Source organism: Ischnura elegans, chromosome 1, assembly GCF_921293095.1.
Source record: "Ischnura elegans chromosome 1, ioIscEleg1.1, whole genome shotgun sequence".
In the NCBI taxonomy this organism is placed as follows: Eukaryota; Metazoa; Arthropoda; class Insecta; order Odonata; family Coenagrionidae; genus Ischnura; species Ischnura elegans.
Window position 1 is genome coordinate 81,331,748 of NC_060246.1, and position 1,013,219 is coordinate 82,344,966.

The following is a 1,013,219-nucleotide window of genomic DNA, read 5'->3' on the forward strand; positions in this document are numbered from 1 at the left end:
TTCTTAATTATATCGAACATGATGGAATGCTGGCAAGCAAATTTTGGAGTTAATCTAGTCCCCCATTCAGTTCTTTTGGTGGGGACTATACTCCAAAAGATTTCATCAGTCAAATGTAAAATATGGGAATTCAAGCAAAATTTCTAATTTCAACCCTATAGCTTCTTCGCAATTTTCCATGGATTTTATTATTGAGTCCTATCGCTTTAATATCTTTCATTTAAAGAAACGCTAGTGAAAAAGTGTGATGCCATAAATTAGAATGGATTAATTAACCGTCTTAGTGCTATCCTTCTTCCTGGGGTACTGGTGAGAAATGCGGAGGGTTATTTTAATAAAATGTAGCATCTAGGAAAAAAAACAATTCAAAGCTATTTTATTACATATCCATGTGCGTTTTTTTTACATAGATGAGGTGATACTGGTCTATATTTACAAAATGTTTTTACGTTCACTGAAATATAAATCTTTTTATTTCAATGTGATAAAGTTGAACAATAATTTTTTTTTACTTTCAGACACAAAAGTAATATATTTTTTTAACTTTTTCTAATGAAGCTACTATTTGAACAATCTAAATACAATAAAAAATAAATCTGGAAAAAATCATAAATAAATGAGAAAAACCTAGCGAATTGCATAACTTTTTGCCATCCTCTGCATGGTCCCATCTCAGTGTATTGCTGAGTAGCATCAGGGCATCTCGACTTATAGTAGGTGTTTCCATCTAGCATCTATGCTGCACCATACAAATTCTATGCACTCCTTTATTAGTTTATACACACTTTGCGGGATCTTTTTCCATCTTTTCCACTACAAACAACACAATTTTTTTCTTTCCTCGCGGAAAGTTGCTGCAGTCCAGCATTCGGTCCACTTGTACTAGGAGATGAGTCATTCCCCATCTTCCCAAGCCATTCCACCTCAAGGGACTCTATAATGCTTGCAGTATACTGAAGCCTTGTCATTGTTTTTATGGGATTGTTTTCTTTGTATATTATGTAGGAATTGAGCACCATACGAGCAATCACCGAAAAAACAACTTTCTTCCAATACTTTACGGTATGCCTTTCATCTAAATATGAATATACCATCATATCAGATGCATCAATCCCACCCATGTAACTATGTATTATATAAATTTATTATTTCTGGCCTAACTATATCTTTCACTTTACCATGCCTCTTCTTACTTGTATTTGTGCTTTTTGCTGAAGCTTTCGTGGAAATTAGCAGAACAGGATTTTTTTTCCCTTTGCCCTAATAAAAGAACAACGTCGCTTCTAACATATTTCTTATTCCCAACGCCAAACTTTTCCTTCAATTCTATTGGAATATTCTTTCGAATTCTTCGCAATGTCCCTGTCGAATATGTTTGATTTTTATATAATTCACGAGCCAGGTCAGCACTCGAAAAGTTGTCCACAACAACATGGTAGCCTTTCATAAGATAATTACCTAGAGTCAACAGCTTTTTTACAACCACATAACTCAGTCCACGTTCCTATAATTCTTTCTTATCTTTTTTATTCTTTGCACCACAATAGCAATAGAATGCCAGACAATAGTTCGCTACCGAATCGCAGAGCATCCAGAATTTTAAGCCCCACTTGTGATGATGTTTACTTGGTAAATATTGCAGTAACTGTGAATGGCTTTTGGTACCAACTAAAGTTTCATCAATGCAAAGATGTTCATGTGGTGTATAATAATGGTGAAATTAGCGATTTGCAACAATGGGCTGAAATTTAGCACAAGGGTCATACTTTTCATTCAAGTTTGGAATTGTCAGAGAGATGAAAAAATCTAATAAGCAATTGAAAACTATCTCTACACATCATTTTTCTGAACCATGGTATGGCACGAGAATTGCTCACCCAATAAGAAAAGATGGTTGGTCTTTTTGTTATACCCATTTCTAGTAAAATTGCAATGAATGCTTTCATTTCAGTTACAGTCACATTCCGCCACTGCCCTACTCTTGATCTTGGCGAAAATTTATCATGGGCAGCAAGGAAATGCTTAGCATACCTGTTAGTTCCCGTTGTAAACAGATTCCATAGTACAGACGTGAAAAACAAATTGAAGTATTCTCTGGGGTGAGCTGCTGGTGATGGCGCATGCATTAAGTGATGATAAAATTAATTAAAACTTGTTGCTTAAAGCAGAGAATGTACACTTTCATAAGAACAAAAAACATACATCATTCAATGTAAATGTAATAAGTTATAGCAAATTAAATAATGGACTACGTAAGAGCTGATATATTGGCCCGCCGCACTTTTCGCCCGAGCAGCAAAAGCCAATATATCGGCCCACCGCACTAAAAGGGTTAATGCCTAGTAATTTTCATACTTAGGTGATTTCTCTGATGAAAGAGGAAAGTAATAGGCTAAAGAATGGTGGTCTTAAAAACACTGTTGAAAGGTAAATAATTTCTCTTGTGTATCCTTGTTGTATGAAATTTTACCAAGGAATAATAAATAAAACAAATTATGTAACCACCAAAAATATTAAAAATACATTATCAATAGTACCTCATTAAGTAGTCCACATTCTAAGGGAATTGCTTTCTTAAAGTGCACATAAATAACGCAATAAAATGTTGATAAGGTATTTGTCTTCAAAGGAAACCGAAAATTGTATTAAGTTACCCTACATATTTACAAAAGAAAATTAAACTTGGTTAAACATCATCACAGTTTCATCAATATGTTAAACGCAATTTACAATGCCATAATGATTTACTCATTGTTTTAAAACATGAATTTTTGCATGAAACAAAATTTTAAAAACTCACTTCCTAAGATACCTGTCCCTATAACTCTGGGAAATGGCTATGCCATTCTATGTGTTTAATATGTGTCAAGTCTAAAAGAAAGGTAAAGAAATATCAGATTATATTATTCCCAACATGCAATGCAAAACTTACTAGTACCAACACCGAAACTAATATTTGAAGGGGTTTTTCAAGGTATAGATGTACTCTAAGAAATTTTCTCAAAAGCTTCAAAGGATGAATAATTTTTATAGCAACGCTTATAAATGAATAAAATTGTTGTGAATGTGTTGAGCTCCATACCATTTAAGAGTACACATACATCAATTCTCATGGATGACCAGAAAGGGAGAACAAAATACAGTTCTATCAATCAAAACAGTTTAATGCATCATCATGTACCAAAAAGGAAATTTAAGACAAAGAAATGTTAATTTACAAAACAACCACAACAGAGTTTTCTACATTGGGTAAATAAAATCAGCAATGCCTAGAGATTTGAGCAGGATGAAAATTTTACATCGTATACCTTTTCACAATAAGGTCAAAACATGATTACATAAGAAAGACAAGTGCGACTCACATCCAATATCTTGGATGCACATAATTGAAACCAATAAAACAAGATTATGTATATCCAGCAACAAAAATTCATAATAATCAAAATAAGTAAAAATAATTGCTGAAAAATAATTTCACGAAACAGTTTATAGGGTTAACAAGAGGGTTACACAACTTTCCTTTCAAAGACAGAACACCAGCATAGCATTATCTGTAAAAAGGTGAGACACCAGAGGAAGGAGCATGTGGAGGTGGGAGGGTGCTAGGCCACTGAGCGGCATACTGACGTGTTGGGTCATACTGTCCACCTCGGTATCCGGCTAGGGATGGAGGGGCATGGGTTGGGGGAGGATTGGGATATGCTCCCGCACCAGTCACTCCAGCACCACCACCATGTGTGACTGGAGGGTAGTAGGAAGGTGCAGGTGGTAGTGGGGGCTGTGCATACTGAGGTCCCTGACCTTGAGTGGCAGGCGGAGCAACATATGTTGGATAAGCTGCAGCATTAGAGGAAACTGGAGTGGCATAAGTTGTCTGAACAACTGAAGGAGGTGGGGTGGCATAGTGAGGAGGTGGACCTGATGCTGCAACTGCAGCTGCGGCTGCTGCAGCGGCAGCAGCTGCAGCCTGATGGTAGGCCGCAGCTGCGGCAGCTGCTGCTGCCACTGAAGAGTCAGAACTATCCTGAATTGGCACAGTAATAAGGTTAGTCCTCATGTGAGATGTGCTGGATGCATTCCCAGTAGAACTGGCACTTCCAGGTACCACAGATGATTGTGATGAAGCATACTGCACCATTGATGGTGGAGGGCGACCAGGAGGAAGACCATATGGGGAAACTGACTGCTGATTTGCATTGGCAGCTGACCCTGGAATGTTGAACATTATGAGTGAGCATTAATTTCCCCACTAGGTTAAACAAATAAAAACTCAGTACTGATTTCTAGGAATATTACCTGTGACGTATCCACTTTCAGCAGATGACATTGACCGAGGATGACGAGAGGAATGAATGTCTGAAACTGTATTATGTCGTCTGTGGTGCTCTCCAAGATGAACCCGAGGGTCATTCGCAGATGCAACAGCAACCTGCTGCTGCTTTAGGCGGGCATGACTAACCTTGGTCTCTTGATCTCCTAACCCATGATTCTTTACATGACCACCAGTGTTTGCCACTGACAGCGAGAATGGAGCAGCAGTGAGGGAGGCCAGGGGTTGAACAGGTGCTTGTATGTGGCGATGATTTATGTGTGCCTAAGAAAGCAAACATAGTTAATATTTAATAGAATGCAATAATTCAGTTTATGTACCAAGCAAGTGCCAATATACACTCTAAGGCTGGACATTAATTGACTCCTTAAATGTGCACTACAACCCCAATAAATACAATTTAGAAGGTAAAACAACACACTGTACACTGATTATCAGGGCTAATGATGGGGAGGGATGGCACGAACAATCGGAAAACACGGATAATCCAAACTTTCACTTAAATGTCTTGTAATGTTCATAACTAATGTAAAACAAATAATATATTATTATTCAAGCAGTTATTCTGTTATTCAACCCTTTCGCGCCGGGCTCCTTCATGGGAAGTTGCTTTTGGCTGTACGAAGGCTTTGAGCATTTCTTTTTCGCCCTGGACGGAGTTGTTTCTCGGCAAGGAATCGTCCAGGTAGTCGCTCCTTCCACTTAATGACCTTTTCTAGCGGGGTGCCACACCCTTTCCTCGGCAACTGGGCAAATATAATCCTTGACCCTTTTCCCGCAGGCAGCCCATCACGGCGTACATTTGCGGTCAGTTTATTGTTACTAGTTCGATTTTAATTTTTTATTATTATTACTATTGCATTAAATGTCAGTTCATCAATGTATACCTTTCATTTTGCAATGCCTATAGAACTTTTAAACGAAGTTCTACGGTTATTTTTAGGGTTTTCAGCAAAAGGGCATTAGATCATAGACCAAAAAATACTTTAAAGGGAATGAAATCTTTCAATGTTCCTAGCATACTTCTAGGTATTTACGATTTATGATATTAACATATTTTATACCAATGATGCCCAAATCCACACTCCTCATTCGCGTCTGCTCTCCGCTAGTTCTCTGAAAACATGGGAATGAAACATTTCGAATTTTTTTAGAAGAAATTTTCCCGAAAAATTCTCATAAAACTACTTGAATCAAACAAATTTGTTGTTTGAAATTGCAAAATTATACTTATAAAGCAATTTCACTTAGATAAATATAAATTCATATTACGCACGAAATAAGAAAAAATACAAAACACTGTTTCTAGAGTCACTATCCTCGTCTTCATTATCACTTCTGGTGAGTATTTCCAGGATCGATTGATCCGTAATTAGCCTGGACATTTTCCCAGTACAGGCATCCCCCGAGTTACGTATGCCTCAACTTACGTAAATCCGTACTTACGTAAGTGATAACCGTACTTCAAGTGATTACGTTAATTTTCGAATGCGAGCGCGTTGAAGTAGATATTCGCTCGTATACTCAATGGCAGAAAAAATTTCGAATAGTTATCGAGTTTTTTACGTGCTAAGCAAAACAAAGTAACCCATTTTTATCATTCCTCGAAGGAATTTTCATTAATTTCTGTAGAAAATCGCTTATAAACCCCAACTCAACAAATAACATGAAAATTAGCAGTTCTAGTGATGGAAGTGGTTGCGCCCACTTCTGTACGATACAGCTTGTCACGCAGCCTACACACCCGAACTCTACTTTCAAATATTTAAAAATTGTATATTTAAGCTTGGACATTTCCATCTGTGGAAATAAAAGAAAACAAAGTACGAGCCGAAATCTTTTTGCGGAAAGGAATTGGTTAGTACCCACGTAAAGGCATTGAAGTTTTTGGCAAAGAACGCTACGAAAAAGTGAAGAAAAACTTGACAGACGATATTAATTGCGTACTTGTTTACATATTTCTGGCGATTGGGTTGCCGTATTGTATTTTGCAAAGATTTTATTATGCTGCATTTTCTCGTTCTCTCATATTGTGTGCCAATATAAATGAATACTGCATCATTGAAAGCTTTTCCCCACTAACTTTGTTGCAAGTTAATGACGGAGTTAGCTGAATAAAAGCTCACTTTTAATTAGCTTCATGCATTGGAAATACCCTTCTATGTTTCCAGTAAAGTAAATATTCAAATGATGAAATTTTCACGTCATTTTATTGACATGTGAGAATACAAAAGTATGTTTGCGTGCGTGAAAGATTACTGTGGCAATGAAACCGCCAGATTCATCAATCTACGTAATATATAAAAGGCAGAGGATATAATGATTATAAGTAAGTAGAGAATACAAAATATAGGCCCTTAGTTTGCAGTATAACATAATGAATCAATTTAAGTATTAAGTAGTGATGGGTCGGTTCGATTCCTCGATTCTTCGATTCCTCGATTCTCGGCAAAGAACCGGAATCGAAAACGAGTACTTGCCAAGGCGAAAAATCGATTCCGATTCCAGTAGTACTTCAAACAACAAAATATACGACCTCGTTTCCAATAGTCATTTGAATTTTCGCGCCATGTAATCGTAATAACAAAACACATATCTTTTTGGGATGTGCGAGTACTCGAAAATTCAAGTCGATCGAGTAGTTGGTACTCGACTCGAGCGTTTCGAGTAGCATTACGAATGTCGAGTCGAGTAGTTAAGGTTACAGAGCTTTCGAGGCTAGTAGGTCCAGCAATTTGCCGACAGGAAGCGCTATCATGAAACTCATGTAATAATGCAGTTTTTAAAGCCGATAAGTCATTCTAATGCCTTGGCTTGGTAGTTTCAGCTTGCCGAATACACTATAGTTGTCGAAGTGGGCGCCGAATACATTTACGCCAGCCGCGGCGGCCGATCGTCTTCCTACTCCGCGCACACTGGTCCGAAATCGGAAAAAGCTGGAATGAAGTCCAAAATGACCTTTTTGGGGATAGAGACTTGAAACTTAGCGAAAATACTCATAAATCATTACCAATTATAGATTAATATGCCATTTTACATAAATACGACCCTTTAGTGCGATACAGTGGCCCAAACATGACCTTTTCAAAACCACGCGCGATCTCGTTTTTTCTCGAGAATCTTTGAATTTATCCATGTGGTTTAGCATTGGTATGAGTTTTATGGAATAAAAAATGCAATATTCCTTTGACCTGGTGCTTTGCCTGTACTTTCAATGACTTTTGAAGATTTTGGCTCTCATCTGTCTGGTTTTACAACGCAAAATGGCCGACCAGTTGTTCACGTGAAATTTCACATAAAGTAGACATTATCTTTCGTTTACGAAAAATATAACTCGGAAAATTTGAACCACAATATAAAGTAGAGATAGAAAAATCGTTGATATAATTTTTAATAAAAATTCCAAAGTCTCCAAAATCTTGCAATTTTGGTGGGAAAGTATTTGCCCAATAACACACATGTGTAGCAAAAGGCAATTTTCTGCAGGCAGTAATACTGTAACATGGAGACATCAAAACCTGCTGGCTGAGCATGTAGAATAATTGGTTCTTCTGCTTGAGAATTTGAAAGGGCCAAATATTACATGATCCATTTACGTAGTATGCAATCTTTATCACAGCTATGAAAATTTATGTACTCAGGGCTCTCCCTTGTAGTTTGGATATATATATATTGTCGACATATTATGAGTGCCAATATTCTAAAGTAATACCTATCATGTAACACCACTTTTCAGGTATGTTCTGTTTTGAAATTTAGCTATTATATTTTAATTACATAGTAATGATATGAAAGATGCTTTTGTCAACTGACTCTTTCACAGAGTAATATTTTTAAAAGTGGTTTTCTTGTTTCCTGGAATTAAGTGATATTTTTCTTGGAGCCTATGGCATCAGAATCGATGGAATCGGTATTGGTAGAATCGGAATCGGAATGTCAGAATCGGAATCGGGATCAGAATCGATAAAATTTTGGAATCGACCCATCACTAGTATTAAGTTTAGTAATGTAGCGTTGAGATACCGTACTTTCCCGAATCCACGCGATCGGTCAACTCGGGGAATAATATTATGCATTTTGATTGGCAATGTTCGAGAGGAACTCTCAGACTATATTAATGTTATTGATTTTTTATCTAATAACGTAAGAATACGCGGAAGAGTTAATGAATATCGCAGTGAATTGAATGAAACTCCACCGAGAATGTACTGCAAACTTCTCCGCTGAGAATTTCACCGCACCGATCGAAATCTCTGGAGCACTAATGCAAATGTTCGACTTACGTAAATTTCGACTTACGCAGAGTCTGCCGGAACGCATCCCTTACGTAACTCGGGGGATGCCTGTACAAGGAAATTCCCGTCCAGCAAATTTGCCTAGTGCTCCACTCGTCCAAGTAACTCTGAACTCGTCGAGAACGTATGCAAAACTAACGAAAGCTCTAAGGAACCATCGAAAGGCACTATAAGATAAGTATCCTGGCTGTATAATTCCAAGAAAAAATGTAATTCCACCGAAACATCATTTGAAAGACAATACTTGCAGGAGTAGGAAAGGGAATGCGTACAGAACATTTACGGTTAAATTTGAATACACGCCAAGAAAATTTTGAAAAGAAAATGAGCTATTCCGAGAAGAATGAGGTTATCATCTTCCACATACACATTTCAGTAGGAGGACACTTGCACCAATATACTCTTGGGTGTGCCAGTTGGAGGGTAATAAGTTTTTCCAAGAAAACGTTAATGCGCTAATGTGTCCCGAAGTAAGCCCGTGAGGTGCACAGGGCAGACCACCTTAATGGATCCTGACCAGAGAACCAAGATATGAAAGTAATTACCTGGGTAGAGCAGTTCTCTTTCCATTCATGGTATGGGCGGCATCGCACAGCAGGGTTTTACAGAAACCATCCCTTGTATAGGTAGCGGAATGCGAACAGAGAGTTAACGGCTATATTTGAATACACGCCAAGAAATTTTTGAAAAGAAAATGAGTTATTCCGAGAAGAGTGAGGTTATTTTAATCCACAAATTTAAGTAGGAGGCTACTTGCACTAATCTACTATTAGATGTGCCAGTTGGAGGGTAATAAGTTTTTCCAAGAAAACATTAATGCGCTAATGTGTCATGAAGTAAGCCTGTGAGGTGTACAGGGCAGACCACCTACATGTAACCTGACCAGAGAACCAAGGTATGAGAGTAATTACCTGGGTAGAGCAGTGCTCTTTCCTGCAATGGTATGGAATGCTTCTCACAACATGTGTCTACGTAAAACATTCCTTATTTTTACATTAAATTTACGAATTTTTACGATATGCATTAATTAGTATTTACAGCGAAATTAATTTATAATACGTTTGTATTCAAAGGTTGATGAGAGGTTATTAAAAATAGTCGCTGTAATTTCGGCTCACGACAAAGAACTGAGAGAATCATATTTTATTACATTACGAGGGCTTTTTTCATTGGAGTTGAATCGGATATTTTATCGAATTTCACCGCAAATGTACACTTAAAATGTGGATAACAGAGTAACGTATATCTTTAGATGTAAATCATTACAATATCGCTCCTATAAATTTGCTAGTAATTTTTAACAATAACAACTAAACATCTAACCTTAGCATCTCCAAAATTTGTTCTAGGTGATGATAAACGTTTAAAATTTGGAACCGATCAGCAAAACATCCAGAATGTAATTCCTGGCATTGATTTTCAAAAAATGCAACATTTACGTTTTTAGTAGAGATGTGCGAATAGTATCCGCGAATACTCGAATACCTCGAATAATAGAAAGTATTCGATATTCGAGATCTCGAATAGTTATGCCAAAGGTACCGTCTCGAATACCTCGAATACTTTGAATTTCGCGTCATACACTGTCGCTCGCACATCGTTGGTAGTTGACTCGGAAAAATGAGAACTCTAGTCGTCTAGTGCATGCAGTGCCGTTTTAGGCAAGCTGACGAAATACATCAAATTCACGGGTTCGAGCGGTGAAAAGAGTTCAACGTGGCGAACCGAAATTGATCGGATGAAAAAAATCCGAAAATCCCAGGTGTCCCCTATCAGGAGAACCTCAGTTCCGTGGGATAGCAACATTGGCGCATTTCCCACGATCCGCTATCCTCATCCATTCAGCGTTCGCCCCACCCCCTCAGACGATTTCCTCTTCCCCGAAAACAAAAAAAAAGGTCCCGGCTCGTGCAGGGATCGTTTTACGAAGACCTCAGCTTTGAAAAGAATATCAAGTTACCGGAAAATAATAGAATCGTGTTTCACCCTTCCCTCTTTCTCCCCACTGACCATTTTCCCGCATCCATCTTTTGATAAAATGAGAGGAGGTGTTTGCCGTGTGTCCTTTGTGGCTAATAATGACAGGCACTTATTTTGAATCTTCCCCAGGAGATGAAACTACCATAGGGAGGAACTCAGTGCCGTGGGATAGTGACATTGGCGCATTTCCCACGATCTGCTATTCCCCTCCATTCAGCATTCGCCTCACCCACTCTTGACGATTTCCTCTTCTCCGAAATCAAACAAAAGATCCCAGCTCGCGCAGGGATTGTATTACAAAACCCTTAGCTTCAAAAAATATCAAGTTACGCGAGAAAAATAAAAACGTGTCTCGCACCCACCCCCTTTTCTCACCCACAGACCTTTTTCTACCTACCTGCTTCGAATTTCCCCCTTTCTCGAGGTCAACTGCTGCATGAGTCATCTACTAACCCGAAAGGTGTCTAAAACTTTCGGCAATTGTTATTACACCTTTATTGGATTGAAATATTAGTAATGTGCGCATAATTTACAAAAGAATAAGACCAAACACGACATATTTCTGACTTTATTTAAGCATTTTGCGCAGGAAAATAAATACCGGGAAGAAGAAATACGACGGAGGCGTAATGCTCAAATAGGGTGGTTTCCTATTATTTTTTATTGCCTAAATCGAAATATTAATACTCCTGAAGTACGTATTTAACGCTTTTAGAGTTTTATAAGACGATATCTATTTTTCGCGATTAAATTAAAAGTGAAAATTTTCAAGCGCGCGAAAACGCGACGGGTAAGTATGAATGCCGGGAAAAACTCCGCGTGACGTCGTTCTGGTTCCCGCTGCCGCAAGTGAGGTGACCTTGGGGCGAGGCTCTGAGCGCTATTACGACGCAGGATGCTACCAGGTAGCCGAGTACCATGCTAGCTGGTAGCGCTTGGCTTAAATAAGGATTATTAATACCTTATCAGACTGTGTGATTATTAAGACATGTTTCCCTGAGCTATGTGCCTCATGCATGCATTGGTAACCTCAGACGATGTAAAACTCCGATCCTCTCGTGTAGAAACTAGGTCCCTGTGATGTCACGTGGAGTGGCATCGCATAGGCGCCAATCTGGCCTTTTTCAAATGAGGTAAAATTGAACATTGCCATTAGTCTAAACCGGTATTTCTAGAACGAAATAATTTGTATATTATGAATACACTAATGGTGGGTAACGAATCACAATCAATACCTTTCGTTTTCTTTAATGAAGGAAACTACCCTATTTATTACATAAAATTAAAATATTCCATTAATCAGCTAAATTCCTGTTTGAATCCTTTAAAGGCAATCACAATTACTCGCCAAAATCTTGGGTTTCCTGCTGCATAGGAGACCTAGTCAAACATTTTCACATTCATCGTTTAGTATTCGAGGTATTCGAAATTCGAGGTATTCGAATATTCGAGCAATGATTTAATAATCGTATTCGATATCGAATTCGAGTAATCTACTATTCGACCCATCCCTAGTTTTTAGTTATTCCACCTTATAAACAAGTAAGTGACCATGAGCACCTTCCTTGAGTGGGTCACTAAGTGCCGGAATGGGCCGAGATAATCCCCACGCGGACAATAGGAAAGGGTCGAACCTCTCGCACCGAGGGACCCTAATGGCGGTTGGGACCCACTTGGCATGCTTGACCGCGAAACCGTGAAAACACGGCCTTTGGCCTTTTGCTTTGAAAAATTCAAGCGGTGAAAACCCAGCCTTCATCCTTTAGCATCGGAAAATTCAGGCCGTGAAATCACGCCCTGCGTAGGGAAAAGGTTAAGAGTGCTTCCCGGACTCATTGAGAGCTTTCTTCGCCAGTTCACTATCTTTTTAGCGGCGATAACATGACCCACTCATTACAGCTCGTAAATTGGCCGTAGCTTAAGTCCTCTTCATACAAACATTCGAATTACCTATGAACTTTCAGAGAATCGAACATTCGAAAAGTTCAAGCGTGTCTGAAATTTCAAATATGGTGTCCTTAGAGCCGGCTAATGCTTCGCATTGTGGCGCAGAGGAACTCGCACTTTGTGTACAGTGTGAACAATGTATCAAATAATCTGCTGCGGAGTCGGGAACAGTTCACCATTACAACTGCTTTTCCTTCCCATGGACAGCAAATTGTTTCAGCTCCTCCAGCAGTGTTGCATGCGCAGCTAGATAAGTTTGTCACAATCATGAATAAACACATGAATGTAATGCATCATTAAATAAGGTGTGTGAATTGAAACCACACCTAATATCCCAGTTGCTAACACTCATCAGCTGCCCACAGTTAGAACAGTTGAGTTTTTAGAGATTACAAAGGCCACCTTAATGGGAGACCTCTAACTAACTAGGGCAACTAGGAGTGAGTAACTACAAACTAGGAGTGTGGAATTCTGCAGAAGCTTCATAGGGTCATGTAAACTATCATTTTACTCATTGTTTATTCGACTACAACAATGAATAATTCAATAGTGTTCAAGTGTAACCTTTAAGCTTCTATGTTCGAAAGAGTGAAGAAGAACGCAACAAAAATCATGAGAACGATAAAACAGTCATCTTCATCTCGTCAAAATGTTGATACCATCAAAATACACAACTAACTATATAGTCTATAATTATTTAAAAACCAAGAGTAGAGCTTTGGCTACACTTACCTGAAGGTCTCTTTGTGATAGGTATGTACGTCGACATCCATTATTTCCATAGCGTGTTCCCCCATATGTGCACATAAACACAGTCCCAAGGCCCGTCTGCTCAACCCGAGACACCTTCTCAGTACATCGAGGGCATACTTTGTCCTCAAGCTTTGCACAGGATAAACAAAAGACATGCTTGCATGGAATCTGGAATATGCAATTTACAATAAATACTTGGATGAATTTCAAGGTTCATAGACTTTTTACCCCATTACATACATATAAAATACTTTGTACATACTCCATCATAAAATACTTTGTATCCAAACGTAGAGCATACATAGATTATGATAAAAAATGAAAAATAACAGAGAATCAATTATTACCATACTTCATCAATCCAAAATCCTCTATGTTAATCTAACATACTAATGCCATCAATAAAAATTCTGATAGTGACATTAGGAGACTTTTCAATAAAGACAATTACATTCCTTACCAGTAGCCAGACAATGAATACAAACGTGAGAGGTTACATTTAGCAATAGTTCTCCCACCATGATCAATGCACTTCATTTGGAGGTATATAAATATAAAAAGTATAATCATGATGAAAAATCATACCTACTGCATACATTTTTCATGCAATTTTTAATGCAGACTCAATAAGAACATTTAAGCTTTTTTTAATTGACCTTTACGGTTTCTACGTACACATAAACTGCCTGACTTAACCAGTAGATTTTTATGAGTACTATCTTTAAAGAATAAAGCTAGTTTTAAAGCAAGATATGAGCAGAAAATACATGAGCTGTGAGAATTTATGAGTGTGCATGAAGATGAAAGAAGCACTGAAGTGAAACAGAATCATTTATGGAATAAAGAAGAAAATTGCTGCATTCTTCTAGAAATAGTAAGCAGGTGGAAGATACATAGATCCTTATATGACAATGGCAGTCGTAAAATTTGTTGAAATGCAGCTAACAGGACTCAATAATTCTCTGATGCCATCAGAAAAACTAACAGTCTGCAATAGTATTTCAGAATTTCAAGCTCATGTTACTTCTAGTTAATGTACAATGAAATTGAGTGAGTTGCTTTTTCATTAAATTTATCATTGATTATGTGTATATGGAATAAAATAAATACCAAAAGAACTGAAAATTCCTATATTAATTCTGAAACACCATGGAGTATGAAGGCAACTCATAATGAAGTAAATTGTTAGTAGTAACACCGGATATCACAAGAGAGGCGAAATATCAAAAGAAACATATCTTTGGAATTTGAAACCTGAGACAAAAACAAAAGCTGAAGCCTCTGCCATGATACCCTTCATGACCAGCACAACAAAATCACCAGACTGCTGACAAAATATGATGTCATATTCAACTGCCACAGGAAATGTGTGTGTGATAATCTATGTAGATACTAAAGATCGTATACCATCCGCTGTCTTTGAAAGAGAATACAGAATTGGATGTAGCTGACGAGAGGTATAGGTATATTCAGAGGTATAAGAACTGTGTGATGCCAGGAGCATTGATGGTGTCAATAAAAACAATTACACCATGGGCAAGTAGGTCATCAGGTGTCAGTTGGGTAGTACTTTGGTGGAGAGAATGAACGTCAGGAGGAAGATAGTAGCAGATGGTAGTCACCATAATGAGCAGAAGTGCAAGAGAAAAGAGTGAGTAAGAGAGTGGGCACAGCACACGATGGATTTATATGGTCTGGATGGACAATTTTCATGAAGGTTCTATGGAACTTCAAAAGGGGAAGGCCACACCCATGCCATCGTATTATTTGTCAAATTCACGTGAATATCTTATGATGCTTACATGACTTCCTCCCTTATTAGAATAAGCATTTGTTTCATTTCCTTGTATGGAGATGTGTGATCCAAAAGGCTAATAGACAAACAACTTGGGGAAGTTATGGTTTTCAGGCTAAGGGGGGCAACTGTTTCATTATTTCGTTTCATCATAGAAAGGGAAGGCTGACTCTCAAGTAGAAAAACAGCTGAGCATTGTGAAGAGCAATCATGCCTTTGGTTGCAGAAATAAATTGTAACCTCCTAATGTTCATTAAAAATGAATCTCTATCAACTAACCATCAAATGTCCCCAATTTGGGGATGAGAAGGCTACACCCTTTTTCCTAACTGTTGGCGGCTGAGCGGTAGAGAGCTAGTAGCCAATCATAAGCACTGCCCCTTCCACCTCATCCATCCCCATCCCTTTTCCCCTCCCCTCCATCCAGCTGACCAGCATTGTCAGTCCGTGGAAATAACTGTATGTAAAGTGGAACAAGCACGATCCACAAAGATTAAGTTTAGCAACACTGCAAGCTGGAGAGGGATGTTCACGAAAGTCACAGGGAGACTGCAGCCTCCTACACTTTCGCCTGCCACTCTTCTGTGATTGGCTAGAATAGTGGGTGGGCCTCGATCGCAGTCAAGGTCATCTGCCATCAGTTGGGAAAAAGGGTATAAGTTGAATGATGAGGACATATTTGACTATCCATCCACCTTGGATAAAATAATATCGTTAAATCTATGAGCAAAAATAATATATCTCATATTGAAATACATATCACATTAAAAACTCCACACAACAAATTTGTTGGGAGAGGAAATAACCATGACTAAGCTGTATGGGGTTTTATTGTATGCATTGGATGTGTTGGTTGCGTACTTATAGGGGCATCCAAGTGTTCCCTGTGCTTCACGATACAAGTAGAGTATATTTCTCAATCTTGCTTCATCATCTTAAAAACCTTTCCCATGGCCATTATTTATTATAAAAATATTCTACCAATTAAGGTCGGTTTCCATGGAGTACTTCAGAAGCATTCTAGGAGCCTGCCCTTCCTTCAAGCACTTCCCTCTTCAATTCACCATAAGGCCTGCTCCCTTTCATTCCATCTAAAAATCCTATTCTCTCCCTTCCTCTCCCTTGATAACCTAACATTCTAACCTCTAACACCATATTCTACTTCCCCTACCTCCTAAGTACTTTCCCCGAGGTTAAGTGAGAGAGGATAAAAAGTGGAAATTTAGGAAGGAGAGAGCGACCTGAGTTGTCGTCGAGCAATTCGCAGCAGCGAGTCCACCGTCAGTGCGGAACCGATAAGCCAAGGCACGAGAACACGGCCAAAGGAAAGAGCGAGCAGAACTCTGCAAAACAGTGGTGTGCTGGGCAATATTCGAGTGCAGATATCAATGTCTCATTGACTCGCCGTTCAACGCCCAAGGTTCCTGCAGGATCCATTCCTCGCTCAACAAAAAGCATCGTAAGAATTCTCGTCACCACATGTTCCGGTGGTTCCCACATTTTCATTTATCATTGACTCCCTACATATTCTTTTGGTTGCAAACTCTCGTAACTTACCTCAGTGTTTTGTTCTCCCTTGGTCATTAAATCCTCAGAAATAGAAGACAAGAGACAATGAACTTTAAAAGAAATTACCTATTTCCGAAATTAGTATTCCGTAAATCACAGGCACTCAATTGAAGTGATGTCATGCACCCTGCCTGCAATCGGGTTTTCCTTTTCAATTATTTTGCATCTAAAGGTGACAGCATGTGTTTTGAAGGGTTAATCATTTTTTTTGTGTATTTGGTGGCACCGTGTTTGTTTTGGAGGGTTCATTAATTTTCCTTTTTTGTTTATTGAAAGAGATGCCGTGCATGTTAAAAAGGGTTATTTTTGCTCTGTCACTGTATTTTTTCATTACATGTGTTGTGAAAAGGACGTATTTCGTTTATCTTGCCAAAGTCGTCGAAACATCCCCCATTCGAATGCTTCTCAGAGTAGTAACGCGGTGCAGCAGAAACTGGGGAACCGAAACTGTGCCCTTATATACAAGAATTGCCATGAGAAAAAATTACCCCGGACCAGGAATCGAACCACGGACCTTTGCCTTTCCGGGCCACTGCACAGACCACTATGCCATCCAGGTTCTTTAATTCTCATGGCAATTATACCGAGGCTCATGGTACTAGGTGATTTGCTAATGTTGTCCTAGTACCATGAGCCTCGGTATGATTGCCATGGGAATTAAAGAACCTGGATGGCATAGTGGTCTGCGCAGTGGCCTGGAAAGCCAAAGGTCTGTGGTTCTATTCCCGGTCCAGGAGAATTTTTTCTCATGGAAATTCTTGTATATTTCACCGCTGTTCACGCGGCAGGGTTTGAAATATTAAACATACCGCTTTGCGCGGCTTTAGCACAGGTTTGAGGCTCTCAACCGGTTGTGGCTTCTTGGAAGTCCTTTCTCCCTCCCATTGCCATCCTTGATGGACCGTGAGGGCCTGGCACCTAGTACCATGAGCCTCGGTATAATTGCCATGGGAATATAAGAACCTGGATGGCATAGTGGTCTGCGCAGAGGCCCGGAAAGCCAAAGGTCCGTGGTTCGATTCCCGGTCCAGGGGAATTCTTGTATATTTCACTGCCGTTCACGCAGCAGGGTTTGAAATATTACACCTGTGCCCTTATTTCATTTACGCGACAAAAGTCTGGTTGTGGAAGGGCATCAATTGCTCTTCGACCGTACGGTGTGATCGTTCGTCACAGCAGAACAGCACCACCTTTATTTAGCGGAACCCTGACTCATCAATCCCGGTTAAATCCCGAGGGGAAGGTAAATTGGCATGAACCTGAAAGGGAGGGGGGTGGATCAGGACCACTACAATACGAACTTCGTAATTACGAACCTCCGCTTTTTCGGTGCCGTGAACTTAATAATAACGAGTCTACTGTACCTATAAATCACCACAATGCCAACTTAAATAAAAATTACGCTCATGGGTTTTGATGGAATACTTACCATTCTCCCATATATCAGGATTGGTTTCATACATTTGTCACAGCAATGTATCATGGGATTTAAAACTTTTTCACCAATTAAATTAACACAATGATCCCAACGTAGGCGCAGCATTGGTTCAGGAGGACCTCGATCTATTGTTGTAAAAGTGGGTGCTTCCAGTTGAGAAATATCAGCTTCAAGGTCAACTAGAAATGATAAAAAAATTGCTAAATTATATTTTTTAAATGACAAAATACTAATATGCTACTGAGGTAAAATTGTTGACCAACATGCAGTGTGTCGAAAATTCTTGCACAAACAACCACTGGGCTCTTTGAAGATATTTGTTGGTAATATCATTATTACTTTCATTTTCTTATGAAAAGAAAGTGAATTTCTTCGCTAATGTGAAATTGGTGAATACTTTCTTTAACTAAAATGGCATCAAAATAAATGCACATGGATGCAATAGTCAACATGTTTATTTGTTTCATAAGTGGTTAGAAGGAACTCTGCAAGCATCGGGGATGTAACAATTATTTTCTGGACCTAAAATGTTTTAGATTAGACTAGAAGAGGATCCTCAGCCAAATACATGTTGAAGTTGTGAGCTAAAATAATCCTGCGTATTTTAGTGCATTGTTTTTGCATAAAAATGCAAAGCTGAAAAGGTTTAAAATAAGCATATGGATCAGAAGACTGGCTCATTTGAGTTCCAAAAATATAAGTATTAGGGATGGATGGATCCAGGATTTTTTGGACTCGGATCCTGATCAGATCCTTGATTTCCGGAGCCAATAAAACAAAGTTATTATTCAAGTTTCTTCTGGGTACATACAATCAAATGAATGCATTTTTGATTTACAAACACATTTAATATTTTTTCTGATTAAAAATCATTTTTATAAGCTTTCAAATTAATTTTTTAAAAAGATAAAATCTTTAAACGCTCAGGATCTAAACTGTCACGCTTGTATTTGGAAATGAAAATAAGTTTCTATCTTCGGATAAACCATTGATTGAATTATTATATTCCTCACATAAGTTTCCCCTGAATTATGTCACTTTCTCATGGCATACTGACTTGTGTTTCTCCCGCAAATGCTTCAGTTGCGGTGAGGTGCATTTTGCACTTCTTCGCAATAGTTTCACGTCACAGTGCATGCACATGGTCCTCTTTGTGCCGATAAAAATGTTTCTACACATCGAAAGACATTTTATCAATATATCATTGAATTAAATTGCAACTGCAAAATCTGCAATGCAATGAACAATGTTTAGAACTACATTATCGTCACGTGCGACGTGAGGGCTGCTCAGTGAGAGGATGGGGTGGGCAACAGAAGCATGTAAAAGATAGGTGGAGGGGAAAGAATGCGCTTGCCATGTCTTTCAAGCAATGAGGCTACGAATGAGGGAGTCAAGGACGAACATGTCAGATCTTGTTATTTTGTGATGTCATTGCCTTCAAAGCAAGGCTGGGTAACCTATATGATATATACAGTTGGCATTTCCAGGCGGTATCTTCTTGTTTGCCGGTACTGATACCAGGCCTGTTTCTTTTAAAATTGTGTTGTTTGGACAATGTTGAATATTGGTATAGTCTTGTTACAATTAAAAAAACTTTGTTTCAATCAATTTGAGCTTAAAAACCTAAATATGTTAGAAATGTGATGCATTTGGTCTCACTCTTTTTTGAATCTCATGCACATCATCCAATTGGTGAAAACTATTGAGACATATTCAGGTCCAGTAAGTCACTCACCAAGCACATTTATTCTCCAGAAGTGGAGAACTGAAGCAAGTAAGATGAAAAAGGTCAGTCGGTGAGACGGGGTAGGGATGAAACATGCTTCCATTGTTCTCGTGTAACTTGATATTTTCCTTTGGAGATTTATGGACCATCCCAAATAGAAAAAAAATATCATAGGCATGGTGTGACGGAGGGCCGAGGGTGTTTTTAATTTTTTTTAAAATCTGCGATGTAGTCAGTTTTGATGTGGTTGCTATCCTATGGCATCGAGAGTCTCCCAATGGTTGTTCAATCTCTTTGTGTCACACTATGTGCCTGTCTTATTTTTCCGTTAAATTTTCCAATGCTGAAATAATGTTGCATAACCCCTATGAGAGCTTTTAGACAATATGGTTCATAAGTAGGACAAGCATTGCAGTGCAATGGTGCATGCATGGACAAATGCTGCAATTCACACGGATGATATATTCTTGTATCCAATGATTGAAGAAATAAATTGAATCATAAGAGCCCTCTTTAAGATGAATTCAATTGCAAGGACCTGGGAGAACTTAATCATTTTCAGAGGATAAGTGACAAAGAGAAAGATAAAATTTAGCTGTCTCAAAAACTGTACATTGAGAAAATTCATGCCAGGTATTATGCCTACTTGGAATCCTGTTAAAACTCAACTGAAAAAGAGACTTTATCTAAATAGAAATAATGGTCAAAATTCAGATACACCATATCTATCTAATCCATTCAGAATACCATATCTATCATATTTATCCAAGGTCTATTGGGTTCTTAGTTGTATTGGATTGTGTGGATGAGCCCAGATATAAATTTGTGAATTACAGTGCAACCTCGATATAACGACACCCCACGGTGCACTAATAAACACTCGCTATAGCGAATTGTCGCTTTACCGGAGGTGGAGCAAATAATAGCCAATATACCTGTTGCGAACAGATATACAGGAACAGGGGCCCTATCCACTAAGACAATCTCTCGGATAGTTCGTGGTTGGTTCTCGGAAAGACGTCATCATTACGGAATGAGCTATTCACTAAGGTGTATCCGAACTTTCCGTCACGGGAACTCGTCCGAGAGCGGCCGAAATGACGGAGGGTGTCGTTAAGTGACTTTCCGTTTCTCGGAAACGGAAAGTGATATGCCAGCTGGTAAGTTATGGAATATTTTTACCGATAAAGTGATGCTGTGGAAGCTGGTAAGAAATCTCAAATCATTTGCAATACTGGCACGGTATGTGTACTAAATACAATGGTAAATAGATGATTATGTACGAAGTTTGGAATCAAATAAAGTTGCAGTTGAACCGAAGAAGTCAATGCCTATCATTGTTCAAGTTGTAGTAACTTTCTTAATAAGTTCCAATTTGGGAAATGGTGTTATCCGTTGAAATAAATAAATAAATGCATTTATAAAGGCATTAACGCTTTTCAACAATGCATTAAATTTACTTCATCAATTTGTTTTGGAGTCAGTTGTTACGAATTTGACGTTGTGTTTGGATTTCGACCTGCTAGATTTTGGATTACTGCTTTCTTATTTTGACTGACCTCTTGGACGTACTCTTTATCGGAATCGCTACTTACTGACGTTTTTAGGCAAGTATTTGCTTAACGCTTTGACCTCGCACCGTTTGGACCTCGATTTTTGGATTAGATTAACGCTTTGACCCCGCACCGTTTGGACCTTGATTTTTGTTTTAGTAGTACCTCGTACTCGGAACATCTTGCGAGGTAAGTGCAATCTTTGACAAGTTATGATTGATTGTTTGAGAAAGTTCGTTTCCTGCGGGAATTCCTGGCGTATGACTGTCACTGTTTGTCACATTTGGCTCCAGTACTCTCATCATCTGATCTTTCCTTGACAACATTTGAAAAGCTTGTGGGTTTTGATATTCTCTTACGTCGTCTGCAGATCTTCACAACGTTAAATGAAATCACAAGTATCTCAATTCTATTAACAAACATAATGCAATTAAATGACGTAAATCATTTTTAGATGAACGAAATACAGGCGTTGAGGTTAATCAGAGAGAGGAGAAGAAGGGAGTTGAGGCAAGTCAACAGGACAAGGTTGCGCCGGCTCCGTGAATTAAGCGACCCATACCTCATGCCTGATGCTGCTTATCAAGGGCTTTACCGGCTAAATAAGGCTCTGACAACCGAGCTTGTTGAAGAGCTGGAGCCGCATATGCACCAGGCTGAGAGAAGCACATCAATACCTACCAAATTAAAGGTGAGAATACACATAAATGAGCACAGCAAGCCTCTTGTTATTACAAAATGATATATTTTCTGAAATGCTCCTAGGTCCTATGTGCTCTACATTTTTTTGGGCAAGGCAGCTACCAAAAGTCTGCTGGGAGTGACTGCCACCTGGGCCTCAGCCAAGCTGCTGTCAGCCGTGCAATTGAAGAAGTGACTGAGGCGATGAACTCTCCTCAAGTGCTGACACGTTGGGTTCATTTTCCACAGACACGCAATGAAAGACGGCAGGCCATACAGGAGTAAGCCATTGTCGATTTCTCTCACAGCATACATAAAAGAATACTTTGAAACACAAAGATGCATTTGCCCTTAACTTGAATGTCCCTTACATTTCCATTCTAAGTAGTTATTGATGGATTTAATAGCAACATAAATTTTCATTAATTTTGGATACGGGAACCTTTGACTTGGTGTCAGTCTTTACTGCTACACTCTTTTCTTTAGGCATCTTCTGCACCTAGCAATTGCTGATGAAAATTCCACCTTACCCAGTTCTTTTCAACAAAATCCACAAGTTCAAGGTTTTATAAATATAAAGAAATAACACAGCATCTTCCAGGGGTAGAAGTATTTTATTTAAAATACATATAAAAAATTAGACACCATTACGTCTGCCTCCTCAAATACGTTATAAATCTGAAATGAAAAATATATTGATGTTAATGCCAGAGATTTCTGCTTCACAACAGGAATTGCCAAGCAACAGGATTTCCTGGTGTGCTGGGATTTGTTGATGGCACACACGTGGCCATAAGAGCTCCATCAGAGAGGGAAAATTTGTATGTTAATAGAAAATCATACCATTCCCTCAATGCTCAAATGGTAAGTATTGTTGAATAGGTGAAAATAATTTATTTATATGGACATTCAATTCATTTTTCCGTGTTATACTGCATTTTATACGTGTGTGATAGCAGGCTAAGAATTTTAAACTGTGTGGCTAGGTATCCTGGCAGCACACATGATTCGTTTATTTGGAGGAATTCTGAGGTGTGCAGAGAAATGAGGACAGTGTGGGAAAGTGGCGAGAGGTGCTGGTTACTAGGTAGTTATGATTCATGTCAAATTATTAAATCTCATTCCAATAGAAACCCATAAATTGAATAACTATTGAAGAAAATGCCTGAGCAAGATAAGATTGATAGCTAATTGTAAGTTGTAACTATTGCATGCTCTGAAGAGTACGTTAAAAATGGTTTTATGACTCAAACCAAGCGGGAAAAGTAAAAAAAAAGGAATTTGGGAAGGAGAATTTAGATTGGAATGCAGTTGAAGTTGCAAAATATAATGTTATAACAGTGATTTAAAATAGAAATTTGTGTTTAAATGGAGAAAAATACACCTGGAAAAATGGTACTGTTCACCGCATTGCATATTTCAACATGAGATTCCGCCTTAAGGCTGAATGATGGGCCAAAATTTTGGCCCATCATAATTCACAAAGCATACTGTTGAAGATAGCTGTGTGAATGCCTGAAAATATTGTGTGAAATGATATATTGTGGAAAATACTGCTGCATTTAATTACATTCCATTTTTTACACCTCATCCCTAAGGGGGCAGTTAATATTATCAAATTTTGCTTATTGGGCAGCTCCAGTTTAATTACATGATATGCTTGTTCAGGTGACTCAGGCTATCCACACCAGCCGTGGTTGCAAACACCCATACTGGATGCTGTGGAAGGTTCACCAGAGGAAAATTATACTAAGCTTCATGTGCGGGCTAGGAGTGCTGTGGAGCGGTGCTTTGGTGTGTTGAAGTCAAGGTTTAGATGCCTTCACCGAACACTTGAGTATGCTCCCGCCAAAGTGGGAAGGATAATAAATGCATGCGCAATACTCCACAATATGTGTATGGGGCATGGTTTGCCCATACCGGAGGAGGAAGAGGATAATGGGCAAATGCCAAACAACCCACCAGAGCCTTTTATTGCCCATCCTAGGGCATTATTGGGAGAAGCAAGGAATGTGAGGGAGTCCATTATTCTCCGTTTGCGAAGATAAATTATGGGTATGTGTTTCAAAATAATGTGCTTGTTTTTACCACTAACTTACTCTGTCTTCACCTCCCTCAAAGTTTCACACAAAACTTGGGCAGTCTCCTTGAATGTTTCCGCTATGGATGTTGCAGCGGCAGCCCTCTCTTCCGCTGCTTTCACCAGTCTCTCCTCGTACTGGTCTGGTGGGGTATCTGCAATGGAAATTGCACCAGAAAATATTGATGAATGAACTTATTTCTTTTCTACTACATAAATTGTTTGAACTCATGAATTATATTCATCTAGGTCAGGTTTAGATTAGGTTTAGCAAATGCCCCTTCTAATTGAAAGATTATTTGATTAAAAGAAAGTCTTTGATTACTTGCTGGAGTAAAAGTAGATGATTCAAAAGATTAGCAATATGCATTACCTACATGCTCACTGGTATTTCACTTTCCCACTATTCAACCCTCCTCGAGTAAGCTTTCCTATGTTATAATGGGTACAATATAATATATAATAGATATCAATAATTAACCATAAAGGTTGATGTTGCTGGTTGATCTATTTAGGCATCTTATTCATTCTAATCATAATTCAGAGTAGTATCCTAGTGCAAATATTCCTTCATTAATGCATCTAAGAGTGATTTTACATTTTATGGAGTAGCTTAAATTTTTCCCTCTCCAAAAGAAAAAAATTCATGTGTTATTCTGAACTATTACCAGTTAACAATAGCAACAACAGCATTTCTAATGTAACTTTTAATTTTCAGGTTTACTTACGATGGGCAACTGGCCTTTTCCTCTTACGGCTGCTGGTCTGTGGAGGTGGAGGAGATGCTGCCGGTGTTGTTTCATCTAGGATGGGCTGAGGGATAAAAGTGAAGGGCTGAAATTGGGAACTGGTGGATGGTGTGATGGGTGGAGTGGTGGGAAAAGTTACTGTTTCAATTTCAGTTGGGGTAGGAAGTTGCATGGGTGGGTGGGAATTGGGAATGCCGTCACTTAATTGCCTCGTAACCTGTGAGAAATAATGAAAAGTTTATGACACATGAGGCCTCAGATTTCTTTGATGGTTACAATGGTAAATTCGATACTATGGTAAACTGTTTGAATTGAATTCTTTTCCATGTTGATTCTACGCAATACTTAGGCCTATTACTATATTGGGATATTCAAAGGTATTGAAATACCGGTTGACTGATTCAGTTCAGCATTTGACAGCACCAATAAGAAGGATAAAAACTTCCCCGGAAATGACACTTTTCCCACCACTCCACCCATCACGCCATCCACCAGTTCGCAATTTCAGCCCTTCAATAATAAGTGTATTCATTTAGAACAGCCAGCAATATTGAATATGAGATCCACCTACCTCCATTTAGACAATCGGAATTATTCGTTTCTCATTACAAATTCCTCATTAATAAGGAATTATTTTGGTTTCACCAATGCCAGGCTATAAGAAAGTGTACGTTCTGCAATGCACCTCATATGACAATAAGTTTCATTGGAGAAAATGAAAATATACTCATTATTGGGCCAGTTCCCACCATAAGACTTGTTAGACATTCTTCTTAGAGATGTCCATTATAAAAAATATCAAAGCCTTTTGAATACAAAAGTTTTTGCTGAATCGCATCAGTGAAAACTTTGTGTGAAAACCTCAACCTCATTCTCAATTAGGAAATGAATAAGTATTCTCATATCACTAATGCTGATTTCTTTGTAGTCAAACTGGCACTTCAAACCAGTCTTCTTTGGGTGATTGCAACAACATTGATAAAATGAGTTTCTTATTCAATGAGTCAACATATTTAAATCTACTATTGTCAATTAAAAATATGCTATACCAATTAATTAAGGCATATTAATTCTTCCTCAGTTAACAAACCAAATCAAAATATTTTATTTGATGGGAAAATGGTTTGATCAGCAAGAAATTGCATAAACTTTGAATATACCATACTAAATTAATATTTCTTCTCTATCTCTCAATGTAATGCTGTGTCTAAGTTATTTCGAGCAAGCAGTCATTGTCATTACATTTTTGGTCCCCAACTATTCCATCTGAGGTGAGGAAGGCTATCAATTCTATAAATATCTCTTCTGTTGGGCCAGATTAGATTCCCTCAAAGGTTATTAAAGCTTTTAATAATGTTATCTCTTCATCGTGTCATATTATAAATTATTCATTCATTTCTGGGTGATTTCCTACAACCCTATAGCAAGCAAGGTTGAGACCAAATCCTATTATGGGACATTTGTAGAATCAACAATTTATGGGCCAATTTCAGTTCAAACAGTCTTTTGGAATATATTGAAGAAGCTAGTCTATAATTGCTGTATATGTGTAGTCATTTCTCATTAGACATTTTAGACAGATAGACAACTGCCAAAAAAGTTTTGGAACTTGAAAATCTACAACAACAGCTATTTTACAATTTTTGATGGTACTGCCATTGGAATTAATCATAAAGTGTTACAGGTATCTAATCTGACCAAAAAAGTGCATTCACTAGTGTAGATTGTAATATAGATTTTCTGTTTCTAATGCTTCCTTGCAAGGTAAGGTTTATTTCAACACCATCATGTTTTAAGAGAAATGTTAAAATTTTTTAGCAGAGAGCCTTATTATTATTCACTCTGTTAATTTTTTAGAAGATTAACAGCCATATTAGGAGCTAAATTAGTATTTTTTGTTTCACAGCATATTATTTGTGCTATTCCTGCCCTATTATGTAACTGCATTTTTAAATATTGGTTCATGTGTTTGATTCTGTTAATATGTATGATACTCAATGGAAGATAAAAACTTCTACGTTACTTAGCATGTGATTTTTTTTCAAAGCATCCTAGGGTGACCTTGGGCAATGTAAATGATGTTAATTTCAAGGGTGATTATGATTGACAAAAAATGAACAGTTTGAAACAAAAATTTGATTACACAAATGTAACAGTCGGAATATGTTGTCATATGTTGATCAGGTGATCATAAAAAGGTAATGGATATCTATGTCCACATAAAAATAACACATTACCATCATCAATTATGTCTAATCAAAATACCACAATATTATCTATTTTGCTCTCTGTGAGTAGTTATGGTGATATGTTCCTACTGGTTAACAAACTTGTCTTTAAGGGATATTTATAAATATATTTATTATAATGTATCAAGCTTTTTGAACTAATAAACTGATAGTATTACCTAATTATTCATTGATTTCTGTTAATTTTCCTCTTCATTGAGATTTTAAGTTATCTCACAGACATATTCAATACTATATTGCATGCCATTTGTGACTAAAAGTGTTACTTATATTCTCCTTATTAATAGTTTATTATTGTTTTTTATTACTGAAGCCAACACTGTAATGTGACAAGTAATGCCATATAAAGTTTCTTTTTTTGATAGTACACTACTCAACTTCTCATTAGCATGAAAAGATATTATCCATTCCCCTAATGTTGACCATAATAGATTGAAATATGTAGTCTTATGTGTAAATAGGGTGTTGGCACTCCTATGGTTTGGTTTTGGATGAAATAATTTATGAAAATTGATTAAAAATTGTTATCTCTATCTATATTATTCTGTCAGCATTAGCTAGCAATCGTATTCTGTTTCTATTCAATTTAATTGCTCAATAAATTCAAATTATTGCCTTCAAACTCCATTTTATAGGTTTCTACGATTCAGCAAATAGTTCTACCTGCATGGAGTCGGGTACATCTAAATGGCCCTCCACAGCCACTTGGCCCAACAACCCAAGCAATGTCTCCTCAAGAGGAGTGAGGGCTGTCACTTTGAGGGATGGCCCTCCTCCTGTCCCTCTGGCATGCCCCATAATCCTGGCAGCTTTCTGCTTGGTGTCGCACCGCCAATCCTGCCAAACCTGCCAATAAATATTCCTCTGATACTGTCAAAAAATCAAATTAGAGACAATGCTATTGGATTAGTGTAAGCACAATATTACCTTAGCCCACTTCTCCGCCGTCTTTGTTGCTCCACTGGAGCAGGCGTTGAGGCGAATAGTTAGCTGTGCCCACAGCTGCTGCTTCTGGGCAGCAGCTTGTGGGCCAACTATTCTGTTTGTGGCTAACCCCGGGTGGTCCACCATGAAATTCAGGAGCTCCTCCTTCTGCTCCTGTGACACCCTGGGTGTCAACCGCACAGCACTAATGCTTACGCCAGTATCTATTGTGAATTTTGATAACTTCAGTTATTGAAAAAAATATGATATTACAAATATGCAGAATTTAAATTAGCTTAGATCACCAGGAAATATCCATCTTACAAAATATGATATTACAAATATGCAGCATTTAAATTAGCTTAGATCACCAGGAAATATCCATCGAAATATTAAAACTATCAAGGAAAGAACCATTTGTGAAAGTAGTCTTGTGCAGTATCCTATGCGAAAGTTTTATTAGTTCGCAGCAACGTAATGTTGCATTTTAAGGAACAATGTTACAATAATTAACAATCGTAAGAAATAATGGATCACCAGAAAATACGCTGTATCAATGTCGCCGTGAGAATAACTGGCATTTAGTTAAGCTTTGAATATTGTTTATGTTTACCATTGATATTTACGCTTACCTTTCAGTATTTAAAAGTGGAATTACACTAGGTATACCAACGTAAAATTAGGCGATTTCGCTACTTACGAATAAAATCAATGCTGTGAGAATTGTCCAGTATAGTTGCCTACGACTTAAAACAAAAATATTTATTAAAAATTAGCATATTTTCACTTACCTCCTCCGCGTTCCATTTTCAAAGGTATGATAAACAATTGCCGGACGATAATCAGCCATTGGCTCCGAGAGGATACGTCATCAGTAACTTCGGCAATCTCCGCCTCTTCTGCCCAAGAAGGGGGGAGGGCACGGAATATATTCCGAGAAGCATAGTGGATAGCATAACAACGCTTCCGAGTGACGGAAACGGAATCGGACACGGAAACGGAAAGCTCGATTCCGAAATCACGGAAACGAGGAGACTTAGTTACTGAATAGGGCTCCAGGAGTGGTGCGGCGACAGATAAACATCTATCCGATAAACGTAAGCATAAATCCAGGCGAAAGGCGATGTTTTTTTGCATCACTAAATTTCCTTACTCAAATAACGACTAACTATTCAAACAATTTATAAGCGCCGCACTGAATAAAAATCATGCAAAGTATTGTTTCGTCAATCATTATATTTATCGAACGACAGTTTACCACATAAATTTGAGACTGAGCACTCCATTAACTTCATTTCTAACAGATCGCTAGCAATTACAGAGGTTAAGGAATCTTGATGAAAGTCTTCCGGCGGTGAAACCCTCGCTATGGCGAGAGCCAACACCATAGGGTCTCGTAAAAACGAATTTTTTAACACGCTTATTATAGGGTCAATTGGCGGTGCATCGGCTATCCCTCGTTATAGCGGGGGTGTCGCTATAGCCCGTACTCGCTTTAACGAGGTTCCACTGTACTTCTATCAAATAAATCAATATTATGGAAACACTTATTGGACAAGTGCAAAAAGAATTCTATGAGACCTACTAAGAAATAAGAACTTATGCCTCAGTTTTAGAAAGGTCGTGTAGTTTTTCAGACTCAGATTGATGAAGTGATCTTATACATACAAAATTTTACTCTGGACTCTTGTTTACATATTGCGAGTGACTAGTATCAAGGAGATCAAAGAAACAATCTGGTGTAGCCCAATCTAGCACAGAAGCAGAATATGTTGTTTTTGTACAACCGCGAAGTGATGCAATTTACTAGAAAAATTGGTAAAATAACTGATTGGTAGAATACTAACTGTAACTTTGTATTGTGATAACCTATGAGCTGTTTTTCTTTCTGCCAATACACCATACCATAATACCATAAAGAAAACATACTGACATTGCCTTTCACATAGCTTTCGACTTGGTCAGCAACAAGAAGTACCTAGTTGTAAAACATGTTTCATTGGACACAATGCTGGTATACATCCTCATGAAACCTTAAGTGGAACCTTAATTTCAAAGACTTGTTAAAAAAATTCTGGCTTTATGACAATGGGATTAAAGGGGCAAGCTTCAGTTGTGAACTAAGTCATGCTTGATAATGACGTACAATACATTGAAACGGGTTGTTGAGCAATTAAATTCGTTTGGAAAGTACAAAGTGCCTTTTATTATTACTAAGAATAGCTTCCACAAAGTGTATTCGCCTACAATCAACTTCATTGGAAACATGGATTTCCATGTTATGGTATTGCGCACATGCAAACCTAGAGGTTCAATTTCGAATGAGTTCTGAGATATTTTGTGTACCAAATTGGTTGAACAGCCACATCTGTGTTTTGTTGCAATTCAGTTTTAATTATGTTAGTTAAGACACCAAGTCTCATCCAGTAACTGTTCGATCTGATTTTCAAACTGATAAGAGCTTTAGAATGACTTTCATGAAGTCTTATAAAGTATGCCATACGACTAAAACACCAATTGTAAACCACCTTTTGAACAAAAGCATACTAATTTTCAACAACTCAATCCTCTTCATTAGAAATGCCCACCATGTCCACGAGAATAGAAAACCTCTGTTGAATTGCACCATCATGAAATTTTGGGTCATAATAAATCCAAATTGAGTCAATATCATTAGAGAAATCATTGACTTACTCTTGGTGGGTTGAACATTTTCATCGGGTTCGGTACACTCCTCGGCAGGATGCATTCCCGTGTCTTCTTCATCACTTTCTATCACCTAAAACAGAGGACCACTAATGAAACACATTTCCCCATTGATTTGGAACCATTTACATATTCCCACTTTACATACTTTAACAGCCTTTTTCCCACGTCCTCTGCCTCTTCCCCGCCCCCTTCCCCGGGCTCTTGTCCTTCCTCGTCCTCGCAGCCTCTTGGACGTTCCATCTTCTCCATCCATCTCTCTCGCACACGGATAGGTATCTGCAACCTATGAATGGAGATGATGAAAATAATTTCCATCAATAACATCATCCACATTTCCTTCCCAGTGACTGGATTAAACAATGTCAAGAAGAGAACCAAAACAACACACATCCAAGAGTTACACTAGCAATTATATACAATATTAATAAATAAGAAATAGTAGGCTATTATTGCAAGAGGCAAAGAAGCACAACGCACGGCGAAATATGAAAAAATTGTATCTTAAAATAATAATCACATCCTTTTTCAAATATTCATTCATGATATCCATACAACTACGTCGAAACCATGTAATGCCAAATATTTCATTCAATAAGTAGCACACCATTTTTGTTCTTATTATTGTGTAAACGAAAAGATTATCTAGTTAATTAAGATGTAAATACAATGCAAGTCGGCTTGTCATTAGAGAAACCAACACACTCGATAAGGCTTAAACGGCAACTACAAAGGAAACAAATTCCAATTAGAGCGCCCAAATGTTTTCATGCGAGAATACACACCTTCGGTAAGTTGAGTTCTCACTACACAAACATGATCGGTCACTAAATTGACGCCCCAGTGCTATTCACTGCCATATTGGAATCGTTGAAAATTCGATGCGATTATGCGACGAGCGATCGAACGAAAGGATCGATTGTTGAGATAGAAAAATCGACTGTTACTTCAATTTGGGGAAATGGGGAAATGGTATGAGGAGATTGGGCATGAGATTGAGAACAACTTAGAACGTAAACACCGACGTCTGCATTCGTCAGCGGGGCGTAATATCTGTGAAAATGGGCGAATTAAATGTATGGAAAAAATTAGAAGAAGATGGTACGTATAGAATTGAGCAACAGGATTTGAATAATTATGTCACTGGTATTGTAAGGAAACCAACTCATATTTTCTTTGTAGAGTTTCTTCGAGTGTTCATTGATGGTGAATTTGATGTTAAAAATGCTCAGCATCTTACCAAAGGGATAGCGGTTCCTGACCAAATTTCTAAATTATCTGAGGGGATATTGCTTCTGGATCAAGAATTACGGTACCAGATAATGAATCATTATGAAGACTTATTGTCTCAAGCAACTTGGGTGGAGAAGTTGGAAGGAGTTCTAAACATTATGCAGTCTCACATGCAGGTTGACGTTGTCTACAAATATTTGTATTTTTTGTCAAATTCTGTTGGTCACGGCTAGCCTGATGAATGTGCTTCTTATTTCAGAACCTACTTTCATCGATTGAGCGTCTTCGTGCTCAAGTGGTGGAGCCTTATCGGCGCGTTGAAATTCAGACTTTAGTGCTTGGTAGATTGCAAGAGACCTGTGACACCTTGCGTCGCATTTTTAGGGCTCTGCTATTGTCCAAAAGGTTGCAGTCTCACATTGCAGGTGGTACTCCAGAACTTGTACGGGCTGCCCAATGTATTGGAGAAATTGGTGAGCATTTTTTTCTTGTATTTAGCCCCCTAATAGCATTTCATTTATAATTTCTTTTCATAATATAATATGGCAGTTATTGCTTGCTGAAACACGACATCATTTTCAATAAAATCGTTTGACTATCTCCTCATACCTTTATAAGTATATCCCTATTTGCAGTGGCGGATCTAGAATAGGGACAAGGGGGTCTATGTGGGGGTTAACCTCCCAGCAGTAGTGGGGGTCCAAAAAAAATTACAGTTCAATCTAGTGTAAATTGGAAACCCCAGGAGGGGCGCAGCCCCCAAAGCCCCCCCCCCCCCCAATTAGATCCGCAACTTCCTATACATGTAAAACCGTGAGGTTATTGCCTATTGGAAGGACATGGCAATCCTTTTATTATCTTATAAGATAGCCAAAAAATCACATCTAATTAGATGTGATTTGTTTGGTGTGAACCGTATTACAGGTCTTAAAAAGGTACCCCAAATCAGTGTCTCACCCTTTCCTCTTGAAATGGAGGCCCACTAACCTAGTGTCTCATACTTTTCCTATGTTTATCTCAGGAAAGGGAAAGGCCTCACAACTTTGTCTCATACAGCCTATTCCTTTTCTCTTGTATTTCTCATGAAATCACTGGTTCTTCGGCATTTCTCAGAGATTTATTTTACATACCTCATACTTATTTTGACAGGGGTTAATCTACTTATGATTGACTTTCATGCAGTATTCATCACTGTTTTTACCCAATTAATAATCCAGTAGCTTCTGCCCTTTGTCTACTGTTCATTCTATTTGTGAACCTCTATGATAATATCTTCAATCCCTTCTCTTCAACTCTCCCCCTTCTAACTCTTCTCATGCCTCCCACACCATCTCTTCCTCATACATGTTAATAAGAAAGAGCAGCGGTAGATAGCCTTGTGTCAGACTTCACCTAATGCTTAACCCCTTGGTTGGGGGCAGAATTTTCCTTATCTTTCACCTGGTGGGGAGCAAATCCACCGATTTTCGGAGATGCCGTTTTCGAAAAAAAATTTGTAGTAAAGCTATTGCACAAAAATGGCAATATACTTAAAATATATTGGTATAGAACCTCTGACAAAGCAAAAAACATGCAATGATGCATAAAGAATGAATATTCACGCCTTCTCCGAATAACATTGCTACGCGACGGCACGCGCGACTATAGTCGTGCTCCCCACATGGGGAGTGGAGTCCGCTTACGACTATAGTCGCTCTCCCCAGTTAAGGGGTTAACAATCCTTTTTCTCTATTGACTGCCCTTATTAGTTCATGATGAGCTACATATTTCCTATTCATGGTTTATCTCTTTTTCACTCAAATGTACTCATATTTTTCCTTGGAATCCTCCTTCACCCAATGCTGTCTTTATATGCTGACAAATGATTTTTCAAAATCTACGAAGCAAGCAGATTTGTCTTAGCTACATGCTAGATTTCTCTATGCAAGGGTAAATAAACAAGCTCAAAGAACATTCTGTGAATTTTTTGTTAATGAATGTCTTGTGTATAAATTGGTTTGTCATAACTGTTCTTGTGGATTAAACATGTTCATATAATTATATCCGATGGACTTGTGAGGCAATCATTACTTCTGAATGAGATACATGTACATATTAATCTTAACATTAATTGCTCTGAAAACTGAATGTAGGTCTTATAATTTGATTGATTAAATTTTTTGTGTAAGGAATTCAAGGATGCAAGGGCTTACTTGTAATTATTTTCCGATTAGGGAAAGGAGAGTGGTTCCCACTCACTACGTCTTCCAAGATTTTGGTGAGTTGGAAACCTTGACCTAATCCCTCTGGCTATAATTAGGTTACTGCCTTGGAATTATAGTAGACTATCTCAATAATAAGCGTTTAAAAATTCATGAAAATGATGTAATGTTGTTTTCTGGTGAAGATTCCTAAAGAAATTTTAATTGCTTCAAATTTTCAGAACAAGTTTGGGGAGAAGCAGATCTCTCTGGAATAGATATTGTGGATAAGCATCAAAGGGCTGGAAGAATTCAGAGGGCAGATATTGAGAGACAAGCAAAATTTATGCTCGGGCAAGGACTTAAGTCTCAAAACGAATCACAAGTAAGGATGATGATTATTTATTTAACAAAAATTTATAATAACTGTTGTTGTAAATGCCCGATTATCTGGGCTAATTACAGGGAGAAATGGTACAAATAATCAAAAAGTACTGGAAATCCAAACTTTTGCTTTTGTAACTCACTATGTTCACAATTAACTTAAGTAAAATTGTGTGTTATTATTTTTGCACATGTTCTCTTATGGTATGGCATCGCATCATTTAACATTCGACACAATCAATGTGCAGATATGGTCTTGCACATTGTCGCCATCGCTCTGCCTCCAGTTGGCCCAATGGGTAGAGGAACTTGCGAGGCAGCACCAATATCTACAAGCTCATCTTAGCAATCCTCAAGACCTCTGACCCCTGTGTCAGGCCACATCTTGCAGCATCTCTTTATTCACAAGGACCCGGCCATTCCTCTTTTCTTCTCAAACTTCCTCTCGAAATTTCCCTCAACCACCTGTACATTAGGCCGGCCCTTATTTTTCAGAATTGCGAAAAGTTATGTTTTCCTGGTCTCAAAATGATCCAAATGGTGTTTATATTCACGTGTTAAAATTTGGTTACTTTAAAATAACGGCAACCCGTGCCCCAAGGGCCCTAAGTACTAAGGACCCTCAATTGAGTTTTTTGGGGCCGAAAAAGCACTATTTCTATGTAAAACGTAAAAGTAAAGCCCTTTAGGGCCAATTTTCTGTTTGTTTTAACCTATCTCTAAGCGTTTAGGAGATATCGTCCGTCGTAATGCATCCCCCCCTAGGGCGCCACCACGCACCGCGGCACCGCTGAAGTATATCCCGCACCACTTACTAGACACTTCCCCTCAACCCCCTCCCCTCCCTCGGCAAAGACTTTGCTCCTGATGACAAGATTTACATGCTAGTGGTACAGTATTGAATAGGTTGTTCCTCTTGTGTCATGATTAATGTTGTTAAAGCCTATAATGTCAATTTTAACCCTTGAACGCCGTCCTATGTACTGGGTACCGACCCCTTAAACCTTGATTTTTGCCGCCATACGGCCGCGAACCATTCCAGCAGCCTTTGTTCCAAAGTGCTTTATATGTACAAAATATTACAAGCATGTGTTACAAATTTGTCTATGAATAATAAAGGCATGAAGGGAATGAGCAGGGCTTCCAGGGATCCAACATTAGATAGAAATATTCAAGGAAGAAGAAACGAGGCAGTCAGTTCATGGATGTAGACTACTGTGGATAGATAGAGATAGTTCTTGTGTATATTGTGCAAAGGATAGGAAGTGCTAAATTTTTTTAGGATGTAAGGAGAGAAGTGGTGAAATAAATACTTTATCATGAACGTGACGTTCATTTTAAGAATAGACCAACAAGGAGAGGCATGTAATCAAGACTAAATCCAGGCATTGAACTGGTTGGAAAAGACATTGAAGAAATACTCCGCTCAAATTTACCGACAGTGAGAGAAGTACATTGCGTTTTCTCTATCACCTAATGGGTTCGAAATTTGTAAGACTTAGTGCGAGAAAAACCGTGAGAAATGCGTCTCATCCATAGTATAAAACTTGAATTCATGTTGTTACGGAAAATAAGGCAATGAATGGATGAACGTGCAACGGCATAAAGAGAGCGCGAACTACAGTGGATATGAAGAGAAGAGAATCTTTCGTAACAAAACTTGATGATTTGTTTGACATTGCAAGGAGTGGTACCATTGCATTTTTGACGCGCGAGGAGGAAAGTGCAGTTAATCTCTCGGGTAAATGTGCTTGGGCTGAAGAAATAAAGTTCTTACGCAAATAAAGAGGAGAACGAAATGCAGTGATTGGTGGAATAGATTTCAATATATTCAAAAAGAAATGAAAAGATGTGGTTCTCCACTCCTTTTGTTGCATTAGCTCCCATCAGTGACCCGCAGTTCCTACAAAGACTTGTTAATTAGGAAAGTGTTAACCTGGACATAGCGAAAGCAGCACAAAAGAGGTTTTCAAACCACTTGTGGTACATGAGTGAGGAGTTGGTATGCCTGTCATTCTTTGACGGATCCATTGCTAGGTGTGAAAAAAACGTGATACGCCGTATGTGGTCTTCTGTAGGAAAATATGATCCACCGAAGAAGGCATTCTATAAACGTAAAGACATGTAAGGTATCTATACAAAATTTTGTCAACACTAATTCGAGAAAGCTATTTAATGTATTGTAAATATGTATTGCATTCTTTGATGTGAACATGCGAGAATTTGATGAACATACAAGAACGATTTGCAAATTATTCGGGGTCATTAAGTGGGAAATTATTGTGCAGCGAGAGGAGTGAAACTAATTCAAGATTTTTAGGCAGTCACGTTGAAGGAAGAGAGCTTTCTAAATTTATTACTAACAATAAGTGTGACTTTTCATCGCAATACAACCCTTACGTGCGGAAAGGCACTTTAATTGCCAAATATGGGATGTCGGTGAAAAATATATTTTATTTTGGTTAATGTACCGAAATTCATGGACAGAGTGAAAATAAATTGATCTCTTGGATTGGAAGTATTGTTATGGCAATTAAATTCTTTCTAAGGTAAGCACATTCCTTCAGAGGCTAGATCTTGACATCAGGAGCAAAGTCTTTGCCGAGGGAGGGGAGGGGGTTGAGGGGAAGTGTCTAGTAAGTGGTGCGGGACATACTTCAGCGGTGCCGCGGTGCGTGGTGGCGCCCTAGGGGGGGGATGCATTACGATGGACGATATCTCCTAAACGCTTAGAGATAGGTTAAAACAAACAGAAAATTGGTTCTAAAGGGGTTTACTTTTACGTTTTACATAGAAATAGTGCTTTTTCGGCCCCAAAAAACTCAATTGAGGGTCCTTAGTACTTAGGGCCCTTGGGGCACGGGTTACCGTTATTTTAAAGTAACCAAATTGTAACACGTGAATATAAACACCATTTGGATCATTTTGAGACCAGGAAAACATAACTTTTTGCAATTCTGAAAAATAAGGGCCGGCCTACTGTACATCCGCCAACATCATTCAACAACTTCTTCATTGTAACTTCTGCTCAACTTTCCATGTAGGCCATTAATGCCTCCTGGCACAGTCTTGGCCTTCTGACTTATGTTCCAATTTTTCTATGTATATTTGTTCTCACGTAACACCCCTACATTTAAAGTTAAACTAGCCATAATGTGGTTTTACTTGTTTTCTTCTATCTTCACCAATTCATGCTCTAACCTAGCCTGGGACTTAGAAAGTCACTCTATTACTCGATCATTGTTAATCCGTATTTCTCTCATCTCTGGTCTCGTTTTGTTTAACATGTCGATAATAGCTAAGGACTTCATTGCACTTTATTCATCACTAAATAGCTTCTTAACAACTTCTACTATCTCAGACTAATCTATGCTACATTCTAGTGTTAGCCTATCCATATTTTTCGGTAAGGAATTTGTTACCCAGTTCATTTAAATACTGAGCTCTCACAAAAAACATCATTGTTAGAAGTCTCACACTTCACAGAACTACACCCTAAATAAATTTTTCTGGTAACAATAAAGCTATTGGAAATGCATTTTTTTACTTCAATCCCCTTAACAAAATTAAATGAACAATGCCACGTGTTTGTTCAGGCCCCTCTTACAGGAAATATTAAATGTGACCATACGGGTGCCACCCATCCGGTACGCAGTATGAAATATAGCCGGACTAGCTATGTTGGGCAAGGACCGTGAAATAGGTTCTTTCTATGATTCATGTGACAGGTCAAAGGAATGAGGTATACTACAACTCAAAGAATGCAACTGAAAACATTTATTTCATTTCAGTCATTGATATTAAACTTTAATGCAAAAACTAATGATCTCTTCATTGACAATAACAAACAGAGTACATATATGGCTAGTAACTTAGTATGAGTGCAAAATCGTAAATCGCAAATAGTGGCATCCACAAAGTGATGTCAGCGATCCATCCAATCACCAGTAAAGGGAAACTCATACGTCCTCCCACCTCTAATCTAATTCTTTGATTAATAATGGGAGAGTTTAAAAAGTGTTTACAAGAATGTCAACAAAGGGCAAGGGTTTTGGCCTCACGCTCTTATTCTGGGTTGACAGGCTGCATGAGAACAGGTGTTCTTGGGAGATGACGGATAGGTTCTAGCATTTTGCCACACGTTGAGCCGGTTCAGGCCGGTGGCAGTGTCGTGTGATGTCTCCAGAAAAGGTAGCTATGCAACTGCCGGGGAGAGTTCCTGCTACCTCCACCGTTTGAGAGCAAGAGAGCCCAGGTCTTTTGTCTCCCTCCCGTGGCCACCAGTGACTACTTCCCCTCTCTCCCCTCTTCTCCTGTGCAGCAGTCAGCTGACTCCTATCTGGGCTGGTATTTGGGAGGAGTCTTTATCCGCCCATTAAACTCTCCCATACGAGAGTTCGCATACTGCATTATGCCCCTGAACAGTGATTGTGTATGCTATTTTCCACAACTATTGACCCAGTGGAGTTAAAATAGAATATAGAATATTGCTAGAAATGATGCGTGTAGCACCTAATGATAAAACAGTCACTAGCACTTAGTAAAATGAAATGCATAACACAAAGAACACTCGCACAGGAAAAATTTCATATGGACAGTGTAAAATTTAGCTTTTTATTTTCTACTTATCTGTTCATTCACCCAACCGATCTCACTCATTCACTCAACCCCTTTAACTCATTCACTCAGCCCATTTTAGGGTGCAATCCTGAAAAATGGATGGATTGTTCAGTCAGTCATGTGAAAAGTAGTCTTTAGGTGACATGGATGCATTTCTCTTGGTTTCTTGGCAATAGGGTAGTTTCCTTCATCAAAGAAAACGAAAGGCATTGATTGCGATTCGTTACCCACCATTAGTGTAATCATAATACACAAATTATTTGGTTTTTGAAATACCGGTTTAGACGAATGGCAAGGGTCAAATTTTATCCTCATTTGAAAAAGGCCAGATTGGTGCCCATGCGATTCCACTCCGCATGACGTCACAGGGACCTAGTTTCTACACGAGAGGATAGGAGTTATACATCGTCTGAGGTTACCAATGCATGCATGAGGCACAGAGCTCAGGGAAACATGTCTTAATAATCACCTATTAAAACTGGCTAAGTTCGGAAAGTTTTCTTCGTTTGATAAGGTATTAATAAACCTTTTTTAAGCCAAGCGCTACCATCCAGCAAGGTACTCAGCTATCCGCTAGCATCCTGCGACGTATCAGCACTAAGCCTCGCCTCAAGGTCACCTCACCGGGCGGGAGGGGGAACCAGAAATACGACGTACGGAGATATTTCCCGGCATTCATACTTAAGCGTCGCGTTTTCGTGCGCTTGAAAATTTTCACTTTTCATTTAATCGCGAAAAATAGATGTTGTCATTTAAAAATCTAAAAGCGTGAAATACGTACTCCAGGAGTAATAATCTTTCGATTAAAGCAATAAAAAATAATAGGAAACCACCCTATTCAGTTATGCACTTTTGCATATGTTGGGTTGAACATTTGGTTAATCCTTTCAAGCTCCAGTTGGTGGAACATGGAGCAATGGATGGAATATGGTGGATATTTCTTAAAACAGACCAAAATTGACTGTCTATAGCTTTTCTCTCATCATTAAAATTAAAAAAATAGTTATTTTCTGGAATTGTGTCAATAGTATTAAAATAATGACTCATTTTTTCATCTATTACTATTCTTGATGCTTCCATATTTCTGCATAAAATTAGTAGAAGTAAGTGGATAATAATTTATTACTTTTGCTCATTTTCCCCAAATTGCCTGATTCATAACTAGAGAAATTGATTATCTGAAAATGTCCCGTTGTGTATTAAAATGCATGATCCTACAAATGTGATTTTTTTCATCCATTGAAAGGTTACCAATCTGCCAAAATGTTATCTTGTTTTTAGGATTGTATGTATGCTCCATATAAAAGGCTGTCAGGTGTCACCTGCTCTTCAATTTATTATTTTAGGTTTGTACAGCACTTGAAGTCTATGCTAATCTTGGTCTGCATGGACAAGCTTTACAGCAAGCAGCTGAAAGTGCTAGGCAAAGTGTAGCTGCTGCGGTGAGAGATAATCTCGATGTAAGAAATTTCACTCAACCAACCATTTCTTCCTCTCAAAGTGATTCTACCTCCAGGTCTTCTAAAGGTATGTAGACTACCATAGGTTTGCATTTGTGTGTTTGAATTCATGAGTTGTGAAAATGTTAACGGCATGTAATGCTCAAAAGTTTCATTCTGGAGTAATGAAAGGGTATGGATTACATTTTTCATTTGACATTCTGGTATGTTTTTTGCTAAAGCATTTTTTCTTCCCTATGGCATTTGGAGCCTTTTTATTACTCCTTCCAAAGTACAACTTCATCATCTTTGTTGTGGTGGTGCCTCATTTCACTTAGGACTTTTTTTATCTAAAATAAATATTTTAAATAAGTCATGATGTAGAGTTGAATAAATACTTCCAAATATGAGATTTGCCTTATGATAGGCCTTATGCCATCAGGCCCTCCCAAACAAAAATCCTCAAAGTGCAAGGTGGCACAGGGAAAGGAACTTGTCCTCCTACCCTTAATGTGTGAAATTCACTCACCAGTGGGTTAGGCTGGGGTAAACTCCACCCTCACCTAACCAATTCAACCTTTTAGGAGGGAAGTTTAATGCTGGAAGAGGCTCAGACCAGGCCCGTAAGTTCCATGTTAATCTTGTTTAACCATTATATGCTATTTATTGATAATTATGACTAATGAGCATGTGAAGAAAACCAAGATATTAGTTTGCAGTAGAAGAGAATAGGCTAAGGCCTATGTGAAACTAAGAATGTATAAACTTAAGCAAGTGAAATACGTAGTTCTGTTAATTGGGTAGCCGACTGATCTGCAATGGGCAAAGCAAAAAGCAAATAGTCAGTAGAATACCCCAATTGAGGTGATTCAAGTGTAGTGAGGTCATGGATGGAGTGAGGTTTAAGGCTAAACAAGACAGGCACATAGTGTGAATCTTCGCCAAGAGATGGAACTACCATCGGGAGAACCTCAGTGCTGTAGAGTAGTAACTACATCCTACGTTTCCCAAAATCTACTATCCCTCACCCATCAGTCCTCAGTCCACCCCTCTAACGTTTCCCTCCCCTTCGTAGTCCCCCAGGTTTCATGTTATGAAGACCATCAATCCTTGGAAATAAAATATCAAGTTACATGAGAACAATAGAAATGTGTTTCCCCCCCTGAAGGGTTTTAAACATGGAAATAGTTTTCCATTAAAAAATTAAAATAGAAGTGGAATGGGGAGTAGGAATGGATAGAGCCCTAAGTTCTATAGCAGGAGAAAATTTCTCTGAAGTCGAGTTAAAGTTTAAAGTTACCTGTGAACAATGGACAGCTGTTTCTTTTCTTTCCCCCCCTATCCTTCTTGCCAGCTTGCCTCTTTTCATGCCTTTTTTCATTTTTGAAACATGCTGATAGCATGAGTCACATATATATTGTGCTCTTCTGTGACAACCGATAACTTTACGTGATTAGTGTTTTACCTCCGTATGATTTCAAGAATAGGAATGCGCACCAAATATAAAATATAGTGAGTCCAAATATGAAGCATTTCCGAAATAATTTAACTGTGTTAATCATGATTCTATCACTTTCATTTATCGATTTACCAATGAATCATGAGTTCCTATGTTAGACCGCACCCAAAAAGCTATGAGAAGTTTTTAGTATAACGGCATAATTTTGATTGAATTAGCATAAAAGTATAGATATAATGTCCACTGATATATCCAATGATGAAAGTAATTAGGTTTACACACAATAATTAGAAAAAGTAGGCTTGTGCACATTACGTTAAATTTTGCGTGTTAGTTATAATTGTATGTGTTTTATTTTCAATTTTCTTCCATGTATGACAGTTTTGAAATTGACAGATGGCAAATTTAAAGAAAAGTTCTGACTGAGTCTTGTAAAAATAAGATATTTTTCGGATTCAGCGCACAAAAATATATGGTACTCCATCAACAGAACATAAACACATGGTAGAACTGAAAAATGCAGGCCTGTGTTATTAGTATTAGATCGTAACGAGACAAGACACACTGGAAACTCAAAGTGCACAAATCACTTAGCTCGCACGTTTCTGCATAGAAAAAAAAGACTTAACAAAATTTCATGATCCTACATGCTCTTCCCTTGCTCCCATCTGTATTCTCTCCAGTGCCTCGCTGCTAGGAAGGCAGAGCTCCCAAACAGCCAGAGAACACTTTCCATCCCCACCATAGCCCCTACCGCCCCAACCCTCCCATTCTTTCGCAGCCCCCCTTCCTCTCACTGAGCGGATGAGTCGTTCTAGTTCCCCCAACTCACAGCTGGCAACGCCCTTTGATGGGCCGTTTTTGTCACTATTATTATTCGATTTATTACTTTACACCTGCATATACCTTGGTTTTAAAAGTCGTATTAGACTATTAACTTGGCTGGAATTCTTTTGTTATGACTGTTTTTCTAAAATAATATATTTAATTAATCACGACTTGTAAAACTTACAATTTCCAATTTATGTGAATTTAGATAAGCTAGGCAGAAAACATGCAGTAACTGTTATGTTTCAGTGTGTTAATTTGATAGTGAAGGTTTCAGATTGATAGGTAGGTAGTCATTACTCAAATTAGGAAAATCGTTTATCAGTGCCATCACCTTTCGCCTTATGGAAGAAACTGATAAATTTAGTGGAGTGATGTTGGGTCAGTGGGGAAGGAGAAGGAAGGGGACACAGTTTATAAATTGATTGAATGGTAATTGGCCTAGTGCTATGCTCAAATAAAGAGGGGGATTACTCAAATGTTCTATTTTAGCTGATAATCTATGAATGAATCTCTGATTTTTGCTAGTATTCGGTGAAGTCTTTTAGGCCTTCCCACAATATTTTTCCTCAGTGTCTGATACTATGGCTGACAGTGACTAGTTTACCTCACAGTTATTATACAATGACTGGCTTGTAAAGGATCTTCATATTACCTACCTGTGGTAATTTATCACCTTTATATTGTTGTCTCAAAAATTTCTCTATTTCAGTTCCTCTTTTTTAAATCTTTTCATTCAAAGGTGGCCCTGGGAGAGCAATGATACCAACCGCTGGAAGCCGAGCATCTCTTTGGTCATCTCTGGAGAAGATGCTCTTGGAATTGATATATAGCCAGTGTTGTCAAATTGCACTTCTCCATCGATGTGGTACTGCAGCATCATCTTCCCTATTTCGGTCAGGAAGACTGAAAGAAAAGCCCCCAAGTCCATGTACGCTGGAAGAATTTTGGAACTACACCACTTCACTTTTATCCCGAGAGCTAACCAGTGCTGCTAATAGTTAGTATTCGAAAAAATAATTATTAAATAGCTTACATAGTACAGTTTAATTCAAATTAAATGTTATTATCTTCATAGATAAGGTATTATGTTATTCATTTATCACGTGCAATATTAATGATTCTGAGTTTTGAAGATCATTCTACCACATATATGGAATGTATTAATATTTCCTGAGGTTCTTTGACTTTGGACTCTATTAGTACAAATAGAAATGCTATCATTCTTGTTAACGTGTGATTTTAATGTGATTATTAATCTTATTTTTCCTCTAAATCAAGTAAATATTTATATTGTAGAAACTTTACATCCTTATTATTCCATTGAAATGTGTTTTCTATGTCATTGAAATACATCCAATTAGGTTCATATCTACTGTGCATGTTATTTAACTTGTTTCAATATTCTGTAGGTTCTGCATTTATAAAACAAGCCCTGGAAAATGAATTCCCAAAATTTCTCCGTCTCTACTTGGATTTATGGAGACGCCTTTGTGTTTTGCAACAAACAAATGATCCTGGACTTGATTTCCACTCAAACATTTTCTCTTCTGGGCATCCTGCAGGAACATCTGAAGTTGCTTGTAATGGAATCGATGTGAAGTAAGTTTGTTTTTAAAATAAAGTTGACCGTACTTAAATAGGTTTTGTCATAGTCATGAAACATTGGGTTAGTTTTTAGAGGTTAAATTGAGGAAAAATTTATATATTTTGTTAAAATTTGGTGGATTATTTAATTTAATTTGTGTGCTTCTGAAAGTATTAATATTATTTAATATGATCACCATTGAGTGGATTTGAGTGAGATATATTCCAAAAGCTATCATGCACTCTTAAGTCCTTCATTTTTACCCTTTTTATTACCTTGAAGAAGATATGTACATAACTCGCACAAAACATGAATGAATTGTTAAAATGATAATTAAATAAAAAAATGATTAGACCCATTGTACAACAGTTAGGACTTTTAAATCTTCTTATCCATTACAAATAGTGTAGGTATGTAGTTTGATTTGGTAGATCAAATTGATGCAAGGTTAAGAATTAAAGAGTGACTTTATCTTACATTGTTTATGTTAAATTTTTGTTTGCTTATTTATGTGGCTTGAATTTTTCTCCCCTAGTTAAAACATTTAGTATGCTGTTAAATGCTCACTACTCCACGTATTGTTGTCCTGTTTCAGCCACATTATGTAGTTCTCCCCAGTTTCTCCTCTCTCTCTCTGCCATGCCATGGCATTTCAAGCTCTTGCAGTATTATCTCCCATTTTTGGTCTCTTTTGAATTTGTTGGATATATGTGTGGTACATCTATATTGCGCAAAACTGTTGATGCGCATGCGCACGTTGGTGTACGCACGTTGGTGTGCGCACGTTGGTGAGCGCACGTTGGTTACGCACGTTAGTTGGCGAGAGAGCCAGTCTCGGTCAGTCTCTCGCAGTCACTCTGTATGTGTTGGTATGTGAGCCTGGTGTGTTACCATGGGCCCAGGGGGCCATGGTGTGTAGCAAGGGAATGTATTTTCTTTGTTGGCAATAAAGCCCAATTACTTAATCAATTAAGTTTTACTCAAATCTGTTAACCCGAGAAACCTGAACATGGTAGCAGAAGTCCGTGGTTCACGTGGTGGTTTCTTGGTTATTGTACGAGTGACGGTAAAATGGCGAAGTACAGTGATTTGGTTATACCGGTGTTTGACGGAGAAGAATACGGTATGTGGAAGAAACGTGTGACATTATTTTTGAAACTTAAAAAGTGTGACAATGTCATAATGAGAGGAAAAGTTTCATCGGACAAAGAGGATTGGGATGAAAATGATTTAAAGGCAATGAACTATATATACGGCGCTATTTCAAATAAGCAATTGGAATTTGTATGTGATAAAACGACGGCGTACGATATAATTAAGAAGTTCGATAGTTTATATCTGAAAGAGTCAACAGCACTGCAGATTGTGTGTAGAAATAAATTGGAAAGACTGAGGCTTAGAGATTACAGTGACTCGGCGAAATTTTTCAGTGACTTTGAAAAATTGGTAAATGAGTTGAAAACCGCTGGCGCGAGTGTTTCAGAGAAGGAAAAATTAAATTATATGTTGAACACGTTGCCTGACTCGTACAGTTACATTGGTGATTTAATTGACACGTTAAAAGTAGAGGATCAAACAGCTGACTATGTGAGGAATAAAATTCAAATGGCCGAGTTGAAAAATCAAAGATGCGAGACTTCGGCTAGGAAAAGCAACGCATTCGCGGCGGATAGAAATAGGCAAGAGCGAACATGCTTCCAATGTGGTGAAGTGGGACATATACGAAGAGATTGCAGAAGTAGTGGACAAATGACAAGTAGCAGAGGCACATGGCGTTCATCACGATGCAGACAAGGATCCGGAAGAAGAGGCTTCGTAAGGGGGCGTGGCAGCTTTCATCGCGGGCAGCGCGGAGTATGGCACGGAGCATGCGCAGACCAAGGACAGAAGAATGAAGAATACAGCGCATGGCTTACAACGGTTGCTCATCGTGCGGTGCATAACACTGAGATAAGTAATGTAGATCGTAATGAAATAAAGTGGCTTCTTGATAGTGGCTGTACAGACCACATCATTAATGATGATAGATATTTTGATAAATGTATTGTTCTGAAGCAACCCATAAATGTTCATTTGGGTAATAATGAAATTCTAAAAGCCACAAAAATCGGAAATGTGTTAAGTTATTTTGATGCATTTGGCAAGAAGAATTTAGTTAATATGAAGAATGTATTGTATGTTAAAGATATGCAATCAAACCTGATTAGCTACAGCAAAATAACTGTGGGTAATACAATTGTTTCTAAAGGCAAAATGACCAAAATTATTGATTTTAAAGGTAATGTTACAGCAGTAGCTTTGGAAGTGAATGGTTTATACATTATGAAAAGCAAAGTAAAATCAGGAACTTTGGTAAATGTTGCAAATAAAAGTGTTGATTCTATGACTCTAAAGGAAAAATGGCATCGTTTATTGGGACATGTAAATTTTAAATATTTAAATACTTTGGTGAAAAATCAGTTGCTGGACGGTATTCCGAGTGAACTTGAATCAGACTTTTTGAAATGTAAATTATGTATTGAAAACAAAATGAGTAATGTTCCATTTAAGAATAATAGGAACAGAGCAAAAGATATTTTAGAAATTGTTCATACTGATGTTTGTGGACCTTTCCAAACCACAGGTCTGAAAGGTGAAAAATATTTTGTTTCTTTCATTGATGATTATAGTAAGATTGCTAAAGTTTATACGATGAAATCTAAAACTGAAGTGTTTGATTGTCTTGTTGAATTTGTGAATGAATGTGAAAATCTTACAGGTAAAAGGGTAAAATTTTTGAGATGTGATAATGGGAAGGAGTATTTGAATGGTGACATTTATAATTTTACCAGAGAGAGAGGTATTGTAATTAACAATTGTCCATCATATGTACATGAACTGAATGGAACAGCGGAACGGTTTAACAGGACCATAATGAATATGGCACGTTGTTTGTTAGCAGAAGCAAATGTGCACAAAAGGTATTGGCCAGAAATTATATTTACTGCAACGTATTTGAAAAATCGTACATTAGCCAATACTATTGAAAGAAAAACTCCCTATGAGATATTTTTCGGTAAGAAACCAGATGTTTCCAATTTACGTTTGTACGGAAGTACTGTTTTTGTTAGAGTTCCAGAACAGAAAAGATATTCAAAATGGGATAAAAAGGCAGATATGGGTATTTTAATTGGTTATAGTAATGTTGGATACAGGGTACTAATAAATGGTACAGTCATAGTAGCACGGCATGTAGATATTGTAGAAGAAAATGTTGTATGTATTGGATTAAATGAGAATGAATCTGATCATGAGGACAATGAAAACAGTGATTTGAAAGATGAAAGTAACGATAGTTCTGAAAATGAATCATTAGAGTCAGACACTAAGAGGGAAGCTGAAATTCGTAGATCTCAACGAGACAGGAATCCTCCTAAGAAACTTGATGATTATTATGTGTACAATAGCGGTATATTTGTAAATATGTGCAGAACGGATGTACCAAATACATTTGAGGAGGCGATTGAGTCCAACGAGAGTAAATTATGGAAAAAGGCAATGGATAAAGAGATTGATTGTTTAATTAAAAATAACACTTGGAAATTGGTCAAAAATATTAAAAATAAAGTTTTAGATGTTAAATGGGTGTATACAAAAAAAACTGATGGAACTTATAAGGCCAGATTAGTTGTGAGAGGTTTCCAGCAAACCGATGAAATTGATGATATTTATTCTCCCGTAGCAAAAATGCAGACTTTAAAAATTCTTTTGTCATATTGTTGTCAGATGGGTTTAGAAGTTGACCAAATGGATGTGGAAACTGCTTTTTTAAATGGCAAGGTCACTTCTGAAGTTTATGTTAAACAACCAAAAGGCTATGAAGATGGTACAAAAAGAGTATGTAAATTGTTCAAAGCTTTATATGGTTTAAGAGAAAGTCCAAGAGCTTGGTATGAATGCCTTGATGAATTTTTGGCAAATTTAGGTTTTAAAAGAAGTGATATTGATTCCTGCTTATATTCTCTTAGAAATGGAAAAGATTCTATTTATTTATTAATTTTTGTTGATGATTTATTAATTTGTGGTGCAAATAAGAAAGACATACAGAAAGTTAAAGTCTTACTATCTGAAAAATTTAAAATGAAAGATCTTGGGAAAGTTAAAGAGTATCTTGGGATTACCATTGAATATGAGTCCCACAAGCATGAATTGAAATTAAATCAAACCAAGTATATTGAATCATTGGTTAAGATATATAATTTAGAAAATAGTAAATTGTACAATACACCAATGGAAGTAAACTTAAAAATTGAGAAGGCGGATATCTGTGACAAAAACATTAAATTCAGAAATTTAATTGGTGCCTTATTATATATAAGTTCAGCTACAAGGCCTGACATAAGTTTCAGCGTTAATTACTTAAGTAGATATCAAAATTGTTATAATGAAACGCATTTTAAGTATGCTTTAAGAATTTTGAAATATTTAATTTTAACAAAGGATTTGAAATTATGTTACAAAATGAATGATTGTGTAAATATTATTGATTGTTATGTTGATGCTGATTGGGCAGGTGATTATTTGGATAGGAAATCCACAACAGGTTATGTTATAAGATTATTTGGGAATGTTGTATATTGGAAATCGAAAAAGCAAAAGTCTGTGACGAAAGCTTCAACTTTTGCAGAGTATGTAGCTTTGTCAGAAGCAGTGAGTGAATTAAAATTTATAAAAGAGTTATTGAGTACATTTGATGTACAATTAATAAAGCCAATGAAGGTTTATGAAGATAATTCAGGTGCAATTGATATTGCAAAGCATGGTAATTTTACTAAAAATTCAAAGCATATTGAGGTACACTACCATTATGTGCATGAATGTGTTAGGGATGGTATGATTGATATTGTCAAGGTAAATTCAGAGGATAATGTTGCTGATGTATTTACTAAATCCTTGTGTCGTCAAAAGTTTGAAAGTTTTCGAAATGTGTTGGGTTTGAATTAGTGTAAGTGCAATATAGATGTAAGGAGGTGTGTTGGATATATGTGTGGTACATCTATATTGCGCAAAACTGTTGATGCGCATGCGCACGTTGGTGTACGCACGTTGGTGTGCGCACGTTGGTGAGCGCACGTTGGTTACGCACGTTAGTTGGCGAGAGAGCCAGTCTCGGTCAGTCTCTCGCAGTCACTCTGTATGTGTTGGTATGTGAGCCTGGTGTGTTACCATGGGCCCAGGGGGCCATGGTGTGTAGCAAGGGAATGTATTTTCTTTGTTGGCAATAAAGCCCAATTACTTAATCAATTAAGTTTTACTCAAATCTGTTAACCCGAGAAACCTGAACAGAATTTTTTCTACATTCCACTTCAGCAGGTCCTTCCTGTCACACTTGGACAACGTGGCACTGTTCTATCTCTGGTTCTTCTTTTGCTCTCCCTTCCTGCATCCAATTCAATAGGCATATACCATATAAACGTGTGTCAGAGAGACACCCCTATTTTGAGCATCAGGGCTAGGGAAAAAAAATTTTGTGGTATTTAAAAAAATCCTATTGCGCAGTGTTGCAGAGGTATGCCTGGACTTTGGACAGTTATCAAAATTTACCCTGCATTTTTCAGCTAAATTTACACAATATGTAATCGGAGATAAGTAGGTATGTATTCACTTGTAGTCTTAACCTTATCATGCCAACTAGGGATGGTCGGATCGGATCCAAATATCCACGGATAAACCCTTCACATTATAATTTGGATCTAAATTCATCAAAGAAATCAAATCATATTAAATCAATGCTTTTGCAAATGCAATGTCCCATGAGAGGGAGTGGAAAGAGTTCCAATCCTCTCTTTGCATACGCTGTTTCACTACGATGCTTGTCCTACTCACGAACAATTTTGTTTTAAAGCTCTTATTGGAGTATTGCAATAGAATTTCAGCCCCAGAAAATTTTAAGGCAAAACTCGACAGGCACATAGCGTGAATCTTCCCAAGAGATTGAACATCTCAGTGCCGTAAGATAGTAACCACGGTGTATATTTCATAAAACCCCCCTCGGCCCTACTGAACTTTTTGGGTGCAATAAATATCGCGCACTCCACTCCACACCTGGTACGCTTTTCTCTATTTTCACCATTGCGTCAATCCTCCCGTAAACCTTTGGAAGGTTGGTTGGGGGGACACGGGTGGATATCGATGGTAGCCACTTCCTCGTGGTGAGTTCTGGGTAGTTTCTTCACGAAACTAGCAGAGAGCTACTTCGTGAAATGCTTGGTGTTCAGGTTCTGTTCTTTCTCAGCCTTGGCTGAATTTCTTGCTGAAAATAGCTCCACAGGTACGTTATTCGTCATTATGATTGATGTTAATTTAAAATAATTTACCTTATCATTACTTTTTGTGGGATTATTTACTACCATATGATGACTTATTTGCTAAAAACTTAAATTCAATCGAAGTAAATATTATTTTACCTGCGATTTAGCCCCCAAAATGGAATTTTAGAAACGCAGGCAAAATGAGTTGTGTTGTGCGGGTGGTCTATTCTATAATTTTGTTGTTAATTCATAGACATTGTTTGAACCATAGATTTTGTCAAATAAACTTCAAATTTCATTTTTATAAACTATAAACATGTATCCACTCTTTTATATTATCCATTTTTCCATAGTTTCATAAAATTTGTCTTCATAGCCGTTTGATTCTGAAATCAGCCTGATTTTTCGCAAAATTTTAAACCTTAAGAGCTCGGGCGGCAGTGGTAAATATCATCCGATTTGAAAAAAATGTTGTGTGTGAGATCCTTATATCATTTTGCAACTTTCCCGCTTAGGGAAAATTTGATCAGGAAAAAAAAACCTTTTTTCGGCCCACCCTAGTGTACATATTATTATACATATGTTAATAAATGAAATTCATTAAGGACTAGGCGAATTGACATGGCCTTCCCCTCCAGTGACTTTTGCTCTTTATATTGGAGAGACTATCTCAGCTCTGTCCCATCTAATACTTCTGTTGTGGGAAGTTGTTTAGGACCCAATTTTTGATTGATTCAGGCCTGCTTTAAACTCAAAGAAAGTAAGCAGGACCTACCACAGATGAGAAAAGCTTAAAAACCTCATATCGTGCTGAATATGTAAATGGATTTCTTTTTCGTACTAGATAATTTAAGCCTGAGTAGTTCTTTTTCAAATCAGTGTGTTAAAAACATTTTGATAATTAATGATTTTCAATTGATTGAATGATGATTGAACTCTGAAGATTTTATTTTAAAGGCTGCTTTACGATATTTAATGAAAGTGGATTTTATTTATTAAGTTCTGTATTTTTCTTTCCTTTTAGGAGAGAGGTGGTGGAACCTTTTGAAACTGCATATCTCACATCATCAATGTCACGTCTATATGACCCAGTTGAAGGAATGTTTGTTGGTGAGGGTGGTGGAGGTGGTAAAGTGGGTGGTGTGGTAGTTCGAAGTGGAAGTGTCCCTCCAGTTGGTAATGGGGTTGGAGGAAGTGGCCCTACTGCTGAATCCCTATCTGGAGAAGCAGCAAATGTACCTGCTCCGGATAAGTTGGATTCATTTGTTAGTACTATAACAAGGTGAATATTGTGAATCCAAAATATTTTTCTATTTAATCATTAAGCATAATTTTATCATAAAAAAATATTTTTGAGCGGATATGAACTAAGTGTCTGAGTGGAGAATCAAATGATATCTGATTTTCAATCGACCATTCTTCACCGTAATTTCTTCTAGATAAAATTCCCCTGGACTGGGAATCAAACCAAGGACCTTAGGCTTTCCTAGCTTCCACCACTGAGCCTTAGGGTTAGGTGTTAGATTCAGGGGTGGATGATCCCAGTCAGCACAAAAGAGTACCCCATTTTTACCCCTTATTTTACATGCGTATTATTATGGTAAAAGATGGCAAACCTGTATGTGAACGAGTAAACTTTCTAGAATTTTAAGTGGTAAAATTTGGATAATTTGGTCGAAAAATTCGACATTTTTCCGGGTAAAACATTACGTCAAGGCAGGTTTCATTTTTATTAGTTTTATTTTTACTCGTCTTTAGACCATGGTCCTTCCGAAGAAACAAGTTAGGACTTAAAAAGATGGACTACAAATAACTGAAGAAGAAGAAAAGAATCTGGGCTAAAAGCTCATGAATATTGTCAAACGTCTCGGGTTGACCTTAGCACGTGACGGTAGAGCGAGCTACCTGTTGAAAACAAGAAAGGGGATGAAGCCAATGATCAGGTGGGCATGTCACTATTGAGTAACACAACATTTTTCACTCTTTACACGATTGCTTCAATTATATTAAAAATATGCTTACTTGAAAGGAACAGTTCAGATAATAGACTATTTTTGGCCTTTGAGATCCATCTCACAACCAATCGCTGCACCAGCGAAAGCAGTTGTTTTAGGCATAATATGCACATTGCTCTTGTAAATACGAGTATGTACTAGAAGTAGCGTTTGATGGGTAAGAATGTTTACATCATACAGAAATCCATAATAGCAGTGCAAATGCCAAGTCAGAGAGCAAATTTTTTAGCAAGGCGGCGTTTTCCTATAGGATATTTGAAAGAGATAATAGTCAAATTAACAGTATACCCTAAGTGTTTCCATAAAGTACAAATATTCCTGTAGAGAGCTAAAATCTGGTTTGAATCATTTAATGAATGTCATAATTACATGCCAAAATCATGTTTCCTGGGATACATTTATGCAACCTAGTCAAACATTCCAGCATGCATTGGTTTTATCTTCCATTCCCTTGAAAAATGATTGATCGAGGTTCCACTGTATTGTTATTACAATAATAAGAGGTAAATCAATCAATGGATCACCTGATCAATCAGTGGGGCCATCGGGAATCCATCATGGAAGTGGGGCAGGGTTCCCACTCAACCGTGAAAGGCTTAAAACCGTAAATAAGTCGTGAATTTGTCTACCGTGTAAAAAACCTGGAGAAAGCCGTGAATTTTGCCATGAAACCTTAGAAATCTCTCAAACTTGTTTGTAGAACTATAATTGGCAGATTAACCCCTTCCACTGTAATGACGAGTCTACCTCGTCATGAACTTTCGACGCCAAACCTCGCAATGACAAGTGTATCTCGTCATCGGATTTTCATAATTTTAGCACTATTTAGAGGAGCGATATAATTATTTTGAAAGCTTAAAAATGTTAAAACATACATAGTGTACATAAATAATTCATATTTCATGAAACATGATGCATTGGAAGGATTAAAATTAATTTATATCATGGTTCTACATTGATTATAAATTACAAAATATTATTTCATTACCTACCATTTGAAAAAGAATCACTGAAAAAATAAATGGAGAATAGGAGCACGATATTCGGAAAATAAATCGAAGTGGAAGGAGTTAAAAGAAAAATTGATATTTCGAGCATGTTTCAAGGCCGAGTCACGTGCAGAAAATGTCCACACATTTATCTGCGCACGTGTATTCGAAGTGCAATTATGTATTGGTCCGTGTGCCATGACAGCACATTGACCTTAAGCCTGTGTATAGAAGACATTAACCCTAGCAGAAAATCAGGTACTTCTTCACTTCCCTGCCACCCTGCTCCCTCCTTTTTCCCACACACAACCTTTAGCCGGACTTGAATTTTGCAAATGATAGGTAACGTCATTAGAGATAGCACTTTCATTGCTGCGTTTGCATTCAAGGCATCTGTTGCGTTTGTTAGATTTTTAGTTAACGTGCGGCCGATGATTGTTACGTGAACAATATTTCTGCCGAAAATGACTAATCTACAAACTGTGAATTTGATGACATTTAGACCGTGAAAATCTGGAAAAAACCTTGAATTTTATTATTTAGCTTTAGTGGGAACCCTATGGGGGGACAAGTGGACCTAATTCAAGAGTCACAACTCCCTCATTAGTTCATGTGTTTTATTAAGGCCCACAAACAACTCCTGTCAGTGGTAAGTACAAAGATGCGCTCAACCGCATGACTCCACCCCCACTCCTTTGCTTTCAAATGATCATTCACCACGTAAAACGGCCTTTGCTGGCAGAGCCACTAGAGATGCTTGTATTGACTAAGAAACCAACCAATCCTGTTATTTTAATGAAAATAGAAAAGGATAACATGAAATTGATATAACTGACACTGCTCTGACTACACCATTTTACACATTCAACAACAATACACCGAACAATTATACAATGAAGTCGATTCACCATTTTACACTTTATCAACAGAAAGTTGATTCATCTAATTGCTAACAACCATCGTTTCACACCTCTACAATATTTATATATATATTATTTGTACTAGTATAGCCGACTCCCGATTATCCTGCTGCAGTTTATCCGTTGCAGATTATCCGTGCACGAGTTCACGCTACGTTGACGTTTTTCGCGATCTTTATAAAATAAATAAAATCGGATGCAAAAGCACCAGAATATCTGAATTTTAATGAAAGGCTACTTTGGTATTATTATTTCCATTGGAATCCCCTTTGTAAAATGGAATTATTTTACTTGCAGACAAAGATCTTTTCAAGAGCACTTATACGTCTGCTCTGGAATTGCAGATGACGATCAGTGGCCGGAAAAAAACTCGTGATTGATTTTAGAAGATTCTTCAACAACAAACCAATATTGTTAGAGAAATGTTATTGACGATCTCTAATTGTATATTTTATATCGCAAATTTGGCAAAGTTTCCGACGTCACGGAGTGGTTAGGAAGCATTCGTGCAAACCAATTTTCTGAATCCGTGATCTCGCAGCCATGGATGCGTGGTCTTTGGAAACTAGGTATTACACGGAGCAGCAGAAGAACAAAGACAATCACGTTATCGCCGCTAAGAAGATCCCAGTCTGGTAAAGGAAGCTCGTCATGATTCCGGAAAGCAATCTAAAATAACAGACAATGTGCGTGAATGGTAATAGATTGTTTGATTTGCATAAATTTTGAAAATTACCAGAAATTAAATGAAAAGTTTGGATTATCCGTTTTTTTCTCATTATTCGTTCCGCCTCTCCCCATCATTAGCCCGGATAATTGGGAGTATGCTGTAATAGAATCTGGTAATGCAAAATATATTTCGGGTCCGAGGAACAAGTAGCTTTACTTAAATTATTGTGTTTTGGATCTAGGTATATTTACGGTAATATGTAATAATATTTTGATTACAGAACTTACTTATTCTCTGTGTTTTCCCCATCATGATTCAAGAAGACCTTAATTACCTTAAAAACAAATAAAAGCCTTGATGCTAAAATATTCATTTTTTAATAGCAGGAAGGAATTTGTTTTATTTGGCACCCTTAGCATGACTTCTATGACCTTTATCTGGGATACTAGTTGAGGTTAGTTCATTAGTAATGTATGTGACCTCCCAAGCACTCAATTTTATATTGCAATCTTGAATTAAAAACATTGTAAACCATTCTGTGAACCGTCTTTGGGCAAGAACATCTTAGCTAGTTATATTTTTCGAATTATAGAGACCGTCTCACCAAGTTTACTGATAAGCGGGAGTTTGCTGTAAGTAGAGAAAAATGGCGATTAAAAATGATATGGTATATGTTCTTAGAAACTGTAAAAGAAGCCTTTCTATGAAGCCTGAATTAAAAATACTACAGGTATGAATGTCATTTGAAATCAATTACACCCATGCCTCGTATAGCGCAAGGGATGCGTTCCTTGGGGTCTTTGTGCTATACGAATTTGTGTTATATGAGAGCGTTTTAACATTGGGAAGATAGGGATGCGTTCCTGGTAGCATAGGTGTTGGGTATCAAATTTCCTTTAAACCATATGTATTCATATTAATAGCCTTAAAAAACCTTATTCATTTAAACTTTTAAAGTAATTTTTCCATGAAATCATTTTCAAATAGAAAACATGGGCATTAGATATTACCATTAATAGTATCTTCTGAGGATGAAAATGGCAGTAAATCAAAATCATCATATGATATTGGAAGAAATACGTAGCTTCAGATTGGTGAGCCCATATTGAATGAGTGCAGCAGAATAATGATGACAATGTACTCCTTTAGAGCAGAGTGCTAGTAGCGATGGCTCCGCTCAGGAGGGGAGCACTTGTACTTCAATTTCTCTGTTCCAAAAATGAAGTAGAAGTTATGTAGAATTGGTAATATTTTAAGGGTAGATTTACTGTATCTGTGGTTGTGCATCCCTTTCATTTGTTCTTTTACAGGGAGCTCAGTGTGTCCTTAGTGGATGTAGTTTTAAGCCGTAAAGTTGCCAGGAATGTGAAAAATGCACTGAAGTTATTTTGTGCAAAATGTGAACAATCTGCAGCTCATGGAGCTTCAGCCACTCAAGTAATCGGTAAGTTTAGCAGAATATTATTAAAGTATTCTACCAATTACGGTAGGTTTCCATGGAGTATTTAAGAATCATTCTGGCAGTCTCCCCTAACTTCATGGACTTCCCTCTTCAATTCACAATATTGCTAACTCCCTTTCATTCTATCTAAAAATCTTTTCTCTGCCTTCATCTCCCTCTTTTACCCAACACTCTACCCACCAACACTGTTTTCAACATCCTCTCCCTACTCAGCACTGGCTACATCAATACCACTGTCTCCTCAGTGTCTCATCAAGAAGCTGCCTCTCCTCACCCACCATGTCCAGCACGTCATCGGTCCTCCACCTCTTCATCCACTTTACCATCTCCATTCTTTCCCAGTCCTACTTCACGAATGCCTCCAGTCTTCTCTCATCCTCCTCCCTAAGAGTCCATGTTTCTTTATCGTGAAGCGCTACTCTCCAGATCAAGAGTCTTCAGCTAGTCTTTTCTTTAAACTCTTACAAAACATCCTCTCATCAGCTCTTTCCTTTATAATGAACACCTCCTTTTCTAATGCAATTCTCTTCCTGATGACCTTACTGCATTATCTTTTTATCTCTAATGTGCTGTGCTGATACTTAAATTGCTCTACATACCTTGAGTGTCACATTCCCAGCTTGATGTGCTTTACGAAACCGCTTAACCATGGTCTATTTAGTCATGTTCGATTTAGATTTTCATGAAGGACATATTGTTTATCTTACTTTTCCAGAGGCATTTACTCCAGCACAGAACTTAAATGCTACTTTAGTAAATCTGTTATGTTACCTAAATGGAGAGGTGCACAGAGTGATAGCCAACATAGGAGGTCCACCAATTGCTTCAAGTGTGACTATGACTCTCCCTTCATCTTCATCTGGACTAATGGAGGAGGCATCTTCTTTAGTTCTTGGAGCACTTTCGGATTCAAAATCTCTTGCTGCTAATATTCTTCAACCTCTCCTGGACTCAGTCTCTGAGGCGATAAAAGCCATCATATACACAATACATAATGAAGACTTTTCGGGGTAAGTCATTTGTTCAGTAGTTATAAATAAGTTTTTTATTTTATATTTCATTACAATGTTGGTCATTTATATGCTTAAAAGGGTGTAGATATATGTCATCAATCTAGTTACATATATTGATACCTCCACTGCACAAATGCCCAACAATCGCCATCCGAATCAAATATGTTCATTTAGTACTACTCAGGGATGCCGACTTACCAAAAATATTGGGGGGGCCTGAGAAGGGGATCTTGCCCCAGGAAATTTTATAAGTAGTGAGTTTTAAGTTTCTTAAGCATTTTAAAAGAGTCATATGATCAGCATTAGAGCCCTGATAACTCGAATCTCGACATCTGGACACTCCGGGAAAAATCGTCAAGCCTGACACAGTTTTTCCTCTCACCCATAACTAATTTTTGAGGGGGCTCGGGCCCCATGGAGTCGGCGCCACTTGTACCACTAGGGCTACTCGATGAGCAGGTTTGATTCGGTGGGTGATTGTTTAGCATTTGTGCAGTGGAATTATCGATATATCTGAAATTTTTCTTTGGAAACCCAATCATTGTAAAAAAGATCTCAATTTTTATATTATCACTTTCATTGTGCAACTTTTTCGCTTAAGGGCATATTCAGCATTAAGATGGACTAATTTATTTCCGACTTTTTACAATTGAGCTCTCAGCCCCCTCATTTTTTTAAATGACTTTAAACCTTGCTGATGCAAAATATCAGAAAAATTATGAAAATATCGGAAATATTTAAATTGGAACATTCCTATTGGTACCAAATTGAAGTTGTGTATAAATATGCCCAGATTTGTTGTTAATTATCATGTTTGTTTCTGCTGGTATGTGCAGACCATTTAGGCCTATCTACATGGTCTACCTTTACTGTCTGCCTATATAGACTGAGGGTTCAATTACTGATCATGATTTAAGTTGTCCGGAGTGAATTTCATGCAATAATCTCTCCTTCAGGCTTTTTGGAAAATGAACTTAATTCACTATTTCAATTCTTTAATATTATATTTACAGAGAAACCCTTCCTGATAAGAAAAGAAATACCCAAGGAGCATCTCCTTATATGAAGGAACTGCAGCGATTTTTGTCTCGTGTAGCCTCAGATTATTTGTCAAAATATAATTGCCAAGAATTGATACTGGAATGGTAATATTTTTTTATTCTTGCTCTCTATTATTTTTATTTTACTTTTTATTTGTTTCAGTTAAGGCATTATAATGCTGCAGATGATGCCATATGTTAATTGCAGCTCTTGCTGTGTTTTGTACTCTAAACTAGGAGAATGCTTATCAATAGAGATATGTACATGCAGTTAGTTTTATTCTTGTGATAAAGGAGATATTTATATGATCATTGAAAGAAACTATTTTATTATGTCTATTGATGAGAAAACATATTTACATTTTGGCCTACAGTTGCCACCTTATAAGTGAGAAATTTAAAATAAGCATCCAAAACTTAAGCACATTATACAGTAGACTCTCGTTATTACGAAGTTCACGGGACCGAAAAATCGGAGGTTCGTAATAACGAAGTTCGTTAGAACGTTTCTTTTAGGAATCGTCGTTAGGAATAGTGTATTATAAACGCGATTAAATTATGCGGAAATATATACAAACAGGATGATTCGTTTCAGTTTTTCAACAGAAGACTGCGCCATGACGCAATCGAGGGTTGATATCTTCCCGAATACATGAACTCCGATATTCAAACTAGATGCGTCCCAAGACCTTGTTCCTAGGTTGATAAAATTACAGTCCGGCCACTGAGAGTTGTCCGAAAACAGACAAAATGGTCTAGGTCTGGGTAGGGTGTGAGGGGGCCAGGTGAGAAAGGGAAACGCTGACAAAGTGTTCCATGAAGAAAAGAACCGGAAGGGACGACGAGCGTGAAGGACATAGAGGAATAACTTGAGGAATTACTTGTTCTTGTGATTCGAAGAATGGGCTTATTTTGGTGGATAAGGTTTATTTCGGTGTTCGTTTATGCATTTGACAACGTTGTATGACTAGGCGAGTGTGAGGTGCGTTTGGGGGACAGCGATTGGCTTTAAACCGTGCTGGCGCAGGATTATCCGCCCATCCTATTGTGCCGTAATCGGACAACCCTCGCCAGCCGGACTGTATGTAATTTATCGCCGAGTACGGTTATCCTGCGGGATGCAACACTGCATTGCACGTATGCGCTTACTCACGCATGTGGCGAACTGATCTAGCGGGGCCTGCGATGCATTCGGAGCCGAAAAAATAGCTCCCCGCGGTGACGAAGAGCGGGCGAAACTTTGAACAGTTCCTAAATTCACACCATTTTCGTTGATACCTTATTCAGATCATGATCACAGTGAGAGTTTCCCAGCGCCACACCGCGTAGTATCGGCCAAATCGAAAGGCGCCAAATTTGAAATTTGAAAATTTTGAATGCTCGTTTCTCTGAAAATTCGTAAATCGAATGTGTATAGGAAGAGGACTGACTGTACATCCTATTTACGAACGGTTATAAGTAGGGCACCCTGACTACACAGGAATGAAGCTAGTTATATGATGTTGCGTGTAAACTGAATAAAAAACCATAATTGACGCACTTAGGCACAGTAAACGAGAATAACTTAAACGTGGCGCAATTATTGAAACTTAAGTGTAGTGAATATCCACCTAAATGCCGTGACTTGTGCGTGCAACTTCGTAATAAAGTTCGTATTGTAACCGCCGGGACCGGAACTTAGGTTCGTAATTTCGTAAAAACGAAATTTTCGTAATAACGTTTCTTTTACTATAGCTTGGATAGGCCTTTTCGACGGGACCAACGGTTTGCTTCGTAATAACGAGGACTTCGTAACAACGTTGTTCGTATTAACGAGAGTCTACTGTAACTATCCCATGTGTTATTTAGTGCGTTGAGGTACAATGTTTAAAATTCCTTTCAATGTTTTATTAACTATAGTTGATGTTCATTGTAATGAGTTCTGAAGTGCCATGAAAATCAGTTGTTACAATACACAGCAACAATTTCCTCTTTTTCTGGCTGTTACGGCTCTATAAGTGGACATTATTATTAAAGTATTCTATCGATTATGGAGTACCTAAGAAGCATTTTGGGAGTCTCCCCTTCCTTCAAGCACTTTCCTCTTTAATTCACTATAAGGCCTACCCCCTTTCATTTTATCTAAAACCCTATTCTTTACCTTCCTCTCCCTCATTTACCTAACATTCTACCCTCTAACACTGTTTTCAACATCCCCGCCCTGCTAAGTACTAGGTCCATCCATACCTGTCTCCTCCGTATCTAATCTAAAAGCTGCCTCTCCTCAACCACCAAGTCCAGTACTTTGTCGTTTCTCCTCCTCTCCATCCACTTTACCTTCTCCATTCTTTGCCACACCTACATTTCAAATGCCTCCAGTCTTCTCTTGTCCTCCTTCCGAGGGTCCATATTTCTGCACCATAAAGAGCTACACTCCAGATCAGACTCTTTTCTAACCTTTTCTTTAACCTCTTACATAATGATCCTCTCATAAGCTCCTTCCTTTTCATGAACACCTCCTTTGCTAGCATGATTCTCTTCCTGATGTTCTTACTAAGTAGTAAGAACATCAGGAAAAAGGTTACAGGAAAAAGTTGGAGGAAAAAGGTTACAGTACTGTAACCTTTTTCCTCTAACGTGTTGCCTAAATAGTTGAATTGATCTACCTGCTCAACTTTTTCCCCACCCACCTTTATCTTTAGTCTCACATTCCTTGCTCGCAATGCTTTACAAAACCGCATGACCTTGGTCTTCTTGTGATTATTCCTCATCCCATATTGCTCACAACCCTCATTCAGTGCATCCACTGAGCCTGTAGCCCCCTCGCTCACTGGCTAATCAACGCCTGATCATCTGCAAACCTTACTGACTTTAACATCATTCCTCTCACTTTTACTCCAGCTTCCAATCATACCACGCTTCCCTTACCATCTCCTCAGCGTTAATGTTATAAAGCCGCAGCGATAGAGGACAGCCTTGCCTCACTCGATGGCCAATGATTGCCCACCTAGTTTCTCTGTCCGCTACCCATACTTGCACAGTCTGGGTCGTACAGTAAACTCTGAAAAACCGGAGGTATGTAATAATGAACATGAGAGCGTTTCTATCAGAAATCATTTCAAAAATAACATACCTTGCCAAAATTCCTTGTCTCTTCAATCTCCCATACTTACTCTCACACAGCTGAGTAGCTTCAGATTATGATGAAACGTAAAAGCCCCACGCTGGGCGCCAAAATGTAACGTTTTAATTAATTTCTCTTTGCTTCTCTTCACTTACAAATATTTTATTGCACTTTAAGTAATACAAACTCGGGAGCAAGGAAACACCCGTCCGCCATAACTATCACAATCCGACTCCCCTTTTTTCACTTCCTTCCGCGCCGTCAACAACCACATCAATTACCTCACTCCACCTCTGCTGCTTATTATTGCTTGTATTACGTCACACCAAAATCCAAAACAAACCACTCAAAATTAGGTGTTACAACGTTTATGTTCTCTTCTTTTACTGCTCCCAAGAGCATCAATTATGATTCTTTCTTCAGTAGGAGATACTACAATATGCACACAACATCATATAATAAGCTTCATTCCATTGGAATATAGGTGACCACCTCATTACCACTTGTAAATTATGATCAGTATGTACTCTTCTTACAAACATTTGAAATCTCAAGAGTCCCCAAAATTTCAAATTTGGTACCTCAGTGTGGTGCAAAGGAACTCACACTTTGGGCACAGTCTGAACAAAGTGTCAATTAAATTCGTTGTGAAGTCAGTAACTGCTTCGCATGTTCTTCCTTTCCACAGACTGCTCATTTTATTTGGCTCCATCAGGTTGGGATAGTTAGCCTATATCATAGGAAGTAAGTTAAACTTAACAATCCACTAGTGTTTCTGGTTGACATATTATTTCATGTCTAATTCAGAGAACCCTCTTCTCATTCAGCCTGTATTAGTTACAGCATACTTTAGTAATGGCTTAATGGAAATAACAATTTTATTCTTTATTTCATCAGTGTCCTGCCTGTGGTTGAAAGGTGTTTACATTTATTCATGAGGCATGCTTGTCTCGTTCGACCAGTGGGAGCTGGAGGCAGAGCTAAACTGGCTTCTGATTTTACCCAGGTAAAAACTGTGGAAGGGCATGTGTTATACGTAGTATTTGTGTAATTTTTACTTGTATACTTTCTGATCATCAAAATTCATTCAAGACTTCTTTTCAAAAATCAATTTTCTTGAATGATTTTCAATGTTCTAAGGATCTTTGAGTTTTGAGGGTAGACCAGTTGTTGCAATAAATGCGATACAGTGTATTTACATGTATATGTGATGTTGCACGAATAATAATAACTTAATTTTCCTAGTTTATCTTGAACCAGTTCCACGACCTCTGATCAGTGTGATAACTTGTGGTAGTTGTTTCTTCTGACATCAAAGTTATAATATGCATAAAATTACTATAAGCAAGCCATAAAAACAGTCAAGCAGTAGAATGCCTTATGGTATGTACTTAGGGCCTCTGAAGCAAATGTGCAGCAATAGCAAGCCGTAACTCAGAGCTATCATGAGGCACGTGTGATTCTCATGAACGATTCATTGTTGTTGGGATTGCTTGTGGAAACAGATGCATTAAAAGGAGTATATGGTGAATTGGGAAGGAGAACTGGTCAGGAGATACAGTGGAACCCCGATCTATCGTTCCCGCATTGATCATTTTCCCTTATTCATCGTTCGCCGCTCCTGGTCCCAAATGAAGTTCCATCAAGACAATGTAATTTTTTCCCGCATCTATCGTTCCCCGAAGTGACGTTTTCCCGCATTCATCGTTTGAAGATCGCAGTCAGGTCGAATAATTTTCCCGCATCCATTGTTTGACGAAAATGAGACGAAGTATTTACAACGTGTTATTTATGGCTAATAACGACAGACACAAAGTTTGAATCTTCCCCAGGAGATTGAAATATGATAGGGAGAAGAGGAGTGCCGTGGGGTAGTTACATTAGTGCATTTCCCACGGTCCGCTATCCCCCTCCATTCAGCACTCGCCTCCCCCCTCTGAAGCTTTCCTCTTCTCCGATATTAAAAAAAACGGTCCCGGCTCGCGCTGTGATCGTATTACAAAGACCTTAGCTTCGAAAGAGAGTATCAAGTTACACGAGAACAATAGAAATGTGTTTCTCGCCTCTCTGATTCTCGCCCCCTGAAATTTTCAGCCTATCTCCTTCTAAGTTCCCAGTTTCTGGAGGTCAGCTGCTGCATGAATCACGTATTAGCCCAAAAGGTGTCTAACAATGAATTTCGGCAATTGGTATTATACTTTTATCAGATTTAAATATTAGTAATGTGCACGTAATTCAAAAAAGAATGATACCCAACCCGACATATTTCTAACGTTATTTAAGCATTTTAAGCAAGGAAATAGTTGGAAAAACACGATGGTAATTTCTGGCGAATATCGATATCCTCGCAGCTGATAGTGAGCTTCACAGCAGTTGATATGGCATTTTTTTTTTCGAAAACAGGGAATCTGGTTACAATGTACGAGTTATGCTACAAGTCTCACTTGGCTGAGTTGCTAACGAAGTGATGTCTTCTCAGGATATTTTGTTTCTCCCTACTAGCAATTTGAATTCCTCTGCTCATCTAGAGCTACGCTACTTATTGTTAGAAAAGAGTGGGTAAGTTGCCTTCTCTATAGGATAAAAAATTCCATTGCGCAGTCATATGGTCATGCTTTACCCTCTGCAGTAAGCTCTGCTTGCGCCGTACGCGATAGCCATGACCATAGTCATATGGTCATGCTTTACCCTCTGCAGTAAGCTCTGCTTGCGCCGTACGCGATAGCATTAGTGCCGAACTTCACCTCGTACGAGTGGTTCTGTACTCTCCAGGGTGGGTTGACTTAAATCCAGCGAGTGTTTTCTGTGTGGGATCAATAAAGTACGGTTTCATTTTTATTAGTTTTATTTTTATTCGTCTTCGGACCATGGCCCTTCCGAAGACTCAAGTGAGAACTTTTAAAGATGGACTGAAAATAATTGAAGATGAAGAAAAGAATCCGGGCTAGAAGCACGTGAATATTGCAGAATGTCTCGGTATGTCCGCTAGCACATGACGACAGGGGTAGGGGTAGAGCGAGATCCCTGGTGAAAACAAGAAGTGGGATGAAGTCGAGGATCAGGTGGGTGTGCTGCTGACGATTAATGCAACATTGCCTCAATCATATTAAAAATTTAATTGCTAGAAAGGAACATTTCAAATAATAAACTATTTTTGGCCTTCTTGATCCGTCTCATAACCAATCACTGCGTCGGCGAAAGCAGTTGTTTGAGGCATAACACGCACATTTCTCTCGTAAATACGTGTACTTGAAATGGTATTTGAAGGATAAGAATTTTTACATTTGACAGAAATGCATAATAGCAGTGAAAATTCCGAGTGGAGTGCAAATATTTTTTAGCAAGGCGGCATATGTTCCTTTAGGATATTTGAAAGAGATATAAGTAGAATCAACAATATGACCTAAGTGTTTCGATAAAGTAATAATATTCCTGTAATCAGCTAAAATCTTGTTCGACTCCATTAAAGAATATCATAATTCGCAAAAAAATCCAGCATTTCCTGGGACATAAGCAACCCGGCGAATTATTCCCGCATTGATCGTTTTCCCGCATTCATCATTTTTTTCATCCATCCCCCTGAAAAACGATAGATCGAGGTTCCACTGTAATTAGAAATTGGAAGATGGGTGTAGCCCACCCTGTGAAGTGGGAGTTTAATGAAAGTCAGGTGAATTAAGCAAAGGAACTTATGGTCTCTGCTGCTTATGGATGTCATCGTACATAAGTTTGACCTTCCTCATCCCCTTAAGCCCATTTTGAGCTTACAATCTTTGAACACACCGGTATGTACCTGTATTACTTGTGGGTGGGCACTGCACAGGTCTGTGCAGTTAATCATCCATCTTGGATAATTCCAATCGTTCATCCTCTGCCATGGGTATAGGTTTCACTCTGATTGCCTCTTGGCATGTTCACAAGATCATAGCCTCTAAATAAATACCTATTGTGGGAATCGCAGTGGGTTGTTGAAATTGTTAGGTTTAATATTGCAATTGCCAATTTATTTCAGGAAAACTATTCCATTATTGTGAAAATATCACTAGATAGAAATATGTATTGCTACAAGGGATCAATGATGAAAGAAGAAATTCTATTATAAAAACATAGTATTACCATTAAACATAAAAAGGGATTTCTATCCTGTTGTTGTATTAATATTTGTTAAAACTATCACAAAAATAAATGAAAATCACTCAAATCATCACACCATCATGCTCTAATGGCATGGTCATAATTTTCATAATTAGGTTTCAGCCCCTTACACCGATACCATAAGGTTTTGTTTGCTAGTGGTTGAGATTACTATGAGGCAAAACAGGAAAATTACCTATTTAAAATAAAAATAATCTTAAGGCACCAGCTAGGTTATATGTAGTTGCATTTCAGTAGTTGCCTACCACAGTATTGAACTAATTTGTGATTAACATTAAATGACACATTGATGTTAAATACCCTGAAAAGTAATTATTTGATATGAAGAAAATTTGAAAGCATACATCAACAAAAGTGGAGTGCTATTTCTTTACTTAGAGGAGTAAATACTGCTTTATGAAATTTGTCATTTTATCGCTATTTTTCTCATTCTTTCTTAGGTTGAGATTGCTGTGGAGCCTCTACTAAGTTGTGGCTTTGCACCACAAAGGAGAGATCTGTCATCAATTGAAACCAAATACCCTAACTTATTCCACACACTCCGTTCGCTGCGTCCTATCATACTGTCATCAGAAATACCTCCGATTGAAGAACTTACAAATCCTGATTCACCTGTTCCTCCCAGTCTTGTGATGTTCTCCCTCTTTGCCCGAGGGCCCTCAGAACTTCTTTCACCATACCAGGTCAGTTGAAAATAATTTGTACACATAACTTCTCCAAAGCAAGTGCCGCATGAAGCAATAAATTTTTGTGATTCCATTACTTATTAAATGGTTTTAGCTTTGACTGGTGTATCAGTTCAAGACAATAATGGGCTGGGCAGTATTTCAAATACAAGTACTATTTTAAAATATGTATTTGAAATTCATTTGTAATTTGTTTTTGGTATTTCTAATACACGACCTAAATGTATCTTGTATTTTATATTTCAAATACATGTTTTTGGTATTTTGCCATTCTTAAATAAAAATACACTTGTAAAATACTTTTGAAATTTATCTGATAAAACTTCTGTAACATTATGCTTCACAGATTACTTCATTTTCATTAGAATCATTTTCTTCATGTTTGCAACTATCCATAACGTGCCTAGGCAGATTATATTTTTTTAAGATCTCAAATCTTAAGTTAATAGGTGAGGGGTGGAATGACTTCAATTAACCCTTCACTGAAAAACACTACCCCTTCCTCCCGTGAAACAACCTTCCTCCCTGATGCTCATTGAACCCTAGAAAGTTTTAATTTTCCTTTTTGTAATGATGAGGGGTTTTCTTTGAATGTCATAAATGCTGTTTTCAAGGCTTGCCCTTAGTGATAAATAATATTTATATTGACAAATTTAAATGATTGTATTATATTTTCAACTATAAATATAACCATCTGAAGAAAGAACTCTTTTTATGCGCAGAAAGCTTGTCCTTAGCTTTCGGAATTCATACAGTTTTCATGGTCAATGGAGATGTGAGTGTGGGAAGACTCTCTTGGAAGTTTAAAATTATTTTTTACGTAAAAAATTATGTTAATTTGTGGAAAGTGCATTATCTAGTTTATAAATATGTAATTCCATAGCTTTTTAAACTGCCATTTATATTTTAACAGAGCATGAACTGGTCAGTTGAACGCCTATCCAAATGGCTGGATGCCCATGGATCGGAAAGGGACCGCCTGGAAATTGCCCGTGGTTCTCTGGAACGCTATGAGAGTGAAGTACGACAGCGAGGAGAAAAACAGTTTCATCCAGTTTATCCTATCATGGTGACTGTTTTACAAGAAGGAGTGGCAAAAACTAACATGTAATTGTGAATATTTTACAGTCAAAATTATGGTGCAAAATATTTTGAAAAGAGTACTGCTGCATTGTGTGAATATGCACAAAAATAAAAGTAATTAATGCATGTCATGAGTTATTTACTTATACATACCATATATCATATAAGATCTTAAGTTTTCAAAGAGACTTATTGTTAAGTATGAGGTTATTTTACATATGTTGGAAAGATTGCCAAAATATTTAGGGACTTGGCTTAAGTTAATCTCGTTAACCTATTGGAAATAGTCTATATCTTAAACATATGAGTAATAACTAGTGGTTGAATAGAGTACTGGCTTTTTCCTGTACCTACACTTATTTTTGTTGGTCTCGATGGTAGTGTGGTAACATCCTCGCCTGAGAGAACTTTTCCGCATGGATGTGTGTGAGAGAACTTTTCCTCATGGGTGTGTGTGATTGTCAATAAATGAGTTCATTGTGAATGTGCTTGAGGAATAATGAGAGACAGCATTATGAATATTGTAATACCTAAAAGCAGTGGCCGTGGATTTTGACCAGTCACTTTTTTTTGTGATTTATAATTATAAATTCGTGTGTAAGTTTTAATTTCTAGTGTGGTTACTTTATTTATTCACTTTATAAATAAATCATTATAATTCAAAGTACCAAAGCGTTATCTCCTGTCATAATTGCTGGTGATGCCTGCTGTGTAAACCCGAAGTTGTGGAAGAAAAGTAGGAGAAATGGAGGATCTAACCCAGTGCGAAACCCGAGAAAGCTTCACTGCCTTTCCGTTTCTTTGTCGCAAATATTACCCATGTGAGTTTTTACCCATTTCGTCGCAGTTTCTTGCATCTTGCTTTTGTTTTACTTGAGTGACTTTTTTCTTTCATCGTGGCAATGATAGTGAAGGCTTTGACCATCCAGGCGTTGTCTCTCAATAGTTGTCAGAACCTCAAAGACCTGCCAGCACCTGGTATCTTATTTACGACGTTGGAAGCTTAGGGTTGGGGTTTTTTTCACGCCTACGTTTGCTTTGGTGGTTTTATTTTTTTCGGCCTTAGGCCCCTTCCGTATCTGAACCCCTCCTTAGTTGACCATGACTTCTAGCTCTCGTGAGTGGTCCGATGAACCTGTGCTTGACGCTCTGGAATAAAAGAGTGGAGAATGTTCTGATGCGTCTTCGGAAGTTTCAATCTGATACTCCCTTGGCTCCAGGTTCGAAGATTTATACCATCTCATTTTTCTGTGAATTTTCAAAAAATAATTGGGAAGAGATCGGCTGTGAAGATGCGCCTCTAACCTTTGCGTGTGATTTTGTTGAAAAAAAATATCGCTTATTCGTGTAAAGAGGATCCTTAGAATTGGAGTTATTTTTTGATGATGAAATAATAACAATTATAGTGACTTGAGACAAACTGCTATGTAGCATAGTTTCTTGAAAATTTACAAAGAAAATTCCAAAGCAAAAAAATTACACTTTGAAAAGTGGGTTCCCACAACTCTGGTGGAAATAATAGTATTTCTAGGTTTGCTTGTATCGATGGAATAAATAAGAAACCAAGCTTCAGAATATATTTTATCGGAAAACATGTATTTGAAACTCAATCGTTTCTCAATGTAATGGGAAAGGAAAGGTTTTCATTGCTCACCAACTTTCTCTGTTTTGTAGATAGAAAGAGGAAGGAAGTTGTAAAAAAAGATCCTTACCACTATAACATTTCACCCATTAGTGAATATTTGAATCTTAGTGAACAAAATCATAGCAGGACAGAATTTAGAACAGCACAAAGAACGGCTCTCGGATACGATACGGAATGTGCTTGATCAACCAGACAGCATTTTGTTCAAAAAAACTTACAAATTGAAACATATAGGGTTGAAAGAAGAAAGTGTGTAGTGAGTGAGAAAAGCATGAAGAGATATGAGACAAGATACAGATGTGTAGGACCCTGTTTTGAGAACACCACAGACTGTTCAACTACTAAACACGGCATACAGGGAGCAGACAAAAGTAAACGGCGCTGAAAATTATAAGTACATATTAATAATAATCAAGTTCTAACAGTGTTTTAGATAATATGATTTTTGGAAATTTTTGTGGTGATCGATTACGATGCTAAAAATACCGTATTTCTGCGAATATAGTCCCCCCCCCCTAATTGTTAGGCTTCAGTTTCGGGAAAAGTTAAAAGAATGCGTTTGAATATAGTCCCCCCCCTTTACTTTTACCACAGGCATTTTTGGAAAAAAAGGGGGTACTACATTCAGACATATACAGTATTTTAATTAGTGCCTGCACAAAAGCTTCACTGCCTCCTAATTAAAGCACCCTGGGTGATTTAAATACCTATGATTAAAGCACTGTATAGGAACGGAATAGCAAGGACCCATATGCTGTGTCGTGCACGCTTGAGGGGTTAAGAACACTTTGTTTTTTATTCCCTTTTCACTTTAATGATAATTTTTCTTATTTTATCTAATAAGAGATATCTAAAAAATAGAAAATTTTGACTATAATTATTCACCTGAATAAAATAATAATATGATATTATGGTCCTTAGATTTATAGCAAGCTAATATCATTCAGTGATACTATGGGTAACCATTATTTTACTGCCATCTTATTTAAATGTGGTTTTTTTTTAACAGCATCAGAGCTGTGGACAACATGCAAAGTAAAAGTTGTTGGACTTTGCTTCAACATTGGGTTGTGCCAGTGGCTCTTATTCCAAAAACATGTAAGTTTACGTTTGTGTTTACAGCTACCTTTTATTTATCTACAGAATAATGATTTGTATTTTAATGGCCCCAGCCCTCCTAGCTGGATTGGGTCAACATTGGAACAACACTTTGGAGAAAACCTCACGCAAATCCTTACCCACATGGGCATACGCAGCGAGGGGCAGGGGACAGCTGCCCCCCAGAAGCAAAAATCGCTGTAGTCTTTAAGCAAAATCGGTACTGAATTGAAAGTATTCAACAAATTCTCTTTAAACCCATGAAAAATGATATATATTAGTATAAGATATGTAACTAATATAAAACTATTTTTTCTAGGAAATAATCTCATAAACTAATAAAGCGCTGTTATAATTTTCTTAAAATTTTGTTTCATTCACCTTTTCCATGCTAAAATATCTACTTGGCTTGCCCCCCCAGTTATGATCCTGGGTATGCCCTTGCTTCCCCGAGTGTTCATATGAGTCATGTTCTGGATCCCTAGGTGAATTCCTGATCAAGAATAGTTAGGACTATGCGTCAAGCATAAATTAATTGGGAAGGATTCTCTATGCATATATGTACCAATTGGATATGAAATTATATCATTTGAACTGTGATCTATAATTTAATATGGCTATGAGGACAGCCCAATCATTTTAATATTGAGTTTGTGAAATACTTTATGCTGCTAACACGTAAAGACTTGGAGAAGAGGGGGTGAATATATGCTACATTGAGCTCAGTCAAAAAAAATCAAATCAGTGATATCTCACAGTGATAGTCTAACCATAGTCTCAAAATACCATTGATGAATCTGGAATACTATTTATCGCCGCAATAATAAAATTCCAAATGAAATTTCCGTTGCATTATTTATTCACACCCATTAGGGTTAATTAACTACTCAACACAAATTCTAAAAGCCTAACATGATGCTTCCCAAGTAACATTGACCGTTGGGCCTCGGTTGGGGAACCGTAGTCACGGTTGGCTCATTGTGGGTGGATATGCCTACCAAATTCCACTGTTGGCCCAACGCAGATATTGTTCGTCGGCCCAACGAAACGGTTTATGCTGTTGGCCCAACGGAAATCCCCAACGATGGCCCTACGAAATGGATCATCATTGGGCCACTGTTGGGACATCATAACATTATAGTACGATTGCATACGTTGCAGGATACGGTTCACATGGTTCCCTAGCAACCTAACAACCAAAACTTGTTTGGTTGTTAGGGATTGCTTTTATATGTTAATCATTCACTATGTCTTTGTGATAGCAGTTAAATAAAATAAGTCGAGTGCTTCTAACAAAAATAAGGCATTGACCTCATTTGGTAAGTCTTACAAAACTGGCATTCCTAAAATCATGTTACCTTAAACAGATACATAGTTTCGTGGAATTTTAAACTTTTCATCATTAATTTAGATAGATTGATATGTATATTTTTTCAGATTGTGGCGTATCTAGTACAAGTGGAAGTTTTAATGAAAACAGTGTTTCAATGGACAAAGTGAGTGATTTAGTCCTCTCTGAAGAGAATGAGATTGAATTTGTAGGAGTAAACCTAAATAACAACTGCACAATTATTATTTTATGGAAAATACATCAACTATATTATACTCAATCAGTGTTTCTGTGATTCCTATTAATATCCCTAAATCTTGCACTTATTAATCCAATTAAGTAAAATGGACTAAACTTAACAATTTCGTTACCGAAGACCAGAGAATAGGAATTGTGAAGGCAATTGAATCAAATAACTCAGGGGTGTACATATTGCAGTGTGACATGTTTGAAATTAAGGAGGATTTCTTTGAATTACCTCTTAGAAGTGGTACCATTGGTATATTTGTAGTAAAAAAATTAGTACCTGGATGCAAATTGCACAGTCCACCCAGATTTTATCTAAGTGTGTTTTGTTACCCTACAAAGAAGATGGACAGTTTTTGTGTGTGCCATATTGTAATATGGAAAGGTGCTGTTGAAATTTTCCTAATTTTGTCCTAATAAAAAGTGTCCTAATTTGTGAAAATAAAAGTTGGGGACCTTCTGAACTGATATTGATTTTTTGTTTTCCACTTTTAACCACTGTAACCTTACTTTGTCCTATAGCATTGATTGTTAATGTATTTAATTTCATTTTGATTTATCGGGAGTTAAAGGTAAAGATTCTATCTATGTACCGGTATCATATCAAGTGAGAAGGTAAATTAATTTAACTCTCATTCTATAAAAATGAGGAATGCCAGTAAAATATAGCTTTCGTTGGGAAACGGATGGCAGAATTGAAAAGGGCCAACGGTGTATCGTTGGAGAGGGGTTGGCCTATAGTTGGGAATACGAAGGCCCGACTGTAATGCTCTGTTGGCCCATCGTTGGGGAATCGTTGGTTGGGATACGGTTGGCGAGGTGGCCAAATCATACCATGGGCCAACCGCTGTGTCCCACCATCTGCCAACAGAGGGCCAACCAAAAATGTTACTTGGGTTATGCTTTCTAGAGATCTCGATGTGTCCATTTTCTTTCCATGAGTACACATGTGACAACTGCCTCACAAGGTACACTATTTTTCACCACTATGATGTGATGATTTGATTTTAATTTTGCTGGGCTATATATATCTGGCATAGTCACCTCCTCCCATTTAGTCCGTATTAGCGCCATAAAATATTTCACAAAATATATACTTAAAAAATTGGGCTATCTTGATAGCCATGGCAAGGCAATAGATCACAGTAAAAATAAACACACTAAGTACAGAATTTTAAGCCCATTAATATTTGGAATCAAGAAGACGAGCATGTAATTCAGTGGGCACATGTTGTCAGTTGTTGGGTTTTTGGTCAATCAATCAACCGAGCTTTCTCAATGGGGTTTTATTCGGTGAAGTCGAATAACACAATGACATTACATGACACAATCGTGTCCACCTTATATACCCTCAGTCGCCGGATACCTGGAATGAGAAGAGAGGGAGGGAACCTTCCTAGGGAAGGAGGGGAAAAAACCAAGAGAGGAAAGGGAACGGGATGGGTTTCTCGACGCTCCCTGTGCCTACCCAATTTGTTACAATGGATGGAGAATCGATAATGAAATTCGAAAAAATTAATGGGGAAATGGGAATCGTTGAAAGGGGAAATCAAAAGGATAGTGATTCAGGATGCAAAAGTCATATTATAATCCTATACAGGTTGGTGGCAATGAAAACTTCTAAGATTAGTCTTCTTCACTAGTCAACAATCGTCACGTTGGTCTGACGCAGCTGTCCACTTCAGCGATTCAGCTATTCTTTTAACACCTGCGTATTTCTTCTCTCTCACATCCCTCTTTACTTGACCCATTGTTTTCTTCGAGGTCTTTCCGTTCTTACCATCTACTTGTTCTTCGACAATTTTCTTCATTCAAGTTATAGTATGATAGTAGATGAGTAGGAAGTACATATATGATTGAAACGTATTTTGAATTGCTGCCTAATTCGCTGAATATTATCGTTATGCGTTTGTCGAGCGCACTGAACAAAACACTTGCTAATGTGGTGCTTTGAAAGTGTTGTTCGTTTCGCAGGGTTTCGAACGTAACAATGCGTTCAGTAGAATGTAATTACAATGGAACTGGTTGAAATTTTATGCGATCTCCTATCAGATTTGATAAATGATTTCCTGTTTGAATTGAATCGCGGTTTGTTCAATACAATAATTAATCGGATGGCTGTTAGGGTGAGCCAAACTACTTTATTATCACCTTTATGATATTGCTCAGAGGAAAAATTATTCTCTATTATTTATTGTATTAATGTAATAATTAGAATTATTATGTGTAGCATACGGAGTGTTGTATTAGGCTTAAATTAGTTTGCATGCCCCTTTTACCGTAAGGAACAAATTTTTGGATGATTTTCTTTTGGTCATTCTTTTCCACTCTTGCTATTTTGAATCTGATGACTGAGTATTAACTCTGAGTCATCTTCTCGCTGCTATCTTTCTAGCCCAGTAAGAAGTTTGGACGGCACAGGAGCCTAGTTAGGTGGATAGGTACAGCACTGCCGTTGAAACCATGTAGAAGAACTTATTCGTCAATATTCGTCGCTGAAAACAAGTTTGGGTCTTACCCATCGTATAGAGTTCCCGCTCAAAGCACGCCTTATGATGGATCTGGTGATTTTGAGACATGGAGGTAAATTCACGGTTTCGCTTAAAAATCATGTGATGCTATTCACTCTGACCACCTCCGCTGTCAGGGATTTGATGATTTCTTCGCATCAAATACCTCTGTGTACTATCGTTTTCGTTGTACCTTTTCACTGGATAATTACATGAGGATAAAGTATTAATAATTTACTTTCTTGAATCTACTTGGCCCAGTCCATATCGATTCAGGCAGGGGGGTTACCTTCATAGTCTCCGATTTTGTTGAATTTAGCATATGTCAAACTTCAGGACAAAGTAAGTAATACGTCATTTTTATTTTTGTCCAAAAAAATTTTTGGCCCGAGATACATCCCACCGAACATGGACCCGCAGGTGCTATTTTTCACTCGTGATTTTGGACAAAATACTAAAATGCTCATATCTCAGGAATGGTTCAAGATATTTTGCTAATTTCTGTTTTATTTGAAAGATAATAATTTTGTGATTAAATCCATATCTTTGATTTGAAAATTTGTGCCCGCATTTTTTTGCTGCAATTTTTTATTTTTTTATTTTTTTTTAATTAAAAAAATTTTTTTCTCGAAAATGCCAATCCTAAAAATTTTTATTTTTTTTCTGTTCATCAATACCATTGAGCACTACAATCCCTGAAAAGGAGAACTTCCACTTTTCAGTTTAACAGGTTTTCTAAACAATTCAAAAAATTTCCATGCATTACGCAAGTTTCTATTACCACATTCTCAGATCACAACACAAAATCACAATCTCTAGTCTAACTTTAATTTTTTTTTATTCTTCTTCACTATGAGTAATAGGCACACATTTCAAACATATTAATGGATTTCAAATTATATGTGCAAGTTAAAAATATACAGCTTCCAAGGCATACTTCCCTGAACTCTGCTTAGAACTGAATTTAACAATAGGGTGGTTTCCTATTAATATTTTTATTGCCTAAATCGAAAGAATATTATTCCTGGAGTACGTATTTCACGCATTTCACTTATAAATCAGTTTGGCAAGGTTTTTGAATTAACTTTTTATAGAAGACTGACCTCTTATTTAGAGTCAAACAACTTCCTATCACCTTTTCAATATGGCTTCCGTAAGTACAGATCTACCAGTCATGCTATTGCCCAGGTAGTCGACAAAATTTTAACAGCACTAGACCGCAAAACGGAAGTACTTGGCATATTTTATGACTTCTCCAAGGCTTTCGACAGTATCAACCACCGTATCTTGCTGAATAAGTTACCCTCTTTTGGCATAAGAGGTATTCCCTTTCACTGGGTAGAATCATACCTCTCCAATAGATCTCAAATTGTCTCAGTGGCGTCGAATGGTCATAAGTTCAATTCTCTTCCGAAATTTCTGACCCAAGGTGTTCCTCAAGGATCTATTCTTGGCCCAATTCTATTTTTATTATACATAAATGACCTCACCAACTTTGTATCCTCTGCAACTGGTATTCATCCAGTATTATATGCTGATGATGCCAATTTTATTATAACGTCCTCAACTGTCAAAGGGTTACATACAGCAGCCAACTTTGTCTCCGATCAGGTTCTTACTTGGTGTAAATTGAATTGTCTTAATCTCAATGTCACAAAATCCCAACTTATTTACTTCTCTAATTTCAACAAAACCCCTAGTTTGCTTAATGTTGACCTAAATGGAACATGTATTCCACAGGTTGACGACACCATGTTTCTGGGAATGAATATCGATGCGCATCTTTCCTGGGAAAAACTTGTCTCTAATCTAGCTGGTCATCTTAGCTCTAAGTGTTTCCTAATCAGATCAATTAGATCCACTGTATCCATTGATGTTCTTCTAATTATTTACTATGGGGAATTCTACCCCCATTTACTATACACCATTCTACACTGGGGCTCTTCACCCCATGCAGTGACCATTTTTAAAATCCAAAAAAGAGCTATACGTTTGATTGCAAACAAACCATGTAGAACCCCATGTCGCCCTTTGTTTAAATGTCTCCGCGTGCTACCCATTCCCTGTGTCTACATACTTTCTGTTTTATTATATGCCAAGTCAAACTTTAAGGACTTTGCGCTAAACTCGGATATTCATAACCAGGGTACTAGGCAGCAGGGAGACTTGCATATCCCATTTGTACGTACTAAGAAAGCTATCTGTGGCTTTAAAACAATGACTCTAAGGCTTTATAACAAGCTTCCGAAGAACCTAAAAGCTCCCATGAGTTTGTCGACCTTCAAAACGAAGTGTAAAAACTTTTTATTATCCAATTGTTTCTACTCAGTTGATGAATATTTATCTTTGTAACTGCCTTTGTATTTAAACTGCCATTTTGTATATAACTTGATTTTGTATTCATGACGTGCCATATACAATGTATGTACAATACTTGTCGTCTGGCAAAATAATAAATTATTATTATTATTTTAGATTTTTAAATGAGGATGTATATTTTTCGCGATTAAATTAAAAGTGAAAAATTTCAAGCACGCAAAAAAGCAACGGGTAAATATGAATGCCGGGAAAAAGTCCGTGTGACGTTGTTATGGTTCCCGCTGCCGCAACAGAGGTGACCCTGGGGTGAGGCTCTGAGCACTGATGCGGTGCAGGATGCTAGCAGGTAGCATAGTACCATGCTATCTGGTAGCGCTTGGCTTAATTAAGGATTATTAATACCTTATCAAACGAATAAAACTTTCCGACCTTAGCCAGTTTTAATAGGTGATTATTAAGACATGTTTCCCTGAGCTCTGTGCCTCATGCATGCATTGGTAACCTCAGACAATGTAAAACTCCTATCTACTCGTATAGAAACTAGGTCCCTGTGACGTCACGTGGAGTGGCATCGCATGGGCGCCAATCTGGCCTTTTTCAAATGAGGATAAAGTTGACCCTTGCCATTCGTCTAAACCGGTATTTCTAAAACCAAATAATTTCTATATTAAGAATACACTAATGGTGGGAAACTACCCTATTCAATGAACTAAAAATTAGTTCAATGGCATCAGTATCTTCCTTTGATATTGAATGATGTCATTGAGAATCATCAAGAATAGTCCACATTATTGCTGAAGATCGTTAATGATTTGGAAATTTGATTTAAAAACTTAACAGGATCTTCTAGAACAATTTAGAAGCATCCAAATAATTCAGAAGTGTAAACTAAACTTCCAGAGCAAAATGGAAGCTTCCAGATAATTACAGATCATTATAGAACACTACAACAATCAACAAAATTGAAAATAATTCCAGAGTCTAACAAAACACTCTAGAACCATGTGGAAGCTTCCAATTACTTTCAGAAAACCTCTTTGTACAAGAAGGAACCTTCCATATAAATAAAGAATGTACAGAACACTCTATAACAATCTGAAATAAACCAGAAAATTATATATTTTTGACCGAGCACATAACAGGGAGGACACATGAACTTACAGTTCAGTTGTCAACAGGCAAACAAAGAGAGCAGTTAAGAAATTTTTGGTTAACAGTACCTGTGAAACTTTTTGAGAGTTCTGCTGACTGACCGAGTTGTGGTGTTCGTGGAAAAGACTACTTGAAATGTCTTCTGACTAGGGGCCATAGGAGAGTGAAGTGTGCTGACTATTTACATATCCACAAAAGAGTGTTATATAAGACTAGCAAAAAGACAGACTTGTTTCAGGTTGGAAATAAGAGTGCTCATTTTAAAAGACTGTTTCAAAGTGAAAATGTTTCCAGTAATGACTTTTTACGTTCTCAATGCTTTAACACTGTATCAATAAATGACAATATGTGAACAAGAAGCCTCTCATGTTGTGTGTGATACAGATTTTGTAACTGCAGTGGAAAAACTACATATCCTGAGTCAGTCAGCGACAAATTGGTGTTAGTCCTGTTAAGAAAGTTTAGTCCAAAGAAGTTGAAGAATTCCGCCAGCAGAAAATAAAAGAATGGTCAAACCAAATTACCCCTGCGAAAGGAATTCAGAAGACACATTTCTGGATTCAAATTGACGGGCGAACTTGTATTGCACGAAATTTAAAGAGCAAGAAAGAAGAAATTTCATTTGTCAAACCAAGATCTCAGAAATCCCAAGAGAATATTCAAATTCACAACCTACAAAAAGGAATGTTTGTGGCCTGTGTGTATGACTGTGACTGGTGGATTGCAGAGATTATAGATATCTGTTGTGCGTTAAGTGAAATAATTGTAAACTTTATGCTGCCACATGGACCGGCTGCTGGATATAGATTCCCAGATGAAAGACAGCAACACCACCACCAGTGCTCACTTGCAATTCGCGATGTTTTGAAGATTTTGAGTGCCCCAATTCCTATTGGTTCAACAGGAAGACATCATTCAATATCAAAGGCAGATACTGATGCCATTGAACAAATTTTTAGTTCATTGAATTCAATTGAATTAAATTCAGTTCTAAGCAGAGTTCAGAGAAGTATGCCTTGGAAGCTGTATATTTTTAACTTGCACATATAATTTGAAATCCATTAATATGTTTGAAATGTGTGCCTATTACTCATAGTGAAGAAGAATAAAAAAAATTAAAGTTAGACTAGAGATTGTGATTTTGTGTTGTGATCTGAGAATGTGGTAATAGAAACTTGCGTAATGCATGGAAATTTTTTGAATTGTTTAGAAAACCTGTTAAACTGAAAAGTGGAAGTTCTCCTTTTCAGGGATTGTAGTGCTCAATGGTATTGATGAACAGAAAAAAAATAAAAATTTTTAGGATTGGCGTTTTCGAGAAAAAAATTTTTTTAATTAAAAAAAAATAAAAAAATAAAAAATTGCAGCAAAAAAATGCGGGCACAAATTTTCAAATCAAAGATATGGCTTTAATCACAAAATTATTATCTTTCAAATAAAACAGAAATTAGCAAAATATCTTGAACCATTCCTGAGATATGAGCATTTTAGTATTTTGTCCAAAATCACGAGTGAAAAATAGCACCTGTGGGTCCATGTTCGGTGGGATGTATCTCGGGCCAAAAATTTTTTTGGACAAAAATAAAAATGACGTATTACTTACTTTGTCCTGAAGTTTGACATATGCTAAATTCAACAAAATCGGAGACTATGAAGGTAAGATTTTTTCTTTGGCTGCCTGAATGGATATGGACTAGGCCACTTTTTTCTTGTTCGTATGTTGGTTTTTATTTACTGTCAATTCTTAAGAGGTGTAAATGGCGTTGTGACCCGCCAATTATAATGCTCTGCACTCATTTCTCACAGCAGGGAACTCAAAAGTGATGCACCTGATGTAATTAGCTCCTTAAAATTCAGCACACCAAAGGATGGAATAGTGGACAAAAATGTTCCCAAGGAAGTTTCTGTTGAAAAATTTGCTGCTTTAGAAGAACAAGTGTTGCAGCTACAAGCGGAGATATCAAAGATATTAAATGCCCAGTTATTGAAACCGTTGCAAGGTATTTAGCTTTAACGTGTAATACTCTGGAATATGGAATGAATGGTAGAAGATAATAAGTATGAATTCTGATCCTATTTTTTGATGTCACAAAAATTTTCATGTACCTACACGTGGCAGTGTGTGCTTTAATCACATGCGATTGTTTCTTATATTTAACCTGGAACTCTCCCAACAATATGCATGTATGTTTGGCATTATTCTTTACCCAAATCTATCTTGAATCATTCAAGTGTCAATTTATTACCCTATTCTTGCAATCCATCCACAAGTTGTGTTAGTATTTTGGAGTCATTCTCTAACAGTTTTGAGTGGAGAAAAATCTAATGTAACAGATTTGGACCCTCTTTGAATTTTTATGTTCTTTTACCCTGGGAAGTTTGTACCTGATGAAGAAATATGGGCTGGTAAAATTTGAGCATCACATGTATTCCCCAAAAGAAACCTTAGGAACCACAAAATCTCTACTTCATTGGCCTCAACTGAGGAGAGTAGTCTTCCTAAAGTATTCTTAACCCAGCAGTTGTTCCAATTTAACAGTACAAAATATATAGGAGGTGGACCTGTATGGAATCATCTTGTTTTGCAGAAGAGGGCATGATTACCTCTGATGGTACCTCTGCGCAAATTTCCTGGTCATGTATTCATCTTGGAAAGCTAGATTTTTGGGTATTTGTTATGTTTTTTCTTGAGGTATTTTCAACTTTTTTGTGGTCATCCTCTCACATACTCATGAATTAGTATGACCCCATGTAGTGTTGAGGTTATGTACAGTAATTCAATTCATATGCAGCCGTGGCAAAGCCAGATTATCGAAAACACTGGATAATTGGATAGTTTGGAAACAAGCACAATGCACAGTAAGCTTTTTAAGGTATAATTTTGCGATTAAATACATATAGTGATTCCAACTCTCCTTAATGATTAGTGTGTGAGTCAAGTTAGATAACCAAATGATTAATATGTATGTTTATGGTAGGGATGTGCGAATAGTATTCGCGACCCTCGAATATCGAATACTAGAAAGTATTCGATATTCGAGGTCTCGAATAGTTATGCTATAGGTACCATCTGGAATTCCTCGAATACTTTGAATTTCACGTCATACACTGTCGCACGCACGTCCTTGGTAGTTGACTCGGAGCGGTGAAAAGAGTTTGATGTGGGGAACCGAAAATGATCGGGTGAAAAAATCCTAAAATCCCTGATTCTCTCCCACCAGGTGAACCTCAGTGCCTCGGGATGGTAACTATGTAACACAATTCCCAAAATCCGCTACCCCCTTCATCCATCAGCCCTCGGCCCCTCCTCCGACGCTTTCCTCCTCTCCGAAATCAAACAAAAGGCCCCAGCTCGCACAGGGTTCGTATTACGAAGACCATTAATCAAAAGCTTCAAAAGAAAATATCAAGTTACAGGAGAATAATAGAATCGTGTTTCACCCTTCCTTCTTTCTCCCCCACTGACCTTTTTCTGCCTACCTGCTTCAAAGTTCCCCGTTTCTGGAGGTCAACTGCAGTATGAATCACCTATTAGCCCAAAAGGTGTCTAACAATGACTTTCGTCAATTGATGTTACACATTTATTGGATTGAAATATTAGTAATGTGCGGGTAATTTCAAAAAGAATAAGACCAAACACGACGTATTTCTGACTTTATTTAAGCATTTTACGCAAAGAAATAAATGTCAAAATACGACAGAGACTTAGCATTCTGGCAAAACTCGATATCCTCGCAACTGAGCTTCTCGGAAGTTGATGCGGTATTTTTTTTTCGAAAACATATATCAAGTTACAATTTATGAGTTATGCTATAAATCTCTATTGTCACAGTCGAAGGGATATTTTCTCAGGATATTTGGTTTCTCCCCGCTGGCAATTCGAATTAATCTGCTTATCTCTTGAGAACTTTCAAAGATGGACTGAAAATAATTGAAGAAATCCGGTGGAGAACCACGTGTATTTTGCAAAACGCCTCGGATTGTCCGCTAGCACTTGACAGTAGGAGTGAGGGTAAAGCGAGCTACCTGTTGAAAATAAGAAGTTGGATGAAGCCGAGTATCAGATGGGCATGCCGCTGAAATGGCGTTTGGTAGATAAGAATATGTACATCAGACAGAAATCCACCGTAGCAATGTAAAAGCCAAGATGGCATGCAATCATTTTTTCTTGAGGTGGTGTGTCCCCTTAGGATATTTGAAAGAGATTTTAGTTGAATCAATTATAAGCACAAATTGTTTCCATAAAATTAAAATATTCCATTAATCAGCTAAATTCTGGTTTGAATCCTTTAAAGGAAATCTCAATTACTCGCCAAAATCCTGGGTTTCCTGCTGCATAGGCAACCTAGTCAAACATTCCCGCATTCATAGTTTTTTTTGTCCCCCTGAAAAACGATATATCTAAGTTCCACTGTATACCTTTTTATTTATACATTCATCAAGGGAAATAGAAGAAAAAACGTATGTTTAATATGCTTTGCGCAATTCTAGCATTTGAGGTATTCAAAATTCGAGGTATTCGAATATTAGAGCAATGATTTGATATTCGAATTCGATATTTGAGTTTGAGAAATCTGCTATTCGACCCATCTCTAGTTTATGGTCAATAAAGGCAGAATTAAACCTGAAAACCATTGTGACTCTGAAAAAAACATTTCTTTTCCCAATTCAGTGGGTTATGTTGCCAAAACTTGTGCAAATTATGAACTGACGAACACCTACGTACATTATAATAAAGCATTTATGTACTTACTATGTATTGAAAAACTTTATTGAAAACTGTAGAAATTATAAAATTCGAGGAATCAAGCGAGATGGAGTGGAATTGATTCATAATGAAACACTGACTTGCAATTTTCCGCAAAAATAAAATTTTACTTCGACTCGAGTTTCAATGATACTACATCTGGTTACTTGAAAATGATGTAGTATCATTGAAACTCGAGTCGCAGTAAAATTTTATTTTTGTGGAAAATTGCAAGTCAGTGTTTCATGTAGAAATTATATTATTAGCAGATGCAGGTCGCCAGACCTTATTGCCGGATTACTGGACATGTCAGATTACTGCAAGACTGGATCACAGAGATTTTACTGTTTACCTTTAAAGAATATGTGGGCAGAAGAATAAACCTTGATTAGATTCTCCCTTTGGTTTGAAGGGAATAATGAATGCAGAAGATGCTGGTCCTTTGCTTCATATGTAATTTGTCTGGGAATCACTTAATCCATTCAAAGTCTTGTTTCTGTTGCTCCTTTGGATAATCATCATGGATGGGGTTAGTTAATTATGCCCCATTTCAGCAGCAACTGTTGCAATGCCTATTATGAATGCCGGATAATGTTGTGTGATATTTTGAGATTGCATAATTTTAGCTTGACTGGTATTATTGTCTCTTTTATGTGAGGTATTACTTGTTTACAACTTACCTGTGAAATTCAAACCTCGAGCAAGTTAAAATTTTGACGGCCTTATGTATAAGTTATTCCTTGCAAGAAATTATGGCTTCTGTTCCAAGTTCAACCAAACCGTTGATTGAAAAATCAATCAGAGCTAAATAGCAATATGTCAATAGTGGTGTATACTGTGGACATTGTCTCTATGATGAGTATATTGCTAACACATACTATTTTAGAAGAGAAAATGATTGCTCGTGTTTAAGTTTTAATAAGCGAAATGTGTCGATTGCCATTGAAAGTGATCTTATAGTATATAAAAAGTTGTAAGTATAAAGTGTATTAATAAAGAAACTGTTGTCGCCAAAAGTAAACAGATGTGGTGGAAACCTGAAGAGAATGCAGAGATCATACAACATAAAGTCCGAACTTCAAACTGCAACTGACCCGTTGACAAGCCTTTCTGGAGAAACTTCCTCTGAGTGGCTGAAATGTCATCTATCAATGTTTTCCCGAGGTGTAACCCTCGTTTTCCTCAATTGTTAGGGACTTATTTCCTGAGTAAAAACTAGTGATGTGTTATCAGAAGGTTAAAAAACTTCCACCAAATGCAAAACAATTTCGACATAGTCGACGTATAAGTAGCCCTCCGGTGCGAGAATGTAGGCATCAAACAAAACTGTGCAGATATAATTATAATACCTTTGCTAATCTGAGTACATCTCACTGTATGAAAGTTAATCACAACCAAGTTGATTTTGATCAATCAATGAGAAGCTAAATGAAGAAGATTTGATTATTTCCAATGTAGAAAATAGGAATAGTGTGATAATCCGGTGTAAGGTCTCATACATTGCCAAATGTGATAATGTGTTGGAGGATACCTCATTCTTGATTCTACCCCGTGATCCAACAGATAGATTCCAAAGAAGTGTTAAAAAAGCTTCATCTTCCTGCTCTAATTTTATAAGTTAGTCCCTAAATTAAATATCATCTTTAGGCAATTGCCTGGTTTTTCGCCAAAATATAATATTAATAGCTCCATCATTTTGTCACAGAAACTTAAACACCTCACGTTACCATTCAGCTCCTAGTTAGTTTCATTTGACATAAAAAATCTATTTACTTCTGTACCTGTACAAAAAACCTTGTTACCTACGAGAGACTTACTGAGAGACTACAACATTGATCGCAGTGTGTCTTGTTAACTTCATCATCTAATGGAACTGTGTGCCGACCAAAATTATTTTTTGTGCAATAAGAATATTTATCACCGAACAGACGGCCTTTTGATGGGGTCCCCCCTTTCACCTGTTATAGCCGAAATATTTATGGGCAATTCAGAACGCCAATTATTTGATTCGGCCATTCTATCTTATCCAACATCTTCTACTGGCACTGTTATGTTGACGTCTGACGACATCATCTTCCGCTGGACCGGAAGTGTCAGGCAATTAGATAATTTTCTGAATCTTGTAAATGCTCAACATCCTAATATTACCTTCGCAGTAGAAATAGAATCCGGAAAGCAACTAAATTTTCTCAATCTCTCCATATCCATAGTTGGGTGACAAACATGACTTTTGTGTGTACAGAAACCCTTGCTATAGTGATACAATCATTCCGAGTTACTCATGCCATCCAACCTCCCAAAAGTTATCCTCCTTTCATTCTATGTTACATAGATTGGTCAATCTACCTTTAAATGCAGTCAATTTCAATAGTGAACTTTCCACTATGAAATCAATAGCAATTTCAAATGGCTACAGCTTAAATACTTTAACTAAAATCCTTCAGAGAAAGTTGAAAACGCGAGCCATTTCACAGCCTTGCTCCCTTGAGAATCACAGAGATTTCTAAGAAATGGTGCTGGTCATTGTTTGTGGGAGACCTTTCCAACGGACTTGCTCGCAAATTCCCCGAAAATAAATTCAATGTTTCTTTCTACAACCCTTGCACTCTCTGTAAAGTTCTGTGTAATAACAAAGAAAATAGAACCCATCCATCAATCCGGCATTTACAAAGTTAATTGTGAATCATGCAACATGTGTTACATTGGTAAAATAGGCAGAAGTTTCACTATTAGAATGAAAGAACATAGAAGGTGCAGGAAAAATGGGGATGAAACGTCACTTCTCCCAAAACAATTGCGACAGACTTTTCATTTTTGTCATTTTCAACCAGAATTTTCTCCACCTTAAAGTAAGGGCACAAGACTTGATGTTTTAGAGCAATTTGAAACTGTGCAAATTGATACAAATATTATCATTAATGAACAAGTGTTTGAATGAACAACAATGAACAAAAACAAATGGTCAAATTCTTTCTTCACCCACTCCTTAACCGACCCCAACCTCCACAAGGTTTTTCCGTCCACCAACCCTCTCTCCATATTGTGTTGATCATTTTCTTCCACCTGCAATATCTTCCTGGTACCCCTGCTAATTCTCACTCCTTTCTCAGCTACCCTTCGGCTATTCCTCTCCCCTGCTTCTTTCCTGCTTCGCTACCTACTCCCACCTCCCCATTTCTAACGACACCACACCTCTCTTTTTACCCTACCCCTCTTTTTACTCCTCTCAACACCCCTGTTATTCTACTGTTAAGACTGGGAGTCCTCCTTCCACCTTGGATTTCCCGTACCTCTTCACTTGTATCTTTTCTCACTGTCTCCACTCTGTATGCTTGTTTCCAACCCCTTCTTCAAACATGTCAAATCCTTCTGAACCCCTTTTCTCAAAGGTAAAAAGGTGATGTTTATATGTAAGACAGTGTCTTGTACCAGATGATGGCTGTGTAAGCCGAAACGCGTCGTACGCATGAAAATGTTGTGGAAAATTGCTACCAGCTCTTATTTAAATAAATGTGAATTCTTATGTACATTTTTTCGCATGTTGTTGTTCGCAAACTTTTACGTTTTATTTGTCCTTTATTCCTGATATATGAATCTCCAAACTAGAAACTCCTATTATCATTAATGTGTCTCCACTTTTGCATCAAATTTTCAGCATGGAACTAATTGGGTTCACGGGTAATATTTCCTTGCCTTATTAAATGGAGTGCAGAAAGTTGCACAAAGTGGCTCAGTATCATGTCTTCCAACAAAATACCATCGGTGATATTATCTCTCAAATTTGCCATTGTTCCAGTGCCACATTGCGGAAGGCTGTAGCACTTCGTCAAAGGAATCATTCTGTCTCGCATACTATTAAACTGCTAAATGTAAAATCCCTCCAACGTCCATTCGATATTTGAGCATATCTCCTCTCACAAATTCATCAAAGTCTCTGGTGGTCAAGTGAATACTTCCGAGACCTTATCTAACTGATTGCCTATTTGTTTAGTTTGTGAATATATATTTATAGGGCCTGGGGACCCCTGAAAATTCCCTCTCTCTCCTGCTTGGCTTTCGGACTGCAATCTTTGAAGTGCATGAGACCGTTTCAACTCATATTCACAGCTGCATGTTATAAAACTGTTTTCAGTAGTAATGGGGAAAGCCAAGCAGAGAGAAGAGGGAAGTATTCGTGGAAGACGCAGCTCGCCAAGCGAGAAATAAATCCCTCGTATAGGACCCTGCCTTTTGTCCTGATTCCACCTGCTAGGAGGAGTGAGACTATTCTCTCATCCCGAGGCAACAATCGTCTTCCCTTCCTTCGATGCTTGGGAGACTGACGAAGAGTTAGGAAGAGGGGACGGCGGGAAGGCGAGGGGAGGGACAGGAGCGACATTTAATGCTGTCTCTCTCGCCTCTTGCCCATCACTCCAGGGCCATCTATCTGCTCTTTGATAATTAAAACTGTCATTACTATTTCCTCCTATGCCGTGAGCCCTCTAGAATATACTTTATGCATATACATGAACTATAATTAGAATAATTTTTTTACTATTAAAAAAATTCAACTTAGAATCCATTTTATTCAATTGAATTTATTGTGTGTTATGTAGCACAATATGGTGGAATTTATTGATAGTACTTAAATGAGACATTGCAATATTTCCACAGAATTGAGAAGAAGCTAATTTTATTGCATCTTGTCGATTAGCATAGTTCATGTCCGTAGAAACTCATTCACGTTTGATCATTAATATTAATTTGGTAAATATGTAAATTGTTGTGTGCATATTTATTTGTAAGATCCAATAAAATGGTGTGAAATGAGAGTTAGTGCTGAGCTCCTCCATTATACGGACCAATTTCTCTTGGAAGTTTGTCTAGTCTTATATGATCAAAGGGAGGACTCCCTATGGTCAGATTGAGGACTCAAAGTGCAAAATTAAAATAAATGTTTCACAGGTATTTATTTCAGATTTTGAATACAAGTCTTGTGATAAAGTAGGAAAGCACTTGATTAATTATTTGACTAATTGGAATGATATCTTTTGAACTTTAAATTGTTTCCATCTCTGCTTATGATCGTCTTTGTGATTGACACACTTAAATAGTTGGTCATAACAGAATAATTTCATCATTCCAAGGGATATCTTTCCATTCTATTACCTCTATTGGTACTGCATATTTTATGCATGTGGAGGTATTTTATAGTTCAGTGTCAATATTGTATTAGTATGGGCATTAAATACATAGCATATTTTTTTTCAAAACTTGGCTCTTCCATTTAAAACCTCAATAGTAGTGCACTAATGAAAATAAGTGGATGAAATGGTGATTTCTGTTGCAGTTGACCAAATGGGATACTGGAAGAGCTACACAGTGGGTCAAATTTAGCTGTGGCTGTTTCAATGTTTGCCTAATGGTAGAAGTTCAGAACTTATGGTATGGCTAAATGAGGTCACTTCAAACCTAAGTTAGCCTTAGTAAAATGTGTTAATAGTAAATTAGCTTTGGAAATCCTTTAGTCATGATTTCCCTGAGTATCATGTTTATACCATTAGAACTTTAGTTCAATTGTGATCAATTCAAGGTCAATATGTTTTTAGGAATATCATGTACATAATTACTTACAAACTATTTTCATTATTTTTCAAATTCGTTATGTAGATTGCATACATAGTTATTTGGAAATCAAATGGTATGTTCCATGATTTTCAGAAACAGTGAATCGTTCAGTCTTTTGTAGTTTAGGTTTCCTGTTATAATTCCGTCATTCTAATACATACCATACTGGTCATATCTTCATGGTTGTATATATATAAGCATGCTGTATTGATATTTTAAAACACTTAATTATCGGTATAAGTAGACTTGGGCCGATACCTCGATCCATGGGTCCGATACTAAAGTAGTTTTTGCCGATACCTTACTTACATTTGCTATATTGTATCATTTAAGGTTCTCATTCTTGTGAAGTAAACTGAAGTCAGAAGAGCTATGGAGGAAGAATGGTCATTTATAGAAACATTTTTCTGGTATTTTATTTTATTACACTAAAATTACTGTTAATCATGGGGTCATATTCTTCCTCTATGCCCTCTTGCATAGTTTGTAAATACTCAAAATTCTTTTTTATAAATATGAGCTGTTGCTCATGTTCAGCAGTCAATTGGGTTCTTTTATCAGAAACCATAACACCAGCCTCTAAAAATTTGTCAGAAACACTAAACCTGCGGGTGTACCCAAATGACATGAATAAGGTGGAATCTTCAACATGATATTGTGATATGTTTTATGACCAAACGAATACTTTCAGATAAAGTATAATTTTTTTACAAATATTTACTCTATAAAGTATCAAAGAATCGGATTTAAGACTGATACCCACTATCTGTATCAGCCCAAGTCTAGGTACAAGTAAACATCTGAAACCATTGGTTGGGTTCTCTCCTGAAGTACTCTTGTTCAATTAAATATTTTTTTTCCATTTAGCACATCGTGTTCAATTAAATGAACTGCAAAATTGTGGCTGTGAATCTTCGCCTTTTAAGCTCTTGGCTAGAAATGAGTGAATAGAATAGAATTTTTCAGTTATATCCCCATGTAAATATTGCTACTTGTGTGTATATATTGGCGTCTTGGGCAATTTTTTTAAATTTGTTGTATTTGTAAACAAAGATTTCCCTCTCATAGCTAACTTTCCTGATTGTCCATTGAGACTATCCAAGCATCTTTTTGTTGCCTATTCGATTGAATGTTGGGTAAGACAAGGTTAATGTAAATTTTTGGCAAAGTTTTTATCAATTGCTCCAAAAAGTTTTCGTTGATTTAAATATGTTTTATAAATGCTTCTAATTTTAATCATGTATTGATGCAGAAGGAAATGTTATAGATGTTTTAAATACAGTCACCTTAAATCCTTGTAGAAACAAGTTTTGGAGGTACCACTTCTCTTGACAAGTAGGTTCAGAAGAGAATAAATTGACCTATGGTCTTTAAAAAAAGCAAGACACCCAAGTTTGTGGGCCCTCCCAGTATTTTGGGTCCGTCCTTTGTGAGCTTGGGTCTTGAGGAAAGGGACGAATTAAGCTCATAGTTGAGGCTGAACCCCCATTAGAGGGACTGACCATTGGTGGTCGACATTCTTACAAATACAGACCATCTGACTTATGGGCAAAATATAGAGTTTCACCATCATCGTAGCTGATAGTGCAGGTTTTATTGAATGTAACTCCATTTCCATTAGCACTTCACAGAGTTTAGGTTGCATTGTAGTTAGGATTCATAAAGTATCCTGTTTAATATTAATGTCCTGCCTTCTTTCAAATCTATGTTAACAGTTCAAACTCCATTTACATCTCATCGCCCCTTTCCCAAAGCTACAGGCCCTTGTAATTCCTTGCAGGTTCCAGTGGCGTAGCCAGGAATTTTGTTTGGGGGGGGGGGGGGGTCCAAAGCCATGAGGAAAATGTTTGAACAACAGAGTACAAAGTTATGGATTTTAAACTAATTTTAACACTTTTAATAATCGAAAAAACTTCATTTGTTGAAGAAATGATTTTTAAATTCATGATTTTTCAATATCTCGTTTTCTTTTATGAAGGAAAATAATTGTGTTTTTATATTTCAAGGAGGGTCTGGACCTTCTCCTTATGTCTTCAAATCCAGGGTCAACAGCATTCTAGAAGTTTTTTCTTCTAGTCCCATTTGTGTATGAGTAGCCCACACCTAGTAATTATGTTGATTCAACTTCAAGTTATTATCATCTTTTCGCCTTTTCTCTTCGTCTGCCATTTTCTCGCTTAGCAGACTCAGGTGGTGGTAACACGTATTTTCTTCTCAATGTTTGTCTCTCTTTCTCGCAATTAACACACTCCTTATCAGTTTCAGCCTGATCTTCTGGGCTCATGACCTGTTGACTGACTTGTAGTGGGGTGTTGTTGTGGGCAATGAAATGCACAATTAACTGGAGTTGATAATTTCATAAACCACTTATGTTACAATGTAGGTAGCGACTCGTAGTTTTAAAAAAAAGAATACCACAATGTAGAATCATACCAACCTCACCACACGCACCAACTTGTGGCTGATAGCGACGCAAAAATCATCCCACCGACAATTTATTCTTAATTTTAGTTAGTAGGTCATCCTAGTCAGCTGCCTTTTGCTTGATGAGTTGAATGTCACTCTCATCTTCACCACTACTTCCAAAAAAAGTATTTTAGAGGCAGACCTCAATATACCCAAGGCACAACAATGCATCAGCTCACAATCATGAATTATTTTGACTAAATGTAAACCAGGATAACACTCAGGCAAAATCCAATGAATAAATTAACTTGTCCAGGATTGTAATTGGATTAAACTGTTGGATTGACCTTTTTTGGCTTTACTTTTTAAATCACTCATTATAGGTGCTCGTTACCCTCACATGAGATAGTATTATGCAGAAATTGGCTTAGACTTGATACCTGAATGCAATATAAAAGACTATCAAAGAAAAGAACTATATGAGCATTGAAAAAAGGATGAGTATGAAGTAAATGAGAAATTTCCTCCCTTCAGTTAGTATGAAGATTCTCTTTAACATTTGAAATTTTGGAGCTATTACATGAATGGTATTATTCTGGTTTTGAAATGCATAATTTGTGGTCTAGATTACAATTAATGCAATATATAATGGTGTACCTTGACCAATGTAGTTCTTTTAAAAATAAAAATCAATACTCCTTCAGCTCAAATAATGCTGATCACATGAAATAAATGGTACAAGGGTGCACATCACATTATGATTAAATATATTTCCCATCCTGGGAGCTGTCATCATAGACTAAAGTGAAATAATGCATGCATCAATATTGTTTGCTCTCATAGGTGGAAGCTTGTCTGTCCTCTACATCCTGTCATTTCATTTGTAATTTGTAACCTCACAAAACAATTCCATTTTTTTCAGTGACTTATAATAATTAGTTATTTTGTGGAAAGCAATGCTGGACTTATGATTTTTTTGGTGAACCATTGCTCCTGCATGTATGATTATTTTAAACTGAACCTTGAGTCTGTATTGGAATGTCCTTTCTCTGTGGATGCAAACAATATGAAATGGTACAAGAGGGATTTTTTCATAAATTTAATTTTTGCAGCTGAAATATTTCATGTGGGGAATATTAAGTGATAGTCATTTTGGAGTTCTTAGCAGCAGAATAAAATCATGACTTTTCATCGAATTGGAATGGAGTTATGGTTGAAAATCACCATGCATTGTGTATTGCATCACTTTAGGGTGTCATTACCAAATTTCAATTGTTCATAATATGTAAAATATTGACACTCTGGCACTGAAATTTTACGAAACGTACGTAGTCTAATTTTACCAAAATGAATGTCCTTAGGAAGTTTAATGAATATCCGTGTTGGTGAATATTTTTTTGATTAAAATATGGTTTATTTGCCAGGGAAATGATTAATCAATATTATTTTCTCAATTTTCCTAAGAAAAACTGAAAATTATTGTTGGAATCAAGCAAAAATTGCATTGCAATATACCGTATAAGCGCGTGTAAGAGGTGCACCTTTTTTCCCAGATATTGCAGCCGAAAATGGGGGTGCGCCTCTTACACAAACTTCTTATCTTCCCCCCCCCTCCCCTTCACCGGTTGCAAGTTCAAGGGGAACTGAGTGGCCTTGGTTTTCAGCGTGAGTCAGTCATCTGAAACCCTGGGTCAAAATCAAGCGGCAGGAAGGGGAGTTTCTCCCTTAGTGACGTATTTTTAAAATGCTCCTGTTTGAATTTCTTGCAAGCATCGCGCCGTTACGTCGGTACCCCAGAGGTGAACATTGAAAAGATCGCGCGGGGTGATTCGCTCCGGAGCGCGCGCTAAATTTATTGTCACGAGTGGGCATCCCGCGGCATTTATACTGCATTTAGTAATATTGGTGTCAAAACCTGCGGTTGAAAAAATTCGAACGAGTGTGCTTATTGTTGGACTTAATGGTGGATAGAAGAAATCGGAAATGCTTATAAGTGAAGAGCGCTGAAGGAGAGGTCGAGGGGAAGAGGGCTCCCTCCCCTCCGCATTTAAAGCTACGAGCGAAGGAGCAAGGGAAGAACACGTCCGATCTTGCATGTGACGTCGTTGCCTTTAAAGCGAAGGGGCGAAGGCGCAGCAATGTGATATACGCAGTTTGCGTTGCCTGAGTTTCCAGTCCGTCTCGTCTTGTTTGAATGCGCTTATGCTACGCTTGTTTCTTCCGAAATTGTGCTGTTTGGACTATGTTGAATATTAGTAGCCTTATTTTAGCTATAAATCTTTGTGTCAATCAATTAGAGCTCAAAAAACTCAAATGCTGTAAGATGTACGTCGCGTTAGGTCTAATTCTTTTTAGAACCTCGTGCGTGTCATACAATTGCTGAAAGATATCGAGATATCTTCGAGCTCAGAAGGTGACTCACGTAGCATTTGACCTCCAGAAACTCGGGGAATTGAACCTGGTAGACCGAAAAACGTCAGTTGGTGGAATGGGGTAGGGATGAAACACGTTTCCATTGTTCCCCTGTAACTTGATATTTTCCTGTGGAGTCTCGGAAAGGAAAAAAACGGCAGAGGCATTAGCTGATGGAGAGCCGAGTGTAGTTCCGTTAGGCCCCTTGCACACACACCGATTTTGGACGGCCGGTAAAATATTGGCCGATATTTTACCGGCGAAGCGATGCTTGCACACACGGCGGATTTTTACCGGTCAAACGATACGTTGCTAAGTTTTTGAGCCGGCGTCGGCGATCCACAGTGACAATAGCCGGCAGCTAACCGGCATTTTGCCGGTGCCGGCGTGTGGTCGGTACGTGTGCAAGCTCCAATGCTCTCCCATTGTTCACTATTGGAATGTGGACGGCCGATATTTTACCGGCCGTCCAAAATCGGTGCGTGTGCAAGGGGCCTTAAATCTACGACGTGGTTATTATCCTACGGCGCTGAGATTGCCCCGATTGTTGTTCAATCTCTTGGGAAAGCTCATGCCATTTGCCTGTCGTGTTTTGCCTTAAAATTTTCCACGGCTGCAATTCTATTGCAATACTCCTGCGAGAGCTTTTAAACAAAATTGTTCGTGAGTAGGACAAGCAACGTAGAGCGATGGCGTAGGCAAAGAGAGGATCGGAACTCTTTCTACTCCCTCTTATGCCGCCGCAGTTATCAAAATTTCCTTTTCCAAATAGTACTGAAAGAGGACATTTCGATAACTGTCGAAATTCCAGGCATACGTCTGCAACACCGCACGATAGGATAAAAAAATGTCGCAAAATTTTTTTCTTCATAGCTTCGATCCTCAAAATAGGGGTGCGCCTCTTACACAAGCTTATACGGTACCCTGTAAAGTGTCTTTCTCCAAGATTATTCATCTTATTATCCATTTCTATTTATCTTTGCAGTTAGCTTGTAAAAATAATTTTTAGCTTAGTTAATAATGCTTAGCTTCATATTTAGAGAAGCATGGTTTTCAATCTTAGATTTACTTATCTAATTTGCTGGTAGTATATGTCTTCGAATGCCTCTGCATTTGTTTTTGCCCTCTGTGAATTCGAATTCATGTTATAAATGTGTTCAATTCCAGATTCCAATGTAGCAGATAGGCATAATGGCATGCAAGTAAGAGTAGACATTGAGAGAAGTCCACGTAGACACTCAGCATCAGCTGTCAGCACCCCAAATGGATCCTCAGCACCTCCTCCTCCTCCACCACCCCCTCCCCTCCCTCCCATGCCAGTGTTTTCCATGACTACAAAGCCTCTAGCTCGCAGTCAATCACTCAATGAGCAGATAAATCGGCTCTCAAGGAAGCCCAGTAGTGATCACAGCAAGCAGTATAGTTCAACTTTGCCACGTAATATGGGTGATGTCTTGAAAGATTTGGGAAGTGTGAAACTGCGCCATGTGGAACGGTAAGAATTAATTTTTTCAGTGTTTATTGTGTTTTACAGCAATACTAATCCATGTCTGCTTATTTGTAGTTTGTAAAATATTAGATCTATCTAGAATGAAATTCCATCTATGTAGTTGATTTTCCTAGCCTTACTCAGTTTACTTGCATTGCCTTATATGTCTCACTGGACCTCAATTCAACTGTTGTTTGATCTTGAGGGTCTTAAGTTTTTTCTGCATCTGTCTGTTAAATAAAAAAAAATGCTCAAATAATTTAGATTATCATTTATTTTTTTAACTAATGCATTTTTCTGCTGTTTGTTGCATTGGCTCCCCCATTATAAATTTGTATGGTCAAATTCAAAAGTATTGCAACAAATCCAGCTGCTCCATTTTTACTGAAATTCAAAAAAGACAAAACCTTTTTCTTTACTCATGGAAGAAGAGAAAATCAAATTATGTTCACATCTCCCTTAATATCATGAGTACTGCATCATTTAAGGAATTTATTTAAGAAAATTTATGAGAAATAATTTTACATTAACTGTGCAGCTCATGCTTGGGATGAAATTCAGTGTCAATGCCTTTGTACTTTCATGTGCCAATCTGAAGATCTGTTGAAGGATACTTTTGCACTCTTAATAATGCCTTTTCTTGATGGGACACAATGGGCATAGAATTGACCAAAGAATTTTTGAGATACTACTGTAAATTGAGTGATCATATTTGAAAGAAAACATGCTGTTGTTGCTTTCCCAGAATGACAGTATTTATGGCTTTTTTTATAAGCATAGGATCACCAAAATTAAGTTTGTGACTGTACCTTATTTAATTGTCATGTCAGCTATAGTAATACCCCCTAATTAATAATTTATATCATTAATAAAATGGCACTGAGGGAAATTAATGACAAGGCTTAGCTTGAGACTAGAACTCAAAATTGGCATGTACAGGGTCTGTTCAATAGGTATTGGGACTGATTCCAAAAATCAAAGTTTATGGCAGTTATCATAATAATTAATGTTTGGAAGGAAATTTCTTAGCTTTTCTACAAAAAACACACACTTTATTGCCGACTAGTTTCGGTTACACTGTACCATTTTCAAGACTAGTGTTTGACTTTGACTGTTTCATTTTCAAGACAACACTAGTCTTGAAAATGGTACAGTGTAACCGAAACTAGTCGGCAATAAAGTGTGTGTTTTTTGTTGAAAAGCTAAGAAATTTCCTTCCAAACATTAAATATGAAATTCTACAAAGTAAAGGCCTCAACAATTCAGTGCATCATAATAATTACCTACTAATCTTCAAAATACATTCCTCCTGCATCAATGCACTTAGTTAGGCACGTCAAAAGCCCCCTGGTAGTCGGTTTCCGGAATACTGTTCAGAGCCTTTGTCGTTTCTGCTTGAACAGCCTCGATGGAGTCGAACTGATATCTTTGAGTTCCCGTTTTATTCGCGGAAACAAGAAAAAAATCAGGTGGAGCCAGGTCGGGGCATAGGGATCACCAATGGGGCGGGGGGTGGGGCAATGTTACCACGCCGAATTTTGCTAGCCGCTGCCGCACAACAATTGCACTGTGGCACAGCGCATTGTCATGGTGAAGTTTCCAATTCTTGGCAATGGCTCATCATACACCCGTTATGCGATGTTGCAAGCATGTCAGTACTTGCACATGAAATACAGTATTTACAGCCATTCCAGTAAGCACAAACTCCTTGTGAACAACTCCCCATCGGTCGAAAAAAAAATAAGCATGATTTTGATTTTGGATTTTGACATCCGAGCTTTTTTAAGATGCGGGAACCCCTGCGTGTGCCATTCCAAACTTTGACGTTTTGTTTCCGGGTCGTACTGGAACACCCGTGTTTCATCGCCGGTAATAACATCGTCCATAAAATCTTCATCTTCGTTGACGGAGTCCAAAATTTCTTGCAAAATTTCCACCTGTGACAGTTTTTGTTCCTCGCTCAATGCACACACTTTCCTCATCGCAAGATCCTCTGTATGGAATCAATGGTTCAGACTGAAAGGCCGGTCTCTTCACTGATAAGGGTTAAACGCTTTTCAGAGTGTATAACTTTTTTACTTTGCCCACCAGAGCATCGGTTCGAGTGGTCATCGGGCATCTGACGTGGTGCTCGTCATGGACGAGCTCCTGGCCTTCCTTAAACATTTTGTGCCACTCAAAAGCTCTTGTGCCCCTTAACCCCTCAAGCGTGTGCGACACAGCATATGCGTCCTCGCTATTCCGTCCCTATACGGTGCTTTAATCGAAGGCATTTAAACCACCCAGGGTGCTTTAATTTAGAGGCACTTCAGATTTTGTGCAGACATGAAGTAAAATATTTTTTTGAATCTTATCACTATGCAAAAAAAATCCAAAAAAATATATTATATAAACAATTGTTTAAATTTTATAATTATGAATACGTACTTACAATTCTCAGACCCATTAACTTTTTCCTGCTCCTCTTATCCGATGGCTAATAGTTGACCTGTGTGTGATACTGCTCAAAACAGGGTTCTAAGCAGAGTGAGGGTGTTCCTGGGCAGTTTTTGCATCTATATCTTGTCTCTTTTCTCTTTCCGTTTTTTGTGCACACAACACACTTTCATCTTCCAACCTTAAATGTCTCAGTTATCGGGTTTTGTTGAACAAAATGCTGCCCGGTCAATCGCGTACATTCCGTTTCGATATCAGTGGGCCGTCCTTTGCGCTGTTCTAAATTTTGTCCGTGATACTTAGCAATTATTTTGTTCACTAAGCTCATTCTGAATGCTAGGTGATCTTTGTTATTACCAGCCTTACGGTATAAAATGTACGCGTTTAACACAGCCGTATTAACTAAGTGATTGAATAATTTCTTGTACCACACTTTTGTCCTTTTTCTTTCCAGCAGGAACGATTCTAAAAGTTGATCTTTTAAATCTACACCGCCCATATATTTACTATATTCTGTTACACACATAGGTTTGTTTACACATTCTAGCCCGCCCTTTCGACTTACGGGTTGCATTTGGTCTGAATGCTTTGTAGTCAGCAATGCAACATCGCGTTTATCCTTCCACTTCAAAGCAACCAATTCCCCACACTTTGCACTAACAACTTCTCCTTTCTTTAGTTTCTTTTTGAGGTTTACTGACATACCTTTACGCGTGATTTTCACGGTTCCAACAGCATCTGTTGTCCTCTGAACTAACCTATGGAAAAGATCGGGACTACTGTAAAAATTGTCCATATAAACACATCTACCAGAGTCTAATAGTTTCTCACACAAACTTAGAACAACTGTAGTTGAAAAAAGATCTGTGTCCTTTGTGATTTCACAACCCAATTTTGTCCCTGAGCCACAGTAAATAATAAAATTCCATAAATACCCTGCTGAGTCACAAAGTTCAAACAATTTTATCCCAAACCGGGAAGCTTTCATGGGAATATACTGTTTCCACGACAGTCTACCTTTCCACAACAACAAATACTCATCTACACTGATTTCCTTACCGGGTATATACACTTTTTGGAACCTATTTTTCAAATATTCAGTAATTGGTAAATTTTTATACAATTTTGGATCCTTTTTTACAAATTCCTCATCGGTATTATCTACAAAATGGAGAAATTTGGTGAGCAATAAAAATATTTGCTCACTTATTACATTGGGAAAAAATGGAGTCTCTAATAAATGCTTTCTGCTAAAATACATTCTGAGGCTTGGTTTCTGAATTATTCCCATCAACATCAGTAAACCTAAATACACCCTTATTTCCCCCAGAGTTGTGGGGACCCACTTTTGGAAGCGTGATTTTTTTTGCTTCGTAATTTTCTCTTTCTCACGAGCAAGAAACTGTGCTGCGTAGCGGTTTGTCTCAGTCACTATAATTGAAATTATTTCATCATCAAAAAATAACTCAAAATATGCCAAGGGATCATCTATACACGAAACAGGCAATATTTGTTTTCCCACTAATTCACACGCAAAAGGTTGAGGAGGGTCAGCACTGTCGATCTCTTGCCAATTATTTTCTTGAAGATTCACAGAAAAATGAGAAGGTCCATCGCTCTCTTCGGAACTGGAATCCAGAGAGTATCCAATTGAAATTTCCAAAGTAGTATCTGAGCATCCTGCGCTCTCTTCTTACAAAGCGTCAAGCACTTGCTCATCGCACAACTCACGCGAGCTAGAAGCCATGGTCAACTAAAGAGGGGCACAGATATGGAGTGGATTCAAGGCCGAAAAAAAATAAAAAAATCACCAAAGCAAGCGTAGGGATGAAAACACCCCAACCCTAAGCCTCAAACGTCGTAAATAAGATACCAAGATGCGGGGATGCTGGCCGGTCTTCGAGGCTCCGTGAGGCGTTGAGTGACAATGCCTGGACGGACCATGCCTTCACTATCATTGCCTCGATGAAAGAGAAAGGAAACGATGAGGCAGAGAAGCAGATGATAATGAACCAGAGACGAAAGCATTCAGCATCCCGACACGTCACCCACAATCGCTAAGAAAGCACATAACCAGAGCTTGAGTGGAAGGATATCTTTCATTAGCATTCACCAGACGCTGACCCTAGAGGAAGCGTTTCTTTCCTGACATCAGCTAGAAAAAAATATTCTAAAAAATACGAGAACGCAAACACAGACCACACAGGGGCACAGAACGATAGCAGGCAGATGTGTCTCACATATATACTCACTAAAAGTACATATATGGAAGCTTAAGAGATAGGAATACCTAATGAAACATTCAGACGCATAGGGTGCGTCGCACACGCTTGAGGCATGGCAATCGGACGACACAAACGCTGTGTCGCACACGCTGAGAGAACGTCCACGGGCATTTAAAGTCACGCTTGAGGGGTTAAGGCATTATCCCCTTAAGACTTTTTAATGAGTTCAAGGGTCTCTGGTGTGGATTTCCCAAGTTTAACTCAAAACTTCACAGCATGGCATTGCTCGACTGTGCGCTCCATTCTGGCACAACGACACCACAAACAATCACAAGTCACAACAATCAACCTGCTGTCTCAACACATGCCCGTTGATGACTGAACTAAAGTGCACCTGAGTGATGGGGGGCCCCTCTATCAAGCCAACAAGTTGGACCCCCATCCACTGTTTTGTTGAGGCCACAGCGAACCAGTCCCGATACTTATTGAACGGACCCTGTAAGACTTCATTTTAAAAGTTAACTTGTATGAGATATTCGTTTTCACACATTTTTTTATGGCAGGCATTGCCATGCTCTGCATGTTATGCTTATCTTCTGTCAGACATAATCCTTTGAGTGGTGTATTGTACGTTAGCTTCTTACCCTCATGATTTGTCTTTGAATGCTAAGTATGTACCATATTTAGAAGGAGTTATTGTGATTCCTTTATTTCAATTGCCTTGAAAAACAACAAACCTCAAAAGTTATGGGATGATTTTTTTTTTTTCACTTTTAATCATTCTTATATTTTACTTGTTTTATAATCTTTGTGTATTTAATTTCTTAATCATCAGCTCACCAGGTGGCACACCTCTCCGACGTCGTCCTCTATCTCCTCCTAGAAATGACCCTGCTGCCCTCTTAGCAGCTGCCCTTCGTCGTCGCTTTGCACACATGAGACCTGATGACTCCAGTCCTGACCATAGTAAAGTAATTAATTCAAGCCCACAAAAATCTTTTGATGGCATGGAGCAATCTTCATTCACTCTTTCTCCTCAGGCAATAAATAATGTAAGCCTTTTTAAATATAGTAATAATAGATTCATACCAAGGTATATAATGCTCAAGTCACCTTATTCTAACTATTGCAAGTGTATGAAATTAGTATTATGACTAGGTATACTTCAGGATAATTTAGCCTATAAGTACATATTTTGGAAGATTTGTATAAATTATGCATTCTCATGCTTTGGACTCAATGTTCATAACAGTAAAAACATATCTTGGTTTGGTGAGACCTAGTAAGCGCATCTTTTCACCACTGTATCTGGTTTGCTTGTGGGAATGATGTTTCCCATAGAGGTACTACATATTGGTTTAAAGCACTCATTCTGACTGCTCTTAAAGAACATTAAGAAGTGTAACACCCTTATTTCAATGAAATTGGTTAGGTAGATCACTGTAGGGAAATAAATTCTGTGAAATTTTCATAGTGACCCACGAGTTAAGATACAAACAATAAAAATGTGTACAAATGCAACCCGCATGGCATTATGACATCACATTCACCATCTCCTCAATTGCTGCCGTGGGTAGAGCCACTCCTGGCCACCAGCATTTATTGGATGGCACCTTGCAAAAGTTTTATCCTTCACTTATTGGGAAGGGGCTATAAGCTGAATTCTATCGTCGTTTAGAAACTCTTTATTTTTTCCCATTACCCCCCTTGATTTGATGATATCATTCTGGGCGATTTTCTTCCTTACCTGTTTCATGAATGTGTTGTCACTGCATCATGAAGGTTGCATATCCCAAATTTCTATCTCTAATGTCTCAACTCTTGGGTCATGAGGGCATGTAAAATTTTACAGAATCTATTATCCCACTGTAATCTCCTAGCCTGCCAAGTTTCATTTACATTTCCTTAGTCCCTTAGTAACAAAAATTGTGAGCCAACATCATGATTCATGAGATTGGTACATGCTGTCATCTCTCTGTTCATCATTTGTGGTTAGTTTTGCCAATAAGTTTTGGTGTAGACGCCTACATCCCTGGTAATGAAACTGGCTATCTTCAACTGCCAAGAGGTCTGGCCAGACAAATTAGAGATATTTCTATATGTACAACAGTATTTGTATTTTATTGTTTTTTTAATATATGTAATTGCATAAGTAATTTAATTATGATACTGTCACACATTTAATTGAGTTTCATAAAATGGTCATGGGTTACACTTTAGGTGTCCCATTGAAACTTATATAGGCAAACCTTGCAATACATGATTAAGTGTGTTGAAATGCATCTTAAATTTAGTGTTAAGCTTTATTTATGGTCCGAAAAATGCTGAGGAGACACCGCCTAGATTCCCTCATACAAGTTTGCACTGCCAAAAGGATTTTCTATGGTTTCTCCTTTGTTTTAACTCTTATCACCCTTGGACATCTATGATCCACAACCTTTTCAGTTTATTTTTTCTTGATTTCCCTTTTCATGGACTCATTTTCTATGTAGCCCTATTTAGTTTCTAGACATGTTCATAATGTTCTCGCCATGTTTTTAATCGTTTAAAAATTTTTCAGTGGAAAAAAACTCAGGGAAGCCACCTTTCTGGGACATCTGGAAAGTCTTGGATTTTATGGGGAAATAAAAAGTAAATTTGGGAAAATTATCTTTCCTGCATAAATCAAAAATTGAATTTTTATCTTCTTCATGAGCATGGATATATCTCCAATGTTTGAACGTTCAGTAATTCAGCTGCTTTTTTCATTTTCACAAAGCACCTCCTATAATATTTTTTTTAAATTTGGGAATGTAAATATTTTTTATCAATTTTCATCAAAATCTGGAATGTCATTGGTCAACTCCAGTCTGAAGTGCTGTGAAATAACCCTATACAGTAAAACCTCTTTACATCGTAATGGAGGGGACCAAAATTTGGGCAATTTGATGTATGGAGGTTCACTATAGAGAGGTTTTAGTGGTAGGCACCATTTTTTCATATCCTTGGGAAATGAAAGGTGCTACTGTCTTTTTAATCATTAAATAACTATATTTAAACATATATGCATGCATAAGTGAACATATATTTACAGTTATACATTAGGAAAAGGATTACACAAAGGTAAAGTAACTAGTTAAAGAGGCCTTTTTAGAAAATAAATTAGTTATTGGTTTTGCTTAAAATTTTTTTCAAACTCTTTCGAAATAATGTTTTCAATTACATGAGCACTTTTTAATGTCATTTTCACTATAAATAAATCACTAGCTGTTTTCGTTAATGCCTTTTAACCTAAGAAACTATTCAATTTACTAATAGTGTTCGGAGGAAAGTACAATAGTTTTATATTTCTCAACATAATTTCTTCATCCTCGTATTTCACTGCCTGAGTGTTTTAATTGTGCAGCCTAGATAGACAGTTTCTTATGTTTTTCCTTGGTTGTTTAAAATAGATGTCAGGGTGAATGATGGCTTTCCAAAGGTCACTGCTACATCTTCCTTCTGCCAGCCCTCGTTGATGGCTAGAGAAATAGCTAATTATGTGGTAATGTCAAGTAGTCGCCTTCTTTTATTTCTCGAATCCATCATCAGCCTATGATTAATTAAGTAATTTTTATATTTTATGGGCAATAATTGAAAATACTCCTGATAATATCTTTTAGAGAACTGATTTATCATTCTTATAACATGTGACTTGTTAAAAATTATAAAAATATAAATAAACATGTGACTACTGCAAAAAATAGACAAGAAATTGAGCACAATTTTGAAAATTTCATTGAATTCTCTCTCTCCAAAATATAATGCAAGTAGTGTTCCGAAGAAAAAATCTGTCAGGGGCACACAAAAATGCTAGGTCTGCGAAAGGACGTGATTTCCCGGCGAGAATGCTGGGCGAACTACTTTAGAATGCGGCGGCGAGGGTAAGAAATTTCATTGCCCTACCGCATATCAGCTAATTAGCTGTCTCCTTCACCTAACATTGTCGCGCATGGATTGATGTTCGTTCAGTATTGCTAGAAAATGACATTTCGGACTCCCGATGGAAGAGTCAGATTTTGCGGCATAAATACGCAGGCAAGACATATGTCGCTAAGCGCAATAAATTATGAACTACGATCGTTCACGAAAGCATCGAAAAAATTACCAAGGCGGTAGTAAGAAAGTGCTACACCGGGAAATGTGGGAATGAAATAATTGCAAAATTGTATTTGATTTATTTCGAGTCGCAGTATATTCATGAAATATTTTCATCTTAGAAGCAGAAGTAGCAATGCGGTCAAGTAATTCTGTCTCCATGGATGGGAGTGAAGTTGGTTGAAATATTTCCGCCAGCAAGTGATTATAAGCTGCGCTGGTCACCTCTTTTATTAACTGAACATTGTATGTAGGCACTTACAAGAAAATAAAGCCATAAGTAAATGAAAGCGATTGCTATCCTAAGATTTTGACCATGATTTGAGAGAAAACAATGTCTTCTGTCATCATCATCATTAACTGCCACTTAATATGATTAGGAGAGTTGGATGCCTTTTTCTTATTTACTGCTAGGTATGCTCTCATATGGAACAAAATGGACCAAACTAATGGTTAACGTGAAAATTATTAAAGGTGTATAAGAAAAAAATAAGCGTGAAACATTTATCACTGATAATGTCATTCCATGTTCGTTATTGCGGCTGCATTGATGGTCTCTAGTTGTCTCGGTACGAAATGCGGAGGTAGTTAGGCCGTCTCGGGGGTGTCTCGTTGCTATGATATATAGAGGTTTTATGATATAAAGAGGTTCACTATAGAGAGGTTTGCCTATAAATTTACATGTAAAACTGACGGGACCAGAGGGTTGGTATGATGTATAGAGGTTTTCGATGTAGAGAGGTTCACTACATAGAGGTTTTACTGTATTAAAAAAAAACTGCAATTTATAAATAAGCAGTTAAGCAAGAGACATTACTATCACTTGCTGACATCCAATGAGTTGCTGCTGATTCTCTTTGTTCCTCTTCTCTCCACTTCTTATTGAGGCTACTCCCAGCACTTCCTGTGTCACTACCAGTATTTGAGCTGTAACCACAGCTGAACAAAATCTCAGTCTCATACCAGCCAAATGGCACATTACTTTATATTTTTATGCTAAACTCAATGCATATGTTCTTCTTTATCATGCTTTGTCATCTAGCCACATTTCTGTTTAACATAATTGCTTCATTTTGTTAATTAACCAATCTTATGTATGTGTTTTACTTACTTTTTCAGCTTGGAACATTGAAAATTTAACACTGTCTTAATGGCTTATCAAGAGTTGCCCACAGTTCATCCAGCCATCATATATTCGTCCAGGGACTGAAGTGCAATGAAAGGTGATCTCTTTCTTGTTTGGAGAATAATAAATATTGTTTAATGACTTGTTATATATATCACCTGTATAGTGCCTTTTTGGACTTTGGAGTTTGTTTACAACTTACAACTTGTTGCCTAAAATATTTTTGCATGGCTAAGAAATTCCTTGAAACTTTGTTCATATTGTATCTACAGTTTTGTAATGTTGCAAAATAATGTATGAAATTCTGTTTTTAACTTCCCAAATTGTGAAAGTCATGCTATATTTTTTTCAAGGGAAATATAATGCATTGACTATCATTTGTGATTCCTAGCTCTTTAATTATTTATAGAGGACTTAATTTCTAAAATATCTTCACTTCTCCATGTGATACTAATGATGACTGATGTTTTAGTGTTTCACTTTTAATGTGCCTGTGCATGTTGAAAAATATTAACGATGCACAAAGTAAGAATGTTTTTACCAAAAAATTATCTTGAAGTACACATTTTGCTTATGAAATGTGGTGATATTACTGTTATTTAAAAGTTGTACTACTGAGTCTACATTTAGACCTCAAATGATACTGACGATGGTAACATTCTGTTATTGATCCTCAAGTACACCCAATCAGAAGATGTGCATTCAGACTATAATTAGCATATCATGGAGTGTTAAGACTGGAAAATGTGGACTTGAAGTTGAATTCATAATCACTTTATAAAATAAATTAGTTTATATTAAATGTATATTTTTTCTTGTGGAATCCCAAGTCATAAGATGTTCATGTTATTTATAAATACCCACAAATTTTTACGTCTTCTAAATATGAAATTTTTTTCGTGCATAATGTAATGGAGTTCTTCTATGAACACTTTAAAGATGATGATCTCTGCATTTTTCTCTTGTTCTCACTGTGTCCATTGGTTTTTGTTGACAACTGTTTGATCCACATTGGAGTCTGCATCTTCAGGTCGAAGGTGATGAAACGTGGAAATCTATCACCTTACATTAATCTTTTCATCCAGGTACTGCTCTTTCAGCGACTGGTGGTTGTCCATCTCTTATTGCTGGCTTTTCATTTGTTAGTGGTTGGAGAACCCTTTTCCATGTATTGTGAAGGTGCTAACCTTGATCTCTGATGAGGGTAGTATTTGCTCTCATTTGCTATTAATTTGGAGTCTTCAACGAGTTATATCATATCCATATTTGCTCCATGAATGCTCAACAACCGATATAGCCAACAGTTGATGCTGCTTGTTCTTTGTGGCCCTTTGATGTTCCTGCATTCAGACTGTCATCAATCAGTATTCCTTGCCTATGTTCTTTCCCACATGAGCATTGCACTTGATATACTCTTTTGTCAAGGTCCTGTGGGATTTTGTCCTTTGGTGTGCATCTGCTATTTTTGCAACAGTGGAAATGTGTTACGATGTCTCATGTACCCAATTCGAAGGAGATCTTGGCGTATGTTTATCGCTCCTGCTGGTCTTCTTCCTCGGAAATCCTTTTTAGGTCCGATTCTCCTGACCAGCAATTCATTAAGATGTTTCTTCTGTGCAGCTAGTGACTTAGCATCTGAGATGGTATTGTTGCGATGTACCAGTGTTGCCACCAGGAAAATTTTCTGCATCGGGTGGTGATGCAGGGAAGTGTCCAGGTAGTGGTCATTGTATATCTGCTTTCTGTGAACAGCATGTCCAAGGTGCCCTTTGCTTTTCATTTTCACCAAGACATCCAGGAAGGGAAGTTGACCATTGTGTTCCATATCAATCGTGAATTTGATGGCATGGTGATATGCTGTAGTAATCTCTGCAGTTCTTCAGTGCATAGGGCCAAATAATGAACGCATCGTCCACATGTCTCACGTAAAGTGATGGTTTTTACCTGTACTGTCCAATGTCCTTTTTGTCATGAAATCCTCCGTGAAGAGGTTCTGTACTACTGAATTAGTGGGGAGCTCATGGCTGCCCTCTTAAACTGTAAATCACCTGTTAAGGAAAATCTTCCAAGATTCCTTCAGGTATCGTTGGTTAATATCCACCGATCCTTGTTTAAGGGCATTTGTAAACAGAGACTTCATCGAAGCTGCTATGATGTTGTTCGTAATGGAGACTCCCATGAGAATGCTAATGAAGTGGTTTCAGTTCATTGCCAACTAACCACCCCCAAAAATTCCATACCAAAATGCCACCATTCAGTAACCTTTCTCCTCCAAAGGAATGAATAGCTCGCCTCTTTCTCTGTAATGCTGCTGTAATCTCCCCTCCCCACGTTCCTCTAGGGAGACTTCCCTCACCCATTCCAGTCCTCAATGGATCCCGCACTCCTAACCGAAAGCTCATGTTTTTCTGATCGAACATGAACCAGTGGTCTTCAAAAAGCCCAACTATTCTCCCAAGCCAATGGAAGAAGTACAAAAATTCCTGCAATAACTAATCTGGTTTTTGATTTCTCTCTCTTTCACTCACCTCACACGTGTAAATATAGGGCCATACACCATCCTCGCTGTACATATAGTCAGCTATCTTATACCTTACCATGGCTGAAGGATTCAGACTTGCTAAAAATTAGTATATTTCAGGAAGTTAAAAGAATTTCAAGAAGTATTTAACCAAAATATTTTAAAGCATTTTATATTCCTAAATAAAAAGTGGTAGCTGTTTTTAAGTTGTTGTAATTCAAAAGTATTCTATTTCAAATGGCTTTTCTAATATCGTCTGTCTCATCCCTTTCATTTCGTTGCTGGCTGATTGCTCAACCTGCCCCAAAATCTTAAATTACTCTACTCCATCTTCTGAAATTGAAAAGAACTTGCTCAAAAGCATTATTGTGTCCACCACTACTTCCAGCTGGGGCACTTCATGCTTTTGCTGGGCTCATCTCTCTTTTCATCGCCCACATTGAGCATCTCCACCAAATTTTGGGATCCTCATTCAGCATTATCATCAATACTCATATACTCTTCCAAAGATAACTCTTCAATGTTGAATAATTGAGTCACTTCACCCCATTCCTCCTCTGGCTATGGATCATCTAGGGCAGGGGTCTCCAATTCACTAGGCCACGACGGCCACATTCCAAGTTCTGAATCGCCCCGCGGGCTGGGTAGCAAATTTGCTGATTACTGAAGTATGCAATATTCAATACTTAAATGAGTGCACGGGTTGGATGAAAGCCTTATGCAGGCCGGATCTCAGGCCCCGTCCCACGGGCCGTATTTTGGAGACCCCTGATCTAGGGTTGTCTTTCTCTCAAGGAATACCTGCCCCCCGAAGCAATTTGAGATTGCATTTCCATTGACTCCATCTCAAGCAATACACAGATGCTGAATGGCTTTCAGGATATTGTTCTGCTGATTATGCCTTTGCTTTGTTCATGACACCTTAAGCAGGTGATCCTCAAAGTCACCTTGAAGAAATGGAAAGAATAGATGCAACATCTGATATGCTATGAGAGATTGGAGGGTGAGGATGAATCCTCCACATCAATGGTGAGCATGGATCTTTGTTCAGAATCAATGCCAGGAGCTATTTTGGCCCAAGACTTGGAGAATGAAGCTCAAGGGACGTGAGTCATTCGGTAATCCACTGAACCACGGCATTCAACCCACCAGATTGGATTTTCATTTTTCAAAATCAAATATTTTGTTGAAAAGTGAAATTAATTCCTACACATACAACTGAAGTCAAGTTTTAATGGTCCCTTCAGTTTTGAAAGAGTGAATGTTACAGTATGTACTATGCTGTTGACATAAATATCAAATTACGTCAACTACTAGTCACCAGTATATGTAAATGAAACCTACCTTGAGCACTTTTATCACCAATACTGCTTATCTACTGAGACAATCATAATTTTCATGTCAAGAGAACTCAAATAATTTTTGTGAATTTCAAAGATTTATTTATGAAACTTTAAACCAGCTGGACATTCTTGAATTGTAAATCACAATCACAACATTTAAGGTACTTCGAAAACCTAATTTAATGGAAATAAAATGTCTTGAGGTTCTCAAAAGACTGCTGCACTTCCATTCAAGAGTCTTGGTTTGTAAAGAACACTTCATTGTAATATGGAATTCAACAGAAAATTACAGACTGCTTTCACTCAAAAGCAAGGTCTCTTACAGGAACAGGAAGTCAAAAATTCAGAATACACTTGACACTAAGATGTTACCCTCTTCAAATAAGAGACCAAAACGGAAAACATTTGTGAACACCATATTAAGGAAACTTTCCTTAACCACTTCATAGTTTGTACCACATAAACACTGTCCTTCACTATCGACGTCCTCGCCCTCTTCCTCTGCCTCTACCCCTCCCCCTGCCTCTTCCACGCCCCCTGCCAGCCCCTGAAGAGGAAATTAACGAAAAAAAAAACATTAATTTCAGATGAATATGAAATGCATTGGAAAACCGAATAAGAATTACAATTTTCATTTAATAACCTGCTAGAAAAATCCCAGCCCTCAAGTAAAAACAACTTAAAAAAAAAAACAGAAATAAAAAACGAACTACTGTACACACTCGTTATTACGAAGTTCACGGGACTGTAAAACCGGAGGTTCATAATAACGAAATTCATATGAACGTTTCTTTTAGGTATCGTTGAAAAAAAAAAACTATATAATAAACGCGGTTAAATTACGCCAAAATATATATGAACAGGAAAATTCATTCCAGTTTCTCAACAGAAGAATTTGGCGTGATGCAATCGAGGGTTGATATCTTCCCGATTACAGTAAGTCCGATGTACAAACTAGATGCGTTCCAAGACCTTGTTCCTAAGTTGATAAACCTACAGTCCGTGCAGAGTTGTTCGTAAACGGGCAGAATGGTCTCGGTCAGGGTAGGGGGCAAGGTCGCCAGGTAAGAAAGGGAAACGCCAACAAAGAGTTCCATGAAGGAAGGAGCCGGAAGGGACGACGAGCTTGAAGGACCCTGAATCACTTGTTCTGGTGATTCGAAGAAAGGGCTTCTTTTGGTGGTTCAGGCTTGTTTCAGTGCTTCATGTGCATGTGACAACGTTGTATGACTAGGCAAGGGTGTGAGGTGCGTTAGGGGGACAGCGATTGGCTGTAAACCGTGCTGGTGCAGGGTTTTCCGCCCCTCCTATTGTGCCGTCATCGGACAACTCTTGCCAGCCAGACTGTATGCAAGGAATCGAGGAGTATGGTTATCCAGCAGAATGCAACACTGCATTACACTTATGCCCTAACCATGGCCCTTATATACTGGTTACTAATCTCCGGCTCTGGAGTGTTGCCTGAGATTCCGCTTTCACCCCTCAAAGCCCTCCCCTCAAACACAACTACGGGCACAGTGTGCTGTCACTAGGGGAAATATGGAACTAACTGCACTGTCGGCGGCGGTATATGCTTTCGACAGCGCAGTTAGTTCCATATTTCCCCTAGTGACAGCGCACTGTGCCCATAGTTGTGTTTGAGGGGAGGCGTGTGAGGGGTGGAAGCAGAATCTCAGGCAACACTCCCGAGTCGGAATATGTCGGGAGATTAGCAACCAGTATATAAGGACCATGGCCCTAACTCACTATTGTGATGAAATGATCTAGCAGGGTGTGTTATGCACCATGGGGAGCTGAAAAAATAGCTCCCCGTTGTGACAAAGAATGGGCAAATGGGCTGAACAGTTCCTAAATCACACCGAATTCGATGATACTTTGTTCAGATTGTGCCCACGGTGAGAGTTCCTCTATGCCACACACTCATAGCATTGGCCAAATCGAAAGGCGCCAAGTTCAAAATTTGAAAATTTTGAATGCTTATATCCCTGAAAATTAGTAAATAGAATGTGCGTAGGAAGAGGAATAACTGTACATCCAATTTACGAGTGGTTATAAGTGGGTCACCATGACTCCACAGGAATGAAGCTAATTATATGATATTGCGTGTAAACTGAATAAAGAATCATAATTGACGCACTTGGGCACAGTACGCAAGACGAACTTAAATGTGGCATGATTATTAAAACTTAGCGTACTGAATATCCACATAAATGCCATTGCTTATGGGTGGAACTTCATAATAATGTTTCTCATACTATAGCTTGGATAGGCTTTTTCGTCGGGACCAACGATTTGCTTCGTAATAATGCTGCTCATATTAACGTGAGAGTACTGTTAGTAAATTTTTGTGTACATGTCCTTCCATTCATGGAATTGTCATGTCATTGATGTCCAATTGACATGTCCTGGGATGAGAATTCTACCTAAATTTTTATTTTAGCTGTATATGCCCCTAGCACATAAGTTGAAATTTAGAACAAATATGCAGAGCACCATGCTTGAAAATGTTAGTAAAATTGGACATTGCAATATTTGCACTAGATTCCATCATTCAGTGGAAATAATGTAATGTCTAATTCCACTTATATTAAGAACTTCCACCACATCGTGCCTCATATCATACAATATATGCTTGAAACTGGTTTACGCAAAAAAAAAGAAGAAACTTTTGATATATATTTTGAATTGTTTTATACAAGGGATGGGAAAACAACTGAAGAGTTAAAAAAATAATGATTAACAAGAAGTGGCCATTTCATGCATAAAAATGCACAAGTTTTTATAACATTTTCTGCTAGTTATGGAATAAAAAATCAAGCTCCTAAAATAATTGCTGGCGGCTAAATTATTAATTAAAATTTACCAATGACAACATTAGCACAACTTTTGATATATGAAGAAACAAAGGGCTTTGATCATACTTAATAACAATAATCGGTATAAAATGAAGGCCAAACGCGAGTGTAACATATGAGAACAAGTGGATACCTCTAGCGGCTTCCTTCTTCTTAGCTTTAGCCTTGGGTGTATCATCGATTAGAAGAGTTTCCAACGGCAAAGAGTCAGGAAGAATAAAGTATCTTATGTTATTTCCCCGGATACTTAAAGTTTCCAGCTGAACGGGATCTCTGTTTTTAATGGTCATCTTTACAGCTTTTAGGTGTGTATTCATAGCTACATCAACCCCTGTAAATTGAAAACAAACATTAAAGCAAGGGCTAGAGTAATGGCATGGAAAAACTCATGCAATAAACGATAACGACCCACATACCTGTAATCGTACCGTGGACTTGTGTCCCATTTTTTAATTCGATAGTGACCGTTTCATGGCTGAGCCGCATGAGAAACCTGTAACATACAAGGGTCCAAATGATTACATACACTAAAGACTTAAGAGTCAACCTAGGGCACACAATTAAAACGGCAGTTGTATAAGATCCTACTACGCAGAAATAAATTCAGAAAACAACCTAATGAAAGGTGCAATGACTAAAAACTCCGCTGTTAGAAAAATGAGCAACGGTGAACTGTGAAATAATTTAACTACCGATTGCAATAGTATGACTAAATTATTGCCAAGATAGGGTGAAACTAACACCATTTAATGAAATAAGACTCACCGAACGAGTTTCATTCTGAAAAACTATATTTTTACGACGTCGCTTGACCATTCACAACACAATACTTCAAAATGGAGTCAAGCGCATGAAGCGGCAGCCGGTTGCGGAAGTGGAACATACTATTCAATTGTTTGGTTCAAAGGTTCACAGGTGCTCCGGTTCTACATTCGGGATTTCGGGGCGTGACAGTCGAGAAGGACGTGACGCGGTTGACGCAAGTTGTACTTGTCCTTTCATTTCTGCTACAAATTTGTCTAATACGTCCTGTCTTAGTTAGTGAACGTGTAGATTACGAGGGAGATAAAGGACCTAACGGGATTTTCGAATTGATTACTATTATTGGGTACCTAAAATTGTAATCTCTGTTTCTAGTTTTGTCAGCAAGGAGCGGCCTTAGGGTCTTTACAGTATGTATGCGTTTGCATGATGTCGTGTTGTGTCATGTGACAGCTTATTTTTATATTCGGTAATTATGAATGTATTTTTATATTATAGGGAATATTTTTCCTTAATTTCCAATTTCTATGGCTCAATTTGCATCAACTTTGCCCAGCAGAGAGTTTCTATGGGATATTTTTCAACGGTAAGTGGCCGGAGTAAGAATTGTATTTTCTGTGTCTCTCGCTATTACTATTATTATTTAATTGTGTCATTTATTTTACATCACGTCAAAGAGTCGACAAGGATCGTAGTGGATACATATCTGCTGATGAGCTGCAACTGGCACTTTCTAATGGTACATGGTCACCCTTTAATCCGGAGACAGTCAGGCTCATGATAGGTAAATATTATGCGCTTGCTTTTTTGATGAAGGTAAAAACTTACAATATTCATATGAATTATAATGTAAATTTTAATTAAATTGTAGGAATGTTTGATAAACAGAGTAGAGGGACTGTCAGCTTCGAAGACTTTGGAGCCTTGTGGAAGTACGTTACCGACTGGCAGAACTGTTTTAGAAGTTTTGATCGTGATAATTCTGGTAACATAGACCAAAATGAATTGAAGACTGCCCTCACAACGTTTGGTTATCGTCTCTCCGATCAAATTGTTGGTCTCTTAGTAAGAAAGTATGATAGAGTTGGAAGAGGAACAATATTTTTCGACGATTTTATTCAGTGTTGTATCGTCCTTCATGTAAGTTTCAACTTTATTATATATTTTATAAGAAGTCAGTTTTTACTTATGTTCGAAGTTTACTCGTAAAAGTGACTCAAGTGGTGTACAAGACAACTGGTGTGCATGTTAAGAGGAAAGACTCGTTAAAGCTCATTTTATACATTCCACATTATTAAAATTATAAAATTTTCACTGCAGCAGATCATTCTCCTTGAGAATGTGCTAATCAGAAAACAATGCCACTTGGGTTTTATCATCATTTAACATTAGTTCTTTGTTGCCACACCATGTTTGCATCTATTTCATTATGTGTTTACTGGCGTCAATTAACACGCTCACGTTTTTACTTGTTGATAAAATGGTTACATAATATGCATGCATAATACACTTATTATTCGAAGTTAAAATTTTATTGGGTTAATAATTGCGATTAATGTCAAAAAAAAGCAAAGGACCCAACACTGACCCCTGTGGTAAACCTTTTTCGATTGTTGTCTGACGTTATACTGCCATCAGTGTTCACTGTCTCTGAGGAAGTAAGTTGTGTCCTGTGAATATGTATAATGGTTCATGCAAGTGAAGAGGTTGTAAAGGGAAGAATGGAAGGTGTTTTCACCGTATTAAATATCAAAGCTGGATCCTATGTATGGCTAATTTTGAGGCCACAATCCCCATTGAAGTTGTCTTTGCATCCTTACCTCCAATGCCTTATGCATCAGCAAGGGATTGAAAAATTTTATATTTGCGGTTGCGCTTGTTTTTTTTTAGTTTATAGTGTATCCCAAGGTTTTATGATCTCTTAATGATGATGTAAGGGGTCGACCAAGTAGCATGTCCTTGTCCTCAATCATGAGGCATATTCTGCCTTTTAATATTTTCAGTGCAATGTCCCACTGGGGGAGCACACCCGACTTCCTCTCCTTTTGGAGGCTAATTTTACTCTTCTATCCATTTGGTGTCTGCTGCCATGTAGCAAAACAAGCAGCTATCATGAAACTTAAGACAATTATCGAATGGTCATAAGGGGTGCACCCGAAAATTACAAACATAGCCGGAGTGGCCGGCAAACAATTTTACTAGTAAATTAAAATATGTACTTCATTGATTTTAGCCTGAAAAAAATTAATAAAGGGTGTTGTTTTCTCATCACAAGTCTTGGCTCATCATTTGGAGGTATCAGGGAGGCTGGGATTAGTGTGCACACTTTTTTCAGTATTCTCTATCCATTCTATCTCATTATTCATTCTTAATAATCAGATTAAGCATGGTGCATGTTGGGTGCCTTAAACTATCTTATGTTTTCATTTAATCAATTGCATTGATTTCTACTGCTTGTACATGTAACTGGTCTATCATTTTAAGACACTATGCTCTAAGTCAGAATACCTGGGTGATAAAATGAAGACTTTTTTTTAATTTGAAGAACTTTAATTTAATTTAAAACTATGTATTACTAAGTAGTGAATGAAAAGCTATGCCATGGTAATAGAAATATTTGATTGGAATACATTACTTTTATAGACTAGAGGTAAAAATTTCATGGTGAATTGTTTATTACTTTTTGAGCTATGAATTTTTAACTTGTGCCCTGCACTCTGAAAGTTGAATTAGTACCACTTTCCACACCAAAATCCCTAAGCTGTGACCTATCATATCATCTTAATTGGAGTACTTATAAATGACATATTGACATACTTATTTTGTAGTGTATAATGGTATTTAATTTTTATTCTTTTCAGACACTGACATCTTCATTTCGCCAATATGATACTGATCAAGATGGGTTTATAACAATACACTATGAACAGTTCCTCAGTATGGTATTCAGTTTGAAAATTTGAATCATGTGAATGCTTTGAATCTCAGGTTTTTAAGTGTTCAGACATTTTTATCCTAAAAACTAAGTGCTATGAATATTTCCCTGGATCATCTTGTTCTGAATTCAAAGGAAGTTTTAAATGGTGACACAAATCTTACACTGTGGACATAATTCTGATTCCGGGGTTTTTTGATATTTAAAGATTTTCATGCCTAAACATAGTTTGCATGTGTTTCCATCTTTAAACTTTGAATTTGATTTGGTTGTATAATAATTCTTATCACTGAAAGGCAGTACGTATATTTATGTTAATGCCTTGTGGCTCAAATTTTCTCAGACATGGTTAAAGTATTTCTACGTGTATATATTTGTACTAAGAAGAAAGCCCCTCAACATCAATTTTTTTGTTTATTGTAGAAAGATATATCCCTGTGTTGGTTCCAAGATAAATTGAGTGCTATTTCACATAGAATGTATGTAATAGCCATTTAAATTGGCCATACGTAAATCTTCGACCCATTTCCTCTTCTTCGTTATTTTTCATTCCCATTTCAGTGCAGTTGTGGGGACAGGGGTGTAACACCAACCTGAATTGAGGGGAGATTAACTGGGAAAAAATCTGTTACCTAAGGAGGGGGGAAGTAGAAGTTGTGAGGAAAGCTTGAAAAACTGTGGAATCATTCTTAGTGAAAGAGGTGGGTAATTTCATCATCTTAATTTGAATCTTTGCTAAGCATTGAAAGTCAGAGTGGAGTTGGTAGGAATGAAGGCACAAATAATTTTTGCAAATCAGACAGTGTGCTTCAAAAAGTGAGCCACATTCCTTTATGTGTATGGCGGGTTTTGCAAAGAGGAGGCATGTTTCCCTTAACTGCCCCCATTGTTTGCCCCTGTACCGAATTGATAAATATTCTTATTTAATTGTACTCTAGATCTCTGCATTCAAATGGGTCTACCTATAATTTATTCACAACGCAATCTGATTTTAGGAATTTTTATGCATGCTAATTGTTTCCACAAATTTACTCCACCTGCTGGTAAGATTACTTGTATTCTACACCAGTGTCCTTAAGGTAGGCATAATCATGGAACCATAGGGGCCATACTACCCAGTAGTGGTCACAGAAAAAACTGAAGGGGGAGGGGTACAAAAGATATCTTGAGCTACCTTTACTAGTATCATAATAAAAAAATAATGTAGTCATATACAAAGTTTAAGAAAGTTAAATTTACATTGATTATACACATATACAAGACAATACCACCGTATGCATCCGCCACTGATACTACCTGAAAGGAATCTCAGATGGATTGATGAATGAAGGAATCTGAATCACACCATATGTCCCTCAACTTGTCCAAAAAAGTGTCAGAAAGATTCTGATAGATAAGGGTACACCTTTGACAACAACAAACATGACTTAAGAATGTCTTCTACAACAACATATGCAGTTAATAGGGAGTATGGTTACCCTAATGGCCAAACATCAGATCTGCTGACCTCGCTGGCCAGTCCATGCGATGAATGTGTTCCCCTTACAGAAATTCATCCACCAGAGCAGTGTGGTGCGGTCAAGCATTATTGTCCATTTAGAGGAAATCTGGACCAATTGTGCCTCTGAAGAGTTGAACATGTGGTCTCAGCATCTCAGAGCGGTAACAGTGTTCTTCAGACTACTCATGAAGATATTCAGGTCCATACACCCATAAAAATCAAATTGGTCCTGTTCCACAATGTTCCTGTGGTTGTATTGGGTACCCAGTTCTCTCCAGATGAATGTTCGGTGGGAATCGTTCTGCAAACTGATGTGGGATTCATCTCTGAAGTACACATGCCACCATTCGTTCAAGGTGCAGTTTCGACGTTGACAGCTCTGCAGTAAACAGGCCTGTCTCCATGCTGGAATGAGTGGGGTGTACACTGCTGAATGTCTGGCAAACACACCTGTTGTTCTCAGCCTCCAGTACAAGACCAGGAAACGGCAACCACTTAGGTGACAATTGTCTTGCAGTTGCACTCCAATTTTGTTGGTCGGTGAAGGTTAGATATCGGTCCTGCTGTGGGATGGTTACTTTTGGGAAACCTATCACTGGCCTACAAATAACATCTCTTGTGTCTCGAATTTTCCACCAAAGCCTGGAAATGGTGCATTTTAGGATTCTACAACTTTGGTCTGTCTGGCCTGCTTCCAGGCAGCTGAGTATTCTGTCCTGCAAAATGGGGTGGAATGGTGTTGTTGTGCCATTAGCTACACTCTTCACACTATAACAGGGCAAACGCGACTGAAGGAATATGGAGCTCGGGCAATAGATGTGTTTGCCTTGCAGTTACACTCCTAGTCAAAGCAGTGAATATTCCTTTCCTGTACGAAGCAAATACTTAAGATAAATAATTGCTTACGTCGTGCAATTTGAGGTCTTATTTCCTGTTTTCCTGCTTATTCGTAACTTATGCTTTACTTTAGGACACTAGTGTGTAATAACTTGTAATGATTGAATTTTCGTATATTACTTAATTTAGTCTTACTTATTATAGTTATGGAATGAAATGTTCTGGTGTTAATGGTTTACTCCTTTTCTTGACTGTCAATATTTCATTTCACCTCAACCAAATTCATATTGCAAATTGTTCTGTGGGATAGCAATACAGGTCTATTTTATATGTTATTTATTCTTACTTATGTTCAGGTGCTCAAGGGTGGTTTTAAAGTCTTCCAAATACATAGAAATGAAGAGATATTTCTCAGCAAAATTAAAAGGTAAATGGAATTTTGAGAGGTGGAGGATTCATATCAAAACGTTAATTAAACCAGATATTGAAACTGAAACTTCTTATTTTACTGTTGACTGTTATTTCATTTATAATTAGTCATTGACTGCCCACAAATTTGTTGTTAAGTTGTATTGTTGGTTGAATATTACTAAGTAGGTATAGTTATAGGCAACTGTTTTTGGCACACATTGAATCCTGAAAGATAATACCTCCCTAAAGGGAACTTCCCCATTCTAAAGCACAGTTGTGGTAATTGCAATTAAAATTAGTCGAGATGGATTGCCTAAGAAAGGCACACTGATATTAATAGCAATCAATACTAAATCAGCCATTCATTTTACCTATTAGCGGCATTTACATAGAAACTACTAATTAGTGTTTCTACCAAAGTTGGTCACATTCTACAGAATGCTGTTCTTCACATTCCACTTAAGTGACACTGTTGTTTCTGAAAATTATACAAAAATATATTGTACATATTGAAGAGTAAGTTAAAACACCTAAAAATCTATTTATTTAAAGTTTCCAAGTAGGCTTCCGCAGAGATTATGATGATATCTGGTGATTTTTCCGGGTATTCTTCCGTGTTTATCCATTTTGTAGGACGATTTTTTTGTCCTACAAAATGGATAAAAGTCTTTTGCTTGGATTTGCATCTAGGATTTTATACTGAGGAACCATATGTTAATGGTTGAATTTTCATTCAATATATCTCTTTTCTAGTACAGGAATTGTTTATGTTCCTCCATATCATTTTCTATGAAGGCATGCATATTTAATTTGCATTCGTTTATGTACACAATTACTATGTGCCTTTAGTTGCACAGTAAGAGGAATTGTAGGATGTATGATGCTTTCATAGTATAGCATTACTTTTACAAGAAAAGGATGTTTTTGTGCTCTGCCATGCTTAGGTGGATTTAAGGGGTGGGGGCACGCACCCCCCACCCTCCCCTGACGCTAAAAAATAGACAAGATTTTAAATACGGTTATCATTACCTTCATTTTATTTTGTTTATTATGGAGCCCCAATAATTTTATTTGACATTAATAACTTTCATATCAAAATAAAGACAATATTTTCTAAAGTAATCGTTGTACATACTATTTTGTTTTTAATCTCAAGTATGAGAAGACCTGTCAGACCCTTGTGCCCCCCCTCCCAGAAAAAAATCCTGGATCCACCCCTGCTGTCATGTGCTTGGGTGTCAATTCAGCAGTGGGGGATACTTAACTCCCCGGAAGATAATTTTAGTGGCATAATATGATTGTGCCATCTCGTACTCAATTGGTGGACTGTGGGGTTATTATGTAAAGGCAAGGTCCCATGGGTATTGGAGAGATGTTGCCCTTTGTGATTTGTATTTCTTTATTTCGGAGAGGTTTCATGGCAGAAACGCTTGTTGCTCTGGAAATCTTAACTTCACATATTGCTTGAAATTTTGTTAGGTTTGCTCTACGTTCTCACAGATTACAGGGGGGATGGAAACTATTCTATACTTCCATAGCCGTTTATGTTATCCTGAATACTTACCGTCATCTGGAATCATTTGCCTTAAATTTTAGGTCCATGGTGTAACTTAATGTGTACCAATTAAAAATATGATTGGAAGAAAGATGTGATTTTATTGGTTATTTTAATTACTAAGCGGGAGATATTTATCTGTCAATTGTTATAATTTTTGAGGGATATTAATGGAATTAATGATTGGTCTTCCATTTTTTGTATTAATAGTGCTATTTCTATTAATTACCTGAACATGTCACTGTATGACCTTCTGGTGGCCATGCGATATAAAATTAGCCATAATCACTTTGAATGTTTACTGCTATATTCATGTCAATGCTGTGTATCTCTTTAAGGTTAAACTAGAGATCAATTATATGTTAACAATACTGTGGGTCTTTATTTAGCTATGATAGGTGTTCCTGATAATCATGGCCATTTGGAAAATTGAGAAATTTATCAATAAGTATCTCATGTAATTACAGAAGTGACTATCTTACTTCATCATCATGGATATCATAAGTGATATGACTCCCTATCCATTCCTCTCCATGTTTAAATTCATCCCCCTTTCTGTTACTGACAGTATTTATGTGGTCAAAATGCCTCATTACATACAGATGAGCAGTTTACTCAGAAGACATAATGATTTGCTAGGTTTTCTCGCGATTGAAAAATGATATTTCTAAATTTGAAGTAAAAAAATTATTATCCACATGTACAGGGGTGCAGCTAGGAATTAGGGGTGTGGGGGGGTTTAGGTGCAACTAATACTTGGGGTATGGAATACCTGCTAGGGTAAGCTGGATGTGGGAGATTAATAAATTGTGGAATTTTAAGATAAATGGTTCTAATTATTGAATTTTACGGCTTTCTGAGCAATATTTTATTCATCCTTATACTATTATATTAGTAATACCAATCCAATTAAGTAAAACGGATTAAACTTTTTAGAAATCTATGAGCTCTGGGGGGGGGGGGGTTTATCCCCCAAACCCCCCCCTCACTGCGCCACTGCATATGTATGAAATGGAAACCAGAAGATATGAATGGTTCGTTTAATGGAAATAAATACTTTTACTAATCACTTTTTTTAGTAAAGCATCGTAAATATTGTAGTGAAAATGGTAATTGATAAGTTTGGATAAAAACAAACCCATATTCAGACTACACAAAACAAAGTGTAGAAATAAGACCAGTCTTAATCCTTTTACTGCCTCTGGGCCGATAAATGTCGGCCATTGCTGGTTGAGCGAAAACTGCCAGGGGCTGATTTATCAGCCCGACTTATTTGAATTTTTTTTGTGATTGTGGCCTTTTCAATGGCTGTAATTTAAGTAAACCCTCATAATCTATGTATGGTTATAAGATATAAATATATCTCAGTATTGGGGAAAAATCTAGATGTATTACATAAAAGTAAATAGCTGAAAATTTTGTAAACCTGAAATGTTGCAAATTCCGGAAAATAGCCTTGGCAGTCTTCGCACATCCCACCTGATATGGGCTGGGAGTAAAAGGGTTAAGTATGACCATGGCTACTCACAGTACATACATATCAAAGTGTAGATTTGCCACAACACCTCATTGCAAACACATCAAGGCCAGGAAATGATGAAATACCCTGCCTACCAAAATAGGCAGTGCAAAATTCAGATGCCTTCAAATATGCACATGCTTATACATGTAGATTTCAAAATACAAAATTGTTGAAATACAGACATACCAAGCATATGCCTTGGAGCGTATGGTCATGTAAGGTTCAGATGAAGGGATTATAAGGGCCCCACAGGGACGACCGCAGGGGTTGGGTCCAGCAGTCAAGCAGTTGTCACTACTTCATTTAGGTTCGAGATACATAAATTTGCTCATAATTTATTCATAGAAAATTGATCTAAAAAACCAGAGGAACAGCTATTTGATGAGGATAATTATCAAGGCTATCACAAGCAGCTAACTGTATGTTGTTTATTTTAAAAAGTAGAAATTATGGTGGAAGCAGTCAGATTTCTCAGGTCCTACCACATACTGGATTCTATTGTCATGGGAGGTTAGAGTGAAGGAGTTGGGGAGGGTGGCAACTGGCTAACTGAGAAGTGGCCTCTGAGTAGCCATCGCTTGCCAAAGAAACTAATTTGAACTATGTATTTAAATCCAGCATTTTCTCTTACCAGAAAATTTCACTTCTACTTGCTGCTCTAATTGGAAACTTCCTCTAAATTGATCATAAAAATAATTCAAAAACCTAGTGAAGTAGGAGTCAGATGAAATTGTTTACCCAAGAGATTGTTTTATTAGAAAGATCATTTTAATTTACTATCTTCCCACCTTGTTAGGATCATAAATATATTCCAGTCAAGGAGAGTTACTTAATGGAGGGTGATGCTTTTATGTGGAAGTTACCAAAATAACTGATATACTTCATTTGCAGATTCAAAATAACAAGCCAGTGTAATATAAAAGTGGGAGTTATTTGAGTAAATATTGCCCAAGCCCTTTTCACTAAGTCCTCTTTATTCTACTATTATGGGTGATTTTCTGACACTTGCTTAAGTCCTTTCCCTGCGTATATTTCGTTGATGGTGGCACCACTGTAAGGTGGGCCCCTAAAGACATGGACCCCCATGGCTAGGGGTCATTTGACCTCTAAAATGTTTTTTGGAATAGAACGCCTCATGTTCAGCCAATATTCGGTTTTATCGTATAAATTGTGAAATCAGTTCATTAAAAATAATTTTTTACATTATTTAATGTTACTTATAATGTCAGGATTTATTAGCAAATATTTTTTAAAACCATGAATTAAACCATATTTTTAGTCAATAGCAAATCTAATCATGAAAATGCATGCGCTCAGTACAAGGTTTGTGTTTAATATTTTAACAATAGTCAGAATGGGCTCGCAGTATTTGCTTAATTTTTTTAAATTATCAGGCACTTTGTTGTAAATCTCAGACAGACAGTAATTTTTTCAGTGCTATTTCCACTAAATATTTTTTTTTATTGTAGGCATATTACATCGGAAGATTTATTGGTGCAATTCGGTGATATATAGCACCTTTTTCTTTTTTGTACCAGTGAGGATGTGGCTATTGGATTTGAAGAAGTGTAAATAAAGTGATACATTCTATCTCCACGTTTACTCCCTTTTTGTTTTTATTATGAAATAGGATGATTTCTGATTTTCTTGTATTCATTTCGGAAATATTGTTGTCTTAGTTCATGTTGCTGAGTAAAAGTACATTTTTGTTCATTTTTATCTGATACTGTGTAATTGTATGGCCTAAGGTGTTTTTGAACGTATGGATTACAATTTCGTGCCTCCTGCCCCTTGTTCCTACAAGAGAAATTTCCCTTTTAAAATTTTCCGCTAGCTGGAATAATGGAAAATAATTGTTACAAGTTACATTTAATCCTGAATTCTTGTTTTTTTTCGGTCACTTTAATAACTTTATATTTCCCAAATGCCTGATTTGATGGCCTATCTTCATCTTTGCCACAATATGGAAATGCATTTAGGCAGCATTTTGATTTCACATCTGGCAAAACCCAGTACTTGATTTCAAATTTGTCTTGTTTATTTGGCATATGTGTAATGCTTAAAAGGGCAGCTTCTTTTCATTGGTTGTTTCACTGGAGTCGCCATTGGATTCACTATCTTGGACTTCGAAACTGGAATTGTTGCTTCCAACTCCTGCAGATGATGATGGATTGGACAGATGGTCTTTGGACTGATGTTTCCGATTCACTTCTAGACTGATCTTCTTCCAACTCCTGCAAAGCAGCAAGAACACTCTCTGGTGTATGATACTCCCTAGCAGCTATTAGCATGGCAATGGTTCTCTTCTCTTGATATCTTTCTTGACTTCTTACTTTCTTCCTCAACTCACTACTGACATGCATGCAAAAAAATCTACAAACGAAATTGAAATACGGCAGACTCTTCTCCAGCTGTTTTAGAGGGATAGAGAACTGGAGAGTATTTCAAATACCTACATAGGAAAGCACGAAAATTTCACAAGTAATGCTAATTGCCGATCTAAAGGCAGGGCCTCAACCGCCAACCGGGTGCTGATTCGTATCTTCCAAGAACTCGCTGTAATGTTTCTTCTCCATCCTACCTGTGGATTCCAAGGGTAGGATTTACAATACAATTTTACAGTCCACCCAATTCCTTCGCTCACTAAAGGAGAATTTTGCCCCGGGGCACAACACAGGAGTCTGCCCACCCCAAACCCCAACAGGGTCAGGCGGCACTACAGTTGCTACAGTAGAACACCCGGCAAAGGGGTAAGGCCAAGTGATAATTCCATCAGGCCAGAAAAATGAAACAGTAATCCTAAACATGATGTGGCGTTGATGAAAAATAATATCTCTGAAAATACGAGCCCTGAACCTTGGATAGTGACAACACTCATAGGGTACGTGTGATTTTCTTGTGTGAGTAATACAAAAATAAAAAATAATACAAAATAAAGATCACAGATAAATCGTAGAATAAAGATTAATGCAGTTATAAAAAATATAACAGCATTAATTTCACGCACAGCAACGATTGAGAACGTTTTATTTCCCTTTGCTGCCTGTAAAATATCAAAAGGTTGAGTACAAAATGTCACTATGCCTAGGTTTTGAAATACCAGGGGGAGCCCATGGGACGAAACCGGCATCGAGCTGGGTACTTGTTGGTTCAAAATCAAGCAAATCATCTACCACACTAGCCTATTGGTGATTTTATAACATACATGACACAAAAGAGCCCACGGGCAAGAAAAAAATAGAAAATAGGGTGAAAACAAGTTGTGGGTCAAATGACCCCCGGCTGTCCTTCTAGGTATAACCTGTCATAAAAATTAAAAACAAAATATTATACTTGAATTTACGCTAATTTATCAAAATACAGACAAAATGAAAGTGAAAAAGTTTCAAAATTAAAAAAATCTTTTAATACGAGAAAAATTACTTCGAATTCTGAAAAATGGGTCAAATGACCCCTGCCATCCTTCTGGTGCTAATGATTCACGATAGGATCTATGTATTTAAGTCTATTTATAAATCCTGTTCTCTTCCTAATCCTTCCTCACCTAAAATCAGTCCCTGTAGTGGGCTCACAATTAACTACATTAACAATTGATAATCCTGAGCACCGTTAGCATGGTACTAATATATCATATAATATATCGATATATTAGTATCATGACCGTTAGTATAAGTGTTCTAGTTTCTACATTCTCAGGCTTTCCTCTTTCACAGTAGCAAATTAGAACTGTCTTCACAAAATCTTGAGGCCAAGACCACTATACATCACACAGCTCTTTACGAAACAATTTTCTTCTGAAAATCTCGTCCTTCAAATTGACCTGTATTCTTTGAGAAGCTCAGATATGTTACTGTTCACTCCCACCACTTTCTTCGCTACTTATCGTGATGACTTTTTAAAATCCTTGTTCCTATGTTGTCCTCATCCACCATACTCTCTTCCTGGCTGCTCAACCTCAGCAGTATTTACTGACTGCCATACAGATCTAAATATTCCATATCTTCAATTATTCTCAACCTATTTCTGTTCAGTTAATATTTTCCAATTCTTATTCATAGTTTTTGCCATGACGAATGACCTTTTGCTTCCCACTAATCATTTAATCCCGGTCAAGGCGAATGATTTTTTCCCTGTGGATTTTTCGCACAATTGTGCATTGCGGGTGACTCCCGTAAAGTTATCACCGTGGCTAGTCCCGGTATACTTAAATTCCAATTAAGTAAAATGGATTAAACTTAAAAATTTCTCTGAGCTGTAGGGGAGGGGGGGGTTATCCCCCAAAACCCTCCCTCGCTACGCCACTGGCTGCAATCATCATGATATCTGAACTTTTTTTGTGATTGTGAGCTTTTTCCTGCATCAAATATCCACTTCTTTCTCCTCCAAGTTGTTCCTCGTTTTTATTCAATATTCAATCTTGCCTCTGTGGACAGGAGAGTACTGGTTAAGCTCCTTTGCCCATTGATTGTTATAGTGCAGTGGGGAAAAGGGGTAGAGGGCTTATAGTTGACTTGTGTTACGGCCAAGGTAACACAACTTATAGCGGTACTACCCGCTAACCCTTTGAAAATGGCTTTCAATATTATGGCAAACTTGGATCCCCAACAAGTGGAATTCTTCCATTAAAAAATAAGCGCTCTAGAAGTAGGGGCTAAATACAAGCCTAGCTGATAAGAATTCATTCACGCAACTCATAAAAGTGAAATACAACAGTGAGGAGCTGTAACATGATCAAATAAGGATGAAACGGTAATACGCCACTAATCACAGCTGATTTCTCGGAAATGCACACAACGGAAAGTACTGTTTTGCCGATGCACATTAACACGGAAGGACAAGTGCCTTCCAAGTCAACATCATGATCACGATGTATTACTGGCCCTCACCACCTAGCTAGATGCATGAGTACATCATTCAAGGAAGTATTACGAAAAGAACCCTATCACCACCTTGTCGATGTGCGACACCCATTACAGACGTACAATCGATATCAAGAGCACTCCTTCCCTCATATCTAAAAATAACACCTTTGCATCGGTGACTTGAGTGAGATCAGAAACAGTCAAATTTAAGACTCTATGGGACTTAATCTTCCGGTGTTACCAAGTGTGTATCATAAATAGTTGTCAATTATTTTCTGTGATGTGTTTACATATCAATAATTTCCTCTGGATTCGAGTAAATAATCTCTCAATTGCGATTTTGTGTTCGTTTGCATTTATGTATATCCTGCTGCTGTAATGACGTCACGTTAAATTTTACGGGCGTCATACTCCGAGATTGGGTCGGTCTATCTATAAAAAAAGAAGGCAACTCAAGTAAATAGAAGGCATCGTTAAATGTTAAACAAGGACTTTCCGATGCTGTTTTAAAATATTCAGCGGATTGTCGGGGTGGCAGCGATTTCGGTATTTTGGAAGCGTGTGAAATATCGGTTTATAATGGCGGGTTTTTAGTGTAAACTGAAAGTTATCCAAGTCGTCGAGGGGACCCCAATCTCCGTGCTAAATTCAGCGCTGAGTCGTGGAGATATACTTTTAGATATGGATGTCCAACAATTCTGCCTACGGTGGAATAATCACCAGCCGAATTTTGTATCAGTATTTACCAATTTATTGAACAGTGAGTCGTTGGTTGATGTGACATTGGCAGCTGAAGGAAGACAACTTCGGGCCCATAGGGTTGTCCTCTCTGCATGCAGCTCATATTTTCAGGTAATTTTTGAATTAACATAGAAACTTTAATTGTAATACGGAATATGCCCTTCGGTAGAATTTTCATATGTTTGACGAATAATTGTCATTTATTGATTTATTCCTTCGTGATGTAGTAGTATGTAAATTTGGCAGACTTGAGAAAAACGGCGTATGCATTACATAAACCCCCGAGAATACATTATAATCTGGAAAATAGCTTACATTTGTGTATTTTTTCTAATCTTTCATTCGAATTAATGCTTATTAGTGGTCGTGAGTTATTGTTTATTTTTGTCATCATGTCCTACGGAGCAGTCAGTGAATTTTATATCTATTTAATCTCACAATTCGGATATAAAATATAGTTACGGCGTTGTATCTCTGCTACTTTTTTCCCAACCATTACTACTAAGTTTCGTAGTTATTAACTTTTGTGATTTAGTTCCCTAACAGAGACACCCATTATTTTGTCCAAGGGTCATTCCATGTCAGTTCATCCAGGCATGACACCCACCGACTCGGATTTTGATGACACTTGCCAATTTTCATCCTTCCATGCTGGAATGAAACAGTGTAAAATATTTCTTGGCTATCTCTAATAGTTTTTTTTTCACGACCATTTGAAGTTTGGGTGAAACTGCAGTTTTTCAATGAATGCGGTCTCCAGAGGCACTTGCACCTCCAGAGGGAAATAATTTGTCTCAGCCATAGTTTCCATCCGATTCTTATGAAAATTTGCAGGTTTTCTATAGAAGTCATGAGGATTCCAAAATCTTATTGAAAAATATCCTAAGGAATATTGGAAATTCTCTAAACTCGCATGTTTCATAAGATTTTAGAATATTTTGCGTCAAAAACATGGTTCTATAAAACATCAAATTTTGACCTGAGGCAATATCTGGATCAAGCTAAATTATTTTTTCTAATATTCCTCAAGGTATGACCCACCACCTGTAAAAATAAAATTCATGGCTTTTTTCTTGCTTTGTTGTTAAAAAAAATTTTATGCAAAAAAAATCCCTTTTCACGACTCTGGTCGTCAGTGTTGGGTCCTCCTTCAAGTGTGATGAAATGCTTGTGTTAACTGTTTTCTATATATAAGAAAATATTTACAACATGTATCTAGTGCATAATACATCCAAAAATTAAAACATTTTTTTATGTGCAGGTTGTTTTTCTCCCGATAAGAAAAATATATTTTTGAAATAGAATGTTTTAAGGAATTCATAGCTCTTACCCATCATTGCTGGGGATAACTTAATTGTTGCTATATAAAACACATCAAAATACAGGATGCATGTCAATACGAGTCAACTTTCTCCATTTTGTATTGACAAAAAACTTCAAAAATGTTTTTTACCTCATTAATGTTGTTCTACTTTGAACAAAAAGGTTTTCAAAGTACTGGATAAAGATTTCCTTCCAGAGCACGATTCAGAAGTTCTTGATAAAGCGAGTGATATGGATGTGCTAGTTGGGTTACTAAAAGAAAAACTGGTGACAGCAGGCAGTCAGCGAGAGATAATTCAGCTACTAACACTAGCTCCGACTTCGTGGAGTAGGAAAAAAGTAGCCACTGAAATTAATGTTAGTGAATATACAATTCAGCATGTAGGGAATTCTAAGAATGAAAGGCATCATAGCCATACCAGATCCAAGGAGGGGAAAAAACATAGAACAAACTGCAGTGGACTTAGTTCAGTCATTTTACCAAAATGACGAGTATTCACACCATATGCCAGGAATGAAAGATAAGGTGAGTGTGTCCAAAAATGTCCACAAGCAAAAGAGGTTACTTCTAAGTAACCTAAATGAGCTGTATGCAGCTTTTTAATTTGAATTCCCACATGTAAAAATAGGGTTTTCAAAATTTTGTCTGTTGCGGCCTAAATGGTGCGTGTTGGCAGGCTCCTCTGCAACCCATTCTGTGTGTCTGTGCTATCCATCAGAATGCATCACTTCTTCTCCATGGATGCTCTATAGAGGAGACCTACAACGACCTATTTGACTACTTGGTATGTTCCAAAGATAACAGGGATTGCATGTTACGGCACTGTTCAGAATGTATGTCTGAAAAACGACTGAAGGAGCATCTGAAAAGTAAATTTGAAGAATGGGACCCTGAAGATGAAGTGACATACAATGGGTGACAACAGATCGGACCCAATAAATTAGGTTAACAGTGACTCTGGATGAATGCATGAATAGTCTGGTGAACAATCGGGAAAAACTTCTCCCACATTCCTTCATAAACAAATCCCAGGCGAGATACCTAAAAGAACTAAAAAATAACCTACAGCCAGATGAAGCCATTGTTTTGCTGGATTTAAGTGAAAACTACCATTATGGAATACAAGATGAGGTTCAGGGTCATCACTGGAATCAGGATGGTTGTTCCCTACATCCAGCGGTAATTTATACTTGTGGACATCTGAAGAAAGATCTATGTGTGTCAAGTTTGTGTGTATTTTGTGACGATCTAGAACATGATGTAGCTTTCGTATTTGAAACGCAAAAAATAGTCACTCAGTTTTTAAAGGAAAAGTTCCTTGAAGTAAAGGAAGTGCAATATTTCTGTGATGGTTGTGCTGGCCAATATATGAACTGTAAAAACTTTATAAACCTGTGCCATCATCACCAGGACTTTGACTTCCATGCTTCTTGGTCTTTTTTTCAACTAGTCATGGGAAATCTCCATGTGATGGGATAGGTGGAACAGTTAAGTGCATTCTTACAAGAGAAAGCCTTCAGCGGGATCTGGGTAATACAATGACTTCCATTGAAAAGGTGTTTGAGTTCTGCAAGTACAAAGTGGACAAAATTTCATTTTACGTTTTAAAAAAAGAACAATTATCAATGATTCGGCAACAATTAGAAACTCACTGGTACCTTGTAAAAACAATCCCAGGTACTCGTAGCTACCATTCTTCTATACATTATTGCGACAAAAAAAATTAGCTTTGATACCACATACAGTTCTGTCCACAATTTCTTGATAAAGCCAAGTTGGGAAGAAATTTTGACAAAAACTTGTACTAATTCTTTTGCGGCCTGCTTGTATGACAATCACTGGTTTTTTGGGCAACTTATGTCAAAGGATGTTGATCCATTAGATATAAAAGTGAAATTCTTTATGATTTTAGTGGCCAAAAGAGAAAGAAGATATTTGCAATGTTCCTGTAAATAATGTCATTTGTTATGTGGAAACTCCTACCACAAGAGGCTCAGGACAAATTTATTACTTCTCGGAGAAAGACATTGAACGTGTGAACCGACAGCTCTTGGATTTAAAAGGAAAACTTGGAATTACCACTACTGGGAAAAAATGTAACTCTAGTGTAACTGAAATATTAGCTTTCTCAGAGATAGGCCTCAGTGAAGACCTTGGATACTATCCTATTTAACTACAAACTGATGCACAGACAAAAGTGACTATATATTGTGATTGTTCATTTACAAGTTGTGCAACATTATTGAAGTAAAACACATTCGTGAAGTTTTTTGTCAATACAAAATGGAGAACGTTGACTCGTATTGACATGCATCCTGTATTTTGATGTGTTTTATATAGCAACAATTAAGTTATCCCCAGCAATGATGGGTAAGAGCTATGAATTCCTTAAAACATTCTATTTCAAAAATATATTTTTCTTATCGGGAGAAAAACAACCTGCACATAAAAAAATGTTTTAATTTTTGGATGTATTATGCACTAGATACATGTTGTAAATATTTTCTTATATATAGAAAACAGTTAACACAAGCATTTCATCACACTTGAAGGAGGACCCAACACTGACGACCAGAGTCGTGAAAAGGGATTTTTTTTGCATAAAATTTTTTTTAACAACAAAGCAAGAAAAAAGCCATGAATTTTATTTTTACAGGTGGTGGGTCATACCTTGAGGAATATTAGAAAAAATAATTTAGCTTGATCCAGATATTGCCTCAGGTCAAAATTTGATGTTTTATAGAACCATGTTTTTGACGCAAAATATTCTAAAATCTTATGAAACATGCGAGTTTAGAGAATTTCCAATATTCCTTAGGATATTTTTCAATAAGATTTTGGAATCCTCATGACTTCTATAGAAAACCTGCAAATTTTCATAAGAATCGGATGGAAACTATGGCTGAGACAAATTATTTCCCTCTGGAGGTGCAAGTGCCTCTGGAGACCGCATTCATTGAAAAACTGCAGTTTCACCCAAACTTCAAATGGTCGTGAAAAAAAAACTATTAGAGATAGCCAAGAAATATTTTACACTGTTTCATTCCAGCATGGAAGGATGAAAATTGGCAAGTGTCATCAAAATCCGAGTCGGTGGGTGTCATGCCTGGATGAACTGACATGGAATGACCCCCAATACAGTGAACAACTCTAGGCACTGCCTTCTAATTATTTTCTCCATTATGTTGTAAAAATGTCAACGGGAACGATCCAGTAGTAATGTTTTAAAGGAATGTGGTGGTGGTTGGTCGATGAGAGGACGTGATTCTGGTTGTGGAATTAAAATGAAACGGCTTGTCATTTGTTGTGGATCTATGTTTAAGAATTTTAACTAAGTGAATGCCTTATCAACTGCATTGATAACAGTATAAATCAAACATTCTGCTTTCATCATCTCAATTCTTTCATTTTAATGGCTAATACTTCGTATAGTGGCTTGCCCACCCAGATTGTAGAGCCAACTTTTTTGCTAAGAGTCAATTTTAATCAAATGCAAAAGTCACTCATTTTTTTCAAAAGTCAGAAAATGTCATAAATTCTGACATTGAGAGTGCTACCTTCTTTCTAATATCTTTATTTTTTGTCTGTTTCTAGGTAAGTCACCTTCTTAATTGTAAAGTTATTTCTCCTCAAGTTTGTAATCACCTGCTTCAATATCGAGGTTCACATACCATGCTGTTGAGGCTTTGCAAAAGTGGTTGAGTTTGGTGTTCTTGTGATTCTTCATGCATAATGCCAAGTTCTTTGAATGTATAATTCAGCAAATACCTGCAGTAAAAATCGTTCACCCTCAATCACATCAATTCCAGATCATTCGCCAACCTAATTGACCTAACAATGATAACTACCTATGTACTTGAATATCTGAATCAAAATTTTCCCAGTCTCACTTTACCATCACCTTGCATATGTACTTGTTAAGCTGCAAGTGCAACAGAGGATGGCCTCATCTCATATTGATGTGCAGATGTAAATGTTTCTTTTTGTGTTTTTTTTTTCATTTTTCAAACATAAATGTATTAACACAACATCTTTAATCCACCCTTTTTGTTTGGGAAGACATGGTTGTTTTAATATCCTTTAATATCAGGTTCATACTAGCTAGGGAAGTCATGGAAATGTCTGGTGAATTAGGTTATGGTTAGGGAAAGACTCCAGAGGCATAGCAATAAGAAGAAAATCATTGTTGAATTGGTGGGATTGGGCAGAATCTTTAGTGTTGTGTATTAGCCCTGGTTGATCCAGAATTGCTTACTTGGCACTACTTCATTTCATCTCAGCCACTAATGTTGATGTTTGAATTGTGAAGTCATGGCAAAATTAGCAGTGCCGGAATGCTCTTTTCTTAACTTCAATATAATTATACGATAACGATAATATAATGGCTCAAGGGATTATACATTATTTCAAGAGATACGTATCTCACTTCGAAAATTTTCCAAGAATAAACTCTTTGATAGAACATGGATACTATTAAACCAGTGGATTTTTACTTGAAACAATAAAATAAGAACATTTAGAAGGCAACAATCAATCATCATCATCGTCATTTTTTTCCTAGAAATTATTTTGAAAAAAAAAATGATATATTAAAAAAAATTGGACCAGAAAGGGTAAGAAGAAATTGAGCCTCATGTCTTTATGTAGCCTTTGCCACTTTTCCAAAATTTATAGTTGTGTATAGTTCTTGAACAGCGTCACTAGTTGTCATTTTGTTCATGAGTCATGGTTTTTTTCTTTTTCAGAACTTATTTGCAGCAAATCCTTGTCAACATCCTATTGTCATCCTGAAAGATGTCAAATTTTCAGACTTGAAAACAATGGTGGACTTCATGTATTATGGGGAAGTTAATGTATCTCAAAATCAGCTGCCATCAATTTTAAAAGTAATTTGAATTATGTTGGATTTAAGTAAATAAATATTGGTTTTTATTATGGATCAGGAAGTGATGAATGTATTTGCTGAAACATTAATTGTTCCTTTATAGACCGCAGAAATGCTCATGATTAAAGGTCTAGCTGATTTACCTAACATCCACAAAGGTGCGGGAGTAATTGAGACTGCGGCCATGCTTGTGAAACATGAAGCCACTGCAGCAAATATAGGAGGTGACACACAAACATGGATATCAACTGCTGATCCGCGTAGTGGCTCACCATCTCATGCTTCATCCCTAACTCCATCAAATCTTCGGAGAAAGCGCCTTAGAAAAAATTCTACTGGCTCAGGTTCTACTGGTAAGTGCAACTTTTATCGGAGACAGCTTTTCGTTTTTCACTTTTTTCCCCATTCAACTAAAATGCATTGGTTAATTTTATGCGTAACAAACTGTAAACTATCTGAGATCCATAATTATTCCTTCCATTTCTTTTTATTTAGTCCTTTAGCCAAGTTGCCGTAGTTGGAGTGCCCCAGTGTATGAATTTTCTTAGCATCTATTTTATCAGGGCTTGTAAGGAGCTGGCTCTTGTCATCTCTTCATAAAATACTGTTTCCCATTAACTCCAGTTTCACATTGATTGCATTAGATTTATAGCATCTACAACACTTTTTTGTAACTCAGGTCAAGTGGCACTCGAGGTGACTGTGCACAGTAGGAAATTTACAGCATGATACTTAGTATAAAATAATGAGGCGATGCAAACACACTGCACATTGCTCCTTCTTCCACTCACTACCTCTCCTGTCGATCAGCCATTTGTATTTGCCCGAGAAATCCCCATGCTCCTGGCCGGGAGAGTATCTTTGCCAGGCTACACTCCTTCTCTTGTCTGGGAATCGCCAGCCTCCTGGCAGTCCCCAATCATGCCCTTGTCTTTCATTTCTTCCTCCCTCTGGCATTCCTAGGCCTTGATTCAACCATCTTCTTTCATTGAATGCCGATCTTCATCTGCACAGCCCCTGCTGCTGTTGGTACTATGGTTAGCTGAGCGCATTCCACCTTACTATGTCTCGGGATTTTTTATTTTACGCTCTCGTCCAGATGGACTCCTCTACTCGTGGATTGTTGATCACCATTGCCATCTGCTTAATCTGCTTTGTTTTCTTCCATCTTCTCCTTACTTTCTGTGCTGATCGTGATAGTAGCGTGGCTTGAATCTAGCTCCTCTAATTTACCCGCAGTGTCCCCAACTTCAGCAATCACCTCTCCCACCACTTTTTTACTCTCTTGTTCAGTGATCCTACAGCTACACTCTTGCAGGATCGCAGTCAGGCCCTCTTGTAATTTCTCCTTGAAAATATCTAATTTCTCCAACAACTTCCTGTCTCTTTCTGCTCATTCTTCTCTCTACTGTCTTAGCCCTTTCAAGATGGTGAAGTTCTGGCCTTAGCGTGACTGCTGCACTGAGCCCCATTTCTTCTGTCCCCCCCTTATGGAGCATTTTTGCACGGCATTCGTGAAGAAGAATGTTGCAGATAATCACACACTCTCAGCACCAACCTTTTTTTGACCCTTTCTAACGGGAACTCCGCATTATCTCGGACTCTGGGGGTAGTTGGGCTCCCTCCTTTAGGTGTTTATAACCCTACCAGCAGCATTGGTTTTCGGTCAATCATGCTTTGTTTATATGAATTAGCTATATGGATAATTGTTGCTTGAACGTAAATTGCAGACTTTGAATTGAATTCCTTGTTTTATTCTGAGAATTGTTGAATGAAGCTCTACCGTCAATATTAATGCATTTAATGCAGCAGCAATATCCATGTTGATGTTTATACTGAAATCAACATACAGTAAAACTTTGATTTTACGCAGTTGGAGGGACCGAAATATGGGCACTGTGTAAAATCAAAGTGTGTAAAATCAAGTGTTGGTATTGAGGAGGAGTATAGTTTTCAGGATAACTCTTGCTCGTTATTTTTAGAAGGCTTAGTCATACACTTTTGTATAGCTCTGATTTAAGCCAGATCCGGAACCAGAAAAAATCTCATATGGGAGGTTGTAGGTAAAAGAGCATGAAATATTTTTCAATCACGTCAGATATGTTTCTTGGATTCAATTAGTCATTTGAGGGCAAGAAAATGAAGCCTAATAATCTGATTTACTCACAAGCAATACCACAGACGACGTGTTACCTTAAGAGAAACAGTGTTGCATTCCTGAACAATTTTTCCCATGGTTGAACAACATGGTTGAATTGCTAGCATTTCTGGCACTAAGATTACTTCTGTTACCCAGGAGAAATTTCGGAATGGTGATACTAAATGCTCGCAGAGAAGCTAATTTTCGAAAATATTCTCATTAAAAGCAGTTTTCAAGAAATCTGTTTGACAACCTGCAGACAAACAAAGATTGGAGATTGAAGAAATGAGATATATGAGGATAGTCATCCAAATTAACCCCATTAACAGGGAGCAAAATTTTGCTAATACATCACAAAAGCTTTACACCCTGTGGGCCTGGGTTCAAGTCCTGGCAGTAGCAGAAACTTATCAGAGATGGTCCTATCCCTATTTGAGGGTAATGTGGAGGGCACTTCCAGTGCACCACTCTGTCCATCAGATGGGACGTTAAGTCCTGGTCCATTTGAAGCCTATCATTACAACCTGGCTAATGCCAACATAAGGTTCCTATCCCCCAGCCCTTACTTTATGGCGCTAATGACCCCAGCTGTCGGTTACCTCCTTTTAAATATCATACCATAGATAATATGGAGCACTCAGGACCCGGGATATTCTGAAATTTAGATTTTTCCGGTGTTTGGATCACATTTTTTAAGTGAGCCATTTAAATAACCGCGCAACTACCGTCATGCCGCCAGTGACGAATAAAAAAATGATTAATAGTCCGGAACAATTTTCCCTCTATAATTTTTACGCATTAAAAAAGCATTTTCCAATGAAATTTTAGCATTAGTAGATTGAATCTACCGGGTATAGCTTCTCTGTCGGCATTCTTCCGCGAATTTAGCGCCGGGACCTTCGACTTACAAGCCGTGCGACTCATCTTCACGTAATATTTTGCTTCCCCATATCTGATAACAACACCGGACACTTTTTGTATTTCGATTTAATGGTGCTAAGCCATTCCTGAGTTTAAAGGGACTGCCATATCACTCCCGTCTTGAATTTGACTTTAATGATTACAAGACGATTGACGACGTGAGTTATTCTCCGAGGGCATTAACTCCCGTTCAGTTAAAAATAAACGCTTGCCACCTAGCGGAGTTAAGATAATAGCTATAAAGTTCCGATCATGTTTCACTAAAACCCACTGACAATGAGATAAAAGTTGAGTCAGTTCTGATAAGTGCGCCGCACAAGCAACTTTCCCTCGCCTCCATTCGTCCCGCAGATGTGGGGTTAGCCCGCGGAATGAAACAACGCATGCTGCCTTTACCATCATGTTGAATCACCATCGACTTACCTACATACTAGAAGTTCGACTATCTTTTTTGGATTACCTTGGAAGCCAAAATTTTGGTACGGGAGGATTTTTAACGACTCATTTCGCCGTTATATTTCGCTGGGGCGACGGAAAACATTGCGCCGGCAAAATTCCACAAAACCTTCCGTGAGGGATAGATATTCCGTAGCTCATAATTCCGGATTAACGGCCATCTACTGTAATTACAATAAATATGTTATAAACAGCGTCGATCAATAAGCCGAATAATAAACGAAAGGTGAAAATGCTAATATCTCCGGCGATCATCTGTCTTAATCAAAAGTAGTTACGCATACACGTCGATTGCCGTATGTTTTAGGCTTCGATATCCTTCTACGGCAAATTTGAACTAAGAGCGATATTCGAGTTCGTAAATATTCGTTCGGAGCCTGAACTATTGCTGAGAGGGCGCACGAGGAAGCAATTATTAGATTCGCGATGTTTTTAGTTTCACGCACACAGCGCGACGCCATTTCAACCGTTTATGTATTCATTTTTGCAACTCATTGAGACGAATAAATAACCTAACTTCATATTGCTCCAGTCGGAATTTTCAAAACAAGTCGAAAGACAACTGCGTAAAATCAAGATTAGCGGCCTCTTTGGGGATGGGGTTATGCTGCGCAAAATCGAAAAACTGCGTAAAATCAAGAAAAGATGTAAAATCGAAGTTTCACCATTGTAATTCCCTATGCTTTCCGGCCGGACTTGAGTGTCGCTGCGTAAAAACGAGACTTGATGTAAAATCGAAGTGCGTAAAATCGAAGTTTTACTGTATTAGTTAATATTCATCATAGAATTTGGTTTAAAAATTATAAACGCCGCTCAAAAGACAAATAATTCAATTCTTAGTTTATATTTTTTGAGAAAGGGACAAATATTTATTTCGCAAAATGACTGGATAAACAATTGCATGACCCTTACCACTAAGAGGGGTAATGTAAGAAGAGGGGTCCAGGTACCTGCTCCCGGATTTTGAGGGTATGGCTTAAGCCCCGCAGTGTTGGGACCCAAAACAAAGACATCGCACACCCGTGACTGTCATAAAAGGGGGAGAGTTAGGAAACATATATATTTGGCATTCGTTCACCTGCGTAGGAAAATCTCTGATGAAAATTTGCAGCTTTTGTCTCCCGGTTCAAGAAATGTCCAGATGCATATTTTTGTCTTTAGTAGGGTAAAGGTTAGTGGTACCCCTACTTCACTTTCTTTTTGCTCCTCTGTCACCATCTTAAACTCATGAGTTCCTATATCCAACCCTTTCTTTACCAATAGCGATTTGAAATACTCCTGCAATTTGAATTTCGCCCCCTGTGTTGTTGATCCTCGATCCCTCAACATGTTTTGCAGATCTACCTTAAGTTCATAAAATATTTTAATCATTCCTGCCATTTTGAAATTCCTGCTTTCTACGCAACTTTCTTTCAGGTCCCCATGATGTCTATCCTGACAAGTAGTCGTGCCCTACACATTACGGTGCCAATAATATATCATTTACTCTTTCTCGTAACTTCACAAAAGATCGTTAATACTAGTGATGGGTCGGTTCGATTCCTCGATTCTTCGATTCCTCGATTCTTCGATTCCTCGATTCTCGGCCAAGAATCGGAATCGAAAATGAGTACTTGCCAATGTGAAAAATCGATTCCGATTCCAGTAGTACTTCAAACCACAAATTTAAATATGACCGCGTTTCCAACGGTCATTTGACTTTTCGCGCCGCGTTATCGTAACAACAAAACACATTATCTTCTAGGGATTTGCGAGTACTCGAAAGATCGAGTAGAGTCGAGTAGTTGGTACTCGACTTGAGCGTTTCGAGTAGCATTGCAAATGTCGAGTCAAGTAAGTTACGGTTACAGGGCTTTCGAGGCTAGTACGTCCAGCAAATCTGCCGACAGGAAGCGCTATCATGAAACTCATGTAGTAATACAGTTTTTAAAGCCGATAAGTCATAATAATGCCTTGGCTTGGTAGTTTTAGCTTGCTGTACACTCTATAGTTGTCGACGTGGGCGCCGAATACATTTACGCCAGCCGCGGCGGCTGATCGTCTTCCGACCCGGTGCACACCGCACAGTGGGCGGAATCCAGGATCTAGGCGGAAAAAAGTCCAAAAACCGACTTTACAGTTGGGACAATTTTTGCCGTTAGCCTTATCCTGGGATAGTTGGAGCACCCTTTTTCACCATTGAGGTCATTACCCTCGGCAAAATAGCGCCGCTATGGCCATTTAAAGGCACCCTTTCTACGGAGACCGATTTTCCGATTTCGGACCGGTGCACCGGTCCGAAATCGGAAAAAAGCTGGAATAAAGTCCAAAATAACCTTTTTGGGGATAGAGGCATGAAACTTAGCGTAAATACTCATAAATCATTACCAGATATATACTTATATGCCATTTCACATAAATACGACGCTTTAGTGATGATACAGAGGCCCAAACATGACCAACTTTTCAAAACCACGTGCGATCTCGTTAATCCTCGAAAATTTTTAAATTTATCCAGGTGGTGTTGCGTTGGTATGATTTTTATGGAATAAAAAACGCAATAGTCCTTTCACTTGGTGCTTTGTCTATACTTCCAATGACTTTTGGAGATTTTGGCTTTCATCTGTCTGGTTTACAACGCGAAATGGTCGACCCGTTTTTCACTTGAAATTTGACATAAAGTAGAAACTATCTTTCGTTTACGAAAAATATAACTCGGAAAATTTGAACCACAATATAAAGTAGAGATTTCTAAAGAGTACTAAGCAGAAATCTTAGGAAAAAAAACGTTTGCGAAGAAGGAAATAAGAGCGATTTTTCAATCGCGCGCCCAGGCTGAGCTATACGCCGCGGAACTCGGTAACTGAGGCCGATTTTTCAAGTTTTTTTTTAAACTTTAGTGTTGAAAATTGTCATTTAAAGCATGGATAATCGCCTTCATTGACTTAAAACACAAAACTGAGGGTGTTAAAAAGGGTTATGTATAGATCGACTTGACCATTTAACGCATTACTCGAGTGAAAATACTAAGGATTGGATATTTTTCGGAACCATCCCACGCATAAGAAATATGGCTCGGGTATTGAATTAAAGTGAAGAGGTTAAGTCGGCATGCGTAAGAGAGTGGAAAATGAACTGTTTCCTCGAAAGGCAACAACCGATACCCTTTTTCCCTCTCCACCTTCGCAGAGGTGAGCCGCGCAGAAAGCTGAGTTTTCACATCACAAGGCATCTTGTAGCCTTTTTTATTACTGCGTCCGTCCAATGTGATATTAATTTGTAGCTTTTAGTTTCTTTCTTGAACTTAAAAAAACAAAAGTTTTTAAGGTTGATTAACGACATGAGAAGTATAGATATTTTGGGCTCTACAAAACTAAAGCTAAGTTCTTTAGTTCATTTGCTTAGGCAACTTGAGTTCCATGAGGATTCAAGATCCATAAAGATCGACGGTTCTTCAAGTTTCTGAAATCTTCCAATTTTGGGAGGAAAGTACTTGCCCAGCCACACAATTATGTAGCAATAGGCAATTTTATGCAGGCAATAATACTGTAACATGGAAACATCAAAACCTGCTGGCTGAGCATGAACATGTTGGTTTTTCTGCTTGAGAATTTGAAAGGCCCAAATATTACATGATTCATATAAGTAGTATTTAATCTTAATTATAACTGTGAATATGACTTTACTCAGGGCTCTCCCTTGTAGCTATAAGTGGTCTTTTTCTTGGAGCCTATGGCGTCAGAATCGATGGAATCGGTATCGGTAGAATCGGAATCGAAATGCCAGAATCGGAATCGGGATCGGAATCGATAAAATTTTGGAATCGACCCATCACTAGTTAATACCATTTAAAAACACGTCTTATTAGTTCTTACAGCGAAAACATTGGGAGCGACAACGCGCACATCCGAATGCCACCACTTTCATGATAGTACTCCCCCATTCTTTGTTCCGCGTCAGCAAGAATTGTCATCCGTTATTGCTCGGCTTCATTGTTTTTCTCCCGTCAGCACAGAGAGATTGTTACAGTGTGTACAGTTAGGAGGTGGGTATTTAATGTGTTAGTTTTGTCAACATTTTCGGTGACAAGGTTATCATCTTTATCAAATAACGAATCTACGGTTGAAGATTTTCCCTGAAGCTCTTTCGCATATGACCAAAAATATTTTGTATTTTCTTCGGATAATTCTCTGAGTACCTTTTTCTTGAAATTTTACCGTGCAATTTGCATTGATTTCTTGGTTATTGAGTGTTTTGCAGCATAACTATCTTTTGCTTCAAGTTCCTTCGATTTTGGACTTCTTGCACTAGTTGTACTGTTTTCTCAGTTCCCTAAGGTCCCATTTATCATGGTATTTGTACCAGCGAGGTATGTCATTATCGTACAGTGCAATCTTGATAAAACGAGACCCCACAGTGATCAAATAAACACTCGCTATAGCAAATTGTCGCTTTACTGGATGTGGAGCAAATAGTAGCCAATATGCCTATTGTGAACACTTATACAGGAACAGAAGTGGTGTGGCGACAGATAAATTTACATCCGATAAACGTAAGCATAAATCCAGATGAAATGCGATGTTTTTTTGCATCACTAAATTTCCTTACTTAAACAACAACTAAGTATTCAAACAATTTATAAGTGCCGTACTGAATAAAAATCATGCAAAAAATTGCTTTATTTTATTTTATTCTCATACCACCGGATACAGCTCTTATTGGCCATTTTACACCGGGGTGTTCAACAAATGTAACAAGTAAACGTACACAAACGACCATGCCCTGGACTGGGGAAACCTACCCAGGCGGGACTCGAACCCGCGACCTCTTGTTTGGTAGGCGAGAACGTTACCCCGCCGCCACCGAGTTGTCAATCATATGCCTATGCACAACTGACAAAGTCATTTTTCTGTGTACTTACTTAGTGCATTTACGTGATCATTCTATTATTTTGGTATATTCCAATGAAAATTCAAAAAATAACTGATAAAACTCTATTGCGGTTATTTAATGCCTCAAATGCTTCCATTGGTGTATGTTTATTGTTCGTGTGCGTTAAACGGCAGTTAAGTGAAATAATGTATTGCATTTGTTTCTGCAGACGAAAACGGTGGAAGGTTGTTTAATGATCCTGCCTCGGAAGACTTTTTCTATCATATAATGTAATATCTTCATTATCTACGGTAAAAAGTTTGCTAAGCATGCAAAATGATGTGATTAAAATTGCCGTTGTCTAGAAGAAAGTTCCTTATTGAGTGTTACGCTCACGATGTATTTGAAATAATACACTGAGTGTACCACGGCACTGCAATAAAAACGATTTGAAGTAAAATTGGTAATATAAGAAAAGATATTAACGTGATATTATTTCACGAATAAATATAATGCTGATATTATGCTAATGTCACTTAAGTTAAACAAAAGCAAGCTGCAAGAAACAGCGACAAATATAACACACATGGGTAACGTAACATATGCGACAAAGAAACGGAAAAGCATACGCATCTGATGAACACTAAGGACAACAACACTTAACGAGTATGAATTTATTGATTTAACATTCTCAATATAGACTAGAAACATGAAAAAGGAATGAAGAATTTTTTTAATAAAATAAACTGAAAGTGCAGCATCAGCTCTATGACAGACAATATGGTGCCAAGCAAGAGTCAGTTGTACTGTGAGTTCTTCCAGTGGCCACCAGGGGATGCTCGGCCGCCTGGGTGACAGAAGAGAGCTCCAGTATGACACTGACCATTTATGCGAATAGTTCACTAATGTGAATAGTACATTGTGATCGTGACTATTACTTGTAACCGCAACAGAGAATACGTCCATCCGGACAATTCACGCTCAACACGCTGAGTATTATTGTAGTGTACTTCCTACACCATCGCCAAGGTGCACTAACTACCTCTAGAAGCATCATTGAAAGAAATACCTCGTACTGCAAGGGTTTTGTTGGGGAGTAGGTTGTAAAAGATTTCCATTTTGTCTGTTATGTCACGCAGGGAATACTTCTTAAGATACTTGGAATCTGAGTGTTTTCTTCCATGAATTTGGGTTTAATTGCAAGTGCGTTTAGTAAGATCTGTTGAACTTATTCTGGTCCTCTTTTATTCATCCACTTCCTCAGACTCCACAAATACAATCACAGATAACAATACAAAACATCGAATAAACAACGTCAACATCAACATCACAACAAACAAAAGAAGAACACAAATCGCATGAATGCGAACCATTGATAATGTGACCAACACACATACAAATCAATCCGTGTATTTAACACCTCCCCTTGTTGGTCACATTTAAAAAAATCAAATTAATAATGTGTCATATTTCACTTAAGCCCTAGACTTTGACACCAATATTTGTTCAACTTGGAGTTCAAAACTTTCGTAAAAATGTCAGCACGGTTTGACTTAGAATTAACATGCACCAGAATTATAAAATTATTTTTGATGCCTACGTGTTTGGACCTCTCGGATACAATGCAATTCTCAGCAATCGCAATAGCTCCCTGGTTGTCCACATGGATAGTAATAGGTTTTGCTATCAGAGATATTCGAGTCCAAGGTCTTCAATTAATCTACAGATCCAGGTGACATCCCTTGACACTTCACTTAGGGCTATGTACTCTGCTTCCATGATAGGCAGACTCACAGATGTCTGCTTCTTACTCCTCCAGCTAACTGCTCCACCAAGATTTTTCCATTTTCCCACCTTCCGCACCGATGTCAAAGACAGGAGCTAATGGGAATGTAGAATTTCCCCCTGCAAGCGACTCACCCTCGGAGATGTTCCCACTACCATCAAACGACTGACCACCAGTGTATCTGAGTTCACGTTGGAGGGTTTTCTTCCGGTCCCCCAGCCGTTGCTTAAGAACTCTGATGCTCTTATTCTTTTCTGTGAGCTGAGCTTCCAGTTCAAAGATAGATGGATGGTGCGCCTGTTGGTCTTCTAGCCTGGCCTCAAGTTCATGCACCTTCTTTGACATCTCCTCTAATTCTGTGCGTCTCAAGTCCAATTCTGTTTGCGCTGCCTTGAGTGCTTCACTGCCTTGTTTAGCTTCATCTTCCACCTCCTCCTTACGTTCCCTCTTGTGCCTCGCTACCAGCTCCCTCTCCTGGCGCACAGTCGCCACACGTAGCTCCATTTCCTCCCTACGCTCCACTTCCGACTGCAGCCTAACCAACAGCTTCTCACTACGGCAACGCTCCACATCCAATGCCCTCTCCAATGCTTCCCGATCACCACGCTCACGTGCCAAGTCCTCCTCAGACCGCTTAAGCTCCTCCAGAAGGTCATTCAGCTGCTCAGCATGACTTTGTAGCTCACTTCTCCACACTTCAGCCTTAGACTCGCTCTCCTTAAGCTGTCGACTAGTCTCCTCCAACTCATGTTCCTTCACCAGAGGCGAAGTCTTTATTGAAGTGCCTATGCTTGCTATGAAAGCCTTTGCCGTAATGGTTTTCATTGATGCTTTCTTTACTGTACCCTTCCTTTTTTGTTGCCTTTCTTCTTCAAATTCACTCTCACTTACATTACTTGAGCTAGAATATGATTCCATATCTGCAGATCTCGCTACTCTTTTCGGTGATTGGTACTTCCTATCCTTTTTATGAAATGTCTTTCTTTCCTCAAAATATGGGCATTCACGAGCAATATGCCCTGGCTCTTTGCATGCAAAGCATACAAACCTTCTTTCATTAAAATTAGCATTCTTATCATCTTTTCCTCTAAAATAGTTCATCCGGCCTCCCCTCAAATCATTATTCCAAAACCTTCTTTCATTAAAATTAGCATTCTTATCATCTTCTACTCCAAAATAGTTCATCCGGCCTCCCCTCAAATCATTATTCCAGCCTCTCCTGCTTCCAAAGTTAATACTTCTATCTAGTCTAGACGTTAGAGCAGTGACGTCACCGGCATCTTCATTATTTTTACTTAAGGACTTGTGGCTCTCCCTTCTTGCCTCTTCGGCCATTAATCTTGCCATAACTTCTTCTAGATCTATATTTTCTCCCTGGTCTATTGTGGTGATTAGTACTTCATATTTCTCAATCGGAAGACCACCGATGATAAATCTTGCTATTATTTTATCGTCAAAATTAGCCTTGGATGACTTCAATCTCCTGTTTAAATTAAAAAATTTTGCAAAATAGTCTTCCATACGCTCATCCTCTTCTTTCTTGATGGAAATCAACTCTCGAAGTAATAGAGTTTGGTTAATGGGTCCAGACTTGGTATACAATTTTTCTAATTTGCGCCACATAAATTGTGCGACATTAATATCGCCAACAAAATCTATTGTTTTAGAATTTAAAGTTAATAGTATGAGCGATAATGCCCGATCATTCTTCTTTACCTCTTCCGATGAGAAGGTGTCAGTCTCATCGGCATCGCCTTCTTGCAAATACCCTGGGGAGACGGCTTCCCAACATCCCCTTTGCCGGAGTATTGCTTTAGTAGTTAGCGACCACGAAAAATAATTCGTTTTATCTAATTTCAAGTACTTTCTTACCGCTTCGTCCTCTGCCATTTCGACTTATTAGCTTCGGCGTCGCTCACTTCACCTTATCACTTTTTCCGACTTTGCTTACTTTCTTTCGCTTTACTTCCTTGACTTTCTTTCTTCCGATCGCTTAAGTCTCATAATCTGTTGAACTTATTCTGGTCCTCTTTTATTCATCCACTTCCTCAGACTCCACAAATACAATCACAGATAACAATACAAAACATCGAATAAACAACGTCAACATCAACATCACAACAAACAAAAGAAGAACACAAATCGCATGAATGCGAACCATTGATAATGTGACCAACACACATACAAATCAATCCGTGTATTTAACAAGATCTCGCTGATTTTTCTATTCCTTTCATTTTACAGTGCAAGGAACATGATCGGTAGTGCTGCCACACTCATTATCTAACGATTTGATCGTTGGATCCTTTTTCCTCATAGAATGGTCCTCCAAGATTGTTAGAACATTAATTGCGTAAGCTTGGTTTCGTTAGTAGTAGGACCCGCCTGCCTTTGTGACGGTGTGGGATTCCTCGTCCCCTCCCTTCCTTCCCTGTCCCCTCCCAGGAGGCGTCGTCGGGCTCCTATTGCGGCGGCGTCTCCTTCCCTTCTCCTTCCTGTCCTCCCCCTTCTGGGTGCAGAGGTAAAAAGCTCGCGCTTATAGACCCTGCCCCGGGAGTGTATCCTCGCGAGCCCGCCCTAGGGTTTCGTTCCATTTGCCACACTCATTCTGCCATTGATATTATTGTAAATAATCTTCTCAAATCACATAATTTCTGCCCATTTGTACTTATAGCAGTAACACGTGATATTGACCCTTGGGAATCAATTTATTTAGGCTATTTTGTGATATATTCTTAATGATATCAGGGAAGAAAAATCAACGTTAAACATCTGCAAAACTTGTCTGTATATAACCAGATGATAGTCTATTTATGTATGCCTCTACGATTCTTTCTTTTTCCTTTGTTTACCACAATTACACTATAATGACATTAATTGTTATTTTTATTTTGTTTAGCTTCTTTACAACTAGCATAGTTTCTTTTCTAGCATACTCCATACACCATCCCAACTGAGGATTCAAAAAGTGAAATTTTTCACCTTAGTTATATTACCGAGCATTTAATAATCGATTTATGCTAATGAAACATTATGCATTTATGCATGATCCCTGATAGAGTGCTGAGTGTTTGCTTCTCTAATTTTAGATCGTACCTCCGAAGATGCTGGTACTTCAGATATTCATGGAGAGTCATCACCTTCATCTTGCAAACCTCCTTTATGCACGGAAAGAAGTGGTAGTTTTGGACCAGGAGAGACAGAAACCACTGGAGGCCTAAGCAGTGGGGGAGGCTCTTTGAGGAATAGTATTCAGGGTACAAGTACTGATTCTGAAAGTGGCCCACCAAGAAACTCATCCCAAGAAGGAGACACCATGAATCTTGTAAGTTTGTGATTGATCACAAGAGTTAATGGCTAGCAAAGCACAATGGACACTTGTTACACAACAAACTCCTATAGGCTGTGTTACATAATTATAATAATGATCTTTTACAATGTCATTTGAAAGATAACACTAGAGAAATTTAGTCATGCAAAAAGTTTCCTGACATTCACATGATCATGGGAAAAATTTGACCATGTCCTAATTTTGCTTTGCTTTAATGATTCCATGTACATTGGAAATGCTTTAGTTTAAGTATGGACTATTGTGAGACCCTCACCAAAATGAAAAATTAAATGGAAACAATCAATTGACCTAATTAGCCTGTGAAGAAATACAGTTTTTGTGAGGCCCTTTTGGAATAAGGGAATTTGGAATTTGGCAACCACCCGCCATTGTGAGAGATTCAGTGTTTGGAAAATATTCACCTCTAGGATTCAATCACTGTAATTGCTAGCGATCTGTTGGAAATGAAATGGAGTGATTAGTTCTAATTGTATACCGTAAACTTTCCCCATTTTTGTTATATAATTTTGGAAAATATTGCAGGCTGTGCACCCAACAGCACCCCAAACATAAACACTCCTTGTCGACCGGCCTTTACCCTTGCGGAGTCTTTGCTCTAAGCCTATTGTCAGCATTTTTTATTTAAGGCTCTAGGTGCTGGACTCTTCAGCATCAATCCAGGACTTAAAATAATTTCATCTCCAATGAGCAGGATTTTTCTGAGCGAGAAAGGACGTACAGTTCTTACCCAAATTATGTTTTCACTTAGTTTCTAATTTACTAAATCGAATATGAAAAGACTTTGGATAATCAATTGAAGAGGGGGCTTCATTCAATTCATGTTCCACACCACACTATTTCTGAAGCCAAATTAAGGTTGCACTGCAGTGGAAACAATTTATTACTTCGTTTTGGGGTCACAAAACAGTGCAGTAGTGATTTCTTATAGTAGTAGGAGAGAAGAGAAGCCTCATGAAGACCTTAATAAGAAGACGGAACAACCTTATAGGCCACATCTTGAGACATGATGGCCTGATGAAGACAATCGTCGAAGGACAAGTGGAAGGCAAGAATGGAAATGGAAGACCCCGAACAAAATATATGGAACAAGTAAAGAGAGATGTGGAAGAGAAGAAATACGTAGGTGTGAAAAGATGAGCTGATAGGAGAACTAAGTGGAGAGCTATGTTAAACCAATCCCAGGATTGTTGACCAGTGATGATGAGTATCCTGCTTTCCATTAGTTTCAATACTTCTCATTACTTTGTGCATAATGCTCCACCAAATAAATCAAAACAATACCAAATTAAAGATGGAGTAACTTTGGTGACATCCAGCTTCCTTATTGTCTCAGTGTGTGGAACTCCTTTTCAATTAATTAAAATTGCAGTGTTGTTTATAGATTGATAAATTTCAAATTCTTATTTTGGCCTAAAATTGTCAAAACCCCCAGTTTTAAAGGTCAGCCCTTACACTAAGAACTTTCCATCTGCCAATGAACTAGTGAGGGAAAAAACTCCTCAAGACAAACAAAGTAAGGAACAATAGAACAATAAAGTCAAAAGTATAATATGAATTCTTGATAACTAGTAAATCAAAAATAATTATAACAAACTACTATTCATCAAAACAAACCTTAAATATGCAAGAAATAATTCGGGTGGCATGTGGCATCACCAATAGATAACATTTCTTTTCCACATTTCTGTTAGAACATGAGAGACATTCTTACGATGACAGCATAAGCAGAAGAGAGAGAGAGCCAGAAAGAGTGAACTCCCTGTAGTGGGCAGAGGGGAGATCACCAAGAATGAGAGGGGAGGTTTTTTATTGGATGAAGTGGCTGGCACCGAGCTCATCATAGGGATAAGGCCACATGTAGCCTATGGAACTGCGTAGGCCCAAATGCCAACAGCTGAAGTTTCTGCCCAATTTTCTCTGCAGTATCCGAATGGACTTGATAACTCCCAGAACACTACTCATTGGGAAACACCACTGCAAGTAGAGAACACCTCTCTTCCCACATTCTTCTCTGTTGTATAAGTTCCCAGATGGGGTGAGGGAAATTTCAGATAGGCAATTGGTACCCAAGGAGGGTATAGAAGTGGTCGATCTTGGGGGAAGAGAGAGAGAGAGAGATTTGATTGGTTAGATGTGGAGTGCTTCCCATTCCAAACTGTGGACTATGGGTCAGTACCACCTATTCCTGGATTTCCAAAACCCATGTATTAGTCCGCAGGACTGCTATTTAAGTCTGGCATTGCTGGTTTGGCAGGATCAGTGGCAGAAGCAGTGACAGAATCAGAGACGGGTCAAGACAGCAGTCTGAGACGAATCTCCAAGCCTTTGCACAAAATTACTTAGTGCAAATATCCTTAGCGTGGAAAGTCTTTGGCATTCAAGTCCTGCGGCCAAGTCCGAGGAATAAGATTTCTAATTGTCCAAGGAGGTTAGTTTTCCAAGAGAAAATTTCTGGGGGTACTTTAAAAAATGCTGCATAATATTAATATGTAGTTTGTTAGTTATTTCTTCTGCAGTTAGTTAGTTCCGCAAAAATTTCATTACATGACTTGGGATATGTGGATGTGTTGATTTTCACTGTAGAATTCATGGCATCAATGTACAATATGTATTCCTCAAACTTTCCATACTTAAGTCGGAGAGGAATGGAAGTGAGTTGAATTTACATTGTGTATGTCGCATGTCCAAAATTATTTATAATCTATCCAAGGAGATCTGCACTTTTATGGAAAATATATGGACAATGAATGGTTATTGTTTATTTTACTCCTTTTAACACAGTTGCTGACTTTTTCATTCATTGAGCTTCAATTATCATGAAGAGGATTTCTACCAACATCATTTATCTACTTGCACTCATTTTGCAGCAGTAAGAATCAACATTTTGTTAAAAAACAGGTTTCTTCGTATACCATTTTCCCCGGTGAAAGCACTCTTTTCCAATCAGAAGTTCTTCGTTTTTTGAAAATCCACGAGTGAATTAGCCCATTGCCTTAAGTGCGGGAGACTTACTGTAGTTTTTATGCTGGATATGTCAATCTCTTTTCACAAATAGGTATTTTCCAAATATTTTCCTAATGACCCTTGGTTGAAATCTGAGACTGAGATTAGTAGTTCCAAGAGAGGCGTGTGAGGCCTCTCAGCATTATGTTTCAAGTTGGTCGTTAGGGTGCAACCCCACATGCGAAGTCCAAAGCCTGAGGGACCTCTCTGTGTTTGAGTCATACAATGTAGTGACATTTTTTTTTAACTTTTTTAATCATAAATATGTATCATGAATTTGATAATAGTTTTCTCATTAGACCCTTCACTCAACAATGTATTGTTTCTCCTGATGCCATCACACATCCTGAAAAAAACAGTTTCCATGTTGAAATGTTACCGAGATCCAGGTAACTACAGTGATGTACAGTAGATTCTCGTTATTAGAAAGTTCACAGGACCATAAGACCGGAGGTTCATTGTAACGAATTTTGTATGAACGTTTCTTTTAGGAATCGTTGAAAAAAACAGTTTGTCAAAATTTCTTCTCTCTTCAATTACCCGCACTTGTAGTTGCACTGGGCAATTGTTTCAGAGACAAGTGTATAATAATATACACAATTAAAGTATGCACAAATATAATATATAAAAACAAGCACATTCGCTTCATTTTCTCAAAAGAAGAACATGTCATGACACAATCAAGGGTTGATATCTTTCCAAATACAGTAAGTTCTCGATATACAAACAAGATGCATTCCTTGCGACCTTGCTTGTAAGTTGATAAACCTAAGCAATGCATTGAAGAGTGTGGTTATTCTGCAGAATGCAGCACTGCACCACAATTGTACGTTGACTCACAATTGTGACCAACTGATTTAGCAAGGTGTGCGACTCAGCCTGAAGGCTGAAAAAAATCGCTGTCCGCCGGAAGGAAGAACAGGTGAAAAGCTGAACAGTTCCTGACATTAGCACAGATTCAATGATATTTTGTTTAGATTATACCCAAAGTGCGAGTTGCTCTACACCACGCGGTGTCGCATCAGCCAACTCGATGGGCACCAAATATGAAATTTCAGGAACGCTTGAATTTTCTGAATGTTTGTATGTCTGAACATTCGTAAATCGAATGTGCATAGGAAGAGGACTAACTGTATGTCCAATTTATTAGCGGTAATGAGTGGGTCACCATGTTTCCACAGGAATGAAGCTTATATGTGATTTTACTTGCATACTGAAGTATCTCGTACTGAAGAATGAACCATAATTGACACTCTAGGACACAGTACACGAGGAGAACTCACACGTAGTGCAAAGATTATTAAGTTGCATAGTGTATATTCACCTAAATGTCGTTGCTTATTCAGTGAAATTTGTATTAAGGTTCATTTTGAAACCACCAGGACTGGGACTGACTGGTAATTTTGTAATAACGTTTCCTTTACTATAGATTTTATACTTTGGATAAGCCTAATTGTCAGGACCAACAATTTACTTCATAATAATGAGAACTTTGTAATGAGGTTGTTAGTATTAACGAGAGTCTATTGTATTCACTGGAAATATTGTTAATCTGGAATGTGTCTGGTCCCAATCATTCTGGAATATTTCTGTTCTACTGTACTATCATATGATGGGTTGACTTCCCAATCATCAAAATAAACTGGTGGTTGCCAAAGTTTTCCAACTTCCTAAAGTTCTTCAGGAGTTCAGATGGATATTGTCCCTAATAATTTTCTTTGCCTTCTTATCTCAAAAGCCTCTTTAAATCCATGTCTAAAATCTCTGGACCTCTTTTTTTATTACTATTATTACATATTGCTGCAAGTAGGCAATTACCTGGTGGCAGGATTTGATTTGCATATATGAATAACAAAGTACCAATCTAATAACTAAGTAAGAAAACAGAAAAGACGCCTCTTCTTTCCTCCTCAATGTTAGGCTAGTATATTTATATTCTGCTGTGGTTACCACCAATCCCTCAGGGTGGTGATTCTCGTTCTCCTTTCGCCTGGGTCTTCGCTTCGCCACAGCTACTCGAAGCGAAGCAAAAATTTTCTCCACAATTATTCTCGTTCTCTTCGCCCAGCCTATCACTTCAGTTTGGGTAACTTTGTTCTCTTGGCAAAATACTGTGGCGTAAGCAATGATGAATTATCCATAAGTCAATGGTCACAAGATAATTTCAGCGATCGACACACTGCCTCCGCAGTACGAAACAATTGAAGAGCGTGAAGCATGTTTGTAAGATCAAATCATATGTCTTAAATATATTATGCCATGTTTAGAGGTCCATGAATTTCGCGAGATGTGAAATCGCGAAATTTGTCAATAAAATGAAATTTTGCGTTTTGTGCAAATTTTACTTGAATTAGCAAAAATATCACATGCAATGTGTCATAATATGTTAAAGCCTTTATCATTTAACGCTTCTCATTGTTTATTCACTCTACCTCATTAATATTGAAAGATCAATTGGCTTGTTTTGTCTCGCACATATTGAATTCGCGTAATATCGTGCACTGTAGTGATGTCTCCGCCAGAATTTGCTTTTAAATTAATTTCAGCCTCTGACTGCGATAATCTTTTGTCAATCTTAAAATTCTTAATTTATAACATAGATATTCTGAATCAATAAAGTGCTGAAAGAAATTTAACACGGCCGCAGAAGAGCGGAAACAAGCTTTCAAACGTTTCAATGGCACACCGCCGTGGTTTAAAATCACTGAAGGTCCCTATGGATGTCTTCAAACGAGTCGAATCACTCTGTATATGGCATGATGCCGTCGAAGGCCGCCGTGGTCATCATGGCACCATCTCAATCCGGCCCTGCCCGCAGCGGCGGAGCGCCGTCTTCGGCGTTAAATATGCACAGTGCTACATTGAATCAGCTTTGAGACGAGACGACTCACTGGATTTCACAGCGTCATGGCGTGAACGGCGGCTGGCTGAAAGGCATACTGTCTCACAGCGGCATAAGCTCACGCGTCCTACGCGCATCAATGCCAAGCAGTAATTCCGGTGACTCACCAAGATACAGTGGACAGCGTTATTGGATAACTTGTTGCAGGAAAACCATAAGTGTGGGCCAAATGTTACAATTTTGTAGACCCAAACTCGGCCGCTGTCTGGGAACGGAAGCGCTAGCTGTTGGGGAAGGAAAAGGAAGGATAAGAGGAGAGGGGTGCTACTTATTAGCGGATGGATCGTCGGATATTCCGTGCTCCACTTAGCTTCAATGCAAAAATAAATCATTTGGACACACCTTGAGTTCAAGTTTCTTTGTTTCGGATTGTGTTTCGTTATTCGTGCTTCTTTCACTGCTTTTCTTGTCCGAATAGCAACAGCTGCTATAAGTACAAAGGGGTTTTGTTGAATCTACCAGCTACCTACCCTCTCTCGGCACCTGGGTGAGGGGTATCGACAGGGAGCTCACCTCAAGAAACATTTTGGCCAGAATGTAAATTAGGTTCTGTGGAACCTCGATCTGTAGTTTTTCTGGGGGTGGATGAAAAAAATCATCAATGCAGGAAAGTGGCTAGGTTGCCTATGTCCCAGGAAACGCTGGATTTTGGCGAATAATTATGATATTCATTAAGGGATTCAAACAAGATTTTAGCTGATTACAGGAATATTTTTGCATTTGCATAAAAACATTTTTGCACTCCACTGAGCATTTGCACTGCTGTTATGGATTTCTTTCTGATGTAAAATTTCTTATCCATCAAATGCCATTTCAAGTGCACGTATTTACGAGAGCAATGTGCATGCTATGCCTAAAGCAACAGCTTTTGCCTACACAGTGATTGGTTGTGAGATCGATCACAATAGGTGTGAAATGTTCCTTTCTAACAATTAAATTTTTAATACAATTGAGGCAATGTATAAAGCGTGAACAATGTTGCCTTAATCATTAGCGGCACGCCCACCTGATCCTCAGCTTCATCCCACTCCTTGTTTTCACCAGGTACCTATCTCGCTCTGCCCCCACCCCTGTTGTCATATGCTAGTGGACAACCTGAGGCGTTGCAATGCACACGCGCTACTAGACCTAATTCTTTTCTTCATCTTCAATTATTTTTAGTCCATCTTTGAAAGTTCTCACTTGTTTCTTAGGAAGGGCCATGGTCCATAGACGAATAAAAATAAAACTAATAGAAATGAAACATGACTTTATTGAACCCAGAGGGAAAACACTTGCTGATTTTAAGTAAACCCACCCTGGAAAGTTCAGAACCACTCATACGAGGTGAAGTTGGGCACTAATGCTATTGCATACAGCGTAAGCAGAGCATACTGCTGAGGGTGAAGCATGACCATATGACTGCGCAATTAAATTTTTTGTCCTCTAGAAAAGGCAACTTACCCACTCATTTCTAACAATAAGCAGCTTAGCTCTAGATGAGCAGATGAATTCAGAATGCTAGTAGGGAGAAACAAAGTATCCTGAGAAGATATCGCTTTGTTAGCAACTCTGACAAGTGAGACTTGTAGCATAACTCGTAAATTTTAACCTGATGTCCTGTTTTCGAAAAAAATGCCGCATCTACTGCTGAGAAGCTCAGCTGTTAGGATATCGAGATCGTAACATAATAACACCGCCAAGAATTTCTATAACACCGAAATCACACAGTTTTAAAACGAATTTTAGCAAAAAATAAAACCATTTTCACGGACCTCTAGCCATGTTTTGTTTATTGTGTGAGGCTATCAAATTGCTACATTAAGTATTGTTGTACAATATTGCTTATTCATCAGTCGTTTTGCGTTGTTGAACATAATACCGTTCTCTTTGATTTTCATATTTTTCGTTGATGTAAACAATGAGTCAAAAAGTCTCTCTGCTGAAACTTATGGGTTAATATTTTCCATTTTAACCTAACCCATATGGCATGTAATAAGAGAATTATCTGTTTCTTATGGTTTTACTACGGAAGAAAATGACAAGCAGCTTATCGGAGGCTAACTAATTTGTGTAAGGCAAGAGTAAGATTTTAGGGAAAAATAGGCAAGGAATACAGTCAAATATTCTCATATTAACATAATTTGCTGATGCTGGATGAACATGAAAGGTGGCATAACAGCATACTACTCATCCTATGCTGCCTAGAGCTGTGCCGGACATAAATGTAAAGCCTAATAGTGGAATTCAGTGAGTCTTTATAAGAGCTGAACAACTGATGAGAGATTTTCTTGTAGGTACATAGAAAATATTTTGACAACTACAAGTAACTTGCCTCTGAAGATGAAAACCATAGTATGCAAACCCTTTTCTTGATGTGGAGAGAAAAAAAATGGCTTTGGCAGGAATTGACCTTATAACCTTGAGATTGGTAGTTAGCCGTGCTATCCACTACACCACTACTTCATTTACCATATCATATGCTCTTATATGACAATACTCGGGTCAGTCTCTTTCTTATTATTTCCGATGGAGCGTTCACAAGCATAAGAACCGAAATAACAAGTTTTGTTGGGCAATCCTACACATTTATATGCCCAGAATAACAGCACTCCCACAATAACACAATACACTTGCCAGACAAAAGCTTCGGGGTTCATTCAAATGCAAACCCACTTTTAATCTCATCTATTGAATTAGGTAGAGTGACAAGATGAGTGAAACAACACAAAGGTTGTATGCCAAGCATTTGAATAACAATTAAACTAATAAGGATCAAAAATATAACATAATAATTATGTATAGCGGTAATTAAATCACGAGTCGTTCTCTCATCAATTCTTTCACCAAGTAGCTAGAGCGATTTCAAAGTCGTCACTGGCAAAATTCACACTTAGCGAATGTTAGCATTGAAATGAGAATATGAATTCAGTCACCGTTTGTCAATATTTTCAACAAATCGCATTGGCTGTAGCCAGAAAGAACCAGAGTCAGGCCCCAGGTTTCTTAGCTGTGATGTTCTTAGAAATATAGGTAGTATGATCAGATGTATGTATATGGTTTCACACAGTGGAGCAATAAATGCCTACATTGTTTTATGTACTTTCTATCTGCAGACACCTACTCATGGCAGTAGTAGTGATGTGGGTGATGGAGGAGGAAACAGCATGTTGGAGGAACCTGGAGTGTCAGGAGCTTCAAGTAGTGGTCTGGGAGTACAAGGTAAAGAATTAATTCTTCTCTATTTGTGGCTTCTTTATTCACATGAAAGGTTGGCTTCACTTCCAGACATGCATGCTGCCCTAAGATAAGACAGCTATGTTCTTACTCTAGGTCTACATTATTTATACAGTCATTTGTGATATCAGTGCTAAAATAGCACTTGAAATTTATCTTGGAGTGTCAGGATAAGTTATTTTTTTAGTTCTAAACCAAGTTTGTTGTAGGTAAAGAGAGCTATCTCAAGGATTTCAAATACTTTCAGATACGTAGGGAATACTTAGTCAGTTTTTGTATACAGAGGGAATATTTTTTCAGTTTTTTTGTTAGCTAAATAGAAATTTATTTTGTTATTGCTCAATTATTTGTGTTGCGGTAGTGTAAAATGATTATTTTAATGCATTTCATAGTGATGTATTGAAGAAGAATGTAATAATGCTGTTGTATTTGGTTGAGTGTTCTTTGAAAACTTCGTGCTTATTAGCTGGGAAATATTTGTTGGAATGCCCTTTTAAAAAAAGTAAAATTGAATAAGAAGTCCTGTATTCTGGTATTTATTCAAAGCTATTGTATAATTGTATTCATTATACTTGTTAATAACTGTACTCTTCCCAAGGAAATCAAATTGTCTGGAAATTATATGGAAAACATAAGTAGTTCTGATATTCATTATTTTTAACACATACTGGTATGTATATGCACATAATATGAGGATAAAGTTAATATCTATGTGAAAAATTTGATAGAAAATTTGGATCAGGTGCATTACATCGGAGAATGTTTGACATCATATAATTTTTTTCCTCAAACTTTTTGTCAGTGAATAGAAAGATCCTTTTAATACCCGTAAATTAAAATGTTGTTGGTGTGGAGTGCCTAAGTGAAGGCTGCAGCCCATATTTTCTGGATCTGTGAAAGTTGAATACCTGTTGACCCCGACCTTCAGGTTGAAGCAGTGAATGAGTTAGAGATGGAATTATTACTTCCATCAATCGTCAAATTATTAGCCATGCACACTGTGTAAAGATTTGATGTGCCAGTTGTTGCTATGACTCATGAAAATTGTTTGCTTTAACATTTATTTAATTTTTTGACTAACCTTCGGCTATGAATACCTAGCCTATAATTATTCTCAGCATATGATATTTGCAGAGCTAATAGCTTTTTATGCCTTTTAACGAGACAACCTTATCTATGTTAGATTGTTAACTTAAATTGTCTGCTTTCTGGCTTGCCAGTTGCATTTTGTACTTAAAAAAACCATTATTGTATTGAAGCATCTTGTGAAGAACTTACTTTGTGGATGAGAGGAGACATTTTGTAGCTGTGGTGAAGATATTTTTCTCTCTCCTTAATGCTGCATTGGGGTTAGTTGACTAAGATTTTCTGGTAAATATGTTTATCAGAATAGAATCAATACAGAGAGTGTACCAACAAAGGTCCTGCTATTCAGCATTAAAAAAGAATCCTCTACCATGCTAAAATTCTCCTAATGAAAGATTGAATTCATCACGCTTATTAATAACTGAAGTCTCTGAGAGGAAATCAGATAGTTAGGTCATGGGAAACATGAGTATTTCAGAAATTCATACTTTTGACTCTTGGTGTTTTGAATATAACAAGAGTAGATAGTTTATACATAAAATATATATAACAACAATATTATCACCATATTTTTATGTTATTATAGCAACATTTTTTGCACAAAAGGAAAACCTTTTTGTGATATTCCTCTTTACTTTAGTGAATATTATACTGTTATAATCTATTTGTCAAAACATTGAGATCTATCTGTGAATGATTGTTGTGGACATGAACATTCATATTAATGTCATCCAGTGACCTCAACGCCTCTCTTCTCTGACTTCAATACCTCAGAAACTCCAATCCTCCATCTGTGATTCAGGGAACTCCCAGTACATACCTCTAATTGGTACATGACCCCTTTGCTTCTGCAATCTGCATAGCAGAAAGTAGAATATTTCAGCCAGTATGAAATCAATGCTTGAAAGCTCAAATTAAAAAAAATTCAAAGGATGACTATGCCAGTTATTTGCAATAAAAGCCATATTTTAATGTGTTAAAAATTAAAGATGCTCTATTTGTGATTCAGTGACACATGTGGTTGAAATATTGTGAAACGGAAATGCACTCTAGGGGACATTGATGGCTTCAGAACTTGTAAAAGAACACAGTTACAAATGCTTCTCAGCATCTTCTAGGAGCCTATTTATTTTTTTCAATTTCCCCTGGTATCACTACCAAAACACTGATCTCAGCACATCTCAGATCTCATTGAAAATGGAATAGCTTCCTACCTTCAGTATCTCAAACAATGGTAGTACAGTGGAAACTCGATCTATCGTTCCCACATTTATAATTTGCCGTTCCTGGTCCCATGTAAAGTTCCATATAAACAAAGTAATTTTTTCCCGCATCTATCGGTCCATGAAGTATCGTTTACCAGCATTGATTATTTTAAGATCACGGTCCCAATGTATTATTTTCCTGCATCCATCGATTGGCAAAACTCACATCAGCCTTCCCCTCCCCAGCCACTTTCCTCCTTACCGAAACCAAACATAAGGACCCAGACACCCCAGATCATGACTAGTGCAGGTTTCATGTTAGGAAGATTATAAATCATTAGCTTTGAAAGAAAATATCAAGTCACGCGAGAAGAATAGAAATGTGTTTCACCCCTCCCCCCTTCTTGCCCAGTGGCCTTTTTGAGCTTTTCTGCTTTAAAGTTCCCTGATTCAGGAGATCAACTGTTGCATGAGTCACTGATTGGCTCAAAAGGTGTTTAACAATGACTTTGGCAATTGGTATTATACCTTCATTGGATTGAAATATTTGTTATTTGCCCATAATCCTGAAAAGAATGAGGTCAAACAATGTATTTCTGACATTAATTAAGCATTTTAAGCAGGGAAATTGTTAGCAAAATAGGACGGAGGCTTAGCATTATGGCAAAACTCGATATACTTGCAGTGAATTTTCACGGCAGTTGATCTGGTACATATTTTTTTCCAAAAACAGAATATCAGATTAAAAATTCAAGTGTTATACTATGAATCTCACTTGTCAAAGTCACTGACGAAGGGATATCTTCTCAGGATATTTTGTTACTCCCAACTAGCCTTTCCAATCCATCTGCTTATCTGGTGCAACATTACTTAGAAATGAGTGGGTAAGTTGACTTCTCCTGAGGACAAAAAATTTTGTAGTGCAGTCATATGGTCACCTCCTCGGCAGTTGGTTCTGTATATGCCATACTCGAAAGCGTCAGTTCCGAACTTCACATCATATGAGTGGTACCGTATTTTCCAGTGTGGGTTGACTTCAAACCATCAAGTATTTTCAGTGTGGGTTGAAAAAAGTCAGGTTTCATTTTTATAAGTTTTATTTTTATTCTTCTTCGGACCATGGCCCTCCCGAAGAAGCATGTGAGAACTTAAAAGGATGGGCTGAAAATAATTGAGGAGAAGAATCCGGGGGAGAAGTGCATGAATATTGCAAAATGCATGTACATATTATTACTGTGACTCACTGAAATTTATATTTTTCAATGTAGGCATTTTGGGTGCATCTATTTTTTCATGATGTTTAGATAAGATGAACACTGAGCTTCCAGGAAGGTAATAGGCACGCGATCACCTCATTGCTCAGCAGCACTTATATGAAATCAGGACTTTTGGCAATTTGCCTACACAGGCAAGTGCCTGGCTATGAATCATGCCATGCTATCTCTACTTCCTTATTCCCCCGCTGCCTACACTTCTGGTATTCCATTCCTCTCCAATTTGACCTTGACTAGTCACGGTGTTAATATGTGCATCCTTCCACCCACTACAATGGCTACAATTCTCTCGAATATATAATCCTCATGAAACAAGGAAATCTATGAAGGCTAAAATGTTTCTCGAGAAATAAGGAAATGGCAACTAAGGATTGAACGCAACCAACTGAAAATTGAGGAATGAACAGCCTCACTTTATATCTTGTGATATCGTACATATAAGAATAAATATTTTAGTCTGTATGCACTTAAGCTTTTTATGTGCATAACCTATAATTTTTCTGGGTATATTTTATTGTTGTATTTGAGTCTGGGAACTCACCACAAGTGATTGATAGTGAAGGTGGGGAAAAATGTCTTTTTGATGATATGTATTTCCATTTTTATCCAAATTGAGTATTCCTTAGGATACCAGTCACTCAATAGTATTGTTAAATGAGTGTGTGTGCTTGAAAATCTTTCTTATTTATACTTAATGGGTGGATAACCTCAGCTTCTTTGATGATTTTATGTACGTAATAGCATATTAATTGAATGTGCATGACTATTAAAGGTAGTCTTTTCCTGTACATAATTTTCAGTTTTAGTTTTTTATTTTCAAATTATTTGGCAGCGAAAATATTATGCATTTGGCCTTTTGTGGTTAGATTCACCATGCATGTTTGATTCAGCATTGAACCATTTTTCAAAAAAGGTTACCTTACATGCACATGAAAAGGTTTTCTTATTGATAACATCCCTGGTATATTCGTATAAATGGAGCTTTCCCTGTTCCTAATGTCGTTTGCCTGGTGATGCAGATAGAGGGTCAACAAATTTTGTGTTATAGTAATAATAATATATATTATATTCATCAACTATTGTTATTTCAAGGAGTGAGTTTTATGAGTTTCTTTTCAATGTTTGGTTCAAACCCAAATTGGATTGAATCAATTTTTTCATCAAATTGAAAATCAAAACTTAATCATTTTGGTTCAAATTTTTAAAAAATCATTTTTTTTGGGTATAACATAATTTTTTTAAACTTTAATCCCCCCCTGAAAATACCCCTCTTAATGTTTGGAAAGAATGTTTTAGTGCAGAGCAAGCTGTAGAGCTTAAGGTACTGAATATGTTTAGTGCTCCTGGTGTACCTACAACTGAATAAATTTATTTGTAATTCCTTAATGAGTGTGTTTCAAATTTTTGAAGTTGTTCCTTTGAACTCGTTGAATTACAGGCTGAACATAGTGGAAATGGACGCTGTATTCCAATTAGCTACAAAAATGCATCCTAAGTAGGCTTTGAATACTCCATAATCGCAAATATTATCCTCCGCACTATGTCTTATATCGTGGTAGTGATGTTTGGGTTGCCCCATTAGTCACTTAAGATGTTATGCTTGAATTTAGTCCTCTATTACTTGTCTCTTTTTTATTTTGTGCAAAAAAAGGGAACTATTTGGAGAAGTATGGTCTATGTTGGATGATGATTCGATCCTCATGGATTCTGTTGCAATCTAGATGATGATGGTAATGATACAAACAGACTTAAAAACCACTATCCATTGTGGAAGAGAGTCAGAGTGCAAAAATATCTTTGAAACCCTGAAATAATAATCCCTCTAAGCAAAGATTAATTTAATGAAGTATTTTGATAAAATTGGGAAGCAATTCTCTTTCTTTATATTTATGACCCAGAAAGTATGTGCAAAAGGTGAGGTCTATTTCTCAAGGTCACATTTTAATATATTTTATAATTCCTTAATTTGCATGAAGGACTAATGGTAGAAAATCATGGAATCAGTACTAATTTTTAAGTTGTAAATAATGTTGCGGTAGTGATGACATAATTATTGCTTTTGTGCGTTCTCATTCTGTTTGTATTTTATAATTATTCTTTACTGTATATTTACCAATGGAATATTTGGTTATATTTGAATTAGCCACTGAAATGCAATTGGAAGAACTAAGGAATATTGATAGTATAGTCAGTTATGCAGCTTCTTGTATTGGTAAGACAGTGATTGCTGATTGTATTTTATTTCTATAAAATTATTTATCTTAATGTAAAATGCGAGGAATCTGGAATGTTTTAAATGTTTTCATTTGTCATGTGCTACCTTTCTTTGTCGAAGGACACATTGTATGTAGTGTTGTAAATAATGCTATACTTAGTACTCAGTTTTCATCAGCTTTTTGATAATCTCAAGAGATACCTGATAGTCAGATTTTTATTTTGTTGGAATAGTTGCACTTTTTATCTTTAAGGTCTGATAAATTTTGCATCATGTGCAGTGTAAAAATAGAAAAGTTGCTCCATGAATAGACCCCTGTGTAGTTGATATGCATTGGAATATGCTTGCATATACTGAATTATAATTGTTTTAGCAGGAAGAATTTTTTTAAATTTACAGGTTTAGAAAGTTCCTTTAATGTTAGGATGTACACTCAGTGAGTTTTGGGAAACCCAAATGTAGTGTCCTTAATCCTTGAAGCAGAGATAATCAATGGTCATTACTTGAAAAATTCTTGTGATGGATGCATGTCAAGTTGAAGGCTGTGTTCTGAGAACAAGATAATGACCACTTTGTGAGAAATTGAGATACCTTCTGGCCCCCTACTGTCAGACATTGTCATTGTTTATGTATAGTCAATAATCACCTAAGAATTGGTATCTACTGTCAGAAGTGATACTGGTTTGATGTTGGAAAGGAGGGACTTCATGCATACATAGAAATCTTGTTTGTTTGATCTTGTTCTTGTTTGATTTCGGAGAAGGGGAAAGGGTCAGAGTGGGTGAGGCGAGTGCTGAATGGAGGGGGATAGCGGATCGTGGGAAATGCCCTAAGGTTGCTATTCCACGGCACTGAGGTTCTCCTGGTGGGGGAAACCAGGGATTTTCGGATTTTTTTCACCCAACCATTTTCGGTTCCCCACGTCGAACTCTTTTCACCGCTCTAATCCGCGAATTTGATGTAGTTCGTCAACTAGCCTGAAACGGCGCTGCATGCACTAAACGACTAGTGTTCTTTACAATTTTCCGAGTCAACTACGAACGACAGTGTGCGACAGTATACGACGAAATTTAAAGTATTCGAAGTATTCGAGAGCGTACCTTTAGCATAATTATTCGAGACCTCAAATATCGAATACTTTCTAGTATTCGAGGTATTTGAGTATTCGCGGATACTATTCGCACACCTCTAAAAATAATATAAATTGCCTGATTTATTGTTTTGTGGCTTCTAATTTTGCATCTCAATGAATGAATATCTTTCGGTGACAGCATTTGCATGTATGAGCATTTTAATTGGTCAAACATCCACATCAAAAGCTTTTTGATTTAGAATGTTGGTGCCTTTATTGTTTGTCTTGTTGTTGTAAATATAAAATAAGTAAGCTATAAGGTATTTTTAATGCGTTATCCTAAGTTATAGGTGAGAAGATTCTAGAACATTAATAGTAGGTCCATCTGTATACCTAATTATATGGAGTAACTTGCAGACTAATCCTTGTTGAAATTTTTTGATGAAATGGTTAGAAATCTTGCCGCAAGGAAGGTCCTACAAAGAATTCCTGTTATATTTTCTTAAAGAAAATATTCTTTTAGTTTACTAGTGTGGTGACTTCAATTTATCTTTTTATTCTTTTTAGATATGTGTAAGTTACCAGAAGACAGAAAGGCCAAAATTTTGGCTCTAATGCAAAAAACATCAGTTCAAAATCAGGAGAGTCTACAAGAAACCTGTGCTTTGGTGACGGATGCAATAGCATTGGATACCCAGGCTACTGATTCTAAGGAGCATCAGGATAACCCGGAAGAGCAAAATGAACAAGGTACAAACCTTTCCAAAGCCTTGCAGCTCAAGAAGTCAGAGCATGCCCTTCTGAGTCTGATTTTTTGCTCTCTCAGGCCGTAAATAGAATGAGAGCAAACAATTTGTGTCAGTGGTAAATGTTAGTCATCCTGTTCGTCTATAAGCATTTCATGATTTTGAAGAAGTGCACATATTGCGAATATGTGGAGTGCATTATAGAAGAACTTTGTGATCCATGTGCAAATTGCATGAAAGTTGATATTCGGCAGAAGAAATTGGCAAGAAACAGTCATTGATTTTAGCTCCTTGGCTGGATAATTGCATATAAGCATTGATAAAACTCTGGAAGATTATTCCTTGCAGCTAATTTACATATTCTAGCTTGGGATGGAGAAGAGGAAGCAGTAGTTGGAGAAAGTACCTTATTTTATTTTGATGGTACCCTGCTGAGATCAAGATAATGTGATACCCTTGACCATTTCATAAGGCCAGACTAAGAAAAGGCAGCACAGGTTTTTAAAACTTAAATTTGCTTCTTTGATTCAGGGATGAAGAGGCTGAAAGATTGTGTGCTGCTTAACTGTGTACTAAAGAAGTGCTTCATTGGTTTTACTCTCTCCAATAGACGGCTGTGGTATCAGTTTTTTTTAAATCAAAAGAAGAGATAGTGAGTCTGATAAGATTTTTTTTGAGGAATCAGATGTTCTTCTGAGAAGAAAGGATTTTCAGAAAATGAAGGAGCAGAATGGTGAAGAAAAATACAATAACTAATCACTTTTACTTGATTGTGGCCTATTTCCTAGTCTCTCAACCTAAGTATTTGCATCAGAAGTACATAATTATGACAATCAGCAATTAAAGTGAAATAACTGGCATTGCGGACTGACTACATGAAAAAGTCCCTGGCCATCAAATTTTTATGAATTATTTGATCATCTATGAAGGAAGGCTGTTCATATTGAAGGAGTTATATGCAATTTTGGCTTCAGGTTAGCCTGTGACAGGAACAAATTTATAGGAAAGTATGTAATCTCAATGAAAAAATCAGATGAATGAACCAACCATTCGTCCCTTCTGTGATATTTTCTGCAAATATTTGAGACTGTACAGTATGCATTTGAAGAGCTTCACATGGAAAGAAAAATGAAAATGAAGCATTAATCAACAGAAGCTCACCTGAAGTTTATGCTGTGGTGCAATCCAGTCATTCAGGACCAGCCCAAATGTAGTGAAAGCCTTCAGATACTGCATACATCAACTTTTACTCTTAAGATGGACATCAAGGAATCATTTATATCTGCTTCCTTTTTTGTTTTTCAGAGTTGCAGGGCACTTTTTTGCTGCTTGACTGATGTTAGAACCTCAAGAAATAGTACTCATTTGTTCTACGTATGTATTGTCTGGGTCAATGAATATAAATGGATAGAAGTTTTTCGTTAAAGTATAAAATAAGTTGAATAGATAGTTATATTTGAGGGATTATTATATACTTCAGAGTTGGCTAAAATGTAAAAGGCTGTTTATAATTGTTTACTTGTGATTATTCTGAAGAGTATGTGATAACTTTAAACAGAAGACCACTCCAAAACTTGGCCTCTAAGTGAAAGTTAATGGGAAGCTGATTCAAAATGATTCTTGATTCCAGCAGTATCTTGGTCAATTTTTATTTATGATTGATAGCACTTCATTTCATCATTAGTAATTTTGAGATGTGAGCTTATTTGTAGAGATAGGGTGTATCTATGTAAGCTTATTTGGGTTGCAATTCAGACAGAACAGAAAATAGAATGTTGGAATCAAAATTGATTTATGTATGAATTTTTGCAGTCATTCTAATTTTTCTAGGTATTATGGCTATGCTATTATATTTTATGTGCATTTTTATGCTGTAATGGCCAGTTTCTTTGTGAGTGAAAGAGTTAGTGGATTGTGTCTTCGTATTTCTATTTAGATTGCTCTTGTAGGAAAATGAAAAAAATCCAATATGTTCTCTGCATTGCCATTTAGTTGAGGTCATAACATTTAATTTGAAGTATCAAATCAAGTTTCCTCTTAGTATTGACTCTCATTCATTGATTCAGCTTGAACATTGAATTGGATAGATGAAGGTAGAGCTCACCTCAAATTAGGCCACAGGAATGTGTATTTCTAAGGGTATCAGGATAAGAGGGCCAGTTTCTTTCCCTGAGCCACCTCGCACTTAGATGATTTTTGTGTGTGGGCATCCTAAGGCTTTACCTGGTATTTAAATTTGGGACCCCTTACCAAGCAAGGACTCTGCCCACTAGCCATGCCACCCCCTTGTAGTATCTGAATATTCATTTTTTAAATAGTCGATCTGTGACTTATTTTGATTGGATTACTGATTCTAATGGAGAGCAAAGTCGAAATGGTCATTGCAAGTAACAGATGAGATGGATGAATAGATGCAGATAATATCCTAACCCATGAGAAATACATAGTAGGTTTTAAATATTAGCTTTAATAATTTTGAAATAAATTTCAAATCAAATTCTATGCCTGTTAATATTTTGTTACTAAACATTTAACTATTTTCATTTAAAAATTGTTGTACTGTGGAAAAGGGGATCTATAGTAATGGAAATAGCTATGTATATCTTAACTATTTTTCACAAGCTTAGCTGTGCTTGTTATAGTGATCCCTGTTGATGGCATTATTTGAACTCCAATTAACACATTGCTCAGTTGTGAATAGAAACAAATTAGCCTTTAAAACAGCATATTTTGAGTCTATAATTAGGTGAGAATGTATGAAATAAATGGTGAAAATCTAGATTCTAATTTTGTGACTTTGTGCTTACATTTTCGTTTATACCTACCTTAGAGAGAGATTGTATAGGAAGGCCCTCTTGAAGAAAAAACAGCTACATATCAGGATCTGAAAATTAAATGCTTTATTTATTCAATTCATTCACAGGGTTGTTTTGCGCAATGTAATGCAGCCTGTGTGATGATGAAAGAGCAATGGAGTACATGACCATTTTTATGTGCATAGTGTCTCTTTAAGAGTTGAAAACTGTATCAGCTTGAAAACGATAGTGAACATCTTTAATGATGAAATATCACTTGTATGTGTGGAGTGTACTTTCCTAAATCTTTTTGTGAATCGATGGAGAACAGCAATCAGGAAATCATGCCATCACATTTAAAATGCCTAAATGCATCTTAAGAGCATGAATATGTAAATAGATATATTCAAAATCCTTTGAAGGACCAAATAGTATTTTAGTAGTTGCTTGATTATATTTTTTGTGTGCCTGGGGTACTTTGCTGTTAACTCTAGAGTTGTATATCATAGGGTTGGAAGGTACTATTTTGTTTGGGATTATTTTCCTTGAGAATAGGTAAATTATCTTAAGATACCCTTAAGGTACCCTTAGGTATTGGTGTGATGAATCTCTATTTGAAGGCAACTGGCAGTGGATGATTGTCGGAAAAAAGTTTGCATTTTGAATTTGTCAATTTGAAGAAAATTAAGATGAATATTATGGTAATTGATGTTAGGTAATCATTCTATACAAAAAATAATTGCATTAGTCTCAGAAGGTAGAATATTTTGTGGCAATAGATCATTTTCTTTTATCATTATTAACTTCTTGCAAAGGTGTGTATAAAATACATCAGTGGTGAAGGTCTGTTCTCATGTTAATTATGTTATTGAATCAGGATCAGTAAAAACATCATCTTTACTGAAAGTTTATGATTTAAAAACACATTAACTCATGTACTATGGATAAATTAACCTTAAATTCATACTGGGCATGTGTATGCAGTCTACTTATTTTTACTTGAGGATTTTGTTGTGTTTAATTTTGGCCTTGTGCAAGTATCTGTTTATCTTTTGTTGTGAGTGTGCTACATGATTGATCAATGTGTGTGTGTGTGTGTGTGTATTTGTGGGAATTGAGGTTGACATAAATAAATTAAAATTAAAAATAAATAATCACTTACATCATCAAAATTTATATTCTAATGCCTTTGAGGTAATAATGAAATATTCAAGGACTAATAGATATCATTGGTGCATTTTAGAAAAAAAAAATGGCATGCGTGAAACCTGGTTTATCATATTATTTACTACAAGTTTTGGAAATCAACATATTTTGTAGAGTGCAATGTCTAATGATCCTATTTTGGAACTGATTTTCTTATAGAAGTAGTGTTTAAATATTGTCAGGGTTTTTTTTTAACTTACCAAATGAAGTTTGTGGCATACTTTTAAGGCACTCTCTTTAGTGTGACCTCGTTTAAATGGATTGATTTATAATTTTGGAAATACTGCTGATAAGTTGAAATTAATGCACTGATTGTCTCTTAATCTCAACTTTTTGAGAAATGTGGTTGTGGCATTGATTTATTCCATTGTTTCATTCCCATTGGCTGATTAAATGTGGCTGTTTGTCGGACTTTGTTTGTGAAAGTTAATTTTTCAGTATCCATTGCTCTTCTCTTGAAACCGCTCATAAAGTCTTTTCTCATTTTTTTATTGTTTTTGTGAGTTGTCCTATGTCTTTTCTCATATGGCATTGAAATCATGGAGACTAGGGTATCCTCTCTAAGTTTGCTCTCATTCTGAGGTCATTTACTAACAGTGAGTGAAAAGTTGAAATGGGAAAAATGCTAGGATGCTCCTGACTTTTCGTGTCGGTTTTTGGGGAAAATATTTTTTCTTTGAAAGTAATATTTCATCTCATATTGGTGAGGCATAGTTCATCATCTGAAGCATGGTTTCAACTTATTATCTGTCTTCTAAATTATTAATTCTATTGAGTGTAATGTCAAGGCATTTAGTTGACTGTAGCAGGTGAAGAAATTTCATGGTCAGTGTGGGATCCTAGGCGTGATCTAATTGAGTTCTCCCTTCTCCAGGATTTCAATGGACTTTGGAGCACGTAGTGTGTCCCAGAATATCACTGTCTGGAGCTTCCTCCCACGCCTTCTCAGCTCACCACCACCACTTACCTCCGGCATTTGACTCCAACCCATCGGCTTCCATCTCTTCCACCATGTCCTCTGCCTCTTCTTCCAATCCAGTCTCATCTCACATCTCTACATATCCCACCCCTGCATTCCCTCGGATCAAGTCGGGAGGGGTAGGAAATAATGGTAGTGGTGGGGCAAGGGGACTGGGCGGTGGCTCATCTTTCACACACCCTTATGCTCCTCATTACTACCATCACTCTCACCCCTCAAACAACCCTATGGCAATATCTTCCCAAGTTTCGGTCACACCCAATCAAACCACAGTCACTGGAACTCCGTGCCGTCGTAAGAGAACTAACACACAGACTGATGAGAATTTCCTCAGTGCGTTGGAGGCGGTGAGAGCCGGAGGTGTAGGCTTTTGCAAGGCTGCTAGAATGTATGGTGTGAACAACAGGACATTGTGGTTGGAGTACAAGAAGAGGGGTTACCCCATCACACGGCCAAGTGTCAAGGCTAGGGCCTCTGAATTTGCACTCCCGAATCCACCGCCACCGCCGCCTCCTCCACCCCCTCCCCCACCCTCATCTCCTCACCATGGCCAAGACAGATCACGACCTGTTTCCGCACACCCAAGCTGCTCCTCAGCAGTCATGTGCTCAGGTGACGGAGCTGGTGGGGGAGGTGGGGGTTCTGGCGATGGCAGTGGAGGAGGCGGAGGAGGTGGTGGTGCTGGCGGTGGTGGTGGCAATGGTAATAATGGTGGTGGTGGCGCTAGTGGTGGGAATGCAGGGGTGGAGTCAAGAGGGAGAGATGAACAAGGGCCGATGGGCTACATTAATCCAGTGGTTTCCGCCCCTCATCACATAAGCCCCAGGGGATTTGAGCAAAGGACTAATTTGGATTCAATGGAAGCTAGAAGGTTTCAAACTGGTGGTAGTGTTGAGTCCATGTTTATAGGGTAGTGTAGCATGGGGACAAGCTGTGTTCTATACTCATGACTTTTTTATGATGATTTATTTTTCATAGAGAGCATCTGTGTTTACATATACGTGAACAGACATTCTTCATAGAAAGTAACATTGTTTACATATATGTTTACTTTCATGTCATTCATTGTTTCAGTGCTTTCACATACATAACTGCATAATATTGTGATTATATGTAAAAGTAATAGATATTGGCTGCTCATAAATTATTCTTGAAAAGTAGTTTTATAGGTATGTGCAAATTCCTAACTTTTGAAAGTGACAGCAAATGCACAAATGCTTTGATTTTTTTTAGGAAATGAGAAGGATAAACAACTAGTTTTTGGTATATAAAGTGATTATTAAACTTGTAAAGTTTTCATTGGCAATTCCTATAGCATATGCCTAACTAAAAGTGAATATTAATGAACTGAAAGTGAATTAGGAAAGTATTGGTTGAACTATGTGTTTTAAAATGAAATTCCAATGCCGCATATAATGTTTGAAGCATATATGCCTATAACCCAATTTATATGATGTAATGAGTAAGATTTTTGGAAAATCATACCGATTTCCATGATGAATTGCAATGAGCCTTTTAAGTGTACCCTGCTATTTAGCTTTAGAATGTGGATGTTTAGTAGGCATTTTAATTAGGATACATTGTATTGGTCATAGTTTTGGGGAGTGAAACATGTTTGAAAATGATAATCTAAGGGGTTAAAGTGAAAGTTCTACATTATAATATGTAAAAAGCTTTGGCATTTTTGGAAGCATTGAATTGTCTTGAATTTGGTATAGATGAGTATTATGGCAGCTATGGATAGAATAAGAAAAAGGAATTTGTAAAATGTCATGCTTAAAAACTTGGCTGCATCCAAGCTTTGTTGACTATATTACGTTAATGAGTGGAAATCATCTTCTAGCCAGTCTTATCTCTTTAAGTTTCATTTGCAATATTGCAAGGATGTTTATATATTAAAAAGAGCCATGCCTTGTAAATGCATCACTTTAAGGAAATTATGCTGGAATGATCACTGCCATAGCACATAAGTTAATGTTACTTTGCTCTTGTCATACAATCACTCTGTACTGGTGCTGTAAGTTTAATTATTATTTTAACATACAATTTATGTATATTGACCTGAATATATATATATATATTTGTTTATTACCATTTTAACTTTTTTATGAATGTTTTTAGCATGAGAGGATTCTAATCGAAGTGCTTGCATTGATGTGACTATAATTAAAACCTCTAACCAGTGTTAAAAAGGCTTTAATTTTGTCCTCATCCCACTTCATATTGTTTATTGAATAGCAGCTCTTCAATTTAAAGTATACGGTATCCAGTAAGCTCAATGCAAGTTTTCAATTAAATTGGAATAAATATCAGTATGATGATGGAAAACGTAAATGATCTCACAATAGTATTGAAATTATTTGATATCCAAGTATAGAAAGTTATTTATATTTGTGATTTTTTCGTTCTAAATTATTATGTGCCATAGAAAATTGTTAGAATTTTTATGAGGCTGCATTACCTATCATTTATATTTGTGTTGGAATAAATAAATGAGATTATTATGTCATGACGTTTTTTTATATTTTTCATTTACTCTCAGTCAACAAACATGAAATTAATGTTCCTACCTTCTCATTTAATGGACTACTGGAAGGGGCCATAATTTGGAGAAGCCATTGGTTATTCTGGTCTAATGCTCAATGGGTTGGCATTTATCATTATGGGAATATTTCGATTGCATATGTCATGGATAAAACATCCTTATTGATGAACCTCAGTATTAATCACAGTTCTTTAATGCAAAATCATGCATCTAAATTAACTTCAAATGTATTTCATGCTTATGTTATTGACTGCATGCAATTCACATAATGTATGGCCCATTCTTTTAGTTTGTTGTGCTATTTTAAATTCACATGATGGTTCGGTGGCAGAAGTGTTATGTATTTTAAATATGATTCTACTTTGGAGTGATTGGTAAATAGTTGTTCATTCTCAAAGCACTCTATTTGCATGCTACAAATTTCATGTTATCTCTAGTTTTTTATTGCAAATACGTTGTAAATGTACGTTGTCCTTGGGTTGTCGGTGTACACTTCATATTTTGGTTTGTGTTGTTATGGGGATTTATTTTTTTCATGACATTCCATTCATCAGTCATTAATAATATTTTCATTGGAGATTCTGTTTATGTATAATACTCTACTTTAATCTTATGATCCTGATTTCTCTTTATGAGCTCAGCCTGGCAGCTCATGTGAACTAAATTCGGAAATGTAATTTTCTTTTGTGGAAATGCATGTGCATGGTTGTTCCTTGAGCAACTCTAAGCCTCATTTAGGTCCTTATTTCTTAACTAACACATTTCCTTCCGATACCTCCCAAATGTATTTCAAATACCTCCCAAATCTTTTAATCCTCGTTAATAATAATAAAACCTCCTGTAAGCTTAAGTTGCAGTAGTGGTTAATATTGTTTTTTCCCTTATCATTCCTAATTTTAAGGTTGAATTTGAATTAAACATGTTCATAGGCAGTCCGTCAGCCCTGAGTTTTTATGTCCTGGAGTGAGGGGAGTAAGATTTGAAATGTGCTGCAGGAAGATAGCCATTGTGAAAATGAACAAATATAGCAAAATTTTAATATTTTATAGCTCTCAGAGGAATTGATACAATTAAATTATCTCTCATTCACTGATGTGCACGTATGTATATGTAATTAGGTTTTGTATATCATCAGTTTTCATACCCATGGTAAATGGACCATGGGGATTTACAAATACATGAACCTTGTGCTGTACTGTGAAGATATCAGATTTCTTTAGAGAAGTTATCAGTGTTGGATAGAAAAAAAATTTTCTTAGCATCCTAGATTCAGCTGTAACCTTTTTGAAATGAAAATTTGCATTTAGTGAGATTCACTCCATTTGTTTAATGGACATGACCTGGGTTTCGGAACGTAGTTATATCAGCAATGAGAAATAAAAATTTTATTCAATTCCAAAACTTATGTGTCTGTTTCCTGTAGATTTCAGCTATTACAACGTGATAATAATATCATGTAGAATGATGCTAGACTTTTCCTTAACACTCAGTGTGGTTGATATGTCCTTATTCCCTAAGCTTCATGTCAGTAGTTTTTTACTGGCCATGAGCTTAATGGCATTACTTTTATCCGTTCAGAGGGAACTGAATTTAATTGAGATAACATTTGAGAAAATAGAGCAAGAAGTATACCCATTTAATTCGTATGGATTTTAGAGTGCCAAAGTAACAATATTAATTTCTATTAGAATATGATTTTCCAATTTTGTGTTTTTTTCTTTAAATTGATATCCAGCTTTGTGCTAATGTGGTTTCTTGCACATTACTTATTGATGTGTGAAATTCCATTCTTGTAACAGGGTATTTCGTATCATGGTATTGAGATTTTAGTATTTTGATGGAAGGAAGATAATTCATTCAATTTTTTTTAATTTGGAGTGTGTTTTTTACCTGTGCTGATGTTGGAGTGGAGTCTATGCATAATTTCAATGACTTATCCCATTTATTTGTTTTTTTTTTCAAAGAAATTACTTCAATTTTTATGAAGCTAACCACAGAAGTCCATAGTAATTCAGACCTCAAAGAGTATTTTTAATGTATTTTTAACTGTGTTAAGCAATTTGCTTAACAACCTAAAGTGGTTTAAATTGAATGTTGGCCATTCTGGTTGAAGTACTTTCAACCGAATAGTATGGCCTTCATAATAACTTACGGAAAATTCTTTGAACTTTTCAAATCTTTATTATTTGATTGTTTATCTTTTTTGTTTTATGTGACAGTTTTCTACGGTAGTTTTTGAAATTTGATGTATCTAATTTCATAATTGAATCTGGTTTATCTATTACATTGATAAGTACTAGGTATTAGGCTGATGGAAATAGGCCTTAATCCAGGTATTGAGCTTAGAAATGTAATTGGAACCGTAGCCTAAAGAATTCGCTGTAGAATTTATGTTCACAAAACCTAGTTTGAAATCCATACTCCTGCATATTTTGCATTTCATACTTAAACTAAACTGATGTCATGGAAGGAATGCTAGTAAGATTATTTTATGTATTATATTAGGTGGTTTATGTAATACCAAAATGAAAATGATATATTTTTTGAAAACTAAGTGATGAAAATGAAATACTAGATTAAGAATCGAGAACAAGTGTATAAAACTTATGCAAGAAACTAAATGAAATTTTTAGCTACATTAAAGTGGAAAGGACCCATCCTTACGGGGTAGCTAATGAATAAGAAATTAAGCTCGAATGTAATGAATATTTCTCAGAGTGCCTTCAATTTGAAAGTCAATTCAAGAAGGAAATAAAATTCCCCACCGTTATTTGTAGAGCTTTTGTAATCATCTTATGGAGACTGAACGACATTGAAAGGAGAAGAGGTCTAGGTGGAGAAAAATCAATATTTATACAAAGGAAAGAGCAGAGTCTTGGGCATGTGCAGTGTATATATGTATAGGTCTAATATATTTTCTTTAGGATTTTTCACTATGGTAAAGGTAGGCTTGGGCCACCATTTAGAGCTATTGAGATGCAAGGTAAGGCTTAAAGCAACTGCTAAAAGGAGTAGGGTATAGAACCGGAATTTGGAAGATTTAGAAGGGACAAAGATCACTGGCTATACGAAACAATAGGGGTGAATAATATACAGTATGAAAGACTCATGGAGATAGTTTAGGAAGGATGGAAGAGGTTTACAACAGGAATAGTTGCAGAGATTTCAATAAGATGCCTTAGGAGAATTTGTGGGAGCCCTGAAGAAAGTGGTGGATGAGGCTTATATTGGATCACAGATTCGTGATGTGGAACGAGAGCTCTTCATGATATGATGCAAAGAAAAGCAATGGAATGGTCAATGACTCCTTGGATTTTGTAAGGGATATGGGGAGCTGAAGTGGAGAAGGTTGTGTAGCTTCATCAATAAGATACCTTTAGGGAATCTTGGCTTTAATATTTGGCTAAAACAGTACTAACCTCAATTCCAAAACGGAAGAAAGCTGAATGTGGAAACTAGAGTACTAATAGCTTAATTTTGTTTGTAGATGAAGTGGTAGTCAGGATTTTTAAATGATGGAGGCCAGAGTAAATGGCTGCTACTGTGAAAATCAGTATGGATTTAGCTTGGGAAATAATTGGGAAAGTCAACTCTAGAAGGATAGGTGCAGAAATGAAGAGTATCATGTCAAATGCTGAATTAAGGAAGAAAATTCCATTGAGTAGTGGAGTCAGGGGTGCCATGTTGCCAGCACCTTGACTGCCACCTCAATCAAGCTTAACTAGTTTATTATTGTTATTGATCATAAACGCCATCTTATATGGGAAGGATCATTTTGAAAAATTGGTCACCAAAAGGCTTTCAAAGAACTTATTCTTGAAGACTCTGAAAACCACTGGGTATATGCTTATACAATTTTACTCATTACACTGGTATTCAGTGCTCAGTGATATAATAGGATTTATTGAGAGACAGACTTTTCAAATAATTTTTTCTTCAAAATAAGAAGCCTAGCCAAGTGCATGTTATGAGATAATAAACTCCAATTCCTGGGAGTTTTGCCATGGAATGGCTGTTGCCATGGCTGTGTACATAAAAAAAAACTCCCTACCACTGAGACACCAAGTTTAACAATACCATCCCTTAGAGAAGGTAGGACTCCAAAGAATTTGCCATAAACCTGCCACAGGATGGTGAATTGCACTCCTGTGTCTGAGAATGGCTCGCATCTGTTTAATATCATAGTATTTTTTCCTAATTATTATAGAAGACTACCGCAGCTAGACATTTAGCCTTTTTTTTTTAGATATTCTTATATTTTTGTTTCTTGGATTATACACTATTTGGAAGTACCCTCGAAAAGCCAGTAAGCTTAAATTATCTAGCAGAAAGATATTGATGAATATTTAGTGAGCTGAGTCAAAATGTTTTATCAGTCTAAACAATGGATGCCAAGATGGCTTCAATGAATCAGTTGACTTTATCCTCTTTGAATTATTTTCTTCATTAGCAAGATTTCAATAATTTTTTTCAATAAAAATGTCTCACCTGTGGATGGAGTATTCTCTGAACAAATGGGACTATAATCTTTTTAAGTGAGATATAGTAATGATGCTCAGAAACTTGGCATGTAAAAATTTAAAAAGTGAGCATAGTTGAGTATGTGTCTTGTAAAGACTTTACTTCTGCTTGAGTGGGTAGTAATCGGTTGAAATGCACTCAAATCTTTGTCTAAATTATATCTATATAGTTTTTGGCTCAAACAATTGATAGTGCAATGTTGCCTTATAACTCTTATTGCTTGATATTTTCTTTTTTCTCAGTTTTCACTTTTTATGAAATCAGGATTCTTTCCATTTATTATGATTTGGTCATATTCTGGGACCGAGAAGGCTGAAGTTGGATGAAAATAGCATTCCAAAAACCTACTGAGAGAATTCATTTGCTAGTGGAGAAGTTATCTTCGGCAATGTATTAGTTAGAAATAAATATCAGCTTGCGTTTCATTAGTTATGTCCAAAATAATCTTGGGAAAAATCAGATTTAATTTACCCTTAAAAAGGGATAAAACCAAAAAAATTAGTTGATCATTTGGTATTTCAATTAGATTATTTATGTATAGTTGAAAGATATATTTTGTTTGACTTTAATTTTGTAGCATCATCACCTCCCCCTCTACTGAAACCAAGACGGGGGCGTCTTTTGATGCGGCAGCCAAGGATTAAGAAGGAAAGTGATCCAATGACTTATCAGCCATCCTCATCTCCTGATAGTGATTCACCATCATCTCCCCAGTTCTCCAGCAGCAGCCCGATGACCCACTTGTTACAGGTATGAATTTTATTTTCCTTTCCTTTTGAGTGAAACGATTGATTAAAATATGTAGTTTTCTACCGATTAAAGTTGGTATATTTTGTATAAAATTGAAATTTTAGCCAGTCCTTTCGATGAGCATAATGATGTTAATTTCTGTTTTAATCAAGATTCCACCAAGAATTGAGCGCCAGCACTCTGAACCACTTCCATCGTCATCAGTGCATATGTCCAGTCTCAAGTCAGCTGCATATTTCTCGAGTTCGGCTCCATCATCCTCTTCTCAAAATCTACTGCAAGTTCCTCAGCCAGTTTTTCTTCAGAAACAGCATTCGCAGCCTCTTTTACCCAGTCAGTACTCTCAAATGCGTTCAGTATCACCTCCAAGGCATACATTGCAGCATAGTGATAGTATAACTGCAAGTCCTCCGGCCACATTTTTGCTTCAGAGGCAAATTTCTCAACCTAGCACATCTGCAGGCGCAGTGTATCAACCAAATCCTCCACCAATACAACTCCAACTCCTTCCTTCTTCATCAGCAGATACAGGGGAGACAAGCCATCGCCGTCCATGCAGTCCATCGATAATTGTAGAACAGCAGCAGCAGCTTCCACTGGTCCGAGTAATAGCTGAGTCGCCCTCCCCGGAATCAGGCACGACCTCGGTAATTGGAGGCTCTGCTCCAACTAAAATTAGAGTGAAACAGGAAGTTAAGAGAGCAGTATCATCACCCCAAACATCATCTCACGAGAAAAAAGATGATGAGGCTCTGGGAACAGAGTCCAGGTTAAAATCTCTACAGGACTATCAGTCTCACTCTGGGGAAGACCAGCAACTTTTATCCCTTAGATCTGTTCACTGTCCAGCTCTTCGTCCAGGCCCAGCATTGGGCTGTAATTTTTGTTGGAATACTGTTGATGACCATGGCCGGATTCTTAGACGGAAAACCAAATATCATTGTCCTGAATGTCAGACCAACTTGTGTATTGTGCCATGTTTTCAAGAGTACCATAAGAAATATGAAAAACCAGGGACAATTCAGGTGACTTCAGTGACTAGCCTCTGTGTGAAGCCTTTACCCAAGACAAGTTCAATTTAAGCTGAGGATTGGGATCAATATTTGGATGCATCCAAAGGTATTATAATTTTTATTCTCTAGTACAAAAGTTTTATAGTATAATGTATATACTTATTTTTTTGGCTCCATTTTATTGCTCTCATTATCATTCATCTATTCTTTTGTGCTAAATAACTCTTGGACATAGATTTGATAATTTTTGACTCTCAGCTTAATTGTATGCTATTCTTTTTTTTCTGCTTAATATTATGCTCTCAATACCTTCACTGTACAAATGCTCAACAATCGCCTACCTAATCAAATCCACTCATCTAGTTGCCCAACAACATGAATGCGCTCAGCTGGCAGTAGCCGAAGCACAAACTGTCACCTCTGAAGCTTGGAGAAGTGGAGGTGAGCGTTTATGCTCCGGGTACTAGATGAGCAGATTTGATTCCGTGGGCGATTGTTGAGCATTTGTGCAGTAGAGGTATCGATCTATTATGTTTGTGATTATATTTATTATTTTTCTATGCACCTCAGAAGCCCAAGCACCTCATTTTTTAACACACTCATTGTACTCGTTGCACTTCAACTACTGAAACCAATGTTTCTCTGTCTCCATGACCTCCACATTATCTGAAATCCCCTGTCCACCCAAGACCTACTTCAATCTCGTACAAAGATGGTAATCTGATGGTCCTAGGGTCTGAGATTTGGATTAGTTAATCATTATATCCCATGCAAACTACACAATCATGTCCTCAGTTAACTGCATGGTACATATTGGGGTTTGGCATCGAGGAGGAGTGAAACACCATGATTCAGCATTAACCTCCATTAGGCCTTTGATTTATTTTTACTTCCCACAACCTATAGCATTGATAGGGATCCCTTGAGCCATGAAATTGACCTACAATATTCCTTAGCAGTCCAAATAGAAGGATACCATGATTTTACTCTCTTAAATCTGAACTTTGAATTATTTGGCTGATTGAGAATGGGTACGCCACTGCTTCTCTCTTCATAGTAAAGGAATGTATGGCACTCCTTTCATAACCTAACCTATTTCTTACTTTCTGATGAACCGGTACCTTGTATGCATCCATTTCCACAAGCATGAGATGTGTGCTGGTTGTCATCATGCAAAGGAGGAACTGAATGAATCTCACCCTTGGTGTGGATGGAGAAATCAGTGGACAAACTGGTGGACCTTTCAGGGTGCAGTGATGCATTCCATTTCACTACTGACTGAGGTGCTTGATGGCTTATTGTTATTCTTGGAAACCCATCTAAATGTTGTGGGTGCCAATAATGAAAAATGAAAGTCCTTCTGTATTTCAAAACCCTTTTATTCTTACTTTATGGATGACCCATGCAGGTTTGACTATTCAAACATTTTTTTATTGGTAATTAAACTGAGGTATGGTGACAATAATAACTAGAGAACTCACTTATTCATATTCAAGTAAAGAAATAAATCAATAATTTCCTTTTCATACACTTTTTCTTAACTTGCTTCATCTGTATGTTTGTCTGTTTCATTGGTGGAATCTTGTAATTGATCTTTAACCTACTTCCGATTGTCCGATTGGCTTGAAATTTTACACCCTCGATTGCTTTTAATGACAATACAATATTAAATAATCAAACATGTGAAATTTTGTTCCATTGTGTTTTAATTAATTGGCTAAATTTCCGTATGTAAAAATAGCTTTAAATTGCCTCAATAAATGGTTCTAGTTTCTTCTGGAACTTTTGACACTATAAGTTGTCAGAGGAAATGAGTTCATACCAGCCCAGTCCATTCCAAAATTTTATTTTCAAATTTTTGTTATTTATATATATTTCACAATCAGTTATTGGTATAAATAATACAAATACGATTATTTTGAGGTCCAATATTTTCAGATTCATTTTCTGTTACAGCTCTGGTTTAATTGATGACATGATTCAGCACTAAAATATAGAAAATAAAAATTGAATTAAAAAAGTTTTTAAAAACTAACTTTTTTCAAAAACAGCATAAAATGCACTGAAAAGTGAAAAATAAGCCATTAATCAATCAGAGAATAAAGTGTGGGCACCAATCCCTCCTCACTTATCAGCCTCTTCTGCTTTCATCTATATATGTACATACGTATATAAAAGATTAATCATATCTGGTAGTCTGTTCTCTATGCTTTTACATACGGCTACATGAATTGTGACCGAAGTTAGTACATTAGTGCACCTCATGCTCCCGAAGCCCGTAATTCTACTTCCAGTTGCATCAACCTGTCTTAAGTGGCTTTTTCTCATTGCTTTTTGTTTGTAATGTCATACAACTTCTGTGGTTGGACATGGTGCCGGGTAGGCACACCTCTTGACACTATCAAAGGGAAAACTTGACTCAAAGGACACCATATTTTACTATTAATTCTCTTGGTGCAAACCTTTTTGCTAGGGTATGTGTTAATGCGACGTTTTTGGTCTACGCACATATGGACATACACAACGATGAATGTTATGGTGCTGGGTACAGCTGATCCTGTGCGCTGTGTATGGAAATCATTTTTCCTATTGTTTGTTGCTCAGAATCTTCTGCACCTTGTCTTATTTCAATTTTGAGTCAACTATAGGGTACATGAGTTTCCAGTAAACCTAATCACCTCCCACTCTTAATTCTCCAAGTGATGAAAAGCTGAGTTTTTATTTTTTTTTGTCATGACTTTCTTCCTTTAGTACTCATTAATACATCTTTTGAAACATAGTTACATTGCCGATGTTTAGTGCTTTGTCAGGTAGTCTACTATAATCAGAGGATGTGCTATCTATTCTCAGTCAATCTCCATTAATTAATCACACAAATAATTCTTTTGATAGCATTTTAATGAATTTCTGCAATTTGCCTTTAAATCTTTTAGCAGTTTAAATCACCTTCATGAAATTTTGAGGGCATTGTAGTTGCACTTTATATTGTAAGTTATATTATCCTCATGTCTAATGTCTCATTCATTTTTGTTGAGCATGAATCACTCTCTTTTGCAGGCCTGTGTTATTTTGGTTTCCAGAATTAGCTGAATTATAAGGAAGTGAAGTGTTAATATTGGAGGAAGGAAATAATAATTTATCTGGTTTTGTGAAAGATAAGGCATTATGAGATGTTAGCTTTTACAACCATGTTAATTATGGTGCCCTTGTGAGAGATGATTTATATTATTTGTACTTTCTGCATTCCTGTTTAGAATTACATTTCTTTTGTGCAAGCAACTAAGAATCGTGGATGTACAAAATTTTTATTGCATGGAAACCTTTAATTATTGTTGTTCTGTAATAGATTGTGTGTCTAAATCAATTAGGGAAATCATCCCTGTACTTTTCTTTGTAATAATTCTGCCACTTCATAATTGATATTTAAAGCTCAAAATATTTCAATAGCTGTACCTGCCTTCACCAAGGAAATTCATGCCACTCTGCCTGAACAAAGTGTTTCTTTTGTTGGAACCATTATCATATATTTTTGTGACTATGTGCATTGATAGTTAGGAAATATTTTTTCTTTAATGTACTTTTGTATTATTTTCAATAAACTGTGGGTGCAAGTGAATATTTTTAGCCCAATCTAGTATGTTTTGTACATAGTTGGGTTTGCCTGCACCCCATTTGTGTCTTACTTTAGTTTTTTCTAAGAGAGAATGACTTTAAGATGCAATATAATATTTAGTTAAAATTGTTGTTTATTAAAATTGCTTGATGAAGTGATATACCTGAAGTAAGTGTTGAAAATTCACTTCCCTTCATAATTAATGTGCAAGTGGTCTTCTTCTGTAAAAACAAGCACAATCATACTTAAAATGTTAATCAATGGGAACACATTAAAATAATAGACTTATATATATTATTAATATTTCTACCGCACTTTGACTCAGCATTCTTGTGATACGTACAATATGAGTGGACTTTTGTGATGTTGATTTTTTACTTGATCATGATTTGAAAACTGTTTGAGTCATTCAATGCTAATTTCTAAAACTATTATCAAGGAATAATTATTTTTTGACATTGAAAAAAATACATTGGTATGTTACTCCTAAAATTTCATTTTGCAATCAAGAGCTTGTTAAATTGTATTTTTCCTATGAGCCCCTTGTAAATATTAAATCAAGCTTCAAATTGTATTTTTTATATCGAATTGATGTCGATTATCACTGTACACTGTGCCTCTGGCCTTACCTGAATATGGATATATATTTTTTTAATATATGTTAATTCTCAGTCATGTGATAGTCATGTACAAAAGTTAAAGAAGTGGCACTTCATGTAAAAACTGTTTGAAAGTAAATGATGATTTATCTGTACCTATGCTACTTTTATTTTGACAGAAATTTTTACCTTATTTTTATGGGAATATATGCATCTATCCAGCCTCATGTTTGTTCAAGTCGAAAATTGGGTAATACAATACCCAATTGGTATGACCAAGGGATGTTAACCAAAATATTTGGTTGATTGAATCTTATTGAACCCTCTCCAGGAAAACCCCTCCTGAATGAACTACCCCGTCATGTAAACCCTCACTGAATATTTGTTCTGAAAATGGCCTCGGAATGGGAAATTCTGGTGTTTGTTTGTTAACTAGGGCTCATAGAGCTTGGGTCCTCTCTACATTCGATACGATATTATACCACAAAAAAGTATAGAGTTAATTTATGCTTAATCTGGTGGAACTCTAACATTGTATATTATAAATGACTCCCTAATTTACACAAACTTTTTAATCACACTTTCAATACATGCTGTATTACTATCCCCGTGAAATATATTGGAACCGGTTGTTTGAATATAAGTGTTAGTGGAAAATGGGTAGTAAGTTTTAATTTACACCTTATAAAAAAACATAGTTATTTTCACAAGTTAAGTCATCTCTATGAGTGGTATTGACAAGGTATTATTGTCGCCCTGTTTGCCCAGCATACACCGCGTTGCATTCACATTTTAACCTATACACCCCACTTCTTTCTTCTCTTGGGATAGGATCTTTCCTAGTTATGCCTCTGGCTAAAATAATTACATTTGTAAATTAATTCATGGAACACTCGTTTTTCTCTGGTTCCTTGTTAAAGGGTTAGGAAATTCATTTAAGTTTTTGAGTGTGGGTCATTAGTTGCAAAAGGGTTGTTAAGGGTGTTAAGAGTCATTTTGGGAAAAAAGTTTTTCACTAGTTGTATTTAGCTTTAGATGTAATACTTAATATTCACTCTTCAAAACTCCCTAATGTCAATTAGGAATATGTCTGATGTATGTCAGTCATGTTAGTTTTGTACTGCTTACTCTTTGCTCCCATGTATCTAAGTACTGCAGTAGAGTAATAGTAGCTTTACCATTAGAAAATATTTAACAAGAAGATCTGTTCATGGTGCCATTTGGAAGAGTTACTTATCCAAGCATTAAAATGTGCAACAGGTCAGCAGCTAGAGAGGTTATTAGGTTACTCATTTTTACATTTGGATATGATGACTGTGAGTGTTATAATTACAATGAGTACAGATTAGATGTACTTTTGATATGAGCGTGGTCTACAAACTTAACGTTTGCAGTATTCATGGATATTCCAAAGGATATAATGCTCTCGTTGATTTTGAGAATTCAACATTGAAAGACTCAACAAAATTTGGTAATAAGGTTTTCATGGATTGAGAAATCATGGAATTGCTTAAATTAGCTGGGAACCAATTAGACAGAAGAATTTCTGGCCTATATGGACCAGTTTTAGAGATCACAAAATAGATGCAGGATTGACGTCTGATTTTATAGTCAGAGTAAAAAGTAGTAGGAATTATGAGGACTTTATTTTCTCTATATTGATTTAATTCTTTTCAATGTCATAATATTACTAAATATCAATACAATACCATTATTCCCTAGTAAAGAGACACTGCCAATAATTTTGACTAAAATTGGCATGGCATCAATGGTATCTCTTTTGATTTGTCATTTGAAAGTGATAGTCAATTTAGAAATAGAATGGACTTAGTAATAATGGGTAAACATGGAAACCCAAGATTAGCCCTGAGGATGGAACCCGACTCGTGTTCCGAAACTTAGGCAGAATGGAGAGAGACCACTCAGCAGGAAGCCCATATAGCCTTTTTCGAATATATTCGCCAGGAAAGCATCAGATCTTACTTCATGAAAATCCATAAGTTACCGAGATCTTAAAATTTTAAGCCATTAACCATATTTATAAGAGTTGATATGCTATCAATCTCCTCATTCGCATTGATTGCGAAAGAAATAATTATTACCGATCAGTGAAAATGCGTCAATTATTTCCTGAAGTCTTCGGAATGTTAACAATAAAGCGTATAAGTCTCCTAGGAAAAAGCTTTGCCTTTTCTAATGGTTGATTTTTTTTATCATTCATATATTTCATGTAAATTCATCCCATGCCTGGTAATTGTTTTCCTTACACATTTGGTTTTTTTGTTCATTTATTAGATATTGAATTTGATACATCCGGTACCGGTAGCTGTTTATAATTTTTCTGTAAAGTATTCTCCTAAAAACGCACGATCATTTGTTGGCTGTGACTATAATGAGTCCATCAAGTTCTCGCGTTGAGAATGTGTGACTGCCTGCATTATTGCCCGATTTATGGATTGAATAGGTTAAACGCGATGCATAACACCCTTTGGGTCATCTGGGATTATATTTTTCCTATCTTGAGGATGATTATGCTATCAAAATTTCTTTCTCCAGAGATTACTTTCATTCTAGAGTAGTTACCATGACAACGTTTTGAAAACACGCTTATGTGGGAGTAGGAAAAGTTTTAATCGATAAAAACGAGGGAAATAAGAAGTTGGTTCAGACTTCGGGTGAACTCCCGTCTGGTAGGACCTGTTCCATATTCTCAAGAGGGATCACGCTTTCTTTTTCATGTGCACCTTATGATATGCATTTGTTTACGACTGAAATTTGAAATTGATCGCCTGTTGCTTTCTGGGTAATTAGCAAGTGAACCACTCGACTGCACGTGATACGCTTAACGAGAAGATTGCTCAAGAACTAATGTTCGTAAAGGACTCCTTTTTATACTTACTTCAAATACATCATGATGTTTTGAATATAAGGTATGTTGAACTTTTCTTGGTGATGATTAAATTAGAAATTATTTATGCAAATGTTATGTCGGGGAAATAAATTTAAACTTCAGGCGGGAATGCGCCTAATTCGAAATAGCATTGCAATAAGCTCGTCAGTAAATCAAATCCGTCGAAGAGTTTTTACGTAACCGTGAACCTCGAGTTGGGGTAAAGGCATCCATAAGTTTTAATTGACGTATTGGCGATAATCCAAAGGCGAGGTGATCATTGGTTAGTTATTTCTAGAAAATATGTTGTGTGTGCTTTGTACCATTTGCAGCTGTGGTATTTCTTCTCGGCTGTGTTTGATTGTATTTTTCATTTATTCCCCCTCCCCAAGGTTGCAATAATGAATTTTTCACAAATATTACCTTTTTCAGCGAAGTGTTGTAAAATGCGTATTTTCAATTAAATTTTGTCAAATCCTGTTCGTCGATAGTGGAACCTTTCTTTGTCCCCTGCAAGTTCATAATCTCTTTCCGCAATTTATCCAAGCTGAAAAATACATCCCCGTTATGTCCCAAAATTTATTCCAAGCTCTAGTTAAAGCTCAAAAATTTTTATTAATGTGTATCCCAACGTTATTAAGTTAGTGAAAATCTTTATGTTCGCGGCTAAGTTTTTTATTCAAATCGGTGAAGTGAGTGAGCGCCTCGATTTCTGTTATTTTTACCACATTACACACATTTTAGGATAGGTGTGAAAATATTGTGTTATAAAATTCCCTTCTACTGTAGCCGAGAGGAAAATCATATTTTTATTATTATTGTTATTATTATTAACACTACTAAACAAATTGTTCTAGTCAACCGTGTGGTCGAGTGGTAACATGCACATCCAAGGGCAAAAATTTATGAAGTCCTGGATGCAAAAATAAAGCGCTAAGTACAAAAAGGCCCTCACAATTAATATTTTAAGCCTTGTTATAAAAATCCGATTATAAATTGGAAAGGGCTCCAATATTTCCTCGGATAAACCATTCCAGTTTTATATCCCCCGATGTAAGAAGGAAAATTGTAGCGTAATTGAGAGCTACCTCGGAGGCTCTATCTGAAAATTATGATCTGTCCTCGCCAAATAAGCTGTAAATTTTTACCGGTTTGATAAGTCCCTCCAAGCAATATCACAAATGTGTTGAATTATATTGAATTGAATTTACATTTGAATAATATACTCTCTAAATGCAAATTATGAAAGAAATACGTGACTCACTGAACCAACAAATTTCTCTTCACTGGTAAATCAGTAAAATTATAGCTGCTGTTAGCCATCAAATTAAATCTTAGGCGAATGAGCTGCACGTAAATAGCACACCCCTGAACTTGCATTTTGTTCTGCAAAAATATGTGCTGCATGAGATGTAAATTTTCATATCAACATACATCTATATTCTTACCTAAACTAAGTTATCTGCTGGTAAGTTTATGTGCATTGATTCCTCAATGAAAAATCACTGAAAATTTAAAATGTTTTGCCAATCCAGTGTAGTTTTACTTTTTATCAATGCAATCAGTAGTAATCGGTGATGATACCCCACGTTCATCGCCATTTCACTGATTTAAACTTGAGTAATTTTTCTTGGTATTATCTATGCATTTGTATACGTATTTACAAATAAGAAACTTTCGCGAATTAGCTTTTTGTAATTTTATAAAAGATTATGAAATAATAATTGTGAAATTAGTAAAAGAAGATGGAATTTATATCAATTCAGGACTGTCCCATAAAATTATCTGGATTACTTTAATATATGAGCATGTCGACTTTTCACATATACCTTGTTTTGTCGCATTCTATTCCATTTCTCAAGCGTTTAATTCGGTAAACTTTTCAATTGCCTTTATACATTTTAAAAATCTATAAATATAGCTCTAGTTTGTTTAGCAAATGCCTCCCAGAATCGCCAACGCGCGGCGAGTACGTAGAAGTTACATCTCCGTCGATAACAAGTATCCTATGAGTTATGAAACCGTGCATTCAGAGTGTTTTGCTAATGCCTAACTAGTAAGGATAGATGGTACGGATTGTTCGTCCTCGTGTATAGGTATTTCCGAAGGCTCCCTCGGCAGGAGCTTCATCGGGCATCTGTATTCGTAGAAAATTCTTCATCCTTGAATTTGAGCTATTTAATGCTTATTTGGATTCAACTGTAAAGGGCGAAAATTAGTTAGAGATAAACTTTATTGTCAATTATAAAATAGTTCAGCTTCTTAAATAGACCCCTAGATTTGTATGTTATCTGTATGCATTTCGTACGTATTCGTGCTTCTATTTTTCACAATTTTTATTCAATCTACAAAATTTTTATCAAACAAACGAAAAATGTGACCAGTTTCATACTTCGAAACAATGAAAACTTACCATTACAGTGAAGTAGCGGTTTCGATAATTATATTATTTTGCGCCGACTTTTCCTAATTTGCAGTAGGAAATAAAATATAAGTCTTCCTATACGAAGTATTTAGGGTAATTTGTTTTTTTAAATATTAAAATGCCTTCCTAGGATACAAAGTACATATTGGTATTCACCGTTGGATGAAAACCACATATTTTGTTAAATTCATTAAGAAATTACTGAGTTTCTATATAAAGGATAATACCTCATAACCAGCTTAGCAGCTGCTGCTTTTTATGAATTTAAATTATGGCACTTATGAGATATAAGAAGCTTACTTAAATAAAAGAGTAAGTATTGTATTTAAGGTTTAATTAGTGAAAATTTACTTAGCTTCGAGTTTTTTTGAGGAAAAATATCCAAGAGAAAAGACTTCTCGTGCATATGTTCCATATTTGGAAAACGGTGAATGGAGGTTAACAGGGAATTACACCGTGTGCTGATTTGGTCAGACAACGCCATAAAAGTCTTTCTTTTCCTTAAAAGAGCGTGTCTTTTAGTAGAGGTATTGGGGATAGTGATATTCCAGAAACACATCTTTTCAAATGCTACGAGAAAGAGATGGCAATTCATTCCCTTTATTCGTGTGTTCTTAAGCTTGAGTATAGTTACTTAAGTTAAATACCACAAACTTGACCTGCAAGTTTCATTAAGTTATTATACTTGATTATTGAACTAGATATTCTATTATTCCGGGATTCAACGAGAAAAATGTGTAAATATGCTCACTACTTAGGCCTAACGTCTACGAAATCACCGCTAAAAATACCCGTTCTGAGGGAGTAGTGATGAAGATAAGTGTTCTTAGGATGTCAGAGGCTTAGAGAAACTGTAATGTTCGAAATGTCTTGCGTTATGAATTTGTATAGCCTCATAATCCATGCACTTTAGTTTACTGAAAATGATAAGAATGCAAAAATCAGAGCTATAGTACTTAAAAATAGTGCTTCCCGAGAACCTTTTTAAGATTTATAAATTAAATTAGGCATTAATATAAGAACTTTGAACCATATTTATAGCCTACGAATTATTTTTGTTGGAAAGATGTAAAATTCATGACCTTCTGAATATGATTCGGTGAGAAAAAAGCAGCTTTTCCAACTTTTAGCTGTATATTCTCGCCAACTTAACTTAATTTTAGATTTTGTGAGTCATTCCTTATCCAGCAACGTTACTGTTTCACTCATTCAGTGTATGGAGACTCCTCTCTTTAGATGGGCTCCTGTGGCCTTGGAGGATATTCAGGGGTGTCTGGAGGCTTCAGTCGGATTTAAACTTGCGATCTTTCGATTAGTAGATAAGCTCTCTATCTGATGGGCCACGCGCTTTCACTAAATGCGGAAATAATGTGAATTTTCGTCGCGAGGGGAACGTGAGAGGTTGAGAAACCCCTAGACAGCACCATAATGAACAGTATTTCTTGCCGTGATTAGGGTTGGGCCCTTGACGCTTAAACCTGGGGTTCAGAAGTCAGCACCATCAAAATGCCTTAAAACGTCATAAGCCGGGGGACGTAGCGCGGAGAATAAAATAGAGGATGGAACCGAAATTTTGAATTAATATCGTCATCTAGGAATTCCGTGAGGTGAGTAGCAATTTTCTTTTGTTTTGGCTCTTTGATCTCTTCTCCTGATAGTTCTCCGAATCCATTCTAAAATCATCTACTTACCACGAAACTTAAAATAACGTGTTTTTATAATAATAAATTTGAATGTGCTCGATTTCTTCACCTGTTACGGAATTAACAGAAAATAATTCAATACATTCAATCACAATCTACCAATAAGTTACTGCATCGCAACTTATGAACTACTCATATCAATTGATGATCCTTATGTTGGGTGTCTTCATCAAAGTTCGATCAAATTTATTGCATGGATAGCCATACAACTGGAGCCTATGGAAAATTATGCACTTCTTTGAAAACTGTAACGGACTAAAGGGAGAAAAACCAGCCCTTGTATTACGTTCTGGGCCTGGATAAGAAAAATGCAGCGGAAAAATGCAGATGTAAATTAACATCATCTAAAAACGCTATCTTCAAAATTTTTTCTCGTTTAAGGTCATTTCACGTTTCCAAAGTTATTTTATTCCGCTGATTAATCTTGGTCGACTCAATTTATTGATTGACGTTGCGCGATCAGGCAAAAAAGACAGGTTATTCTTGGTGCTGAAATATGCACCAATTCCATTCCGCCTATAATCACGCGATCAAAAGCAAACATTCCAATAAGTCGACACATTTTCTTCATTCTTAGGGTTACTTTAACTGCAAAAGTAATGTTATCTCTTAACGAACTCACTGTGGCATTAGTTTGTATTACAAGTTTTTAATTGACTGAGCCTGATGGAAACGAGGAGTCTTGCGAGCAGTGCGCGGTGTTCTGAGGAAGCGTATGTATTAAGACAACCGCCGCTTCTCCAGTGCGGACGTGGGGAAATCGTCGCCCTCCATGGTGGTGGGGTCCAGTTTTGCTGGAGTGGGTTTTTCACCCAGCAGAGTCACGGGCGCAGCCAGGAATTAAGGATGGGGGGGGGGGTTTAGGTGCAACTAATACCGGGGTGTGTGTTGGTATGGAATACCCACCAGGATAAGCGTTATGTGCGAGATTATTAAATTGCGGAATTTTAAGATAAACGGTTCAAAATGGTGAGTTTTGCGGCTTTCTGAGGGATATATTATTAATCCTTACACTATTCTATTAGTAATATCAATCCAATTAGGTAAAATGGATTGAACTTAAATATTTTTCTGAGCTGTGGGGGGGATTTTAACCCCCAAAAACCCCCCCCTTGCTGCGCCCCTGAGCAGAGTAAGTAGAGTTCTGTTGTCCCGGTCCTTAAAAACCTGATTACAAGTTACACGAAATAGTTTACAGGGGCAGACAGTCCCAAAGAATCATTTGTAGAGAAAAAACTTGAAGGACAATAGATATTATTTTGTCTCCCCTTCATTTATCAAAACTCTTGATATCAAATATTTCTGTTCTCTGTATTAGTAAAGAGTAGTCACAAACATCTTTGAAAAATTTTGGTGACTTACAAGTGAAATGAACATTTCAAAAAGCTTACGGAAGAATGCTTCATTTCTGGCGCGCTGCACGGTTAAATGAGCGGGGACTGCCCCAGAACACTACCCGATGCACAGTAATCAATCCATTGATATATTACCTGCCAGGCGAGCAAGTAAACAGACCTCACTACATATTTTCTAGCTGCGAGGAAACAGAGGAAACCACGAATTGGACGGTTATATTTTTGCTCTCTTCCGTCCCTCGACTAGCGAGCGCCATCCAAAGACATCGGTCGCATGCTTCCCACGCTGCTTAGAAGCCATTTCGGCGTAAAATTGACGACACTACGCTTTTGAATGGAGGATTCGCAAGAGATTTGGATCGTCCAAGAAGTACGGATCGAGCGATAACGGGATCGATTCACTTATTGAATTTTATGCCCGGAACTGATAACCCCTCACGACTTGCCCGTCCCGCAGCCCAGAGAGCTCAGAATATGTCAAGATATTCTCCGGTTTCCTTCGTTCCCTCCTCGGTGGCATAAAGGCTGCATGGGGCGGGAGTCATAGCGAGGGTTTTGAGCGAGGAGGAGAGGAAGTATTTTTGAAGGGAACGGGGAACGTATTATTTGGGTCGGACCTTAGGTGTTTGAACATTATACGAGTATGAAAATAGAAAGAGATTAGTGAGGTTAATAATAAACCAAACTTTGTGAATGCGTTGATTTAAGTCATGCCCTGAATTCCCAAATGTGATGGCTTTCAGAAATGTATTTCAAAATTTTGTTTTGTTAACTGTAAAAAAATATTTCACTTCATATAGTACATACAATAGTTTCATTAAAGTCTTGTAGATTTTAGGTTGTTTGAAAGTAGTTCCTCCGTAGATCTTACATTCAAATTACCCAATTAAAAATGAACTTTCCCTAAGGCCTAATTAAATTCCGTGTCTACTGTCTGCCTCTTAACATGCTGGAAAAATCCATACATTTTCAGTCAATTTTGCGCTAGAAAAAACCTCATCATATTCAAAATTTGTGGCTTATGCATGGCGGGAGGATGTAAAAATGTTCGTAAAGGAGGAGTTTAAATTATTTCCTTTTTATTTCTTAGCCGTTTACCTTCATTTATTCCCTCAACCTGGCCCAAACCAATCCATTCACTCGGGAGTATAGCGGCATGATCTTAGGGTATAACCCTTAGATCGTTATAAACCCAGGTTCTGGCTGTTTCTGGGAGAAATTAAATTTCAAAACTTATTTTTAAAATGTGAAAATTTCCTATAGTGTGCAGTAATATAATATATGTATATTTCCTATGAAGTGCAATGTGCGTAACATAGTGTGCAACCATGAGTTTTTTGAAGTCCCTATCGAACTTCATGATTGTGTGGAATTTGATGACCTGATTATCAAAATATCTGACTTTTTTCCAGCCTGATGGATATCTTTTCCTGAAAAAAATGCTCCCGAATGTAGGTAAATTACTTTTCGGGTGAGTTGGACTTTGATTATAGATGTATGAACGCCATTAAAAACTCTAAAAGCCTGATAATGGAGCAGTTCTTGTCATAACAGCCCTATATAATTTTTGTTTTCAGCTTCAGAGCATTTGCTAGAGTAGTTAATGTTGGCTATTCAATAAAGGTACTCCGGGGATTGGGATGATTGCTGATGATAGTGAAATTCGTCCTTTGCACTCTTATGCACATGCTACCCTCTCCTTCCTTCTCTGCAGCTTTCTACTTTAGGGGTGGCTGTTCCTAACCAGTAAGTCACTCCATCCCGGGCATCCCTTTTCGTCAAACCCTTTCCCCTCAAATAATTCTTAATATAGTGCCTCCATCTTCTCTTTGGTGTTCCCCTCGTTCTCTTCCCTTCTACTGCAAATCTTGAATTCTGTTCCCCACATATTCATAATCCCTTCTTAAAATATGCCCTAGCCATTATATCCTTCCCTCTTGCATCTTTCTTCAGATCTCAACGACTCCTGCCATCTCCTTTTTTCGTGTAGTTCCTAATCTTACCTCTTCCCGTTTTTCCATCATCCATCTCAGCATTCTCATATCAGCCATATCCATTTTTTTCGTGGAATTTCTTAGCAGGCCAAGTTCCACTTCCTTTTTCATATGTCAATGCTGGCCGCCGCACAATGGTTTTATGTAATTTTCCCTTGACCTTGCTCCCAATACTGCGATTACACATTCTTACCATTTGAGGTAATTGGTTAATTAAGAGTTAATGAGTACAAGGTACTCTGTAATAGGTTCTTGTATATGGAAGTGAATATTGAATGTTACTTACGTTCGTCATTACATTATCATCATATTTTTAAAATTAGTAGGGTATTTCCATCATCATTAGAGTTCAAATGCCATTTAGTTTTAAATTAAAATCCTGATTCGATGGCATTGATCGAGAATTTTGAATAAATTATTGATAAATTTGAGAGCATAAGAATGAGTTTGATGCACTGTCGTTTTATTTGATGAATTTTTGCAAGGATCCATTGTATTTTCGGAAAAATGGATTTATTTTAGAATTTCCTTGACTAACGGATTCTTCTTAGTGCAGAATCGAGGTCGACCACCACAGAGATTATTTTTATTGAACGGGCCTACGAAAATTACATTCATAACTCAAGCATTTCATTCATTCGTCTCGGTAGGATAGAAAGAGAATCGATTTGTTTATCGAGGTGCCCGCAAACTGTCTTTATTATTTTAGTTCTTATGGTTTTTTTCTGAGCGATAAACATTTTATATCTTTGTATATATTATTTCTTGATCCGCGCTTGAGATCACCTTCATGATTTTTATGGAATGAATCCGCCAAAGGACTTGTCCTAGGTGTTTTGATCCCACCAAATCAGTATTCATCAGTCATCACCTGATAGCATCGCTGTGTGAAACGGAAATATCCTTATGTTTCGAGTTTCGTGCCGCGCAAGTAATCGCCTCGGAGGCTCATTTAATTCCTCACAGACCTCTTTCTGATCCTCTAGAGGTCGTCAAAAGACGTTCGGTATCTTCCTGAAAACTCCTGAATCGCACGACTCCCACTGCAGTGTTTATCCAAAAGTGCACGCATTCGTCGTTCGCTCACGGTCCTTTACCCTCGAGGAAAGAATCCATGTATTTCTCGAGATATATCCTCGGCGTGTTTTCGCATGCAAGTGCGATGTTTTATCGGCCGTTTCATCGTCAACCGAATGGGGGAAGAATATAGCTTCTCAGGATAGCGGGTTGAATATATTCCGGAGAAAGAGAAAAAGAAGCGGGAGGGACGTAGAAAAATTGGAGGAAAAAGTTTCTTGGGGAAAAATTCAAGGAGAAAGTGAGAGGGTGAACGAATGTGAAACCGATTGAGCTAAAACTGGTTGACGAAAAGATCGAAGATCCCTCCTTTAGACCGCCGTTTCCCTTACTCTGTTGAAGTACTCCCGAAATCGCCACCCCTCTCGGTATCTGTCCGTGTCATTCTGAGCTCCACCTTTGGGATCATCATTTGTGTTTCCAATACTAAGCCCCTTTTGCTGCTACCATTCTCATCGATAACTTAACGTATGATAATCTCTTCTACTATTTTGTCGCCAAGCATTTTTACTATTCGTTGATACTTATACTTTTTTCAGGCTCTCTCTTTTATCTAACCCTTGTGAATACATTATCGAGGAGTAAAAAATGCAGTTTTTCTAAAAAGTACTCGGCATATGCTACTTTCTCTATCTTAGTTTCAGCTCTCTCTTTTGGTATCTCCATGAAGAATTGCGACATATTTCTATCTAAAATCCGACTGTCTAACAATCTGCAGTCCCTTTGAATATCAAGAAAGAGACCTTTATACCAACGTTGGTAACCTAGAATTCATTCAATCGTACTTCAAAGCGGATTATTCAATATATTCCCCGCTTTATTCTAAATGTTCTCTAGACTCGCTCGAAAGGGTGTAACATAGTTGGCTGACACATTGACGAATAAATTCGACTTTTTCATCTCCTAAGCCGAGGAAGACTAGAAATTATGGACAATAAGGGACAATTAATCCTCCCTAGGGGATTATGTGCTTGATTATATTTAATTAAAAAAATATTTGTAAATTCTCGTGATTTTTTTGACAGAGATTCATCATTTTTTTTCAAATAATGTTTTAATGAAGTTTTCTTTCTCGTGACAAGTTGTCCGTGAATTTATTCAGTATCTCCAATCCCTTATTCTGTCAACTGCCAAGAAGATAGGACGTCATTTATTGTGGATATTAGAGAATAACATCAAATTGGTGAGACAAATAAAAGGCCACCAGATAGATGGAAATAATTTCGATTTCAAATGGTTCGTGTCAAATATTGAAAAGAACATTTTTTTATTTTCCTCAGTTTCCTCGGTCTCGAAGTATTGGTTTGTCTTAAAATTTCGATTTCAATGTCACAGATGAATGTAATAAGCTGGCATTTTCCAGGACCAGAAGAATAGAGAGAAAGTATGGGCGGGTTTAATGTTAACTTTCTCTGGAGAAAAAATGTTTTGGAAAAGTACGTTTAGCTAATATTTTTTAGGAACCTCAAATCGTCACAAGAAATCGTATGTGCTTTAATAAACTGAAGACTTTATGTGTATTAATATTCTTCTTAAGTATTAAAAATTAATACCACGCATGAAATGCTCATAAAATACTCGGTGATATCTTGAAAAGAAAGCACATTGATGATAATGGTAAATGCGACTGTTAAGACGGAACACAAAAACACGATGGTTAACGACTTCTGTGTAAAATTTAATAAGGGCTTCCATTTCACAAAGAATTTTTTACAATTGTTTCATTGCGAATTGAGTAGCCTCCAACCAATAATAATTTAAAACGGGTAAAAAAGTAATATTTATCTCCCTTTTCTTCAGGATTTCTTATAATGTTATAATTTTTTAAGCTTATCATTATGATATTACACAAGCCTAAAGAGAGCCAAATTATCATTCTAATACAAGCTTCATGGAGATGATGAACACGAAAAAGCAGTTGCTCTGGTAGTAGAGAGTAAACTATTATTATATAAAAATTAAGTAAATTCTACCATTCCATATAGAACCAGATGATAAGGTGAATATAATATGTGAAATGATTTCGAAGAGAATGGTGAGGAGTCTATATTATTTTTATTACTCGTCACGCTGTCCGCCGGGTTAGACAAAAGAAAGAGAGACAATATTTCTCCCGAGCAAGCAAGTATCATTATTATTTGATGGTGTTTGGATGAAATGGTAACATTACCAAATCATCTTCATAATCTTCTTGTATTGTTTAGAAGTAGCTATCCACTAAACTCTCCTATCTGCTAATCCGTTTCTATATATTCATTTTCGTAAAATTGGATGTGATTAGATTTTCCAACGGTAATTCAATAGTTCTTCCATTTTCAGACAATAATGGCAGCTCCCTCGCGACGTCCAATCGCCCCTAAGCTGGGTAACAGCTTCCTCACGCGGCAGCTATCTCTTCAGAGTCCCAACCCACCAGTCGCGCAGCCATTGCAGCAATGCGGACAGCCGTTGACGCAGCAGCACCGGAAGCTGGCCTTCCGGCGGCAATCCTCGGAGGACCTGTCCCTCCGCAGGGGGCGGCGTCGAGGCAGGGACTCGCCGTCGCCCGCTGCCTCCCCGGCCTCCGAGAGGAGCAAGTGCCGGAACCCGCCCTCGGTCCCTAGTGAAGACAAAAGGACCAACACCGCTTCCGACCGGAGCTCCGACGTCCGGTGGAAGCAAGACGGCGGCCAAACCACTGCCGTCCCTCCAACTACCTCCCCTTCCCTCTTCAACAGGCACTTCCCTCCGAACAAAGAACAGCAGCCGCAACCTTGCACCTCCGCCTTACCCACGGGTGCAAGCGGTCCCGTCGCCGGCAGACCCATCACACCGGCCCGCCCGAGGCCCGTGCGACTGGCTTGGGCCGAAAAACGGAGCCCCACGGTAGTGCAGGCCGTACTGCCCACTGCGTCCGACCCCCATCAGCGGGCACCGGAGGACCCTACTGAAGAAGGCGTCCCCGTGGAGGTGGTCGCGAAGAAGATGGGCCAGCCGAAGCCGGTCACAGGGAGCGCGCTCAAAGCCCAACTCGTGAGGAGCCACCACGGCCTTCCGTCGATGGTTACGGAGAAGGATTCGGTCTTGCAGACGAGGCAGCAGTTGGCCGACAAACTGAGGAGGGCATGGTGGGGGGAAGACCAGCTGAGGCCCAACTTGGACATTTTCCTGACTTGTCTGGCAAATGACGGCAACGTAGTGGAGTCTACGCCTCTCGGAGAGGAAGGTGCATCGCGGAAGAATTTGGAAGACTCCTCGGCAGAAAGATCGGAAGCCTCCTCCGAGCTGAGGGAATCGAAGATGATATCGATAAAAATAGACACGGTGGCGAGCGAGAACTCTTCGAGAGAAGGCGAAAATGACGATCTGATGTCCGTTGGGGAATCGAAAGTGAGCCTGGAAGGGGGCTCGCTGACCAAGGACGCGAACTGCAGGCCCAAATCGACGGCGCAAGTACCCCTCCACTCACCATCAAAATCAACGTCTTCTACTTCCCCTTCAAAAGGCCTTTGCGGTGTTTCAATCCATTCGACCGACACCAAAGCGTCATTTGAATCCTCTTCCAGTCACGAATCCGGAAATGAGTTTGTGTGCGGCGTGGAAATCTGCGAGAGGGTTAAGGACTCGATCCATTCAGGACGGGCTTGCGATGATGGCAGCGGCGGTGGCCTTGGCGAGACCGCAGCGGAGAGGTCAATGGTTACCGCCTCGCAGGCGTTATCAGCGGCTGTCCCACAGGCAGATGCCGCTCGGACGAGTGGTCAAGTCACGAATGGACTGTCGTCGACCGTTAAAGGTGCGTCAGAAACCAAGCGGGAGCCCTCTGCAGCGGCTGCCGGGAAATCTCCGGCAGTCGGAGGGCAGGGTAATGAAGCTAAGTCCTCCGGTGCGGTCAACGCCAGCCTCAGGAGAGCGCAGTTCAGGAACAGTAGCATGAACAGAAAGACGTTGACTCGCAGCGTGGACTCCATTCCCTCTTGCACGGCACCGGCAAGTGGGACGTCTACCTCTGGATCGACGGCGCCCGGGGTTGTCGCTACCAACGGCTCGTCGAGGGCCTTGGCCGGTGCATCCGTGGTGGTGGTCTCTGGGGGAAGCGCGATGGATGTGCCCAACCGGGCGAAGGAGGAAGCGATGAAGGCAAAGAGGGGAGTGCAGCAAGTTCCTGACTTCGATAAGGTGGAAAGGAACCCGTGGAAACGGAACGCAGAGAGTGCCGGCATAATGAGGGCTACCACCGTCGATGGTAAGATCTAGTACTGCAGTAAGATTAATTTAGGCGCGCTGCTAATTGTTCTTTGTGATTTTTTTCTAATAAATATTCGAATGCAAAAAATAGGCAATTAAATCTCGAAGATCGAGCCGGTGTGGTAGGGAGAGCATTGGTTTCACACTCTGTTGGTTTCGGTTCCAATCCCTGTGTTGGTCTGTATTTTTCAGTGGATGCCCGATCCTTACTTTAAGATCGGATGGGACGTTAAGCCGTGGTTAGTCGCGCCTTTCGTTATAAGTCGGCCAATTCCGTCGCCGTATTTCTCCCCAATCTGCCTTCTCTACCACACACTAATGGCGCGTATAACCTTAGCTGTCTCTCACCACCTCCAAATACCACCGCTGAGTTCAATCTCCGAAGCTGTTTCTCTTTTGACTTTAATAAACATCTGCGAGGAGGATAATTTTGTAATAATCAGACAAGAGGCAAGCTAATAGTAAGATGTTATTTCCGAATGAAATGGATTTTCGGATATTCATATCCCATTTGCCATTATCTACCTTCCATCAATTTTACAGCCAAAAATTAATCGTGGACCGAAAGGCTCGTGAATTTGAATCCGTTCCCTAGACATTCACTCGTAATTATGAGCCAATAGATATATTCATGAGGAACGCAGATCCTTACTAAGCGTATTTTATTGTGGCCGTCTATACTTTCTTTACACACGAAGTACTTGTATCTATTTTATCCACTCACGAAGTATTTGTATCACATAAGCAATTATTTTAGCAAATCCAATAGTTTAGATGGTCAGTTGGTAGTATGTTAACAATAGTATAAATATTTGGATGTGCACAGAGAGGATATATTACTATCAACTGGGCAAAGGTCAGGTTCTCAAATCGAATGAAGATATGGTAGCGACGTATAATATGAATCTTGACTTCTCTATACCTTGAAAATTAAAAGCTTTGTCCTGTATTTTTTGTCTTGTTCAACATAGTAAGCTTCTGTTGTTTTATAACACGTTTCCTCTTGATTATTAGGATTAGATAGGGGAGACTTGCATTATTAGGATCCGCCCTCTCTTAAATACCAATAACTTTATATTTTTATGTAACTATTGCTCAATATGAACTCATTTTTCTCCCTCTGAAAGCCCTCGAGCCGGGGGAAGAAAACGAACACCGCCATTTCATAGTTTTTTATATCCTTAAGTCTGGAAGAGAGAGGGAATGGGGAAACCCTAAGGTCCGAAAGCACGCAAACACTTCCACCCTATTTATTCCCCACCAGCGGCGCGAGCATCCATCTCGCCTCAGACATTTGCCATCCCACTCCATAATACTTTGGCGGTAACGCGAAAACTGTGGAGGAATTGCCTCAAACGTCCTCGAAACGCCCCTCTCCATCTCTTTTCAGTCGAAACCAATCGCTGCCCAGTACGAGCCTCTCCGTAATAAACAAAAAAGGATGAAGGGATGGGAATGACGGGCGTAGGGAGATTGGACAGCAGATAAAGGTGGCCACTGGCCTAAAATTGTTAGGTTTGGGCAGACCTCGCAAGGCAGCTAATCACCTCGGTCAATTAATAAAAATCGGAAGAAAATCTTAACTTTGACGTGAGTATTCCTGTGTTAAATTTCACTTTAATAACGCACTTGTTATAATTCATTCGCTGTGGTTTACATAACAAACTCACGAAAGCTAGAGCATATTTTGGGAGTAATTTTAACGCGTCGATAGCACTCGTGTTGCTCTCCTACATTTGCAATCCGTCAATCATTTCTCTCGCGCTGTTTCATATATTTTATTGCTTCAAAAACTTTGCTCCCCATATACATAAATAAAACTTAGTGAACCACTTTGGCCAGCACCGCCGTACAATTACTTCCATTCTGAAGAATCGCTGAATTCGTGAAGATGAACAGCATACTTTTATTTTCTTCATAGTAATTCTATGCACATTGATTTTTCATTAATGATTAACGATTAAGGTGAGGCAACAATCTGAGGTAAATTTTAAGGAGTGAAGAAAACTACGGATTAATCTTTCGCGTAAAAACATCGTTAAATAATTCATCCTTGATGATTTTAGCATTTCATGTAAGAAATTCATAAAAAAAAAATAAAATCATGATATTTAAAGGAAATTTTAGGATATGAATTTCCAAATTATAAAGAAGTGTTAATGTTAGCTTTATTTTTGATCCACCGATCGAGGGCCGTCTCAGTGCATTTATTTCCCTTCTTCTCCCCATTCTCGCCCTGCATCCCATTCCAAAGGAGGCGAGGGCCCACTCGAGCTCACCTCTTCACTGCCATCCCCGTCGGCGGTCCTAGCCTCCTCTTCGCCTTACTTCTCCGGAACCCCTTCCCAAACGAGGCCCTCCACGGCCAACGCGGCGTCGAGGGCGGATCGGCCGGCCATCCGCTCGTCGGCGTCCTTCGCGACGGCCGCCAAGCACCGCCAGAACAAGGCGTCCTCCAAGCGGCGGACGGTGCGTCGGTCAGCGGCCGACGACGAGGAGGGCGCGGAGGGCGAGGGTGGGGCGGGCGAGGAGGTGGGTGCCCGGGGCGGGTGGCCGCGGGGCAAGGGCGGAGTGCGCGGGGCGCTCGCGGACGTGGTGACCATGGTGTCGCTGGTCAGCCCCACGGGCAGCGACACGGACGAGCCTCCACCGCAGGTGTTTTCGTTCCCGCGGGACCCGGCGGCCACGCCGCCCGCCCTACCCACGCCCCACGCCATCGCGTCGAGGGCGCAGAGCGCGAGGAGGGCGTCCGGCGGACTCACGAGGATGCTCTCCATGGACGTGGCCCCCCCAGAGCGGAACACCGTCCAGCGGAAACTCCACAAAAGCGGTGAGTTATTCCGAGTGCGGATATCCGTCAAATGCTCAACTTGGTGAGTTATTGTGGTCATCCCGGGAGAAACGATGGCATAGTATTTTTCCCTGTGATTATAAAATAACTAGTTGATTTTCAACGGGAGTAATAAAATAAAGGAATGATACAGTTACTGTATCATCGAAACAGAAAGAAAGCATGCCTTATGTATTTATTCTAGGTATAATGAACGACAATTCTCTTTCATCTCTCCTTTCTTGCATACTAATTTCATTCTTTCTCTGAAATAAGCATACGAGGTGCTTCGTCAATAACCTCAGTCTAGTTCTTTTCGGAAGGAGTTAGGCTCTTAAGCCCTGGGAAATAACGGGGCTGAAAATATAAAAGCCAAACTCTTAACCAGGTAATTCATTTTTCATCAAAGATTTTAAATCTCACTCCGGTCGGGTGAACATAGCAACAGTAATGGGTATTTCCGGCTTGCATGAATAAATGTTTTGAAAAAAAGAGGGCCTATACGAGTAACCAATAGAAAGCTTGTTACTTTCCTTTGAATTCTAAAATATTTTAATGAGTTGTCATCACATAATGACATGATAATTTTGCCAAGCTTAACTTTCTTTTCAAAACTCACAGGAAAAAATTATAATTAAAATATTACGATTTCGTATAGCTGACCTATTATTATCCGCATATTTGAATACTGTATGTACCATAACGAGATCCTAGCTGCAGTTCCAATCGGAAAATGGCCCTCGGTCTGGCCGACGAGGATATTGCCCCAGGGAACTAGAGTGTGGCTATAAAGAATGTAGAAAAGTGTGCTTCGATGAAAATGAAAAGAAAAATAATATCCATCAGATCACTAGTGTAAATTGTTGCTCTCTATTCTAAGTGAAAGTAATATAAAACAATATTACACATCTCAACGCTTAACAATTCGATTTAAATGCGAAATTACCTTTCATCCTCCCATTAACGGAAAGTGAGCACGATTTTCTGGCTTCTAGCTGTAACTATAGATTTTTACTTCACCATTACTTTAGGAACTCCTCAAAAAAAGAGTTATTTACATAACGCTCTGTGTAGTCATTAGTAAGCTTAACGACTAACCTTTCCCTCATTCAATATGCCAAATAAAGTTACGATCAATGCCTCAATATCCGGTAACATATCATTTACATATGTTGAAATACAGTCCGATTGCTTCGCTCCTTTAATATCCATCCATCAATTATTTTTCCTTTCACTTCTGATATTCACCCTTGACTCTATTATTCCGAACTTTTTACCAAATGAGAAATAAACCCAGAGGAATAAAATGATGTGGAACAGTTCCCTGAACTAAGATCGAGAGATCAGAATAGCCTCATAATATTTGATCGAAATTGCTTCGCAGGTCATCTAGAGCATAATTAAATATTCAAGTATACGTTGATCGTACTTATAATGAAATGATGTCCTCTAAGGTAAGAATATCAAACCTTATTTCTGCCTAGTGGAAAGTTACACTATTATCTGAAAATTGATTTTAACACCGATTACCACTTCTTTTGGGAATCTCCCCGCAGTTTTCAACGCGGGGAAATTCCCAAACAGCTTTCGTGAAATTCGATGAGGTACCGCTCAATTGACTAATATAAACCGCATTATTATATCACCTCTGAAGTTTTGCAAAATATATTAATTTGGTCGAAATAGCCTTTTGACCGAAGTGGTCTTGGTTTACCCAACCATTACCCTCCATTTTTTATGTCTAAAAGATAATTCGCCGACTTCTTATTATTTTCCAGGCATCCTCTCATTTATGCGTACAGAAACATGAATTCGAAATAGGTGTCAGTCTGAATAACTTAACGTGGACCTTTATTTCTACGTCGCGATTATTTTTGCGCAATCAGCTGTGTTAGCCTAAAATTACCAACAAACAACGCAAGTAACTCCCGTACAACTCGTTGCCAGTAACGTGTAAAGTCTTGGAGAGTAACATTCTACATCTACTTCATTCCCTGCGAGAGCTATTCTCTGCACGCGTTCCAGCTCTGTTTTCATTTTTCAAGCCTATTTCATCAGGATCCCAAACACTGACAGCGTGTTCTGAATGGGGTCTAACGAGGGAGAAGTAGCCATTTTCTCTCACTTTGTCGTCGCACTTTCCTAGTAATCTTGGATAGCAGCAAGGTCGTTCGTTAGTTCATCCCCATCTTTACCGGAACGGATTTCCCTGTAAACTACACCGTGGTCTGCAAATAATCGTAGATTACTGTGTTATATTTCACTAATTTCGTTTTTATTGAGAATGAAAAGGAGTGGGCCTATGACTCTACCTCTAGGAACGCCAGAAGTGACCATAACCTCGTTGGAGACAGCACCGTCTAATACAACTTTTTGCACGCGGTCGCATAATAATTCTCTTATCCAGGAAATGACATCTTCATCTAGGCCATAAGAACTCACCCTAGTCATGTGGTTGTAGACAAAGTCATGTGCGTGTGAATTTCACAAGGAAGTAGCCTCGCCTTTGAGGATTATAGTTTGGGTTGTTCGAAGGCTTCACCTAAGATTTGAACCCAGGACCCTTCGATTAGTGGACCAACGCTCTTCTCGCTTCTACATCGAGCCCCCCCCCCATATCCTGCCGATTTTCACGCCAAATCGTCATTTTTATGACAATCCTTTAAAATGCCGCTGTACCTACCTTTTAAACCGGCCCGTTCCGGTGTTCGTTACCAATAAGTGCGGGAAATTGCGTGTTTCATTTCTTCCACTAAGAGTAACAGATGATTTCGCTAGTCGCTTAAAATTTCAGCACATTAATTCATTGACTTTTTAATTTTAAAATACAATAAACCGATGACGTTTATAATTTTAGGTTAAAGCAAAAAAAACGGAAATAATTAGAGGTAGTTAGATATTAGGCATACTTGGTAGCTCGATCGAGAGAAAAATCGACACCCAATTCTTCTATGGAAATGTGTACTGTCTTCTCTGGAGAAGGATTTTGCTAGTGGTGTGGTGTCATTCTCAATGACGACGCGTGGTTCCTCTCTCCACCCTTCCGAACCCATCCCCCTCGGGGATTCATCGTGCTCATCACGGCGAGATTCCCCCGTAATAACTACTTCACTACGTCCTAACACCTTTAAAAATTACTAGGAAAATAACTCTGTTAATCTGTTGACGGCATCTAGTCTGTAACACCGTGAGGTCGAAAGACTTTCGAATCCTACGGAGAGGATCGATACCGTCTGTGTAAACTTCTCAGAACATACCTAAAAAAAATAAAGTTCGAAAGTTAAATTACGTAAACTAAGAAAAATGTTGTTTGATCAGCTAAATTTTCGATGGGACTAGAAATATCCTCTGATTCTATGAATAAGTTATGAAAAATAGGTGGAGTGATTTAGGATTCTTGCAAATTATTCAGCAATATAATGAATTTGAGGACTGAGTTCTTATTGCATTCCCATGGGTTGGTTCATAGTTTGGACACGATTACTCTTACGGAGTTCCAGTCAGATTATTGAGTAAGTATTTTATGTACTTACTGCGTAATTGCTTCTCCCACAAAGGCTACTCCTTTTGATGAATAGTTGAATCGCCGTCATCTTGTCGACACCATCAAGTATGTTGCAATTGCTGCATGTTTTAGATTGGATTAAAGAGGATGACTCTTCGTGTCATTAGGTGAAAGATGTAACAATAAAAAGCCTAGCATGATAAATGAACAGTTAAGACTGTTCATAATTAAAAAGAAATTCCTCTATAATTACGAAAATCAATACCTATGATACCTGAAATAAAAATTTGATTTTTAACCATTAACTGTTTTCTCCGAGGAAGTTGGAAAGTAGTGTCATGTCATGGAGCTGATAAAAGAAAAGTAGCAGGTCATTGAAATGAAAGAGTGCGACCCGGGAGATGTTGGTGGAAAACATAAATTGCATTAGAGATAAGTTAGAGGTGAAAATGATGGATACTAAATATTTTTAATATTTTGTGAATTTTTAAATTTTTAGTAATCCATAATTTCAATTAAAAACATTCAGATTTTGCAACGGCCGTAAAATTTTCAATCTTTTGCTGGTAATTAACGAAAATGTATGAATATTATTCATGGTTGAGCGTTGCTCAAGTGAAAATTTATAAATTTCCTAAGTTTTCCTTCTAGTGGAATATCGACGCTAGGAATGAATGCTTGAATGAAAATTTATAAGTTTCCTAAGTTTTCCTTCTAGTGGAAAATCGAAGCTAGGAATGAATGCTTGAATTTGTTAAATGAACGAGTCAACGGCTGTTTGATACTCTTTTGCGATAGCGTTTAACTGGATGTTGCATGTTTGGCAATCCTAATGTCTCTCTATGAAAAGCAATATTTACCACTTATACTGTATGAAAATAAACATTGAGGGACTTATTAACAGTACCACCTTTAATAGTTTGCTTTTATTACTTTAAGCGGTTAAATGAGTGGAATTTTAGGACAATATCTTCACGTTCGAATAATTTTCAGTCGAAAGTTAGCGCAGCAAAGGTAATGACTGTCAATCTTTGAGCGACCTGAATTACAATGGAAGATTTCCGATCGGAACGCTAACTGTTCTCCATTCAGCTCAGCAAACATTTCTATTCATGACTCGACGGCAGCCCCAATATTTTCCAGTAGCATTGAAAATGATGACAGGTTGATTCATCGGCGATGAGAGAGACAACTTAGCGCGTTGGTCAAGCACCTGATGATAAATCATGTCACGTGATCTCAAGGAATCTCTCCGCGAATCGCGTGGCCTGTCAGGTTACCGGGTGACGATAATCCTTACCTCTCCCACGCTAAAATGATGCCTATCCCTTCAGCCCCTTTTCCTCACCATCCACTCCCCCCACTCGGCGTCCACAAATTCCGCACTCCTTCCCTAATTGCGTGCACATTGCATTCCGCTCGGCGGCGCAATCACGATCTTACTCGACGCGTTGCGAAGTGCAGTTCATATATCTCACTCCTCATGCGCGAGTGAATGATCATCTCTCTGCCCTCTGCGAATGGCTCTCTGCAGGATCAACATTCTGTAAGGAATTTTCGCGATTACTCCTTCTCTTCCCTAGCCGGTTTCCTTCATTTTTAAGCAATATTTCCCAAATTTTTATTGATATCATAAAAAATTTCTCTATTAGGCTTCTTCCAATACGCTGAGTAATAGATGATTTAGTAATGGGGAAAGAAATATATTGAATTTGTATTTTCATTCACTTCCTGTCCTGTCGCAGCAACTATACTTTATACTCAACCCTCCTGTTCATTTTGGTAATATGAAGTTGTGTTAGAGACTATGAAGCATATGATTTCATGGGATAGTTACCGTCTCCTAGTTGACGATTGAAATTATCTTTAGGAATTTATATTCGACAATAGATGGATGTTAGATGCAGCCACTATCATAAGGAAAATCTCCAAGATCTGGACGCAATTGAGGAATTATCTTGAGCTTTCTCCGGTTAATTGGCATTACTTTGGGAATTCCAATTGATCCCAATACTCACTCCAATATATGTTTAAATACCGTAAACCGATTCTGTAAATTGTCCCTCTCAATTGATCCTAAGTACGTATTCATTTTCGCCGTCTCTCCTACCACTGCTTAAGTCACAAACACAAGTTCCCAGATGTGCAGACTAATAGATTACCGTCTAGATAGATCTACCGTCAGAAATTAAAAAAAAATGTTTTAACCCATTTCCGTCCATAAAACTTTCTGCTTGCGATTTAAACATGTTTGGATACGTTGCTACTGAGGCATATGGTCGTCTTTATTGATCTAGTGAAATATTCTGGAAATACCACTACTTGTTTCTTCAGAGTGAACCATATAGCTACACTGGTACAGTGGTAACGAGGTTTGAAAGTTATGTTATTCATTTTCTACGAGTGATCTTCATAAAAAGGATGAATCATCGGGGGAAGCAAATTTTTGGGTGAAGGAAAGTTAAAGTAATCCATATAATACCATTATGTATTTATGATACTTGTATGTAATTTACAGACTCTGGGCATCCATATAGATTTCCGTTTCGCAATCTTCCCTTCTCGTCATTGGGGTTGTTTCGACCGGCTTCAAAAGTAAAATAATCATTGGATTAAGTTATTGCAAGCTTCAGCGACATATTTTTGACGTTTCGGCATCATAAAGGAGTGCGAGTTTTCTTCATGAGCCTCTTATTATTATCAGATTCGTAGGATGTAGCCATGTGGCTACGGTGGGCGGAAATGGTTTAAATAATATTATTATTTTTTTTACAAAACCATCGTATAAGTAATGGATTACAGATCAAATTTTAATTTTAATGCTCGTATGGTTTTTCTTTGAAACACCTCTCCGACCATTCCCATAGGCCGATTAAGGGGCGGCACGTGGAAACAGCTCAATCCTGAACTCTGCGATCTTTCTCCACCTTACGCCGATCAAAAAAATCTTCTCAGCAGAATGACAAAAGATCGTTTGAATGAACTGGATTCAATGCAATATCCATCAATATATAATGTCAAAAGTAAATATTAGTGAAGTACTGGATATTTTGGGTAGGAAACATATAAGAAAACTGTCCTTATGATACATTTATCGTATTGATATTTTCATATTTATAACTTTTATATTAAAATAAGAGTATATTTCGTGCATTAATTGTTGTATGTTGTTTTTAATTCCACATATGAGAAGATCATTTGCTTGTCTGACCCTTTTGCCCCTCGCAGAATAAAAATCCTGGATCCGCCATTGACCGTGTCTGCATATTTATGGGAAGTTTTGGATAAAAGGACCAACCGCTTAGTTGGGGCGAATGTATACCTACCAATTAACCGTAACACACCGTCCTTTGAAATATTACACTTTGCAAAATCTTGCGAAAGGAAATCGTCCGCAGTTGTCTCTGTGTCTCTTTCCCTCCTTTATCCAGGCGAGTCGTGAAGACGCTCTTGGAGGTGGTGTTTCCGGGCCCGCGTGTGTTGGTGTCCCTCGAAATGAGTTGTTTTCACGCGATTCCCCCGCTCCTTACTCCTCCGCGTGAAAGGAAACCCCAAATTTCCTTAATGGAAACACCGCTGAGATGTGCATCCAGACGGAAACCTTGAGGCTTGGATTTGCACGCTTTCTCCGCCGCGATGAAAGAAGTGGCGGCAACAGAGTGGAATGAGATTTGCGAGCGGTTTTCTTCCCCGACGAAATATTACACAGAGTAATCAGACATAAAAGCTCTGCCTGCAATTCAAATTAATCTCTCAGGGAGAAGTGCTCTTGCTATCGTCAAAGAGATATTGATTTCATTTTAATTTTTTCAAGAGTAGTGAATACTTGTATCCTTGATGTGCTTCTTGTGAATAAATGAATAGATATGAAGATCCCTTGATACCCGGTGGCATTTTGTTTCAAATAAAGTATTTTTCATTCGATGTGGCGGTTTTATAACCACAATTAACGTTGAGATTTGATTTATGAGTTTTGATTTGAAGCTGTTTCTCGTAGGTAACCAGCTTTATTTTATTTTATTCAAGATATGCACAACACGCGTGGGTTGCTGGTTTGCTGTTTTATATCTAGGTACATTCCTATATTTAGTGAGAAAAATGAATTATATTAAAAAAAATACCTTTCATCATCACTCTTTTTCTTTGATAGCATGTATTAATCCAAAGAATTGGTATTTAAATGCCAATGATTATTTGATAATTTTCCTCGAAATGTGTGAGCATAAATAGTCTTTTAAACTGAAACATAGAATTGGGTAATTACTTAGACTTCGTTATTAGTGGTTCTTGCACTTTTCTGTCAGTACATCCAGTTAGACATGGATAAACAATAGACGCCTCGTATCACCTCGCCAACGCGGTAAATGTCTTTACTGTTTAATGACCATTCATACACAAGGGAGCAGTATCATCCATCCATGTGGCCATTCAACTCTTCATATTCGCATAACTCAAAGGGTCACGCAGCATACGTTGGGGCACTTTCACGAATAAGCGTCCGAAGATGATATCATGGAGCATGGGAGCATTAATAAATATTTGAATAATACGCTTTTTTGATGAGTTTCAAATACATGTTCGACGCTATGACCAATCCATTGTTTGTATTATTTAAACTTTTTGCATCCTGAAATTGTGATGCATATTTCATTAATCAAATAAAACGTTAAGTCTGCCTCGAAATATTTTTCGCAAATGAATTACATCAAGAATAATGAAGAGCATACCTTACTTTTGCCTTAGGAAAGCTATTTTAATCCAGAGAAAACAATAGTATAACAGATTTAAAAGATATGCTGGTGTTAATGGGAAAGCGGGTCAGTGGCAGAAACTAGGCGATTCTTGAGTCTACTAGCACTAAACGCTTTATTATTGGCAGTCATTTATCCCCTGACTGTCTTACGTCTGGCAGCAAGGCTGCGGATTTTTCCGAGCCCTCCAAGGAAGTGTTTTCTTTGAGACGTCGTGGAAGCACAGAAAATTTCATGATAAATTGAGAAGTCCGTAATGTATAGATTATCGATCCGGCGTCGGCGTATCCACTATTAATTCTATTGGGTAGCGAACCTTTTCCGCGATGTTGGAACAGGTCAAGTCGTAAATCCTGAGGAATGGTTAACCTTCATTGGATGTTTGTCCCTTTCGGTCCGCTTCATATCCTGTAGATGTCATTCAAACTTCTTCGGTGATTACCTTTCGTTGTAGGAGGAAAGTCGATGGAAGAAAAAACTGGATTGGGTGAGCTGTACCTCCTTCCTCACTAATTTTCCTCAATTCATAAGACTAGGTACCTTGGATTTGCCCCGGAAGTCATGTGCTTGCAGTTCCTATAACCCTATTCAGTTCATAAGGAAGGGACAAGGGCGATTTTGTGAGTCGGAACCGGGTCTTTTTGGACGATAGGCGGAGAGAGGGTGGATGAAATTAGGGTTGGGCCCGATGGAGCCCAGCAGGAACGCCCTTGCACGGCGGATTAGGGGGTGGGGGGGAGGAGCAAAGCCTCCATCGATCACCATCAAAAACGATATGAAGCGCGGATGTTATTGCTTCTGAGGTTCCTCCCGTTCCTTCCTCAACTGAAGGAAAACGGAAATCCACTCTGGCTTAAAATCATGTTCGTAAATCATTGAGTTATATATTGATTGCTTTGTGCCATTAACCGTGCAAATCACGTGATGTGAACATCGTATACACTTCGTTTTATCGATTTCGCGAAATTTCCTCTTTGAGATTTATTTTGATTTTATGCTTGTTCCATGTTGCTGTCAGACGTTTTATGTTGTTTTCCGCGAATTAAAATAGAATTCATCACAGCTTTTTTTATTGTTACTAGCACTGCTTATATCATTCAAAAGCATGGATGTTTCTTATAAGTTCTTACTATGTCATGCGTACGAACATACTGTCTTCTGACTCTTTATGCCTGGCAGTATAAACCACCATGTCCTTTGAAGCCAACAAAACTCCACAGAGCAAGAATGTTTTTTGATTGTTGAAGTTGTGGAGCATAGGGCGCCAGCTACGCAGGTTCTGGTTCGTATTCCGATCATGGTGAAAAATTTTTCTTTGTGAATATTCGCACTTAAAGTGCACTTGTGGGTGACTTCGCAAAGGAACGCCAATATTTATTCCGCGGTTAATCCCTTAAATAATGGGAACATTTAATTTAACGCTGCCGAAATGTTAAGCATATTTAATGGAGGAATGTGCATCATACTAATATTAGCATCTAGGAAATCTATCTCCATCAGCTCAATACTGAATATAGTATCTACTAATACCAAATTTGGGTATCACATTTGTTTTAGACACATTCATGCCTCTCGTGAATGATCTTGTCAACTGGGCTTAAATTTTCCGAGTCAAATTTTCTATCCGGGAAAAGATACCACTATGATAAAAATGCCACAGGAGAAAACGAATGAAATAATTATGCTTCAACCGTGGATGCGAGGTTATCTCCGCTGGCTGTACTTGGAGTATCTTCATTCAACCGAGTATAAGATAAAATTTTGATGTAAAATTAATAATTGCTTCATCGGGATCAGATAAAAAATTATTTTCACGGGCATAAATAGTCGAGAAAATTATGAACAAATAATATTTCATAACAGGTTTTTATTTTTTTAAAGTGAAGAATGCAGTTTTTTCAATAAATAGTCTTGATTCTAAATAGTCTTGATGGTAAACAGGCTATAAAGTAGGCGAAGATGGTCAGGTCACGGCAAAGACATTTTGGGATGCATGCGGCATAATCTACATCGATTATTTAGAAAATAGAAAAGCTATAACAGGAGAGAATAATGCCTCGTCATTGGACCGGTTGATGGTAAAAATTAAAAAAAGCGTCCTCATTAGAAAGAGAAAAAAAGTTCCTTCTTCAACTAGACAGTGCACGGTTGCACACCTACGCAGTTGTATTAACCAAAATTACGGAATTAATTTTCCAATTGTTAGAAAACGTTCCGTATGTGCTAGATCTGAACCCCAATGAATTTGTTCATTTCTCAACTCCAATAAATATCTTGGTGGACAAAGGTTTCCTTCTAAGGAGTAGGTCATAGCCAAAAAAATGCCTATTTTGAGGAGATCCAGAAATTTTACTTTTGGACGGCTTAAAATGCTTGGAAAAATGCCAATAAAAATTCACAGAGCTGAATGAAGACACAGTTGGAAAATATGAAAAAATTAATCCAAAATAAATTGTTTTTCTACTTTTTTCTTAAGACTTATTGAACGACCCTCGTATAAAAGTTATTTTTCCCGTTGTTCCATATAAGCATTCTCGATTACTGAGGTAGTTTGCTTTTTTATCTTCCGTAATCATCGATGAATACATTGAGTAATACGGCGAAAAATTTTATCCCCTCTAAAAATGAAATTTTAAGATGAAAAAATTGTTATTTTACTGAACCATAATTTCTCTACGGTGGGGAAGACTGAATTACTCCATTTTCCTCTTCTTCTCTCATTACTATCATTCCCATGTATAAAATTTCCTCTATTCTTTTCTTTTATATATGCCCTTAAATTATCATATGCATGTAACCCATCACCATTATCTAACATACCGTTTGGTAATATTTTATAAAAATCACAAATAAATTGAAGAAGGAGATGTAAAAAGGTTTCCAAAACCTAGCGATTTTTGACCTTGGAATAACTTTGTTTTTCGTCGAGCCGTCATTGCTAACGTCAGCTTGAATTCTTTGCTGAGGTCGCTTTCGTAACATGCCAGTCGTGATACTCACTCGGACTCCATGCCCATTATTTTTCCGCGAAGGTTTTCGACATCAGGCGCGAAGTCCACTGACGTACGGTTTTATCTCATAGGCATAAATATACATCCGGAGAGAGATGGACTCTATGGGTAGATCCTGCTCTCACATAAGTCACGTATCGCGTGCAACTTTGATCTATATCGTTCGCGAAATCCGACCTCACCACCGCCCACATCAATCACCCTCTCCTCCGCTATGGAGATTGGTTTGTGGCGTAATCTTTATGCTTTCTCCCTCTCTTTCTCTTCCCATCTGCGGCTCAGTCTCCTTCCAATCGGACCTGCCCCAGGACGAAGAAGAGGACGACGTATTCAGCCGCCGGCCAGCCTTCCCCGCATCCCTTATCATCCCGAGGGTACCTTCGACCGCCGTCCCCAACAGCACTGCCGCATCCTCCGCACCCTCGACTCCTGCCTCCCCGGCCGCCGCCTCTGCACCTCCTCCTAGGTAGGGTTGAGCGCCCGGCCGGCTCTCTCCATAAACCTACATTAACCGGCTTTCTGCATTTTAAAAGCATGATGCACCGAATAATAGCATGGTAAAATAACAACCGAAGGCACCACCATTATCTTGTCTATGATTTAATTAGAAAAATACGTAATTTAGCATGATTTCCGCAGTAAACCTATATGATAAGCTATATCTAAAACATGTCAAACACGAAACTCACTACGTATAGTCTGGTTGGTTTGGCGTTTAGATCAATTTCCACTTCTTACTCCAGTTTAAGTATCTCGACTATCACTAATTTTGAATTTTACTCAAGGACGTAAGTTTACGTTCATTGATTGAAATCTCACCGATAAGAATATCCTCTTCGTACTAGCGTGAACAATGAAAAATAACTAAATATAAATTTAAAATATATTTTTTAAATTTATTTTTTGTAATCATAGCAAATAAGCTCCATTAGCTTGACAAAGTTATGACTTAAATTTTGATCAAAGATGAAAAGTTGGAAAAATCTTCCATTAAAAGTATGATCTAAATTTAAAAGTGACCGATAAATATGACAATTATTTATCTACTTTTGACTCAATTGTGCCATAAATTAAGCCACTACTTAAGTCTAAACTCATTTTCCTCGAAACAAACGTGATGAGAGAACTCTGACAAACCACCCAGCGAATTTATGTAGTGATTTTCTCTCGGGTTTTCAACTGGGTTAGGGTCTGCATTACGGATACCCTAACGCGTTCGAAATCCATGAATAAATCATCGAAATGACTCACCGGAAAAGTCTCCTTAAACTCTCATATGCACACCCACCATTTAAATCCTCCAAGACAACTCCAGAGAATTGAACGCGCTTTCATGTATATGCTTAATTTTACTTTTTCCCTCGAATTTCCTGCTTTAAAAAACTTTGATCTTTGTCGTCCAAGGGTCCCACCGGCCCCTCCTCCCGTAATCATCCCACCGGCCCTCAGCCAACAACACGTGCCCAAGATCGTCGACCCGGCCACCCCTAGAGGATCCTACTCACCCCCGGGCCAGGCCTCGAGGTCGGCCGAGGTCCAAGGTCGCGGCCTCGCGGGGCAGAGACCATCCAGTGCCGGAACGGCGGCTTTGGCGGGCAACTTGACGAGTGGGGCCGATCGAGAGGGACATGGCGCGGGGGACGAGTCGGCCTCCCAGGGGGAGAAGGGACGAGCCAGCAGGAAGAGGGTCATGTTCCGAAGTCGAAGCGCCTCGCTGCGGGGCAGGTAAGTCTTCCTACCAATGGGGAGAGGGGACTCAAGTCCCTACCGTAGAAGCTTTATGCATGCATCCTCTTCGCTCGTTTCTTAATCGGTTTTCATAATTGCCCGCAGCAAGGCGATGAGCACCCGGCTATTCATGCATTCCCCATGCTTACTTATTCCCACTATCTGCATTCGCGAGCACTAGTATAGAAAAGGTATAAATTCCTTAAGTATAAAATGCCACCTCGAGTATAAATTTCTATCTTTAGCTCCCTTCATAGTTTATTTCCGTGATAAATTCGGGTCGCTATACTGACGGCGTCGCAAGTATTGGCATTTGTGAACCAATTTAATTGCGCGGTCGGTGAGAGCACATTTTGCGGCTGACCGAAGAGTCCTCCAATGCATTAGTCGTGCTCTCTACGCTTCTTTTTTCTAAAGATTGAGTATGCTGGAGGGAATCGGACTCAACAGCCAGCGTATGGGGATCCTACCAAGCGACATGAGTTGTGTTACGTAATTTTAATGGCCTTCCGTCTACCAAGGTACTATTCCATGACACCAAATAAAAATAAATCTTCTTATTGGGCCAAACAATAATTTCTTCAAACCAATTACTAGAGCAAAAGTTACGACGAGTTTTCTTAATTATTTTTATTGAAGTATTTTAACGGGCTAGGTTTACACAGATCATTTTTTGAATGATGCCGGCCTCTCACCCTTCCCAAATTGGACTTCCCTCTTCAATTCACTATTCGGCCCTCTCCCTCTCAAACTAAATATAAATTACATCCTCTACCCTACCCTGCCTTGCTTGCCTAACTTAACGTTCCTCTCTCTAACAAGATTTTAGCATCCTCTCCCTGATAAATACTTGGCTCTTACAAACCTTTTATCTTCTGAAGTTTCTTCTTCTCGTCTTTTGTCAGGACCTGACATTGTCATTGACCAGGACCTGATATTGACATTGTCAGATACTTATACGTACATCTTCCTCCCCCCATCCATCTCACCCTCTCCATTCTCTTCCATACACACATCTCGAACACCTGCAGCCTTTTCCTCTTCGTTTTCCGTAGCGTCCGGTGTTCTCCGCACCAGCACTTCGGATCAGACTCTTCACTAATCTCCTCACTCTTCCATAACGATATTCATAACGCTTACTTAACGATATTCTCTTTAGTTCTTTCGTATTTATGAACATTCAATTTTTCTCTTGATGGGAGCGTAATGTAATTGAAGAGTAAATAAAAAACAGGTGAAAATTCGCTTATTCGGTCGCATTTAGGAAATGATCTGACGGGGTCGAAGAATGAAGTTTGGAAGGAGCCATGATGACATCTCAGTTTACTTCTGCGGATGAGTCTTGAAACCAACGTTGGAGCTCTTACAAGATCATAGAGTGTGAACCCTGACTCTAAATATTCTCGGGAAAGGGTCCGACTTTTACCTGGGGTGGAGAATGGCGTCGCAAAAACAGAACACTACCCCCACAACATAAACAATTGCGCACAAAATCAATCTGTTGTCATCTGGCTGGATAGGGAGAACTAGTTCACCGGGACAGCGGGAACGCGCCTGCGGCGCATCAATTACTGTGTTGAGAGTCAAAGGAAGCGTTTATTAAGTGGTAGAGTTAATGAGAGGAGAAATATGCAAATATATTTTTAAAAAGTATATGAATAACTTTTTGGGAAATTGTGGACTCTGAGGAAGGAGGACAGGGTACTGACGAGGATGAAAATGTGGACGGTGATGTGAAGGGAGATGAAAAAGAAAAAGATAGTCATGGCACCAAAACTTATAATGTGAATTCAACACAGGCGGTTGCTTCCTTTAATTCCTTAGCGGTAGAGAAAGCATGAATCGCTTCCTTGCATACACATAATAGGAACCCGTGTACCCACAATCCGTCCTCAAGACAATTTCATAAGAACAGTAAGTAAAGAGTAAAAGTATCGACCGAGAAAAGAAACCTAGTTTTCAGGTAGAGGCAGCAATGAAATACCAGGAAGAATAAGTATTCTCTGTCTTAACCATCGTAGATGCTTATATTCAACGTGCCCTATTTTGCTCACATATCCCGCCGAACTGAAATTTTGGGTCCCTTTTTGCTTTTCAAATTTTTCTTGTCATTGATATGTGCTTATTATCGAGATTTATCAGCGTACTCTTCATAAAAGGTCTTTCAAAATTTACCTACGACCCTCTTCTATATTTTTTTGTGAAGTCTTACATCACCAACATTTCATAATATGGTTACAAGTCTAAATATTTTCCTCGTTTTTTCTGAACGCCATTTGAAACTTTGAATTCATTTCGATCTAGTGGCTATCTTTCTTTTAATAAAATGTTGGTCCTCCTAGCGATTTATTATGCAAATTTGAAAAATCCCTTCGCTCTGATTATTATTAAATAAAATTCATCATTTTACAGGAAAATCCTACTTTAGGATTAAATTAATTCTTGTTATGACGATGATTCCATTACATTTTCGTTTAATACTCGAACTTCCTCCTGGTACTTTCTACCTTGATTTGTGCCACAGAGTAGCCTTAAAATACCCTGTAATAGACGACAACACGAGCCATTTATGTATCTTTAAATACTCATAAATTGCTTTTCATTGAGGGGATTTGCAATAGAATGATTGCCAATTTGAATAACAATTTCCTATTCACAAGCTCAGAAGTCATTTCGTTTGCGAAAGAAAATGACCCACTTTCATTATGACTAAAGACTTGCGGTGCCAGCTAGGTATTCGAGGAAAATCGAAAATTAAGTAATGCTATCTCATTAATATGATTAAAAATTAAGATTCTTTTCATTTTTGAAAATAAACGTGAGAATTATTCTGAAATATTGGTGTGAGGTTTTCATATAAACATTTTTACTTCGACTCCGGTTTCAATGCTAATTATCATCTTCTGGTACCATAATTCCTATCTAAAAGAGAATTATAAGGATTACAAGGATTACTCGCGTGTTGAAATGGATAAAAAATGGCCGTTTGTGGCCATTATGTTTAGTGGAAAGGTCCAGTAAAATCCTGTAATTAAGTTATTTCCCAATACTTATAGTTAAGCGCCCAACACGCATGCATGGCTAATTGAATCAAAAGTATACCTTCGCTAATAAAGTCTGCAATTTAATTTTGAAAATGATGTGAAGCCCTGAATACGAAGATATTGGCTGTCTGTCCAGGTAATCATAAATTCCCAATTTTATTTTAACGTGTAGCTTAAACGTGGATTGCATTGCAGAAAATTCATCTCTTTGTCCCAAATAAGATAACATGTTGTCTATCTACTTGATCCGGTATCAGGTTACGTAATTATCCACGACCATTCAACTAGTTCATAGATTAAGTGTGTAATTATCTCGTTCATTCATGAAAAGAGAAGAAATTGCCCTTGAAAGCACGTACCTCTCGTTCAAGCGGCAGACATTTGAGTACAGCGCTCTATCTAAAATCGAGCACTTAGATGAAAATTCTAATAGGCATTCAACATTGATGGGAAATCTATCACTCTGTCCTCAACATTGAATGTGAAACCTATTATTCCACCAAAACTAATGCACTATTAGTCCGAAATCCTCGCATAATTAACCATGTAGTCATAGAGTCAGGTTTAGTTACGACATTTATCGGATAGGCGATCAAAATTTTGCTCGGGGCAAGGAGTCTTCTCCGAGATTCAGGAGGAAATTAGAAAAAAAATCAAAGCGAGACGGGTAGTAGAGAGAGAAAAAAAACCAACTAGTCCACGGAACGAATTACCTCCCATCACGATACGATAAAGCGAAAGAGAGCGACTGAAACGTGTTCTTTCTTTTAATTTCATCCCTCGACACGAGGAGAGGCTCTTCTTTCTCTCGGAAACCGGAGGTTACTTTTTCGTGGCGGCTCCCCCTTCGCCCGAATATCCTCGCGGAGTTTCATCTCAAATGTTCGACTGCTCGTCCATTCTCCTTCTAACCACATCCGCTCCTCTCTCCTGCTCATTTATGCCTTTTTTCCATGGATCAGCGGGAGAGAGAGGTATTAATGCTTTTCGGGAGATGAGGTGGAAAAAATATCGAGCTGAGTTCCGACAGTATCGGTGGCGGTTCTCAGGGACGTGTCAAGTCGTATTTCTTCCACCCACGAGACTCGGTATTCTCTCACTTCTCTTTGTATATGGGACGTGTAAGAGGGATGGAAAAGCCGTAGTTTGGGGGTTGGAGGTGGGCGGATCGTGGGAGAGAGGGGAACTTCTCAAAACCCGAGACTTTGCACGAGGTAGGACCGGAAATTGTTTTCTTTCACGGATATCCGTCTTATTTTTCACGGACGGGAAGTAGGTCAAACGGCTCAATAGACAGCTCTTGGAGACGGTCCTTCTCGCCGCCAGGTCAACACACTTGCGGCTCAAGCCATGCAGATATCCATTAATTCAGATATCCATGGTAATCGGTAGAGATTTACGTCGAGAACAATTTTAATGATGAGTATAACATGGAATTAGAATGATAACATGCGATCAAAGATTGCGACTCTGAATTTGTGAAAATAAGCCATGGATTCTTCGCTAGTCTGAGCAAGAAATACAGGCATATGACGCGACGTTCCTACATAAGTGGGTTGGTATTATTTTTTAGTAAATATTTTTTTGTGCACTGATTTTGATCGTAAGGGAATAAAGAAGATTGATAAATGGTTTGCGGAAAGGTGGGAAGAGAGCAGGGCCAGTTCTCGGTAAGCAAAGAAGTAGGTCGTATGTCTTTGTAAAGAGACGAATAAAATCAAATATAGGAAGCCCTCCACTATTAAGGCTTTGGTTCGCCTGTCTACTTGCATATCAGCCAACCTTGAGCATTTTCATATCATACTAAAATTTAAAGAATTAAATATCAACTCAGGAGAGCTAAATGGAGGGACATTATTTTTATGCTCCTAATTCAGTACTGTCGTCCAAATAAAGTACCTCGTAAAGTATCGCAGCGTCGTACCTCGATTTAATTTTTATAATTATTCTTATGGTACAACGATAATTATATCGCTTTTTTGAAAAATCTCTTATTTATTCAACCAATATTCTGCATTTCTTCTATGTAGCGCTACCATAATAATTTGTGTAAAAATGTAGGATTTCAGAAGCAAATTTCAGAAATACTTAGTTCGGAAAGGATATTTTTTATATCAGTCAGTCAATCGTATACTATGAGGAAATTTGATGTATCTTGAATTTTTTTCTGAAAAAGACTAACAAGTACTTAATATCTCCCACCAATCTCCTTGATTTGGCGTTTCAGATTCTCTTGGCTGATGGCAAATATAAATTCTTCACGAGTTTTAAACGGGGTTGAAATCTCCATAGTTGCCGAAGTTTCGTTAGAATACTCATCAGACGTCCTCAGGGATGAGAAAGAGTTTGTAAGATAACATACCTAACCAATTACATAACCAATCATAGCACGCCATCAGCTAAGCTTCAATACGATTCAATGCCCATTTTACTAAAAGACCTTCACTGACAAGTAGTCAGGAGATTCCTTTACGTTCGTGTTTGTGCGTGTCGAATATCGCCCACCAGTAAAAGGGTAGAGGTGATGGTCTAACATCTCCTCGCCTACACACTCTCTATTTCCTCTCTCTCTCTTCCATCCCTTTTTCTGACACATCCGCCCACTCGCGCGAGCTGACCCTTTTCGCCTCTCCGATATCTCTCACGTCCACGAGTAATGGACCGAGTCCTTTCCCTCCGGCCGGCCAACGGATTGCAAGCACGCGACTTACGCAAAACGGGGCAGCGCTTTGGGTCGAAGCCATCGGAAGGGCCTGGATCGGCGGCAGGAGAAGGACTAAGGGATTTTGCCAAATGTATTTTGCAAGTGTTGAGAGCTGAGGTTGGATCGGAGAATACGAACGAGGTGAGGACCGAAGAGGACTTGGGTATTACTGCGAGAGGTCTGTTGAATTGCACACAAAAAATTAACTATGTAATAATCTCTGAAAACCCACCCTGGAACTTCACAAATGTGTAAAAATAAACGAAAAAAAAATCTTACAAAGTTTACTTGTGACGAGTAAGTTATGCCATTTTTAATGTAAATGATCAAGATTTGGGATGTTATTTTTATTATTTCTGCGTTCTTTGTTACAAAAATGAAATTTATTTGCACATTTTATCGAAGAGGGTTTGTGAATTTCAAATAATTAGTTGGGAGACTGCTGTTATTAATTTTATTTTTTTAATCAAGCTAAATATTATTTGCCCTTGTAATAAGCCTATTTTTTTACAATGAGACATGAGTAATTTTTAAAGTTTTCGTTAAAGAGAAATACGTGGCGAATGTACTGACTGGTAGCATTGAACTTGCTCTTAGCGTGGCAATAATGGGAATACGAACTTATGATAAAATTATTTTGTGAGAAAAAGTCTATTAATAATTTATATGAAAATTAAATGCACTTGATTTCAAATGGTTAAATGTTAATGCATGCGATAATACGGGAACACAATTATATCACTCTTAGAAATTCTGTGTATAAACTGGTCTTGATACGAGTGGTTTTAGCTCTAAGCCAAAGTCCAGTTTCCTGGGATACTTTTATTTGAATGAAACTATAATTTCTTAACTGGCTGCAATATTTCACGACGTTCGTTCTAACTCCCATCTTTGTTCCTTGATTCCTAAAAATGAAATTCTATCCTTTTTTCCATCTAAATTATGACCTACTTATCGTTGTAATCTGACCTAGTTCCGAGCGTGACGAGTTAGACCTCGTGAGACCTGCTTATATATGCCTCCTTAGCCTTCTGAACTAGCTCATGTGTGTCCTTATGTATGTGGCTGGCTTTGTATTAAAAACTAGATAAGAAGTATCCGAATGAAGCACTCCGAAACGCATTTATGCTGTAAAATGTTATCATTAGAGTGAAATTTTAATTACTATTATTTATGAAAGCAGGCTACATAATATCTTCAGGATGATATGTGAAAAGGAAATGTGACCAGAGGCTTTCATGGGAAACAGTTTCAAATCCCATTACAATTAAGAATTAGCCAAAGGAGCTCACCAGCTCTTTTCTTCTTTCAGAAAATAAGGTATTAAGGAAAACCAGTTGGTGTCTAGAATCAAGAGCTTACGAATATTATGGTCACGACCAGCTTGGTTTTGGTATCGACCGGTAAACATGTGCTGTAGCAGTTAGAAAGACAAGGTGACGTAGGAGTTAGAGGATAATGAGAAATATGTTCAAGATAAGTTTCAAAATAATTTTGAGACAGTAAGTGATAGAGTGAACCACGGAAAGTATTTGAAACACTCGAGAAAATCAAAATAATCAGCAGGGGACAATATTCTTAAGGAACTTGGCTAAAAGTACTGAGATTACTGCCAATTGTTTTTGTTTTTTAAGGCTTGCATTACGATATATATAAATAAACATATGTGGTACATGCGAATGTATACGCAAATATGCATGCAGTTGAACTCCATAATTCGTGTGTGAAAAATGTTCTGTTTCTAAGACTGAATGGCATTAAAAATAAGTTTTATTGACATGTTAAATATATAATTTCTAACCTGCATTTCAACAATCATGAAAATGACCTTCGGCGTGCATACTATGTAAAATTGGATTTGTAAAAAGTCTACCATAGCTTTTCGGTTCTTCAATTGTTATTCATTTTTTCCCAGTAATCCGTCAATAAGTTGAAATTAATTTATAGTCTTGCATCACATCAGCTCAGGAACATTCACCTGTGGGATGAGATTATTCAATCTCGTGCAAATGTCATTGGTGTAACCTGTTTGGGTTCCCTGATGCATGCACCATAATGACTAGCTCTAGAGGGCGTGAGTGCCATTATTCATCCCTGAGAATCATTCGAGACACGTGTATCGATACGTCGGAATGCTTTGAGCACGTGACTCAAAGGCAAGCCGGAACATACTATGCCAATCATTCCAAGCTTCTTGCACCCTATTCCGAAGCCACTCGCCAGCTTTATGACCGCCATAAAAATGGAAACGGGGAGACTCGAATTTTTTCTGCTGGTGTCAGCCGCGAAGAGCAAAGGAGGAAATTTTTACCTTATCCCCGATGGCAAGCGGTGAGTAATCTTCGCAAATCGGAGAGTAGTAACATACAAAGTTTCGTGTGTCTTGAATTCCGAGTACTCCGGACCTTTCTTTAGGCCGCACTCGAGCCAAAATTAAATTTTGATATCTATTTGAAGGTTTAGTATTTGGGACAATTATATGAAGAAATTAATACAATTGTCATTTCTTCTTAATCGGATTCAATTATTGGGCTTTTTGAACGGATTTATCTAACATACAGACCTCCCATTTAATGTATGGATGTAGTTTTAGATAACAGGACGCTATTTCCAGCTGTTAACACTGAGCTACAAGTGGTTAATCTAAATAAATTGTTCAACCTTGTGCTCGCAGGATGATAGCATGCTACTTTTTTCTTGTTTTTAAGAATGAATTACTGATTTTATATTTTTTATATCTTGCTTGCATCAAGTACCCATAAAACAGCTTCTCGATAAACGTGGATGTGTCTCAAGTTCGAATAACATACGACTACCTGCACACTAATGTATGGCCGATTCACACGGTCGCATACAATTAGCCAATATTTTGCGGATTTTTCCCGAAAATGAGCAGACTTGTAGGGGCAAGGTTGCTTTCAGGTATTCTTGCTTCTAGCAGTGACCTATGGACGGTTCGGAGCGGTGACTTGAAAAAACCATGGGCTTCTGTAGGTGCTTTGCGATGCATCGAACCGCGACGTCCACGTCGACCACGCACGGCGAAAACCCGGATCGCCTGAAAGCGGCCTTATAGGAAAATATTAACTTCTGGATCCTTATTTGGGTCATTATCCATGGTTTTATCGCATTTCCGACGATTTTACACAAATACAAGTAAACAAATTTATGCTTAAATTGAAGAAAATTTTACTAGTGACCTAAATAAATATTCAGATATTGCTAAGGTATACGTGCACCGCTTGTTCTTGAATTGATGCGGTCTCATGAAAATATAAAGAAAATGAAAACTGATTGCATTGATCCATGCAAAGGTCATTTTTAAGGTCCCAGACCAATTTCTGCTACGAACCCCAACATGAATACAATGCAATGACAAGACAATGAAGACAATTGTGGTATAAAAGGTCTGTTCTGCGGGGCACCAAAGTTTAACTAAGGTTAACAAGATATGAGCTAGAGCGTTCTCTCGGACAACAACTTCGGCATTTCCCGATTGTCTTTTGAGCAATTGGACATTTTTGGTGTATTTTTGATCACTACCTGCCGCAGCAATTTGCAACTTACGAGACTTCATGTAGTCGCGCTAGCACCTTAGGTGAACATTCGTCTTTCATGCTGTCTGAGCGCCTACACCTTATGAATACGTCAGTAGTACCGATTCAGTATGTGATCGTATGTACCAGTAGTATGAGGAGATAAGGATTGAAGCGCCCAAGAGTATCAAATCGGATTGATTACTTTGTGAAATTGAGTCAGTATACGAATGATTGGTCAAGATAAAGTAGGTATAGCACACTGAGAATCTGTGAAAGTTGTCTTCATATTCTTGCTTGATTTTTTTCCTTCTTTTCACCGCCATCCTGTTACATCAGTGTTTTTTCATACAGTTCACTTAAACGAGACACATTAAATATTTGTGAAGTTCATTTTTTGCAACCTTATAAAATAAAATTTCGCTGGATTGGTTTTGCTAGGATTTACTAATATTGCGGTCAAAGATGATGTAATGTGGTAAAACTGATGTTGAAGTATGATCTAAATGAAGACATAGCGTTCTCTATTATTGTTGAAAAACAAATCCGTCCAATAGCTATTACTTTAATACTGCTAAGTTTGACACGGCTATATCATCAATAAAATAGCAGATAGCAAAATGAGAGCAAAATCATTTTCTTCAGAACAAAAATGGTTGCTGTAAGATCCTTGTCAAAACAATGGAGCTATTTGTGGACTGAAATATTTTTTTTTGTTACATCTATTACAAATTGTAACAACTCTCAAAAATCTCCGAACGGGAAAGCATTCACCTCGTACGAAGCAGGCATCCTCGTACGAACGGATGAATTTTGAAAATCACGGCAGACGAAGGCACAGAGGCTTTGCCGCAGAGGAGGCCGCCCCAGACCTCCGCAAGTACCTAGCTGCAGAACGTTTTCCCTTTCAAGCACCGGGGTGACAGCGTTTAGCCGGGAAGCACGGCCGCTTATCCGGCGATTATTTGCCCTTCCTATCTCCCCTTGCCGATCCAGCCCGCAATCGAGCGGCCCGAAACCCCTTCCAAATGAATAGGTTTAGCTTTTTTTTTAATTTCTCCCCACTACCGATTTGATTGACTATGGTCTCTGCCGCTCCCTTCCTCAGTATTTCTCTCTCCCTCTCTCGGGTGGGACGATGCCCTCTTTGAGCAGCCCCACGCTTCAGAGGGGAAGGAATTGGAGGGAAATGGACGAGTATGGTGGTTCGAGCAAAGAATTCCTCAGTGTCGCGGTCGTTCAGTTTCGACCGATCCCTTCCCTCCGAAAATTTCACCACTACTTGTGTATATGTTTGTATATACAAATCCTCCTCCCCCTCTTAGGTTAGTCCCCTCTCTCCCATGGGCCGCACCTCATATCCCTTCCTCTTGTTCTCTCCCCCCCCCCCCCCGATACTTCTCCTCCCTCTTCCCCCGGAGTCAAACCATTCCCGATTCCCCTCTGGCTTCGGCATCATCCGCCTTATCATCGGGGTGAGGCGGGGGAGAGGTTGGATAGCGAGGGGTTGAGAGTCCACATGGGGGTTAGGGATTGGGTTCGCCAGTGTCAGCCCGTGCCAAGCCGTGTTCGGAAGAGGTGGCGGGGGGCAGGAGGTTTAGCAGACTGCACGCTAGCGCCCCCTCCACCCCAATCACCCTCGCCCTCCCTCTTTCTCTCTAATTCGCCCACCCACATCTCTCTTTCTCTCTCGTCGTTACCTTTGTGTCCCTTCCTCTTCTTTCCTACTTCCTCTTTCTCTGCATTATCGGCTTGGCAGGGTTCGGTTTCTCAATAGCGTTGTGATGGGAAATAGATGTTTAGTGATAGTGTGAGTTACAACGCACTATGTGGATTCGGGCAAGGCAATTTTGTTTCTCTCTTGCAATTATTTTGATTTCATTCTTTATTTAGTTAACAATTTTTAATGTGTTGTTCACTTCTGTTTACTTCACAGGACATGTTGACGTTTCTCTCTCTCGTACTCAGATGAAAGCCCCTGATAATTGCAGGTTATTATTATGTTAGTATTCTCCCGGTTAACTATAGGATTAAAACAAAGCATTTTGCGAACTACCCTGACCTATCTATCCTCTCAAATTGGACTTCTCTCTTTAAGTTACAACAAGTTTTTCTCCCTGAACTATCTATTCATACATTTTAAAAAGTATTTTTTTTTCTATTTGGAACTTTTGGAATTTTTGAAAGCTGTTTTTGTTTTAATGTGTTCTCCTTGAGTATATTAGCTTGCATAATATTTCTCTATAAAAGTATTGCTCAGACGGTCGGTATTTTTTTGTCATCCTTTCGGCTATTATACTTTTATAACTGTAATATTAATGTGGAGTTGGTCGAGATTTATTCTTCTGACGATCGATTGTTCTCTTTGTATCACCGTTTAAAAGGATTTGAACTCAAAGCCTTCTTCACATCTGCAGTTCCTCGAATAACGCCGGTGCCTATCAGAAAATTTGAGATACCGAATGCTTTAATAGTTATAAACTCCTCCTCGCTTTGTAACTCCAATTTTTAGAAGAACGCCAATCAGCAGTAATACCCATTGTGGGCATCGAAATACAACATTCAGCATAATAGATCTTCATCATCAACTTTCCTTCCAAAGTCATTATATCTCTAGGAGGGATTACTCGTCTAGTATATCTTACTATCCTTGTCTCAATCACTCATTTTGCTCCTATTTTGCCGCACCTTTGATTCAATTACTCATTTAATCGACGAATTTTCACGCGTTTTTCACTTCAGTTCATATCACTGAATTCAAGCTTTTGTCTTTCGGCGTAAGTTCGCCGGCAGTATATTATAATAGCTGATGATGCATTCGATTAATATTTCTTTCCATTTGAAGACCTGATACAAAAATTAATTTATAAGTATTAAAAGAAAATAGAGATGGTACTTTTCCACAGGTTTATTTAGAGTACGACGCGTTTCAACCGTTAGGTCATTATCGAGTACAATTAATTACTATCAAATAATCAAGGTAATTATAAAGTGCAAATAATTTTAGTTTCTATGGTAGTCTGTTCACAGCAGGTTTGCATAAGTTTGCTCAACCCCGAAACACACTTTCCCTCGCGTTCACTCCTTTCCCTGAGTCTCTTTTCCGCGTACTCGGGGTGAGGTGAAGGCCCCCCCGCAATGAACGATTATTCCCCGGTTGTACACACGCCTCGTACTCACGAGAATGCGCCGCCCCCGCACCCTCTCCCCTCCCCATGTTTCACTTAATGGTGTGCGCAGGCATTGTGCACGGTGTTCCCCGCCCACTCGCCTCCGCCACACGGCCTCCGCCACCGCCGCCGTCCGCCAATTAAGGGCGACGGCGCGGGCCCGCTCCTCTCGCGACACCTCCTCCCGCTCGCAATTACACACCCAGATCCGTTAATCACGCGGCACTCTCTCTCTCTCTCTCTCTCCGTGTCTTCCTGGTTTTCCGTTGAGGCTTCTCTTCCATCCACTGACTCTCAACGCCGCCGCCGCCGGCAGCGGCAAGACGCGTGAGATGAGATTAACGAGCGACCTATGTGTGGAGATATCTTTTCCTCACTTCATCCCTCGTTCTGCTCTTCCCATGACTGAAGCTAAATTCCGATCCTTATTACACTGCCACTCCTAGTGATAAAATGTAATATTTAATATTTTTAAAAATATTGTCAACGTTTCTAAATAATTAATAGGATATGCAATTGTTACCGGCGTTATAGTTTTTCCCTTGAAACTTTTTACGATGGTTAATTATCAAAAAGACGACTAATGGTTCGTTTTTACGTTCGCTTTTTATAATAGTTTATCAATCTAGACACCGGGATTTTTAATATGAAACTAACATTTTTCAATAATTTATTGATTAAAAGGCACGAAACATCTGCGATAAATACTTTTTATATAATTAAACATTTGCAAGTAAAATATCTTAATCGACAGAAAATTTAGAGCAGGAATATAATTTTTACATACATATGAAGAATGTGGTATTAATTCAAATTAGACCTCATGTAAGAAAAGGTCGAAGAAAAACTTTATTGGGACTTTTTATCTGCAAGACGAAAGATAATAATGATAAGAATAGAACCAGTTTCCAACGTTTACCAAGTGCTGATTTGAGTGTAGTGAACAAGGCAGCCCCCTTCTATAATCCTTTTTTTAAAAAATCACTAAGGAAATAGGAAAAAATTAATCATAAAAATGATTTCTCGTTAAGTTCACCAGTTCAATGTACCTGTATTGCGTTTGCGTTTCGTGTTTTGTCATTTTTTGAATGACTCCAATTTCGTAGCTTTGGCATTCAATCATGTTTGAAGGTTAGAGTGCATGAATACAGTGACTGATATACAGCCTATTGAATTGGCAGACAGAAGACCTAAAGCGTTACTTGACCCGAGAATAATTTACTCTAAAATTTTACAGGGAAAAAAATAATAATTTCTAAATTTGTTCGATTTTGTATAATTTTGAATTATCATCGCTGTAATTGGAGGGTTGCTGACTAGTAATTAGTTTTCTCTGAGTACTTTTTTGGGTACATATATCTGTATTATGCCTTCTCGTCAACTTCGACCCCTATTACCTGCAACATATCCTAAAGAGTATGCAAATATATGTACTCGTGTACAATGCGGGTTGCTTGAAATGTAGGCAATTACTTCGATACACGTTCATCGAGCTCACTATAACGGGCATCACTGTTCGTGCGCCTTTAGCCTGACTTTAGTAAAGTTTAGTGGCGTAACTATGGGGAGGAATTGGGGTATATAATCCCCACACACCCATAAAATTAAAAATGAATATCACAGCAATCCTAATTATTTGAATTACTGTAACTAAATGCTTTAGCTCTCGAATTTTTTCAAATAAATAGTTTATTCTCATAGTTAGCGAACTATAACAGGTCTATGTAATTAATACACCTAATAATATATAATGCACCTAATAATAAATAATCTGGTTCATCCCCCCCAAAGCCGAGTCCTAGTTACGCCACCGGTGAAGTTCATTATAATTTAATACACTTCACCCAAGGGAAAATATAATTTTATAGTCACGTAAAAGTAAGACGATTATATTTTTTTTATAAACAAGCACCTTTTTTGCAAATAAATGGAAGTGATAAGTGGAAATATAGAACAAGGTTTCGCTCGCGAATCGCATGTTTGTACAAGGCTTGATCAACAGTGCATTTCTAATGAATGGAGTGTTAGCTTTGTACGTTGCTTGTCCGGTTATTTCTTTACAGGGACGCCGACTTACAAAAAATATTTGGGGGGCCCAAACCGGGGATCTTTCCCCGAGAAATTTTATAAGTAATGAGTTTTAAGTTTTTTAAGCATTTTAGAAGAGCCATATGATCAATATTAGAACACTGAGAACTCTAATCCCGATATCTGGACACTCCGGGGAAAATCGACAAGCCTGACACTTTTTTCCTCAAACCCATAACGAATTATTGAGGGGGCTCGGGCCCCCTCAAGCCCCATGGAGTCGGCGCCACTGTTTCTTTACCTCATTTCAAAGGTGAACTGTTGTCAAGGTTTGAATATTTTAAAAATGCACCAACTTTTCTCATTGATCATGGAAACAGCTTGTGCAGGGCAAAATGATCAAAACTTTTTAAAGAGGAGTCATGAATAGTTTACTCGGAACATCTCACAGCACACGCTATGTCTTGAATGGGGAATTAATGTCTTGAATGTGAAAATATTGAGAGTGTGAAGACAACGGTCCGAGTTGATGTTGAAACCCACTAGCACAAAGGGGCACATCTGTTTACGTCTATGTTCGAAGACCTTTCTTTTTAACAATAAAAGATCGAATTCATTCCGTTGCAGTGAGGAGGACCACACTGAACTCAAGGAGAAGACGGGCTCGAGGAGCGTACAGTCTTCCCACGCGAGTGGCCAAGGTGAAGAGGACCTCCGCACCGGTGGCGCCGCCAGCGACAAATCGCACACCACTTCCACGTCGAACGCGGGGAAACAGCAGCGCGGGTTGGTAGTGACGCTGACCGAACGGCAGGGCGGCGCCTCCTCCAAGGCAGCGGCTGAAGAGAGGGCGAGGGGCGGAGGGACGACAGCGACGCATCGCCCCACTACAGCAGGCGGGAACAGGGTGTCCAATGGCGGGGAGAGGGGAAAGAGAGAGGAAGAGACTGGTGATGGAAACGGCGGTCGCGATGATGAGGGCGAGGAAATCGGGCCCCAAAAACCAGAGTTCAAGTCTGCCAAGGAAAAGGAATGCTGGGAGCTTTACCAGAGGATGTGTGACAAGGGACTTACCGTGTCTTACGATACGATACTAAGGTGGGCATGAAACTTTGATTTTAACATTTTAGTTCAAAATATCAGTGTTGTGCTGATTGCCTGTATTAAGTAAGATTCTTAAATTGCTTTCTGCAATTTATTTCTCATATGCAATTTAAGAATTGGGCGATTAACTGTACTATTATTTTCAGGGGAATGCTGACTCCCACGGAGTACAGAATGAGGAGGAATGCTCTCCTATCTACTTGTTAATGATCAGTCAACAAAATGAAACTGATGGAAAAAATCCTGTGAAGCTGCTGCAAGTAATCCAGTAAGGTCTTTTTCAAGAGAGAATGGGATGGTTCTCCAGAGCCAGAGAAATATTTTGTATGTAGTTACAATGGTAGGGGTATCATTTAAAGATTGTGAAAAAATCGTGTTCATTTTTTGTTTAATGTTGTTACCAAGATAGAAAATGCAACAAATTCTAGCAATAAAAAAAATCATCCGTCCAGACGATGGAATAAACCCAGCTACCCATTGACATAACCTTTGGGTAATATATATTAAATCGTGTAGGTGTTGTATAAAATTTTTACATAGGTATAATTTGATATATACGTTAGTTTAGTGCCCCATAACCTTTGAGGAATTGCAGGTTCAATTCCTATCAGTAACCCATTAGAAGAATTTTTATAGCAGCCACGAATAAATCAGAGACCAGCGTGCCAAGACTTAGAGTCAACTTTGAAAGGGCATTCAAATGCTATTTTCAGAGAGTGTGATGGAATTTTTTGTCAGGCTCCTATTGACTAAACTGAAAATCAAAACAAAGATTTCACATTTCCCAGTGCCAATATTAATGTGGGAGTGTATGTTCTTACACTCCTTGGCTGCATCTGCATCCGTGTGTTACTCTCTTGTGAAATTCTTTTAATTCTCTATGCATTCAACGCATTTATATTTTATCCTTGGTGCTCTTATCCTCACCTTTCTGAGAAAAAATTTAGGGGCCCCTCTGGGAAACACTTAAGGTGGGAGAAAGGGATCCTACTTCTTTTCCTCTGGGTGTCCTAGTAAATAACAAGTCAATGTAATTCTGATGAGTATGATCACCTTAAAGGATGAAATAAGAATTCACATTTTAAATTATTGATTTTATTTCTTGTCCAATCAGTAAGAAAAGTTATTGAGGGCGATAAGAAATTCAACAAGAACTAAAACTGTAATGACTAAGGTCACTCGTTTCAAGGTTTTTCCACATCTGATGTCGGAGATTTGAATGAAAAATTAGTAAGCAAAAATGTTATGCCCTTTGTTTTTATTAATCACGGGAGGAGTGATAATTTCACAATAAATGTATGACGACAGGGTAGGGCTACGACTGTTTGCCATCTCAATCTGCAATCAAAGATATGGCATTTTCTCTCCATGGTATGCAAAATGCAAATTCATCAATTTCATAGTATAACATAAATGCTATGCTTTAATCCGAGGAATAATCAGCACCAACAGTTAATGAAATTAGAACTGTGATTACATTGATTCTTGGCAAACCATAGTTTTTGGATAGCTGAAACTGTAGTCAAGTTCTATCTTGATTCATAAGATAACAGAAAAAGTAATCATACTACTTCTGCTTGGAAAGTGTGTCTGATCTGCAAGTAGAGGGGAGCAAGCAGGTAATGGCCATTCCTATAGGGTAAAAATAGTTCATTTCAGCAGGGTACCTACCTAGCGAGAGGGCTTACGGAGATTCTGTTTCCCTGAAAATTTTACCCCAAATTTCAATTTTTACCCCACCTGTATTTCAATTTATGAGCATACATATAACCCTTGGTATGATTCAAATGTTAAGTGTTCTGAAATATGATGATAACTCAAATGCATGTTCGCGATTAAATGTTAATTGCTTTCTCAGTCTGATATGTATTGTATTTGCATCAAAATTCTGATCGGGTGATCAATGGCTCCATTACAAGTCAGATGGTGAACTTAACAATTACCTTAACACAACGCATCCCAGATTTGAAATAGAAATTCACAAGGTGTACAACTTCAACAGAGACATTGACTATCCTATCAGCCAGGGGCGGATCCAGGATTTTTTTCTGGGAGGGGCACAAGCAAGGCCGTATCCAGGATTTTGTTCTGGGTGGGGCACAACGATACCTCGTAATACAAAACGAACGCAATCATAATGGGACCTTATTAAAAATCTTGCATATTTTTGAGGGTCTGGGGGGGGCACGTGCCCCCGTGCCCCCCCCACGTGGATCCGCCTATGCTATCAGCAATGTTTGGAAGAGATTCCTAACCAAAAATGTGCTGAAGAGAAGCTGGCCAGCACCATGAAAGGTAACAAATAAATTCCTGTCTTTTCACCTTAGACCTGATGATGAAAGCATGGTGGCTTTTGACATTGGTGTCATTTGTAAATGACGAATGCAGTAGAACCCAGAATCTCTTCATTGTCATATCATCTTATCACTCCAGAGATTTACTAAAAATTTCTGGCTGTGTACTTCCATTTTAGGTATATCATTTCCCTCAAGTCCCCAAATAATATGATAAATTATTAGCAGATATTGGCCCTTCAGGGACTCTGTTTAATTTTTTATTTTGTTCTGTATCCACATTTCAAATGCCAGGTTCTTCAGTTAATTATTTACATAGAGAGAATGAGTAAATGTACAACTACAAATTTATTTATGAGCTCCAATCCTATCAATTACAATTCATCCCTCAGATGTAATTTGGAAAACCAACTTCATTAAGTCCACTTTAAAAATCAACTTATTTCCTCCCAACAAAGCCATTAATGAGATTATTTTGGCTTGAATAGACCTCTTCATTTTAAGTGGGTTTTCTTACAAATGGAATGAAAGAATCATGAATGAACACTTAAGTTATCATATCAAATGAATTCCTATTTCATTTAAGAAAAGGGTTCTCCACTTCGCTCCTCTTTGCGTTAACGTGCATCAATCAAAAATTTATGTCTCAAAAATGTGGTAAGTATTTTTTTAACTTTTTGTCCCAGTTCTTTCTCTTAATCAATGTGTATGTGAGGCTTAATGGCAAATATTCAGCATGCCCTTAAGTATGATGTGGTACCTACTTGAAAATGGACCATGTGGAATAATTCAATAGATATACAAAATGTGATTTAGATTTTTGTGAACTTTTCTGACTAGAGTGAGGTGTTGTTAATTCATTTTGTTTGAAAAGACTAGGAAACATGTATCTATTGACTTTATCCCAGATTCAAATAAACTATAGATTGGATCAGTACACTGGTCCAAAATCCTGGGGGATTAAATTCACCTGTCCAGTCTATGAGATTGGGTGCTGCTAATGATTAGATATTTTGAATTTGAGAGACTAATCTCAAAATATTGGATCTATATTAGCAAAGGTTGAAAATTTAGCAACAGCATTACCTAGGTATCCTATTTTTTGTGGCACTGCTTGCAAAAGAGAGAATAGGATTTTACTGTGTCTCTTGTCTGTGGAAATCAGGGCTATAAAAAGTCAAGAAGCATGAGTATAATTAATGTACTCTATAAATTTACAAGTTGTATGAGTAACATAATGAGTTATATGAGTTACATTTCAATTTCAGATTAACATTTGATTTAGGGCTTAAACCTTTGCAGCTATATAGGTACTGGATTCTAGGGTAAAACTGTTTAGCCATGAAAAATAAAAATATTACCCATTTATCATACAAATTATGTAATGAAAAGAAATATTTGGAAATAAATGGATAATACATTAATCCCTCCTCATTTCATTATTATCCATGATTTATATAATTTATTATCTCATGTTAGTCCTTTGTGATATTCTGGCTCCATACTTTTGCTCCTGCATTTTGACTGCCTGAAGATAAATAATTAGGAAATAAAATCTGTTTGATAGGCATTAATACAATGAATACAATCCCATTAATAAAATAATTTTTCTTCAAAAGGAAAATTTGTTCATATAACTTATGTTTTGAACTAAATTTATTTTTGTTTTTAGAGGGGGCAGTTGCCCATGAAGGAGTATGTATATATAACCCAGGTTGGGAAAGACTTAGTATGAAAGACAGAATAAAAAAAAACTCTAGACTCTTGTACCCAACTCCGAGGAAGGTAGTATGGTCACCAAAAATTTAGTTGTGAGAGGAGAGTGTTTTTTGTCTTTCATTGTCTTTTATACGGCATCGAACCCAACCTGAATGTGAAGGGGTTGGATGAGTATAGTAATTATCCTCACTTCAATGAAATAAAGTTAATATGGACCATGTTTTTAGATGGTGATCACCAATATTTAAGCAATACACAGTCAACGCAGGTAGAGGCACATCTCGGGGACAGGAAGGGAAGAGTAGAGGCGAAAAGAGATGAACACGAAGTCATAGGCTGGTTAGCAATATTTCAGTTACAACTAGCAAAATAGTTCCATCTGTTGAGAAGAGAACTCAAGAACAACAAGGATTTTCAATAGGCAAGGATTATTATCCATTTTTTAGCTGTCGGTTATGATAATGATTTAAGTTGAAATAGATAGGGAATTAATTATTAGTGCGCCTACTACTATTAGGCGCCCTAATTATTAATGAATAGTGCGCCTACTTCTACGGCTATTTACGGCCTGAAAATGATAGTGAAGCCTATGAGAAGCTTTACTATTGCCTTATGAGAAGTTGATGACATCACACTCTCTTGATGTACTATCTTACATATTAGAAATAACATCTTACCCAAAAATTCTATCATAAGTATTAAACAGTAATGAAATTGAGCAGATGAGGCATTCACTCGCAATCAATTCATGCACTCGCCAAATCCTGTGCCAGATCTTGTTCAAGTTGCCCGCGTACCCACGGTAATGGATACGCAGCGTCCTCAGATGTCCCATCCACGAACTTTCATTAATAAATATCTTACTTCTTTTGTTAATTTAGTTGTTTCTGGTTGTTTCCTTTGTTTCCATTGGCCTGTAAGGAATAGAGTAGTCTCATGTTGAGTGTTTGTATTTGTAAATTTTACCGTTTGTGTGAGTGAAATGGATTCGGAGAATTAGATTCATGTGCGCTATTTATTGATTTATGTTTTCCGCAAGCTCCAAACAAGTTTAAGCCCTACTAATTGTGAAACAAAGCGGTCGAGTGGGCGTTCCCGCATGTACAGTGATTGACAGATTTACTAATTGTTGATTATATTTTTATTGCCAAGGCTCGTGACGGAAATATTTCTGCCATTAGTATAGCGACACATCTAATACTAGAACTGAAAGACTGAGGTGGCATTGTATTTGTGAATACAGATTTTTTTCCTCGAAGTTACTTTGTTGACTTACATAATAAGTGAAATGGAACGCTCGAAACTTGAATAAAAATATTTTTGCCTGCTTGTCTCTGTGCACGGTGAAGTAAATCATAATGAAGAAGTTTATATATGCTAGGTTTGTCAAAGATAAACGTAGTGACCAATCATGCCGTTGACTTTGTTTGGAAGGAAAGACAGAAAAGGAATGGATTACAAAGCAAGGCTTGAGCATAAGTTGTACTTGGTGCGTTGTAGTTGATCATGATGATTTCAGAAGAATATCCCTTGGCTGTCGTTGCGAGTATCTTGCCTAACATTAGTTTTTCTTCCTCTATAGGCTCGTGAAAATCCGGAGCCAGTTTTTGATCTGTCCGACTGCGCTTTGAAATCTGTTCCTTCCGGGATATATTCTCTTTGTAAAGTTTTTCGTAAGGATGCTTTGTATCTTCAGGTAAAGGGGCACACAAGTTTTTTTTTGAGAGGAGGTTGTTAATTAAATTCTCTTCTCAAATAATTGGATGTAATAACTTATATTTCAGGATAACCAGCTTTCGTCTCTTTCTGGAGGAGGAAGCTTGCAAGATTTGATACTGATACAGATCTTAAATATCGAACGTAATCATTTTGTTAGTTTGCCTTCAGACATTAATGCCTTAAGGAATTTGCAGGTCAGCAGCATCTCATGCGTTACTTATATGTCGTAGTTAACTGTGGGAAGAAGGGAGTATTCTCGCTTACATTCAATATTAATTTCATTTCAGATCTTAAAGGTTAACAACAACAGATTAAAAACCCTCCCTGAATCAATAGGGGAGTTATCTAAGCTTCAAGAATTCGATGTATCTAACAACAACTTGAAACATTTACCGACTACAATGGGAAATTTAAAACGCCTTCAGATTCTTGATGTGAGGTCAAACAAATTAAAAGCCCTTCCTAAGGAGCTGTGTACGGCCTTCTGTCTCAGGGAAATACATGTTGATTGTGATCTTTTGATTTACCCACCTAAAGAAGTAACTCAAAAAGGAACCGAAGAGATGATGAAGTTTCTGTGCCAAGGTATTGTGAAAAGTTTTTCTTTAATTACTTTGTATTAGTGAGTCATAAAGCTTCTTAAACGATAAATATTTTTGTTTAGATCATGAATTACCTTTTATTATTTCGCATGCCAGGTTCTCTGTGGAGTTATTTGGTAGCTTTACTTCAATGTAGTATCCTCTGGCTGCAATGGGTGACATTGAGTGTCACAAGATGTGATTGTTGAAATTGATTAAAGGAAAATGCATTTCGAGTTTTTTGCATGCTTGAGATGCATTATTTTCAGTAATTGGTTTGAAAATATGTGATGCTTGGGGTTTTATATGCTAGGCAACTTCTTATTATTATTATTTCCATTTTGCTTTAATTTTTTTTTTAATTTGAAGGTTTTTATGTAGGCTAAATTCAGTTTTTTTTTAAACATCATTGTTTTCTGATATTTCTGGGGAGAACATGTGGAAGTGTGCAGACAAAAATAGACTTCTACAGTTGAGGGATTTAGTGAAACTGATTTGGTTTATCATTGCATCATCCAGTGCAAATCCCATGCGTGCATAAGTTAATGCAGGAAAGATTGGAGGTAGGAAGGGTGGTTTGCGTAGGGGTAAAGGGGCAACAGTGAGTTATTGGTGCATAGGGGTTGGAAAATGCTTGAGGTGGATTTCAGATTATATTGCACACAAGTCGGATGTGTCATTGCATACATTCCTTCACTGCGGTCAGAGGTGTTTATGTGCTAATTCCTGGTATCCTGAAGTGAAAGTTATCAGATGGGAGGACTTATGCCGAAGAAATCAGGGCTGCTGACTGACTTCTTGTGACCCGGGGTAGAGTTTGGGTGTGAGGCCCCCCTCCCCAGAAGAGAAATAGTATTTGAATCTTTACCAATCTAAATTATCGGCCCCTTAACTCTGTATCAGTCTGCCTCATCTGCCCCCACTGTGGGAGGCCCTACTTGAAATTAGCGGTACCTAATAAATGCTGTAACAAGCGAAACCAGTGTTATTAAATCTTTCTGTTGTGTAAGTTGTCTATATTTTCAAGAGCGATATAATTGATGATGTGATGATATAATTTACTTTTTGAAGCATGTCTGTGCATAAAATCCTTACATAAGGTCTCCTTCATGGCGTAAGAAATATACTGTGGTGGAACTGTTATTCTTCCTGATCTTTTGCTTAAACATTCATTTCTGGGGTGCTCAAATGCTTTATTTTATCCTGAGGCTGTGTGAAAAATTTCCCTGCCGGTGTTGTTAGTGGGACTATTTAAAAGTATTACTTTAATTGGTATTGAATACCTTGTACTCCCTATTAGATACATTGGCTTGCCCCTTAAGTTTTCTCTGCTGATATCACTTTTGAATTCTATATATTAGTTGTGACACCAATTTTAAAAGTAGCTTGTTACCGTTTAAGCTGCAATTGCAGTTAAAATGTTTAAAAACCTCTTTAATTAGGTAGTCTGGGAAAATATCTTTTCTCTTTGACTAGAATTTTGGTCTTTTTTGAAATATATATGTATCTTTTATCAAGCATGTTCAGCTATGGCTGATTTACTATCCTCCTCATGTGCCTGAGCATGCTAATTCAAGCAACTTTGTGTGGCTTGTCCTGAGCAGGAATTGGCAGAGCTGCAAAGAACTCAGTGAACTCTGTTATGGATGACTGGTGGTATGGTGTCCTTGGCTTAGATGAGCTTACTTGATATTTTATTGACACATCCAAATATTGTGGGCTTGTTTTGAATTATGTTAGGAGTCATGATTTCCTCCCCGTTGTGCTCCTGATAGCACATGTGAGCGAGTTTGGATTCTTTTCTTCAAAACCATCGCTAATATACCCCAATCACATGTCCAAATGATTTTGCAGTGTGGGTTGTGTATTATCTGTGAGTGTATGAACTATGGCCGTGGTATTTATGCCTTATTTCTTTAAATAAAGAGTGACTGTTTAATTAAAATGTATTGTTCTGTCTACACAACTCCTGTAAATCTTTAATTTTCTTGTTTCCACCCTCTCAAATGTTGAATGGAGCCATTTTCAATGGAGCTTGGCTGTATCGAGATTGTATAATATGCCATTTCCCAGGTTTCATCAGTGCTTACTATAATGATCTTCTAATATGTGTCTGAAACTGAGAGAATTACACATAATTTATATTCTCCATTCATGGTAAACTGCTGTATGGATATGCCTTAAACTATCTAATTGCATATTTTGTGTGTGTGCTTTGTAATAACGTAGCAATTCATACTGGCAATTCTCCCCTGCTCCCCCCACTCCTTAATAGTATATAGCAATAGTTAAAAGCTGATTCCTTTTCTTAAGATAAACTTCATATTTACGATTGCTCAGTGCCATAACCTTCATTTAAATACATAGTTGAAGTAGTGGTATTGACTTCAGAATTGAATTTCCCGCAAATGAATTGTTCAAACATCAATAAAATTCTATTCAGAGTGTGAAAATGATATATGCACTGCGTATGGTAGGTTTCCATGAATCCCTATCATCCTTACTACACTCTTTATAATGCCTACAAACCATTTACGTCTTGCATAGTCTTCTTCAGCCCTCCACACATCCTCTATTGCATCCTTGAAATCCATTGCCTGCTCACTGTGTATTTTCACTATCTCATCCAAGAGAGTCCAATCATTTCTGACCATATTATGCCCTCCATGCAGCTTTTTTATACTCTTTTTCACCCATTTTCCTTCAAGTACTTCTTTACAAGAGCTTGACTACAGCTTTTGTACCCATCTCGCCAGTGTAATACTGATCAGGCCCCTTCTGATTACCTCGTCTGGTTATCAACTTTATTTGTTTGTAAAACTCCTTTGCATCATTACCTGCAAGTACTAATGAAATAGATGATAATAAGAAATTTTTGTTCAGTAGATATTCACAAATTCAAATTTATGCGTGAATTAGCATTCAAGAAAGAAAAAATATGTACTATCAATTAATATTTCTTTTTGAATTTAGAGGTATAAAATTTATATTATATTATAATTTACAATTAAATATAAAAAATATTCGTGGATATACCTATGTTTCCGTTAAAATTTCTAGACTGTTTAAGAAAATAACTCTATAAAATCATTTGAATGAAATAAGAGATTATGACAAATGACCATCATCATCTATTAGTGACTCAATTTTGTAGTGTAGGAGTAAGGAATCAATGTGCCTCAGACTACATTGTTCTTTTTCAAAATAAGATTGGTGATTTTTTTTAGTTATGCTGGGGATTTCTTTTTATAGTTGGAAGCCGTAAAAATTTTTCCCCATAATAAATGAATATTTCTATCACATTGAGATAGCCATTCTTTCGTTAAAACTTTTAAGGTTTTCTCATTTCCAACATAGAGAAAATCTTTAATGCAACACTTCTGCACTACCAATTACTCTTGTCTCGACCTAGTGTTAATCTATCAGTCAAATGTGAAGCAAGTGTATGATTTCTTTAATTAAATCCTGGCTGTACAAGATTCATGTGCTACATTTTATTTACCATTGCAGGCTTTTGGCGTGCCAATGTTAATTTTCAACAATTTTGACTGTATTCAATTGCAGAACAAGCTGACTGATAATGGCTGCTTTAGTTACTAAAAATTTTAGAAAATTTTTGGAAATGTTGGTGTAATTTAATGTGAATTCCATTGTTATTTTTGATGGGGACTGACAAAGCATACGGAATACCATTACATGTGGGTAAGAATAATAATTTTATTGAGAGGGTGTGTCCATTAAACTTTAAGTAGGGAAAAATATTTGTTATTGATGAAATTGATGTGTGCTACATTACTGCATAATTTTTCTGGCATGCTTTGCATGAATGTATTGAACTATGTCCTTGACATGCTTTGCTTGTGGTGCTATGTTAATATTCTCAGAATAGCTGGAACCTGGACTTAAAGTTTATATTTGAAAATGTTTACGATACTTAGGATATGTAATTTTAGCTAGCCAAATTCAGGTTTTTTAACTGGTAAATTGCAAATTGAATAGCACATCAGGTGTTATTTCTTTTTAAACCTAATGGTTTACTGACTTGTGATAATTTAAATTATTTATATATATAGTGATAAAATTATGATAAAATTGTGCATTTTAGTTGTGCTCAGTCTGAGTCTGTATTTCAATTTGAAAATTGACACATAGTTGTATGGACAATGACATTAAATTAGGGCATTAAATATATTATGTAGAAATACATATTTTTGTTTGAACTTCGAAAATAAATAATAATGTCTGTGAATTCTCGATGGAGTGGTCAAAAATTATCACTGTGTGTTTCATACTCATTATGTGCCATTAAATAATTGGAATGGAAGTGTAAACTACCAGTCATAATCCTAGTTTTTTTTTTTAGTGATAGAAAAAATAATAATAATTTTTTCTGAGAATGTGGCTTAAGTGTCATAATGTCAAAATATGTATTTATTTATATCTTTACTATTTCTCCATTCAAAAACTGATTTGCTTTTAACGTTACATGATTGAAAATTCTTTGGAAAAAAATAGCCCTGAGTTGTAGAATATTTCTATTTTTCTTTAATTTGTTGACTCTTGTTTATATCAAGAGACAACAATTTGTTGTATTTTCCCTCTTGATAAACTATTTTTTGGAGTGGAATGCCAATTAAATGTTTTCCTTCATAGAATTCATTCCCTTGAGATAAAATTGGTAAGCAATGAGAGAAAAGTGACAAAAGGTTGAAACAACCTGAATTATGTATGTATATTTTATTGCAGTTGTTGATTTTTAAAAAAAATTTCATATTAGTGCCAGTAAGATGCGTATATTTTACATCACTAGAATGTTGTGCCCAGGAAGGCTGATTGCAACGTAGATTGATCGTGGACCTGAGTGGCAAGGCTGAAGTCCAGAATTAGGGTTCGGGACTTCGCCGTCGCATTTTTGCGTGCTTGAAAATTTTCACTTTTCATTTAATCACGAAAAATTGATATCATCATTTAAAAATCTAAAAGCATGAAATAGGTACTCCAGGAGTAATAATCTTTTGATTTAGGCGATAAAAAAATAGGACACCACCCTATTCCCACAGGAACAGTTTCCCAGGGAGTGCATTGCAGTCAGCGTACAGGTGGCCCATTAAGCAAAACCCTTGATTACACATTTGAATGCCAACATGGCTTTGGTGGACATCTGCCAAAATTATGATGTCTGACCAGCTGACTGATCCCTTAGAACGAACACCTGGCCCTTAAATCTCCCCTTCACCCCAGATGCGACCCTTCACCACTCCCACTCAGCCTTAGAGGGTCCATAAGGTAACAAATTAGAATTCCACTGCGAATGCTTGCTTCATTGTGGAGGAGATGATATACAGTACACTCCCGATTATCCGGGGTAATGATGGGGAGAGATGGCACGAATAATCGGAAAACACGGATAATCCAAACTTTCAGTTAAATGTCTTTTAATGTTCATAATTTACTTAAAACAAACAATATATTATTATTTATGCAGTTATTGTGTTGCTTTAGAGTGCTTCCAGGACTCCTTGAGAGCTTTCTTCGCCAGTTCGCGATCTTTTTTTAGCGACGATAGCGTGGATGTACTCGTATTATTAATGCTTTGTGTATGGCCTGGTTTCGAAAACCACGCATCCGTGGCTGTGTGATAACGGATACAGGAAAAAGGTTTGCACGAATGCTTCAAAACCACTGCTTCACGTCGCAAACTACACTGTCAGGCACTACGCCACGTACTCGCGTCTCGCACAAGTTGCCCGGGTTGAAACTGCTGCGGGACTTGTATCCGTGATCAAGGAGCGCGGTCGCGCACTGCGAGGCTTGGAAAACAGGAACACGGTGCTCCCGTGAATGCAACTAGAGCGCGATCGCTTCCGTTTTACGAAGGGGATTCTAACGGAAATGATAAGCCCCGTATGTCCTAGCATTGATGCAGTAATTCTGGTGATTTTGCGTAGGATTTTTAAAAACAAAGATCGCGGAAAAAATTGAGCGAGAGTGAAAATCATGCACGGATAATCCGCAACCCGGATAAACCGCAGCCGGATAATCGGGAGTCTACTGTACATAACAAGAAATTGAATTCTATTATGCCCCTATCTTCGTATGCCAAAATAATTTCAAAGGTATACGTATTTTGGAGAAAGATAGGAGTTTTTTAAATTTTTTTAATGACATGAGCAAATTTAGGTATGAAATTTAAAATTAAAATTCAAGGATTTAAGGCTTTGATTATTGGGTACAATAGATGGATGAACAGAAATAGAGTCATTATTTGAAGTTTAGCTATCAAAGGCAAGATATTGTGAGGTTTGTGAAGACATATCTATACAGATAATGGAAGTGACTGAAGAAATTGTGAGCTAGGTAATGAATGTTAAAGATAAATATTAGGGTTGAAAGGGAAAATATGGAAATAAACCCCAGATTACCATTTACTTAAGGATTTTCTGTTGTCAAATTTAATAATCTTCTTTCAATTTGTGCCTGAGCAATACTTTGAACATATTATGACAGCAGCCTCCCATCATGCCATTTCAGCATATTTTAATAGAATTAGCTGTTATTAACTGCAGGATATGATGGTAAAAGCTTCCAACTCCTTCTCTTTTCAGGGAGGTACACTGTTGTATGTCATCATTTTTTTTTGTCTCTCCTTGTGTTGAATAACTTTATTTTTTTCCTTTATATCAACTTGAAATATGGTACTTTATGTTGAAGAATTTTTTTTTCTCTCGTGCAGAAAATGGCACCAAATATGTGAATCCGAGTGAGTGTGTCACTGATGACTCATCAGAAGCTAGCAGCTCTCCTCTAAACATTAGTGAATTGCAGGAGAGGGATAAGCTTTTTCAGGTAAGCATATGTTTCTATTCGTGCACTAATTTCCTTATTTCTAGGTGAGATATAAATGGTTTTTCACTTTAGAATGTTTTTAATTACAAACATTTGTTAAACATCCGAGTGCTTGTATGTAAGTATCTGCTCTCCTCATGCTAATGTGAATTGGTAGTTGTGGCCACCCTTCTTTATGTTTACTGCTCTGTGCGCTAGGGTTTTAACTGTTTTAATGTAAAGAATAACCTTAGATTAGCCTAATGTGAACCTAGTTTAATTCACCCAAAAGTTATTTTCAATAGTGAAATGTCGTAGTTGGTCCAAAAGTCTATATAGGAAGAGCTTGTCTTGGAATCTTTACTGGTTTAAGCAAAGTGTGCAAAGTCAGGGACTTCTGGTTTTAGTTTAAGTTGAGGCAAATGACTTTTCCTCTATTGAATTCCACCCTTCATTTTTAAATTGATTGAAAAATAGAATTTAAATGGGTGTGGCAGTCATTAATTCCTACTAGTGTCAGTAAAATTCTGTGAAATTTTTCATTTTCTATATAAAGTACATAGATAGACATTAAAAAAATTTCTGTGTTTTTTCTTCATCATTGGTATGCTTGGGGATACCAATGGACAATATTGCTTTACTTAGTAAACTTGTGGAATGAAAAACTGACTATTCAAGTATATTGTATGGGCATCTAGAAAGCAGTGAAAATAATACAATATGTATTAAGAATTTTTGACCAGAGAAACTAAATGTTTCCAGGAATCATGACAAGGAAATTGTTGATAAAAATTAGTGCCAAAATTAGTAATTGTAATGAGTTTCTCTAAGGCTGTTTGAAATTAATAATTGCATCACAGTAAAGAAGGCAACATACAATGGAAAGCTTCTAAATTATTTTACATATATGTGTATTTGATTCATCAGAAAAATTAACTGCTTGAAGAAATATTGTGCAATGAGTGTCTATATGAATGTGCCTTAAGGTCAACTAAAAAGTGTTCTTTACACTACCTTTTAATAAATTGGAAGGTACATATTTGTGTTTTTAGCATAAATTTTAGCTCTTCCCTCGAGGTTTATAAATCCATTAGTAGATACAATTCAGTGTTCAGTTTTGTTGCTCAAATCCTGTAGAATTCCCCTGCTTGAGTAATGAAGCTGGCATAAATATGAATGTTTGATATGTGCTGTGTAATGATAACTAAGTGCTTCAATCATGGCTGTTCATTGACATTCAGTAATAGCAATAAATGTTGTTTTAATTTCAAAATTATTTTAAATAGTACTTTTTGCATCTTGTAACATACTTGTAATTACCAAGATTACTTCGAATTAAATTATTCTACTGTCCATCAATTTTTTTGTCAAGACTTCTGTCCCACTCCTTATTTTGGCATGCTGTAATATTGCAAATTTAATTTTTTCGTAAAGGCTTTTGGTGTTGCATATGTTTCAGCTATTAACTGTGCTTATTTTCCTTTTGTTCTAGGCCAAAGTGAAGGAGCTAGAAAAACTGAAGGCATGTTGAGTAAACGCTAGAGGACTTTTGGTTGTAGTATTATTTTTCATTTTCATTATAATAGTATAGCGGGCACTGTTACTAGTCTGCTTGTATTTATCGTTTTCTTTTTCACTAAGTACGGTTAAATGCTCATTTTGAATGAATATCTATGACTATATTTATTTTGTCAGGCATTTTATATAATGAAACAAATTTATGTTTACCAATTTTATTTCATGATTATTTTTATGATTACCACTAGGAGCAGAAGCAGTTAGAGAGATTGGCTGTGGAAAGGGAGTTGGAAGAACAGCAAAAGAAGGAGGTGGAACTCCAGTTAGGAATGAAGTTGCAAAAGGAAAAGGTTCAAATTATATCTTAATGAATTGCACTTGCAATGATTGAAAATACACAGCAGCTTTTCATTTTGTGGATGTCCCTTCGGACTTTCCATCCATGACACTTGCTTTCAGTAGCCCTTGTAATAATTGAATCCAATTCTTATTGCCCTATAGTGCTCTTATGTTGGTCCTTACTCCTTTCTCCTCCTATTTTTCAAGCACTAATCTGTTACTAGCATTTCAAAAGACACTTCTGATGGTTGCTATTCTCATTGATCAACTTGTGGATACTTCCTAATATTTTTTTTTCATTTTATTTTTAGCTCTTAGAAGAATTAGTAGAAGAACAAAATAAATTAGAGTCAGAAATAAATCGGATACAACACCAAAGAGAGTTAGAGCATAATCAGTTAATCCAACAGATTCAGCAAGGTTTGTATTAAATTGCTTTGTTTTGATGCAGACTCAAAATGAGACTTCTTTTGGCTCATATTATAGGATGCTGAGACTAGTGTCAATATTGTTTTATGCATTGAAGTTGCTATTTTAGTTGAATTTAAGGTTCTATCATGAATTTAACGCATAAGAAAGGTCGGGTTTACTTAGGAAATCTTTTTCCTTTAAGAATATTCTTAAGTATAGGGAGGTGTGTGGGTTGGTGTAACCTGAAGTAACTAATAACTGTGAGATGCATAGCAGTTTGCTGATAGAATGGTTGGAATCCAGAGTCAAAAGTATACATATATATGTCATTGGGAGCTTTTTATAAAGTTGATTGATTGTTCAATTACATTTTGTGCAGTGCAGAATCTTAACAGCATGTCATCTAATTCAGTTTTTAGGAGAAAACATTGCAATATGGTTAACCCTGTATAATATGTTGCTCAAATATGAAGAACACCAGCTTTACATGGAAGCACAGTTTGTAACTGCTGTAAGCTCTTAGGGGTGTGGTAGTAGATGATTGAGGTACAACTAAGTAGTGGAGTCTTAGTCTTAGGTGCATGTGTCATATTGTTGACAGAAATATTCATTGAAATGCCTCTGTATTTCTCTTCAATTAATTTCAAAGCTTTTATGAAGAATAGCATAATTTCAATTTTCTTCTTGTCGGTATGACTTTATAATTTCATGCAAATAATGGCACATCATCAGGGTTCTAGGCAGAGTTCAAACAACATAGGCCATGATCATATTTTGTGGAAGGATGTATATTTCTCTTTTATGCATTCTCAGCAAACTTACATGTTCAATATGCATACTTGCTGCGTACACTATGGAAGAGTTCTATTTTTTGAGAGGGACGTGTGGATTGTGTTTGCATCCATATTGAAAAAAATCCTTGCTTATGGTTATGTTAACTAATCGTATGTATATTGAACTATGATGTATTTTTCTGGTGGTGAGGAATATAGAGAGAGTTTTCATGGTTCATTCAGCAGTACAAATTTTTTGTACTGATCTTACTTTCACAGGCTACTAATTATAAATGTCTCCATGTTTCTGGGTTTCACCGTGTAGATTTTCTTTGTGACGACAGTTTCTCCGGTATTCCAACCGGCGTCTTCAGGTCGATGCCATTATCGAATTGAAGACGCCGGTTGGAATACCGCAGAAACTGTCGTCACAAAGAAAATCCACACGGTGAAACCCAGAAACATGAAGACATCATCTAGACAACGCCGGGGAAAACTACGCATCTACTAATTATGAATGGTTACATTAAAATACTTCTCTATTTTTAGGAAGATAGGGCTGATAATAATTGTGTTTCCTTTTCAGTTGAAAGTACTGCTGATACGGTAATTAAGCAATTGATCTTGCTGAGTGAGAAAGAGAGAATGGGAAGTCTTGCTCTTCAGCAACTGGCCGAAAAAGAACGGGAGGAGGAAGAGAGGTTGCTGAATGTATTCCAGGAGGAACAGTTTTCTCTTCGTCGGCGGGATATTCTTCGTGAGTATTTCAGGGGAAGATTTTGGATAAAGGGAATTTTTGAATGCGCCAATAATCAAGTTAACTTGATGATGAAAGGTAACAATCTCATATGCTAGTTATGAACTGATTCTAGCAGAGGATACATCTAACAGTCATCACCATGTTATCGATTTCGGTTCTATGGGCTCTTGGAAATTCGATGTTCTTTTTTTTTACATGGTAATGACCTCTAAATGTCTCTGACCTCTAAATGTCTCTGACCTCTAAGTCGTTGAAAGTAGTTTGTAAGCTGTCACATGACATCACTGTCTTTTGTCATCAAGTGTACTTGAAACCAGGTTAACTTGATTATTGGCTCTATCAAACACAGCCTAAGCATGTTTAAATGTTAGATCTTGATATTTTATAATGCATAGTAATATTTTACTAAGATAAAAAATCTAATGAATGGACATCAATATAATCCTTTAATCATAAATGCAAAAGTAAATTTACATTATTACTATTGGAGAAAACTATGTGCACTCATGATAACATCTAATATACGGCTCTACATAATAAACCAATTACATTTTATTAATTTTATTACTTAATCATTATTCTTCTTTTAGTAAAAAATTCAGGCTTATTAAATATGTTCTAGAAAATGTATTCTCATCTTAACTTATTAATGATAATGAAGAATTGTGGCATTGCAAATTCTTATTCTAATTAAGGTTATATACTTCTGCAATAAGTTGTAAAATATAAGCTGATATGATGGTGACCACAAAATGTTCGGTTTTTAGCTAAATTTGAATTATGCTCTTGATGACTGGTTGGATGCCTTCTTGGATTTGTAACCACTCTCATTTTCAACTTCCGTACACACAGTACAGTATCATGTTTACCTGTTGCTTGGAGTCTTAAAAATGACCCATTATTAACCCTTTCGAGACGGCGGAGTTTTCGTCTTAGCATGACTGCTGTACTGAGCCCCAAGAGACTCTTCTTTCTCGTGGTACGGAGCATTTTTGGAGGGCATTCGTTAAGAAGGGTCTAGCGGATTATTACACCCTCTGAGTTCCAACCTTTTTCGCCCCCTCGCAGCGGGGACTCCGCATTATCTCGGACTCCGAGGGTTGATGTGCTCCTTCCTTTCCGGGTTTATGACCATACCTGCGGCATTGGTTTGTGGTCAACTTATAGATTGCTTATATGTATTTATCAAATTGATAATTGTTGCTTGCACGTAAATTGCAGGCTTTGAATTGAATTCCTCATTTTTTTCTGAGCATTGTCAAATTTTAAACGAAGTTTTAAGGTCAATTTTTACGAATTTAATGCATCAATCATTTCAATGCCAAATATATGCTCCTAAAATTTTTCTTATCGAATTCAAAACCTTCCAAAAATCTCATTAGCTATTTCTCCAAAATGCATTACTCGAGGTAAAAAAAATCCTAGCAAGAAAAGCTCTTTCTCTGTCACAGGGCAACCTTGGTATCCCTTGGAAAGTACGCTCCACACGGGCATTCAGAACACCTCTGGAGCTTCTCTGGAATTGCATCCATCAGTATAATTATGTTTTTTCTCAAAATTTTTTAAATCCCTCATTTTCCTTGGCAAATACGCTCCACTAGGGGCTGAAATAACTCATCAGGACCTTCTCTGGAATTCTACCCATCAGTATAGAAACTTATTTCTCAGAATGGGTAAAGTTCATTCTCGTCCACATACCCACCCTTTTTGATTATAAAGTTTCCCTTCACTTCTGTCTCAGTCATTCTTGGGTTCAGACGTTTGACGTTCTCATTCTGCGAGTGATAACGCAAAAAAAATATTTAAAAACAATTTCGGGTAAGCATTATCAATCGTAATATGATAATTACACTGGAATCGAGATATAAGTTAATATTTATCGTAGAATTTCGTTTAAAAATTGTAAACGCTGCTCAAAAGACAAACAATTCAATTCTTAGTTTATATTTCTTGAGAAATGAACAAATATTTATTTCGAAAATTGACTGTATAAACAATTGTATGACCCCTGTCCCTTACCGTTGAGAGGGGTTATAAAAGACGAAGGGTCCGGGTACCTGCTCCCGGATTCTGAGGGTTAATCCTAAACCCCGAAGCGTTGGGTCCCGAGACAAAGACGACGTAAACCCACGACTGTCCTAAAAGGGAGAGAGCTAGAAAACGCATATATATATATACGGCTTTTGTTACCCTGGCTGGGAAAATCTCACACGCACATATACGCCCGTCGTCTCCCGGGTCAGGAAATGTCCACACGTATATATACGTGTACAGTAGGGAAAAGGTTAAAAAGCCTCTGAAATCATAAAATAGTTATGCTTATGCATTTGGCAATGGGACCATGTTATTATTAAAATACAATTAGAAAAAAATGGTGTAATTTATTTCAAAATTCATTTCAGATGCAATGGAAGACCTGTTGGTGGAAGAGTGCAAAAGAGAGTTAAAAATTCGTGAGTATGAAGAAGGAAGAGCAGAGACTACAAGGACCTTATTGAGTCAGTAAGTAGCTGATGATGAGCATCTCTGTAATGGTCTGGTTACTCGGTGTATCAACACTTACAAGTTAATGTTTAAATGTATGAACCCATGAATGAATGTGAAAATGCACTGTGCAACCACCCAACTTGTGCTAACGCATGAACAGAAAATAGAGCTTGTTCTAATTTGGTTTATTCATTTGTGCATATTCCATTCTGGTCCCACAGAATCAATTATGAACTCACACATTACCTCGTATGTGTTAATGTATCGTGTAATAAGGTATCAATAGAATATGACACAAAATTTGGTGTCACTTGTCTGCAATTTGTTTCTATCCCCAGTCATGCAGTCCAAGGGATGTCAAATGTTGACCAACTTAACTAATAGCTGTTAATTCTTTTTTAGCAATTTGGATTATAAAATTGAACCCTCAAAGAATGTATTAAATTTAGTACAAACCTTGATTATTTGTTCAAAATATGCCTCCAGAATCACAATAAGTATTTAGAAATAAGAGTCATTGTGACCGTGCCAGTGTTGTTAATTTGAGTGTATTGCCTGTTGGCAAGAAGAGTCGAGCAATAGCTGCTATTGTGAAAACCCTGTTTCCATGTAGATATAATGCAAAGACTACTGTAAATAGAATGGCTGATTACTTGACCCCGACCTTGGTAAACCCATAGCTCTAACCACTAGACCAAGGCATCAACAATACCCTGACTCATAACCATGTAATATTCATAAACCATGAGCAGTGGCATATCGTGCCATTTAAGTTACAAGTCTTCTCCTTTGATCTCAGTTATTTGGAAATAGATTTTGATGTCTGTTGGTCTTCGTCGTCTTAATTTAACAAAAAATTAAGTGTATTTCCTCTCAGAATTTGCTTTTAATGCAGAAAAAATTAGAGAAGCAGTGAATTACTGCAAGGTGCTAAGCAAATGTGGGAATTTTATCCCCTGAGTATCTATGATGCAGGAATTGACTGTAAGTAAAAAAATTAAATATCAAGAAAATCTGCACCTATTTCCCAGAATTCTTAAATCACTATTAGATTCGGTATTCGGTAGTGGGCACATATTTGACATTGAGTATTGAGGGCATTCTGATTTTCTTTGGTATTTCATCACTAATTTCAACCATCACAAGTCTCACATTTTAATTTAAAGCCTATTTTCATTTAAAACCCCTCCCTAACTGGCTAACACCCATGACCGGCAATCGGTAGATCTGGGTTCAAATCCCAGCTAATCCAAATATTTTTTCATGGCAAACTTCATCCTTGGTTAATTTAATCCAGCTGCTAATAAAATGTCAATTTTTTTGGTTAATGTTTAATTAAACTATTATTATGAAGTGAATGGAAGTGGAAAATTCTTGGTTCTCTCAAGATGGCTTCAAGATTACATCCCAGACAATGCAATAAATAAAAAAAAACATTTTGTACCCTTTGTACAAAAGCTTATGATTCCATCAGTTAATTCTAGTTAAACTAATGTATGATTAAATATTCTATGGGGATTGAGACTTATCACCATTTTATCTGGGGGATTGGGGTGGTGTTGTGACTAGAGTGTTGGCTTCCGACCCAGTGGGCTCGGGTTCAAATCCAGGCATACAGTGGTCCCAAATGGTAAAAAGTTAGCTAAAAGTCATTTTTTTGAATCTTTGCAAGGAATTTTTAAATGTTGTATTAAGATTGTGCAGAATATGGCTTATAAAGTACGCCATTTATTTGAAATTTTCTTTGATCAGAGCAGCTACAGGGACCTGTCAAACATGGAGCATTCAGGGTAAAAATGACAGTTGTGTGAAATCAAACAATTTCTAAGATGTTCAGCTTTGTGGAGGACAAACAATACACAATATATCTAGCCAAAAACATTTTTACCTATAAATATAAACATTAGTGCATAGAGGAAAGTATATTTCATTGCAGTTTTCTATGTGTACTATTTTATATATAATTTAAAACTTTTAGCATTTTTTACTTGAATTTTCAAATAAAATGCACAATATCGTTTAGGGTGTCACTTTCTGTTACGGGTGGCGGCTGGGCTGGTGCATGGTGGAGGCGGAGGAAATCCAATATTTATGGGTATTACAATAGACTCTCGTTAATATGAACAACGTTAGTGTACTTCTCCAAATATAGTCCCCCCCCGTAATTTTGAGGTCTCAATTTGGAAAAAAACTTTAAAACATATGCTTGAATATAGCCTCCCCTTAACTTTTATCACTGGCATTTTTGGAAAAAAAGGAGGACTGTATTCAGATAAATATGGTATTGCAAAGTTCTAGTTATTACAAAGAAAATCGTTGGTCCGACAAAAAGGCAGCCGTTAGGGTGGATCTGAAAAATCGATTTTTTTCAAATCCATGTGGCCCAATGAAAAAAAGCTTTGAGACTGATAAAAAATAAGGCCTAAAAATTATGTGACCTTAAGGGGAACGAACCCCTGACCCTCACTCAAATACAGTTTAGGGGGGGAATGTCGAAATTCGAAAAATTTAATATTTTATGGTCATTCCGTATAGATTTTGCAAAATTACTGACCATTAGAGCAAAAATTTTGTGCATTTTGACGTATCTGCCATTGTTTGGCCACAAAATGCCAAATTTGAGTCCACATCGGTGAAGAAAATATTCTTTCGCCCATGCAGCGTCACGGATACAAGAGCAGCAGGCAGATCCCATCCCCTCCCTGCTCGTTTCTCCCCCTCCCATGCCTCTAATTACGCCATTAAAGGGAATTGCTTCAAGCATGGATGAGGTCGAGTAATCTCGAGGTTTTGAAAAGACTGCAAGATTGAAGAAGAGAGGCCATAGAGTTTGGAGTAGCGTAGTTCAATACCCCTGTACAATTCTATGATTATTTTTGGTGCAATAATGGCATTTTTTTTGTTATCATTGTTTTTACTTCAAAACCACTTGGCTAAGATTTCAGTGCACAAGAGAAAATTCATGTGTTTTCAGAAAAAAATTCTTGGAAAAGTGGAAAAGGATCTATGTCATTTTAAGAAGCAATATGTATTGGACTACTTAAGCAACAGGTTGAAGTTAGATTTTGACATTAATTATCTTAAAAAGTTATGTGGAAAAGTGTTAAAATGTTTTCCCAGTCATGCGGTAAGTGATGCTGGATTTGTGATGAGTTTAGAGTGATATCCGTATTCCTTACTTCAATACGTAAATAAAAACGCTACTTTTGAAGGTTAAACGGAGTTAGCTGAAATTGGTCGATCAAAAAAACTATTTCAGGAGTGCATTGAAAGGAGAAAGAGAAGGAAAATTGATACATGGATCAGCCATCCCCAAAGAAGCTGCCCTTCCTAATGGCCACTTGTCCGAGGAAGCAATGAAGGCGAGGGTTTCCCAGATAATGATTATGAGTGTATATACAATCATTTCATTCCAATAACTGTGAAAGAGAAGGAAAATTGTTGATTTATTTCTTTGGAGGCTAAATAAACCGAAGTGAATGGAAAATATTTTTAAAATTATTGTACCAAATGATGTGCCCGATAATTTGTTTCCCCACCTCGAAAGGAGCTTATTGTAATAGAAATATGTATTGAATTTGGTATTTAACGTGAGTTCATAGGAGATTTGAAATATTGTTTACGACATTTCAATGCTTTTATTATTGCCTGCTTTGAAATTTGTGAAAAAAAGGACCCAGGTGCTTCCATATCCATTGGCACGTTTCAAGGAACTATAAAATTGACTGCATCTACTTTATGAGAATTAGTTATTATATTTTTTAAACTATTAATGCTGTACAATATTATTTATCTTATACTTATAATATAAACTTCCAAATGCGATTAACTTAGAAATGCAATCAAACAAATGAGAATATTGAAAATGCTCTCTTGTTTCATTCACAATTAATTATTCAAATATTGTCCAAAAATTAACAATAAAATTCATTGAAAATATGCTTCTAAATATCTAATTCAGTTTTATAAGGTGTGTCATTTGTATTTACTATAATGGAAATAATCTTGAATTCCATTAGATTTCTTGAGTTATTAATAGTTAAAACAAAATGTGAAATAACAATAAAAGTATTGCAAATGCATAAAAAATAGTGAAACATTCAAATTTTTTCATAAAAAACTATGGATGTTAATCTTTGCATGAAATATATACGTAATAGTAACAGCATTATTAATCTTGGCCAGCTTTTTTCGAATTGGGACGACTGTGTGGCAGTGACAGAGAATTTTCAGAGACTGCCTGATCCCTGCGTGAATGATGTGTGGAGGACATTTCAAGTGCAACACTCCGTCCATCAAATGGGACGTAAAGCCGCAGTCCCCTAGCGCCTTTCGTTAAGAGCAGGCTGATGCCGATGCTGGGTTTCTCTCCACCCTTCCTTACCCACCCTTCCCTCATGGCGCAAATTACCTCAGCTGTCGGTCCCCTCCTCCAAATGCCATAACATACCGCCATACCCATTTTAATAGTAATTCCTTGTGTTCTACAGAACAGATTACACAGAACCAATCAGCTAGGGCACACACAAATTTTAACAGAGTGTGAACCCACGTTCAGCCTTAGAAAAGGAACCACAAATACCTTGTTCAATGGAAAAGGTAGTTCAGAATCAGTCAAGGAGTGTGTCCATGTATTCTACTGATGTTATTTATACAGATTTCAACGGATCATATATCAGTTATCCATGGAATTCCTTAGAAAGGGAATGCATTGTATGGTTTGAACAACACTTTCTGTAAAATTCCTTACATTCTGCTGAAATTTGTCGCTGAGTGACAAAAATCTTTTTTAAAACAACAAAATTAGGAATGGCCTTAGAAATCAGGTACAGTTAGTTAATTGCTAGGTTTGAAAGTTAAGGGATCTGATTACTTTTACTACAACTACTACTTGTGGTGATAAATCTGAATGATGTATTCATCATTGCATGAAAAAAAACTTATCATCGTGAGAATGTATTGCATTAAACTGAATTCTTTTTAGGGAAATGGAAGCTGATCAGCACCTTGGGGCATTAATACGTGATAGGGGACAAGAGAGGTCAGAGTTAGTGAAACGGTTGCAAAGAGATGCTGAACTTCAAAGGGCTGCTGTGGGTGCTCTCTTGGAAAGGGGAGACGCTCGGAGTTGGGGTTTGGCACAAGAGGTTGCATTGGTACAGGCTCAGCTGGCTGACCTGACTGCTGTGGAGCTGGAGCGTAGGCGGCTAGAAATGAATGAGCAATTGGTGAATGCATTTTTAAAAATATTTTGATTAATACAGTTCATTCATATAAATCTCATAAATAATGCACTTGTTCGCAGTGATATTTGCTTCAAATCTTCTGTTTTATTCTTTGCTACTGTGGGTGAAACACAATTACAGTTAAATCCTGATTAACTGTGCGTGAACTATCAATGCATAATATATTTCTTGCTTGATATTTTCCAGGATTTTCAAAAAAATAATTCCAGACAAAAAATTATATTTTTTGAAGTATAGATAAACCTGGACTTGAGGAAAACCATTGATTGTCACCAAAATTGAGCTCGTTAATTGCATTTATTTACAATGTGTTCTCACATCACATTTATTTTCATCAGTCTTATTTGGTATTGTAAAGGCAATGAACTGTGAAAATTCTATTGGATTCATTATAAGCATTTTTTAAAATACAACCTATATTTAGTAAATAAAATCTTACAAATGTTTGCAATCCATTTTTTATATTTTTCTTTTAAATCTAAAATCGATGATGTCACGAAAAATACCATGGCGTTGTGAAATGACAAAATGAAGTGTTACTTCTACCTATATGGGTGATTATGCTTTATAGTAGGTGCATACTCATTAAACAGAGTTATCTCACTTGCTCCACATGTTTTAACCTGTAGCATTTTTTATGGATATGTTACTGTAATGTTCTCAAAATGGTGCACCAGGAAATTAGTATCATTTACTATGAATTCAGTATAGTTGAATGCTTTTTTATATTCTATAAATCATGTTTCTCTTTGTTATTTTCAGGTTGATTTATCAGAGCAAAGGACTGCATTGTCATCTTTATTGGTGGACCTGATTTCACAGCAAGCCGAACGTAGACGGCAGTTGTTAGGGCAGCTTGAAGAACTTGAGCAAAGGAATAAATATTTTCATTCCTCTGAAGACTTCTGGTTATTCCAGGTAAGCACAAATCATGTTGAACAGAAATGGGTATAATGGCTACAATGTCATTCTCACTCCATGTTTGTAACTTCTACTATCATAGTTTTTAGCAGTGTATACATCATATACGTATATCCCATAGGAAGATCAAGCCTCTCAAATGGATTTATCGTCTTATTCTTGATTTATGTAAATTCTGTATAATTATTTCCAATCTTCTCTCCTGCTGGTATGGAGAAGCTCTATAAAAAAAATGGAAGAATAGTAAATTTAAATTTAGAATTCTAAGCTAAGGCATCCAAATTTTCTCGCCTTCCTCATTTACTATCTCCATTCCTCATTATTTTTGCTCTCAAGTACAGTGCAACCTCGATAAAACGACACCCCATGGGGCTCAAACAAACACTCGCTATAGCGAATTGTCGCTTTACCGGAGGTGGAGCAAATAATAGCCAATATACCTATTGTAAACAGTTATACAGGAACAGGAGTGGTGCGGCGACAGAGAAATTTATATCCGATCAACGTAAGCATAAATTCAGACGAAAGGCGATGTTTTTTGCATCACTAAATTTCCTTACTTGAAAAACAATTAACTATTCAAACAATTTATAGCGCCGTGGTGAATAAAAATCATGCACAGCATTGCTTTGTCAATCATTATGCCAATACTTAATTAGTGCATGTACGTGAACATTCTATTATTTTAGCATTTTCCTCTGAAAATTCAAAAAATAACTGATAAAACTGTATTGCGGTGGTTTAATGCCTCAAATAGTTCCATTGGTGTATGTTAATTGTTCCTGCACGTTAAGCGGCAGTGAAGTGAAATCATGTATTGCATTTGTTTAGGCAGACGAAAATGGTGGAAGGTTGTAAAACGATCCTGCCTTGGAAGACTTTATCTACCATATAATGTAATGTCTTCATTATCTACGGTAAAAAGTTTGCTAAGCATGCAAAATTATGTGACTAAATTGCCGTTGTTAAAAAAAGTCTCTTTTTGAATGTTACGCTCGCGACGTATTTGAAATAATAGATGGACAATAAGTTTACCACGGCACTGCAATAAAAATGGTTTGAATTAAAATTGATAATATAAGAAAAGATATTAATGTGATATTATTTCACGAAAAAATATCACGCCGGTATTATGCTGATGTCACTTAAATAAAACAAAAGCAAGATGCAGAAACTGCGACAAATATAACTCACATGGTATTATTTTCGGCAAAGAAAAGGAAAGGCATACCCATCTGATGGACCCTAAGGCCAAAAAATCTTACGAGTTTGAATTTATTGATTTAAAATTCTCAATAATGACTGAGAAACATGAAAAAGGAATGCAGAATTTTTAAAATATATAAACTGAAAGCGCAGCATCAGCTCTTCACATATGCCATCTGTGGCGGTGCCAAATGCATGGCGCCAAACGAGAGTCAGTTGTTCTGAGAGTTCTTCCAGCGGCCACCAGGCTCAGCCGCCCGGGTGTTGGAAGAGAGCGCCACTACTACTCCAACTACTGACGAGAATAGTTCACCATTGTGAATAGTACATTGTGATCGTGACTATTACTTGTAACCGCAACAGAGAATAAATACGTCCATCCGAACAATTCACGCTGAGTATCATTGTATCGCACACCCTACACTATCGCTAAAGCGCACTACTTACCTCTAGAAGCATCATTGCAAGAAATACCTCGTACTGCAAGGGTTTTGTCGGGGAGTAGGTTGTAAAAGAGTTCCATTTCGTCTATGTTATACCACGCGGGGAATACTTCTTATGATACTTAGGATCGAAGTGTTTTCTTCCACGACTACGGGTTAACACCGCAGGCATCGCCAGCAATTATGACAGGAGATAACGCTGTGGTGCTTTGAATCAGTATAACCAACCTACCGTACTCTTGACGTTCTCGATTCGCAATTTATCCTTGAAATACTCTGCATTAGGCTTAGGCATAGCCACTTTCTATGACGTTCTCGCAGATCGAAGAGGGCAAAACCACCCGAACAAAGCTCCTTCTAACTCTTCATGGTCAGCATTCCTTGGGCGCTTTTGTTTTTTTATTGCAAAGAGCGATTAGGAAGATAAATTAATTACGCCACTCTCATATTACTCTATCATTTTTATTTTCTTGCTTAGATGTGTTTGGTGTTTTTGGCCATGGTGTCTGCTATCAAATGCTTTCTATTCACGCCACTCACGGACGTGCGGGTACGCTGCCGACTGCTTTCTGCCGCCCGAGGAACAAAAGAAGATCAAGTATTCGCGAATGTTAATTCCGCAATATTTTCACCAAAATGAACTACTTATTTATCGAACGCCAGTTTACTGCATGAATTTGAGACTGTACACTCCATGTTAACTTCATTTCTAACAGATCGCAAAAAATTACAGAGATTAGGGACTCTTGGAGAAGGTTCTCCGTCAATGGAAACCCTCGCTATGGCGAGTGGAGGCTCCTAAAGGGCCTCGTAAAAACAAAATTTTTTAACATGCACATTATAGGGTCTATTGACGGTGCCTCGGCTAACTCTCGTAATATCGGGGGTGTCGCAAAAGCCCGTACTCGCTTTAACGAGGTTCCACTGTAGATAATAAAATTCATAATTTTCATGTATTTTCATTTATGTAATTCATATGTTGTAATGCGATAGCTTAAATCTTGATCTAGAGATGTCTTATCTTGGTTCATATTATGTGACAATAGTCAAATTACTTTCTATATTAGAAGCCCTTAGGGGACGGATAAAGGTATACAACTTTGATTATTCAGATTTTATTGGCCATTTTGAATGGCATTGTCCACATTCATTGAGCTATCGACTTCATTTATACTATTTGAGATAGTGACATGCAATTTTCTTTATTTAATGAAGGTAATATCTTGTGAGTTTTGAGAAAATTTACTGGCCTATGATTGTTACATCGTTGGAGAGAAATTGGCAAATCTAGCTTACTTCTCCTTGTAGTTGTGTGCGTGCAATGCAATCTCTATTTAAATATATTGGAATGTGAGTTTAAATATCTTTTATAGAATTTAATCCATAGAACTTCTAAGATAAACTTGTCATCTTATCATTTGTGGGTATATGAATGGAAAAAGTCTCCTTCCATTAATGTAAAATCCTTAGATACTAAGTAAGTATGTCATTGCTGAAATTAAAATCTAAATGAAGTATACCCCTTAAGATCACTGATGGTTAGCCATCCAATGCCCTGGCAAAAGAAGGATTAGTGACCAATAATGGGTCATGAGGTACATAGTTATTTTCATGAACCCATTAGCTTTGAAGTTCTGGCTGTTATTTTTGTGCCTCATTGCATTTTTTTTTTGCTGTAACCATGTAGCAGTAGATAGGATAGTACCTTTCAGCATCCCTTAATAAGTGTGGCTGCAGTAGCACTTGAATTTTATAGCCTTATCTGTGTTTGATAAAGTGAATTTCACTCACTGGATGTGAAGACAAAAAATACTGCAAAAACACTGGTGAATTGAACATTGGAAACTGAAAGACTTATAATTTTCCCATAAATTTCATTTGTCTATCACAGTGAATTGAATCATGACAACCATGACCTTGGTTGTTACTCCTGGGTAGATGTCACTTTTATTGAAATAATTCTGTAAAAAGTATTTATATTTTCTTGCTTTATTTCATTATTTGTGCGAAGTTGTTGATTTACGAGGGAAAACTATTTTCTAATTTATGAGGTGAGATTCTTTTTGCTTGTGTTTGGACATGATGCAGTATCAACGCCTCCTGGATTCAAGACCCTTGTGGCATTCTGATAAGACGCGCTCAATTGATCCAAATTTTGTGCGTCATCTGCTGCTTGCTGGTGCTCTGCATTGCCTCCCCCTCCTAGCGCACACCTTGCTCACACCTTCACCATCTTCCTCATCTCTGCCTTCCTCAGCTGCTAACCTGAACTTGGGACTCATCTTGCACATAGATCATGATTCTTTGGTGAATGTAAGTGCTTGAAAGTAACCTCTTTCTGCCTTTTTAGAAAAGAACTTTAGATTAGAAATATATTCTTTTTTAAATAAGTTTTCCCCAGCGAATTGGGCGCTCTGTGAAAATACTTGAAAGAGTTTTGTAAATTGCGCATAAATGTTGAATGTGGTGTTCATTAAGAGTTTTGTATCATCTTTTAGACTTAGTTGCCTACCTGCATTTTCTCACTTCAGTTTCTACTCACTGAATGGCTACTGGTAATGTGAAAGTGTGTGAATCATTCATGAAACATTCAGTGCTTGTGAACTGTTACGTGAAGTTATGCAGTGGCCCAATTGAAATATAACAAACGTTTAATTCTATGGGATTATCATTTTTTGAGTAAGTCTTTTATAAATGTCCATTGTTCCATTAACATTATTGCAACCTGTTCTCATAATTTATTCTTGCTGCTCTTATAAAAAGTTTGTGCCAGTCAAATGGTTTAAATTTCAGGAAAAAACTATAAGTATATATCATTGAATTCTTGCTGCCTGCTATGCATTTTAGGTGCTAATCCCAGGAGACTTTTTGCTAAAGTACTTGATCCATGCCAAAGATGCCATTTGCTAAGGCACTGATGTAAATACATTTTTTGCATCTATGTATGTATTTAAGTGTCAGGAAATATAAAAGTTAATATAAATATTTTTTAACCTATTCAAAGTTGAGGTAATCAATGGAGGTTATAAATTGCATTACCTAATTATTATTTTCCAAGGCGTAGCTGATATTTTCTCTGTAAAATCCTGTTTAATTAAAGGAATGCCTCTACAAATTGGGCAAAGTTGGCACCTCATAGCCTGAGATTTTCAAACTGAAATATTTCCCAATAAAACTGATCTTTTTTAATGACTTATGTATGTATGAAATCTCATCAGAAAAATCATCTGTACTTTCAACTTTGAAAATATTAAGCCACCCCAATTCCCCTGGCTGTTAAATAAGTGTATTTACTTTAAGACTACATAGTTAGTTAACTTTTTATCTTTTCAATAGGAATAATAAGTTTTTTTCCTAAATGCAGGCTGGTGTTACAGATAGCAAAGATAGAGAAGCGATTCTCCGAGCTATTCAGGAGTATAATGCAGAAAATACTTTGCATCATGAAAATATAACAAGAAATATTGCTCCACCTAGTGCTCCAGCAGCAGAATTATTGGAAAATAGTCCTGAGCAGCAAGCCATTCCTTGTTTTATTGATACATCTCATGGAATGAGTCAGCGTGAATGTGCAGTTTGTTTGGATATGAAGGTAAGGAAATGTCTTTTAGATGTTAATTTGCCATCTACTCAAGTCCACCCTTGTAATCAAAGACAAATTGGTTTATTATTGACAGTTTTGGGGGCTTAATATTGAGGGGATATATACAGTGGTGGATACAGGATAGGGACAAGGACGAAAGAATTTTTTTAGTCCTGAGTCAATTTTTACCATTTTAGTGTGAAATACAGTAGTTTCTCGTTAATATGAACAACGTTAACATGAAGTTCTCCTTATTAAGAAGCAAATTGTTGGTCCCGACGAAAAGGCCTATCCAATCTATAGTAAGTAAAACGTTATTACTAAATTTAAATAAATTAATAAGTTAATAAAAAACCTTAAAACAGGATTCCAATGTTTATTTGATTAAATTTAAATGGTAGCTGAATTCATATTTAATTATTATATTCACTAAAGGTGAATATTCTTTATTATATTAAGAAAGTTACTTATTTTCTGTAAAATATCAAGAGGACATATACATTAATGTATCCTCATTGTATCATGTTATGATTGTATGTCTTTCATTGATTTTATGATCTTGTTATTCTTTTGCATTTGAAATTAAAATAGTTTTTTTTTAAATGAAATTTGAAAAAAATATTATTTTTGTTGAGCAATAGCATCCTATCTGAGCGAACTCCAGCAAAACTTTACATATCAGTCAATAATTTGCTTAGATAGCTTTTTCGTAAATTAGTTTCGTAATTAAAATTTCCCTCTGCTGCATAAATTTGTCATGGTCCCAAGAAGTTTGTTAACTTAATGTTTGTTTGACTGTAGTTCATGGCCCTTATTCTGATGGGTGGGGTCACTAGTTCAGGCAGTTGCAAAGCAATAAGCAATAAATTGATTTGAAAAATAACTGGGCTGTAAGTAGTGTATCCTATTTGGACGTGCCTCTGTTTCTGGTATGACAATCTTATGGAACAGTTTTATGGGGTCAATCAGAAGTTAACTAATTAGGGCTTGGAGCAGTTACTTTGAAACTTTTCTCACAATTTAATTGACCTGTATATTCCAATATTTTAGCTTCTGACTCTGGTGCAGTCCTCAGGGAATGTTGAGGTTGAATTCATGTCTTCTCATGTAACATTTCCTTCTTAGCCAAGTCTCACATAATATGCTGGTATAGGTGACAAAACTCAAAATGTGTTGGCCTTCATCTCGTGCTCTATTGTATACTTGTAGTGGCTAAGATGGTTTTCCATGTGCCTCTAAACAAGAGGCATGTATCATTGTTGACACTGTTCTTTTCTATAATTATATCAATGTATTTTATCACCTGGAGGTCCAGGTTTTATATCCTGGAGATAGAATGGGTCTTCGTATTGCGAAGTAGAATTTGATAGTCAAATTCATGCTTATGGTCAGCGATGGCTAATTTTCCATCCACTCCAAGTCTCAGATGTCACTTGTATTCATTATGGTATGCTTCAGTTATTTGTCCATTTCAATATTGTAGCATCTCAATATTTTGGATATTTATATAGGGTATATTCCTTGAAATAGTGATGACATCAGGAAAGCTTGCCATAGCTATGGATTCCTCTTCTTCCTTGTGGTCTTTGGGTGGACTATCCTTCTCAGAGCCATAGAAGTGTGGCCCTTACTGTATACATTATAGAGAAAAGTTCTTTTTGAGCCCTTCAGTTCATTAGGCTGGCTGCTCTCATTGAATATGGCTCTTGCCCAGTGAATGAATGATGGCAGATGAGCACGGGTACGTTTTCGGTAGGCTTCTTGCCCAAGTTCACTGTTTCTTTTCTGGCAGGTCATGATGTCCAGGAAGTTGGTCATACTCCTCTAGTTTCATGGTGAACTTGCAGGCAGTACATAGGAGAAGCCATAGTGTTAATAATAGGCCTCAGTAGCATGCCATCGTCATGCAATTTTGATTGCTAATAGAGACCTGGAGGATATGGTGCTGGTTTTTTAAGCTTTTTGGTGTGCTCAGATAGTAGCCCTGAATTTTTTTTAGTTCTATTGCTTTTGTTGGTGATGGTGTGGTTAGGATCACAGCCTAGAGATAAGGTGTTCCATTTTCTTTTAATTGTACCTCAGGCCATGAGTACAGTGATTTTTCCTTGAATTAGATTCAGGAGCAAAGTTGAGTCCTTCTGACAGGATTGAAAATTTTGCTTTTCAATGCTCTAATTGGTATGTAACAAAGTAAATTGCTGGCCCCTTGCAAATAAGCTCCATTATGTTATATTGGAAGCATTTGATGTTGAAATATTTGAAGTTCTTAATTTCTAGGTCTTGAGAGTGAAAGTGCAAGTTGCATGGGATAGTAGGATTCACAAAATTATTTTTTTTTTGCCTTGTATACAATTTCCTATATATGAACTCAAGGTTATGTACCAAACCAAGTTGTTTAAATGTGTTGTATCTTTTGTTTCAGTGTGAAGTTATATTCATTCCGTGTGGCCATATGTGCTGTTGCAGTGGATGTTCTGAGCAACTAGACCTATGCCCTTTGTGCCGTGCTTTGGTGGAGCAAAAAATTCGAGTAATCCCAAGCTAAGGATGTATAATATAAGTTACTATCGCACATGAGGTTAATTAAGAGTGGATGGATATGCATTCAATGTATAATCCTTGCCTTAAATTTTGCCTGGGGCTAAGCCATTGTATTTTCCTTTCTTTTGGGAAGTTTGTTATCTGCTATAGATCTACGTTTGTGATGTTTGCTAATATTCAAGTCACTGGTTAACTTCATTTTTGAAGTTTAATAAGAGTGTATTACAAGCTGCCTTAAACGAGGTGAACTTAAGCCAGTCATTGGATTGTCATTTTTACAATGTTTTCAAGTGATGAAAACCTCTATATTGTTATTTAATTATAAACTGTCTTATGAACTCATTATGACATATGAGCCAGAAGGACTGTGCATTCTTTTTGTGATACTGTATTTTAACTGTGTGTAGGTGCACTTTTTACATTTTTAACGACTTTTATGAAGTTTGTTTCTCATCTTTAACAAGCATAATAATTTGAAAACAAATATACATACAAAGAACTTAGGGTGCAGAAGTGATTTTTCCAATAATGGCAAATTTAAGGTCTCGAAACGAGGTGTGTTTTTGAGGAAGACTTTAGATATTTCATCTTTCTTCTTCAAGTCATTCCATTTCATACAATAACTGGATGAGATGTATTGAGGTCATTTTGCATCTTGCCAGTGATGTTTCTACCCAAAAACGTAATCACCTCATACCTGTGTATATTAGTTTATATCTTCATAACTGCTGAAGATGTTGGGAAAAATTCATGACTTACTTATGGGTCTAATTGAAAGCATATTGACAAATGTCTTTACGAGGAAGCCTGCGGGGTACTGAAGGAGTTTGTATTTATAATGAAGAAAACTAGACTAATGATGGGAATGTGGCATTAGCACGTTTCATGAAATATGTGGCAAAATCTTCAGCCACAGCATCATTTCAAAATCCTCTTCATCATAAAATGTGTATAAGCACTAACAATCTTGATTGATGCTATTGCCAGCAATGTTTAATTATGAATCTGTTGGCATCATCATCTTTTGTGTAGGGCATCATTATCATCTTACTCAATGTGCCTATTGTTATACCGCACACAGTGCTGGAATCCTGATTTGGTACTGTGGTCAAAGAATTCAGTTTCTAGCTAGGCATCAGTGCCCATAAGGGTCATTTGTTATAGAACTTCTGTTACTATTTTTCCCCAGTGATGCCAAACCCTTTCTTTTGCTATTACAAGGAAGAATACTAAATATTACTTAGGTGGGATTTTGGTTTTCTTCTATGATCTAATATTAATATGCATAGAAATCATCATTATAAATTATATATAATTTCACTGTATCATTTTTTAGTAGTCTCTTAAGAAAGATATTGCAGAGAAAGGAGAGGTTGATTTTCTGGAAATTTTTGGTTTTAGAATCCTTTTTCAAGTAGTCAAGAGGGGGAATGAGGTGTTTGAGTGGAGTGAGGTGTTTGAGGAGCTTGAGTGGGGTGGGCTCTGGGCACTGCTGAGTAGGAGGTGATGTGAATTTGACAGAATGTTGTCATAGAAATTTTTTCAACCCCAAAGTTTTGAATCTAATTCTTGCGTCTGGAGATAAAGCAATTTTTTATGCTTAACCAAAAGTGAATAGCAGCTAAGTTAATTTATTACATTTTCAAGTTTGATAAATTTTCAGGCTTGGTTGTAGGTAATTGCTGGATTTCTGGAAATGGGGATGGCGGTTGGGAAACCTGACATCAGGTGTAGCTACCTATTTAGAAAAAGGCATGTTTATCATGATTGAATTTTCCATATAATGGAGAAAATGCTCTTTTTAAAGTGCCCTCCAACCAGCAGGTGGGTCAGTTCTCCAGCCACATTATGTACAGAAGATTGATGACGATTAAACATTATACTAGCATGCATGAATAATTGTAGAAGTTTTATTTAGGCCTAAGATGAAACGGAAACAAAGTAAGGGAAATATGTAGTATTTTCATTTCAATTTCGTGTATTTTTGTGTTCACAAGTGGACAGGAATAATATTTATGCATGTATTGAGAGCTGAAGCTATTCCATCAAATAAATAAATTTTTATTGCCAGTAGGCCAATGAATATAAATAGACAAAGTCAAATCGTGAAAGTAATTAATAAAATATGTATACATCTACTGAGATCATTCATTAATAAATATTAATGTGCTATATATAAAATGCACATAACACCGTGTCCACTTGTTACATCGAGGCAACATCTTTGCAGTCAAAAAGCTCTACAAGATTATAGATTATATAATTTTTATTCTTGTATACATTTAATGGCATACACTTGTTCTTTACATAAGAAGGAAGTCAGTTAAATATTTTGATACACATAGTCACTTGGCTATTAATTGATACAGATAATCTTTGATTTGGAATATACATATATTCTTAGCCTACTGTGTGTATGATGGCTATGAATATCGATACATACCGAGATTTAGAGAGGGCAAATAGTTTTTTATATAATTAAAGAACAATAGACGTATAAATTTATCATAGTCATAATGTGGAGATTGATAAAAATTGGTTTCCAGTGTACTAAGTGCTAAACTCTTTTTATCAATCTAAATTTTATGACTGTGATCAATTTATACATATATCTTTTCTCTCAGTTTAAACAAAAAATCATTTGCTCTCCTTAAATCTTGGGATCAATATTCATAGCCTAAATCATTTTAAATCTTTTGGCATAGTGAAAATGTAGAACAGAATACTTAAGAGGTCTTTGGGATTATTTTATTTAGGTTATTGAAAATGAATAGAAATTACCAATGCCAGAATTAGGTCTTTGCATAGATATGAAAAACCTTTTTTATTTTGTGGTGAGTTAGTTACCAAGGAGTTGCCAATTTCTTAACTTATCGAGGGTGCGATAATAACTATTTCAAAATTAATGAATTGTTATTATTCACAGGCATGATATGCTTGCTGTAAGGAATCATGAAAATTGTGAGACTAAATTTTATGTGGGCCAGCATATGAAGGGAGACTTAGGACCACAAATGATATTTTTGAAAATTATCAGACCTAAAATTTTATACAATGTTTTATAAAATTTCAATATTTTTTTTAAATATCTGATCAAGCGTGTTTGGTATTGTACCTAATTCATGTTGTGCCATATGGTGGTGCTCTATCATTCAGCTGTGTCTGCCTCAGTTTTTGCTATCCCAAGTATTTAATAGGAAGTTAGAGGGAAAATGGTTGCAAGATATGCCATTATCATCTTGGTCCACTCTCATTGATTGGTAAGAGAAAATAGTCACTATAATATAGCTTGACTTAAAATGTGCAAGGTGATTGTTGATTTATCATAAAAATTATGGTATTCATTCTATTGGCATTAATTTCCTTCTTTTATTGTGTTCACTTCTTCCCATAAAGTGTGCTAATAGTTTAATTATCAGCCATTCTATTTGATTTTGAAGTTTTAAGAAGAGTAATCTGAAGTAAATCTGAGGAGCATGTGTGAATCTATAAATTTCATCGTTTGAAGTAGGCAATATAGAAACGATGAGAAAATTAGAGTATCAATCTTATCACTGGAAGTTAAGATGTAAAATTTAGGTTGGTGAGAAGATAGGGTGAAAATGATTTTCGATAGCATTTTCACATAATAACCTCTCTGTTACCTGAGCAAACATCATAATTCTTCCTCTATTATAAGTTTCAAATTCAAGGACTCATAATTTTTAAATGTTTTTTTTTAGGTGCATTAGCTTGATTTGTCTAGTCTGAGGTGGTGCTTTAATGGTTAGGAATATTTTAAAAAGTGGTGATATTAATAATTTTATTTGCACATGGAGAGGGACATATTGAGTCATTCCAAAGTGAAATTGTTACATCGAATATTAATGTGCAGTTTGACATTGAAGCCCTAATTTATATGTATGATGCACCTCTTGCTTTTGTGTTCATTTAAATCACGTGATGATACACTTAAGGTTTGTTTTTATTGCATTATTTAGAATTTCGATTTATTTCAAATCTATAACATGACTTTATTATGTTATTACAAACATTTTTCTGTAAAAATCAGTGAGATGTTCAAGAATTCAACTGGGTGTGTTGAGATTACATGACACATTTTCAGAAAGAACAATGAAGAGAAATCTATAGAGTACATGTTATAACCTAGCTAAATAAATTTTCATGGGGAAGTGTGAGGTTAATGGCATGCTACAGGCATAGAACATACCAAGAAGCTATGCTGCAGCTCTGTTAATTACTTTAAATATGCCATCATCCATATTTTTTTATGAATACAGCTTTCAGTTATATCAATTTTTAGATGATATTTTGAGATCAAATGTAAAATGTGAATTTTTAATGATATTTTTAGCATTGTTTGCCACCTCAAATTGACTTGTGATGCCATTTCCAGGGAAATACATATTGAATTTTGAGCAATATTTTTGGTGTTAGTAGCTAAGGAATGAAATCTATGATGGCAAGGTCACTATGATATTCCATGGATTGACTAAATCCTTGTTGAAGTTTTTCCTTGAAAGCAGTATTAGTGTTGGTGAAGATTTCTCGGGTTTCACACTGGGTATGGTCCTCCATATATCGGGAAGGGAATGTGGAGGACCTTAACCAGTGTGAAACCCAAGAAATCTTGATTCCCATTGTTTGTTGAGAAAAAACAAAATTACGACATTAGTGTTAGTTTCATATGCAGGGTATTTATGATTTATTTTACTTTCCTCATCAGTAGCACCATTTAACTTCCAGGTGTTTATTTAAAATATGGCAGAATTTGTTATTATAATAAATTAAGGATCATATTATTATATTTATTTAGTGTAAGTATAAAGAAAATGAAATTACATAATTCTGTTTTCTCTGGGAAATATCTCTGCCTGTAGGCTGCATGAGCTTTGCAACAGAATTTGGTGGAAGAAGCTCTATGGAAATGGAGTTAGTGGAGGTGATGGATTTATAAAATGATAAATTTGTGTGAAATTGAATAATTTGCATGTATTTTGTCTTTGAATTCTCCTATTTGATGATGGATTAAGGCAGGTGCACGGGTTTAAATTGAAGGTGTCAAATGATTTTTATGCTTTTTGATCTTTAGCTTGCAGTCAGTGTTGAAAGGCATGAATATTATAATTTAAGGAGTTAAAAGGTGAAGGTAGTGATAGATATGGGATACAAATGGTTAATCATTTACTGCCAATTCTTATGAAGTCCAATATTGTCAATTAATGGTTTTCTTACTGTTTCCTCATTAAAAATTTATTTTTATGTGGTTTTGTGTCAAGATATGTAATAGTGAATGTCTTAAGGAACAAAATTTGAAAAAATATTTTACTGTGTTGTCTACATATAAATATGGGCTTTCAGTATATATATTTGCCTATGAATGCCAATATGGAATATCAAAAAATTCTTTTGATGCAAATAAATACATAATAGGATAAATAGTCACCAGTACCAAAATATTAGATACGGTAAATGAGATGTTATTAACTGGGAAACTTAATTCTATAACATCATTTTGTTTTGGATTCCAAAAAATTGTATACCTGAGCTGATGCTGTGAGTATTTTCAAGTCCCATAAAACAATATACTTTAGGCTTGTAAAAGTTCTAGAATTTAACGCCTAGAAATTAAGAAGAAAATGAAGAATTGTGTGTGTAAAGAATTCAGGCATAAGTTTATGGCAATGTTTACGTGTAGATTTACTGTAGGGAGATGCTCTAAATGCCATATGGGTCCTTGTCACTGTGTCATAAGTTTTTAAAAATAATTTTAGAAGTAAAAGGAGTTTTATCATGAATGGAGGATATTCCTTTGATACATCGAGAAGCCAATTTTCAGTTTGTTTAAAAATTGAGCAATTTTGAAACCTGAAGTGGATAAAATCATTTTTCAATTTTAATAACTCCAACTTCAATGTGTACTAATATATGGCTCTGCCATCCAAAAAGTCTTAGTTTTACAAGGCCTCTAAACTCTACTCTAAAAATTCTGACCTTTGTAATAGATCATTCGAACTCTTTATGTTTCTAGTGCAAAGCATCCTCATATATTCATAAATGTAATGAATTTCCTGGAGTGTAAAATTTTCAGCACGTCTTTATTGTGAGACCAGGAAGTCATGGAGAAGTTTTAGTCTTCCTTTTAATGTAAAATTCAAGCTATAGTTACTCTTGAGGTAGTTATAATTGAATTTCATTCCAGTGTTGAAATTTAGATTTAGTGATCAGTGATCACCTTACCATCATACTGAACTTCATATTACATGAGACCTGCAAGCAAGATTGTTCCTAACACTCCACATATTACCACATAGGAAACTGTTTAGCTGGTGTGAAGGGTTACTGAAGCTATAGGCAAGTTTTTATTTAGGGTACAATTCATTGATATTCAGGTTTAAGTACTTCAACGTTCCTTTTGAGTTTATCTAGGAAACTTCTTCCAAGGGAAGGCAGTTAGTGAAAAATCGTCTTTATTCTACCATGTACCACATCCTTGCTCTATTATCTGTGTGAATACCTCTTTCTCATTCCTGACACAGTTGCTGGATCAAGCTGTTAGTTTTTTGAGACGCAATTAACCTGATTCAGTTAATTTATGTGATGGGGTAGTTGGTGTTATATGACATCATATTTTTTCAACTGCGTTTGTTTTCACCATTTGATTTTTTGGTATAGTGTTACATTGGATGTATGTATACTGTATGCATGCTTTATCTTGTCTGTCTTAGCATTCTACTTTGTGGCTGTGTTGCCTTGAGTCTGAAATCATCAATGACCACCTTTCTTGGTATCATATATTGTGGCTGGAGGTCCGTTCTAGAAGTCATTTGCTTTCGGAACTTGTATCATCTATGTATTATAGATGATTCTAAATAATGCATTGCATTATCTGGATATATTTCAAAGTTGAGTGAAGTATTGATCTGATATTATCTGTTACAGCTTGTGCCACATAAAATTCAAATTCCTTTCTCACTTCTGAGGAAGCTTCATTGGATGGTGAAAGCCACTTTTAGGCTAGCTGAGTTATGTTTATTTCATGGACTGTTGGTTCTTGTAATTCTTCCTGAGAGTGTGTTGTATAGGAGAGGTAGATTTTACTATGGTGCAAGGACTAGAGTGACATATTAGTTTGGCATCTTATTTTTCTACCCACATTTATTCTTTGTCATTTTTCTGCCAAGTGGAAAGGAATAGCAAGTTCCTCTATTGTTTTCAGTTTATTCATTTTTTTAGTCGGCTAAATAATCTTGCAACCATAAATTTCCGTTGAGACCACTTTTGATTCCATGTTGTTTTGGTGCATTTTGGTGGAAAAGTGAATGATCATATTGTAAATACATTTTATGATGATATGGTCTATAGAATTTTTTCATTTACATATACGTACTATTTTAATATTTCTCGGTACTCTCATTCTTTGGTTCAAATTTGTTCATGAACTATCAAGGATGAGGAAATATGCATCTCACTTATGTTTTTTTTTTTTTTTTAAAGGAGTAGGTAGTTGTCTCTTTTTTCTGTGGATGAAGTTCAAAAGACTTAATTTCAAATCTTTGATGATATATTTTTGTATGGATTTGACCTATTTTGCTTCGCTAACGGAGAAATATTGGCATTAAGATCGTATCTTACCCAGGATTTGGTTGGGAAGACTATTGTAGTGAGGTATGTTTCTGATTAATTCATATTTTTCTTGTAAGCAGTGAGTGGAATCGCCAGTCCTGTTCCTAAAAATGGGGTACGATACACATTAGAATATCATATTGAATGAATAGCTTGTTTAATGTGGACTATGTGCATTCTCTGGCTTAATTAAGTACATTGTGGGCCACCGGATAGGCACCCTCACTCTCTGCCCTATTAGTGTTGAGAAACTATCATGCCACTTATCATAAGTCTTTCTCAATGCTAGGTTATCATGGAAGTCATTTCCAAGAAATTGTTGTCATTTTTGCAGCTGGGTACATAAAAAAATTGAGCCTGTTTAATTGAACCTATTCAAACAAATATATCACTCAAATAGATTGTATATCTGTTATGATAACCCTGAACTCTGGTTACTTTTGAATTCTAACTCCCTCGTGCAAGTTCCTTGACTAATCCCTCCAAACCCTCATTATCGATTTGATCCTAAGATCTTAATTTAATTAAAAATTTATTAATCCCAGGTTTAATTTATTTTGCCTTGTTATTATAACTAAATCATGAAATAATTAAATATTTTCTTTCCCTTAAAGGCAAATTTTTATCTGTCAGCTTCACCAAATATTAGCATATTCATGCGTGACTTGTTGAATCGCAATGCATGTATTCCTTGTTGCTTCATGAAAAGTTATTGTACACAATTATTGCATCTGCGAGTATCACTACCATCTATTTCAGAGTAAAATATGTAAGCAAACATGATTATTTATGGTTACAAATATGTACTTTATGCTCACAGGAATGTAATTTCCTGTAATTTTTATCTGCCTATTTTGTGAAAAAGATTGTTATTGTTTTATCCTCCCATGTTTGAGTGAGTACCTATTGGACCAATTTAGAATAAAGTTTGGATATTCCAGTTACTCAATTGATTCTTTCATGAAATAAAAAAAACTGCTCCTATTTTTAGATTGATGTCATCATGAGGAATCTAACATATGTCAGGGAGATGTATTTTATAATTGTCAACCAGTTTGCATTTGATATTGCGACAAAGTGTTTAGGGGTTTGACCCAATGTTTTAAGTTTGAAAATGCCATGTAAATTTACTATTCTTGTGCTCATAACGCCTAGAATATCCCTTTTCTCTCTCTCTTACTCCTAGATAATCTATCCTATTAATTTCGTTGAGTTTAATTTTCATCTTGTTCTTGGGTGTGTGTGCCCCATGCTTTCACGGCTCGATTGTCACCAGTATAGATTGTATTATACATATATGGTTTTTCTTAAATTGCAAACAGGAGTACTGAGTTAGTTACATGTACCTTAAAGGCTTTTAATTCACGTTCTTGTGAGATACTTGCCTCCAGTGGCGTAACTAGGAATATGCTTTGGGGGGTGATAAGAGGGCCTGGGGTGTGACCCCCCCTCCCCAAGAAACGGGGTCCGGGAAAATTTTTGAAAAATGACATGCCTGTAAATACATTTTACATTATTTTGGGATTTTAAATTTAACATTGAGCAAATGCAGCTATTATATGCCAAAATTAGACAATAGATGTAAATATTTTTTTTATTTCTCTGATGCTTTTGGGAGGGGGGAATCTATCCCCCTCATAGTTACGCCACTGCGTGTCTCTATTGAAAGAGTTGGAACCTCAACTTCTTGAGATGGCATGCATATAAAGTGTAACATCATAGGTGAAGATCTAACCTTCTATGTTAACCCTTTGGAGATGGTGGAGTTCCCGCCTTAGCATAACTGCTGGACTGAGCCCCAAGAGAATCTCCCATCCCCTCTATATGGAGCATTTTTGCAGGACATTCGTTTAGAAGGGTCTTGCATTTTATCACACACTCTCAGCACCAACCTTTATTGACCCTTCCTAGCGAGGATTCCACATTATCTTGGACTCCGAGGGTAGTTGGGCTCTCTCCTTTCGGGGTTTATAACCCTACTAGCAGCAATGCCATACTTTTTTATACGAATAGAAGTATGGATAATTATTGCTTGCAGGTAAATTGTAGACTTCGAATTTAATTCCGCATTTTATTCTGAGAATTGTCAAATTATGAACGAAACTCTACCATCAATATTAACGTATTTAATTCACAATATTACATATTTAATTCACCAACAATTTCCATGTTGATGCTAATACTGAAATCAAGATACAAGTTAATATTTATGGTAGAATTTCATTTAAAAATTGTAAACTCTGATCAAAAGATAAAGAATTCGAGAAGTTTACATTTTTGAGAAAGGTAAAAATATTTTCGTCTGAAGATTTTCACAGCTTCTTTTATCTATGTTGGTGGTGGTTTTCGGGTATTGCTGTGTAGAAAACACTTTTACTCGACGTTAAACGGAAGAATACCATCCGTGTCTTATTCGTGAATCCATCGAGATAGCGAAAAGACCTAATAACTTTAATAGGGAGGATGGGTGTAACCTCAGCCGTATATGGAGAGGGTTCCTAGCACAATATAATGACCAACGGCTATGGCCTAAAATTCAAATCCGGCACAACAATGGGTAGCGAAAAACATATATAAGCTCGGGACTAGAATAAATTCCTTCCATTCTCTTGATAACGCTCCCAGTAGGAGGAGTGAAACGTCGAGTAAAAATGTTTTCTACACCGCAATACCCGAGAACCACCACCAACATAGGTACAAATATTTATTTCAAAAACTGACTTAGTGAACAATTGTATGACCGCTATGCATTGCGGTCCCTTACCACAAAGAGGTAATATAAGACAGGAGTACCTGCACCTGGATTTCAAGGGTGCAGCCTAAGTCCCACTTTGTTGGGTTCGGAAACTAAGACTTTGCAAACCCGTGACCGTCATAAAATGGGGAGAGCAAGGAAACATTATTCAGCATTCGTCCACCTGCGTAGGAAAATCTCCGATGAAAACTTTTGGCTTTCTTCTCCCGGGTTAAGAAATGTCCTGCCGCATAGTTTTGTCATTAGTTGCAAAAGGGTTAATATGAAATCAAGCTGTTATTTGTAAATCTATAAACATCCTGTAAAATATTTTATGAAACATTCCAAACAAAAATTAATGGATATTTTACTTTGTTACGAGAATTTTGCTAGAAAATACTTTTCTGGACTGGGAAATCAGACTCATACCTTTCAGTTATCCATGAAATGGTCAATTTCCTTGTATTGCCATTCCAGTTCGTGTCATCCAGTGCTAATAACATAACTGAAATTACTTGAAGGAAGTGGTCTTCTGTATTTTCCAGGAGCCCTGAAAGATGTTTATTTTCTTAATAAGCATTGAGTTATTAACCATATTTCCATCCTGTCCGCATTCTCATTCAGATATCATATGTGTTGGACTTGAAAGAACCCAAAAAGCATGACTTTCTTCAGTCATAGATCCATGCCCATTGAAACCTAAGATTTGTGAACAAGGTGAAGATATATTATTGATGAATGGAGTTTTGCATCCCTTCCCTACTCAGTACTCCCTCCATCCAGACCTTATCTCCTCTGTATCTCATTTAGAAGCTTCTTCTCCAACGACTTCACCTTTGCCATTCTTCCCTACACCTACATCTCAAATGCCTCCAGTCTTTCATAATTTATTTTCTGATGTGTCCATTTTTCTGTATTGTAAAATGCTATATCCCAGATCTGACTCTTCACTAGCCATTTCTCTCAACTCATACACAATGCTCATCTCATTAGTTCTTTCCTGTTCAGCAATGCCTATTTTCCTAACACTGTTCTCCAAGTAATATCTTTACTGCTATATCCATTTTCTTTATCGTCTTGCCCAAATAGTTGAATTGCTCCAACTGCTCAAGTTTGTGACCACCTTTTCATCCTGAGCCTCACATTCCTTGCTCTAAATGCTTTAGAAAAGTGCGTACCCTTTGATCATCCTGTGATGAATCGTCATTCCATATTCTTTACAATGCTTGTTTAACGCATCCATTAGAGTGCAGCCTTCATGCTGACTGCCAGACTAATCAATCTAATCCTTCCAATCTTCTACTATCCTCTTAAGAATGTCTATTAACTCTTCCTAGTCCACTCTATCAAATGCTTCTTCAAAATCCACGACATTGGCGTACACACCTGGTTACATTCAAGATTCCTCTTCATAAGGGTCCTCATTACAGCATTTGCAACAAGTGTGGAGTTTCCTTTCCTGAAACTCGACTGGTCATTGCCAAAATAGGTACTCATTTCCCCATACCTCCATATATTTATTTAGGATCCTTAGTACCACTTTCGCTGATTGGTATATTAAGCTTTAAGTTGTTAAGGCTACATTCTACACCCTTCTTTTTTGGCAGCAGAATTAGAAGTGTCAACATGAAATCCTTTGGCCTTCACTTCCTCATAGACCCTGTGTACTGGTTGAAAAACCTTTTCCTACCACCCTTGCTCGACTTCTTCGGAAGCTCACACGTGCTGATTTTTCTTTGCCATGTCATAATGCATGGCTCTCTCAATTTCTGCACCTAAGCTCCCCAGTCCATGATAACACTTTTTAACTTTTCTCATCTTTGTTCAACTTTTCTGGCCTGTGACCTAATACCGATCCTAAACACATTCCTGCTCAATTAGCATCCTTCCATTTTTAAGGCCTGGTTACACGGTTCATTAACACGTACAAGTTAAAGTGCGTTTGTGTGAATGATTTTGGTGGACTGGAACATGTACGAATGCATGAACCAAATTAGAACAGGATCTACTTTCTGTGCATGCATTCGCACATTCACATGTTGGGTGGTAAATGGTGCATTTTGGCATTCATTCTCGCTTAATAATAAAACGTTATTGTACTTTTCCACGCGATTTAATTAATACGACCGGTTTCGTCGCAGAGGCGACATCTGCGACGAAACCGGTCGTATTGATTAAATCGTGTGGAAAAGTATAATAACATTTTATTATTAAGAATGGATTTTCACAAAGTAAAGCCAGAAACAATCAAGTTTATTCATTCTCGCGTTTATACATTTAGACGTTAACCCATACGTGTTAATGTATCAAGTAACCAGGCCTTTAGACTTAATTTTTCACATGGATTGCCTTCTTTTATTGGCTAATAGCAGCCTTATCATGCCACACATTGTACATCTCTCTCATTCTTTCTGAAAAATTTTCCAACAAGCCTCCCTTGCCATCTTGGTTCCCTGCCATTGTCAATTCCCCATGTTTTTCCCCATGCATCCTTTTTCCTAGCAGTAGAAGGATACGAGGTAAAAAATATAGCATCTTAATAAGCTGTGGAGCTCAATTAATAGTCTTGTAAGTCACTTAAGACACCAAATGTGTGATGAACATAAAATATCTCCTTGAATTCACAAATGAATATTTACTCAATCTTTCAAATTTAACTCTAGCGATATAAGATCATGTGTATTTGGGAATAAGATGATAATTATAAAATATGGCAAAAAAGAGATACAATTATCTCGAAAAAAAAATTCTGAGGAATTATTTTTCAGTATAAAATTATTCTTCATCGAAAAATAAATTATCCCCATTATAAAGTACAACGTGATAAGAATTTGACAGAAAAATTCGATGGGATACAGATAATTCATCCTAAAAAGTGAACAAAGCAATCACAGTCTTCAACTTTCAACCCCCGAAGATAGCAGTGGGTTGTAGTCCAAGTGAATGTGGAGTGGTAATAAATACTTTTACACAATAATTGTTCGCAAACATGGCTATTCATTCCTCCCAACCTAGTTATTTTGGTTCACACATTGTATCACTTCAAGCTTCTTCCGCCACTTCCATTACGTCTTCATCTTCATTGTTAGCATCTTCAGTAAAAGAATCTGACTTTTTCTTGTCCTCCTTTAATGATCTCCTCTTTGCCTGGGCGTCTTTTTTCTCCTTCTTTCCTTTCCTAAATGCTGAAAATCGAGAATAAACAATCAAAATATTAGCAAAAAAGATAATTTATGGCGAGGTAGATTATAAGAAAACAGGGACTGCAAAATTATTAGTAAGGCAAACTTCTGTGCACGCCAACTGATAGAGCGAACTCCTCTATGATTATGTGCATCATAATTCTAATGATAAGAACATTCTTTCCTAAAAATTTTACCTTCCAGAGCTTCCTTCAGAGGTCCAACAAATTGATGGAATTCTCCATCTTCTAGGGCACTTATAACATCTGCACCGTTGATTGTTTTCCTATTATTCTTTATGGCTAGGTTATTAGCCAGGGATGTTAAGTAGAGGATGAATACAGACGCTGCTTTCGCTAGGGCGTTTCTGGCTTCTTTCCCAACAGCTATACCATCTGGTAGAGCTTCCTTGACTAGCCTCATGACGGCTGCATTTGGCAAATTTAAATCTTCAGGTCGTTCTGCCATAGTTATACTCACTGCCAAACACGGCAAACTGAGAAGTTCCGAAAATATTAATTACGAATGGAAAAAGTTAATACCATGAGTTACTAGTGACAACTGATACTACTAGTTTGTTTAAAGAATTCATCTTAATCTCGTGCTGCTTTGATTTTGATTGCGTTACTGGTTAAACTAAGGAAAACTAACCTTTTCGGCACAAATTAAAGTGAATTGACGACACCAGCTCAATAAACAAGAAGTGCAAATCCAAATCTCTCTTAGCGGGAAAACGTCATGTTTCCAACAAAACAATATCGGTTAGCGTTGCGTATTATGGCTGACGATAGCAATGCGCAATTTTGGTCGTTCATTTGCGTTTATGTTCGTTTGCTATTAATAAATTAACAACATTAAAAACAATATTTTTGCTTTCATGTTGATTTCGAGGCTACTTACCGTAACACTAGTAGAACATTGTCAATTTTTCCTTCCAATACTAGTAGCATCAGTGCTCGAATGTAGAATGCATCTTTATTGCAGGCCTTATGCTCGCGCTGAGGAGCCTTTTGGAAAATGACTTTCGCTTAAATCAATTAATTCAGGGGTAATTTGTTTTCATGTACGGATAATTACATTATCTAGTACTTGAGCAATGAATTTGAGGTGAAAGGCTTGTGTAAACGCTATATTGAATCAGTTTTCCCATGGTCCTTTATATTCATGTTGAAAAATCAGGAGGGTTCCCTCCCATCCTATGAAAAAGAAAATGTTGTTATCTAGCTTATTTATTTTCAATGTAAGCTGAAGAATATTTATCTGACATTGGGGAGTTCCATTGAGGTGCTAGTACCCCTAGCATAATAAATATCTGGAATGCTGCATGCAATAAATAAAACAAAATCCTTGAAGGACAGTTATTGGGATATTTCCGCATATTAAGATGCCGAATTTATTCTAATAACTCTGCGTGACACGTTTTTTTCACTAAAAAAGCAGTTTTATTTTTAAGCGCATAAAACTGAACGTGTACAATTCCCCTTTTTTCCGTGGCGCGCGGTCGCGCGGTATTCAAGAGAGGGGAACCTGTCCCGTGGTGCCACCATGTGCGTAATTTTACAATGAAATAATCGACGTCAAAGATGTCAAATATGGCCGAGTACCACTGAAGGTGGACATCAGAAGACGTAAGGATATAGGATTATTTTCTTCCGTACTTTCAGTCTTTTGACGTTAATCCCGTTACGGTTCTGTGTTAATCATTATATTCAACGTGTGGAGGAAGAATAATGTAATATGCTCGAATGAAAGTGTCAAAGACCTTAATCAGTGTGGCTAGGCGTGTTGTGCCTTTGGCCGACTGGGGTATGGTCCCAAATCATGGGCGCCCAGCAAGCCAAAGAACGCGTTGTATCTACTGGGGCCCTGTCTGTTAGAACGACAAGAAATAAGCCGAAGACGAAGGATGGACGCTTGCAAGGATCAAATATCTTCACCGAGCACAGTGGTATGTTGTTTTTCTGAAGGGTGCTGATTGTACTCTGCAGCTTGATTACTTGCTTGTATTTGTTTTTTTTTTAGTTCCCCTTTGGCTCATGCCCTTATTTGTGATATCCTGAAAGATCCAGGTTTGAGTGATCTCGCAAATAATCTTAACTATCGATAGAATGTCATTCATTTCGAAGCGCATTTACCTTAGTTTTCTATTGAGTTGGGTGTTATTGAGAGTGTATTGCAGTCCGTCCTTACATTTGTTTAGTTGATAAATGCATCTTTCGGCTGTGTTGAAAGTGGATTTTTTCCTTTACTGAATTCCTGGTGACTTTCCCTGATGTTTTACATGCTCAGGGTTTGCTTTTCTATAAGTGGTGGAGTGCATTGTTTAGTGACTCGAGTGGTTACGATCAGTTGCGTCCTCCTCTCATGTTTTTATCTCAACCCTTTACATTATTGTGTAAAATTATGCGAAAGTTTCTTAAGTATATCTCACAAGCATCAATATTCGAGTGACTACTATTACAATCTTCGTACTTTCTTCCTTGCCGTGGCAGTGAGGGAGGCATCATCGATGTTTAATTACTCGATTTTTATTCGTAAATTAAAATCATATCTGTGTGTCTCAATTTCTAGACTTCTCTATTCATTAGTTGTGAATTTAATTGCGAGGTGATTGACCCGCAAGAGAGACGGTGATTTTAACGTGCTCTGGACTATTGGTAGATATGTGGACATGCGCCTAGACATTTCAGAGATCGTGTGTTATGCATTACTGTGGAAGAGATTGGAGTGCGTAGACGAGATTGTGTATGGGAACCTTAATATCTACAATTTTTTCAATATCTGATTTAACACAATGAATGTAATTTATTTTATTGCCTCCAGGCATGCTTTAACATTGGAAGAGTATTTCGAATTTTTGCTTACTAAATATTTGGCCTCACCTTCTCTGAGGGCTATGCAAATCAAGTAGTAAAACTATGTCACCCTGTTGGTGTTTGAAGTTAATCCCAGGACTTCGAATGAAAATACACTGAAATTAATATCCTGTGAACTAAATACACAACTTTATGTTCTCGTGCATGTATGCAATGTTTACGCCAGAGGACTTTGTCTAATTAAATTTTCAAATGACTTGAACGCAGCAAATTTGTAGCAGTTCGGCTCATTCGTTCGCATCGTGATTTGTTCGTTGTTGAAAGTCCCAACATTTTTATGTCCTATCGATTTCACCGTGGAAGTCCCATCATTGGGTGATCTCATCACTCAGGAAAAGGATAGACTTCAGTGTATTTTATTGTTTTATATCAATGAAGCGATTTCGACGCTATTCCTCTGAAGTTGACGTGTTATTGAATGTCAGGCCGCTGATTGAAAATTAGTTTTTTCAAATGATAGTACTTTAAATCTGCAAGATGCTTGATGTACCCATCCTAATGCAGGTTCTTAAATACTTTTTGTGATCGCCATCGCAGAGGTTACGATGCCACTGGCGCATGACAAAAGTGAATTTCCTTCGGTACGGTTTTTGTGTATTTCTTCTTTGTGAAAATTGATTTTTACTTGTCATTAATAGAAGAATTAATTTCATAGTCAGCGTGTTACAAAGTACTTGTTACTATCTTATTTTCCTCTCGGGGAGTGCGAACTACGGCAGACAATGGAGTTATTCCTGACCAGAAATTCACTCGTCAGTGTAAGAAAGGGTAGATGGTGATTGTCTGGTGAAGTATTCGTGAATTTCCCTTCTCCAATCTCTGGAAATTTATAAATTTCATGTACATTCTTAATTAGCTGCATTGATACATCGGAATAAAGTGCCACCCTTAAATTGTAAAGTAGAGTGATTGTTTAGGTTTAATCTCTGAATGTCCCTTCTCCAATCTTGAAGTACTTCATTTTCGTATGCATAATCAATCAGCCGCAATGATAAATCGGAATACTAGCCAGTATAAATTCTTCGGAAATCTGCGTGTATGGTGAGGAGTTCTTCAGCTATCTTATATTCGATATTTTTCCGTAATATTTGGTGAGGCCGTCAGTGGTTGCCTCAGAAGTCCATCAATTATGGGTAATTCCTCGCCGTGTTCCTGCATTACTTATCGCGGGGCGAAAGGGAAATCTAGTGGTTCCTCGTGAGTCACATTCGAGACGTAAGCTGGAATAACCTCTCCGTCCCTCCCTCGACAGCTTCCCCGCCGTCGCCGCCCCTCCTCCCCCGTCCTCCGCAGCCGCCTCGCGACGCTGGTACGCCCTTCGGCTAGCGCTGGCGTGCCGCTCCGTTCGCCATGCTCGGGGTGACCGCGACGGACGAGCACTTGTAGTGGGAAAAAGGCATTCCCGAGTGAGCTGTGGTGCTGGTCCATTCGAAAGGGATGCTGGGGCACTGCGTGTGGGCATCACCGTTCGTGGAAGGAATCAGTTCGGTTGAGAGGTCAATTCTTCGAAATCGCCTGGAATGCAACTGAGAAGGGAGTTAGTTTTCACGTGAACTACTGCTTGATGTACTCGTTTTCGTCTCTCGCAACGTGGCGTGTCTTCTTTGTTTCTTGCGGTCTTGCATTTATTTTTTTGTTACTTATTCATTTATCGATGGCGATAGTGATTGCGTTGGTTTTGTCGAGTTGAGAATAAAGCATTTTAAGTGCTGCGAAACACGGTGATATTCTCATAAATGCAAAACGGCTGAAATGCTGAGGTGATTGAGAGGCGTGGTTTTATGTTTACAGCTAATTGAATTGTAAATATCGTTGGTGTTAGCCTTTGCTTACAATGCCTCATGTTGTGAAACCGAAACTCTTCGAACCTTAAACCGAAATGGAAATTTGGAAGTACTTGCGTAAGTCTTCCTTGTCGTGTACACATTTTTATGAATGGAAATAATTTGAACATGTTCTATATGGATAAATTATGGAAAACGATATATTTGTGATTATCTTCTCATTTACTAGTTGCAGAAAATCTTCAGCGTTGTCCCGGAAGTGCGTCCTAAAAGAGTGGCAGAGTTAAGTTTATTCTCATCTTGCGCACATTTCTATTTGTTTTCGTGGGGCTTGAATGACAGAAACGATATTATCTCATCGTCTGCTATAAAATGACATGATGTCCTCTTCCCTCTTTATATGTTACGCAATCTGATATCTCCAGGTATTTACTTTCCGATTTAAACCTTTGAAATTTCCTGAATTGCTCATATGTTCTCCTTCCGGGCGACCAACAGTATATTGTCTTTTGTACTTTGGTTATCGGTGATTACTTTGTGATCACTCTCGAAAAAGCTATGGTTGATAGTACATGAAGCTCTTTCCCAATTGAATATTAAATGATAAGCCATTTTCGCCTTAAGTTTGTGATATATTGTTTTCCATTTTTGTTGTTTCACATTTGGTCGCCGTTGCGATTCGGTATTCTTACCGACTGTTTCATAATTACCATACACTTAGCATATATGGATATTGCGTTATTATTCCTTTATCGTTTGGGTCTTCAGCATATTTTATCGAATTTATTTTTGCTAAATGTGTCCTCACATTAAAATTTAGTCGTGTAGCTGATATTAATATGCCATAACAATGAAGTTACCGGTATAAGTTGTTAAAAATCACCTAATGCATTCCGCTGGTTTTTATAATTGCTGGAAGAGTCAGTGGAAGAGTGAAGGGGTTGACGGATGCTTTCCCTTTAATCTCGTTTGTATAGTAGCAAATTTTGAATAAAAATTGAAGATAACCCATTCCTCTATTTGTCTACAGGCAGATAGCCTATTATAGAGGATTTACTTTATAAGATTACCATGGAAAGATTTTAAATAAAATTTAAATTACTTTTATTGAAATTATTTGCTCACAGTCTAAGAGGAATGGGGAAGCGTTTAGGGTTTCATCGTGTCCCTATCCCTCAGGGGGCCCTCATATGGAACGGTTTATTGACCGTGAACCTTCGTTTGAATTGTGAGAATTGTTCAGTTGAGTGGTCCTCAGTGGGAATGGCGGAACTTGGGATATTTTACCCCTTTAGGATAAGAAAATAGAGTAGTCGGCCTTCCCATTCCGTTCTGTCATTTAAGGTATTCATTCATAAGGCATTGAGGCATTCATTTTTGTTAATGTCCGAGTTTGGGAAGTAATGATCTCGTGTTCTTAGATGGTTAATCTAGATATGATGAAACGAAAAATTGAACTTATTTGTATCAAACTCAGTGGTATTTTAATTTTGTATTTTTTGTCTGCTAGACTGGCGAACTATGTATATAATCTGTATTTTATTTACGGATGTTTTCTGAGAACATTATTAACATTGCTTCTATTGAATACAAGTTGTCATACCGAGTTGAAGGTTCGATCACTCGCATTTGATTTAATTAAAAAAATACGATGCCTTCTAAGAGTCTTTTGGTTCTCCATTTTATAAACAGCGTTGTTCTTTCGTCTGAAAATCATTTATTTCTTTGAGGCATTAAGCGGATTTAGGTTGGTTTACTTAGGTGAAAAGTTTACCAATCAGCCTAGCCTGTCCTGACCTTTAGATTTCCATACATTTTTCCCAATTAAACGTACTCACGTTTATACTATCTATGATACCTGTTATTTCTCCCTCTTCCCGGCTAGCCTAGCATCTTTCTATCGATCCTAAAAGTTTTCAGCATCACTTCCCCTCTAACTTTGTCGCACCATCCAAACCCTAGTGACAATCGTGTAGATAGCATCGTATACGAAATAATGCTGCACAAATTCACTAATATAGGCATAGTTTGGGCACAAGATATTTTTATTTGGGTATTTCTTTGGGCACGCTTTATTATATCCTGGTATTGTTTTATAATTGATTTGTATATGGCATTTCCTGCTATGAAATACATTAACATATATGGGCTATGGTCTATAGTTATTTTGTCGGAGCTCCTGAAGACTTAAATTTCCTCCAGGTGACACAGAATTATCTCTGTCAGCCCCTTTAAGTTCCAAGTTTTAGTGACTGATATGTCTACGGTGTCTGCGCCACTACGTCTCCTATTTCTGCGTTCTGCGGTCCGGCTCCGCGTTTACTGCCGAGGATCGTATCCCGAACGGGGTCGGGAAATTGTGCAAGGGAGGAGAGTATAGGAGTGGTGAAGCCATCGATATCAGACACTGTGTGGAGGCGGCAATTACTCTTGGAATAGAAAATAATCGGTCTCGCGCATCGTTTCGCTCCGCCTTTTCATTTTGCATCCCCCTCCGCGGCAGTCTGGCGTACGTATTTCCGAGAAGAAGAGAGGGAAGGGGGGGGGGGGGGTTTAAAGTGGGGGAGGAGGGGGTGCCGGTCGGAGGGATACTTTTACTCGAGGAGGAAGTGGAAGTGAGATAAGGCATCCATTCACGAACCGCGTCGTCGCACCCTCCGCCCGCCTGACCGCTGTGTGCCTCCTTCCCCCGGCGGCGGACCTCACCGTCTCTCCCCGCTCCCCCGCGTGGTCCACGCCATCCCTTCCCGGTTACGGTATCCGCCCCAAGTAACGCTCCCCTCTTGGATATCGGACCCCATCCCTCTCTGCCTCATTCAGCCGGAGTCTACTCGTATGACCGCGCTCCGTCGAGGTCTGCGGTTCGATCCTCAATCCCTCGTCTCAGCCCCCATTCCCTAACATGTCACCTCTTGCCGCGGCTGTCTTCGACCTTCCTGGAATTCGAAATCAAGCCACTTTGCGGATCAGCGTGCGTATCTTTCGCGCTCGGTTCAAGGACCCTTGTTCTTTGCAGTCCGCCCTCGCCGTCCCATTTCTATCGCTTTTCTTTCGCTCCTCCCGTCACTCCCCAGCCCTCCCTGCGGGGATCTGTGTACGTGTACCCGCAATGTGATGGTTTGGAAGCCCTCAACCGTTACCCGTCTTTGTTTACCTCAGCTTTTCCCCCAGGTTGCACTTGCTGCTGTTGGCTGCATCACGCGAATGATGAAACGGAAGTTTCCCTCTCGCAGAGTGTTGCGACTTCGGGTTTCGACTTAGATTTATTCGTTGGAGGACTGTACTATGGCTGTAAAGGATACCGACGCTTAGGAAATCGATTACGTTTTAATGCTTCGCTGTTTTGTACCCTAGTTTCACTATGGGCTCGTGACATTTTTAACAGTAGTTGCCCTCTTCTCCACCGTTGCCTGGAGCTCGTGCCTGTGTGTCAGTGCTATGTTTAATGCTATCAACTTATCTCAGTATCTATTTTGTTTCTTTTCCTGGGTGTTCGCGCCTAGCAGGTCGGCAAAATGACGGCTTTGAAATTAGCATTGGTATGAAAAAATTCATGCTTTCGAATTTTCGCATTGATTTAAGTATTTATCTGCAAATCCAATGAATATTTTTATTCACCATTGATACCTCTTGGTTTGGGTTTTAAATAATTTTGTGTAAGCTTCCAAGAATCGGAATGCTATCAAAAAGAATTCGCCGTGAAATTGATCTTTTTAAAAATGTGTCTTTGTGATTGTGCTTCACTTAAGTTTACAAATCTTTACTTCATTACGATTCCAGCCTAATATGGTACATACCTTCCTTCCATGTACTGTTATTTGTCTTAAAGTTTCTTATTTACGGTTGATGGTGGCATTGAGGTGATGCATAAAGAGGGGTTCTAGTTTTCACTTTTGTGTAATTTAAAAATTTGAACATAATTAGGTTGATGACGTGTCACTCTGAGAAAAATGTCTAATCATGTAAGGACGAGATAAAGATAATATGGTATAATTTTTGTGCAAAGCCGAATGGTTTGTATGATACATCATCATTTGTCTCGCTTTTGGCATTCTTGCCTCCTCTCTCTAATTTTGAAAGAGGTCGCTTCCCGTGTACGCTTAAATAATCAATACGGTTTTGAGTGCAGTATTGCTGTTCAGTGTTAACGGCCCTAACTCCATCCAAGCGTTGACTTTCGTCCGGTAAGTAGGGGGAAGTAGCAATCTGTCCAGAGCGAACGCAGCTTGTGTAAGCGAGACACGTATAGTTTATGATGATGAATGGCTTGAATGAGAGGAAGTGCTTGGGTTTCGCTTAAGCGTGCGTTCGAAAGGTAAAGAGTGTAGGGTTTAAGAATCAACTTCTTCCTTGGATGGGCTTTGTCCATGGTGGCATAGAGGCGACGCAAATGACATTGCTTGCATACGGCGGCACTGTATAATTTTTCCCTCAAGTGTCGAGTGCTGGTCATTCATCGGTCGCATTTGCTTTGATTCGTCGTGGGGTTTACGGATTTTGCGGTAAATTATGCTTTTCTTTCACGTACATTGTAAGTTCCGACATTTTCTTTTGATTTCATACCCATGATTATGGATACACACTTAAATACTGTTGTTGGAATATCTGATTGGTCATATTTGCGATTCATTTTCATTTTTTCAGTTCTATGATTGCGAGAAAAAAAATTATATTTAAAACTGTTCTGCGGGAAGTACAGTCGAAGGCAGAGTTTTCCCATTTTTGCTTACTCTAAGTATATTAGTGCCAGTCAAAACCGGAAAATCAGCCGGAATTTCTTGTTCATCATCGACCGCGATACTTTTATTTAGCCGTTAAGTAAAGGTTAATGTGAAATTTATGGGCATTTGATGCGCTAGGCTCTTGAATGTTGCATATGAGATTGAGGGAGAATTAGTGAATATGTTAGCTAATTTTTCCTATCCCCTTAATGTTCGGAAAGTAATTGACGCGAAACATAAGATTTATCGTTTATAGCCCGAGGATGATGTAGTTTATACAGAATTGCGTCATCAAATACAATCATCTCGTTCGAATGTAAATAACATTTACAATAAGGTTAAAGAGCTTCTGCTTCATGAAAATGTGTCCCCTCCTCAATGTGATCCATGAAACATCGTTGGTGATAGGTTACGTAAAAAACGTTGCGTACGGTATAAGTAATCATGTTCATTTCAGACGCGATTAAAAAAGTTGCGATGGATCACCACCATAAGTTGTAGTGAAAAAGTAACTTTAAATGCGCAACATGTCATGTGCAAGTCTACCGTATTGATCATTTCATTTTTTTGCGGCAGATTTCCGTGTAAACGGTCGGGGGCATAAAGATCATTGTACGCCCCATACTCGTCATTCAAACCATGTAAGCGTACGCAGGTGTACTGTTTGCTATCGAGTTCATATCTTCCGCTTTTGAGCTAGTAGATTAACTAAGCGATGCGGAATGCGGAGCGGGCACGTGATGAGAAAAGATCATTCTCTTCGATGGACAAGATCTCGTATAGTCTGACTGAAGTTCACGATCGTTTTTCCTGTGAATAGAATGACAATGATGAAATAGTTGTATTAATTTCCGTTTTGAGTCGTCAACCTTCCCTTGCCTTGTGATTCGATATTTTTGCTGTCATAATAATGATTTCTTAAATGAGTATCTTGACTTAACTAAGTTAATTTTTTACTTTACGATTTAAATGAATGACGGAATCTATTTGGTTGGAGCAGCATGAGTGCGTATGTCATTTAGTCATTATTGGAGGTGACTTCGGGAAAATTTTCTTTGAAGATCGTTGCTTTACCCATGCGTATTGCGTGTATGAGAAGGTATAACGAACTGTTCGTAAACGATTACTATGACGCTCGTCTATTTATCTCCGTTTCTGTTATGTATTTAAGGAATTAAATTTTAGCCGTTCATCAAAGAAGTAATACATTTCCAAGTATTTATTGGTAATGATAGTACTTCACATTCATTCATTGGTGCAACTGATTATATAGCTTGATACCTTCCTTCCTTAGTTACCGCTCTTTTTGAAGCTTCTGGAATACTCGCCCCTTTCCCCATCTCACCGCTTTGCTTCCTTTTTACGCTGTCTCGAAAGCCCATCATCTTATATTATTATCGTGTTAAATTTCAGGAAAGCTTTCAGGGATTCCTTTCTCTTACTCGTGGTGGAAATGGTGAATTTCAAATCAAGACCGTGGGGAGTATTTTGTTAGATACTTAATTCCTTTTTCTTATCTCAGTGTAGTGGCTCTTTCGACAAAAGGTTCTCGAGGACGATATCCCCTATCTACTCCGACCATTTAGCCTTCGCCTTAATGGAGGTACATCCTATCGCTTCTGGGGAAAGATTGTTTCCTAATTTTATTGACTGGCTGGTGATTTAATTTTGAGATTTCTGAAAAACCAATTCAGTTCCTTTTAGCGTTCTGTCGTCTCATGTTGCTTAATCCTTCCTGAGTTTCTGGAGTGTTTGTTAAATGTATTGTTTTGAGTGAAACGAGACTACCTGATTCAATTATTCGACCATCAGAATGACCAAACACTTTAAAGCATTTATCTCTAACCCTTTTTACATCCACTCAGGCTTGTGAAAATAGGCATATGCGGCTGCTCGTCGGAAGGCGGAATATAGAAAGACCACCGCGAGGCGCCCGCTCTGCGCTCTAAGTACCCGTGAGGGTTTGTCGCTCGTTAACTCGGGAAAGGATTGCCCCTTTCTCCCGTAAAATGTTGAAGTTAGATTGGAACACTCCCGGTGCATAGTGCTCGGCGGCATCAGTGGAATATTTTTGTTTGCCAGGCGACGTTTGGAATATTTTAAGAGACAAAACGAAACTCATGTTACCCTGAACTATTCACGAGCCGCGGGAGCGCGCACTTGAGTTCCGTACCTCGTGCTTCGCTCTGCTCCCGTCATGTCCTTCCTTTTCTGCTGTTCTCTATCGCGGCTCCCCGAGAACCACTGTCTCGTATGTTTTTATTTCGGAAGATATTGTGAACTGATGGCCCTGGTTCGTAAAATATGATTTTTTTAGGAATGCACTGTCGGCTACCCTTGTTAATGGGTATGTGCTCTTCAGGTATCAACTTCGATGTTAGATGTTGTTTTATTTTACTTAAATAGCAGTTTTTGTCTTGTCATTTTTCCATGTCAGAGGTAGCAGTAATTAATATCGTCATTTTCTTGGATTCGTTAAAAATGTTTACGTCTCAAACACTCGATGATGTTTGTTTTGGGCATTATGAAGAACTTTTGATTACTGAAACCTTATTTGTGGTTACAATAAATAGAGGACGATATGGATATAATTATGGCAGCTATGTGAGGTAAATAACGTCGTTATAAGTGGAAAAGCGGTGTATGAAACTCATCTTAAAGATGAGTTGCTGGCCGATTTATTAACGGTCAATGCGACACGTTGGAAATACGCGTTGGTCATTAGCGTTGTGCCCGTTTGAATGAATCCACTATCGATGCTTCGGACCGTTACCGTTTTTATCCGGCCATAGTCAGTTACCTATTTGGCGAGGTTATTTGTGCATGGGCAGAAATCGAAGGTTATGCCTTGGAAAGGTAGGAAAAACATGCATGAAACTGAAGTGTGGAGATTTGAGACCCTATGAGTGGTATGTATATATCTCGGGATTTCCAGGGAAACGCTCGTTCCGCACGCTAACATAGTGTGGCACGCAGTGGCGTGCGCCCGTGTTTGCCTGTCGCGTCGGACGCTGCAAGCAATCTTGGGGCATCAGGGCCTTGGTCCCCCCCCCCCTCGTGCATTGGGTCCCTCGCAGGCTGGCCATGGTCGTCTGGTGGGCGGGGCTCCCCTCTCTTTATCGCCAGCTGATTGTATTTGTGCTTGCTGCAGGACAGAGGAGAAAGGGAGCGCTCATGGGAGAGGTGTGTGTATGTTTCCCTTATCGTCCTTTCCTTATGGGCTCAAGGACGACTCGCGGCAGAACCGATCGCGCATTCCGTTTCCCTCTGTCGTTGGCAGTGCTGGGTTTGAAGTTATGATTGCTATTTGTGCATTTTGCGCTGACTTGCGGCGTTAGCGCTATTATATTTTCTGAACTTTTCCGGAATCTTTGCATGTGGAGCGTGTTGTTACTTTTTCGTGCTGCTATTCTGTTAGACGTGTAGACTGGCCTTTTTTTTTATTAATTTTATGGTCTGATTTTAATTCTATGCTTTTTGTAAGGTGTGAAGAGTCTGCGAGACTGAGATAGATCACTTGAGGTCCTCCATTTCTGCCGATGGTTTGAACACCAAATCCTTAATGGGAGATTCTAGTTGCTCATTCGCTCGACTAATCCCCTATTGAATTCACTGATGGTCATTTTCCCTCTCATTGGTCCGTAGACTGGTAAAGGGCAAAAGGGAAACTCATCGTTTAGATTTGAAGTGAAACACACCTCATATTTCTGGTCTAAAACCTCCAACCTTAAGTCCCATAAAAACACCTCGTCGTAGTCAGGACGATGATGAAAAATATAAACCAATTCCCTGATTGAAGCTTAGAGTGAGGCATAAATGCTTCGCAGACTTCTTGATGCGTCGATCTTTTTGATGATATCTCGTGTGAAATTACTTTTGTATCACGAAGTTGATATTCTTAAGGATCAACCCTGGAATTTAATCACTATATCGGAGATCGCCCTTTTTTCTGTTAGCAGATGCCAGTGAATGAAACTTCGGGCGGTCTTTTTTGGCCCACATCGGGAACTCGAGTTAAAAATGTAGCGGGTGGGAGGGTGGCGGTGCGCCCTTCGGCGCTGGATCCTCGCGCACTGCCCCGAGAAATGAGACGTCTGGATTCGAGACACGGGAACTCTTCCCTCTTTTACTCCTCTTCGCGTTCCCCGATGTCGAAAATCCCTCCCTCTCGAAAGAAGCCTTCCACTGCCATCCTTCTCGACCTTTTCCGCTGCTGCTTTGTGTGAGATCCTGCGCCTCCCTTTTCCTTACCCTTTTCGGGGCGTTATTATTAACCTTGGGCGGGATTGACTGAGGGAAGGGTGGGCGCTCTCCTCTCTCACTCAACATCCTTCCGCTATTTCCGCCGTCGCACACGAAAGATATGTGAAACCCATTAGAAAGGAAAAAAAAGGAGCGCTCGGCGAGGAAAGGTGCATTCTGGTGAAGCCGCGGCGCTCTGTACGATCCGTTATCCCATCTGGGCGATAGTGCCGGGGAATCGTGTGTTTTATTGGAATGCCGCGGTTTGGGATTGATCCACAGATGAGTTTGGTGTTGCCTGTTGTCTCGATTTTCTTACTGCAGTGTTCAATCTGCCGTGCCAGGGATTTGCCTTTGTCCTTGTTTTGAGGGTATTCGGCTGTTTTTCCGGAGGCATCGAGGGTTTATCGGGAAAAGTAATCAAGTTGACATAGAATATTCGTTTTGAAAGACAAAACGAATTATTTCCGTGCCTCTTTGGAAATATTTTGATAGAAAGGCTGCAGGCTTCCTTATTTTCGTAATTTTACTCTTTTAAGTGACAGGAATTTCAATGTAATTTCGGCCCTAAAACATGGGCAAAGAGTGGTTTAAGGTGTTTAATTTTGGTGCCTTTATTAATCGAAGTCGTGGACTGACCTTAATAGCCCCGTTTCAAAGTCCCGGACACGAAAATATTACCACTCTGTCGACGATAATTTTTTGAAGTCCAGAATTTGCAATGACGCGAAACCACAGAGAACATCAAACCCTCTCTCCAACTGCTATCTTTCTTCTTTCACAGACTTTAATTTTAGCAATCGCGACCCCCTCGGCAAGGTTAATTTATGAGTTTATGCACGCGTATTAAAATTTCAGCGGAGAATTTGCATCTTTCTTTGCAGTACTCTTAACTTTTTCTTTGGTGAAATATTTCTTAATACGGTTAATCAATAACTTGTCGGAACTTGAGTAATGTAGATTTTTTCAGGTAAATGATAAATTAATAAATTGTATCAATTTTTGCAATTATTTATTTTGTAGTAATGCTTTATCGCAACTATTCTATTGACAAAAATTATTACAATTAATTTACCATCTGTTGACGGAAGTAAATATTTATATGTTGATCCTGCACACATTGTGTTCAATTACTAATTCCATACTGTTTTTAAATGAATCTTACGATGTCGGAGCATAATAATTGATCGATGTTCCAATTCCTTCTCAAAGGGGGCCCAAAGCTGCTAGAGGATCGCTATTCCTTAAATTTTCATGATTTATCATCCATCCATTATCCATCCATCTTTATCCTTCTATTTACCGTAAACCTCTCCTATCAAGAGTTTTTAGGCCTCTCTTCTCTTGGTTCTCATTGTATTTCACCTTCATAGGATCGAATAGGATAATATAGTTATAATATGGGCCTCGATTGGCTACCTCTGCAGCGAAATTGTCGCTGTAAACAGCTGTTGATTATATTAATATTGAGATAAGGAGAAGTCTTTTCGCATTGACTGTCGTCGACGCAGCTTCCCTCTATTAGGGAATTCATTAGGGTTAGTATTTAATTAGGGGCACTTGCTAAATTTTTAACTCTCAATAACAATAGTTATTGAGATCAGCTTTTCGTCCGGGTAGTAGGTGGAAATAAGGGGAATGGTCCAGGTTTCTTATCCCGCAGGCTTGCTTAGAAGAAAGGCTTACAAAGATGGGGATATTTCTGTACAACAGGGGTCCTATCGAGTAATGGAAACAGTGGAGCGTGAAAACTAGCTTCAGTTGGAAAATATCAGCTAAGAGGTGGGACACAGAAATGGTTTAAGGGTCACAAAGGCGAGTCGAGTGGTCAGCTAAGAATACAGTGATTTTATACCCAGATTGCTAAATCTTTTATCTAGTTGCTATTTTTTTCAATGACTCACAAAATATAATATGTACTCGGTTAGGCAAGAGCTTCCGAGCTTATGCTTTGCCTCTTGCATACATGTTAAGCTACTTTTTCGGCGGATGACGATCACGGTTTTTCCCCATATGGCTTGAGAAAGGCAACCCTCCCTTGGTGGCTCGTGGGTGATCATAGATGAGTTTCTGGTTAATTGTGAAAAAATGGCAGTTGAATTTAATCTGTTGAAAATCATTTTGCTGGTGAAATGTCCTTCCTCTATGAACTTCATACAATATAAGACGCGGTCTCAGGCGTTACTTTGTGGAATTGCTTCATCATAGAATAAAATAAAATTACCTTGTTCTATTCCACACTTTATTTTAAATAGCACGACCCGGGTTTCAGCATCTAATGTTATCATCAGGACAACTTCATACAACTTTTCGATGGCAAAGGGTTCTCCCTCCCAAATCATAGGGTTGTGGTAAGATTTTTTTGTCCGGGGCTGTGCCTCCCTGCCAACTGACGTAGCCTATATGCTCTTGTAATACCGTCGTTATCATAGGGAGGGGGACCATCTTAGTCGACTGCCTTGGTTCTTAACTGGAAAGGTCAAATTAGTATCCACCATACTGACACAAACCTCTATTTCGCGCTCTTTTTGTTGGTTGCATATTTTTAGAGCTACGGTTTTTGTCCTTTGTCGAGCTGAAAATTTCATTGATTCCCATTTTTCATGAATTTAACATGTTAATACGTAATGGATATGGCTCTGCCTTACCTTTGCTAAGTTATGCGTTATAGATTTATTTCCGCCTTTTTTTTTCTTTTTGGGTCAGGATTAGAGTCCAGGCTTTGACATTGATTAATTCGACCTAACTTTTAGAGGCTTTTAATGATTTTTAAGGAGATTAATCAAGCTTACAGAACCAAGTTTCATGGATTTATGCCCGCGTCATTGTTAATTTATTGTTAAAGTTACGCCTTGCACGATCATTTCAGAAAAAAACTCAAGTGCCTCGTTATTATTCATAGCTTGTAGTTTCCTCGAATTGTAGCCGAAAACTATTAAAAGTTTTTTTTTCTTCTATCACTTAATTCTTGTGATTTTAATTTTGGTATGGAGGAGCTTAAGGGTAAGAGTTGTTTACTCACTTGGAGGAAGTTTGCCGTCGCCGAAATTTAAAGCCTTGTTTCGTGAGAGAGCTCCTTGTCGTTATCGTCTTCAGGCGGTAAATATTAAACGGAGGACGAGCGTTGGGGATGCACAAGGCTTGTATTCCCTGCAGGCTTTGTCGGGGCGGCGGGAGGAGGCCAACGACCCTTAATCGATCACCCGACGGAGGTCTGGCGATGGGAAAGTTGGTCGGGATTCTCCCGCCGACACGGAGCATGAGAGAGTGATCCAAGAAGGGGCTAAGGATCTAAATATTCATTGCTCCCCGTAATGCTCGGAGAATTAAAGAATTTAAATAACGGGTGTTATTGGATGTGAGCGTCATTGCAAGCGTCGACGTTGTTTTGTCGTGAGGTAGCTTATGTAGTGCAGGAAGACTTATGCCGTGATAAGTACGTAAAATCATGGTCAATATTTTTCCAATCGAAAGACCTGAAGACCATTTTTTCGTGGTTAATTTGTGAGTACTCCAGTGCGAACGTTTATGTAAAGGAAGTAGTATGTGTGAAGCGGCTAACTGTATGGTTGCTGGAGTGATTTTAAACGCTATGCAGGGGATAATAGGACTTGCCTCAATTCGATTCGGACTAGTTTTCCTTTTGAATGGAGTCATTCTTCATAATTGCGCCGAAAATAATCACCTTTAACGTGGACGCTTTCAATTAGATGGGAAGAGCTGAGTGCTCATTAGGAATAAGAGTAACGTGAACGAATTTATTAAGTGCCCAGTGTATGTTAAAGTGGCATCTGTGCATCTCCTTTGTGATTGTCAAATAAGCGTGGTGATTTGAAAAATATCCATAGAACGCGAAATTCACGCGCTTCTATCTAATATTCAATATTATACTTTAGACTGCTTGCGTAAGTATTTAGCTTCGTACCGCATACGGATTCCCGGATGATGGCCCCTCGGTGTTAGTCCATTAACCAATCTGGTTCAATGACTTTATTTATAAATGATTGCCAGCGGAAGGTTGCCCTGCATATGGAATGGTCTCTTAAGCCATGTCCCAAAGAGTTAAGCGTCACGTTTTTATTATTTGATTATTGGACTGTTGTGACTATATGTTGTCGTTAAGTGTGTGGTTAATTCGATTTTCCAACGAAGCATTTAAAATGATTTCAAAATTGGAAAGAATATAATTAGCCTCAGTATTTCTATGTGATAGTATCCAACTTAGAACTGGGAATTACAGATACTTACAGACTCACGACCGTTCGACTTATGAACATCAGAAGGAAAACGAAAATTATTTTGAAAATAGTTTTGAAAATTTCCTAAAATTCCATCTTGAAAATGCTATGACAATCGCACATATATAGTAGAAACGTGTTCGTATCCCTACATTCTCAGCAGCGGTTCTTTTGCAATCTTTTTTTTTTATCAACAAAATTGTTCTTACTATATGATTAGATTGAAGGGTCGTGCTTAAAAAGTACAAGAACTTCACCGAGCGATTCTCTGTCACTCGGCGGAGCAACGTATCAAGCTAGATTTTGGCCTGTGGATGATTTAGCTGTGTATATCATTTTCTTCGCACGGCCAATCCGACCTGCAACCAAGAGTTCGGAACGTATCCGGTTCGTAAGTGTACCTGTTCGCAAGTTCGAGGTGTACCTGTAATGACTGTTGATGTTATCTCCACTGGGCGGTGGGCATGATCCTGTCTGCGCCCTCTTCTCTTCTCTGGAAGGTGTACTAAAATATTTAGTGCTGCTAATGCAACGTCTCCTGCTTTTGCGGCCGTCTACCATTCCGGACAAGCTCTCTGCTCGCCTCGTCTTTCTCGGGTAGATTAAAGGAATGTGCATCGATCGCATTCATTTCACGCAAGCTAGCCTTGACCGCGCTCCAACGAAGATATACAATTGTACGAGTGCAGATGTTCCCTGAGCGTTCCTTAAACGCAGTCGGCTCTTTTCATGCGCGTCCAGGAACTTCCTCGCCACTACTCTCGTGCCAAAGCTTCATTCCATGTAGTTAAGGTTTTTGAGAACAGGTTCGTTTCCGGTTAAGTATTTCTAAATCTCGGTTTTATTATCTTTCCTGATGATTCTGTTACAAATTTTCTTCTTGAAAATTTGATTAATTCGCAATGGATCCGTAACCATGTGGACACATATTCTCATTAAGTCACTGCGTTATCACGTGGCCTTATTGATACAGCGATTTTTAAGAGTTAATACATTCATTTCTTATATCCGCAAACTCTTTGATAAAACTTTCATCGCTATTTTCTCCCAGTTATCTCCCAATTCTTAACACACCATCTCCCGTTTAACTCCTCATGACTCTGTCCTCCTCGTTATGCATTGATTTCATTTTCTCCTCTTCTAACTCGTGTGTACTTTTAGGTGATCACAGCACCCTCCTGAGTATCTCCAACCAGATATCGGTATATCTCTGCAAAATATTCGCCCGTATGGGGCTAGACCTGAACCCGGCCCTATTGAATAGGAAGGCAACAAAATTATAGCAGTCTGCGAGCGTCGGCAATGGCTGAATAGACGAAAAAATCGTTAAGTCGCAAATTTTGCTTGAAGAGCCCACTGTAGATTAGTGTATATATTAAAACCAGCTGTAAATTAGGTTATATATGCGAGAATATACTCAGCACTAGAATAAATACTCAGCGTTTCATTTTACTTTTGCAATTTTTAATCGTTAGTAACTTATTCTCACCGTTAGGACCAGGGGCGTGGACGCCGACGCGCGCCGCTAAAAAAACGCCTGGAAGCCTCCGCCGCCGAATTCTTGGCGCTCATGTCTAGCCTCGGTTACGATACGAGCGGCGGGCGGCGAGCGGCAAGCGGCGAGCGGCAACCTGAGCGGCACGTGAGCGGCAGTAGTGGCTACAATACGAGCGGCAATTGTCTAACCGCTCTACAGTGGGCGGAAATCGAAAAAAGCCGGGCAAAATTACAAAATGACTTTTTATAGTTATGAACTTGAAACTTCGCAGGCATACTCAAAAATGATTGAAATTTATGGATCTGTACTTTATTTGACAAAGATTCCTCCCTTTACTGAGATAGAGATGCTCAAACGTGAGAAAATTTCCATAAAATCGCCCGTCTTCAATTTTCTCTGAAAATCTTCTAAAGTAAGTAGATTGTGAAATTATAGGTGGATTCTTGCGGAATAAAAAACCAAATAATCTGTTGGCATGGTATTTTTTCCTTAATTTTCCGTAATCTATAAGAATATTATGGATTAATTCTTGCCGTGCAGTTACAAAATGGCGGATACTGTTTTTCGACAAAGTTTTATATTTAGGTAGAGTTTAAAATGGGTTTACGGCAAAGTCACGCGGAGTAATTTATATGAGAGTATTCTTTGAAGATTTCTTGAGGTGATTTGCAGTTATCTGTGAAATAAGTTTGTGACGCCGGAAATTACATTGATTTTTCGATCGCGCGGCAAGGTTCGTCTCCGCACGTCGGGAGTTGTATTAGCCGCGACGCGGTAAGGTTATTGAAACTGTATGGGTTTTAATGCTCAGCATTCACCGTTTTTATGTTTTGCTTCAATATACCGATTCTCAAATGGTCTATGGTGAATACAGTGGAGGTTTTTCAGCCGAGGTAAGTGCACGTATCATTGAAGTTCATTTCGTTTTCTTTGGATACGATCGAAGACCATGCTTCTATTAAAAGTGTTCAAACCTCGAAAAAGTGAGTTGTTTTCCTGGGACTTAGACAAAAATACCTACCAGAAAGACACCAGCTGAGACTCATACCTTCTTTACTCTCCGATCCCTGACCCCCAGGATTCTACTGCGAAAACGGTCGTTTTATGACACCGCGGAGCAGACCCTTTGAACGTCTTAAATGGGTATTTCCACGAGAACTTCTAGCTTTTTTAAAATGCGTATCATACCCTCAGTTCTACTTTGACTTATAGATTACTCATATCTGTTACACATTTACCACACGTTCTTCCCCGTGTACTCAATAGGATATTGGATAACCAGAGGTTCTACAAGTTTATTATTTATTTTTGAATTTTACATAGGTTCCTTCCGCCATTTATTTATTTATTCATTTCTAACTTCCCCGTAAAAAGCACTCATCATAAAGGGCGAAGGTACAAATAGAAAAGTCCAGGGGATGTAGGGGGATTGACTATGTCATGGTAAGACAGAGGTATAGGAATAGTGTGAAAAACTCCCGCAGCTTCCCTGCCGCGGATTCAGACCACAACCTAGCGCTCATGAAATGCAACATAAGATTCAAAAGACTAATTAAAGTTTGGAAGGCGAGGATTTGGAATGTAGAAGCACTGAAGGGGACTATGAGGAAGGAATATCAGGAACTAGTGGGCAATAGTACCCGGAAGATTAGAAGTACACAGACTGTAGAGGAAGGGTGGAATAATATTAAAACGGGAATAGTCAAAGCGGCGGAGAAGTCAATTGGCTACATAGACAGAAAAAGGATAAAGAAGCCTTGGGTTACGGACGAAGTGGTAAAAGAGATGGAGGAGAGAAGGAAGTGGAAGAATGTGGACACAGAGTAGGGCAAAAGAATGTACATGGAACTAAATAATCGATTACGACGTGACACTAAGGGGGCAAGGAAGGCTTGGTGGAAAAGACTGTGAGAAAATGGAAAAGTTCCAGAAGGATGGAGAAGTAAAAGAGGATAAGAGTACAGCAAAAGAGGATAAGCCGTATCCAAAATTAAGGCTAAAGATGGAAGGATGCTAACCGACCGCGAAGAGGTACAGAGTAGATGGAGGGAATACGTGGAGGATCTGTATGAAGTAAGGAACAGGACGGAGAAATTGATTTTTGATGAGGAAAGTGCAGTGGAGGAGGATAATCTTTGGCCGGGTATCTTCGATGCGGAAATCAAGAGAGCCCTTCGTGATATGATGGCCAGGAAAGCAGTGGGCGTGGACAATATATCGTGAGTGAGCATCTGAAGAATCTAGGGAAGGAGAGTAAGAATTTTTTTCGAACTAGTACGGAGGATCTATGAGGAGGGATGTTGGCCGGAGGATTTCGTGAAGACGGTTATAATTCTGCTACTGAAAAAGACGAAACCTGTGGGATGCAGAGATCATAGGACTATTAGCCCAATATCGTATGCAGCGAAATTGGTACTGAGGAGGCGAGGGCAAACGAGTATTTGGGCGAAGATCAGTTTGGTTTTAGAAAAGGGAAGTCAACTCGTGATGCAATAGCAATAATGAAGTTCCTCGTCGAGAGGACCATTTGATAGGGTGAACTGGATAAAGTTAATGAACATTCTCAAGAGAGTGGGTGCAGATTGGAGGGATAGGCGACTCATTCGTAAACTTTATATGGCTCAGACTGCACAAGTTAGGGTAGCGGACCGAAAAACTGGGTGGGAAAGCATTGGCCGAGGTGTGAGACAAGGTTGTCCTTTATCGCCGCTGCTTTTTAACGTATACGCTGAGGAGATGGTAAGGAAATCTTGGGACAAGTTGGAAGCTGGAGTGGCAAGAAGTGGGAAGAATGATGTTTAAATCGGTAAGGCTCGCAGATGGTCAGGCGCTGATTTGCCAGTCAGCGAGGGGACTACAGGCTCTAGTGGATGCGTCAGACGAGCGGTGCGAAGAGTATGGGATGAAGATTAATGACAAGAAGGCCAAGGTGATGCGGTTTTGTAAAACTTCGCGAGCAAGGAATGTGAGACTCAAGATAAAATAGGTGGGGAAAAACTTGAGCAGGTAAATCAATTCAAATATTTAGAGAAAAACTGATACAGTAGTAAGGACATTAGGAAGAGACTTGCATAAGCAAAGGAGGCGTTCATGAACAGCAAGGAGTTTCTAAGAGGATCGTTATGTAAGAATTTAAAGAAAAGGTTAGTGACGAGTTTGATCTGGAGTGTAGCGCTTTACGGTGCATAAACGTGGAAACTTAGGAAGGAGGACGAGAGAAGATTAGAGGCATTCGAGATGTAGGTATGAAGAAGAATGGAGAAGGTGAAATGGACAGAGAGGAGGAGGAACAACGAAGTTCTGGACATGGTGGGTGAGGAGAAGAAGCTGTTAGATGAGATAGGGAGGAGACGGAAGGTATGGATGGAGGGGATACTTAGCGGGGAAGGGAAGTTGAAAACAGCGTTAGAGGGTAAAATGTTAGGGAAACGAGGAAGGAAGAGAGTAGGATTTTTAGCTATATTGAAAGGGAGTTACAGTGGCCTTAAGGCCTGTTTACACGGTACATTAACACGGGTACGGGTTAATGTCTCTATGTATGAACGCGAGTATGATCCCAAAATGCACCGTGTAACCACCCAACTTGTGCGAGTGCATGCACAGAAAATAGAACCTGTTCTAATTTTGTTCATACATTCGTAAATGTTCCGTTCCGGTCCACAAAAATCATTCATGCAAACTCGTTAGGCATTAACGCAAAGGCATTAACTCGTATGTGTTCCTTTACATTGTATTGAAAAAGTTAGTGTTGGAAGGAAAGGGAGGCTCCCAGATTACTTCTGTAGTACTCCATGGAAACCAACCTTAATCTTTAGAATACTATAATAAAATGTTGATCATTCCACATAAATACCCTGGACTGCACCTCACTAATTAAAACTTCTATTAGTATATACTTAGTTTAACTTCAGTCTCCCTTTGCTTGGCCGTATTCTCACTACTTTGATGTTTCTCTGCTTACATTTTCAACTACACTGAAGGATGAATCTACTGAGCGGCGAGCGGCAGTGGAAAAGACATCGGTCTGGACTTGGAATCATGAGCGGCACTGGGCGGCGCCGCTCACTGTCGCTCGCCGCTCAAACATATCGTGCCCACCCTCAATAGATTTACACGCAACTAAATGAGGTCCGATATCAGAGCGGCGCCGCTCACGCCGCTTGCCGCTCGCCGCCCGCCGCTCGCCGCTCGTATCGTACCCGGGGCCTAATTCCTCATCAGGATAACGCAGTTGAGGGTTCGGCGGGTAGGGTAGAAGTTTCCTTTTCGGACCCGGGCCACTCAACTCCGCGGTCCTGTGGTCGCGGCCGAGAAGAAGAGAGGCAGATGAGAGATCATCGCGTTTCCGCTATCTTGACCTTGCGTGCTTCGGCCTTCGTCGACAGCTGTCGTCGCCCGCGTGGTCGATCCATGACGGGCAGCCGAGGATTGATCGGAATCCCCCCTCTCTTCTCGCTCCGCAGGTGTCATCATCGGCGGTATTCATGTTTCACTCTGGTTTGGGAGGGATCCAAGTTAATTTTATTTCTAATAAGTGGGATCTGGTTGCAGGTTATCAGCTTGATAAATGAGTGATGACTCACCTGCTCACGCGTGAACGATACGTTTGGACATTAATTGGTCTTTATATGGGTATTATTCAATTTCTTCCGTATCGCTCTCGTGCAGCTGATTCGGTTTTCGATTGCATTAATGACCTTATCTTGTGCTGCAGATTTTTGTTATTGTGTGCAGGGCTTAATGGATGGCCTCTGTTTAAAAAAATAATTTGATGACATTCAAGTTTCTAACTGTTAGTTCGCCCTCTTCGTTCAAGTTTTACATGCCAGTGGTGTAAGCGACGATTTTAGCTAAGATTCTGTAATTTAATTAATTGGATGAGGCTATGCCATCGAGTGGCTAATTAATTCATCATAAAATTATTTTGATGGTTAAGTTATTTGACTACTTTACAAAGAAGTAATACTTACTTTGCATACATTATAATGCTGATTGAGAGCTAAATGAGTGGGTATGAATCAACTGTCGGAAATAAACTGTTGGTTTACACATGATTGACTGTAAAGATATTCCGGATAGTTTTCATGAGCCTGTGTAAGCGGATAAAGAAATGTGAATTTGAAGCATTTGCTCCACTCCTGGTTAAAAATGATGACATCAACTACCATTTTACGCAGTCTTTGGCAGTCCTCAGAGGACAGAGACGTGGAGTAATTGTTACCATTTGGATACAGGCATTCAGCGACAGAAAATCCAAGGCATAGCTTCTGGGGCTGTCTTAATGGCGCATGCTTCATGTAAGGCGGTTCTACATTTGGTTAATTTTTTCGACGAAATTCAAAGAAAGTCATCTTGGCATATAAAACCGTCTGTGGCAATAATAAGAAGCTTTTAGGTGAAAGAAACTATTATAGTATTCTTTAACGATCGCGTTACGTCGAATATTCCCGATGAGTTAAAGCGTTGCTTGACATCTACATCTACACATCACCCTTAAGCCGCCTCTCACATTTTATGCGTATTTTAATAGTTTTGTGGTGATTGTGTGTTAGCACACCAGACTTTTACAAAAAATAACTATTGAATTTTACCCAGTATTGAAGTCCTTTAGTATTCGGCTGAAAATCGTATTGCTACACCTATCCGCTCCGAGATTGGGGTTAAGGTTGGCTATCGCATTTGGAGCGTTTGTGCATGTGTGAATACTAGTAAGGTTTTGTGGACCGTTTGAGCGGTGCTTGCAAGCAATGAGAATTCCCATCCCCTAGGTCTTTTACGACATAAGAGCTCGCTTCCGATCCGGTTATCTGGTGGAACTCGTCCCACTGGCTGCTGAAGGTGGGCTTTCTTCTTCTTAGGGTTGATCCGACTCTCGTCTCGCATAGTAGGGCCGTACTAGGCTAGGCCGTGCAAGTGGGGGGTTAGGTATCCGTACCTAACCCCTCACTTGTTGTCTTCCCAATCCAACATATTACTAGTATTCCAGTTGTGAAGAGATGAATCGTGTGCGCAAGCTTGTTTTCCGCTTGCTGGCGTTTCTTCGTGGTGTCTCCTGCGATTTGTCACCATGTTTTATGTTCTCTAGTGTGTGCTAAGCATGAAAGGTGGGTAAGGTGTCTTGCTGTTTGATGTCTGATTGCTGGTTCCGCTAGAAAATAACTTTTCATTTAGACTTTAAATTTAAGACGCCTTTAGGTCGATAAGTTGCCTTATGATATTTCATTATCACGCATAGTTAAGATTTGTTCGTTATCACTGACTTTAGGTATGTGCATTGTGCATGGCTATTATAGGTTTGAACTTTTGAATTAGTCGATGAGTTAAGTGAACAGGTACACTTAGCTTTGATAGTTACTTACTGTAACGCGTTTCTTAAAAGCAACGAAAATTACTGTTCTCCTTGATATTTATGATCGTACTGTCAATGCTATTTTCTTGTCATTTACCCCGAAGCACCAACCTCATTAATTTGTCTCATTGTTATATAGAAAAAGAAATTCTGTCAGTTATGGAAGTGTTGGATGTGTCTATTTGATTTTCGCTATTGGATTCATTATAAGTATGTATATTAAACCTCACAACCTATCTTCATAGTCAATATGCCTTCTGTGGTTATTCTGGACATTTTAATCATTTATTAGGACCGTGCCTGAAGTTATTTCCCTATCCTATTCAAGAAGAAAATATTTTTATATTATATCGGTGAATGGCAGGATATAGGCCAGTTTAAGTTCTTAGTCTTAAGCGTTCTGACGCAAGGTGCTTAATTTATATCATACGTCGCTAAAGTAAATGTATATGGATTAAATTCTAGCTCTGGGCCTGTCATCTGGAATGGAGTGTATACCAGCGTCACCCGTAGACCGCAATGGACGGTTCCTCTTTCTTCACAACTGTTTTGAAGATGATTGGTTCATTTTTTATCAATGGATCCTGCGACGCATCTTCTAATACTAGGCTCGATTCTTTGGGATTCGTCATGTCGCCGTCATCTCTCCGTGTGACAGCGAATCATTATGGCGGATATGGTGGTTTGACATGACGAATTTTTTTGCCTCTGATAGTGAAGCGTCGCGGGCTGGAAGACGAGGCCGTATGATTATTTTTTTTCTTATGGGTTGATACGAGTGCATCATTACCACAGGCAGTAATTTCACATCTGCGCATTAACTTTGACCTCTCTGGTTACAAGTTGCTCTTTGTGTGAAGAAGACTCGATGATTTTTCTTTTGTAGGTGTATGTCTTGTTATTAAACAGTGCAGAGTGAAGTCACATACTCTAGTTTTTTGCTCTGCTTTTCCATATTAAAAGTTATTGTTCTTTTTTTTTCATTGTAAGGCGTGTAAATGATTTGTCTCATTTATTTACGAAGAGTGATAGACTTAAGCCTTCTCAGCCTCTCTGTAAAGTCGGGATAGAAAATATGAGCGATAGATATCTTAAAAAGATTACTGTAGGATTTCCTTCTTTGCTCCTGCTTTTCTCGCTAAATGTAGCGCTTACTCTTGTTTTCGGGCTTCTCTCGAGTATTAGTAGGCATATTTTGAAGGTGTGAGAGTTGAATTAAAAGGCAGTTATTCTATCTTATGGTGATTCGTGTTTTTTCGCATGGGTAAATAATCACAGAAATTCAATCACTTCTTGTTCGTGACGATGTTATTTCCCATGGCTATCAATGATTGGACTTGTTACGATCTTTTTTTTTCCTCTCTTTATCGTCATTTGATGATAAATACATTTTGTGACTGTATGCCGTTCGCAGTGTGTACCCTTTGATGTTAATGTGAAGTATGAAATTGCATTTGTACATTCGTTTTACCCCATTAAAATTCTGGCTGCGTTAATACGGTTTTTATGCATTTTTTCGTGTGGCCTGATCAAGTAGTGGAGTAAAGTAAAATGGAATGGATTTTATCGCGGATATTAATTGTTATTAAACATAAGATAAGATTTTTTACTTTCCTGAAATAATATTCCGCTACTATCTTGAACATGAAGTGGGTGCACGTATGAAGGGGGATTTCGTTAAAGCTATCTCGAGCTCGATTCTGGTAATATTGTGGTACTATCGTTGTGAATTGTATTTTAGTCGTACCCAGTGATTTCATAACCAGTTTTCAAAAAGTCTTGTAATTAGTTCCGTATAACGGTTGATAGCTTCTTTTCCTCATTTGAGCCGTCATCGTCGATCAACTTGGATGTCTGAATGAACGGGGCAGCTAAAGCCTTACTACGTGTTCCATTCCTGGCACCAAAGATTTTTTCCGTGTATTCGTGTATGAAATTATTTCTGTTTTATGGATTGCCACGACAGGGATGTGAGGAAACTGTTCATGAGGGGAGAAATAGTCTGGTAATGTTACAAGTTATTTATTAACGTTGGATTTACTTTGACCTTTCTTGGCCTCGAGAATCTGGGATCAATCGATTTTTTACGTCCTTCCTTTAAAACCTGCTATGCATCGCTTCACCCGAAGGGCACCTTCTGCGTTGCCTGTCCCCTCAGGAAATGACCACTGCTATCGTGAGGCTGAAATTACAGTCGTCTGGTCGCCTATCGCTGCATATCTGGCGTGGTAATGGTTTTTAAGATTTTTAGGGCCATCCAGTTCTTATTTGTGACCACTGGGTATGTAAATAGCGTGAGGGTTTGGACCAGGAGCGTGTTCGTAATGTTTGAATTTCATTGGCATGATTCTTTGGGCTTATATCTGAGTGCCTTATTGAGTGTACGTGATCCATAATTGGGTAGGTAGGGATTCTACCGAATTTTGATATAACCTCAAGCGCATGTTTTCTGTTGGGTTTTTTGATTTTTTTATAACGTAATATTATGTTTTTACTGTGCATTATAGAGATTGGTGATTTTAGCCTTGGTTTACGGTGTGCAAACGCCATCGTACTGCGGCGAGGCCTTCCATCGGTTATTGGTAGATTTCATTATTTTTCTGTCAACACTACTGATTATTACCACCGACTATTGATTCAGGTTTACATACTGTTGATCCTAAAAATAGTAATCCGTAACTACTATACTGATGCTTATTTAGTTTTCCCTTTCGATGTTTTGTTTCTTTCCTGTTCTCATCCCTCCAAATAATATTCCTGAAGCACTTGGTTCCCGGGAAACTTGAATCACGTAGGAGTCTGAAAAAGTCAGGGGAATTGAATATTCTCGCAATGGAAAAATCCCTGTGGGCCTGGGCTCAAATCCCGCGCTGTGGCCGAGGATTGTTAGGGGTCACCCGAAGTTGGGTGTTGTGTGGAGGACACTTCAAGCGAAACACATCGTCCGTCGGATGGGACGTGAATCCCTGGTCCCCATGGCGCCTTGCTGTAAGAGCAGGCTAATGCCGAAGCCAGCTATCTCTCCACGCTTCCTTACCTTCCACATGGCGCGAATGACCTAAAATGTTGGTTGCCTCCTCCAAATACTATGGAAGGGGTCAGGGAATTTTTAAATCTGCTAACAACCTGATGTTACGTGTAGTTGGCGTTCAGTGTATGCTCGGTAAAAGCTTACCCTGTGACCCAATCCGTATTTCGTGACGTATTGGTCGGCCATCGGTAAACTCATCCTGAACGTTTTTCCTTTCATACCTTTCAATGGAACGGGGTTTAGGAGTAGTGGTCTCACTTTCGAAGCGCCTGTTCGACGGTGTTCGGAGCCGAGAGCCCAGCGTATCCATCTCTCGATATTTTTTCAACGCGTGTTTTCCTCTGTATACGGCGGTCCCCCCTCAATAATTGAGCAGGCCGGGAGTATTTTTAAGGTATGGGCGGAGAGGGATGGTAGGGTTCGGGGGGCATTGATGAAGGTTTGGGCATCGCGTGGGGGTGGCCAGCGGGAGAGTGGAGAAAAAGAGAGAGGATAACCCGTTCTTCCCCCCCACGCCCCCCCGAATCCCTTCAAAGGAGCTCCCTGTTCATCGTGCGGATCCCAGAGCTCCAGAGAAACGGGCTCACTTTTTTCTTCTCTCCGTCCCGTGCTTCCTTTTTTTTATTTCTCCGCGCTAAGAATTTTTCTTCATCCCCTTTATTTTACCTCCCACACCTACATCTTGGGTCGTATATTGTGCCCCCTCTCTTTCTTTACTTCCCTTTTCTTAGCCCAGGAGAGGTCCATCAATTGATAAAATAAGAGGCCCGCTTCCGATCTGGAGGAGGCCATCCCGCCCTGCCGACCGGTCTGGTACTACGTTTGCGATGGACCGGCAGAGTAGTTGTTGTGTAGTTGCGAAGGGAGATGGATTTATTCTTTAGGTATCTCTCTCGGGTTTTCAACCGAGTGAGTTTTTTTCACCCGTGTAGGCCGCAGCCGGAAAAATTTAGTGGGGGGTGTCACCTGGGGAAAGGTTAAATTTGTGGAGCATTTCAGTTGTAGAAGTAACGCTTTTGACTATCTCCCAAGAATTTCGGGGTGTGGCGATAACCCCTAGGCACCCGACTTGCTACGGCCATTTTGTATGAGGCGAATAGAGGTTTGCCGTATGCAAAGTTGAATAAGGAAATGAAAATTTGACGGATGTTGCTAGCAATGCTCTCATTGCGGTTGCCAATGAACTCATCCTGAGCGGTAGAAACATCGAAAAATACTAATGGATCATCAAACCGTCCTCTTCGTTAATGGTTGCTTGTCATTTTGAGAAAATGAATAAATTAAAATATACTGCGTTTCTTTTATAATTTTACCCGTTTGATGTGTAATAAATAAATCATTCCAGATGTCTCATTGACTTAACCTTCGAGATGTTTAATCGTTGACCACCTCTTGTTATATGTATAGTTTGTTTAAAAGTTCTTGGTCGTCCGATCGATTGTGTTTGTTAGCATTGGGGAGTAGGAATGATTGGGGGATATTGAGTGTATCCTATCCTGGAATAAATGAACAATTTTCATTCTAGCCCAATTCTAGCGATTGAATTTCCCCAAACAAACTCCCTAGGCCAAACAGTTGTTTGCGCTGAAGGGCCCACCGTAGGTGTCGTAAATATTGTGGAGCCTTGTGATTGTGAATCCAACACCACTTCTGCTCCAATTTTTTTAATTTCTCATCGATGTTGGCTGGATGAAATTAATCGTCGCTCGGCTCGTTGGCGCAGGATGGTCTAATGTTGGAGCCGTCTGGGCCGTTATGCGGGAGCGGCTTCTCTCGTCGTGACGATGGCTCTCCTGCATTCACCAATGCGGCATTTGGATAATGTAAAGCGCGCCCTCTCCAATACCGCCGTCCTCCCCTCAACATTTCCAGGCCTCTCCCCCTTCCTCGTGCAGGGAGGGGGAGGACACGGAGAACGGGAGCGAGTTCTTGCATTCCAGCGAGATAATCACGGAGCATTGAATGATAAGTGATGCTTGGCAGTCGAGCCCTTCCGACGGGAGCACGCTAGAAATTAAACTAAAATTACCCTTTCATGAGCGCGCTAAAAGTTATGCAGGGCCGTTGAAATAAGGAGACTGCATCCTTGCGGGTAAGTTCGTGGAGGGCTATATCTTTATCTGTGGTGGTTTTGTGTTTGCTTCCTTGGTGAAACCGTTGACACGTTTTTATGCACTACCCTGTAGCGGATGACATAAAGGTTGAAATGTAAATCAACTTCGCTATTTAAATATATATTTACGAATGTACTAAATGATTATCATAGCGATAATAATGTAACTGCCTGCACTAATTAGACGGTGGTTTGAAAGGGATAGTGGAGCCGTTCATTTTGAGCATTATGTCACAAAAGGGAATTTGGAAGAAGGGAAAAAATTATTGAGTAATTAACGGCGTATAAATTGAGTTTGCCATTGATCGTTGTATTTATATGATGGAAAGTTATCGTTAACGCAATTTCGTAATTATTCCTGCTCAATTCCTACAAATTCACTTTAAATATTTATTCATTCCATGAGAGAGGTCATTTCTGTTTGAAGATCACTGCAAAATCTTAATTTGTTTGTAAGACTCTGTGAAGAACTTCTTGAAAGGAAGCAATTAAAATTGTTAGCCAACGTTGGTATTGCCATTTGATGAGTTATTTTTCGGGCGTCAGAGTTTGTCAGGTATTCGGTGCTATTATTGAATCCTGTAGATTAAGTTTGGATTTCTTCTCTTATGATTCCCATTAATGGAGCATTAGTGTAAACATTGGGTTATCTGTGTACTATGCCTTTATATTGCCTTAAATATTACAAATGTAGACATTGTTACCTTGATTGTATTTCCAGATAATCTTAAACTCATTGATGGACGTGTGAACTTATTCATAGTAGTACTTCTTGACCTTTGTTAATCAATATATCTTTATGTAACTGATCTCCTTTTACAATAAGGTATGCTATTCATAATATCATCCTTATGTTCATTATTTAAGAATTGTTAATTGATTTTTTCCGTATCAGTCGTTTAGCGAATCCATATTCACCGATTTCGTATATAAAGAAGTCTAAATTTTCCCCTACTAGTAATGTGGATTTATCTTTTATTTTTTAAGCGGTATAATTGACAGTGAGCTACTTCATAAAATGGAATGAGCTGAGTGGGGCCCTGATTTTTAAATCATCTCTCTTTCCGTTCTGTGTGTTTTTATCGCCGTCATATTCCTGGCTAACCTTGCAAAGCGTGTTTCCTAATCACGACTTTAGCATGAATACAGTACCTAACCTAGTTCCCAACCATGTTCTTATCTTGCGACCTGGGAAAGATTCACTTCATTATGGAATATTATGCAAAAAGCTGCTTATTTACGTGCTAAATTTATGTGATTTTTTCCGAAGAGAGTTCCGACTTATACCCACTTGACAGGCTCGTGAAAGATGATTCAACGTGTTTACGTTTTTTATGCAAATCGGTGTTGCTTTTCTCGCCATTTGATGACCATGCCTCACTCCTTGGCCGGATTCATGAGTATTATCTACTACATATATATCTTCATCTATTCTGGAGTTAATTTGATGGACTACATTGAAGATATTTTTTTCTTTAGGTTTCTGATAATACGAAAAGTAGGAATCGTCATTTGATGATTGTAATATCATATTTGGAAGTGTTAATGTTTGAATTTCACGTTAGAACCTTTTGATTGCATGAGGAAACGAAGCAACGTGTAATAGGTAGTGAGTGCGTAAGGTAGTGCGTACGTGCGGCTTTAAATTTCTGATAAAGCAAGAATTCCTGGATCTGGAAATATTTTGTGGCGGGAAACATTCGATAAACACGGGAATGGTAGTTGGTGTAATCCTCAATAATTTACTAACCCTGCGATGAATATCTTTTTAAAGGAAGCACGTATTCATTGTGTTCGTTAGCCCGTTAACGCCTAGCGGTACCAAATGGGTTAGGGTTTTGAGTGTTTTGAAATGATAAGAATATTTAAAATAACATTTTTCCGAAAAGTTTGGTATTTTAAAGCCGTAATTAACGCATTTGGAGCCGTTTGAAATTTGTGAATTTTCAACTAGCCCAAAAAAACGGAATTTTTAGACGAAGCAATTCGATTTTCTTAACTTACGCCTTATGTACTGTTAATAAAGAGGTTTTATTATGAAATTATGGTTGTTATAATATGTACATCTCATATAAAGTATGGTTATTTGATGTGAGCCTAATGTTTGGGATGTAATGATAAAAAATTTTAACGCTACCACATGGTACCGCTATAAGTGGTAACTTACCATAAAGCGTAATTATTAGTAGTAAAAGAGTAAATGTTGCACCTAATGACTCCGAATTTCATTGATATTTAGATACAAGATAACCACAAAAATCGCAGAAACTTTTTAATTCAGGCGTTACGGGGTTAAGAGCCGAATCTTGTGTTTTTAGTTTAAAGGGTACTACAATACTCTTTAGCATGTATTTTCTTCTCGATTTGTTTCTGTTTCTTTTTAATATATACCATATCGTCGATTGATGGAAAATTGTAATGAAACGTTTTCTGCATCTATGGCGCCGTTTTGTCGATTCCTCCACTTTAGGTGAGAAAGGATATTTACGTCTCGTATAAACTATGGTAGTCGTACGGTGCCAGTTATACGGAATCACCGGAAAGGAAGCGAGTGCGACCTAAATTGTGGCCTGCTTTACTGTGGAAACGATTGAGTGAGGAACTGCGCCTCGAGGAAAAGGTCAAGAGGCAGAGGCGACGCTTCGGACTCGGGAAAACTAAATGCTCTTGCAGTTTGTGACCGAGGGCACCTGTACAAAAAATGCAAGTTCACACCCCGGAGTGAGTATCTCAGAGTGTATCCCTCTCACTGTTAAGTGAACAAATAAAGAGGCTGAGAGTATCCTTCGCCCCTAGGGGCTGCGAAGACATATCCAGCTGTTTCCTCTACATCTATTTCAGCGTCCAGAAGACCTGAAATCCCGAGCTATACAGAAAAGGATTCAGTGTAAACTCGGAAGTGACCTCACCGGTTGATAATAAAAAGGTTTTGCTTATTAAGTGTGGGCGTTTTTGATGAAGTCATAAAAATTTTACCCGGGTACGTCATATTTTTGTTTTATGATGACTTTATAAAGGCATGGGTTGACTCAATTTTTATTCCTCGAAAGAGTCTATGTTGAAATTTTTGTTTTTCGGCGACTAATTTCCAGTTAGAATTACTGAGGGGTTGTAACCGCCTTGCATATAGTAAACGCGACTTATTAAGCCAAGGGTACTCCTGCTAGGCATTGAATTCTGCGATTTTCTCATTTGGAGCCATCCCTACGAAAACACCTGCCATTATTATTTGGACCTTTGCATAGCTAATGTCGGTGAATGGAGAACTATTTTGGTGGCCTTTCCCTGTGTTTTTAAACTCACTGTCGGTGCTAATTTCAGCTCGCCCTTCGGTATCCTCCCATGATGAATCTTTACTGCGCTCGTATCTTCGTAAACGCCCGCGAGCGGAAGCGCCAAAGTCAACTGCCCCAGTTATCTTTCGGATCGTCCTCCACCCTGCCTCTCCTCTCTAGAATGCCCTACGGGGGTGAATCCCCACCCTCTTCCCTGCCACTCCCCCCTCTCTTTACTTCCTTTCTCCTCCCCTTTGATCCTCCGCTTCCTCTCGCCTTGTCATGTCATCATGCGCCCTACTTTCACTACTCCTTCGCTCTCCTCTCGTGTTTCTTTTTCAAGCATTCCGAGAGGACCATTGCGAGGGATGATTGAGCCGCTTGGATAGTCACTATATAACCGTGTTCTTCCATTTGCTGACCATTTGATGTTCCTTTAATGTGTGGGTTCTCAGCCCTTACGTCCACTTTTTAATGCGACGATGATTTTATCATGGTCGTGCCAGTTATATTTTCTTACGGTGATAACGATTCAAGCAAATAGGTTGATATTTGCGTATTTGCCAAGTAGTCGGTGGTTATGCCTACTAATAGACCAAGCGTTCGAATTATGAATCTAAAGGCCGCCGGTTGGCTGCTTCTTTGCCCTGTAGTTATGTAATAGCTTCGACTTTTTTCAAGTGGCATTTCTCCACATTAGTAACGTCTTTCGGGTGTTCCCCCGCGTAGTGTTGTCTAAAGGCGACGACGTTTTCTCCAGCCATGACGCAAGCGGAGGAAAGTCCGGAAGCCTTTACTTATGCGCTTAAAAGACTTAGGAAAGTTTTTTTTTGCTCGAAACGAGAGCAAAGGAAATATTATTTGCGCGCTGCTCACCTTGTAAAAATTGCGTAACCCACCGCGGTAGCTCCCGTGTGCCCCCCAAGCCGGTGGAATTGTTTTTCCTCCTCTTACCCCATGACGTGCCTATCCCCTCGCCCTCTTCTTCTTGTGTTCCCTTACCCTCCCTCAGTTTCGGGTTTCCCGTTTCCATTCTTTCGCCCTCCCGTAGTAGAGCTCTCTTTCCCTCACCTCACCCCGGACAGCTTCCCAGCAGGCCACGCTTGTTCCCCGCACTTTGCGGTTAGCGGTGCTCTCCCGTGTTCTCGCCCCCCCCCCCCCTTTCCCCTGTCTAAGCTCTCTTCTGTTGGGAAATGAAAAGTATTCTCCACTTCGGTGCTCTCCCGGTAGCGCACCTTTTTCGGGTCCGGTAGAAGGAAAAAGGATGGGTGTCCGGTGTCAAGTCCTTGTACGACGCGAGCTTGCTAGCATTATACTTTAAGAGGCCACTTCTTTGTTATAGCCTTAGGCTGGGAGGCATTCTTCCCTCGCAAAATCCTGTCAACACTCGCATAAACCGTTCGCTCCGTCCATTGAATTTTTCTGTTCACGCGTGTGAGTTTTCGGAAATAATCTCTAACAGTGGCAATACATTCCAGTACTATTTCGCTCAATTTCCATTATTCAATTCAATTATTTTCCATTGGTCTCATTGGTTGCGGTTATGATAGCCCTTGTTTGCGTTCACTTGCTCTTCTTATTTTTATAGCTTAGGTCGGACACGAGAAAGAATTTTGAGATTAATTTGCCCATATAGTATCCATGTGTGCTTTATTTTAATAAACATGTATTTATCACGCCCAAATGGCTATATTTCTTGGTTACAGCGACGGCATTGTCCCAATCACAATTTTAAGTTTGATGCTTTCGGTATCGCTGTAAAATTATTCTTTTGGTGAATGTCAAATAAATTATTGACATCTTCCAAAGTAAGCTAAATATATGGTCCGTGGTTGGCATGTTGGCGAATAATGAAATGTATCTTGCCTCTAATTGCATTTCCATGGTAATAATTTAAAATCCAATTTCTAGGTCTGTTGAGAATTACTATTTATGTTATTCCTATTCCTTCAGTGGTGGTATGAGTTAGCAGAATTAGTTGCTTTAATTAAGGTTTCGAGGAAAATAATAAGTAAGTTTTCTGATTTTGTTTTTGTAATATTAATATAAAAACGAATTTTACTAGAAATTCTTTCGTTGTTTCAAGAAAATCTGGCTTTCTTCTTTCTCGGGTAGGAAGTCAAACTTGTTCACTTGTAGTTCAAGTAGTTCGTCTCTTTCTGGAACAGAATTTTGGGTTCATTCCTGGTTTCGGTCTCAAAAAAATTAAAATAAGGATTATTCTGGACGAAAAAAGAATCGCACCGCTGCATGAATTTTTTTACGTGGTTGAAGGAGCTGGATGCATTATGCTTAATGAAAACGGGTCGCGGGAATGCTGTGTGTTCGAGTGAGTATGGTATCTTTCGTGATAACTTGGGTGGTAGCATGCCTCGGGCCTGCATTAAGGGGGGAGAAGGGGAAGCATGAAACCCCTTGGGTCAATGAAAAGAGAAGCCTCTCATGTGTGCCGCATTCGAAGATGGAAAAACTCTTCCTTCGAAGGGTAAAAAAAAACCTTTAGGAAAGCCACGCCCCTTACTTCCTTCTCCTCTTCTCCCCATGCCGGACTATTCCCTCGAAAAACCTCCCTCTCTCTATCCTACCCTCCTATCACTAGTAAAGATTTCTCATATATCATAGAGTTAATGCCGCGTTCCTTGAATATATTCTTTTTAATAACAGTGTTTTAAGGCCTTGAATTTACCATATTTCAATTTTCAGGATAATATTTAGTTTATATCTATTAGGTGCGACTCTGAGAAGTAATTATTGCCTACTTAGCCTGTAAATAATCTCGGCTGAATGTCATTTTGGCCAAATATCAAACTAATATCCTAACATGTGAATGTTCTTGGGTTTTACTTTGATGATATTCTTCGTATGCCGATATTTCAGTGCTTGATTTGACGACCAATATAGATACCACGACCTCATCATGGATGTGAATTCCTCCTGAAAAACTCTTGATTTATATCTCCACTGAGAAAAGCTTAACGTTTTTCGTTTAAGTCCGTAATGGGGGCCCAACACTCCCGCTAGACCCGTCGCTTTTCGTGACTTACCTTTTTAAATTTAATGTGCAACCTTGAAATTTTTAGGCTAGGTGGTGTAAGACATTGTCAACATTTCTTGTATCTCGAATGAAGGCTTTGCCTTTTTTGAGATTTAAAACTGTCATATTTGCGATTCAAGCAAGTGTAAACATTTATTCTGCTTTACATACGCTAGACATTTCTTGATAATAACGAATATATTAACCGAATACTGTATGACGCAAAAAGACATGATACGACCCTTAGAAAAGGATTGATGGGTCCTCTTAGAAAAGCGTTGGACAAAGGTTGCACCTGGTTTATAGAAGATGTGCCATGGATAGTTTAAATGTTGCTGCGTAGACTAATTTACATGGATCTATTTCGAGGAATAACCACCCAGAAATTTTATTTTATTATTTTTAACGTATATTTTTGTGTACGGATAAGCATTCAGCATGAATGCCGTAGTTAGTTTTTCGAGGTGGTCCCCCTGCAGACCCATCATAGTCCTCCCTGCTCAGTGAGCATCCGGATCTCATCCGTAATTTCCCAACCAGTGCTTCTCCCCTCTCTCAATGCTCGTAACTCCCCATAGTTTGTTCCGGACTCGATCCCACTCACCAACGCTTCCTCGTTCACGTCCTTCCTTTAATAGTGCATCCTCTCTTCCATTCCGTACTTATCTTCAATTTATCTTTTATTGATACTTTCTTTTGTTTTTTTCCTCTACTTTGCTTGAAGAATGCCATCTGGTGTTAGAAAGTGCACAAACTCTGTTAGTGCTCAGCTCAGTAGGCTTGTGAAGTTTCTTTTAAAGAACATTATCTAAAAAGGAGTGGGTATTTTTATCCACTCTCTTTGGAAATGTGGACTTGAGTCAATCTTTTCTGCTATATGGATACGGTTTTTCAACTCTGTTGGGATGGACCTTATTATACACCATAATTTATGTTATTTCAATTTGAATTTTACCTCTTCCCCTGATTTTCTTTTACAAAGCCTTGTGTACCCTTGTTTAGGGTGGCACGAACTTCAAGAGAAATTGTGCGGGCACCGCTATAAGCGAGTGCTTATAGTGAGTATTGCATCATCATCCTGTCAATTTTCTACCACTACCATGACCGTTAACTATTCTCTCCGTTCAATTGGTCCTTAAAGGAACTCACAACATCTTCCATGTTGGCTTATTCGATTAGTTGAGTGCTGAATTAGAAATGATCACGCTGGCCTCTAATATAATATTGACTTGATGTGAAGAGGGAATTATAACTACCTAAGGGCGTACATCTGAGGAGGTAGAACAGGATCACTACATCGGCAGGAGAGGGAAATGGGGACAATCGTAAAGCGATCAGGAATGGCACGTAGGTCCTTCGAAAAGGAGACACTTGTGAATGGGATGAATTTGATGATTGGGTCGTTGTGTAATTACATGAAGGAAGGGGTGATAAAGAGTCCCATACATATATAGTGGCTGTTTGGCTCTAAATATCGATATAAGTAGCCGATGAAATAGAACTCTAAGGATTTTGGGGCCGGGTTTTGTGTGGCCTCATGCAGAATAAAGTGTCTCAGTTTTTATCCACGTCAATTGATATACGATACCTCGTGAACATTAATAGAAAGGCCGTTATCTCTTTAAGCTTTCGTATAGGGTGATGCTGATTTCAGATTCGTGGTGTAAGGATGAATATTAGGGTAGCAAATCTTGTTCATATCCATAAAATTTGGGCGAACCGCGTAGCAATCAGACTTAGGCAGTTACATGGTTGGACAATTTCTTAACGATAATCTATTTAATCGACCCTGTGGTATGTTTTTCTCAATTTACGAACTTACTTCTCTAACCTACGTGTGATAAGTGATTTAGTTTAAAAGTTGCCTTGTATTTTTAACTATTTAATGTCTCCAGTCTAGTTTTCTCTATTTCATTTCGAATTGTGCCGCTGAATGCAGTCAGTTGGAGATATAATAATGCCATTAAAAACTACAGAAGCGTGAGAAATCGTCTTATAGTGCTGATATTTATTCTTCGATTAATTTTACCCTCGTTGTGTCGACCATAAGGACCCCTGCGTTCAAAAATCGCCGTCGATCACTGCCGGTCCGTAAACATCTTGATCATTAAGGCCATCTAATAAATCACCAGGACCCTTGGGGTACTCAACCACCCACTCTTCGCTTCAGTTACCCTCCTTGGCTTTGGGCTGGAGCATTTTTCATTTGTGGAGCGAGTGGACGGCATATGAGAGGTAGTATTTTTTTAGGATCTTAACGTAGGGAGGCCCTCGGTCTTGGTGCAGGGATGATTCGGTCCCCTATCTGCGTGCATTCGTCACGGACATTATCCTTTAACGATGCGTGTGCACATATCGTCCCCGATGCATCCACCCTCGTTTGATTCCCTCGCTCTGTGTCATTGGGTCGAGATTAAGCACGCTCCGGACTTCCTGCGCTTGAGACGCCAGCATTCGTGCGCACTTAGTCTCGCCGACCCGTCTTTCCTTTATGGTCATTAATGTATGCTGACGGACGTGTATTGCCTCTCAGTTTACCCTCCTCCCGGTCCCGATCAAATATTCAATCGTCCGCGATGTGGTGTTGTTATTCGATTCGTTTCATTCGACTTGCCTAAAACTAACAGTTACTTTAATTCTTCTTTTTTAACCCGTTAGAGATCGAGAAAAAATAACAGCATTTGAATGTGAATTTGACCCATTCTTGTTTGCACTTGTTTTACGTATTCTGTTTTCATTAAACATTTTCCTGATCATTGTAATTTTCTTAAATTTTGACGAAAAAATTGGTATCGATTCTCAAATGTTTGACTTTATTTAAAAAAATATTAATAGATAACATAATTTTTATGAAGGTTATTCTGGAAAGTAGATTGAGTCATGAAATGTAATTATTCTCGTGATTTTGAATGCGGATTGAGAATTAATAATTTTTTTGTACAAACAGGTGTTTCCATAACTATATTTTTCTTGGTTACAACTAGGTCCTTTGAATGTACCTTTATTTGATCTTGCCCACTGGCTATTGGCGCGATTATGGATTTATTCCAGTATTGTTATTCATTTTAACTTGATTTTCAAGTCAGTTTTATTAAAATAATTAAAAATTTGGTTTTAGGCTTCAAAATCTGTGACTTATACTTTTTTTCCTTTTAATAAAGTATTTAGCCTTTCGCTTGATTTGGTGAACTCACCATTTTATTTTAGGGAAAAAAACGGCACTGCAGTGTTCGGAATTTATTATTATTTAACTCGTGATTTACTCCCCACAGGTTCATGGTCTTAGGTGTTCCCGCGAAACAGCTTTGTTATTATTACCTACTTTTATAAATTCGGATTACAGTAACTGTCGTGTGCAATGCTTTGTTACAAGATTATTCCTGGTGGTATTAATTGCCATATCAGACTCATCCTCGTTAGTCAACAATCCTAAGATTGATTTTACGTTATGTATTCCTCTCTCCTAGCCGCTAGCCTTTTCATAGCGACGTACTACTTCTCTTTTACATCCTTTATAACCTGTCCTATGAAACTCATTCGAGGTCGTCCGTTGCCCTGTTTCCCTTCCACCTGTCCTTCAACGATTGTTTTCACCAGGGATGCTGAATTACAAAAAATATTGGGGGGGCCAAAACCGGGGATCTTGCCTCGGGAAATTTTATACGTAGCGAGTTTTAAGTTTTTTAAAGCATTTTAGAAGAGTCATATGATCAACATTAGAACCCTGATAACTCGAATCTCGATATCTGGACACTCCGGGGAAAATCGAGAAGCCTGACACATTTTTTCTTCAGACACATTACGAATTTTTGAGGGGGCTCGGGCACCCTCAGGCCCCATGGTGTCGGCGCCTTTGGTTTTCACCAGGCCATCGTTCCTCATAATGTGGCCAACTAAGTCGTCGCGTCTTCTCCTTAAGGTTTTTTTTAGAAGACTTGTACTTGTAAAGACTTGTAGAAGACTTTTCTCCCACTCTTCTTGGAGCTTTCCCATTACTCACGCGGTCGATCCATTTTATCTTCAGATCAGACTCATAATTTCAATATTGCTGATGGCATAGTAAGCAGCATCGTTTCCTTCGGTGTGGCAAGTGCGGGAGTTTCTCATGGCATCTACCTGCCACAGATTTTTCTTAATATTCTTCCTGGGATAGGTTGTAGTGATTCGTGTGAGATTTTTATGAGGCGGTCAGTCAAAGTGTGTGCATGTCGGGAACAATCAAGCTCCGGTATTGAGCGATATGGCGTTGCAGTGGACAGGAAAACAGAAGCGACGTTATCGCCGCGTTATTGCTCAGCGCCGATACCGTCTCCCTCGATCGTGACCTTAGCTCGTTTTCTGTGTTTTTTCCCAACTTAACCTGCCCACCGGAATGGCATGCATTGCTTTCCCTCTCAGATAGGCAGCTAATGGGATCCCTGGAAGACCATTAAAGCGAACCCCTCTTTTCTCTCCACTACTGCCAAGCTTCCCATGCCTGCTCTTGGCTTTGTCGTGGACTCTTTGGTGAGTTCATTACCGCTACGCACACGATCGGTTTGATCCCGTGATCTTGACCAAACGCGTAGATTTATCGATAAATTTGGTGCGTTGTTGATGTTACCTCTGCTGGGATTTTCGAAATTGATCTTTGTCATGACGTCGCCCGATGGATGCAGTAGGTTTTTTTCCTTTAAGGTTCGTGTTGAAGGTCACCCTAAGCTGCTTGATAGAAACGTATTCAATTGACTTAAATTGTGCATGATGGACGTGATTAGCCTAAATGGCGTTGTGGCGGAGAAATAATTTTAAGATGTATTCCGTATATTTTCTCAAGACATACTGAAATCTCAAAACTGAGGAATCTACGGTGCATGATAAAAGCTCTCGTGGAATTTAGGCCTGGTGAACTTGAATAAAATTAGACTCGAGTACTTCTGTATATTGGTTTTAATTTAGGGGAATTGTAACGTAGATATTTGGAATAGTAATCGCGTGTTTATCCTTAGCTGACTTAAGTGCAGTTTTCCCAAGCATTTGGAATCGGAAAATCCGAGTGAAGGAGCCTAGGTGCACCTACAAACGCTTATGATCTACTGTTATGCGCCTTGATTCATATTGAATTCCTGCTGCCAACAATAGGGTGAGATATAACCAGAACGATAATTTTCATTGCGCTCGGATGGAAACCGGATTTCGTACCGCTTTTTTATTTTATCAATTCCACAGGAGATGAATGTGGTTCGATTGGACATGGGCGCCGGCATTAATAATTCGATGGCGGCAGCGCGCGCTGGCGTCCACGCCGATGGTCTCTACGTAGCGAATTGGTCGCTAACAATTATATATTGTGTTCATGAGATTAAGAAGTGCAAACGTAAGCTTAAATATTGAGTACTTATTCTACTGTTTTGTATATTCTGAAACATATAGGTATCTTATTTTCCACGGCGTGGAATCTTTTTTTGTATCTGCTGCACATACCCCTTGGTTCCATGCTTTCCATTTCATGTATTATTTTTACTGTCTGTTGGTAACGACTTTTGCTTGGGTAATGGTATTTTTGCGGGGTCGTTTTTAATGTAATTAATTTTTCAATACATTTTTAAAAATTAACTTTTTCGCAACGATTTAGAATATAATTTAGTTACGAAAGTAATTATGTGGAAGAAATTTATTAATTTCTCGACAATAATTGATTTGGTGAAAAAAGAATTAGAGAGTGCTAATGATTTAGTTGATTCTCCTAATGTTGGTTGAATGTATGCTGAAGAAATGTACTCATACCCATTACTTCTACGGTTTTATATGTAAGGTGCGGCAAATAAATTTGATGTTGTTGAATTCTTACTTATATTTACGGGTTTGTTATTTATTTATTCAATTCGTTATACATTCAGTACAGTGGAATAAATGGAAGGATTAATAACCATTACAAGCAATGTTTGTTATCGTGGGACCTTTTATCAACAATCTTGTACTTTTTTGTTTCGTAAGACAGGCAATCGGTTTTTATTTTTTTCAGTTGCGATGAACAAAAGTTGACCCGATGATTTCTTGTGAACATGTTCCTTCCGCCTCTCCGCTCTTAAGTATTTCGCTTCGAGTTCGTAAGTCCTCTCCTCTACTTCCTTGGAGCTATCCTCCTTTACTCTCCCTCCTCTGTTCACCATGTTTTTTATTCTTTCTTTTTTTCCTCTACCCCCTCTCCCGCCCCGCCACCGTCTTTCTCGAATTCTTTCCCTTCTCCTTTTGTTTTCAAGATAAGGGGTCTTTTCCGAAGTTTCTCCTCTATTACGGCTCACCTCAGCGGAAAGGGAAATTCATTTAAGTTACCCGTCGAAAGTTTGCCTTTTCCCAAAAATATTAACGTTTCCCATGAATCGGATCCTTATTCCCGAACTTGTGGTCGGCTGATTTTTTTTCGAAACCTTAGAACCCTTGTTTTACCATGATGTCTAAATACGGGTGTATTAAAGTGTGCAACCAGGCTTTTTCAGCAAATGAATGATTGGATGAATTATGTTCTTTCCCGATTTAGGAATAAGAGTTCGTGTATTTTATTATATTGTATCGTGATGTCTAAATACGGGTGTATTAAAGTGTGCAACCAGGCTTTTTCAGCAAATGAATGATTGGATGAATTATGTTCTTTCCCGATTTAGGAATAAGAGTTCGTGTATTTTATTACTGCGATTATTTTTAAATTATTAATAACGTCTTGGAGTGCAGCCATGGCGTTTGTGTTTTGCATTGCCATTCATTGGTCATCATGTGACATTTGTTTATATTTCGGCATTATTCTTACGCGATTGAGGATGAAATTGGGAGAAATTTATTAGCCCCTATTCCATTTATTTCCCAATCATTTTTGCTTTTCAAGTTTTTAGATTTTCCCTTGCTTCTTGTGATAATTGGATGCCATTGCATGAAGGTGTAGGTATTTCAGAGGTTTGCATTTTTAGAACATGAGATGGAAATATTAGGTCCAAATTTTTCGCTAATGTTGGAACAGTTAGAAAAAATGCGCCAAATTTCTTCATAGTCAGCAATCCTTAGACAGAATTCCCTTCGGGAAACCATCGATCTGATGGAAGAAATCACCGCAGGTTTTTGCTACGCCGGGCTTATTAGGTCTTCAGTTGGGTTTTGAAAGATATTTTTGGGTTTTGATTATACCTTGAATATATTGGGCCTTGAATTTTTCATGAATCGTCTAAGGATTTGAAAGACTAGATGAAAAAAGTAAATGACCACATTACGTCAAAAATAATTAAAGTTTTCTGTATTAATTCTTGTGCACAAATCGTGGGTTTGGTGTACCCTTATTCAAGCGGAGTTTTTTTTAATGAACAACGCCGAAAAATACATCATTTTTGTCCATTCAACAATCAATATTTTTTTGTTTTTGGATTTTCGGTTTTTCCACTGAAGGACTTTTAGGCTGAAGATGAAGATCTCTTTGAGCACACTCACTTCCAGTACCTGGAGTTAATTCTTTGTTTATGAGAGCTATTTCTTTAATCTAAGTGTTTTTTACCACCCTAAATTTGTTCTCATGATCCATGCTCTCATGCAATTACTGTTGGCCCAATTTTGAAGAGCAAGCGTCGTGTTCTCGCCCCTTAGCTCTGGTCACATCGTTTGTGTAGCGCATGAAGCGTTGGTCGGGGCCTCCCCGTATCGCCCGCCTGTCAGCATATTGGACGCAACTTCCTATTCTCACCAAGCATTACGCCTTGCGGAGGACCTTCTACCCTTCCAAGCTATTCAGTCGGCTGAAGGCTTGTGGGCAATTCGATGTCGATGAATGCTTTGCTGGGGCCCTTGGAGAGACCTAAATTTTTTTCGTGGAAGGAGTGTGGGTTGTGAAGAGGAGTGAGCAGATATCCATTGTGCGTGATCCCTCCGATCCCCTTCTTGGCTTAGGTCCCTCCCTCACGCCATGATTACACCAATTCCAACCACTTTGAACTTTGATGGGCGATGGGGGCGGATGGATCAGGGACATGATTTTGTTTGGCCTGCACATTGATTCCAAATGGGTACCAGTATTGGTTTGAAATATTCTTTGGAAATCGTTTTTAGTTAGATTTTACCTTAACGTCCGATTTGATATTTCTTATTGCGATCTGCACTATCGGCCCAATAAATACCTGGCAGAGGGATAGTACTGTCTTAGCTCCTAGGTTTTGTTGTAATTTTATTTTGCGTTGAATCATTGTGCCCTTGATCTCTTCAAAGTATCATATTTTATTTTCATTCAAACTGATGAAATTCGGCATTGGATCTATTGTCTTTGAAACTAAATATATTTTCAAATCATACTCTGGCTAGTAATCGATTTATTTCCTTGTCCGTGGCTGCACCAATTCATGGGGCAAGTGCTGCCGAACTGAAAAAATCACGTAGGAGAGGGTGGTGTACCTTGGATCTATTTTTATTTTTTATTGTGTTGCTATTAGTAAAATCAAATCCGAAACTTACGCAGTAAAAACTTTGCATCTCCTAGTACAACATATTTGTTTGCAAAAGCTGAGGTAAATATGTATAATATTTAATTTTCATTTGCAAAAAATATGAACTGAGGACCGAGGTGCACTGCAGATAGTGTAGAGTAGACGGGGTACGGTTGTGCCAGGATACGGTTGTGACAGTCGTCCTGCTAAAAAAGACTATTTGGAATATCGAACAGTGCAAGGGGATTGAGGAGCAGGTTGCACATCTGAACCTATGTCAGTATTGTGTCAGCCTTCATGCGCCGCAAAAATATTTTGAGGGTGAAATACTTAATTTATTAAAAAAAATTAACATGTGTAGCTTGCCAGACAAACAGCAACTCACAGAAACCTTTTCTGGCAAAGCTGTGTACTTCTGCTCAGATGATATTTTTTACCGACATCATATTGCTGAAAACAGCATAGGTTCATGGTACACATAGGTGCAAGGTACACCACTCCCCCCTACAGTCCTTTACAGAAAAATTTAACCACCCCGAAAATTGTATTATTCCCGAATTGACGACGTCTTGGCAATGCCGCTGAACTACGCCTCCGCTGCAAAGAGCAACAAACACTCAGAGCGGGGAGTGAGAGCTTTCTTCCCTGACAGTCAAAAAGGGTTTTGAAGTCCACGGAAGACGTTTTGGCCAGCAATTTCTTTAACGTGGTGCCCCAATACGAGGCGGTCCCTCTCCTTCAGCCATGATTATACCAATGCCAATCACTTAGAACTTCAATGCGCTATGGGAGCGGTTGAATCAGGGACATGGTTTAGTTTGGCATGCACATTGATTCAAGCCTGGTACCAATATTGGTCTGAAATATTCTTTGAATATTGCTTTGATGAGTCCGCCCATGAGTCAGACAAAAACCATTCAATCTTTTACGGCAAAGGAAAGGTCCGTGGAAGGAAAAAAGAAAGTGGCTTTCGGACATATTATTCTCCGAGGACTGGGTTGCTGATACAATGCTTTTCCTAATCGAATTCAGCGAAAAGGAGATGTTGAAGATTTATCTTTACGGGAGTGTACCTTGTATGATTCCAGTGTATGTTCTTGCTAGTGTAATTGCATAGTTTTTCAATGGATTAATGTTTACTTAAGATGTAATATGTTTAAATTGTTTTTCATAGGAAATATGTGGTCTGTTCTTAGGGTGTAGAATTCTGAGATTCGATATTCATCATTAGGTTGGACGATGCCGCGGAAAAAATTAGCATGAGTGGACTTCACGTTGGACTATTACAATTTTATCGTAATGTTGGAAATTGAGATGATAAGTGGTATAGGACAGGGAAGCATATTGCAGTTTCAATGTTTTCGCTAGTTATGGCCTTCATCCCCGAATTTATTGGGAGTAGACATGAGATGTAACCTGAGTTAGTGGACGAATTAGACTTGGCTAACCCTCGATAACTTTACTGATCCCCTATGCAAATCAATTCAACGGGAAGGTGGTTGGTTACTTCAGGGCTTGGTAGGCCTCAGAGTACTACTTATCCAACTACGTTGCGCTGTAGCGAATAAGCAAGGAGTTAGTGTTCTCTTCCTAACTGGGTACTAAGTTTGCTGGTCTCTAGTATAATCTTCCACGCCTCAATGCACATAATCGTGTTAAAATGGTTTTGTCGGCGTTCATGATGTTATTAGAAATTTCAGAAACAAGACATCCTCTTATGTAGAGATTAAGTTTGAGGGATGTTACTTTGTACTCCTCATGCCACACGTCTGAGATGAGAGTAGCAATGGAATCCAGAAATATTTAATCCGTGTACGAAATGAAATTCAAAGCAAAGGGACACAATCCGTCAAAAATGCTGAGAGCAAATAAAGAGAATTACACAGATTTTACGGGAATCAAAATATGAGCTTCTATAGACTCGTAGGCGACGTGAAAGACAATAGATTGCCTGAGCAATTGAAAATGGATATCTTTAAGAGCAACACGGAGAGCATTATCGTAGAACCGCTGAATTCTTAATCCGACAGAAACGATAAAATGAGGGATAATCGCCGAACAGATTGATGTATGAATTGGCTTTTCCCTGGAACAATAAGAAAATTCAATAAATTTTTGGCCTAACTCGGGAATTAAATCGCTCCGAACGCGGGCCTTAATCTTTTCGTGTTCTCATCTCGGTCAACGACTGGTTTTGTTGCCTCCTACCATCTCCCGCCACACTCCTGTTGAAGCGGCTCGCGGGGTAGCATCTATTAATTAAAATATCAGGTATTAAAAGTTCGTTAGAAACATGATTTACGATGAAACACAAGGAAGAGCGTCACGAGAAAGGCCATCATCAGGTACGTCGACAATGCCAAACGAGATGTGACGTTATTAGCCGCGGTAGCATGAAGGAATCGGCCAGAAGCGTAGGTAAATGAATGGATCTATTTTTTATCTTGGGATTGTGTGGATAAGTAATTATACTGATTATTTCATCTTACCTTCCTTTTTTTCCTTGTTCATGTGTAGAGTGCTCGTAATGCCTGCCGTTAATGTGAGAGAAATAGGTCACCACTATCACGGTTGTTACTGCACGTTTTCTTTGGAGGCGACTCGTGAAGGAGGCGTGCCCCCAGCCGGTCGCTCTGTTTGCCCGCCGTTACTCAAGTCCATCAATGGACGGAGCCTTGCTAAAAGGCATTGAGGGTTGTGAGGCCTCCCCCAGACGAGCGGGGAGGGTCGGTCTGGGCGGCCGAGGAGAGGGGTGGGGCGTCTCCTCTGGGGAAGTCGTGTCTACCACGGAGGGAGAAAGGGCGAGAGCCATTGAAGCAGTGAGCTTGGGGGTGTGGTACCACAGCTGGGATAGACGTGGATGGGCACTTGTTTGTGCAGCCTATTGTCAATGTAATGCTTTGTTTATGTCACACAAAATCTTCCTAGGCCTGAGTACGTGTTACTAACAAACGTTCTTTGTGATGCATCAATATCATCATCCAGCATCGTCATTTACCTGCCGCTTGGTGACAATATCGTTATTTAAACTACTTTCCTTTATTTTAATGTTCAACCATTCTCTATTTTAGTTTGGGTCCATCCACGTTACCTTGAACACTAACCGGACGGAGTAAAGCCAGTCTCTAAAATACGCTGTACAAGGCCATTGTGGTTTGAATTCTAAGTGCGGGGGCTTGAACTGCAATTACGTTTACAACATCCATAATGAAATGAGGCAATTGCGTGCGGTGACTAGCATAAGATGATCGTAGTGTTAACAAGGCACAAGGGAGGTGGAAATGGAGTTGCGGTAGTCCCCTTCTGCAAGCTGTCTCCGCCATCTGCCCTCAGGCCATGCTAAGCCAGGGCCTCTGAAAGAGACGCGGTCGAATCTATTTGTCATAAATTTCGTGACGCGGCGTTCGGACGGGGGATGATGAGTCGCGTGTGCCCTCCAGGGTCCCAATGGGGGGCTTTTTAAGGGCGTACCTGGGAAGGCATCCCGCACTGCTTCCGCATACACTTTTGTGCTCCCTCCATCCGGCAAGGCGATGATGAATATGAAGTCGAATATGGGCGGGGTAAGGTGGTATTCGGCTGTCAATAACGTAATCGGAATTGGTGGGGGTGTGGTTGGATATGGCTTGAATATATATTTAAAGATTTTGGTCATCTTCGTATGGAATTATTTCATTGATCATTTCTCTCATTTATTCATCTTCTAGGTCTCATCCCGGGACCCTCAGATCCGTGCCCCAGTGCTTTGGTCACTTATGCTATAACTTTCTTGTTGATGCGGAATATTCTTCGCTCAATTCGTGCGTTCATTTCATTTCGCCATCGATTATGCATAGAGTTAATTGGATTTTTTAATGACGTAATCTGATTATAAGGGTAAGGTTTATGGTCATTGCATCAGTATGGACAACGCTTCTTCATTTGGCTCCTAATAATTTCGAATTGATAATTACTCAGTGGTTTTTATTTTAAATCTTCCCCGTAAATGTGAATTGACTGTCCTTCGGCTGCCTTAATGAAAATTAAACTGGAAACCGGGACGTACTGATCAGGAGGAATACTGTATTCAATTAAGGAAACTCACGTTATGATTATCATGCTATTACTATTTCAGTGGTGAATGGTTTTAGCTGTCGTCAATCAATGTATTCCCTCTTCATCTTATTTGTCGGTGTAAATTCTTCCGTGTATAGGTGTAACCTTGAATGCAGTATTAACGAAAATTTGATGACCTTGCACCCAGAGGTCGATAATTCCTTAACTTTGGCGATAGTGGTAAATTCATATGATGTTTTCTTAGTCGCCTGAACCCACTGCGAAATTTATTGTAAAGTATCGCTCCTAGGTTTTAGTGTATGGCAATTAATAAATACTTGCCCGCCGTTTCTATGCAAATGTATTTCATTTTCAGTAGAATAAATTACGACTAGCAGATGTAGCCCCTTAATCACGGATCAAAAGAGATTTAAAAAAATATGTTTATCGTTATGTGAGAACGTCGCTTAGCGAAGAGCTGGTGTCTCGCTTTCGTGAGGGTTATTGCTGGTTGATTTGAGGCGCACCTTCCGTCGAGATTTATGCCCGCCCTTGAAATAAAATCGGAAGCCCTTTTCGATATATATGTCACTATTCCATTCGTTGGTTCGATTACACGGTTTGTAATTCATGTTGAATAGTTTGCATATTTGGCGTATCACTTATGCTTTCAACCACTTATTTTTCGCATGAATGCTTGTTTTCGGAAATGTTTTAGAATTGTGTGAATCGAATTTTTTAGTTCCTCTCTATCGACTAAATTGACCCTGGAAGATAGCAGTTATGTCATTTCTCATTTCAAAAACTTTTTTTTCATGTTAGGTCATTATATAAATATTTTCATACAGTATTCTTTGGTTTCGAATGGCAAGGCATCCGACCCCTCCCGATTATCAGTGTTGTAGACCTTCTTGCTAGCATTCATTCATTTACCTCGGTATTTCTGTCTCTTACTCTCCGCATTATGAGCCGCATGAATCGATTTCATGGGAGTTATCTCTTTTGCAATACAACTCCGTTTCCTTTGGGTTTGATTTAGAATACGGGCGATTAGTGAAGAGCGTGGGTTTCCTTCCGCCGTCGTTTTTTGTTCTCCCGTCGTGTCGCAATCGTAATTATTATTCGCAGCATACTTAATCCTTTTGAAGGTCTTGGTGCGCGCTTCAAGTCGTGAGTAATTGCCGCTTGTTGGCCTTCGTGTACCACCGAGAAAAAGCGCCGGTTTGGAAATCAGAAGCGCGGTCGATAAAACTCGCGTCGATGAGTTGCTTTCCTCTCGCGGATATTGGACGGAGGGAATATTAATTGCGATAAGCTCCCGTTATCCGTTAAACAAACACTATGGCAGGGCGGAGCTGCGAACGGTTGCCTAGAAGGCGGTGAGGGATTTGCAATTGACTGCTATGTTTTTCCTCCTTCCATGTTTCATCTTGTGATCACATTAGCGCCACTTATCGTCTCGCACATAATCTTGTATTTTTATCTGTCATTTTATATGACATGTCGACCAAAGCACTAATGTTGTGAGTATATTTTTATGAATCTCGTGTTGTTTATTCCTCTCAGTAGGTGCTTTCTTATTGAGTGCACGCGAGTGTCTTTTGAAAAGTTAAAATTTTCCGCTGGCATAACTGGTGTTTCATCCTTTGCTCCAGGAGTTAGTATTCGACGTGGAATTAATGATTTCTTTATTGATATGTCGAGCTCTTAGAAATTGCGCATTATATCCCGTAGAAGGAATGTGTATATCGTGGTTACCTTGCTTTTAAAATCAAACGATGTTTAAAGACTGTGTTAATTTGTGGATTTATAGAAATGCTTCTGTTTGATTTGAGCTTAATGAATATTACCGATAGTTGCATCACATCTATTACCGTCACTCCTGTGATAAATTTGTATTTAATTCGCAGATTCCCATCATTGTTTCAATTTTAATTGCCGTTATTTTATTTGTAGTAAATTCAAAGCGCTGTCTTAAGTTGTGGTTGCAATAAATGCATTTATTTCATGAATACTTACTGTCTATTTCTATGAATCGATGTATAGACAATATTGTCTCATTCCTGTAAGGTGGTGTTGTGAGTATTTGTAAGGAATGCATTCTTCACATTCTGCGTTTTTTCACGCGGAAAAAAAACTTACGTTAGTCTTATAAATATCGCGCTCGAAGGAACTTTATAAATACAGAACTAGTAGGAACTGCCAGAAATCTATTCAGGGATGTGGAGAAATTTGGCAATACCATCTTCCTGTGGAGTCTATTTTATCTAACCTTGATATAGTATGGCGAATCCCGGTTCAGTCTATCTTAGATCCTTTTCGGTGTATTCCGGTTGTGAATACTAATCAACGGGAAAATAGTCATTCCTAAGTATGTGGGTGTATGAAGCTAGTTTCAACTCAATTACCGGCATGTATTTCTTGGTTCATTTGGACTTCCATAATTACTCCATTTGTGCTGGTATCACCATGAATTTTAGTTCGTTTGATGCAGTCACCCACTAGTACTGCCTACTAAAATGCTTACGTTATACTCGTAGAAAAGGGGGGGGGGGTAAGAAATACTAATGCGGTTCCATTTAGGAAACGGTCCAATTTTGGCAACCTTCGCTAATATCATTGGGAAACATCATTTTGGCTAGTTATCATCACAAGGAGGCATATCACAAAGTATCAGTAACTAGATAATGATGGGTTTGAAGGTGTATTTTTGAAACAAACAAATGAGATATTAAACTATTTCACAGTTCATATTTGTAGAAAATTAATCGGCATCCTTTTTATAACATTTTTATGATAATACTGCAGTTGCTCCGAAAATATTTCCGAGGATTAACATCGAGGCGAAGGGCAGAATATTGCGTAACTTAGTGGGATGATGTGTAATTACCGTATTTTAATTTGCGTACTTATTTGAAGACTTTACTGTATTACAATCCCCGACATGGTAGATCGATGTTAACATCTTTCCGGTTACAATTGTTATTCGCGCCTCGTACTCTTCACCTTCCTCGCATGTGGCATTCTCTCGCCGGGCGGAGTGCCCCCTGGGACTCCCCGCCCGCCTCCTGTGGCAGCCTCTGCGGGCGAGAATCCCGGGAGAAGCGGCGGTTGATGTTCTTCCTCCGTCAGTGATGGCCGTGAATGAGAAATTTCGCGAAGTGTAGGAGTGAGATTTGTGCCTGGATCCTCTCTCTATATCTCCTCTTCCCCACGCAAGAGCATTCCTTCTCTCTCGGGAAGGCCTCTTGCGTGGATTCTGAGAACAATGGGAAGGAGAGTTGATGGAAGAATGGGGAGGTTGAAAGGTCGTATCGCCCTTGCCAAAACTACGCGGATTCGAACATCCAATCCAACTCGTGTTTCGCGTCCAAATTCGGTAAAAAGGGTCGTGAATTCAAACTTGAAGTTGAGGTCTGCTTGTCCTTTCGGTCGATGTGCGGTTGGGGAAATAAGATGCGTTAAAAGCCGATTGATAGGGTGTTTACACCTTGCTCATTCTTGCACATGACTTGCTTCTTGTTGCTCGATTACTTGGCCTGGGGGAGATTTGGTACCGGCCTACATTTCATTACGTAGGTGGGTTTTATTTTCCATAATATTTTTAAAGTAATGCTAAAGTACGCGCATGGGGGTGTTTCAGCAACTGCGGGTGTTGTTGTAATGGCGAAATTGAGTGAAATTTAGAACTGAATATCTCTTGGTGCATACTGCAACTCACGATTTTATCAATAAATTTCGTCTGTAGAAGTAATGGAGATGTATGCTGCGATGAAAACATCTGTACCGGCTCGTTCGTCGTTGTTGGCATTGTGTTCTAGGTAGTATTCGTCATATTAATCCCGTTGATCTTTCCCCCAAGTACTGCTGTGGTACGAACACACACTGCAATTAACTTTAAATATATGTATATTTTTATTTCTCTAAATCATTTTGATTAGTTTCACCATCGTCTATTCTCAACTATATTGCATTTTTCTGTCGTTCAGGATGTACTGGGGAGGAGATATAGCATTCATTCTTACCTAGGTTATAATATTCTCTGCATTTTATCAGTAGGTAGTGTACAATACATCGGCAATCTTTTGAAAAGACGAGCGCCGTAATGTTCAATAACTGTAGCCTTATTGATGTCCCTTCGTTGCATTCCCTATGCACCCTTAGTTGGGGGAGGTCCTAATATTCTCTTACTGCTACCAAAGACTCATTTTCGCATCTCTCATCACCACCCTTGTTGCATCACATCAAAGGGATTCCCGGGGGAGAAGCGAGCGATTCCCTCCACAATTTTCGCTCTGCTGTCGATTCGGTGGTAGGGGAACGCGATCGTATTCGCTGCAGTGCGTGGGTAAAAGAAGGATATTGGGAACAAGTGACGATCGTTTGGGTGATTGGTGGAGTGGGGGGAGGGAAGTGAGGATGGCTCGTCGGGCTCATAGCCGTCACAGAAGGCGTCGACGTGCATTCTGTGTGCGTATATCTCGCGTCTCGTTTGCTTTGCGCGCCTCATCGAAGGACGAAAACGGGTATTAATCGTCTCGCTCGCATCCGGTCGTCTTCTCGCGGTTCAGGGAAGCAAAAGTAAAGCTCGAAGATGAGGATGAAGGTTGTCCCTCTTGAAGGAAGGATGGGTCATGTTCCGGGTTGATTCCACTCTTTCAGTACGGCTCCGCTGGTGTTCCTACTAATTTAACGGTTTGATATTTTCACCGCCGAAACCGTAAGCTTGATCACGCCGATTCAGCTGGAAAATAAGATAGGGATTAAAATATGTAATATGATCTTTTTATTCCTCTATGTAACATATTGCAACAAATTACTCAGTATTAAAGGAGGAATTAGGTCCCCCAAAAGAATGTTCTATTTTTGGGAGACCATCCATTATAGTACAAAGTAAGACATTCATCATGTTAAAAAAATTCACTTCTAAATCAGTCTCAATAAAGAAGAAAGTATGTGTTCATGCAGTGATAGGAATCTACAGAAGTCTTTCAAAATATGTAATTGAAAATTGGTGCAAAATTTCACGTAAAAAATACAATAATCCCAAGCAGTGCCTGTAAAATAAAAGAAAAAAATTTCTACCTATACAAATTTTCAGCACTTGTCAAAAATAATAGCCACAATTGCGCAGGAAAGCGCTCTCAGTAGAATCATAAATCAATTCATAGAGGAAGGACATGAATGGTTTAGGTGGTAGGTATTTTTATGAGTATTTTAAGTTTTTTAAAAATTGGTTTTGGTATTTTAGTAGCAAATTTACCTCTTATTTTACTGTCATATTCATTTGGATGGATTCGATTTTCCCCTCTGTTATAAAAAAATCTATAATGCCGTGAGACAAATAAATGTCTCAGGGATTATGTATTTATCTCTAACAAGGGGAATGTTCTAATTTCTGTTTGTGAAGAATTTTATAATATTCTAGCAATCTTCTTTTGAGCAATATGTAATAGTTAAGTATTAGAAATATATGTGCTTCCCTAATATTTATGCGATATTGCTCTCCGGAATGCATCAAAGCAAAATGAATGGCCCGAATAACGGATATGGGACAGAGTTATCGTTCTAAAAAGACATTTTTAGCATAGACATCAACTGTAGTTTAAGCTTAGTAATATGGACTTCCCAATCGGCATGTTCATCAATAAGGAAACCTAGATATTTAATGTAGTTCACACGTTCAATTTTTATACCAAATTGGTGCTACTGTTCTTCATCTACGTTCTTATACGAGTGACCAACCGGACCAACCCACTGATTTATAATTTGTTCATTCATGTTTCCCAGGATCTCGATGTCATTACGTTTCAAAACCCATTCGAATTCTTAATTCATCGGTTCTGAATTTTCTCCGTTAAATTTAAAGAGCACTGGAATTAGTTCGTGAGTAATGGGAAATTAAACTCTTGAAATTAAATATAATGCCAAGGTTTAAGGATATTAATTTCCATTTTAAGCCATTTCATCCTTTTATAATGCAATGTGAATTTGAAACCAAGCCTAAGTAAATCAATTTTTAGTTCTGTTTACCGTGAAAAATCATATCAATTACATGTATAAATTTAACTTTTATTCATGTTTATGCTTCGCAGTATGAGTAATTAATGTAATACTATATTTTTTTAATAAATGTGAAAAATCACGCGAAAGATCCACAGAGAAAAAATCATTCGCCTTGACCGGGATTCGAACCCGGATCCCCCGATTTCCGGTCGAGTGCTGTAGCCAGTTAAGCTACCGAGGCGTCATTCTTCCCTGACTTTAAACTAGTAAAAAATGGGAAGGAATTTCGCTTATTTATGCTGAGAATCAATAGCCGTTGGCCTATCGTCGGTCACATTCCTCTTTTCATTTAATAATGCATGTTTAAAACATTTTGCTTTGAAGTTATTATTCCTTGCACATAATACGAGCCCCTAGCAAAAATTCGAGTTAGGTGGTTTTTGGAAATGATATCCTCACCCTAGTGGCGTAGCCAGGGGAGAAGTCCGGGGATCCGGATTTTCCCCTCCGAAATATAAAAACACTATTACCATGTTTCATGAAAGAAAAAAATATTGAAAAATAATGAATTTTCAAAAGATTTCTTTGACAAATGAAGTTTTCTTGATTATGAAAAGTGTTAAAATTAGTTTGAAACCCTCTACTTAGTACCCTGTTTGTCAAAAATTTACTCCCTGATTTTGGACCCCCCACCCCCGGAACGAAATCCCTGGTTACCCCACTGCCTTACCCATGTAAGTCCGCCTCTCTGATCCTGGCATTTGAAACTTTCCCCATCGATTTGAATGCTCATAGAACATTGGGCTATTTTCTATCGTATAAATTTGGAAAGCCCGCGGTAGAAATATTGTCAGTCACAGGTTTGATCCATGTTTTGAACAAATTTATTGCAAAGTTCTCTTGAATCTTAATTTTCAAAAATATACTTGGCTATCTTAAGTAAATTGAGGCGTAAACTTGTGATAACAGCGGTGTTTTCCTTTTTTGGGGACCCGATAAATGTGTTGGGCGTTATCACCGGTGTGATACGGTGGCACTTGGCAAGCGACGCCTTTGATATTGCGAAGTGCATTATCTAATGCATTAGTGGGAGCAATCGCCTGTCGGCAGGGAGCGGCTGGAATTTTGAGGGAGAGAACTCAATTTCGTCGTGTTGCGGGGTGCCACAACTTCACTTTCTCCATTATAACCTCCCCGCGGGCCCTCTCCCGACCATGAATCTTTTGCGGCCGCCTCGGGGGCCTCTCGCCCGCCCCTCGTTCCAGCTTCCCAAGCGAATCTCACTTTCCCCACCGACTCGTCTCATCCCCTCAATTGCAGCCATCGCGCCGTGCGGAAAGTTAGTTCTCGCTAGTTTCGTGATCGTCGTGGATTTTGGAAGGGGATAGTTGGCTCTGGATGAGTTATGTTGCGATAAGCTGGCTGTGATGTGTTACTCACTTGTGGATAATTGATTGCTATGTCAATCTTTTACCTTGTGGAAGTTTAGCTTGAAGTTCATATGCTATTTTGTTTATACTCGCCGCAAAGCGTGTGCTGTCGTGTGAATGATTGAAGGAATTGAAATTATACAGTTAAAATATTTTCTCTTACCGTATTCAATCCATGATTATTATATTGTTTGCATCGAAGATGAAATAAACTTTTGAATTGAAGTTTTTATTTCAATATGGAAAAATTCCACTCCATCTCGCTTGGATCTTTATTTGTTAGCGTTAATGTCATCTAACAAATCGCTGGCGAGTACTTCAGATTATATATTTTTTAAATCGTTGTGTATCTTCATTATCTACTATTATACTTTTTTTTGTAGTTAGCTCCAACTCACGTTTCATCTTAACCACATCGTCTCTGTGTCGTCGTGATGTTTCGCCACCCTCCACGTTTGCCTAAGGATTGCTTATATTTAGTCTCTCGTCGTAGCCGTCACTAAGGTTTGATATCATTAATTACGTCAGTCACTTTCTCTTGCTTTATTTGATTGACTACAATTCTCTCGATTGCTCCCGAGCCTACCACCTTTTATTGTTAGCGATAATGATCTATATTGTTTCTTTTGGGATATGGTGCACTGGGTATTTTGCTAGAGATCACGGGAGCATCGAGGAATCGGAGGCTCGACATTTTGACTATTGTGAAGGAAATGTGCCGTTTAATGGTGTTTGATATCGAAGTCGTGAAGACCAGTAGCTTTACTCTTAGTATTACTATCCTTATGAAGATAATCTGCTTTAAATTTGGCTTTGTTTTTAAAAGTTTCTTTAAAAAGATTCGAAAACTCGGCTTGCTAAACTTGGCAATCTGAGATACTGAACAGCAACAGTCGCGGAAAGCAACTTTTACCAGGAATCGTTTTTGATGATGTCTCTCCATGCTTCAGGGTTTCACCGCGTGGATTTTCTTTCGCAAGGAATCGTTTTTCGATAGCAAAATAATCGGACCCGCCTACAATAGGTTCCTTTTCCTAGTCCAGAAGTACCTTTTTCGTCGCTCTCTCCTACATATCCTACATTGTTCTTTGAATCACGGATTTCATCCTCCCACCGCCTACGAACGTGTCGTTCTGGGTCTAAAGAATTCCTACCTGGCAGCTCTTCTCACTTGCCTTATCTCTTCCTTTTCTGGGCGCGATGTTGAATGCGATTGTGTCGATGTATGCCTATCGTGAAGTTGGTGCGGCGGCTCTTTTTTGGTATTCATTTTTCGTAGCCCTAAATTAGCATTGGGTGTGGCGAAGAATGAGTGGAATAAGCTGGCTGTTGAAGAAGAGAGGCGAGATGATCGTAAGGCAAAGGAATCCTGCTGCGGAGATGCGTATGAGAAAAATTAGTTTTTAGAATGTGTTCAGATGGGATAGTGTGTTGGAAGAGGTTACTTGGGGGCAATAAATACAACTGCTTTTTACTTTTTTGTAACCCTTGATCAGATCGAGGTTCAAGTTTGGAATGGTGAAAGAGAGAGAGAGAGAGGTTTGATGGGTCTTAAGTATCGTTCAGAAGAACTTTCTCGGCTTAAAATGGCTTTTATTATGGAAAAATAGCTGTCTTTCTTGCTGCTTCTTCAAAACAGCTTCAGCAATAAAAACTACATTTCAAGTGAATTATTCCAATGAATGAAAGAGATGTGAGGAAATATTGGGAGTGGTGATTGTTTGCCTCTGGACTGTCTGTTGTATAAGGTCAGTTGTCAAGTAGGTCACTTCATGGCAAGTCATTCGTTTTTGTTTTTACGGTCATTTGAGACTTTTTTTAACTGTCGATGTATAGAGGCGGTAGAGATCAATTCTTTTTACGCAATTCATTGTTATGAATAGATTGAAAGCACGTTGTAATTTCCTCAATTAAAATTTATTTTCCTCGATATTTACTACCGAGTATTGCCTTGAGAATGGCACTATAAACGCTCAAACTGAACGAGTTGAGTTAATGTAAAATGTGGAAAACTGCAATATTTTTTCATGTATTTATCTATTTTATATTATTTCTTGCTGTTGGCCGAGAGGAAGTTGGCTTGATGAAGTCATTATTTTACAGAATATTCCAGTCAATTTGAATTATTGCACGACTGTACGAGACATTAAGTCAACAATTTAGGATTCGGTTCAGCCACATTAAATACCGAGTTGTATTGCTGTGAGTAAGGCTTCACAGAGGCATGATGGAGGGCTATTGAACTTAATATGGGACTTAATGTGACCCAGAGAAATGGCAGTGAGGATTCTTTCAAAAATATACCAGTCAGCTGGAATGATACCCGTTTATAATGATGATTTCGTGTACATCCCCTTGTTAGTTCGGCCTCATTGGCTCAGTTCCATCTTCTCCATCGCCTCTCCGTCGGCGTGGCCGGGGCGGAAGGCCCTCGGGGCATGAATTAGGCGGGCGCCTAATTCATGCGGTGCGCTTCGGCGTCGCATTCGTAATTCCCCCCTTTGACAGGCTGCGGTAATTTATCGCCTCGCTCTCCTCGTCGCGGTGAATTATTGCCGCGTCTCCCGCCGTCGCTTATTTTTGAGGCATCAGGTGGCAGGTCGAGAGGTCTTCATTAAACGCCGTTCGCCGGATCACGCGCCCGGTGCCTCTAGTAAGAGCTCCATTGCGGAGGGTCGTCCCACAAGTTCAAATGTGAGTCATTGTGCACGGGTTGAGTTACGGTGCGAGGTTGCGGAAGAAAATAGGGCGTGCAGTAATAGTGTCGTCCCTGAAGGAGCAAATTGATGTAACGGCCTCTCACGTAAGTCATGGGGAAATCGCTCTGTGCTAGGATTCCAGTTCGTCCCTCTCCTCTCCGCGCGTTTCCTTCATGGGTAATTTACTATCATTTTCATTTGTCTGGAGGGACGAATTGTGCGTGGAAGTCACATAATTGGAAGCATGAAGAAAAATGTTTAATTTTCTATATTCTTCTCCCCTCGATTCCGAATTTCTGCTCTCTTTTATTTCTTTATTTATAGCTCATCTAAGAAGAAAAATGTTGAATAAGGCGCGGCATAATGAAATTTTTGTTGTTTTTTTGTAATTATCTACTGATAATAATTAAATGCGGACAAGGTTGCCTGAATATCTTTTCTTCATTGTATATATGTGAATATGTTGTGCACGTGATTTTACTAGGGCATTAAATATTTCTTCAATGGAAAGTTTCATCATGGAAAGTTGCTTCGAAATTTTTATTCACAATCTAATCCCGTTACGTTTTTTCGTGTTCTCTCCGTCTCTATTTTTTCTAAATACCTTTAAATATTTAGTCAAGATTCTGCGGCTGGTCTGAGTATGGGTCTCTTCTTCTTTTTATGCATATTTTCTTTTTAACCCCTATTATTAACGTTTAATGTAATTTCTATCAGTAGTGGGGGACATGGATTCGCTTTTTAGGTTTTTAGAGTCATAATATATTAGGATTTGATTTCAGCCCTCGTCAATTTCTTTTACCGCGTCAAGTTTTGTGACTGCGTTTGTTTTCGGTCTCTTTTCTCCCGCTATTAGATAGTGAGGACGCAGTTGCATCATTTTATCCTTTATTAACTTAAGATTGTGCTCGTGTTATCCCGTATTGGTTGAGGCAACTCGAATTTTCCACTGGATCTTCCAGGTCTCATCCAATTCGTTGCGAAGGACTACTCCGTTTAATGATGCAATATTTCACCGGGCAGAAGAATTACTTAGAACTTCTAAAACCCTATGCTAGAAGGGAGTTCGCTCAAATTCCATCACTCCTCAATGTGCTAGACGTATTGGGAGGATATTAGGATTTCCAGCTCCAAAGTTAATGCACAAATAGCATGCAAAATGGATCGCTCAGATTTTTGGTGGAAATGTTGGTCATTATCGTTTCATTCCATATCCATGGAGATATTTTTCCACAGGAGGTGGTCCAGCTCTATGATGGGATTTATGATCAATTGCGGTGATTGATTTTGGAGGGAGATTCTTGTTCTCTCCCGTTAATATGTATTGCCTGGTTGAATGTAGCAAGACTGGAAAAATTATAAATATATGTCGATTGCTAGTTAATAGTGACTGGCCGTTAATGTAATCTATGATGATAGTGCGGAGATATTAGCTTGAAGTTTTCTGTGGTTTTGGACTAATGATGCTCATACAGCGGGCATTAATAGTCGACAAAAGTCGTAACTATGTTTTCAATTTCTCTATACTGATGAGTATTGGAATGGGTCATGATAATACTACGCTTATCGTGTTCGTCTTGCAAATACGATTTTACGTGGTCTTCCTTCTCCACCGATCTTCTCCTCGCAAGGTTCTATCGCTACTTCTTCCCGCATTAGCATTCCAGTCCCCTTTCCCTCCCCTTCACCCTGGTTGATATTCCACAAATGCGCGTCGTGTTTCTCATCCTTCTTCCTCAAACCTTTCCTCATGTTCGTCTGATATTTTTTGCGAGGCGCGTCAGTATTCTCCCCGAGACTACGGATGAGTGCTGGGCAGGCACGCGTTTGGCCCGCATTGCATTGTTCGCGGACGGATAAAAGTCGTCAACGATGGAAGGAAGGAAAGGGATATGTTTTGCGAAGACTGGTGGCAGATTCGTGCGCACCGTCCCGTCACCGTCTGGTATTATTGGCAAGATTGCGTGAGAAAGATATGATCATACGTTTTGCGTGCGTTTGCTCCAGGTTATGCGTCCTATCTGGTGTCTGGTGGTGATTGGTTGAATGGTCAACTCTTGTAGCTTTTGGTCTTTATTATGTTGTTGAGGTATTTGATTCCCACTTTTGACCGTTTTAGGTCATTGTTATTCTAAAGAATAATCGTGTTACATCAGTATAAAATACTTTTGAATAGAGTGATTAATGAATGTGTGTTGTAATCCGTGTATTGATTTGAATAACCTTACATTATGTTGAGGAACTCAAATCAAGAACAGTAAAGTATGAATTATTCTATTCTCATATCTTGCGTGAATTTACATTTGAGAGGAAGAACATCATGCCGCCAGCCCGAATGAAGCCATAGAAGTTTTCGTTAGTATGATTTGGAGCAACGATTTCATGCATTAGCTATCATCACAATCGGGGATCTGTCCTACGACAGGTACCCAATCCACTTCTTAACTCAATTTACATTGTCTTGTACTTCTTTTTCTTGATCGTTGCTTCCAAAATATCCCATTAGGTAGTGATACGGCTTGATTGATCCCTGCATATCAACAGTCATCCTGGAAGTGAGAGTCGATTCGCCTAGGGTGGATAATGAGCCGCCAAAAATGTTAACCCGTCCATCACGAACGACTCATTCGCGTAATGAACGATTTTGGCACTACCCTTAAAACGCGAGCCCTGTTGTTTAGTTGCGGAGAGGCCGATGAGCCAAGAGATCGGTCCAGATTTCTTTCTTGGACGTGTTCCACTTCCGCCGAGCGCGGATGGTGTGCTCGTATTGTTATTGTTATCGATATTCGATGCGGCGGTGGCGTCTCATGTCGACCTCATACCAGGCGTCCCCCCTACACTGGCCGTGTTTATTGCTCCTCCCCTTTTCTTTTCGTCTATTTCGGCCGCTTCTATTTGCTCCTCCCTCCCCCTCGGCCTGTCTGTATCACCCGGAGTGGTCTGTGAAGCGTGTGGATGAGCTCATCATCGTGGTAACGGGTTAATGGGGGTTGCGGGATTGCTTCCTCCCTTGCGTCGTCTGCCATGCTCCGAAGTAATCACGTTTTTAGATCTCGATCCGCATTTGTTTGCTCTAGTCTCGCCTGGCGCTCTCTCAAGGTTCAATTTCTCCTTAGCTCCGACAGGGGTGCATAATTTATTCGCAAAGGGTTTTTTTTACGGTATTCGAGTAAAAATTCATAACTGTTGGACGCTGGCCTCGATTCAGATGCTATCGAGCTATTTCGTGTGCAATGTTGTATTAGTTTTTATGGATTTTTCCATTCGTGTTACTTGCTTGAAGTCGGTGGATGTGATTGAGATATTATTAGTGGGAATTAAATTATGCTGGGTACACTCACATGGCCTATTTAATACAAATATGAGATTCGATGCCAAAAATAATGGCATTTTATTGAATATTCATGAAATTTTCAACATTTATATTTGATTTGGTTGTAATAAATTTGGTGAAGGATAATGGTGTTAATAGGATGGTTGTTTTATTTTGCTCTCTCTATCATATCCAGGCTTGTTTATTAGACGCTAAAATGCAATTACATTTATGTGGCCAATTTAGTGGAGCTATTAATGGACCAGTGCATAGTGTAAATTAGCCTATCATAGAGTTTAAAGTTGGAAATACATTAGGGATAAATTTTAAGTATCAAGTCGTCCAAGATGTGATGAGGGTTATTTCATTGTCAGTGGTAAATGTTCGATTCGTTTTGTACCAGTGATTTTCTTCGGTGCTCTTAGTGGAGTAGGTGCGGACTTCAAGGCGAAGTAAGATGACTATTTGAGAAGACTGTCATAGAATTATTTTTTACACTTTCATCACGAAGAATATATGAAAACAATTGAGAAAACTGTCGAATAGGGTGCTGTCAACTACGGTGGCAGGCATTCACTTCTCAAGGAAGCCGAATGAAGATAAGAAAAATCTGTGCGCGAATGATTTCGGGGAAAGCTGGGAGACCGGTGGAGCAAGTACAGGAGGCGTAGGTGCGGTTTTATAATGTCTCGTTAGTGTTAACCGGAACATCATGGAGGCGTAACCTTAAGATCAGAATATTTGAAAGTCACAATAAAGCGAGGCACCTTGATAACTTTACGCTGTAACGAAACCATGGTCGGTCACAAAAAAAATTGGTTATTTCCTCTACTCCTGCTAAACCAAGTCAGTTTCGAAAAGCGATTAGTCAAACTCATTATTTTTAATGGAAGATTCGTTTACTCGAGCTTTCCTTCTCCCCAGCATTTTAACTATGTAGACATTATAAGACTGGCCATCATAAGTATCACTGGTTTGAATGCTCCACGAAGGCCTTAATTAGCGATGCCAACCGCGCTTATGTTCACGTCGTCCGCCACCTCTTCGCATTCGCGCATCTTTCACGGCGCCATGTGAAGAAAAGCGAAGACGACCCCCAGGCGGCGGTCCTCGCCGATGTCCTGCAGACAGGAAATGCGTGAGCTCCTCCCCTCGGCAATAGTATGTATTAATTTCCTCCTCAGCCACTCACCGTCTTCGCAGCGGGTTGTCCCGGGAGGGAGCTGGATGAAGGTCCAACTCCCACTAGCGCCCTCCCTCGACATTCCCCCAGTCGCCGTTTCCTGGGCGTCGCGTATCACTGACGTATCACTTTCTTTTCCCGGTCTTCGACATCATCTTCCCTCCCCCCTGGGAATATCTATATCCGTCCCTAGTGCTGCTCAAAAACTTTCAAGGTCTGTTTTGCCTCCTTTTGATTTCTCCGGCAGTTTTCCGCGCGTCGCAGGAGTGGCCATGATGGCTAATTTTCTGGAAGGGATGCTGGCTGTATCATCGGCTGGATTGAGAAATTTTGAGGCTTGGTCTGTGTAACGTAAGGCTTCTTCTCAGTAAGTGATGTTGAGTCACTTTGGACCGGAGGGGATCGTTTTGGCTCATGGACAATTCTACTTCTAACATCTGTCGTCCGATGGCTTATCTCTTTGGCATTCGCTTATTCGGGTTTTTCTATTGTTTCTATTCTGATTCCGAGAAGTTTCTATTGTGGCTGGTCGAGTCATCATGTGCATTTCGTTTCCTCTACACTTGCTGTAATTTTTATTATTTCTGTGGCTGAAGACACAAAATTCCATACCTATACGCTCGAGGACCTTTCCATTATTTTTTTGGCTCTATTTCCCATTTATCATATTTTACTTGAATTCGATGAGAATTACACTATTTTCGTATCAAAAAGTTACAGTACAACTATTAAAACAGCCTAGTAGTTCTATACTAGTGATATATTCCCCTAGATTCGGAGATAGAAATGAGGGTTTTTCAGAAGTTAACGTATGGGCAAAATTTTCATTTCCATTTAGCTGCATTTAAACGAGGTCTTAGATCATTTCACTATTTGACCTTGCCGCTTAAATGCCGCTAACAAGTAAAATTACAATATTTGCTGTTTTAGTGGAAAGGATGAGATATTTTCCTTCTGGTCATCTTGCCTTCCGGATTTCGATTTTTGACTCCTAAATTACGTCATATTCGGTGAATTGTTGCTGTCCCTAGGTTTTCCTTCGTCTTCTCCTTCAGTTTTCCCGGCTTTCCTAGGAATTTAGATGCCGAAATAAACTCAGGGTGGGAAATTTTTGGATGTTTTAGAGCTAAGCTTGTGAGAGCTGGTGAGATGTTCAAGGCTGCCTCCAAGGCTGGTTGTGGGAGAATTTCCTCTGTCAGATTGAATTTTCATCCCGGCGTAGGTTTTATTCCTGAAGAATCTGTAAGAAATTAAATCCATGTAAGGTTCGTAAGTGTCGGTCATCCATCAAATATGTCGTTTCTCACAGATCAATTTATCAGTGTCACTTTGTTCGATAATTACTTCCCTCTGATAAACCAGAAGCTATCGCGTCACTTGTCCTGACATGCGTATGCTTGAATACCTGGTCCTTTTAGTGAGATAATTCTTAAATGTTTTTTATGTATTCCAGCAGAATTCTGATAGTAATGCATTGTCTGGAATGGCGAAAAATGTATCATTTAACAAATCCCCTCAATAGATGATTTTTTATTTCGATAGCGTAACATGGCCTCTGTCTAACTAAACACGTTAGAATTTAGGAGTATCGAGGTTGACAGTGGAAACTTCTCATTAAGTTCACTTGTTTTCTTTGGGATTATGATCCGTTCAAATAAGAGTGGAACCCATTTTAGGGCGACCCTTAATACTGAAGAATAGATTCAGCCGCAGCTGTTTTTTTTAACATTATTATGGTACTAGCTTATCACTTTAGTGGATACTGAAATACATTCTATCGTTCTCTTTTATTAAATCGTTTCCTTTTGCTAAATTTAAGTCTCTTTTTCTTTATGGGTGCCCTCTCCTTTTCCATCTTCTCCATCCCACGCTGGAAAATCTCATCGCTACCCGCGTTCGTTCGGCGAGGCAATAAGCCCAGGTGTACACTTCCCGCCCGCACACGTTTAAAGGGGTGACTCGATCGAAGCAAATGGGGGTTGTACCGTTGGGTTTATTATTTTATTCTCTTCCTATTTGGGGTATGTCATGTAAGTTGCGAGGCGAGATAGATTGGTAATTGTAGGTACTCTGGGATGGTTGTGGGCTTGTCGACGGTGTAAGAAGCAGGTGTAAGGGCTCCTATTTATTGACTTTTCAGTGAATGGTGAGTCGTCTTTCCTTTTATTCGAATCCTACGTTGTGACTCACGTCCCGTTGCGGTGAATATTTCGTATAAAAATGTGGAAAATGTATGTTATGACCACCAATCGATAGCTGTGTCAGTTTATAATTAGTGTCTTTTTCGAATTTAAGCTATTTTTGATGTTGTCAGGATTCTCCCTTTTGTACGTTTTTGTTCGTGAATGTTGTGGGACGTACAAGTGAATCACGAGAAAAACGATATCGCACCGAGGATTTTTGCTCGGAGTGGCAAAATTGACCGACTGTGAAACTTGATGGTTTTCACGTAATTATATTTTTTCTCAGAGTCTACCCAGGCTGCCTTTCGTAAGACAAGCTACATACTCCTTCCAAACAAATAGAAAATTATGTGTACCAAAATAATTCCCTATTCTTTAATTAATGTTAATTTAGCAAGGAATGACCCATACATAGCAGAATTAGATTCCCAGTATTGTTGCCGTATGTTCGCATGTATCGGTCGCATTTATGTATGATGTTGTACCCGAATTCGGAAAAAATATCAATGCATTAGTAGTTTCTTATCGTCAGGTGTCCAGCATCTTTTGATAGTAGAGTATGTGGTTGAAATTGAGGTAGAAATTGTAAGAGTTAGAAAATTATCTGCGGTGACATAAACGACGACTGTAGTATCGAAATGATAACAAAAGTAATCCCTGATTAAGGATGGCTCTTTGACCGTAATAATGTGAAGAAATTCTGCGTGCTATCGCCTGTATTCTGCCTCCATCCTGGTGCGAAAAGTGTCGTCAATTGTAATTGATGCTGTACATAACTTGGAATTATAAGATATGAAGTGATACTACTTTTCACTTTTCCACATAAAATTGGAAATTTAGTTGACATGGCATAGGTAGCTAGGAAGGGAGAGAACTATACCGGAATCGCCTCATAACGCGTCGGAGGATTAAAAATAAACTTGGTGGTACAAAATCCATGAGTTATGTCCGCGTAGAATATAATGACGTGGTCTTTCAATCAAGCATGGGACCTGGAGAAACTCGTACATTTTTTCTCCCGTCTCTTAACGCGTGGGAGTGGTCCTCGTGTGTTTTTCGTTCGGGAGGATGCGTGCTTGCGATAAAAAAGAATTCGTGTCGGAAAATCCCCTTCTCGCCGTCTCTTCAATCTACGACCTCTGCCCGGTCTCCACCCACTCCCTTTCACACACCTTCGTCGTCTCCCGTCCTCTCTCGTCCCACTCTCCCTCTCCGCGTTTGGATTCGACGAAAAATGAGAGGCTTTTTTCTCTCTCTAATTCTTGCCTCCACCTAGCGCCCCGTTAAACGGATTCTCCGCTCGTTATCCTCCTCCTCAAGCAGGTGTGACGGCTTAGGTATCAATTTTAAGTAGTGTTCGCAAGTGTTAAAAGGGACTCAATCCTCTTTTGTATGGTTTCCGAAGTCCCTACTATTGCCTGTTGCTGTTCATCCCTCGCTCGCGGTTTTCCGTCCTCTGCACGTTCACCCACTTTTCTGTCACTCAGCCTGCTGTCTTATTTGCCAATATCAGTGCGTCCGGTGACGGGAAAAACCGGGAGAATCGGGAATTATGCGTGAATTTTTGTCCCTGGAATAATGCGTGAATTATTCTTAAATTTTTTATCTAACCTGGAATTTAATAATCCTTTATTTCAAATTCGTTTAGCATAAAATATTTGTCAGTTCAACATCCATTTTCTGGCCGTTGATGTGTTGGTCGTAATTTTAAGTGCAGTAGCTTGGTAGAATTTTTACAGCCACATCGAAACGTGGATTGTCAGACTTGACAACAGAATTGAAACGTCTAGCACTCTTGACTCTATTTAGATTCAAGAACACGAAGAATAGAATGAATGCCAGGCGACGTCAACATCTACTTATGAGGTCGAAGCAGTTTGTTGGCTTACATTGAATAAATATAAACAAAGTCTTTAAATTTGCAACGTAAAATAATACATAAATGTAATATTAAATTAAAAGTACTGAAGTAATTTTGGGTGTTTTAAAATTCTTAGTGCTCTTAAACTACAATTTTGTAAAACTTCCCTGGGAAACCTGGAATTATGCGTAATTTTTTTTTGCGTTGATTGTCTACACACCTTGAATATATTCAGTGGTTCGACAGTTAATAGTTGAACCTCCAGTATAAGGTTAAATAAGTGGAATAAGCTTTGCATATTCCGCTCATTTTGTTATTGGTTCTCCTCGAGCGCATTCAACACTCCTATTCTCCTTGATAATATTTATGGAATTTCTCATTTTTTTCTGGAATTCCGAAAGTCGGTTAAAATTTATGCATTTTTCTCTCAGCCTCTGGGTACGTGTGTATATTGCTTAAGCAGTTTCTATAAATGAGAAAAGAGGATACGTGCTCAGGATTAGTTCCGTGGAAAGGCAGGATGTACAAATTCGGTTTCTAGCGTCGAAAAAATTGCATTTATTCTTGTAATTATTGGACGCCGATGTATGCCATCGAGGCGTGACCCGTTTAAACTACATTTAGTTCCAATCAACCCGAAAAAATTGGCATAGATCCCACCGCCCAACTAACGGAGAAAGGCCTCACTATATTCGGCCACAGTTTTAGCATTTCTCTCAAGTGAATCAATTTATCTTTCTATCCCGAGATCAGTTCGCAGCTTTCGCTTTGGTCTTATGAGCTTGGATGGAAACCGTTACTTGGGCGACAACGCATTATGTGTAATCATGTGGAGCCTGCGGTGCCAAACAGGGAAATATTCAGGGTACCGCTCGCTCGCTCGATTCTGAGGATGTGTAGACTTGTGCGAAGGGATTCGGGGGCGTTGAAAAGTGAGCGAGTATCATGTATCTCTCTTTTTCCCCCACGTCGACATCCGTGTCATTCGCACTCCCGAGGAGGCCTTCCACCCTTCTCCTCCTTGTCACCTCTCGAACTGCATGCGAGGGTGGAAGCCAGGGGTGGATGGAGTCTGTAGTCAATGGTGGGTATTCCCTTCTTTCAGTGGCGTACTCTCGGTGGGTCCCTTTTGCCACGATCGCTTTTGAATACCCCGCTGTATCTCTTCTCCTGCCACATCGTTTCTCTCGCATTTTTTTGCTCACTCGTCCCCCTCGTTCTCCGTAGCCCCTGCCCTACAATGCTCACCGAAGGGGGGCGCGGCGTCTACAAATTCGGATTCGCAACAAACCCACTGGCAACATTTTCCATTTGAGGTTTCTCTAGTAAGCTAGTTTAAGTGTTGTAACACGCCGCGCATTTAATGAGTTTACAGAAGTCACCATACGCGTCGCTGAAGGTGAAGCGATCCTAATTTCACGGTGAAAGAAAATATAATTAGGGCGATTAGCATAAATTTATGTTAGTGAAGGTATTATCTATGATATGCATAAGCTTTCAGAGCTATGCCTCTCGCAAATACCTTAATGCTAATGTTGAGAATGTACAGATCGCTCTGCCTTCATCACATTGCTTCGGGCGTATTTGAAAAACCGATTAAAAAGCGCGCTAATTGGCAGTATAAGTTAAGCTTATTACGGGACCGACTGGTTCCTTCTCTATGTTTAGTCCTCTTGCCCGATGCCCTCAATTTTTCCTTCCTCCGATTCCCTTTTGTTTTCTTCTGCGCGCGACCGCTCCCTACGTCGTTCCCGATGTGCTCATCATGGTTTTCTCCGTTCCCACACGGATTGGCCCACCCGTGTCCGGCCGCGGTGTCGGCGTCGTGATGGGTGAGAAGCCGGTGACATTAAAAAAAAAACGAAGTTTGTTACCCAGTTTCCCGAGGAGCTAAGGCGGGTTTCGCTAATGTTGCATTAGGTGATAACGTGTGAGGAAATCCTTGCGACGTTGACTACTTTCAAATGGCTTTATTAAAGTCGTCAATAGCGTCGCTTATGGGGTTAGTGATTCGAATTTCAAGTAGAAATATGTTATAATATAAATTTGTACGTGATTATGCACTCTGTCGAGTTCATAAGTTTTCAGAGCTATTTTTCGTTATTGCAAGTATAATATGGTAAATATTATTAGCTAAGTATCGCTCTGCACTAATCTTCGCTCGGTGAATATTTTTGTAAACTTTTTGTGGAGGCAGAGACACCGCACTGGCAATGTAAAAAGACCATATTTCCGAAAATGGAATCGGTTTCGTGTAAACCGGATGAGACGTATGAGGAAATAAGGATATCGCCGTCGTCATCCCTATCGATGAAGCGTCGATTGAGACGTAATACAGGCGTCATCACTCCAATAAAAATTCAACATTATAATCACATGATGCATACTTATGCACAAGAAAATTTTTATTTTTATTTTCCCGGTAGTAGAAGCAAACTGAATTTTATAAGTAATAATTAAATAATTTAACTGTGGGACCGTCGCGTCACTTGAAGGGTCTATGTGAAATGTGCGATAAATATTACCAAGAGTTAGAATTAATTGCATGCATCCTTTCACTTCCGTTGAAGAATTCGTTTTTGTCGGTAAAGATTGGGACAAAGGATGCAATGGTGTCTTGAAAGCACTGGTAGACGCGAATTCTATACCTGTTCTACCTGAGACACGTTATGAATCTAACGGAGATGAAGGCGGAACTGTGGTTCGGTAATTTAGAATTGTGAATGTATTTGTCAAATGGTTCCTCTAGTAGCTATCTCATATGTTAGATATCAGAATTGTGGGAATGACTGTTACACTTCGGTTTATCGGTGTTGTATTTACCTTAAGCATATCTTCTCGAGCCTCCATAATGAGCCATTTATCCACGTTATTCCCTTTAAGCTTCCATAAGAGGATGCGTGCCATGTGCGTTCACGCAAAGGATAAGGTGGAGCTCCTGTTTTAGATCTGTGATCGTCGGAGTGGAAGGCGGAAACCCTTCTCTTCGCCAGAGCCGTTTAATTATTAACGATTGCTTGTATTAACGCGTGAATCGAGATGGTGGTGAATGGGTACACACGAGAGATTAATTCGGATGCTGATGGTCCAATTAAAGCAGTGAGCGTACATCAGCGACGCAGGGGACCCTCTGTTGCTGGCCTCCATATTATTTTGCTTCTTTCTCAATTTTATTTCGTAAATATTCATCTTGGCAGTATTCGTTTTTTTTTAACTTCGCACTCCATCTTTGAAATACGTATTAAATTAAATTAAAGTTAGGAGTGGGTTTTTAAGTGTTATGATCGCTGGTCTACGCTATGGCGAATGTTAGAGATACTTTCATGTGGAGTAGTTAATTATTTCTGATTACGATAAGTTCCTAATTCTCTTAGAATTTTTTTCTGCGTAAATGGACTTGAGTAGATAAGCCGAGAGATGGTCCTATTCATTTTCACAAATCCTGTTTGGCTTATATTTAGCTCGTAATTGTAAATGATATAATGATGCGTAGGTCTGAAGCCTCATTTAATAATACTCATAACACTGTGAATTTCACTCGATTAGATCATTTTAAGTCTACCTCAGCTGTGGGGACTAGTACCCATCTGTAAATGCTCGTTTGAGACCGATTTCAATTTTATTTCCCGGCGAACCCTCCCCCACGTATTCCCTTAAAATTTCCCTCCCTCTCGGAGGGACTTCCTCGTGTTTTAGTTCAAATTCCCCATCTTCATTCTTTTCATTTACAACTCCCCCGCCGCTCCCCTCCTCTGCGCGCACCCTCCCTGCTTCCCCATCCCCCAGGTCTTTTTCTCCTCGCCCCCTCCACATCTCTCGACCACGTCGTTCGCCGTTTCGCCATTGTCTTTGTCCTCCACCCTTCGCGAAACCACTCCCTCCCCTTTGCATCCGCCCCCTCCCTTTCTGTGTAATGCGCCAGACTGATGTCGGGGGAGTGGGGTGGTATTTTTTTTCGTTGTTTGAAGATGGCAAGTATAAAGAGAATGTCTCTCTTTCTCGCCTAATCCCCCCTGTGTGTGTGTTTTTATTTTTTTTTGTTCAGTCTGTGGAGTCCTCTTCGTGTCTCCCACTTTTTTTTTACGCGTTGTAGCGTGGACGCCGCACGCATGGACAAGCGTCGTGGATTCAGGGGAGCCTGAGGTGGCCAGTCTAGGGAAGAAGCGGAAGATGAAATCATCGTGACGCTTCGCTTTAAGTTCGTTCGCGGAGAGAGAGTGTTATTGTTAACTTTTACGTACACTCCTTCGTCAACATGGCTCTCGTCACTCGACGATGATTCGCCGGACGCCGTGGCGGCGGGGTTAACTACTCGCCTGCCTAACTGAAGGTCGCGGGTTCGAGTCACGTCCGTGAAGGTTGTTCCTATCCAGAGCATGGATGTTCGTGTGCGTTAAATGTTACGAAAACCCCAATGTAAAGACCGAATAGCGCTGTTTTCGGTTGTGTGGCAATAAATAGTAGTAAAATACTCTTTTAAGTTGACTCCATAACTTATTTGAAGGTTTTTTAAGTGTTCGAAGTGTTCATTCATTTATAAAACTACCACGAAGAAAAAAATGAATATGTTCTTGTAGAAGTTACTATTGCTGGGTTGGAAATAAACAATCTTATCTGCTATTAAAATTGGGCATTGCAATATTTCCCCCGAGTTTTATTATCACACTACGCTTTTCGTCGTAACAAACAGCATTAAATGCTCTAAATGATCAGTATGTCCGGAAATAATATCTGGGGCTCAATCGCACGTGCGTGAAATTTGCTATCGTACTGCTGTTTTATAGAGTGAGCTTTACGTCCCTACGTTAAAGTAGCAGCGTATGTTCCTACATCTCCGAAATTATGTACGTGGGTTCTTTAGATTACAATGAGGAGAGTGCCTTTATTACCCGCAGTAACATTTTTAATTATATGTTTTATAATTTCTATACCACAGAAAACAGCTCTATTCGTCCTTTTAAATCGGGGTTATTAGGCGAGGACTTTACCTCGCCGCCACCGAAGCCGGCAACTGCCGGCGTGTTCTCATAACTTATTTTTTCCATTGCCAGTTTTTGAGCAAATGCACGCTCATCGCGTGATGTGTAATTTTACGGTTTAATCCGTTTCCTTGAGCTGCGGATCGCTAATTCCCGCGCTCGGTCGAACCTGTGAAGCCAGTAATTGCTGTTGGACGTTTTTTATGTCTTATTCTCGGCCGACTCTTCACGGGCTATTGAGTGATCAAAACTTGGCGCGTTTTCGTATTTCCCCGTTCTGGCTTAGGAAGTCGAACAATGGATTACGGGCGCTTATGAGGGTAGCGCACGTGGGCTGGCGCCAGCGCATTCCTTCCCATTCCCCGTCAGCCGCTTGAAGATTCCTTCGCGTACGCTCTCGGTATTTACGTACTCCGTCACTTTTCTCCAGGCTTCACAATAGGTATTCCTTCTCGTTTTCGACTTCGCTTTGAAAATAATGGATAGTATAAAAAATCGAATTTGTTTGTCTTGTTGACTAGATGCTAGAAAGCCCCTACAGCCAGTTCGGGTTAATTCCATTTTCTGACCATCCTTTTTGGCCGCGTTCGATTCTCGAAGGTCATTTTTTTCCGAGGCCGACGAGGCCAGCTCTGTATGTGACGAAAGTGCGAAGCGATTTAGATCGTTGGGACAGACATAGTTTCACATGAAACCGCGAAGTTTCTAAAGTTTACTTCAGACGTAACGAGAAAAAATAAACGGTTTGGATAAATGAGGGAAAGCGAAATGAGTATGAAACACCCTAAATTAGGATCGGAGGAAGATGATTTTTTGGTGACTTTTCTGTATGAAGGTTCTAAAGTAATTTCTCTGGGGAATGAAAGCATTTTATAACTCTGGCTCTGGTTCCGGTAGAGAACGTCAATTGCCATGGTATCTAATTGTTTTTTCACTTCGGATTTGTGATAATATTCTCCATTAGCGGGAAGATCAGCTTTTTCAGATGAAGGAAAATTATCGGCTCCATCTTCCTCGGAAGCTGTACTCTTTACTAAACATTCATTAAGTAGCCATGAAAATGTGAACGAAAGGGCGCGCCTTCATACGCATTTGGATTTACGAAGATTTCGTTACTCCCTCTTACCTCATAGAGGAGGAATATTCATTTTTTACACCTTGCCTTGGGAAGTGTGATGGAGCTTGATGAGGATACTAATTTTTTTTAAAGAACTTTTTGATTAATGGAGAGTTCCTTTCAGGGTGCCATTATATGACATCTGGAATGCGTTTTATCTGTTTAAGGTGCATGCTTGTCGGCAATCACACGCAACGAACTCTCACATTGTGTCTTAAATCTATAGTCGCTTACCCATAATTTTACCACAGTCACCTCTTAGGTAATGAATGAAAGTGCATGAAGGAGTACGTGTCGTAAATTTTTAAAATGATCATTATTAGGAAAGTATATGTTTATACCTACTTTCTTTCTGGGTGCATTTAAATACCTGACTATGGAAGCTGAAAATGACCTTCAGATCAGTTGAAGCAAAAAATTGTGGAAGAATAGCCCGACGATACCTTCATTTGTTTATTATACCTTACCCAAGCCGTTGTGTCCCTATGTTGTTCTTTGACAATTTCCTCAATTCCCCGGTCCCTTTCACAATCAGTTGTTGTGGGTGGAATTGCTAGGAATGCCTTCGTATTGTGAGTTTTAGACATTTTTTGTCGTGTTGCCAATCCTATGCGAGGGAAGTGGTCGGTTTTTCTGCTGAATGGTGCTTCTTTACCCATGGTTCTTCCAACTACGATCAAGAAAAACATGCTGAAGGGAAAAGAGAGAAGGCCTTCTATAAAGCTGCGCTCTCACGCAGACACCGGCTCGGAAAAGCAATAACTCCATGATTACTGGAGCCAATAAACGATCTATACATCTTTTTGCTCTTTGGTTTCTCGGATCAAGAGGGTATAAAGACGTCTGGACGTTCGTACTGCGATTATTGATACGTTGGGGATCTGGTGGTTAAATCCGTCTTTGGCCGGTAAGACTTCAAAACGGATAACTCACAATTAAATGTTTTTTTTCGTTGCCTTAACGAAGAGTCTTGAGCGTGATTTCTCTTATTCGATACCTTTGATTTAGTTGTTAAATTCTTATTAGATAGAATCTTTTGTCATCGAGCCAACTGTTTTGTGAACAAAGTCCCTCCCTACTTTTTCTCATTTCCATTGGTATATTTTTAACTTCTTCTCGTACTTCATCCCTTCCGTAGTTCGCAATGCGTAGAGATTTTCTCTGCTATTTTGGTTGAACTAAAGCAATTTTGTTAACGTCTTTTCCTTGATTAATATGGGTTTAATAATTTCATCCTCTGTGAATATAATCAACAAAATGGATTTTGTCCTTAAAATGTCGTTTAAATGGACACTCCCTCGCATCTAAAGACCCTGATATGAATGCTTTTAAATACACGGAAGAAATAAAAGTTGCTTTGGAAGGTCTTTTTGCCTACCTGCTCACGTTGGCCATGTAGAGCCTCTGTATCATCGCGCACATAATTATTAGCTGCCTACTTTTCTGTGATAAGGATTAATTTATTTTTCGTGAAGTTAATAGAATAAACTTAGATTGTTTTCTAAACATGTATAAAGGTAGCTATGTGCATATGTGCTGGTTGGTTGCAGAAAAAATGGAAAAAGACATTTTTAGTTTGCATTCTTGCTTTAAATGCGATGAAATAAGTCCGTCGTCAAAGTGTAATTTTTGAACGTTGTATGAAGTACAGAAGAGTAAGAAAAATATTATATATGGCTGTCCATTTACAGTTTATGTGAGTCGTGAGAAAAACAACCGTCGGCATGGTGAGAAGTTATTGTCGTTTTTATCGTATTTTTGATCTAGATCACAAGGTACGATCTCGAGGTTATCATATTAGACATGATCGTTAGTTTCAGTGCCTATTTGTGGTTGATTCCGATGCCTCTTGTAACGGTTTCGATGAGTGAGATTCTCCGTCATTGATGCTTACCGCAAAAATGTACCAATTTGCTTAGGGAATTTAACTGTGCAAAAAAATTACTGGCTCTCTGAAAATTAGCGTTGTTATTTCATCTATTTTTGGTGGATGCGGAACGATACTGTGGTAGCCATAAGAACTCGATCTCTGTTACTCTGCTTGTTCTGCCAATCCAAATCGTTTTGGTCGTCGTATGGAAATGAAAAAATCACGTGCGTTGTCACATACAATTCAAATCACAGATTTTGTAAATGTATCAATTATCGATTCTAAGTGCTTCTAGAAGTTTTCTACCTTCGCCTAATTTTTTTTTGTATAGCCGGTAATATTTAGGAGGAGACAGAGAGAATAGGGAGTGTACTAAGCGGGGAGGGGATGTCGTTAGATAAGGAGGGAAGAGGTGGTAAGATAGCAAGTTTCATGGATCGCATGAAGAGTTGAAAGGCCGTGCGCCGGATGAAAGATGGGCATTCCGTAAAAGAAGTGAGTGAACAGGTCGTAGTGATTTGTAAAATTCCATTAAATCGAAACTAGAAGCTTGAACGTGGTTCAGATTGACTGTCGACGAGTTCACATTGCGGAAATTCATCTATGGTAACAATACAAACAGCTGTTGTAATTTTCCACTTTTTTTCAATTTGCTCAACAGGTTTTAATGTTTTCACATCATTATCAAGAGCTGTGCCAGGAGCTAAGGAGAAAAACATTGAACCGGTTGAGCATATTGTAAAGTGTTGAACGTGGTTTATGTACTTGATAATGGCACAATAGACGAAATCGGTCGTAATTTTTCAAGTAAATTGTGGAAGTCACGAAGTGTTGATGCTGTTATTATAAGATTCTCCTTGTGAACCTGCCTTAAACGGTAGGGTAGGTACTGATGATGATCTCGCTTCTCGTGGTATCTCCGAGTTCGGAGGCTTTGCATCGTAGTATCGAATCATCTTAATCGATTCAGAATAGTATCGCTCGGCCCGTCTGGCCAATCCCTCTTATCTTCCCTCGTCTCCTCCCCTTGTGTGGGACCCACCCGCACCCGCTGCTTCCTCTCGTGGACGTGCCTCTCTGTCTGTCCCTCCCTCGGCTTCCGCTGGCGGACGTCCCTCTGTGCGTCGCCCAACTTCCCCAGCCCATTGCGATAATCGCCTCGCCATTGTTTTCAATGACTGGCTTTGGGAGGTACAGTGGTGCACTTCCCATCCCTCCTCAGCCAAGGGCCGAATATCGGGATGGGGGAGCATCACCGGCAATCAAGCCTTTTCCCCCACTTCATAAGTCTGCGCTTCTATTGTGTCAGCATTTACTAATCGAAAATGATTACCTTTATTAATTACCTTCTTTAATTTTTTGAAAAGAAATTACGATATATGTCGGTTTTAAGGTTTCCGCAGCGATTAGATGTACTATTACAATCCATTTTCGGGTGTACGTCTGCGTGCTTAATATTTAAACTCGACGTTTCGTTCCTCCTGCTGGAAACGTCGTCAGGAGACTAAAGGTGTAAGTATAAATATAAGATGAAAAATATTTACATCTTCAGTCTTCTGACGACGTTGCCAACAGGAGGAACGAAACGTCGAGTTAAAAATAAAGCACGCTGACGTACACCCGAAAATGGATTGTAATAGTGAAATAAATGTCGTTTGGTGATAATATGTTGGCAGTGTTACCGCTTTTATTTAAAATATATTGGTTTTACTATTTGGTGGGGAGGTAGCTTAACCATATTCGTATACATATAGTCAACGTGTAAGCGAACTTAGATTAGTCTTACGTAACCGGATATATAGGTAGATTGTTGAATGAAATACTCTCTTTGATATTATTATTTGAATTAATGCCGTAAATTTGTTTTACTTGTTTCTTTCCCTTTGTTTAAGAAACATTTTAATTTAATTCGATTGCGTGTGCATAAAATTGTTTTTGATTTTGATTTATTAAATTTTTAAAGTTAGAATATGCTGGATTGTTTTATCCTCATGATTCGCACGTGATTAAATTGGGGGAACTATACGTGATGAATATCTTAATCGCGAACCATCGCTTAAGAAGTAGGTCTATCAATCTCTTAATCATTGTGACTTATATGGGCAATGTTACCACTTTAATGTAAAATATATTGTTTTTTTCCTCTTAGGCGGTGAGGTTTGTTATCCTTTTATTAAATAATACCTTGCTTAGTTTCCTTCCCCAATGGTTACATCTTTCCTAATACCCCTTGGGAGCACGATATAGCGGATGTAAAAAAATTGACACGTCACCCAGTATGAAAAAAGCTTGCTTCTTTGCCATCCAATATCTCTATTCCTACCCCTCCGACTTGAAGGAACTACTTCACCCCACGTTATCTTTTCGCGTATGTAGGAATCTCCCCTCTCTGTAATCACGACGTCCGTTCCCATCCCGGCTCTGGCCAAACAACTTTGAAGTTAGTATCGCTAGCAACATCTCCGAGTCAAACGTTTCTGTATTTTCCCGTTCCTAAGCGTTTGTTTTTGCGTGCATCGCTCCTTATACGCCCGAACCCCCCTTACTGTTTCGGCTAAGGATTGAAGTAGCATCATCTGCAAATATTTGTCGCGGCCCTCTTCCCTCCTACCGAATGACCGCCTTTATGTCCGAGATGGTAGGATTATGTTGTATGCGTCATGGGAGCCAATCTTCTCTTAAGTGTTTATCTTTCTCTTCTCTACTTTTAGCCTGTGCTAGCTCTCTATTTAGTATTGAAATGCCGTTTTCAAATTGATGCGTACGATCTTTGATGGAGTTTCATCCACAGGCACGTAATTCAGCGACTTAAAGAGTTAATCTGTTTGAACGTCCATGCTCTAACGATTTATTTACAGAGATCTCTTTCTTACTCGTAGGGTGGAACTATTCTTATTTGCTTTCAGTTTATTTCTCCCTGGTGCATAACAGGTATTTTTAGTGTACCTTTGAATGATTAAATTTCATTGTGTTAATGTATTATTGACATTTCCATTCTTCTTTGTATTGCCGTAATTGGTGATTTTTTAACGCAAACTTTCGTATTAAACGAAGTATTTCATCACCGAAAGTGCCATAAATGACGACAGAAGATCATGCTGATTTCTATCGTAGATTCCGCCTATAGGTTTTCATGCATGTGAAGATGATATGGAAGTAATCCATCGTGACCCATTGAAATGATCTATTCTTGTTATGAACTATCATCCAAGAAGTAAGTCGCTTTAATAAGACTTATTTATATGTTATCTATAATATTCGCCTTGTTTTTTTATGAGATTGTCTGTGTGATTGATTTTCGTGGCTTTGCTGGCACGAATTGTATGGATGTGAAATGACGTTATTTTTCAGTTCCACTCATTTTATTCATCATCCAGACTAATTATTTACCGCAATATCTTCTTTCGGAATGAAGGAGTAGAAAGAGTTATGAATTTCAGTCATCTAACCATATGCTAAAATTATCGGTTTGGGTTTGATTTATTTACGATCGCTTCCATAGAGGATATTACAAAAAAGTGTTTTTCTTAAGGGTTTAAAAAGATTTTTGTGAAAGAGATATATACGAGATAACAGCCAATTTAAAGCGTAAATTATTTCATTTGTACGAAGAAGCTCTGAAACCTTACGTCATTTGAAAGAAGGATGAATAGTTCGGGGATAATTGATGATGAGCTGCTGCAGAATATGTGCCGATTCGCGAGCGCTTATCTTTGTTGCTCAATCCCATAGGCGAATGCTACCGCGTTGGTTTTCCTTGTGTATCAGTGTGTGAGTGAAGTCTTATTTTTCTGAGCACTTGGTTGTCCTTGAAGTTAGTGATTTCGAGTGAGTTCGAATTACCTTTCTTATCAGCACTGCAAGTCCGTGTAAATTGCATAGTTATTTAGCTACGAATAACCTTTTTCAGCATGCGTGAACTAGCAAACGATTAAGGAGAAGATATCTATACTAAAGAATAAAAAGGTTGTCGCACTTTTCCAATATCAACCTTCAAATAGTAGCAAAAGGGGTTGCCCTTATTCCTCGTTCTTATTGAGTTCTCTTCGGAGGCAGTACTGGTGGCGGTTTGTTTATTTCTCCTCGCAAATTGAGGTACTTGAGAATCTTCATAAATCTGTGGGAAAATCAGGTCGTTCCGCTGAATTTCCTCTCGTATGGAGATGCATGTCTCTCGAGACGTCGCGACTCGGTCGTTAATGAGAAAATTCCTTGCCGTGTGATTTGATGTAGAATTATTGCGGCATGGATAAGTCTGCACTCGATTTTGCCGTATTCTGAGAAACAGGTTTTCATTTCCTGTGTTGCGAATGTCATGATTTTCCGTTTGAGTTCTCCGCAAATGGCGCCGTTTGCGAAGATGAATTTATTATCGTTTTGATACCTAATTTATCACGGACTTGCGCTTTAAAAAGTCGATGTTTATGTCTTAATTTAACATTATGGCCTGTTTTCGACGAGATTTTCTTCTCTCCGTCTTGTATATATGTGACTTTAAGGTCGTTGCGTTATGGTTTGGTGTGGGCAGTGGGTGTGCAAAAGAATTATTTCTCGTTTGATTTGCTATTGGATAGCTTGGAATAAATATCGCAATTGAAACCTTGATGCGAGAAAGAAAATCCCACTGCGGCAAAATTATATGTTTATCCTATGAGACATTACAAAGTTGTTTAGCTTTAAGTTTCTTCCCGCTTAGAGAAATGTTTATGACCCGAACACCAACAATTTTTTGCAGCTGATAGAGGAGACTGGAGAGGAAAACGTATTCATCTTAGGTAATTGAATGCATCAGTGTGACCAAGACCGCTTAACTTTGCGTTAACTAACGTTATGCAATTTGGTACACATGGTTGGTTTACATGTACTACTTTTTAATTTTAGTTTTAAATCCAGTTGAAAATTTCCATTCTCTTGCAAACTTATCTGCAGAATTCAAATATAAATTTTATTAAATATTTATATATGAATTCTGCAAAATTGATTTTATTAATTTTTTCGAATAAATTTTATAGTTAAGGAAATTATCTTCCCTTTCCAATGATGATAATATGCATTATGTTGAGACTCCTGAAATGTAGTCTGTACACAATAATTTGTAATTGAAGTTGTGGACATTTAAATGACATTAATAATTATATTTTCAAGGCTTAAATGATCCTTAATGACGTGATTTCATTAAATCTGATACCATAGTTGAATTCTGCTGAAAAGTTTTCATAATTTTGAAAATTATGACAGCTTTTATACTTCAATTTTAGGATAAATAAAATAAATTATTAATTTCTTACTGAATTCGCGGCAGCTGCGAATATATTTTTTAATATTTTAGGCTGAAAGTCAGATTGTTTCATTTCTGGAACAGCTTAAGATATAGGCCTGAAATTTAAAACCAGTCATTATGTATATAAATCAACCATGTGTACCGAATGTCATGAAAATCCTAGCTGGTGGGTTACATGCCGTGGTGTAGTGGATATTGTATTACCCTCAGGTGAATATATATACTTACATTTGCAGTAATATTTTATAAATAATTTTCTCTTCAGGGGCTCATTTATCATGCATTGTGCTCGCGCGACTCCGCAAACATCGGTGACCTGGGCTTCAGTCCACTGTGTCCCCTGAGCTCCGCATGTATGCTCTGCCGTATGTATACAGCAGACCATCAACCCGCGACCGCACTCCGTCCTCGTGGTGCGGTTTCCGCATCGCCTGGTGCGGGAATGCATGACGTATGCGGAGCGGCTCAAAAATAAGACGGCGTCGGACTCAAGCTCCCGAGATATACATTTTCCTACAAAGCTTGGCTGTAGAATGATACTTCCTTGTGGTTTACGAAGTGTCGCGCCGCAATTTTTTCTCCGCCGTCTGGAGTTGTATCGTTTGAATTGCATGGAGTACTTCCGGAGAAATCTTGATTGCTCTTTAGTATATGAGCTAACCATAACTTGCCCTCAACTTGTCGGTGTTGTGGTTGGCGTTACGTGGCGCCAAGTTGGTTTTATGTCTCCAGGATATTCCATTGAAGTGTTGTTTCACAAATTTCCTTTTGCACTTTTGCCTTTGATTATTTTTTATTCTAGTTTGTTGGTACAGTTGAAGAATAATGAATATCTTTTGTTTTAGGCATTCAAGACGATTTTCACAGTTTTGGACTCTTCAGTTCCGCGCACACTATAGATCAGTCACGCTGGAAAATTAATGAAGGTATCAGAGATTAAGTTGAAATTTTTAAATTATATTTTGGATTAGTTATCCCCTAAGCCACTCTGTATATATATCAATGTGACTTACTTGCAGACGTTCCTCAGTGAATTTTCTCCTAAAATGTATCCTACCTCTTTCCTTTCACTGAGCTTGTCGACTGCGTGGCACTAGTAAGGCTATTGTATTGCTAAAAATTATCTCTGTTGTGTATTAGTTGCTCTTTTTTATTATTGATTTGTTATTGTTTAGGTATGACCGGATTCGCATCTTATTTTCGGATAGGTTGTTCGGATCAATCCGGTATTTCGTTGTATTTTCCTTTGTAGCCCGTTAAATGGAATAATTTTATGTCGAAGCGTTTGCTGATTTCGACTGGGCATAGGGTATTTTCCACACTGTCATTACGTCATTTTTCAATTTTTCCTTTCTTCTGTTTTGGTCGTTTTTCTCACTTGTGATAACCTTTTGGCAAGAATAAGATGCTTGAAGTTTTGAGTATAGATTTTTTTGACGAAGTTCAGTTTCTTATCATTTGCTGTTTGATTTATGGCGACATTGTTATTATTTAAATATCATTATAGCTTATTTATTTGATTACGTAAATCGATTTTCATGAGCTTAAATGTTTCGAAAGTGTGGAAAACGCGCGAAAATTGTTTTACCGCAGAGAGTCGCATATGGAAGCAAACTCTTAAAGCTCTTTTTGTCCGCGTTTAAACGGATGAAATTACATTTCTATTTATTTTTACGCGAACCTTGCTCGTGGGACATTTTTCTCGGAATGGAAAACCAAATGAGTTTTAGAAGTTCTTTTCCCCCATTTTTCCATTAGGATCTAAACTCTTAAAGTGTTCTTGCTTGCAGAGGACGGTCGGGGACGGTCTGAACATCCTCAAATGCAAAATAATTCCGTGCTGCCATTCACATTTGGCTTGCCAAAGAACTCGCTGAAATTAACGTTACTCGTTCTGCATTCACGTGCTCGCCACATAGTAATGGCTTGCGCCAGGACTCGCATTGGAAATGAATCAATTGCAGATACTCGGTCGTCGGAAATTCTGGGCGCAGTACGATTCTTAGTGGAGCGTGCAGTTTTCCAATCAGGCATTAATCGCAGCGCTAGACGGTTTGTGCCTTTCACGTGATTAGCTTTCCAACCGATTGCGGTTCTCGCGATTATCGGAATTGTCAGGTCACGTCCTTTATAATTTTAGAAAACAGAAATCGATGATGGTGTGGCCGTGGAAGCACGTTGAAGGCCAAATTTTAACCTTCGCGAAGTAACTCGATGAGAAGGCAAAGTAAGTCACATGTTATTAGACTGTATTTATTGCATATGTAGTTCCCATCCACTCGATATTCTTCTCGTGTAGAGTACCATATATCAAGTATTTTGGTTAAACCACGTATTTGCATGATTAGCTCTCTAAATGGATCTATCTCACAAAGTATTGCTATTCTAGTGTAAATAAAGAGCATGTTATCCATTCCTCTATGTGCACTGTAATAAAAATCACACCGATCACAGCTTAAATTTTCAATAATAAATAAGAAGTAATTTGGAATTAGTTCTTAATGTTCCTGGTGCCTTAAGTCAATGCAAAGAGCTTGCATATGTACTGTGAACAAACGTCCTTCCTGTTGGAGTTCCAATATAGCTTCGTTATCACTATTTTCCTAATCCATTCTGCAAACCTAGTGTATTCGCCAGAAATCATCTTAATCATCGTTATATAATCACGATTTTAAATAATATTTGGCTCAAAATAATGCTCTGAAATAATGCCATCGGCATACAATATTGTTTAGAGTTACATTTTCTATGAATGGATATAAATAAATCTAATAAATTTTTAGCGTGGTTAAAAAGAGTATTGCTGTCTTCCGATGTCAACGGCTATATTTGACCTACAAATACGGTTAACTTCCGTCCCTATTATTTACCGTTGATGCCTGGGGTAAGTTTTTGTGATAAAGTATACTCAAATGGTTCGAGTGCCGGTTTAAAAATATTTGGATTTCAGGCGACAGTATCGTGATGAAATAACAGCTTTATTACATGCATTGCCCAAAATGTAGGGTACTCATCTTCTGGGGTCAGTGTGTGCAAATCATTCGTACAGATCATTTAAAGGAATCACGTTCATTGATATTGTTTTTATGAGAATGGCGTTGCGGTGGACTTGTGGACAGCTGAACAGGATAGATATTTTTCATGGGACTGGAAAGGGTTGCATAAACTAATTTTTCATAACTGTAGTAATTCTACCATCACTATTTCCCAGGAGCCATCATGGAAAACGAGTGAACGGGTGGAAGGAATTAGTCTATTTTGGGCGAGTTTATAAAAATATGCGCATTATTCGGTTGAAGCAGTTTTTTGAATACTTCATTAAGCACAAATGGAGCGGGGTTTCCCCCTCGTCGCCTGCTGGTGATACGTAGATAATTCCTTCTCGTGAGGCGCTTATTCGCCAATTATGTTTTTTTACGCCGTCAGGCATATCGCTCCTCTTTTTTTTTAATATTTTGACTGTCGTCATCTCCCTTTCTAATGCCACCCTGGAAAATGGAAAAAAAAAGATTGGAGGTGAGTGTTTTTTTTCTTTCCCTCTTCGCAACGGGGTCGGGAGAAATGAAAGGAGGAACGAAGTAAATAGCCAATAAACGGCTTGTTGGAAAGAAACTTGGAAAAAAATGAAGAGTGGAGCACGCCCGTAATCAAAGCGCGCTAAAGCGTGTGTAGGCGTGCGTTTTTTTCCGTCTCGTGCGTGTGTGTATGTATGTATGTATGTGTAGGCGCCGGGCTTTTGTTAGTTTCCGCAGTCTGCGAGTCGACGGCCCGGTCGATTCGCCAAGGTTCTCTCTCTGACCGGAGGTCGTTCGTGTGCTCTCCCCCACCACCCCATCCCCTTCTTGCCCGTGAATGTCGACCGTGTGTGAAGGTGGGTGCACGCGCCCGAAAATTGTTGGAGCACGTGTGACGGGCGCATCCATAAGTGAGGGGGCTCTGTGCTCGCCCGTCTGGAAAACACACTCTCAAGAGAGGAAAATTAAAAAAAAAGAAGGGAGGAAAGCATGATAATAATAAGCGAGGCGTCGAGTGAGAGGGAAGAAAAAGTAATGAATGGGGTGAAGTGGGCGAGGACATGTAAGAGCGGCATTTTTTGTTTGCATGTAAATTTTTTTCGCGACCTTTCTCGGCTCCTTTCTATCCACCTTGCTTATCTTTTCTGATTTTGGGAAGAATTACTCGACATCTAACGTACTGTGAGTGGCGAGGGCGAGGGTGCGTGCTGGGAAGGTCACGCCAAAAATAAATAAGATAAAAATTTTGAAATATTTTTTTTCCTTGGCTGAAAGAAGTTTAGTGAAATTATCAGAAAAATTAAAACTCTGTTTTCACTCGATGTCTAAATCGCTGTATTGAATCCGTTGTTGCCTGTCGCAATTTAGGTCGAAAATATTAAAGTTGTACCTTGCACTTATATCCTATGAATCGAAGTTACGGGTAGAAAGAAATTGAAATAATACATAATATAATAGAGAAAATATGTCATCCAAGTAGTTATTAACACTAGGAATACCGGACTTGACACCCCTCCTAGAACTACCAAATGGAGTCATTTTGACTCCTACCTTATAATTGTTTATTTTTCCAGTTTATCTATGTTTTTATTCATACATTGCTTTAGTTTCATTCATTATTTTTTATTCATTCATTATTGTTTATTATTGCATTATTTCAGACGTTATTTAAACAAAAAAATCATATTTTTTTAAAGTGCGAGTTTCGACGGTATTGCTTTGAAATTCTTTTTTCCTACATGTTATGTTGTTTTAATAGGATTTCACACAGTAATTGGATAAAACAGCAAACATAGACATTTCAACACATTTTATCATCATGTTTGAATGATCAAAAATATTACCTAGGCTACATGGAAGTTGGGAAGATAATTAAATACAGCAAAAAAACTGCATTTGATAAGCCACGCATTTGGCTAAGGTGCTTTATAGTTCAAGCATTGTCGTTCATTGTCCAGAGTTGCCCACAGAAATACTTTTGGCAGGTCATACAATTCCAAACTGAGCGATTCTTTCTGCACTTTGGTATTGCCTGGAAATATTTTTTTGCAGAATCCCGTCAGAAGAATATGCAGCATTGGACACGCTTCGCTTTTGTCGAGATCTAATATGAGTATCAGCCAACTCTGTATCGAGCTTTTTCAAAAGCGTCTTGCGCGAAATGTTTTAGGTAGTCTCCTTGTACACTATCCATGAATACCTGCTAAGTCGGAAGTATTTTACAACGAGTGGATAGGCCATCGCTGAGTATATGTTCTTGTGGTAATAATGTGATTTCATTTCTTTTGATAATTCTCTTCGAATTATTTACCTTTCCCATAATGCTAGTACCCTAGCTTTTTCGCTGTTCGGCGAGTTTGACTGAGGTAATGTAATTATCTACGGTAACATTTCACCCTTTTTCAGAAACGTTTGCATTAGTTTCAGTACTACTAAACGGCAATCTGCATGAAGTGAATAATCTTTTCCATCATTAGGGAAGGTATTTGCAAAATATTTGCTATCATTGTTAACAGCTGGCCAATATTCATGGCCGTATTTGTCCGGCTTAGATGGAATGTACTGAGTAAAATACACCTGATTTTACTGGGGAGAATTTGTTCAACAACCGTGATGTATGGACCAGGTTTGTAACAAGGAATGTAATTATCTGTGAATCTATCCTACACTTGACAGTTTTGAGCTGCTGGAATCGATTAGATTTCTCATCAAATCTTAGATAATGAAACATTTTTACAAGCCGGTTCCCAGTCGTTCATTTTAGATAATGGTATTCCCCAGTCGTTTGACCAAATACTTGCAATAGAGAGATCATTTGTACCTGATATTCAACGGGCATAAAGTATGGCTATACATGCATCTAGCTTCCCACCGAAAAGAGTAAAATCTTCATAATTTTGTTTGCGTGCTTCTACAATTTTACATCACTTCATGTGAGTCAGTATACACGAATCGATAAATAATTGTAGATAATATCTTTGTTTTGTAACTCCTTATGAAAGGGAAAGTAAATGTAAATTACTGCATGTCTTTTGCACGTATTATGTCTGAATCTTCAGACTAGCTAGAAACGTTTTGAGGAATAAAATCTTTGACTTCGTCAGAGACGAAATGATCTTCCTTTTCGCATTCCGATTTACCCTCCGGTATAGAATGCAACATAGAAAGGACTTCTTCACGCTTTAGCCTACTTCTTCTGGTCATACTGCCAGTCAGGAAAAATGAAAGCCTTACTTCACTAGAGTTTTGCAGTCCACTCCAGAGTTCACTGGATTCACTAATGCGAAGGACAGCGCACGATTTTCCTGTGTGGCGCGCGACAGCCAGCGCTGTCAGAGCCGACAATGCTAGGACAATAACTTTATTTCATTCATCCTTATATCAATGGAAGGATACAAAGGTACTTTTTCAGGTTTGAAAATGAACTTCCACGAGGTCAAGGGTGAAATATAAGCGCTGCAGTGCAATACTGTGTATACAGTATTGAGCTGTAGCGAGCCTGATAGGCGGGGAGAAGGGAGGGGTAAGGGATGAGGGCAAGACACCACGGCTTCTAAACACATGAATTGACAATGCTCAGTATTAATGCCATATTCACCACTTTATCGCAGGATAAAATTATATCAGGACATATGGTTTGTAGTTCGAAACACGGACCCGTAAAATTAGAAATGCCTTCAAATTCTCGCAAATATTGGCCTAAAAGCGAAATAATTATATATTTAAGCCATCGATTGATTTAAATTAATTATTAACATAAGAAGAAATAAACTCTTTAAAAAATATTACTATTTGGCGAAAATATGAGCAAAATACAATAGGGAGTCAAAATGACTCCCTTTGGTAGTCGAAGGTAAATTTAAAAAAATGAGTACTATTTTACTTTCTAGAACTATTTTGATCGCAAAGTTTTATTTCGTGTCAAAAATGAATAAAAGTCACGAAATTTCAGGCCGGAATTCGGAAAATTTTAGTCAGGGCAGAGAAATAAAAATCGCGAGGAGTCAAAATGACTCCATCGGTAGTTCTAGTGTTAAATGTTAATGACGGTCTTAAAACTCACCTAGGCAAAAAATTTGTTTTTACTCGAGAGGTTTCTCTAAATTCTACCAACGCGGCTCTCAAAAATTGTGACATATCGATGTACCGTATTGAATGTGCAGTGTATACCCTTGCCTAAGTCCAATTTTCTGTCAATGAGAAGAATCATAAACCGTGGTAAAATTGAGTAAGAATGAACAAAATTGCAAATTGTTCACGCGTCAATGCACTCGTAAAATGGAGTTATTTCCCCATCGCTTGGTGTAGGCCAAGGACGGATGAGTGAATTTTGAGAGGTGTTTTGTCGCGCCCAATGTTCTGAATTACGTAACACCGTAGCTCAGAATTTTTTTTCACTTCCCGGGGGTTACTCTTTCGAGCGCCAAATGCTGCGGAATGGATTCTCGGGTTTGAGGTCTCGTTTTCTTCAGAATGGGGCGCGAAATGAAACTCTTGTGTGGTCGCTGTCAGGCGGTAAAATTAAGATGCATGGATCACTCCTCTCATGTTCATCCGAGTTCGACTTTCAATGGTGAGTGATAAAATCTCGTTACCCCCTTATCGGCCATGTGTCATACCCCCATTTCGGTGCCAGATGTTAAAAACGGTCAGTTGTGTGATAGCGGGAGAAATAGATTGGTATTTGGTTGATGTTCTAAATTTTTTGGCGAATTTTAAGTGGCATGAAAAAGGTGAAGTGCACTGCATAATTGGTGTTTGCTTCAGTGATTTTCCCCTTTTTAAAAATATACTTTCACCACGCATCGTGGGAAGTGATGTTTCCGAACGCAATGTTTGTTACGCAGCATCAATTTCAAGATTCGCACGTTCAGGATACTAATCCTGTAACACTAGATTATTTAATATTATACTCATAGTCTCGACGCTACAGTAGTCTTTTAATGCTCTATGTGCAGCGTAAGTTATTTGTCCTTTAAGAGAAATAGATGGTGGCTAGTCCACTTTTTTTATTATGAACGCCCTGGAGTCGTGAAACTACTATTTTTTGAAGTATTGTATTGTATTTGTATCCCAGGGAATTTCATGTTGTGGTTACTCAGTGTCTGGTTGAGACTTGCATTCTAAGCGTGGTGGTTAATGTCGTCTACAGTTGTGCGTCGCCGAGGCTTTATCTCTCACAAGGCTGTCAGAGGTGTTGTTCCTCGCTTGGGCTCTCTCCCCACCCCTTTCTCCTCTTTCGCCTCCTCCTCCGTCTTTTCCTTTCCTTCAAAATCCTCCTTTCCGCTCCCCCTCACTCCCACCTTTCACTAGTCTGCTTTTCCCTTTTTCTCACTTACGCTTTTTTCAGCTCGATAGGCGCTCCCCCGATGCATAATCCTTTAGCCTTTTAGCGGGGGATTACAACCTTTTTCTGGTTTCTTTGGTTGCGCCTTATTTTATTTTTCGGGGCGACGGACGGAAGGGACATAAAATTTCCATATTCCTTCTCTCGTACCTCGTGTTCACCGCCGAGAGTGGGCGTGTAGCTAGAGGAAAGTGTTCGGGTGGCGGTGCGTGAGGTTTGCTCAAGTCGCAGAAACAGTTTAAAATGTCATGTATTATTCTTATCAGATTTTATTGTTTGAATTTTTAGATGTTCTGTTTTTATTAATTCAGAACAGATCACCAGCGTTCTGCTGGAAATCGAACGAATTAATGGGCGGTTGTGATGAGTTGATATTTCCTATCGCAGCCATCATGAAACATTAAAAAATTGTGAAATTAAAACGACATTTCAAGCATTTAAGTGCAAGAATGATTTTTTCTCTGCGTAATAACTTTTTTGTTTTTGTATTCCGCTTTTGAAAGTTTATTTCATGTGGCTTCTCGAATCTCTTTTTGTAGGTCAAGATCGATTGTCTCTATTGTTAGATTTGGTATCGAAGCTCGATATATGATTTCGTGATATGGAGTTTTCTGTGAAAAGACTTTGGGTTAAAAGTAGCGCGTTTGATTGAAAGGGCATAACATACCCTTCATACGTCAGCATCACAGTGCATATTGATTTTTGGTAGGTTCTTTTCGACTGGCCCTCTACGCCATCGTCACATTTGCGAATGCGTGTCTAATCAACTCTTCTTCACTCCCATCTGTCGTCCTCAGGAATGATAGCTTCTGTCTTAGTATAGGACCAGCCGTTAACAAAGTTTGCGGAGTTTAAGTCGCTTACAAAATCAGTCAAAAAGAAGGCGTAGGCGGCGAAAGGGAGAATGAGAAAAGAAAATAAATAAAATGAATTCTCCGTTAGAAGGACGCGCTATTGTGACAATAGTTTTGCGAAGACAAGTGCTGGTTGATGGAATGGTTTTCATGGGCCGATAATCTGGAAATTTCAGGAGAGGTTTGAGAATTTTTTAACAATTTCAAGCATGGATATATGTAAGGAGCAGTACTTGTATAGGTGGATATGGGGAATGCGATCGTGAGGAATGGATTAGCATGAAAGTCGGTTGGCTGAAAAAACTAAGGAGCAAGTTGAAAAAAATGCTTAAATGTATTCAATAATGTATGATGAAGAGAAAGAATAGATGGAATGAAAACAAGAATACATGGCTATGGACAATCGTAACTGCTATCATTTGTGTGCTGCTTTGATGAATTATCGACTTTTCCATCAGCATAGTCAATTTATCTTTCATTCATCATTTTACATTTTTTCGTCCGCTTTGCGCGATCATGCGTACGTACCATGAGGTAGATTATACAGTTCAGTTTCGCGCTGCTTTTTTGTCGATTGTCTCGCCAATGAAGCTAAGTAAAGAGATCTAAAAGTTAGAATTAGGTCAATAAATTGGCTTATGGAATATTTTGAGGCAATCATAAGGGTCCCTCGAGGGTGATGCGTTCCACAAATGAGAGTAAATGAAGTAGAAAGGTTTGACAGGGTCTCTAATATTTTTTCGTTCATATATCGTAGGTATCTCTGAAATATTCCTCTCCAAATCTCACCTGCCGGCGTCCGAGCTAGATAGCTCTGCCTTAGCAACCTCCATTCGAAAATCGACTCTCGTTATGCCTCAAAGCCCCGTCCTTTAATGAACCTGTCACAAGTAGATGTCCAATTTTATGATGTTGTTAAAAATACCATAATCTTTAGCAATATCCAAATAATAGAATTCTTTATAATAGAATTTTAATTTTTCATTTATTTCCCCCATTTATAGGAAACACGAACAGTGGAATTGCCGCCAAGCAACGAACGACGAACCTCGTCTAATATACTCATAGGCAGATTAAAGGGGGGGGGGGGCACAGAAGCACGTGCCCCCCTAGACGCTTAAAAAATAGACAAGATTTCTAATACGGCCTCGTTATCGTTACTGTCGTTTTTTGTCGTGCTACGGATTATGGAGATTATGAATATATTTCGTACAGTAATTTTTGTTTGTCTTTCTTAATCCTAAATATGAGAGGTCGTTTGCCTTTCAGATCCATGACCACCCCATGCTAAAAATCCTTGGACCGCCCTTGAATATACTCCATTTAAATATGAGGAATCCCAAAATCCTCGCGAATCATTCTGTAATCCGAGATCAATCGTGATGAATGAAGCACAGCTCCCTACATCGTTCGACCATGAATTCGCAGGCCTCTATATTGAGCGCCCTTCGGTAAAGCAGTTAAATTTGCAGTAAGAGGGCTATTCTCTCCTCTCGCTGAAGGCCAGAGGGCACGCGTATATTTTCCTTCGCCGTGCCTTGCCTCCGTGTCGTGTCGCGGTGTATGGAGGGGCGGGGGTGTAAGGATAAAAAAGGGGTGCCTCACACGCGAGCCATGACGAAGTGCGACGCGGAGTGCGAGTGGGACAGTTTTTAAAGGGGGCGTGCGGAAGGAGTTGGCGGACTGAGAAACAGGCGCCCTCGAGACGGAAACAATCTGCGAGCGTAAACAACGACTCGAGGGACGGAGTTGGTCTCCAAATCCTCCAAAATCAAATCCTCAAAACCAAAGAAGTCACGGCGAGAAAACGCGTCTTGTAATTATAGGCAATCTATTCCGGCTGAAATGCAGTTTTTTGAGAATGCTGTACGCAGAATGCTATCATAGAAGCGAATTCAATCAAGCAGAAATGATTCTTTTCTCGAATTTTCTTTAGTAAAGAAATAAGTGCTGGACTTAGGCGTCCAAAGCGTTATAATTCATAGAAATAATCCTCAGGGACGGTAAATTATCCTGTAAGATTCCCTTCCATAACTAACCTCACAAATCATATAGAATATTCCTAATGCTGCAAACGGAAAATGGATCGGATTCCATCAAAGAGTACCCTACGCGATCACATTCAATGTCGATGCGTTCAAAAGGTTCTAAGTTTTGGAAAATTTGGGCTGTAAATAATTCCTATTAAATAATAATATGAAGATATCTGAATAATAATCTATTGCGTTTGTTTATTAGTATGATACTAGATGTTTGATTATTTTATGTAAAAAATGAAACTGATAAGGTGTCTACTAAAATGTGCAAAAGGACTTGCAGACTTCGCACAAATAAAAGGTATATTTTTAATTCCAGATCAAAATCAGCGATTACTTTATGCGTTTGCTGAAATGGCTACAATTCGATTTCCAGCCTGAGAATTTATTTAATATTATTCCATCGTGATGAGGATTTAATAAAATATAAAGTTATGGTGTCATCACAGGATTTTTATGCCATAAAAATCCTAAGAAAGTTAGAAAAATATTTCCCAATTAGTAATTCAGATATCATTAGTAATAAAATTCAGTAACTCATATTAACTGTGTGGTATTTCATTGTGAGTTTTCTTGGTTTTCTTGGTTTTCTTGGTATAATTAATAGTGTAACAACCAAGAAAACTTGTCATTAGTAATACTTTTTGATGTTTTGCTTGCAAATCCAAGTTAAGGGTAAAGTACTTTCTAAACTCCTCTCGCATCTTTATGGTTATGAATGTCATGAAATCAGTGCAGTTAGTGAGACCACTGAGATTACATTCGATGCGTGTGGGCAGAGAACAGAGGTGTTGGGGAAGCATAAACATGTTGAAGTGGAAAATAAATTTTTTTGCGAGACACTTCCACGCTTGTTTTTCGTGAGTGGATGAGCGTACATATTGTATTCGTGTCCCTTCGTGTAGCGTGACAGGGAAGCACTCATGTGCGCGCGGAAGTGAATTTATTCGCCATTTTGGGTGGTGTCCTTTTCCCTCACCTACAGTGCACCATCCGCCGCGGGATGGTTGCCCAACCTCATTGGCGGAAATGAAGAAAAACGTGCGCTAGTGTCATTGATTCCTGGTGTGAGGATGGTTCGGAACCTTCCGCTTTGTGTACCGTGCCAAAGCCGTGGATATATTTTACAGACGCCAGCGAATCATCCTCTCCTCTCATTCACCTAGGAGTGAGGTTTTGACTGTGCTAGCTATGGATATTTTTTTTACGTTTTGTTACATGCTCTATGTCTTGAATACATTAGAAGTGACCCCTACCATAGAAAAATCAGCCGCAAATTTGTTGGTATTTGCGTGAAGAGTTCTCGCTATCGCCACCGGGTCAGGAACTGGATAACTGCCGACGTTTCGATGTCCGACTCGGCCATCGTCATCAGGGCTGTGAGTCACTCACTCCCTGCCCTGTGAGTCAGTCACCCTTTGCCCGGATGATGGCATAGTCGGACATCGAAACGTCGGCAGTAATGCAGTTCCTGACCCGGTGGCGATCCCGAGAACTCTTCACGCAGTCTATTCGTCGGTAAAGCACTAAATCTTGTATTTGATTGAAAGTTTCCATAATTTCCTTGCGTTTTTAGTGCAAAATTAACGCCGAAGAAGAATTGCAATTCAGTTCCCGTAGTTAAGAAAGGTAGGTTAAAACTTATCCCGTACATATTTTAGTCACGATTTCTTGTCATTTTTAATGTTTTCCGTTAACCATTGTCTTTTAATAGCAGTTGAAGACGAAATTTGCTTTCTGAAGCTTATCGGATGGTAATTATAAGCTGGATGGTATTAATCGTAGAATTGGAATGGAAGTTTTCTATCTTTTAGGCAATATTTGTTTAGAAGTGGACTAAACTAATTTAAAATTTTGTCGAAATTTTGTAAAAAAAAATGTCCGAGTCAGAAAAGGACAGCGGTGGCTTAGCTATTTCCTCGATTCAGAGACATCAGCTTGTTGTGGTGCCAGATGCGGCAACTTTTGACTTGAAGTGACCCCTGTAACTTCAGCTTAATATGTTTATGTTCGCCCTATATTGATTATGTTTCGCGTAGACCGAATGGATATAAATTGGCATGTATATATACTCGTACATACATTGAGTTTGCTCTTATTAAAGAGGTTTTATTTTACGATGATAGCGATCAGTGAATAACGAGTAAAATTCAATAATCTATCTCCGGCAGAGTCACATAGTTTTATAGACCTTATTTAACTGTTTTCAGAGAGTTTATTCGAAAGGTTTTTACTGCGGTCTCGACTGTAAGATCCCGCCTACACTTGTCGCCAGATGTACACTAAATTTCTCGGACATCCTCTTTAGCATTCATCCAATGCATTGGCGCGGAATATGTCTCTCACCTTTAACCACCTTCCATCACCACTCTCTTTGTTAATTATTTTAGTTCGCGATATCTACAACGTTTGTCCTAATCGGTAATTTTTGGTGTTTCAAATGCCTATTGCATTCTTAATTCCTCAAGCCAATCATGTGTCTCGTTTTCAATATTCAACTGAGATTTTATTCACTAGTTTTTTTCTTATGCTGTTATTTATTATTATTTATTACTCTACCTTTTTTCTCAGTTGGTTAACGGAACGAAAAGTAATATTATATGATGTTATGGTTCCTAAGGATTTTACATTTTCGTTTTTTTTTCAACATTTTGTACATTCTCATTGAACATCACTATATTCCTTATGTTATTAGACCTTACTACTCTTAAATAGAGAGTTGAAAGACATGTTGTGAAGCGGTGGAACTTAGCTAGCAATAAATTACGTTTCCTTCAAAGTTACGTGCCAAATATGAATCGAAGTCACACTAAATACTGAGCCATTTCAATTATTTTGCCTCTTGTCTCAAATACATTACCACCCCGCTGTAGAATTTATTCAGAAATTATCTTTTTCATGTTTTACTGTCGCTGTAACCTAAAAACTACTACCTTCCAAATGTGCGGTTAAATGGAATCTTATATTCTCTGCTCTCTCGTCAATGTGACGGTTGTCGTAGTTCATTTATGACGCACGTCATCTATATTTTTTCTCGTCAGCGTAGCCAATTTTGCCAACGCGGCGACTTTTCGCGAAGACGACTCGACTGCTAGGCGTCACGACTCGATTCCCTTCCTATTTGTCACCATGACGATCGTTCGAACCCCGAACACTTTCTCTGACGTCAAGAGATTTGGCTGCGGTGTCGTCAGACGCTGGACATCTTAACTCGCCACTTCATCATTTCTCTCTCCCCTTCCCCTCAGGAATTTATTTCATGAGTGTCGCAGGTCCCGGTCCATCAGTGAAGGCTACAGATATAGCTTCGTTATTATTGGCGACATTTAATGTGGTGTTTTAAGTAGCATTAGGGCTACATATTTGGCTTTTTAAGTTTCACGTTATAGGAGGAGGGTGTTGCATAAGAGGAAGATACCCAGGTACATGGATACTGGATAGGAGAATGGTCGTACTGCGAATTGAAGAGAGAAGCTACATTAGGGAAGAGGAAAGGCCGGGGTGATACGTAAAATTTTTGGTCTTTTACCTTCACCAATAAAAGATCTTTATTAAACCGTATTTCTCTCTAGCGTGAAGGAAACCTCATTTAGTTGATACATTCTATGCTCAAACATTTCGGATTCGTGTTTAATTCTTTACTTGGAGAAACTTCTTGAATTAAATTTGAGAAACTGCTGCCATGAATGTATAAGGCACGTTTATTGCATATCAAGTTGGTTGGTTATGTCCTGGAGGGGCAACATTTTGTTATTCGCTTGAAAACTTGATCTGAATCTTGACGTGGTTTTTATTAAATGAATATAGTATGTTTCGCTTGAAATCCGAATTATGAAATTGATGGTATTTATATCCGAAGCATGAAATTGATGGTACAATCAGTATGTCTACTAATTAATGATTAAGTGCGGAATCCATTGTCTGATGTGTGGTGATTGTAAGTGTGAAACTGTGCTAATGATCGTTTTATTCACAGTAAATAATGTGGTATGATATTATTAGTTGGTTGCGATCCTTAGTTCCTTCCCGGGAATCATCTTGCTCCAGCCGTCCTCGTGTGTGTGGAATGGATTGAATCCCCCTTGAGCGTCTCTCCCGTGCACTACCGCTCTCTCTCCTCGCGGCCGCCGTCACGGCAAGAGCGCCGTTTCGCTCGCGTGGTCGCCGCTCGGCTTGCGCAACGCGTTTCTGTGTGTTAGCAAGTGGGTGGGTGGGGTAGGAGGGAATCATGGGGGATTGTGGGTAGTCCGGAATCGCCCGAGGGAAAAAGCAAGAGGGTTGAGATGAACTTGGCGACGCAACGGTGTTGTCACTCTGTTTAACGGGGGAAGTCGGTGGAGGCGGCGTCCGGTCAATGGACTTAATCATCAAATATGCCGCTAACCCCTCCTCTGTACCTTTTGCGTGCGGGGACCACTTAGCAGGCTTCGCGCTGCGTGTTATCCGTCCTTCGACTCGATCTGTTTTTTTTTCGGTTCTCTCGATGAGAGCTAAAATTTGGTGTGTTATTTGGAGGAGTCTCCCGACAGCCGAGGTCTTTTAGATGTTTGGAAGGAAGGATTTAGAGTAACCCGGCGTCGGCATTAGCGTGCTCTCGACGAAAGACGCCAAGGGGACCACGGCTCAACGTCCCACCCGACGGACGGAGTGTTGAGCTTGACTTGTCCTCCACACGACACTCAAGCAGGGATCGGGCAGTCTCTCATAATTCTCTGCCACCGCCGGGATGCGGACCCAAGTCCTCAGGGTTGGAAGCTAACACTCTAGCTACCACTCCTACCCAATCCTAGCTAAAATGTCAACCGGGAATCTGGAAAGTGTGTACCGTAATTCTCAGGCTCTCCTGATCTCGTTGGTCATTGTCCATATCTCATCTGCCGCTTGGGTTCCGTAGTTGAGAGGACGCGTACCTCCCCCTCCATCGGTAGTTTTTGGTAGCGAATTACTCGTTTAAATTTTATGTGGTCATTTTAAAGGCACATAGAGTATACCCTATCCAGCTTTAACTGTATTCTAAATTGGAAAATTACTCCTCGGTATTTTCTCAGATGCATTATTTTATAAATTTTAAGAAACAAGAAAATGTTGCAGAATTTCTACTCTACGTCCTTTGAAAATTTCAAGATGATAGCGTGATTTTTAAATGGCTTCGAAGCAGTGGCTAGTTGGAATTCATTGTTAATTGACAAGCTGGTAAGGTGAAGTCATTCAGTTATGCGGATAAATATTGCAATTCTCCGTTTTGAAATGAAACAATTCCAAATGTTAACACTAGAATCCATCAGTTTTATGTCGTAAGAGGCTTGGTGCAAGGTTATTAGCTTTAGTTTATAAATTTTTCATGTAGTGAAATAGTTCATTTTACCCCAGTCTTTAAGAGTCGCCAAAGCCTCTCACGGCATCCTAGAACTTGCGTTTGGTTTGCCTGGCTGACCGTGGCCAAAATTGTGATTTTGGTTATTTTTAGGATCCTAATCGATGATGACCTGACCTTGGCCGTTGGGAGTCTTTTTATACTGCTCGCCATTTTTTCCACGGTGCACCCAAGTATCTCTTTGCCTGCAAAATAGATTTTCGCTCGTATGTGCCAAGTAGGCCCTTATGTGCGAATTCAATTTAATTAAGCCATGTATTAATATGGATGCTAATTAGTCACGTTAGCGCTGTCATTATCCTTATATTAGTGCATGATGCAGCTAAATTTATCCACAGCCAAGTAGGCCATCTAATTTTAGGATAAAGTCAAGTGTAAAGAATGAAATTGGATTTAATTTCGTATTTATAATCAAGTTAAATATATACCCTTCAATGTTGATGCCGGGATTTACACATGCCTATTAGATGGAAACTTCAGCGAAAAAAAGTTATTGATGAAACCGACCTGTGAGCGATCTTACTATCGAATAATATCCTTAATGACCTTAAAATATTTTGAATAAATTATTAAACTTTTATTTACGGTTATCCGTGATGTCAGAATTTGTTCTCAGTTGACGTTCGTTTCGCGTTGCGTTTGCATTTATCCGTTCACTCAAATTATTCAGGTAATTCCCAGAGGTGTTAAGCGCGATAATTTGTCCATGATTTATAAATTTGAAGAGTGAAAAAGTACATATTTGGTCTAATATCAAAATAGTATTTTCTGAAAGATCGAGGGCTGAGAAGTCTGCAATGATTGGTTAAATATGACTAATTGTAGCGAGTGCGATTATTAGATTTCATCATCTCTTCGCCATTGCGTATCTCAAGCAAGGCCTCTCTTTTATTTATAGGTTTGCAGATAAGGTTGACAAATCTCGAACGCCACGATGAACGTAAGGCGCAGTTGAGGTTAGGGTACTCTGCACATTTCGGGGTTTTCGCCTGTTGTTATTTTTAATGATAACTCGTCGGGAAAACAAAATGAAACAATAGAAAAGATATTATGTTACAGAAAAAATGGTTGGGTTGAAATGGTAGATTTTTTCTTAATTTGTTCGAATGACTAGTTTTATCTAGCATGGGAATAATGGTAATGGGCTGGCCTTAAGAGTGTGAAAATAATTTGGAGTACAACTTATGAAAATAAAGTAAAATTAAGGAATGCGCTAGAGGCAAGAGTAAATGAGTGAATACTTGACGGAATACATATTATGCGAACGATTTGGATCGATGCCAACTAACCTGGATATCATACAACTGAGGTAAAGTTTTGGAAGAGAAGTATGTCTATTTTTGTATTTGGAACGAAGACGGTGGTGATGTACATTTTTTACACCTGATCCTATCAATGTCATGATGACCTAGAACTCGTGGTGGAAATTTGTGCTCGCGGAAATTCGAATGGGCTATGATTCGTGTCACAATTTCCCTTCCTCAGCGCTACTATTAATTCCCCATTGACCCTGCCTTATCCGAAAGTGAATAGCGTGTGGTTTGCATTTACGCATTCATATTTCTTCGTTAATTTTCTCCTCGCGTGAATCTCCCATCACTCGTGCTTCCTCAGTTCTTTCCATTGTTTTTTTTTGTTGCTGGGATTTATTTCCGCGGATTTACTTGATGCTACCATTAATCTACTCACTGGAATAATGCGGTTCGCTCTCTCGCGTCTTTCCGGGCTTAATTAGATTTCGTGAACAAAAAAAGCGTTCTGCATCGGGTGAAAGGCATGGTCAATCGTGCCCACTCCTTTGTGATCGTTGCTGGGCGGTGGTGTTAGCTGAAGTTAATGGAGTCACATGCTTTAAGATTATTCCGTTCATCGATAGGGAAACGTATTGAATGCTTTTGAAACAGAGCCCTTAGTAGCTCTGGTGGTGTGGCATGCTGTTTGAGTCGGTGGCTAATTTTCAGTAATTGGGTGTTAACCCGTGTGTGTTGATGTGAATGTCATTTCAATGGACATTTATTCGTGTCTCTCGTTCTGGTGTTAATGTGGAAATGGGATCAGGAAAAATTTCGATAAGATGCTTAAGTAATCTTGTTTAGTAACCTTCTACTTTTTTTACGCATAATTAATTCTCCCTAATTGCGGTAAAGTTTTTCTCATGGAGGAAGACATTTTTGAGCTACTTTTAGAAAAAAAACTAACTTAGCTGCTGTTTCCTGAGCCGGTTTGTTATAATGAATTAATGTGTGGAAACTCTCCATAAACAATATTTGAATTCTCACCCTAAGTTTTAAGCTTTGACTAAGACAGATATGTAAACAGTATTCTAGACAGCCGGGGGATAGTATGCCCCATTGGTGTTTCAAATGCCATTAGAGCCAAAGGCAAACCTTCCGAGCCAGTGACCTAGTGGTCGTTTGGCTTCGAATTTATGAAGCGGAACGGCTTATGGTTGCGTTACGTGAAATTGGATCAACTGGAACCAGAAGCATTTTTTCCGAATGAGGTTTCTCAAACCTTTGGGTTTCCATTTCTCAGGGTTAGTGCATAAATATCTCCACGTTATGTTTCATCTTCATTGGCAAGAAATCTTAGAGGTGTTTTGATGCCGCTCTCCACTCACTTTTCCCATAAGCTTATATCCTCAGGTTTATTTTCCGTTCCTCCTGTCCTTAAATATTATCTCTATGTAGCCATTATATCTCATGATGTGGCTAATTTGGCTTCCCCGTCTTATCCCCAGTGTTCAAATTTTCTTTTCTCCTGCTCTTCTGCAAACTTCTCCATGACTCTGTATGTCCATCCGTCCAACTATCGCCATGTCTTGGTTAGAACCTAGTATCATCTGCTGCTTCCTTTGAATTCCCTTGTGTTGTTATTTTCCAAGTCTTGCCTCCATAGATAACCATGCCCTAAATATGTGTCGTGTTGAATTGTTTCCTTGCTTCAACATCTGCATTCCCAGCTGCAAGGTCAGAGGAAATACGAAGAAAGGGATTTGCGACTTTTGAACATGGATCGGACGGCGATTGAAATAGAATTATCCCGGATCATGTGATCCTCCATTCCTGCCTTTCCGTCCTTTTCCATTTTGGGAAATCCTCGATTGGCTCATTTCGACGATTTGGTTTGTGTATTAATTGCTAACTTTTGATTGAAGATTTTTTTTAAGTTCCCGCTCATGGTGGATGATACGTGTCAGGATTTTGTTTAATCCTATTTTATTAGTATTCACTCATTCCCTATTCCACAACATTTAAGTTGAGGAATCCAATTTTATCCTCAGCTTTTAGCTACTGTGCAGTCACCGTGAGCGTTCTGTTTGCATTAATCATGATGCTGTCAGTGGAATAAATTTTGGTTTATCGATTTAAATCTGTTGGAAGGCTACCAACACTTTCTAGAAAGATCCTTTTCCCATACCACTTCATATCCGTTGAAATCACTGGGGGGATATTCGGAAAGTTTGGATGTTCCCATTCCCGTCGGCGATTGGTCGGAGTGGGGCGATTTTTTTCCGTCTTGGGGGATTGGTTTCGTACAGACGTGTGGGAGTTTTTAGGTAGGGAGAAATCGAGAGTCCTCAAGACTTTTCGGTCTTCAGTCGGTCCCTTATCGACGCCGATCTATCGTTTTAATATCCCCTTCCGCTCTTGTTTCAAGCGGAGATTTCGATGGGATCCTTTACTCGGCCGAATTCACTCCACCCCGCGGGAAATGCTACTTTATACGCTCAAGTGGTGCTACTCATGGACTCACGCGACTTGTCTGTGGTTATCGGGGCGTGAAGACATGCGTGTTCCGCTGCTTTACATACGAATCGGACTCGTTCGTGCGAATCGCAAGCGTTTGGTAGACGCCACATTCTTCCTACGCCTATTCTTCCGCCACAATAGCGACAGTCTCGTTATTCTTATTTACACCGTATTCACTTCGAAAGTTCCCCATTTCAAATGGCAGAAGAACATTCCGGATGTTTCATTCGTTTCTTTATCGTCTATCAAGGGGGGTTATCCCGTAATGGTGTGATAGTCATGTGGGATGAGTATGTTTTTTTAATCATCAAATGTGGTGCACTCTGGAAATCCCTGATATCTCTCTCCGGAAATTTTATTAGTGTCCGCAAGTCTTGTAACGGATTTGGGTACCGTGGTCGTTCCAGTATCGAAAATAGATGAGCGGACTGGGCAATATTCCTTTTTTAATTCGATAATACTTTGTACTTAGTTTATGGAACATGACTTTAACGCTTATGTTTTGATACTAAGGTCGGCGATAAATGAAAATCAGTGGAATATGCAAGTATTATCAAATTCAGTTCGAAAATTTTCCATTAAGTGACGCCTGAAGGAGTGCCTTTTTGTTAAAATAAAAAAAGTGGTTTACAAAATTGGTCGATTAAATTCATTACAGGCTAACGACTTGTCTGCCCTTTATTTCTCTTTCGATAAATGTATTTTCTTTGCATCCTGGTTGATAAGTCTTGGGGTAAGTTAAAGTTAGCTTGAATACGGATTCTAATTTTTGCTGGATAAATATGGCTGAAATGAATTTTCCGTGTCTTGCTCGTGCACAAACGATACAATGTACAAATTCTCGCTCAATTTACTCTTGATTAAAATCCTCCCAATCTCAATTGTGTGTGAAATGTTTCCTGATTACCCATTGGCCCCGTGCCTCAGAAGATTAAACATGTCTGTATATTATCTGATTCTAAGCATGTGTTTTGCGCCACAAATTAATGGAGGAGACCTCATCAGACAGAGTCAGTATGCAGCCCGCAATTTTAAATGGCCAATGTCCGTGCTTATCCTCAGGATTATAATTGGAAAGAGTTAAACATTAGCTTGATATCCTTGCACCCATTTTCACGATGGAATTTATCTGCACAATTTTTTCTTTAATGTTCAGCACGAAACTGTTGCGGAAAGTATTTCATCGCCACCTTTTTAATCTAGAAAGCGATCGGTCGCGGAAAAAAAGGTGCTAACCGCAGCGAAACGGGAAAAAATTCCGCCGTGCATTCGGGTCATGCATAATGAAATCCCGACCATATTCCCGCGCCCGTTCGGGCCGGGCGTGCTGACGTTAAATCCTAGGCGACCGTAACTCATGCAGAGGGGCGCTATTTCGTGCCACGCCACGCAGTTTTTATGGGACCTCCCCTCCCTCTCGGGCTCCGCGAAATATTCGAAGGCGCATCATCCGTTCGCGGAACAGAAACGTTTTTGAACACGTCCGTGCCGCGAGGAACCATTATGCTTCCCAGGATCATCTCGCTTTCCATTCTCGAGTCTTGATTGCTGTTTTTAAAGGAGGAAATGGGCTCATTTCCCTCACCCCTCTCTCGCCCTTTCTCCCGTGTGCCTCCGATCTCACGGAGGCCGCTGGACCAAAGGTCTCCCTTTCCTTTCGTCTCTCCATTTTGGTTGAAAGGGGGTCGGGCGAGGGATTAACGTCGTGCACACAATGGGAAACTGCGTCGTCTGTACATCTCTCCAGTATGTCTTCTTTAATTACTGCCGTGACGCCGAATTCCCATTAATCTCTGGGAACAGGTTAAAAGCAATATAAGTGCGGGCGTAATGCTCGCTCGGTCCTTGGCCATGCCGCCTCGATTACGTGACCCTCGCCATTATTATTTGCATTTCCTCGGGATGTATTGTTCCCGTCGCGTTTTTAGTGGCGTAAATAAAAACATTGATGCCCTGCAAGACGGTCATTAATTCTGTCTGGCATATCTGTGTCGGACATCCGAATTCTCCGTGACTTTTTTTTTTCAAAATTTCCTCTTTTTTGTCCGCATAAGTACGTGAATGTCACGAATGCCGGCGGCACGTACCTTGTTGGTGCACATCATTCCTCGTTAGCTGGCGGTGGAGTTCGTTGCCTCTGTCTGGTATTTGTAGCTACTGCCTATAGGCTCGTTTATCGGAGTTTTCGCGTTGTGTTAATCTCTCGATTATCTTCCCCGTCTTAATAGCTGTCTCAACGAACATGACCTCGTGAAATGGTGCTTGCAAAGCGACTGTGCTAAGGTTAATAACATTCTTGAAGGTTTATTATTTTTCTTTGTTATATTTAATTGTTAAATATCATGCTAGGTATACATTGTCGTCCAACTGCAACGCCATAATTTTCACGGTAGTCGTGACTGTTTGCTCTGACCAGCAATTATTAGATTCAGACTGTTCATACTCGTATGATTATTTTTGTAACACACGTTGTAATATTTATCCTCATCACTCATTAACATTGAATTTTCATTACAAAAATAACGATTTTGTGTCAAGTATTAGGGGACGAACCCTGGTTTTATAAACTTGGGTGGTACATTTTCAAAGGTAGACATATCTTTTAAAAAATATTCCTCTCCTTAAATATTTTTGCATTTATAAAACTAATTCGAGATACCTGCTTTAGTTTCAGCTTGTTCTTAGAAACTTCTTAGAATATGTTACGTAACTTTTTACGTAGTCTTGTTTCGGGTGCTTTCATGAAGTAACGACAAAATAGTATTCACTTTCAGTCTGATACCTGTGATATGTCGTGCTATTTCTTTGATAATACAAGCCATGTAGGTATAGGTTTGCTGGCATATGAACTATTTATTAATTACGTGCTGGAAGGCATATATCGTGGAAAAATTCGTTAGGATTAGTTATTTTGATGGAAATAATTATAGGAAGCATTGGTCTGTGGGAAGCACAGAAAACAAAAAAGGAGAAAATCCCTATCTCTCTAGCTCTCTCGGGCAGAACCTACTGTTTTCGGACATGCCAAACGGATGGGTCCCTTTGTGAAAAGTGCCCGGAATGAGGATCGCTGTTTATTCTCCGAATTCCCTATGTCGCGTTTACAACCTCGATTTTTTTAACGCGTCTTCCCTCCCGCACTCGTGGACTCGAGAATCAAAGATGAAACCCTAGAAACCTGTTGTGGGGTTTTATCGTACGTTGATAAAAGTTTGGAAAATCACTAAGTTTTTTGAACATACCATGTACAACGACTTGACGAGAATAAGTTCACCAACGCTCAACCTTCCGCTCACACTTTGAGCTACAAATAATTTTAGCTTACCTTTTTTCAGTTCTTTGGGTTAAGCATTAAAAATTTCTTGAATCCTAATTCATTTTTACGCATAATTGCTGACTTGATATCAAGTTGAAAGCTAGCGGTCGATGGCTGTGTATGGAATCCTTTTTACTGGTTTAGGGACGTCGAATTTATGCCAGATTTGATACTGGAGTGAAACAGTTGGATCACAGGTTTGATTTGACAACTCTTTATGCTGATATTGGCACTGATGATTGTGCCATGGGAGTGGTGAGCTGATTTTAATAGCCAGTTTTACGTCTGCTGATCATATACTTCATTGTTTTTCCTTGGCCTATGATTTGGAAGCATGATTTCCAAATGAAATTTGATAATGCATATCTATCATCTAGTAGTCGTTCTTGAAATATCGGATGAGAATTCAGGTTTTCACGGTTTTCTAATTGAGTTAGCGCTGTCGTCGTAGTAGTAGAGTGATGACTGCACTGAAAATTCTTTGCTGTTACTTTCGAGTGATTTATTTTATGGTGGCGAGTATCTCATGCCGTATCCAGTGATTTTAGTACCTACATGTAATGCTCGCTGTTGGTTTAGGACCCATTTTTGTCCGTGTTGGACGTGGTCTCGCCATATAATTCACGGTCATTTATTCCCCTGGACAAGCAAACGGAGTGTATTTCTGCGAATTCTTTTTTTTTAGAATCGATCTCTGCGAGAAAAAAATTCAAGCTAATAATTCGAAGCTCATGGTGTTCAGAGACACTCGTCTACAACGTAGTTTAGTGTGCATTGTAAAGTCGTTACAGCGGTCAATATCTGGTTCTTGATGATCCTCATTATATCGTAGCTTTTCAAAGTTTCCATTGCATGTGTGTCGGTGAGAAATTTCTTAATTTCAAAATGGAATTAATTTATTCTATTTTCCTCTAATGTGTTTGTCGAGAATATTTATAGGCTATACCTGTTAGAATAGCTTAGTAGTTTTTGTTGTCCAACTCGTCGGTTATTTTCGAATGCTTTTGGCGGCTATGGTGCGATGCGAAAATCTTTTGTAGCTGAAGACTGTAATGATTTTTGAAATCCCATGAATGTTGAGTATTTATGTCGATTTCGTCGCATTGTACATCTTCTATAAACAACATTGCCCTCTTGTCCTTCCTTGAGTAATGCGGTGAATTAGGTGCTGTATAATTATTCTCGAGTCTATTAGTTTTAAAGCACACTGGAGAATTTTTGTCAATGGCTATATTTTAATTTAGACCGACTAGCCACTGCCTTTTTAATGTGTTGATTGATTATTTTACGCTTTCCTATGTATCATTTCTTGCCGTATTATCTATTCATTTACGAGTGTGATTTTTGGAGGTACTTATTTGAAGTTTGAGCCTATTTTAAGGGAGTTGTTAAGTTATTATATTACACTTTATGATGATATGATGATATCATTATTTTCGTGAATTTGAAAATAGCCCTCTTAATTTTTCCCGTGAAATTACTGTGGTGTTACGCACGCGGACAGTTATGTAGCGTCACCATCGTGCTGAAATGGCCTTTTGAGTCTGTCATTAAATCAGCTGGAAGTTTCTCATAAAAGTCCATGTACCCGAAAATTGTTTTTTTTTAACTCTTTTGGAAGAAGGTAGAACTTTTTTAATGGATGCTATTGTGCCGTAATACTTCAAATGAGCATACGTAACTTCATGTAAGTTCTGCTTTGTATTAATGTAATGAGCTGTTAACCCAACGTCATAACGCCGCATTAATTTCTGTGTTCTGAGAGTGTTTTTTTTTTTAGTTTTATTATCGAGGCACAGGGATGCAAAATTTTATGTAACCGTATGTAAATTGGTCAAATTCATATAATGGAGTTGACTTTTCTTCTTCGGTCTTTGTGATGTATTTTAAAGAGTAATTTTTTCCTTTCATTTGCTCCTTTTCAGGTAAGCTGGTATTCTTTTGAAGTGGTCTACGCATCAATCCTGGAATTGTTACGCCTGGAGTCGGGGAGATTCTAACGTTCTTGCGTATGTAGAACTGGGGTAGAACTCATGTTCTCCTTTACGGTGGAGTTTCAAATAGTTTTATTTCCCCTACTCATCATCACTCAATCATACATAATTACATTGTAATGGGAATATCTTCGCGACGTATTCATTCGGCTGCTTCAGTGACAAGTATGACCATTTTGCATCCTTCCCCTAAACCATATATTTTAAGGACGCTCATCATTGGATTTATATCTTTAAGTTTACTATTATCCTTGATTTGATGTCAAAAATATTAACTTAGGTATCCTGAAATAGACTCTTCAATATCTGATTGACTTTTCAAACTTGTGTAATCTGTTTCATGTTGCTCTGCCAGGTTAATAGGAGACTTATTAAAATCGAAATTTGTTGTCATTCATAATTTATGGTCATTTTAATTAAAATCATTCAGGAAATTTCTGCCTATAAGCAAGATATCTCCAGAATTGGAGAGGTTTTGTGCGTCACCATGGAATACTTTGTAGACATTTTGCTCCTTGTAAAAAAAGTGAATTTCGATTCGGAGAATGCAATATCTTAAATATGAAATTGTTTCTTGTGATGTTTTGAATGAAACTCGAAAGCATGAAACTGCCTTTATCAAGGCGAATATTCCGGTACAGGATTTTCAAGATCATCTCGCTACGACCGAATGTCATTAATACGAGTCTCGATTTAATGTCTCGTACATACAATGTTCTTTTAAAGCAAAATCCAGGAAACATTACAGTCAAATTAGACAGTGCATATATTTTTTAAATATATACTTATACCAGTAATTCGAGTTCTGTGTTTTTCCATGTTTCAATCTGTGGCGTTTTCTGTCTTTAATCACGAATTCTATTTTATTATAAAAAGGTTAGTATGCTGAAGCTTTATTGTTTCCACAGACCTTGAAATCCGGATTTATATATTTTTTTCATCGGAGTGTTTTAAATTTCTCCGATGAGAATGAGAAATATTTTGAAATTTTCACAAAAATTACATATGCTATGCTTATTATTTTATTATTCTGTGTGGAGAGACTGAAAACTCGTTAAGCTGCCACATAAAAAAGCTATCAGGAAAATTGGCCGGTAAACATTCCATTTTTTTCGTAAAGTAATGTGGTATCCGCAAATTTATCCGGGCTGTTACAGGAGTATTTTCCCATCCGTAAAAATTATGCCATAATATTTAAAATAGAAATGACGCTTTAATAAAAAAATAGGTAAACGCTTCCTTCCTTCCTAGCTTCATTCCTTGGTTATCGCAGTGACGTTGGACCTTGTCGTAAACTTTGGTGTACCTTAAACAATAATGCGAATGCGTGACCGCTCCCCGGATTTTCCCTTGTCCACACCCGTACGCACTTACACGCCGCACCCTCTCTCGTTCCGCGCCCGCCCATTCACAGTGCAATGCGCGCCACCTTGTCGTTAACCTTGTTCCGCTAGGCGAAACTTCTCTTTCTCCTTCGAGGACGTCGCCTCCCTCCGTGCACGTCATAAGGGTGTTCTAAGTCAGGAAAATCTGGGCAAACGGGGAATATCAAGGACAAAAACTTGTAAGAAAATCAGAAAAATATCAGGGATTTGAAAAACTCGTCTGAGAAATTTGAGTTAGAATACACAAGTTGTCAGAGAAAAATGAGGTTAGGGCAAAGGTCAATAAATTGGTCAGTGTGCGACGCACCCAAATAAAAAATATTAATGTTCGTTTTTATCTCCATTTCCTAAATTTTCCAAAGATTTTGATGAGTAAGATTAACACTATGTTTTCTCAACTTTCATATGTGAAAATTGCGAATTAACGAGCTATCAGTAAATATTATTAAGGCTATACTTTGTGTACCTTGGCAATCTTGGCATAATACAAACAGTTTTGAAAGACGTTACGTGATGAGAAGGATTGAGCGGGAGTTAGGCCTAGTTCAAGACAACTACCCTGACTTAACATTAAAGGAAAATTTCCGCTAATCGCATCTTAGATCGTGTTTTAAATATAAAATCGAGTTAAGAAAACTTTTGACAGTTCATTTGACTATCAATCGGTAATCGGTACTATTACCTTGCTTACTGCAGATCATTTTTAAGATAATATGTCATTTCTCAAACTGATTCCAAGTCGAGTTACGGTGCTTTTAGTTGTTGTGAACCATTTGACACTTTTTTCAAGTTATCAACCAAGGTAAGTTAAACCAACAGCCAAGTTAAGTCAAGTTTAGGTGTTGTGAACGAGGCCTGATGCGTCCTCTCAAGGAAAATGACAGTTTTTAGTCAGGAAACCGTCACAGATATATAAGCAAATTTCTTTTCCTCACTCATGTAACAACAAAGCGTTCCTCTGCCCGTTCCTTATCCCTCGGGAGTCCTCCCTGTTCCTCTCCGTCTCTTTCCCCTGATCGATTTCCCTCCTGGCCGTAATGGCCCTTTCCCAGCCTCCCTTCCCCCCTCTCGCCCTTCGACAAATTCCCCCGTGGGATCGTTGGTCGGGGGCGTTGGCCCTTCCATTTTCGGGTTACAAGTCCGCAGGGCGCCCCCTGTCGGGAGGGATTGAAGGGTCTCTCTCTCTCTCTCTCTATCCCTCTCTCTCCTCCATCCAGTCCTATGGCCACGGTTGGTCGGTGCTCTGTGTTCAGTTTTCATCATCGCCCGAGACAATATCGTGATTTCATATGATTATATCGTGATGGCTTGAGGATAATGATCGAGTGTAGCGGAGTATTTTCTTCATTAGTACTTCGAGATTTCGTCCAAATATATGATCGTGGCAGGCGTACGGGCTCAATTGAAAGGTTTGTGGTTGTATTCCTTCATATTTAGGTACCATATTAAATGTTTGTGGTTCTCTCCGTGGAGGAAACGTCGCCTACATTGTATTTTTAAACATCGCTTATGTTTTATCGTTCATTCGAATAATTAATTCTCATTCATTCCAGTTCGCAAAAACAAATTTCATTCTTTGACACGTGGTCAAAACATTGACCTCGCGTGTTTGTCAGGAATTTCGTTCCAAAATCTCGGCTAGAATCCATGAGAACTAAACCTTTGTCTATTTATTAAGTCGATCTTATCCTCGTCTCTCGGAATAAATAGCAAAAAAAAAATTTAAATAAGTGACTACATTGAAATGTGAAGACAAAGTCCATTTACATCAATTCATGAATAACGAAGGGTATGTATAAATTCTCTTGAATGTAGCGTTAAAAATCCACTTAAGTTATTAAAAAGTCTCAATAGATGTCGACCTCTTTAGGTCATAATCAACACACCGATAAGAATTTGTTACCTCTTCATAATGACCGGAATTGGTTGAAAGCGGTAGAGAGATTGTTAGAAATTAGTGTGACATGAAACAATTATTTTTGTACCCATGTAAAAATTCCTTGCAAATGAAGTCACAGATCATTGTTCCTTTTCACATTACAATGTTTTATCCTTCAAAAGCTTTTTAATTGAATGCACTGGTTAAAAAATAACAACTCGGCATCTTCGTATGTCAAGACACTCCCTATCCGTCAGACACTACATATCGTACCTTTCCCTCCATTCTGTTATCGTTCGGACTTGTCGAGTAGTCTTAATTGGGAACGAAGGAGGAGAATGGAGCCTTTTCCCCTCACATCTAGATGTTTATTCTTTGGGTGTGTTCCAAGGGGAGGAGGGAGCAAGTCGGTGGCGAAGATGGGGCCGAATTATTCCCCCCGCCTCCCTCCCGGAGGAATTCTGCGCGAAAATGGAAAATTGGTGGAGTTTTGGCCCGAGAGATGTAGAGGTGTTAATATGCTGCGGCGGTGGCCGGGGTGAGGGCGGGAAGGGATTGGGAGGAGGGACTTGGCCGTGATTGAAATTCTATCCACCTCTAGGGTGTAATGTTTCAATTTCTTCCCTCTTCCCGAAGCTTTCCCTGTGGCGCGCTGGTGAGAGAGAGGAATTATGAAAACGAGAAGTAGAAGGAACCAGGGAAAGCGTTTTTCGAAACCATCCCCACCGTTAACCAGTTTCCAAATTCATCCCCACGCAAGGTAGACTGGGGCGGGGTGTGGGTTGATACCTTAATGTGGTTAGAAGAGCCTCGCCTCCAGGAATTGGGTTAATCGGAGTGGTAGCGCGGTCGTATAAGGGTTTTCTTAGGTCGCCGACCCTCATCACATTGCGTAGTTTGCTAATTATTACGTGTTTGTATATAACTTGCATCTCTCTCAATTACGTTAACGCCGTGGTGTAAACAGTGCGTGGGCTACAGCGAGGGCCTCGAGTGAGTACCGTAGGTGACAGAGTCTGAGTGTGTGTCAATTGCACTGCATATGTGACACGGGCGGTGGTCTGGTATTTATTGTTGCCCCGTGCCTTCTTTGAGCAGCGTTGTGGAAGCCGTCCAGCCGTTATTAGTGGCGTCTGCGGGAATTGTTATCGCGATCAATATTGTCCTTGCTAGTGCAGCTTCTCCCTTGTCCATATTCTTGTGTCTGACGCAGACGCGTTGGCCTCAAGTGGGCATGTTTGGACTACGCTGGCCCCGCGTTCATTTTCATCTAGCTTTGATTGTCAATTGTGTAAGCCCCCTTTTGTTAATATTTACCTCAAAATCCTGCTTTGGAATCTCAATAGCAAAGCGTGTTGTTTTAAATTTAGAATGTCTTTGTCTTTTAATTTCGTTCGGCGTTTGCTGTTTATTGTCCATATATTTTTATTTACTTTTTCGGTGCGTTGATGAAAGGTTCTAATTAACACATTAATGGTCACTAAAGAACTTACTATTTTGGTTTTTATCTTTTCAGTTGATTAATTAATTAATCAATTGAGGCAAAAGTCTATGTGACGGAGATGATTAGGATTAAACAAATATATTGCTTTCAGATTTAGCCGGAATTTGAAATTTAGGACGCTTATTTATCTGGAAACATGCGTTATTTGAATTGTAGAAATAATGAAAGAATTCTTTTTATATGCTACATGCCAATTTACTCTGCAAATATTAATTATAAATTATAATTGAATGTTTATCGTTGCATTGTATGCTCATCAATTCCGAAATTCATCCGCGATCTACTATGGAAGGGTTTGGAATGCCCGTTTCAATTCAATAAAATATTGCCATATCACTAACAATGTGATATGCAGGTATTTGCAAATAAATGTTCTTTTTAGCGACGTAAAGGATTGTGAAGAAATAGAAAATCCATCGGTAACTAAATCTTTGAAAGTTATCAGCAGGTGTGCAGTTTTCATTTTGGAATGCGTATAATTTTACGTTTCGTTTTTTTTTGATCTGTTATTGTGCACTAATTAATTATAATTAATAAAATAATTCTGATAGTTAACGGTGAATAATGTAGATATTCATTGACAAGATAGTTAATTTTGAATATTTCATTTCTGGAGGTCTTTAAGTTTAGGTTGGAATCTTAGGCGTAAAGAGAATGTCTTTGAGTTGAATGCTGGAAGGTACGGTCAAATTTTCTATAAAAGAGAAACGACCTAAGCCATAAGTTCAGAAAAGCTTTTTTGTCATTTATGTCCTATGTACAAGTACTATAAGGAAAAAGCTTGAATTGACGCGAGGAAAGGTAAAGACTACCAGTTGGATCGGAAGATACTTTCCGAGAAATGTGGCCTGGATGTTTTGAAATTTAAGTCGGAAAAGGAAAATAAAATCGGAAGATGGATGAAAGGTTAAGATTTGAGAGGAGATGCTACTAATGCAACTGTATTATAGAAAGCGTCCACTTGTTATAAAAGAAGGAGATGCCTAGGAGATTAAGAATGTAGTAATATATTGTATGGTAATTCGGTGTAATTTTTGTAAGACTTGTAGACGGATGTATGCATCTTAAGGAGGTTAGTTTTGGTAGATAACTTGTGCAGATACGTCTAAAATCATTTGCCATCTGGGCGCAATTGCAGGGACACGATAATACCTCCGGAAGAATATTTTAACTTGACTCATGAACAGGGGCGCCGACTTATAAAAAATATTGGGGGGGCCCATATCGGAGGTCTTGCCCCGGGAAGACGTAAATTCAGTGTGTCGCAGCACCGAAACACTATCTAATTCACACCACTTGATTCAGTTAACCTGCTTAACCTTATAATTATTTGTTTCAATACACATTGTTGAATTTATCTTAAAAGGTAACTATCGTCAAACATGGGAAATAAAAAGAACAAATATATTTATGTGATTTCACAAAGCATAATTTAACTTAATTATTTTCTTGAATTATTGAGGGGGCTCCGCCCCCCCAAACGAATCTTTGAGGGGGCTCGGGCCCCCTCAGGCCCCATGGAGTCGGCGCCACTGCTCATGAAACAAGACTGTTGAAAATGCGAGCTCGCTCGCGTGAGAAAACCGTCAGCCAATTGATTGTTGATATATTCTCAAGGAAATTCTTACGTTGATGGAACCTAGATCAAGGGATGGATTCGATTGAGTGAGGTAGGTATCAGGGAAAGCACGGGTCGTACAGAAGGAACGATGACAAGACTCATAATTAGAGAAATGATGGAAGAGAACCCTTGAGACCTTCGTTTCATTCACAGATATAGCGAAGATATTCATCTTCGTGAAAAAATGAAATTTTTGGTATGATGAAATACGTTGGGACATTAAGGGAAAGTCATCCACTCGGCCTTGATAGTTAAAATTTTAAATAAATGAAACAGTAATTCGTGACCTTGAAAAAGCTTTTGAGATGCGTTGCCATCAAGAAGAAAAGGATTTCTAGGATAATTTAGCATTGAGAAGACAATTGAGGTATCCTTATGGAAAAAATTAGTTACAAGAAAAATCGTAGATGACAATTCTAAAGCGGAGGAGATGTTTATGAGTAAGCTTAAAAAATAAAATTTCCCAATTATCCGAAATAGTAAACATGGGTCGGAAACAAAGTGTTTTTTGACTTTGCACGTTTAGATTATCGGGCTAAATAATTTTTGCGCAGTAGTAAAAACTTAATAAGTGTACTGTAAACAAAAAATTCATCATCACTGTTCAAAATTCCTACGATTGGCTTGACGCAGGTCTCTACTAATTTCTCTTATCAGCTGATCTTTTCATTCCTAAGTAGTTCCTCTCTTTCGCCTCTTTCCTTTCCTGTTCTTTATACTTTATCCCAGGTGGGCCTTTACTGATCTTGCCACACTCGTGCTCCTAGGCGAGTGTCCTCATCTGGCCATCATGTCTCGAGGTATGGCTTCTAAGGTTGTTCTGTCGTCTTATCAAGTTTTTCATGAGGCTTCTCGTCTCCCCTACCCTTCTTAGCCCATCCTCATTGTTCACTCGGTCAATCCATTTGATCTTAGTCATTCCTCTTTAGCACCAGATTTAGAATGCCCATACCCTTGCTTTCTCTGTTGAGAAGCATGCCTCTGATGTAAATTCTAATGAATTTATATCTTATTTTTATATTTTTATATTTCTATACTATTTTCTATATCTTGAATTTTCTCCTGAAAGGTGATCCTTTATATAGTATAATGATCTCTTTGTCTGGGGTATTTTAATCTCTTTCTTACCTCTTATACCGCTGGTTACTATGATTCTAAAATGATATAATTAATTCACCTCTGCATATTTTTCATTCCTTCTGTGAATTTTAGTCTTGGCATCTACTCTTTTTATGCCTATTAAAGTCATTGTATCCTTCGTACTAATTTTAAGCCAATATGTGCCTATTGCCCTCCCCAAATTAACTACACCATTGCTCTAATTCTTCTCCATCCCTGATGTCAGTGCTATGCCATCGGTAAATCGTGGCCATGCAATTAGTGAATTTGAAAGGTAATTGAACCGCGAAAGTTGTGCACCAACTCCAGAACATATTATTTTGACAATTTATGAATAATGTGGGCTGGAATGCTTGTGGAAGAGTACGCGGAAGAAAGAAATGTGTACATTGAGTCCCTGTGAGTGGAAGGAATTGTGGAAATTAGAATCAGGTTTGACGCCTCGGAGTTCCTAGGTTTGATGACAGATGATTATCTTGATCGCTTAATATCATTGGACAGGGAATTAGTTCTTAAAATTGATTCAGTTGGCCTCATTGGAATCAACTGAAGGTGAGGCGGTTCTTCTTTCTTGCCTTTCCATGTAGACTATAGAACCAAATCTCTGATCATTTTGAAGCGCTCTTGAACCCCACATTCATTATGCGTAATGACACCTTAGATGCGTCGTAGGGCGCAATTCTTGTCCTTTTGGATGTGTGACCAATTCATTGCATGCTACTTTGAATCAAATTAATGCACTATTCGTTTCGGCTGAGTCAGCGTGCTCTCTTCCCTGTCCAATTTTGGTAACGTGTGCGAGGTTCCTTCGATCGAGGATCTGAGCACCGCCATCGCCCTCGTGATTTCGTCGATCCTCGCCCCTCCGCTCAATTCTTTCGAGACAAAATCGTTTCCTCATTAAGCGCGCCATGAATTTCCGTCCCGCCGTGTGCACGGCTCGCAAACATCTCGGTTTTGTCTCGGCCTTTCAGTGTGTGTGTTTTCCGGGCTCGATTGTCCCGTGGCGAGCGTAATAGGCGCCATTCCGGGTCGGCGAAGATGAGATCCCTTGGGTGACGAGAGGAGCTTTTCCTCAAGCGGTCCCGTCTGTCCGTTTCGCTCGTCCGCCAGACCTCCGTCCGTCCTCCCTTCTCTTCCGCTCTCGAGTCGGGTTGATCTCAAATTTATTACGCGGCCATTTGCGCCGGGACGGTCGTCCACAGTGCGGGACACAATGCAAGCATGACCCGTTCAGCGGAGGAGACTGTGGCGCCCCCCCCCCCCCACTGACCCTTCTCACCCCCTCCACACCCCAGCTCCCATCAATCCACCCACGAGCAGCGGATCCGGCCGTTGAATAGATGACGCAACGTCTCGAAAGGGGAAAGGGGGGACATATCGGCTAGGTTGGGCGGGTGTTGGCTTCTTGAAAAGGGTTTTGGGTGGAATCGCCGGCATGGAGACAGTTTACTGGAGACCGTGGAAGGAAGCCATGCACCAGTCAGCGTGGAGCTAACACCACGATGTTGCTTAATAAATCACACCGATTATATTGCTGTGATATCTCATACGTTCCTCATTCTTTACCTGATTTTTTTAACTCTAAATTTAAAAAAAATATTTAATTAGATATTCAACTGTCAACACCATTTTGTGTTGTTTCACTCGGCAGAATGTGTGTGAGATGAAGAGTTCTAGTTTGTGATAAAGTTGGCCGACGTCATTTTTACAGAAATCTTGGTCGAAATAATAGATGCATTTTAGGGTGGGATAAAAATTGATGGAAATAATGGCGCTTAGATATCCAAAAATTAGTATTATTATTTGTATAATTAATCTACCATGATTTGTTGACACATTCATTTCGAAATAAGGATTTCGTCTCGTATATGTTATTCATTTTAAACAAAAGCCATCTTACTTCTCTTGGGCTAAATATTTCCATGTACCATCTGAATGCTTCAGACTATTAATCATGACAATGGTGTCGGGGGGAACTTCCAGGTGCCCGATAAATGTCCAATTAAGCGTCGTCTTGTGTTGCGCAAGGGCTTGTTATTGCTCTCGGTGTGAAATTGGGTCAAGTTTAATGTGACCCGTCTCGTCAGCTACGACACCTATTCATCTTTTGTTCGACGAAGACCAGTCATCCGGGAGTATTTGGGTGTGTCTAGTTCCTAAAGCCTATTTAGTTGTGGGACAAAAGATTCCAATTAATGAGGTGTCTGCGTTTGTATAGCTAATGCAATCCCCCAGTAAAAAATGGAAAATAATGGACTTCATGTCATTTTGTGCCACAATAAAAAAATCTATTTTAGCAGTTGAGACCGTTATTTTATTTATACTCTTGGTATATGTACTAAAGATGTATGCTGAATTACAAAATTACTGTTGCTGTCACTCTGAGAGAAAGCTGGTGTTATAGCTATTTTGGGATCGTGAAATCCTTTTATGGCTTGCACTTTCATTTTCAACTCCCTGCCGTTTTACTGTCATTTTTCACTTTACTCTTGATGTTTACACTTATGATTCCTTTGAAAGACGACCGCAGACTTAATATCACGCTTTGCGATCTTTGGGCTATGAATGGATGGATGACGTCCTCAGGCAGATGTTAGTGGAACATACTAAGTTATGGAAGCAGCGATATCGAATCCTATAGATGGATATATACATGAAAAGATACACCTTTATAACGGTATTAATTATACTGCGTGCATAGTAAGTTTCTGGACTGCCGGTTTAATGGAAGAATAAGTTACAACGAATTCTGATGTCAACAATGCATCGTAAGATCAAGAAGACCCTGCATGCTCTCGTTGTTTCGTAATCGGTCTGCCGAATACTAAACTAAGATTACTCAGTTTCTATGAATGAAATTTTTTCGGGATCGTTACCAGTTTGGAAACTTAAATTTAGCTGACGTTTTGGATTCCGAATCCTACTCATCCTCAAGGCTACGAGTAACGAGAGCGTTACGAGACAAGACCCCGAAACGTTGGCTGCCTTTTTCTCTAATCCGGTGAGCGCCTGAGAAGTTTATTAAAACTCTTCGCCGGGTGAGTGTTTAACATTCATACTAAGTAGTTCTTTCATCACTGCTCAAATAGCAATTTTGAGAGATCGTTTGAGCTATCGCTGGAACCAACCCTCGAAGTGTTAAGGAAAAAAATTAATTTTGGATTCAGCCTCTAGTCTACCTGCGGGTCAATCGTGTAAATATCAAAGGCGTCAAATCTATTGTTTATAACATAGGACTATCAATTAAAATGACAACTGACCACGTGAGACGTGCTGTCTCCAATTGGACGATTTATATATAATTGAACCGCTGATTTAGCATGGAGCATTGAAAATCGCGTCAAGTATCTGTGTCTGATATACCTGAACGGATGTCTGATATACTGCTGGAGTCGAGTGGAGGTCCTCGGTTGGGGGACTTGGTCGTCGGCGGCGAGTGGGTGGGTTGGAGACCTCCTCGCGGTCTCTCTCTCTCAATGGGCCCGTGTTGTTGTCTGTTTCGCTGTCGGAATGGAGGGATCGAAATAAAGGGGGCGGGGAGGGATGGGAGCGGTGGTTTGGGAGGGGAGGGGGGAGGTACGAGCTCCACTAATGGGTCGCTCGGAAAGGGGGAGAGGGAGGGTTCTAGTGCGGGCGGGTTGGCGGCACTGCACGGGCTACGCGTCAGGAATTGATCAATTCAAATCAGCGACATCCCCTTAATTCAACCCCCGCTCGCAGTCCACAGCCTCATCTCTCTCCTACATGGTTCCTTGCCCTTCCCTCGACTCCGGGAGTGCCTCCCGCATAATCTGCCGTTCTCCCTTTCCGGGCCAACTTAATCCTCCTCCGTGGCTCTCCCCTCTGGCTTTCTCCTTTTTCTCCCGCTTCCTTTAGCGTCTTTCCTCATCCATATTCCACACCGCTTTCTCGAGCGCGGATGTTCAATTAAATCTCTTAAAGCTCTCTTGCCTTTGATTAAAAATTGCTGCGCCCTTCTTTTCCAATTAAAGTATCAAAGCTTCGATTGGCTGGATCACCATCTTAGGGATCTCCTTTAATCCCGGTCGTATCGTTCCATTATATTTTACGGTCGGGACGTGCTGGGACGCTGCAATGCGCCCGTGCCCCTTGCTCCAGTGCCACGTGCTTAGTTCGTGTTATCCTCCGCTTACATTTTGTGCTCAGTGACGTCGAGTGAAGTCGAAGCCACGAATTTCGTTGAGCGTGGAGGGGAAGTTGATTCACGAGGATTTCGATTGAGTGTGAGTTAACGGAGGGAAAAAACTTTTGGTAACATGTTAGTCGTTATTAAGGACACTCCGGATATATTATTCTCTCTCTGTGGGTATTTTAGAATGGATAAGTTACATGCATTTTTGAAAAGGTGAATCTCATTTTCAAACGCAGTAAATTCATTCATTTCCTTGTACTTAAAGGAATAAATTGTAAAATAGTACGAATGCTTGAGAAAGAGCTAATGATTCACTCTTTAATTCTTCACCCCTGCATCTTAACGGAAACGTTGACTTCAATCGAATCCTCCTCTGTGCGCTTCTAAGTATTTGCCCTTGTATAGGTGAAACTATATAAAGTATCTCGCATTTTAAAAAGTACTATCCAAGAATTTTGCGTGGGTGGGAATCAATCGTACATTTCTTCTTGATTTGTTGGTATTATCAGCGAAAGCCTCAGAGAAAAAGTCCTAGACCTTGTATGGTTCCCGTAAATTAATATTCCGTAGTCTAATGCTTGAAGAGAACTCATTCGTACAGTTTTCCTTGAAATACGTCACATTGATTGATGTAATTATGTCTGTACCCTCCCGCATTCTGTGACGGCTTCATCTCCGTTCTCGCCCTCTTCTCGCGGCTTCGTTTCTGTGCACTCAACCTTGACTCACATTTCTTACTAAGGGTGAAAGAGTGAGCCATGTCTTTTAGTTTTGAACGTTTCGTCTGCATCATCACACTTCATTTGCTCTAATCTGCCTCCAAGGTTTGCCACTCGAAATTTTTGTGGATCATGCCGACGAAAGTGGTAAGGTTGCAGGGTAGACCAGCCAACCCGCGCTCAGGAAGCCTTAAATCGCTAATTTGGAAAAACCATTCTCTCCATTTGGATTTCTTTCCTTGTCGGCTTTAAAGGAATCCTTCAAATGACTATGACTTGGCCTTCTATGCTCCACTTCGTGTCCATTACTCTCCCTTGAGGGACATGTCCGTCAGCTGCATAATCACCTCCAGCGATAAGATCTGGATAGCCAACTACTGGAATATCAGCGCACGAGTCGGACACCGCGGGAGCTATCGGGCTAAATAAAACATAGAAAGATGTTTCTCAAAACATCATGTAGTTATGTGAAGAAAATCTTTAAGGAAAATTTAATTAAGAAATCGAAGGAGTTGAGCTACATCGTCAGATATCGAATTAAAAGTCTTAATTTTTCATCGTTTTTACTAATTTCTTTAACTTTACAATGTGACGCATTAATTATCTTTCTCAATTCAAGACCTTTCAGATTAGCCATTGCATGCATTTGCATCTTGTTCGTTGATGGAGATACGGACTGTAATGCGAAGAGCCGGACGCAGCGGTGGGAGGTACGCCTTCACTCATAAATTATTTTCTTTCTTCGATGAAATATCATCCCCAACATTTTTTTCCAGTTTTATAGGAGGGTTTATCAACTACATATATTAAAATGAGAAAAATGGATAGGGTGGCTACATCGTCTAAATTAGATTTAAAAAATTGTAATTGTTATTAAATGCATTTAATTGTGTTTCCATGTGTTCAAATTAATTAAACAAGCAATTTATAATATTTATAGACGGAAGATGTTTTAAAGTGAGACATTGCATGTCTTTCTATCTCCGTTCGTGTCTATCTATCTTTCCGGAGATACGGCGTCTAATGCGAATATTATTACAAAAAGCGTAGAGGTTTTCGTTTTTTAACCAAATGAAGACAATTAGCCAATTTTGGTCCAAATCGGTGACCCAAGATGCAAGTACCTGGTGGAATTAGGGTGGAATGACCGATTTGCGTTTTCGGAGTTAATTGTCCTCTGTTGATCGGACATGTAGCTATTATATTTTCCTGGCTGTACTTACTGATGTCATCTCATAACATATTCTCAGTAGTATTTCTGTTCATGCTCTCCAGGAATGAATATTCTGCACTAGTTTATCTTGAAATTAGCGGGAAGGAACTCGTCCCCATTTCTCCTTCCTTTCTCGATAGATAAGTTTCCAGCAAATTCAGACCCAGAAGCGAGTTGGCATGTGCTAGGTTTCCGCTGACGCCCATTGATGTTGGGAAATAACGATTCCTCCCACAGCTTCGTTTACGGATGTTCTTACTCATCCTCGAAGTGGCGCCAGCCGGAATTGGCCTTCCTCTTTAGGGAAAAGTTGTTCATAATCGCTTTAGGTCGTTGTATTATTCTCTCTTTGGGCGGAAGACGTGGGCGGCAGCACTCATTCAAATGCGCCCATGGTGAGCCGTAGATAATCTAAACAATTTCGTTAATCGTTGGCTTTCGATTATATTAATGACCGTGATGTTTCATTCTGCGCGTTTCTGAGCGTCATATGTACTTAAAAGTTATGTATTAATACCGCATGTTCTTAAAAGCGTTAATCTTTTCGTAGAACGAGCCTTACACGACCGTTTTTGGGAGTCCTCTAATGGGATATATCGTATTTAAAGCTCTCGCATGGACTACGAATGTCCGTGAAACGTCGTAAATGTGAACGTGCGATAAATATGCATTCTGTAGGATGAATACCGGTAATTAATTTTTTCATGATATGAAGATCCTTTTAAGATAAGAAATTCATTTTTAGGTTTATGTATGTTCACCTTATTTTCACTGATGGCGCTGTTTAAAAGAAAATGTCCGTAACAGATTCACAGATTCACCTAGTATTTTTTTTACCCTTGACGGGCTATTTATGGGCTCCGAATCACTCTCCAAAACAAGCTTAATTTCATTTGTCTGGCATATGGGGATAACTATTTGAATTATAAAAAGCGATTTTCCTAGCTTATTTCAGCTTGGATTGGGGATTGATTTCTTGGAAGGCGTGAACGAAGTTACTTTCTCATCTCCCAACTGCGACATCTTTTCCGTACTTCTTAGCATTATTTTTATATTTTCCTCGGCATCACGCTTCGTCCCATTTTATTTCGTCCGGCCCGTCATTTTTTATGCCTAAGTATTCTCTTCCCCAGCTAACCTAACTGTTTCCAATTTTTGGCAGGCAGTAAAAACCCTACGCTCCATGCAAAAGCCACCTTTTCGTTTTTACCTCCAGAAAGTATGGTTTTTCAGTAACCCATTTTAGCTTAAGGAACGTCTCTTTTCATTATGTTATTGTTGAACTCTTCGTGGGGTTATTCAATAATTGATTTTTTGACACCTGTTGAATACGAGATTGTTTATACTCATCTACATCTTCATAATACCCCGCAAGCCTACTGAAAAGGCGTGTGGCACCATCCGCTCTTACATAAAAAAGAAATGCTCTAAGGAAATTAGGATTAGCATTTATTAAAGTCCTTTATGGTTCGGGGGAAAAGCGCATTCCCATATCTATCCGTTCGGCAAAACGTCTCTCGTAATGTATCGCTTCTGTCGGACCTGGAAATAAAGTGCGGCTCTAATATTATGTTCTCCGTGTCGCTCTTAAAGATATCCATTCTCAGTTGTTCATGCAATCTATCTCTGTTGTAGTATACTATATTGTTTATACTACGTGGTCATCAGATGTGTGTTCAGAGTTAAAACTGCCGCTTGGTGAGCCCTTGCGGCAGTGTGTGCATGACCGACCTTGAGGAGGATAATGGAGTTGACCCCATGCTACTATGGCCCAGTGGTCACTTTAGGTCGCGAGGATTAAAAATGAATGGCGTCATGACGTCATCGTCACTCCCCCCAGCGCTCAGGTGGTCCTTAGCGATTCGACTATAATTAGAGTCATGCTTGGACGTCACGTTCGGGGCATACCCACTTGCGCGACTGCTGCGCCCCAAGTGTCCTCTAACAGTTTTGGGGGCAAGTTTTCTGGCGTCGACCCTTCAAAAAGTGGCCGCCAGCCCCACTCGCGTCAGAAAACGTTCAGCTCCGCTCGTGAGCGTTGCGAAACTCGAGGGCCTTTGTCCCGCTGCTGCCGCCGGCTTAGATGGCGCCGGGATATGTCCCGGGTCGCTCCGGTGTCGTCCTCGTTCTCGCTTCACTCCGTAGTTCCTCCTTTTGTTCTCTCAGTGACTTATCCTCGCTTCACCAGCCCTCATCTGCTTTCAAGGAGATTGGTGTGAGGAGTTTAATGTCATTTTCATGAAACTTTGAAAATATTTATATATTTATTAATAGATTATAGTATTCTCACTGTATTTAATCGACTGATGGCTACAATAAATAGGATTTTCGCGCTATTATTTCTTAAAATTACTTTTGATAATCCGATGTTTTACCCAGGCTCTTATTGAAATACTTATGTAAGCATAAGAAATTTTTTTTTCTTATAGCTAGAATACTCATGTCATTGTGGTCTAATAAAAGTTTCAATATACATAAGGAACCACTTCACACTCGGGCTCAAGGACAAATGATACTGAAGCCTGTATCAGATTCTAAAGAAATTTTCAATATTTTCTTGACATCTACCCTGTAGCGTATTTAAATGATAGCGATGCCCGTTGAAGTAATAGACATCTGTGAGCGGCTTCTTCCCATGCTTATTTTTCAGTCCTTTCATGAGAACTCCCGCAATTGCTTTTAAGTTCATGTTCTCTTTCCATTTTTTTTAGCGAAGCGTCTTCGGGCTTGCAAGTTGTCACTCGCGCTCCCTCCCATCGCAGAAATCATTTCCCCATACTCGATGCCAGCATCCAGCTGTTCTTGTGGGCGTTCTCACGACCTAGGATATGGGTTGTTAGCCATGAAGTCCCAGTGCAATGCCCTATTTAGAGGCAGCTTCTTGTGCAAATCGTCTATTTCCTATTTCAGTCCCCTCGTATTCTTTATCTTCTAACATTCATTGGAATTAGCTTTATCGGACTTCTGTACGAGGGTGTCCTAAATCTTTTAATGTGATTTTTATTCGAGGCGCATGCTTAGTTGTACATTAAAGCGAGAATTAGCTACCCAATAATGCATATTGTTAGAGGGTCTTGGTTGCAGCCCTTCAGATGTTAAAAATTTCACGGGTTACATCATGCATACCAGATTCATACAGCTGGATGAAGTGAAGCTTTTATATATTTAACTTCTTCTATTTCTTATGGATGATTACAAAATGTGGTCAATTGCCTCGTCTAATTTAAGTATTTCGTAAGTAAAACTTGTAATATACCTTTTTTAATAGATCAGTTTCTTTTCTTCGCGTCTTATTCTCCACTTATTGAAAGATTATTCGTATGGTTGTACGTAGTTTTCGTAATGTATATTGAATTTTCTATTTAGTTCAGTATTTTTATTAACGACATTCTGAAAAATTCGTCGTAGCACTTGGATGCCGGGATTTTTCCCCCGAAGTTGATATCGACTCAGCTATTTCAGTCCATCTTAATGCTGATTAGAGAATAATTGATAATTTTCTCGGTAGTAATTTTTATTTTTTGCTTTGAGAGTGAACCAATGCTTTGTCTATTCGAGGTTTTGGCACAACAACGTTAAGAAATATTCTATTGCCGTTTCATTTGCCCTTCATCCGTTATAAGTTGTCGACCAATTTTAATTGTTGAAGTGATTCATTGTGTTTTAGTACCATTTTAGTATTTGGAGACGTATGTAGTTGAAATAAGTAGTCGATTGCTTTGCAAATTTTTACTGACGTTTGTGCGGCATGGTTGCATTTTCAGGTAAGATAGGTTGGGTTCCTTGACCTTCCATGTTGTCAAAGCATATTTATTATTCATGCAGTTTTGCAATATCCTTTTTTTGCCTCAAGAGATCCCAGACGGTGCAGACTTTTTTTTAACGATCAATTCTTTATTTTACTTCGTATCCCCGAGGGTATTGAAATGTTAATTTGATTGCGAGAAAATATTTAGCTCCTTCTTTGAAAATTTCACATCTCTCTTTCTCTGCTGCTCAAGTGGTTGAGTGCTCGTTGTCGCGATTGGAGCGCTTTAAAGATGCCAGCGAGTGCGAGGGAGCCGATGTGCCCTCGAATGTCGAGCAATAGCGTCATCGGGTCGAAATAGCCGCGTTGTGCGCTGCACGAGACGGGATGGAAGAGCATGAAGGGGTTGTATTCGCTCGGGAGCACCAAAGCACTTTTCCATGCCATTCGCGACGCTCCCATCTTAGTGGAGAGGGGGAGAGAAAAAAACTGGCTTTTTTTCGTTTCTGCTCCTCTTCGGCCCGAGTAAATGGCTCGTTTTGTCTTGCGCCTTTTACCCGTCATGTCCTGTTTCTTTCTCAACCCTGGGGCTTGCTCTTGACCGTCGCGTCGGGAAGAAGTGCCTGCGGAGATCCTTCGCGGTCAATATCTGTCGAGGAACGTTGAGAGCTGTGAATGTGTGTGTGTATTTACATCCGCTTGGTAACCCCTGGATAAAACGTGTCCTTGCCTGCTGCACCGAAGATCAGGGGTTCGAATTGTACCTGGTTAGGATATATATATACCAGGGCTTGAATGGTTGTAAATGTCAGAGTGGAATGTAAAAATGGAATGTATTGTTTAAATCCTGATCTATAAATACGACGATATCATTGGATATTGTTGGTATTGAAAAGTGTCGACTGCTGTGAATAAAGATCAGGACTTCGTAATTTCGAGGCCATGGAATATCATATACCTTCTTTGGAATGTGATTTGAAGAATTATGGCTGATTTAAGTAGAATTTACTTCAAATAATTTAATAAATTTAGGAAGTCGCATTGTCCTGGCAGGGTTAGTGTAATCCATCGAGCAGTTTAATTTTAGCATTTTTTTTTCTAAAATGGATTATTTGAGCGGTAGAGAAATATTCAAGCAAGAGCTTTAAGGTGGTCTCTTCCTACTTGACTATGAAAATAACAACTTAATACATAGTCAGGAAAATTGTTTCCCATGATACCTTTCGGCGGATACAGGCATAAATTCCTGCCAATACCATTGGTTTTAGCTTATTGCCTGAAAGAAGTATATTTTATGCATGCACATACCAGTATGCTATCCATTCCGATTGACGTAAAGAGTTATTGACCCTTTATAAGTAGCATGAGATCTATAGCGGAGTGGTGTGGAATTGATGGCCAGACCCCGGAATGCTTAGGGAGTCGCTGTAGGGATGCGAAAACCTTTCCTCTCGTGTCAGTACTCAGGTGTAAGGGCACGGATTTTCGCAGTGTTCCAAGCATTCATTTTGCAATGTATGAAGCTCTGGTTGAAGAGAAAATTTTTCATCTGAGTTCACATCTGATCCTTAAGGTGGGGTTTCACTTGTGCGTCCAGACGCTGGAACGAGTCGCTACGTTTGGACGCATGACCGAATGCACAAATGCGTCCGTCAGGACGGCCACCACAACGGCTGTTAACTTTCGACCGTTCACTGATCGAATCCCTCGCCTCCTCACAGAGTAATACCCGTAAAAAATAGAAAACCACAAAATTCTTTCCTTGCTTTGCTAGCAATCGCGGCGCAACAATTGTCTTTAATGGTCTTTACTTTTGTTCTGCAACGTATGCGACCTCGTGCTACCTCAATTCTTCAATGAGAACGTGGTCCCTCTCCGGGGACAATCGGCTGTAGAGCACGCTGCAATGCCCTAAAACACCGAGGGGCTATGTCTGCTTCTCGACTCTCCGCGAAGCCACAATGCAGCCGCAGTATATAGCCGCAATGAGGATAGATTGTGGCTATGTTCCGGCCGCAGCGTCGGGACTCAGCCGTGAGACGCATCAGTGAAACCCCACCTCAAGGTGCTGCTGTCACCCGTATGAGAGTACACTCATAACTGTTCTCCGAAAATCAAACTTTTTTTCTGGTTTCCATTCCAATATGGGTGGCGTTTTGTAGGTAATTCCTGGCTAGTGCTAATTGATGAAAATTGCTTTTGTGAAGGTGAGAGGAACTTCACGTAGAGACGGCGATTTGAGGAGATGCAAGTTCTTTGCCTTTCTTTGAGCTTTTGATTTCTTCAGCCGACTTGAGCGCCCCTGTAAATATGTACTCCTATGGTCTGAGTAGCCGATTAATGGGGAACAGACTTGAAATTTACTGATGGAGACGTTGACTCATGTTGCAGTGTGTTTGGTGGGGGAGGATGGTGTTAGGGGGAGGTTGGTGTCTCCGAGAGTCGTCGCATGTCTGGCCCATGGCGCCTCTCTCGTATCCCAGCCGCTAAGCTTTCAGTCACATCACACGCTCGCATCTCATTCTTTCTCAGCCCGTGAGTCGGATTGAGGATTTCTTTTCCGAGCGCCGCGACGTATGACCGAATGGAAACAAAACGTCTTTGCAGCGTCTTATTCGGGATACTGCACTGACTTGCGACGACGGTTGGGCATTCCTTTGCTGTCTGCGACGGGAATTCTAGGCGTTCCGCGCTCGCACTGGACTCTCGTTTTATTTCCTTCACCCTCCCATCAAGATTAAATACCAAGAGACTACATTGAGGAGGCATCAGACCGTCCCGTCGAAATATTTTGCCACTTTGGCCAAATTTTAATCGGTTTACCAAAATGTCCACATGCTGTATTTAAAATCGAGAGGAATAACATAAGATATCAGCGACGCCATTGGCGACTTTTGGAAACCCATTTAAATGCGCGGTCGTTGAAATCACATATAGAGGCCCACTGATGAGTTCTTAATTGTTATATTCGTGATTAAGTATATACAAGAGCGCTCAAGGGGTCTTCGCAGTTACCTTAAGCTAAGGCCAACATTGAAATCCCAACATCAGCATGAATGATGGAGAAAATTAACAATTGAACTGCTTCATTGTAAATTGAATAAATTCGTCAACTGTCACTTCTCCCTCTTCGTGTATTTGAAATTTAACGGGAATGGCATTATCCAATCTAAATAAACAACACGGGAGCGAATGGTATTGTCGTAGTCAGCCAGTGTAATCCATCACTAGATTTCGGTGTTTTCCTCGTTAATCTTAGTCCCATGTGCAGAAGACGATAATCGCTATTGTTTATATTTACCCCCTTTCCTAATGTTCCACTGGGCTGCCCCGTCTCACCGCCGTTGTCTCCCGGATTCATTCCCCTCTCCGTCACCCTCCCCTCGTCTCCTCTCATTATTTCGGTTCGTATTTCAGTCGCCGCGCGTCGTGACGTTTCTCCCGTGCGTCGCCTTTCTCACTTTTGTTGTTTTTAACCGAGACGTTCTTGCTTGTCGAAGGATTTGGGGAAGGGAGGTGTGTAGCTAGCTATTCCTATTTTGACCGTCCCCCTCGCTCCTCCTGTGCAGTTATCCCGGTGATTCGGTGTGAGCAGAGCGGATACAGAATGGAATTTGTTCGCTTTCGGGATTATCAGTTTGGAGCGGTGTGGGGATTTGAGAACGTCTCTCCGGAACTATTAAGAACGAATGCTTTTTTTTAGTAGTCAGGGTTTGGCTCTTTTTGCAACGAATTTTGACGTGAAATATCACTTCTTTTGACGCCATTGAATGATAGTATCACAGGATTTCACTTGCCCGGTTCTACCTTAAGATTAACGATGGTATTGCGGAGGTGATGTTAATGTAGGCTCAAAGGACGTCATGTTTAAAAAGTGCGTAATACACGTAGATGCCATTATGACTTCATTGCAATATGATTTTGTGGACTTCATATCCGATATCTCATTTGCTCGCTATGTGTCTTTATGGATGGAGTGTGTTTTTAGGTAGTTATGCGTTTTTTTATCGATAGTTTGGCCACACTAATGTGATCCTTATGATAGTGAGTGGTATCTCTGTTTGGTTACGTCCAACTCTTTGTCAAATCGACTATTTCGTATAACCTAGCACTGTGGCAAGATAGATAGTAACTGATTACCAAATAGGGTCTGGATTCTTCCATTAATGTGGGTTTTTTCGTCACAGCTACCTCTCCATGCGGCAATAGTTAGGTTTAAATGTCTATGCCTAGCTGTCGAAAATATTATTTATTTTCTTTGAGGATTTGGTAGTTTTTTGTTGTAACTTTGCTTCTTCAAATATGTAGTTGACTTTTTCGTCATATTTGAATTCGCGTAATTAACACATACACGGTAGTGAAAGGCCTGTTTACACGGTACATTACCTCCTACTAATTAATGTCTAAATGTATGAACGCGATAATGAACGCAAAAATGCACCGTGTAAACACTCAACCTGTGCGAATGCATGAACAGAAAATAGGACCTGTTCTAATTTGATTCATGCATTTGTACATGTTCTTTACCGGCCCACAAAAATCGTTCGTGCAATCAGGCATTTGTTAATTTATCGGGTGAACAGGCCAGTACGAAGGAGCTCTTAATCTTCAGCCGTCTTCCTCTTGATATTATTCGTGTGTTGTGAAGGGTTTGTTGCGTCTCCCATTCTACGAATGCCGAAGGAAAGGCGGTGTCTTTGAAGTTTCGTATGCTTTTGGTCATATCTCGCCTCTTACCTCATCTTCAACTTGTATTATGCCTATAACACATATTTCTTAATTTTATGCAAAATGCAGGTATGAACATTTTCTTGCCGCAGGTAATGCGTCACAACGTGCCTACCTCATGAAGCAGTACTACGAGACGCTGTTTCTGAAGTTTTCAAAAGAGATTTTTGGGAATGCAATGTTCTTGAGTCTGCAGAAAAAAGGAATATAATTTGGACCCTTGGAGAGAAAGTTTTGCTCTAATTTTTTTCTTCCGTGTGTCTCAATTTTCCCCTTCAATTACTATCGGTGCGCAGCCGAAAATTTTCGTCCTGTATTTTTTGTCGAGGCGGAATTGGAATGAGGTCGTCGAGATAGAGCGTGGATTAGTCGCGCGCGTCTGTTTTATTTTGGAAGATTCCAGTGACCCTTCCGGTATTGGAGTTGTGCTAATTTTTCTTTGAATTGCTCTTTTTATGTGATTATTTCCTGTCGTTACATCAGCGGCTTATTTATTTGCGTAGCAATAGCAAGTAGCAATAAGGGCTTTACATTAGCCAAATAAAGAAAATCATAAACAGCAGAGAACAATTATTTAGACAAAAAATGCATTTCTTCGATACATTGTGTGTTTATTTTTGTCATTGACCTCGAATAATATTCTACTACATCTATGAGGACAGCTTTGAAATTGCTGTGGGTATATCACCTATGATATGTTTTACATTTTCTTTCTCATCCGGAAAATGGTGTTAACGGTTCTAAAATCTACTTTCCTAAATTTTTTATGTGCTGAATTAAAAAAATTCTTTAAGTTCTTAATTCCTGGTCGAGGCTTTCGCGGTTCATGTATGATTAAATGCACTGATTTCGTGTCTTACCGCGTGATCAGGACGTTTCGCGACATAAAATAATGATATTATAACTTTTCATTTTCAGTACTCTTTTGGAAAATCTTATTATGTCGTGATTGGGTTAAAATAATGCTATAATGCGGAAATGTCTTATGACGAAGCGCGCCCAATATTTTAAAAATGATGGCAACGAATAGAAAAATTTTCCAGTGTTAAACCATTTCTTTTTTACTTGTCATTTTACATCCCTGTCTTCCTTTTTCGGCTATTTTATGCTGAATGAATCAGACGGCTTCGAATAAACCCCGTTTCTTAGTTATCTTTGTTAACATATTTAAAAAAGCGTTAAAATCTAATTTCTTCATATTTTAGTTTGGTGTTTGCTTTCATGCGCTGCGGTGTTGTACATGTTGACCGATTCGACGGAGCGGTCTCACTTTTTGTGTCATCAGGCATTCGAGGCATTATTGGTCCAACACTGGAGACACTGCTTACCTTTGAGCGAGTGAAATGAGAGTGACTTGCTTTGAAGGAAGGGCAAACAAATTCTCGTATGGATGTTGGCCACACCCTTTTTTATGTGTTTGGACTGCACGTGAGCTGGAAATAAAAGTTTCATAAGCTGACTTTGATTGGATGGATACAAATTAGTGGACTTGTTTTTCTGCAAAGTGAAAGCACACGCTTGATGCTAATTAAAAGCTGAAATCTGTGTAATCGTGTTTTACATGTTATAGAAACATCATTTCCAAATGGGAAGCGGAGGAGAAATTGTTAATGGGCAAGCGCTCATGGTACCTAAACTGTTTAATAATGTTCTTCGGCCAACTTAAAGGTTTGACTTTCTGGAAACATTTGGAATCATATTTTTTCTGTATGTTTTGACGCCAGAGTCGTAGTAATAGTTCGTTTCGGGTGTTGTGATAATCGATCTAGTCGAATATCGTAATTGCCGAGAATAACCTCTGGAGCAATATGTTGCTCTTTTAGCCATTTCCAAAGAAGGGACGACCTTTTAAAATAACTATGTTTTTGGTATAGTATATGGTCCCTTAACGTACACATTTAGTATTTTTGAGAGAAAAAGGAAGGCTTGCCAAGTAATTTAGAAGGGACTTAGCGATTTTTTTTATTCTTTAAATTAGAGGTCAAAAATGATTTTCCTCCTTCATGCTATATCTTATTAATTTTGCAGTTATTTTTCGCTTTCGGTTTTCCTATTTTTACATTAATGTATCTCTGTTCACCTTAGGAATAATGAGAGTATTGTTCTCTGCTTCACGTTGGAATTAGTTTTCTCATTTATTTAAAAATGTTTAATTCTATCGAGGAGGCTTGAATATAGGCCCTTCAGTTTCAGTATTACAAACGTAGAATACAGGCCCGCAGGCCCCGATTTTTGCTTCCGTCGATATTCCTTAAAAAACCATCTTTGTGTCGCCAATGCCGGCGCTATTCTCATCTATCTCTTTCTCTGCGTTCTTGGCGTGGCTATCGTCTTTCCCATAGCTTTCGCCAAAATTCTCACGTGACCGCAGCCAAGGACGAGTTAGAGAGACTGTGCTGGTTTAATTTATTCGTCCTCCCGTGGGATGTGGAAGTGCTCTGGACTTGTTGAGGGAACTTGCGGTCTTCTTTTTACCCCGAAGATCTACGCGCCCATTTGAAGTATTCAATTTTTTCCAGGCGCCTCGCTTTACGAACGCTGTCAAGATATTTTGTTCTTGTTCGCCAGGGAAATAGGTTTTCCATTCACTGGCCTAATTGATGTGATTAAGGAGACGCCAACAAAGCATTTGATTCGCATTTTTTTAGGGATAGCCGCTAAAATGTAGCTATAATAAGTACTGTTCATTCCGGATTGGTGGTAGTTTTTGTTATGAAGAAAGTGTGCTACTTGATAGCTTCTGGAAAGTGATTTTTTTTGCAAACTTTCAGAATTGATGGAATGCGATGAAGTTGTAACGAAATTTCCTGTTGTAAGCGTAAGGTATATTTTCTGCGCCTTATTATTTTTGTTTGTTGAAGGTTGGTTAAAGCCTTTATATTTGTCGGAATTATGAATTTGTGTATATTCTCTGCTACTTTGTGCTTATTAAATGTTATTCTACTATGTATATATTTTCTTTGAGAGTTGCCTTCTAGGCTTGTAAAAATTAATATTTTGGCATTAGAATTCGTGTGATAGTGATGAAGGCTGCGCCTGTGTTTTGTCAGATAGACGATTTGTATTTTTCCGTGTGTATTAGGTGGTGTACACTTGTGGTAACAAAAGTGCTCTCTATTTTGCTTCCCCTTTATAACCATGACTTTTGTCAGTGGTCAATGCCGCTGTCATGAAATTTTAGTTTAAAGATTAGCAATGCCACGCAATGCCACCAAGTAGCATGCAAATGTAAAATCCAATATCCATGTCTTTTTATTTATCTGTTGTAGAGGGTGCATGTGGATATTTTTTATTTATGTTCATTAGGGTGTCCCAAGACATAATGGAATTTTTTTTTTCGCGAAATCAAATACGCATACCCTCTGTTTTTTCTGTTTGGCCTAAAAAACTCACATAATAAATATTATTGCGATTGTATTATGATAACACGTGCCGACTTGATCCCAAACATGAGAAATGAAAATTTGTCCTGGGTTAGTATGGAAGGGTTCCAGAAATTAATGCTTATTTATTAAAGAAAACAACAATTGTAGCATGAACATTGTTTGTTCATGCTACAATTTTTTAATTTTTATTCTGAAAGAGATGGAGCATTGGAGCCGTGCGAGCTTTAACTTTCACTGGTGATAATTCTTTCCTCTTCTTATCGTCGTGCTAACCGAGTAGGTGACTGTTTTTGGCCATGGAAATGAGGCAAAGAATACCTTAATTTCTCAAATAATTTATACAATGAATATTTCCAACAAATTAGCTCTACTTTCTCCCTGTTCATATCGTCATCTGGCCATTAATATCTTTCTTGCGCGTACTCAAGGCTTGAAATGATTTTTGTTTGTCTTTGATGTTACTGTTAAATTACAACGGAAAACACATGTGTGTGTGCGTGAACCTGTACTGGAAGCGGTCCCTTTATTTTACGCTATGATCGGCCCGTGAAGCTCATGTGGATCTAGTCCTCATTGCCGTATTTGTTCCCGTCTGTGCCTTTAAAAGGCAGCAGGTTGTTATTTCATTGTAGTGTTTCGTCGAAATTCGTCCATAAGTTAAAAGAAATGCCCATGCCTTCACCGAGCCATCATATTTACCCTCCACAATCCGTCTCAAATATTCTAATCATCTATCGCGCCCTGCTTCAATCGTTCAGAATATGCCGCCATGAAAGAGAAGGAAACGAATCGTTAAGCAGCTGCCTGGGACAGTCTTGGGCTTTGTGTTTCGTTTCTAAAGGACTACAATTTCCTCTTGTAAATGCCCCCTTGCACGGTGGGAAAGAAGGAGCCGCTCAACATTTTCATTCCATGGTGGCTGAGTTTATTGCCCTGTCCCGAGGATGAATGTGGGATCCAGTTTTCGAAGTTGAGTGATTAGTTTTGTTTTTATTTTTTTTTGGGCATGTAGGGTTCCTTTTAGAATCATAGGTATATTTCGTTTTGGGTCGCGTATTTTTTCCTTTTTTTCCTGCTGGCGAAATGTTTGTGAGAAAAGCGGTAATTGTGTATCTTCCTTGTTATTTGTGTTGTTTCCGCTACAGGTATCTCAATAATTGGTTGATTTTGGGAAGGTTCCTTTCTTGACGTGGTTTCGAGTAGCTATTTTTTATTGCTCTCCTTTTTTCGTTTGACTGTCGTTTGTTACATTGTGTGAGAATTTTCCATGAAGATATTTCCATGGAACGAGTAGCCACCGACTGCATTACGTAGAAATGACAGTAAAATAATTGCAAAAGAAATAGTCTGCGCATAATTATTATTTTTTACAGAAGGAAAAATATTTTTCATTTCAAACGGCCTCTGCGTTTGTCCTTAGTTGATTTAGATGTAGGCTACTATCGGTTTATCGAAAAATGCCATGTATCATCATGTGTAACGAGCCTGAAAAATATATTGATCCGGTGAAAACTGGTTGGTTTTTAATAAAGTTTTTTGTCGTATTCGAGGGTCAGTGGTCTAATTACTATGGGGAGATCATGATTCTTCAACATTTATCGAGTTTGATACCTGGAGATGACAATGAGGCCAATACGAATGGGTAAATGTTGTGTCGTCCCCTTTGAAAAAACTCCCTCTCTCCCTTCAACCTCAAAGAATAGGTTTTGGGTTTTTACTTCAATGCTAAGTCACTTTGCATTTTCCTGTGTAGGATATTCGTTGAAGCCCCTTCTCCTTAAATCGAGGTCGATGTAACGTGCGATATCGAAGGAGTATTGAGTTCTCTAAATTAGATTATAAGTACAAGCATCCGCTGTATTATTGCGTGGTTAGTTGGCCGTTGGCTTCACATTTTGTGTAGCATGTGTGTTTCTTATAATTTTAAACATTTCTAAGTTCTACATACGTATTTATTTTTGTTACTTCATTTGCATTTTTCTCACGTAAATAGAGATAGAAGGGTTTTGTGGAGGATGGTATTTAGCTGGTCTGTATATCTGGTACGGGCTTGGTGTTCTCCATTTAGCATTGGGTGATGATTCTTTCCATATCATGGCCAGGGTTTGGCTCTCCTGCGATGACGTTATTTTCTTTTATTTAGTTTTCTCATAGGGGCCATTCTCTCCCGTTTCGTACCAAGTTTTCATATCATTTGACATTTCGCGTATCTCCTTTTAATCCTCGCCAGCAGCTGCGCGTGATTCACATTGCGCTCTGGTTTAAGAAATGGCCCCCTTCCAACATTACCTTATCACCGCGACTTTGCCTTCTGCCCACTTCCCTTTTGTATCCAGCGGAGATACTTGCACTTGAAGTTTGCTCTACAGTTGACTGCCTTTCACTGGGCCGTGTCCCGCTCGCAACGCCAACCTGCCCCACTCCCCCATCAATTCATCTTCTCTTGTTTGGCCATTGTGCGCAGAATAGTCTGATATAATGCAGTGCCCTTGGACAAACAATGTGTTTCTCTCCAGCCCGTAGTCGCCCGTGTATGAAAGTATAGTCTTGGATCTCCAAGGCTCAATGTTGCTATTTTATGAAAATCATCCGCCGTATGTATCTTTCTTTTAGCTTATCTATTTTTTTTACATAGTAGTCTGAGTAATGTGGGCAAAAATGTTGTTTATCCTGCACAATAGGCCCTGAATTAATGTGTGCTTGAATTTTTAAGTTGAAATTTTGTCGGCTGGGATACGAGAAACATGTTTAACGGGTAATATTTATAACTATTTGACTATGAATAAAAAAGATTACTTTTATCCACTTTTATTTTTATTCATTCCATTTTTATCCACATTTGCCGGCCGCGGCGGCGACGGTTTGAACTCTTCGCCAGCCAAACAGAAGGTCGCGGGTTCGAGCCCCCCCTTGGGAGATTGCCCCTATCCAGGGCATGGATGTTCGTGAATATATAGTTGTTAAATGTGATGAAAACTCTGATGTAAACCCCCTGCAGAGTATTATGTAGATGTCGATGTAAAGGCCAAATAGCGCTGTTTTCGGTGGTATGGCAATAAAAAAATTAAGTGTGCTCAAAGGTGATCTTGATCATATGGATTGATTATTTTGCGATTTGTTTCATTTAATAACTATTTCCTAAGTTTAAGTCCGTCTCCGTGATTGTAAATCACTCCATTGCTGTGAACGTATAGTAGAAGCTGTTCCGGTTAAACTAATGGATTTTCTCGATGTTGGAGGCATATTTCTCGTAATTATCGTTGAATGTTGCTAGTTTTTGCCTCCTCATTTTTAAAGAGAGATAAATTGTGGAAACTTGCTATAAAGTGGATTTGTTGGTGAAGCGTGAGATTATTTTGAAGCATAATTGGTGGTATATACTGTTCATCGCTTTCATACGCCAATAATATTTTTCATTTTTTAAATTTATTTTATAATATTTTTCATGTTTTTTGTTTATTCCTATATCTTTGACAAGTAGGCGATATGCCTTAGCGTGGCGACCAGTGTTTGGCGACCAATTAGTGGAGATGCCACCGATATATTAACAGCTATTTTGCATGCTGTTCTCGACTCGTCCATACTGCCAGAAAATGCTTCTTCAGGCGTTTGTTTAAGTGGCGGTGCACTGGTGCTTGGGCGCATGGCTAGCTGATTGAATTTAATCCCCAGGAAGCCTCGGTCGGTTTCCCCTTCACTGCCTCGCCTCTGCATCCAGGCCGTTTTCATCTTCGTCGTCTGCAGCTCCATTCATCTTTCCATTTTGACTTTCACTTGACAATCTTCGTTCAAAGTGGCGAGGAATAGTTTACTCTCCGCATTGTGGCCGTGAAAATTGATTAATGAGTGCCGTCTAACGAACGGTACGGTAAGTGCCACTCACTCTTTCGTGCGACTCGCATCGTATCGTTTATTGTTTACGGGTCCCCGTGGTCTCGAAGCGCCTAGCTCCCTTTAGCAAACCTCCGTTCATTAGCGGTGTATTTTTATTTAATACAATACCTCCCACTTGTCATGCCGTATGGACGTGTTTGAAAGTGCCGGAAAGCAATAACTCGCGGGAAGAGGTGATAAATTTACGCCGTTCCTGCTGTTTCCGTCGGATTTGTCAATTCTTAACAATTTCATCGTCGGCGAGTTTTGCGCGCTGATGTGCGTGCGTTCTCGATCGTGTGCTTATTGCTGGCTTGTCTCATCCGTGGTACAGGACTTCCATTTCTCTCTTTAAGCCTGAAAGTAATTGCAATAATGTGAGGTGAAAATCGTGCACTAGTGATTTTTGGCTTTTTCTGCCGCAAAATAGCTACGCCATCCTCGAGGTAATCGATCGTAAATCTTTAGTAAAAGCATTGAGATCATCAGTTCCAAAATACCTAGTCATCGTCGGCTGATATCCGCCCCAGGATATTATGAGACGCCTTAGAAGATGTGGGTTCCGACCATCTCAACTGCTAATTAAAAATAAAAATAGCTTAACATAGCGTGGGAGCATTGCTGCTGCTCTTCAGTTTTTCCCACGTCTGTCATGGCTGCAATTGCTCTCGTCTATTTCTTCTGAAGAATAAATTTATGCATGCAAGAGTTCTCTTGTTGATTGCAAAAGCAGGCCTGGCAACGATTGGAATTCCGCTCGAGCATAAAACCTAGGTGGTAAGACGTCGCTTTACGTCACGTGACCCGGGAATTGTGAGTGAAGTGAATAGGAAAAGCAGAGGGCAGGGAGCCTCGCAGCACACTGATCGAACCCCTTCTCGGATGAGTCGGGTAGGCTTGGTGAATAGATTAATAGCGTCCGATTCCTACTGTACTGTGTCAATTGTTACTATTAGAAGGGTTTTGGATTTAGAATTCTGAGGGATGCTTACTTCAGACTCCTGCGAATAGCACTTCAATAGGAGCGACTGCTAATTTTTATGCCTCATTGGTATCTTGCAGTAGGAGCCTTCGGTGTATCCATAGGTAGAATTTTGCTGTCCTCAGTTTTTGATTTATCCTCCTCTGCATTCACAAGCGATCCTTTCTTAAAGGGTGTTTTTTTCTCGGTGAATGATATTGAGGAATTCAATGTTTCTCAACTTAGTGAAACAACTCTTGCGCTTATGAAAATGGTTGGAAAGGCCATCGGAACTTTGCCTTTAAATTCCTTAAAATCTTAGGCTTTAATTTCTTTAAAATCTTAAGTTATGTGATATTATTATGTGTAGCATAATTGTCTGGTGGACCTGGTGCTTAATATTTAAAGCTTAAAAAAATAGAGTAAGCGAAGCACTCTTTCTACTTTCCCTCACTTTTCATGAAAAAGACAACTCTATCCCTCTTATCACATCTTCGGTTATTCATGCCAATGGTATAGGAGGTTTGGAATTTATTTATCTCTGTACGAATGACCTTCATTTATCTTATCGCCTATCTTTGCTGTATGTCAAGATATTCCCAAATGTACGAGGAAGAGTTTTCTATCATTGAATGATTTCATTGGATGCAGATCATCAGCATGATTACGGAATGGATCTGCTCATTGCGTCAGAAAAGTGCAAGTTTCTGTTGCCTTTCGCCTATGTTTGCTGTGTTCATGATTTTCAAAAAGGAATGAGGAAGAGCTCCCTATCATTGAATGATTTCATTGGATTCAGATCGTAAGGATGATTACGGAATTTATTTGCTCATTATGTCAGAATGTGGAAATTTCTGTCTGCGTCTTCTTGTGCCCCCAATTCTCATTGGACGTTTTCTTCTCGTGGTTTGACAGTACATATAACCTGAGATCCGCATGCATTCTTTGTCCGTATCATGCCTTCCGTCGAATCGTTGACCTCGAATTATCTCCCAGTGACCTCTCCAGCATTTGGGGACATGGGATCCACTTCTTTGATCTCGGCTGCACGGTGAAGCCTCAGTCCCGATGCCGTTCGTGATAGCGCGACTAGTTTGGAGCGGCATGCCTCCATCCCATCAATCGTGAGCGGAATAATAAAGAGAATGATCCAGCATGGCAGTGATCGCCTCAGTGCGAAAACCATTGTATCGGACGTCTCCATTTCGTGCCTTTGAATTCTGACAGTATCTTAATTTTTCGTTCAAATTCGTGCGCTCGCACGACCCGGATCGGTTTTCAAGTCTTGTTCTTCCTTGTCAAAGGACATGTTTTATGCCATATCAAGGTGGAAATAATCCTGAGGTATTAGCATATTAGCGTTTACGCGTCCAGGGTATAATCCTCGCGGTGTTTCGTCCTTGCCGCCTGATTCACAAATTTTGCTATCGGTAATCAAATAGAAATAATAAGATTTTTTTATCATTTATATCATTTTCCGCTTCTCTAAAATATGCTGCGGGAATATCTTTGTATTTCCCGAGACTTTTTTATGTGAAGACAGTATAGCTAAATAATAAAGAATACATAGCTACAAAATAGATAGCCAATGATAAATAGCTATAGGATAAACGATGAATAGCTAAAGATATGATGGTTAATTTTTTTTGGAGCTTTATTTATGATGCACTTCCTCTAAGCAAGGATTAAAGGGCTTTATTCGTGTGACATACTCCTCCCGAAGTTACTACGCTATGTCGTATTGTGCAGATGATATTCGGGATGCTGATGTAGTCTGATGCTGTAGAAAGGTATGAAATTTTTTTTCAATTTGGATGAAAAGGTCCTCTAGATTCCTTTATTGTTGCTTCCGCTATCTTATGCGCCATAGACACCGTAGCTGTGCCATTCGGAGTTTTATTGTTTTCCAGGTTAAGTCATTAGAGCGACAAGTTTATCGTCCTGTCTCGGTTTCTGGGCACCCTCGCTCAATGAGACGCCTTCCTCCCGCAAGGTCATAAAATCGAAACGGAGAATCCCGTGTACCGCTCGGGTCTCGTGACTTTTCCCTGGGACCGGGATAAGAAGTGGGAACTCACAATCGTCATTGTTCACTACCTGACAAATCCCTTGGATTAGCTTTTTTCAGGCGTTTAAATGACAAAATTAAGTTTTTCTGCGCCTGCTCTCAAATGATGCTCAACTTTTTTCTTTTGTCTTAAAAATCTTATTTCGCCTTCCTCATTTTTTACAGAGTGACTTCAAGCGTTCCTTGGGTATGAATTTTTTGCTTAGATTTTGAAGCTGATTTTTTTTTTAGGCTGGAGAGACTCAACGTTACTCGCCTAAATTGTTTGTAGATTTCGTTGTGTTTTATTTTATCGTCTAGTCTTTACTATTTACAGAGCAGGAGACAGTAGAGTTGAAAACGTCTCACTTTAGATTAATCTCTTTAGAAACAGAAACATCTCTCTCTAACAATTATCTACCATCTCTCTTAAGAAACTGAAGACAGTGGCGTTAAACACATAACTCTGTGGATTGTTGTATAGAACTTTTAGTTATATTCTAATGATAGTTATTTTGGTTTGTGAGAAAAAGGAGTAAATCAATGTCCTCAGTCGCTGTTAAAAATGTGCTTGATGGAATGCGGGTGTGTTGATGAGGAAATTTGTACTTCGAATGCAGAATCATTTGCTATATTCTTCGGATTTGGTAATCTAATTTACTGATGACTTTTATTTTTGGCCTTGAATTTAATGCCTACTTCAAAATCTCCGTACGTAATTGAGACTTTGTGGACGATCCCACTATTGCAATGATATTCCCTTTCGCATCGTTTTGTGTCGTGATATTTTTTTATCGTGCATTTTTTGTTACCCAATTTCTTCCTTCAGTTCGGAATGCGACCATCATCGCCAGTAGCCATTTTATGGAGTACCATATCGCTCACCTCATATCTTGCATGCATATTGTCTTCCAGTCTTTCACATAAATCGCCATCGCCCTTTACATAACTCCTCATATCCTTAATCCTATTATGCCCCCGACATTTGGCGGTACTAGCAAAAAGTGCCAAAGTAAATTTAACAATTTTATTGCACGTTATGAAAAAAATACGGTATGAAGTTACTTTTTTAGATATCAATGTTATGTTTTTTATTTTGCTAATAAGGAATGTTTTTTGTTGTTAATGAAATGCCGCGGCGAAGCAACAGCCGATATATCGTCCCGTGGCACTAAGAGGCTTAATCATTGTTTTTACCAATTACCACCAATTCCTTCTTGTTCTTGCTCGCCCTACCATCTGTTCCTTCTTCCTCATTTTCGCATGGACGCACGAGACTTTGGTGTCATGCATTAGGGTTGAATGTGACGGTAAGCTTTTTAGATGAATTACGAATTTATAGGTACAACGTCTGTCAAAACGCACCCCAGCCAGTGTTAAATGATTATGTCAAAGGAAACTGGCCATTCTCTCGCTTACACTGTATCAGCAGATAAAAGTGCCATTTCCATTCTTGAAGAATTTTTTGAAGAGGTTTAAAAAAAGGCCGCTGGGTGTTTAAGCATGAGTAAATAGCCTCGAGCACTGTCGTCTGCGCTCAATCTTTATTGTTTCGGACGATGTCTTTGTCCCGGGCTCTGAAGGGACACACTACCAAGCAGTGCTTTCTTTTCGTGCGCATTCGCGAGGGCTCGTAAGTTGTCCCCACGGCGTTAACGTAAACACGGAGCCTTTTGTGCAGGGGCTACGTCGTGAATTTCGATGTGCTCTCGCGCCAGAGTCACGCCTTGCACGACCTTTTTTTGTGGGCGTATTTTTGGTTGTTTGGTGCCTTCGCACGTGCGTGAGAGGCGTAAGAAGTGAGTGTTGTGTTTTGTCCTTCAGAGGTGGCGTTCAGCGCGCCGTTTAGCAGGAGAGGCGTGCTGCTCCGGACTCTTTCTCCAAACTCCCTCGGGGGTTGGGGCACTGTTAAGAATCCAATCGCTAGCAGAAAGGGCCTTGGCTGTTGGAAATAAGAAAACATTCCTGACCTCTCCCTGGCTTTTTCCTGTCCTATTTTCGCGTTGCAAAATGACGTGACTTCGCACATACTTTCACGAAATGCTCGTTTGCTTTGTTAAATTAGTATCCAATTTGTTGCCATCGCAAATATAATGTTCTGCATTTTTTTCGATTTTGATACTTTAGAGCTTCTCATTGTGCAGGTGAAGTTTTATGGAGGTTATTTTGTTTTGCGAGAAATTCCGTTCAAAGCATAGGTTATCGCTTAATCTACTACACGCAGAATGTTTCAAGATTTACTAGTTTTTTAAACTATTTTTCTTCTTTTAAATTCTATTTTATGAAAACATTTTTCATTTTAATGTACTAGTTTTCATTTGTATTATTTATAGTCATTATTTTAGTTAGGTAATTTGTTTGTATTATGGTGGTATTTGACTTAAATTGGGTCTTTTGTATTTGGGATTGTAAGTGGATTCAGTTTTGATTTTAAATGTTCACTTAAAAATATTTGAAAATGTTTTCTACCTTGTAATTGAAATACGGGCAGATAAACACTGAAACGGACAGGGAAAAGTCATCCTTTATATCCTTTTTAATGTTATCTAGTTGTTTTGAAAGAAGGGCAGTATACAGTTCAAGGTATTGTATGGTTACATTGAGGTTGTATGTCATTATTATTGTGTCTTTTTTGCTACACGACGCGTAACATCCAGTCCAATAAAGCGCGTTTAATACGCTCTTGTGTGAGAGTACCGATGGGAACTTTAAAATCCAGTTGGCTGGTGTTAACACACTTTTCCGCAAGTATGATAAATGATATCTATCGATGAAGTATTACACTGCGTTCAGTTTCTTACCAGGCGTCATTGATTCTATTGGAAGATCGTAGTAGCAAAGTGTATTCAGTGGAACGAGGTTGTTTTCCCTTTCAATAGTGTGCCGGTTTACATGCTCTTTCCCCAAGGGTTGTGGCGATGAAAATACAGTGGAGTCCGATAAGTCAACAATGGCGTCTACTTTCGTCCCTTTCCAACGTAAAGGTAGACCCTCGTCGTGTCTCTTTTTCCACATATATCTCAATTTTCTTTCCGCTCCCTCGTAGTTTTCGGGTCTTGATACCTCCATTTCGAGTTACCGAAGGAGAGACTTAAATTCTTGCTTTGGGTCTTGCTGTGACTGCGCTATACTCCATGTACCCGTCCCTGGAGGTTTTATTTTTGTGTGATATCCTGTCCATGGTCAGAACATGTCAGTGTCATTTTTTAGTTTGTCATTTTTCGCTTCATTTTCTGCACCTAAGTCATAAAGCTGGAAGTATGGTATCTATTTTTATGTTCACTCCCGATAGGGTTCTATCGAATATCGATCGTGGGTCCGGATGACGGAATATTTTTTCGGTTCATTTCACACATCTTCATCGGGTTAGCGAGCAACTGCAGTTTTTATTGCGAGATGCATCAGTTGTTTTGGGTCTTCATTTCCAACACGAGTTTTTCTTCAGCTTTAGTAATGTGCGATGATGCTGTATGGCGTTCTCTATATTCCTTGTAACACAGTTTTTTTGCGTTTCTTCTTCAGAGAAGTTGACTTAGCGTTTTAACGATTCTAATGTATCTAGTTCTGTTGTGATAATTCGCTCACCAATTTTCACTGCGCGAATCGGTCGATCATATACGCGTGAACGGGTATTCAGCTTCATACACTTCCCCGTTTTTGCAGTTGATCACAAAATCAACTCGCACCACCGATGTCACGCTTCCTATTTTCACCTAAGAAGCCCATTCGCGATATGGTTGTTTGGAATTGTGCATGCGAATCTCGACTAGTGAGACTTATGTCTCAGAGCAACTTCCTCATGAAAACATTTTCATTTTCTAGCCACCCGTTTTTGTGTATAGATTTAAGCGCAAATCTTTTACTCCTTTTAGCCTTTGTGTCCGCTAATTGATGCTTTCTGTTTGTCATATATCCTGGGTAGTTTTCTGAAGTACTCGCTATCGCCCGGTACTTAAACATTGATCGAAAGTTTGAAATTTTTTTATTGTTGTCTTACGACGAGCGGGTGGGATGGGATTATGCCACATGGTTTTCTCAGTTTCCCTTCATCTGTTCCCCTTAGCCCATTTATGCGTTTGTCCGTGTGCTTCCTTTCGCTACCGGCATATTCCATTCACCGCGTATGTATGGCGTAATTGATTCCAATGTCTAATCGTCCCTTCTGCACGAAGAAGCCCTTCGCTGTCTCTCTCATTTTGTGTTCGTTCCAGTCTATCGTCTCGTCTTTCCGTCGCGGATGGATATTTATTTCCGCAACGGAGTGAGCTGTTACGTGAACCTCCTTTCGGTGATGGACGTTCGAGTTTCAACGGTATCAGTCCTCTTCATATCTTGGAACGAATCAAAAGACGTGTCACGGCCAAATGCTGCGAGTGGGATATCATTTGGATGGCCCTTTGTTCGATTAAAGGCTCGCCGAGTTATCTCTCCTTCAAATCGCGTTCAGGATAAAATTAAAGCCTTGAGTCAAGCATTTTGGACTACGCTTCATTTCTAAATGAGATAGGCGCGTTATTTCCTGGGTGCTGATTTTGTTCGAAGAACTTTTAAATAGCGTATTGCGACGGATTTTCTTCGTATTGAGTCACATGGTAGCGTCATTTCAGTGTTGCTTGTGGTGGTAAGGCCAAGTGGAGCGTCAGGGGCTGAGGTTTTCCTCAGAAATATTTTGAACAATGAAGTAAAGACGTATTAAAGGATTTCGGAAATTTTCCCTTTCAAAACAATGTGTAACATTTCCTCTGAGACTGATAATTCTCCGTTTTCGACTAACCACAGGTTTTTGCTGCCGGCAAAATACTGGGTTCATAATTTTGGGTATCATCCACCATCCCGAACCACCCCTATTTACGCATATACAGCTAACATCTATTGTGTGTATGTAATACATCCCTTACTTTAACGGTGTTCGTACTTTATTTTGCTGACTTTAAATGCCACTTCTTTCTTCGACCTTAAAACAAGCTCTCATTTAATTCAAGTTCAATAGATGTTTTCGATTGCTATTTTTCTAACTAACATGGAAGTACTTCATTATCATTTTTTGGAATTGAGGCATTTGAGGCCAAGTTTAACGCCAGTTCTATGTTGGGATTGAGGTGTTTTAGGCCTTTTATCGCTATATTTCCATTTGAACGAGAAGCTCTGTGAAATTCTGTTGGGCAGTCTTTGCTGATCTAAATCCTTCCGTTCGTAAATCCTCTTTTTTATGACACCACAGCGACCACACTTAAATTGGCTATTTCGGGACTAGGACTGAGAATCGAGAGCATACCGTTTTGATTGCCTGCAAAACTGCGAATCTTAAATTAATAAAATGCGTTCGACCCAATGTACTGAAGGTCCTTTATTCGACAATTGATTGTGTAATTGTCGTAAAGTGAAATAACCTCATTAGGGGGTTTGGCCTTCTTGTATTGGTGGTTTTATATTTCAAATGTTCCTCCTCTAACCGTTTTGAATTATTGAATGGACTACCTCAGGCAATCAATTGATATTTTTTGCGGCGATACTCCGCGTAAAATGACGATTGAATATCCGATCGATCTTCAGGTATAATTTTTTTCCTGTGCGAATAATTTTCGTGTAATGTCATAACTTTAACGAACACGCGAAGATTTTATTTATATTTATTTTAGGACCAGTATCATAAGCATTGGGCCTTCGAGCAGAGAACTGCCATACAAAGGAAGTATTGCATCGAAACCTGTACACTCAGTTTCTGTCGTAACACTTCCATTGAACATTGTCGTCGAATAAATCCTAGAGGTTATTTCTGTGCTGTACAAATAATGCTAACTGCTTAAGAGTTAAGTCGCTTTGGATGTCCAATTTTTCAATATGTTTTCATCAAAAACACAGCTGAGATGTGAATGGTTGGCAGATGTATTTTGGGATTTGTAATAGCCTTTACTAGCGTCGCGGACTTGGTGGTCTTTTGATTACGCCGGTCCTGGGTTTAAGTCCCAGGTAATTTTGTCCTAGCCATACGATTTCCTGATCACAATGTATCCTGACCGCGTGAAGGAGCTATAAGTTAAGGAACGGAATTAATACTCTGAATGCTTTAAATTCACAGCTTTAAGGCTTTAAGAATGAGAGGAAGCGTACTCCTACCTTTCAAACTAAGTCGACATTGGGACGGAAACACGAAGTATGCATGTGCTCCCCACTACACAACATTTCTTTGTCTCACTCAATGGGACAGGGACGTATGAAAGAGAGGCCCAGGGGGCCCCGGTTCACCCCGAAATGAGGAAAGTTTTTATCGGTTAAGTAGCATAGTCGGATTTAGGGGAGGGGCACGGGAGCACGTGTCCCCCCCCCCCAAGGTGCTGGTATAATAGACAATATTTTTAATACTGTTTTCATTACATTCGTTCTGTTTTGTGTATTAAGGAGCCTCAATCATTTAATTTTGCATATTAATAACTTTCATATTAAATTAAAGAGAATATTTCGTACAATAGATTTTGTATGTTCTTCTTAATGTCCCATACGAGGAGACCGTTAGCCTGTGAGACCCTTGTGATCCCCATAAAAAATCCTGGATCCGCCATTGTTGAGGGGTATATCTCCTGATGAATAGAGGTTTTTTAGTACTTCCTTTCTGCGAATGTTTTCGTACATATTTTCTTTTACTTTATTTCAATTTCAAATTTTGTTTATTATGAAATGTCACGGAGTGTCCTTATGCAAAATTACTCATAACGTAACCTATAATTGATTTCCCCCTTTCTAAAGATACAATCTACATACGCTTTGCCGTGGGATATGGTATGAATTTGTGACGTGGAATACATTATTGCAGTATGTCGCATTACCTATTTGGGTGTGGTTCCCGCGAATATTGAATGCATAAGGGGATCTCTGCATGAATTCTTTTCATTCCCTCGCACTCTTCCGGACTTACCAGGTGTCAGACGGATTGAGTGGGCGTCATTCGAGTTCCTGCGTCTCTCCCTAGATCGGATTTATTTTCCTGCGAGTGACCGATTGCGGGATTTTCCAAGGGCCCACCGGGATCGCCCGGGGAGAGCGGCCGGCGGCGCCGGGGACTTGTCAAAAATCCCCTTTTCATGCGCGCCCGCCTCTTCGCATTGTCAGCCGCTACGCCACCGCTATATTCCCCCACCTCCCTTCTCCCTTTCGCCGCGATCCGAAGGGGTTGACTGCGTTCCATTCGTGGGCGTCGGGCCTTTTCGTACGTGCTTATTTTTTTCTTCAACCCTTTCTCCATCTCTATATTTCTGCCATAGAAAGGCCTCTCGTCTGTCCCAAGCCCCTCTGATCTTGCTCGCTGTCTCTCCTATTCCTTTCATTGAGACATCCGGGGGTCTGGGAATCAGTTAAGGATGGAGTGGAACTTAAATACATCAGGGATTAGGTGATATGCGCAACAGCAAAGAAGAACATGGGGGACTGTGTAGAGGTGGCCATAAATCTCCTTACCCACTGAGTTGGCCCGATTTTACTCTATTGTCTCACTTTTGGTTAGGAATTAGTCATTTTAACGTCTGCTTATGAAGTTACCTTCATTTACTTTGTGTGAGAGAGTTGTAAATGCAATAGAAATGATTGGAGCATTTTATAACGCTTGAAATGACAGGCTTGTACTAGCAAAGGGTGAAAGAGATCTAAGTGGTGGTTTAAATATCGCAACTATTATTGGCTGAGTTGTATTTATGAATGTATATATTATTATTATTAAATATTACTGCAAGTTCATAATTTTTTTGTTTGTATTACAGATTATTGATGATTTGGAGGGGAGCGTGAAACTGTTTGAAAGAAAATTATTTATAAAAAAGAAAAATTGAGGATATTAAATTTCACTAGTATACTTTTATTACTACTTTTACTCCTATTGGCGAAATTCAGTGGAAAAGCGCTTATGACTTCAAAATTTCCCGGAATGATAACACTATTGCAACAAAAATCTTATTTATGGTGCCATAGAGCTACGATGGCAAAATACGAGCAATAAAGAGGACTGAGGTTTCAAATGTGTGTACCAATTTTTCGATAGCCACCAATCAAGAGGAAGCGTCTGGCGAAGGTAGACAAGTGGATGTCGTTGGATATATAAGTGGGAGGAATGTTGTTGGTGGGAAATGGGAAGGAGAAAATATGGTTTATTTTTGTCACACCAACTCAACTGTCAGTGATGTGGTCATGAATGACGCAAGAGGATAACGAATGGTCGGTGGTATTGAATTACATCTCTCTCTCTCTCTTTTACTATCGGCGTTATCCTTCGTGCTGCCATTGTGATTTCGGCCCAGGATCCTGCAAAATCGGTTGGGTAGAAGGGGTAATGTAAGTGGAGCGTGGAGGAAGTTCAGAAAGGTTTTCGGAGCGAAGCTGAGGCTGGCAGTGGACGGTGGCGGGCCAAGTGGAGATGGATAGCAGCCGGATTCGAATGAGCGTCGTTATCTTGCCGTGGAGCGATTATTGAATGGCCTACACCCTTCCGTGAAGGCATTTCACTTCCCCCGTCCTCTTCACTCACTCACTCGCCTTATCGGGGGCCACATCATCCAACAGCCGTTCCCTTGGTCCCCACTTTAGATTTCCCTTCATTTCAAGGCGTATTCCTATCTCTCTCTATACTCCACCGCGTCCCCCTCGTTCTCTCTACATCTCCATCTCCCCGTGCTAACTACTTCTTTCTGTCTTCCCTTTCCCGGTATTAATGATTTTCCTGGAGATACGCCCCCTATTTATATTTTACTTACTATAAATACTCCATCCCCCTATGTTTTATATATAATTTAATATTTTTTGTTCCACCGTAACCCACCCGTGGAATGTACTGATTAAATATGCCTACTATTTTTTCCCTATTCTGTTGTTGTTTTCTTGTCTCCTCCATGATGAATAGACACGTGCTAATGCAAATCCCATTTTTATTATTCAGTCCCCCTGAACACAAACGCTATACACTTCCGCGTCCTATCTCTCTTTCTTTTTATATCTCCTCTTGCTAACTTCTTACTCTCTTCCCTTCCCCCGGTCTCGCAGAATTTTCCAGTTATACGGTAGAAAGAGTCGTAAGGATCGTAATCTGGAGCTAGTACTCTTTGCTCACCGGTCATTCGATGCGTGACTACAACTGTGGGTTATTCTTTCGATACAGTGTATTTATCAGTCATGTGTGTAATGCCTTGCCAGTGAAGTCATTAAAGAAACGACTTTTCTTTGTTATTAATCATAAGAGCAATATATGCCGTTCATGCATAGTTCTTTACTGTTTATTATTGTCCTTAGTACAGTATTACACTTTATTATTGTCTACTTGTAATTCGAAGCTTAGATTTCCGCCATGGTCACTGAATTGTGGGGATATTACCCTCTTTAAATTTAAAATCTGACAATTCCAGCGATATGTAGAGGAACAGGAATAACGATGTGCTATTATTCAATTAGTAAATTTGGAACTCGGGTCGGAATGAAATTTATTTTATGGAGATTTACGCATTATAATTTCAGTATTCTATAAATTTATTGCATTGCTCCTTAAGAATTATGACTTCGTTAATATTCTTAAGGAAAAAAAAGCTAGGGAAATAAGGATAAAATTAAATTTTTCCGTGTTGGACTAATTGAGTAGAAATTATAGTGCAAGGAAGATTCATTAGAATTTCATTACATATCCACGTTTCTTGAATCTTGCCTTTCACAACCGTATGGCTCTTAGGATCCTTGGGCTTTGTTGTAAATTTACTATCCGGTTTCGTTCCAAGTTGTCAGAATATCATTTTTATTTATGATTTCTATTGGTAAGTTTGGCTAACATGGAGCATTTTGCGAATCACTCCCAAGTCGGAATGCCCTCTCCAATGCCGAGTAAGTCCTCTTACCTTTCATAATGCCGATCCTATTCTCATTTTTCCTCTTCCCTGATTATTTTAAATTCTTCCCCCTAGTATGGTTTTTAAACTCCATCCATCCAAACACTTCCTCTCCTCTTTACTTTCCTATTTATCTAGAATTTCCCTCTCCGTCCACTTCTCCTTTTCCGTTCTGTTCCTCAGCTTATGGGCGGTGAAACGTTTGGTTTTAAATTTTCCTCGAATTTTCGGTGCAAATTCCTTTTCACATCAACCGCTAAAATTCATTGAAAATATTAAATTCTTGTGATTGCATGATTGCATTTACACCTTTGCGTTTTTGGACGATATTTGCCACCTCTACGTTCGGTGGTGCGAACGATTCAAGCTTCGACCCCTACCCCCAGGTTGTTTCCGATAGAGGAGAGAAAGTACGAGTATGCATTATCCGAAATCTTGGGGGTAACTCTCGTTTCGATGGCTCAGCATCACTCCGGCGTACACTTGCCCTGCCAGTGGTTGGTTCCCTTTGCATTTCTCCCTCCGCGCCGCTGGTCCTTTTTCCCTTTCATCCCTCGGAGCCCAGCCCTGAGGAATCGATAGCATGGGGTGTCGGGAAGTAGGAAAGGCCTCCGCCGCCGACGCCCTCCTCTTCCCATTACCGCCTTTCTATTCCATCGCATTTCGAGTCCTGGGGATCTCTTTTTATATATACATATTCCGCCCCCTTGTAGGTCGGCGTCATCTCTTTAGTCGAGTGGGCGTGTCTGCCGGAGGGAGACCACCTGTATATGTCTCGTGTTGTCGCATCCGGAGGGACAAACTCTCGTACTACCGTGCGAATTTCCCGTGGGCGAGAGGAGAAGGCGTGGTGTTTTATCTCGGGGCTGTCACATCGCTTTCCTCAGAGAATTGCGAAGTTGAAGTGGCAGTACGTGAACATCTGGTTGCACGACGTTTGCGTCGGATATTTTTCTCGAATCAATGTATTGGCCAATGTTTCTGGATATATAATTTAATATTAAGCGCTGGCGATGGGTGCAGAACTTTGAAGTCTTGTTCAAGTTTTGTTAAATCATGATTTGGCTTATGTTTATTAATCTCATGATTGATTATATATTCGTCATAATATATTCAATTAATAGTCAAATTATTCAAGACAAAGCTTATATCTGATTGTTATTTGGTAGGATGTTCATTTTTTCACTGACCAGTCAACATGTAAGTAGAAGTTGATTCATGTTTTGCTCGTTAATGATATTCGTAATATAATATCACGTTCGTATTAAGTTTAATGAATATTCATGGTACTGATGCGTATTAGTTTACCTAATTACATCTCTCTCCATATAATGAATGTCCTGTTCTGCTCGTGTCTGAGGGCCACTTATGTGATGTGATACTTTTATTTGCGGTGTAACTTTAGCCATTTGAAATAGCGAATAATGAAAAGAGATCTTGTATTATCTGGGCTTCGCCGGAGCTTCGTTTTTCTTTCATTCGTCTTGTTAATGTTGTCTTAAATACAGTGAATAGAATTAACAAATTATGTGGGTGTAATAGGAAAGCGCTTTCGCGTATTGGCAGTTGGTTTGAATGCTTCATTTTATTGACTTTCCCTCTATACTTTCCTCCCTTTTCCTGGATGTATCCACGAAGGAAGAGAAACGGTCGAAATTCAGGCGTCAGTTTCAAGGGAAAGATTTTATCCATGAAAGACATTCTCACTTCTGATTTTGGTTTCGTCTTCATTTTTTTGGTGAGGGAGCTTTCCATTAGAACCAAACATCGTTTACGGCTGATGTTTCTCAACCGTAACTTGCATTCACTGGCTTTCATGCATGGATTTCTCGGGGCATCTTTCGAACTGAGTGAAATCAGTTTGTAATGGGAACAGCTTCTAAATCTTTGGTTAGTGAATCGGAGGATGTGTGGCTATTCAGTGGTTTTGGTGGCGATTATTTGCAAAGAAGTTAGTTTCAAAACTTTTTGTGCTACACTTGCTATGTAAGCGTTCTTTCCTGTCAAAACGAGCTTAATATTCTCGTTTTTACTAATTTTTCTTACCAGTCTTTTTAGATATTCTTTCTGGTCCTCTTTTGCTACTTCGGACCCGCTTAAGTCACTCTGAATTATGTTTATTTATGAGAGAGGATAAATATCATCTTGCCTCAATATTTGGAACGCCAAAGTAAGTTCCCAATGTTATACTGAAAATTTATTGTGACGTAATGAAGGAGTGACATTTTTGATGGAAGATTTTTTAATGGTTGAGTAAGACGGCGCACTCTGCTTTTCATAATTAGTTTTCTTGTGAAAAATAGCTGGAATTAGATTTAAAATCACATTACTACGAATAACAGTATTTCATTCGTATAATTGAGTAAAACCTCGTGCGGCTTGTTTGAGCCAGGTATGTTCATTTACCGTATTCTCGGCTCAGAAATAGGGTTAAAATAAATTTGCCTGATTCTCGCATTCATCAGTGATTTAAATACTTATGCTAGGGATAAGCTTTATTAATCGTTAAATTTTAATAACATTCGTAATGTGTACCCTTATCGTTAAAGGGTATTTTCAATAATTGGAAGATAATATTGGAATTAAAGTATTTAATTGACTCTCTTTTATGCCCCTCAGGATTTCAGTGTTGGCGTATAGATGCGGTCTCTAAATATCAGGGAACACGGGAAAAAGTCTTTCGTGCGCACCTATTTTATATGGTTTTTAGGCGTTAAAAAATCGCTGTTTTTTTAGTCTTGAGCAGTGTCAAGTATGTCTATTATGCTGAACAGTATTGATTTCTTGGATGAGTATATTTGTCAGGCAGGTGTTCTTTGCTTCTGGAAAACCAACCTTGTAATTGGGTCAGGCCTTAGTCGGTGGGACGGGGGTCTAATGAATGGAGTGCCAGGTGTTATTTAAAACTTGCGATGCCAGAAATACCACTTGTATGCTTGAAGGGAAGTTTGTGTGTGTGTGTCGCGTGTATTTTTCTCAGCTGCCCTCTGAATCCGGGTAGTATTTACTATCGAAGATATGTATTCAATTCTGAGGGATGGAATTTTAGGATCATTACCATTCTTTTCCGAAGGCTAAGCGTTTGCTGGTTCTGGGGAGGCGGTGGAGGCTATTGGCAGCTGGCGACGATTTAGGACTAGTGGGAACTTTTTCTGTAGATGTTATCGTTCAAAGAAAAGAAGAATGGTGTTTGGAAACTTGATATTGTTAATTGGGTTCTCCTAATCAATGGTGTAACTATAAAGAATATCGGAGAATTATTATGAGTAATGAGTATGCATATAGAATGTGGCTACCTATTTCTCTCAAATGCACTTGAGTAATCTATAGAATAGATTATCTTCATAATATTTTATATTATATTTTATCGCCTATCTGTGTTTTATCGTAGATGCTCCATAAAGTGTCATGTTCACCTGCACCCCAAAAAATTGCATGGAACCGGCGTAGACCATCAAGTGCCTAAGATTTGGCTCATATGATGTTTTTTGACGATACAGTAATTAAAGCCTGATCGCTTTCTAAGACATGTCTTCGTAGAAAATGTGATGACTAGAAATTTCATGAAAAAATGGGAAATTAATATCGAAAACGTCCCGCGTGATGGACGTGGAATTGTTCCTTTTTATACATTGTGAAATAAGACGTAGTTGATGTCGGGATTACGTTGCACCTTTTTGTTATTCGTCAGTTTGATATTTCCTTTTTTTTAACGAATTTCGCAATGCGTATACAACGTCATCGTTCGCTATAGTAAGCATTATCGTCTTTGGGTAGGTTATCCTCCTCCATGACTATGCATTTCCGTGGTGACTCTGCACTTACAATCGGTCTTGAGTGCGTAGGAATAGGTTGTTTCGCACTAGGCTGGGCTCTTTTTCATCCCTCCGCATTGACGTCAGTGAATTGGACCGCACTAGTGATCAAATTTATCCTATCCTCACAAATCAACTCAGCATTCTCAGTTTCTAATTGGATTCTTGGATTCTTAGAGGCCGTCTTTTAGCTCACCTCTGATTCGATATCTGTAAGGGGTAAGGATGGGTCGTGCCTCACGGCTTGCAGCTTACGCCCGTTTTAGATTACGCATAAACCTGTGGGTAAGGAGAGGGTACACATTTTTTTTAAGTGAGCTTTTATGCCGGTCTACCATGGCTGGGAAATGATATCTTGCGAAATCCATCCCACCCTCATTTTTTTGCTCTTTCCAATACTAATATGAACAGGCCTCGGAATCGAGTTTTTTGATTTAAAAAATGTCAATAGGCAGACGGTTCGTTTCTACCCCTCCGCCACGTGGGGGGATTCCCTGTGCCCTCCCCTCCACTCAACAGTCCGGCCCAAATCGATGTCGGCCTGTGGTTTTCATTGGATCATTTCACGCGCTGGGGTTCGTCTTCCCTTCTCGAGCCGTCCCTCACTTCCCACGCACCCTCCCCTCTCGCCCGTTCATGAATTCGGCAGTCGTGGGTGGAGGGGAGGGTGTTTGCGAGGGGCAGGGCCGCGGGGCGTCGACGCTTCCGGGGAGCGCGGGTCGTCCGGGGGGAGAGAGTCTTTTTTCCTGGGCGTTTGCCGCCGTCGCCGCCCCGTACCCTCTTCTCCTCTCTCCCCGCCTTTTGTCGCCGCGGATAAGTGGGTGGGTTGGCGGATGGATCGGCAGGGACCGCCCGGCGGCGCGTCCGACGGCGACGGTGCCGATCCCGCCCTTTCCGTCTGCCTGGCGGCGCCGTTGTATTGTGCTGAAGGCTACTCACCGTATCACGAGACCTTTGTGGCAAGAAATAGGGGCGGTGACAAGGGGTGGGCATTATGGCCGTTTTGGTAGCCTATGCGTCCTTCGCGCAAGGTCATGTCGTGAAATTGTCTTTTTATACGTAGTTTTCATGATAAGGTTTTAGTCGCCTTTCTCTCTCCCCCAAATGGGACGATTATATGATATCTACCATTAATTTGAATTTCAAATCATGTGTTACGATACCTGATATTCCTTAATTGCACAACGCGTTTGTATCAATGTATACATCCCTGTCTAGTGAAACCTTATAAGATAATAAAGTATTTGCATTTTAACGCGTTGTTTAGTAAAACTGTTTTAATGTTTGAACACTGCTACTGCCTTTCTTATTCATGATGCTCCGTTCCACTGCTTCTTACTGGAACATATCGTATTGTAGGCGGAATAGTAGTCCTGCCCCATCATTGGAGAAAAATGCGAGAACTCGTCAGATGATTATGAGATGCGTAAGGAAAGGTTTCTAAATATCAGTTTGTGCTTCTCCGCGGGCTGCTCCCTCAGTATGACGATTTGTGCGTGCTTGCATGAAATATCATTACTTGCAACTTGCTGTATTTCTATTGGAATTTTCATCTAATATTACCAGTCCTTAGGAGAAATATTCCTTTAGCAGCTCGGGGCTGAATCAGCTAACATGCGACGTGTACCGATTAAGACTGACAGTTATTGCACGACAGTGACCTACCGTAATCGATTAACTCTCTGTAGGTTATTTAGCGGAGAAATTAATTGCAGATATTGGATTTTGGTGTATGTAATTTTACCCAATGTTGCATTGTCTTGAGTGCAGTACTCTTTCAAAGTGCGCGTGACAAGTATTGTGAACTTAGCTATACAGATTTCATATCACATCATTCATATCACAGATACATATCAATGAAAAGTAACAAAGTGAATCTTTCCTATTTTCAATTTGGTTTCCACACATACCATTATGGCTGAATCTTTTATGTATCGCTACTTCTGACCTGAAGACTCCAGCATAAAGGCTGGAGAAACTGTCGTCACCTATGGGCAACTCAACGCGGGGGAACGCCCGGAAGCCGAGACTCATATACAGATTGTTTTTTTTAACTTTAACCTAAAAGCATTTATTTTCGATCTTTGCTTCGTGTAAGAATTATCTATCTTTTTCATTGAACCCCGTCTCATATGATCTTCACGATTTCTGATACACGTATATTACAAGGTCCAGTACTCGCATTGTTATTTTTTCTCTTTATTAATACGCCTCTCTCCTTTCTTTCTAGGTAAGCAACAATTTCCAATGGATATCTCCGCTCCAGTCTTTCATCGGATTCTGAGGTTTCTTTCGCCAAGTGAGCGAATCGCTGCTCTAGCGTATGTACATATGTTGGCACACGTGGTGTGATTAAAGGGGATGGTTTCCTCTTTGTCCAGCTTTATCCTCCGTCTCGACCGCTCGTCACCCTTCGACTTTCGCGTTCGTTCCAGGACGAAGTACTCGCGCTAGGAAAATGTATCTTTCAATATTGCACATTCTTTATTACAGGAAACTGAAAATTTCCGATATTTTCTATATCGTGTGTAAAATGAAGTTAATTTTTTTCTTATAAAATATCTTCCGTTCTTGAGATAGATCGTCGACCCGTGATTTTGGTGTCTCTGACTCATAAAATTTGGATACCTCTTCAAAGAAGTTCCTTATAAGTTGTTTTTTATTTCCATTGATTTCATTTTTATGATCAGAGGATTTCATTGCAAATTTATCATATTAAGTCTTCCTGATTTTTTCGGATCACTCCATTTCCTGCAATAGTTTCTACGAAAATTTATTCCGAATTAACATTTATATATAGTCACAGTGAAATCAAAATAAAATGATTTCCTTTCTTAGCGTTTCTTTAGTTTGACCCACTTCGAAAATGTTGTAGGTGCTCTGGTGTGTTTGTTAGGATTGCATAGGAGCAGTATGAGCTCTATACCGTCTAAGGATACCAATATTCCCAAATCAACAGTAGATCCATTGATCCAGATCCGTGACAGTTGATCCATTCTTGATGATGCTATCGATTGATGCTTTATAGGACTTGCACACGAGTTGGTGCTGATGGTTATTGCTGACGAATTCCCTACAACACATCGTTTGAAACCATACTTATGAAAAATAACGTGAAAACGTGTCTTTTAAGCGTTTTTAGAGTGTTTAGTTATGTCCCGTTCATTGCATCATCAGTTTTCTTCTTCATTACGGTTAGTGTATCCTTTCCAGCGATTGATGAATCTATTCTCTATTCTGCATTTTTCTGGATAATATGCGAGGGGAAATGTTGTCTTCCGATTGAGGACATCGGAAAAGGGCATTTTGGGGAACGATTTTAAATGCTTTAAGTTCTTGAGTATTCCTCCTGCTTTTCTGTGGAATGAAGTGACTTGTACTCTTGACAAACATCCTTTTTCTCCGCCATCGTTTCGGCTTTCATTGTGTTCGACTATAAGTATGTACAATTTTTCGACTTCTTTCTTTTCTCTGGCAAATAAATCCACTTATTGTCCTGTCTTTTCTTCAATATATGTATGCGGACTGTCTAAAATTTTCCTCAATTTCGGGTGAATTAACTTTATTTTTTTCGATATTTAGTTGGCTTTAAATAATCTTTCACCGGTTTAGGGATTCCCATTTCTCAAGCGTGTTTCATGTATCTCATAATGAGTGTCTGCTATCTCAAACGTATGCTAATGGTCCGCCTTAGAAGTGTCAAGACTTCGTCCTAATGTCGCCACATTGGCCAGGAGTTCGTTAGCCTTGAGTGGCTCTCTGCAAGTCGCGTCTTGACTTGATTCCTTTCCGCGAGTGGTCTCCGTCCCTCATTCGTAGACAACATCTCGAATCATTGCCTCCCAACAATACGGCAATCAATCGGATTTTACGATCAATTCTAGTCGTAAATATCGCGTTATTCACCACTTCTCCTTATAATATTTCCCTGGTGCCCTCTACACGGATTCATCTATTTTCATCGTCCAAATGTAGGGAAGTGGTCATCCCTATTCCTTGATGCTTTTACGATGTGAATTTTACGATTCGTTACTGTATTAATCTCACAACTTCTAACAAGATTCAAGGTTTATGGACATTCTAAACGAACTACTCGGATATTTTGTTTTCGCTGCTTTTAGGTATGAAGATTCACTCATGACTGGATTAGATACATATGAAAAAAATTACATTTCAGAGGGAATTTATCCTGTAAATATGAAATTGTTACTGCATATATTTACCCCTATTTAAAAATATTAAGAACTATTCCCTTGTATTATAGATCTTGTCATTTTGGTAAGATTCGTAGAAATCTCATCGGTCCTACCCCCATCGCATTTCTTATTGCCAGTTGACATTCTTATTATATCTTCGAAATTCTATTGGGAAGATTGGGGAATCCGTCAGTGTTGGAGGTATTCTTTTCGTCACCTTTATTCCTGGGAACATGTTGAGAAATATATCGAAATGATCTAATTTCTCTATCAGTAGCAGCTGCTCTATTTTTATCTAAATCTTTAAATTTCAATCATTAAAAAAATGCTTTGTTTTTATATATAAAATATCATTTTGTTTCGCACTGCAACCGTTGGGGTATAATCGTGAGATGTAAAATAGGGGTTATCAAATATTCTGATAGTGGATCAATGTCCATACATTGGAATACAATGGGAAAACGTGCATTTATATTGATCGCCAATGAAATTATTGTAGATTTTCACCGTCATTTTGATAAGGGTCAGCTAAATTTTCAAACGGGCCACGCACAATTCTCAGGGATCCGACGACCCCTGATTGAGAAACATTGGTTTGAACTTAACCGAAAACCAAAACTAAGGGAAACTATTTTATGGTTCCAGAATAAGATCTCTTATTGTTTTCTCGTTACCGAGTCCAAATGTTGGGCGATATGATTCCTGTAGACCAGTGAAAAAAAACATGCATCAGAATTGATGGCGGTCGATCGAGTTGAAATTGCAAAGGGCACATAGTCAATGTTGTTCCATCGGTGTCTGTGATGCTGGTGCGATTGTTCCATCCCCGCAGAATAGCAATTCTGCTGCGTAAACAGTGGAGAGAAGCTGTGTGCGTCGCCCCACTCAGGTCTTCTCAGGTATCACTCTGCAGACCCCTGAAGCCAGTTTCACATGATCATCTTTCAATTAATCAATTGGTTAACGTCTCTCCTTGTGCCGTGAGCACTTGCATTGTACCACCTAAGACATGCTGATCCAAAGGACATGCTGCCAGCTTGTATCGAGCTTTCAGACTCTGAAATTTCGAGTACCGAAGCAATCACGAAGCGTTTATTTTTGGCGTTATTCAAGAAACATAAAGCTAGCGTAATGGGCGTGTTAGGCTAGGTAAATCAGTTTTCAACTCTTTACTTCGTGTAAACATAAATTTCAATTATTTCCATTCGAGGAAGTGTAACGACATCGTATGTTTATTGTATTTCTGGTGAAATATTTCATTAAATACGAGATTGTTTTAGGAGCTTCGCACGAGGCCGCTTTCGTCTGTAATTAAGCTTATGCGCGTCTATTAGTCGCGAGTGGGAAAGGGGACGATATTCAACGGTAGTAGCTAGTGCGCCGGGTTATTTTCATGTCAGTTTGTACATTATAATGGCCTCGATACGTGTTGATTCATACGTAACAATTGATTTGTAATCAACTGTATGCAGGAGCGCGTAAGATGGCGTCGCAGTAACCAAAACTCGAAGCAAACATTTGTGTCTCCAACTTCCGAATTATTTTAGGAAATAAAAACAATTATCTAGTATTTTTTTATATGTATGCGTCAAAAAATTCTGATACGTATCCTTCTTCCTGAGATTTTGTTGAATTCAATGGAAAAAAATGTCCAATCGAAATAAAGCAACATTAAAACAAATGCTAACGTCTCGTCAGCCAATCAAGCCATCATATTCGTCACGTACTGTATAAGGTTTTGCCATGCCAATCGTTGTCCCATGTGCAGGATCCGATTCGCGCTCTTGTATATATTTTCTCTTAGCAATTGATTTATGTTTTTAATACTCTAAGTATGGTATTTTTATCTACCCTAAGTTCCGAAAGGGTACCGAAAAATCGACGCGTTCAGACTGGTCAGTACCGTGCCTGGCACTCCTGGATGAACATTTTACCATCCCACTCTTCACCCCTTCGACGCACTACGTGCCCAGAATAAGGCCCTCATCCTCTCGAAGTGCTCTTTTTTGGTTTAACCGGCCCAAGTCGCTCCACCGTGCGTTTTTTTCACTCCCACGCCTCTCCACCGTGAATTACGGTCGGCTTGGCTGGGACCACTAAGGTTTCTTTTTTTCAAGTCTCTTAATTCCGTGCTGGTGTGATTAAGTGAAGGATGCGCCAGGTGGGTGGGGGTTCCTGGCCGGGGATGCATTCAGAAGTGTTAAGAGATGATTGTGTTTTGTCTACCGTTTCCCTCTAAGATTATAAGCGTAAATACCCCGTATTTGTATCCTTTGTTGTTGTGGCATTTGGTCCAAGCATCAATCGAAACCTCTGCCGTTATCGCGGTGAATATTCATGCACGGCTGCTATTATTGCTCAGCATTCGCAATATTTTTTACTATCTAATTATTGTTGGAATTTGTGAATTATCTTTTATACTCTTCTCTCCTTTTATTATGCTTCATCATGTTCAGTTTTTATTTAGTGTTTATGAATTGTCCTTCAACCATATAGTTACACTTTTAAACAGAAAATAGTTGGAAAAATGTTGTAGCGGATGAGAGTGGAGAAGGTGTGTGGATGGAGAGGAAAAGGAAGGCGGAGTACTAGACATGATGGGCGAGGAAAGAAATGTTTAGGGGATGGTATACGGAGGAGAAAGAGGGGATGAGGTTGATGTGGCTTCCCACCCCGTGTGCCTGGGTTCAAATCCCGGTGGTGGTGGTGGAGAATTTTTCAGTGACCTTCAGTGACCCTGTGACTTCCTGCTGGAGTGTTTTGTGGAGGGCACTTCGAGGACACCACCACGTCCGTCGAATGGGACGTTAAGCCGTGATCCAATTGGCACCTTTCTTTAAGAGCAGACTAATGCCGACTCCAGGTTTCTCTCCTCCCTTCCCATCCTTCATGCTGCAAATAACCTCATTTGTCCTACCACCTCTCCCACATACCATGCCGCACGGAGGTGACTGAGGGTTTGGATGGAGCGAGTACGAAACGGGGTGCTAAATGCTAAAATGTTAAAAATCGTGTTCTATAAAAAATGATAGGTAAGCGAGGGTGGCGAAGGAAAATAATGGGATGTATAGTTAGAATGAAAGTGAATTGGCCCTTTTGTTGATTGAAGAGGAAAGTCCAATTTTGAAGGGGAGGAGGTCCGGATCAATTCTCAAAATGTTTAATATCTCTATCTTAACGGGTAGAGTACTCGAAATAATAAGTAATTATTATTGAATTGTTCTAATGATTAAGTTAGGTTTCCATGGAGTACATAAGAAGCATTCTGGCAGCCTAACCCTTTCTTCACTTACTTTCCTCATCAATTCACAATTAGACCTACTCCGTTACTTTCTATCTAAAAATCCATTTCTCATTCTCTCTCTCTCTCGTTTGCCCAACATTTATAATAAATAACGATAGAATGATATATAAAAGTGAAAGCCTTATGAGGTCCTTGGCAAAGACACTTGTAAGTACTTAACGTGTTTTGTGCGGATAAATTCTTTAATTATTTTTAGCTCCTCAGGGTCTCTTGTTGGGAGCAATACTTTGCCTTATCATCGCATCTACCGGTCACCCAATCGAAGGTCTATCATCAAATTCATGGCGCCCCCAACCGATCCGGGGAAAGGGGAAGGGGTCTAAAGGATGGAGTTTAGTCGCTGGAGTGGTGTGCCCAGCTTGGTTTGGAGACTGGGGATGCAAGGCTAAGTGATCACGTTAATCTGGCTGGAGGGGACCCCCTTTTATCCGGATTCCCCCTCGCTTCGCCCATCGGTCTTCCGCGGCAGAGCGGTGGCCCGGGAGCTCGTCGCCACTTTGTACACACCAACAATCGGTCGCGGCTTTGTGTGTTTCCTAATTAAACGGCCCGAAAAGCAAGCGTCGACGAGTGCATGCGTCAGAGGCCTTTCGCCGTAGTGTTCGGCGAGTAGTGCAGGTATCAATTTTAGCTCTTGCCAACGCAATAAACTCGGGTGTTCCCTTGTTATCCCGTCCGGCAGTGGCCATCGCAGGGAAGCCTCCTCTCAGCTCCTGTTCGTCGTTTGATTTTTTGCGGCTTGCGTGTCGGCTACGTTGGTGTTCGGGAAACAAAGCCGAGGCTGGTCGTCGGGGCGTCTCCCGCTAATTACCTGCAATTTCCCTTCATCCGGAAACCAACCAGAGAAGTGAAATGGGGCAAGGAATTATGTATTCTTTTCAATTAAGTCTCTGCTATACTTTGCTTAATTATTATTTTGTCTACGTAATAGTGAAATGAAAAAAGTGTGCCCCCAAAAAAATGTCATTTCATTGACCTCTGCTTACTTGAAATTCGTGTGTTTTATTGTGCTCTGTAATTTATATTAGCAAGAGTAATAATTAAATTATGAATTGAAATTGATGAATTGATTCACTCTGACACTCTTAATTTCGGTGGTAATTTATCTTTATTTTTGGATGGATGTTCAGAAAAGTGACCCTTTTATATCATCTAATGAGTAAATGTGAAGTTCTCCAGCATAATTTTGTATCGCAGTGAAATCCGATGCGTTCCTTTTAGATTGACGTTGGTATGCTTCCGGTTTTTTTTCCTTTTTTGCCGATTGATTCCTTTTACATTACATGGATATCCCTCGATTTTGAACTCTTATTGCATACTCTTGCAGTTGCGGCAGGGAAGGCTTATAGTTTGATGAGAAACCCACCTTGATTTTTTAGTGCTTGGCCCGAAACACCTTGCCTCTGAAAGTCAGTGGGCAGATGCTGGCAACGTTGAATAGTCGAAAAGCTGGATGCCGAGTTCTGCAAAGTCACTGTGGCACTCTTGATCTTCGCGCTCCTCAAGAGCGGTGCGAAGTGTGGGAGCCGTATTCGTAAGCATGGCCGTGTATCTCAAGTGGATCGATGGTTTTTCCTGTTTAAGGTTCAAAAAAGAGGAACGGATTGGAGGTTTTTAAGCTCCGAGCTCTGTTATTCATCATTTTACGCACCGCTTCCTCTCGCTCTCTTCCCTTCAGCTGTTTTGATTTCGGTTATCTCCTCGTCCTGGTGGGGGTCCCTCTACCTACACCCACACACTGGCTTTGATCAACCTTTGAAGCACTGCGTGTTTACGCGGAGGAATCCCGCTTCGAATCGACGAGTGTTGCGCACAAATCGGTCTTTCGCTCCGCGGGTGGCCCGTCTATTGTTTCGGGCTCGATTCGAAGCGGTTGCATTACACGCCGCGTTGGACCGGGACGAAAAGGTAGCTGAGAGCACCTTGGTGGGCACAGGGCATCTTATCTCCCCCGTCCTTCTAGTTGGTGGTGGTGGAAACAGGATTGAGGCTTCGTTCATGTACGATGACGCTGGGAATTTCATGGTAGCATTGTGGTATTTGTTCTTTTCGTCGTTCCGTTGTTGTTTCATTAGCTGAAACCGTCTTTCATTTGTAAATAATTAGTTTTGCCTAACTTTTGATGTAGCTGCAATTGGCTTTACATTTGATAGGTGTTTGAAAGGGTACTTTCTTATATGTATATCTTAAAAATGGAAAAAGGTCCGATATTTTGATGAAACCTATGCAGCATCATCTTATGATATTGTTGAACACTATTTTACTTCCTGACATGTATCGAAATTCTTTTAATAATAGCATCACATGAAATGGAAATCAATCCTGGAGTTCCTTAAAACCGAGATACCTATTACCTCAAGTGCAAGCCTAGCGCGAATTTTCTGAATGGCGAATTTTAAAACCGTGACAGTAAATTTGTTAAGTCCTTACTCATAAGCTGAGAGATCCTCTAGTTATCTTCTTTGCTGCATGTTTAGTTGAGTGGTGGATAAGAACGGCGTTTGGTGATATTAAGAGGGGACATTAGAAGACTAATATTGTAAAACATGAGAAACATAGACTATGAACTGGCTTCGTTACTTACAATTAGTATACGGATATATTCTTTACTCGTACTTAGTGAAATTGTTTTAGATGACATTTAGGTTCTCCGAAAGCTATTGCCATTAATTCGGTACTAAGTCTCTTTCATTTCTTCTGTTCTTTACATCCTATCAATACTCTCCGAGTGGACATAACTCCCTGTAGGCACGATGATAGTAATTAAATTTAAGGCAATTGTAACGTACCAAATACGGTGCTACTTGTCAAATCGCCGGAGTTGGCCGGGATCTACAGTGGAATGACGAGGAATTGTTGTGTAGGGAGGTTGATTGAAACCGCATCGTAAATGTTTACTCGGCTTTGAGTGTGTTAGCGATGCCTGATGGAATCGATTCTTCTTTTCGCGTAGGCCTTTCTGCCTCTTCCGTGTCGATTCACTCTCCATTTCGGCGAACCTTTTGGGCCGTCGTTATGTTCCTTGACCCGTGTGACCTGGCGATCTCCCCGCGATGTAATTGGCGGATGGGATTGAGCGCTCGATTGGGTTTTCTCATGTCCGAGGCCTTGAATCATTTTTCCCTTTGACGTGGACCGTCGGTCCGGATGAAGTGAATAAGGGTCCATCCTAGCCCAGTGTGGTGAAATATCCAGCTGAAAAAGTGGCCGCCAGATTGCTATTACTATCATATAAGGATCTTCGTGTTTGGCTATTATTTTGGAAAAATCGTTGATTGCATTGAAAATAGCTTAACATTTTTGTTGCGTGTGGTATGTTTTTGGAACGGTATTAAAATAGTATTGCTTTTATAATACGTGCGTGGCAGCCCTGGCCGTTATTTTGGAAGGTGCCACCATCGTTTTGAGAGTCGCTTTTTCGAATAAAGCAGTTCATTTGCAGCCTTGCTTTGTGGTCGTTATTTTCTCAACGGGTCGTGCAACCCCTGAAATATGCTCATACTTGCCTTTTTAAAGGTTCTTTTTCTGTAACTTAAATTGTTTTCTTTTCATCGAATTAACTGTTATCCTGAATACTGAATCTCAATTTATAATTTTAATGGCAGACTCACTGCTAAGTGTAATTGAACTGTAACTCAACTTATTGTTGCTTATTTTATTGGGAGCAAGATCCACTGTGATTGACGTGGGGATAATTTATTTGTTGGAATGGTGACACTAAGCGCACTTCCGTTAAGATTTAGATTCCTCTGAAAAAATTTCGCCTTCTATTATTATAGTTAAGACTTTTTGGCAGCAGAACTGTTATTCTTTATCGAATGCAATAATTTATAGAAATTATTTTGTAGAATATGTGAAATTTGAATTAAATATAGAGAAAGGATATACGATTAAAGATTAGAGAATTTGAAATTGCCCATACGTTCACGTCGTTGGGAGATTGCCACCCTATGTGGTACATATTAATATTTATTCGTCTTGATAGTTTTAGGTGAGGCCGAATGGTCTGAATAAGTAATCAGATTTCTTACTTGCTGTCTAAAGTGTGACGTCCGCTAATTTTCTTCTGTATAGGGTAAACTACCCAGTTATTGGCACTTTAAGGACCTTGACGAAGAAAATTAACTCTTGTGACCGTTGTATCACAACTTCAGTTTATTTATAACTTGCCTTAGATCTGAGAGACATGTTGCTTTAGTTTCCCCATGTGAGCGAATTATATTTTACATACAACTATTTACTAAAAATGATTGTTTAAAAAGTCCAATAATCCCAGTTATTGGCACCCTTATTCCAGTTATTGACACACTGTTTTCCAGTTATTGGCACACCAGATTTTCACGCACTGCTTAGCACATTTTCTTTTAAGTTATAATATATTAAAGAAATATAGCCTTTTTAAGCTAATGAATCGATCATTATCTTACCTGTAAGTATATTAAAACAGTGAGAGGTGGTAAAATATCTTTAAGTGAAAATCCAATGCTGTAACTTAAAAATTTTACGTTTTAATGATTTTACGCTCAAAACAAATTATTTTTGGACTCAAAAAGTAAAACTTTACATGTTTATTATGTATTTAGATTAATATTTGTTTTATCTCTTCAAAATATCTATAGATCAGTTTGGGAAGTGCTGTCCTCTGAAAACTCATTGCATTCATAACAAACAAATAGATTAAAGTTAGTATCATCTGGAAGATGCATTTGGTGCGTTTTTGGGACACAATTTAGGTGATACAACTTCTTGCAATTGCTGCATTCAATTCCTACCTTCTTTTGCCCCACAGAGGAGTTACACATACCATTGGTAAATTCCTTCCACTGACAGGTGTGAGTACGACTTTTCTTCCAATGCCAGTGAACGATGAGATTCAATGGCGAAAGACTTTTGACCTTGTTTTTGTGATAGATGATAGTTGGTTAACGGGGGAAATGAGGTCTACGGCCTCTATAATAGAGGATTCAATAGGGGGTTCTCAAATGGCCGTAAAATTTGACACCACTCGTCAGAGGAATAAGGAAAAAACACTTCACCAGAATGCCCTCCTGTTACAGTTTACGGGAATTACTTCCACGCGACTACCACAGACACAAGCACACACCCCCGAATTGACACCTTCGCAAGGCTGTCGGACCTCGCTTAGGTAACCTGGGACCCTTCGCACAGCTGGATGGACTCTTTTACTCCTTTTGAATCACCTATTGTTTTTGTGGTAAAGATGTACTAAAAATACTTTGGGATGGTAGCTATTCCTGCTCATTTCCTAATATCAATGGTTTAGCTGCCTTTAACATTCTCTTTGGCTCTATTTTGAATGGTCATTTTATTGCCTTTTCTTTAAAAGTCTTTTTTGTTGCTTGCTTCTGCAGTTTTTTCTCCTCCCTTTCCTCCTTTCTTAGTTCCTTTTCTGTTTGAGTTTCTTATATTATTCTTTTTTTCTTGTCATGGCATTATTTCCATTTTTCTGGGGTCAATTTACGTCTTGTACAAATGGTACCCTTTCGGTACTTCTTTTTTCCTTTCTTTTCCGTGTTTCGGGCCAAAAAAGAATGATATTCATTGAGGTTACACTATATGGTCCTTCATCGTGGCATGGACCCACGGTTAGGTCTGACCTGTGTATGTGTGGCTCAGCAGGAATTTCAGATAATGCTGCCTCAGTCTCCACAGAAATCTATCGGTAGTCCTATCTTCTGTGTTATGCTGGTTATGTACAAGTACAATTACTTTATCACCCGTTCCTTCTTCCTCATTCTCCATCAATTTGCATTGTAATTTGATAGCGCTCCCACAATCTATATAGAACTCTGAATTCCTCTCCTTTTCCCAAATTTTGTTGAATACTTTAAAAAATTTCACTTTGCTCTTCCCCAACCATCAAAGAAAAATCATCTTATGGAAGTGGATTCATCTTACAAACTGAGATATTCACACTGACTTTGGATGAACGCTTTCCTAGGCACTTAGAATAATCTATTGCGTTGGTATTCCATGGATATAGACCTAATGCCCTGAAACCATTCTTAACTATTCTAGATAAGTCAATGTTGTTTAATATGGCTGAAAGAATGGGAACAAAATCCTCTTTTTATCGGCGTTAGGGTTTTTGGTCTATTCGAGTACGGCATCCTTCCACTTAGTCTTTATTGGCCTAAAGGCAGCCACATCAGCGGGTTGCAATATTTTTGTGGCATTTTGGTACAGAGCAATTAGAATAATTTGAAATTCTTTGAATAGCGAACTGCGGTGGTATAGCAGATGGGTTTTGTGGCCATCTACAAACAACACTACTGGTAATGGGATTTTATTTTCCAAAAGATAAAGATGAAAAACATTCCCAATAAATTTAAAAAACACTTTGACCCCATCCACCCATTGCCACTGCGCCCTATAGACCTAGGACAGAGGATTTTTTAGGAACCTTTTGGACTATTTTATTAGGGATCCTCTGTAGAAGGTAGATGATCATCGGAGGACACGTATTTTTTGTAGCTGTAAACGGCTGGTGTCCTAACACCCCCTGCCACACGCCTTTTAGGCGGCTCGCGGGGTATTACGTAGATGTAGATGTATTTCCTGAGGATGAAAAGGTAATTATGACGGTTAGTGTTGCCTTCACGTGACGGTGAATGATATACATTTTTTGATCCAGAGGGGCAAGCACTTAGTTCTTTTCAGGGCATGACATGAAATTAGTTTATTCGCCAACTAACACGCTATTCAGATCAGAGAGGATATCATACTTGTTTTGTTCTTTAAGAATGTCCTCCATAGGTTTAAACCAGCCTCAGATATATATAGGATATCGCTCACGCATGCACTTGCATCAGTTACTCCTTCAAATGAACGGTAAGAAATTTCAGGGTATAGGAAGCCATGATACCACTTATTTCCAGGAGTATTGCCCTTAGAAGGATTTCAGCGATTATTTTTCTCGAATTCTTGGCATCATCAATCATCAATTGTTTTGCTTGGAATTCTTTGAAGTTATTAATTTGACTATATCCAATTATTGGCACCCATTTTTCTAGTTATTGGCACCCATGCCAAGTACTGGTTACGCTCATTTCTATGAGTCAAAATATAAAATGCACATTTATACTAGCAGTACAATGCATTTGGCGAACAAAATAAATATATAAATGTAGTTGCTGAAATTTCCAATACTTGGCACCCAGTGCCAATCACTGGAAACTAACAATATTTACATACCAGTGATTGGCACCCCATAAAAATCAATTTTAATTACGATAACAGGCTCTAAATAAAAAACACCCTCATTGAGGTATTACTATCATTACAAATATCTAAGTTTCATACTATTTAATGGGTTAATATTGATAAAAAACGCATCCAAATGAAGTAACATTCTTAATTTTCCGCTAAGAAAACCTCCAATTTCTCCAAAGAAAATGCAGCACTTGGTTATATGGTCCGCAGTCACTTCTCAAATGGTGTAAGGTGGACGGAACCGCTAATACATATTTAGTAAACTTCTTTGATTCTAAATACAGAAGCATCAAAAATGCAATGCATCCCTATCTCTTAATATCACACAGTTAATTACAGAGTGCCAACAACTGGGGAGTGCCAACAATAGGGCATTCTACCCTATTTTTGAAGTGCCCGTAACCTTGTCCTTTGGGTTCTGGGTCTCATTTTAGGGTCATTCATTGCCACGGACTTGCGGGGAGTTCAGGTTTTCGTTGCTAGTAATTATGATTCCCTTAAGATCTTTCAAGTGTTGCCGCCTTTGTATCTGCCTATACTCGCTGCTGCGTGAGGCAGTAATCTTGTTTTTTTTTGTTTGAGTCGTGCGGCTCTGCGTTCGTGTTTTCCTGGGACTCTGCCTCGTAGCTCCGTGATGAGGAAACGATAACATATTTACTTTGAAGTACGTGAGGGATACGTCTGATTATTCCGTTTCGTGACCAATCGGAACCATCTGTTTTTCTCTCCTCATTGCCTTCAAATAATTTTTATTCTCGTCCGTGTCGTATCTGCTCATTGCTCCTACGTTGCTATCGAAAGCTTCTTTTTGTCTCACCGTCCTGAGGTTGATATTAATCATTATTCTCGTTGTTAAAAAATCTATGTAAAAAGTAGCATTTATTTTCAAGGGTATTTGTTACTACCTCAGTAGCACTTGACCTAATTCCTTTTGTACGTCTTGTTACGTTAGTTATCGGGCGGTCGACTATGCGGTTTAATCTATTTTTTTTACTTACATAAGAACCTCATCTATAAGAATTCAGGTCCCTTTGTCATAAAATAATTAATTTTAATTTCTCACTGCTATCGATGGTTTTCTTAATTTTTACGTGGTATTTCATTTTTAGTCAATTATGTAAGGCCCTAATAGTTTTTTTGATTGTTTTTTATTATCATCGAACGAGCTCCTATGCATTGGCAAGATTGATTCCGTAGAATCCATTCCATATAGATTCCACAGACAGGGTATTAATCGTCATAACTTAACGATCCGTAAATTGGTTTGAAGCAGCTCTCCACTCCGCTGTCCCATCGGCTAATATTTAGATATAGGTATTTTCATACTTTAAACAATTCTTACTCGACTACGTGGTGCTTTGCAAGGGTGATAATGATTTACGAGTTATCATTGTTAATTGAATGAGAGTTATTTGATTCTTTATGCGACATGTGTAAATACTTATCTGGAACATCTTGGTATCCCTTTCAGAATGAAAAAAAATTTAATTTTTCTTCAGTTTATCCCAATAGGAGATTCGCCTTCTCGTTTGAGTCCCGTGCTAAATTTTCAATTCTGTCAGGAATTTGGTGTTTGGAAGTTCAGATCTGATGTTTGCCCTCGACGCGAAACGGTCTCGCTCGACGGATCTCTGTCAAACCAAGCGCCGCTTCGGAAACCGCAACACGATTGCCAGTTCGGCGCTGTTGACTTTTCGGCGTTGGCCACTGGTTGAGGCATTCATAAGGATCCTCCGTCCATCTGGACCCACCCTTCCGCCCGCGGGCCCCCTCTTTCATCACCGAGGCGATCAGCTGTCGCAGATGGAGATGTTTCGCTTATTTAGGTTGTCCACGCGCCCGATACGTATGGCGAGAGAGAGAGAGAGAGGCTTAGGCTTGCCAACTGGAGCGTCTTGTTCCTCTGCTTCCGGCTCTCTGCTCAAAAGAGACTGACTGCGGCCCCTTTGCTGCCGGTGCGCCTCCCCTTTCTACCCTTTTCGCGCTGTTGAACCCAATTTCTTCCCCCGCCCCCCCCCCCCAACAGCCTTCCTTTCGCAGTAAAACGTTTGCCCGCCCTTTTTTTCCCATCCATCTCGGTGGAATGTCACCTTCAGAAGGCTCATTACTTAATGGGCACGGCTCTGAATGCTCGTGTTTTTTTCCTCTCTCTCCGTCTTCCTTGCGTCGTGCCCAGTTTCTTGACCTTCCCGAGAGTTCCTCATCATCCCGAACACCCTCTACGCTGCGAGATGGGAGAGGTTGGACGGGAGGATGAGGGAGGGGCCTTAGAAAATAACCATGTGTGTTCCCTTTGCCCCTTGGGGCGGAGGAGCTGGTTCTGTCCGTATATTGCCTCTTGATCAACGATGACCAAGGTTATATTTCGTGGTGGAAAGAGAGGAACTATACAGGGATGCAGTGAATAGATACGGTCTCCGTGAAGGTTGCTGATCGGGTGTTTTTGTCGCGGCTACTCATATAATCCTTTATGCACCCGAAACGTATGCGGTATTGGTTCTAGAACTTCATTTTGATGTTTCTTCCAGCCCTTTATCTTGAAAATAGTGTTGTTTCGAGGGCATATTTTTGTATCGTTCAGAGCTCTATCCGGGTTACTCATAATTCTCATCCTATCGTAGAGCTTCCTCAGAGATCGGTCAAGAATCATAAAAATTTGCTGGGGATTAAATACAGTTACTTTTAAGCGTTTGTATTAATGTACGAGGTCTAACTGCATTTTTAAAAACAACTAAGTTTGTAGTTGCATTTTAAAAAGGTAATCAGTACTCGTTCAGTAGTTCATTTCAGTGGTTGATTAATTCAGTTACAGATCCTTATCATCTAATCCTTTTTAAGATAATAAGATGTCTCGATATATGCGTGGAAAAGATAAGTCCGAGCGAAAAAATCCTTCCTATTTGTTATTTTTTCCTAAGTATAAATTAAATAATTAATAAGTTGCCTCCCACTTTTCATGCGTTCTTAGCGTCATTAAAATTCTGGTTCATTAAGTCGCTCAAAGAGATCCTTGGCGGAAACAATCGCTCATTTGAGTGTTATTGACAACGAACCACGTGAAGCGGATGCGCGAGGAAGAGAAGAAGCGGAGAAGCGTCTAGCCGCTCAGATAGAGTCAGTGACGTCATTTACGTTTATGCGGAAGGTTTAAGCCCGTCGATATTTTGCTTCGAATAGCTCGAGAAGTAGGCGACGGATAGGGAACCGTATAAATACTGATCTCTTTATTTTTTAATCTATCGCATTGGCAATGGTAAAAAAATGTTGAACGAGTCTACTCCTTGGTGAAGCAATGTTGTTATTATCGCGGTCTAGCCCAAGTGTTCTCTCGACATTTTTGGCGTACCCATTCGTATAGTCTTGCAGAGAAAGTTAACGTTTACTTTAAAAATGCAATGAGTTGATAACGGTTAATAGCTACTAAAAAGAAAAATGTAATGTTCGGTAAAATTTACCTAGAATTTAATCTTTGTCAGCGATTCATATATGTCTGATCCCGCGTAGCATTCTCTGACATTGAGGAGAGGTCACAGCCTGGGGGAAAGAGGGGAGGACCGTAGAAAATAACCATGTGTGTGTGTTTAGTTCTTGAGCCCCTTTAGCTGGGAAGAGCTGCCTCTCTCCCTCTGCGTGGCCATTTTCCCGGGGCCCTTCTCCGCATCGTCTTCCACGAAACGTTCATCTTCTTCGGAAAGCGCGAGAGAGAGAGCCGACCTGTCTCTCGCGTTTCGAACCCATTTGTTCCGTCCTTGTGAGACGTGTCTTTGGTTTTTCTGCGTTTCCCCACTGTGGGTTCCTCGTATGGGGACAAGCGTTGAAGGAAGCTCAGCTACCATTTTTCCGCAGGATAATCTAATGCCCCGAATAGTGTGTCATCGACTTTCCGAAAGCTTCGAGACCGGTGAATTTTATCTCGGAATCCTTTGACGAGCGCGATGAATGCTGTACTTTGTTGTGATGTACAGCTTGGTGGAAGAATAGGATTCATGAGTTTGGAATCCGGAAGTGCGTCATCCAGCATTCGAATAGATGGGTGTTTGTGGAAGAAGCGTGGTTGCACATGTATTCCTCGATGCAATAGGTACTATATTTTGCTATTGGGGAAAAAGGAACTTATTGTGATCATATGTTATGGTATTTATAGGAGGCGACCGACATCTATGGCCATTGCGCCATAGGGAAGGGTTGGGCAGGAAGGGTGGAGAGAAATTCGTCGTCGCGGTTAACCTGCACTCCACGAAATGCCACGGGGACAAATGTGTAACGTTTAGCCAATTGCCTCTAGCCACCACACCAACTCATCCCCAACGTGATTGTTTAGTAAGTAGCTGATAGCTCAACGTATTAATGATTTTTAAACACTAACTTTGGTGACGATTGAAGCGAAGTCTTCGATCAACCTCGACGTAGTGAGTGTAACCTACATTCGGAAAACAAGTCTAATTGAAAATAATGCATTTGCGAAAAATGTAACCTTTCGTTTACATTTACGTGTTTTCGTACAGCCTGTGATCAATGGATGGTAAAGCCAGGAGTAGGTTAAATAGTGGGAAAAGCAATAGATTTTAATTTTGTATCCTTCATAGTTATTATAAATTAAGAATTAGAACCCCGACGATGATGCTTTCCTTGGCCTTGAGTGTCTTGAAGCGTTTATGTATTTATTCTTATTTGACTGCATTATAAGTGCAGATATTGAGTGATACAAGATGGAGGACATCAGGGAAAGAAAAGAAATAGCTTGGGAAGGGCAGACATGGAGGGCTGCTGTGAATCGATTGTAGGGTTGCGGTAGTATGAATGAATGAACACCTCTCTGCTCTTTTGTGTATTGAGTGACGGATAGAGCACGCCTCTCCATTTCTTTATCCCGTCCAGAGTAGACAATTAGGACTCTTACGATTAGTTTTTGTCCTCGTGAGCTCTATCATGCAGTGAAATGAAGAAATCCGCCGTTTCTTTTATTTTAGATAATTTTGCTGCTGTTGAGACATTCTTGCTGCGTATTTGTTGCCCTAAAGTGAAATGCCGAGTGTTGGTAATCGAAGACTTTCTGGAGTGGCAACTTCCCTGCGTTTTCAAGGTTATATTTTTATTTGTACACGCTGAGCGTGTATTCTCTACATTCTTCACGCGACTGTCTTTCCAATACCCTCGGCAATAAATGCCACGCCGGAAATCCATTCAGACACTTTCGTGAGCGCTGCGGTACCCTTCCCATTTCCATTGTCTCTCTCTTCCGAGTGGAAGAAGCAATGGGGGCCTGCCAGCCGTCATATTTCTGCCTTGTGCGAGCCTTATTGTTCCCGACTGTAGTCGCTCGGGAGAGTTTTATTGACCTCCACCGTATGAATCAAGATTCGGCAAATGGCTCGAGTCAACAGCGATGGCTGCGGCTGAAGCGGCAGTTGGTGTAATCCCACGGTATGGGAGCGATGCACCTAATGGGGCTTAAAGAATACTTCAAGAGGCAGCTTGTAGCAAGGATCGTTTGCGTCATTAAGAGTGGGAGGCTTATGGAAGTACTATGGCAACGTAAATAAAGTTGGAAAGAAAACAAGCACCGGAAAATGTCGCCTTGGCAGGTAATTACAACTGAAGGCGACTTATTTTAATGTTTTGTATTTATTTTGGAAATAATTTTTACTGTTTTCAAAACCTCATAGTCATCTTCAGTTATTGAATTTTACCTCCAGTAGCTAAATTTTGTTCCCCAATATGAAGCTCAGGCTTCAAAAACATGTCGAAGTAGGTCTATTAAGCGGGTCATAAATTGTGTTTATTATTTGCTTTTCCACAAGATTTCACGTGACTGGCTAATTTTTATTGCTTTGTCGGATGAATGCAAGGGGGTATTGACATTCTCATCTGATGAACAAAGTAGTTGGGTCTTGTATTGTCTCTTCTTAAAGCATTCTTCGGTACTAAATAAGTAAAAAAATACAAATTTTCCCAATGAGGCCTAATCGATGGGCAGTGCTTTTTTCTTCTTTTTGTCATTAGAAAACACTCATGTAGGTATCGTCGTACAACCGTTAACTAAGTTCGCGATAGCCGGGACTCGAAAGAGTGCTCTCGATGTGGCAGGCTGGCTCTCTTCCTCCTTCATCAGTGGAGGAGCAGCTCAAATCCGCTTCCAACCCCTTGGGACTGGTATTCGCTCATTTGCTGTCATTTGTCCCACTCCAGCAGCCTTCTTGTCCGTCCAGTAAAACCAGCCGTCTGTTTCCCACGCGGAGGGCGGTGGCGGCGATTGGAATTTTTCGGGTTCCCCACATGTCGGTCGCCTGGCGAGGGAGTGGCCCGGGCTAACTCGAGCGCAGGAGGCTATTGTCTTCTTCTTTGGCCGGTCAGGTTCCGCTTCCTCCTCACTTTTTCTTCTTGCGTGCTAGCGGATGTCTCTCTTCCCGTCATCTTCTTTTCAACAGGTCCGTCGTCATGTGACACACATCTGCACTGCCCGCCGGCCTTGGAGGAGGAGGTAACTGGGCAATTGGTGTCCACTCCCTCTGACCCGTTACATTTTACGGCTCAGCGAGCACACTAGTGTGCCGAGAGGCTTGCTTTTGCGTAAATATTTTGGTCACCGGCCAATTCAATGAGAGGTTTCGCCCGAATTGCTCCTAGCCTTCAGGAGCTGAATTGAGCGTTGATTGGAACTTCGATCCTTGGCATTCCCGGGCCTACGCGCGCTTTCATGCTTCCCAGAACCATTGGTTTCGTGAAAGTATGCAAAGGGAAATGGTTTAATACACTATGGATAGATAAATTGGTGACAAAGCAAAGGAAATGGAAGCTTAAAAGAAGTCACCATCTCTTTGAAAAAATTCATTGCCATGCTAAACTTACCTCATAGTACTTGATATGCATAGGAGGCATATTTTCTCCTCCTCCTCCATTTTCACGACTTTTATAGGTTGTCGAGAAGTAGTTAACCTGTCGTGGAATCATTTTGACGACAACTTTCGGCTTACTAATAATTTATTTTTGCACCTCTCGCCGTTGCTAATCTGATATTTTTATGTTAGGCGTTTGAATAACTCATGATTAGGCTTGGGGGTGGGGTCCCGCGGACTTTCCTTTCCCTGGGCCTCCTCGAACTTTTTGTTTGGGGGTGTCTGAGGGCTCCACTCGGGTTTTGAACTCGCAAAAGAGTCGGAAGCCAGGCGCTCTACCCCTACACCACCAAGCTCTTTAATTAAAATTAACTTTTATTGATTAAAGCGAGTTGACCAATTTACTACCACTGAACTTGGCGTAACTTGACGAAACATCGTCTAGGTTTCAGGTAAAATATTCCACCGACACGGCTCAGACACTGTATCAATTGTGAAATTTGTTTTAGAACACTGAAGTTGGTTTAACTGGTTGTCAATAGACATTAATACCCACCTTGCTGTTGGACAATGTTATGAGAAAATTTACTTTTCTCAGCCAATGACTATTCCAAGTCGAGTAACGCCGCTTTAAATTGCTCTGAATCAGCAGATACTCTTTTCAAGTTTGCAACCCTATAGTTACGCCAAGTTATGTCTAGGTAAGTTTTGAACTTGGTCTTTCCCTTGTAGTCGCTTCTCTTTTTTTTTAAGTCAAAGCAGCTCTCACTGCTCTTCACGAGTCGACTTATAAGGGGGGGAGGGGGCGTCGGTTCGTCTGCTCTCCATCAGCTGACTCCCTCGCCAGCGTCCCAGGGCATCGTTTTTTCCCTTCACCTCCACATACCCCTCTGTATCGAGAGCCCCGCCCTACCATGCCCCAACCCCCATCGCCCGAGATCAGCCTCCTCGCTTGAGCCCTATCCCGCCCCTCCTAACGTACAGACATGTGGGCGTAGGAGACTCGCTGGGGGGCGGCAGGAGTCTTAAGTGACGAACGGCTGAGAGAACAAGTGAGCCCTCTATCCCAAGAACAGCTCGGCTCTCTTCGTCTTCTCTTCGTTTGCTCGAGGAATAGTCGAGTGGGAAGATGGGCTGGTGTTGTCAGTACTCTTTACAGAAGCAAGTGACGGCTGAAGTCTTTTACACCGTTTTAGAACGGTCGGATTGGATGATGTTATAAGTTTTTTTGAGGTGAAAGAATTGGGGTGAAGCATATAAATCGTTTTGAGGTATGAAGGATACTAAATAATGAATATTTATTTCAAAGAGTTTATTTATTTCAATGTTCACTGCACTTCAGCATCATCAGGGCTCTCAAGAAGTTCTGCTAATGCTTCAGACCAGTGAAACATTTTGACTCCTTTGAAATAAACATTTATGTGGAAAAGTGAAATGTAGCATTATTTCATATCTAACAATGGATTTCCACATTGTATCAGCCTACACCATTCGTTTCGTATTAATCATTTCATGACGAAAGTAGTCTCGGAGCTCCAGTTTTATCGCATCATTGTGAGATCTCGGTGACACCCTCTAACTGCCCTTCTCATGGCCTCCCAAGTTGGGAAAGCGAGTGCTGGGATTCGAATCTTGACTGTCGCGATGGGAATGTCGGTTGCCCCAGCTACCGCACTGTTGGGTCTTCAAATATTTTTTTAACTTTGGAGTGAATGTTTCATGGGTGCGGAGCTCACCGAACGCATTTCCAATTCTTGGTATATGCGTTCTATTAGTAAGATGGACATTAGGTGTATGGCGTTATTTGCGGAACTTCTCAGGGAAGCATTCATGAAAGATTTACCTCAATGGCGTACTTGTGTTTCTTAGTTGTTAATTTCACTGTCTCGTCTTCTGAGAGAGTGCGTTAAAAGTACGATTTAGACTCTTCTCAGCCGAATTAGTAATCATTATGATGCACTGTACAATCATTGAATACCAGATTGCTAGCATTAACTGATAACACCCTTATGAGTGTAGGGCAAAGGAAGCATACATAATAATTATTAATTAGTGTAAAAAATCGAAGTAAAAGGTTTAAATCGTTTTGCCGAAATGCGAGGCGGGTGGAAATCTGGATCCCAGTTTTTACCATTAGCGAAGTCCGTTCGAGTTGGCAAATCTTTCGTACATCCGCTCTAAAAATATTAATGACTTCCTCCGAATGTTGACCACTAGGTAAGCGAGGGAGAGAGAGGAATAAAATTGGTTTTATAGATGGAGTGAGAGGACGTAGGCCTTAAAATGAAGCGAAGAGGGAAGACCAAGAGGGAGGGGAGGCAGGCCGCGGTAACGTTTTAAATGCCCCATGCAAACCTACCTTAACAGGTAGAATAAATAAAATAATTCCTGGGAATTATTTGATTTTTGTTTTAATATCTAACCCCCTGGATGGTTTAGGGGCGCTGGGGAATCCGAATCGCAGCCATGAGGATGAGAAATCAGTGCTCCAGCCACCGCCATCCCCTGGCGTGAGTTCAGGCATAATGCGAGCGCACACCCAAGTGCTTTGGCGCACCTTCCGAAAGCCATTGAGGGCAAATGCCTTTGCCCACTCCTAGTTGATCCGCCCGTGTAATTATTGTGTGTGTGCTTTATGGTGAGGAATGCGAGAAATTCCCGCGTCTTTACTCTCTCCCTCTCTCGCTCTCTATATATATATCCCTCAGGCGTTCCCGGCGTAATTTTTTATGCGGGTGCAACAAGTTGGGAAAAAGCGTAATAAAGCGAGCGAATGAAATAAATTTCGCTCCGCAAGTGGTTATTATATTTTTCTCTGCGCCCATGGCGTATGTTGAGCAAGGTTCAACCACTGGCCACTCGTCGGAAGTGAAATTGGAAACAGCACCGGCTTCGGACAAGATTCGTGATACCGTTGATGTGACGCAAAATTTAATAAATACGGTGTTTGTGAATACTTCCTACACTTTACAGTGGGGAATTCCGATATAGCTTAAGAAACAGCCGATAAATAAGTTAAATGATGAATTTCAGTTCTTATTTCGATTTCAATGGTCCTAGAACAGCTAAACATACCATGTGGAATGTTTTTCGTTCGAGCTTACTAAATCACACATTAATTAATCAATTAGTTTATTTTTTAAAGATTTTATGTAGTTCAAAATTTATGTAGAATCGAATGATTGCAAACTTCCTCTACGAAAAAAGTATAGGAGCTTTTCTCAGGCTCGCCACCGGGTAAGAACATTAAAGTCAACCAAATGTTGTTAATGAGATTCTGGCGTTCGATATTCACCTTTTGGTGTAGCAATTTGGTCTCACTGCGAATGATTGCAGTTGGCATTTGCTGTCAGTTGATATCACGCTTTATCAGTTTGATTTCATTGCCCTTCCCCCTGTCCAGTATTCTTGGTGAAATTGAAACCAAACTTGCCGTATTTTTTTTACTGTCGAAATTTTTTATTCTAATCTTGTGATGTTAAAGATGCAGAGCCATCAGTATTATTCATCCCTCCAGCTTGCTGGTAGAACGGAACAAACACTGCCTCGTTGAACTTCATTCCGCAGTGCCGCAAAGGCAAGTGGGAGTAACATATTCGCATGTGTCAACAAGGGGTACATATGGCTGCGGTTGATGTTGTTTGAAGGTGTGGAACATACGTTTTCCGGTATAGTGATCGTGTCTGTGTTAGAGGTTTGTGCAGGCTCCTTTTACGGTTTTGTGGAGCTGTGTCAAACTAGACTCTTTGGAGATGCAGTTTGCAATTACGGCGGCAACCCTTTAGTCTGTGGTTGCGAGAAAGTACGGTTGGATTGTTGCGACTAGTACACAGACTTGGAAAAGCCAACCCAGCTTTCGCGGTTAGAGACCAGACTTAATCTTCCATGTTTTTATAATGTGTTTCCTTATCTTCGTTTTACAAAATAATTTCCATCCTAGGTAGGTGTATAGTGTTCAGTGAGAAAGGATGTAAGGCCATAATTTAGTTTGAAGATAGTCCATTTATTGGGGTGTACAACAAAAAAGTAGAGGGAATATTGAACAATGGTTTCTAGTGTTTGCGATATAATCCACGGTATTTTTTCTTTGCATTCCAAGTTTTAAGTGTTACTTAACTTCCAAGTTTTAACTTAGATAACTTCTTCCGGTAATTTATTTCAGAAATATGTTGTGCGTTGAATAAATTTTCGGAATGGCTTTATTGTTATGCTTGACTCAAGGTTGAAGTGGCATCTATCCGTTGGCTTAATACGGATCTGGGCCTTCTGCTCTGAGAAATCGTCGCGCTTAATTGAACTTCTTGGTAGATCGCAGTTCCCTGAAGGCAGTGGGCTCCATGCATCGTTTGCATGTCCTTTCCATCTTAAAACATTTGAAATATTCCGACCTTTAGTGAAAGGGAAAGGAGCGCTATGAAACGTGAAAGTTTGTCGAACTCACTGCAACCTCGCCTTTTCATAGTTTAGGACTGAAGTTTTTTGCCTTCATTTTTTCCTTGCTGTTAAACGGTATTACTTAGCTTTTTTTACGTACGGGGCGTTTCTTGTAATTTTATAGTTTATTTGGCTTTAATTTTTGTTTTCCACTTTATTGGGATGTTTTGTTGAATTCTGTGACTGTGTCATAATGTAGTTAATGCGTTGCAATTACTTTTATCCCTGCAGATGCATGGGCGTGGAACTATTTTAATCGAATTATTAACATCATTATGAATCAGGATCGAAACCAAGGAATGTAGTTAACTTTTTCCTCTCGGTGGAGAGGAAGAAGTGAGTATTAAAGCCACATCCGGTAGTTGCTCTCCAGAGTGGGTATTTTCGAGCGGAGATGGGCGTTACTTGGTTGGTATGTCTTCCGAGGAATTTTCTCACAGGGGAGATAAGCAAAGCAATGTCTTGATTTTATAGCACTCGCAACCACCTTAGACAGCTGTATTACATTGGCCAACACATGTTATAACTGTTTCTTGCATTTGGTAATTTCAGAAATATTCAACATTAAATTATTAATTTTTGTTATTTTTCCACTCTTCGAAGCCATTCAGTCGTGTCAGCCTGTGTTTGTTCCATTCCATTGTACTTGTTTCTTTTTGTATAATTTTATCTTAGTAGTGCAGCCGTTTTTTTTCGCATTTGATGTGGTACTTTCTCAGTATATGCTTTCAGTGCCACTAATATCCGACTTACGGTATCCACCTGATTTTGCCTTTCTCAAAATAAACTTTTCACCTGATACAGATGCGCTAATCATATCCATAAATTAGCCGCTTCTGCTTTTGGCGTCCGAAGTTCCATTGCTGGAGCGTAGAGAATCCAATCGGTCACTTCAAATGTATTTTCCAATCCACACGCTGATACCCTCTCTGGTTTTTGTGACGGAAGAAGTATTTTTTGGACTTTAACCGGTCTAAACTATATTTTGAAAAGCGGCAACCTAGCATTCGAGCTAGGATGAATAGAACCAAATTTGAGCTCGAAATATTGCCACGCCGCTGACCTCTCCCGGAGTTTGTACTCTAGTGAAGAGCTGGGTCAATTGTGGGAGGTCGGATGGAGACGAATTTGGTCCAGTTTGTCTTGCGTGATGAGAGCGGCGTGCTTGTTTTTTGTCTTGCCTCTGCCTTCCTCCGGTTTCGCTTTGGCTTCCTGAGCGAGGCGTATAGGGGCACCACGGGTGAATTTTTTTGGCACTTTGTGAAAAAGTGCTCGTATCTTCAGTTTTTTAAAAGAGGCTATTTTAAGTAAAAAACACCCAAAGCTTATCTCGTGAGTGTCCTTTCCTTTCCACCGCACTCTTTTCTCAGCCATCATAGGATAGATAAACCTTTTAACATAATTTTTACATTTCCTAATTGAAATGTAAAAAATTTTCTGGTGTATTAGTATTGCTTGGTCTTTTTAATGAGATAGACTTAGCGTTAGTGGAAGTTATTACTGCGGAGAAGGGCAGTACTTGGTATGCATTCTTAGGAATGTGCTAACAGGAGAGATTAGCGATGTAGTAGCTTGATTTTATGGTGCTATTAACAGTCCAAGTCATCAGCTCTATTGCTTTGGCCAATACATCCTGTAACTTTATTAATTTCATTACCCCAGAGGTATTATGGTGATAGATTTTTGTAGTTTGCACTATTGAAAACCAGCCTTTCGCATCATCCCGTGTTTGCTTGGACATATGGAATGAATATTATTCTAAGGGAACTCGATAATTTTCATTTTTGCCTTCAAGCATGCAATATTGTGAGGTTATGCTGACAGTTTTTTATTTGCTGAAAAAATTCATAGCCTGCTGAACCAGGAAAATTCTATAAATTTGACTGCGTTTATTGCCGTTGATGTTTCTTTGTGTTAGTCGATTTCGTCGATGGTTTTCTTTTAATTGCAGCTTTTTTCCCCAAGAACTTTGCATGTTAGGAGCTTCGATCATATACTTTACCAGATATGCCTCTTCATGCTTTGTCATTGAGGCTGTTGGTTCTAACATAAATACGGGACGCAGACGTCACACTGTTTATAGTGCTAATCATGAGGCGTATGATGTGGAAGGGTAATCGGGATTTCCACTGGTTCAGGTTCTCCATCACGGCCGACGTTTCAGTGAATGAGTCGTACATCGTTATCAGGGCATGATGAGGCGTGGGGCTATATTGGTCCAAGGCTAGCTTTTCATGGAACATTTTTCATGCTGGAACAATATTGTGCACTTAAAACGCATCTACTGCGATCCAAGTGTAGGAGTTTGTACACTGGATGGTCCGTGGATGATTGGTTTCGGGGTTAATTCCGCGTCGACTCAAATGCGTCCGCCAAAAATGAGTTTTCAATCAAGAGAATCAATTTAATCACCGCGGAAGCCTCCGTAAGTTTTCCCACCCAGAGTCCTCTCCGTTTCCACCAGAGAGGAGGATTGCCATCGGTTTCCACTCGCGCGTCGAGCCTCCAGCCTGTTGCAACACGTTCATGTTTGTCTCTCCATCTCACCACCTTCTCCTCCTCCTTGCATCCTGCCGTCTTGTGCGGTGTCGATCCGTTCGTTTGCCCAGGCCCTCCTCCTCCTTGGCAGATTGAGGGAGAGAGAGGACGTCGCTGTCTCCTCTAAGGTATGCGGGGGAAGGGAACGGAGGGCTGAGAAGTTTACGGGCTGCAAGTCTTTTTTTTCACCCCTCCCTGTTTCCTCCGCGGCTCAAATGTGTGCCCGAAGAGGAGGGGGTTGTTGTACCCTCCTCTGTCCCCCGCCCTTGTGTCGTCTTCCCTCCTCTGAGGTCTGGTCGCGCGGCAAGATGAGGATGTTGGTGCGGGTCTTGTTGTGTGTGTGGTGTGCACATGTGTGGTGCCGGGAGGGAGCGGCTGGGAATGTCGTGTCAGGGGTGAAAGAAGGGTCTGTCCTTAAGTGAAGTAATTTTTATTTTTCATTGGAATGATTCCGAGAAAAGTTCTCGGTGTGTTGGGAATACTACTAATCATACGTTCCTTTTGGGTAATTTGGTGCACACGAAATTATTCGACCCTTAAATCAAAATTTGTGAAAATTTATGGGAAAAGAAATTTTTTTAAAGTTCTAGTTCCAGTTCTTGTTTTTCATGGTAAAGGGAAAATAAACTACTACTGTCAAGGATGACAAAGTATTCTCCGCTGGCTTTGGCACGGGATTATTAATTTAAGTGATTTTGTCGTAATTTAATGAAGAAATTTATATTGCAGAGATGCAGGTGTATGACCAATTGCTGATTAATAGTTATTATGCGACATAAATCGCTGATGTATTGGTAAATGAATAAGTGAATAGGGATAACTGTAAAGGTAAAGCTGAAATTCATCATTAGAATAACTCTTCGCCATTGGAGCTCGTGGATGGTAGATGTTTTCATTGTACTGCGTTATCTCGTGGGCTAATCGCGCATTTAGTCATCGTTTAACCTATCTCCAATGACTAATGGATGTGATCGGTGTATCTGAAACGACTTCGGCCTCAACACAGTTGCTAGGGAACCATAACGAGAGGGCACATGTGCTCGCGTAGTGGGGCCAAGGGGGTCTGTGTGTGTTGCTGGTTAAGTGGAGCGGTGGGGTGAGCAGTCGCGGCGGGGGTGGGAGCATGCATCCGCGCCTCTCCCCCCTCCCACGAAAAGTGTCGGTTGCAGTTTGACCGCATGTGCTCGCTGTGCCAGTGCGAAGTTTAGTTCTGTCGTTCACGAATGAATATTTCAAAATGAACGATTCGTGGGAATGAACTGAATTAGTTGAATCTCTGTTTGAAATTCAAATCGTTCAAAAGGAACGATTGGCGTGATTTTAAAATATAACATGTATCTAAATTTAAGTATTTCCAAATTATTTACTTTTTACACATTATTGCAAATTATAGTCTTGATTATTATGACTGCCGGCCTCAGTGTCGACGGAGAAAAGTCCTCACCTACCAAACCGAAGGTCGCGGGTTCAAGTCCTGTATTGTTTGGTTGCCCCTATTTAGGGCATGATTTTTTGTGATTATCCATAGTTTTTTGTCGAAAACCCCCAATGTTAGCAGTCCCATTGAGCAATTTTTGGAATTAATGTATGAAAAAGGAACTCTCTACGAACACTTTCTTCGCTTCGTTTGGATTCATATACATCTACATAAAACCCTACGAGTCTTGAACTGCGTTACCCTCCAGAATCTTTGGTAAGGGTGACCAACCACCACCATGCAATATAAAGCAGGGCACCCACTTGAACACCACAGGGTCATTAAAACATGCAAAATAACAAAACATAGATGCACCTCCATTTAGGTGCTGTGAGCTTCCACCAAACTCCTCTTCATGAAACCCAATGTTGGGTTCATTCGTGAATGGATTTGGATTCTTTCAGTTTCTTTCATCTTCTGAATCGTGATTTGCCACACTTTCATTCATTATGCGTTCAATTTGAAGAACTGAGAAGTAAGTCCCACCTCCTATGTAGTGCGAAGGCGTTTGTTGTGCGTGCCTCCAGCCCACCGCCACACGTCATCCCTCCTCCTCCTCCCCAAGCAGACCTCCTCCAGTTCTCTCCTCCACCTCTCTCTCTCTCTGACTCTATCTCCGCTCCCCTCCACCTCTTTCACCGCCAGCACTCCTCAGTCTGCTCGCGGGATCGCTCGTGTCGGGACGTGCACCTATTTTCTCTGCTCTTTCTCTCTCGCTCGAGGCCGCGGTTCGGTCGCGCGCCCCCAAGGAGTCTCGACGTCCACCTCGCTCGTGTAACCAACCGTCCTTCGCGTGATCGAGGATTGGGCCGTGGTGCGTCGTCACGCATCTTTCAGTTTTTTGTGTGCTTTGATTGGCGTGTGTTTTGAGTGTGTCGGCCCCAGTCGTCGTTGGGTGGTCGTGTTCAAGGGAGTTGGAAGACTTCGTGGTGACGTTATCGCCTGAAGAAATCGTCCGGTGACGTGTGGAGAAGGAAGTTTACCTCCTCGTCTTCGCCGCTCGAGGTTGGATTAGGTAATCGGAAGTGGTGGAAGTGTAATTTGGTCCCAGACTATTCCCGTGTGCGGGGGCGATGCGCTATTTTCTGCTTCGTCCGCTCCTCGGGATGCAGCGGAACTTCCATCTTGGCTGCATCTGCTGTTTCCCACTCCCACTTTATTGATATATCCCTCTCCCACTCTCTTTATCTGTCTCTTTACATTTGTTTGTTTGTTTACTCCCAGAGTGTACGAGTGTCTCGCATATGTTTCTCTCCTCGGGGTGTGCCTTTGTCGCTGTCGGGCCCAGTGCGCGTGATCAAGAGGTCCATTTATCCACCCCTCCAAACCGTCCCCCCTCCTTTGGCTGGCTTCCGTCGCGTCGACCTTTTCTTTCGATGCTCTTTTCCTTCCACTGCTTTTGTCATCCTTCATACCCCCAATTCATTTCGTTGACCAAGTTGCCATTAGTATTCGATGAGTTGGATGGCTGAGGTAGCTTTGATTTGTGGACGTGACCGCGTTCTGTATTGTTTCCTTCCCCCACGTTAACCCACCCTTCTCAGCGGTCTTTTTTGGTTCCTCTCTTGGAATGTTTTTCCTTTTGACCGAGTATGTGCTTTAAAGGTGTCCGTGAATCTTCTCGTGCTGCGAGTCATTTGGCTCGGTCCTCCTTACCGTGTTTCAGTCCCGATTTGCATCGGTCTTCCCTTCTCCCCAGTAGAAGCGCGTCGTAAATTCCTCAGACGTCCCCTCAGGTGGTAGCGGGGAATTTGTCGCGGCATTACCTTGACAGAGGGGCCGTAAAACTTCCCCACCGGCTTTGTCACTCTCTACCTCGCGACGGGAAGTTAGTAAGCTTTTGGGCGCAATAAAAGTTACGCTTATACACTCTCTGGGACCGAACTTGAATGTGTCCCCAAAGTACTGGTGCAATTCTCCTGGAACTCGATTTATGGAATTTACTGAGAGATTTGCGGTGATAATTCGATCGTTGCGCAGACGTTTTCGTCTGGAGCTAATAAGAGTAACCTATTTCAGTCCTCTTTACCATATATATTTTTATATTTGCCCTGTATCTTATTAGCAAAGGTTGCATCACTTTCTTATCCGGACAATCCCCTGATTTAGGTCCGGTGAAATGAACTGTATTGTCATTCAGTTGGTTTGATTAAGGGTTTGATCGTAGGCCTCGTATTTTCATGGTTTTCTCTCCACGTACTCTAGTTGGATTTTTCCATCCGGTGATTGTTTAGAACTTCACTTGAATGTAAATGATTTCGTTGTAATTGTAATATCATATTTAACGGGTGGAAGGATGACGCACGGCAAAAGAATACCAACATATTCACCCCGAAGACGAATGTAGATCACGAGAAGTTCATTAGTTAGAACTCCGTCCTCATCGTGGGTCACTTGCCTCACTTGGATGGAGATCGTGTCAGGGCCGGTATTCTTTCTCATCCCTTCTGCACTTGCCTCACTCCACAGCCCTAATGCCTTACTTCCTGATGTTTGGCGCCGATACGGCATTAAAGACATGTTAACTAGCCCTCATTGTCAGCTCCCCCCCATTGACTCTCCTCCTATCGTTTCCTCACCTCGGCGCCTTCCCCTCCGCTGCCCGCGGAGGATAACAAACAACTCGGAGATGACGTCCCATTGTGTTGTTGCGTCGGGAAGGGAACATGGGCGGGACACACCTCGTCCCATTCCCATTTCCAACACCTCCTCGTCGTTGAAATCGCCTTCTTTCATTTTTATCTCATAAGCGCTGCCCACGCCGCACACTATGGCGTCACGTGGTCATCTGGCCTGCTTCGCCCTCCATTGTTTTAGGAGTCGTATGTTGAATGCGTGATCTTTTTCTTTAATTTCGTGCTTTCCGGAAACGGATTGGAAATACATAGTCACGTGCCGTGGGCGGTCGATTCCGACCCTCAGGAGGATGTTTCGGATCTTTTTTTTTCTTTTTCACGGACCCCGCCTCCCGTTGGCTTCGCCTTCGCCTCTGGGTCTAGTGCGAGCTAGTCGATGATCGGAGGACTTCTTGTGTGGTCCCTTTCTTGCCGGGTCCTTCACAGGGCTGCGATAGCTGTAGTGGGGTCTTTGCCTGGGGGTGGTGGAGAAAGTGTGTGAGGCGGGAATCCGCAGCGGGAGGGAGGCGGAGTAGAGGCGGAGAGCATCCGGCCCCTTAGTTCCTACTGTCCTCGCAATATTCATGATGAAGCGTCTTGGTTAGAGTAATTTTTTAAAAGTTCTATTTAGAATTTAAAATATTATTCTTAGTATAAGAGCGATGGAAGTCTCATTAAATTTTGGCTTTCTTTACAATCATAATGATTAAACTTGTTGATTTTTCTGTACAATTATGTTGTACTTGTCGACTTCGTTGTTATTCATGTTTGAATAATGTATGAATGATAGTATAGGGACCGGTAAGTACAGTAAAATTATGTTTATACCTTTCATATTTTATCCCTCACTTCGTTCCTCGACTTATTAAAAGGTAGAGAACGCACGACTGGAAGGATATTAATTACCGGTCTCCTTTTTCCTGCGGTTCGTCGAGGAAGTGTGATGCGAAGTTTCTAGTAATTAAATGATCAATTATTTTCCATAATATTATTTGTTAAATTTATAATTTGCTTCATGTAACTGCTCTTGTTGAATGAAGGTGCAGGTACCTTTGCTTAAGTAATTTAACAGCCGTAGGAATTCAATGAAAATCCCATTTATGTGATGCTAAGTTTTTGCCGTAAATAACCCGAAAGTGGAATCAAGAAGAAAATGTTTGTGCTACAGCTAAATTTAAGTGCATGTCTACACAAATATTTATTTGGCATGCCTACGGATTGAGTTAGGTTTACGTAGCGATAAGATTATCCTTATCTGTCGTTTGTAATTTCCGGTATCTGCTATTTTCCTTTTAAGTCCTCTTTCTTCCCAGCGTTACCCAAAATATCCTCCATCTATCGCTGAATTCAGAATATCATAGACTCGTTTTAGTTTTTATAATCTGGTATCTATGATTCCATACGTAATACATATGTACCTATCCAGAGGTTAAAATGGTAAAATAGGGTACAAGTAACCTTTTTACGAAGTAACTCCTTTGTAATATTCCACAAAACGTGTATTATTCCGACCATGGCTTTCAACTATAAGACTGCCATTATCAAGGGCTCAGGAGGATGTTATGGCCTTGATAATGACTATCTTATTATTGAAACCCAGGATCGGAATAATAAAAGTTTTGTGGAACTTTACAAAGTGAGTTATTTCGTATTATAGATAAATGGTTCAACCAAGTGAAGCTTGAATACTTGATGTATGTGTACAAGCAAGCCCGACTACAAGGTGATGCTTAGAGTTATTATTTTAGCCTCGTGGTACCCATGGTCAGGAAAAAATCACGTTCACGTTCAAGTATTGATAAATAATTAGAGAAATTTTGGCGTTATTGCAGCAATTTTTTAGAATCAAGTTTCAATGCAGGCCAATCAATTTTAAACCTGGGTTAAATGAAATGATGTACTTCGTTTGGTGTTTTCTGACCTTTTTTATTCATTAACCTCGCTAGTTTTTCAAACAGCGGCACAAGTCGCTTCACGTTACCCCTAATGCTACAAGGAACTATGTACGCATCTATGCCGACCTTAGAGTACTGTCAATGCATTTGTTTGTGTAGCTCTTCCAAGAGGTCTCAATTCACCCCATTGCGTTGTCCCAAGGGATGGGCGAAGGCGACAGGTCCCCCAGGGAGAGAGATATCGTATGTGTCCGCCGAAGTTTGGGCTGAACAGGCGTGGCGTATTCTTTGTGTGAGAGAGGGTAGCTTGTGTATTTTTTATTCGGCAGGGCGTCGTCGCGGGGTGAGTGAGGGCAGATATATACCAGCCGTTTGCCTTAATCGCCGCTTCTCATGCTGGTCATGTGCTGGAATGCTTTATTTTTATCGATGGAGGTCTGTGGTTCCGGGCGACCCTCGACGCGCCACTGGCCCTGTTCATCCCGTGGCGGGAGTGCAGTTGATAAAAGTCGACCGGTCGTGTCTCAATCGATTAAGCAGCTCTTCATGTGGAGAATTTTTCTTTTACTCGTTTTATCCCTCATACCCTGACTAGGAATCTTAAAGGAGGACCAGCACTTTCCCCATCCTCTCCATTAACCACTTCCCTCGCGGGAGAGGAAATTTTTTTCTTTTTTTATATTTTCAAGTGGAAGAAGGTTTTTAGGATACGTTCACGTCATTTGCAGTCCTTACTCAGTCATGCTCCCACCTCTTACCTAGATTTTCGATATATTTCACGTGGTTCGAACTAGTTCATGAGAAACCCAACTACTGATTTTGTATTTCCTTTTAATTATGTAGCGGGATGGGTCCGCCATATGAGTTAAGAAATACCTCTTATTGTCAGTATATAAGCAATATATGCAATAGCCAGTACTTCAGAAAACCTGTCAACCTCATATAACCTTTCCATGGGCGAAGTAATTGTTGCGGACTCTCATATCGTTGTCGATTTTTCAAATGTTTCCTTTTTACTCCATTCTACCGAAGTAACTGTTGTGGCGCGAATAACGCCAGTTACTAGTTGACATCACTTGGGAATAATATATGACCAACTAGCGATTTATTTTGCGGTTGTCTGTTGAGTCATCCTCGTTTGCAATGGTTGTTCGTATGGTTTCCCTTAACTTGTATGTATCACCAGTGTATTCCTCCGTTTCATGCACGCTTTGAGTCATTATTGGGTTAGTTACTTATTACCTTTGGTGATTCACTGTAAACACATCAACTTACTCAGTGAATTTGCTTCATAACGGTAAAAATGAGTTGGTAGTTAGTTACCCCACTAATTACTTTATTTCGACGAAACCCGTTTTTTAGGGAACAACGAAATGCCTGATCATTACTCTTATCAATCGCTTAGCTTCGAAGTTACGTGGCTATCTGTGGTGGTCCCGTACTTCCGTGGAGTATCTAGCACGTGTCTGTCCGTTGGCCGGGAGTTTCATAATCAATTGTTCGACCCTTCCGCCGAGTGTGCCTCTTAGGCAGGCTATAATGGACCCCGATCTCTCTCTCAGGGCCGCTCGTCGCGGTTCGCTCTTCTTATTATTCTCCCGTGCCCAGCCTCCTTCACTTGGGGAAGGGCAGATAAATCTCCGGGCGTCAGCAACAGGTCGCCACGATCGCTTTTCCTTTCAATTTATTATCGCGTCTTAAGCATAGCGGATGCGGTGCTAGCCGATAGGGAATTAAGAGGATGCATCACCCTCGCTTGAACAATCGTTTTCGTAATGTTTTGCCCTTATTATATTTTCTTGAAATTTTCTGGCTATGCGTAGTAAACCCTTGTGAACGTTTTTTACTCAAACTTTCAAATTTTCCTTTCAAAATTATTTTCTCTTGTGTACATTTTTTATATTTTTGATGCAAAAAATGGTTGAAATGAGTGAACTCTGTCCACTTTGAAATTTTCAAGATCATAACGTTCGTTAAAACGAGTAGTAAGTCTTCAGTAAAGGCAAAATGTGACCGCTCGAGCGATCTTTCTTCGTGACGTATCACTCTTTAAAAGCTTTTTTCATGTTATTGAAATTTAATGGGTACAGAAAATGGACCCTAGTCAATATTTGCCTATATCTCGAATGTGAAAATTTTAACCCTATACTTCCCCAATGGTAACTTAAGACCATATTTTAGAGGCAGAAAAATGCTGATGACGACCCACAACGCGTAACCTGAAAATTTCATGACGATCAAGTAAGCTTAAAATGAGTAATATTTCTACAGAAATGAGGAAAATTCGTATTACATTTTAAAATGTCTTGAGGAAAGGATGCGTCGGCGTAATGTAAGTCACTGTTCATCCGTACCCCCTTCCCAAGCATTGCATCGCGTTTCCTTTCGCGGGAATGCGTCTCCTTGCCATTTTTCTCTGTGCTGTGTATATTTTGCGCACGTCCACGTGAGTTTGAATAACCCCCTCTACTTGCCGCTTTCTCATTCTACAGTTCGTCATCGTGCAGCGAATACACGATTTTGCCTCTGCAGTTGCTCAATCTGCGTTGACTGCGGTGACTCGGGCGTCTCGTGTTGACTTTAGTACGGTTTTTTTATCCTATCCTCCAGAAAGAGGAGTGTTATTTGTCTCGTGCTTCTTGCGATAGCCGAGCACGTCGTGCGAAGCGCCTTGTTTTCCTGCTCACCGCACCGCGAGACACGGAGGCATGAGCGCGTGCAACCTTTTGCCGCTCTGCCACGCAAGCCTCCGCGCCTCTTTAAGGTCTGAGCCAAGCGTGGGATTCTCTCGTACGTCTACCTTAATTACATATTTTGTACTTGGCCTAACCTCGATACTCCCTCGGTACGTGGTGGTTATTTGGTGGCATGTTTATTCAAGCTGAATCGGGAGGCGGCGGAACTGACTGGCTCGTGGGCGTTAATAATGCAATTATTCGCTTGGCTGACAGGTATAGCACGCGCTTGGATGTCTAGTTCTACTTAGCCAACCATTTCATTTCCTGTTAATGGTGGTGATGCAGTTTTCTTACTTGGTCAGTGTCGGGTTATTTTCCATTATCTCGCTACTTCTTTTCAATCTCTTACAAAAAATTCCTCGCTTGGAAGGATTGAGATATTATGAAACCTTATCGCATAATAAACATGTAATATGGGAGTGCTTTGTGAATAAATATTGCTTTCTGCTCCTCTGAAATTCTTAAATTGCCCTAACATGTTTAGTGAGCCCACTTTTAAATATGAATGGCCATATTAGGTTGTCCTCATTATTTTTTTATCATTGAGTAGTTGTTGTCCTGAAAGAAAGTGATATGTTGATCATTCCCCCTTGATCTCTTCAGTTTATGGATTTTCTCAGAGCAATATGTTGTATTATTAGGATGGTGTCATAATTATTTCAACCTCTGCTCGCGTTTGTGATATTTCATGCGTGATTCCGTATCAAGTTTTGCGTACTCTATGTTGTAAATATTTTCCTCTTAAATATTTTTCGGAAAGGTGCTTTTTCTTCATTTCAATCAATCTAAAACTGACCCTCTGATTTTGGACATAAAAGTAAATAATGGATGTTTGGTTACATGGGAGGACGAAAGAAAAGCCTACGTCTGTCATAAAAGTATTTTTTTCAATGTATGTTATATGTACGTGCCATTATTTTCCGCGTGCGTGAAAAAGCCTTCTTTTCCGCATTTTTATTATTCTCTGTCTTTTACTACATCTTTTTCAGACTTGGTCATTGCTAATGATCCTATTTCCGTATTTGTCGAGGTATAAAATTCTTCATTTGCTTCAAGATAAAGTTCTGACTCAACCCATGCCATTTCCGCCTTCCAATGAACATCTGGCTTAGGTAATATAGTATTGAGGTGGAAAGATGATTACGAATTAGATCGTGAGTTTGTGTTAAGATGTTGATTTTAAAAATGGATTCTTGTTTTTTAGTTAACCTTTCAAACGGTGTGTACCACTTTATTACGATTTTTCCTAGATTACGGGTAGTAAATTTTAATATTTCTTGTATGGCTCGGAGTTATAATGTTAAACGTCATACGGTTGGATTGAATTGCGTTTAAAATGTGTTGTAAAAGGTCTGCGTACCACATTTTAATTAATGGGACAGAATTAAAAGTACTAAATGCTTATACAAAATTATCAGAATCGCGTTAATATTCTGTGTCACATTATTCTTCGCTGTATTTCAGGTATTCGTTTTGTTTGTCTTCGATCTTTGGAATATCATCGCGCCATTTCATAATGGTTAAAAGTTTCCCCCTGAGCGCAGTAATACTCTGTCTTTACTATGCACTCCTGCAGCGTCTCCGAGTCCGTCTGGCCATGCTCCAACTTTTGGACCGAAAGCCAGACTGTCGCCAAGGTCGTAGATATGCTAATTTGGATCTTTTTTTTTTACTTACGCCTTACGACATTACCTTTTTGTTTGAAGTGTGTGATTTCTATTTCAGTGCCGTAAACACTGGTCAAAAATAACTCCTTTCCCCCCACTCTCACGGAGTCCCTCGCGTCTCCTGCTAAAAAGGGCTCTTATTTGCGAAACATTTCATATGAGTTTGGTAATTTTCGGACGGGAAGACATTGAAAGGAAGGTGCTCTTTACAAATCTTAGGAAATTATATCCATTGCGGAAACCTCGGTGCTGTAATAAAAGATTCAGATAAGGGTTTATAGGCACTGTTTCCACTCGTACGTATTTGAAATCGACTGCCTCGTTTAGATGAGCATTGGTTGAAATCCAGATATGACGGCTACCGGGTAAGAAATCATCCACGTGAGGAGAGAGCATCCTGCTCCATTTTTACGTTCGTTGAACTCTTGGAAAGCGAGATATGAAGCTTCCCTTGTCTGAAGTGAGGAGTCGTTAATTTCATTGCCTCGATTTTTTTCTCCACTAGAAAAAATGTACATAGTACGGTTTTGTGCATCTCTGAAAAGTATGCGGCCTAGTATTTTGTAGCGATTTTGGTTAACTCTTCGAGTGGCACTGGCAGAGAGTGTTTGGCGGCCGATGGTGGAAGTTTATTGAAATTTGTCATTTTTACCGGGAATCTTTTGGTTCGAATTAAACGTTAAGCCTTTCTTAAAAGTTTTTGGCGTAGCTTTTTGAATTACCAGCTTAAAAATCTTGTAGCTATAGGCACCGTAAAAGTAGTTCGAACTCGGTAAATAAATATATTTTTATTTAAGGTTGTACGTGCGAAAGCTGCATAAGGTGTCTTTAATATTTCCTATCTGTGAGGTATTGTAGAGTCGCTCCTTAGTTTGAAGTGAAAATTGGAAAATAATTTAACACTATATGACGAAAATAGTTTTAGATTTTGTTTAATTTTGTAGCCGGTGCTGCGTTAACCCCATAATTTGTGTATTCCGGTGTCGTTGGTGTGCAAACTCTGTCCGCTCTGCTTCGTGTGCGCTCAGGCTGATTTCGTATTGTAATTTGGAAAAGGTCTGGTTCCTATTATGTTGAATTTGCGAGTATCATTCGTCATCTAATCATTTTTTTTAAAGGTAATTGAAATTTTGAATTTATTACTTCTTTTTAGTTACTCCTCACAAGTCATTTAACTGCTGGATAGCACTGTAGGCTAATCATCAGAAACTGCAGAAGATTATGTGGAGCAGCTCCCACGAAGAAGGAAATGGCTTCTGCTAGAGAAGTATGTCGTCTGCGCGTGCATGCCATCCAGCATTCACTCCGGAAGGGCAACAATCTGCCGCTCTTAAAAAAACTGGAGCAAAAAAAAAAATACAGCGCGACGAGATGCTGTGTGTCGGGCTCATAATTATGCGCTAAAGATCGTTCCCTTCTAGCTTTAATTTTTACAGCCTCCTCCCTGTGTGTTGCAGATTTTCTCCCGACTAGCCGTTTTTCTTTTTAAAAACCATTTTTCACGTGCTCTGCTCGGATCCACCCCGATTTCCGACATGGCGCCAGTCTTCTTCTCTCACTTGTCGGCAATAGCCGAGGCACGAAGTGGCACGCGCTTCCGCCATGTTCGTGCGTGCGTCCTCACGCGATCCCTGGGTGGGTGTCGACGCCTCCGACTCATTTCCGTCTCCCGTTGGCGCGGGCGGGGGCCTGCACGGCGCAGAACCCACTTCCCCACGTTTATACGCGCCTCATCTTCTCCCCCTATTCCATTAAAGTAGTTCACTTCTCCCTTCATTTACATCCCTCTTTTCCTCCATCGTTTGCGAGGTCGGTTCGCGACCTAGAGGTCCAAAACGAATACTTTTACCTTGTGTACATGGAAGATAATGTTTTGTCGTCGAGGACGAAATACATCCAGCTTGAATATCACAAGTTCAGGGTACGGGGGTCAGTTCCATTCCCTGGGCCATCTCACACCGCAAGAATTTTTATTTGATGATGTACTAAGAGATGCAAAACGAATACTTTTACCTTATGTATATTTTAGATAGTGTTTTGTCCTCTTACACGTAATACATCGAGCTTGCTTCCTTACTTACTCAGTGAATCAACCTTTAGGGCATGTCTGATTAGGTGAGGGTAGAATTCACCCCAGACTTTGCCACAAGCGTGTGAACATCACACGTTCAGGGTAGGGGGGTCAGTTCTATTCCCTGGCCACCTGACACTGCAAGGACTTTTGTTTTGTGATGTCGTAAGGCTTCACCCGGAATTTGAACCCAGGAACCTTCGATCAGCAGCCAAAGTGCTCTACCCTCTAGGCTGCTATGATCGTAACATCGTGATTAAAAAGTTAAATAGGCCGCTCAGAACGAGGATAATACGTTCGTTTGTTTTTTTGTTTACGAATACTTTGTCCAGCCATATGAACCGAGCATGACGCCAATCTCACGTAACTAACGTGATTTGACTTCAATTACAACATTTATTTCCTGAGAACTCAAAATGTATTACGGTGACGTGGCTACATTTTATTTTTATATAGTGATTTGTGGTACGACGAACATTTTGTTAGTTTTTGTCAAAATGACGTATTTAGCAGTAACTAATGATTTTACTTCACCCAGAAATCTACTGCCTGTGTTAATTGCGGAGTTTTAGCAGCCGCTCTTGTCAATTGTAGCGGGGTAAGCCTGTTTTTTTTTCGTAACAGTGTGTCGATGAAGTACAGTGAGAGGATTATATTTTGAAATGTTCATGAAAATGACATGCATCTCGCACTTATCTTCTTTCTTAAAGTGGTTCACTTCGCCCTTCTCTTTTAAACCCATTTTTTCCTCCCCGTTAATGAGTCACCTCTCGGGTAGCAAGTTTCCATAAGTTTCCGGCGCTGTTTTTTTTTTTCGTTTTTAATTTTTTCCCACCTCCCCGTTATTAAAAATTTCCCCAGGTCGGCGCCTGTGACGTATTTTCCTCGCCCTCTCCGTTTTTCCCCCTTTCCGACGGCTGCTTTGCATATCCATTGCGTGATATTTCCCCTCTTTTCTTTGTTTCCCTCCAAAAATGTCTCGCGTTGGATGGTTGCGGATTTATTACACTTGTTGAGCATAATATTCCGGGTGTTTATATGATCCCTCGTGCGGAGCTTTTTTCCCGCCGCGATTTATTAAAAAAGCTTATCCCATAAAATTACATGAATGAAAGAAGGATGTGTGTTTACCTTTTATGTTACGCGTTCGTGCGTCGTGTGACTGTCATTATATCAGTTTGAATTACGTTATTCCTACTACTTCCAAGAATTGTTTACCTATTAATTGAAGATAATGCAAATAGTCTTTACATCTAATGTATACTTTTCCAGGCATTATTTCATGTTATATCTGAAATTTTTATTTTTATTCTAAAAAAAGCAATATTTTTTTATTTATGTCTTACTCTTTGGTATTGGTGGTCATTTATTGAAGTGATCCATATCTGTAGCAGCTTTTTTTCTGAAAAATGGGTTCGTTTTTTAATAAATATAATTTATATACTTGACGCTAATAATCGAAGAGGTTTTTCGAAAGTGTAATTGTTGTGAAAATTTATCCGTTCCTCTTAAAATTTTTATGAATTGCTATAAATCGTATTTTTTCAGCATGGTATTTCGTCTGAAATATATTTCTATCCCTACGAAATTTGAAACCTTATCCTAGCGTATGAAAAGTTAGTTTCTTGGAAGAAATTATCGTGATTCATTAAAATTATTTGTTTGCTTAAGATGTTAAAGGAAACTTTTATCGTGGGGCGAGCAAATCAAAATATATGTGGCTTATTCGATACAGTCTGAATTAAGCTGTCTGTTAAAATTGAATTTCATGAATAAAAAATCACATTAAGGTCCTTTGATACCAAGTCTTCCTATTATTTGGGTTAGTTCTAACTGTGGGAGATTAGAGTGAATCAAAGATCTTGAGGTCAAGGTTACCTCACTGAAGAAATCTCTAGGAAATGATAATAAGCCTTTATCTTAGATTTTGAAACTATTTCCATGTGTGTCATGGTGTGCTGTTTTGTCGGCCGTTCTTCTCCTCTGTGCAATCTAACACGTATTTCTTCTTTGGAGAAATCAATATGAAGTCAGATTGAATCGTCGTGGAATAATAAGAACATTATCCTGTGATTCTCTAAGATTTTTGCATCGCACAGAGAATCCAAACCCAGCGAGGTATTTATTGTGTCCATTCCCTTGAAAATCGGATATTTTGTGAATTTTTCCTGTTTGTCGAAATTTTATGTCGTTACTATTTTTTTGTACGTCGTCATGCTCCCCAACCAGGAACTTTTGAATGTTGAGCATGAGAGACAGTTTCTTTGTTTTCCTCACGAGTTTCACGTTCTCTCTTTCTCGCTGTTGCAGTGATGATTGTTCCCTTGAATGGCTAATGTGCGGGTCCTGAGAATGTTTTCGGTGCCTGAGAACTTTGACATCATCAAGCACTTCCGAGTCCGAGACTTCCTGTCACACGATGTTGTCCGACCTAGCGTGTTTTGTCCATCTCCCCGCCTTTCCGTTTCCGTGTTTTTTTGGCCATATGTATCATCGCGGGGCTCAACTTTAAATTAATTGATTACCGCTGTTCGTCTTTGTTCGCGGCTGTGGGCGGTGATTAACTCTTTCTTGTTGAAGACCCATTGAGCTTTATGGCACCTTTATTTTTTGTACACCCGTGGAGTGTATGTCGTCATCCTCTGCATTGTAGTTCACTACTCATCGTGCGAGGACTAGTTCTCTTCTCTTTTTCCACTCATGGACGTTAATTCACAGCTTGTCTCTCGTCGTGTGAGGATTGCCCTCGTGACCCGGGCGATGAAGGGCGGAAAGATAAAAATGACCGCCGCCTCAAAGGGGAGCAGATGTTTGTCGGCTGATGTGTGCCAGCCTAGCATTCCAGGGTTTATCTGTCTCTATGGACATCGGGGCCGACGCAGTGTAGCGCTGTTTGTAGAGCCATTGGGGATGTCGTGTGTTCTAGGAGTTGTCCTTTATAGTTAGTGGAGGTGCTTTGTGCTCTTTGGTGCTTTCCTTTGGGGTCGAGTGTCAAGCTTGTGTTCAGAGCCCCGCAAAAGATGAACTTTGCATTCGCTGTCTTAACAGTGTCCTTGTTGAAACAGTGGTGACGTATATAATGACGGTTGGGTGTTCCCGCTGTTTATATTTCCAAATGCCGCAAACGGAATTTAATTTAATTTCGAAAACGCTGCGAATCAAGAACAAAGCGCGGGATATGACCAAAGTTGATAATTATGTATTCAGGTTTGTTTCCGATTGTTGACAGTCGTCCTCTCAGACGCCCCTCTTGTTTTATCAAATAATAGATGTGACAAAGATGGAATTGGCAAATAATAAAATATTATGATATTCAAAGATTAATAATTAAAGATTTTATCCTTAGTTTTGAAAGCGCAATTTGTTGATACTGTTGTATCGTTTCGCCTTCCGTCGGGAAGTTTTCGTTACGTTCACTTCTCCTTGTAGCTCTTCAGTTCAATTTAGACGAGATTTCAATAGTGAATGTTGATCAATACCTTGCTGGAATAAATTGCTCTGTGGAAGAGACTAGACAAACACACGACTTGCCTTTTTGACCCACGATTTCCGCATCGAGTGATGCAATGCCTCTTGAAGCTTGTGCATACTGACCGCCTTATCTGTGCAGCTTATCGTTAACTCCATGCATGCTCCGAAGAAGTCGGAAACTCGGAGTGTCGTATAGTGGAATACTGATAAGTGGTAAGTAAATGCATACAGCACGACGTATTGTGCATCGCTTGTTTTCGGAAATTCTGTCCTGTTTTTCCTCACACTGGCGTATGTTATTGGATTCATCTTTCATCCTTATGACAGTTGTCGAATTCATGTCTTCCTTCCTTTGAGTAATGATGTTTATTACGTCAACGCTTCTAGTATTAAATCGAAGCTACTGTTTAGATTCTCATCAAACGCTGCAGATACTTTAATCCTACTTTATGCTCCTCATATCTTGAATCTGGAAATAGTTTGCGATATCAATTACTGTTGGTACATAACCTTTGAAATCATCTGTTGTAGAGAAATTCGTTGCATTTCTCTCCATAGACTTCTTTTAATTAGGGTCTTATATGATGGGGTAAAGTTCATGTATAAATCATTTGTTATAGTGTGCCGCCTTTTCTGTACATAACCCACCAATTCATTTGTTTCCGAGTCAATACGTCAGTCTGCGTCAATTTAAAGAGGGAAACATTCTTCGGAATTGCCTTTGTGCTTCAGGGAATGCGTGTCAACTTAAAATCGTAACCCAACGCGCTTTCTAAACGTCCTATGTATACAAACACTGTTTAAAGAAACTAGTTTCTCTTGTTTCTAAATCGCTGCTATTTACGAAGGAAGTAGGAACTTACTCGCTTGCCGTCTGCAACGGCTGCAATTCCGTAACGTTGTTTTTGCGAACGGTGTTCTAGGGATGGTGATATGTGTGCGAGATGTTTGCCGGGGCCTCGGAGATGGGTTTTGCGGAGGTTGTGGTCGTTGGGTTTAATACGGCGGACGCAAGGGTTATCAGTTTAAAGAGGCGGTCAGAAGGTGGGTCCGGAGCGTCGTTATCTTTCCCTCATGCCTCTCCGGAGATCCGCCTCATTGAGCTCCAAGCCTCTCTCCTATGGCTGTGGTTTCTTCCCTCCATGCTCTGTAAGCTATTGCGTTCGCGTGATGACACCCCCGCTACTTAAGCGACCATTGCTGTCACTGGTTTCTCGCCTCAAGAGCGAGTTTGTCTCCGGGTAAATATATATACATTCAACTATATATTGGGCTGTAGGTGACTACGCTGCAACATAAAGCTGCGACAGCATGTCCAGCACTCTGAAAAGCATGGAAGGCGGTGGACTATCAGGAAAAATAGTTTTCTCTGGAAATTTTAAGGAAATATCGAATTGACTGGATTTTCTGTGGTTTCAACATGAAAAAATAAGAATGGAAGCAAAGTACCCTTTTTGTTAAATTGCCCTTGGTCTGATATTATTTGACCTGGGAACCCGCGGAAACTTCTCCTTGCTCTAGCTCCTCGTGCACTCTCGATTCGAGTTTCTTTGGGTTCGGCTCCTCCCGTCCCTTCACAGTGGTCCATCTCCCCCAATCGCCTTTCATCAGCGCGCCTCATCTCTGCTGCCGAGGGTCGCCGCCTCAGACCGTGACTCCCAGCCATTAGCACCCCTCTTTCCCTCTCCAAATCAAGACTGGCTCCCCGCGCTCGCAAGAACCTCTGCTCGTAGCATTCGGATCTCACGCCACTCACCGCCTTTCTCCCTTTTCTTTTTGGGAACTTAAAAACATCACTGTAAACGGCTGTCGGCTCATCGTCTGAAATAGGTAGATGGGAGGAGCGTGTAGCATGGAGCTTCCCAAGTATGGACTCGCTTATCCTCGCCGATGCTTATTGGTTCGGCGATTTGAAGATCGTGTCCGCTTGCTCGTTATCTTCCTTTTCCTCGTGATTCGTGACCAAGCTCGCCGTTTCGGGGGAATCGATTGGTTATTCCTTCCATATACTGCCGTTGCGTTCGAATTTCGCACAATCATGCGCCCATGTGGCGCCGTATTTTCACGGATCGTCTCGTGTGTTGCCTGGGGAGACAAATGGACAAGCGGGTTATCTCATGGGAGACACTTCATGCAATGGCGTGAGGTTTCGCGGAAATGGATGCGTTCGTCCCATATGGCTAGCCGTGCGGGCTGCCACCGGGTGATGTGACTTCGCGGAATATAATCTAAGGCATGATCGGTGGGGGTGTGATTTTCTTAGTACAGAAGGTAAACGTTCTCTAATGCATGAGAGTTGGAAAGTGGAAACCATTACTCTTATCTCATACTCGATACGAGAAATGTTAACAAGAAGGTAATATAGAACATCTTGTGCAGGATTCTTCCGTTCGAGTATTATTTCGTATTCGGCGACGTTTATTTCTTTTTTCGAAGTTTTAAATGCCTATTACATTGAAGAAACTTAACCGATAATGAAAAATTTCGAGTTGGATTATCTCTTGCGTAAGGGATGAAATTTGTTCTGTTGTGTTATTTTATAGTATGAACGTTTCTAAAGGCCTGTTTACACGGTACATTACCTCCTACTAGTCAATGTCTAAATGTATGAACGCGAGAATGAACACGAAAATGTACCGTGTAACCACTCAACTTGTACGAATGCATGTACGGAAAATAGAACCTGTTCTAATTTGGTTCAATCATTCGTACATGTTCCGTTCCGGTCCACAAAAATCATTTACGTAAACAGACATTAACATGTGCGTGTTAATGTATCGTGCAAACAGGCCTAAAGCCTCTTCCAATATTGTGCATTTTGGAAAGGAAATTTTTGGCCCTATAAATGCAGGCATACTGAATAATTTGGCGGTGATCGTATCCTTACGACTTGGTATTCATTGTGAGTTCATGGATGTTTTGATGTCGCTATTTCGGCCTCCTTGAAGTTTTCATCATCGTTCCGTGACTTTAAGCGACAAATCGTGAAGTATTTCACGCTCGCGGGCTCTCGAAATGTTTCTCTTCGGCCACCGAAGGAAGAGTGATGGTGAGGCGCCGCTCCGGAGGCAGCCAATCGGCTTTCTCAGATCCAGCGAGTGTGTTTTGTTTCCCGCCGCTTGTTCACACGGGTCGTTCCGGCCTTTTGGATTCGCCGCGACCTCTCGAAATTTATTAATCGCCGAGCATGGGTTTCTTGTGAGATCCCTTTTCTCCTCCCACCAGATCCAAGCCCATTCACATCCTCCCTCCTCCTTCCGCGCATAATTTTCTCGTAGGCTTCGCTGCTCTGCTGCCCGCAAGCACGTATAAAATATGTTGAAAAAAAGGAAGAAAGATGGACTCGTATTCTTCCTTCGAAGGTTCGCGTCTTTGCCGTTTTTTCTTCGTTGGTTACGGCTAGCATTGCGTGATTAGTTATTCTCACGAATATAAATACTGAATTTTCGTCGAGAAAGGACTCTGTATATGAGCGTGTGATTCCTCACCTCTTGTAGAGGTTCCTTATGTGTTCCCGGCCTCCCCCTTTTTTTACAGCATTTTCAAATTCAAGTTTTATCTTTTTATTGGAAAAATAACCCATTAAAGAGAAGAATGGCAACTTCGGTTTTCGTAAGATATCTTTGATTCTATAAGGATGTTTAAATATCAATTGCGTCCGATTTTAGTGCTTGTGTTAAACTTAAGTGGTAATCAAAGCGTTTCATGGTGTTGAAATCCTAAGATCGGTATACGGTAGCTCTCTATGTTTCCCTTTCGATAGTGGGTTACTACGGTTCCGTGATGTTCTTCCTCCTGTTTCATTTATAATCTATTCCAATTAATAACTTTTATCTAGATTTTCCTCATGGGAATTTTACTTCAATTTTTTCCTTTCATTTCATCTTCATAAGCTTAGGTGGTACTAAAGTAGTGCCAGATTGGCGGGTAGGCGGCGTTGAAATCGCCATGGCGTAACTTTGCAATGGCAGTGCGTCCGTCAATGCGTGGGATTCGGGATCGCCTTTGATGAGCTGTCGTTGAAAATTCAGTGTTCAAAATTCGTGGTTACTCTCTTCGTTGGGGAAGGATGTGGCTGGTTGGAATGTGACTAAAATCCGTGCGTGCGTTTTTGGAAGCACCGCTCGCCCCCCGACCGACCGGCGCATCGGAGGGAAAGGCGGCGGGTGTTGTGTTGAAAAAAGACGCTCCCCCTAGCTCCGCAATCCCCCCTTAACCTCTCCGAATGATTTATGTTGCTGATTTTTTTGCCTCGGGGAGATGATGCGTTAGAAACCGTTTGGACATGGATCCCATGTGGTGTCAGGCAAATTTAGAGGGAGTTCTGATCTGCGGGTGGCGAATGGCTCGTCTTTTAAGTAGTCTCTAATTGTTTTGGTATTCAAATTCTTGTCGCCCCTGAATCGATAATGTGTTCCGTCGGTTGGACATGCTCGCTCGAAATCTTCTGATAGCGGGAAGGATAGCTATCTAAGTTGGGCATCTGTGCGAAATTATCGAAACATATATGCGGCGTGTGGATGACGATGAATTAATATTTTTATTCTATGGCAAATCCAAGCAGTACTAAATAATAATTGTAACAGCGAACACACGGAAAATAACGTATTGTATTCATTATTTTCATCGTGTATATTCATTCCTATTATTTGATTCATATATTCAAATTGAAAGTTCGCATTTGCTCTTCGTGAAAACCTGAAATTTCCATTTTAACTTGCATGTAATCTTCTATTGAGCTTTATAATTTATTTCGTTTCCGATGAGCCAAATAGATGTCTTTCTCTATTCAGCAGCTCTTATCTGCTTATTTTGTGTTTAAAAACATTCCTTCATGACTTGCTGTTGACTCAGGTGAGGATAACATTTTTATTAGCCTACCTTTTTTATGGTTTGATTGCTTTTCTCCGTTCTCTAACTTTTAAACCAGCGCCTCTGTCTTAACTCCTAACCTAAAATTTGTTGATGTCTCCCACTTATAATCACACTCAAAGTTTTATATCTCAGTAAAACGTCGCGTCGTCGGCGACTGGACGGCTGATCATTTGTTATTGAATTCATGGCAAAAATCACTTAAGTAATGTTGTCTGCGGAGATATTTTTTCGTTTGGTGACATCCTGAAGTAACTCTGTCATTTACGTGCGGGAACTGATACCACGGAGCTGTGGGAAAGACTTCTGTGGGCCGTATTTTTCCCCGGCACCTGCATCGTCGTCTTATTCTCGGCGAGAATGCAGAAGAGATTTTGCTCCGGAAAAATTCCAGTTCGTCGAGACCCTCGTGAACAATGGGTGCGTTATCGCCGGAGGCTATGCCTTTTTATTTTCCGCCCCGGTGATGCAATAAGCGTGAAATATAGCCAGTCCCCTGTCGAGATTGGCTCCAATGGGCTTATGTCACGCCTAGGAAATCGTCCTCCTCAGGAATTCTACCTTTCCTTTTCTTCCAAGAGTCAGAGATGAATCCCAGGCACTTGAGGCATATGTATTCTTCTTGTACAGTGCCTTATACTGTGATGCGATAAACATGCCGAGCACTTGTTATGCGTGAGGCGAACCTCTCTTCCCAATGGCTTCGAATTTGAACGCTTCGGAATCCCCAAGAAGTTTTGTTTTACTGACAGAAGTGTGGTGAACACTCAGTAGCTCTAGACTTGCAGGAGAAAGGCGATGAGAGAATAGGTTTGATAATTATATATTGGACTCCATCGTTATGATCATCGCTAGATTTGTTTATGAATAAAGTGTAACCTTTTATAGTGCGAGTAATTTGCGCTTTAACTACACTGAAATGCCTCAATATATGTTAGATATAAATAATTTATAAGATATCAATTTGATAATTTGATGGAGAGTTCTAACGTCAACTGTTGTGAAGAGGTGGTGTAATTGCTGTCATTTCGACTTTTATTCTTTTGGTTTTTCTCTTTCCCTTTTCCCTTTGGCATTCATTACTTTCAATTAATCAGGGAATTAACTATCATAACCTTTAAGCGAAATCATTTTTATTTCTCAAAGAATCTCCTATCTCCCCAAGAAATGCGCTTCAGTTTTCTCGATGTTTCAAAAGTATGTTATATGAAAACAGTGAGAAATTTGATTTTATTAAAACCTGATGAATTTTCATCTCATGGAATAAGTCGTCTCCCTTCTCACATTCTCTCCGGCAATTATTGGCGAGAAACGCTTTGAGGACGTGGTTTGTCCAATCCATTCCCTCCCCACCGTCCCCGGACCTGCTAATTGTCCACCACTTTCCCCTCCCGAGCTGGACCCGCTGATGGTCGAAAGGCAGTGAATGACACGGCGTTTCCCGGGTGAGAATCTGCACAAAAACACGATGGCCGTCAGGGAAAAGGTTGAGTGGAGATCGTTGACAGCGTCACTTTCTCGCATCACTTTCTCCCATCTCTGGGCAACCTTCGCGCTTAAAAAAAGAATTAAACTGACCCAAGTACCTTTCTCCGGAGCGCCCTTTCCTGTCCGAAATCCCCCCCCCCCCCCCAGCTCTCTTTTCACTTTCAAAACAACAAGCCCATACTACCTTTCCATGTTCGCATCTCATCTTCGTGATTCTTCTCTAAATCAGTATGAAGTGCTAAACATATCTTGTGCCTATCGGGAATTGTGTTTATCGATGCCTATTCAGTCATGTCGGAATGGGTATTTAATTACACCGAGCACCTTGAAAGGGACGCTTCTCGCTCGGTCGTTCTTATATTGAATTGTCTCCTTTGTATTACTTGTTAAAAAAATTATGTTATCACCTTGTAATGCTCTCGGTTCGTTTGGTAGACAATTCGTTCGTTTAGTTCACAATTACCTGTTTCTCAAGCTTGAAAAATATTGAGGAGAATAGGGAAATTACTGCAGTAAACTATTTCATTTGAAGTGCAGATCTGCACTTCAGATGAAAAAGTTTACTATCTATAAATGTTGATCAGGGTCCACTCAATTTGCAAGGCGCAATGCACGATGGAAATTTCAAGACGATATCATAAGTGAAAGATGTGTGTCTAGGGATCAGACAGATCTAGTAGGGATGGTGTGTGCCCTCTTAACTCCGACAACATAACTCTTGCGAGTATTGCGTTGTCTTACCTCATGAGCGCTACACTCCGACGTGGTATATTTCTTCTACCTTACCTCATTTCACAGATATCGTCCCTCATCTGTACGATGCTTGCTCTGGATGCTTAATTGACTTATACTGTTGCAATAACTTACTGTAAAATTTTATGAAAGTGATTCACCCGCACCTTTTTCCGATTAACCAATTATCGTAGGTATGATATGTTTGAAGTACTTGTATTACAGTAAAAACTAAATTCTGTATCACCCCACGTTGACCAAACAAATCTATGCAGCTTGATGTATGTGCTAAGCTTAACGAATAATTCCTCAGATAGTGTACGTTGAGCCTCGTCCTTGGGGGAGAACTAGCGACACAGGCTGTTGTAATAGGTGCCAATTGCTAGTCTATGCGTGTTGCCCTGGAGTAGGCGCTTTGTGTGTCTTATTCCTGGCATTGAATGTTGTCCCTGTGTAGTAACTTGGCGGAACAGATTTTCCAGGTGTAATTAATTCGCTCGAATGTTTTTTATGTTTCCGATAATTCTTAGTACATAATCAAGAAGGCATAGCCGTGGAATTGTGCGTATTTCAAGCTTTCGCCTCCGACGGTTGTTGCCACCCTGCGAATCAATCGGAAAAGGATTGTATTATTTTAGTTTCATTTCCGAATCGAATCTCTCCTCTCAGCTTATTACACGCTCCATCTTGTCTCTGTCGAAGGTGCCTCATCTATCCGGCCATGTCTAGCTTGCAATTTTTCGTTCCTTTTCATTTCCGTGCATCCTACCTTACTACTCTATTTTCTATTTATTAACGGTTTCGGCTACTACACCATTTTCAAATACTTTTTATTATTTATTTGAAAATGGTGTAATAGCCGAAACCGGTAATAAATAGAAACTCTGTGAATTTTGTGGAAGTAACAAAGTGTATTTCATTATTAATATTGAGCCCTTCCGCCACGTAAAAGCTTCAAGTTTCGATTTAACTTACTACCCTATTTAAGAGAATTAACGAGACAAGTTTTGATTAAATATTTATCCCAACGAAGCGTCATTCATGAAGACCCTAACCCGGTTGGAAACCCGAGAAGAATTCACCCGGACTTATGAAGTTGTAATGTGTTAACATCACGGCACATTCCTCTTTTGGTGTAAGTTCGTTCAAGAGGTCGACACCCTCGCCCCCCTTATTTCCTCTTCTCACCTGGGCACCCCTCCCCTTCCGCCTCGAGACTTTCCCCTCAAGGCCGTGGCGTGTCAGCGGAGCGCTCTCATTCAACCCGGCTCGCTCGCGGCTCCCAACTCTCCCTCGTTTACCTAAACGCTGCGGCCCGCTCCAACCCGACCCTCTTGCTTATCCTTTAATGTGCGCATTTGTATTTTTTTCTCCGCCGAAGAGGGTAATTGTGGGTCGCGCGAGGGACTCAATGTGTTTCGCGGTGAAAACGCCGTTCCTCCCGATGATAGATTTCTCTCTCCCTCTTTGGAGAGCTCGCACGGTGATCAGCGAGGGTGTGTGCCCCTCCCATGGACATTTAGGGAATGTGGACGACGATTGGAAAGCGCCGCATACGTGATCCTGAATGCACCGTCTTAAGTACATCCCACCGATCCTACATACGCCTTCATCGTGTGTGCTGTCGACTATTCGCCGCTCTGCGGTTGTAAACGTCCCTGCATTATTTTATTCTGATGTGATTGAAATCATCTTGAATTAATTTATCTTGGAGCTGTAGATAGTCAGAAGCTGAGGCCTATATTAAAAACGCCAAATTCTGTATTATTATGCAAATAGGGTTAAGTTCATTGAATTGTTTATGTTGATTTTATTAAAATACTTATAACTTACCTTCTTCGTCAGTGTTACATGGAACGTAGTTATAATTTCAAACCGAAATAAACTATATCTAAAAAAATAAACGCTTAAAGTGCAGCTATGCCATCGTCGGAATCAACCAACGAGAGATATTTATGATCTCCTGAAGGGAGGAGGAGTATATCGTAAGCCGTGATATTTCCATGTTAATTATGGCTGCTCTTGCAGAATCCGAAAATCACTTTTCTCTATCCTTGCTTTAAGGTAAGAACAGAGTTCGAAGTAATGTTTACGCATTGTTTCATTCCGCGGTGTGTCGTTCCTATCGCTAGCTGTTGCCTTGCTTGATCAAGGAGTTCTGGGCTCACAATTTAATGGCTACATGTTTATCATATCATTGTGTTCATGGCACCTCCGAGGGTTTATCATTCGTGTGTGGGCAGACTGGTTCACGCACTTCAGTTCTCCTCCGTGAATATCTCGGCTATGCCTTTCACGTGGTGAGGCTCGGTGTAGCGACCTATTTTCTCGCCCGTTGCTGAGAGTTCACGACCCAGTGTCAACCTAGCCATCTTTTTTTTTTCCTGTCTCTCTCGTGTTAGGAAAAAGTTAACGTTTTGTGGAATGTCACCGGCCACTCTCTCGTGGGTGGAAACTTCGGTGAGCCTACCCGATGACACTCGTTCCAGGCGCCAGACTTGTAGGTCTTGCGTTGTGCTTTCAGGCGTAAAAGAGAAACTGTAAATTTCAATTGGATCTAACATGGATTCGTGATGGCTTCTCATAGCTCACGTGACAAGTAATAGAAAATATGCTAAGAAATGTAATTTATTCCTGAGTTTTTTGTGGGTCGTATATGGCCGTCCTCTTTTTCGTTGATGAATGTTTTGCAAGGAAATGTTATAAGTGTGGAGAGGATATTGAACACATTGTTAGAGGGAGGAAAGTTGAGTAAACGAGGGAGAGGAAGGAAGGGAATAGGATTTTTTGGTAGAATGAAAGCGGATAGGCTTTATTATGAATTTAATAGGGAGGTCCATGAAGGGAGGGCAGACTGCCAGAATACTTCTCAGATACTCTATGGAGACCTACCCCAATCGGTAAATTACTTTAATAAGTCGATGAATAACACTTACATGTAGTATTATTAGGTCTTCTCTTTCGGGGCTGTTTTTTATTGCCAGTTGTCGGGATTCACTCGCAGATATTAGGTAACCGACTATTTATGCTGCTGAGCTAAAATTATTATTCATTGATGAAAATATGAAATTGTAATATTTCCCTCGGAGCTGTCCATTCCTGTTGCCAGTCATATGTGTGGGAATTAACAGTTTTACCCTTAAACGTATGTTAAAGGTTTTGGGCGCATTTTTATGCCTTACCGAATATTTTATACAAGTTAATAACTGGCAGGAGAGCTGGTTCAAACGCTCCTCTACAACGCGATATTCTCAAATACCGGCTGCCTTCAGCAAGCTATAGGTATCAAATTTAATGAGGCATCATTTGATCACCTCTGGAAAATAAACGAGCCGTTAATGTTATTTGGGGATGCGGCTAACAGCGGGAGTAAATTTTCCTCCGGGTATCGACAAGCAATTTATGAAAGTCGATATTTTAGAAATCGTGGAACTCCTCATTAATTTACTCTTTTACCGTTTCCACGATGTTCGGACTTTGACTTGATCTTTATTGCTGGGCTATCAATGCGCAAGTGCTTCACTAAATTTATTTATTGCTTACAATATAAATGATTTCCCCATCTAAATGATCCAAGTGGGCATATGCATGAATTATTTTCTCGCTCTACGAGTGTACGATAATTAAATATACCGGCAGTCCTTTAATTAGTAACCATTATATCGAATTTAATCTATGATATGTCTTAATGGTGAATCAGGTCCGCCTCTTTTTTCCTGAGGTAATTGTTTAGCTTGTATTGATTTGTCATATTATGTAGTGTTATCTTTTAAGTCTTTATTATGTTATCAAGATGCCTGAAGACATAGAGTCAGTGATTTATTGGCCTTTATTCATTAGTAAAGTCCATCCAGCGGTGTAGGTTGAAATTATAAACAATTCAGTCAAGGGACAATGGCGAGTTTTCTCATCGATATCAGCTGATGGTGAGTCATATCCAGAGTTAAGATAATGCCGCTTATTTTCATCGTGACGGTCACTCAGCTATTGTGATGCATACTCCATGCCCATGTTCCCAGTGACTTGGAGAATTATTTTTCTTTGCCCCTTAAGTGCTTATATGTAAGTAGTTTGTGATCGGGGTGACCTAGTGGGTATGGCGCTTGGATGCTGATCGAAGGGCCTCGAGTTCATATTCTGTTAATTCTTTAGTAAAACGATCGGATTTTTTTTAACCCTTCACATAAATCCATGCGATTAAAGGTGGCCCAGGGAAAAGAACATGCCTTATTTTTAAATATAGGTATTCCACCTATCAAGGTAGATGTACGTTAATAATTTTCGGAATCACATCGCCTGTTCCCCATGCAGATATTAAACTTCCTTAATGTGTGAAATTCACTCGATTTTGGCTTAATCCGGTGTGAGCTCTATCCTCACTTGTCCTGAGCAACTATAGGTTTGAAGCACTGTGTGAGAAATACCTCTAGGTAGATTCACCCATATCGGCCATCATTGAGCGACCTCTTTGCTGTGCATTTGTCTCAAGAGGATGTGGAAAAAGGATCACCAGTGCCGGGGAGCTACACCAGAAAGATGACTCGTGGGCCCTAGTGGTGCCTCACACTCCATCCCACGCTGCGAGGTGGCCTGCCCTGCTTTGAGACTCGCCGTGCCGGTGTGGGCGAGTGATCAATCATCCATCCACACGGCTTCTCAAGTTTCATGCATTCGCCTGCTTAGGTTCCCGTGCTACGCGCCCCCGGAATGCCGTGTGCCCCGCTTCAGTGGTCTCTTTAACCATTGGATATTGTACCTCTTTCTGTACGTATTCGTATGAGTGTCGTCGGGTAAGGATTGAGGACAAACGGTTGTGGAGAGGCAATAGGGTCGTTGTTTCTCTCACATTCATCGAAACTGCGAAATATTGGTATGAACTGAAGAGATATTCGTCGCTGGTATATAGCGTATCAAAAACTTTACGTACGGTTGAAACATCTCTATAGAAGAAATTATAAGAGGTTATGTTTTCTTGCAATAAGCTGACAGATATTGGTAAAATGGAAAATTTGCTCTAGGATTCTTACCAAGCGTGATATGGAGCATCATAGTTCCTGTTTTAAAGTGATAATTCAGTCATCCTAAGAGTAGTGTATTCAAAAGTTAGCAAAAAATTTCAAAGAATTAAGACCTGCTATCTCTTGGCAATATAGATGACCAGCCTCCAAACTAGCCGAGAACACTTGCGCTGTGTACCTTAGGAACCGCGGGCCGGCACAAGGGTTATTTCTGCATCTAGAACGGTGAATGTAATTTTGGCTAGATATGTGCTCGCAGTTAGCGATGATTCAGCGTTTCGAAGTCCATACCACTCTATTCGCAAGATATATTTTACATGCCACCCATGTTTGAATGCAGCACCTTTCCATCGGTGGCCATCCGCTATCTATTAGGTTAATAAAAAAATGAAAACTCTGAAAAAATCAATGCCTGTACATTAAATTTTATTCTGATAGTACCTTCCTGTCTTTTTTTCCATTTAAATTCTGTCGAATTGCTGCTTCCTTTCCCGTTGTCCTACAATGTTTTTTCTCCGAATTAGTCTACATTTACCCTGCGTCTTATCAGGCAGTTTCGTTATCTACTTCACCCTGAGACTAACTCGTGACACTTACGCACACATTATCAAAGATTTTTTTCTTCCCTGAGGCAGATAACTTGAAGCCCCGGTCTTTGATCTTTGCGAGCGTGTGAATTGAGGTTTTCCCTCTATTTGATGAATGTTCTCGATTCACAAATCAGGAATTTGGTGGTGTACTAGTGTGGCCAGACTTATGTAGTCGACGTTTTCTGGGAATATTCTTTACCACGTTTTTGACTATAGATCCAAAACAAAAGCGTGTTCGTTAGCTCCAGTATTCGTTCGCTCTATTGTCCGATTACTAATTTAAGATAGCGTTGCTAATGTTTTACGGCCAATTTTAGTCGATTGAAAATTATACACTCTAATGGCTCTTCAAGTGTATGGTTTATTCTATTTGCTCTCTCAACGATTTCGTGTTTTTCCCATGTCATACTTTCTAAGGCGCGATTTTCTGTGAAGTTTTGTGAACAAGGTGTTTTCTTTACTCATTTTACAAAGGAGCAGTGAGAATTAAGCGGGAGAAAATGTCCCGGCGCTTCTCGCAACAAAAGAAGCCTTACGTCCGTTTCGTCTTACTTTTCCAAGCTCATTAACTTAATCTCTGGGAAGATAACGTTCCTTGTTCGTATGTGACGGTTGTCGTGATTTGCGATTCAAAAAGGCCCTAAGAGCGTGATGCGTGCTTGAATGCTAGGGAGATGAAGTTTTATCGTGGCAGGTTGTTGCTATTCTCGACGGTTTTAAGTGCATTCACTTTCACTAACCATTGTTCGCGGGCTCGCCGTCTTGGGAAGTTCCATTCATCTACGCCTCTTCCACACGCATGCACCGAGAGGCGACATTTCATCTCGTGAGCACGTGAGAAAGAGCGAACCTTTGATCAAAAGGGTTTTGTGCTGCATTATTGGTTTGCTAACTGGAAAAACCTCAGGTGGTTGTCATCTGCTTGTTTATTTGTTGTGCGCGCTCCCTTCTCTGCGGTCCCTTACTAAGATCGTACCACCGTTTGCTGTCTCTGAAATTGTCGGTCCATGAATTGTGAATTTTTTGTATTGCCTTACGCTGCGTTTTAAATAGTTTTCTAATCTATAAGTTGACCCCTTTAATATATTTTTAGTTGTTTTTTTGTGATGAAGTAACGAGTTATTTGCTTGACGATTGACTTGCTCATCCCTTTGATGAATAAACCATCGCCCGTTGTAGGATTGGAACCTGCAACCGAACAAAAATCATCGCCGTACTCGAATGCTATTTTCTTTTATCGTTTGTGTTAAAATTAAATGCATTTAATTGTAATAGGCTGATCCATCGACGGTTTCGTTTTACTGTCAAACATCCAACCTTAATAACATGATTTAAATTTTAGAACTAATTTAATTAACATTCCTCTTCGCTTTGCATCTCGCCCAATTTCGTATGATAAAGCATATGTGTTGAAATTGAAGTTCCTTAATTACTGAATTTTTTTTTAATTTAACGACATCTCAGCTTCTATCGTTACAAATTCAAACTTGTAATGTCTAGTTATTTCTCTAATGTCTTTTAAGGTTTGGAAAATAACTCGCTTTAATTTATTTACCCTAACAGTTCATTTCATTACGAACACTTCTCCTGTATTTCCCCAATGTGAAGCCCTTTTATATGATGCTATCCATATTTTCAACCGTTGTATGAGCATAGACTTGATGGCATTGCTGCTGATATTTGGATTATGTTATAAGTTTCTTTTCAAACTGGAGAGGGCACAACTTTCTTCGGCCTAAGAATGGCCATGTTTATAAATTTAACCCTTGGAACAAAATATGTTTTCATTTGAGGTAAAGATAATAAAAATGTGAACTTTAAACTCCAATGAAGAATGTTTCAAAAGCCGGCTTAGGTGGCGTTAATTCTTTCAGCGCTAGAACTTAAAACGTCTGTACTGTAAAAGTCTATTCTGGCCTAGTCTCTTCACGTCCACTGCATTCCACTCCTGGAGAATTGATTCAACGGCGCCAGCAACTTTTCTACCCAGTCCCGTAGAAGGGTCTTGATTTATCTCCCTACTCTCCAACATCTTCATCCCGATCTCGCAGCGGGACGTGATAGCCGCGTCAAGATGGGAGCCCAAATTGATATTTGCATGGAAAGTGGCGCCCATTCTTCGTGGCGCCTCCCAATGTGTGTCCCTCCATCCCCCTTTATGCTCAAATGACATCCCATTTACTAGGCGAGCTTTTTATCTCTCTATTGTTGGACTCCGTACCACACTCCCATCCCCTCCTTCGTTTAAGTGGGTTAAGGAATGACGTGCCTTTTGACAGATGCCGTCCGGCCGGATACCCTCCCTCCCACAAGATCCTATCTCACACCCCTCACTATTTATTCCCCTCCCTCTACTACTCGTGAATAGGATTCATTCAAGCGGTCCTGTCCTCACGTCCGAAAGATAGGGGAAAAAAATAGTCCCGAAAGTCCTTGGATTGGAGTAACCGTCGTTTCGAGGAATCCGCTTCCTCCACTTGTGTCGCCCAGCGTCCGCCGTATTCCCAAATGTGTCCCTGTCGGGTCGCTCACCAAACCCTTTATTTCTGTTTCTCGGCTGATTGAGGAGACGCCTGGCGAGTGCGGTAATTTCGGTCCTTCCCAGGTGAGTGCCATGGATGTCAAGGGAGTAGATTGAAGGTGAAGAAATGCCCGGCGTCGATCATGGTCTAGTCATGGTAATCAGTAGTCTAGCCTAGGGGGTGAGGGGGACCACAGTTTAACTTTCAAGTCGAAGGACGGGAAAACCTTCTCCACGTGCAGCCCGAATGGAGAAAGTGATTTGAATAATTGAAGAATGCCACTCGCAGCGCCATGGCGTAAACGAATTTACTGGTTCAACGTTTTCTTGATTAGTTCGTGTGGACTTACATCTTTATTGGAGGCACATGCTCTTTTGGTTGGATGAAGCGTGTAGAAAAAAACGCCCTACTAAATCGCTTCTATTTTCGATTGTCTGTGTGATTTTTCCCCATTTTTATTTCCCAGTAGTAATTTCCGTAGTAATAGGTAATTTCCGTAGTAATTCCATCAAGTGTTCATTGAGTGGTCGGACTCAGTTTCTCGTTGGTTGTTAACCCTGTGTACCGAAGTGTAAGCATATTTTTTGGCAGTGCTCAGTACCGTGTTTATCATGCCATAAAAACATTATTTAACTACGAAAGATACCTTTTTCAGGCAACTAACGTCTCTGATTCCATGCTTACCATTATATCAGTTGTCCTGTCGCTTATTTCACGAAATGTTTAAATAATATTTTATTTCCTTCGGAAAAGGAGTCTTTATGTACATGTCGGTGCTCGTTGTATTATACATTTGGTGCTCTATTTTCTGTATTTGAGCTTTAAGCGTACAGCGTGAGTGAATTCGCGCTTTAAAACTGTATTCCAATCCTCTAAATCCTCTCTCCTCTTATCTTCCACGGACAGTTTCCCCTCCGACCTCTTCCTCTGGGATCTTCAGTCGTCTGTCAGTCGCGAGAGAGTTAAAGGCGTACGTAGTAGGGCGGCTCACACTGCATGGCAAATCCTTTCGATATTAAGTTTGCCTTCGGGCGGAGAGGAGCCTCGCGATTATGTTTACCCTGGAGATTGCTCGAGGCGGCGGGCGCGTGGTCTCTCTCTCACTCACCCCCTTAACGGCATGTGAGCGACCCCCTCCCTTTATCCGACCCTGCTTTTCGAAGCACGAACTCAAGGAGTAATTTTTTTGTCGCGAGCCCTGGATTTTCGTGAAAAAAAGTTGTGCTGGCTGGTTTCCGCGCGCTTCTCTTCCCCGCCACGATAATATCTTTCTGTCGCCGTTTTTTGCGCTCCCACGTGGCGGGCGTCGCAGTGTAGCGGGAGGGATTTCGGGTCATGTTGCAGTTGTTGCCAAGTTTGCTATGCGGCTTCTCCCAAATTTTGTCGGCCCCTTCCCTACTCGATGGTTACTTAGGGGTGATGGCTGGCGACTTAAGTAATTTGCCGTATTTTGGAGATGGTGGGTGTTATTTTTTATTCATCTCAATTACCCTCGAAAACAGCTCAAAAAGGCGTTTTACATCTGAGGCTCTGACAAACAGCAATGTACGATCATGAACACCCATGCCCACACCCGTTGTTGTTCTTCGTTCCGCCACCTCGGTGCTTCGTGAAGGGTTTAAGTCCTCCCCTGTTCAAGCGAAGGCTTCGAGTCCTCTCCCGCCATGGTAGTTTAGCCGTATTTGTGGCTATTATACTTTTAGTCATTCTTTGTTGTTTTTGTATTTAATTTTCCGATATTAAGTAATAATGAGCTGTTGTCTGCGATTTGTGGAAGTAATAAGGAATAATTCCAATTCGTTCAGTTTAGAACCTCTGTTATTAAAGCGAGGAATAGACGATGTGTATTAGACATAAGTGAATAATTTTAGTGGTGTGACATAGAAAAAACGCTAAAACAAAAGCTTGAGGTGTGACATTATTTTCTTGGGCGTGACGGCATTGAGCTACATTTTATCCTTTTGGTTAACATTAGGGAAAAGCAGTTTTATGGAACGGATGAAGAGTGGATAAAATGTCTTAGATTCTGCGTTTATCGTCAATTTTCTCTGCCATCCATCTTAGAGAATTTTTTGCTTGGGATTTTTTACCCATTCTGTTATTCTCAATGAGGTATCCATAGCTTCTGAAACTAGCGCTGGGATGTGTGTACCTATACGAAGCGAGTGAACACATTGTCAGACCAAATAACCCTGCCTTAACCAAAAAAATCCTAGAACTGTTATCGATTTATATTAATGGCAGCTTACGAATTTCCTATCTCTTTTTCTCCTACCAATAACACCCTTGGTAGGTAAGGGTTGAATTGATTCCATTCACGCATGCCCTAGAAATTATAGTTCGCCTATGGCTTGAAACAAAAAAAACAATAATATCCTTCGTTTTTGCCATTTTTTTCCTCTTCCCTCTCCTATGTTAGTCAGAGTTGACACTTGGTTGAGTCAGTTAGATGGCTCAACTTGGGCGGACGTGCCTACGAAGCGACGTCTTGCGTTATTGTGAAAGGCATCAAAAAGTTTCTGATTGTTTATCATTCAGAAATTCCCGTTGAGGTTACGAAACCTTGGTGAGTTTAGTGAAAGTCACCGGGCTGAGTTACGGAAGAAAGTGTCACAGTTGAGCGGCCTGCTCGTCACGTGTGCACCAGGCCCGGTAATATCATCCCATCTTTTGTTCCTCCCGAGACGCGCCGGAACTCTCGGGTTAGGATCACTCGCCCTCCATCACACGTCGCCTTCTTCCGCGTGCACTGAAACGTGATGGAGATCTTTCAACATGGCTCGTACTTCCGTGCGCGTGGGGGTATTCGATATTTCTTCTTACCTGGCAGTTGGTCCCAGGATAGGATCATAATCATGATTTGTGGACTCACTCATTTAGAACGAGAGATTTCACGGTAGCTGCTGTTGCATTCAGACATACTTTGTTAAGATTCAATTTATGCTTGCGGTGACATCTTTGAGATTTTTTATGTACCTAAATTATCCCCGTAAACAGCACAATGAGGCCTTTACATCGGGGGTTTCAACAACTAACAGTACAACAATCACACACATCCATGTATTACAACGTACTCACTCACTCAAAAGAAACGTTGCAATGTAGATGTCGATTGTTGTATTGTATTTCTGAACATATTTCAAAGTGGCGCAGGTAATATCTTTTTTGGGGCCCCGCTACGTTTATAGAACCTCTGACACTATAAAATAGGCTAAATACAATATCCGACGCGAAGTTTAGTACAAGAGTTCGCGTCTTTCACGCAGAGTATAGTAATTTTCTTAAATGTATGTTGGAATGAAATGTGTGTACATCATGAAAATACGAGGTAAAACCTGGGGTTTTTGTGCGAGTTCGGATTGGGCATGCACTTTAATTGGACGTATTATTATTTTTATTAATGATAAACGCGTATTATTCTGACTTACTATGCGTTTGATAATCTTTTATCCTATAAATCAGCTTCTGTTGGATAGAGACGTATAATGGACACTCAAGTCATTTTCTCTGACATCCTCCTCCTCGGGTTTTAGTGGATCGAGAGTTAGTGTGAAGATGCTAATGAGGAAAAGGAAAATATTGTGTATCGTTATAATTTCAATGCTCTATCGTATCGCGGGTAATTAGGTGGGTGTTGTTTTGATTTCGGGTCCATTGCCGGGGGAGGTCGTGGTGCGTCGATGGACTGTGAGTTCGAGAGCACTCTCTCGCTCAGTCTGTCTCTCAAATTAGCCCTCACGTATTGGGAATTGGATAGGAAGGGGCCTTCAGTGAATGAAGGGGGATTTTTTCGCGTGGGACCGGGCGGATGTGGGTGATTGCTTGGGGAGAGGGAAGGTTGAGGGCCGGATGGGCGAGACGAAAGCGTGGGGAATGTGGTGGTACCTAAAATGTGAACTTAATAATATAAAAAGGTGCAAGACAGATTTAAATTCTTTGGCCGTCAGTGCCAATCATATTATAACGTACGATTTGAGGCCTTCGCAACTTACATTATTTGTGTTTGGTGTTCAGGTACTGGGATAACTCGTTCAAAAAAAGAATGAGTCTTCAGGAAAAATCACGATAAAATTCATGGAAAGTTATAGTTACAATTTATCAATGTGAAAAATCTTGACTTTTTTATAATAGCTACTCCTTGGGTGTACTCGTGCATTCGATCATTGCTGCCACCTTTTGGATGGACCTATCAAAATGATGGCTTGAATGCTCGAATTGTGCAGGAGGAGGATTCGAAATGCCTTCACCGATGATGTCTTACCAGTGTTGGTTTTTACTTGTGATTATTTACTCTATTAAAATTTAATTTTTTAGAGAATTGTGAATGAAATGCAAAAGTTGCTTCTATGTAAATGTTGACGGTAGACCGTTGTCAACAATTTTGTTGTTTCAAATTGTGGTTTTGTTAGGGATATGTTGTAGTTGTTCTTTCTCCTCTAATAAGTCAATTGTTCTCAACGAATCGAATATCTTATTATAAATTATTATTCCACTCTTGCGTAGCCATTTACCATTGCTTTAATTTCAATGAATTAAGTTTTTCACTAAAAGGCTCTTTTTTAGTTATCGCGGTGTAAAATTCGTACAATTAATCTTAATGCTATGGAAAATCTTCTCGTAGCTGTTTTCTGGCTATGCTACCACCCAATCAGTGAGAGTATTATTTTTAATTGCTCTTTTCCGCTGCCGATTTATCTCTCTAAACGATCGTGCTTAATGGCGTTTTATAATTTGATTTTTCAAAATATACGAGTGTGGAGCCACAGGAAGCAGTGTCGGCGCATGAGTTATGTAGGTCAAAGTGAATACATTTCGGCGATTAATTTTTTTTGGAGATCCAAACTTTTCTTGAGCTTTGAGGCCGTTAGGAAAATGCACGTTATTGTGGAAATGATAAGCTACGCGGCTCGGCACAGGAGTTTCCACAGACCAGAACTCATGAGCAGTTGTTGAAAAATTTATATTCATGAAAAATCACCAACACTGCAATATAAAAGGTTTACGTTAAATGGGAAAAACTAGTTTCCATATTTTGCATAAATGACTCAAAAATACTGGGATACGCCAACATGTCTAGAAATCCTTTTTTTTTTAACTTATTTATTCCTTGCTATAATTCCCGTAAGCGATCTGGAAGAGTAATTATACCGGTTCTGGTCGCTTCCAAAATAACTCGTTGCTATATATCGTGATTCCTGAGTATTCGGCCCAAATAAATCCTAGCCTTTGCGGCACACCCAATGCATCATCTGATATATACGAGGGTCGTTCAATAAGTAATTCCCCTTATTTTTTCTCAGAACATATATATTGTAAAGAGTCAGAATTTGGTGACAATATGCATCAATATGTCTTGTCCATGCCCTATTTTTCTACGTAGTACCCATGACGTTCTAAGGCCTAGCGCCAATATTTTGGGGGATCATGTATTCCCCGGTGGTAAAAGTTCTTGTCTTGTAGGATTTTCCATGCCGAGCGTGGCAGATCATGGAGCTCTGTTTCTACATCTCCTGTGGCTGTAAATTTCTTTACCCATCGCCCAACTTCACTCCTACCAACTGCAGCGTTACCAATGCCATACTCTGCACACAATCGTTTATGATGTCCACCACGGGTTCTTTTTCTGTCCACAAAAATTCAATAACAGCACGCTGCTTTTAACGTGAGTCGTATGTAGACGCCATTTTGACGCTGTACTACGATTATTTTATGCCCTAGAACAGTGTCAAACTTCATCAGCGCAGAGAACAAACATCAAGTGTGAAGCACCGACAAGGACATTCATTTATGATTATCAATGGCTTTTTTTAAAAAAAGTGGGGCATTACTTATTGAACGATTCTCGTATATTTATGTTTTCATTTTTCACATTATAACATGTATTGCCATAATCATACCATTACACGAGTTTTGCAATAAAAGTTTTCTGAAACTGAATGGTCTATAACAGTATTTTTCAGACCTTTTTTTGCCTCCCACGTGGCACGGAATAGCAGTTCCGACTTCTCGCCTGTCGGGCTGAGGCGCTTGGCTCATTGTTACCGCCAGCCGTCTCGCGAACTCCCTTCCCTGCCCTCTCAATTCTCCTCCCAGCTGCCTTCTCTCCATCATTTCCTGCCGCGCCAACCAACCAATCTTCTAGTTCCCATGCGAAAAGACTACGAGGTAGAGAATCCACAATTGCTTTTTTTTTACTCCTCGATTCACTGTTCTTCTCCCGGGCGCCCGTTTCAGGAGAAAGTTTTGCTGAGGATTCCATGTTCGATCGATCACGCGCGGACAATCTTCCAATTCGCGGCCCGAATTATTTGGAGTTCTGGCGGCGTGGGCTACTTGCCGGGAATCTTCTCTGGAGTGTTGAGAGCCTCCTTTCCTATTCTTCTCCAAGAGCACTCTTTACATTTGGGTATTTGGGATGAATTTCCATGGTCCTCATTTATTTCGTTTTTTATTCCGCGGCACCATCCCTTTCGACTCCTCTGTTTAAGTTCGAATCTTGATTACTATACGGCCGCTATTTATTGAATCATAAAATTATTAATGCTTGCCTTGACTCCTAGTTGCCTCTCCGCAAGCATGTTTTTTTTATAGCGAAGACTTCCGTCATCATTTCTTAAACTCACTATATTAATAACGTGATGTAATTGGATTTCGAGCAAATGCATGTGAAGTTTATTTAAGGATATACTTCATAGCATACACTCAGCGATTGCCTCATAATGCATCAGCTACCTTATTTTAATTACATATAATGTGATGAGCTTATAATCTTCATGTCGTGATCTCCCTCGTCGAAGATAATATTGGAGTTGCGTGTATATAAGTGATTCGTGCGCCTAAGTTGAGCCGAAGGCTGCTTTGAGCAAAAACAAATTGAGGTCCAACCCGGAAGAAAATGTCGGAGTACGGTTAGAATGTGTATAAAATTCCCCTTTAGGTTTTATTTGGCTCCACCCATTATAGCGAGAGTGTGGCCCCTTTCATTTGAAAACTGAGGGAATAGTTTAGGCTGCCGATATGCTCTCCGAGGGACCTGTGGTTCCGATCAATGCCTTTAGATAATTAAACCCCGCCCACTGCCACCGTGAATTCCATCCTTGCCCTTTATCGTCCCACCTTGCACACCTGGCGAGCCTCCTTGGTCGCCCTCAAGAACCCCCTCGGTCGACCCCCCCCCCCCCTCTCTCTCCTCTTTGCCTTTTTCTCCTTCTTGGCCTCGCTAACCTCGCTGCGGTGCTGCGTGGGTCGGGAGTAGTGATGAGCCTCATAATGATAGGATACGGGGAAGTCTTCCGAACCCTTTTTCGAACATAGTGTCGAAAAAAAATACTTGGAGCGTTTTAATTTCGATTAATGCGCGTAAAATAGCGGCATCGGTATCTAATAGCAGTTCTGGCTTTAGAAATTGATATTTTATTATTTTTTGGGAGCTAGAGGTATCAGGTTGGATTGGATGTGTGTGAGGAAAAGGTCAGCGTTTCAAGTTTCAACGTTTCCCCCGATGTTTTCAAGAATGCTTACTTTTTTGCGGTAAACAAATTAATATGTCGGGAAAATAGTTAATTTTGAATTGAATAAAGGTAATCGAGCACTACGGCCTCAATGAATTAACACAATCAAGAATTGAATGGCAAAAGCTGTATGTGAACGTTTTATTCTGAAATTGGGTGGGCATTGTTTATATTTTCGTTCAGGGGTCGGGCTGGTAATGTCTCAAGCAGAAAATTTGGTGGTATCTACATCCAGATCAAGAGGTAAATGAAATGTAAATGAATATTCGGGGGCCCTTCTGACGGATGGTACGTGCCCGCGTTTAGTGTATTTCCTCTCTTCTTACGTATCTTACCCACTCTGTGTAAGACCTCCGTATACACCACACCTAAGAAGTGCTAAAGACACAGTTTAACGGTCACTTTTTCGGAATAACCACCTGACTTAGCCTCAGAGTATATAGGTATATAGCGTGAGCTCTCCGGTTGGCTGAGAAATGACCGAAAGTTGAGGCCAGCATTAAAACCCTAAATTTAATCCTATAAAGGAAATAATTGATTATTTTTTTATTATTTTTTTATTTTATTCCCAAACCTCCGAATACAGCTCTCATAGGCCATTTTAAATCGGGGTATTCAACAAATTCAACAATGAAACGTACACGAACAACCATGCCCTGGATAAGGGGAACTTACCCAGGCGAGACTCGAACCCGCGACCTCATGTTTGGCAGGCGAGGATTTTACCCCGCCGCCACCGAGGCCGGCGATTAAATGAAACATTCAGAAATAAATGTATTAATATTATGTTAATAATCTCTATTCATTATAGTTTGACTTCTGGAGCTTTGGTCAAGTAATTAGCGAGCAAATCCCAAGTTTTGGTAAATTCATTTCCCATTATCTTGTCACGATATTCTTTATAAAATTAAATCGTAAAATGATTATGAGCAAGTGATCGATCAGAAAATTATTACTATTTTCCATTATTCGTGAGTATTAAATTTAATTTAAATAAAATATCCATCAGTCAATCAGACCCCTATCTTGATCTCGGATTTTGTCATTTCAATCGTGGTCTTTCGCGCAGTAGGCGAAAATCGCTGTTGATTTACTCCTGAACTGACCGGGTTGTCCTCCACCACTGGGCTTATTCCGGGATGGAGTCCGCGAGTGCGCTTCATCTCACCCTCAAGAGGCCCTCTCCTCGTGATTCAGGTCTCCCTCTTGTATGGCGTGGGCGCCAGACGTCAACCTCGCCTTCTTTTCTTCCTCATTCCGGTGGAATTCCTGAGCGGCGGATCCCACCCGTTCGACATGTTCCCACCGGTGAGGTCCAAGCGGCAACTGCGTCGACTCCCACGCGCGGAGCAAGTCCAACAGTGTGCTTCGTCGACTAATTTCCTCCTTATCTCTCACAGGGTCAATTTAATTGTGCTATCGGTGGCGCGAAAGCGATCTTTATACCCCATTCACGCCGGTTTTCCCCGGGTGGAATTCCTCGTGATCACCAAGCGAATCGCTCAAGGCATCCTTGTTTCCTGTATTTTTTTAACTGGCATCCACCTGGCTTTATATTATTCGGGCGTTCCTGTCGTGTTCAAGTCGCGGCTGTCAAAATTGAGAGCTGGTTGTGTGTGTCTTGCGTGTCTACGGCAGGCGCGAAGAGATGGGTGTCTGTTGATGTGTTTAGTCTGTCCAGGTGTTTTCTGGGTCGGACGAGGAGGTATGTCATGGCTGGTGCTTTGTGAGCTAAGGTTGTGTCTGCGTCATTCATTCATTGTCACTTAATGTTCGGCTGATATTTGATTTGGATGAGAGCCTGGTAACGTATGTGCTCTGAAGTTAAAATTAAACATGTTAGAGGTATCGTCATGTATCTCCTAATGAGTGCCGTGACTTCACCCGTATCATTTTTTGTCGATAAAAATTTATTGTATCACATACGTATTCCTGGGAATATTTTTAATATCATGGGTTAATATTATCTTTCATTTCAATACGTGTTTCAGTTTCGGATAACTTTTTTGCATCAGTTGTGTATATTTATGGATATGGGTCAGATTGAGGTCTTAATTAAGGTCAGATAATTGAGGTCAGAATTTGAAAAACAATTGACATTTTACTATTGCATATGACTCTGGGGTGTGTCTCAAAGACTCGACTTTATTTGGACTGAATATTTGATAGTCACGAGGTATACTGATGAATGACTTCTGTTTTGAATTTGTATTAGATCTCGGGAACCATGAAATTAATCCTCCAGATCGCTCGTGGTGATACTTAATGTTGCATTAATACGACAACGCTGTTTGAAATAGGTTTTTCTCCATACTTCAAGGCTCCATTTTAATTATGAATAATTTTGTCAAAATATGGATAGTAAGATTTCCTCCTCGAATGAGGCAGTTGAAGAATGTTTGTGTTGGTAGTTAAATCATAAATACACATTATTCTACTGCTGCTCTGGAGTTCCAGTCGGTCATTATTGGTAGTTGAGGATAATCGTCTCTCTTCTCTGACATTAATCCGAATTAATCCGAAGATGCTTTGGATATTCGCAGAAGATGGGCGTGGTACGAACATCCGTAAGGGCGAGACCAGTGTTCGCTATGAGCTTTGATCATCAAAAGAGACATTTTCAACATGTACTTTTATGAAATATTTTATCTGCGGGCGAAATTTTTTTTCTTGGGTCAGAAATCCGCCTGTCTGTGGGCGTGTGCCATTTGAGAGGAATGTCTTGGGCTTTTATTGCGGCCACCTTCCCTCCGAATGTCTTCCCAGCGACGTTCGCCCGTCGCGCGTGACTGCGAAATGTCTTCCCGCCCTGCCATCGGGGAAAGGCGAGTGAGAGGATCCCGAAGCCGAGATTGAATGACGCGGCAAATTGGCGACAGGTACCTCCGCGGCGGGAGGGATGGGCAAATTGATGCACAGCGTGCTCGACGGGAGGAGTGCAAAGAGCGCAAGTCACTCCCCGTGAACTAATTGACGGCTCTAGAGGACGATCCGGCATCCGTCTGACCCTGTTGTGCTTAGTGCCTCCGTTGAGCCATTTACTTGAAATCCGGGTGATGATTTCTGGACAGGTTGCTATCTGGTATGTCTTCGCTAATTGATGCCTATTCCAAAACGATAATTTTCAGTGTCCGTTTTCAATCATCTGCGTATGTATTTGTGTCATATTTTCTGAAATCAGCGAATATTGTAGGTATACTAGTCAAAAATAATTAAGTCGGAAGTGAAGGCTTTTACGTGATGGAAAAAGTCATGTTCAATGGAAGGAGAATACTTTTAATAGTTTGTGGAAGTCTCAAAGTGCTACCTGACAGTACTGGCAGTACGGCGTATGCAATACCAGAACTTTTGGGATAGTGTGCCAGAGAAAGGATCAATTCCAAATCAATATTTTTATAATAGATAAATTTTAAGCACCTATGTGCGTTATTTTTTATTTTGCCACGTATCGTTGTCATTAGTTTACCGTATAGAGCCTTATGCATCGTATATAACGTGTTGGTATGCACATTATGCAGGAAAACTGGTATTCCATGACTCGATGCCTTGTCCAGGTGATTTTTCTCATGGTAATGATAAGAATCAAGTTATTAGATTTTGATTTAGTATTTTGATAGATGCGGAGCTATAAGGATTAGAAATTACTTTTTTAATCTTAAAACAGTATATTATCTTATTTGTATCAGCCATTCTTATCTTAATAAACAGTCTTCGCCTCTTTATCCTGGGGTCGTGGGTTCTAGTCCCGCCTGGGTTGGTTTTTCATCAGTCAAGACAAGGGTATGTGCTTATTTTTAGTGCTTCGGTCCCTGGAAAACCTAAGCACAGTCTACGCCTTCCATGCTTACAGGGAAAAACGGGCCAAGGACCGAAGCGTCTAATTATTCAATAAACAAATGAAAAATTGTGACACAAAATTTCCTTTTCTCCAGCTTCAGGACTTCACTCCAACGTAATTGGACGTGTGGGTGGGAGAGCGCCCTTTGGCGCGGAGACGTCTTGGGGGTCCATGCTCTTCCGCCGCCGTCATTTCCCCCTCTCATGGGAAAAAGCGCGTGACCTTGGGGGATTCGCGCACCGCAGCATTCCACAATCTCCCCACGTCTCCCCCCTTTCTCCTTCCGTCTACCTCTCTCTCTCTCTTGATATCCCTCCACTTCTCCTGCTCGTCGAGGGAGGCGTTGATGTGTTAGGTAGCCGCAGGATGAGCGGAAGAGAGAGAGAGAGAGAGGGGGGGGGTCGAGATTCGCTCGACTAAACAGTGGTATGCGTCCCTCTCCATCCGTCCTTTGTTTTCGTCGGGCTCACTTGGAAGGCCTCCTCCTCTTATTCCCTGCCATCCCAACCGCCCTCTCTCGCTTCCGCGCCTAACCACATCCCTCCAAGACTAAGGTCGCTGGCGTCCCTCCCCTTTGGTCACGATTAACGGGCGCTTTAATAATCATTTTCCTCGAGTTTAGAGGTGGCATCCCCTTTTCCGCACCGGGAACACCTGTCTTCCTCCTCCTCCCCTTGGTCGGTGCGCAATGGTGAGCGACGTAGTGTTTTCGGTTGCTCTCGTTTCTTTCTTTGAGGTAGCTCCTGTAGCCTAGTTGGAGGGTTGCGGACTTGCGGTGGTGCTTCTGAAGGACTTAGCTACATTTTATTTATTGTATTGTCCCTTTCTTCATCGTCATGGTACTTTAGGTAACCAAATTTTTATGGGTACACCTCATAATGGACCTGGGCATCTTCCTTCATTCTAGTGAGATTCATGAAAATATGATGGTATTTTTCTGCATGAATTAAACAATTTATTCGTTATCTCGGTCGTGACTTCATGGAATATACTTACCGTAATAAAATAAAAAGTATATATGGAATATTTTACTTTATATGAACATTTGTGGAATTATAAATATTTTTTACATTTCATTGTATGAAGGATATCTGTTGTAGGAAACTTTCTTTTTAAGGACACTTGAGCTTTACTGCCATGAATTTTTTTAGATTACAGCGATTTTATTCAATGGAGATGCTTAATGACTTGAAAAAGGTCGACAGGTGGAACTGCACGTGGATGCGCTGTCGGATTAGGACCACGTCGATCGAACGGACCTTGAAGTTGGAGAAAACCTTAATATTTTGGTTCTGGAGGACTCCCGAGCTCCAATTCTCGCTCCCTGTTCTTTGTGCCTTCTTTATTTCTTTTGTTTCACTGCTATCGTCTCGTAGTTGAGGGCCTCTGGACGGCTCGAGAGACACTCTTCTTAAATCTCCAGTTCAAGTATGTACCAAGGCTATTTGAATCACTCTTCTTGGGGGCGGGGAAGCGTATTTGGTGCGGTATGGTATTGGAGGAGGCGACCGACAGTTGAAGTCATTTGCGCAATTAGGGAAGGGTATGTAAAAAGGGTGGAGAGAAACCCGGCGCTGGCATTAGCCTGCTCTGAACGAAAGGCGCCAAGGGGACCGCGGCTTAACGTCCCATCCGGCGGACGGAGTGTTGCGCTTGAAATGTCCTCCACACAACTTTAAAGCAGGTATAGGGCAGTCTCTGAAAAATCTCTGCTACCGCCGGGATTTGAACCCGAGCCAGCAGGGTGGGAAGCCAACACTCTAGCCACCACACCAACCCGATCCCCGAGAAGCGTAATTCATTTATTGAGCGGTCCCCCGTGGGTTACTGGCTAATTTGGTCAGTAATACAGCTGCTAAAGTGTCCAAGAGTGAGTTTTTTCCACTTCGAGATTTTTATCAGCGTTGTAAAAATTAATTTAGGGTAGCCTATCTTTTCTCGGTTTTATGTTACGTCGTATCTGTCGATGATCGCTTTTATCTGTGAGGGAGGTGGGCTACATCTGAAAGAATATTTCAGTGAATAAAAAGAAACTGCTTCCGTGTTCTTGTTCCGTCCTTGCGACCGTTGTTTTCCGTGACTTTGTTTCGGGCGTGTGCAGGAAGTGTTCTTCCTCTATCACGTTTTTCGCCATGCTTTTCACAAAGCCTCTCGAGTTATAAAACGTAGGACCAGGAAATTATATTGTTTGAATTGCCGCAATTTAATTTTTACCCTTAATTGTGTAATGTGAAAGCGAAATTGGGTAATGTCAAATGATGCGTCTTCCGAAACTTCTCATCCACTGAAGGCATTTTTAAAATATTTATTTGAAAATTAAAGGAAGACAAGAAGATGCGCAATAAGCGAGTCTACGACTGATGATTTAGTAATGCATTGTTATGCGGGTTTATGTTTAAACTTAGTTCTTTAGTGGTGCTGTCGTACCCAAAAAATGGTTAAGAATTTCAAATTCTGTTTCCCCAATCATCTATGTAGTTCAAGAGCTTAGCTCCTCTGGCATTAGCCGTCGCTTAAATGTTGATAAGTATCCGGGAAATTGGTATAATAAATATATGAAATGAGATACTTTCTCGGTTTCTCTAGTTTTCACGCTTCAACGTTGCAGCAGTGAGGAGACTTCGTTTACGCTCGATTCCTCGCAAGTGATGGGGGAGTAATTTTCGTTCGTCATTTTAGGAACTCCTAATTATTTTTAGCGTTAGTTATTGAGTTTAGGTGGCACAGCTCACGGGAAATAGGACTAAAAATCCATGTTTACCCGGAAGGAACAATATAGCTGATTAGGCGTAGGAAAAAATGAATGATTTTTGTCTTTATTTATGGATGCATCTTTGTCAGCATGAACTCAGCTCCGCAATCTCGACCTCTCGGAGGGTAGAAGGTAGATTTAGCTTCTCGAGAAGTTTTTGAAGCGTGCTTTTCTTCTTACAGATGAAATGAATCATTGCGGGATACGCTTCTTGGAATTTCTCATAGCCATAATAAACAATTACCAATTATTCCAAATGTATTTGCGGTGAAAGTTCTTTATTACATATGCATTTCAGGCCTGTCGAGTTTTATTCCCCCAGTCATTCTCATACTGTTGAAATGTCCAAAGTCCTCCACCACCCAGTCCATTTGAACACTTCCAGCTTGCCGTTCCACCTTCTTTTAGTCCAGTGTATTCCCCTATAGGAAGTCTCAACAGATCTGTCTCTGCAGCATTTGAACACTGTTTTAAATACTCCCTTTTAAATGCCTTGCAAACCTGTCAGTTGTGTTTTGTTGGAATGCTACTGTCAGTCAATTCGTATTTTTTCTCCCGAGTACATTCCATTCTATCGTATGAGATCGAGATGGGGCGGGACTCCGTGGGCAGGTGCTTCCTCGCTCTCTTCCACGCTCGCCGCCGGCAAACAAAATGTTAAAATTCTGGCTTCGCATGCCAATGTGCCCTGCGGTTTCCGCCCAGACTTCCCGTCGGCTCCCTCTGTTCCGAGGAAGTCTCGAGCTGGCCCGCGGGAAGTGAAAGAGAGCCCCTACCGCTGCTTGTATCTCCCGCTCCCCCGCGACACGTTCGGCTCTCGGGGACATTTTCATAATTATTCATGGAGTATGACATGAATTTATTGAAGGAAAATATATAGTTATATCATTAAAAAGGGTGCGTGCGAGCTTATTCCGTAGAGCGCTTGGCTTCTGACCAAAGTACACTGGGTTCAAAGCCTGGTTGAAGACTTCGGCCACCTGTAAGCAAAATCCTCGAAGTGTGATGTGGTGTAGGGAAAGGAATTGCATCCTCCCTTTCTACGCTGAATGTGTTTTACACTCGCCTGTTGCTCAGCCCCGGGTGAGAGCTCTGCCTTCGCTTATCCCAACCACCTTCAGGTTGAATCACTGAGTGAGTACGACATGAATATACATTTTACGTAAACACGGACATTATTAAGTACGTGGAAATATGATATCCGTACCATTAACGTCAAAACAGATAACTGCATAATGGATGTAACAGATTTTTGTGGCCGCTTGTGATGTGAAATGAATGATTGCAATATTTTATCGATTTCCTGGAATGAATTCTCCCTTTTTTTTAAATCGAGGCGATCGAGTAAACTTCGTTTGTTGAGATGGAACCAAGACGGCGCGGTGGTGGGACGTTATGCAACGAATGTCAGGAGGGCGCCCTCTTTTAGTTGTCACGATATTTCGTGACCACCCTGATCTCGCTTCCTTAGGCGGTGCCCTTTTCCCACAATGCCGCTCGGGAGTCGTGCCCCGTTGGATTCTTTTTATATTAGTTTTCCACGGTGGATGGGAGAAATTCGCAGGAGCCATCTCCGCCCTCCCATTTTAGGTTGTTAGTTAACGGAGAAAGGGGTTTTGGCAAAAACCGTGAAGACGGTTAACTGTTGCTAGAACCATTTCATGATCAGTGTACACTATGCTTCGTAGCTAAAAGCGTGATATCATTATAATTGATATCTTAAAAATAGTCTCTAATAGTTTTTCACCAGCTCCGATAAATACTGCTGTATTGGGAATTAAAGAGGTAAAGTTGTGAATATTTATCCTTAGGGTTTGGTGTGCATAGCATTGCTGACTTCATGAGTAATGGAGTGCTAGGTATTTCAGAAAGCAGCAACGGTGAAGTTGCGATACAGCTACTTGAAAACCCTGAACACGAATGAAAAACCTGAATGAAACACGAATCGGTGAAATAAACGCACATAAATTACTAAGTTGCTTCTTGTCTTTAAACTGACTTTAATAAATTTTTTACATCATCAACATCTTGGAAGTTAACGCACCCTGAAAACCTTCGGGAGTCGAGCTAGCTGAGTAGGGTGTGCCAAGTTTACTCCAGCACAGGTATTAGAATACCTGGATAATAATCGAGCACTATAAAAAGTACTCCATTACCCTTGTATTCGTAAATGAGCTAGAGTACTTGACACAGAAGTAGTTTAGATCACAATTAAATATAGGAAAACGGAGATGCTTGAACATCCTGCGTATGAATCACCTCATCAACGCCCATGCTCCCTTATCACCTGTCTTAGGATGTAGATGGCGCCAATCATGAGTTCGGGAATCACGACCATCATCGCTTCTAACGGTTGATTTGACTTATTTCCTCGGTCGCGGATGCGGGTCCCTCTGGGGCGAAATGCATAATCACATTTTGGTGCGTAACGGGGCTCTTGGCGCGGTCGCCTCTTCGTCTCGCCCTCCACATGGCGCTCGCCTGGTCGGCCGTGGGTGTTTTGCACTCGACATTCCTACGCTTCACGGGTTTACAAATTGTCTCCTGACTATGACTCGTGGGTTTGAAGTCATTTTTTTTATTTTGGGAATTCACCCGTAATTTCCTCCAGAGTTCGTTCACCGTTTATCGCCATGCCTGTATTATTTCGTCATCATCATTCTTCCTGCATTAGGGACTTTTTCCTTCCGTCGCCTCGTGATAATGGACAGGAACTGTGTGGTGATGGTTAAAGACCATCGCGTTTTTCAGACGCGACCATATCGTGTAAAATTTGCGGTTAAGATCGGGAAGTTATGAAAAACTTCTTAAACTTGTATTAATGGCCTTTTTCCACGTTACCAGTTACATATTATGGCGAACATCATGTTATTTTGATTGTTAAAAATGTATTTCACGTCTTTCTAGTCTTATCATGTTCTCAGTCTCTTCTCACGTGACTTCGTGATTCTAAAATTAAGTCCTAGTTCGACCGTTGGGCGTTCCATTCGTTTCTTACATACTCGTAGCAATAATCATCGTCACTCGGAGATCCCCGAGTTAAAAATAGTTTAGGATATCAATTGATCTGTTAACAAGATCATTTAATGCCTCTAATGAGCGTAAGAAATAAATATATTGGTAGCGGAGGAGCCACGCGAATGTTCTATCTTTTTAGTAGTTAATATTTACTATAATATGAGAAATTTGATTATTTCACGGCGAATCGTGGCTGTGAATGTCTCTTGGGCTTCCCTCCGTGTCAGGCACTCTATTTCTGCTGGCGTTTCAATGAAATTCTTTTTCATCGTCCTCAGGGCTGGTTGATGACGATGATGTTGAAAAAGTATTTCATCGAAACGTCTGTGGCGCGCCTGTAGAAATGAAGTGCCTAACCCGGTAGGAAGCCGTAGAGACATTCTCAGCCATTTTACATAATGTTGAAAACTATAATGCGGGTGGGAAATGTTGCTGTTTAATGCTAAATATATCCTCAATTGTTTTCCAAGCTGTTTTAATGGTGGATCGTTGTATACAGTCTCTCGTACATTTATTTTTATCAGAGTGACTCGCCGCTTAGGTGGGTATCCCCTTGTTTTGCTTTCGCCTGGCATCCACGGGTTCCTCCCCAAATCGACCGGTTGGGCGTATCCTCCTGGTCCCCGAGGTCTCCGCGTAGGCGTGTATCCAGCCAGCGAATCCCGCGGAGAGATTAATGCCCGACCGTGACAAGCCTCTCCTCCTCTCCGATCAATTCTCGACTCGAGCCATTCACTCGTGCCCAGCCCAGACTCACCTCACCGCTATACGCATGCATAGGCAACATATCTTTAATCCCAAGAGCCACCCTGGGGCGTGTGGCGTCTAATGTTAGGTCTGGAAACATTTTTTTTTTTACCGTGAAGATGAGCAAATTGTCTCACAGCTACTGTTTTGCGGTTCTGTTAATGGCTCTCAGCCGTGGTCTTGTTTTGTTCGTGAGCTGCTCGTAAGAAAATGGATTTTTAAAATCAGTTTACCTTGTTGAAACATGTTAGCCAATTGTTTGCACTGAACCGAATAAATATAGTTGATTCAGGTTTTGCTTTACCTAGATTTCCTTCCACGAGATGAAAGAAATCCTTGATAATATCGGTTAGTCGTTGAACTCTGAGCTGGTTTGTTTTTTATTTCATTTTTGATCGATACTAGATATGTTTTTTGCCATCACTTAGTAAATATTTTCTGTGTTTCATGTATATCTTTGGTCTGAGTGAATTGGTAAGAATAAGAAATAACCCAATTTAAGTGTAAATTGTTGACTATTTACGATCGAAGACATTCCCTCATGCCCTGCCCCTCGAAAACAATCCCATGCTCACCTCATTTCCATTTACGTGCATAGGTGTACCCTGTATCCCTAGATCCACCCTGAAGCCTAAGGCATTGGGTGTTAGGTCTAGAGCTGTTTTATTGCCGAAAGATTAAAAAAATATCATAGAAGCTACTTTTAATTCATTGGTGCGGATCCTTCGTTCTGTTTTGGTCGTGAACTGCGTTAAAGAGAATGCGAATGATTAAAGCTATCCCTACAGGTGATTTTTTCAGGTTTAGTGTTACGTATTTACGAAAGATATTTTCTACATCTTGAGCCGTATTTCTGTACCTAGTCATCTGGTGCCAATAATGTTTGAGTTCAACCAAGTTTTGGTTCATTCCATTTATAGTGGTGGGAATAAATGATGTGATAAAATGCGAGTAAGGGAGTCTGCCTTGAAACCCCTTGGAGGATGAAATTACAGGTTGAGCAGGTCGTCATCAACGACACAGTACAAGAGTTTTTTTATTCTTGATGCTATGTTTTCTTGTGCAATAAGTCTCGACAGCGATATATTATACGTATTTTAAATAATGTGTTTGCCTTTCCCAAAATTGCGCTATTTGTGTTGTTATATCAAGCGTATTTGCTGCTCAATAAAGGATGAACCCTATTATCGTAAGATTCTTATGCAGGAATTACTATAGTAGCACTAAATTACTTTCTCGCTTTAAAAAAGTAAGTACCTAATGTATGCTTTTAGGATTCTTATGTCAAGCTTCATTTCTGCTCATTCATGCCTGTATACTCCGTTTGTCGTTTTTATTCCACGTCATCGCGAATGGAAGCATCAAATGCCATTGCCCTCTTCACCGCTTTTAATCAAAATTGCGACCTCACCGATTTATGGCATCTTTCACCTTTTATCGCCCTCTCTTTCCCGTGTTCTTTTTGTTGTGGTGGCCTCGGCTCGAAGGAATGCTTCTCGGCGACCGAGACGCCCACTCGTCTCACACAGATCCACTCCCTCTGCCTCCTCTTCCCCCACTCACATAATCTCCCTCCGCCAACCTGTCCCGAGAGCTGCCTTTTCCTCCTCTGCTCTCCCACGCCGAACCAAACAAGACTTCCGAGAGCGAACCACTTGGCTGGGACTGGGTCGAGTCCGACTCATGAGTCGGGAGGCGGGCTAGCTGAGCAGGGTGTGCCATTTACTCCTGTACAGGTATTCGAGTACCCGGATAGTAATCGACCACTCTTAGAAGTACTCGATCACGCTTGTATTCGTCGGTGAACTTGTAATTGGACGAGTAGATAAACGAGTGCCGATGTTAAACCAGATGCCCTTTTGTCCCGTGGTGTACCAAGTGTACTCGAGTGTAGGTATTACAATCCAGATATATCTCAGGTATATATCAGGGAGGAAGGTACTATTCCCACTCGTCTGGTTATTCACTTAGTCATCTCGTTTCTAGAATACTAGGAAGGATCCGAGGGAGTTCAAGTACTTGTATTGGCACACGAGTGCGTTAAGCCCACTCCAAGAGCGTATAGCGTTGATATCACCCACTCAGTGGCTCAATCCGAATGCTAGTTTGGATAGGTGAGGGTATAGCTCACATGGAATCGGTCTACAATCTAACAGGACTGAAATGGAGGATGAGGGAATGCCATATTTACATTTTCAGTTCCAGAAAGTTTCTATTCAGTCTCCCGTTATAGAAATAGTGTTTCGCGCAAGATGATAAGAATCTGAAGTCTAGTAATTTTGACCCACTCATACAGAGGGAGGTGGGTGAAGAGGTGGATATACTAGCGAGACGAATGCCCGTGAGGTGGCGGTGGTGGTCACCGCGATATCGCTCCCTCTACTCCCCTCCCACTGGCTCCGTGTTCTTCCCCTCGCAACCGGCCGTTGAGGGCCCCACCTCCTCGTCCCCCTCCGGCCTCTCTCTCCCCCTCCATTCCTCCACCCTCCCCTCAACAGCCATCGTCGCCAGCGCCTCAACCGCCACTCGAACACTTTTCTCGTTTCATTTTCCGATGGTCGCGGTTGCGTCTTAGGTGGCTCCCGAGCCATCCTCCGCACCTCCTCTCGACTTGAGGCTCTCTTGTTACTCGTCGTATTTAGATCCGTCCACTATCTCTTCGGGTTTTTCCCTCTCCGCCACCGCAGTATTTTCTACCACACTCCGTGGTCCCTTTTTGGTGGAATGGGATCGGTGACACGGGGCCCGACAGCGCTGTTGAATGTTGATGTGTGTCCGATTCGATCCTTTCCTATCGGTTTCCCCTTTTCCACCTCTTTATTTCATCTCGTCTTCTCTATCGTTTTTCGTGGATTAGCCTGAACGGGTCTGCGACGGATGTGTTGTAGCCGAGGATCGTTGGTGGTCTTGGGTGCGCCTGCTGGAAGTGCACGGATGGCCGCGAGGATGGCTGTCGTGAATGTTCTGTGAGGATCCTTTCTTACCTTGGAGGATGGATATGTGTGTGTCATCGAAGTCGATCTGTTGAAGTTACCCTGCAAGAGGTTCTTCAGGGGTACACAAGGAAGGAAAGAGGGGGGGCCTCAAACCCCCCTTTCCTCTTACCCGTTTCCCCCGCCCCAGAAGAGTGTAGCCCTCCCACCCACCCAAGCATCGGTGGTTGATGGTGCCAAGAGAGCTGTCTTTGTGAGAGATAGGGGGGTGTTGTAGTTCCTCGGATCGCGGCCGCAGGAGGCCCCAACGCCGCCTGCCTCAGCAGCAGTGCCCGCCGACCTCGTCTTGCCCTCGTGCGATGTTGACGCAATTGGAGAATGTGTGCGCCGCCCTGCTGCGGAAGCGGCGTCCCAGGCGATATGGGAGCCCCACGAGGAGGGGCCGAGGTGAGTCGCTCAAGTCGGGGCCGAAGCGAATTGGCATTTACGTTTTGAATTAGATTTTTTTAAATTCAAATTTCAATCATTCAGCTTTCCTATGATGATGAATCGTAGGCACTCCGAATGTACACGTGTATGCTTCTGATTCTGGAGATGTGCGATCCTCTCTCTCTCTCTCACTGTTGCCTAGCGATCTTAGGAAACTGAATTTGGGGGTTGGGTGTGGGCCACGGATAAATACATACTAACTCCACTAGAATGAGATCATGTACTCACCTCGTTGCCTAGTCTTCTGAATTTGAGCGTAACTATTAATCCATAGAAGATTAAATGGGGTCCCACGGATTCTTTGCTTGTGCAACTGATGGGGTACCGTTGTCGTCATCACTTTGCACCCATGAATTTGAACTATCTCCTTTCTTTACTATTACTATTATTTTATTTCCATTATCCTGAATGCAATAGCAATTGTGAACGTTTTTATTCATGTTATGTAACTCGATAGTTAGGTGGGGATGGTTCTTACGAGATCGATTTGCATTTTTTATTGCCCGCAGATTGTATTTCTTCCGATGTCCATTCTTAGCTGTTTGTTTCAGTGGAAGGAACGTCTGCTTAAATGTGTCATTTTTCTTTTCGTGAGAACGAGGAAGAATCATTTCTTCTCGTTTATCGCATAAGCTGATGATTAAAAACAAAGTGGATTCAATCTTACATTTTTTTAATCTTTCCAAAATACTTGACCTTTTTCACAGTTACTTGATAAATTTGCTTTAAGTGCGTGACAGGAGATCAATCTGCAATGACTCACGCTCGTACCTGTTTGAACGTATTTATATGATAAAAAGTTATTTTTAACTCGTGATTTGGGCGAATTCACATCTAAATAATGAAATTATCATGAAAATGAAACCTCATAAAGTTTATGAAAATACCAATTCTCTTTAATGGACCTCTGTGGGAAGTAGCTTAAAGAGCACCATTAAAGTATTCGAATCAATTTCTTATGGCGTATATCTTTTTCGCGTTTTTTTTTTGTTGCCATTGCATGCTTTCCTTGCAGGGATTTATCCTTACATTTTTCAGCAATTCAAATCCCGTGTTGAGGAGCGCGTTTGCAAGCCATGAAGTCATCGTCAAGTTTACGCTCGTGAGCTCTCTGGCACCCCACCCTCCTTCATTCGTGGCGGCACGAATGGTTTCTTGCGCGATGGAACCCAGCTGATATGCGAAAATGGTCTAAAAAAAATGTGAATTTCTCCTCGTATCACGCAATATAGATAACCAAAGGCTTTTTTTAAGCCATTAAATACAATGTAAGTCAATTTATTTTCAGCGTGTTTGTCATGAGCAATGCCTTGATTTGACTTGATTTTTCCAAATGACTTCATTAAAATACTATGAGCTTAGTTATTATTCAATTAATCGTGGAAATTAATTTTTGTGATGTTTGTTTTTTTTCTGATCCTTTCTCGAGAAATACCAAATTCAGTTAAGTATTTTGCCTGTAACACTCCAGCTATTGAATATACTTTACTCATATCTCAAGCTAATAGTAATGAATTACGTTAGGGGATCGCATAAGATAACCTATGGAGTGTGAAAGCTACAAAGGTTTTTAATTTTAGTGAAAAGTGTCATTCAAATGTCACAGGCGTTTTCTGCACTCAAGTGTCTCTTCTAGTGCTCTGGGAGAAGTGACGACTGGAGTCCAAAATCACAGGTTTTTGTCATCTATTTCTTTTAGGGAAATTAATAATAGGGTGTACTCGAAAATGAATCTTCCAATGAACGTGATAAGTAACTTCCAGGCTTAGAAGAGTTGCTTGCGAACGTGGTGTAATTATTTTGTTAGCTTTCAATGTTATTGGAAATGCTTGTAAATCGCTTACAGGTTTTAATACCTACTTAATTATGGTTTTAACTTCTCATGCAGTTATCTTTTGTCGTATTGATTTACGGCTTTGTAGTTTTCTGTTAGCAAAGAGAAGGCTATGCTAGGGGCGAAAAGAAGGGCGTGGTTTTCAGAATCCTTGGTTATAATGGGATTGGGGAACTTGATCCATGATGACTGGATTATATCGATATCCATGAAACAATGAGGCGTAGCCCAATTAATCATTATTTTGGAGAGGTTTTAGAATCACAATTGAACTATCTTAAACGTAGCGGATTTTACCGCGGAAAATAAGAACGACATTCGGTAAACAATAGATTTATTCTTTTGGCAAATGAAAAAGAGTGATCTAATTTTTCAAGCCTTATGTCATCTCGCGGATCTGATGCTCCAGCTGTACTCATGACAACCCACCAGTAAATTTATGGGCTCATATATATTTCCCTCTCTCGTGGGGCCCGAACGATAATCCTAGATATCATCTTAGCCCAGTGATCCTCACGACTGTCCCGTCGCTATTCGTGTATCAAGAAGTTCGCAAGGGGGATGATGACTGTGGGAGAATAGGACAGTGGAAAGGGTTGGATGGAGGAGGAGGAGGCTGGTTCCAGTTACGTATCTCCCGTTATGCGCTCCATCTATGCTGGGTCCTCCCGTGTCCTCTCTCTCCCGTGTGCCGTGTGCGGACGGCCCTCCGCTCTCTGGATGTTGGCCTCTCGCGACCTCGGCCGAGCCCCAGAATACGCCTGCTCCTCCTCCTCCCGCCCAGTTATTAGCTCTCCCCAGGCTGCTGTTTTAACCCCGCCGGAAAGAGATAATTCCCCGCTCATCTGTGTCGAGACGGCATATGTTTGGCCCATCAGATGAGGGCAATCGTCGTCTCTCGGCAGTCTCCGATCCTCCTCCTCGGCCGCTCTTGGTCGCCGAATTTAATTGTGGTCGTAATGATCCCGTTATGCCTGGTGGGGTCATAGTTGGGAAAGTTAAAAAAAATGAACCGGGTAAAGTTAAATTTTCTTTCTTAAAATATTTTATGGTAAAAGCGAGGAATTAATTCCCTTGAAAAGTAGCTCAATATAGTTAAATGCTCGTAAGTTACATGTTAACTTATAACTTTTCTGTTACTTGAGAGGAAGATTTTTCATATGCCAGGCATGCTAAGTTAATTCTTCATACCTTACTTTTAGATTCATCAAATTCCGTTTTTTCACTTAGACCGTTAATTCTTACCTTGTAAGCAAATAGACTGAAAGCAGTAATTATAAGTTAATGATTGTAACGATTACATTTAACCCTCACCTTTTCAAATCTTTTATCCCAAGTATGCCGGTTACCTTGCCTTGTTTCTGTCAGTAATGTCCTTTGCCTCCGAGTTCTCGGTTGCACCGTGTTAATGAGTTTTTTTGGTCGCTTCTTACTGATTAATTCTTCTCGTGTCAGCGGCTCACGACGGAAGGTTGCATATTCCGAGCGGAGAACCTGTGGTCATTCAACTCCGAGTGGCATGGACCCCAAGGCCGCTTCTCAATGGACAAACGAACGTGACATGTCTTGACCCTGAAGGTTCAAGTCAGTCGCATCTTGTGCCAATGCATGTACAGAAATCCATTTCTACGAGCTAATCGTGTGTCTTGCATCAATTTCCAGGCATAATGTACTTTCAATTCGTAATTTTCAATAATATTAATAATATTGACTGCTAGAAGTAATCACTTAGGAATGTTAATTTTTGCAAAGACTTAATGTTAAAGGATCGACGTATATTCGTATTTTGGTATTTTAATTACAGCTTTAAAAAATGTGCTAAAAAGCGATATGCGAAATTGGGTATGGCTGTATCATTGCGTGTTCCTTCCCAGTATTTGTCTCGACATTCTTACTTTAAATTTAGCGATGATTTGATGGCGATATACTTCTCCGTTAGCAATCCGTTTTTTATCAATATTTAATTCTTGGTTTTATTGTAAGCGTAAATACCTTTCTACGCTATTTTCGACATCTTAATCAAAAACTAACATCAGGATCATCTATCCTTTTTGCAGTCTGAATGGAAACCTTAGTTTTTGTGCCATCATTTGGCGTGGAGTCAGATTTCCCGTGGTCTGAAAATACCCTTTATGGCGTTCTATGCCCTCTCAATAAAATCGTTTTTACGAAAGATTTTTTTCCTCCTCGCAGAGATTGTTTACCTGACTAGGAGGCGTCGATTGGCCAACAGTTGATAGCGCTCGTCTTCCCGATTGCCCAACATCATTTCATGACTCAAGATATGAATGAGGGCTGTCATCAGCGTAGGCTAGCGTCAATATTTTCCTCTAAACGCTTTCGCTCAGCTGTCTTAATTTTTGTTTCTTAATTTCCCATTTTATGGCGTTTTTATCTTATTATCGTACTCCTATCAAATATCTATACCGCGCCTATCGATTTTTGCAGTGAAAGTTGCCCTAGTTGTTTACGTTAATCTTACTCGTTATTTTGGCCTTAGGCCATAACTCTGTACTCCTGTCGCCATGACAGCTTTCTCGCTGCGAGTGATCCGAACGAGTGGTGTGCCTTCGTATATTACGTTACCGATTGCGGGCTGGTGTGTGCCCCCTCTCGAATCCGATTACTCGCGAATGAAACCAGATTGACTGAATTGGATTTGCTCAGATTTCGAGAAAACCGCGGCCTTCGCTCTGGAAACCGCACTTGGACGTCGCGGCGAGGAAAATCAACTCCATGCCCCACTTCTCTCATTACATTTCGATATTCGCTGAGACAGACCTTGTATGTGTGTCAGCAGATATAAAATTGCGTAACCTGATATTGAGTTATAGTTCAAGTGTTGCTAAGGTAGCGGAAGTGTGCGTGGCGACATTATTTATAAGATTCATTTCTACTTTATGCCTTAGTTTAGTCTATGAATCATGACTTGTATCGCATTTTTACTCTCGCATGGTATGTAGTGTTTATGTGTGAACGAAATTATTGAGAAATTTAGAGGATCATCGAATCATTATCAGGCTTGAATAGTGGAAGCATTTATTCTACGTTTCCCCATGATACCACGAGATAAGTGGTTGGAGCAGATGATGAAGGAGACAGGAGAAATGAACTTCTAGCAACGGATGGAAGTATCTTGGCTCAGAGAAAAATGGAGGACAGAAATATAGCAATCTTCGAATCGTATTACATCGAGTGAACATGATGAGTCAGCGAGGTACCTATCGTTAGAAATTTTAAATATATCATCGTCATGGATTGTTATTAGAAAATACTATCTTAAGCTTCTCTGTGAGCTGTGTGTCTGATCCTCTCCCAAAAAACTGATCACTTCCCCACTCGTGTATGGGGAAAACCACCCGTTTGAGCCTGTTAGGGTTTATCATCTCTCTGATTGAGGATAAGTTGCGCAGTTCGGATATGTGGACCCGTCGTTCTCCTTTTCTGTCCGTGGAAAAGTAGCGCGGTACGCACATGTCCGAGAACCACATAGGCTCGTGGTACACACGGTACATCTGAAAAGATCACCATCTCCTTGTGTGCATGTGTGGGAGGGAGACTCCCCCCCGCGCCCTTGGGATCCCCTGTTCCCTCAATTACCCTCGACGAGGCGTTTTTCTCCCCTCTTACCCTTTCGCCACGCTCTCGTCTGAGGACGAGATAGAATGTGAATCGTGTCTGCCGCAGGGAAGGAGCGGGATGAGGGCTCACTCTGGGGTTCGATGTTGAGGAGGTGGTGGACGTGGAATGCGGCTGTGGTGTTGGCAGCCGTTGCGGGGAACGTCGAGGAGTGGAGGCGTCGTGGATGAGGCGGCCCTCTAACTCGCTCCTCATCCAACTACACCCATGTCTCGTATAGCGCAATTTCGATTAGCGCAATTTCGATATAGCGCAAATTCGTCCCTCGGGGAAACATTGCAACGCAGTGTAGCCTAATCAAAAATCTTAAACGCTCTCGAGATAAAACGTGAACTTGCGCTAAGTACACACGAAATTTCTATCAATTTACGCATATTAATATTATTTCTTGCCTCAAATCTTCTTTTTTGTTTATATATTAATCGAAATTCATTGCTGCGCAATTGCCAAAAGTATTACTCGTCATTGGGTCTAGATAGCCGGCCTACCGAAGATTTATCTCGTCTCCTTAACAGAATGATAATAAATAATTTAGATCGTTAATTAAGCGTGGGGCTAGTGGAAATGAGTTTTTTTTTTCAGCAATACGGTTTGAGACGTATTTTTGCCGTCGTAGGTTACCGGGCGATTGACTTCCAGGTAGAGATCTACGCTAAAGCCTTCAAGGTCATCGGTATTCAGAGCGGTGACCGAGTTGCGCATGAATAGCATCAACACATAAAAGGGTCCGCTATAGAGTCTTAAACACAATGGCTTCGTTCCCTCCCCGCAGTCATAGCCCTTCTGCGTCTCAGGAATACAGTTCAGCAGAAGGTGATTTAGATAGAGCCATACAGGGTAAAAACCAAGAGAATATGGCAAAAAATAGGAATGCGTATAGAAAAATCAAGAATTTATCAAGAAAAACCATTAACCTAGAAGAGGACTTGAGAGAGGTCAATTGCTTTGAAAATGGAGAGCGTCAAAGCGATATTGCGCGGAAGTTTAAACTCACGATGCCTTATTCTGAATAAAGACGAAGCTAAAATATCAGTGACCTCAGCCGCACCAACTTCAACCAAGCGGTCTACACATACGGAAAGTTCATGGTGAATCAGTACAAAAAGACGAGAGTGGTAATCGCTCCGAGACATTAAGTGAAAGCTCCGGTTGGTTCCAGAATTTAAACGGCAAGCAGGTATTTTCAGTGCGGCGATATCAGCTGGTGAATCTGCAAGTGTTGATAGCGCAGCCACCACAACATTTTCTGATGAACTCCAAGCTGTTATTGAAAGTGGCTCCTTTCCCCCTCAACTAGTTTTTAGTGTAGATGAGACGATATTCTTTTGGAAAAGAATGCATTCTCGTTCATTCATTTTCAGGGAAGGAAAACCTGGGTCAGGTTTCAAGGCATTTAAAGACTGTTTCACGTAGCTGCTAATGACTCGCAGGACTTCAAATTAAAATGATTTATCATTCATAAACTCCGCTAGCTATGAAATGGCATTTAAAGTAGCATTTTCCTGTCATTTCGATGAGCGACAAAAGGGCCTGGGTGACACAATAGTTGTTTTTAGACTAGTTTGAAAAATCATCAACTGCCGGCAACGCATTACGATCCCCTGAGATAGCAGATGTTAGCCCACCCGCACGACAGGACGGAATTTCGAAAGCACGTAAGAATTTTTTTTAACGTGAATAAAAGTCTTTGAATGCGTGAATACTATCTTTAAAGATGTTTTTAACTATAAATATTTATAGAAATAATGTTTTCTAAGGCTTTTTATGGGAATATAGATGTTTTAGAGGAAATTCAATACCCAAGACCTATGCTACCAGGAACGCATCCCTATCTTCCCTATGTTAAAACGCTCTCGTATAACGCAAATTCGTATAGCGCAAAGACCCCAAGGAACGCATCCCTTGCGCTATACGAGACATGGGTGTACACCTTTTGCTACTTCTCCGCGCCTAGCCTCGTAGAGAGAGCGAATACGGAGGAAATAATACCGGAAAAATAAAATTTGAGTGGCACGTAATACGGTATTCATCGTCGATATGTTGTAAGTGTACTTTTTAAAACATTTGTTCCCCAACCAATAAACTTTTTCCGAAATCCAGATACATTCGCAATCTTCTGCGTAAAAAGCTATTTCTTGCTTTTCATTTTTTACTAGTACATGCTCTTCGCCAAGTGTCAAAAAGTTACCACTCAACATTTTTGTGCTGTTCCTATATGCGACATTAAATCACGTGTTTACTTTCCTTGTTGTCACATTCCATTAGGGTATTGTCTTCAGTTTTCGCGAGGAATGTCATGAGCCACAAGACAATGCAAATCTATACATTGCATTTCGATAGCCAGTTAATATCTCGTATTACGGTCGATACATCTCGTCGACACACAGTCCTATGGCTGGGGAGGGTTGGTGGGGGGATGGGGTTGGATGAGTGGCTGAGGAGAATGAGTGCTGCTGTGTTAGCTCGAGAGCGTCTCCATTTCCAAGGATGGAGTGGCGGAGGGCCTTGGGAGAAAGGGACTCCTGCTAAGGAGGGAAACGAGATGTCTGGGGGCCACTGAGTCCTCCTTCATCACTGGGTGGTGGGTGGGTCGAGGGGATCTGCGTCATATCATGTTGGGTGTGATGCTGGTGTCGGAGAGTATTTGCTGACCTTGAATGTTGTCTGGGGAGTTGTGGTTGGATTGAAATCGTAATACAATTAGTAAAAATATCGATTTTCATCTACGGCAATCATCTTGACAATCATCTAAGGCCAAGTGATATATAATGACGGTTTCGAAGACCTCGAATTATTTGTGTTGGGCAAGTAATTTAGGAATAAATATGAGTCATTAAAAGTGTGCGAAGTTTAGTAGATGGTATGTTTTTGTGTAGAGTAATTACTAAATCACGATTATTGACTTATGTAACGTTCTCTTTTTTTCCCTTTTGTGTTCTCTATTTTTCCTAAAATTAAACCAATTAAATATTTGAGTAGTCAACTGGCATCGTATGATCCTGGAGTGTTTGGTGCTTAGCCATGCCTTTATGTTGAACGTGGTTGGGGAGATGATAGTGTTGCAAAGTTGATACTTCGTCACATGAAACTTTAAAGACGATGCACCGAGGCATTAGCTTAAATAAATTCATTAATATTGTCATGTTCTAATGGTGGACTCCTTGAATGCCGATGGGTGAGTTCAAAATTTCATGTTTAGAACTGCACAACTTAGAAGAAACAGTGCCTGTTAAATTTATTTTTAGATTATTATGATTATATTGATGCATGTTTTCCTATTATTTCGTACTGAATTTTGTTTTCTATTGTTTTTTTTATTTTATAGCGATTTTGCATGTTGCGACTTCAGGCAGAATCACGTTTTGTATGATCGATCTGCCTCATTGCAGTTAAGTCGTTGCCTTTTAAGCTGTCATCACTTTGAGAAGAAATTAATCCTATAGATTGGTCACATAACTGGATATAATTCTTCCGAAATCCAGATGCAGTCGCAACCTTTTGAGCAAAAGGCTATTGTCGCCAAATGTCAAAAAATGACATTCGACATTTTTGTGCTGTTCCTAGTCCATTCATAACCGGAGCCTCTGTTCTCTTGCTTATACATTTATTACCTATTTCATCACTTACCTGAAGCCGTTTATCGTGAGGGTGGGTCTCTTTTGGATCTGTCGGCCCGCCCGCGTCGGAGGTCAGCGTTCGCCCCTTCTTGAACCCGAGCCCTCGCGCGTGGGTCGCGCTAACAGCCCTCCGCACCTGAGTGACACGTGCATTGGTGCGAAATAATTTGGCACGGTTCCACGGATCTTCGAGGCGTGGTGCCTCTCATTGCCGTGAATTCTCTTTTTTTTCCCTCCGTCCCCCATGTTCTTTGAGGCTACTGGAAGAGGCGTCCTCCCGAAGCATTATAAAAAGCCGTGATAATGGTCGCCCCGTCCATAAAGGTATCGATATCGCGGAAGCTAGCTCCGGTGTGGGCGGAACCTGATTGAAGCCCGCGCCCTCTTCACATCTCGCTGGAATTTAAACGATTTCAAGTTATCCACGCCACCCTGTTCTCGCACACTTCGGAATAAATTTGCATGCATACTGGCGAAAGACAAGTTCGTCGCCTTTCTCGTTTTCTTTTACTGGGAGTTGACCTCGCGACTCAAGTCATATGGGCTTCGTGGACAATTATTATTTTATGTTGTCACTATAATGGTTTATCCGTGGGTTCAGAATTAATGGGCCATTCATGTTGTTCGAAGCTGATTTAAATTATTTTCAGCAATCTTCGACTAAGCGTAAGCTTTTTTTGAACGTGAATACGTGAATAAGGTAACGGGCATTTGAAAAAGGAGAAGGAAGTTGAGCCGAAAACTCGGACGAAATGGTAGCTGAAAATTGTTATATCAACTGGTTACCTTACATGTGATGCTAGCGCAACTGACTGATATCCTCTAATTACGTTGATTATTAGTTGGAGGTTATCAGCCGCTACTTCTTCCCTCTCAAATATCGTATGATGATAGTTCATTACTAATTTATTTTACGTAGCTCCTTTCATTTTTATTATGTGCTCATCATCTGCCATGAAACCTCAAGGTAACTTAGTTGGTGTTCCGAGAAAATTAATAAAATCCATCAGTGTCGAAAAACATTAGCAACGAAATTATTTATTAATTAATATCTGCTAAGTTTAAATCCGCGATTTCATCTCAAACAGCGTAAACACGCTTCCGTACTGTTAGTGTTGAAGTTTTTATTCTTGAAACACCAAGCATACCGCCTACCGCGTTAAACTTTGGCGTATGTATACCCATAATTTTCTTGTATTAGTATTGCTACTTGGATGTTCGGCGCATGAGCGCTGCCCTTACTTGTGGATGCTCCTAAAGAAGTATGATTTTTAGATTTTATTCCGAAAGCATTTTTTTCATAATTTATTTGAAAGGATATGATACGATTTTTTTATTTAACCCTACTCAGTGCATAATAAATAAGCTGTACACCCGATGCGCAGCTTTTATTTTCGCTTATAATCTACTCTAACACTAATTTACGACAAATTACTCCTTGAAACTTGCTAATCTCCTTCGAGTTGCTCATGCTTAATTTAGTTTTGAATGGAATATTTAGGAAGGAATTATTTTTGAGTGCGTTGTTAGCTCTCTGTATGATTCGAGTGATTTCCGTAATGGGTGAATGGCAACAATTGTCAAATTTTTATTATCATTGACTTCGATTTTCCGGTCTCATTTTCAAATGTTAATATTTATTCATTTAGAGTAATTAAAAGTTCACATTGAAGAATTCTGACATAAAATTTTAAATTGTCATGAGTACAAACGTCCGTATATCCTCCCGCTTCTTGTTTTTTTCATAGTGAGTATGAGCTCAGCTGGTATTTTCTTGATATCGGTTGAGTTTTCATCGCAGTACAAAGTCCTGGTAGGAACGTGGGGATCACCCTCTGGTTTATCCTCGTAGAAAGACTGAAAGGTCTTCTTGAGTATCCCTGTAAGTTCTTTGGCTGCCCCTCCAATTTTGTCGGAGATGCTGGTATCATGGCTTTCATTCTTTTCTTCATAAATGTCCTCGTCTTCATAACGTCTACAAGCGGGTCTCCTGCAATTTAATAAAAATTGAGATAATGGTCACATCGTGCGGATATGGGTCTTAAATATGGTGTCCCATATTATTTACCTATAATTGGTTATGGAAGTGATTTTATGAGACCAAATTAATTGGATCCTGTGGAGGGAATTTGTGTTTGATAACTGATTATTTCGAAATATTTAACGTCCTGCTGCTAAGAAGAAGTAAAATCAATAGTATATTTTAGCATAGCATTGGAAATTGTAGGTATTATGAGAAATTACAGATATTTCTGAATTCGTGAATGATGATGTTCAAGTTCCTGCAATTCCTTTGGAATTAAACTAGAAGTCGGGGGAGAATCGGCGTGTCACCGATTTTCGGGAAACGTGTTAGTTTTATGCTCTCGTTTTGAAACTCGGTTTAAATAGGAGGGGCACTTGCGCACGTTCATCCCGGAAGAATTACTGATGATACTAATTGAATTTTAAAAATGCAAAATGCTTTTAAACGACAATTGAAAATCTGGGAAGCATTAACCAAAAACATCAGCCTTCCATTTCACAATGTTTATTAGAGTTCATTCATGGAAGGTCCATTATTACTTTCACTTACTACTAGTTTATTTTAAGGGTTTGATTAGGGAATTTTCCTTTTTTTGATGTGAATGATATTGTTTTATGTTAAGAAATTAGTTCCTAAATAAAACAGGAGAAAGAACAGTAATTTCAATTGAGTGGCTAAGGAAAAGAAATTGGTATAAAGTTGATATTCAACACATGTTACTGCATGTACTGATTTCCATCAAATAGGGGAACATTATTTGTTAAATTATATATGAACAGGAGGTTAGGTTGTCATGCATTTATGGCCTTACTTACCGCTCTTTTCTTCGTGGGCATTGTGTCGGACTTGGTTCGCTGCATCCGCCTTTGTTCGTATTAACATATGCACAGAGACTACCCAAGCTGCCTATGAATGCCCTCCAGATACCCCCAATGTTCTGCCGGAGGTAAAAAGTAGCGATGAGTAATGTGCAGACGGATACCGAGTAGCTTAGGATTGTTGGTAGGTTATTCCAAAAGGAGAAATCCAGGGTCGTCGCCATTAATTTTGAAACTAAATAATGGCGTTCCTTGTTGACCTGGTGGAGTAGATACACATATGAATGGCCACTTTGCTACAAAGTAACTGTAGCCTCTCAGAGCATCTATCGAGGTTCCCCACTCATGATGGTATCTAGTGATAGTATTAATCTCTATCATCTCCGGTTCTCTTCAGAATTAACTTATTCATTCTTATTTTCTTTTTCTGATTCGTTGCTATGCTTAGTTTACTAATAGCAACAATGTGCATCGTATAATTCAGTGTGATTCAGTGGCTGTAGAAGGAAGCAGCGTCTTGTTATGTGTCATATATGTCATAAATGTTACATTTACATGTTTGATAAAGCTGATAAAGCTATTCCCACCTTTCTACCTTTCATTATAGCTACCAGTTGTAAATGAAGCCTGGAGTTCTTTGGTTTTCATCGAGGAGATGGTGTCGTTGTAAAGCCAATTCTCTATGATTTTATGTTTATAGAGATGAAGTACTCGTCATAGCTATGCATTGAACAAATGTATTTTATTCCCCCTCACTTGTATCTAAATTAGTTTTAAGCGATCTTAATTCTTATCGTTACGTATATTATTTGAGTATTGAAGAACGGTGTAAGTTAGCATCACCTTTATTCTTCATTTCTCACCCATTTCTATGCAATGGAGTATACTTAATTTTCCGCATTTATATGAAGCCAGTTAGAGAATCTATTTGCAATCTCTACTCATGTATCTAATTGTATAAGAATCTGTGACGCCCTTTTTTTAAAATTAGTCGTCCATTTCTTTGTATTTTACCTCTCCATCTTCAGTTTGAGTAGGTATGCATCCCTTCTTTGGGTTGTTTAAGTGTTTATGAAGTCATATGTGAGGTAATCCATGAAATTGGTTTCCGGGCGATTTTTTTATCGCTAAGGTGTTTCTTAATGAAGTGTCATTTCCCCTGCCATGGAATAATTTGTAGCCATCCTATCAATTCGATTAACAATTTATCTCGGTTTTGCGGCCAATGAATTGGGTCAAAGGTTCGAATAATCCGAATGGGAAACGCGACTCAAGGAAAGTAAGTCGTTTTCGGAAAGACATTTTAACTAAGAAAAGGGACTACTATTTAGTGGTCGGCTCTTACGATTTCAGTGTAGGATAGTACCTACATGAGGACCTTCAATAATTCTGCGCGTTGAATTTCACCGTAGTCATGAAATGTGTCGTGATTGGCGTATTTTTTCATCATTATCGACGTTTTCTTTCTATTGGGTGGTGCTTTCCATTCGCACGAGGGTGTATAACTCTACTCTACATTCAATGAGAATGGTCATATGCCATGCTGTTTTTAATAGTGTTCGTCTCCCTCATTGTCATAGGATAATAACTGAGGAAGGAAAGGGAACAGGATAGCCAATCTACTTGAAAATGATGTATTCCTATTAATGGTAATGACATGGTTTTCGATTGATGGTGTGCAATAGATATAACTAAAGTTTGAGTGGACATGATCATGCTCTAAATTGCAAATAAGGAATTAAGAAGTAGTTATTGTCAACGATGAATCGGATAGTTCTTTCATTAAAGTCATAAATGGGAGTGCACTGGGTCAGCTCCGGGGGGGGGGGATTCAGCATCAAATTATGAGGAGGGGTTCTCCATTGTAAATTTTTTGAAATACCCATTCACTACGAATTTTGGAGCCTAGAATTTCATTTTCACTCATAACAACAGAATTAATTGAACAATTTTAGGTGTTAAAGGATACAAAAACTACTAAACCTATAAAAATGGAATTTTTAAAATTAAAAAGGGGGGTCGTGGCTCCTGCCCCTGAATCCGCCGCTGGATCAGCTGCGATGGAGTGGAGTAGATGTTGCTGCTTATGTTGTGCGTCGCGGAGACGTCGTTCACTCTCTTATCTGGAGTCATGTCCACCTCCTAAGCTGGGTGACACTGTGTGTGTCACCCGGCCTAGGAAGCGGAGGTTGGGAGGAGGCGCAGTCGTCAACCCGAAATCACGCGAAAGGAAACCAACCTCTCGAGCGGCCGTGCGCTAACGAGGTGAGAGTATTGCTCTGCATCCGTTCCCAGACTGTGTAGGCAAGCGCTCTACCAGGCCAGCGTCGCCTTGGCGGTTGAGCAACGTGGAGCATCTGGGGAGGAATACATGCACTGATTGACGTATGGCCTTGGGTTGATGTGCGAGATCTTATTGGGGTCGGTGCTGTTTAGTGCCTGAGTGAAATAAGCTCAATAATATGCTGCTATGTTGAATTTTATGCTGCCTTCTCTTGCAATTTTCTCCTTGAGCCCGCTTGTCCCATTAATTAAACATCATTATCTTTCAAATAATTAATGGGAAAGGCTTTGATGGAATATATAAGATCTCAGATTCTCTCGGCGTATCAAGTGCGAAAAGGATTCTCGAGTGTTCCACCGAGTAATTGGCTCCATGTCTCCCGACGTTTCGAAGACCGACGTGCCCTTCGTGATCTTCATCTCTTTTGAATTCAATCCTGATGTAGAGGATTCCCGGAGGATGAAGACAAAGTCGTTCTTAGAAACGTAGGTAGACCTGAAGCCAATTGCTCGGTGGAAAACCTGGGAATCCTTTTTGCAATGAATGGAGTACTTTTTAAATCGCCCAGTCTCAGCGGAAACCCTATTCATGAACTGTCATGGATGAATGAAAATTTTTTCGCATGGATATAAATTTTACTGTATGCGAGTGACGCCATTTGATTATCGTTTCAGCTTCCCCTGAGCTCTGGTATCTGAGAACCCACCTGAAATACGTTGGTGTGACCCAGGCTTCAGTGGGTCCTCCGGAGGTTCGGTCGCTTGGGGGTTCCCTCATCATTTTGTCGCGGGGCGAGGAACGCCGCTTGTCCCCCTCGCGCCCCCCTCTGGGGTCGGTTGCTACGTGGGTGTGGTGCGGTAGCGATGCTGCTCCCGGCCGGGGGATAGATGCTTCGGGGGCAGGCCGGGAGGGAGCGTTAGGGGAGGAGAGTCGTTGTATACAACGGGGTTGGCACAAGGAGGGTTGGCCGCAGAAGCGGCGGTGAGTCATACACACTCTCCCTCCGAGGGCGGCCAAGTGGTTTCGTGGAAAAGGAACGCCCCCTTTCCACGTAACCTCGCCCCCCCCTCCCTCCGCCTTTGGGGCTGATCCTCGCGTTGCCTCCACGACCTCCGCTGCCTCCGTGCGTCAACCCCCTCATATGTAGCCTCCTCGCCCCCGCTTCCCGTGTTGTTCCCAGACGGGTATCGAGTTGCATCTCGTGGGAGTCGCAGGGAAGGCACGCCCCCCTCACTCACTCTCCTCGCCATTTATTCCAGGAATGTTGTTCACAAGGGGCAAGGACGACGCGTGAAAGAGGTAGTGATTCGTATTGTGTAACCTTTGGTCCATGTTGCGTTTTAGGTAATGTTTACGACGTTTTCCAGCTTAGTCTTTTGAATGCTTAATGTGCTTCTGAGGCCTTTAATAACCCATTAAAAATACTCTGTGTGCTGAACATCGTTTTTCGAAATCAGTGACCACAGGGAATAGATAAATGCCAGTGGTCGAAATTTAACACGCAATTTTCATTGTAGCTTGTTAACATCGGCTGTTTTCGGAAAATTCATAGAAGTCCACCTATTCGGTTCCCTTCACTTTCGATATAGATGCACCTTACATGTATTTTTTCTGTCGTTGTCTCTTTTTTGTTTTCCATGTCTATAAATGTGTCCGTGCATTTTGTTGTAGCGTTAAAACAATGATGTACTTAATGGTCCTGACCGACAGGACCGGAGTGTAAATCTGTGTCGCCCGAATCCTGTATTCTTAAATAATTTTTAATTAATAAGATGTTTCGTAGAAATTCATTTAATTTGTGCTTCTTTGTCTCGCATTCCTAGAAGGATTATTTTTGTAGAAATCTTGTTTCCAGCTCTATCCGGAAATTATCTGTATTTGCATTCATAGTAACTTATTGCTAAAATTTAAAAGCTGTGAGTAACATTTTCTCAAATTTGTCTGTTGACATTCGGGGGACGTTATAGTTTTCTTTTGCACCCGAAAATGTTTTTTTTTATATTTGGTATCATTGATCAAATTATTAGTTATGAATATTAGAACTGGTCCATAAATAAAGAAGTTTCTGGTCCTTAACTGTTCTTTGATATCAGTGTAAACACCTTAAATAGTTATGCATAAACCGCGTTGCCGTGGAACATGTACCCTCCCCCCTCCTCTACCAGTGGTATACCTAGTGAACCATCAAAACATTCACGCTCACCACCTGAAAACAATTTACAGCCTAGCTACGGTCTTGTTTGAATAGGTTAGTTAGCCAAAGAAATACATTACCTATTAGCCAAACCCATAAATAAATTAAATTTGATAAAGTAAGTGCTAGGAACCAAAAATATGTGAGTATTGTTTATGTAGTACCTACGAATTCCATTTTCACTTAAATGTTTCCTAATCTTTCATGTTGCTGCCACTCTAATCATGATGGTAAAACTGGGAAATAAGCTATCAGAAATTTGAATTATAACATGAAAATTTCTATCTTAGCCCTAAGATACAAACTTTGCACGAGTTTTGTTGGTAGTACGGTAAAAAAAGTCTTTTTCAGTCGTGAAATAATGAAACAAATGAAATAATACAAATTAAAATATCCATGGGCTCCGTGAATTCTCAGTCGTTCGCAGATTCAATTCCCACGCAGATGCAGTCAGACGCACGCGTGTCGGCGGGGTCATCCCCGTTCGTCTGGTTGCGAAGTGCGTGTCTCACGACAAACGTGCCATTCCTCCCCCCCCCTCTCTCTCTCCCTTTCTGCACGTGACTTGAAGCGCTCATTCTGCGAGGCAGCGGCGAGATTTTCTCTCGACTCGCTCATCTCCCTTCTCCTTGGAGTGTAGGCAGTTTCGAGATAGCCTGTCAAAGTTTGGGGGATCATTTTTTCGTTGGAGAGCACTTCAGTGTTCAATAGGAGGTGTATCATGTTTCTTGTACAGTCTTTCTTTTGCCACTGGCCATGTCCGGAAGTTTTTTGGGGGGATGTTTCGGTCCCAGACTTTTATGAAGGCTGTCACTTTGTGTTGACACTCTCTCGTTGAGTGAATGTTTTCATTTAAAATGTATCGGTCCTGGATCAGCGTTGACGTCTATGACAGTATTCGTTTTTTTTTTCTTGAAGTTTGTTCTGCAGTTTCTGTTTCTTTATTGAACTCGAATTGAATGAAAGAATATATTTTTATGTTAGTGGAGACCGATAACTTCACAGTCGAAAAAATAAATTATTTTTTTGCATTCATTTAAAATGAATAAAAATAAGTATCACGCGTCAAGTTTCATAACTTTTCTTGTATTCGTGTAGGTTCTATATTGTTCTATTGCGAAAGTAATTGGATTGGTAAAAATATACGTCGTATAAGGTTCAAGTAGAACTGCTTTTTAATTTAGATTATGGATATTCAAATATTTCCTCACCATTTCAGCATAAAATACCGTCTTGCCTGATAGAAAGGTCTTGGAATTATTCCCCTCTTCTTAAATATGACGTGAGAAGAATAAATTATATTTTTATCTTGAGTTAAGTGAAAAATGTCATGGTATTTACACATTCGTCATCGATGTATGCAAAACGTGATTAAAATTTAACCCAGCGTAGATACACAAATATAACCGATGCTTGAAACTAGTTCCGCGGTTTTGAATTCTAAATGCGTATAGCCCTTTCATCGATCTTACAAAAAATGCCTTAGTGTCATGAATATGACTTTAATTTCCTGTTTATAAAAGAAGGCTTGATAAATTCCCTTACGGGCTTCACCTGTTGGCAAGTCTGTAAATTGGATCTCTTTGTAAAAAATGATAGAGGGTAAGACTTTCCGATTTGAAAAAAGTTTTTTGTTCGATTTACTGATTATGTTGACCACATATTTAATGTCGCGTTTATCAATAACCCACGGTGTAGTTAGATCCGAAAATATGGAAAGGATTTATTTGCTATCACTTCCCTTACCTTCTCCAATTTCACGCCATATCGTATTTAAAGGGAATGTACATGCATAGGAATTGTTCTTGCTTGGTTAAAGTTTGAGGTAATGGTGTCTTCTGTGTTAGTGAAAGTAGATAACTCAGGAGGGTAAGGGAAGGGTAACGGGAACAAAGTCGGAGTATGTCTCGCGAGTCGATGTTCGCCTGCAACCCCTTCCCGAGGGCCTGTCCCTTGCATCTTCCTCGCGCGAAAGATGGCAATAATAATCCCAAACCACTCACTCCCCTCTTCATCTTGTCTCGGTGCCTTTCTCGGAATTACCTCGGCGGAGAGTATTGACATTCAGCGCCTTTTTGCTACGACGGGAAGGCAAGGAAAAAAATCAGTACATACTTCTCCTTTCCCCGTAGTTCTCAATCTCTTCACTCTCTTTCGCTTCCCTTCTCTTCTACCCACCAGTCAAGAGTTATTCGCATTGGTGGAGGGTTGTCTTATTTTTATCCTCTCTCTTTCTCCGGCGAAATCTTTTTTTATATACATTACTCCTCCCGTCCGTCTTGTGGCATCCATACAGGGGAAGTCGTGTTCAACTTTAAGCTTCGACGGAGTCGCGGTGGTGGACTTTCATCGTCGCAATAATATATCGAGCCCAAGTGAATGGGTTTGATGTTTGCTGGTGATTCTTCTTGAAGAAAGCCATTGCATATGATGCGTCACAAAATATTCGTGACATTGCTTGTCAAAACTTTTCCCTCTACCCGCAGTTATTCGTTTAGGTTTTGTAACATTGCGATTACTTCTTCATTTTGTGTTACGAATCGAAAAGTGTGGCTGGAAAGGAGTTAAGAGTTATAATTTCCTTAGACAGCATTCATCTATTTGTCAGACCTCTATGCTAATATTCTTGTACTGTTCTTCAACATATCGCTCCACGTTTTTGTTGTCTATTTCTTTCGAAAAGTTGGCTGTTACACCCTCTATTTTGATTTTAAAACTTTACGATGTTTATTTACTTTATTCCAAAACTGAATCAGACGTAACTTGATTAAATCAATGATTTTATAGTGACTGTACCTATTGTTAACGTATTTAATCTAATTAAAACTTCTAAGCCATATGTTATTAGCGTAATCATAGCATTAATTAAATCTTTATTTTATTTCTTGAATCATATTATCTTAAACCGGCCTTATGTTTATGATGATTGTCCTTAAAAGTATAAAAATAGGTAGAATAAGAATCACTTATTCACTCAATCAGTAGTTCATTTTTCAATGTTAGAGGTGTATTTAAAGTTTGGTGGTTAATCAATGGTCCTGATAAGACGTTAAAGGGGTGCTTTTGGAGTTGGATTCAAAGCGAATATGATGAAATTTACATAAGGACTTTTGTTTGACCGAAGAATTAGTAAATCATCAAGTAAGAGCTTGGAATAAAGTTGGAAATAGTTCGCGTATCATGTTCGAATAGGCATGTGCATCTCTGCTCATTATCTTTTTGACATCGTACTTCAATTTTAAAAAGATTTTTGGTGAAGAAGTTAGGATTTTAACTTGGAAATAAGGTTATCTTTTATTGATTTATATCATTTGCACCTGGAAACGGCCCATATTTTGTACGTCGGGTAGATTTCTGCGATTAACAACGAACGATCTCCAACGCCGAGCAATAAATGTCATTGATAGGGGCCACTCAGGCGACATTGGAACCCACGACATTCAGTTTGGCTGGCGAGGACTCTACTCCGCTCCGCCAGAGGCCGGCATTCCAAGAACTCTCACCTCTAGTCTGTCCTGTACCGGTATCGGAGAATTTAATGCCTATTAGTGGTCTCTATTTCTTATTGCATCCCCGGAAAATGTAACAATTTCTTATGTAATTTTGTGTGGTGATGATGTTTTTATTTTTCTCTGGCGTTTTAACCAACCAGTTGCAATCTCAGGTGCTGTGCGCGTTCACACCCAGCTGCTTTAAGATGAGATAGGCCCGCGCTCGGTTTAACGAGACAGGTTGAGAGGGGTTGGCCACACACGCCGGGGTACGTTCTCTTCTTCCCGTGCGCGCTTCTCGTGCCGCGATCGATTTTTCCGCGCGCACAGCGCAAACACGTGAGGCGCACGGAACATGTGCGCCGCACTCGGCCGAGTGCAGAGCCCAGTCACGGATATACATATATTCCCACGCGGCGGAAAAACCAGGAGGTGCGAATTTTTCCCCCTCGACTGCAACCTATGCACTCAAAAGATGCGCATGCGGCATTTTGTACTTTGCTGAGTGTTAGTGAAACTTTCCGAAAAGAGGTCACCACGAGGGTGTCTAGTCTCCTTTTTCCTGTTTACTCTTGTACGAAATTGGAAATACTCAAACCTTTTCCGGCGATCAAAATTTTGATCACTGATATTTATTAAATTAATGCCTACTTCAAATGGTACGTACTAGGCTATTATTTGGCTAATACGTGAGTGAATTCATCCACCGTCATCTTTTGGGAGAGTTAAAATTTTTGTTTTTGCATTGTTCCTGGGATATCGTTTAATCCTACTTGGCCTGTTGACTATCCCTTTCCTTTGTGGTTGTCCGCTACGCCTAGTTCAACACGTACGTCTGACGTTAGCTTTTACGAGTGTTGCGTATGGTTTACGGAGTTCCATTTTTTTTAATAAACATTATCTCCTCGACCCCTGCTTTCTTCCTCCCTTGTGGAAATTCACGCAAGTGTGTTCCTCCCTCCCTTTGGAGCCAGGGTATATCTCCCCCATCCGTCGTCCCCTCAACCCCCCTTTCAAACCTCTCTTCCCCTCCTCCGTCTTTCAGCGGCGCGGTGGCGTAGTCATCGGCGAACTCATTCACTCGCGCTGCGCGCAGGGTTCGTCGGACCGGCACGCCGCGAGGGGAAGCAAGTCGGGAAGTTGATGCGGTGCGAGAGGAAGGGTTGCAGCCGCGTAAGGGGTGGACGTTGGGGGGAGGAAAAAGGGGTTTTATATATATATACGGCGGTGGTACACGTACGAAGTGGATGGTCGTAGTGCTCGCGTCTTCTCCCCTCCCCTCCTACCGGCAGTCTGCGGGTGGTGGGGTGGATAAGGAGAGGAGGTGCATTCTCCGTCCTCTTCTCCGTTCTCCCCCTTGGTCCCCTTCTCCGCACCCGTATGAGAGTCCCATACGCGCGCTCCGGGCGGTGACGTGGAGTCTGGGGATGTACAGGGATATTTTTTTTACCCGCGTAGATGTTCGTGAAAATGACCTAAAACGAGGGAGTTTTGGGTTAGACCCGGCCGTGGGTAGAAAGGTCATCGGGGTGTTCGGTGTTAATGGCCAAAGTTGTTGTTCATGCTCCTTAGTGCTAAGCATATAAGGCATAAGTTAAACTTATGTGCTAAATATATGATAAATGTTATGTATATCCAAAAGGGGAATTGAAGCGGCGAGTTTTCCAGCCTAAGCGAAGTCATCCCACGTCTTGCACGAGGCCATGTACAATTTTCGGAGTTCTTTATAAGGAAAAAGCGCTTGTGCTAGCATAATATCTCATTATATATGTGTTATCTATTTGTGAGAGTCGGGAAAAGATGGACCTCATCCTCTGAGAACTAAGGAAATTGCGGAATGAAGCAGTGGAGGGGAAATGTGAAGGGAATATTGTCGTTGGAGTAAATGTTGCCATCTTCAGGGTTCGTCCTTTCACTAACGCTTATTGTTGAGAGGATGCATCATTCCCGCGTTAAATATCGTATTTTACATATTCTATCATCTTTAAATATTCAGGGTGTGTAGAGGTGACCATTTTTAGTATTTTCGTGTTTCTCAAATATGAAATTTTTACCTTGGTGAAAATGCGGAGGAATATTATTGTAGTTTAGGTGTAGCTAAATGCTTATCTACTTATCTATCTTATCTAATGTCTACTCTATAAACTTTGAAACATTCAAGGTGAAACCTACGCCTGGAAATCGAACCGGTACCTGGATCTCAAATATCTAAATGGCACCAGAGAAAAATGAGGGCAAATTTCCATACTTGATGCACAGGTAAATGTAAAGGTCTCTAAACCCTGAAATTTTCTGAGTAAAATCTTAAGTTTTTAATAAGTTATACGTTAGGAAATCATACCAATATCTGAATCATATATATGGAAGTTTGACTTGAGATAAAATACCGAGGACATTTCTTCATTATTGAAGTATAAATGTTAAGGGTCTACTCTGTGAACTCAGAAACTTTCAAAATGACTATGCCTGACCTGAGAAATGAGGAATCTGTCAGGAAGTTTGGCGGGCGGGGATGATGTATTCTCTCGACGACGGATATTACTTTATTCGGCCACTATATGTATTGTCACCCACCGCGCTTTTAATGGTTAATATAAGTCGCCACTCCGTCGCTGATGGGCAGCGTGATCAGAATTTCACTTAGTAATAAGCTTTAATTAGGGCTGCTAACCTAAATTTATGTTCGTGATAGTGTGATGATTTTAGTTGAGATACGGAAGAGACAGAAGGTATGGATGAGAGGAGTGCTTAGCGGGAAGGGGATGTTGAAAACGGTGTTTGAGGGTAGAATGTTCGGTAAACGAGCGAGGGGAGGGAAGAGAATAGGATTTTTAGATATATTGAAAGGGAGTAGGCCTTACAGTGGATTGTAGAAGGCAGTGCTGGAAGGAAAGGGAGGCTCCCGGATTACTTCTTTGGTACTCCATGGAAACTTACCTTAATCGGTAGAATACTATAATGAATGAACAGTGTTATGTATCAAAGTCAATACTTTACAATGCTATTCCCAGCAGTTAAAAACTCTATGTTGCAAATATTGAGAAAAATAGATCGATTTGCACTCTTCGCCGCGCTGCAGACACCTTTTAAAACCGATTAAAAAGTGACCCAAGTGGTAACATAAATCATATTTTCCCGGAAAGGAATGAGGCGTCCTCCATGACTGTAGACCCCTTGTTCCTCTTAACCCTTGGCGCCGAGAACCCTACGTGCTCTCCGTCTCCCGCCTTGCCAGACGTCCCGCGTTCGCCTTTGTTTCCCGGATGACTCGCGCCCATTCGATGCGCCCCCATCACCTCGAATGTGCCTCTCCCCCTCCACGATTTCTTTCTCCATCTGCCCCATCCGTCTTCGTCTCCGCGTATCTCCATCAATCTCTGGACTCTCAGCGCCACCCTCCCGTCTCGCATATATACCCTGTTCCCCTTCCCTCTCCCCCCCACAGTCTCATTAAGTCGCTTCTGGTCTCGATCGTCCCACGCCTCTCACGTTCTGTTTTATTCCCCGCCTTATTTATTATTTCGCCGTGAACCTCATTAATTTTTATCGACCCCACTCGAAAGATATAGTGCGCGACTGCTAGGTCCGCCCATTTGCTAATTTCTTTCTGTCCACTTGTGTGTTCGTCCCATCTTCCAAGATTTATTTTTCTTCTTGGGAGGTGGATGAGTTTTTCGGTTCTTGACGGTACATCCATTTTATTTCGAAATGTCAGCCTTGCAGTATGCCTGCCGCGCTATGTAGTTAGATTCAGGAAAGTTTCTGGCGCCAAACTCCTCAATGATACCTCAAAACCATGAGTACAGAGTATAAATGTAAAATATGATTCGGATGTGTATTGCATACGATGTTACAAAATTGCTATCTACGAATTCATTAACAAAAAAAAAACAACCAGATAGATTTCATCAAGTTTTTTTTAACCTCTTTAATTAACGGAGTTCTCAGAAAGTCACTGAGAAAGGTTAGGGATAATTTTACATCGTAGTGAGATGCCCGCAATGGCTTGAACTCGCAGCTCAAGCTCTGTCTTTCACTTATTCACGTATGTGTTAGAAATGCAAAGACTGCTGTTCGTATGTCGCAAGTGCTTATGGGGCGGCATTTTCATCCTGCCCATGCCTTTCGAAGCTACTTCGAGCTATTCCTCCACTGAATCGGAAGTCCTTATTCGTCGCCGCCGTTTAAATGTACTTTTTTTAAATGTACGCAGGGCTCGACTGTTGGTGCATAGAATTGGCTTCCTTATACCAGTCTTCTTCATGGTATTTTTACTCGTTAGTTCATGTGTCGCACCTTCCTCTAGGCTCGTAGATCCCGTCGGGAAAATTCCACGAAGGATAAAAATGCTGAGGAGACGGCGTGGAAACTCATCTTGAGACTTGGCTAATACTGTCCCTGTAGTTTCCAGCCATCCCTCTTCCCTCATTCATGGGAGTAAGATTGAGATGTGCTGTCAACCGCCTCAGTAATAATAGTAACGTAATAAAGAGCTAACTAGCTTGTTACGAGGGGAAGTGGCGGCCCTATTTTTGTCTCAAGAGTGATGAGGTCGTTCCATCTTACGCTGTATAGCCTTAATTCCTATGAGTTTTTTCCTGCTCCTCGTACCTTGGGCTCTTCCTCCTCTCGTTCCTCTCACGTCACAAATACTCTCCATTTCCATGGGCACTGGAATTTCATTTAACTTCTATTACGTTCAAACTTATTCCTTATCTACATTTATAGTTGTATATTTACTCCATTATTGTGTATTTTTCTGCTAAATTTAGTGTGATAAATTTTACCTCTTGGTCAGTTTTCTTGAAAAACTAGAATATAGTTTCTATTTTCCCTCCAAGTTTTTGTCTCTTCTCCAGTGATAGCGATATACTCCAATATTCATGACTTTTGTTCTGGGTTTGTGCTATGTATCAGAGGATTTTCTCTTGTCAGCATGGCCCACGTGCTTTCAGTGTTTATTATCTGGCGATACTTTTGAATGCTCGACGGTGGTGCGGGGGAGGCACCATTTACGCGAAAAACGTTGAATTTAACCTCTTCTCTGATGGCCATGTGCTACACCATATTCATCATATCCAGTGGCCTTAATTTCTTTCCTTCAGCTGCGTGTCCTTTAGAATTTGCTCTTGCCCCAACATCGCGGAATAGGAGAAAAGTAAAATTGCTTTTAAAATTTCCAGAGCTCAATTGAGGTCATGCAGAGAAAACTTTCCTGAAAATGAAAAATATGCCCACCACGCGCAATTAAACTCTACGTATCCGGTCGGTCGATTTTTTTTCTAAAAATATAACTTGAGCGGCTCCCCGCGGTACGAGCTTCCACCTTGGGGTTCGTCGGAAGTTTTGCGAGCATGGAATTCTTGCGAAGTTTGTGGACAGAAATAGGGAGCATTATCCAAAGAAAAAAGCTGCTATTTCCTCGCACTACCTTCTGAGGTATCGTAGGGGGTTATATGTGGCAGGGTTTATCAGGGCACCGGTGTGGAGGAATCATGTTATTGGGAATGAAATTGGCGTGTGATGACAATGATTGATTTTAGTGGTGAGTCACTGTCAAAATAATATCGCTTATTTTTCTCTTGGCGACAATTGTCTGTTATAATTTTATTTAAATGAGGCATTGCAATATTTCCATTGGATTTCATTTTGCTTATTTACAAATCGTGTTTAACTATTATTAATAACTTCCCCACATCGTGACGCATATATTTTACATAAAGTCCGTTGTAAGAAAAATACTTAATTATAGTCCTGAAAGAATTCGTCTCTTTTGCTATTTTATGCTTTACAGGTGAATGATGGTGTTTAAAATAACCTCCGTCAGCGTGATGCCATGAAATTCTTGATACTTGAACGTGAATACGACCTGCGATCTTAATGATTCAATGACGGCTCCCAACTAAGTTGTTTTTAACTTTAACTCTGCATTATTTCTCCTTGAAACAGATTACTTAAAAAACGTATAATTAAAAAAGTTTTAATTGTAAGTCGTTCCTCATCTCTGTTCATATTACGATAGTGTCGTTATATGTCGTGGGTATTGCCAGTAATTATTCTAATTTATAGGCTCAGAAGTATCACTGTAGTGTGACTCTTCGCGCTATTTTCCCCAATATTTTTTTATTAACTCAACATTTTATTTTTCAACATGTAAATACCACAAAGACTACGGAAAAAATAAACCCCCTCGCCCCCCCCCCCCCCAAGAAAAAGCAACGACGTTAATCCACCCCTGTGGTTAATGCCAATCAGGCGTGGTAAAGCCGGGCCTTAGCCTGGTTGAAAACCGGAGAAAACGTCGTCCAGTTGATCCGCAGGTAAAGCTCTAGATTCTTTCTATTCTCCTTTTTACTCTTAAATCCATCGTCCTTCTCTCCTTGTCATCTCTTCTCTTCTGATCCTCGCCTCCCCCTCTAACCCGCCATCTTCGGCGAGGCAGTGTAAAGGAAGGGAATGAAAAGGAGGGAAATAAAGGCGGCAGAGGGGTCGGGAGAGCGAGTGAAAAAGAATAATTCTCCATTTCGCCTCCCGAGTGCTGCGGGGTTGCCGGCTCTGCAGGATGCACGCACACTTCCCAAGCCGGAGAGAGTCGGCCGTTCATCGGCGGCGGGAGTCACTATATGTCGCATCCACGCCTCTCGCCTCCCCCGCTCTGTTTCCCTCCATTCAGTCGTGTCTTCTTCCCCCGCCCTTCCTTTCCTCTCTCGGGGCCGGAGGAAGCCGGAAGGACGCTCCTCCTCGCAGACGGTTTGGTGCTCCTCGAGTTTCGTTGTTTCGTGTGCTTCCCCTCCCTACGACACTCCGTGCGGTATTCCGAGATTCCTCTATTTTGATCTAGTACGTACGTAGCTTGTGTAATTTTCTTCAGGGTTAGTGTTATTATGATAGTCGTCATGATTGTATCACATAGTCGTCAGGGATAAACGGTTGATTTCTGCGTCAGTGACTGCCAATTTATTCCGAGTATCCCATTGGAGACAACCAGATTCAATTCACACACACAAACTCAATTCACACGATTATTATTATTAACGTTCCGAGAGGGGTAGTGTACGACCTCTGAGTGTCCGTTACCCCTGAAACTCTTCAGTTGCCATTATAGTAAATTCAATATGCCTTATCAAATATGGTAATTTTTTAAATTTAGTGAGAACAAATGAATTGAACGAAAGGCGATTACGAACTATCCTCCTTAGTAGGAGTATCGTGGTCTACGGGAACGTGACGGCTTGGTAGCATGGTGGAGTGAAGGCGTTTATGCATAGTGAATGAATGCATCAATGATTATGGACCACCAAATCGGAAAACCAGTGAATATATTCTAGGGCTTTCAGAATTTGAAAATATACCACCATCAGTTCCGAACTTCCATTACTCTTAGGGGCTGTATTCTCCTGCTCCTCCATTAACACCCGCTCTCTAAGTGCAGGTTTTGTTCCTTTTAAGTACTAGGCTCACCAAATCAATTCCTTTTGCTGTGTAAACTTGAATCTTACGTAGTACATAACACCACACTATGGTAAATAAAACGTATTTTAAAATGTAAACAAAATCCGTCTAATGGTATTTTGTCTTTCATGTTATGACGTGGTCATTCAATTGCGCCCATAATTGCGATCTACCTAAGAATTCGGTGTGTGGAAATGAAAGATAGTTGCGGCGAAAAAAATCATCTTCAACTAGCCATTCTGTTGTACGTCTAAAAAAAGAAAACACGAAAGTTGCCGTCTTCTTTTCGTGATTTCGTGACTTCATTAGACTATCTCATTGAGGGAGGGAATGGCTCATTTGCAACAGCAATAAGCTACGCGAGGCCGAGGAATAGCAGAGAACCGGTGACGCGCTCGGTGTGAATTCGTGACGTCATCGACGTGTCTGCGAAAGCGTTGACGACGTCGATTTTCGTCGCCAATAGTTAGAGAATAAGGCTCTGTATCGAAAAACGAAAATATGTGGGTGTCTTCATTTTTCAAATTATCACAATAACAACTAAACACAAATGCTGAACGAGCCCATTTTCGGCATTTTTATCCTAATCCCCGCCGAGATGCGCTCAATATTTTTGCTGTGTCATCATCTAAGTCGTCATCGAAGACGTGCCACGCAGTCCCGGAATCCAGGGGGTAATCCAGGAAGGGGTGCATGGGAACGTCGTCGGGGTCGTTGAATGGAGACAAGGATGACACAGCCACCATCGGAAGGGATTTGTCGCCTGATAAATCATCGGGGCGGGGAGGAGGGATGTTGTAAAAAGGGGAGCTCTACCGCGTTCTTCCCTCCCACACTTTCCGTCCTTATTTTTTTTATTTCGGCGAGAGGAGCGATATCCCCCGTTGCAGGACCCAGGGATGCGCCACCTCGGTAGTGTAGCACATGGCGCTCCCACCCCCTCCTGTGTCTGTTTCACGCGCAGTGTGTGTGGAGTGAGGCACCCAAAGGGGATGCCTATTGTATGCAGAAGCGTAGATCGGTCGCTAGTGTTGAGGTCGAGTGAATTAAAATTTAAGTATCGCTATACATGGGAATATTGCTGTATCACTGGAAAGTCGGAGTGAGCCATATTGGTATGGCGTCGTTCTAAGCAAAATATCATTTATTTCCTGAAAACATTCACACGGCAGATACCTGACTGCACTTACCTAATGATCTTTAAAGTGGCTGAAAAGTCACGAAAGGCCAAATTCAATTTTTTAAATTGGTGAATAGAGAGAAGGAACGAATTTCACTGACTCACTCAGTCGTTCTTGTGACGTATCAGAATATCGCTAGTAAATTTTAATTTGCTCATAAATTTTTCACCTTACTACTTTGCCCCTTGCAGTGGGTACCTTCGCTAAAGCCAAAAATGTCTCCATCCCTTAAAGTATATAGTTCAACAGAGGTGGCGTGACATATTCTGGGTGAAGCCAGGTTGAAAACCTTTCCGCCATATTGAGTGTCCGTGGAAATCAAGGAGGTTGTAAATATCGGGGAGGTTGTAATAGGAGATTTACAACCTTCTCGGTGGAAATCCTGTTTTTCGAAAGAGAACGTGAGACGGTATTTATTGTTATATGTATTATTTGTATTTTGTAATATTGAATAATGAAAGGCATAGTTTTTTTAACAGTGCGTCTAAACTTCTGTTATGTGACCGACGTGTGCAGAATTGCTTAGATTAATTATTTTTCGCAGCTTAGTTATTGCAGAACCTTATATTACACTTATGCTCTACTATTGACGAAATATACAAATTCGCGTTTATTTAGTGTATATCAATCAAGAAAACATTGTTATTTCTGTGACACCAAGTGCTAAACAGATGTGTATGCCATGCTCATTGCGGGAAAATTATCATACCTCATTTGTGCCGTTCCTGTAACTGTGCTTTAATAACTCTATGCTCTATCCATCCCTGCATCTTGATGTTTCCCTCTTTGTTCGTCTCCTTTCGCCAGACCCTTTCCTCTCTAATGCGTCTGCTCGGGATTGCATTCCCCGATTCTTCATTGCGATTATGTTTCCCGCTAGTTGGCGACGCAGTGGACTCCTGAGCCGTGACCCCACCACCCTTTCCCCCCTTGTCCTCACCTCTGCCTCTGTCTCCCCGCTTCTCTCTCTCTGTCCTTGCGCTCTGCAGTGTCACGTCTGGGTATTTTTTTTGTTCTCTGTTTTTCGTAGGACTCAGTCTCTTACGTGGATTTTTTTCCGTGATGTATATTATTATTTTTACTTTTGGAAACAGTCATGTTAATAGTTTGAAAAGTTGTTCTTTCGTCTGGCGTTGTCACCTATGCCCATGGCCTCGATTATTTCTGTGCTGAGATAAAAATTCTCTCCAAATTTCGTGGCATGATTCATATATTTTTTGTAAAATACGGGGAAATTCGTGTATCGAGATCGGGTATGCATTCCTTTCAAATGGGAGCACCCGAGGTGAAGATCATAGGAAGAAAATTTGAATCGTATAATTTAATCTCGTTCTTGATACCAGGCTCCTCTCGTCTCCTGGCGTTGCCCTTGACTTCGTTTTGTATATTTAGATGATTAGTTTATATTTACGTTCATATTAGGTCATAGACGGAAAGGTTACATATTAAAATTTATTAAGGGTTTCGTTTTCGGTAAATTTGTCCACATTTAAGCAGTAAGACTCGCTTCTATGCTAGAGTATATATATGTATGTAGGTGAGTAAATGTTCAGCGACTTCGCTAGTGTTAAAGATAGTCTTGAAGCCGGTGTACAGACAATTTTACATAGCCGGCGTCTGACGCGAGCTCTCCTCCTGGTAACTTTGGAATGAGCTCGCGAATAAAAATTTTGGAAAAACTAACGAACGAACATTCATGATTATTTTTTGGGATTACGATACCTCGGGACGTATTATCTTCTATGCACTCAGTCCTCCGCATATATGTTGGAAATGAAATTGGAGAATGACATTTCGAGATGGAACTCAAATTTTTTTTCAACGGAAGGTAAACTTTTTGCAGCCACTCGTAGTGTTTGGTTTTGAAAGTTTGGACTATTATTGGCGTGTAGCGATTAGTTCCATTTAAAACTCTTTCGGGTCTGTAAAATCGAACTTTTTCACACTCCGTTGACTATGCCGCGCGCATTGCATTGTCGTATGTGGGTGTGTGCTATAGTTTATTCATCCTCCTTTTTAAAATTTCACGTCCGCCCCCCCTCCCCTCGCGTGAATATTCACTCGTCGGCTCCTCGGCGAACAGCTGCTTCCACGCCCTCGAGTCACCGCTCGCTGTCGCGCTCTGATCCACTGAGCAGTCCCGAGTGAAAAAATGTGGGTTATGCGTCTCTCTCTCTCTCACGTGCCTCCACTCCCCCTCTTCTCTACTCCCTTCAACCCTCTCTTCTTCCGTCCGAGGTGGCGGTGAGCACCCCCCTTCACCCCCGCCTTACTTTCATCTCACACCCTTCGGGAAGGGGTCGGGTTGCAGTACGTACTACTGTGCTTCCTCACTCAATGGTGTGTGCAAAAGCCCTCTCTTTCGTGCCACCACCCTCTTCTGCGCTCGTGTCCCTCAGGCCGAGTTCCAGTGTGGGTGAACCAACCCCACTGTACGCCGTGTGCCACAAGTATTTCAGTCCTGGCTTTTGCGTCGGAGTAGCTTGCAGTTTTTGTGCGTGAATTAGGCGTGAGGAGATGCCTGCAAGATGCGTTCTTGTTGACGATGACTTAGTCGTAAAAAAGGCCTTAAATCCTTGAACAAAAATTAGAGTTCAATTCTCGTTGCGTTTACAATTATGTCCCATTATTTTAAGAGTAATTTTTGCGCCTATAGTCATGTAATTCGCGGTTTCTAACAGTCACGTTATTATTATTAAAGAATTATTCCGGTTAAGATTGTTTTACATTGAGTATTTTACTAAGTACTGCTTACGACTGGTCTCCTCTCCCAACCCCCTTTTCAAAACTCAACTCCCCGCGTACCTTCAATTATATGGAAATTAATTCATCCGATTTCTCTCCATCTCGTCAGCTTTATTAGCTTAGAGAGGCTATACCTCCCGCTCGATCGGTATTTTTGTGACGTATTTCTACAGATTACTTGCTTAAAACTCATGCTATCATCTTGAATTTTTAGGCGGTGTAAACTAGACGCTGGTCAATATTAATCAGTATTTCAAATTTTAGCTCAAAATTTTATCAGATGATTTTTTTTTTTAGGTTTAAGAAACCAGCGAATATTGATAGCGGTTTTCTTTACATTCTTAAATTTTCAATGTGGTAGCATAAGTTTAAAAGGAAGTTGGCGTCACCAAAAGTGGCAAAGTACGGCCGATTGAGTGGGGGGTGTGCAACCTCTCAAGGATTGCCCGTGATTCGATAAATTTAACTTTCCAGCACCGCTCATCAATGTCAACATGCTTGCGAGAAAGTTCAAATGTTGTAAAGTTGTCCTCAAGTTTAAGACTAGCGCCATCGCGTGAACTTTGAGTCAAATGGATCGTGTTAGTTGTCTCTCACGACGTGCGTCGATTTCGTTTCTTTCCCGCTCTTTTTCCCATTTCCGACGAGGAGAGGAAGTGCATGCACCCTTCTCTCTGGAGGCCGCCCCCTTTCCTGGAGCGAGGCCACCCGTTCCATCTCACGGCCTTCTCTCCATCATACGCCTCTTATTTCTGTTGCTTCCTCCTCCTCCTCCATCCGCGTGACAATACTGGATCTCGTGCACTTCTGACGAGTGAAGCGAGGGGCGAGTGAAGGCTGGCGGGCGTGTGTGTGTATTGCCTCGGGTCGGATATCTGGCAACACGGGCGCAGTTGTCGGGGGCGGAGGCCGGGTGCCGATCGATGGAGTAGTGCCGAAAGAGTGTCGGAGGGGCGGTGGGGTCTGGGGGGCGACGGTGGCGTAGCGTAAGTTTCTCCCGACGACGGCGACGTAGGGTTTTTGTGTGGCGGGAGGCGGGGGTTGGTGCGCATGGCGTCGGCGCCGGCCGACGGCGGACTTTTCGACGCGGGGTATCTAGAGGGTGCGGGAGAAAGTGATCGGGTGCAGTCGGATCTGCAAGGTTGTTGAACAGCTGGCATTACGTGTCGTGGGTCTGGGTTCATTTGAGGTTTATGTAACCATTAACGATTGATGCGTTTTGGGGTGTGGTCTGAAATGTCGGTGTTGTGAACGGATATTTCGTAATGAGGGTAACTCTTTGTCGAAACTTCCACATCTCTTTTTGGTATGAATATTTCTTTATGTTACCGTAAATTCCCTTAAAAAATACGGCCTACAGGGATCTTTAAACTTCGTATTTATTTAGAAAAGTATGCGATTATCCCTGGAAATAAACACTAGTTATCGAGGGTAATCTCTTCTTGGGATTCCCACCGGATTAATTTTTCCATATTGGCCAACAACATTTAGCCCTTAGGATGAGCCCCGAGTCGGAGCTTGAAACATTGGCCATAATGGATAAATTAACTTGATGGGAATCCCGAGAAGAGTTCACCCACATCATTCGCCGAGAAAGCATCAAATCATATTTCACTTGTTATCGAGGTTTATGGAATTAAGTGGTATACGTCACACGGCTTCAGCATTGAATCTTTTCTTGTGGAATAGGTGTCCAGTAATTAGGATATGTTTTGAAAGCTTGACTATTGGAGCAAAATCGAAACTCTCAAGGAATTATGTTTTCGAGAAAGGGAATGGGAAGTTCAGTGAATGCATGCATGAGTTGATGATGATGCTTGGAGCAATAGAACATGGTGTTTTAGTCGAGCGGTGAAATGGAGGGGCTATGTCTTTGTGAAAATTTAATGTGATAGGTACCTATGAAGAAGAAAAATTAGGAATTTTGCAATGGCGAAGTTTAAGTTTATAGTGTGGGGAAAAAGGAGGTGACCTTGTAACTTGGAAAATTATTTTATATTTGTGGGGAGGTATGGTTGAGCATCAGAGATGTGGAATTTCCTTTTATTTACTAATCAGCTCATGCATACCCGGTGAAAACTGCATTTCGTGAGGAGAGCTATTCGAAATCATTGATCTAACCTTCATAACGGTTCTAAAACTATAGCTCCCCTAGGTCTTCCGTTTGAAATAGGCTATTGAAAAAATAATACTTCCGTTCGTATCGTGTTGGCTTATCCTGGTGTTAGAATTTTATGGTACTGACGAAAGTGATGATGGTTGGCTCGCCGAATTGGGCGAGTCTGCGTTTCTCATATAAAACTCCCTCCCACGTGCATATAAGGTCCCCTTCCCCCGGTGGCAATTGCCGTCGGGGTCCGAACACGCCACTGCCCCTCCCCCGCCGTCTGCGCCGCTCTTCCCGCGGGACTCGCATGCGCCAGTCGTCCGATTGAATAGTGCGGGGAGATCCCGCCCCGGCGGCGATTAGGTGCAGTCGGTCCGCTACTGTCTCTCTCTTGTTCCTTCTAGACCAACGTCTCGCGTGGTAAAAAAAAAGGGGATGGTCCTTGGTCTCCCCTACACCCTTTTCTTGCTGAAAGGAATGTTTATCTGCATGGGCAACCGTCTAATATTATCTACTTTGTGACTAAAACTTATGAATTCATAAGCTGCATTGCATTAATGGCAAACTGTGATGTTGTGGAGTTTAAAAACTTGCATCGGTTCTCTGCGAAATGATCAATTCGAGCATTCTGTACTTGCTGCCCATCTCACCCGCTCCATGTATCCTAGTCATGCTGATATCTCCATTACTAAATATATTTTTATGCATCTTGGTTTGCTTCATTTTCTTTGCTTATCGTTGCCAGTTATTTTTATTATTACACTTTATCTAGATGATTGCTGTTACAAGTTATCTGACGTAACTACTTCATAACAAAATACTGGATTTCTCCAGTATTGTGTATTTATATTGTGACATAAATTGAACATTAACCCGTAAGATGCATGTAAGATCAGTCACCGGACGATGTCACCAAGTTACGAAACCCGGGTCGTGCTCATAATTAAATAATAGCGAACCTTACAAAGTTTTATTTCATTATTTCCGTTGCATCTCTCGTTTGCTCATAACTCTCAGAGAATTAATTGGATATTTTTTTCATCGCCGACCTATGCATAAATTTTAAGGGAATTTTATTTCTTAGCTTTCATTGGAAAACATAAAGGTCCACCAGTATTCCTCTATTTTTAGCATGCCTAAAGTCATATAGTTTGGCGACACTGGTAGGTAAGCAGATGAATGTTTTGATTTACTCCAGAATACTACTTGAAAATTAACTTACAAGGGATTCAAGCGCGGTTAATGGCGCTTCATGAGGCAGAAGCTGATGGAATTTGACACTTGTATTGTTTTTTGTAGCAATACTTGGTATTTCATCCATGAATCCTTGGCCAGAGATTTGGAAGGAAAGCGTATAGTAGTCAAGGGTATATTATCCCATTCGTGTATTATGGACGTGCGTAGATGTAGGGTTGCAGGCGCGAGTCCTTCCTTCCTTCGCTGTGAGCCCTAACTTCGCGTTTAGTGAGACGAAGGGACCCGTGTCATTCTCCTTGAAGAATGAAACTCTTGGAGTGGCTGAAAACTCCCTATTCCATTCACATGGCTTCCTTTCATTGTAATCTCCGAGCGCGCCGTTAGTCATGATTGTATGTTAATTTACCCCTCCACTACTTTTCATAAGTTTCGAATTTCCGTTGCTCGCCTAGTCGAACTTTGGTGCTGGTCTTAAGTTGTGGAACATTACTTGAGTCGACATCTGTGGGTCGGAATATTGGGAGAGACCGTTGGAGGTGTGATACGCTTTGCACGCGTGGACGGTCCTTCATTATAATTTCGCATATTTGAACGTGAGGTTGTGAATCAAAGTGCTGTATTGCTAATTATGTGGTGGGTACGTTATGGACATTTATTCAGGTTGTTTGTAATATTACTTAAATATTAAATTACGAAACTAAAATAAATATTGCATACGTTAACGTTCCGAGATCCATCGTCTGAGCCAAACTGACGTCGTTTGTCATTTAATAAAAACAATATCTCGGCGCAGTAATTTTTTGTGGTCTTCAAACTTAAATTAATTATTTTTTTCATCCAACACAAATTACAAACACACGCCTGGAGACCAACACAAATTACTGATAAAAATTGAATGCATGATGGAAATGTGTCCATAAAGTCGTTATTTACGAAGATCTTTAAGCTTCTATTAATATATTTTATGCCTGGAAAGGACTTCGAAATAATCAAACTTATGAAGAGGCGTTCGCGTATTTGTGCACGCTCCCTGTGATTGGCAGCCTGTAATATCCTAATGCTTTGAATTCCTTTTGTAACCATCTTTTACACCCAAAACTTATGTGTAGCAAGGTTTTCGGGTTGACCTCCGCGTCGTTTCATCCTCATGACGACAGTTTCGCCGGCGTTGCAGCTAGCGTCTTCAGATACGAAGAATTTCTGGAAGCTGGAAGAGAGACTTACCCAAACGGACCAATCAGAACGCACCTAGCCCAAACCAAGGCCTATATAAGACGGGCAAAAACCTGCATCAAATACTTCGCACCTGAAGACGCTAGCTGCAACGCCGGCGAAACTGTCGTCATGAAGATGAAACGACGCGGAGGTCGACCCGAAAACCTTGCTACGCATGCTGCACCACCCCGCAAAAGTCTCCATCAACACCCAAAAATTAGTTTGGTTTTCTGTATTTTTGTTCATGATAACATCACAATAATTCTTAGAAGTATGATTGATTACATCCATGCGTAATCGTTCATGGTGTGTTTTCCTTTCTGTCAACACTCGCCGTATTATTCTCTCGTACGTTTACTGAGTCGCAGTGTACGTGGAAGAAATTAGTATTGATTTCCAGTTAAAATTAACGTTTGGGATAGTTTACTCGGATGATCAGACGTAAATATCTTCTTTCTGGCTTTTCCAACTGTCTCCCCATCAGCTGTGAGCCATCCATCAATGGGTTCCCATCTAAACCTTTAAGTTCTCCTCCTGCATAGCTGGCTGAGGACTACTTACACTTTTCGCCATAGTGCCAGTGCAACAGACTCCGGTCGTGTCTTAGAGAGGGAAGCAGTCTCCGCTTGATTGGGTTCGCTGTCTCCCTATGCCCCTCGCTCGCTCCCCTCCACAATGGTCCTCCCTCACCTCAGACCCTCTGCCTAATGGGAGTCTGCGTCGGGTCCCGCCACACATGTTACCTCCCCCCGTGAAAGAGTCTGGGTGAGATTCATCTCTTTCGGATGCATTTGGGAGCCTTGTTTGGGAGGTAATTTTGCGGAGCCATAATTTTCGATACCGAAATTCACAGGAATGCCAGCAGTGTTATTTCAAATATCGTTTATCCACAAATTTTTGTCTTAATTCAATAGTTTTCTATGGGTATTCGTTTGGGGTTGGTGCATAATATTATTTTCGAATTATCTGAGAAAGGTAACTTGATGTGATGAGAGGTTAGAGAATGAAGATCGTTATGGTAAGGATAGCGTATTGATAGGGTTGTGCCGAGAATCATTGGTTTGGGAGGGTGCTGCTGGGTAGTGCAATTGGTAGATCCTAATGATGACGGAATAACTCCCATGATGATGATGAATCGGCCTTTCCCTGGTCTCCCTGCCATTAGGATCTACCCTGATTGCATTTTGAACTTTCGCTCGAGGGTTGTCTTTCAACCATCCTTCGGTCCTTTTTATGTTACCCAAGTGCCTGATGATGGTTTGTCTGCTCCATCTCGTTCAATATCGGTTGCCACGGTAGCCTTTTTACGGGCTATGTGGCTCTCCACTGAAAGCAGATTTCCTCGCCCATGGAGACCGCGATGCGAGGGTTGGGCATATACCCTTCGCTTTTAAGGATGTCGTAAAGCGGGAACCCTAGTGTCGTTACGACATTTGCTCAGCAAATTGCCATATTGTCGGCGTTAAGCGCATCACCACTGCCATCATTTATGACAGTGACAGATGCGGTGCTGTCTTCATCGTTTGACTGAATCGTCGCAAGGATTTTGACGTTAAGCCATGTGTTGAAGTTTTACGGATGTTTGTATCGCTCATTCAGGTATTTAATCTCTTCAATGCTTTTTGAATTTACTTTTCTATCTTCTAGGGAGTTTTGGAATAGTTAAGAGACATAGTTGAATTTGTGGTATGAGTAGGTGTTCTGAAAGTGTCCCTTACTACAAAGCTTATGTGAACCCATAAATTATAGCGTCGAAAAGCGGATATTTTTTACTCTTTATTTCCGTTGTGAATGTATGTCTCTTTTTTTGATGCTAGATTTTGTTTAATTGAAGACTTTTGTGGTACGTCGTGTAATTATTTCGGCTTGAATGCAGTCATTACTGCTTGCGTAAGTCAGTTGGCTGGTTAGCTTGCGCCATGTATTTGTTAACTCTCTTCATCACTTCACCCGGCTAATTGATCTTTCAGGGGCTGACTGTATTTGGATAGCGCAAACTGTCCCCCTGTGTCTTACCTCATTTTCTCTTCAAATACCATCCGGAGGTTTACGGGGGAAAGTGGAAATCATTTCCTTCTATCCTCAGGAGAATAGGTTTTAGCTGAAGCCAGTACTCTAACAATCAATCTTTAACAATGATGACGCAGCGATTTCGACCCCATCCCAGCCCTCGTTTGGAAATAAAAGGAAACATTTTTATAAAATACAAAAGTTACCCCCCGAACGGCCTAAATAACCCAAATTTTCTATTTTAGAACGTATTAACTAGATTTTTAGATATTTTCTTTAAACCTCGTTCCACATTTGTTTTGATCTCCTTCTTGTTACCGGAGGGAGATTATTTTCTCTCGTGACACTTGGGCACCAAGGGCGGGTAAATGTGCAGGTCTGGGATGGGGACGAAATAAAAAGACTTGTTATGCCCTGGATATGTCAGGATTTCAAATGCATACACAGCTGATTGCCAGCGCGTTTTTGGTGGTGTCGGTGACGCTAAGTGGTCGGTACTTCTATCCGAGAGGCTTCGACGCTGTAGTCCGCGGCCTCCGCTCTTCAGGATAGACTAAATATTCCTCCCCTCATTTTTTTGTCAGGATTCGAAATTATTCGTGGTTTGCAGGCACTGTCCCCCCGTGTCTTACCTCACCCCCTCCGCATCACCCTACGAAGCACCAACAGATGTTAGGCAACACCCACCCCTCACTCTTCTTTTTCCATCCACCCCTTTCCACGCATTTCACTCCCATTTTCCATTATTGGCGTTTCTGCGTCAATAAATGCGTGCGCTGGAAAATGGGGGTGGGGGCGAATTGTCCCCTCTCCAGTCTCCCCACCCCCTTGGTATTATCTCCTTTCCATGTCGCGTCCAGCATAGCGTGTCTCATTTTTATCCCCACTCTCCCCCCTTTATGCCTCTCGAGTTTGTTTTCTTATCCATTTGCCGGCTCTTTCTCGCTCTCCTCGCCGTCGCGTTTTTCATTTCCCTTTTCCTAAACAAATGAATAATACATTGCCCTCGACCACGAAAGATTGCGCCCGGAGAGTGTGGGTAGGGCTGGAGAATGTCTGGAGAATTTCTCCCGTCGCCGCTCGTTATTCATTCTTTTTGTCATCGGGTCTCCTCTTGGTCATCACTCATTGCGTGTTTCGTACACAGAATGGTTCCCGTTTTACTTTTATTTAGGAAGAACTCCGTGTTTTTATATTTATGTATGGTTTAACATTTATATTGCGTGCATTTCGTCTCTTCCTGTTTTCTCTTCCCTGTCCCTTTTTTCCTCACTGATTTTTTTCAAGGCATATCCACCGGTGGTGTGCCAATCCCTCTTTTCTGTTTTTTCCATTTAATTTTCCATTTTTAATTCGTTCTTCTAAAACATTAGCCTGTATTATTATAAAATATTCGCCTTTAAAATGTACCTGTAAGGATTTCCACATCTTTCTGAATTGTATTAGACGATTCTGGTTTACAGATGACCGCCGTAAATTGCTATTATAGGTTGGAAATGGGTACGTGGTGATGGATGGAAAAATATGTCCCATTTTACATTTTCTAATTACAACCAATTCTTAAACTTTAGTTACGGAATCAGTTCTCTGCTGTTAAAGGATTTGTGCTGCAAATGTACCCCTTCTCTGAGAAATCATCATCTCATTTTTCTGTGATGTAGCATCTCGTTTTGACGCTTGGAATTTTCTTGTTTTATTGCAGAGGCCCTGCTGCAGAGTCGTCCTCTGCCGCACATTCCAGACATCCAGGATGGCACGGCGGGTGGGGAGGGGGGCGTGGTGGCCGGGGGCGGCGGAGGGTCTTCCGGGTCGGGGGCAGCCGGGGGTGGTTCGGGTGGAGTGCCCGGCACGCCCCTGCTTCCCCTTGAGAGTGCCGCCAACCGGTGGACGTCCAAGGAGAACCTCCTGGCGCAGCAGGAGGACGACGACCCGCAGCTCTTCGTGGCACTCTACGACTTCCAGGCTGGCGGGGAGAATCAGCTGAGCCTCAAGAAGGGTCAGTGTGATTTTTGCATCCCCTCCCTTTGATCCCAGCATTTCAATGCAAATCCGACCTAGCGTTATGAATTTTACCATATGGAGTCTTGGAGTACTTGGATGCTCAGGTTCCCCCAAAATTTGAGGTGTACCGCAGCCTCATCATGATAGTAGTCACCCATATTATGATAGTAGTGACACATAAGATGAATGTAAGATAAGTGCAGAGATTATTGCCTTTAGATATGCATTTCAGTAATAACTAAAATAAGTTGTCAACACTTGTTTAACTTCATAGAATTTACAGAAATTCTCAATGAAGAGTGAACTTTATTTCAGTCAACACTAGCTTTGTAATTTACACTGAAACAGGTTTTATCGCCTATATATCATCATCAAGATCATTGGACGTCAGACGTAGGTCACTAAACTATGAAAGACCTTTAAGGTGATGGATGCTGGATGGATGGACCATGGATGCTGAAGCCAGGTTTGGTTTGTAGTAGTAAACTTTATTGTCAAAAAAAACTATTTTATACCTCAATAATTGTTAATATAGTAATTATGGTGATTTCGAAGAGAAGTATATTTGTATCTAAGATTCATTTGTAAATGATTTGGAGGACCTTTGCACTATTGACTAGAACATTAACTTAATAACTAAATTAGCGTAACATCAAATTCAATGACATATAACTCCCTTAAAATAATTGTATGTAATACATTCAGTTGGCGCACAAGTATTTGGTGTGAAGTAATGAAAATATTTTATTTGGAGAATTATTTTCCTGAGGTTGGCATGAATCAAATCATTTCAGGAGGAAAGATAGAGGTCAATTTGATGTTCTTGACTCGCATGAAAATAAAGGAAAAGTTTTACTCTATATTTCTGTTTGATATTCAATAAAATTATGGCATTTTAAAAGAAATGAAGATGGCTTATTATATGCTAATCTATTGACGGTAAAGAAGCCTCGCTTATGTTTCTGCTTGGTCACAAATATGGCAATGAGAAATGATAATGGTATCAGATCAGTAAATGAGCAAAATCCCATATTTCATCTTAACTATTAATGAAAGGGTATTGAATGGTCGGGAAGCATTTGTTACTAATTGTAGTCTACTCAGTTAGATCGGCTCATGGGAATCATTGAAACTTTAAACCTGCATGAAGTATTTGGGAGATACTGTCCTTAAAGTACCCCCTCCAAGTGGATCCTTCCCAAAATGTTCCCCTTCTCTGAAAAAATCCCACCAGAAATCCTTCTGGCTAAAGCCCTCCCTTGTCCATGTATTCTTTTCTTAACTCCTGTAAACCCATAATTGAAGAGTCTGAACCAATTTTCATCGTCCTTCTTCCTAGTCCATCTTACAGTATCCATCTTCATTGTCCTTCCTCCCAAGTCCATCTCCATGTCAAACTATTTTGCAGTCTTTTTTATGTTGCACAATGTTCTTGTTATGCATTCTTTCCTCTTGTTAATAATGTTGCCATATTGTTGTTTCTTTAGCCAGTGCTCTTTTTTTCCTTATACAATTTTTCTATAATTACATAGAGTCTACCTATTTATGACATCAGTTTTAAATGAAATCGTAATATTTTTTTATTTTAAAAATATATGTGTTCATTCTATGGTTTTTATAAATACCCTTATGCTTGGTCAAAGTCTAAATTTCAAAGGATGGATGAAACCTATCCCTTAATTAATAATTCCATTTGAAGGCCATAAGATTTGGTCAGAATTTTAAAAATGCTTCTCTGCTCCTGTGATCTCTGTGATTTTGTTCTATTATCCTCTGTGCTATCATGGTTTTCTCACTATATTTTTAAGCTGAATACTTATTGTACAGTAGCATACTGTTTTGTGAAATAGGTTTCAAAGGCATTTAATTTATTCTATTTTTTCATTTGCTCTTGTAGTATTTGAACTTGATCCGGGTAGTTGTGACAGTGGGGTATAATTGTAAGCATTTGATTTAAATACGTGTTACTAATTTGATTTTTTTTCCTGAACAGGAGAACAAGTCCGTATCTTAAGTTACAACAAGAGTGGAGAGTGGTGTGAAGCACATTCAGGTTCTGGCCAAGTTGGCTGGGTGCCATCCAATTACGTCACTCCAGTGAACTCATTAGAGAAGCATTCATGGTACCATGGTCCTATTTCGCGAAATGCTGCCGAGTATCTGCTGTCTTCAGGAATCAATGGGAGCTTCCTTGTTCGTGAATCAGAAAGTTCCCCTGGGCAGCGCAGTATATCTTTGAGATATGAAGGAAGAGTTTATCACTATCGTATTAATGAAGATCCCGATGGAAAAGTAAGTGGTTCGATAAAAATTCAACTTCTTTTGTTCGATTTTTGATTGGGATATTAGAGATTTTTTTGTTATTTTTTAATCCAATTTCTTGGAATATTTGGGTATTCAAATTGTTCGTTGAAATTAAGATGATCAATAATAGCTTTAAAACACTCTAAGGTCTTAAGTTATATGCTTGTACACGAGAGTTTTATATATATTTTAGCCTATCACTGATGACATATGTTCGTATTTGCCTAAATTATATTCAATGGTCATTCATTTCACTTTCTTTAGGTTTATGTTACTGCTGAAAGCAAATTTAATACCTTGGCTGAACTGGTTCATCATCATTCCATGCATTCTGATGGTCTCATCACTCAACTACTTTATCCTGCACCTAAGCACAATAAGCCAACTGTTTTTGCTCTTAGTCCTGGTGAGTTATCATGTTGTACCATTATAGAAGTGAAGATTACTATCGGTATTCATAGAATGTTATCATCTGTTCTTTAACTATGTAATATTCCCTGAGAAATGTGTAAGAAAAACCTTATTCCTCATGCTAGGTCTAAAAATGAATTAAAATGTCTATCAAGGAAATTGTCTAGAGTTTTTAAACTTTATCTCCTGTGCTAGTTACTTTTCATTGATGATCAATTCATATTCTGAATGGCACGCTTTGTCTTTGTTAGATACCTGTGGTTAGGTAAATATTCACAAAACCTCATCCCTCATCTCATACCAGAGGGGAAAGTTTATCGAGCCATGAGTATAGAGACAATTTTATTTTTACTTGGTTAAAATGATGTATTACCATTGCAGAGCCAGATGAATGGGAAATCAACCGGACTGATATTGTGATGAAACATAAGCTGGGAGGTGGCCAATATGGTGATGTTTATGAAGCTGTCTGGAAGAGGTATAATATGACAGTAGCTGTCAAAACTCTGAAGGTAAGAAATCAATGAATTTGAGGTAGCAAAGTCTTGTGATCTTCCTAGTTGAGGTTATCAACCATTAGTTCCATGCAAACTACCCATGAATGTAGGTTAAAGTAACCAATGGTTTTATCTTTTTGTAGGAAGATACAATGGCTTTGAAAGATTTCTTGGAGGAAGCTGCTATAATGAAAGAAATGAAGCATCCTAATTTAGTCCAACTCTTAGGTAAATATACCTATTTCCTATCTTTTATGCCAGTTTGAACTGAGTTTTTGTTTGATTATTGGAGTTATGTATTTCTGTGTATTTTTTCATATTTTGTGATCATGTGTCTTTTAGATTTGCATTTGTTTTCCATTGGCTCATGTGAAGAATGGGTGATTTTAATTATAAAGTTATTTTTTATTGTTATCTTGTAGGTGTTTGCACTCGTGAACCTCCATTTTACATCATAACGGAATTTATGAGTAAAGGTAATCTGCTAGATTATCTACGAAATGGAAGCAAGGAGCAGATTAATGCTGTTGTTCTTATGTACATAGCTACCCAAATTGCCAGTGGAATGAGTTACTTGGAGAGCAGAAATTTTATCCACAGGTATTTTCATTGTTTTAACTATATTTTAATGTTTCATTATTATGCTATGGAAATTTAGTGTAATTGGAACACCTTGATTATGGCTGTCATTCTTGACTTAGGCTAGTCATTGGCCTAGTCGTCATTTCAGTGATATTGATCGCAATTCACACAAAATCTTGGGTGAGTCAATCGTGATTGGTTGATTGCCCATCTCTCTCTATCTGTGTCAATAATGATCGAAATTAATCTCAACCTATGTCTATGTCGACCGATGTTATTCACTACCTGTATTACTCAAAGAGGCAAATTATCAGAGTCTAAGGCCTTCTGAAGAATATAAATGAAAAAAAGGTCATTATATTCTTATGTCATCTTATGGTGTAATTTTAGGTTGATAGCTTAATAGTTGGGAAAACAGACAATCACTTCAAATTCAAATGATCAACCACATCTTGGATCACAAATGACCGACCACTGACTTAGGGCGTGAATGACTGAATATCAACTTTGGTTGCGAACAGACGAAAAGATTGTGTCATTTGTGGGAGTGATCCAGATCATCAATGAATCACTTAAAATATCTAGATTGAGTGTGCCATTGGCTCACCGCTGACCCCTCACTATGTATGCCATGTTTAAGTAATGTGTTAGGACAAATTGAGAATATTACTAACTCAGGTATGATTAACTTGATGATGATTAAATGATGATGAACTTAATGATGCATTTAGTCTTAACTTTCACTCTTTTAAGAGCAATGTTAGATAATGAAGATTGTTAGTTGATTCTTTATTTTAGTAGATATATATTATGCCTCATCCTTAGAGATCATTTTAACCGTTTTTCTTGAAATGCTGTGTTGGTGAAACTATTTTTTTATTCTGTATTGCATGTAAAAAAGTATTTATGAATGAACGAAAGTTCTTGAGCAAAGAATTTAAGCCATATTATAGATTTTGGCAATTCCTACGAAAATTCACCATTTCTGAAAGCATTGCTGTGTTAATTAATTTTTTCTCATGAAATGTGACTTCATTTTGAATCTTAATTTATATATCTTTGTTTACCTAGTTCTTGTGGTCTTTCTACAGAGATCTTGCTGCTAGAAACTGCCTTGTAGGAGAAAATCACTTGGTGAAAGTTGCAGACTTTGGACTGGCAAGATTAATGCGTGATGATACTTATACTGCACATGCTGGGGCTAAGTTTCCTATTAAATGGACAGCACCTGAAGGATTGGCTTACAACAAATTTTCAACAAAGGTACCTTTGTCTTCTTCATATAGTCAAGAAATGGTGTCAAAACTTAGGCTGAGTTAAGCTCATTTCAAGTACAGGGTTTATATGGAGTGATTATTTTCATACTAAAAAGGAGTTAATTCTTGTTTTTTTTAGTGTAGCCTCTACTATATTTAAATGAGGAGGATCTGAGAACCTGATTGAGTTAGTAATTCTAGTCTAACAATCATAATCCAGCTTCATTTGGAACTGCATAAAGAAGGATGCTGATTAGGCTACAGATAATGCTAAATATTTTATTTACTTAATTATTTAATTCAGGTAGTAGAAATGGAAGTAGATACATGCATTGGAAGGAGATACAGGATTTTAAAAAATATGGAACCCTTGATGAGGTGTCAGATACACAAATCATGTCATGAGGACAATAGGTGCTAGTCGGAGAGGCTTAGTGAGACTACATTAATTACCCTGATCTGTTCTTTCTTCTATGCAGGGAATAAATTATGTAAATGTGGGGAGTATACAATATTGTTAATGAATTTTATTAATTTAAGGATTATAATGTAGGGATATGGCTTAGTGTTATATATAGAAGGGATATGGCTTTCGGGGTGTATAGCCCTACCAGCAGCATTGGTTCATTGTCAATCCTGCTTTGTCTGTATGAAATAGCTATATTGATAATTGTTGCTTGCACGCAGATTGCAGACATTGAATTGAATTCCTCGTTTTATTCTGAGAATTGTCAAACTTTGAACGAAGCTCTACCATCAATATGAATGCATTTAATGCAGCAACAGTTTCCATGCTGATGTTTATACTGAAATCGAGATTAATAGTAACTTCCAGGTCTCCCTAGTGGAAGCTCGTGTCACATCAATGACAGAACGAGATTCTCCTTACTCGAATCTTCCACTCCCCCGTCCTAACCCCCTGGGTATTCATCGTGTCTATCCTTGTGTAATCCCATTCCCTCAACCTTCTTGAAATCCAACCCTGCACTCAGTTCTGATAAATTTAGCTGGTAATGAGTATACTAATTGATATTAAAAATGCATTAAAATCTTCAATTGGTTTTGAGGAGGTCGCATATATTTTTCTAGCATTACCATCTTTTTTAATTTCCTTTTTTCAGTCTGATGTCTGGGCCTTTGGTATTCTTCTCTGGGAAATAGCCACTTATGGAATGTCTCCCTATCCTGGGGTGGACCTGACAGATGTGTACCACATGTTAGAAAAGGGTTACAGGTGAGTGTGAAAGAATTAAAAAATGGTATGGAGGAGAAATGCTTGAGGAATTATCTTCAATATGATAAGGAAAGAGTAGTTGTATTGGGTTGTACCAATGCACAGTTTAAGAATTAGTAAGGGTAGGCTTTTCTACTATTGATAATTTTCTTTGTCAATTAAGATTCAAGTCAATTTAACTCTTTGCATATCTAAGTTAAATATATCTTCTAAACGTTGAATCTTAGGTGACAAATACAGAATTATACTTTACATCTCTTGATCCTTCGCTTTCACACTCCTTGTTACATACCTTCAAAAACTGCTCCATAATTTCCCATGTCCTCAAATCTTTTCTCATTGAGCAATACAATTCAATCCATTGCCTCTTTGAATTTGTCTCTTGTAAAGTGATTATCTTTGTTGTAGCACATATTTGGTTATATGTAGTTGCATCTACATAAATGGCTGGGTTGCCCTTTTATCTCCCCAACTTATACCTACCTTTTTTTGCTGATTATTTTTCTAATATATAATGCTTGGCAAATATTCTTCTATTATATCTGGTATGTGACAGACCATTTGTATTTTATTAAAAGTTATGCCATGTATGTATGTTCATACCGAATAAGTTCAACAGATTCAGGCTTCAATTGGTGGAAGTTTGTACCAGATGATGGCTCAGTGAGCCGAAACGCGTTGTACGCAGTAAAAAATTTTGTGGAAAAGTGCTACGATCTTTTATTTATTTAAATATGTATGTTCAATTCTGCTGTGCTGTTTTGTAAAATACTTGTCCTTAAGACGTGTAATTGTATTGTATGACCAAGATCTTTCCATTCCCCTTGTATGGATCTCCTATGTAGTGTGTTGTCCAATGAACTTAACTATTCATATCACTTGGTTTAACAATCAATATTAAGATATGAATTCTTCCATGTACATCAGCTGATACAAAGTCATCTTTTTTAGCAGTTTTAGATATTTGCAATTCAATCATGGAAGCCTATTCAAAATTATTTCACTATATGCCTTGCTCATAATTTTTACCCTCTTTTTCCAGTTTTCTTCGGTCACAGTTTGGCTTTTTATTCCTCACTAATTCCTGAGTTTAATCCTAGGTGTCAGTTATAGAAGTAGAAAATTGGTTATAAAAATAGAAAATTGCTTAAAGAAAAATGTCTAAGGAAGGATTCTGATCATTAAAATGCTTGAAAAAATTAAAACCATTAAAAAATCCCTACATCACTTTCAATAATTACTATCAACAATGCATAATTGCGTACATAATAATACATAATGCATAATTCAGTTGTTCTTCATGGTACACACTTTCCTTTTATTGGCAACCTTTTAACTTCTTGTGTTGTAGAGTTATCATTGAATAATCATCTTTTAATGCCTAATTGTATAGCCTTGATAAAAAAATGGCTTATATGTGCATAATGGAGTGCCTTGTTCATTCATGGTTGTGTAAAAGAGCTTGTTTTACCATTATATCAAACAATTATGCTGAAATATGTGTGCTTTTGCATTTTGGAGCTTTAGGTTGTCTTTTAATGAGTCTAATGAAGTCTATTTTCCCTTTTAATTGCATTGTATTATAACGTATGAATGTCATTAAGGAAAATCTGTACTAATAAGCATTTATGAAATTTTCAGAATGGAAATACCTCCTGGCTGTCCACCAAAAATTTATGAGCTGATGCGTCAGTGCTGGCAGTGGAATCCAACTGACCGGCCAACCTTTCAGGAAATTCATCATGCTCTTGAAAATATGTTCCAGGAATCCAGTATTACGGAAGGTAAGATTGTGTTGGCAATGAAGGAAAATATCCTTTCAAGGTCTTAGTGGAAAATTTATTTTGATTAGGACATAATTAATTTTTAAAGCCTTGTATTTCACTTTTCATCTGTTATTTAATACTTGATACTCTATTTTTGCAGAGGTGGAAAAGCAACTGCAAGGGGGCACCCCTCAGCTTTCTTACAAGAAACCCCACGGGGGAAGCACGGGTAACATCCATGGATTAGTTGTTATGTCTGAACAGATGGCATCAACAGGTGTTGTCAATGGTAAGTTCATTCTATTTATAATGGATAACTTGTCAAATAGATGTTCATTTTAAGCTGTTATAGATTTTCACGAATATTGATGAGAAAATACCATTTGAAGGAAAATCAAAAATCTTTAATTTCTGTTATTTTGGCATTCGATATTATGGATGGGATATAACAAATTCATAGTAGACATTTCTTATGCATGAGTTGATGGCACTGAGGCTTTTGAAGTCTTTTGTGGTGGATGATTGGGAATAGATTCAGTATGTATTGTAGCTTGTGGCAATTAATTTATGATGTATTTATTATATTAATTCATTCACATGGAACCTAGTTGTATTTTTAATACATGGTTTAAATCTTAATGTACATTGTATTCCATGGCTTGGTTATTTTACTTGGTCTCATTCATTTCATGAAATTGAAATATAGGTATTTAAAGATAAAAGTTTTTCTGGGCTGTAGAAATTCTTCTTTGCAAGTAGAAATGTTTATACGAATCTTATGAATTGGCCTCACTAAAATTTTCTCAGAGAGAATTAAAGATATCAGAAGGCGTGAGACTAATTTTTATTCTTGGAATGATTTATACATTTAATTCATGGATCGTTTTTTTAAGGACATTTTTGTTATCATTTTAGATGGAGCTGTGAGCAAATTGTCAACATTCACGGGGCCTGTTTCAGCTAATAAAGGAAATCTAGTTCAACTGAGAAGACCGACTAACAGGAAAGGCAAGCAAGCACCAGCTCCTCCTAAGCGCACCAGGCAAGTCTTTCCTTCTCTTATTTAATTAAAATTATTTCATAGTAAATGTCCTGGAAAATATGTCAAGGATTTTAAAAAGTTTGTCTCTTTAATATGTTGAATAATGACCTTTTGATAAATAAAGAGGTGAAAGTTGGCAATGCTGCTTCGAAGAAGATTTTTAAAAAGCCACATTATTGGAGCCACATTTATGATAATGGATAGAATCCAGGAATTTTGTGCGGGGGGGTCTAAAACCAAAGGGAAATGTTTTAAAAATCAGGGTACTAATTAGAGGGTTTTAAACTAATTTTAACACATTTCATATTTGAAAAAACTTCCATGTTTTAAAGACATCTTTTGTAAATCCATGATTTTTCATTGTTTTGCTTTCTTTTATGATGCAAAGTTATTGTGTTTTTATATTTGGGGGGGTTGGGACTCCCAGGACTTCCCCCCTCACTACCCCACTGGATAGAAGTTATTTTGCGATTTCCTATTCTCATGATTCCATTTGTTTTAAATAACATTGTTATGTATTTTTATTAATTTCTGGTTAATTTTCTGAACATGTTTGTATGATCCATTTTAGTGTTCAGATTTACCCTTCATTGGTACGTTACTTACCTATCAGAGATAATGATGCATTTTTTATCTGTTGTGGGTGCTGTATGAAATGCATAAGGTAAAGGTTGATATCAGATGAATGACAAAAACTTTTCACGAACGTGGCTAATAATAATAATGATAATAGTAAGGCATAGTAATGCAATGCAAGGGCTATCTAAGCCAAAATATTAATGAATGCCAACCAAAACCAAAATCAGATGTATTTCATACAGATGAACTACAAAATGAATGACAGAAGATTTTTAGTCATAGAATAGTGTTAAAAACTGGGAATTCCATCTGATCAGAAAAGTATAATAATTTTACTTCTAAATAAGATGTTTAAACTCATTTCTTGAATGACAGTCTTATGTTGCTGTAAGAAATTTGAGTGGTAATTTTACAGAAGAGTATTCAAAGTATGAAATTCTATAAAGAATCTTTATAATATGATAATTTTTTGTAATAACATGTAAGATGGTATGGAATAATTTGAATCTGCATTAGTACTACAGTTGAGCACCAACGATTGAATGTCAATTCGTCACACCCTCTCCCATTGCTACCCACGTATCCATACCTACATACCTCAAATTGCATTTGGTGATAGCCTCCATGTTCGAGTGTGCAAAATTGATTCATCTTGAGCACACAGGAGGATTATTTTGTAGAAAACTATTTAACAGTTTAATAACTCTCTATTAATAAGAAAACGTGGATTAAAAGGTTTTTGTTGGAATGAAATAATGGAAAAAATTGATTGGACTGATTTCCGTATTTTAAGTTCCCGATAAAAATACTAAAAATATTATAAAATGTTCAATTACATTTTATTAAAATATTAGAAACTATGTTTGTGGTTGGATTTTGATTGAGATGGCAAGTTTTAAGATCAGGAAGGTGGTAACTAGAGTGATATGTTAGATTTGTTAAAATATGGTAATAATTTTTTACCCGAAGGAAGAGACATGATTGAAGAGTAACCTGTTGTATAAACAAGTTAATCCGTGGCTTAAAGACAGTAAAACCGTTAATAATGTTACTTCTATTGAAAATTCTGTGAAGGAAATAGTGACAATCAAGTGAAGTATTCAAAAAAGGAAGCAAAGTATAGTATATGTTGTTGTTTTTAGAACATGCATCATTAACCAAGTTATTGCTGTGGAGAAGTCTGTAGACGTGGTACATTTAAATTTTGCAATAATGGAGTGAGTGAACTTCAGGATTAACTGTTTAGAGAATTGTTTTTGTCATTCATATTACGTCATCTTTTGTCTTAGATTATTAGTTTATGTAGGTGTACCTTAATAAAATTAGGGTAATTTTTTTAATTAAATTGTGATTGCAAACTGCGCCAACTGCTCTAAGAATATGCTTGCTGACTGAACTTTTGTAGTCTGCTTTCTTCTTGCAGTTCCTTCCGGGATAGTACCTATGCTGACCAGGAAATCCTAACCAACGAAGCCCAAGAAGATGCAACAGACTTAAATGGTATTGATAAGATATTTGAAGGTATCTTTTTTCTTTCCTCTCTCTTATGAGCATTTTCTCTTCAGTATATTGCTGTGCTGCTGCGTACTAAAACTTTATTGTATTGATGGTCTTTTTTTGTCTCTGTGCTTATAAAATGCTTGAATTAAGCGTCAGTCAGGTATGGCTAAATACCCAGTTCCAAGTGTGCTTGATTGGAATTGTTTCCTTGGTGTCTCTAATTAATTGCAAGAGGAGCTCAGCTTCATAAAGAGAAATGTGATCTGAGAGAGGTTGGAAATTATTTTTGTGTCCCTTTGTCATGCATGCAGTCTCATGAAACTATCGCAATGGTAATACATTTGCTTTAAATACAAATTGTGCATTTGTGGCTTTTTATCAGTGAATGTGTTCTGTTTAATGGAAGTGGCTGGTCGAAAATATTCAAATATTGCATGTTGCTGTTATGTGCTGCTTCTGCTTACATATGATTTTATGAAAACTTTTCATTTTTTCTTGTGTTAATCCTCAAAATAGTAATATAATTTTTGCTGAACTTATTAATGATGAGATAAGTGATGGATGTGTATTTTTACTCACAAGAATTTAAATTTTATATTTTTCTCAGAGATAACTTTACATGAGGAATTATTGCCATTATAAGTCAAACCTTAATGCTTTTTTGATATTTCCCATAGCACACTTTTTAATATGCGTTTCATAATTTATCTTTAAAATTTCTTTTGACTTAGGAATCACCAGAGATCTTCAGAGTCTGACTGCAAGTAACAAGGGTGATAGTGAAAGTGATCTTCAAGACCAAACCCCAGACACCGATGATTCTGGTGGAGCCCATTCATACCCAGAAATGACAGGGGCCTTCTTCCCTTCATCCAATGCCACTCCAGCGCAGACTTCTTCATCCTTCAAGAGGGCCCCTCCTATAATGGGCAATCGTGGACTTGAGCAGCGGGGGAAAAAATCAAAGACCTATCCTCCAAAGGAGTCTTCGGCATTTTCATCCACCACTTCTGCAGTTTCCAGCACCACGACGACTTCCGCTGCAATCACTCGTGGTTCACAACAGCAGAAGGTGCAAGTGGCGGCTCTGGAAGTGCAAAATGTCAAACGTGCAATTAACAGATATGGCACCCTTCCGAAAGGTGCTCGTATTGGGGCTTACCTCGAGTCCTTACGCCAAAGTGGGTTGGCACCGCCAGTGCCACAGCTAACCAGTCAGGAAGTTCCCAACAATGAAAATGTCGGGATGGATAGAGTTAGGAGGCGTCCGGGTGTGGAAGAAGGGGTTGGGGCTGTTGATGATCGAATCCAAGTCGGTGGAGTCATACCAGGTGAAAGCACAAATCATGTGATGGGTGAGGAGCCGACCCAGCCACAGTTGCCAACGAACCAACGCCCTAGAACTAACATCAGGACTCAGCCTCAGATGATTCGTAGCAATTCGTCTGGGGGTGGATTCCATCATCCTCCCCAGCCACCGTCATCCCCCACGGCTTCCAAGCACCATCACCACCACCACCATCACCATCATCACCACCACGCACACTCGGGACCCCGGACGTGCTCTGCCATGCGTGGCGCCGTCAACCAAAGCAGCCGAGGAACCGCGACCACCTCATTCCGTACTGGAAGTCCATCGCGTACTGCCCCGAGCCACAGACCCACCCTGGCTGACCTCGACTTCCCTCCTCCTCCACCCGACCTCCCACCCCCACCTGAGGAGTTTGACAATGAGCTTCCTCTATCCCCAGAACCTCCACCGCCGCCTGCAAGTGGGAGAAATGTTCCTCGTCAGGATGAAGAGGCTTCGCCTAGCCCAGAGCGACGTCGGCGAGCAGGCTCTGCAAACATGGCCAGCAAGCCTATCCCATCGCCACGTGCTGCTCGCAAAGCTACAGTTTCGGAGAGTAATGATGGTATGAGGGGAAAGACAAGTAGATCAAAGGAATGGGATGGAAAGTGGTCCCCAGGCATGGGCCCACGAGACTGTTACCGGGAATCTGACCCATCCCTGCGTGGCTCTCCTGAAAGGATTGATGAGGAAGATAGGGATGTAGCTTTGTCAACACCAGATGTCAAGAACACTGAGCCCTCTGTAGTCGAGGCAAGTTCGCGATTTGGAGTCAGCCTGCGCCACCGGGAACCATCAACTGATTCGTGTGGCAGCACCCGTTCTGAAGATCTCCCTGGGATGGGCCATGGGAAGTTGGGAAATAGACCTCGTGACAGACCACCTAGTCCTCCTCGCTCTGGTAGTAGTCCCACCTCGCCATCCAGTGATGGCCCTTTGCACCAAACCATGGCACTAGAGGCTCTCCCCCCTCCTCCTCCATCCCCTCCAGAGCGGCACATGATGGCATCCAATAGTGACCCTTATGATGAGTCCAAAGATGAAGATGGAGGAAAGAAGAGTGGTAGCAAGGCTTTCAAGCCCACTCACCCCAGTATGAAGGAAATGCTGGAACTCAAACTAGTGGCAGAGATTAAGGAGAGGGCAGATCAGAAGTTTGGCCGTGCTATGAAAGATTTCCGGTCCAGTGATGGAGACACATGCAGTTCTTTGCAATTGGCTCCATCCTCACCTCAAGACCCTGCATCGCAGTTAGTTTTGGAGCTCTCTGAGGGTCTCTTGATGGATTCTGGTCTCAGATCATCCAGCTCATCCGAGACCAACCAGTCAAATCAGCCCATGTCATCCTCGCCATGGAGTGGGAAAAGTCCCCCACCTCCTCCTCCTCCTGTTGATCCTAACTCAAGTGGAGACAAGGGTATTGTCTCTTCCCCTGTGGACTTTAAAGCAAACCTCAGAAAGACAAGCTGGCCGAACAAGTCTGTGGTGGAGAGTAGTGGTGTGACAAAATCCGAAACTCCTCAGGCAGACTTTAAGGCCCAGCTGAAAAAGTTCGAAACTGCAAGAAAATCAGGTGTATCACCTGTGAGCAGCAATTTTAAGGAAGAGTCTAGTGGGGATAGTACTGGTCCAATTATTGATTTCAAATCACGCTTAAGGAAGGTCGAGAGTTCTGGAGAAAAGACATCTGATAGTTCAAAGAAGAATGACAGTTCGGCTGGTGCTAAGGAGGAAACAGAGGATGAAGAGGCAAATGAATCATTTGCAAGAGGTCAAGGTGGGGAGAGAAGGCGTAGCTTGGCAAAGAGTTTGGAAGGGGATCATGAAGAGGATGAGAGCAAGAAGAGAGATAGCACACTGAGTGCCCATAGTCTTGACAGTGGGAGTGGTGGAGGGGGTTGCTCCCCTCCTCGGTTGGATGAAGTCGGGGAGGACAAGCGAAGGAGCACCGGCAGTATAAGCAGCCTCAAGAAGCTTTGGGAGAGCAAGGATTCAGCGATTGGTTTGGAAGGTGGGACTGGGAACAGTTGCCCTGGAAGCCGTCCAGATTCAACCTCAAGTGGTCATGTCAGTCCCAAAGCTAAGAGAATTATTGAAGGGTTTACCAACAAAGGTTCCACTGAAGAGGCTCCTGTGACAGAGGGCACAAAGACCAAAGCAGAGAGTGCAGTAATAATGCCTGGGGATAAGGTTCAGGGTGATAAGTCTGAGTCGGAGAGTGCAGAGGAGTTAATGAAGATGAGCTTTGGCCCTGGAGATGGGTGTCCCACTGAGAGTCCACCACCAAAGCCTTTGACCCCTGCCCCTCCCAGGGTGGAGAAAAGGGTATGGCCTCCACCTCCTGGTTCTGCAAATGATGAGAAACCTGCAGTTCCAACCAAGCCCCCCGTGAAAGCTGTAAAGCCCCTCATTCCAGCAGGATCTAAACTTTCAGCCATATATGCCACCCCCAACATGCCTTCAGTGGGGAAGCCATCTGCTCCAGGTGTTAGAGGTGGCATCAACACTGTTGGGGAGGATAAAGAAGATAGTGGGATCATGACTGGTGGGGGGATAAGTATCTCAGCTGGGAAGGAAAAAAGGCGGCTGTCGGATAAGTCATCATCTGCTGGGGGACGTGAGAACATAGTGGAAATATCCAGGGCATTGGAGGCGAGCTTGTCATCAGTTCGTAGTGCTCCATCTGCTAGTGCCTCTGCTTGTTTACAGCTTTCAGACAAAGTGGGTTTACTGTACTCTTCATGTGTGGGATTAGCTGATACGGGCAGTGGGGTTAGTGGAAGCAGGTTCCATTTCCGTGAATTGCTGACTAGATTGGAACAGCAGGCTAGACAGCTTCGGTCGGCAGGGGCGAGGAACTCGGATGATAATGCTCGACTCTTTGCTGAGGTTCAAAACACTGTGCGTGATGTTGTGAATGCAGTTCAACGGTAAATGTGATGCATCTGGGATCTGAGATTTTGATAGTGAAAATAACACACACAAACATTTGCACTGCCTTTCATCTCATAGGCCGTTAAAAATTTCTCCTAAAACTGTGCACATTGTGACAAAGCCTGAGGTGTTGAAAAGTCAGTGATATTAGTGAATTTTCTGAGTGATGATTTAGGTTTGTGATTGCTTGCAGGAGTTCCAATAATTACGAATCCAAAATTAGTTCATTTTTCTCCAGACCTACGATCTTTTTAAAAATCATGTTGACCAATTTCTACAAATGGACTTTTTTTCCTCAGAGTGGATATGTAAGTGTATAAGTTGAGAGGAATGAACTTCATTGAAATCAATTGATTTTTTAGGTACCAGTTAACTATTTGTTGGATGCGTTAACTTATTGTCATTTGTGAGTCGCTGACCGGCTTTGGCCATGGTCAGTTTGTGCCTAAATATGAGAGACACCAAGGAGTTTGGTTCTTATGGAACCCAGGTGTTCATCTCCTTTATTCAGTGGAATGGAAATGGATAGTAAGCAAGCAAGCAAGCAAGCATGCCTCTTGGTGGTCTTGGGATTAGTGGGATAAAGTAGCCTTGGCAGGTATTTACTAATATTTTTGTGATCCCCTTATCCCAGTTTTCTCCACCTGTGATATGTTGGTTTATGCATGAAAAGTTAGGTGCTCAAGTGATGTGTATGAGTTTTTACTCTGCTTGTGCGTCGCTACTGCCTTGGTGGCTTGAAGGATGATCAAAGTGTGCATGTTCCGTAAGTTGTCCCAAAGGATGCAAAATATTTTTTAGGATCCTAAAAATAAAACTTGCTTTTTTATTTTATACAGAGTACAAGTGCTACCCAGTTCAGCTCTGTTTAACGCTTTTGAGCTAGTCATTGAAGTGAGGGTGGTCGGTGGACTGATGACTGATTCACAGTCCTAATAATGAGAATAACCTTCAAAAAATTTATTATTACCTTCTGTTTTTACTTGTATAATAATTTAAGGCACAGATGGAGGTCTTTTTCTGGTAGAATCTCCAGAGAAAAAAAATAATGGATAATTACTGTGGGTAAAGAAGTTATGACGTTGAAAGCCTGGCTTTTTATGAAGTTTACTTAGATTGTGCAATTTCCACCTATGATGCTCAGCAGAGTTGGTTTGTAAGGTAACTGTGTATGACTGATTAGTTTAGGATGACATGTCTTCATCTGAAATGCATCTTATTACCTCGTAAGAGGTGGAAGGTAATGAAATTGTGAAGAAAAAATTATTTCATCATTTATAACTGTGAAACAATTTTCAGTGAAGGTGAGAGCTGAATGGTGTGACTGAAAGTGTGTATGGTTACGAGTGCTTGTATGCATGTGTGGATGAGTGTGTGTGTGTATGAAAAATTGGGAGAATTTCTATACTTATCTGTCATCTTTATCATCCAATGAATTTCAGCTCAAATTTTTTGTATCTTGTCTCCAAGTAAGTTATCATTCGCCATTATCACATTAATGCGTTGATGAAACATCTTAGATTTTGCTTGAATCATTCCTCATATTTATTTCTACTTCAGGAAAATGATCTTGGGAAAAGAGAACTAAAATATTCATTTCACCTCTGTTTTCTTTTTATCGCTCTGAAATAAGAAAAGATATTCCTTCCGAGGAAAAAAATTCTTTAAATTTTCTTTTAATTCCTTGACTTGACTTTGCTTTTTTACTTTAGACGTTTCCTCCAAGAATTTGTTTCTCTGTTTGCCAAGAATACTTTTTATCCCCTGATAGTTGCTGCTAAAATGTTCCTTTGACTATAGTTGTGCTCTTTTGACTAAACTGCAGTAATTTGAGGTAAAAGTCAGTAATAAAATGTAACAATGGTGTGGTACTAAATTATGATACAAACTGCTCCAATTAAAAGTGAAATAATATTTGCTTACAATGCACATGCTTTAGTTTATTAATTTATTTCACTGTAGTCAAATTTGGTTTTATCAGATGACACTGGGATAAATTATTAAGCCCAAGATTCAGTCTTTAATTAGAAATTAATTTTTAATGTGCATGCCTATGGTCTGTGCCATTTGCAATGTGATATTAAAAAGAAATAGTTTATTTGGTTTGATTTGTTTGTTTTGTCATCGTATCAAAACGGCAATTAGTCAAATTTAGTCATTTCAATTTATTGTATATAGTTTATTATTTATTTGGTTCCTCCCTGGTTTTGTGCTTCTATAATGGAGCTGGTGTGAAAGAGCATAACTGCTCTGTGAATGTGCGTAAGTCCTTTTTCTTTTTGAGGTTTTCTATGGCTATCAGAAAAATGTAACCTTCCCTACTGCATCTCTAGACAAAGGCAACAATGAAATTGGTATTGCTTTGCCTCATAAAATTAGCCATGGCCTTTTCAATCCCCGTAATTAACTAATAATATTTAATTTTATCGCAGATGATGTTGATTTAGGGCCTTGGCTGAGGTAGATGATAAAACATTTCAGCTTACTCTTTTTGATGAGGCAAGATCGATACTAATTCCCTTGTTCAACTATGTTTCATTTGCCAGAATTGTGACAAATTATCCTGCCATGTGGCTATTGAGTGGTCCATAATGCAAGGGTGGTTTCATTAGCCTTTGAAGAGGGCATTGTTTTGGCTATGGAAGGTGACGAGAGATTATTTTAAAGTGCTTTTGTATTATATCCTGGTGAATATGGCAAATAAACCGCTAAAATGTTTTAAAAGCCATACTATTTGTAATCTTGTAAAAAAATGAAAAGGTTAGAGACAAACATTATTTTGCAAATCTATTTATGTTATCTTATCAAAAAAAAAACTTCCATTTATGTATTGTTTGAAAAGTCCATAATTCCATTCTAATATGCCTGATAAGATATATGCCTTGAGTAAATGATTGTCATTGTTTCAAAATTTTCATTTTTAAAATTCAGTGACGATGACCAATGTTTTTATATTGTAATTTTACCAATCCCTTACCAAAATGTAATACATAGCACTTTTGAACTGTCATTGTAGAGAAGTGGATACACGTACTAAAACTGTAATATAGCGAATTTTGGTAAGGAAACATCACTCCTATTTGTTGGCCTTTTTATATTTTGTTGTATGTTATTTGTATATTGGTGCATACAAATGTACAGGCAAGAATGTGTTCCTCTTTACTGTGTACTTTCTGTATGAATGTTTGTAAAATGAATTTCGAAATATAGAGCTCTAGTACATTGATAATGAATTTTGAACTTATTTCTAATTATGATCCTTGACTTTATCTTCACATGTGGTTTTCTTTTTACTTGCAATGAAAAATAATTCAGCAAACTCATTTGTTCATGGGGTCCTCTGAACACTTCTTGGTCCAGTGTCCTTTAGATTTGACTAGCCCATGAGGCAGGTTGTATTTAAAATTTTTGCCGGGAAGGCACTAGTATACAATTAAATTCACACAACTCGAGAACTAATGCATGTTTATATTTTTTAAAATGTATATGTTCACACATTTTTTATTTCTTTTTTTTTTGCAATTACAAGGACTTAGTCAATTTAGTCGAAAATAATTCCTATGGGGGGGAGTCACTAATCAAAATGCAGAGCATGTAATAATACAGGACCTAACCACTACCACTGAATTAGGATACACGAACTTTTACATGAGTGGACCATAACATATTAACAGTGAAATCATGTTTAAAAAGGCACTCCCTAGCTGTGTACTATGTAGTTAAGTTTATTCAGTGATTTGTTATGGTTTTGGAAGCCCTTGAAATGTGGCTATGCAGAGACAAATGAAGAAAAGGTTGCTTTTCTCTTGATACATAATAATTTTTGTTGTTTTGTTTATATCGTTTAAACGGTTACATGGAGTTAGTGGATGAAACTCGTACTATTTCTCCTCTTATTTAAAAAAATTACTGATAAAGAAGAATAGTAAAATTACTTATTTCTCATGCTCGACATACGATAAAATGCCACAGATTAATTTCTAAAGACTTAAAGGAATGAGAATGCAGTTAAAAGCATCAATTAATATGTTAGCTACTATTTTGGTTTATTTAATAGAAATCTATTCAGTTGTATTCAATGACCACAAAAATATTGAGCACTTAATCTTCAAAGCTAGCTTTGCACTAGAGAATCTTTTCCAAAAAGCCTCAAAGTGAGGGGGAGTGAGAAAAATGATAAGCTCGATTTGAAAGGATGTGCTCATGACAGAGCTCGTGTTCAGATCTGTGGTAAACATTAAAAAAGCAATGTAAACCAAAAGATCAAAAATTCAAATCTTCCATTCATTTGAATTATCATTTTTTTGTTTTATAAACTTACTCATAAAATTTCAGGATGTGCCATTATACTTGAAAAAGTTACCTCCATGTTCCGGAGCACTGACTTCATCTACTATCAAAGTAATTCCAGTTCTCATTGTCATGTGTGTCCATGCTAAACAGCTTCATCACTTATACACTTTTTCTTAGCAAGAGAAACTCCTCTGTTTAATCATAGTACAACCCTCTTTGAGAAATTTCATGACTGTGATACTGGTGTCAACAGCATATTACTTTTCATTTAAAAAAAAAGATACATATGTACTACCAAGCAAGATATCAAAAGAGGTCAGCACTTTGGCTTATTGTCGGTGAAGGCTGCAGAAGGAAACTGTTTAGGAAGTGAGAACCAATATTCATGCATCAATTTACAGAGTTTTTCATGTTTCTGAGTAGAATACTGCCTCTTAAGCTAACATGTGTAGTACTCTGGGGCCCCTGCAGTTTTTCACTTCCATCCAAGAAAATAAACTACTTTTCATGGTTCCTGTATTTTCTTTAAACTTTATAATATTATTTTAAACCATTTCTAAAAGTGCAATATTAGATTAACCCTTTCACACCGGACGGCGGGTGGAGCCCACGGGAATTTTCAAGCCCATAACAACTGGCATCGGGTATAGCTGTCGCAGATTTTTCAATGCAAACGAGCGGACGTTGGCTCTGGCTGACACAAGGGAAGGGAAGTGACCGCTGAGGTAGCAATTGTCTGATGCATTCAGGCCTCGCCTGGGACCCAGCTTAGCGAGACCTTTGGGTCACTCTTCGGCAATTAAGCCCGACCCTCCCACTCATTTATGATCATCCTCACCGCAGAAATCCGGTGAGAAGTGGTTATACTGTCAATAGTTTTTTTAATGACTTACTTTGTTGCATACTACAATTTTTTAATACTTTGATAGGAATTTTTCATTTAGTTCTGTGCGTTAAGTAATTTTTAAACGAAATGTTAGCCTTAAAAATAAAGGACTTCCGGACTTATAGCCTTATTACCCTTTATTTACTAACTTTGTTGTTGTTAATGCTAGAAATCCGTTTAAAATTCCACTATACTTTAAAAATTTTATTAATTCTTTTAGAAGGGAAAATTATTGAAAATCAAGTACAAAGCTTGATTGAAAAAAACACTGGTAATGCAATAAGTAGACCGTCATAGCGCAAGTGGCTAATTTCTGTGTTTTCTTGAGTTTGCGACCACTATATGTAATGAGTTCTAAATATGGTTGCTGGTGAGGAGTCAGGGCTGAAGCAAGTTGAGTTGAGGGATATTTTATTAGCTCATCACTTTCCCACTGCCAAGAAGATTACAACAGACTGGGTTTTGTGCCTCAGAGCCTTATTCTCTCCCAGCATCCTAGTAGTGTTAACAAGATGACTTGCTATCTTGTCAAACATTTCTCATCAGGCGTTAACTCCACATTTCCAAATTTTGGATCAAATTTGTATGACATCACAGAATTAGTGTAATGCAAGCATCAAAAAGATCATAAACTTTCCCGGCGAATACTATTGATAAAATCTTCTTGTTTGCCTCAAGCAATAAATAACTCATTGAATTTCATTTGAAGGTCCGAAAGCTCTCTGAATTTGACCATTTGCATTTGGCATTGCAGAATAATTCTTCTAGGGCTCTTTCCTTCGCCATTTTTTCCATCTAATTTCATAGCTTAGGTATCCCACTGGGACTCGCTTCTGTGGGGTGGCCGACCCTTTCTTCGGCCATTGATCAGGGATCATCCTCTCTCCACTCAAAATGAGGGACCTTGTGCTATGTCTCAGCTCTGCACCTAGGATATCTGTTGTTCATGGGTTTCCTTAAACAACTAGGTGCAAATGTGCACATTTGGATGTAGCAAGTTTGCTTCGTGTCTGAACTCATCCATTCCCAATTTGTGGAGCCCACCAGTATTTTCCTTGTTTGTACCAAGGGCACCCACCCCTCTTGCATTAGCCCTGCCCTCTCACCTGGGAAGGGTTATGAAATATAATGTTATGAGAACCAGAATGATTACCCTGGTCCTATTTGCTGATAGAAGGTGTTGGAATACACTCCTCAGTCTTATTTTCCTATTTTGTTTTCCGTAGTAGTTTTCTCCTTTGTGGTGCTCTTCCTTGTGTTTCTTCTTTGGGAGACTTAGAGTATTAGTGACATTGCAGGTTAATAGTGAATAAAAATGATGTTTATTTAGCTGTGAAAGGTGAGTGATCATGTTATGAGTTTTCAATTTTTTTAACAAAATGAATTTTAAAGCTCACCATAAAATTTGCACAATACAAAATTGATTTTATCACTGAAATCTGATGCTTAGTCATTCCTTTTGACTTATAATTTTCATGTTCCTTAAAACTGGCATTGCTTTTTGAAGTAGCTCTCGATCAACAGAAGGGAAGTATTTGAGAACATTTTCTTCTAACTTGTCCAAGGCAACAAAGCATGATCGCTTCCTCCTGCAATAAATGATAAATACATCAATAGTGCAATTGTCGTGGCAATTTTTACTTTGACCTAATTTGAATTATTAATCCAGATTCAAGATAGATCTAGATCTAAGTAAAAAGAACCTAAATTCAGAAAGTAAGTTTTTGGATCATTTTGGGAATAGGGGAGTAGGATGGAATATTTAGAATGTATGATCTCTCTTCTAATTCCCCTTTCTTGTTTTCCTCTTGTATTTACTCTGCAAGAGATACAAGTCGGAATTCATATTTTCAATTGCAATTTGTTGAATGAATTTGAAAAGTCTATATTGGAAGCAGCTATGTACCTACTTAAAATCTGACATCATTTTACATCATTCCTCGTCCCCCCACCAGTCATGGTCAACAATTGTAAGATTGGTTTGATGGAGGTGTCCACTCAATTCTCCTATCAACTAATCTTTTTACACCTACATATTTCTTCTCTTTCATATCCTTCTTTACCTGTTCCCTATCTTTTGTTCGAGGTCTTCCTTTTCCATTCTTGCCATCCACTTGTCCCTCAACAATTGTCTCGACAATCTACAATCATTCAACAGTGTGAACGTAATCACCCTAAAGAAATGCTGATCAGTGACTTTTCAATTTCCTCATATTCATGTCTGAATGTGAAATTTGTATTTGTATGTTATGTGTTATGTGTTATATTTGTATTAAGTATTTATGAGTCAATACATTTTCTCTGTTTTTAAATGCTTAAATGAACTCCATCAGTATCGCTCGTCCTACTCTGAGGTCCGTGCAGAAGTAAGGGGTTCAACTTTTATGCATCAGAATTGCCATTTTCTTATATAAAATGTTGATTGAAAATTACCAAACCTCCTATAATAGATGTGTCTAGCCTTAGCTTATCAGGGGTAGTTGAAATTAGCTATTTTGGAGAAAGCATTATTTTCCTGGTGATGTGCAAACTCTCAATAATTGTGTGTGTCAGAGGTCTTACAGCTGTGAACAGGTGAATTTTAAATATTCATCAATAAATTTTAAGCTGTGTTTGTTAAGATGATGAAATAAAAACTTTGATTGGGTAGAAATTTTTGAGATCTTTTGGTTTTTCCTTAAATCATGCAGAGAAAGCTACTGCACCCTCTTTTCCCTTCCTTCAATCCATGACTGTTGCTTATGTGTTAAAATATGAAACCATAAGCATAAATGAATTGAGGATAGAATTGAAAATTACACTGTGGACACACATAATAAAAATTATTTAAGTTCAATGACATGAACTGCACAACCTAAATTTTAACGCCTTGATTTTATAAAACTAAGTCTTTATTTTTCCTGCGTCGATTTCATGAACCACCCATATTTTTGTACCTTCATCTGTGTAAAATAAAGATGTTGCTGTAGCTCAATAGTTGTGATGATTTCTGTGCTTACTTTAGTGACAAACTAACCTTGAAAAATTTTGTAAATGTTGTGCAAACATGAAGTTGGCCCTCGCAAGGAATAAAATTGGCATTTGTGTTTCAGCTATACCTTTTAAGTGTTTGTAGCGATTTACTATGCCGAATAACACTTTCGTAACGATTACTATGCTGAATAACACACTGGTGTGGTTTTTGCAGTGGAGCGTTTAATGCCAATTCAAATTACAGGCTGACTCATTGTTGGCCGAGATGGCTTGTTTATATAGTGATGGCGAACGCCGTGCTGGAAGTTCCTAGAATATTCTTGATTTTCTCTACTGCATGTTGTGGTGGATATTGCGCCACATGTTAATTTTTAAAATTATGTCAATTTTTTAAACTTAATGCAAATTATTTTCTGGCCTTCAATTGTTTAACAGACATTTCTACTGCCAATATGAAGTCTGGCTTGATCTCATTCTTCATGAAGAAAATGCTGCAGTTTGTACTTCTTAATGATGACAATGAAGTTAGTGTCCAAAACATGAGCAAAAATGGGGACTACCAACTGGTGAAATACCCAAGTGGAATTAACTCATCTAATTTGCTAGAAAATAGCTTTATTAATTGCTATATCTATTGTTTTGATCGTATAATAATATCAATGCTTAATTTAGACTTTACTTACATTTCTCCTCTCTGGGCATCATTATTTTCAGACCCAAAAAATATCAATTCTTGGCCTCGCAAAGCTACAACGCTTTCCTGATCTTTGGGCCACCTGAAGACTCTCATGTAGCTCATGAAAGGTGATGGAGGATCTAAACAGAAGGTTTTTTCTAATTCCATCTTTGCTGATGTTGGATCTTTAGGCTCTAATGTGAAGCTGAATTTACCCACCCAGCCATTTTCAAACCGTTGACCCTGCGGTGGTTGAAAATTTAAGAAATTTTAGTCTTATAAGTTTTCAAGGCAATATGTATTTTGAAATTTGTTTCGTTTATGATAGTTAAAAAAATATGATCGCATCACTAGTGAGAGTTTAAGGTGCAGCTTTCCCCTCGCCATGCTCCTCATACAGATTTTGTTTGTGTATTTCTGTTCTAATCTTTTGAGTGGGCCAAGTTCAAGGCCTTACCCTTACAAGTTCTTGTAATATTATAGGCAATGCCCTTGGTTAAGAATGGGTTGGATAGTGACTCACAGAGTAAATAAAGATAATTCTTGCTGCCATTTCTCTAAGTTATTGAAGAGGAAATGTTGAAATGGAGCATGGACAACTTGGATTTGAGACAGATTAAAGGGAAAGATGTATACCATATTGCAGTGATAGTTTCAGGATCATTTGATTAGGGAATAATGGAGTGAGAAGCCTTGGAAAAGTTGTAGAAATGGTTCTTTGAACAGGGGAGTAAACACACTGTTTTGGAAGAGGTGGAGGCACATATGGCCAATTCCATAGTAGTGCAAGTAGAGGCATATATAGTTTCATTTCTATGCCTAATCATCTTGAGGGAGACTCATATAGTGGGTATGATCAAGTGGAAGAAATAATTGGATAGGCGATGGGCGATAGAAGCCCTGATCCAAAAGGGGAACATTATTTCTGCAATGAAAAAGGAGATGGATGGGAACAAAACTGTTGAATGGCACGACACTGAAAATGACCGTAGTAAGACATGTGTTCTATTCTCCTGAAAAATTTGGTAATAAAATAAATGCTTCATCATATCCAACTTACTCTGATGAAGTACATTGAGGTTTAAGAGAGCATCACTCATCAAATGAGGAGAAAAAGGACTAAACAAGAATGATAATCTATCAGAGTAATGAAGAAGACTACCAAATATTTCCAACTCTTGCTGAGTATTTCTAATGATTCTGGTAACTGAGTTTTCTGTACACTATCTTATTAACTATTAACAAAAGAGCTATCCAAAGGCAGATATCAGATTTTTTCAAGGGAGAAAGCAAGCCCTTGAAGACCGGAAGTTTTGAAGATAGGCCTCAGGGGGTGGAGTAGTTTGGAATGCCCAGCAGAATGAGCTTTTTGAGGGAAAATGAGATCTAAGGAGTTTACCCCTGAGGGTATCTGCTTGAATAAATATATGGATTTTCTCAACAGTTCCTGCCTTTTTGATGGGACTTTTTGCATTTTATTGCTACTTTGCGTGTATAATCATTGAATGTCAATACATACATTGTGTTCTAATTTTTTACTATAACTATATGTTCATGTATCAGATATTTATTATTGCTTGCATGAGCCTTTTTGATGAAGTCTTGCGTACATTTTTCTGTTTTGATCATCTGCAGCCCCTTGGTAAGTTGATTTTTAATTGATGAAAACGTTTATAGTGTTAGTTGTAATTCAACAATGTGTGCCGAAAAGTGTCTTCCTAAGTGAAGGCGAGAAGGCTGAAGGACCTAAAGAAAATAGGTGAATATTGGTGGAACATATCACTAATTTTAAATCTTTATATGGCTGAAACTGCTTGAGTGATGGTAGGCACAGGAGGAAAGGAGGGGCAAGATATGAAGCTTTCTATGCTGTCTCCATCATATCCAGTGTGTTGTTGTTTATCATCCATTATGAGGAGATGGTTTAGGAACGATGGAAGGAGTTAGAGTAGGGGAGGCTGAAATCAGGTCATCAGATAAATAGATATTGACTAGAAACATAGGCTTTTGCAGCGAGATTAATTTGTATTGGAGACTTTAAGGAGCAGCTGCATATTACACTTTGCCAAGCAAACTTTCACAGCCATTACATGGTGCATCTTCAGGCGATGAATGAAACTTACAGATTATTCATCTCCTGACAATATGTCCTGTGATGGTCGCAAGCTTAAGAGGGTAGTAAAACTTTCATAATTATTTATCTACTTGGGATGGAAACATAGGGATAGGGAACTAGGACAATGAAAGGATGGATATGGAGGAGAATAAAGAACAGGGGATGGATGGAGAAGAACAGGAACCACGAGGTTCAACAGATAGTCTATGAGGAGAAAAAACTTTTAAACTATACAATAAGGAGACATGGTGATGATAAACATATACTCAGGGGAGAGAGAATGCTGAAAGCTATGATAGAGGGAGGGATGTTAGATTAGCGAGATGGGAGAGAGAAACAAATAGGGTTCATTCAGTCTATGAAAATGAAAATTAATGAGTATAGTTGGGAAATGAAGAAGTAAATCGAATATGGGAAGGAAGACAAGCTGTTGCAATTTGTTAAATTCTCAAGGTTAAGCTACCATAACTAATAGATTACCTGTTATAATAGGTGAGGAAAGAAAAAAGAAACTCACATGTGGATCTTGGACTGGATCTCCAGCTCGATGCAAGCGATAAAATCGGTCTCCAATTGTATCATATCGTATTTCAAGACCTGCTGTCAAAGGAAATTCATGTGGGAGTCTGTGCAATGGGACTGCCCCTGGGGTGGGGTAGCCATTGCCAACATCAACAAGGAAGAGTGTCTCAGTGCAGTTTGGGTCTTCTGGATCTCTTAATCCTCTTACGACTGACATTATATGACTATCAGTTGTATTCCAGACTGCAGCATACCTTCCTGCGATGGTGTAGAGGTTGAAGCCTAAGGCCTTTAGTAGAATTGCAGCGAACCAATTGTTATGGATGCAGACTCCACCGTGACAGGTCATTCCAAAATGTATAACCTCTTCGACCGACGGGAAGCGCCTCTCAGGAGGGGTAGTGTAGAGAAAGATATTCTTCAATCCCACACAGAAGGTACGAAAAATATTTTCAATAACTCCAATGTGAGTGACAAAAATACGAGAAATACTGGAATATATTTGAGAGATATTTTAAAAGTTCAATTTTTTGGCATGTTTACTCTTCACCAGAGCATACATATCTGGGCAAGTCATGGCTGGATTAAATGTTCAGCAGCACTGATACTAAAATAAAGTAAGCATCTCAACAATGAACTCATGTGCACATGTTCAAAAATTTACCATACTTACATATTCCTTGACATTTGCTCCTTTTATTGATATTTTTTAGTACCTACATGATGTTTGTATCCAGACCTTCAGATTATGTGTGAGTAGATTTTGTAATTCAATAGGAATGTAAACCAAATTGATACACTGAATGGATGTTGTTCAAGTAGGTATTTTACAAAAGCTCAACCAGCTATTTTCAGCCCAGTCTACAAGATTCAGCATTCAAAGAAGAAGCAAAAATTTTGACATCGTGTTCATTGAAACAACAAGAAAATATATTAGCATTTACTGAAGCCTGTTAACTGATAACTAGGCACGGTGGAAATTTCTTCCACAGCCTCCAATATTCCTGATATCAGTGCTCACAGCACTTTCCATCATTTGCGTCCATCATAGTCAAAAATTGCTCTGAACTCAGAGACTTGGAAGTGTTACTCCATCTACTTTGAGCCATTCTCTTGTGAGGACATCCTTTGGCCCTAGATTTGCGATGAGCCGTCAATGAGGCTAGGGTGGGTATGGAAGACAAAATTGGGAGTAAGTACTGTTTATGCCGATTGATTGAGATCCCACTACAAGTTGATGTTTTTGCTCAGATGAGTAAAGCATTGAGAGTAGGATGGGGCAAACTTTGCTGGTGTGGTCCAATTCAATATTTTTCTACAGCACTACCAGTTATTGTTCACATCAGCAAGGGCATACTCAGGATCAAATCTAGGGGCGGGGGGGGGGGCAAGCCATGGTTGTTGAAGTTGTAGCATTTAAGCTGAAAAAGATGAATGAAACTAACATTTTGAGATAACTATTACAGTGCTTTAATAGTCTTTAATATCAATGTCAATCAATAGTCAATGTTGCGTTGTTCACTACCAAGTCACATTTCCATTCTAAGTATGACACCATTTTTTTCATTTTTAAAATTCCAAGTGGACTACTGGTGTATGGGTTGCCTAATTCCGAGTGGGAAGGGTGAAGGATTAAGCAAGGGAAATAAATTTTAATAAGGAAGAATATATGACATATATCAAAAGAAGAATGAAAACGAGAATACAAGAGTGCATTTGGAATGACTAGTGAGGCTATTATCGTGATTAGTAACTTATTTTGGCTAATGGATGCAATTTCATTCTATTAAGAAGTTGTTTAGGATTAATATTTTTCCTAAAAGTATTTGAATCCAATAAAAATTTAGCATAAAATTGTTTTTTTAATGAATGGGTGTGTTAATTATTATAAAAAGTTGACAACACCATCCATTGGAATATGGGAGACAAATTTCGCTGATCGATTCATAGAAAGTGAGTTTAGCAAAAATCAGTTCTAGTATTAATGTCTGATTCGCCTCAAAAGATGACAGACTGAACATCGATTTCCTATAGATAAGTAGTGTGTTTGTTTAGGGCATACTCGTGATCCACAAAGAATCACAGATTAAGAGCATAATTTTCATCGTCGTGATACCTATGTGTTTGTTATGCAAGTTCCATTTATGTATGTTATGTCAAGTTCCATGTTCTCAGGTTTGAGTACTTCCGTGTGCAGTGGTGGAGTAAAGGGGGAAGTTGGCCGCCCCCATACCCATCCTCTTCATTTTCGGAAAAATTGAGAATATTCTCCATTGTGGCATTTTGGCCCTCCAAAGAAAGTTTTTTATTTCACCAGATTAAGAAACAATGTTTAAAATCGTTGATAAATATCAAAAAGTCTTTTGCCCATGCATATCAGAGCTCAGATGTATTATCGCTAGGAAATATTGTCTATATTGCCTACCACCAGGGAGAAGCGGAAAGTGATGACCCACCCTTTCCCCCCTCCCTCCTGCAAAAAACGGCCTAATTTGGAAATGTCCATGTGGACCCAAGGTAAGGCATTCCCACTACATGAAACCAGATTAGCCAGCTAAAGTAATCATGACTTGAAAGTCCCATTTGGTGTTACCGAATTTAATATTGGAGCTCAACTTGTTATTTCATATTTGGTTGCCAATGCAAGGAATGGTAGTACATATACCTATTTCTTCGTTAGCATTAAAAATATGTACACATAGTACATATACATGAAGGATTATTCACGCTATTTTAATTTACGTTTTTACCAATTATTACATAAATATGAGACAAGGGCATACCCAGGATCATAACTAGGGGGAGCAAGCCATGGTATAGGGGGGGGGGGGGCAAACCATGTTGTGACATCAGTTTATGAGCTGGGTACACCAATCACTATTACGCGAACCACTATCCCGCCTCACCCTGCTAGCGAAGGCTGCGATATCATGAAAATATACGCGGCTTGTGAAAAGTACCGCATGAAAATTAATTAATTACAGCCAAACTAAGGCCCATTCAACGGAACCACTACTAGTTCAGGGATGTGTTCACCATTCCGAAGGCCATAAAAAATACGGCTTTGAAAAAGGCGGAGCAACTTTCGTGGTCTCCCCTTGTGAGTTAAACTAATTATCTTAAATACCTCCTTTACGTGTTATTAATATGTAATTTCTGATTTGTACACGAAAATCACCCAGAAAATCACACTTCTCTGCGGACACTCATCCACTCCTTTCGTAATTTGGCTTCACCTTTCCCGCCAAAATGTCTAAATTCTCACGTAAAGGGATTATGCGTGTAAATAAGATCTGATGCTCGGGTGCTCCTCTGGGTAATCCCCTCCATTGAACTTTCACTACCGTGCAAGTAAATATTTTATATCCAATAACTGTTGACTATCATTATTCAAATTCACTCGCCAAATGCAGTTTCACAGAGACATTTCTTCTTCACATTTAATGGAATTAGGTCAGCGGTCACAGCTCTCTCGGCCCGAGACTAAAGTCTTGGAAATTTTTCCGAACAAAAACTCTCCATATAAGTATCAATGATCGGCTCAATTATACCTTTTGAAACGATCGAGGCTGTTTGAAAAGAATATTCCCATATGCCATTCAAAGATGATTTTCGTCAAATATTCAAATTTCGTGAACCTCAAGTCGGAATCGTTTAAATAGGTCAAAAATATTACCTGGAACGGTACTTCGCTCAGGAGGGCACGCGAAATCTTGTTCAGGAGGCTCAGGCTGAGTTCTAAGTTGCGGACTTCTTCAATACCAAGTTTGTCCCTCACAAATTCAATCGCTTCCTCACGAGTGATTGACATTTCGTTTTCTCTCTGGTTGACCGAGCGAGTCCTGTTTCAAAAATCTCTCCTCGGACTTGACTGCGCACTCTCTCTCTCTCTCACTCTCTCTCTCTCTTGCGTCGGTCGCCTGGAACGCGAGAATGTCCGCTTCTGCACGTGACGTTCCAGCTGATGGGATTATACGGGAGTATTCCTCGTTGCTGTTGACGGGTGCCACTTATCAACATTCTTCTTTGAGCAGGCATGCTTAACGGGTCCGCATTACCTTGATAAAGGTGCGAGATTATCAAGCGACGGATTACAATTATGTACTACAGCTCCATGGCATAAGCTCCACTGCCGTGCAGTGCAGTTTTAATATACGATTTCCTTGAGTTACGTAACTTAATCGTGGCGTCTCGGGCGTGCTGCAGCCACTGAATTGATGCAAAACCAAGATGCATGATTTGAGGGTCATCTATGATGCGCATTCTGTTTTAAGTGCACCTTCAATCGTACTGTTGCTTCTATCATCCTCATCTGTTTGAGCAATTTTCATCCGCCACAGTTGATTATTTTAAATATTTGCATATTTTTATTATTTTAATGTCCTTTGTTTTCCTTATTGAATGAATTTATGTCTCAGAAGTGCATTACGTGGTGTAGACATTTAAGGCTCCTGAGGCCTCCGTTTATGGATGGATTTGGGGGGGTCGAAGGGGTCATGACCCTCCAAAATTTTATCGAAAGTATTTCATTTTTATGCGCTTAATAGTTGTTATACTTGTAATGGAGTGAAGGGAGTGTATATCCAAATGCATGGCTATAAGTCCGAAACGTGAGAGAAGTTTGAGTTGAATTTATCGTAGAGTGTAGCACTCCCTGCAAAAAACTTTACACGGAAAAACGCTCCTCTTTCCCGGGAGATTTTCCATACTCCCCCAACCACCCCTCCAAATTTGATGCTGAATGCGCCCCTGCCTCAGATAGCCATACCTTTGCAAATTTGAATTTATTCGAGATGCGCGTTCTTGGAGTAATGAAAATACAAAGAGAAAAGTTTCACTATTCAGAATTCCGGTAGAATACATTCTGCCGTCGATGCTGTGTTTCATAAAGTATAGCGAGGATTGTCATTAACTCTTAAAAAGCGCCGCTTTAGGCAGACTATTCCCTGGATAATAGGGTAGTTTCCTTCATCAAAGAAAACGAAAGGCATTGATTGCGATTCGTTACCCACCATTAGTGTATTCATAATACCCAAATTATTTGGTTTTTGAAATACCGGTTTAGACGAATGGCAAGGGTCAAATTTTATCCTCATTTGAAAAAGGCCAGATTGGCGCCCATGCGATTCCACTCCGCATGACGTCACAGGGACCTAGTTTCTACACGAGAGGATAGGATTTATACATCGTCTGAGGTTACCAATGCATGCACGAGGCACAGAGCTCAGGGAAACATGTCTTAATAATCACCTATTAAAACTGGCTAAGTTCGGAAAGTTTTCTTCGTTTGATAAGGTATTAATAAACCTTTTTTAAGCCAAGCGCTACCAGACAGCAAGGTACTAGGCTAGCCGCTAGCAGCCTGCGTCGTATCAGCGCTAAGCCTCGCCTCAAGGTCACCTCGCAGGGCGGGAGGGGGAACCAGAAATACGTCACGCAGAGAGACTTCCCGACATTCATACTTAAGCGTCGCGTTTCCGCGCGCTTGAAAATTTTCACTTTTCATTTAATCGCGAAAAATAGATGTTGTCATTTAAAAATCTAAAAGCGTGAAATACGTACTCCAGGAGTAATATCTTTCGATTAAAGCAATAAAAAAATAATAGGAAACCACCCTATTCTCATTGGTACTGTTTGGCCCACCATTGACAAATAGGGCGTCATTGTGGCGGGCAGGTAATTTCTCTTAATGTTAGCGCATATTTACGAGTATAACTTATTTTAGCAACGTGCTTGGATTATTCTATCATTTGTACTCCTCTTCCGATTTTCTTATTTCGGTCACAATTTCAAAATATAGACAAGCTTGTTAAGTCCATTGTTTCGTGGGGAGTGGTTCATCACTTTCGGCGGCTCCTTGGGGGTATGCAATACCTCACAACGGTAAATAGTTCGGGGACTGATAAGCGTAGACAAGTGGCTTTTAGAAATTCATCAAGAATTTTAAAAGTTTATTTGATAGTCTGAAGAAATACAAGCTTTCACTAAAGAACAAACTTAAAGGCTATAATATAATGGTATACCATCTTTTCAATTTTTCTAGGAATTACGGGGGGTAGCACCCCCAGGGGCGCATCTAGGAATTGAGGCTAGGGGGGTTTTAGATGCAACAAACACTGGGGGATCTGAGGGTGTGGAATACCTCCCAGGTTAAGCGGGAGGTGCGGGGGCCCTCCCCTAGAAAATATTTCAGATAAATGGTTCAAAAAGGTGAGTTTTACGGCATTTTGAGGGATATTTTATTAATATTTACACTATTCTATAAGAAGCATTAATCCAATTAAGTGAAATGGATTTAACTTAAAAAATTCTCCGAGCTCAAAGGGGGAGTTTTATCCCCCAAAACCCCCCATCGCTGCGCCACTGGCCACCCCAATCTCTTCTTCATCCGTCATCACCCTAGAGGATCATGTTGTTTCCTTGGAGTTCCTATTCCATCATAAAGGGATATTAAAACATAATATTCTAGCCCAATTTTTGTCTAGAAATACGTTTTACCAGTTTTTGTTACATTTGCCGGGTTTCACAAAGTTCACGTTCATGCCCGAAGGGCGCGAGCTGTCCGCAGAGGTATCATGTGACTCGTAAGCACAGAAATTTCCCGGGTCCCTTCTACACGCGTGTACGCGAGGATTTTGATTTTTTTTTCGAAAAATAATTTTTTAAATATCCAACAATTAACCACTAATATAATTCAGAGAAAGAAAAAAACGTATCGGTATCGACGAAAAATGAGCATAATAATTTGTTGCTAAAACTGACTGAATTTACCAAAGTACTCTATAATACCAGTGGTAAAACATTTTTCCACGTTTTCTCTTTGCCAAATCAACGACATAGAAGTATCTACTTATGTCGGTCATAGAAGTATCTTCTTATCTCGGTCACAACTTCAAAATCTAGACAAGCTTGTTAAGTCCATTGTTAAGTCCGTGGGGAGTGGTTCAACACTTTCGGGGGCTCCTTGGAGGTGTGACCGATTGATTCCAACCGATATTTCCGATTTATGATCGTCGTGCTAGAAAGTCTTCCAGAAATTTAATTATTTAATAATTACTCTTTTCGAAGGTCGTGCGATTTGAGCAATTGGGTTGACACATTTATGTAAGGTTTGTCTTCTATTCCGAGAGCGCTAACCTTTCGCTCTCGTTGAGTGTTTGTGCATCAGTCAAGTCATCCAGACCATTATCTAATCCAAGCAAGGCCGTGCACAGCTGGAGGAGAGACGGAGACAGCGCCATCTGGTGAATATTGGAAGAACTTGGAAGAGCGTTTGCTTGGGAGATAACTGTACGGCACTGTCCGACGCAAGTGTTGAAAGCCTTGGCGCCTTCCTTCCGCTGCCTGTGTGTATGCGCTAAGTTACTGGTTCAATCTAATAGGAAATCATCCTCTTTATCACGCCTGGGCCATCATTCTTCGCATGAACGGGAAAGTTGAAATAGTTCGCAGTCGCCTGCGGGATCCAATCAGACTCAGCTAGTGACAGTGAACTCGACGCGACGAGAACTTACCAAGGTTGCCATGTTCATCCGTCGGGTGAAGAACTGAGTGCGCGGTGTATTTGAACAGAGCGATTCTACGCGAGACAGGATCCGTTATAATCAACGCAGAATCAGACGTTCAGAATGTCGATCAGCCGTGAGGAGGCGATTGAGTTTGTCAGTGGGAAGCTCGGAATCAAAGAAGTGTGCAGCCAAGACCTGGATTTAAGCCTCCTGAACAAGATCATAAGGGCGCTATTGAGTGAAGTGCCGTTTCAGGTAATAATTTTTACGTATAACTGTCTCAAATATGTTCTAATATGAGTTATATTTAGTACTCTTGATCCATATTAGTTCTGTCAGGGGTCACCTAATAAGTCATCAGGATTATTACAAAAGAGGATTCACTAGTTTGCCCTCCACTGCGCATTTAAATTCGCTTCCTTTGATCGCTCCTCGGTCGACTGACGGTTGAGAAGCAGCCTCCGAGAAGTACTAGCCGTGGCATCCGAATCTTGATTGTCATAAAATTGAAATACGTATGGCTGGTGCTGTATTCGTCCTCATGGGTATATAATGAAAAATTGCCGACATAACGTTCTTTGGGATGCTAATATTAGGTTAGTACCGTAAATTTCTATATAATAATTATTATCATTATCAAGTAATCGCTACTGTTGCTCATCAAGGGTTTTACTCGATTTTATCCAATGTATTAGCAAATTATTCAAACTCGTCCATCGGAATGTTTGAAACATACGTATCGGTATGTGGCATTTGTGCAGTGGCGCCGACTCCATGGGGCCTGAGGGGGGCCGAGCCCCCTCAAAAATTCGTTATGGGTGTGAGGGAAAAATGTGTCAGGCATGTCGTTTTTCCCTGGAGTGTCCAGATATCGAGATTCGAGTTATCAGGGTTCTAATGTTGATCATATGACTTTTAAAATGCTTAAAAAAATTAAAACTCATTACTTATAAAATTTCCCGGGGCAAGATTCCCGGTTTGGGCCCCGCCAATATTTTTTGTAAGTCGGAATCCTTGCATTTGTGTGGTTATTTCTTCTCATAAGATACAGTTATGCATCAATATTAATGGAGGAGAATTTACCCATAAAATAAGCCGTGTGAACGTATAAAATTGTACATGTTTCTTGAACTCTATGGGAGAGATCGAAGAAACTTTTTATTGTTTTCTGGTAATTAGTGGGTAAAATTCTGTCTTAAATAATATTAACGCTTTCCCTAGTGCATGAATATTTTAAATGAAATTCATTTTGCATATAAAATGTGGCGTGCGACAAGATATAAATATTAAGATTTATTGAAGTTTATCATATCATTTACCATTGGAAGCGCGCTTCGCTTGGGCCGCCTGTATAAAAGAGGGGAAGGTAGTGTTTCGGCCTGTGCATCTCGGAAGCTACGGTTGAGCGATCAGAATTTCGGAGAGAAATAAGCTATACTTAGTATGGGCGCAGCTAGGAATTAAGGTTGGGGGGGGGGGGGTTTAGGTGAAACTAACACCGCGGGGTATGGGGGTGTGGTATACCCACCAGGATAAGCGGTAGGTACGAGATTAATAAATTGCAGAATTTTAAAGATAAATGGTTCAAAATGGTGAGATTTACTGCATATATATATATATAAAAAATTAGATATATATATATATATATACATATATATATATATATATCTAATTAAGTAAAATGGATTAAACTTAAAAAATTTTATGAGCTCTGGGGGGGGGGGGGGTTTGCGCCTATCTGCGCCACTGATACTTAGGGCCATTAGCCGTAATTGATGTTCGTGATGGTGTAATGTATCAAATGTATTACATTTCATAGATATTCCTCGCGAATGCACATGAAAGTATTGAGGATATATGGATCGCTCTCCCTCATCGCCGCGCTGTCGACAGTTTTGGAAATCAATTGAAAAGCGATCGAGGAAGAAGCATAAATCAAGCATCTATGGGTCGAACTGGCGCATCCTTTACGTAGTCCCTTAGTTAACAAGCATCTTGAGAAGGTTAACTATCCTTCCTACTAAAATCCTATTCTCTTCCTTCCTCATCCTCGTTAATCCAACATTCTTCCCTCTAACATACCCTCCCCGCAAAATACTCGCTCCATTCATACCTTCTGTCTCCTCCGTATCTCATCTAGAAGGTACCTCTCCTCACCCACCATGTCATGCACTTCGTCGCTCTTCCTCCTCTCCGTCCACTTCACCTTCTCCATTCTTCTCCACACCCATATCTCGAACGCCTCCAGTCTTCTCTCGTCCTCCTTCCTAAATGTCCACGTTTCCGCACCGTATAGCGCTACACTCCAGATCAGGCACTTGACTAGCCTTTTCTTTAAACTCTTACATAACGAACTTCTCATGGCCCCAAATTTTATTTCCTCCTTTTTTTTATCACGTGAAAGGCATACACTGTTAGAGCCGGGTACGCCCTTTAATATGAACGACCTTGGGCCCCTATGCATATTGGCTCAGCGTTACGCTGACTACATTTCGTATTGGCATGATTTAAAATATTGCGTGATATTTTTATGTACCACTTTTTTCATTCGTAAAATTTGATTTGTAGAACGGTGTGCCGCCAGTGTTATGATTAAGGCACTCGTGTTGTTTTTATTTATAAATAATGCCGTTGTTAGTTTATTGATATGACTGAAAATCGCCGACGTATCTGGAAAATCCTTATCCGTGCAAGCGCATCCGCGGCACCAGGAAGTTTCTTGAGTTCCAATAATATTTTGAAATATTTGCCTCTATGTGATGTCATTCTTTTCGCACTTGTATCTTTTGGTGTCTTTAAGACTTTTCCATATATATCCACTGCTGTAGAAGTACCTAAATTAATTTCATGTTTGAGATTATAGTTTATACCTCTTAATTTCTTATTACACGATTCTTTTACCCAAACGCGTCTATATGTATGAACTCGCGAATGAACGCACAATGCAACGCTCGACAATGCACCGTGTAACCTCCCAAATTGTGCGAATACATGTACAGACAATAGAGCCTGCTCTAATTTGGTTCATACAATCGTGAATTTTCCGTGCTGTTCCACCAAAATCGTTCATTCATTTAGACATTAACTCGCTCGTGTAATTCATCGTGTAACCAGGCCTTTACGCATCTCTATATCTTTCACTCAGCGGTCATTTCATCTTCCTACTCTGTAATTCATATTTTAATTTGCATTCACTCTTCCTCTGCCTCCTCATTCCAGCCCCCTTCACCGTTGATACGCTTTTTTTTAGCCGGCATAATCATGATGCGGACGAAATATCCAATCTCCTCCCAATCATCTCTCACATTGGAGTCAAAATTTGGAAGCCAACAAAATTCCTTTATCGTGCTATTACTATTTCTAGAAACCTATCGATTACCCGTTACATAATTGCTGTGTTTACCAGATTTCTTCCCACTGTTGTTTTTATGGTCATTTGCAACTTACCAACGTCTTTCAGTGATTAGATAGTCCAATTTTTATCACTGAAATAGTCTCCGCTCTCGGTCCACAGCTGCTCTATATGACATAACATATCTAACTCCCTTGCTCTGGATTTCCTATTTGATATTTAAAAGCCTCCACTCTATTATCATCGACCAAAGAACCATGCTTTTAATTTCTCTGCGGCTATATTACTCTCCATTTTGGTCTTATTTTTAAAGTCTTTCTGAGAATTCGATGTCTATGCTAAGGTATATGACGACCGCGAGGGCCTTTCGTCTTTCCATGAGGACAGCGCACGCATCACCATTAATTCACGCCATTCTTTGTTATGTTACGTTCGGAAAAAGATAACTATGGGTAGCGTTTCACTCATCCATTAATAATGTGTTTGGAACTCAACAATTTGGAATGCCTTTCATTTTTACACTTCACCTGGGCGTCAGCGGCCCGGTTATGTCCCTTCCAGTAGCGATTATTAGCATTATTTACTCTGTTGTATTTTACAAATAACACGACTTTAGCTTTCACGCAGTAGGTTTTCGCAGGTTTTTCACGCCCCCCTTCTTGTGTGGGCGTTTTCCTGCAGTGGGTTTTTTCGCTGAAGGATACTACACCCTTATCCTCATGTTTTTTCCCACAAACAGAAATCTTTTTTACACAAAATTTTCACATATAGTTGTTTATATTTATGAAATTTCACAAATAGTGTATATTGTATATCATTTGTATTGTAAACGTTTGTCTACCATTTTTTAATATGTTTGCATTGACGCTATCGAGGGGTTGGGTGGAAGATGGGACTACTTAGTCTCAACCTCGCCCGAATAAAGGCATTTTATTATTATTATTCTTTAATTTTCTTCAGTTTTCACTGAGTAGCTTTAGTGTTAAGAGCACGGGTTCTCACCAAGGTAACTCTTTACTGTTGAATTGGGTTGAGAAATTTTCTCGTGATATGACAGGTTGAAATTATTACAGCCTTTTGCAGTTTTATGTATGTATTTGGATGGAGGTTGAGTATTTTGAAACTATTTTGTATATGTTTTGGAATGATACCGTTAGCTGATATGACAATTGGAGCTATATAAACCTGTTCCATATTCCATATTCTTTATATTTCTATTGCCAATTCTTGGTACTTGTTAATTTTTCCTGTAATTGTCTTTTCGATGTTGTGCGACAGTGGCACGGCAATATCAACTATGTAGCAAGTTCTATATTTCTTGTCAATCAACACTATATCTGGTCTATTATTAACTATAGTTTTATCTGTTTGAATAGGCAGATCGTAATAGATTTTAAATGCGCCGTATTCAAGCACTGTTTCAGGGTGGTACACATAATATGGGGTCTTAGTATCTATTAACTTGTGTTGGTAGGCCAGTTTTCGGTGGATAATTTTTGCAACTTGATTATGTCTACTTAAATATTCTGTACTAGCTAGCATCTTACAGCCAGATATAATGTGCTGGATTGTTTCAGGTACTTGAAAACACCTTCTACATTTGTCATCTGTTATGCTTTTATCACCAAGGATGTACTTTGCATAATTTTTAGTGCGGATGACCTGGTCTTGTATTGCAAGCATGAACCCTTCGGTTTCTCCATAAAGTTCACCCAATGACAACCATTTGTTTGATGAGATTTTATCAATATATGGTTGATTGAGGTCATTGATGTGTCGTCCATGTAATTCCTTCTGGACCCATACTTCTACCTTTCTATTTAATAGAACAGCTCCTGTGTTGGTTGCTTCATCGGTCGTGCCATAATCGTTATTATTATTATTATTCGTTGCACTGGTCCATCTTTGAAAAGGAAAAAAATACCACCTTCTCTATCGCGATAAGATTACTGCCTTAGGTACATATGAAGAGGTCAAGCAGAGATACAGGAGTTCACATATCTAATCTCTCAAATCACTGCCGAAATTTAGAAAAAAAAAGTTCTGCGAGAGTCTTTGCTCTATCACCATATGCCAAGCAACTTCGAGATGGGAGTGTTCAATATCTTAATCTTGAAAATGGTTATTGACATTTGAAGAATCACCATCCCTTGGACCGTTTTATGGGATCGCCTAACATTATTTTTGATCAAAGTCATTCTGTAACACTTTCGAGCTTTCACCCGGGTCAGATTTTACTTCATTTCCAAAATTTCGGTAGCTTACTCCGCTATCGTCCAAAGGCAAATGCCATGACAAATTTTTAATGGTCTTACAGAGGTTGGCGGAGCCAAATATGATCTGGTTGATAGTCCGAGAGTATTTCATCCAACTTATTCATCGGGAAAACCGCAAGTCCTTCATCTTATCGCAAAGCGCCTGTCTAAGTTATAGCATTAGGTGTACTGTAAAAGATCATGTGGGAAGATTGAAGCGATCAACCGTCCACTTTTAGCCACGTCTCACTATCCTCGACTTCCCAGATCAAAAGTGTATACATCAGGGTTGAAACATCTTGCACTTATTTTGACGAGTGTCTTCGGATTATTGTGGAACTATATGTTTATTGTTTTGTTCACGTTATTGTTTTTCTCGATTCAGATAATTTTTTACGTAAGTTTGACCACAACCTGTCCTGCTGGTATTTTTGCGATTGTCTACTATGGTACCTTATCTGTCTCTTTGATTGTTATTGACGCAAGACTTTATTTTTGCGTACCGAGAAAAGTCTTTTTCGGAACATAGACAATATTAGGCAATGTGGGCCGTCATGTTTTATGGGTGAAAGATAGCAGGCGTGGAGGGAGAGATATCAAAGTTGCGGGGGAGGCGAGAGGGAGGGATAGTAGCTGGCAAGTTTAAACCCATTATTACGAGTATTAGTATTATGGAGCCATCATCCACAAATACATTATCCACTATAATGGACACTGGCGGATCCAGAGAGGGGCTAGGAAACGAGTAACGAGTGCGGGCTCGCCGGGTTACAACCTGAGGGCCGGGTCGGAGACTTTTCACCCGCACACCTCAGGAGGGGAAGGACAGAGGAAGGAAAAAAGGATAGGAGGAGGCACCGCCGCGATGAGAGCCCGACGATGCCTCAAGGGATAGGATAGGGATGGAAGGAGTAGGGTAGGGAAACCCCAACGCCGTCATTGGTGCGACGTGGGCCACTAATAGCGAAACCATAATTTAATGTTTCTACGGACCGGAAAGATTTCCCTATGAGGAAGAGAAATCCTACGATTTTCCGTAGATGGCTGGGGGAGACTATAGCCTCACCTTTTGGTATCCAATTTACATTAGATAAAATTCTAATAATGGTCGTACCCCCACCACTGCTGAGTGGTTACCCCCCAGCCCCCACCCATCCCTCCCCTGTCGCTATCCTCGATCCGCTACTGATTATGGTAGTAACTAAATTAGTTCTGAAGGTGAGAAAAGAAATCGGTCGATAAAAAATGAGTCAAACCGCGAAAGGAAGATGTCTGCATTGATGACGATTGATAATGGTTATTGGCCGGCTTCTCTGCAATGCTTCAAACATTAGTGCTGGCTGTCAAATAGGAGCAAAACTAAAATAATCATACCCATTTATGATCAATAACTTTAATTTATCCGAAATGAGATATAAAGTAAGAAGTAAAGCGAAGGGGACTAAACTCGTGAATGGGTATTCATTGGGAAAATTATAGGTCTACCTGGACATATTAGAAGAAATGGATAAAAATGAGGACTAGAAAAATGCGCCGACAGAAAATTCAACGGCTGCGGCGTCCCGGCGAATTTTTTTCGGTATGCGATGGTCTCTACGGCACGAATTGCGCTTAAAAGATTATAAATTCAGCTCAAAGAATTAAGAAGTGGAAAACGAAGGTTAAATATCGAGTATGCATCCTAGTGCTGAGTATGTTCTGGGAGACTCACGATTTTATTTTCAGCAGATTCGGCGTCGACGGAGCCCATATCTTAACTGGGGCGCAAACCCTAAATTTGATCCATCTTGTTACTCTCAGATCGGCTCACTCACACAATTTAGTGGTTTTAATTGGATATACCCTTGGGTATCCAATTGATACTAGATGAAATTGTGATTTGATTCAGTTGTAGAATACAGGAGAGGACAGACCCCTAGCCCACACCTTGTCCCTATCCTAGATCCACTGCTGATCTCAGAATATTTTTCACGATGCCCAGATGGATCACAGCTGTGCCTGCTTACAGGGAGTACATACTTATACGTTTTGAAGGATCCTCCGAAATTTTCACAGTAGAAAATTGAGTGTACTTTGACGACGTTTCTAAGGTTCACTTTCTGGAATACCATCGCGATGGCTTTACAGTTTTGAAATTTGTAATCATGCAGCGACCAAAGTTATCATGAAAAATGCCAACTAAACATCATTTCAATAGTTTAAACGCCAGTAAATTAATATTCAGTGTCAGGATTTCATTACAGCCGATGAAGTTAAGTATTCACGTTTGAGATACCGGTTATTCTTGGATACTCGGATACTTGGATAAATTTTTCTGTAATATGAAGAAGTGATGCGTCTGGGACTGAAAATAAACGACTGGTCGCGATGCGTCCTTCTTAGACATAAACCGTTGTAAAAGTGCTCCAAGGTTACAGTTCGGGTAATTTTGTTTCCGAGCATAATAGCATCCGACACATTGATTGTTCCGGATTTTCCCTCATTGAATCGGATGGAATCCCATCGGATCAGAGGCCTAACTAGGAATATGCTTTGGGGAGGGGGATGAAGGGGCTTTGAGGGGAGATGAGAGGGGTTAGTGGGGGCTAACCCCCCCCCCCAAAAACGGGAAGTTCAGGAAAAATTTTGAAAAATAACAACATGCCTGAAAATGCATTTTATATCATTTTGGCACTTAAAATTTTAACTCTATGCAGATGCATTTATTATATATCAAATCCAGACAAGATTTCTAAATAATTTTTTGATTTCTCTGAGGATTTGGGGGGGGAGGGATACATTCCCTAATCTCCCCCCATACTTACGCCACTGCATGGGATGATATGCTATATTCTCAAAAATTTCCTCATTACCTCGCATGCAGTATGCAGTGATATGGGTCGGAAACTTGATCTGTTTGAAACAACTGTGCTTGCAGAAAGGTGAATGAAACTGAAACGTGGTTGCTCAGAGATATGATTGTATCGATATGTGTCAAATAATAAGGTAGATATATTTACATACAAAAATAGCTTTGCTAATTCTCAAATGAATATTTGAGAAAAATTAATGTTATTTTTTGACATTTAAATATTATATCATCCAAATAGGCCTTTGATGAATATTTTACACCTTCATAAGAAAATAAAAGTTTAGGTAAACTCCGAGATTGAATGCTTCAAAAAAAAGTAATTGGTTACTTTTTAAGAAATTAATATGAAATCATAAATATTGGCCCTTAATACATTTAATGTCTTACTAAAAGTTTTACATGTAGAATGAGCCATTAATCATGGCTCCTTAACAGTTTGGCAGAGCTAGTACATATTTCCTTCAATATTGAAAGAATTACATGATTCAATGCCCATTTTTTTGGAAAAAATGTGAAAACATAAAAATTCTGATCGAATGTATAAGTAAAAAACAACTAAAACACATATACTGGTAATGGCATCATGAAGCCCTGTTGTCAATTTGTTTATGATACACAATGGAAAAATGAACGTTCTGTCTCCTCTTTTGGAAGAATTTCTATTTTATCACTGTGTGTGTTTTCAATCTTCTGCTTTTCATGGGAATGAAGAATATCTTTCTATACAACGTCCCTCCAGAAAAGCGGTTTCCATCTATTGAAGATGTCATAAACTTTGGACTGACTTGTCATGGCGGAGTATGTATCCATAACAACTGGTTTGCTGCCATTCTGCTGAAGTCCCTGGGTTTTGACCTTTTCACTATTGCTGGAATGTATGCTGCCACCTGGAATTCTACAGATGATCACGTCATGTCTGTCGTGAGGGGCTTAAAGGATCCTGAAGATCCAGAATGCTCTGAGACGCTCTTCCTCGTCGATGTTGGCAATGGCTACCCCACTCCGGGGGCGGTACCATTGCACAGACTCCCGCACAATTTCCCTCTGACTGCAGGTCTTGAGATACGATATGACAAAGTTGGAGACCTAATCTATCGTATGCATCGAGCTGGAGATCCTGTTGAGGACCCTTCTGTAAGTATTAACTTCTATAACCTCTCCCAGAACAAGGAGGATATAGTAGTTTTGGGCCAGTGGTATGCTGAACCAAGGGAAAGAGAGGGTAGATGGTCCACCCGATATCCCATTTTGTGCATAGGTCCAAGGCCTTGTTGGCAAAACATCAAAACATTTTCCGTGATGATAGGGGGTTATTTGGAAGAGAAATACTGTTTGGAGGGTTTCATTCAGAAGGGATACTCTCAGGGCTGAATCTTCCTGAAATTTTTGGGGGGTTGATACCAATAAACCCCAACCCTCCAATGGCCATGGCCTTGCATTGGCCCAAACATTTTGGTTTTTCCTGTTATTGTTATTTGAATTCCAAAATAACCTGGGTCAATATACTCTTGAGTACTGCTCAACATTTTTTTTAAATTTCCATGGGAATGTGGGATGTAAATACAGATTATTCCAGAAAGTATTTCTGGAAGTACCTAATATTAATAATTACTGGGATTTTATTGAAAAGATGTACACATCTTTTCAATAAAATCCCAGCACTTGCTGGTGCTCATGGAATCAACTTCCATGCAAAATTTTGGAAAGGAGTACCACTTGATCAAAAGAGTTTGGGTTGAATATAATTAGACTGAGTAAAAGGGGTCCCTTTGCTTGACTAGATCAATCTTGAAGCTTGATCCCAGTGTCTGAAATTTTTCCTTCCTCCTTTTCCATGGCCCAGGATTGTCAGATCACAAAGGAATGTTAGTATTTGGAATCAGCCTCAATGAGTGTTGCATTTATACTCACTAATACACTTCCCACATTAAGTAATTCTCTCAGTCAGTAGTTACTCTTATCATAGCGTGTATATACCAATAATTAACAGTTACATATATTTGATGCTGGTAGTTAGATTTTTTCAAGGACTTAAGGTCTTTTACCTATGATATGACTCACAAGGTAGGCCGTACCATGAGCAGTACCCACTTGACCTTGATGGTACTCCACTGTTGTGCCTAAAAGAAATTTCCCGAGCATCTTTTGCATGAACTATCATAAAAATAACAATGTAATCAGAATTTTTGCTCAGAAATACAAAATACTCATAGGTAAAGGCAGAATATTTTTTCCTCTGTCATAGAAATGCAATTTAATGTGTTTTGTGTGTGAAAATTTAATGTGCATTTTAATAGTACATTTCCTCTCATGATTTTAGATCAACCAAAGGTTGGGTTGAACTTAAATTAACATGCATTTTGTGATGTATTTTAGAGTCAGAAACTTGGAGATGGATGGATTGGAAAGTTCTGTTTCACATTGAAACCAAAATCTCCAAACTCAGTAAAAGCAGTATTGGAAAATACCTTCCGCATAGATCCTCCATCTCCATTCATGAGCTTCATGAGAATATTCAGGTGGCCCAAGGACCAGGAACGAGTTGTTGCTATACGAGGCCAGGAACTGTTGTTTTTTGGATCTGACAGTAGCAGTCATCAAGAGTGAGTTCTAAACACTGTGTTTAATATTTTTTTCAATTTATTTTACCAAGTAGCTCTCAACTAAATGATTATCTGCTTGTTAGTGAGATGGTTAAAGTATCTAGCAATAGCAATAATAATAGCAGTATTAAAGTTTTTACTTATTTATTTATTTATTCCCACACCTCTGAAAACAGCAATATTCAGCCTTTATATCAGGTTTTTTTGTCAACATTTATGCCTACAAGCTTTAGCAATTGAAAGCTCTGCTGTATTTATTAACTAATTGATTACTGATTTCAATTTTTGTTGCAGAAAGAAGCAGTCAACTTTTATTGAGTTAGAAAATCTGGAAGAAGTTATTATGAAATATTTTCCATCTGTTGATCATAAGGAGCTTAAAAAAGCAATGCCATCCATAGTGAGAAACATGAAACTGGCATCAGAGAAAGAAAAACTCTCATCTTAATGGTATGATTGTGATCAGTTAAATGTGGTTAATTTGAAGCCAATGCTGAAAATAAAAAAAATTGAACAATGAAGAGTGGATCATTTCATTAAACGTGATACTCGTGAGCTTCCCTGTGCGATTAAATATTCAAAATGATAATTAAATGATATCACTTTTATATCATCTTAGTTGAGTGTGATATAAAATTGATATCTTGTACTCTTAAAAATACTTATAATGCTGTTTGTATTGTCATGTAGTCAGCTGTTTGGGATTTGGATTATCTTATTGTCTTGATTCTTTCGTCACCATCATGGTAGATCAAAATTCCTAGGATGCAACTCTCCCATCAGCTAATATTTTTATGTTTATGTATGTCTTCCCTCTTTCTTCTTGATAACCTGACCTGTATGCCTCATTTGAGACCAGCCGTTACTGTTCCTCCTGTCCAATGTTCATTTGTTCTTCATTGATTGCCTTCATAAAGCCATTATGCTTCATGATGGGGGCCTTTAAGATGTCCTGTCTTCTACTTAGAGTGATCAGAGGACTATTCTTTTCTCCCACTCATCTTAGAAGTCTCTCATTACTCACCTGGTTAATTCATTTGAACCATATTTAGTATCATTCTTGACTTCTCTATTGCTTTAAATGCCCATGCCTTACTTCCTCCTTTGATTCTTTACCATGAAATATTTTTGACTCCAGCTATATCTCTGTTCTATAAGACTTATGTCTTATGATCTAAAGCACATGGTTTACGAGCTGAATTGGGATCACATAATTTACCTTCAAATGCATTCATTTGACTTAAATTTCCATAAATTATTCCATAGAGCTGAAACATAATGCATTTGACTTGTAGATGTTCAATGGTTTAACCCTTTGAGGCTCCTCCTATCTCTCGCAAAAATTTCCAGAAGCACGATAGCACTCCTCATGCAATGTCACTCTTAGATGCTGATACATAGTTCACGAATCATTCTTTTGTTAAAATTCATTTTATTTTAACATTAACTAAGTTCTTTAGGGGATCGGGTTGGTGTGGTTGCGAGAGTGTTGGCTTCCCACCCGAAGGGCCCGGGTTCAAATCCCGGCAGCGGCAGAGAATTTTCAGAGACTATCCGATACCTGCTTGAATGTTGTGTGGAGGATCTTTCAAGCGCAACACTCCGTCCGTCGGATGGGACGTTAAGCCGTGGTCCCCTTGGCGCCTTTCGTAAAGAGCAGGCTAATGCCGACGCCAGGTTTCTCTCCACCCTTCCTTACCTACCCTTCCCTCATGGCGCAAATGACCACAGCTGTCGGTCGCCTCCTCCAAATACCATACTAAGTTCTTTAAATTATAACAGTTAACTCATATTACCAAAAATTCATCAAATAATACATTGAAAAGGTGAAACCACATGCTATAATAAAGATTTCCTAAAGTTTTTGAATATTTTTATGTTTATGTATGTCTTCCCTCTTTCTTCTTGATAACCTGACCTGCATGCCTCATACCTATAGTTGTTTTTGAGACCTATTTTTTTTAACCTACTGGAAAATCAGCAAAAATATATGCTAAATAAATTATATACACATATGCTAAAAGTGCCACGGCATATTTTGCCATATAGTATTATCGTACCTAGAAAATAGGTTGACACTCAAAGGGTTTATATCAAAATATGTAAATAGAAATGTCAAATTTCTAAGCTGGATGCAGGGTGACATTTAGCCCATTTCCTTATTTACAGCCCATGGAATGCATTTAGGTAAAAATTACGAGAACTCATAAATATACATAACTTATAAAAAAATGAACCATATAAATAAAACTTCTTCTTGCCCTAGGGTGGACTCACAAAAACATTTAGTGATGTAGACAAATTAAACAAAAAATGGAAATATGGAGCTTATGGGGGATGGTTTAATTTTCGATGTGACAGCCCATCTTTCTCAAGAGAGGAGAGGAACAGAAATGAGAAACAAATGAGGAAAGAAGGAAGGGTATAAAGGAGAGGGTGAACATGGAGGAAGGAAAATAGGTTAACGGGGATTGTTGAAGCTTTATTGGGTGGGGTTGATCCCTGGTGCAGAAAATGCACGAAATGCCTTAATGCATGCCTTGTTCATACCCAGTATTTTACATTGGCTTATCCACCAATCCCTGTGCATCCGAATGAATGGGCATCGCTCTTCTTGGAATAGTGTATCCTCTGTCTGCCTCTCTTTCAGTCTCCATACATGCCTGCTTTCACAACTCTATGCTTGAAAAGTGCTAAAAAGTGGGAATATTGGCCTCCCTCCCCCTGTCAAACACCCCCCCTGGAGCTGAAGGACTAGGACCATAGGGCCCTAACATCTTTTACAACAGGCGGATTTATGGGGGGGAAGGGGCACGGGGGCACGTCCCTCCCCCATACCCTAAAAAAATAGTCGAGATTTTTAATTTAGTTATCATTATGTTCCTTTTATTTTGTGTATTACAGAGCCTCAATCATTTCATTTAATATTAATAACTTTTACATCATAATAAAGAGAATATTTTCTACAGTAATTGTTGTATTTTGTTTTTAATCTCAAATTGAGAAGACCTGTCAGATCCTTGTGCCCCCCAGAAAAAAATCCTGGATCCACCCCTGTCTAGTACCATGAGCCTCGGAGCAATTTCTTTGGGAATTCAGGAATCTGGATAGTGCATTGGTGCACTCTGGATTGGTCTGCGCTGTGGCGCAGAAAGCCAAAGGTCCGTGGTTCGATTCCTGGTCGAAGGGAATTTTTTATGATGGAAATTCATGTATATCTCACCGCCATTCACGCGGCAGGTTTCGAAATATTGCACACATAATATGAGTTTTTATGGACAAAAAGCAAAGATATGCGTAAGGACACAGCTTCCAATTGGAAGTGGGCTGAAGCAGATTAATTAAAACCCCGAAAAAGGAGCAAAGTGAGAAGCAAAGCGTTCCCGGGTGTCTGGCGCAACGTGCCTGGCGACTGAGACGGAGGAGCCGTACCAGGAGGAGGCGAGGGACGTGGGAAGCGCAGCTCCCCACTGCACGAGTGGTAGCGCAAAGGAGGAAGGCGAAGTCAACCAAGTCGACTGGGACGGCAAAATGGTCCAGTAGCAGTCAATGGGAAAGAGAAATACTGTGAAACCACTGGGAGATGATTTTGGGGCCAAATCGAGAGAAACAGCCCGCTCGTTGCCCACCGGCCTTGCGACTGGAATAGTGAAGGCGTTCCTGGAGGAGGAAGGGGCGCGGGAGGCGAAGCAGTCCTTAGGGAGGGTAGCCAACGATGTTCCCGGAGAGAGTGAGAGACGTAGAAACCCTGGTGGAGTTCAGAGGTGAAGGGTGTAAAATGCCTTCCAGCGAGGAAGGCAGAGTTTTACTATCGGTTTCAAAAATATGTAGACACCCCAGAGTCCCACTTAACAGAAGGGTCCAAGTCGGTGAAAACTTTTGAGGTTGGCACATAAAGCGACCTGCATCCCTCACTCATATGCCACCAAGAGCCGATGAGGACGGAGGCGGACGCAACCTAGCCACCGAAGCTGGAGTCAAACTCCAGGAGCATGAGCCCAATCGGATTTCAAATTAGCGGATGGAATGTACTGGGCTAACACGCGTCCACGCTCACGTTGGGCCGTCGGAGTGTTTTCTTTCGGGCTCAGTGGCGAGGTTTTTCCGATCTTAAGATTCATATTTGGACTCACCGTTTATCTCTTACTAATACGTCGCTCCGTGGCCGAGTAGATCTATACTGTGTGCGGTAGTAGCAGTAAAGTTGTGGGGGGGGGGGGTTTGAATCCGAAATTATAATACTTTTTTCACTTTTTAAAGAAGATCTCCTGAACATCAACATAATCTATGTGGATGACTTAAGAAAAATTTAGTACTGAATTTTTTAAACGACCGAAGTTATTTAACTAAAAGTAGCCTCCGAAGTAATCCGCATTACGAAACTTTTAACATCAAATTAACTTCGGAGCGGTAGAGCAGGCAAAAAAACGAAAATTCCAAAACGCGTACTCCAGCGAAAGCAATTAAATCAATGTAATAGGCACTTTCAATGTAATTCGTCCACTTATGGCATAAGCGTGGAAAAGAATCAACCGAAAGTCAAACTCCAGGAGCATGAGCCTGGAGTAGAAAATATTAGTCTACAAAATATGAAATCAAGTTCACAAACACTTAACACACTTATTACACTTAACTATTAATCCACTTGGTAAAAACGCACGAATGTGTGAATGATGAAGAGTTGTAAGTATTATCGTAGCTGTGATGTAGCTACTACTCTTTTGCTTCATGAAGACTCGGGTACTAAACTCGATCGATTATGTAGCATACAATCGCATTTAGTACCTAAGTCTTAAAGAAGCAAAATAGTAGGAGTAGCTACATCACAACTGCGATAATACTTAAAACTCTTCATCATTCACAAAATCGCGCTTTTCTACCATGTTTTTTTCGTTCTGCATTCCTTAGGACTACTCTCTTTTAGAAAACAGCCTTTACGCATAGCTTTACGCAGCCTTTTGCCGTAGCCTAGCGTAGCCTTTTGAAACAGAAACGCACTTTGTTCCAAATGAATGTGGCTCCTTCATTCCAGGGCTAGCCATGAAATTATTTGCGCGCATACCCCTACTGTTAGTACCAAAATTAAAAATGAACGTGAAAAAAAGCAAGAAAAGTAATGCTACCAAAATCATATAAAAATATTAAAGGGTATGGTTTTTATAAGCGTTCAAACTGGAGTCTCTATACTTTTGGTACGGAGAGAAAGAAGTTCGCCCCAGCATTATTTCCATCGTTTCATAACCGCTAACATCTCCCACCATATGAAAGTATTTTCGCTCTCATTCATCAAGACCCTTTTAAAAGAATCACGGGGCTTTTGAACCAAAATGGTAATGCTTGGAACGTAGGTTTTCGCAACAAAAGGGTTATTGTTTCTGAAGCACTGTGTGACACAGTTCGAGAAAAGAATGTTTCATAAATTGACAGTTGAGAAATACCAAAGAAGAAAACAATATCATATCAGTGAAGCATTTCCCTCTAACTCTGACATGAATGTATTCGAATAAATTTATTCAGTGCTGTAGCCAGGAATTTGGTTCGGGCGGGGGAATCCAAAATCCGGGATGATCAAAATTATCCTCCGGATCCGGGGGATCCGGAGAATAATTTTTCAAGAACAGGGTATCGAGTGAAGGGTTTTAACTAATTTTAAGACTTTTCATAAACGAAAAAATTAATTTGTCAAAGAAATATTTCGTCAATTCATGATTTTTCAATATTATATCCTTTATTATTTTATTTGTCTAGTTTTAATGACTAAACGAAAGGGCAATCCTTTTTTATAATGGCATAATAATTTATCACTTGCGACTTTCCCCTGCTCCATGGTTAATTTATTTTTTTTGTCTCAATACTTCGGGGGAGGGGGTCTGGCCCACCTGAATCCACCTCTACGCCACTGAATTTAATGGTTACTAACCCATCTTCCGGCAAGAAGTGGAGTTTGATAAAAAAAACTCTGTAAGCGCCGTTCCTACATCTATTTCCGCGATAAACTAAACGACTGATCTGAAGATTTTTACGGGATTTTCGACGACACCGTCGTCATCAGACATAAAAAAACGCGGTGGTATCCCAGAAAACATGATAGTATCAACTATTCATCCTGGAATCAGCAAGCCTTCTCAATAAAACCGGTATATTATAAAAAAATAAATACATGTGGCTTTTGGCGAATCAGCTATACTTTTAGACTTAACATTAATACACGGTGAGTGAAAATATTATTTTTATTATTAGTTTTGTCATCAAGAGCGATTTTTCGCCGACTCGTAGTGATAGAAAATCATTTTAGCTCATTCATTCCTCCATCATCAAAATAAAAACAACGTTGAACATTACGCAACATGCTTCAAAATCAGTATCCGGCGTAAAACGATGGAGGATGCGAAAGGTTTTTACCACTCAGAGAACATGATAATCTTTGAAACGCATATCTTTTCCGTCCATCCTATCCTATATTGAACTGAGTTCAACTCAAAATAATGGAATTTAGCATAGGGCGAAAGGTCATACAACCGATACTACCATTATTATTTTTACATATATTGTGATCACTTTTTAAATATGCAGGGATCTAAATTTTTCCGGCTTTAATTGCGTCACCCACTTCTCGAGTTCTTCGCGACGAAAAATTGATGGTCATCACCCTCTCGCACAAAAGTTGTTGAGGTTAACAGCACAATCCAAGCCCGTCGCCGCTTCTCAGCTACCCCTTGATCTTGTGCATTTGTCTCGGGTGGTTTGCATTCTCGCTAGCAATCAGTAGCAGATCGAGAGAGAGAGAGAGTATACAATATGCACTTAATTAACCATAATTTTGTTCATTTGTCGAATATATACAGGAGAGAATAACCACTAAAACGCAAATTACTAAAAAGCACATAAATGCTTGTTTAAAAAATTAATTCTTTGAAAAATTAGTAATTGGACAACCTTAATGTATTATTACAAGCTTCGAAATCCTAAAAATTTTCGTTACCTCTCGAACCCCCCCTACTGCTGGGAAGTGACTCCCAGGACCGTACCTAGCCCCTTTCTCCCTATCCTAGATCCGCCACTACTAGCGATTTCTCCCCCTAATATATGATTATCCTAAAAACGAATAATAAATGAACAAGAAAATACTATGAAGTCACTAACTCGTGGAAACTGGGTGACAAATTTCGTATTTTCTTACATTGAATTTAAAGGAGAAAAAAATACATGGGAAGGATGTTTTTGGTCGAAGGTTATCTTAATTTTCTATAAAAAAATTCTTTCAATGAGTTGCGACTTTCTGTGTGAACGACACCATTCAAAATTTAATTCTCTTAGTAAATTAGAGATCAGCTAAGCATTATCCATAACAGTATGTTATCTTTTTTTCACAGACGAATCGCATGGATTACGGCAATGCATGGGAAGGTGGAGAAAGAAGACATCATTCCCACACCATTGTCGTTCATCCATGGAGGAATGAAACCAGTACCAACGAAGAACTGAATATCTGGGAGGAGTGGTAGCTGGTGAAACTCAGCTGCGAGGAAGACAGCGGAGAGGTACATCAGATATGGCTTCCGATCTCCAAGAGTACGAAGAAATGGTACACGAATTGAAAATGCTTGAGAAGAAGAAGAACTCCTCGATAAGGGCATACAACGAAGGGCTGATTCACTGTTCTTGTGTCACAATAGGTGATCAAGTTCCAAATTATATTCCTTTGCTCTTTGTAAAATCGAAATTGTTAGTTGTCACGCATCCTCTTCATACAATGGCATGAACAATTGTTTGAGAGCAGTAGGTCATTCACGATGAACTATACTAGCTTAAATAATATTAATCGAACGCTTTCATTTTGTTGATTTTTAAATTCGGTGTGTTAATGTGATTTTTCCCTGCATGGCCTAATTGTACTACATATCAGGATGCATGTCACCAAAGGCATCGTCAAAATATCACTATGGCATATCAAAACCAAATTATATTTCATTGGATGTACCTAGGGATGCATTAAAATTTGATGACGTGGTTGGCTATCTAATTGCATTGCATTATATTTTTTTACCGTTATTCTCCCATTGATCTCCATGGATTATATATTACACTGAATTTCATTATTTGAATAACATCCAGTACGCGTTAATTTTTTATCAACGATTCAGAGCTGTTTGCTAATTATTTGTCCAGTATTTTGTTTTTAATTATTGCCACTATAAATCTCTATTTATGCCAAATTAAGCTAGAATGACGCGACCAATATTCACGTACTAGTTCAGGGATGGTGAAAATGACGGCTCAAATTATTACTCTTCCAAGTAATCATTTTCAGAGATGGCAGGGATGATCATAGTCCCTATTTCCATCATTTTTTCCATTGAGTTTGCCATCACTTAACACTTACGTGGAATAAAGCAAAGTATTTTTTTCAATCAAATACATCGAAAATGTAGGAAAAACACGCAAAAATAGCGCGAGAATTTCGTGTTTGAAGCTGCGGGGCGCTGGCCAGAACGCTCCAATCCATCACTATATAGTTATATGAAGAGTGGTAGTGGTGAGGGCTGCTGGTGCTATGACGTGTCTAAAGGCCGTTTTACACGGTGCACGGAATTGCGCAGGTTAGGGCTGCATTAATTTCTAAAATGGCGGGGAATTGTGCGAATGCATGAACGAAATTAGAACAGGGGCTATTTTGCCGTCTCGCATCCACGCATTCTCGCATGTGTTCTAGCAATTCACCGCTTTACACGACGCAATTTTGATTGCGCCTTCACCCGTACGTCAGACTGCGCAATTCCGTGTACCGTGTAAAACGGCCTTAAGGTCGTGCCTTATGGAAGTCTTGGGACGCCGCACGAGCATGCGCAGTGCGACGTACCTAGTGAGTTGACATCGCCGCGCCGCCCGGCGGCCGTATAATTTTTGTGTTGCAGAATACCTTGTTTTGGTGACCAGTTGACATATTATGTGAAAATGGTTTTATCGAATGAATTATTGGTATGTAAATAGGCCTAGTTGTAGTGACTTCTAGACATATGATAGACTTAGAGATGTGGCTTTTAGGATCTATCAACTATTTTTAAACAATTTGAGGGAAGCTTGTGAAATTAAGATTTTCATTTTAGAGCCACCTTAAATATTTCCTTCTCATCAAATTTTCCAGAAATTACGGGGAAGGCGGAGTGACCCGGAGGTCGAAACACAATTTAAATAACAATGTAAGGGTTGGCCTTGCCCCATCTCTTGCTTCTTTCGTACTTGCATACGTGCTCAATTCTCTCTAAAACTGAATCGGGAATCCGGGCGAGTCAAGCCTGGTTATAATTCGTACAACTTTATGCATGCGCAACTATAACCCTTCTTGGAAAGAGAGCAATATTATTTCCGTTTAAGCATGTTTGATGAAGCTCATCGAATTTAATATCTTTCCGCATTCAGTAGTCTTGAGTTTGATTTAAAAGCCCTCCTGAAATTTTAACGGGAGATAATAGCAATTGTATTCAGCCTAAATTCACTATCTCTTTCACTACAAATAAACCCCTTCACCCGATTCTCGAAAAATTTTCTGGGTAAGGCCTTACTGCTCATCTGAATAATTTTAATCTTCATTCCCCTTCATCTGCAGCCAGAAATTAGAGATAAGAGATAAAGATTATAGTTTTAAAAAGTGACACAACAAAGCAAGATCGAGTTTCTAATCCCTTCGTCAAACAAGTCAAGATCCGGACTCGATTGCTTCACAAAAACTGGGTGGAGGGTAAGTGGTCGCAAGGTCACTTTCATAGCCCCAATGGCCCAATCTAACGGTGGCCAGCACTCTCATTTATGTGCCATTTGAGTGGCGGTTACCTTTTGCGGAGCGAGTTTCGCCGGTCACGTTCGGAGTGAGTTCGTCTCCGCGAGTCGCAGTCTGTTGGGAGTTGAGTCAGGTGCACATCACTTGGTGGACGAGCTAGTGGCATGTAATCGTCAAGATTTGCGCTGTGTTGGTGTAAAAGGCGTAGTGAATTTTGTGCGTGTTTCGCTCGATGCTTAGTGTACCGTGATGGTTCAAGATCGAAGTTTTTGGTGTGTGATAAATATACTATTCGCTCAAGTTTTCTATCCATTTGGAACGTAGAACTATCAATTAGATTTGTGCTACCGTAAATGAAACACTAATACGCTTTGATTTCCACGTGTATTCTTACCTTTTTCTGACATTTAGAATTAGTCGTACTTCAAGATGTTTACTCTCAACAAGAGAATATTACGGCAGGGAAATGAAATAACGCTCTTTGCGGCTAACGATAATTCGCAGTATCTGCCTATCGCTTGTGACCAGGGTAAACTGCACGCTGGATGAGTCATGACTTTTTGTGGGATACCTGTCATCAATGATCTATCCATATGAGACCTGCCGAGGCCTGCAATGTCTGCTTCTTCAGCAGTGGCGTAGCCAGGAATTTCGTTCGGGGGAGAGGGGGGTCCAAAACTAGAGGGACATTTTTTTAAAAACAGGGTACAGATGGTTTTAAACTAATTTTAACACTTTTCATAATCGAAGAAGCTTTTTTTGTAGAAGAAATATTTTTTAAATTCATGACTTTTCAATATTTTTTAATCAAGGAAAATAATTTTGTTTTTATATTTCGGATGGGTCCGAACTCCCCAAAGCCTCCCCCCTGGTTGCGCCACTGTTCTTCACCCTTATGGATTCGTATTTCTATCTTGGGAGTTCGGCGCATTTACTGGGGACCAAAGTCGTTTATGGCTAAAGTCCAGTTTATTTGTTTATTCATTCCCATGCTACCGCAAATAGCACATTGGCCTTTTACTTCGTGGTTTTCAACAATTTAACGATCGCACGTGCACGAACAACCATGCCCTGGACAGGCTGTACTCGAACCGCGACCCCTTGTTTGGCAGGCGAGGACTTTACCCCGCCGCCACCGAGTTCTCATAAGGGCACTCATGATCGGTGAGTGAAATTCTCATTTCTTTCCAAAATATTAACTTAAGAATAATATGTGTATCGGCAACTAACTAAATAATTAACTACTAACTACTAACCATATTTCACAGCGCATCTCACCTAATTTTCCCTCTAATTACTGAATTTGATTCACAATGAAGGAGAAAAAAATATTGATTGATATCTGTTGATCATGTTTATTTTTGCTAACTTTTTTCATGCCTCGAGTATTCGTTTCCCATTTGAGAAATCCCATCAGCTGAGAATTTGCTCCGCATTCACTCTTCCACTAAGAGTCACCTCTTCCAAATCGTTTACGGCTTCCATTATTTCGATGAAAAGTTTTGCATATCCCAATCGGCGTATATTTTCTAACTACTATTGTTGTTTCATAATTTCTAACCACTGTTTCATAATGGAGCTTTCGAATTGTTTCGTTTCCCGGCAATGACTCATTAGTATGTTTTAAAGTTCCCCGCATCGCTTCGGTAATGGAAATGTAAACAAATTTTATCCCGCTGTCGAGGCGGCAAGAGGTTCTTCGCAGTTCTTGCACTGATTTCATGGCGGGAGAGTTAAATGCCAAAAATGTGCCCAAATAGCGCGATCCTGAAGAAAAGCAAAGTGTGAAATATGGATCTAAAAATACAATCGCATTTATGGTTTAGATTCAGTGTCATTCCCCGACGTATATTGTCCCTGTAGAATATTCGTTTTAATACTCGACGCCATTTGTAGCTCATTAAGAAGATATATTGCATTTCCAAGTCACCCTTAAAAGGCTGGACTTAATAAATAATACTTTTTGATCTATTGTCTCGTGCCAATTATCACTTGGTACATGCATTTCATTAGAAAATGAGCTATAGTCTGAAAAATGCCAATAATAAGTTTATTTCAAAGATATTCAATGGGCTAAAATCCATAGCTGTTCAATAATTGTAAGTCATTTCATCGGTATTCAGCGAAGTTACAATTCCATCATAATAAGTGGTAAATAAACCTTACGCTTTTACAAAAAAAGGAGATTGGAGAGAACATCCCTGTGAGTTCAAAAGAAAAGTGATTTGTATCGAAACATTTGTTAATTAGCCATAGAATCATTAAAAGCTAGCAGGATATTTTCACATCAAAGTTGCAATTCATTATCGCAGAAACCATCATCCTCGATTATCACACTCCCAGGTCTATTATCAAAATCTGTAGGTCTTTTAGGCTGTATTACATTTTATGCTGGTATTAATGTCAGCATCCGTACTAAACCACTACTGACAGTCTTCTATCGTTTTTTTTTGTTACTGGTCGCTATTGTGTTCGTCTAGGTGAGGGTCTCACAAAGATTAAGTGTCTGAGGCCTCCTCAGGGCACCAAATGAATGTGTGATTACCCCCTTGCCTTAGCACTCTAATGACAAAGTTTCTTATGTTGCAACTTTAATTTCCCTCTCGTGACATACACCGTGTACATCATAAGAAAAATATACGCCCGCATAAACATTTAAATTTAACTAAAGTAGATATGCACGCACTAAGATTATCATCGGGGCCCCCAGGTGTCTGCTGGCCGTAATTTGGAATTAGTTCATCCAGGCATGTTTTTATGCGAGTTTTTTGGTATTTAGTATTCGTCTCTCTCTTATTGTAAGTCTTTCATGTAGCTTGTAGCGGAAGTTGCGAAAACTCAGCCTTCTGCTTTCGGCACCAAAAGTTAACTTCTCCCATCGACACATGTACCACTTTACCATGAGCATTGTCGTGACTAGTACCTTAGAAATTTTTTACATAAAAAAATTTGTTGATAAATTTGGTTCATCAAGCTTCGTCAATGATTGTTGAATAATCGTTGTGCTAACTGGTTATTAATTTTAGTTTTATTCAATATTTTGGCTAAAACTTATAGATTTTGGGTGTAGCCCCGTTAGCCCTTTACTGCGTGGTTGCTACGGGGATTATTTTCTCCTGGCCTCTATCACATATTGAGTATACAATCAAAGATAATAACATTGATCATGTGAAATTATTCATGCATATTAAAATTAAAAGCAACTAATTCTGACGATCAGAAGCAATCCTGTCTTCGCTGTTTCGTCAGCTTAATTTTGCGTATTGCTTTTGTCAATTATATTCTCATTTTAAGGAAATTTTAACCATACTCTGTCACACACGGTAACATTAACACCAAAAGTCAGAAGCCACTCGAAATTTCATCCCAGTATTCCTAATTTATTGCCATGGAGTTTGTGTTGGTAATTAGAGAAAGAGAATATTGGCGATAAAACTCATATGATTTACTTTAGTTGTATTGCTCAAAGCGATACTGGAATGTGCTCTTTCTGTCCACTCTTCAAATCGACCTTCACGTTGGGTGCAGGCGATATTTCACAGGAAGGCGAGGAAGCGTTTCCTTTGTAGAACACGATAATAAAATAAAAGATAAACTCTTTGTTTTGCGAGGAAGTGTGGCAGACGACGAGGTGCGTTTCGCAGCGGTAATGGCGAGGCATGCCCGCGACTGACGTCCGAACATCCATCCGGGGCGGCGGACAAAGAGACTCAGCCCAGAATTGTCAGGACGCGCCGGATCTTGTGAGCGAGGAGCATGCTGGACATCAATTGAACGCCGTCCCTCGCTATCCGCCGAACTCGCTTGTTTCACTACCACCTCCAACTATCCATACAGCCCTCGCCTTGTTTTCAATCAACTCTATTCATCAGACGTGACTTGCCCAAACGGGAGTAAAAATTACGTTTTCGTTAAACAGCGGCGGCATTTTGCGTGTCAGCTTGTCTGTCGGTCGGTTTATGTAGCGTTGAATATTCAATTGAATTGGTTCATTTTCCTCCCTGCACGGACTTCTATGATGTTATACGGGTACGCTTCGGACTTGGTTTTAATGAGAGCATTTCCACACAACCGCCTATAGGTATTAGCTCGACCGCCAGACAATTTATAGAGCTACAGATAGTTTAGTCACAGGTTTTGAACCCTGGTATGTATGGTATGGTATTTGGAGGAGGCGACCGACAGCGGAGGTCATTTGCGCCATGAGGGAAGGTTGTGGAAGGAAGGGTGGAGAGAAACCCGGCGTCGGCGTTAGCCTGCTCTTAACGAAAGGCGCCAAGGGGACCACGGCTTAACGGCCCATCCGACGGACGGAGTGTTGCGCTTGAAATGTCCTCCACACAACAATCAAGCAGGGATCGGGCTGTCTCTGAAAATTCTCTGCCACTGCCGGGATTTGAACCCGAGCCCGCCGGGTGGGAAGCCAACACTCTAGCCACCACACCGACCCGATCTCCCCGCCAGACAATTTTCATCGTTGCACTGATGGATGGCTATGTGTCATGTACGGCTTGTACCACCTCCATACCGAATAAATGCGGGCAATATGACATTCATCCTACGTAGATATCCCTAATTTTGTTGCCAGTGGCTAAATTATACTTTAATTTTACGGCTAAAGCGCTCTTCAATAAGGGAGGCACATCTGGGAATCCAAGGATATACTGAGAGACGAACGAATAAAAATTGCGTAACTTTCCTGAACGCATGCCAATAGCCGGGAATAAAACAAACACCTCCGAACTTCGGAAAGAATTTTAGGGCCCAAGTTCCGCGAACAAATTGCACTGAGACGTCTTCGTATTTCCTGAGAGTTAAAAGCAGGATAAGGAGTATACATGAACATTAAACCTTCCTCTGTGTCCGTTACTGTATATGGATTTAAAAATGTTTCTTGGGGTTATATGAAATCTTCTGGCAACTCACGAAAATTTTTAAGAGAGCATTATCAAAACTTTAAAAGAATAGAATCCCCCTCGAGTTGGGCTGAACTTGTTGCAAAACTTTCTCTCGAGTTTATTGCTTTTACGAAATGAGCTACGTGGAATGATATCCTTGAAAATACTATTCCATTATATAAATTCCTCGTTCAAACTATAAAATTATACCTTGTTCAAACGTGTTCTTTATTTCAAAAAGATATAACGTCCTTTTCTTGAAATGAGTAGAATTTATTTGTTGCTAAATTTATAGCATATAATTTCGTCGTTGCTAAATTTGCGCTTGTGGACACATTCGCATACAATTGGCTGACTCTGGCGTGAATAGCCGATGGAAAAAACGGATCATCATGCGTCCAATCATGCACTTGCACGTTTATCGAGTTAGATAGTGTTTTCGAAGGTTGATTAGGAAAACATTTTATATCTTTGTTTCAGCTTTAATTCCGTCAGAATCGTGAGTCAAAAGTACAATAGCCCTTTCGGATTGTGGCTTGATCCTAGATCACTGAAACTCAATACACGCCAGATAGTGTTTTTTCCTCCTTCCACGAAGTCGGTTGATGATAGAACGCATCATTTGGCACTGGTGTCTCTAACCATGCATATCTACGTCTGTGGCTCACTTGCGCAACGGTAGTAGTCCCTTTGGCCCACAGAATAACCGTCTGCATACACAATCCTCACAAGCTGGAATTTGGGAGGGGGAATTGGCCACGGGTGAATGGGACCGTGTTTCGAGGGTGGATGTGTACGTGCCATCGAATAGCCGTGCCATTCAACGGCGTGAATGCACTTGCCTGCCGTCACCATTTTCCCTAACATGCATTCGGATTGGAGGCCACACAGGCGCACGCCGCGCCGTCTGCACGGCGGCGCCTGGAGGGAGTTTGTGTAATATCAACACGGCCGATAAGCGAATGCACCGAACCCATGGAACGCACAAAGGAGAGCGATGCGTGGGTCGTACAGCAATTGAGGAAGGGCTCAAGACACGCAGGTGGGTGGGAAAGCGAGGACGTTTTGTCTTAAAAAAGGCAAATATCCACTAATATTGCATTGAAATCGTAAATTTTGTCGTGATATTTTACACCCATTTTTCGATTAAAACTCCAAATTGGTTCTTAGAAATCCGAATACAAATTGAAATAGCGCCAACAGAATTATGCAACCGCATTATTAGTAATTCAATGTGGAATAAATTTTTCTACGATTTTATTGCATTTATTGAAACCGCACGTGTGATGCAGAAGAGCACAAGTTACAGTGGCACTGGTTTTGGTGCCGGAGTTTTTACTTTAACTTACGGTGCAGACGAAAAGCTCCTGAACCCAAATCTGGCTTCAGTTTTCTACGCGTAGAGGTGTAATTTACTACTATAATGAATACAAGAGGAAATGCTGGCAAGCCATTTATAAGAAATAAATAACTTATATTGTTTTTGCGGATTGGGTTGATAAAAATTTACTTAATGTACGTTAAAAGTTTTTTTAGTTACATATAATATAGTACACCTAAAGGAAATTTAAACAGGAATCCATTTAAAACTATTGTAATCATAGCATATAAGTGGGTGTTTATGCTATCATTCCCTATGTATCTATAAATTCGAAATAATTTTAAGATGAGAATGTTATGCATTCAAAAGTTGAGCAGACAGAAAAAACTGACACAATATTCGGATTCAGCGCTCCAAATATACTTAAAATCAGTTTGAAAATTTTCGGTATCGAAAAACATTTTTTTTGTATACCTGTATCATCAGACTAATTATCTCTCACACGGTCTCCTTCTCTCTCATTCCTACCCACCTATCCCTATCCACCTATCCCACCCACCAATACCTCCTACTATCCCACCCACCGCAGTTCACCCTCGAAGGAAACGACCGTGCTGAAATATACCAAAGTGACACATGTTACAGGAATTCGGTTACGCTACTGAATTTATATTTGCAAGAAAGTGTGGACTTCAAGAAACAAGGAATTCAAACGAAAAGACGAAAGACAAGCGTGGAAAAATAAATTTATTTAGTAAAATCAGCAAAAACCATCGAGGATGCCAAAGGGATCGGGTATCGATTGGCAAACCACGTGAGTAAATAAAACAAATAACGGTGCTCTGGAGGTTGCGCAGTTATCTAAAGCGTAGTACAATATTGAAACCGTATATTGAAATACCTTTGACCTCAACTTTTGAATGCATAACATTCTCATGTTAAAATTATTTTGAATTTATAGATACATAGGGAATGATAGCATAAAGTAAAAAAACAATATTTTTATTAATATTTTGATTTCTACCTTTAGTCGTGAGGTTTAAATTTAAAGTAGAAGAGGTTGAAGCGTAGTGGAAATTGAAGTTTCAATGGAACTGTCAAGTGAAAAAACGGTATTTTAGGAATCGGCTTATCGAATTCATTATTTATCACCTAATCTCGGATTTACCATTTCAATCTTGTCGCATTTGCAAAAACCGAGAATCTCTATCGTTTACATTTACTCCGCGACTAATCCTAAATGACTGATCGCAGCTGGTCGCTTTGCCTGGGTTTCCTTCCAACAATATCAACGTGGGATGGCGTACACCGAGAGATGATGATGCTTCCATGTGCACTCCGTCCAATGGACCATTTCAGCATTGAATAGGAAAAGATCGAAGTGGTTCGTGAGTACGTGATCCGGGAGTGTGGCAAGCGCGTGGAATTGTATAGCGTTTATACCTCGGAGTAAATGTGTACAAGGGTGCTCTACATGGCTGCATAGCAACCAATAGCTGAAACCAAAATTGAAATTTCACCTTCAGTATTGTTGTGGGAATGGAAAAAAAGTTAGCAAACACAGAACTAATTAGTGGGATTTATTTAAAGCTCGATTGGGGATCGGGTTGGTGTGGTGCCTTTCTGAGCGCAGGCTTCCCACCCCGGCGGTCCGGGTCCGAATCCCGGCGGTGGCGGATATTTTTCTAAGAATGACCGATCCCTGCTTGAATTCTTTGTGTAGTATACTTAAGTACAGCTATCCGTCCGTCGGATGGGACGTTAAGCCGAGGTCACCTTGGCGCGTTTTTTTTAAAGCCGGCTACTGCCGACGCCGGGTTTCTGTCCAACCTCCATTCCTTACCCTTCCCTCAAACGGCCTCAGCTGTCGGTCACCTCCTCAAAATACATACTATCCACCTGATAATTCTCCTTCTTCGTGGTCAGAGAATTTAATGGAAATTAAATTTCAAATCGACTTAGTTATCGATTCAACCCAAAGATTGGAATGGATAGGTGAGGGTCGAGCTCTAGGATACAGGTGTGTGAGTGATTCTCATTCAGGACAGAGAACCCAAGTCATTTCTCTACGCCAAGGAGCACCTTAAGGGTTGTTTTTCGCCTTCTCTGAACAAATGAGACAATATCGTTCCCATTTTCACGGATATTTTCATTGAAATAAAAAACATGTAAATAAAAGCTATTATCGTAATGTGTCCACCAGATCGTCACGTGATCTCGGATTTTACCAATTCAATCTGCGCAGAAACTGAAAATCGCCCTTCTTTATATCTACTCTGAGGTTTATACCCGAGGTATAATCAGGTTGTTTTGCACGGATAAATATTTTTACACCTGTGCCGTCGTCATCAACATTCGCTCTACCCCACGAAATATTATCAATTTTCCTCCTCCGAATGAGTGCCTAAAAATGAAAACGTTGTAGAAAGACTTTGCACAATGTTCATAAACTCGTAATGGTTCACATTATCGTGAAATGTTGACATCTTTATCTCCTTTTCATGCATCATGCAATGGATTGGGTTTTCAGTATTCCGAAAGGAAGGTAACACTGCAACATTAATGTACCACTTTCTATATTATCGGTGTGTTGTGGTATTGTGGAGTCATGATTTAATAAAGTTTTGAAATGAAAGTAACTGGTCATTATTTTATTTATTGAGTTTTTATTTATTTTTCATATTTTTTATTTATTACTACGTTTGCAACAAACAAATTTTAAAGGGGAAAATAAGCGAGGAACGGAAAGGATGGTCTAATCATTGGTGGTTTCAGGTGTCATGATCCCTCCCCAAATTTTATATAAATTTTATAGTTTCATTAGTTAAATAGCTTTTCTTTCCTTAAATATCTTAAATTGTTCATTTTTATCTATTATTAAGAATAAAAATGAAATTTTAGTCTCCAAAATGCATAAAAATGATGATAATAAAAATTTTTAACGGTGCCCTTATTCCCTGGGGTAACTCCATACTCCCCGGACCCAGGTCATGACCCCACTAAATTTGGTGCTGAATCTAACAGAGGCCACTGACGCAATTTTCTCAGAAATAAAAAGACAAAATTCGGAGGTATGGTATAATTTTAGGCATCTCTCATTAATGTTTTTTTTAAGGATGAAGTTCACTTCCATGTTATATATTTTTCACTGAAATTCGTGAGGTCATAATATATCTGGTATTGGAGGATTAGAGGTAAAGGCCTAAAACGCATTCTCCCAATACTCACTTAAAGATCTTAGTTATATTTTCATCGTGCAATTTTCCAAGACCTAGGACAGCTTGCAAACCTATATTTCACGAATTACCTCCCGAGTAATGCGGTCACTGAAAATAGAGCAGCGGTAGGCTAGGCTGGATATTAATTTCTCGCTTGGAGAGATACGAATGAATTGAATTTTACTGCTCATCAATTTTTCGTACACCTTATATTGCTAGTACAATATCTTGTTGAATAGAGAATATGTTACCTACAGATGCGAGTTAGTGGGACGATAATTAAAGGTATTTTATCCAGTGTACCTCGTTTTCATTAATCCTCTCCGCTCTTGAAAACTTCCGAAGTCTTGTCTCGCCCCCGCGCTTTCCTACCACCCACTTCTGTGGACGCCCACACCCTCTCCAGCCTCAATACCTCCCTCGCTCCCCACAACGTTGCAAATCATCCCTTGTGTAAACCCAGACATCTGCCGACCCACGCACCACCGCCGCACCACTACTCTCTACCGTATTTACCGGCTGCACCCTCTCACTTCGCGTAGCCAATTATATTTTTCATTCCAATCCCTTTTAACGCTTGCGGCGAAATTCGTTTCCGTCTTGTCCACTGGGTGCGCGCCATTATATAATAAATTTCCTCTCCGCCTCCTCCGCTGTGTTCGCGGCTTCTCGAAGTCACACAGATTGTCGAGTGTATTATTTTTCATGGAATCCCGAAGTCCACGTTTCTTTGTCGTGAATACCAATGAGGGAGGGTCTTCGACTTTCGTAAATGGGAATTTTCGTTATTTCATTGTTGTTCGTGAAGCTGACAAATCAACAGGCAACATTAACTAAATTAATTAGCTTTTTATTAGTTATTTCATTATTAGTTATGGTTAAAATAATAGCAACTAAAATATTTGGGCACATTTGTCAGCCTTTTTCAATATGGAGATTTCCTTTAGGGTAACTCATGGAACAGATTATAATTAATATCGAAAAATGACCGTAAGATTTACAGGGCATGGAAACCGTACCAAATCATGAATAAATCGTAAATAACGCCATCGGCCATGGAATTTGGGTAAAAATGCAAACATGCTCGAATCGCAAAAAAATACATTTGCGAACTCAAGGTACTAGTTGTGAGACACAGGTATCTGTTGGCTCCCGGCATTATTTCTTATTGTGATCAAAGGCCGCGGACCATACATACCGCGGCACCAATGGGTTTTGCTCCACCCTGTGCACCGTTACTGTACGCACAAAGGTGGCGTGATTTTGCACGGCCGTGGCGGAGGTGGAGACCTGAGTAGGCCGACACCTCTCGGCGCTGGAATAATTCTGTTTTTGTTTTCGCCGACCTGAGAGGCGCCGGGGTCCTATGGCGTGAGTTCGACCTTCTAGCTGCCCCGAGGGATTCTCCGTTTTTCTCATGTGCAGTCGACACAAAACATTCAGTGACGTAATTTTTTCCTTATCAGAGGTTGTCGGTAATCTTTGAATAAATAATTATATATCTTTTCTGTTGGATAAATTTTCGGTCTTTATAATCACCATCACCACGGCTGTAGTATTATGATAGCAGTAAAAAGAGGTGAAGACAAAATGCATCATCTATTCCGTGTTCTATTTTTGAAAATATTCACCAACCTAGGCGACATCCGTGGTCAAGGTAATAAATCTCCGGCTCATGGCCCTAATCGAGGCGCTAAAAGGAAAACACGCTACCGTGGGAGAAATCAAGCTGAAAATAATCATTAATGAATGAGCAAACTTCCTATGCCTGTTTATCAATTCCAGAAATATCTTTTTACGCGATTTTTTGGGCTATTGATGTGTCCTAAAATGCAAAACTCGTTCATTGAAATGCCATGGCATGAGTGTAGGCGTTGGGTGAATGCGAGGAGCGCTGTGAGCGTTGAAACTAATTGGATTATTATTAGGCGTAGGCGGAATATAAAGCGCAGATCGGTACTTTGGCCGTGATTTGGCGTCAAATAGGGAGTTCTGAATCTAAGTGACTAGCTTACAAAAATTGTAATTTCCCTCTGCGTAACGTACCTCCTCCACCTTTCCCGTCTCAAAATGAAAAAGTTTACGACGAGTTTCTTAAACGTCGTCACGTCTACTTGCAAGAGTATAAGCTTTTTATATCGTGGTACCAATTATTTAGAAAATATTTTAATTTCATCGCCGGCGTTTCAGAATTGTTCGTAATAAAGGTATTCACGAGTTGAAAAATGGACATAAAGAACACATAAAATATTAAGATTGATGGACTAAGTGACTTGTGATGAAAAAGAGGAAAAATTGGATATTTATGTCAATGTTTGATAGCCCATCAAAAAAACCACCTAGCTTTAATTCGGAAAATGCGACTTGCATATTGTTGCGACTTATAGTTAAATTAATTAAATTGCGATCACTGGAAAATATATTGCCAGCTTGTCTTCTTGAAATTTCTGGCGTATTCTTGTCAATTAATCAATTTGTATCGTAATTAAAAAGGCAGTGGTGTATTACTTTGCAGGAATAATAAAAATAATCTTTATAATTTTCCTTTCTAAAAACATCCTGGAACAATCGAATATACTCTAGTTTGAAACAAATCAGTTGTTATTTGCGTTTATCTGTATAGCCGTACAAGAAGAATTTTGTTTCAAACAAGAGGAGAGAGATTTTAGTCATTTCAGAATATCATGCAATATAAAAATTCTTGATGCTATTTTCATAAGTATTCAACTTTGGCATTGGTCGAGGGAAAGTCTAGCATGATTTCTATTTGCCCTGTGCACATGGAGTTTAATAAATCATTCCAGTCAAATTTATAAAGTCGAATTTATTTTAATTTTAAAATTATCCTCAATGGCAAGCTTTGATTCATATTATTATGCGTGCCCCTATGTATGTTGGACAGCTGAAGTTTTGTGTCAGAGGTCTGGGTTTGTGAAAGGTATTAATGGTGCTCCGGATTCCAATGAACGTAACTTCACCAGTATATTACCTGATGAACGATGTTTAGTGTTTCTATGGATCCCAAAACTCTGACATGAGAGCATGCTTCAGATTTAAAAGGGAGATATCGTATACGCACATACAGAGGTGGATTTAGAATGATTAAGATGAATGTCCCTTGTCTTAAAAGTTTTGATTGATTTAATGATGGAAATACTACCTGCGAAGTGGTTACGAACGTCATTGCATTAACCACCTCCATCAATCCCGATTTACCTCTCGGACAAATGGCCCGTCCTCTTCGAAAATGGCGGCGTGGGCGGCTGTCCTCTGTTTTGCGCGCGCGCGCGGGAACACAAGTGAATCCACGGCGGACCTTCAAGAGCCTCTCCCACCGTCCGAGGGGCGGCGCCTGGTGGGGCGATCGAGGAAGGGAGGGAGGGAGAATCAAGGGGTGTCTCGGTCGCTCTCGCCCGCGACGCCAAACAGTCGACACCCGGGCGCGGGAATGCTGCCGCCTCACCCGCCGCCGCCTTCGCCGCCTCTGCCGCCGCCGCCGCCTCTGCCGTCTACTCCGCCGCAGCCGCCTCCACCGCCGCCGCCACCGTCCCGCCTGTCCTCCGCAGCCGTCGCCGAAGACCCCGAGGGGAGAAAGGGCTGCAGCTTGGGAGGGAAGTAAGCAACTGCCGCGCAAAAAAAGGGTAAGGGACGCGGGTCGTCGCCTCCACCCCCAGCAACCGCCGAGGTCGTAGTCCAGCAGGTCGCGCGGACGCGTGAGACTCTTGAAGACACATTGCTCCTCCGCCTATAGCGGGGGTGCCTCGAATCCTCGCGCAGGGCGAGAGGATAAAAAGAAAAAAACATCAAGCAAAAGAAAAAAAAGAATTAAGAAAGTTTGACCGTCCTCCGAATAAAAAAAGAGATCGTCCGACTTCCCGACATCTGCTGGCTGCCGTGAGGTGAGGCTCTATTTTTTTTGTTTATTATCGTTTTCAAAAGAGAAAACAATGCACAATGAGTATGTGAACTTTATTCTTTATATATTCTATTACATATTAGCACGTCTTTCTGAAGGAAGGGATGAAAAAATGGAAAGTCTGCGAGGGTAAGGAAGTCAATTTAATCTATAGTAAGCGAAAAGGAGGTTGCTAATTCGTTTTGATGGACACAGAGTTAATCATTGAGTCACCTGGTGTGGTGATTGTTCATGATGACAATGTTGATGTAAGAACCAAGATTTTTTTTCCGCTCTAGTATGTCCACCTTTTTTGAAATTGATGTAAGAACCATTCAATATAAAGGGTCTTCTTAATAGCACTTGATGCTATTCGCATCGATAAAAAATATTTCAAGTCATGTCACAAGTTCTCAAATGCGTTTATAGAGTTGCCATTATAAGGGAAAGATAAGACAAATTTTAAGCACAAAGCGGATGCAATGAGATGGTAAACTTCAGTATTGCGTAGTAGCTACTGTTAATGATTAGGAATGAAGGTCGAATTACTGTCGATAAAAACATCTACGCAAGAGGAGCGGTTTGAAGGGATTGACCTTACAACCGTTGGATTGATAGGCCTTAGCACCAATGACATATATTGAGTTTTCTTAAGCAAATAGTGTTTAACTAAGAACAAATCTAATATATTTAAAGACGCAAAGAACGAGTTGACTGGAACCATTTCGAAGCAGAAAATGTTTTTACTCACGTTTTTTTTTACTTGCGGGTTAACTGATTACTTCAGGATCTCCGTATTTACGTGGCTGGCAATGATGACTCCGAAATAACAATTTGGAAGGAAATTTCAGTGACTCGCTTTCGTTGATAGGAGGCAATTCCCGCCTGAAACATCCCTTCGTTTTCATTTGTAAAACGGCGATGAAAATGAGTATGGCCTTCTCAACAATTACGATGGGTTTTTTTACCTTTATTTCTGGAATAGGAGGTGTGAATATGCTCCGTCTATCAATTCAAGCTGGTGTGGATATGCTCCGTGTATCATTTTCCCTCCCGCTGGTTTGAATTATCAAAGAACGATAATTGTTGAAACGATTGTAAATGCTTACAATTTTTCTTTAAATTTTCCGAAAATTTCGGGTATTTGTAATAGTTTTATGATTGTTGTTTAGAATTACAATGGCAGCGTTAGTACGCTACGGGTCACTATTTCTCTCTCCTGTGTCCGATTTTTGTGTTCATTTTTATGGAACCACGTCCAAGTCACACGGACATAAACGAACTGACTTCAAGCTTGTGAGTGTGACCTCTCGGCATTATATTACTGACATATTCGGTCCTCATTGATTTTCCTAAAATCAAGCTAATTCATTATTTGATTATCCCCTAATTTCACTTATGCCACCATTTTGTATTCGTTTGAAATGTCTATTTCTCATTCTTCGATGGTTCACTTTCGCCTCAGAGCATGCTACTTAAAAATAAAAAAAAACTTTAGGCTAACCATGATCTAAGAGCGAGAATATGTTTAAATATTTATTTTGCCTGATGTAAGTTGAGCTTTATTTTTCCTATTTTTCTATTTCATCGTAGGCAATTCAACGCAAAATGGTCTTGGAAAGCTTTAATAAGTGTTCAATGTACAGCTTCATGATCATCTGAAGATATTTTTGATTGATTACAAACATTTCAAGGTGAAAGAAAACAACGAGTGGCAACCCAAAAATTATAATTATGTATTTTTCCTGGTATTTAATTGCAGTAATCGTAGTAATTATCTCCGAGTAAATCCGAGTGTCTAAAAATGAAGGATACGACTTAAATGGAGCATGTCATATTAATGAATTATATACCATCATGAAACGTATTCAGCTCCACCGCGTAGTGTCCCACCGAAAACCATCAATTCAAAGGGGATTATCAATTTATTTTATGAGTAAAGCCCTTTTCTACAAAAAATATTTTCCTAATTAGATCCTTGCTGTCAATTATCATAATTTCCAGTGACTATTTTCCACAGCTCTTTATAAAATCACCAGGTTTTCGCAAACAGATTTTCAAAGAATCTCAAAGGGAGCGCATTATATGCAAAAAATTAGAATCATGTTTAGCATGAAAGAAACCCAGTTTTTGAATGAATACAAGTCCGAAAAGTATCAATTCAAGTGGTCGTCCCAGAGAAGCATCATCGCGACGGCCATTTCCATTAAAGGCAGGAGAAAGACCTTTCAAACGACTCGTCGGAGACGAGCTCCTCATTTGGCACCGCTCCCACGAAACAGCTTATTCCAAATTTTATCCCATCTCACAAATTATGCCTCGCGGCAGCCAATATACAGAGAAGAATTTTTCACTCTCTAGTTTTTTCTCCACTGCGCCCTCACGTATCTCCATGCTATCAAAAAATTTTCCTCACACTTCCAGTTAAAAAAATGTCTCTTTTAACTCCACATCTGGTGAACTTTAAAGTTTAAATGATAATTTAGATTCCACAAAGATTTTCTATTTAGCATCATTCACGTCCTAGAGTAAAGTTTCGGCAAAATTTTTCAATCAGTTTTGACGACATTATATTCACTTCATTTTCGTAATATGTTGGTATTCATAAAATTATCCTTGAATTATTACGAACGATTTCGCCATTATTCTCTTGCCATCAATTGTTTTCGGTAGAGTGCGATTCAAGAGGAGTTGCAAGTTTCTAAAATAATCTTTAGTATTGTCTTAGTGGAAAAAAGTACAAGAATTTGTCTGGTATTAAATTAATTTATATTTACTTAACTATTGAATTATCTTAGTATTCATAGACTAATCCCTGAAATATCCAGTAGGCACTAATTCCCTAGACATTTTTACAACCTTCCGATCAGCTTAAATACCTCCTTACCTTAACCTCCGTAAAAAAAGCATATAATGATGGAGGCTCGATTTTCATAGGCTGAGACAATTTATTACTGCAAAATATTCCGATTGGCATTAAATAATTCATTCGACACTCACAGTTCTTCCTTTGAACACAAATTCATAATTATATTTTAAATATTGAGTCGAGTGGTGATTACCAACGGTTTTTTATTTCATTTTTTACGATCTAGAGCTATTTTTTTAAAGCATTTCTTGTTTCTCTTGTATTTCAAGGAACGATGACTCAAGTTTTCAACCGATCGGGTTGGCTGCACTGATGTGGTAGTATAAAATAAAAAGTGATATAAACTCCTCAATGGTCACTGTGAACAGAAGGAAGCGAGAGATAGCGAGTGCGAATCTTAACTTCCTTAGCATATTCATAAGGAGAAAAAAATCACATTCAAGTGGGCTCTTTTCCCTAGGTTTCATTTCCGTAATATTGTGAGAAAGATAGAGAATAGAATAGGTAGATAAAAGACGTATGGGAAGGATACGCGTAAGACCACGGGTGAAAATGTTAGAGTTAGCAGGACTTGAACACGCATTTCCAACACTTGATGACTGGGCACTATTCCCTCACATTTCTTATAACCCCTTGACCAGCTAAAACTCCTCGGTACCCTAACCTCCTTAACTTGTGTTGAATAAGACGGGAGGAATATACGTTGTATAGTATTCTTGTTTCATAGTATATTTTGCGATGATATAATATTAAGTAGGGATATATGCATAAATATAGGAAACTTACTAATTATGTTTGTCCATGAGCCAGTAATTTCTAACGTTATGTCTTTTATGATGATTCATTCGCTTTTTCATAAATGTTTACGACAGATATTTTCCATAGGTTTACAGTTACTGTTCACAAAATCCGAAAAAGAGACAGCTTTATTGATAAACAAATGCAATGATCTTCTCATCCTCTTTCGTTTAAACCCAATGACTGTCTCAAGAAATGAATACGACACACACACACATATGAATCATGCTTTGTTGAAGTAATGTATTGATGGTTAAAATAATTTTTTATTATGAGGGATTTTCCTGAACACAATAAGGCGCAAAATAATATGATTGATTTTTTAAAGAAGGTTTGAAGCCAAATTATTTTGTTTCGTCCAAGACTTCTGTAATTAGAGCCGTGGATTTTATCCAGACCTCTTGAAAATGAAGCTTGTACCGTCGGCGATGGTAATAGGGTGAACATCCAACCCAGACCAGACAAATATCTGCACTCCACAGCCGTTAAGCTCCGCGAGAGAATGACCAATCGAGTTTCGGGAGACCACACGGAATTTATCGGGTTGTGGAAACCACATGGGCTGGGTCGGGGGAGGTTTCGGGGTGCTTGGGCTAATTCCTTGAAATCGAGCCGAAAGCAGGCCAGTAATAGCTACAGGAGAGAGAGAGGTCTTTTGTCGTATATCGTTCAGTCGGTTTGAGTCAGTGCCAAAGGGGATGCATGCATAAGTATTGATTTCGACTCCCTTATAGTCGACCTTATGTAAATGAATGCATAACATAAGCATTCAGTACTTAGGACATAATGCCTTGAATCCATGTAATGTATGGTTTCAGAAGATAAGTGGAGTAATTTAAGAATCAGTCCAAACTTCTAATTCCATATCACAGACAATTTATCTTGACAATAATGTATGAAGGACGTAGTTTACAGGTTGCATCTAACTTTAGACAAAACTGATATTTCAATATGCGGCTGATTATAGATCATTGTTCGAAAGAAAATTTTTTACTGCCTATTCAAAGGTTTTAGGACTGGATAAGCTATGATTTTAATTCCCGTTAGTTGGTTTCAAGAATGTATTGGGAAAGCCTCTCCCATGCATTCGGTTGCCGTTTGGTTTCTGATCGCACGTAGGTTCATTGAGCAGGTCTCTGATCAAATCTTGGCTGTGGTCGAAAAGTGAGTCCCGGGGAAAATAAACTGATTAGCGTTTAAAAGCTAAGAGAAGAGAGAAAGAGAAAGGAGGAAACATTGTGACAAGAAATGGTCTACATTGTGGATGAACGAGCGTTCTCCACCTCTCCGCTAGGGTGGTAATGGAGGAGTGCACCTGATTAAGCATTGCGGTGACCATGAATACTCATAAATGAACGACAAAGATGTGGAAATGGAAAATCAAAATACCTAATGAAAGTTTCCTTTTGCAAGAAGTTTCCTTTAAAATGGTTGTCATTACATGATGTCATTTTGAAGATCTTTTTTCAGCCAAATCCGTCGAGTGAGAGATTTATCACATGTTAAAATTTACACCGAAAAAAATTACCATACCCGGAATGTATGACTCTAAAGGTATAAATACTGAAATAATTTGAAAGTAATTTGGTCATATTAAGTCAATCTGTCTCCATATTCAAAGAATTGATTGTGGATTAACAAAGATATTGTGTCTGTTTTCATAGTGGAGTCAGGTGTGCCTTGTGACGAGGTCTAAATAGAGCATATGATGTATGTCGTGTCGAAGTATACGGCGTTTTGACTTCATTGTTGGAATTATTTGTTCTTTCTTTATCGTACAACCCTATAGGTGTCTACGATACCCACACTTTTTGATTTAATATTCTACAAATTACTAAGATTTGGAAAGTGATTCCTATAGTAAGCATGTGAGAAAAACATATGGTCGCATTCTCATTCGAAACTCGTTGCTCTACAATAGTTGATCACCAATTTTTCTACAAATAACGATTGCTCTCTTCATTTCTCTTCGATGCGTTGAAACAGTAACCATCATTGATTAACCAGCTTGAATAGAAATCAATATTCCGGAATTTCACCATTTTTATTTTTGTTGGATCATTTACAGGGAACTTTCAACTTTTTTACATTATTTATAGTACAGGATGTCTGATAGAATCAAACTCTGTTTGGTCCACGGATTAATTCATGTGTATCAATGTAATTGGACCTTTTATATGGTATTTTAAAGAATAAATTGAAGAGTGAATATGAAACGCGGGAGAGAGAGATAATTTTCACAGAGCGAAATTTATATATTTAGCTCAACTTTAATACTGTCGGTACTCAGACACTCTAGTGGGGAGTTTTTGATGGCTACGTAGGAATTGGGCGTACACAAATCATGCGGAGGCCAAGGCAGTCAATATTGGAAAGTTGAAAAAGACGATAGATAGAGAGTTACCGCTCCCATCCCAAAAGAGCTGCTTTTCATTATTAATTGACATCATCACACCCTTAATGGCTTCCTTCTTGAGAAGACGTAAGTAAAGTTTACGAGCATACTGAACGCATAAAAAACTACGTTCTTGCCATTGAAATAATATAAGATATTTTTTGTGTGATTTCCATGCTAAAATTATAAGGTATACGTCCAAATGGCTGTCCAAGTGAGGCAAATGTTTTTTTTCGAATGAAAATGATGCATTTGAATCCATAAGACAGTGTTAGTCTATGTATTCTATGGCTTACCGTGAGCGAAGCAGTTCGTCAAACGGACGTTTTTCACGTTCGCTCATGTTGGAAAATAAGCTCAGCTAAAACGAGTTTAAAGAAAACTGGCCACAGGTGCGGTTGGTTTCCACCAGATGCTCTCGAAGGCTTTCAGCAATTACTCGGCCATTTGAATCTCCGTGACAATACAAGTCTACGGTCATGACTTAAGAAACCTTTTGTGGGCTGTATTGGCGGGGGAAGTCTTTACATCTTGCATTGGTTAGATATGACTATCTACGTATCGATATTTCGTTTTGCTTATTCTTGTTTAGTATTAGCGAAAACTGGATTAAGAATTGATTTGCTCTTTTAGCATATCAACCTCTTATTATACTGTTGAGTCGTTAGCTATCGTTTTTATAGTCTAATTCAATTTTATGCGCATTTTTTACATGGCTCTTGTCACAAAATATAGTGCAAGAGCGACATTGAACACAAATCTGTTGGTGATATACAGGCAGCATATATATATTTCGATGAATTCAATACAGGGTATTTTTATTGAACTTCGTGTTCTTTAATTAAGAACCGAGAAGGATTTGTGGAGGTTTTAAAAAGCACAGCCATTCTAACGCAACAGCCGTTATTAATTGATGATTGATGTTTCTAATGAACGTTTCATTGACAATTTGTCTCTATTCTGTCAAGTAATAAGAATCCAAATCCACGTTGATGATCGATTCGCTAGGCGTTGAGCAGGCTAAACAGATGATAAAAGAAGCTTAATAGTGGATATTTTTAGAAGAGTTATAAGGTTCTGCTTAAGAAGCGAGAAGGAATATTTAAATGTTTGCTTATTAATTTAAAAATTTACCCAAAAATTATTTTTAAATGATAAAATAAGCTACAAAGATATGCCAGTTTTTAACGACAATTAACGCCTGGATAAAAATCGGCTGAAAAACTTAACTTTCGTAATCCTTCAACGTTTCCTTCTTGTGTGGTGCTCAGAAATGGTATCATCAACAGCTCAAAGAATAAATATTTTTACTGCAACCTTTTTCAGCCCTTCATTCTCCATCTTTTATTGTTTAATTATCTTGTATTATTTAATTTAGTTATCCAATTCATTAATTTTAAATCATTTGACTACTTCCTTAATTGATTCATATCCAACTTTTTGCCGTACACATTATGGCTTCGTATTTTTCTCCGATTCTCTTTTCATTACGTCCTCATTATGCATTTTCGGAAACTTTTCTGCCATCACCCGAGAAAAATAGGAATTAAATTTCACTCGGAGCTAATCCGTATAGCGCCAGTACTCCCTCCCTACCGTCAACATCTTGGAATTAATTCCCTCCCTTAATATCCTTCTCGGTTACCATCCTCCCACCATCATAGCTTCCTCGGTTTCACGATTTAATAAAGCGTCGAGGAGCAAAGAGAGTTAGTTGCTCAGGATAGTGAATTTTTTGTACAGCTGTGGGTGACGTTGGATGTGAAAGAGTGACAAGATTTCATGGCGAGGAGGGGTTGTCGTTTGGGAAGAGAGGGTGGCGACTCTAGAAGGAGGGAGAGTGAGAGGGAGGCGGCAATCAAGAGAGCGGCGAGGCTACGTCCGAGGAATGAAGGGGGACGCACGGGGATTAAGAGGGGGAGACTTCAATTTCATCCCCTCGGCCGGAGACGGAGTGACGTTTGGGGCTGCTCCTTTCATTATCCTGGATGACCGACGCAGGAGACGGTTACTGGCTTCCCTTTACTGCTCCGCGGATAGTGTATGCCTACACATAAACATAGGATGAGATTAGGCCCGATATGGCATAAAAAGATTCAAGGGATTCCAGCAGCATCTGGTTCATTTACGCAATTGTGAGAAATTGCTTGTATTTTTCTATTTTTGAGTGAGAAAATGTTCTTATTTTTCATGTGAAAATAACGATTATTATTGAACTAGATTGACAGTAGCCCACGTACGGCGTACCCTTATTTTATTACTGTCAGTTTATTTCTCTGATTAACTTTTGAAACTCTTTCCAAGAGTGATTACTTTACTAGAAAGCTGTTGCGTGAAAATGAATAATCAAGGTATATTGATGTTACCAGTAAGCCTTTTAAGTAGATAAATATTAAATTACATCTAACTGATGGTCACTGTGACTTAACAGAATAAATTAATTAAGGAATGGTTTTTTCTCCTTATAGGCATAACAATTGATATTATTTATTTACATTTAAACGCCTCATGACGAAAGGAACAACAATGGCACCAAATTATTTTATATTAACATTTTTCAATACATTTTTTGTTTAATACAGCATAAAGTGATGGTTCTGCTTCTTTTGATAAGAATATATGGCGAATAAATGGAATCTTGGCTAAAAATTGGTTTATGAAATCATCGATTATATAAAATAACTTCTTCCGGAGTTCTCCACGGTTTCAGGCTTTTCATGGAAAATGTTTCGGTTTTCAACATTAGTCTCATTACAACAAGTATCGAAATGTCGTCCAGGAAAGTTGACTAACTTATATTTCAAATATTTTATAAACAGCTTTTACTTTATTAATTTTCCCTTTTTATGACTTTTAGGCATTTTTATGTTGGCATTCAAACTGCTTCACTAACACTTCCGTTGATATGAATTCATTCATTAACTATTCCTTCTAACTAACGTCAGGGGAAGGGCATCAAGAACGCGATGTTCATGAAAATGAGATATATTAGGTAGCTAGGAATATAAAGATTCGCAAAACCGCGATCTGTTTCCCCATTATTTTCTTTGAGAACTTTGTATTCCAAGTGCCAGTCCTCTGAGCCAAAGTAACTCATTTGCGTGTTCCCAATTAAGTACTACATACTGCATTATCAGCCACACGATGGCTTCAGGCAAGATAATTTTATCACTCTCATACTAAAGAACTTAACCGCTTCACTTCAGTAACGATCTCAATGAATTGAACTGGCCCTCTCTATCCCAATTCCCCCAATTTAACCAAAAAAATTTCACTCATTAGCCTCCGAGTTAAGCGAGCGGTTCCTTGACCCCAAAATACCACGCAAATTACATCGGGAGGGCCGTATGAAACTCGAGCGCTAAGTCGTTCTGACGACGAGGCGGCGAATTAAATAAATCGCGGCGCTGCCATCCCTGGCGACGGGGAGTGGCAAGAAATGAACGCAAGAAGGGCGCAAATGGGTGGAAAAGACGTCGTGCTCCTTTGGAGGGGGACGGAAAGGAGCAGAGCATCTAACCGGGGAGAGGTGAGATGTACTGTAATGAGGGGCGGACGAGGCCTCGCCCCCGTCTCTTTAGTGCCGGGGGTTCCACCCCGTGGGGGTGGAGCAGGGTGAGTATATGGGATTTGATGGGGGTTGGTTGTGCCAAGCGTACACGAGGGCAGGTGTTATCGAGATCCCAGGTGGTAGACGAATGTCCAAATCGGTAGAGGAGAATCATAGCCTAATAGGTGTAATATTCGGCTACTGACCGTAGGGTCCTAGATACTGATGTCGGTTATAACTTTAGAATACCCCAAATACATTACTCAGTGAGCGAAGTTGACTAGGGAAATACACTAGTCCCTTACCTTCGACGAGAAAAACGTACACTTCTCTAGCTTAGTATAGAGTGCGCTCAATCATTACATACTCCAAAGAACCTTCGGGTTTAACCAATTAGTTGGCGAGCGCGAGAATCAGTGCACACAGAAAGATACACGAGTTCTCAGGTACGATTCAATTATCCAGAAACCTGATCGAATGTCCAAGAAGCTACTTGATTATTCACATGTCTACCCATGTACCTGTCAAGCTACTCGAGTGTCAAAGTATTTATTTGCGTCTTTGAGTACCCAAACGCATTCATGAGTAAGCGGATCCTTTACTACTTGGATGTTGATTTACTCATCTGGGTGACCAAGTACCTAAACAGATAAATTAGTTATACACACCAAGGATGGAATTCGCCATGAAAAAATCATTTGGCTCACCCTGGATTCAAACCCGGATCTCCCAACTTCTTTGGGAGATCAGGGTTCGAATCCAAGGTAAGCCAAATATTTTTTTCGTGGCGAATTTCATTCTTGGTGTGTATAGCATTGCGCCCGTGCGCGTGACTGCGTACGAAGTCACTTATTTCATGAAGTGCTTTGGAATACTTTAGTACCCGAGTGCCACCTGGGTTGTCGAATACTCATGCTCGAGCATATTTAGCTTTTCTGTATGGGGTTGTGTGGAGGTCGTGTCACGGTGAATGCAAGGAGATGGCCGCCAGAGGCTGGCATCATGTGAGAGAGGGAGATTGGGGGTGGATTCGTTGAAATGAGATGAGGAGGGATGGGCGCGGCTGGAGGCAGTGCGCGGGGGTGGCGTGGAGGAAGTGCTGGGAGAGAAGTGGACAGGGGGGGCCGAGTGGTGGAAGTAATATGCCCGGGCTTCTGAGTTAGATCGACGTGTATCTCAAAGAGGTCGAAAATGGGAGACTCGCACCCACGTGCAACTTCTTACTCACATTCTTTAAGATTTTTTGCGTTGACGTTAGTGAGAAGCTATGTTGGATACTGAGACTAAGTACCGTTCACAATAACTTCATTCAATATCACCCAAGCCTAAAAGTGAAATTTTCCACCAATCACGGCAAAGACCTTGTATTAATCATGGAATCAGCTAAATAGAAGATAAAGATGGCAGTCCATAGGCATTACTAAATTTACTGTACTGGCTAAATAGAAAGGAAATTTGTGCCTCTCTCAAATGATGACTATTCGTAGTCGAGTTACACGCTTAAATTTATTGTAAACCAGTCGAAGTAATTCTTACGCTGTCAACTCCGTGGCTAGATGAAGTTCAGTTTTTATAAACGGTGCCGTGTTTTCTATTTTACATAGTTCTCTGCATCCACTATATTTGTTTTCTTTTCGATCATTGCTGTGTTATGATACTTATCCATCCCCTAAAGGTCAGACATGCACATACTAAAGTGCAAATAAAAGTTGTATTGGGAGTAAATAATATAATTTCGACTTGATTAAATAGAGACTTTTTCATTAAATAGAAAGGATAGAAATTGATTAAATAGTTAGGAAGCCATTAATATCAGAGATTTTTTTCTAGTGGTATATTCTGAGTTTCAAAAGGAATAAACAACAGCTTAAAAATACATTGAGAAAAAAGTCAGCAATTTGTACCAGAGTTTCATAGAGTAATCCCATTTATATATTTCATTTCACTAAACTAATTAGCACGTTTGCTAACGAAATATGGTTATGAAATTAATTATATGATTCGTTTTCGCTATTTCTGTCGCTACGTATTTCATTCCTCTAATTTCTCCGGTATTACGCGGTTTTGCACGAAGGAGGCTTTTTGAGTAGGACTAAAAATACCATTTACTCCGTTGACCAATCATGAAAATTTAATATTTCTGACTTTTTGATGCAACATTTGGTGAGTGAAAACCTTAAAAGAATTTCCGGAATGGCATTGAATGCATCACAAAATAAAGCGATGACATTTTTGGATTATAAGGAGCGAGAAAGAAACGACAAGCTTTTAGTTCAACAGACAATATCGCGTAAGAGTATAGCATTAAGAAGGGAAAATAGGAGTGTTTTTCACGGAATGAAATCAACGTTTATACTTGTTGAATCACGAAAAAATATGTATAAACTTCTATCTCATGGTTAGAAAAGGGCGTTCGAGGTTCATAGATGCACTTTTAGTTTGACAGCTCTCACAATGGAATGTAATATTGCCCTTCTATTTACTCTGGGTTGGGATCTCCAAGAAATCCGCTCCGGAACATTCCCCCACAAAATTTGACAGGTTGCCACGGAGTCACAATGGGATGCCTTGTACTCGTAGAATGCGACGACGGAGGGAAACGTTTTCTGTGCAGCTAGGTAAACCACATACCTACGATCGAATCGAGTATCAAACGACACTGAGGCGAGGAATCTTGACTCCGGAGCAGGCGGAGGACGCGGAGGGTATAGTCTGTCATAGGCAGCTCATGCAGCACAAGTACTTGGAGAGACCTTAATGTTGTTTACAATAGAAACATCGTCTTCAAGGTCGCACTCCCCATCCAAACAGATCGAACCGCAAACTCTTGTGTCGTCAAGAAATCAAAATCGTCGTCTCCTGACATCGCATTGCCTCGCTTTCCTCGTCAAATTTCGGCTATAGAGGAGACCTCTCTCCCAGTCTCTTCTTGAAAAGAATCCATTTTTATCCCCTGTTCCCTCATGGCCATCACAGAATTCCCCCGGGAACGGGCGTCTCTTTTCCTCGTGCGACTCTTGAAGTGCGGTGGTTGCCCTCTCCCAGCAATCCCAGGAGTGATGAGGGGCAAGGAGGGGGTTAGGAAGAGGAGGAGGAGGAGGAGGTTTGAGGGGAGACTCAATGGAGGTAGATGGAAAGGGCATGACGTCACAAACAAGAAACTACCATCCTCCATTTTAGAACTCCCGGTTCCATAGCACTCACCATGTTCGCAATCACCGAGCACTTCTAAGCATCGTATCTGGCTTCCAATGCGGATAAAAGTAATCCTTATTCTATTTAATCCTGGCAAAATATGTCAAAGTCGGGGATTTTTAAAATATAAAATCACACAGTACTTAAATTTCAACATTCAACCGCTCAATCTCATCATCATCATCATAACAAGTAAAAAATCCTAAGGTTGGATTGACGCACCTCTCCATTCCGCACTCCTAACCGCTAGCCTTTTCATAGCGACGTATTTTTTCTCTTTTACATACCTACTTTATTACCTGTCTTGTGTAACTTATTCGAGGCCGTCCCTTACCCTTCTTCCCTTCCACCTGTACTTCCACGGTTGTTTTCATCATGCCTCATAATGTGGCCAATTTAGTTGTTCCATGACCTCATCAAGGTTTTTAGAAGACTTCTCTTTTCTCCCACTCTTCTTAGCACTCACTTCCTCATTACTTACACGATTGATCCATATTATCTTCATCATTCTTCGGTTGCACCACGCTTCGACTTCCTTCTTCCTTCGTTCCTCTTGAATTTTCTACCGCTGTCACCTTCTGAATTACGCTGAAAATAGTGTCTTGTGAGTAATAACAACAATTGGCGATCGTGAGCATCTACTAACCGGATGGGACCATCCTAATCAATTGGAATTATTTACTCGCCCTTCCGATTGGCAGGTAAAGACTTCACGCTGCCAACACCTCAATATTGTTCGAGGCAAGGCTCACATTCAGCAACTTCTGGGACGTTTTGAGTATCAATACCGGATTTTAGCGTTAGAACCTCTGAATTTTATTGGCGAATGTATAAAAGTTTGAGTAAGGTCAAAATTTTAGGTGCTTGGTTCGCAAAAAATCCGAGGATCCAAGAAGTCTATTGCTTCTGAATAAAATCTGAGGTTAAGTGGCATTTTAAGGCCTTTATCCTAGCACACATTATTAGTAAGCGACCACCAGTGGATCATCAGAAACTTGCGATTAAAAAAGTAGGGACTCCACGGCCCGTTTTCTACTCATTAATGATTCATCGTTGGTTTTACGCAGTAATAAGTAAAGCAGGTACCGAATGTTGAAGTATCGAGCGATGCTAAATTCTTCCCCAAGAGAAGATATGCTTAACTTAACGGTTATAATTGCGGACGAACCATTCCAAAATTGTGCCACCTCAGTTGGAGGGAAGAATGAATTGGCCGGCGGAATGCCTCGGTCCCCATTCCTCAGTTTCTTCCCCTTAGAATCCACTGGAACATTCTAACCCCGCTCGTTTTTCGCTTCAAGGGATCCTTTCCTGAGGATTTGCATGAAAGGAGAAGAAACAGGCTGGGAAAATGCACTTACTCCATCATTGCCTTTATTTTCTTAGACACTGTATGGCCTGCCCACCACCGTGGCCTCAATGCTGTCTTTATATTCATAATAATATCATCGCTTGCTCCTTCGCATTCTAGTCTTCTTCTTTGTTCGTTCTCCCTCTCGTTCTTACCCTCCGTCTCATATTTCCCACGAGATTTGAAATTCGATTCGAATTCCTAAGAGATGTTTGTAATACGATGTGAGTATTGTCTCCCATAATTTAATGTTTTTATTGAATCTTTCTCTAGCGCATTCCGTCGTACTAATCCTTGTTAAATGTGCAAAAATACAAAATTTATTTTTGAAGAAATAATTGTTCCACTTTTGTATTCCGTGAGTGTCGAAAAGATGTTTCTAAGGAGCCTTCGAGCTTGGAAAATTGTGCTTTGCTCATCTTCCGTGTCCAGCTCGCCTCTGTCTACTCGAAGATTAAAATGGAAAACTTGAGATTTTTACATAGCTTATTCTGTTGAACCATTTCATTGCAATATTTGTCTTTCACAATTTCTACAAAGATTTGAGGATAATCCCTTGCGTGCCACCTCATGTAGGACTTAAGTATTTTACTGTGAACGAGTGAAGGAGAGATTAACTGGTGACTGATTTCACAGTCCAAGAATACTGGTATTTTCACGATGATGATTACACTTAATAAATCAACATTTCTTAAAAAATTCGTAAAAATTTCAACCGCTTTTCATTACTTCCTGTTTTATCGGAATAACCAGTTGAATTCTCTTGCATATACCTTAAAACTATAGAGTTTATCATCAACCTTCCATTTCAGCTTTTACGCTAGTTATATAAAATATGCAATAGATATAAATTTAATGCTTCACGGATATACATTTATCTTAACTAAGAAATGTATGTCTAGGATATAATTTAAAATCGATATCTTTAAACATACTTATTTAGGGACATGCTAATAGTGTGGCCCACGGTTTCCACTTAAATAAAACTCGGAAATAATTCTGAGGAGCAGAAATACTCACGGAAGAGAAATGTGAGTCATAATGTAAGGGAAGGTACTCATGGCGTGAATTAAAATTATCTAAAAAGAACGGAGATGATTTTTAACATTAGCGTTGACATTTAGAATATTTCTAGGTATTGAAACTGAAGTTAAGAGTAATAAATCTAATCGATCTTACTTAAAGGGGAATTAAATTTACCGATGACGAATGATAATGAACTTTTGTTTTTCCACAAGCAAAAACAAAGTTCGTTTTCATTCATAATGAGTAAATTCCACAAAGTGACGCCTCACACCACCAACTTCACCGATGAATTTACGTATTAAAATGACATTATCATATTACGCCATTTACACTACGTCTTTTATTTCACTATTTGATTTACACGTAATTTGTTAGAGAAAAAATATCTACATTGTTAAAAAGTAGTAGCTATCAACTTGGTTATCCTTTATGAAGCGAGAATCATACTTTCGAGCGAAAAAAGACATTATCCGACCCCTTAATTAATCTGCTGAATAAATTAGGAAAATAAAGTTACGATAAAATGCGTATTTCATAAATCATTAAAAAAAAGATTGCAGCAAAGAAAATTGGGGATTTTTTGGTCGGCAGGGCACGAATCTCCAGGTCTTTAATTAAAGATAGTGCTTTGATACCTTCATGTGGTAGTCTTGTTTGTCACCACTGACCGTTATTTCGAGATTTTTTTTCTCTTTATTTATTACGTATTTTAGCAATTGTTCTGAAAACGAGGTAGAGAAAGGGTCTACAGAGGTTCTACCTCGGTGATAGTATTGATGTTGCTTTTTCATTCTTTGTTATTCTCCAGCCACTTTCATTGCGCCTTTTCTTAATAGCACTAATGACCTGAAATGTCGGTCGTCCATCCCAACAACCACTCACTCCTTTTGAGCTTTTTATCTCAGTCCGCGCCTCATTATTTTTTTACCATCTTGGGCTACATAAATTTAGGGCTTGGGTATCCGTTGACTAAATAAGAGGGGGAAGATTAAATGGCGTGTTTAAAATTAATAACGGCCTCGTCTTTCAAAGCTTATAACGAGATTAAAACGGTGAAAAATTTCTTCAAAAAACCATGGCGCCTTGAAGAGCATGGCGTAAAAATATCGTTACACTATACATCTAGTTGCTATCACTACACCGAAATAATCGAGGTTAATATTAAACCAAATTAAAATAATATTAATTAATATTAATTCAAATTCTATAAAATGATTGAATTTTCTACTTACCCTATTGGTGTTTTTCTATGCACATCGTATGATTTCGCGTTTGTGCCAGGTGACCGTATTTGTCGCAAAACAGTATTTTTCCCTTACCGGTCACAAAGTGTAAGAGAGTTAATATGTGCGAATAACGTTAGCAATTTTCTGGAAGCTGCATCATGACCTGATGAAGTTCTCTAGATTGCATATATACATACAAGTTTCTCGGATGAACAAACTATCGAATTATCGAAAAACTATCGAACAAACTATTAAAGCGCTCTGCTCATTTTCTGCCTTTTTAAATTCGCTTGAAAACGAAGAGTTTGCATTAAAAATTTGGAAATAACTGCATTTAAACTATATCTAACCTAAAACCTTAAAGTCTGTTGATATTATATTTAAATATCCATTTTTTAGTTTGTTCTTTTTATTTTGTTCTGATAATTTTTAGTTTGTTTATTCTAATTAATTATGGTGAACCTAAATTTGATAGTCTACTTTAAAAATCGATGTAAAATTCCATTATTTACAAGTAGGTCATTCAGGAAAGATTTTTCAGATTGCTTCAAAATTTTAAATACGTTTCATGAATTAATACATCCAGCCTGCTGGTAATTTAAGGTTCAATAGAGGGTTTGAGGGTGACAATAGCTGACAACAAAATGCATGGCACTATTTCTGAAGCATATATTTCATCACTAACTAACTATGAGCAGTTAAATTCAGGAAATAATATATTTTTGTATGTACGGTTGAAATCAATCGGGAGCTCTTTCGTTCATACGGAGGTTTAAGTGGCGATCTGAAATGGAGGGGTAAAGGACTAGAGACAGCTGTGATACCCAGCTTGTGCTAAATGAGTGTAACAGATTGAGATGTTAGTAATGTGTACACTAGCGTGCTCCTCGTTCATTACCAAGAAGACCCGTGGGAATAGGCAGACCTTGTTCCGGGAAAATAACAGAATTTTCTCATGCTACCTTCATTCTTAAAGCGCCATCCGCCAAAATTAGGAAGAAATTGAAACATTTTTGTATCAATTTTTAAGTCTAAAACAGCTAGCTATCAATCTCAAATTCATTATTTCTCAAACACTTTTCCCAAATATTGCTGTCTCAATGATGAAAAATTAGGCAAGAAACAAGTCATTACAGTATGGAGACAAAAGTAGGGTGCATTAATTAAATAGATTAAATACCAAACTTAAGCTTCGGTAACTTCTTATTTTGATTTTGTGAACCAGACAACTTTTCATCAATCAAAATTTGCAGATTGAAGAATTGAAAAATTATGAGAATTAGCATTCGAAAAAGGGCTGTAAAAGGCACCCCGTTTGCTGGTCGACATAATATGCGACGCTTAACTCAAAACTTACGTGCACCTTCGACGTAACGATTTTTTGTGTTCAACGGTTTCAAATCGATGGAAGTTTTGAAATTATTTTCGCTTTGACTAATCATTTTCAAGTCATTATTTAAAATATAAAAAGGTCCTAAATTATTTCTGCTGCTGGTAAGTTTTAATGAATCCTATTTCTGAAATAGCATTTTTTAAACCTGTTGTTAGTATCAGTAACGGCTGAATAAATTGATAAATTCTGTTTCTTCTGCTGCCTATCAAACTGCTGACGTAACTGAATTGCATGTGTATTTGAACAACCAGAACCATCTGAGAAGATAATTACGAAGAATACATATAAGTCCATTATGAGGAAAGTAAAATAATCATTATGTTAATTACTCTGCACACTCTCCTTGTCTTTCCCTTATGCTCCTTGAATGTCCTTCCCTAAGGTGTAAATGGCCTACCGCTTAAACTATTGGTTGTACTTATCCTCCAAATACCTATATGTCTACCTCTGCGCAGTTCCTTTCAACTGGCATAGACGCGTTACGAAACAAAAACTCACTCCTTCAGAAACTCATTCCAGTAATACCTTCAGGTTGTGTTGTAACTTTTAATTGTGGATAAAAATACTTTTATTAATGTTCACAATATATGCTTAATGGACGCTAATAGGGTTTCATAACGAAAACGCATCGAAGACGTTTCTATGGTCCATGTTATAATATAACTATTTTCGATGTAACTATGTTGCTAAACCTGGGTCGTGTCCATGGAGCATAAGCAGTGAACCCAACAAAGAGTATTAAGTATTTTTATTTCCCATAAATTCTTCCCCACTTGGTAAACGTGAAATATGAAGAAGACATCAAGAAAACCTTCTGGTCTACAAGAGGGTGACATAGGAATCCTCGTGATGACCGCCCAGAACACGAAATTCGTCTCTTCCTCGTCCTTTGAATGTGACGCCGCTGTCCTCCATTTCGACGCGCGCCAACATTCACGCACCTCCTTCAGAAATCTGTTCCCCTTTCTCTCTCTCCCTCACCGCCTCGCGCACTCGTTTCCCTTATCTCGTAAGGAGAGCGGCGGCCTTTTGTCAGAAAACCACCACGTCTCTCCTCCCATTTCTTCAATCCCCTCCCTCCCCAACTCCCGACTCGCACCACCTAGCGCCCTCTCACCCACAAAAACCCTCCTCCTCCGCCACGCCATTTCTCCACCTCCCCTCCACCCTCGGTAAACTCCCTCCCTCTCTCCCCCCCCTCATTCCAGCCGGGCGGTGACCGTAACATTGCGTCGCCCCAGAAAGCGGCACTTTTTTCTCCCCTTAAGTGAGCCACCAATAACCAACCAACCCTCTTCCCTCGTCCAACCTATCCGCCACTTCCCAGAACTCACCAACTTCTGTCCTTTCCTCTCGATCCCTCAGATTTCTTGCCCACCATCATTTCGTCCGTTTTGTTTTCAACAGAAGCTGCTCATAAACTTACCAATCGGTGTGGCTGTACCGTGAATGATATTTAATGAATTAACCTATTTCTGCCAACCGTAGCCATGTGGAACAACCCACCGTGTTGGGTGAATAAGGCTCTTGATGAAAAACTGTGAAATATTTTTTTTTTACAAATAAACTTCTTAATTTTTTGTTAACCTAATCCGTCTAATAGTTTATTTTTGAAGCGGGTATAATCATCCAACTTGCTGAAAGAGGCGAGTGCAATTAGGAATTTCAATATGAACGCATACTATCTGTAAACAAGATGCAGGTGATTGTAAAAATAGAATGGCAATGAAAAGATGATTTTAACTTTCCTTCATCGATAACTATACTTTCCTTGAAGGGTTAATCCTCCTTTATCCTGGTAGAGAATGGATCACATTAAATTTTGACACCGTTACCGCCCAGTGTCGCCACGTGACCACGGGTCATTTCGAGAAAACTTTTTGATGAATGCATAACAGAATATTTAAAGGATTACTTGGGATGACCTTAAGAGCGAGGCGCATAAATATCTTAAAAATCGCATGTAAACATTGCAATGGGAGGAAATGGATTAATGCCCGAGCTCGAGCAATCTTTTTTGCGACGGATTACTTATTTTACACTTACACCATCGCATTGAAAATTTCGGGGTAAATAGAATAGGCGCTTTTCCACATTAAACTTGATCTCGAGTATGAAAATGTTTCCCCAATAGTTATATTAAATTAATCAGAGGAGAAATTTTAAAAATTGAGATTAAGGCAAATTTTGGCAATATTTTACGTTATGTAACCCTGAATTTTTCAGTGGTACATAGTACCTAATTTAAAAGTAATGCGTCACGTAAAAATAAAAAAAATATGACCAATCTGGTGCATGTGCTGCTTTCTTTCTTTTTGACCTTAACTTGTCATTTGAGTACCCATAAAAATTCCGTTATTATCAATAACTTGGGTAAATTATATAATTTAGTCAGCATTATGCTGTGATAAATGAAGATAATACTTCGATAAACTTATTAGCATGAAGTGTGCGTAAAATATAATTTGGTGAACGTTACCCCCATTTTATTTTACCCAAGTGAGGTCAAGTTCTATTCATAGGGATATTGTCAAATGAAGGGCATAAGTGGCTTATTCCTTCCATTGTCCTCTTTAGTACGACTAGTTTTTATTGTTCTTATGTTATCTCAAAGTGCATTAAAAGATCTTTACGATATACTACGTACTTGTCTTCTGGTCTACATTGGCAGTTGCACTTGTTTAGATAGATATAGATGAGAATTGGCATTGGAAAGGAAATAATAAGAGAGGCATGAGTTGAAGAATTCTTTTATTTTCATCCGATTTTACCCCCATTTATTTTTTTCTCCCTTCATCCCTCCTCCGTCCCTCCCTCCCATCCCACGGTCAAAGGAGATCCCTCTGAGTAGTCTTCGTTTCTCCTATGATTTTGCTTTTTTATTTACTCTCGGGCGTTCAGAGCTTCGTCTGCATATTCTAATTCCCCCTCTTGCTACGATCCAACGATGCTAATTTGAGAGGTTCCTTTTTATCCAGAACCATAGCTCTCACGAGTGGGATCCACGGAACTGAATTGGAAATGGCTTTTGAACGATTGATTTATTTTTTTTTACTCATCATTCCGGAGCTTATGTACGAGAGATTTTGTGGTGTAGTTATACATCCCTTCTTTATGATTTTCCTTGATTGAATACGATGCAAAAATTTATTTCCGGGGCGAAAATATAATACAATTCGAGCTTCTTTCTTCCGCGGAGGGAAGATTTTAATTCTCTTTTGAGAAAACAAGTTCCTTGAGGTAATTTTAATGACAACAATAAGGAAATCTACTCGAAGGAACTTGATTCTTCGTCATCTTCCCTGATTCCTTGATAAAATGAAAATTTGAGTGAAAGCCGCCTCTCTTTCATTAGAGGGCACTATTCACTCTCGTTTAGGAGTCTCGATAAGCCCTCGCGAAGAAGTAATGAGGCAAAATTCTGGTTCGAGATTTCGGTATATCCGTTTTCAATAAAGGCAAATTGATGTGAAAGGTCCTTTTTACCTTGTTTGCGGATAAAAAAGAAATACAAGATATAAGAAATAAGTAGAGATTCGGTTTTTATCTCGCTTAGATAATATCATGGAATATGCTTTGCATAAACACTACTCAGGTCCTAATCTCATGAAGAAGTAGGCAATGCATTGAACTCAGGTGAAGTTATCACAGATTAATAAGCATTTGCGATGAAGTTGGATTTTACGGCCAAGTTGCCAATAGAGGCATTGGTGTTTAGTGGTAATTTTCATAACGATCAACATCTGACTACTATCTACCTTGAGGATTCCTAATTACTAATTATATTTCTGAATTTAATTTTTTCATGGTGTACACATTATTACTCTTCTTCTTGCATCTTGCTTATGAAAGTGACAGATAGCCAAGGTTATTTTCCAATTGTGGGAAAGAAACGACTAGTGTGTAATGAAAAGTGTCAGTATCAGTCTGCTCGTAACGAATTGCGAAATGGGGGTTCACGGATTGGCGACACATACAACGGACGACGCTCTCGCTCTATAGATTCTAAGAAAGGGCTCTTGAAAAGCTCTGGCATAGTCAGAAATTAAAGCAAGGCCAAAGAGATTGAAATCCAGTAATATAACCATCAATATACACCGACCTTTTAAAAATTTCCTGCTTCCTCTCATTTATTTTTTATGCTCGTTACGTCACAGAGTTTTATCAAATACCAGAAAGCGTGGTCTACAATTATTCCTTGAATAGGTATTTGATGTTTGCATTCCCAAGACCATTCAATTTTTCTGCATCGTAGGCTATATGAACTACCTTGTGAACCCACCTGTCTTGGAATGTGTTTTCGCGTTCCCTTAAAGGTGGGATTTCACTGTTTGACGCCACCGACACTCCTTAACTCCCTTTACATCGATGCCTTATGAGAAAATGGACTGAGTTATCTTTGAGTCTTTTATCTTGGCATATCTAGTTAATTGAGGAAAGTAAACATTTTAAAATTATATTTGAAAGGAGCCTGTACGTATGGCATCAGATGAATGGCTAGTATGCAGCAGTTAGATTTCTCGCAAAGGCCTTTAAACATGATGCATTACTACGCACGCGTGAAGTGAGTAAAAAATGTATGAAATTGCTTATAATGTGAAAGAGGACTGAAGTACTAGTACGAGCAACAATTAGAATTCGTAAAGGTTGATGAGACGAAATTAAATTTTATGGAAATATTCTATTCGACTCCATTTAATTATAATTAATAACTAGCAAAGACTTAAGATACAAAAGTCGTTCAGAGCATGGGTCACTTTCCTCACTTAATGCGCACTTCACCATTTTAAACCTAGATTTTAACGGGCATCACCGACTACTATCAACGTGTCGTGCTATCACGCAATCAGCCGCTTCCATTATAAATTCATCGCAACAAACGAGTTTGGAGATCCATTCCAGGATTTTATGGCGTGCCTAGGAGTTCTTGGCGGTAATTATCCTTTTTTACTCCCCTTGGGGCCCGCCCCATGTTCCGGTCGGAGCGAATTGCACGGTTAAGGCTTCCACGGAGGCATTTACAAGCCCCGGAACTAGGCACACGAGACAGAATACTGCCGGGGCACGATTTCCTCCCGAGACGGGAAGAACCATCGCGTGGGGCGCTCACCTTGTAAGCTTCAATGCCTTCACAAAGAGAGCGAAGCCCACGAGGATATGGCGTAACTTTAGCTCGAGCTCTTACTTCTCCTGGCGCCTTTATTGTTGGTTTGGGTGACCTATATATTTTTTTCTTCATTCCGATTTATTTTCCTAGCATCCCTCCCAAAGCTTCACCAGTACTTTCTTCATGAAAATTTGAAAATGGAAATTTTTATGTATAATTGAAAATAAGGCCGTTCTAATATTGTAAAAACGTGAAGAAATGACATAGGTGTCGAATTATTAATGAACATTTTTATTAGACTTGCCCTGTATTTCTTTCACTTTCAGATCTTTCTCTGCCAAAGTATCTCCTGATTAAATATAAGGAGATCCTGATTAAATTGCTCGTGACATAATTATCATAGTGTATACAAAAATTTGGAGAAATACTTGTCCAACAGCCATTTCTCCTATGAAAATTTTTAACATAAATCTTGATCTTTTTATATCTAGGTTACGTGAAAATATTCAGACTTTTATATTGCCTCTTACATCCGCTAAGTGAATTCAAAGTTCACACTTATATTTTTCTCATCTTTCACATCTTTAAGACCATTCATCTCTCCAACATATAAAAGTGTTTGAAGTGATGACAAGTTTTGGAAAATGAGATTGTGTGAGAATTATTTAGGTTAAACACTGCCACTTGGCGGTTTTCTTTCATATTTAATCAATATCCAAACATTAAATATTTCAAGAGGACGAATCACTCCCGTCCAACCAGCCACATTTGATCTTAGGTATTAATCTACGCAATTATTAGTTTAAAACTTAGGCTATCACAGTGAACATTTCAGGGTGTGTGGAATAGAACTTTTTCAACATATGCCTTTATCTCAGTCGCAAATATTTCAAACTGAAGCAACTTGAATCATTATTTTCCGCATAAGAGGTACTTTAAAATGTTGTCAGCCATATTTGATCTTTTTAAGTGGCTTATTAATAGTTTACCACTCAGGCTATTGCATTGAAAATTTCAGGGTATATAGAATAGAACTTTGTCAATACTTACCTTAATCTCACATGCATATATTTTAAATCTGAGGAAGTAGAAGGAGGAGGAAGAAGAAGACTTTAAACTTAAGAGGTACTATAAAAATGTTGTCACGGAACTACTACACAAACCCTGAAAATTTTAAGACGATTGTGCGGAAAAGTAATTTTTCAAGAAAAAATACCGGTCGAGCGGCAATGATGCGTCCTCTTAAATCACGGTCTTGAGTGACACCGTCTCGCCTTGGCCCGACCATTAAAGGTAAACCGGAATGCGTCTCCCTTGCCACTCCCGATGGGAGGGGTTAGAGGGCAAAGGGCACCTTGTGACCTTCTCTCCTTTCCTCTCCTCGACCTGCTTGCCGCTCCCATTCTCTCTTCTCCATGACACTCCTCCCAATTCAGAAAGAGAATTGTGATGAAGTGGAAAGATGAGTGCTCCCTCTCCAGAAATAACATTCGATCGGGAGTGATATTGTATTTTAGATTTTCCTCCTCCACTCTACTACATTGACTTCTCAAGCATCTCCGCGAGGTACGAAATAAGGGCATTTTTTTAGTTGTTGTATTTGATTTAATATCATTTCTTACCTTTTCCGAGGAAAACTCCTTTTAAACAACTCTTACCTTTGCTTTTTCTCCCAGAAATTTATAATTTTCCCATTCCAATTACTAACTTATTCACATGTACCTCATCGTTTCGCCATTTGATACATCAAAGGTGTCGATTTCTTTTTATCGAATGAAAAAATTGGATGAAAGCAACTCCTGGGAAAGGAAATGTAGTTAGCAAGGTTATATACTTATCTTGGCAATTCGTTTATGATAAAAATTCAACTGCATCCGTAATAATGCTTTTCAGAAAGTCTTTCAGAGTCCATCTGTACTTCTCCCTCTTCCTACAGATCATTATATTCTGCTCATAACGCCTATTTTTTCTCTTTGAAACCGACAATGTGCTTTGATGTGGATATTTATGGAACCCGGAAAATGTCTTCCGCGCCCAGCGAGATGTGGATGAGTCTGTTTCCTTGCACTTTCCTAGTTCGTGGAAGAAAAGATTCAGCCATGTTTTATTTCCACGCACGGGAAGGCATGAGAATTTCAATTTTAATATTAGCTGTTACTTGGCTGCCACGATCCTATATTCCATGGTATGAAATGTATTTTCTCATATGGTTTATTATACAATTATATTATTTTCGATATTTAACGAATAGTTATAGTTGATATTTACTTTAAATGATTGAAAAAAATTGCTGTCGAAATTTTCGTTGAGAAATGGTGATTACATCCATTACTTTTGATAAGGATTGATCTCTTTTCCATTTTTGGTGAGCGACCTTAAGTATTCAATTCCAGTTATCACTCTAAAAGATGTTAGTTGTAAGGGACCATGAATTAGAATACTGTGCTACATGAGTGAACGTAAAAAAGAATTTAATGTTTAAAAAAATATACAAATTAATATGAGCTGTTTACCGTACAGAATTTCAGTTTGAATGTCTTGATAATGCGCATTACTGAAGGAAGCTGTGAAAATTGATTGGAAAAGGAAATTAGTGCATCCCTGAAAGTTATTCTATCTTTACTAATAGGTTTTGTCCCACTTAGTGGTTAAGGGCTAGTAATATATTCTCCTTGTACGCTTCGAGGTCAGGCTATCTGATATTTCCGAGTCACTTTCTTTTGCGCTACCAGTTGTATCCTCTGGCGGTTTCTATCTCACTCTGTTTTGCTGCTAACAGTGATGAATGTACGCGAATTCAAAATAAAACGAAAGACTGGAGAACTTCCCGGTAAAAGCAATCAAAGCCAGGGAAATCCATTCCCATCGCATGCATCCTCAAGCTCGTGTTCTTGTATCAAGAGTAATTAGTGAAGGCAATCGATCGCCGTGGTCATTTATAGAATAGAAAATAGGTAAGTTGTTGAGCAAAGAAAAGTTTCTATTTGGAATGGAGGAAGACCTGAAAGAAAAATTATCCCAAAAGTAGCCTGATTTAAATGGAATTCTTTTTTGTGTCTCATAAATAGCATCCCATTTAGCGAGAACCATTCCTCCTAGGAGCTCCTGAAGTGTAACCTAGTGGACATGAGGGAATTTCACTGAAACGTTGCTACTTGGATTTTACCGGACCTGTGTGGTAGAATGTTCTTTGGGGGAATTGTTCATCGTCGTTACCTTAATGAAAGTCAAAGCCATAGCCAGCGGAAGGGATACCATAGGTTTAAAGGCCCCATGAATTATTATGAAACAGATGTTGATGTACCCCATCCAAATAAACTCCACCCGAAATAAACCCTGTCTTCAAACGCCTCCTCACTGTAAACTTTTATGGCTCCTGCGTTGATGTAATTACGTCGGAAATGGGCTTTCTGGTTCACTTGGAACCTCTTACCATCCTCAAAATCTGAAAAGTCATCCATAATCCCCTTAATGTAATGAAATTTTTGTATTAGTTAAATATAATTTCCGTAATATGATTTTTCACAGTGTAATTACTAGTTTTAATACGTACTTATAACATTAGAATAATTAATTTTCATTTTACGAGTAATGTCAATGGAGACTGGCGGTGCATAACTCTCCAGCCAGGAGTTGGGGAAGTAAAGGGATATAATGGCAGCAAATAAATGGGGCTAGAGAAACCATGAGGACTTCATTGAGGAGACTCTATTCCGGCCCTTAGAATCTTCATTTATGTTGCTAATTCGCTCGCTTTATCATCGGTTTTATAAAATTTCCAAAGCGCCGCGATGAACGTAGCGAGATCCATTTGTTCTCAAAATCTGCAATAGAGTATTTTCCGTCGCGAGGAATAGCATTTAAGAGAGTGAATTGAAAAAGGAAGTCCGATACTGGAGGTGAGAGAGATCGAGGTAATTAGCGAATTGGTCAATATGAATCTACGTAAATTAGGAGGATACTGAAACACTAATAAGAATAATTTCATCTGCAATATAAATTTTGGTCAAAAGCCCTAACTTTAGCTTATTTCACCAGGAATTCGGATCGAGCACTGTCAGCGTCGCGATTAACGACCATTTACATGCATGGGCGAAGTTTTCTGTCGGGGGACGAGCAATCCTGCCGGCGGCTATGGAACATTCTCCATTGAAACCGAGTATTTCTTTGGGGGGTAATCCATGGCCTATAAGTTTTCCTGGAAAATTTACATGATTTGGCCTCTGAAAACAACATTTAAGCACCATCTAAGACTAAAATTTATTTAAAATTTTGATGTTTTTGTTGTACTTGAATATAAAAGTTTCGTACTTTTTTTATGACAGTTTACCATTAATGCTGGGGGGGATTGGACCCCCAAAACTCCGCCCATGCTTGAATGTGCGGTTGGTGATCCCGTGTGAGGTAATACAACTCTCGATTAAGGTCGAGAAGTAAACCATAAAACACGTTCTTCTTGGCTACTTCAGCATTCTACATTTCTACAACGGTGGCTACTCTGCCCGTGGCCATATCGACCACTTCCAATTATGCGCCGCGTGCGAGTGAATGTCTTAGTGCGATTGAGATCTGCGATTGCCTTCAGTGGGAGAGCGGGGAGGTGTTTTGGGGAACGCCCACCACTGAGCTTCCTGACACACTCCACGGATAGCGCCACTTAAGCCGGCCCCTATCTGTCTCGAAAAAAAGTCCATGAGATCCCTCCTGCTATACACGACTCGCTTTCCTTTCCTTTCTAAAGGAAAAAAAATCGCATTTCTGCTTTTATTTGTTAAGAGTTGCTGAAACCCGTTAAAAAAAACTCTCAAACCCCGTTACCTTATCCCTAAACTCTCTCCCGTAAAACTTCTCGTTAAAGATTTTATACAGAGGAAAATCTATGGGGGTGTCATAGAGTTGAAACGAAAAATCATGGGCCATCAGTTTGCATTGATGCACGGTTAACGGTGTGCGTCAGTTAATGATTCGCCAGACGTTTAGCATTGGTAACGTTTATCTTATGTTCATTTGTGGGTAATTTAATCGACGGTGGCGAGCGATAGGCATGCGAACCTTAAAGCGGCAAGGCCCTGTCAGCAAGCCGCTCGCGATCCTTGACTTCGTCTCAGTGGAATACGCGCATCGGGACTTCACATTAACCATTAGCTGAGTCCAACAGTTGAACCCCAAACTTAGCTAATTTTTTTGGAAAGGGAAACAGCTAAGTAAATACTTTCCATTAAAAATGTAATATTTATCCTTCACCGTGAGCATTTAAGTGAATTAAAATTGAATTTCCAAACAAAATAAACAACACGAAATGAAACAACTTTGTTGTTAACCAATCAAACCCATCGGATCCATCGCGTTTTCTCCGATTTGAGCATTTCAATTTTTTACGCATGCGTAGAATCCGATTAGCGTTTTTGTGCTTTTGATACCATGATTTCCTCTGAGGTTGTTGTGACATGTGCTATTAAAAGTAAGGATAGATTTATTGAAGATCCCAATTATTAGATCAAATTTATTGAAGTAAACCCGATATTAATGGTGTAAAATTATAACCCTAATATCGGATGACGTAGTGGGTAGTTTGAATACGTAAGCAACCGCGCGAACTCCTTAGCAATAAGCAATATAAATAAAATATTAAAATTATTATTTGTAGTTGGCCTATCTCATATCCTAAATATACGATTAATAACCAAGATAGAGGATTGTCAGAATATGATTCCGGAGAGGCACGTAAAAACTCGAAATTTCGATCGGTTTACTTCGTTGTCACTCCTTCATCCTGTTGATTGTCCGTGTTGCTTCACCGCTTTGTTTTGGTGTGGGATAAAAGTGAGCCGATTGGGAATTGCCCTTGAAAGACCGCTTGTAGTTCACCAGCTCCATTTTATTCAAATTATCACCTCCTCGCGAACAAGGAAATTGTATTCACATGAATATTATGTATTAATAATGACTGGAAGAAGAATGTCAATAGCTTGTGCTATTTTTGGGTTGCCGCGTGACGAAAACCCAAAGATTTTAGGATATATGGAATTGATTTTTTCGAAAATACGAGTCACTAAGTCGAAAAATGTTGGTAAATATCTGCGATGAAGGAGAGAAAGGTGGGGTATAAGTGTGTGTCTATCAAGATTTTATGTAGTTCGATGGATTTATTTTTTTCCATCTAGATGGGAACAACTAAAAGTGCCAAAGGTATTATTTATTTCAAAATTATTATGTGCCAATGGTATATCTCCGTTAGGGAATATATTTTGCTAAATTTTGAGATTAAATTTAAAGAACAATATCGAAAACCGACAGAATATACATTAAAGTGGAAAAGCAACGGTCGTGAGTCTAAAGCATACGTTAAAAATGTTCAGTTGCTAATAAACTTTGTGGTCTTGTATAGCCACATAGTGTATTCGAAAATGCTACCTCTATCTAATAAAAACTAGCTATTTCTAAGGAGTGAATCCTGAATTGCATAAGTTATGAATGCTAAAAAATAATGTGATCGCATTTGCAAGTAAATGCTTCGAATCCGTTCCATAATGAAGAAAATTTTTCTCAAAACGCTCTGGAAAAGTGTTTTTAAGTTTTTGCGTGCAATTTTCAGAAAAAAAACAACCAAATAAACACATAGTCGTCAACTCGAAACCTTCTGTTGATCCCAGTTGGCTCAGAAGTTGATAATAACACTGGAGAAAGGACTATATTCCTAAACCAACCGCGCATTAGGGACAATAATTAAGAGGGAATTTCCTCCACCATCTCTCGAGAATTTATCATCACCTTCTATGTCGCATTATCACCCTCAAGCCTTCCTGCCCTCCCACGACAGCTTAGCGTCCCCTGATGGGATACTCAAACCCCCGAGCCTTGCGTTCGCCGAATCATCTTCTTTTGTTTTTTCGTTCGCTTTCTTTCCTCAGGCTCAACCTCTGCCCACGCCTCGCCCCTTCACCTTTCTCTGTCCTTCGGCGATGCCATATTCTTTGATCCTTCCTCCCCATGTACTTGTCTGTGGGTACATATGTTTTTCTCACTTCTGCTTCCCTTGCATCCCACATAGCTACTACAGATCACCTTCGAATCATATAATCCTCCCCCTCCCAATCATCTCCGTTTTCAGACCATCTTTTCACATCGTGGGAGGGTCTGAGTTTTCTCCCCTTAACCCTCTTTCCTTAATCCTTCTGTGGAGTCTGAAAGACTTCCGTCATCAACCTCTTTAACCTGCTTGCTATCTCAGCGTCACATCGAACCAGCTCCCTACTTCAAATGACAAGAGAATTTTATCTATAGCATTGAGAAGATCGTCATTAATGGGACCACCGTAGATATGAAAATGAAATTGGTACTCGATTTTCACAAAAATTATTGCTTGAAAGACAATTGTCTTCAATCAGACCTGATGATTTCCGCTACTGGACTAAAACCGTTTGTAGTTTATAGACTGCGTTTAGTGAAAATCAAATTTTATTTGATTTTTATGTATTTTTTATCTTGGTGCATGTTATTCGTTCGATTGACAATGGTGTTTTATTTTGCATTCAGCCTATTCAGCTGTGCGTCAAAACTGTTCATAATAGTTAGTGTTTATTGGTAATTCTATAGTGATTACTTTTAGAGCTAAAACTGAATCATCTTTCCTTAAAATAGATTTTTAGGTTTTAGTTTAATGCTGGCGATGTTTGAGGAACGTAAGCATATCATAACCCATTCCAAGTGACACAGAAAATAAGTAATGTATCCTTTTATAACGCGAAATGTAAGTTCATGTTTCCGGAAAGATTACATAAAGCTAAACAAATATATTGTTGTTCACGAAGAGGTAACAAACATTTTGATTTAATGGACGTTACAGCCAAAGGCTTTAAACATGCATTATATTTAGGAGCAATTTGATATGAGGCTGAAAAGGAAATCATTCCACTCGTTTCATCGTGGTAGAGTCGCCTTTCTGGATGAGTATTCCTTCACCAAAATAATTTGTTTACCTCTCTCTATGGTGGAAATGCGTCTCACTCCGTACTCATTTTCTTCTCATTCGTCGCCTTTGTTCACCAAGCATTTCTAACGCAGGAGTAAATCACCATTTTGTCCAATATAAACGCAAGCGTCTTCCCTCTAAGCCTTTTCCGGATCCTTCCGGAGTGAACACAACCACTTTCCATCTCCTGCTCTCGTCTTTCCCCTCCCTCGCTCCCCATCTACGCCTTAATCTTGAACTCGAGTGAGTGCTTGCTCGTGTTACCTCTTGCGATAGCACATCCAGCATTTCCTGCCTCTCCTCCTAATACCCTCCACGCACACCAATCCACTCTGCTTCGCCTCCCGCAAAGCCATCACCAACTCCTACTACACATCCCTCCTCTCTCACTCCATGTCACTCTTTTCACACACAAGCACATACAGCAATTCATCCCCCTAGACCGCTTCACCCAACGGAAATCCGTCTGCGACGGAACGAAATTACATGCCACCAATCGGTGAGGAAGTGTGGTGACTTAGTGGGTAGAGCGCTTGGCCACTGACCCAAGGGTGCTGGGTTCAAATACCGAGTTAAGTCAGCACAGTACACCTCCAAGTAAAAACGCTCGAAGTTCGGGGTGGTTCAAAGAGTGGAACCGGTTCCCTCACTCAGAAAGAATGAAAATGCATACGAATGCTGCGGGTTTGAGCCCTACCTTCACCTATTCTAACTAATTGTGGAGTTGAATTACAGCGTGAGTGAATTGTAGTGGCAGGCATAATTTATGTTTTTTCGGTCGTCTCACTCTAGGTAAGCTGGATGCAGATTCGTGTAAGAATTTATTAATACTAACTGTTGATAAGCAGAAGAGCTGTGCGAAATTCATAGAACCGTACTTGGGAGGTTTGCGAAAAGAGAATCTTGGGCGAATCAATAGGAGAGAATATCTATTTATTCCGCGCGGACAAGTATTTTAAGGCCACCTAAATGATCGGTTATATCTCGAATTTAAATGAATGAACATTTGATTTTTCAACAAAATATTATTGATCTAACACTATTTCAAGCCTCAACTGTTGTTTCATCTTCTAAATGCGCTAAAGTTGTTTTAATGAATGCATTACCTTGCAACGTGATATTGTACCAATTCAACGCAACTTTAAAGGATAACAAATTACGTTTTGATAAATTACTGTATTACGCTATTTTTTAGGCGTAAGAACCCCTAAATTAGAAAAAAAAATGTTTTACATATTACTTTTAGTCATGAATGGCTGTGAGTGTATTTTATTACTTTAAAATTTGCAGACCTTAGGAGAGGTCATTGGGTAAAAAGTGTGAGACACCTTCATGTAGTGAATTATTATTTTTCCCAAAATTCCGCCATTACATGTTAAAATTTTCACAAAAAAATGTATTTATAAAAATTGTAGTGAGAAAAAGATACTCTATCGTATTGTTTTAGCCTTTACGTATCCTCTTTCGCTCGTCATTCTATGAGAGCATTGAAATAGGAGGATGGAATGATGGGATAATCAAGTGGAGGACCACTATGCACAGAGGAATACTCGATACAATCCTTATTTCGTGGTTACCATCAGGATGCCTACGCTGACGCTAGCCTCTCGTGTCACTTTTTTTCGTTCCTCTTTTTTTATTCCTTGCAACTCCTCCAAAGGAATCGATTACTCCCTTGAAATCGTCCCACCCTCTCTTCGGGCGCTCCATTTTTTTTTAACTGATCACCCTCTACACTTCCCGTCACAGTTTTTCTCTTCCTTCAGTCCCGTATCACCTCGACGTCGGTAAAACTACCCTTTAAAACTCCCATTTTCTACTCCGACCGGGAGAGGTAATCAATTAATTTGGTGGCACGATCGCAAATGAGGATGTGAGAGTTGATGGGTTAAAAAAGGAAAAAGTCCCGAAAGGGTAATGGAAAGAAGGTCGCAGGGGGATGGGTGGAACAGTCAGACCTCCTGGGATAAGGCGAGGGTTGGTAGAGTTTGAGTGTGTTAAAAACCATTAGGTGGATGCCCGCTTTCTTAAGAGCTTAACGCACCACTTCCTCTATGACGCACTGTCTTTTTTCACCACGAAGTACTCACTTTGTGCTTAATTTACTTGAATTTCCTGGTATCCTCTATCAATAGCTGATGTATCTTAAATATTAAAATGAGAATATGGAGGTAAAATTTTCAAATTTGTGATTAGTACTGGCAAATGTTGACAAAGTTTTCTAAGTACCCTGAATATTTCAAGTGGATAGTGTAATTTAAAACGAGTCACCCGTCGTGACAATGGCTGAGTGGGAAGTAATGCGCTCTCATAAGAGTTGCCCTTTTTTATCATTTTGTATTCATTAATTCATTAGTATCGATATATGTTTGTGATTGCATATTTTGGTAATGTATATCTGTGGAACAAAAACGAAAGCCAAAGCATATGATATTTATTTTTATCTCATTCTCCTGTGTTTCATTCCAGATAGCATTCTGGGAGCATTTGTATTATAGTAGGTACATATAAGTCGTACAGAGAGCATGATGCACGGGGGCCTTCACATTTTCGGTGAAAGAAAAACCTCTAAAGTACGGGAAATCCGAAATGTCATTCCATCGCTAAAATTCCGCCGTCTCGAAAACAAATTAATAAATTACAATGTAGTTTTTATCAGAATAACTTTATTCAGTCCATAATTTTTCATTTTCAGCTCAAAATCGATGAATAGAAACTGATCCGCGGTATTTCATTCAATAGTTGCAGCGTTGATACGCATTCAGTCGACCTCGACAGTATTTGTTAAAATAACATATTACGTTAAATGACGGAGTGGGGCTAAAAAAAATCCTTCTGAAGAAACATTTCGCGACGATTATTCAAGCAGCTTCATTTCGACGCCAGCCATATCCACTCTTTTTGAATGGGTTTAATTAGTAGTTTGCAACGTGTGAGTGATATTTAACGTTTTCACAAGGAAATGTTTTGACTGAGATCCCCCGGAGCTCTAAAATGTAATGTTACCGCAGTTTCACGCAAAAACTCATCTCTTACTCCTTGACTAAATAGAGTAGAAAGGAAGTGAGTCCGGAGAGGTCTAGAAAATTGTAATCTTTCATGAACGCCCACCGACCATCTGTGATGACAAATCGGGATGCATGCTTTTATATGTTCCAATTAATTAAAAGTTCATTTAAGATTTTTTTCGAAATGAATATGAACCAGAAAATAAAAGTTATTTCTACCAAATAACTCGTAAACCTTTCTGCTAACTCATAAAAAAACCTATGCATTAATTTTTGGAAATTGTTGCCGTAAATCATACTGGATGATAAATATGCCCTTTCGGGGTTCAGCAAACTAAGAAACTATCATACTCTATGCCTAAAGTTGCCGTTAAAACTTCTATTTCATAATTTTCGGCAAATGTATTGCCAAATTATCGCAATGAAAACTCCAACTTCAAATTGAATCTAAAATTGCAGTTCGAAGCATAGGGTAAGTTTCTCTTTTAATGTATCCAAGCACAGTATTTCCTTGTCCACGCCTGGCAAAAGTATGACTAATCCTTGCAGTACAAAAAGAATACAAAAAAATTCGCTCATATCCTCTTCGATGAAGCTGACGACTACCCACCATATAACGAGGGGCGTAGGCCTTGTTTTCTCATATACCATCCATTCAGAAAGGGACTTTCTCTCCTCGCGCAAGTTGCATTCATGAGCGGGGTGAGAACCTCTTCCCCTCTCACAATTTGCGTCTGCAAAGCACGCGCGACGGATCAAATTTCGGGACACATGGCGCAACCAGATCGGTCGCACGTGACTACAAATATGAGACCCTCGCATTTATCCAAGCACAGTGGATTAAGCTCTGGGGCGGCTAATATTGCGACAATTACGAGACTGAGCTCGCGGAAATGCAATTATGCTTATGAAAGACCGGAATCACCAGTTCATCTGTGTGCTGTTTTTAATTAAAAGGATACACGTAAAGCTTACAGGATATTTTAATTTATCAAGATATGTACGATAATCTACGATACAGGACTAATGAAATATCATTTACGTCGCGAATTTTAGGTCTTTTCTCAGTTAAAAAAAAACATTCTAGTGAAACGAAACAGAGGGAATCCTGATGAAGGTTAACTAATACACTCATTTGTTTTAAAATTACGCTCCTAATTATTTGTTTTATTTCAGGATAAGCTTCTATTATGCAAGTGCATATTCATGTCTTTATAAGTTCACATTATAGTAGGCTGATTTTCAGTAAAAAATGAAAATGAAGCGAACACCTCAGGTGGATGAGATCGTGCATATTGAAGCTATCGGAGGGACATCTGTTAATTCTTTGAATTAGATATGATTGACGACTTCTGTGTCATTAGGGAATGTTTGGTGCTAAATGTTTTTACGCCCACACTATTTATGGTATTTTAGCTCAAATTATTAATATGATACCAATGAGATTTTAGAGCACTTTGGATCATTTTTCACAAAAGAAGTTGTCATTTTATTATTTTTATTTACTCTAAAAAGCCTCCGTAAAATTGTTTACTGCAGCCTTACGGGAACATGAAAATGCCAAGGTTTTTCGGTTTTCGGAATTCCGTTAAATGTTGGAATCCTTCTTCATCATCTATGTAACGTAGGGGTTCAGTAATACAAAGAGTACTCATAAAAGGTGGATTGATTCTTCCCTTTTTCGCACACATAGCAAAATCAAATCGTGTTCGAGTCGGAAAGTATAAACCCCTTTTGGGCAACATCCCTCCTCGACTCGATTTTCTCTTTCAATCGATTCAAGCCCACGAGGAATATTACACAACTCTCTCCCCAATGCTCTGTCCTTGCCTTCACGACACGTATCCTAAACGTGGTCTCCTTGGTGGCCATTATCCAGTCCATCTCTTTCTCCCCGCCAGGAGGCAACCCGTGGCCCACAACCCATAACCCCGCCCACCCCCCGTGTCGTCGCCACATTCTCGCCCATTGTGATTCCGCGTCCGTCTGATTTTATTTCCATCCGCCGCCACATTGTGTCTCTGCCGATCTGCCCCACCGCATGCGCCGCCAAGTGGTGCCCTTTCATCCGCTTCACCCATCTCGCCATTGTCGACGTCTCACCCTTAACTCACCCACACTTCATTCATCTTCTTCCTCCTTCATCCCGCACATTCCCGGATATTCTTTCCATCGCATTCACAAATTTGCCATTCCTTCAGCTCCGTTTACGTTTACGGCTTACGTAAATTGCCTTTTGCGAACCAGACTGATATTTCAAATCAGCTCTTATCATTCGTGTAATAATTCTAATTATCGTAATTTTTTTGGGAATTTAAGTTTAATATCCATATCATTATGTTAGAAGAATGTGGAGCTCAAATTTGACATCGATTTTAGACATATTAATGCCGTTTTCCTTCAATCACGGCGTTCATCGCGCATCAATGATGAAATCGATATTAGAGGATATACGATAGTTTTTATGCATTTTTGTGTGAAGATTTTCACAGCTTCTTTTATCAATGTTGGTGGTTTCTTTCGGGAAATCCTGCCTATGTAGCATTATCTGCTCGACGTTTTAAAGTGTAGATAATATTACCTACGCAGTATTTACCGAAAGCAACCACCAACAGTTTTTAAAACTTTTTGTGCATCTCAAAAGACCGAAATATCTTCCTTTGTAGTGGTTGATTTTAAAGGAAAACATTAAGATTTTCTCTATAATGGCTGCCCTAAGTCGATTTACGATATATTAAGTTGTTGCGTACCAACAGATGCTCTTTAGGAGTTCTCAACACCGTACTAAGACAAGGTTAAGTTAACCTAAGTTAAGTGAAGTAAGTATTCCGCAGAATCCCTATTTTTTAATCTGTCGTCCTCTTCTAACATTTTTTTTCGTTCTCGTCCTCTCTAATCCATTCCATTATTTCCGTGTAAGCGGATGAGGTCGACGCACCGCCACTATTTTGGATTTTTTACTTTTATCGCCGCCCGCTGCGATTTTAAAATGCAGAGGAGAGACGGCGGTGGCAGTCAGAGGAAACTGGGATGAGTGATTTCGGATCACGTAGTCTCTTTCCTCACGTTCCACGGGCGCCGCGCGTTCGAGGGAAAGGATTTCCCCCGACTGTTGCTTCAGAGGGTGCATTCTTCTCTAGAATACCATGTAGAGGAAGCACCAGGCTGTCCCGTAGACCTTGATTTATGTTGTTTTCGAGCGCATTATAATATCGGTTTTCAAAAATGTCCCCACCGCGGCGATGAATGCAAAGTGATTCATTTTGTCCCCTGGATATAGACAGTTACTTATACCACTTATTTTATAAGAGCGTGACCCGGGTTTCAATGAGTAATCAGCGCCTATAATAATTAATAATTAGCGCCTGATGATGATGATTACTCATTGAAACCCGGGTCACGCTCTTATAAAATAAGTGGTATAAGTAACTGTCTATATCCAGGAAATAATGGAATACCACATAGTTAACCAAGAGTTAGTGAATTTTGATTCATTTTGTCTCAATTTTTGCTCTAGAATATTTGAAAGCGTGAAGAGTGGAATTTAAAATTTATGTTTTGGATGGATTTCATCATCGCGAATATAAATTTCGGTAAATAGCCGTAATTAAGGCTTATTTATTAGTAAATTTCGGATCGCTCTGCGGTCAGCGACGCAAGTGGTGACTTTTGTTAACTGCTTAAAATGCGCGGTTTTTGAAAGCACATTTTGTGGCCGAATGGAGTGTCCTCTAGCGGAATATTTGTAATTTTTTTGCGTTCTTCTGCTTTATTCTCGAGGAAGGCTGACAAAATAGGCATTCGGTACGTATAATTCTCCTGCTTCAAGATTATTAAATGTCTCAGCGGGAAGTATTTGGCATGCTTATATCACAGACCGACATTATAAATAGTGTATTTTTGAGGATAGAAACGAAATTTGCTAATTTAGTAACGACATTTTATTCTAGGTGGGTCGCGAATGAAATTTATTAGTCATGGAATTCACTTATTTTGCTGACTTTTTTCACAATCGAGCAATTTCACCCGGTAACGTCTGAAAATGAGCAATTAGTGCCAATCCAGTTTTTATTCACCGATAAATTTAAAAATTTTATGCTTACCTATTACATCTCATCAGAGTGTAAAATTCATAAAATGGTAACTTATTTCGGGTTCAAACCAAGCAGAATGTATGCCTTAATATTTTTATCAGAAATTTCATCGCATCTACTTAGTTAAGCTTGCTAATTTCATTATTTTATCTACGTTAATGCGAAAATGTATAAATTTTTCTAGGACTGAGTCCAAGTCCAAGAATCTTATGTTAACTACCTAGGAGAAGATGGTTTCGATCGTACTGGTGCTGGATATAATAAATGCATAATTCACGATATACTAAAAAAAAGTTTCATTGCAATCAGGAAATAGTGTGTCTTCTCGAAAAAATTCACCTGTCCTTCAAACGGAAGTATTTTCGTCCATAGTGTAGCCTTTCTTGCACAACAGAAAGATTTTAGTGTTATTATCCCAATCCTTTCAATCAATAAAAATAGTTTTTAATGGTCATTCGCCTGGAATTTTTTGTAGCTCAGCACGGAATTCAGATATGGCTCAAGTGCAGATGATCCGCGACCTGTAAAACGCATTATTGAATATCCAGTGGAGGCAAGATCGTTTCATCTCCCTCTAGCGAAATAACCAAGCGTTCTGCTGATGCTAGTGCTACCCATCCTATGACGGATTCTAAAAATTATCAAATACCCGGCACTGCATCATCGTTTCAGAGTAGTTCAATCGATTATTTTTTGCGTGGGTTGCCACCAATCGGCGATCTAGCCAGCCTTTACGTTCTTCTTTAGAACGAATTAGGATCCTGCAGTAGGTATGGATTTTCAGAAAATAGGGTCGTGAGAATTTTTTTTTTACCTTCATTCGTTTATTTTTATCGGTAGACTCCACTCAGCGGCGAAAGAAAAGAGAGAAAAGGAGATGATGTTGAAAGTGAGGCATGGCTTTGTATAAAAATAATTCACAGTCTGATGGACATATGCAGTGGGGGACGAGACCTCAAGATCTCTACGACACCGGATAGTTGATGCTCTCGTGAAATTTAATTTCTGATCGGAATATTGCGACTCCGTTCATTTCGCTACTTCTTTTTATTACCCTTTTTACCTTTCACGCAATTTGCTATTTGTTCAAAAAAGAAATGGAAATAAAATATCTTATTGTAGAGGCTTATTTTTCGAACAATGGTGGATTTCACCGATAAAAAACAATGACTAAAATTTCCCCCGGATCTCTTCAGACTAATACCTCCAGCGGAGCACCTATCGAAGATCTATTTCTTTAACTATTTTAGCAATTAAAAATTATCTTCTGATAGTTTCTGCGTTTATATTGAAACGTCACCACGCTCCGCATCCCCCGCCGTTATACGCTAATCAGGCTGAGGTTTTAATCGACGTCTGTTAAGTAAAAAATGTCTCGGGAGCAATAATTACGCATACCCGCCTCCACAAAACAGCCTCCACATAGCAAACGAAAGAAAATGATTTTTCTGGAAACCAACCAGGAAATAAGGAATAAGAACCAATAAGAACGAGGATTAAAATCTGAAAAGGCTATCCATAACTTCACTAGTATTTGACGAAATCTGATTCAATTCACTCACTTTATTGTCCCATGAGAATTAAATTTTTTATCAGCTGATCATTTTATTTTTATCAATATGCAGTTGTAATACAAAAATGCACATCTCTTCATTAATAAGAGAAAACAAATTTAATGCGATGCCTTGTATATTGTTATATTTGTATTTTATTTTCCTCTATGTATACGTTTTTAGCCTAATTTTTTAAGTAGTAAAATAGTTTCTGATAGGAAGGTCTTGAAGATGACATTAAAACACTCATGGTAGTTCTAGGGTAACTGCAGATTTGGTATTTCAGATGAATAGAAGGGCCATAAAACCTCGGCAACTCGATTGATCACGCTTTGCTAATGGAGTAAGAAAAAATTAGCGACCTTAAGCCGTTGAAGGAGTGATGATGAGGGCGCGGTCGGGCTTATAGAAAAGGTCAGCCTTAATGAGAGCACTGTCTCGCTTGGACGGTCTAAAACCCACGGATGTACGTGAAAAAGCAATCGACAGTGAAATTCAGTTTTTGTTGGAGTGCATACATTTTCTTTCATGTGAACACTATATATATAATAAATGATATTGATTCAAATGTTATTGGTGCCACAAATAATTCATATCATTTGTATTAAAAATTATATTTGAAGCAGATTAAATCTTACCGCGGTGATATTTGACGTGGAAAGTCTCAAAGTAGGTTTGCTATCCGCTTTAAGCAGTTTGGCTAGACCTCAATATCCTTACTTCTGAAGACGCACCCTATCTTCCGCTGTCCCTTGGAATCTCGTCCCTTTTGCACTGAGTCAGCATGTGACTTTGGTTGGTAGTCCTTTCCTTTCCTTGCCTTGGCGGTGGCATTGGAGAATGGAGACGGTCTCTCAGCGATGGAAAAGACTGAGGAGGGAGCAGTCGGGAATTACTTATACCAAGTACTACCCATGTCGTATTTATGATTTTCTTTACCAAATTACTCAGAAATGGATAATTATTTTAGACGATAGCTGCTATCTTGGGCTATCGCCACTACTTGATGGGAAAACGACCTCTCCGATGGAAATAATAGAAATTTTTTTACGCTAATGCAGTATGATAGATTCTCATCAATTTATTCTCCAAAAATTTCATTGGTATACAACCGTGATTTTGTATTCAAATGTATTTCAAATTGGAGGTCGCATAGTTGAAGATAAGAGAAGGGGTTTGACCCATGCTAGTACAGACCAAAAATCAAAGTCCCTAATCGAGAGAAACGTTGATACAGTATTTGAAAACGAAGGGAAAGGAACTGACTCCCCTCCACTGAAGGTGTGAAATTCACCCGCATATGGCTAAGCCAGGGTTGAGCTCTATCCTCGGGTTGAAGATTTCTCGGGTCTCACTCTGGGTTAGGTCATCCATATCTCCTTCCGACGTTTCGACGTGCAACTCGCCCATTGCCTCAGGGATTAAGGAATCCAAATTTGGATTCCTTAACAATTGTTCGCCGGAAATAAACCAGAAATTACAACATTATGGTTGGACCACTGACAATGAGTGAGAGAAATAATTTTAAACTTTCCAGTGTTTAGGATGGACGCTTTTTAACATTTACCAGTGTAAGAAATGCGAACATCCGCACTTTATCTTTTTGAATTATCCGTTTAAAACTAAAGTTATTTCCGTGAAAATTTGAGGGTACATAGGAAACCTCCCTGTCAAATTTTTTTAATGTTAATTTTTTTGATCTGAGAAAATACTGAGGATAAAATTTCAGCTTTGAAGTATTGGAAAATATAGTAAAAGGTCTTCTTTATCACCCAGAAAGTTACAGTGCGATTGCATAACTTTATAATAGTATTATGTAGCCAAAAGAAATGGTCGAGCGGAGGGGAGTGCATCCTTTGGATATGGATTAGTAGGGAATTTAAGGCCGGGTTTCGCAATGTTTAAATGCATGAACGACTTTAAGGACTGAAGCGGAACATGTACACAGGCATGACGAGACAAATTTTTTGGGCGGTTTCACGGGGCATTCTGGCATTCTCGCGTTCATGCATTGTGAAACAAACTTGTACTCGTGGACTCGTTTCCGGAGTCTTATATACATACCTTTGTCCGTTATCTTCAGCGGTTATTTTTTTACACTTCAATATTAATTAACACAAAAAAAGAAAACGATTCAATGTAAAAGGAACGGTGAAACATTTTAATCGATGGTTCTGGCTTTTTGAACTTTTTTTTATTAAATATTCTTCAGAGATACGTACTTGACGACGCTATCAACAAGTAATTTTTTATTTACATAATTTAGAGCTGAAGGTTAACGTATCGTGTAACCAGGCCTAAAGAGAGGTTCGGGAGAGGAAGAGTTAGATGGTAGAAGGAAGGAATAGAGGACGAGGCATCGTGGAGCCTGAGGGCTTATTCGATTGCTAATAGCACGTTCGAAGCGCTTGAGCTCCATCTCTTGTCGTAGACGGCACGAGACGAATAAACTGCCTCGCATTATCTGCCTTTTTTCCCTTCCCCACCGTCTGCCAGTTCTCGTGCCGGGAAGGGGGCGATATTGCCAAGGTTTTTCCTCTCATTCGCTGCTCCTAAAATACCATTCCCTTCCTTTCTCGCAGAGCGTGAATTCATTCATGACCAATCTCTTTATCGACTGAGCCATCTCCAACTTGAAAACACCTTCTTTCCTTCCCAAAACTGTTTCATGTAACTCCTTCCTGTAATCAAACTACGTTCGGTATGCTTCGAGCTTTATAGCCTGAAGAACCTCATTTCTTTGCAATGAGCAACAGAGAAAGTGGAGTCATCCTCGTTCCGTTTTTTATCGCTACTTCCGCGAGTGAAAGGATTGCAGGCCTACCTAAAGACTCGAATGTAGCGTAGGATGACTAAAGGTTATATTATAGTATTCTACCTTTTAAGGTAGATTTCCATGGAGTACTAAAGAAGTGATATGGGAGCCTCTCTTTCCTTCCAGCACTGCGTTCCTCAATTCACTGTAAGGCCTACTCCCTTTCAATCTATCTAAAAATCCTAATCTCTTCCTTCTCCTCCCTCGTTTCCCTAACATTCTACCTTCTAATACCATTTTCAATATCCCCTCCCCGCTAAGTACTCCTCCCATCCATACCTTCTGTCTCCTCCGTGTCTCATCTAAAAGCTGCCTCTCCTCGCCAACCATCTCCAGCACTTCGTCGTTCCTTTTCCTCTCCGTCCATTTCACTTTCTCCATTCTTCTCCATACCCACATCTCGAATGCCTCCAATCTTCTCTCGTCTTCTTACCTCAGTGTCCACGTTTCCGCACCGTAGAGAGCTAAACTCCAGATCAAACTCATCACTAACCTTTTCTTTAAACTCTTACACAGCGATCCTCTCAGAAGCTCCTTCCTGTTCATGATAGCCTTCTTTGCTAATGCAATTCGTTTCCTGATGTCCTTGCTACTGTGTCCGCTTTCCTCTAATGTGCTGCCCAAATAGTTGAATTGACTAAAGGATTAAATTTCCAAATGAAGACCAATTCTAACGCAGGTTCCAAAAGAGGGCCAATTCTAGTGCCTGCAAGGAATTAGATTCAATAAATTAATCCGTTTCTCTCCAGATATTTTCGGTCGAACGCAGAGAGAGTGTGGACGATCTACGAGGCGCCTCAAAAGTGTCCCTAATTGCTCTGCCTTTTGCATCATTGCAGGATGCGGCGAGTCTTTGAAATAGATACATTTTTAGCCGTATTGATTTCACGGATAAATTAATGGTTCAGGAGATTAATGATTGGGAAATATTATTTTGTTTTATTATAGTTTTGAATTCACTCAGTGTAGGAGGAAAAATGATTTCAGAATACGAGATTTGGCTTTTTAAATTTTCTATTTCACACAATTCTATCGATATCGTCGTAAAAGAGTGATAATAAAATTCATTATATTGGTATTCAGTATCGATTTAATATTCGGCATAGATTCTGTTACCGAGTATGTTCCGAGAGAGATAATCCTATTTTCAGATGAGTCAGAGACCGCGTGGACTCGTTTTCTGTGTCGGCAGCGCCCACCTTTAGTTGAAATTCTTAGGTAAATGGATGGATTGAAAATAACTCGGATTTTATGAAGGTTTTCCGCGTGGTATTTACATGAATAAAATTTAAGTTTTGAAAGACCATCACCCTGGTCCTTAAAGGAGCTTTTTAAAAATTTCTTCTCCGTTGCAACAAATTTTAAAATAGAAGTGCTCGGTCTTCTTTTTTCAGTGCAGTTACACGATTTAATAATGCCTTGGACGGTTCCTAATTTCACCAGCGAATTATGATAGATGTGTGATCAAAACCAATCTGAGTTCATTGGTTACCCTTATATGGAAGACTCCCCTAACATTTCCCAGATGAATTCCACGATTGTGGAGAGGAGGGAAAGAAGAGAATCGCCATCCCGTGGTAATTCAACCAAACTGATCATTATTTGATAACCGAGGAGAGTGGCAGTCATTTGTTTTTCCCCTGCTCGATGATTGATTACCCTCCCGAGTTAATGTTCGTCCCTTCGCGCGAGGTAGGTAATCAGCCGAGGACCGCGCGCGATGGAGATAAGAATGAGAGAGCAGTTAATGAATGAAATGACGCCTCTCTTGCAAAGAGAAAGAAAATCTCCTTACCGATTGACGCTAATGAAAGAGTCTTTCCTCCCGGCCAATGGGATGAAGGAGATAAAGCTCGCGTAGTAAGAATGAGACGCTTCTTGGAGTAAAAAAAAAAGAAAATCGCCTCGCGATATTACCGCTCGACATGCATTACTGCTTCCAAAACGTGGCATTTTGCGTGCAATTTGATTGACCGTCCTTGGAATAAAGTATCAGGGGAGCCGTGATGAAGTCCAAGGGTGCCGGCGTCGTACTGCGGACGGCTTAATGATGGGAATGATGCTATCGAGAGAAAAAAGGGTGCTCTGCTCCACGCGTGCCAACTCCACTGGAAGCCATTCGCCCGGCTCATTTGCTTCGCTCAACACGCCATCATCAATATGTTTACACAGCAAGAGGAGAAGGAGATGAAGGCTTGTTCGTGCGTGGATCTGGCTTTTAAAGCTCGAAATACAATCCTATCATGGGTTTGTAAGTAGATTACATTGTTCTCTCTCCTATAAACAGCAAAGCGTCGGTTTTCCGTCAATGAGCTTAGAGGTACATGATTAAAACAAATATTATTAATTAATGAACTCGGTTGAAGTAAAATCTGAACATAAAATTTAAAATAAATAATATAAACCTCAGAGCTGAAAATGCTACCAACGGTCTTGATATAAATGTTTGATAATGATAATGGACCCCTGCTGCTCACTTTAATTGAAAGCTTTACAAAAGGGTGGAAATATTTAGTATGAATTAGAAAATAACATGAAAGTTCAACACGAAATCCATCAAGAACATTGAATTTGTTTCAATAATTCGGAATTTTATTTAAACATATCCATGATAAGAATTTTTCTGAAATAATACTATTTTGGACAATATAAGTTTGCATGGGGTGAAGTGTATGTATTATGAGGATTACCAATTGAAATATAATCTTAAGTAATTGTTTTACTATTTTCATTTTCCAAAATCCTAGATCAAAATCTGATGCTTGTGGAATCATTCCTTAAAATTTTAATATCGAATTACAAAATTTGCCTATATTTACATGATTAGCACATAAAAATTTTAAATTAATATATCTTATACAATTCTTAAGGGCTCTCTTTGGAGATCTCTCTATTGTTTTCGGGTTATCTGCGTCGAAGTTAATTTTAGATGACGTTTCGTGGCCTATATTGGCCACATTAATTTATATATTAAATTGCTTTTTAGTTCTAAAAAAATCCTAAATTAAGTCAATGTTAACTGACTTCCTTCGGTTCAACTTGTATTTCGGGTAACAATTGGGTAAATATATCCACGTTAATCAAATTTAGAAATTATTACCCAATCTTGCTGTTTACAACCCGCAATAAAAGACCTCAATTCAACGGAATTTTACAAGGTATGGTCTTCCATCAACGTTTTTTAATAGTCGAATAACTTAGCGTGACACAGCCGATGTGATGTTTTAACATCTCAAAGATCTTCATCTCTATTCTATGCATTTTATGCTCACATTTCTACAAAGCGTATTTTTTTCCATAAATTAAGCCATCGTGGGCCTCACATCTTATTTGTAAACTTTCCCTTTCTTACAAGAAAATTCTGTATCTTCGTGCTTATCCCTTTTTTGCCTGTTGAGAAGCTTATGCTCCTTCAAAAACCCTCGCAGTCTCATTTTCATAGATCTCACTACGATGAACAGCCAGATATCTTCCATAAGTCATCCATCCCAGTCCAACAACATTGAGATATGCATAGCTTCCTGTGGTTCCTGACTTGAAATTGAGTTTCGAAGGGGATATGGCTATCTCACTACATCGTTGTCAGCAGAAATATGTGCATCTCTTCGGATACATTTCTGCCTCCTCCAGTATATTTGAAAGGTACTGTTGAGCAGTATACAAGATATACAACTCAGTTGACGCTCAATCATCTTGTGGTCACTTGGGCTAAAATATTCCGGACTAATACATGTCATGACCAGTTTCATTAATAATACAATATTATGCCTGTGCCATTATTATGATAGTGCCCAACGCAAGTTAGTTTTGTAATCAAGAGATTCAAGTTGTTATGCCGTCATGGCCGAATTTTATTGTTGATTGAAGCATGGTCAAATTTCACGCTCCGTGAGTTTCCTTCAAAATTAGGTGCTATAATGGATCCTTATCGGCATTAAATGCGAAGAATATAATACCAAAATTTATCCCTAGTGTTCTTTAAGGAACATTAAGAAGGTGTCTCACTTAATTTACTCCAAGTTGAATTTGAAATTCATTACCAAGAAGCAATATTATCTTCAGTACATTAATTATTTGTTTCTCAAACTTCCTTCTATCTCTAATATAACCGTATATTTTTTCTCTAACCTGCACGGAGATATATTAACTATTTAATTCTTTTGGTAACCGGGGAAGATCAGATGCTAGTATCCTCCCATATAATCGATCACGGAAAAAATTGATTAATATTTATCATCATTTCACTCAATTTCCCATCACAGCGGGATGATCGCATGAAATATTGCGATAGCTTCTTGAGTGGTGTTCTGCGTGGGCTGGAACCGCCATTTGACTGACCGTGGACGATACATGGCCCACGCTAAATCCATCTTCTGCCGGGAATACGTGCCTTAAAAAGCAGCCAAACAAATGCACCAGTTTTCATAGTGGGCTTTGAACAATTGATCGTTGTTAACTAATTTATGTTTGGAACGCCATTTAATATTCCATTCAACTTCAAATTCACGCACGCACGCGTCGTCTCTACAGCACAGGTGAATATTTGAGAAAATGAATTGTTTAAACAGATATAGAATATGCAGAGCAGACATGAATGCATCCAAATTATTTTGATTGCACTGCTATAGTATATTCTTTCCTTTTAGGAATTTTAAACGGTAAAGGAGGGCATTATGGTTTTTGAGTAAAGCGAAAATAACTAGAAATTTTGACCATTTGGTTTTATTGAGCAATAAAAAAATGCTCATGTAATTCTGATTTTCATGCTGAAGAGTAAAATATTAAATAAGATGGTCAAAGTAGTGCATGTTTGTCCACCTATGGAGATCATTTTTCCTCCAACGTTAGTGGTCGATGCAATTATAACAGGCAGCAAATATTACAATAGAAAACTTTTAAAGACTTTTTTTTAGAAATTTCTCTCATTGACCTCCTTTCTCTCATTTAAAATTGCAAAGGTTCGGGCAGGAATTTTTTAAATTTACTTTCCAATAATTACTAAAGCAATAGTGTACGCGCACAGTCAGTAGTTTCATTTTTTTCGTAATCTACTGTTTGATCCATAGAAATGTGCAAATTCTGCTATCATACAGAGTAATGAGTTCAAAAGAAGTGTTCATTTTCATGAATGTGTACGGTGTTGTCATAAAGCATTCTTAGAGATGTCACAAAGAATGAACTGCACAATAAGCAGCTATGTGCCTCCCGTCTGGGCAGCAACAGCTACGGCTTAATAAATTAGTTCTACCCTCTAACTGACCCTCTGTTGACACTGTTTTGTTTTCCGTCCAATTTACTCGCGGTGCGTTGTGTGCAGTGTGTTTGTGTGTGTCATTCAATTTTTCTCGTCGCTCCATAATTGCGCCGAAGGCTTCTGAGTAATTCCGTGCCGCGGCTCCATGTCCTGTGCCTACTCCATCTGATGGCGCATGGGATGTCTTCATTCTTTTCAAATAGTCATTTTCATGTCTCTTCTTGGCATTCAGTTCATCAAGATAGGAAGGACTTCTATATCGTAGCGTTCCGAGAGGAGACCGAAGCGGAGTTCTTCGCCGACCGTACGGAGGCATTTATGCTTCTTCATTCCCCTTAAATTTTCTTGCCTCTCATTCCCTGTTCTTTCGCAATACATAAAATATAGAGTTTGCGATATCAATACCAATAGTGTAGCCAGAAATTATTCTTAAGAGTGTGAGATACGTAAATTATCAATGCTTGAAAATTTTCTTCCGTTTCATGGATGCCCTTCAAAAATAGTTATTTTAAGCTATAAGTCAACCAAAATTAATTAATATTATATAATATTATCAATTCCTTAATTAAATAATATTGTATTTCCTTGGTTGCTATTTCGTTGTAAATACATCAAGGATATAATATTGAAGCGTTATTGGAGTTAGGGATACATCACGGACACAATAAAGCTCTTTAATTACAGTGAAAGTATCCATATTAGAATTTAATTCATTGAACGAGTACTTTTGCTCCATGCTTATGCTGTCCACTCCCAGTACTAAATGTAGAATGATAAATAATCCATTTATTATTCAATTTTACTGATTTAGGCCTAGATTTTGAACTCCTTATCATTTTTTGGAACACGAATTTATTTTTTATTCATCATTGAGTCAAAGTCGAGCGTCGAAATCAGATGTAGGTACATAACTTCAACGTCCAATCGCAAGAAAAATAGATTCGCCAAAAAAGGATAAAGAAACTTTTTCCGATTTATCCACAAATGCAAGCATAATAAGTGGAAGTTGTCTTCTCTCTATCGGTAAACGACACATTATACGCCTTGCTTTACAGATCAAACGTCTTAGGTGCGTCCACCAGATTGTTACGACCTTCCCAGAGCAACCCGTATGCTACCGACGGCTAAGCGATGCCATCCCATCCCAGATCATCCATCTGACCGCCCGTAGCTAACGCCACTCCCTTCCTAACATATCTAGAAATTCTTTACCTTCCCTCCCCTCCCCTCGCGCCACCCTGGGAACGAAATGTTCATCGCCTCCCCGGAGACACGGTCCCTTCCCGCCGCTAGCAGCGTGTCCTCCTCAACCAACCGCGCCGACTGCTTTGCGACCCTCTGGACACCCTCACCCCATATTTCCGCGCTCCCCTGGCACGGAAGCGTCTTCGCCCGTCCTCATTTACCATTTTTTTCGGTCGCCATTTGAGAGGAGAGCACCATGAAAATCTCAAGCGTGGAAAACAGTTCCCCAACCTCACCGCCCGTCTAGGTTTTTCTCAAATAACATCCTCTCTCTCTCTCAGTATTTTTCTCTGTTCCCACGATGTTATGCCCCCGGAGGGCAGTACTCTTCAGACGAGGGCGACGTTTGGACTCGTTTATCGTCTCATCCGGCCTCAAACCCAACGACCCCTTTCAGTCCCGCTTGCTTGCGCCTGCGACCTTCTCTTCCTTAATGTCGTCCAGGGAATGAGAGCTGGAATATGAAGCGGGGGTAGCATCGCGGAGCTTACAATGGTTATCTCCTTCTTGTAAGGGTCACCCTACTTAAATGAAGATTTTTTCAACGGAAAACCTGATAAGTTCCTTCGCGTTCATGAATATTTTATCATAATTGCAATATTTTCTCACGAACATTAGGTGTTTACTTTGTCTCCCTAACCAGACTAGTGTTTTGAAAATCTATTTAAAAGTATATATTTGATATGCTTTTATTGAAGATTCGGAGAAAAAATTAGATAATTTCCGTTTTAATTGGCGTTTTCAATTACGATGTTATTAAAGTTCATTGAGAATTCCCCCGGGGTGAGTCATCATCCACTCTAATGATTTTCTATATTTAAGGATTAAGTTTTTTGATCAATGTATGCATCCCAAAGTGAAAATAGAAATAATGAAGGTTTTTTTCAGTCCCTGGCCTTCCTCTTCCATCGATTAAGCCTTTAGTAACTTAGTAGTCTACATTATAAACCACCTCTCCCCCTCTCTTCTTTGGGCCAATATTTATAGAGTATGAAATAAATATTTCTCTCAGGGTCGTTTTAAAAACTTACTTTTGCAGTAAAATGTGAGAAACTATAAATTTATTAACTGCAACTCTACCCAGCAAATTACTTGCAATATTGACTTTTGGTATTTCATTCCCTAAGCGGAGCCTAACGGAGCTCTATTTTTCATGCCCTGCTGATAATAGGGTGAAGCAGCGATATGATTGAAATCCAGGACCACGTTCACACTTGAGCCGTTTTCTTTCCTCACGGTCATTACTTTCTCATCTACTCCCAATCACGAGACGATATCATTGTAAGAGTCACTTCAAGAGTCAGTTCAAGCGCATAGGCATGAGGAGGCGTTGGCTTCTTTCAAATACTCCCTTGTCTCTAATTCTCATCTCTCAATGCAGTTTATTACCCCATCCTTCAGTTTCACATGAGACTCGTCTCCCCCACTACCCTATTCTGCCGCTTTGAAGCAAGCAGAGGGTATGGGAGAAGGGGTGGGTGGGCGGGAAAGGCCAGCCGATGGCAAATGTGAAGGCGAGAGGGCGTGGGCGCTGAGTTTGTCTCGGGCCTGTTGACGCTCCGCTGGCCCTCGTCTCAACCTCCCCACCGCTCCCCACTTGCTCTTCACTCAATGCTCACTCCACGGGTGCATGAGCTTGGTGTTTACTCCCTGCATTGCCTCTTCCTTCTCCGGTCATCCATGAGAAGGATAATTTTGGAAAGTAATTATGAGCGCTGAACAGGATTGCTTCTACGAAGCACTTGACGGCTGCGCATCTTGCAAGAATTGATAGAAATCATCAATTTTAGAGGTGGGGATTAAAAAAATAGTGAGATTATTAATGAACAACTTTTATTAGCAATATTGACATAGCTTCCTCAAGAGCTTTCAGTGTTTTTTTTGCCGTTGTCGTTCAAGCATACTTTATCGATAAGGAAATAAGGAAGGCTTGAACATTTTTAAAATGTACCACTAAATGCGTATATTTTATGTGTACATAAGTCACTAATTTTAATGAAAGTAAACCCCTGCCCAATGCATAGAAATCCAGTGAATGGCATCAATTAAAGTTGATAGGTAATTGTGCAATAGGAAACTGCATGGTAATTTAAAAATAGCAAATGAATGCCATGAGTATGAGGAATACTTGTCGATAAAGGAATGAAAATTTTAAAATTTCACAGGAAATGATGCGATGTAATTGAAATCATGAGCATATATTATTCCTTACAGAAATTTAGCGATGTCATTTCATTTTAAGGTGCAGTATTTTCAACGGGATCGAATAGCTCTTTTCTTAAAAATTAGGCAAAACGTAGAGTTAAGTATTGGAGCAAATGTTTCTGAAATGGACAAAAAATTACCAGTAAAAATAAAATTAAAATATAAATAATTACGGCTTGACATCTTTTTCATATTTTAGTATGAGTAATAACATGATAATGAGAGGAGAACGACGAAATTAAAGAAGAACTTTGCTGGTAGGAACATCATGCGAACCTTTTGGGCTCCCTTTTTCATCCACATCACTCACTTCTTCAACCGAGATCAAATTTCCGCGAAGAAACAGGTCCATATGTGCCTCTATATATGCCTGCCATATCTCAATTCATTCGACTCCAACGAGCAATGCGCCCACACCGCTTCTTTTTCCCCTCCAAAGGCCCTATATTTCACACCACTCACTTCCCTAGACACACATCATCATCATCATCTTCTCCACTCTGAAAAAGAAAAACTTCCCTCCCACCTCCACGCACATATACCGACGACCTGACCGTAAAAAAAGAAAACGCCCCTTTTTTACTTTGTCCGAGGAAATTCTCGCTCCGACCATTACGATTGTATTTCATTTCCTCCCACCTAAACGTATCTCACTTGTGTGACCTCCTTTTGTTATTCCCGTCCTCCACAACGCTCCACTTGCTTATATATTTCTCCGCCCGTCGAGGCGGCGAAACCTTAGCGCTTTTCCTTTCCCGTGGGAATATAGTGATATCCTCTCCAGCCGGGGCGTCCCATTGCTCCCATATCAGGGAATAGAATCTCGGTGCATTTGCCGGGGGAACCCCTATTGCGGCCTAGAGTCCGCGTCTATTAGCGAGTGACCCAGCCGCATGATTCCCCTCGTTCCCCTAGATTGAAAATAATCACCGCTTCAACGCGAAAACTGGCTGGAGAAAATAATTTAAGCTCGCCGACCCAAATTGGAACACGCGAGGCCTCGAGTGTTGAAGGGTGGAGAAAATGTTTCGTTTTAATTCGTGCATAGTTTCTTGCCGTTGTGATCATGGCGATACACAGGCCCGCGTTTTCATTATTTCTGCCCGATGTGACTCCATGTAGTTACCCATTCCTTCCTCTTCTGAGAGCACTTACGGCTTGAATCATACCTAGATCCAAAAATTGGGCCACGTTGAATGTCCAGTTCTGTACAACTTCCCAAGATAATGATCACATTGGAAAATATTATACATGGTAAAAAATGACATCCTCAAAACTCATGTGGCTGGGATGAAAAGCCATTCAGCCAAAGTTTCGAAAAAAACTTCTCTATAAAGACGCATAATTGGAATGAGAATTTCTGCTTCGCAGTCTCTATGTCTAATAGATTTTATGCCAGGCTTTTTTACAGGGTTATATAAGGACGTACTTGGATCTGGTTTCGGTGAGATGGCTTCATATTTCTAACCATCTCTCTCTCGAAAGGTATTGATATGAAAGAGTAAAGTCAAGGATGGGTCTGATACTTGAGTGAAGTCTATCATGTTACCGCCGGAATTAGCACACCCAATTGGTAATGGTCTGTAGGTTGATGGAAGTTTGGGTATATTTTTTGATACTCAAGTCTCCTCTGAAGGAAGCAAACATTTCTGCATGGAAAAATGGCGATTACCGTGTGAATCCTTCCAGACTAAGGACATAGCACAGCTTTATGTCACTGCCTTGCAGTTAGCATAATGTCAGTAGGTACCGAAAAATTGTAGCATCAGATTTTCTGAAAGTCTATCATCTGCAGAAACGCCCCTGTTTGCATTTCACTGAGAAATCTCACCAGCTGGAAGTATGGTCGCTTTGCAATATTAGCCTAACCTTATAAATGTATAATGTTTTAAGTGAACCAATATGTCTTGATTTATCTTAAGAAAGATCTAGGCGAAGAAAAACGAAAAACGCGATAGTAGCGATACTTGAAAATATAATAGTTAGTCAATGAATAAAATAATGTCTTCGGCAATAGCTAAGTAGTCGATAAAATTTTTATAGGACAAGTTTATTTTCAAATCATATACTTCCTGGTCTTTCTCCGAAATATTCCTGAAGATTTAGCATAGCGCCATGAAATTTATACCAGTCTGTTGGAAAAGGAGCGATGAGCTATGTGAAGGAAGTGCTTGGCAAATCGGCGCCGGTTCTTGAGCGATGGCTCCCTACGACATGGGATGATGATCCAGGAAAAGGAACGGGACGATTTCTGAGAGCGCAACGTCCAATTATCGGGGTTCGCCCGCACAGCGCCCTTATCTCCAGCAGAGTCCGTCTTACCGCCCGAATCCTTCCCCTCACACCATCCCCCTTCAACATCAATCCATTCCGCACCATTTGCCAGCGGGGGAGAGCAGATGAGGAAATATGGCGTCCTGTGCTGCTTCCGCCACCACCTTAAAGGCGACCTCCCTCTGTCAACCCCTCAATTACGAGAGAGCCACCACCTTCCTCGGAGAGACTTCAGCTTCATGACCTGAGTCATTCCTATGCGCACCCATCTCTCGCTCATCGAAAAGCTGTCATATTTCTGGACTGCCGTTCTCCGCTGTCTTCCTTGTCCTGACGTCAAAGAGCATCGCCCATTGGTTGCAACGGCGGCGTGTGCGATTGAGTTCTGTGTTCGGGTCGAGACGGTCGGTACTTCTCTTCCTTTTTTTTTACGCATGCGCACTTCCATCGGGTGTCGTCTGTATCCTAATTTATATCATCACCATTTCAAAAAAACTGATCTTGACGTATGTGAATACTGAGATTGCGCAGGGTGTCTTACGTGTTTGTCGCCGTTTATTTCCACTCGCTAAAATTGCCATCATGCGTCTACTTCCAAAGACGTCAGGGGAATTTAAATTGCATGAAATGATTGATTTTAGAAAACGCATAAAACTTACACTGTCAACTTGAAATGTTCATAGAGTAAGCCCGGATTGCGGCAGCTCAGTGTTACAGGCCTAGAAAATGGCGCTGCCTGGGACGGCTTGCATTAAAATAAATGAGTTGTTTACAATACTTTTTTATTATTAAGTAAAACATATACATATTCCTACACGTAACACATGCACTCGTTTTAAGCATCAAGAAAGAATTTCAATGAGGTGTTCCCGCCAAAATTCTCTTAATGTTGCCCGTGCGTAGCTCTCTATTTCGATTGGGATAGATGGAAACGTCATCACTCCATGGAAATTTCTCGCCCAGCATCTCGGCGATTTTTATTGGTATTCAGGCACTTCCTTAACATCGCTAGGTAGCTCCGAGCGGCAACATGTTGCTGGCGATCATCGTAGCTTAAGGAAAAGCAAACGACTTATCATGTTATTAATTGACACCTTGAGAATTTTCCATTCATAAGTTTTTATATCAAAATAGAGTTGAAATAACAGAGCATAAAATTGTGTAGTTGTACTTCATGGCAAAAAAAATTCCAAAGAGCTACGTAGTTGTTTTAAAAATTACCAATCGTACTTATATCTAATATGAAAAATGGTACTTCTCGAGATTTATCATTTTAATCCCAGGAGCTTAGAAGTCCAAGGTCATAAACGAGATAGTGTTTATTATTTAGGTGGCTTGAATAATGTTTCAAAATCTAACGACCTTTTTACATGCTCTGAGCGCGTTAGAAATGTCGAGAGGGCATCTCAAAGCCTGTGATACTTTGAGTCACGCAACACCCACCTATTAATCATGGGGACAGTCGTGCCCAATCAAAAAATTTTATAAATTCATCAGTGGACGGTAAAAACATTCTTATCCAAGATTACAGCTCCCACTGTGGAAGACTAATTATATGTACCATTCATTGTTTGGCGAATTTGATAATATTATATCAATCTTTAGCAATTATTTTTGCCGTATTTGAATTTTTATAATAAATAAAAATTATTTCGAATCTTATAAGGTGTATTAATTTTATTATTTCTTACAGTTCATCTTCAAGTACAATTTTTATTAATCGATTTCTGCATCTGAGATTAAAACGTTTGAAAATTGATGTTAAACATTAAATTTTACACCATCTTTGGTATCCAAACACATTTACAAAAATTCAATGTAATATTCCATATTCATCTTCCCGTTTAGGAATGCAATTTGACTTTTTCTAGCTGCATTGTACGCTTATAAATACATCATTTGACTTTTAATACCCGAAGTCGTAAATTTGTCTCTAAATCCACCGTATGTGAAGAAATTAGGGACTGAAGCCAAGTGATATTTTCTCATTTATTTTCAAAGCTACCGCAATTAGTTGCGCACAATATTCGTTGCCATGCAGATACCGCATATCCAAATATTTTGCTCGATGCTGCCCTCTGCCTGCTCGTTGCCAAAACAGAGACCTCAAAGAAAATCTAACGAAGTACAAGGTTGGTCCGAGTATGCCGTATACAAAATACTTTTAAACCACATACCATTCATACTTCGTGAGTGAAATTTGAGTATGGAAACAAATTATTTAAAAAAATTCTATTAATCATAGGAAAAAATTCTCCATCGTAGCCATACCAATTTGACTATGCGACTTCAATTGTTTGGATTGTCGTTCTCTTTCTATACCACATTCAGTATCAAAATAGGTTAATCAGTTACACGTGTCTGAAGCGGCCCAACACAATCACATGTATGCCACGGCCTACATATCTCGCAGCTTTCGTTATTCCTTTTTTCATCGGGACTATCTTAAAAGCGCTGTCGTTGTGTCACGAAGTGTGCAAGATGTTTCGGTCGTAGTGGCTGAAAGCACTTGTTGAAATTAGCCACCGGTGGGTGGGTCGGACAGTTTGCGTGAGGAACGTGACACGCCAAGGGGTGAATCGAGTAAATTTAAGGCTAAATGGTGGACATTTATCAATTGCCGCCGGACATAATTTCACACGAACTGTGGGTCAGTGAGGAGTGATAAGTAATTCAAGGGCATGAATTACGACGTTATCATCAATCTTTGACTTTACTGGAGGAATTGATTGCCCTTTAAATTACATGCACAGGAGCTCAAGTTGATAAATCTAAAATTTAATATTTTTATCGCACTAAACTTTTTTTAAAGCGAGGAAAATGTACCGACGTAAGCGAAAGGAAAGTCGATGTTTTTTTTTCTTTTTCATGAAAGCAATATTTATTGTATAGCACCTGTACTAATGAATGTAATCAAATATTTTTTATAAGTTTTTAAAGCAATAATATGATGCTATGAACAGGTATAAATGTTACTGAAATAACAGGAATATTTTTATCATCACCAAAAAAAAACGACAGGTGGAATCCATCGCTATACATTCAATGTAAATAAAACTTGTCACGACATGTATTGTAGTAAAAAAAAATGAGATATATTGATTTTAAAAATTTAGAAAACGTGCGATATAAGCTTCAAAATTTATGAAATTAATCGTCAAAGTAATTTTTACTTGGCTTTGATGTCCAAACTCCAATTTATCCGAGAATTTACTCTTCATATTGATTTTCGATTACCTCTTCAGTAAGTAGTCTACCTTTGCATTAGAATATGATTTTATGGATTTAATTTTTCACATTTCATCCAATTTCGTCGGTGAAAATATTTAATTTAACTGATACAATTGAGCCACTCAGATTTAATTGGTAATACCAAATAACATTTATTGAATTGTTAGAATTCCATTATTAAAATATCACCAATACAATCCTGCTTCCTTTTCCATAATCATTCAAGCACAATGGTGGAAGTATTGTATAGCTTTCATCACTAGACGGATAAAGTAACAATTTTGAGAGCATCACCTCTCAGCTAAAGGATTGATTCACAGCTCGCATCCATCCATCCAATAGTCTGGAAAACGGGGAATCGGAGCGTTAACAGCAGGACTGCTGATCGCACAAGTGAAACTCTCGGAATTCGATCGCTTCCGATACGCCCTTCCTCCGTGGAGCAGAGCTGAGTTCACAATTAGTCGATTGGAAACGAAAGTTGCCGAATTATTTGCCAACGCAACGGAAATTCCCACCAATGCCACGGGCGTGGGTGTGAATGAAAATCGTCAGGGGGTGTATCTATACGGGTAGAACAGCGGAAAAGCAGTGGCGGAAGTCATCACAGGCCGTATGCATAATATGGAGCCCACATATGGAGGATTTAGCTCATGGGATACAAATAAAAAAACAGAGGAAGCTCGTGTCAGCGGTGTATCAACAAACTGAAAACTGTCGTGGTGGGGCGTTCTCAGGATTTCGCCTGAGGGAATGTGAGTTGGGGAAGTGGGGCAAATGGGTGTGGCTGTTGAACGATGGATAACGTTCGGTTTTGTGGGTGGGAGCAACACGTTACAATGGCAATCGATGATTTTATTTGGGTGCCATCGAAGGCATAGCTTTATTGCCCCGCCAATTCCCGAGGCCGGATATTTACTGCGCCCATCGTTTCGTGTCATTCCTCCGCTGAAACATTTTCCCACCCACTCGGCAGCCCACCCTCGATAAAAGACTTATCTATATCCTTCCTGGATTTTTTTGGGCGAGGAGGTATGTACCTACGTTTTTATACTATTCATCAGCAGCTGCTCGGGACGAGACAATCGGAGGCAAAACGCAAGTCAGCATACAACAACTTAGTTCACGTTAATCGACTTCCCGTAAACCAGAACGATTTTAGAAATCAAACCGCTGAGACAGTAAAATCAATAGTGAATTAGATTCTAGAGGACTCACTAAACTACATGACCTTCTAGAAGCGTGGCCATTTTCCTTGCTACTTGTTTAAAGAAAAGTTTGAGCTTCCCTCACTGATGGCAACACCAATGCGAGTTCTGCCAATTTAAGTTACCTCAACTACTCAAGTTAAGTTATTGTAAAAGAGGCTAAAGAATATATGCACAATTCAGAATAGACGATTTTCAGTGAGGATCAAATAATGTCATTTTAAGAGAACTAGGTTACTTTCGGAGATTATTGAATTCTCCTCCCGATTACCGAGGTGTTCATCCCGGAGATACTTTATGAGAAGCCTGATCCCTGTTTAGATGACGTGGAGAGGTAATTTAAGTTGCAGATTCAGTCCATCAGATAGGATTCTTTCGGTGCCTTTTGTTCAGAGCAGACTTTCACCTGCACTAGATTTTTTCTACTATTTTCCTCCTTCCCCTCTTTATATTCACTACTCCATTAGCTACTAGTGGACAGTCGCACATAGGCTATTGGTCTTCTCCAAATGTCTCTAATGCCTCTGACGCCATGATAATATTGCAGGTCTGATATAATTTCTTGATTCGGAAGATATATAACGAAACTGCTTGGAAAAAGAATTTGATTCTTCGGATTATAAATAAACAAACTCATTAAACATTGAGATTTGCATCACAATAAACCCAACATGCACTTAATTATCTTCTCCTTTTTATGCAAACGTCCGATAGATATCTTAACGACCATTATCGTATGTCTATGTGGTGGCTCATGGGGTGTTATGTGCACTCACTCGCATTTTTTCGTCAGTGTGGTCTCTTTTTGCAGGTTACCCACTTACATTATTTTTTAAATGTGAACATGAAAACACGATCTCTATTAAAGAAGTTGGATAGCAAATCATTGCCGTTAATATAATTAGGCTTATCAAAACATCTATGATATTCGTAGATTCATGAAGTCGCACGTCATTGATCCACATATTAATATTAATATTATCAGGATTAAGATTCGCTGCACCAATATCATATGTTTTGGTTACAAAATTAGCTGCATTTATCATTTAATAGTAAATATCACATACGCTGAAAGAGATTATAATATTTGAGACTTCCATTTCTGCTAATAATTTCCTTATCCAAGCAAAATCTATTCTAGAATTTCTCTTCATTTAGAAAATACGCATTTTCCTAGTCATTCAACGCCTTTCCACATCATAACTCGGGTTTTTTAAGTTTAAAGTGAAGTACGGTGATATCCACTTATTAATATAATCACTGCGGTTATCTCTACGTGCGAGCAGCGCTCACAAATTGGTAGTCGACTCTATCTTCGATGATTCGATGAATTTAACACGTGCAACCACCCCCATTGCTTGATCCTCTTGTAAGAATACTATTTTATATTTTACCCTTGATATGCCGGCCATGAAATGATTGCAGGCAATATTTCCTCTTGATATATATTCTATGTAAATAGTTTGCTCATTTTTTTCTGACAATTTACTCGTTTTCTATTCCAGTATTTTCCTTTTATTGCCCATTTTCATTTTTATCACGTCAGTATTTGCGTGTTTATTCATGTGATGTAGTTGCGGCAGATAGTTTTCACCAAAATCGCGACCTTTATTTTATTTTTCCATTCCAAACCCTAATCTCATTTTATACTTCCATCCTACAAAACATCCGCTACGAGTGACTGGAACCGAGGTTTCTCTTTTATTTGTGATATCCAAACGGCTTTTTCGATGTTCGATGGGGCGGTTACGATTCTATCGATCGCTCTTTACCGACTTTCTCTACCGGAGTTCCGGGTCCGTTACACGAGGAATTGATGTCCTTTTCGTCCGCTCAGTTTTTTTCGAGTACTCTATATCTGGATGCAGTTCGGCGAGGGGTGATTGAAACAACTAATAATGGATTTCCATAAATTGAAGGGATTTTGATTTCGAATATAAAATCCCAAAACTCATTTGGATTTATGGATTCAGTTTGGACGATCACGAGATCACAAATTCTATGAAACTCACTACCTTGATAATTTTTCGCGTACATTTGATGATTTCAAATTAAAATGACGGAAGTGGATAATTGTTTCGTTTCGATTGGTAATCGATATAACGGGCCATTGCCGGAAAATGTCATCCAATATGTGCTATAATACCCTGATTAATTTTTTCCGCAATGGATACATTTTTCCGATGGTATTGAACCTACAACGAAGATTATCATATTTTCAGTGATATCCTCGCCGAGTGTTGTTTTTCTACTTCGGGGAAAATCTGAATCATCCATGCATCGTCTAACCCTCAGGCCAATTAATTTCATTCATTAAAATGCTTTGACGACCTTCAACTGATATAAATGACTTATGGCTCCCTAGAAATCATGATATTCCTAGGGCATAATGAGTACTTCACTCCGAAGATTTACTGCACCAACTATCTATTTAAGGTATAAAAAATGCTCCCTTACACGGAGTCAACCCTTTTTGCTATCTTTTTCCACTTCTGCGCACTGGTCAAGTGTCTGTGTATAAATCGCAACGGATCACATAAATAGCATGAATTATTCATAATAGACAGATAGCTTTTTTATAAAAGGAGATCCTCGAATTAGGCCAGACATTGTCCATTAATATATTTCTATAATTAACAATTTAAAGAGGAAAAATGTAATAAGTATTAGTATTAGCAAAATTATTCTAACAAAAATAGCATACGCAATTACGTATTTGAGAAAGATAGCATTTCCAGATGAACTATGAGCTCATTTCTTGGTGGTAACTAATTCTAATTTATTTATTATCTTCATGGACTCATTCTTTTAATGCATAGGATCTTTCAATTACATGCCTCCTTATCTCTTGTTTGAAGTTTAGTTAGCACCGTATCATTCGGCAGCTAATCAGAATCAAAATACAAATGAGAATCTCTAACAATGAGTAATGATGTTATTGCATACATTATCAAGAGAAATTAATAATTAAGGCTGAAATTAATCGAATTTTTTATGCATATTGATACCTATATACCGGCTCACCATTGGAATGAATTGCGCCAGGCGCAGGTGTGAAAGGTGCTAACTCTTGTTTTCATGCATCTGCAAGTGCAATAATTTTTCTTTATGAATGAATTTTTTATTCCATGCCAAAGTATCTGTATGCCATAATAGTATTTAAGAATATCTTAAATTTTATAAAAAATTGATTTATTGAGTTGTTTAAAGAAAATATGCTAACTTATCCTTGTTGAAACAAGAAATTGTGTGTATAGTTGACGGTCCAACAGTCTTATCCATTACTCTTTAATAGAATTGTCAAAATAAAATTTTGTTGACACAATGTGGACCACTAGTATCAGCCAATCAAATCTCCACGATCACCCTTACTCGATGAAACTACATTCTCCACCTGAAAGTATGGCGCAAGGTATAGAGGGGAGCTTTTAGGTACCGAACAGTGCAGACGCTTTCCCACATGAGGTTTTATCCTCTGAGTATGCAGTCGACATTTCCGGTGGTGATAGGGATACACTCTGGCAGGCCACGTGGACAAAACGTGAGCTCTCATTACGAGTCCTGCTTCCCATTCATTACCTAGTGATACGGGAAGGGAAAAAAGTTAAGATCGCTTGGCGCATCCCATCCTCTCTATAGCTCCAGTCATTTTGACACGTTTCCCATTCCCCCGACTCAATGCTTTCCAATCTTTCGTTTTCTCTCACTTCCAGCCAACTATGAAACCTGGTGTTCGGAATACCTTTCACCCTTTAATCCCCAACATAACGACGATGGCAAAAATGATGTAACCGTGGGGGGAGAGGTTCATCATTTTTGCCATCGTCAGCGGTTTCGAAAGGAAGTGGGACGTTGTGATAGTGTACGAGGATAGAAGCAAAATACCTTTCCCTTGCACCCTTAGGGTCCAATTAAATGCACGCGCTTCCGTAATGGGAGCATAAACAGTTGGACTTTTTCATATGCGTTAGTGTGTACTTTTTAAAATCCACCGCTGGCCCTATCGACAGACTTTGACCATTATAGTTCTGTGCTTTTATTCTACAGAGCACGAGGGGCAACAAACGACTTCGTGTCCGCGTTCTTTTGTATGGGCACGCACGCATTCGTGGAATCACGCGAACATAATTGACAGAGAGCTATAGAATGAGGAGGAGATATTGACGAGACTGAGCAAGTTCAAAGTAGAGAGGATGATTTGATGGGGATAGATGAATGTTAGCTATTCAACAAAGCGAAGCTTGGATAGCAAAACAAGCTCTATGGAATGAGAGCTCGAGCGATAAATTGTTTCAAGTAATAACCATAACATCCAAGTACTAAAGGAATAAAGAACCAGAGTAATAAAATTCACTAACTCTTGGTTAACCTTGTGGTATTCCATTATAAGTTTTTCCTAGATATACACAAATACTTATACCACTTATTTTAAACTGAAAATAATTGAAGAAGAAAATCCGGTGGAGAAGCGCGTGTATTTTGCAAAACGCCTCGGATTGTCCGCTAGCACTTGGCAGTAAGAGTGGGGGTAAAATAAGTGGTATATAAGTATTTGTGTATATCCAGGAAAAACTTACTAGAGTAATAAAGCTGGGTTGAGGTTGCGAGGTGGATAAAACACCGGGAAAGTGGGTGGTATTTATACAGTATAACTTCATCATTTATAACTTTTTTTTCTCCAAAATGAATATTTATATCTAATATGTATGCATCTCAATCTAAGACAGGGAGATTTCATCTGTCTTGACAATCCGTTACCAATGTTCAGCCCCATAAATTAAGTTAATTCATAGGTTGTATCTACAAAATAGTTTAATACATGCTTAAAACTATTTTTTCGGAAGCATACTTTAGGAAGACACTGGAAACCCAAGTGAAAATAGAAGTCGGAATATAATACGACTTTTTGCCTTTTTCCATTCAAAAGGAACTTGACTGCGGTTCGTCTGTTTTTTTAATTAATCAAAATGAAAAACGCTAATAGGAGTAAAATTCATTTTTATCCACAGATCCACACTGTAAAGTAAGTTCAATCATCGACCTATATGAAAAGGAGATTAGAAAGGAGGCTCAGTATTTCATAGAAATATCAGTTTCATGTTTATTCCTCCATTTCCGCAGAGTCGGCATCTCCCCCTTTTTCGCTGTATCGACGAGTGACCAATTCATCCGTTGGGACGTTATAAACCCTCATTTTTTTCCTTTCCACTACTATTGTCCAGGTCAGCGAGAAAGGGATGGTTTTGTTGACCTGTTCATCCGAAACTCGTGGAATTGCCCTCCCTCCATCATGGCCGAATCTCGATGGGCTCGAATTATTTCTTTTTTCCGCATAAATGCGTTGCGCGGATTCACCTCAGAGTCCTCCGCCGCCCACTGTCAGCGCGTGAATTCTAGGCCGTTAGATGGGGAGTCATCTGTTCACCTCAATGATTCATTTTTCGGGGCCTCAGAGGAGGCATCTTGATTAAGGGGACGGGATAAAAAAAAAGGACGTTTTCCTTCATTCCATGAATATGCCGTGCTAATTGAAAATTTTCCGTCCCTCATATTTTCCCCACGGAGAATGCGGATCTTGTAATCTATTGCCGCCAAAAACCGTCAGTTGATTGGCAAATGGAATGGGCAGTAAATAATGGTCAACCGATCACTTACCCGTACCATTTAAATCTAATCTGCGACTACATGTCAGAAGATAGGTGTGTGCGTACCTAGGTGCCACCCAATTTTTCCTTCTCGTGGATAGTCATATTACATGCAGTGAGAGAATTGTTTAATATAAATTTTATTGACAGTTCATCTAATGGCTTTTTGCTTCTAAGGAAGCGCTGATTAATTATTTCAATGATTTCATGGAATTGTCGACTGTAATCTGGGAATTTTAATGATATGATATTAAGTAAAAATAATTGTAGAAGCTATAACACTACAGTGTGTCCAATTATAATTTTTAAAGTTTCCAATTCTTATTTCACACCTGAATCAAGGTTTTTACTACATTTTGTGGGTGTATTCCATTTTTATCACACATTTGGAAGAATACCTTAAGTGAATTTACATTATCACGCGGAGTATGTTGAATATCATATTATAAGGGAAAAATACATAAGTAACCGTATTTAAAAAAATCCAAGAATGGGTTTTCTACCTCTCTATTGGGGAGACAGCTCGGCTTTACTCTTCATTATCCGCTAGCAATGCAATATTAATTCATTTTAGCCTTTCTCATCCACAAGTAAATTTTCAGAATTAATGCATTCCTCCATTTCATTATTAAATACATTTTTAACTAAAGGCCATTACATTTACAAGTTGGTCATGAATATCTCAAAGACCCCCCTTCAACTTCAGCGGACTAATATATTCGGGTAGGAAATTTCCTATCCGCGAGTATGACTCTATTATAGAAGCTAATAGAAGGCAGGAAAAACAACAGCCTAACTCCTTCTACAACCACCATCCAATAGCCCTTCCCTGGACGCCTCGCCTGCCTCCACACTCGACTGGCAATGAAGCACTCCATCACGTATCCACCTCTTATTTTCCCCCATGTTACCCCTGCCTCTCCAGTGAATTGGAAGTTTCAAGCTACTAGCATGATCAGCAATCACGAGCTAAAGCTTCCAGGTCACGAGGCAGAGGAAAGGTAAAGATATAAAGCGATACTTTAACCCTCGTGGAATCAGTCGCTCCTAGCCTCGGTCGCTATTCGAGAAAAGGGGTTTCATGAAGGCGGCAAAGCGGCTTCTAAAAGCTGCCACATGACTCATCAGTATGGAAAATTAAAACGTTGGTTCATCAAGAATTATTCTCTATGCTCATTTAAGAAATATAGCCTTATGAAATCCTGTAACTGTCGTCAAAGATGTTTATTAAAGATAAATGGAGGTTGAGTTCACTAAAACAAATGTTAAGAACAGGGGTTGCAAAACATATTCATTAAATAATATCAATATGCTGTCATGTATTATGGGTCACAGTGACGTAAACTTCGCAATGACAAGAAGTTAATACATTCACCTTAGCATGAGACGAGATTTCCGAGAGATGATGCACGATTACAAATCGTCTATCCTAGAATGTACCATGGTATACATTGTGTTAAGTTGCGTCGTATTCCGTCCCATTCGACATTCATTTCTTTCCTGTTTTTATTTCCACTTCCCATTTATTTAACTCTGTGGCTTTCTACTCTCTTTTTTCCTCTCTCTCTCTCTACGGCTGTTTTTTCATACCGTCCTTTTCCCGTCGTGGCGGCGTGGGGTCTGCTTGCCCCACCGGATGAGCCAACCACCTGTTCCGAGACGCGTCTCGAATTCGCCTTGTATTTATGTGGACCCCTTTGCGGATTCCCCTTTCCTTACCCAATCTCTCTCTCTCTCCCCATGCCCTTATTCTTCCCTTCAAATTGCCCAGCTTTCGCTTCCCTCGCAATTACCTCTCCTTGGCAGATAACGAGCATAGAGGCGAACGCATAAAGATACACTGCGAGCTCGCAAACCTCCGATCCAAATCCCTCTTTCCTCCGAAGCTAAAAGATCGAATTCTGAAGTTGGATTTCTTCTTTGCGAGGAACAAAAAGTGCAATGTGTTTTTTTCTCATACAATAAGATTTTTTGTTCAGCATTTTTCGGTAAAATTGGTGCGCAATAAACAAATTCGGTTTTTGAAGGTGAAAAAACCAATACAATCGTAGGATGTTTAGGGTGGCTCAGGGTATAAAGAGAACGTAATATTATTTGAAATTTTTTAAATAAATGCTGTTAAAACGATGATAAAGCATTAATAATCATTGGACAAAAGCTAAATCAAATTAAATTAAAAATAACCATTGGATTTAGTTTTACTTACTGTTATATATCAAATTTTTTACATTTATTTTTACGTGAATTTTAAAGGCATTGTAATACATAACTACTTTTACTATAGTCAATATTTTATTTTCTGCCTTCACTTATGATTTTCTGATTGCCTTAACTTTGGACGAAAGCCATTACATATATGAGCTGATGAAATTGATTTTTAGAGACACATGTTATTACTTTTCGGTGCTGCTGCATCCTCACATTGCTAAATTCCAATCCACCTATTCAAATACCCACTTTTTAAAATCCCCAATTTCTGTTAAAAAACTTAGCATCGAGTAGCCTCTGATTATCCATTCACTTACTTATCTCTAATGCATTGCTCTCTTAGTATCCCGACTTTATAGTTTGCTGTTTTTCCGCTACACGTGACATTTTTGTTAAAGAATTAAAAAAATTGCTATATATAATAAATTTTCATGAATAAAATAGGATTCCTTAGTAAATAGCTTTGTTATATTGAAAAATTACCAATACGGTCTTACGTAAATATCTCATGGTAACTCCGCAAGGCTTCAAATATGGCCAACGGGACAATTCAATGACATTACAAAGTGCCGGATTGAGGAAATAATCTATCATGGTACATTTTTTTGCCGCAAATTTGAAAAAGGAAGACTACGTGCGTCATAAATATTTCATACATTATTGAGGTGGGTACTAAATAACGCTAAAGTTAATTTAAAAGTGAGCTAACACATATAAGCCCTTCAAATGACCTGTTCTTCAAATATATGAAAAATATTGAAGTCTTAGAACTAACGTTGTATTTTAGTGCTATCAAGTTTGTCCATCGAATCTAAGTGAAGTTTATTAAATATTCAACCGAGAAAAATTCTGGAAACTTCTATCCTTGTAGGATTCCTCAGGAAAAAAGATGCAATTTATCCTCAGAGGAAATTAATTACCCACAAGAAAAGAGCCATCAGCAAAATACAAACCAACACATCACCATGAACCTATTTTAGTCTCAGATCGATATGGTTTGCTTCTCTAGGGAAGCCAACGTCAGCTGGCTTTGTGGTGCATGAAAGTATTCAAGGAGATCATTAGGGGTCGCTTCTCAAGTAAGAAACAATATTTTGGTTCAGCTGACTTGATTCCAAGTAGTTCATGTTTTCATTCAGTTCACAATTCATGCTTCCACTCACACACATCATTTTAATTTTCCTCAAGTTTTTTAAAACAGATATTTCAATATTAAACGTAACATGAATTAGATACTTTCGCGGTATTTGGAAATATCCATGGAAAAACCAATGAAGCTTACCAAAATCAATTATTAAAGCGGAAGTCCTTACGGATTCAAGGTTGTATTTTTACATTTGTTTTTGGAGACAAACCAGATATTATTTTTATTAGTATATTGCATACAATTTAAAGTTCACTGTGGGTAAATGGAGCTCATTCAATACACGAAACGATTCATCATTCAGAATAGAAATTATGCAATAATTATTAATTTTAATACGAAGATGGAAACTTTCCCTGTGGCTGATGAAATCGTGAATATCAGATTTTTATAATATTTAAAGGATATCAATATTAGGAATAAATTACCAATATTTTCAATAAAAAAATATTTTTTTTAAATTTTTTTTCCTATTATGATCAGATGTGTTTATTCCGTGATGGAGCGGTTCCGTGAGAGATTGAGAGGTCATTTTTCTCCGCAGTCCCTGTTACACTCGACCGCGTACCGCTAATTTGCATGCTACCAATTTTTCTCCGTTCCGGCCTAATTGGCCCCATGGGGCACGGTCATTTCCTTTTGGGAAACAGGAGAGCGGGCATATGTGGCTGGAAGGGTGGGAGATGCTCCTTTATCAGCCTAACCCACATCCATCTATTTTTCTTCCTAGAGTGCCCTGTCGACCTTCTCTTCCTCTTTCATCCCAGCGTTCTAAAATTGCTCTGTGACGTAAAAACAAGGGAGAAAGTCCCATGAGCATAGATATAGGACAGTTATCGAGGTATTAGTCTCCCGAGCTCAAAAATTTCGCAGTGAGAAAGGCTGATCAACAACTAGAGATCGATACGCAATTGGACTGAATAAAACGAATCCAATTTGGTAGACATCGTTAAAAACCCTGCTCAAGGGATAATCAAAATAAATAGATTTCATCGGAAGTCAAATACCACGCAATGAAAAATAAAAAATATGTTCATATCATTTGAAGTTACAATTTACCACATCGTCAGACAAACTACGATTCTCGTCTTTTTCAAAATTATATATACTCAGTGAGATAAACTCGTCACAATTTTTTCCTGCTACTATGACTTTCGCCAATTTGTATGAAGTATATGAATACATTCGGATATTTTTTGTCCGTTATAATTAGATAATTATTATATGTAATTAGATTATTATTATATAACTATTCGGAGTGCCACGGTACCTTGATTCTTGAATCAAGGTATCGTGGCACTCTGAATTTTTTTAACCTCTTTTGTATTTGCTTTTATAATGCCATTATCCTTCGTGTATGTGTGGCGCGTATCAACAGAACAGGCGGGCACAGCAGAAACCAAAAACTATTCCACGAAATAATGATGACTTCGAGCCTGCTGAAAATATGATCGCGGATCTTCCAGAATATACTCAGTACTGGGATAAACACTCTGTTATTGAATCTTGGCGTTGATCGTCACAGTTATAAAATCTCAATCATGAAACGTTGTAGAATGATTCAAACCTCAAAGACCATCGGCGTAGACACCATTGTGCACTAGAAATACGATTGTCCGGATAATCTTTGAATTTCTAAAAATTACGCTAAAGTAATGGTGCCGTCTCGACCGTGGCCCTAGAGATGTTGTGATAATGAAATAGGATAGGATAACGGAAGGCCTCGCGTCGTGTACCGAGGTCGGATCGAATGCCCTACATTTGCCCCGTGTATACATCCCACCCGCGGGGTATAACCGTTATACGGAGCTGCATAATCTTCAGGATCGGTGTGCACGGGTAGTGAGCCTTCATCTCCGGCTCTCTTCGATTCTTCGTTCGCCCAGCCCAGCCGGGCATCCATCGCCAGGGAGCCCCGAGGTGGAAAGCACGTTCGGTGGATGAGAATATGTTTACGTCATCGATGTGATAATCTGTTCGATCGGGATTTACATCGTCTCCATTTGCTTGTTCCCGGACTCGTGGGTCCGACCTACTCTGCGAGGTCAGCTTCGTCCACCACCCTCACCTGGGGTTTCGGCCCTAGCCTTCGAATGTGGCAAATTCTCCGCATGTGTGCCTGCATGAGGATAACCGGGAGGGATATTTTTCAAAGGAAAGGAACTAGCGCGCACGGCGGTTTGGGAAATGGGTGGTTGTGCAGGAAATTCGATCAGCAACTGGCCGCCCGTTTGATTAATACGGCTTCACGTCATGCTAATCATTATGCAATAAGACTACTTTTCTTATTAATTTCAATTTCGGGGGTCATCATGCATTCAATTCCAATTACCCGCTTGGCAGTAACATTGATATAATCAATTCTGTCTGCTAAAAAGACGCAGCCATTAAGCCCGGCCGATCAATATCGACTCCCAAATTTGTTTGGCATACGTGTGCCAGTAGAAATTTATTCGGAAGGAAGGAAAGTTTTAATGATACCTTTATTTTAATTTATTTAAAGAAATACGTATGCTTTACGTCAAATTGAAAAACATTCGGAAAAAGTTTTACCAACTGAATTTAGCTAGCGTAAAAACCTAAATTTGAATTAATTTTTTGCTGTGTATCTGGTAAAAACCTTAACAAATTGTCAATAGTTAACATTTATATTAGGAGATTCAATTGCTACCGATTTTTGCATTATTTTTGATAAGCTTGGTGCTCCCGACCAAGTACTCATTTTTGAATGAAAAGGAGGTACTTAGTTTTTAAATAGTATTGACAATTCTCCTCAAGTTGTTGTTGTTGGAATCACCGCAAATGGAAATTAATGTTTTGTATTAGTAAATTAATTATAGTATAGTTTCAATTCATTTTAATAGGAATAACTGACATTTTAAAACTCACTTACTTTAAGGTTACCAGATGCATAAAAATCCACCATTAATTTGAATAAGTATTGTTAAAGAATCCAGTATTATTGCAACTTAATCTACTCGTTTCTTATAAACGATATCACATACCCTTCACTATTGTTATCATCTTTGATGCGAACTCAGCTTCACATGGCACCAATGTACTGTGTTTGATTAATGATATGTTAAGAACCGAAGATATTTGTTGATGTGGAACGAATGCATGCTTCTTAACATGAAAGATAGTTCAGAAAGTCATCAATCACGATCCTATTGGATAAGCATTGCATCTCGAAATTGTGTGCAATGCCAATTGCATTATAATACGTGTTGTGGTGATGACCTAAATAACGTCTCTAGCCAACAACGCAAACTTTATATTACAGCGTGTTTAAAGGACGACTATCATGCATGGTTTACACTAAGTTAAAATCAATATTTAATAATTCTCTTTCATTTTAAATATGTCGTATTTAATACAAATAGGATTTTTACTGCGTTATTTCTCCTTCTGCTAGACATTTAATTTATATAATTTTACTGATAAAAATAACACTTAAATCTGTAAATAAACATGTACCTAAGTAACTTAGCGTTATATTATAAAGTAAATAACCTAAGAAAATATGTAAATGCATCAATGGCGTGGAACAACCAAACTTAAGTAAGTACTTCTGTTTTACACTTAACACCATTGATCAATTTAGTTAAATATGGCAATGCAATCTTTCCGCAGAAATTATGTGGGCAGGACGCGTTTCGATGCTGCAAAAGCATTCTTGAGTGCCTAACATCAGTCCAGCGCCCTACGATTAGTCACGACCTAAAATGCTAGCTATAATGATTTTGTTTTCGAATTTTTTTGAAAGTAACTGCGAAATTTTTCAAAATGGTTTTCTGTATTGCAAAATGGAATGAATATCTCAATACAGATACATAAGATACTATTTTACATTATACAACAGGATTTTTTTTATTATGAATGGTATATTCTAACGGTTTCGAAATGAAGCCTGGACCTCATATATTTCATTCCTTGATTACCTGAATTTACACATGTAGAAAAGTAGCCATTTCTTCATCCTCACTCTCATGCTTCATCATGGTGATAACGGAGTTACATTAATCAGAAAGCCTTGTTTTTCTCTTAAACCGAAATGAAATAATATCTATCTTCAATATCTATATATTTTTTTTGAGCCTTAACTCTTATTTTTCATAATTTGAAATAAATGATATTATTAAATAAAGTAGTAAGGCCGCTTAATTAAATAAAGTAGTAAGGCCGCTTGATTAAATAAAGTAGTAAGGCCTCATATTCTACCTAAATGGCATTCTTTACCACAAGTTTCCAGTCCATCATCCCAATTCTCATTTGACACACCAAGGGTGTTAATTCTGTGGAAAATTTGAGGAAGGTCCGGAATGCCACGGGAACGATGGGTTGAAGATGGAAAAGTGACAAGAAAAACAGGATAAGCACACATTCTCTCATTGGGACTTTGAAGAGGAGGAGGGAGAAGAGAGTGGAAGGCTCAAACCTAAACCCATTCGTACGAAAACAAAACCGTTCGTGAGAGAGAGAGAGAGAGAGAGCGCGCGTGGCGAACCAGCGAACCCTTTGTGTTCAGATCTTTTCCCGGGCGGACGGAGATGAGGAGAAAACGTTCGCTCATTTTAACACTTTGACGAGATGGGAGAGGGGGAGGCCTTTATGGCCTTTATGTTGGACCACGGGGTGAGAAAGGCAAGAGGGGAAGAGAAATGAGGCAAGGGGAAGAGGGAGTGATAGAATGGGGCATGGAGAAACGGCGTGACGCGTGGAAACGATACATGCGAGGGAGCGATGATGGATGGATGGAGAGTCTCGAACGAGAGGCGCGAGGAGTTTGAGTGCTCGGAGAGAGCAAAGGCTGGTTGACTCGACACTTTATTCCGTCGTGCGAAACCTCTTTCCTTGCCGGCGTCATGACTCGTTTCCACTCAACAGAGCGCGCGAAGTTGTCTCCGCGATTGGAGGAGATTTCGGCGTCAACTGTTGTCGTGTGGATAGGAAATTTAAGAGGACGCATCATTCCGGTGCGACTGGTATTTTTCCGTGACCTATGATCCGATTTAAACTTACGCCTTGATCTTGAAATTTCCAGGGTTAATTGAGTGAGCCGCTGATAATAATTCTCAATATTTTATTTTTGAAAATTTAACCTCAGCATTTTTATGGCAAATTTTTATGATTTAAGATACCGAAAAAGATTTTTTTCTCTACTGCCTAAAAGTCTTAAGATGATACGTTAATTTTCAAATAAGTAACACGTCACGAAAAAAAAAAAGTATGACCGATTGAGCGGTCGACGTGCATCCTTTCAAGGATAGATGAGAAGTTGCTCTGTTTTCTTAGTCACAAAGGATGGATTATTTGGAGTGAGGTGCCGAAACGCCGTAATATCTTCGTGTTCATAAAATGTGGTATAAAATAGTAAAAATATGCACCTTTGGCTAGAATAAGCGACTGCCGACAACACGACTAAAATATTCACTAAGGGTATCTGGCGGGAAAGCAAATTTCAGCCGCTATTACTTGTGATCCATGTGACAAAGGGTATACATTTCAAGAAATTCTGTAGTTTCTACAAATAAAAAATTATTTTCGGTAGCCTGGAATGTGAACTCATTTCAGTAGTATTTTTTCAGGAGATAAACTCATTTAGATTCCAAAGCGTAGAGTACGAACTAACCTAATGTTATCCTAAAAAATGGAAGATGTACATTCTAGAAGAACATACTTGTTCCACTAAGAACGAAGATATGCTACGTACTCCAGAATAAATTTGAATTCATGTTATGCACTCGCTTGCGGAGCATTACGGTCGTGGACTATTGTGTTTGAATCAACTATGAACAGTATCATCTGAGCCTTTGTTTTTGAAGCATTAAACAAGAAGTTGCAGGCTAAGGGGTCCAAAGCCCTACCTTAAAGTCCCTGCCTTCCTTAAGTTAGATCTCATCGCCGTCAAAAATAAATTAAATTAGGTGAAAATCCATTTTCAATTCCAAAATAGATATATTTAGAGCTGCGATGTGATTTATTTGCTAGTTAGTCAATTAAAAACCTATAAATGAAACACCTTCGGTGGACGTATTTCATACATACTTGCTTCGAATATTTTTATAAGAAATAAGGTCCCTCAGTGTCGATATTATCTTTGTTCTCAAAAACCATCCATAATTTTTGCTTTTTGCCCTGTCCATGCCTAATTTAAAGGAAATATTTCCTAATTATACGGTCCATTGAAACAAATCCAGGCTAGGGTACGTTGCTTTCGAAAATCATCGGCTGCCCGAGTAACTTCCTGATACATGCAAAGCTAAATGATACCCCTTTGGGTTCCAAGCTAAAATTTTTCATAATTCAAATGAAAAAAAAAACGTTAAAAGCGGCAGGTTTATGACGAAAAAAATATTCGCAACATGCGCGTTTTGATTGGAAGGAAATAATTTTGCCTGCGAAAGAAGTGTTGCCGAAGTTCATTAAAATGGCTAAGCTTCAGGAAGTATATTTATTTCATCCTATCAATGATGCGCATTATTAAAAACATTTCATTTATGTTCTCATGTGCTTTTATCGTTCTTATGTATTTGAAATCCCATAGTAATTACCGTGGGCAATTAACTTCACTACCATTCAAACTGGCCGGTTTATACAAAAAAGATGAATTTATCATGTAGGAAAAATTGACTTCGAAATCTCTGTCCAGAGTTTCAATGTGAATATAACTAGTTAATGAGCGTCCGAAATTTCACTTGACCAATAAAAATAATTGCACTTCCTTCCAATCATTGATGGCTTTAAGTTTTCAGGGATAGCAATTCAATGGTTGCACGTCCTTTGAAATCTGAATGTCATCTCATTAACAAAAGCATTTATTATCTATATTTTTCGTAGGATTTTGGTCTATATGTTCGGTATCCCTCAAGTTTATAGAGCGGCTGTTTATTCTTTTTATTCCATTTCCATCATTCCCTTTTTATTTATCTCGGAAATGGGCAGAGAACTCCGCAAGTCCTCTTCCATTCTCATAACACCATTCGCTCTCTAGGGATGATGAAAGCGGGAGCGACTTCCACGCACTCCTCCGCTGAGGAAAAGAGAACGTTTGGAGGAATGGCGCTCTCCATTCCTGACTTCACGTTGGGTAATATTTCCAGTTCTTTTTCCTTCCTCGAAAACCGCCTCCCATCTTCAAATATGATTATGATTACGGATCTGAAATATTAACATCACCAGGTGTTTTAAACCTTTGAAATAGTATTTTTACGGCACAACTGACAAAGGTTGATGTGAGGAACATGGAACTATTTTGGGAAAACCCAACCGAGAGAGAACTTATGAATCCTTCGCAATAGGCTTACGGATAATGGTATCTTGAATAAGAATAGGATTACATTGGTGTTAAGGCGTGGGAAAGCTTAGGTTTAAATTTTGATTTGTCAGTAAACATTGAGAGATATGGGTCTAAGTATTTCAGTTCCAGCGGACTCTTAATTTATTCCAATTTATTTCGAACGTTTGAGTAGAAAGGCAATCCAGCCTTTTATTTGTATTTATAATTTAATGTTATTCTTCTCTCATCATACATCTCCATTTCATAGGCAGCGGTTTTATCCACTTGGAGATGGTAAATTATTACAACTTATTGGTAGGCAGGAAAAATTTCCTGAAGTAATTCATCGTATAATATTTATTTTTTATCCCCTGTGCGCGAGGAAAAATTCCAAATAGTGAGAAACTACTGTAGTTTAATTTTTTTCTACGGTTTTATTAAATTAATTTTACGCTGCAAAAAATAAATTTAATGTGACACGTGGGAGGAATGACAAGGATATGAATTTTATTCTTCAATTTAAAACTTTTTACATCAAGTGCAATATATGCTCATGTTCATTATCCAGAAAAATATAATACAGGAAAGATGTTTACAAAAATATATGGTACATAACGAAACACCTGTTGTTCCCACTGCAGTTGATATTTTCCTCTCTATTCTAGCCAACCAACTTCCCGGGGACCGCTTCACTTCATTGGCGAGGTTTACGACGGGAGCAGGGATCATATCCAAGGGTCATAGGTAAGTTTGAGGAAATCCCGGTGCGGGGAGGAGCTCGTGAGGGAAGGAGATAGGGATGAGGGATACGAAGCCGACAGGATCTGGGGTGGTTTGAGTGACGGGGAAGGACTGCTGACGGAAAGTTTTAGCGGGTGGAGGGAGTCGAAGGGACGTCTAGAAAGGGACATGTTGGGGTCGGTGGCCGGAAGGTTGGGAGGGAGGAATAGGAGGAAGAGGGTGGGAAGGGGGGAGGGGCTAAAAGAGAAGGTGACGGGGGAGTGAAGAAGGGAAAAGGGTATTGAGGGCAGAGAGATGATGGCGGCAAAGGGAGAGAGAGAGGGAACGCTGTCGATCGAATTTAGAAGTTAGTCGGAAGGATGGCGATGCCACCGACGAAACGGGAATGGTGCGTTGTCAGGGAGACTGAAAGACGAAGGGAGAGGGAGAAATGACGTGGATTGGATTAGAGAAGGACAAGAGAAGAAGATAGGAAAAACAAGGGAAGCTGACGGGACGGACGTAGGAAAAGAGCTAAGACCCGTTCATAACAACTTAACTTGACGCAACTTGTCTTATTACAAACCAGACCGATCGCATACCTTCAGTCATAGCTTAAACAGCTCATCAGTCGTGAAATCGATTTTAGAGAATTTGCGATTGTTTATTTCTCTAAATTGGCTTTTTTTTCTGTTCCGAGAAATACCTTGACCCAAGCCCTGAGTTGTGAGCAATGAAGTGCTGATATCCCTTCCTCATGTGGAGCCCAATATTGCGTATATGACTACAATCACAAGGGTCCCCAGTGTTACGATCCATTTAAATACAAGGAAAATAGCAGAATTCTGAATTTTGTCTCAGCTCATACAGCTTATTTTGGGGGGAGGAAACAAGCTTCAGCATGGCTTCAATTGCTCCCGTTCGCTTTGCATAGCGGCTATCAGTCAATTTATTTTTATTTCAGTGACCACAAGTTAATTTCAGGATAAATTCGAGATTTTCTCAACTGATCACTATTCTGAGCCAAGTTGCGACTTAAACTTGAACGCTCTTTTCGGATATCCATTTCTAGAGTTACGCCGAGTTAAGTTGTTGTGAACAATGGTGATGGGAGGGAGGGAGACGCGAAGGAATTCATGGGGACAGAGTCGGAAGAGAGAATTGGTTTTGGGGTTGAAGTGAGGGAGAAGGTTGGGGAGTTGGGCTTCGATGGGGAGGAGATTGGATTATTATGGCGCGCCGGTCGGAAGACGGGGAGCGGAGAGGAGCGACGTGGGATGCGTTAGTGGCAGAATTTTAGACTCCACGACCACTACGGGTTCGTGTTTTGAGAGTTGTGTAATCGTCAGAAAAAATAAAATCGCCATTGTTTTAATGTGGTCGCTGCCTCTATGGAGGGAGTTAAGAGTGTGAATGAATCAACGAAGTGACTCAATGTAAATTTAATTTGGAATTACATTTTACGGTCATATTTTTGTGATGCGGCATAATATATTCGAGAAAAATACTTTTGAACATAAAACTACCTAATATCGTGAAATGGGGAACTCTTCGATGACAGTCCTAATAAATTTGTTCTGATAGCGAAATGGAATATGAATTTTCGTGGGGTGAAGGCCCTTTTTCACACATATTTAATTAATGGCTTCCAAGCCTTCGAAATGAGGGAAAGATATTTCGAAATGTTGAAGCCTTTGTCGGAATTCCAATGATGGATTAGTTTAGTGAAGACAAATTCCAGGAAATGGGAAGTCTAATGGGGCATCAAATGTATTTTTCCACGCCGCAACAGGGGAACACAGTTCCTTTCTCTAAATTTGGCGTATTTTTCTATTCGTTTTGGTTCTCATGTGGACCATGGTTGTCATTGCCTCTTCAGAAGAAGAACTTGCAGTTGTTTAAAAATTTGGACTCGGACTTAATTAATACACCATCGCAATTTGGCGAACACTTTCAATTCATCCAATTTAAGAAAATAACGGACGATAAAAAAGAGAATAATTCATGATATGTGTCGATAGAGAAATATGTAGCCTCTATTAGGTTTGGGTATTATAATGAAACAAATTTATTGCTATAATTGCACTCCATTTTCCCGTGATTACATTCGTAATGCTTCGTGTTGTTGTGTTGATTTCCCTTTTTATTTTATGCGCAGCGTATTAATTAAAGCAAATCGACATTGATACTATACTTTTTTCCCATAGAATACAATTTTTCAATGACTGTCAATACTCCTATCAACTCTGCTCCCTGTACATGACAAAGCTGAATTCATGCCTTTTTTCCTTCACAGAGTTATTGCAATTCTGTCTTTCAGAAAATCCTTCAATATGCCATATTACTTCTTTCCTCAATTCTTAAAATTCAATGCAGATTACATGTACACAAGTATGCAACAGCTTAATCACGAAACTGTTTGAAATGATTAAAATATTAGAAAAATATTTATTTTTGTGAACAAGTGTAAATTTTTATTCACTCCCAAATATTTCCTAAAAAGGTGAAGCACTGCTGCATTGTTATTTATCTCCCTTTTGGTATCCTCAGCGAACCAAACCCGAAAAATATTCTCCGATAGGGTGTGAAAGGAGAGCGGGGAAAAATATAAAGCATGTCATTTCATCATTTCGGTGAATAAATCGACAAGGACGCGCTTTGCTCCGTGAATAAAACTCCCAGGGCAGAAGAGAGTAATGCGAGGGTTGGGAGACACTGTCAGCGTCACATAACCGTGCACGATAAAGCGCGACCATAAAAAAAAGAACACGGGTTGGTGCTTCACTGGCGAAGGAGCCAGGGGTTTGAGAAGATATCGGGAGGGTGTGGGAGGAGTATAGGAACGGAGAAAGTAAGGTTGGAGCCTATCTCAGTGGCCGGAAGAGAACGGGTTGACAGTCGAGGACGGGATAGGTGGAAACAAAAACGACGCGTCTGATACAAAGGGAGAGGCATAAAAAAAAGATGCCAGCCGAAAATAGCTTCGAGGATGATGTGAACCAGGGTGGAATGGGTAAGGGATGTGGAATCGTCGGAGAACCAAGGAATTACAGGGTGGCCCGGGTGAATTTGGAGGGAATAAATGATTACCGAAAGCGCAATAATATCGATTTCATATGATAAAGTTTGAAACAGTAATCTTGTGGACTATTATTAGATTGGGAGAGAACCGGTTAGCACAAAAGTTTTAAGGCTGGCGTGAATTTTCCAATATATTCACTTACACTTATTGATTCAACCCGAAGGTTGGTTTGAATGGTTGGAGGTAGAGCTCACTCCATACTTAGCCACAGTCGTGCAAATATCACATATTCAGGGTAGGATGGCCAGTTTTCTTCCCTGGGCCACCTAGTCCTTCGAATATTTTTTATTGGGGAGTCTGAGTCTTCAACCGGGATTTTAGGTATGGTATTTGGAGGAGGCGACCGACAGCAGAGGTCATTTGCGCCATGAGGTAAGAGTATGGAAGGAAGGTTGGAGAGAAACCCGGCGTCAGGATTAGCCTGCTCTTAACGAAAGGCGCCAAGGGGACCACGGCTTAACGTCCCATCCGACGGATGGAGTGTTGCGCTTGAAATGTCCTCCACACAACATCGTCGGGCAGTCTCTGAAAATTCTCTGCCACTGCCGGGATTTGAACCCGAGCCCGCCGGGTGGGAAGCCAACACTCTAGCCACTATACCAACCCGAACCCCCCGGGATTTAAACCCGGTACCCTTTGGTTAGCAGCAAAGCGCTCTACCCACTAGACTACCATGCTCAGTAACCAAAAAAAATATAGGGCATGGAATCGTACTGTGTAATATTTTTGACTCAATTTTTCTTAATTGATTGCAGAGAAATATATTATTTACGATTATCAGCTTGTATGAAATGTAGGTTTATAATATTATTATCTGTTAGAAAAAATAAAGTAGCGACTAATATAATTTTAATCCTACCCAACAGCTGATGTTGCTTGGAAAAGTATGAAGAAGTTGATAAAATTATAATTTAGAAAATGAGTATTAACGACATAATTGTTTCCTCTACGCTACAAATGCGGAATCGGAGAGGATAAAATGACTGAAAAATTCGTGAGGAAGTGAGTGATTTGTGAGTGAGTCCACATTGATATTTTAAGTGACAGCAGTGCTGTCACTTAAAATATCAATGTGGACAATCATTGCATTGAGCAAGGGCTAAGCTGTGGAGTAGATGAATAATAACTTCCGTCGTATGCCATTTCAACACATCAGAGGTGAAAGGCAGCATATATAAGCGACAAAAAAATTTGCTTTGCTTACTCCGCTGTATTTTACGAACAAAATTACTTCGGCCTTAGTGCTACCGCGAAAAATAATTAGAGCCATAATATGCTATCCTAATTCCAAAATACAATTCTTTATATTGAGTGTAATTGAAATTAAAATTAATTATGCGAAATAATGGCCACACTGCTGAAGGCCATGCCGAAAGAAGGTACTTAGTTCGCTTAAAATTCAAATTCATCCTCTTTCCCAAAAAACTTTGTTTCCTACTCCAAATTATTTAGGTTAAAAATCGTTAACGTATAAGCGTTCGGGATATCATCAGTTGAAAAATGAATGATTTTGTTATGAATGAATGCGTGGAGCATTACGAATTACGGGTGAGCGCGAGTCATTCTCTTCTTCGCTCTCGCATCAATCTTTGAAATCGTGGTGTAGAAAATTGTACGACACTGAATATTTCTCCATCGGCAATTGGAGGCACTGAAGCGAGCGTGCGGGGAAGTTATTTCCTCTTGTTTTCCCTTTAAACAACCTTATTGGAATATCGACATCCCATGTCGTATCCTCCGCCGCCGTCTCAGCCGAGAGCATATTGAGCTGAGACTCATCGGCGGGAATCCCCGTCGGACGCATCGAGTTTGGAGCTTGTGTCTCGCGCCGGGAATTTTTCGAATTGAAACAGGAAGGAATTGCCGGCATCTGGGGAAAAATTGCGGTTATACGCATTCCATGGAGCAATGGAGGTATATTTGGGACTGTCGCCAGCGTAAGCTATGAAATATAATTCGGAAGAAGACGCAGAAGAAACATGTGAAAGACGCAGAGGGATTTATTGAGCAAAGTGCGTATTCTCCGAACAATGTATATGCGCACTTTTCCCGTAGGTAGGAATTTTATGGGTACACAATTTTAAATTAAGTTTAATAAAAATAATGTGAATTGTTCAATGTGTAATTGACGTATTCTAAAAAAATATGTTCACTCTTTGTGTACCTTTGAACGATGTATTGGAGCGGAAAATCCCGATTCAATATGGTGAGGGTATGGCGGGGCTCGATTATTTGTTCTTAAGAAGGTGATCCTCACGGTTAATGTTTTAAATTTATAATCATTAAATCGATGGATTTTTTTAGTCACGATGGAGTCAAAATAAAAGGTGAATTAAATCAGAAATTTCTTTTTGCCGCATTGGATATTAGATTCAATGTACTTATGATCATAACCCAGAGGGGTTTAGAGAGTCCTAGATAATTACAGTAGGTACAGCGTTGGGCTGCTATTGGAACATTCCAGGTTCATATACTGGGTTAAGTCTTTGAGCATCCCCAAAAAAAATCCTCGAAGTACGAAGTGGCCCTGGGAAAGGTACTGTCACCCCTCCATATTTGTGATATTCACACGACACGCCTGTGACTTAGTCTTGAGTGAGCTCTTACCTCTCGCTCTCACCTATCCAAACCAACCTCAAGTTTGAATCTCTGAGCGAGTCAGTAGTGAAATGCTCCTTATCGGAAAAAAATACGTATTCTCCATTCATAGAAATGTAGTCATGCAGGGCCCTGCGAAGAACGTGGGATTCGATTTGATCTAAGCAAGCTCGATAGGGTCCAATTGAATTCGAGAGAGGAAATGGTGCAGACAAGAGTTTACGGCTGAGAGATTTTAGAAGTCAGACTCAAGGAGATGAAAGATATACCGGGGATTATATCGACCCACCAAAGAAAATTTTCAGCTAAGGGAGTTGCGTGAGAGGCGCGTTTTTTTACGGATCATCGATTCCGTATACATCGATGGCTTTGTTCCGCCCACTCAGACTACCCCATCTGTCACATATATCTCCAATTCCAAGGGGATGGCTCCTTCTCATTCTTCTTCGGATTGCTCTGACCTCCAGTCCGTCGAATTAGTCCCACTGAGACGGCGCTTACAGCCATCAATTTTTTTTCTATCTTTCCCACGCATTGTATATTCCACGGGGCTACATGATAGCATACAGATTGGCCTAAACTACTTCAAATGCAAAGGCAACCCATACACAGGGACGCAACTACGCGGAGGGAACCATTTCCCCCAAGGAGATATTATGGGAGGGGCAGCCTTATTCCTCATGCAATACATAGCGGTTCACTTTTTACGGGCACTCCCCGATTTGCAAATTTGTGCCATCATTACTCGTGACTCCGCTTTTATTTTGAACGATGCGCCAAATTTTATACATAGAAGATGAAAATTCTCTCCTTCCCTGCCTACCTGGTACGTACAGATTTTTCAAGGAGTATACCCTTGCTATTATCCCATGATTCAGACTTTGCTCTACTATCTACATAATGCATATTTTAAAGGTTTGTCCCTCTCCCCTCCACGATTGGGATTGCTGTTGAACCCTTGCCTGTAAAAGCATCCAAAAATATATTGATAATGCTCTTAACTCATTAACTTCAATTAAAACAGTCAAGATGAGAATTTCACATTTTCATAATTTGAAGCATTCTTGAGTTCGATCACCCAGTCAATGCTTCCAACCGGAGTTGGTTTTGATGGTTTATGATAAGAGTCCCCTTATTTTATCCACAAGCATGTAAATTTCACGCATTCAGAGTAGGGGGATGTCTCCTTTATTTAAGCCTCTTTGCGCCGAAAGCATTTATGTTCGTGATATTCATATTATTGGCATGGAATTCTTGACTAAGGCCACTAAAATACGAGATTACATATAAGTAACTACAGTATGTTGTGATAGTTATCCTAGCGTACATTTGAAAGAGGGTTATGAGTTTATTAAAACATTTTGCACTCCATTTTGAAGATATTTTTGAAAGAAACTTTTTCTATTTCTTAAGGTGCTATTCCGGGCAGTTTTGATTATCCTGATTTCAATGTGCTTTTGATGACTATATATTTTACTGATCGTAACTTACTTTTAATCGAGTTCAAAATCTAATGACAGCAAGTGCAGTGTTCACTAAAGTATTTCGAATTAATAAGATTACACATATCAATAACTTCCCTACATAAGAACCTATTATGTTATTTTAATGTGAACATATTGTCTGGTTTTATGGAAAGTAATGCAGTTCGGTAAACTAATTAGTTGGAAGAGCTGAATAGAAAATATCAAAGGCCTGTGTAGCTGTTGATCATGAATCATAGGCAATAATATAACTTACAAAAAGCTATTCTTTTGGTGAATTCTCCAGCAGGTGAGCGGCATTGTATAATGAGGTCGATCTTAGTTCTGGCATCGCAGTCATTGTTGAGTCAAGTTGAAAAGGTATGTTTAACTTATTGGAATAAATAACTCCAGCCATTTTTTAGGGAATGGACATGAGTAATGGCAACCTGAATTTAGGTCATTTATACGTACCTCCCAAAACTTCTTCTATCATATACTCAGTATGACTCCAATTTTGTTTTGACTACTCAACGCCAATCATTTCGGATGGACCGTGGAATGTATTTCGCCATGGTTTCTTTCCCTTTTCCTCGGTCCATTTACCTTCAATATCTTCCATTACGAGTAATTGGGATGCTTGCTCGAGCAATCACACGTTCCTCGAGGGCGTTCATTCGGTCATTATTCCATCTGATCAATTCGGTACTAAATACTTCATAATACAAGTATTTACTGACCTAGTTACGTTCAGCAAAATACGTGCCTTACGGTAGGGTATTGGAATGTGTTGCTGAGAGAACGCGAATTTACCGATATCATCGGCGTTGACAATTTGAAGTGGACAATATGTGACTTGATGTACAAGTTACTTTGTCTCAGAATTTGTACACATGAATATGTCTTTAACTGCACTATGCTTATGTCGGCCAGAGTCGAGCCCACGACCTTAAGGCAAGGACTTTACCTCGCCGACACCAATGCCGGTAAAAAAATACTATCAAGTGTAGTTTATATGATTTTCTGAAATTAATTTAGCTGAATATATCAATAAATCCTTTTCCCTTCCGTACATTTCCCCGCTGGCATAAAATTCTTCCCTCTACGCTTTTGTTTTGACGATGAGTTGAAATTTTTTTCCAAGAAACGTAGCCTTATTTTGTTGAGTGTGTATGATGACTAGAGCGGATTGAGAATGATGCGTATATTTCACCGAGTTACAGGGCGCTGAGCCGGGCAAAACGGCTCATGGAGCTGCTGAGTAGCAATACGTAATTAGCTCTTCCCCCCCGCACTCTGCTTTCAACAGAAAAGGGACTTAAAGCGAGTGAACGGAGCTTTCCGCTACATTTACATCTCTTTTTCTTCCTTCATCCTTCTCCATTCTTTGTCTTTCCCTCCGTCCGTATCGGCGTTTCCAACTCCCCATTCACCATTCAACCCTTTACAAGCCTCCTCCGCTCTTCCTCAAAACGTTCGGCAAGTAATCGGGGACCCGCCTCAGCGTTTTGAATTAATTCGTGCATAATTTATGGAGAATGGAATTTCCTGCCGTTAACCCCCATCAACCCCCGCCCAACGCTTTCGCACCGTTTTTCATTCGACGCCTTCCCCCTCCCCCGCGGGACTCACTTAAAAGGTTGAGAGTCCCGGTGTCTTTTTAAGGTCGAGACGCGAGGAGTCGAAGAAGAAAAAGGCGGAGAAATATCGAGCAACCGAGGGGAACTAAACCGCCCCACTATTTATTTCGCTTCCCCGTATATTTCTGCTCCCTTAATTTACTATCCGCCCACACCGCCGCCGATTCGTTGACTAGGTAGCCGTGGTTACTGTAAATGATTTACCCAACCAATTGATTCTTTATTTGGGTGGTGAAAGATTCGGATTAAATACACCTTTCACTATGGGTTTCTCGGGTGATATGATGCAAGAATTATTTTCAATTTAACGATGCTTCTGGCATTAAATGAGCAAGGTTTATGGATATCGACAAATATATCGTCGGTATTGGTCAATTCTCGGGGGAAGAATTCTCCGCATACAGGCACGAGTTACGATTCCGTTGAGATTAAATCCTTTACCGTTGGGTTATAAATAAAAACACATAGAATGTGACGAAAGCACACTAATCGCACAGTTGAATTTGATCGCGGTTGTAATGAGAATATTGAAGCTGGTGTTTCACCATTAGAGAGGGTCATTTTAAGGAATTTCATTTTGTTCGGTGGTACCACTTTAGATTTCTTGTGCAATAAATATTCCATTTCTCAAAGTGAGGCAAAATCTCGTAGATCCCATCGTGTCTTCGACGGACAGGTAAATGATTCTAGAAACGGAAAAATGGTTGTAAAATAATCGTCATTTTTTCTACTCCCCAAATGATCTAGCTATTGCTGCAAAAAATTATTATAATAATCTACTGATAGGGAATATTTTTATTCTTATTTGCAACGTATACACCGTACCAACTTATATTTTTCATCGGTAACGGTAATTTAATCATTTTATCCCAATTTTACTGTACATTTATGGAGTTCCTGATGATAATTCACTGAGAGTTGAACTTTATTTAGGGGTGAATTGATCATACGTAATTACCGAAGCATTGATGAATAAAAAGCATCGAGACACATACTTTCCCTAATTATCACTGCAGTAGCCGGATCTCAGCAATATAAAGGCTCTGGCTGCATCTTTTGTGATTGGAAAAAGTTTCCTCCGCCGCAGTTATTATACCCAAATACTGCGTTCGCAAACTGAATGAAAGACGTAAATACGTATCTTCCCAATAACACCGAGACAGATGAAAGTGTACATGGTCCAGGGATAAGAACGAAGGTTAAAATATGAGGCGTCTGGATTAGTTTTCTGGATGGACTGCGTTCCAATCGAAAAGTAGAATAAGACGGGGAGAGATGGACCCAATGGAGAAGCCCCGGATTTCGGTAAAGTTGCGAAGGGGGCTGAGATTTTCCGGGTTAGGGGATGGGAGAGATCAAGTTGTGACCCCCGCAGTGGAACGGGGATGGTAGTTTTGAGTTTCCGAGTCTTTCCAATAATCTGCTCCCAACACAAAACTTTTAGTTCCCAAATTTCGCGAAGATCGACAATTTTGACGCTCCCTGTTCCTGCGAACCCTGTTTTTTTCCAGCCGTATCTCCCTTTTACCTTGCATCCGACATCCTAGAAGTCAGAGGCCGATATTGACGTCCGGTTTCCCAAATGGGAAGGCAGAATTAATGAATTAAATGTTGAAAGAGAGATGGGAAAAAGGAGAGTGACCTAAAATCATAAGCAGGCATTTTTATTTTAAGCCGGAAAATCAGATGCTTATCCTCTTCCCGTTTGTAATCCATAACGATTAATGGACAAGCACCCCAAAAGAATATTGAGTTGGCTGAGGAGGAAGAAATACGTACTTGCCAGCCGCCGGTAATGACAGAAACTTTTTGAAGACCTCAGCGTTCCTGTATCTTTGGTCGTTTTTCTTCATAACCTAATTTTGCTTGAATATTGTGCCAAACTGAATGCGAGGAACTAATTTGAATGCAATCTAGGGCAAAGAGCTAAAGATTTCCATTAATCTAGCTATGAGTGGCAGAGAGGAATGAACGAAGTAAATCGCAAAAGAAAAAGTCGAATCCGAGTTACATGAGGAAGATCATAGTTGATATGAGATTGACACTACAAATGGAATATGAGTAAAATGTGGTTACAAAAAGTCTGCTTCTTGACTAATTGAGGTTTGATCGGATAGATAAAATGGTCAATATGAAGTTCTAATTTATCTATCAAAGAATGTTCTCGAGAAAAATACTAATTCCATTACATCTTAATTCATTAAATTATATCAACACTTCTGTGATACTCTGGATGTTTATTAAAAAGTCATCTGATGGAATTAAATATTAAATTTAATGGAACTGATTGAAAAAAATAATAAATGATTCAAATCGTTTTTCCGATATCTGCATATATATCAATTTCTTCAAATCGTTACGCTGAATTAAAATTTTGCTTGAAGTAAGTAATAAAATGAGTTATAAATAAATTTAGAATTCTAATTTCCGCAAAATTGGAGGAGTGACCTTCAGTAACCAAGGTATATTAATTACCATAAGTGGTATTAGCGGTCGGAACGGTACTTAACCAATATTTTAAATCATTATATGTACTAAATACCTAAAAAGGGCAATAAATAGATGATGAGGCGCAAATGTAATCGGTAATTAGCATTTAACATTTGCTGATATATATACATGGCAAAGCAAAATACATAATTAAGCAATATATACTAGCAACATATACTAAAAATCGAATAACACAGAGAGGGATACTTAATAAGTGGTCTACTCTTAATGCTCTAGTGTATTTATAATTCATAAGGAATAAAAGTAATGGATTCATAAGAAATTATGAATATAATATATATATAAAAATGTTTAATCTCTTGGTCGCAGTCACGTAACATATACGGACGTCGTATTTTTCGGTAGAACGAAACGTTAGCTCACCCCGTGACCTTTAGAATTTCCGTGGCTATAAGCAATTTTGGGCGACTCACTTTTATGTGGTCGCTTGGTTATAACAACGACAGATGTTATTTTATCAAGAGACTTGTTTGCAAATAAATCTATTGAAATTATAACTAGAAAAAAAACACTCTCAAGACTTAATAAATCGGGTAACTATATTTTCACCATAGTGTATGGTAACTTCTTATCGGCTACTGAAATTTCTTCATTTTTTCTCCATTTTAGTATGCATTTACAGAGTACAAAATTAAGTAAGCAAGGACGAATAAAATGCATTAATAACTCTAAGGTCCTAGAAGGATAAAGTAATTGAAATACTCCTACAAATGCATACATTACAGAGGAGGCGTATGAGTGACAGCGGAGGTGTTGAGATATCAGAGATACTCATGAAGTATTTTCAGATGTACTAGACTACGCAGTTAAAAAAATAGATAATGCTATATTCGTCTTTGGATATAGCTCTTGTGAATCAGATAAATTGACAATATTTATTAGAGAAATGAACAACCCTACATCGGCTTGTTTGACACAAGAGGTTTGGGTTTGCAATATACGCGACCCATACTATGGTATTACAGTGTTCAACTGTCTTGTAAAGTACCTCTGGGGGGTCATACCGTTAAAGTACTCTCTTTATCAAATTTAGTCTATTACGAGCGTGATGTGCCCGCTCCCAGCGGGCTTCCCCCGCTCTTTGCAGGTCCACAGAGGGATAGGCACGTTTCTAATTTTAAAATGTAGAAAAAAAGGCAGGGTCTTATGTACAAATTTAATTGGAATGTTCATGTACAAATTGAGCTCAGAGGACCTCTTTAAACACAACATTGGAAGTAATTACACTATCCTCTGTTAAACGCACATGATGACTCATACTTACGTATCAACAGGAGACTTGAATGTGGAATCAGCCGCATTTTGATAAAATTTATTTAAAGAATGCGAGACATTGTTGCAAATGAATAAATGTATCAGTTTGTGCGCCGTTAACGTCAGGAATATTTACAGGTTTTTGTTTTTTGTTTGTTTTTTTTATTATTTAAAAACCAATTTTAGGAAACAATAGCAATATTTAGGAAGTAAGATATACCGTCGTATGTTCTCTGATAAATTCTGTGCATTTTGGTACCTCATTTGTAGAGTTTGGTTGCGTATAAGTTGAGAAAAAGGTATCTATACAGTAGAAATAATATAGAAGATTGCTGGCTTTGTAGACTTGTGCGACTTTTCTAGAATTTTATTGTGTGGATTACGTGTTGGGGACAATGATCTCCCACTTCTACCCGACCATTTGCTTCTATCCTCTTCTTGGTCGTGAGAAGCCTCGAAGAACCAGTTCGTGCGATCGAGGAGATAAATAATTTGATTATTGAAATGAGATGTTTACGGCTGTCTTTTTCTTACGGGGCGAATCCTGATATAATCACCGAGTGCCACTTTCATTTCTTTAGCTCTACCATTCACTGGTATCCCACCATGATATAACTAAGGACGATGAGGCAAATGGAATCGATTTGGCGCTAAATATCTTGATAATTTGTTTGCCCACTAAATTCTGAAGGGTTTCTTAGGAAGGCCACTTCTGAAAAATGCCACTCCCTCTAAAATATCCTCTATATGCCAGTACATGAATTTTGGTCCACATTGAGCACAAATATTATATGTATTTTGCACACGTAAGTTGGCTAGTTTCTATCATAATTTGGATGCTATAGGGGCTATATTTCTCTTAAATGTTGAAATTACTTAGGGAATCTTTTGTATCATTTAACGATACGGCAGATTGATGTTGTTGCATGTTCCAAAATCTAAAATACCTATAATAGAAATAAGAACTGGGATAGATTGTGAATATCCAACTTTATCCTGCTATAAGCTATAATTTGCATGCTTGAGATTTCTTTAGGGTCTCATAATCTCTCTCCTGTCGACTTTTTCAGGTACAAACTGTTAAAATTTAATCCGTTATCTCATTTTTGCAATTAAGAAAAATTTGTACATTCTTTTCAACCCAAACATTCCTGCTTTTATTGAACTAAAAATCATGTGCATGAGTTATTTTCATTCCCAGCACATTTCATGTCTCTCAATTCTACGTTCAATTGAGTCCTTAAAATTTTGACCCGCGGAAAAATTTGAATGTGATGAAGGTTACCGAGTTATTTGTATGCCTAAGGTGATTTTGCGTTCGGAGCATTGAAGAGGGACCGTTCACTCAAGTACCTCACGATCTGGTAATAAGGTTCTCTTGTGGGATTAAGGCCATATTTCATGCTAATCCTTCACCAAGGAATTGCAAGTAGGCAAGCGCTGGAAAACGCCTAGACTCCATTGTTACTCGAACACAGTTCTCATAATAAATACGCCTTTTTCTCGTCCCCTGGAGGGCGAGCGAAGCAGCGGCATTAAAACGGTATACATATTGCCTCATATCGGATGCTCTATCGGGCGGGGAACGGAAATCCCTACGAGTAACATTCCCAAATGGCAGAAATGTAAATTGAGATTACGTGAAAAGCAAACCCTTTCCCCAGCCTTTCCATTCCCTCCTCACCACTCATTTTTCACCCTTCGTTCCTCTTTATATTTGAATTCCGCGAGGAAGACATATTCGAAGGTTTTACTCCGGTAAAAAGGGCTGGAAATGTAAATTTCTCACTCCCTGGTGGCTGGCTGGGACGAGTAATTTTCGATAAGCGATCCCCACGTCTGGGCAAGTCTCTTTTGCATATGCGTGTCATTGCGTGAAAGAGATATATAAAAGGAGGACTCAGAGGGAATGATTCTATGGAATGCCTCCTCCTTCTGTCTTTCACCTTCCAGGTCACCATTTTCTCCCCCAGCAGCGCGAGAAAAAAAAAACTCTCCTCTCCCCTGATACCGGATCCCGACTGAAATATACGACGCAAATAATCCCTTTAACGATCAAAATCATTCTTCTTCATCCGCCTCCTTTCCCGTCACCCTTAACACTACCGCCACTCCACTCACTCTTCCCGTCATTATTTTTTATTTCCTCTCAAAGGAAGAGAGAGACACGAGGTGCTTCTCTTGTTTTCAACCGTCTCGAAAGCCTTCTTCTTTCTCGACGAATAATTCTCTCCCTCTCTCTCCCCTTCCCAACAACCAGCCTCCCTCACCTTTTTGCATTCACACCCTTTTGGCCATTTTTTTTAATTTCTCCCTCTTCTTTTTTCTTTTCCACCGAGGGTAATGGATCTTCTTTCCAGGTCCCGAACGGCCGGTCCGCGCCGCATCTCGTCAAAGCCTTGTATCTCACCTCCCGAGTCCATCCCTGGCATTCCCCTTCTCCCATCTTCTCCTCCCTCGTTCGAATTTCCCCTCTTCCCTCCCTCCCCATCCTTTTCCACCCACCCTTTCCACTTTCCGGCAAAAGGTGAAATCTTCAGTTCATGCATGTGTTTTTTTTTCGGATGAAAATCGTATTTTTTTTCCTTTCCGCCATGTTTTTCTCGTCGTATTTATGCCATCGGTCATATCTACTACCTCTTGCTTTTTCCCCATGCTTTTGTTTCCAAGTCTTCGCATGTTTTTCTCCCCTTTGTTACATTGAAGGCGAGGACAAGGTTGGCGTGGATGCTAGTGTTTTTGTTGCCCCTCGTGGTCCCAGGTTCAAATACTGGTGGTGGCAGAGATCTTTCGCAAATTGCCCGAGGCCCGTTTGAGTAGTGTGTATAGGGCAATTCAGATACAGATCTGCGTTCTTTGGATGGGATGTTACGCCGCGGTCCTCATGGGGCCTTTCGTTTAGAGCAGGCTAATACTGGCGCCGGTTTTCTCTCCAACCTTCCATCCCTTCTCTATGGCGCGAATGACCTAACCTATCGGTCGCCTCCTCCAAATACTTGCCCACTCTATTTTTTTTTATCATTTGTTCGAGGTGGAACTTCGGTATCAGGGGTTTATTTCTTTCTTCTTCCAACTTTCAACTTCCAAATAGAGCCGTTTTGTTTTTACCTACTGTTTTCAGTTATTACTAGTCCGCTAGTACAAAAAATTGTACAAGCTGTCTTCTTTTTTTTCGGAAGACGATATGTATATATACTTTGCAAAGTTGTCGATCACCTCTTTCATGAACCTCCCCTATCTTCCCCCCATGGAGGCGATAAGGGGATGTTTATCCTGTTATGGAAGAAAAGGATATTCAGAAGCGCCAAGGAAAGGGGCGCGATGATCGAAGGAATGGGAGGAACAGAGGGGTTGCGAGTGGGCTGAATATTTTGCTGCTGCTGTGGGGGGAGGTTGATTCTCTGGAGAGTTTTCCTTGCTCGCCGAGGTCGGTAAAAGATGGAAATTCCCGGGGTCGAGGAGAAAAATTCCCCATCGACTTTTACGCCTTGCTTTTCTTCGCTCGTCCTAATTATTTTCTTCCAAACCCTTCGCCATCTCTCCTCGTATCAACCGAAATCCATCAGGGAAAGGCGATGGGGAGGACGCCGCGGCGAGAGTGAGAGGATGGAAAGTCCTCCCCGACCTTGCTCTTCCTTGCTATTTTAATCCATCTGATAACTTACCTCTCCTCTGCCTTTTTTTGCATTTAAAAGGAGGGTCCAGCGATTATACTCCTGCATCAAATACGTGGATGGATCGGGAGCTTTTTCCTAGTCGTCGCTTCTTTTTCTGCTCACGCTAAAATCCGAAAAAGCTGATGAAAAAGGGTTCTTTTTTTAAAGCAAAAACAACTTATGCTGAAAACTCCTGCATTTAAACTTTGCTAGATAAGTTTTAGTATGAAAGTGAAGATTAAGTAATATATGAAAAGGCGATTTCAACTGTCCAAAGTAACGCTTTTACTTACGATTTCTTGCAATGTTGAGTAAAATGAAAGAATTTTAAACTTTTATGAAAAGTTACCAGTTCACGTCTTATGAAAGAGATTTGCGACATATCCAGTGTGTTAAATTAATTCATTTTTACCCATATTAATCACGAATTACTTTCAATGTTTCAAAATATTACAATGTTGATGCTGTATTCTACAAAAGATATTTATATTTGGCAGCAGTAAAGTACATACAGGCATATTATAATACTATATAGAGGTACGCAGACTTGAGTGTATCGGGATAGAGCTTGTTGAAATACGAAGTACAACGCAAATAGGAATTCATAAATGACTAGCATTCCTAGGTTTAGAGGTTAGCTTGAGTGATAAGGCTAACTAGGAATTCCTCGTTGTTTTTGTCTCGGCATGGCAATCGAATATAATTTCTGGAGGAAATTTTATCTCCTCTCCGAAATATGAAAAATATCTTCACGAAGGATTTATGACATTTATTTTCGAGGTCATCATGCGTAGTAGTGATGAAATAAAGAAGTTTTGTGGTTTTTTAATTCAATTGAAAAATGTAATTACGAATAGAATAAAGATTTTGGGACAATACCTAATAAAGTATCAAGTAAATTATACTCGAAGGAAATAAAATTTCGGGATATTTCAACATTTTATGAATAGTCTTCTATAGTTGCATATACTTTAATTTTTAACAAATATCGGCCATTGATGACCAGATTTAGAATTTTGACGTATATAATGTGTGAGTACGAATTATAAATGCATTAAATTCAATTTTTTTTCATTTGGATGCTTGTATTATGTATTCATCAGTTTCATTTCATTAAAAAACGAAATAAAGTTCTCTCTCCTACATTTAGAGTCCGCCTGACTCTTTATTTTCTATTAATTGGACCTACGATTCACCGTTGAGGAACCTCAAATGGCAAGCATAATAGCATCTAGAAGTTTCATAATATAAAAAAACTCTTCGTATAAGAGCCTTACTATCTTTACCAGGTGACAATGACACATGTATCAGCGCGTGAAGACTTTCTCCATTCAAATTTAATCCTGTGAAATCAACTTAATAATAAAATACCTCATCACATGCTCACAAACTACCCCTGAAATAACCATATGCATATTGGATCCTTACTTTTATAGTGCTTGAATGATTAGTGTTTCAGCGACTTTCGAGGAATAAATATTTAAGCAAATCTATGACGCATGCAGTAAAATCAACTCTCACCTAAAAGTGACTACCATTTTACATGGACCACATAATTTTACCCGACACAATAGGGTAGTTTCCTTCATCAAAGAAAACGAAAGGCATTGATTGATATTCGTTACCCACCATTAATGTATTCATAATATACAAATTATTTGGTTTTAGAAATACCGGTTTAGACGAATGGCAATGGTCAATTTTATCCTCATTTGAAAAAGGCCAGATTGGCGCCCATGCGATGCCACTCCACGTGACGTCACAGGGGCCTAATTTCTATACGAGTAGATAGGAGTTTTTCATCGACTGAGATTGCCAATGTGACAACCATTTTACTTGGACCAAAGGTCAGGGAGCTCAGGGAAACATGTCTTAATAATCGCCTATTAAAACTGCCTAAGGTCGGAAAGTTTCCTTCGTTTGATAGGGTAATAATAATCATTATTTAAGCCAAGCGCTACCAGCTAGCAAGGTACTCTGCTACCTGCTGGCATCCTGCGTCGTATCAGCGCTCAAAGCCTCGCCCCAAGGTCACCTCACTTGCGGCAGCGGGAACCAGAACGACGTCACGCGTGCTTTTCCCAGCATTCATACTTAGCCGTCGCGTTTTCGCGCGCTTGAAAATTTTCATTTTTCATTTAATCGCGGAAAATAGATATCGTCATTTAAAAATCTAAAAGCGTGAAATACGTACTCCAGTAGTAATAATCTTTCGATTTAGGCAATAAAAAAATAATAGGAAACCACCCTATTGAATTAAATACGACTACATATTTTTTTGAAATCGCAAAATGATTACAAAATTTCTTTCAGTCCACCTAGAATTTCAGTCAGCTTGAATTTTGAACGGTGTCTAAGTGAGAGGAAACGAATACATAATAAACTAATGGAACCTCCGCGATAGTGGCGCCGCCGAAGTTTTAATCACGTCGGCTAACTCGAATGAATCACCCGTTTCCGGGTCACAAAAACAAGGCGATATTCTCGTGGCTGACCGCCTCGACGGGAAATGCGTGCCGGAAAGGAGCCATATCCATTCTCCTCCCATTCGGATTGCATAATGCCTCGCGCGCCCGCAGGTCTGGTTTCCCAGTCAAAGGGGAGAGACACGAAAAAGGAAAGGCCTTCCCTGACTTTCCCCTCCCACCCAAACAGCCGTGACCTGACGAAAGAATTCTCGGCAGTCGATAAATTCCGCGGGGTTCCTCAAATCCTGCGATTTATGGTGGATCGGGCGAAGGAGGAGAGTGCTGAGACGGTATGGAGGGGCCTTAAGTGGGGAGGGGGGGCTACTAAGATGGCAAGATTAGATTACGAGAGGGTTAAGACAGCGGAGCTGTGAGAATGCTAATGCAACACGACCGACCCTCGGGCCAGAAGGTCCCGAGATATCCAGAAAAGAGCTTTTTTTCCCCCAAAGGCCACGAATTTGAATATTACTTCACCTTGGGGAGAAATACATATCCATGCCATTCTAGACTCGATTGTCTGCGTTTTTGGTCCTTGAAAATAGGAATGAGAACTGAAACGCGACCTTATCATTCTTACGGAAAAGATTTTCGCGGCAAGAGCTGAACTACTCTGGGAAACGGAAGCGCCCTGTCCTCCGAATCAAACGTCCATTTATCCAAATCCGTCTTTTAACTCGGAATTAGTAAATCTTGGCGATCTATGAGAAAATTATTTTCTTGGTATAGTTTTCATGGCTAAGTATCATTTTGGAGAGCACAGTATTAGTTATTCGTCTCAGTTTATACCGAAAAGAATCTGCGCCGACTTTCTTTAGTGTTTTATTTTTAGTTTATTATTCATTAAATTCCTTTGAAAGTAGACCTTGATTTATCATTAAATTCTTTTCTTCGTAAAATCATTTTTTGATTGTTCTTTACCGACGGTAATCCATAAAAATTTCCATATATGCGATGATAGCCAACCACTACGAAATATATCGTAGTTGGAATCGATGTTTCTAGTACATATTTTAATATCTGTTCGTAATAAACCGCTTTATATTTTTTATACCTTGCTTTCGCTGACTTTGCTTTCCCTTTGGCTACCCGGGAAGGGTTTTCCTCTCTTTTTCCTCGTGTGCAAAAAAATTATTTTTCCCACGTTCCTCTTAATTTGGAGGCCTTTTTATTCCCGCTGACGTGGCAAAGTGTCGGACAAAGGTGACGCATTAATTTTTGATAGATTTTTAGGAAAAGAGATGTCGAGGGCTGTCGGGCATTGGCATGCCTTTTACCTTCCATGCAGGGGTCTGATTCACATAGTACTCGAATTAAATCCATTAGAATATACGAGACTCATTAACTTTGAACCGTTTTCGTACTTTTAATGACCTAATTATTCAGAAGCTTACATTTCCATCTTTACATATTGCTGAAATAAACTTTGGACCGTTGAGCTTTAACACAACAAGTCGGTACGATCAAAGATCGCAATAGGGTGGTTTCCTATTATTTTTTTATTGCCTAAATCGAAAGATTATTACTCCTGGAGTACGTATTTCACGCTTTTAGATTTTTAAATGACAACATCTATTTTTCGCGATTAAATGATAAGTGAAAATTTCCAAGCGCGCGAAAACGCGACGCTTAAGTATGAATGCCGGGATATATCTCCGTACGTCGTATTTCTGGTTCCCCCTCCCGCCCGGTGAGGTGACCTTGAGGCGAGGCTTAGCGCTGATACGTCGCAGGATGCTAGCGGATAGCTGAGTACCTTGCTGAATGGTAGCGCTTGGCTTAAAAAAGGTTTATTAATACCTTATCAAACGAAGAAAACTTTCCGAACTTAGCCAGTTTTAATAGGTGATTATTAAGACATGTTTCCCTGAGCTCTGTGCCTCATGCATGCATTGGTAACCTCAGACGATGCATAACTCCTATCCTCTCGTGTAGAAACTAGGTCCCTGTGACGTCACCTGGAGTGGAATCGCATGGGCGCCAATCTGGCCTTTTTCAAATGAGGATAAAATTTGACCCTTGCCATTCGTCTAAACCGGTATTTCAAAAACCAAATAATTTGTGTATTATGAATACACTAATGGTGGGTAACGAATCGCAATCAATGCCTTTCGTTTTCTTTGATGAAGGAAACTACCCTATTACATACCTACTTTTTATTCACAAGAAAATCAACACAATTTCTAATTCCTAAGTCCAATTATCCCAGTGCTGTTAACCAGTGTTTGTTATTCCTGAGCGCTAAGGAGTATAATCAAGGAAGAATTTTACATTTTAATTAGAGAGACTGACTCTTTGGGGATAACGATTTCAAAATCATATCGTTTTTTACGCGAGGGATGAGTTCTTTCCAATCCATTGTTTACAAATTAAGCGGATTTGGTCTGTTCTTTTTTAATCCTTTTATCAATAGTATTCTCTGTACGCTACAAAATCTGTTGCTATTATTAAATATAAGGGTAAGATTATTATGTTCACCAATTTTACTTACGTACATAATTTTTTGTCAAAAAAATTCTTAAAGCTTCTATTATACGAAAATAGTTGATTTACTTGCTCTGTTGGTCTTTTTTCGGTTTATCGTCAGGTATAAAAGCAGCTTTTCATTCAAAATGTTAATCTTTACGTTTCCTTGTATTTTCCATTAACGCACTCCAAAAAATCAAATCTCAGTAAAAGACAAGTAGCACCATGTATGAAAGTGAATTCATTTGCAATAAATTAATACATCAAGGTAATTAGTCTAGGTTGCAGGATTAATAAAAAGGGACTATTTGCAATTACATGATGACTAAACCAAACAGTTATAGCGGTTTGATTGTTCTATTCCTCCTAACTTGAGAAAACCGTATGATAAGTGAAACGAATTACATTGACACAGTGAAGCCGTAATGGACCCAAATAATCATTTCATGAAGATGGATAGTTGTTGAAACATCATTGAATCCATATTTTTGGATTTAAAAATATCTTTTTTGCAAACAATTTGAACCACGATTCAAAGTTCCGAACTTTTAATTTCCGAAATTCTAATTCCTGATCAATGATTTTGCAGATTGCGAATGAGATCTCGTTTAAACTAATGCATTACACACTTTATCCATTTCTCGGTCAATTAATTTTCGCAGCTGTCTTGTATTTAATTGACAGATTCCTAACACCTCACACTTGTAGGTTTTTAAAGTTACCCTTTAAATAGGTTATGACGATAATTGTCAATGACCCGCAGAGTACAACGTTAACTGCAAACCCCGCTGCGTATACGTATTACCCTCGGATAATATTAGTAACTTCTGGCTCAAATTATGATTATCAAACATCTGAGATCACTGAAGTTAATTTCGGTATAGTTCACAATATTACCTCGAGTTGAATGGGTGTTCGTTCATACCTTAACCCTGATGCTTCTTGCTCTTCTAGTGTCAGGCAGGTTAAACTAGGGGTTAGCGCGGGGGATCAAGATGCGTATCACAGCCAAGGTAAATGGAATAGGCCTCCCGCCATTTAATTTATCAATAAAGTCAAAAATCAATCGAGATGAGCCATTGAATTTCACCTGTGTTATACTAATCAATGCAGAAATTCAAACCACAGAAAGTCCTCAATCCACAAAATAGGAGCAAAAAATAGGGCGGAAATTTTTGTCCCGTGACCGTGAAAACCGATCGTGGGTATATATGCAAAAGCTAAGGCTGCCAAATGATATAAAAATAGTATTTAAATGTTAGCTGATTTTTTAAATACATTTTTTACTCGAAAATCTCAATTTTAATCGCATTTGAATGCTTCCACTATGTAAATTATTCAGATAGCTTTAAAAATTCTCACTCTTTCATATTTTCTGTTATGGGGGACAAAATTTCAATTTTTCGCCCGTAATGCAGGACACTCGAATCCCTGCAATCCTTTCCCGTTCAAATACCCTCCTCGATGCTCTGTGTGGCATTTTCAGTGGTGGCGGCGTGGCGGGGAATCGACGGGAATTGTGGTCACGTATTGTTGCGATGGAAAATTTGGTCTCAGGGGAAATCGATATGTTGGAAAGTTTTGAAACCATCAGAGGCACTGGGGGCTACAGGTGGAACCGTGAGTGGTGAAATTATTAAACACGTAAATGGGGGAAATATTTGTATTTATTTACCAGCTATAGGCCACCCGGCGTTGCTCGGGAAATATATTACCAAGAGAAGTGGGAAACTTGAACCTTGGAATCATGGTCAAAAGTTAGGATTTTTAGGTACGCTGAACTGCAAACAATCGAAAAAAAAACTATTTCCGTGAAACGCACACGGGATCAGCTTATTCCCAGCTTGTTTCCATACGTGCGTAGACCAAACCGTCTTGTGAACTCATATCCCAGCAAAAAGGTTTGCACCAAGAGGATTAAAAGTTAAGTGTAGAATCCTCCGACTTATATTTTCCCGACAGATAAACAGATAGAAAACTCCCTTTGCTTTGGCTCACAAGAGTAACAAATAGAAGGCACTGAGGCAGCTCATATATGTATACTCTCATACCGCCGAACACAGCTCATATCGGCCATTTTACATCGGGTTGTTCAACAAATTTAGCAATTACACGTATACAAATAGCCATGCCCTGGATATAGGCAATCTACCCAGGCGGAACTCGAATTCGCGACCTCTTCTTTGACTTGCCCCGCCGCCACCGAGGCCGACAATTAATCACGATGTATGAATGAAGATCAATCACGATAAATGGAACTGGAAGGTATTTTTGATAGGAAAATTGACAGCTTATGTCATTTGCGTCATATGGGAGGCTGGAGGTGGAATGATGGAGAGAAACTCGGCATCGGCGTTAGTCTGCTCTTAACGAAAGTTTCCAAGTAGACGACGGCTTAACATCCGATCCGATGGACGGAGTTCTGGACTTGATGAACCCTCCACAACCAGAAAAATCTCTGCCATCTCCGGGATTTGAACCTTGTCCAATGGGGTGGAAAGCAAAAACGTTAGCTATCACACAACCTGATCCTTCACTAAGTATAATTCTAAAATTATTTATGTATCGGCAGGGAATAAACAGTCTTAGATTTTATTTTATGATTTGAGATTGAATTTATGCTACATTTAATGCACTTATGTAATAGCAATAAACTTTGGAATAACAATGGGTGAAAGAAAATCACTCAGAACTAAATATGTTTCTCGGTTACGACGAAATTCGTTTCCCTCTCGGAGGACTTAACGGTCTTCCCAAATAGAATAAACGTAAAGTTTCGACTCTTCGAAAAAGAAACGGGCTTGGCAGAGTGCGTCTAGGTTAATTCAAATGACTATGTTTCCACGACGTTCATTAGTTCAGAAAGACGTCAAAATTCCTCTCTCGAGAGGTTATACCTTTACTTATCTATGCTAGCTCATCCACTAGAGCTATTGGAAGTAAAGTTTTGAAAATCCGAAAAATACTAGGTGTGTGGTTGATGTACATTAGAAAGAAAAAAGATAATATTGAATGGATTATTCCCGATGTATGCCAACTGGAAACGTACATTGGAGTTTAAAATCATTTTGGTAGTAAACATTTAACTGTTTGGTGTGTCAGAACGAAGGAAAATCACTTTAATCCTTTTTGGTCTACGAAAAGGAGTCGTAACTTATTACTTAACAAGCCATGACTAACTATTACTTCATGACAGCTAGTTCACCACGTTCACACCCTCAAACAGATAAAATCCCATTGTCAGAAAATTTCATGTCCCAATATTGCATAACATTTCTTTGTTCTTTTAGTACCATCACTGAAACTAAAAAAAAACATCTTTATGATTACAACAGTATATATTTCTTCCTTTGAAAGCTTATCTTTTATTTCAAAGTCTCTTTATCAGAAAATATTCTTATTAAATAACGGTATTATAAGAAACGCTAAAACTGCTATTTACTCCTGTAGACAACTTAGGCTCACCAAGAAATACAACCAATTTCATTGACCGAAACAAAAATGTTTGCCACCCCGTCGATTTTCTGGGAGTGCCTTCATGGGAAGGTCACCAATTCCTGCGTTATTATTACCTGAATATTGATTGCGGGAAAATGTATTCCGAGGAGGTAAGGAGGGGGATAAGACGAAGACGTTTGGGCTTCACCACTGAGAGTTCAAGTGGAACTAAGAGGCATATTCGTTCCGGTGCGTGAGTCCTCCGGAGTGAGTTGGAGGATATCTCCCGACCACGCCCACAGCCTCCTTTAGGAAGCTGCGTCGTCGATCAACCCCGTGTCACCGATCTGTGCAAACTGTGCGGCGGCGGTCCCCAGGCGTAACCGGGGAATGAATTCCTCGTCCTCTGGGGGAAAAGAGGGCGTGGGAAGGCTAAGGCACAGTTTACCATCCGGCCGACGCCGCCGCCGTCATCCGATGTCCGTTATTCGAATCGATGGGGTCCCCGGGGAAGTTTCCGAAAGGAAACTAAATCTGGGCACGTTATCCTAGGATACGGCCCTGAATACAAACAATCGGGTTAATGTTCCTACTTCGATTTCGTATTCATTTTTCTTGGTTGAATTCGAAGAAGCATTGTGCATCTTCGGTAGTTTAATAGTAACATAATCTTAAAAATATTACGTACCCGTCAAATATCTACTAGCCGATCAGTTACCATGGAGCATTCACTACAGATACCTTTGATATATAATTTCTTTTGGTGATTATGTTCTCTTTCGCCCTAGAAACAGACGTTGATCATATTCAGTATAAATTACCTGATTTAGTTGTCCCAATGTTGTATGACATTTCTTTGTTCCTTTAGTGTCACCACTTAAACTCAAAAAAAAACTTTATGATTACAACCGAATATATTTCAAACTTTCTTTCTTTGTAAGTTTATTTTTTACTTAAAATGTGTATTTATTTCAGAAAACCCTTCTTATTAAATGACAGTATCATTACAAACGCTATTAACTAATATTTAATGCGGTTGTTGAATTAGGCTTATTTAAAGAGATGTAAACTAAAAAAACGGGAAGCGTCTTCGTTTCGACTCTTGTAGTTGTAGTGGAATCATCATCACAGCCCCACTACTCTCGGGACAGGAAGAGCAAGAGGAAGGAAGTGGAGTTAACTTGAGCACGAGAGTTTAGGAGGAGTGAGAAGCGGTATGAGGTGGGGGGGAGTGAGGGGGAGGTTGCGAGTGGAAATTGAGATTGGGGATGACTCACTCGGTCAGTGGGTCCGCCCAACAGGTCGTCCTTCTCGCTGCCCAAGGGGCAACTCATCTTATGGAGAAAATGGGTTCTGTCCTCTGCAGAAGGAGCGGAGGGGAGGTGTTTGAGGGCTTTGATAGTGGGGAGGGAGCAGGTTGAGTCTCGGACTGCTGGAAAAGAGGGGACTTAAAAGAGAGAGAGAGGTGGAGCTGGAGGTAAGGTGGGTAGGAAGACGAGGTATTGGGAGTATAAATAGAGGGTTAAAAGGCGGGGAAGCGAGGCGACTGCGCGCCATCTGAGCGGTGAAATATGGAACCTTATGGGGGCTCAACACCTCAGCGAAAGGCGTCGCTATATTCCATCTTGATTTCCCATTTCGCCACTTACAATTAGATGTGACCAAAGTGCACTAAAATTCTTCAGTAAAGTCTATGCCAAGGAAATTTTTCTGCCTTTATCATTAGGGGTACTATATTTTAGCGTTGGCGTTCAAGCAACATTTACTCATAACCAACGTTTTTGCCAAGTTTTCGAACATACATTCATGCACGATTGACCTCTTATATGAGAATATCACCAAGGGCTGCAATTATTAGTCCTGTGTTGTAAATACAAAACAGCATGCATTATTTTATTGATAAATAAAAAGCTTCATTAATTACCTTTCAGATTACTTCAGATTTTTCACCCGATAATTCCACGGCGTTATCGACAAAACCAATAATTTACGTGACTGCATTCAATATTGTGTGCCTATATTTTAAAAGGATAGTTGCATAGAGTTTTCAATGCAAAATATATGATCACACGCTAATGTAACTTTTAGAGCGTTACCCTTTCCGCCGAGGTAGCATGCCTTAGCGAACGCTTTTCGGGAGGTGTGCGGGGCGAGGGTTAATATCTCCCTCGCGGGGACTGTTCCCAGAGCCCCTGGGTTCCCATGACAACTCACTCGGTCTGTCTACGCACACCCGGCCGCACCTCCGACCGCTCCCTATTAATTTCTCGCCTTAAAACCCTCTTTTGCACCCCCGAAGCCCTACTCCACTCTGTCCGTCGTTAGCGCTGCTCTCTCCGCGGCACTCCTTTTTTCTCTTCTCTCTCCTCAACAAAAAGCATCTTACCTTCAAAAACTCTCCCCTCACACATCTGCATATTACCCTTCAAGCTACCTACAGAGATGTTTGGCAGGGGGAGAACCATAAAAAATGCACCATATGGTTAAAATTTACTACCGCCAACATGTACGATATGGGATTGGTCCATATTCTACTTATGAAGGCAATGTGCCTCTGAAACTAGAACAAGCAAAAATTGCTGTAAGAAATTCCATTAAAATTCAGAAACATGCATGAAGGAATACACAATTTAGTAAGCTACACTACCAGTCAACTTACTTATTTCTAAGTACTGACGTTGTCTTTATAGCCGCTTATAGATTTGCGGAAAAAGCTAAATTCTAAATCAATCTGTTCTCTTATTTTATTTTTATGATCTTATCTACCGTAGTCTGTTGGTGTTCGTAAGACATGGCTAACTTCGTCAAAACACACAAACAGGTGGTCTTTAACATCCTATATTAATAACCCTCTACCCCTCTCTTTACCTCGTGGAAGTTCCTCATCTCTTTGCCTTTGGGCGTTCCACGCGCAGGAATATCAAAAAATTAGAGCTGATTCGAGTTTCCGCCGTCTCCTCCTCAATCACAAATATTTTAAGCTTTTATCGTCAGTCTTCCTTTCATTTAGTTGCAGTTTTTATCATTAATTTAGCTAATTTTATTTTTTATCGTAATAACTGACTCAATATTAGTAAGTGATGAGCCACGTTCATAAAAGTGGAAAGCGTTGCATAAAGGTGGAATACGACACCAGTCCCATTGATGTTTTCCCCTTAACATAAGGTTAAACTGCGCTTATTATAACTCTGTTGCTTACTCTAAAGATATAAATCAACTGTATTCATTCCCAGTGTCTTGGAATTTTTGGGGATTCAAACCCCCCCCTTCTCGAAGTTTTGGTGGCCCCTTGTGGCAACGACCTGAGACTTCTCTGAGGTTAGATTAGGCTCCAGACTTTCAGAAAATCCGCGATGAACGTTTTATCTCTTAGCTCCTGGGTCACAAATCTTTTTTGTTTGCGAAAATTAATTCCATCTGTTCAATTTGTGAGGTGTGGCTCGGAGGCGAAGGTGGGGGCATCGTCCGGCTACGCCCCCTTGCACCCACGCAAGCGGGTGGCCTCCCCGGGAACAAATGTTTTCCTCATGAACCGACCCGAAAATGTCAGCGGGTGATACCTTTCCCCGCCCCGGTAGGTAAGGTAACCCGCCCGCCATCCAGCAGTCAGAAGCCTCCCTCCCTCGCCCTGCGCCTGCTTTTGAAGCGGCTCTCTGCCCACGCACGCTGTCGTACACATTTTCGACGGCCTGCTCTCAAACCGACGACGACGCCACTTGCCATCGCACCCTTTCTTCTCTCTTGCCATTCTCTCGTCACTTCTTCCTCTTCCTCCCCTCGAGAAGTCGCACCTTGAAAAGGGTAGGCATTTTTCTACCTTGGAATATGCTGGGAAAAAACCTATTTAATGGATAACGCATGCTCATTTCCGACTGCATACCTCGTATTAATGTAAACTGGCTGAGTTAATACTTGATCATACTCATTTTTTAAATTTCAGTAAATACTTTAACGGCTTTACTGACAGATAAGTAGTAGAATATGTAATAAAAATGAAAGCTTCTTTGGAATCATGGAGATTTCTGCGTCTCATTTGCGTATATTCAGCTGCGCAGAAATATTTTTGGAAGGACTCTCACATTTTGGTCATTCTAAAAATTTTCCTCGTCAAGAATTATCCTGACTGAGGGGAAAATGTAGAATTGAGTTGACTCTACATAATATTTCATTACAGAAAAAAACAAAAATTGGTGAAATAAATACTTAAACGGTATAGCAATGTAAACGGTGGAAAGTTTACGTTAATGTCAGCATAGAGTGACACTCTTACTGAAAAGCCAATTATTATTTATTTATTTTTGTATTCTACCGATTAAGGTAGGTTTCCATGGATTAAGAAGCATTCTGGGAAAGTCAAGCACTTCCCTCTTCAATTCAGAATAAGGCCTACCCCCTTTCATCCTGTCTAAAAAATCCTAATCTTTTCCTTCCTCTCCCCCGTTTATTCAATATTCTGCCCTCTAACACTGTTTTCAACATGCCATTCCCGCTAAGTACTTGCTCCATCCATACCTTCTGTCTCCTCCGTATCCCATCAAAAAGCTGCCTCTCCTCACTCACGCAAGGAAAAGGAAATACAGTCCGAAAAACGGTGACCCAGTGGATTTGCTGACAGCAATGCAAAAATTGTAGCCATCGTCAAATTAAATTTACGGAATCGTTCAGTATGGCTTGAGATGGCTAAAATGCTGCTCTGATACTTATCCAGAACATGGAGGTTTTACAGAAAAACAGCCGTTGGCATGGGCAATTTATCAGACGAATAGTAGTTGAACTTAGATAGTGGCAGCTTTCTAAAAAGACGAAATAGCGGGAGCTGCTTCACACAAAGGGAGAGGCTCCATCATTTCAGATACATTAACTCCAACAATGGCGACCCTAGTTTGATATTTTTGAGCGTATCGCCCATCAATAACTCGGCCGTGTCAGCGCCACAACAATGGGGGGCAGGACGAAAAAGGTGTTCCGGGGCCGCCGCAGGTTCCCCAGGGCCTCATTCTAGGGCCCCTGCCCTACATCCACCTGACGTTCATCACACGTCCTTCACGCCCTCTTCGTATCCTCCCGAATCGCAGCCACCCCCTCTGGGGGCGGCAGCCGTACCCTCCCGCACGTCGCCAATCAATTTCGCTCGTCACCCTGTTGTGGCCTCTTCTTCGCGCCCCCCGTTCCATCCCCGAGGAGCGCACCCCCGGATGGGTGGGGCAGCGGCAGCATCATCCCCTCCCAAGATCATCCCCGGGGTTTTCGGTCGGAGGACGGGTTGCGCGCGCCAAGGACGGAGAGGAGATTCGCCCGTTGTGCCTCCGCGGAGCAGTGGGCGGGAGAGTCAAATTTTACGACCCGAGGGGTGGTGGCGGAAAATCTCTTCTGCGTGAAATCGCGATGGATGCTATCGGGCGGCGTTTCAACGGCTTCGCTTTGATGACTGTCGAGGATTCTGTCGACTTATGAGGAAATCCGTCACGTCAAACCGTTGGAAAAATGTTACTCTCCGCATCGGTCACTAAGTGATTCAACCTAAGTGTCGATGTGAAGATTTGTAGTTTGAGCTCACTCTGGCACAAGCCACAAGCATGTGCTTTCACTTATTCAGGGCGGCCATCTTTTTAATTTTCTTTTCAATTTGGGTAAATATTGGGAAAAAATATGTTGCGTATTGTTCATGTGGGAAACTCCGTTTTAAAAGGCCGATATGTGCTGTTTACTGGAAAGTTGAAAATATATAAATAAACTATGCCCGGTAGCCGACCGCTCTAAAAGCTGGGACTCTCGGACAAGCGTCCAGAATTTTCGAGGGATTTATTTTCACAGCTTTTTGAGCATTGTAAAATCAAGAAGCTTTTAAATGTTTTTTTTTTAATTTGAAGTTTTGCTTGATCACTGGGAGAACTTAGTATGTATTTAAGTAACTGCACATTTATGAGTCAATCGAAACAACTTTTGCTGTCAGAATTTTGACAAGAAACGAGACGATCCGAAAAGATATTATAATTTTCAGGAAAAGATGGATCATCCCTGTATGACAAATTTATAAACCTGTTAAACTTATTATCTATTCGTACCATTCCAACAATACTTGTAAGGATATCTCGAAAGCGGCTTTATTGAGACCCTTGAAGAATGCGAATCTGGATATGAGTGAATTAAAGCTTTTACCAGGAACAATACCATCAAATGAATAATAGCAGCGAAGTCAATCTAGAAATTAATCTTTTTTATGTCATTGCATGTACTCAAAATTTTCATCGCATTGTTGATTTGCAGCTATCCTTCCGTCGTGAGTTGGGGAATTTTAGTCACTTTTAAACTTAATTAAAATGCTAACTAAAAAGAAGAATGATATTAAAGGTACCAGATACTAATATTGTTACTTCTACGTGACATTCTGTAATGGTAAATGAATTACTGTCATTTAAGTTGAGATGTTTCAAGTAAAATATGCAAAGTAGGACAGTGGGTAGCCTTTGATTTTATGTAGCGTAACAAAGAACTGAAGCAGTTCCAAAATTACGAACTTAGCGGTTTTATAACTTAGCGTGACCAATACCACTGAACATACCACAGGCAAATAGGTATAAGTGCCCCAGAAAGTCGAGAGCATCCTCTAGTAACATCTCTTGAGGTAAACGATGTGGTTTATCCGATATGCTGGCCTCGGTGGTGGCGGGGTAACGTCCTGGCCTGCCAAACAGGGTCGTGGGTTCGAGTCCCGCCTGGGTAGATTCCCTTGTCCAGGGCATGGTTGTTCGTGTACGTTTACTTGCTAAACTTTGTTGAAAACCCCGATGTAAAATGGCCAATATGAGCTGTATTCGGTGGTTTGAGAATAAAATAAAAAAATAAAATATAGGTGATACGACGAAGCTGGACGTGGAAGTCACTACCTTAAGAGTGATATGAACGCAAAGGCTACGAGTAGAGCATTCACTTCGCCAACCCAGAAATTAAACCTACTCTTTTCATAATCCATGATATTACGGATGAATGGATTACTTTTTGGCAACCGATGAAGGAACTGGTACAACAACCATGGTGAGGGAGGGCTAACCTTTATCTTTCCATTTGTATGGACATGGTCGTAATATTTTCATGGCAACATAACATGCTTATACGAAGATTTAAGCTCAAAATATTTTTTCCTGCGTCAACTGCGGAATTTGAAGTAAAAGAATTAATAAAATTCTTAGCGTCTAACGTTTCGGTTGTCAGATGAAAAAAATCTCTATTAATGGGTGCATAAAGGTTGCATTTAAAATTATATTGAGCTATTATAGTTTTATAAGTTTTCCATTAAAGATGGAAATATGAGGGAACCACCCGTAGTATCATGGTTCTCTCTAATTTTCGAAATTAAACGCTACTTCATTTAACTTCCACCTAGATCTATCCTTTTCCACTTCACGATTAGAAGAAAGGTGTTTTGTGCAAAAAATCCACAGGGAAAAAAATCATTCGCCTTGACCGGGATTCGAACCTGGATCCCCTGGATTTCTGGTCGAGTGCTTTAGCCAGTTCTTATTATTTTCTTCCGCGGTGTTTTGTTTTGAAAAATTATAATTTTGTGAAATTCACTAACTTGATTCAATTATAAATTTTTTCTTGCCTAGAAATTACCTAGAATTGCACAGTTGTAAGTAGGATGCATTGACTGTCAGAGAAATAGTGGTATCTTTGTTTATCTGCTGAATGCAATAAAACTTTATTTATAAAAAACTCACTAGCAAGGGAAAAACGTGTAACAAGTCACAAGTTCACTTATAATACAACATGAGTTTAAATTCCTGCAGTATCATCATAGCATTTACCTCACCATCGTTTATGATAAAATTTGAGAATATATCGGAGAATTGAGGTAACTTGAATAAACTTTTGGAGCTAAGAACAGTTTTAATAGAGAACACTTTTGTCGCTATCATTTTCCCCTCTCATTTGCCTCATCTAAAAATTCTTAAGAGCTTGCCCAGTCTTTTTATGTTAGCGCCCACCCTTGTACATAAGCACTTGTTTTAATGCATACGACCATGAGGACCGGGGTATTTACTTAATGCCTAAGTTATGAAGGTCAAAGAAATATGCCCCTCGAGCGTACCCAAAAGTGGTAGTAATTACGCCGGAGGAAATAATGAGGGTACGTGGCGACTTGATGAGACTGGAGGCGAGGGATCGGAGGTCAGCTCTTACTTTTTCATCCCTTGTGCCATCCCCTTCGGCCCCTTGAGCTGATAGGCCAGATGAGGGACAGCAGCGGCTGCGAGTGGGGCGACCCTTTCTATTCTCTACACCCTGTTGCGTTGCTGCTCGCTCCCATCCAAGTGGTTCATCTCCTCCGACAAACACACCCTCGCACTCCCAAAGCCACGATCTCTTTTGCATTCCCCTTACCGCAGGTCATCCGCAAGTCCCGCTGAAGCCTTCTCGACGACCTTTTCGCTTTGCTCTTGTGAGACCTCAGGTTTTGGTCGCTCTCATAGGTGATGGGAAGAACTTGATTGTGCAAGAATGAGGAAGAACAAGCGGCGCCAAAGCATAGTAATGCGATTAATTTTGATGACTAGAAGACCACCTTTGTCGAACTTGAGAGGATTTATATAAAAAAAATTGCCTTAATTAAGGGATAGCACAGGTCTATGAGTTGGAGGACCAAATGATCTATGAGGAGCGTAGAAAAGTAGAGCTATAGGATGAAGGTGACTATTCTAATGCTTTAATAGTGGTAGCAAAGTGATCCTTAATAGGTTTAGTGAAAATTCACTGTTTTTTTAATTGGCTTACTTTATTCCTCAAAATTCAGGTGAAGATATTAATCTTGAGAGAAAATAAAGGAGGACAGGCTAATGCCGACGCTGGGTTTCTCTCCACCCTTCCTTACATACCCTTTCCTCATGGCGCAAATGGCCTCAGCTGTCGATCCAAATACCAAACCATTCCAGACTTACAGTAGTAAACATTCTGTCCCTCTAATGTTTCGCTTTCTTCTAATCCTTCATTTATATCTCTCACCAACTTTAATGGCTTAATTCACCCATCTCGCTGTAAAAACGCAGTGCCTCGTCTCCATCCGTTCAATGAACGTATTTTGTTTTTAAGCCTGTCCGTCAGTTGATTGAAGTCTAATCGGCTCATATGAGTGATAGAAAGGTTAAATTACACTAAAATACTAGAGAATATCCAATAGCTTGGATAAATATACTCGATTAATTATTTCTTGGTCGTAATTGATGAAGGAATCACATGTTGGTTGGTTCATCATCACGCAAAACGCAGGGGGTTGGTTCAAAATAAGATTTATAAAAAAATCTATACCTCGGTGATTCTTTCCCTGTCACATTAAATCGTCTACTTTCGTTTGGTCATGAAATACTTTGATCCTTCTCAAGGATTTTACTATCGATAAATTTATCAAAGCTTTCCATCATTACATTGATTACCATTGTATTATTTCATGATCTTTAGAGGGAAATTTGTATCTACTTCGATTATATCACTAGTGCTCCGTTTCATCTCCGTCGGCCTTCGTGTCATCCTCGGCAATTTTACCTCCTTTCCTCCTTAACTACACCTTTCATAGACCCTCAGCAAACTCGTTCCACGCAATGGAGTGCACCCTCATCGGAGCATATTAAAATTTTCGTGCACACATCCTATCCTCTTCCAATCCATGCAAACTGACAAGCCGGCGTCGCCCACTCTTCTTCCGACGCCCACTTGCTCCCCGGGATGATGTGCGCCGTTACCCCGCGCTGCCACTGCCTTCTGCTCCGTTCGCCTTCCGATATTACCTTTTTATCGAGGAGGCTTCCTGCCACATTTCCCCGGGCGCACAACCACGCCTTCCGTATTCCTGACGAGTCGTCCAACCTTCATGCGTTTGCCCTGTCCCCTTCTCCTCATCACTCCCTCGAATAAATCCCACCCATCCCCCCCGCCCTAATCTGATCGGTTCATCCAATACTGACACCCGTAGAAGACTCAATCCCACCCCCTTTTACCGACCTCCACACACAAACGCCAGCCTTACGAGGAAAATCCAGAATCTTCCCCTGCTTCTTCTTCTTCTTTTCGGAATATATCTTGTTTACCGTACTTTTCAGAGAGCCACCTCTCTTCATTCTCGACCATGAGGCGTCTATTCCTACTGACCGGTCGATTGATATCATTTTCGATTGGCTCATGGTCTCGTTAGTTTTGTTCCTCACCGCGTTTCATTCCTTGTGATTGATTTGTGCGTAAATAATCGAGGTGGTTATGATATTTCCCCTTTTTATAAAAAAGTTGGTGTTTTAAAAATCAGCTGCGGAGATGTCTACGGAGATAATAGATATGCCTAGAGAAATTTTTCGCGTGTGCTTCAATTTACGATCCCATGACGCTTCTCATTGATACGGCCTTCTAAATACCTTGAGAATCCTTTGTATCCTTTGTTTGTTGTATCCTTAGAAATACTTTATTCATTCCCAGTCGGCTGAAGTATCGTCACTCCGTCACTATGACCAGGATCAGTTTACCGCTAGATGCGACACTTCACCCTCGCTGCGAAGTTCATCGACAAAGTAATAACTTATATTAGAGTTCAGACGGTGCAACCATCACTTTAAAAATGTTATTCTCGCGACACTTTCAATTTCTAAATAAAAATAATACGGCAAGAAGTTGCTTTCTCTTGGAAACAATTTCGTGGTCCAACTCGAAAATATTGGTTAATAGAGAAGACTAACACGCTTGAGGCTGTCTTCTTTCTTGGTTTGTAATTTATTTTAGATCCTCCGTGGACTCTTGATGACTCCCTTGTTTGTCTCACGTCGTCTCCTCACCCTTCCGTCTACTTTCTCACCCAATTTCGTAAATTCCTCCTCCATCCACCCGCTCCTCCTCCAAATCTAATAAACTCTCCCGCCCCGAGAAAACACTCCTTCCCTGTCGCTCTTCGCCACTTCCCTTCACCTTCCTCCTTTTCCGGTCTCCCTCCACCCTCCCCCGCTTCCTCCTAACCCCCACCACCCCTCTCCCCCGCCTCGAGGGCCACCTCCTTGGATTCGCAGCGGAGACGGAAGTGCGGAGGGCTGACTGTGCGGATGGAAAAACACCCCGTGAGAAGATGGACGGGAACAAGGTGGAGAGGATAGTGAGGGAGAGAAGCGGCTGAGGATTCGGCAGGGAATAGTGGGTTAATTTGAAGATAAATAGGGTGATGCCACGCGATACGCGCAAATAAAATTCCCGCGAATACGAGTATAACAATAAAAATAATAATTTGTTCCAACACAGCAAAATAAACAATGACAGGCTATGAAATTTCATAAAAGTAGCAATATAAGTATACCCAGAGGATACCCTGTGTCAGGGCTACCATCATATAGTATTAATTAGTAACGGCTAGAGCTAGTACATATTAATCTTCTCTTTGGCCCAGTGATGAAAATGCCTTTTTTCATTTTCATCATTGTGTTCTAAAAAAACATAGTTAACCTAAGGCATTGATAAGCATCAACACAAATGCAAAAATCTCGCTACAACCTTTAACAGTTTCTCCACTTCGTCACTCTCCTCAGACACAAGACATTGTTAATGACTGCCTTATTAGAGTTAAGGATTCTCCATTCGGCCGTTGGAAGTGTTCTCATCTACCGCGTATTTCAATGGGTTCACTAAAGTCGCCACTGATATCGCTGACGGCAGAGTGATTCGAATTACACGCGGAAATGGGCCACGAATGGGGCTGTTAACCAAAATTTATATTCTTAATAATATGATTCATCAAATTTAAATCCTTCGAAGGGTATTCTTCGCGAGAGCAAGTACTCGATTGCAAATATTGAGAATAACTGTATGGGTCAAGACTTATCGCCGTACTCTGGGCCTTTTCGAAAACCGAATTAAAGGCACCCAAAATGGAAAAATAAATCAAGCGTTTACGGGACGGACTGGGTCTCGTCTATGTAGTTGTCTTGACCACACAACTGGTAGAATGTGATTCTAATAGAGAGCGTGGTTGTCTATTTGGTAGGGCGCTTGGCTGCTGACAGATGGATACTGGATATCAATTCCGGTTTAAATGCTAAAAATGATTCCCACGAAGTGCAAGGTGTCCTTGAAACGATGGCGGACCCCCTACGATATACGGGTGAAAAATCACACGTTTCCAATAATCTAGGACGAGTTCCATTCTCACCAATCCAAAACAATGTTAGGTGTTGAATCACAGTTGCAAGATCAAATTAATTTTAAACGTGGTGCATCATACTCAAGCGACTAGGCAACTCGTTTGTAGATTTACATCAACTCGTGAAAACTCATCATTTCACGTGTCTCTTCGAGTGTCGACTCGCGTCTGGCTAAATGGTGTTAGAAATTGAACACCAAGAAAAACCGCGGCATGGGTCGGTTTACATCAACATCTGTCGATGAATGGAAAATTGACATTGTAGAGCCACCATTAACAAATAAAAGATCAATACCACGCACCGGAACTGCTCCATATCCTCGTCGATAGATTTCCGCGCTGTGCATCTAGCACCAAGTGATCCTGTTGCCAGCTCTCTCCAAACATCATTCTCACTCAATTGTTTTCATAGGGTCATACACGCGGGGCATCACAAGCACACCCTTTATCCTATTGTCATTCGTAAATAGTAAAAGCGGTTAAAAGTGGACGTTGCTATGGGAACATCTTTTTTATTGAGATGAGGAATTAAATGGGATGCATAGGATTTCATAAAAGTATCAGTCACATATTGGGTAAAAAAGCATATTGTTAGCTTTCATTCATGAGGATATGGATGGGAATCACACCAAAAATTTCAGCAAATGGGAAGAAACTAGTGACTCTGAGGCTCTAAGGTAACAAAACATCGTCACACCGAAAATTGACTTCTTACTTTATATTAAACCGTTTCCCCTATTCAAATGATTCAGTTAGAGCAATTCACGATTTGGGAGGCACATTTGAGAAAAACAGATAAGAGTGGCAAGGAAGAGAATTGCGTTGGCAAAGAAGGATTTCATGATTAGAAAATTACCGATGAGAGGATCGTTATGTAAAAGTTTAAATAGAAGACTAATAAAGAGTGTGATTTGGAGTGTAGGTCTTTACGGTGCGGAAACGTGGACACTTACAATTAGGGTGGAGGACGAGAGAAGACTGGAGGCCTTTGAGGTGTGGGTTTGGAGAAGAATGGAGAATGTGAAGTGGACGGAGAATAAAGGTTACGAAGTGCTGGGCATGGAGGGTAAGGAGAGGCAGCTTCTAGATAAGATTTGAAGGAGACAGAAGATGTTAGTATAATTATTTTTTATAAATTGGATCTTCCCATGCATTAATATAGAATTGCTTACTTGTTACCTTTCTACGATTTTTAATTGGATAATTTTGTAAATTAATTTTTTAAATTTTGTAAATTAAAAAATTCGTGGGAGGCTTTTGTCAGGTAAATTATCTTATTAACCTTTTAACCATTCCCGAGGATTAATTTTTATTTCGCATTATCACTATCACTATCACTAACACCTAAATAGGTGCTGAATTGTATGCTAGACGGAACGAAATCCGTCATTTGTAACTCGGCTCTCAGCCTAGGAACTAAAATAAAACCTCCCAACGAAGCAATGGTTATGAGGCAAGCTATCAGCCAAGGGATGGGGTAGAAATTGCCAAACCAAGACCATGCAAGGAAACCCTTTGGAGCGTATTCAATTCATTTCAATCCCATTGGCTTCAATAATATCGTTTTTTTTATGACACTCAACAAGGAATTGCTCGTAATTGAGCCTCTTACAAATAATGCGCACATGTTTTTCACAGTACCCAGAGAATGGAAATGAGTGGAATATCATTGAGATAAATTTTTGTTACCTACAAAAAATACAATGAAAGTAAGGCCGAAGTTTTCCACTGTACCCGGGTCTTAAAAGATGAAAGCAATAAAATATATCCTGTCCGACGCCCCTCACTTGTATGCTCCCAAGTTGTCTAGAGATTTTATCTCGGACTTAATTTACGGATAGTGAAAGGAGGTAGAGGGCGAATTGTTTTGGCGAAATGAGGGCAAAGCTTTGTATTCCCTTCCACCTGGATATGAGGTCGTTTGTCTCCCTTTTGCTCGATCAGTTTTCCTCCCATGCCTTTCACTACCTTTTTCCCATTAACTCTCTCTCTCTCCCTCCACCCAATTCCTTAGAATCTGAGCCTCGCATCCTCTTTTGGCAATTTCCTCCGTCGGGGCCATAAGAAAGTCATCCATCTCCGAATCTCCACCCTCACCACTCCCCCAAACACTTTAACCGCTTCCCCCTCTCCTTTCATACCCATAATCCCACACTCCAACCCACCCGCGACCACTTCCTCGGTGATAATTTTTTCCGTGCCTCACGGGGGCACCTTGCTCGCCACCTGGGCGGTCCGCTAACTCGCACGCGTGATTATTTATGGCGGAGCGTGTCGAGAGGAGGGAGGCGATGGGTGTGAGGAGAAAGCCGAGCAAAGCCAAGGATTCCTCCTCCCCTCCCTCCCTTCCAGGCGAGCCATGGCACAGAGGATTGATGTCTCGGGCCTTGACACGGGCGAAAGGCGTGGGAAACGGGAAAGTGATGGACGCGGATCTCAAATGCGGGCACCGCGACTGACACCAGCTCGACAAGAAGTAACGCGGAGTCGGTCGAAATCACACCGGTTTTTGCACTAGCTAAGCTCTTTCAGAATCGAGTGGCGGCCCAAATCTCAATCACTTTCGTGAGTCCGAACCTAAAATAAGTTTGACGAAGGGGAGAGGTTTCATTCGTGGTATAGTCAACCTTTCATCCTTAATGTTGGAATACTCTCTTTGCCCCTGTTAGTTGTAGTACTGTACACATGATTCTGCTCGTGAGGGATTTTATGCCTGGAAACAGGATTTATCTTTTTTCAGTAAAATAGAGTAAAATTAATTTAGAAAGTTCTTCTGCTTAAAAATCACAGATAAAACTACGGCCGCGGCGTATTTTAAATGAGACAGCCATAACAGTGGTTTAATTGGATTGGGTTGGACTCCTAGATTGGGTTAATTAGGTATGCATTTGCAAGAGGTGATTAAATAATATATATGCGTATGAGAAAAGGTAGCATTGCATTGCGTAATGGTTGAGATTTGTCCATCTAACCATAACTTTTTAACACAGCAGTTGGATGCGAAATAAAAATTAATCCTCGGGAATGGTTAAAAGGTTAATAAGATAATTTACCTGACAAAAGCCTCCCACGATAAAAGATTCGACTCTGATACGAAGCGTAAAACTTCGCCGATTAAGTTACCGTGTATAAATAAGATGAAAGATAGGATGGAGACGATGGGGTTCTGAGACGTAAATACGTTGACAAGTGAGATAATTTCATGCCCTCAGGATATTAATTTTCAAAGATCAGTCATTTAAAAAAAATACTTAATGTTGGAAGTCTGACTTTACACTCGAAAGTTGTAGTGTTATACACATGATTGGGCATTTGTGTCCAGAAATACACATCTCATTTCATTAAACTAGGGTAAAATTAATTTACAAAATTATCCAATTAAAAATCGTAGAAAGGTAACAAGTAAGCAATTCTATATTAATGCATGGGAAGATCCAATTTATAAAAAATAATTATACTAACATCTTCTGTCTCCTTCAAATCTTATCTAGAAGCTGCCTCTCCTTACCCTCCATGGTAGCTTCACTCATGCTACTCTCTTAATTCCTGCGTAAGAACCATCCTGTCACCACTAGTGTCCATGATTGAAACGAAATGCGTGTGTTGAGAACCGATGGACTATTAAAATGTACACCCATGCGTTTCCAGAGGAGTCGAAAAAAGCTGCGATTTCCATACTGTTGATCAGACATACAATTGATAATAACTCGTAAACAAACAAGAAATCAGATTTTTTTTAAATACCGTCTAGCTCTAGGATTGCTCGGCTTCCACATAATTTTCGCTACGAGAATAGGGTGGTTTCCTATTATTTTTTATTGCCTAAATCGAAAGATTTTACTCCTGGAGTGCGCATTTCACGCTCTTAGATTTCCGAATGACGATATCTATTTTTGGCGATTAAATGAAAAGTGAAATTTTTCAAGAGCGCGAAAACGCGAAGGCTAAGTAGGAATGATGGGAAAAGTCCGTGAGACGTATTTCTGGTTCCAGCTGTCGGCGTGTGAGGTGACTTTGGGGCGAGGCTTGAGCGCTGATACGACGCAGGCTGCTAGCAGGTAGCTGAGTACTCTGCCAGCAGGTAGCGCTTGGCTTAAATAAGGATTATTATTCCCCTATCAAACGAAGGAAACTTTCCCAACTTAGGTATTTTTAATGTGTGATTATTAAGAGATGTTTCCCTGAGCTCTGTGCCTCATGCATGCATTAGTAATCTCGGAAAATGTAAAAATCATATCTACTCTTATAGAAACTAGTTCCCTGTGACGTCACGTGGAGTGGAATCGCATCGGCGCCAATCTGGCCTTTTTCAAATGAGGTTAAAATTGACCGTTGCCATTCGTCTAAACTGGGATTTGTAAAATCAAAAATTTGTATATTATGAATACACTAATGGTGGGTAAGGAATCGCAATCAATGCATTTCGTTTTCTTTGATGAAGGAAACTACCCTATTGCAATCATGGCCATCTATAATATCCTGTTGTACCTAAAATGAAGAAAAAAATAATTTTCTGCCATCTATTTATATAAAAAATTGGGGGGAACTCGTTTTTCATAATATTCATCCTTTGACGATGAATTGTGAATGGCATTATTGCATCTGATCTTCAATTTATTAAGGTTGAAGCATGTGAGGGAAAACATTTATCTTTCAAAATGATAATATTACAAAAATACTTAGGAAGGAGAGTGGATGGGTTATTCACGGAGAAACCTGGGAAATTACGTCATAAAGCTTCCAGACATCGGGTCATTGAGATTGCACATGAATTATGCCCAGTCAAATAAAGAGGGCGATGCCCATGGAATGAATGGTGTTCCAGAACTAAGATGTTATAGTCTTCATATCGTAAACCAGTAATATGCCGTAATCATTCCTTTTTGGCAGCGGTTGCATAATTGTTGTGACACAAACACTTACAAGCACTAGAGGTATTAGGAACTGATTATGTTGTGCAAAGCAAATAGTTATCAACTATCGATGGCAAGGAAAATGTCTCATTACAGGCTTATTTTTACATGAATAAAAATATAAAATATCTCACAAGAATAATAATCAATATCCACCTACAATTCATCATCAATGTTTAACTCCCCACTCAATTAACAATGGGTGAAAATTTCAAGCACCTTTCTCTAAAAGCCATCGATTCGGTGAGCAAACTATTCAATTTTGTACGAGTTCTTATTTGAATGAAATGCCATTCAATTATAGCAATACATAATATTAAATGCATCGACGGATTCAGCTCATCAATATTTAATTCTGGTCGCTTTGCAAAATTTATGGCAAAATTTTGTACCTACCATAGACCTCGTTGATGACTTCGTTCTTTGTTATTTCGGAGCGTTGAACGCTTTAAAGCTGTCAGTACGCAGCGTCATGAATGTTACATAAGTCAATTACGTCACGTAGATCCAGCGCGAAATATTGTATTAGTTGGTTGAAGCGAAGGTCTAAATATTCGATTATACAAACACAATACCCGAAGCAAAATATCGGTAATGGATTTATGTAAAGGAGCCTATAGGAATTGTTTTATTAGAGTCATAAAGTTGTCTCCCTATAATTACTTTCTTAGTGAAAATCTGAGCTTGAACGATGTCGAATAAGGTGCGGCACGTCCATTTCCTTCGTATGAACCGTAATGAACTAAATGATAGGGAGATTTATATATTTATCCAAGTTATTTCAATAGTATGGGTACGTCAATGACAACAGATTCCGTAGAATTTAATCTTCTACACGCGTTGCTCCGTTACTCCAACAAAAGAGCAAAACGGAATCCAAAGAAAGGTAAACGACGGACGGTAAGGAAACTCGGGCACGAAAGGAAAGAAGCCAAAGAAAGGCGGTGAGTGCGGTTCGGAGAAACCTCCGAAGAACGAGACTCGACAAGTCTGGCGGTTGCCGAGGAGTCAGAGACCGAGCCCATGGTATTCACGCGGCCTCGTCAAAGTTGGAGAGTAAAACTATGTAGCGGGCATCCAAGTGCATGGACCTTTGAGTTTTCTCAACCTTTTTACATCACCGTCTTTTACGTTAGATACTCGTCGAGTCACTATTCCCTCAGCTTCCCCGCAAATGAGGTCGCATTTCAAGAGAACGCATCCCTATCGCTCAACCGGTCTTTCTTCGTGAGGTATAACGTTTCTGAAACTCATCATAACATCTTGAAATTTTCAAGGTGTATCAATTAGATCTTTCTTAACATTTACCTGTACCTCAAACTTTGAAATGATATCTCAGTATCTTCTCAGATGCAAAATTTTTCTATTTGAGTTACCGGCCAATATATCTCAAGTATAAAAATGAAATTTTATATTCCGTGAACACATTACGATTAAAATGTGCGTTTTAAATGAGTAAATCGTCTCCAAAAGAGATAATAAGACCATTAGAGAGGGAGTGATGCGTTTTATTTTAGTAGAAAACCTTACTAATGTGTATAACCGCGGGCACTCACCTGTAATTTTTTTCCGCGAGCAAAATTACAACACTTTCTTTTTCCTAGTACAAATGATACAGCCAACCAAATGCAGGTAAATCGAAGTTAACTTGTAATATATATTCCAATTTATAATAAAAATTCTTAAGTAACATTTAACGTAAGGAATTATTCATCATTTCTGCTAGAGATATTTCTTATTTTCTTTTTTCACATTAATAATTCATTCTATTCCGAGGCTATTAGGGGGATCTTTCCTTCCCTCAATTGATAATTGGGGATTTGTTTCGTAGATTGAAGTTTATGCAAATTGTAACATTTTCAAAGTCCGTTGAAAACGATTTGAAAATGATATATTTTTCGATAGTCTCTCATTGAATATGTTGACACTAGGAAGCATGAATTATAAATGAGTACTGAGAAGAAACCTCGGTCCACTTCTCTGTGGACTCGAATCCAGTATTTTTTACTCCATTTCATGGTATTTCTGCCTTAAAGATTTTTCTTTATGGTAAGCACCCCATTTCCTTAAATCTAAAAAAAAATATTTCCTTACCTGAAAATTGAGCTCGCTAAAATTTCTGAATCCTGGTTAAGGCAAATAACTGTTCCTCTTTTTAATATTCGAATATCATGTTCACCTGCCCATGACTAGATAAGGAACATAACTGGCTAGTCCGCGGTTATTTTCAGGAAAAAACCGAAGATATAACGATCACTGGATTACTATTTCGTTCTAATCACATCTACTCTAACTGGAAGGAGGTGAGAGGATGCTCGTGTTTTTTTAGCTCCATCATATCTTAACGATGTCTTGATATCTACTCATGGTATGCAGCCAGTTACCTAGTGTTTTAAAACTACTTATTTTAAATATAAGCCAAGGCCTATGTTACGCCAAATCTCTAAAGCCACCGCACAAATCGAAGCACTCGAGTCAATAAACTAATGCTCATTTGATTTGTCGGATACCCGCCTAATTTTAAGCCACACTGAGAACCTCGTAGCATTGGTAGGAATTTGTGAGTAGAGGAACAAATATTTTAGCAACATTGAAGAAAAAATCGTGGGATGAGATTGGGAAGAAAGATCAAAAGAGTGGTCGAGAACAGGGGGTGGGTAAAAGGAAAGACTGAAAATTAGACTGAGGAGAACTTTTTAGGGAAAACCCAGGCCCCTGGCCCCACCGAAGGGATGAGGGTACCATTAAAGTCCCCCAATATCACTCGAACCCCTCATCCCCAACCCCATTACCCATCGAGGCCCTCTCCCCATTTCCTAGCATCCCAGCCTCTACTGTCGAGAGATTTAGGAAGAGGTTAAAGAAAATGAGGAAAAAAAGGTGGAGCTAGGGGGCGTGGCGGCCAGTACATAGCTTACGTGAGGGGGTGGTTGGGCTGTGGATGGGTTTGGCAGGAGATGAGGCGGTGGAGGTGAGCGTCCTACTTCCAGGTACTTACTCCTCTCCTTCATGCCTCCTCGCTTCCTATGCGCCCCATCCACCCAGCGGGGGCATTATTCTTCTTGTTCGGCTCCACCTGTTCCACTGTGGTTCCCTCTCTCGTGTTCCCTCACCGACCTTCTTTTCACTCGCCCTACCCGCTAAATATTCCTCGCCTCTACGTGCACACGACACAAAAACCCCCAAGTCCTTGCTGCTCTTTTGGTCCCTTTATTAAAAAAATCGTGATTTGAATGAGTTCTCTCCTCTTGTGTATTCCTTATAATCCTCGCCACTTGGTTCTAACAGGATTTATTTTATTTCTGCGTCGAATTTTTCTGTAAGAAAACTTAAGTGAATTTGTTAATAAATCTTATAAATATGTATATATAAATATATAAGTATGTGGCCGATCAAGGCGAACGAACAAAAATTGTACTAATAAAAACATAGACACACGTAAAGAAGGGACACTCACAAAAAAACGTTCAAACGTTTCAGCGGATTGATCCGCTATCCTCAGTGCTGAAGGTGAACTGCTGCAGGCAGGGTAAGTTCCTCCAGTCGCCCTCCTTGGTGAGGTAGTGGGGGTGGAAGAAGGGGAGAGGGGGGGAAGGGAGGGTAGGGTTTGTTTTGGCTGTTAGTGGGCGATGTTTAGCCCGGGCGTTTCAAACGCCCTTTCAACCCAGATGTGGGCCATCTCTCTCGTCCTCACCTCGATGATAGTTGCCCTCTCTGGTAAAAATTCAATGAAGGTAAGGGAAAAACATTGGTCGAAGGTACTGTTGTGTGAGGAAGTGTGAATGGGGATGGGTTCATGAAAGGGGGGAGTTTTGCAGGAGTGCCTGTGGTTATTCATTCGGATGGATATGGGTGTGGTACATTCTCCTATGTAGTACGAGGGGCAAAAATTACAAAATAGCCTGTATACAACGTTGAAGGAAGTGCAAGACGGTGTGGAGGAGGATCTATTGATGACAGGTGAAGTGGTGGGGCGTAGCAGGGGGCAGCACTTGCAACGGGGGCGGTTGCATGGAGTCAGGGAGGAAAGTGGGGGCAGTGCGTGCCGTAGGAGGGGGCGGGTGGATTTTAAAATATTACCTAAGTTAGGTGCTCTTCTGTAGGCAATGGAGGGGCAGGATGGAAGAAGAGCAGCCGTGATTTTGTTTTTGCTGATGATAGGGTACAGATCTTTTAATACTTTTTTAATTTTTTGAGTGCCCGGGAAGAATGTGGTGGTGAGATTAAGTTTCTTGGTTTGTTCTTTTTTGGTGCGTGGGGTGTACTGTTCGGAGGGAGAGAGTATTTTCTTTTTAAGTAGGGGTTCTGGATACTCTCGTTTGAGGAGAGCATGATGGAGGTTCTGTGTGGCTCTTTGAAGAGATGGTGAATTGTTGCAGATGCGATGGGCACGGACTGATAGGGAGTAGGGGATTGCGTGTTTGGTGTGAGGTGGATGGCAACTGGTGTAGTGCAGGTATTGTTCATGGTTGGTGGGTTTTTTGTGGATGGAGGTGCTGAAGGCATTGTTTTCAAGGCGGATGTTTATGTCAAGAAAGGTAAGGGAGGAAGCAGAAATTGATGAAGTGAAAGAAACGGATGAGGTGGAGTTGAGGGATGCAATGAATGTGTCTAGCGAATCACGCCCATGGGCCCATAGTAAAAAAATATCGTCGATGAAGCGGACCCACAGGAGAGGCTTAAGGGTTTGGGAATTTAAAAAAGAGTTTTCCAGGTGACCCATGTATAGGTTTGCGTAGGCTGGGGCCATTCTGGTTCCCATCGGGACTCCTCGCTTCTGTAGGTAGATGGTGTCGTTGAAGTTGAAGGCGTTTTTGTTTAGAATCAGTTCAGCTAATTGGGTGATGAAGTTAGTGGAGGGAGAGTGAGGCCATGTTATTAATCGTCAGAGTATTCTTAATGTTCTACCATCAATTTATCATTTACCAATAATTTATACTCCAAGTTTTGACTAAAATTGGGTAAAATGGAACAAAATGAAACGTCGAGCTGTTCCTCTTTTGCGCAATCCTGAATTTACTGTGAATTTTTTTCATTCTTTCTGACATTTTTCTATGACATCCTGCTAGGGATTTCTAAAAGTAAGTCATAATATTCTGTTTTCATCACCAGAGTACTTTTTTTGGGTTTTTATTAACCTTTTCCGGATCGCTTACGACGATCCCAGGATTTATTGAGTCAAGGGTCAGGAAAGTTAATCGATAGGCACAGTTTGAGATGCCAGGATGAGGGAAGCCAAGTAAAATACTGGGAAGAACATAATTGGAGCAAGCTGAGCAAGGAAAAAGGTACGCCCGAAATCTTGGGTTATCAGTGAGGAAGAAAGGGAGAGAGGAGGTTGTTACGAGGAGAGAAGGTGGGTAGTATGGAGGAAAAGATGTTAGGGGTTCTGAAAGTGCTCTTGTAGGGAGGGATATGGCTTTCTCTCAGATCTTGGCGTATTATTAATCTACAACCTGTGCTATGGTTCCTTTTTTCATCGTGCGAGTCTTTACTCACAGAATCACGGTTTAAGCGAAGTTGTTTTCAAATATGTAAGCGATAAATTTAGCAGGAGGTCGCTAAACCCCTGTTAGACCTGAAGCAATTTTAGAAATAAAGGTGGCATATTAGGAACGGGGACGGTTGGCGTAGGGTCTCGACATATGCCACCTTTATTTTCACGGACAACTGGTCATAAAGTTAGTTTATATCTTCTTACGATGGTTTTGACCGGAATGGAATGCTACGAGTGGGTTTCATACCGTACTATAAAAAGGATATTAGATGTTGGCAATGAAGGAGACCAGTTATGCGTTCGAAATGGAATGTAGGATGGAAAAAGCAGGATGACAATTTGAAAGAAATATGAAATAAAATCAAGGTATAAATTTGTTATTCGAAAAAATGACGTCCGCCCACGTCGTATGCAGCATTACGCTTTGAAGATTTATGGCGATATATCTACATCTGCATAATACCCTGCGAGCCACCTCTAGGGTGTTTGGCAGGGGGTGATCAATCACCAGCATGCAGCATGCAATTGGATTCCCACATACACTCCACATGGTCCAAAAAACTTTACACATATTAACAAACTATGCTACCACATTCTGTTAGTAATAATAATAATATTCATAAACATATATATGAGTACATAGGTGGGAGAATGGGAGAAATTGCAGTGGGTGTCAGCGAATTGGCAACGAACAACGCGAAAAAATCCCATGCTTAATACTCTGTTCGACGGGCTAATAACTCATGAATCGTTTGTGAGGCTCACACCAACTTTACACATGTGCATTTGCTATTACAATTGTTCCCCTTTGATAACCATGAAGTGCACTCGTAGGGCATTGCATGCCACATATCTGTTGAAACTCACCCCCCTGTCAAACACCATTGAGATGGTTCACATGGTATTATGTAAATATAAATAAGCACAGAGGATGAAACTTTACTCGAGTTTCGAAACGTTAGAAACCTTGTGGGAAACACGAATAGCCTTCCATTAAGCAATGCGCCGGAATTACACCAGATCACTCGAGGTACACCTGTTTCTAGGCTTAATCAGGCGAGAACTTGATGCCAGGGAGATTGGCGATGCAAAAAAGTAGCAATAAAGAACAAGAGAGAAAGAGAGGCGAAGCCCCACGCTAGGGTCATAAAAGCAGAGATGTCTCCCGTCTTGAAATAAACGACCGCAATGTTTACGAGCGGGCGGTACGAGCATATAGCCGCTTTCCCTCTCCGGCCATCAAACAGCGGAGGCGGAAAACAGGAGAATCGCTCCCGCAGTCGTCCTATCTTATCGCCAATCGAAGTCACATTTGTGCCTCTGCCGAGTTAGACGAGGGAATGAGAGAGAGCGGGCCGCGCACACGTCGGCGAATCAACCCCGATAAAAGGAGGAGAGAGCCAAATAGCCTGGCCTCCATATGGCCCCGCCCCGCAGGGTGTATCTGGCCACCGCTCAGCTTAACGCCTTCATCGGCCGCTGCCGCCGCGGCACTCAAACCCCGGCCACACCAGGGTAAAGGGTCGCCGAGGAGGAAACATGGAAACGCGACTCTCCGCTTCGGATGTGGGAGGGAAAAAATGAGATCACGTGTTGATTCAGTTCAACGGTCGGGCGAGAAGCCGCGTTCCTTTTCTCCAGTCCATTAAAAGATTGAGTGCTCTCGGCAGGGACAACAGCCATTGGAATAAGATGGAGAGAGCAAAGCGGAACTGCTCGGTTGATCATCACCGGAATCGATCGACAACTGACGTCAATCGCCTCATCAAAAAATGGGTAAACAGTGGTAACAGTGAGGGGATTTTTATTCGGTTTATTTAATGATTTTATCCCCATTATTCGTAAATTTAGCATGGTACCGATGCATAGTCTAACAGTTATAATTTTAGAATAGCTTTAGTAGCATAGATTCTCACTGGAAAATTCACTGATTACCGATCTCTGAGTTTTTTGGGCTTCCACTTTTTTCTCTCCGTCAGATATTCTTCTTTTACGAACGTGGACGTTTAAAAATAATTTAAAAATACTTACATGAAGAATTGTGGGAAGGAGCTAATTTTCATGGAAATGTGTTCAATGCTATTCATGCTCCTAAATATATGGAAAATTTGCATATTTTCGTCTAAATTTCTATCATACGATAGGTTAACCGATTGATCAGATAATGTGAGCACAGAATATATTATTGATTCATATCCATCCAGATTCGTAGCAGACTGCAAGGCATCTACATTTGCATTTCCAATAAAACTGATGAAGAAACGAAAACTCCTACCGAAAAAATAAAGATGCTCACGCGTAGGCATCATATTCGTTGCCCTCATAATCGGCGTATACTACACCTGAATCTATCCAGTGGGAAAATATGGTTTCCTTTCTCAAAATATTTCACTAGGGGAGAATCAAAACTATTTTCGTCCACACATGTCAATCTTTCACGTCCATTACCTCACTCCACTCGTTAAACACAGTTCACTCAGCTTGCAATGAGAGTGAGTAAAGGCTGGCGTTCGAGGCACCACATAGGGAGGAAGAACAAGGGTTGATGGGGGATGGTGTGGAGAGAGGAGGGGTGGGAGGAAGGACGGGGATGAGGAAGGGGGTGAGTTGAGGGAGTTTCACCCCGGGAGGGTTGAAGGAAGGAAGGTTTTCGGGGGGTGGAAACATCCCTCCAGCCAGCGCCCCTCTCGCGCGGATCGATATCCTAGAGGAGGCGTAAGGGAGGTGGGAAAAGCTTTGGGCATGGGGGTGAGTCCGTGTGTTGTGTGTGGGTGCGAGCGAGGGGGTCGACCGGGAAGCAGGGGATGCCGTCACCACCGCCTCCCCAACTCACGTCCTTTTCCTCCCTTAGCCACCGTTCTAAACTTAACTTTAACTTGTTGTAATGGGGCCGCTTTCTCAGACCCGAAAACGCAATTTATTAAAGAATTCGGTGAATTGAAGGGAAAGATAAGGTGCGAACAAAATAAAAATCCTTCCCATTCATCCATGCTCTCATCAGTTAAAACCATGAAAACGCAAAATTTTCCGCAAGATTTTAGATTTTCTCGGCATATCAGGTGCATAAACGATTCTCGGGTTCTCCACCGGATACTTGCCCCGCCGCATGTCTCCCAACGCGATGTTTCGGAGAATGAGTAATTCTTCTTCCTCATGGAAACTTTTGAATGCTGTCTCTCGGGGTGGTCCGGTATATATACACCCCGCTCATGGATCAGGATTAATCTGTTAACTGGTGCAGCTAATTATTAATTACCCGTTGGAGAACCCGAGAATCCTTTCATCGCAAAATTTACCACCTACTTCGCATGAGTTGAGGACCTCATGAGGCTTCCGGTTCCTTTTCTAGTTTAGGATGAAATGCTCATTGAGGGAAGGAATCGTTCACTAGAGAATGAACGACAGCGAGTCACGCGAGAACAATTGTCGATTCCAAGGAGTAACTGAAAGGGTTTTCGCGATCGGAATATTTTTTGACCTCATTGACTAAACTGCGGAGGGGCTGAAGCCGTCGATTTCTACCTGGGGATAGCTCAAGTAGTAGGCGACCAATAGAAATACGGAAAACTTCAGGTCACATCATATTTTAAACACTACCGTAATCGACATTAATAAAATATTAATGAACAAGCCCATTGTGGAGTTTACTGATTAGGGACATTTTTGAGCGACTTAACTTGGAATAGCTTGGCTGCTATCACTAGGGCACCTCTTCCCAAACTCTCCGTTTCCCGATACAACACCAATTCATAATGTCTGCCACAAATCACTTGGTGATACATGTCGATAATTTTTGGAACAAACGGCTGCGGAACCGAACCTTAATGACTGCGTCTGTTTCGGTAAAAAACAGCTATGACAATAAACTTAAGCACTAAACAACTAAATTTATAGCTTATATGATGAAATGTATGATTTTCTAATGCATGCGTCTTGAACGTTTGCCAGTAGGGTCAGCCCACATTTCATAAGCAAATATTCGCCAAGCAAGAAAATTTCTGGCTACATGCCTGCTATCGTTATTCGTATGAACTATCAAAATTCCTCCATTTAGCGATAAATGCGCGGTCTGAACAGTAAAAATGGTTTCATCGATCTGACTAATAGATCTGGATCAAAATTAATTAAGTTACGCCAAGTTGAGTTTTTTTTGCTAAAAATTCCCTCCTCCCTCAGTATCCTCGAGACACCACCTATTTCCTCTTTCTCCTCTTCATCCAATCCACCCAGGGCCGCATCCCGAGGGAGTATATCGTAGGGAGGCAGAAGGGGCACATTTGGTTGAGGGAGGGAGAAAATGAGGTGAGATCAGAGTGCATGCGGAGAGAAGGGGATTGGTGAAGAAGTCCAGGTTGAAGGGTCAAAGGCCCCGAGGATGTATCCGGCAGGGTACGACACACTTGCGGACGCTAGGGTTAAAAGAAGAAGGGGGAGGGTGATGTGTGCTTTCGTGTTCTTCGTAGGTTCCATCGAGAAGGTCTAAGGGGGGAGGTGGAGGGCAATGGGGGTAGGAGAAGGGTAAGGCGTGTTGCTGGGACGTTGTTTTGAGCCAGAGGGCCGGTTGGTCGTCAGGCCACCCTCCCCCTAGTGGCGGTTTACCTAGCCGCACACCCAATGAGGCAGAGAGAGACCTGGGAGGTGTTTATAGTTGGGGTTTAGAATGGTGGGGGCCAAGGGGACTAGGAGAACCTCGGGGGTGTTTGGAACGGGGTTACGGTGAAATTGACCGACCTCGATAGGGAATGAACATGTCATCACGGGGATGGTGTGCAGCGCCCTGATACCGAGATGGGGTCAACCAAACATATCGTCGTTAAACATTCTGTTTGCATTAAATTTCATGCGGGCATATTAGGATAATACTCATCTCCACGCTCTGTTCAGCTTTTTTCTCCGTGAAACAGTGATTGATGCCAAGTATGTTGTGGTAAAATTTAAATCATCGTTCCCGTTTGCGTTTCATCGTAATATTTATTCCAATCAATATATTTTTATGAATAAAATGGTACACGTTGTGTCAAGAAATGCCCGTTAGTTCACGCATAAAATAGGCAAAATTAAGATACGTATATATAGTGGAGTACTTATCTGTACCACATGCGACGATTATTTCCCAGATAAAAAAGATTCTATTTACAATATCATGCATATATCAAAAGGGATATTTCATAGCATCTTAAATCATCAGCTTTAAATGGTGATATAGCGAGCGGACGAGGGTTTTTTTCACTGTTCTACGGCATGAGCGCGGAGACACATCTATGTCTAAAAAAATCTTCCTCTTACCGTTTTATTTCAATTTCAATTTTTACTTCTTCACTTATTCCTAAAAAGAAAAAAAAAGATGTGAACTACATCCATAAATCTCAATATCGCAGTCAAATTGGACGTATTCGGTATTAATTTTTCACTCTCTAAAGGTAGAATAAAGGTATGTTGATATTCATTGGAGTGTTGTGTTGCAATTGATGTGCTGTTATGTGTCACTAAAATGGAGACGGATTGTATATTATTGTTAAATATAATTTCTGAATAATCCAAATTGAAGAGGCATTACATTGAAATGAGATGGAGATGAAAAGAATACGATGCCATCATTCTCCACGTAAACTAGTGTACCCACGCCTAAAATGTGATCATAAAATAAATCACTTGCATAACAGCAAATAAATATAAATTACTTGATGAGACGCACGTTGGCACATTTTTTCCGAAATCTCGCGAGAAAATATTATCATTGCAAAGTCGAGTACATGATAAAGCTGCCCGACGTTTATTTATCTTAATGGCATTCTTTAAGATGGCGTGTAGCGCGGAAAGTATTATGAATCCGTATGACTTCCTCAATCAAATACCATTTACATGGGCTTAGGGATTCTTATGAAAACAGTTTTTCTCATAAGAATCATGGCACTTGGAATTCTGATCCAAAACAGATGCCAAAAACAAAAATCAGCTTGTAAATGAGACAAATCATAACCAATTTATTTAATTAAATATTCCATTTTATATCTTGTATGATGTGAGGCACGATATGGTTGAAGTTCTTAATATTAGTAAACTTAGACATTGCAACATTATCTGTTTGTAACGACGAAACGCGTAGTGTCATAATAAAACTCGTTGGAAATATTGCAATGTCTAATTTTACTAATTCCATTTTATATTGAGGATTGGTTTCCGGGTTGATTCCGCGTCGACTCATTTTTGGTGGACGACAGTTTCGGGTTCGTTCCAGCTTTCGTCTTCGGGTCCAAAAAGAGGATCATCAATTTAATCACCGCGGAAGCCTCCGTAATAATTTTGCTCCATTTTATAGTCGTGAAACTGGCTTAATCGTCAAATAATTTTTAGGTAATGTCCGAACAAGCTAACCGCGAGATATTTCAAATCTCAGCATTTTGAAATATTTTTATCATTTTATTTAAATGCAGCTTAAAAGTCAGGCTATTATATATGAAAACGACTGAGTTTCTATTTAGTTTATTAGCGTTCAAGAAACCATCCACAGATTTTGCGTTGTGTATACATTTATTAAGTAATGCTACTTCTATAAAAGCGATCTTCTACATCAGCTCAATCAACCAGGGCTCATGATGCACTGAGAGGAACGAAATGAGCAGAAATAAAGAGATCTACGAAGAATAAATTCGTGAATACTAAATGAAATAACTTCTTGAATATTCTTGAAGTCCTTTATGACAAAAGAGAATCCTAGAGCAATCCAAATTTATGTCTGGGAGAATTTTTATGGTGAAATTAAGCATAAAAACTTTATTGCCGCAGAATCATTGCCGCTGTGTGAGAAGTTGTATTTTTTTCCTCACGTTGAATTAACATATTCATGCTTGAGAGGAAGAGAGATAGAACCTATAAAATTACGTTTATCTGGGTGGATAGAATTGATCTAGAAACACAAGTTAATTTGAAACGTCGTATTATTTCCTTTATTTACTAGGCTAAATAGGGTAAACATTTACAATATTCTTTTTAATAATAATATAACATTTGGCCGACCGAGGACAATCCCACGTTTAACTCCGCATTACGTTTATTTTAGAATCTAAAGCTATGAAAATGCCGTCTCCGAGATTGCCGTACTTATCCATGCAACCAGCATAAATATGATAAAGTGATCTTTAATTAAAAATACATTTAGTCCTCGGTATGTTAAGGAAATCATTTACCAGCTTTTAAGTCTTTATCACTTAATTTTATACTCATTTTGGGGATAGGTGCAAAAAGAGCTTATTTAGAAAATCATTTGGATTTTAAAATTAGGAGTACATTACAAGCGCAACACTCCCTCTGTCGAATGGGACGAAAGGCTGTAATCTTGACGCCTTTCGCCAAGTGTAGGCTAACACCAACGCCGGGTTTCTTTCCAGCTTAATGAACTAGACACAAGCAAATGAAGAGAAAGCGTCCGCAGATGATTATCGATGACGATCGTATTCATTTTTGTGCTACGAATAAAAGAAATGATGCGCAGAAAAAGTTATTAAAAACTTGCGTGATAAAGGGTCCTTTGATAAAAATTTAACTCAGGCCATCTTTTATCTTTTTTGTGCGTAAAGGAAGAAACATATCATTATTTTTTTCTGCTCTTCACCCTTTGAAAGTCTGATGATTGAATACATTTGGGTTGATAAACGCAAGGAGTATGACGAGAGCAAGTGAAAGTTTTTTTCTTCACTCAGATGAACATAACATTTCGGACTAGACATTATTATCAAAATCGCAAATATCGATTGTCATCACATATAGGCTGAGGAAACGTATATCCGGGAGCGGAAAGCGCTTGGCGCGCAAATAAAGTTAGCCGTCTCATCTTCAAATCTCTTTTCCTGGGAGTCCTTTATTCCGAAGGTATTCAACGTGAAAAGACAAGGCATTTGTTTCCTCTCCCCTTTGACTCACTTTTTTCTTTCATTTCCGCTCACTCTCCTCCTCCTCCTCCTGATGCGCTCATCTTGATCTAAAGTAAATCGTGCATTTTCATCAGAGCTCATACCTCCACGCTCTTGATTTCCCATTTATGTCACGGTTTCCTCCGCCCTCTGCCCTCTTCACTAAAAATCTCTCCACCACCGTTCTCAATTTCTCCGAGCCCTATACCGAGCCAACTTGTGCTCCGATAATGCTTCAATAATTCACCCACATCGCGAGATCTATCCGTGCTAAAGAATTTAAAGGAGGAATCTCGTCGAAACCCCTCTTCAAAATCCACCCCAAAACCCTTCTCGCCCTTGGCCCATTTCCGGTCGCAGGCTCCAACGTCGCTTGATACCACGTAATTAGAGTTCAAACCCCTCCCTCTCTCGCGGACCGACACTACGTGTAAACTTCCCATCTCTCCGTCAAAATTTTGGTTCCTATAAATTCCAGAGATTTCTTAAGAGAGCAAAGCATCCATTAAAGAACAGCGGAGTCAATTGAGAGCTGAGTTCATAAATTGTATATGGAAGGAAATGAGCGCAGTGATGGAAATTTGGATTTTACAATAATTGCCATCGTACTTGGATCCCATAGAGCTGGCCTAATCCTGAAATTCCAGTTGGAAACGCTGGTTGTATTTTGAGGCTCAAATTTGCTACTCAAATTTCTGTGTATGGCACTCCCTCCTTTTGAATTGGATATGAATTGAGAACATATTTCTCTATCCATTTGAGAGCAGGCTAGTTTAAAAACGAAACTCTTCTATATCTTTCAGAGAAATAGATATAATTTTTTATAGAAAAGTGATATGAATTTTTTCTTCAAGAATAGTAAAATAACTGAGTGAGGCGATTGAAATCTATGCCGGTATGGGTCATTTTTGACAAGAACATCGAGTAGTGACGGGAATAAAGGTGAAATGAACTCCCACCTATCAACAGAAGGACCAGTGATCTACACCCCGTAACTTGGAGGAGGAAGTGATCCAAAAGCGATCATTGAATACTGAAATGGATTAAACTGAAAATTTTCTCGCTTATCCCTGGGCTTTGAAAAAAATGGAGCTTCGCAACCTTGTGAGTAGGTCCAAAAAGGAATTCACTTTTGTTCTTTAAATTTTAGTGGGCAAGCAAAAGTGTATGCTACATTAACTGTGTACTTTATATTCAATGAAGATAAGGAATAAATTTGGATTTGTCTCGCTTTGATTTAATAATGAAGATCATTATTTACACTTATAATACCGGCGGTTACCACTATTTAGTTTAAAAACACGTTAATGCGAGCCTTTTCATAAACGAAGACACGATTTAAACTCAGAGTGTTAGAAAAGAGTTATAGTTTCATGATTTAAAGTCCTTGAGGCACGTAGTCAGCAAATTCTGAGAAGACTACGTTCAATATAAATTAAGACGGCACTTCTAACGCAAACATCCACGAGTGTTGTAACATCGGTAGTCTGAATTAACCGACCTAACAGAGAAATAATGGAAAAAGCGGACCTGGCAGATTTGGAACCGACTGGTTGGAGAAGAGTCATCACGGGGAGTAAAAATGGATGGGGATGAATGAGGTGGGATTAGCACCCGACGCCAGACCTGGCGTGCGGCAAAACACACGTCCGTTGATATCTCTTTTTAGATGATTGGAAAGCGTGATATCTTCCATCCCAGCGCCCGCGTATCCATACATTCTGTCCCAATCCAGCCCCTTCAGCTAGCTCTTCCTTGTCCTCCGTCCATATTTTCCACTCCTCGACCGCGCCAGCCTTCTGAACCGCTCTCTCCAACCAACACATTAGCCGGGGGCATTAATATGTCAGACCGTCCCATGTCCTCGGATATCCCCCCGGCTTTGCTCGCGATAATTATTTCGCCCCTACCACCTACAGTGTTCTTACGCTCTTTGAGCCTCCCTTCGCGTTACCACTTATCCATAGAGATCAACGTTCTGGCTCGAGATCAAGGAGGGGGTTTATTGGAGATACCGCGAAGGAAATAATCCTTTATTATTATTAAAGCAAAAGATGGTCGCATAACGGTTTGAAGGCTTTGTTTCTTCTCTGAAGGCTTCCGACGTTTCCTTGTCGGAAAAGGGATGAATACCGAAATTGCTTGCACGAGTATGATTTAATGTATTCATTTTTCTCATAAGTTGCAACTCAAGCAGCCAGAATTGATGTGTATAATTCGAAAAAATGACGTGCTTATTATTGTCGTTATTAGTTCAATGCTCATTACATGTCTAAAAAATACTCGAATTTCTATACTTAAATCGTCAACTTAAACGCATGGCGATCGTTCAAAGAAGATCTAACCCAAAACCTACATATTCGCGTTCTTAGCCGACACAAGAAGTTGAATTCAATCGTATTGCCAATTTTGGCTTGTTATTTTTCATTAAAGCAGTAAATTTGATAAATGGATTCATGTAACTTCAAATTAATTACTTTCCGTCTGAAATTGAATGAGTTTTCTTTCGAATAGTTTTCCCTCGCCGTAAGGTCTACATAATAATATTCTAAACTAAGAATGGAGTTCCACTACCATGGTACAAAATTGTCTCGTGTTTGGCAGAGGAAATTTATATACATTCATAGTCTATAGTATATTATTGTATGATTTCAGATTATGAGGAAGCTCCCTTTTCAATCGGGCAAGGAATGTCAAGGACATTTACTTTAACGTCGTGCAACTACAAACTGACTAATACCATTACTAATGGACAAGGAACAGATTTTCTCTTACCAATTCGAATGCATATCAATTTTTTAATGTGAGCGCACTTCGTCTCTGGAACATTTTTATACTGAGGCCTACCGCTTCACAGCCAATTTCACCGCTTTCAAAATCCTGCTCGAAAAACTAAGTTCCCGGGGGACGCGCACTTCGGTTTTTTGCGATAACTCCTGGGTTAGAGGGGCTTTCCACCGTACCAGACTCATGAATAAGATATATTTTAAAAATAAAAGCAGCGGAGACGATAACGCACTGTGTAAAGCGTCGGAAAATTAAAAGAAAAAAATATATAGGAATGAAAAGATGTAAAAACGCGGAGTATTCAGAGCGCGGAGTGGAGCTAGGTCGGTCCGGAAGGCTTTAGAACCCATTCTCCTCACTCCTCCCCTTCCGCCCACCATTGTGATCCCATTTTTCGTCTCTTGCTCTTCTTTTGCACTTTTCCCCCCTCCCTCTCTCTCTCCCTTCCTTCACCAGTACACGCTGTGGCAGACACAATACGTACACAGCACTCAGCCGGAGCTATGCCATGCTTCCCCTCTAATTTAAACAAACAAGCTCCGCGTTCTGAGCTCTCATTTCACTCGTTTTCAGCTCGTTTTTCCAGCCGTGCACATATCTCTCTCTCCGGTAGCGTAGCCACGGAGGGGGGCCTTACGGGTTACAACCCCCCTTGGGCCTTTGTCACTTTATTAAGTATATATTATATACTTTGTTTTGATTAATATTCGTACCAAATTACTGTTTTTGAGTCCTAAAAATCACGCTTTTGTTTTTCGTTTCACAATCACGTAAATGTAGGTGTAGGTATTTGGTGGGCCGGAGCAGTGCCGTAGCCACGGGAGGGGGTTTCCAGGTTACAACCCCACCATTGAGCATTTAAAGGAGGAACCAAATGTAATTTATATATTTTATTTTAATAAATACTCGTACAAAATTACTGTTTTTGAGTCCTAAAATTCACGTTTTCAATATCAAAAATCCCAAAATTTTCCGAGGAATGACCCTCTTTTGCCCTGGGGTGTATAACTGTATACCATACATCCCGGAAGAAGGGCCTCGAAATCTCCTGTTAACCCTCCCCCCCATTTAAAAATCCCTGCTACGCTGCTGTCTCCCTCTGTGCTTTTCTTTCTAGTTTACTTTTGCGCCTTCCGTTTTATATCTCGCTCAGGTTTTCCCGCATGCGCGCGTAACGTACGGCGTCTCTGCACTGTTTCACCTCTCATTATCCTTTGTTCGCAGCTTCCTCTTCTCTCTTTACATGTAGGAGAAATGGTACTTGACTCGAAACTACATGGCCGAGGATTTTATTTTACCATCTATGAAAAATTATGGGAATGATGTTACCGAATTAGAGAATGTATGGCGTAAGCGATGCGAGAAACAATGGACCTTTTTCTCTCCTTTGATCTCTATTGTGTAAAAACGTATTTGTCGGCTGATTAGGTAACTCATCCACTGGTTTTATTAGTACTCGCTCCAAGTATGTGCCAGAATTATTATTTTAATGATATAGTGGTGTATATTACCGAGGAGAGGAGGACCAAGCCCATGTTATCAGAGCGTATGCGTTTTTGACGTAGTTCTGGAGCTGTGGCTCAGATGGCTCTGAGGCTCACAGCTCCAATCGCGCGGGCTATTTGACTCTCGCCGTACTGAGCGCTCCACGTTCACTTGACTGTATGGGATCTTATGGGGATTCGTTTCCCATGCTATTCTCCATAAGGCCGGGAGCGCGGTTGCAAGCCGTCAATTACAACATGAAAATTAATATTTCGCTCTGCATATGTTAAAAATGCATTTAAATGTAGAATAAGACGCTGCATTCATTGGTACCAATAGTTTTTCGATAAACGTTATAACAAAAGCAAAAAAAAACATTTCCTTAAATTTCCGTTAGATACGTGTATTTTTTTTACTTTATCTTCTTATCGCAATTGTCGCCTGTTGGGTCTATTGAATAGAAACTTCTGGATAAATTTCCTCATACTATTTTCTCTTTGAAGGTTTTCACCTTTTTTCACAGTTAATGGGAAAAGAATTGTTATACCGATGTTACACCCAAAAGGACAAGGAAATTGGGATTTTTGTAAGGTAAAAAGTAGTCGCCTGCTAACTTACGTTTCTTACGTCATAAGTGCCTATATGCTGCAAATAAAATTTGAAGAAAACAATAAAGCTGTTTTTAGTGAAAAAATCATTTACCTATCTCAATTTGGAAGGGAGTTACAAGGTTTTGATATCACGAAAAAATATTACGGCGCCACTGAGCCGAGCTTCTCGCTTTGTCTTGCAACCTCCATGCGCGCGGAGAGAAAATTCTCGGGCGGGAAAGGATATTTTTGTCAATTCTTACTAGGAAATATGTACTCCTTCGTTACATATCCATAAAGGAGAATACTGATACGTTGTCATTTCAATACTTACCTACTTATTCAGGAAATAAAGCTAATTTTGAAGGCTTGGAACGACGAATTACGCCTTGGGTCTTTATAAAGAGATGGCTTCGAATTCTGGGGCCTTGCTACCCTGCATAAAGTTTATTTTCACTCATTTGGGGTGTTATCGAAGACAATGTTTTCGGAGGGTGAGTAGTGGGTTTCCCGAGAGGGTAGCTAAGGTTTTTTTCTCATTTTTAAGAAAGTTTACCAATTATGGTTGTAGGAAGACTGGTCTGCTGTAGAAGGGCTTTTCGGCCCTTGTATATGCTCTAAAAACATCGGTTGCTGTTTCATATTTTATAACACAATTTCCAGTGTTCAAGGTTCTTGGCTCCATTTACTATCATTTTACTTCTGCGTTTACCGCGTGAAGAATCTTGAATTTCTGTCTTTGTACGGAGAAGATCTTCTGGTATCCATATTGCGGTAATTAAATCCTATTGATTTTTTAATAGCACCAGTGTGGGATGCTTTATAAATTTTCCTGGCATTCACTTCGACAAAAATCCGAAAATTAATATTTTATAGATGAGGAAACCATTTTTGCGACTAAGTTTCTATTTTCACCGATAGAAACTCCATATACACGCTCATGTATAATTCGCACCATTTTCGATTAGTTTCTGCATTTTTTCAAAACAACATTAAAATTACTTGACCGCATTGAATTTTGTCAGTTGTACGTGGGTCGTTTAAAACATTTTTATAGAATTCCTTCGTGCAATGTGGGCATTAAATTTCAAGGCTGTCCATACATATTTTGACAGTATATATGTTTCAGAGGGCTGTTGCCACTATTCATATGAGTTACCATTTGAAGCTTTTTCTCTGCCACTGCAGTTTTTACAATACAGCTACATCAATTCACACCCTGAATCTATCCGTCTATCACGTAATAAGTCGAACTCAATTCATACTTATTGAATTTTTTCCCGGCTAATTATCGCGTATAGATAGAAGTAGAAGGATATTCAGAGTAAATAACCCGTTAATTTTATAATGAAATTACAGTAAAATTAATAATAATTTCTTCAGGAAAAGCCAAAAGATATTGAAAATTAACTGAAAAGAAGAACATTTATTTCATTAATGTTGAACTCTACAAGAAAACTGTGTTTCCAGCACTAAGCCATGCATCTTTCCAGCATAAAGCGTGAACATCTCAAAGATCCTGGCGTAACAGAATGCAACATTTTTTCCTTTGCGAAGGCATTGCAATCCATAACCTAAAATATTTCTGAGTTTCAACCTTTAGAATCTACGAGATTCTCATACATCAGCCAAGCTTCTCAGATATGATGGCGCCGTCTCAGGTCCAGCCAGAGCCAACACAACTTATGCTTTGGAAATATTTTTTTGTGGAATCTTGATTGAGACTTCAATTTTGTAATGACATCACATTAGAAAAAATAATGAAAGGTTCTAAAAATATTTGCTCCAAATGTAACTGAAAATAATGAGCAACACTCAGAATTAATTTTACACGTGGAATTTCAAACCCCTGCGCCTGATTTAACGACTTTGGTCCGAAAAAATATTGTATTCTTTCGAAAAAATGTTTTTCATTTTATCATCAATTTCGGTAACAAATGAACAATTTTGCAATTGACTCAGTACCTTTATTGGCTAATTCAGACAAATAAACTCTTCGAACGGATTCTAATGAAAATCCGGTTACCTTTGATTTTGGATTTGAAAATGTCAGCCTTTCTTACTGAGAACTTAGGTGTAATACTGGAAATTTTTGGAAAGCCGAAAATTCTTAACGTCATAAAAAAATTTCAACGCATCCGATAATTTGTTAATCATTTTGCTCTGTCCACATCCACATTCTTTCTCAATAAATCTTCATCCATCCGTTTGGTAGCCACACTCACTTATGTACCCCACCTCCTCAATACGTGTTTCTTTTTTCCGGAAACTAACCCTTCCCTCTGCCTCCCTCGTGAATCGTAAAACGAAACGGCGCACTCTCCCACAATTAGGATTTCCCGTTCAGTTTTTCTTTCCTTTCCCTTCTACTCCCAGTTGAGCCCCGACAACCGCGTAGTTTCCCTTTGTATATTTCCAACCCTTCCTTCACCGCCGACACTCGCTAATCCCTCAATGGGACACCGAAACTATTTAAGCTATTCATGTTCTCTTTCCCATTTTTTTTCTTTTATTAGCTCGTTCGATTTTCGGCAACCCTCTCTTAACCTCGTGTTAGTCTTTGAACTCTCAGCCTCCTCTTTACTTTTCACCTTTTCCCGAAGTAAACGCCCTGTGGTGCAGGTTTTTGAAATGGAAACAGCAATCAAAATTTGCATAATGGGGATCTGTAATCCGTCGGTTAAAATACGCCATCGCGTAAGTATTTTTATCCATTCATTTAAAGCTACAAAATATTTGATGTTATGTACCTTAGATATTTATTGACTTTTTGCAAAGAATTTGACTAGCCAAAACTAAGTTTTTGTCTTAGATAGAACTCCGAACGAAAGATTCCTATTTTCATAAATTTGCCTCCACTTTTGCGTCAACTTATCAGCGGATAGTATTTAGTTGCCTCATTTAATGGATCCCAATAATTTTCACCAAGTGGCTTATCTATTCCGACAAAATACTACAGACGTTATTATCTGTCAAATTTGCCTTTGTGCCGGTACCGTGTTGCGGGAGGCTGCAGAACTTCGTCAAAGGACTCATTGAGTCTCGCATTGCTGAATATAAAATCCTCTGGACGTCCATTCGATGTTCGTGCATATCTCCTCTTCAAATTTTATCAAAATTCCTGGAGGTCGAGTGGTTACTTCCCTGAAGTTTTCTTACTGATAGCTTTTTCGTTTAGTTTATCAATATAGAACAAAATTCCCTAACGGAATATGACCCCGAATGGAGAAGCATTCAGAATTTAAGAATCTGTTCTTTCGGACTGATGGATAATATTTTTGCAGAAGCGGTGATTAATTAAAAGTTAGATTGCATAATTTAGAGTTTTCAATAATGAAGGATGCTTCATTTTTCACTTATAACCATCAAATCGGGGTTCCCGGTGCCCCCCTGAAAATATTTTTCTCTCTTGCCTTCGGACCGCATTCTTTGAACTGTATGAGACTGTTTCAACAGTTATTAACAGCTGAATGTTGTAAAACTGCTTTCAGTAGTAACGGGAAGAGCCAAGCAGAGAGAAGAGGGAAGGATTCATGGAAGACGCAGCTCGCTAGGCGATAAAGAAATGCACGCTTCTTTTGTCCCAAATCCTCTCTCCCACACACAGCCCGATCGGACTTCGTCTCCCGTCGGACCGAGGCGAGGGGTCGACCGTCCCCCTGTCAAACAGTTTTTGGAGGGGAAAGAGGGGAGGGAGAGGACTCAAGGTCAGCTTACCCGTGCGGGAGCACGTCACTGCCCTCTCTCGACAGCAATTCACAACAACAGATGTATATCATTTTCCCCATAAGGGCTGGCCCTCTCTTCTCCTCTCTGATATTACTCAGGCTGGAATGAAAATAAATATTTTCACGTTTTGTCACGGATCAGGAGCAAACTATTCTATATTTATACTTATTTAACATGTTAAATAGAGAGGTAAGGGTGGCATCTTCTGCAACCACGGATATATCCACTTCTTTGAAGTCATTTCGGCAAACTTACTGTTCTCCTAGCTATACCTAATGCCGCACTACATGGTAGCAGCACGGTTGTCTGGTTAGCTGATTTTCATCCATCTTCCCAACACGCTTATCATGGACGAGTAATAAAATAACCTCGTACCTCGAGGCCAAAATGTTGCTTATAAAATATAAAATTTTGCGATTCATTCTAAGCATTTCCTTAAGTTTGCGGTCCAGTCACTGCATTACTAAAGTTAAGCCCTGATATGTATTAATAGTTTTCGGGGAAGCCTACAGTTTTCCTATTGATTTTGTACATGACAAGCCAATCTTTTTTCGAACTCACACGCAATTTGCCTTGAAAATTACCTTGCATTCCATCAATAACGTACCTATCCCATTCGAACTTATATTAATGAAAAGTGGGTATATCGATCTATTCAACAAATTCCATTCCTTTCATTAGGTTGTGCATCACTTCAAAAAGTTATCTGATTTTTTTAGGCCCGTGGTCGTTGTTTTTATTTATATCTTTATCTGTTTCATTAATCAAATTTTATTGCAATTCTCATGCATTTATTTCAAAGCATACGCTTTTTTAAAAACATTTTCGTTTTGGTGTTTCATTTCGCTTCAGATTTGTTTCCGCGCTCAAATTCTATGCTAATCTCACATCATTTTGTAGCTTTGGAGGCAGGATTTACATGCTGTAAAACTCAGTGTGCGAGTTTTTAAAATATGTTTTCGCAATATAAAGACAGATTATCAATGAAGCAAGTATGATACGCTTTAATTACATAGCTAAAATATTTTCAAGAGGAGCACTATATGTATTTTATCTTCTCTACCCGCCTTAAATTTATGCTTCCATTATTGGCATAGAATTTTTTCACGACTATGTCAAACTATATTTGACAATGCTGAGCTTGGTTGCAATTTTGTTTTTTTTTTTAATCAATTATTTTGTAACGAGTCGATTAATTTAACCATCGCGTCAGTTTTAATTCTCCAGTTGGTTTGATGGCATATGGTTGCGAGTGACTGGTTATGTGTGCTGAAACTAATGTGGATATAATGCTGGTTCCTGGCTGCCGTCCAAGCTTACAAAAACATGCACTCCCCATCACGATGCCCAGCGCATTTACTGCGTAAAACCATCTGAGAGCGGAAGGAGATTAATTAACCTGACAGGACTCTAATATTTTAATTTCCCGAGCCCCGACTGCGTCTCCGGAAGAAGCGGAAACCCTGCATGGGAGTTAACTTTTCTAGAATAAAAATAAGAGAGGAAAAAAACTTAAAACCTCTTTTTTTAATTCCACATTAATTTCCTACCTCCGTTTTGAGCAGACGCCCCACTGAGACATAATCTAGCGTAGAATTTACTATCTCAGGGAAACTACACTTGTCACCCAGACAAAACTAGCTACATACATAATTTATCCTGTCATCAGCATCCATCTTTCCTGTTCTCGTGATCCAGATTGCAAATGACGTCTAGAGCCCTTGGGAACTGCCGATGTGAATGGTCCCATTTCAGTGTCTTAGTATGCTGGAGTACCACTGCTTTTGAAATATATAGAGCCTTAGTGTTTGGCAGCATTTTAACATGCTGGTCATTCTAACACTTTTTAACGAATGATTGATTCTCAGATTCTCAGATTTTGGCCAAAATTTCTGAATTGGTTAGTATTGACCTCAAACCAAATACGTTCCATACTGCGCATCATTTATGCGAAATATGCACTTCTTCTCCTTCCTTAACTCTTAATATTTCTCTCTTTATACAGCAATATCGAGAGTAATCTGTCCTCAGATGAACCCCTTCCCGGCCTCCTCATTCCGCCTAAAGGTCGACAGATCTCATCCCCGCATTTTGGGCATTTTCGGCAGGCAACGTGATTTACTTGATGACTCATCCGAAATAGATATTCGGACAGCAATCATTTTCATGCTTACGTCTGAACACTTTTCGATAAATATAAAGCTTTTCTCATCATTCAGAACAATATACACAAGATAATCAGGCCTGTGTTATTTTTTAATCCACACACCAAATTTATTTTTTATAAATCAAAACTTTCTAAAAAAAAGAGCCCATAATTCTTTTCCATCCTCTTTATAAAGAGCTTTTTACAAATAAAGAACAATAAGTATTTAAGCTCGTTTCTCTCAGCTGTAAATTATATGTTCCCAGATGTGCATGAACTTGTTTCACGAAAAATTACGGGCATTAAAGTTAATTTAATATTAAAATGATATGTTTTTTGAGATGGCTTATTTTTTTCAATATATAAGAACATACCAAGAATAGCTCTTTATTAGCACCCTCCAAAAGACCTCATAATAGGATAAACCTTTCGATTTAGGCAATATAAAAATAATAGGAAACCACCGTATTACCTCCCGGTGAACTCATATGAGATCACTTAAGAATTAACAGATTTCATAATTAACTTTCTGTATACAGGGTGTCCCATTTATCTTGATAACCTGAAATAACTTTTTATCCAGATGCAAATTCAGAAATGTGTCAAGCAAATGTTCGCTAGCCGTCAGGAGGGCATTAATTGGCATGATTGCCTTCCTTGTAGCTTTGTTATTTACAAAGATATGAACAGCGGTATTTTTTCTTTAAATGGTACTATATTATTTATTCGGCAATTCATTTCTTCTCCTAAAGGCTTATTCAAAAATGTAGCACAAATGTAATAAAAACTTTCGTTGCTATATAAATGGTACTTTAAATATTTTCCCTTTAAATTAATTTACATACAAGCTTTCGCCTGAAATTTCTTAATTTTTAAGCGATCTCATTTGAAATTATCGAGAGATAATGTCTTTGTCTTTGCCTTCCTACATCCGAATACCTTTAAGTATAAGCGGCAGTATATCGTGAGTCATCAGTACTCGATGGGATCCCTTCCCCGTACCACGTGAAGGACAAACGGGACTCATCCCTGCGCATTTTGCACATTTTCGGCAGCCACTCTTCGTCTCCCAACCGAAGTGCCTAACAGACACTTTTTATTCCACACTAGAAAAAAAATTTGACGCTCAAAAAACCTCCAGAGCACTTCTTTTTACCTCTGTGGCCTTCGCAGCTTCCTGAACCTTGGGCCCCAGCTTGTTCCCATCGGTGGGGAAAAAATGTCTCCCCGCCGCCGTTGTTGAAACCGATTTCGATTCTGAAAGGGTTGGTTGCCGGAAGTAATCTGCGATTTTATTGGCCCTTCTTTCCCCCTCCCGAACTTCCCACTCTTCTCTACCTCTCTCCTTCGTCCCACATAAGGCTTCGGGTTGTATTATTTTCCGCGGAGCGTGCAGGAGGAGAGAAAAACGGAACTAATTATCCATGTGATCGTACTTATTTCCTCCGCGTCGGGCTTACTGGGGAGGTTTCTCTCAAATTTACAAAACTGTTATACCTTGTTCACACCTACTTGACTTCGCTTAGCTTGCTATTGATATAAAAACTCGACGAGATAGCCAGTATTTTCAAAATTTTATCTAAAAGAATGCATGTAAAATAACTCAAACTCGAAACACAACGGAGGGAAATTAGCTGAGAATGTTTCCAATTTATCTAGAAATTAAAAATTAGCAAGGATTAGTTTCTCCATTGAGAGACCAGAAACATATCCTAAGCCAAATCGTTTTCAAAATTGATTCACGGAATGAACTGTGATTGAAGGGATATGCGATTAACTGGTCTGGTTCATAAAAGTTCAAGTTATCCCAAGGGAAGTGGTCGGTTAAGAGGTGGAGAAGAAAGTATAGAAGATGCTTCGACGACTTCAGGAATGACGGAAACTTATACGGGTTTGTGTGGAAGGGCCTTGGAACATAATTATCCAACAAAATCCACTCGGCATTTTTCTTGGTGAGAGTCGATTCCTTTTGAGGCACTTCAAAAAACATCCTTTTGCTTTGGAATATCGGAATGAAAAATTCAAATATCATATTTTATTCCTTCCCCATCCTCTGCGGTAGGTACTATAGCCGTCAAGGAACTGTTATAGGCAAAGCATAGCGTGCTATGAGAACTATTTGTCTATCCCTTGAGACCTCGTGAGTTTTCCGAGTTACAATAGTGACATCAATGGCAAGAGTCCCTCTTATACCAATAATTCACATTATTTGAGTAATTTAAAAAAAACTGCAATGTCGCTATTGTATTACGCTTTAGCCACGATACAGAGAAAATTATTGAGCGGTAATTGACTCCTACGGGTCCCTTTTCACCATCAAATTTGAGTTAAAGTAGTCGTTATGAGAAATATCCGTTGGTATTTTCAACCTTAAATTTTACATCGTATTTTCAACAATGAGTATCGCTTTCAGTCCAAAGTACGGGGTTTCTATGGGTAGAGCCGCGGTTCAAATCCCGCTACGGGCAATTTAGCATAGAAAATGGTAATCATGAGGGAGAGGGTATTTGGAGAACCGTAATTTATTTATTCAAAATCTCATTTTGATTAAGCCATTATCCCTACTTGTTTATTTTTCCTCATGTGTGTCTCACACTCCCAACGAATCATTAATTGTTTCTTCTCGTCAGTATCAATAAGTTCTATACCTACGGTCATCTCTATTTTTTAAAATGAAATTTATGAAATCATCATATTCATTTTCAATCAGCTCCCCCTCTGTGCCCTTTTCATCCATTCCATTTAGCTTCCTTTACAATTCGTGCATAGGTTTTCGCGGCGTTGTTCATGATGACTGCCAAATCCCGGGTTCTCCAGTCGCGTTTGTCGTTTTTGATTGACAATATCAATTTCAACAGCCACCCTGCTTTCGTCTTCAGGTCGAAAGTGAGAAGTCTTTTTTTGCACGTGATTACCACGCCGAAGGCGCGAATATTCCGCTGTACCGATGAGCCTTGGCTCACCCAACCAGCCGGTTTACAATAAACGATTAAGAACTGCGCAAGTGTATCGTTGTTGGTGTAAAATGTTGTTTGCGTGAAGTAGAAACTTAAAACTAGAATATTTTACATAATGCAATAAATCTCAGACAGCAGTTTCAATTACCATTGTGGTAATAAGTAATTTTTTATTTATAATTTTTTCTGCCGATTTAAAGAATTATCAACAGTTTGTACAATTTTTTTCTTTTTTTATAATATTCTTTATTATTTTTTGTTATAATTAAAGAATGAACCATAAAAACCTTTGATTAGAAGGAGGAAAAGATAGAAAAGACTCGTAGAAGAGTAATTTGGTGAGGCAGTGTATGTGTGGTTGGGATAGAAGTCTTGATTTTGCACCGCCTTACTGGCACTGGCCGTCCTTCCTCCGAGCGCTGATCGGTCAGTACTCTCTTCCACACGTTCCTTATTGGGTAGTCATTGTCTCTGTTGATATTATGTGTTATGTGTGGTACGTTGTCAATCAAAAACGACAAACGCGGTTATAGAACCCGGAATTTAGCAGTCATCAGTTCCCTCTACAGTTCCATTCGTCCACCTCCGCCTGCTCCGCACAACTCCGAATTTCCCCGTGTCCTTCGCTGCCTCTTCTGAGCCCACTTCGCCCAACTCTTTGTCCCCCCACTGAAGTTTGTTTCCCGCCGCCTCCGCTTTGTCCGATTCATCGATTATTCAAAAGGACGCCTATTCATTCTCCTCCACTCTCCCTTTTTCATGCCTCTACTTTCCGCTCGTCCCGTCTCTGCTCCAACTCTTGTCCGTCATGGGAAACTATTCCTTCTAATTCTGTCCCATTTCTCTTCCCCACGGCTTCTGTTCCAGATGAAATAGTTGGCTGTGTTCATCTTCTTTTTAAGTAAGAAGCCATTACGATTATGGTTTCCTTCCAAAATAAAATTAGCAATAAAAATGTTCATTGCTAACTGAGAGTGTTAGCTTCACTAATTTTATTGATTTTATATTTATATTATTCATATAAATTTAATTTCAATTTCCAAAATTCGGTATTTTTCGTTATTCTTACTTGGGGATACACTCAGGAGATTTTATTTTTCCCATACCACCGATAGCAATACATATTCGCCTTTTAGATCGCGATTTATTAAACATTTCAACAGTTACACGTGCACGAGCAACCATGCCATGGATTAGGTTAACCTACCCAGGCGGGACCTTGACCTCTTCTTTGGCAGGTGTGAACTTTACCCCGCCGCCACCGAGGCCGGCCATTATGAACTTGTATCAAGCAGCAAAAGACCCATAGGGTCATAATCGGTCAAAATAAGAAATATTTTGCTGCTGGTGAAATACCATTGCCACTATAAATTTTAGGGTCGCGTGAATCAACCATTAAAAAACATAGCTAGGAAAAACGAAGAAAAAATGAACATATTTTTTGGCGCTAATAATTGTAATTACGTGAAACTTCAAATCGGGGCGTTTTTATATTTATCAGGAAAGAAGACACCGCGCAGTAAAAATATCGTTCTGACCTCCCTCAGAAAGAATGCTGGTAAAAAAATTTCATTGCTAACTGACAGTGTTAGCTTCACTAATTTTATTAATTTTGGAACAACCTTATAGGCCACATCTTGAGACATGATGGCCTGATGAAGACAATCGTCGAAGGACAAGTGGAAGGCAAGAATGGAAAAGGAAGACCTCGAGCAAAATATATGGAACAAGTAAAGAGAGATGTGAAAGAGCAGAAATACGTAGGTGTGAAAAGATTAGCTGATAGGAGAACTGAGTGGAGAGCTGCGTCAAACCAATCCTAGGATTGTTGACCAGTGATGATGATTTTTATTTATGAATGAGAGAAGCTGGAATTACTTTTTGACCGATTTATTTCAAATCAATCGCATATAATTGAAAAAATTGAAATATATGAGGGAAAGTATCAGACGAATTAGGCACAAGTAGAAACACGATTAAAGGGAAGGTGAGGCTGGATCGAATATTATCCTTCAGGTTCCATACCTTACCATGTCGTAATGTTTTCTTTCCTTCGTACCATATCAACCATCATCACCCACAGCGTGCAAATTTGTTCCTTGACCCCATCAAACTTCCTTTGTTGTAAGTCACAATTTCATAAAATAAATAAACCCTCTACGAACTTTCTCCCCGGTATTGGCCAGAACCCTCCGTTTCCTTTGCGATACACTTTCTGTATCGTACCATTTTTTGTTACATCGTGCTCTACTTAGTAACCTTTAGCCTTCCAAGACTCAGCACCTCATCCGCGTCTCCATTAACCAAGCTGTCAAACCTGAATACTTCTGCAGACCTCGTGGAAATGGAAGAAAGATAAATTTTGAGCCAAAAATCCTTTTTACTCTCGGGAGCACACGGAAATTTTGTCTTCGGCTCTTCCCGACGGCAAGGGGACCCTTTTTCCTTGGTGAGGGAGCAACGCCAAAAAACTCCATTTGAAAGGAACGCGAATTGAATGGAGCATGGGTAATGGGAGGCTCCGAATAACAAACGGAATATTTATAAATAGCCACTCCAAGACTCGAGAGTTCTGAAATATTTCATTGCGCACCTTAAGAATTTATGGGAAGGATGGATATTTCAGTAATGAAAATATGTCGTCACATCCTGAAGGTAATCAAAGACTTGGATTTTGATAAACTTACGAATAAATTGACGGAATCTTGGTATATGCTCATGCGGAATTTGGAAGTTCACATGATACTAAAAATATTTACGAGAGCGGAAAAAGGAATTTATCAATTCTTCTCGAGCATATTTAATAAAAAAAATTCTTGAACACTGTTGCAAAAATTTCTTTTCCTTCTTTCTTTACGAACGGCTTCTTGTCCCTTATTTATACAGCCGGTGAGACATTGGAATATCAACTTATTCCATTATTTGTATAAGCATATTTTACGTTTCAAAATAATTTATTAGAAAAGTGGCTATAGTACAAATATTGAAGGTATGCATTGCCTTAAAGAATGATTTCGATCAACTAATGGTGTATATTTCATATGGATTTATCAAGTAAAACATTCTTATGCTACAAGAACAACATTGATGCATATACTTGTTAACTCTTAATGCTCATATGTATCATAATGTACGTAAGCCAAGGACAGGAACACAATGCTCACGAGCGACGATTTTTACGTTACCCTGAAGATTTCTTGAGGCATTCCAAGACAACGCTATAGGAAAAACTACATCAACGTTTTTTTTCATGAACACACAACTCTGTCTTAGAAACGCATGAATAAACTTTGGTTTAACACGGTGATGGAACTTTCATCAGTGGTGTACTGGTAAACAAAAGACATAATACTCAAATATGTTATACTTTTGTCAATTTTTTTGCCCCAAAATTTCTAATATATACATTCGTAACAAAAAAAATTGTAATAAAATGTAAATAATAACTTGTAATAAGAGAACTCACAGAGTAATATTTCACTTCTAAAAAGAGTTGAGGAGGGCGCGATCCGGCACTGCTAATTTTGCCATGACATCAATGATTTCCAGCAGGCATTAAATGTTTTAAAGAAATAAACGCCGTGAATATTCCAAGCACTTGAAAGAGAAACACTAGCATGGTGGCCTAACCTATACGAATTACGGCGACAGCGAAATGTCAAAACTCCCATTTACATCGGGAAGACGCCCACTCCATTCAAAACATTACTGCGCTCCGCTCATCACCATCAAAACGTTTCTCTCGAAGATCAACGTTTCCTGAGGGTAGTTCTCGGAATGGCGAGCCATTAAGTCCTTTTCATGCCCGCATGTTCGCGGGATCGTTTCAAACCCTGGCACAGTCGCCGTCCTCGAGTACCCAATATAGGAGCTATCTCCTCTCAGGGAAATCACCTCGAGTGTACCATCGAAAAAAAAACTCTCTTTAAAGACACTCGCTCAGTCTTTTTCTCTTTCCCTTCCGCAGTGAATCTCGAATCGAGAGAGAGAGGGAGAGGTGAGTGGGGTGGAGTTGGAGAAACAGGAACGCGAAGTGTACACAGGACGGGAAAAGAGAAACCCTCGCACAGCGCTCCCGGCACAATCATCGCACCCAACCATTCATCCTGTCTTTAAAACGCTAACGCGTGGAGCGGCCTCAGCCTTTTCGTCACCGCGTGTAGGCGGCTGATTCGATTGGAGGCCTAAGGTGGTAGATTCACGACTACGCGATTCAAAACCAGTACTTTTTTAGTGCGATGCTTAAAAAAATGCCATCATTGAATATATCCATCGAAATTAAAAAGGTTAAATCAGAGCACACAAAATTTGGATTACCCATTGTTTTTTTTTAGTCAATGATTTTTCATTCCATTTCAGTAGACTGTAGCGCCAATTTCTTGTTGCTAACGTGATTTAACTTCAATTTCAGGATTCATTAGTCAATAACTCAAAAATTAACACGGTGACCTGCCTATATTTTATTTTTATCGTGAATCTTATGGCATAACGAACTTAATTCAATCATGTTTTGTCAAAATTTATATTTTAGCAGTAATCAACATATTGTTCCATACTTAGGCTTAAGCTATAATCATGTGAGCCTGCGTAAAAATCGTAAGTTCTTTGAATTCATATCATATAGTATTATATCTTATAGTATGAATCATATAGTAGTATAGTTTGTTATTATACGGGACGTTTCTTGGACGGTGTGGTGTGCATGTGGGAGTCCAAATGCATGCTGCATGCTGGTGATTGATCACCCCCTGCCAAACACCCTAGAGGTGGCTCGCAGGGTAATTTGTAGATGTAGATGAATTATAGCCAGACAAGCCTAGTTTTTTTTTCACCGGAGCTTCAAGATGCACAATTAAAAGGGAATGCTTTGAAATTTTCATGGAAATGACGCACACTTCGTTCCTTGCACCAGCCTTCACAATAGGGTAGTTTCCTTCATCAAAGAAAACGAAAGGCATTGATTGCGATTCATTACCCACCATTAGTGTATTCATAATATACAAATTATTTCGTTTTAGAAATACCGGTTTAGACGAATGGCAATGGTCAATTTTATCCTCATTTGAAAACGGCCAGATTGGCGCCGACGCGATGCCAGTCCACGTGACGTCACAGGGACCTAGTTTCTATAAGAGTAGATAGGAGATGTATAACTCCTTGTCTTTATAATGAAACATGCCTTTATAATCACTTATTAAAACTGGCTAAGGTCGGAAAGTTTTCTTCGTTTGATAAGGTAATAATAGTCCTTATTTAAGCCAAGCGCTACCAGCTAGCAGGGTACTCGGCTACCTGCTAGCATCCTGCGTCGTATCAGCGCTCAAAGCCTCGACCCAAGGTCACCTCACTTGCGGCAGCGGGAACGAGAAATACGTCACACGGAGAGATTTCCCGGCATTCATACTTACCCGTCGCGTTTTCGCGCGCTTGAAAATGTTCGCTTTTCATTTAATCGCGAAAAATAGATATCGTCATTTAAAAATCTAAATGCGTGAAATACGTACTCCAGGAGTAATAATCTTTCGATTTAGGCAATAAAAAAATAATAGGAAACCACCATATTGCAGGCGCTCGGAGTGGTCTCTTGCATTTTCGCATCCGTGTAGAGGCGGACGATTGGAGAGGAGGCTTAATACTCGGGAACAACCCTATGTTTAGCTTATTTATGACTCCTCCGGGTGTCGCGGCGGTGGGACGACCTCCCGCCCTCCTCCCCGTCCAAAATGGTCGTATATCACTCCATTATCGCACCCATTGTTCTTCTTCCGCCGACCGCCCACCTTGTCATCTTCGCTCGCCCACTCCCACCTCAGCCTCCCACCCCCGTCATCACTCTCGGATTCCCATTTCCACGCCTCCTCCCTCATCATCATCATCATCATCGCCGTCGCGGAAACTCTTCAGACTTCCCCATCGCTCCTCCATTCAACCCGTCCACTCGTTCGCGCCGAATTCCCTCCCGCGACACCCGCGAGTGGGATCCGCCGTCGCCGTAGAATTTTCGGTTTTTCTTCCCGGTGAAATTTCAATGTAGGGGAAGCATTTGGTGGGCCGTAGCAGTGGCGTATCCACGAGGGGGGTTTCGGGATAAACCCCCTCATTAAGCCTTTAAAAAGAGGCTCCAAATCCAAATTATATACTTATTTTAATAAATACTGGCACAAAATTACTATTTTTATAAGTAATGGTACAAAATTACTATTTTTAGTCCTAAAATTCACGTTTTCAACAGAAAAAAATCAGAAAACTTTCCAGACCTCCCTTTGCCCTAGTGTGTTTTCCATACACCCCGGAAGGGCCCCGAAATTCCCGCTGTGAAAATTTACTCTTAGAACCATTGCAAAGGAGCATTCGCATTCGAATATCAAAGCACTTTTGATTTATTTGCTCCCGTGATTGCTAAACATCTTGATTAACGAATACTGCCAAAATCATATGTTTCCTTAGCAATTCCTCAAATCACCAGTGTGTGACACCAAAATATCTTACTGCATTCCTGGAATTTTGACGATAGCCTAACGGTTTTCTGATTATCTGTGAAAAATCGTATCTGACTCAATGTTTTAATGGGCTGACGATGAATTAAATATACTCTCGAAAATATTTCTTAATGAGGCAAGTCATAATATATGAATCTGCAGAATGCAATCAGGGAGATAATGTCTTTGACGTATTACTTTACGAAATCATGAATACCTTTTAGCAAAGTACCTACGCGAAAAAAAGTGGAGATAAAAATCAGTCTCATGTATATGTGCTCAGTGGACTACCGTAGCGGATCCAGGTTGGGACAAAGGGGGGGGGGAGTAAAGTGGATTGATTGATAGATCGGAGTTGGTACCGTAGAATGGGGTGACGTTGTGACAAGGTTTGCACGTTTCCACTCGTACGCCGATCAATTTTTAACAAAAACTAAGTGTGGAGTAAACTCCCAGAAGTGTTGCGGGTCCGAACAAAAATTACCATTCTATCTAGTGTATATTGGACGTCCAAGGGGATAGCACCTCCCCCCCACAATAGATCCGCCACGGAGTGAACACCTTATTCACCCAAGTTCACGTGGCCACTAATGAGCAGAGTTCCATGACCTCCTCCTTCGGAAAACGTTAAACACACGATCTTCTCATTTCGTGAGATCAAGAGAATATTTTACAGTTCTGCGACTTCTTTTGTGGTGGGTAATTATGTGATAGAAGCTGTTCATGTTAAGTTTTAAATTTACTGAATACTTATGAAATGAAATGGGAGGAAAAAGCGCCAAACTAATACGAGGATTCTGTAATGCAATGAAAGTCTCCCTGGAGACTACACCATTGAAACCGTAATTTCCGGCCTTTTAATGCGATTTTAGTACCATTTAAAGCAATTACTTACAAAGTCACCCGATAAAACTATCAGCACGGCAATGTGCAATGATCCAATTAGGTCGGGCTATTCAGAGGAGAGAGAGAAACGGTCGATTGATAGATCGGAGTTGGTACCGTAGAATGGGGTGACGTTGTGACAAGGTTTGCACGTTTCCACTCGTGCGCCGATCAATTTTTAACATAAACTGAAATGGATGACGTATTAAGGTATTTTCAACCTTCCTTTTAAAGATTATGTCCTCAAAAATCTCTATCTTTAATATGAACAACTATATAAAGGGAAAACGTTGTCACAAAGTCACCCCACCGAGAGGGGTGACTTTGTGACAACATTTTTTGGGTTACAAAGTACGCTAGAAGAATAATGTCACAACTTCGACAAATCAAAAACTATATTTACTGAATTTACAGGTGTTTTATACTTTGGCAAAGCTACAGAATTTTTGCAAGCGGTGAACTGGGTGATATCTCATCTATAATTTTCACCTCAAAGGACCCTCGCTTCTCCTTCTCTTGGGGGCACGGCATCGTGTAACTTCTCTCTTTTTGTTTAGCACTTCTATGAAGCCCTTACCAACCATTCCTGGTACTGAACGCAGGCTCTCTTCCAAGACGGCCTTCGAAAGTCTTCAGAAAAATTCCATTTTTTAGCGGAATAATTCTAGTCTTCCTGATTCCTGACTGGAGATATTTTTACTGTTTTCCTCCAGCTTGTCAATCATTTTCTTTAACAGACTAGCCCAGCGGTTCCCAAACTGGGGGTCGCGGGCCGTTCGGAAAGGGGTCGCGAGATGTGCGAATAATAAAGTGAACTATGTACTTAAACTTAGACAACCATTTTTAGGGGGGTCGCGGCTAAAACGTGTGGGCTAAAATGGGTCGCAGAAAGAAAAAGTTTGGGAACCGCTGGACTAGCCAATTCGTCTTTTGGAACGGGCGTGCACCGGTTACTGGACGTTGATTGTTACCAATCCGACAAAATTGCACGCCAAATCAGTTTTAGAACTCTAAATATGGCGAAATATAGTGGTTGCAATAATTTCTCTAGGCCCTTGCACCCCACGTCTTTTAATAGGTCTTCATTTTCCTTGCAGTGTTGCAAAGACAAAAGAAGCATGGTAAAATTTTCCCTAAAATCATGGCGTGGTGACTTTGTGACAAGCTCACGTGCCACAAAGTCACCATACAAAGTGCATGCATTCCAGTTTTTATCTCATATTTTCAACAAACATGGCTTGATTTAATTGATATTCTAGAATAATTTGCCCTACATATTCATTAATAAATTTGCATACCTGTTTTAGATAAGTCTTTAACATAAACGTTTTCACAATGTGAAGTTTCCCTCCTTTTCCGAAAGAGTAAAAAATAGTATTGCTAGACAAGGTCGTCAGAAAGAACTATATGTGCTGAGAATCTCCATCCGGCTGCCGAAACATATCGCGGCATGTCTGACAAGTAAAATGCTCCGAACGTCTCTTTCATGAGACGAGCGGTTGCGGTGCAAGATAAAAAAAACACGAAAAATAGACCCCTTGTCACAAAGTCACCCCACCAGTCACAAAGTCACCCCACTCTACGGTAATTGTTTCGTCGGATAAAAGCCTTATAATTACGAGTTTCTCTACTTATCAGCGCCATACTGAACTTGGAAAGCCGACAAAATACAAGGAGAGTAGGTACCGCTTAGCCAATTACAATTCCTTCCAACTTCTGATGTCGAACTTTGCTGAGCTCGCTGCTAAATCTCGTTTTGTTTCCACAACGATATGAGGAATATTTCCGTGCTGGTGTCAGGAAAACATGTCAACGTCATTAAATTAATGCTCTGCATCTCCAGGGAATAACTACCCGTAGGTTTGAGGTAACCTGATAGTAAACAAATATGTTTCCTCTGTGTTCACTACCCACAAGGCGAAAGGGGAAGCTTCCAGACGCGGAATATAAGCGCCACCCACCCAAACAAGAAACCTGATCGCATTGTCATCAGCGAGATAAAATATTGACAGGCGTGCTGTACTCTGAAAGGTCTCAGCCGTAGGAAAACCACCCGCGGCCCACGCCTTGATCTACTTAAACCGATGAAAAAACAAATTTCATCCTTCCCGCCGCCCACCATTTCCTCGCATATATTTAGCATGAGTGGGTAGGAGAGAAAGTCCATGGGCATGTTATATACCCTTATTGACACTACTCTCTGATATTCAATCACTTCCTCTCATTTTACCGGCAAACAAATTATTTTAGTGTTCATTTACCAGATGCGTGACGTTAACTGATCCAGCACGCAGGAGTGGTAAACTTTTCATTTCTTATGACTTATCTAATATTATCATGAAAATTTTCTTATGAGCCTCCTCTAGAGCTTTACACCCACGGTTTTTCGGCTTTCATACGATAGATTGGGAAGGAATCAGTTTCTTGTCTACAGTTCATTTTAAACGAACGCGGATTTCCCTTAATGTGCTGTATATCAGATTTAAATTTTTGCCCTGTGCCAAATTAGGTGAGAGGCCATATCACTACGATACCAACATAGGAAAAAACCGAAGTGTGAATCAATTTTATCTTCTTGAATTGACCACTTTGTCTCAGTGAAGTTACTTAGGAATTATATTTAACATTCATGTTGCATACAAATAACGTTTCAAGTAGAGTGCTGAAAGAACGTTTGTCTGAGATCACAAAGATTTTCGCTGCAAGTTACGTGTTTTTTACATGTCTCTTTGGCTTATATTTTTATGAAGCATCAATAAGTATTGAGAAGAGGCATTCCTCCAGCTCGACTGGTCCTCTTATGTAACGCATGTTTATGGTAATTTTTAGGGTACCTAGAGTAGGCTCTTTCGCTCGCCTTTGTATAAAATTACAAAATTTTGCCTCAGTTTTTTTATATGTAAAATTTTCGTGTTTGAAATATGATTAAATGTCGACAAAGATCAACTTTCTACATTCCGCCATTTTGAAGATGACATCTTTAGTACCAAACAGGTCATGCGTCGTGAAAAACGACAAAAAAAAACACAACCGATTGAGCGAGAGGAATGCGTCCTCTTAAAGCCGTCTCCTGAATAGCATAGCAAACTCTAGCAAACCATACTTCGGCCAGTTCACGTGGACTCTATAAACTCCTCATTGACTCCAAAACTCTCATTTTAGCCAACTTTCCATTTCACCTCTTCGACCCCTACCCTTCCGTTCATTTCAGCACCCTTTCAACGTCCATTTCGTTCCAAACTCGACCGGCCGCAAACACGGGACCTCACCTCGTTCCTCTTCGCAAAAGGTGGGAGATGACTGGGAGAGGGAGTGAAGCAGGGAAAGAGAGAGATAGAGAGAGAGGCCACTAGCTTCATTCAATACTCGCTGCACGCCCGAGAGGCCCTTGGCGCGTAGCCAAAACTACCAACTCCTCAGACCCCCCCCACCCTCTTTATCTGTCTCGCCGCCCCTCCCCTCCCACGGCCTCGTGTCAACACCACTTCCCCTCTGTCTCCGCGCGACGTCTGCCCCTCCAAAGGATGCCTCCACCCAAACAAACAATTAGTGGGCGATTAGTCATCCATAGAGGGGAATGGAAGCGCCCGAGAAAGAGTGAAATTTTTGAAAAACGTGAAAAAAATGGATTGTGAAACGAGGAATGACGCTTCGCCCGTCTCTCTTTGCTCCACTTCTCGGTCTCCGTGCCCACTCATTCTCTGCCTAGCGATTGCGACGAGAGGACTGAGAGAAAATACTTTTTTTTCCTCGCGTTTAATGCTATTTGCGCAGTACCCCTGAGAGACTTTTGGTGCAAAATTACGATTTTCAACGGGATAGTAAATTCTTATTAGCGTGCAATATTTTTGGAAATAGCGAGGGATGAAGGGTAACGGTTTACATAAACAATGTTAATTTATATAAAATCTTATGAGACAGTTTTGATACACTTCATGTTATGGATTTTCAAAAATATCTCTTAATTCTCTAAATTTGGCCATTCGCTTATGAAATCAAAACTTAGGATGCTTATCATAACAGACACTGAAGTAAACTTGCATAAATCTACGCATACAAAGGGAAACTGGAGATAATACAGCCCTTGATTTTTTACAGAAAGAAGGGAGTTGATGGGAGAGCTCAATTTTTAGTGTCATTGATGGCTGTGCACATAATCTTGCCCCATAGAAAAATAATATTCAAATTCTACAAATTTCAATAAAACTAATATTTCCATTCGAAGAAATACATCACAGTGTGTTACCAGAATAACTAGCCATTTATAAGAAATCCCGTTCACAGAGACTTCCTATTGATAGCCATAGATTCCCGCCTATGGAATGAATTACTCCAACGCGACGCGACGCATTGAAGCCACTTGTTGGAACATCCACTTTTCAGATAAAAATCCACTACCGCCCTTATATGTGAGAGTTATGCCATTGAAGCGAGCGCGACTAGGAAGGAGAGACTTGTCCTCGTGTTTTGCGGATGAGAGCCCTTGAGTTGAATTGCACCAATGCTTTTAGAGTCACTGACTTCGTGGAGCTAGTTCCAAGTCGACTTCACGACACGAGAGTGCTTTAGTGGATAGGGAATTCGTTTAGGGAAAAGAAAAAAATATTAGGCAATCAGACCAGCGGGTCGGAACAGGAGATAACTGGTACCTACTTTTGAGTATCTTGCGTGATAATGGGGGATTAAAGGGAGTCTGGGTGATGATTGAGTACAGCGACTTATCTCTTCCACTCGCACTCCGATGTTAGGATGAAATCTCTTGATCTCTCTCCCCTCCTCGCACATACCAGTCTACTTCAACTGTAGCGCTGTTTCCTGAGATTTCCAGAGTATTATCATAATCCTACAGAGTAATTAGCCTATACAGAATGATTTTATCGAATGAGCTTCATTTTAATGGCATTTTAGGGCTTCTTTTTGTTTGAGAGCCTTTGTTTTGCAATCATGTTCAAAGTTAGGTCATGCAACGTATTTCTGTGTGACATACTCACTGACGGCAAGTATGACAACAGAAAGAGGTAGCACAAACCAGGAGTGATAATTTATTTAATTTTTCCTAAAACGCCTTAAATGTTGCAAGGATCAATAGTATTGGAGACCATCGACCCTAAACCCGGAATGTAACAGAATTAAAAATGAAAGAAAATTTCATTTTCAAAAGTGACCTTCCATAACCGAAGGATCATCAATATTTGACAGCGTTTGCACGCTTAACGACAGAGGTCACCTTGAGGGCATTATGAATAGTACAGTGAGGAAATCTTATGTCGGACCTTCAAACTAAGTCTCGCAATGCAAAGGAACGAAGTTATCATGAAGTACAGATTTGCCATGCCCAAGGTGAAGGATCATGAACGAAGTTATCGAAAGGAACGAAGTTATCATGAAGTGAAGATTTGCCATGCCCAAGGGCATCTGGACACAGTTTGATAAATGCACGAAAAATATATACATTCAGCAAAAATATATTTTTTCAAAAGCATATTTTTCACTACAAAAACATTTTTTTCGTAAGCATATGTATTCATTAACGTTGAAGGTATTATGAATCGATAATTAGATTTATTGTATTTAAATTCTGAGTCGCTGCATTTGATGCATGAAATGCCAATGACACGTGAGTGAGTAAAATTTTACCGCTAATACCTGTGATATTCACATATTTATTACTTAAATACTGGATTCCTTCAGTCCATTGCTTAGCAGTGTTCAAAATTAGGGAGCAGTTATAAGCAAGACAATTAGGTTTGGTGGTAACAGAACGCCGCACTTACCCGTAGTTTAGAGCAGTATTATTTAGAGCAGAATGTAGTACAAGAAAAGCGATTTTGGGCTGCATATTAGGTGGAGATCGCCAAACACCCTTTGGGTAGCTTGCATAATTCCAATGCCATTACTAAATACATTTCAATGGAAATGAGCCATTCATTCCAATTGCTTCATAGAACAAAACACAATGAGGTTATTCAATGGGCTTTCCGTGAATTATTGCTTCACTTTTAAATAGAATTTGGTCAATGAAGTTTTAGCTCTTCATTCGTTGTTGAAAGTAGCATAACTCCATATTAAGATGATTTTTTCGGAGTTCATCTCCTGAATATAACTTTTAAGAGATCCATACTCGCTGAGTTCTAGAGAATATAGTATTTTAATTTTTCCAGTAAACTCTTAAATCTCTGCTAGCCTTTTTCAAGTTCGCTACAAAGCAATATCACCTCGAAAAGCCAAATCTCTCTGATGTCCCACCCAGACGATATTATCGAAGGACCAGTCTCCATCACGCGTGCCCACTACAGTCCACTCACTCCCCGCACTCACGCGCTGATCCAAGCGCTTTTAATGCCCGGGGTCGTAAAGCCGTTGGAAAGACTATTTCCGTTTTGGTCCCCCTTAATAATGCATGAGGAAAGCAGAGAGGGGTTCCAGGTTCGACGAAAAGGGGCTTAGATTGTGGAGATCCACGGAGGAGGGAAGTAAAATATAATGAAGAACTGTGCGGGAGAGAAGAGAGGCATCGGGCTGAAAACCGTGGTGCGGTTCGGAGAGAGGAGGATTCGGCAGTTTTTGGGGGCGATTACTCTGAATTTGGAGAGGGAGATGGGTGGAAGCCTTTGTAGGTGATGGCGCAATCAAGCTTGTGCTCTGGATTAGGGATTGGGAGGGTAGATGCGAGTCATGAAGAAAAAAATTCCCAATGGCTGTAGCATTTGGCGATCTTTATACGTTTCCCAAAAGCGTACTAAAGTTGTCAATAAAAAAGTATTTTTTAAAAGGCGATTTGACATTTTTGATATTTTTCAATTTTAACGTCTACTGCTGCAGTAAGTGGGTGCAGTAAAAATAATTTTTTTCTTAATCCATGGATATTTTACTTACATATTCCACCTTTTTTGTTTGAATAAAAAATTGTGACAAATCAGTTTAATCAGTTTGTTTTTTCTATCTCCGCCCCTTGTGTAGCCTATTCTGCGTTTCATCGTGTTGTAGATGAGCCATCGTAACCAAAACTACAGTCTTCTGTTTTGTGTCGAAAAATATATTTACCCAGATAATCTAACATGTCACACTATGGCATGCCATTCAAATTATAGCTTTACCAATGTAGTTATTAACGCTCAAGTTAATTAAAAATACCCATTCCTACTTAATACGATATTACTACACATTAACTTGCATTTTATTATATGTATAAACCTAGACACAAGCAAAACGACGCAATATTTCTTTGCATTGCTATAATTAGCGAGGAATATTACTGCTAACTCCCGATAAATATCTCTATAATCTCCTGATAAATATCTCATTCTTGTCTGGAATTCAACGAAGTTGCTGAGCTAAGAATTGTACTTCCTCGATAGACTGCATGGCACTCAAACTGTACTCCAAAGTGGTGACATCTATTGCATATTTAAATACCGCCTACAGCAAGGACAACCAGCAGTAGCCGCAGACTAATCAAGAAACAGGAAAAATACTAAAACTACATCTCCGAAGTAATAGCTTCCCTGCCGGGCAAGAGAAATATGATGCTGGGATTTATAGGCCATAAAACAGAACGTGGTGGTCATAAAAATTCATCCTTTCTGTTAATGGGGATTCCTCGGTAATTTCATACAGCTGACCGTGACATTTGTAGATCAACTTCATTTTTATTCATCATTCAATTGTCTTGATATCTTTTGAAAGATTATGATTTTAATTCGATTCTCTCCGTCCTGAATAATACCTAATAATAAATTCTTAGGATATTCTAAGACACAGGTACAATAGGGAAGTGCACTAATTTTTTTTTATTGCTGAATTTGAAAGTTTAGCCTAAAAAAGAAACATTAGCATAGTCACTTTTATTTTCTGCATCTGGGGTATGCACTTTAAAACGTTTTGAAAGTCGGAAAATTTCATGTTGCGCTGAAACACAGTGCCTCCATCTTGATTGAGATGTGACGTCACAAGGCAGTAGTCACCAGTGGAGTATCGCTGAATTCCGTCGCCTTCTTTAGCGCGGCGAGAGTTTCCGGGAATCGATGGAGTTTGCTTCCTAAAAACGTCGTCTAGTACCGAAAACATGAATTCAAAATAGAATTATAAATGATTTTTTGTTCCCAATTTCATATCGACGTCGAAACAAAAGCCTGGAGAAGATATTCATTCCCGTGCCTTAAGCACAAGCTATACGGAATAAATGGTTCAAGGCTGCTCCTGACTCTTACCTATCGATGATATTCTGTTTTGAAGATCATTTGAAGGTATTGTAAGATCAAATTGATATTTATATTATAATAATTTACTTAATAGGTACCTCAGTCACATCAGAAAGTGTGTTGAGTCAAAATATAGCATCTTCCGCGTAGACCTACGTAATTTATAAACTGAAAGTAGTTTGGTTAAAGAATTATGGCGCGACTGTTTTTTTACACGACCGGGCAAAATGCGTACTTTGCCCATGATATGTGCATATATGATAACAAACGATTTTTGTTAAAGTTAATCTTTATTTGTTGAAATTAGTACATTTATAGGCGATACAGATATAAAGGTACACGGCAGGTCGCGCGGCGTAATTTGTACTCCACTGGTCACGGGTTCATCTTGCTGATCCAAAAAATTAGCTACAATACCTCGAACTTTGAAAACTCGCAATATAGGCAGTCAAAGTACATTGTAAGAATACACGAGACCATTATAGCCCAGAATGTACGTACAATGTCGAAATCCTTGGTTTTCAAAGATTGACGTATTTTATACGCCAGCGCGCCCGGTCCAGGGTCATCAACTTTTATTTCATCCTATTTGTTAGTTGAAATTATATTTCAGAATGGTTCTTTTAGCACTGCTACTGAGGTAAACTGGTAGGTACTGAGTACAAGGTACTGAGGTATGTACTGAGTAAGTAAACTCCCTTTGGAGTAATGTGAATTACAAGTGTTCGAGATATATGGTAATTTATATTCGCTTTGTGTTCTTATTAATTATGCCTGTACGCATATTGTTGCTTGCCGCGAGCCTTTAATGGTATGTGCTCTTGCAAGAGTGGTTTTCATTTTTAATGTGGAAGTTGGTCAGGATAAGCAAAGAAAAAATTAACATTTTAGCGCACACCAACCCTTGTAGTCATCGTATCTCTGCGTTTGTAATGACACTGCTAAAATACCTAAACGCCATAATGATGATAAAAAAATTGTCTCATGTCAATGATTGCTGCAATTATAATTAATGATAAACTTGATGCCGTATGATCACAATGAAGATAACAAAAAATAATGCCACAACACAGTCTTGAACCACGGTCCTTCGAATGAGATCTATCCCACCATGAATCGTGCACGCTACCACTACCCCAACCGACCTTTTAAGAATAGTGGACATTTTGCATATATATATATAACTTGTAAAAAGTAACGCATGAAAATTAATTATTTACAGCCTAACTAACGCCCTAATTTAGAAAGATGCAGCAAGGTACGCGGTCTCCCCTTGTTAGCCTTAACGTCTCGCATTTCTATGGAGCGTTGAACCTGTCCTCCTTATTCAAAAATTCAGTAACCATAAATACATCAAAGTTTGGTATACCATTCATAAATCGTTGGAATTTTCCTTCTCCCAACCAAGATTATCTTTTCTTGAACCCATCCTGGACAGCGAACCATTGCAACAACCAGCCAGCTCGGAAATAAGGCTAACATCCCATGATTCTAGTTGCGAAGGGCGAACGTTCCGGCCGGCGTGAATACATACACGCAACGAATAAGTCTTGCAGCAAACGTCTGAAATAGGTTTATTAGTTTGACTCGGTTCTTACAAAAAAAGTTTTGGCATGATAAACGGCATTGTGTCAAAATATACCCAGCGAAAAATAAATGCCATCATGCATTTATTAAAGATTCAATGTGCTATTCGTACTACTCTTTCCAAAGTTGAAGTTGACACGTAAATGAATATTAATATATTACGCAATGATGAAGTCGTTTACTCAAAAAAGAAGCAGCCACATATATATTCTGAAGATATTTTATGACAGCAAAAAACGGATACTCTCAACTTCTGTAATTTTTCTATGCAATAATAGTGGTAGAACTAAACGGTGTAGAAGCTGCCTTCTGCTACTGCCTTGTGACGTCACGGCCAATATTCAACATGGACACCCGTTTTCGCGGCCTTTGAATTTTTCCATATTTCAGACGGTCATCTCGAATAAAGTATTCACTATTAGGATTTAAACTGTGGTTTTACGACATTATGTTATTCTGAACTCTAATTTAAAAAATGTGTTTGGTGCATTTGAAACACTAGTGCACTTCCCTATAGGGTGGTTTCCTATTATTTTTTTCTTGCCAAAATCGAAAGATTATTACTCCTGGAGTATGTGTTTCAAGCTTTTAGATTTTTAATTGACGATATCTATTTTTCGCGATTGAATGAAAAGTGAAAATTTTCAAGCGCGCGAAAACGCGACGGCTAAGTATGAATGCCGGGAAATCTCCGTGTGACGTCGTTCTGGTTCCCGCTGCCGCAAGTGAGGTGACCTTGGGGCGAGGCTTTGAGCGCTGATACGACGCAGGATGCTAGAGGGTAGCTGAGTACCCTGCTAGCTGGTAGCGCTTGGCTTAAATAAGGATTATTATTCCCCTATCAAACGAAGGAAACTTTCCCAACTTTGGTATTTTTAATGTGTGATTATTAAGAGATGTTTCCCTGAGGGCTGTGCCTCATGCATGCATTAGTAATCTCGGAAAATGTAAAACTCCTATCTACTCGTATAGAAACTAGGTCCCTGTGACGTCACGCGGAGTGGAATCGCATGGTCGCCAATCTGGCCTTTTTCAAATGAGGATAAAATTGACCATTGCCATTCGCCTAAACCGGTATTTCTGAAAGCAAATAATTTGTATATTATGAATACACTAATGGTGGGTAACGAATCGCAATCAACGCCTTTCGTTTTCTTTGATGAAGGAAACTACCCTATTTTGAGATGGCAAATCTCCTCAACAAGTTATCCTTGTATCTTCATTTCCCAACCCCCGATCCAAAAATGGTTATAATCGATTCTTGAGCCCATAATTATTCTCGATCAGGCGAGGGAAATATGGTGAGAGTCACCAAGTCCAAAAAAGCAGCTCCGGCTGGGCACGGCGGAGTCTAAAACTTCGGGTGGCAGTGAATGCAATAGAATGAGAGCAGTAATATCGTTCGAAGAAAACGGGACGGGGATGGAAGGGAGCTTTCACACTGATACGGCGACGATTTCTCGCCGTGATGCAGCTGCCGTCTGCCACTAGAACCGTACGGGCGCCGTCCCCGTCGAACTGCGTAGTAGCCAGTAGTAGCGCATTGGAGTAAACAGCCCCTTTTACACAGCCCGGTTTCAGTTGTACGGTTGGTTCGCTAGCGAGTGCACGCTGCTCAGTTCACTGTGGAAAAATGTATGAAATTGACGCTCAGGTGCTTATATCTTTGGTAGAATCTAAGCCTGTGTTGTGGGACAAGACTCTTGCAGTATTTAAATATAGAAATGCGACGTGAAATGCTTGGAGTTTGTTTGGCGCCGAAACCTGATTTTGATGTCATCGATAGATAATAATAAATTTAAAAAATTGCTTGTTCTCGATCCATTTTAGCTACGCAGTACACACAGACAGGTGCACATCCGAATCAAGCCAATGCTCAACTGAAGTCTCTCACCGTACGACGGGACCGTGCTGTGTGAAAACTACTTTTAAACCACTTACAACCGTACGGTTTTCCCCCAGGTTGGATATATGGATTTATAAATGAGGAAAACCGCAAAAAAGGGAGATTGAGATGCAATGGACGAAGTGATGGAGCGAGGTTTAAGTCCGGTGGGACCACAATCTTTCTTTCATGCGATAGGGTTGGGATCAAGTATACAACCCACACGTTAGCACTATGTGTACTCCCTCAGAAAAAAGAGGATTGAATGTTCGAGTTTGGGGATGGAATTATTATCATTCGATCAAACTGATGGACGGATTGAAAGAAAACTCAAAAAAATATCGGAATCGATATTCTATGCGCTTCTCCCTGATTGTCCGCATTGAACTCCTAACAGTATTTGAAATAATAATAAAATTCTGACCTGTATCATGAAGTACTTTTTTTGAGTGAAACATTTTCCCTGAAAAAAATTTGTATTGATAGAATTCCTAGAAAATAACAATTTGTTTCACTGCTCATATTATGTGTTCATCTTGAAGCTGATTCCCAGAAAATATTCTGGAATGATAAATTCAATATTCTAAACGAAACTCTTCAGTGTATATTTTTAATGAGGGATTTATAAAGGTTGAAAGAAATATTTACTCTCGTTTACCAACCGTATTACATATACATCAAAGCATACGAGATGTGGATTATTTTGAAAATTGTGCGCGCTACTGAGGAGGGAATGAATTGAACAATCCATCATGAAAAGTTTCCGTGAATCAATTCGCCCCTTGAAGTAAGTAATTTCTGAATAATTACCACTCAAAATTGAGCGGAGTTGTATATTTTATTATTTTTATTTTCCTGTTAAGGAGACACAATTTGCTAGTGATATTACGAAACTAGAGATGGCAAACGAACCACTTGGGCTTCATGAATACTTACCTATTATTTATCACATAGTTTGATGAGAGTGACAATCATGTAATCTCAAGATTCTTTATATCAGTATACGGACAGCCTCTTATGTTAGAATCGATGAAAATATCGCATAATGACGTTTAATTAGACGAGATCGTGAAAGGAAAGGAAGTAATAGGATAGCAACCTTTCAGCCGTCACGAGGCATATTTTACACGATAGTGAGTGATATTTTTATCATAAAAACGTGGTAAATGAGAAAAATCAATGTCTCTTGTTGGTATATAATGTGGAAAAATAATTTTGCTGGAAAAAATTTTTAATCCTTATGGAATATTTTGCCCGCGTGTTCTGTTTACTCTCTTTTTTATGTATATCTGTCATATTTTATGCAGCACTCTAGCCGCGTAATTAAAGGAAACTGACGCCAAAAGTAAATTGAGGACGGGATGAGAAAGGAGAAGGCGTAGAGGCAGGACCGGAAAACGTTTTTACCATACTTCGCGAACAAAGGAGCCCTCTACTCAAAAATTCATTTTTGATGATAATACTTTCCGTGAAGCATACTTGGTGGGAAAGAAAACAGATATAAATGAGGTAAAAAAAACACTCTCTATGATGAATCGCTCCAGAAAGCCATTAATCACGCCTCCTATAACTCATTCGCTTTTACACAGCACACTCGACGCTTCGCCATCATTTCCTGGGTTTATACTTTTTATTGTCCTTAAGCTATTTGACGAAAATAATTAGTGGACTTGCTGTCGTAGTTTATTGGTCGTTGTTCTCGTTGCCGATTTGCTGTTCTCCTCATTTACGCTCAAGCCACCATGGTCCAATTTAGAGAATCGTGTTCTCGGTTGATTTAAAAGAGGATGCCTCAACAAGGCTGAGAGCAGTAAATTCATACCTATTTCAGAAATGCATACTTTAAATTTCAGTTAACTTGAACATTTGCATTTCTTCATTTCAAATAGGCTTTACTTTAGTCAAAATTTCGTTCACTAATGCGTTATTTCCCGCCCCTAAAAATCCGTCTACAAATACTGTCGTTATTCCTTAGGTTTACATTGATACTCTCCGCTTCCGAGATGATATGATGCAATACGGTAGCACGGACACGCACTCAGCAGGAAACAGATATCAACAATGGGGTGAATATGTGCACTTACTTACTGTGCACACATTAGAACATAAGTCAATTGCTTGTTTGACTGCTTCATATCGACGATAAATTAGGGAGAGGTACTGCATGGATTTAGTTTTTCTAATTTGCCCTCCAAGGTGATGAATACCAGGTGAATCTTTCCAAATTATAAGCGGTAAGCTTGTCGGGTGATTCTGCCTTTTTACTGCTCTCTCTGAATTTTAGTCTTTACTTCAACTTATAGAATGTATCTCCTACTTTGAAATGAAAAGAAACGAACATATTTTCTGAGAAAATTCTTCTCCACTTCTCAGACCACCGTAAGCAAGCTTAATGTCCGGCTGTCAGCATGAAAGTCTGAGGCATGAACACAATAGGCGACTAATAAAGATCGAAACAGAGTACTGACCCATTTCAGTGTACCACATTAATATTATTGGTCACTAGCAGGTTGTTGATATCGCATCAGAAAAGTGAATAGCAAAATGAGTAGTTTTCTAACTCACCCCAGTTTAACGAGTTACACATTTAATCACCGCGTTTTAAGCCCGCAGCCAGAAAATTTTTCGAGATGGTTTCATTTGTTGCGATGGAAAATTTCTAGTGTTCATTTGAAGGGGGATTTGGAGGCAGTTAGAACCTCCAGACCCCACACCCACCGCTCGCTATGGCCCTGCATACACCCAAGTTCTATACTGTAATAGAAATTTGCTCTTTGCACAAAAATTTAGGATTCTTCATTTATAAAAACTCGATAATCGTTGTTAAAATCTATCATTGTCAAAGGATGGATTTCGTAATGTAGATTTTTAATTCACTTATAGTTAGATCTACTTGCGCTCAGTGGTGATGTTATCCTTATGTAGTCCGCGAGATAGGAATGATGAACCATTTATGGAAACACAGCAGCGGGAGGGTATTAGTGTTTGGGTTTGAAGCTGCTAGGGCTAATTTATCTCAATCTCTATTGAATCAGCTAAATGCTTTTTCGGCCCGTGTTCTGCCGTTAAGGCACTGAATAGATTCCCTAAGACGTGTTTTCAGAATCATCCCAAGATTAACTGGTTGGCTTGTTTACATTCCATCTCGTTAGCTAATGATATTTTGGCAAGCTCGTCGGAGATCATACTCCGTAATAGCCTGGGAATCGGGTACTTCTCCAGCATTAGAGTGAGGGTTTGTTCAAGAGATATACAATTTTAAATATTTCATCTATGATTTTTTTTAAATTTTCTGAGCGAAATAATATCTTTCTCCGAAAATTACAAGCAACATGCGACTGGGTAAACATTCTCATAAAGTAAAAGTGGCAAAAATTTGGCCCGTGCTTTTTTAAGTCGATTGAAAATTAATTCTGTTGTTGGAGAGCAAAAGACTCAAATTCTTTCTTCAAAACAAAGCACTATTTATGGTGGTTATTTTTCTTTCGCTAAGCCCTTTCGTTTGCGATAGGAAGTATTTTTTTTTACCTGGATTGATGCCTTGGAGCGATTAATGGCAAATGGGAAGGTTTGCATTGTACATTCATCGTCTACTCGCTACCCATAGAATTTCCCTCCATTAACCTAGGTTTCCTTTGCGTTGGTCCCAATATCCCGAGATTGAAGTCACCTATCTTGCGTTGGCAGAACTATGAATCACACTGAATTTCCCCTCGGCGCAATAACTCTTCGACTGGAAAATGATGCAATGGCCGTCCATCAGCTCCTCCTCCATCTAATTTCTTCTTCCTCTTCCTGTCTCTCCGATCTGGCTCGAGCAATAATCGAGCTCCGCACTTTCATACTCTCTCGTTTTGTCTATGCCGAGAAAACTCACATTTTCCAGCAAATATATTCCCTTCGGTCATCATATTTCTTGGATATCATGTTTGAACTTATTTCCTAAGCCTATCTTTGTGTTTACATTACATTGTTTACTCTTTAAATATGAATTTACTTCCTTCTCGCCACTAGTAAATGGCCCCGTTGAAAAAATAAATTCTACCGAATACATTCTTATTTTATTTCATAACTCTTGCTGATTATTTACTTTATCTTATAACGGATCTTCAGTATTATTTTCAAGCAATAATCTGGAGGTGTCGGAACGTAACTGGTTCTCTTTCTCGTATGCCTTAGGAGAATAGGATCACCTCGGGGCAGCAAATTTTCGGGAGGGAAACGGCAAATGAAATCATTTTCTAGCCTCCTGATTTACAAAGCCATTTTCCCTTTCTACTTCCTCTGCAGAAATTTATTTCTTTCCAAGAGGGCCGGTAAAACTTATATTTATCGAAACTACGCGATTCCAGCAAATTTTGCGGTCGTTCATGCCTCCTCTTTTATCTCTTTGTCTTTCCATCTAATGTCAATAATATATTTTTCGAAACAAGCTGAAAAATTATCTGAGTCTCTTCTTTATCGGCTCATGTATTTAATACAATGAAGTCAACAGCAAACTATGGCGCAGAGTGATCATCATATTGCGACTATTTCCAGAAGAAATTACCGAAACCCGTCTTTTAGCCTTCGTGATCCACCCCAAGAACGCCTTCCAAGCGTACCTCAGAAGAAAGTATGGTTTAATCTTTTTGCCTAAAAAATTTATTTAGATGGCAAAGTGTGGGAACCGGACTTCTCTTCTTTCAGGGTATTAAAAGTTGCTGCATGGGTGTATCTCGCTATGCTTATACTTGTGCCTCCTAATTTTTCACTTCCCCTGTTTATTTTATCTCTATGTCCAATGAATCGTTTAACAAAGCAATTCTCTAGGATTATTTTTTGAAACAACATTTGGAGAGACTTTCCTGGTTTTTCATCGGCCTCTTCCCTTGATATGAAGAGACGGAAAGTAAGCCGGGTCTAGATTGCTAACCTTTTACCTCGAAGAAAAACTACGAACATGAATCCTTTCTTGCCTCCTTAGTCCACTCCTAGAATTTTCTTCTGTCCCGTAATTCATCTACTTCGTGTTTCCCTCGCCTCCTCCGCTCATAGCCCGAGAGTGGCGCCCGTGCGTTCATTAGGGCCTCGGCGCGCGCACCCATCGCGGCCCGTCGTCCCTCACATTCGCTCGCCCTGCCGCCGTGGACGAGGCGGCGCATCAATATATACCTACACTGATGGGTCAATCTCGCCTCCCAATTCCATTCCCATTCTCTCCTCCCAAATCTCCGCCCTCCTCCCTAGCATACGATCCACGTGCTAACGCCCCCTCACCCCCTACCCTCTTGCTCTCTGCGCCTCCTCCTTCCGAGTGCCCTGGGATGGATGCGCCTGTGTATACGCTCCTTGCTACTATACAAATTTCAGTCTGGGATGCTCTGCCAGCACCACGCAACTCAAAACAACTGCTTTAACCAAACTTTTCGTTGGTTTCGTTTTGCAAAAACTGCTTTCGCATGTGAAATCCTTTCGTGGCTAAAATAAAGGTAAAGCTGCATAGTTTGCAGATTATTCAATGGATACTTGTATTTCTATCATTCTTTTTCAATTGTGACGCATTTTAAAAAATTACGAATTTTCGGAAGAATTTATGAATAATTGACTTAGATATATCTCTTAGAATTTTGAAATGCTGATGATGGAAGCAAATACCTCTTTAGTAATTTGTTGAACTCCTTGATAATGACGGTTACCCTTTGAAACGTAGGTCGGTGTATATGTAATTAAAGGGTGGAATATTATTAAAGAGGTGTCTTCTTACATCATCGCCATAAGTAATTTACTATATCTATCTCATTTAAATCATTATTTTTGCAATATTTTATAAAATAGTATGGAAAGGTGATTGGGTTTAACTTTATGATGTAATTTATGGTATCGCACACTTTTTATGAGTAGTTTTTTTATGGAGCTTGCATTTAAGTTTTAATGCTCATACGTTTTACGCAGTGACTCGCATTTCTGTAGAGTTTATCGGACTATCAAACGTAATTTACATAAAATATAGCTCTAAGAGTCGAATTAATATAAAAAAAGTCGATCGAGCATAATAAGAGGGAACAATTAGAATTTTTCGCCAAAGTAACAATTAGTTCGTTTTCTGGTGAAATTCTTTTATTAGTCAGTTCCCTGAGGCCCTCTTGACACCGATCAACTATATTACGACTCTATATTACTAAAGTAAAATTTGTGTTTAAAAGCAACAAGGGATAGTGATTTGAAGAAGTAAATAATTAAATAAATTACTAAAAAAGGCCAATATTATAGATTTAGAATGATAGGAATCGCCATGTACGTTTTCCAAAAATAACATAAGGCATGCTTCACCCATCTGATTCTTTTTGGCCCCTATTTTTTAAGTTTTCCTCTTATAGCAACAGTCTCATCTCAAAGCATCAGTCTCATATCCTAATTGTTTTTTTGAGGTTTTTGAATCGAAATCATGTCAAATACCAAAAACATAGGTATGCGCCAGCTAAAGGAGACTAGTCTAGCCTATTGAGTAATTTTTTCTCGCTAGAGAGTATTTGGTTTCAATTGAAAACGCACGAAATATGAAAGAGCAGTGCAAAAATCTATGGAATCCATTTTATTTAAGAAAATGGGGCGAGTGGGTTTTATGCGCAATTAAGGGGCTGTGGCGCGCATTATAAATATTTTACTAAATTGCAGTCGTATGAAGGCATCCTGCATGCTGTACTTGATATCAATTCATTGAAGGGGACGACTAAGGAAGATGACAAATAGTCAAGATGTAGGCCATGAAGGTTGAGCTAGTGCTTGCTTGAATTCTTCCCGCTCCCAATTATGCCCTCCGAGAGTAAGGGAGAGATTTATGAGACTTGATCGCGGGTATATTGCCTCTTCGGACCAGCTGCATTTTCCTCCATAGAATTAAGGCTTATGAATTCATATTTCATCCCTTAAATTTTACGTATGATATCAATTTTCAGTTGCATAAATTTTGATAAAGGCAGCCACAATTTTTTTCTCAGCGTGCATTCCGTATCTACTGATCTAAATGAGAAAAAAAACCACCTGCTTTCCAAAATAATGAAAACGGTATCTATAGATTCGATAGCATGTGTAGAGGGGGTGGTGATGAAGGAAGTGAGATCAACGATGGTGATGTGACAAATAGGGAAGTTTGCACCTTTTAGGTAATGAGAGACATGTGATTTCCTTTTTCAAATGTTTCGGTGAGTGTGACATGAATATTTAGAGCACTAAGAATATAAATTTGTCTAATCCGAGGTTTTACCTTTATATTTAGATTACCTTAAAATACCTTTAGATTACCTTAAAATAAAATCTATCAGAAGGTTGATATATGTGGTTGGAATGTAACTGTAATATTACTGAAAAAGAAGAATGCTAAAATTATGCTTTGTGGGTGTTAGAAATTATCTTTAATATAATTTTTTTTCCACCAGATTCCACTACGGTAATTGCAGAACCCTCAGAGCCGTTTGCTTCTTTGTGCCGAAGACGTAACCTAGGCGTCTCTCAGGTAAATATTTCACACCCATTTATCCTGGAAGTAAAGAGTTACATCTTGCCTGCGGGCTGGTCAAATGGATCAAATGGGATGTTAAAAGCATCTTTAATTAATCAAGCGCTTCCTGTGTGGACCATTTTCCCAACCGACGCGAAACGAACGCCCGTCGGATTAAGTGTCCCGGGCTAGAGAGGGAGGAACCCCAGCGCCGCTTTCCAATCAGACGGACCCCTTGTTCCGGGGCGGAAACCTCGCGAGTGCTCTTAATTAAATTCTCTCATCCGGAGGGGAGGTGGAAATTACAACAAAAAAATCTCTAATGAACGTCAGGGTGACTAATTCTGGCGACCACGGTAGACGTCCTTGACCGCTTGGGGGTCGACAACAAAGAAATATCAATCACCCACTGTCATATTCAGTTGCGTACCCAAGAATTGACACGTGGGACAGACGAGCATAACAATAGGTCTGGGGAAATCTCTAAACTCTAATAAAAGACGGCGCGCCACTCCTGCTTGACCGATATTTTTTTCGCGGCAAATGACTGTAAAAAAACTCAAACTATCATCTAAAAAATTTCAGCGATTGTAGAATAGAACTTTTTCAATATTTTCCTGCATTTAATTTTTGCAAATTTCACTTAAGTATTTTTTATGTGTAAATTTATGTTAGAGTTCTAATTTGTGCTTGAAAGTTTCAAGATAATAACCTAAGTATTAACCGAGTAATTGACCACGGAAAGTGGCAAAAAATGACCAGTCGAGTGGGAGAGGAGCGTTCTGTCAAGGTGCCCCTACAGTGGCTCTTTTCAAGACAGCGTAGATTACTCACAGCTTTATTGGTATGTAATAGACTTCTTTGGACAGAATGTAAGTAATTTTTTGCCGTTATATTTGTTTCGCTGTGGTGACCGGTCCCATTCGTCCCTCCGCGTAAATATGTCCTCGAATTCTTCTGGATGCCAGAAGGTCGTATAGGCAATAGCGTGGGGGCAGACACGCTAGTGCATGCGATATATAGCCACGGGAGTCTGCCGTGGAAGGAAGGAGGGAGCATCCTTACCAAGAACTATGAATAAGTTCTTAGATAATCAAATCAACCAACAAATGAAGTCATTTACTTCGCTTAGTATGGTGGTCATAAAGGCAGGAGCGTTAAAATTCGTTTGTTAGGCTTGGAGTACCAGAGATACCGAGCGGTTCCTGGTTCAAATTTAGGTATCATTATCATTGAAGCAACCTGCTTAGCATCGTTCCGTTTTCTCGTCTCAGCTCTATACTGTCTGTACTGAAGAAGCATTCAAAAATAATATTTCTCAGGGTTGATAATCTTATTCTTGCCAGCCTTTACAGAATTTAACACTTTTAGTCATCTCTGAAATCTGAAAGTATGCGAATGGGTTTTCACAGGTATACTTTTTGCTTACGATCACTTAGAAAGTCATATATCCAGTTAACTGATCTTTTGTTTAACCCACATGACTGTAATTTTTTAAAAAAAATTTGAGGTGCCGTGCCCATAGCATTCTTAAAATTTAAAAATAATGCGTCAACTTGTGTTTAATTTTCACCAGATTTAAGAGCGTCATGAATAAAGTGCGCGAGCTAAGTTTCGCATGATCTACCTTTCCGGAAGCCGTGATGACAGCCATGTAAGAAGATACGATTGTCCAGGAAAGACATGACACTCACGAAGTTCGTTTAATGGGAAGTTAAGCCGGGGTCCTCTGGACGCCTGACGTAAAAAAAAGCCTTGTACAGACGCCGGGTTTCTCTCCACCCTTCCTTCCCTACCTGTCCTTTCCTGTGAGGCAACCTACCTAAGCTGTCGGTCGATTCCACCAAATGCCTGCCTACATACTCCTCCCCCATTATTTCTCCTTCCTGGCTCGCCTTGAATGTAAATTTGGTGCTTTCAAGCAACGCCCCGCGCAATCCATGCCCCACTCTAAAATCTCACCGTGTATTCTTTTCCATCCCTCCCGAACCCTCTTTTTTGCCCCCAATCTGTCCCCATTTCCCCTGCTTCCTCGCGCACTCGCAGGACGACGAATACCCTTTTGATGTGAAAGAGAAAGAGGGCTGGTATCGGGCGGGAAAAAGGAATCCCAGGGTGGGAGACAGGGAGGTAGGGTGGCGTGGGCGAAGGGAGAATGTTGGGGGAAGATTTACAAGGGAAGGTGGAAAAAGGAGGGACGGGGGTGGGACTTAGGGGGTGGAGGAGAGAAAGATGCGGGGAGGGGGTGGAAACGGAAAGGCACCCTTCTTCCCCGCGTCCAATGCGCCATCATTGTTGACCTATGAGGTATTGAAAAAAATATTTTTATGGTTCAATATAATTTCAATAAGATTCGTAATGAGTTTTCCGCCGGGTTTTTTCGGTCATGGTTGACATGGCAGCTGTGACTCGCTGGAGAACCCGAATCGCCTTTCATGACGCAATGCAACGGATCACTCTTAGAGGATTGAGTCCTCATGAAATGTGCACATCCTGATAATAATTGACGAAAAAGGAGCTCATGGCGCACAAGAAAATACGCCAGATGGGATCGGTGGTAGGAGTGGAGTGAGTGAGGCAGTAGAGGGGAGGTAAACGTAAGGGTGAAGGTGGGAGGGGGGTGGGGGGAGGGGGTGCCCATCCCGGAGGTCGAGATCGATGTGCCTGCTTACTTCCCCCCCAATCCCCCTCACCCTCCTGCCCCCCTCAACCCCCTGCTATACGCCTTCTCTCTTCTCGGTGAAGGCCTCAGCCCTGTTTTCTTACTTGGTGCCATGGGGGTTTCGGCACTTTCTCGTATCGGTTGTCCATCGAAAAATCGGAAAATGGTGTTCCATTCGCAAAACAACTGACCAAAATACACAAGCCGCGAAAGCGAGCCTGAGCTCAACTGTAAGCAGAGATGGAGATGGACAGAGACCTGTGTAAATATAGCGCCTGTTTTTTTGTGGAATTCACTTCGATTCTGAGACCAATTTGTTTATTTTTCACCCTTCGGGGCGCAAAACGCGCAACATTTAAGTTGACCCAACGAGAAAAATTGCCATAAGCCTAACATATTTACCCCCGTTGTTGCTTCATTCTGTGTCTCAAGTACCGCTTCCTTTTCTCCACCCGGGCTAGATATTTTCTCTCCTCCTCAACCCTCTGCCACTTAACTCTATTTCGTCAAGAGCCATACGCTTTCTCAGGTATCCTTCTTTCTCCCTTCATTAACTATTAGGATCGTTCGCTGCTTGAGTGACCTTTCCCTTACAGCATGCCCTTCTTCGACTGCCTCCTACATGATAACATATCATTCCTGTTCATGCTTCGCCTCCTTGAAGTAAGTTGGGCAACAGAAATCAGGCACGAGACTTAGAGGTCTTTGTTTGAACACTTGCGGCCGCCAAAATGTATCGTGAGTCAGTTCTAAGAAGATTCCATGACCCTTTCGCGCGTTCTGGACTGATACAATATGTACCCGGTGAGAGGAAATTGGCAGAGCGTACTGAGATCAACAATCGAAAACCTCTGACCTGCGTCATATCACAGCAAGCATTTACATGTCTATTCCTTAAGGCTGCGTATATTATGTTTGTAGTTTACCGAAAATATCCGTCAAATAATTTATATGAATAGAAGTATAATACTACGAGCTAAATCAGAAAATTTTGATTACGAGAAACGTGAAATGAATAGTAAATATGAAAAGTCTGTTGCGCAATTGACCTGACTCTCATTGCGTTTTTTCGCCCGCCAAATATCGAACATGTTTGCTATGTAACACAGATAATTTTCATGGGAAAAATGGTGCAACCAAGTGTCCGCATCTGGTCTGCAAATTCATCACATGTACTAAGCCTAGGACCTAAGTAACACCAGAAGTTTTCATCATGCGCGCGCTCGATGAAGTTACCCTTCCATGTTGAATATAGGAGTGAATTTCTTCCTTTGTGACTCAGATGGATTCATTTGAACATCCGTCATACTCCAGTGTATGACATCGGTTATCTTGTTCGTACAACACTCGAATGTATCCACGTACATACAATTGCTGGTGTATCCATGGGAATTACTTCCGGTTAAAAAGTGTTAGAAATATTCCATCGTCTAACTATAGACGATTTTACTGAATCTTACTATAGACTTGTAATTTTATTATGTATAGGCTTATCGTGGGCTTCATGGGATAGAGAATGAGGTGGGAGGAGTTTTCAAAATAACACGTTATGAAATAATAAACTTGTGATTAAAAGTTACACAGGAAGGCCTTTGTTAAGTATGAACTAGTGAATGAAATCCGTTGAAACTAACCGTATGTGCAATCATGGAAAATAGTTTTAGAATGACCAATGCTCATTAAATGCAACTCTGAAATGACCTGGCCTGGTATCATTGAAAGACTCCTGTTGATTAAAAAGCTCCATTATATTCGATCATGCCCTGCAATCTCCCCAAAACATATGATTGATCTAACATTGACAAAAAACTATCTACCTGCGCATTTTTTACGCATGCCCTGTTGCGCATTTCTTCCGATGCATGAAAATCCAAGTAAAAATCGATATTTATTTTATTATATGATAGTAGCTGTGCCCATATCGGGGTAATAATTGCATATCGTGAAGTAATATGTTTATAATATCATACATTATATCAATTATCAATACGTTATTATTTACTCGTTCCTGCAGTTTGTTACCAGTCGGCAAATTACCAGTTCCCCTTTAAAATTATTGGTGATAATCTGATTCGCGGTCGTGTCGCCTAGCACCGCTTTCGTTACCGTTCAATCTTAAATTTTCTCATCATAATCTCTCCCTGCATCTTCTACCCTTAATATCTAACCCTGCACCACCACGAACACAGCTGAGAGATGCGAGATACCCACCTTCCTGTCACCTTACTTAACAACACCGCAGCTCAACCGCGGGATTACCGCCAGCTTAACCAGCTCCTTCTCCCCAGACGTTTGGCCAGCGTGGGTGGAGAGGTGGGAAGTGAGGAACCAACAGCAGCTATCCACTCAAGACATCTTGCTCCGCTCGCCGCCCGCGTAATTGCTCATAAATACCAAATACCGGAAGTTTGATTCGAAATGGACACTGGAACCACAATCTTTGATATGCCCGCGATAAAAAGTAGTTAGTTCTCATTCTGTGTTTATGTCTCCGCTTGGTCGAAGACGCGAGTCAATTTTGGAGCAAATTGCCCTCACCTTGGTCCATTTTGCTAGAATCGGCTTTAAGGCGTAAGATTAATTCAGGCACTCACTCGTTTTCATAGTTCTCTGTCTGTTTTAGTGACGAGGGTTATTGCTGTTGAGATTTAATATACGCCTTTCTCGCACTAGTTCATGGCTTTAAAATGTCGTCTGTGTTGACCAGGTTATGCAAAGAAGGTCCAGGTTCACCGTAAAGGTTAAGAATAGTTACTAATCTCTCATCCCGTAGTCTGGTATTAAGGTATAAGATTAGTAAGGTAAACGGAGCGCAACTAGCATATTATGTTCTGAATGTGAGAAAAGTAGCTCCAATTTATGTTTTTCACTCTTTTTGGGTGTGAATACAAAGTAACGGGATTTTTCTTATTTGTAGTCCAAATCCAGAGGTATTAATGTAAATTTTCATTTCGACAACGAGTGCAACACTATAAAGTCAATTGCCAAGGATGATATAACACAAGGCAGGAAATTGGATGGAATGTAAAACTAGAAATTAGGAGGGATACGTATAATATATTGAGGCATTTTTTCGGTAAAGTACAGCGGCGGTCTCTTTTTTGTACTTGTTATCTTAAAAGAAAGCAACTATTTATTTCTTTGTCCGTGAATCTCCCGTTTGTTTAAAGTATTCGATCTACCTACGGGAACAGTAATGAAACACATTCATCATTTCCTAACGAGCAATAACGTGCACTTCGCCCCTGATCCTCATTACTTTGCACTCCATAACCTGCTTACATCCTGACCTACTCATTGGAATCTCTTTCCGTCTGGAGTTAATTTTTCAAAACGGCCGGATTTTTGCGGTCTTCAGTTGTTTTATTTGAATATAGATCGTGAGCATTTCAATTTTATACATGCGTAAATCGCTGATAGATATGACAATTTTTCAAGATGATAAATGCCATGAAATATTTTTCCGATCCTTTAGCAACGAGCCAAAGTTATGCCAATTGCCTTACATTCCACAGAGGTAAATTTGAGTAGTCACTATTTTTACGGTGGAAATCATTTATTTTTATAAATATACGTTTTCCACCCTTTCATGTATCATTAAAATTTTGGAGACTTAAAACGTTTTATTCTATCCCATACCTTTGATGGTAAATTATTAGTTATATGAATTGCACTTATCAGCATTTTCACATGAAAGACCATGGTGTAATCAATTGATGTGTGATTCGTGTGACCTTAATTCCAACTAACTAAAACTTCACTTCAAACGTTAGATTATTTTTTAAATTTATTACATCCCATACAGTGTAAAACTTAACTACAGATGATTTTATAATAGATGACTTTAATTAACTGATATTAATTTACGATGGTTATTTTCTAACTTTACGCATACAAGGGGAAAATAAACTTGTTCACATTTTCTATATCTATCGTTCTCCTGATTACAGTGGTAATAATACGATCCTGCCATACAGCATGTGCAGTAGCAAGTTACGCCAGCAAAAAAAACTCCTAGGTATCACCTGGATACCTACAAAACGCCGACCCATCCCTTCTCGTAATAGTAATTGCAGCGAGAAAGCACACTTTGAAGCGAGAGTGGAAGTCTCCGCGAATCCCAAGAACAGCAGCACGTCTCAGCGGCAAAGCATCCCATAAAATCCCGCAGCCCTCCCTCACAGCTCTGATTTTCGCACGCTCCTCTTTACCTGTTGATATCCTGGCCACCGCGTAGGCAACTCTCCCCGGGCGCCGTGCCCACACGACCGCATGTGGCCGTGTGTGTGGTCGCAGGTTTGGAAGGGGTGATGGTGTGTGTGGCATTCCCCCCCTCCAGCCCATCTTGTCTCCCCGCGTTACGTCAGACACCCCTTATCCCGCTCCCGCAATCAAATCCTCTAGCCCTCCCTTCTCTCCAGCGTAGTTTAATTCGATCCCGCACGGGAAAGTATAGCGGCGAAGCGCAACTGGAAAGTACGGAAGAGATAATGGAGGAAGTTAAAAAATTACGATTGGCGTGAGGGATATCGTTCGCGGATAACAGGTTTTGATGTGATGAAGTCGTCGCCATTCAGTCACATTCCCTTCGCTTTTCTTTTCTTCCTATGTCCAAGTATAATGATGGGGGTGAGGGGGTTTATAAAAACGTCCCGCTATAGCGCCATCGCACGCGCTCATCCTCCCCCTCCCCCACTCTCCACAAGTGGCTCCATCCTCTCGCCCCTTTATGGAGGCCATTGCGAAGCCCCCAGCGCCCGACTCCTTCCTCTCCCCTCTGAGGAGTCAACAGGTTGCCCCCGTCGGCGATTCTGCAAGGGAAGGAGGGGGTCGTGCCCGATCTCCCAGCACGTCTCTCCCCTCCCCTCCTCTCCTTCTCCTCCCACCCCCACCCCCACTACCTGCCACTTCCCCCTAGTGATGGCGAAGAAAACGTTTCTTCCTCGCGTGGAAGTTTGGAAACGTAAATAAGCATTTATATCCAGAAATATTTCTCCTCGCCCATATACTTTTAAAAATATTGATTGCTGACCTCTCTTCATACTCTTTAATAATATAAAGAATTAATCGTAATGCATTTAAATCCCATATCATTTCCTTTAGCTAGTTGTGTGCATGGATAAAAGATAGATTAAGTGAATACGATAAATTAATTCAAGGACGATGATAAAAATCAATAAATGTTCTGTTTTTAATAGCTAATCGCGCAAAACACAACGGATACGCTATTTTTAAAAGTATATTCAAGATTCGACCCATCGGTCAGAAAATAAATACCATGAATAATATGAAATCGAGCTAAAAAAATTATTTCATTACGTTCTTCATTAAAAATAATTTGCACGTTTTTCAAGAATTTAATTTTCTTTTTAATATGTGCTTATTTCCCTTTAAAGGTATTTTTGGGTTAATAAAAAGTAATTAAACACCAATTCAGTATTTGAATGTATTTTAAGTCCTAAGTTGATTGGCTAAACTGCATTTACTTAAAATAGACTAATCTAATCTCACTGAAAAATTTCCTACTACCGCGTGCGAAATCAACTTGATTATCTTAAGTAGATAGAAAAAATTTAAAGTATTTGCCTTTCATTTTTGTACTTCTCAACCGATCCATAATGATCCATTAATGAGTGTGAAAGGGTATATGATCGTAAAAATCTTACTGCTCGGGAATCCATGATTTCAGTTCATCAAATTTGAAATGAAATTCTTTCAACTTTGCTATTTACACTTTTTCTACATTCAGGTTACCATCCAAACGATTTAATCCGAAGGGATTCGGGTAGGTTATGGTAGGATTCACCCCAGACTAAGGCACAGGCGTGTAATGCATATCACACATTATGGTTGGGGGACAGCTCTATACCCTGGGTGAAAATATTGCCATTAATTATCCTACATGATAGTAATTGCTTTATTGTCAATACATTTTTAAAGTTGACGTATTCAATGTCATTCAACGTCTGTTATCAATAGGTGTTCTATTCATGCAGAAAAACTTTTCTTACACGAGACTTACTAAATATCAGCATGTCGAATTATTCCAGTATTTTAGATTTCACGCTTTTGTATACTTATAAGAAACCTAAATTTATGAAATTTATATTCACTTAATGAATTAGAATTATGGGACTGCGTTATGCATCAATATAATAAAAAATATCAATACTGCCCCAATTTCTCATTCTTGCGCTACAGTAAAGAACATTATCTACCACATTAAAGAATTTTTGCCTCAAATGATGGTCTGCATTCAATGAAATGATTGTCCAATTATTTCTATGGCCAAATGCTAGGAAGAAATTCTTCCACCTTCGAATGTCAGTTCCAGAAAACCCATATCGCTTCATCTTCCGAGTTCTTCCACCCTCTTCCCGGAGACACACGATGCAGGCCGTCCCTCACCCCAGGGGTTTCTGGGAACTCGCCCAGCAATGGTCGATCGGTTCTGAAGGGCTTCTTCCGTCCACTCAGTGCCCTAAGGACCCAGGGAACGAAACATTCCGACTCTCTATGGGAACTTCTGAGAGATTATTCAAACAGAAACAGGCTCATTTCAAAATTTTCCTTATTGGCTGCAAACTTAAACTTTCATCCCTCTTCGTTGATATTATCGCATCCCATAAAAGGCGACCTTTCTTTACGAATATTCATTTCATGCACATTTATTACAAATTTATTTTTAGCGAGTCCGAATTATGATATCACATCCCCATATAAGTAAATGGAAGAAAATGTACCCTTTCACTTATATTCACTGCTAAAGGGCTTAAGAAATCTCCTCCATCTAGTACCAATGGCTGAGTTCTGAATGTTTTAATTTTTACCTAGCAGTTTCAGCTCAATGGCGCCATTCCCAAGGAAGTAACCGTATGGTTATCTAACTTAACCAAGTAAAGGGTCAAAGTTGTTCATTTACTGTTACTAGCGATTAAAGTTTTTCAGATTCGTATACATATAAATAACAGAGCCACTGTGATGATAACTCATCGTAACGAATTTTGACACGGTCTAAAATGATAGGTTCCAAGTTTTTTTTTACATTTTTCAAGTGCGGTAGGTATTCCAAAAATCTTAAAATATAATTTAGTATCCCAAATGGGTAACCTATCACAAAAAATTCCGGAACTCAGCTAGTGGACGCTTGCAGCTGAGTGATTTTGAATTTCTCAGTAACATTATTGACCATGCAGCTAATGACGGTACTTATTCTACCACCTTGCACCCGATAAAACGCTCATATCATCTACATGCTGAATGATATGACATTACGGATGAGAACTAAAACCGTGCATTATATCACCACCATTCCCTTTTTCTAGCATAACCACTTTTTCGGCGTATTCTGTTTTGCGCAAGAGAGGGGGGGATAGTCGGAAGTTCGCATCGTCTTCTCCGTTTGCCCTAGAGGGCGGCAGAGAGGTCATCGCGACAAAGGGGACGGCGCCGAATGATGGTTAGAGACAAAGAGGGAGAAATGGAGGGGGTAGGCAATCTTTCGGCTTGTGGAGAGAGAGAGAGAGAGAGATGCAGAGGATGCCTCCGAGGCAACGCCCCTGCCGACACCGAGCCGCTACACATCCCGTCTCCCTCTTCCTTTACCATTCACTCCTCCCACTCCCGTCTTCATCCACGGCCGCGGGCCATGCATGGACGCGAATGTCAGTTCGAGCGGGTCGATGAGCCGGGGACCTCTCGGCCCAAGACGGTGAACCTCGACCCAAAATAGGTAGGCTATATTTGGACACGCAGGACTGATACTTCACGTTAGCCTAATGTGATGACTTAAAAGGACGTATCAACTCAATGGTGATATTCTTAAGACAAAACCATATGTTTCCTTATCATAATCAAGATAAAGTTGCTCACATGCTGGCACTAGCAATTGCTGTGATTAGGATCGTCTGCATTACTAACAGAGCTAATGAGATGAAAATTCAAGTTTTTTTCACGTTCAATAAAAGATACGTTTCAAAGTGTTTTGCTGAAAATATTTTTCAAGCGCAGTAGATATTCCTGAAATATTTAAATATATCTAAGTACGCTAAATGGGTAATCTGACAAGTGATCCTGTGGACAGGTCTTTCTTACGTGACGCAGTACTCATTTAAATTTCTTTTGTCGTCTTGAAATTATCAGAACACACAGAATTGGCCCTTATCAACATTTGCCAGTCAAAATAATTAAAAATGTTGCCTCATTATTTACTACAGTATAAACTTTCTATGTTTGAACTACAGGCCAATTTTTAAAAAGATGTAGTAGGTTCACCCTGAAAATTTCAAGGTGATAGTCCAGTTTTAAACAAGTAATATGTCTGAAAAATTTGAGCGGGAATGATGATTCTTCCCTGGGTGGGCTTCGCTCGTAAATGCAAAGTTGGCGGGTATGTTAGCTTGGCTAAGCCAGGATTGTCCAAATGGTATGATTAATTTTTAATCCATCAAGTTTTATGACCAATTTATGTGTTTACGCAAAAGCATCGATCAGACGGTATTAATGTCCATTTTCAAATCAATTTTGATCATGCGTGCTTATCTGGTTTTCATTTTCATCTGTAATTAACTATTAAAACTAATTTTTGTGGTGTGAGATTTTAGAATTCGGCTACAAAAAATATGAGAAGTGACCGAGGGTCCAATTGCTTATTTAAGATTTGAAATTGATGCAGTAGTTTACTCTAATTCCTTTAAGCCGGCACAAAAACGTTTAAATCACATCTGACACTTGTAGAAGACGGTGAGTTTGATTCCCAGTGTTAGGCAAATATTAGGGACAGGGGTGCCGACTTAGAAAAAAATATTGGAGGGGCCCAAACCAGGGATCTTGCCCCGGGAAATTTTATAAGTATTGAGTTTTAAGTTTTTTAAGCATTTTAGAAGAGTCATATAATCAACATTAGAACCCTGATAACTTTAATCTTGATATCTGGACACTCCGGGGAAAATCGACAAGCCAGACACATTTTTTTCTCACACCCATAACGAATTTTTGAGGGGGCTCGGGCCCCCTCAGGCCCTAGTTTTTGCGAATTCCAAATACGTCTCTCTATTGTTTATTTACGAGAAATTTCCGCAAGAGATGACGCTAATTTTTATGCAAGTTAAATCGGGAAACTAAAATGTAACTAATAGAAGAGTCCAATAATCGAAAATCAACAAATGGGTTCATTTTAGAACCACTAATACGCCGACAGTCATTAATATGAACTTAAGTGCGGTGTGAATTATATTTACACAAACTAACATTTTACAAACATTGTGTATTTCTTCAACGGCTAAACTCGCTAAACCCTCATTTTCGCGTGAAATAGTCCATAGGCGGGATTTGATATCTCACCCCGTGGTGATCCGGTGGAAGTCAAAGAATGAATGCAACAGAGTATAACGGGGATATTAAGTGGAAGATCGAATCAACGGACGTGAATCTAATACTAAAATGCTCTCGACTTGGAATTTAGGTCCATGTTCTTCCTACTTTCACATAGTTGTTCCCTTCCCTTTCCACTCACATTCACCCTACTCACGCTTGCTAGCACCCGGTATGTCTCTCGTCCTTAGCTTTCCGCTAGCCATAACTCCATCCCTCGACTATCCTCATAGCCACGCAACCGCTTTCCCCCTCCCCCACCTTCTTCTCTGGCAATCAACTTTTTTCCTCCCACCGAACCAAGACGTTGAGGGGAGCTCAGGTTGAGGAAGCTCTGAGAAGCACCAAATTTCTCATTCAACCCACCCTGCCCCTTTAGGGATGCTGGGTAAGGGGGTTTCGAATAAAATCACCCTTTAAAGAGCTGTGCATGATTGGATTGATTGATAGCCAGCAAGGTTTTAAAGGCGCACCATTGCCTCACGAATGAAAGCCCTAACTGTCGGAACTTCACCCGGGGCCTTTAAGCCCCATTCACAGCAACTTAACTTGACTTAAATTGGCGTAACTATATAATTGAAAGATCAAAAATAGCGCTGGTTGTTTCGCAGCAACTAAAATCGTGTCACTTGATATAAGGTAGTCATTATTTGAGACGATCTAAAATTTCTCTTGACATATAAGTAGCAAGTAGAGAATTTAATTTATTTCTTCCCATGCCACCGAATACAGCGCATATTGGCCATTTTACATCAGTGTATTCAACAAATTTAACTACTACACGTGTACGAACAACCATGCCCTGAATAGGGGCAATTTACCCAGGTGGAACTCGAACCAGCGACCTCTAGTTTGGCAAGCGAGGACTTTACCCGTCGCCACCAAGGATGGCAAGAGATGTAAATACCATCGTAGGAGATTATTCACACACGTATACACCATCGTAAGTCCTCTAAAATAGATTTCGAGATTGATGCGCTGTTTGTGCGACGATTGAAAAAATTGCTCTGTCTTATTGGCAAATTACATTTAAATTTTCAACAATGAAAACTTTTTTATAATAATTAGTGAAATAATTTGGATCCAACCCGGAGACGATCCTGTGTATTGGAAACCGGTCGTAACATCAAATTATTATTTTTTTAAGTGGAAAATTACAATTCATTCACCGATGGGATAGATGATGGAGCGATACCGCCAAATCAACCTTGGCACCCTAACAAATATGTCATAAAATCTTCGAACCTACAAATACGTCATTAGTTGGTCTGCATTATTATTAGTCAAGTTACGTCAAGTTAAGTTGTCGTGAACGGATCCTAAGGAACTCTCTTGCGTGGGTGAGCCGGTGGCCTTGCCCCTTCAATCCTGAGAGAGGTTGCGAAAGGATTACGGTCGCAATATTTACTTTACGGCTCTCCGTCACGACTGAGATTAAATTCTAGCGCGAAGATTGCGTTCTGAGGAATCGGTAAACCCATTGATTCGACGGAGACGTCACCGCGGCTGATTCAATTATGACCTTGACGCTTAACGGCGCCACCAAAGTGGCTTAGTTAGCTCATGAAAAAGAGACGTAACGGATAATGAGGCAAATAATTTCTTGTTAAATGTCAGCCTGATAATTTTTCCCACATCAGTTCTTTATCAATTCATAAAAGGTCACACTGTGCAAATTTATTTACCCCTAATTTCTTTATAAATTTTTCTAATAAAATGGATATTTTGCGCATGATTCTCCAATTCATGACGCTGAAAATAAATATTAGAAATGTGAATAGCTGCGTGAATTCGTGGATGAGAAGCAAGAAACCCAGTGATGCTTAATTCTTGTCTCCACTCTGGCTATCAAACACATTTTCAGCTTAAATATTGACAGGTAATTTTTATTACTATATTTTAAGGCCCAGCAAAAGACTTGTTTGCTATAATTTCAATTACATAATCCATACATATACTGATTACATTTTATTGATTTAAATTTTAAAATATTGTCCATCAAAAAAGAAGATGCTCAGTCATAGATTCTAGGGAATGTCTGCGCAGTGAATCGAATTCCTCATGACGAGTTTTATGTGACAAAACACGGCACTCATGCGTATGTAATTACCGGAGGTGGGTAGCAAAGAGCTGATTTGTCTCCAGTGATTAAAAACCTATGCTAGGAAATCATAATTAATTACAAATACAATAGAAGAAAGGATTATATAGTTTATCTCATAAAAGACCCCGAATATTTATATTTTAATGATGTTTTTCACGCTAATGAAAGAATATTTTTGTGATTTATTAAAGTCAGTATGGTTTTGAAATATGTATAATATGTGTACCCAGGCATGATAATTACTTTGACTTTGCGAAACATTTTCTGTTTTTCTAACGATATAAACTTTTACATTTATCTTCGATTAAGAAGTCAGGTAAAATAAAGTAATTCATTCTTTATTTCCAATCTCGGTCGAAAATAATTATACTTCGTGACATAATATATCCATCGTCTTTTTGGTCATTATTAAAATTATCATATCACGAAAATATATCGCAAATGAGAATCTTTAGGATTTTCACGTCATGAGAGAGTTAATAACGGCGCAGTTTGGTTGGTAGTGTCAACCATTTCACGCGGTAGGCAGGAGTGGACCTTACCGTCAAAGGGAGGCCTTGGGGAGGCCCGGGATGCCTAGTCACTATTCATGACTCGGTGAAGGCAGGGGTGGTAAATGAAGCAATCAAGGCATCCAGGGTATGAAAACAAAGGGTGCTTCGTAATGTGCGACTTAATTGCTCGAGGCACTGATAGATTACGGGCTCTACGGCCGTCAAAATGGGAATAATCACCCCAGGGTGCAACCATAGGCAGATCTGAGAATGGTTCAGGATCAAACGCATGCACAAGATAAACAAGAAGCGATCGGAGAGGTCTCGCTTGGCTTCTGGGGTTTAGACGCCTTGAGTTATGCAGCTTATGGCAGTAAGTGTTGAAAATTCACGTAAGCAAAGCTCAATCATCGAGTCCAGAGTGAGCAATTTCATTTCCATGCCCCATAACTAAGTCAATAATGAAAAAATTAATAGTTCGTGTTAAAATTAACCAACGTGACATTTAATTTGCGCTTGGAGATACTTCAACAAATAGGCATTTTTTGAACTCATATAAAGGAACATTGTGATATATATTAGGAGAGAGAGAGAAGTCCAGAACATATGTTTGTTATGACAGTTGACTTTATTAAAATTGATTTCTTGTATGCCAGTGGTTGTAGAAGCTAATAGCTAATATATTTTCCAGACCCCACCACTTAAGCCCTCTCTAATCTTATAATGCATTACACCTACCTCCTTTTAAAATTTCTTTCAATTAATTAAAATTGTATTCGAAAAAGACAAAAAAATTTGAGACAACAAAGTTACAAGTGTCTATTTTTCGGCCGAATTAATTGGTGGAAAATTTAAATTTATCACGGTCAATCCTTCCCTTTTTAATTGAAACGGAAATTATTTTGTAGCTGTTAACCAAGTTTGGTGAAAGATAGACTACGTGATTCGTCAGACGCTAAGGTTTTAACAATGATTGAATTTGACCAACTCAAACCTTTTCTTTGATTTTTCAATCTACTCGCATGTTGCTATTCTAACTCTGGCCTGGAATGGTACCACCTGCGGAGATATCTTATTTCGAACGAAAAATAGACGATTGTAACTTTGTTGTCTCAAATTTTTTTGTCTTGTTCGAATACAATTTTAATAAATTGAAAGAAATTTTATGAGGAGGTAGTTACCTCAGTAGCGATTTAAAGAGAACTTAGTGAAAGAAATAGAAAGAAAACTTCTTCCTATTCACATTAGTTTGTCCTTTCCTGCTTCAATGTATGGTTAACAACATTAATATTAATTTGCAAAAATTCTGATCTGTATTTTAATTACATCAATTTTGATATATTCGTGAGCCGCAGTACTGTGCAAATACTTGCTGCCAATGATCACCCTTCCAAAAGGGGTACTAATTTTTTACTGCAGTCTATAAATTGGATATCACCCTATAGTGCTTGCAAAATTAGCACATTTTTGTCGCACTAGTAATGTAATAGTAAAATCAGTATTATTTAAAAGCACCAAATAGTATAATTACATCCAAGATTTGCTTGCGAAGCCACGAGGTTGGAAAGGAATCGATGAAATCTGAGTTCACATAATCTGTTAGGCATTGGACACACAACTTGTCATCAGTATTTCGGCTGTGCGCGACAAAAATTTGAAAATAATGACGCAACAACTGGTAACAATCTCAACAGACAAAATAATATTAGACGACCATAGCATACCTGCCATCTGTTTCGCTATTTCTGTCTCCAGCAAAAATTATATTTCCATTACTTTGTCATCCAAGCATTCCCTTTGATACCTGATACAGTTCTACGGTAGAGTGTTACATAGTATCACTGACACCTCAAGGTAACAATCAACACTCCCCCGATTTCAGTCTCTTTGTTTCGTAATTGAGCGTCGTAAGCATGAAGGAAGAAGGTACTCGGATGGCATCACCACGTATGGCCATGTGCTTTTTGGAATTAACGGTCATAAAGGGACGTACACCTGACGCTTCAGATAACTTTACGGCTTTATTCAAACCTACCACACTTTAATGTCAAATAACTAAGATGAAGCTTTCTCACGAGCGGTTACTTTGAGCATATTATGTTAATATTTGTGTAAATAAAGGAACTATGATAAGACGATTTGGTGGCTTTTCATCCTCGCGCTTGACTGTAAATGTCCATAGTGTCAGTAAGGTTAAAAATACCAATTCCAATTTTGTCGCGGTGGGGAGTCCCTCCCGAACAAATATCCATAAAGTAGGCAAAAAATGTGTGTCACTAAGTGCCATCAGTTAAGATAAGGAACATGTGATTGGTATTCCATATATTATGATTTGGTTCTTCCTTTGCCAGTAAACAGATCCTCGTGAAGCAGCGGCGCTGCGAGGGGGGGTTTTGGAAGATAACCGCCCCCCAGATTTCAGATAAATTTTTTATTTTAATCCATTATTCTTAATTGGATTGATATTACTAATAGAATGGTATAAGGATTAATAATATATCCCTCAGAAAGCTGTAAAACTCACAATTTTGAACCATTTATCTTAAGCTTCCGCAATTTAATAATCTCGCACCTACCGCTTATCCTAGTGGGTATTCCATACCAACACACACCCCGGTATTTGCTGCACTTAAATCCCCCCAGCCTTAACTCCTAGCTTCGCCCCTGTCCTGAAGTGGCTCTAAGGACACGAGAGGCCGATAATTTAAAGAATCTAGTCATTTCACTGCAGTGTCTCTATTTCTCTTAAATCTCATCAAAGTAACAAACACCCTTCTCTTTTATGCGTCCCCACATTGAAGGACATTGAAACTTTCAATGTCATCCCAAAACTTTCATGGCAAACGCATGAAAGAGGCATTATTTATTAAATTATGTATTTTGACTCTTCATCATCATCACCAAAATTATTGTGTAAAGAGGGATCAATCCTTGCAAGGCTTGGATGTTTATGTATCTGCAATAGAGGCCCCCTAAAAAAATACCCAAAAAACGCACATCTTTTCCGCAGCATTGAGCATTCAAATCCATCTCTTATCCAAAATGGGGTCTATGAGTAAAATGCTTTACTTGGACGGAAACATAAAATTTCATCACTGATTATGAAATTAACCCTATAAAAATAATTTTAGCACTCTTTACTAAATACATCAAAGTTGAATAAAAAGACGAATTGAATGTTCATTAAATCGCTTTATACTACTACTACTCGGGTTTTCCACAAGCCTACAACCTGTTGTCTTTTTGAGACGCCCCTTCTATTTCCCTTTATGGGGTACAACGAGGTCCCGATTTTGCTCTTTCGGGTCTTGACTTCCGGTGACCTCAGAACAGCCGAGTCACTCCGAAAGCAATCAATTTCTACATCTACAATAATTCCGCGGGAGCCCTCCCCTAGGTATGGCGGCGAACGGACGACTCCATTAAATTACGTCAGACCGTAATTAAATGGGGTAAAATATCTGCTCATCCTTCCATCCAAACCGCCACCCTTTAAAAAAATAAAAGGATGCATGTATAAAAAATGGAAGACCGACCCACACACAAACGCCAGCCAACTCCACGAAGCGTCTCCTCTCCCACACCCCCCCTCCCCCAATTCTCGTCTCCTTCCCCCCTCCCCCTCCAAAACCCACACCATCCCTCTCTCTGCCTCCTCCCCCCTCTCCCCCCCCCCCGCGATCGCCAACCCATGGCGGGTCAATAGATTCCGCCGGGCGTTATGGCGAGGGCGGTGGTGCGAGGAGGGTCAGAGTGGGAGAGGGGGGAGTGTGTCTGGGGGTGGGCCATACGGAGCTGTGGGAGTGATTGCCTACAGGTTTGCGGGGAGTGATGGATGACGATTTGATTTTCCAATTTGAAGTTTTATTATTTACTGTGAAATTTTTACAAATTTTCCTAATTGAAAATGGTGCAAATAATGTATGTGTTAGGGGAAAGAAAGTTTTTCATTTGTGTTCTTTATTCAGAAATATTTTTCCAATGAGATTGAATCATTTTTTTTTTCATTTTACCCACATCTAAATACGTACTTTTCTTTGAGTATAATTCCATCCTTAGGTTACCTCCTAAATTTTGCATTTCTTTTAAGAATTCGTCGTATCGAATATAAAATCAGAGGCTTCGAAGAAGGCATGTGTGGAAGCTGCAACCACTAGTGTCCTTAGGAATTTATTACCCTAAAAGATGCACCGTAAAACGCTTCCGCTGAACTATTTACGTAAACGTCATCATCTGAGCAGTCAAAGGAGTTTTCCTTCGATTGCAACAAGTTGATGGTAGTCAACTTGGGCGGCAATTTTTGTATTCTATCCATTCGATTTCACTTGTGAAAAGAAGCAAAACGTTACTCGTGTGATAGTGACATTTAGAGAGTTAACTTAAGCCGGTGCATGAGTCGTTAGAATCGAAAGCATGCGTCGAAGTCCAAGACTTTCGCTTGTATCTTCTGCGTGTTTTCCTTTTGGTGGAATATTCCGAAGACGAGATGCTCTCCCCTCTTCCATTTGAATTTTTAGCACGAGAAACTGCCAAGAGCGTTTACAGGCCCAATGTTAAATAAAAACGCTCAAAGCTTTCCCCTCTCAACTCCAACCACACAAACACTCACGCGAACAACTCTCCGGACACTTGTTTGCACGCGAGGGAGGCTCCGTCTGCGAGGACCAAATTTCCACCGAATTTCCAGGCGGCCACACGTCACACGGAAAATATTGTTTCGGATGAAAGGCTTTTGATAGAATTTAATTATGAATGGAAATTATCTCTCTCTTACACACACAATTGGGTCACTTTGACTCATGGTTCAAGTTTGGTCGGGCACTACTTGTTTCCCATGGAATTAGAAGTTGTTTTACAAGAAAAAGAGAAAGCTGAGGGAAAAAATTCTGAATTTTTTATCTCTCGCAGAAACTACTTTGCTAGTCAAGCAAGCCACGTGGATCTTGAGTGGATAATCACTCCCATTAAAGAATATCTGTAAAAAAATCTAAAGAAAAAATATTTAAGGCAGGTGAGGATCAGCTGCTAAATTAATAAATAGTACTACATTTATTAAGCGTGAGAGAAAATCATCAGCAAATCTTCTATTTAATTTTACTCACATACATAATAAATTTTTGTTGTGAAGAAGGTAAATCCAAACTTTTCATTCATAAAAATAAACATTAATATCGCACATAGTGTTTATATCCATAACTTTTCTAAAGAGCAAGATCAATCTCTGGGTTCGATGCCCGTAAATAACTGGAACTTTTGGTATAGCTCTTCGTCCTTCAGAATTAGGCTTAAAGTAAATGCACCAGAAGACCGTGTCAATTATTGCATCAAATTTGGAAAAGGATATTTGTATGTGCGTGTGTTTTTACTTTGGGTACAAAAATTAATACATCATAATGGTGAACTTTCTCAAGGCTAATCCTGAGCAAAACTTTCAAGTCCGTATACCTATTGATCGACACAATTTGTTGGAAAGCTCAGCTATTAAAAATTTTGAACTTAAACAAACTTGAAAACATTTACCTATGAGTTTTAACCGTCACATTAATACTAACATTATACTTCTTGGCTAAAATATGGCATAAGAATAATCCATTGTGTATGCATAAACGTGCAATACATCAATAATTCCTTATCTTGCCCGGCTTAAAAGGAAGAACTCACGTGCTAATGGTCGAAAAAAGCACTGGTCTGATTCCTTTTTCATTCGGCACGCAGAGAGGCAGTACAAACACGCGGCTTCCCATGCATCATTCATTTTCTCTCCGACCCGGGGCCGCCAAATCTTGGAGCGTGAACTCGGAACATGCAATGTTCCATTAATTTTCGAAAGGAGCGAAACGCTTTCAAATTCGCAACAGATAAAAAAATTACCGCTGACATAAAGCGTCGCAACTTTCACCTGCATAAATCTTTATTTCGAGTGTTGGAAAGGGTGGTGCTTAAGCTACTGCTGTTTTCACTCCCATTGCGAATATGAGTTGTCTGCATAATTTCTCGCTTCGAGGGACGGGAGAGAGAAAGATATGGAACTAAAATCTCATTATCAGTCCTTGATAGCGATTGCGGTGCTAAGACAGTTAAGTTGAGGAGAGAGAAAGGGGCAAAGGTTGGCGTGACGATGATGATAACATGTTCTCAATCTGTTCCCTCTAAGTCGAGGGCGGTGAAGCTTTCCACAAATGTGTGTCTAAGTAAATGAAATAAGAGTAACTGCTCTGATTGATGGCTGGCGTGGTAATATGTTCATTCAGTTATCGCATTAATTAATGATTAGAACTGATGAACTGAGTTGCGATCTAAGACAAACCTTGTAATTCTTACCTTACGTTTCGGGTAAAAACTCATTGCATTCTGTCGCTGAATAATATCTTTCCTTGAAATAATTACCTACTCACTTTTAAGTACAGTTATCATATATGAGTTATTTAAACACCCACCGCTATAGTCGTTTTTCTTTGGTATGCTGGTAGGATAATAATCTCATATCTTTGTCTATGAGAGGCAAAGAATGTAAGTTACAAAATAATCAGATTATTTTTGCGCGTGTGTTATGATGTTAAATTATTATAATTATTATTTTGAGTTCTTAACCAAGATAATTTGAACGAATGGGAACAAATAAAAATACACCCCAATAACTTTTGATGGAGCAAAGAGCGATAAATTTTTCCGATATGAGACCACTGACGTATACGACGAATTGCTCTACTCGACGAATCATACAATTAATAGTTGTTACTTCGACCACATCACCTAAAAATACCATAAAACTACTCGTAGCGCCCTCATAGTTCGTCCTAACAAAATATTTGCTCCATATACTACTTTGAGCACGCAAGCCACAGGATCGCAACCGCCATTTTTAACTTTTTAAATCCGATTTTAACGTCTAAATCCCGTGAGTTCTCGTGTAAAACCCTAAGAGGATACTCAATCTCTCAAGTTAATGTTTTTGGAGGCTAAATAGACCTAGGGTCACGTTGACATTTAGTGATTTTTCCGGGTATTCTTCCGCGTTTATCCATTTTGTAGGACAATATTTCGCCAACGTTCCAGTTGGCTTCCTCAGGTCCACTGAAGTGTCGATGCAGAAAGTTGTTCATCTTATATACCCCGTTTGCCGCCTTTTTTAACTTTTTAAATCCAATTTTAATGTCTAAATCCCATTAGTTCGCTTACAATCTCGCCAGCGCGTGGAAAAGGGTCTTCAAAGATCCTGACCAATCAGGGCACACCTCCACAAAAAAGGCGGCAAACGGGGAGTATATAAGATGAGCAACTTTCTGCATCGACACTTCAGTGGACCTGAGGAAGCCAACTGGAAAGTTGGCGAAATATTGTCCTACAAAATGGATAAACGCGGAATAATACCCGGAAAAATCACTAAATATCATCATAATCTCCGCGAAAGCCTACTTGGAAACCAAGGTCACGTTGATGATGGATTGCTCTCGGCAATTGACGGTCAAAAGGTTGCCTGCAAAGTAAAAAATCCGGCATTGAGATTCCAGAAATAGAGATTTTAAAAAGTACTATCCATCTATACTTTAATTACATCGTGAGAAACACTTTAAGTTTAAATTTTCAATTTTATGTTGAAGTTGCAGCGATCAGTTTGGGTATCATAGTTTTTTACGTACTTGTTCTGTGGTTTCAAAACTAATACTTGTTTGAAAGTTTTTTCTTCAGAATCCGAACAAGTAGTTAAATATCATAGTCCGCGTCGGATTTTATCAGTAATCTCATAAATAAGCAAATTGAAAATAAAATGAATGGCAACGATGCAATCTTTGAGCAGTCATATCGTTCTACGGAGGCATGCATTGAATTTTTAATGAAGGGACGATTAGTATTAGCATTAAATTATGTTTTGGCATATTGTTATTTCATTAACCTTCCTGCCCAGTGTCAATCAGTCATATCATCATTATAATCGCGAATTTGAATAACACCACTTAAAAATCAGACTCAGGATTATCCAAAGCTTACCTTCATATTCAAAACTGTACTATACTTCTTATTACAATGGTGTACAGGACCTCGGTGATCTGTAGCGTGTCCTAATAACCATTCTGTCAGCCAGCGGAGAGTTTGAGAGGAGTAAATGGACGGCACATTAAAAGAGATCGATGTTCGCCTCTCTCACTCCCTTCATGAGACCTCATCTTTCTTTCTCGCACACAATGCCCCCGTCGGGGTCACTCGCGTCCAAGGGCAGTGGAATGGGTGGAACATTCGTCCGAGATTTTAGAGGGGTCGGGGGAGGAAAGAATATCACGGCTACACGAGAAAAAAAACTAATGGAGGGGAGTTCACATAGCCACGAATGAAATAAAGGAAAAGAAAATTATCTTTTTTCGTTTTCGTGTTTTCTCCTTGATCCTTTTTACGTGCCACCAGAGTGACAAAGCCGAGGCCAGGGCTGAACAGCGCGCTAGTCGTGAATAATTACGGGCAACTGTGATGGAAAAGGAGCGAACTTCGTCCTTTGGTGGCGAGATACCGAACGAGAATATGCTGCGCACGTCCCAAAATACGCCATATTTGTCAAAACACCTCTTTCTGGTTCGGTGCATGGAACCAAGTACCTTCTCAGATTTTATCCTCCATTTTAGTGTCCAGAATCATCTTTATATCATATCTTTGCGATATTTAATTTTAGCAACAATCTTGTTCAAATAATGTTGAGGGGTAGAGAATTTGCATAGTAATTTACCGCCATGATGATCTCAAATATATTATCTCATTCTTTGAAATGCAACTATTTTTTTAACATTTTATTTATTTAATTAACTGCCATTAAGAGGAGTGATTGATTTTTGTTTCATTTATTTTTAAGAATAACAGTTGTTTTTTAACTACCTTACGGCATTGGAGATGAAAGTTACTTATAAATAAGGCTTCGATATTTCCAAAATTATCTCAATGCCTCTCAGTAATTTTAAAAGGGTTAACTTTTATTGCCGTCTTCACAGTTTCAGACTGCTGAGATTAAATCCTCGTTAAGGAGGGAAGGGTCTTCTGACCGCTTAAGAGTCAATAAAAAGTTACGTCAAAACCCTGCCTTGTATGTGAGTGTCTGAAACATAGAATAAGAAATGCCATCCAAAAATTGAATTTTTTTCTTTTGCGTGCGAAAATTCATTTGTCATAAATACGTACTTTCTACTTCCTTCAAGATTTGAACGAGACCACGCGAAATTTTACATTATTTTTTCCTTAGTCATTCATCTTCATAAGCACAAAATAATTGGTTTCAACTTTTCCATTATTGATGTAATTTAAATGGTACGAAAAATAACTATATTTCATTATTATCTTAATGATCTTCTTTCCTTAGCATAAAACGTATATTCCACGATCTGGCTTAGCAAAAGAAAAAAAACTCATTCGACCACATGAGTCATCGCGAAAGAATAACAGTTCTTAAATTTTACATTAGTCATCAATTATCTACTAATGATGTGCACACAATTCATCTCACAATAGCGATCTTGTCAGCTCTAGCCCTTTCATTTTTTTTTTGACGAATGGCATTTGTTTTTCCCCACCCCGTACCAATGTATGCCATTCACTAGATAAAGAAAAATAAATCAAGTCGTATTGCAATTTCAACCTTATATTTTCTCACCTTCGTTTTTAATGCCGGTGGATTTACTGCAAAAAACGATAATAAGTCATTTATTTACCGAGAGATTTTTTTATTCACCCATGAATATCACGATATTACGCGCAATAAAGTCAAAGACATCAATAACATGAATTAATGAAAATGAATTAATGAAAACGTTATTGTTGAAATATTCCCCCTCTACTTTTAATCTCATATTCCAAATGCCTGGCGGAAATTCACAAATTACCTAACAAACGTTGTATTTTGAGTGAGAAAAATGAAATTTTGATACTCTATCAAATAATAATGATTGAATTATCTTCCATAGTCTTACGATAAAGAAGTGGAGATCATATGACAGAAACTAACAAAGGACCCTGGTAATTTAAATTTTTGGTGTCACATATACGTTTCAATTTTATAAGGAAGCAAGCTATTTCTGGCATATTCAAACCCACACAGGCATGATAGGAGAATTTATTTTTTTTATCTATACATTCTAGTGCAACACGACGTTTCTACGAAGTCTGAGTATTTATTACTTCGCGAAGCTCTGTGACACAGATTGAGAAACAATCCTAACTATTCGTTGAAGTTTATCCGGTGGCAATCCCGAATAAACTTCAGCAACATCATACGCCGGGAAAACCTCAGATCTTTCTTCAATCCTAACTATTCGTTTGGAACTTCCATTTTCTCAATATTTTCATTGACATAGTATTTTATTCGAAGCAATCAGTTGTTCCATTCTCCTTGTCTACCAGAGTTAAATCTGAATTACTATAACTTCAACACGGACCAATTTTTTCACGCGTTCATACTCTTCTTACCGCATTTCAATTTCATTGTTTTCTATAGTAATTTAATTTATTTGGAGGTAACGTTCATTTTCGTTTTAACAATAAAACCTTCTGTCTGTGTACTATAGATAGAGTTACAAAACTCATAAATTTAAAGCCTTTAAATTGCTCATGATGAATATATCTGGGGAATAATATAAAAAAATACAGGAAATAAGAAGGTTGATCCGACCACTCGCGATTATTGACCAGCAGCGCCACTTGTGTGATCAAGGGCGCAGTATCTCATTTCACACGGCCATTTATCGTAATTTTCACGGATACGTTCCCCTTAGTATTCACTAGCAGGGAGGGATGCTTCATCATGGCCCTTGGTGTTAGCTGGAATTTTTTTTAATTCATCGATCTTCTCGGATATTTTTCATGAAGAAAACAAGGCAAACCTCGGTCCGGACCTTGTCACCCTGGATAATTAGTTTTTATGTTGGTCATCCGAAATTTTCTGTTATATCCACCCAAGATATTACCAAGTTTAAAAAAATGCAGCATTCAGCTTCATCGCAGAGTGTGCCGAGACATGAAACTAAAAAATTAAATTCAGTCCAAATTCCATTTATAAATTTAGAATATGATTAAACTTGTTGCTGAATTCAATACTGATGGATCCACTCGATAATTAATCAATTACTGAATGTTGGAAATATGGTAACATATTCACTTAATACAAATAATTTTTGATTCACCTGTTAGTGAGTAACCTTACGTTTTTATTTTTGTCGTTATATGCCTTTGCCAGATGTATCTAAACCAAAAGAGTTTGGATGTGTTCGGACATATCAAAAGCTACCTAATTTTAAACACTAGTTAAGATTAACACTAGTTAATTCGTCGGTGTCAAAATTTTATGATCCCAGTTAAATTTTTCCTAAAATAATCCTAAAGCATCAACAAAAGTTAATAGAAGAAAACTTAGAAAAACCTTAGTTTTTAAGATAATGCAATGTCGGATGAAAATTACTCGACTATTGAAAGTTTTGAATCATAACACATCTTCGGAAATTAGAATGAGAAGAATTAGTGAAAAATTAAATGAGCATATTTTGCGAGAAAGTTCGCGAAGGGGGTGAAAGCATGGACTCAAGAACGAAAAAATGTAGAGAGCTACTGAAGAAGGACCGACAATGCGAAAATCTAATTGTAATGAGAAATAGGGACAGTCATCTTGAGTTGATTGAGGGTAAAGGATCGGCCTTTGAAATCTAGAAAATTCTACGCGAAAACTTCGAGCGGAAAGGAATATCATCGCCATTACTACTGAAGAAGACACTGCTACTGTTGAAATTTCACGTATGTTCAAGCCTCAAAGAACTCTGTCTAAAATTCGACAACCTCGTCCGAGAATCAAAGGAAACTGGATCAACAGCGGAAGAAAGTGAGTGAGGCGGTTTGCTACCTTCTCTTTTTAATGCCCGCAGAATTTTAAAGCGTCGTCGGTGCGCTGGAAACATTAACTTCCATGAAACGGAATTTTGCGTTCATGGAAACAAGACTACTGGAGGAAAAAATGGAAAGAACCGACGAAAAAGACATGAAGACTTGAAGACTAATAAAGAAGATCCTTCCTCGGCATTCTCGGTCTCCAAACCGAAAAAAGGCAGCTAGCTAAGACACGTTCAGATGTGTCATGCATGTGAGAAAATCTGGCACAAGCGATCAAAATGCGGAAGCCAGAAAAGGTTTGGCAGACCGAAGGCGTCTCATGCCTATAACGTGCATCATGATGGTGATATAATGCCGTTTACTGCTCGTGGGGTTATAAAGAAGAATATCAAAGGAAAAAGTACCTGTTTTATGGATTCTTAAGTAGCGGAACATCTAACTGAAATTTAGTGGACGTGAAAAAACGAATCACACAGGTCAAGATCATCACTGCTTCTGGGGAACCAAGAGTGGTTCATCTTAAAGAAAAAAATGATGCACATAAATCAATTACATCCTTTTTGTTCCTGCACTTAATTTCAATTTAATGTAAACTTGTACATTGAAAATTTTTAGACTTAGAATTGAATTCAAAAGGTACTGCGCAACTATTTTTAAAGGGTACTAAAAAGTTGGTAGAAACAAGCCTGAAGAATTGTTGAAATTGAAGTCAGCATTGGCAAGCTGACTTCAATTTCAACAATTTATTGAAAGAATAAACTTGCAGTGAGTAAGACTTTAATGAACCACATTGCTTCTTAGGGATTACTACCACGTGAATTGGAAATTGATTACACCTTATTTAAACCCCTTAAACGGAAATTCAGATATAAAATGCCATGAGAAACTTAAATTTGCGGAAAAGGCTGCGAAATCGCGTATGTAAGAAAATAAATAGGTTGTCAATGTAAATTGCCGTAGTGAAGGAAACTATTTCTACTATTTAATTCTAACAGTTGCTGATGTAATCATTGCGACTGAAAGTTGGTTATCGGATGAATTTCATGTCAGAGAGATCTTCCCGAAATAATATTCAATATACAGGAAGGACCGGCAAACGAGAACAGGGGGAGGGGTATTCAATGAAGTAGAAGATAAGATCACGAGTAGGGCATAGAATGATTTGGGAAGTGCATGGTTCTTTATTAAGTGCTCACCTAAGAGATTCTTTATATGCGCGCACTAAATCCAAAATTCGGTGATGGAGTTAGATAGTCAGATGAGGCGTTTTACATCTCATAAAAACCGTAATTGTGTCTTCATTGGCGGTGATTTCAGCGTCCCATTGATCGATTAGGAAAAATATGTATTTTTTAAATGAAGGTGAATACAAGGATTTGTGCGAAACTTTGCTTTTCACAATCTATTACAATTCCTTGATGCAACTAGTCGGTACGCAATTTACCTCAAATGTACCCTAAGGAAGTGCCACAGGTCCCGGAACGGTTGTTTGCCGCGCTTTCAAACGAAGCTACCGATTACTCATGAATGACTGACGCGGGATTTTCGGAAAGTCCTCTTTTCTTACACATTATAAACATCATATTTTTGTCTCCTTGTCTTGACCTCTATTATATAATGATCTTAAGTTCTTGGAGTTTAGGCCAAAACTCCAAGAACTTAAGATCATCATTAGAAACATCATTCGCCAGTAAACAGTAATACATTGGCTAAAAATTGTGCTTTGTAAAAAGGGAGATGGTGGAAGCCGTAATACGTTGTAATAAATCGTTAATTATGGTTGTAGATCGTGTGTTTCATGATTGTCATTATGTTTGTTTGGTGTGGTTACGGTTTTTTTCCAATATCTGTGTAGTATGAAGTAGACAGATAAGCTGAAGTAGACATGGTGTTGGCTGAAGTAGACTGAAAAAGAATTTTAAATAAGTTTTAAAATAAATTGTAAACACAAATAAAGTCAAAATTTCTGGAGCAGCTGATAAATAAACGACGGGAGTCAAACTTTGCTGTAATTTTTTTAATGTATTGAAGGCAAATTTTGGAAATATGTCTTTTTCAATCTGTTCTTGCATGTAAATATTTCGATCGAGCTCTGAAGAACAGTGGATAAAGATAACTTGGGACCCCTAATTTGGAGACCAAAATTGGATGTGGGAGTAAGAGACCTGCGGATGAATAAATCATCTGACGATGTAGCACCAGAGCTAATTGCAAATGTTGGGTAAAATACGCTGAACCAGCTGTACAAAATCATATCTGAACAGGTGTATTCAACAGGTGAGGTAGCAAAGGATTCTGGAAGGAATATTATAATCCTAATTCCCAAAAGAAAAGAAAGCGGAGAACTAGGAAGATTTTAGCACCAAAAGCCTGACAACATATTCGTCTGACTAGGATTATCTTTAGAAAAATAGAACGAAGAGCAGAGGTGTACTTGCATAAGGACCAAATTCTGGGGCTAGAGGGGCCTGTGGTCTTTTCTGGCCACTTTTCCTGATCTTAAAAAATTTTCTGCCATTTGTTCATTATGGATTGTTTTTTTCTATGATATATAACCTACTTAAATTGAATCCTGAGAATCCAATACAGTTCTTGGCTTCCAGGCTTTCTGACTGTTACAAGGCGTGGAATAACGTCTGCCACAATGACTTTGGTGCCATTAACAAGCTTCTCTGCGATATTAAAATTCCTCATTGCCATCCATTTTTTGACCCCCAAATTCCCCCAAAAAGTTATGGCATAGACGCAGTTGGCAACACTGAAATATATTTAAAGAAATATTGTCTGTCCATTTTTCTTAAGGTTTCAGACGATTTTTGAGGGGGTCGATTCTATGACTTTTTGTCGTATCTCGTCTTGTTTACTCTAAAAATTTTTAGGTTTATAGTCTAGTGATTCTAAATATTGCGAGAATAAAGGCAGCAGTTTCTTAAAACTCATTTGTATGGGTAATCCTCCTGGGATATTTATATACTACGTCTTTTCCGATTGCTTAGTTCCTTCAACGCTTGGTGGTGGATCGTTGCGAGCGAAGTAATTAAGCGGACAAGGGAAACAAAATAGCGAAAGAATCAGTCCCGCGGAAACTTCATGAAAAAACCTCCTTGCTTCCGAGTCCTTGCTCGTCGTCGGGGAAGGCGGGAGGAGGGGAGTAGAAGAAGAAAAAATGACGCCGCTAACGACACGCTTCTGGGCGCGATAATCAAATTATGGCGCCGCCGCCGGGAGAAAGGTGAGATAGGGAAGAAGGGGAGGAAAGCAAGGCGGTTCCGGGGGAATGGGGTGGGAGTTCTGTTTTTATTTCCAAATCGCGAGGTGAACGCAGCGCCCTTCTCGGGTGGGGAATGAAAAAATGGAAAGAAACGAACGAATTCCTTCCCCAACTAAGATTATCCCTCCCCAGATTTCGTCCCTATCATCATTTTTATTTTCTGAATACACCTTCCACCCTTTCTCCCCTTTCCTTTCACTCCCGCCATCAAGCTCCAAGTGGCGTGTCTCCACCTTCAGGAGAAACCTTGGCCTTTCCCCGTTTGAAGAGGGTTCCGAAAAATTTAAAAAAATAAACTAATGAGAAGTAGAAGGAACGGTGGAGCATAGGAAACGAGCAGTGTGCACGAGGAGAGAACCTTAATCGCGATGTAGGAGCGATGAGTGTCTTAAAAAGTTATGGAGACTTTTCCTTCGATTGGTAAGTGTTGCTATACATTTTGTAAGTTACTTAAAATGTTGGGAAATTTGGTACTGAAATCGAGGAGAGAATCACTCCGTTTTATTAAATCACCCAATCCTTTCTCCCCTTATTAATTAGTGTTAAAGCGCAGAGTAAGCTTACTAGAGCGATTTTCGGCTGCCTTATATGTGATTGAGATAAAAATGGCAAAATCTCATGTCGTCTGCGGGTCTGATTGGCCGACTATGGCGGTATCGTTTGGTTCCATGTTGTTTATTGTTACTAGAAATCCTACCTTTACTAAATTTTGCACGCTCGAAGAATATATGCCTACAATATTATAAAATCTTTTAATAAGTATTTCATTTGTTAGTTTGTAATATTTATTACTATAATACTGAGTTTCAGTGTTGGCCTATTAAATTTTGCACAGACAAAGAAGAATGTAAGTCTACAATAATATAAAATCTATTATCTAAGTATTTCATTAACTAGTTTTTAATATTTATTATAATAATACTGACGTTGGTATTTCGGTGTTGACCTCGGCTTATTGTTGCGGTGAGGGTTCCAAGGGCGCTCTAGTATGTATTCACTCCGAAGGTGAAAGGTGACGCGTCTGAAACTGACACCCTGTGTTTAAAAAACGCCCGCGCCAACAACCGCTTGAAGCAGCATTATAACTATCAGTCAAAAGTTTTCTCTTGTTAATTGGAAGGAATTAAAAGTAATTAATTCATCAATAAATCTTGCATGGAGGCAATGCCCCAAGCCTGGAATATCATTAATCTGTTATTATAACGCAAATATATCTCTCATGTTTCCTCCCCTTAACAGGTCTTCTGACGTAGAACCAAAGCTGCTGGAAGATATTCACTGACAACATTTGCTACTTTGTGCTCCTTCATTTGTACGCTCAATTTTCATCTCTCTTCAAGCCAGCGCCCGGATATGTTAATTTTTGTCCCACTGTGGCGGCTTGATAAGCATTTGCGTTATTTCCAATCAAGGACTCTCATACATCATCATTGTCTTATATTCCTTCCATCGATTTTAATGCCTCGTTGAAATTTCTCTCGAAGACATGCATCGATCCTCCACCGCTCGAACATAATCGTCTAAATATATCTCCCCTCCTCACCTATTCCATCTGCTCTATCCGGGCCATTTCACTAAATAAATCTTCTCTCATCATCCAAAATCCCTCTCAGCTATCAATACATTTATGCCAATTTTTTTTTTGCACGATTTTATACAAATATGAAGGCCAACGTTGGGATAAAATTACAGGTTGAAGCAGCAACAATAAAAATTATTTTCATCGTTCCGCGAAGTATTTGATAAGGTTATTCAATTATTTTATTAGAATATTCATAGGAAATGTCTTCTTTTTCCATTTAAAATTATAAAGGAGCGAATTAAATCAGCATCCTGACATGCCTGACTTTTGTACCTAGAAGTGTTCTAACGAGGCCATCGAAGCATAAAATTTGTTGTGTGGTTTGCTGGCATACTGTCTACTGGCGGAATATTTTATGTTGCTTATTTAAGTAACTTGTGAAAGGACTATAAATATAGGTCCGAGTCAAATGTTAATATGAATTACTTGACTGATATTTTTTCAAGTATAGCTCTTTCCTCGATGCATCCTTAACGCCGTCATCTTTTGTTCTCTAATTTATGGTTTTCCAGTCAATTTTTGCCTGTTATTTCCATCCCTTAATAAGCTGAAAGGGCATGGTCGTACGATATTAATAATCTTCTATAAAAGATTATGCCTATCCTTATATTCGTGGGGACGGATAGAATTTCCCCTTTTACGTCACTTAAGGTCACGAGATTTTATGAAGTAGTGAAGGGAAAAGACGCTAGCTGAGGGATAAAAAAAGGAAGGGTCAGCCCCTGTCGGGCGGAAGAACCCTTTTCTTAAGAGCCGAAGGAATAACGCCGAAATGTCGGTGTTCCCCTCCCAATCCATCGCTAATTAACGAGAGGCGTCTACGAGTCGCCTCTCCGAGCATGATCGATCACCAAAGCAGTGCACGAGCGGGCAAGCACACATCCAGGTATGCTCTGGCCTGCTGGGAGGAGGAAAAACCCTCTCCCTAACTCTGACTCCTAGCCCACGCCTCTCCCTCCAATTCCAATCCCCCTTTACCCTCATATCTCCCAGTTTATTATGGTGTTTGGAGGAGGCGACCGACTGTTAAGGTCATTTTCACCATGAGGTAAGGGTGGAGAGGAATCCGGCGTTGGCATTAGCCCGCTCTCAACGAAAGGTGCCAATGGGACCTCGGCTCAACGCCTCATCCGACGGACAGAGTGCTACACTTGAAGTGCCCTCCACAAAGCACTCAAGCAGGGATTGGACCGTCTCTGAAAAATCTCTGCCACCGCGGGTATTTGAACATGGGCTCACTGGGTGGGAAGCCAACAATAGCCATTATACCCATCTGATTCCCCAATTTCCTAGTTTAGCATATTCGATACGCTATCCAAAACTTTTGATAAGAATAGTAGGTATGCGCTCAAATTCTGCCAGAAACTTAGAGTAGATGGTTACAATCTTCAATCCAAAACAAACCAAATCAGATGTTTGCTGGCCAAGAGGAGTCGATGACAATTATTGATCTAATTCCAGCTCAAACGCTTCCCATGATTCTTTGGAAAGTTTTGTGACCTCAAGAAATCTGCAAAAAATACCCAGGACGATTATTTCACGAGGTTTTAGTAGCCATGCATCAACGGGTTGTGAATATATTTACTTTTTTTGTCATAAATAGAACGAGTGCGACACTATCATGTTATAGGGATAACTTTAAATGAGCATTGAATGTAAATTTCTTTGTCCAATCTCAGTGTTAAAAACATCAGGCCTCCATCCTCTAATCATCAACTTCTATTAATGTCTGTACCTGAAGCCAGACACGGAAATAACAGTAAAAACATGGCCGTCAGGTAAATCGAAATTGGCATCATTCCCAAACAAAATGCTGAGTACAGCCGCAGGAGCCGTCAAACTCTTGCATTGAAATGCTTCGCTACACAGGCCGGATTCCTTTGGCTAATAAACAATTCTGGCGCGAGACCAGTGTTGCATTGCGGTCGTATAGTAATATGATATTTTTAGACAGCTCCTGTCACCAAATTCAGCGTAATTTATGTAAATGAGATTAAACACAGGTTTTCTAACCACCACAATCCATCTTATATTCTCTCTTTCGGGTTCACGTACAAGTGTCCAAGTAAGCAGTTACCGATATTTAGGGCTCTTTGATTTTCGCGAGTAAAAATGTTCGCGGCATCCTCTCTGTTGCATTTTTACAGGAGTTTTTATTTTTGTTTTCGTTGCATTTTTTAGTTTTTTTTCACAATTTTGGATGCTGTTTGAACCTTAGTACCAAAATTAAAAACTGGAAAACAATGACACGGGGGTCCAAAATTGAGCAGCCCTACCGTTAGGTAATGCTGGTATTTTGCGTCAGAGTATCCTATGGTTCAAACCGCTCCAGAATCAACCCTAGTAGTGTGCGTTCCTCACTCTCCGGAGGGAGTGAATTTACCCGCAGAGGGTCACTCGATATCCACATTGAATTATTGGAGGCGACTTGGTCCACTCAGGGATGCACGAGCCAACCCCTTCACCATCGCCTCCCCCTCCTCCCTCCTTCCTTCCAGTCCCCCCCCCCTCCTACGCTCCCGTTCCCCAGGGCCCGCGCTCACGTCATTCACTCCACGATCCGTCATCGACCTTCAAATTTTTTCCCTCCGCCTTATCCACCCCCCTTTGATTGCTCGCATCCACTCTTTTTTCGCCGTACGCACGCACGCTTGCCAATTCGCTCCTCAGCCGGTACCTGTTCGAGCTGTGGGTTATCTTTTTTCTTCTCTAAGCCGTGGTTCCAGATTCTCTTTTTTACGCGAAAACTGTTGATTGATATCGCGCACCGAATGGATAAATCAGATTCCGGATGATTTTTCGAATTCTGAGATAATTTCTATCGGCGAGAGTTGGTTTCTGTGTAGCCGTTCGAACATATCGTGAGGGCTTACTTGACGTAAAATAATCTCCATCGTAATAAGTCTATTACTTCCAATTCGGTACAAAACGTTCTTGATTTCACTGGTCAACATAGATTTTGTTCTAGAGACGTTGTTGGGTGATGTATTATATTTTTCACGCTGATTCCGAATCTGTGCTTAGATGCTTTCTATAGCGTCTAATTTTCTTAGGACAGCTTAATGTATGATGTTGTTTGTACGAAATTTATAATTTAATTCATTTAAATATGTTGATACCATGAGCAGGTGAAAATAAAACTTTCCCACCAAAACATGTTTTCCTACGATGTCACGCTTTTCTATCCTGTCAAAACATGTTTAAACTTGCACTATCGTATCATTTTTTTCAAAACAATGCTGAATCAGCTGCCACTTCATATCTGTATGTGACCAACTGTCGATGCGTGAAGACGTTTGTTTTTTCTCTGAAGATAGTTTGAGAATTTTGTTGCTTGTGAAATTACAGCTTATTACATTGTAATCTCTGAGAAGTGTCTTAGCTTTCATCAGGCCTAAATAGTGCGTGAACCATCCCGATTACTTTTGGTACGTGTGCGGTGAAATTTCTTTTAAGGCTCAAATTTGGAACATAAAACCATTTTGAGACAGTCTTATAAGCTTTATTTTGACTGTCTTTTGGATCACCGAGATGAAGGGCGAGCTCCCGGATAATTATTACTCAATAGTTTTATTTTTTCATAATCACTCTTTCGAAGTGTCACCACTTATATTTACACAAAAACTCTGGCTTGATTTCGCGCATCGAATGCATTAATGAGAATCCAAGGGATTTCCCGAATTCTGAGATAAATTCTGTTGATGAGAGATGGTTTCTGAGTGGCCATTCGAACCTATTGGGTGGTTTACTTACCAAAAACCAGTATGCATCGCAATAAGTCTATAATTTTCCAAATTTACATTTCAAAATTAGTTTTCAAAAAGAGAGCGCGTTTGCTGATAATGTGCTCATGATAGTTATTATATAATTTCATTTTTCACGCAGTCCATCTTTCAAAGCGTCATCACTTAAAATTGTTGGTGGTTTAAGGCTTGACTTGATCGATTGATTTATCAACTTTAATTGATTGAATTAGCAATTCATTCAAAAATGAGGCAAAAATTGTTTTCCATCGGTATTTTTTTATTTTAAACGAACGTGTCCTCGACGGCCGGAGCCACCATTATACTGACGTCACCTAAAACAGTTAAATTCTCGTCACCTAAAGATGACGTTAATCGTGAATCGATAGCCGATTGAACTTTTATTTTTTTTTAACTCAGCACCCATAGGTATCCTTTTCTCAATATACGGCATCATTGCTTTTGTCTTTGCTATGCTGTCTTTCGTTCTACCCATCCTTTAAATATGCGTTTCCTCGCAACTGATGATCCAAAAAAATGATTTTCATACACACCTGCGATGCAAAATATGGCATATTCTATATTCACGAGGAAAAACGATTCTCCATAATAATTTTAGTAGTATTATCTCTGTTTTTCGAAACAATATTAGTATATTTTAATAATTTTTAAAGCGCTAACTCTACTCTCAATATAGTCTGGTAAAAAATGCTCCCCTTCATTGTAATTGTAATCTTATGGCACCGCTTACCTAATGAATGTTGTTTAACACTGAAGCGTAGCTGCATCGTTTGAACGGACTTCGAGAGTAATGAGATCACGGATATTGCCCGCAGCTCTAACCGGTTCAACTTGCCGTAGTAGCTCTAGGCATCCATTAGTCATGCAGTCTCTTAAACACGCCGCCTACCCTTAACGCAAAAGGAAACTCGGCCAGGTAAAAAGGGGAAAGCCCCTTTCACGCTATTATCACCAGCTTGCGCTGGCGTTCACCTAACCTTGGGTAGCCATTAATGGCCTCGCAGCCTTACTCTCCTTCGCAAAATTCTGTCACCCTCGCTTGAATCAAAATATCCCGAAGACTTATTTTTAAATAAACAACTAATTTTAAAACAAAGTGCACCATATTAAAATTCTTTCATTTTTGCGTTGATCAATGGCATTCAAACTACTTAAATGATAAATACTGATAGAGGTGGATGAATTCTGTTATTTGGGAAGCAAGATAACTAGTGACGGGAGAATTAAGAAAGAAATTATCAGCAGAATAGCCCAGGCGAAGAGAGCATTCCACCAAAAGAGAGACCTGCTTACAGCAGGAAACTTAAGTATGGAAGTAAAGAAACAATTTATAAGAACCTACATCTGGAGTATGCTCCTATACGGAAGTGAGGCATGGACAATGACCGCAGCGGAGAAAGCAAGGATAGAGGCCTTCGAAATGTGGTGCTACAGAAGAATGATGAAAATCAAATGGATCGACAGAGTTAGTAACAAAGAAGTCCTAAGAAGAGTAGGAGAGAAGAGAAGCCTCATGAAAACCTTAATAAGAAGACGGAACAACCTTATAGGCCACATCCTGAGACATGATGGCCTGATGAAGACAATCGTCGAAGGACAAGTGGAAGGTAAGAATGGAAAAGGAAGACCTCGAACAAAATATATGGAACAAATGAAGAGAGATGTGAAAGAGAAGAAATACGTAGGTGTGAAAAGATTAGCTGATAGGAGAATAGAGTGGAGAGCTGCGTCAAACCAATCCTAGGATTGTTGACCAATGATGATGACTACTTTCATTAATCAATACTAACCATAGAAACGGAATTTCAGCGCATTTTTCTGGTTGTCATGCGAATGCATCTTCGGCTTTCTAGCAACATAATAGATTGAGAAAATAGTATCCATCGTAATAATTCTAACATTTAATGTTTCAAATTCAGTACTCAAAAAGAGAGTACGTTCACTGATTATAGATATTTACCAGAGCGACGCGGGAAAGATCTTCTTGGAACCTCAATATGCTCATAGATCCGACAGAAACGATAAAATAAGAGAGATATTTTACCGAACGGATAGATATTGGCATTCGTTTTTACCCGAACAATAAAGGATTTTAATGAATTCTGGGTGGTAGTCAGTATTCAAATCACTCCAACGTGCATTTCTTATCCGTTTTTGTAAGCGGCAGGTGTCCAAACGCTCCCTCATGCACGCATACTGAGGCGGCTAGGGGGATGTTATGTATAGATGCAGATTTCCAAATGACGAGGATACAGTAGATAAGCCCTATTCAATGGTTGATTTAAGCGATAAAAGGATAGAAATTAATATACTCTCAATGTTATTACATATTTAGTATTTTATCTGTGATCAATTAAGAAAATGACTCATAATGTGATTTCTTGTCATCGTATGTGTGTGTTCCGTTTTATACATTATTATTCTTGAAAAGGAAAATTGAGTTTAAAACAAAGAAATACTCAAGTCAAGGACATCCATTGTCATTAATCACGACGGTCACTCCTCTATTCTGAAACATGAGAAGTAGGTGGGTATTATGAAAGTTGCACACGTAAAACAATGCTAAAACGTTTGCATCTCGTATTGTTCTTAGTCACGCTTCAGAGCGCAATGGAGATAGCCTTCTAGCTATCCCAGGTAACTTGACCTTTAAGGCTTCTTTATCTGATGCTCCTCCTTTGACCTTTGGAAAAGTACCGCTTGGAAAAAAATGAAAAAGATAAACACTGCTACAATGGTGTTATAAAACAATAAAATCAACTTTTTGGAAAAAAATCATAACTAAGGTAGGAGAGTGCTATTTATCCAATCACTTGTCTGTTGTTATCAGCTCCTCCATTCATTATTTAATGAGGACTTAAAAGACCCTTTGTTCATCAGTTATTGCATTTAGAATATATTTTGGTCTCCATCTGGCTTCATTTTATTTTAGCTGTAAATTTTTTATGATTATCATCATTCATGTTTGACAAAAATCAATAAATTCGGAACAAGTGGGTCAAGGTTGCAGTCTCTATAAATGGCGTTATAATGTATTCAAAACAACAATGATGTTGCCAGATACTAATGATAGTAATTACAAAGCAAATCAAGCTCCAAAAATGCCTCATAACTCGGTTCGAGATTAAACCATGAAGCAACCTACCCAAACTACCCTTGAAAAAGGGCACCAAATCCGCTGATTAGACAAGGGAGTGGGAACGGGGCGGGAGCGGCAAGATTAAAGCGACAGCTTGGATGAAGGATGGGACGGCTCTTAAGCTCCCCATTCCGTCACACTCCTTGCAGAGGCACCTTTATCGCCTTCAAGGCGGGAATCCGAGAAGAGAAACAATTCTGAAGCGAGTTCAGCTAACGCAAACGACTTTTGCCGACTTAAGGAAACCTTTTTCATTTTTCCCCATCCTCTCGACCTCTATCACCGCCAGCGATCTAGAGATAAAAGGTCGCCAATTTTATTGACCAATTACTTGGTGGGCGTGTTTTTGCACACCTTATAACATTCGCGCCAACAACCACCTAAGGAATATATCTTTGGGTACCTTTTTCGGTGAAAAAAAATACTCTTAGCGGAAACAATTACGTAAAAAGAATAAGTTTCTCCACTAACACCTCACAGGATTTCAATTAATCCCGTAACCCATTATTGGATTTTCTTTTTTGCATGCTTCCGCATTCAACAGATATAAGATCTTCCTTTTTTTGTTCCCTATTCCGAGTAAATTGAGTTGAAATGTATATTCGCTGCAACTCCATCCTTCTTAAAAATCGATTTCATAGCCCTAATCAGTGAATTTTAGCAAATATAAAGACTTTCTTGGGTAAGAACTATGTAAGGACAATGGATAAAAACTAAACCAACGATTAGATTTTAAAATTATTGAAATTTGTCCAATATTTTTACAGCATGCTTACATGGATGGGCAGAGTATCTTTACGCATAATTTCGAATGTAGACATAGAATAGTGTATTTAAAAACCAGTGATTGATGGTTTATTCAAATTTCACCAATCTGTTCCTCAAGAATGATATTACAACAATCCCCTGCTCCAATAAGAAAAAATTATTTAAATTTCTGTATACGTTGATGTAATGCGCATATTGGTAAATTATATTTTATGGGATTAGATATACTTGATACCTTTGGATAAACTGTAATTAAAAACTCCTTCTTTATACACTTCTGGAAGCCTAAATTTTTTCGCAGATAACCTTCAATGATTACTTTTATTGAAGAATGATCGTAGGCTTTCCCGGCGTATAGAATTGTGGAAGGTTACACGGGATTTCCACCGGGTCAGGTTCTCCAAATCCATCTCGGCCGACGTTTCGATGGGCGAGTTGTCCATCGAAAAGTCGGCCGAGATGGAGTTGGAGAAGCTAACCCGGTGGAAATCCCGTGTAACCTTCCACAATTACTTTTATTAATTATGCCTTCATACGATTTTTGCACCGTTAATTTTTACCCTGAAAAAATTACCATGGATGATTTCCAGTCATAACCACTCATTTGCATAAATACAACTCCCCTCCATATGCCTTCATTCTATGAAATATATTTACATTATTTTGCCACTTCGGGGATATATTACAGATTACAGGGATTATGCTACCAAGGAAAGAATAAATAGCTGTACTCTTAACCACCTCATCTCAGGGGATAACTGACAACCCGCGCGCGCCGGCAGCAGAGAGCATTATCGAAACGACACCTCGATAGAAGTGAAGAGCCGAAATTAGGAAAAGCGTCTTTGGTTGTACAACGAAAACTCCAAATCCCCATTGATGGCTATAGTTCTGTCTATACTTCCCCATTTTATTACGGCCTCACCACCTTATTCCCCTCTTCTCGGGAAATATTCCTGTGCACTCACCTATAAAGCACATTTCTGACTGAGGGCGACAAAGTGAAGAATTTTGATAACTTTTGAACGTTTATTATCCATTATCAGGCTTTATTTGATCAAATTTACCTCAAAAGCTTTCCAACTTGAAATTTTTGTGGATCTTGAAGATGCAATTGGTGTGAGTGCCAGATACACCAGTCAAGTAGGCTCTCAGGACGCCCGGACTCGTTTATTTGTAGAAACTATTCTTTCACTTAGAATTTATTTCTTTAAGAAAATCCCTCTTAATCTCTAAATTCTTAATCATTAAAAATTGAGCAAATCCCTATGAATCATTTGGCTTATTTATTACGGTCTTATTCATTTACATAACTCGGATAAATTCATTCACTATTCACTTCAGGCCAATAGGAGAAATATATCCATGAGGAATTAAAATAGGATTCACATAGCGGCTTCCGAACTTAGAAGAAGCCATAATAATAGAATGCCCAAAAACTTTGGCTGATGTCGAAGCGTAACCAATAAAGATGGCGGTTCTGTTTTATACTAAGCATTACCTCAAAGCCTCCTTTAAAGGTGGGAGCTTGACTGTAAAATTACGGTATCTCACCAATTTCAGACCGCAGCGACAATTCATCACACCGTTCCCCATTTCATTGCTCGTCATCTTTCATTCCATCCTACAAAAAAGAAACACAACCCAAACGCGTCTCTTCTCCCCTCGGCCATTATCTCAGATGACAGTCTCCCTTTGAAAGACGTCGCATCCCATCGCCTCTTCAATCTCCGCCCGTCCTGTTAGCTTCCTATTCCTCCCGTTTTTCGTTTCACAAATAAGTCTGCGCATTAAATAAGGATGATGGCATGGGAGAACCGAAAAGGGAGCTATGGACCAATGTAATCTGATTTCATGCGTTTGGAAGAGAATCCGGAGCATAATTTCGTCGATGTAAGCTATTACGAGCGACCGCCTTTTGTCATCCTCGTTTTCCAAACTCAGCGACCATGAGGGTTGGGTATTCTCGGTATTTTCTCGTACCCCGCCCTTTTACGTCGGTTATTATCTGGATCTCACGTTTGGAGTTTATAATTTCATTATTTTAGCGATAAAATAAGTGATAAAATGCAGGAGTATACTTTTTATAATGAATTGGGAAAGGAATAGTTTCAATGTAAATAGAATTTCTCCATGTATTCAAAAAGAAATTGTTTTCCATTTCCAAAATAAGCGGCACATACTTTAAACACTGGATACTGTCCTATAATTTTTCATATAAATTAAAACAAGAAAAACACTCAATTTTGTCCTGAAATTTAGTATCCTAGTTACTTCAGAGGGGTGTGCAAAGACGGTCACATAGGCATAAATACAAATGTGTCCAAAAATCTTGTGAACCATTGTACTAGCTAAAAGTGCAACATTTTCTGATATTTCTGCCATAATATTAGACTAAAATGTTCCTCTTCCATTCCTATTCCTCTAAATATTCCGAGATGATGGTGATATCACCACCGTAGTATAGTAGAGCAATTCAAGCAAAATTCGCTGGTTACAAGGTATAATCTTCTTTAAATTCATTTTTTCCGAAATTTGTCATAGAGTTTCAATATTTTTAACGATTATTTTTGAAAGTTTACTTAATGAATGACGCCAGATAAAATTATTTAAAAAACCGAAGAAACAATGAATTACTCTGGAATTTAACTGTAACCTAATTTATAAATTATCAGATCATTTTAATTCTGAATATATTAAAACGCCTTTTAAATGTTGAAACATACTTAATATTCGCTTTCCTAAGATAAACTGAATTACGAAAATATCATTTTCATGTATTGCCCTTTTGGATATTATTATTGGACGTGGAATCAAATCAACGTAATAATTCCGGTTCCTTTTGGACGCATTCATTATTTACCATTCACATTTACCAAGATGTTTTAAACGAACTGAATGTTAACATCGACCAAGGCATGAAAAAATATTCTATGATCAATAACGGTAACCAAAAAAATTACATTCAACTGTCTGCTAGTAGACTGGCCTTCAGATAACGAATAATCCTTCAGTGTAGGCAACCGTCATGACATTAATGCATACAGATAAGCCTCTTCAATGTTTTAAAGGCGGAACTCAGATGGAGCAAATGCATAAAGCGTTTCCCAATCACCGTCCGAAATCTTATAATTGATCATTTAAAAAAGGGTAATGGCCATTTAGACTGATTTTGCTATGGAAAAATCGTATCAAATAATTCTAGCCACCGTATAATATTTTTCAAGCTTCATTAATCTCTAATTGGTTTGTGCTCAAACTTCATTCTCGGCGTAAGTATAGTACGTAAATTTTTTAGAACGTAGAGTGACGACTAAAATTTGCGAAAAATTCTTTTTCTTCAGGAAATTTAAACGCTCGGAATAACCCAACTGCGTAGCTTAATCTTCTAATGCTGGATACAAAACACAAAATGTTGGATTGCGACTTAACCAAATCACTTATTGATTCGAGGGCGTTTATATGTTTATCTACAACCCCACATTACCTCACATTGATCTTAACTCTCATGTTGGGTTCAATTTGCATTTGACTATATTTGGTCCAGTCTAAAGGATCAAGTATTGGATGCTACCAGAAATTAACTCGAATATCATCATGGGTATCTTAATCGCGAGTGATTTCGGGCGGATAAAACTAAATCTGGAGTCAAATATCCCAATTTTTATGTCGCCTAAAACCACAGAATATACATTAAAATATAATTTGACTCCCTGAGTAACTGTAGTGATTACCTCGGCTGGCTCAAACACTCCATCCTCCGACCTTGGATCGTGGTCGTCAAGGCATACAGGAAGATATTGAGCAAAAATATCATGAATGCATTCATACACTTCTCCGACCAAAGTCCATCAAACTCCATCGTCATCTCATCTTTATTCCCTTCTTATCCCAATCTTCATATGAAGTGCTTTTGTCCATGCTCCCTCCATTTCCGGCATCCTCGACGATAAAGTTAATTTAATCGGTGGCTACGAGGAAAGTTGAGTATTATAGAAGCAAGAATATAAATTTTCGAAGTAAATACAGAATTAAATCACCCCAAAGTGCCCACAGGTTACAGAAATATAAAACTAAATCCAATTGTAAATCGCCTACTATACTAATTTGGGCGTGAGATTATTACATATTACCAGGATATAGTTTAGTAACTTACGGATCGGGTTAAAATATTTGTTTATGAGGATACTACTAAAAATTTAACAATGATAAAAACTTCAATCAATAGCTATAATATCTTACAATGAACCCATTACTTTTTTAATTAAATTAGCCATAGCTTGGAAAAGTATTTTAGACTAGAGTGAGAACTCTATTCAAGCAGTTTCTTTAAGATAAATTAGTCTCCCTTCTATTACCTGTCAATGTAGCGAAGAAATTAAAATTTTGAATGCTCAAAATCGCTTTCGAGGATAAATTGAAATTTCAGGTAAAATGAATATTTCCTGTATGGAAGAGTAGGAACGTCAGCAGACGGAATCGAAATATTGGCACCGGTTCCGGCAATTGGATTTGTTCAGAGGTGAAAACCAAATGAATCGTCACACCCCAGTTCTCTACTCGTAATCGCATTAAAATGTTCCTGTATTTCATTTTTCAAAGTGCCTTTAATTTGATAGAGCTGGAATGGTCACAGAAATGACAGGGTGACAGCACACAATTTTCCCCTTTCATTAATGCTTGGTGGTAAACTAGTTAATACGCAAAGATTCCTACACTTATGGGTGTTTTCCACTGATTTCTGCCGTAACGTAATCACTCCATGAAATACGCTCTTATTTGGAATGGAAACTGAAAAAGTAGAAAACCGTCCGTCACTGCTCAAAAAGACCATTAAGTGGGAAAAAATGCTTACAGAGCCGCGGGAATTAAAATGAATAAGTAAGGCGGTAAAAACCTCTTTTACCCGGGCTCTTTCTCACCCCATTTTCTCACTAAAGATCACCATTTTATCACCGTCTTATTTTCAAATCCTCCAGTTCTGCTACATTACCGTTCTGGAGCTTTACACTCATGAATATTGAAAACCTTGCGTTTGCGTTAATACCTACCTTTTTCCCGAAAGATCTCGCTGTTCAGACTCGCAAAAGGGTGAAAACCGTAACGAAAAAAATAGAAGAACCTCTTCCTACTGAGTTAACAAACATGAACAAACAAATGAGACTTTTGAAACTAGCGTAGCCCTGTCGGCTTACGTATTTTGGTAAAATTCCGCGGGATCCGGAAAGAGTAGCCGTAAAACTCCTGGGCGTAGGCCAAATCTAAACACTCTTTACTTTGGTGTACGCCAAGAAACCTTAAATTCCCACAAGAGAACCCCTAGAAACACTCTCTTATGGTTTCCTGGGACGAAGGATTCCTTTTCCTCGCTCCTGTTTCGCGCACACCCGTCTTTGACGGGGAGAGTTGAATTTTTCCGGGGCCACCGCACGCTCTCGGGATTCGAGGACCCACATGCACCGACTATCAAGCAAGATACACAAGTATTTATACTCGTATAAATTTCTTTCACAAAAAATAAGCCACCACTTTCCGTATGACATCCTACTATACGTTTAAGTCCTCTTTTTTTCAATATGAATAAGGGAATTTATTCACTACTTGCCACTTTTTGTTTCTGTCGCAATAAACTTATTCCTTTTTTGAGTTCTTCCAGTTTTCCGAAAATAAGGTGAACAGTTTGATGCCGGCTATTAACAGTTATTGAGTAGGAACGTAGAATGACGACTACAATTTTTAGAATTGAATGCACATCATTACTCAAGGTTTTGGATCGAATTTAATACGCTTTGAAACTTTTCGGATGAAAAATAAGGTACATTATTTCATGCGATGTCGATAGCTTTTCCAAAGCAATATTCCTCCCGCCAAGCGGGACTTCAGCATCTATGTACTATGTTTAAAAATTTGGCTAGTATAAATTCTGAGTTTGTCTCAGCTACTACTTCATTCCTAGAAAAAACTGTCGATACCATCTTAAATATAGACAAAACCGGCTATGAAAGAATAGAAAGCTTTAATGATCCTATCCTAAAACCAAGCGATTTGTCTATCATGGGAATTGATAACGAATCAGACTCTCTCTCTTCCCACTAGCGAATAAGAGTAGATATCATCGGGACGTCATGAATAATAACGTTATAAATGGTAAATAATGTAATTTTAAACCACTTTGGAGAGATGGAAACCTATATTGATAGTCTCCCCTCTCTCTCCTCACTCAGTAGGGATCGACGCACTAGCGTGACGCCATGTAGTTTCTGGGAAAGATTTACGTTTCCCGTCACGTTTACCACCAGTCCGATCACCTTTTCTGTTGAGAATAGCATATGTTTTTGATGGTATGAATTACTTCCACAGCTAATTTTTATTGAAGAACATCCAATTAAGTAAATTTGTACTTAAAAGATATTAAATTTTAGCTATCACAAAAGTTGCTAAAGTCAATGCTTCCGGAAAAGATAGCAATGCATCCGGCTATTGCTCAAGCTTAGTGATACAGCGTCTGAGATCATCGAGGCAACTCATTACCTGTACGTAGGATTGCATTTTAACGTCAACGCTTCCGTAAACGGAAGCACGGCTGCGCGAGTGAAGGAACCTACTGACGTCATCCGCTCCATCCACCTTTTCAAACTGACACCATCTTCCCTATACTCACCTTGGTCTTTCCTCTACCGCAGATGGATAGCAGAAGGAAGAACGAGGGAAACAAAAAGGAGAGGAAACATAAGGGGTTGGGGGGAATAGTCCGCAGCCGTTTGCCCGACGGCACCGCTCGGATTAGGAATTAACTCGATTCCGAGAGAGAGCGTTATTTCGCTGACGTCTCCCCGCCGGGCGACGTATTTATTTTCTCGGGCGTCGTATCAGTCAGTCGGTGTGTGAGCAGCGGTGTTCTTCCTCCTCCTTGCTCCGATGTCTGGGCTCTCTCTCGCCCGCGCGCGACCTAAACGTATCTCCTTGCCGCATCGGAGAAAATTTTGAGTCGAGAGATTGTACGGCAATACCCCGATCCACCCCGCAAATGTGAGAAAAAAATAGCATTGCTACACATACTTGGATCCGACCATTTTTTTAATTACGAGTAATGAAGCGTATTAGAACATTTCCCTTTTGTAAAGTGTCACAAATATTTTATTTACAACGATTCGTTGTGATCAGAACGCGTGTTCTGGAAATGAGAAACTTCTACGACGGAGAAAGCGGAGCAAATTGTCGAGACTCTCAAAAGGAAGTTCATTACCGACCAATGTCTTCGTTTTGTAGCCACATTCTCTGGTGGATTACTTCTCAAGTGTCTAATACCTTTTCTGTTTCTTGTGGTTCACCTTCGACACCAGTTGATAAGACGAAATTTTACCATGAATATTCGCTGTAAACATTTTTTTGGTTCCTACAATCAGCGTTCTCTGCTCTTACTGTAGGTTGATAGTTATCAGACGATTTGGTCAAATAAGGTATGGATGAATTGCTTTTGGGTTGTCACCTGGATAAGTTCATATGACAACGCTTTGATGAACAACTTTATCATTTTATCAAGGAATCTACTGCATGAGATAAGGGTTCCTTCTGAATTAAAGAATGGCTTTCTCCATATTTTTAGTTCCTGATATTAGCTATCAATACCTAAAAAATGAGGTTTCCCTCAGCCAAATTCTAAAAATAGCCTATTGAGGTTATTCAGTACCTTCAAGGCGTGCCTAGGGAGAAGGAATCCAAAGTGAATATTGAAAAAAAATCTTTAAGAAAACTCTCGTATGATAATTTATGAAGAGTCGACCATGAACTTGAGATACAACACTGTAGCTTATATAATTTTAATTATATAAATTATATATATTGGTTGACCTCACTTGATAAAATGATAAATGTATAGCTTCTATATCGTTTTTCAGCAAAAAAATTGAAAGTTTTATTTCAAGTTATCGATAAAAATTCCAGAGAAATTTAAATTTGTCGGGCGTTCTCTTATTTAAATTGCCATATACTTAAAATAAACAATCAAGCTTTTGACCATTGAAGATAGAAATGAGGTGATAGCCGAAAGATAGGTGTTTCACATAGCAAGGCCCTGATGAATGATCATCCTCTCACTGGATATTTTATAGTGGCTTGGCAACAACTGATCCAAGGCAAGGATTCTCTAGTGCTGAAGCGTTCCTTCCTGGTGAGTCCTCGTCTTCGTCGAGGCAACGCACACCCAACTACGCACCGAAGTGTAATCGATGTTCAGATGAGTGTCATTACCAGATGACCCTCACGTCTAATTTCACGCCCGCTGGATTCCAGGTGGGTCTTTGTCTCGACGCGCTAACTCACTAGCACTCGCTCTAATATATTTGGCTAGCCATCTGACAATTAGTTCCCAATTCTTTTTTTTCCTTGAATTTTCTGCTATCGAGCTTAAAGCGTTTTCTATCTGAAGCCCCAGAAATGTTTCCTTGTACCCCTAATCGCACGCGTTGCATGCTTCGCCTTTAATTAATTTCTCACTGCGGTTTGTTTAGATGGTAACAAGTACATGTAACTCGTTGGTTTTATTAAGCGTAGTGTTTTATATTAATAACTAGAGGGAAAGTAGTTGATTATATATTCCTTCCATAGTAATTACTAGTTAGAAATACTCACGTAGAAATTTCATTTTTTTTACAGTTGGAAGTAGAAGTTAGCGTAGTAAGAGTGTTTTTGCTATCAAATTTGAAGTATGTATAATTTTAATATTTCTATATGTATTGAAAAGATTAGTTTTTTTCCTTCAAATATAGAGGAATCAATCCTTCGTGACTGCGAATGTTAGGTTTTCACTGTGATTGTTCCGGTTATTCACTTATAAAATGAATTCACAGGAATATAACAAAAATTAATGCATAAATATATTACTAAGCTAAGTGAATCCTTTGTTTTTATTACATTCATCGCCTCAAGTAAATGGGTATCAAAATTCTTTATATTTTGTATGTTTCCAGAAATGCATGTGTATTGAGGAAGTTGCAGGAAAATCGGAAGTAAAGAAAAGGTGTCTTTATTTACGGCATAACTTATCACATCGACGTTCCCCCAAGCAAGATTGAGCGTCATTTTGCGTATTATTCTGCTTGATTTCAAATTTCGCCACCCTGAGGATCTGCGAGATAACAACTTCCTCGTTCACGTCGCTAGCACAAACAAAACCAAGCACGGGCAGTAACCATCTGATCCGAGTCCTCGCCGCTCCTAAGCATCCAGAATTGCAACCGCGTTCGTAACTATTGACCTTCGAGCTACTTTTAGCTCAACATTTGGGAGGATTCCAATAATTCTTAGAGAATTCCAAATAAATATTGCATCGACTTCATTCAAACTCATGCAATCACCCCACAGCTGCCACAGAAGTACGGGGAAGAGGTTTAACACTTTGACAGACAAAGAAGTGAACCCATGAATAAACATTAAATTTCTGTATCTAAACACCAATGTTGAAACATTTTAAACTATTACAAGCATAAGCGGATCTAGGGGGGCGCGGGGGCATGTGCCCCATCAAACCCTAAAAAAATATGTAAGATTTTAAATACGGTCAGATTATCATTGCATTCGTTTTTGTATTATGAGGTATCCTAGTGCCCCCCCCCAGAACAAAATCCTGGATACGACCTTGCTTGTGCCCCCCCCCCCCAGAAAGAAATTCTGGATCCACCACTGATTACAAGTATTTACTTTGATATGCGGCACGATGAGGTGGAAGTTCTTATCATTATTTAAATGAGATATTGCAATATGTCCACTCGATTTATTTTAACACGACGCGTTTCGCTGTTACAAACTTGATAATGATGTTTATTTGATAATATTTGATTTGTTTGTAACAATGGAAACGCGTCATGCTAAAATTAATCTAGTGGAAATATTGCAATGCCTCATTTAAGTAATGTTTAATTTCAACATAAAATACCTTTTGAATGCTCTAAATAATTGTAGATGTAATTAAATGTAAAAATTTTGATTCCAACATTTTATCTTTGAACATTGAAAATAGATTACTGATCACTTACTGAAAATAATTCTGAAATCACTGGACCATGCAGATCGCTGACATTTTACTTTTTTACGTGCATAAACCTTATTGTTAGATGGTAATTGAAGCATAGAATAGGTGGGCTACAAGGTGAACCTAAAAATATTGACAAATATATCTGTGTTGAAAATTGACGATTTTATGTTACGCTTCCGCAAGAGAAACTGACCGCCTGGGCCGAGAATCGAGTGCAAACAAAAGACCATGACAAAGTTTCAACACTTGTGTTTAAATAGAAGTTATTTGATATTTCATATTTCCATAAGTTATTTCTCTAGTAGAGATAAAATTGAAATATATCTAGCGCTTGCAGCCAGTCTATCTTGGCTAGTTATTAGCCTTCCAAAAGATACGTAAGTTGGAGTACATGTTAACAATAACTCTCTTTCGTGATATCTTGGGTTTCACCTTTTGAACTAAGAATTTACCGATTACCTGTAACTGGAAATTCAAATTTGATAAGGTAAAGTATTTCTGAATATGCATGGTGAGCGCTGAAAAAAGAAGCAAATACTTTTGCAGACTTTCATGAAAATACGGTTTTTCAAATGCTGGTATAATAACACACATGCGCTAAACATCCGTTTTCTTCAGAAGAGAATGGCAATACACAAGGCAGCATAGCATTACATTTATTAACAGTTACTCCTAGAAATAATAACCGTCCCGATTACAGTCCCAACGAAAATTACCTCTAAATATTATGTTCTGATCCTCTTTTGAGCTTAAATGCTGAGAAAATCAGACCTCGTTGGGCTATTGCTGGCATGTAAGCCATTCATCGCGTATAATAGAGGCCAGCTAAATCGCAAGCAACAGCATCATACTGAGGCAACAACCATCCCCTTCAATGAACTCACACAGATGAATGCGGGTTAATGCTAGAGAGAGATAGCCGCAAGTTCATAATCCGCAGTACCAACAAAGCCCACGAAAGAGGCGCTGGAACAGCGTTCCTGCCACACCGCCGTCCGGCCCGGGAGAATCAGGAAGACCACTCAATCACGACGCCATTTCCGCCACCGGGACCGGATTGATCACTCCTCGGCGCGAAAAAGAGACGAATAGCCTTCGCGGCGGCTTGGAAACGTTGGGATCGAGGATTCCGAAAAAAGGAATGATATGGGGTTTTGAGGAATTGAAGAGAGAGAAAGAGAGATGAGGATAAATGATGAGTGAGGAGGTTGAAGAAAATAGGAGGGAGGGGGAATGTGGGCCAGAGATAAGGCGGACGTTGAGGGAGGAAGGGGAGCGAGGGAGGGGTAGGGCCGTGCCGGTGGCAGCTGTTGCTTGGCAACCGTCGGCAACCGAGAGAGATGGGGTGGTGTTGGCGGAGCAAGCTCGACCCGGCGCGCGGCGCCGCCTCGCTGCGTGGGCAGGCCTCGCTCGCTTTTATGCCGCCCTTCCATACCCGACGAGGGAGCGACGCCGCCCGCCCGCTCCCTGAATTGTCCCGGCGGCGCCCCGAGTCAGGTGTGGTTGGGCCCATCGCTGGACTGTTTCGAGGTGGAAAATAATAAAGAAAAAGTGTCTCATCGCCTGAATGTAGGATTTTTATGTCCACCTCAGATGCTTCGCCAGTTTTGGGGGGAGATTCCGTCTCAAATGCTAAATCTCCACTTATCTTTCCGTAAGAGAGAGATTTCACGCGGACCCAGGTTCGAACCAGAGAATTGTATCATTTTGGAGGCGTGAGCAGACCATTTCGCTACTCGGAATAGCTAATTCGCGTGGCATTTCGGTTTCGCTCCGAGTTAGGAGTTGTTAACCTGCTCAATGGACCAGGAACCTAAATGTCACCGTATGGTTCCTAGCGAACGGAAAGTCTTGTGCCTTTCATCTTCCTTTAAGTACCAAGTTTGAAATGACCCTCGAGAAAATCCTCGTTTTAGTTACTTTCCGAAACTCCGAACGACTAATTAATTACCTCGGCTGATAACGGTCTTGTCTTTAGTTGTATTTTGGTTTTTTAAATTTATTTGAATTGGATTATTTTTTTTGGTAAGTTCACTGGCTAGATATTCTACGGAAGTTCATGACACCGTCCGTACTGATTGTGAACGTGGCCCGTAATACTAATGCGCCTCCAGGTATTAGCATATATGAACAATAAGGAAACAAAATTTCATAATGACCTTTCAAGTACCCCTCTGTGGTCAAAGAAAATCATAATATTAAAATATCAAGTAATCGGTAGGGAACAGGTAGATTCATAAAGGAGGCGTAGAAGTCAACCAAGCCTGAGGAAAAACATTAATTATTGAACAATAATCATATAGACCACAATGAAGCCACGCTCGAAGCAGAAATTATGGAATGCCAGCGTTATCCTTCGAAAGATATTCTAATACATGTTGGATCAAAGGAAGATTTTTTTAGCGAGGGAATGGAGAAAAAGAGAATTATTTTCAGGAAAAGCAAGTAATAAAACAAATGCAGACTTCAAAATGCATCATCGCCGGTCAACAATCCAAATATTGGTTTGACACAGATTTCCACCCGAATCCCTCATCAGTAAGCCTTTCCACGTTAACGTCACACTCCTTTACATCCTTCATCGTATGCTCCCTCTGTTGTGACAACTACAAAATCCAAAAATTTAATACCCGAAGCTAGCGATAGGTTTTCCATCGCATACGTAAACGCTCTTTTGTTACACTAAAAAAAGCGCAAAATATCAAGAATATCCAAATGGAGCTCAGAAGTAAGATCCATTTAGAGCAGAGGTGGGTATCAGATAATTATATATAGTAGTAAGCCTTTAAGTATGAGGTTATTTGTTTCATATTCTGGATAGTATTTAATTTTCTGCTAACATTGCAGCACAAAGAGATCGCCTTGAGAGTGAGGTGATTATTCGTAACACTTAATAACATTTTAAAAGTTTTATCAACTTTCCGTCTAACTGAAACGTTCAACGGTGACAAATAAATTAATCCCCACTATTCATTCTCCAGTGCTATCGGCATATTTCAAGTGGTTCCATTTTCCGCGATCGACCACAGTTTTGTTGTACGCCCTCCGCTTTCGACCCGACACATGACTGACCAAGATTTCTGTCAACCCATCTATTTTTCCAAGCTTCAAGCATTATGAAGTTTTAGTGAAAAGTAGTAATTTAGTAAAAAGGTAGGGTAAATATGGTGAGTATACGAAGGAACGCCAAGAATCATTGTTTGAGGAGACCTTAAACAGAATGAGGTATAGACGACTTTGGTATTTGGGACCTGCCAGCGAAAGGCAGAAAACCAGTTGATGATGATGTACAGCAATTTGAAGGTAATTTTATGACCAGGAGCCATTCCAAAGGGAAGTAATGTCTATGGAAGGTTATGAAGTTTTAGTGAAAAGTAGTAATTTAGTAAAAAGGTAGGGTAAATATGGTGAGTATACGAAGGAACGCCAAGAAGGAACGCCTTTCTTTGCTTATCAAATGCTACCTTTCCCAGAGCTATTCTTGTCTTTATCTCTGTCTCACTCTCACAGTCTCGCCAACTTAAAAGTAAAAACCTTCCGTAGCCATCACTTCCCCCGGGATTGGCTCCTGGTCACATAACTACCTCCCAATTGCTGTGCATTCAGTGCCAATTACACCGCCGGAAATTCGCTCGCCCTCGACGTCGATCTCGTACATATCTCCCTCGCGTAGCCTGCCTGTCCCTAACCTGGCTCTCCCCGTTCAAGTCCTTCCCTATTCAACTCCACTCCCGATTACAGGGGTACAGGACCTCCTCCTGAGGCTCCCTTGGGATGCCCTCTCGTGGATAATGGAATCCCTCGAGACTTCGGCCCCGTATGTCCCAACCACTCTGGCGTGCGCTGTGCTTTGATGCTATTGAATGCCCTTTTAGGAGTGGCATTGCTTCTGAAATCCTAGCGATTGGAGGATTTGGCATCTTGTTAATTGACTGCTGAGGTTAATCCCGGATTTTGCCTATCCTTAAAGTTTCATTTCAAGGGCACCATTAAGCTCATCGTTACGCAGCATCGACAATCCACACATGCTCCGTTAATTCAGGCGATCGCGGCTCACGAAATAACTTCAATTATATATGTTAAGCACCTACCAGGCCGCAGATAACGGTATAAAAACGGATACTACGTCTCTACAACTTTCCTGGCATATTATTGATTATATTTTCCCCTTCTGCTTTACTATTGGTCATCTACTATTTCTCTCCCTGTTCTTCCGTTGTCGTGCTTTTCCTCAGATTGTTTCGTTTGTGGTCAACTTCACAGTATTTTTAAATTTTACTGCTAAAGCAGCATAAAACTGGTCAATATAAAGCTAAAATAACAAGTCAAAGGTTAAGAAATTTGTCACTGAGGTTTTCTATCTGTTTAACGAATAAGACAGTAATCTCTCAAAGGTGCGATTTAATTTCATTTGTGTAAACTCATTTCAAATCGGCATTTTATCTGCATTAAAGGCCTTTTTCTTCATAAATAATTTAAAATAACTGCAGTATATTTAATTTAAAACAATTATTACTACACCAAAAATTCCGTTTCAATTCTCACACATTTCTCAAACAAGAGAAAAAAATGCGATTATATCTACAAATATGGTGATTTAAAATTTTTTGGGCTATTCCGCCTCGTCAATCCATGGGTTTCCCCAACTTTTCCCGACCTATGCTGGTCGCTTTATCAAGGGAATCTGGTGAGTAAGGAATTCTTCTTTTTATCTATCCGGGTAATATATCTGGTGGAAGGGGTAAGATGAGGAAGGCGAGGAGAGGGGACGGCTGACGGTTAGGACACGGTTTTTCATGATTAACGGCTATTACGTTTGGCTAATTTTGAGGCCGATGCCCCTATTAAAATGTAAATACAGACATCGGAGGCTAAATATCATATTAAGAAAAATATTATTCTCTCTCCCTCCCGTCAGATACATCCCTTGAGTGAGCGACCAGCATCGGTCGGGAAAAGTTGGGCTCACTCAAACATAGACGCGGCGAAATGGCCCAAAAAGATTTTAATCGCCATGACGACCACCTGCGAAAGTTTTAACGAAGAAAATCTCAAGGTATTTCATGCTCGATCAGTACTAAATTTAAGCTAAGTACTGAACTAAGTACAAGCATACATATTTTTCCGTTGAATAAATGACTTAATTTTCCTGTCACTGAAACATATACCAGTGAATAAAAATTTCAAGATTAGAATTTTTCTAACGTTTAATTTTTTTTAAAGTCGAATGGACGGCCTACACGGCCAATCTTGGCTAATCGCTTGCTCTCATAATCGTATTATTTCTGTAAAAAATACATTGGTGTTACATTTTTCACGCATAAATAATATTTCTTTGGTGTATGCTGCGATATAGATACAACTTTACCGACTAAGATACAGGAAGGATGTTTATTCATCCTTTCACCCGTCTTGCTAAATAACTTTTGTACAATATTAATATAAACCTATCAAGAATTTGTCTACTTTGATTAAATCCCATAAAATACTTATCCGCTGGCACCAAGCGATAAGGGTCAATTTCATCCCAAAAGCATTCATGAATGCATTCATTTTTTTATATTGAACGATACAAACCAATTTCAGATGTAGAAAGCTTGTATAAAACTAGCCAAGCTAAAGCAAGGCAGGTTGAGATAATTAGGAATGAGGAAAGTAGGCCAATGACTCCAGCGCGGGATCCCATAACTTAGGCGTATTCTATGAGAAAGAGGTCTTTGGCAGAGAGGATACAAATTCTATTATTGGAGTTGGAGATAAGTTAGAGAGCTCTAGAAAAGGAATCATCTTGCTTCTCTCCGAAGAGCCTCAATGGATGTGACATTACCTAGCGCTTCGATCGCTCCATCATCAATGCTCTTATTTCACCCTCACCAAAACTTTCAGTACGAAATCTTCTTTGAAGCTACTGGATTCAAAGTTTTCAATTGGCCTCTCGCGTAGCATAGCCACGCCAAATACCAAATAATGCGCCTGTAATCGCCCAAGGCAGCCCCTTTCTACATTTTTATTTGTTCCTGTTTTATTGATGTAAACCCTGAAATTGATTATTAATGTGTAGGGTTCAAATTCAGTAGTTCTCTTCTAATGACGCCGTAAGTCATTTCTTATTGCTAAAAAAATTGAACCGAATTTTGATAAACGTTGACGAAAATACGATTTTCTCAGCACCTAACTATTCAAACTTTTTTTGTTGCGATTAAACAAATTCTACTTTGAGTCAATGTTTATAATTTTAAGTTTATTTTTCAAAGCTAGGCTCTCTTTAGGGTATTCTATGGTTTTTAAAATTATTGCTACGATTTTTGAAAGTCATAGAAAATTATTTTTGTTTATCTTGTTTGAAATTTTCAATGCCCTTAAAACGAAGAATTTCTGAGGTATTTAAAACACTATCAACGAATAATTTGCATGAATTTTAGAGGCAGCAGTAGTATCACTCCAAGCCCTTAAATTTTAAGAGGAAGGCCGCTCCCAGCTTGAGTGCTGAACGGAGGACTTTTTGGACGTTTTCTTGTTCTACAACATTTTAAGGAGTGCTATTATTCTCTACGCATTGCATTCTATTTCTTTACTTTTGCGGAGTATCGATAGTGTTAGTAGAATCACAATATTTACATTGATTATATTACATATTCAATAGCTGATTTAGGTAAGGACGCTATCCCGGTATTCAAAGTGAAGTAGCACCTAGTATTTGGTTTGTATCTGGATCTTGAATCTTCTTAGAATGTCATATTTTTCATACTCGATGACCATTTTTTCCGCAAAAATCATTTTAATTTTACGCCTACTTAGCCTGATACTTAAAATGAATCAATGTAATAAATTAAATGAAAATCTTGAATTGAACAGGACCGCAAAAGTATGTTATGAGAAAAGAGGAAGCGATTCCGATACTAGGCGCTGTTGCATTAAAAGCCTGAAGCCTGAAACAAAATGAGGCTATTACGATGAACAAAGATTACGTGCACATCCTCTTCACATCAGATGTTAAGTCAGTTCAAAGGAGTTCACTTATTTTAAAAAATTGGGGATTTCTCCCACGATTTACCAATAATATACCGCGGAGAGGTCATTTTTTCGAGTGACAATCGTAAAATATTTCGGTAAATGACTCTTACTTCATTTCTCAATGAAACCCACTTGAGTATTCCTCGAGTATCATCCAAAATTTCTTTACATTCTGGTTAGTTCCGTCAGAATGGCGCCCACTTTTCCTTTAGCAGTTTTGAGGCTGGGTGGGAATAAATTGGATACGTATACCCTAAAAAAACGTAGGTTGGGAAACTTTTCTTCCCTTCACTGATGTTGCTCGATCCCTTTCCAAACCATGATCCCCTTCGGCCCTTTCCAAATAACCAGACCTACAGGATCGGTCTCCATCATGGTCTATCTTCTCAGCCCACCTTTCCCAGCCTCGGATCCTCTTCAGACACCCCTCGTTACCAACTCTTCTCCCACCCACACTGCTCCATTGGACCCAGTAATCACCTCCTGAACGGCTGGAAGACCCGCGTTAATTGATGATGAGACGAACTGCCCCATGTCGTCTTTCCTCTCATTTGCGGGGTCGTGCGAAGGCCCTCATTCCCATTTTCACGGAATGACGCCCATTCCCGCGGAATCAACGTTCGAGCAACCGTGACCATACGTGAAGGCCGGAGATTGATCGGTAAAATTCAAATTCCATTTCGAATACTGCAGTTATTTTTCAAAATCACTGGGAAATACGTATGACGTCTCTTGCCAGGAACTAGCGTCAAGCGAGACCCTCAATAGCATCTTTACATGTAGGTATCTCGTGATATCATTCAATTTTTGGAACGGATTGGAACTATCGAACGAAATTTATGAAATGAAACTGTGAAATCACCTGACGTACGTCAAAGAGAAACAGTAAAAATTCTTGAAGAGAGTTGAAGAGTTGGATTGAGTTAATATAAGCGGTGAACTTCAAATCATTAAGGTTAAGTAGTTTATTTTGTCAAGATTGTAATTGTACGGAGAAAATGAGCCTTTAAGTAATTAATTTGATTTCCTCATTAGAGCACTTCTCAACTGAGATTTTAGTGAGATTGGTCACCCCTCCAGTTCTCACCTGAAAAAAAAACCTTTTGCAGAAAAAATTTTTGGCTTCCGCTAAAGAGGTTAATCACATGAATCAAATTAGGGGCCAGGTAGTTAAGTCAGATAGGCTTGCTCGCGACAAGACTACATTGAGTTTATCCTTAAATGCAATTAGTGAATGAATTCGAAAATTAGTGCGGCTACTATTGTATGACAATAAACCACGAATTTCATGAACTCATGAAGTTTCCGAGGCAAAATTAAACAGCACTAAACGTAAAAGAAAGCATGATGCAATCTGGGGTAGGTCGAATGATTTTAGTCTTCTCCTGAGGGAAGTGTTGCAGGTATTCGAGAAATACGCGCAGAGGAAAATGAAAAGGTAAATACGAAATCTAAGATAAAGAAGAAAATATAGGATGAAATAGGGTGACGGAGAGTGGCTTTAGTTAGTACTAACAGCGATTTAATACTTCATGATGTTGTTGGAGAAAGGTAGATTGGTTTCTGAGGAATAGAAAGGAATTGCCTCACGATGTAATGAGGAAGTAGGACTTAAAGCGGTTGAAACCGAGAAGAGGGCACAACGTCCATAAAATTGTAGACTAAATTTCCTTGCTTCATTTCAACTTACCTTCTGTGGATATCTCTGCTCCCAATGGGTGCTAAATTGGCTCTTGACCTCGCTCAACAGGAGTGGATTAAGGTCGTCGTTTGGGTGGGGGGGATTCATTACTTTCCGCGGCTTTGGTGGCATGCATTACCTTTCAGCGATAATGCACATGAGGTCTGATATGCGTAGATGTGCTCTTAATTATTTTTAAACAATATTTTTTGTACTGGTGAAATAAAAACTTTCTGAGGAGAGTCACCTTAAACGATTTATTTTTGGAAATCACGAGAGGTGACCGCCCTCGCACACTTAATCCGCCACTGTCGTTCAACCTGTAAAAACTAAAAGTTTCGCTAATTTACGGTAAAAAAATATTATTTTTAAAAGGACAAGGTAGATCGCTCAGAGCACGCCTTTTCAAACTTTGTATAAAAAATGAGGTTCATCTGAATAACTCGAATTCATTTGCAGCATTCGAAATATGCCAATCAATAATTTCAAAATCGATTGTCAAAAACCCTCAGGTACAGGCCAAGATATACCACTCCCGGTCCTTTCTCTGATTTTCTGAGGTATTATTTGATTAAAAATTAGGTTATAATCGTGACACTTTCAGAGCGTATGATGTAGGCCCTTGTTAGCATGCAACTGTTTCTTAAATACGAAAAGTTTATTCGAGGAATATTTCAGAGAGAAAATTTTCATGCTTAAGATTAAAGTACATGTAAAAAAGGTCTATTTTCAAAGCCTACTATGAAAATGCTGTTTCAATAGCGTATGTTTAAAAAAGCAAGAAGGTGAGGCAAAAACGACCGATCGAGAAGGGGGAGGAGTCCTCTTAAAAGCTTTAAACTGCACAAGTCCTCGAACATCGCGTGATATTATTTTCCCTCGTAGTTCATCCGATAAAATCTTTACACGAAGGAAGAAAGATCTTTCTCAAAAGCGACCTTCTTCGAAGATAACGTGCCCTCACCTACTACGACCTCAAACCTTGTGCCAAGGCCACGCTCCGTTTTTCCAGCGAGTGAAATAAAAAAAACTAAATCCTAAAAGCAGGAAATGACGAGGCTGAGTTGTGAAGCTGCATTATGTTACCGCTCACATTCACGAAATTACAGCCGCACGCTTGCAAGAGCAGGCCTTCGCCAGTGACGGTTGTGTTATGAGCCGCTGCCGCCTTCGTTGAGAACGTTAAAGAGAGGTGACCCCTAGCGGGAAAACAGGGGGAGAACTACCGGAATGTAAGGTGCGGTGGGGCAAATTACATGCACGCCACGGAACCGAGAGTGCGTGAGCAAGGCAGATACGGAAAGCGTGAAAGGAATGGTGGGAAATGGAAATGATAAAAATAATTATTCTGATTAAATTTAAAAAAAAAGAGGGAAAAATATGAAGGGTGGTATATAAATATTCCAACCCCCTTCCCCGAGCCAACATGTGGAAAGTTGCCATGCCCACGCCCACTCTCCCTCACCCCCCCTTACCACGTTCAACCACACGCTATTAAGTTCCCTTCCGCCCGACAGTTGCCCCCGGCATGTCCGGAGGCGTGACCGCTGCCGCCGCCGCCGCTGCTGCCGCCGCCGCCGCTGCAGCCGCCGCCGCGGCCGAGACGGGCGTGGGCGACGACGACTCGCTCATCCCGACATCGGACGTGCCCTCGCCCGTCAGGGATGCGACCGACGCGGGCTCCACCGAGGCCGTCTCTCCCGTCACCCTCAGCGACGACTGGAGCCGCGTGGCCCGCCTCCTGGTTTTCGCGAGCCTCGCGGTCTTCGGCAGCGTCGGCAACGTCTTCATGATTAGTGCTGTCATGATTGAGGACCACCTCAAAAAGAGAGGTAAGCGCCCTGCGCATTTTCTTTAACTGGTGAGAACCTCCAATTCACCCTGAGTATTCAAGTATCTAGCAATTGTAAAAAGCCCTGATCATTTGTATTGTAATTAGCTATCATCAAATTTAAGTTAAAAAATTTAATACTGATATAATCCGGATAAAAAGCGACGTACAGCCGACACTGATAAGAAAATAGGGCGTTGACATGACGCATTTCGTTTTTCGGGATGTCTTCCGTTTATTTCATTCACCAAGACAGTCTGGCCGGAGTTTTAGCAGTTAAGAAGTGAAGGAAAACCACTCCAACTTCCCGCGCCATGTACCACGGAATCCGTCATTTGGTGGTCAGTAGTGCCACTGTAACTGACTGTTAGTACGAGCATAATTTGTACGGCAACAGGACATATATTTGCGACATAAGCTACAGGGTCTTCCTTCAAAATATGCTTTTTGAATTGATATCCGGAAAAGAAGTAAATTCAATTATTCTGGGAGTTGCCCTTTTGGTTATTGGCAAGTAATTTTTATTTTCCGCGAAAAATGTCTAGAATTTGTCATCTTTGGGTAGCAAACGATTGCTGTATATGGTGTGTTTATTTCTAATCTTATGCGTAAACAGGAATAAAATTCAAATAAAACGGCGAGAGAGGGAGACAAGAAACCTTAGCCAGAAACCCATGGTCTCAGAGAGCCATGGACCCAAAGAATATTTATATTCGGGACATTATTCCATCTTTCTTCTACTATGGGTTCCAATCACACTCTATAGAGACCTATTTTATATTTACGCATCGAAAAACTTATTGGCGCTTACCAGAGCGACACAAAATGCAAGGAATTAGAACGCTTTTGGAGCAAACGCTCATTCTTCTGATACCCATAATTTTTCTTGGTATTCAGATCCTTGGATTCAGACGCCTCGCCAACTAAATTATTAAGTTTCGAAAATCCTAAAGACATGAATGCATTGACATAATAATACTCATAGAATAATTCACGATGAATATATCATAAACAAATAAAATATTATAAATGACTGAGAGCAAGGAAAAATAGTTGATAAGTTGTCTGGATAGAGTACGCGCAAATATCTTTAATTATATGCCTGTAATGAAAAAAACGCCGCCTTAGATCTCCTCCGCAATGATTTAAAAAGCCTTAAAAATTTCATTGATAAGTACCCACCACGAAAAGCAGCATTAGATCCTGTACATGATTTTCAAATCAATACTGCCAAGTTATCAATTCGTCTTTGCACGAGGGCAGTATTTTTTTAAAAGCTCTGATTGCTCAGCGTGAACGCTATACGAACGAAAGGAGGGTAGTGTACGCAGTATGATACTGCGCGTCCTCTTTATTCCTACTACGTTCAGCCATAGGTACTAAGTGGCCAGTCTAAGATGAGTAGCGGTTACATGAGCATGGCCACGTCAATTTATTCTTCCGCCAAGTGGGAACACCGGAGCGACAACCTCAAACTTGCCGAATGCTTCTACACGCCTTGAACTTCATGCCGATAAAAGGTTATAATTTTTTAAATCATTCGTGACTTGAGATAAGTCATGTTTTCAATACGATTCACCCGAAATAAAGGAACAGGCACCGCAATGAAAGCAGAAAAAATCACCAAGCAAACTAAGAAAAGCATCGAACCACATTCACAGCTCGAGCGCCGCGCCTTCCGTTTCCCTAGCAACCAGGCTAATACGGTAACCGTAGACACCATATCTTAGCAACCCTCTATAAACTTTCTGGTGGCAAAGAACCTCAAATTTTTGGAATGAGTGGTTTAACGATCGGAGTACGTGTATTTATCAGCATATTCCGATTAATTTTTATGGCAGTATTAGCATTTGAATGGTATGAAAATGTTTTTATCGGCGATTCGTAATTCATTTCAGAGTTTATGGAGGCTAAACTTCGATCACAATTAATACTAGCTTGAGTGTAAGATTTTCACTAATTAAACCGTTGGAGTTGCATTTAACGAAAAACGATGCGGTGGAAGTCCAGATTCGAAGACGTAGGCGTCGATATAATTGCCCTTGGAAATGCAAATTCCCTAGATATGTGTTATACTCAGGGAAAATGTTTTGCTTTCCAACTGCTTTGGAACCCTTTTGAAACTGTTTTGAAACACCTAAATCTATTATGGAACTCATTTCCACTCATTTGTACCAAAAATTGGAAGTATGAACAAATTTGTAACTCATTTGTAATCTCCCTTCAAACTCCTTCGTACAGAGTGTATTCGTGTGGAACTGCTTTCTGCATATTTGGAACTTCTTTTGAACGATTCGACAGGATTTCCAGACGTCATCATTCGTATTGTAACTGGTGTGTACTGAGAAGATTCATATGTAACTGCTGTGTACTAAGAAGATCCATGTGTAACTGCTTTCCACACGTTTGCAATTCCTGTTGAACGACTTCATGCGATTTTTGGACGTCATCATTTGTTTTGGAACTGTCTTCTACGCGCCGGCATACCATGGCCAAGTTCAGGCATATTTTTTTGCTCAAGAAAACGAAAATTCTCTAATAGATGCAATAGAAATGCATATATGAACGGAATATGAAAGATCGCTTTAAGAAATAATCATAAGTCAGTTAATGGAAGCGGAACTCCAAAATGTTCACTCGAATGAGTTTAAATAATAATTATTCCATTTTCCTTGTTGCTTAAATCGTATTTTGGGGCCGTTTTGAAATGCGACAAGGTTATCTTCACTACGTGCCGAGAATCTTGGTTGCATAAAATAAGGTATTCAATAGCAACTTCATGGAAAACGTCGTTATTAATGGCGTTTTTTTAGCATTTCTAAGTAGATTATTATCGTAAAAACATCAATTTCTATGCTTTCAAAGTATATTTCGCACATAAATGTTGAATTTTACAGTATTTTTTGCAAATTTTTTTCAATGCTTTCGTTCTTTAATATTTTCGGAAAAGCATTATTTTGCGACGATTTATATACATGAACCATACCGGTCGATGTATTGTCTTCCCGATCCCGGGCAATGGTTTATCTCCATCTTTTGTTCCGAATTTCATGACTTTTTTGGCCAAAAATGAATCCCTCCTTCGAAAATCTGTTTCAATGTCGCGGTATTGATTGTGAGACAAGTTCAGGTACCCGGAAAGGACTTTTTTTCGTCGGATTTTCGGATTATTAACTTGACGGTTTTTAAGGAAAGTTATTCAGAAACGAAGGAATGTCAGTCAGAAATTAATACTGAATGATCCACGTCAACCACGTATGACCCGGGTTAAGCTCTCGATATTGACTTTCTTGACCACCAAAGTAAGTTATCCCCCCACTCCACCTTTGCATCCTTTGCCAAGTCTACCAAGCCTGAAGGACCTTCCCTAATGGGCAACTTTGAGAATGCGAAGGAACTCCTCATAGAGCAGTGCATGAGCAGTGACTGACATTGGTGACTATTCACTATTTTGAGATAAGTACCGCCGCACTCCAAAACGCTCGTCGCCTGAACTAAATTTTCTAAACAGATCACCATAAATTCCAGGAGGCATCTTGAACTGCTACAAAGAAGTTTGCGTGGTGTACAAATGAGTTCCAAAACGAGTGACCGACTGGTACAAATGAGTTCCAAAACGGATGAACGAGTAGTACAAATCAGTTTCAATGCTAATTCCAAATGAGTTCCTAAGGTTGAAAATGTGTTCCATAGCAGTTTCCACTGGAAATCCATAGCAGTTCAAAATATGTTTCATATGAGTTATAAAGGTGTGCAAATGAGTTGAAGACATGGTAGGACGCTATTATGTCATGAACTGCTGTGTACCGTGTTTCAATTCCAACGCAGTTTGAAAGCACATACAAATCAGTGGTTACATAGTAGAAAGATGACAGTTCCCAATATCTTACGCAGCAGAAATTTTTCCCTGAGTACTATTACTACTTCTCTCCAGACATATTCCAGGAGTCAACATTCCAATTTCTTCTTTAGATGGACGCAGCCGTTCAAAAACATTTAACACTCCCAAAAATAGTAATAAATGCCTCATCCCTCTTTATTTCTGATGCCAATGACCAATTGAAACTGCCTCCAGTCTGTCGCAGGCTCTCCTCAATGCTGAGATATGGAATGTTAATCTCTTTCGATAAATTTAAGCTGCCTTGATAAAATAGATCTGGGCCTTGGTATGAAACTAGGAAGCAGGGAAAGGTTTAAATTGTTCTTTCGGAGGGATAGCCGGGTCGCTGATTTTCGTGCAACCTGGTTGGTATGCAAAATGCTTCTTATTTGATTGCGATGAATGTGAAAAATATTAGGCATAAAACGAATACGCGTGACGCGTTAACAAATAATTAAAAAAATATTCAATTAGACCTACTTTTACCTGTAGAAATATTTAATGATTTTACCGCATCATTCGGAGTATGAAAAATATTCAATTAGACCTACCTTCATAGGCGGATCTAGGGGGGAGGGGGGGCACGGGGGTACGTGCCCCCCCCAGACCCTTATAAAATATGTAAGATTTTTAATACGGTCCCATTATCATTGCGTTCGTTTTGTATTACGCGGTATCCTTGTACCCCCCCAGAACAAAATCTTGTATACGGCCTTGCTTGTTCCCCCCCCCCCGCCCCCCCAGAAAGAAATTCTGGATCCGCCCCTGCCTACCTTTACCTATAGAAATCTTTGATGATTTTACCGCATCATACGTAGTATGTTGCTTTAATGCAACGTGAATAAATCACTCGAATAACGGCGGAAGTTCCTGCGATCGCGCAGCTAAAGATGAAGTGATTACTTATTTATTTACTTAACTGATTAAATGGAACTTGCATACGTTAGCTAACACTATGAGTGCCGATTTTCTATTTTCCCATTAAATTTCTGAGGGTCGGTCTCTCCCTGACCCTTGCCCCTTAATTTAATCCGTGCTGCTAAGTAGGCCCCCAATTTCGTTGGCAGAGGGCTGAGTAAATTTCTTTTTCTTTGATTCTTCATAATTGATATTTTTCCTGAGACGGAAATATGAACTTAATATATATTTATTTTTCAGTAGTCCCTAAGTCTAACGCCTGGTTTTAGCCGCAGACTTCGTTGGTACCAGCCCGAATATCACATTCAGTATGTACGCAAGGCCAGCAATTCCGCAAAAATGTGATCATATTATATTATAATACATAAATGTGATTATATTAGAAAGCTTAGTTACTAAGCCCAATGAAAAGTCTCACCATACTCCAAAGTAGGTTTTAATTTGTAGAGTAACCACTGCAATATGATGCGGAGATTAGGAAATTGAGCACTGTAAATGATTAACTCATCACAGAGGTGGGTGGGTTACCACACAAAAATATTACGCTGTTGGAAAGCGGTGACGACAATTCAGAAAATCAAAAGGTTATTTGAGGATCATACTTTCAAGCTTAATATATATGATAGGGATTCAAAGTAATTTTTCTCTGTGGTTCTGCCTTCAAATGTGGCCACTTCGATTGCTTTATTCGTTTTTATTTTTTGTAATTCCGATAGTTCGAGGCAAATACTCTGACAGAAGATAATAAAATATTTTTTTTAAATCTCACGTATTAAATACAATAAGGAAGAGATGTTTTCCGGAAGAATTTAATTTCAGGAACATTTTCCGAGCATGTTTCGAAGAAATTTTGCAAAGAATCCAGAGAATTATTCTTCAAACATGGATAATTAAACAACTTATCTAAATAATGAAACGCCAACTGGCGTTTACTCTCGTATTGTTGGATCAAAATTTTCCACGCTATTTGATAGTTTTCAGCGATTAGCGGCAAACTAGTTACAAGTCTGTGGGCATTACCTCGTACGCTCGACACCAGATAATAGAATTTTTCAATGCCAGTCAATTTAGTGTTTAGGTGAACAAGACTATTGAACACATCAAAAAACGGCTTGATATTCTCAATTTTCCCATCGAAGGAAGGCAGCGTAATTTTAGGTAAATGCACCGTTCTATCTTCGGATTCATTCGAAGAGGCTCTAGGTACCTCCCGAATCAGAACACGTCTTGCCACGGCTCGTATTTCGTGGTAGTAGCCTTCTACCTTATCGAATGCCTATAACTGTGGTTCCTCTTCCTTATCTAACTCTAATACAATTGTAATTTCCCGCAATTGATCCGATAATTCAACGAAGGACTTAACTGATCATCGAGTAGCAAAAACCTACTCTCAAAAAGGTCTTTATCTTCCGCGTTGCCTTCGACCGTCATGGATATTTCGTGTAACTTTTCAATGATACGCATGTTCTCTTCAAATTTAGATTTAGTTAATCGAAATCTCCTCATTAGCCTATTACTCTTCTCTTTATCGGACATGATAAATCAACTTCACTCAAATGAATATGAAACAATGTTACACAAATGGAAATGCCTGACACAAATCCAGAAGAAAACGACCAAAGAATAGCAAAAATACCAATAAAACAACAAGGAGCAAATATTTCACCAAGCACTCGCCACGACGATAATGATTTCAAATGTGATAACCAACAAAATGATTACGATGTGGATTCGCCAAATGGATCCAACCAACAAAATGTACCCCGAAGAAGGCGTACAAATTATGCTCTTACACAGAAGGGGCCCAGTTCCTTCCCTGACAACCTCGTCTGAGGATTATTTTGCCTCGGGAGAGGTAAATCCCGAGCCCAAACTATGATTATAATGTGAGAGTGTTGGGGACGAGAAAGGTTTTACACTAATGAGTGCTATGCTTCGAAGTCCGTTCGGCGTTCCTGGTAGTATTAATAACTTCGGTAGGGGACTAATGAAAATTGGTGCATTTTTTTTTGTCCTAAAGAGGCTAACTAATATCTCAAAGCACTAAATAAAACAAGTGACTTAGTACGCAGTTACGCGCACGAGTGCGATTTATGACACCAAGAATGAAGTTCGCCATGAAAAAATATTTGGCTAAGCGGGAATACATTTCATCGACGGAATCTTTCCGCATAAGAAAAGGATAGAGGCGCTGAAGGCAAGGGCCAACTCCGCCTTCTTAGTTGGAAAACAAAACGAATGTGTAACTCCGAGCTGTTAATGTTTAAAATAAAATCTCTCACAAGAAAGAAAAAGCCTTTCGAGGTTTCCAAATTACTTTACGTCCAAACGAAAATAAATATCAGTTAAGTACATATCAAAATACATTCTCCCCGGAGAGGGGGGACTGGGGAGTTTTCCAAAAGAGGTATGACCCCCAATGGCCTCGATTGAATGGGATAGGATTAAGGAGGAAACTTCCACGGGTCACGACAAGTGGGTAGGTACGTGGGAATACACATACCCTCTTTGAAGCTCACATTTTAAATTCCTCGCGGATTGACCGCGACGCCTGCCGGCTAAGCCAAAGAGGTCACCTATTGTTCGGAGACCGATCGGATCGCTAAACCCTCTCAAACCTCCGTCGAGGTCACAACCACCCGATATTATCCCTTCCAACCTGAGAGTCTGAGGCATCTACCCCTCGTCCTCACTCCCAAAAGCCTCCACTAGAACCCCTAATCGCAAGTCTCTTAATCCCCTCCCTGCGGCCCCTAGTCACCCTCCCAACCAAACCCTCCCTCTACAATTCGAATAGGACTAGCACCTCACCACCCTCCTGCGCTCGCGACCCATTTACTGTCGCCACCCTATGGATTTTCTTAAAATCCCCTCCCATTTGCCTCAAGTGCTTGGCGATTGTCAGCTTCCGGGAGAAGCAACGGGGAGGTGGATAGTGAGTAACTTCTCACACAATAATCATCACCCCGCTATTTTGGACGAAACTGATTTGGCATGCTTCTGAGTAACAGCAACAGCGCGTTTTACGTTTTACGCGCTGTTGCTACCATCCATGCGCCTATTCATAATGCTTTCGTGAAACATATTTTCATCCATTATTTTCCATCATAGGCGCATTTATCCACTCCCTGGATAGTTAATATTGAGATAAAAAAAGAACCTTTTTTTGAAGATAAGGAATAATGTACAAAACTGTAAGGAACAAATTACGGCAATGCGATATTCTTCATTCGCCCATCTGATAGAAAGTAAACTGAATTCATCCAGGTATAATAACATAAGCGCTCGGCGAAACGAGATGACACAGCCACCCTTAAACAGTTGCTTGAAGTATGATTTGCCTCGTAATCGGAAACGGCGTCTTCGTCATTCTGTCCTTTCTACCTTCATTTTCTCTAATTGATAACACCGCCTCAAAAAGCCTGTGCTAGAGAAAGGACCCAAGCGGTCAATCTGGGGAAGGCATTTTGATGAGTTTTGAATATGGACTTAATGTGCGCGGGAAGAATTCACCATGCGATTGGCTAAGAAGGTATCTCTCTAATTTTATCGTTTCAGTGGGTCTTGGAAACAGTGTGGTTTTAAATGTAAGCCCTCCGTATAATTCAACAAATTGTCGTTTTTTTATTGTTCAAGTAATCGAAACCAAGCACGAAGCCTGGGAGTCGAAATCTTGGAGGCTCCCAACCTAATCCGTGTAAAAACTGTGTGACGCTTTTCGTTTTCTCGCAGAATTTCACAATATACTTTTACCTTATATTTTATTGAGTTACTGGCTTAAATCTTTTACTAGTGGTCCCATATAGTATCCCATGAATCCGGGTACACCTCTCTTTCATCCTAGGGCCTTCAAGTGATGGGAGCCAGTTTTTCCGCAGGAAGGACAGGGATAAAGCTGATTGAGTTTTGAAGACTGCCCAGGGACTTGGAATAAGCAGTAGTATTCAAGGATAAACTAGAACAAGTCGGACTAAGGGAGGGGTCACGTGTTCCTTGCCCTCCCTGTGGCTCTTACGTGATGAGCCGTATGTGATGTAAGAGAAGTAATGAACTAAATAGAGCATTGAAAAATATAATAATGGGAAAGCATAATGAGAAAAGAGAGAAGCTTAAGGAAAAGGTACCTTTGCCTGCGACATGCAAATAAACTCCAAGCAAGAAGGGTGGGAATGGGTGGCTAATTTTGAATAAGCAGTGAAAATGTGTTACAGTAAGATTTCAAAAATTTGAAATGTTAGTAGTAGGTAGTGGGTGAGGCAAGGAAAGCATTGGATGAGAAAGTGATAGGAACAGTGGCGGATTATTGGGGAGGAGGGTCACAGGGATCATGGCCCCCCCAAATTTTATCAATATTTTTATTAGTTAACAGTTTTTGTATCATTGTAAAGCAGTAATTGGACTATATATGAAAATGCATGGATACAAGTCCCACACGTGAGAGAAGTTTGAGTTGTATTTTCTGAGCATAGCACTCTCGACTGTTAAAAACAAGTTCATGCAGGATTATGGGATAAGAATGGCAAATGAGGAGCATGAGGCTGCCAATTTTTCTCGGGTAAAGAAGTATTTTGGTAGGCTGAGGGAAGAGAAAAAGGCTTAGTGGAATGATGAGTGTCCATAATATTGACAGGCAGAATCAGACAACCAGAGGAGGTGATAGCCCTTCAAAAGCCTTGAAGAATCGTTTTCTGTGGGATACACACGTTGACGCCTCAACTGCATTGAAATAAACAAACGGAAAGTTGAGAGCATTATTCTATACTACGAATTGCTATTACCGAGAGGCATAGTGTACGTAGGGTGTTGGAATATTCATTGAGAGAGGGAAAAAAAGTACTTTCGGTGATTACTTTCACCTTTTACCACTGCATTCACATTCAGTTTATCTCAAGATATCCAATATAACACTTTGCTGCCAATAGAATTGGTCACCAGTTTTTCGGACAAAAAATTCCCTTCCTCAATTAAAATATTCTATGCAAATACATACGTCTCCCTTAATGTGCCATTAGTTTAATAGCTAATATTCACATGGTTTAATTACTTACATTTACATATTTTATTACAATTGCAGTAGAGATATCAATGGAGTTCGCTGAAATTAGAAGTTTATCTTCATCACATAATATGTATATGCATCTTTTATACTGTTAATTGAAATTATTTTTGTCCCAAATTTTTATAACAATAAAAAGTTATTTTAACCAAAATTAAGGCACTGAACTATGAGTCATCATTTATTGTAATGTTAGTAATTTCAACTCCATTAATAGCATTCAAAAATTAAAATTTCAACAATAAATTAAATCCACACCCAGGAGTCTTGAAGAATCTGGTCTATTATGATAAAGGGAATGAAAATAAATATGTAATTTCAAATTATATAACAAAAAATCTCAATAAATATGTTCTTCTCAGGATGAATATGCCATGAAAAAAGTCACTAGGCCTGAATTGGCAATTTGCAAATTTCTGGTCAGAATACATATGTATATTGTATACCTCTGAGTTCATATTTCAGCCAAGTCAAATGATTTTCTTCATTGCAAATTTTATCCTTTGAAAAATACCTCTGAGCTTGAGCATATCATTGTGTAAAAGTATATCATATCACCCAGGATTCTGCCTTTTAAAAAATTATGTAAATTCTTGTTGGAAAAAATATCACTCCTTCAATTAAAATTAATTATGATAGTGCTGTCCACCAAAAAGACTGTAGGATGACATTATTGATAAAGATTTGAATGGCAATATTTTCTTCCTTTCCAACTCCTAGGAAATGCATTCCTGGTCAATGTGGCCCTAGCAGACCTCCTCGTGACAGGTCTCTTGATACCAGCCTCAGCAGTGATACTTCTGGCAGGTGCCCAAAATTCCCTTGGCGTCTGTCGTTTCCATTTTTTTCTCGCCGTCCTGTGCTGCCTTGTGTCCGTCCTCACCCTGGTCTCAGTAGCTGTTGAGAACTACGTCCGTCTCTGCCAGCCCCACCATGGTGCTGCTCTCACTCCTGCCCGCCTGACAGCAGCCCTCCTGGCCATATGGCTCCTCAGCGGATCTGCCGTGGCATTGCACTTCACCCTGGACCTTGCCCCTGACCATTATTGCACCCGTCGCCTCACCGAGGAACTACAGTTGCCTTACCATGCTGCTGTGGGTGCACTGCTTGTCCTCCTTCCTCTGCTTGTGACACTTGCATGCTACTTGCGCATTGCAGTCCATGTCCGCCTCGCTGCCGCCCGACCAAGCTTCAAGCCACCTGCTGCATACACATGGGATTGTGCTCTAGCCAGGACCAACTTGTACAGTGTCATTCTCTTCATCATGTTTTGGTTGCCCTTTGGGGTCATCATCGGAGTGGGATCTGTGCAATCGATACCGGCTCCGCTGTTCTACTACCTCTACTGGTTAGCCCTGAGTAAGTCATGTGTGAACAACTTTCTATATTGCATTACCAATCGCCACTTCCGCAACGCATACGTTAATCTCTTTCACTACTGCTGTTGCAAAACAACAGTTTCATTCTCTCGTCGTCAACGAGGAGATGCTGCTAGGCCTTCTGGTGATGTCCGTGTACATATAATACCTGGGTACAATATGTACTCATACACTCATCATCAAAGTCCACAAAGGTGCAGGGAAACAAAGTGTGCAGCGCCTAAAAGGCCATCAGGATGTAGTAGGCCAAGTACTAGTGGTAGACCTAGTCGTGTAGTTTATGAGTTATGATTTGTGTATAAATTTGTGTGACATCCATGAGCATACCTTTGAAGAGGTCATGGGACTTATAACCAATGGAGTACATAGATGTGATCTCAAGTAGTTTTTTGATGGTTATAAAGAGTATGAAACTATTCTGTATATTTCATATTTGTGGTTTTGTAAGGAAAGGCCTATTTTTCATTTTTCTAATGGGCATATAAAATTTACATTCCAGAAGTACAACTGATATGGATGTCATTTTGACACACACTTTTTCTATGTCCCAATGATTCTCCTAGACTTATATTGCCTGAAAATGTTGCATGAGCAAATTATGAATGTTGGTAGAGCCATCATTGGCATGGCTTCTTAAATACTTATTTTACTGAAATATTTAACATCCAATTGTTTTACCATTGGATATGATCAAGCCATGCACCAACATTTACAGAAAAAGTGATAACTTAAATTTATCCAGGAAGCTCTAATTTATGATTAGAGGGGCCAAGAATGAAAGCTCTATGCCATGCATTTTTGGTCTACCCAACTTATATCTTAAATTAATTCATCTAAATATTATATCCTAAGCATATGTATTTATGTTTTACAATTATAATTAAAATTATTTTTAGTTACGGAAAAGTTGTAGGCATGAAATAATTATTTTTAAGCATGGCTTTCTGTTTTATCTCCAAATTCCAATTATTTGTGTCTTTCATTTTTAATCTATATTATTAAGAAAAAAACAGGGCTGAAGTGATAGATGGCTCAAAAAATCTTTGCTACTAAAATCAACCCATTTTCAAATGAGATTTCATAGCCAAAGATAAATTCTGAGTCTGTAAAAAGAAAATCCTAACACCAGTAAACCATAGCCGAAATCATAATCATTCCAGTTTAAATGTCACTTTCGTTATCCATGATAGCCACACCCTTGAGGTCACGTAATGAAGTTTCACAGAATTATAATCCAACAATAACAACAAAAAATTCAAAACTAAGCAGGGTGGTAACCATAAAATCTGGGGAAATGAGTTGTAACTTCATGGTTGGTCCCAAATACTCTGGCTTAAGATCCAACAAGAACTCTATAGAGCCTAGCGACAGATCAGGCATCTGATCTATCTGAGGTATCCGTGTACTAGCCAAGCATATAGGGAGTACTATGGTACAAGGGTTGAAACCCCCCCTTACAAAAATGTTAGGGAGATATGATCTTAAGTGTATCCTAGAACAAGAGGAAAATTAATGAAAATCCCTAGAACAAGAGGAATACCGAAATAGTTTTCTTATTTACAGGAAATGGGTTCCACTTCTATAGAAACAGTAACTTATAGGTTTCTATAGGGGTAGCTTACACCCCTCAAATGAAAACATGAGATTCTCCCTTTCCAACCCTTGAACACCTGAGCTGAGCTAACCCAGAGGATTCATTGCCTTTAATGGCAAAACCCCCATTCCATCAATAATTTCCAATAACCAGCCCTCGTTGAGAATGTCTAGTAAAAAGTCCATGACTTGAAGACCATATCTCTGAATTGCAAGGGTTTACAGTGTTTGTCTGAATATAGTCCCCCCCTTTTTTTCCCAAAATGCCCATGATAAGAGTTAAGGGGGGACTATATTCAAACCCATTTTTTTAATTTTTTCCCGAAACTCAATCCTCAAAATTAGGGGGGGGGGGGGACTATATTCGGAGGAATACAGTACTTTACAACAATGGCTGGTTATTGTAAATGATTGAGGGAATGGGGGTCTTGCCATTATAGGCAATGAATCCTCTGTCACCAGATCTAAAGACAAATCCGCTGCCTAGTGTACAGGCACTAGCATTTTCAATGAGTCTTTGCTACCCACCTGGTTATTAGTGGAAATTGGAGAATGACATTTTTGTGAGAAAAAAATTTACCACCAGGGATAATTCACTTTGGTGATGGGGCCCCCATTTCCCTCAGCAGCAGTTACTGTCCTGGAATCATGCTTTTCAAGGATAAGTCCTTGCACCTGTTTTCATTAATCTGGACAAAATAATTTTCCCTAATTTCTACAAAATATAGCAAGTAAAATTTATGGGTTTCCTTTATCTAATAGCTGTTTCAACGACACATTTATTAGAAAATTTGCCATGACCATGCAAATTAGTGGTAAACATTCAAATGCCTATTCATTTTCTGTACTTTTTCATTTTTCTGAGTTCCAACCTCTTTATAAAATTTTTGGGCAAATTTTAACATGCTGACCAAAGGCACAGAGGAAAATTGTTACAATATGCTTCAGAAATCATTGAATATATTATTTATTTTAATGTCAGTAAAATTATTCACAAAGTATCATTTCAAATGGAGTAGCTTATAAAATTCAGATCAAAGACCACATCTAAAGACTAGCAACTAATATTAGGTAATCAATCAAAAGTCTTTTTTTCCTGAAATAAAGATATTTTTTAAGTCTATCATGTAAAAATAGTACACATTTAACTATGTCCCAAACTTAGTATTTTACAATAACCTGTAACAGGTCACTACCATTTGGCAACAGAAGTTATGATTACACAATGCATTTCAGCCAAAAACAGAATACTAATGAAAAGGACTTTATGGTGTTAAAGGAATGGTATTAGAGTAAAGGAACTTTGGGACACACTTTACTACATAGTAGACCTTGTTGGGGAATCATGAAGCTCGGAAGTTCAACCTAAAATTCAATGGGTGTGATGTGTAGTAGAAAGGAAAGTTTTGTAAACATAATAACACCAAAGGAAAATATTTCATTCAGCAAATTCAATCCCTTGGTGGTTTATTGGTTTATATCTTTGCCCCAGTGCACACCACTGCATACTAAGTCACTTTTCTAAGCAGAGATTTGAAAAATGTCCTATTTTTGAATTTTCCAGAATAAAATTTGCCTGGAAGAAAGCATACATAGGATTCCAGGTATAGAATTCATTCAGTCAGAAGGAAACCAAATTTAAACTGTTTATGTATGCTTGCCCTTAAGCTTTTGAGGCTAACATACCAGCACGTAGATTATACAGAGGGAGAAAACCAAACTTCATTCAAATAGAGAGGATTATGGTGATATTTCATATTCCATGAGAAATAAATGTCCCAAAGAATAAATTAATACCTTAATATGCATTGAATATATTTTCTTAAGCAACAAGAAAATTCCAATTTATTTTTTAAGGCTGGAATGCCTTTAAATGACAGTAAGTATATTTGTCAATTTAATGACGATAAAATCCCTCAAAAATATGAATTTTTAAAATACAGACCTAACTCCAACTAGGTTGGTAAAAAATGTCCAACACAGGTGTTTTGGTTGACTTGGGCAGTTTCAGAGATTTTATTTCTTGTTTTCATAGGTGGATTTTCACTTTTTAAATACACCTGAAAAAAGTGAGTAGCTCACTTCAACTTTTTAAAAATTGCATATTTAATATATTTATTCAATCATCCAACACATCATGAAACTTAAATTACATACATATATGACAGCCACAAGATTTGCTGGCAAATTGATTCAAGCATTCAATAACCATTTTGTGAATGTTTGCCAACACAAAATCATGAGCGCAATGATGACAATAAAAATTTATGTATAAAATCTTTTATCATCAGAATTGCCAAACAATATTTTCCGAGGCAAAACAGGTCAATACTAGAAAAATTCAATAATGCACAGAGCAAGTAAAAGGACAAAACAATGAATGTTGAATTTTTATGAAAGAATGATGAAAAAGGTTTAAGTGATAATGTGCATGAATTCCATAAATGTAAGCTGAACATCTATGCATTCATAATGCCTGCATTCATCAGAAATTTTTACGTCACCTTTTTCAAGAGGCTGGAGTAACAAAAATGAGAGTTGATTGATACGTCTCGTATGTTATTTGCTTATTTTCACTATTCGAAGAGACATCTGTCACTAAATGCAAAAGCATATTTTATTCCTCTAAATACTGTACTAGTCAATCAAAATAAAAAAACACATGCAGCATAATTATACATACTAGTTTAAATATTAAAAGTACTAATACCACAAAAATCAGGTTATCAAAAGTTTAAAAATGAAGCAAAACTTCCAAAAATTTCACTAAAACGGACAATTAATATTTAAATCATCCATTACAAAGATTAAAATACACCATATAAAAATGCATTCCGAACAAAAAATTGATAAAAATATCACTACTACCAACGTAATCAATTTTTATAAAAATTTCAATGCTCTGATATAATGAAGGATCTAAGGTTTTCCCAGTGAATAGACTGTAGGAAGAGTTCTCGGGTTTCCAGCCGGGTCCAAGGGTTTTTCAAAATGTCGGTGCTGAAAAACCCTTTGACCCAAGAACTCTTCCTCCACTCTGATATCGTATTCATAATCTTTAATTTACAATTCAAAGGTTTTTCAGCCAAGAGCCAATATTTTCATTTGAAAGTGGAATTACACAATAGATCTTCATCAATGGTACTAATTATTACATCAAACTCATATTTTGAAGGATGTAGGAATCCATTTAAAAAACTGGCAGATTACTAGGTGAAAATCAAAGGGTGAAATTCTAAATTTGTTCAAACATTAGTAAGCAAAGAGGCATGGCTCTAACTAAAACGAATGGTGGCCACCCTGCTGAATATCAAGACAGTAAACTAGAAATGTTGTCGGCTAGATTGACATGAAAAAGTAGGACTTATTCATTGAGTTATTACAGAGCTTCATTCACACATAAATTAAGGGCACATAACAAAATTAAGGGCACATAACATTTGAAAAAAAAAACTAATGGAGGACAATAAAATATCAAGAAGCAAAGTGAATTTTTTGAGAAACAGTTACCACTTAGACTTAAGTGAGGAAACTTTCTTAAAAATAACTCATGCAAAAGATGACATGCACAAAAATCATTTAATTCTGTGAGGAAAACAAAATCTTGGTTCTATCACAAAATACCGGTAAATTTCTTGTTTACTCAAGCACTACCCAAAATTCATCCTTCAAATAAATGAGTGAGGTATTGATAATCAAATCTGGTCTCAGAAAGTGAAATAAGTAAACACAATAAAAAAAGTCCCAATTTTCACTTCAGTCTCCCAAAATCACTTGAGCAAAGAAAATTGTCTTAGGATAAGGACTCTGCCTCACGATATAATAAATACTTCAAAACTTCTAGGATATACCGTGCATTTCTCCAAGGATAAAGAATCCTTGAGCCATGATAGAACTCATCTCATGAGTTATATTATGACTCAAGGATTCTTTATCAATCTCGTGATAAAAATGAAGGGCATAGAAAAACTAGGGCATTATTGAATCCAGTTGCTTAATTAAATGAATTGTTTACCTTTATTTTGTACTGAAGAATTTTATGAAGTATCTCCAAACATAATATAATCATTTCTTCTCATTCTTCAGCTTTATCAAAATTAATAAAATAGTACATACCTAGCAAAAACAAGAGGTGATATTGACAAACTTTCATAAGTGGTGCTATGATTTTTCCCTTTCCATTTTCAATATTTGATTACTAAACATGTGATCATACTAAATTCCATAGGAGAAACAAAAACTATGAACTTTCATTTTCCCTAGTACATACTTTCTGATTGCAGTCTAATCAAGCCAAACTTTGTCCAGCCGATCATGCACAAATTGGGCAAAGGATAATAGCATACACTTGATATGATTTGCAATCCCTAGCGCAACAGTGAAATGTGGTTGAAATCCATTTGAAATATACCATTCAGATTTCTGTTTCCTCACCAGTTGGCAGACACTAAATTTATGAAAATATGTACACCATGGTAGATGATCACATAGAAGTATTCCGCAGGTCATGTCATTTAATGATTTACTTACATTATGCATTACTCATCTAACTGAGATAAGACTAAAACGTAGGGTGATTTATTTCCATAAACCTAGCCATTACTTTGAAAGTTTCATATCAAATGCCAGATCATCATCAGATGAGAGAAATCCACATTTTTGATTCTGAATCAGAAACATTGATAGGGGGCCCATGTGTATTAGTGGTCAACATCACCACTGATACATTTGGATCTAGTCTAATTGTACAAACCATCATCAGCTTACATGCACTCAAACCGTACTGTATATCTTTCATCCAAAGACAAAAAAGTAAGGAGTAGGTACCTTAGAAGCAGAATATGACCTATTGTTAAGAGAAAAAAATATAATCGAGAAATGCTTCTACCAGAGAAATGGAATGACCTATTAAGGCACACTTATCTCAAGTGTCTAACAGAAATTAATACAAGATTGTAACATCCGATAGTCCGCACACTGTAATGTGCCACAAGGGCCCGCCGGCTACCTGAGTCAGTCCCATAGTTTTTATGGTCTGGCCTTTCCTTTCCCGTGCTCGCGGCTCGCGGACCGACTCGGGTAGCTGGCGGGCCCATGGGCCACCTCATGGTATACAGACTATTGTTTGTCAACTTATGTTCACAGAATTCATCATTGACTCTTTTCACTTTTGGTGTGTTTCATTTTCAATTACTTCAAATGTAACCCCTTCAATTTATACTTCCAAAAACAAAAACGAGGCTTAATTACTTCTTTGAGTGGCCAATTGCTTGATTTCCTGAGCATTCAAAACTTTTTACAATACACATAAAATTTGTGCAGATTACATTTTTTGCCAAAACTGGTTGTATCAATTTCACGTTGTTTCCCAAGATTTGAATAATTTGCACCACCATACATTATGTCATAGGTATGCTCAACTTGAGTCAGCATTTCTGAAACATCCATGAAATTATGTAAAATTGCATATCTTATTGATGGAAAACATTATGTGTACCTATTTGTAAGCAATGATTATTGGTGTTTAAGTGGATTTCATTTATTAATGTGAAGCACAAAAATATGTATATATGTGAGAATGGTTTTAGCGATTGTTTAAGAATGTGAATCATGATTTTGGGACAAATTTTATACCTAAAAACTGATATAACTGTTCCCAAGAAGAATATATATTGATAAAATGTGTAATATGAAATTGTTTTCTTACAATGAATTAGAATGTCTCTGTCAAACTGTACATGTGTTGTATAAGTGTACACGGGAAAGAACCTATGTCACAACCCTTCCCGTGCAATTCTTTGGAGATGTATGTATATGCCTTTTCCCAGCTGTGATCTTATGTAAATATGTATCTGTAAAATGAATATGAAACTACAATTTATGTGATATGGGACCACACATTTCACAGATTTTTACAAACTACCTTAAAAAACTTCTGACTTTAGTTAAACCATGGTTTTTTAGATATCGAATAGAAACATACACGCATTCATCAATCCCTTAATTACCTTTTCTACCAGAAAAAAATATTTATTGATTTCACTATATATTATATGTACATGACTGCCAGAATTAGCATTACACAAAATATTGAAATTATTTGCCAGAAAAAAATTCCTCCGGAAATTTCTCACTGTTCATTTGAAAACCTTGATTTCTGGAAAAATATAGAACTTCATTTTTGCCTGTCTATATTTAGTCTTTGGATTCCCTATAACGATATGGAAACAAATTGTTGATATAAATGGCATTACTCATCAGTTAGCTATAAGGAATTTACTGGTATACACTGCTGAGGATACTTATTTACCAGAAAGGTAGGCACAGCTTACTTACGCAAAATAAAAATACTTTGACCAAACACATCAAAGCATTAATAATAAAACGTTATTGTACTTTTCCACACGATTTAATTAATACGACCGGTTTCGTCGCAGAGGCGACATCATCAGGTACAGATAATCCGTTATAATAACAGTTATTTTGATTTTTTAGTTTATTATAACGGATTCTGTACCTGATGATGTCGCCTCTGCGACGAAACCGGTCGTATTAATTAAATCGTGTGGAAAAGTACAATAACGTTTTATTATTAAGAATGGATTTTCACAAAGTAAAGCCAGAAACAATCAAGTTTACATCAAAGCATACTCATGAAATTGATTTCCCAAGACTTTTACCATTGACCCTAAATCTCTACCTAAATGACATTTTAAAGTATGATCAGCACGAAGGTATACATTCGTGCACATAACCAAAAAAGCTCTATCATTCATAGTAAAACTTGTTATCCTGATGTCAAAAACATTTGAAGCCCCACCTTCACAGTACATATACTGGTAACTTTGGTCAGCTGTTGTTCATTAGATAAGAAATTTGGTGGATCACCTACCTACATAATCCTACATAATCATTAGCCAACAAAAGTCCACATTGAAGCTAGATTGTTCAATGTAAGATGTCCCCTCCAATGTCCCTTGATCCAGTAACTCTTAAGCATGCCCATTAATTGTTGCTGTATAGTCCAAAACTCTTCATGGGAAATGTCTGTCAATTTTTAACTATTAAATTCACATTTTTACAAGATAAATTTATATTGGTCAATTACAAAAACAAATTATAATTTTATTAATGAAATGAAGAAAAAAACAAAAACATTTGAGTACACAAGAAATTACTTTTTTCACCTGCAATGACTATAATGTATTCCATTCCTAGGAATTAGGAAGAGACTGATATATATCCCTCTCCCCCTCCCTATAATTCTCAACCAATGAGGTTGGAGAAACAAGCGTTATTCTAAATGGAAGTGAATGTGCAAGTGTAGTTAATATAAATTGCTGTGCTTTTGTACATGCTTTCATAGCCTAGTGATTTCGGTTACTTGCTTTGTCTATAATGATATCACTCAACATGTATAATTAAAGATATTATGAAGTAAAAGAAAAAAATTTCCAATGGCAATAAATTTCTTCATCAACAACCCTCTCAGAATATTGGCCGTTTTCCAATTCACAATTATTCACCCTTTGTGCACTTTTCGATCGTCAACTTACGGATGTGACGACAGCAAGGGTGGATCCAATTGGCGAGGGCGCAAGGGAACGAAGGGTAAGTGAACAAGGGAACGCGGATGCTCCCTCGTTCACGTGCCCTCATAGGGAGTGGACGTGAAAATGGCGGGAATGGAAAACTCAGAAATCTTGAACTGGAGTTTTAAGTAATTTTGTGTTCATTATGTGAGCTCTTTTACGTAATATTATATCGGCATTGTGAATATCTTGCTCTTCACATGCAAAAATATAAGTATAAAGGTGAAATTGAATCTTAAATCAACCACCAGATGTCCTAACACTACCCCGTGCGTCACATTTCCTGACTGTCAAGAGTTCGCATTATTTCCGTTCACACTTTATGGCGCCAGTAGAGCATTAGTAAGGGAGCAGGGTGCAAGGGAATGAGTGCATACTACGTGGATTGGAAAACAGTCATTGTATACACTGTACACACTAATAATCACATATATCAAATCTTGTAATCAAAACATGAAATTGGGTATTATCATGATTTTTGGAAACTATACCATCATTTAGAGTACCTACCATTAAGAATCCTCATTATCAAAGTATAGTTTTACATGCCAAAATCTTCTTGAAATAATGAACTCTTCGAGTTTGATGAAATGGGAATAACTTGTGAAAATAATACTTGCTGATAGTTATTTGATGTCACATCATTTCTCTCACTGCTTTTGCAGTTAAATACTAGGGATAGATCATCCCTACCCATGACAATGAGAAAAATTGGGTCCCATGAAAAGAGAATTTTCTTGACTTGATGGTGCATTTCCATTTAAAAAACTAAAATTGTAAACAGATTGGCTCGATTCTCACATATTAACAGCATAACATCTACTTTGGATACTGCTTTTCATTGTTTATGAACTTAAAAGAGATTATTTTTTTGGGACATAACTCGATAGTAACTTTATGACATTTTTTATTGGCCATGAGATTTAAAATGGCATCTCACATCACGAAAAAAATATAATACAAGAAGTAAAGCAAAAATGGAAGCATATATGTTGTCAAGAAGAATGGAAGTATATCTGAGACAATTGCTAGCACTGAATGCGGTAAAAATTCGAGGAAGATTAATTTACTAGGGTCACAGTAAAATATAGGAATAGCATATACCTCCAACCTTTTGTCCAAGCAAGCTACATGGGTGAGGAAATACTATGGAAAAGATGTAATATATATAATTTGTCCTCACTGTTCCTCAAGAACATATAGGTATGTATAATTATGAAGACCCAGCCATAATAACTACAGCCATTTCGGTTAAAATCAATGCTATCATTTCCAGCATACCTCTAATGAATTTATAGCTTATTTGAAACTTATGGCTTTCCAATGCATGGAAATTGGCAAAAAATTACAAGTTAAGGCAACCCACATACCACTCAGTCCTAACACACCTTAAGCATATATCTGGCTGCATGCCTGCTGCATCCTATTCCACCTTCATCCTACCAAAAGAATTTTTGAGAAATTGCCAGATGAGAAGAAATCAAATGGCTCACCACCAATGCACCTTTGCACCCACATCCAACTCACTACCTTTTCCCCAAAACCAAGTTGGTAATCAATGGCCCCCAACAAAAACTCACTCCGCTCAATAATCACGCTGACCAACTTCCCCGCCTTTGGCTCCAGAACCTCTATATCTCCTTAATACACCAATATTTGTGTGAGATGCATCATTCACATTTTGGTGATCTGTCAAACCTTGAGTGGAGGCTTCAGGAACTCTGTCTGCTTTGTTACTGTGGTTTGCAACTGCCTTGAATTACTTGAAAATCATAAGCTAGTTCCATACTTATGATTGGTATTTGTTTTATGTTGAGTAACCTCATTTGTTACTATCAGCAATTAGAAATAATTTCATTTCTGACAGGGCCTAATGCCAAGAAACCTCCAGTTTGAATAGATAATGTCGCACGGAGAGGGAATGAGAAAAGACTGAAAGCATCCAAATACGGGGATGGATTAAAATACAGAAATGAATGGATGAGTAAAGGAAAAAACTGGACATGGTAGGCAATGAGATGAAATTTCAGGGGGAGATACAGACGAGACAGAGAGACTGAAAGGAACAGGATGCTAAAGATTCAGCTAGATGGAAGAATGTTAATTACGCAATACAGCAATAAAATAGGATTTATACACAGGATGCAACTAAATAGGCCTCATAGTGAAATGAAGTGGGGAAATGTCTTTGAGACGAGAGAGAGAGGCTGGAGGATTTTCTAAATGCTTCACGTAAACCATTCTTCAATAGTAGAATACTTTCAATGATAATTGATATCACAGCTAATATAGAGGATACTCTTAAATATAAGTTACTTACTGCTGAGAATACAAGCTTAGAAGTCAGAAAACAGTTCTTCAGATGCTTCATTCAAAGCATTTTTCTTTTTTGCTGCAACACATGAACAGTGACAGAGAAGTGGAGGCATTAGATATGTGGTGTCACACAAGAATGATGAATATCAAATGAGTTAGTAATACTGCAGTACTAGAAAAGTGGAGGAAAATATAAGGCTCATGAACCCCTTCTGAGAAATATACAATAAATAAATGGAGAACAATCATGATTGATAATGATCTACTGAATTCTTGAACTCTAAAAAGATTAAATAATCAAAATCAGGCATCAACAGTATATTCCTCATCCTAAAAATTCAGCAGTGTAATGCAACACCACCATATTGACTACCTAGTTACATTTTGCTTCCACTTCTTGATCTACCTGGGATAGGCAGTCCAAGAGATGGAACATTACTTATTCCCTACCCACTGCATTCTTTCCTGGAAAATTCCCATATAACCTTAGAGATATCTGAAGAAGAGTAATTTACATTTTTACCAAAAGTACAGCTCTAGGGGCAAGAGTACATAGCATAATATTTTACTTTTCAGCATAGAAAATACTGAGAGCCATATATAGGTAGTTTTCAATAGAATAGCGAGTATATTAAATATAAAATATTGTGGAGATAAGCATTCACTGGTTAAGTAATTGTTTAAAATTTAAATCAAATTATAATTATTATTTTAATATTATTATCACTGAAAGTATTATACCAGTTAAGGTAGGTTTGCATGGACCATTTTCTGAATGCCCCCTCCAAAATTGAACGTCCTCTTCAATTCACAGTATGGCCTTTCATCATATCAATGAATCCTCCCGTGTAAATTCACCCTGTAACACAATTTTCATCATCATTTCTCTAGAATCATCCCTTTCCTGTGTATTATTCCCTCCATCCAGACCCTCTAGCTGCTCTACAATTTTCTTCTCTTCCCCCACAATGTCTAGCACTCCCTAATTCCATTTTCTCTCAGTCCATATCACTTTTTCATCATCCTCCATACCTCTATGTTTAACACCTCCACTCTTTCCTCGTCCTTTTTCCAGTTTCCACACATCCACCCCAAAAATCACAGCATTTTGAGTCTGACCCTTTAATATTGTACCTTATCATTTCATTGAGCTGTTCACATAGCCTACATACAGCCAGCCTTCTTCCCTTCCAATCATTTTGCATTGATTACCATCATAGAGCGAGAATCAATCCCAACAGGACAACTCCAAGGGTCATTGGAATATGCACGCCTTTCTCCCGAATTAATATTGTAGCCCCAAGGAAAGGAAACCATGGATGACACAGGAAATTACATAATGGGAAAATGGAGGGAAGAAGGAAGTTTAAAAACAAAAGACAATATGGAAAGCACAGAGAGGTATGGAGATAAAAAATCAAAGAAATAAATGAAGAAAGCATGAGAGGCTTGGCAGAAAAATCAGTGAGAAGAAAAAGTTTCCAGAAGCATGGAAGTTAGGGACACAGTATGTCAAGCTACAGCCAGGGTAAAAAATGGGAAAGCAATGCCAATCACTTATTCCCTTTTTTATTCCCATTCATCTTCTGCCTTCCTCAATTTCCATATTCTTTCACTTCCTTCTCCCTTTCATCTTGTAATTCCTGAAGCCTATGTTTCTTAATTAAATTTTCTGATTTCAATTAGCTAAAACATCAAACGTGCGATTAGCCTCACACAGAACATGTATGTGGAAGGAGTCGTACGCGCACGGAGTCCGACTTCCACTGCTCATGACTCCAACATGCATAGTGTGTGCTGAGGCAGTCGTGAGCACTGGGAGTCCTACTTTGCCTCACATAATTCCACGAAGGGAGTTGTGTACGCATGGAGTCCAACTCCCACCACTCATAACTCCAACACGCACGTTGTGGACAGAGGGAGTCATAGGCACCAGTTGTCTGACTTCGCCTTGCACAAATCCAATGCACATGGTGTGCGGAGTGAGTTGCGTGTGGAGGGAGTTTCAACTCACCAAATAAGACACTCTTGCCTCACGGATCAATCTGCTGAGTCACACATTTGAGCTGACTCACACACACAGAGCCCATCACTACTCTCCACCCTTTCTTTTCTACCCTTCCCTCACAGCATATATGATCTATCTATCAATCACCTCCAGCAAATGCTATGAAGGGAGAGGAAATGTGCACTTGTGCACTGAAGAAGGGTGACAATTGGCTGAAGGTACTTGAGATATTGGTAAAGACAGTGGCATGCACTCAGATGAAGCAAGAGAAGCACAACTCCAGTAACAATTAAAAAAAAATCTTATGCTGAAATTGTTGAATAAACACAATATGGCTTGCTAGGAAATGCATCACCATTACCTATACTTTCCATCATAACCTAATCATGCTCTCTGAGACTAGAGGTTCAAGCCGACTGAAGCAGAGGCTAGGATGCTTCGCCTAGGACCTAGCAAGAGCATAAGATCCAACCACCTGCCTACACTCCCAAGGCAACTCTATTTACACTGTCATCCTTAGCAGATAGGGAGGACCCATAATTTAATTTCTACTTGAGCATGCTTCAGTTGGGATCTCTTGAGGCAAGAATACATGTTGTGAGTTTGCTTGCATACCCTTAGGCCGGTATTCTTAGTCAACCCTACAATTCCGTCCGCACATAACAACCAGGCCCCTACATAAGTGGTGGGAGGTAATTCCGTCTTCAAGTTCTAAAAAATGACGCAGATGATAGCACAGTGCCAATTTTCCACTTTGGTTGCATAATGAGACCTAACTATGAAACTAAGAAAATACATCCGATAATTTTCAGGCGTGTTGTAAGGGCAATGGCTCAAGGTAAATAAACAATCGGTAACGTCTGCTAGGTCATGTCAGTACATAAATTATTGCTACAAATACTCTCATATCAAGCTAAAAGCATATCATATTGTCTTTAAATTACTTCAAAAGCGGTATGCACAAGATAGTGATAAGTACAGGGCAAATATGAACAATGACGTGAGAACTTACGTTGCATCATCAAGGTTCGTCATTCTCTTTTACCTTCCGCAGTTAAGTTTATTATGTGGCGAATAGCAGCATGAAAGTATGTTTTCTATGCTTGTACCTAAAGGATATTGGTTTCTCAAAAGCATACCAAGTGCCAAACGTGAAAAATATCAATATATATCCTCAGATGTATACCGCTACATTGTACTTATTATACTTCAGCCAATTTTATTATTTATTTCACTTGATGGGTATAATGTGGTAGTATTATTGCCTTTCCCCTGTGTTACTGTACATTTTAAAATGGTTTGTGTGAGCTCGTCTCCCTTAATATCCATTGTAACGTAGATTCTTTAATCAAAGTGATCATCAGATGAAATTTGGCTGCCATGTTTTTGTAGGGTGCAGGGCTGGTTCGGGTACCCTAAATTAAGTAGGGCCCATTTAGTTCAAAAATCGGCCATATGTAATAATATAAATAAAATATATAATTGAAAAATACCATTCACAATATAACCACTTAGCAACAGATTCTTGTGGTGAGGATGATCATAAATGAGTGGGAGGGTCGGGCTTATTTGCTGAAGAGTGACCCAAAGGTCTCGCTAAGTAAGACCCTGTAGGGCTTGATGTGGCGTATGTAGAGCGAGATCAGTTTATGTAGGGGCTGATGACGTATCCAGGGTCAGTTGGCCCTACAGGGTTGACTAAGAATATGGGCCTCAGTCTCAATCTATTGTTACTTATGTGTTCAATTCTCATGTGTATCCCAACGTGGTGATACTCTAGTAGAGCTTGTGACGACAAAAACAGTAGTGAAATACATCTTCATCCAACATTCCAGATTACTTAACCCTTTCCTGCCAGCACCTACAGTTAGAAAACGTTTTCCGTGCTATGAGAAGCATGAGAAAATTTTGAACCTCTCTGTACAGAGTTTTTTTTGGGTTGGAGTTACCCTGCTATTTTCGTCCCTGGAATTTGGGACCCAGTTCAATGGGGTACACGTCCCTTACCCCAGGCACTAGACTGCATACACCCTTTATCCCTATTATAACATGAATCCATGGTCACGTTATTGCACTACCAGTATATTTTTCAACCAAATATTGCATTTGATTTTCAATAATTTACTCTTCTAAAAGAAGTGCTAACATTTTTTTAAGCATTGTGGAATTTTAAACAGATTTATAGTGTTAATAACAACAAAGTTAGCGAACATGAGGTACTAAAACCATAAGTCCTTTATTTTTAACACTAAAAATTTCGTTTAAAAATTGCTTACGCACAGAACAAAATGAAGAGTTCCTTTCTAAGTATAAGAAATTGTAGCATGAAACAAAATATATAATTGAAAAATACCATTCACAATATAACCACTTAGCAACAGATTCTTGTGGTGAGGATGAATATAAATGAATGGGAGGGTCGGGCTTATTTGCTGAAGAGTGACCCTAAGGTCTCGTTAAGCTGGGTCTCAGGCTGGGCCTGAATGCATCAGACTATTGCTACCTCAGCAGTCACATCCCTTACCCCACATCGGCTAGAGTCGACGTCCAGTTGCTTGCATTGAAAAATCCACCACAGCTACACCCAACGACCAGTCTTCTGCACATGAAAATGCCCATCAGCTCCACCCGACATTTGGCACAAAAGGATTAAATCGGCCTTTTTCTACAAGATCATCAGGTGAAAAGAAGAGGATTACGAAACTTGGAATGCCAACCCCTGACCTAGCTAATCTCTTGTATAAATGTGGCCATGTTAACACAGCATTTCCAAGTACATGTACTGTACAGTAGTCGGCTTGCTGATAGTTGCATATAAAATGCAATGTTCCACTGAAACTGTTTGGGAAAGACAGAAATATGAGTCTGGCAAAATGAGTATTTGCCTATTCGGGGAATATAGCCAAATCAGCAGCATGACAGAAAACTACGGCTGGCCATCACATATCGCTGGCAACATTTGGTGAAGTACGCATAGATTTTAACTTGGACCATTACCTCATGCATGAAAGTCTCAGTATTACTCTCAGCACTATACCAAATTTTAACAAAATCTAAAATGGTTAGGTAAAATTTATATGTAGTGAAAGTGTTTCAATTTCACAAGGAATGATCCATAGTTATTATGCATGATACCCTATATGTTGTGATGCCCTTCTAAAGTATTCTAACCTTACTTATAGGACAGTTATTGCATTCCTCATCTTTATAAAATGGTGCAAGGGCCACTGATGCACCTGAATGTGATAGAAATGCAAATTCTACATTGATGGCTCTTGAATTTTTTAACTCCATTTTGTCTTTCCATGGATATAAAAATATTATTGGCAATTAAATTTACCCCTTCTCATTTTTTCAACTCTTTCCTTCGCCCATACCCATATGGGGGAGAATGGAGGTGAAATAAACAGGGAGAAAAAACGACAATCCATTTCAGCATGACGGTTAGGGGATAACAGCTAAATGAGATATAGAAGTTGGAGAGGTAGTATGGAGGACACACAAAAAACGTTGAGGATGTACTGCAGACTTTAATATAGGGAAGAATGTATAGTGTATACAGAGAGGGGCAAATAGGAAATTATGTCTCATGGCTAGACTAATAACAGACAGTGTCTACCTGAATATGGAGCATAGCACAAACAAAAACATGCGAGAGTGACCATTTTAAATTATATATGCAGTCTTCCATTTAACCCAAACTTGGAAAAAAATGCCTATGGTAATAAAAAAACAATACCAAAATAAGCGAAGTTCTCATACCATTTATAGCCGACTCCCGATTATCCGGCTCCGGTTAATCCGTGTATAAGTTTAAACGGTGAAAGTGTGATTCTCGACGTCTCCCAGTAGCTTTGCAGAATCACTTTCCAGAATCCGTGATCTCGCAGCCACGGATGCATGGTTTTCTGAAACCAGGTAGTATGTGCAGCATTAGGAATAATAGTACAATCACGTTATCGCCGCTAAAAATATAGCGGTTGGGAGAAGAAAGCTATCGAAAATAATGGACAATGTTCATACTTAGTAATACATCATTCGATTTACGTTAATTGTGAAAATTGCAAGGAATTTAAGTGAAATTTTGGATTATTCGCGTTTTCCGATGATTCGTGCCACCTCCTCCCAACCCGGATAATCGGGAGTTTGCTGTATTTCAATTTTTGACTATATTCAGGATGCTGGAGGATGCCGTCTGTTTCCCCGATAAAAACCGAAAGCATGAATGCTTAACTTTATAGTTTTGACGCCAGTACTTCAGTGTAAGTAGCAATATAATTCATGGCCCACTAAAATATGGAGGGGGCTTCTTCACGCTACAACAACAACAGCGCGAATTTAAGTTAATACATTTTCAACTTTATGAATCCATGAACGCTGATCCAAAGGTCGCACCTTAATTAAATCATACGACTCATTCACACCTGAAACGTTTCTGTTTCTCTAAATGATCTGTGTAAAGGGTTTCGAAGGCTTACAATAACATGACGACAGTATTATTAACTGACATTCATGAGTCACTACAACTTCCGCCAGGCTGAATTATCATAAGCATTATACCCTAGAACCTTACAATAGGTTCCTTGGGTTATAGAGTTCTTGACTACACCTAAGAACACACTAACAAGGAGTAAGGAATCAGGCACTTGCTAATCCGTGGACTGGCATTCATTTGTAGGTGCGAGGTAGCTTTCCATTGATTCTCATTAGCAATAAGAACTTACCTATCCCCATCAAAGTTTAAGTAGGTAAAAGGTAAAGCACCTTGTACTTAACCCGATGAAGTTGCTGAGAGTGTACAACATTTAATACAAATACGGCATACCACTGGTCAACTGGGATTGCACTTGTTACACCAGGGCACCGGACACGATCAAAAATACCTTTGTGTGCTTAGAAGCATGTTGAGAGCTATTAGGATACTTGAAAATGCCCCTAATAGTATTTGTCACATTTTTGTTTACCAATGGACGCATTCAGCAGGGTTGAGCATGGTTGAGCGCCTCTGAGCTCTCAATCACCGCTACGAAGCGTGTTCTCAACCTCCTCGAATGGGATAATTTAAGCGAGCGCAACGTTGGGGCTTATGAATCATATGATTGGCTATCTAGTTTTAATACTCGAGCTCCCGCCAATCAGCGACGAGTCCTCAGAGAAGTAGCGGTAGAGATAAGAAAGACACGGAAAGACTCTATGAGCGCTCTCAACTGCTCTCAACGCTCAAAGTGACGTTACGTAGCGCTCGCTTGGTGGTACCGCTCTGAGCGCTGACTCCCCCTGCGTCCAATCACTGCCTTTGGTCTCGACCTCGTACAAAACAAATGCCTAGCGCGAAGACGGATGTTGGTTGACGTTGTAATAATTAAATAACAAGAATAACAAGCACAATAAATTCCCATTTTGATGATCTTTTCCTCCTGAAGAAGAACTAAAAAAGTTCCCATATACTTTTCCCGAACAATATGAGGATAAATGGTATGCCATAGTGACAGAATTACGTATATTTTCTCCAGCAAGTCCAAAGTTCCATCACGGAAAGTACGAGCTAGATCCAAAAAAAGGTACGAAGGACCATAGAGAGTGAAAATGGTTGTGAAATATGACCCTTAATCTTATTAGAGACATGGGGATGAGATTTACTATTGTCATTAATGATTATTTGGGCGCACTTATATTCCTAAAATGTAATTGGCGTTCGGTGCCAGGATTGATTACATTGAGTTTTTTAAATTAATAACTTCGATTTCATGCTTCATCTACAAGGTGCATAGCTAGCCATCGCTGCTCAATTTCAATTAAACTTATAGTCAGACGAAAATTATCACTGCAACCCTTAAGTAGAAAACAACTGAAAGTTTCCTTACTGCAGTTAATTAAGTTAATAAGTCCTGGTGAAATGTGACCAATGCAACAATTTCAGTGCACATCTACATTAAATACTGATATTGTCTAAAAGAATGGGAGCATATAAATTAAGGAAAACAGTACGAACAACACTAGAAAACGGCTACGGTAATATAAATTACAGTAGGTACTATGGCAAATCGTGTAAGTTCGTGGAGGGAAGAGCATCTACAATAATACGATGTCAGCAAGAAATAGTCCCATGATGTGGCATGTCTTTTATTCGGACAAGTTATTACCAACCCATAATCAATACGTGGAATTCATAGCACAAGTCGTCAACGCCCAAGCCAGCCCTAACTCAACCAAAAATCCAAATCAGCATGTAGATCCAATGACCGTCACAGCCGATCTATCAACCTCAGAAATTACTACAACCTGAAACTGAATCTCTTATTTACCAACTTCAGACCCAAAAACTGCAGCAAGCGACCTTGAATAATATCTTCCTGTCACACGTCATTCGATTAAGAGTTGAAATAAATTTCACCCGCCTGGAGACGGCAGTAATACCTTAGGATATATCACAAAATTAATCGTGGCCTCCAAATATTCGTCAATTGGTTAAAATTTCTAACTGCTGACGAAGTGATTCAAATTATGAAATCGCAATTTAGGTAAACATGCAATTATGAATGTCGATCGGGTACCCGGTACGTTATCAGAGTACCATGAATGGGCAGACATCACATAGCCAAAATAACTAAGACTGAGTTAATTACTTAAAAACATACTCGGCAAAGTATATGAAAACACTGCTATCAACCAAACTTATTTTTCTGTGCAGGGTAAAACTGTAACTGATAAATACCAAAATTCCTAATTCATTGCGGTGGCGTAGAAAACTTCTTGCAGAGCGCTCTCGCTTTTGTCTGCCAATTACATGACGAACTCCCGTTCCGTCAGGCTTCCCGTATGTGACATGGCGTCGGCAATGGCAAGATTTTGTTGAACGGACGTACTTGTTGTTTTTATGACTTTGAACCGACAAAGAGGCTACTATCGGAGCCGCACATATTTCATAGATACTTGCATTGATGGTAATGCATGCAAGGAAACCTCAGAGGATTAGCGATGGGTATGGAACTGAATCTTAATGATAAAATCCGAACCGTCTGACACTATAAACTTCGCCATGTTATTAGAATTGAAGATGGAGGTCCCAATTATTGAATCGTTGTAAATCGTGAATATATGTTCTAAAGTGAATAATGATGGTTCGCACTCAATTTCAGGTACTTCGAGAAGCATCAAACCCATCCATATCAGGTAAATATTGTGTTGGAAAGGGTACATTGACGCTCGAGTTGGTGTTAAACAAGTGACTGTCGGCTCATTTTCTTCACACCTGGGCGTATAGAATTAGTTTTTCTCATTAATTATTCGAGTAGATAAAGCATATTAGCCGCCCGAAGAAATTTTAATGTATCATTTCTCTTCGTGGAAGTACGTAAACACAGAATATGTCTTTTGTTGCTATGGACGGTTGTACCTCAATTTGCAGTACAAGGCTTTTGAATTCATAACTTAATTCGTGTAATGAAAGAGGTTTTATCGTAGATAGTTGCTTCATCTTTGCCTTTCATCAAATTCAAGTACTCCGCGGTACATTTTTTCTATTAGTCCCCGAGGATTGAAAACACATCAAATGGTTTTCTTGAAGTATGTCAAAGGGTGTTGCAAATTTCGGATGCCGACTTAAATTCGAGTGTTTGTTCTTATGCGTATTTCTCTGTTAGTATTCTATTCACTAACATATTCTCAACATATTCACAGCAATAGCTGTTTTTCTCAGTACATCTTCGTCTTACAAGCTTGGCGTCAGCCATTGCTGTGGGTTGGTGTTGCTAGTAGTATTACCTGATAATTTGTGCATCTTATTTTCAGAATAAGTATAGTAGTTCCAAAGGAAACTATACAGAGAGATACAACCATGAAAGAATGCGGGATTCACCAAACGGAAATTCCTACAGATCAGATAGCCCAGACTCGCAAAGCCCTAGGGACCGAAATTACCAAAACAAAAGCTCTTATTTGCAGAAAATTCGAGAAAAGGAGAGAGAAAATAGAGACTATAAATCAAGGGATAAGTATTCCGGTGAGAATGTCAATTAAACCTTTGAATATTATGATTTTTTTACAGCTGGAAGTCCTTAAGTTGTGTTGTCTGGAAGTTGTGTTGACTTAGTTTACGATCTCGTTTTTTCTCTAAGTTTAAGATAACGATGTCTTATATTCATACAATTTTGGTCTGCAGATTGTTCCAGGTCGCCTAAAGATAAAAGATCTAGAGAAAGCCGTGACACAGAGCATAGAACAAACCATGACAGGAGTAGCACAGAAGTGAGTAATTATGTTGCTTGTTATGTCTCCCTGTACATAAATTGCCTTCATCATTGCTTTAGATGCATATTTATCAGGTGCTCACAGTATTCATTAAGTAGTACTAACATTTCTGCTTCAATTTGTGATTAACCTGAAAAAGTTGCTTAGATCAATGTTGCATTTTTTGGTTTTGGCTTTTAGTATTAAAAGGTAAATAGCCTAAATTAGGATTCATAGAATGGTTTAAATTGGTAAGGTCTTTCTCAAGCTCTAATAATTTTTATGGTGATTTCGATTGGTGTTACCCACAGAATATCATTCCTCATCCGTTTAAACTGACACAAAACGCTACAAGAGACACGACTCAGAGGAAGTCATTACATATGTCTAGCCAGGTGAGTGGGGAATCCAATTCTTAAGGTGGTGTTTGTGATACAGATTTTGTAATATCGGGTCTTGGCTTTGATGCTTAGCTTTCCTGCACTCACAATATTTTGTTTTTCTCTGCTACTGTGCACTTTTTCAAAACCCTGTACCGTTAAGATTTTATTGAAGGCTATATGGTTGCAGCAATTTTAATAGGTTTATATTCAATCTCTGCTTATCTTTCTACAAGTTGTTTTTAGTGCATCCTTGCATGTCCCTCTTTCTTTCCTTGAAATTTTGTATATTACAAAATTCTTTTGGCAGTCTTTCTTTCTGCTATGCTTGTATCATTGCTTTAGTATTTTTACTTCTGGTAAGTAAGTGGAGGTGGTGATAAATGAGTTTAGGTAGCAGTGTAATGCTTTTGTTAGTTCTTTACTAATAAGTAGAGAAGCTGATGGTGTTAAATCAGGTAGGAAATGTTTCATTCTCACTAAGCCACACAGTTTGCAGTTAAATTGCTGCAAAGGTTTTCAACATAATGTATGAATTTTTTATCCATAATTATAAATAAATCCCCCATGGCTTCATTTTGTTTTTCTATATTCTAAATTTAGGTGTTTTTCTCTTGATGTATTAGCTGGATGGCACAGTTCCTTTTAAATGGTGTCAATATTTGTTTTATTAGCCTCTGTATTCAATCAGTAGCTAATGAAATTTTTTGTGAATATTTTCAGGACAAGCGAGATGATCGCGATCGTGTTACAAGGGTGGGAGACTGGTCTGAACACATTAGCTCTTCAGGGAAAAAATATTATTACAATTGCAAGACAGAAGTGTCACAGTGGGAAAAGCCTCGTGAGTGGGTTGAAAGAGAGAGGGGAGGACGTGGTACAGCTGGAGCAAAAGGTGGTGGCGGTGGAAGCAGTGACCGTGGAGAGAGAGAACGAAGTGACAGAGGCGACTCAGGGGAAAGCAGAAGTTACAGCAGCTCCAGTCGATCATGTGAGTTAAAATGGGTTCCTTTCCCTTGCAAATTTATTGAAGCTAGCGCCTTAAGGATGAACTTGAGTTGAATATAGCTTATTTTTTTCATTCTTGATTATATCCACTTTCCTACATAATGTTTGCCGTATGACATTCTCTATTGCATTTGATGAATAGAAGGTTAATTCGATTGATTCAGGACAGGTCCTGGAAAAGGGATGCACCCAAGGCATGATTAGTGAAATATAAAGATAACAGAAGAATCCAAGCTTTTTGTGTTATCTTTATATTTCACTTCAGTCTCTCGGTGCGTATTGTTGAAATGCTTCAGATGTGCTACTTTCTTACCAATATTGGATCCTGGTTTAGGTGTGTATACAAATAATTGATTATGGGTCCATTGGCATTCCTGATTAGTTGTAATCAAAGTCCAAAATAGCAATGGTATACTTTTATTTTTCTTTTGTGCAAATGGGGTATCATAAATCGGAGTACTAACTATTTAATCAAAAACTAGATGGGAGACTTATGAGTTTAAGACAATTCCAAGTGAAACACATGATTTTGCATTGCTGTAATGACAGATGTTTGAAGTACACAAAGCGACCGGAATACTTAGTCCACTCACCTTTTAATTGTAACGGTTTCTCAGAGCCAATCTGAAACAAGAATATTCCTTTCTCAAGCTTAGGCTTATGAAGTCATTCATTTAGGTGTCATTTTTCACAAGAAACTTGATTTTCATTCACTTTTGCACAGATAGCTTAATATTCCCTCATCGTAGGCTTGCTTCACAAAAGAGCTTATCACCATTCACCACTGCAAATGTTAGTGGATGCTCCAATCCATATAAAATCTGTAAAGCACAATGCTGTAAGTTGGTCATCAGAAACATTTTTTTCTATAGAATGAGAAGCCACATGACCTTGGATCCCATTTTTGGGAAGTATTTATTCCAAAATCAGGCAATTTTCTCACAAGGAATGTTATTCTTTGATATGCTTTACTATTCACTTTTACTTAACCTCCAACCATTACTTGATATGCAATCTACTCTTCAAACTATGACGCTCCCCTCGGGCATTGCAAAATAGTGTGACATTTTCTTAACCACCACATTTCTGGGTTTCTCTTCCCTGAGTAGTACACTCCCCTCCGTGCCACCTCAAATGTTGAGTATACCTCAGAAGAGCGGCATAGCAAACATGGATGTGAAGAAAGTACGCAATTACAAATTATTTTCTGTAGTCCTGAGGGAATTTACTTGTAAGCTAATCGGGAAGCTAGGTTGTTACGGATTACGAAGTTCCTCTTCTGCTGCCTTTAATTTTGTAGAAATAGCGTGGAATAGAATACTTGACTGTAGAGACTTAGCTGCCTGGCAAGTCTACTCTCACACCCTCTTCGAGTTTATCTCTGACACCATTCTTCTGCTGTGAGTAGGTTTTGAATATGAAGAATCGTTGAGAAGGGTTGGCAGGAACCTGTTTTCTTTTTTAACCAACCCAGTAGGCTTTTTTTTATTGTCTTTTGGGTTTTTTTGGGCTCTCTCAGTTTTTAGACAAAACACATGTTCAATTGGTATTTTTGTCCTTCGGTACTTAGAGCTGTGTTTTCCTTGACTAGTAAATATTATACTAAATAAAAATACCATCTATTTTCTGCCGTATTAGTGAACTGCATATCCATTTCAGTTACTTAGTTCTGTGCAGATTTGGAATGGTTATTTTATAAATCAAACTGAGTTGAAGCACAATTAATTGTCACTTTTAATTTGAAATTCAATATTCAGTACACAATTAAGCAATGAAACAATTTAGACTGGTGATGATAAGTATGCAATTCAGCTTCTTTAATAAAATATTTTAATTGTGATCATTAATTTGAAGGGCTGCTTAGTTAGTGTAAATGCATGGTGTGTGCATGTGGGCTTGTACACCCCTTCCATCTAGCCTTGGGTGATATATCAAATTAGACCTCACAATTCCATATTTTTCATTTGAATCTTAATTATGAGATATTGTCACAAGATTGTGATTGTCATGATAGTGGCAAAATATCTTCATTTTTAAAAACCAAAAATCACAAACATGATATTTTAAAGTACTACAATTATTTACATGCAGTAAATAATGTTACCCTTGCATTACTTATGCTTAAGTTTATTTTCCCATGATTTTCTAAGAAAACAATTGCTTTATTGAAAGTAAGATAAGGATTTTGTTGGGACAACTGTTTGGATGCTGGCAAAAACAAAGAAACATATTATTGTGCTATGGAAATCTAACCTGATGAAAAGCCAAAAGTAGAATTTCCAAAACATCATGGAAGTCAAAACTACTCTTGAAATTTAAGACTACAGAAATCTTCCTTACGTAAAATAACTTGAAATGAAGTGGGGTAAGGAAATCTTCCTCTAATTTAACGGTCAAATGGCTGAATTTTGCTATTTGCTGAAGTTGTCCAATAATATTTCTCCAATTTTAAAAAAGTTATCCTTTGCCATGATTTATCTTCTGTAAATAGCTATCATAATTGCTATTATAGTGAGCTCTTGTAATCCATTTTGTAGGTTAGTTTGGCGTATGTTGAATGTATTGTAAATTGATGGTCATCATTATATGCAACAAGTGGATGGTTAGACAATTGGTTGTAGGCCTAATTAAAGTTTTTTTCAAACCATGTAACAGGAGACTGAGCACTTATTGGTGGTGTGTACTGATGAAGGTTTCTCAAGTAAGCAAAACTACTTTTTTGCAGTGTCAGGTCGCCCACCACTGAATCCATGTAGGACTGTTAATTCTATTCTAAGATCTGGAAAAAGTTCCCCATCAATGATATTGCTATCTTGTAGGAATCAGTGAAACTAATAAGGATAGGTCACGTGTCTTGCTCAGTCTTTTTCAATGCTGTATTTTTTATGGCATTCGGAAAGCGAACACATCTCTGAACTGGTAGTGTTTCCATTGAATGGGCTTTAGTTTGGCTGTAATTAATTAATTTTCATGCTGTACTTTTAACAAGCCCTATATAATTCCAAAATAGCGCTCCTCCCTAGAGATGTTGGTGTTGTGGTTAGCATAGTGGAGTCTTACTCAGGGGGCCAGGGATTGGGGCTTCATCACGGCAGTACATATTTTGTAGTCTTCATTTTGATCGTACAACGACGCAACGTACGCAACAAGCATGGACATGAAATTTTTTTTTATCATAATAGGGTTCAGGTATTTAAGCAGTTTAATTTCTAATGGGGGATATGAAAACTCAGCTTACTACACTCCTCAAAACATGCTGAAAGATAAACAGGGAGCAATAACCATGGTTTTTTTTATGAAGATATGACATTTGTTGGTGGTCCTCTTGTTATTATTCTGGAAGGGCTACAGAAGATTTTGGGAAGCAGCGAGCACAAGACACATTGGTGTAGTAATTGATTTGAAATAATCAACTTTTATAACATCCTATTTGTTGATTGAAGTAATATTTCGGAATGGTTCTTTTAGTATATAGTTACTTTGTAAGTTATCTCACCTAGGAGTGAATTACGGGTGTTCAAGAGATGTGGCAATTTATATTCGTTTTGTGTACTTATTTACATCTGCACATTGCTGCTCGCCGCGAGCTTTAAAGGCCGATTTACACGGTACACGGAATTGCGCAATCTGACGTACGTGCGAAGGCGCAATCAAAATTGCGTAGTGTAAAGCGGTGAATTGCTAGAACACATGCGAGAATGCGTGGATGAGAGACTGCAAAATAGCCCCTGTTCTAATTTCGTTCATGCATTCACGCAATTCCACGCCATTTTAGAAATTAACACATTCAATGCGGATGATATTTTCGCCGTAACCTCCAATGACGGATGGGTGATTTACCTTCCTAGCGGTGGTGTTGGAAGTAATACAACAGAATTTGCAATTTTTTTTGTTTCTATTTCGCACAATTTGTAAAAAACGTTAATGACATACATGTATGCCACCCGTCACCAGTAATTGACAATACACGCAACCCGCATTACACACATGCAATTTCACTTGTATGGAGGAGGAAACTTTTCATATTTCCATTTATAATACTTCTTCTACCGTTGATGCCTTAGGTTAAAGATGAACATATCTTGGAATTAGTCTTTATGTGTAATTTTTTTGTTTCAAAGCCCGTAGATTTAATTTTTTCAAGTCACAGAAGTAGAACACACAATGAACGGCAAGCAAAATATAAATTTATGGAATAAACATTTTCTTAATCAAAGCAAATTATGTTACCTCAGGGTTATTGCAAAATTGAAACATTTCAATAAAAATTCTTACAAATTTTTATGATATATTTGAAAACAAGGCCTTAGACAGAGCCCTGGCTGACCTTCACATTCTGGGCAAATCGTAGTCACTGTCCTACGGATGCCTTCATGGTTAGCGGAGAAATGAAGAGCCTGCATCATTCCTAAAAACCTATCACGGCACATTTTCTCCCCGAATATCGGTACTCGCACTAACTCTGACCTCCTCTAATCGTAAGAAATCGTGTTACCCCTAATTGCGCCCATGTGGAGAAGAAGACCCAGCCAAGTTTCCAGTTCTCCCTGCCCAATCGCTTCCAACCCATTATGCCCTTAGTGAAGGCCCTTGGTGAAGGATTTCTGAGGAAAACGCTTTCTGCATTTTTCTCCGTCTAAGAGAGGATTATTTCAAAGAAAATATCATTTGCAAGTTGAAATAATCCCTGGGAGTGCCGCTGGTAGGGAGGGACTCCAACCTTGAGCCTTAAAAATTATCCAGGAAAATAGTACAATTTGTGTAATGGAGTGTTGCATATGTGATTAATATGTTAGTTTTTATGAAAAGTAAGACTGTATCTGTACCTAATACCAGAACGTATTAATGACCTACAAAATGAAAACACCATAATGAACAGAGGACAAGTAATTGATGTGGAGCAATGACTGAAAAAATATGCCGTAAAATTAGGAAAAAAAACCCAAAACATGTAAAAAAACGTAATTTGCAATAATGACTTAAAAAATTATTAATAAACTATAAAATACGACCTTATGGACCCCATGGAAACATTTTGGAATAAAATAGTGAGTTTTGAGATGGGAATACACGTTATTAACAAAAACTAAGTCTGATCATAATTCTTGTGGTTGCACATAAAATATGAATTAATTAAAAAATAAGATAAAAATACTGTTTCAAGGGAATAAATAATGGTTAAATGCTGTAGATAATGCTTAAAATGCCTCTGAGTTTATCTATTCATTTCCGCAATTTCGTTTACAAAGCTAAGGAAACAAATACATGAGTAAAAAAATACAAACCAATACTGTACATGTAATGCAGTGTTGCATACACGAATAATATGTTATTTTTTATGAAAAGGAAGAAAATCTGCTATTAACCCCAAGACGTATGAATTACTCAGAAATGAATCGAAATGAATAGAGGATTGGTAATTGACCTAGAGAAACGAATGAGAATACAGTAAACTCTCGATTATACGAAGTCAGTGGGACCGGGAAATTGGCACTTCGTAAAATCGAGTTTCGTAATTTCAAACCTTTTTCATAAGTCACGAAAAAATGTTTGCTTTTGTTTCTTCCGCCCTTTTTTGTCTTTAGTGGCCTTATTTAAATGTTTTAGGTGGTTATTCACGGTAGAATTCTTAGAAAAGGCTTTTTGTCATCGATTTATGCTGAGAAAGATCGTTAAATAATTATACCACCATGAATTTCCCATTTTCTTCTCACGAGTCTTCATTACGAGTGGCCTTGAAAATAAGTTGTTGGTAAATAAAGCCCAATACTTAAGATATTTGTTTATTCAGGAAGGCTAATATATACACGGAAAGATATTACCCAGAAAAATCTGTTATTTTTTTTTGCTTTTTTCCCTTCTCCATCGCCGCTTCCACCATGGTTTCTCACTTGCATGAATGGGAATTAAATTGGTGATCTAAATCGTTAGCTAGATCGAAATATCTTAATGTTTGGAGGGCAGCGTATACTTCTTTTTTATTTGGTGAAATTACTTCCTCACTTTTATCTTCGTCGTCACTGCTATTATGACTAGTCCCAGCCGCTGCTTCATCCGACGTAGGTACCGGCGTCGCATTGTCGCAAGCCTGGATATCATCGTCTAGAGCAATATAATCGTTTGATGTTGCGCGCTGTGCTCATCCTGCTTTGTCCAAGTATTTTTCAAAATCATCTTTTAAGCCTCTAATCTCCTCCGCGACTTCATCTGCTGCAGCTTCCTGAAGGTATAACGTAACGAATCACCATAACCGTGATATTATAGCGGTAGAATTACTAGTAGGCTAGTTGTATCAATTACCAACCTCGAGAACATCCTCATGATGCACTATGAAAGGGAATCCGGCCGATTTCCAGCAATTTGCGATTGTAGTGGAGGAAATCAAGTACGTGTTTGAACCGTGTTTCTGCGATGAAAAATAACAATTTTATTAACTTGGCCATTTTAGCAAAGTTAACAAAATTGTTATTTCTCATCCCAGAAACACGGTTCAGAGACGTACTTGATTGCCTGATTGGCAGGCAAACAATTATTTTTTGATGATGGCATTGATTGATAGATTTTCAAAATGCAGTCAGAGCGGTCACTTTTGGGGAGGGAGGCCCCCGCTCGGAGGGTCGAGGAGAGGGGCCAGCGAGGGTGAGCTCGTCGAGGAAAGGGACTTAGGGACCCTTCAAAGTGCTTCGGCGAAAAGTAGTCAAGTAGTCTTCAAAGTACGTTCAGAGCAGTGCAAAGGGTTAAGTAGGAGTGTACGAAATACCTCGCGCGACCTTCCTGACATGTAAAACTACGATGTATTGTCGATGCGATGTTTACGAATAGGGACGTAAATAGGGGCATTATGTCAGTCGCGATATTTTTACTGAACTCCTACTTCCCCTAAATTCCCACCGTGAGGTTTTAGGCGAACCCTTTCTCTCCAAAGTTGCACTATCATTTACAATTTCACACTTTTGATGGGCCACAGAATTTTTTTAGCTACTTACTCCGACGTAACTAGTATTGTTTACAAATATTTCGCCGTAGTTCGTATAAACGAATGCCATTTGTTCCTGGGGACCGAGCCGAAGTTCGTAATTTCAAAACATTTCGTATGATCGAAACTTCGTATAATCGAATAGCGCCATGTATTTAGCATAGGCTTTTTGCCGGGACTGCAATATCACTTCGTATAATCGAAAACTTTGTAAAATCCTGCTTCATATAATTGAGAGTTTACTGCATATACTGTAAAAGTAAGAAAAAGACCCAAAAAAATCACCCAGGATAAATGTAATTTGCAATAATAAAAAAAGTTCCTAGAAAAAGTAATTCAAATATAACGTAATTAACTGAAGCACCGCACTGAGATACTTTTTTTTATAATGTAGTGAGTATGAAACGGGGATAATAAATCTTTAATAAAAAGGTTAGCCTAATCATAATTTTAGTGATAGCACATAAAATATGTAGAAATTATAAAGGAAGGTAAAAAAAAAAAATTTAATAAAATAATCCATTTGTAAGACATGATGGGATATTTACGATAAGAATAATGAAAAAAAGGTGAAGGAAATGAAAAGAAAAATCCCAACCTGCCAAATTGTCCCAAAAATAGCACTAAAGTAAACAAAAATACACTAAAAATAAAGGAACACGTAGAACTAGAAAGGGACACTTCCGCAATAGTGTAAGGTCACTCCCGAACTGCGGGAGGGTGAAAAAGTAACGCTAGGTGCGCTCGGAGCACCCCAGTGACCAACAGAAAAACGAACTCTTCAAGACATACATTTATGTCTTCCGCCTGAGTGGAAAAGCCTTCATGGCATATGTATATGTCATCCGCACTGAAAGTGTTAATGCAGCTCTAACCTGCGCAATTCCGTGTACCGTGTAAAACTGCCTTAATAGCATGTGCTCTCACAAGAAGTGATTTTCATTTTCAATTTGGAAGTTGATCAATATAAGCAATAAAAAATTTAGAGCACTCCAACTCTTGCTAGTGTAGTCATTATCGTTAAAATTACTGCATGAATAGTAATTAATTAAAGCCAAACTAATGCCCATTCAATGGAATCACTATCAGCTCAGTGATATGTTTGCCATTCCGAATGCAATCAAAAATAAGGCTTTGAAAAAGGCGGAGCAAGGTACATGACCTCTCCTTGTCATCATCATCACCATCACTGGTCAACAATCCTAGGATTGGTTTGACGCAGCTCTCCACTCAGTTCTCCTATCAGCTAATCTTTTCACACCTCATTTATTTGAAAAATATCAGCTTTTTGTGTAAAACCAGGGGTATTTTCAGGTGGGTGGGGTAAAATCCTGCGTTTGTGTTACTCCTTAGGTTTGCTATGTCCATTTTGTTCCATGTCTGTCATAACCTTTTCGATGGTTGATTGCCAGTCTCTCATTATGATGGGATTTTCACTGTATGATCTACTCATTTATCCCTTTCGTGCCGGACTTCAGGTGGAGCTGATGGGAATTTTCAAACCCATTACACGTGGCATCGGGTGTAGCTGGTGCAAATGTTTCAATGCAAACGAGCAGACGTCTGCTCTAGCCGACGCGAGGGAAGGGAAGTGACCACTGAGATAGCAATAGTCTGATGCATTCAGGCCCAGCCTGAGACCCAGCTTAACGAGACCTTTGGGTCACTCTTCGGCAATTAAGCCCGACCCTCCCACTCATTTATGATCATCCTCACCACAAGAATCTGTTGCTAAGTGGTTATATTGTGAATGGTATTTTTCAATTATATATTTTGTTTCATGCTACAATTTCTTATACTTGGAAAGGAATTCTTCATTTTGTTCTGTGCGTAAGCAATTTTTAAACAAAATTTAATGTTAAAAATAAAGGACTTTTGTTTTAGTACCTTATGTTCGCTAACTTTGTTGTTATGAACTCTATAAATCTGGTTAAAATTCCACAATGCTTAAAAATGTTAGTAATTCTTTTAGAAGAGTAAATTATTGAAAATCAAATGCAATATTTGGTTGAAAAATATACTGGTAGTGCATTAACGTGACCATGGATTCGTGTTATGATAGGGATAAAGGGTGTATGCAGTCCAGTGCCTGGGGTAAGGGACGTGTGCCCCATTGAACTGGGTCAAAAATCTCAGGGACGAAAATAGCAGGGTAACTCCAACCCAAAAAAGAGCTCTGTAAAGAGAGGTTTTAAATATTCTCACGCTACTCATAGCACGGAAAACGTTTTCTAACTGTAGGTGCTGGCAGGAAACGGTTAAGCTGAATTCTATTTTAATGATAGGAATTTGCTTTGTAGAGTACGATGCTACATGTATGGATTTGGATCTGTTGTGGAATATAAAGTACTTGTTTCATGGATATGTTTCACCCTGTACTAGCTCATTACATGATCTGAGATGTTATTTTGCCCCTTTATGTTATGTATTATATATTTCTTTCTTCTTTAATTGGAAATTAGCTTTTTGTGTCCCAAAGTATATTCTGGTGCTCATGCAAACCTTCTCTTGCTCATTAACTGAATCACTTGCTAAAATTTGCAATGTTGTTGTGCTATAGGAATAAGCAAGGAGTACAATACTCTATGAGATCGTTAAGTGATTGATTATACTTGTTTCCATTTTTTTCTTTTTTAATTTTCTTTTTACTTTTCTGTAATTGAGAATAAATGTTTTGTGAAACAGTTTTCCCTGTACAATTGAAGAAATATTAAATGAATAGACCTTGAAGGTAATGCCCTGGCTGCCTTAAACAAAACCTGCCCATTAGTCCGCCATGCCATGTTCACATGGATGACTTTCCAAAACTATTTGTTTCTGCTCCATGTTTTCAGGGAAGATGTATTTTGTTGGGTTTCCCTAAGTTATTTCAACTTTTTTTGTTGCTCCATCACCTTGTGTCTGGCTCCTACCTTTAGATCTATCTAGAAAGGGTCCTCATGCCTGGGGTAATTGAGAATTACTTCTGCCTGTGCAGCTCTCGGGGCACAGGAATGTGCAAGGTTGTAGCCCAAAGGGAAGGACAATTTTTAATAGTGCCATTCAAAGTGGCTACACAATAGTGCACTGAACCCTTATTGTTCTATTAAATGTTGGTTGCAATGTGTCTGTTCCTCAGCCATTTGCTCCAAGCCCTCCTTTAATACTTCTTTCTTACTCTTTTCTGGTTTGCCTTTCCCTCTCTCCATTACCTAATGCTACATGCAATTCAATGGGTGCAATAGATGCTGAAGTGATCAGTGTAGTGGAAGTGAATATAAAGTTCAAAACTACTAGGATAATCATCATGAATGGATTGGCCGTCTTATTTATTTCTGTTTTTGCTTCCTCCTCCCACATATAATCAGTGCTTTACTTTGTACTTAGTTTTTCAGAACTAACCAAGGCTAAAATTTGTATCATATTCTAATATTGTATTTTGTTCATCAAGAGAATTTTCTCTTTATTTGGCTATTGCCTTAAATACAGAGTGACTATGGTGTGAACCTATATGCTTGCTTGATTATCAATAATTCCATGTATATTAATTTTTTTCAGCTCATGATAAACATTCCAACTCTCGAGCCTCAATCAGTAATTCCAGGGATCAAAAATCGACCTCACGGCAAGTGGAGTGTAGGGACGTCTACTGGAACAACCAGACCAGTAGCAATAGAGAAGATGGGGATTGTCACGACAGAAGGAAACATATGGATGGTTAGTACTTCATCTTGTATTTATTTCATTTACAATTAAAAATCCCCTTTGTATCAAATTCCCTGGGACAGTGAAAAGGTTTTGTTATAAAGAGGTCTTCATTACATAGAGGTTAACAAGCTCTTATAGAAGTAAAACTTATTGTTTAAAATTTTATACAACTTAATTTTAGATAAATGATGAAATGCTGGTGTTGATGATTGTCATAGAATTCACTCTTCAAATTATAATGCTCACATCAATGAGGAAATTCTTTATCTCTGAAAACTATTTAATTTGACTTCGGTGTGGTCATCTTAGCACATTGTTTCATGAATTATCGCAATGGCCTGCTGTAGTAATACATTAAGTGATGTCTCAATAGCCATATACCAATGCTGCTACTTAAGTGAGATTCCCATTGTTCCGGACTTATGATCTCAACTTTGCTAGAAGTTGTCTATATTCATGTGTGTCATCTTGGAAATGTCATAAATGTAATACACACAAAATACAGTAGAACTTGTTCAGTACATTTCTGAAGGGACCACAAAAAATGAACGTACTAACATGGAAAACGTGCTAACGAGGAAAGTAAATAATAGCAGTCGGGATAATTGCAATCTGTGGAAAAGTTGTTATAATTACAATTACTATCGGTAGTTCTCGTAGGATCGCCCTCCTGAACTCTTTTCACCTTTAACAATCAACTTTAAAATCAAGAAAATGAGCGTTACAGGACAAGTAAAGCTAAGTCATTTCTTCTTTCTCAAAGCGTACTTGGAGAATATAACAACAACCCTGAGTATGACAACTGGTTGTTTTTAAATATCATAAAAATTGGACAAAATTATATTAACCTTAAATTACGGCAATAGCCATACACATTCGCTTCTGGAATGAAACCATATCGATTGTTTTATCGATGGATATATCGATTAATAACACGCAAGATTATTAGATTGACGTAATTACAAGAAGATTTTATATTATACAGTTGAAATTTATTTAAAAAATTGTCTAATGTCGTCTGCTTTCGTGCCGAGATCAAGTATTTTTAAGCTAAGCTTCACGTGGAGATCCAGAGCATCGTCTGCTCCCGCAGCAGTAGTCAAGTAAATACGCACGTACTCCATAGCCTCGATGTCGAGTTTATGGAGTACATGCAGTACTGCTTTAGATAAAATGGGAATTGGATAAGACTCATTTCTTCGTCATGATAACTCATGCAATAGCAACAATTGCCTACTCGCGAAATTTGTTTGCAGTGGTCACTCCAGAGGCAATTGAAGGTGGGGAGCTCGGGGTGGGGAAAATCATTGGCTGCAGTTTAGTTAGTAAGACATTCCTGAAAAATGGCCGCATTTTATTATTCATCACGAAGAATTGAGAAATGCATTTGGATAAATCATGGTCGAAGAAAGAGATGTGGAATAAATGCAAGAATGTCAATGGCTTATAATAATAAATTAAATCATGAATTCGGAAGGTTACGACCATTAAGAAGATACTAGAGAACGAATTGCCCGTTGCGTCTCGGATAGCAATTGAGCGTACCAACCAGGAAAGCACAATTTTTTCAAACGTACTAACCAAATACTTTTACCTGTATTTTGTTTGGATGGTACCGGGACCAAGAGAAATCGCCGTACTAAGGAGGAACTTACTAACCAAGTTCCACTGTACTTCTTTTATGCTCTACTAGCCCATACTTAATGACTGACATGAGAAAAAGATTGAGTCAGTACCTATGAGCGTACTGTTGTTTCCTGTCTGGGTTGGATTAAATTGACAAGCTGAAAGATGGTAAATTAGGAAGAAGGCCACGTTGGCATTCTTGCTTCTGATATTACTCAATGATAAAGTGACACAGCTGGCAGGAGCACCGTTTGGATCAATGAAAACTAGGCTCTATGATACAATTTAGAGAGAGCACAAAGTTGGACTTAAGAAGTAAAATTGCATGTAAACACTAAGTAAAATGATTTTTAAGGATATACCTTGCCAAAGAAGTGGTCATTTTTCTAATTGGGGCCCATGCGTGGACTTAGTCCAACAGGTTCATTGTTGTAGAAGTTCATTACTGGAGATTTTTCTCCATGCTTTACGTATGATAAGGGGACAGAGCTATCAGTTTTTAATGCTGAGAAATTCATGAGATTTTGCCAAGTGGAGTTTCTTTGTGCAAGAATTCTACTGTACCTATGACAAGGAGACATCCCAAGGTGGATGCAAGTAGGTTTACTTAGAGCATTTTACAAATCAACCTGACCCTCTTCCCTGCTTTGAATATTCTTCCTCAGTATAGTAAAGGGCTTATGTCTATTTACCGTCAATCTATCCATATCTTCTTTGTTATCCCTTGCTTACTAACTATAGTAGACTCTCGTTAATACAAAAAATGGTATTACAAAGTCCTTGTTATTACAAAGCAAATCATTGGTCCAGACGAAAAAGCCTATCCCAGCTACAGTAAAAGAAACGTTATTACGAAATTTCCATTTTTATGAAATTAAAAACCTCAGTCCCAGTCCCGGCGGTTATGAAATGAACTTTATTACGAAGTTCCATGCATAAGCAATGGCATTTAGGTGGATATTCAGTACAGTAAGTTTTAATAATCGCGCCACGTTTAAGTTCTTCTTGTGCACTGTGCCCAAGAGCGTCAATTATGGTTCTTTATTCAGTTTACATGCAACATCATGTTATGAGCTTCATTCCGGTGGAGTCAAGGTGACCCCCTCTTAACCGCTCGTAAATTGGACATACAGTTAGTCCTCTTCCTACGCACATTCGATTAACAACTGTCAGAGGTAAGAGCATTCAAGAATTTCAAATTTCGAATTTGGCGCCTTTCGATTTGGCCGATGCTATGAGGTGCGGCATAAAGGAACTCGCACTTCGGGCACAACCTTACAAAATATCATTGAGTACATGTGAATTTAGGAATTGTTCAGCGTTTCCTCGTTCTTCCTTACCTTGAGGAGCGATTTTGATGCAGTACAGATGCACAATTGTGATGCAGTGTTGCATTTTGTAGGATAACCGTACTTGTCAATGCCTTTCATACAGTCCGGCCGGCGAGAGTTGCCCGATGACGGCACAATAGGAGGGGCGGATAACCCTCTGCCAGCACGGTTTACAGCCAATCGCTGTCCCCCAAACTCACCCTCGCCTTGTCTCACAACGTTGTCAACTGCATAAGGTCCAGCGAAATAAGCCTGATCCACCAAAACAAACCCTTTCTTCGAATCACCAAAACAAGTGATTCTTCCTCTGGGTCCTTCACGATCATCGTCCCTACCGGCTCCTTTCTTCACAGAACCCTTTGTAGGCGTTTCCCTTTCTTACCTGGCAGACTTGCCGCCTACTCCGACCATTCTGCTTATCATTGGACAACTCTCGGCGGCTGTACTGTAGGTTTATCAACTTAGGAACAAGGTCTTGCAATTTATCCAGTTTGTATATTGGACTTATTGTATTCGGGAAGATATCAACCTTCGATTGCATTGTGCCACATTCTTCTGTTGAGATACTGAAACAAATTTTCCTGTTTATATATACCGTATAAGCGCGTGTAAGAGGCGCACCTTTTTTCCCAGATATTGCAGCCAAAAATGGGGGTGCGCCTCTTACACAAACTTCTTATCTTCCCCCTCTCCCCTTCACCGGTTGCAAGTTCAAGGGGAACTGAGTGGCCTTGGTTTTCAGCGTGAGTCAGTCATCTGGAACCCTGGGTCAAAATCAAGCGGCAGGCAGGGGAGTTTCTCCCTTAGTGACGTATTTTTAAAATGCTTCTGTTTGAATTTCTTGCAAGCATCGCGCCGTCACGTCGGTACCCCAGAGGTGAACATTGAAAAGATCGCGCGGGGTGATTCGCTCCGGAGCGCGCGCTAAATTTATTGCCACGAGTGGACATCCCGCGGCATTTACACTGCATGTAGTAATATTGGTGTCAAAACCTGCGGTTGAAAAAATTCGAACGAGTGTGCTCATTGTTGGACTTGATGGTGGGTAGAAGAAATCAGAAATGCTTATAAGTGAAGAGCGCTGAAGGAGAGGTCGAGGGGATGAGGGCTCCCTCCCCTCCGTATTTAAAGCTACGAGCGAAGGAGCAAGGGAAGAACACGTCCGATCTTGCATGTGACGTCGTTGCCTTTAAAGCGAAGGGGCGAAGGCGCAGCAATGTGATATACGCAGTTTGCGTTGCCTGAGTTTCCAGTCCGTCTCGTCTTGTTTGAATGCGCTTATGCTACGCTTGTTTCTTCCGAAATTGTGCTGTTTGGACTATGTTGAATATTAGTAGCCTTATTTTAGCTATAAATCTTTGTGTCAATCAATTAGTGCTCAAAAAACTTAAATGCTGTAAGATATACGTCGCGTTAGGTCTAATTCTTTTTAGAACCTCGTGTGTGTCATACAATTGCTGAAAGATATCGAGATATCTTCGAGCTCAGAAGGTGACTCACGTAGCATTTGACCTCCAGAAACTCGGGGAATTGAACCTGGTAGACCGAAAAAGGTCAGTTGGTGGAATGGGGTAGGGATGAAACACGTTTCCATTGTTCCCCTGTAACTTGATATTTTCCTGTGGAGTCTCGGAAAGGAAAAAACGGCAGAGGCATTGGCTGATGGAGAGCCGAGTGTAGTTCCGTTAGGCCCCTTGCACACACACCGATTTTGGACGGCCGGTAAAATATTGGCCGATATTTTACCGGCGAAGCGATGCTTGCACACACGCCGGATTTTTACCGGTCAAACGATACGTTGCTAAGTTTTTGAGCCGGCGTCGGCGATCCACAGTGACAATAGCCGGCAGCTAACCGGCATTTTGCCGGTGCCGGCGTGTGGTCGGTACGTGTGCAAGCTCCAATGCTCTCCCATTGTTCACTATTGGAATGTGGACGGCCGATATTTTACCTGCCGTCCAAAATCGGTGCGTGTGCAAGGGGCCTTAAATCTATGACGTGGTTATTATCCAACGGCGCTGAGATTGCCCCGATTGTTGTTCAATCTCTTGGGAAAGCTCATGCCATTTGCCTGTCGTGTTTTGCCTTAAAATTTTCCACGGCTGCTATTCTATTGCAATACTCCTGCGAGAGCTTTTAAACAAAATTGTTCGTGAGTAGGACAAGCAACGTAGAGCGATGGCGTATGCAAAGAGAGGATCGGAACTCTTTCTACTCCCTCTTATGCCGCTGCAGTTATCAAAATTTCCTCTTTCAAATAGTACTGAAAGAGGACATTTCGATAACTGTTGAAATTCCAGGCATACGTCTGCAACACCGCACGATAGGATAAATGTCGCAAAATTTTTTTCTTTATAGCTTCGATCCTCAAAATAGGGGTGCGCCTCTTACACAAGCTTATACGGTATTTCTGCGTAATATAATTGCGTTTAGTAAATACTTTTTTTCCGACAATTCCTAAAGAAACGTTCATATGAACTTTGCTAATATGAACCTCCGGTTTTTCGGTCCCGCAAACTTCTTAATAATGAGAGTACTGTATTCCTTCCTTTAATTTGGTTTTTAGTGCCACAATGCCACGTCTAGATATTCCTTTTTCTCTCCATCTCTAATTCTCTATTCTCTTCCATACCCACTCCATGAATGATTCCCGTCTCATCTCTTCCTCTTTCCTTAGTGCCTACATTTTCATGCTCCATATTAGACTTTTCACTAAACTTTTCTAGTTTCATTAGATCATTAGGCCATTAATAAAAAGTCAGTCAAACATTGAAGTCCTTAGATGGCTATTGGATGAAGTGAGGTTAGGAATGTTTCGATCTAGATTTAACACGTTGACCGCCATGATGTTTTTAGTAGATATGTCCTCTGATGCCATTAGTGTTTTTCATTCCGTTAACTATTCCCGGATCATTAAACATTAAATGTGTTTTAGTACTTTACTTTAAAATAAATATTTATATTCTTATGCCACAACGGTCATGGCCCATACGTTAGCAAGAGATTCTGGTCACTCCGGCGTCAGAAATCCACTTTGAAACAGTCGCTCGGAGGCCGGTCAGTATGACCGGTGTGGCATGACGGGAGCCACTCGACTCAGGTCATTATGACCGGCATGGCGATCAACTTGTTAAGGACTTGTATTTGCCAGCCAAGATGTAAACAGTTGGGCTGAACAGTTTTAAAACGTGAATGTGGGGGACACAAAAGGATGACAAAATAATGATAAAAATGAACATGAGAAATCAAATACGGAAAGGAGAATTGGAGTTTAAGGAAAATTTTAGCATTGAAGTGGGTAGAAAAATTGAAGTTTTGGTGGCCTTTAATGCAATGGATGCAGCACATGATCATGAAGTCAACCTGTCGTAATTACAAATGTATGGATCATTTTATGTGTTGGTAGGACTCGGACCTAAATGTAATACTATGAGCTCAAACTAGCCAATTCGTGTGGTAGCCAAGTTACCATACGAATTTCTGACCGAGGGAATTACAGTAGACTCGTTAATACGAACTACCGTATTATAGAGTTCTCGTTTTTACGAAGCAATTCTTGGTCCTAATGAAAAGGCTAATCCAATCTATTGTTGAAGAAAATTGGCCATATAGTATCACCTAATGTGAAGTCTTACAAGACGATGTTTCGAGACTTTGTTCGTAAGTTAATAAACCTTTGCAAGACATCAAAAAGTGTGGTTATCTTGCAAAATGCAACACTGCATTACAATGTGGTGTAATCTCAATATTGTGATCCACTCATCTACCTGCGAGTGCAACGCGGCTGGAGCCAAAAAAAATTACCTGTCCCTGGGAAGGAAGAATGGCTCAAACGATGAACATTTCCAGACTTCACATTAAGTGAACACATTACAAACTGATCTAGCTGGGCGTGCGACGCAGCTGGAGCAAAAAAAAATTGCTCCTCACGGTAAGGAAGAATGGGGGAAATGCTGAACAGTTCCTAAATTCACACAGAGTCAATGTATTTTGTACAGATTGTGCCCAAAGTGTGAGTTCCTCTACACCGCACCTCATAGCATCGGCCAAATCGAAAGGTGCCAAATTTGAAATTCTTGAATGCTCTTATCTCTGAAAGTTCGTTAATCGAATGTGCGTAGGAAGAGGACTACCTGTATGTCCAATTTACTTCGTAACAAAGTTCATTTTGTAATCGCCAGGACCAGGACTGAGGTTTGTTATTTTGTAAAAACGAAAATTTCATAATAACCTTTTCTATTACTATAGCTTGGATAGGCCTTTGTGTCGGGACCAACGATTTGCTTCGTAATAACGAGAACTTTTCAATAACATTGATGGTATTAACGAGAGTCTACTGTATTATTATTAAAATATTCTACCAATTAAGGTAGTTTTGTACAGTGTAACCTCGATATAACGACACCCCACGGTACACTAATAAACACTCGCTATAGCGAATTGTCGCTTTACCGGAGGTGGAGAAAATAATAGCCAATATACCTGTTGCGAACAGATATACAGGAACAGGAGTGATGCGGCGACAGATAAACATCTATCCGATAAACGTAAGCATAAATCCAGACGAAAGGCGATGTTTTTTTGCATCACTAAATTTCCTTACTCAAATAACGACTAACTATTCAAACAATTTATCAGCGCCGCACTGAATAAAAATCGTGCAAAGCATTGTTTCGTTAATCATTATATTTATCGAACGACAGTTTACCACATAAATTTGAGACTGAGCACTCCATTAACTTCATTTCTAACAGATCGCTAGCAATTACAGAGGTTAAGGAGTCTTGATGAATGGAATGAAAAAACTTCGTAAATTTCACATGAATTTTATTGGCACGACCAGTTTCATCGCTGCGCGACATCATCAGGTGCATATACAGGAGAGCACGGCCTTAAATACCCTGGGATACAAGGGAACGGGTGTTGGACAAGAGGTGGGTGGGTCCAACACCCGTTCCCTTGTATCCCAGGGTATTTAAGGCCGTGCTCTCCTGTATATGCACCTGATGATGTCGCGCAGCGATGAAACTGGTCGTGCCAATAAAATTCATGTGAAATTTACAAAGTTTTTTCATTCCATTATGAGGAAATTTCACGAAGTTACGCCGCAAACCATTCAATTGGTCTTGATGAAAGTCTTCCGGCGGTGAAACCCTCGCTATGGCGAGAGCCAACACCGAAAGGGTCTCGTAAAAACGAATTTTTTAACACTCTTATTATAGGGTCAATTGACGGTGCATCGGCTATCTCTCGTTATAGCGGGGGTGTCGCTATAGCCCGTACTCGCTTTAACGAGGTTCCACTGTATTCCGTTGAGTATTTAAGAAGCATTGTGGTAGCCTCCCCTTCCTTCAAGTACTTGTATCTTCATTTCACTATATGCCTACTCCCTTTCATGCTATCTAAAAATCCTATTCCCTTCCTCACTCTACCTTATTTACCTAACATTCTACCCTCTGACACTGTGTTCAACATCCCCTTACCTGCTAAGTACTCCCTTCATCCATACCTTCTGTCTCCTCCGCATCTCATCTAGAAGCTGTCTCTCCTCACCCGCCTTGTCCAGCACTTCGTAATTCCTCTTCCTCTCCATCCACTTCACCTTCTTCGTTCTTCTCCTCACCCACATCTTGAATGCCTCCAGTCTTCTCTCATCCTCCCTCGTTAGTGTCCATATTTTCGAATCGTAAAGCACTACACTCCAGATCTCACTCTTCACTAACCTTTCCTTTAAACTCCTCTCTAGCGATCCTCTCACAAGCTCTTTCCTGTTAATGAACACCTCCTTTCCTAACACAATGCTCTTCCTGATGTCCATACCGCTTCTTCTCTTTTCCTCTAATGTGCTGCCTAAATAGTTAAATCGATCAACCTGCTCAAGTTTTAACCCTTCTACTTTTACCTTGAGTCTCACATTCCTAGCTCGTGATGCTTTGCAAAACCGCATAACCTTAGTCTTCTTGTGATTAATCCTCATCCCATACTCCTCGCAACGCTCGTATAACCTATCCACTAGAGCCTGAAGCCCCCTTGTTTTATCTTGCCAAGCAACTCCATGAAACTCCCTTTGTCCATCCCCAAACAAATTCGGAAATCATTTCCATCCAATTCTCGAAGTAAATTCATGTGGGTGAAACTTCAAGCAGCCACTTCTTCGCCCATACTCTTCTCATAATTTATGATGTCATCATTGAGAACATCATTGGCCAGGGTCAAACCAATTTTTTTATTTTTCGAAAAATGTGGAGCCAACACAAGCTGGTACCAACTTCACTCCACGTGATCACATTGTGTACTGAAGAATATTTGGTAAGTTGGTCAGGTTAGCTGAATTGGTTTGGACGTCTGTAGAGCTGGCCCTGACAGGGATGGTCAGGGAGTTCGGTCATGTTGGGTGATCAGGTTGTAATGTGTGTAGCACATTCAATAGTCCTATAATTTCTGCATTCCACAGCTTCCTCCTATTTTGGTTATGGAATTAGAACCGTCCTCACAAAATCCTTCAGCCAACATCCCTCCTCATAGATCCTGCGTATTAGAATTTAATTCATTTCAATTGTTCGTATGGAACTGTTTGGAGACACGTTAATTTTATTTCATCTTCCAGTTTTTTCTCAGTTACTATCAACATTCTCCATCATATTTACGTCTTAACATCAGGCAAAGCGTTCGGATGAAAAATTCACTTGGGGTCGGAAAAATGGCAATATGTTGGTGTCTGCATAGTTATATTGCCTGGTCCAGAAATTACCATACTCAACTCAATACTTGCAAGTAGTTACAACTCGACTGGAGATCATAAAGAGCTACTCACACACCCCCCTATGACACAGTTTCATAATATCTGAAAAATGGAATGTAAACAATTTATAAATGATGTAATATCATTTGTGAAAATGTTTTTACAACATTATATTGTTTTCATGAGAGAATTACCGAAAGTAATACTGTATGAGACTTGTGAGTGTGATGTCTCATGGATAAATTAAGACTTCTCATATTATAATACCATATTGAACTAGGTGATTTGATTAGTGCTGTTAAAATAGCGCTCGATTTTCATGGAATGAATTGGCATCATAAATAGGGCATTGGATGTAAAGGTACTTTTGAATCTCTCAAATATAAGTATCCTAAGGATGCTCATTAAATTAACGTAGTTAATTGTAATATATGTGCTGTATGTCCACAATGCTTACATATGCATCTCAGTTATATAAGATTCATCTCTGCTGGGGTTCTTATCAATGCAATGTTAAAATTTTCAATTTAATATTATAATACAGCATAAAAATCTTACCGAGCCATTCAGGATGGGGTTAACCTGGTCTCTTGAATCAGTCCCCCCAGATCTTCCCTTTATCTGAGCTTGCGCAGGTATGGTGATTGATATGGTTTGTGAATTGCACATTAATGAATTTTAAACCCCAGCCCCCATGAAAACGATTGTGAACTGGGATAAAGCTCCCTGCAAACATGGTTTTGACGAGTCTGCTGCTAATTTATTTATGGAAACATGAAATGTTTTGGAACAAAATTCCTTGGCATAACAAGCATATTGAATTGATTTAGTTAGAATTCTGGTCAACATAAGATATAACATTAAATAGTTCATTGAAATTCTTAAAAGTTTTTCACTTTTTTTGCTGCCGGACATGATTTTTTTTAATGGAAGCATATTTGTATAACATGAAGATATTAATTAAGGGGTCATTCCATGTCAGTTCATCCAGGCATGACACCCACCGACTCGGATTTTGATGAAACTTGCCAATTTTCATCCTTCCATGCTGGAATGAAACAGTGTAAAATATTTCTTGGCTATCTCTAATACTTTTTTTTTCACGACCATTTGAAGTTTGGGTGAAACTGCAGTTTTTCAATGAATGCGGTCTCCAGAGGCACTTGTACCTCCAGAGGGAAATAATTTGTCTCAGCCATAGTTTTCATCTGATTCGTATGAAAATTTGCAGGTTTACTATAGAAGTCATGAGGATTCCAAAAACTAATTGAAAAATATCCTAAGGAATATTGGAAATTCTCTAAACTCGTATGTTTCATAAGATTTTAGAAAATTTTGCGTCAAAAACATGGTTCTATAAAACATCAAATTTTGACCTGAGGCAATATCTGAATCAAGCTAAATTATTTTTTCTAATATTCCTTAAGGTATGACCCACCACCTGTAAAAATAAAATTCATGGCTTTTTGCTTGCTTTGTTGTAAAAAAAAAATTATGCAAAAAAAATCCCTTTTCACGACTCTGGTCGTCAGTGTTGGGTCCTCCTTCAAGTGTGATGAAATGCTTGTGTTAACTGTTTTCTATATCTAAGAAAATATTTACAACATGTATCTAGTGCATAATACATTCAAAAATTCAAACATTTTTTATGTGCAGGTTGTTTTTCTCCCGATAAGAAAAATATATTTTTGAAATAGAATATTTTAAGGAATTCATAGCACTTACCCATCATTGCTGGGGAAAACTTGATTGTTGCTGTATAAAACACATCAAAATACAGGGTGCATGTCAATACAAGTTAACTTTCTCCATTTTGTATTGACAAAAAACTTCACGAATGTTTTTTACCTCATTAATGTTGTTCTACTTTGAACAAAAAGGTTTTCAAAGGACTGGATAAAGATTTCCTTCCAGAGCATGATTCAGAAGTTCTTGATAAAGCGAGTGATATGGATGTGCTAGTTGGGTTACTAAAAGAAAAACTGGTGACAGCAGGCAGTCAGCGAGAGATAATTAAGCTACTAACACTAGCTCCGACTTGGTGGAGTAGGAAAAAAGTAGCCACCGAAATTAATGTTAGTGAATATACAATTCGGCATGCTAGGGAATTCTACGAATGAAAAGCATCATAGCCATACCAGATCCAAGGAGGGGCAAAAACATAGAACAAACTGCAGTGGACTTAGTTCAGTCACTTTACCAAAATTACGAGTATTCACGCCTTATGCCAGGAATGAAAGATAAGGTCTGTCCAAAAATGTCCACAAGCAAAAGAGGTTACTTCTAAGTAACCTAAATGAGCTGTATGCAGCTTTTTAATTTGTATTCCCACTTGTAAAAATAGGGTTTTCCAAATTCTGTCTGTTGCGGCCTAAATGGTGCGTGTTGGCAGGCTCTTGATATTTTGTAATCTGTGTTTTGTGATTCTTTTATGTCTCTCTGAATCTTGACGAAACCCATGGATAATTGTATCCCTACGGAGTTAATAAAATATTATTAATATTATTATCCTCTGAAACCCATTCTGTGTGTGTCTGTGCTATCCATCAGAATGCATCACTTCTTCTCCACGGATGCTCTATAGAGGAGACCTAAAACAACCTATTTGACTGCTTGGTATGTTCCAAAGATAACATGGATTGCATGTTACGGCACTGTTCAGAATGTATGTCTGACAAACGACTGAAGGAGCATCTGAAAAGTAAATTTGAGGAATGGGACCCTGAAGATGAAGTGACATACAATGGGTGACAACAGATCGGACCCAATAAATTAGGTTAACAGTGACTCTGGATGAATACATCAATAGTCTGGTGAACAATCTGGAAAAACTTCTCCCACATTCCTTCATAAACAAATCCCAGGCGAGATACCTAAGAGAACTAAAAAATAACCTACAGCCAGATGAAGCCATTGTTTTGATGGATTTCAGAGAAAACTACCATTATGTAATACAAGATGAGGTTCAGGGTCATCACTGGAATCAGGATGGTTGTTCCCTACATCCAGCGGTAATTTATTCTCGTGGACAGCTGAAGAAAGATCTGTGTGTGTCAAGTTTGTGTGTGTTTTCTGACGATCTAGAACATGACGTAACTTTCGTATTTGAAACGCAAAAAATAGTCACTCAGTTTTTAAAGGAAAAGTTCCTTGAAGTAAAGAAAGTGCAATATTTCAGGGATGGTTGTGCCGGCCAATATAAGAACTGTAAAAACTTTATAAACCTATGCCATCATCACCTGGACTTTGACTTGCATGCTTCTTGGTCTTTTTTTTCAACTAGTCATGGGAAATCTCCATGTGATGGGATAGGTGGAACAGTTAAGTGCATTCTTACAAGAGAAAGCCTTCAGCGGGATCTGGGTAATACAATGACTTCCATTGTAAAGGTGTTTTGAGTTCTGCAAGTACAAAGTGGATAAAATTTCATTTTACGTTTTAAAAAAAGAACAATTATCAATGATTCGGCAACAATTAGAAACTCGCTGGTACCTTGTAAAAACAATCCCAGGTACTCGTAGCTACCATTCTTATATACATTATTGCGACAAAAAAAATTAGCTTTGATACCACATACAGTTCTGTCCACAATTTCTTGACAAAGCCAAGTTGGGAAGAAATTTTAACAAAAACTTGTCCAAATTCTTTTGTGGCCTGCTTGTATGACAATCACTGGTTTTTTGGGCTACTTATGTCAAAGGATGTTGATCCATGTGATATAAAAGTGAAATTCTTTATCATTTTACTGGCCAAAAGAGAAAGAAGATATTTGCAATGTTCCTGTAAATAATGTCATTTGTTACGTGGAAACTCCTACCACAAGAGGCTCAGGACGAATGTATTACTTCTCGGAGAAAGACATTGAACGTGTGAACCAACGGCTGTTGGATTTAAAAGGAAAACTTGGAGTTACCACTACTGGGAAAAAAATGTAACTCTAGTGTAACTGAAATATTAGCTTTCTCAGAGATAGGCCTTAGTGAAGACCTTGGATACTATCCTATTGAACTACAAATTGATGCACAGACAAAAGTGACTATATATTGTGATTGTTCATTTATAAGTTGTGCAACATTAATGAAGTAAAACACATTCGTGAAGTTTTTTGTCAATACAAAATGGAGAAAGTTAACTTGTATTGACATGCACCCTGTATTTTGATGTGTTTTATACAGCAACAATCAAGTTTTCCCCAGCAATGATGGGTAAGTGCTATGAATTCCTTAAAATATTCTATTTCAAAAATATATTTTTCTTATCGGGAGAAAAACAACCTGCACATAAAAAATGTTTGAATTTTTGAATGTATTATGCACTAGATACATGTTGTAAATATTTTCTTAGATATAGAAAACAGTTAACACAAGCATTTCATCACACTTGAAGGAGGACCCAACACTGACGACCAGAGTCGTGAAAAGGGATTTTTTTTGCATAATTTTTTTTTTACAACAAAGCAAGCAAAAAGCCATGAATTTTATTTTTACAGGTGGTGGGTCATACCTTAAGGAATATTAGAAAAAATAATTTAGCTTGATTCAGATATTGCCTCAGGTCAAAATTTGATGTTTTATAGAACCATGTTTTTGACGCAAAATTTTCTAAAATCTTATGAAACATACGAGTTTAGAGAATTTCCAATATTCCTTAGGATATTTTTCAATTAGTTTTTGGAATCCTCATGACTTCTATAGTAAACCTGCAAATTTTCATACGAATCAGATGAAAACTATGGCTGAGACAAATTATTTCCCTCTGGAGGTACAAGTGCCTCTGGAGACCGCATTCATTGAAAAACTGCAGTTTCACCCACACTTCAAATGGTCGTGAAAAAAAAAGTATTAGAGATAGCCAAGAAATATTTTACACTGTTTCATTCCAGCATGGAAGGATGAAAATTGGCAAGTTTCATCAAAATCCGAGTCGGTGGGTGTCATGCCTGGATGAACTGACATGGAATGACCCTAAGATAATGCATCTTAAAATTGTAAGAGTGATGACAATGTAACTAGAAGAAAGAAGCATCCAAACCCTCTCCTGCATCTCATGATAATTTTATACATTCCATTTCTGTGACATTTTAAACTACCAGTACTGAAATGGTAACTTTAAAAATCTATCTAACCTCATCATCATTGATATGAATCCCTATGTTTGTTGTTGTTTGCACACACAACTTAATCTACTGCTGATAATTATTACGTAGAGTGCAAGCATTGTATTTTTGCACTCAGAGTAGGGGCTTACTGGCAACCTATCGTATAGCTCTTCATTCTTTTCATGACATTGGTGATTTTTTGAGTGAATTACTTACATTTACCTGCTTAAAAAAGTTTTCTTTTATTCCATTTGTGTAAATGTAGGCTAATATGGACTTAATTTTGTAGAATCCCAAGCTCAGGACATGGATATATCACCAGGCGACAGCACTCCAACGTCAGAAACATCGTACAGCCATACGCCAACTAGTGGTGCAGCAGACATCGCCCAAGGAAGTGCAGGAGTTGGAACTACCGGTAACCCTCCCCTTCTCCTGGCTGCTGCGCTGCCACGGTTGATCTCCCACCCATCTACTCCAACTTCATCTTCTTCGACGCCTTCCTCTTCTGCAACTGTGGTCACAGCATCCACGTCTTCATCATCTGCATCTGCCTCTTCTCACCCTCGACCATTGGGATTTCCTCCTCCCATCAAATCTGTAGCCTCAACCAACACCCTCATAACTCAAACTCCCCAGCTCCAGTCTCAAGCTCAGACAGGCTCCCAACCGCCATGCACCCTTGTGAGCTCCCAGCAAGCAGCTCAAAGGTCTCCATCCACTCCCAATGTGGTGGCAGCAATGCAAGTGGCTGGGAGTCAAGTGCCGGGGCCAGGTCTGCCCATGCCCTCCTCCACCCCTGGTCCTCCAGTGTCCTTAGCTAGCTTACCTCGCCTGTTGTCCCAGATAACAGGGGGTAAGGGGCTTGAACAATCTGAGCTGTCGCCACAAAAGGCATTGCAGACTATACAAACTGCACTCCTGCTGTCTAGGCAGGTGTCTTTAGACCCTAATAGTGTGGGTGGTGGAGGAACAGGTTGCTATGATGGTGGGGGAATTGGGAGTGCTGGGCAGTCAGTTTCATCTGTTAGCCAACAGCCACAGTCATCTAGGTTATCACTTCAACCTCTTAAAGTGGATACATCCAACTCAACCAATACCATTGGAGAGGGACCTCCTACGCCTACTCATTCTGAGAGTCAAGATTGTGTAGATGCTAGGAAAGGTAAGTGGTGTCTTTTTCTTTTCTACATTTTAAAGCATGGCATTAAGAATGTAGTATAAATTTGACATGGCATACATTTTTTTAAATGAGTTCAACTAAGTGTGTTACATTTCAGTTAGTAGCCCTCCTAGCAGCCTAAGTTCCCTGCAAAACTTGGCCCAGGCAGGAGGCAGTTCGCTTCATGCCTTAAGGCCTCAGGGTCCACACATCACACCAAGCCTAGCAAACTACTACCGTGATGACTTGGTTAATCATGTGCGAGGCTGGCCAGCAGATGTTTTAGAGAAACAGGTGATTACCCATTTAATTCTCCTCAATATTCCTGTGCTTGAAATCATTATTCAGTACATTAATGGCCAATCAAGATCAAATATTTATATACGACAGTAAATTTCACGTGATTATTTGTTTTCCTCTAGTGCTTTATTGTTTTGAAATCTTTTCAATTATACCATGATTATTCAATGTGTTTTTATTTTTTTTTAGCCTGTATTATTAAGAATTTATTTATATACGGGTTTATTTCATTTTTTCATAGTTAGCAATTTCATGATGTTTCTCTAATTGATTGATTTCATCATGTATAAAATTTGCTGAATCGCTTCATACTGACTTGTTGTTTTGACCATGTCTCTTCAAATATTTGTTCATTTAAGTGTATATTATTAATTGCCTATTTCAGTGGAGAACTTAATTAACTATCAAGTAGGGGCATTGAATTTTTGTGTTCTGACATTACCTGATGGCACAAAAATTTCTTGGTTCTACCAAAATACGTGTTTTGGCTCTATTTTGCGATTTGCAAGAAAACATTTTACCATTCTCTAAGATAATACCTGTTAGCTTAACATTTTTAGGTAGTTTTGTAACTCGGCCAAGGGATCATCCTTTTAAGGCCCTAGTTGATGCTCTTTTAGTATAGGGTAGTTTCCTTCATCAAAGAAAACGAAATGCATAGATTGTGATTAGTTACCCACCATTAGTGTATTCATAATATACAAATTATTTGGTTTTAGAAATACCGGTTTAGTCGAATGGCAATGGTCAATTTTATCCTCATTTGAAAAAGACCAGATTGGCGCCCATGCGATGCCAATCCACGTGACGTCACAGGGACCTAGTTTCTATACGAGTAGATAGGAGTTTTACATCGTCTGAGATTACCAATACATGCATGAGGCAGAGAGCTCAGGGATACATCTCTTGATAATCACCTATTCAAACTGTCTATAGTTGAGAGTCTCCTTCGTTTGATAAGGTATTAATAATCCTTATTTAAGCCAAGCGCTACCAGCTAGCAGGGTACTCCGCTACCTGCTAGCATCCTGCGTCGTATCAGCGCTCAAAGCCTCGCCCCTAGGTCACCTCACTTGCGGCAGCGGGAATCAGAACGACGTCACACGGAGTTTTCCCGGCATTCATACTTAGCCGTCGCGTTTTCGCGCGCTTGAAAATTTTCACTTTTCATTTAATCGCGAAAAATAGATATCGTCATTTAAAAATCTAAAAGCGTGAAGTACGTGCTCCAGGAGTAATAATCTTTCGATTTAGGCAATAAAAAAATAATAGGAAACCACCCTATTATATGCTACATTAATCATTAACATCTATGCTTGTTTATTCATTTATTGTCTAAAGTTACTTATGCCATGAAAAACAACTTGAAAATATCAGTTTTTTGATCTGAACTCTTTACAGCAACGTCTGCCATAGCCTTCAAATTAATTTTTAATTATAAAAAAAAATGGATTATACAAATGGAAGTGAAGTCCTTTTTTTTTTCAAAAAAATTTATTTCAATTTATATATGAAAGCAGAGCTGATGTATGGTAATTCTGGTAGATTTGTACTGTGCTGTGAATTAGAAGACAAAAATTTCTCTTGGTTATTCCTAAGCATAGGCATCATCAATCAATAGATTGGTATGGCACTACTCTCCGCTCAATTCTCCTGGCAGTTAGTCTTTTAACAGTTAGTACTTCTGTTTTACAGCCTTCATCACCTGCTCTATTTATTTAATCCAAGGCAGTCTATGCCATTCTTCCTTCACACCTGTCCTTCAACAATAATTCTCATCAGGTCATCATGTCTCATGTTGTGGCCGATTAAATTGTCTATTTAAATTGCCGATTAAATCTTCTATTCAAGGCTCTGTAAATACTTTCCTCCTACTCTTATAACTTCCTCATTGTCTACATGATCTGTGCAATTGAAATTCATCATTCTTCAGTAGCATCTTGATTTCTCTGCTGCTATCATCATCCATGCCTCACTCCCATAAATAAGTATATTCTAATGAACTTGTTCCTTACTTCAACGCTTTTATCCCCAGTTTTCTAGGGACTTGTCTTTTTGAGAAATGCACTCTTCACTTGGGCTATTGTATTACAGTAGACACGTTAATACGAACAACGTTATTACGAAGTTCTCATTGTTACGAAGCAAATAGTTGGTCCCGATGAAAAGGCCTATCCAAGCCATAGTAAAAGAAATGTTATTACGAAATTTTCGTTTTTACAAAATTTTCGTTTTTATGAAATTTTCGTTTTTATGAAATTTTCGTTTTTATGAAATAACAAAACTCAGTCCCGGTCCTGGCGATTACAAAATGAACTTTGTTACGAAGTTCCACAGATAAGCAACAGCATCTAGGTGGATATTCAGTACACTAAGTTTCAATAATTGCATCACGTTTAAGTTCTTCTCGTGTACTGTTCCCAAGAGCCTCAATTATGGTTCTTAATTCAGTTTACACGCAACATCATATAATGAGCTTCATTCCTGTGGAGTCATGGTGATACCCTCAACTGGGCACAACATAAGGTGCACCGAAATAAGCCTGATCCGCCAAAACAAACCCTTTCTTCGAATCACCAAAACAAGTGATTCTTCATCATCATCCTCGGGGTCCTTCACGCTCGTCGTTTCTTCCGTTCTTCATGGAACCCTTTGTAGGCTTTTTCCTTTCTTACGTGGCAGCCTTGCCCCCTACCCCCACCTAGACCATTCTGCCTATCATTGGACAACGCGGCGGCGGCATTGTAGGTTTATCAACTTAGGAACAAGGTCTTGGAATGTATCCAGTTCGTATATTGGATTTACTGTATTCGGGAAGATATCAACCCTTGATTGCATTGTGCTGCATTCTTCTGTTGAGATACTGAAACGAATTTTCCTGTTTATATGTAATTCTGCGTACTATAATTGCGTTTATTAAATTCTTTTTTTTCCGGCAATTCCTAAAGAAACGTTTATACGAACTTTATTATTATGAACGTCCGGTTTTTCGGCCCCGTGAACTTCGTAATAATGAGAGTCTACTGTATTTCCTTCTTGCATCATCAATCACAGGCCACTGGCCCACCCAAGTGTCAGAGCTCCTTCACATCCTCAAGTTAATGGTTTACTAGTTTAAGGTTTATCACAGACACTTCTCTTCTACTGCAAACCAATATCTTAGGTCTTCTTTGCATTGATTTTCAGCCTTTACGAGGCCATTGTTTATTCCCTATTAAAAAAATTTCTCCTTGTGTCTGTCTCTGCTATGTCATAGATAAATTGCAGTGTGCTAAGAAGGATTCATCCCAGTGAACTGATGCGATGAATCTTTCATGGTCTCAGTCAGGTTCTCCATTTCTGCTAACATTTCAATTGAGAAGTATTCTTCAAAGGTATTCAATTTAAATGTCTGCAGATATGGTAAGCCTGACTCCGTCAGAAGCCTAAGAAAGAGTCATCAAGCAGCATGATAATTTTTTCACTGTGGATTTTTACTCCTGGTATTTTCTTCCTTATTTCCTCTCTAATTTCATTGTTTGCTTTCTAAGTGAAAACATGAGAATTTCTATCAGGATTTCAAGTATTGCCTTCCAAAACCCACTATGAAAACCTTACCTTGAGTCCACAAACTCAAAATGAGTGTTAATTTGTTCTCCACTCTCTTTGATATGAGCAGTTTAAGGGCCAATATTGCTTCCTCTTTTCCCTAAATTAGAATTTGTCTTCATTCAAAACTCCCATGCTTTCTGTCATTATTATCGTGTAGGTTAATCCTTGTCAATATCTTTAACGTACATATGTTTTAATGATTATGGTCCTAAAATCTTTCCACTTCTCCAAACTCTACTTTTTGGTAATTGGAATGATTATGCTCTTGTCATTCCCTAGGTATATTTCATGTTGTTGATATTTTGCAGACGGTTTTGTTGAGGTGAGTAAACATTATCTCCCCTGCATTTTTATAAGCCCTGCAGGAACAATTCTCTCATCCAGGTGCATTATCATCTATAGTTCAGACATTGTAGCATTAAATTTTAATTGGAGCTCCCTTATTATCCTTTTTGACTTCACTTTCCTCCTAAATTATGTTCAATTCAAGTTTATTTCTGCATTGTAACTTCCGGCAGTTTATCCCATCTCATCACATTCATTCAGAATATTTCCGTCTTGCTCCTGTGAAGATCTTGGGCTCCGATCATTTAAGGGTACCTTTCATTCCTGTAGGCAGCTTCTATAATGGTAACAAATACAGTGGAACTTGTTTATTACATTTCTGAAGGGACCACAAAAAATGAACGTACTAACCAGGAAAACGTGCTAACGAGGAAAGTAAATATGCCTCGTATAGTGCAATTTCCATTAGCGCAATTACGATATAGAGCAAATTCGTTCGTCAGGGAAACATGGCAATGCAGTGTAGCCTAATCAAAAAACTTAAATGCTCTCATGATAAAACGTGTACTTGCACTAAGTACATATGAAATTGTTATCATTTTACGCATATGAATAGTATTGCTTGCTTCAAATCTTTTTTGTTTATATATTAATGGAAATCCATTGCTGTGCAATGGCCAAAAGCATTGCTCGTCATTGGGTCCAGAGAGCCAGCCTACCAAAGTAATTTATCTCGTCTCCTTAACAGAATGACAATAGTTAATGTAGGTCATTAATTAAGCGTGGAGATAGTGGAAATGAGTTTTTTTAAGCTATACGGTTTGAGACGTAATTTTTGCCGTCATAGGTTATCAAGCGATTGACTTCCAGGTAGAGGGTCTACGCTAAAGCCTTCAAGGTCATCGGTATTCACGGGGGAGAAATGGAGTGGTGGCCGAGTTGCGTATGAATAGCATCAACACATAAAAGGGTCCCCTATAGAGTCTCAAATATGATGGCTTCATTCCCTCCCAGCAGTCTAAGGACCTCTGCATCTCAGGAATACAGGTCAGCAGTAGAAGATGATTTCGATAAAGCCATGCAGATTAAAAACCAAGAGAAAAATGGCAAAAAATAAGAATACGGGTAGAAAAATCAAGGAATTATCAAGAAAAACCATAAACCTAGAGGAGAAATTGAAAGAGGTCAATTGCTTTGAAAATGGAGAGCGTCAAAGCGATATTGCGCGGAAGTTTTAACTCATGATGCCTTATTTTGAATAAAGATGAAATTAAAACATAAGTGACCTCAGCTGCACCAACTTCAAACAAGCGGTCAGCACATACAGAAAGTTCATTGTGAATCTGTACAAAAAGACGAGGGTGGTAATCGCTCTGAGACGAGTGAGGGAATGGGGCTCCGGGGTAGGAAAAAAAATACCGGCTCTTCTAGCTCCATTTCCAAAGTGGTATGGGGTTCTTTGATACGTCGCATATTATCCTATATTCTTTATATTTCAAAACCCATAAGACTTCTATAAACTGCAAAGATATACTCTTATAGGGTGGACACAGTGAAGCAAAATCATATCGCATGGGCATAAATGAATTTTATTAGGTCTTCATTTTTAGTATTGAGATACATAAAAGTATAGACAATGTAAACATTAAAAAGCGGAGTTTGTCCATATCAGAAAAAATATTTAAAACAACCAGCAAAAGAATGCAGCGTTCAAGATTTTTTGTGATAACTTCCATGATAATGGGTTGAATCTAGCAAAACACAGTGAGAAATAAAGATAATAGATGTCTTTACACTTATCAAGCAGAAAACTTGTAAATAAAGGTTAACTTTGAAAGACAGTAACAAAAAATAATGCAGGGCCTCTGTGGCGCCGTAAATCCAACGATGTAACGAAATTCGTAAATCCATATGAGGGTTAACCCTAATATGGTGTAACAATTAATTTCGAGTGTTATGTGAGTTGAGTCAGAGAATGTTGATGTGACAGTTGGTGGGAGTGGAACAATGAGGCAAGTGATGGTGGATGGAAATTGTTGTGAACGGCAAGGAGGGGGAGTGGGATTGTAATAATCATGGTGTGTGGATGTGTTTTTTGCTCCCGAGTTTCAAATTATAAAACTTGTTTATAAAATGTAGTAAAATTTTTGTCAAGTTAGAAGTGGAAAATAATAATACGTTACAACGGACAACATATTTTTCTGACGTAATCAGACAAGGTGAGACTGTTGGACTCTTTTAACTTATACTTTTCATTTAAACTATTAAGTAATGAAAAATATTAATTTTCACATCACTTCATATTTATTTTACACTAAAGAATCATTTGACGTAAAATGTATTATTTTTTGTTAAACAAAAGGATTACATTGCTTCTAATTTCACACATAGTCAACCATCGAGTCCAGTAGACTCTTTTGACTATTTTTTTCTGTTTTAACAACATAAAAAGACAAAATATTTATCTTCACGTGTACATTTTGGTTATTTGACAATAAATTGACAATTCAAACCAAATATTTGTTAATTGCACATTACTTTTTACATTTCATGCAAACAATACTTTTTCTACTGTTTTTGCTACAAACATGCCTACAACATATATGACAAAATTGTTTTTTCATAATACGTTAGTTGTAGGACGCATGAAACATCTCTATTTCTTCTATGGTATTTCATTGGTTGAATTATTTTCTACCTCGGCATAAAAAACCGAAATTGCTGCTTGAGTCAGTCGCTGGAGACGTTGCAGTGAGCGAGATTAGATCCGTGCTTTTAGGGGTCCTTCTTCAAGGCTAAGGATGAATATTCGCCTCTTATTGAGCTTATTTTTATCCCAATCTGGATTGAGTGAGCACCATATTACATATGCTGCAACTCCACAAATATCTAATGTAAGGATGAGTCGGTTCTTAAATTTCTTCGGCTCTCGGTACCGGTCCGGTTCTTCCCCTTTGGTTCTCGATACTCGGTTCCAAAGATGAACTTAAAAATTACGTATTAATTTAGCTTAACTTAGCGGGAAAGCTCTGTAAAATAAACCTAAGATCGTCTCCAGAATTTTATATGCCAAGTAAAAAAGATTAAATAACACATTGATCAGATTGCATTATCAACCAATATGTCACATTACATCAGACAACATAGTTCTTTCTCCAGGTTATGATTTAAAAAATTTATGATTTTTACCCTATCTAGGTTTATCTATTCTTTTTTTTTTGGCAGAAATATTGCCTGCAGTAATACTACTGGTGTTCACTGAAAACAATAGTGGTCATTGTTGATTTTGAAGGGCCGCACTAATATACTTGGAGCACAGTTTACATACTGCGTAGCATCAGGATCAATAGTGAAACTCCCCCAACATCTGACGATGTCATCCGTTAATTTGTTGTAACCTGTGAGTCAGTTCAAAATATATATATTGTATTCTGAGATGTGATTTAAATTGTTACTTTAATTGACGACTTATTCGCATGCTTCACTGTCACTGTTCTTATTACCTCAACAATAAACTGCTCAACACGCCAGTACAGGGACACCATGGATAAACTAAGCGGCTGTGAGCTAATGCAAAATTGTAATGCAGTGTTGCATTCTGCAGGATAACACTTTTCGATGCCGTGCATAGGTTTATCAACTTACAAACAAGTTCTTGGATTGCATCTTACTCGTATGTCGAAGAATTACTGTATATGTACCTGATACAATCATAAGACCACTTTCAAGCGAGGCGATTTTCCACCGGCCGCTGTTCACGGCACAACACACGTTGCAGAGTGTTGTCTCATCTGAAAGCCGCCTGAATTTCATGTGAACGACTGCCAGCGAAAATTCGTTCCATCTGAAAGCGGTTTCAATGTAGCATTGGGTGCGGTGGCTCTGTGGTACTTTTTTGACGCCCTAGACGGCCAGTCGCCGGGCTGGATGAAATGTGAGCCGTGCTGTCAACGGCACGAATCGACTCGTTTGAAGACCCAATGGGAAATTAAAAGACCATGCCATGCTGTGGACGGCAGCAGGTGAAAAGTTAGCTCGTTTGAAAGTGGCCGTGGCTACGGCAATGTAACCAAGTTGGAGAGAGGAACAAACTGACGATCCCCGAAATGCGCGTGGTAGCCAGCAACTCTCAAAAGAAAAAAAGTGGATGCCATGTAATTGGAAAGTAATATATGCATTTTTAAATATTTTTTTCCACTTTTTGGCCTTGAATGTGCTGCAGACCATATCGGCTTTGGGTGCCAAATTCAAATCCTCGCAACCATTCCAAGGCGGTTCCAAAGTACAGACTCAATGCGATCGGTTCTCAATACCGGTTCCACAAGCCAAGAACCTGCAGAACCGAGAACCAGGAACTGGAACCGACCCATCTCTTATCTAATCCTTTCATTAGGTATACGAATAGCCAGCGATTAGTTTTTATTTTGCTCGTGTATTCATGAACAAGTTGGTCCAAGGAATCTACTCCTCCCATTGTTTCATTGTACAGTAGAACTTGTTTTGTACTCTTCTGAAGGGACCACAAAAATTGTACATGCTATCCAGGAAAACGAGCTAACCAGGCAAGTAGATAGTAGCAGTCGGGGTAATTGCACTCCGTGGAAACGCTGTCATAATTACTGTTACTTTCCAAAGTTCTCTACTTTCATCCTAACAAAAGGATTTCTTTTTCGCTAATGCATGACATCCTGCCAAGAAAAAAAAACAGGAAAATATTTTATGAATGAACACAGCTCCGGTGTAATGAAATAAAAATCAAAAACTAGTTTTCTGTAGTGTAAATGTATTATGCAGAAACTACCTTGAAATACAATAAGCTCAAGCTCCGGCAGTCACTGGAAGTAAGGAACCAATGACAGCAATCTTCTTACTTCAAGGATGAGCGGACCAGAGAAAATGAAGCAAATTACATAAGCACTCAAAAGTGAAATATAAAACCGCAAGGATAAAGTGCAATGATAATTTTAAAATCACTACATACCACATAAAACGCAGTCTTCAAATTGTAGCAGGAATGATTTCTTCACATCTCGATCACAGTACAGTAAGGAAATGTGGCATGCAAAGAGCTCGGTAGCAAAATGACCAGACTCTGTAACATGGTCTCTTTTGTAGATGTCTGTAGAGTACGAAGAATTGACAGTCGAAAAAAAAAGTAACCCAAAGTAGAAAAAAATACATTATTCATGGAGACAATGTCTGCGTACAAGAAATGAAAATGGGAAGAGAAAATTTATTAATTCATATAAACTCCCATCAAAACAGGCGGATTAGAGTCCCTGTCCAACCCAAGCATGTGTAATGATGACTGTCCTCAATAATCCCAAAGGGATCCCAAATATTGTCACCACGCTATGAAGCATATGCCAGTATTTGAGCAAAACATTTCAAATTCATGCACCTTTTTATGGTAGTGTTTTTCTTCACACTGTGGCAAAATTAGCATTTTACGTCTAATTTACAAAAGAATGAGTCAAGGCATGAAGAAAATCAGACATCATCTAAGCATGTATTATGATGTTGTAAAAGTATAAACAGTAAATTATTTACCATGATCTGGTTACATTATTTTAAAAAAAGTGATTCAATAAAATCAGTACTCTCAGAAGCGGTGAAGGATATGTAAGCACAGAAGAAAGTAAGGAGCATCATGAGTCCCACAGACTCACCATGCCTGAATTTGTGGGAATCCAGGTAAAAACTGTTTTTCTAAGTTACTTTAATTTTGAAAGAAGTTTGAATTACTCTAATTTATAGGAAATATACAATTAGAAGAAGTCAAAAATTTACGCCACGCTGGCATTTCAATAACATAATAAAATTCTCAGAAATGTTATGCGATGAGTCTGAGAGACTCACCTTGCCCATATTAGGGTTAGCCCTTATAGTTCCAGTGTACAGATCTATTGGCCCAGGGTTATGTGCAAAGAGTGACCCTGGCCGATCCATCAGCGGGGTTTTGTTTTTTACTCTTTAGCCTTGTATTTTTTGTGCTTCATGTAGCTTTTGTCACTGTTTTTAGTATCGGTCATGCATAACCGTAGGTATTGAGAACATATTTTTTTTTCAAAATAGCTTCGTAAATGCATATTAGGCTTTGTATAAATTTTTAAGTGCAAGCCTACAAATTCATCATAAAAGCTGTGGCATTCTTCAGCGTATAAGGCTAAAAAAGGTTGTCACTTAAGGCCCAGCGCACACGGTGTGACTGTTTTACAACTACCGTTGCAAACCAGTAGCATCTGAAACCAGTTTGCAACTGAAACAAAACTTCTGTCCGCACATGGGTGTACTGGCAAAGGGCTTGTTGTCAATCAGTTGCGTCTATTGTGCAATCAGTGGAGTGTTTAATAATTTAGTGCAGTACGTGTTTTAAGGCCTTGGCATCATAAGGCATCTGGGTACCTAGAAAGGGTAACACCTGAATTATGGCAAAATTAAATATGTAATATCTTCATTTACCTGGCAAACCCAATTCAACAGACACCTCTTTCCATGCTTTCTCCGTCACATCATTCCTTGAATATCCTGGCAGTTTGTAGTTTTACAGAACTTCTTGCTTCTCCACTTCTCCAGCGAGCTTCATCTTCATCTACATAGTACCCTGCTAGCCACCTCCAGGGTGCTTGGCAGGGAGTGACAAATCACCAACATGCAGCATGCAAGAGGACCGCCACATGCACACCGCATGGTCATAGAAATATTAAGCATGCTAGCAAAATATACATGCTTATTCATAAAAAAAACTTGCTAATAGTTAGAAGTTCCTTGATCAAATACATGCAAGGTTAGAACTATGAAAAAAAACATGCAATGAGTGATCCTAGCGAGGGACGCCATTAATCCTATCAATTGAGACAACGTTGCTATCCTTAATAGTACGAGGCAAGAATAACATTTTAAATCTCTGTTTTTCAGTCTTCACAAAGCTCTTTTATTTTATTCTCATGATCATGTCTACTATAGTACCTTGAGTTGTAGTAATGTTGAGTTCTTGATCATTCATTTTGAGATCAACACTATATGGCCGTCAAAATACCACCAAAATAGTATGTGGTCTCGTGCAACTGAATTCTGCAACGAAACTGCAGCCGCGGGCCCACGGTTGTATGTGACTGGTTGCAGACTGGTTTGAGATCATCAAAAACCAGTTGAGTCGTGTGCGCCTCCCCACTCCAATACATTGTCGAGGTCACAAAACAGTGGCGCACGCAACTGGTTTGCAACCGCAGTTTGCAACAGTCATACCGTGTGCGCTAGGCCTTAAGTGACAACCTTTTTAGCCTTATACACTGAAGAATGCCTCAGCTTAAAAGGTTTATACGCTTGAAATTAACCTGTATTCTAATGATTTATCAACTGATGTCAAAATGACTCCAGCTGACGTTTCAGCTAAACAGAAAGCCTAAGGTGTGGTCATGTTAACCTGTGGAAAATTCTGTGTCAAAATCTGAAGAAAAAAGTTAAATAATCTATCAAATCTGTTTTAAGGCTCAAGTTGAAGCATTAGTTCACTCCTTATGATACGTAAGTTGTTTCATTGGTTGTACTCTTTTTCTTCAAAATTTAAAAATGAGAATGAACATATATCTGTATGCCCATATTTCCATTATACTGCAACTGGTGTATTCCATGGCTTGAAATCAGTCTTCACTATCTCCACCGTGGCATGCAATTATTGCATCCAATTACAAAGGAACTATTTTAATTATTATAACCCATGTTTTATTAGTTAATAGTAGTTTTCTGCTAGTTATTACTCACTTGGTCTATTATTTGTTCAGAGAATGAGACATGTAGGCCATTCCTTCAATTCAAGTTATCAGCATTTTGGTCTATACTACAGGGATGTTTTACCTTCAAGATAATGGCTGGTTTTTATGAGTGAAGGGTTTTTGGCTTTGAAGAATCTATTATCTATATTTTAAAAGTGTTTCAATAAATTTATTGTTCTCACTTAGGTATGAAATGTTCTCACTTTGGTATTCTGTTCTGAGGGCAAGCAGGACTACATTGCACCTGAAGCCATTTTATTTGATGTTTTCCATTAGAAATGAGCCAAGGCATTTGTAGATATTTGTGCCGTTCTGACCTTCCCTTGTACTTCAAGAGCAGGCTAAGGTTTTTGGAGTTTTAAGCTGTTCAGGAGTACATTTGCCAAAGAAAGAGACATGCTGAGGTCAGCTTGGGGTAGAAGTATTTGACTCTCTGTCATGTCATGTGCTTCCACCATTATGTAGAATTTTTGGCTGTATTCTGTGAGGATGCAGAGCAAACAATTTAATGGGCTTTAACTCTAAGTGGTTAATAAAAATTGGGCTGATAAGATACAAAGGTATTTTGTGAATCGTTAAAATCATTTTCTAAGTACATAGCCACAAATTCTATTATATTTTTGACTTGTCATTTAATATTTCTTTATGAGATCAATGAAATGTTTCTTCAAGCAACTGAATGCATAACTTCCAATCCTTTCCAGGCACAGAAACTCAGTGAAGAAGCACATACCTTGGGAAGTCTTCAATGCACCAAAGTTTCAGCTGAACTGAAGACAGCTCGCTCACTTGTCAGGCTGACTGAAATCCAAGCAACTTTGCAGGAGCAAAGGTAATTTTTTGTTGTAAGAATAGTAAGTAGGTGTACATTAGGATTTCGTTAATACGAACAATGATATCACGAAGCTCTCATTATGACAAAGTAAATCATTGGTCTCAATGGAAAGACCAATCCAATCTATAGTAAAAGAAATGTTCTTACGAAGTTATGATCCCCAGTACCGATCCTGGCAGTTTTTATTATGAGCTAATAAAAAGAACTTTATTATGAAGTTCCACGATTAAGCAAAGGCATTTAGGAAGATATACTTTATAATGATTGCGCTAAGTTTAAGTCCTCGTGCTCTGTGCCCAAAAGCATCAATTATGATTCTTTCTTCAGTGAGAGATACTTGAGTATGCACGCAACAACATATAATAAGCTTCATTCCTGTGGCATCATGGTGACCCACTCATTACCGCTCGTTAATTGGACGTACATTAAGTCCTCTTGTTGCAAAAATTCAATTCATGAACATTCCAAGATACGAGCATTCGAAAAATGCTAGATTGCCCGAAATTTCAAATTTGGCACCTCTGGAGTTGGACGCGGTGTGGGCAGAGGAACTCGCACTTCGGGTGCAGTGTGAGCAAAGTATCACTTAATCCATTGTTAAGTCAGGAACTGTTCAGCGTTTAGCCCGTTCTTCCTCCCTGTGGATGGCGATTTTTTTTTTCTCCAGCCACATAGCACGCACAGCTAGATCAGTTTGTCAGAATCGTGAGTTAACACTTTTGTAATGCAGTGTTGCATTCTGCGGGATAACCGCTCATTTCATTGCATTGCATAGGTTTATCAACGTACGAACAAGGTCGTGGAAGGCATCTTGTTCATATACAGAGGACTGTATTCAGGAAGATATCAACTAGGGATGGACAGATCTAGGATTTTTTCAGGCACGAATCCGGATCGAATCTTTGATTTTCAGAGCTGGTTCTTCGGATATTTTTAGATCTAAATGCATTTTCGAATTCCTGCTATAAAATGAAGTAATTATTCAAGTTTCTTCTGGGTACATACAATCAAAGGAATGCTTTTTAGTAGGGATATGCGAGTAGCACTTATTGATTTCAAGTCGAGTATTGAGTCGAGTTGAAAACTACTCGCGAGTATCGAGTCGAGGGTGGTAATTTCTGGGCCAAGCAATACAACAGTTCATGCTCCAACATATTCTCATTTTTCCAATCCCATTGTGAATTTTCTATTCTGAATCCTCAGTCTGATGTAAAAAGAGAATTATAATTAGGAACGTTGATGGTAATTTTGTCAAAAATTGGGATAGGTTAATTCATTTCAATTGTACTAATGGAGCTGTTTACATCAGACTAAGGATTCAGGTAATATGTCGACAATTTAATTATATGGCTGGCTCCTGATCATCCGGCTTATTTGTCCATGAGATTTACTCTTCTTCGATGTTTTCCACGATCTTCATAAAAAAAGAAACAGGCGCAATAGCACCAGGATATTTGCATTTTAATGCAAGGCTACACCGGGCTTATTATTTCCATTAGAATACTCTTCGTAAAAGGGAATAATTTTATTTACTAGCTGACAAGGACTGTTTCAAGTTTGCTTGGACATCTGCTCTTGCATGCAGACAACAATCAGCGGCAGGAAAGAAAACTCTTGATTAATTTTAGAAGATTCTTCAATGGTTAACCTATCCCAAGTTGAGGGAAATGTTTTTTACAATCTATAATTGTATATATCATATCACAAATGCCCAATAATTGCCTTGGCCTCCCATTCAGTTGAATAGTGCCCAATGAAACCGGACATATTTATGCTGAGACTATTCAAGGTCAAAATGGAGAGGGAGGGAATAGCAGAAGTGAAGGCTGTGGGGGAAGTGGGATTAAAGATAGCATGAGTTATAGCCAGGCACTCGCCTGCGTAGAAAAATTGCCAAAAGTCCTGGTTTCGAATAACCACTGCTGTGCGATGGGGTGATAGCGAGGCCATAGCCTTCACGTAAGCTCCTTGTTCATGTTATCTAAACATTGCGGTGCGCGATCGCGTTCAGTGAACGTGGAACCACGTCCTGCATCAATTACATAAAGTGCAACCTCGATAAAACGAGACCCCATGGTGCTCAAATAAACACTCACTATAGCGAATTATCGCTTAACCTGAGGTGGAGCAAATAATAGCCAATATACCAATTACTAATAGTTATACAGGAATAGGAGTGGTGCAACGACAGAGAAATTTATATCCGATAAACGTAAGCATAAATCCAGACGAAAGGCGATGTTTTTTTGCATCCCTAAATTTCCTTACTTAAACAACCACTAACTATTCAAACAATTTATGATCGCCGTGCTGAATAAAAATCATGCAAAGCATTGCCTTGTCAATCATTATACCAATGCTCAACCGACGAAGCCATTTTTCTATGTAATTAATTAGTGCATTTACGTGATCATTCTATTATTTTGGTATTTACCACTGAAAATTCAAAAAATAACTGATAAAACTTTATTTCAGTTATTTAATGCCTCAAATGCTTCCATTTGTGTGTGTTTATTGATCCTGTACGTTAAGCGGCAGTTAAGTGAAATAACGTATTGCATTTGTTTCTGCAGACAAAAACTGTGGAAGGTTGTATAACCGATCCTGCCTTGGATGACTTTTTCTATCATATTATGTAAAGTTCGCTAAGCATGCAAAATGATGTGATTAAAATTGCCGTGGTTAAAAAAAGTTCCTTTTTGAGTGTTACTCTCGTGACGTATTTGAAAGTATCTTTATTATCTTTCAGACGTCACACAACGGTTTTGAAGCATTCATGCAAACCAATTTTCTGAATCCGTGATCTCGTAGACGCGAATGTGTGGTTTTCGGAAACCAGGTATTACATGAATAATAAGAAATCGTTTGATTTACATGAATTACAAAGAATACATGAAATTAAAGTGAAATTTTGGATTATTCGTGCCGCCTCTCCCCATCATCAGACCGGATAATTGGGAGTATGCTGTATATAAATATTTACCAAAATTGCAAGATTTGAGAACTTTGGAAAGTTTTATTAAAATTATTGAAACAATTTTTATGGATCTTAAATCTTCATGGGACTTAAGTGAACAAAGCAAATGAACTATAGAACTTCGCTTAAGATTTGTAGAGAAAAAATCTTAATTTCTCACTTCGTTTAATCAACCTTAGCAACTCTTGTTTTGTAAGGTCAAGGAGGACTGACGTACGTAGTACTCAAAAAGGCACCACATGTGATGTCCAACACCTGGAAAAAGCGGCATTGTCCGCCAAAACCATAAAGTTACGTCTTTTTCTTTCTTTTAGAAACAACAATTTTTACCTATTCTATCAGCGTTTAAATAAAGAAATTTGGGTTTTTTTATATTTCAAATTTTATATTTTTATATTTATTTTATTTTAGTCTCCTACCTAACTCTAAGGAAGGTGGATGTATACCACCAAAAATTTAGTTCTGTGAGTGTTTTTTTATCTTTTTGTGTCTGTGCTTCTGCCCAACGAGGAATATTTTATTGTATATTCTTTTATATTTTAAATTTTCAAATAAAGAAAGTTGGGTAGGGTACAAAAGTATCACATTAAATAAGAATGAATAATGCAGTGGTCCACTAGGATTACTCCAAATACACAGCTGGGTTGGAAGACGTAAGGCCGCCACGGCTGACGGAAAGATATTTGGTGTTCATGTCGACGAATACAGTGGTTAACTGCTACGTAAACAGCAAGCTTAAATTTCTAGGCTAAGGCATTAGAACAACGCATTGACCTTGAAAACGATATCAATATATGAATTTCATGATGGTGCTTCCTGTTACCAGATTTCTAAACTTACTGGCCTCGTCAGCTCAGTAACCAAAACTACTCGACTCGGCATTCATAATGAAACTCGAAACACTCGAGTTGAGTACCAACTACTCGACTCAACTCGAATTTTCGAGTATTCGAATATCCCTACTTTTTAGATTTTCATACATATTTTAATATTTTTACTAATTAAAAATTATTTTTATAAGCCTTCAAATTATTTTTTATAAACAAACAAATCTTTACACCCTCATGATCTAAACTGTTACCCTTGCGTTTGGAAATGAAAATAGGTTTCAATCGCCGAATAAACCATTGACTGAATTTTAACATTCCTCTCTTAAGTTTCCCCCGAATTTTGTCACTTTCTCATCGCATACTGACTTTTGTTTCATCCACAAATGCTTCAGTAACGGTGGGGTTGATTTTGCACTTTCTCACGATAGTTTCACATCACAGTGCATGTACATACATAGTTCTCCTTATGTCAATAAAAATGTTTCTACTAAAACTGAAGGAAAAAAAAAACATTTTTATCGGTATATCATTAAATTGCAACTGCGCAATCTGCAACTCAGTTAACAATGTTAAGAATGACATTAGCATCATGTGCGACGAGTTGCGAGAACAGAACGGGACAATCGCTCAGCGAGAGGAAGGGGTGGGCAGAAGAATTCCATACTGAATAGTTGGAGTGGAAGGAGTGTGCTCCCCCGTCTTTCAAGCAATGAGACTACGAATGAGGCTGTGAAGGACGGACATACGAGATCTTGCTATTTTGTGATGTCATTGCCTTCAAAACTAAGCCGGGCGACCTATGTGATACATACAGTTGGTATTTCCAGGCCATATCTTCTTGTATTGTGGTACTTATGCCGTGCCTGTTTCTTTGAAAATTGTGCTGTTTGGGCAGTGTTGTATTTTGGTATAGTCTTGTTGTAACTAAAAAATCTTTGTTTCAATCAATTTGAGCTTTAAAAAAACTACGTAAAAAAGTAACTATGTCGCAGATTTCAGAAAACCACCCTCGGCCGTCCATCAGCTCGCACCTCTTTTGTTTTTTTTTCGTTTCCGAAATCACACGGACCATAAATCATTGTCTTCTAAGGAAATTATCAAATCACAAGAAAACAACGTAAGCGTGTTTAATCCCTACCTCGTCTCACCAACTGACCTTTTTTGGCCTACCTGCTTCAGTTTTCCGTTTCTAGACGACAAATGCTAGGAGAGTGACTTTCTGGGCCTGAAGATATCTCGATATTCAACAATTAAATGAAAAGCACGAGATTTAAAAAAGAATTAGACCAAACGAGACGCATTCCTGATGATATTACAGTTTATTTTTCAGCTCTAATTGATTGCCACTCAGGGAGACCTATAGTTTAATGAAAGATGTGTGAGACATAAATGATAATCGTTTATTTTCTTCTTTGAAATACGATTGCATAAATTTTCATTCAATGAGCTCCAACTCTCATGAAAAGGAACTCTGCTTATGCTTTTTATTCGCATGCACTCATTTTGCAGCAGCAAGAATCAACATGTTGCTTAAAACACATTTCATTTGATGTCGTTTCCCCATGTGAAAGCCTTCTTTTCCGATCAGAAGTTCGTCTGTTTTTTTTTTATCCACAAGTGAAATAGCCAGTTGCCTCAAGCATGGAAGCCTTGCAGTAGTTTTCATATTAGAAATGTGGTAATCCCTCCTCACAAGTAGACATTCTCAAAATATTTCTAACCCATCCTTATGACCCAAGGTTGAAACCTGAGATTGAGATAAGCAGTTCCAAGAGAGGAGTGAAAGGCCTCCCAGCATTATGTTCTCTGGTTGGTCGAGAGGGGGGCAACCCCAGCCACTAATCCCACAACCTTAGGGGCCTCTCCCTATATGAGTCATGCAAACTAGTCTAAGATTGTTTATGAAGTTAATGCTGAATAGTTTTTCCATAATACTTGCGTTCTCCAAACTAATAAGATTATCTGCGACTAATATTACATTTAAGAGTTAAACTTCACAATTGGTTATTATTTATGGAAACGTATTTGAGGTGGGATTACCTCCGATTAGAGAATTTAATAATTAATGATAAAAATTATACTAGTAGTCATGTAATTCTCATGGAATTTGTGACAGGTGCATGTTGAAAAATATGGGAAGCCAAAATATTAATTTTCAAATAATTAGATTTTAAAGATGTTGTGCCATTTTCTTTCTACTAATCGATTGCCTCATCAAGATTACTTTCATAATTTACATATCTACCTTTGCGATTTATGGATGAAGAACTTTTTCAAATGACTTTGATCTTTTTTTATCTCATCCTTAATAATAAACTTTATGAATTAAATTGGATTTTTCAAATTTATTAAGCCATTAATTAACAATGCATCATTTCTGCTGGTCCCAATGCACATTCCAAAATTAAATATTTTCAGTGTTGCCGGCATCCAGATAACTATTTGTCAGAAATATTAATAATTTGGAATGTAACTGGTTGTACGCATTCTAGATTATCAAATTTGTACTGTATATATCTCAGAACTGAAAGTAAGGGACACCCAATGGGACAATGTACATATGTGATTGAAAAATTAGAAGTCTTAAGAGAAAACATTTTCAGGGAAGGTATTAATAAAGGGTATAATTTGTTGCATTAGCAATTATTGTCATTAATTGTTGAGGGAATTTCCCTTGATATTTTCACTGGAAATGAGAATGGCTTATTTTAATTCTGCTCATGGCACACCACATTTATATTATGTAGAGGAACTGATCATCATGTTGGTCAGTTTTCATGTATTGTATTCTGTTTAGAACTGGAAGCAAAATGTCTCGAAGAGAAATTAATGCTCACTAAATCTCCTATACCACATTAAATTTATTTTTATTATCAGTTCAGTCTTGTATCGTCTATCTAAATGTGCATGCAGTGATTGAAGAGGAATAAATGCATAAGGATTCATTGGTTCTGGCAGGTGCATGAAATAAATGAAATCCGACTTCAGTTATTACACAGCCAGTGCTGGGTAGATGAATTTGACCGAGGTGGTCCTAAACTCATGAAAACAGCAGTCTAAAAGGCCCATTATACCTCACCTGCATCACTCACCATGTATCTGTGGCACCATGAAGTTGGGGTGGTACTTGACCGTTGTTTGAAGTGTTCAGATGTAAACATTTCATTTTCCTGGTCAAATCCTGGAAATTTGAGCATATTGCATGTATTAGCAGTTATTGTACCTCATCAAATTTATACACAGAAATGGTATTTTACTTATCTATTTATTATGAAATCAAATGTCATAATTTAAAAAAATGTTTGCAATATCTGCTATGGTTTGTTATTTATGAGAAAAATTTCATTTTCAATTCCAGGATTCTCTTCTTGCACCAGCAAATCAAGGAACTGGAAGAATTAAAATCACAGAACTCATTTATGTCAGATTCATAGTGAAACTGGCCATTCGGCATGGAAAGTTTCCCAGTGGAATAAGAGGATCTGGGTGTTGTCGTGCTTCAATAAGTAAGGCAATCAACACTCACGCCTGACTGGTGTATTGTCAGCTACGTGAAAAGTTAGCACTATGACCTCGAATCCACCAGTAAACGTACCGAGTCTGCTTTTGGAACTATTCAGTGTGTACATTACACACCCCTCTTGCTAAAAAAAACCACCTCCTATTTACTGCATAGTTGTTTGTTGTTCTTGCAGGGAAGTGGTATTATGGAGTTTGTCAGTAGCAGTCAGATACTTGCCATTGGTATTGTGTGCCTGCAGTGGGTGTATTGTTCTTTTTGGTGTTAATCCTGCATGGCATGTGGATTAGCATTTTATTTTTGTAAGGGCATGGGATGGGTTGACGATGCATACCCCGTTTGGTTGTGGACAAATGGCAAACCTCCACAATGCCATGTTTCTTTACAAAATCATTACTTAAATGTCTTCTGGCATTATAAATGTACCATAAATCTGAATGAATGAGTTGATAATAAATTTAAAGAGCAATCAATATCCAAGGACTGGCCTGCTGCCTACTAGTTAGGGCTTGTTTTTTGTGGTTGGTGCCATCTGATAATATTCAGGTGATCTGTAAAATATTCCTTGATTTGCACTGTGGATGATTTATTACCAGTGATGTTTCATGCAGTTTAATATCTAACTGGTAGATACTAAGGTGAGGTTAGTGAGCAATGGCCGTCTTCCAGTCAGCAGTGGAGACAAACCATTTCTTCCTTGAGTTTGGTGTCACTTTGTCAGTGATATGCTACATGAAACAGCTTTTTTGTACATATGATACTAAAATAATATTGTTGGGCTTCTCAAGAATATAATCAACTTAAAAGTGTAACCCTTGTGTAACATTGTTGTAGGGATGTGTTTCACAGAGGTGTTTTGTTAGCTTTTTCTTTTTTACCAAATCTTCTTCCTCCAAACTGTCCAAATCCAAGGCACTTACCTTTTTAGACTGTGCCAGTTTACAACCCTCACCAATCCTTTCCCCGGTGCAGAACTTATCAAATGCCATCATTGACCTTCCTTGAGGAGTCCAAAAAAATCTGATTAGTGTGCAGTATTGTTGAAAAATGGAGCAAAAAGTTGGGATATAGCTATGACTTGTGTGTAGAATAATAAATGCAGGGCCAGGCACTTTTCATGCCACAGTATGTATGGCTTGTATGTTTTCATCTGCCTCCAAATAACTGATTTTATTTCAGTTCTAGGTATGCATTTGCAAATCCCCTTGACCTGAGTGCACTAAGGACTTCATACCACATTATTCTCTCAGTGGTGAAGGAACTTGTGTGTTGATTGTATGAGTGGAAAAATTTAAATTCATCCTGGTATTTTTCAGATAAACTATTTCATACTTGTATGTTAGCCTGGTGTATTTATGGTACAAAATAGACATCTTGGCCTGTAGGTTGAATGTACGGATTGTGTATTCAGTGCAAGGGGTAGCTAAATAAAAAGCAATCTTTCACCTCAAACGTTATCACTGTTTACTTAGGCAATTCTATGGAGACAAAGGAATAAACTTCATCTCATTGTATTTATGACTTAATTCTTAGACCCATGATGTGATTGGTCATCCATTCTGGCACTGGTTGAGTTGCTGCAGCAGTTAATTTCAGATGGGCTTCATTATAGGTACTTTCATTGATAAATACAAGATAAAATTACTATGTCCAGTGAAATCTTAATTTGACTTAGAATAAATTTTTTAAATGTAATTAGTGCTTTATTTTCTGTGTGATTCGCATGCATTGAATGAATGCCAATTGATACATGTGATGTGTGCAAAGATAAACCCTGTCATATCTTATTCACGTGCAGTTATTGCTATATTTCCATCAAGAATCTTTCATATAGTTAGATTTTCACAGTTTTTTGTCTGTATCAATTGCAGGGAGCTGGATTTGAAATTAAACTTTTAAAATCACTAATTAAAGATGAAAGAAAAAATGGTGTCATTTTGGTCCATTATGGTGCCCCCATCATCTTTAATATATATTGCCTGGAAATTTTGGAAGTCTTTTGATATTTTGAATGGTACAGTACCCAAAAAAACTCTCTTGACTTGAATGAATTTCACATATTCCATCAGATACTGATTTTTTTAAAACTTGTCAATGTTAAATGGAGTGTTTGCTGTCAGTATTGGTCTTCCAACAGCAGAAGCTTACTGCTCAAATCGTCCTCTATTACTCAGCAGTGTAATTAGAAGTTCACCATTGATGTGCGTGTTATGTTTGTAAATTATCATGAATAAGTTTTTCAGTGGTTTTATTTCATGGTGGTTGTTTGATTTGCATACCAGATATCAATCATTCTTTTAAAAATGGAAGTGTTTGAGCATCATAACATGTGCTATTCTATTGTTATTATCTATTGTAAATATATTTTAAAGTGATACAGTAAGGGAAAAGGTCCAGAAGCCTCTAATACACTGCATATGTGCTGTGATCTCAAGTCCTACTTTTTCTATCTCTCTCATTCATGCGTTTGGTGTGTTAAAATTAAGTTAGGCGACTTTTTAATAAACTGCTTAATTTATTCGGATGTCTCAATGTGAAAATGTTTAATGGAGCAAATAGCTTTCATCCCTTGACAAACGTGCAAGGAAAGTGAATAGATTTCTGCAAGTTCATTTCCCAATTTAATTAGCATTGCTTACATAATGCATTAATCAAGACTTTTGGAAGTGGCAGAATGAACTGCTAATGATTGAAGGTATTTTTGATAGTGCATTAATTGTGCTTCCCAATTCTAAATTTTGGGGTTCCACATTAGCCATTGTTTCTTATGATTTAAGTTCTGTAATAGTATATTGTAATGCATGTATTATTTTCAACACCTTTCAGCTTAACTAAAAAGGCTGAAATGAGTATTATTTGGTTTTATGTGTACTTAGTATTGTTAATTAAGGTATCTTTTCACTTTCCACCTTATGTGTCACTAATGGGTTGTAAATGGTTGTCTGCTTTCAATGGTTTTGGCATAGAAAGAAAATAGTCTAATAATATTACCTTAATTTGTTTGCTAAGTATGAATTCAGTGTTAAGGTGAACATTAAGGTGCAGTGTCTTTGGGCACTGGAAGTTGAGTAAATGTGACTGGTGATACCTGGTGGGACATAGTTCATTGATAAAAACAACGAAATGATTGCTTAAACCAGAGCTCATTCAGGTTTCTAGTAATATGTTTATGTATATACATAAAAATGATCATGCATTTAAAATCTGACCCTGTTAAGCCTTTCAGTAATAAAATTGCATCAGTATTTATCTAGGAATATCTATTTCCTGAAGTCAGGATCTTACAGCAGAGTGTCAGTTTCCCTTTGTTAACCAATGCTTCATTTTCAGAAGCTTCCAACTTGAAGAGAAAAAATTTCTGCTATAGTTTCGTTTTGGGAAAGTAAAATCTAGACAAAATACATAATGTTTGTGCCGTATGAAGGAAGTCATCATGAGGAACTCACCTTAACTTCCACCTCATTTCGATGGGACTTGCTGTACTAGATAGTCTTATAACTTGAAATGAAAGTGAGAGCCACCATCTTAGAAAGAAATTCCATCATCTGAAACAGAAGTGGGTGAGTGAGTTTACAGTGTATTTGTCATCATTGTTATCATTACATATCAGGGTAATTGTTTTGATTGGACTATAACAGGGATTTACATTTTTTGTAAGATTAGATTAATATTATAAACATAAGTAGACAACTAAAATCTATTACTGGGGAGATTACTATTTCGTGTTTTTTTATCTAGAGTGAGGGTCAGTCACACAGTTTTTAAATTGAACATTGGATGTTAGCGGCATTATCAGCTCAAATGATTTGTTTACATTTTGAAAAAAATTTCTTTATGTGCAAACTTGGAAATGGCATATGTTTTTGTTACTTATTGTTCTATCAATTCATTGTCTTTATGGTGGTTTTATGGCTAGTTCGAATTTTATTTATGGAATAGATTTTTGATTGGAGGAAGGTCCATGACTAGGTGATACAAAAAAAAACTATAGTATACATAACAGTGTCGGTCACCTTTTGTTTCTGTTATTAAAAAAATATTTTCCACCAAAGATAATATCCTCTAGAGTTTAAAAAAAAAGCTATTGAAAGGTGATGAATTACAAGGTTAAATTAGAGTACATTAATCAATCCTTGCGTATTTAAGTTAATACGTTTTACAGTTTTTTGAATTGACAGTAGTGCCATTTTCTTGTAGTATGTGACTTCAGATAAGAGTATACCTAGGGTAATATGTTTAAAGGATGCCTTAGTGAATTGGCAATAAGCCCAAGATTCATTTTGATGCTGACTGCATTTTGATGGTGAATATTATGTTGCTCTATACATCATCCTCAAGAATGTACATCAAACCATGTTTTGCCTCGTCTTCTAAGATCCTCTCATGAAGTCAGTGGTGATCCAAATTTGGAAATTCCCAATACCAATACGTAAGTACAGTTATCAGATGACATAGGTAAAAGTAAGAATTTGATTGAATTTTTATGGCCATTAAAATTTTTATCTTCATGCATTTATCCTATAAAGAATTGCCGTAAGCCATGTCTTAAAGGGTTTGCTATCCCTGATCCAAGTATAGGTTTTTCCAATTACCTTTTGGAATTTACATTGTGGAAAAGGTAAATGGAAGTGATAAATTTAGTGGTCCTTCTTCCACATAGTGACATCAAATTATTTCCTTAATATTAGGTAAATTCAGTGGAAACTGCTTGGGGATGAAGACTGGACAAAGTATTTTATAACTGTTACAAAGTGAATAGAAAAATTGAATTCATTGACCTTGAGTGGGTGATTCAAGTAATGTATTATGGAAACACTCCTACAGTCCTGGTTTAAGTTTTTTATGGGCTCTGAAAACATTTTGAATAGCAATGGCAAAAAAAACTACAGACGGGATGCCAGCTTAAACTGAAAAGAGGGTAAGTAGCACCAGTAATGTCCATGTATGTTCTTAATGGTGTCAGCACAATTCAGACTGTTTTATGATTGTGGTTACATTTCACATCAATGCATATGGGGTTGAGGGTGCTACAGAGGTTGAATTTTCAGCTTTTACGTTAACATTGTGCCACCAACTAAACACAGTTAAGAATAAGGTCGTGTGTATGAAATTTGTGCATACATGCATGCATATTTCAACCAGTTCAAATAAATCTCCCAATGATGTGTTCTATGCGCCAGTTGCATTTCTGTAACTTTGGCATTTAAAGGGGATTGCATTAGACTAAGCCACACCAAAATAAACTTCTGGCTATGTGCCTGATGGGATGAAATGAAATATTTGTCTAGTGTTTGTAGCCATAATGATAAACATATAGAGCTGAATATCGAGTGCATTTATTGTTTTTCATTAACAATCAGAAAGGATCAAATTGACCTTAAAGTAAAATTGCAGGATTCCTTTTCTAGCTTTTCAATCATTACATTGAATCATTCTGGAAGTTATTATTATTTACACAGACTTGAGTACTTCTTCTGGAAAGCCAATCGCAAATTGGTCGGCAGGCATCTTGTACATATATTGATGATGATCATTACCAATATGATTTGTGATTTTGGTTGAATGAATTGTTGGCAGGAGTAAGAAGGTTCTTGCTCCTATTGAATATTGAACCCAGGAAGAGCACCTGGAAAATAGCACAGATTTGATTCAAAAGATAGGCAATCAACAAATGAGTGGTATTGTTAGAAGTAAATGATTATTGCCTTACTTGTTTTCTGCTCCAGTGGGCTGAAAATAAGTTAAGCTTTTGATGCCATCTTCATACTATTTTAGGGACTGCAGCCTGGATAAATTTTCATTGTTCTCAAAGTAATAGTTTTATTTTATTACGTACACCCATCTGGAAAATGTTTTTGCAGTAACAATTCAATGCACTGACATTTTGGAGGCAGTGCATTACATGTCTAATTGAGCGAGGCAATTTCACAGTAACAACTACAATAATACAAAGATTCCTCGTGGAATAAATCAACATTTTGCATTGTAGATACGATGCAGATCAAAGTTTGAAAATAATAAAAATATTTGTGTTGGAATTACATATTTACATTTGGGTAAAGGTCATAACAATATTTAGATTAAGCGTATGTGTAAAAACTTTGTTCGATCTTTCTAAGTAAAAGAAATACCAAATCTCCACAGCATAAGTTATCTTATTCAGTGAATAAATTTCACCCTGACTGCTGGAATATCATTTTAAATGACAATATTTCCAGTAATGCTGTCTTCAGCTCTGTTTTGCAAGAGCATTGAAAAAGATATCATTAATTTAATACAGATTGGCTATAGTACGACAGAAAACTTGCTATTTCATAAATAACAGAGTATGAAGCCAATTATCGTGATACACTGAATTTGTAATTTCCTGTCTCGAGTATTCTGGCAATTCACAATATATTGTGATTTCTATGATAGCACCATGTTTAACAGTGTAGTACAATTTTCATCTCTCGAGTATTTGTGGAAGAAAAGAAATAAATTGTAGAATTGCATTATTTTTTAACATATGGGTAATTAAAAATATTTCCTGACTACCCTTCTCAAAATCTCATTCAAATTCTTTGACTGCCTTTTCTCTGAAAATCTGTTCGTCGACAAAATATTTTCACCTTATTAAGACACTTCTCAACAATTTAATGTGAAACAGGTTATTGATAACTTCTTTGGTAAATATATTTTGATTCTTTCTTATCTCAAACTCCTATTTGAGAAACTTCATGTAACTTTACCCAACCATATCATTATAATAGAAAATACATAAGCACTATGTGAAAGAGATGAAGCAGTTGGGCTATCTGAGAACTTTCTACATTAAATTTTCTGATCATGTAATTACTGGGAAGGATATCTAATCAACCAAATCACTCCTCAAGCATTTAGGAGTGTGGTGATTAATGGTGTGCCTCACCAGAAAACTGTTGCGATAGAAAGTTGCATCACAAAAACCGCAGCTATAACAAGGACGCAATCGATTCCAAGGCCATTTGTGGCATTTACTTACATGATTCAACAAGTTTTCATTGTCTTTGAATGTAAGGTGACATGAAGCGCAGCGAAACTGCTTGAAGTCAATCTCTGATTCATCATAGCTAAGATTGCTACAGTTAGGAGTGCTTGTGATTATTTTATTTGTCTGTGACTTAATATGAAATTTTTTAAAGAAATGCCATCTTGAAGGTTTCTTTTTCAAATTGATGACAGATATACTGTTTTCCTTGTTCGTCTTCTCTTTTTTCACAGCCTTGAATCTGACTTTACGAACATGTTTCTCTTCTATAGCATTAAAGTCTAACTTACGCCGAGCACTGCTATTGCTAGCTGAAGATGAGAGTAATGCCCTTCGCCTTGGTCTGTTTAATGAGTTTGAGTAATGGATGAACTTCTGGGTTTCATGGAAGGAACTCATTGCCTCTTTTGCACTAACCTTGAAAGTGCAGTTGGCAAGAACAAATCGTTCAAAATCTGGAAAGTGAATTTTTTCCAAGTGTGACATCAATGCTTTGGCATTGCTTCTCACTACTGTGTATCGACAATACATGCAATGTAAAAAACCATCATTCTTTACATTTTTGCAGTTTAACAGCCCTACTAAAGCATTTTCATGGACTTTTAGGAGGTGTAGAGGTAATAACCCTCTGGTGTAAAATGTTGCATGGCACAACATACAGGCCTGAAAGCTTATTGGGTAACTTTCTTCATTGAATATCAAATTCAAATGAGGTCCATGACATTCTTTTAAATGGCATTTTAAATTCTGGTCAGATGTGTATGACATAGGACAAAATGGACAGTAGACTTTTCGAGAAGGCTTACAGAAGCCTTCAATAACATGGGTGGCAATTAAACTATCGTCCATTCTTCTTGGATTAATATTTCCAACTGTGCACTCCTCTCCTAAAATATCGAAGAAAAATAAACTTTTACAATTGGTTTCACATCTTCATCTGTCGTACTGGACAGTCACACTACATACCAATTTGCATTCCATCCACGTTGCATTCGAGATTTTCATTACCAGATGAAGCCACCTCTTTGACAGTTTCGCTGCTGCTATTTGCAAATATATCATCTGTTCCACAGTCATACTCCATTTGAGGCCTAAAAATAATTAATAAATGCAACATATCATAATTTAATATCTAATTTGAATTCCAAATTCCTCTCATTTTACTAGGTAAGAAATTCCATGATACTATATTGTGGGTGGGTGGTGCAACTAGAGTTCTACTTTAGCAACCCTTGAATGGGGTAGCCACCCCCCTCAAAACTACATTCAGCATAAGCAGCCCACGTCATTCCGCCAAGGTACACCACCGACTGAGTGATACTTAGAGAGTAGAGGACACAGTTTTCTCAAATGTAGAATGTTTAGAAATAAAAGTGGAAGCTAAAATAATGCATACATATTTATCACTTTTAATTTCCCCAAAGCATGAAATCACAGGTACCAAATAGTCTAAAACATTAAATTGCCGATTGTTATTTGATGCACTACGTATATTTAAAAAAAATATCAGCCCAGTTGGAAATTTTGGCTGCAACGAAACACGGTTTTAAAATTTTATTTCACCACATTAATACTATAACGTTTTTTATCTAAAAAAAAGCTGGGCATGTTTAAGCTTTGACAAATTATTACCAACTACAAAAAATGTAAAATAGCAGGACATTCCTAATAAATAATGGACGTCGATTAAGCCCTACATCTTACTTGGTAAACGGATTCAGTTTAAAAAAATAACGTTCGGAAGGCAGCCGTTAATTGTGGCCATTATTTTCAATGTTGCCAATTGATCAGCACCGCTTAGTTAGTTTATTTCAAAGAAAATTATATTACAGTAAAATATTTATACGATTCGTACAATTACGTACCTTGGAAAGAAAGTATTTACTGCTTCTCGAATAGCCCTTCAAACAAGGCGCCGACACGCCCTTAGTGCCCGCCTCCTGCGCTAACGGTTGGACATGAACACCACAACCTGCGTTATTTTCGGAATTCGGTTACTTTAAAAAAAATAGAGTGTAAACATCCTTGTCGGCTTTTTCGTATTAATCAGTCCCATAATTCTCACAGTATCATTCACCTTAAGCCTTCATTGGTCACATTACTCTTTAAAATCGATGAATATTGTTAAATACTGTAATCTGATTTCTGGAGGGGGATCGTATGAATATAGATATCATAACTATGATTGTATATCTGATCAGATGTTGGAATTACAAGGAAATCATGAATTTAATTTTATACCTAATTCACAAATATGCCTAAAACGATTTTTTTTCTTTTTAAAAATATACTGCAAGATTATGAAAATAATTGTCACGGAAGCATTATAAAAATCTCATGTCATTTGTTTTAATAACATGGAGTATCGCCTATCCCTCAATATGGAATAGCTTAACCTTTTGTTTGGGTGTTTTTCGAATTTCAGCATTTAATACCCTTATTTTTCCTTTAATTAGTATGTCCAAAAGAAATGTGTCTTACGTGAAACCTGCCGAACCAAAGTTTTTGGCTCAGTTAAAGGCAGAAATAGGCTATAAGGAAGGTCCCACAGTGGACACAAAAGTAAGTTATTATTACTAATTTTTCTATATTGATTTTATATTCATGTGTGTCAGAATATTTGTTCGTGATATGATATTTAAAAACTTCATTGCGATGCTTTCTTCGTGTTACAAGTTTTTAGGAAAGTCTTATAAATACTACTGCGTATTCAAATATTTAATATAAGTTTATTTACTGTTTCATGAATATTAGAGGGAAATAAATCCCGATGTGAGCGATGAGGATTGTTGTGATAAGGACGAGGAACAACCTGTTGTCGTAGTTCTGGGTCCCGGAGACTTGTCGGCAGAAGAAGCTGCACAAGTGCGACGCACAGAAGGTAAGTCGTTGAAAGTATTTTGTCATAGGATATTTTTTCCTCAATTTAATGACTGGGATAACCCATGGAAGCATTTCAATGTTTTATTAGATCATTTGTCCTGATCAGATCAGTTACAAGCGAATCCAATTTGTTCTCTCGAACTCAGAATCTTAGAAATGCTTTCACAGAAGTTGATTATAAATTCCTGGTTACGCAGAAAATTAAATTTTACGAGTCGAAAATTAAATGAGCGGTTTGTGGTGAACCGGGATGGAAAGTATACTATATAATTTATGAGTAATTATATTAATGAAATCAAAAAATGTTACGGCCGTTTTACTCGGTGCACGTAATTGCACAATCTGATTCTCTTCCTCTCCTTTACATGCTTGCTTATTATCTTCCCCAGAACAGGATTTTAGTATTCCATCCCCGCACAGTATTTTTTCCAACTACTCCCCCTATTATTCGTACTTGTCTCTCTGCCTGAAGTTTTCTTTTGTCGCCTGCAATGGCAAGGACTTCCTCATTCCTTTATTTCAGCCATCTCATCTTCACCATCCTAGTCCATGCCCTCATTGCTTTACAATAAGACTGCATAACTTTTGCCCTTATGTGGTTGATCTTCAAGTTATATTAATCCCACTCTTTGCCCAGTGCATCAACCAGTGCCTTAAAACCCATGGACAAACTTGACAAATCAGTGTGTTATCATGTGATAGACTTACAAATTTAATTATTCCTTCTTTACTGTCTCCTCTGCATGTACATGCTACACATCTAGGGTGACAGTGAATTTCCTTGTCTCATGCATAGGCCAGTGCTTACCCACCCTGATTCTTGATAAGCTGCAGGGATGCCGACTTACAAAAAATATTGGGGGGGCCCAAACCGGGGATCTTGCCCCGGGAAATTTTATAAGTAGCGAGTTTTAAGTTTTTTAAGCATTTTAGAAGAGTCATATGATCAACATTAGAACCATGATAACTCAAACCTCGATACCTGGACACGCCGGGGAAAATCGACAAGCCTGGCACATTTTTTCCTCACACCCATAGCGAATTTTTGAGGGGGCTCAGGCCCCATGGAGTTGGCACCACTGATTAGCCGCCCTTGCTTGTGCAGTCTAAACCACATTCAGTTGCTTGAATGAGCACCTCTCTCTTCAATCTATTCATGGTTTCCTTACATTGACCATTTGTTTTATCCATTACTCTCTATCAAACATTTTCTCATTCCTTAAAGCAGGTGTTCACGTTACGGTTACATTCTAGGTTAATTGCATCTACCTAATGCACTACCTAATGACCCAACATACAAATTTCAGAAGTTGCTGAAAAAAGCCCTTAATTCTGCTCCAAGTGTCATTAAAACAAATGAGATGTACAAAGTAACAGTGATGAACCCGCAGGCACCAAGATTTTTTGGTCTTCCAGAGTTACACAAAACAAACATTCCAATCAGACCCGTAGTCTCAAGTGTTGCTGCACCATCAAGAAAACTAGCCTCCCACCTCAATTCAATCTTCAGAGATTTCACAGGATTCAAGCCAAGATACGGGGTGAAGAACTCAACTGCACTGTGCCGTCTTCTCACCCAAAGAGAGCCCCCGCCATCCAAACATACGTTAGTATCCTTCGACGTGAAAGATTTATTCACTAACATTCCAATTTCCGAGGCTGTTAAAATATCAGATGAAACACTGAGGAAAGCCGGAGCCGATCCACCCTTCCTCGACGATTTTGTGAAATTGCGGACAGTGTGTGTGGAAGAGAATTATTTTAAATTTAATAACAAATTCTACAGACAGAAAGAAGGTTTGGCAATGGGATCTCCGCTATCGCCGCTTTTAGCGGAACTATATATGGACAAGTTTGAAGAAAAAATTTTCAGTGAAGATTCAGTGAACACCAATTTTATCCATTGCTGGTACAGGTACGTTGACGATGTGTTTGCCATATGGACTGGTACTATGAGGCAACTGGACATATTTTTGAATAAACTGAATACACAAGCCAAAAACATAAAGTTCTCATGTGAAAAAGGATCCAACCATAGTATCAACTTTCTCGATATCACTATTTCAACCTCGGAAAAAGGCTACGACTTCAAAATCTACAGGAAAGTGACTACCACCGACCATGTCATCCCCTCCGACTCCCGCCACCACCCCTCTCATAAGCTAGCCGCCTTTCATGCCATGTTAAACAGAGCACTCAACATCCCCCTCTCTGCCGAGAACCTCGCCATGGAAATCAAAACCATCAAAAACATTGCAGTTAAAAACAGATACGAAGAAAGTGTCATGAGATAAATTGTTAAGGAAGAAATACTCCCTCCGGGCACAGAAAATGATATACCATTCATCCATTCATAATGAGCATAAGAAACGCTGGTGCAAACTGAGTTATTATGGAAATATTTCACAGGCAACCGCAAACCTTTTTCCCAGAGAAGACTTTAAAATAGCATATTATAACACATCTAATTTAAGGGCGTTATTATGCAATACAAAAGATAAAATTGACTTAAATGATAGAAGTGGCATTTACAGACTCAAGTGCAGTGACTGTGAGACCTATTACATAGGCCAGACTGGACGTTCGTTCCGAGTAAGAGCAGAGGAACACGGAAGGCATTTGAGAAACGGGGAGTTAGAAAAATCGCATTTTGCGAAACATCTATGGGAGAGTGACCACAGGAGCAATTTTGTTCCGGAAATTCTCCACCTTGAGGGAAAGGGAAGAAGGATGGACTGCTTGGAGGAGTTGGAGATAAGGAAGCATATAAAAAATGGAATTTTAGCAAATGAAAATATTTTTGTAAACTATTCCCCGCTCTTGGAGATTCCCTTGAAGCTGAGTGACGCTCCAACCCCAACGCAACCCTCCCTTACCAACGTAATAGCAACCAGATAAACAAGAACAAAATAACTGTTATTATAACGGATTCTGTACCTGATGATGTCGCCTCTGCGACGAAACCGGTCGTATTAATTAAATCGTGTGGAAAAGTACAATAACGTTTTATTATTAATAATGGAGTTAAGTCATCCCTTAATAACCTGTAACAACCTTATCTATCACTTCTTGAACTTGACTTCGGTGATTCGGTGACGACTAATGACGCAAGTTATTCTCTGAGGGCCGTTACTATGATGGTTTTCTGGGAATGTTTTTCATCGATTGCTTATGCACCTTTCAACTTTCATCTCTAATCTCTATAGGAAATGCATTGTTAGGCCAATATTTATCCAGTCCGCTATTTTCCCTTCAAAAGGGGAGGCCCAATATTATTTGTGCAGTTGACCCGAAGATTGTTTCTGTAATCCATTCCAAGGCCAGTTTCTATGGATGAACTATAAAAGACCCGAGGAAGTGTTTCCCCTGATATGATGGTGGGTGAGAGCATTCTTTCTCTGTGGTTATAAATCATATTACTTTTATTTAGATATCCCAGAGCCCATTCGTGACATGTGGATGGCTATTATCGATGTCGATTTAAAGATCTGTGACTATTTATAATTCATATAAATAACTTGTGATATTATGTTATATTTATTCAATGAATTTTTTGCCACACATGGCACTCTTGGCATAGCGAGGGGGTGGGGTCTGGAATTCCCCCCTCCCAAATTTGAAAACTCAATTATGTACTTTGCTTCTTCATTAACCTGGATCCGCCCTAAAAATATTTTTTTTTAGATTAATAATTAATATTCTAGAGAAATGCCAAGGGTCTCATTTTTACTATATTCTGAAAATATTACATTGATCGGTTTCGTAGTTTCCGAGATACAGGCTGTGACACATTGGGTGGATCTGTTGTCCTTTGGTGCAAGGTAATATTTCCCCAGGTAAAGCAAATATTTTTCGCATTTTAGCTCCAGAGTTCATTTAAATGATAAAAAACACTAACAAAACATTTATTTTGCACATATTATTATTTATGTGCACAACTGTCAATCTTTTGTTTGCATGTAAAGTAAATTATTGAATATTTAGCAATAATTTTCAGTGTTTCATTGTCCGCAATTCATAAATTTTTCGTTGTAAAGTGTGACGTTTTAAAAGTGTTTCAGTTTTCTGGATTTTTTCAATGTATTTCACAAATGTGGGGTATATTTAAATTTATAATGTTTATATTATAAACTTGTCAAATACCTACCAAGAAAAATTATTTTAAATTTATGTAAATTTTTTGTCACAAGTGTTATGAAATTACAGAATCTTGAATTGACACAATCAATGAATTTGTTGGAGGTACTTTCAAATAATTTTTTTACATGGCGAATAAGTGAAACAGTTGAAAATGCATTTCCCCAATTTTGGAAAATACATAGAATAAATACATATTTGAAAAATACTCTCACATCACATAAGAGTGTAATAGAGCAAAAAATTGAATGAAATATTAGTCAATTTGTTTCAAATAAACTAAAGATTGAATTAGAGTTGAATGCCAGCATGTACATACTATTTTGAATGGTACGCAGAAAAGCAAATATTTGTCCATATTACATGAATCGCATGCAGTGCGGTTGACGGAAGCGAAATATTCTTCAGCACGGCGACGATACCTTTTATTTTGTATAACAGGGACTAAATGATCATTAGCATCGTAACATACTTCATTGCCTGCCTCTGATGAAAATGAAGTAGTGTGGCTTCTTGGCTTCACACCGTTATGTCATGTTTGCACTATTACACGCCTGAACTCTAATTATGGCATGCAAGGACCAGATTTCGGCTTGTGAACAGATTGTGAACAGCTACACCCAAAAGCCAAGAAAAAATACTCCACCACCATCAAAACGGATTGACTTCGCACAATTTGTCTTTCATGTCGGGCATTGTATTGTCTGCACAATGAAGGTATCTACTTATCACAAGGGACCTATTCCTTCACTAGGCTACGGTAACCATTGAGTTGTGAACATCCCCAGAATCTTCCCAGGAGCATTGCTTGGATGGAAACCTGTACTACCTCATAACAGTAAAATTCCAATGAAAAATTTCATCTCCTCTTTACTGATGCTAGGAGATGAAAAAAGAATAGACGTAGCATAATTATCTGATTCTGCCGTGAGGAAAAAAGAATGTCATCCGAAAAACTATTTTAAAAATTTCTACACATGATTTTTCCCTCTATTCACGAAGATCTGTTTCGGGGAATACCTATTTCTTGCAAAGTGACCTTTCCGTCGTAAATTGGCTGCTTCTCTTTTTAATTTTTTCTGTTGGAGAAGTGATTCAGGCTTTGTTGACTTCGAATCCTTTTCCTTATGTGTAACTGGTACCGAAATTCTTCTGGACTTCTCTTGAAATTCTTAAGAATTATCATTATCAAGCCGCAAAACAAGCTCCACTCTTGCCCAAGGTTGTCTTCTCGTTCAATTTTCCACAAGTCCACCCGCCTGGTCATCTGCGATGTCCTCATCAGAGACAACTGCTGCTTCTGGTGGCTCAAGGTATATTGGATGCACTTCGTCAGTCTTCCTTTTCCGCGAGCTCTTTGGCTTCACACTGTGTAATATCTCTGAGCTATCGATATCACTAAGAATAAAAATTTTAATTCAAACGTAATTACCGGAACAAAAGTTAATAAATGCAAATTGATCAATTTATTGATAACTAATAAATCTTTTGGCGAGAATATGAAGGAAAAAACGTTAAAATTGCAATAAATTCTGACCAGAGCATATAATTCGCAACTTTAAAGATTTGCATAGGGATCCGCCCAATGTGACATTTATGTCACAGTACCATTTATCAGAGAATATTACAGAAATGGAAAGCAATACCAAACATGTTAATGTATTATTAATAATGTTGCATCATTATGTTGATATATACCAAAAATTGTTGCTGTAGCGCATATAGTTAATAAAAAAATAAATACTTACACAAAGCGAACGTCCATTTTTACTGTCTAGGGTAGGTGCCTAAGTACCAGGGGTACTTAAAGGATAGGTCTTCACTCTCACTTGACAATTCTTACATAGAATTGAAGCACTTTCCTTCCTCTTTCTAATAAAGTATAAAACACAACAATGTACCATGCCCGAGCGATGCAAGAGCCACTACAGAGGAGCGATACAGGGTGTGACATTTTTGTTACATTGGGCGGATCCAGGTTAAAGAAAACAAAATGTTAAAAGTTCATATATTTACAAAATATTTCTTTGAAAAAGGAAGTTGTTTCCATTATAAAAAGTGTTAAAATTATTTTAAAATCCTCTATTTTGTAACTTTTTTTTTTGTAGTTTCTCCCACACCCACCTGGTTTTGGACCCCCCAAACTACATTCCTGACTACTCCACTGTGGGGCACCTTTTCTTGACTTAAAAATACATTATACATTAATAGAAAGCCATTCCAATCATCACAGACCCTAAAACCTGAAAAAATGGCTGGTCCTCATTTAGTGTTTTTTCGCATTTAGTGTTTTAAATTTTGTCACCCCTGAAAATGTTAAATCAGGATTCTACTGTAATTGTGCATATTATATTTTCAATTTTCTTCCATGTATTGCAGTTTATAAATTGACTGATGACAAATTTAAAAAAAAAGGTCTGACTCAATCTAGTAAATATAAAACAGTTTTCAGATTCAGCGCACAAATATATAGTAATCCATTAACAGAACTTGAAAAACATGGTGGAACCACAAATATGCAGGACTGTGTTATTAGCATTAGACCCAAATAAGAGGAGACAGACTGGAAACTCAAACTGCACATATCACTTAGCTTGCATGTTTCTGCCTAGGAAAAAAGGCTCCACAAAATTTCATTATCTTACTCGCTCGTCTCTTGCACCCGCCCTTATTCTCTCCAGGGCCTCGCTGATAGGAAGGCAGAGTTCCCAGACACCCAGAGAACACTCTCCATCCCCACCACAGTCCCTACCCTCCTATGCTTTCAAAGCCCTTTCCTCTCGCTGAGAGGATAAGTCGTTCTAGTTCCCCCAACTCGCAGCTGGCGAAGCCCTCCGACAGGTCATACACTTACATACACCTGCACATATCATGGTTTTAAAAGTTGCTCCAGAAAAATACTCATTAAGCTATTATTTCGCTAAAGAAAACTGTATTAAGTTCTTTATGAATACCAAGTAAAAGTCAAAAACAATTTATTTTTAGAACTTCAGAAGTAATGGCTCTTCTCCAGGAATACCAATACACCAGGAGAAAATTTAATTTTTGCTCACCTCTCAAGATTGCTCACCCAACAGAACTTCACATTGGTTCTGTTACATCCCTATTTCATTACATTGACCCTTTTATAAGGTTTTTATCGCCCTTTTGATATCTCATCCAAAGGTAATATCAAAGTTTCAATACCTCCTCTTACTGAGGTTTGTGCCAACATTCTTACTCTTCTATCTACCAATTCCCAGTCCCGTTTGTCTCGTGACTTTATTGCTTTTCCCACAGTGAATCAATTTCTATGTCACTTTCACTTTTTAATTTAATCCCTATCAAGATTTTTCCTAAGTATCCATAAGCTGTCTCTGATATTTTTACCTATAATCAGCCCTTTTAAATTGAATTTGTATTTTATAAGCACGCAATGGTGGTCTGAATCTGGTGTAGAAATCTGTGTAGTGTTTTTGAAAATGTTCTAATCTTCTTTCTCACCATGATGTATGAAATCGGTATTCACAAGTCTCAGTCCTCTGGCCTCCTTGGTGTTGCTTCTTCTCTTGTTGTGATGGGTTAACTGAGATATTTTGTTCATTTCTATTATCTTCTGAATTACTGGTCTCTCTACTCAATTGCTTCCTCTTCCTAATCGATTTTCCTTAAGTACCGTATTTACTCGTATAAGCCGCACATCTTTTTTCTGGAAATGCCAGTGAAAAAAGTGGGATGCGTGGCTTACAGGAATCCTCAAAATTATATTAGACTGCTGAAAGCACTAGGAAGGTTTTTTCCTCACGAACCGGCCCAAAAATGGGGGTGCACTAGATACACGAGGGTGTGGCTTACATGAGTTGATATGGTATTTCATTTCCATTTGTTGGAGCAATTAACAGTAACCTAATTGTCTTGATATTGTGGAAAGAGGAATGCTGATTAACCCAAAGGTGATTGGACTGCTCCCTCCCATTAAAAGATTGATGAGTTGAAGATTGAAGGAAGGGAATAATAAGGAAGTTTTGTTTTTCATGTTATGTCATAGTTTAAAAAAAAAAAGTTGTAGGTGAGCTCAATATAATTTTGATATTTTTCACCTTTACAACTTCTCATGGATATGACAATTCTTGCTAATTATGCATGGATATGATGAGTTTTCTTGCTCATTCATTACCTGCTAAATAGAATTAAATTGAGTTTTATGTATTTAAGTATTGCTCACTTACTGATGACCTCAATTCTCTGCACGTATGCTCTACATTTGCTATCACATAATTTCATGGAATCATTACAACAATTCATTCTAAATGGCTATATTTTTAAAATTACAAAGCTGACCTTCCATGTTAACATATCAAACTTTCACAGTATAAAAAATTAATCATTTGGAATTGTGCTCATTTTCATTACATATGCTCATTATGCGGAACAAGGCTCTGGAATTGAACTAATTTTAATTGATTGCGACATTTGCAGTAATTCCAGAATTTTTATTTTAAAGGAATGTCACAGGGAGTGCATCTCTTGGTAAATAATTTAAACTTATCAAAGTCTGTAAATTGCTTGGTGGTAATGTTGAATTTGTCTCTATAGCCCTTGTCCAAGCATCATCACTACTTGGGAAATGGTTTCAATCATTTATGAAATGGATGATTTAAGGTTATAAAATTAAAAAGTAGTCCTTTGGGGTGCCTGGAGTCTTTCAACTTTACTGACAACATCATTCTTAACTTATGCACCTTTTCCGCCAATATCAGCTGCTAGTTATGGTTTGGTAAAATGTAAACAACTCTAAATATCAAATGTTTAGTGCTTAAACTAGGAGGGCATTAATCATGGAGTGTAAAAACGAGTTGTAGCCTGTATGAAGAATGGGAAATGAGCCTTGGAGTGGTACATATTTTGTGATTTCTACACCTTGGCTACAGAAAGAATTATTAACCCGTCCGCGCCCAAAGTTTTTTTTAATCATACGTGGTTCATTAGTGGGATCTCTTCCCTGTTAAAGGCATTTCAGGAAGAATCAAATGCCGTCAACTATGGCAAAACCTCTGTTTAATATATTTATTATTCGTTAGATTTTGAATCGTAAGTAGTTAAACGTTCAACACCAAGAAAAAAGTTATATTTCTTACACTCGTTCTTGTTTGAGACATGCAATAATCCCCAGCACATTTTCTCCTACTCCTCTTTTGAGTGGAAATAACAAGGTAATTTATGCCATCATACTGTATAATATTTGCTGCAAGGCATCCAGAATTTTTCCTTATCCATTGTTCCTGATGAGAGCGAGTTCCGTACTTCACTAGGTATACATAAACGACAAGCCTCCATATGTCTTGCTGCAGTATGCCCACTCCTCTAAATCCAAGTGTTGTGTTCACAGACTCCCAAAAACCACTTAAAAATTGGCCACTACCATTTCTCATGGCACACGCCCACTCTGTAGCGATTTATCCCTGGGTCCATGAGATCAGTACCACACATTTTCAAGTAGTACACCTCAAATTGTGTTGGTCTCTTCACAGAAATTTACTTTTTGGCACCACTCAAGTACCTTGCTACACTAGTCACAGGATTCACACTATAGTGTGTTGATGCACCCATTACAATCCCATTGTCCACCCATTGAACAAGGATTATAGATGATTCCTCATAACAGCTGTACTCATATCTTCCCTGTGGCTCCTATTGAAAAATGGTTCTCAGGGTGAGAAATCTTTCGGTAAGTAATTGCTCTGGAGTGTACCATTGCTATTACAAATATACCATCTTCTTCTGCTCCATCAAGAGAATCAGTCCTTGAACAAAAAAAAAAATATGATGTAATTATTAAACTAATAATTGTAGACAACAAAAGCACTTCCCTTGATGGAGTACCCATAACTCATGGGTCCAGAAAAAAACCTTTAGGAGTTAAGGCTCAGCGCTGCTCTGCAGTGCCATATGGCACCTGTGGGCATTGATGGGTTAAGTAAAAATTGAAAGAATGAGTGAGTGGTTGAAGGGGTGATATTTGATGATTAGAGACACACATGACTTGAACCTAGAAGTTAAACTCATGCTGATAGAGAAGTGGCTACATGTAGCATGAAAAACTTCAAAAGCGATTAACAAAAAACTGAATTTTTCTTCGATGCAAGAATTTGAACCAGCCGAGGTCAACTTTCTGAATGTGCGGCAAATTTGTCCCTCTCAGATCTCTTAGCCCATCAGTTGCAACTGTTGATTTGATGTTATTTTATACCCTTATAAGACTCTAATTCTTGTTAAAATCAATGTCATCAAATATTTCAAGTATTTAATGAATTCTGTTCACATTTCAGCTCTAATGTTATCGGTAAAAACTAAGAAATTCGAAATGTTGGCTCTTAGTAATTTTTTTTTGGAAAATTATTAGCTAATGAAGCTTTGAAGATCCATTAGATAACCTAAATTTCTTTCAAATATGCTAGTGATGAACAGTGTAATTACACTATGTATTTTTGAAGTTGAATGATTGAAATTGGAGATGCTCTTGATATTAAATATTAAAAGTGAGACTTGGATGATCCTACTATGATGACATGATTTCAATTATTCTGGTTTTTCATACAATGCACCTATCTATCTAGGAAATGGAAATCTTGTGTACAAATTCAGTGTTTGTTGATGATATATTTCTGGTATCCCACCATCAATGAGATTGTTTGGAAGTTTTTTCTCAAGGAGTGAAACATATTAAAAATTATTTTTTTCGGTCCTTTGCAATTTGTAATGAATTATCCATAGATTATAATTTATACATTCCCATATTAACCATTATAGAGTAATGCAGCACTTAGTATTTGAAACAGCAGTCTTTGCTCCACCTAAAATAATAAGCTGTTTTCTGTCTTTTTTCTCCTTCCAATTTTTTTCCAAGAAATGATCCGTCACTGTGTTAATGGACTGAATGGTATAATTAGTGCTAATTTAAAATTTTATCGATTTTTATATTTTCCTGTTTTGAATCTTAGTTGCATTATATAATTCTACTGGACTATTTTCTGGTCATTGCACCGGTATTGTAGCTCATTAATTCCCCTCTCGCCTCTGTGCAAACGGATAAATTAAGCTGGCCCTACCACTTGACATCCTCTCGTTCTCGGAATTATGTGATACTGATCGAAATGATTCCAATCGCTATCTACTACAAACCGTTGATTCCATAGACAACGGGATCAGAATTAGGGTGTTTGAAAATTTCTGTTTCGACGATTCACTTAGAGGGCTGATCTCATCTTCAGAATAAAATATTTCAAAAATTCATTCGCCCTTCAGTTTACTCCTACAAATATGATGCCTCCACTTGTCTGATCTAGTCATTTTCTCTCATCACTCTCTCTGTAGGATACCTTTCTTGTATCTTTTCGCTCCAATTTTTGTAAAACCTTCTTTATTATCCACCTGAGCACCTTTATTTGCACGTTTTTTTTAATGTATTCTCATCTAGAAATTCCACTTACTTCCTTCGTAAAATACTATGTGCCATATGACTCTTGGTGATTGCTTTCTTTGGAGGCTTTAATCTACTTCTGAAGTCTTTATTGATGTATCTGCCCTGTCAATTTCTGTAACAATAATGCCTGTTTGTATTATGTTGGCTCCCTGTTCCTTGTCCGAGTGACAGCAGTCAGGTGACTGTTGGTAGAATGTAAATTGGAATGTGTTGTCTCTTTCATGTCTGTAAGAAGACTGTTACTTATCTGTTCTCTCCCTGTTGTGGGAAGCGGCATTCTCTGTTCCTTACTTGTTGTACCACAGCCAGTGAACAGGTGGGGGACTGTGCACTGCCAGTTTGCTGCCTGTTTAATAGGCTGTTATATCTCTGTTTTCTGTCCGAGTGACAACAGGTAGGCGGCTGTTGGTAGAATGTAAATTGGAACACCTTGTCTGTTTCATGCCTGTGAGATGGTTACTTGCCTGTTCTCTCCCTAGTCGCATACTTAGTTCTTTACCTGTTTGCTGTTGCTAATTTGGTAATAGACAAGAGGTAATTTATGTGCAAATAGAATTCAAAGTTGAAATTCATTTGAAGGATTGTTAGAAACACTTTTTTTGTGTTTTTCCACATCTTCAATCAGTTATAAAACTCTTGAATAGTTATCGAAAAGCAAGCTTTGTTATCGTTAACAGAACAACCACTACACCAACAAATATTTCACATGTCTTTATCAAAGAAAGATTTCCTTAAATGAATACAATTCGGGTTCTGCACTATGCCAATATAATATGTATGTCTCAAAAGAGAAACACGCCATTAATGTTTATACATGAACACGATGATTTAACTTTGCATAAACAAACCCACAAGAAACACAGTCCTCTGACAACACTTGTAGGTTCTTATCCGCGATGTAACACAGGTACACATATTAAATATTAAGTACAAATATTAGTAATCACTCTAAAACTGAAGAGACACAACAAATTATTAAATGAACACACTCAAGAACAAATATCACATCAAGACTTTCACTATCACTGAATGGATACACAAATGACTTAATTCAACGCTGCGGGCATTTAGCACAGGTTAAATAATAAATAAATAAATGTTTTCTCCACAACCTACAACTGCACCACAATACAGTTGACCATGTGCACGTAAACATGTACGGATAACAGTATCGGTGTCGTTGTTTGCTTTTAGTGTGAAACGGACTATCAACTGGCCCCTGTCTGTTGAGTGCCTGTTCACTGTTGTCTGTTCGTTCCCTGTCCGGTGAAACATACAAGCAACCGTCCCCTGCCTGTAATTGATGAAATAAATTATTTAATGTGCATAAGCTGTGATAGCTGTTATAATTTGTGTACTCACTTCAGTAGCCGTCATCTGTGGTTGGTGGTAATCGTGATAATGGATTCAAGCAGATATAATTACTGTTAAAGCAGATGATATTTTCTGTGGATTCAATTAAACTTCCTTGGACTCAATTAAATTAAGATTGTTCGTAGGCTGTTCATACCTTGTTTTCTAAATCTCCAACAGGCTCCAAACTGACAGCAAACAGGCATTATTGTTACAGAAATCGATAGGGTGTTTAGTGCCTGTTTACTGTTGTCTGTTCGTTCCCCGTGCAGTGAAACATACTACCTACCGGCCCCTGCCTGTTCACTGTTGTCTGTTTGTTCCCAGTTGAGAGCAGGGGCGGATTCAGATCCAAGTTTGGGGGATTCATGATCTGGTAAAAGAGGGGCATTCTCCCGTGTAAAGTTTTTAAAATGCATTTTGGAGTTTAAAATTTCACTTTTATTCTTAGCAACCGATGAAATTGAATAATTTCAAAAGTTTAAATTAATAATGGAGAAAAATGAATAGCAAAAAAAAATTGAACTAAATTTTTTTATTAATGGAATTTGGGGGGGTCACGACCCCTGTGATCCCCCCCTAAATCCGCCACTGGTTGGGAGAAGCGGACAGGCAACCAGTACCTGCCTGTTGAGAGTCTGTTCACTATTGTGTTCGTTCCCTTTGCGGTGAAACATAGAAACAACCGGCCCCTGTCAGTTGAGTGCCTGTTCATTGTTGTCTATTTGTTCCTACTATGGTGAAGCATACAGTCAACTGGTCCCTGGCCGTTAAGAGCTTGTTCACTATTGTTCCGAAAATGCTTGTTGCCTACCTGTTAAGGGAAAAGCTGCAAACAGAGTGCAAACTGTTGGAAGGCTGTTCTTAAGTTGTTCCCATTTGTGTGTGGCCCGAGATTGTTCGTAGGCTGTTCATACTCTGTTCACTAAATCTCCAACAGGCTATCAACAGACTTCAAACGGACAGCAAACAGGCATTACAGAAATCGATAGGGATGTTTTCCCTAACTTACCGCCCAAAATATTCAGCTATTGCTGTTGCTCAAATGTGCCATTTTATACCTTTATATTAAGCTTCAATTTCTGTGCTACCGAAGCTTTTAAAATCTCCAACGCATTATTCTGCGTAAGGTCAACTCTCTCGCAATCGACCTAATGCATCCTTTAAACCAGGGGTCCCCAAAATACGGCCCGTGGGCCGGATCCGGCCCGCGCACTCGTTTCAAGTAACCTGAACTGCATTTTAACCTAATTCACATGTTAATCTTAGTTTTTGGGTATACAGAGTTAGAGATTTCTGCTATGTTATTACGTCACAGCTCAAAATAGACGTTGGTATCGGATACTTTAGTAGACGTTTGTGTCGGATACTTCAGTAGACGTTGGTATCGAATACTTCAGTAATCGGCAAATTTGCCATCCGGCCCGCGGGGCGATTCGGAACTTGGAATGTGGCCCTCGTGGCCTAGTAAAAGTTGGAGACCTGCTTTAAACCATTGATAGCTTTCGCTAGCCACCTATCAACCGCCATCATTATATCGTCAGTCTTCTGCTCACCTTTAAAAGTGAGTCATTTTAAACAATTTCGCCCAAAATTATTCTTGTATTTGTTTCTTCCTCACTTCTTGCCATATCCTCTGGTAACCGTCATGTGCATAGCTTGGGCCGGGGTCGTCTTCCGTCGGAAGAGCCAATAGTTATGCAATCAGCTTTGCAGCTCAATTTCGTCAGTGCTTTAATTTGACTACCGGCAATTTTAGGGACGGATTATCATCTCTCCTACCTGCTTCATTCATTGTTTTTATCCTGTTGGAAGTACGATGGTTGCCCAGAAAGTAATGCACCACATTTTTTTTCTCAGCCAACAACAATGGTGTGAATTCGAAACTTTACGTAAGAATTATCTGAAGCTTCATGAATGCGCATGCAAAATTTCTGGCTCTTCCGACATACAGCGTAGCTGCAGGACCGTTTCAAAATGCCGTCTGCAAGTGTTTTACGTAAAAAGCAGCAGGCCGTCGCTGAATACCTCACTGCAAAGAAAGAAACTGTGGGAAATATTCACAAGCGTTTGTGCAAATTCTATGGAGCATCTGCTGTCAACAGGGGTGCAGTAAGTCACTGGTAACCGAGGAAAAGTACATCAGAAGGCGGTTTCGTGGTCCTCCAAGATTTACAGCGGTCAGGGAGACTATCCACGGCTGTCACTCCTGACATGTTGCAGCTAGATGATGTTGCCATTTGCGAACAATGACGCATTACGAATTGGCAGTTGGTTGGCTCTAAATCTGTTAATCAGCAGAAGAAATTGACACTTCCAGTAACCTCGGCGCCATACCAGCCGAGGAGATATTTCGATTCAACACGATAATGATCGGCCCCACACAAGTTTGAGGACTGCTGAACACATGGCGAAACAGGGTTGGATAGTGTTACCCCATCCACTCTACACCCCTGATCTGGCTGCCTCAGAATTCCACTTGTTTGGCCCATTAAAGGATGTCATTCGTGGAAGACATTTTGAGGACGACGATGAGGTGATTCACTCAGTGAAGAAATGGCTCCGTAGTCAGAGCAAGGATTGGGAAGGACAGAACAAGGCAAGGTACCAACAGGACATGCACGTCCCTGCTTCACGCTGGATGACGACCATAAAAAGGAACAATAAATAAATGTCGGAGTAAAAAATATATGGCACATTACTTTCTGGGCAACCCTCATATATTTTTGAGTATTGAAAATAAAATTGTAACTATTTTTTGAGAATGCAACTGGAAGGCCGCAATTTGACATCGAAAGAGCTCGCAGCAGTAGGTTGCCGACCCCTGATTGTGAGCTTGGGCGTCAGTGTGCATATGGATAGTTCTGCCTTCTCCTCAGAATCAGGCGGCCCACCCTGATTCTCCGTTAGCTACTCAGCCATGTGCTAGAAAATGAGTCGTTTCAGTTTCAAATGAGCGCCCATTTTCGTGTTAGTTATTGTATTAGTCTTACTTGTTCACTCTATTTACTGATTATTCTGCGCTGTAAAATATTCGCCACAAAACCTCTGATGCATTTGGTCTTTAGAGAACTACACCTGCGGATCTCTATTTTTGTATGCTGAGAGTAATTTTTGTCAGGAAATCTTCACGGTTGGATTTTCCTCAATTTTTCCTGCGAGTGTGCTCGAAAAGCCTTCGCCTCCCAATTTTTCCAACTCCTCAAGCAGCTCCAATTAGACGTCTTATTCCACTGATTTAAATTCCACATTATGGACGTCGAGCGGTATGAATTTTAACTTCACCCATGGAACTTTCTTCCTTCGTATTGAAACTACCCGACCGGTTCACACTGTCGCACATATTTAAAACATTTCATAATCCTAATGTGGGGGTAGTATTGGCAATGGTCTTTTATTGCGATCGTGTCTCTTTATGTCGTCCTACAGTGTCCCAGTTTCCGCACCATGAAACGCTGCAGTCTACATAATTGTTTTCTCTATTTTTTCTTTAAACTCTTACAAAGGAAGATAACGATTCTCTCATCACTCCTTTTCCTAGTCAGGAACTCTTCGTTTTCGTGCACAATTCTCTTCCCGATGTCTTCATTACCGTGTCCGTTTTCCTCTATATTGGTGCCAAAAGAGTAGAACTGCTCCACCTGCTTGTATCTAGCTGCTCACATTCCTTTCTCTCGATACTTTAAAAAAACCACGTAAAAATGGTCTTATTGTAATTCATCTTCATGCCGTATTCCTCGCACCGCTAACCTAACGGATCAACCTATGCCGGTATCCATTTCGCCCCAGGGTAATTAATGTCTGATCATCCACGAACCTCGCCGATTGAAACATCATTCCCCCCACTCTAACCCCTGCCTCTAATCACTCCACGTCTCCCTAACCATTTCCTCTGCGTAAACGTTGAGTAGTAGGGTATCTGTAGTGGACAGCCTTGTCTCACACCACGACCAATGCTTGCAATTTGGGTTTACTTTTCCCGGGCTCCCGATCAACCGTGATTAAACCGTGAATTTCGTCTACCGTGAAAAAAAAACTGGAAAAAGCCGTGAATTTCGTCATAAATCCTAAAAAATCTCTAACTTGATTGTAGACCTACGATTGACTGATCAAAAGAAAAATCGATATGTCGATCATGTTTCAAGATCATCACGCGCAGACCCTGCTCATGCATTTATCTGCACGCGTATATTCGAAGCGCAATTATCGGTCCGTGTACCACGACGACTCATAGCCTTAAGCCTGTGATTGGAAGACCGGTAGCCAAAGCTTTCGTTTTAACCCTGTTGAAAAATCAGACACTTCTTCACTTCCAAGCTACCCTCCATTTTCCCACTCACAGCCTTAAGCCGGCCCTGAATTTTGGTAACGATAGGTGACGTCATGAGAGCACTTTCATTGCTGCATGTGCATTCCCGGTGTCTATCGCGTTTGTTAAATTTTTAGTTAACGCGCGGCCAGTGATTGTTACGTGATCAATATTTCTGCCTTAAATGTCTTATCAACAGACCGTGAATTCGACGAAATTTAGACCGTGTAAACCTGGAAAAACACGTGAATTTTATAACTTTGCGTGGGAACCCTGTCTTCTATTACCACAGGGTATTCACCCCGGTCTGCCTTCCCTCCTAAATTGGACCTCCTTTTTCAATTCGTAATAAGGCCTACTATCTTTAAATTTATATAGAAGTTCTATTCTCTTTCAACCCCATCCTCACGTACATAACATTCTTTCATCTATCACGGCTTTTAAGATCACTTCACATTATATGCTCCATTCAAACCCGCTGTATCCTCCGTATCTCGTCGTGAAGTTTCCATTCCTGACCCGCCCTCTCCGGGATTTCGTCGTTCCTTTTCCTCTTCGTTTACTTTGCCCTCTCACTTCTACACTTCCGCATATCGAATGCTTCTACAAGTAGTAGTCTCTCTCCTCAGCGTCCACGTTTCTGCTCAGTGAAGTGCGACTCACCAGAAAATTCTCTTCCTTATCCTTTTCTATTTTTTTTAATCTCGCGGAATGATCCTCTCATCGTTTCTTTCCCGTTCATATACGCTTCCTTTGCCAAGGCATTTCTCTTCATGGTATCCATTATTTCGTTTTTGGCTTCTCCTAATTTTCTGCCCAAATAATTTAACATATCCACTTTTTGTGCTCGCTCTCTCTCTCTCTCTAAATATCTAATGAGTTTTCTCTTGGACGAAGCAGATGCTTCGAAAGCTCCAGTACAATTTTTTTTCCTCGTGTTAGTGTTTTTCTTCTTTTGTTTTTCTGTTTTTAGTGACAGTGACACGCTAGTGAACTACTATTATTGTGCTACTCGCATCATTTCTGACTTCTTCGTTTGAGTTCTTGCGTTGGTCCCTTCTTTGTTTCCCTAATACACGCGATGCACGTTCAACCTCTTCCTTTTCCTTCAGGGTTCCTTTTATTTCTTCCTATGCTTATCCATCCATTCTTATTCCTTCCGCTATCCGGGGATCGTATCGTTTTCATCGCAGCTTTCATTGATACCTTTGTATTTCTCTCCCGCTACCCGCACTTATGATTGTCTTGTGATTAGGGCTGTGCGAGACTCTCGGGTGGTCGAGTCTCGCCGGTCTAGACGAGACCTTCATTTCTCGGCATATCTAAGCATATTGGTTTATTTCACTTGGGTTCTGCGTGCCCCGATACGCATGTTCCTGTCTCTTTCCTGCTGTGTATCTTTCCTGCTGTGTATCTTTCCTGCTGTGTATCTTTCCTTTCATCCTTTTGTCCTCGTCCATTTCTTCTGCTGGTGAGTGGTGAGCTGCCCCAGTGCCATCTATTGGTTACTCTTGTGGGCCAAAGCAAAGGGAGTTTTCTTTGTATAAACCCCCGCCGAAATCATGGTAACAACGTAACGCGTCATTAACACGACGCGTTACATTACAAATAACATTATCAGGTGCAACTTGTCTTAAGACTTCTTCCCTATATTACATCTTGGTGCTTAAGGGGAGGGGGTAAGAGAGAGGAAGGGGTTTTAATGTCGAGAAGTGGGGATATTGAAGGTGGTGGGGGAAAGGGTCGTTTTTTAGTGTCCCAGAAGAGGAGCAGGGTCTGAAGACATAGGTTCCACTTCATTATGTTGTTTGTAACAACGAAACGCGTAGTGTAAAAATGAAATCCAGTGGATATATTTCAATGTCTCATTTAAATAATATTCATAAATTCCACCAAATCGTGCCTCATATCATACGAGAAAAATTCTAATGATTAATGTTCAGCTTATTTTGGATTCTGAAAAATTAAATAAGTTCAAAGTTTAGATCTGGCTTTTTCATTATTACGTTTGGGTTAGTTAGACATAATAAATTAGTAGAAAGGAGGAATAATTGTGTTTTGCATGCTAGAAAAAAATTGAGTTTTAATACTCTAATGCAGCGGTAGGTGGAGGAAAGAATGGCATTAATGAAATTTTAATGTGTGTATTGGAGACCATGAGAGATCCTAAAAGAAGGGAGTTGGTTTTTACAGTTAAAATAAATTGTTAATCACACACCTTTGGTTTAGACATTACCCTCCCTATTTATTCACGTTAGCGTCTATGAGGACTTCAAGGTACCATATGTCCTAAAAGATGGTCAGGCGGAGATTGTGTAACAATTATGCAGTTTCCCTGTAGCGGTTGCGATACTGGACCCCTATATTTTGCCAGTGGAATGCGAAATTGTATTTGAAAAACTAATTGAAAACATAAAGGTTCAGCAGTGAAGCTTGGAAACCCGGAAGTGGTCGTATCCAGGGGTATGCTAACAACGATTAGGAGGAACTGCTTAGTGATTTAGACAAGCATACGTGAGAGAAAGGATTCATAGGCTTACAACTCCACCGACTTTTCCTTACCTTGACCAGCTCGGTAAGTTTTGATCATGCTTTGTATTGTGTTAGGCGATAAACAATATAGTATGTCAGTGCCACAGTTGTGGTTCGTACTCGTTCTCCATTGGAATCTTTTTATTTTTCTCAACACAATTTTAAAATTCTTCTGCTATGATTCATAACTGTTTTGAGAAGTAAATCTGACCACAAAATCGGTCATCCTCTTAACCGGGGGATCAAAACCCTATAAGAGTGGAAAAATCTCGATTCATCGTCGTAAGTATGTTAAACTGCCATTAAGAACCAAGAGAAAATAACAATCCGTGTGGCACAATAGGAAAAATGTTGAAGAATAAGAAAATTTATACTAGCTCTTAAGAAGGGTTTGACAATATGAACTAATTTTAGTTAGTGATTTGCTGAAAACGTTCTTCATAATTTGTTATTAGAATTGTATAGATTGAGGTGAATATTTGGCTAAATGTTTATTGGCTTGATCTGATTGTGAGTTTTTTTCAACGAGAAGGTGTGAATTCCAGTGACACTCCTGTTTCGAATATTCTGGGCTACCGGGAGTTTGCTCATACATTGGCTCCGTAAAACTATCGATTTTCCAATATCAATCCCTTCCATTTTAAACTCTTCGCATCGTTTACCTCCCCTCTTGCTGCTCAATCTAACCTCACTCTCGCTCTCTCTTTCACACATTGACTCGACACAAGGCTTGATTTAGGATTTATGTGATCCACAAAATAATAAAGAAACTGCAAAAACTCGGAAAGGATGATTCGGGAACATTTTTGTCGTTACATATCTTGAAATTAAGGCCAATGGCTCAGTCATATCAATGTTGTTTGAATCCATACCTAGACCTATGGGTAAATAATTAAGATTTTTATAATGTTAAGAATGGTTTTAAGCCAGTTGCTTTAACGTAGCACGGTTGATGTATTGTTTCTGAACTCAATTCCATGTTAGCTATCATTTATGTTTTACCTTGTGAAAGGTAAAACCGAACGCGAAGTAATCCTTTTGGGGTGGTGATTATGGGGTGGGAGCCAGAATATTTTTTGTTCGTAAATCGTGCACATACCTTGGAATGCTTGTCGTGAGGTGCGATGTCTCCCGCTAAGTAAACATGTATTTTAATAGGAATTTTGCAATGTCCGCGCCATTTCTCTAATTTTCCAACTTAAATATTTGAGGTCTCAACCTTTTATTTTTTGGCAATACTTCTAAAATATGCTCAGGCAAAATTTATACTGAGATTGTAATATTCCTACCGTTCCTACCGATGCCGAAAAGAGAGCGAGGTTGCGAACATGCCGAGATTTGTCATACTGAACCACGCTTGGGCCTGCCGTTGTGGGAAGTAGTGGCGGACATATGGGACGCGTATAGTCAGTTGAAATAAAACTATCTTAAATTTTGCATGTAACTTGATTATTTTTCATTCCGATAAAAATATAGGTAGCTCAACATATTTTTGCGGCCCCCCTCCTTCAGTGTTTTCTGTACCCATTCCTGGTCGTTTGTCAATTTGAAGCTTTTAACTGTTTTCATACCGGTAGTCGGGTAGCTACTCCATTATATTAATAATGAAATGAATAGTCTCAAGCATGCACTTAGATATTTGCATTGGGTGGGAGATTGGGTATACATATATGGATTGCCTATATCAGTATTTTGCCTGTCATCATCATCATCACTGGTCAACAATGCTAGGATTGGTTTGACGCAGCTCTCCACTCTATTCTCCTATCAGCTAATCTTTTCACACCTACGTATTTATTCTCTTTCACATCTCTCTTTACTTGTTCCATATATTTTGTTCGAGGTCTTCCTTTTCCATTCTTGCCTTCCACTTGTCCTTCGACGATTGTCTTCATCAGGCCATCATGTTTCAAGATGTGGCCTATAAGGTTGTTCTGTCTTCTTATTAAGGTTTTCATGAGGCTTCTCTTCTCTCTACTCTTCTTAGGACTTCCTCGTTACTAACTCGGTCGATCCATTTGATTTTCATCATTCTTCTGTAGCACCACATTTCGAAGGCCTCTATCCTTGCTTTCTCCGCTGCGGTCATTGTCCATGCCTCACTTCCGTATAGGAGCATACTCCAGATGTAGGCTCTTATAAATTGTTTCTTTACTTCCATATTTAAGTTTCCCGCTGTAAGCAGGTCTCTCTTTTGGTGGAATGCTCTCTTCGCCTGGGCTATTCTGCTGATAATTTCTTTCTTACTTCTCCAGTCACTAGTTATCTTGCTTCCCAAATAACAGAATTTATCCACCTCTATCAGTTTTTGCTTCCCTATTTTAATGTTAGTCTTGAATTCTTCTCTTCTGCTGCATACTAAGATCTTGGTTTTCTTCGTGCTTATTTTCAGTTGATATCTACTCATTACCCTACCCATATTTACCAGAATATTTTTCAAATCCGTCTCTGTTTCTGCTATAACGGCTATGTCATCGGCAAATCTTAGCATGCTAATTTTTTCTCCATGGATATTCACTCCCAATGCCTTTTCTTTGATTTTGCCTGATAAGCCTAAAATTGAAAAATATTGGAACAGCATCAGCGAAATTACTTACATCAAATGTCGGAAAACGAATATGACATCACAATTATTATCTAATGGGAGAGGATGCACTAGCAAAAATACAGCACTAACTCTTAGGTAGACGGAGAGGAGGAAATAATACAGCCAGAAAAATGTTTGTATTAACATTTGATTCAGGTTATTGTATCAGCTTATTCTTGATGTTTCTGTGTTTAGATTCTACGGCCGTCTTTAGGTGATATCGAAGACACGTCAACCTAAAGTTGCTACGTAAAACTTTGAAAAATGCCTCCCCCACACGTTGTTGTCCACACGCGGAAGTTAAAAAAATACATTTCTTGTTGTGACGTAAGTATTTGTAATAGGATCTCACCGAATCAGAAATTTAAAAAATGTTTAAACTCCACGAGTGCTTAATAATATTGCAGCAAATCGAGTTGATTATGAGAATTAATACGCCATGGTCCTCGAGTTATACACCTAATGTTATGTGGAGTACTATTATAGAAATGATATCCACCTAAATTGTCTGCTAAGTTTTAACCTTAACCTTATATAATAAATTATTAGAGGTATTGATAGAATACGATACGATATAAAATAGAGTATTGATACAACACGAAAGAATATTCCCAGCTGATTGAAATCAAGTTCAATAAACTGTGATTTCGGTATTCGTTAAGGCGTTGGCAAATTGTGAACCCTTTAATTGGGGTTTCATTGCTACTAGTGATGGGTCGATCATGAACGATTCGATCAAAAAGATTGAATCACTAGGTGAATCAAATGACTCATGATTCATTTCGTTAAACAAGTCGATCATCAATCATCAATCACTCCGACTTCCGGTTTCATATCAATCATCTCGGTTTCCGGTTTGATTCAAAATTGGGAACGACCGATGCTTAATCTCTTTTCGTCAGGGCAGAAATAGTTGTGATAAAATTAAATACTATGTTATGGAGAACTGAATACTTGTGTAATCTTTTTCTTAAATGTTTTCCAGCAGTTATCAGTATTAATAACACCAATACACGTAAAAGGAAAATATTAAGATGACTCCTGTAGGAGAACGTTAAGAAGTAGAAGTTAAAGCTGGTTATATTTTATTGTGCCGTTCATAAAATTATCCTGCAGATCAGATTCATGCATAGTGTGTGGTGTATTTTGTGTTATATTTTGATCAACTATAGTTAGAAATTATTTTATTAGTGTTAAGAAACTGTGGCAGTTTCGCCTTCCCAAATATTTTCATGACACTGCTTCCTTCATTTTTGCAATCTAATTTACTCATCTAGGAATTCACAATTAAAATAGTATATGAAATGATAATATGGATAGCAATCAGCGTTACCAATGCTCTTCGCAGATGAGGCAGTATTTATTCGATTATTCAAAGTGATTTATTACATCCATTGATTGAGTCTTTTCGATCTTGATTCCTCATGAGTCTTTTCGATCATGATTCCTTTTGAGTCTTTTCAATCATGACTCCTTTGAGTCTTTTCGATCATAGTGATTGAATCTTGATTTGAGTCTTTTCGATCATAGTGATTGAATCTTGATTTGAGTCTTTTCGATCATAGTGATTGAATCAATTGATTGAATCACTTATGTGACTCGAGTCAAAATGATTGAATCACTAAAATGATCGACTTTGCCCATCACTAATTGCTACATTGATAATTTCAAAGCAATAATGCTGTTCGCGTGGCACTAATCTAACAATAAGTTGTTGCATGCATTAATGCCCTTTCTTGATTGTTAAGGTAGTTAGAGTGCCTCGGTAAAAGTAAAGATAATTTTATGAAACTTTGTTCGCATATTGACGGTAAAATTAGGATAATTTAACATTGGCCCTTATGGAGAAATATGTTTTTTTTTTCGAGCAAGCGAAGCTGTTTGTAACTAGTAGTAGTAGAGACGGCATTCATTAGAAGCAAAATTTTGTGACAAATATGAACGGGAAAAATATAAGTTTGTGATGGTATAAAAAGATATTTGCGAAAAACTGCCTGAAACTGGCAAGATGGCTAGTTTAAGTATACCGGGACTAGCCGCGGTAATAACTTTTAACGGGAGTCACCCGCAATGCACAATCGTGCGAAAGATCCACAGAGAAAAAATCCTCCTCCTTGACCCGGAATCGAACCCTGATCCCCCGATTTCTGTTCGAGTGCTTTAGCTAGTTAAGCTACCGAGGCGTCATTCTTCTCTGTGGATATTTGTTAAATAGGTAGGTCGAGTACATCTCTTGATTTCAGCAGATGCCGATCATTTCTCCCTTTGTAATTACAATTTAATCCTAATAATCATTATTCAACCCAGTTACACATTTTGATATCTTGTTTTTTGAATATATTCAGTAAAATGAGACCTTTTTAAATGAACGATAGACGAGATCGGAGAGTGGATGAGATGTCTATTTTCTTGCCCATAGAAACGTACCTGTGTTTATTATTTGGGTTTCCTTCGACTTATGTGACTAGTATATAGGATTTAGTGCAACAGCTAATATAGAGAAGGTTAAAAGCTTAGAATTACTCAGCTGAAGAAGATATGTGATGCTTACTTACTTAAGTCATAGTGCGAATGAAATACAAAATCAATTCCTTGGTGTCTTTTTCAGAGTCAAGGAGAAGTATCGATTTCGGCCGAAGGAAAATTTTATTCAAAAAAATATCCAGTGACAAGAGTGCTTAATTTTAATAAGAGAAACAGCATTTCAATGTATACTCATTATAACTATGTTAATAATTTATGATTTTCACCCTGACATAAGCAAAAATAAACTTGTCAACTTCCCAACTTCCCATTGAAATCTCCATTTTAATTTGTCGTTCTAATCGGATCTATTTGACGTTCGATTGAAATAAATTTTCATATTTGAGTTCATGTGGCTTATAGATAAAAATGAAGGGTGTGAGCGCAAACATTTTCGCGAAAACAATTTTTGTGGCCCAGATAAGGGGCACCCTAATATATTCTAATACATGAAATCATAAACATATTTGATATTAGTGTTTCCATTAAATCAAAACAGTTAATACCTCACTTCATTGCACAATTTTAGTTTTTGAGACCAAATATTGTCGATAGTATAGTAATTTGAATCGTTCTCATTAAGGTTATTTTTGTTTCAGCGATAATAGCGGACGAGCTGCTGACGGAACTAAATTCCCTCTATTCGTCATTCCATGATAACTTTCAAAGCGTTTTTTCGTTGCAACATTTAGATTTGTGCATTAATGCAAGAAGCGGGAGATTTGACTGATAAGCATCGAGATCCGGTTGGCATTTATAAATCGTTTGTTGATTGTGTAATAGGAAAGTAAATTGTATGAAAGCATGTATAATTGTAAATCCAGTTGCAGGAGTCGAAGTGTTACAAGACTCGAGTGTCGAAAGAAAGCTTGGATCAACTCTGTATTTTTATCAGTTAATTAATTTCATTGATCTCTGAGGAAATTGTCGGAATACTTGTGATGAATGATCATTTTCGCGGAAAAATAAATGAAAGATTAACTCTTTGGCGGAGAAGATACTATAGGATTCCCGGAAAGAAACAAAATCCCCTGGTAGTGTTTTGATGTCTGTACCTATCACTGTTTTGTACATACTTTTAACCGTTATCTTCCTAGATTGGAACTAGGGCAGTGGCTTTTGTTAGGAGAAATTCTTTGGTTCGCGTCCCGGGCTCGGTATATTTTTACAATGGTAGCTTTTCCCAAAATTATAAAGCCACTGAGTATTGACTATATTATTTCAGCTGATAACTACTTCTACTAGCCGGCTTCTTTTCTCCCTCATATTTCACGCGAACCTTCCACAAAATTAGCTCCTTTGTTTATTACTGTCCAATTGTTGGTTGCCTTCCTCCAAGGGATTTTTTTCTCACTAATATTGTCAAGGAGGAACGTATGGAAGGGCGACTAGCGTCTCAATCAGATGGCGAACCTGCCTTAGGATGAAAGATGTGTCCACCAGCCGAATGTAATAGAATGTTTCTACCAATACTTTAAAACCCGATCCGAAAATGATAATGATATCGTTATTCCTACCGTAAACGTTGTTGATTAGGCAGTTTAAAATATTTCCAAGTTATATTTCAGTGGAAAAGTATCAGAAGGTAACCTCACGATGCCTTTACCCGCACCTTACTGTGTGTGGTGTCTCCATTCACTCGGCCAGAAGTTTTTGGTAGAAGAGAGAATGACCGGTGGATCAATAAACTTATTTTAATCTGAAAGATGAAACAACTCTTGAAGTTTTTATGTATGTCATTGGTATTTGAAAAGTAATTTGTTAAATGTCGCTTTATGATTTTTTCACTGCCTTTACGGTTACTGCTTACAGCAAGGATTGCGGATGAAAAGTTGCGATGTGTGTCTTAATTTTTTATTTGTATATTTTGTATCTGAGAATAGCGGTTTAAATTACTTGGCAATATTAGTGAATATTTTTGTGTGATGACGATTACGTAAATGTTTTGACGACATTTTCAGTGTTACCGGAAACTATTTATTCGATAACGTTGCTTATCGTTCGATTCCGCGTTGAAACATTTTCTCCAAAACCGCACGCGAAATATCTTAAGAGCAAACGATTGCATATCTCTTTTGCCATAATGGAAAAATGAGTTAATAACGCCTGTATATTAAACATTGAAAAACTTTTTATGGCATCAGTTTTTTTGTGTGAGTCGTTATTGAGAATTGTAAATATTACACAATTTAACCTCACGAGTTGCGTCTCCAATAAAAACATCATTGAACCTCAATTTTCAACTGGAAAACCAATTTAAAATGAACAATTTCAGTTTTGAATAGGATTAATATGCTTTCAACTTTCATTTTGATTGGAAAGGTAAAAAGCATGTAATTTTTGAGAGTCAATTATAAGAGAAGTTAGGTACGTTTGGGGCTTAAATTGCGTACGTTTGGAGCAGCAGTGAGCTATCTCCTTCAGCAATGAGCTAGCCAACAACCTCGCAATTTTTTTTCGAGTTTCAAGCTTCATTTAATATGTAACTGCTCTGCCAAAAAGTTCCTGATAGTAGATCCATGGAGGAAATCCTTTGGTCATTTTAAGTTGAAAATGAAAACCCAAAATGCTCTTTAGTGACTCAGCAGAAATATTTTCCACGGACGTATTGATTTACACCTCTTCAAAGAGCTAAGCAACTCTTCAGTAGCTCTGTTTAGTTATAACAAATTACAAATATTTTACTTTAACCCTATACCTAAGTTTATGCCTTGTCAACGATCAAGTTATACTGGATTGTTGTTCGCTGATGAAATCGCATAGTTTTAATCGTATGAGCGATTACATACTGTTGAAAGACTATTGTCCGTAAGTTCCGTCTTCAATGGTTCAGTCATACATTTTACTAGCACCGAGAATAATCCAACGACGGCGGGAAAACGTCATCAATTAACGTCGAAATCGATTCATACTAATGAGGTTCAATGTGCTTAATTCCTGCCACCGATGTCTTCGGATCGATCCTCGGCAATGTCTAGAAGTGTCCGTAATATTCTTAGCTCACGTTCGGATCGTAGTATGCGACTCCGCTTTTGGGGAGCACTGGACCAGCCATCCGGAAGGAGTTTTCTGCAAAATCCTTTGCATGATATTTATTTATTATAGGAGCTCTATTACGCCTCAGGCTACTGCCTCAATTATGTTCAGTCTAGATGGTGGACGAACTGAGGCATACATACTGTGTATATTACATTATGTGTCAATATAACTTACTCTAAATCCGCTTTAAGTATTGGATTTGGTTCCTCATTGGCGCGCCTTGTGAAAAGAAATAAACATCGGAATGGAATGGTTACGCTGTTTATGCTAAATCGATCTCCATCGATATTTGAAATTTTGGTATCCCCGAGAGGTACCGTGTTTCTTTCTTGGAGTCTAGTCCTCTACACGGGTGATAACAAAATAATCAGATTAACTTTCGGCGATAGCGGTTCAGGTTCTGGAAGCTGCGAGAGTTTCCGGTGAAATATTGCATGGTTTTCTGCTCCTTTCTCTGAACAAGGCAACCCAAAAGTTTTCCTTTTAGCCTTCCGCTATATGAGTTGTATTTTAAAAGGACATTTACTTTATGAGGCTTATTTCTATGAGTGCTGATCGTGCAAATATTGTGCCCTCCAATAAGTTGCACGTGTATCATTAACTCTTGGGTAATGAGAATAATTTGAGTTTATCCACTCACCAGTTGGCCAGAGAGATGGCTAGTAACCTTTTTATTTTCAATTAATTAAGCCGCTTGGTTATTTTAGTTCATACACTGCTGGGCTTTGGGGTACGCAGACCGCACAGCATGATAGTCCAGCACTGGAACAGTGAAAAATGGAATATGCCAAAAAATTCTGCATGACTCGAAAAAGTCGTAATGTGTATTGAACACCACGTGATTTTTCTTCCGAAAGACTTCTCTTCGAACCTTTTCTTGACGACCTGTGGGTGGTAAAGATTTCGTTTTAGCTTTACATGACTTTCAGTAGTTTATGACTATACTGAAGAGTCGTCCGACATGACGTGAGAATGGTTATATTTGTAATTTTTTTGAAACACGATTACAGTAATTGGTGAGGATATTATTTTTTCGATAGTTAAACTAGCGCTTTTATTGATTGGGTTGTACTGATACTGCGTCACCGTGGTGGCAATTTTAGTTGTAAACTTGAGGATAAATTTTTAATTATTTCGTTTTGTTGGTTTATTATTTACTCAAATACTTCTCATCATTTTTACCTAATGGTCATTATGTATTTGGTTTGCCTGTATTGCAGATTGATTGGTGGATCCGGACGAAATCTGTACGTTTGATCTTTCTAAATTCCGTATATTTTTGCAATTCTCCGTTCATTAACACGGGAAAATGAACAATTTTCGTAATTTGGAGTACCGATTTGGGATTCCGCTCCTTTAGTCAAGCTCTTTTTCAATTATTCCGCTTTTGCCATCAAATGTGTCTTGGTCTTTTCTGCGACGTTATTTTTATTGATTTTGTCGGGGAACTGAGGTAGCTCCCCGTGTACCTACTGAAATTTAGCGGCCCAGTCCCATGCTCCCCCAGAATATGAAAAGTGGCCAAAGTTACAATAGCCCCTTCACGGCATATTCATATGCTCTACTCGGTGTAATAATTTGCTCTTCACTCGGGTCAACCTTTCGTTGTCTTTTCTGCACCGCATCCGGGATTGGTGCGTCCCCATGAGTTTTCGCTATTAAGAATGTAGTCATGTCTTCATAAAATTCGCGTCACTCTTTGAGAGAGTTTTCTTTATATTATTTACCAGTATATGTACTTCATATTAACTTTGGTTTTACCGTTGTCTTTTCATTGGGTGGGAATTCCAAATGCATATTTTTTTTTCTCGCTGTGGTATATCTCTTTGGATGGCATCATGGTTATACCATTTATACTCCGAGGAAATGCGTGCACCTTTTTTACCCTAAAGAAATTTGATTTTTTTCCTACCTCTATACTTCTTATGCTTCTCACTGCTTGCATGGAAACTTTCGAGTTAAACCCTATCGGCAACCTCCACACCGAAGTCGTTTTTCGGTAGGTACTCCATTGTTAATATTATTTTATGATTCGCACCCAGCCGCTAATAGAATATAAATGAAAAGTAAAATTTTCCGCGGCAAAACTAATTTGGATAGATTAATAAATTAGAGTGCTTTATTATGGATAATTTTCTTCCATCTTATAGTATTCGTAGTACATTTGACGAGCCTTTCTGATACATTGATCTTTAATGCTTCTCCGTAACTTGACTCGAGGGTTTGGAGTTGAGTTTGGATCGACTATTACTATGATATTGTTTCTCGATTTCGAGGCTCTTTTATTAGATGTAAATATGTTGTTGATGTTCACCTTACACAATACGCCACTGCCATCGAACAGTCTGAAAGAGCGGAATTTGAATCCATGCTAGCTATACTTCATTAATTATATATCATCAGTCGTTTTTAGTGACGTCACGCCCGTTTGAGGTTAAGTAACGCACTCGCCATTTCATCGCCCGAACAGGATTGCCAACCTAATACGTCATTGTGACCAACCCACCTGCGAAGATGGGATTACTTCGTTGACTCTTCATTCATATTTTTTTACATCGGTGTGTTGCTGAAACCTTCGCACGTAAAGAGTTAAGAAGGCGTAATGCTAAACTTTCTATGCATTTTTATTTACATTTTTCCATTTGTTTAATTGTTCAATCATTGATATCACGAATTTGATTCGGCAGCAATGAGTATATTAATTACTCCTAGTCAATCCTTCGGGAGTGTGTACTAGAAGACTAGCGATGCTGTTGTTTATATTATGTAGTATTTCCGTGGCGATTTGGAGGAGACTCCGGAGGGCGAAACATCGCGTCAGCTCCGGTATTAACCCCTCCTCTCTCATCCTCGCTCTCCTCCTCTCGTCTTTCCCTCCCCCATCCACTCGGGTAACCATCTGCCGGGCTGGCCTTCACCGACAACCATTTCCACCTCTCTCCACTCCGTCTACCTCTACCGCTTACCTCCCGCTACTATTTACATGTAATGCGTGAAACCTTCGGGTGAATTATTAGGTCCGCCTCAGAATTACCTCACCACCATCTCCGAGGTGAGGAAGGAATCATTCTTGCTGAAATTACCCAGGGTGGTGCATAGGACATTGACCCATAGACGGAATGTTATGGAGAAGAAACTTCATTGATTTTGGAAGTTTTAGAGAGGAAATTTTAATCGTAGACATGAACTGTTGGCAAGATCTGGATTTACTTCTGGAAACATATCCATTTGGAATCGGTTATGAAAAAACATTGCTTCGGAAACTTGTTCGCACAGTGATGTTTTCTCTAACAGATCTGGAAGAACATAGGTATTTAATTTATATTTTCTCTTTATTAACGGTGAACGGCCAACGGCGGTAACGGCTTGGTTGAGACCCTTTAGTGCCACCAGATGAAATCAATGTCTGCCATTCACCTGAAGCAGGAATACTAACAATTTCGATGTGGAAGCGAATTCCGAATTATTTATTTGGATCGGACTTCTCCAGCCCGCTTATTCTCTTTTTACATAACCGGTATATTTAGTGTTAACTTACGCATTTTTTTCAGATTCGTCCAACATCGATCAAGAAGTACCAGCCGACGGCCGAATCCTATTCCGCCGCCCAGTCAAAAGAGAGGCTCCTAAAGAAACTAGTAAAGCGGAAGAGAGAATGAAAGAGAAGAGGAAGAAGGTGAAAGGAGTAAAGAACACCAGCTTACTCTCCTTCGGAGACGATGATGAGGTACTTCAGGAAAAAATATGACATTATTTTTGGGAAATGCTGCGCGCATTCATTCGCCGTCTTTGCCGGACTTAATTGTTGAATATAGTATTGGAATTTTCATTATAGTGCTAATAGTTTTATATTTTTAAATCAAGTTGACTTTAGGCCTGCGTGCTAGCAGTGGCTTCCAATTATTATGAGGTGAATCGTTTCGATATCTGCCGCGTGAGCGTGAACGATGTATTACCTTAATCATCAGCAGCTGTCATCAATCATAGTATTGGTATAACGCAGCTCTCTGCTTACTTATCCTATCTTACGCTTATCTTTTAATACCTACATAATTCTTCTGCTGTAGATGCTTAATCACCTGTTCTATGTATCTCATCCGTTGCCTATCTTTGTCGTTCTTCCCTCCCTCCTGCCCTTTAACAATAGTTTACATGAGACAATCGCGTCTCATGATGATTAAATTTTCCCGTTTTCTGTTATTTAAGATTTCTTTTCTCACATGTTATACTTTGCCGTATTTCTCACGCGATCTATCTATTTGAACTTCATCATTCTTCTATAACACCACATTCCTAAAGCTTCCAACCTTGATTTCTCCGCCGCTTTTATCGTATTTTCTTTGCGCAATTAAATGAAGAAGACATGTATACCCAAATCTTGGATTATATTTCTATTTTATGCTGTCTTCATATCAATTTTCAACTTATGTTCGGGAGGAGAAATTACTAGTCGAAGACGTTGTCCAAGCCTCCATCTATTAAGTACTCTGCAGGTCACCTCTACTGTCCTATCATTGGTTAGATGGAAAATGGGACTTTCTAGTCTCAATTTCGCCCAATAAAAACGAATTATTATAATTTGCATCCGCTGCAATGCTTCAATTTTCAATGAATTTATTGTCTAAAAGTGTACCCTAATTAATGATGGAAAAATTCGCTGGCGTCGCTATTCACCGCGCCACCTTTTCCATAGAAAAATGCAGCTAGGTAAAGAAGAGCTTAATATTTCGGAATCCCTTCGTGAAACGAGTCCTGAAATGAGTTTTCCGAGGAACGAACCCCGTGTGGCTCCCTAGTTCGATCGCTCTCTGAATCGGCCCGGGAAATAGATGAAAATAGTGAACTTTAATGCGCTCCGAACTCCGATGCCGCCCTTACGCGATGTTGGGTCATTACCAATACGTACAAGGGAGAGCGGTGTTTGAACATATTTTAATATGGGCCCTGATTGGATACTTTTGCACATAATGACACGTGACCTATATAGCCCTATTTCATTGGATATCCTACTCCTGTTGGAATTGGTGTACGTACGTCACAGTTTTATGGTCACGTGATCCCTTGTCGCCATCTTGCAGTTTCGGTGGCAGGGGATAGTGACGTCGTCTACAAACTGAAATTTTTAGTTTTACCAATCGGCTCTCCAGGTGGCATGTGAAGCTACAGACGAACATCTGACTTTCGCGGAGGGTTAGTAATTGTGTATTTTTATGTAGAATTGTGCCCCGGTATATTATACCTCTCGATTTACCTTTGTCCATATCTGTAATAACTAGCGAGTTATTGGCGGCAGCTGTCCTGTAACGTACCTTGTAGTATGGAAATGGCGGGAGGGAGTGTGTAAAATATGAAGAAAGTACTTATTGTTTGACTCAGATAAAGTGATATATTAATGGCTGCATGTTTAATCGTCGTTATAACAATCTCACAGGTGTAAGTTCACCCTGTATTGTATAGACGAAATGGGAGTATCTCTGTACTCATTACAACGTGTTGGTTTGGAATGCGCTGCTGCTCTCTAGTGCTGGGTCGCGTAACTAATGGTTGTGTCAGTGCTTAATGTTTTTCTTCTCTGGCGAACCTTTTCAGATGCCCCTAAATCATTGTCCCAGATTTGTGATGTACTTTTTCTATACTTATGATATTTTCTAACTGTATTTTGTATGGATGCTATTCCATTGCAATCGCTTGTGATATGAAAATCATTTCAATTGTGAATGACCTACAGTTTATCAGCCAAGTAAGCATATGATGCTGACTTATAATAAGCTCGCGATAGTTATGTATATTGTTTTTTCCGGTTCATAAAATTTATTAATTTCCTGAAGTACAATACATCGCAAGTGTCCATTTTGACATATTCGTCAATATTCTGAAATTCGTTTTTCGTTCTTGCCCCGGAAATGCCGGTGTTTTGAGTAGTTTTATTTGAAGTGGATATGATGATTGTGCCGCGTCCATCATTGTGGATGGTCGATGTCCTAATACCCAGCATCGTCCTAATCTAACGACTTTAATGATTTTTGTCTTGTCTTGAAAAAAGTTATGAACATTAAATTTGCTAACTATTGATGGAATATTTCACAATTTTAGTGCAACTAAAGAAACCAATGGAGACGGAAATTGGGGATGCACTGGCATCATTTTCGGATGGGACCAATGCCAGTTTAAATGAAAACTTCGGCAAAGAACAAGCAGGTGAGGAGTTAACAAGTGAGTATAAATTTATAGTGTCAATTTTGATGTCTGGATTGGGCGAGCTAAGTATTTGTCTAATTTCATTGTTTTGGATTTAGGTGACTGCAGGTTGAATGGAGAAGTCAATGGTTCATATAATTCAATGGATATAACAAATTACGGATTATCACCATCATCAGGTGGTGATGAGTTGCTGGCCAAGAAAGGGGGTGATGATGTTGATGCTGTGCAACCGGAAAGTTGCAAGGCAGTTGAAGTGCCTAAGAGTCAATTAGATAGCCTCAGGGAGTTAGGAAGTGAAGTGCCTAGCAGCCTGGAGGAAACTTGTGCTACAAGAACTGATACAGAAGTGAAAGGTGATACGTCTAATAACGAATGCTCGAATTCATCGAGTAAAAGTGACACCGAAGCTATGGAGGTAAATGAAAGTTGTGATAAGGAAAATTCTGGTTATGTCTCTGCAAGTGATAATTCATTAGTTAGTAGAAGCGCGGAACTAAATGATACAGCTGAGTCTGGCGCCATGAGCACCAAATCTCTTCTTGGTGACAGTGATGGTGTTGATGGTGATGAGACATTGGGTGACGGTGACAGTAGAAACACTTCTAAATCGGATGATATGAGTGTTGAAGCTACTTCATCTAAACAAGAAAGTGAAAGTGGTGGTAGTAAAGAAAACGGGGAAGGGGATACTGATCAACTGGATGAAGATAGTGAAGCGCCTGATGCCTCCTCCACTCCTTTATCATTGACCCCATTGTCTAAAAAGAATAAGAAAAGCCCCGCTGTTATAAATGTTACGCCAAGGAGAAGTTCCAGAAACTTAAATAAGCAAAAGTGTTATATAACGAAGGATGATGATGAGTTAGAAGTCCAGGTTCTCTCTCCTGTTGACCCCTTAGGTGATCCCCTTGCTGATCCTCTCGGCGACTCGCCAGCCGTGAGTGGTAGTAGTAACAAGGAAAATAAGACGCGTAAGAAAACAACGATAATTGTAAATGACACAAAGGCGTTGGTGGAGATCGCAGCGGGCAGCAAAGATGGGAAGAAAGAACCCACTCTTGTCATCATTGATACTAATTCTATTTTGTCTGGCAGAGGACCTGTCCCTGTCAGTAGTGCAGCATCATCATCTTCAGGAAGCTCCTCAACTCCTGCGTACTCAGTCCTCCCCGTAGCCGTCCCAGCGCAGGGTTTTTATCCACCTAACCAAACGCAAACCCAGGCACATTATGTGAGTATACCGAAGGCTCATCATAATTATCCAACTACTCATCATTATCAAGCCCATCAACCCAGTCCATATTCATATCAAACATCTCACCAGCAGCATCAGCAATTGCACCATTCTCAGCAGCAACACCATCATCACCACCACCACTCTCAGCAGCAGCAACAACAACAACAACAGCAGCAACAACAACAACAGCAACAACACTCAGTCAGTCAGCCACATCAGAATTCTAGTGGCTCCTCTTCGAGTATTTTACATCCACCCTCATTGACTGATGATATGTATGTGGTGGAAGCCCCTTCTTTTATTGTTCCTTATGTGTATGAAAAACCTGCCAGAAAACCATTGAAAGAGTACTTAGATTTGATGGCTAAGGAGCTCAACATCAGTAAAGTAAAGAAAGACTCTAAGGATATTAAAAGTGATTCTGCAGAAGGGAAAAGTTTGGTAGGTCCTGCAAAACCGTCTGTAGAAGAAAAGTCTAATGAAAATTCTACAGACGGCCCTGAAGAAATTTCTAACGAAGACAAAAAGAAAGATGGGCAAAGCAGTGATGGGAAAAAATCTGGTGCCAGCCAAGGAGGAGATGGTAATGAGCAGTCAGCAGACAATACTTCCGGCAATGCATCTGAGAATGGTGAGGATGCAGATCCAAGGTCCAAGAAATCTGAAGATGGTGCTGAAACAGCGACTAATAAAGATAGGGGTGAAGTTGAGAATGGGTCACTAAATAATGATTCTGTACAAGATGATGCAGAAAGTGGCGACAAGACTGATTCTTCAAAATTAGATGCTAAGGAAGAAAAGCAAAATGCAACGAAAATGCCTGCCTCATATTTTGATAGCCCAATTGGAAAATTTTTCATGCAGATTGGAACGAATTTGGTACAGGAATATGTCCAGACTGATTTATTGAGGTCACAAAAACGCAAATTCGATAGGGAAGGGGGAAAGTCTGCTGTGACTCAGTTTTCCATTAATTCACTTCTCAAGAATTTGGAATGCAGTAAAGAGAACAATGAGCCTTTCCATTTTGAACAGCATAAATGTGAATATTGCAATTTTAAAACAGAATCGTCACTAGTGATGGCTCATCACTTAGAGTGCCCTCACATTAAAAATTACCTTTATAGGTGTAATTTCTGTTTGATGGAATCCCGTAGTCCTCATAACCTTCTATACCACATGGAGGCTGAGCATAATATTAGAGGGCGTCTTGAAAGAACACCAGCATTCCATCAGTGCCCCAATTGCCCATTTGAGGACAATCAGAAGAGTAAGTTGACACGCCACACCGTCTCCTGTCAGAAGAAGCATCGACCTGACCGAAATCAAGAGCCCCCTCCAGATTGGGAACCTCCTGCCAAAATTCCACGAGTACCCCGGGGTCGTCCACATACCATGACTCCACCTTATGGAACTCCAGGAATTCCTGTTCCTAAAGTTCCAGGGATGCCAACACAAGTACCACATCCTCTCCTCCCCAAGTTAGTTCCATCCCCAGCTACCTTGGCATCATCCCATGCAGCTGCTGCTGCCATGGCAATGCGTGGCCGTGGGGTACGACCAACTTCTCTCCCTAGTAATAGGTACATAACGGATATCAAGGGAGTGCCGAGACCCATTGCTCCTGTCCAAAGTAAGTATTCTTTTACTGAGTGAATGTCATAGTTGAATAAATTTTTTTTTACAATGATTAATTTTCGATTCCAGGGTATGACTCAGTTTCAGGATTATTCTATCGGCCAAATTCTCAGGTGCTACTGCCCACTCCTCTCCAGATAGCGGGCAACCAGGTTTATCAGGTGAGACTGATAAATTTTCAGTAGTTAGTGGAAATTATTACAATTATATTTTTTGCTTGATTTCTTAGAATTTGTTTTCTACCAGCACATGGACAATGTAGTTCCTTCCATGTACAATTAATTTTCTTCATTGCACAAACTTATTTTTCCATTATTTAAGTAGATTTCATTATAATCATACATTTTTGCACATATATTTATAAAATAAGAAAGTGCCCCGTACTGCCATGCAGGTGGTTTGGTCTGTATAAGTGTGGAGTGTGGGTGTGTTTGTGTGCTGTACAGGTGGTGGGTGGCCAGAGGCAGGTGATGCCACTGACGGCTGGTGGTGGTAACCCCAGTATGCAGCGCCTCACACTCGTCACTCCTGCGGGGTCGTCCCCTTCCTCTCGGGCACCCACCCCGGTTGCACTTGTGCCCAACATTGCAGCAGGATCAAAATCCAGCACCATGCAGGTGAGGGATGGAACTTTCTGGTATAACCAAGACCTTTCTTGGCCAACCACCTCTGGCAGTTCGTGTGTGGCATATCCATTTTTGCAAAATTAACTCACATTATCCAAGTAACATACACCTTCTTTTTGCTATTATTAGAATTCTGCTGGGAAGTGGCATGTGCTCTATTATTTTCCTTTTTTATCTTTTTTTTTAATGATAATTGTAGCTGCACTGAATTAGATTTTCCATTGATTGATATAAAAAAAATTTACCTTTGGATAGTTTTTTTAGATAACATGTTTGTTATTGAATCTTATAGAGTGCTGCTGGAAAGCTTCCTCCATCTACGAAGTTGCTCCAGCAGCCAAGCATATCCATCACACCACTACCTCGACAGCCTGCTGTTACCTCATCATCATCTCCTGGTTCTCATGGAAATCAACATGCTGCTGCCAGCTCAACTGCTAATCCCAATAAGCCAAATCAACTTGGGAATAAAGCGACATTTGTCATTTGTGAGATATGTGATGGTTACATCAAGGTAAGGAAATCTGGAATTAAAATATTTTCTTTTTTCTTTACTCCCTACATTAAATGCAAAAAAATATCTAAAAGATATCTTTACTGGTGTAGAATTCCAATTCTACTTACAAATCTTAGAATTCCTATGATGGTTTGTGCTGTGTGAGAGACTAGAGTCAATAACCAAGCAGAAAATGATGGAATAGTTATTTCTATTCCCATACCCAAGGTTATATAAACTAAGTTGAACAAGCTTATACAAAGGAGATAGAAGTTTCTGTACAGAATATCTGACTATATTTTAGAATGTATAGCATTTACTATGTATCTGTTTTACTCTGTACATGACCTTGCATTGGTGAGGTTGTGTATATCATCTCAACAGAGAAGAGGTTTTTGTACAATGTGATGTTAAAACAGAGTGCTGGGAATCTTGTATCATCTGTAGCATACTTGCTGTTTGTATAATATTTGAGTGACCCCTCTTCAAATTAGGGCCATTTGTTTGCTCATTAGTAATGTTTACTCTTCGCAATTATGTTAACAATTTTTATGCATCAGTTCCTCTAACCTTCTTGGGGTAAATATTATTTTTCTTGATTAAAATATCATGTTTAATTATCATGGGATAGCTCCTAAGGTATTTCAGACTTGCAGGGCTGGGAAGTTCATTTTCATTGAAGGTATACAGGCACATTAAGGTTTGACTTAGGTTTCCTATTTTTCATAGTTAGTATATGCTTAAAAAATATTGATATGCCTTGAAAATATTTAACTTGATAGCTATTCAAATCTTTCTGCTTCGTTACCAGCTCTTCCTAATATTAGATTTCAGAGAAATGGCTTGCGTCTTTTGTCACAGTGTGGCGCTAGAGATGAGATCATGCTAATGAGGCACTTTTGACAATAATGGGTATGGTATACTTATAATGGAATAATAATGCAATGTTTTTCTAGGCCAATCATTTATATGAAATACCAATATGTAATTTTATATTGGTAGTCAGTTCACTGCATTTCTTTGCTGTAATTTTAGTGCTCAGAAAATGATTGTACTGATGCATTCCCTTTTAGTATTGAAACTAATAATACGAGTCTGACTTAGAAAAATTTGATTATGTTCATGTTGATAATGTTTTTGTGTGAGATTGTAGTAATGCTTTTAGTGGAAGGCTGGTTGAATGTAAAATCTATTGTTGATATTTTCTATTTAGGTTTTTTAATTAATATTTTATTCAACCGTTTTAGCTTGGTGTATGATCTAAAAGTAAATTTGTATTTTATTGGTATTATGTTTTCTATAGGACTTGGAGCAGTTAAGGAATCATATGCAGTGGATTCACAAAGTGAAGATTCACCCTAAAATGATATACAACAGGCCGCCACTTAACTGTCAGAAGTGTCAGTTTAGATTCTTCACCGATCAGGGTTTGGAGCGTCATCTTTTGGGATCACATGGGCTAGTGACATCCAGTATGCAAGAAGCAGCCAACAAAGGAAAGGATGGAGGAAGGTGTCCCGTATGTGGCAGAGTGAGTATTAGAGATAGTCTTTCTGATGAAGGTAGTATTTTTATGCATTTTGACTTTCATGTTTCTCATTGTGTATTTGATTCTGAATGTCAAAATATTATATCAGGACAGTTTTATTCTGCTATAGTCATGGGTATGGCCTGAATAGGCTCTCAACAGGCCATGCCACTATCTCTTACTGCAACTATTTAAATAGCTAATAATTATCCTTAATTAATAATTTGTTATATGAGTAAACAATATTTCCCTTGTACTTTCCTCTGTCAGATCTGTTATAACTTTTTTATAAAAGCAAACTTCATCCAAACTTGAACAAGATTCTTAGACTGCTGCACTAGTGATAAGTATTGGACAATCAGTTTTTTCTTATGTGAATGGACACACTTTTAAGGGACAGTTTTCATAGGCAGGGTGGGGGCACGTGTGTCCCCCCATCCAAACACTTAAAAAGTAGACAAAATTTCTTACATGATTATCATTACGTTAATTTTTTTTGTACTTTGGAGCCTCAATCATTTAATTTCATATTAATAACTTTCATATTTAATTAGAGAGCATTTCGTTCAATAATTGTTGTATCTTGTTTTTAATCTTAAGTATAAGAAGACCATTTGCCTGTCAGACCTTTAGCCCCTCCCCCCTGCCAAGAAAAATATTCAGGATCTGCCCTTGAGAGTTCAAGTAGTGTTGATTGCTTTGTACACCCACATTTTGTTGTGAAAAATAATGAAAGAAAGTGATGAAAGCTCTTCCTTTTGTTTCCACATTGTCAAGACTATATATTCTCATTTTAAAAGGATGCATTTTTATGTGACATCAGCATGGTTATGAGGAATTTGGAGATGTCCAAACCTACTTCTTTGTCTAGACCTGACTGTCTTGACACTCATTCACAGTACAACTTGTGAACATGAATCAACTGACCTAAAACTTGCTATCGTCGAATTGGACTGAACACACTTGTTAATGAGATGTGCATCTTCATGCACATAAGCAGGTCTAAGACAAGATTTCTTTCATCAATACTTTCTCTGTTCATCATTTCCTCTCTCAACTCTTGCTTTCTACATTTTTCCTTTCTTCTGACCTGATTGTGGTCTGGTTTGTACAAGATGTTTCTTACTTGATTACAGAGCAACCTCGATAATGAGGCCCTTCGGTGCTCCAATGAATACTGACTGTTACGAATCGTCGCTTTACCAGAGGTGGAGCAAAATAATAGGCAATAAATCTATTTGTAAAACTTATGTAGGAACAGGATTTGTGTAGGGACAGAGATTCTGTAAGCATGCATTCTGGGAGCATCTGTAAGCATGAATTCAGAAAGAATGCGATGTTTTTTGCATCACTAAATTTTCTTACCATAAAACAAACCAGCCATTCAAATTATAAGTGCCGTACTGAATAAAAATAATGCAATTCATTGCTCTGTCAATCATTATTCCCGTGCACAACTGACCTAGTCACACTTTTCTTTGTACTAAGTGCAATTACGTGATCAATCCATTATTATGATATTTGTTTACTGAAAATTCAAGCAATTATCGATAACAATGTATTGCGGTTGTATCTTTCCTCCATGCTTCCATTGGTTTATGTAAATTGTTCCTGCCCCTTTTGTGGAAGTTAGGTGATATACAGTATTGCATTTGTTTCTGCTAGTGATGGGTTGATTCCAAAATTTTATCGATTCCGATTCTGACATTTCGATACCGATTCCATTGATTCTGATGCCGTAGGCTCCAAGAAAAATATCGATTCCGATTCTGACATTTCGATACCGATTCCATCGATTCTGATGCCGTAGGCTCCAAGAAAAATATCACTTAATTCCAGACAACAAGGAAACCACTTTAAAAAATAATACTCTGTGAAGTTGACCAAAGCATCTTTCATATCATCACTATGTAATTAAAATATAATAGCTAAATTTCAAAACAGCACATACCTGAAAAGTGGTGTTACATGATAGGTATTACTTTAGAATATTGGCACTCATAATATGTCAACCATATATATGTATCCAAACTACAAGGGAGAGCCCTGAGTACAGAAATTTTCATAGCTGTAATAAAGATTACATACTACGTATATGAATCATGTAATATTTGGCCCTTTCAAATTCTCAAGCAGAAAAACCAATTATTCTACATGCTCAGCCAGCAGGTTTAGACGTCTCCATGTTACAGTATGTTCTCCTACTTCTTCCATTGTATTACTGCCTGCAAAAAATTGCCTTTTGCTACACACTTGTGTGATTGGGAAAGTACTTTCCTACCAAAATTGCAAGATTTCGGAGACTTGGGAATTTTATTAAAAATTATATCAACGATTTTTTCGGATCTTGAATCTTCATGGAATTCAAGTGGACGAAGCAAACGGACTATTGAACTAAACTTTAGTTTTGTGGAGCCAAAAAAATTCTATACTTCTCACGTCATTTAATCAACCTTAAAATCTCTTGCTTTTTTAAGTTCAAGAAAGAAACTAAACGCTACAAATGAATATCACATCGGACGGACGCAGTAATAAAAAAGGCAAAAAGGGCCTTGTGGTGTGAAAACTCCCCCTTCCGCGCGACTCACCTCGGCGAAGGTGGAAAGGCAAAAAGGGTATCGGTTGTTGCCTTTAACGGAAACAGTTCATTTTTCTCTCTTAAGCATGCTGACTTAATCTCTTCACTTTACTTCAATACCCGAGCCATATTTCTTATGCGTGGGATGGTTCCGAAAAATATCCAATCCTTAGTATTTTCACTCGAGTAATGCGCTAAATGTTCTAGTCGATCTATACATAATCCTTTTTAACATCCTCAGTTTAGTGTTTTAAGTCAATGAAAACGATTATGCATGCTTTAAATGACGATTTTCAAGACTAATGTTTTTAAAAACTTGAAAAATCGGCCTCAGTTACTGAGCCTTAGAGTTCCGCGGCGTGTAGCTCAGCCTTGACGCGCGATTGAAAAATTGCTCTTATTTCCTTCGTCGCAAACTTTTTTTTCCAAGATTTCTAATTAGTACTCTTTATAAATCTCTACTTTATATTGTGATTCAAATTTTCCGAGTTATATTTTTCGTAAACGAAAGATAATGTCTACTTTATGTCAAATTTCACGTGAAAAACGGGTCGGCCATTTTGCGTTGTAAAACCAGACACATTAGAGCCTAAATCTTCAAAAGTCATCTAAAGTATAGGCAAAGCACCAGATCAAAGGAATATTGCATTTTTATTCCATAAAACTCATACCAATGCAAAACCACATGGATAAATTTAAAGATTTTTTGAGGAAAAACGATATCTCGCGTGTCATTGAATAATTGGTCATGTTTGGGCCTCTGCATCTCACTAAAGGTTGTATTTATGTAAAATGGCATATAAATCTATACAGTGCAACCTCGATATAACGACACCCCACGGTGCACTAATAAACACTCGCTATAGCGAATTGTCGCTTTACCGGAGGTGGAGCAAATAATAGCCAATATACCTGTTGCGAACAGATATACAGGAACAGGAGTGGTGCGGCGACAGATAAACATCTATCCGATAAACGTAAGCATAAATCCAGACGAAAGGCGATGTTTTTTTGCATCACTAAATTTTCTTACTCAAATAACGACTAACTATTCAAACAATTTATAAGCGCCGCACTGAATAAAAATCATGCAAAGCATTGTTTCGTCAATCATTATATTTATCGAACGACAGTTTACCACATAAATTTGAGACTGAGCACTCCATTAACTTCATTTCTAACAGATCGCTACCAATTACAGAGGTTAAGGAGTCTTGATGAAAGTCTTCCGGCGGTGAAACTCTCGCTATGGCGAGAGCCAACGCCGAAAGGGTCTCGTAAAAACGAATTTTTTAACACGCTTATTATAGGGTCAATTGACGGTGCATCGGCTATCTCTCGTTATAGCGGGGGTGTCGCTATACCCCGTACTCGTTTTAACGAGGTTCCACTGTATATGTTTATGATATATGAGTATTATGCTAAGTTTCAAGTCTCTATCCCCCAAAAGGTCATTTTGGACTTTATTCCAGCTTTTTCCGATTTCGGACCAGTGTGCGCCGGGTAGGAAGACGATCGGCCGTCGCGGCTGGCGTAAAGGTATTCGGCGCCCACATCGACAACTGTAGTGTATTAGGCAAGCTGAAACTACCAGGCCAAGGCATTAGAATGACTTATCGGCTTTAAAAACAGCATTATTACATGAGTTTCATGATAGCGCTTCCTGTTGGCAGATTGCTGGACCTACTAGCCTCGAAAGCTTTTTTTAAAGCGATATTCATAATGCTACTAAACGATCTATGGAAAGGAACTATAAATGCTAAAGGATCGAGTACCAACTACTCGATCGACTTGAATTTTCGAGTACTTGCACATCCCTAGAAGATATGAGTTAGGTTATTACGATTACGTGGAGCGAAAATTCAAATGACTGTTGGAAATGCAGTAGTATATTTTCTTGTTTGAAGTACTACTGGAATCGGAATCGATTTTTCACCTTGGCAAGTACTCGTTTTCGATTCCGGTTCTTGGTCGAGAATCGAGGAATCGAACCGACCCATCACTAGTTTCTGCAGACGAAGACTGTGGAAGGTGTGGAAGTTCCAACCATGTTTCATTTGATGACTCACTGACAGTGAGATACAGGAGCATGAAATCCTTTTCAATCGCGTCAGATATATGTTTCCCAGATTCAATTACTCATTTGGAGGCAAGAAAATGAAGCCTAATAATCTTATTTATTCACTAGCAACACCACAAATGACATGTTACCTTAAGAGAAACAATGTTGCATCCCTAAACAATATTTCGCATAGTTGAATAACATGGTTGAATTACTAGCATTTCTGGCACTAAGATTACTTTTGTTACTCAAGAGAAATTTTGGAATGGTGATACTAAATGCTCGCAGAGGAGCTAATTTTCGGAAATATTCTTATTAAAAGCAGTTTTCAGGAAATCCGTTTAAACACCGGCAGACAAGCAAAAATTGGAGATTGAATAAATGATGTATCTGAGGATACTCATCCAAATTAACCCCATTAACAGGGAGTAAAATTTCGCTAACATATCTCAAAGGCTTGACACCCTATGGGCCTGAGTTCAAGTCCTCGCAGTAGCAGAAACTTATCAGAGATGGCCCTATCCCTACTTGAGTGTAATGTGGAGGGCACTTCCAGTGCACCACTCTGTCCAGCAAATGGGACGTTAAGTCCTGGTCCCTTTGGAGCCTCTAATTACAACCTGGCTAATGATAACGTAGGGTTCCTATCCCCCCAACCCCTACTACATGGCACTAATCACCCCAACTGTCTGTTACCTCCTCCCAATTAGCTTACCATAGATAATAAGGAGCACACAGTACCCGGAAATTCAGAATTTTCCGCAGTTTAGATCACTTTGTTAAAGTTAGCTATTTAAATAACTGCGCAAGTGCTGTCATGCCGCCAGTGATGAATAAAAAAATCATTAATAGTCTCCCCATAATAATAATTAATTTTCCCTCTTTATAATTTTTAGGCATTAAAAAAGCATTTTCCCATGAAATTTTAGCATTAGTAGATTGAATCTACCAGGTATAGCTTCTCTGTCGGCATTCTTCCGTGAATTTAGTGTCGAGACTTTCGACTCACAAGCCGTGTGACTCACCTTCACGTAATACTTTGCTTCCCCATATCTGATAACAACACTGGACACTTTTTATATTTCGATTTAATGGTGCTAAGTCACACCTGAGTGTAAAGGGACTTATCATTCACGTCTTGAGTTTGACTTCAATGATAACATGACAATTGACGACGTGAGTTATTCTCCAAGGGCATTAACTCCCGTTTGGTTAAAAATAAACGCTTGCCACCTAGCATAGTTAAGCTAATAGCTATTCCAGTTCCAACCATGTTTCTTAAACCCACTGACAATGAGATACAAGTTGAGTCAGTTCTGATAACCCAGCAAGCAACTTTCCCTCGCCTCCATTTGTCCCACAGATGTGGGGTTAGCATGAGGAATGAGACAACCCATGCTGCTTTTACCATCGTGTTGAATCACCATCGACTTACGTCCATACTAGAAGTACGACTATCTTTTTTGGATCACCTTGGAAGCCAAAATTTTGGCACGGAAGGATTTTTAATGGCTCATTTTGCCGTTATATTTTGCTGGGTCAACGGAAAACATAGCGTTAGCAAAATTCTAGAAAACCTTCCGTTAGGGATAGATATTCCGTAGTTCCTAATTCCTGATTAACGGCCATCTACTGTGATTACAATAAATATGTTATAAACAGCGTCGATCAATAAGTCGCGTCGTGGCTGCGACTTCGATCTACAGTAGTTGTCTATCGGTAGGTCTCCACTCTAAGGAGAGTAAAACAGGAAAGAGCAACAAATTGTATCTCTGATTATATGGACCTTTCGTGATAATGTTAACATCTCTGGCGATTGCTGTATCTTTTAAGGTTTCGATATCCTTCATGGCAAATTTGAACTGAGAGCGATACTAGTGTTCGTAAAGGAACCTGGAATATTACGGAGAGGCCACAGAGGGAAGCAATAATTAGATTCGCGGTGTTTTCAGTTTCACGCTCAACAGCGTGACATCATTTCAACCGTTCCTGTATTCATTTTTGCAACTGATTGAGATGAATAAATAACCTAACTTCATATTGCTCCAGTTGGGATTTTCAAAACAAGTCAAAAGACAACTATGTAAAATCCAGAAAAGAGGTAAAATTGAAGTTTCGCCATTGCAATTCCCTATGCTTTCCGGCTGGACTTGAGTGTCACTGCGTAAAAACGAGACTTGAGGTAAAATCAAAGTTTTACTGTATATGCTTTACAACAATGAACAAGATTACTCAATCGTTTTTCAGCACATTAAAAACTACAAAACATCTATTGCTGATGTGTAACTTCTGTGTCACAGAAAAAATTTCATGCTAATACACATTAATTTCATGGCAGATTTTGCGAATTTATTATGATTTTACTGCTATGAAATGCTTAATATTACACTTCTTTCAGTAGTATGCATTTCGAAATTGCATTTCAGTTTTATTTTAATTCCCTATTGGAATTGCTTGGTTTTGTCAAAAACGATAATAACTTAGCTCTACTACTTAGCTACCATAGGGAAGAGGAAGGTGAATATGTTCTGTTTGATCTCCCATTGCAATACACACAGTTTTGAGTAGGCTGCCTCTGCTTGATGGCATACCTCAACCCTGGTGGGAAGTTGATCTAATTTTAACCATGTATAAAACACTGAGACAATGATGGTGCAACAGGTGTTTCTCAGAAGATTTTCATTTGTGTTTGGATGTCTGGTCTCTTTTAACAAAACTAATTTTTGAATGGAAATGAGGTATCACTTGGTAGTTACTCATCCGAGAAATAGAATACACTTCACTGCAGTCATACTCTTAACCGAGTAGAGTTTAAAGAAGCATTCAGAGGTAGAGCTGGGTACTACAAAGGGGAAAATTCAAAAAAAATATTCATTAGCATTACATTTGAAGATTATGCTGATGGTCGCTAGAAGTGTTATCACCTCATGCGTATTATAATCAGTTTACCTTAGCCACCACTACGTACTGACTGCAATGCGATTATATTTTCAGAGTTACATACAAATAAGTTATAAGGAACTGAACCATTAAATTAAGTAAGAATCCATTATATTCAGGACTCATGCTTTATTTCAATTTGAATTGCCTCTATGAAGCAGTATTTCAGTTTTCTTCTAATTAGGGATGGTCGGATCTCCGATTCTCTTTTCGAATGCGCCGTTGTATGCGATTCTTGTCCTGCTCATGAACCGTTTTGTTTGAAAGCTGTCATAGAGGTTACATAGCAGAATTTCAGCCATGGCAAGTAAAAAAGGCAAAATACGACTGGTATATAGTGTGACTCTTCCAAGAGATTCAACAATCATCGGGGGAATGTCAGCGTTGTAGGATAATAACCACGTCAAAAGTAACTACGTTGCAGATTTCAGAAAACCTACCTTGGCCATCCATCAGCCCGTGCCTCTATTGTTTTGTTTTGTTTTTTTTTTGTTTCTGAAATCACACATACCATAAATCATTGTCTTCTAAGGAAAATATTAAATTACATGAGAACAAAAGAAGCATGTTTCATCCCTACCCCATCTCACCAACTGAAATTTTTTGGTCTACCTGCTTCAATTCTCCGTTTCTAGACGATAAATGCTAGGTGAGTGACTTTCTGGGCTCGAAGATGTCTCGATAGCTTCGACAATTAGATGACATGCACGAGATTTGTAAAAGAATCACAGCAAACGCGGTGCATTTCTGGTGATATTTCTATTAATTTTTCAGCTCTAATTTATTGCCACTAAGTTTTCTATTTACAATTAGACTATACTAATATTCAACATTGTCCAAATAGCACAATTTTCATAGAAACAAGTGCAGCATTAACCCCTCAAAAAAGTATGGACTGACTAGTAACGCCAACTGCATATATTACGTAGCTCGCCCAGCTTTGCTTTGATGGCAATGACGTCACTGAAGCAAGATCTGACTTGTTCGTCCTTGACTCCCTCATTTGTAGCCTTGTTGCTTGAAATACCGTACAAGCGCTTGATAGAGGCGCACCTTTTTTCCCAGAAATTGCCGCCGAAAATGGGGTTGCGCCTCTTACACAAACTTTTTATCTTCCCCTCATCCCTTTCCCCGGTCACTAGCCCAAGAGGAACTGAGTGGCCTTGGTTTTCTGCGTGAGTCAGGGGAGTTTGCGGCAGGCAGGGGAGTTTCTTCCTTATTGAAGTATTTTTAAATTGCTCCTGTTAGTGTTTATTGCTCGTAAGCATCGTCACGTCAGTAGGTACCTCAGATGTGAACATGGAAAAGATCACGTGGAGGGCGCGCTAAATTTACTGCTACAAGTGGGCATACCGTGGCATTTATACTGCATATAGTACTCGCTTATCAAACGTAGAGAAAAGCGCAGTTTTGAAGGACAATACCTGGTTAATAGTCAACATCTGTCTTGCCGAGTAATTTCCATTACGCTAAGGGCCTGCTTTTTCAAAAATCATCTTCAGACGCTAATATAAGGGTTACTGCGATTGAAAATTGTATTGGTGTCAAAACCTGTTGTTTAAAAAATTCAAACGAGTGTGTACATTGTTTGACTGAATGGCGGATAGAAGAATCCTGAAATGCTTATAAGTGAAGAGCGTTGAAGGAGAGGTAGAGGGGAAGGAGCTCGCACCCTCCGCCTTTCCTCGGCAACGAGGCTGAAGGCGAAGGAGAAAGGGAAGAACACATCTGCTCTTGCATGTGACGTCGTTGTCTTCAAAGCGAAGGGGCGAAGGCGCAGCAATGTGTTATACGCAGTTTGAGTTGCCTGAAGTTTCCAGTCCGTCTTGTCTTGTTTGAATGCGCACATGCTATGCTTGTTTCTTCCGAAATTGTGCTCTTTGGACTATTTTGAATATTAGTGGCCTTGTTGTGACTATAAATCTTTGTGTCAATCAATTAGATCTTAAAAAACTTAAATTCTGTCAAATATGCGTCGCGTTAGATCTCTGCCTTTTTTTGAACCTCATGCGTGTCATACAAGTATTGAAAGCTATTGAGATATCTTTCTATCTATATTTTCTAACTGCACTGAGATTCCCCCGACTGTTGCCTAATCTCTTGGGAAGATTCACGCTATGTGCCTGTTGTGTTTTGATTTAAAATTTTCCACGGCTGAAATTCTATTGCAATACTCCTACGAGACCTTTAAAAAAAATTGCACATGAGTTGTACAAACATCGTAGTGCAACAGCATTTGCGAAGAGAGGATCGGAACTCTTTCTTTTCCCTCTTATGGGACGTTGCATTCACAAAAGCAATGATTGAAAATTTGGGATTGAGATTCAATTTCTTCGATGAATTTGGATCCGAAGTACGTTAAGGTGAAGGGCATTATTCGTGGATATTTGGATCTGAGGTATCCGATCCGACCGTCCCCAGAAAGCATTAGGAGGTTAAGGCTACAAGTGAATACCTACTTATTTCCGAGCGCCATACATATCGGGGAAATTTAGCTGAAAAATGCCGTGTGAATTATAAGTATTGAAAGTGGAAATTTGATAGCTGTCGGAAGTCCAGGCTTAAGTCTGTAACACTGCGCAACAGGATAAAATAATGCCGAAAAGTTTTTTTTCTTTAGCTGTGATGCTCAAAATAGGGGTGCGCCTCTTACACACGCTTATACGGTACGCAAGGAGTGCGCTCCTTTCCCTCCACCTCTACGCACTTCTTCTGCCCACCACTTCCTTAAGCTGAGTGGTAGAGCACCTCGTCGCACGTGACGGTAATACTGTTTTAAATACTGTAAATTTTGTTGCAGATTGCGTAGGTGCAATTTAATTTAATGATATACTGATAAAAATGTCTTTCATAGTGTAGAAACATTTCTATTGAGATAAGGAGAACCAATATATGCCATGTGCGTGCACTGTGGTGTGAAATTATTGCAAGGAAGTACTAAATCCACCTCACCATACTGAAGCATTTTCGGGTAAAACACTAGTCAGTCTGCAATGAGAAAGTGACAAAATTCGGGGGAAACGTGCCTGAGGAAAAGGCTTTCCCGAACACAAGTCGGGTTCCATCCTCAGGGCTACAAGTCCTGAGGATGGAACCAGACTCGTATTCCGAAACACCACAAGAATGGAGGGAGACCACCCAGCTGGAAGCCTGAATAGCCTTTTTCGAATATATTCGGCGGGAAAGCATCAGATTTCACTTTGAGTGATGAAAATTTTTATTCAGTCAATGGCAGTGGGGTAGCCAGGAATTTCGTTAGGGTAGGTCCAAAACCTGGGTGCAAAATTTTTAAACAACAGGGTACAAAGTGGAGGGTTTCAAACAAATTTTAACACCCTTCTTAAATGAAAAAAAAACTTCATTTTTTCAAAGAAATCTATTGTAAATTCATGATTTTTTGATTTTTTTGTTTCCTTTTATGAAGGAAAGTAATTGTGTCTTCATACTTTGGGGGGACCGGACCCCCCCGGACCTCCCCTTCTTGCTACGCCACTGGTCAGTGGTTTATCCAAAGATTTTTCCTATTTTCATTTCCAAACCCAAGTGTAACAGTTTAAGTCCTAAGCATGTAAAGATGTTTTTAAAAAACAACTTGAAAGCCTATAAAAATGATTTTTATTTATAAGAATATTAAAATGTGTATGAAATTCTAAAAAGCATTCCTTTGATTGTATGTACCCAGAATAAACTTGAATAATTACTTCCTTTAATAGCAGGAATTTGAAAATGCATTTGGATCTGAAAATATCTATGGCCATGATGACAATGGAAAAGTCCTTAATAGGGTGGTTTCCTATTATTTTTTTACTACCGAAATCGAAAGATTATTACTATTGGAGCATGTATTTCACGCTTTTAGATTTTTAAATGAGGATATCTATTTTTCGCAATTAAATGAAAAGTGAAAATTTTCAAGTGTGCGAAAATGCGACAGCTAAGTAAGAATGCCTTGAAAGAAAAGAAAGTACCATGCTAGCTGGTAGTGCTTGGCTTAAATAGGGATTATTAGCACCTTATGCCATGGTGGGAGTTTACTTAAATTACAGCCATTTACAGAGTGTGGGAGTTTACTTTAATTACAGCTATTGAAAAGACCACAATCACAAAAAAAAAGTCAAATAGCTCGGGCCTATAAATCGGCCCGCGGCAGTTTTCGCTCAACCAGTGAGGGCCGATATATTGGCCCGGTGTCAGTAAAAGGGTTAAAGAAACCTGTGGAAAAGTGCCATCTCAATTTTCTTTTAATACTTATAGGATATCATTCCACAGTATTTTGCCTGCTTCTGTTACTTTTACTCTACATCTGTATTTTTTTCACGTTAATCAAAGGCCTTTTTATGTAATACTTGCAAGTGCTTGTCGTGATGCAATTCTCATCACATCTTGTATGCTCTATAATAGCCATGTATATTTACTACTATTTCTTAAAGCTTATTGTCATTCAAGTATGCTGTTTAAATTGCAATTCAGTGTAAAATATGGATAATAGGTAATGTCCTTTTTCAGAATTGAAACTCTCTCCACGTAAAAATGTCCAATGCATGTGTCTTTATGGGTGCCTACATTTATGAATGAAATTTAATATCATTTCCACCATGGAAACAAAATTGAACTCTACCGCATAAGAGGTTTTAGGGTTCTTTCATTAAAATTCACGTTGGGTGTGGGTGAATTCGGCTATTTTTCTCCATGGCAATAATATTGTTGACTTTAGGAGTGAATATTTCAGTCGGAGTTGAATAAGCAACAGTATAGTGAAGATAACCGTACATTATCTCTTCATTAGAAGGATAGGATAATGCATCATGCATGCAATACATCAGACATGCATGCTTTATTTGCCAAGTCACAACTTAGCACAACTAAAAATCAGGCCGTTGAGGAAATGAGAGCTTTAAATTAATTATTGTGTGATAATTTCTTAACAAATATTTTTCAAGTATTTTCAAAAATATTCAACTGATCATGAAAACAGTTATTAAAATGAGTTATTCAGAGTTTCACTGATAGATGTACAACATATGACATTACAGAGTCTCAAAATAGTAAGAAAAAGGTAATATAAATTCATTATTATTTTTATACAGTTAGTAGTTATTAAATTTTCCATAATTGGTTGAAGATAATCGATCTCAATCATATAACTATGAATGAAATATTTGGCAACATTGGCCATGCTGGTGTTCCTGCTTATAATAGGCTGCATACCTTGTGGCAATGCCCAATCAGATGTGTGAAAAGGCTTTCAGTTACTATGAAGTTAAAATATTAGGCTATTATGAAATTTCAATAAATAGGTGGAAAAGATTTTCTGAGGGGAAACTAGTTATTTTTTATTTTTTTTTAGAGAACTTATAAGAGTGGTTGATTTCTTCATCTGAGCCCTCTTATGGACTTATTTATTCAGAGATATTAATCATGGGAGGTATTTTTTCCATGAATTATGAACGGGAAGAACCTGGGACTATATACTTGATACAGAGGTTTTCATAGAATTTCACCTCAAGGGTTGTTTACTATATTTGGGGTTCATAGCTTTTGTATTCTGTTTATTTTTAGGCTTGTTATGATGCAATTCCCATCACATCTTGTACCTTTTATGGAGATTTTCATAAAATTTCACTTCAAGAAGGTTTGTTTAGCTGTATTTGGGGTTCATAGCTTTTGTATTCTGTTATTTTTTAGGCTTTTTGTTATAACTGTTTATGCTAAAAAGGGATCAAATGGGGAGAAACAAGGGGATATTAATGAATTCTCCCTCTGGCAAAGTTAGCCATCCTTGGTGTAACGTTTTCTTTAATTTCCACTTCTATTACTTAACAAATGATTTTTTTTTAACACTTTATAAATAAATCTTTTCAATTTAAAACTCGTGAGCATAAACAACATCAACAAGCCGCCATGACTATTATATTCCCATTTGTACTACCCGTACTGCCACTCACTGAACCGCTGCCATGGACTGCACCAGTGGGGATCTTGGGTTCTGCCGTATCCCTTTTCCTCCGGTCTCTTTCTCTCTCGTATGCGTCTGCTTTTGGTCTGCGTCCTCTTCTTCTTTCTGCCGATCCTGAATTCTTCCGTATTTCTTCCTCCGGTCTCTCAATACACCAGTACTTTAATTTATCTCCCAATCTCTTACACAACACGTCTATCTCTTCCTACTCTCCATACACGACTCCCCCCTTTTCCTTCACAACAATCCCCCGTCCCTCACTACTATTGTCAGTTTTAAATTACATAAAAACAATATGGTGGCTTGTTTATGTTATGTTACATTGCCCCGTCGAAAGAACAATTTTTTATCTTTTAGATACAAAATTTTGTTTCGAAAACCTCTAATTATAAAGTTTTGATGGTGGCCCCGACACCTCTAATTTGACTGGTGTTTCTTTTCTAAAAATTTCAGCATTCCAAACTGTAGGTCTTACAATATACACTTACCAAACAATTTCAAAATATTGTCTTCTAAACAAATGAGATTGAATATCCTATTACTCCCTCCAAATACCAATAAACAAAATAACACTTCAGTCGTTTTCTTAAACACAACAATATTATACTTAATTATTCACATTAGCAGAATATGCCTCGTTGACCATTTGATCAGATATAATATCAGCATTGACCTGAATAATGTACCAGATAAACAATAATATTTAGGAAAATAATAAACACTTTAAACCATAACTTTGAAAACACATTCATACCTCTTCTATTGCAGTTTAAAGCCAGAGTACTTCACTCTACCTTCCCATCACATAAACACTGTTCACTCCATACTGGCATTTCATTTTTCTATTTGCCACACTTATTTCACTTATCACTCCCCTGCTTTATACACTTTACTCATTCATTCATCATTGTCATCATTCATTCCAAGCATATAAACATTACAGATGTATTTAATAAACAACCAACAAAACATTTTTGTTATCATCCCTATCAAGTTATAACACATGTATTTACCCTCAATTTTATGTGGTCATATCACCCTTCCACCATCTCTCCAGGATGTAATTACTTTCGCCACTTATCTAATCGCCCTACGCGCTAATCCCCTGAGTTGCTCTTTCATTGTCCTGCAACTGACCCTTTTGCTACAAAGTATTTATTCTCCCGTCAGTATAGGATTATTCCTCGCGTTATAATTGCTTCTTCGTGCTAGCCTTTCACTGCCGTAACTACAATGTAGGTATTCGTTGTGATCTAACTTCCCCTTTTTCTTCATCTACCGTCCATAGTTTGCTTCTGAAATCGGGTTAAGACGGTTGTGGTGTTGCGTGTGTGTGTTGATGTGGTTGGTGGTGTGTTTTTGTTATCTCTCCTTGATATCGTTTTAACTTGGATACATGGAATACTCCACGTTCTTCTTCTGTTATGGGATGTATCAACAGAAAAGTAAAACTTCCCTTGGACTCCTTGATCCCGTATGGACCCTCATAGATAGGTAAGAATGCTTTGAAAATTTTTCTTTCCTTATTTGAAACTGGATCCGTACGTATCAACACTAGGTCTCCCACTTCAAACTTTTCTATCCTTCCTTTGTGTTTTCTTTCTTCTCTCAACCGCCTCTTCTCCCCTTTCTTCGCAATATGTTCACGGATTTTAGTTAAAAGAATTTCATCATTCTCCATTTCCACGGCGTCTTCGTTAGATAACCATTTGTGCCAAATACGTTCGGGTTTATGTCCGAAATGTGCTTCAGTAGGAGTTACTTCAATTGTACTATTTCTGGTGTCATTCATACATCTTTCCGCCACCGGTAACCACTTCACCCAACTATTATGTGCGCGTTGACAAAATATTCTCAGCAACGTCTTCACCGTTCTGTGGTAACGTTCAACCTGATTCCCTTGTGGATGACGTACACTACAGAAAATAGCTTTAATTCCCGTAGCTTCCAACTTCCTCACCCATGTTGGGCTAGTGAACTGGGTTCCTCTGTCCGTCAATATTCTCTGATATCTTCCCACTGCCGGTATGTGTTTTTTTAAAATAATACGGAGAATTCCCTTTGTCGTGGCCGCTCTCATTGGATAAAATTTTATGTATTTAGAAAAACCGTCCACCGCTGAGAGTATATATTGATGGCCGTATTGACCTTTCGGAAATGGTCCCATTAGGTCGATACACAAAAGATCGTTCCTTTGTTTTGGAATAACAGTTTGTAATTCCGTATAAATGCTTGCATTAGGTGCCTTCAACCGTTGACAAATTTCGCACTTAGCGGTAAATTTTCGAATCTCCCTTTGGCATTTTGGGTACGTGAATTGTTCGTTGATAATGCTGTATAACTTTTCTGCTCCGGGGTGTCCGTACATCTCATGCGTTTCGCTTATCAGCCTCAAAAAAAAATCTTCTGGAATACAAATTCGTCTTCTTCCTCTCTCTTCTTTTGTCAAACCTGATTCCGTCAATCTATACTGATTCACTCTGCTCAACCCCTCCCCATTCTCCAATAGTTCGATGATCCGTTGTATTCTTGGGTCATTCCGTTGTCTTTCCTTAATGTTTCTCATTCCTTCCTCCAACTCTTTAGAAGGTCTCTCGGCGAGGATTAATGCGATGATTGGTTCTTCATTCGGAAAATTTTCATTTCCGGTTGCATCATATGGGTGTCGACTGAGTACATCCGCTACAATGTTTTCTTTCCCTCTGCAATATTTAATCTCAATATTATATTCTTGTATACTCAGAATCCATCTAGCCAGAGTCGTGTTGAGTAGTTTGCATCCGAATAAATAAGACAACGATTTGTGATCACTAATCACTATGGTCTTGGCACCTAAAATGAAACTGCGGTATTTTCCTAGAGCATGGATGATAGCAATTAATTCCTTTAATGTAGTGCTATACGTGAGTTCTGCGCCACGCAAACACCTACTCGCGAAATATATTGTTTTTTCTTCCCCTTTGTCGTCCTTTTGGTAGAGTCTACTCGCTATCGCGTATCCGCTTGCATCTGTTTGTATATAATATGGTTTCTTCGGGTCTGGATGGTGCAACATGACTGCTTTACAGAATTCCTCTTTTATTTCCTCAAAAGCTTGCTGATGACGTTCATTCCATTCCCACTTTCGGTCCTTCCTTGTGAGGTCATTTAAAACAGAAGTCAATTTAGCATGGTCCATGTGGAATCTCGCGAAGTAATTTATCAATCCTAAGAACGACTTCATCTGTTTCCTATTCCGTGGGCGTGGGAAATCACGTATGGGTGCAAACTTCTCCTCCGCAATTGTGATCCCTTCTGTGCTTATCTCATGTCCCAGGAATTCTATCCGTTGTCTGCAAAACTTCACCTTTTCAAAATTCATTGTGATGCCAGCGTCTTTCAATTTATCCAGCACTCTCGCCAAATGTCCAAAATGTTCTTCTAAATTCCGTGAAATAATTAATAAGTCATCAACAAAATTCAGACAGAAATTCTCATGTTCGTCTCCCAAAACATGATCAAGTGCTCTCACTAATGCACTGCTACTGATTGTACAACCAAATGGTACTCGGGTGAATTGGTAGATCCTTCCCTCAAATGTGAAGGCACAATATTTCCTAGATTGTGGGTGTAATTCTATCTGGTAAAAACTCTGTGTGAGGTCCAGCGATGTCATAATTTTCGCGTTGGTGCATTCCTGAAATAACTCCTGCGGTGTTCTGGATGTGGCATAATCTGGCTTAATAATTTTATTTACTGCCCTTGCATCCATGCACAAACGTACCGAATTGTCCTTCTTAAGTAAGCAAACCAACGGTGATATGTAACGTGACGTACTCTTCTCGATAATCCCTTGGAGTAACAGCTTTTTAATGGCTTCCCTTGCTTTCTCTCGTAGATTCAGCGGAATAGTGTAACATTTACCATGAAATTCTTCATCTTCTTTTACTTCAATTTTATATGAATACCCTTTTATTTTCCCTGGCGTATTCTTAAATATCTCTTTCCTCTTCTTAATTTCTTCCGCTAATACTGCCTTCTCTTCTCTTGAAAGCTCCGGGATCTTCTCAATGCTGCTCTCTATCTCCTCCGTGGAAATCACTTCTTCCTCTCGCGTCACATATCCTTTTTCCATCTGCCTTTCTTCTATGTGCATCACCAGTCGCTGCGAAGGTACTTCTGCCTCTTTGAATGAACATCTCACCGTCTTTTCTCCTTGCTTTATACTTACAACCCTATCTCTGTAGTCAATTTTAGCCTTCCACATATCTAAAGTGTCCGTACCCACAATGATTATTTTTATTAACCCCGGGATTACGGTAAAATTCAAGTCAACATAAATATCTCCGATTTTTATCGTGGTAAATATTTGTTTTTTAATTCTACTACTCTTCCGTCCAATGGCTCCCATTACTTGAACTCCTCTTACAGGTAACTCCATCACTTCCTTAAAATATGCTTTGTTTTCATCGTAAAACTCTTCACTTATACAGGTAATCTCCGATCCTGTGTCTATAAGTGCACCAATTTTCAACCCGTTAATTACTATCTCTATTTCCGGGCACTTGATTCCTGGACCCCCGTCTTCTTTCTCCTCCTTGAGTAATTCTTGTGGTGACTTTATTAGACTCCTAACTCTATTTTTCCTCTTCCTTTTCTCCTCTGTATTCGTATTCTCAATCGTCCCATCTTCTTCGGTCTTCGGTGCGTCGGGACATGGAATACAACGAGACCTATTTAGTTTTCCGACGCCGTCTTGCCTCCTTGGTTTAGTCCCTCACTGTTTTCCACCACTAGTGAGTTTATGGGGTGTCTTTGTCCCGATCTGAATCCTCTCGTAATGTCATCGTGGCCTTGCTGTCGGTCGTCTTGTCGCTCGTCCCTCTCATTTTCCCTCTCGAACCTTGGGTAATATCCTTGTGATTGATATGGTCTTCTCTCGTCCTGTCTCCTCGAAAACGGACGTCTCCCATATTGTTGAGGCTGCTGGTCAACCCATCTCGGTGTTCCTGCTTCCGGTCGCCGTTGGCTTCCGTGGTTTCTTTCCTCTTGCATTCTTTGGTTTTGATCAAACCATCTTCTTTGCCCCGTCGGTCCAGGATGTCTATCTTCTCCCGGGATCCTGTCGTATCTCGCCAGCAAAGCTAAGAATTGTTGTAGCGAGCTTACATTGTGGGATACCATCCCTACACTCACCTCCACACCGAAATGTTGCCTAAGCAGGTATACTAAGCTTTTGTCATCTATCGGTGGCCTCAACTCTTTTGCTACGCTGATTTTAGAGGTAGCGTATTCGACCCGTGTTTGCCTATCGTCATCCGGGTATTTTCCCGTTTCGAGGGCTCTCCTTACTTCTATCTGTCGCTCTTCCCCCCAGTATTGCTCCTGGAACATCGTCCGGAATGTTGCGAAGTCTCCGTATAAATGCTGCGTCGCGGCAAACCATTCTCCAGCCTTCCCGATCATCCCTTGTCTCACTACACGCAGTGCGTCATCTTCTGTCAAGCGGTACATTTCCCAATACTCTCTCAGCTCCTGAAGGTATCTCATGGGCCTTGCATTGTGTCTTCCATCGAATGAAGGGATCTTCATTTGCACCGCACCTACGGCTGTTGGTGCTAGGGTTAGCCGAGCGCAATCCTCCTTAACACGTCTTGTAATTTCCATTAATACGCCCTCGTCCAGATCAGTCACTTTTCTGATAGACTGCTGATTAAATTTCGTCACCATCCTCTTCTCTGTTTCCTCGATCTTCTCCTTAATTTCCTCAATCCCGGCCTTCATGTCCGCTTGGCTTGCCTCCAACTCTTCAAATTTTTCGCCAGTCTCACCCAATTTTGTCCCTACTTCAGCGATTACTTCATCCATCTGGTCGCGTATTTCCTCCATTCTCTTCTCTTGCTCGGCGATTCTCCCACCATATTCTCGCTGAAACGCCGTTAACCCTTCGTTGATGCTCTTCATTGTCTCCTCCAACTTTTTGTCTCTTTCTTCTTGTTTTCTATCTCGCCTCTCCAGTTCTGCCTTTAACTGACTATATTGCCTCTCCTGTTCTTCCTTCAACTGACTATCTCGCCTTTCCTGTTCTTCCTTCAGCTGTCTTAATAGCACCCGTAGGTCACTGTATCCTTGCTCCTCCGTTTCCATCTCAAACTCATGGGTCTCTATATCTATCCCTTCTTTTATCAAAAGCGGTTTTAAACGCTCCTGCAGCTCAAATTTCGCCCCTTGAATCGTCAATCCCCGATCCCTCAACAAACTTTGTAAATCCACCTTTTTCAGTTCGTAAAATTTTTTCATTCCCGCCATTTTGAATTCCCGCTCTCTACGACGCGACTCGTTCTTCAAGGCGTTCCGTGGTCTCGATCCTCTCGAGAAGTCGTGCCCTACACGTTGCGGCGCCAAAATGTAACGTTTTCTTTAATTTCCACTTCTATTACTTAACAAATGATTTTTTTTTAACACTTTATAAATAAATCTTTTCAATTTAAAACTCGTGAGCATAAACAACATCAACAAGCCGCCATGACTATTATATTCCCATTTGTACTACCCGTACTGCCACTCACTGAACCGCTGCCATGGACTGCACCAGTGGGGATCTTGGGTTCTGCCGTATCCCTTTTCCTCCGGTCTCTTTCTCTCTCGTATGCGTCTGCTTTTGGTCTGCGTCCTCTTCTTCTTTCTGCCGATCCTGAATTCTTCCGTATTTCTTCCTCCGGTCTCTCAATACACCAGTACTTTAATTTATCTCCCAATCTCTTACACAACACGTCTATCTCTTCCTACTCTCCATACACGACTCCCCCCTTTTCCTTCACAACAATCCCCCGTCCCTCACTACTATTGTCAGTTTTAAATTACATAAAAACAATATGGTGGCTTGTTTATGTTATGTTACATTGGGTTAAGAGTTACTTTTTAGGCATTCATTAATGCAGGGCTTTAGTAATGCATTGACTCATGGCATGTAAAATCTTGGAAAAAAATAATAACTAGTAAAATTGGTGTTGTTGGAATGATAACTTAGCCTTCTTTCGTAAAAATTTATGGCAAGGTACAGTGTAGCCCTAATTATGTTACTTAATAGGGTAGTTTCCTATTTCTTTTTTATTGCCCAAATCGAAAGATTATTACTCCTGGAGTATGTATTTCACGCTTATAGATTTTTAAATAACCATATCTGTTATACGCTATTAAATGAAAAGTGAACATTTTCGAGCAGGCGAAAACACAACGGCTAAGTATGAATACTGGGCAAAGCCCGTGTGATGTCATTCTGTTGTGCTAGCATGTGAGGCCACCTTGGTGCGAGGCTTTGATTGCCAATATGATGCAGGCAGCTAGCAGGTTGCATTGCACCCTGCTAGCAGGTAGCGCTTAGCTTAAGTAAGGATTATTAACTCCTCAAGCGCGGGGGGCATTTAATTAAATCCCATCCCAGCGGCCGGATGAGATTTAAATGACTTCACCTTTTTGGCATACTATCATTCAATAATTTATATCTTTCATAATATACGATCAGTATCGTTGAAAATTTTTGTAAACTTGCGTAATATAATGCGCTACTATATAATAATTTTTCAAGCGATTTGAAAAAATATTTATTGTTTTATATATCTCCTTTTATGAACTAATGAAAAAATTTTCAATTTTGAAAGATTTTTATTTGGTTTCGAATAAGCTACGAGATCTAACATTCCATGCATTTAAAAAATACAATTACATGATGTAATTTAGTTATTTGGGGTTGAAAATTTCATTACAGATTGGATACTTTCGATAGGATTACCCGTTTCGCCTACTTGAAAATTTACCACTCCGCCCACTTGACTTTGTTCCATTATTACCGTATCATTTCATATAGGTAATCACGTGCTAATGTTTCAAACTAGCTACCTGCTAGTGGAATTTGTATGGAGTATCCCTTCAACAACTCCCTAACGGTTGAAGGAATATTCACATATAGACGATGAAGTTATTTAGGAGACTATTAAATGACGGCCATGTCCAAACAGTTCGTATGATGTTGGATATTTCAAAAATATTACCTCGTCCAATGACACGCGAAATGATAATTGAAATTTTTATACGTGTTTTTCCTATGAACAACATATGAATTTAGGACTGCCGCATTCAATAGTCTCCTAAATAACTTCATCGTCTATGTGTGAATATTCAAATGATTTACCATAGAAAATCTGCTTTGTGTGACATGATTTGAAGCAATCCAAACATAATCCCACTGCACATTTTTCACACCAGTACACGCAGTCTCTTCATTTCCCATATTAAGCACAAACTGCACACCTCTTTTGAGACTTTGATTTCTTCCCAGCTGCAGGAATTGTCTTCAGGTTATGTATTTCTTTGAGTCTTGATACTAAATTGTGTATTGAATGACGGCCATGTCCAAACAGTTCGTATGACGTTGGATATTTCAAAAATATTACCTCGACTAATGACACGCGAAATGATAATTGAAATTTTTATACATGTTTTTCCTATAACAACATATGAATTTAGGACTGTCGCATTCAATAGTCTCCTAAATAACTTCATACACCACTTGTAATGGCTTTTTCTTTCCATTAGGTACGAATGCAATACCAGGTCCTTGAAATTCACCCCACCAATGAATTTACTATAACCTAACACACAAACAGACTTCCGAGTCTCTTTTTTGCCTTTCAATACTATTCCCATTTGGTAGGATCCCCAATTATAAAAAAATTCCACACAGGAAGTACACCCGATGAGAATTTCAACACACTGCCTGAAAGCACACCACACAGCATGAATGACTCTAGTGGACTGAAGCTCGTGGTTTAGAAGCTCCCTCAAGAGACGAGAAAATATCTCGAAGGGGCCCTGGTATACGCTGACTGTTTAGATGGAATCTTATCTTCGTTGATCACTGTCCAGAAAAAATAAATAAAAAAAATAAATGCAGAGCGAAGCACATGCCCTTTGCTTAGGACGCTAAGGACTAACGAGGCGGACGAAACACACTTGGGGCTCGAGGTGACGACAAACAAGGAGAAGACGGAGAGAAGGCATTGAGCTTAGAAGATACCATATCTCAAGCTAAAGTAGCTTACCCTTGTTGACGTCTCTCAAGCAGAATAGGCGGAAGTTTTCATGATAGAATGGTTGAAGAAAGGTGTTGAGTTTTTGGACCGAAGTCGTCAACGGTTTAAAACGAAATATTATCGAAGCATTTAAAAAAATCTTGAAGGCATAAAGCCGCTATGAATATTTTATTGGAGAGGAAAAACATTTCTTCAAAAGATAGGGTAATTAGTTTTAATTTAACATACAATATCTGGCGGAGAAAAAATATTATATACAGTAGGTCAGGAAGCGTACTTGGTACGCATGACGGCGGCATACGAAATTTAAAGGGCGCGTACTGGGTACGCATGACGGCGTTGAGGGGTTAATACCCTATCAAACGAAGGAAACTTTCCAGCTGTAGGCAATTTTATTAGGTGATTATTAAGAAATGTTTCCCTGAGCCCTGTGCTACATGCATGCATTAGTAATCTCAGACAATGTAAAACTCCTGACTACTCATATAGAATCTAGGTCCCTGTGACGTCACGTGGAGCGGCATCGCATGGGTGCCAATCTGGCCTTTTTCAGATGAGGTTAAAATTGACCATTAACATTCGTCTAAACTGGGGTTTCTGAAACCAAATAATTTGTATATTATTAATACACTAATGGTGGGTAACGAATTGCAATCAATGCCTTTGGTTTTCTTTGATGAAGGAAACTACCCTATAAACCATTTGTTGGATTATCTGCAAATGACATCCTTAGCCAATCTCCCCAAGAAGTATTCAGCTCTTCCTTTTCAACTCTCGTATATTTCCCGTTTCATACTTTCCCCTACTTAAAAAAAAATTGTTCTTTAATGGGTTAGGTGCAAAAAATTCAGAGTAATTGCAGAAAATGATTATTGATTGCCTACCTCTCCTGATTTTCCCTTTAGGCTAACCTAACCCTGGTTAATCAAATCCTGGCTTTATTATTAACTTGTTTCATTTTTAGTAATTTAGGAGATATATATTTCACAGAGAGGTGTTTTTGCTAATATTTAAGCATTGTTTAATAATTTGAAAACATCTAACGTCTTATTGTCTTTTCCAGGTTTATCAGTGGAAGCTACTTAACCATGTTGCTCGAGGCCATAATCTTACTTTGAAACCAGCACATTTATCATATAAATGTACTGTTTGTACTGCCACCTTTGGTATGTACAAGCAATTTGAAAATCATGTCTACTCAGCTCATAGTGTTGGTCCAAAGCGTGGTATTGGTGAGAAAAAGCCTGGTTTGCCAGTATCAAACATGAGTCCTAGCCAACAACCAGCAACAACTGCATCATCCTCTGGTTCCCATCGATCATCTCAATCCTCACAGCATGCAGATAGTCTTCTCAAGCCTCTAAAAATTAATGATGAGATCACGATCATCCCACAGCCCCCATCAGCATCTGTTGGCCAGCTTCTGGTTCCTGGGCCATGTCCAGGTAAGCCAGGTATAATAGTCCGCCCTAATCAGCCACACAAACTTAACCAGAAGTATGTGTGCCAGACTTGTGATACTCGATTTGATGGAGCTGCGTATGGCCATATAGTGAACCATTACAAACGAAAGCACCTTCAAGATAGTAAAGTGAAGCTTCCTAAAGCTGACCAGTGCTCTAAATGCAAAAGCAGTAGTCACTCCACTGAGGAATGTCCTGGCAGTGGTGAAGGTAGTGGTGGCAATGGGGGTGGCGGTGCCCCAACTGGAGTGGATGTAATTGAATTGTCTGATGATGAGGTGGTAATTGCTGGTCAGGGCCGGCATGAGATTACCATAACGAAGGTGCCCCCATCAGCCTCAGCTGCTGCTTCTTCCTCCACCGACCCCAATACATCTAAGCGGTTAAGGAAGCGTACTCAGCAAAATGTGCAGGTGATTGAAATAGAGGAATCCCCTGCTAAGGGCAACAAGCCTGGTTCTAGTAGTGCTAAGGACCCCATTGGATCTCTGGGATCTTCCCTTTCAGGAACCAATATCTTCAAGGCATCATCAGGGTCACCAGCCGCCGGTGCCTCCCAATCTGCGGCAGAGAATGGGGATGATGCCCTCACTGCTGTAAAGGAAAGATTGAGACGGCGTAGGAGCCTGGAGATCAGCCAAGTGGATTCTGGGAGAGGGAGTGATGCAGCTGGTGGTGATCCTTTAGCAGGCACTGATGCTGTACCACCTCCCACGAAGATGACTCGGTGGGATGGGGACTCTTTGGTTTGAGGAATGGTGCATTGAATATACGTGATTGGAGAAAGGTGATGTCATTATTATTGTGTTTCATGTCGGTGTCAACGTCAACGTTTGCAGTTGAGCTGTAGTTAACAATTTTGAAACCATAGACCATCGTGTAATTATTCTGTGTGTCTTTCGTACTATGAGAACTACTGAGCAGGACAGGCAGTGAAGAAATGTTTGTGTGTACACATCATTTTCCATTTATTTATGAAGGGTTATTTGTGGAATAAACTTTCCATTAGTCTTAGTGTAACAACAGCTGACATTTGTTTAATGAGCAAGTGAAGCTTCATTAGACTAATTTTTACTTTTTTTAATGCAGTATTCCATTGTAATTATGGTTGAAGCTTGTGGGACACTTCTTTTCATTGACTGCTCTGTGAATGTGGATGCAGACATAATGGTGATACAGAGGTGTACTTCTATTACTTCCCTCCTGCGACTGAAAAGTCTTGTGGTGGAAGTTGAACTTTGGAAACAATTGGTGCCTCTAGATAAGTTTTGTGGTGATGGTGCACTTCTAGGTGTTTTTCCTCATTCAAAGGAGCTGGAGAAATAAATATGACAGTCAAAAGAATTAGCTTGAACTGGTCTTTCTGGAAAAGTTCACCAGTTTGTCGTATACTACATGGGCACCGATTGGGTCTGGGATGTAAGAAATGGTCTTCATCCAATAATGTAGTATGTGGTAAGGTTAGTTGATTTTCTGGTATTTGAGTGTGTGCACAGGAGTAGAATGAAAGTGTGATTGTGTGTGTGTGATGTTTATATAATTAAGGTCAACAAGGGAAGAAATTTAGACAGCCTGCACATGAGTAACTTTACACCTAACTTCATTCTTCTGTCAACAGCAACAATTCATTACTCCCTGTAGATTATTATAGATCCTCGTGGTGTAGGATCTCAAGTAGCCTGGTTTCCTTGCAATATTGTATAATATTCACATAAGAGTTTTGGATATTTTATTACAGATTTGTTTATGTTAGCATCGTTTACTTTCACTTTTGAGGTGTGGTGGAGCATTATTTAAAGTTATACTTAATTATAGAGAATTATTTTAGTATTTTTTTAAAAGAGAAATGTCATTCCTCATTGGATGAGTGAAGTTATCAGTGCGGCCATTTATTTGGGAACCAGGCTAAGCATGTAACTGCATTGCAATAGTACTTGAAACTGTGCTCATCATGATTTGGATTATGTGTATTTTTGTAAAATTGTATTTGTTGATAGATTCCATAATCCGAGATGTGGTGGGAATGCAAGAATGAATGATGTTTGTGGTACATTTGCAAGATTACAGTTTCCATACATTGTTATGTAGTGGTATGTGCTTTCAAATCTTATACAAGGGAATTGTGTGCCTATTGTGTACCTCTTATGCTTTTCCTGACTGCTCATGCAGAGCATCTAAAAAGTTATTATAAAAATGAAATAGTCTGTGTAGATAGTTATCTTTTGTGGTAGAATAAGTTTATGCATATTTAATCTACTATTTGTATGTCAACAGACATAAAATTACAGCTCGAAATAAAATATTCATAAAAATTACATTTTTCGTAAATTAGGAGCCTGTTTTAATTCATCATCATTCTATCTTTCTTCAATTTGGTGGATGGCATTTTGAAATCGTCATTGGAACACTATTGTGATTTCTGTAAAATAATTTTTTGGCTGACATTGGTTTAAACTTTTTTAGAGTTCATCTACGGCCTCAGCACCTTATGATCATACAGCACAAGAGAATTCCTTTACTTTTCAGTTCTTAAAACCTTACAGAATCAGTGATTTCACTGGAACTAGTTCACTAGCAGTGGAAAGTATACCATCTCTGACATAAAATAATTGATTCATTGTGAATTATGTAGTATTGTTAGTAAATCTGCACTTAAGGTCTTACTGTATGGCCTGCCTTGTATCTAAAGTTGAAAGTGTTGATTGCTAATTTTGAATTTTTTTAATTTTCATATTTTGGAAAGCAGAGAAGTTGTTGAGTATGTACTTATGTGCAATTTATCTTCTCTTTATACATTAATTTTTATTTGTACATACATATTTGTTGAGGATAATTTAGAAACAATTGCTAATGGAAGCATGGTAATGAAGACGTAGTCTTCCTGCAACAATGAATTTGGAAAAATTTATTTTTGATTCCAGGGTTTCTGAACTATACATATTTTATATTCTCATTGTTTACATTCTGTGCAGATAAAGGTAAAATATAGGTGGAATTAATATTGAAAAATACCATGAAAGATCTCTTAAAGAGTAATTTTTCATTTAGTATGAATGTTAGGGTCATTTTTTTTTGTTTTGAGTGTTGATTGAGTTTCAATGCTGTTCAAATTTTTAGGCATGATATAAATGATTTCATGATACAAGTTCTGGATTGGATGCATACCAGAAAAAAAATCTCTAAACCAAGATCAGGGTATATGAGGAGAGACTTAGAAATAGATTTTCTAACTTGAACTGTCTTAAAACACCATCTACATATTATTTTCAAAGGTTAAGATGACAAAACATCTTACGATGGCTTCATGCCTTATAATTTTCTTCAATCCTTTTTGATGCATCCTGTATACCATTAAGTCTTGCCATGTTAATAAATTACTCTTTCATGAGTGAGGATATTTAAATGATTGCAGCGACAGTTTGATCTATATGGAAATGGCACCAGCAAATTAGCTTCTTGGGTATGTAACACTTACATGTATCAGTAACTATAGTTTGCATCATGAAATGTAATTGGCTTTGTTTCAGAATATATAGGAAAAAATTAAGGATGAATATGAAATAGCCTTTATTTATTAACATGTAAATTATTTCCTATTCAAAAATGATAATCATGTAATTCTATATAATATGTTGTTTTATGATTTACTACTCTACCTTACATCCATGAGTGTTGATTTCAGGTATGTAAATGAGAAGTGGCTATATGTGTGTGAATTACCTCCAATTTTCAAGGATTCCTTGTAAAAAAAGGAGCAAATAAAATTGTTTTTTAGGCCAGTTTGGTCCTTAAGTAACATTGCTGAGTTAATGATAATCCCTTCATAAATTGGTTATTACCATATGGGTAAATAATGGGTTGCTGTCACCTCTATATTTATTATTGAAAATCTGATTGCTTCTCTGAAAAGTTATTTTGCCACGCAGGTATAGTCTCCATAAACAGATCCTCCCACCACTTAGTGTTGACTTTTTTCCTCTATTTTTGGGTGTAACAAATAGCACATATGTGCAGGTCGTAACATTTAAATGACACTTTCCAGTTCCCTTGTCTCATCCTTTCTCAGGGAAAGTGCTTGTATCCTTAACAAATAAAATTATGTTTACATGACAGCTACGTTACCAACTTTAATGCTCTCACAAGGTTTATATTCTAACTTGTATGGTAATTAAAATTTTTACCTGGCTTTTACCCAGAGAATATTTCATTTATTCTCCTGGAAGCACTAATTCCACCCTTGAATTCATTCATTTGTCAGATTGAATGTATATTTTGCCAATGGTGCAAAGGTTTTTGAAATTTTTATGAGATATTATTGTTTTAAAAAATTTACACATTGCACATTATTCTAATAGGAATGTGAGGTTACTGATTTTCTGTCGAAGAAACCTTTTTCCATTCAGAGCTTGCTCACTTTCTTTTTGAGCAACTGCTGTCAGGAAGGCAATCGATTGAAATTCTATAGTTACTTCTGTCATTAGTGTGCGACTCTGTTTGCTGGCAAAAATTGCTGTATACAATATTCTATTTGGCTCATGTTATACCTAATTAATGAGTGGTTTTTTCATATATGTCCTCATTTATTTATGCTGAATTATCATACGATAAATTAATAGACTATGTTGGTTAGGTAAGACAGTATTTACTCTAGAAAATCACACAGGTGTTGAAACCAGTCTAGGTGTGCCTAATAGGATGTGTGGAAGAGGCAAAGTGATCAGCTTATTTAATTAACCTGGAGCAAATTCCACAAAGTCAGCTCTCATACAATTGAAGTTTGTGGTAATTAAATTTTGAAATTGTTAAATCACTAAATTGTTTTCAATTTAACCAGTGGTGTTATGTATGTACAGGGTCCAATATGGAAGTAATGTGCATGATTTTATTATGACTAATATCCATCGCAGTGGGGTGAAATGAGTCTGGAAATGTGGTTAGGAGTTTGCCCTGCCAATGCTGCCGGTCACCAGTTGTCTTCAAGTAGTCCGAATGAAAAGACATGCCTCAGCGTGAAGTGTGTTTTACTACTTAGTAATTTGGACTTAAAAGGGCGGTGTGGACTTTGCACTGTCAAGAATTGTTTGAGTTGATTTAAAATGGGCGAGAACTCTGTTGTAACTGGAGGCGAATCCTGGATGTTCGAGTACAATCCAGAATCGAAAAGACAGAGCTGCGAGTGCCACACAAAATCATCCCCAGCCCCAAGAACTTGTGAATGAGATAGTCTCGCATCTAAATGATGCTTATTGCCTTTTATGACATCCAACAAATCATCCCTTTTGAGTTTGTATTGCAGGGAGAATTGTCATCATAGCCTTTCACCAGTAGGTGCTCTAGAGATAAAACTCTGTGGTGCACCAAGTTGCGTACATGAGGAATAACATCAAAGACATGGTCAAGCTCCACCATGGCAATGCCCACATCCACACAGCTTTCATCATTACCAATTTCCTGACCTGTAGTAATACCCAGAACAACGCACTGGTGGTCCCCCAGCCCCCTCACAGTCCTGACTTGGGTCTGTGCGACTATTTTTCCCTGATTGAAAAGAATTTGTATCTGTCTGTCTGTGTAAAACTTCCAAAAGCATGTTACGATTCTCCTAAGAGACCTAATGTCAAGAAGTTTCAGGGTGCCATCCAAGGATGGCAGACACAATGCAAGTGCATTGATGCTGGGTGAGAGTATTTTGAAGAATCTTAAGCATTTGTCCTGGTAGGACCAATAAATATATCTTTCCTAGAAAATGCGCATTACTTTTATAATGGACCCCTTATGTATGAAAATTGACGTGGTGGATGATTATTCTCTCATTTCAGAACACACTGTCAAAATTCCAATCCAAGCTTTCAAAAACCTCATCTAATTCCACAAACAGAGGGAATGTTGGTTTGTTCTTTTCCATTCCTTTCCGAGTGGTCTTCGTGCTTCTTAGATACTTATTAGAACTATTGTTTCTCTTCTATGACTGCTCTTCCTAATTTGGAATAGGTCTTCATTCAGGAACTCATTATTGTCACAATATGTGTATTTTCTAACGGACTGCAAGGGTCATAAAAAATGGGGAATCAGTTATTATGCTAGAAGTTTTCACTGCTCCAGTAGTTTGTAAATTAAGTTTCAGTGAACCTGATGGCATTCATCTGATTAACTCAATAATTATGCTAAAAAAGTTAAGATATCAGTTGTTGGTGGTGGTTGTGGTATTTATGTTCCAAGAGGTACATATTTTGTCTAGAGATACATATATTACCTTCAAATACAAGAAAATCTTATTTCTCAAAAATAGGCTAAGAACTAGCAGTGGCATTCGCTGGTGACTGCCTCTGTGCATATTTTTGTGCGGGAGCACTCTAGCTTATCCACCATTAAAGTTGTGCTCCAAGAAATCAAAAATGAAGTATGAATTTTATCTTCTAGTACTTGATCTTAAAGACTTCCATTACTTGAAGTGCTCTAGAAAACTTCTTGGAATTTCACATTTTACTTTGTCTGTGGCAGTGCACCAAGCAGTAGACTCCGCTGCCGTCATGGTGGGAAGTCATTGTTCACGATACCTGGATCTATTTTAGTTAATTATTGCTCTGAGAATCAGTCGCAGGGTAATTCATTACTGTGAACAGCAAGTCAAAAAAAAAGAACATCCTAAGTGCTCTTTTGTGTAGGCTCATTTGTGTTTGCATTATTTTTGCATTGAATATCTTGGTTTGGGGAAGCATTATCATTTTCTGCAACTTCACTGCTATCATCACAATTAAGTCATAGAACATAGATGTGTTAGCTGTACCAAAATCAATAAATTGTTCCATGTTCTTATTTGAGTAAAACTTTCCAATTAGAACATGGGTTACAGCACAGAGCCATTCTTGTGCATTAGTCAGTGACGGTAATGGTGTGGAGGTTGTGGAGTCTAATATTAAAGCTTGAACAGCCAAAACCTACCCTTGTTGTGTATTTCCGTGTGCATGATTCTCATTCTCTAGGTAAAAATTTTAAATTCTTAGTGTATGGCCAAGACTGCCTCACCTTCTCATGAGAAATTCCAGCATGTGGTCTCCACTAGCTTATGGCACTATTCCAGTATGTTGCCTGGTATACATCCTCTAGTCATCTTCCTGTATGAGGTTATGGTGCATACAAACTCAAGGATGGCTCAATGAAGACTCTGCTCGCTTGTAGAGTATTAATTCAGTGTAGCCGATACGGTTTGTGGAGTTGTTTATCTAATCGTGTGTGGTGACTCATGGAATAAAAAGCATACCCAAACGTACGTAATAACTTCACCATTGTTTTAAAATGTGCTGTCACCCCCATAGTTTTTTTTTATTGGTATCGTATCAATTGATTTTTTGACAGAGAAAGCATTGTCCAGAACTGACACTAACGTTCAAATCCCTGTTTTTTTTAATCACATGAAGTTTATATCTGCCAGCATCTACCTCTGAAGGCTGCCTAATCCCCTTTCCCTTCTCATTTGGGTAACTGATGGAGGATGAAGGTTTTCGTTCGTCAGCAAGTTTCATCTCCCAAGCACACCCTCCCATCCATTCTTCACCATTATTTGCAATTAGGTACTTCAGACGGAAAGGACTCTGGGAAACTTCACTTCCTTGTTGCTCAACTGGATGTCAACATTGCTGGAACTGTGGCTATTTCACAATATTACATCAATTCTCTACTATTCATGTATATGTACTGCCATTTCCAAGTCATGGTATTGCAAAACTTGATGGATATACAGTAAAGAAGAGCACAGGATGCAGCAATATGGGATGGTACTGACTTAATTATGACCTCGTTCCTGGTCCCTGCCAATAACTAGGGCATGTAGTCTTAGGGTTATATCTTATATTTTTGCTTATTTCTGCTCTGCATTTGGAAGTGTGGATGATATTCTATTTCAAATGTGCTAAGTATGAACGGAAGACGAACCAAAGGGATAAAAGACAAAATGAAAGGAGAAGAATAGGTGGCTGAAAACACATGAATAAAATTTTACCTAGATTGGAGTTGAACCTTCTGGACAAATCCCCAGACTACCAAGCTGTTGAGGTTACTAAAATTACCTGTATTTTTAGTAAGTTGGTTTATGTTACCAATACCCTGTAGACGTAGGATGTAGAGAGATAGCTCTGAGGCATGGACCTTCCATCTAGAAAAGAATACATACATACAAGAATAACAAGCAAAATTACAGTAGACCCATGAAGACAGTACAATAGATATTGCACACGTTTTTGGGAGTGTCAATCCCAAGAAGAATTCAATCATTGGGATCACATCAGTTGGTTTGAGCATCTGCCTGGGAAGCTGAAGGTCAATGGTTCAACTCCAGGTCGTGATTTTTTGCTATTTGTTTTCAGTTTTCATCCTTGTACCACTGTTGTGTTACTTGTTTTGTATTTGTGTTTTCTTTAGTCCAATTCCTTTAAACCCAGCTGTTATTTTTTTCATTTATCCTGCATTCCCAAGTCATAGCCCCTTGAAATTAGAGTGAATCGTCAGGGTACCATCCTGTGCCTCTGGAGGTCAAACATTTTCTTCTGCTGCAATAGACAAAGACTTTTTCTTTACATTCATCCACATACACACAGACTTATGCGAGCAAAACTGCATTTGCTGTGATGGCTGGATGGAGGAGCCAGCAACAAGCACTGGACTCAGGGCCACGAGAGGAGGATCCATATCTTAAAATGCAATCAGTCCTTTTGCATGTATATTTGGATGTGAGATGCTTTCTTCGTAAGATGTCCTTTGATTTACAGGTTCCTGATTTTTTGGTATAAAAATATTGTCACACATGGATAGAAACTCCATTTCTATTATTTTATGATTGGGGAAAAAATAACTTTTCCTATAAAAAATAACAATACCGATGTGTATTTGGCACATCCACAATCGTTAGTGTAAAATATTTTCATGCCAAATTTTAAGTAGCATAGTTCTTAACACAATTATCATTATTCTTTTGGTATTAACCATTCATATTTAAAACAATTGGCAATAATGTATACATTCGGTGCTCTTATAGTTATTTATTTCATACGTACAACTAATAGATTATTCTGCTGTATCAGGTAGCCATTTTTTTATTTTTCTATATAATTTAAAAAGAGAAACTTTTTAAAAGATCTACACATTTGAAAGTACATAGTTAGGCATTTCCTATTAGGTTTGCAATCTAAATGTATAGCTATTATGATGAGTAGAACTAAGGCTAACATGTTGGCTTTAAAGAGCACTTGTTATTGTTAAGAGTTGTTTGATGTGGATAGATTAGAGTAAATATGAGGAACTGCTTCAGATAAACAAGTTATAAAATGAATCTTACATTTTGGTCCAAAGAGAAGCCATAAGGATGTATGCTACAGACAAGTTATCTGTTGGAGCACACAGTTTTAAGGAGGATTTCTTGTTTGCTACTACATAATTCCCAATTTGAAGAGAAGACCAATTGAGAATCTCTGGATGGGTTTAAGAGCATAGGCCTTTGTTTTCTTTGCTTTCATATCCTTAATTTTCTTTTTTTTATTTGCATGATATGGCAGTGAAGTAAGGAATGACATTTGGAGTACAGAAACCATTGGAGTAGTAGGTTAGAAAATGATTATTGTAGTGAAGAGAGAGGTGTATTCGTTGATGAGGCGTATGTCAATAAATAAGAGTAGTATATGATTTGTGTATTGTCTACTTTCATTGAACTTGTAATAAAGGGTAGATTGCCTATGTAGTCAGGGGGGCAGCTAGGGAGGGGGGGGGGTTTGAATGCAACTAGACCTTGGTTGTGTTGTATACCCGCCAGGATAAGCGGAGGTGTGGGGGCCTCCCCAAGAAATTTTTTTAGGATAAATGGTGAGTTTTATGGCTTTCTGAGGGATATTTTATTAATCCTTACGATGTTCTATAAGTATATTAATCAAATTAAGTAAAATAGATTAAACTTAAAAGTTTCTCTCAGCTATGGGAGGGGTTAAATCCCCCCCTAGCTGAGAGATGTATGTAGTAACTAAGATAAAATTTTCTAACAGCTATAGTCTGATCATCTTACACAGGTCTGATGGAGGATATGAGAGAAAGATGATCTTCAAAATGAGGAAAGTAATGTGTTTATAGTAGTGCCTTCATCTTGAAACCATTTCATTGATGTCTCAGCTTCTAGGAGATTGATTCTATTTTGCCACTGAAAGGAAAGGAGTTGCAGAAATTAAACCAGCTTCACCTCTAATGAAAGTGGAAGTAAGTTTCTTCATTTTTTTCTTGTTTTTTATGCATGTTGGTGGAGAATTTGCTTAAATAATCATATAGTGATTGATGCTTGGTATTCATTATAATTATTTTCTTTCATGTCTTTTTTTTAACTTGCAGATTTGGTTTAGGTTGCCATATATTTTTAATTACATTGTGGACTATGGTTATGAGAGAAGATATTTCCTAATGAATGAATAGTTACAATTTTTCCTGCAAAATAATATGGAATGGTAGAGCTGAATGAAAAACTAGCATATTTCATGAGTACTCAGGTCAGTAGCCTCAATCTATTTATTCAGAAATGAAAAATTATTGATTTGGAACTAAGTGGGTATATGTATAAAAATTATTGATGGGTCTAGTACCTGTTCCTTCAAATATATGAATGGGGCTAGAATATCAAAATGTGCCATAAATGATGTAATAATTTAATATGTAATTGGCATTAAGTAAGAAGAGGATTTTGTTTCTCCTTATCTCATGTAGCATACATTTTAAGGGCCATTCTATGCTTCATCAGCTTAAGAAGACTTTACATCCCGACTTTTTCATATTTGCCTGAAATTAACAAAAGATAAATATTTGACAAAAATCTGCACAAACACTGAAAATTTAAGCACTTTGTGATGTATAATATTCATGGAGCTGGGTTACAAATACGTAAGAAAAAACTTTTTCCTTACATGACATGAAAAAGTTAACCAGTTTTACTATAAGTCAAAAGAGGTGGGCCATGCAAAGCAGGATACCCCGTAATACAAAACAAACACAATGATAATGGGACCCTATTGAAAATCTTATATATTTTTAATGGTCTGGGGGGGGCACATGCCCTCCCCTAGATCCGCCTATGAACTCATCTTTCATAGACCCAAAAGCATCTTCATTGCCTGAAAAAGTGTTG

General features: G+C 39.0%; 22 protein-coding genes and 2 long non-coding RNA genes across 43 annotated transcripts; 16 read left to right on the top strand and 8 right to left on the bottom strand.

Moving 5' to 3' along the window:
- Window positions 1-3,146: 3,146 nt before the first annotated feature.
- On the bottom strand, window positions 3,147-31,663 carry LOC124164373 (E3 ubiquitin-protein ligase Hakai). The gene is made up of 7 exons (XM_046541680.1): window positions 31,564-31,663; window positions 30,927-31,064; window positions 30,767-30,851; window positions 18,099-18,286; window positions 13,285-13,473; window positions 4,297-4,594; window positions 3,147-4,209 (listed from the first exon to the last, which is right to left on the bottom strand). The coding sequence occupies exons 2-7, from the start codon at window positions 31,032-31,034 to the stop codon at window positions 3,548-3,550; spliced, it is 1,530 nt and encodes a 509-aa protein (XP_046397636.1). The 5' UTR covers window positions 31,035-31,064; window positions 31,564-31,663; the 3' UTR covers window positions 3,147-3,547.
- LOC124164390 lies at window positions 21,406-22,590 on the top strand. The gene is made up of 3 exons (XM_046541715.1): window positions 21,406-21,578; window positions 21,844-22,080; window positions 22,155-22,590. Exons 2-3 carry the CDS (start codon window positions 21,844-21,846, stop codon window positions 22,353-22,355), a joined length of 438 nt encoding a protein of 145 aa, XP_046397671.1. The 5' UTR covers window positions 21,406-21,578; the 3' UTR covers window positions 22,356-22,590.
- Window positions 22,666-28,715, bottom strand: LOC124164380. 2 transcript variants are annotated; one of them, XM_046541703.1, is made up of 5 exons: window positions 28,076-28,715; window positions 27,812-27,985; window positions 24,879-25,116; window positions 24,170-24,305; window positions 22,666-22,748 (listed from the first exon to the last, which is right to left on the bottom strand). In XM_046541703.1, the coding sequence occupies exons 1-5, from the start codon at window positions 28,217-28,219 to the stop codon at window positions 22,718-22,720; spliced, it is 723 nt and encodes a 240-aa protein (XP_046397659.1). In that variant the 5' UTR covers window positions 28,220-28,715; the 3' UTR covers window positions 22,666-22,717. The 2 variants fall into 2 exon arrangements, with proteins under 2 accessions (XP_046397659.1, XP_046397649.1); XM_046541693.1 differs by having other exon boundaries at window positions 27,812-27,994.
- Window positions 22,808-24,144, top strand: LOC124164397 (putative nuclease HARBI1). The gene is made up of 2 exons (XM_046541724.1): window positions 22,808-23,157; window positions 23,739-24,144. The coding sequence occupies exons 1-2, from the start codon at window positions 23,115-23,117 to the stop codon at window positions 24,116-24,118; spliced, it is 423 nt and encodes a 140-aa protein (XP_046397680.1). The 5' UTR covers window positions 22,808-23,114; the 3' UTR covers window positions 24,119-24,144.
- A 73-nt stretch (window positions 31,664-31,736) lies between the features above and the next one.
- On the top strand, window positions 31,737-68,607 carry LOC124164369 (conserved oligomeric Golgi complex subunit 5). Its single transcript, XM_046541667.1, has 14 exons — window positions 31,737-31,879; window positions 31,961-32,187; window positions 32,271-32,484; window positions 34,434-34,576; window positions 40,542-40,722; window positions 43,664-43,921; window positions 44,334-44,523; window positions 51,824-52,081; window positions 56,704-56,837; window positions 57,571-57,865; window positions 58,882-59,013; window positions 62,909-63,017; window positions 66,607-66,849; window positions 67,766-68,607. The coding sequence occupies exons 1-14, from the start codon at window positions 31,840-31,842 to the stop codon at window positions 67,961-67,963; spliced, it is 2,622 nt and encodes an 873-aa protein (XP_046397623.1). The 5' UTR covers window positions 31,737-31,839; the 3' UTR covers window positions 67,964-68,607.
- A 5,566-nt stretch (window positions 68,608-74,173) lies between these two features.
- On the top strand, window positions 74,174-105,601 carry LOC124164407 (mitochondrial fission regulator 2-like). Of its 2 annotated transcripts, none has more exons than XM_046541741.1 (6): window positions 74,174-74,380; window positions 74,650-74,837; window positions 80,045-80,235; window positions 94,575-94,902; window positions 100,393-100,609; window positions 104,793-105,601. In XM_046541741.1, exons 1-6 carry the CDS (start codon window positions 74,270-74,272, stop codon window positions 104,811-104,813), a joined length of 1,056 nt encoding a protein of 351 aa, XP_046397697.1. In that variant the 5' UTR covers window positions 74,174-74,269; the 3' UTR covers window positions 104,814-105,601. The 2 variants fall into 2 exon arrangements, with proteins under 2 accessions (XP_046397697.1, XP_046397690.1); XM_046541734.1 differs by having other exon boundaries at window positions 74,176-74,380; window positions 80,042-80,235.
- A 3,138-nt stretch (window positions 105,602-108,739) lies between these two features.
- LOC124164433 (small nuclear ribonucleoprotein Sm D1) lies at window positions 108,740-112,397 on the bottom strand. Its single transcript, XM_046541761.1, has 4 exons — window positions 112,284-112,397; window positions 111,935-112,011; window positions 111,652-111,849; window positions 108,740-109,210 (listed from the first exon to the last, which is right to left on the bottom strand). Exons 1-4 carry the CDS (start codon window positions 112,295-112,297, stop codon window positions 109,140-109,142), a joined length of 360 nt encoding a protein of 119 aa, XP_046397717.1. The 5' UTR covers window positions 112,298-112,397; the 3' UTR covers window positions 108,740-109,139.
- Window positions 112,398-112,485: 88 nt separating this feature from the next.
- Window positions 112,486-119,890, top strand: LOC124164423 (programmed cell death protein 6). Its single transcript, XM_046541751.1, has 5 exons — window positions 112,486-112,690; window positions 112,779-112,866; window positions 112,958-113,064; window positions 113,152-113,420; window positions 115,142-119,890. The coding sequence occupies exons 2-5, from the start codon at window positions 112,808-112,810 to the stop codon at window positions 115,241-115,243; spliced, it is 537 nt and encodes a 178-aa protein (XP_046397707.1). The 5' UTR covers window positions 112,486-112,690; window positions 112,779-112,807; the 3' UTR covers window positions 115,244-119,890.
- Window positions 119,891-126,100: 6,210 nt separating this feature from the next.
- On the top strand, window positions 126,101-181,254 carry LOC124164441 (broad-complex core protein-like). 4 transcript variants are annotated; one of them, XM_046541769.1, is made up of 9 exons: window positions 126,139-126,755; window positions 132,714-132,854; window positions 132,957-133,206; window positions 146,097-146,332; window positions 155,360-155,465; window positions 162,900-163,082; window positions 175,702-175,874; window positions 176,027-176,993; window positions 179,945-181,254. In XM_046541769.1, exons 1-8 carry the CDS (start codon window positions 126,585-126,587, stop codon window positions 176,954-176,956), a joined length of 2,190 nt encoding a protein of 729 aa, XP_046397725.1. In that variant the 5' UTR covers window positions 126,139-126,584; the 3' UTR covers window positions 176,957-176,993; window positions 179,945-181,254. The 4 variants fall into 4 exon arrangements, with proteins under 4 accessions (XP_046397731.1, XP_046397744.1, XP_046397725.1 ...); XM_046541781.1 differs by lacking the exon at window positions 162,900-163,082 and having other exon boundaries at window positions 126,146-126,755; XM_046541775.1 differs by lacking the exons at window positions 175,702-175,874; window positions 176,027-176,993; window positions 179,945-181,254 and adding an exon at window positions 167,954-170,567 and having other exon boundaries at window positions 126,101-126,755.
- A 2,483-nt stretch (window positions 181,255-183,737) lies between these two features.
- Window positions 183,738-199,369, top strand: LOC124155676. The gene is made up of 4 exons (XM_046529731.1): window positions 183,738-184,029; window positions 194,863-196,768; window positions 199,025-199,302; window positions 199,343-199,369. The coding sequence occupies exons 2-4, from the start codon at window positions 194,869-194,871 to the stop codon at window positions 199,367-199,369; spliced, it is 2,205 nt and encodes a 734-aa protein (XP_046385687.1). The 5' UTR covers window positions 183,738-184,029; window positions 194,863-194,868.
- On the top strand, window positions 199,323-230,038 carry LOC124153238 (translation initiation factor IF-2). Of its 2 annotated transcripts, none has more exons than XM_046526339.1 (5): window positions 199,323-199,600; window positions 211,150-211,333; window positions 212,272-212,592; window positions 227,705-228,175; window positions 228,328-230,038. In XM_046526339.1, the coding sequence occupies exons 1-5, from the start codon at window positions 199,372-199,374 to the stop codon at window positions 228,386-228,388; spliced, it is 1,266 nt and encodes a 421-aa protein (XP_046382295.1). In that variant the 5' UTR covers window positions 199,323-199,371; the 3' UTR covers window positions 228,389-230,038. The 2 variants fall into 2 exon arrangements, with proteins under 2 accessions (XP_046382295.1, XP_046382300.1); XM_046526344.1 differs by having other exon boundaries at window positions 212,317-212,592.
- A 1,551-nt stretch (window positions 230,039-231,589) lies between these two features.
- LOC124164483 lies at window positions 231,590-233,031 on the bottom strand. Its single transcript, XR_006866050.1, has 2 exons — window positions 232,872-233,031; window positions 231,590-232,003 (listed from the first exon to the last, which is right to left on the bottom strand). It is a non-coding gene; the product is annotated as an uncharacterized LOC124164483 (long non-coding RNA).
- Window positions 233,032-233,104: 73 nt separating this feature from the next.
- Window positions 233,105-270,117, top strand: LOC124164468 (E3 ubiquitin-protein ligase LRSAM1-like). Of its 3 annotated transcripts, XM_046541797.1 has the most exons (15): window positions 233,105-233,683; window positions 233,777-233,890; window positions 233,979-234,107; window positions 234,201-234,498; window positions 241,228-241,340; window positions 242,812-242,841; window positions 243,086-243,187; window positions 243,488-243,596; window positions 244,947-245,117; window positions 247,523-247,622; window positions 252,592-252,835; window positions 253,616-253,771; window positions 257,512-257,736; window positions 258,788-259,015; window positions 261,429-270,117. In XM_046541797.1, exons 1-15 carry the CDS (start codon window positions 233,606-233,608, stop codon window positions 261,549-261,551), a joined length of 2,220 nt encoding a protein of 739 aa, XP_046397753.1. In that variant the 5' UTR covers window positions 233,105-233,605; the 3' UTR covers window positions 261,552-270,117. The 3 variants fall into 3 exon arrangements, with proteins under 3 accessions (XP_046397753.1, XP_046397759.1, XP_046397764.1); XM_046541803.1 differs by lacking the exon at window positions 242,812-242,841; XM_046541808.1 differs by lacking the exons at window positions 233,105-233,683; window positions 233,777-233,890; window positions 233,979-234,107; window positions 234,201-234,498 and adding an exon at window positions 238,073-238,196.
- Window positions 270,118-274,664: 4,547 nt separating this feature from the next.
- On the bottom strand, window positions 274,665-275,860 carry LOC124164489 (DNA polymerase epsilon subunit 3). 2 transcript variants are annotated; one of them, XM_046541826.1, is made up of 3 exons: window positions 275,741-275,860; window positions 275,287-275,576; window positions 274,665-275,092 (listed from the first exon to the last, which is right to left on the bottom strand). In XM_046541826.1, exons 2-3 carry the CDS (start codon window positions 275,555-275,557, stop codon window positions 274,950-274,952), a joined length of 414 nt encoding a protein of 137 aa, XP_046397782.1. In that variant the 5' UTR covers window positions 275,558-275,576; window positions 275,741-275,860; the 3' UTR covers window positions 274,665-274,949. The 2 variants fall into 2 exon arrangements, with proteins under 2 accessions (XP_046397782.1, XP_046397777.1); XM_046541821.1 differs by having other exon boundaries at window positions 275,287-275,585; window positions 275,741-275,858.
- Window positions 275,861-276,680: 820 nt separating this feature from the next.
- Window positions 276,681-567,824, top strand: LOC124164506 (tyrosine-protein kinase Abl). The gene is made up of 16 exons (XM_046541848.1): window positions 276,681-277,037; window positions 357,494-357,574; window positions 548,841-548,920; window positions 549,008-549,134; window positions 551,133-551,431; window positions 551,708-551,849; window positions 552,236-552,366; window positions 552,495-552,579; window positions 552,774-552,951; window positions 554,025-554,196; window positions 555,311-555,423; window positions 557,065-557,207; window positions 557,350-557,478; window positions 558,105-558,231; window positions 560,216-560,310; window positions 561,042-567,824. The coding sequence occupies exons 1-16, from the start codon at window positions 276,911-276,913 to the stop codon at window positions 564,593-564,595; spliced, it is 5,583 nt and encodes a 1,860-aa protein (XP_046397804.1). The 5' UTR covers window positions 276,681-276,910; the 3' UTR covers window positions 564,596-567,824.
- LOC124164501 lies at window positions 520,036-521,702 on the bottom strand. The gene is made up of 2 exons (XM_046541834.1): window positions 521,260-521,702; window positions 520,036-520,408 (listed from the first exon to the last, which is right to left on the bottom strand). The coding sequence occupies exons 1-2, from the start codon at window positions 521,484-521,486 to the stop codon at window positions 520,117-520,119; spliced, it is 519 nt and encodes a 172-aa protein (XP_046397790.1). The 5' UTR covers window positions 521,487-521,702; the 3' UTR covers window positions 520,036-520,116.
- Window positions 567,825-570,006: 2,182 nt separating the features above from the next.
- LOC124164512 lies at window positions 570,007-580,202 on the bottom strand. The gene is made up of 4 exons (XM_046541859.1): window positions 579,738-580,202; window positions 576,057-576,479; window positions 573,431-573,666; window positions 570,007-571,363 (listed from the first exon to the last, which is right to left on the bottom strand). The coding sequence occupies exons 1-4, from the start codon at window positions 579,870-579,872 to the stop codon at window positions 571,225-571,227; spliced, it is 933 nt and encodes a 310-aa protein (XP_046397815.1). The 5' UTR covers window positions 579,873-580,202; the 3' UTR covers window positions 570,007-571,224.
- A 3,123-nt stretch (window positions 580,203-583,325) lies between these two features.
- LOC124164518 lies at window positions 583,326-602,653 on the top strand. Of its 2 annotated transcripts, XM_046541880.1 has the most exons (5): window positions 583,326-583,824; window positions 592,739-593,161; window positions 594,404-594,630; window positions 594,925-595,080; window positions 602,004-602,653. In XM_046541880.1, the coding sequence occupies exons 1-4, from the start codon at window positions 583,690-583,692 to the stop codon at window positions 595,076-595,078; spliced, it is 939 nt and encodes a 312-aa protein (XP_046397836.1). In that variant the 5' UTR covers window positions 583,326-583,689; the 3' UTR covers window positions 595,079-595,080; window positions 602,004-602,653. The 2 variants fall into 2 exon arrangements, with proteins under 2 accessions (XP_046397836.1, XP_046397827.1); XM_046541871.1 differs by lacking the exon at window positions 602,004-602,653 and having other exon boundaries at window positions 594,925-595,151.
- A 2,588-nt stretch (window positions 602,654-605,241) lies between these two features.
- Window positions 605,242-787,790, top strand: LOC124153251. Its single transcript, XR_006863611.1, has 3 exons — window positions 605,242-605,572; window positions 692,451-692,529; window positions 787,714-787,790. It is a non-coding gene; the product is annotated as an uncharacterized LOC124153251 (long non-coding RNA).
- Window positions 787,791-847,040: 59,250 nt separating this feature from the next.
- LOC124155745 (alpha-1A adrenergic receptor-like) lies at window positions 847,041-862,860 on the top strand. The gene is made up of 2 exons (XM_046529860.1): window positions 847,041-847,344; window positions 857,918-862,860. The coding sequence occupies exons 1-2, from the start codon at window positions 847,041-847,043 to the stop codon at window positions 858,865-858,867; spliced, it is 1,254 nt and encodes a 417-aa protein (XP_046385816.1). The 3' UTR covers window positions 858,868-862,860.
- Window positions 862,861-878,864: 16,004 nt separating this feature from the next.
- LOC124164530 (WW domain-containing adapter protein with coiled-coil homolog) lies at window positions 878,865-928,556 on the top strand. Of its 2 annotated transcripts, XM_046541892.1 has the most exons (11): window positions 878,865-879,067; window positions 879,225-879,258; window positions 879,877-880,087; window positions 880,247-880,332; window positions 880,626-880,709; window positions 881,418-881,685; window positions 892,216-892,374; window positions 907,452-908,327; window positions 908,443-908,618; window positions 920,980-921,107; window positions 928,276-928,556. In XM_046541892.1, the coding sequence occupies exons 1-11, from the start codon at window positions 879,027-879,029 to the stop codon at window positions 928,349-928,351; spliced, it is 2,139 nt and encodes a 712-aa protein (XP_046397848.1). In that variant the 5' UTR covers window positions 878,865-879,026; the 3' UTR covers window positions 928,352-928,556. The 2 variants fall into 2 exon arrangements, with proteins under 2 accessions (XP_046397848.1, XP_046397856.1); XM_046541900.1 differs by lacking the exon at window positions 880,626-880,709 and having other exon boundaries at window positions 878,866-879,067.
- Window positions 928,557-933,753: 5,197 nt separating this feature from the next.
- LOC124164542 lies at window positions 933,754-937,628 on the bottom strand. 3 transcript variants are annotated; one of them, XM_046541925.1, is made up of 5 exons: window positions 937,312-937,628; window positions 936,413-936,537; window positions 935,441-936,333; window positions 934,148-934,279; window positions 933,754-934,063 (listed from the first exon to the last, which is right to left on the bottom strand). In XM_046541925.1, exons 2-4 carry the CDS (start codon window positions 936,528-936,530, stop codon window positions 934,244-934,246), a joined length of 1,047 nt encoding a protein of 348 aa, XP_046397881.1. In that variant the 5' UTR covers window positions 936,531-936,537; window positions 937,312-937,628; the 3' UTR covers window positions 933,754-934,063; window positions 934,148-934,243. The 3 variants fall into 3 exon arrangements, with proteins under 3 accessions (XP_046397881.1, XP_046397876.1, XP_046397867.1); XM_046541920.1 differs by having other exon boundaries at window positions 934,148-936,333; window positions 937,312-937,443; window positions 937,524-937,626; XM_046541911.1 differs by having other exon boundaries at window positions 934,148-936,333; window positions 937,312-937,627.
- A 170-nt stretch (window positions 937,629-937,798) lies between these two features.
- On the top strand, window positions 937,799-944,677 carry LOC124164591 (uncharacterized protein KIAA1143 homolog). The gene is made up of 3 exons (XM_046542003.1): window positions 937,799-938,008; window positions 938,201-938,327; window positions 944,575-944,677. Exons 1-3 carry the CDS (start codon window positions 937,904-937,906, stop codon window positions 944,649-944,651), a joined length of 309 nt encoding a protein of 102 aa, XP_046397959.1. The 5' UTR covers window positions 937,799-937,903; the 3' UTR covers window positions 944,652-944,677.
- Window positions 944,678-969,909: 25,232 nt separating this feature from the next.
- LOC124164561 lies at window positions 969,910-1,005,863 on the top strand. 7 transcript variants are annotated; one of them, XM_046541989.1, is made up of 9 exons: window positions 971,828-972,011; window positions 972,365-972,484; window positions 972,568-975,342; window positions 975,417-975,508; window positions 975,794-975,964; window positions 976,266-976,487; window positions 977,773-978,000; window positions 1,001,668-1,002,049; window positions 1,002,575-1,005,863. In XM_046541989.1, coding segments are annotated over exons 1-9 (4,236 nt in total). In that variant the 5' UTR covers window positions 971,828-972,010; the 3' UTR covers window positions 1,002,820-1,005,863. The 7 variants fall into 7 exon arrangements, with proteins under 7 accessions (XP_046397918.1, XP_046397909.1, XP_046397945.1 ...); XM_046541981.1 differs by having other exon boundaries at window positions 971,829-972,011; window positions 1,001,668-1,002,480; window positions 1,002,575-1,002,754; XM_046541962.1 differs by lacking the exon at window positions 971,828-972,011 and adding an exon at window positions 969,910-969,998 and having other exon boundaries at window positions 1,001,668-1,005,863.
- The last annotated feature ends 7,356 nt before the right edge of the window (window positions 1,005,864-1,013,219 follow it).

What these genes read in the sequence shown, in the direction of transcription:
- LOC124164390 (XM_046541715.1), top strand. Translation starts at nt 21,844, where the DNA reads ATGAACGAAATACAGGCGTTGAGGTTAATCAGAGAGAGGAGAAGAAGG. An exon ending in CAATACCTACCAAATTAAAG is followed by an intron (nt 22,081 to 22,154) that starts GTGAGAATACAC and finishes AAATGCTCCTAG; the next exon opens with GTCCTATGTGCTCTACATTT.
- LOC124164397 (XM_046541724.1), top strand. Translation starts at nt 23,115, where the DNA reads ATGAGGACAGTGTGGGAAAGTGGCGAGAGGTGCTGGTTACTAG. An exon ending in CGAGAGGTGCTGGTTACTAG is followed by an intron (nt 23,158 to 23,738) that starts GTAGTTATGATT and finishes ATGCTTGTTCAG; the next exon opens with GTGACTCAGGCTATCCACAC.
- LOC124164380 (XM_046541693.1), bottom strand. Translation starts at nt 28,219, where the DNA reads ATGGTGGACCACCCGGGGTTAGCCACAAACAGAATAGTTGGCCCACAA. An exon ending in CGGCGGAGAAGTGGGCTAAG is followed by an intron (nt 27,995 to 28,075) that starts GTAATATTGTGC and finishes ATTTATTGGCAG; the next exon opens with GTTTGGCAGGATTGGCGGTG. An exon ending in ATGTACCCGACTCCATGCAG is followed by an intron (nt 25,117 to 27,811) that starts GTAGAACTATTT and finishes TATTTCTCACAG; the next exon opens with GTTACGAGGCAATTAAGTGA.
- LOC124164373 (XM_046541680.1), bottom strand. Translation starts at nt 31,034, where the DNA reads ATGGATGGAGAAGATGGAACGTCCAAGAGGCTGCGAGGACGAGGAAGG. An exon ending in GTGGGAAAAAGGCTGTTAAA is followed by an intron (nt 30,852 to 30,926) that starts GTATGTAAAGTG and finishes CCTCTGTTTTAG; the next exon opens with GTGATAGAAAGTGATGAAGA. An exon ending in AAATGTTCAACCCACCAAGA is followed by an intron (nt 18,287 to 30,766) that starts GTAAGTCAATGA and finishes TATCATTTCTAG; the next exon opens with TTGACCTTGAAGCTGATATT.
- LOC124164369 (XM_046541667.1), top strand. Translation starts at nt 31,840, where the DNA reads ATGGGCGAATTAAATGTATGGAAAAAATTAGAAGAAGATG. An exon ending in GAAAAAATTAGAAGAAGATG is followed by an intron (nt 31,880 to 31,960) that starts GTACGTATAGAA and finishes TTTTCTTTGTAG; the next exon opens with AGTTTCTTCGAGTGTTCATT. An exon ending in TTCAGCCACTCAAGTAATCG is followed by an intron (nt 56,838 to 57,570) that starts GTAAGTTTAGCA and finishes TTACTTTTCCAG; the next exon opens with AGGCATTTACTCCAGCACAG.
- LOC124164407 (XM_046541734.1), top strand. Translation starts at nt 74,270, where the DNA reads ATGGAACTGGTTGAAATTTTATGCGATCTCCTATCAGATTTGATAAAT. An exon ending in TTAATCGGATGGCTGTTAGG is followed by an intron (nt 74,381 to 74,649) that starts GTGAGCCAAACT and finishes CTATCTTTCTAG; the next exon opens with CCCAGTAAGAAGTTTGGACG. An exon ending in GTTATTGAAACCGTTGCAAG is followed by an intron (nt 80,236 to 94,574) that starts GTATTTAGCTTT and finishes GTTCAATTCCAG; the next exon opens with ATTCCAATGTAGCAGATAGG.
- LOC124164433 (XM_046541761.1), bottom strand. An exon ending in AGTCCACGGTACGATTACAG is followed by an intron (nt 111,850 to 111,934) that starts GTATGTGGGTCG and finishes TTCAATTTACAG; the next exon opens with GGGTTGATGTAGCTATGAAT. An exon ending in GAAGAAGGAAGCCGCTAGAG is followed by an intron (nt 109,211 to 111,651) that starts GTATCCACTTGT and finishes TTTCCTCTTCAG; the next exon opens with GGGCTGGCAGGGGGCGTGGA.
- LOC124164423 (XM_046541751.1), top strand. Translation starts at nt 112,808, where the DNA reads ATGGCTCAATTTGCATCAACTTTGCCCAGCAGAGAGTTTCTATGGGAT. An exon ending in GACAGTCAGGCTCATGATAG is followed by an intron (nt 113,065 to 113,151) that starts GTAAATATTATG and finishes ATTAAATTGTAG; the next exon opens with GAATGTTTGATAAACAGAGT. An exon ending in AGTGTTGTATCGTCCTTCAT is followed by an intron (nt 113,421 to 115,141) that starts GTAAGTTTCAAC and finishes TATTCTTTTCAG; the next exon opens with ACACTGACATCTTCATTTCG.
- LOC124164441 (XM_046541769.1), top strand. Translation starts at nt 126,585, where the DNA reads ATGGATGTCCAACAATTCTGCCTACGGTGGAATAATCACCAGCCGAAT. An exon ending in TAGTGGTCTGGGAGTACAAG is followed by an intron (nt 155,466 to 162,899) that starts GTAAAGAATTAA and finishes TATTCTTTTTAG; the next exon opens with ATATGTGTAAGTTACCAGAA. An exon ending in GGAAGAGCAAAATGAACAAG is followed by an intron (nt 163,083 to 175,701) that starts GTACAAACCTTT and finishes TTAATTTTGTAG; the next exon opens with CATCATCACCTCCCCCTCTA.
- LOC124155676 (XM_046529731.1), top strand. Translation starts at nt 194,869, where the DNA reads ATGGCAGCTCCCTCGCGACGTCCAATCGCCCCTAAGCTGGGTAACAGC. An exon ending in GAGGGCTACCACCGTCGATG is followed by an intron (nt 196,769 to 199,024) that starts GTAAGATCTAGT and finishes CCCATTCCAAAG; the next exon opens with GAGGCGAGGGCCCACTCGAG. An exon ending in AGGGTGGGGCGGGCGAGGAG is followed by an intron (nt 199,303 to 199,342) that starts GTGGGTGCCCGG and finishes GCAAGGGCGGAG; the next exon opens with TGCGCGGGGCGCTCGCGGAC.
- LOC124153238 (XM_046526339.1), top strand. Translation starts at nt 199,372, where the DNA reads ATGGTGTCGCTGGTCAGCCCCACGGGCAGCGACACGGACGAGCCTCCA. An exon ending in GCCTCTGCACCTCCTCCTAG is followed by an intron (nt 211,334 to 212,271) that starts GTAGGGTTGAGC and finishes TTGTCGTCCAAG; the next exon opens with GGTCCCACCGGCCCCTCCTC. An exon ending in AGCGCCTCGCTGCGGGGCAG is followed by an intron (nt 212,593 to 227,704) that starts GTAAGTCTTCCT and finishes ATTCCGTTGCAG; the next exon opens with TGAGGAGGACCACACTGAAC.
- LOC124164468 (XM_046541797.1), top strand. Translation starts at nt 233,606, where the DNA reads ATGCCGTTGACTTTGTTTGGAAGGAAAGACAGAAAAGGAATGGATTAC. An exon ending in AAGACTTCTGGTTATTCCAG is followed by an intron (nt 253,772 to 257,511) that starts GTAAGCACAAAT and finishes GACATGATGCAG; the next exon opens with TATCAACGCCTCCTGGATTC. An exon ending in ATCATGATTCTTTGGTGAAT is followed by an intron (nt 257,737 to 258,787) that starts GTAAGTGCTTGA and finishes TCCTAAATGCAG; the next exon opens with GCTGGTGTTACAGATAGCAA.
- LOC124164489 (XM_046541826.1), bottom strand. Translation starts at nt 275,557, where the DNA reads ATGGCAGAACGACCTGAAGATTTAAATTTGCCAAATGCAGCCGTCATG. An exon ending in TCTGAAGGAAGCTCTGGAAG is followed by an intron (nt 275,093 to 275,286) that starts GTAAAATTTTTA and finishes CTCGATTTTCAG; the next exon opens with CATTTAGGAAAGGAAAGAAG.
- LOC124164506 (XM_046541848.1), top strand. Translation starts at nt 276,911, where the DNA reads ATGGGCGCCCAGCAAGCCAAAGAACGCGTTGTATCTACTGGGGCCCTG. An exon ending in ACGCTGGAAAATTAATGAAG is followed by an intron (nt 357,575 to 548,840) that starts GTATCAGAGATT and finishes GTTTTATTGCAG; the next exon opens with AGGCCCTGCTGCAGAGTCGT. An exon ending in TAGCTGTCAAAACTCTGAAG is followed by an intron (nt 552,367 to 552,494) that starts GTAAGAAATCAA and finishes ATCTTTTTGTAG; the next exon opens with GAAGATACAATGGCTTTGAA.
- LOC124164501 (XM_046541834.1), bottom strand. Translation starts at nt 521,486, where the DNA reads ATGGCGACGACCCTGGATTTCTCCTTTTGGAATAACCTACCAACAATC. An exon ending in TGCCCACGAAGAAAAGAGCG is followed by an intron (nt 520,409 to 521,259) that starts GTAAGTAAGGCC and finishes ATTAAATTGCAG; the next exon opens with GAGACCCGCTTGTAGACGTT.
- LOC124164512 (XM_046541859.1), bottom strand. Translation starts at nt 579,872, where the DNA reads ATGTCAATCACTCGTGAGGAAGCGATTGAATTTGTGAGGGACAAACTT. An exon ending in ATCCAGTCCAAGATCCACAT is followed by an intron (nt 573,667 to 576,056) that starts GTGAGTTTCTTT and finishes CAACCACCGCAG; the next exon opens with GGTCAACGGTTTGAAAATGG. An exon ending in GATGCCCAGAGAGGAGAAAT is followed by an intron (nt 571,364 to 573,430) that starts GTAAGTAAAGTC and finishes CATTTATTGCAG; the next exon opens with GAGGAAGCGATCATGCTTTG.
- LOC124164518 (XM_046541880.1), top strand. Translation starts at nt 583,690, where the DNA reads ATGTCGATCAGCCGTGAGGAGGCGATTGAGTTTGTCAGTGGGAAGCTC. An exon ending in TGAGTGAAGTGCCGTTTCAG is followed by an intron (nt 583,825 to 592,738) that starts GTAATAATTTTT and finishes ATGGGAATGAAG; the next exon opens with AATATCTTTCTATACAACGT. An exon ending in ATCCTGTTGAGGACCCTTCT is followed by an intron (nt 593,162 to 594,403) that starts GTAAGTATTAAC and finishes GATGTATTTTAG; the next exon opens with AGTCAGAAACTTGGAGATGG.
- LOC124155745 (XM_046529860.1), top strand. Translation starts at nt 847,041, where the DNA reads ATGTCCGGAGGCGTGACCGCTGCCGCCGCCGCCGCTGCTGCCGCCGCC. An exon ending in GGACCACCTCAAAAAGAGAG is followed by an intron (nt 847,345 to 857,917) that starts GTAAGCGCCCTG and finishes TCCAACTCCTAG; the next exon opens with GAAATGCATTCCTGGTCAAT.
- LOC124164530 (XM_046541892.1), top strand. Translation starts at nt 879,027, where the DNA reads ATGGTAATGCATGCAAGGAAACCTCAGAGGATTAGCGATGG. An exon ending in ATCAAGGGATAAGTATTCCG is followed by an intron (nt 880,088 to 880,246) that starts GTGAGAATGTCA and finishes TTTGGTCTGCAG; the next exon opens with ATTGTTCCAGGTCGCCTAAA. An exon ending in CATTACATATGTCTAGCCAG is followed by an intron (nt 880,710 to 881,417) that starts GTGAGTGGGGAA and finishes GAATATTTTCAG; the next exon opens with GACAAGCGAGATGATCGCGA.
- LOC124164542 (XM_046541911.1), bottom strand. Translation starts at nt 936,530, where the DNA reads ATGGAGTATGACTGTGGAACAGATGATATATTTGCAAATAGCAGCAGC. An exon ending in CGTGGATGGAATGCAAATTG is followed by an intron (nt 936,334 to 936,412) that starts GTATGTAGTGTG and finishes TCGATATTTTAG; the next exon opens with GAGAGGAGTGCACAGTTGGA.
- LOC124164591 (XM_046542003.1), top strand. Translation starts at nt 937,904, where the DNA reads ATGTCCAAAAGAAATGTGTCTTACGTGAAACCTGCCGAACCAAAGTTT. An exon ending in GTCCCACAGTGGACACAAAA is followed by an intron (nt 938,009 to 938,200) that starts GTAAGTTATTAT and finishes CATGAATATTAG; the next exon opens with AGGGAAATAAATCCCGATGT. An exon ending in ACAAGTGCGACGCACAGAAG is followed by an intron (nt 938,328 to 944,574) that starts GTAAGTCGTTGA and finishes TTTTTTTTGTAG; the next exon opens with TTTCTCCCACACCCACCTGG.
- LOC124164561 (XM_046541937.1), top strand. An exon ending in CAAAATCCAGCACCATGCAG is followed by an intron (nt 975,965 to 976,265) that starts GTGAGGGATGGA and finishes TGAATCTTATAG; the next exon opens with AGTGCTGCTGGAAAGCTTCC. An exon ending in GGTGTCCCGTATGTGGCAGA is followed by an intron (nt 978,001 to 1,001,667) that starts GTGAGTATTAGA and finishes TGTCTTTTCCAG; the next exon opens with GTTTATCAGTGGAAGCTACT.